Source organism: Triturus cristatus, chromosome 3_2 (genome assembly GCF_964204655.1).
Source record: "Triturus cristatus chromosome 3_2, aTriCri1.1, whole genome shotgun sequence".
NCBI classification, from domain to species: domain Eukaryota; kingdom Metazoa; phylum Chordata; class Amphibia; order Caudata; family Salamandridae; genus Triturus; species Triturus cristatus.
In genome coordinates, this window is record NC_140584.1 from 919,735,354 (window position 1) to 920,888,786 (window position 1,153,433).

A 1,153,433-nucleotide genomic window follows, 5' to 3' on the forward strand; every position below is an offset into this window, starting at 1 on the left:
GTCGTCTCCCGTGCCAAAGAAAACTCATTGGCTACGCCGTTTGTATCCGTCTGCTCCTGAACCACGATCAGCACCACCGCTACAATGCCAGCACACCTCGCCATCAACCCTGGATGCCACCTCGCCTGCCAGGACCAACCTCTGCTCCATGCCGGACATCGCCTTCACCATCACTAATGGCTGCAGTATCACCCGCAAGGAGCACCCTAACCGTCAAGGAGGAGGCATTGCCGTCACCTACAGAGGCACACTCCAACTGACAACGCACCCTAATGTGCCAAGGGTGACCATGGACCACGTCAACTCCCAGATCCGGACCAAGCCCAAGAACATCCTCTGTGGCCCCCTCATGTGCAGGCCCCCCGGGCCATGACTCCCCATTCTCCAATGCCATTGTAGACCTCATTGCACCCCAGGGTCACCAATCCACCAACGACATCTGACTCGGTGTACTCAAGTTCCACCTGGACAACCCCAGTGACCAAAGCACCACCCCCTCCTGGGGAAGGTCACCGACATCAGACGCAAGCAGCAAGTCACCTCAACAGGCCACATAGCAAGACACACGGTCGAACAAGTCACCTCCGCCAGTGGGTACTTCAACTACAGCCACAACACCGGACTCTCCTGGACCGACCATCATTGGTAACATCACATCTTCACATTGCTCACCGAACGCCACTGCCATCTTCGCACCCCCTCGCAGCTAGATCAAGGCCAGCGAAGAACATCTCGTCAACTCCCTCCGCACCAACACTCCACCAATGCTTCCAAACGATGACACCGCAGCACGCAACCACCACCGATGGATCTCCAACAGCGCCGACATTAAGGCACCCCTCCTGAACAGCACTGCGTCAGTACCTTCCGCCTGCCTAATGGCAGGTGTGAGGGTGAGGCAGTGCCACAGGGATAGGGTGGCCCATGCATTGCCGGAGTTGCGTCATGGTTGTGACTCGACTGCAGCAATGCTTGACTTTAGCGCCAGCAGATATGTCAGGATTCCTGACGTATCTGTCATTACTTGCGTCATGGAGTTGTGTCCATTGATTACAGCGCATCCATGCTGTCGCAAAAAGGGTGTAGTGAGAAGTATTGCAACGCTGTCTTGTCGCAGCACAGCAACACTTTTCATGACTGGGGCACAGGTATGCGCACTATCTTATTGATTGTACGCATTCCTGCACTGTAGTTTTGTCACAGGGCAGCGCTGCAACATTACTTGCAGCGCTGGCCAGCGCCAAAACCTGCAGAGATATGGGCCCAAGTTTTATCACCATTTTTAAGGCCAGCTATTTTCTGGTCTTAAGTAAGTGGCTCTAACTTTTTGGACTCTTCAGAATTTCAAGGAGCCCCTTGAAAATATGGAGTAGTGGTGTTTGCCTGCCTTTTTGCACTGGAACGCTGTGTTGGCATATAATTAGCTATATATATCGCTAACATGCTTTGAGATAAAAAACGGGCCGCTATCGCCCAAAAACTCACGCTAATGCCCGTTTGCTGCAGCTTGCTAATAGTGAGATAAAAGTATTGCCGCTTTAGCGGCAAAAAAGTGCCGCTAAAGCTGCGATAGGCCCTTGATAATATGCCCCCAAGTTCCCTGAATCAAACTATCCATATAGGGATAGTCATTTCCCAAAAGTAGGGGCTTGGGTAACTTGGGGACCAACCCCACTCACAGAGGAATTTGCCTTATGGAAGGTTCATGTTGCACACATAGGGGCATATCTACAAGGCGGCGATAGAAAATTATCGCCGCTTTTGTGGCCGTTTTCGGCCGAAAAGCGGCAATAATTTTTTCGCTATATTAGCAAGGTCACGCCATCGCGTGAAACCTTGCCTTAGCGCCTGAATTCCTAACGTCCATCTTTGCATCTCTAATGAGATGCAAAGTGGGCGTTCCTCCCCAGGATAACGGGTGAAATATCGCTAAGCGACATTTCTCCTATTATCAAGCCTCACGGAAAGCAGCATAGCGACAAGAAAAGTAGCGATAACCTATTTTATCGCTACTTTCCTTACGCCTGCTTTGAAACTGACTTAGCCATGATATCCTATGGAAGGTGGATATCATGGCTAAGTATGTGAGGCCCTATCAGCAAGCTATCGCCAAACTTCATGGGATTATCGCTGGGTTTCCAGCGATAATCACACGTTTGGCAGTTAGCGCTAGGATTTTTATCGCATTTGAGATAAGCGTTGCTAATAGCACGCTATCTCAGCGATAAAAATCCACGCTAGCCGGCGATATTTATCCTAGCGCAAAGTGTGCTTAGCGATTATTATCGCCGGTTGTTGCTGATATGCCCCATATTTCCATGACGGGATTTTTCTTATTGTCTCCATGTACACATTGGATATTGACAAACCCAGAGGCGTGTGAAACCCCTCGGGAACAGCCAAGTTCATTCTCCAACTCAGGATTTTGTACATAAAACGTTAACAATTGTTTATGGTACCTTAAATGCTTGTTCTCAAACTGCTCTTAAGAAAGTAACCTTGCTATCTACTCAGTCCCTGACTAATGCAATTTTAGGTCCCTCTCAATATGCATTCCAATAACTGGTTTGTATGGTGTCTTATTTGCCTTTTACTCTACATATTGCCTTAGGCTCCAATCAGAATCACTCTCTCTGCGCTTTTCCCATTGTTGGAAATCCCTCCCTGATTGCCCAATACATGCTGGCCTTAGGTTTTGTATAACCTCCCTTGCCTCTCTTGACGATTGTTTAATACCGCCTTGCTGCATTATTTATTTATGATTATATTCTTGTGCTGTTAATTTGTCACTGTATTATGTGCTAATTATTTCTTTTCTTTCTCGTATGTGTTGTTCCCCCTTCACAAACCGATTTAATCTATGTGCCATTTATTTTTACCTCTAATCTCGACCTTGCGAGACTCTGCTTCATCCTTCCAACATGGGGGCAGATTTATGTTTCCTGGCGTATCCCTGCAAATCAGCAGGGATGCGCGAGGAAAGTTCGTAACGCAAGTTTACCCTTGCGCCACCACAGATGCGCCGCATTTACAATGCAGCGCATCATGGCGCAAGGATAAACAGATTTGTGACGCATCTGATGGCATAAGGGCGGCGCATTGCTGGAGTCGTGTCGCAAGCACGACGCAACTCCAGCAATGCTCAGGGCCGCCCTATGCCTAACATGCTGCGTCAATTCTTACGCCTGCTTCAAGCAGGCGCAGGGTTTTGACAAAGCATGGACGTAAAAGTGACTCAGTGAAATCTTGTAGATTTCACTGCGTCACTTTTACGGGGCTTCCTGCGACAGAACGCCCTATTTCATTCACAGCCCTTTCCCAGTTAAAGGTGTAAGTGACAGGGGCATATTATCAAGCACGGCGTTAAAATTATCGCCGCTTTAGCGGCAGAAAACTGCGGGTTAATGGGGTGGCACATATTGGGAAAGAATCTTATTAAACCAGCCATTTTACCTATCAGAGAAAGAATCAAACGCAGCCAAAATATCAAATATGATTTTGATATTTCCTGATTGCACACAGTTTATAAAATAATTAAACAAGACCTAAAACATGCTTCTAAACCCTGCAACTTTAGACCAAAGACCACAAAACTGAAAAAATCAAAACAAAGAAGAAACATTGTATTGGGCCCTTCAGGAAGAAAAAAGATAATTCTTTCACTCTCCTTTTCCTTTCTTTGAATGACATTTAGTTTGTGGTTGTGCAGGTGTTTTTTCATTGTTTATATATCTACACTGGTGAGGGCTATTTCCCTTTCGGTGGGGTTTTATCAGTTAAGATAGGTTTAAACCTAACACCGGACAGCCTACTGTGAGTTGTGTGTGCTGGCGAAACCATTTCTGTATGGGTAGATGCAGAGAGGAAAATACTATTCTAAATACACCTTTTCCATTATTTCTTCTTTAGGGGACGTTGATGGTTTCAGCCACCTGTCTGCCATGTCTCTGACATACAGAGCTCTTGGGGTCTCTTGAGGTCCTTCTGTAATTTGTCTGAGTCGAAATCGATCTGTTTTAACATCCACCCCCATTCTTTCTAAAATGCTTTTCTTAACTTCTTCATATGGGGTGCTTCCAAGCGATTGACGGCCTGATATGCAGCCTGAAGGTCACCGGAGAGGAGTGGACCAAAGTACTGTCCCCATTTATCCAAAGGCCATGCAGCTGCTCTTGCCATCCTTTCGAAGTTTGAAAACAAATAAAAATCAGGGTCTTCCCCACTGACGTATTTCTGCATGACTACAGAAGGTAGGGTAGTGTGGCTCCGTTGTTGACTGAGTGTTTCTGCCAGTTTACCTATGACAGTCTCTTGGATCTGGCTTTGCTCAGTCAAAGTTTTATGTAGCTTTTCTCTATCCTCTTCGGCTACTGCGAGTAAGGTGAGTTATGTGATATGGTGGCTTCTCCCTCCTCACACAATTACTTATCTCCCTTTTGCTAGATAGCTTTGACTTTTGTATAGTTAGCTGCCTCATTTATACTCAGGAACTAGAGAAAGGAATGCTAATTCCACACAGTTTCCTTTACAGCATTTAAAACTTTCTAAGTCCTAGCACAAAGAAGAGACCAGATACATACAGTGTCTTACCCAAATTGGGGACCTCAAGGCTAGACCCTACAAGTCATCTTCCACCACTACTCTCAAACACTTCACAGGCCTTCCTGTTGAAACTTTCCCCTCTTGCTCAATCCGACATAAAATTAATACCCTCCTCTACGATGTTACAGATTTAAAAATATGCATGTCCTACTCCCCAATCAAATAAATGAAGCCCCACTCATCCCTGCATTAAACATTGTCTAGAAGGTCATTAGCAGTGTGGGAGAAAGACTCAACTACAGACTATAAGGCTAGCCAATGTGCAAGATTCAGAGACCATGATTCCAGTCAGGGAACAGAGATGAAATTCCACAGAATTTTATGCAGGTATTTGGAAGGGCAGAAGTCTAAAGTGAGCTGTGGTACCAGAGCCCCGAACAACCCATTGAACCCTGATAGCTGCTATATTTACAAGTAAGACCAAAGGGTAGTTACTAGTTTTGTGAAACACCAGAGCTCGTTTATGGGCAGCTAACAGCCGTAAACCGGCCGTAACTCAAGCTCCCATAGGGAACTGGGAGGTTGTGTTCATCCCTGCACCGCGTGGCAGGCTCCCCAGGGTGCTTACCAAACGGTGCAGGGATCAACAGGTGGTGCACCATAGGTGCCCCCTCGACCCCCAGCCGGAGGCCTCAAAGAGAAGGGAGCCCTGCTAGGGGACCCCGAACTCGCTTTCCGACAGGTTTTCCATGTCGGAAAGCCCGGCATGGAAAGCCTGACAGAAACCAAGCATCGGAATCCCAACGGCAGAAACGCCCTGCATTGGGATTACGGGCCGGTCTCCGACTGCCCGACAGGCTCCTTGAACCCGTCGGAGGCCAGCCGGAATGACCAGCCGGTTTCAAATCCAACGGCCTATATTGAAAGTAGGCGGTCAGAAGTGAAATCGACATATTGGAAATCCTCTGACTTGAGGTCGGAGGCTTTCCGACTGAGATCGTAATCCTGAGTGGTAAAGTGTTAAACTTTCTCTAAGCATAGAATGTTATCCTGGAAAGGTATCCTGCTAGTAAAAAACCTATGCTTGACATCACGTACACACCCTTGCACCATGGTGCACGGGTGTTCGCTCTGGTGCAAGGCATTTAAAGGTACACCAGCACTAGCAGAGAGAGCACAAAGGGAAGGAGACACACATTTTGGGGCAGATTTATGAGGTTTTGCCGTAGGGAAGCGCAGCAGGCCTTCCTGCTGTGCTTCCCTAAGGCAAAAGAAAAGGGCAGGGATGCGCCATATCTATGAAATGCGGCGCATTCCTGTCCTTTTCCCCTGCGCCGGCGCACAATGGGCTGCCTGCGCCAACGCAGGCACCTCTGCACCATGGTGCAAGGGTGCCTGCGATGTGGGGATGAATATTTTTCTACAGGAAGGGAAACCTTTCTGTACAAAAATAATCACAAGAGGTTTTTCCTCTTTGTATGGGTGCTGCAGAATGCAGCACACACAGAAAAAGGAAAAACGAGGAGAAATAAAGATATTTCTCCTCGTTGTGCCTCCCTTACGCCTCCCCTGGGGAGGCGTAAGCTTTTGGCGCTGCCTCAGATTTACGATTTCTCGTAAATCTGGGGCAGTGTCAAAAGGCCATGGATGTTGCTGGGAACGCCCCCAGCAACACCCATTGCACGCCCCTTTAACGCAGAACACTGCGTTAAAGAGACTGATATTTATGAGGCAGCATTAAGCCACAAAAAGTGGCTCAGTGCTGCCTGATGAATATCACGCAGGCTTCTGCGCCACGGAACGTCACAAAAAGTGACGTTCCGATGGCGCAACGGGCCTCATAAATCTGCCCCTTTGTTCTCAATGATATTAACCCCTTCCCCGCTCATGACGGAACCACTCCGTCATGAGCCACGGTTACGCTGTGCTCATGACGGAGTGGTTCCGTCATGCTGCGGCCGTTGGCGGCCGCTCCGCCCACGCGGCGCTAATTCCCCGCCTGTACAGGCGATTAGCGCAGTGGGCGGAGACGTGACGGAACCACTCCGTCATGAGCACAGCTCAACCGTGGCTCGTGACGGAGTGGTTCCGTCACGAGCACAGCGCCACCGCACCTGCCCCCAAACCCCCCCAGCGCCGCGGCGGAATTCTTGCCGCGGCGAAGGGGTTAAAGTACTGTGTGGAGGTGCTTTTATCTTAGAGCTAAATCAGCCGTTGTGGTGCTCACGCATTAGTTCGCTGTGTGGAACGTCAGCCATACTGAAAGCAGCTACTCGAGCACCGGCTCACAGGGTAGAATGTTGGATTGCATGCGTATTCAAGCTGAGCAGAGGTGGACGCTTACGTCAAAATGCACCTGCGCCATCTAGGATAGGACTACTTCAATTGGAAATGATAAGCAAGAAAGCAAAAGAGTCAAGAGAGCAGTTCTGGCAATAAAACGTATACGTCACAAACACATCATCGCATAGAGGCTCCATTTTAGTTTGAGCATTTAATCAGTAACTTTGACACAAGTGTTTACAATGATGCTCTCATCTGAATGTAACAAAACAATGCGGTGATGTGCCCACTGTAGTATGGGGTATTCGGTATCGCGCGCCGGGTAGAGTGTTAGGCCCGCGATGCCACTAGGTGATGATTGTAAAGTGTTGGTGTTCTTTTGAATATAGCTCGGGGCATGGCGTTCGACTCACGGGCGTTCCGATGGTATCAAGTCAGTTGCCGTCTGGACGTCTATGTGAGTGGGCGCTCATGCTACGGGTGGAGTGTTTCTATGAGCTGAATAAACCTACTTAAGCTTACCGTGATTGTTTGCTGCTTATTACATCTGGCGACGATCGGGATTTGCTCCACCCGCCGGACCACGCAGATTTTGGGGCGTCCTTCAGGAGACTCGACATCGGAAGTTTTCGAGGACTGTTGAGATCGCTGCCATCAAGCCTGCCTTCGACGTTTGCTGTGCCTTCGACGATTGCTGTGCCTTCGATGATTGCTGTGGTGAGGTAGAGGCATACGGAGGTAAAGTGTGTGAGCCCTCCTCGCGTATGGCTGAGTGGGAGTATTTGAGTCCCCACGCATGCGCATAACTGTTCGCCGGACTTCTCATCCTCAAGTTGACGTCAGCGCGTGATTAACGCGACGCTATCTTTGTTTGGGATTGAAAGGCTTGCAACTCTACCGGTACAAAGGGTAAACCGGTCATTTACTGCCTGCGTGTCGGATTCGACGACACGCACGTCATTTTAAATATTGGTTTTGAAGATTCCTACTTACTTCGACGATACACACGTCATTTAATTCTCCCATCCTGTGTGTTTTGGATCCAGTCTGCGACGATACACACGTCATAGCTTGTAACATTGATTTAAAATCACCGCACATTCAGGCGGGGTTTGTCACATTATACAGGTATACTTACGACGATTTTGAGAAATACTGGAAAGGCATACATTTATTTATTTATTTATTTTTGCGGGAAAAAAAAATGTCTGCAAGCAACCAACAAAGTAATCTCAGCTTTACTCAACCACCACCCTTCCTAAGCAAACCAGGTAGCCCACCTATCATCTGGTTGGAATGGTTTAGACTTTTCGAAAACCATCTGGTAGCTATAGACGCCGACAGTTATTCCCCTGCACGCAAATTTGCTATACTTTTTGGTTGCCTGGGTCAAGCGGCACAAATAATTTTTCATAGTATTGTACCTATCCCTCCACCAGCCGCTCAATCTGGGGATAACAGTTGGAATGTATATGTGGAAGCTGTCGCTAGACTTAAAAAACAATTTGAAGACGAGCCTAATATTATGCTGGAGCGACATAACTTTTATGCACGTAAACAAAAAGAAGAAGAAAAGATGGAGGAGTACGTCTCCGCTCTCAGGGTGTTGGCTACCACCTGTGGTTTCGGCCCACTGTCCGATGATTATATAAGAGATCAATTTGTTTTTAATTGTGTATCCCATAAAATTAGACAAAGGATTTTGAGTTGTAAAAATCCTCCTTTGTCTGAGGTTATTGAGCTAGCTCTTAGCATTGAGCGGTCAACGATTACAAGTAAGGTTATGCAAGCTGACGCCAAGCTAGGTATCAACGCTATGGACTCGAATGAACCAGATCAAGAAAATTCTTTAGCGTTAGTCAATGTTAAGCCTAAGGGAACAAAATTTGTACAGAAAAAACAAAACATATTTTGTTACAGGTGTGGATCTAGAAACCACATCGGTAATTTTCCAGGATGCCCAGCGGTTTCAAGACGCTGTGTGATTTGCAAAAAAGTAGGCCATTTCCAAGGGGTTTGCAGAAATGCTAAGAAACCGATTAACATCCGATATTTACAGACTGAAGTTGATGAGTGTACAAGTTCTTTGAACAATGTTATTGTAACTTTAGAATGTGGAACGTGTTGTATCAAAGGTCCTTTATGTTCAGCGGAAATTGATAATGTTTCCTTACAGGTCATGGCGGATTCAGGGTCGCCGATAACAACTTTGAGGGACACAACTTTTTATGAATGTTGGAAGAACAAAGATCTGCTTACGTCAGATGTACATCCCAAAGGTTTCGGGGAAAAGGATATAGATATGCTGGGGTACTTCACGGGCATGGTACAATGTCTAGGTAGAGAAACCATGACAAAAATGTATGTGGCAGTGAAGGGCAAGAATCTAATCGGGTGGAAGGATTTAGCCCGAATGGGGTTGTATTTAGTTCCGAGCGATGAGAACCCAATTAAACTTGGAAAGATGCCCATTTGTGACATCAAAACGATAGAGGCAGATAATGACAATAAAGTACAAGAGCTGCTCAGGGAGTTCAAACTTGTTTTTAGAGAGATTGTAGGGAAAGTTAAAGGGGTGGAACACCACTTTAAGCTTGTTCCGGGCTCACAACCCGTTACCCATAAGGTTCGCTCGGTACCTATGAGCGTTCGTGAGGACCTTAAACTTATGTTGAAAAACTTATGTGAGCAAAATATTATAGCCCCGACGGATTCTTCTCAGTGGGTGGCACCCATCGTGGTCGCTCGGAAAAAATCTGGCGAAATTAGGCTTTGCGCCGACTTGCGCACCCTTAATAAAAATATAGTGGTGGACTGCCACCCGCTGCCCAGAATTCACGAGTTACTTGCAAATCTAGGAGGAGCAAAGTGGTTTTCGTTGATCGATCTTAGATCTGCGTACCACCAAGTGCCATTGTCAAAGGAATCTCAAGAGCTAACCACCTTTGTGACACCATTTGGGGCGTATAAATTCCTTCGTCTCCCGTTTGGGTTGGCATCAGCAGGGAGCGTTTTCCAAAAGTTAATGGATACCCTGTTCGAGGGGATTGTGGGGGTCCAGGCATACTTGGACGACATTTTAATCTATGCCAAGTCTCGTGATGAGCACGATAAAATTTTGAGGGAGGTCCTGACCGTTCTTGAGTCCAGAGAAATGACCGTAAGGGCGGACAAATGCAAGTTCGCGGTACAAGAATTGGAATATTTAGGGCACTTGGTATATGAGAATGGAATTAAACCCAAGTTCTTCGTGATTAGGGCAATTGAGGAAGCAAGAGCTCCAAGCGACAAGGACGCTTTGCGTTCGTTTCTGGGGTTGGCAGAATACTACGCTAGGTATGTGCCTAATTATGCGCAGTCGGTAGAGCCGATGCGTGATTTGCTTAAAAAGGGGCGTAGTTTTAAATGGAATGATGACCTGGAATCAGCGTTTAAAAACGTTAAAAAGCTGATTGTATCTGCTCAAGCTTTGTTTGCATTTAGGGATGATTGTATGTCCCTTATAACCGTAGATGCCAGTATGTCAGGGTTAGGAGCTGTGTGGAGCCAAAGAGTAAACGGACGTGAACAGACTGTGGCATTTGCTTCCCGGTCTTTGAAACAATGTGAAAGATTGTACAGCACAATAGAGAGGGAAGCACTAGCGTGTGCGTGGGCCATACATAAGTTCAGAATGTATATTTGGGGACGGAAGTTCGAATTGACAACAGACCATAAGCCTTTGGTGTACATTTTTAACAATATCAATTCGTCCAGCATGTCAGCTAGGCTGATGCGTTTGGTTTCCAAAGTCCAAGAATTTAATTTCTCGGTTAAACATATCCCAGGTGGGAAGAATTTTAGAGCGGACTGTTTGTCTAGACTGCTAATGGAGAGGGATGATGAAGATGATGTGATGTTGGATGATGTGGAATGTGTGGCGGTGATAGATGCAATCCAGGTGTGTGATTCGATTTTGTCAGAGAGTGCGTGGAAAGACGCATGTGACACGGACGCAACACTTAGGAAGGTGGTTGAGTATTCATCGGGTACATGGCCTGACCCTAGGAGTTTAGTCGGAGATCTTAGGATTTTCGCTCAGGTGGCGAGTGAATTGTCAGTTGAAAATGGGGTTGTTCTGCGGGGTGACAAGTTTGTTCCTCCATTCGATTTGCGTCCTATGATTATAAGTAACGCCCATTCAGGTCATTTAGGGTCCACTAAAACTACAATGAAGATTAAGCAGCATTATTGGTGGACCGCGATAGACGCACAGGTGAAGTCTACTATCGACAACTGCCCTGAGTGCTTATTGTCAGATAAGCATTGGCGAACGTTGAAAACCCCACTCCATCCTACCGAATTCCCGGGTGCCCCTTGGGAAAAAATTGGCCTGGATTTTTCTGGACCATACTCTGTGCTTAATCAAGATAAAAAATTCATTTTATTGGCAGTGGATTATTTTTCAAAATGGATATATTATAGTTTCATTGAATCTCCAGATACAGAGTCAACTTTGACGTTTTTAAGGAACATCTTTTCGATCGAGGGTGCCCCAAAGGTTATTGTCACCGACAATGGCACACATTTTGTGTCGGAAAAGATGTGTAAATTTTTGAGACAGCTTGATGTAAAACATCTTAGGGTGGCACTGTATTCCCCAACTTCCAACGGATTGGTTGAAAAGGGGAATAAAATTGTAAAAGAAGGCATTCAGACTGCCCTGGCGGCAGGTTTGGATGTGAATACATTTCTAGTGGAAAAATTGTGGAGCTATAATACCTCCCCTCACTGTACACCCGGAGTATCACCTTTTTCGTTGTTAAGAGGTAGAGAAGCTCACACATCTCTATTCCCATCTTGGTTAAAAGAGAGGTCTGTTGAAAAAAGGATAGATATTAAGGATGTTGCCAAGAGGGTTTACTCTAAGCAGTTACTAATGAAGGAAAATTTTGAAAAAAGGGGACACCCAACAATAGAAGATGTGGTTGTGGGGGATTGGGTCCTAATCAGGAAACCAACTAGAGTGAAAAAAGGGGAATCAAGGTTTTTAAGACCAGAAAGAGTGTGCAATGTAAGTAAGGGGCCCGCTTTTGTTGGAAATAAAGGGTGGTGGAACAAAAGACAGCTCGTTAAGATTTCTGACATACAAGCCAATATCTTGTTGGAAAGACAGGATAATGTAGGTGTTGAACTTCACTGGGGGCATTGGTTAAAGCTGAATGAGTCCCGGTCTGGTACACGCGCTCTGTCTGATGAAGTTCCAAGTTCTCATGACATGGGTACGGGATCCATTGGGCAGGATTTGCGTTCTAGTGGGTATAAGAATTCAGCGTAGTCTTATGGGGGCATGAGCAGTGTCCACACTTCTAATGGACGCATTTCTAGGATTCCCAGGAGACTTAAGGATTTTGTTAAGTAATATGGAAAATTTGTTATTTTAGATATGAATTGACAAGTATTGTTTTAAGAGAGAAAAATGAATGAATTATTGGAAATGATATTTGTACTGTAGAGATATTGTATATTTTTGTGTTTTTATTTTTTCTTCGTTTTGTAAAAGGGGGAAGGTGATGTAGTATGAGGTATTCGGTATCGCGCGCCGGGTAGAGTGTTAGGCACGCGATGCCACTAGGTGATGATTGTAAAGTGGTGGTGTTCTTTTGAATATAGCTCGGGCGTTCCGATGGTATCAAGTCAGTTGCCGTCTGGACGTCTATGTGAGTGGGTGCTCATGCTACGGGTGGAGTGTTTCTATGAACTGAATAAACCTACTTAAGCTTACCGTGATTGTTTGCTGCTTATTACACCCACCTGTGTGAATTTGGCCATTTAGTCACAAGCGTATACAATGATGCACTCATCTCAATGATCAAACGATGTACCGGTCGGCTGTAAGAGAGTGTATATGGAAAAACGCACACCTTTGTTTAAGCAACACAGTAAAACAATAATCGGACTGCGAGTGTGCACACAATGATACACTCACCTTTAAGGGACATCCACAAAGAATTTAGCAAACTGTTCTCTGGGAAAGCTTACTACTAGCAACTAAATAGTCAGTGACTTTCCACTCAAAAGATACAACGTTTTGACGATTAACATTCATCTCAATCGGAAGAGGTGGTAAGAGCGTACTCTGTGATACATCCACCTATTGGTGACCCTAACAGGATATAGAATAGAATATTCTGGCAATTGATTACTCAAAGTGTAAAGGATAGTTCCACAATTTATTTCTCAAGGCGTACTGCCTCGTGACAGTATGGAGTCACACAGTCATATAATTTCTCCATTCCTTTTCCTGTCAGAACTATGGGGCATATCATCAACGGTCAGCGATAATTATCGCTGGCCGCTCTTAGCGTTAAAATGTTTAACGCCGGCTATCGCAGATAGTTATCGCCATGCTAGCGCTGTATTAACAACGCTCAGCGCAATGGCGATAATTATCCTAGCAATAGCGATGTTTTCCATGGAACATCGCTGGTTTTCCAGCGATGTTCCATGGAAAAAGGTGATACCCTTGATAATAGGGGCCTGTGGTGTTAGCCACACAATCCACCCCACATGTTAAGTATGCCTTAGTCAGGAATTTAACAGACGTTAAATTCCTGCGTTAAGGCATACTTAGCGCAATTTAAATAATCGCTTCCCCGCATTGTAAATATCACGAAGCTGCCTTCGTGATATTTACCCATGTTGTTTCCACAGACACTCCTACTTTGCATCTCATTAGCGATTAGTTAGGCATGCTAGAAACGGGAGCAAAATCAGCAAAACACGCAATAGCGTGTCTTTGCTGATAAGGCGATAAAATTATCGCCGCTTTTCGGCCGAAAACGGCCGCAAAAGCGGCGATAATTTGTTATCGCCGCATTGTTAATATGCCCCCTGGTTCTCCTTCTATTATTTGCGAGGACTGGGTGGGGAAAATTATACTACAGCCCCAAATAGACAACATTTTAATCCAGCTAGTAAGAGAGCATAATTATTTAGCATGTTGTGGAATGAGGGTCAACGCATACTTACGTACTCACCTGTAGCCATAGGACCCAATGGTTAACCGATAGAAAATGAATTTAACTTAAAAGACTAGAGATTAGGGGGCATATGTACACAAACTTAACGCCGCCGTAGCGTCACTTTTTTGACGTTAGAGTAGCTTTTTTTTTCTCGCCGTAATTACAAGTTGCCACCAACTGCAGCGGCACTTTTCTGGTGTAAACATGAATTTTTAGTATCGCCACATCTGTTAGCGTGACTTAACGGAAATGAAAAGGCACGGTGGCTGTTCCCATGAAAAAACTGCTGCTAACCCCACTTCACGATATTTACAATGCATTTTCAGTCCGGTGATAATCCCCCAAAACTGCTGCTAAGTCCAGTTAGTGGCAGGTTTTTAAGACCAGAAAAAAGCTAGTCTAAAAAGTGGTGCAAACACACCTGTATATAAGGGAGACTAACCCAGACACCTATTGGCATTCCCAATGACCCCATGGAGGTAATACTCTAGTAGCTTGGAGCTCCAAGATGACCACCACTGCCACCACCAGCACCACCACAGAGGCAGAAGAGAGTGGGTCTACCGCCAACACATCACCCTGATACACCTCCGGCCACAGGGTGTGAAAGCCCTCTACAGGCTAAAAAGGACTTCCATCCTACACATACTCACTCAGATAGCACCAAGGCTGCAAGCACCATCACAGCGCTGCACGAACATCCCTCCGCAGACAAAGCTACTTGCAGTGCTGCACATGTTGGCCTCTGCTACCTTCCAACCAACCAGTGCCTGAGTGGATGGAGTCTCACAGTCATCATTCTCCAGGTTCATACCGACTGTCTTGGATGCCATCATCAGCCTGATGCCGCAGCACCTAAGCTTCCCCAATACTGCGCAAGAACAACTTGACAACAAGCAAGGCTTCTATGACATTGCTGGGTTTCCGCATGTATTCGGGCAGTAGACTGCACCCATGTTTCACTTGTGCCTTTTGCGGACACTACACATATATACAAGAACAGGAAGCACACACACTCAATGAACGTGCAGGCAATCGTGGACCACCTGGGCCTGTTCATCAATGTTGTTGGAAAGTTTCCAGGGAGTGTGCATGACTCCTTTAACTTTTGCCAATCGATCATCAACCAGTGGCTAGAGAATGGCACCTATGGAAATCGACTGCTTGTTGGTAATTACATTGCACATATATACAGGAACAGAAAGCACACACACTCAATGAACGTGCAGGCAATCATGAAACCACCTGGGCCTGTTCATCAATGTTGTTGCAAAGTTTCCAGGGAGTGTGCATGACTCCTACATCTTTAGCCAATTGATCATCAACCAGTGGTTAGAGAATGGCACCTATGGAAATGGACCGCTTGTTGGTAATTACAAACTGAACACACCACACACCTCAAGTCCCCAATCATGTAGTCAGAATATGTGATAATGCACATGTAGCAAATGTAATATGACATACCTTGTAACAGGTTCACCTACGATACACAATCACCCAACGCCAAATAATCAAGACATATGTAAGTCGGCCCAACCAGGTAGTAGCCCGGAAAATCTCTTTCAAACCACCATGGCACTCTCAGAATATAGATTTTGCAGAGCTCCTCAGACAAAAATTTTAATTAATCAATGCAGCACATAATAAACACATGTACCAGATGTACAACAAGATGACAGATCACCCTGCTCTCCCTTGTGATGGGGCACAATTAGGTGACATGACGCAGTCAGCCATGCACCATGCTGCCGGGTTGCCTGCCTCATGAGGTTGCAAGTATTGCTGCATGAAAGAAGCACCAACTACACACAATCACCAAAGTTGATTAAACATCAGTCTGGGTTGTTTCAGAATGGAGCATGCATAAAAAGAGCATACAAACAATCAAAATCTCAATACCACTACATGTTTTGCATCCATGTGACTCCCCTGATATGGTGTAGCAATCTGATGCACAAATTTAGCCAAATAAATGTGTCAAGTGGGAACACACACACACATGGTAATATTGGTGGGTATTACCCCAACATGCATACAAGCAGAGTCAAAGTTAACTCATGCTTGTCTTCACATGTCCTAGTAATTCAAGTGCACCAGGTAGCAGTGCCACTGTCACTCAAACACTGACCCACCTTGGGGGCAAGCTGGCTGTAAAGAACCCACAATGAGTAAAACGTTTAGCAGTCAAGGATTTTCACTCTCAGCTACCCTCTGCAGAATAACTCCCAATGAGGTATCTTGATGATGTTCAAACATAGTAATCTGCCAAAAGTCAAGGTGGATGCTTCACCGGGCCCATGCACCAAAGGTGCACCCTAAACAAATCTGTGCACAAGTGACGTACTGTTGGTGCAACGGCCCTGTAAATAACTTCAAATCTTTGTTGAGTGACTCAGACATCCTTACAGTCACAACATGGAGGTAATACACAGGACCTGGCCAATGACATCATGGTGATGTGTATGCTGTCAAGTATAGGCAAGTCAATTTCAGTGATGCAAGTTAATTGTCTGAACCACCACCCAACAAAGTAGAAAGTACAAAGTTGCACAATACACACACACCAAAAAAGCCACTCTGCAAACACAGCAGGCACAAATACTCATGGACACAAGAGGGAGCCCCAGAGACGCCCCGCTTCAGGTAAGTGCCTTTTAATTTGCTTTATTATAAATTTATGTAGGGCAGGCGGGAGGCGGGTGGTGGGCGGCAGGCAGCTACGCTTCTCCCTCGCGTGTGCGTAGGTGCTGCCTGCTTCGCCTACTTCGAAAACTGCGAAGCAGGCAGCGCTACGTACACTACGTGGGCGAAGCGTAGTGTCGCGCCCAGGGTTAATATTATCAAGCCCATTATCGCCGCTTTAGCTGCAGTTTTCTGCTGCTAAAGCGGCGATAATTTTAACGCCCTTTCTTGATAATATGCCCCCAACATACTCACCTGGGCCCATTAAACACGCACACACACGAGCTAGTATAGTACCACTGGGGTCAATTTGTTGTACTTATAGCTGTAAGATGGATTTATCTTATCATTTCTTACCAAACCTTTGTGACCGAATGTACTTTCCTCTGGTCAATGGACCTTTTAGTCTACTATTGTAGGTACAATTTGACATAGAATAATATGTTTTAAATAACCACAGACTCGGGAGAGTTTTAAATGTTTATCTAGTTGAATTCATGTGAGCCAAGAACCCAAATACAATTCGAACACCGTTTCTCCAAGGAAGGGAATCAAATTTAAGTCAGAAAAATCGTTAAACAATGTTATTACGATGACAGTACCTGAATAGGGAGAAACAGAGGGGCAGATTTACGTTTCCTGGTGCATCCCTGCAAATCAGTAGGGATGCGCCAGGAAACTTGCGACACGGATCTCAATCCTTGCGCCACCACGGATGTGACGCATTTACAATGCGGCGCATCATGGCGCAGGGAAATGCAGATGCGTGTTGCATCTGCTGCCGTAAGGTTGGCGAAGTGCTGGAGTTGTGTCGCGGGCGTGACGCAACTCCAGCACTGTGCCAACCCTACCTATGTCTAATATGGTGCGTCAAGCCTTACGCCTGCAGGCGCAAGATTTTGACGCAGAGGGGTAGGAAAAGTGACTGAGTGAAATCTTGTAGATTTCACTCAGCCACATTTCCGAGGCGTTCCTGCGCCAGAACGCCCCCCCCTGCGCCAAAACCCCCCTTTTGAAACCTGACGCGGGATTCATGTGGCGCAGGGCTTTACAACATGACGCATCTCCCTAGATGCGTCACGTTGTAAATACCCCGCAGCATGGCTCTGGCTTTACGCCACCGCTGCATCACAGAAGTGACGCAACGGCGGCGCAAAAGTGGCATACAGGGCTTGTAAATCTGCCCAAGAGAGAGCAAATACAATGACATACTACACAGATTTATTGTTACCTAGGTTGGTGTGGAAACCAACCCCTTGGCCAAGGAGCTGAAAAGGGTCCCCTGGGACAGATCAGGTGACAAAGGTTCAGGACAGGTTTCAGGGACAGGATAGATGACCTCTTCTAGATAAGACGCCTGCGTCGCACCCCTCTCTGACACTATCGTCCTCCTCGATTCTTCCGCGATCTTCTTCTATTATGTGCCTCCTCGATTCTTCCGTGATGTTCTTCTAATTATTTAGGTTTAGGCTCAGAGGGGCATATCAACAAGGGCTTTATCTCTGCTTTTTTGGCTTTAAAAGCCAAAAAAGGAGAGATAAAACTAGCACCCTATCAACAACAGGGTGCTAACATGCAAATTTGCATGTTAGCACCCTTTTACTCTACGCTTCCCCTTGCATCTCTAATGAGATGCAAAGGGGGCGTTCCAGAGTAAAATAATAGGAGAAATGTCGCTAAGTGACATTTCTCCTATTATCAAGAATGTCGCTAACCCTGTTAGAGACAAAAAAAGCAGCGCTAACCGCGGTTAACGCTGCTTTTTTACGTCTGGTTTTTTTCTAACTTAGCCATGATATCCTATGGAAGAAGGATATCATGGCTAAGTTTGCCTGTCCCTATCAACAAGGTAACGTGAGATTATCGCTGGCTTTCCAGCGATAATCTCACGTTAGCCTGTTAGCGTGAGGATTTTTATCGCTAATGAGATAAGCGTTGCTAATAGCACGCTATCTCAGCGATAAAAATTCACACTAGCCGGCGATAATTATCCTAGCGCTAAGTGCGCTTAGAGATAATTATCGCTGGTTGTTGTTGATATGCCCCTAAGTTCTGTAATTCCGATTCTTCTTCAGCATTTATTCAATTCTCGGACAGCATCCAAGTCTCTCAGCATCTCGGCAGTATGAGCAGTGCAGCATCAGCTGACTAACTAAATAAACTACCTCAATTATACCCTTTTAATGGCCACCCCTAAATGTTTCAAATTTATGAAACTCCTAATTCTGATTGGACAGGAAAGGGGGGATGATCATCACACCATGCTAAGTTTTAATAACTTTCTTTAGTCTATTGTTCAGCGTTCCCGCCCATTAAATTTATTTTCTCAAGCTCTATTTCCACCCGCATTTCACATTTTTATCAATAAAAGTATACATTTAATAATTTTCTCATTCATCCTCCAGGATGTCTTCTGTTTTCCCAGGACATGTTCCGATCGTGGCCTTGGCTGAGGTTCAAGAACATCATCATGGTTCCTGGCGGGTTACGAGTGCGCATGCGTTGGGTATCACATGACATATAGACTTTAGTATTGCTCTGTGGCCCACATACGATCTAAAGAGAAAGAATCAAAGAAACATGTTAGAAATCAAAATAAAATGATTTCACTGTATACCACCTATCTCTACTCTAATCCCATTTACTTATAAAAATCTTTCTCATTAGCATTTTAATAAAGTTGCAGGGTTTAGTTTCAGCAAAGCATGCGCTTTAACATGTGAGTTTCAAGCGGCCATCTTACAAGCGATTGCGCAGCTGCAAATATTACCCTCCATGCACAGACTCGTCAATACTACGTAGATGTAGTTGATGCATGCGCAGTACAGAATTCTGCGTTAGCAGCCATTATAAGTCACACTCGGGTTACTTGTTATTTCGAAACAAATGCAAGCCTTCCCTAAGCTTAAATGTATGAACTTAATGCATATTAGTATTTAAAAACACAATTATTACGGTATCATGAGTTATTTTGAGAAGATTGCATCCGAGCGAGTCTCTTTTATACGAGTCCTTGCTCCATCAATCCCCTCTCTGATGGCATTTTATGCCATCACTAATTTCCCACCACCAAATCAGATGCCAACTTTAACACATCACAATTTCTTCTTCAACCTTTCCATTTCCTTCTTTTTCGTTATTGAACTGTGAACTCTTCATCTTTTTATATAGATCTCCTTTCATTTCTTCTAATTGTATCTCGTCGTATTTTCTTTTCTTTCCCTTTTCAGTCACTTCATATCTTTTTCTTTTCTTACAATATTTGAACCATATTATTATTGCTAAGACTAATAGTGTTATTCCAAATATTGGCAATATTATTTGACCTATAATGCTCTTACCTATGTTAGAAAACCAGCTCCCTATGGTAGTGATACTATTTGTTAATTTTTTACATACACTGTCAACTTCCAGTTGTTTCAAATCTTCCTCCAATTTTGTAATATTTTTAATATAAACTCCAATTTCAACACTATTGTCCGGAAAATGTACGTGCAACAATGTTGCGCTTTCAGCATTTTACAGACTCCGCCCTGTTTTGTCAATAATATATCAAGAGCAAGTTGATTTTGCAAAACCATAGATCTAATTGCAACCATTTCTGTGTTGATCATCAAAAATCCTCCAGCAGTGTCAGTTGATAATCGATCAACTACTGTAGATAGCTGACAAATTTTTCGTGAATTCAGAATTACTCCAATTGAAGGTATCAATGCACTAAATATATCACCTACTATTTCTGAAAAACTCGGGAGCATATTATCAAGCAAATTATCGCCGCTCGCGTTTTTTGTTTATCGCGCTATTATCAAGCTGGTGCTAACAGGCGTTAGTGACAGCTTTCCGGTGATAGCAGCCGGATTTTTTATCGCCTTGCATGCCAGCGAAATTTATTGCTAATGACATGCAAAGTAGGCGTTCCTTCTCAAAACTTCACGGAAAAAGTCGCTAACACAACATCGCACTATTATCAATGATGCCCCGGACCCGCGAAGCGACAAGAATAGTCGCGCTAAGCCCCGTTAGCACCAGGAATTTAACACCAGATAAAAACATGACTTACACTGGTGATGAATGGAACTACATATGAAAGATTAGGCCAGAGCTCCATCAGAAGAGCCACAGACGCCATGGAGGTGGTGATCGTGCAGTTTAGGGGTCCCACAAAGGCAACGACAACCACTGCCTATGCCACCCCCCAAGACCACCCCCGAGGCAGGGACGAAGAAGACAGCCGGTACTGCGCAGACGTCACAGGCGCAAGTCCAGTGGGGCATCCAGGATCTCATCATGGTAATCCTGGATGATGGGGGGGCTTGTTGATGTGTGCTGCACTTGCCCCTGGGTGGTCAAATCTGCATTCAACTGTTAATGTACATCTTTTCTATGGTAGATGGACTGATAGGGAATTTTTTCAAAGTCCACACTTGCGGCTTAGCATGTGTTTTTTTATCGGTAAGAGCTTATCGCTTGTTTCTGTCCGCTATCGCCGGTTTGCCTATCACCATCTCGCAGCGGTTAGCGGCAGTTTTCGAGGAAGCTATCGCCTGGTAGCGCCGTGTTGATTATAGAGCGATAACAGGGCGGAATAAACTAGCGATAAGCTAGGTTAGCTTTAATTATCGACAGTCCTTGATTATATGCCCCCTAGCTCTCTTAGTACGTCTTAGTTCTTTTGCGTCTTCATTGCTTCCAGTGATTCTTTTCACATGGTACACCTTTGGGAATACTATTCCAAAATAGCAACTCCCGTCCCAATGATCAGGCAGCCTGAAATAGGCTTTATTGCCACACACGTAATAAACTCCAGGAAATACTGGATCTGTTCCACCTTTCAGTCCCCATCCCCCAATAACTAAGAAATTATGTTCAGATTCACTGGAACCAATAAATGCATTGTTATATTCAGTCTTTAATCTATGGAGGCAGATCTTCCCTTTCTTTTCAAAGTCTAAAGACATAGCAGCATGATTCTTGCCAGTTGTATAAATTTCTTCTTTCTCAGCCCATTGAGGTATTTGAGGTTTCGGTTCAGAAGCCCTTCTTTGGAAGTCCTGTCTCCTTTGCTCAACTAAATTCAAAAACATATTTTCTTCTTCGTGTAATGTACATGTTAAATTGTGCTTGTGTGCTTCAGCTATATCTATTGTTTTCATAGTTAGAAAATATGCTCCCATAAACTGTGCATCCTTAGTACTAAGAACTGGGTTCATGCTCTTTCGCATAGAAACCTCAGAAAAAATCACATCTATATTAGAATAATAATATTGTAACTTTCCTGTTCTATAAAACAAACTTGCTAAAATACTACAAGAAATACCATAGGTTAATGGAATGTGGTGATATGTTACACCTTCTGCTACTGATGCAGGTAATTTCATACACACATAACAATCACTAACTTCCATAGTGTCCACGTATTGCACTAATAACTTTGTAAATACATTCAAAGCAGTGTCATTATTTGTCACATTGTGCTGTATATCTAACTCATCTGATGCTCCTAAATCTACTCTGTCTCTTTTAGTCTTAGACTCATCTGGTGCTTCTAATGCTAATCTATCTCCTTTAATGTTAGCTACCCTTTCATGTGTGTTTGTAATATTCCTTTCTTTTGTAACCATCAAATAAGGGATGGCTACTGTTAGTACTAACCAAATTATAAGTATCAAAAATATACTCGATATGCATATTCTACAACATCTTTTTACATAATTTTGTTTTGGTTTTCCAGCAGCCCTATCATCAGCCATTTTGGGCTAAGAAGATTTCTCTTCTTTATTTTCAAATTATTTATGAAATATACATTCTTGGGGAATTTTCAGGTTGGTCTCACTTCTTCGACAATCTGTTCTGCATTTATTTCTTCATCACTTTCTTCATTTAAATCTAGATTCTTGAATTCTTCAAGAATTACATATGTCCATTCAGGACCCTTGAAGTTATTGTTCAATATTTTTAACATTTGACTTCTTCATTTGGGCTTATCAGTAGATGTCCCAGGCTGACTAGAAATGTTGTTTACCTGGTCAGGTCCTTCATTTATTGTTTTGAAATGATACTTTAACCTTTTAACACCACCTGGCCAGTTATCAACCCTTCTGACCCTTTTGGCATGCACTGCACTGTCTTCGAGTGTTCTTTTATTTTCATTAAGTTGTGGTACAATCTGGTTATTTTCGTTTTCAGAATCCCTCTCTGTCTGTCCTTGTCCAGGGCTTATTTCTCTAGCGTCATTTTCTGCCTGGACATGTTCTTCTTCCCTGGCTTGACCCTGTTCAGGTTTTATTTTGATTTTCTCTTCTTCTTCTACCTGAACTTGTTCTTCTTTTCCTAACTGGTCCAGCTCAGGACCTTACTGCACTTTGGTTTTCTGCAGCCTGAACATGTTCTTCTAGACCTATCTGTCCCACCTCAGACTCATGGATGGTTTCATCCACCTCTGTCTGAGTAGATTGTTCTCTCTTTGTCTGCTCCTGCTCTGGTTCTCCAACAGTTGTATTTTCGCTTTCCAGAGCTTGTTCTTCTATACCTGTCTGGTCCTCACTGTTCTCCTGTCTCTCGAACTTGGTTTGGCTTCTTGTTCTCACATTTACTTCAGGTATGTCAACCATGGGTATCAGTCATCCTGATTTATGCTCGGTTTTTCTTGGTCAGCTACTTCTGGATCTGTTACTCTAGCTCCTTCAGCTGCACAACCTTCTGCAGCCTTAACTGCTTGAGTCAGTTGGGGTCCTTCCTCATCAGGTGCTGGTACTCTCTTAGGGGCATATTATCAAGAAACGGCGTTAAAATTATCGCCGCTTTAGCGGCAGAAAACTGCCGCTAAAGCGGCGATAATGGGCATGATAATATGCCCTTGAGAATTCCCATAAAAGCCCATGTTCTGGTGTCAGCATGGCCTTCTATTGGAATTCTCTGCGGCATATTGTCAAGCCCATTATTGCCGCTTTAGCGCAGTTTTCTGCCGCTAAAGCGGCGATAATTTTAACGCTGTGCTTGATAATATCCCCCTTAGTATGGCTCGCATGAATCCAATTAGGCTAGCCTGCACATTTCACTGCTGTTGTTGTAACCAATATAACCTGATGTAGTTTCTCCCACCTAGGTGCTAAGCATGACTCTCGAGTGTGATTCTTCACTAACTCCCAGTCACCGGGATTTAGATTATGTGTTTGATCCAGCTGCCTGACAACTGCGTCCTCTCCAACCTTGGTGAGTAAACGCACTAGGTCAGCCAGTTCTTTGCAATAGTCCAATACCAAATCATCAGATATATTCAACAGTTTGTGTCCTGGTATACATGCTTGCCTCATTGCTCGTCCCATGAGTATTTCATGGGGACTCAATCCTGTATTCTTGTCAGGAATGCTTCTGAGTCCCATTAGAACAAGAGGTAAAGCATCAGGCCACTCCAGTGGGGTGGATGCACATACCTTTGCCAGTCTTGTTTTTATAGTGCCATTAATTTGTTCTACCACTCCAGAAGCCTCTGGGCGATATGCACAGAGCAGTTTTTGTTCAATTTTAAATGCTTCACAGATTAGTCGAATTAATTCATTATTAAAATGAGACCCTCTATCTTATTCCAAAAGTTACTGGAAAACCGAACCGTGGAATAAGTTCTCTCAATAATAGTTTGGCAACTGTTATACTGTCATTTCTCCTAGTAGGGTATGCCTCCACCCACCGTGAGAATAAACAAACTATGACAAGTATGTAATTCAAACCTCTGCAAGGTGGTAATTGTATGAAATCTATTTGTAGCCTTATAAATGGACCTTCTGCTTTTCCAATTCTTCCCATACTGACCACTGTTTTTCTGCCTGGATTCATTTGTTGACAGATTAAGCATCTCTGGCATAGACTCTCTGCTACATTCCTGAATTTTAGATGAAACCAATCCTGCCTAAAGAGTCTGATCATAGCATCCTTGCCTATGTGGGTGTCTCTGTGATACATCCTAGCCAATTGTGAAAGCATACAGTCTGGCATTACTGGCCTGCCATCTAGGTAAACCCACACATCATCTTCTGACCTCTTTTGGCACGCTACTTTCACCCATTCTTCTCTTTCTCTCAATTCTACCTCATCTTGTAGTTGTCTTACTTCTTCCCATGTTTCCAATCCTGAAAGTAGCATAAGTTGGCAGCTAACTCCACTTGTTTCAATTTTCTTGTTTACCGCCAATTTATTGCTGGCACAGTATTGGGCAACCTGGTCAGCATACCTATTACCAGCTGTCACATAGTCATCTCCTGACTGATGTACGGCACACTTGACCACTGCCGCTTCTTTTGACAATTGTATTGCTTCAAGCAGTTCTTTTACAAATTTTCCATTTTTATTGGGGATCCTGAGGAAGTCAAGAAATCCCTATGCATCCAAAGCTGGCCGAAATCATGCACAACCCCGTAATCATACTGGCTATCAGTAAAGATGGTTACTTACCAATGTTTGCCAATTTTGCAAGCTTTATTCAAAGCTATCAATTCGACTACTTGTGCAGTTTGACTCCTGGTAAAAGGGGTGCTTCAACTATTCCAGCCAATGTACACACAGCGTAAGCAGCACTTAGTCCTCCCTCCTCATGGCGCATACACGAGCCGTCTACAAATAGCTCATGTTCAGCATTCTTCAAAGGTTCTTCCTGTATCTCTGGACGGGGTTTGGTGCAAAGTTCAGTCACATCCAAACAGTCGTGCCCGACTTCATCTCTCACCTCTTCTCCATATACATCTGGTAATAGGGTGACAGGATTAAGTACAGTACACCTGACTATTGTCACGTTTTCAGCACCCAATACGATTCTTTCATACTTAGTCCGACTAAGAGTAAGATACTGAGTTTGAGTTCTTGTTAAAAGAATCTCAACTGAATGTGGAACATGCACCTTTACCGGATGTCCCATCACAATTGATTTGCTTTGTTCCAGACTCATGCAGGTTGCAGCTACTGCTTTTAAACAACCAGGTAAAGCTGAGGCTACAGGGTCCAACGTAGCAGAGAAGTATGCCACTGGACGTCGCATCAAACCATGTCTCTCTGTCAAAACTCAGAGTGCACAATTATTTCTTTCACAACAAAACAGTGCAAATTCTTTAGAGTAATCTGGCATATCTAAGGCAGGGGCTTCACACAAACACTTCCGTAATTTCACAAATGCTTTCATACTTTCATCATCCCATTCTATGGGGTCCTTTGCTCGTTTCTTGGTCATTTGTATTAGGAGTTTGGCTAGCAGAGAAAACCCTACAATCCACTGCCTACAGTATCCAACAACCCCAAGGAACATTCTTATTTCTCTCTTGGTTTGCAGCAATTTCATTTGTCTTATTATTTCTATTCTTTCAGGGGTCACTTTCCTTACTCCGCGTTCTATTTGGTGTCCTAGATAGTTGACTCCAGGTTTGCAAAACTGCAATTTTTCTGGGGACACTTTGGGGTCGATTCCGATCCGGGTCGGACAGCTCTCCGAGAGCTGTTCGTAGCCTTACCTTGCGACCGACTCGTACCCGGAGCCGGTCCGTCCGGGCGATGAAGTACGACGCGCATAACTGACAAAAATCCGACCGACACGTAGGCTGTAATTCAAGCTTCATTCTCCGTCCGTGCCGTACCTTCGAACGCCGAACCGAGTCGGCCAGAAGCAGTATCCACAGCAGTTTGCGGCCGGACAAGTACGATGCGCAAATCATATGCGCCAGACGGGTCGCCACGTATAGCACATCACAGCATCTGGAAAAGAAGCATATCAGGTACGATTCGCGCCAGAACACAATCCACGGCTACGAGACGGACCAGCTTGCAACGGGTACGAGACGGAGCAACAAGCAGCGTGTACGAGACGAACACATCATGAATCCCATCGCGCAGGTCATACCAGTACTGTACATCTATGACCGGATCAGGAACAGACACGGACGGCGCAGAAGGTAAGTCAGACACCCACGACACAAACAAACGACACGTACCCGCCAAATGTTACACACACCCAGAGGATCTGTATCCTGACCACTATCAACAGGCCAAGCAACAACAGAGTAAACTCTACCCCTATAATTGAGAGATGTACAGTGTATCATACATTAAAATACACAGAGAATGACACTCAAATTGGATTAAGGTAATATGGCATACAAACACTAGAAGTCACCAAAACGAATAATACAACTCTTTTTTTTATTTCATTTGTTAATATCACTTTTTATAATACATAAATAGAATTTGTTGGGTTCTTTTACAAAAATAATCACAATGAATGAATCATGTAGTGCATTAAAACAAAAAATGAAAATATTAAACACACACAATAAATGTCTGAAATTTATACAAAAAGAAATATACCTCAGAATAAAGGAAAAAACAGGTTCCCAATCAGGGGAGAAAAGAGAAGGAATGTTTTTGATCAAAACTACATACACTCAAATTCGAACAGCTCACATTCATACAACATTACATAATTCATTCAACAAAAGACCAAAGACACTCGTGGGCCCAACTCAAAGCAATGGCATAGGTGATCCCAAAGTATTCTGATGGTTATTCAGGATAAATGTCGAGACACTAATCTAGGGTACATAATCAATGGGAATGGAGAGGGCCTAATCAACAACGCCGACGCGCGTTTCGGTGAGACAACTCCAACTCAGGAGTACCACCTTCTTCAGGGAGTGAGAGACAAACCCCCACAAAATGGGACCTGCGTTGAAATTGAAAAAGCAAGGGGATGTTCCGTGCAAATATGTTCTAAATCAAATTTCACTAGATTCCACAAGAGCTAAAGGTTCTAGGAGTAGATCAATCAGGTAAATATTGACAGGAAATAGATTAAATTCTGTCCCCACTTCTCCTATTTTTATTTTCTATTTTCGGTTTGGTTCACGGGGAACAAATCCAAAAGTTGCCCTCCTGGGACCTGAGCCCAGATAACTGTTCCACGAGCCCGCTTTGAAAGGCAAACAATCGCAGGATCCAAGCGGCGTTTTCAAGGTAGCAGGGCCATAAAGGTCAATTAACTTGATAATTAGGTCCAGTGTCAGAGCTCGATCGGCCACAGTCCAAATAGCGCGAATCACACAACACGTACCCGCCAAATGTTACACACACCCAGAGGATCTGTGTCCTGACCACTATCAACAGGCCACCATAGGGGTTGCATGGCCAGCACCACTACCAGCCCCACTCTTAGGGCTTATGTTGCCCAGCATTCCTGCCACTCCCACACATAGGGGACCTGTTACCCAGCACTCCTGCCACCCCCACCCATAGGGAACCTGTTGCCCATCACTCCTGCCACCCCCACTTATAGGGGACCTGTGCCCAGCACTACTGCCAGCCCCACTCATAGTGACTATGTTGCCCAGCACTCCTGCCACCCCCACTCATAGGGGACCTTTTGCCCATCACTCATGCCAGCCCCATCCATTGGGCTTATGTTGCCCATCACTCCTGCCACCGCCACCCATAGGGGACCGGTTGCCCATCACTCCTGCCACCCCCACCCATAGGGCTTATGTTGCATATCACTCCTGCCACCCCCACTCATAGGGCTTATGTTGCCCATCACTCCTGCCACCCCCACTCATAGGTGACCAGTTGTCCAGCACTACTGCCACCTCAACTCATAGGGGACCTGTTGCCCAGCACTACATGCCACCTCCACCCATAGGGGACCTGTTGCCCATCACTCCTGCCACCCCCACCCATAGGGCTCATGTGTTGCCCATCACTCCTGCCACCCCCACCCATAGGGAACCTGTTGCCCATCACCCCTCCCACCCCCACCCATAGGATGGGTGATGCACCACACATCCATCATACACCAACATTAGGTATGTCAGCAAAATACATCCCCCCTAACATCATGACAACAGTGTGTAGTCTGTGACAAATGCCCACAACAGTGATTATGACTACCATCACATGTGTGGCCTACACAAGGCAAGCATCACAATAGCACTGTGTCAATGTAAAACTAACACCCCCTCACTGTGTAGAACAAAAGTTAAGTGTGTGGTTCCAAACTGCAACAAATGTTGAACATTGTGGTGAAGGGGTCTAAAACCCCCCTCATCACAGTGACCAAAAGGTAAGTGTCATCACGGTCAAAGCTGCAAATGCCAAACAGCATGTATGATTCCTGGTCCCAACACATGAAACACTTTTGGGGCAAAGTAGTGGGTGTGTCCCGTACCCACAGAGATGTGGTTAGGCTAACAGTGCTGTGAAAACCTAACATACTCTCTGCCATGTGCAGACAAGCACCACCCATGGGGCCTGACAATGCATACAGTGTACAATGACACAAAAGCAGAAGTGACCATCACAAAGCATACACACATCTCTAAAATAGGCTTACAAATCAAAACATCCTCTGTAGACTGTATGTGTCAGGTCACAAACTCCCATTCCATGCCAGCAATGGGACCTAAGAAACAGGATGAATGTGCAGAATGAAGTGATATGACTCACAGGGACTGTAGTGAAGATCGTTATCTATATATGTACAATGCTAAGTTAGCACAACCGCGTTAGATGTTAGAAAGCCATCTTACCGCTTTTGCTGCTTTTGCACACAACACTGTAGTCACATGTTATTAAATTGAGAAATGCTTGCTCGACTTTGCTGCACATGAGAACTGTCTGTTGTTCAAATCCCAAACAGTGAGCAGCGACCTTGGTCTGTACATAGTGTAAAGAAACAGCCTGGGTCGCTAGACGGTGCATGTTGTTGGGTTCAGGTTGATCGGCCCACTATTTAGCCATAACACGCACGCAGCGTGGTCTCTCTGTTAGAGAGCATAGACCCTGATGCATACTCGTATGTGGATGATATCTATCTCACAGATGACGAGTTGGAACCGCATCTCCGTCGCGTTGATCGCATTATTGTTTTGTTTGCAGACTTCGGTTACAAATTCAACTTTGCGAAGTCTCACATTGCGGAATATACAGTGTTGTTCTTGGGGTACGAACTCAACAATGAAGGTTGAGGATTGGCTCCGCACTTCCTAGAGAAATGCGCATGCCTACGTGCTCCCACGACACTGAAGAAATTGCAATCTCTGCTGGGTTTTCTGAATTTCGGTCAAACTTACATTCCGGATTATGCCCAGCGTATCAAGCCACTTTATGCCTTGATACAACCTACTTTTTCCAAATCATGTTGGCTGCCAGAGCATTCAGCTATATTGCAATCATTGCAAGCTGATCTTCTTGCTTCAAAATACTTACTGACGCGTGATAACCACACTAACCTGGTCATAAGAATTGTGCCAGGTGCAGTGGGTTTCACATACTTGACTTTCAATGAGGGCGACACCGTCCCCATTGCCTACAAATCTCACCTGTACACTTCGGCTGAACTGCGTTTTTCCGCTGTCGAGAAAGTTCTGACGGCAGTGCAGATGGCGATTCTGAAAGAACGAGCGCTATCGCAAGGTAAACGCATGTTGGTGGTAACACCATATCCTGCCCTTGAGGCGGTGACGAAAGCTAGTGTACCAAATTCTAATGCTTTGCATCCAAGGTGGATACAATGGGCCACTTCCTTGACATCGCCTGACGTCACATATATCTTTGACGCGGCACTTCAGACTCAGGAGTTTTTGCAGTATGAATTCGTTCATCCAGCTCCTCTGTCTTTGCGCCCGCTTGAGGATTACCATTGTGTCATTTACACTGACGGTTCTGCGCAACCGGCAACTGGATCAAAGCACGCCTATTCAGCGGCCTGCGCAATTGTGGTCGGTACTTTCGTAAATGGTGATTTCCAATCCGATGTCGTGCATATGCAGTCATTGGGTGATTGTACCACACAGTTGGCGGAGCTTCGTGCTCTGGTGCTTGCGCTAGAGTTTGCTGATCCCCGAGTCACTACTCTTATAGTGAGTGACTCATTTTATTGTGTCCAATCATACAATGACAATCTACATTTTTGGTCTCAGAATGACTACCATGATTCCAAAGGTAGCACGATTAAGCAAAAAAGGCTTTGGGTTCGAGTGGCAGAACTTAAAGAACATCTGCCTCTCGTGAATGTTATTCACACTCTTGGTCACCAACGAGTTGGTGTCCATGCTGTCGGCAACAGCCTGGCTGACGAGGCAGCAAAAACAGCAGTGGCAACATACTTAGTAGCAGCAGTTACAAGATCCAAAAGTAAGATCGATGATGACATCTTGGCAGCTATTGCTGTTACAGAGAAGGGAACGAAATTTCCAAGAGCTTTCCCTTCTCGTTACCATTATCGCTTAAGTCCTGATAACGTCCCATTAGTGAGGATTAATGACGTTGGTGACAGATTGATTCCCAACGCGGACTGCAGACCATCTTTGATATTGGCAGCTCACGAGGGCATGGCGTCCGCGCATGCCGGCGTTGCAGCTACTGTATCTCTGTTACAACAACGTTACTGGTGGTGCGGTTTATATAAACAAGCCCGAGCTTATGTTCTTAATTGTGACATTTGCCAGCAGATAAAACCTTCAACTGCGGCGCGCCCACCACAGACTCAGTTGTACATATCTAATAAACCACTGGGTTGTGTTTATTTAGATCATTGCAGTCCATTTACCTCTGATACTGCGTACAAATACATCTTGGTTGCAGTAGATTCGTGCACACGTTTTCTGTGGGTGTGGCCACAAAGGAGTACTGATGCCCGTACTGTCATAAAGGATTTGCGTGTCTTAGATGGAAGTTTTGCATGTGGTACCTTTCATTTTGATCAGGGCCCTGCGTTCGCCTCTAAGGCGTACAAAGAAGCCATGAGAAATTTGGGGGTCCAAGTCAAATTTTCGTCTGCATACCGACCTGAGGGTAATAGTGTAGTGGAGCGAATGAACCGTGACTTAAAGCAATCTTTGACAGCCAGGGTTTTAGGTACTGGCCGGAACTGGCTAGCCCACTTATATGACGTGCAACGTGCACTTAATAATCTCCCTAGAAGGTCTCTGGGTGGGCGGACCCCATACATGATACTCTTTGGCATACGAATGTTTGTCCCGGACCTTGATGGTCTAGACATGGTGGCGTCGGCCGCTCCCTTTGACGTAGATGATCACTGTGCTCTATTGCAGAATCTTCAAGAAGCCAGAGACAGTCTAGCGAAGGAACACGTACCCTCCTCATCTGATGCTGCGCTTCAGATTCCGGTAGTCGGCTGGCTACCTCGAGTTGGTGATCTGGTCCGTGAGCAGGTGGAGAACAAGAAGGAATTCGGCCCCTCTTATCGTGCACCAGTTCCAGTGCTTGGAGTACAGGGTACACAAACAGTCATTTTACCTCCACTTCCTGGTCGAAAGGATAACAGGTACATCTCTATTGACAATGTCAAGCTACAGCGAGTGGCCGATTCTTCTTAGTATGACACCGGCAGTTTCTTGCCCTTCGATGCTGAGAAATTCTGTTGTGGCCCCAGCTTCTAACACCTTGCCTGATGTTGCCGTCGAGATGCATACAGTTACTGGTCCTTTATTGCCACTGACACCTGGTGGTCTGCCTGAAGATGTTGAGTATGCTTATCCTGCGGATGTTACATTGCCTGTTTTACAATCCACCACAGTTGCCCACTCACGAGACTCTTTTGACTCTAATTCAATGACTTCCATTGCCCCGTCCAAAGTTTCGATTTTTGTGGCCTGGTTCAAAAGAAATTTTTTAATTCCCCCTTGGACTTATATTTGGCTGGTGCTCATATGTATTTTTTTGTTTATGTCCATTGGCTTTGTGGTAGTGTTTTTTAGACTTATCAATGGACACTGCCTGAAAGAAAGATCTACAATTCGACTAATTGATGGAACTTTGGCTCCCCACTCCTCATCACATATCATGAAAAGGGACCAGACTTTTGTGAACATTACTGCCTGGCCTGTACGTGATAGGATCGCTTGGGATGCTGTAAAATTTCAAATTCATGGCCCCACTGAAGTAATTAATGTGCCAAATGTATTTCGTGTTTCCATGGGTGATGTAGTTAAGCAGAACATCCACTCGGATGACTGGGATGTTCAAGCCATAGAAGCACTGTTTTCTGATTTGAAATATTATGCTGCATTTGATGCTGAGGATTTGTATTTAGATACTGCTAATTATGATGAGCAATTCTGCTATCAACATTATGGCACGCATTTCCTACACAAAGCAAATATGTTTAGAAATTTTGTAAATTTTACACAATGGGAACACTGTCCCGCCCCTAGGCTGGGCAGCTCCGCCACATTAGTGGACAAATTCACTTATTTTTCTGATTTCAGTGTGTCAGATCCCGCCTCCTTTTATTTTAAGGTTGCGCGTGAGTCCGCTTCTAAAGTTAGACTGACACACACCAAATTGTTGTATTCCAAGTCCTTTATGGACGAGTTGGCAATTGGAGGATATGACCTGTGGAAAGCTACTATCGATCTTAAATCGGTTTGGGGTTCTAAACCATGGCAGGTACAGGGAACAGAAGCTTTGCATCGTGCCTGTCTTATCCCGAATCACATGTTATTTTTGAATTCGTCAATTTTTCAGACCACCTGTTTTGGATTGGCTACTTCTAAAAAATTAAATTCTCCCTCCATTCCGGGTCTGGGTGCTTATCCAAATTGGGGTAATCATACGGATCTGTCCCTTGCTACGTTGCAGACATAAGTTTCTAACACATCCTTCAATATTTCTGAATTGAATCCAGAAGGGTGGTTGGTGTGGCAGACGAGTTCGGATTCCTGTCAACATTGGTTTCTGGATTTAGCGCCGGGGTATACACAAGTTCGTGTAGACCCCCGTTTTGATTCTTCTCACACTGTAACTACCTACTCAGTAGGGAAGTTATGCCAATCTTGGCTGCAACATTCCACTTTAGCATCTGTTAAACTTCATTTATCACGATTAAACGACAAAATAGATTTGAATGATTTTGTTAAGGGTCCTGCGGTTAGCAGGTCCAAAAGATGGGTATATGCTGTTTATAACGAAGTTTGGAAGTTATCACAAATTGAGGCTGCATCCAGATTACGTGCTATTGATCAAGCCAATATGGAAAAGGTATTGGCTGTAATAGATAATAGCATTAACACCCTGTCTTCCAGAATTTATACCTTAGACAATATTGTTTCATCTGTGGTAGACATTGTGCAGGATGATTTCTCTGTATTGTATCATGGTCAAAATCAATTGCGTTCTGTTATGCAGTTTGCATGGACGTTGCAAACGTTAAAGGCTGGGAAAGTCCCTTGGGATTACATGAACACTTCATCTTTGTTCCTTCCTTTTAATTTAACTGATAAACAACAGTTCATGTCCATGAAAGATGCTACATACTCATTACTGCACATTGAAAAATTAGAACCTTTACCTTTCTCTGTTGCTGAATTAAATTCTGCTGTGTGGCTTATACATGGGTTGATCACATTACCGTTCCCTCTGTTTAAGTTCAGTTTGTGCATGAAACATTATGCCCTTGGCAGATATGAACAACTTGGTACTGCCTTCCTGCACGAAGTTTGGTCACTCCCATTCACGTATAGATGTGTGAGAGACGGCAAAGAGGTATATTTAAAAGGTGAAGAGTGCACTTCCACTCCGGATCACTCTGTAGTGTGTAGGCACATTCAATTGCATGGTGCATGTAATGTGCCCGCCCCCAATTTGGCTTGTGTCCTGAAAGGGATCCCTGCGCCAGTTATAACACCGTCTTTTACGCTGCTTGCTAACGGTAGTTACTTGCTATTGAATAATGAAGCTTGCTGTGGGATGTTAGTGGGAATTCCCTACATAGTGACTGTATCACAGAGCTTAGTTTGCTGTAATAACGTCCTTTTCCCACCCCCGCATGGACGGCTCGATGTATCCATCTGGCCTTCCATTCCAACCTTGAAAGCAGAGTTCAATAAGATGAGCAGAATAAGGGCTCTATTGTCTCAAAAAGAAGTCGCGTTGACTTCATCCCGGGAAACATTTGTCCTTCACGTAGCAAACATGCGCACTGAGGTGCAAGCGCTTTTGAATACTGATCTCCCACTTCATTTTGGGACCCTGATTCAGACTATCTTTAATGCCTCGTCAACAAGTGGCCTGGCTCATTTTTTTAAAATTGTGGGCTCCGGTCTCGTGACCTCCTTTCAAACTATTTTTGGTGTGATCCCGGCATTTTTTCATTCTATTTTTTCCAGCGTCTTCGGAGGTCTCCCTTTACTTCTCGTCCTCGTAGCTGGGGTACTTTTGTTGATCTGCGCACTACGCTATGGACGCACAACTTGCGTCTCGCGACAGCAGGTCCCGGCTGTTACATCTTCGTAACCGGATGCTTGAAAACGATGGCACCCTACCACTGGCGACCTTAAGCATAGCCTATGGATTGTACTTCCGGTTTCCCTACTTTACTTGTGTACAGCCCGTCTTTCATTGCCTAGATTGTCCATTCCAATGGGCTCTGGATTTGTGTCTGTCGAACTCGGTGTCTCCTGCCCCGGATTATGATCGGCAGATGTGCCCCTTAGTGGCCCATGAGTTGGACTGTTCTGGCGTCGGGATTATGGCCTGTGGAGCAGCACATGGAGTCCTTGGGAATTGGGACATCGGAACGGCTGCAACTGACTTCTTAGCGAGAAGTTATCTTGAAGAGCACGCCAGTTGTCCTCGAATGGTGCTGGAGGCTCCGGTGGTCGAGGAGCATGTACGTTCCTTCCCCGTGCTGAACTGGATGGCAGATAATTTTGCAGAACGTTCAAATGATTTCCTCTTGGAAGCTGTTGCAACTTATTGTGCTTATACATTGATGGATTGACTTTTTGCACCTTCATTTCGTCATACGTCCTTCAATGATGTTTTTTTTCTCTTTTATATGTTTTTTTTTCAATCGTTTTTAATTTTTTTCTTTGTTTTTTCTCTTCGAACTTTTTCACTTACCTTATATGGACTTACAGTTCATGCCCTTGGTTCCGTTCTATCAAACTTGAACTCTGCGTTCTTGCTAGTGCGCCCCTACTGGTTAGTGTTCCGATCAACGGGGGGTGGAGTGAAGATCGTTATCTATATATGTACAATGCTAAGTTAGCACAACCGTGTTAGATGTTAGAAAGCCATCTTGCCGCTTTTGCTGCTTTTGCTCACAACACTGTAGTCACATGTTATTAAATTGAGAAATGCTTGCTCGACTTTGCTTCACATGAGAACTGTCTGTTGTTCACATCCCAAACAGTGAGCAGCGACCTTGGTCTGTACATAGTGTAAAGAAACAGTCTGGATTGCTAGACGGTGCATGTTGTTAGGTTCAGGTTGATCGGCCCACTATTTAGCCATAACACGCACGCAGCTGCAAATACCTGAAAGTCGGGTGCTTTTAATATTGCAGTGTTACATGTTTTCATTACAATCGGAAGAAGAGCTTTCCCAGGAGCAGAGCCTAGCTGATCCTGTGATGTGATCTCACTGAGCTGATCTTTTCGGTATGGGGTTCCCCATTCAAGCCTAGAGACCTTTTACTAGACTAATAATAATAATATTAGTTTGCTAGCGAAAGGAAGGTGGCTGAGATCCACTGTCATTTTAGTATGATTACTCCTTTCATTTTCTATGGTATTGTAACTATGCTGATGGTTTTGATCTTAATCATTTGTCTGCTTATGTTAGCCAAAGTACTGCATCTTAGGACACGAGGTTTATAAAATAAACTCTTTAAACTTTACCGTGTCTCTGTTTATTCTGTTGTGGACTGATATGAGAATAATTACGAACAGGTATTTCTGATTCCCACCATTCCTGAGAAATACACTAAGTCGCTTGTTCTGGGTTGTCTATACATTGGGACCGCCGAGATAAACCTCGGATAACAAATGGGACACTGATGCTGGTCGGATAAGGGGTTCTGGGTTCTGAGGTGAGTTTTTGGTACACCACAATTCACTGAGGTCCTGGTTTCCTGTGCATAGTTCTGTGCATAAGCAGGATCCCTGCAACAGGACAACAGGGAAAATCACAAAAACAACATCCAGACAATGGCCCACAACAGCAATACCAATGCGCTGGTGCAGATGCACAACCACAAACAGGCAACCTCACACTGCACATCTGAAACAACATGTGTGTGTGTGTCTCAGTATCCCCAGGCAACTACACAACACATGAGGGGGGCTGAACCACAGTGAAACAGATGTGGACACAGTGCCATGCAAAAGTAACCATCAATGGGCACCCCTTAGTGGGCAATCAGGCATTGTGAGATGAGAGGGAGCACAACAGACGCATGTGACACAAGCTGGAATGAACAGCAACTCACACAACAAGAGACTGACACACAACAGCACTACCCCCAGGGATCAGACATTGGGATGACACAAGCATGCATGATACGTCCACTGTGCTGACAAAGGTAGATGTCGTACGAACTGTAAAGCCCAGACATGTGTCCTGTGCCACAAACGTACATCCCACCTACACAAACACAAATCACTTAGCATGGCCCGTCATCCATGGACAAACGGGAGCTAGGGGCCCATCCATTCAAACATTTACATCAGTCCACCCTCAACACCACACACCCTGAACTGCACTAATGTGCATCTGTGAAGCCCACATGGACAGGTGACATTGCACATGCACCCATGACTAACACAGTAATGTTGGGAGGAACTAAGGAGCACAGACTCATCACACAAGGACAGTCTACAACCCTGGTGAATGACAGACATACTGCACAGTATGCGGTACATGGCCATGATGCCAAAGCTTACGTAACCTTCGGAATACCTTCCACAGTCCCAGGACAATGCAGAAGCCAAGGAGAACCACAAGGCACACATGCTGACACCTGCCCACATTGCAGCCCTGAACCGGACAAGTGGGAGCAGTCACACACACATACACATGTCTCAATCACTGAAAGTTACCACCTAGGGACAACTACGTGATATTGCGAACAAACAAGTGCTTTGGGGACCCCTGACTGTGTCCCATCTGCCTCTGACCACATCATCACCACTCAGAACTGACAAATCCCAATGATGAAACACCAATTTACAGTAGTTTGTCATGCACTCACACATCTGGTAGCCCATGGCAAAGTTGTGGGATGAACACAGTACAACTCAGCAAGCATCAACAACAGGAACATATCAAGGGAACACTGCCTGTGTATGAAAAGGGATGTGGACACACACACACATGCTCACACAACACACACCATGGGCCCAGGCAATGTCACGGAACAACACACTTACTTGAGGGGACTCAACTCCTGTGGAAGCTTAGCTGTGCCAAACATAGTCCCAGCAGGTCTCAGTCATGTCAGCAGAACACTTGGTCAGTCAGCCATCAGTTACCACACAATATAGGCTCTGGTCACAACAGCCTGGGCACAGGAGTGTCCCTTAAGTCATCTGCACATACTCAATACATATGTCCAGCAAGTTGCACAGAGGACCCAGTTGCTCCTTCACCAATGATGCCCACACTTACATGTCCAGTGGAGATGTACCCACAGTCAGGGAAATAGACAAATTGGACAATGGGAAGCACATCATATGTGCATGTGTGCAAGCTACAGATGTGACCATGCAAATGAAATATGTACAGAGATGTTCACAAATTGTTAATCCTGACACACCCAGTTAGCTGCAAAGGATGATATGGATAACAACCAGAATAAGATACATATATCATGGACTACATGGAGTACCTCACATCAATACCTCAGTATTCAACATTGGAAATCCAGTGTTAAAACTGCAAGTTCATGCTAAACATCATCAACATAATGTACAGCTAAATCTAATTCACAAGGATAAAGAAAAATGCTTTATTCAGCAATTTTTAAATGCAAAGTCCTTTCAAAACAAAGGCCAATGGCCAGTCCATGTCCAAATGCCAAGGAGTGAACTTGAGTGACAACTGTCACACGTTGCTTGCCTGCACTGGTGAGGATGGGGACATCCCCTCGGAGGGGCATACATGGGGGCAGGCCAGGCACCGCAGGGACAGGATCAGGGTTCAGCAGAAGGAGGCAGTGAAGGGGTGGTGGATGCAGGAGAGTCACTGGCAACTGCAGTGGAGCTGACTGAAGTAGTGGGTGCAGTCACAACTGTGGGGCACAAGTCAGATGGGGTGGGTGCCGGCACAGCTGCAGTGGGCAGGTCAGATGGAGTGGACTGGGTCCCCACTGCAGTGCCCAAGTCAGACGGGGTGGTCGTGGACTCCACTGCAGTGCCTAACTCAATGGGAGCGGAATGGGGTTCAGGTGAGGTCGGCAGGACAGAGGGGGGGACACGGTCCCCACATCAGTGGCATAAACTGTCTGACCTGGGGTGGTGGGGGTGGAAGAGCAAGTGTAGGGGGGGAGGGCCTGAGTATTTTGGGGATGGTGTATCTGTGGGGGGGGACCTGGGGCAGGGTGTGGCGGGGGAACCTGTGGAGTGGTGGCCTGGGGTATGGAGGACAGAGACTTCGTCGTGGAGCTGCGGGGCAGGGGTGGGGTCTTGCTCTTCCGGCTCTGGGGGGACTTGCGGGTGGGGGCCTCAGTCTGACTATGTCTGGGGGAGGGTGTCTGGGTGTGAGAGGCACTCCCCTCTGTGTGTGGGGACTTCCTCTAACCCTTGTAAGCTGGATCTGCTGGGTCAGAGGACAAGATCACAGAGGAAGAGCTTCTGGGGAGATGGGGTTGCAGGTGAGGCAAGGGAAGGGGGCTGGGAGGGAGAGGTATCGGAGGACTGCGGAGTGGTTGTGAATGACTGTGTGTGTGTCTGCAAATCATCCCCTGTGAGTGTGGTATCAGTCCCCTGAGGTTGCTTGTGTGCACGTCTAGCCCTTGGTTTGGGTGTTTGTCTGCTGCCCGTGTCTGTGGGTTTGTGTGAATGTGCTGGTGTGTGTGTGCTTGGGACAGGTAGGGTGCTAGGAATCGTGGGTGGTGCAGGGGTAGGAGGGGTGCGGGACTATTGGAGGAGGGACACTGCTGCCGTCAGGGAGGAGGCCACTGACTGATTGGTCCTCTGTAGGGCAGACATGCCCGATGAAATGCCCTCCATGAACGACACCAGTTGTGTCAACAGACTGGTGTGTGCATGGAGGACACTCAACATTGATGTCTGCCCTACATGGATCTGTCAAAGCAAGTCCACAGACTCCTCACTCAGGGCAGCAGGGGACACAGGGGCAGGAGGTGCGGTGGCTGGCACAAAGGAGACATGATCCCGAACACGGGAGCCTCCACAGACCTCTGGGATGGGAGCCGATGGGAGGGTGGTGATGGTGGTGGTGGGGGCGGTGGCGGGGACAGCCTGACTAGCTGGGGTTTGGTGGCTTCTGACACCCGCCTCCACAAGGGAGTCACCCCTGAGCTGCTGTGGCCCTCAGCTGAGGTGGATGTTGCTGAGGACTCCTCGGTGTGGCTCCACTCGCCCTCCGTGCCACTGGGTCCCTCCGACTCCTCGCCTTCTGTCCCAGTCAGGCTCTGTGGCTCCTCCTGGTCCATGGAGCTGTCCCCTCCTGTGGCCGTGGATGTATCTGGATAGAATTATGAAAAAAGAGAACAACATCAGTCACCTGCACTGACTGCACATTCCACAGTGAGTACAGCACATCACAGGGCAAGCCCTGGCATCATCAGCTGAACACTGCTCAAAGTGCTCACACTGTTTAGAATAAGCTAATTGTCAGTCTCACCATCAACCATGGCACTCATATCCCTCCTGGACTTGCACCCATATGTCTGTTGCATGTTGGATGCTAATACCCCAATGTGCCGACATGCACCACCTACACATTTGTTGGACATGCAAGTGAACATGTAGGAGTATGTCACTATACACACATCACATCTCTTGCCACTGACTCTGTACAGGTGTCAGGATGAAGGGATGGCCAGAGTCTCATTTCACATGCTTGTGTTGCATGCCAGCAACACACACTATGATGTTCTCATGTCCTGATAGTCAATGCCACAATGGGGTGCATGGAGCACATTTGAACACAATGCAGGATCACTCATAGCAAGTTAAATGCCATGGCACTGGCATGCCTGGAAAGTCAGTCAACACTGTCTCCTGTCACAAGGGCAGGGCATCCAGACAACAACAGTATGCACTGTGTCACAATCATAGCTCATGGGTAAAGCAAACTCTGCAGCTGACAAGTGCACTTGCCCATCCCCTGCAAACAACATATCCCGGACCCAGAAGAGCCCACATCATACAAAACAGGCATATGAGTCTCTGCGAACACAACTCCCTGTATATGAGCACATCACAGTCTGCTGTGCATAAAACACAGCTGCCTGGAGTGCACAGTTGCATACACCATTGTGCACTGTCAAGTAATCACACACCTATATGTCACACAGGTCTTGTCTCTAATAGTCACATCTCTGATGTCCTTCTGACCCTCAAACTCATGAACACCTCAGTTGTACGGAACAGGAAGCCACACCACAATGACAGAGAGGCAGACACCTGAAGGCACATGTCACTAAGCACAACCTGTAAGTTGATACACAGGAGTGGGATTACAGACTGTTTCTAAATGCCCTTGAGTAGGCATGACTGCCCAGGTCTATGTGAAACAGTGTTTAGCCCCGGACAGTAGTCAGGTGGCTAAGCAAGTGTGACACACTTGATATACATACTCCTGAGTCACACAAATTGGAGTCCCCTGCTGCATGGGTTTGTTTGAAATACCCCAGCCACATGTGGCGAGTCAGAGCAGAAATTGTAACACATATCAAGGGCACACACAGATCACATGTCAGATCTCAGGCATTGTGTAAACAATTGACCCACCCATGAAACTCACAACAGAGTCACGGTAACAGATGCTGTCCGGAACCTGAAGCATAGCTGACTGCAGGGACACAGTGCCCTAGTGACACAAGCAATAGACTGTAGGGTCCACACCTGTGAATCGGATGAGGAGGGTGCATCACAAAATTGAGGGACATGAGTCCTGGACTTCAAGACCTACGTAATGTGGAAGTGTGACCAGGCCAAAAGACTGCAAATAGCATTTCAGACATAGTACACAGATTAGGCATGGACTTACCCCCTCCTTGCTGCTGTCTGGCCGTCAGCTGCCCATCCAGGTCCGGGAAAACCACCACCAGGATCCTGAGCATGTGGGGGTCAGGATCCGGGTCCGCCCCTCCTGCAAGGAGGCGACAGCTTCAGCTGGACCATTGCGATCCTCCGGGTCCAGCCCCGAAGGTCCTGTCACCTCTTCTGGCAGTTGCAGAACTGGCGATTGTTGACCCCCACTGATCGAACTGCCCGGGCGATGGTCAGCCATATCTCCTGCTTCTGGTGGGCATCAACCTGTGAGGATGACAAAGTTAAAAGTCCATTAACACACATGGCCCATATTTGTGCTGCACACAGTTGGATATACATGTCGTCATCACAAAGGAAAATGAGTTACACAGGTAGTGCACCCATGGAAATGGACAAATGCCCTGCATGTCTGACATGTTAACAATGCCTGGGAAGTTTAAGCTTGCACAAATGCATTTTAGCTGCAGGACACCTGTTCATTACATGTACCTACACACTTTGGGGGATGAAAGTACTCAGTGAGTACGCTTGCCACTGGTGTACACACTGCTAGTACTGCTAGTCAGACAACATGCACAATTCGGAAGGCAGTGGACTGCACACTCACCTGCTCCCCTGGTTTCCCATACAGCTTGCTGTACTATGGAAGGAGCCCGTCCAGCAGGTCCTGGTTCTCATCCTCAGTGAAGGCTGGGGCCCTCTTCAGAGTACGTGCCATAGCAGTAGCCAGAGGATGCAGAGACAGCAGCAGTGGTAGCAGGGATGTGGTCCAGTAGCATGTAGTGCAGGCAAGTGAGCTCTCTGGGGGCCAGCCAGCCTTATATCTGTGCTGCAGAGGCAGAATATGTGCCATGTGTCCCAAGTGATAGGTCCAACACGGTTGCATTCTATGAATCTGGCCAATCCTTGGAAATGTACTAATTGTACACGTCTTCCACATCATTCAAATCTTCACCTTCATAAAAGCCTAGGAATTGCAACATTGTTGTAGGCATCCAACTGAATTTCCAGCGCACGACTCGTACAAGTTTTGAATCTGCATCCGCCTCCATGACAGTCCAGAGCCAATGGGTGCGCACGGCTCGGTCAACTGACTGTACTACGCGTAGTTGGAAAATACACATGCACCCGTCTCCATACGAGTCAATGGCCAAGGCGTACGCCGGTCTCGGACCATGCCTGCCCGACTCGCTTGCAGGAAAGTCACCCGCATCGGTCCTCATTGCAGTCAATGGCTAAGCGTAAGCACGGCTCGATCTTGAACTGTGCAATGCGTACGCATAGTCACCCGCGTCGGTCTGCATTGCAGTCAATCGCTAAGCGTACGCACGGCTCGGTCTTGAACTGTGCAATGCGTACGCATAGTCACCCGCGTCGGACCTCATTGCAGTCAATGGCTAAGCGTACGCACGGCTCGGTCCTGAACTGTGCAATGCATACGCATAGTCACCCGCGTCGGACCTCATTGCAGTCAATGGCTAAGCGTACGCACGGCTCGGTCCTGAACTGTGCAATGCGTACGCATTGTCACCCGCGTCGGTCCTCATTGGTGTGACTATTTGACGGCTTCAACACACAATTACTTGACAGTGTCCCATGGCATGTAAGGCTGCATTCCCTGTGTGTTTGGGGGGGTAACATTTGTTTTTTTGTGTGGCACTTTTGTGCAGCCACTCCCAGGCTGTGCACGTGTTCATGGGGACAGAATCCTTTGTGTGTTGTGCACATTACCACTGTGATGTGCAACTGTACAGTTATGGGCATGAGTCGGACACAGTTTCAGGTTGGATATGTTTAGGACATGTCACATACACCCTGAGTCCTGGGTGTGATGGTATGTACGTCACAGTGAGACCTATAGCCCCAATTCTGATGTACACCCACAGTCTGTGTGCATGTTGTGTCTCAGATGTGGCTGATCACATGTGCCCAATGGGAGACAGTCACCACATCCATGTGGTTTGTGCATCAACATGGATGTTGTGTGTGTGTCTAAGAGACGTACTTGTAGGGCCTGCAGAGACAACAGTGGCCACTACCTGTGGAACTCACGGTTGTCTTGTGGCGTGTACATGATACGCCATGTCATGCCAGTGGCCATGTGGCAATACAGGGACCCTGGGTATCTGCATGGCAAAGATCTGTGATGCCTGGGAGACATCAGGCCTCACTTGTTACTGTGGTGTGTGTTTGTAACGTCACAGCAGTACATAGGTAGTGTGACACAGCCCAATGATTGGCCATTGCACTACATGGGACTTATGTGGACTTGAGATGTGAGGTGATGGGCATATAGGTGATATATGTGTCCATGCCCAACAGCACACACCTCAGTACATTGTGTATTGTCATGATGTATCATGTGATAATTTGCTTGGTCATAGCAACATGGGTGGATGAGTCGACAATCTTCCTTTGTTCATCTCTGTACTGCAGGGCACCAGCTGTCCATAGACCGTTCCCAGACCTTGAAACCATGCAGTAACGTGACTGCATCCGACGGTACGGCTTCACCAAGCCACTGATTGAGGAGTTGGCGAAGCAGTTGGTGCCACATCTGCTAGCTGGCCGGACATACCCTATAGCACTGACCCCAGAGGTGAAGGTGATGGCAGCCCTGCACTTCTTTGCTACTGGTACCTTCCAGTACACTGTGGCTACTGCTGGTGGTATGTCGCAAACTATGTTCAGTCGTGTGCTACGCAATGTCTTGGAGGGGATGTTGCATTTCCTTGACCTGTACATCAAGTTTCCTAGCCCAGGTTAACTCACTGAAATGATGCTTTTTATACACTGGGGAGGATGCTGAACGTCATCGGATCTATTGATGGTACACATGTGGCCCTGATACCACCACAGGCACATATGCAGGCATACCGGAACAGGAAACATTTCCACTCCATCAATGCTCTGGTGGTATGTCTTGCAGACATGTTTATCACACATGTGTGTGCACGTTTCCCCGGTTCTGCGCACGATGCCTACATCATGAGGAGTAGTCGCATTGCAACGCTGATGTCACAGATGTCAGACCAGCGTGCCTGGCTTGTCGGTGTGTATTGACTGTTTACCATTGTGTGTGTTTGGCAATGTTGTATTCCACCCTCTTTCCAAATTCTGCTAATTGTTCAATTGTTTGTGTGTAGGTGACTCCGGATACCCCAACATGCCGTGGTTGCTGACACCCCTCAGGGACCCTGTGACACCACCCGAGATGCGCTACAATGAGGCACATGGTCGGAGCAGGAGGGTGATTGAGCGGACATTTGGTCTCCTGAAAAGCCGCTTCCGCTGCCTGGACAAGAACGGATGGGCCCTCCCATATGAGCCTGCAAAGGTGTGCAAAATTACCCTTGTATGCTGCATGCTACACAACATGGCAGTGCGGAAGATGTTGCCTCTCATCCAGGATGACGATGACCTACCTCCGCCACCTGTGGAGGATCCAGGCCTGGGTCACGATGCCAGTGATGATGATGATGAGGGTGACGTCTGCACACAGCTCATCAACAACTTCTTCACCTGAATGTGAGTTTACAGGGTTGTTATGTCAATGTATGGAGTTAGCCTGAAATGTGTTGTGGCTGCTCTGTTGCTGTTTGAGTGTGTCTGTGTGCCACTTGACTGGATGTGTGCAGTGATGTGTCCTTTCAGGTGGTCTGTACTCCACAATAGTGTTGGACTGCTACATTGGACCTACATGAACCCTCCATGTCATGTAGGCGAGTTGTGTCAGATACGAAAAGGTGAACGGGTTGCGCACAAAGAACATTGTCCAGAACAGGTTTAGACGCCCTGGGGGATGTGCAGGGACATCTGCGTCTCACTTGTCCTTCTTCGGACGACCCCTCTTCTTCTTCAGGGGGGAACCTCAGGTGCAGGCGTCTGCGGTGCAGGGGACTCTCCACCAGAGTCATTCTCCCTCCCTGTGGCACTGGCAGATGGTGTGGCAACAGATGTTGTGGCCACACAGGGAGGTGTGGACATGTTTGTGCTGATCTGTAGGAGGCATAGGAGTATGTCCTGATGCACCGCAGTAAGTACATCCCACTTTTCCTCCATGCGGGCATGGTGGGCAGCCTGCTCCTGTTGAATGTCCTTGAGGATACCCACTACCTGGCCAAATCCTCCGGTGCTATCCTGGTACGCATCTATGATGCGTGCCAGTTGGGGGTCATCATGCAGTCCAGCCCTCTCTGCAAGGCGCGCCCTCTGCTTACCACCCGTCCCAGCACCCCTATCCACACGGGCAGGACCTGCGGCAGCACACACAGATGACACTGGGACCCCTTGGGTGTTGTTGCTGGTGGTGTTATCCGTAGCTTCCTGGGGGTCCTGTGTCCCTGCGCTGTCGGTGTTCTGTGGCCTTGGTCTGTCCGTGTTGGCGCAGGTGCCCTGTCTGTTTCCAGATGCTGGAGGCGTGGGTACAGGGGGTGCAGATGTTGGTACTGCTGGTGCTGCATGATGACTCACACCAGAGGTGCCAGGTTGTTCGTCGTCATCCGAAGAGGACAGAGACGGATCCACACCAGAGAGCTGAGGGTCCACCAGAGTCTGGGACAGGGACTCCTCTTCATTTGGTGCTATGTCCCCAGCACCACCTGTGTTTGGAAGAGACACACAATGTAAGTTATGTTTCTACAGGCATCAATGGTTCACATACATGACATATTCTAACGTACGTCCGGATGCGTGCCTGTACACTGCTTTGTCCAAGGTTGTCACGGACAGAGATTGATATTGTTGTGGCACATTGCCCAGCCAAAATGAAACATTTCAATGTGCATGTTGAAGTGTGTTCATGCCCAGCTCATGTATAGATTTGTCTGTACATGACCATTACTACTCAAAGGCCATCACGTTGCTGACACAGGTGTGTCATCCTTGTACACAATTGAGCTTTAACAAGGACATACGTGCAATTCCACTGAGGATATCTTGTAAGATTGGGGCATGTGTGGTAGCAGATTTTGCTAGTCTTTGTGTGCCACATTGGTGTATTGGTATGACATGGTCACAGTCGGGTATGCCTGTGATCTCTTTGGAGAAAGTGTTTTTTTGCAGTGTTCCTAGTTCCCATCTCATTTCATACACGTGATGATGTCACCATCGTTAATGAGTCTGGTGCTGAGTTTTGTACGTGCATATGTGATTTGACTTGTCAATGTTCTCCATGGTGACATGGAATGGGCAAGGTAGCACTCTGGCTTTTCAATGCTCATGACAGCCGGTGGTGTGTGTGTTGCAGTTTGGCTGCTGTGAGTAGCATGTCTCCTCCAATGCAGTCCAGGTTAGACCTTGTGTCTACAGTGTCTATGTCTGTGAGTGGTGTGTTGTGTGAAGGATGCATATGTTGCAGCACGATGTAGGAGTGGAATGCAGCTCACAACAGCACCGAGTGTGAATGAGACCATGCTATGTTGTCGGCTATATTGGTGTGTCCATTCCATTCACTGTCAGATGTCCCTTGTCAATGATGTATATGTGAGTTCCTGTGTGTTTTGTGCAATGTACCATATATGGATCTCCACACTTGTCATCTGCAAGACACACCTCCCCAGCCAGGCCAGAGGGCACCCCTGGACACTGCATCCCCAGACAATGAGTTTGAACATATGGTTGCAATGGCTGTGTGTGCGTCCGTGTTTTGTTTGGCTAGTGCATATGTGTGATTTTCAGCCACATCATTTCTCAGGCCCACGTGTCAGACATCTTGCCCGGGAATCATCTTTGTGAGTGACTGGTACCACGTGTGCAATGTGTTATAGCATAGAAGGTGTGTGTATGGCCAGCATCGGTGTTATTTGTTTACAAGTCAGGGTCTCCTTCTCCCCCAGGCCAGTTATCCCATCATGAAGCGTGCCATTGCGGTGGGTGCAGGTTAACTTTCAGGATGTCAGTCAGTGCAGTCCTGGTGTTTGTTGTTGCCTAGTTCCCAGCATGGCTTTGTGCTCCCCACAACAGAGCCCAGTGTCAGACATCTTGTCAGTCCATTCCCACTCCCTGTGAGGCAAGCATGGCTCAGTGTGAGCTTGATGGGCCATGTAGGTGGGTGGGGAATGTCTGTGACTGCAACTCCCATCATGCTCTTGGCTACACCCCCCTTCCCAGCATGCCCATACTTCCTTCCTTTTGACTCTGCTTCCCTGTGAGGGGGTATGACAGCAATGGCAAGATGGCTGACTGTGCAGTCTTGGTGTTTGTTGTTGCCCAGTTCCCAGCATGGCCTTGTGCTCCCCACAACAGAGCCCAGTGTCAGACATCTTGTCAGTCCATTCCCACTTCCTGTGAGGCGAGCATGGTTCAGTGTGAGCTTGATGGGCCATGTGGGTGGGTGGGGAATGTCTGTGACTGCAACTCCCATCATGCTCTTGGCTACACCCCCCTTCACAGCATGCCCATACTTCCTTCCTTTTGACTCTGCTTCCCTGTGAGGGGGTATGACAGCAATGGCAAGATGGCTGACTGTGCAGTCCTGGTGTTTGTTGTTGCCCAGTTCCCAGTATGGCCTTGTGCTCCCCACAACAGAGCCCAGTGTCAGACATCTTGTCAGTCCATTCCCACTTCCTGTGAGGTGAGCATGGTTCAGTGTGAGCTTGATGGGCCATGTGGGTGGGTGGGGAATGTCTGTGACTGCAACTCCCATCATGCTCTTGGATATACCCCTCTTCCCAGCATGCCCATACTTCCTTCCTTTTGACTCTGCTTCCCTGTGAGGGGGTGTGACAGCAATGGCAAGATGGCTGACTGTGCAGTCCTGGTGTTTGTTGTTGCCCAGTTCCCAGCATGGCCTTGTGCTCCCCACAACAGAGCCCAGTGTCAGACATCTTATCAGTCCATTTCCACTCCCTGTGAGGCGAGCATGGTTCAGTGTGAGCTTGATGGGCCATGTGGGTGGGTGGGGAATGTCTGTGACTGCAACTCCCATCATGCTCTTGGCTACACCCCCCCTCCCAGCATGACCATACTGCCTTCCGTTTGACTCTGCTTCCCTGTGAGGGGGGTGTGACAGCAATGGCAAGATGGCTGACTGTGCAGTCCTGGTGTTTGTTGTTGCCCAGTTCCCAGCATGGCCTTGTGCTCCCCACAACAGAGCCCAGTGTCAGACATCTTGTCAGTCCATTCCCACTCCCTGTGAGGCGAGCATGGTTCAGTGTGAGCTTGATGGGCCATGTGGGTGGGTGGGGAATGTCTGTGACTGCAACTCCCATCATGCTCTTGGCTACACCCCCCCTTCCCAGCATGCCCATACTTCCTTCCTTTTGACTCTGCTTCCCTGTGAGGGGGTGTGACAGCAATGGCAAGATGGCTGACTGTGCAGGCCTGGTGTTTGTTGTTGCCCAGTTCCCAGCATGGCCTTGTGCTCCCCACAACAGAGCCCAGTGTCAGACATCTTGTCAGTCCATTCCCACTCCCTGTGAGGCGAGCATGGTTCAGTGTGAGATTAATGGGCCATGTGGGTGGGTGGGGAATGTCTGTGACTGCAACTCCCATCATTCTCTTGCCTACACCCCTCTTCCCAGCATGCCCATACTTCCTTCCTTTTGACTCTGCTTCCCTGTGAGGGGGTGTGACAGCAATGGCAAGATGGCTGACTGTGCAGTCCTGGTGTTTGTTGTTGCCCAGTTCCTAGCATGTCCTTGTGCTCCCCACAACAGAGCCCAGTGTCAGACATCTTGTCAGTCCATTCCCACTCCCTGTGAGGCGAGCATGGTTCAGTGTGAGCTTGCTGTGCCATGTGGGTGGGTGGGGGATGTCTGTGACTGCAACTCCCATCATGCTCCTGGCTACACCCCCCTTCCCAGCATGCCCATACTTCCTTCCTTTTGACTCTGCTTCCCTGTGAGGGGGTGTGACAGCAATGGCAAGATGGCTGACTGTGAAGTCCTGGGGTTTGTTTGGCTACAAGTCCAAAGAGAGCCCCTGTGCTTCACACAGCAGCACCCAGTACGGTGTATCTTTGGGTGATTTTTCACTACGTTGTGAATCAATGCATTCTACCCGGTGAGTTGTGTGGAGTTTGTGTTGAGGGGTGTGTGTGTCTCCACATGCTGGTAAGTATGGTCAGAGCTGTCAGTCCTCCTTCCCTCCCGGCCAGACATCTGACCATGAAACGTCCTTCCATTGGAGGGCGTGCAAGTTGTCTTTCAGGATGTCAGTGGTGTCCTGCTTCTGATTGGCGCACAACCCCTACCAGGGCCTTGTGCTCCCCACAGCATGACCCAGTGTCAGCCATCTTGTCATTTATTTTCCACTCCCTGTGATGTGGGCATGGTTCAGAGAGGTCTTGATGGGCCAATTTTGAGGGGGAGCATTAGCTGTGACTACAAACCCCATCATGCTTTTGGATACACTCACTTCACCTGCATACCCACTATTCCTTCCTGTCAGTCAGCTGCACTGTGAGGTAGTGTATTTGTGGTGGCAAACTGTCTGACAGTGTTTATTTGGCTTTGTGCCACTGCCTTGCTCTATTTGTTTGTAGGTTTGTACATGTCATGACACAGTTACAAGTCACTATGAGATGGTAGGTATTGTGTTTGTCTGACTAGCATACACATCTTGGGATGATTATCTATTGGTTACTGTGGCTTAGCTAACGGTGCATGGTTTCACTGTCCCCTTGCCACACAATATTGAGTATGTTGGTTGTGTACTCATCAGGCTCTGGTATGTCTGCTAGACCATGGACACTCTCTGGTGGTAGGATGTCCCGCACCTTCTCCTCCCAGGACCTGAAGTATACTGGTTTGGCAGGAGGGCCACCGCCAGTGCGCTGACTCAAGGCTTGATCTTTCTCGATGAGTTTCTTGACCGTCCTGCACACGTCATACCTCCTGTTTTGGATATTGTCCTTTGTACGCAACGTTGGTGCTTGTGCGTTCACCTTGTCCACAATCCTCACACACATCTTTGTTTTCTGTGACATGGGGGTCCTTTGGACCAATGTACCAAACAAATGTGGCTCTACTCTGATGATCTCGTCTACCAGCACTTCTAACTCACTATCTGTGAACTTTGGATTCTTCTTTGGGGGCATGATGATGGGTGGTGGTGGTGAGTGATGTGTGTGTGTGTGAGGGTGCAAGTGAGAGTGAGTTAGTGTCGGTTTTGATAGCTGTATGTGTGGGTGCTTTTGGTGAGGTGCTAGTTGTGTGAAAGTTGTGTGATAGGTGAGTTGTGAGTGTGTGTGGTTGCTGTGTGATGATGTTTTCTGCTGGCTGTTGTCTTCTATTTGCAAAGGATCATGGTAGTGATTGATGTCCTTTATATAGGTGCAGTTGTAGGTGTGTCTTTGTTCCAAGTTTTTTGGGGGGATATTTATTGGCTTTGTCATTGCTTGTTTTGTCCTTTTTTGTATTTTTTCCTTTGGGTTTTCTAGGCATGAAGGAGACGTTCTTCTGACCGAGACGGGGATACTGATGTTGGCTCGTGCGGGCTTCTCCGGCTCGTTCACGCTGACTTTCTTCGATTTCATACGCGTCGATCGTGGAGATCTCTATTGCTTCAGGTCCCTGTTTTCTGTGCGTGTCGGTCATGCGGCTTGGGCTCCGTGCGAGTCGGTCTAGGTTTACACGCATTGCATCGTACTGCGCGGATCGGACATCGCGGGTACGTGTCGGTCGGGTTCATTCCTGGTACGTGTCGGTCGTTGCAAATCGCGTTGGTTTTCCAGGCGAATCACTGTTTTCCCTACGGCTCGGTCGTATGGCTTGTATGCCGTACGTGTCGGTTGTTATTCACACGCGTTGCATCGTACTGCACGGGTCATATGGCGCCGGTCCGTGTCGGTCGGTCTCCGTTCCGGGTCCGTGTCGGTCGGTACGTTTTGCGGCTGGAATCGGATTCGGCCCCTTTATGTCCACCATCAGCCAAATGATTTAACAAGGCAATTGAATCAGTAACACAGTCATCTCTTGTCTTAGACGCGAGTAACAAGTCGTCAATATACTGTACCAGTACTGATCTCCTGAGTAGCACTAAGGTTTCTAAGCACTTTACAATATTTGATTAAAAATCAAAGGACTTTCAGTATACCCTTGAGGAACGCGATTAAAGACTAAAATACGGTCCTCAAACTTAAATGAAAAAAGATACTGACTGTCTGGATGTAATGGAATGGAGAAAAAGGCATGGCATAGATCAATTTCAGTAAACCATCTTGCCTTCCATGGTATCTGGTACAGAATTACTGCTGGGTTGGGCACCACAGGGCAACAAGGTAAAACAATCTTGTTAATCTTTCTTAGATCTTGAACTATTCTATATTTCCCGCTGGGTTTCTTAATGCCAATTATAGGTGAATTACAGGGACTGGTCATTATTTCTTTTAGAATGCCTTGTTCAATCATTTGATCAATTTCTGCTGCAACACCAGCTTTAACTTCGGGGCTCATTTTGTATTGTCGAGTGTTTGGATAGACTGCCCCTTCCTTCACAGTTACCTTCACTGGATCTACATTTGCCATTAACCCTACTTCCTTTCCTGTAAAATCCCACACATCAGGATTTACTGTTGTTTTGACCTCATCTGGTAAATCGTCTTTTGTCATCAAGGAATACATCTCGTCTACTTCTGTGCCTTGTTTAGCCAACATGATTTTGTAGACTCCATCTTCATCTGGGGTTTGAATTGCAACACCGTCTGGCGTGCAAAATATGGTGCAGTTTATTTTGCACAGTAGATCTCTTCCTAATAAATTTACGGGACTGGAGTCACACACCACAAATGTGTGCATTTCCCTGAAATTGCCAATGCGTACCTCCATTGGTTCTGTAATAGGGGTTCTAATCTGTTTATTTGAAATGCCCACTACTTGGATTGCTTATCCCGAGAGGGGTAGGTTTGGGATGTCTGCTGTTCTCACAGTAGAACAGGTAGCACCAGTGTCCAACAAAAAGGTAATATATTTTCCTTCTACTTTACCATCAATATATGGACCTGAATGATCTACCGGTAAGGATGCGCCAAGTACGCACTCCTCTTCCTCCCCCTCAGGCACCGTCATTGGTCGCTGTCATCAAAATAATTATCCTGTAAAAGAAATTGTGATGTTACAGAATTTTTCTTACCACTTCCTTCTTGAAATCCGGTGTCCACACTGTACTTGGCCAGGTTCACAAAATTTGGCATAGGGGCAGGTGGCAACTGATTTACAACCTGCTGCGGTTGACTCATTATCACCTCATTCTGCGTCTGTGGATTTAAATTTTGATTTGGGCCATTATTATTCTGAATATTTTTACACTTGTTTTTCCAATGCCCCAATTTTACGCACCCATGACAAGGAAACTTTCTTTGCCTCCTCTCTACTCATTCGTTCTTTTTGTTTTCCCCCATTATTTTAACTCTGGCCTTGCCCTTTTCCTTGATTTCCTGTCTGACTGTTTAGTTGGAGTTCCTGCTGTTATGCTAATTTTACTTGGGCCCACATCACCTTTTCTTCGAACTTCTTTCGTCTATTGTCAATTTCATCTCCGCAATACTTTGCATATTTAAGAATGTAATCTATTGGTCTTGCTTGCCAACACAACATGTGTTGACGAATCATGTCACTAATTTCTGGTTTTATTACCTGTCACAAATCGATACACAAAATGTCCATATCTTTATCTCCAATGTTCTCAGATCCACTATACTGTCTAAATACCTGTAGTAGACGTTCATAATAAGTATATAGGGACTCATTTCTATCCTGGGTCGTTCTATTTATCTTTACCCAATCTGTTTCTTTTGGAGAAATTTTCCCTTTCAAGAAAGTGATCACCTGGTGATATTTCTTCTTCTGAAGGGGCTCCTGTTTTCTCATCTCCCGGGTATTCATCACTAGGCCAATCAACAGTAATTTTACATTCTGTCCATAAATCAGCAGGTACCACTATGTCAAATAAGCCATCCAAGGAGCATATCATCAAGGAGGCGATATAAAATTATCGCCGCTTTTGCGCCCGTTTTCGGACGAAAAGCGGTGATCATTTTATCACCTAATCAGCAAGGTCACGCTATCGTATGAATCCTTGCATTATCGCCCTTTCCCCCAACGCCCATCTTTGCATCTCTAAAGAGATGCAAAGTGGGCGTTCCCGCCCTGACATAACTGGAGAAATATCGCTAAGCGACATTTCTCCAATTATCAATGGGCGCGCTAACCTGCAGAGCGACAAGCAAAGTAGCGATAACCTCTGTTATCGCTACTTTCCTTACGCCTGCTTCAAAACTGACTTAGCCATGATATCCTATGTAAGGTGGATATCATGGCTACGTCTGCCCTGCCCTATCAACAAGCTATCGCCAAACTTTGTGAGATTATCGCTGGATTTCCAGCGATAATCTCACATTTGGCAGTTAGCGCTTGGAATGTTATCGCTTTTGAGATAAGCGTTGCTAATAGCACGCTATCTCAGCGGTAAAATTCCACGTTACCCGACGATAATTATCCTAGCGCTAAGTGCGCTTAGCGATAATTATCGCCGGTCCTTGATGATATGCCCCTAAATCTTTTAACAATACTTTAGAAACCTTCACAAATCTTTCAACTTGCTGATACCATTCAACTGGCTTTTCTCTTAACTTCGGGAAGTCATTTGTAAACGACAAAATATCCTGTCTGGTCCATGGAACATGTACATATCCTCCTCCTGGTACCTCTCTCATTGGAAATAATCTTTCTACCTTTTCTGTTTCTTTCAACAAAAATTCAGAAGTTGTTCGATTGGCATGTGTTTCTTCCTTTTTTCTCATCCATCTAGCTTTCCATTTGTCAAGATGACCCCATTTTTGTAAAATGGCCATTAATTCTTTAACCTGTAATTTTCTTCCAGACACATTCATATTTTCCAAGTCCTTATCACTGAATTCTGCTCTGTATGGTTTTTGTAATACCTTGGATTTCCCTATTTCAACTCCCATTTCAGAGGCTAGGTCTGTCAATTTCTCATGGAATATCTTTGTATTTCTAGTGATACTTCTACAAATAAACAGCAATTCTTCTTCAGTGTAGGTATTTAATCTATCTAACCCTACATTTCCAGCTATCATTTCTTCCAATTCTACTCTCAATTTATAAATATCTAAAATTTTCAGTGGCTGTTTTGGCTTGTCTATTCCCTGTGTCCACCTTTCTATTTCTTCTGGTGATACTATTGTGGCACTCTTGACTCCTGTTGAAGTCTCTATTTGTACTTCCTTTGAACAACTAGGTGTAACTCTTCTCGGGGTTTCATTTATCTGTCCTCTTATCGGTAAATCCATTAATGATATCAGCGAATCACATTCACTGCCTTGATCATCAATTATTATATTCTGTTTTCTGGGTTCAATTGCAGGTGTGGACAGGACTGGTGGTTTGTGACAGATTGCATTATCTCATTTAATGGAACCACCGGACCTATAGTCACTGGTATAGTCAGGGCTTCAGGGTGGGTACTCCATTGGGTTGTTTTCTGTATTAATTCTTCTCTATTCTTGTTTATTGCCTCTCCTTCCTTTTCCTGAAGTACGCTTCCATTCGTTGGGTCATGTATAACTTGTGGAACCAATGGTGTTCCCAAAACCGGAGCACTAGGAGTAGTTCTACTGAGTCCTTCTTGGTAAGGCGGAGGGTTTTTCATTAAAATGTCCTCCATAAAATCATCTTCTGATTCTCTACTACCTGTCATCATTAAATGTTTGGTTTTCTCTGTGCACTTGCCTCCTGACTGTTCCTCAGCCATTAGTACAGGATAAAATCCTTCAGTTACCTTTGCTTGTCTCTATTGTTTCATCTGATTATCTCGTGATTCAGGTGGTAGTCTTGGATGAAACCCTGTAAAGCTTCTGCTACTTCTGAATCTATCGCGCTCAAATGCTTCAGTCTCCCATTCCTCTAAAGCTTCATATTGTGTTAATCTTGATCGGGCCTCTAATTCATTCATTCTTAATCTCAGATTATGTCGAATTTTCCCATTAAACGTACCATGTTCTGGAAAAGCTACCACTCCATCACTTTTTGTATATTCTATCCAATTTTCTAACCATACACAAGTATGATAGCTTCTTTCCATCATCATGTATGATGCGGGAATTTTCGGAGGAGGGATAAGAATTCCCTCTCTAGTCTTAATGGGTTTATCCTTTTTTAAATAATTTTATTTTTCTGCATAAATGTCATTTTTCTTTTTTCTCCGTACATTTTGGGTGTCGATCCTTTTTATATATTGTTCTCTGGCAAATCCTAAATACCTTCTGTCTGGGCGATTCCCTATTAATGTTGAATCGTATCTCCATATGCAAATCTCACTGTCAATTATTATTGTAGCTTCTATTTTACTAACCAATCAAATGTTCGCTTTTACTCTAATAATCGACCAATACCATCACTCTATGCGTTTAGTTAATACTAGCGCGGCTTTTCTGTGACATCAGTATCACTCCTTACTACTGACCCCTCCTTTACAATTTCGCGTCAGTCACACTCCCGCTGTTCCAACCAATCCCAGCGCGGCCCTTTGTGACGTCAGTGCAGCACCCGCAACTGACCCCTCCTTTACAAGGTAACACGAATAACTTATTTTTGTTACAATTTACATACAAAATTCATGAAATGACAACATAGAAACATTCGCTACTCTGTTTGCTCCGCTAAAATCAGAAAGTCGATTTACATTTACTGCAAGTAAAACTCTTCCGCTTACTCTTCACACACTACGAGTAAAACTCTTCCGCTTACTCTTCACTCAAGCACCGACGAACCTGCTACTCCTTCGGTATTACCCTTTCTAGGTGATATAAGACCAAAGTTTCACCAGCAAACTCTTTGCTATCCATCACGCTCACTTTTCTACAAATTAATCCATAAATCAGCACTGACAGCCTTATCATTTCTTACCAAACCTTTCTGACCGAATGTACTTTCCTCTGGTCAATGGACCTTTTAGTTAACTATTGTAGGTAAAAATTGACATAAAATAAAATCTTTTAAATAACCAAAGACTCGGGAGAGTTTTAAATGTTTATCTAGTTAACTTCATGTGAGCCAAGAACCCAAATACAATTCGTACACCGTTTCTCCAAGGAAGGGAATCAAATTTAAGTCAGAAAAATCGTTAAACAATGTTATTACAATGACAGTACCCGAATAGGGAGAAACAGAGAGAGCAAATACAATGACATACTACACAGATTTATAGTTACCTAGGATGGTGTAGAAACCAACCCCTTGGCCAAGGAACTGGAAAGGGTCCCCTGGGACAGATCAGGTGACAAAGGTTCAGGACAGGACTCAGAGACAGGATAGATGACCTCTTTTAGATACGATGCCTGCGTCGCACCCCTCTCTGACACTATCTTCCTCCTCGATTCTTCCGCTATCTTCTATTATGTGCCTCCTCGATTCTTCCGCGATGTTCTTCTAATTATTTAGGTTTAGGCTCTTAGGTCCAGATGTAGGTAATCCACAAATACAGAATTCTTAAAACCGAATTTTACCGATTCGGTATTAAGAAATCGGTAGTTCTTATGTATGTAATGAAGCGGTAAAAAATACTGATTCCTTAATATTCCTACCCATTCATTCCTATGGGCTTGGAGGCCCATAGGAATGAATCTAAAGCCATTCTGTATTAGCGATTCGGTATTACTGGGCGGTATTTCAAGGGTGCCAGGGTGTCCAAAGGACACCCTGTTGCACCCCTGAAATGTGCCTGTGTGCACATGTGGCGCACATACATGCCCTAAGGGCATGGATGTGTGCCACATGGCACTTAAAAAAAAAATCAATAGTGAATTTTCAAAGGAATTTGTTAATTACCACCAACTTGAAGTTGGTGGTAATTAACGAATTCTTAAAGCACATAAGCACTCTTTTATGTGCTTTCTACATTGCATTTACCGAATGGGTAAATACCGATTCGATAAATACAGATTCGGTAAATACAGATTCGGTATTTACCGAATCATCACCTACATTAGGAATGGCTAAATACCGGTCGGTAACCCTGAAATTTACCGAATTTCGGGGTTACCGACCAGTATTTAGCCACCTACATCTGGCCCTTAGTCCTGTCATTTCAATTGTTCTTCAGCATTTATTCAATTCTCGGACAGCATCCCGGTCTCTCAGCATCTCGGCAGTACGAGCAGTGCAGCATCAGCTGACTAACTAACTAAGCTATCTCAATTATACCCTTCTAATGGCATGTACCACCCCTAAATGTTTCAAATTTATGAAACTCCTAATTCTGATTGGACAGGAAAGGGGGGATGACCATCACACCATGCTAAGTTTTAATAACTTTCTTTAGTCTATTGTTCAGCGTTTCTAGACCTTAAATTTATTTTCCCAAGCTTTATTTCCTACCTGCATTTTGACATTTTTATCAATAAAAGTATACATTTAATAATTTTCTCATTCATCCTCCAGGATGCCTTCTGCTTCCCAGGACATGTTGCGATCGTGGCCTTGGCTGAGTTTCAAGAACATCATAATGGTTCCTGGCCGGTTACGAGTGCACATGCGTTGGGTATCACATGACATATAGACTTTAGTATTGCTCTGGAGGCCCAAATACGAACTGAATAGAAAGAATCAAAGAAAAATGTTAGAAAGCAAAATAAAAGGATTTCATTGTATACCACCTATCTCTTTTTTTTTTTTTCACGGTCAAGCACAATGAAAACAAATTCACATGTCACATCGATGCGTATTATCATTTACGTTACATGTTCAAATAATCACACTGTCATAACAGAACTTCAGGTCTCGCAGCATCCAAATATTACAGATTCCAATGGTATACAGATAAAAGAGGCTCTATCTAAAAGCCCAAGCATCTAGTATACTGGGCTATATGAGAGGATCATATGCTGTGCGATTACATACCCATTGCATGGTCATGATCAATCTTCAACGTGCATAGATTCTAGAAATTTTACTAGCGGTTCCCAGAAATTCCTTGGACGGGAAGCTTGTGGTAGCTCCTCTGCATATGTTTCCAACTGTGTTTTACAATATACCAGATCTTCAATCCAGTATTTACATTTTGGTGTAGCCCTACTACCCCATTTCATTGCTAAACACCTCTTAGCTAGTAGAAGTGCTATTGCGAGGAATTTACGTCTACAAGCTAATGATCTTATACATGCCTAGTAAACACGTTTGGGGTGTCATTTCTGCCAACATGGTAGTGAGTGTAGTAGTTACCTCTGCCCGGTAGGAGTGAAGTCGCGGGCACGACCAGGCCACATGTAAGAAGTCTGCAGCCAAAGCTCCGCATCTGTGGCATTTGTCATCATCCTTCAGCCCATATTTATGGAGTTGTGCAGGCGTGTAATACACTCGATGTAGAAACTTAAAGTGTATTATTTTCAGATTGCAGTTAGAAGTTAGTATTTGCAGTTGTGTACAACTGTAATCCCATTACTCAGTAGTGATACTTACACCCAATGTTTCTTCCCATCTCGGTTTTGGTCTATCCTGAGCATTGAATTGTTCCAGTTGAGCCGCATTATACAGCTTCGTAACTAGGCCCTTTCGCTTTGGGGACATCAGCAGGATCTGCAGCGCGTTAAGTGTCAGTGAATCATTCGGGAACGTAGGATACAGATCTTTGATTGCCGCTCTCAGTGTCATGTATGCAAAGGTTTTCAATGGAGTATGATGTGTACTTAGCGTGATATCGTTAGTCGAGATAAATGTCCCATGTGGAAAAATATCCCTCATTTTACAAAATCCCATCTCGTTTAGTAACCGTAACATTTTTGTTTCTTGTGTCACTGTAAGTTGTGGGTGATGGGTCAACGGGAGTGCTGGCGCGTACGTGGGGAGTTTGTGCGTGCGTTTAGCTAGCGTATGCCAGGCTTTGGAGGTACAATTCGCCGGGTAGATCCCTGCGGGTGGAATGCGCCTTAGTGGCGATGAGATAAGCGTGATAAGCGGAGTAGGGAGCAAGCCTTCATGTTCCACCACAATGTGTGGTATATGTCCATGTGGGTGTAACCAATAATGGGCATATTGCGCCTGCACGCAGTAGTAGTAGAGTTGAAGGTCTGGAGCCCCAAAACCTCCCCGCATGTATGGCTTAGTGAGTTCTTTCCAGCCAACACGTGCATGCTTTCCCGCCCATGTCAGTCTAAGCAAGGCAGTACGGAGTTTGGCAAAGAGCACCTGCGGTATCCATATTGGTATATTCATAAATAAAGAAAGAAACCTCGGTAACACTACCATTTTTGTATAGCTATTCTATCAACGATTGACAGTGGGAGGTGAATCCATCTGTCAATCTGATCCTCCAGTTTAGTTAACGCTTTCCCATAGTTCTCTCTCAGAACCAAGTCAGGGTCTCTGTGTATCCAGACCCCCAAGTATTTCATGGGGTCTTTGCGCCATTGTATAATCAATCGTTGGTTGGGTCTGCCCCGGGGTAAGCGGGATCACCATTGATTTATCCCAGTTAATACTGAGACCGGAGAAATGTTCGAATCCGATGCATTCTCGGATGAGTTTGTTGAAATTTTCATCTGGATGTCTGGTGTAGAGAACCATATTATCGGCAGAGATTATTATGGGTCGTAAATGAAATTGTAGGGCTGTATCCGTATGTTTTTGTCGAATCTTACATGCAAGGGGTTCTAACGCCAATGTAAATAAGAGCGGAGACAACGGGCAGGCTTGCCGCGTACCACGGCATATGTTAATAGGAGCAGAGATGTTGCCGTTTATACGTATTCGAGCGCTGGGCTGCGTATAGAGGAAAGCCACCCATTAAAAAAATGGTTCGGGGAACCCCATTCGTCTCAGTACCTGGAACATGTAAGGCCACTCCACAGAATCAAATGCCTTAGTGGCATCTGATAAAGTCGCAGAAGCCGGTAAGTCTGGGTGTAAATGATGAAACAGTGTAGATATAGTCTGTATATTCTGTGTAGTGGAACGTGACGGAATGAATCCAGCCTGATCCGGGAGGATCAGGTTGGTCATCAACGGTTGGAGTCGGCGGGCAATGATTTTTGCCAGCATTTTGGCATCTGTGTTTATTAACAATAAAGGGCGGTAGGAATCGCATCTGGTCGGATCTTTGTCAGGTTTGAGAAGCGTGATCAGAAGAGCTTCACGTAGTGAGGGGGCTAATATGCCCTCCTCATAAGCTTCCTCGTACATAGCCACCAGGTGAGGAAGGAGCACATCTTTATATTCTTGGTAAAACTCTCCAGGTAGGCCATCTATACCAGGTGCTTTATTGTTTGGGAGTGAATTTATAGCGTCTCTCATCTCATCCTCCGTTATATAGTGGCCAAAGTATTCCCGATGCGCGTCAGATATCCTCGCTAGGGCAATATCATCCAAATATTCATTTATCTCAATGGGGGATACTGCCGGTCCAGCAGTGTATAGCTGAGCATAGTGGTCCACAAAGCATTGTATTATGGAAGGGGTGTCGTATTGTAAGATATTATGGCTGTCCTCAATTTGAGTTATATACGCTGCAGTGTGCGTGGGCCGCAACCTACTGGAAAGTGTTCTACCAGGCCTACCACCTTCTCCATACGCTCTGGCTGTACATTTACGTGAAAGGTATTTAATTTTAATTTTAATTTAATACATATACTGTATTACTACTTCTATGACTGAATGATTCAGGATTGCTTTGTTATGTACTTGGAAGATGTCTACAGTCTTGTTATAAGTGTTGTTTCTGGCTCTATGTTTAACAGAGTTGGTATGAGTGGTAGAGGTCTACGCTCTATCCCTGTGACGTACAGTGGAGTCTAGATAAGGGTAGGTTCACAATACATGTTTACTGTGCAAGGTTGTTGAAGTTTGATATCTACAGGAAAAGAGTGAGCTTATGAATATATGGAGATCTGTTCTTTATCTCATTCCTGCAGTTATAACACTACAAGTCCGTCCACAGAGAAGGCACCCCCTTCTATCCAAGCAACAAACCACACAAGGGTTATTCCTTTTTATTTACAGGTATAAGAGGTGTATCTACCCCTTCAGGGTCTGTCATTTATATTAGGCTTTAGCATGATTTGGTATATGTAAAGAAAGTGTTCTCAGTGTGGTGTTCTTTCTCGTTACAGATCTCCCTCCCACTGTTCCCTTCCTTTCCTTCCCCCACTTGATCCTTCCGATGACCTTTGCGATTATGGCTTGTAGGCTTGGTTAGTCACATAGTTCTTTATACATAAAGTCTCAAACAGACTTTCTAATGTGTCTCATATGGAAACTATCAAGTAAAAAAGACTATAGATTCATAGAAAACCGACAAATATCCACCCAGTGACGGAAAACCAGATACTAGTAGTGTACTAAAAACCAAGATCAAGAGAGAGACAGAACAGCGGATCAGCAAAACGATTAATAAAATAAACCAAGATAAAAGCTTAATGTGATTTTTCACCCGTGTGAACATAGAAAGAAGACTCTTTAATGTGATAAGAACAAGAAAGATATATCAAGATCAATTCCTTGAAAAATCCTTTGAAGATCACTCACCAAAGAAACAATTATCGGAAAATAACTCACCACACCTCAGGTAAAACCTGGGTGTGGTCCCATACAATATCGGTCATATGTGTGCAAATATCTGAAGGGAAAACATGAGAAGGCTTCAATATATATCATATTCCCTACGTATCAAAATCAAAAGTTCAATCAGATACATACCATATTCCTTAAAAACTATATATCTACATCGAATATTTACTAATATTTTAATAACATCCTCACATTTCCATAAACATCACAGAGTCAAAAACCCTATGAAGCATGAAAATGAGTTTCCATAAACATCAAAGAGTCAAAAACCCTAAGAGGCAGGATAACAACCTCGCGTTATCTTGCATTATGCCAAAAAGGCTCTAATAACGCATGGTATCCTATAGACAATAACTAAAAATTTCAATATTAATACTTTTACCTGAGGTGTGGTGAGTTATTTTCCGATAATTGTTTCTTTGGTGAGTGATCTTCAAAGGATTTTTCAAGAAATTGATCTTGATATATCTTTCTTGTTCTTATCACACTAAAGAGTCTTCTTTCTATGTTCACACGGTTGAAAAATCACATTAAGCTTTTATCTTGGTTTATTTTATTAATCGTTTTGCTGATCCTCTGTTCTGTCTCTCTCTTGATCTCGGTTTTTGGTACACTACTAGTATCTGGTTTTCCGTCACTGGGTGGATATTTGTCGGTTTTCTATGAACCTAAAGTCTTTTTTGCTTGATAGTTTCCATATGAGACACATTAGAAAGTCTGTTTGAGACTTTTTGTATAAAGACCTATGTGACTATAATTCATATGTGACAATGTTCTGAATAGGACTATCCATTATTTTTGTAGCCCTGAGGCCACTCACCCAAGACGAAACACGTGTTGGCTACTGACTACATTTTGGCCACAACATCTATGCCAATGTGTTACTGCGAGCTAATGTTAAATGATCACGTGGAGAAGATTTGAGAGAAAAAGAAAAAAAGAAAATAAAGAAGACCACCGTTTGATTATATATCGGACTGAAACTTTATTGGATTGGTTCTGATGATTGATGTTTGAACGCTTATTTGCTTTTTGCTCGGGAACATTTTCTTGTTATGTGTTTATCCTCTGAGTACTTTTGTAACGGAGGAACATTGTGACATAGGTGGCTGTTTCCCTTTTTGTTCCCTGGAGCACTTTTCAGATATTGACTTACATTTCTATAAGGTTATTGGTTTTGCGCGAGGTTTAAACCCAGCCACGGTTCGAAGCTACATTGTAGGTTTGGTTAGATCGAGAGGTGGACTACTCCTTGCAACAAACCGATCCTGAGGACTGACCATCGGTTACACTCCTGCAGACAAGCTACATCTACCTTGTGACGATCTAAATAAGCAAAGACCTTGCGTATTTTCTGTGGATTGTGTAAGCCCCTAACATTCCACGTCATAAATGTGATTGTCCTTGTAGTTGATGGCCCGCTATCCACTGCTGACTGCGACAATTATAGAACTAGGATACCTGCGTGTAGAGCTGTGTAACATAAGGACAGTTCTCACCTTGTTGACCGATTTTACATGTATGTCTCCCATCCCTCCCCCCACCCACTTCGCCATTCCAATTACGGCAAAGACAAATCCCCTGAACAAATGAACATATCCCTCCCCCACATAACAGTGCATACAAAACAAAAAAACAAAAAGAACAATCAAAATTGCGGTGTAGACAATGGAGGCAGGGGTAGCCAGCCTATTCCCAGAAGAGTAATACCCATGGGGGGTCATGTTACCACTCAAGAAGTGTTATAATGAACACACTCAATGTCCATAACTGGGAAGAAAAAACAAGTTATTACAGCCCATAGAAGACACTAGCCAACAAAGCTCAGGTAGTTACATGGTAGAAAACGTCAGCATTTTGCAATATTCGAAGCCATCAAGTGCACCACTAATTAAATATTACAGTCACTTATCTGAGTTCGTAGTGCATCGGTGCGGTGTGCCGCCAATAGAGAAAGTACAAGGCGAGCTGTGATCTCGCAGACAGCATTACTCAACATCCGATGTATCCCCTGGTTCAACCTGCGCACCTCTAGGGGACCTCCTGCATGGCTGTTGAGACTGCTTTGTTTTTAAGTATTTGAGTACCTCCGTGGGAGTGTTATAGACCCTACTTTTACCGTCGTCCATGATATTCAGACGCGCCGGGTATATCATTGCATACGGAATGTTAAAATCTCGGAGTTTCTTTTTTACATCCAGGATTTTTTTTCCAGGCTTCCTGGACTTGTGGGGTGAAATCTGGGTAGATGGAGAAAGCAATTCTGTCATGCGTGAGAGCCCCCAGTTCCTGAGCCCTACGGAGTGCCGCTTCTCGATCCCTGTAGTTAAGGATTTTGGCGATAATGGGGCGCGGTCTCGCCCGCAGTGGCGAAGGCGGCGCCAGCGATCTGTGTGCTCTCACTACATTGCAGACATCCGAGAAAGTGTCTCTGCCCATAAGTGTGGTCAGCAGTGTTTCAATATACCGTTCCATGTTACCTGTGTTGGTCGTTTCCGCAATGCTCATGTCGCATAGTTTGTTACGGCGTGACCTCGCTTCCAAATCTTTGGTCTTTGCCAGTACTGCCACCAGGGTCTTGTCTGTTGTTGTTTGTTTCGATTCCAGTTGGCGCTGGGCATCCTCCGCGTCCGATATGTGGCGTTCCGCCATATCAATTCTTTCGGTATGTCTATCCGACCGCTCCAACATTGTATCAACGCGGTACGTTAAGGAGTCTATTTTACCATCAAAATTTGTCAGTGTGGATTGGATCGTTGCGAACATAGCCTGAAAATCCACTGCTGCGTCCGTGGTTCCCGGCTATGTCTGAACCTGGCCCCCCGATGCATCATCTATCACACTCTCAGTCGTTTTTTTGGACTGTTCGAAGTGCAATTTGGGCTGATTTTTGTCCGGTTTACCCATCTTTAATAAGCGCTTTGTCCCACTCAGAGCGCAGGGAATCAAATGTCGGGCCGCAGCTACACAGGCTGTAGTACTATTGTTCCGGCGTGCAATGCAACCCCACTTCGGATGCCACGTCAATCGACACAGGTATGGCCAGACGCTGCAAAGCTCCCAACAGTCTTTGGCCCAGAATATAGATGCCTACAAGTGAAGCTGATAGGAGTGTAGAACTGCAGTTCCGCAAATCTATAAGTTGAGTCGTCACAGACTTGGTGCATCCAACCCAGGTGCAATCTGCGCTCTAGCCTTGGTACAGTAGGCCACCGACCACTTGTGCCCAGCGCAATTCCAGACACCTGCTCTGAGCACTGCAATCCTAACATCAAGGTGGAAGTATTGGTAGCAGTATTGCCAATATTTAACCAGCACGTGGAGGTCTCCCAACTCCAGTATCTCAAACAGGCAGAGGAATGTGGCAACAAGGGAGGGGCACTTGAGCGTGTGGTCGGTGCATGCACGCCTAGCTGTGTATCTCCAATGCTTGGCAGTCAATAGCCAAGCGCGCCAGTGATGCAATGTCAGCAAGGGTCAGGGGCCCACCCCGCGATCAGCACACCGCAAAGATCGAGGTTACCGGCAGCGCGGGGGACGCTCCAGGCGCGTTTACGTTCACGGCGACATGTGCTGGTCCCCAGCACCACTCACTGCTCACTCCGTATCAGGGCAAACACTCCGGTCTTTGCCGCCAACACCAGCCTCTGCTCCACCTCCTCCACTTCCCCACCTTCCGCGGCGAGCAGCGGCATCCACACAGGCACCGGAGAACCGAGGCCGCAGAATCAACTCCACAGGCAGTCTACCCGGTCTCTCCAGCGTATTCTGTCAGCGCCCGAGAGGGCCCATTTCACGTCGGCCGTACGTCTCCCTCAGCGGATCTCTCTTAGGCAGTACGCCGCCTGCGCGCCTCCTTACCGCCCAGGCCGCGCCTCGGCTCAGATTTCACAGCAGCGCAGCAGGCGAACAGTGATAGAGATCAGGGTGTATATAATATCCCTACTTCCACGGATAGAGTAATCACACAGTTGCACGCACATACATTCTTCATACACTAGGGCCCATTTCACTAACATACGCTCAAATACTCTACCAGCAATAACCTGTGGAAAGAAAAACTCCTAAACACCCTGCATCTATATCGGGGTCGATAAGATCTGGTTATTGAGACTGCCCTTAAACATAATCTAAACAATCTATACAATAATAATCAAAATAGGATACTCAATAATTGACAAGAAATAATAACCAATACCATATTCAAATGATATTGCTTTATCTAAAATTAGTCAAAGAAAATCAATCAGAATAAATCATTTTTTCTCATAGTTACCTATTCTAGCTAAATGTCAGAACGGGTCAGGACAAGTCTCTCGGTAAAGTCTCTCAAGACGAAGTCCTCTCAGCAACGATCCTCACCAACGCAGATTCGGAACGCGGCAAAAGGCAAATGGCAAGTGGCAAAGCCCTCTCTAGGCTAACAATTCTTATAGCAAGTCGAACAAAGAAAAACATAATTTGTAATAACTTCTTCCGTCAATCCTCTGAGCAAAGCGAGAAGGAAAGGATGTAGCATCGCTACATTTAAAAATCTCCGCTCAGGAAAAATCACAAAATAAACATAACGGAACAGGAACCAAAAAAAATACATTTGTATCGTGTAATTCCACGTCTCCTCGGCAATGAGATCACAGTTCAGAGTCTTTCTTTAAAGCTCCTTTGTTTATCAAAGCTGCCAAGGACGCTTCATTTCACTTGGAGATCGCCCAAAACTGCTGCTGTCCTCACGGAAAATTTCAATCAGGCAAAGCAAGGACTGTGGTCAGCTGACTTCAGGACCATATTCAGCAAGGCTCTCTCTCGTCACGAATTCTACTCGAGGCCAGGCTCTACGTATCGGCCATCTTTATTTAGGCCACAATAGGCCACAATAGACCATCTTAATTAAAAGAGACAAAAACAACGTTACCACAGCATAGTGATTAAACAGTGTTAACCCCACTAATACCCTTATGTGTATGCAATTATCTAGCTCTTGCAACATAGAAAAGCATTAATTCGAAAAGCGTTTCGTGCTTAAAAATAAACAGCACTCAGCAACATTTAAACATGAAAACATGCACATTATTGTTAAATAGCACATTTATGCGTTCCCACGTGTAATTCTCTCTTGTTAAAACAAACGAGTTGATTAGTAAGTATAAACACTTACACAAGACAAATAATTAATAATTAATAATTAGTAAATTAATATAACAAATAGACATACCAGAGCTTCAAAACCCAGTTATTTTCAAACTGAAAACTCTGCTCTAGCAATCCCCCCTTTGGTGATTTTATCACCAAATAAACCCAAAAAAACAATTTGTGAAAATTTAGTCCCATTTTAGGAGAAATCGGAAATGTCTTTTTTCTCATTACACAACACTACACACCAGTCACTCTTTCATCATCCCTCTTTGTTTCCAAATAAACACTCTCCCTCAATTCTTCTAATTCAATTTCTTGTGGTTCTCTTTTCAACCTTTTGTTTTTCTTCTCTTTATTCAGTTTCTTCCCTCCCCTGTTTTTACAACACACACACACTAATCTCAGTATCAATAAAGCAATAATTATGCAAGTTAAAGGAAACAATATTCTACCTATAATAGTACTACCTATTTTTACAATAAAATCTTTAACAGCTATCACTTTATTAGCTATTTTAGTCCATAAACTCTCAGCTTCAAGTGGTACTAATTCTTCATGCAAATCAGTAATATTTTTGATATAGACCTTCAGGTCTTTGCTTTCATCTGGAATGTAAGTGCAACAATGTTGAACTTTCAGCATTCCGCAAACTCCACCCTCCTTGGCCAATAAAATATCAAGGGCAAGTCGATTTTGCATTGACATGGCACGTACGGCACTTAATTCCGTATTCACTAAAAGAAACCCCCCAGCGGTATTTGTCGATAAGCGATCCACCACAGTTGACAGTTTCCGAATTCCATAAGCATTTAAAGAAATTCCCACTGCTGGAATTAAAACCCCAAAAATATCACCCACAATTTCAGACCAGGTTTCTCTCTTGAAACGCATTAGTAAATTAATATGTTCTACATCTGTTATTTTATCTATATGAAAAATCTTTGGAAAGACCAAACCCACATAACACGTGCCATACCAATGGTCAGGCAACTTGTAATAAGCCTTGTTCCCACAAACATAATACACTCCTGGGAAAACTGTATCTTCTCCACCTCTGAAACCCCAACCTGTTGCAATGAAGTATGTATCATGGCACTCACTAGTCCCAACAAAATATGTATCATATTGGGATTTCCTTCTTGTAATGCATAGTTTACCCTTTTGTGGTACATCTAGAGCTAAAGTTGGACTAGCCCCATTTCTCAATTCTTTTCCCATCTCAATGTCCCAAATTGTTTCACTCACTTCATATTTCCCTGCTTTCTCATGCATGTTCAATCTCCTTTCCTCTACCATATCCAGGAAAGCTTTCTCCTCTTCTTTCAGACTGCAAGTTAAATTATTCTTAAAAATGTAATCTAATGTTAATCCTTTTTCTTCAATAAAAATTTCACCAAAAGTGTTAGCTTCTTTAGCTGGATTCAGCTCTTTGTTCATTGGCAAATGCCCAAAAATACTATCTCTGTTAGACATCTTATAATCTACTTTCCCTAACAAATAAAAAACACTACTTAATATACTACATGAAATACCATATGTAGCTGGCAAATGATGATAAGTAACACCCTCTGAAACGGATGCAGGTAATTGCATACAAACGTAGCAATCCCTTACTTCCATTGTTTTCACATATTCGTACAACAACTTCGAAAAAACATTACTAGAAAAATTATTTATTGACCTATCTTTGTGTATGTAAGTATTACTAATTCTATTCAAAACTATTTTTTGCGAATTCTTCTCTATATCTGTCATATTTTCTGTATGCATCTCAAATGTAACTTTAAAAGTAACTAATAAAACTAAAACTCCCCATAGTAGCATTAATAATCCAGTACAGCAGCAGCACATTCTACACCATCTTTTAAAGAAGGCACATCTACTTTGATTATCCTCTATGTTAGCCATTTTATTACTTTGACCTTGTCTTTTGACTTAGCCTCTACTACTCCACTACTATTATGCTTTGCATTACTTCAGACAACTGAATTTCAGACTTTCTCTTTTCACTTTTCCTCCAAGTGATTTCTCAGTTCACTCAATTTGGATATTCATCAGTTTTCACTCCTTCTTCTTCAGCAACATCAAATTGTATCACATCATCAACAACATCTTGTGCATCTGACTCTTCTCCAATGTCAGTCAGAATAACTTTTAAGATTCCTTCTTTTTCCTCAACCACTTTTCTCAAGATCCCCTCCGGATTATCTCGAGTCACTGTTTCTTCTTCTCCTTCTTCAGACAGTGCCACATAAGACCATTCCGGTGATCTGTACTTTTGGTTGGGTCTTCTTATTGTTTTTATTTCCTCAGGTTCTCATGATTCTTCTTGCTCCTTTCTTTTTACTTCATTTTGACTCGATACTTCATTCACTTGTTCAGCATTTGATGTATTTGTTCTTTTTACTCTGTATCTCAATCTCTTTACTCTGTTGTTAGGCCAACGATCTCCTTTTATCACCTTTTTCGGCCTAATTTCTTTATTGTTTCTTTCTCCAATCCAAGTTCTCTTTCTCAGAACTCGACCCTCTGTTTGTTCATTCTCATTCTCATCCAATTCTGTTTCAAGTGCCTTCTGTTTTCGTTTTCTAGCAGTTTTCTTTTCCTCCACAGTTTCTTTCACCACTATTTGAGACTTCCCTACTCCTGTCCCTCCTCGGGTCTCCGACACGCAATCTTCTTGCTGTCTACTTGTCCCTTCACCTAGCTTATTAGAAGAGTTCCCTACACCTCCTCGGGGGTCTTCCGCAATCTGTCCCTCTCTATCTTCTTCTGACCCTGCTTCTTCAAGTATAATCTCAAGTGGTTCTTCAGTCTCCTCCTCTTCTGATTCAGGAGTAATCTCTGTGGAATTGCTCTTTTCTTTTCTTTTTTCTTCACTGCTTTTTGAAATTTCCGGCTCTCTTACAGAATCTGATCTCCTTTCTGAGACTCCCAATGATTCTCTTGGAGTTTTTTCTGCTTCTTTTCTCACTGGTTCTGGGTCTTCATCATCACTGGAATCTGATTCTTCAAAATACTCTTTACCAGTTCCCTCTTTTGGGTTTGGAACTCTCAGAGTATGACTCACATGCACCCAGTTTTTCACACCAGCACACTTCACTGCAGTTGTCGTTGTTAGAATGACTTGTCTCGGTCTTCCCCACCTTGGAACTAAGCAATTTCTTCTTCTGTGCACCTTAATCCTCACCCAGTCTCCTGGACTCAGATCATGAGCTTGCTTCTTCTCAAGTGTGGTAGCTTCTTCTCCAACCTGGTGAAACACAGAATGAACTGCGTCAGCCAGGCCTTTACAGTAATCCAAAATCATGTCATCAGTTATTGTCATCAACTTATTGACAGGTACAAATGCATGGCTGTTGGAAAACCACTCCCACACTAGAAGGGGTGGTGGTGGTCTTCCGGACACACTGTGGTAGCTTGGCTCGAGTGGTCAGGAATCAGGCTCCGTGCTAAGCATACAACATACCCAAACAATAACCATGCGTGCATCCGTTCCAAAAACGACTCTACACCGTAAAAATTATGAAAATAACTTTCTTTATCTGCTTTTTCTCTTAGTTGCTGATTGGAGAAAATAAATAACAATCACAATATACAAACTTTTTAGAAAGTGCAGGACAAATAAATTACTGGCTTACTGATTCAATAAATAGGGGAGATCATAAATACTAAGGACATAAATACAAGTGCAGTTAATACAGGCAGGCAATTAAATATTCTGAGGCAATAAATACTGTAACCAATAAATATTGTGCATCAATAAATACTGTGGACCAATAAATACAGTGGAACAATAAATAGGTTAAATACAATAAATACAGTGCCCCTAATAAATACTTAAAAGCTGACAGTGACACTCATGGATTCAGATCACTTTTGAATTCCTAAGGGCTGATTTGGCCCAGGCACAGCTTGTGGGGATGTGGAAGGCTTGGGGGTGTCTACTCCCTGGCTTGGTCAAGGCTGAGGCCTAAACTGAGGTAGATAAAGGGGGAAAATACCAGAGACCTGGCTCTCTCTCTCCCCACAACTTCTCTAGATTAGTCCCAGTTCACCCCTGGCACAGTCAGGTTGGTTCCAGCACCTCCCTAGCCCCTTAGAGCAGTCTCTCATGTCTCCACAGGGCCTTAGGCGCCCTCTACTCCACTTACTGCCCTTTTTCTGATGCTCCGACGCCGCTGGAGTCGGGTCGATGCCGTGAGGCGGTTCCAGCTCGATGTCGGCGGCCTCGGCACAATGTCAGTTCTTTGACGACGCCGGCAGGCGGCTCCGGTCTCGACGTCAGCGGCCTCGGTTCGATCTCGGCCTCCGATTCGATGGCGTCGGGCAGTCTTACTCGATGTCGACTTCGGGTGGCTCCGGTCCGATGGCGACCTCGGCTTCGATGACGTCGGCCGGCCTTGCCTCGATGTCGACTTCCGGCGGCTCCGGAGTGCGATCCTCGCTCCCGACCTCCGGTGCTCCTCACAGGTTTCCGGCGACTCCGGAGTGCGACCTCCACTCCCGACCTCCGGCACGATTCTCACAGGTTCCGGCGACTCCGGAGTGCGATCCTCACTCCCGACCTCCGTTACCCTTCACCTCGGTCTCCGACGACTCCGGAGGGCGGACTTCACTCCTCCGATGACGCCGCTCACTCGACCTCGGGTGACTTCCTCCTCGACCTCTGGTATTCCTCACGACCTCTGACGGCGCCCTCTCTCGACCTCTGGCGGCTCCGGGTACGACGTCTGCTTTTCCAGTCAGCGCCGCTTCTCCACCTCGGGCTCCAGGTCTTAGGCTACTCGACGTCGGACTTCAGGGAAACCAGCTTCCAGGTCAGGATCTTGCTGTTCTCTTGTTTCCAAGGCCTGTTCCTGCTGTCCAGGTCCTTAGGACGATTTTTCTGGCTTCTTCCCACACAGGGCTCTAGGCTGGGCTCCGTCAGTAGGGACTAGTATCAAGGGTGGGTTTATGGACCCCACTCCAGGCACAAGTTTCCACCCCTGCTGCTTCACTCCTTCCTCCTTCACGTTTGTGCTGCTCACTCTTCACCAGTCAGGTGCCAACTGCCAGCTCCAACTGCCAACTCTCTGTCTTAGCTTCCCAACATTCTAAACCGCCTCCAACGGTCACAGGGTTCTGGAATGTTCTGGAAGGTGCTAGCAGGTTCCAGTGGATGCTGGTGATGTCACAGGTGGCCACCATTTTGTGCTTCAGGCCTCCAGACAGAAGTTTCAGGGGTAGCTAAAATGGCTCCCTGAATCTGCAGCAACACGAAAAAGTCTGGTGGTTCCCAAAAAGGAAAAATTCAAACAGGGTTTGAGGCAAAAGTGGGACAAAATAAATAATGATGAGGAGGGACCACCCAAAGGGCTGACAGGTCTAACATCATGTCATCAGTTATTGTCATCAACTTATTGACAGGTACAAATGCATGGCGCATTGCACGTCCCATGATTATCTCGTGCGGACTTAAACCAGTAGTTCTATCTGGAGTAGATCTAATAGTCATTAGCACTAGAGGCAAGACGTCCGGCCATTTCATGCCAGTGGCTAAGCACATCTTACCAATCCTGTTCTTGATTGTGCCGTTTATCTGCTCAACCACACCAGAAGCCTCTGGTCTGTATGCACAATGTAGCTTCTGCTGTATGCTTAATGCTTCACAAATCAAACTCATGAGTTCATTATAGAAGTGTCCACCTCTATCAGACTCAATCGTCACTGGAAATCCGTACCTAGGAATCAATTCCCTTAACAGTAATTTTGCCACTGTCACTCCATCATTTCTCCTAGTCGGATAGTCCTCAACCCATCTTGAAAACAAACAGACTACAACTAGTACATATCTCAGTCTGTTCACTTGGGGCATTTCAATGAAATCAATCTGCATTCTTGTAAAAGGACCTCCTTCTCTGCCTATTGTTCCCAGACTCACAACTGTCTTTTTCCCAGTGTTAAATTGCTGACAAATCAAACACCTTTGACAGATGCTCTCTGCAATTGTCCTAAACTTTGCATTGTACCAGGTCTGCTTGAACGACCTTATCATCGCATCCCTCCCCAAATGTCCCTGGCCATGATACATCCTTGCCATTGACGACAAAATGGAGTTGGGCATTACTGGTCTGCCATCCCTATAGACCCAAACATGGTCTTTTTCTCTTGGGGCACATCCTGCCTTAATCCAATCTTTTTTCTCTTCCTCTCCTGCCTCATCCTGCAACTGCTTCACTTCATCCCATGTCTCTAAGGCATTAGTAAACATCACAGAGCAAAAAGACATTTCCCCCTCTCGTTCCCTATTAATCGACTGATTCGATTTTGCACAGTATTGAGCAATGTCATTTGCATACCGGTTTCCAACCGTGATAAAATCCTCCCCTTGTCCATGGGCAGCACACTTTACAACTGCTAACTCCTTAGGCAGCTGTATCGCCTCAAGTAATTTCCCAATTGCTTCAGCATTCTTTATTGGAGTTCCACTCGATGTCAAGAAACCTCTTTGTAGCCAAAGCTGGCCAAAATCATGCACCACTCCAAATCCATACTGACTATCAGTCATCACAGTCGTCCTCAAATCTTTCCCAATTTCACAAGCTCTTGTCAATGCCACTAATTCAGCAACCTGTGCAGATTTCACTCCTTTCAATGGTGATGCTTCCATAACCTCTGAAACTTTGCACACCGCATATGCTGCACATAGCACACCATCATCATTTCTCAGGCATGAACCATCCCCAAACAACACATGATCACTTTCATGTAAGGGAAGATCCCTTATGTCTGGTCTCGGTTTTGTACAGTACTCAAGCACATCCAAACAATCATGATCATCTTCTGTTTTCACACCCACATTTTCAATATCCGGCAAAAGTGTCGCTGGATTCACATTTACACATCTCTCAAGAGTCACATTTGATGCTCCTAGAATCACTTTCTCATATTTAGTCAACCGACTATGTGACATGTACTGAGTTCTGCTTCTTGTCAAAAGAATTGCCACATTGTGAGGTACGAATACCCTTACAGGATATCCCATTATGATTCCCTCACTCTGTTCCAGACTCCTGCATGTTGCAGCCACAGATTTTAGACAACCTGGTAAACCCACAGCTACAGGGTCAAGTGTCGATGAGAAGTACGCAATAGGCCTTCTCAGTAATCCATGCTTCTGAATTAACACTGAAAGTGCACATCCATTTCTCTCACTGCAGTACAATTCAAACTCCTTTTCGTAATCAGGCATACCCAAAGCTGGAGCCTCACACATTTTATTTTTAAGCTCTTCAAATGCTGCCATTTGTTCCCCATCTAGTTCCAATGGGTCTGTCATCTCACTTTTTGTCAGTTTAATCAGTGGCTTTGCTATCAGCGAAAAATTAATTATCCACTGACGACAATAACCCACCATCCCCAGAAACATCCTCACTTCTCTCTGGGTCTTTGGAGCTTTCATTTCCCTGATGATTCTGATTCTGTCATCAGTCACTTTTCTCAGACCTTTTTCAATATTATGTCCAAGATAATGCACCTCTTTCTTGCAAAATTGCAATTTGGCTGGAGATACCTTTAACCCTCCATCTGCCAGATGATTCAGTAAAGCTATGGTATCTACTTCACAAGCTTCTCGTGTCTTTGATGCCACAAGTAGGTCATCAATATATTGCACTAGTACTGAACTTTCAGGCATGATCAAACTCTCCAACGATTTTTTCAACAACTGATTAAATATCGAAGGACTCTCTGTATACCCCTGTGGGATTCGACACCATGCTAAAATACGCTGGCCAAACCTAAATGCAAAAATCGGCTGGCTGTCATGATGCGATGGAATTGAAAAGAACGCATGACACAAATCAATCACTGTATACCACTCAGCATCATGTGGAATCTGATACAGGATCACTGATGGATTTGGCACAATAGGACAACATGCCACCACAATTTGATTAACTTTCCTCAGATCCTGTACGATCCTAAATTTCCCATTAGGCTTCTTTAGCCCCATTATCGGTGAATTACACGGACTACTCAGTAGTTCTCTCAGGACTCCCTGCTGAATCATTTTCTCAATTATAGGAGTTATTCCCTCAATTATTTCTGGTGTCATTTTGTACTGAGGAATGTTAGGATATGTAATTCCCTCTTTCACTGCAATTTTCACTGGATCTACATTATTCATCAATCCCACATCCTCTCCAGTAAAATCCCAAACTGTCCTTTTCACTGTGTCCCTCAGCTCTCGAGGCAAATCCTCTGGATCAAACACAGCAAATGCACCAATTAACTCACTTTCCCTGTTTTCTAGAGTCACTCGGTACAAAACATCCTCATCTGGTGTTTCAAAAGCTATTCCATCCGGTGTACAGAAAATTGTGCAATTCATCTTGCATAACAGATCCCTACCTAACAGGTTCACTGGACTCGTGTCACAGACAATAAATCTATGCATGTCTGAAAATTTCCCTATCTGTACTCTTACTGGTTCCGTAAGACGTGTTCTGATTTGTGTATTGGCTACACCAACTACTTGGATTGCTTCATCCGAGAGAGGAAGATTTCTAACATCTGTTGACCTGACAGTTGATCTTGTCGCACCTGTGTCTACTAAAAAAGTAACACCTTCTTCATTTATTTTCCCATCCACAAATGGTCCTGCCTGGTCTATTTCTAGAGTTGCACCAAGTATGCACTCTTCCTCCTCTCTTCGGCACCGTCAATAATCACCCTCAGATTCACTCCCTTCATTCTTTAACAAGTACTGTTGTACCTGATTAGAACGCCTTGGTTTGTTTACCTGCTCATCATTGTAGAATCCCGAATCCTGATTATACTTTTGTGCTCCTCTATTCTGCGGCAAGGGCGGTTTTGGCTCTTGACTCTGCTGTCTCACAACTTTCTGCTGTTGCTGCTGTTGATTATTCCCCTCGTTCTGCACCTGTTGATTCAAGGTTTTACCCTCATTATTCACTAATGGTGGATTCGTACAATCATTCCTCCAATGTCCCAATTGGCCACAGTTGTGACAAGGAAACTTTTTTTTCGCTTCCTCAAGATTCCCCTTTCCTTTCCCTGCATATCTAGGTCTATTCCCTGCATTATTTCCTGGATTATTCACCTGTTCCATCAACTGTGCTTCCTGTCTTTCTGCAACTTTCACTTGTGCCCACATTGCTTTCTCTTTCAGCTTTCTTTGTTTTGCTTCAATTTCATCACTGAAATATTTAGCATGTCTCAGAATTTCATCTATTTTCTTACTCTGCCAATCCACTGTATGCTCACGAATTCTCTCACCAATTTCAGGTCTGAGGCCATATACAAATCTGTATACAAAATGACTCAAATCTTTGTCACCCAGGTGTTCATCTCCACTGAATTGTTTAAACGCCAGTATCAGCCTCTCGTAAAAAGCATGAACTGATTCTTTTGCTTCCTGTTGTGTTCTATCTATTTTTACCCAATCTGTCTCTTTTGCAGGTACTTTACTCTTCAGGTATACCATCACCTGATCATACTTTCTCATTACCTCTGGATCTGGTGCTCCTGTTCTTGGATCTCTTGGATATTCCTCAGTAGGCCAACTCACAACTATTTTACACTCAGTCCACAAATCTGCTGGAACAATTATATCAAACAGACTATTCAGGTCAATCCACAGCACTTTTGACAATTTCACAAACCTATCTACCTGCCTATACCACTCGACGGGCTTTTCTCTCAATCGAGGAAAATCATTCGTAAATGATAAAATATCCTGTCTGGTCCATGGAACATGTACATATCCTCCTCCAGGTATTTCTCTCATAGGATAATTATCGACTGATTTCTCTTTTTCTCTCACTGGAAAAGCTGAATAAGTTGTTCTATCTTCAGATTCCTCTCTTTTCTTATACCACCTATCCTTCCATTTTTCTACATCTCCCCATCTTCGCAATAATGCAACCATTTCTTTAATCTGTCCTGTTCTACCAGTTGCATTCAAATTTTCAATGTCCTTTTCTGAAAAATCCATCCTGTAGGTTTTTTGCAAAGCTTTAACCTTATCAATGTCAACTCCCTGCTCATTCGCTATTGCTCTTAACCTGTCATGTGTATTTCTCGCTCTCCAGGTAATATTTTTGCACATGAACATTAGTTCACCATCATGATGACTTTTAAGAATTTCTGTTGGAACTGTCCCTGTAACAAGCTCTTCTAATTCTACCCGTAACCTAGCCACATCAATTGTTTGCTAATCTTTATCCTTTTTCTGAAGAACTTTCATCCAATCGTTCAAATCTTCAGCTGTTATTGCAATAGTTTTCCTCACTGGAACCACTCTCTTTTGCGGTTCTAAAATTGGCATCCCTGAACAACTAGCTTCACTAGCATCTAATATTTCACTACATGTATCATGTCTGGATTGTCTCAGGTCACTACTTTCTGTCCTTTTTCCTGAATCTCCTGAAGGACCAACTGAACTTATCAAATTATTCCCAACATATGGAATCACTAAACCATTTTCACCTATTCTCTGCTTGTCAAACACAGGCATAACCGGACCTATTGTTACAGGCACCGTAACAGCTTCTAGATTTTTCGTTAACTCCCTAATCTTTTCAGTCAGCTCTGTTGTAGTTCTAGCTAACTCTCTTGCATTTTCGTCACCACTTCGATTTACTTTCTCCCTGAAAGAATTACCATTTCTTGATTCAGGTGTCACATTTTCTGTCTCAATGATACAAACTGTATCTCTTATTGGAGAAACAACTGGTGTACTCTCTTCTGGTTCTGGTCTATATGGAGGTGGTCTTTTGTAAATCATGTCATTCAAGACTTCATCTTCATATTCATTAACTCCATATCTTTTCATTTCTGACTCAGGAACCCTCTCTGCTCCTTCTTCAACTGTTCTCATTGGATATAATCCCTCTGACATACTAGCATCTCGCCACCTTTTCATTCGATCATGATGAGTCTCACGATCATGTCTCCTCCCAAACATGTACCTGTACTGTCCTCCATATCTCTGTTTTTCTCGCTCATGTACTTCCTCTTCCCATTCCACTAAAGCCTCAAACTGTGTAGGTCTTGGTTTCGGGTCAAGACATAACATCTTTTCCCGTAAATTTCTCAACACGGCCAAATTAAATGAACCATGTTCTGGAAATGCTAGAACACCATCCTCTTTAGTATACCTAACCCAATTCTCCAACCATATACAGGTATGATACCCATATCTTGCAGCCATGTAGGATGCAGGTGTTTTCGATGGAGGTAACAATTCACCCTCTCTCGTCTTAACATCTTTATCCTTGTTAAACCACTTTTTAATTTTTCCAAAGAATGTTTTCTTCTTTTTCTCTTCTTGGTAATACATTTTAGTTTTTACCAAAGCTCTCTAGTCTTTTCCGTATTATAAATATACAATACAGATTTTCAACCAATAATAGCGCGACTCACACTAACGCACCAATCCTGGAGCATCTACGTCACTAGAATAGCTCTTCCAATCCTTGCGCGGCTCACACCAACGCACCAATCCCAGCGCGAACACTATTCTGATCTATTATCCAATCAGAGCGCGGTCTTCCTGACGTCAGCAGTCGCTGCAGTCGCTTGTCTCCTGTCTCCTGTCACTCGTCTACCCCTCCTTTACAAAATCTTTTCAGTAGACTTCGTGTCAAAATTTCTACAAAATCTATTAGTTACAACATATAAACATCTCCATTGTCTGCTTCGCTAACCACAGAATAGTAAAAGAAATCTATTTCACAAGAACCTCTCGTTGACACAGTAGCACTTCCCTCTACTCTGCCCTTCTAACATACATTCATTAACTGTTTCCTCTAGGACTTATCCAAAGAGTCTTACAATCAACTAAATGTATATGCATTCACGCACATTCATACAAGAAAATATAGTACATACACACAGAATCCTGCTTCCCGAGAACAGCAAACAATCTGCTCCACTACAGAATTATAACACACATTAACCAAGCAGTTTACCCTGCCCAGTTCCTCAAACAAGCTCAGAGAATACCTATTACTCCTCCCGCGATAAGCTTTAACGGTAAACCTTACGGATCCCTGGGACTTAAGACCAGAGTTTCACAGATAACCTTCACTACCATACACACTCCTTATATACCAGAAATATATTCTAATAGTAACATACAATAATGTCACTGATTCCGAACCCAGACAATGTGAATTTTCCTGCATACATACAGGACCAACAATCCCGTCTTTCCCGAGAGCAGCATATACTTCCCTCTGCCCTACTACGGAACTGCTACCAGCTTCCAAATTCCAGAAGCACTACATATAACTCAACATGACAACCCCAACATATAGTATTAGTACATATACCAACATCAATAATCAATAATCAATATGTAATCTAATCAGATCAAGACAATCATCAATAACCATCCTACTCTGCTACCAGGAAATTGATAGAGATCAGGGTGTATATAATATCCCTACTTCCACGGATAGAGTAATCACACAGTTGCACGCACATACATTCTTCATACACTAGGGCCCATTTCACTAACATACGCTCAAATACTCTACCAGCAATAACCTGTGGAAAGAAAAACTCCTAAACACCCTGCATCTATATCGGGGTCGATAAGATCTGGTTATTGAGACTGCCCTTAAACATAATCTAAACAATCTATACAATAATAATCAAAATAGGATACTCAATAATTGACAAGAAATAATAACCAACACCATATTCAAATTATATTGCTTTATCTAAAATTAGTCAAAGAAAATCAATCAGAATAAATCATTTTTTCTCATAGTTACCTATTCTAGCTAAATGTCAGAACGGGTCAGGACAAGTCTCTCGGTAAAGTCTCTCAAGACGAAGTCCTCTCAGCAACGATCCTCACCAACGCAGATTCGGAACGCGGCAAAAGGCAAATGGCAAGTGGCAAAGCCCTCTCTAGGCTAACAATTCTTATAGCAAGTCGAACAAAGAAAAACATAATTTGTAATAACTTCTTCCGTCAATCCTCTGAGCAAAGCGAGAAGGAAAGGATGTAGCATCGCTACATTTAAAAATCTCCGCTCAGGAAAAATCACAAAATAAACATAACGGAACAGGAACCAAAAAAAATACATTTGTATCGTGTAATTCCACGTCTCCTCGGCAATGAGATCACAGTTCAGAGTCTTTCTTTAAAGCTCCTTTGTTTCCCAAAGCTGCCAAGGACGCTTCATTTCACTTGGAGATCGCCCAAAACTGCTGCTGTCCTCACGGAAAATTTCAATCAGGCAAAGCAAGGACTGTGGTCAGCTGACTTCAGGACCATATTCAGCAAGGCTCTCTCTCGTCACGAATTCTACTCGAGGCCAGGCTCTACGTATCGGCCATCTTTATTTAGGCCACAATAGGCCACAATAGACCATCTTAATTAAAAGAGACAAAAACAACGTTACCACAGCATAGTGATTAAACAGTGTTAACCCCACTAATACCCTTATGTGTATGCAATTATCTAGCTCTTGCAACATAGAAAAGCATTAATTCGAAAAGCGTTTCGTGCTTAAAAATAAACAGCACTCAGCAACATTTAAACATGAAAACATGCACATTATTGTTAAATAGCACATTTATGCGTTCCCACCTGTAATTCTCTCTTGTTAAAACAAACGAGTTGATTAGTAAGTATAAACACTTACACAAGACAAATAATTAATAATTAATAATTAGTAAATTAATATAACAAATAGACATACCAGAGCTTCAAAACCCAGTTATTTTCAAACTGAAAACTGTGTTTCACCAGGTTGGAGAAGAAGCTACCACACTTGAGAAGAAGCAAGCTCATGATCTGAGTCCAGGAGACTGGGTGAGGATTAAGGTGCACAGAAGAAGAAATTGCTTAGTTCCAAGGTGGGGAAGACCGAGACAAGTCATTCTAACAACGACAACTGCAGTGAAGTGTGCTGGTGTGAAAAACTGGGTGCATGCGAGTCATACTCTGAGAGTTCCAAACGAACCAGTGAGAAAAGAAGCAGAAAAAACTCCAAGAGAACCATTGGGAGTCTCAGAAAGGAGATCAGATTCTGTAAGAGAGCCTGAAATTTCAAAAAGCAGTGAAGAAAAAAGAAAAGAAAAGAGCAATTCCACAGAGATTACTCCTGAATCAGAAGAGGAGGGGACTGAAGAACCACTTGAGATTATACTTGAAGAAGCAGGGTCAGAAGAAGATAGAGAGGGACAGATTGCGGAAGACCCCCGAGGAGGTGTAGGGAACTTTTCTAATAAGCTAGGTGAAGGGACAAGTAGACAGCAAGAAGATTGCGTGTCGGAGACCCGAGGAGGGACAGGAGTAGGGAAGTCTCAAATAGTGGTGAAAGAAACTGTGGAGGAAAAGAAACTGCTAGAAAACGAAAACAGAAGGCACTTGAAACAGAATTGGATGAGAATGAGAATGAACAAACAGAGGGTCGAGTTCTGAGAAAGAGAACTTGGATTGGAGAAAGAAACAATAAAGAAATTAGGCCGAAAAAGGTGATAAAAGGAGATCGTTGGCTTAACAACAGAGTAAAGAGATTGAGATACAGAGTAATAAGAACAAATACATCAAATGCTGAACAAGTGAATGAAGTATCGAGTCAAAATGAAGTAAAAAGAAAGGAGCAAGAAGAATCAGGAGAACCTGAGGAAATAAAAAGAATAAGAAGACCCAACAAAAAGTACAGATCACCGGAATGGTCTTATGTGGCACTGTCTGAAGAAGGAGAAGAAGAAACAGTGACTCGAGATAATCCGGAGGGGATCTTGAGAAAAGTGGTTGAGGAAAAAGAAGGAATCTTAAAAGTTATTCTGACTGACATTGGAGAAGAGTCAGATGCACAAGATGTTGTTGATGATCTGATACAATTTGATGTTGCTGAAGAAGAAGGAGTGAAAACTGATGAATATCAAAATTGAGTGAACTGAGAAATCACTTGGAGGAAAAGTGAAAAGAGAAAGTCTGAAATTCAGTTGTCTGAAGTAATGCAAAGCATAATAGTAGTGGAGTAGTAGAGGCTAAGTCAAAAGACAAGGTCAAAGTAATAAAATGGCTAACATAGAGGATAATCAAAGTAGATGTGCCTTCTTTAAAAGATGGTGTAGAATGTGCTGCTGCTGTACTGGATTATTAATGCTACTATGGGGAGTTTTAGTTTTATTAGTTACTTTTAAAGTTACATTTGAGATGCATACAGAAAATATGACAGATATAGAGAAGAATTCGCAAAAAATAGTTTTGAATAGAATTAGTAATACTTACATACACAAAGATAGGTCAATAAATAATTTTTCTAGTAATGTTTTTTCGAAGTTGTTGTACGAATATGTGAAAACAATGGAAGTAAGGGATTGCTACGTTTGTATGCAATTACCTGCATCCGTTTCAGAGGGTGCTACTTATCATCATTTGCCAGCTACATATGGTATTTCATGTAGTATATTAAGTAGTGTTTTTTATTTGTTAGGGAAAGTAGATTATAAGATGTCTAACAGAGATAGTATTTTTGGGCATTTGCCAATGAACAAAGAGCTGAATCCAGCTAAAGAAGCTAACACTTTTGGTGAAATTTTTATTGAAGAGAAAGGATTAACATTAGATTACATTTTTAATAATAATTTAACTTGCAGTCTGAAAGAAGAGGAGAAAGCTTTCCTGGATATGGTAGAGGAAAGGAGATTGAACATGCATGAGAAAGCAGGGAAATATGAAGTGAGTGAAAAAATTTGGGACATTGAGATGGGAAAAGAATTGAGAAATGGGGCTAGTCCAACTTTAGCTCTAGATGTACCACAAAAGGGTAAACTATGCATTACAAGAAGGAAATCCCAATATGATACATATTTTGTTGGGACTAGTGAGTGCCATGATACATACTTCATTGCAACAGGTTGGGGTTTCAGAGGTGGAGAAGATACAGTTTTCCCAGGAGTGTATTATGTTTGTGGGAACAAGGCTTATTACAAGTTGCCTGACCATTGGTATGGCACGTGTTATGTGGGTTTGGTCTTTCCAAAGATTTTTCATATAGATAAAATAACAGATGTAGAACATATTAATTTACTAATGCGTTTCAAGAGAGAAACCTGGTCTGAAATTGTGGGTGATATTTTTGGGGTTTTAATTCCAGCAGTGGGAATTTCTTTAAATGCTTATGGAATTCGGAAACTGTCAACAGTGGTGGATCGCTTATCGACAAATACCGCTGGGGGGTTTCTTTTAGTGAATACGGAATTAAGTGCCGTACGTGCCATGTCAATGCAAAATCGACTTGCCCTTGATATTTTATTGGCCAAGGAGGGTGGAGTTTGTGGAATGCTGAAAGTTCAACATTGTTGCACTTACATTCCAGATGAAAGCAAAGACCTGAAGGTCTATATCAAAAATATTACTGATTTGCATGAAGAATTAGTACCACTTGAAGCTGAGAGTTTATGGACTAAAATAGCTAATAAAGTGATAGCTGTTAAAGATTTTATTGTAAAAATAGGTAGTACTATTATAGGTAGAATATTGTTTCCTTTAACTTGCATAATTATTGCTTTATTGATACTGAGATTAGTGTGTGTGTGTTGTAAAAACAGGGGAGGGAAGAAACTGAATAAAGAGAAGAAAAACAAAAGGTTGAAAAGAGAACCACAAGAAATTGAATTAGAAGAATTGAGGGAGAGTGTTTATTTGGAAACAAAGAGGGATGATGAAAGAGTGACTGGTGTGTAGTGTTGAGTAATGAGAAAAAAGACATTTCCGATTTCTCCTAAAATGGGACTAAATTTTCACTAATTTTTTTTTTGGGTTTATTTGGTGATAAAATCACCAAAGGGGGGATTGCTAGAGCAGAGTTTTCAGTTTGAAAATAACTGGGTTTTGAAGCTCTGGCATGTCTATTTGTTATATTAATTTACTAATTATTAATTATTTGTCTTGTGTAAGTGTTTATACTTACTAATCAACTCGTTTGTTTTAACAAGAGAGAATTGGCCGCGCCTCGGCTCAGATTTCACAGCAGCGCAGCAGGCGAACAGCACTGTCCGAAGCGGCGATTACGGGCACAGACGTTACCTCTACCCTCCGAAGGCAGGATAATATTATGGTACGGCGATTATTTTATTGAGTGTGTAGGATTGCTGCAGGATAGTAACACGACCAGAGGAGCTCTCTCACAGAGCGGCCATTTTCAAGCGTGGCTCGTATACCATCTATCTCTACTCTAATCCCATTTACTTATAAAAATCTTTTGCATCAGCATTTTAATAAAGTTGCAGGGTTTAGTTTCAGCAAAGCATGCGCTTTGACATGTGAGTTTCAAAGCCTCGTCATTACTATGTAGATGTAGTTGACACATGCGCAGTACATAATTCTGCGTTAGCAGCCATTTTAAGTCACACTCGGGTTACTTGTTAGTACGACACAAATGCAAGCGCCCCCTAAGCTTAAATGTATGAACTGTAATGCATATTAGTATTTACAAACCCAATTATTATGGTATTACGAGTTTGTTTGAGAAGATTGCATCCGAGCAAGTCTCTTTTATACGAGTCCTTGCTCCATGAAATGCGAGGCAAATGCTACAGTTTTTTCTGTACCAGCATGTACCTGAGAAAGAACAGCCTCCAGACCACATGCCCTTGCATCCACAGTTAAAAAACAACCAACCCATTGAGGATGTGTACTAGGAGGCAAAGTTGCGATTGGAGAGAAGATTTGCCAAAGAAGAGAACATAGTATTGTCTCAGTATAAGTTTTACCATAGAGCGCAAAAATCCGATGAACCAATGGATGACTTTGTCTCAGGTCTGCATGAGCTGTCACTTACGTGTAAATTTAGTTAAATGACCGATGAGATGATCAGGGATCAACTGATGGTTCAGTGCCACAGTAAAAAAACGCAGGAGCGCCAGTTGGTGGGGAAAAATCCATCCCTGAATGATGCCATCACAATTGCAAAGATAGCTAAGAAACCATTGACCAGCGTCCTTCCAACTTTGAAATCCCTCCTTAACTGCCTAACAGACAACCGTCCTTCATGATAGGAATGCAGAACTTGGAGCACACTTGGAAGATGCACCTCCATTGAACATCACAAGAACATAAGTAAATGCATGACGTTAAAGAATACAGAATGCTGTTACATAATACAGAATACCACACTGAGGTTGAACCTTCAGGGCACACACATGAAATTGAAGTGCTGTTAAAGTGTTTTAGATGACAAGGCAATTTATGGTGTTCTTCTCTGGCAGAGGCACAGAGGGGAGGAGGGCAGTCATTAACCTACATGGATTTTTAGGTCTAGCTAATGGTGCATTCATAAGTTACCTATTGGTATTGATGGAGCAGGTAAAGCAAACTTTTGTATACCTCCTCTATTTTGCATAAAAGTACTAATCAATTAACCGACTAATATAACAGTTTGGACTAACTGTTTGATGAGTTATATTAATCAACTATTTGCACCTTTATTAAACACCAATTACACGTGGGACTTATTGCTATTTGCATGGCAGAATAACTCTAATAACTACATTTTGTACGCCTATTAATAGTAGTACGTGTGGTAATAGGATATTGCATGATTTATGTAGCTTTTGTGATGTTTGCGTTCCCGTTTTGGACCGAAGGGTGAGTTTTATTGCTTTAAATGTCGCTAAAAGCTAGGAAAATACTAATACATAAACATTAGAATCTTCATTTCTGTGTATTAATTCGGGATAACATGAAACATTCTTAGACTAAGGAAGCAGATGATTGGTCAATTTGATGAATTTTGTAATATAGTCCAATTTTCACATCAGTTTGGGTTCTCATGGATTTTGCTGGTTCACTTCCTCTGTCCATGTCGTCCTCATGCAACATTGTAAAGTTTTGCTTGTATGTCTCAATTGTTCATTTAGACCAGATTTTACTGACTGAAGTTTGGCAGTCCTCCATGTTCCTATCCTTGACCAGGAACACTGTGCTCTGACTTGAGGTTGCCTGGAGGTCTATGGAGCCATCCAAGTCTGCGCAGTAGGCATCGCGCTCACGAGACGGTGGCCACTTCTGAACTCCATTTTGGATGCCATGTTTTGGTAGGCCCAAATGCCAACTTAAGTAAAACAAACACAAAAGAGTAATTGCATTATAAAAAGGGTAGTAGAATAGGGAGGGGCTGGCATTCTGCAGCTTTCGATGACTGCACACCCATACCGACCCCACAGGCGATGACAGATGCTTGCACGATTCCTGTTCCTTTGGAGATCTTTGGGACTGTAACGTGCTGAGCAAAGAACTTTCGGACTTTGAGCTTTGGCCTGCTCTATTGGGACAATTAAACGGCTAAATTTGGTTATGCAGAGCCAAATGAATTAGGAAAAATCCCGATAGCAAGAATAGGTAAATATAAATGTCATGTGATTTGTGCTGATTGAACAAAATTCAAAACTTTGAATGACCAAAATGCTAATATTAATTGCAAACAATATTTAGATAAACAAATAATTGATTAACAGAAATTACGAGTTTGTGGTTTCTCAATGAGGAGATTAGAGGATTCTGAGGCTTAAATGTGTTTTAGCTGGTTCTAAATCACCATCAACCAGTCCAACTAATTGGTCCGTCGACCAAGTGGTGGAGTGCCTTGATGTTTAAGGTTAGGATCCTATAGGTGGTGATGCAAATGTATATTCTGTAAAATACCTTTTTCTTTTCTATAGGTAATAAGGTACTCCCCCACATGTCCAGCGCTTGATTGTCATTTTCCCTCCTGTGTGCAGACTCGAGTGAGAGAGAAAACGTATGAGTGTTGGTGTTATGGGCCTTACTAATGACTGCGTGTGTGAATGAGCTAGTGTGACGTCGGGTCTGCGACGCAGGGAGGATAGTTGTAAATGTGCCCTTCTTTTCCCCGATTTCGCGATGTATCAGTTTGTCTGGTAGCAGAATGATGGTTATTATTGGCTAGTTTGGTGATTATTGCTTATTTTCCGGTTTTTTGATTATTGATTGCGGATGTTTGGATGAGTATTGATTTATGTACTAACATTCTATGTTGAGTCGCGTTGCGTTCTATGTTGTTTTTTAAAGACTTCTGGGATGTAGGAAGTCGGTTGCCCTGTGGCAAGTGAAGTCACATGGTGAACTGTTTGTTGCCCTGTAGGTACACAGGGAAAACGTGTGACGATTGGAGTTGCACGACGCATTGTCTGGGTTCGATTTGGTAACATCGCCGAGTGTTATCGTTACGGACAATTCTGTGTGAAAGTGGTGTATGGGTAGCGAAGGCCACCTGTGAAATTTTGGTCTTAAGTAACAGGCGTCCATGTGAGCTGTGATTACGCTTATCACTGGAAAGGTAATAGGTGTTCCCTAAGCTTATAAGAAAGATAAAGTAGAGGGAAGTGCTACTTTATTAACAAATGAAATAATTCTGTAGTAGGTAAGTGTTGCTCTCGGGAAAGACAGGATTCTGTGTGAATGAACTACAGTTTCCGTATGAATGTGTGTAAATGAAATAGCATTCAACTTAATTGTGAATCTCTGGTCTTAATTCTCAGGAGCAGTGCGTCTCCAACAGGTATCTTATCTCCAGAGAAACGGTTAGTTAATGCTTGCTTGAAGGGTAAGGTAGAGGGAAGTGCTACTTTATAGGCGAATGTAATGATTCCGTAGTAGGGCAGAGGTAAGCGCTGCTCTCGGGAAAGACGGAGGGGCATATCAGCAAGGGCCAGCGATAATTATCGCTCAGCGCTCTTAGCGTGAGGATAATTATTGCCGGCCAACTCTGAATTTTATCACGGAGATAGCGTGCTATCAGCAACGCTTATCTCCAAAGCGATAAAATTCAGAGCGCAAGCTGCCAACTGTGAGATTATCGCTGGAAATACAGCGATAATCCCACAAGGTTTGGCGATAGCTTGCTGATAGGGATAGACATACTTAGCCATGATATCCACCTTACATAGGATATCATGGCTAAGTCCGAAAAATACCAGACGTAAAAATGCTGCGTTAACCGCGGGTAGTGCTGCTTTTTTTTTTATCTCTAACAGGGTTAGCGATATCCTTGATAATAGGAGAAATGTCGCTTAGCGACATTTCTCCTATTAGTTTACTCTGGAACGCCCCCTTTGCATCTCATTAGAGATGCAAGGGGAAGCGTAGAGTAAAAGGGTGCTAACATGCAAATTTGCGTGTTAGCAGCCTGTTACTGATAGGGCGCTAGTTTTATCTCTGCTTTTTGGGCTTTTAAAGCCAAAAAAGCAGAGATAAAGCCCTTGTTGATATGCCCCGGAATCAAGGTCAAGACTATCTCTTTTGTTAGCGAAACAGATAATGGTGGTGTTTTTATGTCGTTACTAACAGAATTTGAGTAAAAGAGAACGTAAGAAAAGTTTGCCGATTAAGGGGCATATTATCAAGCCAGGCGATAAAATTATCGCCGCTTTAGCGGCAGAAAACTGCCGCTAAAACGGCGATAATGGGCTTGATAATATGCTCTATGGAATTCCAATTGAAGCCCATGTTAGACGTCCTTCACATTTAACATGGGTTTCAATTGGAATTCCATAGAGCATATTATCAAGCCCATTATCGCCGTTTTAGCGGCAGTTTTCTGCCGCTAAAGCGGCGATAATTTTATCGCCTGGCTTGATAATATGCCCCAAATTTTGTAAAGGAGAGGTCAGCAGAAGCAGGAGTAGCGAGAAAAGCTGACGTCAGAAAAGACCGTGCTAGGATTGGCCAGTCAGTAAGAGACGTAGACGCTCCTGGTTGGTGCGTTAGTGTACGCCGAGCTAGGAGTGGAGAATTACAGGGTGACGTAGACGCTCCGGATTGGTGCATTAGTGTAAGTTGCGCTACGATTGGATAAGACAAACAGAATAGTCGTAGGAGAAATCTAGTGATACTAAGAAAAGAAAATTATGTATTACGATCCACCAGAGAAAGAGAAAAAGTCCTGGTTCGGAAAAATCAAGAATTTATTTAAAAAGGACAAATCGATTGTGACTAGAGAGGGACAGTTGCTTCCTCCACCAAAATCGCCCGCATCCTTTATGGTTGCGAAATATGGTTATCATACATGTATTTGGCTAGACAATTGGACAAAATATACAAAAGATGATGGAGTTTTGGTATTTCCGGAACATGGTTCATTCAATTTAGCGGTATTGAGGAATTTAAGAGAAAGAATGATGAGATTAGAACTGAGACCTAGACCTACTCAGTTTGAAGCATTGACAGAATGGGAAGATGAGATGGATGAAAGAGAACGACAGCGGAGTGGCGGAAGGTACAAATATGTGTTTGGTAGACCGTGTGGACAAGAGAATCATGATGACAGAATGAGGAGATGGTGAAGTGCAAATATGGCTGATGGTATGTTCCCTATGAGAAGTGCTGAAGAGACTAGTAGTAGAAAATGTACAGAGAAGAGAAATAATACAGGATCAGAAGGTTATAAGTATGGTGTGCATGAATCTTAGGATGATGTACTTGAGGACATGTTTTATAAAAATCCACCCCGTACCAACCAAATTCCACATTGTTGACACCAAGTGCCCCAGTAAAAGAATCACCACAAAATATAAAGTTTGAGTCAATGCCACCTGAGGTAGGAAGAAATAATCCCTTTAGAGAAACAGAAAATACACAACCTGGTAAAATGACAAATGTAAATTCAGCTGAATTAGCCAGAACTACTTTAGAGTTAACTGAAAAGATTAGGGAATTGACAAAAACATGGAAGCTGTAACTATTCCTGTAACAATAGGACCCGTAATGCCTATTTTTGCTAATTAAAAGGATAGTGAACATTGTCTGACGATTCCTTATAACAGTAATAAACAAACCGAAATGGAAAGAAGAGGTTCAAGAGAAAATCCATGGGGACAGTTGGTAGGAACTTCTGGACTAAGTACTCCTAAAAATTTGACAGTAAATCAGAGTCCAGCAAATAGATCAATAATGACGACAGAATCAGTACCAGGGTCACAAAAAAGTTTAGAACAAACACGAAATGAAACAATTCCTGTAGGTCCTACTTCTGATGAATTAAGTGAATGGTTAAGGAGTTTACAGCAAAAAGATGCTGAACCTCGACCTTTAGATGTGGCTAAATTAAAAACAGTTTTAGAAGAATTAATAGTAGGAACTATTCCCACAGAAAAATTAAAAGCATATCAGGATGAAGAACTAATGTTTCTATGCAAAAGTATAACAGGGAGAGCAAGAAATTTACATGAAAGATTGGAAGAAGTAGCAAGTGAAATGGGTATCGACTTTGAAAAAATAAAATCATTACAGAAACCATACAGAGTAGACTTTGCTGAAAAGGACATTGAAAATTTGAATACAGCAGGAAGAATAACTCAGATTAAAGATCTAATTGTTTTACTGAGGAAATGGGGTGATGTAGACAAATGGAAAAGTAGGTGGTTTTGAAAACGAGTCGATGCAACAGACAAAACGTTTGCAGCTTTCCCAGTAAGAGAAAAAGAAAAGGTGGTAACTGAATGTCCCATGAGGGAGATTCCAGGCGGAGGCGATGTGCATGTCCCCTGGACCAGACAAGACATTTTATCATTCACCAATGACTTTCCTCGCTAGCGCGAGAAGCCGGTTGAATGGTACAGGCAGGTAGACAGGTTTGTAAAATTATCAAAAGTACAATGGATTAATTTGAACAGTTTATTTGACATAATTGTGCCAGCAGACCTATGGGCAGAATATAAAATTACAATAGGTTGGCCTACTCAAGAATACCCTAGGGATCCAAAAACAGGTGCTCCTGATCCAGAAGTAATGAGAAAATATGAACAGGTAGTTACCTTTCTGAAACATAAAGTGCCTTCTAAAGAAACTGATTGGGTAAAAATTGATAGAACTCATCAAGAAGTAAAAGAATCTGTACATGCCTACTATGGGAGATTGTTGTTTGCTTTTAAACAATATAGTGGTGATGAAAATTTGAGTGAGAAGGATTTGAGTCATTTTGTATATCAATTTGTGTATAGGTTGCGTCCTGAAGTAAGTGAAATGATTAAACAGCATACAGTGGATTGGCAAAATAAAAAGATAGATGAAGTACTGAGACATGCAAAATATTTTAGTGATGAGATTGAAGCCAAGCAGCGTAAATTGAAAGAAAAGGCCATGTGGGCTCAAGTAAAAGCGGCAGAGAGACAGGAAGCCCAACTGATTGAACAAGCAAATGGTACTAGCATGACACAAAAACCCAACATTGGGAAAAGGAAAGGACAGATTAGTATAGAAGAAGCCAAAAAGAAGTGGCCATGTCATAATTGCGGAAGAATAGGGAATTGGAGAACCAAGTGTAAATTTACCCCAAGTGCTAATGGCGATAATGCATCATTGAATCCACAGGTGCAGAATGAGGTGAGTTGTCAACCGCAGCGACAGCAGCAGGTTGTTGCCCAACAGTGTCAGGCGCCAAAACCGCCTTTTCCACAGAGCGTAAATCCTCAGAAATACAGTAATGAGACAGGATTCTACAATGAAGAACAGGTAACTAAGCTGCCGCGCGCTAGTGCTGTTTCACAGTATTGGCTACGACGCGATGAGAGTGAGTCAGAAGAAAGCTATTGACGGTGCCGAGGGGAGGAAGAAGAGTGCGTACTTGGCACAACTCTAGAAGTAGACCAGACAGGCCCTTTTGTGGATGGAAAGGTAAATGACGAAAACATTACTTTCCTAGTAGATACCGGTGCTACTCGTTCAACTGTTAGGTCAGCTGATGTCAAAAATCTTCCTCTCTCGGATGAAACAATCCAAGTAGTTGGAGTATCCAACAGACAGATAAAAACGTATCTCACTGAACCAGTTAAGGTTAAAATAGGGAAATTTTCTGAAATGCACCATTTGTCGTGTGCGATTCAAGCCCTGTACATTTGTTAGGGAGAGACTTGCTGTGCAAAATGAACTGCACAATATTCTGTACTCCTGATGGAATAGCTTTTGAAACTCCTGATGAGGATGTACTATACAAGATGACTATAGCTAATATGGAACCTGAAATTACTGAGGTATTTGCTGTATTTGACCCGAGGAATTGCCTCAAGAATTGAAGAAAACAGTAAAAACGGATGTATGGGATTTCACAGGAGATGATGTAGGATGAATGAAAAATGTAGACCCCGTAAAAATTTCTGTAAAGGAAGGAGTAAGTTACCCAAATATTCCACAATACAAATTGACACCCGAGATAATTGCAGGAGTCACTCCTATAATAGACAGAATGATTGAACAAGGTATTTTGAGGGAAGTAATGAGCAGTCCATGTAATTCACCAATTATGGGTCTGAAAAAACCTAATGGAACTTTCAGGATAGTGCAAGACCTGAGAAAAATAAATAAAATTGTTGTATCATGCTGTCCCATTGTACCAAATCCATCTGTGATTTTATATCAGATTTCTCATGATGCAGAATGGCACACAGTGATTGATTTGTGTCATGCTTTCTTTTACATTCCTTTGCACCCTGACAGCCAACAGATTTTTGCGTTCCAGTTTGGCGAACGTACTTTGGCATGGTGCCGAATCCCACAGGGTTATACAGAGAGTCCCTCGATATTCAATCAGATTCTGAAAAAGTCCCTAGGAGATTTAAAAATGCCCGAAAGTTCGGTATTGGTCCAATATATCGATGACCTACTTGTGGCATCGAGAACTCGAGAAGCTTGTGTAGTGGATACCGTTGCATTGTTTAATCATTTGGCAGATGGAGGACTTAAAGTATCCCCATCTAAATTGCAATTCTGTCAGAAAGAAGTACAATATTTAGGCCATAAAATTGAAAAAGGGCTAAGAAAAGTAACTGCAGATAGAATTAGGATAATAAAAGGAATGAGAGCCCCAACGACTCAGAGAGAAGTAAGAATGTTTCTTGGAATGGTTGGATATTGCCGTCAGTGGATTAGTAATTTCTCATTGATTGCAAAACCTTTAGTACGTGTGAGAAGTTGGCCTGGCATATGCTGTCCACTAGTTATAGGGGACACCTTGCACCAGTCCAATTCGACTCTTATGGTGATAGGTTAAAGACAACCTTTAAAGAAAGCTATCCTAGTGGTAGCTGTGGAGAGCAGCCATCAGGCTAAGTCTTGAAGGAGTGTTAAGCTTATTGTTTTACCATAGATAACCTCTTGAATGACCAAATGAAAGAGTAATCCACACAGGTATATATATAAAATATATGTATTTATTCTAAGAATAATCCCACTAGTCTCTTTATGAGGCTAGAGGTAAAGATACAATTCAAACAAGCATTGATAGTTACAATAAATAGCACTGGAATCATAGGGCCCCAGGGGGGGACCAAACCATATATCAAAAAGTGGTATAAGAACCACAACAATTCTACAGACAATGCCTAGGGCATTTAGGGTCGCTGGCCCCTTGTGAAACCACCCAAGGTAGTGAGGAAGGGGACCCACGGGAGACGCGTGCAGTGGTGTAAGCTACTGTCGGGATCTCTATTAAAGCCTATGGAAAATGTCGCGGTTGAATTTTACAAGATTAAAAACACTTCTAGCAGGAGTTCAAGTTCAAGAGTTTAGAGTTAAGCTTTTGAAGGGCCCACACCCACGAGAGTACCGAGGTACCACTGTTACCTGCCCCAGGGAAGCCGGGTGTATAGGTCGTTTTCGATGTCGGGTCGCGGGCTGATTTTCAATGGCAAAACGTAAAGAACTGCTACTAGCAAGAAGCGTCGTCGATGTCGTGAAGATTGAAGAAGTAGATCATGAAGAGAAGGACCTGAAAGCAGAGGGGACAGAGTCTGGGTCACGGCACAGTGACCAGGGGGCTCAGGAGAAAGAGCCCTTCAATATCGGGTGCTTCCAGGTGGAAGAGGTGTAGCTTGGATCGTCAGCCACGGGGTCCAGAAGGCGTCAAGGAAGGCCAGCTTCTGGAGGGCGACTGTCCCATGAAGGATGAGGGTCGCTGCGGTGTTAGTGTCCAGATTGGATCCACTAAGCCTTGGCATCCGCAACCCACGCAAGAATCACAAAACAGCTACTGGTGCAGAACCACAAGGTCTGAGCAAGGTCTCCAGCGAGGAGACTGAAGAGCAGGCCTGGAGCAACTAGGGGAACTCTTGGAAGTGAAGATTGACCTCCGCCAGGGCCCACTAGTCGAGAGACAAGGGACCGCGGGAGGCAGCAATTTGGCGTGCGTAAAGATGCGCCCACGGGTCGCCGGAGCGGGCTAGGGCATCGATCTTTGGCACAGATGATGCTGAGAGGTTGGCTCAATAATGGGCCAAAGCACAACTTCCCCACTTGTCGGGGTCGTGTGCTGTGCAAGAGGTGGCTGGTGTCCTGGGGTATTGGGGATCTCGGCACCCACGGGGTCCACGGTGCTGAGCTTTGCTGTGCACACTCACTGGCCTCTGGGATGCTTGGAAACCCACCTCAAGGTAGGAAAGAGTCGTCGATGTCCGTAGGAGCAGCGAAGTTCCAACCGGGTCACTTGCAGTGTTTCAGGTGTCTGCCAAGCAGGGGGGTAACTCCTTTACCCCAAGGGAGATTTCTTTATTCAGCTGTGCGGTAGCAAGTCGAAGTTCAAGTCTGTAAAGTCCAAGAATAATCTGAGGCTCTGGGGACCCTGTATTCACCTTTATCCAAAGATTAGGGGAGTGTCCAGATCAGAGCCCACCAATGAGAGTTCAGGCGGGAAAGGGTGGCTACACCCTCTCCCCTTTGTGTGGTTTCCCACCTGGGCAGGGGACAGGATGCCCCTGAACCTGTTTGAGGCGGTGTATGCAGAAGTAGGCACTGGAGAAGCCTACGTGCAGGTCTGAAAGACATCCTATGGTGCACCCACCCAGTTCCAATCCACATAGTCTGTCTGGGGAGGTGCGAGCACCTTCCTGCAACAAGATCCCTATTGTCCAGCTGCCGTGGCTGGAGTTCTGCCCAGCAACAGGCAGCCAGAGTCGTGTGGGTGGCGGGTAGCATCCATTTTGTACCACGTGTGCGCTTTTAAATTGGTGTCTAAATTCTGCCGCTTTTCCCATATCGCCCCTCTAGCAGGGGGGAATCATGCCCTCACTCCCATGGCTGGATTGGGGGTATGATTCCTACATGTTTGACACCAAACACGATATGGTTCTGTGTAGCCATTCTCAAGTTATCACGCTATCGCGATTACTTATAATGCGGTTAAGAGTATATGGTATGGCTGCACTACAAACAACACAGCAGTAGTTTTACGAAGGTTGCAGAGGGGCCCTACTCAGGTAGGGGTTCCCCTTCACACATATCTCAGCACCCTGCCTTGTAGGATTAGCAAGTCCTGCCTTAGGGGTGACCTATGAAGATATATGTGTTGTATTAAGTGGGATACAGGATACCTATATCCCTGTAAGGGGTGCAAGCACCACCTTACCCAGACTACAGTAGTGGTCAGGTGGTGTCAGTTTGTATGGCTGTCCCAGGGGTGGAACAATAAGTGCTGCAGCCCCTGGTAGGCCTCTGAGGGACCCATGCCCTGGGTACCTAAGGTACCATCTACAAGGGGCAGATAGGGTGTCCTCAGTATCCAATTGGGATGTACCTAGGGTACTCACATCAGTTTAGAGAGGAAGCAGATAGGCTGGGGTCCTGGATAGCAGGATCCCGGCCAGACTAGTCAAAAACCATTCAAATACCAGGCAAAAAGTTGGGGGCAACCATATAGTCAGATTCCACCTTCCTACAGTACGTTTAACAAAGAGTGATGTAAAAGACCCCATTGAATTAAATAAAGAAGAGTTGAAGGCTTTTAAACAATTGAGAGATGGTTTGTGTGAAGCCCCAGCTCTTGGCATGCCTGATTACGAGAAAGAATTTGAACTCAATTGCAGCAAAAGAAATGGATGTGCACGTTCTGTATTAATACAGAAACATGGAAAATTGAGGAGACCAATTGCATATTTTTCAGCTATGTTACACCCTGTAGCTGTAGCACTGTCTGGGTGTTCGAAAGCTGTAGCAGCAACTTGTAAGAGTCTGGAACAGAGCGAAGGAATTGTGATGGGATATCCTGTGAGCGTGTTTGTACCTCATGATGTGGCAATCCTTTTAACAAGGAGCCACACTCAATTTACAGGCACATAGTCGTCTAACTAAATATGAGAAAGTCTTATTAGGTGCAACGAATGTGAGCCTTGTAAGATGTCTGAATGTGAACCCTTCAACACTGTTACCTGATGCTGAGAATGTGGAAGTCAGAGATGATGTGGATCATGACTGTTTGGAAGTGCTTGATTTTTGTACCAAACCACGTCCTGATATAAAAGATGTACCTTTGACAGAAAGTGACTATGTAATGTTTGTGGATGGATCATGCCTGAGAACAGATGAGGGAATTTTGAGTGCTGCGTATGCAGTATGTACGGTAGCAGCTGTACTGGAAGCATCTTGTCTGAAAGGAGTGAAATCAGCCCAGTTTGCTGAACTTTTTGCATTAACAAGAGCATGCAAGTTGGGAAAGAATCTGAGAGTGACTGTGATAACCAGTAGTCAGTATGGCTTTGGTGTGGTGCATTGCTTTGGGCAGATTTGATCCCAAAGAGGGTTTTTGACATCGAGTGGAACTCCTATAAGGAATGCTGAAGTGGTTGGAAAATTGCTTGAGGCGATACAGCTGCCTAAGCAATTAGCAGTGGTGAAATGTGCTGCACATTCGAAGTCTGCTGATTACATTTCAGCGGGAAAATCAGTTCGCCAATGACATGGCTCAATATTGTGCACGAAATCAGAATTCGGTTAATCGTGGTAGGGAAAAAGAAATGAATTCATGTCCCTTGCTGTTTACTAACACTGTGAATAAATGGGAAGAAGTGAGGCAGTTACGAGAAGAAGCAGGAGATGAGGAAAGGAGACAGTGGGTAAAAGCAGGATGTGCACCACGGGAGATAGCTCATGAGTGGATTTATCGGGATGGAAGACCAGTCATGCCTGATAGCATGGTTTCTACCATGGCACGGATGTATCATGGACAAGCACATGTAGGAAGAGATGCTATGGTCAGACTTTTCAAACAGACATGGTATAATTCAAAATTCAGACTTGTAGCTGAAAGCCTTTGTCAAAGATGCCTTATATGTCAGCAATACAATCCCGGAAGAAAAACAGTGGTAAGTCTGGGAACGATAGGACGAGAAGGAGGGCCTTTCACAAGAATGCAGATTGACTTCATTGAAATGCCCCCCTGCAACAGGTTGAGGTATGTTCTAGTGGTAGTTTGTCTGTTCTCTCGATGGGTGGAAGCATACCCAACTAGAAGGCGTGATGGCATTACAGTAGCAAAGCTACTATTGAGAGAGTTAATTCCCAGATTTGGTTTTCCAGTCACGATCGAGTCAGATAGAGGAAAACATTTCCATAATGAAATCATGAAATTAATTTGTGAAGCACTGAATGTACAACAGAAACTGCATTGTGCCTATCGCCCAGAGGCTTCTGGTGTGGTGGAACAAGTACTTGGCACCATTAAAAACAGATTGGGAAAAATGTGTTTAGCCACAGGTTTGAAATGGCAAGATGTCTTTCCTCTGGTACTCATGACTATTAGATCTATTCCGGATAGGAATACTGGCTTGAGTCCTCATGAGATAGTGATGGGGAGAGCAATGAGGCATGTTTTCATTCCTGTCAACAAGCTATTGCCTATATCTGATGACTTGGTGTTGGATTATTGCAAGGGGTTGGCTGATTCCGTTCATTCTGTGTTTCATCAGGTTGGATCGGGTGAAACCACTCTTGAAAAGAAGCCAGCTCATGATCTGAGCCCAGGTGACTGGGTGAGAATCAAAGTGCATAGAAGAAGAAATTGTTTGGTCCCAAGGTGGGGTAAACCACTTCAGGTGATCCTGACCACGACGACAGCTGTAAAATGTGCAGGAGTGAAGAATTGGATTCATGCTAGTCATACCTTGCGAATTCCAAATCCAGAGGATAACAGAGAAGAATAATATTTTGAAGAATCTGATACAAGTTCCGAATCAGATACAGAAGAAATAAGAGCAAGACCAACTCCTAAGAGGGGGGAGTCAGAACAAAGATCAGTTGTAGCACCAGAGAATCTACCATTAAGAAGAAAATTGCAAATTTATGACACCAGCTCAGAATCAGACACTGAACCAGTACAAGCACATAAGAGTGTAAACAAAAACAGTGAAGAGACTGTCAAAGAAATTCTTGATAAAGAAGTTCCGCATGAAAATGCAAGAGAAATTCCACCTGAAATAACAGAAGTAGATGGTAAGGTACCAGATACAGCGAGAGAGGGAAAGATTGTTGCGGAAGACCACCGAGGAGATGTAGGGAAGTCATACATCCAGGTAGAAGAAGGGACAGTTAGTTAGCAGGAAGATTGTGTGGAAGAACCACGAGGAGGGACAGAAGTAGATAGGAAAAAGGAAGTGGTGGAAAGAAGGACTACTGAAAGTAAAAGTCAAGTTGGAACTGAATCTGAGGACAGTGACGAAGAAGTACAAGAAGGTCGGGTCCTGAGAAAAAGAGCATGGAGAACTGAGAGAAATGAAAAAGGAAATACGTTAAAAAGGCCAGCAAAGGATGAAGTTTGGCCAAACAAGATAAAGAGATTGAGATATAGATTGACACCAGTTAAATCATCCAGAGCTGAACAAGTGAATGAAGTGTCTAGCCAAGAGAAATCAAAAGACGTTGAACAGACACCATCAGAGGAAAGCAAAAGGACTAGAAAGCCTAACCAGAAGTATAAGTCACCAGAATGGTCGTATGTGGCACTTCTTGAAGTACCAGAGGAAGCTGACCGCCAAGGAGATCTAGAGGTGACTATACCAGAAGTGGTTGAGGACGACGAAGAATCGGAAATCCTGAGAGTTATCTTGCCCGACATTGGGGAAGAGATGGATGTTCAGGAAATTCTGAATCAAGATTGTGAGAGAAAAGTGAAAGACGATCAAATGCCAAACTGAGGAGACAAAAGTGCTCCAGAAAAGAAACATGAAAATGACTGAATAAAAGACATAACAGAAAAGAACCAAGTAGGTGCTTAGAGCCTTGGGTTTAGACAAAACTAGTTGTGAAGTAGACGAGGCTAAGTCAAAAGACACTGATCATTTTCTGAAATGGCAAACACAGAAAGTAGAAAATCTACATGTGTGTTCCTTCGAAGATAGTGCAAAATGTGTTGTTGTTGTACAGGATTACTAATGCTTCTGTGGAGTATGTTGGCCTTAATGGTTTCATTTAAAGTTACATTAGAAACAAAAGAAGGTCATAGTGAGAATAAGACTGATGTAGAAAAGATTCAGAAGATTTATCCGACTAAAATAGATAGAAATTATGTACATAAAGATAGGTCCATAACTGATTTTTCTAACAATGTTTTCTCAAAATAATTATATGACTATGTAAAAACAATGGATGTGAGAGATTGCTATTTATGCATGCACTTGCCTGCATCAGTGTCTGAGGGAGTGACGTACCATTACCGTCCAGTGACATATGGAATAACATGTAGCGTATTAGCAAGTTTGTTTTACAAAACAGGGAAACTAGAATATTATTTTTCAGATGTAGATAACATATTTTCACAAGTACCTGTAGTCCATAAACTGAATAAAGTAAAACCTGGTAAAGTGTTAGGTGAATTTTTCTTAGAAACTAGAGAATTAACATTAGAGTCAGTATTCAAAAATAATCTCACTTGTAGTCTGAAAAGAGAAGAGAAGACTTTCTTAGATATGGTAGAAGAGAGGAGAATAAAAATGCAAAAGAAGGTACCTGAGGGAAAAGAAGAAAAGACAGTTTGGGATGTTGAAAGAGAAAAACATTTGAAAGGAGAAGCTAGTCCAGCAATGGCTTTAGATTGGCCTCAGAAAGGGAAATAGTGTATTAGAAGAAATCAAGCTGTGTATGATAACTATTTCATAGGTGCAAGTGATTGCCATGATACTTATAGAATCATGGGTGGATGGGGATTTAAAGGAGGGAATGATCCGGTATTTCCTGGATTATATTTTATCTGCGGGAACAAAGCTTATTATCGATTACCCGGCCATTGGTATGGCACATGTTATCTAGGTCTGGTTTTCCTAAAGATATTTCATGTGGAAAGAGGAAAAGATGGTGCACACGAGATAGGTAGACAACTAACACGTAGAAGAAGAGAATCTTGGACAGAAATAGTAGGAGACATTTTTGGAGCATTGATACCAGCAGTTGGAATATCTCTGAATGCACATAAAATTAGAAAATTATCAACAGTAGTGGATCGCTTGTCAACAAGCACTGCTGGAGGATTTTTATTGGTAAATACAGAAATGGTTGCCATGCGAGCCATGGTGATGCAAAATCGACTTGCCCTTGATATAATTTTGGCAAAAGAGGGTGGAGTCTGTGGAATGCTGAAGGTTCAACATTGTTGTACCTATATTCCTGACGAAAGTCAAGATTTAAAGACGTACCTAAAGAATATAACTGATTTGCATGAGGAGATTGTTCCACTGGAGGTTGAAGGTAGTTGGGAAAAGATTGGAAACAAGTTTTCTACTATTAAGGACTTTCTACTAAAATGAGGTAGTACCTTTATTAGTAAGATTTTATTTCCAGTAACATGTGTGATTATTTTAGTATTATTTATGAGACTAGGATACTTATGTAGCAAGAAAAGAAAATTGCAAAAACATATAAAAACAGAAACTGCAAAGAAAAGAGAGAAAGAAAGAAAAGAAAGAGAATTGGAAGAGGTAGAATTAGAAGAATGGAAAGAGAATGTGTATAAGAAAACAAGAGAGGAAGAGACAGGGGAAACAATTATGTGATCTAACAAAACATAAAGAGAACTGAATTCATTTCAATTGCAAATTTTATCAAAATGTAAGGGTTTTTGTGGTGATATTAAAAATCACCAAAGGGGGGATTGGTGGAGCAGGTAAAGCAACATTTTGTATACCTCCTCTATTTTGCATAAAAGTACTAATCACTTAACCGACTAATATAACAGTTTGGACTAACTGTTTGATGAGTTATATTAATCAACTATTTGCACCTTTATTAAACACCAATTACACGTGGGACTTATTGCTATTTGCATGGCAGAATAACTAATAACTAAATTGTGTACGCCTATTAATAGTAGTTCGTGTGGTAATAGGATATCGCATGATTTATGTCGCTTTTGTGATGTTTGCGTTCCCGTTTTGGACCGAAGGGTGAGTTTTATTGCTTTAAATGTCGCTAAAAGCTAGGAAAATACTAATACATAAAGGGATTAGTGAGGGTTTAACATTAGAATCTTCATTTCTGTGTATTAATTACTCTTTTGTGTTTGTTTTGCTTAAGTTGGCATTTGGGCCTACCAAAACATGGCATCCAAAGTGGCCACCGTCTCATGAGCGCGATGCCTACTGCGCAGACTCGGATGGCTCCGTAGACCTCCAGGCAACCTCAAGTCAGAGCACAGGGTTCCTGGTCAAGGATAGGAACATGGAGGACTGCCAAACTTCAGTCAGTAAAATCTGGTCTAAATTAACAATTGAGACATACAAGCAAAACTTTACAATGTTGCATGAGGATGACATAGACAGAGGAAGTGAACCAGCAAAATCCATGAGAACCCAAACTGATGTGAAAATTGGACGATATTACAAAATTCATCAAATTGACCAATCATCTGCTTCCTTAGTCTAAGAATGTTTCATGTTATCCCGAATGTCATTATAAAAAGGGTAGTAGAACAGGTAGGGGCTGGCATTCTGCAGCTTTCGATGACTGCACACCCCTACCGACCCCACAGGCGATGACAGATGTTTGCACGATTCCTTGTTCTTTGGAGATCTTTGAGACTGTAACGTGCTCCGCAAAGAACTTTCGGACTTTGAGCTTTGGCCTGCTCTATTGGGACAATTAAACGGCTAAATTCTATTATGCATAGCCAAATGAATTAGGATAAATCCCGATAGCAAGAATAGGTACATATAAATGTCATGTGATTTGTGCTGATTGAACAAAATTCTAAACTTTGATTGACCAAAATGCTAATATTAATTGCAAACAATATTTAGATAAACAAATAAGAGATTAGAGGATTCTGAGGCTTAAATGTGTTTTAGCTGGTTTTAAATCACCATCAACCAGTCCAAATAATTGGTCCGTCGACCACGTGGTGGAGTGCCTTGATGTTTAAGGTTAGGATCCTATAGGTGGTGATGCAAATGTGTATTCTGTAAAATAACTTTTTCTTCCCTATAGCTAATAAGGTACTCCCCCACATGTCCAGCGCTTGTCATTTTCCCTACAACGTATGAGTGTTGGTGGTATGGGACCCACCAATGACTGTGTGTGTGAATGAGCTTGTGTGACGTCGGGTCTGCGACGCAGGGAGGATAGTTGTAAATTTGCCCTTCTTTTCCCCGATTTCGCGCTGGATCAGTATAAGAAAATACATTTCTTCTTATTTCATTGGTCCCACTGAATATGCCTCTAAAAAGAGGAATGTGCAACCCCCCACTTATAACACTTTCATAACAGCTTTCATACCTCATACCACTAATGTTTTAAGCCTAAAAAAATTATTCAGGGTAAAACTAGCGGAAGTGTATATATAGCTTGAGAAACCATGGTTTCAGATATCCTTGAAATACATGGGATGAGGCTCAAAGAATGTCATGGTAATGCAGGCAATGCACTGAAAAAAATGACACTACTCCTCAAAAAATAAAAGATGACAGGTGACCTATATCTCAAACAGCCTGCTACCTTGAAAGCTATCCGTTACCTGCTATGTATATCGGTGGGAATCACTGCAAGAATACAAAATATGAGCCTCATACTAAAACTGCTGAGAGAAAAATCAAACATCAATAATAACGAAGTGAAATGCGCCCCTTTCTGTTGTGTCGCCTCCAATTCCCCCCCACCTTCCCACCCCCGGGTTTTTCTATTGTAGACATACATACTAATTTAACGTCGCAATACTGAGGTCTCTATGGAAACAGTCTCTGAACCTAGCCGACTGCGCCTCACACATATACAGGCATTCGTAATAAACGTGAGGGGGCGAGAGCGGGGAGGGGGGTATTTTGTCCCCAGCCCTCACTTCGCAGAGTTAAGGTGGGCTGCACGCATCTAGTCCATCATTGCACGCGATGCTGCTTCCCTTTTGTTGCGCGGCACAAGAGCGTTTCGGTGGCGCGTGCCCGTCATAACGCGCTCTTCACCTGAGAAAGAAAAGGTTGTCGAGCCTTCCAGTGACTGAGCGCGCGACTGCTGCTCAATAGAACATGACAGAGGGCGCGCGGCTGCGAGTCGAAGTGGCAGGCCAGCGAGAGAGGCTCTGAATAAGAATGACGGGCAGACCTCCATCCGCAGCGCTCTTCCTTGGCGGGCACGCCGCCCCGAAGGAGCAATGACAGACCGGTGAAGCCCCCACTCCGCGTGTGCGCGCACATGCGTGAGGGCTATGGCCATCCTTTCCCTAGCAGACGCCAGCGCCGCTTAGTAAACTGACAGGCCGAGCAGGGCCCGCCCCCCTTTCCTGCACAGGCCCGCGCGCCGCCGTTGCCTTTCATGCGCTCCTCCACGCCCCTTTCAGGAGCTATCCAGCGCACTCTCCCGTCCGCCTACTCCTCCGCCTTCCTTCTGCAGCCGACGCCGCCACCAGAGGTCGGGTCCGCGCTGCCTGGGCTCCTCGTCCTCCCCCCGGCACCGCCACCCCCGGGAGATGAGAAGCAGCGATGGCCGGCTTATCCAACAGCAGCGAGGAGAAGTCATGCCGCCGCTTCCTTGAGCAGTTCCTGGGGGAGTTCCGGGGGCCCTTTGCCGGCGAGGAGGACCCTCTGCCGCTCCGACCGCTGTTCGAGCACATCGCGGAGGACGAGGCGGAGGGGGAGTGCCTGGATCTGTGCCTACAGCAGCTCTACAAATAGTTAAGTAGCGTCCTGTGCGTCCAGGTGTACGACTGCACACCTTATCAGTGTAGTTGACCCGTTGTATGCGCGCTACCCCCGGGGGACATCTCCGCCCGTCACGGCCAGCAAAGTGCCCTGCAGGGCGTCCTTTGCAGCTCAAATATCACGATAGGAAAGTTTATCCACATGTGACAGACTCTACTCACACACCCCCTGAGCATCAATTGCATACCCTGGAATCCTGACACAATCCTGTGACTCGCAGTATAACACCATCTTCCCTCAGCAATGTCACCACATATCGGTCTGGCTCTCCCCAGCATCCAATGGACTTCCTTCACCGTTCCGATTGATTCCCCTCACATGTCCCACGCACTCCCATGACTTATCCCTCCCTTGCATACCTATTTTCTTATTGCTTTGACTACATGAACTGTATATGCTTTTTCCTCATGCATCCTGTTGTCTCTCTGCACATAATGTGTGCCCTAGTCATCTAACTGAATCGATTTGCCTCACGTATTCATTGGACTCCTCACACATGACGTAGACTGCCTCCCATATACATATTCACCTCAAGTATTCATTGGCGTAGTTTAGTCTTACCTATTTTTGACTCTACTCACATACTCCATGGACTCTCTTAAAAAATCCGATAGACTCTCCTCAACTATGAGAAGAAGTTTCCTGACAGTACTGTGGGTTGTGCTCACATAACACGTGTACTCGCCTTAATATTTCATCAGTTCTCATACCTCATTGACTTTTTACACACCTTACCCTCTCCTCTGCTCTTTAATCCCATGTACTCTGTTCTCACATTACATGGACTCGGCTTGAATTTTTCATAGACCTTGTACCCCGTGGAACACCACTTGTGTATTCTTTGTACTCTCACCCATCACTTAACCTCTTAGACTTTTAAAGTATTCTCATCACATAGCTATTGCACTGTTATTTTTACATGTCTGTCCTTGAATAAATCTTGGCCATTTCTCTGTGCCCACCTTGCTTATCATTGGCTCATAAGCTATACTTACTTAGTGGTTGAATTCTCTCTGCCTCATCCTCTGTTTTCCTCATGATCTCCTTGTAGCACCTCTCCCCATACCCTCTTCTCAACGGCTCTTCTCACACTAGGTGCAGTCATCAGCATTCCTATCTAGTACTTTGTTCTCATACATTCCTTTAACTTTACTCACAGTAACGTGGACTACCCTCTTAGCATGGAACAGCACCTTATTTATTCTTTGCATCTTTTCTGTGGAACGTCACATATTTTGGACACTTCTCACACTTCAAGTGGGCTCTCGTTAGAATATGTAAACTAAATGTATTACCTTTTATCCCTCAGTAGAGCTTTCTCACGCATTGTGCAGACTTAATGTATATTTCCTATGTGTTCTCTTCACATTCACCTTGAATTTTCTTAAACCAACACATAATCTCTCAAAAAATCTTTAGTAACTGCATGGACGCACCTCCCACTTCATGTGAAACTTTGACAGTGAGCGTCAGACTCACCTAGGACATGCTATTGGTTCCTTAATCATCCCACAGTCTTTTCACTTACTCTTTGGTCTCTTCTTGATGTTCTCGGAAGCTCTGTTTGTAATGACATGCTTAGTCTCCGTGTGTATGTCTTTAGCTCCTTTCAGTCCACTCGTGATACCACTCTCATATCCACAGGCTCTTATAGTACATCCCTTGAACTCTCCATGGTTATTCCCTGCCATCCAAAACTCGTTCTGATAGCCTGTAAATGCTGAATTCGAGTAATGGATTCTTCTCACACATCATATTCTGTTGTTACGGATCACACAGACTTTTCTTTCGCATTCTTGGCTATCTCTCTTTGCAGCTTGTTAGCTCTCATGCACACTTTTTGGTCTACTAGCAGCATGTGACACCTCAAATTGTATGCAAAGACACCAGTGGCATATGTTGAAGAAGGAATTTTGATCCTAAAGGTGGATGTTGATGACCTTGGAAAGGAAAGCCTTTCCCTTAAGAATAATGTAAATGTGGCCTAGGATGATCAAATCCAGGGTCTAACCTCTAGCTTCTTAGTATAAGTTTTATGGATGCATGACGTCTATTGCGTATGTTTTTTTGACACAGTACACTTTTATATTGCTGCCCCAAGGTAATTGCATGTATGGTGTGGACCCGTAAAGGGGATCCCTGTGAATCCTTACTTAGGTGCGTATGTTTTTTTGATACAGTACACTTTTATGTTGCTGGCCCAAGATAATTGCATGTATGGTGTGGACCCATAAAGGGGATCCCTGTGAATCCTTACTTCGGTTCTTCCCAGTCCATTTCCCTGCTTAACATTATCTTGTCATGGTTCTGCTCTATTTCCCTTTCAGTGCCCATGCAGTGGCCTATCCTCTGTCTTCGTGTCTTGTCCTTCTCACTTGTTCGCTCTGCTTGACCCTCACTTGTACCCTCCTGCCACCTTTCATCAATACCGTAACCATCCTAGTGTGCTTCACAATTATCTGACTCTCCTCCCTTTCTAATATTTGTCAATACTTAAGCCAAAAGCCGGCCAGTACATTACACTCACTCCTCTCACAACTCATTTAATCTTCACAGTACATGGAAACTCCACACGCATTGCTTGTTTCCCCCTGCATTTATTGAATTCTTCAGTCATTTTATAGACTGTAATCACACAGCTTATAATATGATTTTAAAAGTGCCTTAGAGACGACTGCGCCGTGTACTCTGTGGACACTTTTGTTTCATCCTAGTTATCCCTCCCAATCAGTGTGAATATATCATGCAGTCTTGAGAAATCATTTTAACTGTGGATTCTCCTCATGCATAGTGCTTATAGTCTTCACAAGGCATATAGAGATTAACATTAAATGTTAGGCTTTTTGTAAATTGTAGGTATCACAAGGGGCAGGTCTTCACATTCTCCACTTCCTTAACTCTGAAGGGCAGTTTTGAATTATTGTTAGGAGGGATTTGAGATTCATTTATGTGTTCACTATGCTTGTTTAAAATATCAACTTTAATTTTTTTTAATATTTGGTTATGTCAAATATTTCCTTTTTTATTCTTTTATTCACATTTTAATTAGCTTAATTCATATACACATGGTAAAAAGCAAGAACAATACAGCTGGTATAGGCAAAGATATTCTAGAACATAGAGAATGCAGGTGATACTACAAGTGTAGGCAGTTCAGAATGCATGTAGTGCCCCCTGTTCCCAAGCAGAGATCTATCAAGAGTAATGGTCAACAGTGTGTATGTCTGAGTAATGTAGCAACTTTTACAACTTGCTGGAATTAGTCAGGACAAGCCTGCTAGGGATCGGGGGAGGGAAGAACGGGGAGATAGGACTCAGTGTACGATAGGCCTAGCGGGGTAGACAACACGATGGTGGGAGAGGCAGGTTCAGAGACCATATCGAGGTGGGGGTTTAAAGGGGTGGTGAGAAGGATGTATGCCAACATCCAAGGGGGCCTAGGTCCCTAAGAAGGGGGTCTAGTGTCAGTCTGTGTCGTCAGTGTCATATGTTTCACTTAATTTTATTTCTTTTAAAAGATTAGATTGAGGTGGACAGGAGTATAATTTTGTGAGAATCATATGGCAACAGTTGCCCCTTTGAGCGCCCGTCTTTGAAATTCAGAGTTCTCACTTAGTTACAGCAAATTAAAAACAGTTATTTACTTTTTGCCAAAACTAAAAGCAAAATATTTGAACTCACTATGCAAATTGACAGTCAAGAAGGAGTAACCAAACAAAAGACCGCTTTCAAACCAGGAAATTTTCATAGATTGATAGCAGTACGTGTGTTTGCAGGAGGTGTCCTTGCTGCAACACAGACAACAAGGTTAGCTTAAATGTTCTGGAATTTGTGAATTCTATTCCTGTTTTTAGTTAGCAGCTTAAATTGCTATTGAGGAATACGAAATCGCCCTGTTTGTGAAATACAAGAGAGCTAGTTAATAGTTTAGGTGATATCACTGTAATGAAATATGTATCCATATTCACCAAATGACATGTAGCTGTAATATTCATTGTATACATTTGGATATGTTTTCAAGTTTACGGACCATTGCTGTTCCAAAATGAGGCAAGAGAGCTAAAGCATAGACTTACATGCCACACCTTGAAGGAATGTGCTGCAGGCGCTGTCATGCTGATGTCTGCTTGTTAGGCTCTCCTATGAGCCTAACAGCCCATCGCCGCAGCACCACCCCGTTCACTATGGATTGCAACCGTAATCCAGCAGGCGCACCACAGCTTTGCAGTTCTCCTGTGGACAGCACGGTGGCGAGGCCACGGCAGGACCACAAAACTCGTAATAAAGCACATAGGGCATATTCTCAAGCCCCTATCGCCACTGGAACGTCACTTATTCTGACGTTCCCGTGGCGATAGGGTGGGTGTTGCGGTGGCCGTTCCATCGCAACACCCATTGTGATCGACGCTGCCACCTATTATCAAGGGCGGCGATAATAGGTAGCAGCGCCAAACTTAAGACCAGAAAAATCCTGGTCTTAGGTTGGGGAAATGAGGAGAAATGCTTAATTTCTCCTCGTTTTTGGTTTTTTCATGTGTGCTGCCTTGTGCAGCACATATGGAAAAAGCAAAATGGAATTTCAGGAATGTTCATGTGCAGGAAGGGGCACCTTCCTGTACATGAACAACCCTCCGCTGCACTCAGACACCCTTGCAATCTTGTGCAAGGGTGCCTGCGTTGGCACTAAGTCGTGCAGGGGGAAACGCCAGGCTACACCACATTCTTGAGAATAGGGTGCAGCCTCGCGTTTATGAAGTGGCGGTGAGAGGCGTTAAGCCAAGGAGGTTAACGCCTCTCACCGCCACTTCATTGAGAATATCCCCCATAGTCTGCTGTCTGTGTAGATTATTTCTTGTTCTGTGACAGAGTGCTTTCACTTGTGTTTAAAAAAAAGTGCCCTGTCACAGTATTCACTTTTTCCAATAACTGTCTCTAATTAAGGGGTGAATACATTGGTAACAACTCTAATTTAAGCAGGAAGCATAAAAACAGAAATGTGATTTAGTGTGAAAGATGAGACTCTATTGTACTGCAAATAGTAACGGTCGTACAGAATAATACATCAAGATTTACATTTAGGTGAAATACACCGATGCTCATGGGAAAATGGTTATTTGCAATTGGTATATTTGGCTTTGAAATATTGAACTCTGTTGTTAGTAAAAACTGTACAAAATAGACTTTTGATGTTCACAAAACCCTTGGCATAAACTGCTCTAGACATTCGTGCCCTGTTAACAATATGCCTTTTCGGGGTCTGCCATGGTCTGGCACGTTAGTGGATCAGAAAAAGGGTTACAAGCGAGAAATGGTGACTCTGCTTTTACATTGCCTAGTAGGATAGTATCGCTGTAATACAAATGATCAATCACTTCAGAAAGCTCAGTCTCTTACTGGCAGGCTTGGCGTGATACAAATGGACAGCACACGGCAGTGCTGAACAGAAAAAACACCAAAGCACCAGCAGGTGGTGATTTTACAGATATTGAATGGTATTATGTGAAGTTGGCCGCCTGGAGGTGAAAATACTTCCAGTGCTGATTCCAAAGGCTAACAGAAAATCACGGTTTAGTCTTCTGGGCATCCGGATGATGCTTGATGGTTTTTACATCCGTCATATAAATCGTTGCAAATCTGCTTCTTTTACTAATAGAACACTTTCACGAATGCAACATGAAACCTGTGAAAATATGCAGGAACGAAGTAGTAGTCTGTCTTTCACATGCACGTTTCTATGGAAGGTGTTACTCAACAGCAAACAAGTGAAGTGCAAAGACCCGCATTACAAACGCTGGTTGAAACTAAATCTTTATTTTGCTTTTCAACAAGTTAAAAATAACCAGATCAGAGGCTGTAGAGCTGCCAATATTGACTTGTTTAGCCATTTTATTGTGGAACTTTGAACGATTTATCATGTCAGATACCAATTTAAGAATAGACAATCATGAATATTTCTACTTTCTGAAAGTCTTAGCCTTTTCAGTCTCATCCTGGGAAATAATGACGACCATAAGTGTTATGAAAGCTAGTTAGCACCCTGTTTTGTTATTTAAAATGAGTTAGGAAATAAACATTTAAATAAAGACTGACTTAATTATTATAATATACTTCAAAGGCTATCTTGTATGATGATGTCTTGTGTATGAATTACTAATATCAGTTCCAAATTGAAATATCAACGTTTATTTTGACGTTAGTTGTCATGAATGAGTGAGAATCTTGAATTTGTTCATAGCATACAAGGAAAGTCAGCAGGAAAGAGAATCATGTGGTTACATAGCAAATACCCTCAAGGTGATCATTTCAACTATAGTCCAAACTGGTGAAGTCATTATCATTCAGTTGCTGTTCCATAGCCAACATGCATTATATTAGTAATTCTACACTGGTGGGTGGATGTCAGCAGTACAACAACCAGCAGACCTATTAAAGATATAGGTGCTGATTACAATGTCGTTCGGAAGGTCTCCGAATGGGATTCGGTTTTCCAGAATCCGAATCAGAACCCTTGTTTCCGAACGAATCGTACACATTTCCCAATGACCGATTACAATGCCCGGATCAGTTCTGAAAAGCATTCAGACAGCCTGAGTCTTTTGGAGTCGAATCGTACAGCTCTATGGACACGGTTTCCAGACAAACGATTATGATGACCAATTTGGACAACCGTTCCGATTCGGTCTGCCCGACACGAAACAGATGTCGGAATCTGTCTTTGGGGGTCCGTTGCTGACCCACTTTCACACGGAGGCATCCGAATGGGGCCCGTGAGTGTACCCAAGTGACCCCTCTTCCCAACCATGCACAATGTGGCAGGCACCATGGGGTGCCCGCCACAGGATGCAAGGTTTTCCTCAACCACCTCAGTATTCAATGGGAGCCTGTGTTCTTCGGAACACAGGCTCCCATTGAAGTCAGTGCGAGTCCAACCGAATGATGTTGGGAAGCATCGTAATTGGTCGTCCGGACTCGCAGGACCTGATTCGTTCAGAAACAAGTCCGTGACGGATTAGTTCGGAACCGTTTCCGAACAACATCGTAATTGGCCCCATAGTCTTTTCCATCTGGCTTTAAGCAGAGGGGTAAAGGAGTGAATGGTATGAATATTAAAGTGCCTAATATGGTTGGCATTTTAGACTGCTTAGGGACCACTCTGGCTAGCTCATCTGTGGATGCATTTACTAATTTACTTACCTGGGTTCAAGTGTTGTAAATTCATCCTCTTGAACTAAGACACAGTTTTGTTGATAGTCTGAATGAATGTATTACATAAAGAAGCCCCTTCAAAGAATAGCTTTTGACTGATTAGAATACATTTTCATTTGTTAGGTTATCTTATCCGGTAGATACCATTCCTCTATAGTGCTACTGCTACTATCCGAAATGACAGTGTGCTTCCACTAGTGATACTTTGAATTGGGCTTTTTCTAATGAAAGGTTTGTATGAATCAAACTCTGATGGTAGCTCTGCAGAAAGGCCTACACTTAATTGCTGAGCAGATCTGGACGCCTGCCTTCCACTGATCGTAGTTAAAGAACACCAGAGAAAAAGAAGTGTACATATGTAAAATAGAATCTCATTAAAAATGAAGTTAAAGATAATACTGTTAAAGGAAACCGTGAGTAGAAAGAAAGTGTAATTTATAATCCTCTGTATTTTGCTAATTTGTTAGAAACAGCATCTGCTGTGATGATTTTTACTGTTGCCTAGATACATTAAGCGCACATTATGAAATGCTGTGACCTTCTCATCTAGTCATAAGACTTTTAATTCAGACCCTAACTAATGTTTGCCTGCACGGCAGGTCCAATGGGAGGGCCATGAAGCGAATAGAGACAGCGGTTGTGTTTACGCTAAGTGAGATTAAGCAGGGTGGAGGGGTGCTAATAGTGTTATTGTTCATATGCTAACTGCTCATTATGCACCTGTGCCTTCAACCTGGGTCCATACTTGCAGGGTGGGCAAATAACAGCGATTAGTTCCCAAAGTAGAGAGCAATAACCTTTAGTGCATAAGAAATCGAATGGCAAGACGAGATAGGAGATGCTTATCAATAAGACATGATTTACTTTCAAGATGAATTTAATAAACGTACAAACACTGTAACATTCATTATGAAAGCAATGTCCAGAAATGATTCTGGAGTTTATTTTCTATGCTCTTTTCTTCAGACAGGCTACTCAAATGTTGCTTCTGGTATGAATAAATATTTTTTTATGTGTAATTCTTTGAAAGTTACTAAATGTCCTAACCCTTTTGTAGGGCTTATTCTCATGAAGTAGCCCTGTCTTTAGTAAGTGCTATAATAACAAATCTGAACTGGATCTGAGGGGTTATTGCTGGTGGTCCCAGAGAAGAAGATAAAATAGGGGAAATATTTTTTCACCCAGAAGGTACTGTGTTTGAAGGAAAGCACTGTTAAATGTTCATGGTTTAATGAAAGTTGATTTCCAAGGAATTTATAACATCTAAAGATTTTCTTTGGAGACGTGTATCTTATCACACAGTCCTCTACCAATCTTGATTCACTCTGTGATTGAGTACCATTTTTAGAAGCTTTGAAGAGGAAGCATAGATTTATTTTTAAGACTGAAGCTTAGTACAAATATGTAGCAAAGTTACCAGTCAGATAAATTGTTGCAGTGCTTTACTTGGTTATCAGATAGTCACGAAGAAGTAAACAGATTTTTGGTGATATAAATGTCTTTATTAGTCATAGCACCTGAGTTCATAAAAAGGCTGAGTCCACTTAGATTTAGCGTGCTCAAGCATCTTATTGATTCTAACAATTACACACTCAGGATCTCTACCTTTACTCATACAGTTATGATTTTTAATCTCTTTGCTGTGTGGAGCGTAGTTTAACTAATTTAACACTGTTCGAGATTCGGCTACACGGTATTGACTCTAGAAGATGCCCAAGCATAACTTGATAGAGATCATCCAGCTTTTTCATTTTATTATCACTGTCCCTGCAGTAACTTGTTTGCTGCAAGTATTTTTGTCTCTGTTAATAATATTAATATTGCTTCATTTAATGATCTGTTCATACTCCTGGATTTGTAAGTGCTGTAAATACATGTATAACTGTTATTCATCTTAATAAATAATCATCGTCTGGAATTCGAAAGGACAAATTGCTTAGTCAACTTTCAAAAGTGTGCTTACAAGTTGTACACACATATGTTGTCAGGGGGTGCACTAATCATATGAGGCTTTTAAAAGTTTTTTTTCTTTTTTCCAACTTCACTATTCAGCATTTGCACTTAATCTATTGCTTCCCACAACCAATGATCAGCTTGTTTGTGGAATTATGTAGCAGAAAAGTACACATGTTTCGGACGGGTCTCAAGGTGCAGTTAGTACCAAAATTACCTTTTGGATGCTATGGTGCATTTCACTCGTGCCAATGTGGTCTGGTATAGGTCATAGGAGAGCTGATTCTTGCCATATCTGTAAGAGCCGCGAGTGCATGCAGCATTAGCAGGAGCCTCAGAAGTGGGAATGTTGAAGAATGAATCAAGCTTATTCTGTTTCATTTTGACCAAAACATTTCTAGCTATGTAAGTCTTGTAGTGGAAGTCTTGTAATATGTTTTAAAACATTCATAGCATGCTGATTATTGTGGCATCTGATCAATAATAAACTTGCAATTAAAGAGTCACTCTCAAGTTAGTTATGCAATATGAGTTCTTGTTTATACGTCTTTATAAGAAAAAAATATTTTTATTGAATAATAAAGCAGGTACCACAAATATAGTTAACATAAGGAATGAAGTAACATGGCAAAATATACAGTAAATAGAAGCAGTATTCCAGAATGTAGAAAAACTGAGATTATGAACTATAACCTTATGCTACAATTTAAAAGGAAATAAGATTATGGTACCTTACAAGGCAATAAGTAACAAGATAGTTTATTTTTAGAATAATAATGAGAAAAAAGAGCGAGGTACGAAAAGAAGAGAAAGAAGACAAGGGAGTAGAAAGAAAAGAGGAAAGAGGGGGAGAAAGTTTAACAGGTAAGAATTAGTGTAAGGGAGAGTGTGTAGATAAAAAAGTAGTAAAGGGTAACCATAATAAGTCAGACTTAATTCTATAGGCTACAGAAGAAGATGAAACAGTGGAAATTCTATGTTCATCACAAATAAGGTTCCACCAAGTAGCACACATATTTTGGAATTGTCTTTCCAACAAGTAAGAATAACTTTAAATGCAGGAGCAATGAACAGATCAAACAATTTCAACTTTAGTACTGTATCATTGGCTTTAAACAACATGGAACCAAGAAAAACATTTTTAACCCCTTCAGTGCCCGCCCCTTTCCCCGCCCTGTGCCGCGCCTTTCATTAGCGGGCGGGGTCTATGACGAGCTGGACTCGTCATGGGCACAGCGCAACCGCGGCCCATGACGAGTCCAGCTCGTCATGGGCACTGAAGGGGTTAAATGATAAGGGAATACTTAGATGGAAAATCTTGGAACATTTGCCCCAGATGCATTTCCAAAATGTTTGAATATTGGGACAATAGAAAATCAAGTGAGACAGAGTACCATTGGTAGAAAGGCATGACCAGCAAAGGGGAGAATAGGATGGGTTAGTTTTGTGTAAAAATACTGGTGTTCTAACAGCTCTGTTGTAAAGAAAATTGAAAGATTGAGTGATAGTAGCAGCTCTAGAGGTGGAAAAAAGTTTATGCCATAATTTTACCCACATACATGTTTATACTTCTTAACATCAAAAGTATTCACATAATCTTTTAAGACATATTTGTTAGTGCAAAATATGAATCAATTTTGTGACATCTTTGCCAAGATAAGTTTTGTTTAATACTTCTGGGCATTAGTAGTATTTGCAACTTCTTTTAACATCTTAAGTGCTTAAGTCTTCCCCCTGCTTCACCACAGTGCTGTGCTTTTTTTGCATTTGTAGCAGCTCACACATAAGCATTCATTGCATTTTTTCTCACAAATCAATCCGGGCCAACTATGCTTTCTTATTTTTTCACATAGTTGGAATTCTAAAGGTATTTATGGTTTGCAGGGTCCCCTGAGAAAATAGTCAAAATATAGCAAAATGTTTTGTGTATAAAACAGAGCTTTGCAAGAAAGTGGATGTTTTTTCCTTCCAAATGGAATGAACAAAATATTAGCTGTGCTGAGAACTCCCTCTTCCCAGCTTTCAGGAAAATTCCTAGTGGCTAGAAATTTTTTTGCCACAGTTTTTGCAATTTTCTAATTTGTATTCAATATTTCTTATTTTTGTGGTTTCCAACTAATTTCAGTATCTGAGAAAAAGAGATGTAAAACTGGAAAGCTATCCATTTCTGATAAGTAGACAATATTCTGTTTCAGTAAGGGGTCATTGCTTTTGATTGCGCATGGTTTTGCCAAATATGTTAATCTTTGAATACAAAAACTAATGGACCTATCTAGGGAAAAATAGAAATAGGTGACAGTGTTTTGATCAGCTTTTTTTTTGCCCTGCAGACCTATCTACAGATCCATCAGACAATTCCATTCGCTGGAATATATAGTTTTTGTTGGTTGTCCAAAACATGCGATACCCTGAGCTATTAACAGAGCTGCAGCTTACAATGACTTTTCATTGTGTACTGACTACGCATTAGTTCATGAGGTAAAATCTTATGAAAAGTGGATATGAAGGAAAGCTATACATTTTTTAATGTGTCAAAGAATCTGAGTATGAGAATAATGGTTATTAGTAAGATTCTGAATTTGGGGCTACTCATTATATCATGTGATTGATTCAGAGGGTGTTTTGAAAATGTGTTTTTTCGCCACACTGATTCATATTAAGAAACCAAATTTAAAAGAAATTAAATAGTAACAAACTTTCAAAATTTCTGTTTTCCCACACTTCTTTCGATAAAACATGTACCCCGCTTGTATGGCTCAGAAGGATTCTAAAATGCAATGGGGAAACCTCAAGATATTTACTTAGAAAAGTCTTTCTGTGAATGTGGGTAGTTGTGTTACCTGTCCCCAGGGTCGTCTGGAAAGGAGGAAAACCTGCTAACCCCAGACATTTCTGAAAACTAGACAACCGGAAAGAATAAACCTGGAGGGAGTCAAGGGTGATATGGCTTACATGGACCCTACCTCTTTTTCTTACCCAGAAGGCCCTGAAATTGTCAAACGTTGTTTAAAGTCATAGATTTTCTCTGGGGGCGTGGCCAGCCGGTCAACATGGCGGACGCGAGCTACTGAGGCTCCGACCGTTACCTCCTACTAATCCTGCAATAATCCTGTGAGGGGGCAGATCGTGGCTACTGGGCACAGGCCTGGTGCGTGGAAGCGGCGAGGAGTCTGCAGAGCCCAGCGGACAACAATCGCGAGGCGCCGTGACCCAGCGCGACCCAAGAGGAGAGGGCGCGCGTGTCGATCCGCGCGGCGAGGCCGGCCGCTGGGGCCGGAGCCTGAGGTAGCACCAGGAGGTGATTCCGGGGAGGTGCTGCACGAGAGGTCTTTCACCCCCGCGGACGAAGTGCCCTAAAGACTGCGGGCTGGCGCCGCCTGAGGTCGCCGGCTGGCGGGAGCCCCTGCCGGGTGCTGCGACGCTGCGGGAGTCCTAACCGAGGTGACGCGAAGCGGAGTGCGGTGGCCTTGGCTGCATCCTGGGGGCCTACTGCACCCCGCGGAGCGATTGACGACGGAGTACTGTGGAGCTGAGGCTCAGGTGACGGCGAGGTCCGAAGGGAAGGAGGAGTCTGTGGCCTTGAGTGGTCAGGACAGCGAGGTGAGCTGAGGCCTGGGGCTTGTGCAGGCCCCTCTGAAACAGTGAGCCTGCAGTGACTGTGCGAGCGGCGTGCGGTTGATCCCTGGGGAGCTGAGCCTGCCGCCATTGAGGAGTGCCCTGAGATCATGGGGTGATGCATGGCCGCACCTGTGGCGAGGCACGGGCAGAGGAAATTGGACTGGAGTCACTCAGAGCCGGCGCACGTTGTGAGATGTAAGGCAGAGAGGCCAAATAGTACATAGGAGGGGAGCGGAAGCACGCCTGGAGTGCCCGGTGAGACAAGAGGCCGCGGCGTGGGCTGCCCGTTGTTGAGTCTGTTCGTGCTGCGGGCCTGAGGCCTGGTATTGACGGAGGCGGGCGCCATTTCGTGGGAGGTGCCATTTTGTGTGAGGCCGCGGCGGCGCCCGCGTATGGTGTGTCGGACACTGCAGGGAGCGCCAGGAGGCAACAAACAGAGTGGTAGGGGGCCCCCCACGAGCCTGTGAGCCGGGGAGCTGGGCGTGGAGTCTGAGGAACCGTGGCCCCCGCCGCGACGCTGGCTGGCGGAGCTGCCGTGCTTGGATCGACTAGCGCTCCTGTGGACGTAGCACCGGAAGGGTGATATGGCGCAAAGCTGAGGTGGCGCAGAACGAGTGGCCTGGGCACACAGCGCTCTGCTGGCGGGCACCGGTCGGGTGTACTTGGCAAGGCCGGAACGGGACTGGAACGGACAGCTACCGGTTGGCGCAACAGGGGGGCAAGAAAAGTGGTGCGCTGCTCTGAGGGGAAGGGGGCGAAACGTTCTCTGCGCTCCCTGCGGACTGGGGAACATCACTGGTGTGCTTCCTCTCTGACACCTGTTGTTCATGCGGGCAGTGGGGTATCTCCGGTCCTCCCCCTGCTATTTGAGGCCAAGCGGCTGGGCCCTGGGAACTGAGCAGAGCTCTGGAAGCCGCGCAGAGCAGAGGGCCGGCGGGATTGGAGGGCCTACGCCCGGTTGTGTACACAACGCCCGGGGACGAGCTGTGGATGCCGACTGCCCAGCAGTACGTGATGGGCCGGCTTCGAGACAAGTCACAGCACGGACAGCTACGTCCCGGGAGCATGGACCCCCCACAGGGGCGACCGGGGGGAGACTCGGAGCTGCAAACGGCGGCCCTCTCAACTAAAATGGACACCATGCTCGCGGCGGTGGAGAGGCTTGGCACCACCCTGGAACAAACAAGGGAGTCCCTCGAAACAAGGATCGATAAGGTCACATCGGACTTCACCCTCCTTCACGCTGACCATCGTAAATTGGCCGAGAGGGTTGCGGCGCATGGCCAAACGCTTCAGGAGCTCTAACCTGTTGCCCAGAGCCATAGCGCAGCTCTGCAGGATGTGCTGGACCGGGTCCATGCGCTTGAATATCGGATAGATGATGCGGAAGGACGCTCCAGACGCAATAATATACGCGCAGTGGGTCTTCCTGAAGGAGTGGAGGGTAAACACCCGGAGCAATACGTGGAAAACTAGTTGCGGGATCTTCTGCCTCAGGGGGTGTTATCCCAACACTTCGTTGTGGAAAGGGCACACAGGGTGCCGGTGCAGAGGCCGAGGCCGGGGGCCCGGCCCCGCCCGTTTCTGTTCAAGCTCCTCCATTACCGGGACAGGGATGCGGTTTTGAGTGAAACTAGAAAGACTGGCGACCTGACCGTGGGCAATAGCCGAGTCATGCTATTTCCGGACTACACCGCAGCCGTACAGCGGCGCAGAAGCAACTACATGGCGGTGAAGCGACAGCTTCGGGAGCTGACGCTGCCTTACTCCCTGCTGTTCCCGGCCTGTCTAAGATTGGTAACAAAAGAAGGGACACGCTTCTTCGACTCCCCGGTGGACGTGTGGGACTGGCTGGAGGAGTCGGGGCAGTGGACGGGGACAAGGCCCGCGAGTTCGGATGTCGACGGCCGCCCAGGGAAAAGGTCCAGAAGGCGTAGGCGTCGAGGGGCACGACAGCTGGCGCGGCCGGGACCAGTGGCGCCCAGCCCGGAGAGAATAAGGATGGAGCGGCAGGAAGCACTTGAAGCGGTGGCGACGCTTGGAACGTCACAAACAAGTGGTCGAATGGAGATTTGTACACACAGTGCTCCGGGGACTAGTGGGGCGTCGTCCCCGTCCACAGTGCTCTCGGAAGACTTGATTTTGCCAGTGGTAACCCCACAGACTGCTGACCTGATTGTGTGATAGGATGTCATAATGCTGAAGTTTGGGTAGGGACTGCGCATGTTAGACGAGGCCGCGTACCTGCCATGGCGCTGCGTTGGGTGGTTCTTGGGCCCTGGGACCCACTGGGGGTGTAGGACTAGCGCTGGGGGCGGCTGGCTGTGCGGGGACGGGTTGCGCGTGGCGCACGTTACTGGATGTCACACCTGCGGGCTCCTATCGCCGCGACTTGCACTGGGCCTATATGGCGGTTTAATTATTGGTACGTTCTTGCTCCTCCTGCTTTCGGTGGACACGAGGGAGGGGAACTAACACCAACAAGTCGCTACTATCACACGAACCCCATCAGGCACTACGCTGAAATAGCACATTCTTAATTAGCATTTCTGAGGTTTGGACGGATGCCCCGTTGGGAATACGCCCTATTTGTTAAATTGTTCATAATAGTTACACTGTTTACATGGCAGCGCATTAACATGCTCCCTCCGGACTGTGGTCCACCCCCCTCCCCTGGCGCGGACACTTCGCCCCCAGCCCGGCTTGCTCGACTAGCTTCGCGATGGCGCACACTAACATTGTGACCTGGAACATACGGGGCATGCACACGCCGTCCACGCGTTATTCCATCTTTTCCTACCTGCAGCGGCACTCTGTTGGGATTGCCCTCCTACAGGAGACGCATATGACCCAGTCGGAACTGGACAGGCTTTCTAGGCGCTGGAGAGGGCATACATATGATACCGTCTACTCGGCGCATGCGCGGGGCATGCTGATCTGGGTGCGAGCAGTCGTCCCTTTCAATTGCGAAGAGGTGGTGGTAGACCGTGAGGGCAGGTACACGTTAGTGCGGGGGACGCTGAATGGTCAAGAACTGCTGCTGGGCTCGTTATATGCGCCTAATGTGGATCAGGCGTCATTCTTAGCGCGTCTGACGCGGCTTCTACACCCCTACGCTGGGCTCCCCTGGTTGTTGGGAGGAGACTTTAATATCGTGCTGGATGTCCAGTTGGACAGATCCTTCCCTCCCCTCCGTACCACGGTAGCGGAGTCCAGCGCTCGGGCACTGGGGGACTGGCTCACGCACTGGGCGCTGCAGGACTTGTGGCGCATACTCCACCCGAGGGATAGGATATATTCTTACTATTCAGCAGTACACGACCTACACGTACGATTGGACAGGATAGTGGGCTCCCAGTCATTACTCCCGCTCATCGAGCGGTCGGAATATCTGGGGAGGACACACTCTGACCATAACCCCTTGTGGTTTCAGATTAGCTGGGTGGCAGATCGACCGCCGGTGCCCATCTGGCGACTTCAGCCGAGCGCACTGGAGGACTCGGAGTTCCGCTCCTCCCTTGGCACGGCTATTCTAGCATACTTTGACACCAATGAAGGGACGGCGAGCAGTGCTTTGGTGGAATGGGACGCCCATAAGGTGGCCATTCGGGGGCACTGCTTGGGGGCCAAGTGGAACATACGTAAGACGCTTTCAGACTCTCTGACGCGCCTAGAAGACGAACTCTTGCATTACGAAAGGGAGGGAGCAGGAGGGGGTCGGCATTTGCGTAGCCTGGAGGATCTCCGTGGAAAACACGCGGAGCTTATGGAGAGGCTCCGATGTCACAACTATGCGGCGCACACGGCCATAACGCACGCTAGAGCGGATAGGGCGGCCCGACTGCTGGCTTGGTTAATACGGCAGGAGGATCGCCGGGACCCAATAGGAACAATCCGAAGGGAGGATGGAGTGATGGTATACACACAGCGCGAAATACATCGGGCCTTCACAGATCATTACAAGCAACTGTATAAGGCTAAGGGGATAGGTCCCCGGCACCTTCTTGGGGAGTTTCTGGCTTCCATCCAATTGCCTGTGGCCTCAAGGGAACACAACGAAGCGCTTAGTGGGCCCCTCTCCCTGGAGGAAATTGGGGAGGCGATACAATCAATGGTGTCGGGAAAAACGCCGGGGCCGGACGGATTGCCTGCGGAGTACTATAAGGCATACCGTGAGTCCCTGGCGCCGTTGCTGCGAGCGCTCTACAACAAAGCGCTAGAGGAAGGGTCGCTCCCCCCCTCCATGCGGGAGGCGTTCCTGGTCTCCCTGCCTAAGCCGGACCGTGACCGCACAGCCTTGGGCTCATACAGACCCCTGGCGATGCTCAATGTGGATTACAAAATCCTAGCAAAAGCACTGGCGGAACGATTGGCGCCAGTGGTCCCCCACTTGGTGCACGCAGATCAAAACGGGTTTGTCCCCGCGAGGTCCACGTCGTTAAACCTTAGGAGATACTTTAGGGTGGCAACTGAGGCCGTGCATAGATGGCCCAGAGCGGGGTGCCTTCTCCTAGATTTGGAGAAGGCGTTTGATTGCCTGGAATGGGGCTACCTATCCGCGGTGTTGCTACAATATGGGTTGGACGGGGAATTCCTCAGGATGGTCGACTTACTCTACAGGAACCCCACGGTCCGGGTTCAGCTGGGTCCCTATGTCTCGGAGGCGGTACCGGTGGGCCGGGGTACCCATCAGGGACGCCCTTTGTCCCCGCTGCTGTTCGCCCTGGCGATTGAGCCCCTGGCGGCGGCTGTGTGGACGACCCTGGGGGATGGTATACCGCTGGGGGACGCTGTTCACCAGGTGTCGCTCTATGCAGACGACCTGTTAGTGTACGTTAAGGATGTGGAGTGTATGCTGGAGCAGCTGGCCCAGTTGTTGCAGTCCTTCGCCACCATCTCGGGACTCCGTGTGAACCCGGGTAAATCCTGTCTATACGCTTTTAGCGCAGGGACTGAGGACCCGGGTTATCGTCTGAATGGCACGCCGGTTCAATGGAGGGAAGGCACCTTTAGATACCTGGGGATACAAATATACTGCTGCCCGACTGACTTATTCGATGGCAACCTGGGAAGGGCGGTCACGGCGCTTAAGTCGCAGGTGCACTTTTGGAACACACTCCCACTGACGACCACGGGCAGGGTGGCACTCGCCAAAATTGTCATGCTTCCCCGCCTCCTGTACTACTTTGTTAATTTACCGATGTATGTCCCCCCCACCTTTTTTGGTAGGCTCAATAGGATGCTGCGAGACTTTGTTTGGAGCGCTGCCAGACACAGGTTGGCGCTCGGGAAACTATTCCTGCCAACGGACAGGGGTGGTCTGGCGGCTCCTTGTTTCGAACACTACTACCTGGCCGCTCAGCTACAATGGGTTGCCCGCTGGTTGGCTGATAGAGGCAGAGACGATACAGCTACAGCAGTGGCACCCTACTCACTGGAACGTGTGAGCGGACTCTTTCACCCCCTTGCCACGGTTACGAGACCGATGCCGCTCCTTCTGGCTGTGGCACACAAGTGCTTTCGGAGGGCTCTGTACCTCACTCGCGCTGTTGTTCCGTACGCGCCGGCAATGCCTCTGGAGGGTTCCCCTGGAGGTGGAGGGGTGCTTGCGGCCCCTGCACTGACAGGCTGGTGGGAAGCGGATGTGCGCACGCTGGGGGACCTATATCGAGACGGTGAGCTTATACCATACGAGACTCTAGTGTCGGAGGACGGGCTCCCACCCGGTGGGTTCCTTACGCACCGCTCGCTGATGGCGAGATTGACTGCCAAATGGGGGAACATGACCACAGAGCCTAGTCAACACCTAACCATGCAATACCTGCACGTCATGGGGAGAGGCGGGCATCTGGTCCGCTGGTTCGCGGCTTCGTTAAGGGAGCACACGGCGGTCAGTTTGGGCTCACTTCGCGGCAAATGGGAGCTCGACCTGGGGAGGCCGCTAGCAGACAAGGAATGGGAGAGGGTCCTTCGGGGCCCAGTGCGTATCCCCAGAAACATGCGGTTCCGTCAAGTTGTGACTCTTGGGCATGGTTTGTCCTCAGATGTGCTATGCTTACTTGTGCATGTGTGCCATTGTGCCCATCTCCCCCCGTCCACCCAGTCCCTGGTTGTTACTCACCCTGTTGTTGTTGGCTCAGCTCATGTTGTGCAGTGTCCGGTCCCCCAACTCCTGCCACCGTCTCCCCAATGATGGTCCCAGGCTGGTCCTCCGTGGGGGTTGTGGGGTTCTGGTTGTTCTCTGTACTTGCTGTATGTATTTCGTTTGTGTTTTTTGTTGACACTCTTTTAGTAATTTTTCCCGCCTGACTTGTGGGACTTGCAGGCGTGGCGTGGTTTCTCACTGCATTTTTTCTCGCAGTTGGGCCCATCGCAGATTTTTTCACGTTCGGGTTCAGATTTTTATCTCCGTCCCAGGGATTTTATTGCTTACATTTGATGCGTAATCGGGTGACTATCGCATGTTACCGCCGTGTTGTGAATAGGACGTTGAGGTAGAGTTATTTTCCCGTGATAGACGGCGATATGAGGGATTGCGTTGAACGATGTTTGCGATAATTATCACACGTTCTTGGGAATATCCCCCTGGATGTGTTAACAGGCCCAACACATGGTTGATTGAAGTTTTTGAATTGATGGTTTAACACACCTAAGTCATCATACGTGATTGAAGGGCTTCTCGTTTAGTTTGGCAATGTAATGTTTTTTAAAACGTTTATTCTGTTTTCAGAGCATTGCTGTATTGAGTGATTTATTAATGACTTGGGATTTGAAAGACGATACTGGCAGAGACATTGTTTGAGCTGCTACTCTCTACAAAAGAGAATTCCACTGTATAAAGTATGTGTGACCTTTTCTGTCTCAAGGTTTAGATTTCTTGAATAGTTTGAGAGACATATTGTGTCAGAATATATCACAAGTTGGTGGTTGTTTACTTTTTTACGTTGAAATCTGCCATATTTGCCCAAATCCCAAGAATGAATTTGCTGAGCTGACCAAGAAGGCAAAACCTAATTAGCTGACCAACATTCAGATTCAGAAATCTATAGCATTTCAAGTTTCTCAGTCCCTTTCATTTTGCTGTTTGCTTCGACATGGTGGAAGAAATGTGGTCACTTCGCTATTCTTGAAATTCTCTTCGGCAGTGAACCTATTGGAGTCTGACATTTGCAACCTTTCTATTTTTTCTTTGCTCTTTTCAAAAGCATTCCCTCTCTGCTACTACTGTTAAGACCCCAGGGCTTTGTCTGTTACTGGGAGCATGTTTTTAATTAAATGAGTAATTTTCATGTATGTCTTGCTTATAAAGTGACCGTAAGTGACTGTCATTCCTATCTTCCTCTGCTACTTTATCTCCACAGATAACCCGATTTGCATCACTTGTTAGACCTGTTACAAATAATGAAGTCACCTGCTTGTTATAGTGTTTCTTCTTTTGAACCCATTACTATTTATTGGTTTGCTGTGTTTGCTTTCATATGGCAGTGGGTTGACCTCAAAACGTTCATCTAGTGTGAACAGGAGCTGTAAATCCCCTCCTTTCCTAAAATCATGGGCAGATCCATGATGCTACTGTGATTTGTGCCTTTTCCCTCACCATGTTCAGATTTTGTGCCGAGTCAGGAAGCAACCTCATTAGATCCCAAGGTCCAGATATGATTCTTATGTTATGCAGTGGATACAGTCCAATGTGTAGTCACTCTGAGAGGCCTTCTATGGACCGTCTGTATTGGTCTCACTGCCTTGATGAGACTATTGTGAATGTGAGAAAATATTTTATTTCTCAGTTTCCTAGTGTATGTTCTTACCTACAGGTTAAACTCTCCAAATGTCCTCTCAACTATGATAAGGTTAGTAGCTCTGGAATAATTCTTGGCAAAAAAGATAATGCTTTCAGGATCAAAGGGAAACTCTCTAGGTAAAACGTAATTATGCATACTCCATCTATTAAAGAGAATGTGGGGCATATAGATTTTAATAGGATCAAAACAAATCAAGAAACTACTTGATGATGCACAATTGATAAATATTTACTGAAACCCATTTTCCACACGTTATCATTTGTGTACTATATAGTTTTACTAGTAAACTGCACGTCTTTGCCAATTTAGTGGGCATTTCAACTTGAAAATGTGCTGTCTGTAATGACACTTTGGGGCATATCAACAAGGGCTTTATCTCTGCTTTTTTTGCTTTAAAAGCCAAAAAAGCAGAGATAAAACTAGCGCCCTATCAGCAACAGGGTGCTAACACGCAAATTCGCATGTTAGCACCCTTTTACTCTACGCTTCCCCTTGCATCTCTAATGAGATGCAAAGGGGGCGTTCCAGAGTAAAATAATAGGAGAAATGTCGCTAAGCGACATTTCTCCTATTATCAAGGATATCGCTAACCCTGTTAGAGATAAAAAAAAAAGCAGTGCTAACCGCGGTTAATGCTGCTTTTTTACGTCTGGTATTTTTCTGATTTAGCCATGATATCCTATGTAAGGTGGATATCATGGCTAAGTATGTCTATCCCTATCAGAAAGCTATCAACAAACCTTGTGGGATTATCGCTGTATTTCCAGCGATAATCTCACAATTGGCAGCTTGCGCTCTGAATTTTATCGCTTTGGAGATAAGCGTTGCTGATAGCATGCTATCTCCGCGATAAAATTCAGAGTTGGCCGGCGATAACTATCCTCACGCTAAGAGCGCTGAGCGATAATTATCGCCGGCCCTTGCTGATATGCCCCTAAGTAAGCACAACAGTGCTCCAAAATATATCACTGGCTCCATACTATACCCTGACCACTCTCATGCTAAATGGGCGTTGCTCATTTGCTACACTTGTTTTTTATGTGACGCTTGAATTTTTCACAATCGCTATGGCTTTAGTAATGTAACATTAATGGCAGCACCCCGCTCTCAAAATTGTTTCAGCACCACTGTGTACAGTGTAGATTGTTGCTAGAGTTCTTGAAGGATGCACACAAGAAGCGGCTGCCATAGAACTCATAGTTCCACTGTTATTCGTGATCAGAGGGTAGTTTTTAAATGAAAAGATTGCAGAGGGTTGCAATTAGTAATTTTCAAAGGTGGAGTTTTTTATTTCAACTACTCATTTATTGTCAAGTTGTTTTATAGCCTCTATAGTGTCTTTAATGATGTTTAAGGAGTGCAATGGTTTGAAGTATTTCATAGAGCAAATGGCTATTTGTGTAAAAGATAATAAAAAGTCTTTCTCTAAAATGGCCCAGATGGGAGGGGGGGAGTTTCGAGCTGATCTGCATCCAGTGAAAGGATTGTTTGATTAGAAATTCCAATTGGAGTTTGCTAAAGTTGGGAAGTCCTACCCTGCCTTTCGCTTTATCCAGTCTGATTATCTTTGTTGAGATCCGTTTTTTTTATTTTGGCAAATCAATTGTGTAATGATCTTGTTTAGAGCTTTAAAGAAAGTTGTAAAGAGGTGTATGGGGAACATACTTATGATGAAGTTAGTTGACTTGATGGGGATATCAACATCTTAGCGCATTCCATTCTACCCCACCACGTGATGTATTTTGGAGACCATGTTCCAACAAGATCTTGTCTATTTTTTAAGAGAATGTTTTCAATTTCAGAACGTGACTCAGGTAGAGACCTACAGAAGTGTACACCCAGATATCTGAGATGTTAGTTTTGCCTTTTGACATTGATATTGCTGAGGATTGTGGGGATGCAGAGCGAATTTAAAGGGAAGACCGAAGATTTTTCTTTGTTCGGTGTATATCCCGAGGCTTAGGCATATGCGTGGATCAGATAAAGATTTCAGATACAGCGGTGTCCCCATCTTAGTAGAAGAAGAGAACAGCGTCAGCGTAGGCTACCACTTTCTGGGGTTTTAGTTGAAGGGAATGCCTTTGGTGTTGTTATTCTGGCGTATGTCTATAAATAAAGGTTCAATGGCAAGGAGGAAAAGTAATGCAGACAGGAGGCCACCCTGTCTAGTTCCTTGGGAAAGTTTACATTTGTCTGAGAGTGAACCATTTACTATTTTCTCTGGCAGAATGGTTGTCGTGGAGGACAAACTGCGCTCAAATGAAGGGCCCAGGTTGAACTTGCGGATAACTGATCCAAGAAAAAGGCCTAGACACTATCAAAGGCCTTTTCTGCATCTAAGGCCATTGATATAGACGTAGATTGTAAGAGATTGGGCTTTTCCAGTACATATATGATGAGTCTGATATTGTCTTCCTTTGATGAAACCTGTTTGGGAGGAATGGACTAACGAGGAAAGTAGTTTATCTAGTCTTGACGTTAGGACTTTTGTATAAACTTTGCAGTCCTTTTCAGTAGAGAAATAGGCCTGTAATTCTTTGCCTCCAGAGGTTCCTTATTTTATTTGGGGATGACTACGATTATGGCCTCTGTGAAGGTTGGGCCTGTTTTACCAGTTGTTAAGTGGTGGTCGAAGAGGGATTTTAAGTGAGGGACTATTTGGAGTGCAAAGATCCCATAAAAGCTATCCGAGAAGCTGTTGGGTCCTGGTGCTTTCCATATTTTAAATGTTTTAACCGCCTTTTCCATTTTTGTATATCAATTAGTTTTTTTAAAGAGGATTGTTCCTTCTCACTTATCATTGGGATTTAAATGTAATTGAGGTAGTTGTTGTAATCTGTGATATCAGAGTGCAAGGCAGGGTTATAGAGTTCTTTGCTGTATTCGGCAAAACATTTGGCCGTTGATTTAATCTCAGTTTCTGTCCCCTCTGATTTATTTTTGATTGCAGTGAATGGGGGGTTTTGTTATTCTCCTTTAAGTAATTGGCCAGGAATCGCAGAGCTTTATTTGTATTTAACAAGATGTGAGCTTTCTCGCTAACTAGGTTATTGCACTCGTATTTCAAGGCCTTAAGTTTGTTGAGAATCTCCACGGAGGAGTTTGAAAAAAGAGCCATTCATGATATTTCACTTCAGACTCTAGCGCCTCCAATCTTTTATTGGCTTCCTTGTTTTTGTTTGACAATATGCAAATGATGGGACCCCTGATTGTAGCCTTTCATTGCTTCCCAAATTATTTCTCGTAAGAGTGAGGGGTAGGAGAAGTGGTTTATGATTGCGGTCATAATTTTTTCCCTGCAAACCGGGTTGTTCATTCTTGCTTCATTTAAGCACCAAATCCTATCAGGACTCTGATGGTTTGAAATGTTAATATCCGTAGATATATAAGCATGATCTGAAATGATAACTGGTTCTATTTTGGGAATGGAGCAAACCTCCAGACATCAGTCAGGGTATATGACGTACACAAGTCCTTCATACGCAGGATATCCCAGGTCTAAATTTGCAAGGGGCAATCTGTCTAGCGTTAGATCCTTGGATAGGTTAAAGTCGCCCCCTAGTAGGGACATTGCCCTATTTGGGATTTAATTTATTCTTTTATTTAAGTCGATTTAGAGTGAGAGGGAGTCAGAGGTGGGTGCATAAATATTTACGATTTAGAAATCTAGGTTATTTTTGGATATCTGCGAGATTATCCATCTGCCCTCAGAGTCTTGTAGTATGGGTCCTTTTTAAATGGAAAAAGACAGGATTCCACTGAGGGCAGTAAGGAATCTGTGGTTAGAGTAGCCACCAGAAACAGTGTTACAAAAAATAAGTTACTTGTTCTTTTGATGGATACTTCTATCTGCAGATTACTCACCTTTGGAATAGATAACATAGCAGTACCTCCCATGGAGGAGGTTCTGTAGTGTAGCACAGACGAAACACGTCCTGCAGCACCATGTGGCAAAATTACCTTCCTGTTGGAGGCAGTACTGATTCATAAACAAGTGCACAGACCCCCATTACGCACCCCGACAGATGTCCAGAACAGGCATGCCATCATGGTGGTTTGATGTAGAAGCCGTCACTCCTTTCTGCTCCACAGGTTTTAGATTTGATTCTAAGTTTCACAGCATCACAATGTTTAATTCTAATATATAAGACAGCTGTTAGTGGGGTGTGGGCAAAGTATATTGTGGCCAACAGTGCTAAGAAGGATGAAAGAGGTGAAGGCTTTCTAAAAGGGGCAATCCCTAAGTAATTAAGTGGCTTAAAACATGTGAACTACAATTCTGTGCTTTACACAGCATGTTGCCTTACAATATTTACGTACTTCTTTGTGCATTTTCTGCTTTTGTATCTAGTGATGTCACATAGCAACAAATATATGACTAAAATATGCCAGTCCTATAAGCTTTGTGAGAGCTTGTTAGCTGTTTAATATGAGTAATGCCAATGAATTTTTTGTAACTAATTTGAATTGCTAATTACAAATGATACCTATCTGACCATCACTATGTGTACACTGGAGAGAGGCCAAGGATTGTATGAGCATGTAATCTGAACACCCATTGCCCCTCACTGCTTTCAGCCTCAGCTCCAGAGCTCTCAATCATGCCCCCGTAGTGAACACCCTCCCACAACCTGAACCAACCTGGGCACCTAAATGCAACTGGGCTCACATACCTTACAAGCATTTGGAAACTCAATAGCTCAGCCTTTTAGACCTGAGACGTCCTCGCTTTGGCAATAATTAGTAAAGTCAATTACAATACACAACTGCACTAATGCAAGTAGTAAGCTTTCCGAACCTACTTCTGTAAATTCTTGTAAATCCATGAAAGCACAAAAACAATCACTACAGGCATTTTCCTCTTTCAAATTCTCTTTGTTGCGCCTTGCTACGCCACCCCAAGGTTGTCGTTGCATTTTAACGCATTTCCAGGTTTACAATTTCTTGTAAATCTGGAAATGTGTCAGGTGCCGTGGGTGTCGCGTGTGAACACCCACAGCAACACCCATGGAACGCCCCTTTCACGCAAAGTTCTGCGTGTAAAGGGGCCATATTTACAATGACAGGAAAAGTCACGCCGGGTCGGTTTCCTGTCCTTTTAAATATGGGGCAGTGAAATGCGCTACCGGTGGTCACGAAAAGTGATGCACTGGTGGCGCAAGGGGCTTGTAAATCTGCCCCCTGGTTGGCATGGCAATCCTTTGTCAGAAGTGCAGATAATAAATTCTAATCTTCAACCAACTCATTAAGGACATTAAGAAGTTATAAGATAGTATTGATCTTTTTTTACGGTGATGCAACTCCAACCTGAACAGAGCCCATTTAGCTAAGACTCCACATCCCCTTTTTGAGAACCCCACGCAGAAGAGAACTGAAGAAACGTTGGTCTGGAGCAAACATAACCACAACCTTCCTAATGAGCACGGTATGCTGTTATACACACTTACATTCCAGTTTGCCCCCTACCTCTTTGCTACCTTGTAATCTTTAGCTCTAGTTTTTCCCATGGTTCATAGTACATCACCATACCACCTAGGAAACATGACTCCAAGGGGCATATTACAAAGCCCCTATCGCCACCACAATGTCACTTTTTGTGTGACGTTGTGCTGGCGATAGGGTCAGCGCCCTATTACCAAGGCTGCGTTAAACCACATAACCTGGCTAAACCTGGTCTTAAGGTGGCGATACGAGGAGAAATCCTTCATTTCTCCTCTATTTTTGCTTTTTCCATGTGTGCTGCCTTGTGCAGCACACATGGAAAAAGCAAAATGCCAAGGTTTGTTTTTGTACAGGAAGGTGTCCCTTCCTGTACATAAACAAACTTTTTTTTTAAATGCCATTTTGTAACTTACGTGTGTGCTACATGAAGCAGCACACATGTAAGTTACAAAACGGCATTTAGGTTTGTTTATGTACAGGAAGGGACACCTTAGACTTAGCGCCATCGCAGGGGGAAACGCATGCTGCACCATATCCTTGGTAAGATGGTGCAGCCTGGCGTTTCTGAAGTGGCGATCAGAGGCGTTAAGCCAAGGAGGCTAACGCCTCTCACCGCCACTTCCTAGATAAAATGCCCCCTAATCTCTAACGTGTGTGCATTTAAATCAAACCTGCTTGTATCATTACGTCAGCTGGCATCAAATTAAGCAATACATTCATCATCCAACCCTAGATAAGGCTGTTGTATATATGATATCCAATTATTATTTGTGCCTTCAAATGTACAATGTACTGTCTGAATTTATAACTTGTACTTTGTATCTTTCTCTCTTTGTAAAATTTGAAATAAGAAAAAAATATTTTTAAAAAAACTGTCTCAAGAATGGTTCAGCACTCAATAGACAAAGGTCTCAGATTCTGGTTACCAGCTCATCCTGTTTCCTCAAGTAGGTACAGCCCACATCAGAAGTCAGAAGTGAGCTAACTGAAGTGGGCATTAACGCAACATTTTCCATAACATTGTAGACAATATTGCAACAGTTTATTAATATTTGATCATATTGTGCATTGTTTGTCATCGTTAAACATTTGTTCAAACTCTCTTTGGGGCATATCAGCAACAAACGGCGATAATTATTGCTAAGCGCACTTAGGGCCTCATGTACGTAGCCCAATACCGGTCGGTAACGGCCGATTTTCGGTAATTATACCGTTACCGACCGGTATTTAGGCTGTTGACATGTAGGGGGCTCATTTCTGTATTCGGTAATTTACCGAATCGGTAAAATTACCGAATCGGTAATTTTACCGATTCGGTAAATACCGAATACAGTAATGAGATGTAGGGGGACTGTGTGGTGGGTGTGGGGATTCGTTATTTACCACCAACTAATAGTTGGTGGTAAATGACGAATAGGTGTGAAAATGCATTTTTGTGCACTGTGAAGTGTGCAATGTGGCAGACATACATGCCCCTAGGGCATGTATGTGCGCCACATGTGCACACATGGAAGAATCAGGGGTGCAACAGGGTGTCAATGTGACACCCTGCCACCCTTGGATGTGCTCCCCCCATTACCGAATCGGTATTTACCGATTCGGTAATGAGGCATACCTTCCCATTGATTCAATCAATGGGAAGGTATGCCTCATTACCGAATCGGTAAATACCGATTCGGTAATTACCGACTTACTCCGATTCGGTAACATTTACCGAATTTTTACCTACATACACTTTACCGATTCTTAAATACCGAATCGGTAAGATTCGGTATTTAAGAATCGGTAAAGTGTATGCCACCTACATATGGCCCAAAGTGTTAGGATAATTATTGCTTATCTCAAAAGTGATAAAAATCCTAGCGCTAACTGCCAAACGTGAGATTATCGCTGGAAGCCCAGCGATAATCCCACAAAGTTTGGCGATGGCTTGCTGATAGGGCCTCGCATACTTAGCCATGATATCCACCTTCCATAGGATATCATGGCTAAGTCAGTTTCAAAGCAGGCGTAAGGAAAGTAGCGATAACAGAGGTTATCGCTACTTTTCTTGTCGCTGTGCTGCTTTGTGTGAAGCTTGATAATAGGAGAAATGTCGCTTAGCGACATTTCTCCCGTTATCCTGGGGAGGAACGCCCACTTTGCATCTCATTAGAGATGCAAAGATGGGCGTTAGGAATTCAGGCGCTAAGGCAAGTTTTCACGCGATAGCATGCCCTTGCTGATATAGCAATACAATTATCGCCGCTTTTCGGCCGAAAACGGCCGCAAAAGCGGCGATAATTTTATATCGCCGCCTTGTAGATATGCCCCTTTGTGTTTACCCACAATTTTTCTTCTTCGAAAAGTGAGTGCCAGAAGTTATTTCGTTTTACGAGGGGTATTAGGACCTCTGCCCAGTTGGAAGATTTTCTATGGGTTTTGTTGCTGTTAGCTTTGCTACGGCCCTTCAAATAGCTTCAATTAACTGCTGTCCGTTACCAAATATAGCGATTGTCTGGCCTATGGTCCTTTCAATGTTTAATATGGAACATTTCTATATTCACTAGTCGTTCCATGCTATATTGAGAACTGTGCTGTTATTGATAGAACTAATTGACTAAGTGCAATAAATGTCTTTCGTAAAAAACCTCTCTTTCCTGGAAGCTGCACTGAAGAAGAGTTCATAAATGCAAAACGTACCCTTGAGCCAGAGCTATCTTTGGTGTTCTTAATTATACATTAGTCTACTTTACAGAGCAATTCGGAAAGACAACCACGTCGCAAAATTCCATTTATTTGTAATCTGGTGCTTTGTGCTATTTGCAGTTATTGGCTCATGTATCCAATATTCAACCACATGGTACAAAAGAATATTTTTCATTTCAGACCCTCAAAGGTAAACGGAATGCAGTTTTTCTGGAGTTATAGATTGAGCATGTGCAGCGTTATATTTGATTTAGGCTTTCTGTGCATTGTATTTTCATGGATTATGCTGTTTCTGTCGCGTTTACTGCTCCGTTATTGGGGGCCGAAGTGCTTATCCACGCGGACTAGACTGCATGGGTGTTCAGCAGTGCATTGTCTCTGCTTTGCGCCTGTGTTGGAAGTGTTTCAGCGTCATGCGTGATGACCACAGAGGTGTGGTTGTCATGTTAAGGGCGCAGGACTGATGGATGAGAAAGCGTGAGAGTGAGACTTGCAATCTCATAGTTTGTGGTAGGCTGGCAGCTCTGACTAACTCTGCACGTCCCTTATTGTGTTGCTAGTTTTCTTTTGTGCTCTCTGTTTGATTTCCTATGCTTGTTGCTTCAGGAGGTCGTTTGCTCTGATCCCTTTTACATCAACAGTTGGAAACAGTGAAAACAGAGAAAGATTAGGGGGCCTCGTTTTAATGCTCCTTTTTGTCATTATACGATAGCGGTGCTAGGAGTGTATGACTGTTACCTCCAGGGTGGACAGTGTTAGAATCCTCTGATGAACCAGCACTGTGTGGCAAACCTCTTTGGTCTTCATAAGCTTGTGTTGGTAGTATTTATTTTTAGTTTAAATAAAGAAACTTTAATTTGGAACAGGTACAACCAAGTTTAAACAATTAGATAAAGTAACAGAAATTCAAACAAAGTAGTTGCACATGGAGAGAAAAGATAATGGGGCATATTAACAACGGCTCGCGATAATAATTATATTACCGCAGGCTATCTCTGGTATTTATCGCCCTGGTAGCGCGTTATTAACAACGCGTTACTCTTGGGTGATAAAAACTCCAGAGATAGCGAGGTTATCGCCCTTTTGCAAGGGACATCGCTGGTTTTCCAGCGATGTTCCCTGCAAAAGGGCGATAACCTTGCTGATTCGACCCACAGGGTCGTATCAACATAATCCACCCCCTATGGCTAAATCAGGATTTTAGCAGACGTTAGGTTTTGGCGAAAACTGAAGTTTTCGCCAAAATCTAATGTGTGCTAAAATCATGTGGGCTGCCTTGTAAATATCGCGATGTAAACATCAGCGATATTTGCAAGGTAGTCCATCTTGGGTACGCCCAGTAACGCCCACTTTGCATCTCATTGGAGATGCAAAGTGAGGCGTTGGGAAAAAGAGTGCTAACATGCGATTATGCATGTTAGCACCCTCTTGTAAATAGGGCGCTGGTTTTATAATGCCCTTGTAAATATACCCCTATGTAACTATGGAGAAAAAAGGGGAGGGGAGGGGAGGAAGAGGAAAAAGGTACAACAGAAATTATGATAAAATGTGCAATATAAAAGTAGGAGTGCTTAATACAATATAAAAAGATATCAACAATTTATAGAATAATAGCTGTAATAAAGTATTAAAGGAAGAGGAGTAATAGATTATATGGATAAATAAATAAATATATACATAAAAGGTCAATAAAAAGCAATTCATGGTGGTTTGGTTACTTCTTCCAATAAGGGATGATGTTGAGTAGACTTTTGTGCTGATATGTCTATGAAGGTGGTTACAGGGGACCATATAAGTTGTCTTTTCAGAAGTAAAGATAAAGGGGAAACATATGCAAGCCGATGATTATAGCAAACACTATACCACCAAGCTTGAAAGGAAAGTTGTACAGCTTGTTTCCCATTCTTTGTGATTTGCTGGAAGGCAATTGCAATCAATAAATCTGCAATATCTGTGTTAGAGGTAAAATCATGCCAGTGATCAGATAGGGAACCCAGGAAAATATCTACAGTTGAATAAGGGAAGTGAGTGTGAAAAATGATGTTGATTTTAGATCAGATCTGAGACCAGAATTGATGAGTAGAGGGACAGGAAAATAACATGTGATATAAATCGCAATGAGAAGTGTTACATGACCAGCAGTTTGGAGAGGAAGTGGAATTAAATTTATGTACGGACAGTGGAGTAAACATGAGTCGATTGTTTGTGTTCTGCTTGCTGACCGAGAGGTTTTACGAAGTTTTGACCATAATTTATCCCAAAAAGTAATAGACCATGATTTATGAAATTCATGTTCCTATTGGAGTTCTATATTAGTTTTAGTTCTAGGTTCGGGCGGGTGTGGTAAGAGATTTATATATAGATGAGGCGCTAGATTGAGCACTTAAAATTGGAAGTATATTACGGTGAGAATGTATGGAAAGTGGAACAGAGGATATTGACGACATGGATGAGAAAATGCTTTGTGTCAATATATTAAATTTGGTGGAGAAAGATTTTGGTAACTCATAAGGAGTTTGTGCTTCAGAGAAAGTAAGCAGAGTATCATTAGAGTAAAATTGATGAATCCAAAGTAACCCCTTGTCCCGCCAAGGTTTCCAAAAAATGGGTTTGTTATTGATTTTAAGAAAGTGATTATGCCAAATGGAAGAATTAAGAAATTGATCTTTGAGGAAAGATGAGAGATCAGAAAAGAATGGTATAGTCCATGGGCCGCTTTATATATAGGTGAAGATAAAAAGCGCGTCTTGTGAGTAAATGTGAAAGATTCTGTGAAAGAGAAGGGCGATAAGAAAGAGAGTACTATGTCTGTACAAGATGGAAAAGAAGCAGAAGTGGATTGGTTTAAGGATATAGCAAGTTGTTTATGAAGAAAAGCATTATGATAAAGTCGGAAGTCTGGAAAGTTAACTCCACCCTGTGATTTAGGGCGTTTAAGCCTGGCTAGGGACAAATGTGCTTTCTTCTTATTCCATAAAAAAGTAGATAATATAGAATTCACTTTTTTGAAAAAATAAGATGGGAAGTTGAGAGGAGTAGCAGAAATCATATAAATAAAGATTGGATCAAGCATCATTTTAATCGTATCAAGTCTGCCCCACCAGGACAGATATAGGGGATGCCATCTCGAGATAGACGTGGATAATGTAGATAAAACATGAGTCATATTTAGAGATAATGTTTGTTTAATAGAGGGCCAAACCAAAGACCTAAATATTTGGGCCTTATTTATGAGGCCTTGCGACAGTTTTGTGCTTCCATTGTGTCACTTTTTGTGACGCATCGGCGGTGTAAAAAATGCCTCCTGTTGCGCCTTATTTACAAAGTGACGCATCTAAGCAGATGCGTGACTTTGTAAACCTCTGCGCTACATTATACCTACGTCAGTTATAATGTATGCAGGGTGGGTGTTCCCACGTACGTAAGCCTCGTAGAAGTGGCGCAGTGAAATCTATGAGATTTCACTGCGCCACTTCAAGGATGCAAATGAGTCAATATCTTACGCCTGCCTCACAGCAGGTTAAAGACTGACGCAGGCCCTTTCACATGGGGCCTGCCCCATGTGAAAGGACACATTGCTGGAGTTGCGTCACTTTTGTGACACACTCCAGCAATGCGTCACTTTTGCGCTTACAGATGCGTCAGAAATACTGACGTATCTGTAACTCCTTGCGACATGATGCATCATACAGTAAATATGACGCATCCATCATGTCGCAAGTAGGGTGTACTGAGAAGTGACGCATTGCTTCTTTTTAAGCAGCGATGCGTCACTTCTCATAAATGAGGCCCTTAATCTTTTGGTGGTTCCACGAGAAATTAGTAAGGGCAAAATCTTGTTTAAAACATAAAATTAATAGGAAGAATTTTGCATTTATCATAATTTAATTTATAGCCACAAATGGAAGAGAAGGTCTTAACATCAACAATAAAAGCGGGGATAGAATGTTCTGATTTAGAGATATATAATAAAATATCATCTGCATAGATGCTCATTTTAACATGGAAATTATCATGTTGAAAACCATATATGTTAGAATTTTGTTTAATTCTAGGGAGAAAGGGTTCTAGAGCAAGGATAAATAAAAGTGGGGAGAGAGGACACCCTTGACGGACACCTCTCTGTAAGGTAAAAGAATCGGAAATGGAACCATTGGTGAAAATAGAAGCTTTGGGTGAAGTGTACAGTAGGGAAATATAAGAAATACATTTGGGTCCAAAGCCAAGCCAAGATATTGTGTGGAAAATAAATTTCCAATCCATGCGATCAAAAGCTTTTTCCGCGTCTAGAGAAATGGCTGCCAGTGAATGAGAGTATTTATTAGCTTTGTATAATATATTGAAGGACATTCTGGTATTATCTGAGATATTTCGTCCTTTAATGAAACCAGATTGTTCTTTACACACGATAGATTGAAGAAAGGGTTCAAGACGAAGAGCGAGAATTTTGGCGAATATTTTGTAGTCAGAGTTAACTAATGATATTGGTCTGTAATTTTTACAACGGTGAAGATTTTTCCCCTCTTTAGGGATTAGGCAAATGAGAGCATCTTGAAAAGTATCACTAGAAACCCTGGAGGAAATGAAGTGTGAAAATAAAGAAAGGAGATAAGGAAAGAGGGATTTGGAAAAATGGGTTTAAATCTCCATAGGAAATGCATCTGGGCCGGTAGCTTTCCCGGGTTTAAGAAGTTTCAATGCGTCGGAGATATCCTTTATTGAGATATCTCGCTCCAACTGTGACAAATCAATGTCTATGGGAAACTGTTTTGGTATGGAGGCAAGATAGTTTTGAATATCTCTTGGGTCAGGGTTAGTTTCAGGGGTATAGAGAGAGGTATAATATTTCTTGAATTCTTCTAAGATTTCTAAGATTTTAGTAACTGGAGAAGAATTGGAATTTAGGACATAATCAATATTATTACGGTCTTTCTTGATGTTAAGATATGAAGCAAGTAGTTTTCCTGCTTTATTTTGGCCGCCATAATAACGTGCACTACCTCGGAGGAGATAGGGAGATGCATTTTCCATAGATAGTTTATTATATTTAAATGTTTCTTTAATAAGGTTATTGAGATCAGCTTTAGAATTGGTAACTGTATAAAGTGATTCCAATAACTTGATAGTTTTGAAGATTTCGTCTGCCTTCCGGGAATTAAGTGTTTTTTTTGTGGCAACATAAGAAATAATAAAGTCCCTGGAAGAAGCTTTAAAGGTGTCCTAAATAGTTGAAAAGGATGATACAGAAGATATGTTACGATTAAAGAAATCAGTAATGAAGTCTTCAAAAGAAGAAGTGAAGGTGTTATCAGTCAACAAAGAGGTATTAAAGTGCCATCTTTTACTGGTAACATTAATTGGAAGTAATTCCAAGTGTAATATCACAGGGGCATGGTCGGATATTAATATAGAGCCAATGTCAGCTTGCAGTATAGATTGTGTTAATGCTTTAGAAACAAATAAATGGTTAATGCGTGGTTGTGAGAAGTGAGTGGGAGAGAAAAAAGTGTATTCACGAATTTGTGGATTACAAAATCGCCATGAATCAACAAGAGATCTGTGGGAGATTAGGTTGGTGAAGTGATGATGCATTGGAGAGGAAACAAAAGGTGTTTTGGATGTACGCTCAATATAGGGATCAACAATTAAATTGTAGTCGCCTCCAAAAACAACATATGGAGTGGAGATAGACATCAAGAGAGTAGAAATATGTGGCCAAAAATTGTTATCAGGTTTTGTGGGAGCATAGATATTAAAAAAGTAATAGGGATATCATTAACTTTAAGGTGAACAATTAACCAACGTCCTTCGTCTGAGTCTTGAGCCAGAAGGGTCACTTTTAGTTTTTTATGACATAGAATCATAGTCCCATTTCTTTTGCTGGTACCAGGAGAAGAAAAAACATTTCCTATCCACTGTCGCTTGAACTTGAGAACTTCTGAAGCAACTAAGTGTGATTTTTGTAAAAATACAATATCTGATCTAAGATTAGACAAATGTGTAAGAACTATTTGCCGTTTAATAGGCGTACCCAAACCTTTAACATTCCACGAAACAATACATAACGTCATTGATCAACTGTAAAAACTAAGAATAACTTTTGAAAAGCATTACAACATAACAAGAAAACAATAAAGAACTTGCAATAGACAGAAGAACGAAAAGTAAGCACTCTAACAGTAAAGGAGTAAGACATGAAATAGAAAGTATTGAGATAAAGAAGAGAAGGAAAAGAAAAAAAGGAAAAGAGGGGAGAGGAGAGAAAGAAAACTGAAGAAAGAAAAGAAAAAAGACAGGTCAAAACGACAATAACACATACCAAAAACTCAAACATGAATGGAGGGTGTTGAAGCCATGAAGAGAAGACGAACAACCAGTCTCAAAACTCCGCGAGAAACCACTAGGAAATAGGAATTCAAACGGATTACACAAGAATGGATGATTCAGGGAAGATGGCATCTAGAATATAGTAACATAAGGAGGGAATCTTTAGACAATCATGAGAACGTTCGCAAAGGTATAATCAACAATATTAGCAAGAAAAAAGAAAAGATCAAGCATGGGATGATCTTGCAAATTCCATGAAGTCCTCTCTACACCTGTCAATAAATTGTTGAAGTAAGGCTGGATCCTCGTAAGTGTTTGTTTTATTTTTGTAAGTTACTTTAAAGAGACCAGGATGAATCAAGCCATATCTAACATTCATAGTACGTAGAGCAGGGCACATAGCTAGGAAACGTTTTCATTTATCTGCTGTTGCTTTCGCATAGTCTTGAGGGAAGAATAGCTGAGAACCTTGCCATATTATGCGCCGTTTACGTTTAACTGCTTGTAAGACTTTCAACAAATCTGTGAATTCCAATAAATAAAGAATAACACCTCTCGGATTACGTTGGGTAGAGGAGTTCAAAGGTGGACAACCAACTCTGTGTGCTTGCTGTATATTTAATACTGGGTTTTCAGGAAGCTTGAGAACTTGTGGCAAAAAAGATTGGAAAAAAGCGATGGGATTGTAGCTTTCCAATCCTTCGGTTAAACCATAAATTCGTACATTGTTACGCCTGCCTCGGTTTTCAAGATTCTCCACTTGTTTTTGCAATTGCAGAATTTCCATTTTCATGGTGTGAATCTGTTGAGAAGACATTTGACGTTCCATTGAGTTAATTCTATGGTCAAGGGTAGACCATTTATCCTCCAGGGCTTGTAGGCCGATATTTGTTTCCTCCATATATAGTTTAAGAGCTCGGATCTCTTCTAGCAGTAGATCTACGGAGGTTGGCGATGGAGAAGCAGTTGGTGAAGGTGGATCTTTTTAACTCTCTTAATTGATGACAACGTCGAAGAAAGTTGGTGTTTTAGGCGTATTTTTCCCATTTGATGTGGAGGCATGCAGGGCAGAAGTATTGAACGTTGGCAATATGGTTGCTGTTTCAGTGAATGAGAGTGTGTGGAATGATCTGAATACTCCATATCTCCTTGCAACACTGAAAAAGGATTTTAGGAATGAATTGAGGTGAATTTAGCATGTGATAATGTAGTGGACGTCGAAAGAGCGCCTCTGCCAGCCTTAATCCTCCCCATAGACATGTGTGTTGTAGTAATAGAGAGGCAAAGGTTGCGTTAATTTGTAACAATTGGCATATGACACAATGTTGCTTAAGTAGTAGAGGTGACACAGTATGATAATGTTATATCGCAGATTTGCAAGTTCACCTACGTCCTATATAATAAAAGTATTTAGCAGAACAGTTGCAAAATAATGAGTTTTGACTGAATTTTGCAGAAGTCTTGTAGAGAGGTAAAAAGCGCGTCAAAAATTGATGGAACAATCACAAATAGAATCCAAGATCAAAGGTCGGAAGGCTCACCAATATTTATATAGAGAGGGCATTAGTATTGTTGCCACTAGGTAAAAAGATCTGGCCGTATACATAGAGAGGAAAAGAAAAAAATAGCAATATCCAGTGTTGAGAAAGTCATTAGTATTGGTAAAACATTGCAGGAGGAAATGCTCATTAAATATTGGCAAAAAGGTAAAAAAGATGAAAATTTGAAGAAAGCCACATGTTGTCTGTGACTTAAAATAGCAGTGTAGCGGTGCCGACAATACGCCGCCAGGAAAGAAAAACAAAATGGCGGCTGCGAATCCAGTCATGGAGACGCGCCACGCATTTCAGATAAAAAGAGGTATTATCGGGCTTACCACAGCTATAAATAACACCATTAGAGTACAGCGGTGTTCAGAGAAGTATTCCTGGTGAAATGGATGGTGACAGGGAGCCGCCGCCGCCCATCAAATAAAAAAGGTCCTCAAGTCTCGGTCAGAGCGGCGTTAACCAGCCGCCCTCTTCTTCGGCGTCAGACTACGCCCCCTGTGTTGGTAGTACTGATTGGTGTCCGGTGCCCACATTGAAAGACAAAGCATTAACTTTGTAAAGCAGGAGAGAGATAGAAATATCCATTGAGTTACTGAATTCTAGAGTGTGAATCCAGAAAACCTGGGATTAATCCCAGCTTCCCTGCTTGACCAAATTGTGTGACCCTAGGCAAATATTTTATTTTACTGAGCCTCCTTTTTCATCATTATCATATATACAAGCACCTTTAAATCCGTGAGTTCAGGATGTGCACTACAAAAACCTCTCTTGTGTTTGATTTAATAAAGTTGATTGATGTATAAAAGTAATCAAGACCACATATAGGGTGCTCAAGACACCTACTTGCCTTTTAGTTCACTACTGGCATTGTCATCTGGGCTGGCAGAGGCATGAATCTTCATATTTAAAAACTATTTATTTTAATAAATGCCTCTCAATGCAGTGATATAATCTGAAGTATTAAGGTTCCGCATGTTATAGAACAACACTTTTTGAATTTTGAAGTGACTCTCTTATTTCTAAATTATGTTTGGTGCATGATTTACATAGCAATATTTCTAAATTACGTTTGGTGCATGATTTACAGAGCAATCAGAAGGTGCACTGGCTCTGAGAGCCAAGCCAGGCCATTAGTTTAGCTCTGGCTCGGTTTCCACTGTTATTTAGTTGGCCCACCTCTAAATATTTTATATTCTTTTCCCATTAGTGAATCATGGGTCAGGTAGTGAACCAGGCTGGACAGGCTTTTATTCCACTGGGTATTCCCCAGTAGCCTGGAGCCCTTGAACGCCAGTTTTGAAATCCTCGGCTGCTCATGGTGCCTCTGTCACTTTCCCCAGCTCCCCAAAGTTAATTGCAACAGGCACTGGAGGCTTTGAGAGAGAGAGAGAAAGGTAGTGTGAAAGCGATCAGAAACGAGAAGAGAGAGAGAGCAGAAAAGGAGAAAACAAGGATGGATGGAGAGAGAGATATAGCGCAAAGAGACGAAGTGAGAGGGCTGGTTTGATTTTTTTTAGCCAGGGCTGCTTTTGGTTCCTGAGTACGGCCCTGGTAGTGAATTGGTATTGATTATGATTTAGTAACATGCATTATATCAGATTGACACAAAAACAAAAGGTCCCTAAACAGTATCAAAACTACTTTGGATCTAGGGTAATTTACACAATGATGGTATTTAAAGTGAAGTCAAAGTACATACAGTCAAATAGCATTCAATAACACAAAATCAGTGCCACATAGAAAACTAATAACACCTTAAGTAGGACATATAAAATGTATTCCATAAAAATTCACAGTCTATATTAAAAACATTTCATATTAAAATACAATTCACAATCATATATATCACAAGAAAACAGAAAAGTCGACGCTGCGTTTCGGGGAGTTAGTAATTGTTCACCTTCTTCAGGACAGTTTTCTAAACAACAGAAACATTTTGTTATTGCCATTTTCATGTATCACTGACATCATCTTATTCCACCTAAACAGACTGCACAGTTTTATTATGCACATGACTCTACTTAAACATATATGCCTCAGTCATTTAAATTCCATAGCATTTAAATTAATATTCATACACATAGCCCCTAGGGGGCAATATATTTTTTTAAATTATACTAAACAAACCTAACTTCAAGTAACAATTTAAGCACTACCCATGATCCATCTTGGTCTAAACGAACAAAACCATTTTGTTCAAACATACCTAAAAATAGGAAGTTGCTAGGATTCAATTTCACTAGACATTTGAAGAAGCAATGTACTTAAATGAAGGGTTGACGATGTCCTTCATATTATTTGAATTGTAGTAAAAACCTTTGGAGTAAAAAGAAATAAAGAGAAGGTTTGTCCTCAACAGTAACTCCAAGACACATATTCACTGCACGATATGCCCAACGTATTTATACGTACCTAAAAATAAAATAATATTAGTTGGGTTCGTCGGTGCCACCGATATATTATTGTTCATAAATTAAGAACAGAATCTATAGGGAAAATGTACAAAAGAGCATTACATATGATTTGTTTTTGTGCGATATGCCCAAGTGTAATAAAGAACCTAGGCAGAGTTAAAAAAAAGAAAATAGACTAGTACATCAATACCACCAGCTGATGGGCCATGATTGGGGGCACGGATCTTAGAAATTAAGGTCGCCGCAGGTTATTTATAAATGTGTGGCGAAATAAGCTATTGCACGGGAGAAAAGAAGAGAGAAGGAGAAACATAGGGGCATATCATCAACGGCCAGCGATAATTATCGCTGCCCGTGTTTAGCGTGCAGAAAATTAACGCCGCCTGTCGCCGGATTATATCGCCCAGTGAGCGCACTATCACCAACGCGCATCGCCGAGGCGATAGAAATCCAGGCAATATCGGCGATAAGGGGCAATATCGCAGGATTACCTGCGATAAAAAAAAAGAGTTAAACAAAAACATTGCTGATAGGGAGATGTGGACTCAGCATAATAATCCACCTCCCATTATAAACATAGCCAAGTCAGAAAATTAGCAGGCGTAAGAAACCTGCGATTTGAATGATGATAGGGAGAATGCCTGTTAGCGATTAATATTGCTGTAGTTCACACGGGAACGCCTACCTCGCATCTCATTAGCGATGCAAGGCGAGGCAATAAGTTTATGGGCGCTAAAGCATGGATTCACGCGTTACCGTGTCCATGCTGATAGGGCGTTAACAATATCTCCGCTTTGCGCCCGAAAACGGACACAAAAGTGGCGATAATGTTAACGCCGGCCCTTGATGATATGCCCCTTAGTCACTCCAAAGTTCTCAGAAAGCTATCTCCAAATTCATAAAGGGTTACTCAAATTTTTACCTGATGAAGTTGCTGTGATGATCATGCAACCGATAATTTAAAAACCTGTAAGGAAAAAGCGTCATATTACTTTTAGGTGCCATGCAGGCCTGAATAGTCTGCACTCTATAATCGTTATTATGGCTTAATACGCCTTGTTGCGATGTCAGTCAGAAATGCCATAAATTACTCAGAGCTTGCGATTGCTCTAATATCGAGATCTCGGATATACGTATCAGTCAACTAGAGACCCCGTTTTTTAGTTCCCATTCTTGTCTTTTGTCTTGTGGCTATCAGTTCAATCAAGCCATTACCAGCCATTCTCAAGTTGTATAAATAGTTTTTCTGGATTTTTAAATTGATAATTATTTATCCCCCTCAGCAAAGGAATTCTATTATTACTCTTTGCTCTTGATCTGGCAACAACATTGTTTGTTTAGGACATATTGAGGATTGGTATACGGTATTGCCCCTATATCGTGCACTATCTCAAACATTAATTTTAACATCGCTACCTTTATTCTTCCGTCTAATATGCAAGAGTATAGCCATGGCCATCGCGCTTACCTGGTAAAAACAATACGGCCTCCCTGCAACCAACGAACAGCTTCCGGGTCAGGATACACGTTTGTGTTTGACCCAGAGCTCCTTTAGTTACACTATTTCAAAAGGTCACGAGGCGTATATTAAGATGATTCAACGCCCGTTTTCGAATGCTTGTGTAAGGAATTTTTACCGTATGTGTAAAATAATTGTGTGACACAAAGGGGTTACCCTAAAACAAGAATGAACATGTTTGGTAGTGGACTGGGGTATTATAAATAATTGGTATCCCCCAGGCAGAGACCGTAAACGAGTCGGCCATTTTGAAGAAGAATGCCGTCTATTGAAAGACGTACCATCTCCCAATAGCTAGCCCATCTGAATACAGATATAGGCTTATTGAGGAACATAAAAACTTTTCCTGATGTGACTGGGCTCGTGTTAGCTGAAGACGCCTAAATGCCAATTTCAATTTTTTTAAAAACTTTATACCATGTGGCTGTATACGACAGAGTGGTTGACTTCAACTGAAAACAAGATATTTAGAAACATTTTCTAATGGACTGAGGCTCCATCCATCACCAATATTCATAGAAAAAGACCGTAAGTAATATATATGATTGTGAATTGTATTTTAATACGAAACGTTTTTAATCTTGACTGTGCATTTTTATGGAATAAACTTTATATGTCCTACTTAACATGTTATTAGTTTTCTATGTGGCACTGACTTTGTGCTATTGAATGCTATTTGACTGTATGTACTTTGACTTCACTTTAAATACCATCATTGTGTATATTACCCTATATCCAAAGTAGTTTTGATACTGTTTAGGGACCTTTTGTTTTTGTGTATGTACCCACCCTGTCCCTATTCTAAATACAAGGGTATCTCCTCTGTTTTTCTTTACTTTATATCAGATTGAGACATGGATTACTGTCACAAAGGCTAGAGGTACTGTCCTCCATCTTGTGGTTAGAAGTCAGAAGTAGTGCTGGACAGATATGGTTTGCTGTGTATGAGACGTGTCTGTAGTGGGCTATGGTTAGAGTCCTTCATCTCATTAACTAGGATCTGTGCCTTTAGGTGCTAAGTAGCTGATCAAATATTGATCCGGGTGACATACCTTACAGTTGGAATGGTGTTGTTCTTTTATTCCATCCTTATGTCAAGGTCATTCTGAGGTTATGTTTGGCAGAGGTTCCCAGTTTTGGTAGGTTGTCATCTTGGTGCGATGTGCTGGTTAGGATTGGTTCTTGGCTCTGAAGGGTACTCCTACTTATAGGAAGTTTTTATTGTTCGGATTCCATCACAGGGTCAGTGTTTGATGTAATTATCTTGGAAACAACTATGTTTTTACCTCTCATCTGAACTTTGAATGCTCCTTGATGCATCAAATATTGGTTAGCGTTGAGTTCCAGAGCTTTGTTGCTTCTACTGGAAAAGTGGAGCCTCAAATGGATTTTGGATTTTAAGTCAATATGGCAATCAGTGGTGCTGTTCTGGAGTGCAGTATCCTATTTTGTTTGTAAGGCTGAAATTTAAGTTGTAGGCATTGTGGTCCTTTTCCTTGGGATGCTTTGTGGATGATTCTAGTTGCCTTGAACATTGCTCGTTTAACTACAAGTAGCCAGTGAAGAGATTGCAGGACTGGTATCGTGTTCTCTGGGATGATGGCTGAGAACTCGCCTTGCTACAGTGTTTTAGATTCATCGTACTGTTTTGTGTTTGTTGAAATAGGGCGTGCCAAGATGTATCTTCTGTAAAGTATTTGTACATATATTAATGAATTCTTCAACATAAAATTGGCTGGTTTGCTGCATGAGTCTAAGGGCCCATTAGGATGGCGGGCGGACATCCGTCCGCCCACCACCCTAGCGGTGCTGGGACAGGCCGCCAGTGGTGTGGCGGTCGCACACCGGCGATTAGGATCCCACCGCCACCGTGGCAGTGGCATCCTCCATTCCCAGCATTGTGGCGGCCGGTGCTCTCAGCACCGCCCGCCACAATGCTGGGAATGCACTGCGTGCATTGTCATGCACAAGGTTACAGGCACCGCGAGGTGCCTGCCACCATGGCCATGACAATGCAGGAGGGTACCATAGGTACCCCCCCTGTGCACCCCTCAACCCCCCGAACACCCTGGGGGCCCGCAACGGGCCCCCAAAGCCAAAACCGCCTGCCATTCCATGGCGGAGTCTCCGCCATGGAAAGGCAATTCCCTGCCATCATCCAAATATGGCAGGCACCACCACCATATTCCTTGGCTTTTACACCCGGTAGGCAATCGGGCGGATTGCCTACCAGCGGAAAACTAATATGGGAAATGGGTGGCGGGTGGGGAAGGATATAGGGCGGATCGCCATCCCCTTGTGGGCGGTGGTGATCCGCCCTACATCCTAATGGACCCCTAAATGCGTATTTTATACATCAACTCTGTATGTCACACATCGACTTCAGTAGCACCAGGAAAATGTTTGACAGAATAGCCTACATAGTAGTATATTATTATCTCTGTTCTTTGTTTTTTGCGTTGGCCCTGATCATTCCCAGGATATGAGTTGGAAGGCGGATGAGTAGCGAGCTATCCCTACTGCTGGTGCATCTTTACTTGGTGAAGACTTAAATCAATAAACTTTAAAATGCCTTTTTTCTGCTTATTAAGCCCAACCTGCTACTTTCTTGCAGAGAGGCATTGCTTTTTTTACAACATTTTCTTTGGACCGAGGAGCAGTCATTTTCAACCAGCAATGGAGACTTATCGTGGTACAATGTTTGGTGCAGCTACATGCCTCTGTGTTAGGTGATATGTGCCTCTCTGCAGAAACTCCATATTCAAATACTCAGCTTTTGGTTTTGGAGCTGTTTGATGGTACAGACCCTTTTGCTAAAGAGCAGCTCACGATAATCATTCGCTTAGCAATACTTGCTGAGCTGAGACCTGGATTTACATTGGTGTCTATCGGCTATAGGAGCAGCTAAGTGAGTTGTGGTGAAATGGGATGGCTATTAAAATGATAGCCTTTATCAAGGATCATCTTTAATTCTGCGCGCACACTGTTGCAAACACAAAGGTACTGTTTGCATTAATTATTGCAAGTGCCGCTTACCCATTAGTGCATTATTTTCACGCATCAAATGTTTTCATTTTTATTAACTGGTATTAATTTCTGTTTTATTTAATTGCTGCTTTGTTTTGAATTCGTTCTCCCACTTTCCTGTCAGTTCTGGGAAATTGGTTAGCAGGCATATTAATCACTTTGCAAGCATTACCTGTTGCCTTATGACTCAGGAAAAGGAAATTTCTTTGAGGTGCTGAAATCTAAGACTAGCATAAAACACATGTATACCCAGGCTGTACCTGTCCTGTACTAAAAGGAAAGATTGCACTTCTGATCCCCATGTACTACGATTTCTGTGTCTTACTAAAGCTTGAGAAAAACATTTTCACTCTTCCCCAGTCAAAACAATTAGCATTGCCAGTGTTTGTTTCTTCTTATGTGAAATCTGTTCATCATGTCTCGCTTTTTAGGGGTGTTTCAAACAATTATATTTGCACTGACAACCATAGCGAGGCATCATTGCGAGTGCCCAGGGCACCCACAGCTTATTTTTCCCCTTAAAATCTGTGAAATTGTGCGTCAGATGAACATTTCTTGCCCTTCAGAAGATCTTTCTTTGGGATATACCAAATTATAATATTGAGTTTTTCACAGAGGAATGGCAGAAGATTCAGAATTCTTCGCTACGATCAGGCTGTGTATCAGTTGGCCTAAAATAAGTAGTGTTAACACTAATAAGGAAAAAAAAAAGCTGAATGTGACGATTCAAGGTAAGGTGAAGGGAGGAACCACAATAAACAGTGTTTCAGATCATTCAAGTGAGGGGATTTGTCCATATGCGCATTTAAAGATTTGCGTTTTCACACCTTTCCAGTAAAGTGTCTCAAGGAACAAGAATAGAGGGGTGAGTTCCATAATATTTGTAATCTTGAAAAACATGTAATGCACCTTGCAGAGTGATAATCTGTGCTGGTCAGTCCCTCATTGAGCATTTGATAAAGTGATCTTGATGGCATGGATCATTCTAGGTCCGTCAGCTACATTTTGCTCTGAAAACTATGACATTTTTCAGAATCTTAGGGCCTTATTTATGAAGGCCTGCGTCACTTTTGCGCCGCGTTTGGGGTCACTTTTAGTGATGCAGTGTTGGCGTAAATAATGCGCCATGTTGCGCCATATTTACGAAGTGATGCATCTAGGCAGATGCGTCACTTCGTAAACCCCTGCACTAAAATATACCTTTATCAGGTATAATGTATGCAGAGTGGGCGTTCTCCCTGCAAGAAAGTGTCTTAGGAGTGGCGCAATGAAATCTATAAGATTCCACTACGCCAATTCTAGGACGCCAGTGCGTCAAAACCTTACGCCTGCCTCATGGCAGGCAAAAGGGTGAGGCAAGCCCTTTGACATGGGGCTTGCTCCATGTGAAAGGAAAATTGCTGGAGTTGCGTCACGCTTCCGACACAACTCCAGCAATGCGCCACTTTTGTGCCAATAGATACGTCAGTAAATCTGACGTATCTGTAACTCCTTGCAACATGATGCGTCATACTGTAAATATGACGCATCCTAGGTGTCGCAAGGAGGGCACACTGAAAAGTGTTGCATCGCTGCAGCGATGTGCCACTTCTCATAAATGAGGCCCTTAATCTTCAAATAGGACTATGGGAAACCTCACTGGGCAGAATTTCGTTGAAGGTAGAAGGTAATGTGTTAAATGCGGAACGTTTGTATCAGCCTCCTTATCTGTTACATATAGGTTTTCCTGATGGTCTGGCACTTTCTATGCTTCTTGATGCCTGTCGCTTTCCTTTTGGCCAGGCTGTGATGTTGAATTGTCTACTGTGCAACTGTATGCCACTGACAAATAGATATTTCTTAATTTCCACGTTGACGGGCTCGTTTCCTCAGAATAGTAGGTGGAAAAAAGGCTGCAAGACGAACTTCTTGTGTCTGAAGAAGCACACAAGCAATTCAAATTCATGCTATTCAAATTAGCTAAGTTTGATCATGTATCCAGTGCAGAGCCACTGGAATTCTTTAATGTGAAACAAACAACTTATTTTAGTGTCTGTTTAAATTTTCAACAGTCTCATATTAGTAAACAACAAGCTTCACTATTTGGTTTTTGTTGTAGCAGTAAATGATCTGACAGGCTGTGTGATGGAACCACACATTCGTTTACCATGCATGCCGGTTCCATGCAGTCTCAACAACACAAGTCTTAACCACGGATAAGCCTTTACCATGCATGCCTTTACAACGAATCATGGGTTGTTAAGACATGTATGGTAAACACATATCCGTGGTTAAGACTAGCCCCTCCCTCCTGAAAACCAACCCCCTCCCCACGAACCTTAAAAATGACCCCAACCTCTCCCGAGCCCTAAAAATGACCCCGCCTTCCCCTAATCCCCAAAAACTACCCCGACTCCCAAGCCCTAAAAACTACCCTGCCCCCTAAGCCCTAAATAGTATTACAATCCCTGCCTGAGCCCTAAAACTGTCACCTAACCCCCCTCCCTGACACCTAAAATTACCTCCTAAAAAACAACCCCCTCCCTCCCACCAGCCCTGAAAACTTACCGAATCCCCCAGCTCTGAAAACTACTCGAACACCCCCAGCACTAAAAACTACCCCGAACCCCCAGCCCTGAAAACTACCCTGAACACCCCAGCGCTGAAAACTACCCTGAACCCCCCATTCCTGAAAACTACCCCGGACTCCCTCCCACCCTAAAAACCACAGCAAACCCCCCCCCCAGCCGTGAGAACTACCCGAACACCCCAGCCCTGAAAACTACCCCGAAACCTCAAGCCCTGAAAACTACCCTGAAATCCCCCAGCCCTGAAAACGACACTGAACCCCCCACCCTAAAAACTACCCCAAACCACCCTCAGCTCTGAAAACTACCCCGAACGCCCCCAGCCCTGAAAACTACCCCAAACCCTCCAGCCCTGAATGCTACCTCAAACCCCCAGTCCTGAAAACTACCCTGAACCCCCAGCCCTGAATGCTACCCCAAACCCCCAGCCCTGAATGCTACCTCAAACCCCCCAGCCCTGAAAACGACCCCGAAGCCCCAGCCCTGAAAACGACCCCGAACTGCCCTCAGCCCTGAATACTACCCGAACCCCCCAGCCCTGAAAACTTCCCCGAACCCCCAGCCCTGAAAACTACTCCGAACCCCCAGCCCTGAAAACGACCCCGAACCCCCAGCCCTGAAAACGACCCCAAACTGCCCCAGCCCTGAAAACTACCCTGAACCCTCCTAGCACTGAAAACTACCCCAACCCCTCCCAGCCATGAAAAATACCCCAAACCCCCAGCCCTGAATACTACCTCAACCCCCCCAGCCCTGAAAACTACCCGATCCCCCCAGCCCTAAAAACTACCGGTACCCCCCAGCTCTGAATGCTACCTCAGTCCCCCAGCCCTGAAAACTACCCCAAACCCCCCAGCCCTGAATACTACCTCAAACCCCCCGCCCTGAAAACTACCCGAACCCCCAGCCCTGAAAACTACTCTGAACCCCCAGCCCTGAAAACGACCCCGAACCCCGAGCCCTGAAACCGACCCCGAACCCCCAGCCCTGAAAACGACCCCAAACTGCACTCAGCCCTGAAAACTACCCTGAACCCTCCCAGCACTGATACCTACCTCAACCCTCCCAGCCCTGAAAACTACCCCGAACACCCCAGCCCTAAAAACTACCGGAACCACCCAAACCATACAAACTACCCCCCAAAACCCAGCCCCACTTACCTCACCACGTCACAACCTCTCCCGATCCTTCCTGCTGCTTGGCTGCTTCCGCCAGCTAGCAGCTAGACCGCACACTGCCTTAACCACGCATATATGTGGTTAAGGCATATGCGTGGTTAAGGCAACCGTAGTAGCGCTTGCGTAGTCAAGACATGCATGTCTGAGGCCATGGTGTTTCGACTGTTTCCAAATCTGACATATTCGTTGGCGGTCTACTTTTTTTGTTTCTACAGCAGACAGATTTCTGACCGAAACAGGACTGAAGAGTCCATGTTGGCAATAGATTGGGGTAACTAAATTTAAATATTGTGTTACTGGGCTATAGATCCATTACACAAATCACAAAAGTATTGAAAAATCAGAGCCCTCCAGTCAGTTATTGATGGTGGATGCATCCCGATGCTCTCTGTGGCCTTTTTAGTTCTGCACTGACATCGGTTCTAACTTTGGGTCTTGCATTAAAACTGTTGCCGGTCCCTTGAACATAGGTGCCAGCACCGATGATGCTGACATCGCAGAAGTAGCCACAACCTATCATGTTATCAGACTCCGAGAAGAATTTTTCTCAACCTCTACTGAGGCCATGCCCAGATCATGATGTGGTGAAACCAATACTCAATCTCTCAGATTCCGACACTATTCTAACATATCTGGGTTGGTTTCCCCCCTGGATCAGCAATGAAGGACAGTACGTCTTTTGCTACCGTATTAGAAGGGCTGCTGAGGTTCTTGACCTCCTCCTCCCTACTATGGATGTGAAAACAGATGTGCCCCCAAGGTCCTTCGGCCTTGCCAAACACCAACCAAATTTCTCCTCCCCTTCAACGAGGCCATCACTGATATGCTATTGAGCTAAATCATATTCTGGACCACCGGTCAGTCAAAAGTTTGATCGCTGTCTTAGATCCACCAGCCGAGTGAACACTAACGCCTTTCTGACTTGTCTGGTTTGAGAGTTCAAACTAATAAATTATTTAGCAAAAGAATGTTCTCCTCGGTCAGTCTTGGCTTGAGGTCAGTCAGTTCCAGATGCCTTCTTGAATACACCAATGCATTCTGGGACATGGTTGGTGAGATCTTACTGGCAGTCCTGAAAGACTTGCAGGCTTCCTTGGCCCAAACTATTCAGGATAGTGGGGATACAACCAAGTTTGCCATCCACTCTGGCCTAGACACCACTAATTATTTAGGAAGGGCTATTGGAACAAGCCTGGTGCTCTGGCACTACGCAAGGATGAGAGTCACAGGCTTCTCCAAGGACATCCTGGCATCCCTAATAGGTTCCCGCCTGTTTAGCGAGGAGACAAACTTGATTGTGGAGCGTTCTAAAGAGACCCAAGCCACACCATGCTCTTTGGGCCTTTTGGCACCAGTCGGGCAATCCCCCCCAAATCTTTGCCCTTTTTAGGTATATGCCAGGGGCTTGGTCAATCAAATGTCGAAAGCATCAGGCCCTCTACCCTCACAGCTGCCCTCCGAGCTCTTTTAAGCCTGACAGCAACCAGGCCATCAAGAACAGCTTACATCCCTATCTCCGCACCCCTCCGGCAACAACCTCAAAACCTGCATAGTGCACCCTTAGTGACACACAACCATTTGTTAGGGGGCAGGGTCCGACACTACCTTCAGTGGTGGCAGAACATTACATCTGACAGGTGGATTCTTCAAATTGTCAAATGAGACTTTACCCTCCGTCCCTCTTTCAGCAACCATAGCTGCGAACTACATCAGAGCAGCTTACGGAGGACCTTCTGTCCGTTTTACATGAGGAGGTGCAGACGTTTTAGACCAGAGGAGCCATAAAGAGGTCTCCAGCCTCAGAAGTGAGGACTGGATGTTAATCCTGCTTCTTCCTACTACCGAGGGACAGAGGCCTTTATCCTATTTTGGATCTCCACACTCTACGCCTTCATGAACAAGAATAGATTAAAAATACTTACGCTGGCCCATGCTGTCTTCCCTGAATCCTGTGGTATGAATAGTGATGTTGGACCTGCAGGATGCCTATTTTCACATCCCTGTCTTGCAGGCCCACAGACTTTATCTGTGCTTCACTGTGGACCACAAGCACTTTCTGTTGCTGTTTCTGCTTGTTGGCTCACCAGTGGCCCTCAGGCGTTCACAAAGGTGATGGCAGTAGTCACTGCCCATCTTTGTAGGCTAGGGTTGAAAGTCTTCCTCTACTTTGATGGCTGCCTGTTGAAGGCAGGCTCACCATAGTCAAACGCTGACTACCTCATGACGATGGCGAACCTGTTGACATTGTTGGGGTTTTCTGAGGCAAAGAAGGGCAAGGCAGGGCAGAAGCCAACATCTCACAATGGATAGTCCTTTATGTTAAGCACTGGCTAAGAAGTAGCCTTTAGAAGGTCCCAGGGCTCATTCCACCAGAGCTAAGGTTGCTACTACTGCATTTGCATGTGGAGTGCTCGCCCTGTCAGGCAGCTACACGGGGATCAATGTACATGTTCATGAAGATTGCCTTGACAGTCAGGTATGCTGGGATGGCATTTTTCCTCTTCGGTCCTGCAGGTCTTTTTAGTGTGAGCCATTTCGAAGACTCACCACCTTGGGAGGATCTGTTTTAGAATCTATTCACAAGATGAGCAGTCTTGGGTTAGAAGTATTCATCAGAAGAACAAGTTACTCACCTTCAGTAATGCCTTTTCTAGTGGATACTGCTAACTGCAGATTAATCACCTTCTTCCCACCTCATATTCCTGTTCTGAGGAATGGTCTTCTTTCCGCCTAAAAAAAGTTCCAGTTAATGAATCTTTACACTGGGTGGCTCACTGATTGAGGGTGAGGACAAGCTTACAAAAGAAACTGACATCAGCGCGCATGGGTGGCGCTTACATATGGCTCCGCTTGCCACTTCTGGAGTGAAACGGAGTCGATGTGGAGTAGCATGATACCTCCTGCATGAACACAGGAACACAGCTTTGAGACTCTGGATCCAGTCTGGCACTGAGGGATAGTCATAATATGAGGAATCTGCAGTTAGAGTATCCACCAGAAAGAGCATTACACAAGGTAAGTTTTGTTTTTATTTGCTGCACCGATTTTAGTAATAAAAAAAATGGATTCAAATCCCTTTCTGGTTCACTATGCATTTGATTGATACTTATTGTATGCAAAATATTTATTCACAAGTCTGTTTTAAGTTCACTTCAGGGCCTTCTTTTGAAGACATTTCATTAAGCAAAACAAAAACAAACAAAATCCAGACCATGCGTCAAGGTTTCTATTTCATTTATACTGCCAGAGAGTGGGAAAAAATCCCCACGACTGCACCCTCCGCCACAAGAGACCACAAATGTAGACATCAACTAAACAGTTACAAAGTTAATTCAATCAGTGTCAAGCTTGACTATAGGGTTGCCGAATGCCAAGAGCACAAAAATGATTTCTCCCAAAGTAAGAAAGGCCTTAGAAAGATTGTGATGTGATGGTGGACCCTGGTCATTTGGTTGCTGAATTGGAACATTTTACAGTTTGATGGGATTGAGGGTAAGTATCCTAGCACCAGTGAAAATTGCATTGATTAATGCTTTGAAGCTAGCATTATTGATTTGAAAAATTGTGTATTCAACATAATTGGTGTTTAATTAGTTTACCCCCGTCTCAGTGGATTCGTCAAATGTCAGGTATGTCGAATGTGCTCTAAGTGTAACATATTAATAGCTGAGTTCCCCGAAGATATGTTTTATGTGGTTGCATCTAATATTGACTTGTAGTAAACATAACTGTCCAACAAGCAAAAGGAGGTTTTATGAGAAAGACATCTACAAAGCCTTGTCTCCCACTTTTCTTCAGGAAAAGAAATTAATAACATTTTGTATGGGGTTTAAACGATTTATACACCAATCGTGATGATTGTGGTGTCCGAATGTCATTTGTAGTTCAACAGAATAGCTTTCAGCACTTGTCTTTAATTACTTTATTTTCTTTGTAAAAAAGAGACAATAAACTCAATTAAGGTAATGGAAATGTTAATGTTAATTCACTGGGGAAGCATATAATTGATAGCCAAGGATATTGTAAATACTGATGTTTATTCATTCTTACAGATTAGATTGGATGGCATTCTGCCTGTGACATTCTTTGTGTTTTCCCCTCTGGCTTAGATTCAGGAACAGTCAACAATCCAGGGAAATTATTTAGTCAGTTGCTGGGTACCCTGTTTCATAACCCTGAGATTCTGAGCTTCACAGCACCATTGACAAATCTGCATCATGCAATTAAGTGTGTCCCCATCAAGGAATTGAGAGAGGCAGGCAGGTTATTTTTCCTACCTCTAACAAAAATACCCTCTGTAGAGCTTTTACAAATATTTCTCAATGCCATGAACTAATTTGGTTCCAGTCCCAGTCCAGTCCCAGTCAGCAGAGGTCTGAGAGCCCATACCGACCTGACCAAGTGGACAACATGATCGATTTGGATGGCAAAAAATCATATGTAGCTGCAAATTTCTACTTGTGAGCATATTCGACCTACACAACTAAAGGAACATATTTATGGGGATTTGGCACAGGGCAGCGCAGCAAGTCACCTTGCTACGCTGCCCCGCGTCAAAGTGAAAGGGCAAGAATGCACTGTATCTATGGTATACAGTGAATTCCTGCACTTTGCCCCTTTGACGGTGCCGTTTCGGCAGCCTAGCACTAATGCAGGCACTCTTGCACCATGGTGCAAGGGTTTCTGTGTTGCATGCAGGATTGTTTTTGTGCACGTATGGGCGCCTTCCTGCACTAAAACAATCTTAGGAGGCGTCTTCCTCTTTCTGTGTGTGCTGCAAAATACAGCACCCATAGAAAGAGGAAAAAACGAAGAGAAATAAAGATGATGTCTCCTCATTGTGCATCCCCTGGGAAGGCCTATGTTTTGGGAGCTTCCCTAGGTTTACGTGGTCTTGTAGATCTAGAGGTGCGTCAAAATCCATGGGTGTTGCGTGCGAACACCCACTGCAATGCCCATGGAATGACTCCTTAACTCTGAGTAAGGCAACACAGCAAGTTGCGCTGCATTGTCTTACTCCATATCTTTGAGGCCATTCAGAGCACAAATATAATTTAATGGCATCCGCTGTTGCGTTACAAAAAGTCATGCAAAGGTGACACAAGGGGCTCGTAAATATGCCCCTATGTGCATACTTTTAGGCCCTTTTTAATGCCTTCCATCCAAGTATTAGGTGTCATTCAGGAGACTATTATGTACTATTGAACACAAGTTTCATTGCCTGTTGGGTTGATGGGATATGCACAACTGGTTTTGCATAAGGTGTGGCTTTGGCAGCAACACCTGCGGATGTGTATTTGGATATCAGATATGGCTTAGCTGCTCTTCTTGATGCCTCCTCCATGGATATACATTTAACCAGGAAGGTTCCTATGGGTCTTTGTCTTTTTGAGACTATTTTGATAATTCTTAAGACTCAAATTTTAAAGTATAATAATCTGAAATAAAATAATCCAGTGGCTTCATATAACTGTTAATAAAAAACAAATGAACAAATACTATATTGACATAAGAATTTAAACTGTTTATTAGGAAACATATGAAGATGTTTCTGCCATAAACTTTAGTTGGTAAAAGTTATTATAAACACTAAAAAGTGATCATATGTCCCTCATTTAACGTAAGAGGAATAGAACAATTATTGAACTAGCCTTTCAAGTGTTTAAAGTTTATATAGAATAAAGTTACAGTAATGGACATAACCTGTAATGGAGTATGTATCATTACCCAAGACAATGAGTCCACTTAGGGGGATATTCTCAAGAACGTGTGATAACTACCGCAAAAGTAGCTTAACGCAACCCTTCACATCACTGTCTATCGCGGGAAAATAACTCCATGTTAACGTGGTATTCACACGGCGGTACCATGCGATAGGCTCACGAGAATGCGTCAAATGTCCGCGATAAAGTCAACACAATGCTGCAAAAATGCGAAACACGAACGCAGACAAATCTGCGATGATGCCAATCGCGATACAAAAATCAGCTAAAACCAGCGACAAGCCTGCAATTCCCACACGTCATGCGGGAAAATGCACCATAAAAGCAACAAAAAAAAAACACACCAAAAGAAACTGCATAGCACCATGGATGCCCCCAGACCGAGTGCAGAGGGCAACGCGAACCCCACAAGTCCCACAGACCACCAGCAAGGAACAACGGTGACGGGGAAGGCCAAGGAGAAGAGGGAGAGAAAGACGGGGTGCAGTCCGCAGGAAAACCAGATCTGCGCCACGGAGGTGACAGACACTACCATCAACTGAACGTCAATATGACAAACATGAATGCAGTCGGATTGTCGAGGAAGACTATGGAGGAGGACAAGAGGCACTGGCAAGATGTGCAAAGCCAAACCAAGCACAGACCTGCTGCCAACAGGAAGGCAGTAACGGCAACTGGAGGTGGGAGTCGTGTGCCACAGGAGCAAATGGAGGCCACAGCTCGATAGGACCTGACACAACATCAACAGGGTGAGTAAGACCAGGGACGGGGGTGACGGGCACAATGGCACACATGCACAACGACGTGTAGCACACCGCACGCCCACAGTCACCCTGGATCATGTCCCTCATCCACGTGGCACAATGCAGCACACACACATAGCAATCACAGCACATCACACGCCAATGTGGTACAAAATGCAACACCGACCCTGCAGAACAGAGGACATACTGGGTCCGCCTATGCGCAGAAACAGGCCAATTACATCTAACATAGCAGGAAACTGTGAGATTGAAATGTACATGTACAAACTCACATCCGTCATGTGGTCCACATGTTCACTGTCCCGCCTCAAATTGCAGCACCTCCCAAACAGTCACAATGTACATTATCATACAGTCTGCATGTAAACAAGAACAATGCGCCAACATTCATGTCAACACAATGTCAACATGCATCTCCCCTTCACATTGCAGAGGGACAAACAACACCTCCAGCAGAGCAGACCAGACAACTCATCAGTGATGCTGGAGAGGACCACCACACCTCCGAAACCGACACCCTACAACAGCCCATGGACATCTTAGGCAAAACACACCCCCAGGAGTAGGGCAGTCACGCTACATAGAGGAGACCCCAGCCCCTGCACAGACCGCACAGCAGGAAGCACCCGCCACCATGGCTGGCTCCCAAACCTCCACCGAGGCACACATTGCATTACAATGCCAGGTGTCAGAATGCCAAAAGGAGGTGGCCGAACAGGTGCGGGTGGGGTCAGAGCTCATGGAAGCCAAACTAGCTCACATACGTGGGTGTCTAAGTCCCATCAGGGACCATCTACACTCCACAAAGGAGACCCACACTGCAACAGAGACACATGCATTTGCACATATCCTGTAATGAACCACGCCCAGAGCCCCGGATTTATCATTCACACACCCACGCCGGACCTCCGTATGACGGCCCAGTCCACTCCCCTTACGTATTGAGTGGGTGACAACAAAGCTACACGTCCAAGGTCCTACCCGCTGCCAGCGAGGACATGGCTGCGTCCACTGTACACAGCACAACGTAATGTTGTAGGACCTGGGGCCCTCATGCATACATTATGACCACACGGACACACGCAGATAGTGTGTGGGACTGGCTACGGGCACGTGCGCACGGCCCCTTTATTGACATGTACAGTGACGCCTGTGCTGGATGTGTGTGGGGTGAGTGTAAGCCAGCCTGCAAGGAGTGGTTGGTGCTGGCAACAACTATAACAGTGAACACCATCGAAACAGAAAACACCAGCATTACAGAGACAACTGAGGAGCATCATGGTGGTAGCCGGAGCAAGTTCAGAGGTCACCCAATGAGCAAACAGAAGTGTCCATGAGCCGTGGTGCACCTGTAGTACTGAGCAGGCATCCACGACAGGTGTAAGCAACTCTGATAGTCTGGCAGTAAGACACTTTCAACTCTAGCAGTTGGCGTTTGGAGGTGGTCCTGGCGGGGGTGGTGTGTGCCTCCTGCGGTGATGCAACGTCCGGGCCGGTCAGGACTCGATTTGACGTGTGAGCCCTGGTGGACCGCAGTTGAGGCCGGAGGCAGCGGACAGTGCAGGGCCACAGACACATGGCGTCAATGACCCAAGGCCATCGTCTCAGACGCCATCGAATATCTCAGCAGACAGGGTCCCTTGCTTGAGCTGCACAGAGTTAGTGGCCTCGGATGTACTGTGGCAGGCACAGGCACACTGCCACGGGACGGTGACTTGAGGTGCAGTGAGATAGGGCCACAGGAGCTGAGCGGGTCCTCATCGATGTCCGAGCTGAATGTGGCGGAGGGTTGCGGGGGACAGTGGAATGTGTCCTCCAGGGCATGATGTAGAGGGTAGAAGCCATCCGGGAGTGGCAAATGGAGGAGTGGAATCCTACTGCCTCGTTTTTGCCACCAAGTCAGTATCACCGACAAGATGATGACGACACCCCCCAGTCCATATACTCAGTCGCCACCAAAGTTCAACCAGAAAGTGTCCATGGATGTCGGGGAACAGACTTAGTAGCACCGGAGCTGAAAGGGGATGCAGTCTGCGATGAGGCCTGTACAATGATATCTAATATGCCATTAATAAATCAAGACTGAGTTCTGAAAGTGTGACCCACTAGGCCGCAGTGTAGGCCCGAGGCTGCGGTCAGCGCGGGACAACCGCTGTTCAGCGAGCTCCTCCTGGAACTCTTAACACACGACGTTGAAATGGCATGTTGGGGTGACTTGTGGTTGACGGAGGTAGGAGCACCAGAGCTGTGCCGGTGTTCAGTCAGCGATGATGCCATATCCTGCCTGGTACGAACTGGATTGGATTGGTGTGAGGCCTGCTGGACCGCAGTGTAGGCCGAAGGCGTAGTCATCAAGGGCCCACAGACACGTGTGGTTGGGATGCTATGCACAGACTTGGTGTCACCACATCGAAGGGAGCATAGTGATTTAAACTCTGCATTTATTTGTGTACTCGAACATTGTATAATCAAGACTCAGTCCCAAATGTGTGACCTACTCCACCAAAGTGTAGGCCGGAGGCAGCGGTCAGCAGTGGCCCACAGCCACGTGTCGTTGGCTCCCGATGCACAGAGTTAGTGATATCAGGGCAGTTGTTGGTAGTGTTTGATCACCTCCGTAACAATGGTCCTTTTTTCCTCCTGACTGAAACGTGTCATCCTCTTACACCTCTCCTTGCGTGCAATGATATGTACTCTGCCATTGAAAAATCAAGACTCAGTTCCAAATGTGTGACCTACTCGAGCGCAGTGTGGACCTGGGGCAGTAGTCCGCGTGGGCCCACAGACACATGTGGTTGGAATGCTATACACAGACTTGGTGTCACCACATCGAAGGGAGTATAGTGACATAAAATCAGTCATAATTAATGTTCTCTGCCATAGTGTAATCAAGACTCAGTTCCAAATTTGTGACCTACTAGTCCGCTGTGTATGCCGGTGGAGTACGTCAACGAGATAGGAGTACTGCGGAACTGTGTCGCGGAGGCTGTGATGGTCTGAGGAGGCTGCCAGGGTCGCGGCACTCGGGCTTGGAACTTGCACCGGCAGTCGGCAGGTGTGCATTGAGGCCTGGGTGCGCAGGGCCGGACAGGACTGGTTCGGGGACCAGCGGCCTGGGGTGCAGCAGGCACACAGGATCGCAGGCAACACCGCTCATGGCGACGGCCTCGTGGGGTTGAGGGGTGCCGCCCTAGCAGAGACGGGCATTTTGAAAGAGAACCACACCCAAAGCTACGTGCTTTTTATTCACACCCCTACGCTGGCCTGGCGTACGCTCACGCTTACGGGGGGGACGTAACAAGCTACATTTCCAGGATCTTCCCCACTGGCTGGGGTGACATGGTTGCGTCCAGTGTCCACTACACTCCAAACACCAGTAGTGTATGTTGACTTGGATATGTGTGTGGTCTGCATGCTGCAGTCTGGCCATCACATCCACGGCACACTTGGCATTGTGTACATTCTTATTCATCGGTCACTTGCCTCCTTCGCACTTGCCTGGTCCCCACCTCTTCCCACAATCTGCTATCGTGTGGCTGAGGTGCCATGTCGTTGATGGCTTACCTGCATGGCTGGCCCAGGTTGCCACAGTAAGTTGTGTTGTTGTGTCTGGTGGGTGGGCATGTTGTTTGCCATGTTGTATGTGAGTTTGTGACATGTGCATTCCCAGTGTTGTGAGATGCATGATTGTGGAGTTGAGTTGTGTGGTGTGTTCATTTGGTACTTGCCAACGAGCAGTGCATTTCTGTAGGTGCCAGCCTGGAAGCGTTGGTTGATGATGGACTGTCGGATGATGTAGGAATCATGCACACTGCCTGGGTGGTTGGCGTCGAGGTTGGTGGAGATTCCCCAGTGGTCCACTGTTGCCTGCACATTGATGGAATACAAGTGCTTTGCGGTTGTGGTTATTGTGTGCAGTGTTGCCAGGGTGCACAAGTAGGACATGTGTGCAGTCAATTGCCCCCTAACACCTGCAGGAAGCCATCTGTGGTGTAGACGCCTTGCTTTGTCTCCAGCTGTTCCGGAGCAGTGTGGGGGAAGTATAGGTAGTATGGTACGAAGCTGATGATGGCATCCAAGACAGTTGTGGGGAACTTGGATTGGGCTGGCTGTGAGACTCCTCCGACTCTGGCAGTTGTTGGGTGGAAGGGACCAGAGGCCAACACCTGCCAAAGCGGCCAGCAGCTTTGTCTGAGGTGGGATGTTCGTTGTCCGCTGTGTTGGTGCCGTCTGCCTGTGGGCAATGGTGGTCAGGATGCGTGGGATGGTTGTCCTTTTGAGCCCGTAGTCGGCACTGATATTCTCTGGTGTTGGGTCTGTTAAGCAGGTGCGTTTTCTGAAGGTCCACTGTCTTTCTCTGCGCTGCCTCTGTGGGGAGGACCTGGGGGGGTGGCGATCCTGGGGGTGGTGGCGGTGGGTGTTGTGGCCCTGTTGGAGCTCCGAGCTTCATGATCAGTGGTTCCATGGCATCTGTTGGTCTTCAGGTGTGGCTGTGGTCTTGGCTCCCTTTTCTGGTGCCGGTTGTCGTCCGACTTTGCACCAGGTGAGAGCAGGTGTTAATTTCCTGCTGCTAACGCGCCTTATCGCATGTTTTGTGATCTTATCGCCAATCTGGCTGGTCATTGAGAATGTTGAGGTGTGGTGTTGTCGCGGCTTTTTGCTCGGGAACACCTACTCTGCATCTCAAAAAAATGTTTTGGGCCTTTGCCTGTCGCGGGTACTTGGGCCTCCCACACGAGAGAGGCACCATTTTTATCGGGAGACCTGGGGGAACGCTGGGTGGTACAAAATTTGTGTCAGCCCGGTGATGTCATAAGTTTCACACACAAAAATGTGTGAAACAGTGATTTTTTCAGCTAAATTTTAGGTTTGCAGGGGATTCTGGGTAAGAAAACGTTGGGGGATCCACGCAAGCCATACCTCCCTGAACTCCCCCGGTTGCCTAGTTTTCAGAAATGTGTGGGTTTGGTAGGTTTCCCTAGGTGTCTGCCGAGCCCCGGGCCATAAATTCATGGGACCACTTTGCAAAACCAGGTCGTTTTCTGATAGGCAATTTTGATGTCGCCTCAATACGTTTTGGGCTCTTGCCTGTCGCGGTTACTTGGGCCTCCCACATGAGTGAGGCTCCATTTTTATCGGGAGACTTGGGGGAATGCTGGGTGGTAGGAAATTTGTGTCTGCCCCGTGATGCCACAACTTTCCCACACAAAAATGTGTGAAAAAAGTGATTTTTTCTTCTAAATTTCAGGTTTCCAGGTGATTCTGGGTGAGAAAACGTTGGGGGATCCACACAAGTCATACCTCCCTGGAATCCCCTGGGTGTCTATTTTTCAGAAATGTGTGAGTTTGGTAGGTTTCCCTAGGTGGCCGCCGAGTACGGGGCAAAAAACCCAGGTGACCCCCCCTTGCAAAACCAGGTCGTTTTGTGATAGGCAATTTTGATGTCGCCTCAATACGTTTTGGGCCCTTGCCTGTCGCGAGTCCTTGACCCACCCAAGCGAGTGAGGTACCATTTCTATTAGGATAGTTGGAAAAAGGCGGGGGTAGGAAATTTGTTGTTTCTGTCTGCAGTGTGAAAATGTTGGCACAATAATGCAAGAAAAATGTGACAGACACAATTTGAGGGTCGCAGGACATTGTGGGTAAGATAACTTGTTGGGATCCACGAGACATCACCATGTACTCCCATGGGTGTTTAGTTTACGACAATATCTACAGTTGGTAGGTTATTCTTAGATGGAGTGTACACCTTGGCAAAGAGACAAAAAAGACAAAGATTACTGCACAGCCATCTATTCCTCAAGCACACACACATACTGGTTGGATTTGGCATGAGGGCGAGTGATGGTTCAGTATATAAAAGATTTCACAAAAATTAAATGCACTGTCAATAATTGAAAGGACAAAAAACGGAACCAGTGTGTCTCGGCTCTTGAGCTGTAAAGCCACGTCAAGGCCCCAACTGCTTTACAGGCCATTCACACACCTTTCCTATGTGATACACAGAAGACCATTCACACCACCAGGCACGAAACCAATACATTACAACATTCACAAAAAGGGACAAGGTACACCCGGCTTGAAAAAGACAGAAAAAACAAATGTTTCTGCACAACCACCTATTCCTCAAGCACACAGACATTGTGGTTGGATTTGGCACGAGGGTGAGTGATGGTTCAGTATATACAGTTGTGTTAACCAGAGATTTCACAAAAATAAAATGGACTGTTAATAATAGAAAGGACGAGAAAATGAACCATTGACTCACAGCTCGTGAGCTGTAAAGCCACGACAAGGTACCAACCTCTTTACAGGCCGTGTGACACATACGAAATGATTCACAGCGCCAGCCGCGGGCCCAGCACATTACAACACTCACACCAGCAGACAGCAGTGTGTGTAGTGACCAGCAACTAGTCACTACTCACACACCGCCAGCCAAGCGCCAGTCCACCTACACCGCCAACGGAGTGCCAGTCCATGAACACTGCCAGCCAAGCGCCAGTCCATACACACCGCCAGCTAAGCGCCAGTCCACGCACACCGCCAGCCAAGCACCAGCCCACACACACAGCCAGACAAGCACCAGTCTACGCACACAGCCAGCCAAGCACCAGTACATGCACACAGCCAGCCAAGCGCCAGTCCACGCACCAAGCCAGCCAATCACCAGTCCACGCAAAGAGCCAGCCAAGCGCCAGTTCACGCACAATTTTCTCAGTCACTCCAAAAGTGGACGGACAACCAGGGGGGTTAATCCTGGATTCCTTACCGGTGTACACCCTGAAATTAGAGACATATCCAGTCCTACTGTCACACAGCATATACAGCTTAATTCCATAGCGTGCCCTCTTACTAGAAATGTATTGCCTAAAAACCAAGCGGCCCTTGAACAAGACCAAAGACTCACCCACTGCTATTTGTTTCCCTGGAGCATATATCTCAGAAAATCGATCAACAAAGTGATCAATGACAGGCCGAATCTTAAAAAGACGGTCACACTCGGGGTGATCTCGTGGCAACGCTAAACCATTATCGACAAAATGCAGCATCCGAAGCAGAAGCAAATACGTATCACGACGCATGACTGCCAGAAATATAGCTGTTGCCATCAAGGGACTAGTAGACCAATATGAAGACATTGATGGCTTCCTCAGCAAGCCCATCAAAAAAGTTAAACCCAAGAACTTCTTCATCTCTCCCAGATTTGTGGGAGTCCACCGGGAAGCTCTAGAGTGGGGCTTAAGGATGGCACTGTTGTCCCTCAAAAACTGTTCTGCATACAAATTAGTCTGCTCAAGGGGGGCAGAAAATCAAAATAACAGGCCAAACTGCCACCGGGGGGCAGAATACACATATAAACAAAATCTGCTCCCTGGAAGCGATCCTTGCCCAAGGGGTCGCTTCCATTTTAATTTCAAATACGTCCCTGGTGTCTAGTAGGGTTTTTCGCCCCCCCCCCCCCCCCCCAGGGGCAGAAAGGCGAAAATAAATAAATAACTAAAATAAATGCCCCCCCCCCCCCCCCGGAAGCGACCCTTGCCCAAGGGGTTGCTTCCATTTAAATATTACAAAGAACTCCCTGGTGTCTAGTGGGGTATTCTGGCAGAATACACATTTAAAAAAAATGTGGCCCCTGGAAGCGACCCTTCCACATGGGGTTGCTTCTGATTTTCTTTAAAGTATCCCTGGCTCTAGTGGGCTTTTCTGCCCGCCCTGGGGCCAGAAACGCCAAAAAACCTAGGCAATCTGTCCCCAGGGGGGGGCAGAAAAGTCTTTAAAAAAATGTGCCCCCTAAGGAAGTGACCCTTGCCCAAGGGGCCGCTTCCTTTGCATAATTAAAGAACTCCCTGGTGTCTAGTGGGGTATTCTTTTTTAAATGAGACACCTGGAAGCAACCTTTCCCCAAGGGATCACGTCCATTTTTTTAAAAAAAAGATCCCTGGCTCTAGTGGGCTTTTCTGCCCCCCTCACCTCCCGGGGCTAGAAATGCAAAATACCCAGGCGATCTGGCCAGGGGGGGGGGGGGGGCAGAAAAGTCTAAAAAATAAGTGCCCCCTTAAGGAAGCGAACCTTGCCCAAGGGGTCGCTTCCTTTTACTAAAAAAGAAATCCCTGGTGCCTAGTGGGGGCATTCCTGCAGCACGATCGCGACGCTGTGCGCGATCATGCTGCAGGAATGCCCTGTATTGAGACATCAGGGGAGAGGAAATACTCTTTCCTCTCCCCGATGCCTCAATACATTACCAACTGCCCCCCCCCCGCGCCACCAGAGCACACAAACTTACACGCTCCTCCTGGACGCGCTGGAAACAAATGGTTTCCAGCGCTTTGTGATGACGTCGGTGCGCGCTGATGTCATGTGATTGCGTGGGGGGGGTGGCAGCAGAAACTCTTCCGCTGCCATCCCCCTTTGTGGGGGCTAGATGGGCTGCCCATGGGGGGGGAGCGCCAGCGCTTCCCCCATGGGTGGGTGCCATGACAGAGCGGTTCTGTCATGAGCGCACGCCCACCGTGGCTCATGACGGAACCGCTCCATCATGAGCATAGAAGGGGTTAATATAGAATTCCGAACATAGTTTATTATTAAAGAACAGGTAAAACCTCTATTATCATTAATGAAGCGTGTTTTGTTTCAAATCTTGATTGTCATGATTAAATAATGAGGTTGTAAATGACTTTCCATTAGATGGAGCCAGATCTTTAGACGCCGCTATGTTTTGTGATGTGCAGGAATTATAAGTCTGCATAATGTCCTATGATTTGGACGTCATTAGAAATAATTAATATGGTGCCAGACATGAAGGCTTATAAACAGTTCTTAGAAGACAGGACTAAGAGGCAGATAGAAGAGGTGGACCAATATAGGTGAGCATCCCAAGCTACTATGGCTCTATTACATGTTGCAAAGTGACAGGGTGCTGAAATCACTCAAAACACTCATTGCCCCCTGCACCGTGCAGTCACCGGAATAGAGGATAACAATGCTGAACCGGGATCGCCAGATCCTTTTCTGCATGTTATCCAGTATTGAGGTATCTCACATAGATTCAAGCATGTGAATCTATGAAAGATACCAATGCTGGATAACTGCAGTTACAGGCAAGTAACTTAGGGGTATATTATCAACAGCCTGTGATAATTATCGCTGACCGTGCTTAGCGATACATTTCTTATCGCAGGCTATCTCTGGAATTTATCGCCCTGGTAGCGCGTTATTAACAACGCGTTTCTCCAGGGCGATAAAAATTCCAGAGATAGCGAGGTTATCGCCGTGTAAATATGTCACAACGTGGCGCATTGTTTACAACGCCGCTGCATCACAGAAGTGATGCAACTGTGGCGTAAATTTGTCGCAAGGGACTTGTAAATCTGCCCCTAAGTGTATTTTTAACATTGTATGCATCACATAAACCAAAAGGTAATGTTCCTCATGTGCACTTTGCATGCTGCTTGGCAATTTAGAAGTACTTCGGGGCATATTATCAACGAGGGGATACAAAATTATCGCCGCTTTTGCGTCCGTTTTCGGACGAAAAGCAGCGATAATTTTAACCAGCACTGTTCCCTGCAAAACGGCGATTTCCCCCGCTATCCCCCGCTATCTCTGAAATTTTTATCGCCCTGGAGCAACGTGTTGTTGATAACGCGCTACCAGGACGATAAATTCCAGAGATAGACGGCGATAAATAACAAAGCGTTATTCATCGGCGTTCCTTGCTGATATGCCCCTAAACGATGTGCTGCGCCAGCTCGAAATCTAGACAATTCATCGCAATGATGAATATTAGTCACACAAGATAAGTAATATTAACAACCAACCTGTAGGGCAGATGACATGTAATAGGCAACAGTCGATTTCCTTAACTCAGCACACATTGTACGATCCTGCTTATAATTAAGAAAGCATGTTGTGATAGAACTTTTATCAAGGGTCTGGGATTTAAGGGGCTCTTGAAGAATAAAAATGCTAAGTAAGGTACTAAAGGACGCACCAATGTAAAAGAGCCAAGAACTATTTAAAACATGGTCCAAGGTAAAACAGTTTGAAATTACTGATTTGGTAAAACCAGTTTCCGCTTTGGACCAGATAGAGGACCACAGTAATAGAGGTTTTACTAGAAGCAGATCTTTAAAAAATTGTAGACCAACCTCCCTGTGAATAATTACTGATAAGGCTGAGGCAGGCAGGCATAACAGCCTCTTCAAAACTGAATTTTCCCCTACCTGGAGGGGCTGCTGGAGGTATAACCCCACAGACCTCCTCTAAATGTGTCAGTGGACAGTCCTCTAGCTTTGTATATGTCTACCAGCTCTTTAACCGTTCGGCTGCCCAACTTGTGTGAAATCCTAAAGATCCCCTGGCAATTCCTCGTCATCTTGGACCTTGTTTTAGCGACCTGTTGAGACCATGCGCCATTGCTCACAAAAAGAGGTCCTAATTTCTAACAATAGGTGAATCCCCAATAAAAAAAATCTACATTTCTGTGTCTTCTTCCCGCAGACCATAGTAAATGTTTTGAATTTATTGATAACCATTTTCTTGGAAACCATAAAATCCTCAAATACATTCATCAGTTTCTGGTGGCCTAGATAAAAAAATGTAACAAAATGGCATTTTAGGATTGTTTATTTGCAGAAGGGACACCTTCCTACACATAACCAATCCTCCCCCGCACACAGACACCCTTGCATTCTGGTGCAAGGGTGCCTGCCTTAGGGCTAAGTTGTTAAACTTAGCACCATCTCAGGGGGAAACGCCAGGCTGCACCACATTCTTGTAAATATGGTGCAGCCTTACATTTTGGAACTGGCGGAGCGTGTCGTTATGCCCAGGAGGCTACCGACACGCTCCGCCATTTCATTGTACATATCCCCCCAAGTTGTGTGCGGAAACATTTTAAGTTGCCCTTGAATAAAGGGATTCTTGAGACAGCACTTGAGTCACATTTAGTCACAAAAATAGTTTTTGCACTGCCTTTTGTGCTGCGAAGGACCTTTGTGCGCACATGAATGCTGGTGCAAATATATAGCAAATTGAAGACAGAATATTGCTTGCTTTATATATAAAGGAGAAGACCATCTTTGTCAATGAAACTTGATTTAGGGAAGCTAAATTAAACAAGCACAAATAGGAGTGTTTTATTTGACTGGTAAGGACGGAATTAGGTTGTGATAGAATGATGATGTGGCTAAGAAATACTCCAATTTATTCACTTCCCCAAAACTGCGCAGGAGCAGCTGGAGACAAAGCAAGGCTTCTACTACATAGCCGGATTCCCGGCCGTGTTGGGGGCAATCGACTGAACACATGTCCCACTTGTGCCCCCTGCGGATACTGCACACCACTGCCACAACAGAAAGCATCAGCATTCCATCAATGTGCAGGCAATAGTGGACCACTGGGGACTCTTCACCAATGTCGTGGCCAGCTACCTAAGCAGTGTGCATGATTCCTTCACCTTCCTCAGTCCATCATCAACCAGCGTTTTCAGGATGGTACATATGGAACGGGAAGTGCCAAATCAACCCATCACACACCCCAAAGCCACCAACACACAACGCACAACTGTGGGGATCCACCGGCGTGCTCTTTGTACCAGGAGTTCCCACATGTGGAACAGTGTTCTGAGTCAGGAATGGCAGTGACTCCAAGACCGTGGCAGCGGCCACAGAACAAGACTCTCTTCGATCAGTGTTGCATATTTGCATTAGGCAGGCCTGCGACACGTGATGCCACTAACCCTGTGCGCCATGAGTGACCATCATCGGCCGGCAGAACTTTGTTGGTGTCTGAGCCTGTGGCATGAGGGTTTTCATCAGCAACGGGCAGGTACGGACCCGGTGTTGGGCCTAGGTCTGTGGCATTCGTATGCGCCATGTTGGCGGACATAGCTGGCATGTGCACTCTGCATCATGCCCTGGGGGTAGGCCCCCCCATTCTCCCCTGTGACACTCTGCGGAAGGCACATATGACACATACGAGACCCTGCTATGCCCTCATGACCCTACCGCAGTCTCCTGCAGTTCAGCGTCCCGTGTCGGTGGGCCCATGTCAGCCGCTGTGCATCTGGGGCCACTAGCCCTGTGCGACTCGAGTCATTCCCCCTTGTTGTTCTGACATTGCATTTCTGAGTGCCTGATGACTGTTGGAGTTGTTGCCTGCATCAGCTACTCCCTGAGGGCTGGCTTACACTCACCCCACACACAGCCAGCACAGGGGTCACTGTATTGGTTGGCCTGCCATCCCATCCTGCCGAACCAAGTATTGACTATTTTCTCCCTGCACTGTCACAGGTGATCAAGGATATGCACTCTGCCCTTGGATGATGACACCCCTCCGAGACCCGAGCACACCCGCCCAGAGGCAGTAGAATGCGGCCCACATACGCACCAGGGGCATCGTTGAACGCACATATGGCGTTTCAGGTGCCTGGACGACACAGGTTGAAAGCTGCTGTACAGCCCGGACATCGTGTGCAAGATGATCGTTGCATGTTGTGTGTTGCACAACGTCTGTGTTCACACCAATGCCCCATGGATCCCAGTTCCTGAGGTACCGGACGATGATGGTGACGATGGGGCAGGTGGCCCACATTCCACTCCAGCTGTGGCAGGAATGGCTCGTAGGAACTCCATCATTGACACTTACTTCTCATGAGCACGTCACATTGTGGCCGTCCATGGCAATCGTGGGATAATTGAGGATGTCCAATAGCGATGCATGTGCGATTGAAACATATTTGCCGGTAACAGGTTGTACTTGTACATTGTCATGTTCCATGTCCATACGGTTTCAGGTTTGATTTGCCATGGTGTGCACATTTGTGGAACCTGTAGTGCCCTGTGTTCTGTTGCGAAGGGGTTGCTGTTTGTACCGGGTTGTTCTCAATGTCGAGGTGCACTTCTGCTTGTGTGCGTATGCTGCACGGTGGGCGAGTCGCTCCTGCGGGTCCTATTTGTCTGCCACTGGTCTCTTTCATGTGGTGTGCCGGTCGGTTCTGTTCTTCCACGGTGCTTGGATGTTGTGGTGTACATGTTGTCCTCTGCAGTCGGTCAGGGTGCTTCCGTGGAACTCCGCTGTTGATGCTTTTTTTCTGTGGCATTTTCCGTATGCTGTTCTTGTGCTTTGTCCCGCATTACGTGTGTGTATTGCTGCCCTCGCGCTGGTTGTCACTGTTTTCTTTTTGCGCTTTGGCCCATCGCAGGTTTTTTGGTGTTGTGGTTTGTGTTTTTATCTCTGTCGAGGTGGTTGTATCGTGGTCATTGTCCCGGTTTCAGCAAACTATCGCATGGTACCGCCTTGTTGTGAATTCCTCGTTGACACGGGGTTATTTTCCTGCGATGTTGAGAGTTGTGTTAAGCTACTCTTGCGGTAGTTATCACACATTCCTGTGAATATGCCCCTCAGATTCAGGAAAATTTGGAGACTTTTAGGGATAAAGTGCAGATATTTAAAAACATATAAAAAATAAGTTTTTGTTCTAATTGGCACATGCACGAGAATCGGAAATTACATGGGAAGGAATGGGATATAAAAAGTGCTTAGTAACAGATTACAGCTCATTACTTATAAGAGCTCATTTGTCCTCTTAGGTGCTTATGATATGTGACTATGCACTTCTGCAGATTACAGAGTTTTGTTGTTTTTTTAAGTTTCTTGTAAAAACAGCATAGAGGGTTTCTAAGTGCAGTGTGGGGTTGATGTATTTTTGCCTAGTTTCTCGCTGTGCCATATTGATTTTTTCATTTCACAAGTCATCAACCAACAAAGAGATAATGTTAGAGAACAAACACTTCAAACTCTGAAATGTCTTCAGCAGTAATGAATAGCTGCTGACTAAAATTGCAGAACAAACAGTTAGGTTTTCATATCTTGGGAGTTTGTGCAGAAATTATCCAGGTGGCATGTGATTGAATGACCGTGGTTAAAGGCATTGACAGTTATGCACAAAGTGACTTCTGTATAGTAAATATTGTTGAGTTGTTTGGTAGCTGATCAAGCAGAAGTGTTCTTTTTTAATGTGATGTGCCCCAAGTTACAAAAAGAACACAATTCAATTTAAAAAATGAATTAATGAATACAAATGAAGGGAAGTCAGAATCTTATTACATTATCGGTATAGAATATGTCCTTCACTTGTCATGTGATTAAAATGTAACTGGGAGGAACAAACAGGCCACTAAACTACAAACTACAGGAACACTACAGAGGTCTTCTGGCACTACATCCTAAAAATTAATTTAAGGACCATTACACCAAATATGATCTGAACAAATTGACACTCATATTCCATGACATTGACCAGTAGAAGAAGGTGAGAGATTCAGGTTGAGAGGACAGGCACATAAACAGATAATACATCAACAGTGTTGTGAAAGGACAGATCCATGACACAGAAATGCACACTTTCCTGACTTGATGGACCTAATATTTCCTATTATACATATAATTTGCATGTCTGAAGCAAGCAGAATGGTTTTTTTCTGAGAAGTGTATATTTTTTAAATCCACAGCTTTTACAATTTTTCAATTGATCTTTGATTAAATAACAAACATTAAAAGTAAGTTTATGTTCATATAAAAAATTGTTCTCTGCGTACTCAACACAGTTTCAATCCAAGTTGTGTGTTCCAAAGATTATGGAGAGCCTACAAAACTATCCAGATTTAGTTTATTGAGATTTTGAGTATTTGAGATAAAAATCTGAAATTACAATATCATCTTATATAAACATAATGTAATCATCATGATTGAAAACTACAGAAACACACTAGCATTCACATATTTTCCCTCAATACGTGCCGCTAATGTTAAGCCAAATCTGATTGCATAAATAAAGTGATAACATTTCTCTTTCCATATATTGATCACGTGTTTTGAAAGAAATAACTGGGAGTGTATTGTGCTGCATGAAAAAAACCCTGTTCATGACATATATTGTATCCAATACTATTAACAGTATTCTACATCTTTCTGTCTCCTATCTCAATCACAGGAGGCTGTCAGGTCACAGAACTCACAGTGGTGCTTCTTTTAGGCCTCCAGCTAAATACCCAAGCCCAGATTTATGAAGCTTTTGCATTGTCCTTGCTTCACGAAAGGCGACGCAAGAACAACGTAAAGGCTTCAATAATATTTACAAATCAATCAAGGACTGATTTAAGTGGCCTTGTGTGGATGTGTAAAGTAACGTAAATGCAACTCAGCCGCTAATGCTGCATTACGTTACATTTCTACTTGGGATGTGTTCCATGGGCGGTGCATGGGCTTTTCCATGCATCCTCCCATTGATTTTGGCGCATTCTCACATTTATTAAAGCTTGTAAACCTTGGAATGCGTCAGAATTCTATGTCTTCTCAAGTGATGCATAACAAGGAGAATTACCTTAATTTCTCCTCCTTATTTGCTCTTTCCACTTGTGCTGAAGAGGAATTGTAGTTTTTTCAAGAGAATGGTATGTACTGAGGGGCAGATTTACAAGACCCTTGTGCTGCCAGTGCGTCACGGTCTGTGACGCACTGGCAGTGCATTTCTCTGCCCCATATTTACAAGGACAGGAAAAGCCACCCTGCATGGCTTTTCCTGTCCTTGTAAATACGGCCCCTTTACACGCAGCACTTTGCGTGAAAGGGGTGTTCCATGGGTGTTGCTATGGGTGTTCACACGCAACACCCATGAAACCAGACACATTTCCAGATTTACGATGAATCGTAAATCTGGAAGTGCGTCAGTATTCTACGCCACCGTTTGGGTGGCGTAGCGAGGCGCAACGAGCAGAAATGTCATCATTTCGTCTCGTTTTTTTCCTCTTTCAATGCATGCTGCATTCTACAGCACACATAGAAAGAGGAAAATGCCTGTAGTGATTGTTTCAATCTCCCCATGACGCAGGCATCCTTGCACCATGGTGCAAGTGTGCCTCTGCCGGCGCATGGCAGCTGTTTGTGCGCCAGCACAGGAGAGAGCACAGGAATGCGACATATCATTGTAAATATGTTACATTCCTGTCCTCTGAAAGTGGCACAGCGTGGTGCAGCCAAAGGGCTTGCAGTACCGCGCTGCTGCACTTTCTTGTAAATCTGCCCCTGAGAGTATAGGTGTTTTTGTAGGGATTGAACCCCGATGGCAAACACAATCAGCACCTTTACTGTTAGCCTGGAAATTATCTGGGAAAAAGTCTCTAAGCACAGAATGAACTGGTCTAGAAAGAAGGGTTCAAGAAGTGAAAGATGAGGCACACTCTAGCAATCAGAGGTTTACAAAACTGATGGCAGAAATGGAGGCCCACCTTTATGATACAGTATTTTCTGTCTGCTTGTTTGACAGACTACCAAGGATGAAAACATGTTGAACTATTCATTGAGGGCATTTTTAAGCAGCTGCTTTCTGAGAGACCAGAGCTAGAGGGTCTGTTTGTGATATCATGAAGAGAACCTTTGGTCTGTGGCCCTCACATGGTGTCATACCTGGACTGATTATAGATGGCATCCTGCTGTTCAGGGACAAAACTATCCTGTTGATGGCAGCGAAGGAAAATGGCTCTTACAAACCACGGATATTGGGTTCTGCCCCAACTTATCCCCATAGACTGAAAAATTGACCAATGGCTGTGACGCTATGAAAAAAAAATTGAGAGATGCAATTATCAAGTATGTCATTGTAGACAGCCACATCTGTCTATTAGATTTAAGACTCCCTGTAAATTATTTAATACTGTTAAGCAAACTTATTGACGATGACTCAATAGCGGGATTTAAGTGTTGGCTCGTTTAGGATATTCCAAAAATTCTGTTTATCTGTTATCATAAAGCAATGTTATGTGACATCATGGGTGTTTTTCCCACTTGCCTTTCAGTGTGCTTTGTGGAAGAAGTGGGTGAGATTTTGCAATCAGCTTGTCGTGTTGACAGCTTCATTTGCTGTATCAGTATGAACCTTGTACCCCCTAAGATAGCAGCTGGCCAGAAACTCTGAACATGTAGCCTAGATGGGGCCTGCGTGAAATTCTGTTGATGGTTATGAATTGGACTTCAATGGGGTTTGTTTTGCTGATTTTAAGAATGTTTTGTGGTTCCTATGTTGCCAATTAAGGTGAACTGTTGAAGTTGTGTATCTGATAAGCTTAAGTAGGTGACGAGTGTGAAAATGTTAATAAAGAAAGAGACGCCATATCATATGATCTTTGATCGCCGATGTCCTGCAGGAAAGGACAACACTGGAAGTGAAGTGAATAAAATGGGTAAATATCTCTTCAATCACCTGCAGTTGTCTATGCTGCCTTCCTTCTCCCTCCCAGACTCCTGCAGGTAGTCCTCTCTCACGCTCTGTCTTCCTGTCTCTATCTGTCTATATTCCATCCTTCTGCAGCTAGTCTTTCTTAAGCATGACATTTCGGATGAGAAAGGGCTCGTACCAACAGATGGTGTTATGGTCATTTGGCATTATGAAATATTCATGAAAGTCACAACTATAGAGAGGTACTATACATCTTTCTTGATTTAAAGTGACAGAAAATCTACCAGAAAACTGCAGAATTACCATCCGCCCCCATAGGGGCATGCTGTGTAATTTTGCTTTTGGCTCTCAGATATTCCTGTAGTGGAAGCTCCTCTGGCTCTGCAAGGGACTGCACCAAACTACTCAGGTTGCTCCCCCCTAAGATGGTGGCACCTCTGCCACCCATTCTAGAGTGACTAGTTTCCCACTGTGTCTGGTTTAGTTGCCTCAGAAATGTTGTCACACAAATGGTGGCAGGCTTTCACTTAGTGCCCTTAACATTGCCGGGAGACACCTCCTACTTAATAGGAGATACGTGAACACTGATAATGTATCGCCTAGTTTGGGGGCACATTTAAAGTGATAACATTTGCTGGCAAAATTTCATCCAACTTTGATGGACATTGGTACATTTTGTGCTGCTGTGGTTCCCCACCAGTGTGCCCTCTCGTCTGTTGTATGCAGCAGCTTCATAGGAAAAGCTGCTCCGCCTTGGTGAAGAACTCCAGACTTAAAAGAGTTTCTCGCAGATTCGGCAGCGGAAAAGGGAAGTCCACGCCAGTGTTGGGTGGAAATCCTCCACCCGAACTCTGATGCAAGCATTTAGGGTTCGGCTGTAAACCTTTCTGAGAAAATATAGTGTGCTGTTGTTGTTGTTCCCGAACAAATGCAGTAGGTTGAACCGTGCCCAAGACCCATTTTTCTACAGTGCTGAATGCCACCCAGTTAAGGAAAACTTTGGCACATTCATTGTTAACTCCCACAAATAACTACAGTCTCACTCGGTGCACAATTAAATTGAATAACCAAAATAATCGTTTGTGCAGCCCACCAAATGGCGCCACTTTCGCTAAGCATCTAAAGTAGCTCCAGTTGTTCCAGCCCTATCCGCATGCGTGTTACCATTATATGATCGTTTAACCTATGGTGGATGATGCAAATTGTATATTTATCAAGATGAGAGGCAAGTCCTACATACACATAGTAGGAGGAGTAGATGATTGTACATTATATGAAGCTTAAGAGGGTCCACATTGCATTATCCGGGAAACACAATAAAGTAGAAGTGAGAGTCCTTGATCTGAGCAGATGTTTGCCATGTTTACCACATGGCGCACATGTTTTTTCCATGGACTTTTTCCAATATAACCATTTATCTGACTAGCGCCTTGTGGGCAGTGCCACACAAAATCTCTGAATCTTTCGGACCCTTCCACACCCCCAAACACAGGACCTGCTTGTTCAGCTCCCTGTGACGGATTTGAGGTGGGTTGATTCAACATTACAGCCCAACTGCTGTGGTTCTGTTCTGAAGGGTCTGGATTTCAATGCCCAACACCTTTCAGAAATGAGCCTCCTGCTGGGTCCATCCAATCCATCCATGTCCCTCCAGCTGGTAGGGCCTGAGGATTCTGTTCCACCGACTTCCTGTCCACGTAGTGCTGCAAATATTTCACGGCTGTAACCTGCTGTAGTAAAGCGATGGGAGTGGCTCCAACGCATCCATGGCATGATGGTGCCAACTGTGGTAAATAATTTAATTACCGGGACTTAATTTGATACAGAAACATAATAAAATAGCTCAGTAAATAAGAGGCAGAATCCGTGGTATTAGAGGTTCGGAATGGGCTTTATTCCAATGGACGATTCGAATCGGTTGCTCCAAGTTCCATCACCACGAAGGTTCAGGAAGTGAAGTACATACTTTATTGATAAGTTATTACTTTTATACAATAGGCATTACAGTGAAGCAAATGCAAGAGGCGTAACAATTGATAGTGTAGATAAAACATTCATGCGTAGCAAAAAGTAGGCGTAACTGGGTGTGACTAAAGAACGTCATCAGGTGTGATGTCATAATAGGGTGGTTCCATGAAAGAATTTCGCAATGTCAGCAGGAATATTTGGCAGAAATGCGCGCGCAGCAGCATGACGTGTGATTGACGCGCAACTAGGGGGTGAAGGGGACTTGACATTTAGCTCTACATGTGGCGACAGAAGTCTGGAGGGTCAAGTCAACCTAATCCCAAATCATATCTAACATCCTATGTTTAAAGAACTATGTTATCCAAAAGAGAGGTCTTCTTAGAGTAGAATCTTATTCTATACTGACTATACTGACTGTTAGTGCGTGTACAAGCGTCTAAGTGTCTACACTAGATGCGAGGGCAGAAGTCTTCCATATTAATAGGGCTATGAATTACTTGCATAAAGACAGAGAAGCCGGGCCTTTGCTCGGTAGCTGGAAGAATGTTTACTTAAACTACTAGACAGGAATGCATTGGGCAGGGAGCGGAGCAGATAATTTCGAAGGTGAAATACAGTTTTTGGCAGGCAACAGGCTGATGTCAGGCTTCGTGAGCTGCGCAGGGAATGAGACAAAGTTCATGGTCACAGATGCAGGCTCAGACTGGAGCTTTCAGAGGCAGAAGGCAAGAAGAGCTTGACGACAGAATCAGGGCCTACTTGCCTGGACTGTAAAATGGCATAAGTGAACCATATAAAGCCGGTGGCCTTTCATACTTAGGAATGGAATATTCGGCCTATTCATGGCGGATCTGAAAGAGGACATGTTGACGATGGACGCACATGTGTTTGCGTCTTCATAACTGGAACTGGAGGGAACATACATGTACTTGTGATTCATACATGAAACCGTTGGGGTCCAAGATAGGGGACATAACTGATCGGAAAAATCCATATTTCCACATTCCCTCCTTGTCCCCTACTTGCCCGTTAAGAGATATCAATCTTCATCAATCCGTTGATCTGTTCATATAGCATCATTTGTTCTTCTTTTTTCTTCTGGGATGAATGAAATCTTGGGGGTGGAATACACGATGTGGCACACAGACCACAGATCGCTGGTCCACATTGTAGACATAGACAGCAACTGAATAGTATGAGGAGGCCAATACCTAGGAAGGATAGGACCTTCCATCCAAAGGTAGATAATACACTCCAAAACCAACCGGACCAAGTCCAGGTGCCTGGATTCTGGTGTATCTGGCTTACAATCTTATGAAGGCGAGTTATGGCTTTATATACAGATGGCGAATTTTCTGGTATGAAAATGCAACAACTTGATCCGATGACCCTACAAGCTCCGCCCCTATCGGCCAGGATGACATCAAGGACAAGACGATTTTGAAGCACAACAATCCGCATAGCAGACTGCTCTTCTGTTAAATTGCCTAAGGCGGAAATAGTTTCGTTCACTACTGCTTCAAGGGTTCTAGTTAATCTACGTATCAGCTTACTATTAGTAACGGTACCTATATAGGGAAAGAGACCTTTATTGAAATCTGTGTATTTTTCCCATGCTGTTTCAGTGTAATCGACTATTGGGAGATCTCTCCTTTCTCTATTGTGTACTAAATGAGTATTTCTGTGATAATCAGGAGGAGCTAGAAAAACTGGTGGCAAAAGGAATCCAATGTAGCAAGTACCATCCCAATCTAGAGGCAAACGTACATATGCCGTCTAGCCACATATAAAGTAGGAATGACGAGAAGCTCTAAATGTAGACTTGCCTTGATCACTAAATTCTATTACAGTGGTGCATCTACTATGGCCCATATGTATGGAACCATTCTTTCTTACACATAATTCACCTTTTACCGGAAATATTGACATAGCGGGCAAAATTGGAGTAGCTTCGGATTCGACATTTAGGATCATAAGATTAAGCGTAAAATTACCTAATCCATACACTTCATTTTCTAGATCAGTTCCTGTTCTTTTGGGAAGTCCCTCCTTGTTAGGGTAGCAGACTTTAAGTAAAACTAAGTTCAAATTTCCCCATACCCAGTTGTCTTGATAAACTGCAGAATTCGAATCTAGGGAATTAATTAAACTAAACCATGCTCCACAGGAGCCGTTGTGTGTGAACGGGTATGGAAAGAGAGGTAGAATTCCTTTATAATTCTGATAGGGAGGGAGTCGGCCACATATCCAACAATTTGTAGCATTGCTAACCTGATGGGAATGATGTAACATACTAATAAACGTGTTATTGCGCAGCGCAAATCTATAAGACAACTCAAGCGGAGGTAATTCACTAAAAGAATGTTCAGCAGTAACATTATAAACATGTCTAGAAATAGGATAATATATGTGCAACAATATACTTGCAGTAATTATTAAAAGACTTAAGAAAAACAAAATTAATAACGTCACTGTGCAATGACTAAGCAGTGATTTACAGTACGCATGTCGTTTCAATATTTTTCGGGTTTTTTCTCTATTCAGGTCTAAGGGATACATGTCAGAGACAAATTCAACCGCTTCACCTTGGAGAGGACTTAAACAATCAAATTGCCTGACTGGTTAGATCTGAGTTTTAGTTTGTATTGTTCGTGATTACTCTTTTCAACCAAAGGAAGTTTTGAGTCAATGGGTGAAGACACACGAGGTGTGGTATTTACATCCGATGGTAGTCCATGAAATTTCTTGATATGACTTGAATGTATCCAGCCTTTTCTGCCCTCGATCTTCACGGCTGTCCTTGTGGTGAGCAAGACCAGTTGCGGCGACTTCCACCTAGGATCCAGCTGAGTCTTCCGATCAAAGTTCCTCACTAGGACCAGGTCCCCCGGAATTACGTCATGGGGTTTCACCTCAGTGTTGTCAGGAAAGGCTGCAGCTACCTGTGAACGACAAGATTGTAGTGCAGACATCAAGGAAGCCAAGTAATCTGTCAGCATATTACAGTCAATATCAGTTATTTTGCGTGGTATCGGCGTCCCCCACATATTTGGTGGTCTGCCAAAGATCACCTCATACGGGGATAGCCCTGTTCGAGAGTGTGCTACCATTCTCATGTAAAAGAGTGCAACTGGTAACGCTACTACCCAGTCGACACCTTTCTCTCTGCATATTTTGGACAATCTGATTTTCAGGATCTGATTATGTCTTTCTACGAGACCTGCTGCCTCGGGGTGTCGGACACAGTGGAATTTCCACTGATAGCCTAACAAAAGTGAAACGTGTTTCATTAGTTCGGATGAGAACGGCTGGCCGTTATCTGAGTAGACAACACGTGGTAAACCGTATCGTGGGAAGAATTCTCGAACCAACTGTTTGGCAGTAGTCGGGGCAGTGTAATCTGAAACCGGGTATGCCTCTGTCCAACGGGAAAGAGCACAGACAACTACGAGAACATATTTGAATCCTCGACATCGTTCCATCTGGATATAATCCATCTGGAGGACTTCAAAAGGGTGATCAGGAGGCTGAAATCCACCCTGTTCTACGGGAATGCTTTTTCCTGGGTTAAACTGACAACAGATCATACAGGTACGAACTTTTTGTTTGGCTGCTGCTCGTAAATGTTTATTGAACCAAATGTGTTGAATGCTGTCTAGCATAGCTTTTTCTCCTAGATGCGCTGGACTATGTATAGTGTTAATAATGACTTGGACCATTGAATCAGGAAGGAACCACACAGATTTTTCCTTCGTCATCCATCCTTGATCCGTTTGAATCCCTCCTAATTCAGTCCATTTCTTTATTTCGTCTGGTGTAGCATGTGTCTGTATGTCAATTACGTCAAGAGTAGGATCTTTAACCGTCATACAATGTGTTGGCGTCGGGACTATTGTCTTTGTCATGTCGGATGTTTGAGTTTGAGCAGTCTGTTTAGCTGTTCTGTCAGCTAGATCATTGCCTTGAGAAATGATATCAGTAACTTTTGTATGAGCTTTACATTTCATAATTGATATTGCAGTGGGTAGATGTATTGCCTCTAATAAGGCATGAATGAGGGGTCCGTGCTGAATGTGGGCACCGTGAGAAGTTAAATAACCTCTCTCTCGCCACAGCACGCCGAAGTCATGTACAACTCCGAATGCGTAACGTGAATCAGTATATATGTTGACTTTTTTATTTGTGGCTTGAATACAGGCTTGTGTCAGAGCGATGAGCTCTGCGGCTTGAGCTGACAAGGTATTTATGCAATTTGTTTCAATGATTTCAGTATCTGTTGTGACTGCGTAAGCGGCCACTAACTCTCCTGTACTTGTTCTCATACATGAACCATCTACATACAACGTCAGGTCTGGGTCTGACAATGGGACATCTGTCAAGTCTTGTCTGGGTTTCGTCGTGATTGTAATAACTTCAATACAATCATGAGCTAGTGGGTCTGTTCCGATTACAGGTAAAAGTGTGGCAGGATTCAATGTGTTACAACGTCTGATTTCTATATGTGGCTGAAACAATGTTAATTCATACCCTGTAAGTCGCGCTATAGTCAAGTGTTGTGTTTGCGTTCGATTCACAAGAACCTCTACTGCATGTGGTACTTGAACTGTCAATGGATGTCCTAACACTATGGCATCGCTTTGTCTGATTGCTAAAGCTGTTGCTGCCACTGATTTTAGGCATGCAGGCAAAGCCTGAGCTACGGGATCTAATGTACTAGAAAAATAAGCACATGGTTTGTGTGATCCTGCTTGTTCCTGTGTGAGTACTGACAAGGCAGTACCTTCGCGCTCTGTAACAAAGAGTGTAAACTGTTTATTGTAACATGGTGCTGCTAAAACAGGTGCTTGGCATAAGGCTTTCTTTAGGCTTTCAAAAGCTTGTGTATGTTCCTGAGTCCAGGGGAGAACAGTCGATGTGGCTGCCTCCTGTGTTGTCAATTGAATGAGTGATTTTGCTAGAAATGCATACTGAGGGATCCACTGCCTACAATATGAAGTGAGGCCTATGAAAGCCCGCACCTCCTTTTGTGTCTTGGGTATTGGCATGTTAGCTATTAACTGAATGCGGTCGGGTGTAAGCTGCCTTCCCTCCTTGGACAGCGAGTGTCCAAGATAAACAACTCGCTGGACACAGAATTGCAGCTTAGAAGGGGACACCTTGTGCCCCTTTTCGGCTAGAAATTGTAAAACTGTCAGTGATGCTTTCTCACATTCGGGTTCGCTTCTAGCGGTGATCAGCAGATCATCGACATATTGAAGCAGGGCAGTGTTAACTGGCAAGTGGATACTGTCGAGTTCTCTTTTCAGTGCTTGACTATAGATGCTGGGGCTTTCTGTAAATCCTTGAGGTGCGCGTGTGAATTTAAAGCTACGTCCATTTAAACTAAATCCGAACAAGTATTGGCTCTCCGGATCTATTGGGACGCTGAAAAAGGCATTCTTGAGATCAATTACAGTAAAGAATGTTGCTTCGGAATCAATAGCTGTCAGTAATGACGAGATATCTGGGACCACAGGGAATTGTGGCACAATGCATTTGTTTAATTCGCGCAGATCAATAACCAATCGATATACTGGCGGGGCCTTTGGATCTGTTCGTTTAAGAATCGGAATTATCGGTGAATTACATACATTGGAGTCTGTTTCCACAACCACTCCTTGGGCTATGAGCTCGTCAATGATTTGCAGTAAAGCCACTACAGCATCTGGTGGTAACTTGTATTGTCGCATTCGTGGTAGTACCACTCCTGCCTTTAGTGTAACTCGATATGGTGTAATATTCATGCAACCAACATCAGTAGGGCCTTGTGCCCATAGATGTGTAGGTAAAGTCTGCAGTCGGGGATCCATGTCTCGAGACACATAGTGACCTTTGAAATCACGTAAAAACAATCTTACTTCTTCCGGAGAACAACATATTATAGCTCCTAGAGCTTTCAGTGTTTTTATACCTAACAAGTTTTCTGGACATGATTTAGTAAGTAATAAATCTGTAGTTCGGGTCAAAGGTCCTATCGTAAGTGGGAGAGGCTGTGATACTTCATTAACAATAGGTTTTCCTGAAAAACCAAGGGAAATATTCTGTGAGCCTGAGAGGGGTGCCCCTGGAACTTCACTACGTTTTATGGTTGTTCGACTTGCCCCTGTATCAAGTAAAAATGTTCTATCTTGACCTAATAATTCACTATGTACATAAGGTCCTTCTTGGTCTACAGGGACCTCGATAAGGGGTAAGTCAACTTCCCTCTCTAGGCTAGTTCATGCGTATCGTTGATAATCAGGATAGTTGTACTGTGCGGTCTGGTACAGCTGTCGTGTCGTGGTTTGTGTGGCAGCAACAGGCAGCGCTGGTGCAGCTGGCACAAACTGTATAGACTGTTGTGGAGCTGGCATGGACTGTGCATGCTGCGGGGCTCCTTGTTCATTCTGATCCTGTCTAGGTGGCCGTGGTCTTTCTTTTGTAATACCTGTGGCGATATTACGCTTCAGGACCGGGCAATCGTGTATGTAATGTCCTGGCTGTTTACAATAGTTGCATGTCCCTTTTACAGGTCCTGCTGGATCACCGGAATGTGTCGTACCCTTTTTATGTCCTTCAGCTGGAACTGTCTGGGAGACTAGCATTTTCATTTTCGTGTCTTTCATGCGTCTTTGTTCATGTTCTTGTTCCTCTCTAATTCTATTGTGATGATACTGTAACATTTGTAACATTTGTGATGGGGTGTTACCTTGCCAGGTACTCTCGAATTTTAATACTCTATTCTTCACTTGGGGTAAGGAGTTTTCAACTAATTTTGTCACAAACAGATGTGGGTATGATTCGCTACTTGCTTTTATGCCACTATTTATACCAAAACATTTTTCAAATCGGGCATAGAAATCACTAGTGTCTTCATCTTGCTTTTGTTTACAGGCTGAAATTGTACCCCAGTCTTCCTTTTTCGTAGTTAATAAACGTGGCAGTACCTGTACTAGTAAACCTGGTAGTGCTTTAGTTTTATCCCCAAGCCCTGCTCCTGCAGTTCGGGCCTTTTCTTCTGCTTCTAATGCTGACCAGTCTATCTTTTGGTCTCCCACCTCCCACTCTTTTTCCTTGAGTTTTTCATAAATGCCAGCAGGCATTAATACCTTTAATATTGTCATAATGTCGGGATAGGTATACTCCCCCATGAGTAACATGTCTTTAATTTCTCGGTGGAAACCCGCTGGGTCTTTGTCATGACTGGGTACCACTTTCTTCATTTGTAACAATTCTATTTTTGATATGGGCGTATATACAAATACACGTTTAAACTCATTGTCCTCGCCTTTTATTGGGTGTACTTCTCGTAAGGGATTCTGTCTGTCCATGTAATACGTCGTTCTTTCCTTGATGGGCAATGAGACATGTTCTGGGCATACAAAAAGAATGTACTGCTTTCTTGATTCTAGTATTTCTCTAATTAACTTAGCACCTGAACCTCTCCATCTATTCGTGAGTAGTTCAGTCAATATATCAGGTAAGGGACCAGGATCTGAATGTTGGCTTTTATATAGTATAAGGAGTTGTTGAATCATATAAATCCCAGCTAAACGCTGTTCATCTGGGGTGAGATTCAAAAATGTGTGTGCTACTGTATCATCACCATACTTTCCGGGACTGTCAACCCAATGAACGGCTGACCTGGCTAATTCTTGTTCTTCCATAGAATCGAGTAAATGATAACCCCTTCGTTCTCGGAGTAATTTGTCAGCGGCTTGGAACAAATGCTCGGGGGACCTTATATTTATTATAGGTGTTTGGAAATTCCTGTTATTATCTGGACATATCGGACGTATCGGGTCGGAAAAACATCTAGTACTATTACAAGATCTTCCTCTACCTACATAGGCTATGGTTTCTGACTGTCCTGTGGGCAGTCCTGATCCTTCCTCCTCGCTTTGTTCGAACTGGTCTACCGCTAATCTCTCTTCGTGTAGGCGTTCTATTTCTTTACGGATCTTTCGGCACATGGCTATTATACAATTTTGCTTATCATGTCTCCCTTCTGATATATTCTGGCTCCATCTGGTAAGAGTTTGCATTGCTTCCGGGTCTACCCCCGGTCGGTCTTGATTTCTGATCACACAATTTATGAGGAAACGTAATAGTTCCCCCTGTATCTCCACTTTCTGGTATTCCATAGCTCTGTTAATACATTCAGAATCTCGCCCTGTTTGGACAAAATGGTATATATTATCTAGATGCACAGTCATTCCTGGTAACTTCCCTAAATACACTGCGGCTCGTCTGATACGTAATGATGCCATGATCATTTCGTCCTCTTTGCCGGGCACAGGGTCATATCTACAATCTATAAGAAGTTCCTTAAGCGTGCGGGCATTTATGAGTTTGGGGGTACGTGGATGTGCTGATTCTTGAAAGGTAAGTTTATTTACTCTGGGTGGCGTAGAAAAAATGTTGGTAGCACCTCCGGTAGCCCCATCTGGGGTATCGGGCGTGAAAGGATTCGTTGAACGCGATACAGCAACTATAGGTGTGGACACAGCTATAGAAGTAGCTGTAGGAACAGATGTGGGAACAGATGTGCTTGCCGGAACTTGTGTCAGGATTTGTTGCTGTAGAGATACAGATACAGGATCTTGGCGTTGAACCTCCCTGGCAGGCGGTCTATGTGGGGCGGGGTTAGCATACTCGGGAGCTGCGTCATCTAAATATGAGGAAAGAAAAACATCTTCTGCTGTTCTAGGATGCCCTTTAGGATGCATTTTTATTGGGAACAATGGGGGTGGCAAGTCTTTTGGTATCTCCGGAGTAGCCTTAGGTAATCCCTCGGCCAGGAGGGGATACATACCATTCATAAGGGCATTTCTTTGTCTGTCTACTTGTTCTGATTTCACTCGTGTACCTTCTTCAATTAATAGATTATCTCGGACTTTATTTGAATTCTCTTTATTTTTCTCTTCCTGTCGGAGTGCTTTTTCTATACGTCTATGAGATTCTTTACGCCATAACTCAACGGCGTCTTTCTGTGACTGTCTGACTTTCCTTTTCCATAACTCTTCCTCTACTTTCATGATGCACTCTGCATCCCAGGTCCCAGCTGCGGGCCACCTCTGACTTTCTGGTAATTCCTTGGTGTAGTCTACCCATAAATCAAGAAATAATATAGCGTCTAAGCCGTGTTTATGATACATGAAGTACCCTGGCGTGTCCCTAGGAGGAATAGGAACAGCTTCTTCGAGTACCCCTTTTCTAGTTGTGATCTGTCTTAATTTCGAAAAGAGCGGCATATTGAGAACTGATCTGATACTTGATTTTGAACAAACTTAATACAATAAACACAATAATGAACAGTCATTCATACCACAATATGCAGGACGTATTAACACATTTAACATTTAACATTTAAATGAGCAACGATGATGATGACGATCTAAGAAAACTTAATCATTAAACATAATACTCGACATTAACTGAATTATTCTGAATTTATATACTTGATATACTAGATATACTGCTAAACAGTACAGATACACTGCTAAAACAGTGCAGACCGGATTTGTGTACCCAAACCCGTCTTGACCGGCACAACCTATGTGCACGTCAGAACGCCTCCCCAGTAATGGTACTCACCGGGTAGCTCGGAACGGAAGGCTTCGGAACGGAACTGAACTGGACCGGACTGGACTCGACTCGAAAACTTCGGACACTTCGGAACTTCGGAAACCTGGTGGGCCTCTGTATACCTCGGATCTTGCTCTCTCAGCTAGGCTCTGGTCGGGATACTTCGCACTTCTCACCGCCTCGTCTGGGTGTTGATCGCAGCCTCAGTCGCCCCCGCTTGACCGGAGGGAGATACAGGAAATCCTGCTGGTACGCGTTGTTGTCCGTCCAGCTGTGGCAGGAGACCGGGCCTGCAACGCACCGCCGGCGCGTGAGATGAGAAAGTGTCCCTGTTCGGGCGCCATTCATGTGGTAAATAATTTAATTACCGGGACTTAATTTGATACAGAAACATAATAAAATAGCTCAGTAAATAAGAGGCAGAATCCGTGGTATTAGAGGTTCGGAATGGGCTTTATTCCAATGGACGATTCGAATCGGTTGCTCCAAGTTCCATCACCACGAAGGTTCAGGAAGTGAAGTACATACTTTATTGATAAGTTATTACTTTTATACAATAGGCATTACAGTGAAGCAAATGCAAGAGGCGTAACAATTGATAGTGTAGATAAAACATTCATGCGTAGCAAAAAGTAGGCGTAACTGGGTGTGACTAAAGAACGTCATCAGGTGTGATGTCATAATAGGGTGGTTCCATGAAAGAATTTCGCAATGTCAGCAGGAATATTTGGCAGAAATGCGCGCGCAGCAGCATGACGTGTGATTGACGCGCAACTAGGGGGTGAAGGGGACTTGACATTTAGCTCTACATGTGGCGACAGAAGTCTGGAGGGTCAAGTCAACCTAATCCCAAATCATATCTAACATCCTATGTTTAAAGAACTATGTTATCCAAAAGAGAGGTCTTCTTAGAGTAGAATCTTATTCTATACTGACTATACTGACTGTTAGTGCGTGTACAAGCGTCTAAGTGTCTACACTAGATGCGAGGGCAGAAGTCTTCCATAATAATAGGGCTATGAATTACTTGCATAAAGACAGAGAAGCCGGGCCTTTGCTCGGTAGCTGGAAGAATGTTTACTTAAACTACTAGACAGGAATGCATTGGGCAGGGAGCGGAGCAGATAATTTCGAAGGTGAAATACAGTTTTTGGCAGGCAACAGGCTGATGTCAGGCTTCGTGAGCTGCGCAGGGAATGAGACAAAGTTCATGGTCACAGATGCAGGCTCAGACTGGAGCTTTCAGAGGCAGAAGGCAAGAAGAGCTTGACGACAGAATCAGGGCCTACTTGCCTGGACTGTAAAATGGCATAAGTGAACCATATAAAGCCGGTGGCCTTTCATACTTAGGAATGGAATATTCGGCCTATTCATGGCGGATCTGAAAGAGGACATGTTGACGATGGACGCACATGTGTTTGCGTCTTCATAACTGGAACTGGAGGGAACATACATGTACTTGTGATTCATACATGAAACCGTTGGGGTCCAAGATAGGGGACATAACTGATCGGAAAAATCCATATTTCCACACAACCCTTAACTTTAAGTTAGCTAATGGTGACAATTCTTTGCTTATTGGGAGCCGTTATACATAAAATGACAGCCAGCCTACAAAATGTTTATCTTGTGGTGGTTATTCTTGGCTTATTGGTGCCTTCCCACCAAAATAATGCCCACCCCAGATAAAATGCATACCCTGGAATATTGGTGTTAATTCGTGTCATATTGTGGGCAATCGTGGCACGATAATACCAATCTTTGGCATTGGTGACCTTTTCATATAGGTAATAATGTAAAGGTTATAGAGGAAATCCATCAATATGATAGTGCTTTCCATTGGTATTTCCAGGGCCTAGGATAATAGTGGTAATTATTGACATACTGTGGCCATCCTTGGCATGAGATGGTGATACATGAGCTTGCGAGGCAAAATCTATCCATGTGTGTTAGTAGTACTTGCAGCACTACATAAAATGATACATTGATATTTGAGCACCAATTATGTATGAAAATAAACAGTTGGTATTTCAGAAGATAAACTTGTGTTTTTCAGGTGTAGGACAACCATTTGTTTTGGGGTACTGAGTTTACTTTTTCAGAAAGTAAAAGGAAGTATTTGCTAGCAAAATGTACAGGATCATGTTTGGGGAACAAAGATGCTATTTATAAATACATATTTTAATCAGATATTTGAATGATCAGTAGGAATGATTTTTGAAGCCCTCATGTTTAAGATTGGTGTACCCCATTTGTTGTCCGAACCAGTAAGGTCTCTCTGTAACCTTAGCGACAGAACTCCAGGTTGTGCCTGTAAAATCGGTTTGGTTCGTTGTTCTACCTAAGATTGCTAGACTCATGTCATTCTACTGTTTTTCTATCATACCATTTCTAGAGATTCTCAGTCACCATAACATATAATTTAGAAACTACTTTGAAGGGGCAGGATGGAAAAATACATTGAAGTGAAATGTAGAAATGTATCTAGTTGCTAACAAAATAATAAGGTATGTGGAATAGCATTTTCTGAAGTGCCCATGTTACTTGTGACTTTTTTTGCAGCAAAATTGTACTGAAAACATACACTATTTTGCCATAGATTTTTTCAAACATATCTGCGGGAGGGAGAACTCGCAACACCTGGCTAGAGCCAGGCTTACTTGATACAGTATCAGAGTACTGAATATTTTATGAGGGACCTTTCAGAGTCGTCAGCGGCCTTTTAAAAACACGTGTCAAAGTTGTTCAGTAACATGCACTATTTGACCCCATTTGAAAATGTTCTCTGGGGGGAAAGACTTCCAAACCACCTTTAGGAATGATGGGCCTGCTTGCTGCAGTTCAAGACAGGGGTTATGCTCCACCACTTCCAAAGATCAGGAGCAGTCATTGGTCAGGCATGGTAGGTTTTGCATAGTTTTCCCTTTGGGATCATTTCTCTTTCCTGAGAAGTTTGTTTCTCAGGTGCCCCAATACCTCTCTTAGGGCCTCATTGATGAAAAGTGACGCATTGCTGCGTGAAATCAGCGATGCGTCAGTTTTCATTGCGCCTTCCTTACGACATGATGAATGCGTCAAATGTACTGTATGATGCATCATGTCGCAAGGAATGACAGATACAACAGTTTTACTGGATTGCTGGAGTTGTGTCGGAAGCGTGACGGAACTCCAGCAATGCAGCAGGAGGGCTATGATATAGCACTGCGTCACACTTACGCCTGCCATGAGGCAGATGTAAGGTTTTGTCATATTTGCGCCCTAGAAGTGACGCAGTGAAGTCTTATAGATTTCACTGCCTCACTCCTACGAGGCTTACTTGCGTGGGAACGCCTTCCCTACATACATTATTCCTGATGCAGGTATAATATAGTGCAAGGGTTTACAAAGTGACGCATCTGCTTTTAAAGTGACGCATCTGCTTTGATGCGTCACTTTGTAAATAGGCTGCAACAGGGGGCATGTTTTAAGCCGCCGATGTGTCACAAAAAGTGATGAAATGGCAGCGCAAAAGTGTTGCAAGGACCTAGTTTCACTGGTGAGTCTAGGGAGTGGATTTTAAAACCTTAATTGCACCTCCTAGTGTTTTTCGCCTGTAAGTTCACTGGTAGGAACTTGCTATCCAGGGTACTGTGAGTAATTTTATTTTTCTAGTTTCGGTTTCAGGATGGCTCATGGTTACAATAAAGAAATGATTACTTGTGCAGTCGCATGCATAATCCACCTCTGTTGGCACCAGGCAATGCAAGAGATTTTCAGATTAGTGTCAACAAGATAAAGCATTTGAGGCTTCTATATGCTTCTGTGATTGCACACATTCTGGTTTTGCATTAGGCAGGACGGATTGTAACATTTACATTCAGTGTGTATTGTAAGAAGGGTTTGGAGGTGGCCGCACTATATTTTAAAAAGTACGCTGGGTAGGGCTTATTTGCATCGCGACACTGCAGAGAAACGCGAGCCTTTTTGGCACACAGTGCACCCTTTGCTTATCTGTTTACTCTCGCACACAAGTTCCCAGATCATCTTTAGCTGCCTCTGTATGTTTTATCTCTAACCTGAAAGAAGTCATTTTTTTTATTACGCTCAAAATGTCTTATCATTTAGATTAGAGACGGCAAGGGATGCAATGACACCTTCCTGACACTTCCTACATCCAAATGAAACACCTTGGCCTATAATCTATGTAAAATAATTGATAAAAAAAAAAAACCTGTCGTCTATTTCTGGGATGGAGATAATATTGTAATGCAGTTTAGAAATGAAGTACGAAATGGTTTTTTGCTGCTGTTCTTTTTTAACAAATGGACACCGGGAACCAATATTTTTGGAATAATTAAGTTATGTGTGCAGTCTCTGCCCAATGCACAAAGCGTACCAGCACTGAAGAATTGCCACATCCGCAGCCTCTTAGTTCCTGCTGAGGGCATAGACGATGGACAAGGACTGCAACCTAAAGTGAGTGAACAGGGCTGGTCAATACCTCTTTACTTTTGTATTTTTGGCTCTGAGTTAGAGACCGGGGGGCAGACTTATAAGATCTGACGCATCTCTGCATTATAGCAGATTTCCATCAGTTCACTCGCGTCACGCCAAAAAAAACTTGCGCCACTATGGATGCGTCGCATTTACAATGCGGCGCACCATGACGCAAGGATTGAAAGATGCGTCATGCATCTGTTGAATCAAAGGTCACGCACTGCTGGAGTCGTGCTGCAAGCACAACGCAACTCCAGCAATGCTCAGGAAGGTCTATACCTATTGTGCTGCGTCACTCCTTATGCCTACTTCAAGCAGGCGAAAGGTTTTGGCGCAGTGGCGTCGTAGAAGTGGTGCAGTGAAATCTTGGAGATCCCACTGCGTGACTTTTACGAGGCTTTCTTGCATCGGAACGCCCACCCTGCATACATTATACATGACGCAGGTATAATGTGGCGCAGGGCTTTACAATGACAAAAGTGATGCAACGGCGGCGCAAGAGTGTCGCAAGGGGCTTGTAAATCTGCTCGCAGGTGTGTGAAAGGGCAAGTCAGGGTAGCAGCTGCTGTCCCTGGCATTTCCTAATTGATGTCTTTTGCACGCACAGGCATTTTCATTGCAATAATAGACTTTACTGCCATTTTCTCTCTCTCTGGGGGTGAAGGGCAGGATAGGTAGACCTGGAAGGGCCTGAAGAATGTGAGCCGAGAAACTACAATTTTCAGGTAGACAAGAGGACTTTGCAGTCCTAGGTAACATGGAAATGAATCTCTCCAGAGTTCACAAACAAGACATGGGTCAGCGAGGTTGGAAGTGACATGTGTGGCATATCATCAAGGCCAGGCGATAATTATCGCTCAGCGCTCTTAGCACGAGGATAATTATCGTCGACCAATGCTGAATTTTATCGCGGAGATAGCATGCTATCAGCAACGCTTATCTCCAAAGCGCTATGATTCAACGCACAAGCTGCCAACTGTGCGATTATCGCTGGAAATCCAGCGATAATCCACAATGTTTGGCGAAAGCTTGCTAATAGGGCAAGGCAGACTTAGCCATGATATCCACCTTCCATAGAATATCATGGCTAAGTCAGTTGAAAAGCAGGCGTAAGGAAAGTAGCGATAACCGAGGTTATCGCTACTTTTCTTGACGCTCTGCAGGTTAGCGTGTGGCTAGATAATAGGAGAAATGTCGCTTACCGACATTTCTCCCGTTATCTTGGGTTGGAACGGCCACTTTGCATCTCATTAGAGATGCGAAGATGGGCGATGGGGGAAAGGGCGATAAGGCAAGGGTTCACGCCATAGCGTGACCTTGCTGATAAGACGATAAAATTATCGCTGCTTTCCGTCCGAAAACGGACGCTAAAGCGGTGATAATTTTAGCGCCTGGCCTTGATGATATGCCCCATGTAAGCCCACAGGTACTTCTTTGTCACTTCCATACATTTTCCAGCTTCAGTTTATGTTACTAACATATTTTCAACTGGTCAGGTCTTCTCTTGTGCTCTGTTCTTGATTAGGAGATGTATGGTGGTATGTTGTGTTATGTTAGTATCCTTAGGCTGCAAAAGCCCTTAGTGAATGTTGGAAATCTTGTCTCTAACAGTATCTGATCTGAAACCAAAAATAATGTCACCACAGCTGAAGCAAAGCTGCAGCGACTCCCAGCTGCAGGCTATCTAATAATGAATAATGAATTGGAATTTACAAACTGATTTACATCACCAGAGGGACCCTCCAAGTGTAAGATTAAATAAGCAGTTTCGCAGTTCGTAAGAGAAACGCTGAGTAGATGTCAAACCACAAACATTTGTCCCCACATTCTCGAAAATCTGTTTTTCCCGATGCACCATTTCATCTTCACCGTGTTTCAGCAATATTGAAAGGTGGGCGTTGACATGACAAGGCAGTACTCTGAGTGGCAGCTGCACAAAAACGTATAATAGAGCCTTTTGTACATTTGTTTTTAATAGCACCTTTGAAGGGAAGGGGGAAGGCCAGTATTCCTCAGAGTGGTTTAAATGAAAATTAATACAACACAAAGCTCTGTTTCTTTTCACTTAGCTTCTCTTCCCTTTATGGCTTGACTGAATGTACAAACCAATCTTCTTTTACTTGCATCTTAGATCACTTTGAGGTTTGTCTTTGTTATTCCAATACAAGCAAAAAAGTCAGCAGAAAATGTCAACAAGAAGAGAGGAGCAGTGATTTCAGAGAGAAATACTTGCAGTCATATTTGTGGTACAAGAATGAGTTTTCAAAATTATTGTCAGTATTTCGCAAACACTACCTCCCCGCGGCCATATCACATAAACATTGTAGTGTTGGTATGACTGGCCGTATCACATAAACAGTTTGGGGCAGATTTATGTTTCCTGGCGCATCCCTGTAAGTCAGCAGGGATGCGCCAGGAAAGATGCGTCACGCAAGTTTACCCTTGCGCCACCACAGATACGCCGCACTTACAATGCAGCGCATCGTGGCGCAAGGATAAACAGATGCGTGACGCATCTGATGGCATGAGGGCGGCGCATTGCTGGAGTCGTGTCGCATGCACGACGCAACTCCAGCTATGCTCAGGGGCTGCCCATACCGAACATGCTGCGTCATGCCTTACGCCTGCTTCAAGCAGGCGAAGGGTTTTGACGCAGCAGCGTCGGAAAAGTAACTCAGTGAAATCTTGTAGATTTCACTGCGTCACTTTTCCGAGGCTTTTTCCGATGGAACGCCCACCCTGCATACATTAAACCTTACGCAGGTTTAATGTAGCGCAGAGCTTTACAACGTGACGCATCTCCCTAGATGCGTCACTTTGTAAACAAGGCGCAACATGGCGCATGGTTTACGCCGCCGCTGCGTCACAGAAGTGACGCAACGGCGGCGTAAATGTCTCGCAAGGGGCTTGTGAATCTGCCCCTTTATTTTTAGTATGACTGGCGGGATCACATAAACAGTTTAGTGTTGGTGTGACTGGCCGTACCACATAAACAGTTTATTGTTGGTTTGACTGGCCGTATCACATAAACAGTTTAGGGTTGGTATGACTGGCTGGATAACATAGACGGTTTGGTGTTGGTATGACTGGCCGGATGACATAGACAATTTAGTGTTGGTGTGACTGGCCGGATGACATAGACGGTTTGGTGTTGGTATGACTGGCCGGATGACATAGACAGTTTAGTGTTGGTGTGACTGGCCGGATCACATAAACAGTCCTGTAGCATTTGTATTGATGGCAGCAAAAGCTGTTGGTGTTAGTCTGATTTGTTGCGCTAAATATTATTTATCACAAAACCTCAGCAGCAATGAAGAATACAGGCACAGTGCAAATGACAGCTGACATTACAATACTGTCAGCAGGTTTTACCTCAGACAAATCACTGCAGACGTGAAACGGTGAGTACCGCTGTCACGTTCCAATGCTGTCAGGCCAGCACACGCCTGCTTACGTGATACAGCCCCTGGACTCCTGACGTTTTCTGATCTGAAAAGCAGGAGTCATCATGCCCTTACATAAATGGCAGAAGCATTTAACCTCACCGAAGGGTAATGGTGGGGTGCTGCGTATAAACATCTCTGCAGGCAGTACTGCAGCCTTGTTGATTTGACTTCCAAGTGTGTCTGTCATGTGAATAGATTATTTATGAATGATTTTTGTTGCCCAGGTTGTATTACGTTGGCTAATCTCCATTTGACTGTGCAATACTGGTTCAACAGATGTAGTACATGGAAGTCATAAATATATTTTCTAATAGGTTTCTAATGCCATGTCATTGATTATTTGTAAAGTGTAAATGTAGGTGACCATTCAGAATGTAGGACATTGTCTTGCCTTCAGCTGTCTCAGGATCAGAGCTGAATAGATGAGTGTTAAGATTGTCTGACTGTTAGATCCAGCGGTTTCTGGCTGGCAAGGAGGCATCAAAGTCAGTCAGAATCCACCGCTCTAGATAGGATGAGTACCATACACGTGTCCGATAACCTGTGCTTACCCGTGGGTAGCATGGAACCAAGCAGTCAGATTTATCCTCAGGACCCAAGTGTTAAGTGTTGGCACAACCCTACCCTCGCAACACTATGTGTACGCCACAAAAAGACTTCACCCTGTATATATAAAACACTGGTCTTTGTATTACACACACATTGAACTCAAACCGAGATGTACATTGAAATCAAACGGTCTGCACATTCATTATATACTTTACAGTTATATGCAATTGTCAAACTTTCCCATTAGCAGCAGAACGGCATAACCATATATGCCCTTTTCAGAGGTAAACAACAAGCACCCAATATAGCATGCCTCGAGGCTGGTGTAACAAGGAGAAACGTTTTAATCTCTTTTTTCCACTCTTGGCAGTCTACAACACACATGATTATGGAAAACACCTTAAAGCACAGTTTTTATACTACAAGGAAGGCCTTCCAGTACAATCCTCCCTGTAACGCAAGCGCCCTTGCACGATGGCGCTAAGCTGCGTGAAGTGTACCAGTGCTGGGAGAGAGTAGAAATGCGCCATATCTTACCAGCTATGGCACATTTCTGCTTTCTCCTTTCCTTTCCTTGCTGCATTGCGTTGCGTGAAAGAATAGTAAATCTGGTCCCACGTGTTACTTTTGCCAATCTCTAAATCTGAGCTTGTGACCTGTGAATCCCAAAAGGTGCCAGCAGCAAGGATTAACTTACTTTCAAAGTCAATAAAATGAGCAGCTTTGAGTAATAAGGCAGCCTGCAAACTATTTATTTTTTTGAGGCATGACATGTGAATAATAATTATTATTTATGCATATATAATGAACAAAAAATCTGTGACTTCTAATTTTTTGTGACTATTCCTGAAGGTCAGTGGCTATTTCGTGCCTCACAACAAAGGCAATCTGATACCATCCTCCTCCATTTAAAAGTGTTAATGAAGCTTTTGAATACTGTTTTCTTTAGGGGGTTTAAATCAAGTTATTTGCTTGTTTTGATATCCGCTGGACTGGAGAGATTGGATGTGATACCCCATATCACTTGGTGAGACGTTTGCTGTGAAAATGCCAGCATTGTTTGCTTCTGTTAGGTACACAGTGGGGCATATTATCAAGAACGACGTTATAATTATCTGGTGTGAACATGAGCTTCAATTGGAATTCTCTGCGGCATATTATCAAGCCCATTATCGCTGCTTTAGCGGCAGTTTCCTGCCGCTAAAGCGGCGATAATTTTAACGTGGTCCTTGATAATATGCCCCAGTGAGTTTTAATGTCAAAGTTAAAAGTTCTAGCATTACGCTGCTCTGAATCACTTTTTTTGCAGTTTTATATTGCGCGAACTCTACAGGAAGGTATCAGAGCGCTTTACACGAGCACCAGTTGCATTACAGAAGGACACATTCATTTTTCATGCACGCTGAGATAAAAGGCCATATTATCAAGGATACCAATAGAAGCCCAGGTTCACACCAGAACCTGGGCTTCTATGGGAATTCACAAGGGTATATTATCAAGCCCATTATCGCCGCTTTAGCAGAAGTTTTCTGGCGCTAAAGCGGCGATAATGTTATCAGTGTTCCTTGATAATATGGCCCAAACTGATTTGCCCAGAATCACAGGATGCTTGAGCCTTCCGCCAAGACCCAAAACTGGATCCCCAGCTTCAGAGTCAGCCGCTCTAGCCCTTAAGCCACATCACCTTGTTCTCAAATTTGCTTTTTCCAGAGATGTGCTCCTTTAACTTATTGGTGCAGACAGTCACACAAGCCAAGGGGGGTACAGTGCTTCAGAGAATGGCTGGGTGAGCCAGACAAACAGTCCAGGGCAGCAACGAGGTCCCAGCAAGACTGTTACTATATAAAGGACCAAAGAATTTGTGAGGAGGCTGAAGATTACACCTGAATACTACTCATGGGAAAGAAGCATTAGGGACAGGGAAGAATTCAATTGTCTATTCGAAGGCAGCAAAAGACAGAACAGTAGAGACACAGTGGGTGCGAGCCGGGCTTACCCGTGGGGGGGAAGCTGCAGTTATGGTGAGTCTGGTGCACATCGGCAAATTTTGTGTCAAGCAAAGCCATAGGGTGGATGATGCCAGAGATTTAGAAGAAGATGACAGACATACGTCTTTGGGGCCGATTCCGATCCGGGTTGGAAGGGCACCGAACGCGTTCTGGCCGGAAAACCTACGCGCCGTACGCGTGTTTTCCGCCCGACTCGTACAGCTGTACGAGCGAGCAAGTACGATGCGAGCTACATGAAATTTACCGACCGACTCGTTTCCGGGTCCGAACCGCTCCGTACGTTTCGGTCATAAGCTAACCGTGGCATGCAATGGATGCGATTCACGACCGAGCCAGTACGATGCACGCGTCGGACTGCCTGTGAGAGCTGGAGTGTCTGGCTCTCAAATCGTCCGGGTGGTTGCCTTTGGGGGTCCGCGTCGGACCCCCTGTCACCCGCAGCCCTACGACTCGGACACCGGGGGAGACCCATGGGTCTCCCCAACACAGGAATGTACGGTGCGGATGGCACGACGCGTACTCACTGTAGGGGGCGCACTTGTCCGTGACATACCCATTCAGTCAATGGGAGCCCATGTACGCGTCGTACGACCGGCTTCCATTGACTTTTATGGGAGTCCGACCGAACCCGAGTCCGACAGCATAGGGCCACATCGTACTCGCTCGGTCGGACTGCAGGACTCTGGCTCGGTCGGAAAACACTCCGAATCCGGCTCGGTCGGAGTGCTTTCCGACCCGGATCGGAATCGGCCCCTTTGTGTCCCAAAAACAGGAGAAGAAAAGTCAATTACATTTGTATAGACAGCTAGATGGATGGCTAGACAGACATGCAGCTAGGTAGATAGATTTCGATCACATGTGTAGGCAATTACAAACAAAATAACTGCTGTGTTTCAAATCTAAGCGTATAATGACTTGTCTAGTCGGTATACCTCATGCCAATGTTTCATATTTTGCGAGGCACCATCATTTTCACCAATTTATTTTTGTAATACGTTCGATGACCCTGTGAGTGAATTATTGATATCACTTTTCAAGCTTTAATCATTATTCATCTGTAGAAGAGTCTCAGACCAACAAGTGTTCTGCTGTACTTTAGATCGCTTCTTCAGGTCCAAGATGAAATATTCAACATCTGTTTCCAGAGGTGTAGCTAAGGAAAATTAAGTTCATTACATTGTAATATTAATCTATCACAGCGAAGAAACAAATTCTATCAGAATAAACATACAGTCATTCATTTATTCTCATATAATAACTTTAGGGCGCTCCCCGTGATAATCCTATGATTTTATAATGCACATAAAGGTCATGATTGCTCATAAACAATTATACTATGCTTTTTATATCGCAGCATTTATAGTATTGATTCATAATGTTTCTTCTTTTATTCCTGGACATAAGTTAAGGGTATACCTTTCCTAATCTCATGTTTCTACTCATGATTTATTTGCCGTTCATGGTTTAACCACTATTTACACTCCATAGCATTGATGAATAAAAATGATTTCTGTATTTATTCAATAAAGGCATCTTTTCACTGTTTACTGTTGAAAGCATACCTCCTTCAGCATGTCCGATATTATTCCACTGTATTGGATTTTGAATAAATTCAATAACTCTATTTTTTTTATGATTTCTAGTAGTGACATTTATACCTATAAATCAAGTGAGCTTAGTATTAATTTATATTTCATTTAAAATATGTAATATTTTACTTGACCTAGTCTGCTACATCTTCTTTGTTATTGTTTTGAACCACATTACATCTCCTGTATGTCAGGCACGATAACCTCTCAGATCCATGGTATGGCCCACTTGAGATGTATGTGAAAATGGCCACCACTTGTTATGTTGACTGTTTTAAGTTGGCGACTGCCATGTGTATCATGGCATCCTTATTGCTGCTTTGTGGGCCATACAAAACGACATATCCATTCCCATGGAAGCTCTTTCTAGGAGGTGCAATGCTGCACCCAAACAGCAAACGCATGAATGTGAGATTAAAATACTACTCAGGGTTGATCCAAATTGTGATTTGGATTTACTGTTACTTTCAATTCTAGATCTGAACAAATTGGAACCATGAACAGAAAGTTAACAGGTCATTCCACCCCTTTTCCCAGCCTAGCTACCCAAGGGTGTTGTCTAAGTGGCAGGGCTTTTCAGTTTTTATTTACCACGTACTGTCTGCATTCACTATCACTTTGTTATACGCTCTAACTTTTGGCCTATTAGTCCAAGGGAATATTAAAAGGCCCTTCTCTTCTTCTTACTATTTCTGACATAATACTTGATTAACAAAAAGAAAGTAGTGCATGAACTGAGTAATCTACTGACCAATTGTCACTGACTTAAGTTGAGCTGGTGCGGTGTAGAACAGGAGGTATCTTTGTCACTAAAGCTGAAAGGATATCCGTTGTTCTCTAACACATTACTTGGCACACGTAGTGACCCACAATGTCCTAGTCTCATTCTGGTTGTGTTCTGGACAGTAGTACATTATCAGAGAGGCTGCTTGACCTGACAGCACGCAACAATCATTTTGCTAATTTGCTTTTGTGCTTAGCATGATTACTAAGATGCCTGGTTGACGGCCCTGTAGTTGTTCTACACCTCACCAGAGGATGTACACTCTTTATTTACTAGCAGGGGAGGGGTGGGAAGGTTGAACAGTTGAGTGACCGAGTTGTTAGTCCTCATGAATCTGCATTGGAAGACTGTGGGTCCCCAGATGGGAGAGTGACAAGATCAAAAATAGAAAAGCACAGTCCTAAATCTGTCAGGATCAAAATGTGGAGAACATGGCTATAGAAGAGAGCAACAGCAGCCCAGCACATGTAGTGTCTCTTTGTATAATACAAGGTGGGAAGATGTAGGGGCATATTTACAAGCCCCCATCGCCACAGGAACTTCACTTTTACTGACATTTCAGTGGCGATAGGGGCTTTGCATTATTCACAAGGCGACATTAAGCCACTTAACGTGGCTTAACGCTGCCTTGTAAATAAGGCACCCTTTCACGCTATACTTAGCGTGAAAGGGGTGAGCAATGGGTGTTGTTTGCTGGCATTCCGCCGCAACAACCAATGATTTTGACGCTGTTCGCTATTTACAAGGGTGGCGCAAATAGGAGGCAGCGCCAAGATTAAGACCATGGAAAAACTTGCCTTTAACATGGCGAAACGAGGAGAAATGGTTTATTTCTCCTTTAGTTTTGCTGTTTGTATGTGCTGCATAGCACACATAGAAACAGCAAAACACCATTGATTGTTTATGTGCAGGAAGGTGTTCCTTCCTGCACATAAACAATCATTAAAAAAAAATGCTGAGTGCAGCTTCTAGGTGAGCTACATTCTGCAGCACACATACAAATGACAAACCGCCATTACTGATTGTTTATGTGCAGGAAGGAACACCTTCCTGCACATAAACAATCTTTTTCTGCAACACAGGCACCCTTGCACAATGGTGCAAGAGTGCCTGCTACATTTACTGCGAGCACTAAGGGAAAGGCAGGGGTGCACCATATTCTTGTGAATACGGCACATCCCACTGTTTCCTAGCAAATATGCCTTCTAGTCTTTGCAGTGGTGCTGAACACATAATCTAAGATCACATGACCACAAGAGACACCTTCAAACTAGGGGACAGATTTATGTTTCCTGGAGCATCCCTGCAAATCAGCAGGGATGCGCCAGGCAAGATGCGTCACGCAAGTTTACCCTTGCGCCACCACAGATGCGCCGCAAGGATAAACAGATGCGTGATGCATCTGATGGCGTAAGGGCGGCGCATTGCTGGAGTCGTGTCGCAAGCACGACGCAAGTCCAGCAATGTTTAGGGGCTGCCCATACCTAACATGCTGCGTCATGCCTTACGCCTGCTTCAAGCAGGCGCAAGGTTTTGACGCAGCAGCGTCGGAAAAGTGACTGAGTGAAATCTTGTAGATTTCACTGCGTCACTTTTCCGAGGCTTTTTCCGATGGAACGCCCACCCTGCATATATTAAACCTGACGCAGGTTTAATGTGGCGCAGGGCTGTACACCGTGACGCATCTCCATAGATGTAATGGGGCGCAACGTGGCGCAGGGTTAGAGCCGCCGCTGCGTCACAAAAGTGACGCAACGGCGGCGTAAAAGTGGCGCAAGTCTAACATAAATCTGCCCCTTTGTGCCATACGTCCGTAAAAAAGATGTCTGCAGGTGGCACATAGCTGACATTAGCTCTGCAATGTTTGCGTTTGTAGAAAAAAAACTGTCTCTGCTAAGGTAACAGCTCAAACAGTCATCCATTAATTTAACAGGTGATGCCTGTCTAGAGACATAATTTGAGACATAAAATCAAAGTTCACATAATTTGAAATACTTTGCAATAGATTTTATTTTTCAATGATTTTATGAGGTGAGGGGATAGAGCCGATAATCAGGCGACCATTCTCTAAACAGCTCGGTATTTAAACTCTGTTCATTTATTTTAGATGCTCTCCCCTCAATCCAAGCAAGACGGGCTTGGCAGGGACTCAAGATGTCACTGCCAACGAGTTTAAAGGAACGGAACAGCTTCTATGTAGGTGGTATTGACAAGCTGGCAGCCTTATGTCTGTGGGAATCCAAGGTTTAACAGGAGTTTTAACATACAACGTTTTTGGGGTAGGAGCTGGATGCTTATAGTAAATTCAAGTGCAACTTTTGAAACATCAGAGCTTTATTTTAAACTATTTCTCTTTTAGAATCACATTTTGAATTATCACAAGCAGAACATGATGCATTAGTAAATGGGATTATTTCATACACTTTGGATTCAGGTTACCATATTATGGAGCAGCCGTCAGTGGTGTCCATCTTTTCCACCATTTCTTTCACCTGTCTTTAAATGTTAACTTTCAGTTGGGTGGTCATCAAATGGGACAGAATGAAGTAGTGGTTGGGGGTTAAAGTGATCACAGCTATCACTAGGTTCTTCTTTATAGACTATTCTTCACCTTGCTTTATTCCTCTGACCATTTTGTCTTTAACTCTAATAGATCTAAGTAAATATGTTTGCGAACTCCACATGCGTTCTCTGCCCACCCCTATACATAAACAAAAAGATGAATGGAAAGTAAATATTCTCCTGAAAGGCAGTTTCTCTCTAAGGGGATCTCCACTGATAATCATAAGCACAGAATAGTCCCACCCTGCGCTGGACCCTGGAGCCCTTCTTTCAAAGTCACATTTTTGCAGTATCTTCTTTTTTCCTCTGCATCTGGACCGGTTTAGTGTACTTTGGAAATTTCACTGTGTTAGGTTTTCAATAGGTCATGGTAGCTCCTGTCTTTATCTCTTGCAGCATCCCAACCTAGTCTGTGTTCTTCAGTATTCTGGCTATATATGGCCTAGGTGTGATGCCAGAGGGCTTCTGGCGAAGAGCTCTTTGTGTCCTTTACCTAAGGAAGAATGTCAACAGAACGTCTGCTCAGCCAAGTTTCAAAGAATTGCTGTGGATTCTTTCCTTCCACTCCATCTAGGAACTATACCATCCACAGGTCATTCCTCCGTGCTTTACTGTGCATCTTTTGCATGGTCTTCTAGGGAGCGTGTGATAGCAGTTAAGTGGGATATTGTAATCTATAGTTGGTAAGCTGTGCTACCCAAGTCAGATTCCTGTCCATAATTCTCTCTACCCCTTTCCTGAGGTCCTGTCGTAACAAGTTAATGTCCATTACTACCTCTCCTATTTTGGTTTCCAGTGCTTGGCAGGAGGTTTGTCTCACTTGCAGAATCTCCGCTGTAAAGGTGGAGGGCTCTACCTGCCCTGGAGCCAACACCCAGGGCTATCTCTCTACTGCCCTTGGGCGCGGAGTCATCTCAAGTTTTGGCTATGACATCTGGCCCATTCCTGCCTCCAGCTCAAGGAATGGCGCAGTATGGGTGAAGCAGTAGCTGCTGACAGCAGCAATCAGAACACAGATGGAGAGGGGCTCCTGCGGGCCACTGGTGTCACAGTCAGGATTAAACGTTGCTCTTCACTGGGTTGTTGTATCCCGGCGATTCTTCCTGTCACAGGTCTTGCGGGCTTTATCTAGCTGCCACTCCAGCAGCCATCTCACTTGGGTCTCTGCAGTAGCAGACCACAGCTGCTCCTCTCAAATCTTCCTCTGTTCCCCGCAGTCACTGGTGAGTGCTCCAACTTCCTGTCCGTCCTTTGCGCTCTCAGCTCGGGCCACATGTCCTCAAGGCAGTCGCATAGCGTTTCCTAGTCTATTTTCTGGGAGCTGGTCAGGCCCGCACTGGAGTTCTGCATGCAACATTTTCCAGTGATTCTTAGCTGCTAGTTAGTAGGACAGTAAAGGATATTTGGCAGCCTGTCATAGCACCTCTAGAGAATGTTTGTCATCTTGCGTCAGTTAGCCACACCCCTCTACACAACTCTTGAAGTCAGATGATGTAAATTGTGGCTGGGAATTGATGCTTTGATTTTCTATTCCTCTGTGGTCCCTCTGATTTTTTTGAATGAAGGTAAATTCATAAGTTTCTTACAATGTAAATATAAATGTTGACAAATTCGGATGTACTATCTCATGTTTTTATCTTTGCATCGAACGTTCTAAGACCTTTCTTTGACTTTGATTTGTTCTTCTACCCATGACTCTTTTAGTAAAAATGTGTATTTTAGATGAGATGACTGGTCTTGCTCGGTTTTGTTGCCTTTGAAAATACCTACCTTTCATTTTATAAATTGCAATTGTATTTTTATCGTTGTAATTGTTTGAAAAGCAATTTTGTCTAGGTAAACATAATTTGAACGAACCTAACTGATTTCTCCCAGCTATGGCTCTCATTAACAATTAAGATCTAAATGTCCAATCCATGGGAGAGATCAGAGTTGTGTGATGATTATCATACCTTCACAGTTTTCTTGTGCTAAATTCCAGGTCGAACCTGCTTAAATGTATCAAGAGAAAAGGTCAGGAAAAGGCAAACCATACTGAATTCTGTGAGTTAAACACCAATTCTGCATGCTTTGCCTCTTTTTCCAATTGTGAACACAGAATAGGAGATGTTTACCACACATGGAAAATACCTCACCCTGGTGTAATGATATTTACACATATTGGAAATGCCTCACTCTATTAAATAAACTTGTAATGAGGGCCTATCAATCTATTTCTCTACTGCCAACTGATCTGAAAAGCTCGTGCTAAACACATCTTGTTTTTTCTCTTATAAGGCTTTGGACTCCATGCAGGCTGGCTTTTATCTTGACAGAGGCTACTGAGTCAGTGCCAACTGCTTTACTGGGTCTTTGCCTCTTTTAGGCTTCAGCGCTCTGCACAATTAATTCTTATAATCACTACAGTTTGATAACAAGTCTCTCCATACTGGGCTTCCTCATGCAAAACTCTGGATTCCCACATTTACTATAATACATATAGAGCATTCCCCCTTCTTAGCTAAAATCTCTGTAATCAGTTCTCTACATTGTATTAGGATGTGGACCTTGGATCAGACATTTCTTGCAAATTGAAACTAGGTTATGTCATTTGCAAGCCTGTCTTATCATTATTAGCTTACACGCTGATTATGGTTTGGGACTCATTAAAGGTTTATCTTAGGAGATGGACTATCACTTTTGTAATTTGTGGATCATGTTTACAATACTATAAGGAAATAATAGGAGAATAACAGTAATCAAGGTCTTAGAGGCTGAGCATACTTGATTACCGAGAGTGGGATTAGGATATTTGGCAAAAGTACTATATCAACAGTTTAACTTCTGCATTCAGATCTACATTCTCTTATAATCTATTGCATGTGAAAGAACACCAAATAAGCGCACAATATCTGAGCATAAAGTTTACATTATCTGTACTTGCTCAACGCGGAATACAAGGAGCCGCCCTCGACTGGATCCAATCCTTCCTCGCCGACAGAGTCCAGAGGATCTGACTCTCTCCCTTCCTCTCCAAACCCATGGAAATCAACTGCGGAGTACCCCAGGGATCATCACTCAGCCCCACGCTTTTCAACATCTACATGGCTCCCCTCGCCGCCATCGTCAGACAGCATGGGCTCAGCATCGTATCCTACACCGACGACACCCAGCTCATCCTCTCGCTCATGAAGAATCCCGAAGACACCAGACTCTGTTTCCAGGAAGGTATGAAGAACATGGCAGCCTGGATGAAGGACAGCTGCCTGAAGCTAAACTCAGAGAAGACTGAGGTCCTCATCCTCGGTCCCTGCTCCTCCGTCTGGGACAACACCTGGTGGCTCTCTGCCCTCGGGAGCCCACACACCCCTACAGACCACGCTCGGAACTTCGGCATCATCCTTGACTCCTCCCTCTCCATGAACCGCCAGATTGACACCGTCGCCTCCACCAGTTTCAACTGTCTTCGCATCCTCTGTAAGACCTTCAAGTGGATCCCCCCCAACTGCAGAAGGACTGTCACCCACGCAATCATCACCAGCAGACTGGACTACAGCAACGCCCTCTACGCCGGAATCAACAAGACTCTTCTGCACAGGCTCCAGACCATCCAGAACGCCACAGCCAGACTCGTCCTCTGGACACCGTGCCATGAGAACATGACCCAACACCTACGAGGCCTACACTGGCTCCCCGTCGAGAAGAGGGTCACCCTCAAGCTCCTCACCCACGCCTACAAATCCCTCCACAACATCGGACCCAAATACCTCAACGAGAGAGTATCCTTCCACGTACCCAAGAGGAACCTTCGCTCCGCCGACCTCACCCTGGCAGAGGTCCCCCGCATCTGCAGAAAAAGAACCGGTGGAAGAGCTTTTCTCCCACATCGCAGCCAAAACCTAGAACGCGCTCCCTGTGAACATCAGACGCTCCCCGACCCTGCACACATTCAGGAAGGACCTCAAGACCTGGCTCTTCGACTGATCAGGAGGTCCCCCCCCCCCCCCCCCCCCCCACAGCGTCTTGAGACCCTTACCGGTGAGTAGCGCACTATACAAACCCCTGATTTATTTATTGAACGCATACCAACAGCCAGAATGCATGAAATAAGTTTGAAATTATATTAACATACTGGATAATATGACCAAAACCAGAAAGCACAAATCTTGAAGTCTCAAAGGACAGGAATAAAAGTCGGTATAATGTGGAGAGACAGACTTGTTATCCAACAAATATAATTATTATTACCTTCTTAATAATCTTTCTAAAATGAATGGAGAGCAAATTAAGTTACTAAACCTTGAGGTATTACTACAGACTGTAAATATCGGGAAATATTATTGATATCTGGTAGCTTAAATGCAAACGCTTGGCTAAGTACATACAGGCTGAGCTGAAGAGATGGAACAATATTCCTTTACCTCAGATTGGCTGAATAAACATTACTAACATTAATATCCTGTCTGGGTTTGTGTATCTTCTCTAGGCTTTAGCTATATTTGTCCCTGTATCTTTCTTCAGTCAATTTATCTGCGATTTCAAAATGGTCACATGTCAGAATATTGTCTACAGTAATATAGTCTGACATATCTATTGTGTCCTAAATATTGTTTCCAAACTTTCGTCCTATTGGGTGTAGATATATTGATCTTAGCTCCAACAGGCACTATAGACACTTTGAGTACACTTTGTGTTGGAGGGAGGGCCCTAGACAAACTTTAAATTGTAATAAGTAAGCTGCCGTGATGAACCAACTACTGTGTTATGACCAACAATGCAATGCATTTGGCTTTTGTTTTTTTATGGCAAAAGTGATATTGGAAGATGGAGGAAGACACAGGAAAAGGACTAAAGTTGGTAGCAAAGTACTGAGCTTTTTACAGATCTGAAATTAAATTATTGCCCAAAGATACTTTCTATGTCAGAGCACTAGGTTGTAATTCCCCAATCATGTTCTAAAAATGTATTGATAAAATGTTTTCCTTATGCTTTTAGGTGTAGCCTGCCTTTTTAGTGCTTTTATTTATTATACATGTATATCTTGCCTAAAGGTTTTTCTCAATAACAGTTAATCAATAGTTTCAGCATTCCCCTACATAAACTATTGACCACACAAAGTAAAAGCAACAAGAATAACGATACAATGTGTATATAAACAGTTTAAATGCTGCCATTCAGATCTACATTCTATTTTAATGTATTGCATTTACAAGAGCACCAAATAAGAGAACAATGTCTGAGTATAAATTTAGGACATGGTTACTGCCTACTTTTTGCCTGGTATCTGATACAACTTTGACTGAAAGTATGCTGGGTTCATGCTAACCAGGTTCCCAGCACCAGTGTTCCTTCCCTAAACTGTACCATTTGTTCCATAATTAGCACCCTTTAAGCTCCATGTAAGTCCGCAGTAAATGCTCCCCCTGGTACATAGGCCATTATGCTTAAGGAAAGTCCCTAAGGGCTGCAGCATGAATTGTGCCAGCCTAAGGCAGTCCTCACTAAGCTCATGCGAACCGCTATTGCAGCCTACTTATCTTGGTGCAGAGAAAAGTGAAGAGTTACAAAACACTACGGGGCATATTAACAAGGGCTTTATCTCCACTTTTTTGGCTTTAAAAGCCAAAGAAGCGGAGATAAAAATATCGCCCTATCAACAACAGGTGCTAACATGCAAAATCACATGTTAGCACCCTTTTTCACTACGCTTCCCTTTGCATCTCTAATGAGATGCAAAGTGGGCGTTCCAGAGCAAAATAAAACCAATCTCAGTTTGGTGCGCATGCATGGGGAAATAATATTTCCCTCTTTCACACACACATGTCTGTGGAGTGTGTGGAAAGTATTCTCTCTCGCTGTGCTGTACCCCCGGCCGCCTCCCAGCTTCTATCCTAGTATGCTGTGCGATTCGTTGAAAAGAGGGCGGGGCAGCCTGGTAGCCTTTAAGGATGCTGGTGGCTCGAGCCCCCCTGCACCTCCCCACTTATCTCTCTCTCTCTACTACTTTAGTGACTCCAATTATGCAGAGCTGCTACTGCTGTAATTTTATTTTCTTTCAGTATAGGCTGAGATTGATGATGACGCGCTCCTAAGGGAATTGATTTATGAAGAAGTTAGAAGATCAGGAGGAGTGATACTTACTCTTTGTCGGGCAAGCCGCGACACCCCGGGCAGCGAGGCCGCAGTCCAGGAGACGACTTGATTGGAGGCGCATATTCAATGCTCCAGGCTTATGGGGGTCGTTGGACGAGGGTCCAAAGATAATTACGCCCTCGCTGGGACCCAGCCCAGCCCGCTGCGTGGCACAACATGGTGCGGGATAACTCTTCTGAACTCACGTGCTCAGTTAGTGATTCAACCTCAATTTTACATTGTAGCTAGATCAGAGCCAGCTGAGGTAGTCATGTAGGGAGATGCGTCACGTTGTAAAGCCCTGCGTCACTTTATAGCTGCGCCAGGTGTAATGTATGCAGGGTGGGCGTTCCCACGCAAAAAGCCATGTAGAACTGATGCAGTGAAATTGACAACATTTCACTGCCTCGCTCTATGCCTTCACTGTGTCGAAATCCCTATGCCTGCTCAGACCAGGCGTAAGGAATGATGCAGGGCTTTTTGAAGGGGACTCACCTATCTGTTTTGGCACATTGCTGGAGTTGCGTCACTTTCATGAGCAACTCCAGCAATGCGTCACTTTTGTGCCATGGAGCACTGTATTGTAAATACAGCGCATCCATGGTGGCGCTTGGCACAGGCATAAGGAAACTGATCCAACTATGCAGATGAGTCAGTTCCTTGTAAATCTGCACCCTTGTTTATGTATGTCAGGAGATAATCTGTGGTTAGTTGTATTATTTTAAGACTTTCATCCAAAAGCCTAAGACCAGCAAATTGTAATTGTCAGCTACATCCCAGTTCTTTAAACTACTGGTGCCCACCATTAGCAGAAAACTATTAACCAGCCTTTTAATCTGATGTTATAATTCACAGAGATCCTCAGGTATTTTCGGTTCTTTTGAAGTTTCCTTTTTTCATCAGATGGAAAATACTTTTCAATTGAGTTGTTGGGACTCTTTTTGCTGCTAATTGAGAATATCCACAAAGTTGCAACTTGGTGGTGTTCTATTTGCATTCACCGCCTATAGACACTAGCAAGGCATCACCCATTACCCATCTTCCCCCATCACTGTTCTTTCTTACTAATTGAGGCAGTCCTACTTCCCCAAACAGGCAATTGCCAAAGGCAAATCAGAATAAAAAACCCCTCCACCTAATGTCTCCTGTTTCTTTCCAGTCTTCCTTATGGACAGCCAGGCATCCTGACACAAAGCGCCCGACAATTTGGATGTTTGTGAAGTTTAGTTCACCACTGGCAAGGGTATGTGGGTTATTGGCCACACGTGGGACGCAACTTTCGGATGCCAGAGGAGTTTGGAGATAATGTCTCCCGGCATTATGGGCAGCGCATAGCATAGGGGAAAGTTTAGGTTGCCCTTTGGGCCCTCAACCTTTCTTTTCCCATACTTATATTTTTAAAGTGCATTGTGAGGCTTTGTAATCATTGGTCTGAAGACATTTTATTAATTGGTGGTCAGAGAACACTGTCTTTACTACTGGGCAATTTTGAAGGATAGTCAAGAGTTATTTTACATGAGCAGTTTCCTTTTTCTGTGTCAGTTGGTGGTGAAACTAGGGGAGGAAAACCTAGTACGACGAGGAGGTCATGGTCCAGCAAAAAGGATTCTTTCAGCTCTATTGCCACAGCCTCCAGCAGATGAACTCGCTTTAATGACTGCAAAAGAGGTGCAAAAAATGATTGATAATGTGGTCGCTCAGGCTTTGAAAGAGAAGAGCGTAAGTGGGCCAAGCAGAAGTTGACGCAGGATTTATGCTTTTTGTCAGATGAAGAAAGGCTTTCTACTTTATCTTGTAAATATGTAAGGAAGAAAGAGGTGCGGGGATTCTAATAAACCTCAGGCACAACCTGGGGGTTTAACCCTTCCCAGGCAAGGATAACGTGGGTGTGTAATTTCTGCAGTTTGAGGAAGCTCCAGTGATCTCTATGTCACTCCATTCTAAAATCAAGGAATTCATTTTTGGTGAAGAGCCAGATCGAGTGTCAATTCTTCAGTTTTCTTCAGAAACTCTACAGTCTTAAAGATTCTAAAACACTTAAAATTGGTGCACTTTTGTCTAATCTCATTTGTAGAACTTCCTTGAATCCAAAGGACTGTTCACCCATAGATTCTATGGATACAAATTTTGAAATTGTCTTCAAGAAAGTTTTTTCAGCTCAAAATCTTTATTTAAGATCCTCAACATATGCAGCCTACTCGACACAGTTATTGGTGAAGGAATTCGATGGGATAGCAACAGCTATTCAGAATGGCCCGGGCTGGGTTAATATGCTATTGGCCCTGAAACATCATGCAAAGTATCTTCCTGACATCTCCTCAGATTTTCTGAGAGCTTCTTCGGTGGCCAGAGGAGCACTAGTATCTGCTAGACCTGTGGATTTATGAATGGAAAGTGGATCGAGCAGAGAAATGAGCTTTAATAAAATTTCTCTTTGACTGCAACAATCTGTTTGGGGAAAGGTTGGGTAAAACGATTATGAAGGCGTTTAAGGATAGAAAGCATGTCCTTCCTTATAAAGGAGAACCTTCCACATCTTTCTTCCATCAGAAATCTTATGGTCATTCCTCTTGTTTCCCTCCTAGGTGAAATTATAAATCCTATTATTGCAATAAGATGTTTCAGCCTAAAAAGCAGTACAAGAAAGATGATTGTACAGTCAAGCTCGTAGCTTCTAAAAAGAGATCCTGACTATTCTGGGTCTTCAAAAGAAATAAAGGGGCATATTTACAACGAGGCGATAAAAAATTATCGCCGCTTTAGCGGCCGTTTTCGGCCGAAAAGCGGCGATAATTTTATCGCTATATTAGCAAGGTCACGCTATCGTGTGAAACCTTGCTTTAGCGTGGTGATTTCTAACGCCCACCTTTGCATCTCTAATGAGATGCAAAGTGGGCGTTCCTGACCTGACATGATAGGAGAAATGTCGCTAAGCGACATTTCTCCTATCATCAAGCCCCACGCTATGAAGCATAGCGTCAGGAAAAGTTGCGATAACACCTGTTATCGCTACTTTCCTAACACCTGCTTCAGGACTGACTTAGCCATGATATCCTATGGAAGGAGGATATCATGGCTAAGTTTGTGAGTCACTATCAACCAGCTAACGTGAGAGCAATAATCTCACGTTAGCCAGTTAGCGTGAGGATTTTTATCGCTATTGAGATAAGCGTTGTTAATAGCACGCTATTTCAGCGATAAAAATCCACGCTAGCCGGCGATAATTATCCTAGCGCTAAGTGCACTTTGCGATAATTATCGCGGTTGTTGTTGATATGCCCCATGGTCTGTTGAAGGCAGACTTAATTTGTTTGAGGACGTTTGGGAGCCAGATGTCCGCGACAATTACTACATGTTGTTGAGAGCAGTTACTGGATAGGCTTTTTGAACATTCCTCCTGGGATAGGGTTCTGTTCAACTCCACTTCCTTGGTAATTAATGAGGCATAAAACACTCCTTTCCCGAGTTCGGGATTACCTCTTGAAAAAAATTGTTGTAAAAGTTCCTCCATTAGAACAAGGAGAACGTTCAGTGCTGGATTTGTAGAGGGTAAATTCCTGCATTCGAACTATCCATTTCAAGATGGTAACTTTGCAATCAGTGATTCCATTGGTAAAGAAAGGAGATTTTTTCACGATGATAGATTTGGAGGATGCCTATCTCCACATCCATATCGCAGCAGACTTTCAAAGACATATACGCTTTTCACGAGGAGAACAACACTTCCAGTTTGCAGCTCTCACCGCGGGCTCAAATCCACCCCACTTGTGTTTACAAAAGTCCTTGCTCTGGAACTCCGACTGGTGGCCTGGGACAGCAGGGTCTTGCCCCCAGCCCGTAAAGAAGGTAAAAAACCTTGGAGTTCTGATCGATGATCATCTTTCTCTATCAGACCAGGTCAACAGCATTACCTCATCCTGCTTCTACACCTTAAAAATCCTTAGGAAAATCCTCCCTTTCATCCCTATGCCCCTTAGGAAAATGGTCATAACGGCTCTGATTTTGTCAAAAATTGACTACTGTAACTCACTCTACCTTGGAGCCAAAAAGAGTGTGATACATAAACTACAGACTTTGCAAAATGCTGCCACCCGGCTATTACTAAAACTACCCAAATTCAGTCCCATTAGTCAAATCATTCGAGAACAACTGCACTGGTTGCTCATTTCGGCTAGGATCCAGTTTAAATCTATGTGTATCTTACACAAGACTCTGCACGGGGTGGGACCCGTACAGATCAGCCAATACATTAAGCGCTACACCCCACAGAGATGCCTCCGTTCAGCATTGGCGTCTCTGCTTGTAGTCCCAAGGGTAAAAACGCTGAAATGGGGCGGCAGAAGTTTCACACTCTGAGCCCCAAGGCTATGGAATTCCATGCCCTTGCACTTAAGAACCCAAAACAACCTACTACAGTTCAGGAAGGAACTCAAAACTTGGTTATTTACTTGCACCTAATCGGCGGGTTGATTTTACAGTTGCACTCTATGGCAGCAAGCGCTAGGACGCCACGGCAAACATGTGCTCTACAAAAACCCATTTTTCATTTCATTTCATTTCATAATCGCTTTGCTTCACCTTCAAGCTTTTTTTGTCCAGCCTTATGTAGACGATTTGCTCACTCATGCACCGTCAAAGGACACGGCCAACTCTCATACCCACGAGGTCCTCGTTTTATAGCAAAGCCATGGATTTCGGAAAAGTTTGAAAAATAAGTGACAGTTCTATATCAGTTCAGGCCCTTAATTGGAGCAAGATTTTGTACAGATGGGGATAGTGACTCTTCTTCAGACAAGGTTGAATCGTCTGTTAGCACAGAAAAATCCCACCATTTTCTCATGCCTACAGGTTATTGGATATCTGGCTGCTACTGTTTCGGTGTTTCCATGAGTAAGGTTCCATCTGCAGCAGTTTGTGAGAAACATCTTCTCTCTGTGGGATCGTCTTTCTCTGAATCTGGACCAGAGAATCTCTTTATCTCATAGTCTGACATCATTTACAGTGGTGGCTGGTTCCCCTGAAAGGCATTTCTCTTTCTCCACAGCCCTCTTGATCATCACAACGGATGTCAATCTCTTGGGGTTGGGGGTGTGCATATATCATCATCAAACCCAGGGAGTATGGTCTCTTCCACAGAGAAGGAGGTCCTAAAACAGGGGGGGAATTAGAAGCAATCTGGCCAGCTCTGAAAGCTTTCTCCCAAATCTCTGGCAAAGTGGATCTTGTGAAAACAGAAAATATAACTACCAAAGTTAATCTTTTAAACAAACATTTTTCATTGGGCAGGGATCTTTTTGCAACTGAGTCAAATTTGCTGCTGAAGAAATACTGCACCTGAACAAATAAGAATCAAGCTTGGGCAGTAGACGCCTTAACCTGCCATTGGCCTCACAGTCTTCTACATGATTTCCCCCTCTTCTCTGTACTTTTAAGGTTTCTTCTGAGAATCAGGTAGGAGCATTACAGTACTAACATCGGCCCACTCATGTTGGTTTCCTCTCCTGACATCTCTGATATTGGAAAAGGAGTGTAGGCTTCACATCAGTCCATCTTCATTAGCTATTCTGGTTCTACAACAGGAGGTTTTGATGTGGCGCAAGCTAGTAGTCTGGAAACTTAGAGGATTATTCCAGGCATTGGAATTCCTTCAGTCCACAGCAGACCTTTTCCTGGTTTTGTTATTTTTGCAGGACGGGGTGCAGTTTGGTTTAAGAATCTCTACTCCAAAACTACAATGGGCTTGGCAGAGCTTTTAGAGTATCTTGAGGTAATCTGCTTGATCCACATGCCTTGGTTCCCAAATCCTTAGGTGCTGCTGAATCTCTATCCCGACCCTCAGTATCCTTCGTGGGATTTATTGTTGGTTTGGATGCATTCAAGTCTCTCATCTTTGAGGTTCTACATCAAATTGACCTCACTTTGGCCCCTTTTGTGTTGCCCCGACTGGTTTTGGTGTTCCCCCCACCCTCGCCAATATTACCTCAATGTTCCTTCACCCTACCCAGACTTGCCTCCTTGGGGCTTGGAAAATGTGGCACTTCCTTAAATTATCCCTTCAAAGGCCAACCAGAACTTTTTGTAACAGATATTTTTAAAACATTTGAGCAGGTTTACACCAAACCACAAAAAAAACGTGCTTTACGTTACGTTATTTCTTTACATAAATAATAGCATAATTCAAATCAGTAGGTTTGTTTCCGCCGTGGCCCATGCAGGTAAGATCGATGGCTCTGGGTTGGGAGGGAGTGGATTCGACAGACGACCATGAGGGAGAATTAAGTAAAAAATTAGTTTTCCCTCCTCGTCATCTGTCAAAATCCCCCCCACGCGGCCCCACTGCTCTTACCTGCACGAACCGCAGCTGGTTTGTTGTAGTGTAGAGAAATAAAACCTATGGAACATACAGAGATAAAGCCATCTCGACCGCGCTGGACATAATTGCTCCCCTCACCCAGGTTAAAATCAAGCACAGGACCGCCCCCTGGTTCACAGAACAATTAAAGATAACAAAGCTCTTGTGTAGAACCGCGGAGCGTTAGTGGAGAAAAAGCAAAAACATGGCCGACCGTGAAACATATAGGAAAATCCATCACAGCTATATGACCGACATCAACCAGGCAAAATAACTATTTCTTTTAAATCGGATAACTCAGGCAGAAAATTCCTGCAAGGAACTCTATCAAATCCTGAAAGAACTCCTATCAATCAGTCATGGATCCCCAATTCTCAAGACTGGACCGATTCTCTTTACCAATTCTTTGAAGATAAAATCACAGCAATCCATCACTCTTTCCCATCACAACAAAATAACACTTACTCTGAAGATGTGCCTAGTATGCTCTCTGAGCCCCCTCATATTATGGACGAATTTGTCAAGTGCGACATTAAGTCAGTCACCACTGTCATGCAGAAGATAAAATCAGGGTCTCCCACAGACCCAGTACCTCCAAAATTTCTCCCCACAATTGCACCGGTATTATTAGAAAGTGTAACAGGTCTATTTAATAAATCACTCTCTGAGGCTGATTTTCCTAAAATGTGGAAAGCAGCGAGGGTCACACCTAGCCACTGCCGACCCAAAACTGCTCCTAAATTACCGTCCAATTTTTCTACTTCCCTACTTCGGGAAAATATTGGAATCGCTCATAAACCAACAGCTCGGTGACCATCTCGAGAGCCATGGACTGCTTGATCCCTCACAGTCCGGCTTTAGGGTGGCACACAGCACAGAGACAGCATTGGTCCAGGTAACAGATAACATCAGGCTGGCCTTGGAAAACAAATAAAATCTACTATCCGCAAACAATGGGAAATAATTGAACAGGAGGCAGACTTTCATGTTTTGTTTAAGGATCCTCCACTTTTCGCACACACCAGGCCTAAGAATCTGAGGGATCTTCTCAAAAGTCACATCACCTCAAAAAAAACGAATAATGCAGGCATGAAAAAATGTCACAATTGCGGGCAATGTGGCAATGTAATTCTAGGCAACACTTTTACACATCCCCGCACAGGCAAAAAAATTACACTACAACACACTCAGACTGCAACACAGAGTGGGTAATCTATGCCATCAAATGCCCGTGCGGTCTTGTATATGTTGGGAGGACTAGTAGAAAGATCAAAACTAGGATTATTGAACATAAGAGCAGAATCCGCAATAGAAACATGAACTCCTCTCTAGTCACACATTGGATTAATACATCCCACACTATTCCTCAGTTACGATTCACAGTTTTAGAGCGCCTTCACATGCAGTCAGACATTGACATGAACACTGCCCTTTCATGTAGAGAGATACACTGGATTAAATTCCTGGGAACGGTCATCCCGGGAGGATTGAATGATCATTACGAATTATTATGTTTCATCTGAGATTTTCACTTATTGTTCTTTACAGTGCATTATACAACTCTCTCTTGTAAAGGATTTGCACTCGTAATCAATTTTACTTATACAACTATATTCCTTCCTATGGTGCACTCTTAGCATTCATTTCTCTTTTGGTTACTTTTCCTGCTTTCTTAATTTGTTACTTTCATTTTTTACACTAAGACTGACATAGACCCTCGTCTATTTCAGTTACCCGTGAGCTTTTGCAGTTTGGGTAGTTTAGACACGAGCTCATTATTTCATTTCACTTTTACACCGCAGTGCTTTCATAGTTTTGCATTACCGTTCATAGCAGAGTAGATTCGATTTTTTATTCATCATCCGTTGTTTACTTTTCACACGGCTTTTCAACATATCGATCGCGAAAGTCCTCTGTTCATTTCTGCTATTTGAGCACCTTTTTTCCATATAAGACACTTACTGTCTCCACCTGCACGCATGCGCTCTTTGTGAGCTGGTCAATGCCGGAAGTAATCTTGGGAAGAACTGGCTCCTTTCGAGAGAGGTGAGACACGGAAGCGTGTTGTGCATATTTAACTTTCGTAATTTTTTGTAACAAATAGTCCGTGAGTCTGAATGGCTATAGGTGACAATGGGTCTTTTTATTACAGGCACAGTTTTTTCATCGATTGGTAGAGTCAAAGAAAGCCTTACGGCACCAGGCGGTAGACGAGGGTGAGCCAGCGTGTTGTCACTATGTTTCTCGTTTGTTTGTGCAACATATGCCCCTTTTAATGAGAGAGGCTTCATTAGTTTTGTTTTTTTACAGAAGTTTCCCCATTTATTGGCTTGAGCATCCTTTTTGACACAAGTCCAGACATCGTTGCGGTAAGCGCATACACAGCGACCCTAGGCACTACGCTGTTTTTTCACTGTAGTTTCTTTATTAAACACACTTCGGTGAGATGTCGTCTTTTGCGCACATTGACCATCAGGTGAGGGATCCTGTTTCGTGGGTCTTTCTTCTTTTTTTGATTTTTCGAGTGCAAATCCTATAAATACTACATGTATTTTGTTTTTCTAATTTCATTTATGTGGTTTTTGTTGTAGCTCCGGTTGGAGGTTGACAAGACTCGACGGAGAGAAACTAAACTTACTGCTTATTGTTGATTGTGATTTCATATAACCCCTGACGAAGGGTTACAAATTAACCCGAAATGCATTGGGACTCTTTATGAAACACTTGATGTATATTTTGATTCGCATTATGAAACTTATATACTGTATCAGATGAATTGTGATGTTAACAGTACATCTATATTGAATTGCTTTAAAATACAAAGTTAATAGTGGCACAAATCTTTTATTCGTTTTCTCTTTTTACAAAGAGTATCACAGTGTATTTTCACCTCATTGTATAATTTTGGAACATTTTATGCATTTATGGTTTATAATTAATGAGACCTTCGGGTCCTAGCTGTGATTCACGCAGGTTATGGTTTTTCCGGAACCTCTCCTATTTAACTTTTCTGACTTAGCCATATGTTTAATGAGAGGTGGATTGGATGGTTAAGGCCCCAGGGCCATATTAGCGAGTTTATGCTTTAGCTCACAAAATTATCGCTGGATTTGCAGCGCTGTTGGGGGTTTTCACCTCTATCGCTGGATTTCATATCGCCAAGGCGCTAATCGTTGTTGATAGCGCGGTAACAAGGCGATGCAATCCAGCATTAGCCGGCGATATGAAAAATCGCGCTGACCGCGCGTTGCGATTTTTCATTGCATGTTGATGTTGATATGCCCCTTATTTGCTAATACATTTTGTCACTGTTTCATGGAGTGGCATGAAATTAGTCAGCCGTTTAGTAGGTTTAGCTGTCTGTTGGTTATATCAAGTTTTGAACAGACCTGTAAGTGAGAGGCACTAAAAGTTTATCTCATATTAACTTTGACATAGTTTGATGAATCTATATGAATAAATAAGGCACAATGCAATGGGGTGACCGTACAAAAAGAGCCATTGCTTCACAAGCAGCAAAATAGTTTTTCATAACAAGCTGTTTTGAATTTTCTGTTTATGTGACAGTATTTTAAAAAAGTAATTCATAGATTTTATTAGTTGTTTGATGTTTTGCAACATATTGGTGGGTCTCATATTCTGTAATATTATTTGTATGTTTATTGGTTATATGTTGCACTGTGTTCTCTAATAATAGTTGCATGGTTATTGGTTATATAGGTATATGTTGCACTGTGTGAGATGGGGGTTTAGATTTGTGACACTATTATGGGATTGTATCCGCACTCTGATGTTTCATATGGTTGTCCCCGGGAGGGAGGTGGAAGGATCCTAGTAGGGAGTAGCACTCTTTGAACGAGGTGAGTTTTCAAACAAGAGGTGAGTGGCTTGGAGTGTGCACTGTTTTGACGTAGATCTGATTGTGCTCCACTGGCAGCGCTAGTGGTTGAGGAGCCATTCCAATCGTAGAACTGAACAGCGCCTTTTGGGAAAGGTAAAATGCGAATTAAGCACTGTATGTGTGTGTGTGTGTGCGTGCGTGTGTGTTTATGTACATATATAATTCACTGAAAAAAGCACAGGTTAGATTTGTTTATAAGCATTGCATTTGGTTTGCCTGAGTGTTGTGTGAGTTGTACATGTGGTTTTAACCATAACTTGCAAATTGCAATGAATATTTTGTTTGCTTATTCATAAAGCTAACTGCAGTCTAACTGTGGTTTTTAAGGGAATTTCTGTGATTATTTTAAATCTAAGGTGAGATGTTATCAAAAGGAAACCATAACTTATCTTAAACTTTGGTTTATTTCAGTGCACTTTTGTTTTTTTATTATATACCAACCCACAGTTCCCTGCGCCTAACCAACGCAGTGCAAGGCCTTCGGCTGTGTGCAGCAGGATTTGGCCACAGGGCCTCACATATGGCCAGACCCTGTCCTCAAGCCTCCACAGGAATCAAACCCTACCGTGCACAGCATTTGCCAACACGCAGCAGGGGTTGGGCGTACCACAGTGGCCAACCCCTACAACACACAGCCCAAAGCCATGCGCAGCAGGGATTTTCCAGACACAACTACAGCACACACAATACATTTCTTTTTCATAATTCGGGAATCTGGTACACTGGACAGGCTGTGCGACAAATAAATATATATATATCTATATATATATATATATATATAGATATATATATATATATATTCATATATATTCACTGAAAAAACCATAGGTTTCACACATGTTATAGTTAGCTGCACATTTCACTCGTACAAAACCATTGAAATTCCCCCGTTATAGATAGTTCAGCTAACTATAACTCGCGCGACCGCAATCCACTGCTGATGACGTCACATATGACATCACTCATGACATGGTCAGTGACATCACTCATGACATCACTGATGACATCTCAAATGACATCACTGATGACATCACTGATGACGTCATCCAGTGAATATGTGTCTTTCTGAAAAATAAATATTTTTTATATATGTATATCTAAAGGTTAATGGAAGAATAAATGGGTAAATAAGTGTATTTTAAAAAAAAAAAAATTGTATAAATGACTTATTAACTGTATCTTAGTGAATACAAGTATTAGTGAGTAATGTTTGAATATTTAAATATCTGTATCAGTGTCTCACTTTGTGTATAAGTGGCTGCATGGATTGATGAGAAGCTACATGACTGTGTATATGGGTTATTAGTTTGTTTTTAGAGTATCAGTATGAGTGTCTGTATGGTTCAGTGGGGGATGTTACCTGGCGTATAGATGCATGAATGAGTGACTCACTGTTTGTATGTGTTTTGAAGACAGTATGTGAGCAGGACATTATGGGTGGATGAGTGTGTGTATGGGTGAGTAAGAGAGTGAATGACTGTCTCAATAGTGTCTTTATGAGTAAGTCCATATGTTTTAAACTAGTATATGTGAGTATTGATGTATATAAGTGAGGATATATGAGAGTGAGAGATTGGAAGACTTCCTGTATAAATAAGTATGTGTTTCTATAAGTGATTGTTTAAGAGAGTAAGTATGTGTACGTTTCTGTAGAAGTACGTGTAGTAGTATGTGTATAGCTGTATATGCAAGTAAATGGATGTTTATTTGCATGTGTGAGTATGTGTGTGAGTAACTCTGTGTATGAGTGTAGGTGTGTAACAGGTTGTATAGGTGTATGAGTACATATGATGACTGAGTACATGTATGAGTGACTATATAGAAGTGTTAATGAATGAGTGGATGCATATGTAGATTTTGGAATTACTGAATAGGTTGTTCTAACTGGTATTGGTATCTCTATAGTTTTCAAAACTTTAGTTAATCAATTTTTCAAAAACAACTCATCCATTTAGACACTTAAACACCCGTTTATTCTTCCATCGACCTTGAGATATACATATATAAAACATATGTAATTTTCAGAAAAACACACATTCACTGGATGATGTCATCAGTGATGTCATCAGTGATGTCATTTGAGATGTCATCAGTGATGTCATGAGTGATGTCACTGACCATGTCATGAGTGATGTAATATGTGACGTCATCTGCAGTGGATTGCGGTCGCGCGAGTTATAGTTAGCTGAACTAACTATAACGGGGGAATTTCAATGGTTTTGTAGGAATGAAATGTGCAGCTAACTATAACGTGTGAAACCTATGTTTTTTTCAGTGAATTTGCAAGGTTTTTTAAATGCTAATTCCTAACTATAACGTATGTGAAACCTATGTTTTTTTAGTGAATTTGTAAGGTTTTTTAAATGCTAATTTATCTATGTATTATTATATTTTTTATATATTTATTTTACAATAAACTACCTATGTATATAGTTATAGATTGACTGTATCCTGTAATATGGAATGGCTCAGCTCTTTTTTTTAAAAATTTGGATAAAGTTAAACAACATACTGGCACATGCATCAACAATGCCATTTGCGATTCCTTAATAGCGAAAAATAAAGATTCGCTAATAAGGAGTAGCAAAAGGCTATGCATGTAGAAATCGCTTACAAAATAGCGATTTCTAAACATTCCTTAATTGCTACTCACAAATTGCGAGTCGCAATTAAGGAATACCTCCCCATTGATTCCTATGGGCCTAGAGGCCCATTGGAATGAATGGGAAGACTTTCTCAATTTGCTAATCTCAATTAGAGAATCGCAAATTGCTCATGCTATTTCAAGGGTGCCAGGGCGTCAAAAAGACACCCTGTTGCACCCCTGAAATCTGCATATGAATACATCTTGCACACACACATGCCCCAAGGGCATGTGTGTGTGTAAAATGGAACTTTGAAAAATGCACTTTAGTGCATTTTTCAAAGTTTTTGCAAATTTCCATGAAGTTCAACTTCATGGTAATTTGCTCCCCCTATTAGCGAAATCGCTAATTTTTAAACTTTCATGCATTGCATTTAAGGAATCTCGATTTGGGATTCCTTAAATGCAATAGCAATTTAAGGAATCGCAATTTAGAGATTCCTTAAATAGCGATTTTTGCATTTGGGATGATGCATCCCAAATGCAAAAATCCCAGTCGCAAAGGGGCAGATTCTGAGAATCTGCCCGTTTGCGACTGGCTTTTGTTTTGATGCATGTGGGCCATAGTTAATATCTTCTATAAGCTTATAAACAGTTTAAAATGTTGTTTATTTTTAAAGAGTTTTTCACGGTGCACGCACCGTGCTCGCACCCTGCGCGTACCGTGCGTGCACGGCCGTTTATTTTTTATCAAACGAAATGTTTTTTTTTTATTTACGAGGTCCTTTAGCGACCCCCTGAGAAGGTCTAGGGGGTCAGGGAGTGTCTTCCCTGCCTCCTTTTTATGTTTTGGAAATCGGGTTCAAAGTAATTCATTTCCGATCCGTGCGTGCACCGTGCGCGCATGCGTGCGTGCACTGTGCGCGTATACGTGCGTGCGTGCACCGTGCGCCTACCGCGCGCGTCTTCGTGTGCGCATGCGTGCTTTGTGTGCGCATGCGTGCGTGCTCCGTGCGTGCTCTGAGTGCGCATGCGTGCGTGTTCCGTGCGCGCACGGCAAGTCATGTGATTACGAAACAACATTTTTCATTGGTTCATAGTAGTTTCTGTTCCAGAATCTTCAAAAACCACACCCACTCCCACTCCCCTCACTATGTCTACTTATTTCCTGAGAGAAGGTTGCTGAAGAGCTACTCCAGTGAAATGGCAGAACACCAGTCATCTTCAGACAGTGAGGAGACCTTTCAAGAACCACCAAGAAAGAGCAAACAGAAGCACTCTTTTATTTGGAATTATTTTACTTTTCCAGATGGGCAAAAAAAAAGTGAATGCGCCAAAGGTCACTTGTACAATTTGCGGAAGTGTCCTGTCTAGAGGGGATCCGGCCAAAAAATACTCCTTCAGTATTTTTTGCATGCTCAGGCACTTTAAATCAATGCATCCAATTCGGTATGCTCATGAAACCACAAGAGCCCTAAGGGAGAACCCTCCACCTGGACCTTCTCAGCCGAGCACATCATCTGCGGCCACAGATTCACCATGCACCAGGCCTCTTGACATCCGGCCCCTGTTCCAAAAAGTGCACATTCATTGCAATGTGTGCAATGAGGTAATTTGCTACGGAGAGAGTAGCATACATTTAATTGAAAACCGTATACAGCAGCACACATGCTCCAGGTCATAATTTTTTTGTTTTTGTTCCTGTTGAGCAGTTTTTGATTCCCAGATTTGTTTTGGTGCTGTAAAAAAATCCCCAAAAATTTAAAATTGTTAAAAAACTAAAAAAAATATAAAACAAAAAAAAGACAAAAAAAACAGTTCTTTTAAGAACTCACTTCACTTCTCCAAAAAGAGCTTTATTCCTAATATACTGTTTTTTATTTTGATTGAATGAATGTGTAGTGGACGCTTGCAGAACTGCATGAAGACTGCACAGATGTATGTAAGAGTACATGTGGGGTAAGGGTTAATTGGAGTTTTGAACACGTAGGATCTACCTCACCCATTGCAGGAGTGTAAGGAAAATCTACCCTGTTGATTTCAAATGTGTTAGCATTTGCCTCTCATTTGTGAGATATTGATTTGTGCTGAATGCTAGCCATCACAGTTCAAGAAAACAAGCTACCCCTTTCCTGCGAATGCAAGTCTTACAGAACCAGACCAACACGAATTAAATCTCTAACAACAATTCCTGTGTGCACACAGACCCATGGTGTGATTCTAGGCAGAAAACGATTTTTGATTGGCAATTTCAAAGCACATTTACTACTGTGGTAGAGCAAGTGATAATTACTGTAACAGCCTGACACATTTTCCTTATAGTTTAGAGAGGCAGAAAAGAGCACATGTCCTAACAGCTACTTGAGAGCATGAGCATGTGGAACCTGGGTGAGTGATTAGACTAGAGCAAAGGAAATGAGCCTTGGTGATGTTGAATGTGGTAGCATTACACACTACTATAATGAAATACCACACAGTGCTGAATACTTAGCATGGGAGTGCAGGAGAAGCTACTGCCTGTGTGATAAGAGCGTGCTTCTAGAGACTGTGTATTGTCAGGTGCAAGAGAGATCTGCATGGACGCTTGCACAACTGCCTGAAGACTGCAGAGATGTATGTAAGAGTACATGTGTGATACGTTTTAATTGCAGTTTGTAACACATAGGAACTACCTCACCCATTGCAGGAAAGGAAGGAAAATCTACCCTGTTGTTTTCAAATGTGTTAGCATTTCCCTCTCATTTGTGAAATATTGATTTGTGCTGAATGCTAGCCATCACACTTCAACAAAACAAGCTGCCCCTTTCCTACGAATGCAAGTCTTACTGAACCAGACCACCACGAATTAAATCTCTGACAACAATTCCTTTGTGCACACAGACTCATGGTGTGATTCTAGGCAGAAAACAATATTCCTGGGTGATACCAGTACACCTTTACTTATGGTGAAGACATACTCCATAATATCTGACATGTTCAAGGCAGTTAAATATCTTCCAAAACATAAAATGTAAAACACAACTTTAAAACAAGAATCTCATTTATATTTTTTATATCAAAATGCACCACATACATCCCCTCTCAAATTCATAACTCACCTTTAAAAGTAGTTAGTTGAGAAAGAAATGTGGCACTCACACAGCAGATTATCAGAGCCAGGATCTCTGAACTGTACACCTCTCAGCAGAACCAGTAAATGGCAATGTTTCCCTCTCTTTTTTCACACATATACATGTTAACTTCAAATCACAGTGCTTCCCACATTTTTTCAAATGGAAACACACATTTCTATTGGTTGCAAATTTCAACCCTTTCCAAATGATCCCTACCCCCAACATGACTTCTGCCTCCTACCATAGCAACAGGTCATGGAACACTGGTGTGAGCAGAGAGGTCAGAAGTTCAGCACACAATGTTTCTAATCCAAAGAGCAAGAGTGCTTGACTTTTCAAACCTAAAGCATATCCAAAGTAATCTTCTGTGGGAACACATTTTTCTGAACCAATACAAAACATGCTTTTAAAAATTTAAACATACAGCCTAGTTTTTAGTGTAGAATGGTCTGAAACAGCCAATGAGCTCTTTTTATTTAAAAAAAATAGGTAAGCCTCCATTTTACAACTATCTTTCTTTTCATATTGCCATTCTACTGAAAGACACCTTCTGAGTGCATCCAGATCTCCTTGAAAGATGTTCACAGTGTGGATTGTAGGTCATAGCTATATCTTCTGGAGTAAAAAGTATGCAGAAAAAAGAGGTATTTTGAAAGACAAATGTAGACATTAAATGGATTGGTCAGAGAGGGTTAAAGTGGCACCAATTATGCCTTTGGTGAAATCCTTTCTACATCTCCCACAGCCTAACCTTATAATTGTGCACTGTGGTGGAAATGACCTAGGCACTTTAACTGGGGTAGGTCTGGAAATGCTTGTTAAGGACACCTTTGTGCAATTGATGTCACTTTTTCCACAAACTACCTTTGTATATTCTAATATATGCCTAAGGCAAAAGTGGAACTGGTCCAACCAATATTGTCCGCAGATTGACAAAGCAAGAAAGCACGTCAATAAGTCTGTTTCTGCTTTCCTCAGAGACTATGGTATGGGTTCTATATACCACAACAACTTGCGTTACAACATGCAAGGCATTTATAGAGGAGACGGTGTTCATTTCACAGATGAAGGCAACAGAGTCTTCCTCTTGAACTTTAGACTCTGCATCGGTACTTACTTGTAGGTACAAAAAAACACTCCATGAACACAACGGCTCTTTTTAGAGCCAACCAACATCTAAACACTTAAACTTGATTTTTAATTCTATTTTATTTATGGTTTTTTTGCTGCCGTGCGCGCACCGTACGCGCACGGTGCGCGCACCCCGCGATATTTTTAAATGTTTTTTTTTGTGTGTGACCTAAGGGGTCTTTCATGGTCCCCCTGAGAAGGCCTAGGGGGTCAGGGACTCTCTACCCTGCCCCCTTTTCACGTTCTCCACTTGTGTTTTTAGCTCTCTTCTGCCTCTAAAACTCAAAATGGCGGCCATTAGATAATATATATATATATATATATATATATATATATATATATATATATATATATTCACTGAAAAAACCATAGGTTTCAGGGGCGTTATAGTTAGCTGGACTTTTCACTCGTACAAAACCATAGAAATTCCCCCGTTATAGTTAGTTCAGCTAACTATAACTCGCGCGCCCGCAATGCACTGCTGATGACGTCATATATTACATCACTCATGACATGGTCAGTGACATCACTCATGAAATCACTGATGACATCTCAAATGACATCACTGATGACATCACTGATGACATCATCCAGTGAATGTGTGTTTTTCTGAAAATTACATATGTTTTATATATGTATATCTCAAGGTCGATGGAAGAATAAACGGGTATTTAAGTGTCTAAATGGATGATTTGTTTTTGAAAAATTGATTGTATAACTGGCTGATTAAGTGTATCTTAGTGAATACATGGCTTAGTGAGTAATGTTTAAATATGTAAATATCTGTATTAGTCTCTCACGTTGTGTATAAGTGGCTACATGGGTTGGTGAGTAGCTACATGAGTGTCTATATAGGATATTAGTTGGTTTTTTGAGTATCAGTATAAGTGTCTGATGTCTGTATGGTTCGGTGGGGGGTATTACGTAGTGCATAGGTGCATGAATGAGTGACTCACTGTTTGTATGTGTTGAAGACAGCATGTGTGCAGGACTGTATGGGTGGATGAGTGTGTGCATGGGTGTGTTAGTGAGTGAATGACTGTCTCAATAGTGTCTCTATGAGTAACTACATATGTTTTAAACTAGTATATGTGACTATTGGTGTATATAAGTGAGTATATGTGAGAGTGAGAGATTGAAAGAGTTCCTGTATGAATAAGTATGTGTTTCTATAAGTGATTGTTAAAAAGACTAAGTATGTGTAAGTTTCTGTAGAAGTAAGTGTGGTGGTGTGTGTATAACTGTATATGCAGGTAAACGGATGTTTGATTCTTTATTAGCATGAGTGACTATGTGTGTGAGTACATATGATGAGTGAGTACATGTATGAGTGACTGTATAGGACTGTTGGTGAATGAGTGGATGTGGATGTGGTTCTTACAATTACTGAATAGGTTGTTGTAACTGGTATTGGTATATCCATTGTTTTGAAAATTTTAATTTCTATTTTTGAATGTGTGTATCAAAGGTTATATTAGGGGGAGAGGAGGTCTGCCACTCTATCACAAGGATGATGTCATCAGTGATGTCATCAGTGATGTCATGAGTGATGTCACTGACCATGTCATGAGTGATGTAATATGTGACGTCATCAGCAGTGCATTGCAAGCGCAAGTTATAGTTAGCTGAACTAACTATAACGGGGGAATTTCTATGGTTTTGTACGAGTGAAAAGTCCAGCTAACTATAACGCCCCTGAAACCTATGGTTTTTTCAATGAATTTCTACGGTTTTTTAAATGCTAATTCCTAGCTATAACGTGCCTGAAACCTATGTTTTTTTCAGTGAATTTCAAAGGTTTTTTAAATGCTAATTTCTAGCTATGCCTACAGAGATAGGACATGTGAAGAAAGAAGGAAAAACGCACAGAAAGAAAAAAAAGAAATGCAGAAAGAAGCAACAGAAGTCCTCAAAGATGAAGAAAAGTGCAGGAAGAAGTATAACGTGCAGAAAGAACAAACAGATGAGCAGAAACAAGCCTTGCTGCAAAATCATCCTGTACCCTCAACTTTTTCAGACGGATACTGGTGGTAACTGAGTCTGACTAACCAGTCCTAGAGCCAGTGCTATGTTAAAAGACACTCAGAATACAGTGAAAACACCTACATACACTAGGGCACACTATGTGTTGGGGTCCCCCTGTGATTAGCATGACCTCCTCTGTAAGCCCCTAGTATATAATAGGGCAGGGGATTAAAACTACCTCTTAAAACGCACCAAAGGGCGTGTTTGAACACGTCACCTCATGCCCCGTCCCCTCCCTTCCCCACTGTGTAAACACGCCCTGTAGCCGTTTTAAGTTGGGAGATTAAGTCCCTTGAATCCTGAGGGTCCCTAGGGTCCAACTAGACCACTAGGTACCTCCAGTAAGCGCCACAGAGCTGCGTTGGAGAGAGGTGTAAAAAGTGGCACGGCCTGCACCACCTCTCTGCAACGCAGAGCAGTGGTGCTTACTGGAAGCACCTGGTGGGCTAGTTGGACCCCAGGGTCCCTCAGGATTGAAAGGGAATTATTTCCCCAACTTAAAAACGCGCCACAGGGCCTGTGGGCGTTCTGAGTTGAGAGATTAAGTCCCCTTGAATCCTAAGGGTCCTTAGGGTCAAACTAGCCCACTAGGTACCTCCAGTAAGCGCCACAGAGCTGCGTTGCATGGAGGTATAAAAAGGGGCTTGGCCTCAGAACACCTGTCTGCAACGCAGCTCCCTGGCGCATACTGGAGATACCTGTTGGGCTAGTTGGCCATCAGGGACCCTCAGTATTGAAGGGGAATTAATTCCTCAACTTACAACTGGCCATGGGGCGCGTTTGCAGAGTGCTGCAAGGAGGGGGAGTGGCCTCCGGCGCGATGCCGGTCTTTTATTTATTTATTTTTCAGAAGGAGGGCTGTGTGGCCCCCTTTCTTTTTCTAATTTATTAGCCCTGGGGACCCCATCCCCCAGGGTCTGCACCCTAATTTTTTTTGTTGAAAAAAATTAATTTGGCCCTCCCAAGGCCTTAATCGGCCCCGGGGACCCCAACCCCCAGCTCATGGCCTTTTTTTAATTTTTTTATTCTTTAGGAGGGGGCTGTGTTGCCCCCCTCCTCAGGCCACTTATGGCCCCGGGGACCCCATCCCCCGGGGCCGGCCTTTGTTTCTTATTTTATTTTTTTTAAATATATTTATAGAAACACCTAGGACATGCTCGACAAACCGTATGTACCTATCACCATGACGATTTGCGTGATATTCATTAAAAGGCGACTATGCATACAATGAATCCACGTAGAATGTATTCACACCGCTAGTGAAGCTCTGACATGTCTGACACCCTACCGTGCCTAATCCCGGCGCCCCCGCTGGTGGGTACTCTCCAAGTAGACACCCTTGTCGTTTATTTATACAAACATGGGTAGCTATTGACGGGCACATTTAATACACATACACACCAAGCCATTCAAAGGGGATTCGACAAAAATTCGACCAAACTATGCAAGAAACCCCCTCACGGTTAATAAAACACACATCCACCGCCGGATGTGTAATACTTTTTATTTTACTCTCTGGAAAGGAGACAAACCTCACTTGAGAGTCACAGCGTGCTCCTGGCTGAGCCCAATGCTGTGTTACACCCACCAGTGCCCGCCGAGTGCCACACACCTCTGTGTTGTATTCCACCAGCTAGTGCGTATGCTATGACACTCTCTAGCCCATGTGCACTGTAACACCACCCCGTGAATATGTCATGCCACACTTGCCTTCGCACGGGTTATATTGCCCAACTAACGTGCCTTCCTCGATGCCTATGTTATAAAGCAGAGCGCTATGCCATACATATTACAATCTGGGATCCATATCTTTGTCACAGTGCATATGCAATGTTACACTACCCAGCACATATTTTATATTACAACTTTAGAGACTACTTAGGTTACACAACACTGCCCTGTGCATATTACACTCCAAGGCGCATATCACATAGCAAGCGCTAGTGCCTGTGCTATCTCGCGCTCTCCAATGAATCTGTCATTGCGCACAATGTATTGCATATTATAATTCACGCCCCGGTTCATCTTATATCACACTTTTTGGTGCATAGTTTATACCATATACTATATCTAGTTTTCATTTTCAATTGTGCTCTCAGGACTATGTTCTATATAACACTGCGTCCACCTACCCTTTTCACGGGCATTACATTTTGCGATGGGGGTGGAGGGTCAGGGGATGTTTCTGCCAAGTGAGCCCGGAGTCACAGTCCCAAACGTCCTCTTCTTCCTGAATAAAAGTGAGATTATGCTGCATACTTGTTCATATTTTAAGTAGTTTGCACAGACACACATTTTAAAAACAATAAAGTTCCTAATACCCACCTTCTATGAACAGTTAGCTTGCTGCCCCATCCACCTCCTCCCTATCCTCTGTTGTCTGAATCCATGGACTAGCCTCCTCCCTCCTGCCATGCATGGTCTGATGTGCTGCCACTGCCCTGCATTTAGCATGATGTACCAGTCCACTCATCCTGCCCTCCATTGCCCAATTCTATGGCCCATCATTGACCTCCTGCTTAGCCTCTGTGCTTTGCTTGCTGCCCCTATTCTCCTTCCCCCTGCCCTCCGATGTCTTTGTGCATGCCCCTGCTCCATCCTTTTTGACCACCATGTTCCATGGACCTGCCACTCCTATCTACTCTGAGTGTTCTGTTGAGCTGCCACTCCCCTACCACCTGCCTAGCATTGTCAGATGACTGTAACCTGTCCCTGCCCCCTCCACCCTGCCTGACCACATGCCATGCCCCTATCCCCTTCCTCCTGTCCCCCATGGTCATTTTACTGCCACACCCTTCTGCCCTCCCTGGTCTGTTGTGCTGCAACTGCTCCTCCTGCCTGCCCCGCGCGGTCTGTTGTGAGGCCCCTTCCCCTGAACTCTCTTGTCTGTGCCCAGGTCCTGACCTTCCCTTCTATCCTCCATGGTCCTTTGTGCATGCCCCTGCACCCTCCTTCTTGCCCATCATAGCCATTGTGCTGCCACTAACCCTCCAGCTTGCCATGCATGGTCTTCTGTGCTGCCATGGCCCCTCCCACCTTCCCTGTGTGGTCAGCTAGCTGCTCCTGACTCCCTCCCACCTTCCCTCCATGGTCCGTGTGTATGCCATCATAGTCTCACTGTTGCTCTCTATGGTGTGTCTTGTTTCTAGTGCCCATCCTGCCTGACCTCCATGGTCATCTTGCTGCTCCTGCCCTGCCCCCTTGCCCCCAGCCCTCTGTTTCCATGTGCAGACCCCTATTCCCTCCCTCCTGGCTTGTCGGTTCCATTGTAATGCCCCTGCTCCGTCCCTCCTGCCCTTTATGGTCTGTTATGCTGCAGCTTTCTCTCCTGTCTGTCCATTATGGTCAGCTAGCTACCATTGCCTCTTTCCCCTCTGTTGTCTGTTGTCCATGTGCATGGTCCTGTCCCCTCCCTATTGCTTTCTATGGATTGTTGTGCTGCACTCCCGTCCCGCATGCCCTGTGTGGTGTATTGTGCTGCTGCAAACCCGGATGCCTGCCCTGTAGGGTCAGTTTGGTGCACCTCAAAATGTCCCTCCTGTCCTCTGTTATCCGAGTCCATGTCCCTACCCCAATTCCTCCTGCCTACCATCATCCAATGTACCATACTTGCGAACATTTTGAACTTGGTAAGAGGGAGATTTTGAAATAAAACTGGGGTATTGATTTTCCCCTTTGAGTTATATTGAAAAAGAGAAGATTGTAGACAGGAAACAGATCTAGTAAAGCCCATTTGAGCTTAAAAACATTGGACGTTTCATGGCTGAAATGGGTCTGTTGGCATGTATGGTTGTATGACCACTGCCTCTTCCTTCTGCCCACAATGGTCTATTATATTGCCACAGCCTCTCTTGCCAGTCCTGTATTGTTGGTTTGTTGCCCCTGCCCCCCTTTCCACTGCCCTCCATAGTCTGTTTTGCTGCCACTGCCCTTCCTGCCTGCCTAGTGTGGTCAAATTGTTGCCTCTGCACTCTCCTACCTGCCTTCAATTTTCAGAGTCCGTGCCCCTGGCCTCTGCCTCTCAACAGTATACCAATGAACAACTAGATTGCTAACATTCTATATTTATTACAAAAGTGTGGAATGCCTGACGTCATCTTGATGTAATCAAAACTGTAATGCCTAGAGCATTTCCTTTAGAAATTACATATATGAGAGGGTCTTATTTGCATCAAAATTATGGTTAGTGCTCTAAAAAACTAAAATGAGGACATATTTTCCGAGTTTTCAAATAGTGACAAAGAACTTTTAAATTATTTGTAATCTTAGTTTTTTTATCCAGTTGACCACTTGATTAAATGTTGCATCCAAGGGGAGAGGGTGTGGTGTTACTTCCAGAGCTGCAGACTTCAACCAGGGGAACCAGGTTGGAGTTTCTGCTTCAGCTCAACATTCTGTGATTCTGGTCAAATCACTTAATCTCCCCATGTCTACAACCAAAATGAATTTGATCTTGTGTGATGTAACCAATGTTCATGTAAAGCACTCCAATACCTGACAAGTCTGCACTATATAAAACTGCAAATACACAAAAAATAATTTTTTTGCACATTTCTGTCATTGGGCTACATTTGGGCTACATCTGGGTGATATTTGGGCTACATTTGGGCTCTTTTGTCTCTGGTGGCCATCTTGGGAGATTTATTTGTTATGAAGTTTCCTAATTTCCTCATTTACTGCAGTCTCCTCAGTAGGAAATACTTTCAGTTTTTTACTTTGATTCCATCAAGAAGGCATTCAGATGTGTCACACATTTTCCATAAATTCTGAATGTTAGCACTCTAGTTGCTCATTAGATCACTGTAGTAAAGCTACTGCTCACCAGGCAAGTCTGCTGCTGGTATTCAAAGTGCATGTTTCAGTCTGCATATCATAATGTTTTTATGAAATAAAAGAGGATTTCAGAAGTCAAAATGTGCCCTAGTTTTTCTTTCTGCAGCACTAATCATAATTTATATGGCAAAATGAACCCCTTCATTTTGTTCCTTTGTAAATTAAATGTTTTAAGTGTTACCACTTTATTCCAATCAAGATGGCTTCAGGTGTGCCATACTTTTGTCATAAGTAAGACTGTTAGCGCTCTAGTTGTTCTTTAGAGCACTCTGGGAAGCTGCAGTAGAACACAAAGGAATCAACTGACAGTCTCTGCCCTTGTTGGATGTACATGTTTTACTGAGAATGTCAGACTTCATTCTTACATGACTGAGAAAGATAATGTGAATTTACAGAAAATATGCTCTCAGTTTAGCTTATAGATCACCTTCCAAACCTCTGTGGGAAAAGTATGAGAAAATAGTTTTCTCTCAAACATGGTTCGTGATATCACAGCAGAAGGCTTGTTCCCATGGTAAAATCATCTTAGAACACACCACAATTCCTAAAATGAGTATGGTACCATCAACAAATGATTTATAATGTAACTAAAGTCTTAAAACCTTCTATTAACTGCAATGCTTTTTAATGAGGTGCTATCATGTATATTGGTCCCAAGATGGCTGCCAACACTTCTTGGATGAAGTACTGACAGCCAATCAGATCTCACGATGAGATGTGTGGTTAGGCTCCGCCCAGATATGTATGTGATTTTACTTTTGATTTTCTCAGGAACTACTGAACAGATTGACACCATATATGCAAAAGGCACATTCCTGACCTGAGGACTACCTCTTTGCCAAATTTCAAGTAATTCTGTTCAGCCGTTCGGGCTGTACCTTGGACTAAAGGTCCCTATGGAAAATTGCATGGGGAAAACGCGTTTTGGGACCCCCCTTTTTTCTCAGCCCCCGCTTGACGAATCCCCCCGAGACTTTCAGGGTAGGAGCAGAGCGCCCCACCTATTTTGAAAATTTCGCGAGGATTCGTCAACCGGCGCCAAAGTTATTCCAAATAGAATGTTGCGGATTTCCTATGGAAACACGGTCCTAACTATAACTATCTACTGGCGACCGCCAGTAGATAATATATATATATACATATATATATATATATTGTACTGCAAAGGCCTGTGAGCTTTGAAGTCGCACTCGACTGCTAATTCTGCCTAAACAGTTCATTTACAGGAAAGCCTGCCTCTGCATACCAGGTAAAAGTTCTTCTCCATTGCCAACGCGTTTCGAGGCAGCAGCCTCTTCTTCCTAGGCAGCTGAAAACATGTGACACGAATTTGCATGCACTTTTATATCCTGCCCCCAGTGGGCTTTAGTGAAGCATGCAGGGACTTGTGGTCCTTGTAAAAATATTTTATCCTCAGTGGATTCCGTGTAACATTTTATTTAATTTAATTACAGCATTGTCTTTAAACATTGAAAAAACCCTCCAGTTGGCCCCTCGATGCCAGGGCAGGTTCAGTGATTCCATATTAGCAGCGCTGGTCCGCAAATCGGCATAATTCCTCCTTGCGCAGCCTCTTACTTTCAAAGATGGTGCAACTTCCACGGCCGGGCGCCGTGAATTCAATTGTACTGCAAAGGCCCGTGAGCTTTGAAGTCGCACTCGACTGCTAATTCTGCCTAAACAGTTCATTTACAGGAAAGCCTGCCTCTGCATACCAGGTAAAAGTTCTTCTCCATTGCCAACGCGTTTCGAGGCAGCAGCCTCTTCTTCCTAGGCAGCTGAAAACATGTGACACGAATTTGCATGCACTTTTATATCCTGCCCCCAGTGGGCTTTAGTGAAGCATGCAGGGACTTGTGGTCCTTGTAAAAATATTTTATCCTCAGTGGATTCCGTGTAACATTTTATTTAATTTAATTACAGCATTGTCTTTAAACATTGAAAAAACCCTCCAGTGGGCCCCTCGATGCCAGGGCAGGTTCAGAGATTCCATATTAGCAGCGCTGGTCCGCAAATCGGCATAATTCCTCCTTGCGCAGACTCTTACTTTCAAAGATGGTGCGACTACACATATCGTCTTTCCAATTTGGATGCGTCACGAGTTACAGTGATATATACATATATATATACATACATGTGATGCTTATTTCAAAGTATTCCAAGATTTTCCATTTCCAAATTTATGATTGTTCCTTCGCCTCTCTATGTTTCTCCATCCTTTTATTTTGCCACATTTGCACCCATTCCACATCTCCCTGGAAAATTAATATTCACATGACCGACATATTTGTTATCTGTTTTGTATCTTTCTTGTCAATCATTAGATGGGCGTTTGGTATTTTTATTCATGAGCATTCATGAACTAGGTTGACATTTTTGCCTTGCAGATCAGCTTTGGTATTATTATTGCGTATTTTGCACAAGAATATGTTGGTATTTTACATCGTTAATTGCCTTTTAGGCAACCATGCCAAGGTTTTATCAAAATGTATTTTGATCATCTACATAGCCACTTTATTCATACAAATATTTGTATTTTGCACTTTGCTGCTGATTTTGCACAATAATACTATTGCAATTTGCACTTTAATTTTGCGTATTTTGCACAATAAGCATCTGCACTTTACCAACATTAATGTTCATGTATTTGTACGCCTTTATAACAATGTATAATGACAAGTTAACCAGAAATATTGTAATTCAAAGCAGACATTCATGGCTATAGATTAATCGTGACCAGCTACATGTTTTCTATGTCGTTCATCACCAATTATCACGTGATCACAAAATGCTGTGTATATAAGGATGTTCAGTATGGTTGTTACCTCATGTGATCAAGGCCACCTGGTGGCCGAAACGCGTAATGACATGTTATGCCGTTGCTGACTTCTGAATAAATCTTTGTGAAGCACGCTTGGTGTCCGTGTGCTTTCCTCCTCGCCTGCTGGGAAGTGGAAGAATGCGCCAGGCATTTGCATATATATATACATATATATTCCAAATGTACTTTGCCATGCAAATGACGACACCCACACAACGTATGATTCATCCTTTAATTCGAGAGGCAGCAGCGGACTCACAGAGCATCCCACAGCGTAGTGTAGCGCCTCTTGCCTACGCGTTTCGAGAGCTTGTCCCTTCTTCATGGCATGGCGTTAGTGGGAAAGGCGAAAGCGTGCACTTGATTAAGCAGGTGATATGGTTTTTCTTAATCCCGCCTCAGTGGGCGTGTTGTTGCAAGGCACCCTGGTTCGTGTAGTCCTGGGCAATAATGACAGTCCATAGTGGGTGCTGCTTTGCTGAATCCCTTTGTTGTTCTCCCCAGTGGGTCGCTGGCGATCCTCTGTTGCTTCCACTGCTTTAGTGATGCCCCAATCGAACAGGCACATTGTTCCGCATATTGTGTTGACTCGCAACACTCGGATCCGCAAGAGCAGCGGGGTTGTCCTCGTGACCCTGGCTGGCCACCACATATTCCAAATGTACTTTGCCATGCAAATGACGACACCCACACAACGTATGATTCATCCTTTAATTCGAGAGGCAGCAGCGGACTCACAGAGCATCCCACAGCGTAGTGTAGCGCCTCTTGCCTACGCGTTTCGAGAGCTTGTCCCTTCTTCATGGCATGGCGTTAGTGGGAAAGGCGAAAGCGTGCACTTGATTAAGCAGGTGATATGGTTTTTCTTAATCCCGCCTCAGTGGGCGTGTTGTTGCAAGGCACCCTGGTTCGTGTAGTCCTGGGCAATAATGACAGTCCATAGTGGGTGCTGCTTTGCTGAATCCCTTTGTTGTTCTCCCCAGTGGGTCGCTGGCGATCCTCTGTTGCTTCCACTGCTTTAGTGATGCCCCAATCGAACAGGCACATTGTTCCGCATATTGTGTTGACTCGCAACACTCGGATCCGCAAGAGCAGCGGGGTTGTCCTCGTGACCCTGGCTGGCCACCACATATTCCAAATGTACTTTGCCATGCAAATGACGACACCCACACAACGTATGATTCATCCTTTAATTCGAGAGGCAGCAGCGGACTCACAGAGCATCCCACAGCGTAGTGTAGCGCCTCTTGCCTACGCGTTTCGAGAGCTTGTCCCTTCTTCATGGCATGGCGTTAGTGGGAAAGGCGAAAGCGTGCACTTGATTAAGCAGGTGATATGGTTTTTCTTAATCCCGCCTCAGTGGGCGTGTTGTTGCAAGGCACCCTGGTTCGTGTAGTCCTGGGCAATAATGACAGTCCATAGTGGGTGCTGCTTTGCTGAATCCCTTTGTTGTTCTCCCCAGTGGGTCGCTGGCGATCCTCTGTTGCTTCCACTGCTTTAGTGATGCCCCAATCGAACAGGCACATTGTTCCGCATATTGTGTTGACTCGCAACACTCGGATCCGCAAGAGCAGCGGGGTTGTCCTCGTGACCCTGGCTGGCCACCACATATTCCAAATGTACTTTGCCATGCAAATGACGACACCCACACAACGTATGATTCATCCTTTAATTCGAGAGGCAGCAGCGGACTCACAGAGCATCCCACAGCGTAGTGTAGCGCCTCTTGCCTACGCGTTTCGAGAGCTTGTCCCTTCTTCATGGCATGGCGTTAGTGGGAAAGGCGAAAGCGTGCACTTGATTAAGCAGGTGATATGGTTTTTCTTAATCCCGCCTCAGTGGGCGTGTTGTTGCAAGGCACCCTGGTTCGTGTAGTCCTGGGCAATAATGACAGTCCATAGTGGGTGCTGCTTTGCTGAATCCCTTTGTTGTTCTCCCCAGTGGGTCGCTGGCGATCCTCTGTTGCTTCCACTGCTTTAGTGATGCCCCAATCGAACAGGCACATTGTTCCGCATATTGTGTTGACTCGCAACACTCGGATCCGCAAGAGCAGCGGGGTTGTCCTCGTGACCCTGGCTGGCCACCACATATTCCAAATGTACTTTGCCATGCAAATGACGACACCCACACAACGTATGATTCATCCTTTAATTCGAGAGGCAGCAGCGGACTCACAGAGCATCCCACAGCGTAGTGTAGCGCCTCTTGCCTACGCGTTTCGAGAGCTTGTCCCTTCTTCATGGCATGGCGTTAGTGGGAAAGGCGAAAGCGTGCACTTGATTAAGCAGGTGATATGGTTTTTCTTAATCCCGCCTCAGTGGGCGTGTTGTTGCAAGGCACCCTGGTTCGTGTAGTCCTGGGCAATAATGACAGTCCATAGTGGGTGCTGCTTTGCTGAATCCCTTTGTTGTTCTCCCCAGTGGGTCGCTGGCGATCCTCTGTTGCTTCCACTGCTTTAGTGATGCCCCAATCGAACAGGCACATTGTTCCGTTAAAGGATGAATCATACGTTGTGTGGGTGTCGTCATTTGCATGGCAAAGTACATTTGGAATATGTGGTGGCCAGCCAGGGTCACGAGGACAACCCCGCTGCTCTTGCGGATCCGAGTGTTGCGAGTCAACACAATATGCGGAACAATGTGCCTGTTCGATTGGGGCATCACTAAAGCAGTGGAAGCAACAGAGGATCGCCAGCGACCCACTGGGGAGAACAACAAAGGGATTCAGCAAAGCAGCACCCACTATGGACTGTCATTATTGCCCAGGACTACACGAACCAGGGTGCCTTGCAACAACACGCCCACTGAGGCGGGATTAAGAAAAACCATATCACCTGCTTAATCAAGTGCACGCTTTCGCCTTTCCCACTAACGCCATGCCATGAAGAAGGGACAAGCTCTCGAAACGCGTAGGCAAGAGGCGCTACACTACGCTGTGGGATGCTCTGTGAGTCCGCTGCTGCCTCTCGAATTAAAGGATGAATCATACGTTGTGTGGGTGTCGTCATTTGCATGGCAAAGTACATTTGGAATATGTGGTGGCCAGCCAGGGTCACGAGGACAACCCCGCTGCTCTTGCGGATCCGAGTGTTGCGAGTCAACACAATATGCGGAACAATGTGCCTGTTCGATTGGGGCATCACTAAAGCAGTGGAAGCAACAGAGGATCGCCAGCGACCCACTGGGGAGAACAACAAAGGGATTCAGCAAAGCAGCACCCACTATGGACTGTCATTATTGCCCAGGACTACACGAACCAGGGTGCCTTGCAACAACACGCCCACTGAGGCGGGATTAAGAAAAACCATATCACCTGCTTAATCAAGTGCACGCTTTCGCCTTTCCCACTAACGCCATGCCATGAAGAAGGGACAAGCTCTCGAAACGCGTAGGCAAGAGGCGCTACACTACGCTGTGGGATGCTCTGTGAGTCCGCTGCTGCCTCTCGAATTAAAGGATGAATCATACGTTGTGTGGGTGTCGTCATTTGCATGGCAAAGTACATTTGGAATATGTGGTGGCCAGCCAGGGTCACGAGGACAACCCCGCTGCTCTTGCGGATCCGAGTGTTGCGAGTCAACACAATATGCGGAACAATGTGCCTGTTCGATTGGGGCATCACTAAAGCAGTGGAAGCAACAGAGGATCGCCAGCGACCCACTGGGGAGAACAACAAAGGGATTCAGCAAAGCAGCACCCACTATGGACTGTCATTATTGCCCAGGACTACACGAACCAGGGTGCCTTGCAACAACACGCCCACTGAGGCGGGATTAAGAAAAACCATATCACCTGCTTAATCAAGTGCACGCTTTCGCCTTTCCCACTAACGCCATGCCATGAAGAAGGGACAAGCTCTCGAAACGCGTAGGCAAGAGGCGCTACACTACGCTGTGGGATGCTCTGTGAGTCCGCTGCTGCCTCTCGAATTAAAGGATGAATCATACGTTGTGTGGGTGTCGTCATTTGCATGGCAAAGTACATTTGGAATATGTGGTGGCCAGCCAGGGTCACGAGGACAACCCCGCTGCTCTTGCGGATCCGAGTGTTGCGAGTCAACACAATATGCGGAACAATGTGCCTGTTCGATTGGGGCATCACTAAAGCAGTGGAAGCAACAGAGGATCGCCAGCGACCCACTGGGGAGAACAACAAAGGGATTCAGCAAAGCAGCACCCACTATGGACTGTCATTATTGCCCAGGACTACACGAACCAGGGTGCCTTGCAACAACACGCCCACTGAGGCGGGATTAAGAAAAACCATATCACCTGCTTAATCAAGTGCACGCTTTCGCCTTTCCCACTAACGCCATGCCATGAAGAAGGGACAAGCTCTCGAAACGCGTAGGCAAGAGGCGCTACACTACGCTGTGGGATGCTCTGTGAGTCCGCTGCTGCCTCTCGAATTAAAGGATGAATCATACGTTGTGTGGGTGTCGTCATTTGCATGGCAAAGTACATTTGGAATATGTGGTGGCCAGCCAGGGTCACGAGGACAACCCCGCTGCTCTTGCGGATCCGAGTGTTGCGAGTCAACACAATATGCGGAACAATGTGCCTGTTCGATTGGGGCATCACTAAAGCAGTGGAAGCAACAGAGGATCGCCAGCGACCCACTGGGGAGAACAACAAAGGGATTCAGCAAAGCAGCACCCACTATGGACTGTCATTATTGCCCAGGACTACACGAACCAGGGTGCCTTGCAACAACACGCCCACTGAGGCGGGATTAAGAAAAACCATATCACCTGCTTAATCAAGTGCACGCTTTCGCCTTTCCCACTAACGCCATGCCATGAAGAAGGGACAAGCTCTCGAAACGCGTAGGCAAGAGGCGCTACACTACGCTGTGGGATGCTCTGTGAGTCCGCTGCTGCCTCTCGAATTAAAGGATGAATCATACGTTGTGTGGGTGTCGTCATTTGCATGGCAAAGTACATTTGGAATATGTGGTGGCCAGCCAGGGTCACGAGGACAACCCCGCTGCTCTTGCGGATCCGAGTGTTGCGAGTCAACACAATATGCGGAACAATGTGCCTGTTCGATTGGGGCATCACTAAAGCAGTGGAAGCAACAGAGGATCGCCAGCGACCCACTGGGGAGAACAACAAAGGGATTCAGCAAAGCAGCACCCACTATGGACTGTCATTATTGCCCAGGACTACACGAACCAGGGTGCCTTGCAACAACACGCCCACTGAGGCGGGATTAAGAAAAACCATATCACCTGCTTAATCAAGTGCACGCTTTCGCCTTTCCCACTAACGCCATGCCATGAAGAAGGGACAAGCTCTCGAAACGCGTAGGCAAGAGGCGCTACACTACGCTGTGGGATGCTCTGTGAGTCCGCTGCTGCCTCTCGAATTAAAGGATGAATCATACGTTGTGTGGGTGTCGTCATTTGCATGGCAAAGTACATTTGGAATATGTGGTGGCCAGCCAGGGTCACGAGGACAACCCCGCTGCTCTTGCGGATCCGAGTGTTGCGAGTCAACACAATATGCGGAACAATGTGCCTGTTCGATTGGGGCATCACTAAAGCAGTGGAAGCAACAGAGGATCGCCAGCGACCCACTGGGGAGAACAACAAAGGGATTCAGCAAAGCAGCACCCACTATGGACTGTCATTATTGCCCAGGACTACACGAACCAGGGTGCCTTGCAACAACACGCCCACTGAGGCGGGATTAAGAAAAACCATATCACCTGCTTAATCAAGTGCACGCTTTCGCCTTTCCCACTAACGCCATGCCATGAAGAAGGGACAAGCTCTCGAAACGCGTAGGCAAGAGGCGCTACACTACGCTGTGGGATGCTCTGTGAGTCCGCTGCTGCCTCTCGAATTAAAGGATGAATCATACGTTGTGTGGGTGTCGTCATTTGCATGGCAAAGTACATTTGGAATATGTGGTGGCCAGCCAGGGTCACGAGGACAACCCCGCTGCTCTTGCGGATCCGAGTGTTGCGAGTCAACACAATATGCGGAACAATGTGCCTGTTCGATTGGGGCATCACTAAAGCAGTGGAAGCAACAGAGGATCGCCAGCGACCCACTGGGGAGAACAACAAAGGGATTCAGCAAAGCAGCACCCACTATGGACTGTCATTATTGCCCAGGACTACACGAACCAGGGTGCCTTGCAACAACACGCCCACTGAGGCGGGATTAAGAAAAACCATATCACCTGCTTAATCAAGTGCACGCTTTCGCCTTTCCCACTAACGCCATGCCATGAAGAAGGGACAAGCTCTCGAAACGCGTAGGCAAGAGGCGCTACACTACGCTGTGGGATGCTCTGTGAGTCCGCTGCTGCCTCTCGAATTAAAGGATGAATCATACGTTGTGTGGGTGTCGTCATTTGCATGGCAAAGTACATTTGGAATATGTGGTGGCCAGCCAGGGTCACGAGGACAACCCCGCTGCTCTTGCGGATCCGAGTGTTGCGAGTCAACACAATATGCGGAACAATGTGCCTGTTCGATTGGGGCATCACTAAAGCAGTGGAAGCAACAGAGGATCGCCAGCGACCCACTGGGGAGAACAACAAAGGGATTCAGCAAAGCAGCACCCACTATGGACTGTCATTATTGCCCAGGACTACACGAACCAGGGTGCCTTGCAACAACACGCCCACTGAGGCGGGATTAAGAAAAACCATATCACCTGCTTAATCAAGTGCACGCTTTCGCCTTTCCCACTAACGCCATGCCATGAAGAAGGGACAAGCTCTCGAAACGCGTAGGCAAGAGGCGCTACACTACGCTGTGGGATGCTCTGTGAGTCCGCTGCTGCCTCTCGAATTAAAGGATGAATCATACGTTGTGTGGGTGTCGTCATTTGCATGGCAAAGTACATTTGGAATATGTGGTGGCCAGCCAGGGTCACGAGGACAACCCCGCTGCTCTTGCGGATCCGAGTGTTGCGAGTCAACACAATATGCGGAACAATGTGCCTGTTCGATTGGGGCATCACTAAAGCAGTGGAAGCAACAGAGGATCGCCAGCGACCCACTGGGGAGAACAACAAAGGGATTCAGCAAAGCAGCACCCACTATGGACTGTCATTATTGCCCAGGACTACACGAACCAGGGTGCCTTGCAACAACACGCCCACTGAGGCGGGATTAAGAAAAACCATATCACCTGCTTAATCAAGTGCACGCTTTCGCCTTTCCCACTAACGCCATGCCATGAAGAAGGGACAAGCTCTCGAAACGCGTAGGCAAGAGGCGCTACACTACGCTGTGGGATGCTCTGTGAGTCCGCTGCTGCCTCTCGAATTAAAGGATGAATCATACGTTGTGTGGGTGTCGTCATTTGCATGGCAAAGTACATTTGGAATATACATATATATATATATATATGTATGTATATATATATATATATATATATATTACCTACTGGCGGTCGCCAGTAGGTAGTTATAGTTAGGACCCTGTTTCCATAGGAAATCCACAACATTCTATTTGGAATAACTTTGGCGCCGGTCGACGAATCCTCGCGAAATTTTCAAAATAGGTGGGGCGCTACGCTCCGCTCCTACCCTGAAAGTCTCGGGGGGATTCGTCAAGCGGGGGCTGAGAAAAAAGGGGGGTCCCAAAACGCGTTTTTCCCATGCATTTTTCCATAGGACCTTTAGACACAGCTACAGCCCGAATGGCTGAACAGAGTTACTTGAAATTTGGCAGAGAGGTAGTCCTCAGGTCAAGGAAGTGCCTTTTGTAGGTCTGGTGTAAATCTGTTCAGTAGTTCCTGAGAAAATAGCATTTAAATCAATATATATATCTGTGGCAGCTTACGGTGCGCTTACCGTGCGCTTACGGTAAGCTTACCGTACGCGTACGGTGACGTGCGCGAGCGCGATTCTGATTGGCTGTTAGATCTTAGTAAACATTTGAATTGGTCGAAACCAGGAAGCGGCGGCCGCCATTTTCTCTCTCGCGCTCTGAGTGGGGGAGGAAAAACAAAGGCAAAAAACATGTAAAGGGGCGGTTTAGACAGCTCCTAACCACCTAGCCTTGATGAAGGTGTCCCCAAAGATCTCCGAAGGCCAAAAATGCAATTTTTTTTTTTTTTGTAAAATCGCCGATTACGCTTACCGTACGCGTACGGTAACAATTATTTTAAAAAAAAAATTATCCACACTCTCCCCACCCTGTACGCAAATGGTGCCCGAAGGGCACCATTTGTACATGGCATATTCCCGATGTAAGAAAAATAAAAGAATCCCTTTTCCAACGAAGCGCATAATATGTCCTCCATGTGCGCACGGTGCGCGAAGCGCATCGTGCGTACATGGTCCATCCAGCGTAACGTGGGCACGCGGTGCGCGTAGCGCACCGCGTGCCCACCGAGCGTGCACGGCACTAACTGCGTAAAGTGGGCGCGCGGTGCGCGAAGCGCACCGCGTGCTCACTGTGCGCGCACGGAACGAACTGCGTTAAGTGGGCGCGCACGTCACGAATGGCGTAAAGTAACTTAGCATTTAAAAAAACGTACAAATTCACTGAAAAAACCATAGGTTTCACACACGTTATAGTTAGGAATTAGCATTTAAAAAACCTTGCAAATTCACTGAAAAAACCATAGGTTTCACACATGTTATAGTTAGCTGGACATTTTACTGATAAAAAACCAATGAAATTCCCCCGTTATAGTTAGTGCAGGCAACTAAAACTCACGCGACCGCAATCCTCTGCTGATGACATATGTGTCTTTATGAAAAAAAAATATTTGTAATATATGTATAGCTAAAATTTAATGGAAGAAGACATGGGCAAATAAGTGTCTAAATACAGTATTAGCATCAGCAGAGGATTGCGGTCGCGTGAGTTATAGTTGCCTGCACTAACTATAACGGGGGAATTTCATTGGTTTTTTATCAGTAAAATGTCCAGCTAACTATAACATGTGTGAAACCTATGGTTTTTTCAGGGAATTTATATATATATATATATATATACGATCCAACGCTCACCTTAAACACAAAAGCAAGCAGGACACAGCTCCGGATGCGGAAAAGAATTTAATGAGCAAAATTTCCAGCTTTGGCTAAACAGTCCGTGAAGCAATGGCAGACGCGTTTCTGGCCTCCGTGGCCGTCATCAGTGCCGGTATCACAGGCTGGTGAATTCAACTGTTTGCTTGGAGATCTGTCCTGATAAGCAGTCTCTCAGCTCCTCCCACTGCAGTCAGGTGAGTGAGACGGTGCCGCTGGGCTCCAGGAGAACTGCATGATGGTACTGGTAGTCCAACGTGGTACCTCATACAGTGACGGGAAAACAGACACCTATTAATGCCCCACAGTTTATGGCGCTGGACTTCAAACTGCATATTCCACCTGGATTTATCAATTCAGCTCACATCCTCGTCCGCATCCTTCTCAGGCAACTACGCGCTGCCTCCTTTCTCCCCTCGCAAACATAACGGCCCAGTGGCAGTAGTTTTCTCTCGGGGGGGCGCCGTGTTTGTACTCATCGTACTCGTCCACAAGTTTTGCTGAAAACACGGTGCTCCTGACCGATAGGGCGTGTCCGAGGCCGGTATCAGCACACCGGCTAAACATACGATCCAACGCTCACCTTAAACACAAAAGCAAGCAGGACACAGCTCCGGATGCGGAAAAGAATTTAATGAGCAAAATTTCCAGCTTTGGCTAAACAGTCCGTGAAGCAATGGCAGACGCGTTTCTGGCCTCCGTGGCCGTCATCAGTGCCGGTATCACAGGCTGGTGAATTCAACTGTTTGCTTGGAGATCTGTCCTGATAAGCAGTCTCTCAGCTCCTCCCACTGCAGTCAGGTGAGTGAGACGGTGCCGCTGGGCTCCAGGAGAACTGCATGATGGTACTGGTAGTCCAACGTGGTACCTCATACAGTGACGGGAAAACAGACACCTATTAATGCCCCACAGTTTATGGCGCTGGACTTCAAACTGCATATTCCACCTGGATTTATCAATTCAGCTCACATCCTCGTCCGCATCCTTCTCAGGCAACTACGCGCTGCCTCCTTTCTCCCCTCGCAAACATAACGGCCCAGTGGCAGTAGTTTTCGCTCGGGGGGGCGCCGTGTTTGTACTCATCGTACTCGTCCACAAGTTTTGCTGAAAACACGGTGCTCCTGACCGAAAGGGCGTGTCCGAGGCCGGTATCAGCACACCGGCTAAACATACGATCCAACGCTCACCTTAAACACAAAAGCAAGCAGGACACAGCTCCGGATGCGGAAAAGAATTTAATGAGCAAAATTTCCAGCTTTGGCTAAACAGTCCGTGAAGCAATGGCAGACGCGTTTCTGGCCTCCGTGGCCGTCATCAGTGCCGGTATCACAGGCTGGTGAATTCAACTGTTTGCTTGGAGATCTGTCCTGATAAGCAGTCTCTCAGCTCCTCCCACTGCAGTCAGGTGAGTGAGACGGTGCCGCTGGGCTCCAGGAGAACTGCATGATGGTACTGGTAGTCCAACGTGGTACCTCATACAGTGACGGGAAAACAGACACCTATTAATGCCCCACAGTTTATGGCGCTGGACTTCAAACTGCATATTCCACCTGGATTTATCAATTCAGCTCACATCCTCGTCCGCATCCTTCTCAGGCAACTACGCGCTGCCTCCTTTCTCCCCTCGCAAACATAACGGCCCAGTGGCAGTAGTTTTCGCTCGGGGGGGCGCCGTGTTTGTACTCATCGTACTCGTCCACAAGTTTTGCTGAAAACACGGTGCTCCTGACCGAAAGGGCGTGTCCGAGGCCGGTATCAGCACACCGGCTAAACATACGATCCAACGCTCACCTTAAACACAAAAGCAAGCAGGACACAGCTCCGGATGCGGAAAAGAATTTAATGAGCAAAATTTCCAGCTTTGGCTAAACAGTCCGTGAAGCAATGGCAGACGCGTTTCTGGCCTCCGTGGCCGTCATCAGTGCCGGTATCACAGGCTGGTGAATTCAACTGTTTGCTTGGAGATCTGTCCTGATAAGCAGTCTCTCAGCTCCTCCCACTGCAGTCAGGTGAGTGAGACGGTGCCGCTGGGCTCCAGGAGAACTGCATGATGGTACTGGTAGTCCAACGTGGTACCTCATACAGTGACGGGAAAACAGACACCTATTAATGCCCCACAGTTTATGGCGCTGGACTTCAAACTGCATATTCCACCTGGATTTATCAATTCAGCTCACATCCTCGTCCGCATCCTTCTCAGGCAACTACGCGCTGCCTCCTTTCTCCCCTCGCAAACATAACGGCCCAGTGGCAGTAGTTTTCGCTCGGGGGGGCGCCGTGTTTGTACTCATCGTACTCGTCCACAAGTTTTGCTGAAAACACGGTGCTCCTGACCGAAAGGGCGTGTCCGAGGCCGGTATCAGCACACCGGCTAAACATACGATCCAACGCTCACCTTAAACACAAAAGCAAGCAGGACACAGCTCCGGATGCGGAAAAGAATTTAATGAGGAAAATTTCCAGCTTTGGCTAAACAGTCCGTGAAGCAATGGCAGACGCGTTTCTGGCCTCCGTGGCCGTCATCAGTGCCGGTATCACAGGCTGGTGAATTCAACTGTTTGCTTGGAGATCTGTCCTGATAAGCAGTCTCTCAGCTCCTCCCACTGCAGTCAGGTGAGTGAGACGGTGCCGCTGGGCTCCAGGAGAACTGCATGATGGTACTGGTAGTCCAACGTGGTACCTCATACAGTGACGGGAAAACAGACACCTATTAATGCCCCACAGTTTATGGCGCTGGACTTCAAACTGCATATTCCACCTGGATTTATCAATTCAGCTCACATCCTCGTCCGCATCCTTCTCAGGCAACTACGCGCTGCCTCCTTTCTCCCCTCGCAAACATAACGGCCCAGTGGCAGTAGTTTTCGCTCGGGGGGGCGCCGTGTTTGTACTCATCGTACTCGTCCACAAGTTTTGCTGAAAACACGGTGCTCCTGACCGAAAGGGCGTGTCCGAGGCCGGTATCAGCACACCGGCTAAACATACGATCCAACGCTCACCTTAAACACAAAAGCAAGCAGGACACAGCTCCGGATGCGGAAAAGAATTTAATGAGCAAAATTTCCAGCTTTGGCTAAACAGTCCGTGAAGCAATGGCAGACGCGTTTCTGGCCTCCGTGGCCGTCATCAGTGCCGGTATCACAGGCTGGTGAATTCAACTGTTTGCTTGGAGATCTGTCCTGATAAGCAGTCTCTCAGCTCCTCCCACTGCAGTCAGGTGAGTGAGACGGTGCCGCTGGGCTCCAGGAGAACTGCATGATGGTACTGGTAGTCCAACGTGGTACCTCATACAGTGACGGGAAAACAGACACCTATTAATGCCCCACAGTTTATGGCGCTGGACTTCAAACTGCATATTCCACCTGGATTTATCAATTCAGCTCACATCCTCGTCCGCATCCTTCTCAGGCAACTACGCGCTGCCTCCTTTCTCCCCTCGCAAACATAACGGCCCAGTGGCAGTAGTTTTCGCTCGGGGGGGCGCCGTGTTTGTACTCATCGTACTCGTCCACAAGTTTTGCTGAAAACACGGTGCTCCTGACCGAAAGGGCGTGTCCGAGGCCGGTATCAGCACACCGGCTAAACATACGATCCAACGCTCACCTTAAACACAAAAGCAAGCAGGACACAGCTCCGGATGCGGAAAAGAATTTAATGAGCAAAATTTCCAGCTTTGGCTAAACAGTCCGTGAAGCAATGGCAGACGCGTTTCTGGCCTCCGTGGCCGTCATCAGTGCCGGTATCACAGGCTGGTGAATTCAACTGTTTGCTTGGAGATCTGTCCTGATAAGCAGTCTCTCAGCTCCTCCCACTGCAGTCAGGTGAGTGAGACGGTGCCGCTGGGCTCCAGGAGAACTGCATGATGGTACTGGTAGTCCAACGTGGTACCTCATACAGTGACGGGAAAACAGACACCTATTAATGCCCCACAGTTTATGGCGCTGGACTTCAAACTGCATATTCCACCTGGATTTATCAATTCAGCTCACATCCTCGTCCGCATCCTTCTCAGGCAACTACGCGCTGCCTCCTTTCTCCCCTCGCAAACATAACGGCCCAGTGGCAGTAGTTTTCGCTCGGGGGGGCGCCGTGTTTGTACTCATCGTACTCGTCCACCGCGTGCTCACTGTGCGCGCACGGAACGAACTGCGTTAAGTGGGCGCGCACGTCACGAATGGCGTAAAGTAACTTAGCATTTAAAAAAACGTACAAATTCACTGAAAAAACCATAGGTTTCACACACGTTATAGTTAGGAATTAGCATTTAAAAAACCTTGCAAATTCACTGAAAAAACCATAGGTTTCACACATGTTATAGTTAGCTGGACATTTTACTGATAAAAAACCAATGAAATTCCCCCGTTATAGTTAGTGCAGGCAACTAAAACTCACGCGACCGCAATCCTCTGCTGATGACATATGTGTCTTTATGAAAAAAAAATATTTGTAATATATGTATAGCTAAAATTTAATGGAAGAAGACATGGGCAAATAAGTGTCTAAATACAGTATTAGCATCAGCAGAGGATTGCGGTCGCGTGAGTTATAGTTGCCTGCACTAACTATAACGGGGGAATTTCATTGGTTTTTTATCAGTAAAATGTCCAGCTAACTATAACATGTGTGAAACCTATGGTTTTTTCAGGGAATTTATATATATATATATATATATATATACACATACACACATACACACAACGCAGCCTTTTCAATTTAGCAAGAAGAGATTGCCACTCCGGGAGTCTTTTAGGAAAAGCTTTGTTAATCTGCAAAAGATCAATGCGTTTCAGCTCGTCTGAGCCTTGCTAACGATAAACGGCATTTGCATGTTTCACAATTTAATACATTAGTACTTTCTTTCAGTAGACACAAACGTGGGAAAAATGTTTACTCAAATCTGCGTCAGCCATATTGGCACTGGCAAGTTACCCTTGCAATATATTATACATAAAGAAAAGAAATGTCATCAGTCCTGTCAGCGTTATTACACCAGATATCAATCCATGTGGCTCGAGTCATAATGCTCAAGCTTCCTTTTCCCCCGCGGTCCCCAACACTGCATACTGGGTGCCCTGGTTGGACTCCAAGGCACCCAGTATCAAGTGGGCCAGCCTTGGGGGATGGAGTCCCCGGGCTAAAAGTTGCCTGGGAGGGGGCGCGACCTCCCTTCCCAACAAAGGGGCATATCATCAAGGACCGGCGATAATTATCACTAAGCGCACTCAGCGCTAGGATAATTATCGCCGTGTAACGTGGAATTTTATCACTGAGATAGCGTGCTATCAGCAACGCTTATCTCAAAAGCAATAAAATTCCAAGCGCTAACTGCCAAATGTGAGATTTTCTCTGGAAATCCAGCGATAATCTCACAAAGTTTGGCGATACCTTGTTGATAGGGCAGGGCAGACTTAGCCATGATATCCACCTTACATTGGACATAATAGCTAAGTCAAACTAAAAGCAGGCGTAAGGAAAGTAGCGATAACCAAGGTTAGCGCTGCTTTTCTTATCGCTATGCTTGTTAGCGTGCCCGTTGATAATTGGAGAAATGTCGGTTAGCGACATTTCTCCAGTTATTTTGGGACAGAACGCCCACTTTGCATCTCATTAGAGATGCAAAGCTGGGCATTACGGGAAAGGGAGCTAATGCAAGGATTCACGCGATAGCGTGACCTTGCTGATAAGGCGATAAAATTATCGCTGCTTTTCGTCCGAAAACGGACGCAAAAGCGGCGATATTTTTATATTGCCTCCTTGATGATATGCCCCTAAGATCTGAAATCCATGGTGGAGGTGAATGCATCGCTGATCTATCGAAGCACTATCTGTTATTACTGTGATGAGTGTTTTGTTTTTTGGGCCTCTCCAGGTGAGAGCAGAGTCCATGGTTCACCCTTTAAATTACTACACATATGCAAAAGTGCAAAATCGCCTTGAGGCATTGCCCATTTTGCCCTGCCCCGTCCACCTTAGTATAATGAGAAGGTCTTACCGCCTTTTGCTGGGATAATGGGCAGCTTACCAAAAGGCCTTCCAGTTCATTTCCCTCCAATTTTAGGGACACGTTCTTGATGTCTAAAAATATGAGGACATCTCTACCAAACAAAGAATCAGTTACTTCATATGTCATGCCTCATGTCTTTTGAGATGTCACCGGAGATCGCATCAGTAATGTAACTGACCGTGTCATGAGTGATGTAATATGTGAGTTCATATGCAGTGCATTGCGGGGGCATAGTTAGCTCAGGTTATAACTGCTGAATTTCCATGGTTTTGTGTGTGTAAAATCTAATTGTAACTATAACATTCCTGTAATCTTTGTCTTTTTTTAGTGAATTCCTAAGGTTTTTTAATGCTATTTCCTAACTATAACATCCTTGGAAAAAATTGATGGCCCTCGCTAAGCAAAACATTGCACAAAAATGGGGCGTGGAGGGTTGCCAACTGTCAGGGACTGGTTGGCTGACATGGATAGAGCCATGATTGCTGAGAAGGATGTTTTCAAACATAGAGGATGCCCCCAAAAATGGGAGAGTAAGTGAGCTGCTTGGAATACGTACGGGGGTGAGATATGCCTGTCTCCCAATTTGGAGCTACGACACAGTGAAGAAAGATTGCATGGCCCAATAACTAATGGGGGTGAGCTGCTTGATTGATGAATCCCTTTTGTACAATATCCTGAGAAAAACCTGTTCAGGTATTACATCTGATTGTATGTCATTGATGATTGCATTGCTGTGCTCTTTGTTATGTTGCTTAATTAAAAAGAGTATAAAATATATATATATATATATAACATCCTTGTAACCTTTGTTTTTTTAAGTGAGTATATATATTTTTTATATATATATATATATATATACACACACACATACATATATATCTTGCAAAGGGATATTCTGTGTGATGTTGCACATTTTCTATCTATTTATACACGCACACCCACACAAGCATACGTATTTTTCACTCCCTGTCTTCGCAGCTACATTGTGTATTTTTAGGTGGAGATGACGCAGGCGAGTATTCCCTGACATATCCACCATGTTCATAGCTGGTTTGCTCTGCAGGAAAAGAAAAAAACATGCTTTGGCTTTTTTCTTGAGCGAAATTCAGGCAGACAAATACAGCTGTTGGATTTAAAAATAGCTCTGGGTGTCCGTAGCGATGAAGGGTTTCCTTGCGTTGTTATGGCAACAACAATTTGAAGGAATCTTGGGTTAACTGATATTCTGAATTTTCTATTAAATATACATTCCCACAAATTCTAATATTACAAGTCATTTTCTAAAAGGAATATGTATATCATTGCTGAAAAATGAGTTAGGAATAATAGCTTTAAGTCTCAGCAGAGGATTTAATTTGACATAGACTCATCCGTACTCGATTTGTCCACAACAAGAAACTGGAAAGGAAAGGACTCTTTTACCCTATGGCATATGTGACATGCTTTTAAATTGTACGATTACTTATGGCCTCGGGGTGAGATAATTGGGTCATTTAAATCTGATGGAGATTAAAAAGTTCTATAATTGGTTGCTGGACATTTTTACAGCTGCACCACATGACAGCATTTCTGGTATAGCGCGAGGCATCACAGTAAGTATCCAAAATGTGTTCAGAAGCTGAAGGCTGCCGCAGAAGACATCTGTGATGATCTGGTATATAAAGAAACCACCACTGCTACCACTGGTTAATCCTCAGCATTACCAATGAATAGATACATTCGATGGTATAGATTTGCAGAGACAGTATTACTGTTATAGGCTCATTACTTCCATATGAACCACTGGGTTCTAAAAGACCCCAATGTCTTTAACAAGTCATTTTGTAAAGAATACCAAATGGTTAAGGCCAAATCATTGAGGCTGTCACCTAGAAATGGGTGGTAAATTCAGGGGCAAAACTCTGATGTCCTAATAAAGTTGCCGTGATTCGAAGTTGTGGCACTATTCCTGCATTATGAGCACAGAAGCAAAATGATATGGTAAAATGTATTGGAATACCTAGCGCTGTTACTGTACTTGCAATTTTCAGGTCTTACCTCATTTATTTTTAATTCTAAACCCTCAACCTTTTGCGGAAGTAACTCAAAATCAGCAGAAATGCTAAACGCATGAAGCAATCCCATCCCTGAACCTTTCTTTCATATCCACAGCACTGCACATAAAGCTGTTTGGAGTGACTCTATGGGGCATATTATCAAGCCCCTATCTCCACCACAACGTCACTTTTTGTGACGTTGTGGTGGCGATAGGGCCAGCTCCCTATTATCAAGGCAGCGTTAAGCCACTTAACGTGATTTAAAGCCACATTAATTAGCTTAACGCTGCCTTGATAATAGTGCCCCTTTCACGCTAATTTTAGCGTGAAAGGGGCGTGCATTGGGTGTGGTGTGAGCGTTCCACCGCAACACCCATTCACTTCGACGCTGCCACCTATTATCAAGAGAGGCGATAATAGGTGGCAGCGCCGAACTTAAGACCAGGAAAATCCTGGTGTTAAGGTGGCGATACGGGGAGAAATGCTTAATTTTTCCTCATATTTTGCTTTTTCCATGTGTGCTGCCTTGTGCAGCACACATGGAAAAAGCAAAACGCCTAGGTTTGTTTATGTACAGGAAGGTGTTCCTTCCTGTACATAAACAAACCTTTTTTTCAAATGCCGTTTTGTAACGTACATGTGTGCTGCATGAAGCAGCACACATATGGTGCAGCCTGGCGTTTCCGAAGTGGTGGAGTGAGGCGTTAAGGCAAGGAGGCTAACGCCTCTCACCACCACTTCCTTGCTAATATGCCCCTATATTTCATAACTTTCTGTTCAATTGTGCTGTTAGAAATCAGTAAATGATTGGAAGAGTTTTTTTTGTATTCTTCAAAAAAGCTTGATGTATATTAACTGCACAGATGCCTTTAACTGCCTAAGATAGGAGTATTCAAATTTAAATGTGGCAGAAAGTCATACACAAGATTCTAGGGATATCACTAGCCTACTCTAATTTTTAAATATTTCCCCAGCATCAAGTGAGAATAAAGAACACAGCGGCAATCACTTCAAGGTGGTCATGTATTTTCGACCTGGGGTAAATCTGATAATCTATCTTGTAGATTTACCCCAGGGCAAAATTACCACCTGATTCTGAGTTTCAGACATCACAATGAGAGATAATCTGTGAAAAACAAATTATTGCACCAATTTCTGCAGAACTTTCCCTTTTCTGATCTAGAGTATTTGGCAACAGGTAAAAAACCTGGGAGTGTGCTCATTTCATACTACCTGTAAGCCAGTATTTGCTTCAGATATCAGATTTAGCTCATTATTCAGAATGAATGAGAAACAATTTTGTTGGCTCCATGCTACATAGAGACCAAAAGACCATGGGCCAGATCTACAAGGATGTGCCGCAGCGTGGCACCACAAGCCCATTGGCTGCGCCACGCTAAGGCACTTCCGAAGCACAGGGATGCGACTTATTTACAAGAATATGTCGCATCTCTGTGCTTCTCCCTGCGCTGGCGCACAAACTGCAGCCATGCGCTGGCGCAGGCACCCTTGCAACATGGTGTGAGGATGCCTGCGTCGTGGGGAGATTGTTTTTGTGCAGGAAGGTTCCCCTACATCACTACAGGCATTTTCCTATTTCGATGTGTGCTGTAGAATGCAGCACTATTGAAAAAGGAAACAAGCATTGGCATAGCCAATAGGTCTCGCTTTTGGGACTTTCTAAGTATTTAGTTATGCAGCACAATATCCTTGGTGCAACCACATCAACTGTTGCGTGGCTAAACACTAATAAGGTCCCAAAGGTGAGACCTATTGGCTATGCCAATGCTTGGTGTGGTTGTGTGTGTGGTTGTGTGTGGTTGTGTGTGTGTGGTTGTTTGTGTGTGTGGTTGTGTGTGTGGTTGTGTGTGCGTGGTTGTGTGTGTGTGGTTGTGTGTGTGTGGTTGTGTGTGTGTGGTTGTGTGTGGTTTGTGTGGTTGTGGGTGCGGTTGTGGGTGTGTGTGTGGATGTGTGGTTGTGTGTGGTTGTGTGTGTGGTTGTGTGTGTGTGGTTGTTTGTGGTTGTGGTTGTGTGTGTGGTGTGTGTGGTTGTGGTTGTGTGTGTGGTTGTGTGTGTGGTTTTGTGTGTGGTTGTGTGTGCGGTTGTGTGGGTGTGGTTGTGCGTGTCATTGTGTGTGGTTGTGTGGGTGTGGTTGTATGTGTGGTTGTGTGTGTAGTTGTGGTTGTGTGTGTGGCTGTGTGTGTGGTTGTGTGTGTGTGTGTGGTTGTGTGTGTGTGGTTGTGTATGTGTGGTTGTGTGTGTGTGGTTGTGTGTGTGGTTGTGGGTGTGGTTGTGTGTGTGGATGTGTGTGTGTGGTTGTGGTTGTGTGTGTGTGGTTGTGTGTGTGTGTGTGGTGTGTGGTTGTGTGTGGTTATGTGTGTGGTTGTGTGTGTGGTTGTGGTTGTGTGTGTGGTTGTGTGTGGGGCTGTGTGTGGGGTTGTGTGTGGGGTTGTGTGTGGTTGTGTGTGTGGTTGTGTGTGTGTGTGTGGTTGTGTGTTTGTGTGTGGTTGTGTGTATGTGTATGGTTGTGTGTGTGTGTGGTTGTATGTGTGTTTGTGTGTGTGGTTGTGTGTGTGTGTGGTTGTGTGGTTGTGCATGTGGTTGTGTGTGTGGTTGTGGTTGTGTGTGTGGTTGTGTGTGTGGTTGTGTGTGTGACAGTAATACTAAAAGCATCTCAAAATAAAGGAACACAAACATCGAGTTTGTGGAAAGAGAAAGCACATTGTAAGTTAAACGGGCGCAGCAAAGCATTAACACAACATGTTCTTTGATGTTTGATGTTCTTTGAACGAGAACATCAAAGGGGTGCCGCAAAAGTGATCTCGGGCGAAAGTGAAAGTGATCGCGGGCGCTTAATGATCATGACGAGGTTTGCCAGTCTCTGCTCCTGTGTGTGTGGTTGTGTGTGCGTGGTTGTGTGTGTGTGGTTGTGTGTGTGTGGTTGTGTGTGTGGTTGTGTGTGGTTTGTGTGGGTGTGGTTGTGGGTGTGGTTGTGGGTGCAGGTGCGGTTGTGGGTGTGTGTGTGGATGTGTGGTTGGGTGTGGTTGTGTGTGTGGTTGTGTGTGTGTGGTTGTTCGTGGTTGTGGTTGTGTGTGTGGTGTGTGTGGTTGTGGTTGTGTGTGTGTGGTTGTGTGTGTGGTTTTGTGTGTGGTTGTGTGTGTGTGTGTGGTTGTGTGTGCGGTTGTGGTTGTGTGGGTGTGGTTGTGTGTGTCATTGTGTGTGGTTGTGTGGGTGTGGTTGTATGTGTGGTTGTGTGTGTAGTTGTGGTTGTGTGTGTGGCTGTGTGTGTGGTTGTGTGTGTGTGTGGTTGTGTGTGTGTGTGGTTGTGTATGTGTGGTTGTGTGTGTGGTTGTGTGTGTGGTTGTGTGTGTGTGGTTGTGTGTGTGGTTGTGGGTGTGGTTGTGTGTGTGGATGTGTGTGTGTGGTTGTGGTTGTGTGTGTGTGTGGTGGTGTGTGGTTGTGTGTGGTTATGTGTGTGGTTGTGTGTGTAGTTGTGGTTGTGTGTGTGGTTGTGTGTGGGGCTGTGTGTGGGGTTGTGTGTGGGGTTGTGTGTGGTTGTGTGTGTTGTGTATGTGTGGTTGTGTGTGTGGTTGTGTGTTTGTGTGTGGTTGTGTGTATGTGTGTGTGTGGTTGTATGTGTGTTTGTGTGTGTGGTTGTGTGTGTGTGTGGTTGTGTGGTTGTGTGGTTGAGCATGTGGTTGTGTGTGTGGTTGTGTGTGTGACAGTAATACCAAAAGCATCTCAAAATAAAGGAACACTAACATCGAGTTTGTGGAAAGAGAAAGCACATTGTAAGTCAAACGGGTGCAGCAAAGCATTAACACAACATGTTCTTTGATGTTTGATGTTCTTTGAACGAGAACATCAAAGGGGTGCCGCAAAAGTGATCTCGGGCGAAAGTGAAAGTGATCGCAGGTGCTTAATGATCATGACGAGGTTTGCCAGTCTCTGCTCCTAAGCGAGCGCCCGCACACAAAAAGTCTCGCCAGACCAGCGCATGTGCTGGGTCAGGTGAGACCTAAAAACGAGGAGAAATGAAAACATTTCTCCTCATTGCGCCTCGCTACGCCACCTCTAGGGTGGCGTAGCATTCACACGCATCTCCAGATTTACGATTTCTCGTAAATCGGGAGATATGTCTTGTTCCATGGGTGTTGCGTGGGAACACCCACAGCAACAGCCATGGAACGCCCCTTCAACGCAAAGTGCTGCGTGTGAAGGGGCGGTATTTACAAGGAGAGGAAAAGTCACGCAGGGTGGCTTTTCCTCTCCTTGTAGATATGGAAGAGCCCCCTGCGCCACCAATACGTCACAAAAAGTGACGTACTGGTGGCGCAGGGGGGGTTGTAAATCTGCCCCCATAACATTAAGAGGCTCCAAAATACATAGCTTCCATTTTTACGGATCACTGCTTTTTAGCAGCACTGCCTTCCCACATTTTATGTTTTAGGATGGTGGTAGTTCTGCAAATCAATTGCATTGCTTTTAGAACCAACACATATGGTTGCTAGTTTGATTCTGGGTCTTACCATATACTCCTCAGTCTCTGATCTTGTGACAGAACACTGGCCACCCTGTGGAAAGCCGGGTTTTAAGTTGTTATGCCTATGTCACTATGCCCATGCAAACAAAAGCCTCATGTTTATGCACCATGGAATTCTAACTGCCAGGGCTCTTTGCCTGTGTGTGCTAACTGAGCGTACTAATCGTCCAGTATAGAGATTGATAGTGGTGCCCTCATCAATTCTGTAATCTAAAGCAATGGGGAGAAATCAAAGTAATGTATTTCTGTAATCCATTAAAAGGTAATCAGAATAATCTTTTGTATACTAATGGAAGAAGAATCAGAGTCTCCTCTTTAGCTTAATTCAAGATAAATTCATTTGAAAAGCAAGGGACTAAAGCATCCTTGGAAGGTGTAGTTGCCAAGTTTTCAGAATTGCCACAAAAGATGAATTTACATAAATTAATTGTAATAGCCATTAGTTAACCTGCAAATATTGCAACGATGTTGTCCCATGGAACTATGCTGGACACTTGTTAATTAGATCTAATAATAGTTGAAGTGGTCATATGTAAAGTAATGAAAGATAAAGCTGTCAAAGTATTCTCTTGTAATTGTATGCACAATGAGGTACTAGAGTAATGTGTTGCAATATTTTACAGAGTTTAGTAATACGAGTAGATTTATCAACCACAGTGTAAAACAATTATTTTAAAGGTATAGAAAGTAGAATCTTTTGTATTCTAGTCCAGTTCAATGTACCCACAGTAGTATATTTCTGAATCCATTGCAGGATAAATTAGAGCAATCTCTTTTTGTAATCGTATGGACATTAAAACAGTGAATGTAGTAGTCTGTATTCGAGTCAAGGCCGAAGACATGGGAGTAATTTCCTTCTGCAAATAAAAGCAAACGTAATGTAAGCAAAGTAATCTTCAACTATTATAGGTTGGAGAACATGGTGATCATGGGAAGGGTGGCGTCGACAACAGTGCGAGCTGGTTGACCAGTCATGGAGAGCATTATCTGGCTCATGCATCAGAAACCTACCTTGTAACTCTTGTGTTAACAAAGCCTTAACTCCTCTGCTCACCCCTAGTTGAGAAACAGATGAAGACCAGACATTGATGAAAGACTAGCAATCAATGGGAAATTAGAAAAATTCGAGACATTATGGAGACTAAACAGATAAAAGAAGTGACATCAAAAGAAATAACAATTAGACAAATAGATTACTATGCTGTCAGAAAGAATAGTGATCGAGGAAATAAATTATAAGATGAACACTTTTGAGTTAGAAAAAAGAACACAAAAGTTGGATCACTGAGTTGGACAAGCAATGTAAGTTAAGACACATTTTTAAACAATTTTATTGACCGATAAAAATACATTAACTACATATATAATACACATATATACTAATATATACATGTAGGTATAGCTATTTTTGATGGGCTGTAATTTGTTGGCCATTTCAAGCAAAAAGATTTTAGGTAAATGTTTATGAATATTAAGCTTACACTAGCAGATATGGGGCCTTATTTATGAAGGCCTGTGTCACTTTTGCACTTCCGTTGCATCACTTTTAGTGATGCAGCGGCGGCGTCTAGGCAGATGATTCACTTAGTAATCCCCTGCGCTACATTATACCTGCACCAGGTATACTGCGTGCAGGGTGGGCGTTGCCCCGCAAGAAAAGGTCGTAGGAGTAGCACAGTGAAATCTATGAGATTTCGCTGCCCCGCTTCTAGGACGCCAATGCGCCAAAACCTTACGCCTGCCTCATGGCTGGCATAAGGGTGACGAAGGCCCTTTCACATGGGGCAGGTCCCATGTGAAAGGGACATTGCTGGAGTTGCATTACGCTTCAGACAGAACTCCAGCAATGTACCACTTTTGTGCAGTAATACTGACGTATCTGTCATTCCTTGCGACATGATGCATCATTGTATAAATATGACGCATCATTGGTGATGCAAAGAGGGCGCACTGAGAAGTGTCGCATTGCTGCTTTCACGCAGGGATTTGCCACTTTTCATAAATGAGGCCCATATAATTTAGCCACAATAATTAGGTGGCTAATAACTGTACTATTGAGCCTCCTAACCTTTGGAAGCCTCCGTTGGCATCGCTCAATAAAAGCTGAAGTCACTTTCTGTGCCAGTCTTAAGAGGTGTAGGGATTGAAAATACTTATTTTCACAATGCTCTTTAATGTTTTTAAAGAGAAAAGGAAGAAAAACCAGCGTAACTGCGTAGGTAGACAAAACATGAGGGGGCAGATTTCTGAAGCCCCATGCGACACTTTTACGCCGCCGTTGCATCACTTTTGTGACGCAGCGGCGGCGTAAACAATTCGCCACTATGCAACATATTTACAACATGACGCATCTAGTGAGATGCGTCACGTTGCAAAGCCCTGCGCTACATTATACCTGTGTCAGGTATAATGTATGCAGGGTGGGCGTTCCGTCGCAAGGAAGCCTTGTAAAAGTGACGCAGTGAAATCTACAAGATTTCACTAAGTCACATTTACGTCCCCGCTGCGTCAAATCCTTACGCCTGCTTGAAGCAGGCGTAAGGAGTGACGCAGCATATTAGGTATAGGGCACCCCTGAGCAGTGCTGGAGTTGCGTTGAGCTTGCGACACAACTCCAGCACTGCGTCACCCTTACGATGACAGATGCGTCACGCATCTGTCTATACTTGCGCCATGGTGCGCCGCATTGTAAATGCGGCGCATCCATGGTGGCGCAAGGGGTTACTCGAGTCACGCAAAATAACTGGCGCATCCCTGCTAATATGCAGGGATGCGTCAGTTATTGTAAATCTGCCCCGAGATGAGCAAATGATATAAGGAACTCACGTCTATATCAGTCCTGTATAGTATTGTGGTTAATATCAGACAAAAAGGGTCAATTTACGAAAATTGTGGTGAGACAACAGAGTGAGTTGTATTAACTTTTACCTCTCAGGGTGTTGATGTGGAACGTTTAAAGAAGAAGAAAGTGAAAGGAAAATTTAGTTGATCGAGAGTAAAAGGCTGTCCAAAGGACTCAGGGATAGGAGAGGGAGGTTACAGGAAAAGATAGAAAGAGAATGGTACTATGTTGGTACTATGTTGGAAGGAACTGGGTTAGAACGTGCATAATGGTATCACCAGAGTCAATTTATTATTATGAAGCAGTGGAGGGAGAATTTGAGGGCATATGTTCTTTATGGGAGTTTTGTTTTTTAGAGATACACTTCAAGTGTGTTCCATAGTTTAGCATAGGTTGTATTGTGGAAATTACGGTTGGCTAACATGTTGCCTGCACCCCTAATGAAGCAAACCTATGCCCACAATGTGTGATAAGAGAGGTTCCTGGCACATTTCCATTCACTAAGGATCCTTTAGAATCCTATGCTTAATAGTCGAAAGGTCAAATTGACCTAAGGTATCTGGAAGAGAAGAATACCATGGACCCAGGATGATCAGCAGGAGCTCAATTGTGATTTCAGTTTGAAAAATATCACGTGTGGTCTGTTCAGTTTGGTTCCAAAGAGAGTTAGCGTCCTCACAATATAAGAGCATGCGTTCCAAATCAGCCATGTTCGCCGAACAGTTACAGAATTTAGAGGACTCTGTACGCCCATGTTTATGTAGGTTTTCTGGTGCCCAAAACGATTTGTGGACAACCCATAGTTTATATTGGTATAACAAAGACAAGATCTTATGGTTTAAAAAGTGTTCCAGACACAAAGATCATTCTTTGATAGTCAAGGGGGTGGTAGTTGAGTGCAAATGTATTAAGTATTTGGTAATTTTCGCAACCATATATGCGGTTGAAGGGCAATTTATTTAAGGAAGTTGAGAGTGGTGAAATGTATACATTTTCCTCAGAGCAGATTTAAGGCAATTTTTTTTATAAAAGTCCATATTGTGTAGATCCTGTTTCTTTAGTTAAGTAGGGAATATAAACGGGGGTGTGTTACTGAGGTCTTTGACCAGTTTAATCCCTTTTATTTGCTCAGTCTTCTAAAACACTTTCTTATCACCAGTTTGTATGTTAGGAATTAGCCAAAGGGCCATAAGGTCTGATCCATTAAAGTGGTGCGTAAGGGGTTTATCTAGAGTTTTGAGTGATTTAATTCAGTCTTTTAGTAACATTTGTGAGTTAACTACCCTGGGAGTTACTGATGTTAGTGTATTTTGAAAAGATAGGTGGAAAATTAGGTCCATTTCAATCCTTACCCATAGGGAGTTTGGAAGGCGATTGGTGGGAACCAACAACAGAATTGTCTAAGTAAGTAGGCTGTGTGGTAATTAAAGAAGAGTGGTAGTTTGTGACCCCAAACTCACCCAGTTTTGTTTGAGGGTGGACCGAAAGATCCTGGCTCCTATCTGTTTCCAAAAGAAACTGGAAAGGATTTTAGGTGAAGAAAGTCTTAGAAAGATATATGGGAGACATGCTGTTGATGAAGTTAATTTGAGGAGATATCATCATTTTAATACATTCAGATCTAATCCACCCCGGTTATAATTTTTGGAAACCATAAATCTGTTAGGTCTTTGATTTATTTATATAGGGTTGATTCAATATGTTCTCTAGATATGGGTCTAGCATTGCTGTAACTCAATACCAAGATATCTCAGTTCTACAGCTTGCCAGTCTCTCTGGCAAGCTGTAGAAGGCACAGATTATTCAGAGGGACGAATTCAATATTATCTTTTTTAAGAGAGTAGCTGGACACTTTAGCATAGTTGTTAATAATGGTTTTAACTATTTCTGGCACAACTGAATGAGTGTCCTTAGAGAATATCAAAACGCCGTCACTGCCACCTTTTGCCAACCAGATGCAAAAGGAATGCTTTTAATTAGTGGATTGGACCGGATATCAATGAACATGAGCTCTATGGCAAGGAGAAAAAGCAGAGGGATAGAAGGCAGCCTTCCCTAGTCCCATGAGAGTATTGGAAGCTTTCTGATCTAATACGATTTACTTTTATATTCACTGATGGATTTGTGTAGAGGTCCATTACTACACGTGCAAATTTGGAACCCAGTTTAAATCTTTGGAGTTCAGAATGCAGAGAAGTCCAAGAAACCTTATCAAAGGCCTTTTCCATGTCTAGAGCACCGGCCATGCCATGGTGTGTGCCCGGAATGAGGTAGCTTTCTCCACAACATGATATTATTGGGGGCAAGCCTAAATTTAATGAATTCTGATTGAAAATGATTAATTGAGGTTGGGAGGAGTTTTTCTAGTATTTTTGTGTAGATTTTACAATCTCCATTAATGAGTGACAGTGGGCAGTAGTTCTTCGTGGAGGTAGGGTCTTTGCCTTCCTTGGGTATTGCCACAATGTTTGCTTCTGAGGCTGTCTCATTAATCGATCCAGAAGGGATAAAATGGGATAAAGGTCAGGAATAATCTGCGACTAGGATGTCGTCGAATGTTTTACAGAAAGTAGCTGGTAGGCCATTCAGGCTAGGAGCTACTCAACTTTTAAGGAATGTATTGCAGCAGTTATTTCTGATGTTTGGATATCTGTATTAAGATCATGTCTCAAATAGTCAGTAGGGGAAGTGAGTATCAGTTTATCTAGATAGTTTTGGAATTCTACGGAGTGTGCGACTTTCTTTGGGTTGAAGAGATTCTCATAAAAGTTGCTAAAGGGCTTAGTGATATTTATTGCGTTTGTATGTAAGTGCCTTGTGGGTCAGTTATGGCCGTGATTTGGGAGGATTGTTGTTGGGCTTTTAGTTAATTTGCTAAACTTTTCCCGGCTTTATTTAGTTTGATAACGCTTTTAGCTTGAGATGTTTGAACCCATTTGTGAGCTCTCACACTCAAGATTCTGTTAAAATCCTATTTAAGAGTTTTTAAGCAAAGTAGGAAACATACACCTTTTGTGGATATAAAGTAATTCTCTAGGGCTTTGATCTTCTTTTCCAAATCGGTAAAGGTGGAGTTAAGAATCTTATGTGTTTTTGGCCATAATGTTGATTATTGTACCTCTAATGATAGCTTTCATGTTGTTCCAAAGTATTTCCGGATAAGAGTTTGGTAAGACAGTAAAGAGGTTTAGGTAAATTCTTTTGTATCAGGATTTTGTAAAATATCATCATTCATTCCACATATTTTGGGGAAGCAGTCGGAACACCGCTGTCTAAACCACGAGTGTTCCGACTCTGCAAGTCCTACCACGCATGCCTTAACCATGCATATACGCGGTCTAGTTGTAGGCTGCTGCGGACTGAAGCAGGAAGACCTCGCAGGAAGTGGTGAGGTAAATACTCCTGGGTGTAGTTCTGGGCTGGGGGGTGGGTTGGGGGTTGTTTTGTGGTGGTTTAGTAGGCTGGGGGGGTCGGGGTAGTTTTCTAGGCTGGGGGTTGGGTCGGGGTTGTTTTCTTGGCTTAGGGGGTCGGGTAATTTTCTTGGCAGGGGGTGGGTCAGGGTTGTTTTTTGGGGTGGGGAGTGAGTCGGGCAGTTTTTTGGGCTGGAGGGTGAGTCGGGGTTGTTTTGTGGGCTGGAGAATGGATTGGGCGTTGTTTTGTGGGTTGGGGTTGGGTCGGGGGTTGTTATGTAGCCTGGTGTGGGTCAGGAGTTGTTTTGTGGGCTGAGGGTAGGCTTGGGGGGTTTGGGTCGTTTTCTGGGCTGGGGAGGTCTGGGTTGTTTTGTGTGCTTGTTGATGGGTTAGGGTTGTTTTGTGGGCTGGGGTGGGTCGGTTTGTTTTGTGGGCTGGGGTGGGGCGGTGTCGTTTTCAGGGCTGGGGGGTTGGAGGTAGTTTTGAGGGATGGGGGAGTTTGAGGTAGTTTTCAGAGGTGGGAAGGGTCAGAACTAGTTTTCAGGACTGGGGGGTAGTTTTTAGGGCTAGGAGTTCGGGTAAGTTTTCAGCGTTGGGGGTTTGAAGGTAGTGTTCAGGGCCAGTGGGTTCGGGACTAGTTTTCAGGGCTGGCGGGAGGGTCAGGGTAGTTTTCAGGGCTGGAGAAGGTCAGGGGAAGTTTTCAGGGCTGGAGGTGAGTTGGGATAAGCCAAAGCATTATGTTAAGATCAATCCAGGATTGAGGTATATCAGCAGCTGGGGCATAAATGTTGATCCGTAAAAAGCAGGTGTTATTTTTGTTAAAGTCAGTAACGCATCACTATCCGCGCGCCCGCAATCCACTGCTCATGACGTCACATATTACATCACTCATGACATGGTCAGTGGCATCACTCATGACATCACTGATGACATCATCCTTGTGATAGAGTGGCGGTCGCGCGAGTTATAGTTATCTGAACTAACTATATCGGGGGAATTTCATTGGTTTTTTACGAGTGAAATATCCACCTAACTATAACATGTGTGAAACCTATGGTTTTTTAAGTGAATTTGCAAGGTTTTTTAAATGCTAATTCCTAACTATAACGTGTGTGAAACCTATGTTTTTTTTCTGTGAATTTGTACGTTTTTTTAACCCCTTCCCCGCTCATGACGGAACCGTTCCGTCATGAGCCACGGTTGGCGTGTGCTCATGACGGAACGGTTCCGTCATGACAATCCTGTTGGCGGCCGCTCCGCCTGCGCGGCGCTGTTTCCCCGCCTGTGCGGGGCGACAACGCAAATGGGCGGAGTCATGACGGAACCGTTCCGTCATGAGCACAGCTCAACTGTGGCTCATGACGGAGCGGCTCCGTCATGAGCACAGGCCCACCGCGCTGCCCCCCTGCCCCCCCAGCGCTGCAGCGGAATGTCCGCAGCAGCGAAGGGGTTAAATGCTAATTTATTTATGTATTATTATTTTTTATATATATTTATTTTCCAATAAACTACGCATTAAAAAAAAAATTTTGGGGGGGGTTTTCACCGTGCACGCACGGAGCGCGCACCCCCGCGATTTAAAAAAAAAAGATTTTTTTTTTTTGCCTTCGGGGTCCTTCAGGGACCCCTTGACAAAGGCTAGGGGGTCAGGAACTCTCTACCCTGCCCCCTTTTCACGTTCGCCACCTTCCTTTTTCACTCTTGCACTGAAAACAAACAAAATGGCAGCCAACACTTTCTGATTTCGACCGATTCGAACGTTGACTAACATGTAACCACCAATCAGAATTACGCTCGCGCACGTTAGGGTGCTCGCACGGTGCGCGCACCCTGCGCGCGTATAGATATGGATATGCTTTTAAATGCTATTTTCTCAGGAAATACTGAACAGATTTACACCAGACCTGCAAAAGGCACTTCCTTGACCTTATGGCTACCTCTCTGCCAAATTTCAAGTAATTCTGTTCAGCCGTTCGGGCTGTAGCTGCGTCTAAAGGTCCTATGGAAAAATGCATGGGGAAAACGTGTTTTGGGACCCCCCTTTTTTCTCGGCCCCCGCTTGACGAATCACCCCGAGACTTTCAGGGTAGGAGCTGAACGGAGCGCCCCATTCGTTTTGAAAATTTCGTGAGGATTCGTCAACCGGCGCCAAAGTTATTCAAAATAGAATTTTGAGATTTCCTATGGAAACACGGTCCTAACTATAACTATCTACTGGCGACCGCCAGTAGATAATATATGTTTCAAACAACATATTAGAAACACTCCTGCACCGTAAACCAACATCCGGAACACCATTCTGCACTCAAGCAGTTTTCATCCGAAGTATACAATTCTTAGCATACCCTATGGGGAAATGCTAAGAATTCGGAGAATATGCAGTAACGAGTCAGATCTGAAACAGCACAGAATGAATGTAAATCTCGCTTCCTAGCAAGAGGGTATAAAGAAAAAACGATAAATGATGCAATAAGTCGGACCAAAGCCAAAACACGGGAAGATTTACTCTTCTAACCATCTGCCAGTAAAACTAAATGAACAAATAGCACAGCCATGCAAAATTATCTGATTATAGGGGATATAATGCCAGCTACCCCCCTAATTACATATAGGAAGGCGCAAAGCACCGGAGATTACATAGTCAGCAGTAGTCCTGAAGTAACAAAAAGTACCAATTGGCGGTCCAACCGTAAAGGTTTTGTTCGCTGTGCAGTCTGTAGGGCATGCAAATATGGTGAAAGCAAAACGTCATATTCAACATCATTCAGGGATCGACCTACGGTCATAAATACATTTCTGGCCTGTAAGTCTGAGTTCGCCGTATATGTGCTGGAGTGCTCTTGTGGACTGCGGTATGTGGGGAGCACAAAACTGCAGGTCCACAAGAGGATACTCCAGCACATGCGGGCCATCACCAATACAGATATGACTTATCCGGTGGCCCGCCACTTTGAAGAAGTCCATGCTAGTAGTTTGGACCATTTAAAGTATTACGTAATAGATAGCGTCCCCACACCAAGAAGAGGAGGAAATAGGGAGCCTATTTTAAGGCGACTAAAAACAAAATACATCCTAGAATTAGACAGTAAGAGCCTGCAAGGGCTCAACACGACAGAAGACTTACACACCTGGCTCTAGTCGCAGCAAAGTTACGGGCATATCATCAAGGACCGGCGATAATTATCGCTAAGCGCGCTTAGCGCTAGGATAATTATCGCCGGCTAACGTGAATTTTTATCGCTGAGATAGCATGCTATTAGCAACGCTTATCTCAAAAGAGATACAAATCCTAGCGCTAACTGCCAAACGTGAGATTATCGCTGGAAACCCAGCGATAATCTCAGGAAGTTTGGCGTTAGCTTGATGATAGGACAAGGCAAACTTAGCCATGATATCCACCTTCCATAGGATATCATGGCTAAGTCAGTCCTGAAGCAGGCGCAAGGAAAGTAGCGATAACAGGGGTCATCGCTACTTTTCTTGCCGCTATGCTTCATAGCATGGGGCTTGATGATAGGAGAAATGTCGCTTAGCGACATTTCTCCAGTCATGTCAGGGCAGGAACGCCCACTTTGCATCTCATTAGAGATGCATAGGTGGGCTTTCACAATTCAGGCGCTAATGCAAGGTTTCACGCGATAGTGTGACCTTGTTGATTAGGCGATAAAATTATCGCCGCTTTTTGCCCGAAAACGGACGCAAAAGTGGCGATAATTTTTTAGCGCCTCGTTGCTGTTATGCCCCTTAGTTTTAATCGTTGCGTGGTACACAACAAAAACATACAAGAACATAATTTTACCCATTAAGGTTTTAGAATTCTGAATCTCATCCCCAAATCAATTTCTCTCTTTAGTGTAGTTGTAATACATGGGCTCTTGTAACAACACACATGTTTTTTGCACTAACAGTACTTTATAGAGGTGTATAAAAAGGCACTAGCACTTTCAAAGCACTTTTTGCACATACAGGATATTCACCGAACAAATAAACCAACTGTCTAATAGGACTAAGAATGTTTACAAATAATTGCTTAACTTGCCCAGAACTTTTGATAATCATGATTTTATTATTTTAAGCACATCATTTTAAAAGAATGTATTTATACAGTTTTAGAAGCAAATGCTTATTCTGCACAAGGTTAATGATGTATTGCTTATATAATCGTGATTTTAATCATTATGCGTGGATTATGAACTGTGTTTAACCCCTTCGCTGCTAGGCCTTTTCCCCTCCTGTGCTAAGCCCTTTTTGGGCTATTTGAGGTAGTGCGCGCTTAGGCCCCTGTAACTTTTTGACCACATTAGGTATCCACGCCAAATTTGCGTCCTTTTCTTCCAACATCTTGGGGATTCTAAAGGTACCCAGGGTTTGTGGATTCTCCTAGAGGGGTCACAGAAATTAGTCAAAATACAGCAATTTTTTTTTTTTTTTGTGAAAAATGTGAAAAACGGGCTGCAAATGAAAGCTTCTGGGTTTTTCTCTGCAAATGGTATCAAAAAAGGGTTTGTGGGGCTGAAATCACAATTTCTCCAGCTTTTAGGGAATGACAGACTTTTGTTAGAAAACCAACATTTTTTACACAGTTTTGGCATTTTTCTGGGACATACCCTATTTTTGCTATTTTTTGTGCTTTCAACCTCCTTCCAGTTAACGGTAGAAAAGGGTAACAAAACAATAATGGATCCTGGAAAGCTATACATTTTTGAAAAGTAGACAAAATTCTGAATTCAGCAAGGGGTCATTTGCGTAGATCCATCAAGGTTTCTTTATAGAAATTTACAGGCAAATATAGGAGAAATTAAAAATTTGTTGAAAAAAGCAGCCTCTTGAGTCAACGTTTTTACCTGTAACTTCTTCGAATTATGACATCTCTTTGAAAGCAATGTACCGTTACATCCGGTAGACCTTCCTGGTTGTGTGGACATATAGGACTTGTAGGTTCATCAAGAGCCCAACGAACCCAGAGTAGAAAAATGAGCAGCATTTTGTAATGTTTTTTTTTTTTGGTCCGGGTATATAGCAATTATTGTGGGAAAATGTATACTTGGAAAAATCGGTATGAAAGTCACCTATGTATTTCTGAAATGGGAACAAATTACAGAGTTCAGAAACAGTGCATATTTGCACATTTTCGAAATTGGGAATACTCATATTTGCATGACAATTATTGGTCATTTTTCAAAATGACTTTTTTTTTACACAATGTCTTTCATTTGGAAGGGAGAAATGCATCAAAAATCAACAGGTAATAACAGTAGCTTTACAAATTTGAACTACCCTAAGTCTCCCGAGAAAAATGGTACCTCACTTGTGTGGGTAGGCATAGTGCCCACGACAGGAAGTGGCTCAAAACCTAAGGTGAACACACCACATTTTCACACTGAAAATTTACACTTTTTTTGCAAAGAGTCTAGCTGTAGTTTTTGAACCCTAGCCCTGCCGGCACCTAGGGAAACCTAGCAAACCTATACATTTTTGAAAACTAGACACCCAGGGGAATCCAGGATGGGGGGACTTGACTGCCTCCCACCATGGTCTGTTACCCAGAATCCCTTGCAAACGTAAAAAATTGAAAAAAAAACCACATTTTCCCCACATTTCTGTGATGCAAAGTTCTGGAATCTGCGTGGATCCACAAATTTCCACCCACCCCGCGTTCCCCAAAGTCCTACGAGAAAAATGGTACCTCACTTGTGCGGGTCGGCCTAGTGCCCGCGACAGGAAACGGCGCAAAACGCAACGTGGTTTTGGAGTGAAAAATGACCCTTTTTTTGGCAAAGTGACTAGCTGTAGATTTTGTACCCTAGCCCTGCCGGCACCTAGGGAAACCTAGCAAACCTATACATTTCTGAAAACTAGACACCCAGGGGAATCCAGGATGGGGTGACTTGACTGCCTCCCACCATGGTCTGTTACCCAGAATCCCTTGCAAACGTAAAAAATTGAAAAAAAAACCACATTTTCCCCACATTTCTGTGAGGCAAAGTTCTGGAATCTGCGTGGATCCACAAATTTCCACCCACCCCGCGTTCCCCAAAGTCCTACGAGAAAAATGGTACCTCACTTGTGCGGGTCGGCCTAGTGCCCGCGACAGGAAACGGCGCAAAACGCAACGTGGTTTTGGAGTGAAAAATGACCCTTTTTTTGGCAAAGTGACTAGCTGTAGATTTTGTACCCTAGCCCTGCCGGCACCTAGGGAAACCTAGCAAACCTATACATTTCTGAAAACTAGACACCCAGGGGAATCCAGGATGGGGTGACTTGACTGCCTCCCACCATGGTCTGTTACCCAGAATCCCTTGCAAACGTAAAAAATTGACAAAAAAAACACATTTTCCCCACATTTCTGTGATGGAAAGTTCTGGAATCTGCGTGGATCCACAAATTTCCACCCACCCCGCGTTCCCCAAAGTCCTACGAGAAAAATGGTACCTCACTTGTGCGGGTCGGCCTAGTGCCCGCGACAGGAAAAGGCGCAAAACGCAACGTTGTTATTGGAGTGAAAAATGACCCTTTTTTTGGCAAAGTGACTAGCTGTAGATTTTGTACCCTAGCCCTGCCGGCACCTAGGGAAACCTAGCAAACCTATACATTTCTGAAAACTAGACACCCAGGGGAATCCAGGATGGGGTGACTTGACTGCCTCCCACCATGGTCTGTTACCCAGAATCCCTTGCAAACGTAAAAAATTGACAAAAAAAACACATTTTCCCCACATTTCTGTGATGGAAAGTTCTGGAATCTGCGTGGATCCACAAATTTCCACCCACCCCGCGTTCCCCAAAGTCCTACGAGAAAAATGGTACCTCACTTGTGCGGGTCGGCCTAGTGCCCGCGACAGGAAACGGCGCAAAACGCAACATGGTTTTGGAGTGAAAAATGACCCTTTTTTTGGCAAAGTGACTAGCTGTAGATTTTGTACCCTAGCCCTGCCGGCACCTAGGGAAACCTAGCAAACCTATACATTTCTGAAAACTAGACACCCAGGGGAATCCAGGATGGGGTGACTTGACTGCCTCCCACCATGGTCTGTTACCCAGAATCCCTTGCAAACGTAAAAAATTGACAAAAAAAACACATTTTCCCCACATTTCTGTGATGGAAAGTTCTGGAATCTGCGTGGATCCACAAATTTCCACCCACCCCGCGTTCCCCAAAGTCCTACGAGAAAAATGGTACCTCACTTGTGCGGGTCGGCCTAGTGCCCGCGACAGGAAACGGCGCAAAACGCAACGTGGTTTTGGAGTGAAAAATGACCCTTTTTTTGGCAAAGTGACTAGCTGTAGATTTTGTACCCTAGCCCTGCCGGCACCTAGGGAAACCTAGCAAACCTATACATTTCTGAAAACTAGACACCCAGGGGAATCCAGGATGGGGTGACTTGACTGCCTCCCACCATGGTCTGTTACCCAGAATCCCTTGCAAACGTAAAAAATTGACAAAAAAAACACATTTTCCCCACATTTCTGTGATGGAAAGTTCTGGAATCTGCGTGGATCCACAAATTTCCACCCACCCCGCGTTCCCCAAAGTCCTACGAGAAAAATGGTACCTCACTTGTGCGGGTCGGCCTAGTGCCCGCGACAGGAAACGGCGCAAAACGCAACGTGGTTTTGGAGTGAAAAATGACCCTTTTTTTGGCAAAGTGACTAGCTGTAGATTTTGTACCCTAGCCCTGCCGGCACCTAGGGAAACCTAGCAAACCTATACATTTCTGAAAACTAGACACCCAGGGGAATCCAGGATGGGGTGACTTGACTGCCTCCCACCATGGTCTGTTACCCAGAATCCCTTGCAAACGTAAAAAATTGACAAAAAAAACACATTTTCCCCACATTTCTGTGATGGAAAGTTCTGGAATCTGCGTGGATCCACAAATTTCCACCCACCCCGCGTTCCCCAAAGTCCTACGAGAAAAATGGTACCTCACTTGTGCGGGTCGGCCTAGTGCCCGCGACAGGAAACGGCGCAAAACGCAACATGGTTTTGGAGTGAAAAATGACCCTTTTTTTGGCAAAGTGACTAGCTGTAGATTTTGTACCCTAGCCCTGCCGGCACCTAGGGAAACCTAGCAAACCTATACATTTCTGAAAACTAGACACCCAGGGGAATCCAGGATGGGGTGACTTGACTGCCTCCCACCATGGTCTGTTACCCAGAATCCCTTGCAAACGTAAAAAATTGACAAAAAAAACACATTTTCCCCACATTTCTGTGATGGAAAGTTCTGGAATCTGCGTGGATCCACAAATTTCCACCCACCCCGCGTTCCCCAAAGTCCTACGAGAAAAATGGTACCTCACTTGTGCGGGTCGGCCTAGTGCCCGCGACAGGAAACGGCGCAAAACGCAACATGGTTTTGGAGTGAAAAATGACCCTTTTTTTGGCAAAGTGACTAGCTGTAGATTTTGTACCCTAGCCCTGCCGGCACCTAGGGAAACCTAGCAAACCTATACATTTCTGAAAACTAGACACCCAGGGGAATCCAGGATGGGGTGACTTGACTGCCTCCCACCATGGTCTGTTACCCAGAATCCCTTGCAAACGTAAAAAATTGACAAAAAAAACACATTTTCCCCACATTTCTGTGATGGAAAGTTCTGGAATCTGCGTGGATCCACAAATTTCCACCCACCCCGCGTTCCCCAAAGTCCTACGAGAAAAATGGTACCTCACTTGTGCGGGTCGGCCTAGTGCCCGCGACAGGAAACGGCGCAAAACGCAACGTGGTTTTGGAGTGAAAAATGACCCTTTTTTTGGCAAAGTGACTAGCTGTAGATTTTGTACCCTAGCCCTGCCGGCACCTAGGGAAACCTAGCAAACCTATACATTTCTGAAAACTAGACACCCAGGGGAATCCAGGATGGGGTGACTTGACTGCCTCCCACCATGGTCTGTTACCCAGAATCCCTTGCAAACGTAAAAAATTGACAAAAAAAACACATTTTCCCCACATTTCTGTGATGGAAAGTTCTGGAATCTGCGTGGATCCACAAATTTCCACCCACCCCGCGTTCCCCAAAGTCCTACGAGAAAAATGGTACCTCACTTGTGCGGGTCGGCCTAGTGCCCGCGACAGGAAACGGCGCAAAACGCAACGTGGTTTTGGAGTGAAAAATGACCCTTTTTTTGGCAAAGTGACTAGCTGTAGATTTTGTACCCTAGCCCTGCCGGCACCTAGGGAAACCTAGCAAACCTATACATTTCTGAAAACTAGACACCCAGGGGAATCCAGGATGGGGTGACTTGACTGCCTCCCACCATGGTCTGTTACCCAGAATCCCTTGCAAACGTAAAAAATTGACAAAAAAAACACATTTTCCCCACATTTCTGTGATGGAAAGTTCTGGAATCTGCGTGGATCCACAAATTTCCACCCACCCCGCGTTCCCCAAAGTCCTACGAGAAAAATGGTACCTCACTTGTGCGGGTCGGCCTAGTGCCCGCGACAGGAAACGGCGCAAAACGCAACGTGGTTTTGGAGTGAAAAATGACCCTTTTTTTGGCAAAGTGACTAGCTGTAGATTTTGTACCCTAGCCCTGCCGGCACCTAGGGAAACCTAGCAAACCTATACATTTCTGAAAACTAGACACCCAGGGGAATCCAGGATGGGGTGACTTGACTGCCTCCCACCATGGTCTGTTACCCAGAATCCCTTGCAAACGTAAAAAATTAAAAAAAAAAACACATTTTCCCCACATTTCTGTGATGGAAAGTTCTGGAATCTGCGTGGATCCACAAATTTCCACCCACCCCGCGTTCCCCAAAGTCCTACGAGAAAAATGGTACCTCACTTGTGCGGGTCAGCCTAGTGCCCGCGACAGGAAACGGCGCAAAACGCAAAGTGGTTTTGGAGTGAAAAATGACCCTTTTTTTGGCAAAGTGACTAGCTGTAGATTTTGTACCCTAGCCCTGCCGGCACCTAGGGAAACCTACCAAACCTATACATTTCTGAAAACTAGACACCCGGCGGTTTCCAGGGAGGTATGGCTTGCGTGGATCCCCCAACGTTTCCTTACCCAGAATCCCCTGCAAACCTCAATTTTTGCTCAAAAAATCACTTTTTTCACACATTTTGGGGTGGGAAAGTAGTGGCATCACCGGGCTCACACAAATTTACCACCACCCAGCGTTCCCCCAGGTCTCCCGGTAAAAATGGTGCCTCACTTGTGTGGGAGGCCCAAGTACCCGCGGCAGGCAAGGGCCCCAAACGTAGTGAGGCGACCTCAAGATGGCCTATCGCCAAACCACCTGGTTTTGCAAGGGGGGTCACTTTGGTTTTTGGCCCGGTGCGCGGCGGCCATCTAGGGAAACCTACCAAACCCAGGCATTTTTGAAAACTAGACACCCGGCGGCTTCCAGGGAGGTATTGCTTGCGTGGATCCCCCAACGTTTCCTTACCCAGAATCCCCTGCAAACCTCAATTTTTGCTCAAAAAATCACTTTTTTCACACATTTTGGGGTGGGAAAGTAGTGGCATCACCGGGCTCACACAAATTTACCACCACCCAGCGTTCCCCCAGGTCTCCCGGTAAAAATGGTGCCTCACTTGTGTGGGAGGCCCAAGTACCCGCGGCAGGCAAGGGCCCCAAACGTAGTGAGGCGACCTCAAGATGGCCTATCGCCAAACCACCTGGTTTTGCAAGGGGGGTCACTTTGGTTTTTGGCCCGGTGCGCGGCGGCCATCTAGGGAAACCTACCAAACCCAGGCATTTTTGAAAACTAGACACCCGGCGGCTTCCAGGGAGGTATGGCTTGCGTGGATCCCCCAACGTTTCCTTACCCAGAATCCCCTGCAAACCTCAATTTTTGCTCAAAAAATCACTTTTTTCACACATTTTGGGGTGGGAAAGTAGTGGCATCACCGGGCTCACACAAATTTACCACCACCCAGCGTTCCCCCAGGTCTCCCGGTAAAAATGGTGCCTCACTTGTGTGGGAGGCCCAAGTACCCGCGGCAGGCAAGGGCCCCAAACGTAGTGAGGCGACCTCAAGATGGCCTATCGCCAAACCACCTGGTTTTGCAAGGGGGGTCACTTTGGTTTTTGGCCCGGTGCGCGGCGGCCATCTAGGGAAACCTACCAAACCCAGGCATTTTTGAAAACTAGACACCCGGCGGCTTCCAGGGAGGTATGGCTTGCGTGGATCCCCCAACGTTTCCTTACCCAGAATCCCCTGCAAACCTCAATTTTTGCTCAAAAAATCACTTTTTTCACACATTTTGGGGTGGGAAAGTAGTGGCATCACCGGGCTCACACAAATTTACCACCACCCAGCGTTCCCCCAGGTCTCCCGGTAAAAATGGTGCCTCACTTGTGTGGGAGGCCCAAGTACCCGCGGCAAGCAAGGGCCCCAAAGGTAGTGAGGCCACCTCAAGATGGCCTATCGCCAAACCACCTGGTTTTGCAAGGGGGGTCACTTTGGTTTTTGGCCCGGTGCGCGGCGGCCATCTAGGGAAACCTACCAAACCCAGGCATTTTTGAAAACTAGACACCCGGCGGCTTCCAGGGAGGTATGGCTTGCGTGGATCCCCCAACGTTTCCTTACCCAGAATCCCCTGCAAACCTCAATTTTTGCTCAAAAAATCACTTTTTTCACACATTTTGGGGTGGGAAAGTAGTGGCATCACCCGGCTCACACAAATTTACCACCACCCAGCGTTCCCCCAGGTCTCCCGGTAAAAATGGTGCCTCACTTGTGTGGGAGGCCCAAGTACCCGCGGCAGGCAAGGGCCCCAAACGTAGTGAGGCGACCTCAAGATGGCCTATCGCCAAACCACCTGGTTTTGCAAGGGGGGTCACTTTGGTTTTTGGCCCGGTGCGCGGCGGCCATCTAGGGAAACCTACCAAACCCAGGCATTTTTGAAAACTAGACACCCGGCGGCTTCCAGGGAGGTATGGCTTGCGTGGATCCCCCAACGTTTCCTTACCCAGAATCCCCTGCAAACCTCAATTTTTGCTCAAAAAATCACTTTTTTCACACATTTTGGGGTGGGAAAGTAGTGGCATCACCGGGCTCACACAAATTTACCACCACCCAGCGTTCCCCCAGGTCTCCCGGTAAAAATGGTGCCTCACTTGTGTGGGAGGCCCAAGTACCCGCGGCAGGCAAGGGCCCCAAAGGTAGTGAGGCCACCTCAAGATGGCCTATCGCCAAACCACCTGGTTTTGCAAGGGGGGTCACTTTGGTTTTTGGCCCGGTGCGCGGCGGCCATCTAGGGAAACCTACCAAACCCAGGCATTTTTGAAAACTAGACACCCGGCGGCTTCCAGGGAGGTATGGCTTGCGTGGATCCCCCAACGTTTCCTTACCCAGAATCCCCTGCAAACCTCAATTTTTGCTCAAAAAATCACTTTTTTCACACATTTTGGGGTGGGAAAGTAGTGGCATCACCGGGCTCACACAAATTTACCACCACCCAGCGTTCCCCCAGGTCTCCCGGTAAAAATGGTGCCTCACTTGTGTGGGAGGCCCAAGTACCCGCGGCAGGCAAGGGCCCCAAAGGTAGTGAGGCCACCTCAAGATGGCCTATCGCCAAACCACCTGGTTTTGCAAGGGGGGTCACTTTGGTTTTTGGCCCGGTGCGCGGCGGCCATCTAGGAAAACCTACCAAACCCAGGCATTTTTGAAAACTAGACACCCGGCGGCTTCCAGGGAGGTATGGCTTGCGTGGATCCCCCAACGTTTCCTTACCCAGAATCCCCTGCAAACCTCAATTTTTGCTCAAAAAATCACTTTTTTCACACATTTTGGGGTGGGAAAGTAGTGGCATCACCGGGCTCACACAAATTTACCACCACCCAGCGTTCCCCCAGGTCTCCCGGTAAAAATGGTGCCTCACTTGTGTGGGAGGCCCAAGTACCCGCGGCAGGCCAGGACAACAAACGTAGTGAGGCGACCTTTGGGATAGGCAATGTTGATGTTGCCTCACTACGTTTGGGGCCCTTGCCTGCCGCGGGTACTTGGGCCTCCCACACAAGTGAGGCACCATTTTTACCGGGAGACCTGGGGGAACGCTGGGTGGTGGTAAATTTGTGTGAGCCCGGTGATGCCACTACTTTCCCACCCCAAAATGTGTGAAAAAAGTGATTTTTTGAGCAAAAATTGAGGTTTGCAGGGGATTCTGGGTAAGGAAACGTTGGGGGATCCACGCAAGCCATACCTCCCTGGAAGCCGCCGGGTGTCTAGTTTTCAAAAATGCCTGGGTTCGGTAGGTTTCCCTAGATGGCCGCCGCGCACCGGGCCAAAAACCAAAGTGACCCCCCTTGCAAAACCAGGTGGTTTGGCGATAGGCCATCTTGAGGTGGCCTCACTACCTTTGGGGCCCTTGCCTGCCGCGGGTACTTGGGCCTCCCACACAAGTGAGGCACCATTTTTACTGGGAGACCTGGGGGAACGCTGGGTGGTGGTAAATTTGTGTGAGCCCGGTGATGCCACTACTTTCCCACCCCAAAATGTGTGAAAAAAGTGATTTTTTGAGCAAAAATTGAGGTTTGCAGGGGATTCTGGGTAAGGAAACGTTGGGGGATCCACGCAAGCCATACCTCCCTGGAAGCCGCCGGGTGTCTAGTTTTCAAAAATGCCTGGGTTTGGTAGGTTTCCCTAGATGGCCGCCGCGCACCGGGCCAAAAACCAAAGTGACCCCCCTTGCAAAACCAGGTGGTTTGGCGATAGGCCATCTTGAGGTGGCCTCACTACCTTTGGGGCCCTTGCCTGCCGCGGGTACTTGGGCCTCCCACACAAGTGAGGCACCATTTTTACCGGGAGACCTGGGGGAACGCTGGGTGGTGGTAAATTTGTGTGAGCCCGGTGATGCCACTACTTTCCCACCCCAAAATGTGTGAAAAAAGTGATTTTTTGAGCAAAAATTGAGGTTTGCAGGGGATTCTGGGTAAGGAAACGTTGGGGGATCCACGCAAGCCATACCTCCCTGGAAGCCGCCGGGTGTCTAGTTTTCAAAAATGCCTGGGTTTGGTAGGTTTCCCTAGATGGCCGCCGCGCACCGGGCCAAAAACCAAAGTGACCCCCCTTGCAAAACCAGGTGGTTTGGCGATAGGCCATCTTGAGGTGGCCTCACTACGTTTGGGGCCCTTGCCTGCCGCGGGTACTTGGGCCTCCCACACAAGTGAGGCACCATTTTTACCGGGAGACCTGGGGGAACGCTGGGTGGTGGTAAATTTGTGTGAGCCCGGTGATGCCACTACTTTCCCACCCCAAAATGTTTGAAAAAAGTGATTTTTTGAGCAAAAATTGAGGTTTGCAGGGGATTCTGGGTAAGGAAACGTTGGGGGATCCACGCAAGCCATACCTCCCTGGAAGCCGCCGGGTGTCTAGTTTTCAAAAATGCCTGGGTTTGGTAGGTTTCCCTAGATGGCCGCCGCGCACCGGGCCAAAAACCAAAGTGACCCCCCTTGCAAAACCAGGTGGTTTGGCGATAGGCCATCTTGAGGTGGCCTCACTACCTTTGGGGCCCTTGCCTGCCGCGGGTACTTGGGCCTCCCACACAAGTGAGGCACCATTTTTACTGGGAGACCTGGGGGAACGCTGGGTGGTGGTAAATTTGTGTGAGCCCGGTGATGCCACTACTTTCCCACCCCAAAATGTGTGAAAAAAGTGATTTTTTGAGCAAAAATTGAGGTTTGCAGGGGATTCTGGGTAAGGAAACGTTGGGGGATCCACGCAAGCCATACCTCCCTGGAAGCCGCCGGGTGTCTAGTTTTCAAAAATGCCTGGGTTTGGTAGGTTTCCCTAGATGGCCGCCGCGCACCGGGCCAAAAACCAAAGTGACCCCCCTTGCAAAACCAGGTGGTTTGGCGATAGGCCATCTTGAGGTGGCCTCACTACCTTTGGGGCCCTTGCCTGCCGCGGGTACTTGGGCCTCCCACACAAGTGAGGCACCATTTTTACCGGGAGACCTGGGGGAACGCTGGGTGGTGGTAAATTTGTGTGAGCCCGGTGATGCCACTACTTTCCCACCCCAAAATGTGTGAAAAAAGTGATTTTTTGAGCAAAAATTGAGGTTTGCAGGGGATTCTGGGTAAGGAAACGTTGGGGGATCCACGCAAGCCATACCTCCCTGGAAGCCGCCGGGTGTCTAGTTTTCAAAAATGCCTGGGTTTGGTAGGTTTCCCTAGATGGCCGCCGCGCACCGGGCCAAAAACCAAAGTGACCCCCCTTGCAAAACCAGGTGGTTTGGCGATAGGCCATCTTGAGGTGGCCTCACTACGTTTGGGGCCCTTGCCTGCCGCGGGTACTTGGGCCTCCCACACAAGTGAGGCACCATTTTTACCGGGAGACCTGGGGGAACGCTGGGTGGTGGTAAATTTGTGTGAGCCCGGTGATGCCACTACTTTCCCACCCCAAAATGTGTGAAAAAAGTGATTTTTTGAGCAAAAATTGAGGTTTGCAGGGGATTCTGGGTAAGGAAACGTTGGGGGATCCACGCAAGCCATACCTCCCTGGAAGCCGCCGGGTGTCTAGTTTTCAAAAATGCCTGGGTTTGGTAGGTTTCCCTAGATGGCCGCCGCGCACCGGGCCAAAAACCAAAGTGACCCCCCTTGCAAAACCAGGTGGTTTGGCGATAGGCCATCTTGAGGTGGCCTCACTACCTTTGGGGCCCTTGCCTGCCACGGGTACTTGGGCCTCCCACACAAGTGAGGCACCATTTTTACCGGGAGACCTGGGGGAACGCTGGGTGGTGGTAAATTTGTGTGAGCCCGGTGATGCCACTACTTTCCCACCCCAAAATGTGTGAAAAAAGTGATTTTTTGAGCAAAAATTGAGGTTTGCAGGGGATTCTGGGTAAGGAAACGTTGGGGGATCCACGCAAGCCATACCTCCCTGGAAGCCGCCGGGTGTCTAGTTTTCAAAAATGCCTGGGTTTGGTAGGTTTCCCTAGATGGCCGCCGCGCACCGGGCCAAAAACCAAAGTGACCCCCCTTGCAAAACCAGGTGGTTTGGCGATAGGCCATCTTGAGGTGGCCTCACTACCTTTGGGGCCCTTGCCTGCCACGGGTACTTGGGCCTCCCACACAAGTGAGGCACCATTTTTACCGGGAGACCTGGGGGAACGCTGGGTGGTGGTAAATTTGTGTGAGCCCGGTGATGCCACTACTTTCCCACCCCAAAATGTGTGAAAAAAGTGATTTTTTGAGCAAAAATTGAGGTTTGCAGGGGATTCTGGGTAAGGAAACGTTGGGGGATCCACGCAAGCCATACCTCCCTGGAAGCCGCCGGGTGTCTAGTTTTCAAAAATGCCTGGGTTTGGTAGGTTTCCCTAGATGGCCGCCGCGCACCGGGCCAAAAACCAAAGTGACCCCCCTTGCAAAACCAGGTGGTTTGGCGATAGGCCATCTTGAGGTGGCCTCACTACCTTTGGGGCCCTTGCCTGCCGCGGGTACTTGGGCCTCCCACACAAGTGAGGCACCATTTTTACCGGGAGACCTGGGGGAACGCTGGGTGGTGGTAAATTTGTGTGAGCCCGGTGATGCCACTACTTTCCCACCCCAAAATGTGTGAAAAAAGTGATTTTTTGGGCAAAAATTGAGGTTTGCAGGGGATTCTGGGTAAGGAAACGTTGGGGGATCCACGCAAGCCATACCTCCCTGGAAGCCGCCGGGTGTCTAGTTTTCAAAAATGCCTGGGTTTGGTAGGTTTCCCTAGATGGCCGCCGAGCCCTGGGCAAAAAACAAAAGTAACCCCCCTTGCATAACCAGATTACCTATTGTTACTACAGCGTGAGAATTTAGGAATAATACTGCAAAGAAAATGTGGCAGACAATTTGAGGTTTACAGGACAATGGGGATAAAAAATATTTTTCAAATCACTAGAGAGACATCACCATGAACTCCCAAAGGTTTTCGACAATATCTACAGTTGGTGGGTTATTCTTACATGGAAAGTGTACCTTGGCAGAGAAACAAAAAAAAAAGATTCCTGCACAACCATCTATTCCTCAAACACACACACATACTGGTTGGATTTGGCACGAGGGCAAGTCATGGTTCAGTGTATTAAATTTTATTAACAAGAGATTTCACAAATATGAAATGCACTGTCAATAATTAAATTCACAAAAAACCAAACCAATGACTTGCAGCTCGTGAGCTGTAAAGCCACGTCAAGGCACCAACCGCTTTACAGGCCATTCACACACCTTTCATACGTGATACAAACAAGACCATTCGCACCACCAGGTACAAAAGCAACACAGTACAAAAATCACCAAAAAGGGACAAGGTACACCCTGCTTCAAAAAAACAAATATTACTGCACAGTCATCTAACCCGCAAGCACACGCACATACTGGTTGGATTTGGCACGAGGGTGAGTGATGGTTCAGTAGATAAAATTGTATTACCAAGTGATTTCACAAAAAATGAAATGCACTGGTAATAATTGAAAGGGCAAGAAACTGAACCATTGACTCACAGCTCGTGAGCTGTAAAGCCACGACAAGGCACCAACCTCTTTACAGGCCATTCATACACCTTTCATACGTGTGAGACATACAAAACCATTCACACCGCCAGCCGCGGGCCCATCACATAACAAAACTCACACCGGCACACAGCGCCATTCAAGGGCCCATCACTTTCACACGCCCACAATCCAGACACAGCAACTACACAGGCAGAAGGATTGCGTGGAGTGGCACTCAGCTAGCAGTGTGTGTAGTGACCAGCAGAAAGTCACTACTCACACACAGCCAGCCAAGCACCGGTCGACACACACCGCTAGCCAAACGCCAGTCCACGCACACCGCTAGCCAAGCGCCAGTCCAGGCACACCACCATCCAATCGCCAGTCCAGGCACACCGGCAGCCAATCGCCAATCCACCTACACCGCCAGCCAAGCTCCAGTCCACGGACACCACCAGACAAGCACCATTCCACACACACCGCCAGCCAAGCTCCAGTCCACACACACCACCAGACAAGCTCCAGTCCACGGACACCACCAGCCAAGCTCCAGTCCACGGACACCACCAGCCAAACACCAGTCCGCACACACCACCAGTCCACACACACTGCCAGCCAAGAACCAGTCCACGCACAGCGCCAGCCAAGCACCATTCCACGCACACCACCAGCCAAGCACCATTCCACGCACACCGCCAGCCAAGCACCATTCCACGCACACCACCAGCCACGCACACCACCAGCCACGCACCAGTCCACGCACACCGCCAGTCCATGCACACCGCCAGTCCACGCACACCGTCAGCCAAGCACCATTCCACGCACACCACCAACCAAGTGCCAGTCCACACACACCAACAGCCAAGCGCAAGCCTACACACACCGCCATCACATTTTGGATTTTTTTAGAAAAAAATAAAAACACAAACAAATTGCAAATAGATAAAAATCTTCTAACAGAAAATCAGCAACTAAATACATTGCACTAACACCAACATTGAAACAGAATCAAATTATCCAAAGAATACAGACCAGCCAGTTCACTTTACCACTCAAGAATCCTCCCAAAAATTTTTTCGCGTGTGGTACGCTCTAAAACAAGCAGAGAGACACAGTGCAGGATGAGAGGGACAATCGGGGCAGTACATACGACACTCCTTCCGCGTACCTCTTCGCCAACAGACTCTACATCTCCTACTGGGAAAATCTTTTGCGGGTGTGGGAGGAATGTGATCTGGAAAGTGGCGTTCTTTCAATCTAGCAACATCCTCCACCAGTCCAACTCTAGGAACACTTGCCTGTTCCACTACAACAAGGCTGCCTATTACAGACTCCTGAAACTTAACAAAAGTCATCGTTGACTCAGGGCAAGAATCCTGGAACACAACAAAAGCATTAAACATTGCCAAGTGGAAAAGATGGATAGCCAACTTCTTGTACCAAATGTAAGCCTTACGAAGAGCAGTGTAAGGTTCCAACCTCTGATCTACTCTGTCAACACCACCCATGTACCTATTATAGTCTAAAACACATACAGGTTTGCGCGCTTCAGCGACCTGACCCCAAACAGTCACAGGTGCAGTGCTTTCATCATGGATGGAAGTCAGCATGTAGACATCTCTCCTGTCTGTAAACTTCACAGCAAGAAGCTCCTGGCAACGCAACGCACTGCACTGTCCCCGCACAAGCTTTTGACAAACAAGTTCTTTCGGAAAACCTTTACGGTTACAGCGGACTGTGCCACAAGCAAAAGTGTCCACTTTGGCCAATTCCCTGAACAACCGTACACCAGTGTAGAAGTTATCTACATATAAATGGTGGCCTTTGTTAAAAAATCCTCTTCCAAGTTCCCAAACAATTTTCTCAGTCACTCCAAAAGTGGACGGACAACCAGGGAGGTTAAACCTAGATTCCTTACCGGTGTACACCCTGAAATTAGAGACATATCCAGTCCTACTGTCACACAGCATATACAGCTTTATTCCATAGCGTGCCCTCTTACTAGGAATGTATTGCCTAAAAACCAAGCGGCCCTTGAACAACACCAAAGACTCATCCACTGCAATTTCTCTACCAGGGGCATAAATCTCAGAAAATCGATCAACAAAGTGATCAAGGACAGTCCTAATCTTAAAAAGACGGTCACAATCAGGGTGATCTCGTGGCAACGCTAAACCATTATCTACAAAGTGCATCATCCGAAGCAGAAGCAAATACCTGTCACGACTCATGACTGCCGGAAAAATAGACGTTGCCATCAAGGGACTGCTAGACCAATATGAAGCCAATGATGGCTTCCTTAGCAAGCCCATCAAAAAAGTTAAACCCAAGAACTTCTTCATCTCTTCAACATTTGTGGGAGTCCACCCGGTAGCTCTAGAGTGTGGCTTAAGACTGGCACTGTTGTCCCTCAAAAACTGTTCGGCATACAAATTAGTCTGCTCAACAATCTCTGCCAAAAACACATCGTCCATAAACAACTGAAAAAAATTTACAGGCAAAAAGTTCTCGGTATTCACTCTAGACCCTGGAACACCAGTAAACTCAGGAAATTCCGGCTGCACCATGCCAGGGGCAACCCAGAGGTCATCACTTTCAACGGGAAGACTTGCAGCCCCAGCCTGCAGCCCAGATGTCTCTTGCCGCACTACACCAACGGAAAGGCTTGCAGCCCCAGCCTGCAGCCCAGATGCCTCTTGCCGCACTACACCAACGGGAAGCCTTGCAGTCCCAGCCTGCAGCCCAGATGTCTCTTGCCGCACTACACCAACGGGAAGCCTTGCAGGCGCAGGCTGCAGCCCAGATGCCTCTTGCCGCACTATCGGCACATCAGTCTCCTCCTCTAACACAGGCACTTCATCCGCGCTAAGAGTATCTTCATCATCCGATGACCCCATACGGAGAGAAAACTCACTGCCAGAATCGTCCCCTGCCCCCTCTCCCTCAGAAGCAGAGTCAGTCTCTGACCCAATATCAGAGGAAGACTCAAACAGCAAACCAACAACCTGCTGAGCAGTCATCCTGCGGCTAGCCATTATACCTACTAAGATGGAAGACTGCACAAACAAGTCAACAACAACCAACAATGTGCAAACCAAGTAAGTAAAGAAATGTGTACCTTATATCAATAAGATCAATGTACTCAAAAACTATACAATCCAAAATCAAAAGAGACAGCTACACTCACCAGAAACAAACTCTGCAGTGACACAGCAAAGACCAACGATATCAAACTAGAAAGAAGAAAAAAAAACAAATTACTCACAAGACAACAAAATACACATCATGCACCAATGCAAAAAGTTTTTGAAACTCAAAAACCAAACATACTGCTATTATTACACCATTTGCAAAAAAAAACAGGCAGAGAAATCAAACACATTTGCATTGTACAAAAAAACAGTCTCTTACCAAACTACACAAACAGCAAAACCACCAGAACCAAAATGTCACCGTGAACAGAAGAAAAGCCTTCACCTAGAACAAAAAAGTAAACAAAAAAAACATTACAATTGGAAATCACAAAACATATAACAATAAACATTATAACATGCCATGTCACTACCCAAATGGTCAATCGGTTTGTGTGCCAGGTCAGGCAGAAAACAGCAGGAAAAAAAAGGCTATTCAGTCCCGGGGCAGGTGACCCAAATACATATAACAAATTGCACCCTGGAAGCGAGGGGTCACTTCTATTTCTAATTGAACTAATTCCCTGGTGTCTAGTGGGCTTTTCTGCCTCCAATGGGAGCAGAAACGGCAAAAAAATAAAACCGATCTGCCCACAGAGGGGGCAGAAAAGTCTTCAAAACATTTAGGGGCCCAAGGAAGCGACCCTTGCCCAAGGGGTCGCTTCCTACAATAATATTTATATCCCTGGTGTCTAGTGGGCTTTTCTGCCCCCCCCCAAAGAGCAGAAACGGACAGAAAGACGACCAATCTGCCCCCAGGGGGGGGCAGAAAAGTATTCTAAAAAATTAGGCCGCAAAGGAAGCGACCCTTGCCCAAGGGGTCGCTTCCTACATAAAGAAAAAGACATCCCTGGTGTCTAGTGGGCTTTTCTGCCCCCCCTGGGGGCAGAAACGGGCAGAAAGACGACCGATCTGCCCCCAGGGGGGGCAGAAAAGTCTCCTAATCACTTTACCACCCTAGGAAGCGACCCTTGCCCAAGGGGTCGCTTCCTACATAACGAAATAGACATCCCTGGTGTCTAGTGGGCTTTTCTGCCCCCCCTAGGGGGAGAAACGGGCAGAAAGAAGACCGATCTGCCCCCAGGGGGGGCAGAAAAGTCTTCAAATTATTTGGCCCCCAAAGGAAGCGACCCTTGCCTAAGGGGTCGCTTCCTACATAGCATAACCAATATCCCTGGTGTCTAGTGGGCTTTTCTGCCCCCCCCGGGGGCAGAAACGCGCAGAAAGCGGACCGATCTGCCCCCAGGGGGGGCAGAAAAGACTTCAACAAAATTTGCCCCCAAGGAAGCGACCCTTGCCCAAGGGGTCGCTTCCTACATAGTAGGAACAGCATCCCTGGTGACTAGTGGGCTTTTCTGCCCCCCCCGGGGGCAGAAACGCGCAGAAAGCGGGCCGATCTGCCCCCAGGGGGGGCAGAAAAGACTTTGCAAAATTTTCGTCCCCAAGGAAGCGACCCTTGCCTAAGGGGTCGCTTCCCAAACTCCAAATACAAAATCCCTGGTGTCTAGTGGGGCATCCCTACTCCACGATCGCGACGCTGTGCGCGATCGTGGAGCAGGAATGCCCTGTATTGAGAGATCGGGGGAGAGGAAATACTCTTTCCTCTCCCCCGATGCCTCAATACTAGAGATTTCACCGCCGCGGCCCCCACCAGACGCCAAACACCTACCTCTGCTCCCCTCGGACGCGCTGGAAGAAATGGATTCCAGCGCGTCCAACGCTTCCTGATGACGCCGGCGCGCGCTGTGCGCGCTGACGTCATCAGAAAGCGTGGGGGGGCTCGGGGGGGGTCGGGGGTGGCAGCGGAAGCTCTTTCGCTGCCACCCCCGTAAAGGGGGCCAAGATCGAGGGACAAGGGGGGGAGCGCCAGCGCTTCCCCCGGGGGCTGTCCTCATGACGGAACGGTTCCGTCATGAGCACAGCCCAACCGATGCTCATGACGGAACCGTTCCGTCATGAGCATCGAAGGGGTTAAAGTGTAGTGTGTACAGACTAAACTATGCACTTATTGGCGTAATGTATTTAAACAGGTACAAAAAGGCAATTGTATGTAGAGGGGTTTATTAATTGAAAACATATACAACATGTTTTAATTATTTATATATTAATACAATAGTTTCTTGTAAATAGTTGTGATTCCTTAAATGTGCTGTTGTGTAAAACAGACGGGTAGTCTATTTTCTTGATTCATTATGCAAAATAAGCACTTGTCACTTTCAATACAGGGAAAAAACTGTAGTATGTCATGTGATCAAGGACCCTGGTGGTTCAAAACGCGTCATGGCGGCTATGCACAAAAAATAAAACAAGATTGCACTTACAAAGTGGAGTTTGTGCCTTTTTTCGGTTCTGAGAGAAGCAGGGAACTGGTTATAGAGAGGAGAACGAAGGATGGATATATATATATGTGCCACAATGTGATCCAAAAGATCCTGCGCAATCTATTGCGGGTGCTCTGCGTAGGGGTCGGATCCAGACCCAATTCATTAATTTTCACCAAGTAACGCGGCACTTAGGAACATCGGTTCATAGCTTTTTTATTTTGAAAACAGCGCTCAGACCAACGCGTTTCAGCCTTTCCTGGCTTTGTTCACGGTCAGTGAGCCCTCTTCTGTTTCTACTATTTATCCCATTTTTGCCGCCATGTGGCATTATGTGATTTGTAGTATTTGATTATATAACATATTTTACATATTTACAAGAGGATTTTTAGGCAAAATGTTATTACATTCAGAACAGTTATTGACATTGTTATTATTGTTAGCGCTTAGAATTTTTGCAGCAGAATGCTGCAACAGCACATTTAAGGAATCACAACTATTTACAAGAAACCATTCTATTAATATATAAATAATTTAAAACATGTTGTATATGTTTTCAATTAATAAACCCCTGTACATACAATTGCCTTTTTGTACCTGTATAAATACATTACGCCAATAAGTGCAAAGTTTAGTCTGTACACGCTACACTTTAAACACAGTTCATAATCCACGCATAATGCTTAAAATCACGATTATAAAAGCAATACATCAGTAACCTTGTGCAGAATAAGCATTTGTTTCTAAAGCTGTATAAATACATTCTTTTAAAATTATGTGCTTAAAATAATAAAATCATGATTATCAAAAGTTCTGGGCAAGTTGAGCAATTATTTGTAAATATTCTATAAACTGATGTTCCTATAAATATATAGTGGAGAAGTGTGGCTCAATGGTTAGAGTGGCAGACCCTGATGCAGAGATCTGGCGCGGGACCAGGGTTCCATTCCCGCCTCGGCGGGTCCTGGGCCCAATTTCCTCAGGCCTGACAATTATCGCCTCGGTGTCTACTCTAATCATGGGTCCCACTCTGCAACTCTGGGCAATAGCTTGCTTAATCTCCACAATGGCCCCAACAGTGCTGGGGATGCCTGGCTTCACCTTGGGGTGCCCACGAGTGGACATTTCACAGGGTAAGCCAGGAAGGGTTCCACAGCGGTATGAGTACAAGCGCCAGGACGCCCCGTCGCTGGAGCAGCAGTGCGCTATACAAGTACAAAATTTTATTTCATGTATATATATATATATACACACATTATGTATATAGATATACATATATATATGCACATAACACCGCAAAATATATCTGAAACCGTTATGAGGCAATATCAAAATCTTGTCTAGATAAAGAACAATGGTATTGTTTGACAATAGTGAGAATTATGCAAAATTGATACTGTATTAGACAACTATAAGACAGCTAAAGGCCATGTCAGTAGTGCTAATCAGGAAGTATAGCTGGAGTGAATGATGGCTTGAGATATTAACCATTTATTAGAAGAAGCCAATGGCCAAACAGAGACCCAGGGAGTCTACTGAGACTGATAAACAATCTTACTGATGAAAGGAGGTAAAAATGGATCTCCAGTATTAACGATCAACTAATTATGGCACAACATGCAGAGTAAGTTGTTATGTATATTTTAAAATTTGGTCGAGAATGTTAGCATCAACCTGTGTTAGATAACAGATGACTCATGTATGTGATGAATGGTGCACTTAAATGATGATAGGGTCCAGTATTACATAAATAGAAGTTAGTATTTGAGTTTATAAGTTGTTGAGGATACAGAAGAGCGTCACAAGTATGAAGGTAAATTAGTCATGTCAAGGGGGACAGCATGCAGCTTATGAACTGATCATGAAATTTAGATTTTGAATAGCTAAACAAGCCAAGTCAAGACACACATGGACCAGTCAGGAAATCAGTATGGAATCTTTATGGGGGTAAGCTCAGTGGAACATATTGGGAGGAAGGAAGCTTTTAATATATTTGTCGAAGTTCTATGGTTTCTGGCATACAATTGGCTTCCCACTTTGCACTATTCTTATCCTTGAACGGCCTATAAAACAAAAGGTTAGATTCAAGGATTTTAGCGATGGTCTAAGGGCAAGAAAACCTTTCCTTCGCATAGTGAGTGCTGTAGAATAATCGTACGATATGGGACCAGCAGGTAGGTGTCCTATGTGCTCTATCCAACTTGAAATGTTTTCCAAAGGAGATGCCCAGAATATTGGGAGCCCATGTTTCTAGGAAGGTCATGTTAGATGGTGCATTTTGCTCTGTATTTTTAGGAAGGCCAAAAAACCTCAGATTCCTCCTTTGATTTCTGTCCTCCAGATCAGAGATGTCTCTTTCCAAGATTTCAACCGTCTTAATTGTTGTGGCAGAGTGTTGTGGCAGAGTTGCAAATAAGGAGGGTTGCGTATCCTCTAGCTTGTTAATGCATAAATCCATTTCCTCAACTCTACCAAATATTACTTTCATCTAATTTCTTAAACCCGTCATCTCAAATTGAAGCAAATCTATGTTATTTTGCATAGATTGGGTGAGATCAAAAAGGGAACTGAAGCGTTGTAGGATATGTCAATATTCACTGATGTATCAAGTTTCCCTTTAATAGGGGGATATGGGGATGGTGGTTCTTGTTTAGATCTCTTTTTTCTTGACTTAATCTCCTTTGCCTCCTCTGGATCTGTGTGCTTGGTGTCCGCCATCATGAGAAACATAGTTAACCATTTGCAGAGACTGCTGATGACTGTAAGGAGTTGGAGTAGAATATAAAGCCCCAATAGAGGCTTGAATAGAGCTACAGAGGTGGGCTTACATGCCCTACTAAGAAGATGAGATTCTACTGATTATTTTGTATAGGTTGGGCTATGGGACAAATCTGGGACTGTTAGTCCTGACAAGGACCACAGTTATGAGGGCCAGCCGGCATCATATTGGTGCAGGCGGCACAGAGTCGGAAATGTAAGGTCCAGTGTAGGCCCTACAGGTCTCCAAGGGCACCCGAAGGGCATATGAGTAAAGGTGACCCTCTTTAAGTCCGCGAGGACTAATTTTGTTGTGGCAGTGAGTGGATTTGGGGGAAGGAAGAGCGCTTACTTCCAGGTCGCATAGTGTAGAGCAGCTGGCCTTAGGCTTTGCAAGTGAGGTCACGATTTAGGCACTGGGTGTGGGTGTCAGCGTGGGGAAAGCTAATGTATGTTGTTTATGTTGGCAGCCTAAGTTAAGTCTACCACTGTGCTTATGTGAGCTAAACCCAGCTGAGGGTGAGGAAAACAAGAGTTTACGTGTCCACATGCAGAACTGAAAATAACTTTTAGTAAAACAGGAAGAGACTTGCAGGTGAGTTTGCATCATCTTGCTTTAGATAAAGCATGGTAGTAAGGCAGAAAGGACTCAGGTTTAAGATTTACATAGTCTGATTCTGTTCTTAACTCCTCCCACAAACCCTGAAATTCGGTCTTCTGGTATCTTCTGTCAGGATACTTGCGGCCGGTTGAGTGGGGATGGATTGGTATAGGACCTGCTCCCTACCATTGGTGGACAAAAGGGAGAAAGCAGGGATGAAAAGGAACCTGCAAGAATGAGTAAAAGAGACCGGAAGAGCAGGGTGGGGGAGGACAGAAGCATGAATTGTATTCCACAGCCTCTGCATTCTGCAGCTCCGCAGGGGCTTTTAAGAAAAACATTGGGCACCTATGTTTTTCTTTTGTTTTTTAGAATCTGAACAAGCTGAATGTTATAGAACTGGAGGGAGAAATGCTTAGCAGCAATGAGTCAACAACCACTTTCATGCTGTAAGTGAAAAGGGCAACTAAATGCTGGGAAGCAGACCGAAATGTTAAAACACTACTTAAGAAAAAGATCACGGCGAAATTACCTTGTCTTTCTTGATTTCCATCCACAACAGGATATCTATCTGCGTTGCCTTTTTCAGAAGAACAGAATAGATTTTTGAGATTTAAGGTGAGATTAACTTGTGCTTGGAAGAAGGAGGGGGCTTCGGTAGATTTCTCAAGGGAAGTTAGTTTGTGTAGGTTGTACCAAGATAAAGTATGTAATGTACGAGGCTTGTTTAGATGTCAGGCATTAGAAATGAAGGGTAATCGGTTGTTAAATCCTTCCTGGCGCAAAGGAGAAGGATTTTGAATTGGTAATGATTGGGACTGAAATCTGCCTTGTGCTTCGTGAGTTAATACCGGCTCTTGAGAAATCAGTTAAGCACTAATGCACATTCAAGATATACGTTTTATATTGTTCTTTGGTTATATATGGTGTGATAGTTATGCAGGGTATTTTATTTTATTTATTCTGCTGCTATTCATCTAAAATAAATCCAATCTTTACGGAAAGAGTAAAGACATAAAACAAAACTGTGAGTAATGTAGTGTACGGTTAGGTTATCAGAGCATTATAATTTCTTAGAGTAATGCTGGTGAACTATTCAAAATAATCTAATCTAATAAAGAGTAAAATAATTAGATTAATCTACTATAATCTGTTGCTATGTAATCATTTCTTTTAAGTTAATACATGATATAGTAATGAAAAATCAAATGTTATCTAATGCTCGGAGAGTAGTCAGTGCAATTGTCTTTTGTAATCTGATGTAGTTTGTACTGCTGCTGTCCGTAGTATGGGGCAGATTTACAAGAAACTGACGCATCTTTCCAATGGCGTCAGTTTCCCTGCACCTGGGTGAAAAACCCTTATGCCACCATATATGCGCCGTATTTACAATACGGCGCACTATGGCGCAAGGTTTGACAGATACGTCAGAAATTCCGGCGCATCTGTTGGCGGAAAAGTCGCGCATTGCTAGAGTCGTGTCACAAGCACAACGTAACTACAACAATGCTTGTTGCGGTCTATTAGTAATACACTGCGTGACTCCTTACACCTGCTTCAAGCAGGCGTAAGGTTTTGACACAGTGGTGTCCTAAAAGTCATTCAGTGAAATCTCGTAGATTTCACTGCGTCACTTTTACGAGGCTTTCCTGCATGGGAACGCCCACCTTGCATACATTATACCTGACGCAGGTATAATGTCACGTAGGGCTTTACAACGTGACGCATCTCCCTAGATGTGTCAAGTTGTAAATTTGTCACATTTTTTACACCGCCGTTGCATCGCAAAAGTGACGCAACGGCAGCGCAAAAGTGTCGCAAGGGGCTTGTAAATCTGCCCTATGTGCTTTGCATGGCAGCTACACATGCTGTATCTGTTCTCAATGTTTGATGGCAGCTTACACTACTGATGCTGTGCTGTGGCCAGTTCTGTCTGTAAGGCAAGCATAACCTGCCATTGTCTTGCTGCTACTGTTTTACATGTGAGTAAAACACGTGCTGCTGCTGCAGACCAGTACAGCTTCCTGTTCTAATTTAATTAGAGTGATCTTTTGTTCAGCCCCATGCTCATGATTTCAAAGCTTTGTCGTCTCTCATTTGTGTGATCCTGATTCAATAATTCCCTCCCTAAATGTTATTCTTGTGCTGTTCTTGTCCAGGAGCTTTCTGGTCTTGCGGGTTCTGATTAGGTGAGTTGTATCCTTCCACTGCTTACCTGGGATTACTCATTATTGATATTGTCAGCTTCATGTTTTCTTAGAAAATCTGAATAAAATACACATATAGACCACCTTTTGGTCAACACTTTTTATCCATTGGTCTTTTCAAATGTAATTCACATTATGCTTCCTCCCAGCACAGTGTGCGACATACGGCAGTGGGTCAGCACACTCCATCCATTCACTGCCTGCACTTTGTGTGACTGCACTTTGCTGCGGTACATCCAGCTAAATGGTAATCCGCCAGGCCAGGGTTACAAGATAAAACGCCCTTGCATGTACCAATGACTGAAATTACCTCTGTGTATTAGGGCGTCTTCACATTCTTCCAGAACAATCAAGTTATTTACTGAAAGCTGCAATATTGACACTTCATAAATCAGCTTTAGCATATTAATTTAGTCCATGGAAAACAAATCATGAAAGTAGGAAACGTGTGTACTGAAACATATATGTTGAAGCCACACTCCCTCAGCTTTGTAAAGGACTTGTCAAGCACTTGCATCTTGTAAGACTTGAGGTAGTATAGCTTTGTGAAAAACTGTTCAAAATTTGCTTCTGACTTGAGAGGGGCATCTAGTACAACTTGTGGACCTGCAGCCTTTTGAAAACCTTTTCAGACACTTGTTTCTGACATGAGAAAGACATCTAGTAAAGACTGGAGGCACTGCAGCATTGTGAAAGACTTTTCAACCAGCTGCATCTGCCTCAAGAGGGTCTTCTAGAAATGCCTGGCTGTACTGCAGCTTTGAGAGACTTTTCAACCGGATGCATTTGACTCAAGAGGGTCTTCTAGAAATGCCTTGGCTGTACTGCAGCTTTGAGAAAGACTTTTCAACCGGCTGCATCTGACTCAAGGGGGTCTTCTAGAAATGCCTAGGCTGTACTGCAGCTTTGAGAAAGACTTTTCTGCCGGCTGCATCTGACACAAGAGGGTCTTCTAGAAATGCCTTCGCTGTTCTGCAGCATTGTGAAAGAGTGTTCAACCGGCTGCATCTGACTCAAGAGGGTCGTCTAGAAATGCCTTGGTTGTACTGCAGCATTTGCTGCATCTGACTCAAGAGGGTCTTCTAGAAATGCCTTGGCCGTACTGCAGCATTTGCTGCATCTGACTCAAGAGGGTCTTCTAGAAATGCCTGGCTGTACTGCAGCTTTGAGAGACTTTTCAACCGGATGCATTTGACTCAAGAGGGTCTGCTAGAAATGCCTTGGCTGTACTGCAGCATTTGCTGCATCTGACTCAAGAGGGTCTTCTAGAAATGCCTTGGCTGTACTGCAGCATTTGCTGCATCTGACTCAAGAGGGTCTTCTAGAAATGCCTTGGCCGTACTGCAGCATTTGCTGCATCTGACTCAAGAGGGTCTTCTAGAAATGCCTGGCTGTACTGCACCTTTGAGAGACTTTTCAACCGGATGCATTTGACTCAAGAGGGTCTTCTAGAAATGCCTTGGCTGTACTGCAGCATTTGCTGCATCTGACTCAAGAGGGTCTTCTAGAAATGCCTTGGCTGTACTGCAGCATTTGCTGCATCTGACTCAAGAGGGTCTTCTAGAAATGCCTTGGCCGTACTGCAGCATTTGCTGCATCTGACTCAAGAGGGTCTTCTAGAAATGCTTGGCTGTACTGCAGCTTTGAGAGACTTTTCAACCGGATGCATCTGACTCAAGAGGGTCTTCTAGAAATGCCTTGGCTGTACTGCAGCATTTGCTGCATCTGACTCAAGAGGGTCTTCTAGAAATGCCTTGGCTGTACTGCAGCATTTGCTGCATCTGACTCAAGAGGGTCTTCTAGAAATGCCTGGCTGTACTGCAGTTTTGAGAGACTTTTCAACCGGATGCATTTGACTCAAGAGGGTCTTCTAGAAATGCCTTGGCTGTACTGCAGCTTTGAGAAAGACTTTTCAACCGGCTGCATCTGACTCAAGGGGGTTTTCTAGAAATACCTTGGCTGTACTGCAGCTTTGAGAAAGACTTTTCTGCCGGCTGCATCTGACACAAGAGGGTCTTCTATAAATGCCTTGGCTGTTCTGCAGCATTGTGAAAGAGTGTTCAACCGGCTGCATCTGACTCAAGAGGGTCTTCTAGAAATGCCTTGGCTGTACTGCAGCATTTGCTGCATCTGACTCAAGAGTGTCTTCTAGAAATGCCTTGGCTGTTCTGCAGCATTGTGAAAGAGTGTTTAACCGGCTGCATCTGACTCAAGAGGGTCTTCTAGAAATGCCTTGGCCGTACTGCAGCTTTGAGAAAGACTTTTCAACCAGCTGCATCTGACTCATAAGGGATATCTAGTAATGCCTTGGCTGTACTGTAGCATTGTGAAAGAGTGTTCAACCGGCTGCATCTGACTCAAGGGGGTCTTCTAGAAATGCCTTGGCTGTACTGCAGTTTTGAGAAAGACTTTTGAAGCAAATGTATCTCACTCCAGAGAGATAAATAGTATTGCCTTCCAGTAGTGCAGCTTTGTGAAAGACTTTTCAAGCAATTGCATCTCACTTGCATAAGAATTATCATGCAGTTGCATCTGACTTGAGAGGGACATCTTGTAATAGTTTGTGGTACTGCAGATTTGAGAAACACTTTACAACAAGCTGCATCTGACTTGAAAGGGTCATCTAGTCACACCTTGTGGAACTGAAGCTTTTTGAATGGCTTTCAAGCAGGTGCATCTGACTCAATAGGGTCATCTAGTGATGCCTTTAGGCACTGCAGCTTTGCAAACAACTTCAAGCATTGCAACTGACTCGAGAGGGGCATCAAGAAATGCCTTTTGGCTCTGTAGCTTTGTAAAATATTTTTCCAAATGTTGTATTTGATACAAGAGGGGCATCTAGTACACCTGGTGGTAGGGCTGGCTTTAGCGCTGGTGGAGCCTGGGGCGAAAATCATTTTTGGCGCCCCCACACCACATGAACGAATCCTCGGATTGTCTCACTACCTCAGGCATAAGTGCCCCTCATCACTCCAGTCATAAGTTATTGCTAAACACAGTGCCCCCTCTTGAGGTCGGTGCCCCCTCCACAGGTCAGCGCCCAGTGAGGCTGCACCAGACGCACTGCCCTAAAGCCGGCCCTGCCTGGTGGCACTACAGGTTTGTGTACATCCATACCTATTTACCATGCCAATGCTTGGTTTATTTTACTTTCAGCTTTTCACCGGAGGGCAACCGTTTCCTTGCTCTCTTTCACTGTTTCATCTGCCTCTCCATCTGTACTCTCTTTTCCCCACCAGCCTTGCTTCCCAGTACTCCCCACCCCACTTCCAAGCTTCTCTCTGTGTTGAATATATTTTTTTCGCGCCAGGCCCCAGCAGCTGCAAATTCATGCATGCTTATCAATTTTTTTTTTACATTTTATTTTACATATACAGCCACCATGTTAGAAGGATTCATTAAAAATTGCCCCCTGAGCACCTGTTTTACAATACATGCACATCAGTTGCCATTTTGGAGTGGGTATTTTTTTACTTCAAACCCCATTTCAGGACAACCAGGCATGAGTGTGTAGTCATCAAAAAATGTAGGGGAATCGAATCGCTCTGCCATGTTTGTTTATCTTAGTGACGCTTTAACCCGTTTACCGCGGCGTAAAATCCGCCGCGGTGCGGGCATTTCCGTGCGCGGGTGGGGTCGCGTCGGCCAACGGACGTGGGCAGCACTACGGAGGTAGTGCTCGCTACAGACGTTGGCCGACGCACGCATCGAAGGGGTTAAGAAACGTCCAACTCTACCAAAAACAAAAAAATATTGGCCTTGCGAGTGCCTGTATATTAAGGGGCAGATTTACAAACTCCTTGCGCCACATTTGCGCCGCCGTTGCGTCACTTTTGTGACGCAGTGGCGGCATAAACCATGCGCCACTTTGTGACTTATTTACAACGTGACGCATCTAGGCAGATGCATCACGTTGTAAAGCCCTGCACCACATGAAACCTGCATCAGGTTTCATGTGGGCGTTCCGTCGCAGGGTGGGCGTTCCGTCGCAGGAATGCCCCGTAAAACTGATGCAGTCAAATCTACAAGATTTCACTGAGTCAGTTTTACGACGCCACTGCGTCAAACCCTTACGCCTGCTTCAAGCAGGCGTAAGGAGTGACGCACCATGTTAAGTATGGGAGGCCCCTGTGCATTGCTAGAGTTGCGGTGCGCTTGCGACGCGTCTCCTGCAATGTGCTGCCATTACGCCACAAGATGCGACACGCATCTGCCCATCCTTGCGCCACGGGGCACCGCATTGAAAATGCAACGCATCCGTGGTGGCGCAAGGGGAGAATTGCGTGTTTCATCTGTTCTGGCGCATCCCTGCTGATTTGCAGAATTGCACCAGACATTGTAAATATGCCCCTGAGGTTCCATTTCTCAGGCTGAGACTTCAGAGTAACTGGAAAAGGAACAATATTATGACCATATCGATCAATACCTCCTCTATGAGTGATCCAGTATTCATGATACTACCGAAAACCTCAATTCTCAATAGGATTGAAATTACAAGTGGTCTGTGTTTTTCAAACTTGGTTGTAGTAATATCGCATTTTTGTACCACGGATAATTCCTCCAAGTATGATTGAGATGGCTAGGTCCTTGTCAAAATGCTTTTAAGTGCAGGGTCACAAGTAGACATCAATGTTGCAGCACTGACTTCAACATATTATTTGCCTTTATCCAGGGGCCTGTTGAGGTTCAATTTATGAACCCCCTGTGATATTTCGGGATCCAGTATTACAGACAGGGATAACAGGTGTGGTGTCACTCAGTAATGGTGACTGAAGAGGACTATTATTAATCAGAAGGAAAGCACCTACGTCCCCCAAGTTGATACTACCTCACAGGCTAAAAACTACCACAGATAACAATGTTCAGATGTTTACAATAAGGAGGACTGCTGAAGATTTACTGAATGAATTTTAATCTAGGACGATAGATTTGGGATCTAGCCTCTGATCCCAAATACAATTTACAGACTGTAAAAAAATATTTTTTTGTTAAAGAAAAGTTATGCTTTTCTGCTAATACAGTAAATAAACCTAAATCCTACATTTAAAGGGCTTCTATTTAGACCTGGGCAGAGCATGGGGTTTAAAGACTTCCTCTGTGCTGCCACTCTCCCCCCACCACTACTACCGCATGGCTACCCCTTAATTGTGAAAGTGCAAGAATGGTGAAGAGAGACTAGTGTGACTATGGCAAGCATCAGCTCAACAGCTCTGTCTTCTGGACCAGCAGGCCTGCTTGGCGGGAACACAGAGATGAGTACATGGGTCATGTCACTCATGTTGGTACCTCCATTTTTTAAAACTTTCAGCAAATATTCCAAGTGCCAATTTGCTTGGAGGTTCACTAATTCACATCACTTTAGTCTGGCCACGCCCCTTAAGTGCAACCACTTTTGAATTCCGAGTAAAAAGTGCTTGTGTGGAATGTATGCAAGCGGTTACCTAAAAGTATGGCATGTCTATTTTTCAGACGTAAATCAGAGGTGTGCCTAGGAAAACGTTTGTGAATGTGCCCCTTCATGCAAACATTAAAGGTCCGACTATGGATACACCGCACTGTCCCACCCTGTGCACACTTGAGTCTGTGAGCCAGGCATACTGACTGCGGCGACTCTATGCGGCATACAGCCAGTGCACCTCCTGACGGTCTCTTTGCCTCAGTGCGCGCATCTGTAATACGACGCAGGTGCAGAGGCGAAGTACTTCTGCGTTTGCATGGGGCCACACCCCGATCAAACGTGGGAACATCCCCTCATGATCAGAGCTATACAAAAGGTACACATGTGCAATCCATATTATAGAAGAAGTCGCACAAACATCTGTGGCTCCTTCCATAATGCCAAAGTTCCCAGAGATTGCAAAAAAGTGGGGCTCACGCCTTTTGCAACCCCATGGCACTTTCGGCCCTAGGTGTTGTGCATCCTCGCTAATGGTGAAAAAGAATGCAACAAATATACCTTTATTGCCTATACATGATTGTAAGCAATAAACATTTGCTAGTGGGAGGCACCCACGCTGTACGACGGCAATGCTTGTTTTCCTGGTTTCAACCCTTCTTTAGGATTCAGGGACAGGGGGCGTATAATCAGGGTCTGGCTGGACGCACCGGGCATCGGGTGCTTTCTCCGGGAGGCTGGAAGGGTGAGGCCGGTTTTGTCATTGGGGGCCAATTTTGCAGCATTGCTGCACTGTCAGCCCCCAGTAACAAAAGCAGCTGGCAAGCATTTCCAGCCTCCAGGGGTCAGGCAGTTCGTCTTCAGGGGCTGGTCTGAGAATATTGCCAGGGCTGCTTTTGGTTCCCAGTCGTGGAATATGTGAGTGGATTATCATTGACTGCTGGATACACACTGCACATGTAGAGTTTCTTCTTCAGCTGCTTTCTAGGCCCAGTTGAGCAGCAGAGCAGTCTTGGTGCCTGTCTGTAGTCTGCTCCATGGTCAACACTTTCCTAACTTCCATCTCTATTTGGGGCATTTAAAGGGAGTTGAAGCCTCACTGTAATTCACAGGGAATATCAACGCAAGAGGCCGTGATGTGATTTCCTTGTCTAACAGTAAGGGTATGTGTTGACCCTTTTTTATTAACTTTCCTTTCTTCTCTTTGGTTCTGTAATGATATTGCATTGAATTATTATATGTATAGAGCTTTCCATACCCTTGCAACTCCAAGCGTACTTTCCTGCGTGGTCTGGTTGAATCATTTGTTAGCACTTCATACCTGTGGCGAGGTCATAAAGCGGATTGAAAGAGACTCTCCGATTATGCTCTGACCCTCAATTTGGAAGAGAGATACGGTCACTGTGATTCAAAATATCATTAAGGACTGTTTTGCCCAAGACAATGCACACAAAGAGGCAAATGTACAAGCCCCTATCGCCATCACAACGTCACTTTCAGTGACGCTGTGGTGGCGATAGGGGCCTCGCCTTATTTACAAGGCAGTGTTAAGCCACTTAACGTGACTTAACGCTGCCTTGGAATAAGGCCCCCTTTTACGCTATGCTTAGCGTGAAAGTGGTGGGCAGTGGGTGGTGTGGTGGGCGTTCAACTGCAACACCCACAGATTTTGACACTGCCCCTTATTGACAAAGGCAGTGTAAATAGGAGGCAGCGCCAAAATTAAGACTAGGGAAAACCTGGTCTTAAGTTGGCGAAACGAGGAGAAATGCTTTACTTCTCCTCGTTTTTGCTTTTCCATGTGTGCTGCCTTGTGTAGCACACATGGAAAAAGCAAAAAGCCTTGGATTGTTTAGGTGCAGGAAGGTCCCCCTTCCTGCACATAAACAATATTTTTTTTAAAATGACATTTTGTAACTTCCACGCACACATAAAAATGACAAAATGGCATTTAAAGATTATTTATATACAGGAAGGGGGACCTTTCTGTACATAAACAATGTTTCCCCTGCACGAAGACACCCTTGCACTATGATGCAAGTGTGCCTGCGCTGGCGCTACACTGCCAAGTGTAGCACCAGCGCAGGGGGAAACGCAGGGCTGCACCGCATTCTCGTAAATATGGTGCAGCCTTGCGTTTCTGAAGTGGTGGAATGAGGTGGTAAGCCATGACGGGTAACGCCTCACTCTGCCACTTCAGTTCTAAATATCCCCCAAAGTCGCTTGGCTGCAGTATGTGAAATCAGTGCTGGAGAGTCTGGGGCTGGGGGAATTATTTGCTAATCTGTCTAGCTGCAGAACAATGTCCACAGATACGAGTTAAGCAAATATTCTTCGACAAATCTGCAAGTGACCGTGCTGATGGTAGTCGCACTAAAAACTCAGTAAAGCTATATCTTTCATTCACCCGAGTGGAAAGGGGGGCATGTGTCATATTTGATATTCGTGACAAACCCCCAACAACGTTTTATTTTAGCCAGATTCCGTATGAATTTTATTCCGCTAATGATGGGCTTTCCAAAGAACGCTTTCAATAAATGATCTTCCAGAATGCCCCTGTGATAAAAGGTCTGCACAGTCTGAGTTGCATATATTCTTCTTCTGTGGATTCTATAACACATGTAGAAAGAGGTAAAATCGCCCCCTTTTGCGAAAGTTCCATTTGAAACAATGCCGCCCCGCACTTTACTGTATTAAGCAACTATTTAATCCTTTTATCTGTTATATTACGGCATCGTTTTTATGGCCCTCATGGACTATGAGGAAGGTCTTGACAGATTGGGATAGTGGAGGAGAAAAGGGATCAGCTGGATATTAAGACTAACGGCTTAACGTGGGTCCGCCATTTTAAGTACATATTTTTATGTCTATTTTTTTTTATATCTATTCTAATCATGTTTGTGATACGATATTTATGCATATTTGATGATAATACCAAATTATTGGATAGATTTGATAGATTAGATTAGCGATGTAAAAAAGGGAACGATGGAAACTAATTTCTAAGGGCATAATGCACTTTATATTATTGTGATGATAAAGATCAAAACAACAATGCAGTACAAAGTGGTGGGGTGCCCATATTTGAAGGCACAACACATGTTATATATCTATTAATGTGGCTTTTGAATATGTAGTTGATTCTAATTGATACATTTTGTATTGTTGCCCATGTGGTACTTTATTAGAGATGTTTTTAATCGTGTACTTTATATGCTTTGGAAACAATGCGAAATAAAAATTATTGAATTTGGTTTGAATTGAATTAACTCTTCGAGTCTACCTAGCAGCATTTCTCACATGACAGATGCGCTGTAACAGAATCAAACCACTGCATATCTTTTTGGGAAGACTATGGTGTGTGATCACAACTCACACACTTTTCTGTTGTTTGCTTTTCTTCTTGCAAATTCAGCCTGGTTAGCACTGTTTCTCACAGCAGGTGTATTTCTTTATACATTGTAAGCTGTGCATGTAGGAGCCTTATGGTGAGCTCAGGAGTAAGGAAAGGTGATTAGCTGCTATTGAATGAGGAAGCTACAGGGACAGATCTTGCAGTGGAACTCTCTTGCTTGAATAGAAAACCAATAAAACCCAGATTCGATGAAAGCGTGGACTTCAATCCGCTGTCAGAATGATTCATTGGTAAGTCGGAATGGCTTCGAAGGAGAGATTGATGAACCCTTAACACTTGCCATTACAAGAAGCAGTTGTTCCTCTCGAGGTTTCTGAGGTGTCGAGTCTCAGGGGGAAACAGAAGATGAAAAGGAGGATTAGAGAGGAGCCTTCACTTTGCAGTCCGAGGTTGTGTTTGAATTCTGATTTTATGGCAGTATTGTGCATGGGAAATAGTCATCTGTTTGCTCATTTGTCTGATGGTGGCCAGGGTTATCCAGCTTGTAAAATCAGCATGATTTTAGTTTTTAGGTCTAGCATTCGAGACCTCCTGTGTATACTTTAGTATATACTTATATGTGTATGTACTTTGTGGGCTCTGGAGATCAGCCCTATGACTTTTCTGCTTCCTCTTAAAGACTTTTTTCTGTTCAACTGCCTCGATTTAACTGTCTTGATAGAAAACAACCAGTAGAGGTCAGTAAAATACCAGAATTGCTTTCTGCTGAGGGACTTTCTATTTAAAAAGATTTCTGACAACTGCCTCTATTTAACTTTCTTGACAGAAAAAAACAGCAGGGGTCAGTAAAATACCAGAATCACTTTAGCATTCTCTAGATTCCAGTCCATAGAAATTGTCTTCCACGAGTACCCGTAGACAATAATATTTTTTCCAAATCTTGTATTTTCACTGATATGACCACCGAAGGCCCTGATTTTATATTAAAAACAGAGCTTTGTACTATACCATTTCCCGCTGAAAGGCAATATTTCTCTCCATGTGTTCCCATACCTGGCATGTCATGCAGTATTGTGCTGACTTTCCCTCCATGTTAAAGAACAGTAGATGTTTCAGCACCCATGCTAATGTGCTGCATAGCTAAATACATATAAGGTCCCAAAGGCGAGACCAATTGCATTTTAAATGCTTGTTAATATGGTTTAACACTCCTTCTGTTTCTTTAGCAGACATGTTCACTACTATCCTAGTTGTGCAGGAGCCTTCCTGCTGGAGGGATAAAATAATGCTCATGGCTGAATTATCTGAGTACTGTGGTCCGACTGGTTCGCCGTATGGCTTACGCAGTTTGGGTAGTTAAGCATACCTACAGGTATTGATTCCTCAGGAGTCATAGATACCTTGATGAACCAGGTTTTTGTTGGATTTCTGACAGCTTCATTTCTTTTTTCTCTCGAGGGGCGGTTTTGTCTGTAAATATGAGTTTATGACTATGCGTATAATAATAGTAGGAGAATGGCAGTGAAGCAGGGTTTCAAAATCACTCAAGATTGGTTTGGAGAAGGTGCGATCTGGAGGGAGAATGAACAACCAACAGAACTGCAGACTCAGGGTCATAGAACCAGTAACAAAATAAATGGCCAAGATGTTCGTGAAACAAAGAAGCTTCATAGTGTGTGTATTTGTACGGCAAACAGATCATCATAGCCTATGTTTCATGTCAACAGTTGTAACTGCAGAGACAGGGGCACTCCATAAAGGTCCACTTGTTTGGTGCTGCAATGTTTCTGGGAGTTCCTTCTGATGTTTCTGGCCCAATCCCATTCTTATAACACCCTACAGTCGGATGGTCCCTTGTTGTCCCGAATGACGAACCAAAATGATATTTTGAATCTTTTAATAAGGTGTTTCTCCTTGATCAGGACTAATCTATTCTGAGATTAGTCTGGGCATCTTTGAAGTTGACATCTGGTAAACATTGTTAAGAATGCATGTATACATCTTCTGTTTTGCACCTTGGCACTGGAGTGAAATTCTCACTATGTAGGGCGGTGGGGCATGGCCATTTTATTCTGATAACTTCCTGGTAATGTTTTATTCTGTCAATGTAGCTTAATGCCTTTTACAAGCACCAACCATGAGAGGACATGTTTGCCTTTGATAGTAGACAATTGACAATGCGGCATTTAAAATGGCGCTGTGTATAAACCGCGCCAGTAGTCTGGTTTGTGCATGGAAACTCTGAGGCTAAAATTGTCAGTCTCACTGAGCGCTCATTAAAGGGGTAAAACCCTTGAAAAAGAGTTGCAGAGTCTGTGTATATGATCACACTGATACGTTAATAAATGCATTCTGCCCCCGGAATCCCCAAATACAGACCTTATTGAACTCAATGACCACATCTGCACTCCCTGTGTTACCAAACTCCGATAAACCCAAACAGAAATTAAAGAAAAGGCAGAACCAAAAAGCAAGACTGTATATTTCTGCAGCACTTCTATCGAAAATTGCAGGCGTCATACAACTTGGGTAATTTTACGGGGCATTATTATTATTATGATTATTGTGCTTTTGTAGAGCGCGCGGCTACTCAGATGAGTGTCCTGGTGCTAAGATCCATTCACCACTAGTTGGAAGAATTATTTAGAAGGCGAGATTGAGCAGCAAGGTTTTGAGGCTCAGTTTGAAGGAATTGATTCAGGCATTAGTGATTCAGAAAAAGCATGAAAAGCTGGAGGGTCTGTTTCAAGTGAAACAGCCCTATCTGTTAATGGCGAGGCAGCCAGCACAGCTAATACCAATGGATGGTGCCATGCGCTGGGTCTGCCATGTGTTCTCTTTACCTAAAGACATATATTTAAAGATTGAACCAGGGCCTCGTCATGTGATTCAATTTGGTTGCATGGGCCCAGCAGAACCTCTGACATGCTTGTGTGACTGTGGCAAATGCATTAAAAGTGCAGATAGCTTATTCAAGGGAATCCCCTTTCAGGAACATTAGGAAATCAGGTGTATAAAAAGCTAGCCTCAAAAATGATTTATCACATTTGGGCCCTTAAACTCCGGGTTGCAAGTCCCCTTGTGGTGATGCCAACCACCTGCCCAAAGATAACACTGGACTCGTGCAGTGTGATTGATAACTGCTGCGCCCGAGCCCAATCTGACATAGCGTAGATTATAACATGATGTCTACGCCTGCAGGGTGACTTCCAACTTGATGAGTGACTCATCCTCCTGTAGTCCTAAACTACATGGTGCATTCCCTTCACTCTAGCACAACACCATGTTAACACAACATCCCTCCCCACCAAAAAAACAAACGGTCGTTAACATACTGACCCACACTTATTACCAACTTCATAATCATGCATAACTCCCATAGTCTCTGGGATGGCTTCGGAATTCATCTGAGCCCATAGTGTCCTGGGTTCTGTCTCACTTTTACCCCTGTGGTCGGCTTTCCTCCTCTCTTGCTACTACCTGCCCTTTCTCCCTGTTGGTATTCTCTGCTGGTGCCCAATTTCTTTCACTGCCTTCTCTGTCGCGTCTGTTTTTGTCATGTGGTTCTCGCATTCCACTTGCAGCCTCCTCGTCTTGCCTGCCAAGTTGGGAGGTAATTCTTAAAGAATTATACATTATTTGTGACTTGGGGGCGCTAGGTGGCGCACAACCGTGATGGCCGCTCCTCTGTGAGGCTCCGGAAGCTCGGCCTCATAATCCAACATTTCTCCTTCATCAACCTGGAGGAAACTACCCACAACATCTGCCACCGGTGCGGAAAAGTGTCCTCCAGCTCCGGTACCAAACTCTGCCTCCTCGAACATCCGGAACCCTCCATAAAGCGGACTCTTGGCCGCAGCAGGGGACGGGCGTGAGAGTGCGGGGTGCCCCTACTTGGTAGTGTTACTACCAAGCAAGTCTTCGGCCGCACACGTGGCGCTGGGCTGCGGCCCCGGGGTTCGCCTAACGCCGCTGCACAGGAGCCGCTCGCCCCGTGCTCTCCAGCGAACGCACAACACATCAGAGTGATCTCCACATCATCAGCTCCCTGCTGCCTGGGCGGCTACACGGAGGAGGCAGAGACGATTCCGTCTCAGGGCTGACCCGGACGCCCACGGTGAGTGAGCGCAGTGGCCGTGTTCACATGTGGCGGCCTGAACGCGAATCCGAGCCCTCCCCGGTGTCTGCCATCTGCCCGCCCGGCTGAGGGCTCCGCTCCTCACCCAACACCATAGGAAGGAGCGGACGTGCTGCTACTCCGGCCCCGTGTGAAGCCTGTGTGGCGCTGTGGTGAGCCGGCGCCTGCGCCCTGCCTTTGAGGTGGGAAGATACTGTCACGCATCCTCGCCGCCTTTCCACCCTTCCTAACTTCAGACCTCCGGGGCGGTCTGCAGCGTGCTATCTGCTTCTCCTACAGCAAGGCACAACACTCAATATAGAAGCCCGCGCTGCTGTTGGAACTCGCAACCTATCCTTGCTATAGCTCTTCTTCACTGTACTGGAGGCGCTTAAGTTGACTAACGGAAAGACTCCAGAGCATCCCACTGGTGGTGGCCCATGCCTGGTGCTTACCGCTCAACCTAATGTATGGACCTTAGCTACCACTCATGCTGTGATGTTGAACTCGCACCAGCCCAGCATTCTCTGCTAAAAGTCTTGACATCACCACCAATTGTATCCTACTACTTTCATCCCTCCTGCTGTTAGGGTGACGCCTTCTCTGGCCCTGGACTTGGGACCTTCTTTATTGCTTACCACACGGCCTGGCTTAGACGGAGTACAGGCTGCACTCCAGAACGCAAAGCCCTTTCCACCTCAACGTCCTAACATGGGGAAGCCAGAAGGCCGGCAATCCAAGCTTATATTCGATGCAAAGAAGACAGTTACCCGTTCATGCGTGGAGCAGCAGGCCCAAAACATTGAGGATTCCTCCCAAGCACAATCTTCTGCTCCTGATGATGAGGTAAAAACGTTATTGTTGGCAATGCAGCGAAGTCTAACAGCCTTGTCAGGCAAGATGAACACGATGAACAGTCGCTTGGATTTCCTGTTGCTGAAGGTAGATAAACAAGATGAGCAAATCAAAGAGGCAGAAAGAAGGATCTCAGATACGGAAGATACTACGTCCCAAATACAGCAACACATGACGCAAATGGACAAGCTCCTGAAAGTAATAGCCTCCAAGAACAAGGATTTGGAGGCTAGAAGTCGCAGAAATAACATATGCGTCATAGGCATCTTGGAAACCACAAACACTGGGCGTATGGAAGACTACATTGAACGCCTCCTACGCGACACCTTCGGGGCCAGCGCCTTCTCCCCTCACCTGACTGTGGAGCGTGCACATCGGTCTCTTGGCCCTCGTCCACCTCCAGACGGTGTCCCACAACCTATAGTCGCACGGCTCCTTAACTATCGTGACCGGGACACTGCACTCCGGTTGGCACGTGAGCAGAAAACATTGACATATGAAGGCATGGACTTCACCATCTATCCCAACTTCACTGTGGCGGTCCAGCAAGCTCGCCGTAAGTTCCTCACAGTGAAGCAGAAGCTCCGTAAGGCGCAAATTGACTTTGCACTCCTGTATCCGGCGCGCCTAAGGGTCATCATCAAGGCAAGCAGAGCATATTTGTGAACCCGCAACAAGTTGAAGAGTTCCTCAAACGCATCAGTCGACAGTCACCGGGCTGGAATTACGATGATCATTCCTCCATTTCACACTCTCCGGACGCCAGTGGCCCCTCGTAGCAGTGAAAGTGGTTGGATCATTCCGAAGCACCTAATTCTTCATAACACTGGCTGTCATTCTGCTACCCTACGATTCTTTGCCCTACAGGCAGTGGAGCAGTCCTGTGCTCCCTCTGGCGGCTTGATCTAATCTACTAGACGACGACAGCTAAGTGTATCTTGCACCTTTGGTGCATCTTCTTGTCAATTCAATTCAATTATGCTTTATTTCGATTTTGAATAGAAATCATAAAAGCATACAATAAAATAATCATTCATAAAAAACATACAATAAAAATATCAATAATTAAAAACAAAATATTTACACATTAAAATGTATACCCTACCTCACTTTCTGTGAGGGATCTAAAACGGCAAATACAACACATTTATTTATCACTTACTAGAAGCAAATCACATCCATTACTATTTGACTTGTACATGACTAAACTCCATTCCATGTTAATCTAAATTCCTGCGATAGCGGACTATACATTTCAAAAAGCTAACTATTATGTATACCAACTTTTCTCCCTCCAGCAACTGTAGGAAAAGTAAAGCTGGGCGGCATTGTCTGTGACCAAAATGCTCAAAAGCGGGATGAGCCATTTTTTCCTTGGTTCCATGTAAAATTTACAAAAAAGAATGGTATGCAAAGTCGATTGTGAAGAGATGTCGTCACAAGGACAAGGAGAAAGTACCCTAACCCAATTGTTTCATTCTGGAAATGTAACCATTCGCTGAAAAATATTCATCCTAAATCTTACCAGTAAGCTCGTAACTCGTGGTGTTAAAAGTAAGGTACGGCTGTATTGTAGGGACCAATTGTATCATTAAGCTGTGGGTAACAGAAGGTTTAGTAATTGCGCTCATCAATCTCAGTTCCTCTAAGTGGGCGAGACCTTTATTTTTTAGTGCCTTCCTCGAAACCTCTCGTATTGAGGAGGGATTGTGATAGTATTTGTCCCAGCCCAAGTCATGAAAAAAGTTTGCGATGTACCTGAGCCACCTGGACCTACGAACATTATCCATGGCTAAACAATCAGACAAAATAGACTGAGTAAGAGATGCTTTGTCTGAGGACCAAATCCTACGCCACAATAAAAGAAGTTCGATTTTGGCTAGGTCCATCACGTGAGCTAAACCCAGTTCTGTATGACAAGCAAAAGTACCCGCACTCCCAGGAAGTGCAAGGATAAACCTCAGAAACAAATTTTCAACTTTCTGAATCGTATCTGAGCCCACAAAGCCCCAGAGACCCGGCCCATACAAAGCCACAGATAGACATTTGGCTTTGTAAATCGGTATAATTTCAGGGGGGGCTCTATTTCCCAACTTCCTGGTAAAATTGGCAAGAGCTGTAGTTGTTCTTAAAAAGAGAAATTTTCTTGTTTCTACAGCCGGTTTCCATGATAATTTATGGTCTATTGTTATACCTAAATAGGAATATTTTTGCGTGGTGGCTATTTTTTCTTGGCTCAAATAGATACCCCTCATTTTACTTGTAGTTTTATGACAGGAACTTGCCCTCATGACAAAAGTTTTACTAATATTTATCCTAAGGTCAAGGCCTGCCATAAATGTGGAATATCTATTCAAATTCTTTTGGAGTTCACGAGGGGTACGGGCTAGAATAACCGTGTCATCTGCATAAAGAAGTGCAGGTATTGGGCGATTATGCACCATTGGGAGATCTTGGGATCCCTTCAACATCTCCTTTTCCAGCCCATTAGTATAGAGGGTAAAGAGGAAAGGGGCCAGGACACAGCCTTGCCTAACCCCTTTTTTTACTGGAAAGTCTTCCGTCAGCTCTCCCCCCACCCTGTAACGAACTCTTGCAGTAGCATTTGCATAAAGTTCCCTCATGAACTTAACCAAGTTCAATGGAGCCCCCATATCAGCCAATAGAGTCCAAAGTTTGGAGTGGGAAACACAGTCAAATGCGGCTGATAAATCTACATAGACCATATAGAGGTCTCCTCCTTTAATATAAACATATTTGTCTATTAAGAGTGAAAGATTTAGGGCCTGTTCGATTGTCCCCAATCCCTGGCAAAACCCGTACTGTAAATCTGATATAATCCTGCCATCCTCCGCCCAATCTTGTAATTGCTCTAAAATGACTCGTCCTGCCACCTTTCCCTGGGAGTCTAAAAGAGAGATTGGACGATAGCAGGTTGCTGAGTGCCGATCTCCCTTTTTAAAGATGGGAACTAGTACGGATTTTGACCAAGAGGCTAACAGACCTATATTACAAGATGCATTTAGGACTCTAGTTGAAAGGGGAGTCCAAAGGTCCATTTGAGCTTTAAATAAATCGATAGGCACACCATCTGGGCCCGGTGCCTTTCCATTTTTACTTGCACTCAGAGCCTGGGCGGTTTGTTTCAATGAAAACTGTAGGTCAATTGGATAAGTGCTGTCTAAATCACTCAAAGAGTTAAGATCCTGCAAATTCGGGTCCTGTGATTTAGCAAAATCCGTACCATCTGAAAAAATCTTGGAGAAATAAAGAACCCATTCCTTTTCTTCTATTGCTAGATCTAACTTTGGATGATTAATGTTGTCAGTTAGAAAAGGAGACTTGACTATTTGCCAAAAAGCAGCCGGGTTTTTATGGATGCACGCTTCATGCAATTGCTCCCAGAGTTGGTTTTTTAGTTCTTTTTTCATATTTTTTAGTACGGAGTTATAAACTTTCCTTAATGCTGTTATCTCATGCGGGACCCTAACTAATTTCCTCAATGCAGTTTTTAGATTTGAGTAAGCAACCGTACAGTCGTGGTTAAACCAGCCCTTCTTATTTTTTGACTTATGTTTTATTTCTACCCACAGAGCCTCATTGATCGTTTTAACGATCAATTCAAAATTTGCAATGACTTCTGCGTGGGTAGTATCCGGGTTAAAACATTTCAATATAGAGGCATAGGCCCTCACTATCACTAGTTTTGTTATTTTCATGGGGTCTACTTTCCCCCATTTAAGTGCGTAACCATTTAATCTGCTTAATGCCAGATTATTTTGTTATAAAATAGAACCCAGGCCACTTTTTGGATTATAAATTAATGACAGAGGAATACTAAGGGGATAATGATCACTTAGCACAATTTTGTGTCTAGTGAATTCTGCGTCTGAAATCCTTTCACCATTTGAGACCAAAATATAATCTATGGTTGTTAGGTATCCTCTACCATGAAAAGTAGGAGCCGGAATTAGGCTCTCATTGTTCAAGGTATTTGCCACGACCAGGTCTAACTCGAGAAAGGTTTCATTTAAGTAGTTGCCTAAAGTGGAATGAGTAAAATGTGGGATGGGGTTTCCAAATTCATCCAGGATACCACAAATGTTAATAGTTGAGCATGGTCCCAGGTTGGAATCCCCCCCAAATGATTTCCTCTTCATTTATTAACTTCCTCTTTCTAGTTATTGATGTAGACCAGATCAGGGATACCAACTTCAATGCCTCAACCTCAGAAAGATTATTATAGAAATTCACCATTAGGAAGCTGTCCCTATTATTTAAGATCAACCTGAGTATCTGGAAATTTAGATCCAGGTTTATAGGAACTATTTCCTTTATATTAAGGATGTTTGAGACATAAATTGTTAGACCTCCTTTCGCCCTACCTGAAGTGTAAGGTTGGGCGGATGTAAAATATGTTTTAAAACCCTCCATATGTATCACGTCAGTCGCCCATGTCTCCTGAAGTGCTATAATATCAAATTTAGATCTAAAATTCATCCATATGTCATTTGTGACCTTGGATCGTTGACCTGCTATATTCCAAAATAGGACTACGATTCGGGGTTTGCTTTCCTCCCTTATACGTTCCAGTATTTCTGGTACAGGTCTGGTAATAGGGTTGAAATTTAGGTCCCGTTCTATGATCGGGATAGATTCGACCTGATTCACACCTATGGAATTACCTAACAGGTCAATGGATATAGTCTGATACCGTTTAGGTCTTAACTGAGAGACATGAGAGACATGTACTGTGTGATTAGAGTTTTGTTCTGAACTCGTAAGAGTGACCTTTTGTGGAGTATCCGCAAAATCTTTTGTTATGCCTCCAAAATCAAGTCAGTCCACTCCTTCCAAACCTGATAATGCCGCATAGCAGTTTTAAAGGGGTAAAGAGTGATCCTCCTGATGACAAAAAGTCAGCCCAAAACGGTCTTCCTGATATTGTAATAGGGGCCTAAATCGACCATCCTGTTGTTGAGGTGGAAATCTTAAGTGACCATTCTGATGCTGAATTAAAGGACTGGGACGATCAACCTGAGAGTGAAATTGTGGAACTGGACAATAACTCTGAATTTGGGGCAAAGGTCTTAAATCATCGTTCTTATATTGAAATAGTGAATTATGATAACAGTTCCTCTGACCTAAAAATGGAGGCCTGAAACGGTCCTCCGGATGTTGAAATGAGTGGCTTGAGCGATCAGCTTGATAACCAAATGGGGGCCTAGAGTACGCATCCTGATATTGGGGTGGTGGTCTAATGCGATCTTCATTATTATAAAATAATGGATTCAAATCAGTTTCAGAAGTTGGCATTACTCTAGGATAAAAGTAGGGCAATTCATGTGCTTCAATTGTACTACTGGCGTTTAAAGGAAGCCAATTAAGAATATGTCTTACTGCCCTTTTATCTCTGAAATTGATTATAATAATATCCCCCATGGAGTCTTTTTTCCTACGTCCTAACCAGGGAAGACGCCTGACATGTAAAATTTCCCCATTTATATCTGGCGGAAGTGGGCGATTCTGTCTCAGCCAATATATGACCTTATTTTTTAATTGGGTGTGATCTTCTCTTTTTCCGTCTTTTAGAAGAGGGACTCCCGTAAGGACCACCACAAGGGGAGCTGCTTCCGGAGGCAGGTCCACATTATGTTTTTTTTTTGTTGTTGTAGTACTTTATTCGACATATACAAAATATCATAAAAGTTCAGCACAATGTATATAAAAACAGTTTAAAAAACCATACTACAACAAATGAGTTCAGTTCATACAAAGTTAAAAGGAATAAAAAATGTCATATATACACGTATTATATTCACGTGTCCCCTATAATTGATAATGTAGACAGTAATAGGCTGCAAATTCAGAGAAGTGGGTGGTTTACTTGTAGATGGTGCGCCTTGAGCACCCTTATGGTTTTTAGAAATAAAGGCCCCTGCAGGCTCTTCGTTGACATTTGGCTTTTGAATACTTTGTTGAAAATTTAATTTCCCACCCACCTCCAGCTCTTTTCCTCTACTCTTTACCGTCGGGTTGAGGGTTTTTGATTTTACTTGACTTGTGACTTTTTCTCCCTGTTGATCATTAGTTTTTGTGGCTGATACAATAGTTAGGACTTCTCATGGGGATTTTGATAAATCTTTGGGTCCCTCTTTAATCTCCCCAATTGCCTGTTCTAGATTCCCCAACTGTAAAGCTATTCTTTTTAGTCTCTCTAATAGTGGCGATAAAAAAGATCTAATCAATTTTTCAATATTTCCCAGCAAATGAGTGTCTGATGCTTCAGTTGTTGGGAGATGTGATGAATTAGCCAATGTAGATAATAAGGGTTCTTTAAATGAAGAAGTCTTAGAAGTACAAGAATTAATTAGATTAGACTTATCTCTCTTTAGTCCACTCCCCCTCTTTCTTCTTTTTTTCGGTGGTGGACCTTGTGATTGATGAGTTTTCGAAGTACTGATCGTTTTTTGCATAATCTGAGGGGTTAATAACAGTACATCTGGGGAGAGATTTGGCTCTGGAATTAAGTTACTGGGAGGAGGAGACAAAGTTGTAATTAATTCATTATTTGACTCAAGTGAAGGGGATCTGTCTCGAAGAAGTAAAGGTATATTGTCGGAAAAAGAAACATCAAGACTCCTGCTTTCGCAAGGCGTACTAGATTGCGATGACATGGCTAACTGTGACGGGACCTGAGATAAGCGTTTATTCTTTACGAACTCAATGGAACGGCGTCTCTCGGCCCGTCGCTCTTCGAGAACAATATCCCTATCAGTTCCTGTATTGGGTCTGATAACATAGTTATCTAATGTTCCTCTATTAATGATCCCTCCTAACAAGGATTTCTCTTTAGAAACAGGTAGGGTCATAATAAGTGCTTCAAAATATGTAAGTGGAACGTCAGATGCCACTAACAGTTAACACTTGGCAAATATAGTAATACACCTAGACAGTAGGCAAAGATAAAACAAGTGCCTACCAGTAATGAATACAAAGTAAAAAACATAAAAAGCAATGATTTAGAGAACAAAAAGGGAGCAGCCCAGCCTCCTTAGGCCTCTGAGGGCCACAGAGGGCCCGCCCTTTGCCCGGGCTTAGCCCGGCGCCGCCCGCGCGCGTCCCGCGACGCGGAGGGAGCCTCTGCTTTTACAGCGCCTCCGGGCGCGCTGGTGGGCGGAAATGGTGCAATGCCGCTGGGTGTGCTGGTAGCTGTAGTCTCCCCCAACTGCGGCCGGTGATTTTGTTCGGCGGCAGGGGAGACCTACAGCGTTGCCTCCCCGTTGTATGCAGTCTATGCCCAGGTAAGCGAGCCTCCAAGTCTTGCAGCGTTTGAAAAGTGCCCCCGCTCCACCGAGGGAGCCTCTGCTTTTACAGCGCCTCCGGGCGCGCTGGTGGGCGGAAATGGTGCAATGCCGCTGGGTGTCCTGGGAGCTGTAGTCTCCCCCAACTGCGGCCGGTCATTTCGTTCGGCGGCAGGGGAGACCTACAGCGTTGCCTCCCCGTTGTATGCAGTCTATGCCCAGGTAAGCGAGCCTCCAAGTCTTGCAGCGTTTGAAAACGTGCCCCTGCTCCACCGAGGGAGCCTCTGGTTTTACAGCGCCTCCGGGCGCGCTGGTGGGCGGAAATGGTGCAATGCCGCTGCGTGTCCTGGGAGCTGTAGTCTCCCCCAACTGCGGCCGGTGATTTCGTTCGGCGGCAGGGGAGACCTACAGCGTTGCCACCCCGTTGTATGCAGTCTATGCCCAGGTAAGCGAGCCTCCAAGTCTTGCAGCGTTTGAAAAGTGCCCCCGCTCCACCGAGGGAGCCTCTGCTTTTACAGCGCCTCCGGGCGCGCTGGTGGCCGGAAATGGTGCAATGCCGCTGGGTGCCCTGGGAGCTGTAGTCTCCTCCAACTGCGGCCAGTGATTTCGTTCGGCGGCAGGGAAGACCTACAGCGTTGCCTCCCCGTTGTATGCACTATGCCCAGGTAAGCGAGCCTCCAAGTCTTGCAGCGTTTGAAAACGTGCCCCCGCTCCACCGAGGGAGCCTCTGCTTTTACAGCGCCTCCGGGCGCGCTGGTGGGCGGAAATGGTGCAATGCCGCTGGGTGTCCTGGGAGCTGCAGTCTCCCCCAACTGCGGCCGGTGATTTCGTTCGGCGGCAGGGGAGACCTACAGCGTTGCCTCCCCGTTGTATGCAATCTATGCCCAGGTAAGCGAGCCTCCAAGTCTTGCAGCGTTTGAAAAGTGCCCTCTACTTCGACGCCCGCAATGACGACGACCAGAAGAGCCAAGGACAGACGGCGTTTCCGGCGCAAACAGCAAGCACTGCCTCCCGTCCCAGAGACACGTCGCGGAACAAGGCGCTGACCCATAGACGGCGTGTCCGGCGCATCTTCTTGTCACACAGTGGGATATATATATGACTTTGACATATGTACTTCTTCCTCCACGGCGTAGTGCTGAGCACCCTCCCACAGTCTCTCCCTGTGTCCCCCTGCTGCTATTGCGGCAGGATATGGGCACTAGGGGGACGGGAGGTACCTGTGGCTCACAAGCGATCCCCCTCCTATGGGTGATCCCCCACAAGACTCTCTTCTAAGTTGGTCTTGTTTGGCCGGTTTTGGGTATTGTTGGGCTCTGGGCGGGAAATGTAATTCCGGTACAATTGGGGTGCTGTTGTGGGAGGGAGGGGAGGGAGGGGGCAAAGAGTTTGCTTTCATTTTCACTGTTAACTATATAGCTGCATCATGACAAACAGACATATGGTATCACATTGCTTCTTACACACAGTCCATAAAGGACACACAGTCCTTTGGCACCTATGGCTGACTTGACGGCTCATCGGAGTTTACAGATTGTCACTTGGAATGTGCGAGGGCTGGGGGACCCGCAAAAGCGTTGCCATCTTTTAGCGTACTTAGATAGGCAACACATACAAGGCTTCTTCCGACGCAATAGAGGCTCTGTAGATGCTGTAGAAACTATCTGGGAAGCCTTTAAGGAGACAGTCCGGGGGTTCTGTATCTCCAAAGGTTCGGGAGTCCTCAGAGACATACAGGTTACACTCAGATGGGTAGAGGCAGAACTTAAAGCCCTAAAGTCACAACAGAGCATGGGAGGCGGTACAGATGTCCAGCATGCTTTACGGGAAAAGTTGTCGGAATAGACCGAGAAAGCAGATCGGGAAACAAACTTTAAAGGGAAATATTGGGTTGCCCGACACTACTCAGAGGGGGAGCGCCCCGGGAAGGCCCTAGCCGAAACTAAGCGCTTCTCCAATTATGTACTGGAAATAACTGGTCCTGGAGAGACATTACAACGCGACACTGCTGACATATGCTGCGCTCTATACTTCACAGCGAAGGGATCACTTTGAACTTGACAGTTTTCTAGGGGAGGTAGCCCTGGGGTGGCTGGGTGATTCACAGAGGGAGTTTCTATGCGCCCCCCTCGAATTAGACGCAATCCGAGAGGCCATCATGCAGATGCAATCCGGGAAAGCTCCAGGTCTCGACGGGCTGCCAGCTGAATTTTATAAAACGTACATAGATGTGTTGGCCCCGATCTTAAAAGAGATATATGAAAAGTCGCTCGAGGCTGGCTCAGCAAACTTCCCCCCTCCATGAGAGGGGCACTAATCACATCCCTGCTTAAACCCGGGAAACCTTCTATTCATTGTGATTCCTATCGGCCGTTATCCCTTATTAATTGTGACACTAAAGGCAAAGGTTATTGCAAATCGCCTAGCCCTATTAATGGAAAAGTTAGTACTCCCTGATCATGCGGGCTTTGTCCCTGGCAGAGCGACCACACACAATCTCCGTACTTTATTTTCCATTTTGCAGAACGTTGCTCCTAAACTCCCACTGGCGGCGTTTTTTGGAGACGCCACTAAAGCATTTGACTCTGTGGAATGGGATTATCTGCTCGGGGTACTGCAGAGCATGGGGTTCCCTCCTTTATTCCTGTCCTGGATACAACTGCTGTACCAACTCCAGACGGCAAGAGTCTTAATCAATGGTCACCTGTCGGACGCGTTCCCCATAACTAGAGTCACGCTGCAGGGGTGCCCGCTCTCGCCTCTACTTTTTGCACTTGCAATCGAACCCTTGGCATTTAAATTGCAGCAACATCACTAAGACAAAGCTCTGCGATGTAACCTACGACAAATCCTCGTATCTTTATATGCGTATGACATCACCCTCTATGTAAGGAATCCGCAGGAAAATTTTAACCCACTCCTGTGAGAATTTATAATTTTCGGGAAACTCTCTGGGATACACATAAATTGGGGGAAGTCTCAGCTATTTCCCTTAACACCTGCAGCCTCTCGATTCCCTTTAGACTTCCCACTGGAATGGTGTGACTCCGACCTACGGTATTGTAATATCTAGAGACATGGACGTGCTGATGCGACTCAACTGTGGTACTGCTATAACTCGTATTACAGACAATGTTAATAGATGGCTCTCACTGCCGCTATCCATGGCAGGGCGGGCTGCCTTGGTTAAAATGGTGGTCCTTTCACAACTCCTCTATCTCTTCTTAAACATCCCATATTATCCAGGTAGGCATTTTTACCGGACACTCCAGTCAGACATGATACAATTGATATGTTCTCATAAATCTATCCAGTTCGCCATTGGCTTGCGGCTATCTTGGTGTTATCTTTTTGTGTCTGATGTTCAATGGGCCAAGGTATTCTGCCATCTCTTGGCTCTGAAACGGTATCCCATTGTGTGCTGAAGCTAGTGACGATTTCCACTTCTGGGTATTTGGAATAGTCATTAATGACTACTAAGGTGTGTTGACCATCTGGCAGGCTGCCAAATTCCATGCTTGCATGCACCCATGGCATGCTGGTTCTGTCTTCGTTTGTAATGGGTGCAGACGGACCTGTTGTGCCAGCCACTTGACACCATAAGCAGCTTCACACCATGACCTCGACAGCCTTGTCTAGACCTGAAAAACAAACTTTGCTCTGAAGCCTGCTGTTTATCACCACCATGCCTTGATGTCCCGCAAGGATTAACTGCTCTATCCTTCTTACCAGACTCACTGGGATCACTATTCCAGGGCCTAGCAGAATGCTCCCACCTGCTCCTTGAGCCAGTTCGTGGTGGTTATTGTAAAGCGCTTTTAGCATTCTTTGTGCCTCTGGTGTGTGTCTGGTCCACTTTGTCTTGAGGAGCACCCAATGCCCTGTGGTCACTGCCTGGAATGCCAGCTGTAGGAAATCAGCGTGCCTTGTTGCTTCGTGGATGTCTTCTAGTGAGACTGTGAGCTGTTTGGATTTCGGGCCCCCTTGGGCCGCCCAAACCAGTCATGCACACTTTGCCCTTTTCCATGCAGGCTGCAGTGCAACCAACATGGAGAACGTGCCCCTGGCTGAGCTCCATGAGCTCCAAACTAATCTCAATGCTGCATGTAGCGTTGTGATTGGCTTAGGGAAAGAAGCCTGGCTGCCTGTTTCCTGTTCCTGTTGGAGGCAGGAGAGCAGGAGTCAGGCCTTGAGGTGAGTTTAAAAACATGAGAGCATATCAACAACAACCGGTGATAATTATCGCTGAGCGCACTTAGAGCTCGGATAATTATCGCCGGCTAGAGCCGATTTTTATCGCTGAGATAGCGTGCTATTAGCAACGCTTATCTCATCAGCGAAAAAAATCCGAGCGCTAACTGGCTAACGTGAGATTATTGCTGGAAACCCAGCGATAATCTCACGTTAGCTAGTTGATAGGGACTCACAAACTTAGCCATGATATCCACCTTCCATAGGATATCATGGCTAAGTCAGTCCTGAAGCAGGCGTACGGAAAGTAGCGATAACAGGGGTTATCGCTACTTTTCCTGACGCTATGCTTCATAGCGTTAGGCTTGCTGATAGGAGAAATGTCGCTTAACGACATTTCTCCTGTCATGCCAGGTCAGGAACGCCCACTTTGCATCTCATTAGAGATGCAAAGCTGGGCGTTAGGAATCCTGACGCTAATGCAAGGTTTCACGCGTTAGCGTGACCTTGCTGATTAGGCGATAAAATTATCGCAGTTTTTCGGCCGAAAAACGGCCGCAAAAGCAGCGATAATTTTTTATCGCCTGCTTGTTGATATGCCCCATGGTTTGTTTTGTTAATTATAACACCCCCAGGTGACCTACCGCGCACCCCCCACGCCCACCCGCGGACCGTGCCAGCTGCAACTGGTGTAAGGAGGTGCGTTTTGCACAAATAAGATAGAAATAAGTGTGTAAGTGGTGCCGAAATCATATCATTAAGACATAACTATACATTTTATATTTCTAATGTTTATGGAGTTTAATTTGGGTTTGTATAACGTTTTTCTAACTATAACTTAGTTTAAACTTTGTTTTTTGTGTGTGAAAATATATATATATATATGTGTTAGTCGATATTCTGGTTAGTATATTTTTTGTAGGACAGACTTTTTGCAAACACGGGCATATTATCAAGCCAGGCAATAAAATTATCGCCGTTTTAGCGGCAGAAAACTGCCGCTAAAACGGCGATAATGGGCTTGATAATATGCTCAATGGAATTCCAATTGAAGCCCATGTTAGATGTGAAGGACATCTAACATGGGCTTCAATTGGAATTCCATAGAGCATATTATCAAGCCCATTATCGCCGTTTTAGCGGCAGTTTTCTGCCGCTAAAGCGGCGATAATTTCATCTCCTGGCTTGATAATATGCCCCACTATTCGGACATAGTGGGTAGAAGCCTACATTTTCTGCAAGCTGATTGGTCCTCTCATCTATCACACATCACACTCCGGATGGCTTTGTACAATGAGCGGCTCTCGCAGAGGTCTGAGGCTCCAGTCACACCCAAACTGAAGTATTGCAGTGTATTCCATCCCGACAGATGTCCTTGGGGGAGATAACACGCTGCTGTTGTTTCCGCAGATGCCAAGGGGACTCTCCTTTCGTTTTTTTTATCCTGAGAAAGTAAAAATGAACGGCTGCCGAACCCCGGTGGCTTTCTCTTGAGAGTGCCTGCAATTTTCTCGGCAACGGGATTCGGCCTTGAGCGGCTGCGCTTTGCTGTCAGCTCTGTCCCTGCCTGCGGGACTAGCGCGATGCAGCCCGTTTCTATTTTTAGTCCAAGAAAGGAATTGCGCGAGCAAATCTGCAGCAGTTACAAGCAGCGCATTCTGAAAGCGCGTTGACGACAAATACACGCGATCTATCGTTTGTGTGGCAGAGGTGGGTGATCAGATGACGTTTGACTGCAGCTATCTTGACCGCTGTTACATCAGCGTGAACGATACTGACCTCACAATTACATCGACACAGCCCTTACCTGCGCCTGCCGTGAACGACTTAGGGGCATATTTACAAGGAAACCCCAACAGGAGCAGCCTGCTTGCTGCTCAGCCCTACTCTCAACTGACATTCATGCACGCATACAACACTCTATGACATCATACACTCATGCTAACATTCCACACCATACACTGGCTGAGCAGCAAGCTAGAAGCCAACACAACACTTCTCCCCTTAAGTGTTGTGTTGGCTTCTAGCTTGCTGCTCAGCCAGTGTATGGTGTGGAATGTTAGCATGAGTGTATGATGTCATAGAGTGTTGTATGCGTGCATGAATGTCAGTTGAGAGTAGGGCTGAGCAGCAAGCAGGCTGCTCCTGTTGGGGTTTCTTACTTACCTTGTCCTTCCGTTATTTGTACCTTACTTCATTTATTAATTACTTAATAAACTACATGAACATACCAACCGGAATACGGACCATTTATTCCGTTACGACACTTTATCTCCGCTTTTTTGGCTTAAAAAGCCCAAAAAGCGGAGATAAAACTATCGCCCTATTTACAAAAGGGTGCAAACATGCATAATCGCATGTTAGCACCCTTTTTCCCAGCGCCTCCCTTGCATCTCTAATAAGTTGCAAAGTGGGCGTCACTGGGCGTACCCCGGATGGACTACCTCGCGATATTTACAAGGCAGCCCGCAGGATTTTAGCAGACTTTAGATTTTGGCGAAAATGGCCGTTTTCACCAAAATCTAACGTCTGCTAAAATCCTGACTTACCTATGTTTGACATAGTGGGTGGATTATCTTTCCAGAGATAGCGAGGTTATCGTCGTTTTGCAGGGAACATCGCTGGTTTTCCAGCGATGTTCAAACGGCAGGGAACATCGCTGGAAAACCAGCAATGTTCCCTGCAAAACGACGATAACCTCGCTATCTCTGGAATTTGTATCGCCCTGGAGAAACACGTTGTTAATAACGCGCTACCAGGGTGATAAATTCCACAGATAGCCTGTGATAAGAAATTTATTGCTAAGCACGGCCAGCGATAATTATCGCTGGCCGTTGATAATATGCCCCTTAGTACTCTGACATCTAGATCACCCATTTTAATACTAGAATAGGTTCGAGGGGAGGTGAGGTGATACCTGCAGATGTGGTGGTTGTCTTTACGGTGGTCTTACACCTATGACATTGTTTTTGTTTCAGATGATATTGTCTGCCAGGGGCTCGTATTTCCTTATGTTCAACACATTCTAAAATGTTGACATCAGTCGTTTTTTTCATGCACTGTGATTTGTCGATCCTTTCCTTTTCTGTGATATGATAGTGAGACCCTAAAATCAGCGTGAATATACCCATGTGTCATTTTGTGTAGTGCTGTTTGATCTTGTGGTGGCGGGAAGCTATACAGAGCCTCATCCCCTGAAGTCATACCAAAGGTGGCTTTACTCGTTTGCCTTTGCTGGTTTTCGCCATCTTCCTTGTCTCCTGCCATCACAAGTAGACCCAGTGACCTCTCCCACACTCACCCCTGGTTCAAGCTGTCTAGAAAGAGATTCTGAAGGGAGGGATTTTTTGCTATAAGAGCAAACGAACTTCACATTGTTTTCACTCAATTGTTGATATTTTGCCTAAATATTTTTGTTCAAACCTAGAGCAGTGATTCTTAATTTTTGATGTAGGTAGACCTCTGCTTAATCATTACTGGAACCAGATGACCCCCCATTGAATGATTATTGGAATCCAGAGTCTGAGTCACTACTAAATGTAGGGGACACCGGACTAAGGGGCAGATCTACAGGCCCCTTGCAACACCTTTGAGGTGCCAGTGCATCACTTTTGTGATGCAGCAGCGGTGTAAACAATGCGCCACGTTGCGAAACAGTTATAACGTAATGCATCTAGGAAAATGCGTCACGTTGTAAAGCCCTCAGCCAAATTATACCTGCTCCAAATATAATGTATGCAGGGTGGGTGTTCCGATGCAAGAAAGCCTCGTAAAAGTGACGCAGTGAAATCTACAAGATTTCACTGCGCCACTTTTAGGACACCACTGCGTCGAAACCTTACGCCTGCTTGAAGCAGGCGTAAGGAGTGACGAAGTACAATAGGTACAGGCCTTCCTGAGCATTGCTGGAGTTGCATCATGCTTGCAACACGACTCCAGCAATGCGTGACCTTTGCGCCAACATATGCGTGACGCATTCGTCAATCATTTTGCCATGATGCGCCGCATTGTAAATGCGGCGCATCGATGGTGGCATAAGGGTTGTTTTGCACATCGCAAGGACACTGAAACATCTTTGCTATAACGCAGAGATGCGTCAGTTTCTTGTAAATCTACCCCAAGTGTTTCTACTGTTAGTTCAGTATTAGCTGCCCAGTTGGTCACTCCCCTCCTTGCTGCCAACAGAGATAGCTTACTACAAGTTGAAAACACTGGCCTGTCAATATTAAAGTGGACTTAAACTTCTTAAAAAATAATAATGCTATTCCTTGCTGTTGACCTCGTTGTTTCCATCAATGATCAAGCCAAAAGCTCTTTCTAACTATCTTATTTTCTTTGTAAACACTTTTCCTACTTAGGGTGGTTTCCATTTTTTAACTGCTTTCAACCCTTGAAACATAAACAGGCCTCCTGAACATTAAAACGGCAAAGGTGCCAAGTAAATGGTTACATTTATTGCTTACTTGGCATGTACAAGTTTACGTGCCTGACAGTTATGGCCTACCCCATATGAATATTTGGTAATTCTGTCCTCCGATCTCTTCATAGGCATTAATGCCCGCCGTTCTTTCAGCCCACCACATTGATGTATACTTGCCACTCATGTCTCTCCCGCCACCAGACCAATATCTGGTGATCCTCAGATGCTCTTACTATGCTTATTAGCATCGCTTTGGTTATAATTCCACCAGAGTTGTACTATGGTGCTTTAGCTCTGGTGCTCATCCTGGGTGTGATATCTCCTCCCATTGGAAGGTAGTCAAAATCATTCTTGCTTAATCCTATGGATGCATGGTTGCCATATTTAGAATGGCTGGTCTGTAGTCATACATTGTGCTTGGGAATGATTAAGGTAATCATCATACCAACTTCGCAAGGAATATTGGGGCATATCAGCAACAACCGGCGATAATTAGCGCTAAGCGCACTTAGCGCTAGGATAATTATCGCCAGCTAGCGTGGGTTTTTATCGCTGAGATTATTATGAGATTATTGCTGGAAACCCAGCGATAATCTCACGCAATGTGGCATTAGCTTGATGATAGGGACTCACAAACTTAGCCATGATATCCACCTTCCATAGGATATCATGGCTAAGTCAGTCCTGAAGCAGGCGTAAGGAAAGTAGCGATAACAGGGGTTATCGCTACTTTTGTTGCCGCTATGCTTGATGATAGGAGAAATGTCGCTTAGCGACATTTCTCCTGTCATGTCAGGTCAGGAACGCCCACTTTGCATCTCATTAGAGATGCAAAGCTGGGCATTAGGAATTCCTACGCTAACACAAGTTTTCACGCGTTAGCGTGAGCTTGCTAATTAGGCGATAAAATTATCGCCGCTTTTCGGCCGAAAACGGACGCAAAAGCGGCGATTATTCTATCGCCTCGCCTTGCTGATATGCCCCATTCTACTTTCAAGGGGTGGTTGTGTATTCTAGAAAACCTTAACATCAACCGACTGCCTTAAGAAAACTGATTTCTTCTCCACCTTCTGCTAAGACTTTGGGGCATATTAACAATGCGGCGATAACAAATTATCGCCACTTTTGCGGCAGTATTCGCCGAAAAGCGGCGATAATTTTATCGCCTTATCAGCAAAGACACTCTATCACGTGTTTTGCTGATTTTGCTCCCATTTCCAGCACGCCTAACTTTGCATCGCTAATGAGATGCAAAGTAGGCGTGTCTGTGGAAACAACATGGGTAAATATCACGAAGGCAGCTTCGTGATATTTACAATGCGGGGAAGCGATTATTTAAATCACGCTAAGTATACCTTAACGCAGGAATTTAACGTCTGTTGAATTCCTGACTAAGGCATACTTAACATGGGTGGTGGATTGTGTGGCTAAGACCACAGGCCCCTATGATCAAGGGTATCACCGTTTTCCATGGAACATCGCTGGAAAACCAGCGATGTTCCATGGAAAACATCGCTATTGCTAGGATAATTATCGCCATTGCGCTGAGCGTTGTTAATACAGCGCTAGCATGGCGATAATTATCTGCGATAGCCGGCATTAAACATTTTAACGCTAAGAGCGGCCAGCGATAATTATCACTGGCCGTTGATGATATGCCCCTATGCATTTTTTCCTTACGTTCAGATGTCAAATAGACGAAAGATTGGAGGCTGAGTGGCAGCATTGGGGCTGAAGATTTGGAATTCTTTGAATGACTCCAAATTCCGACAGTCTGGGAATTCTGTATCTGATTCTTCATCTTGTTCATAAGAGATTCTATTCTGTTCCTTAACATTCAGCCAGAAAAAGTGTAATGACATGCACAAATCATATAGAAAATACAAAATAATTCTGACAGTACAAAAATTGGTACACATAATACACTACTACTATAGTCAGATACTGCCCATTGGAAAAATACCTATGAAATAGAACACGTTAATAGCTGTATAACAGTTCTAGTGTCTTTAAGTGCTAGTCAGACTTCTCTGAGATTTCTTGCTCTATATTAGCAACTTTCTGAGCGAATCAGATTTCTGTTGCATTTGAGAGATACCAAGACGATATACTTTGGCTGGTGACCTTATCACTCACTCACCAGCAATGTAGTGAATATTGGGTATTGGACTTGGCTTTGTGATCCATTGTTTAGCAACATTGGTCACATTTTTAGGATATCCACAACGAAGGCAAACTGACGTACAATGAAATTATTTGGATATAACTTTGTCATTTTGAAACCTGACCTGATTTTGCTCTTCTGCACCAGCTGGGTGGCTTCCTTCCAGCTGACTATGATGCATTTTATTTCAGTTGCCATTAGACTGTCACAAAGTTGGGTTTATCTTTCTACCTTTCTTTCAGTTCACGCTAGCCACATTCTCCCAGAGTCACAACACTTGCACAGCGCCACCGCAATTGAAGTAAAACCAGTATGAAGTATCCAGATTAAGTCATAAAGAGGACTGGTGTAAATCACATCCCTGGTGCTCACCATTGCAACACGCTGCTGCAACCCTTGGCTGAGTAACAATTAGACGTTACCCTCATTCCAAACCAGTGATGCAGTTCTGGTGATCTGCTGTCTGTAGGATTATTCCACTCGTTGCCTCTGAAACGTAACAAATCCACGCTGAACTATAAACATTGTTACTAAGAAAATCAAAATAGATATTCATGCAGCAGAACTGCGTCTTTGCGTTGTTGCTAAACCCTTGGGGCATATTATCGAAGTCCGGCGATAAATATCGCAATGCGCGCTTAGCGCTTGCATATTTATCGCCGGCTATCTCTGGAATTTATCGCCCGGTTAGTGCGTTATCAACAACGCGCATCGCCGAGGTGATAAAAATTCCAGAGATAGTGGGGATATCGCCGTTTTCCATGGTGGATATCGCCGTTTTCCATGGTGGAAAACGGCGATATCCTAGATGATAGGTCCTGTGGTCTTAGCCACACAATCCACCCCCCATGTTAGGTATGCCTTAGTCAGGAATTTAACAGACGTTAAATTCCTGCGTTAAGGCATACTTAACGTGATTTTAAATATCGCTAACCCTCCTTGTCAATATGACAAAGCTGGGTTAGCGATATTGTCCCAAGGGAGTCTTGTCAGGCACGCCTCCTTTGCATCTCATTAGCGATGCGATCGGAGGCGTGCTGATAAGGGGTGCTATTCCCAGTAAACTGTCGCTAACAGCTGTTAGCGACAGCTTGCTGATAGGGCGATAAAAATATTGCCGCTTTAGCGGCAAAAAGTGCCGCTAAAGCGGCGATATTGCCCTTAATGATATGCCCCTTGGTCCCTTTCTGTGTCCGGGACCACACATCTTCAAATTCAATTAGCACACTCTAAATATAGGTTATAATCAAACCACAGTTAGTCATCTTGAAAGGGAACATGTAATACCATTTCCAAAGGCCGGGTGATGGCCACACCTTTCTCTTCTCGACGGTGTTGCACAAAGAACCAAGGGGCAAATCATCAAAGAACAGCGTTAAATATCGCTGAGTGGGATTAGTGCGGATTTGCTTAACGCTGGCTATCGCTGGATTTGATCGCCGCGATATTGCGTTATTTACAACGCATATCTCCACGGTGATATTAAATACGGTGATAGCGGTGAAATCTGCAAACATCGCTGGAAATCCAGCGCATCTACGGAAGCGATAAGGTATTTCTTGCAAATAGGAAGATGTGGATTCAGCCATAGAATCCACCTCCCATCATATGTATAGCTAAGTCTGCTTTTTTGCAGACGTTAGCTTTCGGCTATATCCACAGTTAGCGCGGATTTTAACGTCGGTATTGGTGTCCTGGGTCAGCTTGTTGATAGGGAGAAGTACTGTTAGCCATGATTCCCGTGTTGTGTTTGAAGGAAACGTCCACATTGCATCTCATTAGAGATGCAAAGCGAGGCGTCGGTAAAAAGGCTGCTAACATGCGCTAATGCATGTTAGCACTGCCTTGTAAATAGGGCAAAAACATTATCTCTGCTTTTTTAGGCTTTTAAAGCCAAAAAAGCAGAGATAAGGCCCTTGATAATATGCCCCCAACTCTGTGGTGTGATTGCTTGAAAGAGGTGCTAGCATCAATGCAGCGTTTGTTTGTGCTAATATTAAACAGCACTGGAAAACACATTGGGGCATATCAGCCAGGGCCGGCGATAATTATCGTTTAGCGCTTTTAGCGTGAGGATAATTATCGCTGGCCAACTCTGAATTTTATCGTGGAGATAGCGTGCTATCAGCAACGCTTGTCTCCAAAGCGATAAAATTCAGAGCGCAAGCTGCCAATTGTGAGATTATCGCTGGAAATACAGAGATAATCCCACTAGGTTTGGCGATAGCTTGCTGATAGGGATAGACATACTTAGCCATGATATCCACCTTACATAGGATATCATGGCTAAGTCAGAAAAATACCAGGCGTGAAAAAGCAGCGTTAACCCCGGTTTTAAAGCCAAAAAAGCAGAGATAAAGCCCTTGTTGATATGCCCCATTGATGTTTGCCAATACTGTTCAGCATCACCACATTGCATTGTCAAAGCCTGTAGGTCCCAAAGGTGAGGCCTATGCATGTTTTTATAGTAAGATTTTAACTCAGACAATCAGTACAGTAAACCAGGTCCATTTGTACACTATGGCAGCATAAAATGATTTTTGTAAATGTTCTGCATAGCTGCGCCTCCAAATGAGATCTGACCCAGCACATATTGAATAGGAGCCTCAACGAAGCCAACCAGCAACACACTTACTGTACGCAGCAAGAACACCATGTTCTAATTGGCCTGTAGTACACCGATTGATTGCCAAGCAACTAGTCATTTGATTTGTAATTAAGATGTATTTTGCATGAAAAGACCGCCACTTAGCACTGTTTTTCCATGAGTCTAATTTAGTGTAAGTCTGAACCAACCCCTCCCAGAGCTGCAAGGTATGAATACATTGAAAGGAATATTTTCTCTTAATTGGCTTGTTAGATATCAGGACTGCCCTGTGACTGGCACTCTTTGGCATGCTTGGCCCAAGGAGGGTTGGGTGTTCCCATGTTCACTTTTGTAGCTGTCTCCATCCTAGGGCAGATATATCCATGCATGAAAGCGTGAAGATAGGATAAGCGAAGCAGCTCGGGTCAGTACCCTGTAAAAAAGGAATCATCACACCTGGACCTACCATTTACTAAATACGGGAAGGGAAAACAGGTCAGATATAATTAAAGTAAACTGTACTCAAAGCTGAGTACACGTATAATTGAACTATATAAATGGCTGTGCATCATTGCTCTGCACCCTGTAGGAACTAACATACAGTGTCTGGCACTTGTCCCAGAGTTCCCACATCCCTTACACATTCCTTCCCTAAACGGTGGGGCCCATTGGTGTCAGTGTTGACTGGTGGTGAAGCGTGCTATAGGTACTTTCAGTCTCTTGCATACATATCACCAACAGTGAAGGCTGCATGTAGAGTAAGGTGCTAAGCTGATATAAAAATGTCGCCCGGCAGGATTGATGCATGCTGGTTCTGGACTGTCCAGCAGACAGGTGAGACATTGTTGTAACTGGAGATGGATATCACTGTAGGGGCAGCTTAGCAGGTCTTGGGCACACTGCAACCTCTCTGGGTGAAGATGACTTTGGAGCTAGACTGCAGTTAGCCAACACACCAACCAGCTAGCCCTCCTGGAAAACCAGCGATGTTCCCTGCAAAAGGGCGATACCCTCGCTATCTCTGGAATTTTTTATTGCCCTGGAGAAACGCGTTGTTAATAACGCCCTACCAGGGCGATAAATTCCAGAAATAGCCTGCGATAATATTATTATCGCTAAGCACGGCCAGCGATAATTATCGCTGGCCGTTGATAATATGCCTGTACTTTATTTAAATACAGTCACAGGCATGGTGGTTTTCTGACCGCAGCAGGCCAGCATCCCTGTGAGGGCATCCAGTGTGAGTGAGTTGCAATTTGCGACCTACCTCATGAATAGTAATGAGGTAGATCAGATTGTGAATGACTCCGAATGGCGATTTTACGAACTGACCTTGTAGTACACAGGTCGGTTTGCAAAATCAGAATTATTTTGCAAAAAGTTACTGTGCTATTTGTAACTAATTTTGAACATTGATTCTCTTTACATCTGGCCCTAATTTCTTTTTTTCCATACTTTCCTATTTGCAAACACGTCTGTATTGTGTTCTTTTACTGCAAAGGTACTTGGGCCAAAATGGTTCCGCATTACTTATTCAGGTGCTCATGCATACAGAAGCCTAATCTGTCCAAAAAAGACGTGACAGTTGATCTTTCACATTTCTATGCAAGGATATACTTCTTGTACTTCTAGAATGCATGGAAGGTAGTCATGGCTCATGATATGAGGCTACTATCCAGTCATTGATAGGCAGGGTGATGGATCTACTGTTTTTGGTCACATGACTGGCGTATCTCTATTCAAGTCAGAAACAAATACAACACATAGCTACAGGGCCCTTCAGCGTACAGCTTGTGTGCAGAGTTGGCTCTTTTAAGTGGGAGATAGATAGGGGCACTGGTACAGAGTGGTGGTTGCCCCAGGAGTTACTTGGGGTCTAAATGTGAGGTTAGGTATGGAAATGGATACATATTGAATGTTATTCCAACAACACATGAAAGATGGTATAGGGCATAGATATGGAACTTCCTTCTTGTGGCAACAGGCAACGATCCTCACATCTGGGGAAGGCTCAGTTCTGAGGACTTCGGTTCTAATGGAAAATCAGGGACAATCAGTAAATAACACCATGGGACCACATGTGGGTTGACTTGCATGTGTTCTGAAACCTTGTTGGGGTTAGGAGTTTTAGTGAAAACCTCTAATAGTTAGACAAGCCTCCAGCCTGGAATAATTGTATGTATCTTACCCCATACATAGCGCTTCATACCCCTGATGTGGCCGCAAAGAAGTCCTGGTTGCATTATGTTCCTGCTGCCATTTTAAGTGCCTGGGTATTATGGTGTAAGATGTAGTTTGGCATATAAAAGAGATGCTAGTTGAGGTGTGTGAGTTCTATAGACATGCTTTAAAAATAGTGGAGTGACCTGCACCCACAGAAGCCTTCCAATTGAGGATCAAAGTCTGCCAGGGTTGTTTGCTCTTGACTTTACTCTTGCTGCTAGCCATAGACGGATTGTGAAAACATCCACAGCAAGGAGAAAAAATGGGATTCAGTGGACACCTTGGATGCAGCTCGACGAACAGGGACTTTGCAGACGACCTGGCCATACTGTCCCATACCTACCTGCAGATGCAAGAGAAGACCGACAATGTGGCAGCCACATCAGCACAACTTGGCCTCAACATCCACAGGGGAGAAACCAAGACCCTGAAATCTAACACTGCCAGCGCAACTACAGTCACGCTTGTTAGTGATGCACTGGACAAGACTGACGCCTTCACCTACCTGGACAGTGTCATAGACAAGCAGAGCAGCACAGATGCTAACGTTTAGGCAAGAATCGGCAAAGCAAGGGCTGCCATCATTTAGCTAAGGAAGATCCGGAGCTCCAAGGACCTAACGCTGCAAACCAAGATTACACGTTATAACATCAATGTAAAATCGGTCCTTCTGTATGGAGCAGAAACTTACAGTGACCACCACCAACAAAGTCCAAACTTTCATCAACAACTGTCTGAGGAAAATCCTTCCGATCTGCTGGCCAAACATCATCAGCAACAATGACCCATGGCATCAGACTTTACAACTCCCTGCTCATGAAGAAATCATGAAAAGACCCTGGGACTGGATAGGTCACACCCTCTGCAAGCTAGCATCAAACACTAACAGACAAGCCCTGATCTGGAAACCTCAAGGGAAAAGGAGAAGAGGAAGGACAAGAAACACCTGGTGCCCAGGCCTCAAGACTGATTTCAAGGGGGTGGGAGGTTCCACCTGCAGTCAGTTTGAAAGAAAAGCCTAGAAAAGAGATGGCTGTAGTGTCCTGTTTGGTGGCCTATACCCCAAGAGGAGGAGTAAGCATAAAAAAGTGACCTGCACTGCAGATAAGTATGAGTTGCTACAGAGAGTGCCACTTATTTTAGGAGTGGTCAGTATCTTAAATCTGAGACCGTCATAGAGTGCATAGTATTAAGATAATTTGAGTCTACCAGGGAGTATGTTACAGGAAGTATAATCTGGATTCACTATTAAACTACCAGGGTATATAGTGCAAGGGGTCCGCCGAGAAGCAATTAGAAGTACAACACCTGGTGTCACTGTTAAAAAAAACACAATATATACCGTGTATGGTCTGTCCACAAGTCAACAGACGCACAATTCTTCTTCCTAAGAGCTGCTGGATACTGGATCATTGGGATTTAAGACATATAGGCATATTTATAGTGCTAACCAAACTTAGCCAGAGGGTCCTTGGAGGACCTGTGTGCCTTTTCACCAAAAGGCGTGCAATCACGCATGGCCCGATATACTATATACTAACATGAGCTAGGAATGGATACTGCCAAATAAGTGAAATTATGCCAAATGGGGAATAGAGCAGTTGGAGCAGCAATCAAAGTTGGTGCACAGTTACAGCACATGGTTTTAATGGCAAAAACCTTTGTGTATATACACCACAAGAGCAAAGTAAGAAGTGGAAGAGCAATGAAGGTTAGCAGCTTGAGCAGAAAGTACACAGATTTAAAAGCCCATATTTTACCTACACCTCCTAGGCCAAAGAGGGTACATTTTGAACATGAGTTTGTGCCTCAAGCCCTTCTCGTGCACCTGAAGTCCTCCAATTGCATACCAGCACCATTCGGGGAAGCCATAGGTCACGCCTCAACCCATAGACTGATTGACACCATGCCATGTGAGAATGACCCGCAAAACTCTGACAGAACAAGAGTAAAATGGCTCGCCTGCGTTGCCCTCCTGTCCTCGGCCTTCCTTGGAAGCCTGATTGTATCTTGTACAACCCTGAGCAGCTTAATCTGTCTAGTTTACATAAGAAGACATCCTCCTGCCTTTCTAAAATATCTTCCTGGATATATTCATCTTTGATTATTTGTAGGGAATATAGTTTCAGGTAAAAATAAAACTGTTTGATGAACTGAAACCTACCCCGTTTCCAGTGGTAGGGCTAGAGTTACATTTTTAAGGAGTTAAACCCAAGTCTTCTCTGGTCTTTGAGTCTTACAAGGACCTATTTTCATATAGTTAACATTTATTCCTTTCTTCCCTTGACAACCCTTCCCCATGGCTCTCCTCCCTAATTAACTGTTCTAGATAGAACAAATATCTGTGATTTGTGTTGTAATTTTACTTTACAGTGATTGTATCAGAACAGAAGGAGCATTTTATAGAATAATGACCCCTCCATTTTATACTACCACATGTGCATTTAAAGTATGTCCTAATAGTAAAGTCAGCAGGTCAATAGAAAACGTGTCTACTATTAGTAATGGATACGGCAAAGATCTCTAAATCTCAGAGAGTGGAAGCAGCCTATTAAGTTAATTCGCTGTCCTTCGAATAAAGGAAAGCCTTGACTTTGCCTACACAAAGCTTCTGTTGTTTCAGGGTTTCTGGATTGATAGCTTTGGTGACAGCACTTTAATTTTCTTCCAGGTATCACAGGGACCTGAAGATCATGACTCAGCATCTGCAAATTGCTAAAGCTACAGAGGTCTGGATGCCATTTTACAAGGTTAAATTGGACACTATTGTGTACGTCTCTAGACCCAGATGGTTCTAAATCTTGCTACTTTATTGAGAATCAATTCAGTTTGCTAAAAAACAAAATGGATGCAACTGAAAATCTCTCGAACTTTTATTAAACTGCTCTGGTTTAGTAAATATACATCTGTATGTTGTCTGCTTTAGGCAGGCAGCGGTTGAACAAGCTGATATACGCAAGTGATTCTGCAAACGTATCCATGTTGATCACCTGCTCTGCTATGATAAGGAGGCAAATCCTCTCCAAGTTTCTAAGAAAAACACACCTATTCTTTTAATTTTGGAGGTGATATTTAAAAAGCAACAAATATCCCGGAAATCAACATAAAACCACACTTTCTCAGACATTATTGTATGTGCTTTGTTTGAGTGGCCTAATTCTTGGGGGTATACAGCCACCATTACGCTCAATGGTGCATATGTGCAAGAACTGCAGCTAATTAGCAATAGCGTTAGTTCGCAGCAGTTTTCTTACCACGGCCTATCACCAAAACCAATCGCCCTGGCGATACTTTCAGGTAGCCACGTTGAAAACTGCCGCTAACACAAGCGTGAAGGGGATACAAATTCTGACGTTAGCGGGTGAAAACTGCTGAATGGCCAATTTGCGGGCAAAACACTCATGTTAGTCAGCAGAACTTCACCTTTTTTGCCTCTAGAGGCAAAAATAGCCAATAAGTCCACCTCCAATGAAAAAAAATAAAGAAAAACATTGGAATGCAGAATGGAGCAGCTAGGGACAAGTGCAGCACAGATCAACAACCTCCCCAAACCCGCCAACAGCCAGGATGACCAGCCAGAGTCCGTGGGGAAGAGGAAATACAGAATCAGGGTTACATATATGAAAAGAGGCGCATCGCTGGGGAAAACCTGTCATGCATCACTTTTCACAGCGCCCTCCTTGCAACACTATGGCAACATTATGGCAGTCAAAACCTTGAAAGGGCGTATAATCCCCGGGTCCAGCAGGCCTCGCTGCGCCTGCGTCTGGGACCCGGAGTGGGATGCGGAGGTGCTGTGGAATTGCTGGCCCGTGGCAGTAGAGATTGAGGCGTCAGCGATCTCCCTTACCTGGTGGTGAAGTCTGCCAGGTCACATGGAGACACGTTGCTGACCTGTGTGATAAGACCGCCTGGTGCCCCTTGGAGCTGTGAACGGTAGAGGCGCTCCTGCACACCCACGTAGGGAGGTCTGCATCGCATACCACACGCCACCACTACACAGGGGTGCACAGAGGGGATTACCAATGGTGGGCTGCGCCTCTATGCATTCCAGGCCGGAGGATGTTGCGCTGGCCGGACGCTGTGGAGGGTGAGGCGCCTAAGCTGCGCTGAACCTGTGTGGCGGGAGCACTGCAACTTCACGCATAGGGGGGCACTGTTGCATCACCTGCATCGGGATATTCCATGACATGATGCCGACTGCTGTACCCAGGCTTGTTAAAATACTGCCTGGCTGAGACACCTGCTGGCTGAGTCACAAATTTGGAAAGTGCAGCGGATTGCGCCACGGTGTCAATGTCCAGGAGAGGAGAATCTTGCATGCGTAGCGGAGGAGTCCCGGGGTTGAGTCGGGCCCAGCGCCTGTGGGTGACATACCCCCAGTGGGGATGTATGACGTTACGACGCATACATTTACATCGCGGTACATTACATCGCGGTTTTTACAACGCAAGTCGTTACGACTTGCGCTAGATGGCGCTCTAGGACAAGGAATAGGACTTAGGAGTAGTATAATTTACTATTCCAACTCCAGTCTACGTACAGTAGGGAAGGTGTTGGATAGTAAATTATACTATTCCTTGTCCTAGAGCGCCATGTAGCGCAAGTCGTTGTAACGACTTGCGTTGTAAAAACCGCGATGTAAATGATGTTTCCCCCCCAGTGGTGGGTCCTCCTCTATGGCAGAAGAGCGTCGCCCCACGGCTTTCAAGCAGTGCAAGAAGAGGAAACATAATATGATAACTTACTGATATTCTCATGCTATGTTTCCTTTGCGGGCGGGAGTGTTGGTGGGGCTGCTCTACTAACTGAGCAGGGCAGGGGCGGAGTGGTATGCCCACTCAAGTGCGCAATGACTGTATGGTCGTCCCTCTCAGGCCGCCCAAAGCAGTCATGCGCACTTCCCTGTTTGCAATGCAGGCTGCATTACAGCCTGCATGAAGAACATGCCCACCCCTCCAGCCCCTGGCTGAACGCCTTGTCACGGAGCTAAAGAACAATCAAAACACTGCATTGCAGCATTGTGATTGGCTTAGGGGAAGGAGCTTGGCTTCCTGTTCCTGGCAGCAGACTCAGGAGAGCTGGAGCACAGAAGACGTGGGACCCGGCCTTGAGGTAAGATTTTAAAAATATATATATTTACAACCCGTCCCTGCCCCTCTAGTGCCCTTTCCCGCGTTTCCCGCCTCCCAGCTGTCCAGTTCCCCCCGCAGCACTACTTAATGGCAGCTGCTGTGTGGCCATGTGCAGCGGGTGTACCACTGGTGCACCAAAGGCAACAGCATCTGCATCCGTCTGCCCTTGTACCGCGCCCAGCACCTAGGACCATTCCTCTCGGACACTCCACCGCCACAACACCAGCATTCTCCTCGCCATCAGCCCGGGACGCCAAACTGCCAGCCATCTAGCATCACTGTTGAATTCCCTTGCACCAAGCGCCTGCTGAAACTACAAATGCACCTTCTGCCACACCAGCACCTCCTGCCGCCCAGCCGATCAACAGCGCAGCCGACCGGCTCAAATGAATCCTCCTCAACGTGCAGTCCCTCCACAAACACGCAACAGAAATCTGGGACCTCCTCGACATCACCTCTTCAGACATCGCCTTATTCACAGAAACCTGGACCAACCTCTGCTCTGGACCGGACATCGCTGTCACCATCCACAACGGCTACAAATTCACCCGCACGGACCACCCCGAGCGCCCAGGAGGAGGCATTGCCATTGTCTAAAAAATCACACTCTGACTGACCACACACTCTAGTGACCAGACGGCTATCACGGAACACCTCCACTTCCAGATCCGTCCAACCCCAACCTCACCCTCTGCGGCACCCTCGTCTACAGGCCCGCGGCCTATGAACCCCCATTTGTCATTGTAGACCGATCGAACCCCAGGCTCTCCCATCCGCTGACTACATCCTACTCGGACACCTCAACTTACACCTGGACAACCCCAGTGACCAGAACACCACCATCCGCCTGGTGAACCTCGCCAGCATCGGATTCAAGCAGATAGTCTCCGCACCAACCCACATAGCTCAAAACATTATTCAGTTATTCCTTTAGCATCAACAAATTTGTGTCTAACATATTACGTGAGTAAAAACAGTGGGGTAAAAAAATTAACTTAACTCCCATAATCCAGCTTCACCAAACACATCCATGACGAGTGTTTTCGTACATGCGTCATATCGGAATTTGTATCGCAGCATGTGGGGACTATGCGCTTCAGTAGAGATCATCTTTTCTGCTGGGGATTGGGAATCTTGAATTGTTCATCTCAAAAGTTGGTTTATCAGTTTTAGGGGCTTCCATCTCTTCCCGGGTATGCAGGTGGACAGTCTTATATCAACAACAAGTTCACGTTTTTCAGCATAGGAGGGATAGTGGCTGCTGCAATTCCTTTTGTCATGTATGTTAGTACTGGGCAACAAACTACGTTGACATTGACTGACCGGACTATCATATCAATAGGCAATTCCACCATGGCCATAAGTCTCCAAAAGGGGTATGTCTTCTTACAGTGAGAGTCTACCGTTGTTTTGGCTGCACCCAGGCAATTCCATACCACAGTTTTACCAGCCTAGGTTTGGAAATGAAATGTTGGAGGACTCGCTTCAGTAGGACAGTGTCAATTATCATGGGTATTTGGTAGTCCAATATTGTCCGCATTTCCTTTATAGTAATCGAGAATGTGACAATCTTGGGGCAGTCCCAACATATATCCATCATATATCCTGCGTCACATCCACTCCATCATTTAGGGCTCACCCGAGGGTAGCATTTATGTGAAATTGTAGGATATCAATTCTGTCCCAGTAGTAGTAGTTTATATAGTGAGCCACCTTGCCTAATGTATGCTTTGGTGTAGCTCTGTCCAGATCTTCTGACTTTGTGTGTTTGTAAGTTTGATCCTGACCTTTCTCTCCCACTTATTGCCATGTGGGTGTGGGTGTGTCAGGTAGATGTGACTCTGTCAAAAGTGCGTGTATCTGTGAAAGGACGCCTTTAGTCGCACGTTGAAATTGTTCAAATGGAGTGAGGTCTCAATTGGCAGCTTTTTTCAGGTTGGGGTGCAGCACCCAGTGCCCAAGTTGAGTGTAATGACATCTCTGTATTTCCCTCAAACAGAACTCTCTTTTGCATTCCTCAAATGTTTTAATCGTGCTTGAACAAACAAGTCTGGTAACATAAGGCAGTCACCGTCTCACTGTGCTGAGACGTGACTTGTTGTCAAGGCTGGATGAAGGAGGGGTTAAAAGGTGTGGGTGTGCAAGATGCAGAAAAGGTAGTTAGGGGTAGCTGTTTGGTAAATGTATCCAAGTTCAGCAGGGTTGTGGAGATGGGAGTGCTCAAGTAGACATTGGGTGGATATTCCCCTTAAAGATTCCACCATAGACCCCACAATGAGGGCCCGCTATATCTCTATCTAGGTGCAACTATAACTTCTCAGACTCTACTGCACTCCACTTGGATACCACTTGCATCTGCGGAACCTGGTAATATAATTTAAGATCTGGCAAGGGCAAGCCTCCCCTTTCTCTTGATCGGCACAGTGTTTTGTGAGCTATATGGGATTGTATGTTGAATAAATCCCAATCTGGGCGTATTAGCTTCAGCAGGATAATACCTAATGGTATGGCCAGAATCTTTGAGTAAATCTTTACGTCCAAATGTAGTAATACAATATGTCTATATGAAGAGCAACATTTCAGATCATTGCCTTGCTTGTGGATTAGAGGTATGGTGGCCTCAGCCGTGGTTGGCATGACCCCAGGCCTTGTTAAAAAGAATTTAACAGCTTGATAAGAGGCTGGATTAGCAAGGGGGCAAAGGTTTTATAGAAGTTGTCTATGAATCCAAATGTCAGGGTCTGGGTATTTTTGTAGTTTTACAAGTTTGCTCACTAGCTTCCCTTCATCATTGAAGATTGGGGTTTCTAAGAGATCTTTCTAGACAGGGACGTTTTTTAGTTATATGAGCTAAGTCAAGGTAGGTTGCCTGTGTGTCTACCTGATGCACGTCAGAGTCATACAGGGTAGAGTAAAATTTGTGAAATTGTTTAATTTTATGTTAATTCTGATGTCTGTCTCTCCTAAGGAGTCGCGGGGAGGCTGATTATCTGTGGCTCAGCTCTGCAGTCTGAAACTCAGATTCGAGTTTTACCGCGGCCACTAGCCCTATAATATCCCTCACCAGAGATTTGAACGCATCCCACAGCCTTGATGTTGCCACCTTCCCATTATCATTGTAATCAAAATATTTTTGTGAAATGATTGTCAGGTTTGTGTTTTAGAATGGAGTCTCTCAAAAGAAGTGGCTGTAGGATCTGGTGCCAATATATATATAAAGTAATAAGTAAGTGGATAGGGGCATGGTCACAGAGGTTAATTTGGCCTATGCCTGTCCTAGAACTAATGGGCATCAGAAAATTATTAATCCAGATCTAACTGAGTATGAATGATGCACTTGGGAAAAACAGGATGTAGTTGCACTCATCTTTGTGGTCTCCGTATATATTTCTGAGCCCCAGTTCCTTCAAACTTATTTTTAGTGTTTTACAGAAAGAGCCCGTGTGTGCTGCAATCGCCTTTAATCTATTGAGAATGGGGTCTTGTGACCGTTTAAAATCTACTAGCACTACAAGGTCACCTTCAGAAAATCCTTCTACAAAAACTAGGAATCGACGTAAAATGGCATCTTGGCCTGTATTGGGAGCATATATGATTGCAAAGGAAAACTTCTTCCCAGCTAGTACTCCTTCAACCAGGGGGGATCGGCTTTCATTTTCTGTCTTGGCTTCTTTCGCCTCAAAGGGGAGGGATCCCCGTACAAATCATGCAACATTATTGTGGTGATTGGTTCAGGGGGGTCCCTCCCTTCCCATCAGTCGAGCCTAGATATAGTAGACTCATCGACCCTTTGATATCACTGGTTCTTGTGTCATGGCGAACACAGAATGTGTGTTGGGCACAACTTCTCATTAGAAAAACTGCTCCAGCGAGGAAGGAAAACTGAATATACATAAATCAATATACAAATATACATTCTTTTTAGTGCATGTGGGAGCTCCTCCCCGAAGGCATGCCCCCCCACCTCCTGAGTTGATAACTGAGTGCACCAACCTGGGGTCACATTCCTTATCTAGTCATGTAATCTAGGTTTCTCAACAAGGGATCTCCCTTCCACTGTATGAATTAGGCAGATTTATGTCAGGCATGGCACGTCTTATGTTACCTCCGTGCAGCGTCCAGTAGAAGGCTCTAAAAAGCCCACAGATCCATCCTAGAGCTAGGGGATATGTGGTAGGTACAATGTTACTGTATGTCCTATTATAATCTAGATGGGCAATGTAGAGTCACAGGGCTGAACAGGATGGTGTGGTAGTTACTCAATCATTCTTTGGTTGCAACTTTGGCTTCTCTCACCCACTTTGTTCTTGGAGTTCTCCACCCAAAGGGGTCCGTTGCATGGGGTTTGGTCTTATCGTATAATTCCAGCATAGGTGCACCTTCGTTCTCGTCCAGAAGAAGACCTAGAATTGTTACTGTGTCCTCCACATTCATAATTTGATGCCTCTTGTTTTAGAATTTTGAGGTTTTGAAAGCCAGGCAAAATGGGTAGAGCCATCGATACCTCATTTTGTCCTGCCTCAGTTTGGCTGTGATGGGTTGGATTTGTATGCGGCGCACTAGTGCTGGTGCAATATCTTGAAAAAGTTAGCATTTATAATCTCTATGTTGGACTGAGTCTTTCTTTGTGTTGAAACTTATAGAATTTAATAGGAATGTTTGGGTCTCCTCAAGTCCCCCGAGGGATGCTTGCCAATCATACGGACCCTGTCTAGAACGATCTCTCCCACTGTCTCTTTCAGTAGACTTGCCATCAGTTCCTCCACATATTGTTGTAGGTAAGGGACCACCACGCTTGCTTGTAGTCTGCCAAACCTAATATGTTCTCTTCAGGAGAAATTTTCGAAAACCTTACTTTTAATTTTTTCGCATTATTAGCTTTGATTTGGAGGGTGAGTAATTGCTCAGTAGGGGATCAATTTTTATCTTTAACTGCTGGACCTTTGCTACCATCTCTAATATGCTGGTGGTCGCTGAATCTCTATCATTGCGTAGTGTCGCGATCTTTTCATTGATGTCTGAATGCAATGTCGCCAGTTCTCATCGAAGTTGGATTTTATTTCTTGCCGCAGCTCCGACTTGAGTGTCAATCAGGTCCTCATTTGTTAAAGCCATCATCAGGGATAGTTCATCTGGTGTCGTCGTTGCCAAGCGATCGTGTGTTGGTCTCATATAAGAATTGAACAAGTGCTTCACTGCCTTTTGAGTCAAATATTTTGGTGGCATTCAAAATCACTGCATTGAGCATCGTTGCTGTGGTGATTCATGTAAGCTTCCAATTATGGGGAGGTAAGTTTATTTGTGAGTAGAACAGTTAGATGTAACCATTCGTTGAGCCTGAAGCCAGTGGTCTGATCTGATCCTTGCGCGAAAAAGATATCAATTATCTTCTAAGATAATTATACCATTGATGGGCCTCCCTATGTGTAGTTTTTTATATTCCAGGAATGGGAATTGATTAGTGGCTATACATATTCATTACTACTAAACCACAGAATGAGGTAAAAGGCTATGGGTACATTAGAAGCACAAACGAGTGCTGACAGAAAAAACAGGCCTTAGTCTTCAGAACAACATATACATAGTGAAATAACTATAGACATATATATACGGCTTATGTAAGCATGGTCTTATTTACAAGAAATTAACGCAGCGTGGTGCAGCAAACCATTTGGCTGCGCCATGCTGCATTGATTGAGAAGCACAGAGAGGTGTCATAGCTACAACGATATGGCGGATCCCTTTGCTCTCCCCTGTGCTGGCACACAATAAGCTGCTATGCGCCGATGCAGGCAACCTTTCACCATGGTGCAAGGGTGCCTGCGTCACGGGGATGATTGTTTTTGTGCAGGACGCGACACCTTCGCGCTTAGTGCAAGGATTATTATCACCGGCTATCGCTGGATTTTATCGCAGATATAGCGTGCTATCAGCAACGCTTATCTCCAATGCGATAAAAAATCCAGCGATAGCTTCTAAATGTGCAATTAACGCTGGAAATCCAGCGATAATCGCACAGCGATAGGCGATACGTTGATGATAGGGCAGGGTGGTCTCATCCTCAGAATCCACCACCCATAGGCTATAATGGCTTAGTCAGTTTAAAAGCAGGCGTAATGAAACCTGCGATAAGCGCGGTTAGCGCTACTTTTCTCATCGCTACTCAGGTTAGGGATTTGCTTGATAATTGGAGAAATGTCTGTTAGCGACATTTTCCCTGTTATTTTAGTAGGGTACGCCCACTTTGCATATCATTGGCATTGCAAAGATGGGCATTAGGGAAACCGGCGCTGAGGCATAGGAACACACGTTAGCGTGTCCTTGCTGATAGTGCGATAGAATTATCGCCGCTTTCTGCCCGAAAACGGATGCTAAATCGGCGATAATTATATCGCTTCCCCTTGATGATATGCCCCTTACTTCTTTCCTTGTATTGCTCGACAGGCTCTGTGGCACAATATCATTACCTTTTTCTGGTTTTCACATAGCTGCATGACACATATAGTGCAACATTTGGCTTTTCAATTCTCCTTTAACTATGTTATTGATACTCAATAATCTTGCAGAGGGCTATGACGATAGCGACGAGAAAGTTTACTGGAACACTTGGAACTAAGCACGACTTTTTGAAAGGCAAAAAGCATTTTGGGTCAGAAAAATCTATAAAAACACAGATGGTCAAGGGAGTAGCAGTAGCCTCACACCTCCTCTGAACCCAACCTCTTCATGTAGGAGGAACTTTTTAATAATCAGGGACCCATTAGCTGCTTATAGAAATGATTTACAGCGTTTAGCAACATGCCCACATTTACTAATGTTTGAGCAGTTGCTCACGCGAAGCAATGCAGTTTAGCACTGTGCACATGGGCATTTAAAATGGCAAGTAAATAAACACAATCTGTTAAGTTGCCTTGCGTCATGTGTGCACCCACACAAAACTTTAGTAAATGGGACCAAAGCTTCTAGGCATTGCCTCTAGTTTGTAATCCATCCATCCTTTTATCACAGGTCTCAGTATGCATGCTAAAAACCGGATGCACTCTGCACGCTAGACAATGAGGGGCAGATTTACAAGAAACTGATGCTTCTGTAGTGATGCGTCAGCCTATGATACCCTAGTGCCACCATGGATGCGCCGTATTTACAATATGGCATACCATGGTGCAAAGATTGAGAGATGTGTCAGAAATTCTGACGCATCTGTTGGCCCAAAAGTCACGCATTGCTAGCATGACACAACTCCAGCAGTGCATGTTGAGGCCTATACTTATTTTACTGCGTCACTCCTTACGCCTGCTCCTTACGCCTGCTTGAAGCAGGCATAAGGTTTTGACGCAGTGGCGTCCTAGAAGTGGCGCAGTGAAATCTTGTAGATTTCACTACGTCTCTTTTACGAGGCTTTCCTGCGTCGGAACGCCCACCCTGAATAGATATGATGTGACTCAGGGCTTTACAACGTGACGCATCTCCCTAGATACGTCACGTTGTAAATTGGCCGCATTGTTTATGCCGCCATTGCGTCACAAAGGTGACGCAACAGTGGCGCAAAAGTGTTGCAAGGGGCTTTTAAATCTGCCCCTGAGTATTTTCACAATCATTCTCTCATCTTCAGGAGACTTTGCAATCCTTGTTGATTTTACCATTCAATGCTTTAATAGTTAATAGATTAAAAATTGCATAAGAGTATCTAATCAGTTAAAGCAAACTTCCTTTTTTTAGCCCTTGCATGTATACTTTCAGTCATTTACTTTTTATATTTAGACAGGACGATTTTGTGTTGTGCCTGCTAGCTTTTATAATGGTAAGTATAGCAACACAAGGCTTTGGGTTGCTTTGCACCACGGCAAAACTGTAGTAAATAACCTTCACCGATTTTTGACATTTACCCCCAATATGCCCCTTTATACACCTATAGAATGTGCACTTCATATTTTTTCACTTATGTATGAATGAATTCTGATAGCAAGGGAAATCCCTGCGGATAGGTGTCCCTGTACCGTCCTATCTTCCCACTGCCAGCTGAGCCTCATCCATTCTAGGATAGCACCTTCGTTAGCTGCAATAAATCACACAACTCCCTTGGAGTTGTGCAAATGTTTCCTCATCCTTTTATGATGTTCAATCAGTTCATCTGTTCTCATGGCTTCATTCTGCAGTGAAGGCTCAGTTTAGATTCAGCACCAGGCTGCTCTTCCCTTCAAGCGAAACACTGTTATGGATGAGGGAGCAGATGGCAACACTTATATTGTTCTGTTTTTTCCCCCACTCATTTACAAATAACGGGAATTCTTTTTCAGAAATGAATATCTAATATCTCTCTTTATCGTGCGTCTCTTCTCAAAGGGACAGTATTTTTTTATACCTCTTTTGCTGCTACAAATATGAAAAGAGGATAATTGGTGATGTGATCTAGTGGCTAAACCTCGAACTTTGAATCTGGGGATTTGGTTTTGAATTCCTGCTTTTTGTATGTGATTCCGGGCACATCAATTAATTGCTCTGTGCCTAAAGTGTAAATATGTGTATTACAAATGTGAAATGTATTTGTGTAATTCAACGATGTAATAATTAATGGTAAACACTCTATAGCTAGCTTTGCACAAAATAAACACCAATGCATACAAAGACCAGATAAAAGGGGGGGTGGGGGGGTCATAATACTGCATTCCTAGGCCTGAAAGCAGCCAGTCATATCCCATTTTTAGATCTTGCCAGCCTAATTTGTTCCCACAAATGTCATACAATAGTATATACATGTTCTCAGGGCTATAAATCAATACTGTTTCACCAATGGTCTTTTCAAACATCACTCTAATAATGCTCCTTTCCGCTAAAGCACAAACTATAGGTCAACAGATCTGCCCACTCCACGTTTCTACTTTGAGTGGCTGCATTTTGCCCTTTCACATACACTCAAAATATTATGCCACAAAAATAGAAATCTTTAGACAATTGTACTTCCTAGTGACTACCAGTTCCTATGTATAGTAGGCTTCATTAGCTATTTCCATAACACTCAAGACATTTATTGGGAGTTGCAATTTTGACTCTTCACTATAAACCAGCGTTGGTATATTTATTTATCCTACAAAAAATGTGTTTGAGTCACTCAAGTAGCTTGAGTGTTTCTGTAAATTTCTAAGTTGAAGCCACACCCCTTCTGGTTTGTGATTGTAATTTCAAGCACTTATATCTGACTTGAGAGAGACCTCTAGTAAGGACTTGTGAAACTGAGGCTTCACAAAAAAATGTCAGTGCTTTTCCATCTGGCTCGAGAGGGACCTCTTGTAAAGCCTTGAGGAGCTGCAGCCAGATGTGGGTTTTAATATAAGTGACTGGAATCACTAGCATACATGTATAGTGTCACTCAAAAGTCAGATTGCTAAGAATATGTTTGAAGGCACTTAAAAGTACTAATGACTGTGAACACTGTTTACCTGAAGACTGCCAGCCTGATGTTTTCACAAAAAACTAATAATAAAAATATATTAAACATTTTCCTCAACCTTATCTATCCATTAAGTTACGAAGGGGTATATTTACAAGGGCTTTATCGCTGCTTTTTTGGCTTACAAAGCCAAAAAAGCGGAGATAAATCCAGCGCCCTATTTACAAGAGGGTGCTAACATGCATAATCGCATGTTAGCACCTTTTTTCCCAATGCCTCCCTTTGCATCTCTAATGAGATGCAAAGTGGGCGTCACTGGGCGTACCCCAGATGGACTACCTTGTAAATATCGCTGATGTTTACATCGCGATATTTACAAGGCAGCCCACATGATTTTAGCACACATTAGATTTGGGCGAAAACTGCAGTTTTCACCAAATTCTAACGTCTGCTAAAATCCTGACTTAGCCATCCCTAACATAGGGGTTGGATTATGCTGATACGACCCTGTGGGTCGTATCAGCAAGGTTATCGCCGTTTTGCATGGAACATCGCTGGAAAACCAGCGATGTTCCCTGCAAAACGGCGATAACCTCGCTATCTCTGGAATTTTTATCTCCCTGGAGTAATGCGTTGTTAACGCGCTACCAGGGCGATAAATACCAGAGATAGCCTGCGATAATATAATTATCACTAAGCACGGCCAGCGATGATTATCGCTGGCCGTTGTTAATATGCTCCTCAGTTGTTACTCAAAAAATACCCACTCCCACAACACCTTTCACAATACATCAATGGGTTAAACCATTTTACTTTAGAAGACTTATCTAGACACTCTTTTACACCCACCTCAACATAAGGCACTATTTATCTGTGAATATTAGTTCCTGAACATAGTAGGGTGTCATTTACTTTGATAAAAAACAAAATATACACTCTAATAATGAGTTGTAGAACCGCAGCTTCAGGAAAACATTTCAATGTTTTTGCCTCAGACTCCATAGTGACTTTGTGTAATAACTTTTGGAGCTGTAACTTCATGAAAGAATTTCAGTGCTTTTGTGTCTGACTCAAGAGGCACCTTTAGTAATATCTTGAGGAACTGCAGCTCTGTCAAAGAATCTTGCAGAATTTTGCATCTGTAGCGTTTTGCATCTGACTCAAGAGAGACCTCAAGTAGTGACATGAGAACTGCTGGTTCATAAAATAATTTCAATCATTTTGCATGTGACTCCAGCAGGACCTCTAGTAACACCTTGAGGATCTGCAGCGCTTTGAAAGAATGTTGAAGATTATGTTTCTGACTCAGGAAGTGCTTCTAGTAGTGATTGAGTAACTGCAAGTGTGTGGATATCTATCTTTTGCACTCTCTTCAAGCTGTTGCTTTCGATTCGAGAAGGACATTTAGCTATTAGCAGAGGTACTGTAGCTACGTGGCTCATTGGGCTTTGCTAATGCTTGTTATTGTTTAGGCTTCTTCTCAAGAGAGCATGGCATAACATCCATGCATTGCACCAGTATTTATATGATTAAGTAGTAATGAGCTAATCAGGGAAAAATAACACAGTTATCAAGGCAGACATCTTCAGTGTTTCATGTGTAACTTATTCATTGGGATTTTAGTCCCCTAATACCAGGGGCAATATTGGTAACGGAGAGGACCAGTGTTCCCTCTAATTAATTTTCTCTTTGTGTGGAAATAAAATATAGAAAATGGCTGAACAGAATTACACAAAAATTGACAGAAATCCAGGGTCCAGATTCGTTAACCTCTCAGGCAAAGTGTGTTAAAGTCTTCCTTTTTGCCCTGATCACCCCCATTTCTTTGACTGATACTGTTGGTAACTGACTTTGATTGCACACTGGGCTGTGCTAGCCGGCTCCAGGGCCAGTGCTCTGATTAGAAAGGTATATGATAATTAGGTGTAATTACAACCGGTACTGACAACCTATCTGTAAGTCCCTAGTTTATGGGAGGGCAAAGCACTTAAGTGTGCACTGCTATGTTGCCTGCTGTCATTTTAAAAGCCAGCCTTGCTTTTAAACTGAAATTATATGAATATATGACTGTGGATTGAAAAGTGCTTCCAAAGTTGTAAACTACCTTATTCTTACATATAAGTCATCCCTACAGTTTACCCTAGGTGCACCCAGAGTAGAGTGCCATGTAAAAAAGCAGGGACATTTCAAAAGATGTTTTATATACCCTGGTAAGGGAAAAACTACCAATTAGTTTTTTCCCATTTTAGCAGTTTTAGCTCCATAGGCTAACATGGGAATACTGTAATACCGTGTAACTGCTATTTGGAGTGAGCTAAAATAATATTTTAAGTACTTGGAAGATTGGTAATGATATAACCAACAACTTGCCACTGTTGAATGGGTCATAACTAATACAGAAAGGAAGTTATAGAACATAATTTCTATGAGCCAAAATCCAGCCTTCTAGCAGCTTCTCCTGATTGGCCAGCCCATAACAGGCTCAGCCAAACTGCTTTGATGAGGTGATAAGTGACCTGCACAGAGAGAGAGGTTATCGGATGGGAGAGCTCTGCTAAGAACAGGTCAGGACGTGGGTTTCAAAGCGAGCAGGACAGTAAGGAATGGCAGCCGGGCCTACCCCCTCTTCCTGCAGCCCCCAGCCAGATAGCAGGTGTAGCCCCCAGCCAGATGGCAACCCTAGGAATGGAATTTGCAGGAGGATTGGAAAGGAAATGTTAAGGTAAATGAGCCACACCTGTGGGTTAGCTTAGACAGGTCTTAATCCCAATTAGAGGAATTCTCCATCTTGGAATTTTAAAGTGCAGTGCTTTGTGGGACAAGAATATGCCACACTTTGGTGGAAGCTGCATTTGGGTGGCACCGTGTACCACATTGGTCAGGGATGCCCCCCTGCTTGCCGCCCCATCACATTGGATACAAATGTGAAAGCTGCATAGCAACTCAGATCTGCTGCCTGAAATCACAAGGAGAAGAAGGACTGCCCTGCTGGGACCCTGGTCTGCACCCCAAAGGATTGCACTCTGAAGGACAGCTCCCCTGTACACTTCGAACTACAGCCCTGAGGACTTTGCCTTGCTTCAAAAAGGATTAAGGAAAAGACTCCCTGAAAGCAACAGGGTAACAGAGCTCACCTGCACCACCTCTGCCAAGAAGTCACCAACCTGGAGTGCGTCCAGTGGACTTTCACAGATTTGGACAGGTACAGTATGAAAACTGTAGTCCCAACTTCCGAGGAGCAACTCAGAGACTCTGGAGCCTTGGGTTTGTGTTGTGGAGAGACTCTGGAACCTTGCAACTGTGTTGTGAACACTTTGAACCTTCAAGAGGAACTTCAAGAAGAAGTTCCAGAAGTTGGAAGCCGCTTTGGGAAAAAGCTGCATAAGGTGATAGACCCTCCTTTGAGAGTCAAGTAGACTACCTTTCACCATGACCCGGATTTTAGGTTCGTCCCGCTGAAAGCTCTGGAACTGAAGACATCCTGGAGTTGACCAGGGGCTCCTGCTTAACCAAGCCGACAAAGCCGGTACGAATCCGACCTGCTGGAGAGGCCCACTCAACGTCAAGAGAAATGACCCCAGAAAAATCTCCTGCTTAGTGTATCCGACCAGGGCTCCATCGCAATCGGCCTCAAACTCTGACTTTGTCCTGGTCAAGCGCGACCAGATGTCCACAGTTGGCTCTGTATGTTTTAGGCACTAGAAAGTGTTCATTCTTTAAATATTCATATCTCTGGTTCCTTGTATGGAATGTTTGTTGTTTTGGTGTCATTTTAATCATGAAAATATTTCCTATTTTCATTAATTGGTTGTGGATTTTTATTGTGTGTTGTCTTACTTATTTAATGTATTAATGCTTTTAATCACTTTACACACCTGTCTTCTAAGCTAAGCCTGCATGCTTGTTGACAGCTACCAAGGGTTGAGCGACGGAATAATTTATTCAGACCTTGACTGGACCTTATATTGCGTTGATGGCCTTGTTGCTGGTGGTAGGTGCACACTTACCCCTACCAATAATCCACCTTCCAATACAATGCAATGCAGTAAGGCAACTTGCTGCGTTGCGTCAAAAGATGGGAGCAGAAATTACTCATATCTTGCTCTGGTGCACTTCAGGCAGCCCAGCGCTATTGCAGGTACCTATGCGCCATGGTGCATGGGTGCATGTGTTACGGTCAAGGTTATGTTTGTGCAGGAAGAGATACAGAGCCTAAGGCTCATACCGTTTATTAAAATACTTGCTATTGTGCAAACTAAATTGGCAATGTAACTAAAATATGCAATATTGCCACTGCAAATCTACAGCAATTCCATTAGTCTAGGGTAGGGTTATCCAACTTTTCTCAGTAGGGGTTATCAATGCTACGTTTGCACAATACGTCATTGGGAAAAGTGGAAATCCATATATTTACCCACTCCAGATGCTGGAGATCAGCAGGGATGCGCCAGTTATTTTGCGTGACCTTAGGAACCCCTTGCGCCACCATGGATGCGCCGCATTTACAATGTGGCGCACCGTGGCGCAACGAGAGACAGATGTGTGACGCATCTGTCAGCGTATAGGTGGCGCAGTGCTGGAGTCGTGTCGCAAGAGCAACGCAACTCCAGCACTGCTCATAACCATCCTATACTTGCAATGCTGCGTCACTCCATACGCCTGCTACAAGCAGGCGTAAGGTTTTGACGCAGCATGGACGTAAATGTGACTCAGTGAAATCTTGTAGATTTCACCGCGTCACTTTTACGGGGCTTCCTTTCGACGGAACGCCCACCCTGCATACATTATACCTGACTCGGGTATAATGTAGTGCAGGGCTTTACAACGTGACGCATCTCATAGAAGCGTCACATTGTAAATCTGTTGCATAGTGGCGCATAGTTTACAACACCGCTGCATCACAGAAGTGACGCAACCGTGTCGTAAAGATGACACAAGGGGCTTGTAAATCTGCCCCATGGTACTTAGAACTAGACTGTGTACACACAATAAAGCAATTACAAACATTTGCGGTGAGGCATTTTGCCAGACACAGAAATATAAATCTTGAGATATTGGGTGAAAGGTTTTCTATACAACTGATCTGTAGCAGTGGGAATTTGAATTAATTAAATGGAAAAATTCGTGGTACTGTGCTAAAATATGCAAATGTTCAGAAGGAAGAAATACAGGTCTGAAAAATTGTAAAAACAACTCTGTCTGGCCCTGTTGCTACCTGGTTTTTGGGTCTTACAAATGTGGGGGCATATTAGTGTGAACATTTCTATCGCCGGATTCTATCGCCCGGTTAGCGCGCTATTAACAACGCGCATCGCCGAGGCGATAGAAATCCCGGCAATAGCGGCGAAAAGGGGGAATATCGCTTGATTTCCAGCGATAAAGGACAGCGATAGGGAAATCATTGTTGATAGGGAGATGTGGACTTAGCTTTACAATACACCTCCCATGATACATATAGGTAAGTCCGAAAATTAGCATGTGTTAGAAACCGGCAATGTACAAGGTTAGAGCAACCTTTTATGTCGCTAGGCGGGTTAGCGATATCCTTGTTGATAGTTAGAAGCTGTGTTAGCGGCTATTTTCGCTGAATTTCAGTCAGGAACGCCTACCTTGCATCTCATTAGCTATGCGAGGAGAGGCGCAAAGGAAATGGGCGCTAAGGCATGGATTAACGCGCTAGCGTGACCTTGCTGATATTGCGATATAATTATTGCCGCTTTTCGCCCGAAAACGGACGCTAAAGCGGCGAGAATTCTATCGCGGCCCCTTGATGATGTGCCCCATGATGCAGGTGTCCGTCGGCTTCATGGTGTGGTTGGTGAAATGCGGTCTGGAACAGTAGAGTTATTCAAGCTTGGTGGGTAACACTAGACCTCGGCACAAGTCTGCCAATGTTTGTTTTCAGGGTAGCCACATGAGATAATTTCATGTATAACTCTTAACTTTTATTAATTTGTAAATAGCTACCACAAAAGCCTTGCTCAACTGCACTACAATTCCACTTTCATAAAAAATCTAAAAATGGCATAATTTGTAGCGTCAATGTATATCATGGAAACCTGGCCTGGATTGGCTCTCGGTGAATCAATGTTGGAACCCTGCTTTAGAGCATTACCGCGCACCACGAAATGGAAAACAGTGTTGCCACTTTTGGAGAATTTTTGACTCCCTCCCTCTCTTACTCTTCCATCTCTCAAGCTGTCTCTTGTCTAGGTAGCTCTGTTGACTGCATATGTGATGGCTATTTAGGATACAAAAGGCACCTCACCACCCCCTTATCATTTTTCCATGCATCCCAAATTGCCCACCTTTTCCCCGCACTCATTACCCTGGTCCTGCAGTTCTTCAACGTGTTCCTGTGAAGATGGCTAACCTTCTACTAAAGTTTGAAAAAAAAAAATACTACTGCAGGGATTGTGTCCTCCCTGAAGGAGAAAATTGCTGATCCTACCTGATAATGTTGTTGCCAGTTTCCTGGCTACATGCCTATTTTGTGGTCAGTCTGGACCCCATTTCCATTTTAAGTAATCTAACTTGTGTTTTTAAATGAAGACATAGATGGAGGGTTGGGTTGGTGGAACCTTTCATTAGTCAAACAGCTGGATTTTATACAATAACTTGCCTTGACCACTATTTCAGTGTTGATACCGAGAGTAGGTAACTTAAAGAGGCATCTTAAAATATTAAATTTTTTTTTTGCCCAATCAATAATGCAAAAGCAATGTTTTTGCTCTTTCTAGAGCTTTGGGTATAAATATGTATGTGTGCAGCGCGGCCGCAAGCCCTCCTTCGCCTGGCCCAGACTGGGTGGGCAGTTGCATTGCTTTCTATCCCACCTGGGGCTCTGATATTCCCAGGCCGTGAACACTGTTGACATTTCATGATGTGGTGAAGGAGAGAGAGAGAGAGGAAAGTGACATTGCTGAGTCCTAGGGGCACTCTTGAGAGCTGGAGCTGAAAAAAGGCTTCGAAAGCTCACTGGAGAGGAAGGGCTATTCATGCTTAGCAGCGACATTCTGGAAAGCCATTTTGTGGGAAAGAAATACATTCTAACTATTGCTCTAGACATCTGTTGTTTTAGGTTTTACAGCTACCACAATAAATGCTAATATTTGATTGGAGAACGAAATAGTGTTTTGGTCTCGCTTTTATTTAGGTTTCCTAGGCATGCTAGATGCTGGTATGATGCTTTACTGCATTAGATGCAGTCAAACAGTGTTTGTCAAGCCGCTCTTCCAGCCTTTATTCAGAAATGAGCACATTGTCACATGCCTGGTAAAAGGACCCCTGTTCTTCTGTTCCTTCTCGTTTATAATTCTGGCATACGTGGTGGGGGCATGTTTACAAGCCCCTATCCCCACCACAGTGTCACTTTTAGTACCACTTCTGTGGCGATAGGAGCTTCTGCTGATTTACAAGGCAGCTTTAAGCTACTTACCGTGGCTTAATGCTGCCTTGTAAATAAGGCCCCCTTTTACGCTACAGTTAAGGTGAAAGGGGCAGGCAATGGGTGTTGCGGTGGGCGTTCCACAGCAACACCCATTGATGTTGACGCTGCCCCATATTTTCAAGTGCAGCGTAAATAGGAAGCAGTGTCAAAATTAAGACCAGGGAAAACCCGGTCTTAAACAGGCAAAATGAGGAGAAATCCTTTATTTCTCCTAGTTTTTGCTGTTTCTATGTGTGCTGTGTTGTGCAGCACAAATAGAAACAGCAAAACCCCAATGATTGTTTATGTGCAGGGCGGTCCCCCTTCCTGCACATAATCAATCACTTACTTTTAAAGAAATGCGTTTTTCCAACTTCTGTGTCTGCTGCATTAAGAGTCACACATAGAAGTTACAACATGGCATTTAAAGATTGTTTATGTGCAGGAAAGTGGACCTCCCAGCACATAAACAATCATTCCCCTCAACGCGGGCACCCTTGCACTATGGTGCAAGGGTGCTTGCGTTGGAGCTAGGCAGCTAAATTTAGCTCCAGCACAGTGGGAAACGCAGGACTGCACCATAGTCTAGTAAATAAGGTGCAGCCCTGGGTTTCTAAAGTGACAAAGCGTGTTGTTAGCTTTCTTGGCTTAGAGACACGCTTCGCCACTTTATTTGAAATATGCCCCGTGGTGACTGAAGGCAATGTCTAAGACGTTGTGTTCCTCGTGTTAGTACTTTCTGTTCCTTTTGGTCCCTTGCTCCTACCACCACACATACTAAATAAACTGGATCGTCAGGATTCACGTACTTTTGTGCGCTGACTGATGTTTTTGGGGATGCAGTAAATTATTTCAATATTTACTTTTATGAAGCAGGTGTTCGTTTCCAGACCTAGGGAATTGGCAAACGCGGTGTTTTAGCAGTCTTTGCAGGCATAGCGGGCCATTCTCTCTTATACCTGCTGATACATGGGCCAGGGGGAATACAATTTCATTGGAAACAAAAATGTAGATACTGAAGGTCTTTCTCAACTAAGAAATGCAATTGACAAGATTTAGCAGTTTCATTAAGAACCTCTTAAGGTCGTAGGGGCATATTATCAAGACAGGCGATAAAATTATCGCCGGTTTAGCCCTAACGGACCAAGTGTTCCACACTGAAATACCGACCAGCATTATTGAATACTTTGCGACAAACAAGGGCTCTGTAAAGTCCCCATTGGTGCTTTGGGAAGGTAGTTATATGGGGTGCTTGTATTGCAAAACAGGCAGGGGTCTTTAAAGCGATACGAACAAGACTGACAAAACTTGAAAGTGATCTCGAGAACTAGAGTTCTTCAACTCTCGAGGCCCGGCCACTATAGCGCTTATACGGGAAAAAGTAGCTGAATTTAATGATGAGGCTGGACGCCAACTGCATTATGTATTTCGTGAGGCGACAGCCCGCATGTATGGGGAGGGAGAACATACTGGTAGGGAGCTTGCTACTATGTTCTGGCTCTACAGGGCCCATGAATATTTAGAAGAGTTAATGCATGAGAACTCAGAACGTCAAACTACTCCCACTCCTGTCCTCACCACGAAGACTTCCTTCTACTCAAAACTCTGTCAATCCAAATCTAAAACGCCGACTGATCAAATTAAGACGTATACGAACTCCAGACAACTGCTATGGTTTGATCACGCACACCGCCAATATCGAGATTCCCCATTCAAGGATGAGGAAGTCCTGCAAGTAATACACAGCCTCCCTAATAACAAGGCGCTCGGTATAGACGGCCTCACGAATTCCTTCTATAAAGAGTACGCCACTATACTAACTCCCCATCATTTATCCATGTTTCAGGCCTCTGTAGACGCAATTGAAATGCCTCCCTCACTCCACGAGGCGGTTATCGTCACTATACTCAAGCCTGGTAAACCCGCAAATCGATAGGATTCGTATAGGCCATTATCTATAATAAATGTGGACAACAAAATATTGGCCAAACTTATTGCTAACCATCTCGTGCCACCTCTTTCAGACAAAGTCCGACCAGATCAGTCAGGCTTTGTGCCCGACCGGTCTATGGCTCACAACTTCCGTATATTGTTCGCAGTTATGCAAGGTGTGGACCCGAACCTAGCAGCGATCGCCACCCTCCTAGACGCCACTAAGGCATTAGATTCTTTGGAATAGCCTTCCTTGTTCACTCTTCTTCGACACCTGGGACTGAGCTCACGATTTGTGAACCTTATTCAGCTAGTTTACACCTCGCCAACTGCTAGATTACGCGTGAATGGGATGTCATCTAATCCGTTCCCGATTACATGTGGTACCGACAGGGGTGTTCTTTCTCCCCGATCTTGTTCGCCATAGCCATGGAACCCCTGGCGGCCCATCTGCATCAGCATCATGCTCACAGGGGGCTTAAATTCCGAATGAGGGGAATATTAATCTCTAAGTATGCGGACGACATTGCAATATACATTAGAAATCCTCAAGATAACGTCAATCACATCATTCGTGAGGTCATTTTGTTTGGGGGTATGGGTGGTATAACAATAAATTGTGCAAAATCTGTTATCTTCCACCTCACAGACAGCATAATGCGATTCAACTCTGAATTCTCACTGGAATGGGCCACAGAACCATGGCGATATCTGGGCGTATGGCTCGGTAGCGATATAGACTAACTATTGCAGGCCAATTATGGCAGGGCAATGTCCTGGCTGGAAGAATGGATCCCGGCCTGGAATCGGCTCCCCCTTTCGCTATCTGGCCGATTAGCGATTGCCAAGATGATGGTGCTGCCTCCATTCCTATATCTTTTCCTGAATTTCCCCCTGCTGCGTACCCAGAAATTCTTTAAAAGCCTGAGGTGGAACATGATATCATTGCCATGGGCCGGTATACTGCACAGAATAGCATGGTAAATTCTTACACTCCCTGTGCGACACGGTGGCCTCAATGCACCTGACATGGCATTAAACGCATGGTGTGCTAAGGCCCAATATTTACATTTCTGGTTATATCCTGCTAAATTTCAGCCACACATAGCGGTAGAGGCCAACTTGACCTTCTCAATCCCGCACTCCACTGTGTTATATCAAACATGCAAATCCACACGTACTGGAACCGATACTGTAGACGAGCATGGGACGGTTTGTGAAGACATGCAAATCTAAATTGTATATACGCTCCCTCCATCCCCATAGCACACAACCCTATGGTTCCAGCACTACAGAATGATGGCATATGCTCACATGAGCATAATAGATGCCTGTTCACATTTGCTGACTTATGCCCAGATGGCCAAATCATTCCACCGCCCTCACCAACAATGACTCTGTGTCCCACTGTGATCGATATACTCGTATATCATCAACTCCGTGCCACCTGTCGAACGCGACAGGCCACGTTCCCCGAGCCCCTGTCAATGCTACATGCACATACTGACAAACATCTCACATTGCAAGCTTGTCACTAGACTTTACACTGTTATGAGGAGCAAGGTGCCCGTATGCACCCTTAAAGTGCACGCCCAATGGATGCTGGACACGGATCCACCCATATCCGCTGAGCAATGGGCATATTGCTGTGAACAAACTGCAGCCCTTTCACCCAACTATAGACTGTGCCTCATACATTTTCTGCACCGATTATACCATACACCCATCTAATTGCATTGTATGGGGTTAAGGGAAGAGGTGCTCTGTGAAAGATGATCAACAATTCGACCTCATTTTTACATTTAGCCTGGGAATGTCCTAGAATTTCGGACTATTGGTGTGATGTACATTCCACACTTCAACAGATCACTGGTCACCATATTCCACAAACACCGAAAGTTAGCCTCCTTGGCTATGTTAAAGACCTGCCACAGACATCCCGCCGCCTAACTGCAATGCTCCTGATATTGGCTACGTGCCAACTGGCCAAGGTCACTCTATGGCTGCAAAATGTAACTTACTGTCAGGAACAACTGGCCAATTACTGGGAACTGATGCCTTTACCAGCTCGACCTAAAGACATTTGGAAGCCTTTTTTAACGTATTTGAAATCGAGTGACACCACCCCACCCTAGATGTATGCGGTTTTGAAATGGTAAACTCCTGTATGTAACTTAAGATGGGGTTCTATAATGTGAGGTAGCACTGTGCTGTCAGCCCTAATTTATGTCCTCTTGGCACAATTCTGTGCGCCAGGTATGTACCTGGAAATTTCACTCCTGCCTATATACTCAAGATTTCCGCTTGACGATCGTAGATGTGCCGCCAAGGTATAACTTCCATTACTCATTTCAATGTGATACTTTTATGCTATCCGTACGAGCTGACCATGCCTTATCTCCCTTCCCCCACTCCCCCCTGCCTCCCGGTAATTGTTGGTATTATGTAGTTCAATGTAATGTTGCACTAAATGCCAATACATCAAAATAATAATAGGCTGCCTGAGTAAGGTCTTTGTATGCAATATATTGGGGGCCCTTGTTGTTCCCCATTGCTATTTCCTTTGTCCCAAGTGAGAAATGTTCTGGGACAGATTCACAAAATTTTGTGCTGGGTTTGCGTCACAAAAGTGATGCAAACCGGCTCGAAATGTTTTTCTGGAACTACTTTTCAGGGCAAAGCTTGTTTTGCTCTGGAAAGTTCCCTCAAATTAATGCAAAATGGCGCTTTATTACTCTGCATCAAGGGGGCATTCCATGGGTGTTATATGAATGTTCCCATGCAACTGCCAATAGTAGACAGGGTTTTGCACCAAATAAATAATGCCACTTTGAAACAGGTGTTAAAACTAGAAATGCTTTTATTTCTTCCAACATTACAGACTTTGAATGTGAGCTGCACTGTACAGCACACATTTGGAGTGGAAAAAGTTTTCAGCATTTTGTAATGGAAGGGTAATTTTCTAGTACAGAACCTATGCTCGACATCATGCACACACCCTTGCACCCTTGCACTGTGGTGCCAAGGTGTGTGCTTGTCAGCATAATGGTATGTCAACGCTAGGGAGAGAATAGGATAGTGCCATACCTCTGTAGATATGGCGCTTTCCTGCTCCCTCCCTGTAACGCAATGCAGCGCAGCGCAGCACAGCAACTTTGTGTGCTGCATTGGGTTCCGTGACATGTTTCTAAATCTGGGACAGAGGAAGATAATCAACTGTCAAGAAGTACTCTGAGGTGAAAACGATTGCAGAATGTTTTCCCTCAAAGTACATGAATATATTTCTTATCTCAATTTGGCAGGACGGAAAAGACACCTGCAACAGTCTTTTGACCTTAGTTTCCAAACTGCAAAATGACTGTCTTCGTGTTCATTATGAGGCAACATACATGGCTCCAGACCTTGGCTGATGAAGAAATATTGTATTGATCTTTCTATTTCCTTATGTGCATCTAGGTCCCTCCAACCCAGATGAGCTACTCCCCAGGGGGCATATTAACAAGGCGGCGCTTTAAAATTATCGCCGCTTTTGCGGCCGTTGGCGGCCGAAAAGCAGCGATAATTTTATCGCCTTATCAGCAAAGACACGCTATCACGTGTTTTGCTGACTTAGCGCCCGTTTCCAGCACGCCTAACTTTGCATCGCTAATGAGATGCAAAGTAGGCATGGCTGTGAAACCAACCAGGAAAAATATCGCAAAGGCAGCTTCGTGATATTAACAAGGAAGAGTAGCGATTATTTAAATTGCGTTAAGTATGCCTTAACGCAGGAATTTAACGTCTGTTAAATTCCTGATTAAGACATACTTAACATGGGGGGTGGATTGTGTGGCTAAGACCACAGGCCCAATCATCTAGGATATCGCCGTTTTCCACCATGGAAAATGGCGATATCTACACTATCGCTGGAATTTTTATCACCTCGGCGATGCACGTTGTTGATCACGCGCTAACCGGGCGATAAGTTCCAGAGACAGCCGGCGATAAATTTGCAAGCGCTAAGCGCGCTTTGCGATATTTATCGCTCGCTCTTGTTAATATGCCCCCAGTTTTGGACAAACACAGTCACTACAGAAACATGAGTGGTTACGCTCAGGCCTGTTCTTCAAGTCCTGCAACTCATGATGACTTAAAAAGGGAAGCAGAAGGACTGTATCCAGACAAGGGCCAATGTAGACCATTTAGTCGGGCAGAAAGGGCAAAGAAGGACTCAATGGGCCCGTTAAAATCCTGCTAGAATTCTCATCTGATGTCAACTTTACATGTAGAATTTTTGGAAGAAAAGGTTATAGGGTTGGGGTTACTATGTGTACCCCATGTACATATAAATCAATCAGTACCTCATATTCCAGATAATCATTCAAATCAAATTTCGACATTAAAGATTAAAAATGTAGCTTGAAAACCTTTTTTTCTGACTCATATGAAGGCAAACAATGTATGTGGTATCATGGAATGATGATGCATTCCCCATAGAAAAGAAGATAGCTACCCTCTACTAACATTTAAATTACATACCTAGGTCACACTTCACAGTTGCTGCTTCTCTTTTGCTTAATATGAAACATACCAAGGGGCATATCAGCAAGGCGAGGCGATAAAATTATCGCCGCTTTTGCGGCCGTTTTCGGCCGAAAAGCGGCGATCATTTTATAGCCTAATTAGCAAGCTCACGCTAACGCGTGAAAACTTGCGTTAGCGTGGGAATTCCTAACGCCCAGCTTTGCATCTCTAATGAGATGCAAAGTGGGAGTTCCTGACATGACAGGAGAAATGTCGCTAAGCGACATTTCTCCTATCATCAAGCCCCACGCTATGAAGCATAGCGGCAAGAAAAGTAGCGATAACCCCTATTATCTCTACTTTCCTTATGCCTGCTTCGGGACTGACTTAGCCATGATATCCTATGGAAGGTGGATATCATGGCTAAGTTTGTGAGTCCCTATCATCAAGCTAACGCCACATTGCGTGAGATTATCGCTGGGTTTCCGGCGATAATCTCACGTTAGGCAGTTAGCGTGAGGATTTTTATCGCTTTTGAGATAAGTGTTGCTAATAGCACGCTATCTCAGCGATAAAAATCCACGCTAACCGGCGATAATTATCCTAGCGCTAAGTGCGCTTAGCGATAATTATCGCCGGTTGTTGCTGATATGCCCCCAAATTTCTCTAATTCTTATTTTTGCACTTCTGGCACTAGGGTATAATTACACATCTTGTATACTTTACCCTTTGACGTTCTGCAGCCTAAAATACACATATGCGTATTTTGTTGTTGTGCTTGAAGTGTTACACCAAAAAACACAATAATGATATATGTCATAAGATATTTAATTTTAGAATAGTTACGCATACTTGTCTTGTCACCATTAACAGTCTTGAAAAAGCCTTAGGCGTGCATGCCATAGCTGAGCTCAACATGTGTTGGCTGTACTTTGAACATAACTGAAGAAACAATAATCATGCTGGATAATCATCTTTGACAAGGAGCCAAGAAATAACCATTGGAAGAATAAAAATAATTTTCACATTTTTGACCAGAACCACTTATCTTTAAAGAACTATATAATGTATTGTTTTATTTTTATATTTACTCTTCTTGATAAAGTGTTACATTTAAACAGGGAGGGGACCATGTATAGTCATCCTGAAAGATGCAATACACCTGCATAAATCAGCATTATTGGCATTGACATGGAGTAAAAGTTCTACTATTTCTGAAAAGTTTCACACAGGGATAATCCGATACTAAGGGGCTCATTAATGAGCATGTGAAGCGGCACAGTGCAGCAAGTCACCTTGCTGTGCAGATCTGTTTGACAGGGAAAGGGCAGGAATGCGCTGTATTTAAGGCAATACAGTGCTTTCCTCTCCTTTCCCTTGCACCCTTTGGGCAGCCTCGCGCCAACGCAGGCACGCTTGCAATGGTGGAAGGGTGCCTGTGTTCCATGCTGGATTGTTTTTGTGTTTTTGTCCTGGGAGGCATATTCCTCTTTCTATGTGTGCTGCAGATTGCTCCTCGTTACGCCTCCCTTGGGAAGGTGTAACATTTTGGTGCATCTTCTAAATCTGGATGCGTCAAAATCCATAGGAGTTGCTTGGGAACACCCACACAATGCCTTTGTAACCCTTCCCAGGGCACAGCATAAAGCCATGCAGCCATTTGCCCTGCATTGCATTACTCCAGATTTTTGAAGCCACTCAGAGCCACGCAAAGTGGTTTTGCGTGGCTTCGAATCTCTGACTTAGAGGCTTGTGTCACGCATGTACCACGTTACGTGGTCTCAATGTGACGCAACCCTCTCATAAATATGCCCCAAGGACTTTAAAAAAGAAACATTACATATACCCATCCTTGGGTGAAGGCTAAAAGTAGCTGGACCCACGCTGGTTCATTCAGATTAAAGTGGGAGCGGCGCACACAGTCAGTCTTTGGGCCATTGAAGAAAATGGACGAGCAATTCTCAAATACCATCCAAAATCCAGGGTTTGCACCTCATAGTCCAGTACCAATGAGTGAAGACCGTCATTTTGCAGTGGAGCTAGCTGAATCAGACGCATCTGAGATATGCATGTGGCAAACCTCTTGTAATACACGTCGCCTTCCCCCTCACTCCCATTCAAAATTCTCCATACCTTACATTGCTTTTTGTTTCTTTTCTCCTTTGTGTGTATTTTAAAGATTGTAATAGCCCAGAATGTTTAATGATAATTACAGTGCTTAATAGTGCAAGGCTTTATTCATTTGGGGGGTTTCCTTGTCTTAAAATGCTGCCATTCATTGTCCTTCAAAGAACCACATTCTCGCACACTATCCTTAGACAGATGCCTCGTAGTGCATCATGATTCATTTTCAATAGACTTGTGTTTCTCATTAGGAACGCATTGTTTGGCGTTCTTAGTGGTATTGTTTGGGATTCCATTATAAAATGTGAGATTCAGCTGTAATTTCTTCACTCTTAAAATGTCAGCATTATTTGTTTCTTTTGATACTCTTTTCTAGAATAGTTAGGCATAAGAATTCAATGCAGGAGGAAACAAACTTTAGTTTGCTTAGTGTGTATTTTTATTAGGTCATTTATTAGGCGCACAAACGCTGGACTTTCTTGATGCAGTTATCTACTTTTGGAGACCCAGGAGAGTATTTATGAAAAGATCACGTGATAAGGAAAGGGGCAGGAATGCACCATATTTAAGGCAATGCGCACATTCCTGCCTTTTCCTCTACACTTGCGCCCTATTGGCAGCCTGGCACCAACGCAGTCACTCATGCGGCAAGGGTGCCTGCATTGCATACAGGATTATATTTGGGCAGGAATGGACGCTTGCCTGCACAAAAACAATCCTGAGAGGCATATTCCTCTATGTATGTGCGCTACGGAATGCAGTGCACATAGAAAGAGGCAGTAACGAGGAGAAATAAAGATATTTCTCCTTGTTACACCTCTCCTGGGAAGGTGTATCTTTTTGGCGCATTCCTAGGTTTACCAGTTCTGGTAAATCTCGGAACCTTCGATTGGGTCAAAAACCTTGGGAGTTGCGTGGGGACATCCTTCCCAGGGCACATTAAGGCAACACTGTACCTTATTCCAGATTTATGGAGCCACTCAGGTTCACGCAAAGTGGCCTTGCGTGGCTTCATGAATCTAACTTGAGTTTTGTGTCGCTGTTGCACCACGTTGCCTGGTGCAAGAGCGACGAAAACCTGTCCATAAATAGGCCCCCCCACTGTTCACCTAATGTCATCAGGCCTCTAAGCTGAGACAACATTTAGAAATAAAATTACTAGATAGATAACCCAAGTTATAAAAGGCAGAGCGAGGATCACTGACTGAGTAACTGATTGAAAAGTAATCTAGTAAGACCTTTTAGAAACTGCTGATGGTTTCCCAATTTAGGAATTCAAGTGGGAGTTTCTTTCACTCTTTCGGGGTAACATAATAGAAAAATCTTCTTCAACACTGCGTGAACGTCCTGATTACTGTCTCATAAATAGTGGTTGGTCTGAGATCTTAGTGGTTGATACTTTCTTGTTTTTTCAGGAATATAGAATTTACACCAATAGACTTCAGTTAGGGGTAACTGAGGCTGCAATCCCTGTCTGCTGTTTGTTACCACTGACACTGTCTTTCTACTCCTGCTCTTAGGCGTCATCGCGGAAAAAACAACAACAGAAAATAACAGGGAGGCCTTTATATTTACACTAGTTCTATCCGAAGCCCATATCAGCAAATAGAATGTGAATCAAAGATGGGGCAAGAGTCTAATACTGTGATGTCATTCATAACCCATTACTGCCAGCTGAGGGCGGGAGCATAATATTGACACCAAAAGAAATGCATCCTCATTTTGCAATCGATTAACTTCATTTAGGGTATATGCACCCATACTTGTTTCTGGTTCCAGCTGAATGTTATTGTTTTTATTATTGTAATTCATTTTATTTACTTTCCAAAATACAACATGTCTCTGGTCTTCACTGTAATAGATCAATGTTCATGTTACTTACAGTGCAATCCCTATGGGGCATATTATCAAGCAGGGCGTTAAAATTATCGCCGCTTTAGCGGCAAAAAACTGCTGCTAAAGCGGCAATAATGGGCTTGATAATATGCCGCAGAGAATTCCCATAGAAGCCCATGTTGACACCAGAACATGGGCTTCTATGGGAATTGTAAACCTTGTAAATATCGCTGATGTTCACATCGCGATATTTACAAGGCTGCCCCAGCATTTTAGCACACGTTAGTTTTTGGAGAAAACAGCAGTTTTCTCCAAAAACTAACGTCTGCTAAAAAGCAGACTTACCTATCCCTAACATTGGGGTTGATTATGCTGATACGACCCTGTGGGTCGTATCAGCAAGGTTATCGCCGTTTTGCAGGGAACATCGCTGGAAAACCAGCGATGTTCCCTGCAAAACGGCAATAACCTCGCTATCTCTGGAATTTTTATCGCCCTGGAGAAACGCGTTGTTAATAACGCGCTACCAGGGCGATACATTCTAGAGATAGCCTGCGATAACTAAATTATCGCTAAGCACGGCCAGCTATAATTACTGCTAGCCGTTGATAATATGCCCCTTGGTTGTCCCTTTTATGAGTAAAGGTTGTTTCATTTTTTCCACCACTGATTATATTCCAAGTTTCGATTTTACTGGGCTGCCAAATGTGATTGATTACCTCTTCATCATTGCCAATATGAGAGATTGTATTAAGCCTTGTTCGGTATTGGTTAATTGCTTTAGCGGTCAATGGGGCATATTATCAAGACAGGCGATAAAATTATCGCCGCTTTAGCGGCAGAAAACTGCCGCTAAAACGGCGATAGTGGGCTTGATAATATGCTCTATGTAATTCCAATTGAAGCCCATGTTAGATGTCCTTCAGCAAGGATGCCCTTGCATTTTAGCAGACGTTACTTTTTGGAGAAAACTGCTGTTTTCTCCAAAAACTAACGTCTGCTATAAACCTGACTAAGCCACCCCTAACATTGGGGGTGGATTATGCTGATACGATCACAGGGTCGTATCAGCAAGGTTATCGCCCTTTTGCAGGGAACATCGCTGGAAAACCAGCGATGTTCCCTGCAAAACGGCGATAACATCGCTATATCTGGAATTTTTATCGCCCTGGAGCAGCGCGTTAATGATAACGCGCTACCAGGGCGATAAAAAGCAGCGATAGCCAGTGGTAAGAAAATTATCGCTAAGCACGGGCAGCGATAATTATCGCTGGCTATTGCTGATATGGCCCTATGGGCATATTATCAAGAAACGCCGTTACAATTATCGCCGCTTTAGCGCCAGAAAACTGCCGCTAAAGCGGCGATAATGGGCTTCATAATATGCCACAGAGAATTCCCATAGAAGCCCATATTCTGGTGTCAACATGGGCTTCTATGGGAATTCTCTGCGGCATATTATCAACCCATTATCGCCGCTTTAGCGGCAGTTTTCTGCCGCTAAAGCAGCGATAATTTTAATGCCCTGCTTGATAATATGCCCCTATGAATACATAGGATGGAAAATACGTTATTTTCAGGGCAATCATTCTTGGCATTTTCTAATGGCCATAGCTTTCTTCGTAAAATTTAGGAATACATAAAAGACGTCTTTCATGGGCAACTTTTGTAAAAACTCCAAAGCTAGATGGTGTTGTCTGACATTTGCCCTACGGGGCACAGGTAGAAGATAAGCCGACCTTGGATAAGAAAACAATGTGAAAAACAGCGTGAAATGGTCTATTCTCTGATTCTATACATTATTGCAGTGACTGGGAGTTAACTCACAAGACCAAGCACATTGCTCTGGAAAAGCCACTTTGGAGTGGATCAAACTTTAAAGTGAGAAGGGAGCGACAAGTGAGATCCTTAAATAAGGTTCTATAGTGCTAACAGTTACCACTTGTGAATAAACTTCTACTGTCTGCATTTTCTGTGCATTTGCTAGTCATCCAGTCATTCAGACCTCGTGGAAGCGTTGTTTCACAATTATCTTTGCATCTATACCAAGGTTTAGCGGATCAGAAAACATTTCTCCCAAATCTAATGTTTGAAACATATTTTTAACATATCCCAACAAATGGAACATCCCAACATTATCTAATTCTAAACAAACCTGACTGCATGACCTTACCAGTGCAGCCTCGGGTGTCAACCAACATTTAATCCAAAGAAGAAGAGGGCCACTCCTATCATGTTCTCCAGATATTGCAGACTCAGGGGCATATTATCAAGAAAGGAGATAAAATTATCGCCGCTTTAGCGGCAGAAAACTGACGCTAAAACAGCGATAATGGGCTTGATAATATGCTCTATGGAATTCCGATTGAAGCTCAGGTTAGATGTCCTTCACATCTAACATGGGCTTCAATTGGAATTCCATAGAGCATATTATCAAGCCCATTATCGCCGTCGCCTGTCTTGATAATATGCCCCCTAATTCTTTATGGCAAATTAAGTTCACAGAGCTTTTTGGCACAGCTAGCAACATGCGGGTGAAACCATATTCAATACGTTGTAACACCTCAGCCTGTTCAACATAATGATATAGAACAGGGGGGCATATCAGCAACAACCAGCGATTATTATCGCTAAGCGCACTTAGCGCTAGGATAATTATCGCCGGCTAGCGTGGATTTTTATCACTGAGATAGCGTGCTATTAGCAACGCTTATCTCTAAAGCGATAAAAATCCTAGCGCTAACTGCCAAACGTGAGATTATCGCTGGAAACCCAGCGATAATCCCACGAAGTTTGGCGATAGCTTGTTGATAGGGCCTCATATACTTAGCCATGATATCCACCTTCCATAGGATATCATGGATAAGTCAGTTTCAAAGCAGGCGTAAGGAAAGTAGCGATAACAGAGGTTATCGCTACTTTTCTTGTCGCTATGCTGCTTTGCGTGAGGCTTGATAATAGGAGAAATGTTGCTTAGCGACATTTCTCCCGTTATCCTGGGGAGGAACGCCCACTTTGCATCTCATTAGAGATGCAAAGATGGGCGTTAGGAATTCAGGCGCTAAGGCAAGGTTTCACGCGATAGCGTGACCTTGCTGATATAGCGATAAAATTATCGCTGCTTTTCGGCCGAAAACGGCCGCAAAAGCGGCGATAATTTTATATCGCCACCTTGTAGATATGCCCCAGGGTCTTTTAGAGGAAAACAATTCTATTACTTTGAAGATGTTTCTAAGATATGTGCAACTCTAAATGATCTCCACTCCTTGGGAAATGCACACATGGTTTCATAGTCCATAATCTTGAGTCTCTTCTTAGCTTTGTAAACTGAATCCTTGCAAAGCAGAGAACATCACATGGTGTACATGGTATTATAAAATAGCAATCACAGCTATTTGGGGAAATCTAGGAATGATTTAGGCACTGCTAGTGTGTCTAATTATCAAATTCTTTCTGGAAAGTGGTTAATCCTGCTAGTGCCATAAGGCTGGATTCTCTCATTCTCTCATCTCCACCATTCCATTTTATCGAGATCAGTTTAGATTACTTTCAAACGAGACAATAATTGAGGAAAAGAGGGCTAGAATATCTGATGGCATCTAGGATGTTATTAAATCCATGGATGATAGGTCTTCTGGGAAAGCGCTGGGTTCTGTTTGGGTTCCCCTGGATATTTTTAAGAATAATACATGTCTCGGGGGCCTTATTACCACTAATGGATTGAAAGCAGACAGTGATTCCTGCACCTGGTAATACAGCAAACAGGCTTCCGCCATGCTTGAGATGGAGTATTCCGTCCACTAAATTCCACGTAAAGCCCACAGTCTGCTTTAAAATCAACCCCAACTGATCTTTCGAATCAGGAGATTTAAAACACTCTAGTTTAGGTTACAGAATTATGGGGCATATTATCAAGCCAGGCGATAAAATTGTCGCCGCTAAAACGGCGATAATGGGCTTGATAATATGCTCTATGGAATTCCAATTGAAGCCCATGTTAGATGTGTAGGACATCTAACCTGAGATTCAATTGGAATTCCATGGAGCACATTATCAAGCCCATTATCGCCGTTTTAGCGCCAGTTTTCTGCCGCTAAAGTGCGAAAATGTTATCGCATGGCTTGATAATATGCCCCTTAATGCCTTGAACTATAAATTCAAATGTTTCTACGTCTTTCATAGGACACTTCAACTAAATGTTCATGCTTCCTTTAAAAGAGCTGAATCGAAGGGCAAAACAGATGTCAAGGTCTGGTTTTAATTGTTTCTAGAATCCTTTCGGGGGAAGCGGGCTGGTTTAAAATGTCACCATTAAATATTAAATGGTATCACTTGTTGTTTGTCGTTGCAAGAGGAACACAGCCTGTATGTACCCTTGTGGTCTGACCTTTTCCTTGTCTGGTGTCAATTCTACTTTATAAATCACATAATATAAAGGTGCATTTTCCTCATCCTGTCCTTTCTGAAACTGGTGTGTAAAATTGAGATGCACAAAGGTTCAGATAAAGTCTTGGTACTGCTTAAAACCTATTCTAATGAATTTGAGAGAATTTAAAAAGAGCTTCGCATAAGGCAATTTAAATTAATTGATGAAAGTTTGAAGACTGCACAAATGTATTTATTTCTGATTTTGTATGTGACAAGCATTGGTAATCGGTTTCTTTAGTTTAGCTGCATGTGATGAAAAACACCTGTTGCGCTGGATAGTAAATAGCATGCACCACTTTGTGACCCTTTGCGCCAATACAAAGCCTTAGTAAACCCCAGCCTTAGGGCCACATGCACAACCATTTCATTTTGCGAGTCTCTAATTGCAATTTTTTGCAACTCGCAAAATTGAATGTACTAAAGCGATTCCCATGAGGGTCACAATGGACCTGCCAAATCAATATTCATGAGACAAGTCGCAATTTGCGACTTATTGGGAATGGGCAATAACACTGGGATGGTGGACTGCTGGGGGCAGCAGACCTCCATGCCTCTGTTCGCTTTTTTAAATAAAGCAACTTTTTAAAATTTAAATGCAGCTCATTTTCTTTAAAGGAAAATGGGATGAGTTTCAAAAACAAAAATGAAACGTTTAAGTTTAATTTTTTTGCAGTAGACAGTGGTCGGTGGGACCACTGCCTGCTCCTAAAAAGTGTGTTTGCTTCCAATCATGAGGGGTCCCCTGGGGACCCCTCCCTGTTTGCAACTGGCTTACCACCTACTTGAAGCAGGCGGTAAACTGCAATTGTTTTGCGACCAGTCACAGAACAATCTTATATCTCCCTGCGACTCGCTATTAGGAAGGGACGCCCTCGGCACGCCCCCACTATTAGCGACTCACAAACCCTATCTTGCGAATCAGTAACAAGTTACCGACAGCTGAAAAGGGTTGTTGCATGTATCAACCTTATTTTGCGAGTTGCAAAAGGCCAGAATGTCTGTTTGTGGCAGCTAAAAATGGTCGTACATGTGACCCCTAAAGTGAAAGAGACTGAAGTACCCCTATATATTTTCAGTGGATGGGTGGAATCCTTTTCTCCACATTTAATCTAAACATATTCCATACCTAGAAGGAAAGTGTACTAATGCAATTCCTGTAGTACTAAATTCAGAGAATTGTCAAGCCCTTCATACAATTCACAGGACAAAGTGTTAGGGAGCCTAAGTACTCATGGAAATCTATGACTTCCATTGATTTCCAAGGTTTATTATCTGGGATATCATAAACCCCACAAATTGACAAATGAGAGCAAATCATGGGCAGAAATCTGAGTTGCAATGATTTGCACATTCTTTTGTGATCCACTGCTTTGCTTTACTACCTGTTTCCTTTATTTAAATCATACTTAATTTGATCGACAGGGGAATTATGTTTACAGAATGTTTTGTGAGACATGCAACACCACGTTTACCAGTTGACTCCATATTTCTAGGAACACTATCTTTCAGTCCTCGACTGTCCATTAACAACCCAATTTTATCTGGCAGCTGGAGTCCTGTTTTACATCAATCTAATCAACTGGACTAAAGCTATTGATTACAGGGACTTGCAGAAAGAAATATTCGACTAGATTATGGCATTTCCTATGACATGAAGTCTATTAGAATAGTAGACTTGCCAGGAAGCTCCTTGCCTAACGGCGACAGCTATAGGGCAGATCTTCTTTATTTTCCTGATTTCATGAGTGTTAGACTTGTCATTCTTAGGGTGGTCTTTCCTTAAAAATGTTGCCTGCTTGACTCCAATTTTGATAGATTTTTGCTTCTGTTGGCCTTAGGACTAGGTGCACCTTACCACTGCTAACCAGTGCTAAAATGCTTGTGCTCACTCCCCTAGACACGGTTTGATTGGCATATACCTAAATATCATATTTAATTTACTGTTAAGACTTTTGTAGAGTGGTATACCATATACCCAGGGCCTGTAAATATAAATGCTACCCGTGGGCCTGTAGCCCTTATTGTGCCACTCACCAAAGTAGCACTCTAAACTTGTCTAGGCTTGTCATTGTAACCTGAATGTAGTATGTAGTGTCACACTGCCAAGTCGACTTGGCATTTAAAACCCCCCTGCCAAGCCTTAAACTTAAACTCCCAAATTCTTTTTTCAGTACTGTGAGGCATACCCCTCCCATAAGATAACATTGGGGACTCCTTATTACATTTAATAACATGTAATTCCTAAACAACAGGAGGTGGAGATATCATGTTTGGCACCTATGAAAATGTAATGATAAACCCTCTTGAATGGTAAAGTCAGATAATATGTTACAACTTTGAAAATGCCACTTTTATAATGTTGGATTTTCCCACCCTCAGCCCTTTGTGCCTGCAGCCTGTCTTAGGTCACATGACTGTATTTAGTTGACAGACTTTGTGAATTCCCTCCAAAAAGTCACACAATAGTGGGATTAGCTGAGCCTCAATCGACCATCAACTGGCAGGATGTGGGGGTGGAGCTGAGCACCGCCCCACTTGCACCTAAATAGGCTCTGTTCCATCTCCCCACAATAGGCCTAATGAACCTGCATTGTCACTGCAGCCAGATTGGAGCCAGGGCAGGGGAGAACCAGAACCTTCTCCTACATTGTAGAAGCAGGACACCAGGGTATAAAAATAGGAACTTTAGACCTACTCTTCAGTTCATTCCTGGACCTGCGGAAGGACTCTCAGAGGGCTGCCTGCTACTGTGATCTGCTGTGCACTCTGCCAGCCTGCTGCTGTACCTGGAAGGATTGCCTTGCTGGCTGGAGCCTGCCTTGAACCCTTAGAGGCCTGCCCCCCCTGCTGTTGAGCCCTGCATTTTCACCTGCACCCAGGATATACAGAAGGTGACTCCAAGGGCAAGTTTGCTGGCCTCCTGTTCAGAGCCACAAAGACAATACAGGCTCCCACCATCTTGAACCTGCACCTGTACCCAGTCTGAGTGAGTCCTAAACACCCCCCCCCAAGAGGTCTCCATCCTCTCCCAGGTGGCCATTTTCCAAAACTGATGACTTAGGCAAAATTTGACAAAAAAGTACTCTTAAAACCAGGAAGAGACTGGGACCAATCTGCTCCCCTATACGCCCGATGTGCATCGTCTGTTATATTAAATTTCAGCAGTCCTTCGCAAAAAGGGTAGCCCACCTCATAGAACTGTCTTCGGCTACAGCCGCCTTCTTCATCCTGCTGGAGATTTTCGACTTCCATCCTGACGGCTAAGTCGAAAGCTAAAAATCTTCATGGTGGCTTCGCTCCACAGCTATTTAATGACGACACTCCCTCACGGGACACTTCTGCAGCCTTGCCCCGCTAAACTTCTACCTTCTCAGAAACCTTTTCTTCAAAAATGTTCTCAGTCTGAAGGTAACCGCTGACTGGTCAGCCTTAACTTTTGACTTTTCCCTGGTGTAGCATGACCAGATGTCTGTGGTTGACGTTTTTATCTCTAAGCTGCTATGTTACAGTTGACTCTTTAAAAATTCATAACTCCGGTTTTACTGATTGAATTTTTATGGTTTTGATGTCAAATAATGTATTAAAATTCAATTTATTTTTCTAAATTGGTTTGGGATTTTTCTATTGTTGTGTTTTCAACTTATTGTCTGTATCCTGCAAAAAGACTTTACACATTGCCTCTAAGTGAAGCCTGATTGCTTTTGAGCCAAGCTACTCAGGGTTAGACACAGGTTAATTTAGTGACTTGTTATGGTTCTCCCTGCAAGGGATTATGGCTTTTCCTTGACCAGGGCTCACACCCCAGTCAACCAACAACTCAGTTTCTCACAATGGGGTATTCAGCTTATTCATCCCTGTTACTTTAAAAATGTGCAAATTAGTTGCGTTCGACGGCCGAAGTTAATGGTGAACGGAAGGTAATGGACTGAGTCTTTTTTTAGCAAGAAATTCACCTTTAAGTAGTATTCATTATTACAAATGATTAATTCTGCAATCAGAATTCAAGCCTAACACCAGTCATTACCAGACAGTAAAGTGTTGGGCAGAAGCTGTGCAGTCTCGCACCCTGCACACATATTCTGCATGCTTGCTAGAAATCTGCAGCTCATTCAGAATCAATTCATATAACCTTTGTGTGCGTAAAAGACTATATATAGATATACACCGCAGGCGAGCTAAATGCAGCTGTAATCCTGAGAGGATCAGACCACATGAAAAATATGCTTTATGCAGGCTCCTCACTCGATAGATGTTCTCTAATTTAAACTTGAACTGACTGAATAGAAATGTTAAAAATACAGAATTCTGATCCGCTCCTTGTGCTTCTTCATTCCCACAAAGGTATTTGGTTGTGCGTCCCTCAAAGAATGCAACACTAGTTCCTAAACAATTGTGTGTTTTTCTGTGGACGTATTAAAGTACATATTTATGGGGATTTGGAACAGGGCAGCACAGCTAGTCACCATGCTGCGTTGCCCTACGTCAAAGAGAAAGGGCAGGAATGCACCATATCTATGGCAAATGGTGTATTTCTATCCTTTTCCCTTGAGCTGGTGCTGTTTTGGCAGGCTAGTGCCAATGCAAGCACCTTTGCACCATGGTGCGAGGGTGCATGCATTGAATGCAGGATTGTTTTTGTGCAGGAAGGGGCTACAAAATGCAGCAAAATGCAGTACCCATAGAAAGAGGAAATAATTAGGAGAAATAAAGTTATTTCTCCTCATTGCACCTCCCCTGAGGAGGTGTACGTTTTGTCCCATCCCTAAGTTTTCATAGTTTTGTAAATCTGGGAATGCGTCTGAATTCATGTGTGTTGCGTGGGATCACCTATCGCAACTCCAATGTAAAGCTTCCCTAGCACAGATCAGGGATTTGTGGTGCATTGCACTATTCCATATCTATAAGGCCATTCAAAGCCATATAAATATGATTTGGTGGTTTGCGCCGCCATTGCATTAAAAAAAAATGATGCTATGGTGTTGCAAATGTCTTGTAAATATGCCCCCAAGTGGAGCAAAACCAATTTATCACGCTCACTCGTTTTCTAGTCCAGGCCCACCATCTTGAAGCATGTTATATTGAAGACATATCATGTCTCATCACTCCACCTCAAGGAATCTTAGTCACTTGGCCAATGACCACTGTTATTTAGAAAAACAATGGGAATCAAAAGTATTTGTACATCCTGGTTACATTACTCGGTCTCATTAAGGTCTGGACAGTTAGGTCATGTTCTACTGTCTTTTTCTTTGTAGTCTTACTGCTGGGACACTGCATATCTGGACTCCTTTGGCCAATATTGTAAGGAGACAGTAGTCAGTGGACGGACCTTTTCTTTAAAATGAACATTTTATATTTAGATCTTTATGGTGTTTATGAGAGTTTCCCAATTATATCAAGAAGGGGTACATAAGTCCTGAAATATTATTTTTGGTTGTAATGCAGTCTCAGTAATTAATAACAGCAGCTTAAAAAGGAGCCTTCTAAAATACCATAAATTATAAGATGTAAGATTAGAAACTGTTTCTCACTTACTGCGCAACATTTGCATAGCTGGAGACTGCTTAGAACCTATTTCAAGTATAACAAAGAAAACCTGCTTAAACATGGCGGGCATCTGCTTATCATAGCAAATCAAATTAAACATAGCAGGGGTGTTCAGCTTTCAGTGGTATTGTATTTAGTGTATCATTTATATTAAAGTTCCAGCATGGCCGTGATGTTTAGAACCAACATGCTGACCATCTTGGAATGGTACAATGGTCTAGAGACAGTGGATGTGCGGGATGTGGTGCACTGCAGATTAAATGTGCAGCGAGCAAGCAACCTATTAGCAGTCTAGGGAGCTGTAGTATACAATAAGAAATTAAAATAATGAGAACAGCCCACCGACATTGGCACAGAAGGGCACTAATGTTTTGGCAGATACGTACAGGTAATACAAATGCAGTCACTCTGAGGGCAAGAGAGACATTCGCTGAAGTGGGTTAATCCAGTGCCCCATGTGGATGCTGTCATGATTGGAATCAGGCTTTAGCATGTTGTAATTCTGATCCACCCTTAAAAGTCTATAGGCCTTACCACATTCTTTTCACAATACGTAAATCAGGCCTACTGGCTTTGTCATAACTGTGTATAATAAACAGATCAAAATGTAAGAAATCTGAAATAACATTTCCCAGTAAACAAATAATTCCTATAGCCTTTACTATGATTAACACACACCTACTGTTGGACCTAATATCCTTGGTGTGGTTTTTCTCCAACTTTTTGCCTTAATATTCCTGTTTTTGCCGATCTTACACTTGTCACTTACAACACATGCACATCACAAAGACTCTGCCTCAGCACAATCACAAAGTCTTCACACTAGTTTTTTGTGCCCGATGACAGGCTGCGACCAGAGCAAGGAGGAAGGAAATTCCAGACACTGCTGTAGGCGGAGGACATTAGAAGCTTCTCCCACTTCAAAGTGGGCACCACCAACTCATTCGAGCTACCAAAAAGACCTCCTTCAAGGAACGCATCGATGACAATGCGCACAACAGCAAAGTGCTATTCAACATCGTGAAGGAACTCTCCAACCCCAGCTCCAACGACATCCTGCCATCGCAAGACCTATGCGACTCCCTAGCCACCTTCTTTCACCGCAAGATCGCAGACATCCACGACAGCTTCAACACCCAGACCCTCCCGACAGCCACCGACACCACCGACTCACCACCCCTCAGCCACACCAACCTCCTGCTCTCCTGGATCCACTCCAACGATGACGATACCATAAAAATCATGAACACCATCCACTCCGGCTCACAATCTGACCCCTGCCCTCATCACATCATCAACAAAGCGAGCTCCATCATCGCACACCATCTCCAGTAGACCATCAACAGGTCCTTCGAGACCGCCACCTTCCCGGAAAGCTGGAAGCACGCCGAGATCAACGGCCTACTCAAGAAACCCAAGGTGGACCAAAAGGAACTCAAGAACTTCCAGCCCATCACCCTGCTCCCGTTCTCGACAAAAGTCATTGAGAAGATCGTCAACAAGCAACTGACCCACTTCCTCGAGGAGAACAACACCCTGGACCCGTACCAATCCGGGTTTCGCAGCAACCACAGCACTGAAACCGCCCTCATCCCTGCCACCGATGACATCAGGACCATGCTGGATAATGGCAAAACCGCTGCCCTCATCCTCCTGGACCTCTCAGCTGCCTTCGACACCGTCTGCCACCACACCCTGCGTACACGCCTCCACGACGCAGGGATTGGCGACAAAGCCCTGGACTGGACCACCGACAGAACCCAGAGGGTCCGCCTCCCTCCATTCCGATCTGAAGCCACCAAGCTCACCTGCGGCGTACCCCAAGGTTCATCACTCAGCCCATCCCTTTTCAACGTCTTCATGGCACCGCTCGCCAACATCTTCCGATCACACAACCTCAACATCGTCTCTTACGCCGACGACACCCAGCTGATCCTCTCCCTCACCAGGGACCCCACCACTGCCAAAACTAACCTCCACGAAGGAATGAAGGCCGTCGCCGGATGGATGAAGAATAGCCGCCTGAAACTGAACTCGGACAAGACAGAGGTCCTCATCCTTCTGCCTGGGACGACTCTTGGTGGCTGACTGCACTAGGAGCCGCACCGACACCCACCAACCATGCACGCAACCTGGAGTTCATCCTGGACTCATCGCTCTCAATGACCCAGCAAGTCAACGCCATCTCCTCCTCCTGCTTCAACACCCTCCGCATGCTCCACAAGATCTACAGATGGATCCCCACTGGAACCAAAAGGACAGTCACCCAGGCCCTCGTCAGCAGTAGACTGGACTACGGCAACTCCCTTTACGCAGGAATTACGCTCAAACTCCAGAAAAGTCCACAACGCATACAGAACGCCTCCGCATGCCTCATCCTCGACATCCCCTGCCACACCCACATCACAGCTCACCTGAGAGACCTGCACTTGCTCCCAGTCAACAAGAGGATCACCTTCAAGCTCCTCATCCACGCTCACAAAGCACTCCACAACACTGGACCAGTATACCTCAACAAACGACTCACCTTCTACACCCGAACCGCCAGCTTCGCTCCACTGACCTCACCAACATTCCACGCATCCACAGGATGACCACCGGTGGCAGATCATTCTCCTACCTCGCCGCCAAGACATGGAACACCCTCCCCACTCACCTACGACAGACCCAGGACCTGCTGACGTTCAGGAGATGTCTCAAGACCTGGCTGTTTGAGCAGTAGCTGCACCCCCTCCTCCCCTCAGCGCCTTGAGACCCTCACGGGTGATTAGTGCACTCTACAAATGCTTGATTGCTTGAGGTATAAGTAGTGGACCCTCAAACCCAACTTTTCAGATAACTGCTGGACCTGTGGACTCTGCAAAGAAGGACTGCGCAGCTGTGAAGTGTGTTCTGCTGACCTGCTTGCTGACCAAGGACTGCTTTGCTGCCCAGGGCCTGCTGTTGCTGCATCCCCATACATCGCAATGCCACCAGCCATCGATTCCAGCCATCACGACGCATTTCGTCCTCCATGCGATACATCTCAGCACAAGTCGTCATAAACCCCGGTAGCTTCTTCGAAGCAGATGCAGCCCGATGACAACACTGGCCCAGCACAACACATCTCATCTCCTTCACTGATGCATTGCAGAGCAAATCTCCGCAATCCCCAATGGCTACCTCAACTACGACACAGGATCTCACAGCATAGCTCTTTGACAGCAGTCATCAACTCCACCACTACGCGACTCATCTCAGTGCTGGACCTTGCATCTGAGCTCCTCGTCGACGGCTCTTCAACGCCAACCAGGGCAGCTCATGGACTTTGCAACTCGAAGCCCTGGTGACAAGATACTTTCCAGCGGAGTGAACTCAGTCTTGTATCTGGCCCATGCTCTATCACTATCGGCCAGAACTTGTGACTTGGACCTGGTCTACTAGGACCAGATAACCATGGTGGGCGCTTTTTGAGTCTTAACGCTTGATTTTTACAAAATCTTTCAAATGCTTATCTCCTATGCTACTAATTGCATTTTTATTGGTGTCAAAAATGTATTCCATTTATGTCTATTTTTCTAAATTAGTGTTGGATTTTTCTTGTGTTTTGTTTTCACTTTATTACTATTTTTGTGTACTGCATAAATACTTTACACATTGCCATTAAGTTAAGCCTGACCGGTTTTGTGCCAAGCATCCAGAGGGTTGAGCAGAGGTTAATTTGGCATTTACTTGTGACTTTAGCCTAACAGAAATTGTGGTTGTGCCGTGAGTAGGATTTCACCTCCCTAACCCAATTTCCTACACCCACTAAAACATGCCTTAACTGGCAACAATCATGCATACAGTTCTAAAATTAAACTACAAATAAGCACAAAATGACAGTTGGCAAAACAACATGAAGCCCACTCAAAAAGATTGAACAAGGATTATCACAGTGAAAATCGTCTACTCCCGGTGTATGTATGGTGACGGCAAAGGGGATGTTGACCAAAACCCTTGCCTACTATATGAATCTGTGACATTTCACAATGAATAAGCCGTGTCATATTTTTTCATGAGAAACAGATCATACTATGGCATCGGCCATAACTTTTCCCAGTGAACCAGTCAGGCCTATAGTATTTATCTTTGGCTTCTCACTATAACCATCTAAGGCCAACTTTATTGAGTACAAGCTCTCCCACATGGCAACCTTTAGGTATACAGACGTAAAATTACAAATGTATACAAAATTAGACTTAATGAAGCCCAGTCATGAGAGGGCCTAAAAAGACTTATCACAGTTCAAATCTTAACCCCTATGGTTTGTCAGAGTGGATAACTGTAAGAGATTGGGTTAATGGTTGGGGGGTTAACCCCTACTCAAGTGGCAACCACAATCACTGGCAGTGTGAGACTCATGCAAGCTGCAATTTAACCTGTGCTCAACCCTCTGTTAGCTGGGCTCAGAGCATGCAGGCTTAACTTGAGGCAAGGTGTAAAGTATTTATGCAGCACTTCAAACAGTATTAAAGTGAAGACACCACCCTAGGAAAATCCCACAGCAATAAAGAAAGATAGAACAACGTTTACTAAATAAAACAAGACCAAAACAACAAGAATCCAATCAGTAGAACCTGAGATATGCAAGTTTAAAGATTTCATGACAATAGTGCCAAAAAGCTCAAAGCACCAACTATAGATATCTGCTCACGCCGTAACAGGCCAAAGTCACAGGTTTTTGCCAGCCGGGAAAGAACGCGGGCTGGCTGCAGGTTGACCAAGCTAGACCTGCTGAACAAGAGTACCTTAAATCCTGTTTGCAGAGGTTTGCAAGGTCCTGCTTGGAGGATGCATCGCGCAGCCGATGCTGTGCGGCGGATCTCTTCCAGGGCCAATAAAAGTGGGTGACAAGCTTTTCAAAGGTCTTTTCCTGCCCTAGATGACCTGCCAGAGGAACATTATGAGCCAGCTCCAGTAAGAAGGCCCTGTAGCACCAGGGGAACACCAATACAGGGACTGCACCAGGCTCAGGAATCTTAGGTTTGCTATACAGGCGATCACTCTCCCAGTAGACCATGTGATCACCAGAGGTGTTGCCAGTTGCCTCGGCCTTGACCTGCCATCATAGGCCCTCCAGAGCAGGGCACTCGATCTGGGCCTTGCAGAACTCCCCCCCACTTCCTTTTACCATTTGGTCGGTTCAGGTAGGTTCCCCAGGACGGTAATGACCTCTGTAGGCCCCTCGTGTCATCCTCAGGCTCAGCTTGTTCCCGGACCGTGTGAGTTTTAGGAGTAGGTTTCCCTTGCCCTTCCTCTTTTTGGCAGGCACCTGGGTCATTTTCCCAAGCTCCAGTTCCTCCTGACTACCCTTTTGGGCAGCAAGGGACTGTCACACCCACTCAGGTAACCCTAACACCTCCAGGTGTGAATAGAGCCCTCACTTCCTTCCAGATGGTGCTTTAGGTCATTGCCAAGCATGAAATCCACAGGCATGAATGGACTCACGCCTACCCTCAAGGAACCTGAGACCCTCCACTCAAAGGGAACCAGAGCCACTGGATAGTGACTCTTATGATTGTCAACTACAATAACCTGGTGGATGACATCTGGCAGTTGTCATGCTGGCTCCAGTGTCTCTCAGAGCCTTCTAGCAATTGATGGTGACCCACTAACTGTATTTCTTGGTATTACTAGACTTGTGAGACCTTGGCATAATCTCTCTGTCTCCCAGGAACACTAGGGTAACCTCTTCACTACAACCCAATACTATCTGGGGCAACCCCCTGCCCAAGCGCTACACTACCCAACCCGGTGGCTGCTCACCAGTGGGGGCTATGCACGCTTGGGACACTTGGCATCCCTCTTGTAGGGCCCAACCTGCTGGTACTCATAGCACTTAAGAGGGTTCCTTCCCTTTGGAATTAATATCAGGAAACCATTTATTTTTCTCCTCAGGCACGGATTGGGAGTCCGGTCAAAAGACTAGTCACAGCACTAATACTATCTAAACTAGATCATTACAGTGCCTTGTATATTTAAGAAGCAACAAAAACTGCTTACCAAATTACAAGCATTGCAAAATGATGCAGCATGACTTCTATTTGGAATAACAAAGCATCGGTCAGCAGCCCTTGCATTCAGGGAGTTCATTGGCTACCCATAAAAAAAACAGCCAGGACCAGGGTTTTCCTTGAGGTGGACGGTAATCAAGAAAAAACTTTTTTAGCAGGCTCACTGTGGCAAAGCAAGTGCCACAAGTGGCATTGACCTGGCCTCTTATACTTAACATCCTGTTAAGTTTAACCTCTAAGTTTCTCACTACTTGCTTAGGAGGAGGGGCTGGTCCGAGATCAGATGGCCACCAGTCGAATGACCAAAGCTCGCAAACTGAAAGAAATGACTCATCTCTTACAGTTCATGAAAGCACTAAAAACATGGCTTTTCAATCAATAATTTCCTAGCTAATTTACAAGCCCCTTGCGCCGCCGATGCGCCTCTTATAATTTGGGAAAAAGTGATGTATCAGCAGCACAAGGGACTTGTAAATAGACCCCTTAGTTTGTTAGGTCTCCTTATAAAGTAAAGATACTGCTCACACTGGGGAATATTTACAAGCTTCTATCGCCACAGGAATGTCACTTTTTTTAGCGTTCCTGTGGCAATACGGCTTTTGCCTTATTTACAAGACAGTGCTAAGCCACTTAACGTGGTTTGACGCTGCCTTATAAATAAGGCACCCTTTCATGCTATACTTAGCTTGAAAGGGGTGAGCAATGGGTGTTGCAGTGGGCATTCCGCCGCAACAACCATTGATTTTGACGCTGCCCCCTATTTACAAGGGTGGTGCAAATAGGAGGCAGTGCCAAAATTAAGACCAAAAAAAACATAGTCTTAAAATGGCAAAACGAGGAGAAATGCGTTATTTCTCCTTGTTTTTGTTGCATTGTGCAGCACACATAAAAACAGCAAAATGCCATGCATGATTGTTTATGTGCAGGATGGTGTACCTTAAATCAAACAATCATTTCTTCCAACGCAGGCGCCCTTGCACTGTGGTGCAAGGGTGCCTGCATTGGTGCTAGGTGGCTGAAATGTGCACCAGCGCAGGGAGAAATGCAGGGCTGCACCGTATTGTTGCAATACAGTGCAGCCCTGCGTTTCAGAAGTGGTGGAGCACGACATTAAGCCAAGTAGGCTAATGCTGCACTCCGTCACTTCTTTGTAAATATACACCACTGTTTCAGAATAAGGCAGCACCAAGACACCCACGGGTATTCAAGTGCTTTATAAGAATAATTAACATAACATAACTGACCCATAGATTGGGGACCTTTAGAGAACCCATTGTTTTTATATTTGCCTCCTCACTCCTTCTTTTTGGGGGACCCTGCCCACCCTTGTAGTGATCCCCCAGATACCTTCTTTTGGACCCTTGTGCTGTGTTAGTGGTCCTCCTCCTTAGCAGGCTCCCTGGGGTCAGTAAGCTTACTATCAATAAGGTGTTGGCGCAGACCTGCAAAATAAAGACTGAACACGTGCTCTCTTACAATCAAGCTATACAGTCCTTGGTAATCCTTTACTTCACTGCCCTTCATCCAGCCATCCAGTGCCTTGCCAAAAGATTTCAGACAATCCACCAAGGACTGATGGCCCAGCTTCTGGCTGTCCCTAAACGTCTGCCTGTACTTTTCAGGGGTGCGGCCATATTTCCTTACAAGGATTTCCTTCATGGGAGGGATACCTCATCTTGTCTCCATTCCCTAGGGCCAGTAGGTCATCCATCCCTTCACTAGGAATGTTCTTCCAGAGGCTAGCCCCCAATCCTCCTCCTGGATCCTATAGATCTGTAAAGCCACCTAATGAGCATCAAACCACTTGTCAATTTTGTCCCCCACAAAAAGGTCAGACACCAGACCTTTAGGGATGTGGAACAGTTTGTCTCCAGAGGGCACTGTTGGTATGCTGCCACAATTCACTGCTGGACCCTGCCTGTCTGGTCTTAATATACAGCTCCTTCAGACTCAGTTCATGAGCCAGTAACATTTTTCTCTCCTGCGACGCTCTATCGGCCTCTATGGCCAGTTTCTTTACCTCCATGGCCCTGTTTCTTTTTCCTACTCCCTGTCTGCCAGCTCCTCTGGGGACAGTCTTTGAGAAGACACACTGCTCTCTGCTCTGGCAGGGAGTTTCAACTCAGGGTCAAGTCATCCCCCTCAGCTGACGGCTGCACCTCAGGGCTGGTATCCTAGCCCTGGTTTGGATCCCCCACACCATCCTCCCCATCCTGGTCCTCTGGTGTGACTGGCAACTGATTGACCATGCCGTCAGAGCCTCTTGGAGCTCTACTTTCTTGGTGCTCCTTTCTGCGGGCAGCCCCCGCCTTGCAAAATTCCTTAAGCTCCGCTGCTGAGTTACTATCCAGAGTGAGGAGCTCAAATTCAATTTTTGCAGGTTAAGCCACAGGCACAGTCAGAGTAAGGATCAATTTGGAAAAAAAGCAAAAATACCAATCAAGGAGAATTTAAAACTCAAATTGGTCTAAGTTATTTACCTGGGAGTTTCAGCACAAACTCATTGTATGGCACTGCACAAACACAAATCCTAATCCTCACCGCTGACCACCAATGTAAGAAATTGGGTTACTGGTTGGGGTTTGAAACTCAACTTAAGTAGCAATCAAAATTCTTTGAAGGGTGAATAAGAAGCAACCCCCAAATTAACCTGTGCTCAACCCTCTGGTAGCTTGACACAGAGCAGCCAGGCTTAACTTGGAAGCAAGGTGTAAAGCAGTGCTATTTAACCTGTGGCCCGGGGACCCCTGGGGTCTGAAAAGCCTAAACAGGGGTTGCGCGACTGTCTGGAAAATTTAATATTAACCGATTCATAAAGCGTACTTCAATAAAAGAGCACAAAGTACAATTAAACATTTTAAAACATGTGTATATGTGTAGGAATTTGAAATTTGAGCCTGAAAATTAAGTTAGTATTTGCAGATTGATTTGTGGGAGAAGAACAAGTGCATCAAATATAATATAGTATGAATGATGAGTAGCCTCAATTGAATTTAGAAAATCTCCAACCTTCATATTAAAATTTAGATTTTTTATTTGTGAATTAAAAAACAAATATTTATCATTTGTTTATTTATTTGATGAATACTAGTTTCTATATTTTTAGGGGCATATTTATGAGAGCTTTTCGCCATGCTTGCACCACGCAAAGTGGCACATGCACGACACAAAGCCCTGAGTCTTACTGGTGCAAGGGTTCCTGTGTTGGCGCTAACCTGCCCAACGGTGCCTGTGAAAGGGGGAAGGACAGGAATGCCGTGTTGTTTAAATACAGCGCGCTGCTGTCCTTTCCCGGTGGCACAGGGCAGCGTGTCAAGATGACTTACTGCGATGTCCTTCGCCATCATTTTCATAAATCAGCCCCATAGTGTATTGTGTTTGCGGGTCAAATTATTGAAAATGCTGCGATCAGGGTTTTCTGCTTCCAGGAATGACTTAGTGGAGATTCCCGGATTCCAATAATGATTCAGTGTGGGTCGTTGTATTCCAATAATGATTAAGTGGGTGTCCCCAGGTTCCAGTCATGATAAAGTGGGGCTACCTGGGTTCCAGTAATTATTAGGTGGGGGTCCACAGAAGCCAAAAGGTTAAGAACCACTGGTGTAAAGTGTTTATGCAGCACGTCAAACTATTAAAGTGAAAACACTACACAAATAAAATCTTGCAACCAGTTCAGAAACATAGAGCAAATTTTAATAAATAAAACAAGACCAAAACAACAAGAATCCGATTAGAAGAACCAGAGATATGCAAGTTTAAAGATTTTAGTGAGAATAACGCTAAAAAGCACACAGCGGTAAATGTGGATATCTGGTCAGTCCATACCGGGACAAAGTAACAAGTTCAGGCCGACCGCGCTAGAGCTTGGGCCGGCTACAGGGACCCAGCTAGGCCCGCTAAACAAGAGTACCTTAAATCCTGTTTGCAGAGCTTTGTGATGTCCTGCATCGAGGATGTATCAAGCAGCTGAAGCTATGCGTCGGTTCTGAGGAGCTGCGAGGCTGCAATAGGAGGTCCTGCATTGTTTTCGAGGATTCTGTTGACAAGGGCTTTCAGTGTGAGGACCTGCATCGGGAAGGGGTTGTGCAGCGATGGTTCCGATGCAAGCTGCGAGATCGATGCAGGCGATGTGTTGGTTCTGCTCTAGGTTGTGCTGTGCAGTAGAGGAGATGCTTTGGTTCTGCTGGATCACAGATGGGTTGGCAGAGCACCTTCAGGCCACTTTCAAGGGTCCAGAAGTAGGATGGACCACTTGGCACAGTAGGACTCCCAGATGGCAGAGTCTAGGTGCTAGGTTCAAGATTGTTGGACCTCTCTGTCCCTGAGTCCCTATTCAGGAGGCCAGTCAACTAGCCCTTGGAGTCCCCATGGAATCCTGGGTACAACAGGTGCAGGCCCAGCCCTTATTCAAACCCAGGCCAGAGAGCAGCAGGCCAGCTGAGTGGCAGTCCTTTCGTTAGCACAGCAGTCCTTATTCTTGGCAGAGTATCAACATGTCCAGAAGTGCAGTGAAGTGTTGGTGTCTGAGGTCCAGTATTTATACCCATTTGTACATTTGAAATGGGGGAGAAGCTTCTAGATGTCTCCCTATGAGGTCCCCAGGCATCCTACCTTCCCTGACTCCAGACAAGAGCCGGACTGGCCGTGGCGGGCACCGGGCAATCCCCCGGTGGGCCGGTTTTGGGCCCCTGGGGGCCGTTTTTGTTACAGGGCCAAAATCGGCCCTGTAACAAAATCGGCTGAAAACCCGCCCTGGTAAAGAGCTCAGCGGCACTCCCAACCACACGGGGAGAGCCTGCTGAGACTTTGCCAGGGCCGGTTTTGGTTCCCAGTCCGGCCCTGCTCCAGACCAACTATAGGGGGTATGCTGCCCTATGTGTGAAGTCAGGACACAGCCTATTAAGGTGTAAGTGGGGATGTGCCCAGCTCCTCCCTCTCATCCTGCCAGTGATGGTCCATAGTGACACATTTAAGCTCCCTATGGTGTGTGACTGTCTAGGAAAAATACAAAACATCCAAGTGGCATTTTCAGAATTGCAATAAAAATCTAACTTCACCATAAGTTAGGATTTTAAATTGTGATGCCAGAGAAACCAAACATTAACTGGTTATCTCTTTTGGAAATTACACTTATAAAATGTAATAAGGCAACTCCAATGTTATCCTATAGGCGAGATAAGCCTTGCAGTAGTGAAGAACAAACTTAAGAGTTTTTCACCACCAGGACGCATAAAACCTAAAAGTACATGTTTTACATTTTAAATTTATTGCACCCTGCCCTCTGGGCTGTACAAGAGGTGACTTGTGTGTATTAAAAAGAAAGGTTTGGGCCTGGCAAAAGGTTTATTTTGCCAGGTCAACATGTCAGTTTAAACTGCACACGCAGGCTCTGCAATGGCAGGTCTGAGATATGTTTAAAGGGCTACTGAAGTGGGTGGCACAATCAGTGCTGCATGCCCACTAGTGGCATTTAATTTAAAGGCCCTTGGTACATGTAGTTCCACTTTAATAGGGACTTATAAGTAAATTAATATGTCAATTGGTTATAAGCCAATCAGCATTAAGTTCTAGCTTCTTATTACTAAAACACTGCCCTAAGCCAGTTTTTTTTAGTTGGGTTCCATCCCCTTCCTGAGCATTGCACTATATGTCTCTTCGCCTGCTGTAACAGTAGTGCAGTGTGGTTCTTGTCATCATGGTGAATGTGTATCACCAGGCTAAGTATTCATGGGCCTTTTTACAAGGTCTGGCGCATCTCTGCAAATCAGCGGGGATGCGCCAGAACAATTGCAACAAGCAAAACCACCCGTGCACCACCACTGATGCGCCACATTTACAATGCGGCGCGCCGTGGCGCACGGATGGGCAGATGCGTGTTGCATCCCCCGTCGTAAAGGCGGGGCATTGCTGGAGACGCGTCTCAAGTGTGATGCGGCTCCAGCAAGGCTCGGGGGCGCCCTATACCTAACATGCTGCGTCACTCCTTGCGCCTGCTTCAAGCAGGCGCAGGGTTTTGACGCAGCATGGCCGTACAAGTGACTCCGTGAAATCTTGTAGATTTCACTGCGTCACGTTTACGAGGCGTACCTGCGAGGGAGCGCCCACCCTGCGCCGTAACGCCCACATGACACCTGACGCAGGTTTCATGTGGCGCAGGGCTTTACAATGTGACGCATCTCCCTAGATGCGTCACATTGTAAATAGGGCGCAACGTGGTGCAAGGTTTACGCCGCCGCTGCGTCACAGAAGTGACGCAACGGCAGTGCAAATGAGGTGCAAGGGGCTTGTAAATCTGCCCCTCAGTTCTTATGCTCTGGTATAATCTCGCTATTTACCACTTTATAGAGTGGGGTTGTAATGCTCTCCCAGTATTCATGGATGGGGTTGGTCCATGCAAGGCGCAGAAAGTCCATGCCATCCGCACCACAGCAGATACAGCGCAAATTAGTAAGCCCTTTCATTAAGCCATATGGCGAATGATGTATATTTTATGTAGGAGCTTGAAGTGAATAACACAAAGGTGTTTATTAGATAATAATGCGCTGGTTTGCACGCAGCAAAACGTCCTTTTCTATTCAGTTAGCTTCTCCTGCAAATCAATATTTCATGTATCTGTTGCTGTGGGTATGATAATTGAAGCTTCCACGTGCATAGTTATACAACCTTCTGATAATGACCTTGGTAGTTGGCAGCAGTGCGAGTATCTGAATAGACTGTGGCTCCTGTGGGAATGTTGGGAAAGAAGCTTTGCAGGCTGCTCACAATCAATAGTATATAAATGTTTCTAGCTCAGATGGAGGGGAAAGATTAGCTATATTCTTTAAGTAAAAAAAAGGTGCTAATTGGGAGACATTCCCAAACACCTTCAATCCGAGTGAGCGTAATAAATCCAGCATCTTTTTAAAGACAAATGAGGTTGATGCAGGAGTGGCACGGCTGTGAAGTAGAGGAGTGCCAGATTGGCTCTGCCGCAGTGCTTAATTTCAGCCGGTGATTTTCGGTGCTCGGCACCAGCACTTAATTGTCAACACGGGCACTTTGACAGTTGCTATATGGCGGCACTGTCTGTCTAATTTAGAGATTAGCAGAACACCAGTTTATTATTGATAAAATATATATTAAAAGTGACTAATAGCTGCCTCCGAAGCCATTGTTATAGCTTTGGGAGCCTGGAACAGTCTGAATTGTCATTGGCTGGGCTGACAGAGGCAATGGGTGGAGCAAGCTGCAATGGCCTCCTGACGAGCACATTGGCACTTATTTTTCTGCAAATCAAGCACTGCTCAACCGCTCACCTTCCCCATCCGGTTACCATACATTCTACTGTGTCTATTCCTGCTCACGCCTGTGGCATGCACTTATAAATCATAGCCTGCACTGGAAGAAAGGGGCTACATTCTTTTTTTCGACCTCTAAATGAAGGAGCCATGGGTGCCACCAATGGTGAGGATATTATGCCTGCATGCAGAGATATTAAAATTCGAAATCTGGTGCTGCGAACCCCCCTTGTCATAAAGGAATGTAAGAATTTCCCACTTCAGTCTGGGGCTTTTGCCTGCCTATGACAGTGTTATCATTAATGAATATAATTTGGCCAGTATGTTCATTGGATCCTGCTTTGGGATGTTATCGAATAGCAGTAGTTTAGGGAACAGTTATCTTTATAAGGGATATCTGACCCACAATTTTGAGTTTGGATGTAGTCGTTCCATAGTTTTCACGCATAATTATATTTAGATACCTGCAGACTGACATACCCCGGTATTTCACTGATTGATTGATTCATCCACTTTGGGGGTGCTCAGTGGAGAAGTCTTTCATATTTGAGGCGAGAGTAAAGATGTGTGATTTGCTCTATATGCTCTATTTAATAAGTGCTCCTGTGGATCCTTTAGGATGATGTCCATGTCATCAGCATACATTGAAATAAGGAGTTTAAGGTCTGTAAAGTTAATGGGAATGCGCATAATGCTGAGGCTCTAGTGCAATCGCAAATATAATCAATCCTTGTCTAGTGTCTTACGTTCTCGTTATCTGGTTGGACACTGCCCATCTACACGGTGTGCGCTATGGGGCAGGAATAGCTGCATTAGCCAACCCACAAACATTTGTGGCATTATCTTCCATCTGAGCACTGCAAACATTTACTTCCATTCAAGCGGGTCAAATGCTTTGATTGCCAAATGTGATGTGAGCTCGTCGTACTGCGAAGGTGACGTGCTGCACCTCGCCTGCCTGTCTTGGACCTGCGCTCCGACAGTGCCGTCATAGAACCCAGGAGTGGACTGTCTAGAAAGGAGAGAATCCCCTTGCAAGAGGCCAGTTGTTCCTCGCTCCGCCTGCATCACTTCTCTGGGCCCGGGAAACTAACCACACTGAGGCCTAAGGGCTTCGTAAACCCTGACGCAGGGCCTTGTGTGTATGTGGCTGAAGAATTCATACCCCCTTGCCCTTCCCGTGGCTCAAGATTGTGCTGTTGCTGCGTTGTGTGACTTGTTTCCAGTTCTAGATATGTTCGTACTCCTTCTTTCATTATGTCCTGAAGAGGCCGATAACTGAAAGGCCGAAACGCTTCGACACCGCAATATGAAAGTCTCTGGAAGGCCTGGACTATTGAATGTATCAAATATACTTTGTGCTATGTTAAGGTCTATGACTCTTTGCTTTGTAAATACACACGGTCACCAGAGACTATTGTTGAGAGTGATTGTGCAGAAATTGAATGCACAGCCTCATATAGATAGATGTGTGGAAGATAGGAGTCTTCCTCATAGGGACAGAATTGAACGTTGTATTGAGTTTGTGTAATGTTTTGTATTATTTTTGTTTAATTTTTTGTATATAGTATAATTGGTTTGTTGTTTTTATCACAATTCGTAGCAACTCTATGTCTGTCAGGATAAAATTTGAATACTTGGAGAGATCCTATCAAAGAAAGATCTCGTAATTTTCGAGCTGTGTCTATGATTAATTGATTTAATTCATAGAATTAACATTAGCTGTATCTTTCCCTGCTCCCCAGCCTTTCTCTGTTTTTTGATTGCATCTCGCAGCGCCGCCACTGCCTAAACACTGGTTTGCAATTTGTGTATTAGGCCAAACAATGAGCGCAGGTTATGTGATCTGTTCAGGATGAATCCAGCTTGATCTGGTCTAGCTAGATCAGGGAGAATAGGAAGAATCTCAGTGGCTAAAGGAGTGAGCAGCCATTGTGGTTTTTAATGCTGGTAATGATTCCCTTGTGCCCCTTCTGCTATTCTAGCCGAGTGCTATATCAAAGTCCCTCATACCCCAACTATCACAGTTCAAGGAGATAGCCGCAGCTGCAGCACCTTGTTTCAATTCATTTGGTAGAATGGTAGATTGTCTCAGTTAGAGCCATCTATATTGGGAAAGGTATCCTGCTTGTCATGCAGTACAACCTGCACCATTACAAACCTTCCCTTGTTGCCTTCTGTCGATCTGAGTTGAGTAAAGGGGGCACCCTTTTTCACCAGAATTAGTATCCCACAGACACTAGTTTGTATGACGCTGCAAATCTATGCAACACCCAACTTTTTGCAATTAATGGCCTTAATATCTAAAACAGATGGGTTTATTGGAGGATAAAAATTTCTCCCACATGTATGTCAAGATATGCCAATATCAGTTTTTTTGGTAGGTTATGCTCCATGTAAGGAGATGCAATTCCTTCGCTTATCACTCTGAGATGAGCTGGATATAACATGGCATATTTGATGCAAGCCATCTGCAATTTTGGGGGGAAATGGAGAGATATTCACACTTGGCCTCCTTTACTGCCAGGGTGAAGTTTGAAACTATAATAATGCAGTTTCCATTTTCTGTTAGTTCTTTTTTTCGCTCTGGATAGCTGGCGCACTGTATTTCCTTTGCTGAAATTCAAGAAACATGCTACAATCGTTGAAGCAGGTGCCCGCAGTGGGGGTTCTCGGTGCCACTGATCAGTCACCTCTGTGAATTGGCGGGAGAATCCGTCTGCCCCAAATACCATTGTCAGCATTTCCTCGATAAACCGCTTTAGTCGGCCGCCATTTGTTGATTTAGGCACCCCAAGGACGTCGAGGTTGATTCAGCTCGATCTGTCTTCTAGACCTTCATTCTTGGCTTTAATCAACTAAAGAAAATGCTTCATGTCTAATAGCTTCTGACCCCTTTCCTTGCCACCATCTTCAACATGGGAAATGTGCTGTTCTGCTTCTAATTGGTGTCGCCCCTGCCTGTCAGTTTTAGAGTTCATGAAATACATCCTGTTTATAAGAAATCCGATTTTGACGTTAATAAAGGTTAGACAACATTCCATCGGCCTCATGGTCGATTTGATATCAGAACTCTCTCCTTATGGCACTCTGCTTACCTCTTCACCAGTTGCAGCTGACATCCCCCCTGTCCACCATTTTCTGCCCTTTTCAAGAATCAAACGTGAGTTTAGCCTGACTGTTGTTGCACTTGCTCATTTTCGCTGCCAGTCCAGGAAAGTTTAAGTGTTTTGTTTTTTTAAAATCTTTTTTTTATTAGTTTACAAAACAACGCATGGCCAGCATACAACAATGATCAATGTCGGAGGGGCGTGGACTGCAGCCAAGGAAGATGGCCGCACACTAGGGGAGCTGCGTTAGCAGTTTGCAGCTAAACACCCACAATCCGGCATTATCCGTTCCGGGGAGACACCTACCGCCTTGAGAAACAGTGGGGAGCCGGCGGACAGCAACAGAGGTAGACGGGATCCCTGGACAAGTGCTCTGCCACCGGTAATCAGCAACCCGGTCCGCCTGTCCCACGGAGAGAAAATGGCGCCTGCCTCTGCAGAGAGCAGCTGCAGACAGATCGTGGCCGGCAGTGAGGCCTAGGGAGCTATTGGCGGACTGGAGCGACGCAGAACCGGCACGTTGGAGGTGCGATAACACCGGGGGAGCCGCAGCTTGCTACGAGAATGGCCCTGCGATCCTGGGACTAACGGTGCCCCGTAGACTGCGGCCGGCGGTGTGGCATGGGGCACCCTGGTGATCCAAGACGGCGGAGGGCAGGGATGATTCCGGCACAGCGGAGGTGGGAGCGCCGCAGCTTGCCCCGTGAGCGGCCCTGTGAACCTGGCACTCGCGGCATCCATCTGGCGCCGCAGAGAGCAGAACACAGCGGTGCATGGGGCTGGCGCAGTGAGTATGGGTTCGATTATTTCCGGACTTTACTCTAAATGTGCAGCGCCAGCACAGGTCTTTCGAAGGAGTCAAGAGACCCCTCACAGAACAAGGAGTGAAGTACATGATGCTGTACCCAGCACGACTCAAAATTCTGGATGGAGAAAAAGCATACTTTTTTGACTCACCGGCGGAGGCAAACGACTGGATGAAGGGGTGGCGGACTGTGGGCAGACAGGGTGGTTCGCGAAGATCAGCCCCCAGCCAAACTGGCCATGATGCATCGAATAAGGACAGATCGTCACGGGAGAACCGGGAGGGTGAGCAGACAGCTCTTAAGTGACTATGGAGGTAGTGGTTGTCTGAGGCGACTTCTGTCCCTGAGGATGGGGTGGGGGGGAGGCATGCTTCCTGGGACCTTGCGTCTCAATGGGAGTTAGGCAAGATGCTCCAGGACTGTGGCCCACTCCGATGTTGTAAGTTTCAGGTTTAATTGTTAGCAGTTGTGACCAAACGAGGGCCTTAGCTTTGGCCAACAGGACTGAGGGGGGGGGGCGGGCACGGGGTGATGGGGTAGGGTTCTTCTAAAAGATCCATCCACTGGGTGAGCACTCCGGATGCAATGTATGACTCTTTCTGCGGAATGCAGGGTTATGTTCCCTCTTCCAGTTGATTTGGGGATTATGGGGCGACAGGCACTCTGCGAGTTAAGTAGGTGGGTGGTTGGGGACCCACTTAGCAGGGAGGCAGGGAGGGGGGTGAGTGTTGGGGAAGGGGGGTTGGTTCTAGAGGAAGTTTATGTTTGGCTCATCGTGATTCCAATCCATATGAATGGTTGTCTGGTTTTAAAGAAATGCAGTGGGACATGAAGAATCCGAGGAAGTGTAGGCCCCCTTTCATGAATGGGTGAACAAGCACAAATAAGGATATGGCCGTGGAACGTTAATGGATTGGGCAACAAAATTAAGTGGACACTAGTGCTGCAGCACGTGAAACGGCACTCCCCTGACATTGTTCTCCTCCAGGAGACACATTTGCGTGGTAACAGATGTAAGGCCCTTTACCGCTTTGGATACAAGATGGTGGCCCATTCTGGGTTCACATCGGGCTCTAGGGGAATGGAGATCTTAGTTCGTAATGCCCTGCCGATGGTAATTACAGGCACATGGACAGAGGACTCTGAGTGTATGACGGCCGTGGCGGCCAGATGGGAGGGGCGAACAATAGTTATGGGCTCGTGTTACATCCCACCCGGCCTGCATGCCACAACGTATACAAAACTGGGACCCTTCCTGGCGGACCTTCCCCGGGGAACTATGGTACTGGGGGGGGGGACACCAATGCGGTCATGGATGCTGACTTAGATCGTTCAAGTGCGAAGCAGGGTTACAGGGGGGAATCTGGCTTGCAGGGCTTTGTCACGGCAATGGTACTTAGTGACCTATGGCGCACACATCATCCCTCTCACAGGCACTACACCTTCTACTCAGCTAGACATGGATCCTTCTCAAGGTTAGATCACCTGTTCACACGGGTGGACCAGCTGGGCGACTTCGCGGAACCCTGTATTATAGCCCGGGGAATCTCCGATCACTCCCCGGTCAGCGTCATCCTTAAGGGTGCAGTGACCACCAGGGCGGCCTTCCCTAGGATAGACCCATGGCGCCTCAAAGACAACTCCATAAGCGATAAGTTAAGGGAGGGCTCCCAACAATATTTTGCTGAGAACCGGGGCTCGGTCGACTCCCAACTAATTTTGTGGGAAGCCTATAAGACGGTCGTGAGAGGTCAGGCCCAAGCACTGATTGGCGCCCAGAAAAAGGAAGAGTCAATACAGATCAAGCAGTTAGAAAAAGGAATTGAGACCCTGGAGCGGGGCGCCGGTGGGACGTCCTTGCTAGACCGCAGTCATGAATTGGCCCTCAAACAAAAGGAACTCCAGTCGTTGGCGGAGGGCGAAGCGCGGGCCTACTCCCTTGCCACGCAACATCGGATATATGATGCGGGGGACAAAAGCATGACACTATTGGCATGGCTTGAAAGCCGAGACAGGGGGAGATCCTGAGTGGCCGAGGTATGGGATGAGACGGGGTCCCTTGCATCCACCGGTACGGATATAGCAGAGGCCTTTGCATCATACTACGAGAAGGTCTACACCCCGGTATGCACCAGGACGGAGCAGGACTTTGCGGAGTTCCTACGGGACTTTGCGCTGCCCACACTGTCCCAGGAGCAAAAAGACCGCCTAGATGCTGAAATCACGGGACCGGAACTTGGGGAAGCCCTTAATTCTCTCCAGGCCGGTAAGGCGCAGAGGCCTAATGGGCTCCCAGTGGAAATATACAATAGGCAGGCGAGCGTTGTCATTGACCCTCTACGACAGATGTTTCTCGGAGCGCAAAAGGTGGGGAAGCTCCCGCCTGATCAGAGTGGAGGCCACAATTGTGGTAATTCATAAGGCTGGGAAACCGGCTGACCAATGCTCATCCTATCAGCCCATCTCGCTTCTTAACGTGGAGGCCAAGGTCTTGGCAAGGGCCTTGGCAACGAGACTGCTCTCTGTTCTACCGGACCTAATACATGTTGACCAGTCAGGGTTCATACCGCACAGGAGCACAATACACAATCTACGACGGCTTTACGGGGTCCTCTATATGACGGAAGACGTGGGCAGCACCCAAACAGCATTGATGGCGCTGGACGCCTCAATGGCCTTTGACAGCATCGAATGGCCTTACTTGTTTATGGTTCTTCAGCGTCTGGGCTTTGGTCCGGTATTCTGTGGCTGGGTACACCTGTTGTATGAACAGCCGGTAGCGAGGGTGAGAGTTAATGGAGCAATGTCTCGAGTATTTCCCCTGCGCAGGGGTACCAGGCAGGGGTGCCCTTTGTCCCCCCTCCTCTTCGCCCTGACCCTTGAGCCGCTGGCTCACTGGATTCGGAGGGATAGGTCCTTCTGGGGCCTGGCACTTAATGATGAGTGGGAAGAGCGTATATCTTTGTACGCGGATGACATTGTACTCTACATGGCCAGACCCTACCACTCAATAGCGCAGGCGCTCCATCTCTTTGAATTGTTTGGTAACTATTCAGGCTACACGATCAACTGGGCCAAATCACCGATTTACCCTCTCTCGGGCCCCCCAACGGATTCCGACGAGGTGCCCTGCCTCGGTCGCGATTGATGGGTTTAAATACATGGGGGTCTACATCACCAGAGATAGGGCGGAGTTTTGCGCCAAAAATCTCGAGCCCTACTTGGCACGTCTGGGATTGGACGTGAATTACTGGAGTTCCCTGCCTCTCTCCCTTATGGGAGCGTTATTCAAGATGCTGGCACTGCTGCGACTGCTATATATCCTACAAAACACACCATACCCGATCCCTGGCGGAGTGTTCAGGCGCATATCCCAGACACTGCGGACGCTGCTTTGGGAGGGTGGCAACCCGAGGATAGCGCTGCGAAAGCTCACAAGAGGGGTGTATGATGGGAGGCTGGCCCTCCCAGACATTCAACTGTATTACTGGGCGTCCCAACTGCAGGTGGTCAACGACTGGGTGTACGCTGCGGGTTCGGAACCGGCTTATAGAATAGACAGGTATGTCATGCCGAGAGGCAACTGCGAACCACTTCTATACACACGTAGACCACGCAGGGATCTACCTTCTCACACAGGGGTCGTGATACAGTGCTGGCGGGAGGCCAACAACTTCCTAGGGTGGGCGGGCTCCCTGACGGGTAGGACCCCACTCTGGCTTTGTGATCAGCTAACAGAGGTGACAAGATTAACTGGCTTCAAGGGATGGAAACTCATTGGGATCGAGTATTTGGGCGATGTATGGAAAGGGGACGCCCCTAGATCCTTTGATTATCTTAAAAAAGAGTGCCAACTGCACCACTCCCAACACTATCACTACTTTCGCCTCACACATGGCCTGCGCTCACACATGCGCACCGACACCTCGATCCCGGAATACTCCCCTATGGAGGGCAGGCTCCTCCTGGATCCCATTCTGGAGAAGCCCATGTCCACTATCTACCGTAAGCTCATAAATAACATGCCTGACCCATTGGTGTCCCTGCGGGAGAGATGGGAGGGGGACGTCGGGGTTCTGGAAGACGAGGATTGGCAGGATGCCCTGCAAAGCCCCCGCGAAATCGCAATCCAAACTAGGTTCCGCCTTGTACAATTAAGAATCCTGCACCGGGTGTATTATCCTCGAACTTACCTGTATTCCTGGGGAAAGAGCCTATCCCCCTATGTGCGAGGGAATGCCAGGGAGAAGGCACATATAACCATATTTTATGGGAGTGTCCGGAGATTGTGCCCTTCTGGACCAAAGTAGCAAACACGATGGCAGCAGTAGTGGGATTGCCAGTCCCGGTGGAGCCCAGGTGGCTATTACTCATGATCAAGGGAGCCACGGACTGGTCCAGATACAATGAGATATGGCTGGCAATGGCCGCCGGGGTGGCGAAACGTAACATAGCCAGTGGCGGGGGGGCGCAGGCGGCCCCACAATGGGACCAATGGCTGCGGGACCTAGACTGGTGTCAGAGAGCAGAGGAAACCATATACAAGTCTAGGGGATGTGCCAAGAAATGGAAGAGAGTATGGGAGCCTTGACGGAAATACCGAGCCACAAGGGGTGGGGTTGGGCATGAGGTATAAGTGTAATCAGTCCAATGTATGTCCTTTTCTGCCTCCGATTTTATGAGGAAATGTTGTTCTCCTTCATGCCATATGAACACTGCTGTATGTTGAATGAGATCAGGAGCACAGTTAATAAAAAGATTTAAAAAAAACAAATAAAAAAAAACAGTGATCAATGATCAATGTCCATACCTTGCATTATATTAAGAGTCCCAATGCCCTCATGGTCCTCCTCTATGAGCCATTATTGCTTTACAATTTTAATATAGTATTATTCCCTCCACTGTAAACTTCTCAATGGACTCATGAATGCGCTATTAAAAGCATGTTGTTAGGTTCTCAATGCCAACGGTTACCAATACAAGTCATATAATTTACAATAAGCCATCACAATCAAGCCCCCTCCCCCTCCCTCTGCCGCCAGTGTGTCCAGGTCTCTAATCACCTATTACAGTAATATTATCAGTTCCTTCGTGTCGTGGTTCAGGACAGTTCGGGGACAATACCTCCTGTTCCCGGTACATCTCTTAACCCCCCATTCTGTCGTCACAGGGATAAGCCTATGTTCCCATCCCAACTCTTGGACAATCAAGGGGAACCCATCGGAACCTCTCCAGCAGGATCCCCTTCCGAGTCAGTCTCTGGGATCTGTAGTGCTATTACTAGTGCCTCCCACGCCCTTGACGCTTCCATCGCCTTCTCATTATTAGTGCGTATAGCCTGCTGCAGTCTAACTATGCTCTCGCTCCCAGCCCATGTAAGTAGTTCTGATTTCCACTTCCCTATGCTAGGCCCTCGTCGTAACTTCCATTGGGCCGTGATCTCTCTCTTAGCTAGTAACAGGCCTAAATCCAGAAACTTGCTCGTGATTTTTGTTTTGAGAGTATGCGGAAACCAATGCAAAATTCAGGTGCCCATGTCAGCATCTATGTGGAGCTCTGTAACACCACAAAGCAGTTCGACCACCTCCTTCCAGTACGTTCCTAACTGTCCGCAACTCCACAACATGTGATGCAGCTGCGCCCCCTCTAGGTTACAGCGTGGTCACTGGGCCGTTTCTATCTGAAAATACCGATTAATCTTGGCCGGAGTCAAATAAGCCCTATGCAGTATAAAGAAGTGTATTAATTGAAATCTAGCATTCCTAGAGCCCTTCCAAGCCCTCCAAATCAACTGCACCCACGAAGTGTCCAGTATTTCCTTCCCAAGGTCAACCTCCCACTTTCTCTGTAGTTCTTGCAGTGGTTGCAGGCCTTCTGTGACCAGTCGCCTGTACAGACAAGTGACTGCCTTAAACGTCCTCGCCGCCATCACTACATATTGGCATGCCATAGAGGTCTGTGGTTCCGATAGCCCTTCCTTCTAAAGGCGTATCGACGACACCAGGGCTGCATGCAGTGAATAATCTCCTCGCGGCAGGTCGTACCTGTCCTGTAGTGTTTGAAAAGGCAGTAACTCCCCATCCTCATACAAATTCCACATTACCTGGACTCCCATCGTCTCCCAGTCTGCTAGTGCCGACCAATCTACCCCATGCGGGAGGGCATCAGGAAAGTTTCAGTGTTGATGTTGTGTAGAAATTTGGAGTTGGTGTCACTGATTCTTTCTGCCCTTTACATTAGGCAATACAATAATGTGCTCCGGCGTTTCGAGGATCAGGGCGTTTGTCCACCTTTCCCATCATTTTATACATTTGCATCGTTCTTTGACTACCACTTTTCATTCAGGATTTGTTCAGAATGTAGATGTTCCATTGGAATATGGTCAAGACCCTACCTTTACCCACTGTTTTCTCCTGGGAGGGCCATGCCCAGCAACCCTCACTTGCATATTCTTTGATGTTATGGTTGGGCACAGTTGTTGGCAAATGGGTTATTAGTTGTGTGGCCTGCACAATTAATTGGTCCACTGTTCTCCTTACGGGGAACCAAGCACCCCATTGTAGCATTTAACACTCAGGGTAGCAAGGCATTATGGGCGCTCCTGCCAGGAGCAGTACATATCTCATGAGCGCCTCTCCCACTGTGTTGGGGAGAGCTGCTTTAATTTTTCTTCCCGTGCCTCCTTTGTAATTTCTATTCTTTTTGTGGGGGTGCCCGTTCCTATCTGAGCACTCCACATGCTCCCAACGTTGGTGGCCCCTGGCTGCCATGCTGGCTCTTGCATGGCGGCCTCTCTTTCTGCTGTTCAGCTCCGTGCTGGCAGGGAGCGTGTGTTGCAGTGGCCGCCCATTGCCCCCCAAACATAGGCACAGGGAGCGGACGCGGGGCTACTGCTATGGGGGGGTGACTGCGCTCACCCGATACTGTTGCATTGGCCCCAGGGGAGGGCTCTTGTCAGGCCCCAAAACAGGAAAGTGGTAGGCCACTCTCTGTATGACAGTAATTATTCTCCATGCAGCACGTATCATACTCACACTCCAGCTCTTCTCATTGTTGTTCAAGTGACCCATGCCCCTATTGCCCCAAGGACACTGGCTCTGCAGTCCTTAGCAAGCCTTTCTTTGCAGGCTGGCAGCCTTAGCACTAGGCTGCGCATGCCAAGCTCCACTTGTAGGGCTTTACATTTTTTATGTAAGCAGCCATGACTTCCTTCCATCTCTCAGCCAGTACTCCCCCCTGAAATGTGGATCACCATCCTCATCTCACCGAGGCCAGGGAACAAGCCGTCACCACACTGTGTGATTGCCCATTAAAACCCCGCACACAGCATGGCTCGCCACAGCCATCTCGCACCTCACAGCGCTATCAGGCCCTTCTCATCACAGGTGGGTTTACAGACAGCACACTCTGTTTCTATTTAATTTGTGGTGTTTTAAATGTTCTTTAATTACTGCCATGAGTTGATTTTAGACGGATGTTGTTTGAAGGCCTCACACAGGTGCGGCCATCTTGAAGCCTTCCACTGTGGCACCCCCCAGGTCTATAGCCTTGGCCATTGGCCTGCCACCATAACTAGTAATGTCCTTCTGTATTAAGCATAAGCTTTCTAATGCAGTAAAACATTTATTACAAACACTCTTTTTTTCAGTGAAAGCTCAAAACTCCGACCTATCAATCGCTGTACACAGGCTAACTACAATGTGGGGGGGGGGGGGGCGGTGAGCATAGGCCCCTCTGTCAGTATTACTATTGAAAGTTCTTCTTTCACACTCAAGAAAACAAACAGACTGGATGTATCCCTTTTGCACCATCTATTCATTTCAGACTGCCGTACAATTCCATGATGGAGACTGAAGGAGTTAGCAACTTTCAAATCTATGTAAAAACGTGGAAACGTTTGCCAGAGTGTGTTAAATTTAAAACAGATTTAAAGAGCAGTACAGCTTTTTGGTTACTTTGAATACATTTCTTTGCTAGCTTTGGCGGGTTTCCAGATGTAAAATTAAATTACCTTTTTCACTAACGTCAGTCTAGTCGAAAAGAAGGATCCCTCGCCCTGCTAATGGAGCCATTAGAGAGATATTGAATCATGCTGGCTCTCAAATTGACTCCGTGCCAGGCATGCAGAAATCAATAATATACACTTTAACTTCCTAGAGAGATTTCAAACGATGCCAAGTAGACAAACATGATATGATAATATTGGGGAATCCACAGTTTTTCTGTCTACTTGAACCAAACACTGTAAAATATTAAATTAAGATCATGCTAACGTAGTTGCTCTAGATGATTGCTCGCATTTACAGCAATTTGCAACCCAGGCATTTTTTTTGTATGAGCGTTTTAATTTGCATCGCATAGTTCATGAAATGTTAATATTAATTAAAAACGAATTCTCTGGTATGACCTCTTTGAAGTAATGTTCCCACCTTCCCTTGCAGCACAATCTTAACACGGACACGTGTTTCTAACGCATTACTTTATCTCTTTCTTGGAAGTGGGAATTGCCTTGAGTCAAGTGTGCTAAATATGGATTATAATTAGGGCGCCCAGTTTTATGGTATTTTTTTTTTTAACATTTCCGTCCGTATTTATCCATATTTATTTTTGGGCCATTTCATCTGTATCTATCCATATTTATTTTGTGTTTTAAGTATAAATGAAGGTGAAAAACTGCACATTTCCATATTTATTTAACTGATAGACGCACACTCATACTTTGATGTCTGTGTGTTTTAGCCATTTAAGCTGTCAAAAATTACATAACAATACATCAGCTGGTAAATGCTAGCATTATACCATAAATGTAGGTTGACACATGCCATTATTTAAATACATTTCATCCTGTTTTTTAATTTCCCATGCTGTCCATAGGCTCTGCTGCTGGCCTATAATTCAGCAAACACAGCATGGAGAGTCACTTTGAAGGATCACAATCTTCTGTATTTATCCACTTTTAAAAATAAAAGCAGACAGAAAACACATTGGGGCAGATTTACAATAACTGGCGCATCCCTGCATATCAGCAGGGATGCACCAGTTATTGTGCGTCACGGCTCCGCCACCATGGATGCGCCGCATTTACAATGCGGTGCACCATGGGGCAGAAACGGACAGATGCGTGACACCCTACTTCTGGCGCAGGGCTTTACAACGTGATGCATCTCCCAGATGCGTCGCGTTGTAAATACCCAGCAGCATGGCGCTGGTTTTGCGTCGCCGCTGCATCACAAAAGTGAGGCAACGGCGGTGTAAAAGAGGCGCAAGGGGCTTGTAAATCTGCCCCATTGTTTTCTATCTGTATGTATCTGTAAAAATCCATAAAAATGGTAAACAGGGTGCATTAATTATAATATGAAGCAGAGCCTGGGAGGGCGGGGCATAGCCATGCAATATTCAATGTATATTGTTAAGCTGGAGTTCATGCCGCGTTTGCCAACTGTCATTATACAAGTGGTATTATGTGACTCTGTGCTCCATCTCTCAGCGGACTGACTCAGCGACAATCTGTTGGTTATCTGTGCGTATTGTGTCTGCATTTTTAACACTCAAGCTATTATTTTTTATACTTGTATTTAGCACCTCTTTCTATGTTTCAGTTTTTGGCATCAAGGAGTTCATCTTTTGTGCAGTGCCTTCTGTACTCTAGAATCAGTTCTTCAGTGCACATAAGAAAGCTGTAATGGTGCCTCAGCGATATTGTAGCGCCTTGAAGGTTTACAATGCCTTGGCTGCTAGAAGTGCATCATCCTCATAATATTTTTTCGTTAACTCCTGCTTTGTCTCTGATAATAGTAACTCCAGTAATTGAGGAGTCTGTTGTGGTGAAGACCTGAAGGTATATGGTGAAGAAAGGGATCTCTTAAATCAGGGCCTCCAAGCAGGATGGACATTCCAGGGCGGGAAGCTTCAAAGGCCCTTCCGCCTATGTTATGCGACCTCGAGCCTCTCCAATTAGTGGAAGTGTCCACCCCCTATCTTGACCCCACTTTTAGGCAGCAAGACAGGTGGGAAAATTAGTTAGATTATGAGGTGTGCCCAATTCAGCCAGCATTACCCCTAGGGTGGGCCAGCTGATGTCAACCTCACTTTTCAGATTCCTCCATGTTGTTTTGGCAGAAATTAGCCTTCCAGGGTTTTGCCCACTTCCAATAGGAATTGGTCATATAGAGGCTGAAGACACCCTAAGGTGGGTAGCCCATTGGCTCCTACCTGTCTCTCCCAGTAAATGCCCCTAGATTGAGTATTTAGGTGGCACCTCTGAACCCAAGAACTCAGATTCGACGTTTCAACAGAAGAGGGATGAAGAAGAGTCGCTACCTGGCGAGAAAGACAGCAGAACTTTGGAATTTGGCACAAAACCCTGCCATCCTCAGCCCTCTCTCGACAGTCATGACAGAGTGACTTGTCCTGTGAGCTGGGGAACTACTTAAGCCTTAGGTAGCCTGCCAGCATGTCAGCAAACACCGAAGGTCTCCCTTGGAGTAGAGTAGCTACTCCCCTGCATTCGGCAGGCACCGACAAGCAGAGTCTGGTCCATCGCCTTACAGCTCCCCAGCCCGACCGCACCGCAGCCGACCAGGAGAAGGTACTCGTGCTCTGGAAGGTCAGATCTGTCTCCCCACTGAGTGTGAGGACCCCAGGACCAACTGGAGTTGCGCCGTACCAACCCATGGATTACTAGACGCCCTGCACCAAACAACAACCATGAGTGTAATGTCCAGAACCTTACTGCACCAAGACCAAGTAGCTGTCGAGGGGCATCCACATCACTGAGACCCACTTTGAGAGTGGCCTAGCTGCCTTGATGATTTCTCCTCTACCATCTGTTTGGCCCTGGCCATGAGGTGCATTTTTGTGCACCAGCCCAGCCGACCTAACCACTCTGCTCCCGAGTCCCCCGGGCAGTGGCATAACATAGGGCCCGCAACCCTGCAGTGTGGGGGGGGGGGCGATGCTCCACTGGGCCCCCTCAGCAGAGTACCCTCGCCTGAGAGCTCCTGTCTGAGTCCGAAAAGGGGCCCCACCATGTAGTTTGCAGGGGCGCCCCCTCAAGTTTGGTTATGCTTGTACACTCGGGTCCCGACGAACTGGCTGTGCTTCCGTACTCCAAGCCCCCCTGCAACCTGAGCTCCCATTTGGGAGCCTTCAGACTTGCCTGCATGTCCCCCTGTGCACCCACTTTGCATGTGGCCCCACTTTTCTGTAGAGCATCAACCTACCAGCCTCACCAGAACCCTGGTTCACGTAGAGCCCAGGCAGTTCCCGAAAAACTGCTTTTAGTGTTCTGAACCTTGACCCACTACTATTCCAATCCCAGAAGGTACCTACCTTAATGCATCTTTGACTTTTCCTCCCATAGAATTGCATTGTGTGTAAAAGGGCACAGGTTTGAAACGTTTGCTTACCTGTTCATATGTTTATCACAAACTGTACTTACCTTAAAACAAAGTCCTTGAGTTTGCACTGCCCTCTGATAAGCTTAACTGCTCGCCCACACTACCACAAAAGAGAACTTAAGTACTATGGAGCATATCGACAAGGCGGCGATAATTTTATCGCTATATTAGCAAGGTCACGCTATCGCGTGAAACCTTGCCTTGGCGCCTGAATTCCTAACGCCCATCTTTGCATCTCTAATGAGATGCAAAGTGGGCGTTCCTCCCCAGGATAACAGGAGAAATGTCGCTAAGCGACATTTCTCCTATTATCAAGCCTCACGCAAAGCAGCATAGCGACAAGAAAAGTAGCGATAACCCCTGTTATCGCTACTTTCCTTACGCCTGCTTTGAGACTGACTTAGCCATGATATCCTATGTAAGGTGGATATCATGGCTAAGTTTGTGAGGCCCGATCAGCAAGCTATTGCCAAACTTCGTGAGATTATCGCTGGGTTTACAGCGATAATCTTACGTTTGGCAGTTAGCTCTAGGATTTTTATCGCTTTTGAGATAAGTGTTGCTAATAGCACGCTATCTCAGCGCTAAAAATCCACGCTAGCCAGCGATAATTATCCTAGCGCTAAGTGCGCTTAGCGATAATTATCGCTGGTTGTTGCTGATATGCCCCCAGCTACTTTAGCCTCTGTAAACCAATTGGGGACCCACTGGGCTCTCTCGACAATCTACTTCGTTTTAGTACACTATAGAGAGCCAGCATCCTACATCTTGGGGTTAACTCTCCAATTGCTTTAGTAAATTGCCTAAAGTAAGAAAAAAGAAGTGCTATGTGCTGCATTGGGTCAAGGGAGCGTCCCATGTGTGATCCATGGGTGTTCCCATTCAACCAACCACAGGTTTTGACGCAAATCTCTTAGTACGAGCATTTGCAGCCAGGAATCTGTGCAAAAAAGGCCTCCTCCACAAGCGAGGCATAATAATGGAGCAAGTTTTCGGAGTCTCAACACTGTTCCAACTTTGCATGTGTGCTGCACTGTACATCACATATACAAAGTGGGAAATGTGTTAAACCATGTCAAAGCACAGATTGAGACTGATACATTTAAATTTCTTCATCGTTTATACCGTACCCCTCTGAAGCTCTCGCAAATGGGATTAGTTGCAGATCCGTGTTGCCTCAGGTGCTCATTGATTGATTGATTGATTGATGTACTTATAGAGCGCAGCTATCACCCTACGGGCATCTTGGCGCTTGCATTGGGAACCCGTCCTGGTTTTTCCCTGTAAGATAACCCGTACTGGGCATCCCCAAGGTGAAAGCCAGGCATCCCGCCGCGGGGGGCCGTTGTGGAGATTAAGCAGGCTTGTTGCCCAGAGCTGCATAGTGTGAACTCGTGCTTAGAGTGGGCACCGAAGCGAGAATTATCGAGTCCGTGGACGATTGAGCTCTGGACCCTGCCGCGTCGGGAATCGAACCCAGGTCCCGGGTCTGATCTCTGCTTCAGGGTATGCCTCCTCTAACCAGTGAGCTACACTTCTCCCATCACCACTGGACTCCTTCTTATACCTAGCCTGGCATTGCCCTAAGGTGCGGACTTCTGGAAGGAAGTCTTCTCCATCATTCTTAACATCACAGGTCACTCACTGGCCATTCACTGGGGCTGGTGACCTGCTCCCAAAATCAAAGCTTGGTTACAGGATGTCACATACTGCCAAGAACAGCTTTCACACTTCTGGGAATTGATGCCCTTACGTTCTTGTCCCAAAGACATCTAGAAACCCTTCATAACTTACATGCTCCAGAGAGCCCCCACCCCAGCCTCACTTACCGCAGCATACCCCGAGATGTGCCCCACACTGTCCCCCACCTACTTTCGGGGCGATATCACCACTGGTGACTCCTAACGCTTTACGTTTATTTCAACATGGTCTCCTTCATCTTGTGGTTTATGTTGCTGTATTTACATGTAATGTATTGGCTGTCAACCTGATACTTTTCCCTCCTGTGGTGTTGTAACTGGGGGACATTATTCAGAACCGGACTTAAGTTACTGTGCTAAATTATATCATGCTGCCCTTCTTCCCCCTTCTACTCCCCCGTCCCTTTCTCAACTCTCCCCCTCTCTCTTTTTTCCTGTTTCCTTATTCCTTTTGTAGTTGTGTCACTGTTCTACTTTGACTTAAAAGCCGATAAAAACATTTTAAAAAAATGTTAAAGCATAATTTTGGACTGGAAGGTTACCCTTCCAGTATAAAACTAATGCTTGGCAGAAAGCACACAGTCTTGCACTTTGGTGGCGTTGGCACATGACGGCCTACAGTGCATCCGAGCAGAGAGAGAGGAAAGCAGCTTCATATCTGATATCTGATCTTATCAGATTTGGCACTGTTTTCCTTTCTCCCTTTGACGCCTCGCCATAAGTTAGTAAGGGGCATATCAACGAGGCGGCGATAAAAAACTATCTCCGCTTTTGCGGCCGTTTTCGGCCGAAAAGCGGCGATAATTTTATCGCTATATCAGCAAGGTCACGCTATCGCGTGAATCCTTGCCTTAGCACCCTTTCCCATAACGCCCACCTTTGCATCTCTAATGAGATGCAAAGTGGGCGTTCCAGCTCAAAATAACTGGAGAAATGTCGCTAACCGACATTTCTCCAATTATCAATGCGCACGCTAACAAGCATAGCGATAAGAAAAGTAGCGCTAACCTTGGTTATCGCTACTTTCCTTACGCCTGCTTTTAGTTTGACTTAGCCATGATATCCAATGGAAGGTGGATATCATGGCTGATTCTGCCTGGCTCTATCAGCAAGCTATCGCCAAATGTTGTGCGATTATCGCTGTATTTCCAGCGATAATCGTACAATTGGCAGCTTGCGCCTGGAATTTTATCATTTTTGAGATAAGCGTTGCTAATAGCACGCTATCTCAGTGATAAAATTCGGCGGTAGCCGGCGATAAATATCCTAGCGCTAAGTGCGCTTAGCGATAATTATTGCCAGTTGTTGCTGATATGCCCCTAAATTTGGCCCAGAGCCTCTTCGTATTGAGGATAGAAGAAAGGCTTGAGAGTAAAAAAAGTAAATAGAAAACTTATTGAAAGCAACACAATTTGTGTTGCTACTGATTCTGCTGCGTGTGTAAATGTTTTCTCTGAGCAAAAGATACCTCAGTGGAACAGGCTTCCTGTTTCCCACAGCACATTCGGCAAAATAAAAGCCTGCTACTGCAGCCCTCCGGGAAACTACCATAGGTAGAAATGAAGGTCCCACCACACCTTCTGTAAACATCAGTGCCTTTTAATTAATTCTACAGCTGATTGGAATAGGGCACACAGTTCCCACGAAGGAACCCTTTCAGGTAAATTCTCACTTCTCAGCATTTCCCTCTCTGGATTTGACAGCTTTGCATTGCTGTTATCTGTGCACAACTGGAAGCATATCCTTTGCAGATATTTAAATCCCTGTAAATACGTTCACTGCTAAATAAAGTGTTTTATGTTTCTCGCCTGCAGTTGAGACAATTACTTAGCCAAGTATGTAAATAGGGGTACCCTAGGTATATAAAGAACGACTGTAAAGGGGTTTGTGAATGTCCCAATCTTGACCCTCTGCAACGTTTCTTGCTTTTCCTTCGACTTCACATCAAGCAATAGTATATTCCTATATAGTATATTTGTATAAGGTTAAATAAGGATAAATGTGGAAAAAATATTAGATAAGCCGTAATTTTTACGAGCGCGAGAAAATCCTAGCAAACCATGGGCCTTATTTATGAGAAGTGACGCATCGCTGTGTGAATACAGCGATGCAACACTTCGCAGTGCTCCCTCCTTGCGACATGATGGATGCGTCATATTTACTGTAGGACGCATCATGTCGCAAGGAGTTACAGATACGTCAGTATTTCTGACATATCTGTAGGCACAAAAGTGATGCATTGCTGGAGTGTGTCACAAAAGTGACGCAACTCCAGCAATGTGGCCTATCACATGGGGCGAGCCCCATGTGAAATTGCCTGCGTCAGTCTTACGCTTGTTGTGAGGCAGGCATAAGATATTGACGCAATGGCATCCTAGAAGTGGCGCACTGAAATCTCATAGATCTCAATGCACCACGTCAACGAGGCTTTTTGCGGGGGAACATCCACCCTGCATACATTATACCCTGCGCAGGTATAATGTGGCTCAGGGGTTTACAAAGTGACGCATCTGCCTAGATGCATCACTTTGTAAATATGGCGCAACATGGTGCATTTTTTACGCCGCAAAAAGTGACGCAACGCAACGGCCGCGTAAAAGGGATGCAAGGCCTCATAAACAAGGCCCCATGTACCCACCTAAAGACTACGAAAAATAAAACACCCTCGTTTTCAGATCACTGACTTTTACTGTAGACTAGCCTGCCCATGATGACCTGAGTGCTGCATGGAGCAATAGGTTTATCTTACTTATGCATGTCACAGTATGAAAACTAAGGGGAAGATTTACAATAGCTGGCGCATCCCTGCATATCAGCAGGGATGCGCCAGTTTTTGTGCGCCACAGCTCCGCCACCATGGATGTGCCGCATTTACAACGTGGCGCACCATGGGGTAAAAACGGCACAGATGCGTGATGCATCTGTGCCGTAAAAGTGGCGCATTGCTGGAGTTGCGTCGCAAGCGCGACGCAGCTCCAGCAATGCTCTGGGGGGCCCTATCTTGCTCATGCTGCGTCAATCCTTATGCCTGCTTTTGGCAGGCGCAGGGTTTTGACGCAGCATGGGCCTAAAAGTGACTGAGTGAAATCTTGTAGATTTCACTCAGCCACTTTTGGGAGGCGTTCCTGCGCCGGAACGCCCCCCCCCTGCGCAGGAACACCTACATGTGGCGCAGGGCTTTACAAGAGTGACGCAATGGCAGCGTAAATGAGACGCAAGGGGCTTGTAAATCTGCCCCTAAGGGGCTTATTTACAAGCCTCTTGCGTCGCCGGTACGTCACTTTTTCCCATTTTAAAAGTGACGCACTGGCGTTGCAAAGGGCTTGTAAATAAGCCCCTTAGTTGACTTCTGCTGCTGAATGTATCTCTCCTATGCTGTAGACAGTTACTGCTTCTAATGTCCACAATGAGCGTAGTGGGTCTGAACTCTATCCAAGCTATGGAAAAGGGTCTTCTGAGGGTTTGCTACAGGTGTGCTGCTTCCCCCAAAAAAATCAGTCCACAAGGAGAGGCAATGGTTGGCTAAAACAGCAGAGCAGTAAAAAGGAAGCATATGCTTACCAGAGACTAGTGCAGCTCAATTCTACCCTGTTGGCAGGACAAATGGAAGGAATCAGTCAAGCACATTGGGGGCATCGTACCGTATTTTTTATTTTGTTATTAAGAAGAATGTATTTCTATATGGCAATGCAGGGCCCACTGCACGGTGCATAGGAAGAAGGTCAGTGTGGATTTTTATGTTCAGAAACAGTGATGGTTGATGATGTATTGTACATAGGCTAGAAAAATGACCTTATTATTTACAGTGCCTAATGTGTGCAGGTGCTTGCAGGGGGCGGGCTGATTTTTGTGGACTGGGGCTTATTTTTTCATCCACAAACTTTGACCCAGAGCAAGAAAGAGAAAAGGAAAAGAGGAGGAAGACAACGATACGAAAACAGTGACAAATGGAGAAAGTAGGGGGCAAAACAGAACCTTACACAATGCGATAAAGAGACAAGACCCATGGGATAGTGAAAGTAGGACCCATGACATAGAATCAAGACTAGGCAGCTTTGGTATTTGGCAGGGCTGTGTGCGGGCTCATACGAACAACTTTGTGTCTTAACACGTATTTTTATTATGTCTCTCCACAAAGTAAGCACTGGTTACGTGCATGGAACATATTATTGATTATGCATATTTATACAGGGCAAGTGGGGCTATCGGGGTTCATTATGGGCAGCTGTGGGGCACTCTGAGAAGCATGGATTTCCATTTCCAGCCATGTTAGTCCTTAAAACAGAAACTAATTCTTAGGGCCCCATTTATGAGTTTTTACCATAGGGCAGCGCCACAGTCATACCTGCTGCACTGCCATACGGCAAAAGAAAAGGGCAGGAATGCGCCATATCATAAGGACCATTCCTGTCATTTTCCCCGGCGCCGGCACTCAATGGGCTGCCGTGTGCCAATGGAAGCAGCTTTGCACCATGGTGCAAGGGCGCCTGCGTTGCAGGGATGAATATTTTTGTGTAGGAAGGGAAACCTTCCTGCACAAAAACAATCACAAGAGGCTTTTTCCTCTTTCTATGTGTGCTGCAGAATGTCCTACCCTACATTGTGAAGAAATTGTTATTCCCTAGCACTGTCAGGGTTTTTGAGTGGACACTGTTCCCAGATATTTTGAAACAGCATCCCTTGAATCCTCTGTGATTTGAGCTGCTATAAAGGTTATAACACTTGAGTCAGTGCTAATGATATATTAACAATGTTCAGCCATGCTTTATTCTATATCATCCTGTGAGTAAAAAAGGTGTCTAACGAAACCGTTCTTATCGTATATCGTTTTAATTTATGTAGTAGTACTCACCTTTCCTCTTATATTCTCTTTAGAGTGATTGCTTTATGACTTATAAATTATGCACTAAGAGGAAAAAGTTGTGGAGGGTGGATCATAACAATGTGCGTTTGTTATGAACAATGTGAACTCCTTAGGGCATCTGGGATCTGAATAACAGATGTTAACTGGTTCTCAAACCAATTTGTTTGTCAACCCTGGAGGTATAAAAGTCTAAGTGGAGCAAGAGGGATGCAAACTTGTGTCCACAAGGTCAAAGACACACCTCCTAGAGGGCTTGCCTTAGTCCACTGAGCCACCAGATCCAGTAATCTTTGCAAAGACCTCACCCACAATTCACTGGGGCAACATGAGTCGACATGAGTCGATTTGTGACTCCTCTGGTCACATCTTATGAGTTAGGAAGGTAAAAATAGATGGTGGTCTACAGGCAAAGGGCTTTCCCTCTCATCCTTCATACTGGGTCAGATGGCAGCAGAGAGTTTGTCACAGCAATTTTCATGTAAGAAGGAAAAATACTTCAAATAACCATGGAAGCAGGTATACCTAGCTCATTAATGCCTCTTTACCTCTGGTATCTGCTCTTATTGGGTGGTGTAAGAAAGCGCCAATTAAAATATACTTTAAAAATAGAGCGTAGAATTAATTCCCTTCTTAGAACGTGACTATAGCTACATTTACCTATGAATATTGCAAGTCTAAATTGCTGTGAAACTATATCAGTTCTTGTTAGCTTGGGGCGAAGTCAGCTGAACTCGGTTTAATTATGGAAAACGCTTTCTCATACCTCGCGGCTCCTTCCCCTGCTCCTTTTTAGCAGCCTTTGCTGATTCTCGAGCAGTTTGACACAGAAGCCTGGAGCTGAAATGCTCCGAGCAGCTGCTTTGCTGACGCAAGTCCGTCGCGCGGTCCTTTACAGCTCACCGTGGGTGCAGCTCGGAGACTGCACCAGAAGCAATGCACCCAGGCTGTCTGCTTCCTGGGCGGAGGGCAGCACCCCCACATGTTCCATACATTGTCTCATACTCAGGGCTGGACTGGGAACCAAAACCGGCCCTGGCAAAGTGCTCGGCCGGGGCTTGGGGGTGCCGCCGGGAAAACGGCCACTACAACGCGGCCGTTTCCACGCGTAACCATAACCACGCATGCATTACAACGCATGCGTGGTTACAACGAATATCCTTTACCATGCATACCTTTACTACGAGATACCTAGTAAAGGCATGAGTGCTAAAGATTAAAAAAAAAGGTGGAGCTTGGGGGGTCTCCCCCCCAAAAAAACAACAACGTGGGTTTAAAAAAAGGGGGCTTGGGGGGTCTCTCCCCCCCATAAAAAGAAACGCACCTGATTTCGTCAATTTATAAATCAAAGGAAAAAAATGTGGAGGCAATCGGCGTCGTTAGAGGAAACGGAAAGACACTTCAGTTTCCTCTTAACAACGTGAAACATCACCTCGGAAGTGCTTTGGGTGGAGAGGACGTGGAGAGGTAAGGGGGAATGAGGGGGTGGTGTTGCGCAGGGGTAAATTATAAGGGTTAATTTTTAGGGTTAATAAATAGTGACCGGAGCTATCCTTTAACATAAAAATGCCATAAACATGCATAGTTTAACAACAAAAATCGTTGTAAAAGTGTGCGTGTTAAAGGCATTTTCGTGGTAAAGGATATGCGTGGAGAAGGCATTCGCGTTGTAACGCATGCGTGGTAAAGGCATGCGTTGCAATGGAATGCGTTGTAACATCATACAACCTCTGCCACCGAGCTTTTTGCTAGGGCCGGTTTTCGGCCGATTTTGTTATAGAAATGGCCCTGTAACAAAAATGGCCCCCAGGGGCCCAAAACCGGCCCCCACCCGTGTGGCGCACTGGGGGATTGCCCGGTGCCCACTTCGGCCCGTCCAGCCCTGCTCATACTCCTGGAAATTCAGGAGTAAACCACTCCTAAGTCAGGAGCAAGACACAGCTGCTCACAGAAATGGCTTCATGAACTGGGGGGCCGTAATTCCTTTCACTGTTCTGCTCACAGTCGAGAGCGCACATTGAGGTGTGCAACTGCACTCAAGTAATGGCACCCCCCCCCCCCTCTGCTACTCCCATCGTTTGATCTTTACCCGGGCTTTCAATGGGTGTCTATCCTGATCTGTTATTGCCTCACATTGTTATTCCCATAAATGAAAAGTACACATCTTCTGACAAACTCACCTCCCCCGTGCCTTTCCCACACTGTTTAAAAAGGTTTTCTATGTTGTGATTGACATGTGCTTGCAAAACACGTCTCACTTCACCGCCGTCTGTACAGCGCCATGAAGTGGGTGGAGAGGTACAAGATTGGAGAACCTTTCCTTTTGAGGCCTTATAGTATCTAGCGATGGAACATGCTCTTATGAGAGAGAGTAACATGATAACACGAGGGAGGGGTGTGGAGGATCACACACATGCTATTAAGCGAACATGGAGGCATGGAAGCGGAAAGAAGGCATGAATCGTTTGGAGTTTGTGCAGGACATTGTAGCATATCAGAGGGTGGTATACGGAGTGAATGCGTGCAATGGCCAAGAAATGGCAATATGACAGCATGGAAATGGCCAATATGTTACATTTTAGGACAGAATTTGTTTAGAATGGACATTTGTAAGAGTCTTGGGAGGAGTTTTTGCAGCCTTGTTAAAGAAAGCGGTTTGCTGCAGTCAGTGTTATATTCAGTACTTTAACACAGTAGGCTTTTGGTCGGCCCCTTTGCTCAGGATTAGATGATGTTCTTGCCTATGTCAATTCCTTTCTCCTGCATTCAGTGGTTTTCCTCCCTATACTTCTGTTTGTCCCACTCCAGAACGTTTAGGTTCCACCCTGCTTTTTGATTACTTGAGTGTTATCAAGGAATTATATTTCTTATGGCTTTTTGTCTGTCTTTTTTCTCTCTCTCTCTTCCTGATTTTTAACGCACGGTCTCTCCTTCCCTCCCCATCTCCTCAACAGTTTTCTCAGTTACTCCAGGATATCCGTGCTCTTGCCTCCTTTCTTCCCCTCGTCCCCTTCCACCTCTGTCTCCAACACTAAGCACTGGTTTGGTACAGTATCTCTCTCTCTCTCTCTCTCTCTCTCTTTCTCTCTCTCTCTCTCTCTCTTTCTCTCGCTCCCCTCTTCCTGCCCCTCTCTCTCTATAATCTGCTGCTCTCATCTGCGGGTATTGTCTTTGCCAAGTGTGTGTATAGTTATGCTACCCATGACAAAGCTAATAGGCGCGTACTTTGCTAATGCTGGTGATGCAAATTTTCATTTACAAAGCCAATATATAGAAGACGGCTGTGTGCAGTAGCTCTCGCCGGGGCCCTCTAACCGAGAACTTTGAGCCCCAGTGACTAATGGGCTGACCAGGCCGTAGCTTGCTAACCAGGCTTGCATACCCAGCTGCGATTTCGGCTGCGGGCTTGGCCTGAGTGGCTCCAATTGAGGGTGGCATTGCTGATGCATGGGAGATGTCGGCATGGTTTGCGGGTGGCGGGGCGGGTGGGTGCGCGTGTGGGAGGCCCAACAAGGGGGAAAACAGTGGGCAATGTAAAAAAAAACGAGAAAAAAAACCTTACCTTGCAGCGCCAGGTCCTGTGTCTCTGCTCCTGCTCTCCTCGTCAGTCTGAGGCTCAGGAAGCACAACCAGGCTCCCCTGACCAATCATAACGCTGCATGCAGCGTTGTGATTGGTTTTGAGTGTCCTAGTTCGACGCTCAACCAGGGAATGGGGGCCTGAGCATGTTCTCCACGTAGGCTGTAATGCATCCTGCATGGAGAACGGGGAAAGTGCGCATGCCTGGTTTGGGTGGCCAAGAGGGCCAACCAAACAGTCATTGCCACTTAGGAGCGGGCAAACCACTCCTCCCCTGTCCTGCGCCGAGAGCAGAGCAGCCCCGCCCACCTTCAAAGGAAACATAAAATTACAATAACTCAAAGTTATGACCATTTTATGTTTCATTTACTTTGCAGTGCACTCGCCCCTGTACAGAGCAGAGTCGATCCGTGGCTTGCTGTGGAGTTGCCGCTGTGAGCCTTCCCGCCGATGCATAGGCGCTGTGTGGACCTGGAGACTCGTTTGGCTCACCTGGCTTACTCGGTGGTGGCGTGCTGGGCGGTCCCGGAGATTCCCTGAAGCTGGACGTAACAGCGGGAGCTGGTGCGGCAAGAGACAGTTTCTTTCTCTTTTTGTGGTATGGAGGCAGAGTCGAGAGACTTAGATGCCTGTGGCAGTTCTTTCCAGTTAATGACTCGGACTTCAGCAGCGTTCACTGCAGCTCAGACAGTCTTCTGGGCTTGGCAAACAGCGGCGACTGCTTACTAAGAGTTACTGTAGCTACTTAATCACTTTACCTTGTTTCTGCTTGGAGAGGTGCTTCAAAGACTCTGGCAATTCCCAGGAAAACTGTGGCAGCTGTTTGTCTTCTTACTGGCTTTGTTGATCAGCTTCAGTCTCCGTGCAGTCGGGGCACAAACTGACAGCTGACTGGTGGGGTCCTTTATTTAGAGCATTCTTCCTGCGACCATCTCGCCCCTCCATACCACCAGTAATGCCTCCAAAATCCACTGCCGGGGGTGGGCTCTCTGAATACAGATACCTTGCAGATTGCGGTAACAAAGAGACCCCAGTGTGGCAAGGGGAAAGCTAGCATGTCTAGCCAGAAGAGCTCGGTCACTGGAACCACTGCGACTATCCCAAGCGAAGACGGAACAGCATTTTCTCCAGGACACATCAGGGGTAGCAGCAAGTCACAAAGAACTGAGAGCACTCCTGAAGGCTCTTTGAACTCAGGGGAGGTGCTGACAGCAGACGCCCCACCTGCCTGTACTTCTGCTACTGTGTCTGCCTCTTCCTCCTTGCGGACCCTTGATCAGTATATTGTCCCTCTACAACCAGCAGTTTCCTGCATTGGAAGGGGACAGGAATTCTGCATTTAAGAGATTGTGGGAGTGGCTACCACTGGCACAACCACCGCTGGCCTAGGACATCTGAGAGCACTAGCAAGGCAGGTACTTGATATAGCCTGTACTGAGTCTAAGATATTGAGTGACTCTAAACACATCGATCCCCAGGGAGTAGGGATTTTGAAGCCTCTTGTTGCGGGAGTGGGCAGTGCCCGAGATCAGCAAGTCCGGTCCATGCAGTCTGGTTATGGAGCAGCACCAACCCGAGACTATAGCATCGGTATATGTTTTACTAGAATCTCCCGAGAGTTTCTTCTCTTTATCTGACTCTGGAAGTCTACCAGAGTCAGGCTTCGACCTGGTAGATTATGAGGGCGTGGGAATGGTCCCAAGGACTATGGGCCTGATTCACAAAGGTAAACTGAGACGAAAGTCTAACTTTACAACTTTCGTTATTTACAAAGGACATTTGCGAGTAGTAAAGGTAGACTTTTGTCTCAGTTAAATGTACGTTTTGGTCTTAAGTTTAGCTGAGACCAAAACTGAGATAAAAGTCTAACTTTAATATTCGTAAATGCCCTTTGTGAATACTGAAAGTCGTAAAGTTATACTTTTGTCTCAGTTTACCGTTGTGAATCAGGCCCTATGTCTCTGGCCTCACGTGCAGCTAGAATTTATTGTTCAGAAGATGGTTCAACTCTGAATAGAAGCGGACGGGAGGCGGGGGATTCTGCCACCACGGCTTCCCACATTGCGGGCATTATAACTAAAGTGTTCGCTCAGGGCACGCTGTATCCTGTAATGACACCAGATGATAAGCTGCTCTGGGACCCTGATGGTACCAAACTCACTCCAACAAATCCATTCCCCCGGTCTCAGAATGTAGCGCCACCCCAATACAGGGTAGTGAGGGGACTTCGCTCTTTCTCTGCCTGCTGCCCTTGTCATATCTCTCACCTCCAATACTACCTCAGACTCTTCTACTTGAGCTGCCATCCAAATCTTTTACAACAATATAGAGAAGAGTACCGTAAGGATTCGCTGACACTTAAAACTGCCCATATGATGACTCGTGTTCCTCAGGATACTTTCAAGGAATATGGACACTCTTAACTCACGACTCAGTAAAGTCGAAAGGCAGAGAAAAGCCTTCAAATACTGTTGAAGCGGTCAATATTCAGAATTCGAATTAAACGGATTCCAGATGACTACGGCATCATCAAGGGTCGAGGCTATTGAGAACTGGCCTCGCCGGAATAACCTCATGGCAGTGGGAATCCCAGAGGGAGCGGAGGGGGATGACTCCCGAGGGTATATAGCTCTCCTGTTTAGGGAGGTTTTTCCTGCCCTGAGGGACTGGGACATGGATTGTTTGATTCAGAAAGCCCATTCCGTCTGCCCAACGAGGGGACTCATCCTCATTATCCATGGGCCATCCTAATTTATATGGGAAATTTCTTGTTGCGTCAGGAGATATTTAGGGCTGATCGCCCAAGGTCCCAGATTAAGGCCTCTGGAGTGGAGTTCTTTATCGGCTCGGACTTCTGTCACAAGACTGTGGTACGGCGATGAAAGTTGAGAGAGTGTATTCCCGGGTTGCAAAAACTCTGAGCCTCTGTCTCATTACTGGAGCCTGCGATTCTGCATATTAGGTTTGAGGGACAAGCTTACTCGTGCTTTAACACCCCAAAGGTTGAAGAGCTCCTGGACAAGCAGCAAAATTAAAGCAAGGAAATACATGGCCAGGGCTGTCTCCTGTTTTTTTTTTTGATAGTACAGGTCACAGGACTCCCCATGAATCAAGGTACTAAGGTACAGCTGGATTCATTTTGTGTTATTTCCTGTTTTGGTCTGCCCTTCTCCTCTCTTTTTTATTGTTATGCTTTTCTCTTCTTTTTCTTCTCCTTTAGTCGCTTGGTCACCTGTTTGTTCTCCTTCTTTGACTGTCTTGTCTCTGTCAATACTCTAACTTATAGATTGTAATGGGCGGTCTTGTGGTCTCTACATGTCTTACTTTGCTTTATTTTCTTATTTTTGGCTTGAGGTGTCTCGGGGGGGTCTGTTATCAAGGTTTTTGCAGGGTCAAAGGCCTTCTCTTGAGGGGGGCGTGGGTAGCTTCTTTTTGGCCTTTTTTGGGGGTGAATCCTGGGGGGGGGGGGCAAGGATGAGAGCTTTGTCTGGGTGGGGGGGTCAGGTTTCATTTACATAAATCATCTTGTGCACGGGCTGGTACAGAGAAAAAGCAAAACAAACAAAAAGGAGGCCTGGAGATATCATTTGTTGCAGGACAAACTGGGATCAAGTCAGATTTCATGCTTACTCTGTGGGATGTGCTGGATGTCGGATAGATCATGTCAAGGCCTAGCTTGGGGGGTGAGCAACACCAGTTGATTCACATTCTTTCATGGAATATTAATGGTTTGAATAAAGGAGGAGCTATACTATCTTCGCCCACATGTAGTCAGCCTACAGGAAACCCATTTCTCTAATACGCAGATCTCTCTCTTGGACGACTTGGGGAACCATGTTGTGGTGACGGCCTGTTTTACATCTTCCGAGAGAGGGATTGCCCTCTTGGCCCGAGATAAGAGCTGGGTTCTTAACAGACATTGCATAGATGTAGGCGGTCGATGGATCATCACGACAAGGGGCCAAGTCCAGCTTATGTTATTCATACTTCATGGTGCTATTACTAATGATCCTGCAGTCTTCAATAATCTTTTGTCTGAGCTGCATCGGTGGCCGGAACCCATGATACTCCCGATAGTGATTTTAATGTCACCCTTAATCCATGAGTGGATTCATATTATTTTGGGAGTGGGGCAGCTGCCCCTTGTGGGACTATCTATAGTGCGAAAATCCTATGCTCTTGAGTAGGTCTGGTGGCACTTCCAGCTGGGGGATATGCGTTTACCTATTATTCTGCCCCAGATAAATATTTCTCCCAGATATATATGTTCCTTGCTGGCCATTCTCTTTCTTTATATCTTAGCATCTCTTTGAATCCTAGGGTTATCTCTGATCACAACTCACTTTCTCTCTTTATTCGTATAGAGGGTTCTTTATTAAATTCTAAGCTTCGTCCTTAGACCTTTGATAGAAAGCTTCTTCTTGATGAAGCTTTCACTCACTGCATGGATAGCGAGCGAAGGATTTTCTTGGAGCATCCATTCTTATGGACTGGGATGCTCTCAAAGCTTTCTGCAAAGGCCATACTTTAAAATATTCTTCCTTCCGTTGGAAGGAGTTTGGCCTAGCCGAAGCAAGCATCCAGTCCTCTCTTACCTACTTGGATTCTCTTCTGGTATGCATCGCAGTCGCGCAAGACTGAGGGTCTTTCGCTTCCTTGATGGATCAATTTTTAATTGTTCAGGCTTCCCTCCGAGAACGGATGCTCGACAATGAAATCAGGAAGGTTTGGGCAAAACAATTAACTGCTTTTCAAAATAGCGAAGAAATAGGTCAAACCCTTTCCTTTACGCCAGAGAAATGGCTTATGCTTCTGTTATTCAAGGAATCATGAATGCCAAAGGTGAGAAAGTGACTGATCACTGACTTATTCGGGAGGGGTTTCGTAGCTTTTATCCGAGCTTTATAGCGGGGAAGTGGTTCCCTCCACCGAGCGAACCAATCAGTTCCTTGTGACTTGTTACCACCGGAAGTTGTCTATTTCACAGTGGCTCAGGTTAGAGGTCCGAATGCTCCACTCTGAAGATGAGGCTGCAACTGGTCAGCTGGCATGAGGCAAGGTTTGTGGCCAGATCAAATCCCATTGGAATTTTATGTCAGACTGTTGCATGTTTTGGTGCCTGTCTTATGTAAACTGTTTAACTCCTTTGAGCTACTCAGACAGGTTCCTGTATCGTGGACCGAGACCAACCTAGTCATTTTTCTCAAGAAAGGGAAAGATCCTCTTCTTGACGGATTATATCGGCCTATATCATTGATCAACACCGACTCCAAGATTTATCCTTGGGTTCTGGCTAATAGACTTTCTACGGTGATATCTGATTTAGTTGATGATAACCAGCATGGGTTTGTTTCATGGTGAGATACCACTGATTATGTTAACACAGTCTTTACTGCTCTCAAGCTTGGTTGTGCTCAGGTAAACCTGGTTGGAATTATATTGCTAGATGAAGAAGAGGCTTTCGACTGGGTTTTGGGACTATTTCTCTGGGCCACTATGGAGGCATCAGGATTTGGGCCAGAGTATGTTGCTCATGTCCAGCAGCTTTATCAGAATCTCACGGCCAGAGTCCTCTGCCTAAGCAGCCCGACAGACTTAATCCAGATCAATCGCAGTACTCGTCAGGGAGGTCCACTTTCACCCCTGCTCTTTAGCACTGTATATTGAACCCTATATCAAAGCGCTTAGGAGCTCTAGCGACATTGGTCCTTTGCGTATTCATCACCTTGAGCCTAAAGTGTTAGCCTATGCAAGCGACCTTACTATTCTGACCTCAGCCCCTGAGGATTCTATAGCTGCAATTGAAATAATGGCAAGCAAATTTGAGGCTATTTCACGGTATAAACTCAATCTTGATAAGACTCTGGTTTAAAAGAATGTTGCTCTTTCTGGGCATGATCGGTGCTTGGCCAGCCCAACCACATATTTTGGGGTAGAAATTTATTTGAAGATGGAATAGGTAATAGAGTTCAACTTCGATCAACTTTCTACAAGGACTACGGAGATATTTAGTAAGTGGAACCACCTATATATTGGCTTAATGGGAAGCTTAATCCTATTAAAATGATTATCATGCCTTGATATCTATATTTCTTCCGCTGCATACCTTTTGTACCTATCTAGAGTCTTCTTTTTGCAGGTAGAGGCCTTGTGGCAAAAATGTATATGGGGGTATGAAAAGTCTAGGGCCAGTATACATTTGCTACAGAGGCCACCGCAGGAAAGAGGCCTTTTGCTACCAGACTTACAAGTATACTACCTAGCAGCATTCAATTCATAGTTTACCTTGTGTGAACCATGGGTGTTAGGTCATCTGTTTCCAGAAAATCTTCTGTAGTGGCAGATATTGTCCCACATAGTGGTATCATTGACACAGCCTACCTCAAAAAGCGAACTTTGGGCATCACTCTTTTCAGTACATGCTCTTATTTAGGCTATGACCCTAACTTTCCCCAGCAAGTACATGAGAGTTTTTTTGATTGCTGGTAGGCTTCCCACCTTTCTACATGGTGTGTTTTTTTTGTTTTTTTACCAGGATGATTGCCTTCTCTCTTTTGTGATACTATCTCAGAGACTTTCTCTTACCCATTTTTTTTTTTTTTTTGCTATCTTCAACTTCAGAACTTTCTCATGGATTTTAAGGCAGGTGATCTTGATTGCTCCTTGAATGCCTTCTTGAAATACATGCGGCGTGGTCCGTCAAAGAAGGGCATTAGTCTAGCCTACAAAATGATTTTGCCGGCCAAGGTTCAGAGATATCCCAACCACTTTTAGCTTATGACCAGTAAGTGAAGTCGACATCTCTGGGTCAATGTCACCTCTGATGACATGAGAAGCACAAACGTTCTCTCACATACAGTTCTGAATGTTTTCCGGGTTAAAATCCACAATTTTTAAATTTATCAGCGATTTTTACTATATCCCTCATCGTTTATTTATTATGAATTTCAGGCTGGATTCTAAGGGGCATATTTACAAGCTGGCGATAAAAAATGATCGCCGCTTTTGCAGCCGTTGTCGGCCGAAAAGCGGCGATAATTTTATCGCCTAATTAGCAAGGCCACGCTAATGCGTGAAAACTTGCTTTTGCGTCGGGATTCCTAACGTCCAGCTTTGCATCTCTAATGAGATGCAAAGTGGGCGTTCCTGACCTAACATGACAGGAGAAATGTCGCTAAGCGACATTTCTCCTATCATTAAGCCCCATGCTATGAAGAATAGTGGCAGGATAAGTAGCGATAACCCCTGTTATCGCTACTTTCCTTACGCCTGCTTCAAGACTGACTTAGCCATGATATCCTATGGAAGGAGGATATCATGGCTAAGTTTGGGAGTCCCTATCAGCAAGCTAACAACACATTTCGTGAGATTATCGCTGGGTTTCCAGCGATAATCTCACGTTAGGCAGTTAGCGCTAGGATTTTTATCGCTTTTGAGATAAGAGTTGCTAATAGCCCGCTATCTCAGCGATAAAAATCCACGCTAGACGGCGATAATTATCCTAGCGCTAAGTGCGCTTAGCAATAATTATCGCCGGTTGTTGCTGATATGCCCCTAAGTGCTTCTGATGTGCTGGAGATCAGGCGGGCTTTGTTCACGTTTTTGCTACCTGCCCTGCTATCTCCTATTGTTGGCAGACAGTTTTTGGGGAAGCTTAATCGATTTTATCCGACTACTCTGAGGTGGAACCCTAAACTAATTGTGTTGGTCACTCACCTCATATTCCTGGTCATCTAGGTGCACTTTATTTCATCTCTATCGTATTAGCTTGATTGATCTTGTCCTGCCATTAGTTAATGGTTCAGGCTCCCAACCCCATGCTTTAGTGGCACGCGTTCATCAATATGGTCCTCCCCGAGAGCTTTAATTATTGACAACGGTGAGCAAGGCACTAGGCTCAGGAAGATTTGGGATCCATTGATGGGACTTTGGTTGGGCTTTCGGTCTGGTCATGACCACCTTTCACCATAGCTATCTTTTTTCTTGTATACTTTTTTTGTTTGTGCCTCTTTTGGTTGATCCATCCAGTTACATCCCTCTTGTTTTGTGTCAATACTTATTTTTCACTGTAAGCTATGATTCTGGATTGTGGTAATATTGTATTTCATTTAAGAAAAAAAGACATCAATACAAAAAAAAACAAAGCCAATAGCTATAGCCAGATATCTAAAAAGGTTGTTTCCCATGCTTCCAAGGGAGCTGCCTCTTTGCCCATGGATACAACATGGCAACTATCTTGGGAGTGCCAAAAATATTGTTCAGTAATCTTTGAACTTCTTTTTTTCTATACTTCCAAGTTGCCTGCCAGGTTTCCTCTTGACACAGCATGGTGGCCATCTTGGAGATATCGGAAATAACAATCCAAGGGGCATATTATCAAGCCAGGCGATAAAATTATCGCCGCTTTAGCTGCAGAAAACTGCAGCTAAAACGGCGATAATGGGCCTGATAATATGCTCTATGGAATTCCAATCGAAGCCCATGTTAGACGTCCTTCACATTTAACATGGGCTTTAATTGGAATTCCATAGAGCATATTATCAAGTCCATTATCGCCGTTTTAGCTGCAGTTTTCTGCCGCTAAAGCGGCGATAATTTTATCGCCTGGCTTGATAATATGCCCCCAAGATAGCTTACCACCACTTCTACTGGTTTTTGCTAGTGCACGGGCTGCATTGGTAAAGCCAAGACTAGCAAACAATAAGGATTAGGAAAGTGAAACCAACTAGCTTTCCAGTGCTTGTTTTGAATGCTGCCTCTCACAGGATCTAACTACACGGCTTAATACATTTTCACCTGCTCAGTTAAGGTTCTCTCTCTATGGAATTTAACTTAATATTGCCATCAATGTCAGTCGAAGAAGATTCAAGAAAGAGAACATTGAGGTATTCCAAACAGCGGTAGACATTTCCATTTAGTACCTATAGACCAGGAATTGGTAACATTAATCCACATCTAAGCTGCTCCATAGAGTGCCACCAACCTGGGACCAATATATTGCACCTAGAAACATCAAATATAGCATCATCGCCAGAGGACATGAAAGCAAAATGCCATTCCACCTAGAGCACGGAAATCCTTGCACTGGCTCTGCCTGCGCTTTTGACTTCTCTTGATATATGATTTATGCCTATTCTAATAAAATCCACAGACCTCAAGAATCCCTATACCTATGTCGAGCTATAACAATGCTTCATACCTCCTTTGTGTAGTTTTAAATGTAGTAAACACTAGAGATGACTGTTATCCAATTGAATGGTACTATATTTACCAACCTTGAACAATGGAAAGATGAGTGGGTTTTCTTCTGATTTGAATGCTTGTCCTTCAGTTCTGTGCAGTGTGATTGGAAAGTGTTAGTCACAGAATCACCTTGCTGTTAATGTATGTTCATTCTTATATGATTTACATATGGCTAAAATGCATATGTGTAAGGGCCAGCTGATTTGAATCAAGAATAACTTATAGTGTGTTTTTCAGTCTGCGCACAAAAAATGCTGTGAGCTTTCATGTGTAAGGTCTGCACTAATGTCACAGGTAATATTAATGATTATAAAACATGAAGGAGTATATTTAGGAGGAAGTGGCGGAGTGCGGTGTTAGCCTCCTTGGCTTAACGCCGCGTTCCACCACTTCTGAAACGCAGGGCTGCACCGTATTTACATGGGTATGGTGCAGCCCTGCGTTTCCACCTGCGCTGTCACTTATTTAGCCACCTAGCGCCAACTCAGACATCCATGCACCATAGTGGAAGGGTGCCTGCGTTACAGGGGACGATTGTTTATGTGCACATAAACAATCTAAAAAGGTGTTTTGTAACTTCTATGTGTGCTGCTTAATGCAGCACACATAGAAGTTGCAAAATGTCTTTTTTTTAATGACGCTAAATGACGTTTTGTAACTTCTATGTGTGCTCCTTAATGCAGCACACATAGAAGTTGCAAAATGTCTTTTTTTTTATGACGTTAAATGACGTTTTGTAACTTCTATGTGTGCTCCTTAATGCAGCACGCTTAGAAGCTGCAAAACATACTTTTTTTAAATGATTGTTTATGTACAGGAAGGGACACCTTCCTGTACATTAACAATGAATGGCCTTTTGCTGTTTCTATGTGTGCTGCACGACGCAGCACACATGGAAACAGAAAAAACAAGAAGAAAGAAAACATTTCTCCTCTTTGCGCCAGGGTAAGACCTGGTTTTCCCTGGTCTTAATTTTGGTGGTGCCCCTTATTTACGCCACCCTTGTCAATATGGGGCAGCGTCGAAATCAATGGGTGTAGCGGTGGAACGCCCAGCACAGCACCCATTGCCCGCCCCTTTCACTCTAAGTATAGCATGAAAGGGTACCTTATTTGCTAGGCAGCGTTACTCTGTATACTGAGTGAATATTTCAAATGACCAGGAGGAAGAGTGTGCCATCCTAACTCTTGCTTACCTGATAGGGCTTGTCTGTCAGATACGCCTAAAACCGTTGTTGCCTTTGTGCTTAACAGCTGTATTTGTAAATGAGATAGTTGTTTTCTATAAAAGGTCACTGTGATACTACAAAATATCTATTTGATTTAAACGAAGTTTGAGGTCCAGTGTGCCGTGGAACCCCTATACTTACTCTAGGTGTGCTGTTCAACTTACATTCGATTTGTGGGCTATCAGAAATTATGCTCCACGGCTCAAAATTTGGTTCACTGCACTTTTGAAGTCATTATTAATCACTGAACGTACAGTTAGTGATATTTGATTAATATGAATGCATATAATTTTCTATTAATTTTTATTAAAGATAATAAATAGGTCATCAAGAGGTCGATTTGTAATTGCTCCTGCATACAGCACTGGTACATCACAGGCACCTTCTAAGCCTCAGTCACATTATTCATTGTTGGTTTACTACTGTATTATCAAGTTTTAAATATCGAGCTACCAAATCGTCATGTCTATAATATTGACCACCGATATTTAGTGAAGTATAACTAGGTTAGTACAGATTACCTAGACTTAACTTCACATATATGTACTTTGACAATTTATATCTTTAAGGTGTGCAGATAAGGAGGTAAGAATGGTGAATTTATAGTTTCCACTATATCCTTACCTTCAGATTAATAGTTGGTATCCTGACTACCATATTTTGGTAGCACAATATGTGTGTGCTTAGTATTCTGACTTACAACCTTCCTGTTATAGACATAAGTACTATATAGAAGTCCAAATACTGAACTAATTGCTATCCAAAACTCGACCTAGAACTACCCTCAGATGTTTACAGCTCTGTCTTTCAGAATCATACCTTGCCATTGTTTTAAGAAACATCCTTTGATTCAAGATTGACTATTTAGACCTCTGCCTACGTAGATCCAGTACACAGCAGACAGGACTAGGTGGGCACCCCCAGGCCTCCCTATAAAAGGCTAATCCTCGAAGCTCTGCACTGAATAGATGGTGCAAAGAGGTTGCAGTCCAAACATTAGACTATAGTTTCAATAAACTGTGGAGCTTCACACAACACCACATCAGTAGGTAATAACGACCTCTGTGGCATCATGAGCCTTAATATCGGCCAATCACAGCAAATTAATGTTCCACAGTTGAATTATTTGGAAGCTCATTTCTCTTAATATTAGAGCGGGGAGCAGGAAAGATAAGTATATTCTGTAAAAGATAAAGCATTGGCTCTTCAAATAATCTCTCTCCACTGCTGGACAAAAATGTTCTGAATGTATGGACACATGGCTGGTGGAACACAGATACGGTAGCTTAACTACAGGTCAGCGAGCCCTATTAAAATCATTATATTTGTAATCATGCCCTTGTGATGTTGCCATTGATGCCATGTCCAGCCTATGTAAATCTTCTGCAGTTGCAAATAGAATGCACATGTGTGCATCCATGCATAGGTAATTGAAAGTTGCAAACCTGTGCAGGACATGGGCTGGACCCTGCGATATGATACAGGATCGTTATGATGATGGAGGTAATTCATGGTTGATGATTTCCATGGTTTAGGGACATAATGCTCTCTGAAGAGGTGAGCCTGCATCTCTTTTCTGAATTGCAGGTGTGCTGGGGAAGTTTTAATGTTGCTGGGAATGTGGTTTCAGATGTTGGAAGCAGTGATGGAGAAAGCCTATCTTCTGGTTATCTCTTTTTGCAGCTTTTTTCCAGTCTGGCAGTATTGTATCTGTTAGTACGGCTCTCTCTGCCCGAGGGTGGTTATTTTCACAGCCAGGTGTCCATGGGTTGGTTTCGGTGGCCTTGTATGGGATGCCGCTGGTTTTGAATATGTTAGGCATGGACTGGGAGCCAGTGTAGTTCCTTCAGGCTTGGGGTGAGATGGTCGAATTTAGGCTTTTGATTGAATGTGCTGCAAGTATAAGATGCCTTCCTGGGGAGAAGGAGGAGAGGGGCCAGTGTGATGTAAGGGAACCTATTCAGTGGTGTAACAGAGGCCTCTGTAGCCCCCACAGTGCAGGGGGGGGGGTAGAGCCCTAGGGGGTCCTCTTAGTACAGTACCCTGGCCTGGGAGCCCATGAGTGAGTCCCGAGGGGGAGCCCTCCATGTGCTTTGCAGGGGGCACCTCAAGTTGTGTTACGCCACTGAACCTGTCTGAGAGGTAGGATAGGACTAATACTCTATTGTGAAATCTGTTGCATAAGGGTTTCACTTCTTTCTTGAGGGACACCATGCTTTCTTGGTATTTTTGGTGTTTTTTTTAGGTCATTGTCAAGGGGCAATTAAAGTCATTTTATGTTGAGTGTCAACTGGAACTGACGCCTTACAGGTCCATCTCAAGCTTGGATTGGTAGTTGCTTGTTTTTTTGGGCAAATAGGATGAAGTCTGTGTTAAATGAGTTATGTTTTGGATAAGGATTGGACATCAATTCTGGATGAGAGTGATAGAAGGTTTGAGTTGCTAAATGTCATGAGCACTGGGGAGTTTCAGGTAGAGTTGCTTATTGTTGGTATATTGGTGGATTTTGATGCATAGCACCTCTTAGAGGGAAGAAGGACCTTATTTGGATAAGGACAGTAGACTGCCACAGCAGGGTAACTGTGCTTGCCGTACCTCAATACATCTTGGAAAGGAGCAAGTGCCTTGTGGTGGTACTGCAGCTGCTCCTTGTAAGGGGAGCCATGCCAGAACTTGTCCAGTGCCAGATGGGAGTAGCTCATCCAGGCTTGTGTTTTTGTTTTTCACTGTGGCAAATGTAGCCAGACATTTACAATGTGACGGATGTATGATGTTACTTCGCATTTCATTGTAACGCATTCAATTGTAACGCATGCCTTTACAACGCATGCGTTACAACGCTAATGCCATGACTTCGCAAACCTTTACCACGCATATTTTTATGACGAATGTACTTTTACCAAGCATGCCTTTCCAACGAAGGGGCATATTATCAAGTCCAATTTCGCCGCTTTATCTGCCGTTTTTGGCCGAAAAGCGGCAAATTAAACATTGCCCTATCATCAAGCACATGCTAACGCGTGTTTCTGTGTGACAGCCGCCGTTTTGAATATGCCTCGCATCGCTAATGAGATGTAAAGTAGGCGTTCCCCAACTAAATACATGGGAATAGCTCCCATAATCAGCTTCTCCATTTTTACAAGGAAGCCACAGACCCGCATTGCGATAATGGGAATCGCGCTAAACTCCCATTATCGCCTAATCTAACGTCTGCTGAAATCCGTATTTAGCAGTGTTCCCTATGGGAGGTGGATTGTATGTTTACATCCACACTCCCATATCAGCGAGCTTCACAGTTAACGCTGCTCACTTATCTCTGTTTATGTGGCGATAGGGGGCTTTTCTGCCGCAATCGTTGGATTATATATTACCCTTGAGTTATGCGTTGATGATTACGCGCTAACTCAGCGATTTAATCTAGCGATAGCTGGCGTTAAAGAAATCAGCACTAGGCGCGCTGTGCAATAATTATCGCCACTCGTTGTTGATATGCCCCGAAATTCGTTGTAAAAGCATGCTTGATTAAAAGCATATGCATATTAAAGGTTTCTGCATATGGCTTTACCTTGCAAGCCTTTACAGCGAAAATGTTCCCTGTAAAGGCATGGTGGGTAAAGACATGCGAGACATGGAAATGGGTACCCCAACCCCCTCCCACACCGCCAGATCAGGTGCGGCGGACTCGACACTTGCGTCACCCAGGCCACTGTGGACCACAATGACCCTTCGCCCTTAAAAGTCGATCCTGACTGGGACTTACAGTCACTTTTAAACTATACACCTCCCTCAGGCTGCACGGGTCAAACAGCCCGAGTCGGCGCCCTCCTTAAGCGTGTTACCTTGCAAGCCTTTACAGCGAAAATTTTCCCTGTAAAGGCATGGTGGGTAAAGACATGCGAGATATGGACATGGGTACCCCAACCCCCTCCCACACCGCCAGATCAGGTGCGGCGGGCTCGACACTTGCGCCACCCAGGCCACTGTGGACCACAATGACCCTGCGCCCCTAAAAGTCGATCCTGACTGGGAGTTTCAGTCACTTTTAAACTATACACCTCCCTCAGGCTGCACGGGTCAAACAGCCCGAGTCGGCGCCCTCCTTAAGTGTGTTCCCTTCCAGCCTTTACAGCGAAAATTTTCCCTGTAAAGGCATGGTGGGTAAAGACATGCGAGATATGGACATGGGTACCCCAACCCCCTCCCACACCGCCAGATCAGGTGCGGCGGGCTCGACACTTGCGCCACCCAGGCCACTGTGGACCACAATGACCCTGCGCCCCTAAAAGTAGATCCTGACTGAGACTTTCAGTCACTTTTAAACTATACACCTCCCTCAAGCTGCACGGGTCAAACAGCCCGCGTCGGCGCCCTCCTTAAGCATTAGCCAGTCCTCAATGGGGGTCTGCAGCAGCTGCGCAAGGAGGTGGAAGAATGAACCCAAACTCATACCTCCTTGTCAATAGACAGCAATTTCCCCCATCTGTAGTATGGCGCACTCACCGCCTCAGCTAGACTGGTAGATCCAGTTCCAGGAACCAGCATCTCTGCGCATAGTCTTCTCGGGCATCCACACGTCACGTCCCTGTCGCTCCGCCGAGCACCGCCAGGGGCCGTTGAAACTAGGAATGCAGTCTGCTCTCCGTCTCCGCCAGACTGGTGCTGGGTATATGGTGCTCGTGCTCCTCTCCCTCTCCAGTACAAGAAGAGAGGAATACAAAAAAAAACAGGTATTCAGCCATCTCAATCTCGAATCCGCCATGGCCATTACCACAAATCCTTTACCACAAACATGCCTTTTATAAGCATGCAGATTTTGTTGTGAGGGCATGCATAGTAAAAGTATATTTGTGGTAAAGGATTCGTTCCTGTGGACATGCGTGGTAAAGGGGCGGTCATTGTAAATGATTCGTGGTAATGGCCATGCATGTTTTTGACCGCGCTGTTATGGCTGTTTACCCAATGTGGCAATGCAGGTGTAGATGAGTTAATTGTAAAGGGTATTTATATAGCACTTGCTACCCCTGATGAGGCATTAAAGCTCCCTGCGGCGAGTAGCTCACTACTTTGGAAACCACGGGGCATATTATCAAGCACGACGTTAACATTATCACCGCTTTAGCGGCCGAAAACTACCACTAAAGCAGCGATAATGGGCTTGATAATATGCCGCAGAGAATTCCAATAGAAGCCCATGTTGACACCAGAACATGGGCTTCTATGGGAATTCTCAAGGGATATATTATCAAGCCCATTATCGCCGCTTTAGTGGCAGTTTTCTGCCGCTAAAGCGGCGATAATGTTAACGTCGTTTCTTGATAATATGCCCCCACGATTTGACATGGGGCAGCTGGAGAGCAACACTTTAACAATAACTGTAAACTAATAAGTCATGCCCGTAAGGCATCATTAAATTAGATTGAGATCACTGACAGAGGGGTGTTGAGTTACTCATGTAGAGTTGACGACTCTCTCTTTCACTCTCTATCTCTCTGTGTGTATGATATCAAAAGAACAAGCTGGTGGGAGAAGGGGCCTATGAGAATGGAAAGCTTCATTAATCTTAACTGAACTAAAAGTGTCTGCAGTTGTGAGCTATACTACCTGGTCCCTGCTTCTATTAATAGTATCTGGCTTGAGTCAGACTATAATTGGACAGCATTTGCCAAAATGTTATTTTTCAACCAGTGAGTGGAATGCTGACATTTTCCACTGACTTTGCAAGGCTAACCTAACCACAGAAGAGCTTTGAACGTACCATGTGTATTGAAAAGCCTGCGATCAATAATAATAAAGGAACTTTGAATTTCGTGATGAGGTTGCAAAACTGTTCAGTGTGATACAAGCAATACTATAAGCCAGCGGTTCTTAACCCTTTAACTTCTGGAGACCCCCAATGAATGACTACTGGCCATCGGGGACACAACCTATGCAATTTTCCATGATTTGAACCACAAAACTATAGAAACAAGTGTACATTAAACAACTACATAAATGATTAAATATTTTGTTTAATACAAGGACAAAATATATACAAAAATCTAAGGGGCATATTCTCAAGGACTTATAGCCGATTTATCGGCACTTTAGCATCCAAAAGTGGAGATATATTTTTCGCCCCATTCTCAAGCTAGTGCAAACTGCCGATATCGCCAGTTTTCCAGCGATAGCTGCTGCAAAAAACATCGCCAAAGATGAGAACGACAACTAATGCTAAGGATATGCATAGTAGGTGTTCCCGTGCAAAAACACACGAAAACACCACTTTGCAATATTCTCACTGACCAGCCAGATCGGCAAAACGATCCAAAAACAGGCGATAAGGCGCGTTAGCAGCAGGGATTTAACACCTGCCTTTGACTGGTGTTAAGCAGGACGACAACCTGCAGTATGAAAGGGAGCCCAGCCCAGAGCCACATCTGAAGACCAACACATGTCATGGAGCTACTGATCATGCAGCTCGGAGACCCAAGAGGGCCATAACACCCACCGCCACCACCCCCAGGACCCCCCCTCGACCACCTCCCCTGGACTACCACCTAGGCAGCGCAGAACAAGCAGCAGACGTTCCTAAAACGCACCAGCCTCAGAGACTCCACACCAGAGGATGCCATTGCCCACTACAGGCTCAAAAGGACAACCATCTTCCGCATCCTGAGCCACATCCACAGGCTGTCGGTATCAAACAGCGGAGAACCAACATCCCACCGCAGACAAAGCTGCTGGCTGTACTTCACCTGTTGGCCTCTGGTACCTTCCAACCAACAACTGCCAGAGTCGGAGGAGTTTAGCAGCCAGCCCTATCAAACTTCCTCACACATGTCTTGGATGCATGTCCACAAAAGCAACGCCGGGCCCCTGTATCCGCATCACACGTCAGTTCCAATTTGTAGTGTTCCTGCGCAACCAACCCCAATGCCAGCCATTGCTTGACACCTCTGTGCTCCAGATCCAAGATTGTAGTCACTGAAATGGGGGTGCGCCAGGTCATGAAGTCCAGTAGTCAACAGTAGTGTAAAAACAGTTCTTTATTACAAATACATAAATCAACAATACGAAAAGCTCAGCCAACGCGTTCCATTCCTAATGGGGAACTTCATCAGGGCAACTTGTGGATTCAATTAACTGCATATGCTGCGGGAACTCCCCAATACAATTCCATATTCCGAAAGTCAGTATTCAGAAACCTGTTGGATAAATGGTGACAATGGTCAAGCGTCAGTATAGTCATGTACGTGATCTGGTACAGTGTACAGTGTATTGCACTTGGACAAACCGGAATGCTTACAGGTATGATAAATCCTGCATAAAAGACCGTAACAGAAGTTCGTGTGGTCATAACCTTCGTAGGAAAGAGTTGAATGGCCGCCCCTGCGCACTCAGGCCTCAATGCTCACCTGCCGCCACCGGCATGTCTCCAAGAGGGCCCACCACGTGCCGGTGCAACCTCCTCAGCCGATCACTGGATTACGCGCCACAGGCCCCCAGTGCACCCTGTGGCACCGCACCGCGGAGTCATATGTGTGCTGACTGCTATCATCTATTCCCGCCTGGATAGGTCTCTGTGATCCCCATTGAGACTTGCACCGCAGCGCGGGGACACACTGTATAGTGTAACCAGGTGCTTTATAAGTCCGAATTAATAACTGCTGCCTTCGGCGTACACTGTGGTCCAGCAGGGCTCTCAATTCAAATCGAATCTTGATTGGCAGGACGGCGTATCGAGGCATACGCATCATTGCAGGCTGCTCACCCTCTCAGCTCTGGTGCTACTAACTCAGTGCACCGCAAGTCATCGCCACGTGGTGGGAGGCCCGCGCTTCCCGCTGCCTCAGGCCTACATTGCGGACCTGCAGTGCTCACCCAAATCCAATCCAGTCCGTACCTCCAGGACAGCGCATCACCGCAAGCTGCACACCCGCTCAGCTCTTTTAGGTACCCCTACCTCAGTGCACCGCAAGTCATCGTCCCATGGTGGTAGGCCCGCGCCGGCTGCAGTGCATCGGGTGCCACCAACTCTGTGCACCGCAAGTCATCGTCCCGTGGCGGTAGGCCTATGCCAGCTGCAGTGCATGGGGTGCCACCAACTCTGTGCACCGCAAGTCATCGTCCGGTGGCGGTAGGCCCGTGCCGGCCGCAGTGGCATCAGGTGCCACCAACTCTGTGCACCGCAAGTCATGGACCCTTTATGATTGAGTCTCGTGGTGCGGACGCCATAATGCCACCTCCGGCAGTGGGCAATGGGATGTGGTAGGCCTCTTTTATTAGCAGGCTCACATGTCCTGTGACGCCTGTGCTGGGTGGGTGTGGTGTGGGTGTAAACCAGCCCTCAGGGAGTGGCTGTGGCATTCTGACAACTAGACAGTGATCATCAGATCACTACAGGGAAGACCTGGGACATGTAGCTTTGTCGTCGTCCCCGGTGAGCGTAAGCGGAGTGGGCTGGGCTGGGCTGCCATACGCCAGTCCAGCGTAGGGGTGTGAACAATGAGCACGGGGCTCTGGGCGTGGTTCAGTTCTGGGCTGGACAAGGAAGTAACAAATGTGTGTGTCTCTGTTGTGGTGTCGGCACTACCCGGGCCACAATCGGCAATGGTACACCCTGGGACTCATGTCCCACAACATGAGCAACATGGACGTAAGGTGGAATCACTGACCCTACATTCATCTGTACTTTCATACTTGAATGATCATAGACATGACACATTTGTGTGAATTTGAATGTTTTATTCGCATTCAGTGGAGTGTTGAAGCTGGAGCAGTACAGGGCCATGCAAACTCCACTTTACATTGTTGCCCCGTGGAGGGCCAGCCAGAGTCCTTTAGGGAATGACAAGTTCATCAGAAGAGGAAGAGTTCAGTCCGCAGTCTGATTGCTGTGTCATTGGTAATCAAACAGCATATGGCAGTCCATGTCGAGGTCCAAGGTGAGTGTCGCAGAGTGTATGGGGGAACAGTGGAAGGTGATGAAGCAGAGGGCAGAACTAAGCAGAAACAGGCCATATGGCGGAGATGAATGCTACCGCTTCCTTCTTACTACAAAGGCAGAATCCTCCTCATCTTTGTCCTCTGATGTCTCATGTGCCTCACATGTGGGTGGTGGGGTTTTGTCTGCAGCATTGTGTGGCAGTGACACATCAGGGGCCGGAGGTGGATTGTCTGCCGCACTGAGACACGGACACTTCAGGGGGCAGAGATGTGGATGGAGTAGTAGGAGCAGCATTCATCCGCACCAGGCCTTGTGGCAGCAATGCCATGATGAGGGTCTGCAGGGCATGGAAGATCCCAGCTACATCTCGCTGGTGTGCAGCCGTGGCAGCCATTCTTTCCGCCTGCATACGCTCTATGTTCTCCATGTTCCTCCGCATGTGTCCCAACTGTCGGATGACATCGCTGGAGCCACTCTGACTAGACAGTTGTTCTTGTCTCAGAGTCAAGACTCCAGCGATGTCAGCCATGGATCGTTGGAGAGCATGGAGCAGACTGTGGGTGTCCGTTAGGGATGGTAAGTGGTCTCTGATGGGACTTAGACACCCACATATGGCATCTAGTTTGGCTGCCATGAGGTCGAACCCCACCCGCACCTGATCAGCCATCTTCTCCTGGCACCCTAACACACGGCGTTGGAAGGCCATGTGTTGTTTGGGGGGTCCTGGAAGACAGCCGTGGTGGTGGGTGCTTCCTGCTGTGTGGTCTGTGCAGGGGGTGAGGTCTCCTTGATGCAGCTGGGCTGCCCTGCTCCTGGAGGTGAGATGCTGAAGCTGTCCATATGCTCATGGAGGGCATTGGGGTCGAAGGTGTGGAGGTCCTCTTCGTCATCAGTGAAGAGATGTTCGGTCTGCTCTGCAGGAGGTGTTGATTCTCCCTCTGCAGTGTGAAGGGGAGATGCAGTTTAACATTGTGTTCACATGTATGTTGATGCATTGTACAAGTTTACATACAGACTGCATGACAATGTACATTGTGACTGATTGGGAGGATCTGCCGATTTGATGCGGGACAGTGGACATTTCGACAACATCACAGATGTGTGTTTGTAATTGTACATTGCCATCTCATATTTCCCTGCTATGCCAAATGTGATTGGCCTGTTTCTACACACAAGAGGCACCAGTTGTGTCCTCTGTTCTGTTGTGAACGTGTTGCAGTTTTTACCACATTGTTGTCAATGTTGATGTGCTCTGAATGTTATGTGTGTGTGCTGCATTTTGGGAGAGTCGCCCCTGCAGCTCTGATTTTGCTGGCCCTTACCCCTTTCAGGCAGTGTGCCGTTGACTTCTGTGCTTATACAGTGCTGAGATGTTGCAATCTTGGGTAAATTGGGCTCTTGTGGGAGTCGGGACTCCGGGCATGGTTTGTCCGCAGATGTGTTGTTGACGTCAGGGGTTGTTTGTGCACGTGGATGTGTCAGAGTGTGACCTGTTCCTTTACGGATGGGGTCCACACTCCGCCACCTCAGTGTTGTGGCGTGCAACATGTCATGATATATTGACTGCAGTTGTGCTATTCGTCATGCAGTGTCACTTGCATTGCCAGTGTGGCTCACAGACACGCCGCTTTGCTGGGTTTGGCACATGTGCATGGGTTGGTTGTGAGATTGGTGATGTGTGGGAAGGGCCCCCTCTGGGCACATAGTCAACAGGGGCCTACTTGCTGTTTCTAGGTGTGCTGCAGTGTGCCAAGGGGATCAGGGACATGATCCAGAGTCATTGTGGGTGTGCACTGTGCTATACTTAATTGTGCATGTGTGCTATTGTGCCCATCTCCCCCGTCCCTCCCGTCCCTGGTCGTTACTCACCCTGTTGCTGTTGTGTCAGGTCATGTTGAGCAATGTCCGGTCCCCCAACTGCTGCCATCGTCTCCACAATGATGACTGTGGACACCATTTCCTCCATCTCATCCAGGTCCTCCTGTGGCGCTGGACTCCCACCTCCAGTCTGCATTGCTGCCTTCTGGTTGTTGCCGAGTTTCTGCTTGGTTTTGCGCCTCACATCATTCCAGCGCCTCTTGACCTCTTTCATTGTCCTCCTCAGCACTCCGACTGCATTCACCTTGTCCACGATGGACTGCCATATTACGTTTTTTGTTGCCAATGACACAATAGAGGTGACAAACAGTAGTTGACGGCATTCTATCTCCGCCATTATCAGGATCCTCTTTTCCTGTGGACTGAACCGCGTCTTCCTCTTCTTCTTCTCCTTGCCCTTCCCTGACCCCGATGTCCCAGGCTGGAGCTCCGTGGGGCTGGTGCGGTTCTGGTTGTCCTCTGTACTTGCTCCGGCTACCTCCATTGTGCTTCGCAGTTGTTTTGGTTTTGTTTGTGGGTTTTTTTCTGCTTTTATGCTGTTTTTTCCCACCTGACGTGTGTGAATTGCGGGCCTGGCGCAGCTTATCGCATATTTTGTTTATCGTGATTGGGCCCATCGCCCCTTTTTTAACGTTCCGCTTGAGATTTTTATCGCCGTCCAGGTAATTTTATCGTGGACATTTGACACGTTATCGGTAAACTATCGCATGTTACCGCCGTGTTGGGAATACGACGTTAACACAGAGTTCTTTTCACGCGATAGGCGGTGATGTGAAAAATTGCGTTCACCTATTTTGGCGATGCTTATCGCACGTTCTTGATAATATCCCCTAAATCTTTAGTTTAATGGGAAGGTTGGAGCATTTCATAATTTGGAGTTATTTCTAAAAGACAAAGCGATATGATAGCCTCAAGCATGTTGGTTTGTCTTTTTGCTTCTAATGTATGTTTTTTGTCAGTGAATATTAGTGCTTTAACTTTCATGTATTGTTAATAATACAGTTAGCTGTACTTCAGCTGTTCCTACAAATGAAGCTAGGGTTACAAACTAAACTGTGGTTCTCTGTCTCCAAAAAGAAGGGTTCACGCTTACTTTCTTCCTTGTTAAAGGGGGTGGTTTAGGAGAGCTCGAGGTTTCAGACTTGATATTGTGTCTATCACTCAATAAGATTTCTTCCTCAAAAATACAAAGGGGCTTATTTATGAGCTCTTGCAACAGTTTTGCTCTTCCGTTGCATCGCTTTTTTTGACGCATCGGCGGCGTAAAACATGCCTCCTGCTGCGCCCTATTTACAAAGTGACGCATCTGCGCAGATGCGTCACTTTGTAAACCCCTGCGCTACATTATACCTGCGTCAGGTATAATGTATGCAGGGTGGGTGTTCCCACGTAAGTAAGCCTCATAGAAGTGACGCAGTGAAATCTACGAGATTTCACTGCGCCACTTCTAGGGTGCAAATGCGCCAATATCTTACGCCTGCCACACAGCAGGCGTAAGACTGACGCAGGCCCATTCACATGGGGCTTGCCCCGTGTGATAGGACACATTGCTGGAGTTGCGTCACTTTTGTGACACACTCCAGCAATGCATCACTTTTGCGCCTACAGATACGTCAGAAATACTGACGTATCTGTAACTCCTTGCGACATGATGCTTCATACAGTTAATATGACGCATCCATTATGTCGCAAGGAGGGAGCACTGAGAAGTAACGCATCGCTGCTTTCACGCAGCGAGGCGTCACTTCTCATAAATGATGCCCAACAAGATGCATATTGGAATAGTGAATATGCGACGAAGGTGGACAGTATACAGGTTTAGAATTCGGCCCATGGATGCCATGGGTGGCTATAATTCCTAAAGAAGTGAAGAGCAGACAACCGGTTTGGGGTACACACCAGTGGTTATTCCGTATTTATGAATGGGGAGATAATTTCTAATAATGGGTAAAAAAGTTTGTATTTCCATAAATTGGGAAGAATTAGTCTGTGCGTGTTAACGTAAGGTCCTCAACTTGGCATTGTTCACTCACTGTTTCACTTGTTTCTAAATAGTAGGCAAAAATGTGTATGAAAAAATCTGTTTTCAGAAGTTTTCTGAAGAACAGCTGTTTCAACTATGCCCTCAGGCCTATGACCAGAAGAGCAATTTTAGGTTTTTGTCCCATATCTAATATTCCCAATACATAATATATACTTTGAGTGAGTTGTTGTCAGCCTCTTGCTCAGGATCAGATTGCTGTGCGGTCTAAGGTGTCTCCTCTTAATTCAATGGTTTATTCACTATTCTTTAGTCTGTGCAGCACTGATGCTTTTTAGTCTCACAGTCTTCTGATTGGGTGAGTTGTATTGTTGCATTGCTGCCTTAAGTGGACTCTTTTTCTTTCAGTTTCAGCACCTGCACGCTACTTACTCCCCTCCCCAACCATGTGTTAATTTTTTATTTATATTTATTTATTTATTTTACAAGCGCCCGGCAGCTGCAATGTATTTTGGGTTATTTAATTTAATTCTAAAGTGGACATCAATCAAATTTAAAATCTAATATTAGGCGCTTGTGAATTGCTGGTCAACTTGGAATGTCTTCATGCACCTGCATATGTCACCACTTATGTATACGTATCAGCGACCATTTTGGAATGGCTTTTCCGTACTAGAAAAGCCATTTCATAATGACTTGCCTTGCATGGTTAATGTGTGGCTGCGCACGCTTTTGCTTGAGTTGTAGTGCGCTGGCGGGCATTATAGCATTAATTAAAGCCAATGCAAACCTCGACCTACTATCATAGTCAAAGCTTATTTTTTTACTCAGCCACCTCTTTTACTTAATGATAACTTAATGAAGTTCAAGTGCAGTGAATTGGTGATATCAGTCTCTGACTGCTGTAGCTCAGATTCTTGGACTATGACATTTTCCCAAGGCAGCTCCTCAGCATTTAGCACACACCATAGGAAAACTCTCATTGCATTTGTTTCTTATAATACCAAAGTAGATCCGAAGCACACACATGACAGTACTTTGATGACCTCAGAGGCTAGGGCGCTCACTTTCATTGGGTCGCTAAACATGTCTACGGGATGTTGGGTACTAAGAGACATTAATGCGCAATATTAAGCGTGTCTGTTTCTGCGTTGCAATGCATAAACATCTGCTTGCTAGGGAATGGGGAACCACCACTGGTCTCAATATCGCGTACACAAAGACTGTATCTTATCTGGGATCAGTCGTTGTAGTATGTGTATCCTTACCACTGTGCACAGTGCTTCCAGCTGCTCTGCAGTGGCCTCTCTTTATGCTAATTGACCTAAGAGCAGACGAAATATTAGGGCCCTCAAGTATATATCACAGTCTCTTTATTTTCTGTCCACTCTCTAGTCTCTGTAGGACCCTGTCTGGGAACACCCAGGAGGTTCTACCAGCCCCAGAGCACCAGCGTTGCCCTCGTCTTTTACTCCCCGAGGTTCTTGAGCTTCTAATTTAAAATCCTGTGCAGTAGTTTTTCTTTCATGAAGGTGCTTCAAACTCTTATGCATTCACTTGTAAACTACTGCTGCTCTGTCTGATGTCCTAAACATTTTTGCTCCTCTCCGGACTATCCAAAATATTCTGGTTGTCTTTTATTCTCACTCTCATATCTAATATATGCAGATTATCTATCCTTATCTTGTTAAACTCCACTGGCAATCTTGGCTTCTTCAATTTTGGTTTCACTTTCTGTGGCACCATATTGTGTTAATGTCTTTGCATATGGCCCCTTGATCTCTTTGCATCGTTACTCTTATGTATTTCTAGATCTCCATGTGCTTTGTCTAATTTTCACGTGTTGGTCCTCTAGGTATGTAGGTATATGGTATTTTTATAGCATGAACCTTGCCAAGAGCAGCAGAGCGATGTGCATGATCAAAGACAAGTTTCAAGTCAGTGAGTAAAGCTGGGTTGTGGATGGTTAGAGCATTGAGATGTAGTGTTGTTTACAGAGGCGAGTCTTCAACTCCTGGAGCAACAATGGGACACCTGGTGGATACAGGTTTTTGTTTCTGGTCCTCGCTGCATTGATGGAATAGGCCTGCTGTCTTGTTTTTTCTTTTTTACACTTCTTAGTCTGCAGTGTAATAGTATCCTGGCAGCGGGTGTGCTGCGATGCACCAGAGATGATGAGCTTGTCTGTAAGATAAGCAGAGTCGCTGAATGTGAAGGCTTTGTGAAATAAGAAATGCAGCTGGTTTTGAAGATGGTGCGGGCCAGCAAGGGGAGCCAATGTAGTTCCATCAGGATGGGGCTGGTGTGATCATTTGTCTTCAGGTCCTGGATGAGGCATGCTGTGACATACAGGATTCCCCCTAAGGGATGCCAGTGTGGAGTCTTGGAAGCCATGGAGCAGGTATCTAAGCTGTGGAAAAAGCTCCTAATTCACCTCAGGAGTGATTCAACCCTATTAAGCTTTAAGAAAGCACCTAAATCTCCTTTTCATCAGGTAGTAACCAACCTTGGTAAAATTGACTAAAGGTTATTTATCATTTTCCTTAACCTTTTGTACCATTTCTTACGATTGTTTCTTTTACATACGGCACATTGGATATAAGCGCTATAAGATATACACATATTTGCTTCTGATTACGGATGCCTTCTGATCTGAGACAGTAGATCTCTTTTCCTTCCATCCATTCCTATTTCTTTTCTTTTGTTCGCATGCTTTTTCGTTCCTTTCTTCCTGCTCTCATTTCTTTCCAGTTCCTTTTTACCTCTCTTTTTCTTCTTCTTTTCAGCTTAGTTCTGCCTTCTGACAGATGTTTGTCACTTCCACCCTGAATGCACTGCGCTTTATAAAGATGGAGAAGTCAGTTTTGACGCTTCATGCTTCCCTCAAACGTAGGTTTCTAAGGCACAGGTGGGTTGAATAATGACTAGATAGTGTGATGATATGTGGGATGGGTTTAGGCTGCTTGAATATGTTTTGGCAGCTAATTGATAGAAACAGCAACCTTGGAGATGTCTTATTACTTAAGCACTGCAATCCCAAGTCTGTCGACATGCAGCTGTGGGTATTTTTCAGACACCCACGCTGCTGGAAGACGAGCAAGGCTACGTTTTAAAACCTGTAATTTATCTAATAATGTCTCTGCCGTCTTTGTAGGTCTGGCAGAGAAACTCTGTCTTACTTAAACGGTGCAGCTTAGAAATGTAGCGGAAGTGGGTTTATACTCCTTTGGTGGGTATCTGTGGCTCCCTGAGGCCGCGCCTAATCAATCTAGAGCTAACCATTTAAAGTCCCACGCTGGGAGATTCACAGAGGAAACATCTAAGGATTATTTACTTCATAGTAATATCCATTGGAGACAAGGGAATTTTAGGTGAAAGAAAACATGATTTTTGTTAATTAAATTAGATGCCTTTCTCCATGGTCACTGACTGCCTTTAAGCCAATCAAAATGTTTGTCATTGTTTATGGCAATCTTGTGTGGCTTTGTGTGGTTTATTAAATACAAAGTAATGCACATAACGTTACTTTGGGCCAAATAGACATTAAATGGGGGGAGCATGGGCGTTCCCATGGATCCAACCACGGATTTTGGTGCATTCCCAGATTTACTGAAGCAAGTAAACCTGGGATTGCATCAAAATGATATCCCTTCCCCGGTGAGGCATAACGAGGAGAAATATCTTTATTTCTCCCTTTTACTTCCTATTTCTGTGCATGAGACATTCCACATCACGCATAGAAAGAGGAAAATGCCTCCTAGAATTGTGTTTGTGCAGGAAGGTGTCCGTCCCTGCCCAAAACCAAACCTGCCCCTAACACAGGCAAAATAGAGCAAAGGGTGCCAGAATAGGCGCAAGTTAGCAGACAGTGTGCCAGCGCAAGAAAGGGTCAGAAATGCTTCATATCTTTGTAAATATGGAGAATTTCTGCTCTCTTCCTTTTATGCTACACAGCAACTTCCCTTGCTGCACCGTTTTGTGTGAAATAATCGTAAATGTGCCCGCCAGTATTTCATTTCTGTGTCCTTTAATGTCAGATCATAAAAATAGTAGATTCATCCAGGAGTATAGATCGACAACCTGCAGAATTTGAAAACTTGTTTCACCCAGTGCTAGTCACCAGATATTCACTCTTACAGCCTCAAACTTAAAATACACACCCAATATTAATGATTGGTAAATTATATCTATAAACTAGTGGCTCATATAAATAATAATTGTAAAGGGTTATGGATATTGTGTCAAAACCATTATCTCTGAGATCATATTTTTGCTGGGACACAAGACTTATGACTTATTGACTAAACTTAGGGGCATATTATCAAGCACGGCGTTAAAATTATTGCCGCTTTAGCGGCAGAAAACTGCCGCTAAAGCAGCGATAATGGGCTTGATTATATGCCGCAGAGAATTCCAATAGAAGCTCATGTTGACACCAGAACATGGGCTTCTATGGGAATTATCGAGGGCATATTATCAAGCCCATTATCGCCGCTTTAGCGGCAGTTTGCTGCCGCTAAAGCGGCGATAATTTTAACGCCGTGTCTTGATAATATGCCCCCAAGTGACTTATTTAGGACTACCCACTAATGCTTTCGGGTGTGCCCTTTTTAAAACCACCATAGTTTACCTGGTAACTCTCAATTCAACTTTGGAAAACAGAGACGACAGAAGGCTCCCAGAGGAGTTAGTGTTTCAACCCTCCAGTTAAGATATATGTCCCTGCGAGGACTTGTTGCAGATCCACTGAAGGAAGTCTTCTAAATAGACTGCCAGTAACAATGTAATCTTGGTCTGCTTAAAGGAGGTTGTAATGTGTGTACCCTGCCTATTGAAACTTCCCACAAATATTTCCAGTTAACTGGTGGAGTTCTGGGATATTTTGGGTACTTTTGACTGGCTTGTCAGGCAAAAACACAAATGCCATTATCCGTTGGATAGATTGATGTCCCCAGGTTAATTACAACTCTGGCTGATCACAACTGTCCAGTGTTCCCACACCTAGGTTCTCTGGGTGCGGGAACACCAGTTCTTATATTACTGGCTAAAAAGAAAGACTAGTAAAATTGTATCAGCCTGCCTCCTTCAGACTCCCTCCTAAGACATAGATGTCATGCTTCGAGCAAGTTAAATGCCAGCAAATTTGTCCCCAGAATCGATACTCAGCATGTGAATACGAACCGTGGAGCATATTGACAAGGGCTTTATCGCCGCTTTTTTGGCTTTAAAAGCCAAAGAAGCGGAGATAAAAATATCGCCCTATCAACAACAGGGTGCTAACATGCAAAATCGCATGTTAGCACCCTTTTTCACTACGCTTCCCTTTGCATCTCTAATGAGATGCAAAGTGGGCGTTCCAGAGCAAAATAATAGGAGAAATGTAGCTAAGCAACATTTCTCCTATTATCAAGCTTCACGCTAACCCTGTTAGAGACAAAATAAAGCAGCGCTAACCACGGTTAATGCTGATTTTTTACATCTGGTAATTTTCAGACTTAGCCATGTAGTCCAATGGGAGGTGGATTACATGGCTAAGTCCACCATGGGCTATCAACAAGGATATCCCTATCCTTGTAGTTTTATCGCTGCATTGCCAGCGATAAACTCCCAAAATGCCGCTATCGCTGGATTTTTTATCGCCTAGGCGGTTAGCGTTGTTAATAACGCGATAACCAGGCGATATTATCCAGCGATAGCGGGCGTTTAAAAAATTAACGCTAAGCGCCCTTAGCGTTAATTTTCCCTGTTCCTTGTTAATATGCCCCCCTGTAATTTAGGATCAGCATTTTTTTCTCAATTTTTGAGACAAAACCTCAGATAAGAAAGTTTTAGATGCCTGGATACTGGCCGGGAAACTTTACTTCTGGCCACTCTGTTTCATCACATTTCAATTTACATATAAAAGAATTGTTGCCCTATTTGGCAAAACGGCCTTCCCAACGTTTTCACCTAAGTAATAATACATTCTTGTTAGAAAATCATCTACATTTAAGAACATCTATTGACCGAGGGAACCCTACAGAAGAAAAAACAGAATAGATGATAGGTGAAGTGCCATGTTTTGCTTAGAGAATTTTCAGTTCCCAAAATCTCTTGGCTGAGCATTTGGGCTGGGACGATCCAGCTTTGATGCTGCCTTACCATATCACTTTCTGGTACAACGCGCTGGACACATTTTTCCTCCAGGAAAAGATCCTAAGTCAGAAGGTACAATCTTTGATCAGTCAATCCCCCAACAGTCAACATTCACCAAACCTCCTTCAATGATGGGGAGTCCTATGAGGGAACTTGTTATTGTCTTCAGGATTTTTATTTACACTTTTATGTCCAATGGAATGTTAATTTTTCTTACACAACCTTTATTCTGCTTTCCTACAGTTTTGTTGCATTTTACTTTTAAATCTTTCATTTTCTTCAATTTTGTTTGGATATATAGGTTATTTCTTTAATTGTTAGTGAGAGCAAGGTACCAAATGTGAACAAAGGTCTTTCTATTTAGGAGGTGTGACTGATCAGCCTGGCATAAACTGTACACCCATCATGCTATTATACTTTTGATCATGATTAATGAGAATATGACTATACCAGGGGCAATGGAAATTTTGTTGGCCTGTATCAAAAAACACAATCTTGTTCTTCACAGGATGAACACACAATTCTAAAATAATACAGATTGGCATGAGTTAAGGTACATGATTCGCAACATCACGCAAAGATCAGGTATCAGATGTCCGTCAAATTATCAAGTTTATTTTTACTGTCCTTCAATAATGTCATGTTCAGAATATTGACTACCAACATATCTTCCAGGTAAGTAGACAAAGGGATGTGTAAATTTACTGTTCTTCACCCCACATCTAATCACGTTGACAATATATTGGCAGTCCATGTCCTGAATAATTTGGTATTGCAGGTCCCCCCAAAAAACTCAATAGTGTTAGAACCCCTTATATGCCTACATTATTAATACTATGTAGTGTGCTTCTGCTGCGCTTTTGTAGGAAAAAGATTTCCATTGTTAAACAATAAAGGGTAGGGATATATTTATGAGAGGGTTGTGTGCGTTTGCACCACGCAACGTGTTACATGCGTGACGCAACCCTCTAAGTCCGATTTCTGAAGCCAAGCAACGCCCCTTGTGGGTTTGAGTGGCTACAAAACTCTGCAGTAACGCAATGCAGCGCAAATCTCTGTGTTGTGTTACTCTGTGCTAGGGAGGCATTCCATGGACGTTGCATTGGTGTTCCCATGATTTTTGACGTATTCCTAGATTTACATCACCTTTCAAACCTGGGAGTGTGGCAAAAAGATATGTCTCTCCAAGAGAGGCGTAATACGGAGAAATATCTTTATTTCTCCTCATTACTTCCTCTTTCTATCCATTCTGCAGCATACATATGAGGAGGAAAAAGCCTGTCAGGATTGTTTTTGTACAGGAATGTGCCCCTTCCAACACAGAAACGATTCTGCATGTAATTCAGGCACACTTGTACCATGGTGCAAGGGTAAATGTGTTTGCGCCAGATAGCCCATGGTGTGTTAGCACAGTGCGAACAGTCAGGAATGCATCGCAGGCCTTAATTATGGCGCATTCCTGGCCTTTCCTAGTGACGCAGTGCAGCGTAGCAAGGTAACTTGCTGTGCTGCAATGCGCCAATATTTCCTAAATTTACCTTTAGGATCTGGGAATTCTAAATAATATCGATACCTCATGGGCATCGTTACTCACGTAAGCTGTAGATGTATGCTGTACATCTGTAGTTAAGCACATGAACGGAATCCACTGATGTGTGGCAGTGCCAGGTGATGTGATGCATGCTGTGCTATATATTGAAGAGGATCTAAACCCTGTTCTTGCACTGCAGAAGAATTTAGTAGCAGGATGGTTAATCGCTTGAAGCGGAAACATTAGCACACATATTGCTGAGACGACTTGGAAATCTGGTATGTAGGCTGAATCCTCCACATTTGGGGATGACTGTGTGTGATGTCACATCATCAAAATATGCTTTTTGAATAATTTAAGAAGCCAAGCTAATACTATTCTCAACTCCAAACCATTTGTCGTTTGTGAGACTTGTGCTGAATAGTAAAGAGCATTTTCCAGCTTCTGTCGTGCCTGATCCTGTTAAAAGCTTTAGCAAATCTGGCCCTTGGTCTTGTTTCTGGGGGCAGGAATTTAATGAGAGAAGTAGTTGGCAAGTTCCTTGCAGGTCATACCTTTTAGTATACTGAAGACCACTGTTGGGCAGTTTCTAGCCATGTATAGTCTTAAAGAGATTATGAGGCATATTTACAACGAGGCGATAATAAATTATCGCCGCTTTAGCGGCCGTTATCGGCCGAAAAGCGGCAATAATTTTATCGCTATATTAGCAAGGTCACGCTAACGCGTGAAACCTTGCTTTAGCGTGGGGATTTCTAACGCCCAGCTTTGCATCTCTTTGTGAATTCCCATAGAAGCCCAGGTTCTGCTGTGAACCTGGGCTTCTATGGGAATTCATAAGGGCATATTATCAAGCCCATTATCGCCGCCTTAGCGGCAGTTTCCTGCTGCTAAAGCGGCGATAATGTTATCGCCGTTCCTTGATAATATGGCCCTAAGGGCCTTATTTATGAGGCCTTGCAACAGTTTTGCGCTTCCGTTGCGTCACTTTTTGTGACGCATCGGCAGCGTAAAATATGCCTCCTGTTGCGCCCTATTTACAAAGTGACGCATCTAAGCAGATGGGTCACTTTGTAAACATCTGCGCTACATAATACCTGCGTCAGGTATAATGTATGCAGGGTGGGCGTTCCCACATAAGTAAGCCTCGTAGTAGTGACGCAGTGAAATCTATGCGATTTTACTGCGCCACTTCTAGGGTGCAAATGCTTCAATATCTTACGCCTGCCTCACAACAGGCGTAAGACTGACGCAGGCACATGGAAATGGGACTTGCCCATGTTAAATGACCCACTGCTGAAGTTGCGTCACTTTTGTGACACACTCCAGAAATGTGTCATTTTTGCGCCTACAGATACGTCAGAAATACTGAGTATTTGTAACTCTTTGCGACATGATGCGTCATACTGTAAATATGACACATCCAGCATGTCGGAAGGAGGGCGCACTGAGAAGTGACGCATCACTGCTTTCACGCAGCGATGGGTCACTTCTCATAAATGAGGCCCTAAGTTGTTGCAGACATAGAAGAAGTTAGAGGGTTATATATTGTGTTCTAACTGCGTAACAGACACACTTATGGCATTGAAACCTTTTGTGTGTCTGATTTTAAGATTTCTTGTGATTCTTAGACCCAGATTAGCTGAAATCCGCCAGGTCTGAGCTGCGTGAAAGTCAGCAGCACTGACCTCCGATGATGACATCAGCTGTGATCACTCTAAAAAATATTTTCAACACATCCCTAAGCATTGCACAACCTCTCAAAAGCAACCCCGTGGTGCTTTGAGTGAAACTTGTATTCAAGGTAAACCATCCAGCACAAATTTCACTGCGACCACAATTGTGTATGGGGAAATTGTATAAAATGTGTATTTTCACTGTAATTACATTTTAGGCTTAGGAATATAGGACGATGTTCTACTTGCCTCCTGTTTGTGTTTGATTTAATTTGTCATTAAGATTTTATACAGCCAGTTCAGGCTGTTTCAGACGACCTCGGGGCATATTATCAAGAAACGGCGTTAAAATTATCGCCGCTTTAGCGGCAAAGAACTGCCGCTAAAGCGGCGATAATGGGCTTGATAATATGCCCTTGAGAATTTCAATAGAAGCCCATGTTGACACCAGAACATGGGCTTCTATGGGAATTCTCAAGGGCATGTTATCAAGCCCATTATCGCCGCTTTACCTGCAGTTTTCTGCCGCTAAAGCGGCGATAATTTTAACGCCGTTTCTTGATGATATGCCCCCTGGTTTTCCTTGAAAACCTACAGGTGTTTGCAGCTTAGAGCGGTTTCAGTACAACATTCAGGTCAAATGTTTGAGTGAAGTAGTGTTTACACACAAAAGTTATTCAGCGCTGCTGTTTCCATCATGAAGTATGGCTATGTGCCTCGCGAAGGCCTATGAAAATGTATAGTATATCCAGGCCCTCGTGTTTTTCATGTGTTATGCTTTCTGTGATGGAGGAATCTTATGGTTGAGAAATATTATGGTTCAGCAAACAGGATCAGACTACTCCACAGGAAGAGGTTCAGAACTTAGGGGCATATTAACAAGGCCATTAGCATCCTTTTACCCGACGCCTCCCTTTGCATCGCTAATGAGATGCAAAGTGGGCATCACTGGGCAGTACAACCTTGCAAATATCGCTGATGTGCACATCGCGGTATTTACAAGGCTGCCCCATGTTAGGTTTCGGAGAAAACCGCTGTTTTCGGCAAAAACTAACGTCTGCTAAAATGCAGACTTACCTATCCCTAACATTGGGGGTGGATTATGCTGATACGACAACAGGGTCGTATCAGCAAGGTTATCGCCGTTTTGCAGGGAACATCACTGGAAAACCAGCGATGTTGCCTGCAAAACAGTGATTTCCCCGCTATCGCTGGAATTTTTATCGCCCTCGAGAAACGCGTTGTTAATAACGCGCTACCAGGGCGATAAATTCCAGAGATAGACGGCGATAAATAAAATGGGCACAGATAATAGGTTCCTAAGGGACGGCCGCATGCTGGACTGGTTGGAGATGTGCTAGTGTGCCTTCTTCTGCCTTCTGTGGTTCCAGGAGTCCTTCAAAAGCCCAAGGAAAGCCCAGGTATTCAGTCATCCTCGTGACCATAGCATGCTCTTACCAGACCTCTCTCTCTCTCTCTCTCTCTGATCTAAAACTGTGCACCTCCTACGGGTGGATGCCATCTGGCTTTGTCTCGCACAAGGCAATCTGCCCAAGGCAATGAGGATGTTTCTCAATCCTTTCATGCATTTGGACCAAATATACCCAGGATTTTTGCAATAGAGGCTTAGGGTGTCGGACATTTGACTCTTAGTCCGTAGGTTCCGCTATTCCCTACACTACTTCAAACAATAATCCCCGTTTCAAAGAGGATCTCCTACAGTGGAAGGGATGGGCCACATATAAACACCAACACACGTGGGACTGGCCTCACAAACCTCTTTGAAATGATGAAGAAAACAAAGGTAAGTTCAATTAGTTTATTTGTCGACATCCATCAGCCAACACAGCAGCAGTTTGACTGAGGAGCTTACAATAGAATGTTCATAGAACGTTCTAAGGAACATCCAAAGTGACATGGAGGGGGGGAATGGAAGACTACAAAAGAGGAGGACATTGAAATGGAAAAATAAATAGGGGCCATATTATCAAGGAACGGCGATAACATTATCGTCGCTTTAGCGGCAGGAAACTGCCGCTAAAGCGGCGATAATGGGCTTGATAATATGCCCTTGAGAACTCCCATAGCAGCCCAGGTTCTGGTGTGTTCCTTGATAATATGGCCCTAGGTTGAGGAAGATTACAACACTCTTCAGTGACAGCTTTGAGAAACAGTGTCTGCCTTTCTCTAAGAGGGAGGATTATATACAGTTCCTCAATGGAAGATAACGTTACCGATGAGGAGTAACAGGGTCAATATAAAATTTAGGGGCATATCAGCAACAACCTGCGATAATTATCGCTAAGCGCAGTTAGCACTAGGATAATTATCGCCGGCTAGCGTGGAGTTTTATCGCTGAGATAGCGTGCTATTAGCAACACTTATCTCAAAAGCGCGAAAAATCCTTGTGCTAACTGCCTAACGTGAGATTATCGCTGGAAGCCCAGCGATAATCTCACCCAATGTGGCGTTAGCTTGTTGATAGGGCCCCACAAACTTAGCCATGATATCCACCTTCCATAGGATATCATGGCTAAGTCAGTCCTGAAGCAGGCGTAAGGAAAGTAGCGATAACAGGGGTTATCGCTACTTTTCTTGCCGCTATGCTTCATAGCGTATGGCTTAATGATAGGAGAAATGTCGCTTAGCGACATTTCTCCTGTCATGTCAGGTCAGGAACGCCCACTTTGCATCTCATTAGAGATGCAAAGCTGGGCGTTAGGAATTCCTACACTAACGCAAGTTTCCACGCGTTAGCGTGAGCTTGATAATTAGGCGATAAACTTATCGCTGCTTTTCGGCAGAAAACGGCCGCAAAAGCAGCGATAATTCTATCGCCTCGCCTTGCTGATATGCCCCTAACTCTTTATAAAGCTTATGACACTTAAAGCTAAATGATTTGGTTATTGGTCCTTTGAAAATACTTATTTTATCCACTCCGTTTATATACCTCGGTAGGATAAAGCACTGAGTCAGCCATGCCTGGATCTGTACCAGTGACCTGCAGATTACAACAACACATATACAGTGGTGGCTTGCACAGCTCGCCATTCCAGTGTAATTAAGGGGCATATCAGCAACACCCGGCGATAATTATCGGTCAGCGCTCTTAGCGTGAGGATAATTATCGCCGGGTAACGTGGATTTTTATCGCTGAGATAGCGTGCTATTAGCAACGCTTATCTCCTCAGCTATAAAAATCCTCACGCTAACTGCCTAACGTGAGATTATCGCTGGAAACCCAGCGATAATCTCACGCAATGTGGCGTTAGCTTGCTGATAGGGACTCACAAACGTACCCATGATATCCACCCTCCATAGGATATCATGGCTAAGTCAGTCCTGAAGCAGGCGTAAGGAAAGTAGCGATAACAGGGGTTATCACTACTCTTCCTGATGCTATGCTTCATAGCGTGGGGCTTGATGATAGGAGAAATGTCGCTTAGCGACATTTCTCCTGTCATGTAAGGTCAGAAACGCCCAGTTTGCATCTCATTAGAGATGCAAAGATGGGCGTAAAGAATCCCCACGCTAAAGCAAGGTTTCACGCGTTAGCGTGGCCTTGCTAATTAGGCGATAAAATTATGGCCCCTTTTCGGCCGAAAACGGCCGCAAAAGTAGCGATAATTTTTAATCGCCTGCTTGTAAATATGCCCCTAATTAACCACGATGCTGAAGTTTAAATCTTTCAAACGTATATTTGCAATCTATTTTCTTTGCAGTTAGGTTTCTGAAAGATAGAGCACAAGCTTATTGCTCCAAAACGACCTAATATTTAATGTTCATACCTTCCCACTGGCTGTAATTAAATATTTTGATTGCGTGAGATCTGAGCGAGCACGAGCCCTCTTACAATAAAATAAATCCTTCTAATGTACAGCGTGCTGTTTTCTGATTGGCTTATGATTATAAATAGCATCGCAGATCCTGAAATATCCCAGGATTAACTTCACCCACTGAGGAGCCATTGTCTTTGTTTGATGAAGTCCTATTTATATGTTGTCACCCGTCAGCTCAGACTCATGGGGAGATTTATTTCTGGCATGTACTGTGTCCATGCCAAACCCACCATATCAATGGCATTTAAAAAAATGTGAATGAAGTTATGCCCTTGCCTTGAATAAGGCGGAGAGCATGAAGATTACGGGCCATGTTGCGTACCTTTTTACCATTTTCTGGCACATTCACAGGTTTACAAAATGTTGGAAATCTGGGAATGCAGCAGAGTCCATTGGTGTCGCGTGGGAACATGTACAGCAATACCCATGTAACGCCCCTTTCACACAAAGTGCTGCGTGAAATGGAGCAGTATTTACAATGACACTTCAAGCAGGGGGGCTTACCTGTCCTTGTAAATATGGAGTACCACACTGCACCGCCGGTGTCTCACAAAAAATGACGCACCGGCGGCGCACGGGAATTATAAATATGCCCCACAGTGTTTATTTAAAAAATATCTTTATAAACAGCGTTCGAAAGTGGGTTATTCCAAAATAAGAGGTAGAGAAGAAAAACATAGGGGCATATTATCAAGCACGGCGTTAAAGTGATCACCGCTTTAGAGACAGAAAACTGCAGCTAAAGCGGCGATAATAGGCTTGATAATATGCCGCAGATAATTCCAATAGAAGCCCTTGTTGACACCAGAACATGGGCTTCTATGGGAATTCTCAAGGGCATATTATCAAGCCCATTATCGCCGCTTTAGCGGCAGTTTTCTGCCGCTAACGCAGCAATAATTTTAACGCAGTTTCTTGATAATATGCCCCTAAGTCTGTAGTTTTCAAGTAAAGAGAGTGCATGATTGGCATATATAGACATTGAAGATTTAGCAAGACAATTAGGCACTTAGGGGCATATTTACAAGCTGCTATTGCCACGGGAATTTCACATTTTACGACATTCCTGTGGCGATAGGGGCTTCACCTTATTTACAAGTCAGGGTTATGCCACATAACGTGGCTTAATGCTGCATTGTAAATAAGGCCCCCTTTCACCCTATGCTTAGCGTGAAAGGGGAGTGCAATGGGTGTTGCTGTGGGCGTTCCACCTCAACACCCATTGATTCTGACCCTGCCCCCTTTTTACAAGGGAGTGGTAAAAAAAGGCAGCTCCAGAATTAAGACCAGGCAAAACCTGGTTTTACACTGGCGCAATGAAGAAAATGTTTTCATTTTTCCTAGTTTTTGCTGTTTTAATGTTTGTTGCATTGTGCAGCACACATGGAAACAGCAAAAGGCCAATGATTGTTTATGTAAATGAAGGTCCCCCTTCGTCCACATAAACAATCATTTAAAAAGAATGCTGTTTTGCAACTTCTATGTGTGCTGCATTAAGCAGCACACATAGAAGTTACAAAAAGGCATTTTAAGATTGTTCATGTGCAGGAAGTGGGACCTTCCTGCAGATAAACAAACTTCACCTGCACGCAGGCACCCTTGGGTGCCTGCTTTGGCACTACGCTGCTAAGCTTAGCGCTAGCGCAAGGTGAAATGCAGGCCTGCACCATATTCTTGTAAATATGGTGCAGCCCTGCGTTTCCGAAGTAGCGGAATAAGGCGTTAAGCCAGGTAGGCTAACGCCTCACTCCGCCGCTTCCCTTGTAAATATGTCCATTGAATTAAAAAACGAATAGTAATTGATAATTTCGTACGCCAGAAACAAATGACAGCTTTAATTTTCAAAATAGAGAATTTAATATTTAGTTTGAGGTTTTCTTCGTTTTTCTAAACCTGGGGATTGCCATTGACTGTGGTATTAACGCGTGGAGTATGTGCATCAAAAGGACTAGGAGTTTGACTTGAACATTCATGACACGTCATATATATGTATATTTTTAATATTTTTTGTGATCGCATAAACAGTGGCAGAAATACGATCGACAGCAAAACTGGCGGAACAATCTTTACTTCTGCTACTTCCCACTTTACCCTTGGGCCCCATACCTCTCTGCGCCCCCAGGACTAAAAACATGGAAACATTTCACATTTGCAGTCTTTAGGCGCATCATAGAACTGTTCTCCACCTCTGCCTCCCAGCACTACTAACCACTTTGGGGCATATTAGCAAGGGCCATATCGCCGCTTTAGCGGCACTTTTTGCCGCTAAAGCGGCGATATTTCTATCGCCCTATCAGCAAGCTGTCACTAACAGCAGTTAGCGACAGCTTTCTGACGAAAGAGGCCGGTTTGGGTGCCGCTTTGCATGTCAGCGATATTTATCGCTAATGACATGCAAAGTGGGCGTACCCAAACTGTTAGCGACTGAAAGCAGTCGCTAACACAGCTATCGCCTATTAGTAAGGCAGGCGAAGCGATAAAAAAAATAGCGCTAAGCGTGTTTATCACTATATTCTAACGCCTGCTAACAACATGACTTACCTGTTTATCCAATGGGAGGTGGATCTTCAGATTAAGTCCCCATTGGCGTTAATAGGCCCCTATGTCCCTCCCCGCCGTGTTTCCACTCATGCTCCGCCCCCTCCATGTGCACCTCTTGTATCCCCCCCACAGATTCCTGCCCATTCATATTGTGACCCTGGGCGCCCTCACCAATCGACATGTCATATATTAGCTGGTGTGGGTGCATTTTGACATCATGGGATCGAAATATCAATATGACTCTGAGTCCTGCCCTCCTACACTGTAGAGCTTGGGGGAGGTGGCATATAGGGTGCAAATGTGGTTGCCTGCAAGAAGACCAGCAGTCACAGAACTTCTTAATATGGCTGTGCTTTTTAGACACACCTTCAAAAAGTCCATCAATTTTATTAGCTACAAAATTATCATCGTTCCAACCAGAAATAATCAGGTGAAGTCAATTTTGGTTCAATAAGCTTCCAACCAAATTCCCCAGCTATTAATCTGTCACCCAAAGCAGGTCTTTGCGTCAACAACAAATGTATTTTTTGTTTTTATCTTGTAGTAATTGCCCTTCATTTCTGGCATCAGCCTTGGCACGGGCGACAGCAGACGAAATCCTTCAGAGTGATCTCTCGGTGCACTATTTGCCAAAGCGAGTGGATGGCACAGAAGGCGTCATGCGTAAGTACTCTGACTGGTTCCATGCGTATCCATTTTCCATGTCTAATATCTGTTCCAGTAATTTTCCTGAAACAGGTCATTCAGTAATTCTTTGCACCCATTCAGTGATAAACACGGAGGCATATGTACAATCCCCTATTGCCACGGGAACGTCACTTTTTCCGACGTACCTGTGGCGATAGGGGCCACCTAACATGGCTTAACGCTGCCTTGTAAATAAGGCCCCCTTTCACGCTATGCTTAGTGTGAAAGGCGTGGGCAGTGGGTGTTGCGGTGGGCGTTTCAAAGGTTACCTTTCCAAATGATGGAATATATTAACTATAAGCTTTATCCAAGTCTGTATTGCACCGTGTATTCACCTAGTCTATTTTAGCCTTTTCTTCACATTTCAGTGATGGACCAGAAGCGGTTGTTCTGCTACTCGTTTCATTATTCCTAGACAAGCTTCCCTGGAGCTCTTCTTAATAAACATTTATATAGATTATTTTGCATATGTGGACAGCAGGAGACCATATGATGGTGGCTTCCACTAAAAACATCCTTGTCTACAGAAATCTTTAGTTACCTTGGTAGTTAGCAATGATTTGACCTTTGTCCTTACAGAACCTCTTCAATGCAATTCTGGGCTCTAGCCACTGCGAGGGAAGGCCTCGGAGCTAGGGAGAGTAAATGATGTGAGACGCCTCTTTCCAGTTTGTTGGGCTGCCATAAAATCTGGTGATAATTGAAGGTCAGCGACTAACGGAAGACACAGTGGTTCCATGTCATAATGTCAGGTCCACTCATTACTTTGGATTAATCTCAAAAAAGTATTCTTGGAGTGGTGTGTATCGATTCACATTTTAGTTACTCCTACATTTTATTTTAGTTTTGTTAAAAATGTTTTTTTTAAATGTATCATTCTTTTCTAGGTGTCAGAAAGTAAGCCTGTGAGTACTGTATCCAGCAAACCTATGTTGAGGTACTAGTTCAGGATTACCTCCAAAAAGTTTTTTGTTCAGCTCTAGAGCATTACTTGGCCTGTACATCAGTTGATATGTCAACAGAAGTGAGGTATCTGCTGTATGCTTTAAAATATGTAATTCATGTATTCATTTGTATAGGTTTGCAAAGTGTTACTTTATCACCCTGTGGGCACCTCGAAGCACTGAAACAGCAACTGATGTAGACCTTGAGAAATGTGTTTCGAGTCTGACCATGCCTCTCTGGTATTTGTCTAGCATCTCCCTTTATGAGTGAGGCTCCATTTTCACTTTCTCATGGTCTCGTTTCCTGAGACTGAAACCAGGTTTAACAGGCTGATTTTGCACTCTCTGTAGTTAGTCAATAAGTTTCCTAGGGAGACCATTCAACAAGATATTGCAGTAATCAAGGTGTGCTATTACTAAGGTGTGGTCTAGCTTCACTCCATGTTGGATTTGCAGGAGACACTGTAGTTTCCATAAGATGGTAGCATAGCAGTGTCGCGCCTTTAACTACTGTATTATCTGTGCAGGAAAGGCTAAGCACGTCTAATAGAGAAATGTAGCCTACACTGCTGTTCTACTTTATTCAGTAAAAAGGAAGACATTGAGGGAATTGGAAGTCTGAGTGTAAAAAGAGTATAATTGACCCCCATTTATTTAACTTCTTCAGCCAAGCTTGCAATCCTACCACAAGCTATCAGAAGGGCTCACATTATTTGGGAATGAGAGAAAACGTATGTGAATGAAACTCTATGAGATCATTAAAAATAGTTTAAATTAATTTGTTTGATTAGTTATGTTGATGGATTGTTAAATTCCGAGAGTTTATACATGGCTGTGAAAGACATTGAAAATGTAAAAAAACAGTGCCAAATTTCTAAGCCTCTAATGTAAACTAGAAAAAACAAAATGTGTTTGTATATTAATTTTCCAAATTAATTAACTCCCAATCAGTCACCAATGGCTAAATTACAAATATCCACATCTTGAAGAGAATGCCCTCTTACTGATATGATTTTCCGAGCCCACCATTGAGCACTCTCAAAACCAGCACAGACTCTCTGTGCTTCCAGCAACCTTTCTCGAGCAACTAAAACACAGGGGGGCATATCATCAAGGAGGCGATATAAAATTATCGCCGCTTTTGCATCTGTTTTCGGATGAAAAGCGACAATAATTTTATCGCCTTATCAGCAAGGTCACGCTATCGCGTGAATCCTTGCATTATCGCCTGTTTACTGAACGCCCATCTTTGCATCTCTAATGAGATGCAAAGTGGGCGTTCCTGCCCTGACATAACTGGAGAAATGTCGCTAAGCGACATTTCTTCAATTATCAATGGGCACGCTAACCTGCAGAGCGACAAATAAAGTAGCGATAACCTCTGTTATCGCTACTTTCCTTACGCCTGCTTCAAGACTGACTTAGCCATGATATCCTATGTAAGGTGGATATCATGGCTAAGTATGCCTTGCCCTATCATCAAGCTATCGCCAAACTTTGTGAGATTATCGCTGGATTTCCAGCGATAATCTCACATTTCGCAGTTGGCGCTTGGAATTTTATCGCTTTTGAGATAAGCGTTGCTAATAGCACGCTATCTCAGCGATAAAATTCCAAGTTACCCGGCAATAATTATCCTAGCGCTAAGTGCGCTTAGCGATAATTATCGCCGGTCCTTGATGATATGCCCCAGGGTTTTTCAGACATTTCTCCAGAGATGAAAGCAAGAAGTGACTTTTCCACTTTCTAAACTAATCATGTGTAAGGCATGAAGCTATACAGTAAACAAAAGGCAAAGGTATGTGTAAGAAATTGGGTCACTGGTTAAGGGGGATGAAACCTGTAAAGGGTTGGGGCCCTAGGCCCTTCATACAGTAATAGTAATGACACAGACACCGTAATACGGTCACTAGAACTGGCGCATGTACATGCACCCGGTCACTTTTATTAGCAGGGTCACAAGTCCTGTGACACCTGTGACGGATAGGTGTGGGGTGGTAGTATAGGCCAGCCCTCTGGGTGTGGCTGGTACACAGACACAGTTAGCAACACTAGATCAATGACCAGCCGGTCACCACAGCCCTCCCCAACCTTATTGTAAATGGAACAAGTCCAACCTGTGGGAGAGAACAAAACAAACAAACAAAACTTCACAGAGTCTATTAGGCTGCTCTCCGGACAGGATGAGTGGACAGGTGCAGCTGGGAGCACCAAGCATGACGGCACGCCTCTGCCATTTTAACTGGTCTGGGCACGAATGGCAGTTTAGATGACCTCTGACTTTCTCGCTCATGAGTTCTATTGGTCACAGTTCACCTGGACACTGCGGATCCTGTCCCATATGGACTCAATGCGTGGGGGTCTATATACAATGGGGCAGATTTATTTATTTATTTTATTTTGCACATTTATAGAGCGCTCTGATACCCGGAGGTGTCCTGGCGCTGGAAAGATAGACTGGTGGGTTGAAGCGTGCTTACTGAGTGAAGAGCCATGTTTTTAGACCTCTTCTAAAGGCCATCAGATTCTGGATTTGTCTAAGCGCAAGTGGAAGTTTATTCCAGGCCTCTGCGGCCCCAAGAGAAAAACTCCTGCCTCCCCAGCGAGCTCTTTTAATTCTGGGGACCGTGACCAGAGCCAGTTGTCCTGACCTCAGAGTTCTTGCTGGTTTATGCCAGCAGAAAAGAGATTTCAAGTGCCTAGGTCCCGAATCGTGGAGGGCCTTAAAGACCATGCAAACTGCCTTGAAAATGATTCTTTTACGGACCGGCAGCCAATGAAGCTTGACCAGCTCCTGAGATACCGAGGCAAATTTGGGTGTGTCAGTGATTAGGCGAGCAGCTGCATTTTGCAGAAGCTGGAGTTTACTTAATACGCTCTGCTGGGTGTTTAACATCAGGCTGTTACAGTAGTCTAGGCGTGAGAGCACTAGACCCGTAACTATTGTTTTCCTGTGTTTCTTCTCAAGATAAGGTAATATTTTCCTGATGGTTTTGAGTATGAAATGGAGGGAGGAGGAAAGAGCACTCACCTGGGCTTTAAAGGTCAGGGAGGTATCCACCAGAATACCGAGATTTTTCACTTTGTCCACCGGATCTGGGAGAGGTCCCATTTCGTCTGGCCACCATCTCGGGGACCAAAAGTTGTCTCTGTCACCAAAGAGCAGAACCTCGGTTTTTGAGGAGTTCAGCTTAAGGCAGCTTTGTGCCATCCAGCGGCCAACTTCAAGCATGCAGTTTCTAAATCTATCGGCGGTGTTTTCTGTGTTACCGGGAAGGAGGGACACCACAATCTATGTGTCGTCGGCGTAAGCCGTGAGTTGAAAGCTGAACGATCGAATCACCGGGGCGAGGGTGGACACATATGCATTAAAAAGGGTTGGGCTTAACGAAGACCCCTGGGGAACTCCGCAAGGAAGCACAAAGGAGTGAGATTCGTGGCTGCCCAGCGCCACTGTCTGGGATCTGTCAGACAGGAAGGATTGTAAGATTTTTAAAGCCTTTCCCTGAATTCCACAGGCCCTCAACCGGTCCACCAGAAGCTTATGGTGGACCGTATCGAAGGCCGCAGAGAGGTCTAATAGGATCAGAGCTGCTCTGCCCCCTGTATCCATCACCTGCCTGATATCTTCCATAGATTTGATCAGGGCGGATTCCGTGCTGTGCCCCTCTCGAAAGCCGTGTTGGGAAGAATCCAGGTCATCCGCAGATTTGAGGAAGGCGCTAAGTTGTGCGTTCAAGTAACCTTCTATTATTTTGGCCGGGAGTGGGAGTCTGGCAATCGGGCGATAATTGTTCATCTCCGTGATGTCAAGATTGGGTTTTTTGAGCAGGGGCAAGATGGAGGCTTTCTTCCAGCTAGAGGGATATTCCCCTTTCTCCAGCATCTGATTGAAGAGGGGAGTGAGACCCCTGGCAATTGCGTCTGGTGCAAGTTTAGTTATTGTTGTGGGGCAGGGGTCATGAGGGGAGCCTGATTTAATTTTTAGTAGGCGACTTCTCACTTCTTTTTCCGTGATGGGCGGGAAATATAGAAGCGTGGGTTCAGGTCTGGCGGGATCGGGGGCCTCCCTCGGTGAAGAAGTCGTCACTATACTATCTAAGGGGAGAAAGATGTTTTCCACCTTTTCACGAAAGAAGGTAGCCAAACTTTCGCAAAGTGAGAGGCTTGCTGGGATTTTAATGGGTTTGGGGTTTGCTAGAGAAGCGACCGTGAGGAAGAGTTCTTTAGGGGTATTGGTTGCATCTTCTATCTGTCTCGTAAGAAAGGCTTTTTTCGCTTGAAGGATGGATTCCTTGTAACGCCTTTGTTCCGAATTAAGCGTTTTTTTGTCAGCTTCTCTATAGTGCATGCGCCAGATTTTTTCGAGTTTTTTGCACCTTATTTTGTGTTCCCTTATTTGATCTGTGAGCCATGGGGCGGCAGGCTTGGCCCGAGTGGTGTGGATGGTTTTCGGGGGGGCTAAGAGTAAACAGGCCCGGTCCAGCCAGGTAGTATAGGTCTTAGCTGCTTCCTCCACATTGTTCGGAAGGGGGGGTAATGTGGTGTTTAATGTGTTATCTAGCGAGTCCCCAGTGATGTTTTTCCATTTTCTCGCTTGTTTCGGGGTGTTTCTCTTGTTGACTGGTTTTTCATAAGTGGTGAGAGGAATAGAGAAGTGGAAACAGGCCCGGTCCAGCCCCATATGGACTCAATGCGTGGGGGTCTATATACAATGGGGCAGATTTATGTGGGACTTGCGCCCCTTTTACGCCGCCGTTGCGTCACTTTTGTGACGCAGCGGCGGCGTAAACCCTGCACCACGTTGCGTCCCATTTACATCGTGACGCATCTATGGAGATGCGTCACGGTGTAAAGCCCTGCGCCACGTGAAACCTGCGTCAGGTTTCACGTGGGCGTTTCGACACAGGGGGGGGCGTTCCGTCGCAGGAACGCCCCTGAAAAGTGACTCAGTGAAATCTATAAGATTTCACTGAGTCACTTTCCCAACGCTGATGCGTCAAAACCCTGCGCCTGCTTGAAGCAGGCGTAAGGCTTGACGCACCATGTTAGGGATAGGGTAGGCTGGAACAGTGCTGGAGTTGCGTCGCGCTTGCGACGCAACTTCAGCACTGCGCCAACCTTACGCCGGCAGATGCGTCATGTATCTGCTTGTCCTTGCGCCACGATGCACCGCATTGTAAATGCGGCGCATCTGCGGTGGCGCAAGGGAAAACTTGCGTGACGCATCTTCCATGGCGCATCCATGCTGATTTGCAGGGATGCGACAGGGAACATAAATCTGCCCCAATGTGTATATGCACTGTTTGCTATGGGGGTGCATGTGGAGCAATAGTGAAGTTGGTGGACGATACATTTTCAAAAGACATCCTGGCTCCATGAACATCAAGCCTCCTAAGAGAGATGACAGCCTGGTTACTGTTGCCGAGTCTTCCTCAGATGCCTCAGTACTTCCAGCTGCATGGTGGTGGAGTAAACTTCGACATTCATTTTTCACCAGGATTCCCCTCTCACGGGAGTCCGCTGAGATCCTCTTCACCAGGCTTCCACAGGACTGTGTAGACTTCGCCGTGTCGCTCCAACACGATACAATAGGCCCTGGAAGAATCACCACCTTCAATACACTCGATCCGCCTTGAGAGTAGTTGTTTCCAGACCGGATTACTCCTGCCATCCAGACTCTGGTGCATTTGCATTGACAGGACAGTCTTTGGGGAAACCAGCTTTCGACAAGAGAGCTTCATGCTTCCTGGGACCTGTGAGGGAGCAGCCGCATCTGTCGTGTCGGGATTCCGCTCTCACTGGTGATCCCTGAGGCCCTTGCCCCTGGATTGCCATGGTCTGGTGTAGATTTGTTGGATCCTCTTCTAGACCCCTCGACCCAGATCATCTCAGGACGTCTGAGCAGGACCACAATCCAGTCTCATGTGTGACCCCAAAGGTAGATGATACAAAGGGTCCAGCTTCCTCTCTTATGCGGGCTTCAGGTTTGCTTGGTGTAACCGAAGTCTTCTAGGCAGACAGCCTCTCAGGATGCCACGGATACATCACTGACCTCTGGATGTTACATAGGTGCAGTTCTTCACTCAAGATGGTCAACAGCTCAAGATTTGTTCTTGGAGATGCACTTGAACTTAACAACACTCACAGTATGTGGTGTGTCAGGTGTCTATTACACACTCCTCTCTTCTACTTTCTTTGGACTCATTACGCTGTGGCCTCATGCCACACTTCTTCCTTTTCCTCTTCTTTCACTTCACAACGCGGTCGGGTCTCATCTTGTCTTACTCTTCTTTTTTCTGACCAGGCCTCTCCACGTGAAGTGCTCTTCACATGGGTCTCCCTGGCTATGTCCTACCCCTAGGACAATGCTTTCTCCTCGTCCATTGACTAGACCTCTCGTTGTGACCTTCTCCATTTCACAACCTCTCCTAGGTCTTCTTCCTTTTACTTCTCTTAAATCTTCTTCCCGACCTCTCAGTGATCTTCCTCTCCAACCTCTCACAGGTCTTCCTCTTCCAACCTCTCACAGGTCTTCCTCTACCGACCTCTCACAGGTCTTCTTCTCTGACCTTTCACATATCTTCTTCTCCAACCTATCACAGGTCATCTTCTCTGACCTCTCACAGTTATCTTCTCCGACCTTTCGCAGGTCTCTTCTCTGAACTCTCGCGGGTCTCCTCTCTGACCTCTCGCAGGTCTCCTCTTCGACATCGGGATGGTCTCTTCTCTTGAGGATGCACTCCTTGAGACTCGAGTCTATGCCGACATGGCACACTCTTCAGCCTCCACTCAGGCAGACTTTGCAGGATCTGTCACATCCTGTAACAACATGGGCCCTCTTCCTGGCACTCATCACTCTTGGGCTCCAGCCTGTGCATTCAGCTTCTCTAGTGTGGTCTTCAGCACCCTTCTGACTTTGCGCCCTCCGTCCTTCACTTTAGGTGTGCCTAATAATAAAAACAAATACATTTTAGTTATTTTTTAACATTAAATTATATTTATGTACATTTTACATATTTAATAATAATTTTATTTAAGTTAACATTATTGCGCACCTGGTTCCTCCTCTTGTGGTGGCAACTTTTTGCCACGTGGGCGTGCATGCAGAGCTCACTCCTCCGTCCTCTGTGGACTTGCTGCTTGTGTCTTTGCTGCTTGGCTGTTCTTGCCATCAGTGGACTCCTGGTAGTTTCCTTAACTGCCACCTGGAGCTTCTCGAGGCTCACTGCATTGTCTCTCTTCCTTCAAGTTTCTTGCTTTTTAGTGCTGCCCCCAGGTACACCCATGTGTAGGTAGCATTCTAAGCGCTGTAGGTCCTTTTATTTGCCAAGAGGTGTCCTTAAGTGCTGCAGTGACCACCCAGGGCCACTAGGCGTCACTTCAGCTCTCTTCGTAGTCAGTTGATGCTGCAAGTCCCTGGCGTTCACTGTACTTGATGCAGCCTGGATTGCTGGGCAGCTTTGGGGCTTTAAGATGCTCTCTGGAGTTATTTGCAGTCTGCCTTTTATGAGTCTGTGTAGGGGGTGAAGACCACGTGGCCACAGTTCCTGTGTATTCTGGCAGGAGGCAACACACAATTGACCTCCCTCCTGGCGCCTACACTTCAGCAAGGATGGCAAGATCTTGGGGCATTTTTGGCTCACAGTCAGACAGGACGGCGAATGCTTTCATTCGCCCTGCACTCATCAGATTTGTCAGGGCCAAAGTGCAGTGCAGCAAAACGCCTAGTAGGTGGTGCTGCCACTGCTGCTTCCACGCGGCCTGCATCTGATGCAACAACTCCTCGGGATTCCTCATGCTGCCCGCAGCACTCCTGCTTTCCTCGCGCGCGCTTTACTTGTGGGTGGGGCACTCTTGCCGAAGGCTGGCACTATTCTCCACGCACATTAGGAGACTTCCCGCAGAGCAGCGGCACCTCCTCCCCTGCACGGTAACTTTTAAAAAAAATTATTCGGGCTGTGCGGACGGGCACAACATGCTTCAGCAGTGTGAGGGCAATGCTTTCACCTCCTAGATTTTCTTATATACATGGTTGTGCAGCCAACAGCCGTTCACTGTCTCTTCAATGCTCCCTCCCCGCCGCAGCAGGCTCTCTCACCTCCTGGGCTGTGCGGGGGTTGGTGCTGTATGTGGTATGTTGGTATTCACATGTACATTTCTATAGTTACTGTTGCTAGATGCCCATCAATGTTCTAGATCGTTGTGGTAGGCATTCAGTTACAGAGGGAACCTGTCAAGGAAGGATGTACCTGCTTACTCCAATAAACTACTTTACTTATTAAACCTTCTTTGGAGCAAAAATGGCGATTTAGGATTGGATTAGACCCCAGATCAAGAACTTGTTAAAAGAAAAGGATTCCTTCCTTTGGATTTTATATGGAGATTTTCAACAAGTTGCTGATGGGAATCATAACAAGAAGGAAAGAGGAATTTTGAAACCCTACATGAGCGGATCTGTCGAATGGAGTAAGCAGAAAAAGACCGCTCAATCAAGGAAGACGCTTCTGCCTTGTGGAGCTGATATTTAATCTCTATGCCAAGAGAACTTACGAAGATTGTATTAGGGAACTTGACACAGGTCTACAAAGAAAAAAGGTTTGCAACGTGTGAATTCAGTGGATTGTGCTTATATTAAACACTTTCGGAAGTTACGATCCTGCTCACCGTAATAAACAGGATAAATTGCAGTTGACTTTGTGGCTGCATCCTTTGAAGACGGGGATGTTCCAGCTCCAGTGGTTCAGCTCGCGTGAGTCGGCGAGAGTGAGCGAGGAGAGCGTTCGTGTGAAGCGGTTCCAGTTCCAGTTGTCCGCTCGCGTCTAGTGGATCGTGGCTCCTGATAACTTCAACATCTTCACCGAGGAAGGAACGTCAACGTCAGCACGCATCGCGTCATCGCGTCATCGCGTAAGGTCACGCAACGTGACCTTACGGAGCTGCCATCTTGAATTCCTTCTATTAACCAGGAAATACACGCACGAGAATACCGGACAAGCTGAAAGTAGGAAAAGATACGCCAGCTCATCCAGCGGTACAAGTAGCATGCCTATAAATATGTTTTGTGTGTTCCTGAACACTGATGACACATCGGCTCTGTGACTAAACATAAACGCATAAACGTGAGACTGACATTGATTTTATTTAGTCTTTCTGTTACTCAACAAACAAAAAGACTATGCTCACGGTGACATGCACACCTAAATTGCTTGTTATTTCCTTTGTGAATACTTGACCAATAGTCAAATACTTTACACATTTGCCACCTTGTCCTTATCTCCATAATAGGAGTCATTTTCTAAGTACATTATCCTTTATGCATATTATATGTGCACAATTCATCTGAAAGTATAGGCAGTCCAGCACTTATAATATTTTCTTGCACGAAATCTATTACTGCAAATTAAAATGGCAAGCCAAGGATGTGGACGTGGACTTCCAGTTCCATTTTTGACTCGTCCTGGTGAACCGGCTTTAAAATGGCTAGATTGAAAGGAATATTTTTTAAACTATATTTCTGCTTTGGAAGAAGAAAATGAAGATGAATTCACACCTTCTAGAAAGAAGAAAATGCTCTTACACAGTTTAGGACCTGAAGGGTCAAGAATGTATTACCAAATGGAAAAAAAGACTAGACCTAGTGAAAATTCAAATGTATTTGTAGATGCTTTACATGATTTGGATGCTTACTATCAACCCATTGTATGCGTGGGAATTAACAGGTATGAATTTTTTCAACGCAAACAACAAAAAAATGAATCTGTGGAAGATTATGTTTCTGCGTTGAAAAAGCTTTCTATTAATTGTCAATTTGAGAATTTACATGACAGTTTCATTCAAGATCAACTAGTAATGCATTCTAATAACAATGCTATACAAGAAAAATTATGGGTCTGCGGGGATTCTCCCCTTAATGAAATCATTGCCATTGTCAAAAAAGGTGAAATGTCAAAAAGATGTGCGCAGATGGCCTTAAAGAAAAATGAAGATAATAGTGTTGTAGGCAAAATATCCTCCATTAAAACCAGCAACAAAAGTGTAGAAAAGAATAGTTACAAAGATGTCAATGAAAGAATTGCTAGTCATAACAAAAGTGATTATGAAGACACTAGACCAACTTGTTATAGGTGTGGATATAAGGGTCACACTGCCAGAGACAAGTGGTGCCCGTCCATAAAATCTAAATGCAGTTATTGTGGGGTTATGGGTCACTTCACTAAATCTTGCAGAAGAAGAATCAACAAAAACAGTAAAAAAAAATGTTAATTGCATTAACGATTTTAAGAATGAGGAGAATGATGAAAATGTTGGTTCTAGTGATGATGAAATTCTATGCATTGATGATTTTGAAGGTTGTGACAACGTGATTATGAATGTGAGTTCAAAAAAGAAAAAGAAACCTGTATGTGAAATAAATATCGTTGGTATTGATTTACAAATTGTTCCAGATTCAGGTTCACCTTATACCATCATACAACGAGCAGTATGGGAAGACAAATTTGGAAAAGTTATTAGTCAAGAATTAAAACCCCCAGATATACAACCGGTAACGTACACTGGTGAAAAAATTCCAATGGTAGGCTTTGTAGAGCTGGTGTTCAAGTTCAAGGACAGAAGCACCACAGGAAAATTATACGTCACGGAAAAGGGTCCATCTGTTCTAGGCTGGATTGACCAGGGTGAACTCGGCATTATACTCAACCCCAATACTAAAGATCAAGTCCTGCTATTAGATGAATCAGAAAAAGGCATGGTAGATGACATGATAAAACAGTTCCCAAAGGTATTTTCGGGTGAAGTTGGAAAATTAGAGGGTTTTGTCCACAAAATTGTACTCAAGAATGATGCTATACCGGTCACGCATAAAGCCAGGAACATTCCTATAGGTATTAGAGAAGGGGTAATGAAAGAACTAGACCAATTAGAAAAAAAAGAGATAATTGAGCCAGTAGAATGTGCAGAATGGATTGCTCCATTGGTCGTCGCGTGCAAACCTGACGGACGTTTGCGTTTAAGTATTGATCTAAGGGATCTCAATAAAAATATAGTTGTTGACAAATTCCCATTGCCCAGAATTGACGAACTATTAGCCCAATCGAAAAATATAAAATGGTTTTCCACAATTGACTTAACATCAGCGTATCACCAGATTCAGTTACACGACAGCAGTAGAAGCTTAACCGCTTCAATAACTCCTTTTGGTTGTTATCGTTTTGTACGCATGCCTTTTGGATTAGCTTCTGCTGCTGCCGTGTTTCAAAGGCTAATGCACAAACTGGTTAAGGGATTAAAAGGTGTCATATACTTCCAAGATGACATTCTGATAATGGGACGAGACGAACAGGAGCATGATGTAAGACTTAATACTGTACTATCGAAATTGGCGGAAAAAGGTTTGACAGCTGAGATTAAAAAATGCAAATTTAGGATGAAATCTGTTACCTATTTGGGACATGAAGTTGGTGGCGATGGTATATCACCAAAGAAGAGTCTGATTGAAGCAATCAAAAGTGCTCCCTCTCCCAAATCAAAAGATGATTTAAGATCATTTTTGGGGATGGCAGAATTTTACGCAAAATTTGTAAGGAACTTTGCCACCAAAACTTACAATATGAGGCAGTTGTTGAAAATAAAAAATGAGTTTGTTTGGAACAGTGATTTGGAAAGTGACTTCATTAAGGTAAAAAATGACCTGTACTCTGCCTTACCCTTTCAAGCCTTTGGTACCATGGCACCAACTATAATCACAACTGACACCAGCGGAAAAGGACTAGGAGCAGTATTATCTCAAATAGATGATAATGGTGAAGAAATAACCATTTCATTTGCTTCTCGTTCCCTTTCACCATCTGAGGAAAAATATTCCGTAATAGAAAAAGAGATGTTAGCAACTATATGGGCAATGGAAAAATTCAGACAGTTTGTATGGGGTTCCAGTTTTATATTGCGTACAGACCACAAACCGTTACTCAAAGTACTAACCTCTGAAGGCATATACAAAGCCACACCCAGAATAGCCAAAATGAGTTTGAAGCTTCTTGATTTTAATTATGATGTAGAATATCTACCTGGAAAAAGGAACCAAGTAGCAGACTACTTGAGCAGATCTCCATTACCATATGAGAGTTTTGTACAAAATGATTGGGATGAATTCAATGTAGCAGCAGTTTATGATGAAACTTGTGCCATCTCTAAAGGAGAATGGGACTGTGAATATTCGCAAGATGAATGTTTAAAAAAAACTGCACAATTCATAACCAAGGGTTGGCCTGCCAAGAACAATAATCAAGGTGATTTAAGAGCATTTTAGGAAATACAAAGTGAATTGTCTATGGATGATTCAGGGTATATTTGCAGAGGAGATAGAATTATAGTACCCTTAAACTTGAGATAGTAGTAGTAATTTGACACAGTAAAAAAGTACATTCTCTAACGTTAGAGCTGGAACCTCAGGTGAGGTGATGAGAACAACACGTGCTGGGAGAGCAATTATCATGCCGTTGAAATATCGAAATTATGTTGTGCATAATGAAAGAGGGGAAAAGGGTTGCTCATGAAATCTGTTAATTATAAATCTACTTTTCCTTTGTTGGTCCATACTTATTTTATTATCTGAATTTCTGAGAACAATACTTTGCATAATTTTTCCTTGCATTGACATGTTGTAACTCATCTTAATATTTGCTAAGTTGTTCTGTAAAAGAGGGAGATGTGGTATGTTGGTATTCACATGTACATTGCTATAGTTACTGTTGCTAGATGCTCATCAATGTTCTAGATCGTTGTGGTAGGAATTCAGTTACAGAGGGAACCTGTCAAGGAAGGATGTACCTGCTTACTCCAATAAACTACTTTACTTATTAAACCTTCTTTGGAGCATTACTACACTGCAGTCAGGGAAACTCTGGTGCTGGGCCTCGGGCACTCTGTAGTTAGAGGGGGGCAGACATGCATTCCATCTCCAGGTTTCTTCATTTCTTCATCCCCTCTAGACTGCTTCTTCAAAACGTTATTTTTGAATTCCTCTCCACTGCTGCACTGGTACTTCTCCGGTCAGGCTTGTCATACTTGGAGGGGATACGGGGCTCTTGTTCTAGACGCGCTGCCCGTCTCTTAATCACATGCACTGCCATGACAGCTCTCATGCTTTGCCGCTGGTGTGCGCTTACCGGGCACTTCCTTTTCGCTCCGGTAACAGTACAGTGCTGGGCGCCAGGATCTGCAGTCTTACAGCCCCCCCTGCCGGCATCCTGATCGCAGCAGGCACCCACCTTGTGGGCAGTGCTGGTCGCCTACTCTCATGCCCGGTCCTTTCTTGCAGAGACAGTCACTAACACGGTAGCAGGGGTGGTAGCAACGTGGGCGACTGCGAAGGCCTCCTGTCTCCCCAGCGGGTCACTTGGGGGACACCTCCTGCTCTGCCCCGGCGTCCACTGGTTGGGGTTGCCCTCGACACGGGTCATGCTCATCCCCCTCCTCCACCATCAAGGCGGCTGCACATGCGGGTCCACCTGCTCGTCGCCAGTGTAAAGGATTAGGGCCCTTGCCCCCCCCCCCATACAGTTATAGCAATGACACAGACACCCTAATATGGTCACTAGAACTAGCCCAGGGAACGCGCGTCCGGACCCTTTTATTAGCATTATGGATGGGTGTGGGGTGGTGTGTAAGCCAGCCCTCTGGGAGTGGCTGGTACGCAGATACAGTTGGGAACTCTAGAACAGTGACCAGCTGGTCACTACAAAACCCTTCCCAAGCAGCAGCCACAATTCTCTGTTAGAGCGAAGTCACATGCAAACCCTAAATTAACCTGTGCTCAACCATCTGGTAGCTTAGCACAGAGTAAGTCAGGCTTAACTTAGAGGCAATGTGTAAAGTAGGTATGCAGCAATTCACACCGTAATAAAGTGAAACACAAGAAACATTTCACACCAATTTAGAAAAGTAGAGTAAAGTTCCATAAATAATTTAAGAACAAAACACCAAAAATCCAATCAGTAGAACGGGAGATATACAATTTTAATGATCTAACTGAAAATACCATCAAAAAGTACAAAGCGGTAACTGTGTTTATCTGGTCACGCTGGACCGGGTCAAAGTTAAGGCCAACAGTGGAAAACCAGCGATGTTCCATGGAAAATACCGCTTTCGCTGGAAAATTATTGCCATTGCGCTATGCATTGTTAATACAGCGATGGCATGGCGATAATTGCCAGCGATAGCCGGCGATAAATATGTTCTCGCTAAGGGCCTCATGTAGGTAAATAAATTTTACCGTTTCTTAAATAAATACCGAGCCGTACCGAATCGGTAAATTAGAATCGGTAAGTTATATGTAGGTAAAAATTCGGTAACAGTTACCGATTCGGTAACATTCGGTAATCACGAATCGGAATTCACCGAATCGGTAAATACCGAGGTGGTATTTACCGAATCGGAAAATACCGAGGTGGTATTTACCGAATCGGAAAATACCGAGGTAGTATTTACCGAATCGGAAAATACCGAATCGGTATGTACGGAATCGGTAAATAAAATCACATGACTTGACGAAACAGCTAATCCCGTGCAACCACAGCCCACCCAACCAGGAAGTGGCCACACCCAGGCAGGTGTACATAATTAGCCGACCCTGGAGAGGCTTGGAGTGCAGAGGAGAGGCAGGGAGCCGGTGCCTGTGCGAGCGGGAAAACGAACATCATGTCCAGCCAGAGAACACAGAGAGACGGAGGGGAAAGGAGGAGGAAGCTGAAATTTAGCCCCAAGGAACTCCAGGTGCTGGTGGAGGAGGTGGTGAAGCAGCACCAGAAGCTGTTTGGAAGGCAATCCCTGCAAGTGCCTGAGGCTGAAAAGCGCAACATATGGCTGGCCATCCAGGCCCATGTGAATGCCGTGGGAGTGACCCACAGGGACATAGAGGTCCTAAAGAAGCGCTGGTATGACCTGAGGATTGTAACCAAGAGGAAGATGGGCGACATCCAGAAGGAGGCCAGCCAGACTGGAGGTGGAACCAACAGGGCACCTGCCCTCACCGAACTGGAGGAGCTGGTGGGGGCCACAATCGAGCAAGAGAGCGTCGTGGGTCTTGGGGACGCCGACAGCTCTGCCAGAGCCGCCACACAACAAGGTAAGACGAAAGCACAGCAATGTAGCACCCCCTATCCCTATCCCACATCCCCCAATGTGAAACGAGAATCACACTGCAGTCCACACGTGTCAGTGCAGACAGGCAATGCATTCCGGGAGATGTAGTCAGGGAAACACCAACCATGACGTAAATGTTAAAGGGCAACAAGGCATGTCACGCACTCGAGGCACAAGGAGACAGAGGACATTTTGGAATGTGAAATTATTAATTGTGACGCTTTCAATGCAGCCCTTCGGGGACACTGAGCCAATGTTGTATTTCTGTCCACAGATGTGACATCATGCAGGACAGGGCATGCTGCAGGAGAGACGGCACACCGGCCACAAATATCACCTCTAGCCAGCACAAGTTCAGACCAGGGAGCAGGCCCACTGGCAGCCGCACCACCAACACAGGCAGCCTCGCCGCAGCCAGAGCCAGCATCACCTCACCCAGAGCCAGCATCACCTCACCCAGAGCCAGCATCACCTCACCCAGAGCCAGCATCGCCACTCATGTTTGAATCACCGGCCACATCTCCGCTTGCAGGTGTGGGAATGAGGAGGCGTCCAGCAGCCAGGCTACGAGCCTTAGACACCTCGTCAGACGACAGCATGGGCCCTGAAGAACTCACCAGGCCCCAGGAAGGGAGCCATGCCACTGTGCCCCACACCTCACAGGCAGCACAGACGGGAGCAAGAGGGCGCCGCAGGTCGCGTGTCCAGAGTCCACCAGCACCCATTGACGGCCATGGTGTCTTCTTGGGTCTCGAGGGCCAAATGTTGAAACAACAGCGCCTGCAAACAAAGGCAGTCATGACAGTCCAGAGGCACATGCGGGTGATGAAAACTACATTACTCAACATGGACAATAACATCAGCGGCATGGCTGCGGGCATTCGGGACATGTCCCAGTCAGTCCAGCAGTTGTGCAGCAAATTGGATGCTGACATCGAGGCACGGCGCCGGGAACGGCAGAGAAGGGACACTACCAACAGGGCACTCAACCGTCTGGCAACTGCGACTTCTCTACTGTGCCGGCGCTCTGTGACGATGCAGGAGGGCCTAACACACTGCTGCAGCGACCTGTCTCGGGGGATGGTGCAGGTGACAAGTGCACTAGGGGTGCTATTGACTAGTCAGGCGTCGACAACTGCTGCAGGGGATGCTGCGGAGAGCATCGACACCAGCAGCAGGAGCAGCATCACACCCCCCATCCCAGAAGCACGCAGGAGCAGCAGGCGGCTTGGGGTTGGCTCTAGTGAGGATGCACAGGCCGTGCCATCCACCACTGCAGCGCGTATGCGCAAACATTGATGTGGCCCTGCTTAGCCACTTCCCAATGGGTGACGTAACCCTGGACATACTCCTTGTATAGATGTCATATTGCCAGATTGGCTTGTTCATGTGTTCATGGCGTGGTGCCACATTAAAACCACGTCATGACTAATCACAACTGGCTGTGTCCCCTTACTTACTCAGAAATAGTTGCATGTGATCTCTGCCCGTCTCTCTCTCCCATCGATTGCAGTTGGCACTCTAGCTGTGTTGCCCTGTGGCTGGCCTGACTCATCCTCGTTGTCCTCAAAATATGTTAGTTCCACATCTGTACCTTTTTTCGTGGCAAGGTTGTGCAGCATTGCACAAGTGGCAATAATCTTGCAGCAGGTGATGGGTGTGTACTGGCGTGCGCCTCCGCTCTTGTGGAGGCAGCGGAACCTGCTCTTCAGTAGTCCAAACGTGCGCTCCACCACATTGCGTGTTGTTTTGTGTGCCACGTTGTATCGTCTCTCACTCTGGGTTGCTGGGTGTAGGTAGGGAGTGAGGATGAATGACCGGCATGCATATGCACTGTCGCCTATATGAGTTGAAGGGAAACATCAGTCACATGCCTCTTTACACTATGATTTGCAGGTTGCAAGGGGCGTCACTGTTACTCACCTAGCAGGTATCCCTCTCCAAATTCTCCGGCACTCAGTCGTGTGTAGATCCCACTATTCTGGAAGATGTACGAGTCGTGGGTGCTCCCAGGAAACTTTGCAACAATATCTGTGATGATGTTCCCTGCATCACAGATCACCTGCACATTGATGGAGTGGGTGGACTTCCTGTTCCTGTAGATGTGCTCTGTGTCAGCTGGTGGACAGATTGGGATGTGTGTACCATCAATACAGCCGATGACATGGGGGAACTGTGCCATGTGATAAAAGTCTGTTTTTGTTTTCTGCAGTGCAGCCTGTGTGTTGGGGAAGCTGATGTAGTGGTGCATTCTCTGCATCATGGCATCCAGGAACTTCCTGAAGAAACGTGACAGGCAACTCTGGGATACACCACCCACCGCAGCTATCACCACCTGATAACTGCCGGATGCCAGCAGATGTAGGCTGCAGAGCACCTGCACATGTGGGGGTATGGCGTGCGCCCTTCTTATTGGCTGGTCCAGGAGTGGGTGAAGGTCCCTGATTAAGTCCATGATGGTTTCGGGGTGTAGCCTGTACCTCTCATGTATCTCTGCATCAGTCAGGTGGAATAGTGTGATGCGCTGTCTGTAGATGCGTTCCTCCCGTCGCCAAACCCTCAGTCCTGCTGCCTGTAGACGTAGGCGCCTTGCAATGACATACATAGCGGCCATGTTGTCCACGCTGTTGCATTTTGGGATTGCTAATATGCACTGTTGATGGTTACCACCTGCTTTCAATCCGTGTTAATTACCGACTCTTATTTACCGATTTTCTTGGATTTCTTAATTACCGAGTGCTCCTACATGTCATTATAATTTTTACCACTTCATATTTACCACTTCATATTTACCGATTCGTTAAGTATGTATTCGGTAACTCTGATTCGGTATTTTAGAATTCGGTAAATATGATTCGGTATTTACCGCCTCATATTTACCGAATAGTCGTTTTTGGACTCCTACATCTCACTTGTCTGAATACCGGTCGGTAACGGCATATTTACCGAAAATCGGCCGTTACCGACCGGTATTTGGCTACCTACATGAGGCCCTAAGAGCGGCCAGCGATAATTATCGCTGCCGCTTGATAATATGCCCCCTAGTTAGGCCTGCGGAACAAGAGTATCTTAAATCCTGGTCCGAAGTGTAGTGAAGTCCTGCGTCTCAGATGCGTCTCTCAGTGGCGATTCCTAGGAGCTGCAAAGATGCAATGCAAGGTCGATGGCAGTATGCCTTTTAGGATACCAGTTATACTTTTCATCTATCCTTCCTTTTCACTTCCTAACTGGATCAGAATGTGTTTATGAGGCATTGTTAAATTGTTGTGTGAGCTTTGCTTCAAACATTACACACAAAAATAAAGTGGAATTCACAAGCAATAAAGGGTAGCATTTGTGGAATGAAAGCAATAATATATATAAGCACTCATTTCAATGGAAGCTTTTTCAAACCAGCTTCAGCACTAAAAGGATTTTCATATGTCATACTGTGATGACTGCATATTTTGTATGTTATTGTACCCTAGGCATGTACTGCAGGTCACAGCTAGCATAATGGACTCCCAAAATAGGGCAGTACACACAACAATATGGCATAATTTCATCTTCACTGGCACTGTAGCCTTTCCGGTTACATAGCCTTTCTGCAAACATTAATTACCTTCCCTGCAATTTTGAAGAACCTGTTGGGAAATGCTACATTTGCTGGGACAGAAATGCCTGTATTGAATTGAACTGCACTAGCTCGACCTCTGGCAATGAAACTTGGAAGGGAGAAAGATTTCTACCCTTGAGAAAAGTTTGAAAGGAAAGGTAACCAAGCGGTGCATTTTACAGCACAATTACCACATCATTAGGAGTTTCTTTAGGTGCACTAATTCCCTCATGGTGTGTTCGGAAAGCCTTGTTCTGCACCAGGGGTTTTTTGTTTACCCTCTTCAAGGGCACTTTGGAAACAAAACATTTGGGCATAGTCACAAACTGCCCTTTGCAGGATATTTTGTGGTACTCTAATAGTACTACAAACATACTACAAAATGCTACTCACAAAATACGTGCAAAGGTCTACGCCTCAAACTGTACTAATATTTTTCTATGTGGAGATCTCCGTCTCAACTACGGAATCTCTGTATATGTAGGTTTGCTTTTTAGTAGTAAATGTGGGAGAGACGGGCTAGTGGCTTGCAAATGAGGAATATTTATGACTGAAGGGAGGAGGTTCAGGGATGAGTAAGGAGGTGTTAAGTGAAGAATAGGGAGGAGTATAGGGAGGGACATGCACCCACTAAAGAGTAAGCCCACTTTTATCCACAACTTCTAAAAAGGACCCAAAACAGTAATACATGTACTCCAGCTCAGAGCTGTAGTAAGTCAGCACCATACGTAGCTACTCACTGTACTGCAGCAACTCTCCCATAGAACATAATGGAGATAGGGACTTAATATAGACCCCTTTAACATAACATATTAAATTAAATTAATGTAAATTGTTAACAGTTTCAGTGTAAAAAAAGTCTAAAAATAATGCACATTTTTATTTTAATATCTTTTAATAACCATTATTTTAATTTAAAAATTAATATAACATTACACTTTATTAAAATACATAACACCATGTTTAATTGAATGTGTCTCTTTTAAAAATTAACCCATAATAAAATATGTTAGGAAGAAATAAAAACAAATGAATTTTTGTTATTTTTTAAACATTAAATTATATTTATTTACATTTTACATATTTAATAATAATTTTATTTCAGTTAACATTAATACCTAAGGGGTTTTATTTTATCTCCTCACCTCCATTATTCTCTGTGGGAGGGTGTTGCAGTATCAGTGGTTAGCCATGCGTGGTGCTGGACTTACTACTGCTCGTTTTTTGCAATATTAACTTTACGCTCATAAATTGGGCTCCATCAACCTTTTCAGGGATGGGGCTGTAAGTTTAGACTTTGTAGTAACTTTACACTCTAATTTTGTGAATTGCCCAAGGTCACTCCGAAGTGTGCTAAGTAAGCCGGACTTTATTTTATATATATCGTTTAAATTACAATAAAAAACACCTAAGTAAGGAAGTAAATAATGTTGGTTTCTATCGTCCATATTATACATTCAAATTGTTTAAAAGTTAAAATAAGCAATTCATTGACACTGACAATGGTCTACAAAAATGTTTAGGCTCTGGGTAGCTTTAGACTTTGCAGTAGATGTTGCGGCAAAGGTTACACTGGAACTTCCTCTAGCTTAATGTAAGCAAGATCTGAAAACGTTGTTAGTTTCCTAATAAAGTATTTGGTTTGTAAGATAAAGCAGCTGTTTGTTGCTTTCCTGATGGTGCATATTTTTGATTCTTTAAATGTTAGAAGTAAGTAGTTGTTGAAGGTTAGGGATCACGCCTAGAGGCAGTGAAAAGCTTTAAATTCCTTAGGTGTGCATCTGGATGAAAGGGGCAGTAAAAGGGCACAAGGAGAAGCCCTAAAGGCATCGACTAAGCATTTAATATGAGCAACGGTATATCTGACAAAAACCTTCGCGAGCCCAAACCTGCAAGCTCTTTTAACAGTTGTGGGGTGCAAAGTATTGCCTGCTCTATTTTACGGAGGCCTACGGAGCCATAATGTTTAAAGATCAATTATTTGAACCCTGACAAACAGCAAAGTGCTAAATGTAGGCGACTGTTTGCTCTCCCAGATTGCACCAGCCAAGCACAAATTAGGTTGGAATGTAACCTCTCCAAGCAAAACCTGTTGCTGCATGCCATCATACTGCTCAAAATTAAAAACAGCGAAAGCCAATACATTGAAACAACTTTTATGCAGGAAAGGTACAGGAGCCAAACTCTGAATGGGGATCTTTCTTAATGAAGTCCATCCAAACGATGGGGCAGATTTACAAGCCCTGTGCGCCACTTTTGCGCCGCCGTTGCGTCACTTTTGTGACGCAGCGGCAGCGCAAACCTAGCTCCATGCTGCGACAGATTTACAACGTGATGCATCTAGGGAGATGCGTCACGTTGTAAAGCCCTGCGCCTCATTAAACCCGCGTCAGGTTTAATGTATGCAGGGTGGGCGTTACATCGGAAAAAGCCTCGGAAAAGTGACACAGTGAAATCTACAAGATTTCACGCAGTCACGTTTCCGACGCTGGTGCGTCAAATCCTTACGCCTGCTTCAAGCAGGCGTAAGGCGTGACGCACCATGTTAGGGATAGGCCAAGTTGGAACAGTGCTGGAGTTGCGTCGCGCTTGCGACACAACTGCAGCACTGCGCCAACCTTACGCCGGCAGATGCGTCACGCATCTGCTTGTCCTTGCGCCACGATGCACTGCATTGTAAATGCGGCGCATCTGCGGTGGCGCAAGGGCAAGCTTGCGTGACTCATCTTCCCTGGCGCATCCCTGCTGATTTGCAGGGATGCGCCAGGGAATGTAAATCTGCCCCGTTGAATGCAGAAAACATTGTCAACACAAACGTCTCGAAAAATGTTACAGTAAGATTGTTAATGAAGAAAGCAAAAGCATCATCAGTGGCCCAAGACCTACGGGACTTAAGGAACAAGGGGCCTCATTTATGAGAAGTGACGCATCGCTGCATGAAAGCAGCGATGCGTCACTTCTCAGTGCGCCCTCCTTGCAATATAATGGATGCGTCATATTGTAAATATGACGCATCATGTCGTAAGGAAGGACAGATACGTCAGTATAACTGACGTATCTGTCTGCACAAAAAGTGACGCATTGTGTCAGGACTCCAAGATTACAGATAGGTTTAATTGCGCATCGAAGACTCAAAGTTTGTACACCCCGAGCTATGGAAGGTACATGGGTGGAGCTGACTCGGAAATGGCGCCGGAAAAGGCTACCAGAACCGAGTAGCTGTTAGCGTTCTAGTGTTTGGCAGAGAACGCGCTGGAATCCTAGGTGAGGCTCGCGCTGCTTAGGAACTGCGCACTTCACCAAGAATTCTAGAGAGTCAGGTGCGCACTTCAGAGCGCACTGACAAAGAGTTTCAGGTTTGTTCGAAGGCTTTTCATAATCAAAACTGAAGTCTGTAGATACAAGTTAGAATTCCGAGTTCAATGAAGTCGAGTGATTTTTGAGGAGAACAGCAAGTTTCAGTTTGTGAAGAGTTCGCTCCGAGTCGTCAGGGAGAAGAAGCAGCGTCTACAGGAGCATCTGAAGGAAGAAAAAGAAAAAACGAAGCTAAGTTAACAAGTGTATATTTGTCACGTCAGAGTACTTAAGTAAATTACTGATAGCAATAGAGTTATAGAACTTGCTGTGAGGAAAGTGGCTTTACAGTAATTCATCACAGAGGTAACGAGTTGTAACGGCAAGTCCTGAAAAAACGAAGAGAGAATTGCATTACATGATGGAACGCTTGAGCAACTACAAATAATTAGAATACGATAAAACAATACTTACCACAGAAATAAGTCGTCGGACAGTAACTAAGAACAGAGAGTAAAATACCACCACGAAAAGAATAAGAAGAGAAAACATTAAATACACAGATGAATAATTACAAATAGGAAAAGACCTCAAACTCAGTAAGTAGAATACAAAATTAAAATAGATAATACCAAGTTAAAAGAGAGCAGAAGTTCTTAACAGATAAATGTAAATATATTGCAGGTGTGCCAAAAGGAAAAAGAAACTGTGAACTAAGGCAGATAACAAGGAAGATAAAACATAGGAGAGTGAAAAGAAAAATAGGAAAGTAAGTAAGAAGCACAGGGAGAAAGATTCACATGAGGCAGATAAATTTTGGGTTCTAGCTGTTTCCTTTTTAATTGCAGACGAAGAATATAGTTAAGGAATAAAAGGCACACACAGAAAACAAATAAAAGAAATAGAAGAGAAGCAGAGTTCTGGAATTGGCATGGTAAGGAAATAAGGCAATAGGGGTTAAGAGATAAGAGAGGTTAAGGACTAAAAGTTTATGATAACAATAGCTCTTGTCTACAGGTTACCTCTTCAGCAATAGAAGTCTGCTGGACGGACTCCTGAAGGAAGCCGCAGAACAGTCTCTTCTCTCTTTTGTTATTTTATCCATTTTCCCCCTTCCCCCAAGATAGCCACTCTAGAGACTTGTCACACCAAGCTCTGGATTGCTGTCGGGGTGGATTTGGGAACTAGCATCTCTGTTCCTGTGTATTAGAGTACCGTAATTAGAATCTGAGTGAAGTGCCCACGTTGCATTCTACACCCGAACAGAGATGGCTGAGGGAATAGACGTACAAGGTTTAGGAACTATATTAGATACCATACAAAAAGAGTTAAGCGCAGTCCGAGAGGAGAAACAGAGTCTCAGATTAGAAGTGGTAAATTCTAGGAAAGAAACCGCAGAATTGGCGCAAAGGCTTAGACAACCTTTTAGTTCAGGGTCGGACGCTCAAGCTTCATTGACAGAAGGGACTAATAGGATGACAACTCAGGTGATTCACTCCCTCTCACCTGTCATTCCATTAGCGGCACCCGAGCGTTTTAGTGGGGATCCGCAGAAGGCTCAAATATTCATTACGCAGTGCTCATTACACTTCATGTGCCGCCCTTCCATCTTTCCAGATGCTCAGTCTCGAGTGGCCTTTGTGTTGTCATACTTAAGTGGGGATGCAGCATCCTGGTCTTTGCCTCTGATTTCAAAGGACGATCCCATATTGCGGAATTATGAGAACTTCAAAGAAGAGTTTCTTTGAATATTTGACAGAAGGCGGATATCCCAAGCCGTAGAGCTACTCGACCTGAAACAGGGGAACCGCGATGTGGTCTCTTATTTGGCTCAATTCAATAAACTAGTGGTGGAAACCAACTGGCCTGAGAGTAAGAGAGCAGCGGTGTTTTATCGAGGCTTAAGAGATGAGTTAAAGGATGCATTGGCCGGAATACCCAATAGACCCACAGAAATCTCAGCGTTGGTGGATTTAGTGCTGGAAATCGATTTCCGTCATGGGGAAAGAAAAGGTGAAAAAAGGAAAGATTTCAAGTCAGTGATTCCAAGATTTGATCGAGTAAGGTCGGAAGGAGGACGAAGCAATGAAGGTCAGCAGGGCATCGAACCAATGCAGATTGGTACAATACGGGGTCCTCTTTCCAAAGAAGAGAAGGAAAAGAGAAGAACCAACAACCTATGCATGTACTGTGGATCGGGAGGTCATTTTGTACGTGCGTGTCCAAAGAAACCCAAGGGAAGTTTCAAGCCGAAGGAAAACTAAAGGCACCATCTGTTGGAGGAGTTGAACAGGTGGATGCGATTTTCGATCAGACTCCAAAAGAACATAGGGTGGCCAATACTCTACAGTCTGCAGCGCCACATCTAACTTTATCAATGGAAATCAGGTTCCGACACGTGACGCTGAGGGAAGTCTCAGTGATGATCGTCTCAGGAGCCACCAGAAACTTTTTCGATCTAAGGTTTGCAAGCAAGGTGGGAATCGAAGCCATCAAAAAGTTAAAAGCTGAGCCCGTTAGGGCTGTGGATGGAACCAATCTGTCCTCAGGTCCAATAATCAGTCACACAGAATTAATTCATCTGATCTCGAATGACGGACATGAGGAGAAGATCCAGTTTAACTTGATCGATGCCCCCCAATTCCAGTTGATCCTTGGGCTTCCCTGGCTTACTGAACATAATCCAACAATCAACTGGAGTACCAGAGCCATTAAGATGGAATCAGATTATTGTTTGGGAAATTGTTTCAGAGGCCAGCTGCAGGAGCAAGAGGTGAATCCTGCACATTCGTTGTGTCAGATGGGAGGATCAATTTGTGTAATCCATGTACAAGACATACCAGAGGAATATCGAGATTTTGCAGACATATTCAATTAAGTGGAGGCAGAACAATTACCACCCCACAGACCTTATGATTGTAAAATGTAGATAGAACCTGGTTCAAATCTACCTTGCAGCCGTGTGTATGCACTTACGGAAAAAGAACACCATCACCTAAAGGAATATTTGGATAAGTATCTAGCAAACGGCTTCATTCGTCCCTCGCAGTCCCCAGTCTCCTCGCCCTTATTTTTTGTGCCAAAGAAAGAAGGAGATTTGAGGACTTGCATCGACTACAGAGCCATCAATAAGATTACAAAAAAGAACCGTTATCCATTGCCGCTAATATCTGTTTTGCTAGATCAAGTGAAAGGAGCAACAATTTACACGAAGTTGGATCTGAGGGGAGCGTATCATCTGGTGAGAATGAAGGAGGGCGATGAGTGGAAGACAGCCTTCAGAACAAGGTTCGGCCTATTTGAATATCAGGTTATGCCCTATGGGCTATGTAACGCTCCAGCAGCCTTTCAACACTTCATTAACGACGTATTGAAGGAATTCATCGACCAGTGTGCACTGGTGTACATTGATGACATCCTTATTTACTCTGAGAACAAGGAAGAACATCAGGATCAGGTTAGAAGGGTCTTACAGAAGTTGAGAGAAAACAGACTGTTTGTAAAACTAGAGAAGTGTGCTTTCAGTGTCTCCCAGGTTGAATTTTTGGGTTTTGTAATTTCACCAACAGGCATTCTTATGGACCGCAAGAAGATCGAAGCGGTGATAAATTGGAAGTCTCCCGAGAGCGTCAAAGAAGTACAAAGCTTTATTGGTTTTGCCAATTTTTACCGGAGATTCATTGGAGAATTTTCGCATAAGATTTTACCACTCACCCGTCTATTGAAAAAAGGGGTCAAGTTTGAATGGACAACTGAAGCTGAAGAAGCCTTTCCGATCCCTAAAGGGAAGTTTTACATCAGCCCCAATCCTACAACATGCAGATCCGACTGAACCATTTTATGTGGAGACCGATGCCTCTGATCAGGCAGTGGGAGGAATTTTGTCCCAACGAAGCAAGCAAACGGGGCAGCTGCATCCAGTTGCCTATAGGTCAAGAAAATTAACTCCGGCAGAAATAAACTATACAATCACAGAGAAGGAGCTATTGGCCATAAAAGACGCATTCAAAGATTGGAGATATCATTTGATGGGGGCACAGCATCAAGTCACAGTATATACAGACCATAGAAATTTAAAATTTCTAAAAACAGCCCGAACCTTAACACCAAGACAATTGCGATGGTCGCTGTACTTTGCTGATTACGATTTCGTCATTACTTATCGACCAGGGGCCCAGAACGGAAAAGCAGATGCCTTGTCTAGGATAGACACAGAAAATCAAAAGACACCTCTAGGAAATCAATCCATTATCCCAAGTGAAAAGATTATTGGAGCAATCACTTCAGTTGATCTTGAACAGGGTATCTCTGACGCAATGGATGAAAAGACCTTGAAAGAGTGGGCGAAGAAAGAAGGAAGAGAAGTTCGTAATCAGTTACCCTACTTCCAAGGAGCTCTGTATATTCCCACTAAAGAGTTGCAACAACAGATTATCAAGGAATGCCACGATGCAAAGTTGGCAGGACATAAGGGAGAAGCAAAGACCAGGGAACTGATCCAGCGACACTACTGGTGGCCTGAAATGTCGAAGAGTATTGAACAGTATGTTAAGACTTGCGAGATTTGTGCTCAGGGAAAATCCGAAAGGCAGGCCCCAAAAGGTTTACTTATGCCCTTACCCAGTCCACCTTATCCTTGGCATAGTGTTACATTAGACCTCATTACTGACTTACCCCTTAGTCAGGGCTATAATACCATCTTAGTAGTGGTAGATTCCTTTTCTAAAATGACTCATTTTACAGCTTTAAAGGGAGTGCCAACAGCTAAGCAGTTGGCGACTCATTTTAGTGCTCAAATAGTGAAAATATATGGAATCCCTAAAATAGTAATCACAGATAGGGGTCCACAGTTCATTTCGCACTTTTGGAAATCTTTCATGGAAGGGTTGGGTACAGAGGTCCGTTTTTCCACCAGTTACCACCCAGAAACTGACGGTCAAACCGAGAGGGTGAACCAAGAACTTGAACAGTATTTGAGATTGTTTCTTTTGAAACAAGAAGGAAATTGGTCGGACTATTTGTGGGCTGCAGAGTTCGCCCATAATAATGCAAAGAATGTTTCCACTGGGTATTCCCCCTTCTTTATGAATTATGGAAGACATCCCAACTCGACCCTCAGGCAAACCGAGATCTCAGTTCCGGCGGTGGAAGAGATCGTAACACAGTTAGATCAGGTACATAAGAGGGCAATTGAAAATCTTGAACTAGCTAAAGAAAAATATAAGAGTTATGCAGACAGAAAGAGACGAGTAGGCCCCTCATTGGAAATAGGAGACAGGGTTTGGTTAAGTACTAAGAATTTGAGACTGAAAGGTAATCTGAAGTTTCAACCGAGATTTATTGGTCCATATCTGATAGAGGAGAAAATAAATCCGGTGACTTAACGAGTTCAGTTGCCACCAAGGTTGAAAATACACCCAGTTTTCAACATATCCCTGTTGAAGAAGGCTCCAGAAAATCTACGAAAAAATCAGCTAGAGACTGGTACTGAATTTGAAGTCAAGGAAAATCCTAGACTCCAAAATGCAAAAAGGGAAGTTATACTATTTGGTGAACTGGAAGGGTTATGGGCCTGAGGAAAGATCTTGGGAACGAGATGAAGATGTCCATGCTCCAAGATTAGTTAAGGCCTTTCACCTACGATCACCAACTAAACCCCAGAGGAGAGAACCTACCTTGTTGGAGGGTACTGTCAGGACTCCAAGATTACAGATAGGTTTAATTGCGCATCGAAGACTCAAAGTTTGTACACCCCGAGCTATGGAAGGTACATGGGTGGAGCTGACTCGGAAATGGCGCCGGAAAAGGCCACCAGAACCGAGTAGCTGTTAGCGTTCTAGTGTTTGGCAGAGAACGCGCTGGAATCCTAGGTGAGGCTCATGCTGCTTAGGAACTGCGCACTTCACCAAGAATTCTAGAGAGTCAGGTGCGCACTTCAGAGCGCACTGACAAAGAGTTTCAGGTTTTGTTCGAAGGCTTTTCATAATCAAAACTGAAGGGCTTTCGGAAGTCTGTAGATACAAGTTAGAATTCCGAGTTCAATGAAGTCGAGTGATTTTTGAGGAGAACAGCAAGTCTCAGTTTGTGAAGAGTTCACTCCGAGTCGTCGGGGAGAAGAAGCAGCGTCTACAGGAGCATCTGAAGGAAGAACAAGAAAAAACGAAGCTAAGTTAACAAGTGTATATTTGTCACGTCAGAGTACTGAAGTAAATTACTGATAGCAATAGAGTTATAGAACTTGCTGTGAGGAAAGTGGCTTTACAGTAATTCATCACAGAGGTAACGAGTTGTAACAGCAAGTCCTGAAAAAACGAAGAGAGAATTGCATTACATGATAGGACGCTTGAGCAACTACAAATAATTAGAATACGATAAAACAATACTTACCACAGAAATAAGTCGTCGGACAGTAACTAAGAACAGAGAGTAAAATACCACCATGAAAAGAATAAGAAGAGAAAACATTAAATACACAGATGAATAATTCCAAATAGGAAAAGACCTCAAACTCAGTAAGTAGAATACTAAATTAAAATAGATAATACCAAGTTAAAAGAGAGCAGAAGTTCTTAACAGATAAATGTAAATATATTGCAGGTGTGCCAAAAGGAAAAAGAAACTGTGAACTAAGGCAGATAACAAGGAAGATAAAACATAGGAGAGTGAAAAGAAAAATAGGAAAGTAAGTAAGAAGCACAGGGAGAAAGATTCACATGAGGCAGATACATTTTGGGTTCTAGCTGTTTCCTTTTTAATTGCAGACGAAGAATATAGTTAAGGAATAAAAGGCACACACAGAAAAGAAATAAAAGAAATAGAAGAGAAGCAGAGTTCTGGAATTGGCATGGTAAGGAAATAAGGCAATAGGGGTTAAGAGATAAGAGAGTTAAGGACTAAAAGTTTATGATAACAATAACTTTTGTCTACAGGTTACCTCTTCAGCAATAGAAGTCTGCTGGACGGACTCCTGAAGGAAGCCGCAGAACAGTCTCTTCTCTCTTTTGTTATTTTATCCATTTTCCCCCTTCCCCCAAGATAGCCACTCTAGAGACTTGTCACACAAAGCTCTGGATTGCTGTCGGTGTGGATTTAGGAACTAGCATCTCTGTTCCTGTGTATTAGAGTACCGTAATTAGAGTCTGACACATTGCTGGAGTTGTGTCGGAAGCCAGACGCAACTCCAGCAATGTGTCCTTTCACATGGGGCAAGCCCCATGTGAAAGGGCCTGCGTCACTCTTACGTCTGCCATAAGGCAGGCATAAGGTTGTGACGCATTGGCGTCCTAGAAGTGGCGCAGCGAAATCTCATAGATTTTGCTGGCCACTCCTATGACCCTTTCTTGCGAGGGAACGCCCACCCTGCATACATTATACCTGACGCAGGTATAATGTAGCGCAGGGGCTTATGAAGTGAAGAATCTGCCTAGATACGTCTCTTCGTAAATATGGCGCAACATGGGGCATTATTTACACCACCGCTGCGTCACTAAAAGTGGCGCAACGGCGGCGCAAAACTGGCGCAAGGGGCTCATAAATAAGTGCCAAGGTGCACAGCAGGAGGCCTACTGATCTTTATACTCTGGGCTCTCTCCCAGATTATCTGAGTTTGCTTCTTTCCAAAAAGGCAAAAAATAATCTCATGAGGCTGCGATGTGGTTGGATACCCCTAAAATGCCACTGGTATGGCAGAAATTGAGATAGGAATAAGTAATGTAGACTATGCAGTAAATGGGAGCAATTGTTGCTGCTTTTGCATCAGGGGGAGCCTAAAACCTATTACGCATTTTTAGCTAAGACTAATGTTCCACGCCCTGAACATTATATCATAGAGGGACGCAGTTCTTTGCTACCTAAGAGGTGAATCATGTCAGCTGTCAGGCTGCTTCCCACGATGTATGAAAGCGGTGGCAGACCTACAGCAACAGAGATTTATCTCTGACCTATAGCATGAGGAAGGAGGTAGGAACAACATGCTGCCCGAAACCTTGACTCGGTCCATAACTTTTGGTGTTTCAAGTTCTTGTCAGTGGATTCGGAAGGAATTTTATTCTTGGGGCTGATCTGCTCTTTAGTAGGATGGGTTGGGTGCAAGAATGGGAAATGTGCAATTTTACCAAAGGACAATCCAGGGATTATAGCTTTATTAAGTGTTTTTATCAGAGCTCTTTATATGATGGGGCTGTGCGCAATAATGGGAATTGTGGAATGTCTACTGAAGGATAACTAGGACCTCCAGATTTATGTTGAGCAATGGTTTTAGTAGGCTGGCTTGTGTGCAATTATGGGAAGTGTGCAATTTCGACTACATATTTTTATCTGCTGAGCATTTTATTAGAGCAATTTATTAGAGTGGGCTGTGTACAATAATGGGAGTGATGTAATGTCAATTGAAGGATAACTAGGACCTATAGATTTATGTCCAGCAGGAATTTTACTAGGATTGGTTTTGAATAGAAATGGCAACTGCTCAATTTCAATTAAAGGTTTTATTAGAGGCACAGCTCCTCAAGCAGGGTTATACCCATACAAATACGAGGCCTGGGACTCCGCCTTGCACCTCATCCAAAGTACCCCCTTGTTGTGTAAATTAGGGATTACAATTTTTGGAGGGGTCAACCTGTTTGTTTGGGTAGGCTGTGACCATTAAAGAGAATTGTGCAGTTTTCAACTGTAAGTCTTAAATGTTGGCATGTGTTTTAAATTGGGTTTGTGAATTAGGCTTCAGCTACTCTGATATGGGACCAGGGATTGTTTTCATAATATTTGAATTATCTGAATCTGTGTTATAACGGATTATTTAATGTGTAAATAATTATTTTAAAACTTTGTAAGGAGGATTTTATGGTTATTGGGCAGGAGGCACCCGGGTGGAGGTGAAGGAGACCCCTATTTATGCTGTAACAATTTTAATTAATCCAACAGTTTTGTTAATCTGAAATCCCGAAGGTTAGGAGAAATACATATTACGTGCTCTTGTGAATCATATTTATAATAATATAATTTTCTTGTTTTTTTAACGGCAATGTGCTTTTTCCATGAACTTTCAAATTGTCCGGTTAGAATATATACAAGTCTAAACCTTAAATATTTCAGTTCCTTACCAGCCTTTGTATTTGAATCAATATGTGCTATATTTGTTTAAAGATGGTATTCTAAATATTATTCTGTGAATTTAAAGATAACCAAAACCTTTAAGTTTCTTGCCCTGGCTGAGTTTCTCAAAATAATTTTATGGTAATTTTTGGTTCCAGTACCTCTAGCATTGGTTATGTTCCAGGAGTGATTTTGCTGTGGCTTCTAGACTAAAATAAAGGTTTTTGAGCATTTATTCGCCTTGGAACAGTCACATAGAATCGTTTGTGATATGCATAGTGTCTTGACAAATGGAATATGACGTTTTAAGTGAATTTTTGGTGTTGTGTACTTGAGCAGAGGTTGAATAGTACTATTTCGTTCTATATGTAAATAGTATTGAATTATTTATATAATTTTAATTTAAGTGCTATTGATTTATATGATAACACTGGGAGGAGCATGGCATTCAAAGCAGATATTGCTAAACTGGTTACTTTTCCTCCAAAAACTTGATCAATCCTTTTTACAGATATTGATATTGTGTTTGCCTTGAGTTGTAGCATTGCAAGGTGATGCATCCCTGATAGCTTAGTGTCCATGGTAATGCCCAAGTATTCATGGCTTTACTTTGTTGATGGGTTGTTGTCCTAGCTTCCAAGCAAATCGTTTCTTTCGCTTCCCAAAAGACTGTATTGTGGTTTGTTGCAAAGTGGTACAAAGTATAATATTAAAAATATTTAACTCACACTTGTGATACTCTACATGTCTAAGTTACCTTTGTGAATATTTTTCTGCTTCATTTCTCTGCAATTGGTTTAAGAGTTATAGGTATTATAGCCAGACCCATAATCTGGGTATACACTTTCAAATTACCTATCATTTTCTAAATCATGAATATCCTCTTTCATTACTTGTCCTTTCAATTCTCCATTCTACTATGTTATGTGCCCGGGTTAGGCCCATGTAGCGAAATGGCTCATTTCTTATACTGTCCTATTTTCCCCAATAACATTTCGGCTGTGACCTTTTGTACATATTTACATGCGCGATAATGTTGGATTAGTTTCTCAGAAACTACTTTGTTTACACATCTAGCTTCGCATAACATTATGAGGATGCCTCGAACAAATGTCATTCCATCTTCATCCACGGGGCGACAGGGTTATCTACATATCCATAACATATAGCATTGCTAATCTATACATACATCACAAGGCTGCTTTCTATTATAAATAATGAGCATCCCAAAATATTAGCAGAGGAGGCACTTCAGCTGACACCGCTGGTCTCTTAATGCTGAGAATTCACTATGCAGCGGTCTGACATCTCTCTGAGCGGGTGTCCAATTTGTGACCAAGACGGGCTCCTACATTCTCTCCAGATAGGTAATGAGGTTGGATTTTCCCTTGGGGGGGGTTCTTAGCTTCACACCTACACACACTCTATGTACACGCAGAGTAGGGTTTGCATAGTTGGAGTATGCCTGATTACTGCTTTGTTGATTTGCCTGCATATATACACTGTCTTAGCACCATGGTAGACCTATATCTACTATTTACTCTTTTGGTGCCTGTAATCACTTTTATCTGCTTCTGTCTACTGATTATCGAAGCACATGTATTCTATACAAGAATAACGTTGGTTCAATAAATATATTGAAAACGTCTCACTGTGTGGTCTCCGTAAATTTCTCTGAGCACAAGTAAGCATGAGTGATTGAGCGAAAGGTTGTGATCTGTTACCACGATTCCTAAGGGGTCAGGGTTGTCCTGTTCAGTGGTTGCCAGAAGCCATTCACCCTCTGGTAAAGTTAGGGGACTTATGGTGGCACTGTGAGCTAGCTGGTCTCTAGGCCAACATATCCTACGGGGGTGCCCAGAATCAGTCTAGGCATCTCACCCCAAGTTTATTTCAGCAAATGCGCAAGTCCTACAGATTAGTGGGAAATACACAACAACTACTCCGAAGAAGGTTCCCGGCGTTTTATGGCTGAGAATAGGCTTGGAAAGGGAAGGGTGAAATTATCAAACTTTGGGACATATTTACTAGAGAATTGGCAGAGTGTGACGTTGGCCTCCTTGGCTTAACTCCACGCTCCGTCACTTCTGAAACGCAGGGCTGCACCATATTTACAACAATATGGTGCAGCCCTTCATTTCCCCCTGCGCTGGTGCTAAATTTAGCAGCTTAGCGCCAACCCAGGCACCCTTGCACCATAGTGCAAGGATGTCTGCGTTGAGGGGAAGATTGTTTATGTGCAGGAAGGTGTCCATTCCTGCACATAAACAATCTTTAAATGGCGTTTTGAAACTTTTATGTGTGCTGCTTAATGCATCACACATAGAAGTTGCAAAACGTAATTTTTTTATTGATTGATTATGTGCAAGAAGGGACACCTTCCTGCACATAAACAATTAAAGGCCTTTTTGCTGTTTCTGTGTGTGCTGCACAACTCAGCACACATGGAAACAGCAAAACAAAGAGTAATTAAACATTTCTCCTCTTTGAGTGTGTCTAAAACCAGGTTTTCCCTGGTCTTAATTTTGGCCATATTTATAAGGGCGGCGTAAATATGGGGCAGTGTCAAAGTCAATGGGCGTTGCGGCGGAAAACCCACTGCAACACCTGTTGCCCTCCCCTTTCACACTAAGTATAGCGCGAAAGGGTGCCTTATTTACAAGGCAGGGTTAATCCCCTTTACGTGACTTAACGCTTAAGCCCGTATTGCCACCACAATGTCGTGAAAAGTGTCCTGGGGTGGTGATAGGGGTTTGTAAATATGCCCCTCAGTCCTCTGACAGAAGTAGGGATGATATTATAAAATGATTTATCAATATAGTCGATGATATGCACTCATTTTGTCCCCTAATATCAGGTTGCCTGTTTCTGAAAAGACACACATTACTTAACCTGAGAGAAAACAAAGGGGCTTTTTGTGACGTTTTGGTGGTGATAGGGTCCTTGCCTTATTTACAAGGCAGCGTTAAGCCACTTAACATAGCTCAAAGCTTCCTTGTAAATAAGGCCCCATTTCACCCTATACTTAGCGTGAAAAGGGGGGGCAATGGGTGTTGCAGTGGACGGTCCACCGCAACACCCATTGATTTTGACGCTGCTCGATATTTTCATGGGCAGCGTAAATATGGGGCTGTGCCAAAATTAAGACCAGGGAAAAACTGGTCTTAAACTGGCGCAACGAGGAGAAATGTTTAATTTCTCTTCGGTTTTACTGTTTCCATGTTTGCTGCTTTCTGCAGCACACATAGAAACAGCAAAAGGCCACTGATTGTTTATGTGAATGAAGGTGACCCTTCCTGCACATAAACAATCAATCATAAAGCAGCACACATAGAAGTTTCAAAACGCCATTTCAGATTGTTTTTATGTGCAGGAAGGCATACCTTCCTGCACATAAACAATCTTCCTCTGCAACGCAGGCACCCTTGCACAATGCTGCAAGGGTGTCTGCATTGGCGCTAGGCAGCTAAAATTAGTGCCAACACAGGGGGAAACTCAGGGCTGAGGCTGAAGACGGGGTGTCACATGGTCTCCTTCAATTCGGATGACGTCCTCTTGTACCCTAGGTGCGTCAAAAAATCAAATGATACTCTGCAATGAATACATTAATTTCATCACAATGCTAAAAAGTGTACTGCTCTATACTTACCCTTGGTATACTGTGTAATGATGGGTCCTAAAAATATATAGGACTTACTGTGCTTTCTCTAAAACACTCCAGAGACCTATTGGCCTCAGTGAACTATTGTCTTCTGAAACTATTCGAAGACAAGCCAGACAGCAGAGGAGTCATTAAAGCAGTTGTCTCAGAAATACTAGTCACGTGACATCAGTGTGTGTGCTAACGAAAGATACACATGCACCTTTACAGTGGTATCAGCTACTTACATATACAGTGGTGTTAATGTACCTATAGAGCTCCATTGAGGCAGGACTCTCTCAATAACTTCAATTTCCGTGTGAGGACCTTTGATAAACCAAGAGAGGCAAAAACTCTGTTGAAACACATTTTTCATGACTTCAGTGCCGACTGTCTTTGTGATCCTAATTCCTGGCTGAAATCAAGACTTTTTAATAGTGATTTATTCAAAGTTTTGTCCTCTAGCTACAACCAGGTCAGTCTTCTTCATGCAGCATTTAGCTTTTTGAGCACCGGTGAATAAATGATATATGCAGTTGTAATACATTTATTTTTGCACACAATAATGGGTTTATTTATGAGAGCCCTGCATCACTTTTGCACCACGTAAAGTGGTATATGCGTGACGCAGGGCTGTCATAGTGATTTATGAAACCACTCAAAGCCACCCTGCATGACTTTGAGTGGCCTCATAAATCATGAGTAAGGCGATGCAGCGCCATCGCTGTGTCGCCTTACTCAGCGCCCAAGAGGCGTTCCATGGGCGTTACAGTGGGTTTTCCCATGCAACACCCATGGAAATTGACACTGCCCCAGATTTTCAAAGTGATGTATACCTGGGAAAGCGTAAAATCTGTACCCGAGGCGAGATGGAATGAGTAGAAATATGTTAATTTCAAATTGTTTCCTCTTTCAATGTGTGCTGCATTCTGCACCTCTTCTGATTGTCTTTGTGCAGGAAGTTGCCCCTTCTTTGCACAAAAACAGTCCTGCCTGCAATGAAGGCACCCTTCCACCATGGTGCAAGAGTGTCTAAACGGCTCCAGCAGAGGCAGAAAGGACATGAATGAAATGTGGGGGATATGTACTAGGAAGTGGTGGAGCGTATCGTTATCCTCCTTGGCTTAACAACATGCTCCACCACTCCTGAAACCCAAGGCTGCATTATATTTACAAGAATGTTGTGCAGCATTGCGTTTCCCCCTGCAATAAGTTTAAGAACTTAGCACCAACGCAGGCACCCTTGCACCAGAATGCAAGGGTGTCTGTGTGCAGGGGAAGATTGGTTATGTGAAGGAAGGTGTCCCTTCCTGCACATAAACAATCCTAAAATGCCGTTTTGTAACTTTCATGTTTGCTGCTTCATGCAGCACACATGAAAGTTACAAAATTCATTTTTTTTTATAGATTTGTTTATGTACCGGAAGGGACCATGGCATTTTGCTTTTTCCATGTGTGCTGCACAAGGCAGCACACATGGAAAAAGTAAAAAAGTAAAAACGTGGGTGTTGCGGTGAAACACCCACCACAACACCCACTGCTCGCCCCTTTCACGCTAACCATAGCATGAAAAGGTGCCTTATGTACAAGGCAGCATTAAGCCACGTTATAAGAGTTATGCAGACAGAAAGAGACGAGTAGGCCCCTCATTGGAAATAGGAGACAGGGTTTGGTTAAGTACTAAGAATTTGAGACTGAAAGGTAATCTGAAGTTTCAACCGAGATTTATTGGTCCATATCTGATAGAGGAGAAAATAAATCCGGTGACTTAACGAGTTCAGTTGCCACCAAGGTTGAAAATACACCCAGTTTTCCACATATACCTGTTGAAGAAGGCTCCAGAAAATCTACGAAAAAATCTGATTTCAAGGCCTCTTCAGCTAGAGACTGGTACTGAATTTGAAGTCAAGGAAATCCTAGACTCCAAAATGCAAAAAGGGAAGTTATACTATTTGGTGAACTGGAAGGGTTATGGGCCTGAGGAAAGATCTTGGGAACGAGATGAAGATGTCCATGCTCCAAGATTAGTTAAGGCCTTTTACCTACGATCACCAACTAAACCCCAGAGGAGAGAACCTACCTTGTTGGAGGGTACTGTCAGGACTCCAAGATTACAGATAGGTTTAATTGCGCATCGAAGACTCAAAGTTTGTACACCCCGAGCTATGGAAGGTACATGGGTGGAGCTGACTCGGAAATGGCGCCGGAAAAGGCCACCAGAACCGAGTAGCTGTTAGCGTTCTAGTGTTTGGCAGAGAACGCGCTGGAATCCTAGGTGAGGCTCACGCTGCTTAGGAACTGCGCACTTCACCAAGAATTCTAGAGAGTCAGGTGCGCACTTCAGAGCGCACTGACAAAGAGTTTCAGGTTTTGTTCGAAGGCTTTTCATAATCAAAACTGAAGGGCTTTCGGAAGTCTGTAGATACAAGTTAGAATTCCGAGTTCAATGAAGTTGAGTGATTTTTGAGGAGAACAGCAAGTCTCAGTTTGTGAAGAGTTCACTCCGAGTCGTCAGGGAGAAGAAGCAGCGTCTACAGGAGCATCTGAAGGAAGAACAAGAAAAAACGAAGCTAAGTTAACAAGTGTATATTTGTCACGTCAGAGTACTGAAGTAAATTACTGATAGCAATAGAGTTATAGAACTTGCTGTGAGGAAAGTGGCTTTACAGTAATTCATCACAGAGGTAACGAGTTGTAACAGCAAGTCCTGAAAAAACGAAGAGAGAATTGCATTACATGATAGGACGCTTGAGCAACTACAAATAATTAGAATACGATAAAACAATACTTACCACAGAAATAAGTCGTCGGACAGTAACTAAGAACAGAGAGTAAAATACCACCATGAAAAGAATAAGAAGAGAAAACATTAAATACACAGATGAATAATTCCAAATAGGAAAAGACCTCAAACTCAGTAAGTAGAATACTAAATTAAAATAGATAATACCAAGTTAAAAGAGAGCAGAAGTTCTTAACAGATAAATGTAAATATATTGCAGGTGTGCCAAAAGGAAAAAGAAACTGTGAACTAAGGCAGATAACAAGGAAGATAAAACATAGGAGAGTGAAAAGAAAAATAGGAAAGTAAGTAAGAAGCACAGGGAGAAAGATTCACATGAGGCAGATACATTTTGGGTTCTAGCTGTTTCCTTTTTAATTGCAGACGAAGAATATAGTTAAGGAATAAAAGGCACACACAGAAAAGAAATAAAAGAAATAGAAGAGAAGCAGAGTTCTGGAATTGGCATGGTAAGGAAATAAGGCAATAGGGGTTAAGAGATAAGAGAGTTAAGGACTAAAAGTTTATGATAACAATAACTCTTGTCTACAGGTTACCTCTTCAGCAATAGAAGTCTGCTGGACGGACTCCTGAAGGAAGCCGCAGAACAGTCTCTTCTCTCTTTTGTTATTTTATCCATTTTCCCCCTTCCCCCAAGATAGCCACTCTAGAGACTTGTCACACAAAGCTCTGGATTGCTGTCGGTGTGGATTTGGGAACTAGCATCTCTGTTCCTGTGTATTAGAGTACCGTAATTAGAGTCTGACACATTGCTGGAGTTGTGTCGGAAGCCAGACGCAACTCCAGCAATGTGTCCTTTCACATGGGGCAAGCCCCATGTGAAAGGGCCTGCGTCACTCTTACGTCTGCCATAAGGCAGGCATAAGGTTGTGACGCATTGGCGTCCTAGAAGTGGCGCAGCGAAATCTCATAGATTTTGCTGGCCACTCCTACGACCCTTTCTTGCGAGGGAACGCCCACCCTACATACATTATACCTGACGCAGGTATAATGTAGCGCAGGGGCTTATGAAGTGAAGAATCTGCCTAGATACGTCTCTTCGTAAATATGGCGCAACATGGCCCATTATTTACACCACCGCTGCGTCACTAAAAGTGGCGCAACGGCGGCGCAAAACTGGCGCAAGGGGCTCATAAATAAGTGCCAAGGTGCACAGCAGGAGGCCTACTGATCTTTATACTCTGGGCTCTCTCCCAGATTATCTGAGTTTGCTTCTTTCCAAAAAGGCAAAAAATAATCTCATGAGGCTGCGATGTGGTTGGATACCCCTAAAATGCCACTGGTATGGCAGAAATTGAGATAGGAATAAGTAATGTAGACTATGCAGTAAATGGGAGCAATTGTTGCTGCTTTTGCATCAGGGGGAGCCTAAAACCTATTACACATTTTTAGCTAAGACTAATGTTCCACGCCCTGAACATTATATCATGGAGGGACGCAGTTCTTTGCTACCTAAGTGGTGAATCATGTCAGCTGTCAGGCTGCTTCCCACGATGTATGAAAGCGGTGGCAGACCTACAGCAACAGAGATTTATCTCTGACCTATAGCATGAGGAAGGAGGTAGGAACAACATGCTGCCCGAAACCTTGACTCGGTCCATAACTTTTGGTGTTTCAAGTTCTTGTCAGTGGATTCGGAAGGAATTTTATTCTTGGGGCTGATCTGCTCTTTAGTAGGATGGGTTGGGTGCAAGAATGGGAAATGTGCAATTTTACCAAAGGATAATCCGGGCATTATAGCTTTATTAAGTGTTTTTATCAGAGCTCTTTATATGATGGGGCTGTGCGCAATAATGGGAATTGTGGAATGTCTACTGAAGGATAACTAGGACCTCCAGATTTATGTTGAGCAATGGTTTTAGTAGGCTGGCTTGTGTGCAATTATGGGAAGTGTGCAATTTCGACTACAGATTTTTATCTGCTGAGCATTTTATTAGAGCAATTTATTAGAGTGGGCTGTGTACAATAATGGGAGTGATGTAATGTCAATTGAAGGATAACTAGGACCTATAGATTTATGTCCAGCAGGAATTTTACTAGGATTGGTTTTGAATAGAAATGGCAACTGCTCAATTTCAATTAAAGGTTTTATTAGAGGCACAGCTCCTCAAGCAGGGTTATACCCATACAAATACGAGGCCTGGGACTCCGCCTTGCACCTCATCCAAAGTACCCCCTTGTTGTGTAAATTAGGGATTACAATTTTTGGAGGGGTCAACCTGTTTGTTTGGGTAGGCTGTGACCATTAAAGAGAATTGTGCAGTTTTCAACTGTAAGTCTTAAATGTTGGCATGTGTTTTAAATTGGGTTTGTGAATTAGGCTTCAGCTACTCTGATATGGGACCAGGGATTGTTTTCATAATATTTGAATTATCTGAATCTGTGTTATAACGGATTATTTAATGTGTAAATAATTATTTTAAAACTTTGTAAGGAGGATTTTATGGTTATTGGGCAGGAGGCACCCGGGTGGAGGTGAAGGAGACCCCTATTTATGCTGTAACGATTTTAATTAATCCAACAGTTTTGTTAATCTGAAATCCCGAAGGTTAGGAGAAATACATATTACGTGCTCTTGTGAATCATATTTATAATAATATAATTTTCTTGTTTTTTTAACGGCAATGTGCTTTTTCCATGAACTTTCAAATTGTCCGGTTAGAATATATACAAGTCTAAACCTTAAATATTTCAGTTCCTTACCAGCCTTTGTATTTGAATCAATATGTGCTATATTTGTTTAAAGATGGTATTCTAAATATTATTCTGTGAATTTAAAGATAACCAAAACCTTTAAGTTTCTTGCCCTGGCTGAGTTTCTCAAAATAATTTTATGGTCATTTTTGGTTCCAGTACCTCTAGCATTGGTTATGTTCCAGGAGTGATTTTGCTGTGGCTTCTAGACTAAAATAAAGGTTTTTGAGCATTTATTCGCCTTGGAACAGTCACATAGAATCGTTTGTGATATGCATAGTGTCTTGACAAATGGAATATGACGTTTTAAGTGAATTTTTGGTGTTGTGTACTTGAGCAGAGGTTGAATAGTACTATTTCGTTCTATATGTAAATAGTATTGAATTATTTATATAATTTTAATTTAAGTGCTATTGATTTATATGATAACACTGGGAGGAGCATGGCATTCAAAGCAGATATTGCTAAACTGGTTACTTTTCCTCCAAAAACTTGATCAATCCTTTTTACAGATATTGATATTGTGTTTGCCTTGAGTTGTAGCATTGCAAGGTGATGCATCCCTGATAGCTTAGTGTCCATGGTAATGCCCAAGTATTCATGGCTTTACTTTGTTGATGGGTTGTTGTCCTAGCTTCCAAGCAAATCGTTTCTTTCGCTTCCCAAAAGACTGTATTGTGGTTTGTTGCAAAGTGGTACAAAGTATAATATTAAAAATATTTAACTCACACTTGTGATACTCTACATGTCTAAGTTACCTTTGTGAATATTTTTCTGCTTCATTTCTCTGCAATTGGTTTAAGAGTTATAGGTATTATAGCCAGACCCATAATCTGGGTATACACTTTCAAATTACCTATCATTTTCTAAATCATGAATATCCTCTTTCATTACTTGTCCTTTCAATTCTCCATTCTACTATGTTATGTGCCCGGGTTAGGCCCATGTAGCGAAATGGCTCATTTCTTATACTGTCCTATTTTCCCCAATAACATTTCGGCTGTGACCTTTTGTACATATTTACATGCGCGATAATGTTGGATTAGTTTCTCAGAAACTACTTTGTTTACACATCTAGCTTCGCATAACATTATGAGGATGCCTCGAACAAATGTCATTCCATCTTCATCCACGGGGCGACAGGGTTATCTACATATCCATAACATATAGCATTGCTAATCTATACATACATCACAAGGCTGCTTTCTATTATAAATAATGAGCATCCCAAAATATTAGCAGAGGAGGCACTTCAGCTGACACCGCTGGTCTCTTAATGCTGAGAATTCACTATGCAGCGGTCTGACATCTCTCTGAGCGGGTGTCCAATTTGTGACCAAGACGGGCTCCTACATTCTCTCCAGATAGGTAATGAGGTTGGATTTTCCCTTGGGGGGGGTTCTTAGCTTCACACCTACACACACTCTATGTACACGCAGAGTAGGGTTTGCATAGTTGGAGTATGCCTGATTACTGCTTTGTTGATTTGCCTGCATATATACACTGTCTTAGCACCATGGTAGACCTATATCTACTATTTACTCTTTTGGTGCCTGTAATCACTTTTATCTGCTTCTGTCTACTGATTATCGAAGCACATGTATTCTATACAAGAATAACGTTGGTTCAATAAATATATTGAAAACGTCTCACTGTGTGGTCTCCGTAAATTTCTCTGAGCACAAGTAAGCATGAGTGATTGAGCGAAAGGTTGTGATCTGTTACCACGATTCCTAAGGGGTCAGGGTTGTCCTGTTCAGTGGTTGCCAGAAGCCATTCACCCTCTGGTAAAGTTAGGGGACTTATGGTGGCACTGTGAGCTAGCTGGTCTCTAGGCCAACATATCCTACGGGGGTGCCCAGAATCAGTCTAGGCATCTCACCCCAAGTTTATTTCAGCAAATGCGCAAGTCCTACAGATTAGTGGGAAATACACAACAACTACTCCGAAGAAGGTTCCCGGCGTTTTATGGCTGAGAATAGGCTTGGAAAGGGAAGGGTGAAATTATCAAACTTTGGGACATATTTACTAGAGAATTGGCAGAGTGTGACGTTGGCCTCCTTGGCTTAACTCCACGCTCCGTCACTTCTGAAAGGCAGGGCTGCACCATATTTACAACAATATGGTGCAGCCCTTCATTTCCCCCTGCGCTGGTGCTAAATTTAGCAGCTTAGCGCCAACGCAGGCACCCTTGCACCATAGTGCAAGGTTGTCTGCGTTGAGGGGAAGATTGTTTATGTGCAGGAAGGTGTCCATTCCTGCACATAAACAATCTTTAAATGGCGTTTTGAAACTTTTATGTGTGCTGCTTAATGCATCACACATAGAAGTTGCAAAACGTAATTTTTTTATTGATTGATTATGTGCAAGAAGGGACACCTTCCTGCACATAAACAATTAAAGGCCTTTTTGCTGTTTCTGTGTGTGCTGCACAACTCAGCACACATGGAAACAGCAAAACAAAGAGTAATTAAACATTTCTCCTCTTTGAGTGTGTCTAAAACCAGGTTTTCCCTGGTCTTAATTTTGGCCATATTTATAAGGGCGGCGTAAATATGGGGCAGTGTCAAAGTCAATGGGCGTTGCGGCGGAAAACCCACTGCAACACCTGTTGCCCTCCCCTTTCACACTAAGTATAGCGCGAAAGGGTGCCTTATTTACAAGGCAGGGTTAATCCCCTTTACGTGACTTAACGCTTAAGCCCGTATTGCCACCACAATGTCGTGAAAAGTGTCCTGGGGTGGTGATAGGGGTTTGTAAATATGCCCCTCAGTCCTCTGACAGAAGTAGGGATAATATTATAAAATGATTTATCAATATAGTCGATGATATGCACTCATTTTGTCCCCAAATATCAGGTTGCCTGTTTCTGAAAAGACACACATTACTTAACCTGAGAGAAAACAAAGGGGCTTTTTGTGACGTTTTGGTGGTGATAGGGTCCTTGCCTTATTTACAAGGCAGCGTTAAGCCACTTAACATAGCTCAAAGCTTCCTTGTAAATAAGGCCCCATTTCACACCTATACTTAGCGTGAAAAGGGGGGGCAATGGGTGTTGCAGTGGACGGTCCACCGCAACACCCATTGATTTTGACGCTGCTCGATATTTTCATGGGCAGCGTAAATATGGGGCTGTGCCAAAATTAAGACCAGGGAAAAACTGGTCTTAAACTGGCGCAACGAGGAGAAATGTTTAATTTCTCTTTGGTTTTACTGTTTCCATGTTTGCTGCTTTCTGCAGCACACATAGAAACAGCAAAAGGCCACTGATTGTTTATGTGAATGAAGGTGACCCTTCCTGCACATAAACAATCAATCATAAAGCAGCACACATAGAAGTTTCAAAACGCCATTTCAGATTGTTTTTATGTGCAGGAAGGCATACCTTCCTGCACATAAACAATCTTCCTCTGCAACGCAGGCACCCTTGCACAATGCTGCAAGGGTGTCTGCATTGGCACTAGGCAGCTAAAATCAGTGCCAACGCAGGGGGAAACTCAGGGCTGAGGCTGAAGACGGGGTGTCACATGGTCTCCTTCAATTCGGATGACGCCCTCTTGTACCCTAGGTGCGTCAAAAAATCAAATGATACTCTGCAATGAATACATTAATTTCATCACAATGCTAAAAAGTGTACTGCTCTATACTTACCCTTGGTATACTGTGTAATGATGGGTCCTAAAAATATATAGGACTTACTGTGCTTTCTCTAAAACACTCCAGAGACCTATTGGCCTCAGTGAACTATTGTCTTCTGAAACTATTCGAAGACAAGCCAGACAGCAGAGGAGTCATTAAAGCAGTTGTCTCAGAAATACTAGTCACGTGACATCAGTGTGTGTGCTAACGAAAGATACACATGCACCTTTACAGTGGTATCAGCTACTTACATATACAGTGGTGTTAATGTACCTATAGAGCTCCATTGAGGCAGGACTCTCTCAATAACTTTAGTTTCCGTGTGAGGACCGTTGGTAAACCAAGAGAGGCAAAAACTCTGTTGAAACACATTTTTCATGACTTCAGTGCCGACTGTCTTTGTGATCCTAATTCCTGGCTGAAATCAAGACTTTTTAATAGTGATTTATTCAAAGTTTTGTCCTCTAGCTACAACCAGGTCAGTCTTCTTCATGCAGCATTTAGCTTTTTGAGCACCGGTGAATAAATGATATGTGCAGTTGTAATACATTTATTTTTGCACACAATAATGGGTTTATTTATGAGAGCCCTGCATCACTTTTGCACCACGTAAAGTGGTATATGCGTGACGCAGGGCTGTCATAGAGATTTATGAAACCACTCAAAGCCACCCTGCATGACTTTGAGTGGCCTCATAAATCATGAGTAAGGCGATGCAGCGCCATCGCTGTGTCGCCTTACTCAGCGCCCAAGAGGCGTTCCATGGGCGTTACAGTGGGTTTTCCCATGCAACACCCATGGAAATTGACACTGCCCCAGATTTTCAAAGTGATGTATACCTGGGAAAGCGTAAAATCTGTACCCGAGGCGAGATGGAATGAGTAGAAATATGTTAATTTCAAATTGTTTCCTCTTTCAATGTGTGCTGCATTCTGCACCTCTTCTGATTGTCTTTGTGCAGGAAGTTGCCCCTTCTTTGCACAAAAACAGTCCTGCCTGCAATGGAGGCACCCTTCCACCATGGTGCAAGAGTGTCTAAACGGCTCCAGCAGAGGCAGAAAGGACATGAATGAAATGTGGGGGATATGTACTAGGAAGTGGTGGAGCGTATCGTTATCCTCCTTGGCTTAACAACATGCTCCACCACTCCTGAAACCCAAGGCTGCATTATATTTACAAGAATGTTGTGCAGCATTGCGTTTCCCCCTGCAATAAGTTTAAGAACTTAGCACCAACGCAGGCACCCTTGCACCAGAATGCAAGGGTGTCTGTGTGCAGGGGAAGATTGGTTATGTGAAGGAAGGTGTCCCTTCCTGCACATAAACAATCCTAAAATGCCGTTTTGTAACTTTCATGTGTGCTGCTTCATGCAGCACACATGAAAGTTACAAAATTCATTTTTTTTATAGATTTGTTTATGTACCGGAAGGGACCATGGCATTTAGCTTTTTCCATGTGGGCTGCACAAGGCAGCACACATGGAAAAAGTAAAAACGAGGAGAAATAATGCATTTCTCCTCATTTCACCAACTTAAGACCAGGATTTTCCTTGTCTTAATTTTGGGCCTGCCTCCTATGTAAGCCATCCTTGTACACAGGGGGTAGTGTAAAAAAAAATGGGTGTTGCGGTGAAACACCCACCACAACACCCACTGCTCGCCCCTTTCACGCTAACCATAGCATGAAAAGGTGCCTTATGTACAAGGCAGCGTTAAGCCACGTTCAGTGGCTTAACGCTGCATTGTACATAAGGCACAGCCCCTATTGCCATCACAAGGTCCTTAACAGTGACGTTGTGGTGGCGATAGGGGATTGCACATAAGCCCCTATATTGCGTAAATCCAGTGCAATTCTGCCCTTTCACTGTGGCATAGGGCAGCGCACTACGAGGCCTTGCTGCGTTGTTCTATGCCAAAATGCCATAAATGACGCCCTCTGAGTACACAATTGAAATATAGAATTAACTACATAGGACATAAACAAGGAACATTTATCCAAATAAGATTAGTGCAGCACAGTGCATTTTGTACTTTGGCACTTGATTAGGAGGATTAGTGAAGATTTTATCAAATTAAGGTGCTCTTCACTGAGTGGGAGAGCACTCATCTTTATAATTATTGTAAATCTTTCTTTTGCTCAAACAATATCATGTTTATACTAATGTTCCCTACTCCAGTCAATAACAGAGTTATTAAAACAAATGCAACCATAGATGAACAACTCCTTTTGTCAATCTTTTAAGTTGAAGCCAGATCCAGTGAAGCCAACTCTGAATAGGTGTGCAACATAGAGTCAGGTGTGCCGCTTTTTAAAATGGCATCACTGTACACACACACAGTCTCCGACAGGAATAGAACTAGCATAGTGTAGGGAGTGGTGTTATGAAGGACCAGTATCCTGAAGAATGTCTGTCTGGATAGGGCTGCATTGAGGCAGAAACATTGGGCCATATGTACGACAAAGTGGCGGAGCGTGTCGTTAGCCTCCTGGGCTTTACAACACGCTCTGCCACTTCGGAAACACAAGGCTCTACCATATTTACAAGAATGTAATGCAGCCTTGCTTTTTGCCCTGCAATGGTGCTAAGTTTCACAACTTAGCACCAACACAGGCACCCTTGCACCAGAGTGCAAGGGTGTCTGTGTGCAGGGGAGGATTGGTTATGTGTAGGAAGGTGTCCCTTCCTGCACATAATCAATCCTAAAATGCCATTTTGTAACTTTCATGTGTGCTGCTTCATGCAGTTACAAAATGGCATTTTTTAAAGGTTTGTTTATGTACAGGAAGGCATTTTGCTTTTTCCATGTGTGCTGCACAAGGCAGCACACATGGAAAAAGCAAAAACGAGGAGAAATAATGCATTTCTCCTCGTTTCGCCACCTTAAGACCAGGGTTTTCCTGGTCTTAAATTTGCCGCTGCCTCCTATGTACGCCACCCTTGTACATAGGGGGCAGCACCAAATACAATGGGTATTGCGTTTAACATAGCGTGAAAGGGTGCCTTACGTACAAGGCAGCGTTAAGCCACGTTAAGTGGCTTAACGCTGCCTTGTACATAAGGCAAGGCCCCTATCGCCAGGGGAACGTCACAAAAAGCAATGTTCCCGTGGCGATTGGGGCTTGTACACATGCCCCATACTGACCAACTATGGTTTGTTCAAAGACAACCTTAGTACTTGAGATCAAGCACTTTAAAGATGATTATCTGCAACATGTGTGAGCCAGTGTGATTGTTGTAAAGAGCTACTTGTCCCATGGGTTCACTTGCAAGATAGTCAGTTGAAGAGAGAGATAAAAATAATCTCTACATTATTATAATTGAGGAAACATCCCAACGCATTTCTGTCTCGACAATATTTTTTTGAATTTATAAAACTGAAACAGCCAGTGAAATTGGCTGTAGTAATGACATTAGATTACACATGCTAGGTCAATCGCTATTATCTGGCCCATTTCTTAGAAGATAATAATAACACCATCAGCAAAGCAAAAGCTGAGAAAGGCCAGTAATTGCTAAATATAGACAAGCATTTACCAAAATGGAAGATTATGCGAGGTACTATTTCTTTGACTAACCTTAAGACGTTTATGAAAACTAGTGGAAGTGGGTTGTACGTATGGAACTGAGTGGATCTGGGTGGCTAGAGTTTGTGTGAGTGATGAAACCCGATTTGAGTATGTTTTTAATTAAGAATCACGCTCTCCCAAATTAAATATATACCACATTTCAATATTCGTGTTTTTCAGGCATGAATTACTACTATTATCAAGAAGATGAAACCCTCAACATTTTCTGACACAGAAGGCATTATTAGCAATAGTAGAAAGGAAATATGCTGGGCAAATATATTAAATCCTCTTTTCCGTGGAGTCTTAAAGCTTGGGCCAAAGCTGATAGTTGGCAAGGTGTGACAGTGGTTCCTGTACTTAAGAAGTTACAACAGTGCGATCCCGAAACCTGTGTTTGTTATCCCTAATAAAATCACCAGTGAAGATCACTGCACAAGTCTTGTTGCAGAAGTTGACTGAAGAGAAAAAGGTTATTCCTCTCTGTGAAACTGGCTGTATAAAGAATCAGCCTTGAAACTGGCTTTATAAAGAAGCATTCTTTAATGCACAGTGCAATTTGATTGTCCTCATAGCGAACCAGGATGTGCCCGGGGGAAGCATTTGCACTGTCCAGTCACCAGTTTGTAAAACTGATACTAGGGGTCAACTGCGGTGTAAGATAATTTCAATGGCTGCCCGACAAGTCTCCTACATATTTTGTCACAGATACTATCTGGGCTAGCATAAAGTTTGACTATAGCAGAGGATAAAATAAGACAATTTACTGTCACACCAGAGTGCCCCAGAGCTGTTTATTCGTGCAAAATATTTTTTCATTATTTTTTTAATGATTTTATTTTATGCTTGTCCAGTAGTCCCATTAATCCTTCTCGATCTTGAACTAAAAGCATATCAGTCCTCTTTTATGCGAATAATTTTCTTTTCTTGGAGAATACTGATATGGGTCTGCGAACAGCATTTAATGCTTTGGTTGATTGTGCAGATTGGGAAGAATTCTGTAACCCCCAGTGCTACAACTTAGAGACTCCACACTCCCAGGCCTTCTGCCCCAAATTCTCCAAACAGCAACAAGCTTCCCTCAAAAAATGTAAAACTGAAGGACCGTCTTAAAATCCGTTATTACTCAAGTGATCAACCATCTCTTAACAGCTTCAACATGCGCTCTGAAATATTCTGGAATCTCGTCGCGGTCACTAGGCCATTGGGATCCTCACTGGAAAAACCTTCCCTTAAAATCTTTAAAGACATCCTCCTTATAGCTTATGCTGAGGAGGTTGCCAGATGCATACAACATACATTCTGTTATCAAGGAAGCTTCCTTTTGAGTTGAATATATCCTACATCAGACCATGTCTCAAGAAGAACAATCTTTTTTTACACATCTTTTTATTAAAAAATATGACAACAAATCATACAGTGACTGATGACATTCCGGTTTAAAAGTCAAAGACGCAGGCATACATGGATATCTGTTCAAGATTGCAGAAACACTGCAATAGTCCATTATACCATCAACACTCCACATTTTAACATCAGAATCAATGTCCCTCTTGTTGCAGAATTCCACGAGTTACACCCATAATGGGTTTGCACAGTTCCCCTCTATGTGCATTTCACTTACCCCATATTTTAGTTCACTTAGACGGACAACCTCTTCCCTTGTAAACCACTCTCTCCCAAAGAAGAAGAATCTTGACCCATCCAACCCAGTAAACCACAGACCAATTTCCAATTACTTCCTCCTGGGTAAACTGATTGTAAGTTTTTTTTTACCTACTCTCCCATTTAACTGAGGAGAGCAACTTGTTGTCGATCAACAGTCTGGATTCATATTAGGTAGAGACACAGCAACAGCTAATATATTCATATGGGATGACCTGAAACGTATGGTAGACAAAAAACACTTTTGTAGAATTACCACTATTGGCCTTATCAGCATCACTTAACATGGTCTGACAACACACATTATTACTCAGATTGCAACATCTTGGCGTACAAGACAATGCCACCTGCTAACTTCACACTGCTACTGCGGCATACTATAACAATACGTAATCAATCCTCTTTTCTTCACTGTTTACTACAACCCCTCGCTAGATCTGTTAACATCCCTAAATTGATGTGTTACAACTATACACCCAAATCTTTAAAAAAATAGGCAATCTGTAGATCTGTCAGACGTTAAGACTTAATAACTGCCTCCAAGCCACACATGCGTCGATGACGAATAACTACAAAAAACTCAACACTGCAAAATCAGAGCTCCTGTCCTGCAGACAGTAGCACTATCACTTACCTATGACCCAAATAACTTGTTGTCCCATTAGTCATGTCAAGAGAAGTAAGAAACGTGCCACAGCTGCTCAGGATGCCCCAGTCAAAACTGTCAGGAAGGGATATGGTGTTGATGGGTCACAATGTACAATGCCCTTGTGAGGGTTTCCACCTCCGGGCTAAGATTGTTGGGCTGTTGCGAGATAGCGTATAGGAAGTGGGGTCTAAAGACCATTTCTAAACGGCTCCCTAGGGCAGAGATGCCAGTACTAGTAAGTTGCTTGCTGAATATTCTCGTCTATGCAAATTCTAGAAGATTGAGCCTCCCGTTTTCAGCTCTGTGAAGACATGTTGGGCAAATTTAACAGCCGCCCTCCCCTCTGTTTGGGGCTCTGACTTACCTTAGGTTCCTTGAAAGCAATATCCTTCCTGATACTAACGAGTGCTTTGTGTTGCTGGATTTGGCTATTCCATGACCGTGTGTATTGCTTGGCGCAAGTCCTAGGTTGCGCTGGCCAATCACTTTGGGACAATATTGGATAAATTAGGTTTGATTAGGATTTGTTGTTACGAATCCTTCTTGAGAAAGTGAGTGTTCAGAATCTTTCACCCTCTGCTACACTCTTCTGAGTACGGGAGCAGTCAGTGGTAGTTACCTCTGGGCTCTTAGTATTTCAGTTTCCTTTGTTTGAGAAGTATTTGCTGAGTCATTTTTGAACTCTGACTAGATTGTTTATAGACACAAGAAGCAAATTCTGTAAGGGAATGGCATGGCTATTTGTCTGTTTTAATTGCGTTTTACATAGAAGCTAGAGACTCCATTGAAAGAGGTACTAACTCAGTCAGTGTACGCTGCGTCTATATATATATACATATCAATGTTTTATGAGGACGTTTACTGGTGAGTTTTGAAAGTAACTAAAAAAAGGTAGTCTTGTTTTTTGTTGAAGGAGGCAGTACGAAGAGCTCTAGAGGGTCTTACCTGGTCAAATTGGCTGTCAATATGTGCTATTTCCCCTTTTCCCCATTACCAAGTTATTCAATTACAAACTCATGGAAATTATTGACTGACTTACTGAAGGACATGGGATTTGGTGGCTCTCCAGCATTCCTGTGGAACTTCTTCATTAAGAGTTTAGAGCTGCGTTGCTGGTCATTCATCAGCAATGACAGAAAGAACTGACTACAAAAAAAAGCTATGTCTGAACACTATGGATACACAGGGTTTTACTTTCCTGATGATTGAAGATATGCAGAATGTTGACCAAGAGTTAGGAAAGGACGGGGGCTGGTCCTACTGTACATTAAACGCCAGTACCCAAATAGTGTGATGCTTCAAGAGAATTACAGGGGATTAGATGTAGTTTCCTAGGAAGGGGAGCCTACATCATGATGGCTCATGCAGGCCACACTTCCGTGTCCCAGGGAGTGGCAATATTGATCAAGAAATACCCCCCCCTTTGAGCTGACCCTCACATGGACAGACCCCTCGGGCAATATGTGGGACCTCAGAGAAACCACCCTGGTCTGCGGATATGCCCCACCGAGGCTGCAGTCTCAGGATTTGTCCAAAGTGACAGATATCCTTTTAGAGACTCCTACGTCACTTCATGTGATTGTGAAAGACTTCAACAATATGATGCATGCTGCACTTGATCACTCTGAGACCCATGATGCATTTACGAAAGCTACCCCACAGGCACGCTTCGCTACTACATTCGGGCTGGGAGATGTGTGGTGCCATCACCACTCACATGACAGGCAGTGCTCCTATTTTTCTGGGGCTCATAGAACATGCTATAGACTAGACTACATTCTGGTCCCTACGGAGCAAATGGGCGAGACAGGAAAGGCAGAATATTTGTCAAGTGGATTGTCAGATCACTCCCGCCTTCTAGTACACCTTTGCACCCGGAGCTGAGGCCCAACCTCCCAATGCCGCTTGAACGCCTGGGACCTACAAAATGATGATATTGTGTGGGGTCTTAAGACGGACACTAAGGGGCATATCAACAACAACCGGCGATAATTATCGCTGCGCGCACTCGCTCGCTCGGATAATTATCGCCGGCTAGCGCCGATTTTATCGCTGAGATAGCGTGCTATTAGCAACGCTTATCTCAATAGCGATAAAAATCCTCACGCTAACTGGCTAACGTGAGATTATCGTTGGAAATCCAGCGATAATCTCACGTTAGCTTGTTGATAGGGACTCACAAACTTAGCCATGATATCCTCCTTCCATAGGATATCATGGCTAAGTCAGTCCTGAAGCAGGTGTTAGGAAAGTAATGATAACAGGTGTTATCGCTACTATATTGCTTATGCACTGAACCTGTTGAACGGAGGCTCCATGGTTAATATGTCTGTAAATGTGGCCTTGCAAGCTGCTCCGATGGTGGAATTGCTAGTGACTTTATTGTAAGGTTTGTAGGAGGAGCGATTAATCAGAGAATATGTCAGCGGGGTTCAGCGAGCATGGTTATTCTAGTGCAATTGCCCACTTAGATGTTTTCAGCAAGGGTCGATTACTGATTGTCATGTATTTGTATGATCTTGAATGTTAATAAACATATTTACAAAAAAAAAAAACAGGTGTTATCTCTACTTTTCCTGACGCTATGCTTCATAGCGTGGGGCTTGATGATCTTAGAAATGTCGCTTAGCAACATTTCTCCTATCATGTCAAGTCAGGAACGACCACTTTGTATCTCATTAGAGATGCAAAGCTGGGCGTTAGAAATCCCCACGCTAAAGCAAGGTTTCACGCGTTAGCGTGACCTTGCTAATATAGCGATAAAATTATCGCCGTTTTACCGGCCGAAAACAGCCGCTAAAGCGGCGATAATTTTTTATCGCCTCATTGTAAATATGCCCCTTTGTTCTTTTTTTATTAAAAATAAAGGCACGGTCGTCTCCAGGGTGGTACTATGGAAGGCGTACAAGACGCTGCTACGCAATAGAGCCCAAAACCGCCAAAGAACTGCATTTCATGGGAAAAAGGGGCTGAGGAACTAGAAAGGTTAGAACAACAAATACTCAGCATGGTCATAGCTAAAGCGGACCCCCGGACTGGCCACCAACTAGAATCCCTGAGATTAGAATACCACAATTTAGCAAATGACAGCGCTAAAAAACAAATGTTGTCCATGCTACACCGCCTATATGAAGCTGGGGATAAAACTGGGAAACTCCTTGCCTGGCTGAGTGAGAGAGAGGTCGAGGCCAGATGGGTGAGCTGCATCACAGATTAACGAGATGTTGTGCAAAACACAGCTCTTACCTGCAGGGACTGCGGCTGGATTGCACCTCCTGAAAGATTTTACGGTGATGTTGATACATTTCTTATTTTTCTAGATTAGTGCCAATTGTAATTTCTTTGGCAACCCAGTGCTGTACCGGATAAATTGTCCAAAGTAGATTTTGTATTAACATACTTGGGAGAAACAGCATTGTGGTCCATTACATTGGTGGAGAGAGATGATCTGTTGTATAACTTTTCAGCGTTGAAAGAGGAATTGTGGTCTACTTCAGCAAGAAATAAAGCTAGATTGACTTACTGCTTCGTATTCTCAAATAATCCTGGGCTTGCTGTGGCTACGTTTACTTACTCTGGTGAATGACTGAGAAACGAGAATATTTTCCTATTCTTAACAGTGTGGTCAACGATGCTTGATTTAGAATTGTTTAGCGGGTCATGATGGTAAAAAAGGATTTAAAATCATCCGAAACAGTGATGATAGGGCCCTGTTATCTTTACAGTTTCATGAATTTTGTTTTGGGAGATGTTTGATAGTATAAAAGCTATTTTGTGCCCCATATCAGGAGTTTGATTGCAGGGTTGGTTTACAGCCTGGAGCTATTATACATGCTTATGCTCTAAGGAGAATGAATATCTCAAAAAAATTAAATTGAAGAAAATTTGGCCACTTAGAGTATTCACCATTCCAAGTCATGAGCTTCATCGCCTTTATTTTTTATGTCAAAGAAGAAGGGGGCGTTGCATTGATTACTGAGCTTTGAAAGGAGTCACAATTAAAAACAGATTTCCTCTTTTATTAATATCCTCATTATTAGATCAAGTCTAAGGGGCAGATTTACAAGCCCTGTGCGCCACTTTTGCGCCGCCGTTGCGTAAGCGGCGCAAAGCTAGCGCCATGCTGTGACAGATTTACAACGTGACGCATCTAGGAAGATGCGTCACGTTGTAAAGCCCTGCACCACATTAAACCCGCGTCAGGTTTAATGTATGCAGGGTGGGCTTTACGTCGGAAAAAGCCTCGGAAAAGTGACGCAGTGAAATCTACAAGATTTCACACAGTGACTTTTCCGACGCTGGTGCGTCAAATCCTTACGCCTGCTTCAAGCAGGCGTAAGGCGTGACGCACCATGTTAGGGATAGGGCAGGTTGGAACAGTGCTGGAGTTGCGTCGCGCTTGCGACACAACTTCAGCACTGCGCCAACCTTACGCCGGCAGATGCGGCACGCATCTGCTTGTCCTTGCGCCACGATGCACCGCATTGTAAATGCGGCACATCTGGGGTGGCGCAAGGGCAAACTTGCGTGACGCATCTTCCCTGGCGCATCCCTGCTGATTTGCAGGGATGCGCCAGGGAACGTAAATCTGCCCCTTAGATGGTAAGATTTACTCTAAGTTGGAATTGAGAGGAGCCTATCACCTAATCTGAGCCAAGACAGGAGATGAATAGAAAACAGCCTTTCGGGCTAAGTTAGATATATACAAATACCAGGTTATGCCCTTTAAGCTTTCTAATGCTTCCATAGTATTTCAATTCTTCATCAATGAGGTTTTGACAGAGTTCATTAACATATGAACCATTGTCTATTTCGTTGACATCCTCATTTATTCCAGGTCAGAAGAAGAAAAACACATTCAACAAGCATAAACAATTCTGGACCAGTTACATAAGAGTTATTTGCCTGCCAAGATTGAAAAATGTGTGTTTCATACTACAGACATTTAATTTCAGTCACCTAAATGCATGTAAATGGATAAGAAGAAAGTTGAGGCAGTCTGGCAGTGGAATGGAATCAAGGAAGTTCAGAGTTTTTTGGCATTTAAAAATGTTCACTGCAGATTCATACAAAGCGTCCCTTCAATTGTGACTCAAAGAAACAAGCTTAAGAAATGTGTTAACTTTGTTAGGAATTATGCAGCAGAAAAGGCATTTCAAGAGTTGATAAAAAATTTACCCGGGCACATATTTTACAACTTTCCAATTGTACTAGGCTTTTGTGGTGGATGCTGATGTCTCGCATGTGGCTATTGGCTGGGGTTTGTCACAAAAAAATAAATACACTGGAAAACTACGCCAAGTGGCATCTTTTTCAAAATATCTGTCTTTTGCATAAGTAAATTATACAGTTGCAGATAGAGAAATGCTAGCTATCAAATCTGAGGATTATGTACATTATTAGGAGCCAGACATATGGTAACAGTTCTTACAGTTCACACCAGTCTACAATTTCTTAAATCTGCCAAAGCCTTGTTGGCAAGACAGTTGAGGTGGACTTTGCCATCAATTATCATTAGGCTCATAGTGATGGTAAATCAAATACTCTATCTTGCTTTGGTTTTGCAGAAGAGAATGGTAGTGCATTTATAGGGTCACCATACATTCTTCATATGGCCCATTTTGTGGTATCCATAGGGCAGAATCTCTTCAAACAGTTGAAGGAAATATATTTTCAGCAATGCTTAAAAAATGGAACTCGACCTGTGAAAATTGTCAGCGATGGATTAATGCATGAAAAAGTTCATGTATTCTTTCCTATGAAATATCTACAAGAGCTGGCATTAAAATGATGTCATGTCAGTTCACTGGCTGGACATCCTGGAGGAAACATATCAATACAACTTTTAGGAAGATATTTTTGGTGGCAAAATATGGCTCAAGATGCAAGAAGGTTTGTTTCAACTTGCGTAGTCTGTTCTCAGGGAAAGTTCTGCTCCTCCACCCTCTGGTTTCTCACAACCCCTTACAGTATCCTCTAGTCTTTAGAATACAATATTCCTGCATGTGGATGTTGAACTATCCTCCTCTAAGGAAAGTTAAACCATATTGGTAGTAGCAGATCATTTTACTAAAATGGTCCATATCATTCCTTTAAAGAATTTGCCAAAAGCCTCCACACTAGCAGTAACTTCTTGTAACAGATTGTATGATTGCATGGAATAACTTTATCTGTGATCGCAGATTTATACCTCAGTTCTGGGAAAATATATTCAAAATAATCAGGGGCTTATTTATGAGCCCTTGCATCACTTTTGTGCCGCCGGTGCATCACTTTTTGTGACGCACCAGTGGCGTGAAAAGTGAGCCTTGTTGCACCATATTTACAAAGTGACGCATCTACCTAGATGCGTCACTTTGTAAACCCCTGCGTCACATTATACCTGCGCCCAGTATAATGTATTCAGGGGGGCGTTTCCACGTAAGTAAGCCTCGTAGAAGTGACGCAGTGAAATCTATGAGATTTCACTGCGTTACTTCTAGGACGCAAATGCGTCAATATCTTACGCCTGCCTCATGGCAGGCGGACACATTGCTGGAGTTGCGTCACTTTTCGGACACACTCCAGCAATGCATCACTTTTGCGCCTACAGATACGTCAGAAATACTGACGTATCTGTAACTCCTTGACGCATCCATCATGTCGCAAGGAGGGCGCACTGAGAAGTGACCAATCGCTGCTTTCACGCAGCGATGCGTCACTTCTCATAAATGAGGCCCTCAGAGTTAATGCTCAATTGCCCTCCAGTTATCAGAATCGAACGGATGAACAAGCAAAGCGAATATATACAATATTTCATGGTCAGTTGTTGCAGAATTTTACTATCTGATGGAGGCTCCTATTTGCAGATTCCTTACCTTTAAATATTCCCCAGACGTCAGACTGGATCCAGAAATTTTTGAGCAATCCTCTTGCGTGCTGGCAGGTGCCGTTGTTTGGCTCCATGTGGCGTTGTCTTTATCATCAGCATCGGGAGTGATGTGCGCGATGTCTATATTGGTGCTACCCTCCCAGCGCACTGAGCTTCGTTCCTTTTTTTTCCGCCATAAGCACGGATCCGGACAAGAACCCTTTAGTCATATTTTTTAATACATTATTTCATTCTTTCGTCGCAGTCTGGTGTGCCTTTCTTCATCCCTATTTTTTGGAAGATGTCCCCAAAGAAACCTCCTAGGTTGAAGGCTTGAGGAGCCTATTTTCAACAAATGTAGGTGACTAACCCCCACTTGGTGGGTTCCTGGAGAGGGACCATGACTCTGCGTCCCACGTGGAGTGCCAGACCATGAACCCCTAAGGCCCCCCGTGAGCGGGCCATGAAGCTCTTGGCTGCTCGCTATGCCATGCTCCGTCCCACTCCAGGTCTCGTTCACAAAGGAAATACTCAGGACTTCTCCTGGAGATGCTTGCGTCTATCTGCGTCCCAGTCATGTTCCAGGACTTCTTCTGGTAAGTCCAATACGAAGAAGTCAAATAAATTGAAGCTCTCTTCGACTTCTTCAGGTCACTCCCACACTTTGGATTACGTGAGGGAATAACGTCACAAATCCAGGTCCAGCTCACAGGTTGTTCCTGTGTAAGTGGTGTCTGACACTGGATCTGCTCAGTGCTTCCCCGAGTTTTCCTGAGTGACCCAGGCCAACTCACTGAATCCCAATTTGGGTGGTCGAACCCCTCTGGAGTGCCTTTGGGCCTCATGTGTTCAGAAGGGTCTTCTACTGGAGCTTTGCCAGCAGGTCCACTCATGGCGCCAGTTGGCCCCTCAGTATTCATGGATGGATTGACCTCCTCCAGGGACCGTTCTAATGGTGCTGTTCCCTGCACCACCGACGCCAATCATCAGCACCAAACCCATTGTGATTCCCCATTCTAATACAGAGCTGGACCAGCATTGACCAGTCCCACGCGGCCTGAATCAGAGATGCATCCCTATTTTCCTAAAGGGCCCACTGAGGAACACGAATGGAAGGAATCTGAGGATCCCTATGGCTACTTCAACCCCCCAGCAGAGTCCATGACTGATGACATCTGGTACGAGGTTTTGGCTGATGCCCGTGGTCTGGACACCTCACCAGACTCTGGCTCCTACATTGGCTACAGAAGAAGGGGCTTCTTTTGTGATGGTAGTATGGATGTCAGATGCGGTCCTGGAACTGAAGCTGCCCACGATCGAGGTCAAGACCAACATCTTGACAGAGGGGCTACAGCCCGGGGTATCCTTTTTAGAATCCTTACTACTCTTTAACGAAGCCCTCACAGATGTCCTGCTCAAGCCTGGGTCTAGTCCTGTACATACACTCCCTTGTACAGGACCATTGCTCGCCACCATCACCCAGCTCCCGTGGACCTAGCCTTCTTTTCACTGCACCCAACCCCTGAGAGCTTAGTGGTCCAGGCCACAACCTCCCAGATAAATCCAGGTGCGTTCCCTACCACACCATTGGATAGGGAATCCGATAAGCTGGATACCGCCAGTAAAAGATTTTTCTCTTCTACCAGCCTTACACTGCAGTCCGTGAACACCATGTGCGTATTGGGCCGTTATTCCCATACGGTGCAAGATACAGTTGCCCTAGTGCTGCCTATGGTCCTGGGTGAGGCTTTGGTCATACTCTCGCAAGCTATTATGGGAGAAATGCAGCGAAGTTCACAGTAAGATGTGGATTGAATACAATCAACTTGCTGGGCCATTGCTTCATTGGTGGTGCTTTGATGTCAGTAGTGCTGGATGTCTAGGTCTCCCTTATTGACATGCCCTTTGATGGGACTCGCCTCATCATCAAAAAAGGCAAATTGGGATCTGTAAATATTCAAGGTCAGTAGGGCCACTGTTAGGTCATTAGGGCTCACTATGGCTCCATGACAGCTGCACTTCGCCACCTCACCACCTTTCCCACCGTCCTCCGATTGGCTGGAGGAGGACCACCTCTCATGACAAGAATATTGTCTCTTCTGGCCAAAGAAGCCATCATGTGGGTACGGGCATCAGAAGAAGGTCATGGTTGCTATTCCCGCAAACGTTTCTGGTGCTGTAGAAGGACGAAGGCCTCCATCCCATGTTAGACCTACGCCCTTCCAAATACTTCCTGAATAAGGAAAAATTCAACATGCTCACTTTGGCTCAGGTCTTATCTGCCATCGACCCTGGAGAAGGGATGGTAGTGTTGGACTTGCAAGATGCTTACTTCCATATCCTCATCCTGCCTGCCTACAGGCGTTACAGAGACAAAGAGCATTATCAGTTCGCTGTGCTCCCCTTAAGCCTTACCCGAATCCATTAGGTGTTCACCAAGGGAATGGCGGTGGTTGCAGCACATCGGCAGTGGTCAGGGGTTCCTTCCCCTTCCTCACCGACTGTCTGTTCCATGCAGGATCACTTCAGGCAGTCATCTCCCACTTCCAGACTACGGTAAACCTCCTACACTCACTAGGGTGTACTATAAATGTGCTGTAGTCACACCTGTCTCCCTTTTAGATGCTCCCTTTCATTGGAACTGTTCCAGGTGCAGTGTAGTTTTATGGTCATTTTCTGGAACAGCGAGTCCAGGATATTTGGGCTATGATTTTAATGTTTTAATTGAGACCGACTCTGAGGTTGCCAGACCTCATTGCCACCTGCTCTTGTTAATAAATCATGCCTGTTGGTCCTGCAGTAGAATTTGTAGTCCTAGTGGGCACAATAAGTTTACAAAACAGTGATGGATGGAATGCTTGAATTAATCTCATCTACCGGTAATCACTTGGGCCGTATTCCAATTCATCGGCCATCTCAGTTTGGACCCAGCTATATGCAAATCAGTCTTGACCCTACTCCAATAGGACAGTCCAGCTGAACTTTCAAGCCATGTTCTCCCTGAACTGGAAAACAAGCAACCCAGGACTGGTTTTGCCATAGTTATGAGCTCATCAGCCATTTAAAGCTTGGGTCCAGTGACAAAGTGTGCACATGACCTACATCTAGGCATACGCATCCCACATAGGGTGACACTGTAAGTATACAAAACAGTGATGGATGGAATGCTTGAATTAATCTCATCTACTGGTAACCACTTGGGCCACATTTCAATCCATTGTTATTTTGCTCACCATGCCTTCTCAGTTTGGACCCAGCTGTATGCATGAACCAGAATACAAGCAACACAGGACCAGTTTTGCCCTACTGATAGGCTCATCAGCTAGGTACAGCTTGATTCCAGTGACACATTTTGAACGGGACACATGTCTGGGCATACCCATCCTACTTAGGGCGACACAATAAGTATACAAAACAGTGATGGATTGAATGCCTGAATTAATCCCAGTCATGGGTAATCACTCGTACTGCATTCCAATCCATCGTAATTTTGAACACCATGCTACCTCAGTTTGCACCCAGCTGTATGCAAATCAGTCTTGATCCTGCTCCAATAGGAAGAATCCAGCCAAACTGCCAAGCCAGGTCCTGCCTTAACTGGAAGACAAGCAACCCAGGACCAGTGGGCATAGCATTAGGGAAATCTTTCTGATGTGGTCCAGATATTGAGGGGAACTGCAAAACGTCTGCAGTGGTGGCTCACGGACTGCAATTGGGTCAGTGGCAGACCCCTCTCCTTTTCCCATCCAGAGCTCACAGTAGTGACAGATGCGCCACTTCTGGGGTGGGGCAGCCCTCTGGGAGAAATGGAGATCAAAGCACTCTGGTCTTGGGCGGAGTCTCAGCTCCAAATCAACCTGTTGGAACCGAGAGAGATTTGTTTGGCATTGAAAGCCTTTGTTCCTTCCATCAAGGAAAGGTTAGCTCAGGTGTTCACAGACAACACCACCGCCATGTGGTATTGCAACAAACAGGACAGAGTAGAGCTGTTGACCCTGTGGGAAAAGCATATTTGTATTAGTTATTTTGAACATCAGTTCTTCCATTTGTAGTTCCCTGAATTTGTTTTTGTTGATGTACTTTGGTGCCTTGCTGACATGTTTTAAAGTCAGCACAAACAGACTTGTTTCGCTTGTGTCTCTCCACACCTGGTATTGACATACTTGCTCTAAGCCCATCTGAAGCTAATCTAGCAATGTTTATATTTGATTGTTCAATTGTCTGCAGTTGTAGAAGGAACAAGCAAAGTCAACTTACAATGTTTATCCTCTGCCAATGTCTTAAGGAAGAAGCAATGTCTCCTGATAATGTTTGTGCTAGTTTGTTTCAATATATGTCAGTATTCGAGGATCTGAAACAAACCTCAACCTTGTTTTAGTGTCAGGGATTGTTCCTTCTGTAAATATTTTACACAGCACCAGCTTGTGCCACATGTATAGATAACCTTGCAGATCAGTGCAAGTTGTCGACTCTTATCGTAGCCAACTGAGCGATGCGGTTATGTGCACCTGCGCGTTACTATTAAATACGACTTGCTTTGGCACACCTCTGACTACTGGCTTCTTTGTTTTGCAAGTGGAGACTAAAAGAGAACGATTTCCAGACCTGCGTCAAAAGGCTCTGCACCTCTGGACATGGCTGGAACATCAGGACATTTTCCTGGTGATTCAACATCAAGCAGGTTCTCTGACCACCAGAGCCAATCAACTCAGCTGTTGATGCCTTGCAGATCACAAATGGCATATCTATCTGGAGGTGGTGGAATGTCTCTTTAGAGATTGGGGAGAACCTTGTTTACATCAATTCGCCATTGCTGAGAAAGCGTAATATCAGCACTTCTGGGTGCTGGAGTTTCCAAGAAGGCTCTCGCTCAGAGACGCATTTAGTCTTGATTGGAGCTCAGATCTCCTGAACACTCTCCTGCCTATACCACTCCTGTTCAGAGTTCTCAAGAAGATCAAGAATGACCTGATCCAAGTCATCTTACTGGCCCCAGATAGTGCAAGAACAGTCTGGTATCCCAAACTTCTGAGCATGAGCATCTGTCCTCCGATCAGGCTGCCTCTTCAGGAGGATCTCCTGCTACAGCAGCAGGGCAGGCTTCTGCATCCAAACGTACATTCATGGAGATTGAGCGGCAACAGGTGAGTGTGTTCATCATCTCTCCTGAAGAGAATGATGTCATCTTGGCAGCCAAAGCGGTACAAAAGGGGGTGGTGATGGACGGAGCATCAGAACCAATCAAACACTCACACCCAGTCAACAGATCTGGTTTTGATCCATCACCGTTCTTTAGCCCACTCTGCCACCCCAGTTCAGACATGGCCATATGCAAATCAGTCTGACCCTGTGCCTCATGGGAACAGTCCAGCACGAACTGCCAAACCATGCCTTCCCTGGACCGGAAACAAGCTTCCTAGGACCGGTTTCTGGCATTTCAGCCGTCTTCAGCCAGGCTTGCGTGAATACAGTCGCAAAGTGAGCAAGGGACTCAACGTCTAAACATACCCTGCCAACTTATGGCGAACAAAGCGGTACAAAAGGGGGTGGTGATGGACGGAGCATCAGAACCAATCAAGCACTTACACCCAGTCAACAGATCTGGGTTTGATCCATCACTGTTCTTTAGCCCACTCTGCCACCCCAGTTCAGACATGGCCATATGCAAATCAGTCTGACCCATGTACCTCATGGGAACAGTCCAGCCCGAACTGCCAAGCCATGCCTTCCCTGGACCGGAAACAAGCTTCCTAGGACCGGTTTCTGGCATTTCAGCCGTCTTCAGCCAGGCTTGCTTGAATCCAGTGGCAAAGTGAGCAAGGGACTCAACGTCTGAGCATACCCAGCCAACTTATGGCGAACAAGCTGAAGAGCTGCAGCTGCAAACACTGTGTTGGTGAGTGGAGTCATAGTTCTGAAAATCTATCAGGTAGCCACGTGGGCATCACTGCACATGTTTGCCAAACGCTCCTGCCTAGACAGTCAGGTCCCGCATGATAGGCATTTCGCGTGTTCGGTCCCCCAGGACGTCTTTGTGTAACACAGCCTGCATATCCACCTCCAGGAAGCGATTGCTTTGGCATCAATTCTAAGGTGAAGACTCTGTGGCTAGAAGTCTCTATTCGTTGGGATGAACAAGTTACTCACCTTCGGTAACACCTTATGTAGTAGAAACTCTAGCTGCAGATTTCTTACAAACCCTCCCATCCCCATTCTGCGTACTGTATGTGATTTACAATAAAAAAGATCCTTCAGGGCATCACTTTGGCACACTAGTCATTTCTCCTCAGTTTGGCGCTGTGCTTCTGGAGCGGAAAACAGTCAAGAACTGAAATCAGACTGCTGGTGTGGCACCAACATAGGTTCTACGCACATCACTTCTGGCATGGATTACGCGGACGTCACCTCGCAGAGCTGAATGATGCCAACTACTGGCGTGTAATGGTATTGCAAAAAAAAGTTTCAGATCCAGTCTGGCACCTTGGGAATATTCTAAGCGAAGGAATCTGCCGCTAGACAAAGGGGCATATTTACAAGAAAAGTGATGGAGCGCAGCATTGGCCTTCTTGGCTTAACATCATGCTCCACCACTTTTGAAATGCAGGGCTACACCATTAAAACAATACGATGCAGCCCAGTGTTTATCCCTGCGCTGGCGCTAATTACAGCTGCCTAGCGCCAACGCAAGCACCCTTGCACCATAGTGCAAGTTTGCCTGCGTTGTGGGAATGATTGTTTATGTGGAGGAAGGTGTCAATTCCTGCACATAAACGATCTTAAATGGCAATTTATAACTTCTATGTGTGTTGCTTTTTACAGCACACATAGAAGTTGCAACTCGTCATTTTTAAAATAATTGTTTATGTGCAGAAAAGGACCCCTTCTTGGACATAAACAATCATGCATGGCGTTTTGCTGTTTATATGTGAGCTGCGCAATGCAGCACACATAGAAACAGCAAAAACGAGGAGAAAAAAACATTTCTCCTCGTTGCGCCATGTTAAGACCAGGTTTTTTTTTATCTTTATTTTGGCGCTGCCCCATATTTACGCTGCCCTTGTAAATATCAATGGAAATTCCACCGCAACATCCAATGCCCACTAATGTATAGTGTGCCTTATTTACAAGACAGCGTTAAGCCACGTTAAGTTGTAAATAAGGCGAAGCCCGTATCGCCACAGGAATATCGAAAAAAGTGACGTTCCTGTGGCAATAGGGGCTGGTAAATATGTCCTTAAGCCTCTTAAGGACATATTTACCAGCCCCTATTGCCACAGGAACAAGGCGTTATTGAAGGTAAGAAACTTGTTCAATTGGGTTATGCTATTTTGAATAGTGGAGTTTGACTGCATTAATGCTACTCATTCGACATGTAAATATTCACCAATTTCTGTAATTATGGTTTTCATCCTCATATGGTTTGAAGGGTGAGATAATCAGAGAGAGCCTGCCATTCAAGAGTTCTTAGTCCCATGTTTTTTGGTTTAGATTTATCTCTTCCTTCAATTTAATAAAACTAGTTGAATCCTAAGCCTCATGACCAGGTATCCATGAGGGGGAATACTGCTTATATGTTTCCTTTGCTATTTTCCGATTTTTTCATGTTTTTTGTGAACAACTATAATGTGTTCTAAGAGGACTATGTGTCATGTAGGAGTGTGAGTGGAAGGGTCAGGAGTGAATGGAAAAGTGAGGTTAAAAAATACGTGGCTCGTTGGTCAAAATAACTTTAATATACCTTGTGCTGTTACTGTCAAGGACTGACATAGGAGGCACAGCTCATTGAGGCAAATACACCTCCTTCCCCATATTTTAACAATACCAGCTCAAGGTATATTAAAGTTTTTTTGACCAACGAGCCAGGTATTTTTAACCTCACTTCTCCATTCACTCCTGACTCTTCCACTCACACTCCTACATGACACATAGTTGTCTCACAACAACAGTGCTCCTGCGTAATCGTAGGTCGTAGCACGCCCCGTCCCATAGAGGGGCGGGAAGACCCCCATGATGAAGCATGACACCAAGGGCCCTTTTGGTGTGTGAGGGGTATTTAAACAAACTGTGTGTTTTTCCCACCACTGTAGGAAGCACACTTAATCTGAGAGGGCATGGCTTTTGAAACTATCTGAGGGTGGATCTTTGTGTTTAGTATCTATAGACTGAAGGAGGGCGTATCCACCTCCACTGCTTGTGCCAAGCAGTACCTCTTTACTCCCCCCTTTTGTTTTTCTGAGAACCTGTACACACCAACCCTCTTTGAAACCTCTTCCTTCTAATTGAGGCAGATGTTTTTTGTCAATAAGATGGTTTCTTTCAGGACCCTATTGAACCTTTCGACAGTTCCATTCGACTTGGGATGATAGAGGGCACATTTTTTATGAAATAGCCCACACTCCTGGAGAAAACCCTGCATCTCTTTCGAAACAAGTTACACTCCATTATCAGTTAACAGCGTTTCCGGAAAACCCTCTGTAGTAAACAAATCTTTCAAGAAGTTAATTACAGTCTTCGTGTCCACACCCCTAGAGAAGTTTATTTCAGGCCACCTGGAGAAAAGATCTATCACTACAATGACATAGGTATCCTGACCATCACCATGTACAGGACCCATAATGTCCAAAGCAATGTCCTTCCATGGTCCTCTTGGACACGTTCAGACAACCATGGGTTGGGTTCTTGTTTTCCTACTTTTCTCATTGAAATAGAATTGAACACATTCTCACACCAAGCATTCCACCTGGAGGTCCATACCAGGCCACTAGTAAGTAGAGTATAAACTCGCCTTAGTTTTTTAAATGCAAAGATGACATTTATGTGCTTGATCCAGCAGCTCATAAAGTAGAAGGAGGAAGCAACCTATTGCCTCTCCACAACATACTGGATGACAATTGGTCTCTTATACACCAAAAATATTTACAAAGTATTCCTCCTTGTTCCTTATGGTGCCAACCTGCACAAATAAGTTTCATGACACCTTGAAGAACCTCATCCTCAACAAAAGCTTCTCGCCACCGTTTTTCCGAAATTACTTCATAGTCAATTTCACAAACAAAGACAGCAGACTTATTGGATGTCAAATCATTCTGTTGCTCCAAATTGGTCACGGGGACCAACCTAGATAACATGTCCGCTACGATGTTTTCAGAACCAGGAAAATACTTCACACAAAAATTATATCCCTGCAGACTAACAACCCACTTGGATATCTAGGAGAGATTAAATCAATACCCTTTTTAGTAAAAACCTCACACAAAGGTTTGTGGGCCGTCTTAATCATAAAAGAAGTGCCCCTCAAAAACTTCTTCAATTTCTTGTCAGATAATTGGACCACAGGAGCTCCCTCTCAATGACCAATAAACATAATAGCACCATCAGGACCAGAACCACCTTTATGTAGGACAGCACTGAGGTCCTTAAGACGTCCGTGAGTGGTGATGACAGAAGGTTTGCTGGGATCTAAATTGCAAAATTTGGGAGCCTGCGAGAGTTTAGTTTTGATCTCACAGAATTCTTTTTCGCACTCTTTACTCCACTCAAATTGAGCCCACTTTTTAAATAGGCTCCTCATGTCAAAACTGACTTCAGCAAAGTTCTTAATACATTTATTATAATATTCGGCCATCCCTAGGAAACGCATAAGTTCTTCCTCAGAAGAAGGAGAAGCCAAATTCTTAATAGTGTCTACCAGCTCTGCCTTAGGAACCACACCATCAGCTGTTATAGAATGACGTAGATAATCAATCACACCGAGACCAAACTTGCAGTTGTCCAATTGATGGCCTGAAGGAGCAATTCCACCACCGGAGGTAGTGAAGGTTGCTAGAAATCTGGGAGTACAATTTGATAATTCCCTCTCCTTCCTACCGCACACTAAAGCGGTGGCAGGCATGTGTTTTAGCTTAATAAAAAAATCTGTGGCGGTGGCTTTAATACTCTCACGCATTGATTATTGCAATCGCCTCCTGGCTGGAGTCAACAAGGCAGTTTTAAAGAAGCTGCAGGTGGTACAACATGCAGCAGCACTTTTGGTGCTCAAACTCCCTAGAAGATCCTCTGCCTCTGCAACTCTGAACAGCCTTCATTGGCTTCCGGTTCACAAGAGAATTCTTTTTAAGATTCTTCTGATCACTTTTAGAGCAAAAATGAATACGGGTCCTAAATTCTTGTCGGTACGTTTTGCTCCATATACAACCACTAGACTGCTTAGGTCCTCTTCAGCGAATCTCCTTAAACTGCCTAATTTCAGATACAAACTAAAAGGTGCTAAAACTCTGGCTTATCTGGGTGCCAGAGCCTGGAACAAGCTCCCTACACAGATGAAATCATGTAACACTGAACTTTTATTCAGGAAAGCCCTAAAAGCTTGGATTTACGGCATCACTGATGAATGTTGTTTTGCTCTGATTTAATTTCCTGGTCTGGTTACCTTTTTTTTCTCACCTCCTGACGCTAGCGCCAAGATACTCCTCACGGAGTGATAGTTGCGCTTTACAAATAAATTCTCAAATCAAATCAAATGGTGAGATTATGAGATTATATGCACTAAGTCTGTCCAGAAATTGCCTAACCCTACTATTATGTTAAAACTCGTCACATCCATACACCTGTATATCTTCGTGATATACACAGACACCTGGGGGCAGATTTACAAGCCCCTTGCGCCTCTTTTACGCCGCCGTTGCGTCACTTTTGTGACGCAGCGGTGGCGTAAAGCCAGCGCCATGCTGCGGGGTATTTACAACGTGACGCATCTGGGAGATGCGTCACGTTGTAAAGCCCTGTGCCACATGTAGGCGTGCCGGCGCAGGGGGGGGCGTTCCGGTGCAGGAACGCCTCCTAAAAGTGGCTGAGTGAAATCTACAAGATTTCACTCCGTCACTTTTAAGGCCATGCTGCGTCAAAACTCTGCGCCTGCTTGAAGCAGGCGTAAGGATTGACGCAGCATGTTAGGGATAAGGCACCCCTGAGCCTTGCTGGAGCTCAACTCCAGCAATGCGACGCCTTTCCGACGGGGGATGTGTCATGCATCTGCCCATCCGAGCGCCACGGTGCGCCGCATTGTAAATGCGGCGCATCATTGGTGGCGCACGGGTGGGCAGATGCGTCGCAACTCATCTGGCGCATGTCTGCTGATTAGCGAAGATGCGCCAGAAGTCATAAATCTGCCCCCTGGTATATTGTGCAAAACCTTCTTCATGACACGCTGAAAAGCAGAGGTTGCCGAACCAAGGACAAAAGGTAACCTGACATACCTAAAGGTACCAAAAGACGTAACAAACGCAGTAAGGTATTTAGACGATCCCTTCAACAAAATTTGATGATTATCAATAGATCAGAAATATTAGGAAGAGGATATTTATCCACTAAGACACACTTGTTAAGGTGTCTAAGGTCCTGTTATATTTCGGGGTCTCTAGTTGGCAGAGGTAGGTACCTTTTACCATATAGGGACCCTTGCGTCTAGTCAGGGTAAGGGGCTACACTCCAAAAATAACCCCTGCTCACCCCCTTGGTAGCTTGGCACAAGCAGGCAGGCTTATATCAGAGGCAGTGTGTAAAGCATTTGTGAACACATATAGTAATACAAAAATAAGTATTTTTATATAGACTTAACACCAGACCAAACGACTAAAATCCACAATACTGTACTCAAAAATAGACTATAGGAAATAGCTCAGTTCTCTTAAGATTGTAAATGCAACACTTTACTCTCAAAGGGGCATATTAACGAGGGCAGTATCGCACTTTTTGCCACTAAAGTGCCAATATTTTAATCACCCTATTTACAAGGCGGTGCTAACATGCATTATCGCATGTTAGCACCCGTTTTCCCGACGCCTCGCTTTGCATCTCTAATGAGATGCAAAGTGGGCGTCACTGGGCAGCACCCGTTGTAAATTATCACTGATGTGCACATCGCAATATTTACAAGGAGGCCCACGCATTTTTGCAGATGTTAGTTTTGGTCGAAAACTGCATTTTTTTGCCAAAAACTAACGTCTGCAGAAGTGCTGACTTACTGATATTTTACATTGGAGGTGGATTATGCTGATACGACCACAGGGTTGTATCAGCAAGGTTATCGCCATTTTCCATGGATCATCGCTGGAAAACCAGCGATGTTCCATGGAAAACATCGCTATCGCTGGGATAATTACCGCCATTGCGCTATGAATTGATAATACAGCGCTAGCATGGTAAAAATTGCCAGCGATAATCGGCGACAACAATTCTCACGCTAAGAGCAGCCAGCGATAATTATCGATGGCCGTTGATAATATGCCCCAGAGTACCTTGGATGCGTAACGCAAAGCAAACAAAAGGGTCACAGGGAAGGTGATGCGTCATTTCCTTACACTCAGGGGAGGGGATTCGTCGGTTCTTTACTGCTGCGCAGGGGAGTTGATGCTCGCTTCCTTACTGTGTGTGGAGGTGATGCGTCGGTTTCTTACTGCTCTCCGGTATGATGCGACAAGATGGCGCCTCGATGCGATACTCTTTTCCGGTGCAATGCGACAAAATGGCGTCTTGCTCACAATGCGACAAAGTCGAGGAGATGCGTGCACGCTCGACGGCCGTGTGGCAACTCGATGATCTTTGGAGCCGCGACAGGCCCTGCGACGTGCTTCTCCGATGACGACAGCGGCAGCGGCGACACGCTTCCTTGGCAATGCTACGGCAACTGCGGCAGCGGCGACACGCTTCTCATAGTTGAGTCGCGCTTCCAGCTCCCAGCGAAACTCAGTCTCTCAGAAGGCCCAGCACAACAGCAGGAACTTCAATTCCCAGCAACGGAATTCAGGGGGGATCTGGTTGGTGAAGTCTTATATTCCTAAGATTTCAGGCAGGAGGCAAGCTCAAGTTCAAGCCCTTGGAGATCTTCTGCAAGTTGATGAAAAGCACACTCAGTACTCTTCTCCTTTCTTTGGCAATGAAACAACCACTGCAGGCCAACCCCCAATCACACAGCACAGGGGTAGTCTCCTCCTTCATCTTCCTGGTTCTTCTCCTCAGCAAAGGTTTGTCTTGATTCCCAAAGTTCTGGGGTCTGGGTCCCCCTTTTTATACACCAAAGTCCTTTGTCTCTGAAGGCAGAGAGTGTCTGTACCTAGTCCAAACCAGTTATGTGCAGTCCTGGAGTACTTTGTTTACAGGACTCCTTCTTTCCTTTTACAGTGTGTGCCAGGGTCATCCGACACACCACAGGAGGTGGAGCCAGCATTGTGGAAGGCAGGCACAGCCTTATTCAGGCCCAGGTGCTACTCCTCCCACCACTCTACATGCAGATAAGTCTATTCAGTCCTGCGCTGACTCACCCTGTCTCCTGGAGCCCCCCAGCCCATCTCACTCATAAACCAGACAAGGAATACACAACCTAGCAGAGGCAGGCTTGGATAGTTTGGCAAGAAAATACCTACTTTCTAAAAATTGTATTTTCAAACACAGAATGTTAAAACTAACTTCACTAAAAGATGCATTTTAGCATTCTGAGTTCAGGCATACTAAACTCGAATTTCTACCATGTTCCCTGGGTCAGTTAAGATTATAAGATGTTATAATCAAACTGCCATTCTGGCCTATGGGGACAGGTAGCATTGCAATAGTGAAAAACGAAAATGGCTGTAATTCCCTATTAGGACATGCCACACACTTCAGGGCATGTCCTACCTTTTACATGCAATGCACCCTGCCCTTGGGCCTACCTTAGGGGTGGCTAACATGTAGAAAAGGGAGGATTTAGCGACTGGCAAGTGGGTGCATTTGCCAAGTCAACATGGCAGTACCAGACTGCACACAGGCTCTGCAATGGCAGGCCTGAGACACACTTTACAAGCTGCTCCGGTGGGTGGCATACTCAGTGCTGCAAGCCACCCAGCAGCATTTGATTTAGAGGCCCTGGGCACACGCAGTGCACTGTACTAGGGTCTGACAAGTAAACCAAATAAGCCAATCATGGAGTCACTAATCCATACATCAATTTAACATAGGGAGCACTTGCACTGTGGCGCTGATTAGCAGTGGCACAGTGTCCAAAGCATCTAAAACCAGCAGAAACATAAGCGGCAACAGCAAAAAATGGAAGGGAGACCCACGCCAATGGTGCCAGACGTAACAGGTCCATACATAATCTCAGTGAACCATCAACTTTCCTTGCAGCCATGACTGGAGGCAACCAAGCTGTCCCTTCAACCTCTTCAATAATGCCTTGAGACTTAAGTTTTTCCAGTTCACAACACATTTCTTCTTTCACCGCAAAGGGAACATTACACACCTTGCTAGAAATAGGAACTGAACCTGGAACAAGCTTGATCTTGTGGCAGTAACCCTTCAGACAACCTAGTTTCTCACGGAAAACCTAGGGTTAATCTTCCTTTAATTTATCTTATAGTGTAGTATATTGACCTATGAGTTTGACAGATTGTCTGTCTTTCAGGATAATGGGGAGGATTGCGGTTGGGATCCAACATAACACCTAAATCCCTTTGATGTCACCAGCTCAAAATACTGTCCCCCTTTATGGACAAATAGACTCTGCCTGAGGTAAAAAGCCCCTCATATTCCAACAAACCTACAGAGTACCCCTGCAGTTCAATAGGGTCACCTCCATATGCATAAGTTCTTATGTCAGGATTAAGCAAAAAAAACTCCCCTTCAATTAGTCTTCAAAACATTTGTTGGCTACAATGGTAATTTTAGCTCCAGAGTCGAATAAGACTTTTCACCTTCCACTTCTATAAAATCTAGAGGGTGCTCTCGCCCAACCTGAAGAACTTTCTGCCCACACTCACTCACAATCATGGGCATCTTCACTCCTGCAACACTCCACATCACTCACCCTTTGTTTGAGTACTTTCATCCTACAGGCAGCCGCAAAGAGTCCCTTCTTTTTGCAATATGTGCACACAGATTAGAGTGCCGGAAATGTCTTATCATTTGCTAGATGTCCTACTTTATCACATCTAAAACACCTTCTCTCTGTGCCCGAGCTATATCCTTGTCACTGTGTGATACCTTTGTCTCCCTACTTTTAGAAAAAGATTTCCCTTTAACACCAGAGCCAACACCTGAGCCAACAGAACACACTTCCTTGTTAAGGTCTTTCTGGATCACCTTCACACATTCCAAGGAGTGCTCAATTCGTTTTGCAGCAAGCAAAACTTCATCTGAGCTGGGTTCATCTTTGAGCCAAAATTCTTCACGTACTTTCTCAGTCCTACAACCCAACATAAACTGGTCTCTATTCCTTTCATCAATTAAAGAGCAAAGTTTGCAAGAAGAGGCCATCCGTCTAAGGTCTGTGACAAAATTCTCAGTTGACTCTCCTTCCCTCTGTATTCTCTTGCCAAAATGATAACGTTCTAAAATAGTGCTTACCTTAGGCAAGTAATGTACATCAAGTTTGTATATACACATTTCATATTCATTTAACTCAACAGCAATACTGTCATGTACATCGGGAAGATGATCGAAAACATCTTGTCCCTCTGACCCAAGACAGTGTAATAATAAAGCTGTTCTCCTCTCAGCACTGAGAGAGGTGCCATAAACTCTTGCATACCTTTCAAATACTTTTTTCCACTTGGCCCACTTTATAGGTAGATCACCAGGAGACGGAAGAAAGAAAGGAGGTGCCGTAACATTCTGCATTGTTGGAGCTTTAAATCTTTTTAACAAAGATGGTAAAACACTAAATAAAAACAATATGTGAGTGTCTTGACTTAAGAAGATCAATACCAAGTCATGTAAGTTCAACTATATTGCATGCCACTAGAACAAACACCAAAAAGAGGCCAAGTAGATTATGCAGTCAGTAAAAGTACTGAACACCCCTCTCTGAGATGCTGTGCACATCAGCAAGGTGAAGAAAATGCAGTGCACATACCAGGCTTGCTTGCTTGGAATCATGCTGTGTGTGTCAGCGAGAGAAGAGACAGCCAAATCATCACACCATGAGCTACATACTGTGCGCGTCAACGAGGAGGAACGACTTTTGGATGACACGCTATGAGGCAGTGCTGTGCGTGTCAGCGAAGAGCGGCGTTCAGGAACTTACACATTGGGGAAAAATAAGGGCTCTCCTGCTGTGCGCGTCAGCACGAAGCCTTGACAACAGGACGGCGTCACAAAGAGACGCAGAGCCTTGGCAACAGGATGACTTCAAAAAGGAAGACCTCCCAGGAAGGCGTACTCGACACGGAGTGAACGGAATGATGCCTGTCAATGACGAAGCAAGGTCACAGCTGGAGACACGTTCACTTCCTGGTGAACATCATAAGGAGCCGCTAAGCTGGACCAGAGGTAGGGAATCCTGAAGCAGGTGGGATTCCACTTCACCGAAGAAAGAGGACGCTCGTGCAGCAACGAGCGCTTGCCCGTGTTTGAAAACAAACAAGCACAAGGCCTTTAGCATAAGTGCAAAAGTGAATAATGTAAAAGTGCTCACCAATGCCGACAAATGACATGTAAAGAGGTCCACAGGGGTCCAGCGAAGTCGGGTAAAAGCAGGAACAAGTGAAGACTTGTAAATGTGGTCTGCAAAGCTCCATTTCTAGAGAGGTCCTGCTTCTTCCTCTCTCACCAACACAGAGGGTGAAAAGCAAAAAGTAGTATATCAAGTAGAATGGAATCAAATAGTTCAGGGTTTAAAAATGTTGCTCTCAGATGCTAGAGAACACTGCAAACATATAAGATATCTCCTAGTAGTAAAAAAAAGGAGATGTGGAGTTGAGCTGTCCTTTTCCTCTCAGTTGTTGCCAGTGTTAAAAAGTGGATTTCTCCTTCAATGATGAGGTGAAGCCTTGATTTGTTGATAGAAGGTTTATTAAGTATTTCGAGCTAGCCAGCATTCTAGAACACGGACATGCGATGTCATACAAAAGCACATTACCACAGAGAGAAAATGGAGTTCTTTGAAAATGTGTGATCTTGTCAAACCTCTATAGATGCATAATCAGGTGGGCTGCTGCTTTGAAGAAATGTATCAGAGGGTTGAAGGGGTATCTGGCACTCTGGTCAGGAGGGCGTTGCAACCATCAAGGAACAAGAGGATTTGAGCTTGTACTGCAGTTTTGTAGTCTATTTCCAGTAGGAAGACTTGACTTGAAGCATTAATAGTTTTTGCCATGTGGTTTTCACGATCTGAACGATGTAGGTCATGAGGCTGAGGGAGGTGATATTGTGGAAGCTAGGCAACTTTGCAGCTGGGTTGTGAAATCATCTAGATAAATTGATGATAATTCAATTTGTTGTTTGGTCTTGGGTGTAATGAGGACATTTGAGGGAGGCTTTACATACCCATTTTTAAATGGCGGTGACGCAGTTTTTTAGCTAATCAACACTGTGCACAGAAGAAACTTGCAGGTAGAGTTGTGTGTTATCGACATATTCATAATCTCTTTATCTCCTTATTGGTCTGAAGGGTTCAATGGGTTTGCCATGTAGAGGTTGGAGATCAAAAAAGCATTCTGAATGTCAAGGAGATGTGTTCTGATACGGAGGTGCCCACCGTGGGGGCATATTATCAAGACACGGCGTTAAAATTATCGCCGCTTTAGCGGCAGAAAACTGCCGCTAAAGCGGCGATAATGGGCTTGATAATATGCCCTTGAGAATTCTAATAGAAGCCCATGTTCTGGTGTCAACATGGGTTTCTATGGTAAGCGCAGCTCAGTTTAGAAGACCCAGAGCCCAAAACCTGCTCATTTTAATCTCTCCTGCCTTCAGCACGGCTCAGAATATCGCAGTTATAAGATTTAGCAGCCGCTTTCTACTTTTGCTTCATTTTAACTACTTCCCACCCACAGGGCGTGTAGAGAATGCAAAGTACATGAATAATTGGTGCTTGAGATTAAAAAAAGAAAGAGCTCTGACAGACGGGGCCACAGGCGCTATGCACTCCCCCTCACAGCTGTACATTACTCATCAGTCCTTCATGCTCAGTGTTATCTTCAGGATGAGTCAGCCCCTTTATGTCTCTGTCCAGCGCGTGCGTGCGAATCCCCTCCTGACACAGCAACACTGCTAGCAGACGTCACAACACGGTGGCTCTGCCTGTGCACGCGCACCTTAAGATAGAACCCACTCCCTCGCCCAGACTGTCAGAAAGATGTATTGCTGTTGCCTTTTATTTTCCTGACTCAAATTTAAAAGTAAAGCGTACATTCCTTTACTGGCAAGTCAACACAGTTTAGGCACATTAGTTGGTATCGGAGGGGTGAGCACAGACATTATTGCCGGTTTTTTCTCCAGGCCTACACTGACAGCTTTTCATCCAAAGGCCTGCATACAGAGTGGGAGCCATACAGAATTGTCGTCTAAAAATAGTGGGGCATATCATCGAGGCCCCCACGATAAAATAACCGCTTTAGCGTCCGTTTTCAGACAAAAAGCAGCGATAATTGTATCGCACTATCATCAAGCAAGCGCTAAACTGCTTTAGCGCTTGCTTCCTAGCGTTAGCGGGCGTTTTCCATTACGCCTTGCATGTCAGCGATAGATATCGCTAATGACATGCAAGGTAGGCGTTCCTCACCTAAACGTAATGAAAACGGTCGCTAACACAACATCGCCCTATTAGCAATGCGGCCCAGGACCAGCGAAGCGATAAAAAAACGAGCGATAACCGTGCTTATCGCAATTACTTTTCGCTTGGAAAAAAGTTTACATAGGCATACTTTCAATGGGAGGTGGATTGTTGGGATAAGAACACACTTGCATATTAGCAAGCTTTTTCCTATCGCTCTTGATAATATGCCCCCAGGAAACTGCCGCTAAAGCGGCGATAATGGGCTTGCTAATATGCCCTTGTGAATTCCCATAGAAGCCCAGGTTCAACCCCATTATCGCCGCTTTAGCAGCAGTTTCCTGCTGCTAAAGCGGCGATAATGTTATCGCCGTTCCTTGATAATATGGCCAGTTTAAAAAAAAAAATCTTTGGGGCATATCATTAACGGGTAGCGGTAAATATCGCAAGCCGCACTTAGCGCGAATTTGATTATCGCAGGTTTACATCGCCACGTTAGCGGCTTATTAACAACGCTCTGCCAACAGGCGATGTACAAACCAGCGATAGACGGCAATAATCCTCATTAGCGTGTGAAATCCAGCGATGATTTCACACGCTAATGAAAAGATTGATAATAGGGGAGTGTGGACGTAACCAGACGATCCACCACCCATAGAAAACATGGCTAAGTCAACTTTCAAGCAGGCGTAAGAATCCGGCGATAACCGTGGCTTGCGCTGACTTTTAAATCGCAACGCAGTTCCGGGGCCGCCTTGTAAATACTGCGATGTGGTGGTAGCGACATCTTTCATGTTGTTTCATGGCAGGAACGCCTATTTTGTATCTAATTAGCGATGTATATCGCTAAGATGCAAAGCGTCACAGAAACGGCAGCTAACATGCACTAATGCATGTTAACGCCGCCTTGATGATTGTGCGATAAATAGATCGCCTCTTTTTCGGCGCTATGTGCCGAAAAAGCGGCGTTATGTCCCTTGATATTATGCCCCTTTATTTGTAGTAGATTATATCAACATGAACATTTCCATAATGGAATGATTCATCAAGTCGGAAGACATTGTCCGGTTCAAAGGTAAGTATTTTATTGTACAATCTTCACCCACGACATGAAGCGCCTTTTCAGCTCGAAGTCCGATCGGCAACTGACACAGCCCATCGAACCTCGAACCGCAGAAGACTCCATGTGCACATTCAAAGCAATACATAGCAAACCTAGAATTCCAATATCAAGTAAGTCTTAGCAACTAAGTAAACAACCCACTACAAATTAGAAACAGAAAATGAAAAAAAAACATATAAGGGGAGTCAAAGTTATCGAAAAGTACATAGTGTAGTTCATGCCAGTGAATATCATATACACAATTTGCACAATTCTGAAACAATTCTAAATAGAAAGTTAAGAAGAAAAAAGAGAGAGCAATAGGTAAGTGTGCTGATTAAAAAATAAAAGGTGCATGTGTAGAATCCACAATTCAATCCAAAGTTGGGTCGTCCCACAGTAACATTTATACACCAGTCCACAGGCCAGTTCCCAGAAATGCAAGTCAACCCACTTCAGTGTCCTCGGCGTTAGTAGTAGAAAGCGATAAATAGTCTCTCAATGGTTGCCATATATTCTTCTGTCTAGAGGCAGGCGGTTGTAATGAGGCATATATCTCACTTGTGGTATCACAATATATCAAGTCCCGAACCCAGGCCTCGACTATAGGGCCAGGGGTGGCACACCAGTGTAGGGACACCTGGGGGCATATTTATAACAACTGACGCATCCCTGCATATCAGCAGGGATGCGCCAGTTATTTTGCGCCCCAGCTCCGCCACCATGGATGGGCCGCATTTATAATGCGGCGCACCATGGGGCAAAAATGGCACAGATGCGTGACGCATCTGTGCCGTAAAAGTGGCGCATCGCTGGAGTTGCGTCGCAAGCACGACGCAGCTCCAGCAATGCTCTGGGGGGCCCTATCTTCACAATGCTGCGTCAATCCTTACGCCTGCTTCAAGCAGGCGCAGGGTTTTGACGCAGCATGGGCTCAAAAGTGACTGAGTGAAATCTTGTAGGTTTCACTCAGCCACTTTTAGGAGGCGTTCCTGCGCCGGAACGCCCCCACCTGCCCTGGAACGCCTACATGTGGCGCAGGGCTTTACAACGTGACGCATCTGCCAGATGCATCACGTTGTAAATACCCCGCACCATGGCACAGGATTTGCGCCGCTGCTGCATCACAAAAGTGAAGCAACGGCGGCGTAAATGAGGCGCAAGGGCCTCATAAATCTGCCCCCTGGCGTTTAGCTAATAGCAACGCAAGAGGAGTATAGCTTCAGCAGTTTAATATAACCCAGCAGGGTCATTAGCAGGGTTGGGGTAAGAGGAAGTTCTATCATGCTTGATAAGGTGGAAAAAACTGCCTCCCAGTAAAGACAGTATTGATGCGTAATTCCATGCCAAAGGAGCCAAACCAGCATTTTCCGCCGCACATCTGGGACAGCAGTGTGACATAGTGGAGTCGATCTTAGCCAAAAGTTGCGGGGTAGGGTAAGCCCGGTGTAAGTACTAAAATTGTAGCAATTTATGCGGGTGGTTATTTGAAACCGTCCGTGTCTGTTCGTAGCAGTAATACCATGTCGTATCCGGTAAAGGGCTTCCCAAATCCCTCTACCATGCAACCCTAGCCTTCTCCACCCGAAAGGCCTCTGGCAGATACAAGTATGGTATAGTGAGCATTGTCCGGGTCCGTGATTACCAATGTGAGAGGTGGGAAGTCTGCAGGTTCTGCAGAGAAGGTGGGAAGCGTGGAGCGAATTATACCATCTAGTCGATGCAAATTAAACCTGTCCATGTAAGCCACATTATGTCCCTCAGCAAGCGAGGACACAGATTGTAGTGTGGCATCAGCAAAGTGCTCTCCTAATACATGAGCTGGCATGCGGCCAATGCTCGCTTTGTTAACAATTCCTCAGTCACAGGCAGTAAGGGATTGTTGGGAAGAGGGACATCGGGGAGCATAAATAATCAAAGCCCAGATAGCGCTGGAGTTTGGTCCAGGCCCAATATGTAGTGAGAAGCATCTGTATTTCTGTGGGGGTCCTAGATAGACTCTGTGGTATAATAGTTGGAAGAGAAATTGGGCGGGCCTTAGTCCACTCCGGTTTAAGATATTGTAAGCGTGCATCAGAGTTGTACCAATAATACACAAAGTGTGCCTGCACCATAAGATCATAAAGGTAAAAGTCAGGGACCACAAAACCTCCACTAGCATTGGGCAAAGTCAATGTATAACAACTAATTATTGGATGTTTGCCCGCCCAAACCAGTCGCCTCAGCATGCAGCGTAAAGTATCAAAGAAGCTGCCACTCAGGACTATAGGAATATTGAGAACTAAATATAAGAATCGGGGTAACAGGGGGCGGGGGGTACTAGAGAGCCCGGAGCAAAATGGCCGCACTTTAGTGCTGCTCTGCTGGTCGAGGTAATAATCCGCCCAATATCCTGCACCAGCCCTGCCATCCAGCGGTGATATGAACATATCCTAACGCCTCAATATGCGAGGAGCACTTTGCTGATTTAGGCGCCATCATTCCAAGCCCCAGCGAGCTGTTAGCTGCAATCTTCGAAAATGAACAACATGGCGGCTCCAGGGGTGTCCTGCGCTGAGGCCTGTCTGCGCTGCTGGAGTCGCTGTTGCAGGCCTGTCCTCGCTGTCTGAAGGGCTGCAGTGGCGAGAAACTGTAGCTGGCCTGACTCCTGCATCACCGTAGATGCGCGGTAAGATCTCGCTGCCGCGATCCGCACCCCGTCGACCCGCCATATCGCGGATAGCGATCTGAGCCTTCCGAGGCCTAGAGTGGGGATCTGCAGAGCGCGGCCTATGTCGGAACAGTCTGCCGCTTTGCTGACACCACCTAGCGCCCTGTGGGGGCCACGCGGCGGGGCATCCCAGGGTGACAGAGTGGGCCTGGCAGGATGGACAATAGCCCCAGGTAAAAGCACCAACTATATATGCCTGAGGCCGCGGCTGTCGACTCTTGCGGAATCGTGACCCCCCCCTCGCTGCTGCTGCCTGCCTGTGTGATCCTAGCCCAACGGTGGTGGGACTGCCTGATACGGCGGCCGCGTATATCGGGGCTCTGAGCTGCAGCCCCGCGTGCCAACTTCCCACAGTGGCGTGGCGGCAAAGTGGAGGCCTGGGTGCGGGGCGGCCTGCTGGGTGCACCGCGCTCGTAGCCTTGTGGGCCTGGCCCTGACTTGCGCCAGATGACCCTGTGTGCTGGCCTCAACCACGATTGCATCTGCTGGCCTGATATAACTCAAAACGCTCAGCCTTGTGAAGCCCCCAGTACTGCGTGGGAGTTATTGGAGTGTCCTTAGATCGACGGTTTTATCAGGTAGAGCTCCGGGCCTATCCACGAGTAATCTGCAAGTTGCTGCGTCACGGACTGGGCGCGGCGACACGGCGCACTGCTGTCCCCAACATTTCGCAGTGCTGCGGCCGCTGTCATGCAACCCCCGTCTGGACTACAAAAATTGCTGCTGCCGCACAGGTGCTATGATGGGCTGTGGAGATGACGACTAGGGCCCATATGTCGCACTGCCCTGGTCCTGTTCCAGATTAGGAGAAGATCTGCCGCGACCGTGCTGCTGCTCGCCACCGGTTAATGGTGGTAGATGATGACGTACTGAACTTGTGAGGTGCTGAGCGTCATATCTGTCACAACTGGAGTGGGGCTGCCCAACGCAATTCTACCAACAGCAACCTGTGTATATTCGTGCTCCGTGTGGGAGAGCGCCACACCTCCTCATACAATGGTGTACCCTTCATCCAAAACTCCCTATCTGTGTGGAACGCTGAACGGCAGATATAATCCAGTGGTGACATCTCGGCTGTCATACAGGCGGAGCTCTTCAAGAAGTGGCATTAACCATGGGCAAGACAGATAAAAAGCAAGCCAAACTGAACTTTGAGACCCGGAGGCTGACGAAATCTCAAACTCCAGCTGCCTCAGACACTGAGCCTGAATTGGAGGTGGGCGCTAGCAGCAAACTGGAGCGCATGATGCTTAGTATGCAACAGAGTCTTTAATCCATTGGCGCCAAGATTGATAACCTCAACCTGCGGATGGATAACATGACAGCGAAACTTGACAAGCATGGTTCGAGGATAGCTCAAGCAGAGCAACGCATTTCAATGACTGAAGACCAGATGGAGGTTGTTAGTGCATCGTGCTCCAGTATGGAAAAACTCCTGGCGGTGATTCAGGCAAAAAATGAAGATCTCGAGTCTCGCTCCCATCGTAATAACTTGCGGATTACAGGTGTACCGGAGTCAACCAATGCGGGTGCAATGGAGCTATATGTCAAAAATGTGCTCAAAGATATGCCAAGAGCTGAACATTTTTCAAATGTGCTGGTTGTGGAACGTGCTCACAGGTCACTGGCGCCCAAACTCGTGCCCGGTGCTCCGCCATGCCCCATTATTGCCAGACTGCTCAACTATCGTGACCAGGATACGGCCCTTCGACTAGCCAGAGAAAAAGGGGCTACCACCTACCAGGGTATGCAAGTGGCGTTAGTCCCTGACTTCATGGTGGTCATGCAGCAGGCACAACAAGAGTTCCATCCTGTGAAGAAGAAGCTCCAAACGCTGAAAATACAATAAGCGATGCTATACCCTGTGCGTTTGGCGAATACAACATGCAGGCAAAGCCCGAATTTTCGTGACATCCAAAGAAGCCATGCAGTACTTGCGACAGATTGAGCGGCAGGGATCGTCGGGCCGGCAGGAGATGACGCTGACACAGAAGACAAACTGATGTAACTCAGAGACTGATTGTTAAAACTGTGCTATCTGCTCTACAGAGCTTATAGGTGTTGTACTGCGTTAGCTGCAATCAAACGTTATCTGCCATGCTTAGTAGGAATGGGATGCGGGGACTATATTGTTACTGGTCATTTAATGATGTTTCACCTACAGTCTTTATGCTTACACTGCTCGCATGTTTTGAGTGCACTATCAGTCAACATGCAGACTTATGGGGTGTTTTTTGATACCTACCTTGACCCCCCATTCCACACAGGGGTCTGACGGCTACTGGCGACCCCGAGAGGGTATATCCCACATTAGTTCACTATTCCAATAGGGCACAGTTAAGGTGTTTTCTCTTAGATTCAGACATGCACTTGCATGGTTGTGGTTTTGTTTTTCGGGGGGGGTGATCCTTAGCATGGTTGCGATGCTGAGGTGGGTGGGGGGGATTGTTGGGGAGCTATATTTCTATGAAATTGAATTAGGCACACAATATTGGTTGCTATTTGTACAATTGGGGACAGATAACCAGAGTCGATACTTTGACATGTTGAGTGACAAAGGGTATTGCAGGCACTAGACCAAATATAATCTCATGGTTAACGTGGAATGTTAGAGGCCTTAATAATCCTAAGTGTGACAAGTATTAGCCTACTTAGAACGACATAATGTCCAGGTGGCTCTATTACAGGAGACTCACCTTACAAAACATGCAGTCTCAGCGGTAGCCACTAGGTGGGCGGGTGTGCTCTTAGCCTTATCTTACTCCTCTTATGCGAGGGGTGTTAGGATATTGATAAAACAAGGTATTCCCTTCGAGCCAATACACGTGGCGGAAGATGAGGCGGGAGATACATATTGGCGCAGGGTATGTTCTATGGTACACGGGTGCTCATTGTAAACATTTATGGGCCTAACATGGATGACTCTGCCTTTTATGAGACACTGTGGGGTAAAATATGCAAATTACCTCCTTCGGCAATTATGAGGGGGAATTTTAATGTTGTCTTAGTGCCTGCAGTAGATCGTTTTGACATCAGCTGAACTCACGTTAAAAAAGGCAGCGATATCTGTCAATAATGGTATGCTGGACTTGGGATTGTTAGATATTTGGCGACTGCGGAATCCTGGATTGAGAGAGGGCACATGTCATTCTTATGTACACAAATCCTTGTCACGCATTGACTATTGGCTAGTCACAAGTGATGTGAATACATGGACAACGAATGATCAACATTTACCTAAAACCTTGTCAGATCACTCCCCAGTTTTGCTTAACATGTCTATACCAACTCACACGCCCACACAATTTCAATGGCATTTGCAGTCCTCCTCCATACTTGATACGGTTTTCTGCGAAGGAATTCGTGAAGCTATTTCAGACTATTTTTCATGTAATAAGGGCTCGGTGCAATGTGTATGGACGTTATGGGAAGCGTTAAAAGTGTCCATACGGGGAGCATGTATAGGTCTACAGGCTGGGGTTCTCAAATCACTGCGCAGCACTATGAGTAAGCTGACGCGTGAATTGGGAGGCCTCGAGCGAGAGTATGAGATTGCAGCAGATCCGGCTATATTAGCAAATATCAAAGCTAAGATTACAGAGTATAACGAAGTGGCAGACCAGGAAATACTTCACATGTTGCGCAGACGGTCAGCTAGATACTATGGCGAAGGAGGTAGGCCTGGGAAGGCGTTGGCTAGCAGAATAGCAGACCCATGGGGTAAGACCTATGTAGTTAAAGCCATCACAGAGGATGACACTGAACACTACGATACACCCAGTATACTTAAAACATTTGCGCAATATTACCAGACGATGTATGCGTGTCGGCAGGGGAGGCAGCGATAGCGCAATATCTGGATGATGTGGCACTTGTGTGGCTCTCACGTAGACAGCAAGATTTCTTAATGCATCCAATAACTCTTGAGGAAGTTCGGGAGGCCATCACTGCGTTGCCGAATGGGAAGGCCGCGGGTATAGACTGCTTACCAGCCGAGTTTTATAAAGAATACATTGACATATTGGCCCCCTGTCTTCTAGAGATATACTCGGAAGCGTATGATGTGCAGCGTCTCCCGCCCACTTTACGGGAAGCATTGATTGTCGCCTTTTTAAAGCCTGACAAGGCGCCGGACAGGTGTGAATCGTATAGGCCTCTCTCCTTGATAAATACCGATGTTAAAAATTTGGCGAAAGTGCTGGCTACTTCTCCCTGTTATGGTCCTTCCTGATCAGTCGCGATTTGTGCCCGTTAGATCTACATCTCACAACCTCCGCACGTTATTTGCAATGCTACATGTGCTTCTGGATGCCGCTAAGGCCTTTGATTCAATCTTACATCGCATGGGAGTGCCCTTCATTTTTACAAACTGGATTAAACTGTTATATACGGACCTTGTGGCACGTGTAAGGGTGAATGGACAGGCATAGGACATATTCCAGATACAACGGGGTACGCGGCAAGGGTGCCCACTGTCACCCTTATTATTTGCTGTGGTGTTAGAACCGCTGGTGTGTATTCTACGGCAGCGTCACGCCCAGGCAGCGCTGCGCTTTTATCAGCGGCCTCTAGCAGTCTCCATGTATGCAGATGACATGGTGCTTTATGTGCGAGACCCTGCAACCCATTTAGAACAACTTATCAGAGAATATATACGGTTCGAATGGTACTCCAGACTTGGGATAAATTGGTCTAAATCATTTATTCTGGCCCTAACTGACAACACTCCGCAGATTGAATTAGGCTACACGCTGGAGTGGTGCTCAGACCCAGTGAAATACCTGGGAATATGGATTCATAGAGATCCGCAAGTGGTTGTTCAAGCTAATTATGGTAGGGCCATCACACGGCTTGAAAAGCAAGTGAACAGATGGATAAGACTGCCGTTGTCATTTGCCGACAGGATTGCACTTATGAAAATGGTTGTGCTTCCACGGTTCTTATATTTGTTTACGAATATACCCGTGCATCTGACGCTCCATTTCTTTGCCACACTTCGTTTGCTGTTAATCACACTTGCATGGGGCGGTAAAAAGCCACGGGTTAAAAGGGAAATCTTAACGCTCCTTTATGAAATGGGTGGCTTCACTGCGCCAGACTTTCAGCTGTACTACCTCTGCGCACAGGTGCATTACGCCTACTACTGGCAACAAACACCAGACTACATTCCTCACGTTGCGGTGGAAGCAGGGGCAGTGCATCCCATACCACTTAAAGCTATGATAGTCAAAAAGCACACAGCCTTTGAAAAAGGTGAGATAGACACGGTACAAAACACGGCCGGAGAACTTGGGAGGCGAGCACAGAAACTGCTGCTTTACGCGCCGAATATGCTGCTCTTACACCATACTGCAATCTCTGTTTCGGGGGAGGCTGGTGCACTTAAAATTCTGAACGAGGTAGGATTGTCAACCCTGGGTGACTTGTTTCCTGGGGGTAAATTTGTACCGGTATCAACGTTCCTTGAAGAAGGGAAGCATGCCGCAATGCGAATATTTGTATACACCAGACTGCGGTCCGCATTGCGTGCACTATACCAACTGTTTCCCGCAGAACCACCAACTTTGGAGGCACTGCAACTCCACTACACCACTCTGTAGCGTTCTAAACTTATCACATGTTTATATTGGGCTGCACAAAAGGAGGGGGCTGTTACATGGGTGAGCTCGATGGATAAGTGGAATGCAATTCTCTCTGAACCGCTGTCAGAAGAGGACTGGAGCAACTGATGTAGGGTGACAGGGTAGTTAATGGCAAATGGCAATCTAAGATTGATACACTTTAAATATCTGCATCAAATGTATTATACACCTGCTCAACTAAATAACTATGGTTTACGTGAATCTGCCAATTGTAGAAGGTGCGGTACTCCAGATACCGATTTTCACCATTTAGTATGGTCCTGTCCGAAAGTAGGCTCATTTTGGGGGAAGGTCACACCCAGCCTGACACTGATGGTTGGAGCACCCATAGCATGCACTCCACAATTATGCCTGTTGGGAAATGTTGCCAATGTTAACGCCACTATTAGGAAGTTGGTGGCAGTGGCGCTTCTATTAGCTAAACACTGAGTCTCTATATGCTGGGGTGGTAGGCCCGTGCCCACACCTAGACAATGGTTACAGGGCATGGTATACACCCGGGATCAACTCACTTGTTATGCTGAATGTTAGACCTGGCACCCTTGGAGTGGGTCTCCCTTCCATTTTTTTGCTGTGCCTCATGTGTTTTTGCTGGTGTTAGATGCTTTGGGCACTGTGCCACTGCTGTCCAGTGCCACAGTGCAAGTGCTCCCAACTGAAAATTAATGTATTAATTGGTGACTCCATGATTGACTGTTTGGTTTACGTGTCAGACCCTAGTACAGTGCACTGAGTGTGCCCAGGGCGTGTAAATCCAAATGCTGCTGGTGGGCTTGCAGCACTGGCTGTGCCACCCACAGGAGCAGCCTGTAAAAGTGTGTCTAAGGTCTGCCATTGCAGAGCCTGCGTGCAGTCTGGTACTGTCATGCTGACTGGGCAAGTGCACCCACTTGCCAGTCCCTAAACCTTCCCTTTTCTTCATATCAGACACCCCTATGGTAGGCCCAAGGGCAGGGTGCATTGTAAGGATAAGGTAGGACATGCCCTGGTGTGTTTGGCATGTTCTAATAGTGAATTACAGCCATTTTCGTTTTTCACTATTGTAAGGCTACCTGTTCTCCATAGGCCAGAATGGGCAGTTTGGTTATTACATTTTATAGTCCTAAACTGACTCAGGGAAGAAATTCGAATTTAGTATGCCTGAACTCAGAATGATAAAATACATCTTTTAGTGAAGTTGGTTTTAACATTCTGTGTTTGAAAATACCACTTTTAGAAAGTAGGTATTTTCTTGTCTAACCATTCAAACCTGCCTCTGCTAGGCTGTGTATTCCGTCTGGAGTTTGAGTGACAGGGCTGGGGAATTCCAGGAGACAGGGTGAGGTGTCCCACTGGTGAATAGAGAGATCTGCATCTAGATGGGTGGGAGGAGTTGCACCTGGGACCTGAATAGGGCTGTGCCTTCCCTCCACAATGCTGGCTCCACCTCCTGTGGTGCGTCTGATGTCTCTGCCCTGCACTCTGAAAGGAAAGAAGGAGTCAGGTAAACAAAGTGCTCCAGGACTGAGCAGAACCGGTTTGAACAAGGCAAAGGCCCCTCTGCCTTCAGAGGACAAAGAATTTTGGGATATAAGTATTGGGACCCTGATCCCAAGAATTTAGATCTCTTTTGGACTACAAGAAGAAACCTCTGCTGAGGAGAGGAATCAGAAGAAACTAAGGAGAGACTATTCCTAAGCTGAAGTGCTGCTTAGGGGATTGGCCTGCAGTGGTTGCCTGACTGCCAAAGAGAGGAGAAAGAACTTTGTGTGCTTTACTTTCCACTTGTGAAGGGCTTGGAAAAGAGCTTGCCTCCTGCTGAAGTGTCAGGGACAACAGACTCCAACCCCCAGCTCCCCAGAGTCCTTTTGGAAGTGCCTGCTTCAAGCTCAACGAAGAAGAAGCGTGTCGCCGTCGCTGCGGCTGCCGTCGTATCTCTGAACAAGGGTGTCGCCACTGGAGCTGTTCTACCGCACCGCATTGAGAGAAGCGTCTCGCAATGAAGAGGAAGCGTGTCGCTGCTGCCTGCCGTCGCACTTCTGAATAAGGGTGTCGCCGCTGGAGTTGTTGTATTGCACCGCATCGTGAGAAGGGTCTCGCAACGAGGAAGAAGCGTGTCGCCGTCGCTGTTGCTTCCGTCGCACTTCTGAACAAGGGTGTCGCCGCTGGAACTGTCGCATTGCACCGCATCGAGGAAAGCGCCTCGCATCCTAAGAGAAGCGCACCGCCGTCGGAGCTGCTGCCGTCGCATTTCTGAACAAGGATGTCGCCGCTGTAGTTGTCGCATTGTGCGGAAGCTTCACGCGAACTGGGAGAAGAGTGTCGCAGCTGAAGCTGTTGCAGTCGCACTTCTGAACAAGGGTGTTGCCCCTGCAGTCCACGCATCGAACCGAGAACTTCTCGCATCCCCGGAGAAGCGTGGCGCATCTGGAAGATCTTCGCGTCTTTATTTCTGTGCACCAGAACTTTGCCGCATTTCCATCGCTGCGACATTGCTTGGCGCGGAAGCGCAACGCACCGTAAGGTACATTGACGCAAAGTGTCGCATCTTAAGAATTGAACTGATCTAAGCTAAAACTACCATCTTAAAAGTAATAGTATTGTGTATTTTTGTCGTTTATGGTCTTGTGGTAAATCTATATAAAGTATACTTAATTTTGATATAAAACCTTGTGTGGTGTCCATCTGTAGTGTTGTCACTCGGTTACTGTATGTGGTCACAAATACTTTACACACTGCCTCTGAGATAAGCCTGTCTGCTCGTGCCAAGCTACCAAGGGGGTGAGCAGGGGTTATTTTAGGATTTTACCCCCTTACCCTGACTAGAGGCAAGGGTCCCTATTTCTCACAAGTACCTACCTGTGCCAACCAGAGACCCCCAAATCTAACACTGAAGAACTACCCAGGGCCTCGAAGCCTCGTGACATATGGGGTCCACTAACCTCTTACTTGCTTACTGTAAATGATATCTGATGGATTTTTTGTGCACTGTGATATTATACTCTGCTCGTTTCTCTTTTATGGTCTATTGCTGTCGTACTGATGCCTGTCTCTTTAGCAATATGGTGGGAAATTGTTGTAACGTGCTGACTCAACTGCCTATGTTCTATATGCCTAAACAGCTACTAATGTCTTTAAGGTTGTATATGTTTTTGAAAACGTATAAATAAATAATTAAAAAAAATAGTAATGAATCTGGGTAACAGTACCATTTTAATAATAGCAATTCTGCCGCGAATGGATAGAGGGAGCTTAATCCAGCGATAAATCTGGGAGGATCGCCGATCGATTGCAGGGCTACTGAAAATTAATGTATTAATTGGTGACTCCATGATTGACTGTTTGGTTTACGTGTCAGACCCTAGTACAGTGCACTGAGTGTGCCCAGGGCGTGTAAATCCAAATGCTGCTGGTGGGCTTGCAGCACTGGCTGTGCCACCCACAGGAGCAGCCTGTAAAAGTGTGTCTAAGGTCTGCCATTGCAGAGCCTGCGTGCAGTCTGGTACTGTCATGCTGACTGGGCAAGTGCACCCACTTGCCAGTCCCTAAACCTTCCCTTTTCTTCATATCAGACACCCCTATGGTAGGCCCAAGGGCAGTGTGCATTGTAAGGATAAGGTAGGACATGCCCTGGTGTGTGTGGCATGTTCTAATAGTGAATTACAGCCATTTTCGTTTTTCACTATTGTAAGGCTACCTGTTCTCCATAGGCCAGAATGGGCAGTTTGGTTATTACATTTTATAGTCCTAAACTGACTCAGGGAAGAAATTCGAATTTAGTATGCCTGAACTCAGAATGATAAAATACATCTTTTAGTGAAGTTGGTTTTAACATTCTGTGTTTGAAAATACCACTTTTAGAAAGTAGGTATTTTCTTGTCTAACCATTCAAACCTGCCTCTGCTAGGCTGTGTATTCCGTCTGGAGTTTGAGTGACAGGGCTGGGGAAATCCAGGAGACAGGGTGAGGTGTCCCACTGGTGAATAGAGAGATCTGCATCTAGATGGGTGGGAGGAGTTGCACCTGGGACCTGAATAGGGCTGTGCCTTCCCTCCACAATGCTGGCTCCACCTCCTGTGGTGCGTCTGATGTCTCTGCCCTGCACTCTGAAAGGAAAGAAGGAGTCAGGTAAACAAAGTGCTCCAGGACTGAGCAGAACCGGTTTGAACAAGGCAAAGGCCCCTCTGCCTTCAGAGGACAAAGAATTTTGGGATATAAGTATTGGGACCCTGATCCCAAGAATTTAGATCTCTTTTGGACTACAAGAAGAAACCTCTGCTGAGGAGAGGAATCAGAAGAAACTAAGGAGAGACTATTCCTAAGCTGAAGTGCTGCTTAGGGGATTGGCCTGCAGTGGTTGCCTGACTGCCAAAGAGAGGAGAAAGAACTTTGTGTGCTTTACTTTCCACTTGTGAAGGGCTTGGAAAAGAGCTTGCCTCCTGCTGAAGTGTCAGGGACAACAGACTCCAACCCCCAGCTCCCCAGAGTCCTTTTGGAAGTGCCTGCTTCAAGCTCAACGAAGAAGAAGCGTGTCGCCGTCGCTGCGGCTGCCGTCGTATCTCTGAACAAGGGTGTCGCCACTGGAGCTGTTCTACCGCACCGCATTGAGAGAAGCGTCTCGCAATGAAGAGGAAGCGTGTCGCTGCTGCCTGCCGTCGCACTTCTGAATAAGGGTGTCGCCGCTGGAGTTGTTGTATTGCACCGCATCGTGAGAAGGGTCTCGCAACGAGGAAGAAGCGTGTCGCCGTCGCTGTTGCTTCCGTCGCACTTCTGAACAAGGGTGTCGCCGCTGGAACTGTCGCATTGCACCGCATCGAGGAAAGCGCCTCGCATCCTAAGAGAAGCGCACCGCCGTCGGAGCTGCTGCCGTCGCATTTCTGAACAAGGATGTCGCCGCTGTAGTTGTCGCATTGTGCGGAAGCTTCACGCGAACTGGGAGAAGAGTGTCGCAGCTGAAGCTGTTGCAGTCGCACTTCTGAACAAGGGTGTTGCCCCTGCAGTCCACGCATCGAACCGAGAACTTCTCGCATCCCCGGAGAAGCGTGGCGCATCTGGAAGATCTTCGCGTCTTTATTTCTGTGCACCAGAACTTTGCCGCATTTCCATCGCTGCGACATTGCTTGGCGTGGAAGCGCAACGCATCGTAAGGTACATTGACGCAAAGTGTCGCATCTTAAGAATTGAACTGATCTAAGCTAAAACTACCATCTTAAAAGTAATAGTATTGTGTATTTTTGTCGTTTATGGTCTTGTGGTAAATCTATATAAAGTATACTTAATTTTGATATAAAACCTTGTGTGGTGTCCATCTGTAGTGTTGTCACTCGGTTACTGTATGTGGTCACAAATACTTTACACACTGCCTCTGAGATAAGCCTGTCTGCTCGTGCCAAGCTACCAAGGGGGTGAGCAGGGGTTATTTTAGGATTTTACCCCCTTACCCTGACTAGAGGCAAGGGTCCCTATTTCTCACAAGTACCTACCTGTGCCAACCAGAGACCCCCAAATCTAACACTGAAGAACTACCCAAGGCCTCGAAGCCTCGTGACATATGGGGTCCACTAACCTCTTACTTGCTTACTGTAAATGATATCTGATGGATTTTTTGTGCACTGTGATATTATACTCTGCTCGTTTCTCTTTTATGGTCTATTGCTGTCGTACTGATGCCTGTCTCTTTAGCAATATGGTGGGAAATTGTTGTAACGTGCTGACTCAACTGCCTATGTTCTATATGCCTAAACAGCTACTAATGTCTTTAAAGTTGTATATGTTTTTGAAAACGTATAAATAAATAATTAAAAAAAATAATAATGAATCTGGGTAACAGTACCATTTTAATAATAGCAATTCTGCCGCGAATGGATAGAGGGAGCTTAATCCAGCGATAAATCTGGGAGGATCGCCGATCGATTGCAGGGCTATAGTTGAGACGAATGACCTCCCGACTGGTCCTATGTATATAAATGCCCAGGTTTTTCGGGGATTCAGTGTACCATTGTTGGGGCAACTCCACAGGACAGGGAACCGTGGCATCTGTTAACAGAAACATTTCAGATTTACCCCAATTAATAGTAAGTCCAGAGAAAACCCCAAACCCGAACTCCTGGATCAGGGGGAAATATTAGTCTTGGTTTCCCTGACAAAGAGCATGATATTGTCAGCATACAGAGAAGCCAAAAGGGGGCCCAGATGAACCCGCAATCCGTGAGCCAAGTGGTTCTCCTGAAAATGGCGAACCAGGGGGTCCATTGCAATGATAAATTACAGGGGCGAAAGTGTACACTCCTGCCTGTGCCCCATGTCAGTGCAAACTGATCAGTCAGTGTACCAGTCACTCTCAGACAGGCCAATGGTGACCTGTAAAGCGACCTGTAGAGCGACCCTTGACCTTAGGGTAGGCCGCTCCCCCGCCTCCGCAGCGCCACCAGTGCTTGCCTGCCTCAGTGTTGCCTAGTTCTGCCTGTGTGCCCCCGTGACTGCCGCTCCCACTTCTCTCCTTGTTCCCCGAGTGCGTGGCCCCAGAGTGCCCGGTTCCCTCCTTCTATTTTGTACCCTCGAGTGCCTGCCTCAGAGACTGCCTGGTTGAATGTAATTCCACCTTTTTTCTGTATCCCCGAGTGCGTGGCCCCCCCCTGTGCGCCCGGTGCCCCTGCTCGTTGTGCTTGTTTTTCTCCGCCTTTTTTTCTCGTCCTTTTCCCGCCTTTCTTGTCGTCCGCATCGCTTCTTCCCCTGTTTTCTCGCCACCTTCCCAAAGCCGTTTTTTCCTCGTTTTTCCCGCCGCCCGCCTCCCGCTTTTCCCGCCGTTTTTGCGCTCCTCAAGCGTAATCCCATTGGCCCACCTACCCTCCCGCCTCCAGCCTCCCAGCTGACCCCACCTCCCCGGCTACCCCATATATGGCGGCCGCTGCGAGGCAGAGGTAGCGACCCTTGACCTTAGGGTAGGCCGCTCCCCCGCCTCCGCAGCGCCACCAGTGCTTGCCTGCCTCAGTGTTGCCTAGTTCTGCCTGTGTGCCCCCGTGACTGCCGCTCCCACTTCTCTCCTTGTTCCCCGAGTGCGTGGCCCCAGAGTGCCCGGTTCCCTCCTTCTATTTTGTACCCTCGAGTGCCTGCCTCAGGGACTGCCTGGTTGAATGTAATTCCACCTTTTTTCTGTATTCCCGAGTGCGTGGCCCCCCCCTGTGCGCCCGGTGCCCCTGCTCATTGTGCTTGTTTTTCTCCGCCTTTTTTTCTCGTCCTTTTCCCGCCTTTCTCGTCGTCCGCATCGCTTCTTCCCCTGTTTTCTCGCCACCTTCCCAAAGCCGTTTTTTCCTTGTTTTTCCCGCCGCCCGCCTCCCGCTTTTCCCGCCGTTTTTGCGCTCCTCAAGCGTAATCCCATTGGCCCACCTACCCTCCCGCCTCCCAGTTGACCCCCCCTCCCCGGCTACCCCATATATGGCAGCCGCTGCGAGGCCGCGCAGCGGACGCGCCGCTGGCGCGCCGAAGGCTCGCCTAAGGCAAGCCCGTCTGCGCCCGTCCGCGCCTGGACCGCGCCCAGCGCCCGTCCCCCTGGTACCCACGACCCCCACCCCATCCGCCACCCCCACCTGACCTACGACACCACCACCCTTACCGCCCTCAACCCCGGCCGCACGCCCGGCTGCTACCGCGCTACCCCGAAGCGGACCCACGGATCCTTCACCTGCCACAACTGCCGCTTTACCTGCCTACGAACACACATCGCACCCGACAAGAACGACTCCCCCGGAAACAACCTCGACTGCATCCTGATCAACACCCGATCCGTCCACAGGCTTGCCATCGAACTATGGAACCTCATCGACTCAACAAACCCGGACATCGCCTACCTCACCGAGACCTGGATGAACCCTTCCTCAACACCCGACATCGCCATAGCCATCCCCGACGGCTACAAAATCATCCGGAAAGACCGCACCAACCGCACCGGAGGAGGCATCGCCATCGCACACAAAAGCTCCATCCGCATCTCGACCCACGTCGACAACTCACTCCCCGACGCCGAACACCTCCACTTCGCGATCCACAGCGACCCCAAGACCACCCTCAGAGGCACCCTCATGTACAGACCACCAGGACCACGCACTAAGTTCAGCGAAGACATCGCAGACTTCGTCAGCCCACACGCACTCCCGAAAGTGTACACTCCTGCCTGTGCCCCATGTCAGTGCAAACTGATCAGTCAGTGTACCAGTCACTCTCAGACAGGCCAATGGTGACCTGTAAAGCGACCTGTAGAGCGACCCTTGACCTTAGGGTAGGCCGCTCCCCCGCCTCCGCAGCGCCACCAGTGCTTGCCTGCCTCAGTGTTGCCTAGTTCTGCCTGTGTGCCCCCGTGACTGCCGCTCCCACTTCTCTCCTTGTTCCCCGAGTGCGTGGCCCCAGAGTGCCCGGTTCCCTCCTTCTATTTTGTACCCTCGAGTGCCTGCCTCAGAGACTGCCTGGTTGAATGTAATTCCACCTTTTTTCTGTATCCCCGAGTGCGTGGCCGCCCCCCTGTGCACCCGGTGCCCCTGCTCGTTGTGCTTGTTTTTCTCCGCCTTTTTTTCTCGTCCTTTTCCCGCCTTTCTTGTCGTCCACATCGCTTCTTCCCCTGTTTTCTCGCCACCTTCCCAAAGCCGTTTTTTCCTCGTTTTTCCCGCCGCCCGCCTCCCGCTTTTCCCGCCGTTTTTGCGCTCCTCAAGCGTAATCCCATTGGCCCACCTACCCTCCCGCCTCCAGCCTCCCAGCTGACCCCACCTCCCCGGCTACCCCATATATGGCGGCCGCTGCGAGGCAGAGGTAGCGACCCTTGACCTTAGGGTAGGCCGCTCCCCCGCCTCCGCAGCGCCACCAGTGCTTGCCTGCCTCAGTGTTGCCTAGTTCTGCCTGTGTGCCCCCGTGACTGCCGCTCCCACTTCTCTCCTTGTTCCCCGAGTGCGTGGCCCCAGAGTGCCCGGTTCCCTCCTTCTATTTTGTACCCTCGAGTGCCTGCCTCAGAGACTGCCTGGTTGAATGTAATTCCACCTTTTTTCTGTATTCCCGAGTGCGTGGCCCCCCCCTGTGCGCCCGGTGCCCCTGCTCGTTGTGCTTGTTTTTCTCGTCCTTTTCCCGCCTTTCTCGTCGTCCGCATCGCTTCTTCCCCTGTTTTCTCGCCACCTTCCCAAAGCCGTTTTTTCCTTGTTTTTCCCGCCTCCCGCTTTTCCCGCCGTTTTTGCGCTCCTCAAGCGTAATCCCATTGGCCCACCTACCCTCCCGCCTCCCGCCTCCCAGCTGACCCCCCCTCCCCGGCTACCCCATATATGGCGGCCGCTGCGAGGCCGCGCAGCGGACGCGCCGCTGGCGCGCCGAAGGCTCGCCTAAGGCAAGCCCGTCTGCGCCCGTCCGCGCCTGGACCGCGCCCAGCGCCCGTCCCCCTGGTACCCACGACCCCCACCCCATCCGCCACCCCCACCTGACCTACGACACCACCACCCTCACCGCCCTCAACCCCGGCCGCACGCCCGGCTGCTACCGCGCTACCCCGAAGTGGACCCACGGATCCTTCACCTGCCGCAACTGCCGCTTTACCTGCCTACGAACACACATCGCACCCGACAAGAACGACTCCCCCGGAAATAACCTCGACTGCATCCTGATCAACACCCGATCCGTCCAAAGGCTTGCCATCGAACTATGGAACCTCATCGACTCAACAAACCCGGACATCGCCTACCTCACCGAGACCTGGATGAACCCATCCTCGACACCCGACATCGCCATAGCCATCCCCGACGGCTACAAAATCATCCGGAAAGACCGCACCAACCGCACCGGAGGAGGCATCGCCATCGCACACAAAAGCTCCATCCGCATCTCGACCCACGTCGACAACTCACTCCCCGACGCCGAACACCTCCACTTCGCGATCCACAGCGACCCCAAGACCACCCTCAGAGGCACCCTCATGTACAGACCACCAGGACCACGCACTAAGTTCAGCGAAGACATCGCAGACTTCGTCAGCCCACACACACTCCCGTCCACCGACTACATCCTCCTAGGGGACCTCAACTTCCACCTGGAGAACCACACCGACAACAACACCACCGCCTTACTGGACAACCTCGCCAACCTGGGACTGAAACAGCTAGTCAACACCCCCACCCACTACGCCGGACACACGCTCGACCCCATCTTCTCCTCCAGCAAACACATCTCTTTCAGCCACACCACCGAACTCGCCTGGTCGGACCACAGCTGTGTCCACTTCAGCTTCAAGAAGACCACCGTGCACCACCGCAACCACCAAGAAGACAGTGGAATCGAATCACCACGGAATAACACACATCGACCCTCTCTCAGAAGCAACCCACCAGCACCACAGACCCCAACAAAGCCACCAACAACCTCACGAGCTGGATCTCCGACTGCGCCAACCTCCTGGCCCCCCTGAAAACCCAAGCAAACACCAACAACCACAAGAAAAACTCCTGGTTCATCCCCCGACCTCAAGGACTCCAAAAAAGAATGCCGCACCCTCGAAAAGACTTGGCGCCTCAACCAGACCGAGGAGAACATGTCTGCTCTCAAGAACGCCACCCGCCAACACCACCAACGCCTCCGCGCCGCACAAAAATCAGCCTTCCAGAACAGACTAGACAACAACGCCCACAACAGCAAGGAACTATTTGGCATCGTCAAAGAACTCTCCAACCCCGACGCAGAAAACAACTCCATCCCTCCCTCACAGGACCTCTGCGACTCCCTCGCAGCCTTCTTCCACCACAAGATCACCGACATCTACAACAGCTTCACCACAACCAACACGAACCCACCACTGGAACCCGCCACCGACAACACCACCATCCTCACCTGGAACCCAACCACCACCGAGGAAACCACCAGCATCATGAACTCCATCCACTCAGGATCACCATCCGACCCCTGCCCGCACCACATCTTCAACAAAGCTGACAACATCATCGCACCCCACCTCCGAGACATCATCAACGCGTCTTTCACCACCGCCACCTTCCCGGAGAAATGGAAACACGCCGAACTCAACGCCCTCCTAAAGAAACCAACAGCAGACCCCACCGAACTCAAAAACTTCCGGTCCATCTCGCTCCTACCGTTCCCCGCCAAAGTGATTGAGAAAATCGTCAACGCTCAACTCACCACCGCCCTGGAAATCAACGACTCACTCGACCCCTCACAGTTCGGCTTCAGAGCTAACCACAGCACTGAGACCGCCCTCATCGCAGCCACGGACGACATCAGATCCCTGACCGACATAGGAGAAACCGTGGCCCTCATACTCCTGGACTTCTCTGCAGCCTTCGACACGGTATGCCACCATACCCTGATACGTCGCCTCAGCAACGCCGGCATCAGAGGCAAGGCCCTGGAACGGATCATCTCCTTCCTCTCCGGAAGAACCCAGAGAGTCCGCCTCCCCCCCTTCAGATCCACAGCCACAGAGATCATCTGTGGTGTCCCCCAAGGATCCTCCCTCAGCCCCACCCTCTTCAACATCTACATGACCCCCCTGGCGAACATCGCACGAAAACACGGACTCGACCTCATATCCTACGCCGACGACACCCAGCTCATCTTATCCCTCACCAACAACCCCACCTCAGCTAGAACCAGACTACACGAAGGCATGAAGGAAGTAGCGAACTGGATGACAGACAGCCGGCTTAAACTGAACACAGAGAAGACGGAGGTCCTCATACTCGGCCCTACACCCTCCGCCTGGGACGACTCCTGGTGGCCTCCCGCCCTGGGCAGCACTCCCCAACCCACCGACCACGCACGCAACCTCGGCTTCATCCTGGACTCATCCCTCTCCATGACCAGACAGGTCAACTCGGTGACCTCGGCATGCTTCAACACCCTCCGCATGCTCCGCAAGATCTTCCGCTGGATCCCCACCGACACCAGGAAGACCGTCACCCACGCCCTCGTCACCAGTCGCTTGGACTATGGGAACACTCTGTACGCCGGCATCACCATCAAGCTGCAGAGGAAACTGCAACGAATCCAGAACGCTGCCGCACGACTCATCCTGAACATACCCCGCCACCACCACATCTCCGGACACCTGAAGAAACTTCACTGGCTCCCAGTCAACAAGAGGATCACCTTCAGACTCCTCACCCACGCACACAAAGCCCTGCACAACCTCGGACCAAAACTCATCAACCACCGCGTCTCCTTCTACACTCCTCCGCGCACCCTACGCTCGACCGGACAAGCCCTGGCAGCCGTACCCCGCATCGGCAAAGCCACCGCCGGAGGAAGATCTTTCTCTTTTCTGGCAGCGAAGACCTGGAACTCCCTTCCCAGCCACCTTCGCGCCATACAGGACCACCTCTCCTTAAGAAGGCAGCTCAAAACCTGGCTCTACGAGCACTGACCCCCCCCCCCCCCTCCCCCCCAGCGTCTTGAGACCCTTACGGGTGAGTAGCGCGCTTTATAAATGTAACTGATTGATTGATTGATTAAAGCAGCTGGACTAGGTCTTGGAAGTCCTTAGGGATACCTAGCTTCTGCAGTGTGGTATACAAAGAAGATCATTCAAGAGAATCGAACGTCATTTCAGGGTCCAGAAGCACAGCAGTAGCATGGAGGTTAGCAGTGATTCCACAGTGCCGCTGAGAAGTGGACTCGGCGCCGCCTTATATCCTGATACATGAGTTGTACCCTTGATCTCTGCACCACTGGATTGGACCATCGACACGCCACGGACTCTGGAAGCTGGCTTTGGCATGCTAGCAGACCTGCAAACTAGCTACGCTGCTGCACTGTACAGCCTGCTCAACCCACACACTGGAGCCCGCGCTCAAGAGGCACAAATCGGCGGCCCAGCGATTGTACCTCGAGACCGCCTATTGCGCCATTGGAGCAGTGTATGGAGTCGACTCTGGTGACCTGCAATGGCATTGTCAAGCCCAACTGTGAGGTATGGGCTGAGTGAGGGGGAGCCACGAACCTGAGTAATAACAATAGTGAGTCCCTGGGGGCCACAACACGCTTGGGCGGCCCCAGGTGGCTCTCTCCCCACCTCCCCACCCCCTCTGCATTTTCCGTCTTGTCTCCTCTGCTGCTGACCTCCCTTAAGCTTGGCCTTGTGGACCCGTGGCGCTGAGGATTGGAAGGTCAGCGTTCAAGTGGCCTTTTGTGTTTTGGGATGTCCTGATGCCAGCTTAAACCGTGGCGCTAACCTACTAGTGTGACTCGCAGTGAGGGCGCTCGAGCGCAGGGGGGGAGCTCACTGCCCGGGAGCTGCTTACCAACGTGATAACACACACCAAGCGCCTGCGGGACACTGCGAGTGCACAGAGAGCTGCTCGCCACGACTGCATTGACGCCTGGCTTGATCATTGGAGCGCCACCCACGGGCGCACAGAACTGGCAACCCGCGTGCAGCGGTGACCACTTGTTGCACTACACCTTGGCCTGCGTTCTCTGATACACTGGACCGCCCTGGAGAGACCCACCCTTGTGCAGCGTGCAGGCACGTTGAGGCCATAACCGGACCATGCCAGAGAACGCCTTGAGTTCACAATGACAGCCACATGTCACAGGGCACTCACGCCAGGGTAGGTGCAGGTGGCGCTCTTACCTCACCTCTGTCCTTCAAAAACAAATCAGGCAAAATGGCAGCACAGGCTGCCACGGATTCGACTTCCAACAAGCTGGACGCAGTGCTGGCAGCAGTTGAAAAACTGGGTGAGACCCTGAATCAAACGCGCACTTCCTTGGAAAACAAAATTGATAAAGTGGCCATTTACCTCACACACCTACGGGCTGACCATCGCAAGCTGGCGGACCCCACCACCATCGTAGAAGCTGACATTGCCGACATCACCCCACAAGTTGCAGCTGCAGATCAACACATACAAAATTTGCTGAATCGTGTTGAGTTCCTGGAGGATAGGGCCGAAGACGCTGAAGGGCGGGCACGACGGAACAATGAACGTGTAGTGGGTCTACCGGAAGGACAGGAAGGGAAAGACCCAACTGCATACACTGAGGCTTGGCTCCGTTCTCTGCTGCTTGGGGGTACTCTCTCGTCCTACTTTGTAGTGGAAAGAGCACACAGGGTACCAACGAAACCGCTGCCAACGGGCTCAAACCCGCGACCGTTCCTAATCCATCTCCTCAATTATAGAGACAGAGATGCTATACTGCAAGAAACGAGAAAATTACAAGACATTCAAATTGATAATCATAAAATAATGTTCATTCCAGATTAAGCGATACAAGTTCAAAAACAGAGACACTCCTTCATGGCAGTCAAGAAACGCCTTCGGCAGCATAACCGACAGTACTCCCTTCTGTTCCCAGAACGACTGCGAGTGATCGCAAACGGAAAGACTCACTTCTTTCAATCTCCGGAACAAACGGAGGAATGGATAGACTCTTATGCCTCTACGAACCCTGAGACTGTGTCCCCTAATCTGCAAATTCGGACACGTAATGCCTCCTCCTACCGCCGCCGTGCAGACAAAAGGCGGAGACTGTTTCAAACCTCACATTCTGCTGGACCGGACCAGAGCCAAGCGTTGAGTGAACGACGCGGGGTACTCCAGGCTACAGCGGACATCACAGGTTCCTTGCTGGACGAGCTTGCCTCCACTTCGAAACAGCAAGAACAGTCCAGCGATAACGACCTTTTTGATGACTTACAGGCATCTCAGGACTCTTATGAATTGCCAAAAGTCACTCCACAAACGTCCGACGATGACGCCTAACAAGTCACGTTCAGTCATCACTTACGCGACATACACCTGACAATTGCTGGGTCAGGCGGATGCGACCTGACACACTTTGAGCCATCCTGCACACCACTTCCTGATTATTTTTTTTTGACAGAGCTGCAGTGTATAATGGCACGGTAACTGGCAACCCGACGGATCTGAGGCCCTACTTGCTTCTCCAAATAAGCACTCGAATGCCACCCAGATGTCAACACTGTTCGCTGGACCGAGATGCCGCGGGGCGCGGCATCCACCCACACGCACCTGGTCGGCGGTCAGGGACCTCTCGAGAACTGATCAAGGTACTTGCACATTAATCGTTCTTAACGTAGTGCGTAGCACACCCTCCCTAGCTATTGTGTGAATGTTGTTCTGGTACAAGGTTTGGACGATTGCCTGTTGTAAATCCGCCCTTTTGGAATAATTTTTTTTTCCAGTTTGTTTACATTGCCATCTAGCATGTATGGCAGCTTAACTCTCAAGCACTTTGTCCTGGGGGAGCCAATACTGCGATTACATTTAATGCTTGCGAAGTCTATTTTCTCTGTAACGAATATGTATGCTCTCTTGTTGTTAGCAACCTTAGCACACAATGACCTCAGTTAAAATAGGCACATGGAATGTGCAGGGCATCCATACTCCATCACGTCGCTATCAAATTTACTCCTATCTCAAACGTTACAGCATGCAGATAGCGCTACTACAGGAAACCCATTTATCTAAATCAGAATTGCCACACTTACACCGTCGCTGGCGTGGGCAGCTATACGCCACGGGGTATTCAGCGTTTGCGCGGGGGGTTTAATATGGGTTAGACTGGGGGTCCCTTTTAAAGTTACAGACACCAAAATAGATGCAGAAGGCAGATTCGTAGTGGTGAGAGGCATGCTGGAGGGCAGGCCTATAGTGATTGCCTTGCTCTACGCACCCAATACAGAACAAGGGGCATTCTTTGATCAGATCTCACAGGTACTAGCGCCCTAGCACGATATCCCTATGTTGCTGGGGGGAGACTACAATAGCATATTAGATACTGCGCTGGACCGCTCATTTCCCCCCCTTCCAGGCACTAACACAATTCACGCCATGAGAGCACTAACCGACTGGGCGACACAATGGTACCTGACAGACGCGTGGAGACACCAACAACCGACTGATAAAATATACTCTTATTATTCGGGAGCTCACAGGTTATATGTACGCCTGGATCGTTTTATGATCTCTAATGTTCTGTTGCCTTATGTAGTCTCGACACACTATTTCGGACAGACCCACACAGATCATAATCCCCATACTTTAGATCTGCAGTGGGAAGATATCAGACCTCCGATCCCAACCTGGAGATTACAGCCTGATACTTTATTAGATGCACCCTTCCGTGGCTCGCTAGCCACTGCCATTGATCAATACTTTGAAGATAATGCTGGAACGGCCTCTACAATCCAAATAGAATGGGACGCCTTTAGGGTTGTAGTGAGAGGCCACTGCCTAACTACGCAAGCAGGCATGCGTAAACAGCTGGAGAGAGATCTGCTGCGAACAGAGCAGCGGTTAGCCACAATTGAGCAGGAGGAGCCCGAGGGCGCTGCAGGCACCCTTTCAAGTACGCGAGAGGAACATTCCCGGCTGCTGGACAGATGGCGCTGTTTAAACTACGCGGCACACTCTGAGAAAACTCATCACCAGGGTGACAGGGCAGGCAAGCTCCTTTCATGGTTGATTTGACAAGAACTCCTGGCTCCACCAGTCGCATCCTTACGGACAATGCAGGATACAATGATATACACCCAGACGGACATTCACGACGAATTCACATCTCACTTTGATATATTATATAAATCTCGTATACAGGCCACGCTCACTGAGATTTAGTCCTTTTTGGCGGGCCTCGCGTTACCCCAACCTACCTCCACGCAACAAGAGGACCTGAACGCTCCCCTTTCGCAGGAGGGAATCAGAGACAGCATATTTTCATTGTCCAATGGCAGGTCACCAGGTCCCGATGGCTTGCCAGCGCAATTTTATAAGGCGTATTCAGACATCTTACTTCCGCAGTTATTGAATCTATATGCGGCTGCCATAGAAGACTCCTCGCTTACAACCACACAAAAGGAGGCTACCCTAATATCCTTACTTAAGCCAGGTCGAGACCCTCAACTCCTCGGCTCTTACCGCCCCCTAGCACTCCTCAATACTGACTACAAAATATTTGCCTCTGTTCTGGCCAAGCGTTTAGGTCCATTAGCAAAGACATTAATTCACCCTGATCAGAATGGATTTGTCCCTACCAGGAGTACATCCATCAACATACGCAGGCTGGTCCGTGTGCATACATATGCCACAAATGACTGGCTGCGATCTGGGTGCCTGGTTTTCGATTTGGAAAAGGCTTTCGATTCCCTGGAGCGGCCTTATCCTGCAACAGTCCTACGTAAATATGACCTAGGGGAAAGTTACATACAGATGGTAAGTCTCCTCTTTCAACGCCCTACGGTACGGGTTAAAACGGGGAAACTAATCTCTTGCGCCTTGAGAATAAGGCGAGGGACACAACAAGGTTGCCCGTTGTCCCCACTACTTTTCTCCCTAGCTATGGAGCTACTGGCGGCGCTACTCGGAACCAGTGGGGATGATTGGGGCATATCATTGGGCACGCGGTCTTGTTATATGCAGATGATCTACTCCTGTATGTGAGAGATTTACAATCTATACCTCCAGTTATAGCGGACATTTTCCGACAATGTGAACAATTGTCGGGACTTAGAGTAAACTGGGCAAAATCAGAAGTATACTCTTTTACTAACGCGGTGCCCGAAACAGATAATATTGCATTGGGTGTCTAAATGGATGAGCGGGAAAGGACTGGCAGACACTGCAGCTGTGACACCGCCATGGCCACAATCCCAGCTATATCACTACTTTCACCCCATAAATCGGCTTTCCGTCCCAGATATATGTAGCATAAGCTTATAAGTGCTATCGGAGAAGCCTCTATCTAACCCGAGACACGCCTCCATACGCTCAACTGATACCACTAGTTGGGACCCACAGGGGCAAAGAGAAATTGTCTGAAACTGAATTGCAGGCATGGCATGCGGCAGGGTTAGATACAGTGGGCGATTTGTATGCGGAGGGCAACCTTCTAACATTCGATACTCTGTCCATGGAAAATGACATTCCTGCAGGCCAATTTCTTCTACATGCGGCCATAGTGCGCACCTTGACGGCAGCCTAGGGAGACATCACAACTGAACCCCAAACACATTTACTTATACAATACCTACATGTTATGGGGGAGGGCTCACATGTGGTACACTGGCTAGCGGAGGCTCTCCTGACCCACACACTGAAACCATTGACGAGACTCCGCGAGAAGTGGGCTGCAGACAGGGGACGGCTTTCCCCAGATAAGATTAATGAATATTTTCACCTCAATACTTCTGCTTGCCCCGATGCAACCAAATTGGTGCTGATCTGTTGCACATACTGTGGTCTTGTACCTCATTACCGTCATACTGGCATGCAGTAGTGGATGCTTTGACAAAATGTACCGCGACGCCACTACAGTTCAATTGGGAAACCTGCGTGTTAGGGCTATATCCACGGATTAAAAAGAATAGAGTTGTATCCAGATTCAGAGATCTGGGATTGATAACGGCAAAGCGCCTTATCACAAAATGGTGGAAACGCACTGACCCTCCAGCGCAGGCTAACTGGGAGAAATCCCTTACGGTATGGGTGCAAGCCGAGAGCGCCACGCTGCACAAGGAAGAAACTGCGGCATTACGCAAATACCCGATTGCGCGGCCAGGGACGATCTCCTCAAAACACTCTTGCGGCCAGACACAAGACAAGACTCACAGCCCCCTAGCGACACTGATGTGGCCCCAGCGAAATAAGGCACTTTCCCCCCCTCTCCTAGTCTACATGGCACTATGCACCGCCACCAACCAGGACGTAACCGCACGCAGCACGCTGACAGCAGGATACCCCCCCCGCACACTGCTATCACATCACAAGACTTCGCTATTAATCTCCCTGATTTTGTACTGTATTGACCCTCATACTCCTCGACACCTGCAATACGGCATGGCTGCCACGAGCTAAAGATGGCGATCTTTTCTTTTCTATATTCCCTTTTTTTCCTGTTATTAGTTATAGTTCGGTTAAACAGGCATCATATTTAGATCCTTGACACAGTCATTGCACATAGCGATAACGAAAAACGTATACAAAGCAACCATGTTCATGCCTGAGAAAAGATGCGAATATAGACCGCATGTCCATATGTAATAATTTGTTCTTTATACAATTGCATACATTACACTGTTCTCAGAATTGTTGGTATACACTTGATATGGTGCAATACAAATTTATAAGGTGCTAAATGTACTCAAAGAGAAAAATTTCAATAAAAAGATGTTTAAAAAAAAAAATGGAGGTTAGCAGTGATCCAGTTAATAACAGTGAACACAGTGCGCAGATTCACCGATTGTTAGCAGCCTGAGATGAATCCAGATTGTAACAGAGATATTGTACTGTCCATAAGTAGGGAGAGACGTATGGCGAGGACCTTGGCCAGAATTTTATTGACGTGGCTCAAAAGTGACGGGGGCCTGTAAGAAGTGCAGAGTTGTGGTGATTTTCCTGGTTTAAGTAAGAGAGTTACCACAACTCTCAGCATGGGGGGAGAGTTCCATGTGCAAGAGATTCTGCGTAGACTTCCAGCAGATGAGGAACTAACAGGGATTGTCAAGCCATCGAGCCCAGGGGCACGAGCGCTGCTCAGGGCGTCTATGGCCTGTGAAATCTCTTCACAAGAGATGGCCAAGGCTAGAAACTGCTGGTGTCATCCGTCAAGCCATACCATTGCCACCTCTGCCAAGGAGTCATCAGTAGCCGCACATCAGGATGTGTATAGGCAGGTATAGCAGGAAAAGAAAACAGCAGAGATGTTAGTGCTATCTGTGATTAGGGAGCCGACGTCAAACTGTAAGCTTGTGATGTTGGAGGCCTGATATGCCAGGCAGAGAAACCTGGCCAATGTATGCCCAGGCCTCACGTCCTGCACGTAAATCCGCTACCTCGCATATTTGCTCAGGTACATCACCTCACTAGTCGCCAGGTCCCAGAATTTATGTAGCAGCATGGCACTCCGATATAGTACTGGAGAGAATCCAGGTCCCATGGCCTGTGGATCAAGATCTCTCAACTTATGCTCGATAGTTGCTAGTTCTCCTCTAATGGAGCGAAGCACTCCTGCGTGTTTAACGATACAGACCCCTCTAATGTAGGCCTTAAATGCCTCCCAAAGCACTGAGTGTTGTGAGACTGATCCAGTATTCAATGCAAAGTACTCTACAATAGCGTCTCGAATCTCCATTCGAAATACCGAATCATTCAATGCATTAGCCGGAAAGCACCAGGTCATTAGGGGTAGTGCAAAGTTGGGGAGTTGCAGAGTCAGCTAGACTGGTGAGTGATCTGATAACGTGCGAGGAAGGTGATCAATCTTGGTAACCATGAGAAGCAGGTCAGGGGTAAGATATCAATGGTCAATGCATGACCATGTGCCATGAGGGTGGGAGTAAAAAGTGTATCCCCCATCGAGTGAATGTCTGGAGCGTCAAGTATCTCCTTAATTGGCTGAGTCCCCTCATTTTCAAGATGGAGGGGACTGAGATGTGTGCTTCAGCTCACCTCCCCACCTGAGGGGGGGTGGGTTGGCAAAGGTGGGCACACCTCTCTTCCTAGCTTGCTTTTCCCACCGATTCTCCAGCCCAAAGTGGGGGGGGGGCAGAACCGGTGGAAGCCAGTTGCTGGGGTCAGCAACAGGCAGGGACAGCTTCCAGAGACGGCAAGACTTTGAAGCTTCCCCTTCGTGGACCTGGCCCATCCTGGGGGAGGAGGCATGACACCTCTACCCAGGATGGGCTTTGTTTCTGGACTCAGAGAGCGGAGGCTCTCTACCCAGGGGTCCAGAACCTGTCTGGTGGTGGCAAATGGCGGGCAGTCATTTAGGAACCACACCAGGACTGATCGTTTTTCAGGGGGCATCTCTATGATGCCCTCTCAGTGCATTTTACTTTAAATCGCACTCTGGCATCAGTGTGAATTTAATGTGATGAGAGGTTTGCTACCAAACTTCCCAATTTTTAGCAAAGCCATTATGGAGCTGTGGAGTTAGTAATGACCAACTTCCAGACCATATACTCTTTATGGCTGTACTACACTTACAGGGTCTATGAATGGACTTAGAAACTGTAGCAATGAGCTCGGTTACAGTGAGCAGCAAGACCAGTAAGGTCGAGGGAGCAGGGAAGCAAGAGGTTGCATAAAAGCCGTGCGGTCCAGGATGTCCTATAGAAAACCCACAAAAGGGGCCCTCCGGCTTGTGTCTAGAAAGCAGAGGGAAATTAAGAACATAGGACACCAGGAGCACAGCTCACTCCCCACGTCTCCACAGCGGTCCACACAGGCGAGGAGCAGGGCGTCTGCCCCCACGGCATAAGGTCTCCAAATATAAAGAAGCAGCCTCATTGTACAGATGTTTGGGACCTGTATTGGTGGACCATATTAAAGTCCTCTGAATTGCCCATCAATGAGTGTTAAACATAAAAGTGAGAGGCAACAAAAACAAAGTGAACACAAAGAAAAATTGTACAAGAAACAGCAATGACAAGACTAATGGGTGCTTTTTGTTTGTATTTGTCTTTTAATCGTGTTCTTTAAAAAGCATAAGAGCAGCCATCGTGTTTCGTCAGAACGAAGGCTTCCTCTGGGCAGCTTTACATATAAAGCATTATTAGCTTAACCGGGTAAACAATGTCGCAAAGGATAAACCAATGTGCACTATTTGGAAACGTGTTTGAGTACATCAAAGCTTGAAAAATTAACATCCTATGGTAAGGTTGTGGATAAGCATTCAAAATATTCAAGTCAGTCTTCTGAGCCGTGCACTGCACAAAATTATGTCCAGCAAGTAAATTTCACAGAATCCAGTAAAGTGCTAATAAGAATTTGATTGGTTGTCCTTTGCTTTTTATGCTTTTTATGTAAAACTGCCAAAAAGAAGCCTTTGTTAAGGCGAAACGCATTGGCTGCGATGTGAGTGGTGTCGGAAATAGCCATGTTTTCAACTGTTTTCGGAAGTGTATATGCTCCTGGATGTTCCTAATGTTGTGGTAGTGAGTTTCAGATCTTGGCGGCTTATACTGAGAAAGCAGTGCCTCCTAGGATTTCTTATGGTAAGGTGGACAATGCAGAGTGCCTTGAACATTACCCTTCAAGCTATAGTTAGCCAGTGGAGCTATTGGAGGACTGGAGTCGAGTGTTTTCTCTTGGGTGAAGGCAGTGAAGAAGCCTTGCAACAGAATTTTGGAAGAGTTGTATTTTGCATGTTACAAATGTGGTTCCGCCAAAGCTGTTGGCATAATCAAGATTGGAGATCCAGGGTGTGAGGATTGCAGTTTATTTTCATATGCAAGGTACAGGAAGAAGTAACATAGGGCCTGATTTAGAACTCGACAGACAGGTTACTCTATCACAACAGTGACGGATATACCGTTCACCAAAATATAAATCCGGTTGTATCCTGTTGGATTTATATTTTGGGGGACGGGATATGCATCACTGCTGTGATAGAGTAACCCATCCACCGAGTTCTAAATCAGGCCCATAGTGTTTTCATTGTGCAGGAAGCTCTCTTTGTGACTTTTTTAACATGTGGTTTCAAGGATGGGTCTGAATCCTAGGTTACTCCCAGGTTTCTAACTTCTTTTGATGTTGTTGGTGGGGCTTCAAGCTCCTTAGGCCATTTGGAGGTAAACTGGTATTTTTGACATTGTCCACAAGTCATAATCTTGGTCTTTGCAGTATTGGTTATTCACCATCTATTTTTTTACAGCAAGGAGGCAGTCATCAAGCTGTGAATTGAAGAGGTCTCGGAGGCTGTCCATTTTGAAAATGATTTGTGTCATCTCAATAGTTACCTTTACGATTGATTTGGGCTCCTTTTGCCCATAGTAACTTTAAAAGAGTAATTTTTGAATAGCAATGTGCTTATACTGTGGAGCGTGGGTGTTTGTATTTGCATGTCCTTTCCTAAACCCCATCCTTACCCCTCCCTAGACCTCTCCCATTCAGTAGAAAATATTCCTCATTTTCCAGCCTGTCCTTCAAACTATAAGGAATATTTGAAGGAGTCGCTCACAGATGATGTCATCAGCCTGCCTCCCCTAATAAATAGCACACTAGCACAAGGACGAGACACCGCAAGCCATGTGTCACATTTGTACTCAAGGTACACCTTAAGTTACAAATTTCTAAGCAAACGTAACAGAGCTGGCCTTTGCTCCTCAGAGGGCGCCCTGGGCAAACCACATTTTGTGTCTCTTCCCACTCGTGCTCTTTAATTGTCATATGTTGAAAGTTTATGATGAATAGGAGGAAGGTGATGGTATATGATTAAGGAGCGAAATGGAAAAGAAAAGAAAAATAGGACAAGCCTGCAGGCAGCCTTCAGAAAGAATGTTCAAATAATATTTTCTTTGAACCTAAGTTGTAGGGAGACTGCTGCAGGGAGCTCCAGTGGTCATCTGGAAGCTGGCACCCCGAATGCGGGCCCAACTTGCACATGCCGACTGGGAAAAAAATGTGATGGAAAGATTTTTTTTTTTTTTTTTTTAAACTTTGTTTATTGAGATTTTATGGTTCAATTTCACATACATACAGAGAAACATATGCAGGTTCAAGTGACAATGTGGATCAGCCGTCATATGAGCATCACATCTACCTCTTCCTCAGGGGGCAAGCGAGTCACTTTACACAATAATGCGTATGACCAGTGGCTTATACAGATAATGAAGACATCAGGTAGGGAAACAATGTACATTGTATTCATCCGGAGTCGGCATGGGAGCCCCCAGGCAGAGCGTCTCAGTTGTTCCCATCCCTTCCAAGGCACGGCCCCCTCCCAGAAATCGTGCACCTTCATCACATAAAAAACAATCCACGTGGAACAAAATATCAGAATCTCGTCACTCACAAGGCAACACACAGGGGAACAGGAGAAACACAGCAGATGCACCTATAGTGCCATAGCAGTTCACCTCCCACCCTATGCAGGATGCAAATCGTGGGTACTGGAATTTGGGCCATCAGTGGCCAGAGGGGGAGCGTCGTCCGCCAGAACCTCCGGGCACCGCAACAGATAACTTTGCAATGGTCCCCAGATATTGGCAGGGCGGGACCGGGTGGGAAGCAGTTCGGAGTATGTCAGTACTTGCTCTTGACAATAGATAAGATCTTTGAGCCACTCCTTGAATTTCGGGGCACGTCCCCGTCCCCAGCGGCAAGCAATACGCCGTTTCGCTAATAAAAGCGCCATTGTGACAAACCTACGACAGGAGCGTGGAATTTGTTTAGTGTATCCTAGTAACGCCTGTACCGGCTCAGGTGCAAGAGGAAGTTCTATCATTTGCGCAATGGCAGAGTACACCCGCCCCCAGTAGCTCTGAATAGCGGGGCATGCCCAGGATAAGTGGAGGAAGTCCGCCTGAGGGGCGTGACATCGCTCGCAATCATCAGAATCCTGCAGTCGAAATTTATGCTTGGTCACCGGAGTGCAGTAGAGGCGGTTCAGAAATTTAAAATGAATGATCCGGTGCCTACTACTCGCCGAGATTTGCTCCGTCTGCGAACAACAGTAGGCCCACCTGTCCTCTCCGAGCTCCACCCCCAACTCCCGCTCCCATTCCCCACGAGCCCTCGAAACATCGATAGCCGCATCCGAGCGAACCGCGTGGTAGAGTATCGAGACCAAATGGGAGGGTGAGGCTGCCTGTAGGAGCCTATGTAAGGGAGCGAGAATCTCAGGCTCAGCCGGGAACGTCCGCAGTATGGCCTTCATGCCATGTCTCAGTCTAACGTAAGTGAAAAGCTCCAGAGGGGTGGGTGTGCAACCAACAAAGAAGTGGTCCCTGTCACGAAACTGCCCACCTGTGAACAGATCACCCCATGTCAGAATTCCCAATTTGCGAAGCAAGTTTTGAAACAGTCTCTCCTGTAAAAGGGGAAGCTGAGGGTGGTAGACAATGGGGAGGAGAGGCGAGTACAGAAACGAGCTCCCTACACGCTTTGATATCTCCAGCCACGCTCTCACCGTACCCTGGAGGGCGTTGTAATTAGCGTTGGTATGTGGGAGCACACTATCAGTAAGCCAGGCAGGGGCAAGGGTGCCGCCAGCCAGTCCTCAGCAGCGAGTTGGGGCATGAATGCAATTGGACGGAACCAGTAATACGCATAATGCGCCTGTGCACAGTAATAGTATAGCTCCAAATCTGGAATATCGAAGCCTCCGCGGGAGTAAGGGGAGGTCATCACATCCCACTTCAATCTAGGTCTCCTCCCCCCCACACCAGACGTATCAATTCTGAACGTAACCGGGAGAAGAAGTGTCTCCCCGGAGGAAAAGGAATGTTCGTGAACAAATACAGGAGCTTGGGAAGCACCACCATCTTGATCAGAGCAGCACGCCCGGCCATCGATAGTGGGAGCGTAAGCCAGCGGTCAACGCAAGAGGAGACATGCATCAGCGTCGTACCATAGTTCAATCGCATTAGCTCCTCCCTATCTCGAGAAACATTAATGCCAAGATACTTGACTTCGGACTCACTCCATTCTATGGGATAGTCAAGCGAGAATTTCCGGGAGCCATCTGTCAGATGGAAAATCTGGGACTTAGACCAGTTGATCCGTACTCCCGACATCTCCCCGAAGATCAAAAATTCCCGAAGTAGGGGATTCAGATTATTCTGAGGGTCCCGAACATACAAGGTAATGTCATCTGCATACAGTGACAGCAGAATCTGTCTCTGCTCGCAGAACAGCGCCCTGTTCTGATGGTGTTGTCGCAGCCGCGAGGCAAGTGGCTCAATCGCCAGTGCGAATAAAAGTGGGGAGAGAGGGCACCCCTGCCTGGTCCCTCGAGCAATCCCGAAGGACTCCGATACTCTGCCATTGATTAAGACCTTAGCGCGCGGACTACCATAAAGGATAGCTATCCACCCCAGGAATACCAGAGGAAAGCCCATTTTGGACAGCACAGCCACCAAGTAATCCCATTCCAAGGAGTCGAACGCTTTCGTGGCGTCCAGAAAGACTGCCACCATCTGTAAATCGGGATCCACATTCTGCAAAATTGCGAATAACGTGCGCAAATTGTGCGACGTCGCCCTACCAGGTATAAATCCCGATTGGTCCGGGAGAACCAGTCCCTCCATGAGGAGCGTCAAGCGATTAGCCAAAGTTTTAGAAAGGATCTTCGCGTCGCAATTAAGGAGGGACAGTGGGCGATAAGAATCCGGGGAGGTTGCCGGTTTACCCGGCTTTAAGGGGGAAGTGATCAGTGCCTCTCTCATAGAAGGCGGAAGCACTCCCAGCGTATGGGCCTCGTCAAACACCACTTTTAAGATCGGCGCAAGAATATCAACATAAGTTTTATAAAATTCGGGAAGCCATCGAGGCCAGGGGCTTTTCCCGAGGCCATTTGCATGATAGCCTCCCGAATTTCGTCAAGTCCCAAAGGAGCCATAAGGAACTTTCTGTGCGCATCAGAGAGCCATCCCAGTGTAATCTCTCCCAAATAGTGGCCCAGCTCCGGTGGATGTGTATGAGCGGAGGAATATAAGTCAGTGTAGTGAGTAACAAACGCATGCATTATGGACCGGGTATCTCTGTGGAGGTCTCCCGAGCTTCCCCGTAGTTCGAGGACATGATTATTAAAGCGAGGCGGCCGCGTCGCCCAGGCTAAGAATTTACCCGGCCTTTCACCCTCCCCATACCGTCGGGCCTGAAAGTATTTCCCCCTGAACCGGACCTCTCTATCTGCAGTTGCCGTGTAGTCAGACAGCAGGTCTCGAAATTTGGCTTGCTCTTCAGCATCGCTGGTGAACGCGGGGCATGTGATGGAAAGACTTGAATTAATCTCTTCCGCTGGTGATCTCTTGGTGATGCAGTCCAGTCTTTTTTCATCCTTGTGGCATTCTTTTTTTTTTTTTTTTTTTTTTTGAAAACCTTTATTGACAGTTCAATAAGAACAAGTATGGGCCTACAACCCCCCGGGGCCGGCCGCTAAGCAATCAGAGCAATAACGACAAGTATAAACACAGGCAGCACGTCGGGGAGCAAAATCGTACTGCTAATACTGTGAACAGCGTAAGTAGGGCACCAGGAGAAAAAGGTTTTCATTTTATGATGAAACAAGGCAGAAGGATCAGGTGACAAGCAATTTTAAAACAACGATCACGGATATGCAGAGTAATGAACGCTAGCGATTTACAGCAATCTATTCGGTCAATGGCGCAAACACAAGAACATCAGGATGGAGAAAAACATAGTCTACAGCTGCGCCCGCAGTCCCCCGCCAGAACTCCCCAAGAACACCCCGGAAGTTGTGAACACATGGAACGGCAACGAGGCATAGCAAAAGGAGGTGTATCACGCTGATCCCAGAAAAAGAAAGACAAAAAGAATCAGAGAAGAAAAAGGAGGCCATGGAAAAAAGATGAAGGAATACAGAATCCCCTCCCCCAACCCCCCACCCTGCACCTCTGCAGATGAGTACGGCCCCCCCCCCCAGCAGTGTGCCTGTCGCCCTGGAACCAGACCCGAAATGTAGGAGAATAGGGAAAAAGAAGTAGGAAAGGACCCCCACCAGACGGGGGGGTAGAGAAAGTATTTATAAACTGGAGGAGGGCCTTCATAACAGACCCCCGGCTTCTCCCTCCCGCACGGTAAGGTTCCCCTAAAGTGAACAAGGAACAGCACAAAAACAATCTTCTCAAACCACGATGGGGAGCATTAAGCGTCCATTGTGCCAGTAGCCATGTCAGGAGAGCACACCACCCCAAGCCCGCCCGTCCACTAGGCGACCACCCCCGAGGGGCCAGCCTCATCCCTGACCACTCAGTGGAATTCTGCCCCTGCCAACCCCTCGACCCAGCACCATACCCAATGTACCTAGGCAGAGGAATGTCCAACAACGACAGAGAAGCGACGCACACAGGTGGGGTGGAAGTCTCTGAGCATCAACACAGTCCGCCGCGTGAGGAAACAGGCTTCCCAGTGCTGCCCTAGGATCTGCACTGCACGCAAGGTTCAGGAAGGCAGAAGCAGCCAAAAGAGACATTAGTTGCTGGAGTTGTCTCTGGGTCGCAGGAGGGCATGCACGGGATGAGGCCACCACATCCCACTCAGGTCCAACGCCTCCGGGACAGATCAGGCCCTCAGAAGGTCGAACACACTGTAGCATACTGGCCGGGGCGTCCAGTCGTGTACTAACCTCAGGGGGGGCCGCCACAGCGTCCTCCTGCGCGCAGTGTGGGTAGACTCTGTGTTCGTGCGGACAGGCGGGCCGCCACTGCCCCAACTCCGACGCCACACCATCGAGCTTACTCCCCAAGATCACGAAACCATGAACCAAGGAGGAGTGAAGAGTACCAAGAGCCTCGAGGAGGTCGCCGTACCCCAGCTCAGCTCTCTGTGATCTCGCCGCCACACTCCCAAAAATCGTACGCTCACAGGCCCGCTGCGGCCCAGCGGACAGGATGGTAGGCTTCATCGACCCAAGATGGCCGCCAAGTATGCCCGACCCTCACCGGGGCCGGGACCCCAGGACAAGCGTCGCGATGTCCACGTCGCGGGTGACCGGGTTCCGGGGGCAGGCAAAAAACTATCCGTGGTCACGGGCAACAGTCGTCCCCACCACGGACCAGCTCCCGTAGAAATCCGGGGGCGGCCCGCAATGATCGGGGCAGGATACGGACGGCGGCCGGGCAGCTCACCAGCAAGGCAGGGGCAGTCACCGGAGGATCTAAGATTTGCACCCCCGGTCATGCACTCGGTCAGCTACACTGGGCAGTAGAAGTGACCACGCCGAAATGTAGGCCGAGTTTGGCACCGCTCCGGTGGGCCGACTCCACCCAGTCACCACCGGCCGCTGTTGTCGCACTGCCACCCGGCCACGGCGTCCACTCGATGTCCCGGCTCCAGGGCCGCACAGGCCGCAAAGTTCAGATGCAATTTTCTCCGGCGATAGCACGGCTAGAAACCTCGGAGTCACACAGTCGGGAGCCCCTCTCCTTCAGAAACACGACCACGTAGCACAAGTTGAGGATCTCAGGCAGGATATCCGTGCGGGATGCGGAGGTTCACGGAGCCGGGGGTCTACGCTGCCGTCCCGGTCGCCATCTTGGCTCCTCCCCCCCTTGTGGCATTCTTAAAGGAGACCAGCTTTACGCAGATTATCCTTGGTTGTGCTCTAACAGAAACAGTCTACGCCAGGTTTCCCCCAGATGGGAACACATACAAACGCACACCACTTTTGGCCTACTTCAGTGAGGCTTAGGACGTTCACACAAGCAAACAAAATGTAATGGAAGGAAAGCTTGAATTAATTTCTTTGACTGGGCTTCACTAAAGCTGCTTTCAAAGCCTTTGTTTTTCACCCACTGACCCATTTAGACATGGATCAACCATAAGCAAATCAGCCTTAGTTCAGTAGTGACAGTCCAGCATAAGGGGTGTAGCTTAAGTCCTGTGGCACAGTGAGCATGAGACCCCGACCTTGGCATACCTTTTAGTGGTGGAATCCAGTACTTGTATTTGTGCAGTGCCACTCAGTGATTTTGTGTAAAATTCTCCTTAGTTTTTAATGTGGATTTTATTCCTTTTTCCAAATAAAGGTTTTGCCTCACCTCCTTTATGCTACAATAGAGTTGGATCTGAGAAATGTTGACAGCCTCAGCAAGGTAGAGATGCAGAGGCCTTGCAAGGAGCTGGGGCTGAAAGGGAGGGAGGAAGGCCATCAAAGTGTTTTTCCAGATAGCCCCCAGAGCCTTTGAGGAGGTCAGCAGGATGCAAGCCACAACAGAAGAGCAGGAGGAGAATAACCATGAGGAGGAGGAAGAGGAAAATGGACTGGTCACAAAACCTGAGTTGTAGCAACAGGAAGAGGATAGCCACTTGCCCACCAGGGCAGGGAGCATTGTGTCCTCCTACAACCTGTCCCTAGAAGAGTTGGGAATAGGGAGGCTGAGAGAGAGCTCCAGCTGCAGTTGGCCAAGCTAAAAATGGAAGCAATCAAGCAGGAGGCTGGTGCAGGTAAGGCTATTTCAAACAGGGCCGTAGAGGAGAAGAAACATTTGCTGGCTCATGAGGTGAGTCTGAAGGAGCTGGAGAACAGAGCAAAGCAATGCACAGGGTCCAGCAATATTGTTGGCAGCAGTAATTCAGTGTCCAATGGAGACTTGGAGGTCCGCATTCCCTAAGACCTGATGCCTAGCTATGTGGTGGGGGATGGCATTGATAAATGGTTTGCAGCCTATGAGGGAGCCCCAAGGATGTACAGAGTCCCAGAGGAGGATTGGGGGGCAAGTCTTTGGAAAATCATGCCCACAGTGGGAAGAGATATCCTGCTAAAACTAGAGGTAGAGAATCAGATGAGGTATTCCCCCATGAAAGCAATCCTTAACACTAAGTTTGAGCTCACCCCAGAGACGTATCTCATGAGATTTAGGGACAGCCCGAGCTGCCAAACTAATCTCCAGTAGATTTTCTTGATTGCTCCAGTAAGGTACAGAGTGGCTGGGCGAGGGACAGTAAAGTGAGTGATTTTAATGGGCTATAGGATTTTATTTCAGGAGAGCACATGCTCAGTACTTGCTTTACAGAGTTGCAGCAGCACCTGATTGACAGCAACCTCCATTCTCCTAGGCAACTTGCCAAGGAGGCAGATCTGGGGGTCAGTTCCGGAATGTCCAAAAAGGTATCTGGGGGGATCACAAGAAGGGTGGACAGAGTCCGCAACAAAAGAAAGAGGGAGGAGACTTAACATAAAAGAAAAGATTTCTCTAAAGGCCCCCAAAACAGTTCTCAGGAGAAGGATTCCCAGTTATGTTATGTTATGTTAATTTAATTTGTAGCGCGCACAGATACTCAAGAGTGTCCCGGCGCAGAGCAAAGAGGGGCAAACATCTGAGATTTATGGAAAGAGATATGTTTTCAAGTTCTTCTTCAAAATCTGCAGGTCCTGAATGTTCCGGAGGGCGAAAGGGAGAGCGTTCTAAGCAGCAGCAGCTTTCAGAGCTAGAGAGCTGCCTCCAAGCCTCTGACATTTAAAGCGGGGGGCCTGGGTGAAGCGCTGGGACGTGGAACGCAAATGTAGCGCTGGAGTGTAGAAGGAGAATTTTTGCAGATAGATGGGGTCACGCCCATGAAGAGCGCGATGGGCCATAACTAAAGATTTAAACTTGATCCGTTCGGCTACGGGAAGCCAGTGCAGAGAGCGCAGGTGGGGTCTCAGGCTAGTCCTAGCAGGAATCTCAAGAATAAGTCTGGCTGCCGCATTTTGGACTACCTGGAGTTTTTTTAACAGCTAGCCCGGGATGCCCACATAAATGGCGTTGGCGTAGTCCAGCAAAGACAGAATGGCACAGATGACAGTTTCTTTCGACCGCCCTAGGCAGGAGAGGGAGAAACTTCCTCAGAGATTTCGAAAGGCCAAAACAGGTCCCGGTAAGTTTCCTAATCTGTGTAGAAAAGGAAAGATTCTCCTCAAACCACATCCCCAGGTTCTTGGCGGTTTCCCTGTAGAAGTGGGGATAGGGAACTCAGGGGGCCAAAGAGTTTCTCTAAAATTGGAAGGAAACTTTCCATATAGGAGAATCTCCGATGTATCTTCTTTGCACTTAAGTTGTGCGGCAGCTAGCCAATTGAAAATGGAAGACAGACAGTATTGAGCAGAGGAAACAGAGACCACATTCTTATACCAAGTGAAGAGAAGCTGGTTGTCATCCGCTTAGGCCATGACCTTAGCCCCAAGGTCCTCTGCCAGGTACACCAAAGGTGTGACATAAGTGTTGAAAAGAAGGGGGCTAAGTGAGGACCCCTATGGGACTCCTGTGGTCACTGCCTGGGAAGAAGAAGAGGACGGTGGAAGCCATATCTGCTGAGCATGTCCTTCTAGGAAGGACTTGTGCCTGCCCCAAACAGCCCCTGACACACCGAACTTGGTTAGACACGAGAGGAGGAGAGAATGGGGGACCGTGTCGAACGCCACCGACAGGTCGAACAAAATTAATGCTGCCTTCCCGCCGGCGTCCAGACACTCCCTAATTGCCTCCGAGAGCTCCACCAGGGCAGACTCGGTACTGTGGGAGGCTCTGAACCCTGACTCTCTCTCTCTCAACAAACTCTGTGAGTTGTTTGTTCACCACCTTCCCGCACACCTTGGCCAAGCCGGGTAGAAGGGAGATGGGGCGGTAATTCACTGTGCTAAGTGGGTCGAGCCACGGCTTTTTTTTAAAGAGGCAGAATCTTGGCCTGCTTCCAGGCCTCTGGGACGCAGGCAACTTGAAGAGACACATTGATGATACCATTCACCTCATTATTAATGGTCTCAGCAACTGCTGCCAACATTCTGACCGGACATGGGTCTGAAGGAGAGCCGGACTTCAGGACTGTAAGAATGTTAAGGGTCTCGGAGAGGTTTTGAGGCCCAAAGGCATGCAGAGAATGATCGGGATCAGTAGGTGAAGACACCAAAGCTGCCCCAATTGCCTTGTCGCAGGAGGAGAAGGCCTCCTGAATGGATTTTATCCTTGAAGAAATTGGAGAGGCTCTCGCACCAGGTGTCTGTGGATGGAGACTCCCTAGATAGAGCGGCAGGGGACGTAAAACTCTGTACAATTGAAAAGATTTCTTTGGCATTGTTTTTGACCGAGTCAATGCGAGTTGCGTAGAATTGCCTTTTGGCCTGAGTTATAGCCCCACAATAGATTTTTTGTTTGAGTCGGAGCTTCTGCTTGGCCGCAGGACAATATTTGCTGCGACGCCAAGCACGCTCGAGGATCTTAGATTCATATTTGATTGCTTTGAGGTCAGGAGTAACCCAGGGTTTAGATGGAGAATCCCTAGACAACCTTGGACATGCTGGCGAGGCAAGCAAATCCACTGCACTGGAGACCCAGTTAGTAAAATCAACAAGCCGGCCCTCAAGATCTCCCGAGAGGGTTGGCCTGGAAGCTTCCAATGCCTGGCTAAGCGCAAGAGGGTTCATTTTGCCAAAGGCTGGATTGCCATACGATCGCGCTGATGGCTCGGCATTGATAACTTCCCAGGAAAAATACGTTAAAAAGTGGTCAGACCATGAGACCAGACGTGGATCCTTCTACAGAATGGGAACATTAGTGCAAATAGGGTCTAGTATTTGGCCTGCCTGGTGGGTGAGAAGATTGATCCACTGGGAAAGTTGAGTCAGGTGCAAAGTGTCCATACAGTCAAGCGAATCCTTTTTGCCTGCCTGATCAAAGTGAATATTAAGGTCTCCTAACACAATGTAATGGGAGAATTGCAAGGCCCGAGAAATAACAGCATCACCCCACACTTCCAGAAAGGGGACCACAGGACCAGGGGGCCTGTAAATCAGGGAGCCTCCCAAAGTGAAGTGAGCTGAAAAGGGAATACTAAAATCAAGGGCCTCACAGTCTCCCCAGGAAGTAACATCCCCACTGCGCAGATCCCACTTATTCTTATAAATAATGGCCACTCCGCCCCCCCCTCCTCTCTGGGTGATCAGCTCTGGAGATCTTATAGGCTTCGGGCATAGCCAGGGTGACAATGGGATCAGATGTAGAGTCAAGCCAAGTCTCCGTAATAAACAGAAGGTCTACCGGACGGTCGACAAGGAGTTCAAAGACGTCTACATGATGTTTCCTGAGTGAGCGAACGTTAAGTAGTGCAGTGAAGATGGGCGGGGCACTGCGCAAAGAAGTGCTGGGTTGGGCAGAAGAGACAGAACTCACACCCAGCTTAAAACCGCAGGTCGGGCATATGATGTTAATGCAGTCCGCCACATCCCAGTTACCTTGATGGGGGCAGGACCGGGGACAGAGAGCCCACAGATGATCCCTGGTGTAGCACAATCTTCCCTCCAATCCTGGAGTTTGGCAGGCAGCATGGCTGGCCGCTTTTGGGATGCTGACGGGCACAGACGGGCTTGCCTTAGGCCAGCACCCGCTGGGCTCGTTCGGTGTGTGTCCGTGCAGCACGCATTTAAATAGGGCCCAGCCGCCACAAGACTAGAGAGCGCACTGCCTAAAACTGGCGACTCTCAGTGGCAATCCGGAAGTGAGTCGCTCAAGCACAATCAAATTCATACAGTGAACACGTTAAAACAAGTAAGGTGCAATTATATCTTTTTCATTTTCCTTTCAAAGTTAATAAAAGTTTTAAAAAGAGATTAAAATGCTATGTGCAAACCGCAGTTCTGTGCAATGTAGCAGGGTAGGGGGAAATGGGACACCAGACAGGGAACCCCTCAAGGCGCCTGCATCTGCGCAGCGTGCATTTAAATAGGGCCAGGCCGCCACAAGACTAGAGAGCGCACTGCCTAAAGATGGCGACTCTCAGTGGCAATCCGGAAGTGAGTAGTGCAAGCACAATCAAATTCATATAGTGAACACATTAAAACACGTAAGGTGCAAAGATATCTTTTTCGTTTTCCTTTAAAAGTTAATAAAAGTTTTTAAAAAGAGATCGAATGCTATGTGCAAGCCGCTGTTCTGTGCAAAGTAGCAGGGTAGGGGAGTTCCAACCTGTTTAAAAGAATGGGTTTCCTGAAAAGAGGTTTTCAGGACGGTACTCGCCCAAATGCCATGAGTGCTATTGGTATGGGCACATCAAGTGAGAAACCAAATATTCCTTGAGGGTAGCTATGAGCCCTGCCATATGAATTATCTGCTCAGGAATGACTTAAACCACGCCATCCGGAGCTCAGGTCCCACTTAGATAAGGTTGCTTGAGTGGGTGTGCCTGACCTCAAAATCCATAGCAGCCCATGAGGGTAGTCAAGAGAGCTTGGAGCCTAGAAAAATGGGCCAGGTATCTGCCAAAAGAGAGAAAGGGGCATAGGAAACCTGCACCTGAAACTCCCATTGAGCCTGAGGGCAACACCCTGGAACCTACAGAGGAGGACAGTGGTGACCTGAGGGATTTACCTGAGCTGGCTGGTTGGCAGGCGGAGGGAGGGCCCACCAGAGAGGAAATCTGCACAGCTCAGAAGGAGTGCCCTACTCTTGGGAGTTTCAGGCGATAGGTCGAGGCTTAAGCAGCTGGTGACACTTTTAGAGCTCACCTGATCTACTGGTGAATGACCTTCTGTATAGCGAGCGTAAGGTTCATATACCTGGGGTACCCTGTGTGTTCGTGGTCCCCCAGTGCTACAGAGCCTTCCTACTGTGTTTGGTTCTTGATGTACCCCTGGAAGGACATTTGGGGCAAGACAACACCTTTGCTAGGCTTGTCACCCACTTTTATTGGCCATGGATGAGTCACCTCAGATATATTCTGCAGGTCCTGTCCTAACTGCCAGGCCAGTGAGAAGTTTGGGTGAAAGCAAAAAGCTTCACTGGTTCCCTTACCTGTCGATGATACCCCCTTTAACAGAGAACATGGACATGTTGGGCCCCTGAACCCCAAGACTGCCCTAGGCAACAGGTTGATCTTGGTGGACCATGCCACTCGGTACACAGAGGCCATACCTCTGAAGACTGGGACTGCATCTACAGTGGCCAGGACCCTGATGGGGATTTTTAACCTGGTAGGGTTCCCCCAAAATAAGTGGTGTTCGACAGTGGCAACAATTTCTGTCAGCCTACATGAAGTCTGTGTGGGATGAGTGTGGAGGTTCTTCACACCCTATCACCCCAGAACAATGGCCTTGTTGAGACATTAAACTAGGCACTTAAAGGCATGATTATGTTATGTTTTGTTAATAAAGCTTCTAGAGCGCACTGTTACCCTAGGGTGTCCTGGCGCTGAGCACTGCCTACATGGTTACAAGAAATGATAAGACTGTTCAGGAAAAGAGCCTGGTTTTCAGCCCCTTCCTGAAGGAAAGGAGCTTGGTAGAATTTCTGAGGTACAAGGGTAAATTGTTCTAGGCCTTTGCGGCACAATTGAAAAAACTCCCACCTCCCCAACTGGCTTTTTTGACACAGGGAACAATCACTTGTTTTGTCTCCGAGGAGCAATTATGGACCTGTCAGAGCCCATTTGGCGGAAGTGGAACATCCTCTTGCCATGCCTTCCTTCTTGCCTACAGGGAGGTGTCTTGAAAAGGAGTTGGGTACAGTCCCTTTACGCTCCTGTATGACCACCCAGTGAGAGGAACTCTCAGCCTTTTGAAGGAGGCGTGGGCACAAGCTCTTAAGAAACCCGCCAGTATGTAGTCAGATACAGGTTGGCTTTCAGGACTCATATGAAGTGCTTCTGGGAGAAGTATACTGAGAATCTGGAAGACTGCCAGTAGGTTATGAAGCTCTGGCATGACCAGAAGGCCATTCTGACCGTGTTTCAGCCTGGCCAAAAAGTGTGGGTGTGGAGCCAGTGGAGCCCAGAGCCCTACAAGATCGGTTGTCTGGGCCTCATGCGGTGAAGGAGAGAAAGGGGAGGTCACATACCTAGTGGACCTCACAACCCCATGACCCCCTCTTACGGGTCCTTGCTGTCAATCGCCCAAAGTCCCACTAGGACATGTCCGAGGTTCCATGCTTGTGGTCACAAATGATGGAGTGCAGGAAGAGAGCGAACCTCTCATCACCTCCTCTCTTCTAAGGAGAAGGAAGGGTCAGAGGAAGGTGTCAACCTCTTCCCTACTCTGACCACAGAACAGCAGAGGGACTGTGTCTCTATTCTCACTGACTCCTGGGCTCACTCATTTGCACACCCATGACCTAGATCTGGGGACACCATGCCTGTTAAGAATACAATGTATAGGCTGGCTGACACAGAGACAGCCAGCATCATAGAGGAGGTGTCGAAGATGCTGGAGCTAGGGTTGATTGAGCACTCCAACAGTCCTTGGTCCAGCCCAGTGGTGCTGGTACGCACCACTGGGCTCTCGTTCTGTGTGGACTATAGAGGGCTCATCTCAGTCATCAAGACTGATGCATAACCCATCCCCTGGCTCATGAGCTCATAGGTTGGGATCTGCCAAGTTCCTAACGGGCATATCAGCAAGCTGGCGATGAAAAATTATCGCCGCTTTAGCGTCCGTTTTCGGACGAAAAGCGGCGATAATTTTATCGCTTAATCATCAAGGTCACGCTAATGCGTGCTTCCTTGCTTTAGCTCCCTTTCCCATAACGCCCATCTTTGCATCTCTAATGAGATGCAAAGTGGGCTATCCGTCCCAAAATAACTGTAGAAATATCGCTAAGCGACATTTCTCCAATTATCAAGGGAATCACTAACAGGCATAGCGATAAGAAAAGTAGCGTTAACCGCAGTTAACGCTACTTTCCTTACGCCTGCTTTCTCCCTGGCTTAGCCATTATATCCAATGTAAGGTGGATATAATGGCTAAGTATGCGCTGCCTTATCAGCAAGCTAACGCCAAAATGTGTGAGATTATCGCTGGATTTCCAGCGATAATCTCACTTTTGATGTTAGCGTGAGGAATGTTATCGCTTTTGAGATAAGCGTTGCTGATAGCACGCTATCTCAGTGATAAAATTCCACGCTAGCCGGCGATATTTATCCTAGCGCTAAGTGCACTTAGCGATAATTATCGCCGGCCCATGCTGATATGCCCCTAAATACCTTTGATTTGACATCTCGGTCCTGGCAGATTGCCCGACCGAGAGGGCTAAGTAGAGATTTGCGTTCTCCACCCCAGAGGGCCGCTTCCAGTTTAGGGTAATGGCCTTTGGGTTAATGAATTCCCCTTCCACCTTCCAGAGGTTGGTCAACAGAGTTCTGACAGGGATGACCGCTTTCAGTGTCACCTACCTGGATGACATTGCAGTCTTTAGTTCCTACTGGGAGGATCCCCTGTTCACGTGTCTTTTACACCTTGGATGGATTGTGGCGTAATTATACAAATCTGTGTTTAATTTATATTGTATATACACACTGAGTGTGTTGTATGACATCTCCAATCATGTTGCACTATGCTACTTCAGTACTGCTCTCACCGCGTCCATGTCACATGGTAACTGTGCATTTGTAAGAACCACGCCTGGTGTTTACATTCAATACGATGTGTAAATGTGCTCTAGATTCGATGTATTCTGTGTATGTCAGTGGCACAGACAGTTGGGGTATGGTGTCTTGCTAAAGTACCCTCTATTATGAGGCAGTGTTTTTACCTGATTACGAAACCTGTAAGTAATGAAATATGGCTAGTTGAGTTGATTCTTGTAAAGAAGCAGGAGTGTGATATAGAACGCACAGATCCTACGTGCTCTCACTGTAATTTGAATATTATGTATAATTTATGTAAATATGCTACTATTTGCCTCACGTGAATTGCGCGATCAGCCGGCTGTGTGCCACATATTCTTCCTGTCCCCTTTTCCTTCACCTGCCTGTAGGAGAGTAGGATCTGCTTCACATGGATACCCCACTTTTTGCTGGTGTTTCACTGTTTTTCGACCTTAGTCTGGCTGTGGCCCTGCTAATCAGGACCCCAGTCTAGCTGATTCCTCTCTAAAATTGTTTCCATGTACATTGGGTACATATCTAATTGGATTCTGGAGTGCCTTATAAGCCCCCAGTATATGGTATACTATCTACCTAGGGCATAGGTACCTCAGAGGCATACCAGGGGCTGAAGCATGTATTATGCCACCCCTGGGAAGCACTCCAAAATGGCACTACAGGTCGACTACTGCAGCCTGGGTAAGGGTGTGCTTGCACCCCTTACAGTGGTATAGGCTACCTATATCACTACCATTACACACACATATAAAACCTATAAGTCACTCCTATGGCAGGCCTTAACAATCCTGAAGGCAGAGTGCTTGGTTTTTATGTGAGAGGGTGTCCCTGCATGAGCAGAGCCCCTCTGCAGCGTTCGGAGTACCTCCTCTGATGCTGTTTGTGGTGCAGCCTGACCATATACTCTTAAGTGCATTATAACCTCGCGGTAAATGCTAGCTTTGGGATGGCTGCACAGAAACATGTTGTGTTTGGTGTCAAACGCTTTGGAATACTACCCCCCTGCCAGTTCTGGCGGTGGGGGTAGCATTCCACCCTTCTAGAGGGAGAGACATGTTCACACTGGTCTAACCCAGTAGGACTTGCTAAAGCCCTGGCATCACAAAATGGATGCCTCTGCCACAAACACAGGTCTGGCCTCCTGCTGCTGACCGAAACTCCGGCAGGGGAGGCCTGGACAATAGGTTTCCTGTCCCAGGGAGGTGTAACCACCTCCCCAGACAGGCAGATGGGTATTGGGGCTGTGCGGGAGCACTCTCTGGTGCTTTGAAGTCCTGCACTGGGGGCACACTTGGTGTCCCTGTGCATAGTCCAGTTCAAACCGGTTGCAGGGGCTACCTGCCCCTGCTCTGGCGCAAAACTGGACAAAGGAAATGGGTGTAACCACCCCTCTTTCCAAACCCTCCCATAGGTGGGTCCCTAGAGTATGTCCAACCCCCAAACTTTGTATAAGTATGGGAACCCAGTCCTAGCGACTTTAGATTACCCTGGATGAAACTCTACAACATATATCCTGGACCTTCGACGTTCTACTTTGACTAGAAGACTGAAGAAATCTCCCTTGGGGTCAAGGAGTGACTCCCCTGCTTGGCAGGCACCAAAGAAGCAACTGACCGGTCTGCATCGCTGAAGCTCCCGCCGGACGCCGAAGTCTTTGCATCACCAGAGGTGGATTTCCAGACTTCCCCGAGGCTACCCTGAGTCCACAGCAAAGCTGAGGCCCGTGGCTATCGTGGGTGACGTGGAACCGCGACCCCTGGACACCGTGAACTTTTGCAGCAACACTATCTGCCTGGTCCTCCTCGAAGTTGTGCTTTGGGCTCCGAGTAGCCCCAGCCTTGAGCACCTCCTGCACCGAAGATTGCTGGCCTCCACTCCACGAGTGACCCGTGGGCCAGTTTCAAGTGCGACCGCTCGAGGCTCCTTCGCGATCGCTAGCCCTTTGGCTAGTAGGTCCCCACGAAGGCAACTCCTCTTCTAATTGGATTGCTCCAGACGTGCCCCGACTTACCCTCGCTGGGTGAGTCCCCCAGACCTTGCTGGTCTGCACCACAGTCCTTTCTCTGATTTCCAGTAACTTGCCAAGGCTTGTTGGGTCCAATCTGGTCACCGACACCGCAGCACTCGACAGACTTCATGGGACAGCTTGAATCCGGTTCCTGGTCGTCATCTGCGCCTCCTGGACCTCGTGGCTGAAGAGTCAAGACACTCATCAACTCACCTGAAGCACCCGACATCTGTGGGCATTGGTCTATAGTGCCCTTGGTCACTGGTAAGTGACCCAGACTCTGTCCCCTCTGCTTTCAGGACTCTTCCGGCAGCAGCACTTCTTGGGCAGCTTCCATTGAAATCAACGACGCGACCCGACACTAAAAGACACCTATGCACCCGGCCTCCCTGGGTGAGGTAACACGAGTACTCCAGTGCTCCCGTGGGTGCTAGCCCTAGAACTTCCTAAGTTCAAAAGGGTTTGGTCCTGACTCGGTTCTAAGTGTCCCTAATCTTTAAATTTCCAACCGCGACATTGCCCATAGAAGCTAACGGGAACCCATGGTTGTGTTTACACACTGCACACGGCTCCCGTGGGTCTCCTGTGTCACCACCTTGGGTGGTTCCTTGGGGTCCCAGCGATTCTACAGGCTCTAGGCCTTGTGTCTAGTTCAGTTGTGGTTCTTATACCTCTTTATTGGTATATGGTTTGGTACGCCCCTAGGGCCCAAACGTGTATTTGTGCTATTACTGTTGATTGCCAACTTGTAAATTAAGTACTTCGAACTCCAGTCTCATAAAGAGACTAGAGGGGTGTGTTTTATCTTAAATACATATATTTTAAATATATACCTGGTGTGGTTGTCCTTTCATTTGGTCATTCAAGAGATTATAGAATAGTAAAACAAGCTGCTTTACATTCCTTCAAGACTTAGCTTGAAGGCTGCTCTCCATAGCTACCACTAGGATAGCTTTCAATAAAGGTTGTCTTAAACCTATTCACCATAAGGGGTTGTTTGGACTGATACAAGGTGCCCACTATAATTAGTGGACAGCATATATCAGGCCAACTTCTCACAATGCCAACCTCAATCTGAGGTCTCTCTTCTCTTTGTGACGGTCACCGAAAACCGGATTAGAAGGTCCTACGGCAATAACAAGTGATACCTGCTGGTCATTCAGGCGGGAAAAAACTGCATATAACGGTGGTTTTTCCTGCGGTTCCTTGTCATCTGACCTCAGAGCAAAGCAGACTAACGCTGCTTTGTGAAGTCCACGCGTAGTACCGTCACGCAGTTGGAACTCTTCGATCATCCTGGTAAGAGAGAGCCACATCGCTGCCCTTTCCCAACATTTCCTCGGATGCACCTAGGCACCACTTGTCAATTAGAAATGTTGCTATTCTTGACCCCCATAGGACACGACCTCATTGAATCTACACTGAGACGTTCTTGGAGCGCATCCTTGCTCGTCACACCGTAATTTAGGTAATAGAAGTAGGCCTCTCCCTTTTATTAAGCAATGAGACACTGGAGTCAAATGCATGCCCTTAGAACATCCTTTTGTTTCATAGAGTCCCAGCGTAATCATCAGACCACTACGGCCATAGTGGGTCATCTACTGGCCGTTAAGGCTGAATTATCCTTCGATTGCCAGCCTGTCCCCCACTCACATTGGGGTAAGCGCCTCCCCATCAGTGATATTACTCCTCTTCCCTCCTCCCCTTTCCTTCCCCACTCTCCGTATCACATTCTATAATTAATGTCTGACTGATCTTTTTCTCTTTTCCTCCTCATACAACCAGTACCCGGCTGGGTCCTTTTGTGAGTATCCCTTTTGCTTTCATTCCCCACTTGTGGCACACAATCTTCACGCGGCTGTGCATTCGAACCAACAGGTACTTTCCACTCCTTCATAACTTTCTCATATTTGTCACATTTGTGCCAGTACATGGGCCTTATGCTTGTCTTATCCTTCTCTTCTTAGATGTCCCAACATCACTAAGTCCTGATGAGACCCCCACCAAGTAGAGGGTCGAACCGTCGTCGACACAAAGAGAAAGCGAACCATTACCCAGCGCATATCATTGCATATAGCTGCTGTTCACACTGAATATAACTGATAATGGTCGACTTGTATGAAATTCTGGAAACCTTGTAAAAAACTGTCACAACTTTCACTACTGTTTTAGGTTCCTTTGTTCACTTGCGACACTATGCACAAATGTTTTTCAAAAAAATGTGTTACATTGTATATACCCCTTCGCCTTGTTTGAAATATAAAATTATAATTGTGATATATTAAATCATCGGTCTATGTGGTTTCTTCCCCCTCTGACCTTAGTCTAGCCGTTATATTGCAATTGTGCATATTACTATCAATATTAACTGTATTATTCCACAGGAAGCGTTGTATTCCTTTATAACTACTTACCGTGGGGCATATTAACAAGCGGCAGCGATAATTATCGCTGGCCGCTCTTAGCGAGGAAAATGTTATCGCCATGCTAGCGTTGTATTAACAACGCATAGCGCAATGGCGATAATTTCCCAGCGATAGCGAGGTTTTCCATGGAACATCGCTGGTTTTCCAGTGATGTTCCATGGGAAACGGCGATAACCTTGCTGATACGACCCTGTGGTTGTATCAGCATAATCCACCCCCAATGGTAAGTATAGCTAAGTCTGCATTTTAGCCGACGTCAGTTTTTGGAGAAAACAGCCGTTATCTCCAAAAACTAACGTCCGCTAAAATGCGTGGGCAACCTTGTAAATATTGCGATGTGTACATCAGCGATATTTACAAGGTTGTACTGCCAGTGACGCCCACTTTGCATCTCATTAGATGAGAGGCGTCGGGTAAAAGGGTGCTAACATGCGCTAATGCATGTTATCACCCTCTTGTAAATAGGGCGATATTTTTATCTCCGCTTTTTTGGCTTTAAAAGCCAAAAAAGCAGAGATATGGCCCTTGTAAATATGCCCCCTGGTTCCTTAGTGAGTAGGGTTCTCCTATTTTGTCTTTCGACTAGTAGGTATGCAGCAGTCATAGTGCCACCTGCAGAAGTAGCACTTTGAAACGTGTCTCAGGCTGCAACTGCATCCTGTAGTGCAGTTTTTAAACTGCCATTTTGACATGGCAAAATAAACCTTTTTTTCAGGCTCAACCTTCCTTTTAAATACATATAAGCCACCCCTAAGGTATGCCCAAATAGCCAATGGAGCAGGGTGCATAGTATTTTAAATGTAGAACAGGTGGGTTTAATTCTTACATTTGTTTCTCATTACTGCTAGGCCTATCTCTCGCATTGGATAACATTGGGTTACCTTATTACATTTAATAAGGTCTAACTTTTGATTGGGAGAAGGTAGGAAAATCATATTTGAACTCAAATGAATTGTAATTTAAAACCCGCTTTAATGATAAAGTCGAATTTTGTGTCATAATTGTAAACATGGCACTTTTAGAAAGTTGGCATTTTCTTACCCTAACCAGTTAGTGCCTGCTGCCAGTGTCCTGGGTCACATGACTGTGAATGGCTCTGCTATTGGTGTTTTTCTTACCAGACAGTGCGACAAAAGGAACTAGGTATAGTCAAGGTGCCAGGCTTACTCGGAGCAGAGCTGTTTCCCCCTCACTTACAGTACAAAGAGGCTTGCCTCGAGCACACACAAAGGTACTTGACACTAATCTTTTGTCACCCCAGACTTCTTGAAGCCTTGACAGGGTAAGTGAAGAAGTTTCCAGAACCAGATGTAAGGGTATCTCATGATTTCCCCCCACTTCTAAGGCTGGCACCGGATTTATGACGTTACAACGCAAACTATTACAAGGCATACCTTTACAGCGCGGTTTTTACTACGCAACTTCCATTGCAACGCATGCCATTACTACGTAAGCCATTACAACGCATGTTCGGTTAGAACAACAATTACTATTGTAACACCGTCTGGTGCTTATCTCAGGGAAGGTGCTGGTTAGTGAGGGATACGTGTTGTGATGGCATCATTTGTAATGGAACTTGTGTAGTATTCACTGCATTGTACAGGCATTGCGAGGTAATGCGTGCGTTGTAATGGATGTTTCTCCTGGCACCAGGTACAAATATTGAACCCTTGAAACACCCCTTCATTAAGCTCCTAGGTCTGTGAAAGACTTCGGAAGAACTGCTTGGACCCTCAGAGAGGACTGCCCTGCTGGTACCAGAGAACTGCTATCCTGCTTGAAGGCCTGCCTTGCAGCTTAAAGGAGAACTGGACCATCTCCTCGAAACCAGGACCACCAGAAGTGACTCAAGTGATTAGTTGGCTGGCCTCTTGTGTGAGCTACAGGGACACAACAGGCTCCAGAGACCTTAAACCCTGCACCTGGCATATGCTGGAATAAGTCCTAAACCCCCAGGTGGTGTCCCCCAGGCCCTGGACCTTTGGAAGTGGTGTTAGAGGTGCTGCTCCTGCCTAAATCTAAAAGTGGGGCTTAAATAATTGTTTACCAGAAGGTGCTCTTAAGATGAGGAACTATCTGGCACATGCCAAGGTGCATCGCTGGCTGGTCTTACTTTGCGGTAGCTCCCAGTTCATTCTTCTCCGCAGCAGCAAATCCTGTTCCACTGGACCTCTTGGCGACGGTATCCGGCCTCAGGGAGCCCTCTTCGGCTACAGCCTGCAGGTGTCTTGCACTTGAGGTTTTCGACTTCCATAAGGTTGTCCAAGTCCGAAGGTAAAAATCTTCAATGGGCTCGACAGCGACTAACTCCTCATGGATGACGAGGACCTTCTTGGCCTGGAAATCCAGCTTTTCCCGCTCTGAAGTTTTTACTGGCATTGTCGATGGCTTTCCTGAGATTTCATCCAGCAACTCCCTGGTGCCGACGACTACTCCTCGGACACAGTTTGCTGCCTTGCTCGGCTGAACTTTATCTTCTCAGGAACTTTTCTTCAAAATTTCTTTTAAGTCCAAAGGGAAGCCGAGACAGGGCCCAATTTACCATGTGTATCCAACCTGCGTTCAATCGCGGTCAGCCTTAACTTTTGTCTTTGCTCCGTCTCGTGCAACCAGTTCCCCATTGTTGAAGCTGTGACCTTTTAGGTGGTTTTTAACAATAAGAACTCTAAAAATCCATAACTCCTAATCTACTGATTAAATTTAATTTGTTGTGGTGTAAGTTTTGTTTGTTAAATTTTATCTTCTGTTTCTAAATTGGTTTAGGATTTTTCTTGTGTTTCACTTTATTACGGTTTGTGTGCTGCAAAAATATTTTACACACTGCATCATAGTTAAGCCTAACTGCATTAGTGACAAGTCGTAAGAGTGTTAAGCAAAGGTTAATTGAGTGACTTTTGGGATTCACCCTGACAAGGATTGTGGTTGTTGCTTGAGTGACGCTTGCCCCCAAACCAATAACCGGATTTCTTACAGTCCTTGTTCTAATGCATGATGCAGAATGAATCACACATTGAAAGAGGAAATTTGAGGAAAAGGAAAGGACTTTTCTCTTCATTACATAACCCTCTGAGAGGCATACCAGTCTGACGCAGTTCTAGATTTACAAACCTTTGTGAATCTGGCATTGCATTAAATCCATTGGTAGATGGATGGGCACACCTGCGTTCCACCCATGAAATGCTTTCCATCTTGAAATATAACATAACGCATCCCAAACACACATAAAAGGAGGAACTCGCCTTTAATGATTGTTTATGTGCTTTCCTGCACATAAACAATCATCCCTGCAACACAGATACCCTTGATCATGGTGCAAGGGGGCCTGCGTTGCAGGGAATCATAACCATGGCGCAAGGGTGTCTGTGTTGGCGCTAGGCAGCGTTTTTTAGTGCCAGTTCAAGGGAAAACACAGGGATGCGCTGTATTCTTGTGAATACGGCACATCCCTGCATTTTGTAAATGGCACGGCGCTGCTAAAGTGCTTGCAGCACGGCGCAGCTTAATTACTTGTAGCGCTGCGCAATTTCTTTGTGAATATGCCCAAGTGAATGAGCGTTGTGGATTAACTCCCATAAAAGCCTTTTGAAACTAATATAAAAGTGATATAGAGTTTGGTTAAGTTATAGGAATCACGTTCAAAATGATAGACACATCTGTTCTGTTTTGGCATGTTCACTTAAACAGCTTTGGCAAGTGCAGTCGCACATGATTGCTATATAGCTCTGAAAGAGTATGTAACGGCTTCCCCAAGCCAATACTGGCCCCTAAATTAATTAGAATGACGTCAAATGGATACAGAGTTAGGAGGATAATGTCTTAAATACAAAAACATATTAGGAACTGCAAGAAAAGAAAAGATGCAACATCAAAAAAGAACATTGAATTAGGTTGGGGGGTGTTAATATAGATGGTCATCAATGAGAAACAGACAATTACATTTACTATATTGAAAGGATGTCAAATAGGCAAACGATAGTGGGCCTCATTTATGAGGTTTTGCTGTAGGGCAGCTCTGCAGGTCTTCCTGCTGTTCTGCCCTACGGCGAAAGAAATACAGCACATTCCTGTCCTTTTCCCCTGCGCTGGCACGCAATGAGCTGCCGTGCGCCAACACACGGTGCAAGGGTGCCTGCGTTGCAGGGGTGATTATTTTGTTCAGGACGGAAAACCTTCCTGCACAAAAACGATCACAAGATGCTTTTTCCACTCTCTATATGTGCTGCAAAAGGAAAAACGAGGAGAAATAAAGATAATTCTCCTAGTTGTGCCTCCCTTACGCCTCCCCTGGGGAGGCATACGTTTTTGGCCATGCCTCAGATTTACGATTTTTCTTAAATCTGGGGCAGTGTCAAAAAGCAATGGATGTTGCTGGGGACGCCCACAGCAACACCCATTGCACGCCCCTTCAACACAGAAAACTTTGTTAAAGGGAACGATATTACAAGGCTGCATTAAGCCAAAAAAAGTGGAGCCTTGTAAATATGGAGCAGGCTCCTGCGCAACAGAGCGTCACAAAAAGTGACGTTCTGGCAGTGCAAGTGCCTCATAAATGAGGCCTCGAATGCTTTCCTATACTACATAATGTGATTGAATTAGAAATAGACGGCTCTCCGATCTTGGCATAACAGAGAAACAAGTAAAAAATGATATAGCACTTTTTATTGAATCCTCACTAAAAAAAAACGGTGCTGATGCCATATATGGGGCCTCATTTACAAGGTATTAACACAGCACAGTGCTGCAAGCCATTTGGCTGCACCGCTCTGCATTCATTTCGAAGCACAGTGATGCGTCATATCTACAACAACATGACGAATGCCTTTGCTCTCCCCTGCGCTGGTGCACAATTGCTGCAAACTGAACAATCTGAAATGGCGTTTTTAAACTTCTACGTGTGGTGCTTAATGCAGCACACATAGAAGTTGAAAAACTGATTTTTTTAATGATTGTATTTGTGCAGGAAGGTATACCTTCCTGCACAAAAACAATCACAAGAGATGGTTTCCTCTTCCTATAGAAAGAGGAAAAAACCGAGGAGAAATGAAAACATTTATCCTCGTTGCGTCTTGCTACGCCTCTCTTGGGAGGCATAGCTTTCAGATGCATCCCCAGGTTTAAGATGTCTCGTAAATCTGGAAATATGTCAGGTTTCATGGGTGTTGTGTGGGAACACCCACAGCAACACCCATGGAACGTCCCTTTCATGCAAAGGCCTGTACTTACAAGGACAGGAAAAGCCATGCAGGGTGGCTTTTCGTGTCCTTGTAAATATGGGGCAGCAAAATGCGCCACCGATGCATCACAAAAAGTTATGTACCGGTGGCGCTAGGGGCTTGTAAATAAGCCACATAGGGCCTCATTTCTCAGGTTTTAATGTAGGTCAGCGCTTCAAGTACTCCGCTGCGTTGTCCTCCGTGAAAAGAAAAAGGCAGGAATGTGCCGTTTCTATGTGATATGGCGCATCCTGTTCTTTCTGCCGGTGCACAATGGGCTGCTGTGCGCCAAATCAGGTACCCTTGCACCATGGTGCTTGCGTTGTAGGGCTCATTGATTTTGCGCAGGAAGGTGGACCTTCCTGCACAAAAATCAATCAATTCAGGTGCTTTCCTTTTTCTATGTGTGCTGCAGCACACATAGAAAAAGGAAAGCACAAGGAGAAATTAACACATTTCTCCTTGTTCGCCTCCCTAAGGTTCGGAGGCATTCCCAGGTTTCTGATTACTCGTAAATCTGGGAATGTCTAAAGGGGCACATATTTATAAGGCCATAAAAGCCACGTAAAGTGGTTTTACGTGGCCTTATAAATATACCGTGGTACATTGCGCCACCGGAACGTCAAAAAAGTGACGTCTGGTGGCTCAAAAGTGCCGGTAGGGCTTCATGAATGAGGCCCACGTGCTTTCCATCCCCCCCTTCAATTGACACGCTTTGAATGTTCTTGCTTATGCACGGATGAATAGTTCTCAGTCAGAGAACATAAACTGTCAAGAGAACATTTAACTTGGAGTTTGAAAAGAGCCTTGAATCGCAGTCTGTTGTGCTCGATTCGTTTATTGTTTTGAAAGTATGCTTGAAAGTACGGCACACCTCTCTCTATTGAGCGACCTTGGACATTTTACAGAATAGGTAGGCACACACATAGATGGCAGTGACATAGGCTTATGAACACAAAAATAAAAGTGCATCAAGGTGCACGTGTCCTTCCAGGTAATTGTGGATGTGTGGAGGCATAGGAATGGCCATGGCTGAGGATGAATAAGGGTGGCAAAGCTTTTTATTTTCATTTCAAAATAATATATTAGTTTTTAGGGTTACTGTTAGACCTGGCACCTTGGCGTGAGTTTCCCTTCCACTTTTTGATGGTGTGCCTCGACTGTTTTGCTGGTGTTGTCCGCTCAGGGCACTGCGCCACGGCTAATCCGTGCCGCAGTGCAAGTGCTCCCTAAGTAAAGTGTACCTGTAATTGATGTCCATGATTGGTTTATTGGATTCACTGTCAGTCCCCAGTAAAGTGCACCAGGGGTGCCAGGGCTCGTGAATGCCAATGCTGCTGGTGGGCTTGCAGCGCTGGTTGCGCCACCCACGGAAGCGGCCTTGTAAAGTGTGTCTAGGGTCTGCCACCGCAGACCCTGTGCGCGGTCCGGGACCGTCGCGCTGACTGCGCAAGTGCCCCCACTTGCCAGTCCCTAAACCTTCCCTTACCTACATATTAGCCACCCCTCTGGTAGGCCCGAGGGCAGGGTGCATTGTAGGCATAAGGTAGGACATGCCCTGATGTGTGTGGCATGTCTTAGTAGTGAATTACAGCCTTGTCGTTTTTCACTATTGAAGGCTACCTGCTCTCCATAGGCCAGAATGGGCTGCCGGGGTCACGCCGACGCTGTGACCCCAGTGGACTCAGAGAGCATGGTAGAAGTGTCAAGTTTGGTATGCCTGAACTCAGAATAATAAAATACTTCTTGTAGTCAAGTTTATTTTAGTATCCTGGGTTTGTAAATACTACTTTTAGAAAGTTAGTATTTACTGACCTGACCGTCTCAGTCTGCCTCTGCTGTGTGTATGTGATCTGCCTGGCAACCGTAAGGAGCAGGGTTGGGGAATCCCCAGAGACAGGTTGGCTGCCAGGTGGTGGGTAGAGAGATTACACCTGGATGGGTGGGAGGAGTACACCTTGACTCTTGAATAGACCTGTGCTCTGCCACCACAAAGCCGGCGCCACCCCCTGTGGGGCGGCTGATGTCTCTGCCCTGCTGCTGAAAGGAAAGAGCAGACTCACCATAACAAAGTGCTCCAGAACTGGACTGAGCCAGGCCTAGGCCCCCTGGCGCTAAAGAACAAAAGAATCATGGTATAAAAGTAGGAGCCTGGCTCCTAAGAAATCAGAATCCTGTTTACCACAAAGGACCTCTGCCCGACTAGAAGGAGAAGGAGACGCTGGAGGAGCTGGCCTGCTGCCTGCCTTGCTGAGAAAGGAGAGGAAGAGACTATTGAAGAGACTTTGCTACTTTGTGCTTGAACATTCTCCAAGGGCTTGATCTGAGCTTGCCCCCTGAACTGAACCCCAGGAACAGTGGGTTCTCTGTGCTCTTGCTCGTCCTCCAATTCGAGCCGTGTGTGCATCCCGCTGGAAAAGAGACTGCGCCCCTCATCGCCCCTCCTAGGGCCGTGACACTCAGAAGCTCGCCTGCCTCCAACCCGTGAGAGCCCCGCTCTGTCCCGAGCCGCTCTCTGTCCCCGGGCCAGGCCGCCTGCATCCCTGTCACCGCCTGCTACTGGAGCGCGCTGACCGCGCTATCACCCCTCCTGCCGGAAGCCGTCCGACGACTGTGATCTACGCCGGGTCACCCAGCTGCACTGACTGTGCCCTGTGGCCCCGCTTCGCTATCCTCGGACATCTCAGGCCGCGCCGCCCCCGCTGTGGAGACCCTCCGGCACCGCCGTGCTAAAGGGTCGCGGGCCGCGCCTGCCTACTTGCCCACACCTGCTGATTGAGGACCCAAGAACACTTCCCAAGCTGAGAGTCGCACCGACCTGTGCCGACTCTCCACATCACGAAAGAAGTTCCAGTATCGGGCTCGGGGCCCGCAACGCCTTATTTCCCCGTTCCCAGGATTCGATCCCTGGGAGTACTGGAACTACAAGTAAAGAGACTACAAAGTATCCATTTGAAACAACGAACCAAGAACATTTGCCTGCTGTATAACTTGGTGGCCTAGCGAAAACGTTATTGGTCTTGTGATAAGTCTGTTGAGATATATACCGTATTTTTACATAAAGAAGCGTATTTTTATATATATCCAAGCCTGGTGTCCGTTTCTGGGGGGATTGATGTATTTACTGTGTGTATGATTGTAAGTGCTTAACCAACAACGCCTGAGGAATCGCCTTGGCTGCTCACGCCACGCACCTAGAGGGTGAGCAAGGGTCATTCGCGAGGGGTTATCCTGCGCCCTGACGTGGAGGAGAGGGTTCCTGCTTGACACAAGGGCAACCTTGCGCCAACCAGAGATCCCCGACTCTAACATTGTTGGCAGCGGTTGGGATTTCGGATTTGCACTTGTAATTTGCATACAGTGAATTATTAATCACCAGATAGTGAGAGCAGACCAAATAACGCAGCCACAGGTTTAACTTTGTTGAGACATCTGCCATTACTGCAACCATGCCTGGCTCACACTCCGCTGGGAGAGCACTCTCTGTGATTTCTGGAATCGATGAGGTGGATTGGGAGAGACTGGAAGGCTACACGATGGAGCAATTGAAAGGCTACAGTGTACAATTCAGAGTCCCCCATGCTGGATGCAAGAGGAAGCCCCAGTACACCAAGGCGTTGAGAGCCTGGAAGGAGTCACGAGACCTACGGAATGCGGGGGACATCGTTCCACCCGACAACCTTGAGGAGCCCAGCAGAGTCCGGTCACCAGAGGAGCTGGCAGACAGGGCAGCAGACAGGGCGCATGCAATGGAGATGGCAAAGTTGGCAGGACAGATGGAAATGGAAAAGCAGAAGTTGGCCCTGGAGGCACAACAACGCCAAATGGATCATGATATCAGATTGAAGGAGTTGGAGCTGAAGGCGAAAAGTTTGGACACCGCTCCTTCTGGTGGCAGCACTCCACCAGCGCAGGTAGAGTCCAAGGTGTACATCCCCAAAGATGTAGTAAAGGAGTATTTTAGAAAGGATGACATAGGGCAGTGGTTTAGAGCCTACGTGGTGGCCATGTCCTCACACCGGGTCCCTGAGAAAGACTGGGGAGCGGGGTTGTGGGGAAGGTTCCTTGCTGAAGGGCGTGACACACTGTTAGATTTACCCTTAGATCTCCAAACCTCATACCCCCATATGAAGGAAGCTTTAATGACCAGGTATGGGTTAACTCCTGAGCTATATAGACAGAGGTTCAGGGAGACCAAGAAGATCCCTGAGAGTACGTATGTGGAATATGTGACCTTTTTCTGCAGAGCGCTGGATGGTTGGGTGAAGGGTAGCAAAGTGAGTGATTATCAAGGGCTGCTTGATTTAATTGCATGGGAGCACTTGTCCAGTCAATGTTTTCCTGAGCTACGCCAGCACCTGATTGATAGCAAGCTGTCCAACCCGAGGAAGCTTGCTGAGGAGGCGGACCGCTGGCTCAGCACCAGGGTCCACAAGGGTCAAGTGGGAGACTCCGCCAAAGGTGGGCAGGGTCCCCAGCAGAAGAGTGGGGGGGACAAGGGTAAACAGAAGGGGTTCCAAAAAGGCCCCCAAAGTAATTCCCAAGGGAACCAGCAAAAGGGTTCTCAGCCTCCCCCACCCCCGCAGCAGAACGGGGCCCCGACAGGTAGACCTGTTCCAAAGGGGCCCTTCAATTGTTATAAGTGTGGTGATCCGGGTCACATTGCCTCTGATCCTAAGTGTCGCCTGTTTGGTAAGACCGCACCCACTGGTGCTCCACCCCGGCAAGTAGCTAGTGTTAACTTTGGGGAGGAAGTAGCAGTCCAGGAGGGTGGGGGTCCCGGGCAGATGACCCTAGTCTCGCTAGGAGACAGTGAGATGGTCCCTGTAACCTACCTACCCTCTAACACTAAGAAATATGGGCAGGTGGTGACCATCAATGGAAAGAAGGTTGAGGCTCTTAGAGATACAGGAGCCAGCGTGACCTCGGTGAGGCAACACCTGGTGTCTCAAGAGCAGATTGTACCCAATGCCTACTGTAGGGTTGTCAATGCTGACAACGTAGAGAGTCGTTGTCCAATGGCTCAAGTTCCCTTTGAGTGGGGGGAGGTCTCTGGTACTCTACAAGTCGCTGTGAGAACTGACATGCCTGTAGACTGTCTGCTAGGGAACGACCTGGAGAGTTCCCCTTGGGAAAAGGTGGAGAAGACCACGCATCTGAGGATGGTGGGTCTACCCGACTGGGCGTGCGTGACCACCCGGTCCATGGCAGCCAGTAGGGGTGTTGAGAGGGTCCTGGAACCTGAGGGAGAGGTCCAGGGACCGGCCTTAGGGAGAAGGCGCAGGAGGCGCGGGAAACCGGCCCCCGAAGTTCCCACGGCCCAGGAGGAAGTAGACCCTGAGGGGGATGCTCTGGAGCCTACCGGGGAACAGATTGCCGAACTGGGAGATCTGCCTGAGCTGACCCATTGGCAGCAAGAAGGAGGTCCCTCCAGGGAGGAATTCTGCAGGGAGCAGAAAGAATGCCCTTCTCTCGTGGGTATGCGGCAACAGGCTGCAGACCAGGCCAATGGTGTTCAGGCCAAAACACACTACGTGTACTGGGAGAGTGACCTCCTGTATTCCGAGCCTAAGGCTGCTGAACCTGGGTCAGCCCGTGTGCTGGTGGTACCCCAGAAGTTCAGAACCTTCCTACTGGGGCTGGCTCATGATGTGCCTTTAGCAGGACATTTGGGGATGGACAAGACCTATGACAGGCTTGTCACCCACTTTTACTGGCCCCAAATGCATAAGAATTCAGATTCCTACTGCAGAACCTGTCAGACTTGCCAGGCAAGTGGTAAGAGCGGAGGGAAGCACAAGGCTCCTCTGCAACCTTTCCCGGTGGTCGGTACGCCATTCCAACGAGTGGGTATTGACATTGTGGGGCCTCTGGACCCCAAGACAGCCCTGGGCAACAGGTTCATCCTGGTCTTGGTGGACCATGCCACCCGGTACCCTGAAGCCATCCCTCTGAGGACAGTGACGGCCCCCGTGGTGGGACGGGCACTGATGGGGATTTTCTCCCGAGTGGGATTCCCTCTAGAGGTGGTGAGCGACAGGGGGACCAATTTCATATCCACGTATATGAAATCCCTGTGGAAGGAGTGTGGGGTAACGTACAAGTTCACCACTCCTTACCATCCCCAAGGAAACGGGTTGGTTGAGAGATTCAACCGAACCCTCAAAGGCATGATCATGGGCCTGGACGGTCCAATGAGGCGTAAGTGGGACGTCCTCTTGCCATGCCTGCTCTTCGCTTACCGAGAGGTGCCACAGAAGTCTCTAGGGTTCAGCCCCTTTGAGCTTCTGTATGGTCACCCGGTAAGAGGACCTCTGAGTTTGGTAAAGGAAGGCTGGGAGCAATCTCCCAGGAAACCTCCCCAGAATGTATATAGTTACATGCTGGCCTTCCGAAACCAGACTCGGCGTTTCAGGCAACTTGCTGAGGCAAATCTGGAAGCCAGCCAGGAGGAGATGAAGCGGTGGTACGACCGGAATGCCACTCTGGTAGAGCTTCAACCTGGACAAAAGGTGTGGGTCTTGGCCCCAGTGGAGCCTTGTGCACTTCAGGATAAGTGGACAGGTCCATTTGAGGTTGTGGAGCGCAAAAGTCCTATCACCTACTTGGTGGACATGCAGACTCCCAGGAACCCTTTGAGGGTCCTACATGTTAACCGCCTTAAGCCCCACTTAGAGAGGACCGAAGTGGGCATGCTGCTGGCCACTGATGATGGAATGGAAGAGGAGACCGAGCCTCTTCCTGACCTCTTAGTGGCCTCTGAGAAAGATGGGTCAGTGGATGGAGTTAACCTCTCACCCACCCTGACGCCCGAACAACAGGAAGACTGCCGCCACTTGCTGGGACAATTTTCCGACCGATTCTCCCTGGTTCCTGGTGTCACAGATTGGTGCGTCCATGATGTGGACACAGGAGACAGCTTACCCGTGAAGCACAAGGCTTACAGGGTAACTGACAGGGTCAGAGCTTGCATTAAGGAGGAGGTCTCCAAAATGCTTGCGCTAGGGGTGGTTGAGTCCTCCAGCAGTCCTTGGTCCAGCCCCGTGGTCTTGGTCCCAAAGGCTGCTGCGCCGGGAGCCACACCTGAACTCCGGTTCTGTGTGGACTACAGAGGACTCAATTCAGTCACGAAGACTGACGCGCACCCCATCCCCAGAGCTGACGAGCTCATTGATCGGCTGGGAGCTGCCCGGTTCCTCAGTACGTTTGATTTAACGTCTGGGTACTGGCAGATCGCCTTGACCGATGGGGCCAAAGAGAGGTCAGCATTCTCTACACCAGATGGGCACTTCCAGTTCCGAGTCATGCCATTTGGGATGAAGAATGCCCCTGCCACCTTTCAGAGGTTGGTCAACCAGGTACTGGTTGGGCTGGATGCGTTCAGTGCCGCCTACCTGGATGACATCGCAGTGTTCAGTGCCACCTGGCCTGAACACCTGCGCCACCTCTGGGAAGTGTTGATGGCGCTGCGCCGAGCAGGCCTCACGATCAAGGCAAGCAAGTGCCAGATCGGGCAGGGTTCCGTGGTGTACTTGGGACACCAAGTGGGGAGTGGCAAGGTGGCACCCTTGCAACCCAAAATCGAGACCATCCTGGCTTGGGAACCCCCCAAGACGCAGACCGCAGTGAGGGCCTTCCTGGGGCTCACTGGGTACTACAGGAGGTTTGTCAAGGGCTATGGAACGATCGTTGCCCCCTTGACAGAGCTGACTTCGAAGAAGCAGCCCAGGAACGTGATTTGGACTGACACCTGTCAGAAAGCTTTCGACACCCTGAAGACTGCCATGTGCACGGCGCCCGTGCTCTTGGCCCCCGACTTCTCCAAGGAATTCCTAGTCCAGACAGACGCTTCGGAGCATGGTGTAGGGGCTGTTCTCTCACAGATGACTGAGGAGGGCTGGGACCAACCCGTAGCCTTCATCAGTAGGAGGTTACTTCCACGGGAAAGTAGGTGGAGTGCAATTGAGCGAGAAGCATTTGCTGTGGTCTGGGCGCTGAAGAAGCTAAGACCCTACTTGTTTGGGTCTCACTTCCGGGTTCAGACGGACCACAGGCCCCTCAGATGGTTGATGCAAATGAGGGGTGAAAACCCGAAGCTGTTGAGGTGGTCCATCTCCCTACAGGGTATGGACTTTACGGTGGAACACCGTCCTGGTACAGATCACGCCAACGCTGACGGTCTGTCCAGGTATTTCCGCCTTAGTGACGAGGAACCCCCTGGGCAAGGGTAGTTCTCCCCACATTTCAGCTGGAGGGGACACGTGTTAGACCTGGCACCTTGGCGTGAGTTTCCCTTCCACTTTTTGATGGTGTGCCTCGACTGTTTTGCTGGTGTTGTCCGCTCAGGGCACTGCGCCACGGCTAATCCGTGCCGCAGTGCAAGTGCTCCCTAAGTAAAGTGTACCTGTAATTGATGTCCATGATTGGTTTATTGGATTCACTGTCAGTCCCCAGTAAAGTGCACCAGGGGTGCCAGGGCTCGTGAATGCCAATGCTGCTGGTGGGCTTGCAGCGCTGGTTGCGCCACCCACGGAAGCGGCCTTGTAAAGTGTGTCTAGGGTCTGCCACCGCAGACCCTGTGCGCGGTCCGGGACCGTCGCGCTGACTGCGCAAGTGCCCCCACTTGCCAGTCCCTAAACCTTCCCTTACCTACATATTAGCCACCCCTCTGGTAGGCCCGAGGGCAGGGTGCATTGTAGGCATAAGGTAGGACATGCCCTGATGTGTGTGGCATGTCTTAGTAGTGAATTACAGCCTTGTCGTTTTTCACTATTGAAGGCTACCTGCTCTCCATAGGCCAGAATGGGCTGCCGGGGTCACGCCGACGCTGTGACCCCAGTGGACTCAGAGAGCATGGTAGAAGTGTCAAGTTTGGTATGCCTGAACTCAGAATAATAAAATACTTCTTGTAGTCAAGTTTATTTTAGTATCCTGGGTTTGTAAATACTACTTTTAGAAAGTTAGTATTTACTGACCTGACCGTCTCAGTCTGCCTCTGCTGTGTGTATGTGATCTGCCTGGCAACCGTAAGGAGCAGGGTTGGGGAATCCCCAGAGACAGGTTGGCTGCCAGGTGGTGGGTAGAGAGATTACACCTGGATGGGTGGGAGGAGTACACCTTGACTCTTGAATAGACCTGTGCTCTGCCACCACAAAGCCGGCGCCACCCCCTGTGGGGCGGCTGATGTCTCTGCCCTGCTGCTGAAAGGAAAGAGCAGACTCACCATAACAAAGTGCTCCAGAACTGGACTGAGCCAGGCCTAGGCCCCCTGGCGCTAAAGAACAAAAGAATCATGGTATAAAAGTAGGAGCCTGGCTCCTAAGAAATCAGAATCCTGTTTACCACAAAGGACCTCTGCCCGACTAGAAGGAGAAGGAGACGCTGGAGGAGCTGGCCTGCTGCCTGCCTTGCTGAGAAAGGAGAGGAAGAGACTATTGAAGAGACTTTGCTACTTTGTGCTTGAACATTCTCCAAGGGCTTGATCTGAGCTTGCCCCCTGAACTGAACCCCAGGAACAGTGGGTTCTCTGTGCTCTTGCTCGTCCTCCAATTCGAGCCGTGTGTGCATCCCGCTGGAAAAGAGACTGCGCCCCTCATCGCCCCTCCTAGGGCCGTGACACTCAGAAGCTCGCCTGCCTCCAACCCGTGAGAGCCCCGCTCTGTCCCGAGCCGCTCTCTGTCCCCGGGCCAGGCCGCCTGCATCCCTGTCACCGCCTGCTACTGGAGCGCGCTGACCGCGCTATCACCCCTCCTGCCGGAAGCCGTCCGACGACTGTGATCTACGCCGGGTCACCCAGCTGCACTGACTGTGCCCTGTGGCCCCGCTTCGCTATCCTCGGACATCTCAGGCCGCGCCGCCCCCGCTGTGGAGACCCTCCGGCACCGCCGTGCTAAAGGGTCGCGGGCCGCGCCTGCCTACTTGCCCACACCTGCTGATTGAGGACCCAAGAACACTTCCCAAGCTGAGAGTCGCACCGACCTGTGCCGACTCTCCACATCACGAAAGAAGTTCCAGTATCGGGCTCGGGGCCCGCAACGCCTTATTTCCCCGTTCCCAGGATTCGATCCCTGGGAGTACTGGAACTACAAGTAAAGAGACTACAAAGTATCCATTTGAAACAACGAACCAAGAACATTTGCCTGCTGTATAACTTGGTGGCCTAGCGAAAACGTTATTGGTCTTGTGATAAGTCTGTTGAGATATATACCGTATTTTTACATAAAGAAGCGTATTTTTATATATATCCAAGCCTGGTGTCCGTTTCTGGGGGGATTGATGTATTTACTGTGTGTATGATTGTAAGTGCTTAACCAACAACGCCTGAGGAATCGCCTTGGCTGCTCACGCCACGCACCTAGAGGGTGAGCAAGGGTCATTCGCGAGGGGTTATCCTGCGCCCTGACGTGGAGGAGAGGGTTCCTGCTTGACACAAGGGCAACCTTGCGCCAACCAGAGATCCCCGACTCTAACAGTTACAAAATGAGAAGAGAGAGGGGTAGTAGCCCTTTGTAGTGGATATAATGCTTATATTACGCAGGATACTTTCTCTATACAAAAAAAGCATAATGCATGCATAATGTATGAACAGAATTGTAGCATAGTTGCATGAAGTGAAGCATTATTGTTTGGGTAGGCCCTAATTGAGAAAAGACGGGGATATGTGGAGGGTGGCGTAGAGAAAGCAAAGCGGGCTATTCTCAAGAACTTCTGATAATCATCGCCAAAATAGGTTAACGCAATAACGCCGTCTATTGCGGGAAAATAATTCTGTGTTAACGTCCTATTCACAACACGGTGGTAACATGCGATAGATTCCTGATAACGCGTCAAATGTCTGCGATAAAATCACCGGGACGGCGATAAAAATCTAAACCCGAACGTGAAAAAAGCTGCGAAGTGGCCAACCCCAATAAAAAAAAAAACAGCGATAATCTGCGCCAGACCTGCAATTCACACACGTCAGGTGGAAAAAATCACTATAAAAGTAGAATTTGTTTTTTACAAACAATCCAAAACAACTGCAAAGCACAATGGAGGTAGCCGGAGCAAGTACAGAGGACAACCAGCACCCCACAAGTCCCACAGAGGACCAGCCTGGGACCCCGGGGTCAGGGAAGGGCAAGGAGAAGAAGAAGAGGAAGACGCGGTTCAGTCTGCAGGAAAACAGGATCCAGATAACGGAGGTGATAGAACACCATCAACTATTGTTCCTCACCTCTACAGTGTCATTGGCAACAAAAAATGAAATATGGTAGTCCATGGTGGACAAGTTGAATGCAGTCGGAGTGCTGAGGAGGACAATAGAAGAGGTCAAGAGACGCTGGAATGATGTGAAGCGCAAAACCAAGCAGAAACTCTGCAACAACCAGAAGGCAGCAATGCAGACTGGAGGTGGGAGTCCAGTGCCATAGGAGGAGCTGGATGAGATGGAGGAAATGGTGTCCACAGTCATCAGTGTGGAGACGGTGGCAGGAGTTGGGGGACCGGACGCTGCTCAACATGACCTGACACAACAGCAACAGGGTAACGACCAGGGACTGGGGGTACGGGAGAGATGGGCACAATGGCACACATGCACAATTAAGTATAGCACAGTGCACACCTACAATGACTCTGGATCATGTCCCTGATCCCCTTGGCACATTGCAGCACACCTAGAAACAGCAAGTAGGCCCCCTTCGACAATGTGCCCAGAGGGGGCCCTTCCCACACATCACCAATCTCACAACCAACCCATGCACATTTGCCAAACCCAGCAAAGCGGCCTGTCTGTGAGCAACACTGACAATGCAAGTGACACTGCATGACGATTAGCACGGCTGCAGTAATTAGATCATGACATGTTGCACGACACTGAGGTGGCCGAGTGTGGACCACATCCGTAAAGGACCAGGTCACACTCTGACACATCCACGTGCGCAAACAACCCCTGACGTCAACAACACATCTGCGGACAAACCATGCCCCAGACTCCCAAATCCCACCACGTGCCCAATATACCCAAGTATGCAACATCTCAGCACTGTATAAGCACAAAAGTCAAAGTCACACTGCCTGAAAGGTATAAGGGGCAGAAAAATCAGAGTTGCTGGGGCGACTCTCCCAAAATGCAGCACACACACATAATATGCAGAGCAGATCAACATTGACAACAATGTGGTACAAACTGCAACACGTTCACAACAGAACAGAGGACACAACTGGTGCCGCTTGTGTGTAGAAACTGGCCAATCACATTTTGCATAGCAGGAAACTGTGATATGATAATGTATAAGTACAAACACACATCCCTGATTTTGGCGAAATGTCCACTGTCCCGCATCAGATATGCAGCTCCTCCCAAACAATCACAATGTGCATTGTCATGCAGTCTGTATGTAAACTTGTACAATGCGTCAACATACATGTGAACACAATGTTAAACTGCATCTCCCCTTCACATTGCAGAGGGAGAATCAACACCTCCTGCAGAGCAGACCGAACATCTCTTCACTGATGATGAAGAGGACCTCCCCAACATCGACACCGACGCCCTCCAAGAGATCAAGGACAGCCTCTGCACCTCACCTCCAGGAGCAGGGCAGCCCAGCTGCACCGAGGAGACCTCACCCCCTGCACAGACCACACAGCAGGAAGCACCCACCACCTCCCAGGACCCCCACGAACAACACATGGCCTTACAACGCCGTGTGTTGGGGAGCCAAGAGAAGATGGCTGAACAGGTGCGGGTGGAGGTTGACCTCATGGCAGCCAAATATCAGGGACCACTCAGAGTCCTAACGGACACCCACAGTCCACTCCATGCTCTCCAATGATCCATGGCTGATATCGCTGGAGTCCTGACTCTGAGACAAGGACAACTGTCTAGTCAGAGTGGCTCCAGCAATGTCAGCCGGGGGTTGGGACACATGTGGAGGATCATGGAGAACATGGAGCGGACGCAGGTGGAAAGAACGGCTGCCACGGCTGCACATCAGCGAGAGGTAGCTGGGTTCTTCCATGCCATGCAGACCCTTATCATGACATTGCTGCCACAAGGCCTGGTGCAGATGAATGCTGCTGCTACCACTCCATCCACATCTCCACCCCCTGAAGTGTCAGTGCCACATAGTGCGGCAGACTTTCCACCTCCGGCCCCTGATGTGTCACTGCCACACAGTGATGCAGACAAAACAACACCACCCACATGTGAAGCACATGATACATCAGAGGACGAAGATGCGGATGAATTTGCCTCAGTGGTAAAGATGCGGATGAATTTGCCTCAGTGGTAAGAAGGACGCAGTAGCATTCATCTCCGCCATATGGCCTGTTCCTGCTTAGTTCTGCCCTCTGCATCATCACCTTCCACTGTCCCCCGATACACTCTGCGACACTCACCTTGGACTTCGACATGGACTGCCATATTCTGTTTGGTTACCAAGGAGACAGCAATCAGACTGCGGACTGAACTCTTCTTCTTCCGATGAACTTGTCATTCCCTAATGACTCTGGCTGGCCCTCCAAGGGGCAACAATGTAAAGTGGGGTTTGCATGGCCATGTACTGCTCCAGCTTCTACACTCCACTGAATGTGAATAAACATTCAAATTCACACAGATGTGTCATGTCTATGATCATTCAAGTATGAAAGTATGTATGTATGTAGGGTCAGTGATTCCCCCTTACGTCGATGTTGTTCATGTTGTGGGACTTGAGTCACAGTGTGCAACATTGCCGATTGCGGTCCGGGTGGCGCCGACACTACAACAGAGACACATGCATTAGTTACTTACTTGTTCAGCACTGAACTGAACCACGTCCAGAGCCCCGGGCTCATTGTTCACACACCTATGCTGGACTGGCATACGCCAGCCCAGCCCACTCCGCTTACGCTTACAGGAGTGAAAGACAAAGCTACATGTCCCAGGTCTTCGCGGTAGTGAACTGCTGATCACTGGTCTAGTTGTCAGCATGCCACAGCCACTCCCTGAGGGCTGGTTTACAACCACGCCACACCCATCTAGCACAGGCGTCACAGGACATGTGACCCTGCCAATAAAAGGGGCCAAACACATCACATTCCCCACTGCCGGAAGTGACATGATAGCAAAAGACACACAATTGATGGACGGAATGCTGAACAAATCAAAACATTCACCCGCATTCAAGAGATCTGGGTTAAATCCATCATTCTTTTGCTCACCATGCCACCCCAGTTTGACCCACTCTCCAGCCAGGATAACTTGATTCCAGTGGCACAGTGAGCCCAGGACCCACATCTGGGCATACCTGACGCACTTAGGCCGAGAAAGCAAAAGACACATAATTGATGGACGGAATGCAGAACAAATCAAAACATTCACCCCCAGTCAAGAGATCTGGGTCAAATCCATCATTCTTTTGCTCACCATGCCACCCCAGTTTAGACATGATGGCGTCCGCACCACAAGACTCAATCATAAAGGGTCCATGACCTGTGGCGCACTGGGTTGGTGGCACCCGATGCACTACGGCTGGCATGGGCCTTCCGCCACGGGACGATGACTTGTGTTGCACAGAGTTGGTGGCACCCGTTGCACTGCGGATGGCACGGGCTTACCGCCACGGGACGATGACTTGCGTTGCAGAGAGTTGGTGGCACCCGTTGCACTGCGGCCGGCACCGGCCTACTGCCACGGGATGATGACTTGCTGTGCACTCAGGTAGGGGCACCTGAAGAGCTGAGCCGGTGTGCAGCCTGCAAAGATGCGTAGGCCTCGATACTCCGTCCTCCCAGTCAAGATTCGATTTGAATTAAGAGCCCTGCTGGACCACAGTGTGCGCCGAAGGCAGCAGTGAGCACACACATGACTCCGCGGTGCGGTGCCGTAGGGTGCGCTTGGGACCTGTGGCGCAGAATCCAGCGATCGGCTGAACAGGTTGCACTGGCACGTGGTGGGCCCTCTTGTAAACACGCCGGTGGTGGCAGGTGAGCATTGAGGCCAGGGTGCGCAGGGGCGACCAGGGCTGGGGTGCAGCAGGCGCACAGGATAGCACAGGCACCACCGGTCACGGCGGCGGCCTTGTGGCTGGGTGGGGTGCGCCGCCCTGGCAGACATGACCCGGCATGCGATAACGAGATGTGCGCGGGTTGGCTTGGGATGTAGCCACCTCGTCTCCAGTGTAAATCTGCCCGTTGAAGGGGGTCGGCCACGTGTGTGTAGGCCTATGGGCAGGATATGGCAGACACAGAGACACACGCAGTAGTTACTTTGGTGGCCATCCCGGAACTGAACCACGCCCAGAGCCCAGGGCTATTTATTCACGACATACGTCGGCCAAGGCCACTCCGCTCACGCTTTCGGGGGGGAGGGCGACAAAGCTACATGTCCAAGGTCTTCCACACTGCCTGAGGTGACCTGTTTGTGTCCGCTATCGACAACACTACAAACACCAGCAGTGTGCTCTGCATACTGAAGTCTGTCCAGCACAATACCGCCACACTTATCATTGTGTATATTCTCATTGATGGGTCACTTGTCTCCTTCGCCCATTCTGCAATTGTGTGGCAGAGGTGCCATGTCGTGGACGGTTTGTAGACATGGCTGGCCACGGTTACCACAGTTACTTGTGTTGTCGTGTCTGGTAGTTTGGCATGTTGATTGGCATGTTGTATGTGATTTTGTAACATGTGCATTCCTAGAGTTGTGAGTTGTATGATTGCGGAGTTAAGTTGTGTGGTGAGTTCAGTGGGTACTTACTGACGAGCAGTGCATTTCCATAGGTGCCATCCTCAAAGCGCTAGTTGGTGATGGACTTGCGGAAGATGTAGGAATCATGCACACTGCCTGGGAAGTTTGCAACGACAGTGGTGTACAGGCCCCGGTAGTCCGATTTTGCCTGCACATTGATGGAATGCATGTGGTTTCTGTTGCGGTGATTGTGTCCAGTGTCGGCAGGGGGCACACGTAGTACATGTGTGCAGTCAATTGCCGCCAACACTTGCAGGAAGGAGGCTATGGTGTAGTTCCCTTGCTTTGTCTCCAGCTGTTCCTGCGCAGTGTTGGGGAAGTGAAGGTGCAGGGTTATCAAGCTGATACAAACCGGGATGCTTAGAGGTATGATAATTCATACATAATAAGACCGTAACAGAAGTTTGTGTGGTCGTAACCTTCCTTTTCTTTCTTACGAAGGTTACGACCACACGAACTTCTGTTACAGTCTTTTTATGCAGGATTAATCATACCTGTAAGCATTCCGGTTTGTCCAAGTGCAATGCACTGTACCAGATTACGTTTGTGACTTTACGGACGCTTGACCATTGTCACCATTTATCCAACAGGTTTCTGAATGCTGACTTTTGGAATATGGAATTGTATTGGGGAGATCCCGCAGCATATGCAGTTACTTGAATCCACACGTTGCCCTGATGAAGTTCCCCATTGGGAATGGAACGCCTTGGCTGATTTTTTCGTATTGTTGATTTATGTATTTGTAATAAATAACTGTTTTTACACTACTGTTGACTACTGGACTTCATGACCTGGCGCACCCCCATTTTAGTGACTACAATCTAGGATCTGGGGCACAGAGGCGTCAAGCAATGGCTGGCGTTGGGGTTGGTTGTGCAGGGACGCTATGAAGTTGAACTAGCGTGTGTTGCGGATACAGGGGCCTGCCGTTGCTTTTGTGGACATGCATCCAAGACATGTGTGAGGAGGTTTGATAGGGCTGGCTGTGAGACTCCTCCGACTCTGGCAGTTGTTGGTTGGGCGGTGCGGTGCAGCTTTGTCTGCAGAGGGAGGTTCTCTTCTGTGTTCGTACCGTCAGCTTGTGGGCAATTTGGGTCAGGATGCGGAGGATGGTTGTCCTGTAAGGCTGGTGCATTTTAGGAACGTCCGCTGTCTTGTTCTGCGCTGCCTAGGTGGTAGTCTGGGGGGAAGTGGTCCCGGAGGGGGATCCTGGGGATGGTGGTGGTGGGTGTCATGGCCCTCTTGGGAGTCCAAACTGCATGATCAGTGGCTCCATGACATGTGTTGGCCTTCAGATGTGGCTCTGGGCTGGGCTCCCTTTCATACTGCAGGGTGTCATCCTGCTTAACACCAGTAAAAGGCAGGTGTTAAATCCCTGCTGCTAACGCACCTTATCACCTGTTTTTGGATCGCAGATCTGGCTGTTCATTGAGAATATCGCGAAGCGGTGTTTTCGTGTGTTTTTCAATGGGAACGCCTACTCTGCACATCATGAGCGTTAGTTGTCGCTCTCATCCGTGGCGATGTTTTTTGCGGCGGCTATCGCTGGAAAACTGGCGATGTGGCAGTTTGCACCAGCTTGGGAATAGGGTGATAAATCTATCGCCACTTTTGCGGCGCTAAAGTGCTGATAGATCGGTGATAAGTCCTTGAGAATATGCCCCAAAGAAAGGCCCAATGTTAGTGTGCGTAAGGTATTTTGTGCATTAATTTTATTTTAATGAGAGACGGTTCTAGTCCCTCCATTGGGATGTTGGGATGGAAATGAAGAGATGTTGCAAGAAAGCTCAGGGAGGTTTAATTTTTTTGTATATATAGATCTCGTTTATTTAGATTAGTTTATTCCAAAGCCTCTGTGATTTCTGGGAATCAAAGTTGTTGTTGCATATTGTGTTATCCGCACTTCTTGCAAAGCAAACCCATGTCCACCATATATGGTGGGATAGGTTTTGGGATGATTTTCATTCACAGAAAATATGTTGTGTTCCTGTTGTTAGTAGGAGGTTCATTAGACATATGTCCATTGTGTTTAGCCTCAGAGCTGGAGTGTGGAACCAAGGTCCTAAGGTAACTGTGTGGAAGCTGAGGGAATTAAAAAAATATATATTTCGATTGAACAGTTGCTCAGTGTGCAGCAAATATAATTGATTGATCATTTGCCCAATTAACATTGCACAGAAACAAGTCGCTGTACAATCACAATAACTACTAGGATCGAATGGACAGTCTCCAATGTGTACCTTTGTGAACATCATTTTAGAACAAAATCTAATCAATGATCCTTGTCGAACCCCTAAAGCTCATCTTTTTTGGGTAAAACTCATTAAGTTACGTCAATATTGCCAAACTTTCCCTCCTTTCCTAGGGCAGTCCCGACTCTGGTATACCACATGTTTCGCTTGTTGACACCAATCCAGATCTTTCTTCCATTCTGCAATACGTGGGAGTCCACCTGCCACCCAGGCCCGTGCTATGTTTCGTTTAGCAACACTCGCGGCCAATTTTACCCTATCTTCTGCTATTTTGGCCACACCTCCTCCCCTGCTATATTCAGGGGGTGCCATCTAGCCTTCAGTGGCATGTTGAGTTCAGTAACCTGGCCATAATTTGCTCCACTCCCCTCCAGTAATGTGGAAGAAAGAACCCACCATACCACAACTTCTGGCGCATAGGACAGAATTGCACCTCCCTAGCCAGTGTAGGACCGGTCTAGAGTAGTTCGATCTGTGGAGTATCCTGTAAGTCAGAGAGATGGCTTTGTCTGTTATGGGATCTAATATGAGTCGATCCTCTAGTGGTGCTGACTCTAGAAATTGTTCTCCTCCTAGTATGTGTCACCTCAATTCATGCCACAATTGTAAATGTCTAAAATGTTCTGACTCCACCATCTCGATTCTTGAACTACCCACAGGGGTTGCCTCAACTCACTATCAACAGGGGCGTGGCTAGCCGCCTAAGATGGCGCTCGGACCTAGGTAGAGGTCCGGACCCTTGGGGGGATTTACTCCTCCTGCACCGTCATCCCCGGCCACTACCCGACCGAGGACATTGATATCGAGACGCCGGAGTCCCCAACATAGCAGAGTGCCTTGAATTATCCTTGGGACCGCGATACGCCGGAGTTCTGGACCAGGGCCTACTCGCCGCTGAGATCGGGCGGAGGCCGGGACCTGCCGTGAGGCGAGGGCCCGCGTGCGGCGCGGACGGCCCTGTGCGCTGCTGTGCGAGGCCCGCTTCAAGCCCAAAGACATCGAGATCCCCTCGCCCTTCAATTCGTCGAATTCCCTGTCTGTGCCGCCGAGGGGCAGGCACGCCGTGAGGGGACCCCCCGCATGGTGGCTGCGGGCGACCACACGGCCTGCTGGCAGCGCTGCCCCGGGGGCACCCAACGAGAGGAAGGTGATGGCAAGCTCAGGAAACCCATCGAGGGACGGTGTGGTGAGTGGTAGCACTGCAATGTTCCCGCACTGACCTATACACCTCGCCCCTGTGTCCAACAGTCGGCCGGAGTGCACAGCTGGATATTTCCTTTAGAACTCGAGGACTGGGTGGCTTGGACAATGTAAACACAGGCTGAAGGCCCCAGGGGCATGGCAATGAACTTCTACGGATTCGGCCTGGCGAGTGCAGTGGGCTTCCCCCCCCTACAGTGGAGAGCGCCATCACACCAGAATCCCTATACTTTATAGCACTGACCCTCACGGAGCTGCAGCAGCGTCGTGCATGTCCCCCCGGGGTGGGGCCTACACCACTAAAATTGGGGCACCTCCATGACCAGAAGAGAAGGGTCCCGCTGAGCTGTGCAGTGCTGTACATGTGCAGGAAAGGACACGGACAGCCGAAATCAACCGACGCTACCACCAAACAACCTTTGCTGCGCCACTAGCCATCGATGCCCGACCCTCAGATCTGCATTGACCTACTTAACGTGGCATCATACAATCCAACCCTGCTGGCAGTCAACCCTGTTGGATGTGGTGGAGGAGGGATTACCCTGTTGACTCCACTGTGAAAGGTGGAACCCCCCCCCCCCTCCAGCTACTAGTCCTCCCTTCCAGACCGCAGGGTTTCAACGACAATGCATATCCAACGTCTACTGAGGAGAAGACGGGACTTACTCCTATAATTGCCCAGAACTTAGCCGACAGCCCTCCAGGTCACCCACTAGACGGGTCTGTACTGCGCTTAGCTGAGAACCCACGTCATGGGTAGAGTCCGGGCGAAGACGCTGGAGGACCAACAAGGAACAGGCCCCCCCTCCAACATGACAGAACTCTCCAGCCGTCCTTCCTCCCCTAGGACAACATGTTCTGAGCCTACAGAGGGACCACCCGACAAGCTGGACCTAATACTTAAGGAGATCCGAGACTCTAGGACGGCACTTGAATTACAGATTGGAACGCTCACCACAGGCCTTACGCTACTCAGGGCAGACCATGGTAAACTGGCAGACACGGTCAAAGACCACGGACGATCCCTCACAGACCTGACCCCCCGAGTTGCGACAAACTCGTCCACCTTACAACAGCTACAACAACAAATGACAAGCCTCTTGGATCGGGTGGAAGATGCGGAGGGCAGGAACAGGCGCAACAATATACGCGTCATTGGCCTGCCGGAACGCAGTGAAGGGGTTAAGGCCGCAGAATTCATGGAAGCATGGTTCAGGGACCATGTGGCGCCTGAGGGACTTTCTCCAAACTTTTGTGTCGAACGGGCTCACAGAATACCAACCGGACCGCCCAGGCCTGGTGCACCGCCTCGCCCTCTGATAGTAAAGATCCTAAATTATAGGGACCGCGACATCCTACTGCATTAAGCGAGCGAAAAAGCACTAATCCAATTTGAAAACCACTGTATATTGTTGTACCTCGACTATACCATCATGGTACAGAGGTAGAGATCGTCCTACCAAGCGGTAAAGAAGAAACTTCAGAAAGCACAACTCAAATACGCACTTCTATATCCTGCCCGGCTGAGAGTCATTTACGACAAAAAAACTCACTTCTTCGAGAGTCCAGCAGATGCCGAGGAATGGCTGGAAGTTATGTGCATCGGCTCTAGCCAGCTCAGCCTCTCTGACCTCTCTACGCAGGGCTCAGGCACACTCCCTAAACTGGGCTCCTGTCGATCCCAGAACTCCAACCAGAGCAAAGGTGGCGCCGATCCATCGCGCGAACACCAACGTCGTGACCAGGAAGGGGCCCTTGCGGTTGCCGGGGCATTCCGTGAAGACTCAAACAAAATCCCCATGGATTCGGAGGACAGCACTCTGAATTCAGACTCTAAACACAGTATAACTCTCTTCCCCACGATTACACCCCGGGCAGCGGACGGCATAATTGATAACTGAACACTGCCGACGCATCTGCAATGATCCCGGAAATATTATTTGGTAATATCCTGGAGCCCGTCATATCCTTTTTTCATAATTGTACATACAAAAATTATCACTCTGCTATAGCCTGTATATTAATATAGGGGCCCGAATTGTTTACTACAGTGATATGGATTGATTACTTCTGTCTAGATACAAACTGAGCTATGTGTTTGTGCCCCTTGCTATAGCACTTAGAGGATCGGCAGATCAGCTCGGCATCCCCATTGATGGTGTGGATCCACCTAATTTCCATTTATGCAGATAACATACTCTTGTATTTACGGGATCTGACAGCTGACAATACCCCTCTTCCCGACATTTTTGCCAATTTTGAACGTCTTTCGGGTCTGGCTATAAACCCGGGAAAATCTACGCCTACTTCTTTCAGGAAACACCATACCCAAATAACTGCAGTTTGGTGACTACTCCCTACCGGTAGCCCCCACCACCTTTAAATATTTAGGCATTCAAGTCTACAGAACGCAGGCGGACCAATTTGAGGGCAACATAGTGTGGGCTATAACAGCCCTTTGTGCCAGTGTGGTCTTCTGGTCCTCTCTGCCGTTATCAGTGATGGGGAGAGTCGCAATCTCGAAGATGGTGATGCTGCCTCGCCTATTATATTATTTCGTAAACGTACCCGTTGTTCTCCACTGAATACTATTCTGTTGAAACTCATCTGGGGCACAGGCCGCAGACGACTGAGTTTGCGGAAGCTCCAACTGGAGAACCGAAGTGGCGGCCTGGGAGTTCCCGACTTCAGGGCCTACTATTATGCCAGTCAGCTCCAGTGGCTATTGTACTGGACTGCGGGGAGAAATTTCCCGGAGATTGGGTATACATCACGTAAGTTAGACCGGGGCGAGTTGCACTCACTACTATTGCCTAAAGTCAAGATTCCTGTAGATAGCCCCTCCCACTGAAGACAGCCCTACAATGCTGGAGGAAGGCATTATCGTATACCTCCCCAGCGACCCCTTACGCAATGAACATATCCCCCTCCTGGGCATTCCCACACCACAAGGAAGACTCACGAAGGCCAGGATACAAGACTGGACAGATGCGGGGGTGGAGGACATTGGAGCGTTCTTTGGGGACGGTACCATACTCGATCATGACTCTTATCTGCAGGCCACAGGTGCATCACCACACTTATACTTACTACACGCTACAGTGTCACATTATATTAGGAACGCCTGGGCCCCACAGCGGAGTGAACCCCCACAACATAACCTGGTACACCTCTTATACTACATGGGAAATGGGGGGCACCTGGTCCATTGGTTATACACAGGTATCCAGACACATGCAGCAATCGCACTCACGTCCATTAGAGCGCAATGGTCCGAGGACTCTGATATTGAAATTACAGACAAGGCCTGGAAATGCATGCTGGAACACCCCAAAACAGTGTCGCGTAACGCGAAACTGAAGTTCATCCAGACGATGGTCCTTCGTAGATCATACCTTACCCCTAAGAGGATTCAACGCATGTTCCCAGAATCCTCCCATTGCTGCCCCCGCTGTAAAGGAGATGAGGCGGACTTCCTTCATATGCTATGGTCCTGTCCCTGCCTTCGAGACTACTGGGTAGGAATCCGCCACTCTCTGAGCGAAGTCACACAAATCCCGGTCTCGGACGACGCTCTGAACTGCCTCATAGGCCTCCGTAGACGCACAAAGGCGCAGAAGGTGCGATTAAAGTTTTTAGACTTGGCCCTCATATTAGCAGTAAGAGCCCTCACCATGAGATGGAAGTCCCCCAGATGTTCCACGGTATCCACGTGGCAGGCTGACATGCTTCAGTGGGGTAAGGCAGAGGGTGCAGCTCTGCGCAGAGAGGAAGATAGAGGACTGAGAAAGTAGCCCATTTTGATGGACTGGGAGGTTGTGCTGCTTGAATTAGAATCACTTGACTTATTACCTCCGCAGGATGCCCCAACCCCATAACACACAATGGCGTCCTGCGACTCCTTAGCTGTAGGTTCCGAGACCCAAACCCATGCATTATAACTTGAGGACACTACAGTCCGTCAAGTGATACACCACTAGCATCCTATCTTGATTAATATGAAAGCTGAAGTAAGACTGACCAGGAGTCGAGGTTGGGCGGGCTAGGGAGGGAGAGGACACGGTTGAATAGGTCAATCTCTGTGCTGGGACTGCAATGTTTTAGTACCAAAGATGTCATTGGAGATCATTGTCCTTCGTTTCTATATATTGCATAGAGTGAAATATACAGAATTTGCTTGTAACATATATGCTGTAACTATTACAATTACAAAAGACTGCCTCTGTAGGATACTCATTGCATCGTACGGAATGTCAAAGTCATCAATATAGTGTGTTAAAAAAGAAAACTCACTATCAACTTTCTTGAAGAAATGGCGGGGATTTTGTAGGGGGTGTTCTGTAGAACATAGAGTAGGGGTAGGAGGGTCATCATCTTGAAGAGGACAGCCGTGTCCATCAGGGACACAGGGAGCATCTGACAGTGAGCAATTTCACTCTGGAGGCGATATAATTGAGGGAGCAAGTTTTTCTTCAAGAATTCCACTGTGTTAGACCTGGTACCATTGGCGTGAGTCTCCCTTCCATTCTTTTACTGATTGCCTCCTCTGTTTTTGATCTGTTTGCTGGTTTAGATGCTTTGGATACTGTGCCACTGCTATTCAGTGCCACAGTCCAAGTGCTCCCTAGGTTAAATTGATGTATTGATTAGTGACTCCATGATTGTGTTATTTGATTTACTTTGTCAGACCCTAGTACAGTGCACCATGTGTGCCTAGGGCTAGTAAATCAAGTGCTACTGTTGGGCTTGCAGCTCTGGTTGTGCCACCCACAGAAGCAGCCTGTAAAGCGTGTCTCAGGCCTGCCATTGCAGAGCCTGTGTGCAGTCTAGTACTGCCATGTCGACTTGGTAAGTGCACCCACTTGCCAGTCCCTAAATCTTCCCTTTTCTTCATATCAGACACCCCTAAGGTAGGCCCAAGGGCAGGGTGCATTGTAAGTATAAGGTAGGACATTCCCTGGTGTGTGTGGCATGTCCTAATAGTGAATTATAGCCATTTTCGTTTTTCACTATTGCAAGGCTACCAGTCCCCATAGGCCACAATGGGCAGTTTGATTATAACAGCTTATAATTCTAACTGACCCAGGGAACATGGTAGAAATTCGAGTTTATTATGCCTGAACTCAGAATGATAAAATACATCTTTTAGGAAAGTTGGTTTTAACATTCTGTGTTTGAAAATACCACTTTTAAAAAGTAGGTATTTTCTTACCTAACCATCCAGCCTGCCTCTGCTAGCTTGTGTATTGTGTGTCTGGTTTTGTGAGTGACAGGGGCTGGGGGATTCCAGGAGACAGGGTGACTCAGCACAGGGCTGAATAGACCTATCTGCATGTAGAGTGGTGGGAGGAGTAGCACCTGGGTCTGAATAGGGCTGTGCCTGCCTTCCACAATGCTGGCTCCACCTCCTGTGGTTCGTCTGATGTCCTTGGCCCACCCTGCCAAAGGAAAGGAGGAGTCCTGTAAACAAAGTGCTCCAGGACTGCACAGAACTGGTTTGGACTAGGTACTGGCCCCTCTGCCTTCAGAGGACAAAGGATTTAGTAGTATAAATATGGGGACCCAGACCCCACGACTTTAGATCACTTCTGGAACAACAAGACAAACCTCTGCCAAGGAGAAGAACCAAGGAAGCTGTAGGAGTTGGACTGCCCCTCTGCCAGTGCGCTGTGTTGCTGGGTTGGCCTACAGTGGTGTCTTCAGTGTCAAGGAGAGGAGAAGGAACTTTCATCATCTTGCAGAATATGACTCCAAGGGCTTGAACTTGTGCTTGCCTCCTGCTGAAGTCTCAGGAACAAAAGACTTCACCACCTGCTCCCCTCTGAATTTCCTTCCTGGGAATTCTGTCTGCAGAAGCCTGCGTGTCGCTGGAAGCATAACTCAACGAGAAGAAGCGTGTCGCAGTCGCAGCTGTTGGCGTTGCATCGAAGGAGAAGCGTGTCACCGCCGCAGAGGTCGCTGCCCCATCACTAGAGAAGCGTGCCTTCGTCAAAGCCGACGCATCACCGGAGAAGCATGTCACCGCTACAGAGGTCACCGTCGCATCACCGGCTCCAAAGTTACAGAGTTCGCCGCACGGCCTCCGGGCATGCATGCATCGTCTTCACGTCGTCGCATCAAGGGCGCCATCTTATCGCATCGCACCATATTGTCGCATCGCGGCGCCATCTTGTCGCATCGTAACCGGAACGCAGTACGAGAATCAATGCATCACCTCCTCTCCGGTAAGGACCGAGACGCTTCCCCTACTCTGCAAGAATTGAGGCGCGACGCATCGTCTCCCCCGAAGCAAGGAACCAACGCATTTCCATCCCTGCGAACCTTTTGTTTGTTTTGCGTTACGCATCCAGGTACTTTTGAGAGAAACGTGTCGCCTTATCATCAACTTGAACTAAGTTACTTCTACCATCTTTAAGTCTATTTCAGTACAATATTGCTCCATTCGATGCTGTCGAATTATATCTTAGCGCCTAATGAAATCAGCACAGCGGTTTCAGCCTGAGGAGTTGCGGTCAAGTGGAGTACTCCATATAAAGGCCGTAGATTTCATGGTTTCCCCTATATAGAATAAAGCCGGATTGGTCTGAATGAATCACCGTAGCTATCCCTTCCCTCAATCTGTTAGCCAGAGCCTTTGCTAATATCTTTGCCTCCAGATTTAAAACTGATGTGGATAGAAGCTGCAGTCTGTTGGTGGTTTACCTTTCTTGGGGATAATAACAATAGTGGCTGTTCTCTGATTTTCTGGCAGGTAACCCTCTTCCCTGGCTGCCTGGAACATGTCTAACATGTGTCCTGTGACGTTGTCTGCTATGCATTTGTATAGTGCCACTGGCAGACCATTGAGCCCTGCAAACACAACGAGATGATGGAAGGAGTGCTGAAACTTTTCTGACACTCTCCCCCAGTCACAGATCTGGGTTTAATACATCATTGTTCTTTAGCTCACTTCACCACCCCAGTTTGGACCCAGCCATATGCAGATCAGTCTTGCCACGGGCCTCATGTGAACAGTCCTTCCCAAACTGCCAGGCCAGGTCCTCCCTGGACAGGAAACAAGCATCCTGGGAACAGTTTTGGGGTAACGCCTTCCCCGACCGTAGGTGTCAAAATGCCCTTTTTAATTTCCTCTACAGTCAAGTCTTGCTCCACTGTGTCTCTGTCAGCATCCAAGAGAGTAGAAAAGCAGATGTCTTTCAAGAGATCAGCTCAGTCTTCTCCTAACCTAACAGTCAGGGACGCATTTGTGTCTTCATAAAAGGCAGCAAATGCTGCCCCAGTCGTGTGGAGTTCCCCGCTGCATCTTGAATTTCTAAGACCCACCTCCTTCCTCTATCCTTTTTGTCTAGCCATGCTATCAGTTTGCTGGTTTTGTCGCCAATATCGTATAGTCTATGCTGTGTTGACAGAGCATAAGCCACTAATTCTCTCAAGTAGTGTTGCTCAAGTCGGAGCAGGTAGTGTGGCTGAAGGCCGGACACTCCCCTTCCAGCATATCAGTTTCCAGCGCGTAAATCTCTTGTTATGTTGCCTGGCAGTTTATCCTCTCCCCCCCCCCCCCAAACACTGCAACGTATCACAGACTTTAAAATTTTTTTTTTATTTATAATGTTGGCATTCATGTACATTAATACATAGCATTTATTAAACAATGTAATTTCACAGTTGGCATCTCTTGTAGTGACAACCCCCTGTACAACATGAGTTTATAGGCAAGGGACATCCACTTTCTGATGACGCAGCTAAGGGGGGTCTTGTGGGTTGGTGGTCGGTTCTTGTTGAGGCATATAACTGATGTCGCTGGGTCGAGATCTCAGAGGCATTTAGTCCCAGTAATTGGACAGCTGTTCACGGCAGTAAGCAATGTCTTTTATCCAGTCTCTTGTTTTGAGCGCCAGGGTGCCACCCCAGCATATTGCGACCCTACGTTTGGCGAGGAGTAATAGCAAGGCGGTGAGTCTGCGAGAGCTATTGGGTATCTCTGCCACGTGCCCCAGCAGTCCAGTTAAGGGAGAAGGAGACAACTGTAGTTGAATGATTTCTCCTACCACCTGGAAGCCCCCCAACCCAGTACGCTGCAACCGCTGGGCACTGCCAGGCGATATGAATGAAATCTGCTGCATCTGCATGGCATCGTATACATTGAGAGTCTAAAGATATACCCATTTTGTGTAGCAGTACTGAGGTGTGGTAGGTGCAGTGTAAAAAATTTAAATGAATGAGACGCAGCATGTAGTTTGGGAATAGTAATTGGAGCTGGCCGCAACAAAACGACCATGATGCTTCTGTGAGTGGGAGAGCAAGGTCTTACCCCCATGCCTCTCGAGCTGGTGTTTGTGTTACAGGCGAGGTATGTTGCATACTTTGGTACAGTGACATGATAAGTTTCCGTGATGAGGTGGTGGTGTAGGTGTACTCAAGTGCGGCAAGGGTCGCTGGAAATGTTGGGAAGAGCTCTCAACATGTCGCTCGTAATTGGTAATATAGAAATGTGTCCAACATTGCATTAGGTGCTGGGGTCAGAGAGACGCAGAAGTGATCTCCTGGAAAAAGATCAGAAAAAGTGTGCATGTAGAGCCTGTCCGTTTGGCTGCAGGCGCCTCCATCTTGTAGAGAGGGTATTAAGGGGTCTTTCTTTATCGGGACTGATGGAGTATAAAGGAGAGGAACACCTGTGTTCCGCGCCAGCCCAATCAATGCCCATCTCAGACATTGTGGGGTGTCTATTTCGGAAAAGGGCCTTTTATATGGGTATATAGAGCTGTTGAGAGAGGCCAGGGTGAGACCGCGTCTATCTCCACTGTGACGTGCGGTTGAAATGGCATGGGATGTGTCCAGTAATGTAGGAAGTGTGCTTGGGAGCAAAGCGCGTTCAGCTGCAAATCTGGTGCGCCTAGCCCTCCTTGAACTTGTGGCAGGGTCAGCAGTTCATATTTAACCCCAGGCTGTTGTCAAGTGTGATGAGATTCGGCCTGAGTTGTTTGAAAAAGGCCTGTGTGATTGAGGTGGGAAGGTTTATGAATAGATAAAGAAATTTTGGTAGAACCACCATCTTTGCAATGGCGATTCGGCTCGCCAGGGATAATGGTAGCTTCGTCCATATGGGAATGCGCTCCTCGAACCATGCCATCGCTCTGCCAAAATTGGCCTGTCACAGCTCTGTCAGGTCTCTGCTGATGTGAATTCCTAGATATTTAACTGGCCCTGTTGCCCACTGAAAAGGGTACTCTACGGGAAATGGGATTGTGGCTTCTGTTAGTGGAAAAAGTATTGATTTGGCCCAGTTAATATGGACCCCAGACAAGCCACAGAAGCGTATGAGTTCACGGATTGGTGGGGATAGGATGTGGTCCGGTTGAATTACATAAAGTGTGACGTCATCCGCATACAGAGACACAGTGAGGCTTCGGGTTGTGAATCCCATGATGTTGTCGAATATGTGCATCTAGGGGCTCCATCGCAACAGCGAAAAGCAGGGGCTAGAGGGGACACCCCTGCCATGTACCCCTGCTGACTGGGAAAGGTTCTGATATCTGCCCATTTAGCCGTATTCGGGTGGTGGGCAGGGTGTATAGGAGATGCATTTGTGCAGGGAAGATGGAACCGAGGCCCATTCTAGCCAGGAGAGGGAACAGGAATCCCCATTCCAATGTATCTTACGCCTTGGTTGTATCAAGCAAGGCTGCCAGCACTGTTGTGTGGGGGTGCAGGTAGTGCATTACTGCAAACATGGTCCGGAGATTGTGTGCTGTAGAGCGGCCCGGCATAAAACCGGACTGATCTGGCCTGATCATTACCGGCTGTAGTAGCTGTAATCTGTTCGCTAATACCTTCTTGAATATTTTATTATCGATGTTGATAAGTGATAGGGGCCTGTAGGAATCGCATTGATCAGCAGGCTTGTCGGGATTGAGGAGCATGAAGATTACAGCTTCCCACATGGAAGGTGGTAGCGAGCCTTCTTCTAGCGCATCACGGTATACTTCCAGCAACTCGGGAACTAAAATGTCAGAGTATTCTTTATAAAAGGATGCAGTCAGTCTGTCCATGCCAGGGGCCTTGTCCGGGGAGATACCTGCAATGGCCTGTTGTACCTCCTCAGTGGTAACAGGGGAGTCCGGAAAGACTCTGCGTGAGTTGGAGAGCCACACTAGTTCGATGGCGTCAAAGTATGTTTGCAGTTCCAAGGGGGGAATCTCTCGGGAAGTGGAGGATAATTGAGTAAAGAAGTCCGCCATGATGTGTAAGAGATTGGGGGTGTGAGAGTGACGTTGGCCTTCTGAGTCTACCAGGCCTGTAATGTAAGAAGACGCACATGGTTTCTGAAGTAACCTGGCAAGTGTCCTGCCCGGGCAGTCGCCCTCGCCATATCTGCTCACTTGTGTTTCTTTGCCTAGGAATTTAACATCCCTAGTTGCTTCCTCCTGATACGCCGTCAGTTTACTACGGATGTCAGCTAATATCTTAGGGTTGTTAGAGTGATGGAACTGAGTCTCGAGTGCGGCAATGTCTGTTTCAAGTGTTGAGAGTGTTCCTCGGATGGCTTTGAGCATCCCGTGTTGCTTGGCTATGCAGACATCACGGATAATCACCTGAAAGGACTCCCAAAGTGTGGCGGGGGAGTGGACTGACTCAGTATTCTACACAAATTATTCTTCGATGGCAACGCGTGTCTCTTCTCTAAAAACGTGGTCTCTGAGCGCATTCGGTGATAATCGCCAGGAGAACGCGTGTGCTGTTGCGTGTGGAGGGTTGAGAGTCAATAGGATCAGCGCGTGATCCAATAGGGTGTGGGGTAGATGAGATACTGTGGGGTTCCAGAGGAGCAACATTTTGGACCTTAGCCAATAATCAATTCTTGACCATGCTTTGTGTTGTAGGGAAAAACAGGTACCCTCGCATGTATCAGGGTGTGCGTCGCACTATAGGTCTAAGTGGTGGTTGTCTGTGATGATCGTTGTGAGTGTGGCTGCCGGTTGTGGGTGAGGCCGTCTCAAGCTCCCTGCCCGATCCATATCATCTTTCAGTGGGACATTGAAATCTACGCACCAGAGTACCGTTTGTGGGGTGCTGTTGGCGATCCGTTGCCAGACATTAGTGAAAAATGCCAGATCGTCTGTGTTTGGACCGTAAACGGTGGAGAATGATACGGGATGGTTATGGAGTTTGCCTGTTAGGATAATGTAGCATCCTTCAATGTCACATATGTATTGATCTCTGGTCCAGGCCAGGTCTTTGCGTATTAAAATGCTCACCCCCCTTGCATAGTTTGAATAGGAGGAGACGTATGTGGGGCCCCATCCACGAGTGAGTAGGGTTGGTAGTGTATTACTTGAGAGGTGGGTTTCAAGGCGTAGGCAAATGTCTATAGCGTGCATATCTAGATAGGCATGCACAAGACGTATCTTTCTGGCATCGGTAATCCCCCGTATGTTTCAGGATAGTAGTTTGACCGTGGCCCTCTTATCCATCCGCATTTAAAGGAGTTATGGTGTTGCGGTTATATTTGTGGTGTGTCAGTGTGATTTTGCCAGCCCTGTGTAAGATTGTGTGAGAATGTGTTGGTGTGCCAACAGTTTTAGTGCTAACAATAAACTTGAGGTAACAAACCCTCAACAATCCCCCCCTCCAACCCCCCAATCAGGTTGAGACATTCCCCCACGTAAACACAACTTCCCATCCCAGGGGGTAGTGGAGTCACTGCGGGGTCTACCCGCCTTAAGGCTGGGTGGCTGAGCATAAATGTGGAGTGGAAGCTTACCCACCTCATAACCTGTTATGTCACAGTGTAGTTGTAGTTCACTTAGCTGAGTCGACGGCTTCATGAAGACTTGGTGGTGTTGGTTGTAGCAATGGCTGTCTGTTCCTGATTTCCTGCGATCACCCGATGGATATGCATGGGTAGCGATTAGTCATTATCACTGAGCCTTGCTCTTGCCGAGGAGGAGCTTGTGTTGTCTTCTCGGGAATGTTCTCTTTGGGATTGCTGCTTGGCGAATTTAAGAGCCAGTTTCGGGTCCGTAAAGTGGGTTGTCTTGCCGTCCAGGGTGATTTTGAGCTTAGTTGGATAAAGCATGGCATATTTGATATTGGCTTTTTGCAGAAGTTGTTTTGCCGGCAGGAACTCACAGCGAGCGGCTGCACTGCTAAGGTGAAATCTGGGAAGAAAGATATGGCATCTCCTTTGTATTGGATGTGGCCCCGCTCCCTAGCCTGTCGCAGGATAGTGTTGCGATCTTTACAATTTAGCAGGCGTGCCATGATGTGGCGTGGCGGGGCACCCGGTGGAGGCCGCGGCCCCAGCGATCTGTGAGCTCTTTTGTCAATAAAGACCGGCAACAGATCGGAGCCGAAGAGGTCTCGCAGCATTGTTTCGATGAAGTTCTCCATTGTGGACTTGGGAATGCCCGTTACGTGGAGATTGTTGCGTCTTGAGCAGGCTTCAAGATCTTAATTTTTTTGTTTTATTAGCTCCAGTACTTTGTCCATTTGTAGCATACGTTCAGTGGCAGCTACTTGGTTGTCTTCTGTTTCAGAGACTCTAGTTTCCACGCGGTCGAGCCGTGCATCATGTTCGTCCACCCTGCTTTTTACTCTGTCCAGGCGGGAAGAGAGCGTTGTCCTCTGGAGGGTGCAGTGCGGCATTTTTCTCCGCTTCGGATTCAGTTTGCTTAGCGCTTTGTGTTTTTTCAAAGCTAATCTTAGACTGCCTGCCCTCTGTTTTCCCGATGTTCGCAGGCGTGTAGGTCAGTCCGTGGCTGGTTCTCAGGAGCTTGGAAGGGCTGTTTCTTGTTTTCCCGTCTCACCCCCGTGCCCAGTGGTCACCAGGGACTTCGATCCACCCCCCAGCACCTCTCTCTTTAAAGCAGAGTCGGAATCACAGGTTGCACAATAGCTGCAGGTCTAGTGTCCCCGGTGTTCCTAGGCCCTGGCCCTGACTGCTCAGCGGTCTGGGGCGGCTGGGCCAAGAGGTGGTTTAAGGCCGACTGAGGGTGAGGGTGCAGCGGTTATTGGCAAGTGGCATGTCGCAGGTTCCTGTGCGGGGCTCAGGAGATTTATGGCGCACAGCGCCGGTGTCCGAGGATGTCTTCTAAGGAAGGGACCGTGGGCCTTGCATAATGGCGGACGCGGGTTGAAAGTCCCCTCTCCTTTTTTAAAAAAAGGCTCCTTTCCTACTTAATATTAATAGGTTGTAGCTGAACTTCTCGTAGTTGTGGCTTCCGGGCCTACCGGACCCGCTCAACAGGCTGGAGTCAGGCAAGCCAACCGTGCTGCAGTTGCTGGATCACAAGCCGCTGCGCACCTCGATGCTGTGGAGTCACAGCCCCCCGGGCCCGGGGTCTACCCCCACATGGTGCAGCGAGAGCTCTGCGGGCTCGCCAGGCGTCCAGGTGCCCACAGGTCAGAGCATCGCCGTGGAAGTCTAGAAGGCACACAACCGGGGGAAGGGAAGGAAAGGTCGACCCACTCGCAATCTTAGTCAGGACTCCGCAGGCCTCCACTCACCGCCCTCTGCAGCCCAGCACCTCCGCATGCAGTGCCGTCAGGCCCGGTCTCGCCGCGTCACCCACAGCGACCAGGCCTGAGCGGCGTCACAAGTCCTTGTCCTCCAGCCAGATGTCGGAACAATCCAGTTCAGCGGGTTCACATGGGCGATGCCGCCAAGCCCTCAGCGCCACACTGTCTCTAGTTTGGTGCCTCCTCTCTGCACACGGGTCGCTTTCACAGGTCGCAGCCCGCTCCCGGCCGTGCACAGCCAGCAGCCGCGCCGGATAATGCTGGGTTGCAAGATTGATGTCGCCTCGCCGATGCCACTGGTGCTCACAGGGCGCCGTGGGTCAGTGGCAGGGATGGATGGCCTCCATTATGGCTTAACCGTGGCGGATGTTTAGCTCAGCCAGCAGAGCTCACCTAGAATGCGGCCAGCTTGCACCGCGTCGAAGCCATGCCCCCCACGTATCACAGACTTAAAGGCTTACCACAGGACACAGGCAAAGTTATCTGTCTCCTTATTGTCTTGAAAGTAGTGGTCTGTTCGTTCCCTTATCTTGTCCTTGAGGTTTCCATCTTTTAAATGCCAAGGATCAATCCTAGGGGGCAACGTTGTGTCCCTAGCAGGGCCATATAGCATCACCTCCACTGAGGAGTGGTCCAAGATGTCACGTGCTTTATGGGTCACGTTTTGAAACTGGCCAGTATGCAGGTGGTGGATCAAAATGTGGTCTACTGTGTACACCAGAAAGGTAGGTGACTTTATTGTGCATTAGGGTTAAGCTCACGCATACCATAGCGTATAGAAAGGCCCTTAATGGACTGAGCTCACTACCAATGGGGGATTTGGATTCCCTGTCCATCTCCGGGTCCATTATTACGTTCCTGTCTCCCCTAATAGGAGGATGCCATACGGCAGCAACAGAGTACTGAGTGCGAGGATTGACTCCACATGAAGTTGCGGTGGTGCTTATATTAAGCAAATGTTAAGTGTGTGGCTCTTCCGTGTGCCAGTTTGTGCCACAAATCTTCCAAGTGGGTCGCTTCATGTGGGGCGAGGAATGTAAGGCACTGAGCTTTTGATAAAAATGCCTGTACCCCTGGAGCTAGAAGTAAAGCCCGCATGTACCAGTAAGGTGTAATCAAAGTGGTTCATTGCCTTATAGTGGTTACCCTTCAGATGAGTCTCCTGCAGTAGGACCAACTCCGGGGCATGCCTGCGCAGATATTTTAGCACCACAATGCGTTTAATTTTACTGCCTAGGCTGGGGATTTTTCACTTTAGGACTTACAAGGCTAGCTGAAAGGTGGAGTGTTGTAGTGCATGTAGGCCCATCCCCGTGTGTGCTGGGGCATTGACCGTGTTGCCCCTTCCCAGAGTGTCCCGTGCCTCTGTCCTTGGTTGCCTGTTTCCCCTGAGCAAGATGCAATTAGATTCAGAGCCCTACGTCATGCATATACCACTTCACGTGGGGCAAAAGTGACACCAGGCTCTCATAAATAAGCCTCCAAGTAGCTATGCTGATGACATTTTATTACTGCCAGTCTAGGTACTCCATGCCTTTAGGGCAATATGCCCATTTTGTTGTTCAGCTTGACTTTTATTAAGCTGCTATTCACCACAGTCATGACTTAGGTGCCGATTCCAGTGTTGGCGGTAAGCATACTCTGTTGCAATGGCGATGGAGTGTGCTTGCCGCCAATATTGTGATCCACCTGCAGAATTTAAAAGCGGGCAGACCATAGTTTGACAGCGGTGTAGAATACTCCTTCTCTGCTGTGGCCAAACGGCTACAACGGGCCAACAGATTAAGGGCTGAAAGAGAATTGTCTATATGTTCGTCCACCCAAACAGGATGAGCGTACATATAACTGTGTTTTTTACTGCCTATCATCACCAGGCAAACCCTGGTGGTAAAAAACAAAGAATACCCCCTCGCCATGGGAGAGGACTCCCATAGCGAGGAAGGGAATTTTTTTATTTTCAAAAAGAAAATCCTTTCTTTTCCTGGTCTTAATTTTGGCGCTGCCTCATTTTTAAGCCAACCTTATAAATAGGGGGCAGTGTCAAAATCAATGGGTGTTGCACCGGAGCGCCCACCACAACACCCATTGCAACCCCTTTTCACGCTAAGGGGCATATGTACAAGAAAGTGGCGGAGCGGGTCGTTAGCCTCCTTGGCTTAACGACACGCTCCGCCACTTCTGAAATGCAGGGCTGCACCATATTTACAAGAATATGGTGCAGCCCTGTGTTTCCCCCTGCGCTGGCGCTAAGTTTAGCAGCTGAGCGCCAACGCAGGCACCCTTGCATCATAATGCAAGGGTGTCTGTATGCAGGGAAGATTGTTTATGTACAGGAAGGACCCCCTTCCTGCATATAAACAATCTTGAAAGGCCGTTTTGTTACTTCTATCTGTGCTGCTTAATGTAGCAGACACAGAAGTTGCAAAATGGCATTTTACAAAAATTATTATTTATGTGCACGAAGGGGGACGTTCCTGTTCATAAACAATCATTGGCCTTTTGCTGTTTTCGTGTGAGGTGCACAACGCAGCACACGTGAAAACAGAAAAAACGAGGAGAAAAACATTTCTACTCGCTTTGCCAGGTTAAGACCAGGTTTTCTCTGGTCTTAATTCTGGCGCTGCCTCCTTTTTACACCTTCCTTGTTAATAGGAGGTAGTGTTAGAATCAATGGGTGTTGCAGTGGAACGCCCACTGCAACACCCATTGCCCTCCCCTTTTACGCTAACCTTAGCGTGAAAGGGGGTCTTATTTACAAGGCAGTGTTAAGCCACGTTAAGTGGCTTACCGCTGGCTTAAAAATAAGGCGAAGCCCCTATCGCCACAGGAACGTCGCAAAAAGTGACGTTCCTGTGGCGATAGTGACTCTGAGTGTTGCGTGAAAGAGGGCCTTATTCACAATACAGCGTTAAGCCACATTAAGAGGCTTAACGTTGCCTTGTAAACAAGGCGAAAGGTTTATCGCCACAGGAACGTCATAAAAAGTGACGTTCCTGTGGCATTAGGGAATTGTAAATATGCCCCAACGTTTCCTTATGTTTCTCTGTGTCTGCTCGGCTTAGCCTGTTGGCATGCTGTCTTTACGACAATATTCACCTATTTGACAATATTCCGTACTGTGATGCCCATCCAGGGACTTTCTGTACTATACACAAGCATAAATACATTTAAAAATAACAGTCTAGAGGGAGGAAGTGGACAATGTTTCCAACCTCTTTATACTGCAGTAGTCGCCAAAATGCTGATGATTACGCACACACCCACTTTGGTTCATGGAGGCAATTCTCTTCAACGCATGTGGAAAACAGGATAGATTCTTTTCTTTGTAGATTTCAATAGCACGTTACGAATGTGCAGTATTTATATTTGTTTCTGCAGTATGTGTTCTGTTTGGTGTCATCAGCGTACGAACTCCAGTTTTACTTTTGGTTTGTTTCTATTGCCAGTATGAAGCATATTACTTGACGTTTCAGAGGAACCCACTGAACTAAATAGAACTGTCTAGCTTCTATAGGCAGGTTATATTGACAAAAAGTTTCTGTGGGACAAATTTAATAAGATTTTGTGTTGGGGTTGTGTCACTTTTCTGGCGCAGCCCTGACTCTATGGAGCAGATTTACAAGCCCCTTGCGCCTCTTTTACGCCGCCGTTGCGTCACTTTTGTGACGCAGCGGTGGCGCAAATCCTGCGTCATGGTGCGGGGTATTTACAACGTGACGCATCTGGGAGATGCGTCACGTTGTAAAGCCCTGCGCAACATGTAGGCGCTCCTGCACAGGGGGGGGCGTTCCGACGCAGGAACGCCTCCTAAAAGTGGCTGAGTGAAATCTACAAGATTTCACTCAGTCACTTTTAGGCCCATGCTGCGTCAAAACCCTGCGCCTGCTTGAAGCAGGCGTAAGGATTGACGCAGCATTAACAAGATAGGGCCCCCAGAGCAGTGCTGGAGCTGCGTCGCGCTTGCGACGCAACTCCAGCAATGCGCCGCTTTTACGGCACAGATGCGTCACGCATCTGTGCTGTTTTTGCCCCATGGTGCGCCGCATTGTAAATGCAGCGCATCCATGGTGGCGGAGCTGTGGCGCACAATAACTGCCGCATCCCTGCTTATATGCAGGGATGCGCCAGTTATTGTAAATATGCCCCGAAATCGTTTTCGGTATTAACTAAGTCACACAAACCCAGGAGCTTATTTACAAGAGGCCTGCACTGCTGGAGTATCCCTTTTTTGATGCTCCATTGGCGCTGGCATCTCAATCATATCTATGATGCGATGTAAAGCCACAGTGTGGAGTAAGGCAAGGCAGAGCAAAGTGCTGTGTTGCCTTACTCTGCATCAAGGAGACGCTCATGGGCGTTGTTGTGGGTGTTCCATAAAACACCCATGGGTTTTGACGCTGCCGCAGATTTACAAAATAACGTATATCTGGGGCAGCGGCAAATCCTTACGCCTCACCTAAGCAGGCGTAACCAGGACAAATGTTTGCCTTCCTTCTTGTTTTTTCCACTTTCAATGTGTGCTGCATTATGCATAGAACTAGGAATACACCTCTCTGGATTGTTTTTGTACAGGAAATTGTCACTTCCTACACAAAACCAATCCTGCCAACAACAAAGACACCCTTGGTACATGGTGCAAGAGTGCCTGCGTTGTTGCTATGCACCACATTTTGTGCTTCCACTGGCTGAAAAGACAAAAACGCACTGTATCTTGTAATTATGGTGCGTTATATATATATATATATATATATATATTATCTACTGGCGGTCGCCAGTAGATAGTTATAGTTAGGACCGTGTTTCCATAGGAAATATCAAAATTCTATTTTGAATAACTTTGGGCGCCGGTTGACGAATCTTCGCGAAATTTTCAAAACGAATGGGGCGCTCCGCTCAGCTCCTACCCTGAAAGTCTCGGGGGTTCGTCAAGCGGGGGCCGAGAAAAAAGGGGGGTCCCAAAACGCGTTTTCCCCATGCATTTTCCCATAGGACCTTTAGTCGAAGGTACAGCCCGAACGGCTGAACAGAATTACTTGAAATTTGGCAGAGAGGTAGTCCTCAGGTCAGGGATGTGCCTTTTGCATATATGGAGTCAATCTGTTCAGTAGTTCCTGAGAAAATGGCAGTTAAAAGCACATACATATCTATAGCCGCGCACCGTGCGCGCACCGTGCGCGCTCCCTAACGTGCGTAAGCGTAATTGTGATTGGTTGTTACATGTCAGTCAACGTTCGAATCGGTCGAAATCAGGAAGTGTCGGCCGCCATTTTGTTTGTTTTCAGTGCGAGAGTGGAAAAGGAAGGTGGCGAACGCGAAAAGGGGGCACGGTAGAGAGTTCCTGACCCCCTAGCCTTGGTCAGGGGGTCCCTGAAGGACCCCGAAGGTAGAAAAAAACATTTAAAAATTTTTTTTTTTAAATCGCGGGGGTGCGCGCACGGTGAAAAACCATTAAAAAAAAAGAAAAATTAAAATACATACATAACTTAGCATTTAAAAAACCGTACAAATTCACTGAAAAAACCATAGGTTTCACACACGTTATAGTTAGGAATTAGCATTTAAAAAACCTTGCAAATTCACTTAAAAAACCATAGGTTTCACACATGTTATAGTTAGGTGGATATTTCACTCGTAAAAAACCAATGAAATTCCCCCGTTATAGTTAGTTCAGATAACTATAACTCGCGTGACCGCCACTCTATCAAAAGGATGATGTCATCAGTGATGTCATGAGTGATGCCACTGACCATCTCATGAGTGATGTAATATGTGACGTCATTAGCAGAGGATTGCGGGCGCGCGAGTTATAGTTATCTCAACTAACTATAACGGGGGAATTTCATTGGTTTTTTACGAGTGAAATATCCACCTAACTATAACATGTGTGAAACCTATGGTTTTTTAAGTGAATATATATATATATATATATATATATATATGTGAAAAATATTGTTTTGCCAGTTGCTCTTATGGAGGTGCTGTTATAAATTATTTATAAAGATTTTGACTTTGCTATTCTATTTGAATGTCCTCTGGCTCAGGTAAACCCGAGGTCATGAGATTTGAATGGAGCAACACAACGGTTAGAACTGTTCCTAAGCCTGTTCCTTGCTCTCCCATTGCAGAGATTGAGAGCATCAAGCTGGCTCGCTCAGTTTTCAGCAAACTCCACGAGATCTGCCACAGCTGGGTTAAAGACTTCCCCCTGCGCCGGAAGAGGCATCTCTACTACGAGACGTCGATCCACGCCATCAAGAACATGCGCCGGAAGATGGAGGACAAGCACGTGTGCATCCCTGATTTCAACATTCTCTTCAACCTCGAGGTAACTGCAGGGAATCATAGATATTACAGAATGCATTGTTAGCAGTGAGTGAGCACAGTGATAGCTACCGGTGATCTTGTCATCCTATGCCTGGGTTGCCCTAAACATGATAAGAAGGGGGAAGAAGGTGAGGAAAGGGGCATGACAAAAAAGGTGAGTAAGACCAAGTCCAAGGTCATGACCCGGTACTGTTCCTAATCCTACAGACCGCCTTTCTTCAGACTCATTGAATATTCTTTCCAAGGTCATCCAAGGTGCATGAATGAAAGGAGGTTGAGGACTTGCATGTAAATACAGGCCCATAAAACTGGTGAGTGTTAATCTGGGACACCAGGATTCCAAAGTGAAAGGTACAATTAGAAATCCTTTGTAAATATCCAAATTCATCCAGACTTACTTATTACCTGTTAATGGCCTTGGTTCATTTACTATGCTAACTCCATTCCTTTTTTTAATTTCAAAATATGTTATAGAATTGTTTTTATAAAGAGAATACTGTATCAATTAATCAGGGTCTTGTATAGCGCGGCTACTCACCAGTGAGGGTCTCAAGGCACCTGGGGTGGGGGGCTGCTGGTAGGACTGGGTGGAGGAACATTCATTAAGCCAGGTCTTGAGGTCCGCATGAAAAGCAAAATTGCTGTATAGAAAGCAATATATTTTATTTCAACAGAGTATTAAAAGGTACTTTTTAAAAATGTTTTTATTGGGTTTTACATTACATACAATAATTATAACCTGCAATAGCTTCCAAAGTGGCATTCTTATCGGTCATACAGTAGCAGCATACTTTCATGCAACATAACATAGAGGGGCCGATTCCGATCTGGGTCGGAAAGCACTCCGATCGAGTCGGATCCGGAGTGTTTTCCGACCGAGCCGGACCCCTACAGTCCGACTGAGTGAGTACGATGCGCACGTATGCTGTCGGACTCAGTTCGGTCGGACTCCCATAGAAGTCAATGGGAGCCAGTTGTACGACGCGTACATGCGCTCCCATTGACTGAATGGGTACGTCTCAAACAAGTGCGCCCCCTACAGTGGGTACGCGTCGGTGCCATCCGTACCGTACATGCCTGTGTTGGGGAGACCCATAGGTCTCCCCCTGTGTCTGAGTCATAGGGCTGCGGGTGTCAGGGGGTCCGACGCGGACCCCCGAAGTCCGACTCCGGGAGCTTTTGCGAGCCGGACACAGGTGCTCACACTGGCTGTCCGACGCATGCATCGTACTGGCTCGGTTGTAAATCGCATCCATTGCACGCCACGGTTAGCTTCCGACCGAGACATACGGAGCGGTTCGGACCCGGAAACGACTCGGTCGGAGAATCTCATGTAGCTCGCATCGCACTTGCTCGCTCGTACAGCTGTACGAGTCGGCCGGAAAACACGCATACGGCTTGTAGTTTTTCCGGCCGGATCGCGTTCGGTGCCCTTCCGATCCGGATCGGAATCGGCCCCAGAGTGATACAGAAACGTGTGAGAATCAGCGGTGATCGTGTAGATTCAGTTATGGTGAACTAGTAAATATCATTAACGTACTGCCGCAGTGTCTTTAACTGGGGATGAATCCCAAAATTGGGGCGGAAGTAGGACAAGTGTATGGGGCTGCAGTGGCAGGCCGTAATGGTTGGAAGAGAAATGCGTAACCAGAGGCTGGTGCGCATGTGGAACTGTAGTCGCTAAGTGAGGCAGGGAAGACACAGCGGATAAGTGCATTTGCGAGCAGGTACGGAGGGGAGACTTAGGGAGGAGAGGCCCCCCAGGAGCTCTCGCGGCCACCCATTACCATAAAGGGCAAGAGTCAGCGGGACAGGCCAGGGCTCCAGGTGAGGAATCCTCACCACGGGGAAGATTTACAAGCCCGTTGCACTGCCATTGCGTCGCTTTTTTGACGCAACGGCAGCGCAAACAATGCGGCCAATTTACAACGTGATGCATCTAGAGAGATGCGTCACGTTGTAAAACCCTGCGTCACATTATACCTGCGCCAGGTATAATGTATGCAGGCTATACGTTCCCCCAAAATAGCCATGTAGAACTGATGCAGTAAAATTAAAATGTCACTGCGTCACCCTACGCCTGCTCAGACCAGGCATTAGGAATGATGCAGGGCTTTTTGTATGGGACTCACCTATCTGTTGTGGCACATTTCTGGAGTTGCGTCACTTTCATTAGCAACTCCAGCAATGCGTCATTTTGTGCCACCAGATGCATCAGTATTTCTGACGCATCTGTTAATCCTTGCGCCATGGAGCACTGTATTGTAAATACAATGCATCCATGGTGGCACAAGGACATTTGGCAGATGCGTCAGTTCCTTGTAAATCTTTCCCCACATGTGCAGTAGACAGTGATGGCATGGGTGATTTGCTCAGGTCATGGTGGAGAGCATCATTCCCCACCCCTTGTAGGAATTGTGTGAGGAGGGTAGCCCACTGGGGAGAAACAGGTCGCTTGCACAGGTGTCTGATAGCAGAGAGCGCCTTCCTCTGACCCCTACTTGCGCACTGCTCCATGCCAATCTTTCCACCGGTGGAACTGTTGGAGAGTGACATTGGAGTGTGAGCAAAGTGGGTGTGGATATCAGGTAATTCCGTGACCTCACTCATGGTTGTATGTACTGACTGCTAGTAACTCTGTAGATCCGGGCAGGCCCATACAATATGTGTGAGGTCCGCATCCGGGGCTTGGCATCGTGGACAGCTAATCTGTGCATCAGGGAAGTTCGATTTAACTGGGCTGGGTAAGGTATGCTCTGTGGAGCATAAAACACTGAGGGGGGATATGTACAAGGAAGTGGCGGTGCGCAGCATTAGCCTCCTTGGCTTAACGCTGCGCTCCACCACTTCTGAAAAGCAAGGATGCACCATATTAACAACAAAAGTGTTGCAGCCTTGCGTTTCCCCCTGCGATGATGCTACTTTAGCAACCTAGCGCCAACGCAGGCACCCTTGCACCATAGTGCAAGGCTGTCTACATGCAGGGGAGGATTGTTTATGTGTAGGAAGGTGTCCCTTCCTGCACATAAACAATCCTAAAATGCCATTTTGTCACTTTCATGTGTGCTGCTTCATGCATTGGCATTTTTTTAAAGGTATTTTATGTACAGGAAGAGACACCTTCCTGTACATAAACAAACCATTGCATTTTGCTTTTTTCATGTGTGATGTACAAGGCAGCATACATGAAAAAAGCAAAAACGAGGAGAAATAATGCATTTCTCCTCATTTTGCCAACTTAAGACCAGGATTTACCTGGTCTTAATTTTGGTGCTGCCTCCTATGTACGTCACCCTGTACACAGGGGGCAGCATCAAAGTGAATGGGTATTGTGGTGGAACGCCCACCGCAACACCCACTGCCCACCCTTTTCAGGCTAACCATAGCGTGAAAGGGGGCCTTATAAGTAAGTGGCTTAACGCTTCATTGTACATAAGGCGCAGCCCCTATCGCCACCACAACGTCGGTAAAAGTGACGTAGTGGTGGTGATAGGGACTGGTACATATGCCCCTGGATTATTTCGAAGCAGGAATTTCGGGAAACCAGCAAGGGTGATTCTGGCACTTGTTCCCATTCCCTATCATGCAGCGCCCTCCCAGAATCGTCCTCCCAGAATCGTCCTCCCACTTTTGCCACAGTGACATAAGAGGGACATCCACAAGTTCCCTTATGGCTTTTTACAGCCAAGTGATTAGTTGACAATTGTCACCTATGGTAAGTATGGCTTGCAGAACTGGATGCATGGCGGGTTCCCCCGTCTACGTGTCCCATAGGGTCCAACAAGTGATGTGAAGTTGTCTGTGAATGAGGAACTGCCCCAGTGGGAAGCCGTGCTCTGTGTTTAATTGTTCAAACTTGAGAAGCTGGCCATCTGAGAATAGATTCCCCAGCTTGATCAACGATTGCTCCATCCAGGCTCTCATGTCCCTAGATGAATAGAAACCTGGGAAGTGGTGGAGACCGACCATGGGAAAGGCCGGGGCATACAGTGGTGCTCCACATGCAAGGCGGTGTATTCTGACAATGCATTAGCAAGCTACATCCCCTGTAAGGCCAGGGATATTAAGGCAAAACTCCTGGAAAGAGGAAACCTGCACCGCAGATACCGGCATGACTCCCCATACAAAGCTTGTTTCACCCATGTAACGCCCAGCAGTTTAGCACAACAGCCATTGCAGCTGTGCTGCCAGAAAATACGCTTCAAAGGAGGGGGGGCTCAGTCCTCCCATGCTAACTGACAGCTGCAGCTTCTCAAGGGCGACACACCGACGTTTACTACCCCAGATGAGTGTTCATGAAAGGGAGTCTAGCTTGAAGGAGAATGATTACAGCATGATGATGGGAAGGTTTGCAAAATAACATAGGAGGAGGGTTAAAATGACAATTTTTGCTAACGCTATCTTGCCTTTTGGCTTTAGGGGCAGGGGCTGACAAAAGTCCACCTGTGACCTGATGCCAGCTATGGCCCCTCGTATAGATCCAGTGGAGTATGATAAAGACAGAGTATGGAGTGGAATATGATAAAGATGGATCCCCAGGTAGCGATTTGCTTCCCCATGCCAATGGAGCTGTGCCTCGCTGAGGTCTATGACTCATGGCGACTGGTCGGGACAAAGTGGGTAGGTCGCCGACTTCGATCGATTAACCTAAAGTCCTGTGGCCCCAACAAAGGCAGCCAGGGAATGACGGGGAAAAATCAGATGTTACATTCCACAAGTATAAAAGTAAGTTGTCCGCATACAAGGATATTACATGCGTACTGTCCCCGAGGGGTATGCCGCACACCTGGCCCTCTCTGCACATCCTAACGGCCAGGGGCTCCATCTCCAGCGCGAAAAGCAGAGGGAAAAGTGGGCCCCCCATCTGGTCACATGGCCCACCGGAAAGGGGGCAAAGATGTACCGAACCAGGCGATCAAAGAGGTAGGATTTTTGTAGAGCAGCTAGGTGTAAGCATGAAGCCTCATCGCAGCTCCCGTGTGGGCTAGCACTGAAAAAAGATAATTCCACTTCAGTGTATCGAACGCCTTCTCCTGGTCTAATATATGGCAGGCTGCATGTGGAAACCATCCGTAGACCTGATCCTGCACATGGAAGAGACACCATATGTTCTGGTAGGTACTGCGTCCCGGGACAAACCCGTTCTGGTCAGAATGTACGAGCTCTGGTAAGATATGGGCATATCTACTGGTGAGGATCTTCCCCAAGATCTTATAGTCTGCCCAAAGATGGCAATAGGCCACTAAGATGCCAGTTGTGTAGGGTCCCTATCAGGCTTCCTGAAGCGAGTGTGGGAGCTCACCAATTTGTAGGGATGCCTCATACATCTCCGTAAGTCAGGGTGCCAGGATCGAGGAAAAAGTAGCACAGTACTCTAGCTGTAGCCCGTCAAGTCCCGAAGTTTTGTTCGGGGTCAATTTAGTTTTCGCTTGTGCCACATCAGTCGGCGTAATCTTAGCATCTAGGGAAGCTCTAGTGGTATTGGATGTGCACGAAAAGGCAATATCTGCTAGAAACACACTTGAACGTTTTACTGAGGCATCCGGTATCACTTGGTAGATGGAGGATTAGTAGGTGTAGAACTCTTGCAGAATCTTGCTCTGCCTGCAGTGGCACTCGTACTTGTGACCACATCAGTAATGGGCTGATAGAGGAGTCCTGCCTAAACAGCCAGGCAAGGAGGTGTCTCAAATTATCACCCTCTCTATGTACCTTGGCCGCATGGGCTGTAAAATTAAAATGCCGCAACCGCTCCAGGAGGGCTGTATAGGAAGTTTTCTTGTCTGCGAATTGCTAGGCAATCGCGGGGTCGCGGGCTGCCGCTTTTCCCAGTCTAGCAAGATGCCTCTTGGCTTCCACTATTTCCCTGTCCAAAGTCCTGCGGACACCCACAATCTCCTGCATGCAGGTACCCCTCGTTAGCATCTTGAAGGTGTCCCAGTCTAGTGTGCTAGTAGAGGCCGTATTATGATTTTCAGTGAAGTATTGCTGGATATGGGCCACGTGTGCTTCATGGAAGATAGGGTCCTCCAGGCAGTCCAGCAGAAGCTTCCAAGTGGGCGTCAAGTGGTGTGGGGGCACTCATCATGGGTCCACCACATGGACATCGTGATCAGAAATTATACGTCCTGGATAATCAATCAATCAATCAATCAAAGACATTTATAAAGCGCACTACTCACCCGGAGGGTCTCAAGGCGCTTGGGGGGGGGGGGGGCGCTACTGCTCGAACAGCCAGGTCTTGAGCTTCTTCCTGAAGGAGAGGTGGTCTTGGGTCAGGCGCAGGTCGGTCGGGAGGGAGTTCCAGGTCTTGGCAGCCAGGTAGGAGAAGGACCTTCCTCCTGTTGTCGCTCTTCGGATGCGGGGGACGGCGGCGAGGGCGTGACTGGTTGATCGGAGATGGCGTTTGGGAGCGTAGAAGTTGAGGCGGTTGTTGAGGTTGCTCGGGCCTTGGTCGTGTAGGGCTTTGTGTGCATGGCTGAGGAGACGGAAGGTGATTCTCTTGTTGACGGGGAGCCAGTGCAGGTCTCTCAGATGTCCGGAGATGTGGCTGCTTCGGGGGATGTCGAGGATGAGTCTGGCTGAGGCGTTCTGTATCCGCTGGAGTCTCTTCTGGAGCTTGGCGGTGGTTCCGGCGTAGAGGGCGTTGCCGTAGTCCAGTCGGCTGGTGACGAGGGCCTGGGTGACCGTCTTCCTGGTCTCGGTGGGGATCCACCGGAAGATCTTCCGTAGCATGCGCAGGATGTTGAAACAGGACGAGGAGACGGCGTTGACTTGTCTGTTCATGGAGAGGGAGGAGTCCAGGATGAAGCCCAGGTTGCGTGCGTGGTCTGTCGGTTTGGGTGCGGTGCCCAGGGCGGGGGGCCACCAGGAGTCGTCCCAGGCGGAGGGCGAGGAGCCCAGGATGAGGACTTCCGTCTTGTCTGAGTTCAGTTTCAGGCGGCTGGTCGTCATCCACTCGGCTACATCTTTCATCCCTTCGTGGAGGTTGGCTCTGGCGGCGGCGGGGTCGTTGGTCAGGGAGAGGATCAGCTGGGTGTCGTCGGCGTAGGAGATGATGTTGAGGTTGTGTTGGCGTGCGATGGCCGCAAGGGGGCTCATGTAGACGTTGAAGAGGGTGGGGCTGAGCGAGGATCCTTGAGGGACGCCGCAGATGACTTCGGTGGCCTCTGACTTGTACGGTGGTAGGCGGACTCTCTGTGTCCTTCCGTCGAGGAAGGAGATGATCCATTCCAGTGCCATCTCCTGGATTCCGACGTTGCTGAGGCGCTGCACTAGGGTGCGGTGGCAGACAGTGTCGAATGCTGCGGAGAGGTCTAGGAGGATGAGGGCCGCTGTTTCTCCGTTGTCCAGCAGGGCTCGGATGTCATCGGTGGCAGCGATGAGGGCGGTCTCGGTGCTGTGGGCGGCTCGGAACCCAGACTGTGAGGGGTCGAGGGATCCATTCGTCTCGAGGAAGGCGGCCAGCTGCTTGTTGACGGTCTTCTCGATGACTTTGGCTGGAAACGGGAGGAGCGAGATGGGGCGGTAATTCTTGAGTTCGGTGGGGTCCGCTGTTGGTTTCTTTAGTTGAGCGCTGAGTTCGGCGTGCTTCCAGCTCTCAGGGAAGGTGGCGGTGTCGAAGGAGGTGTTGATGATGTCCCGCAGGTGGGGTGCGATGACAGCGTCGGCCTTGTTGAATACGTGGTGAGGGCAGGGGTCGGTCGGAGATCCGGAGTGGATAGAGTTCATCGTGCGGATGGTGTCTTCTGTGTTTATCGGGGTCCAGGCGCTGAGGGTGGTGGTGGGGGGCGTTGGTGCGGTCGTGGGGGGCGTTGTTTGTGGGGTGAAGCTGTTGTGTATGTCAGCGATCTTGTTGTGGAAGTAGGAGGCGAGGGAGTTGCAGAGGTCTTGCGATGGGGTGATGTTGTTGTTTCCGGCGTTGGGGTTGGAGAGCTCTTTCACGATGTTGAAGAGTTCCTTGCAGTTGTGTGCGTTGTTGTCCAGCCGGTCCTTGAATGCTGTTTTCTTGGTGGCGTGGATCAGTTGATGGTGCTTCCGGGTGGCGAGCTTGAGGGTGGTCATGTTGTCCGGTGTTGGCTCCCTTCTCCAGGCTTTCTCGAGGGCTCGGCAGTTCTTCTTGGAGCTCTTGAGTTCGTCGGTGAACCATGGGGCCTTCTTGCTGCCGGGTCTGCTGGGCGGGGTCCTCAGCGGGGCAAGATCGTCCGCGCAGGTGCTGATCCACTTCGTGAGGTTGTCGGCGGCCTGGCTGGGGTTCGCTGAGCTGGCGGGAGGGTGCTGGCTCAGGGAAGCGGCGAGCTGGTTGGCTGTGATCTTGTTCCAGCTTCTTCGAGCAACCTGTTGCTGGTGGTGGTGGATCGTGGTTCTTCTGAAGGTGAAGTGGACGCAGCTGTGGTCCGTCCAGTGGAGTCCAGTGGCGTGGCTGAAGGCGATGTCTTTGCTGGATGAGAAGACGGCGTCGAGTGTGTGTCCGGCGAGGTGGGTGGGGGTGGACACCAGCTGCTTGAGTCCGAGGTTGGCGAGGTTGTCAAGCAGGGTGGTGGTGTTGCGGTCGTTGTTGTTCTCCAGGTGGAAGTTGATGTCCCCCAGGAGGATGTAGTCAGCGGAGGGGAGGGCGTGCGGGCTGATGAAGTCGGCGATGTCTTCGCTGAATGGTGTGCGTGGTCCCGGGGGTCGGTAGATCAGGGTGCCTCTGAGGGTGGTCTTAGGGTCGGTGTGGATCTGGAAGTGTATTTGTTCGGCGGTAGTCAGGGTGTCGTCGGTGTTGGTCGTGATGCGGATGGTGTCCCTGTGGATGATGGCGATGCCTCCTCCAGTCTGGTTGTCGCGATCTCTCCGGGTGATCTTGTATCCCTCTGGGATGGCGATGGCGATGTCGGGCGCTGAGGAGTCGTTCATCCAGGTTTCCGTGAGGAAGGCAACGTCTGGAGATGTGGTGTCGAGGAGGTTCCAGAGTTCGATGGCGTGTCTGTGGACGGAGCGGGTGTTGAGCAGGATGCACTTGAGGTGGTTGCTGCTGGTGTTCGGCTTGGCGGGTGCTGGTGCGGGGCAGGTCCGGATGCAGGTGAACTTGCAGGCGTGGCAGCTGAAGGGTCCGTGGGTGCGTCTCGGGGTGGCTCGGTAGCATCCCGGGATTCGGCCGGTGTTGAGTGCGTTGAGGGTGGCGGCGTCGTACGTCTGGCGGGTGGGCTGGGGTCCTCGGGGGCCAGGGGTTCGGGCGCTGGGCGCGGTCCAGGCACGGACGGGCACAGACGGGCTTACCTTTGGCGCGCCTTTGGCGCACAAACGGCGCGCCCGCTGCGCGTGCACGCTGCGCGTTGGCCACTCTGCCATATGAGGAGAGTGGGGGCTGCGGAGCGAGGGAGGGGCAGCTGGGAGGGGGAGCGGGGTGGCAAATGGGGAGGGCGAGCGAGGGAAGGGGGCGGGGGACGGGTCGGTAGATCAGGGTGCCTCTGAGGGTGGTCTTAGGGTCGGTGTGGATCTGGAAGTGTAGGTGTTCGGCGGTAGTCAGGGTGTCGTCGGTGTTGGTCGTGATGCGCATGGTGTCCCTGTGGATGATGGCGATGCCTCCTCCAGTCTGGTTGTCGCGATCTCTCCGGGTGATCTTGTATCCCTCTGGGATGGCGATGTCGGGCGCTGAGGAGTCGTTCATCCAGGTTTCCGTGAGGAAGGCAACGTTTGGAGATGTGGTGTCGAGGAGGTTCCAGAGTTCGATGGCGTGTCTGTGGACGGAGCGGGTGTTGAGCAGGATGCACTTGAGGTGGTTGCTGCTGGTGTTCGGCTTGGCGGGTGCTGGTGCGGGGCAGGTCCGGATGCAGGTGAACTTGCAGGCGTGGCAGCTGAAGGGTCCGTGGGTGCGTCTCGGGGTGGCTCGGTAGCATCCCGGGATTCGGCCGGTGTTGAGTGCGTTGAGGGTGGCGGCGTCGTACGTCTGGCGGGTGGGCTGGGGTCCTCGGGGGCCAGGGGTTCGGGCGCTGGGCGCGGTCCAGGCACGGACGGGCACAGACGGGCTTACCTTTGGCGCGCCTTTGGCGCACAAACGGTGCGCCCGCTGCGCGTGCACGCTGCGCGTTGGCCACTCTGCCATATGAGGAGAGTGGGGGCTGCGGAGCGAGGGAGGGGCAGCTGGGAGGGGGAGCGGGGTGGCAAATGGGGAGGGCGAGCGAGGGAAGGGGGCGGGGCCGCAGGGGGGCAGCGGCGGGGAGGTGGCGGGAAACGCGGCCGGGGCTGGGCGAGAGAGGGGGGGAGCACAGGGGGCTAGGGCAAAACGGCGGGGAAAAAAGACGAAAAAGGCGGCGAAGCAAGCTGGTGGCAGGGGGCACAGGAGATCCGCGGACCAAGCGGATCCGGCGGTCGGGGCACAGCAGAGGGCACAGCTGGTGGCAGGAGGCGCAGGAGATCCGCGGACCTAGCGGATCCGGTGGGCGGGGCACAGCAGAGATGCACAGGGCACAGCTCAGGGCAGAGGCGGCACCAGGGGACGGGCTCACTCACGGGGAGTGTGCTCGGGGGGTGACCTGCCCAGTGGCGAACAAAAGATACCAAGGAAGTGGAGCAGAGGAAGCGGCCCAGGTGCACAAAGAGGTTAATAGGCACTGAGTGGAAGGAATAAAGTTTGTCTCTGTGGTATAGAGATCTCCATGCTTCCGAAAGCCATCAGTCAATCATCCATCTCCTAAAGCAGTCGGCCTGTGCATAAGGGGGAAAGCGTGGTAAAGGATGGTGGGACCTGTCCAAGTCTGGGTCTAGCATTCAGTTGTAGTCGCCCTCCCAGGACCCAGGGCTTTGCAGTCTTGTGGGCCAGTATGGTGGAGTGGGTGTCCCAAAATGCTCCATGATCTACTATTCCAACATCCAGCGCCCCCCTGCGCAAGTCGTTGTAATGACTTGCGGGGTAATGGTATTGTGTTATTACAACGCAGTCGTTGTAACAACATGCGGGGTGAGGGAAAGCGGGAAAAGAAGGCATATTCCAACATAGAGAGCCTACCCAAACCGGCAGTACGCCCAAACAGAGCACAGTCAAAGAAACTCTGGTGTATCATGGGCATGCAACTTGGCTCTAGGGTGTAGCGCTGTATCCAATTTGCCCTGTGCAACCAGGCTGAGTCATGTCGGACCCAGCAAGGACTGTCACTGGTCCTGGAGCCCACTGGTTATACATTATGGAAAAATAGCAGAGTGAAATCAGTGGGTCTAAATGAGTGTGATGCATTCCCCAGCAGGGGGCAGTGAGGGCAGTGCAGAGGGACAGGTCAGGGTGGACAGGGGAGGTCAGCCTCTGTGATCATGGCTGTGTATGCAGTGACTGGTGCACCCTATAAAGTGGGACAAAAAGACAGAACGATAAACAGAGAAATTGGGATGAGCAGCGTTCACCAAGTTTAGACAGTGTCCATAAAAAGGGAAGACTGGGGGTGAATCAGATGAGGTTGTGCGCCGTCTGAGGTGTTACCAGCGGGAGGGTCTAGGAGCCCTGGCGAGAATCATCAGAGGGAAGAGTGTCGTCCTCTGATGTAAAAATGTGCAGGCCTTTCTCATCGTCTGTGGCCCCGGCGCTTGTTCCCAGGTTAACTGCAGCTGGCAGGGCCTGTCTACAGTCCTCAATTATCTGTTTACGATTAGGGGATTTTGACAAGGATGTGTGAGGGGCGGTGTCTGCTTGCGAACTACCCCGTTGACTTGGCCTGGGTGGACCTGGTCCAGACCCAATCAGTTTTGGTGGCGGTTCCCCATGATGATGGCCAACACAGTCCCAGGCATCCTTAGGATTTGTGAAAAATATGGAGGTTCCGTCCAACACGACCTTAAGGCGGGCTGGGAATAGCAATGAGTACTGAACCCCCAGATGTCAGAGACAATGTTTGACCTCCAGAAAGGAGTAGAGTTGGCACTGGACCGCATGGGTGTAGTCAGGAAATAACATGACACCTTTGTCCTCCACTTGGAGTAGACCGGTCTGTTTGGCAGCTCTCAGGAGAGCATCACAGTCTTTAAAGTGCAGGAGCATAGCCAGCATGGGATGCGGAGGGGCACCTGGAGGGGGACGACGGGCAGGCACACACGGTGTGCTCTCTCCAAGGAAAAGAAGGGCACCCCCATCCAATGGCGTGGCAAATGTCCTGAACCAGGTTTCCAAGCACGAAAGGGGGTCTGGGCCTTCAACATCCTCTGACAGCTCCAAAAAGCAGATATTACTCAATCGTGAATGGTCTTACGCATCCTCCGCCCTGTCCTCTAGGTGTTGAGCACACTCCTGCAGGACCTGACTCGCCATCCGGTTGTCAGTCTCCAGCGGCTTCTGGGTAGCAAGTATTTTCTCCCAATCTGAGACTTTATCTTGGCGCTTGAGATGGTGTTCACTTAAGAAGCTCAGTTCAGTGGCTAAGGATCCAAGCCTGGTCTCTGTGGAAACCCTGGAGTGTTCTATAGCAGCCAATACCTTGCCCAATTTGTCCAGTGTGGAGGGTGTTGGGATATCGGCCAATACTGGTGTGTCTCATATGGTGGAGGGTGGATCCGCTGATGCCGGACGCGGTAAGGGCATGGCAGAACTTAGTTTGCCCATGATTCGTGCTGCTGCAGATCCAGAGGTTTGACACAGATCAGGGCTTGTGGAGGCAGCCAGGCAAAGGCAGGAGGGCCATGGAGCCTCGCAGGGACAAGAGAGAGAGGAGAGTTGCCGACACCAGTGTAACTGTCAGAGCATGGGGCCGCCCACTACAAAGAATGTTCCCAGGGTAAAGGGCAGGAAATGGTGGCAGCAGCCACAGGAGTTCCTGAACAGTTGCCAATGAAAGTCTCTTGGTTTATTGAAAGCAGTTATTTTCCCTCTCTGAGTAATTTTCATCTTATATGGGTCAATAAGAGAAAAGGGGATATTCAAAGATGTTAACTTAACTGTGGGCAGCAGCATATTTTACGTTGTCTTACAGGATTTTTGCTCCTTTCTGGTTTATTGTTTTGATTCTTCTCATGTGGTAAGATCCTCTTGCATTCCTGTCTCCTCCAACGCAGGCACCTTTGCGCCATGGAGCAAGGCTGCCTGCTTTACAGGCAGGTTTGTTTCTGTACAGGAAGGAACACATTCCTGCATTAAAAAAATCCTTAGAGGCATTTTACTACTTCTAAGTGTGCTGCAAAATGCAACACACTTAGAAAGAGGAAACAAGGAGGAGAAATAAAGATATTTCTCCTTGTTGCACCTCTGGTGGGAAGGTGTACAATTCTGATGCATTCCCAGGTCTACCATTGTTGGTAGATCTGTGAATGTGTCAGAATACATGAGTGGATGTGTGGAAACACCCTCACTCCACCCACGCAGAGTAACACAAGGCAGAGACTAATGCTCCCTCGCATTTCTCCAAATTTACCAGGCCACGCAGGGCCATGCAAGGTGGCCTTGCGTGGCTTGGTAAATCTTATCTAGGTTTTGTGTTGCTCAATGGTTCTTGGGTTTTTCGAGTGAGCTAAAGGTTTTGACTATGGTCTCTCGCGATTAAAAAATTAGGGGCATATTATCTAGGGACGGCGATAAATAACGCAAAGCGCGCTTAGTGCTTTTTTATTTATCGCTGTCTATCTCTGGAATTTATTGCCCCGGTAGCGCGTTATTAACAACGCCTTTCTCCAGGGCAATACAAATTCCAGCAATAGCGGGGAAGTCGCAGTTTTGCAGGGAACATCGCTGGTTTTCCAGCGATGTTCCCTGAAAAACGGACATAACCTTGCTGATACGACCCTGTGGTCGTATCAGCATAATCCACCCCCAATGTTAGGGATAGGTAAGTCTGCATTTTAGCAGACGTTAGTTTTTGGCGAAAACAGCGGTTTTCTCCAAAAACTAACGTCTGCTTAAATGCTGGGGCAGCCTTGTAATAATCGCGATGTGCACATCAGTGATATTTGCAGGGTTGTACTGCCCAGTGACGCACACTTTGCAACTCATTAGAAATGCAAAGGGAGGCGTCGGGTAAAAGGGTGCTAACATGTGCTAATGCATGTTATCACCCTCTTGTAAATAGGGTGAAAAGATTATCTCTGCTTTTTTTACTTTTACAGCCAAGAAAGCGGAGATAATGCCCTTGTTAATATGCCCTTCTTTTGTTCTTTAGGGAACGCTCTCCTTCAGACCACCCACGCTTAGTCAAGATACCAATGCATCAGTGCACATTATAGTGAACTTTGGTGGAGAAAGACTAGTTTGTTTGTGGTATAGCTCAGTACTGGTCAGGATGAGAGAGCGAGATTGTGCAGTGTGCCACTATATACGGCTCACTGCATCTGAGGCTTGTGATGAAGACTTACCTGATTTCACATTCTAAAGGACCCATGATTGCGACCTGTCCTCCTTGTCAGGTTGTCACCTTTAAAAGAGACAGAGGTCAGAGTGGTAAAAAGAAACAAGCATTGACATAGCCAATAGGTCTCGCCTTTGGGTCCTTTATAAGAGTTTAGCAGCAGCACATTATTCTGGGGGAAGTATTATGATTTTTAATGCTTATTTGCTCCTGACACAGATTGAGTAGCCCCTGCTATCAGAGGTCATGATGGCAGATATGGATCACAGATGAGGTAAAACCATCAGTTTAAGGATCTAAATAGGGCTCTGTCCAGTTTGTATACAAAGTGCCTCATTTACAAGCTTCAAGCCATATTACTGTGCTGAGCTGCGTCATTTTAAAAGTACAGTGATGCGTCATATTTACAACAATATGAAGCAAATGTTGTAAATGTGGTAATGCGGCAGTGTCCATGGCACGCCCCTGTCACGTGAAGTGATGAGTAAAAAAGGGTTTGTATTTACAGGGCCATGAAAAGCCACGCAGGGTGGCTTTGCGTGGCCTTGTGAATATGGGCCAGCACACTGCGCCACTGGTGCGTCGCACAAAGTGACGTACCAGTGGAACAAGGGGCTTGTAAATAAGGTCCAAGAGAGTACAGAAATGCTTTAAGAACATTTACTATTTACATGTCAGAGAGATATTTGCAACGGTTGAAAGAGGACTGACCCAGCCCATGTTACGCACAAAACATATCATTTCTTGATAGTCCTGAAAAACATGGACCTTACAAAGAGTAAAGAACTGGGATTCACAAGCAAGGCATTCCAAAGTGTATTCTTTTTTTAAATTTATATTAGTTTATCATAACAAACTTGCTGACAGTATTTGGCATGTGCGATCTCATTTTGTACAATTAACAAGGTAGCACAATCATTGACATAAAAATACAAACTTACTTTACATCTCCCCTGTTAAGACATTAAATTAACAAATATCGCTTTCAAGCCGTTCATTTGGTCCCGCGGTGGTGCTTGGGGTCTAGTCGCTTAGATCAGGGTCTGAGGCCTCATCTGTGGGGGGGGCGCGGGGGGGGCAAATATTGCCGCGGAATGCGTTCCATCCGCCCCATATCTTCGCCCATTTGCGGGGACAGCCTCTGTGAGTGAATACTGTCTTCTCCGCCAAAGTGTATTCTTGACTCACAAACAGAATGCAAGGGGTGATTAACTTTTTCCCATACACTGCCATAATTAGCGCTTCGCGCAATAACAACTCCACGCAAGTTATAAGCGTAAAAGGCCATTTATTAGGACAGGGTTGAACAACCATAACCAAACATCAAACAAACCCCCCAACAATCCCCAACGACATAACTCTCATCCTTCCATTCTCTCCCATACTCCAAATACTCCATCCCACCTCACACAGCAACCTCCTCACATATCCCATTAGCTTCCTCACTTCTCTTCCAACCTCCTCCATCATCTCCATCCATCGTAATCTGGTATGACGCACCCCCATCTTTCACCAGTATCCCCCTCCCCGGAAGGGCGAGTATGCCCGTCATGGACTCTCCCCCCTCCCAAATCCGCCAACCAGGGAATCCTCGGAGGGCGGTTCTTCGAACACCTTCACATTCCAGTCGACAACCCAATGGGAGATCTGTGAAATGGACATGAATTCAGATAACTGATGAGGATTCCCTTTGGTGTGCCTAAACAAAGTCATGCGTAGCCACACCTTCAGAATGTAAAGCATAAGCCTAATAAACCAACGAGACATGAGTAAAACGTACTGTTATCCTAACGTAATGTGTGCTTTGGTTTAATTGAGTTCCACCATGAAATTTGATATACATTGAAAAACGAGATGAAAATAGCACCAATAGTTACTCCATGTGTCAGAATATTTACTGAGTACATCACATAAAGGTTTCAACGCAATGCTGTCGCAAAAGTAGCTTCCCAGCCAGACACATAGGGGCAGATTTATGTTAGACTTGCGCCACTTTTACGCCGCTGTTGCGTCACTTTTGTGACGCAGCGGCGGCGTAAACCCTGCGCCACGTTGCGCCCTCTTTACATCGTGACGCATCTATGGAGATGCGTCACGGTGTAAAGCCCTGAGCCACATTAAACCTGCGTCAGGTTTAATGTTTGCAGGGTGGGCGTTCCAGCGGAAAAAGCCTCGGAAAAGTGACTCAGTCACTTTTCCGACGCTGCTGCGTCAAAACCTTGCGCCTGCTTGAAGCAGGCGTAAGGCATGACGCAGCATGTAAGGTCTGGGCAGCCCCTAAACATTGCTGGAGTTGCGTCGTGCTTGCGACACGACTCCAGCAATGCGCCGCCCTTACGCCATCAGATGCGTCACGCATCTGTTTATCCTTGCGCCACGATGCGCTGCATTGTAAATGCGGCGCATCTGTGGTGGCGCAAGGGTAAACTTGCGTGACGCATCTTTCCTGGCGCATCCCTGCTGATTTGCAGGGATGCGCCAGGGAACATAAAGCTGCCCCATAGATGTGAACTAATGTCCACAGTTATATATGGTCAGCTACCAACCTGAGGTGCTTCACTGATGACAATGCATAATATAACAAGCAACCTTTTAATGGGACAGGGAACACTAAAATACTCACTGGGAACAAATTAATTTACTGAAATCCAAAAATTACAATTTAGAGAGTGTTAAATGATGGTGCCCTTCGAGCAGAGGAGAATAAAAATAAATAGGATGCCAGTTGTCGGCTATATTTTGTAGGACATGCCATTTGGATGTGCTTTCTGCCTTGTCAGTGTAGGGGGCACATCCAAGCCACTTGTCACTTCAACTCCAAGTTAAACCTGAGCTGTTTATGAGGGTTGAAGCAGCAGAACCTGGACTGTGAAACAAGTGCTCTGTGTGATATTCTGCAGTAATCCGTCATTGTATGACTGACAAGATGAGTAAGTGCATATGCAGAGACCCTTTTGTGGACTTTGGATATTATCTTACCGAATGTGTCACATAAACAGGCTATCAATTACAACAATAACTGGCTTTAAAGATCAGTGAAAACCAAAAAGTATTCTTTTTTTTTTTTTTTTAAAACCTTTATTTAGCACTGTGTACAAGACAAATACGGGCCTACAACCATCCGGCCGGCCTCGACACTTCTGAAGCTTGATAGCAAAGTATATGTCCACTCGGTGGCACGGCAGCACATAGAAGCATACGACCTATGTTACAATAAATCCACGTGCACCGAGTGGCAGGAGACAGCAAGGTTAATTTTAAAAATTTTTATATAAGGAGATACAGAAACTAGAACGGATCAGTGTACAGAACAGACGATCATATGAGAAATGGGTAACAGCCAACAGGAGAGTCAACTAACAGTGAACACGTTTAAAATGGCGGCACGAAACTATAATACCAGGATATAGATACGCAGCGAAATGTGCCTCCCAGCCGCTACCCTCCCAACAGCAGTCCCCCCCACTGACCCTAGAAAAAGACGTAAGAAAAGGACGGAAAAAGGAAAAAGAAGGCCCATAGAAATAAAAAAATGTGTCGAAGAAGACCCCCCACCCTACACGCATGCCGAGGCTATGGCCTACCCCCCCCCTAGCTACGTGTCTGTCGCCCCATAGGAACCCGAAATGTAGAATTAGGAAAGGAAGAAAGGAAAAAGAACCATAGAAAAAGAAGAGTGCACTACCCTATTACTCCCAGGAAAAGGAGAAGCGGGGAGGAGCCCACCCCACTGCCGAACTCCCGGACTCCCGCGCCGCCCGTACCTCCTGCGCCATGTACAGCACAGTATCAAAAGACCCACGTAAACCCGGTGGTCCCGAAGCAATACCCCCCAGCACTTCAGTACTGCACAAGTCTGCCCCCCGGCAGAAGAAGGAAACAGGGGGCGAAACACAGCGACATGTAGCAAAAAACAGGTCATTAAAGACTACTCAGCCAATATAGCAAAACGTGTATCAGTCCAGGTCCCCGTCCGCCGATCCAACCAAAACGACAACGAGCCTGCCATCACCCCTGTCCGGACCGGCAGATGTGGTTCAGGCCCGTCCATTGCTGCGAGTCACCTTCAGCCAGGACAAAGAGACAAGATGGTCGCTCTCGAGGAAAGGGGACCATAAAGCCGTATCGTACCGCAGGGTCCCAAACGCAGCAGTGACATGCCACAGAAGCTCCAGCGATAGGTGCCTTCAGGGTAACATCTGGCAGGGGAGGTGAAAGGCTAGGTCTCAACAGGTAGTTCGTATGCAGAGTCACAGCGTTCAAAATGGAGGGTGTCCCTGCAACTGTATCCATGTCGATGGGTTGATGCGTTACATTGGAGCCAGGAGGACTCCGCGCCACCGCCCCTCCGCTCTGCAACATTGTTACACCTCCAGGAGAAAACATGGGCGGCGGGGGATCCTCCAGCCGGGGACGTCCCGTTGCGAACAGTGCCTCATCGATTCTCCGGGTCAGCGCCCAGCAAGTACTCTGCATTGCCACTTTTAACGCCACGAGGGCGGCCAGTACATCCCCACAGGTCGGGTCTCTCAGTACCAAGCATCGGTCCGCCCTATCCCGCTGCTCCTCCGATGCGGCAATCAGCTCCGGGGCACATGGGCGCGCAGACCCTGCGAGTCCAGGGTCAGCCAGCGTCTCAGCAAGAAGAACAGGCGCCATCGTCATCTCCACTGCAGGCACTTAGTAGCGGGACAAAAGTGACCATGTATACCGGAGATCCGAGGATGTAGACACCGGAAAAACTTCGTGCTCCACTCGGGAACTGCACAGGGCGAGAGCGCCCCACGGTTGCCGTGAGGACCGGCCGTTCGCCGCAGGAAGACACTTCAAAATGGAGTCCGCTCGCTTTTCTTCAGGGTGGCTGAGGAGAGCTAGTATTAGGGGGCTCCAACGTCGTCCACACCACTGCCAGCGCGGGGGGGAGTCCGACCCGGACGTAAGGGTCCGACTCCAGTCGCACAGCCAGCGTTGTCACCCCCGTGACCACCCGCAGCAATCCAGCTCAGCACCCCGTCCACATCCCTCGGCGTCCAGCGGCGGCCATCCACGCAGGGACCAGGGGGAGCGCCGGAGGTCGAAGCAAACACCGAATCTGCTACCAAACCCGCCGACAAAGGTGTCAGGAGAACGCCAGTCACTTCAGTGCCTATAATCCGCGGCGGTAGAGCGGCGCAGGTCAGGAGAATTGATCAGGATTATCAAAGGAAGCCAGACGGTCCACGGAGCCGGGAGCTCAAGCGTCCGTCCCGTCGGCCATCTTGGCTCCTCCTCCAAAAAGTATTCTTACGTGGACCCTCCACTGCTGTTGCTTTCACCATCTTCATCACTATTGCCATTCATTGCAAATTATCGGGGATTAAAAATATCAGATTGAAATCATCGAAGTCAACTGAAATCTTAAAGCCAAATCCAGAGTCACACGGGGAATAGACGTTGTACGTCCACTTTTTCGACAAAACAACCAAGGAGAGACTGCTCCAGCTGACTGAAATTTGTAATTTCCTACACTCACCAAATGCTTATTAAAAACCGTTATCAGCTGGTGGAACTCTATGCTACATTTGGAGGGTGATTAATGCTAAGGAACTGGTGACAAATGTTCTTAGACAGCAATAGTCGGATTGTCACTGGTATTGCCGCCCGACTGACTTGCAGGCGAGGTTGTTTTGTAGTATTTTAATGCATCAATAATGCAGTTTTTGTGTCTGCAAACTTTATGACAGTTCATAGGCAGAATGGGCTGTGTACAGCTGTTCGACATTATCAACTTTAGGAATTGGCAGCTGTAAGCGATAATGAGAAAAGACTGAAAATTAGTTCAGTACCCTCAGCTGAGCACATTGTTTGTACTACATATCGAATGCATCTGTGGCCCTCCTGCCAACGGGTATGTGTACAAGCGAAACGATAAACTGTAACAGTTTTCAAGACCCCAAAATGACACTTTTCACCCATTACCTAATACTTTCATTGTGGACGCCTACTGCGCATCACCAAGATCAAGTGGTCATGTGCTATTAGTATCCTGAGCAACAAGACTAAGGAAATATTTAATTGTTGAATAGATTCATGAAAGGGGTGATGAATGAATACGCACTTATATAGCGCATGGCTACCCAAAGGCATCCCAGCGCTTTCTGTGACACCTTATCAGTCACCACTAATCATGGAAAGAGAAAGGTCTTCAACTGCTTCCTGAACCTAAGATAATCATGTTCAAGACGAATAAGATCTGGAAGCTGGTTCAAGACCTTGGCGGCGTTGTATGGAAACCGCCGGCCTCCCATCCGTGACCGTTTAATCCTAGGGACTACAAGAAGTTGTTTATTATTAGATCTAAGAGTTCTATTGGTGCGATATAATTGCGCCATAGACTGGATTATAGGAGTGCCATTGCCAGCAATACACTAATGGATAATACACATTGCCTTAAACCTGATTCTTTCCTGAATAGGAAGCCAATGCAACCGACTAAGTGCTAACTTAGCAGAACTACGTTTTCGGGACATTCATTAAGAGGCGAGCCGCACAGTTCTGAACAGTCTGTAAGATCTTCGTAGTTCCTAGTGGCGCACCCAGGTAAACAGCATTCGCGTAGTCCAGCCGTGATAGAATAAGAGCTTGGACCAACATACGCCTGGCTTCAAATGGAAGAAGAGGAAGAATCTTCTTTATCATTCTAAGAAGGCCATAACAGTTAGCAGCAACTTTACGTGCTTGCACTGTGAAGTTGAGATTACAATCAAACCATACACCCAAACTCTTAATTTGTTTCTTTGGGGCAGGAGGGGGGCCTAGACAGCTGGACCACATAGGATCTAGATTCACGGGGGACGCATGGCCCAGTATCATAATTTCTGTCTTGGCACCGTTCAATTTAAGAAAAGACAGATCCATCCACTCCAAACCGTCTCAAGGCAGGAGGTTAAACCCGATCCCGCTTTATCTTGCCGACTAAGAGACACCACCAACTGGGTGTCGTCGGCGTACGTAACAATGTGGATGCCCCAGGGGACTACCACCTCCGCAAGGGGCCTCATGCCGATGTTTATGGTTTAGCATTGTCTGTCACAGATGCAAGTAGTGAGTTTTAAAATGTTTAGGTGTGGCCTAAAGACAGTTTTAACTATGCTGAATCTTTTTCTTCTTTATCTTCCATTTTTGCTCCTAAACTTCTTGCTCTTTTTAACTCCTTCCTCAAAGACTCTAGGGCATCGGGTTCCTTTATGGAAGTTTTGATCGTCCTTATTCCTAAACCCGATAAAGACCACTCCCTTTGTATAAATTACTGCCCTATCTCGTTAATTAATTATGACTGTAAGATATTTGCTAAAATCCTGGCCTCTGGACTTGAGAATATTATCCCATTATTGATCAAAACTGATCAATCTGGTTTTATTAAGGGCAGGTTGGCTGCGGACAGTGCTCGTATGTTTTCTAATGTTATCTCCTTTGGAAACAAATATGTGTCCTCTTGCATCATTGTCCTTAGATGCCGAAAAGGCTTTTGATCGTATCAACTGGCAATGCATGTTTAATCCTCTTCAATGGTATGGTTTCGGACCGAATTTTATTTCTTGTGTTAAACTGTTATATTCTGCCCCTCGTGCCAGTATTTTTGTTAATAACCATTTTTCTAAATATTTTCCTTTGTATAGAGGTACCCGACAGGGATTTCCACTTTCACCTCTGTTATTCGTTTTGTGTTTAGAACCCTTCCTTGAGCGCATACGTGTTAATACTCTTATTTCAGAATTTTTACATAACTCCACAGAAAGCAAAATATCAGCGTACACCGATGACACTCTGGTGTATATGTCTAATCCTATTCCCTCTCTTCCTCCCTTTTTATATGAGGTTCAGCTGTATTCTAGTATTTCTGGATATAAGCTGAACTTCTCCAAAACAGAAGTATTACCCTTGAACTCCCTTTGCTATCAATATATGTTTACTAACACTAACTTTACATGGTGTCCTACTAAAATAAAATATCTTGGTATTTGGTTTTCTTCTAAACTATCTAGCACAATTAGTTGCACATTTAATACACTAATTGCCAGATTACAAACACTACTTCTTTCTTGGTCGCCTCTTCATTTGTCATGGTGGGGTAAACTTGATACTATTAAAATGATGATTGTTCCCCATGTCCTTTATACATTATCCATGTTACCTTTTCGGATTCCCGTTTCATATTTTTCCCAAATTAACTCTATTTGTACCAAATGTTTATGGAATAATAAGCATCCCTGTATTTCCCTTGCGAAACTTAAACGTCCCAAAACTGAAGGTGGTATGCGTTTTCCTGATTTAAAATTATACCATTCTGTGTTTTTAGTTCGTCAGGTTTTTGCTCTAACATATGACTCTGCTGATAAATCTATTCCTCGTTGGATTGTATTTGAATGCTCTCTATTGAAGGATTTTTCCTTCCAAGACATAATATATATGTCTAACTGTACTTTCATATCAAGTAATCCTATTTCAAAATATTCCCAACAATTATTATATAATATTTTGTCAGATGGTCTTGATCCATTTCAATGTTTTTGTCTTTTACTATTTGGTATAATAAATTTATTAAATTTAGGCGTACATTGTTTTACTACAAACACTGAAAGGAGAAGGGAATCATATTTATTTAACAGTTGGTCCTTCATAATTCTGTAATTCCCTTCTCCCAGTTACAGTCACAGTATAATCTGCATAATTCATTCCTTCATGAGTACCTCTTAATATCAGCTGCTTTACAATCCTATTTAACAGCTAATAATTTTCCTTTAGCTTCTCCCTCGCTTATTCCTGACACACCGATATACGGTATTTCCCATGACCTTAGGCCTAAGGCTGCTTTTATATATAAGATGCTGTTATTGCCTGTTAGTGAGCATTCTAAATCGCATACTGAGTTGCTGTGGGAAGCGGACGTATCTTTATCGCTGTCTATTCCTTCATGGGATACATTCTGGCTCAAGTTATTTAAAACTTCTGGTGCCGCTAGCATTACTCAATCCTTATACTTTATTTATAATAGAGCTCTAATTACTCCTGCATGTATTTCCAAGTTTTCCCCTTCCACCTCTTCACTTTGTTGGTCTTGTTCTGAGTCCACTGGCACTTTAACTCATCAGTTATATGAATGTTCTTATGTATTGAAGTTCTGGCAATCTATTTGGTATAAATGTATGAACATATTTCAATGTAATATTCCATTATCAATGCAAACAGTTTTTTGGGGGTTCCGCCTCACCTGCTTTTGATGTTTCCTCTCCTATTTCTTTGCTGTTTGGTCTTGTTATTGCTCTTGCATTCAAAGTGATTTTATCCTGTTGGAGAGATAAATCTAAATTATCATCGCTAACTTGGTGGAACTATATTTGTGATGAGCACAGAATTGCTAATGTCTCTTCTCTTTCCTTATCTCAGAAAATTAAATCTGATCTATTGTGGTTGCCCTTTACTTCTTATCCTTCTACATTTGCACCTGCGTCTTAATTTTTATCTTTTCTTTATTTACTTATTTAATATTTTATATTTATTTATTAATTATTTTTATCTCTTCTCTTTTTCTTCTCTTTTCTCTTTCTCTCATTTTCTCTTCTTTTTTTCTCTCTTCTTAAATTACTTACCCATGTTCTCTTCCTATACATTACCAGCTATTTCATATTTGCAATGTGTTTGTTTGCTTGATAATGTTTTCTCGTTTGTGTTCTTTCACTGAAAACTTAATAAAAAATTATAAAACAAAAAAAATACATATAAATACATACATACATATATAGATACATATATTTATGTATATATATATATATATGTGTATGTATGGATATATATACATAAATATATAGATACATATATTTATGTATATATATATGTGTGTATATATGGATATATATATATATATATATATATATATATGTGTATGTATGGATATATATATATATATATAGTTGCGAACGAAAACTCATGCACATTCCTGGCATGCAAGTCAAGCCCTCCAAACGAGAGTAGTTTTAAACTTCTTTATTCCAGCAGGTAAGCCAGCAGCACAAAAGCCTGCATCGCATTACACGTTTCAATCCCCACGGACCATAATCATATGCAAATTCGAGGGGCCGGTGCTTGAGGAGCTTAAATACATTTGCAAAGTCAGACAGAAAGGAAGGACTCAAGTGTGGGTGCTTTCTCCTTAATGTAAATTACACTTGCAATCAGTACGTGCAATCCACTCTTAATCATTCTTAGGGAATCAACAGACATCTATCCAAGTCCATACTCTTTATAATATACTGCTATTGCACAATTTGTCATAATGTTCGAGTTGGACAGTCCATTATCCTAATTCCGTGTTTTACCAGGACTCCAAGAGCCATAATGCATTGCACCTGTGATTCCAAATCACGACATCCTTCCTCAAAGTCCAGAGTATTTATTTGCTAAATACCTTTTTCTGAACAAAACAGTACCTTTAGTTTTCCTCATGTGGATTCATTTCCATGTAGGGATGAATGGCAGGTTTGATTCAGTTCATTTCCCAAACACTCATCCTTGTGTGCTTTTCATTTTGATTTAAAGTATCTGTACCTGTTAGTTTAAAGACATGTTAGTCTTCCACTCTCAATGTGCCAGAGTAAATACTCCTGCAAACCCTGGCTTCTTCTAAACTTTTGTCAAAACAATCAGCAGGCAGGCCTCCTATTCTCACAGTGGTGTTATATATATATATAAAAACCTACTGGCTCCTGCTAGTAGGTAGTTGTGGTTAAGACCTAGTGATATATGTACAAAGGGATGGCACCACCAGAACGTCGCTTTTAGCAACGTTCTGGTGGTGCTATGCCCTTCCCCATATTTGCAAAGCAGCTTTAAGCTATTTTTTGTGGCTTAACGCCGCCTTGTAAATACGGTCCCTTTACATGCATCACTTAGCATGAAAGAGGCGTGCAATGGGTGTTGGTGTGGGCGCTCCACCTCAACACCCATTGCTTTTTGACGCTGCCCCAGATTTACAAGGATGTGTAAATCTGAGGCGGTGCCAAACACTAACGCCATGCAAGAGCAGGTGTTAGAATGGCGAAACAAGGAGAAGTACTTTTATTTCTCCTTGTTTCTGCTTTTTCTATGGGTGAGTATCCGTGGATCCACTGCAGCACTCAGTGTGGCCCCCATGGGAATCCACAACAGATCCGCAGATCCAGATCCCAATTAAAAAAAATACACCCACTCATGCACCCACTTACATACCCACACAACTACTCATACATTTATACAGCCACTCGTATACCCACTCAAAGACCTCGAACACCACTCACATACCCACTCACACACTCAGCCACCCACAAACCCACTCACAGACCCACACAGGTACTCCCACACCCACACCCAAGCAACCACTCATACACCTGTACAGCCACTCAACTCCCACTCAGAGATCCGGAATACCACTCACAAACACACTTACACATCCATACAGCCACTCACACAGCCACTCACAGACCCACACAGGCACTCCCACACACACTCACACACCCACATGCACACCCACTCAACCACACATACCTGTACAGCCACTCACATACCCACTCAGAGATCCACAAAACTACTTAGTCACCCACTCACAGACTCACATGTACTTCACACACCCACTCACACACCCACACAAACAAACACCCACTCACACACCCATGCTGCTGCTCATACACCCAGAGACCCAGAGAACCACTCACACGCTCATACAGCCACTAATACACCCACTCAGAGACCCACAAAACCACTCACACACCTACTTAAACACTCATACATCCACTCACACACCCACTCACAGACCCAGAGAACTCCTCACATACCCACTCACAGACCACAGAGGCACTCAGACACCCACTCATACAGACACACACCCATAGTCACTCACACCCCCACTCACAGACCCACACAGCCACTCAGACACCAACACAGCCAGTCACTCGTGCACTGGCACACCCACCAGATACTCACACACCCACTTACACACCCACACAATCACACACACAACCACTCACGCACCCAGGTTAAAGGAACATTGTAGTTAGGACGCAGCATTAAAAATGTAGAAATTCACTGAAAAAAACAAAGGTTGCAAGGACGTTTTAGTTAGGAAATAGGATTTGAAAAAACATTAGAAATGTATTAAAAAAACAGGGACTTTATAGTTCGATTCAGATTTTACACTCACAATGCCATAGAAATTCAATAGTGATAGTTATGTCAAGTAACTATGACTCGTGCCCTAAGGTAACTGTAACTCGCACCCTCGCCGTGCACTGCAAAGTACCCTACATATTACATCATTCATGGCATCTTTCTATTACATCATTGTTAATATCACTCCAACATTTCCAGTGAAATTATTGATGAGAAAACTGTAGATGGCGGTGGCACGAGTATAGTTACCTTAGGGCACGAGTTATAGTTACTTAAATTTACTGTTGAAAATATATATATATATAACTTTTTTTTTTAAATAACACTCTTCACCACTGGTCTGTTGACATGTCACACAAAATACCCTCCCTCCCACTCCAACAGATGGTATAGGTAAACAGACCAACCTATTCCAGCGATTGACTGCTTTCACCTCGAGTGACTGCATTTTCCCTTGTACAAGTACACATACATCTATAAAATAGTTCCTTAAAAACAGATCTTGTTAGACACTTGCACTTCCCAATGACTGATAATCCCTATGTATAATAGGGTTTCATGAACTATGTCCATAGCTCCCAAGAAAGTTAGGGCCATATTTATAGCCCACCACCTTCCTGAGGGCTAAAATACACATGGAGGGGTTCAGCGCAGCCCCTGGCACCAGAGTCCATCACTTCCCCATGGATTACTTTTATTTTAGAAGTAGGATGGCCGGAAGCCCCCTCCCCCCCCTCCCTGGCCATTCTCTGCCCCAGGGACCACCACTGCCCCGGGACAGGCCCTTGAAAATCAAAGGAGGGGGCAGCATGGCCCACCTCTTCTAGGAGCCATACATTGCCCGGGGAAACACCATCCCCCACGGCTGCCTCCTGCAATGTCCCAGTGTTCCCACCACCGGAACTTAGCTGTTTGCTTTTGCTTGGCAGAAGCAAGCATAAGCAAATACTCCGGTTCCAGCTGGCGGGAGCTCTCAAAGTGTCTCTGCCTGCTGGAAGCGGAGGTTTCATCTCTTTCGCTGCCCACAGACATGCAGGCAGGGAAAGAGATGAAACTATTGCTCCTTCACACAGGGAGCTGCATTTCCAGCAGCTCCCTGTGTGCAATAGCAATGCCTGCTCCCGCAGGAGGCCTTGAGGTTCCCCCCAGGGTTCCCAAGATGCACTCTGGGTGCCCTGTGTAGGCTCCAGGGCACCCAGGGTAACATGGCCAAGCCAGGGGCATGGGGTCTTTTGGGCTAAAATTGGCCCGGTAGCGGGCTGCGTGGCCCTCCTCCCCTACTTTAATGTCGCTAGACCCTGGGGGTGGGCTCCCCGGGGCAGGAATTGGCCCGGGGAGGAGGACTGCATGGCCCACCCTTCCAATAATTGGGCAACCCCCACCCACTTTAGTAATAGGCAAAGGTCTTCCTGTCTTTTGCCAAGACGATGGACAGCTTACCAAAAGGCCCCCCATGCATTTGCCGCCGATTTTGGTGACACGTTTTTCATGCCGAAGAATATGAGGACATCTCCACAAAACAAAGAAGCACTTATTCCATATAAATAAGATGAAGTATCATTGTTTGGTGGAGAGTTGCCTCTGTGTCTCTTTGTCCTCTCTATGGAAGGATTCATGTTATCACAGAATTCTGGATAAAGACACAGAAGGAAAAACCACATTGCCAAATGCCCACAAGGTCACTGGAGACATTTCCTCGTGGTCCATTACACAGATGTAATGTAGAAAACTTGCTGGACATTTACCCAACGAGGTAGTAGTTAGTAATTTACCAGAAGAAAGTACACCACTAGAGTAGATAATTTGTGCAAAACTGTGGACCCTTGTTGGCTAAAAGGGCAGATGCGGTTTCTTTGTGGCTGAGTCACTCACACAGCTATTGACACACCCACACAGACACTAACACCCACTCACACACTCAGGCACTCCCACACCCACTGACAGACTCACTCAGACACTCACACACCTACTCAGAGACACAATCAGACACTCACGCACCCACTCATAGATGTCATGATTCATGTCATGAGTGATGTAATATGAGAGGTCATAAGCAGTGTGTTGTGGGGCGTAAATATTTGTTAGCTCAGGTAACAATAACTGCTGAATTTCACTGGTTTTGTAGGAGTGAAATTCAAGACTAACTATAATGTCCCTGTAACCTATGGTCTTTTCAGTGTGTGTGTTTGTGTTTACGCGCTCTCACACGTTGTTACTCCACAATCATGCAATATGCCAGCACCAAGCACTCAAAAATGTCCCACAGCAGTTTTCCTCATGCAAGTAAAAAAATGTACAAAGTAAGTTATTTCGGCTGACGCCTTTCAGTGTGATGCCTTCTACAGGTCCTTTGCAATCATCATGGCACACATGGCTTCTATATACAGTCCTATCTCCATTTCATTGGCTAATCAACTTTATATGTTCAAATATGTATAGTGCCTTTCCATCATAGGACTGTTATCCACTGTTTGTTTATTGGCGGCATGTGATAAAGTGCAAGTGCTTAGGGATATCTCCAACTGCATATTTCCTGGAGCATTAAAAAGTGACATGCGTTAAGTACAACATTATCGGTAAGTTCCCATTCCCTGTTCAATTGACCAGAGTTGCAGTGTCCATTATTAAAGTACACATGGGGAAACAATAATCCAGTGCCACCTCTAATCATTCTTAATTCTCTGGATCAATGTGGGGAGAGGGAGAAGAAGGAAGAGGAAAGTTCCAAGGGGACTAGCTATTAATTTAAGGGCAAGCCTGTCACACCGAAATTATGTACATGGACTCTTAATCAATGGGTTTTGCTTGATATGTTCAAAGCCGTGGTTGGTCAGTCCTAAGACTCTATGCTGGTATAATCTTGGGTCACATCCATCAAGGTAGGCTTTTGCAATTCCTTAATTGCGATTATGAAGGATTTGCAATTAAGGAATCACAAAAGCCTATGCATGTAGGAATCGCTAAAAAAACGAGCGATACCTAAACATTCCTTAATTGCGACTCACAAATTGCGAGTCGCGATTAGGGAATGGCTTCCCATTCATTCCTATGGGCCTACAGGCCCATAGGAATGATTAGGAATTGCATGCGCAATTTGCGAGTACCCAATGGGTACTCGCAAATTGCGCATGCAATTTCAAGGGTGCCAAAAGGACACCCTGTTGCACCCCTGAAATTGTAATGTGGACACATGTTGCGCACACACATGCCCCAAGTGCATGTGTCTGTTTAACCATGATGGTAATTTGCAACCCCTATTTGCGAAATTGCTATTTGCGATTTCATCATGCATTGCATTCAGGGAATCGCAATTTGCGATTCCCTAAATGCAATCGCAATTAAGTAATCGCTATTTTTGCGATTTCTCAAATTGCGATTTTTGCATTTGGGATGATGCATCCCAAATGCAAAAATACCAGTTGCAACCGTCTTTGCGACCGGTTTTTCGCTTGATGCATGTGGCCTCATATCCCTTCCCATGTCCTTAATTTTGCATTGCAAGACTAAGGGATGGAATCTCACCATGAAATAACCATATGTCCGTATGATTTACAGTTATAAAATGGATAAAAAAGATAAACATATATTCAGTCTAAGCAAGCGTTAACAATTCCCAGATTTCATAAAATCAAGAACTTTATCGCGCAGATAACCGATTGCCTTTAAGGTGGGTCAGTGCCATAAGTGCATTTGTCTGAGGGGTAATACGCGTAAAAACTCAGGGAACTAACACTAGGACTTCTCAATCATTCAAGTAGTGCAATATACATAAATGTACATGTAGTTCTGCATCCGTGTTGTGGCCCCAGGGAGCCTCTGTGTCCAGTGTCACAATTAACCTAGATTCCTCCCTTCTCAGCTTTTTTTTCCCTGTCACCTCCAAGAGCATTCATCCTCACATGATTTGATCCATAGAATTTAAAGCCGCCAATGAGCGGTCATGATATTTCTCGAAGTGGCAGGCCATTGGGTAACTCCTGTCCCCAGTTTTTATTGCTCGTATGTGTTGTAATATCCTGAACCTCAACCAATTAATTGTGCTGCCAATGTACAGTTTATTGCAGTCACATTTTGGTGCATATACCATGTGTTCAGTGTCACATGTTATCCTGTCTAATATTGGGATAATGCGGCCTTCATATGTCCACTATGTCTTCCAGTTCAATCCATGCTGCAGCCTTCCAAGAAATGTATTTAATGAAACCATACATGTTATTGGTTAACCAATTTCCCTCTTTCCAGGGTTCCAAAAAACTTTATGTGAGGATGTTCCCCAATGATTTCATTTTTTTCGATGGTATTCAGGGGCTATTGCCAATGACCCCTTGAGATGTTCATCCTTTTGCAAGATATGCCAGCTCTTTTATAGAATCCTTTTAGCGCTAGATTGGGCTGCATTGAACTTCAAGAAAAGTCTTTTCAACTCTCCCTCTTTTTGGGCGATTCCCTGTTTGATTGATATAACCTTTGTTCTCAGTTTTTCTTTTTACTGGCTCTCTCATTGGCGTCTTTCAATTCACTGAGTAGATATCCTCTATGGATAAGCCTTTCAATCATCTTCCTTATTTCTGTTTCAAATCCATCATCAGTGGAACAGATCCTTCTTGCTCTAAGCATTTGGCCATATGGGACACTCCATTTTAAGATTGAAGGTTGGCTACTGTTGGCATGGAAAATTGAATTAGTGGCCGTAGCCTTCCTGTGTATTGTAGTCACCAGCCTGTTGTTTTGAACATTTAATTCTACATCCAGGAAATCACAATCGGTTTTACTGATTGTTGTTGTGAGTTGGATGTTCACATCATTCCAGTTCAGCTTTTCAATGCAATTCTCCAATTGTGATCTCTCCCCTTCGCATAGAATGAACAGGTAATCTATGAGTCTTGACCAAAGTACGACATTCTCCATGTATGGATCATTGATTTTGGCCCAGGTTACCTCCTTCTCCCACCACCCCATGAACAAGTTTGGGTGGGTGGGGGCGAAGGAGGTGCCCATGGCCCTACTTTGTTGTTGCAAGTAATATTTGTTGTTGAATATGAGCACATTATGTGTGAGGCAGTAACTCAACATGTCAACCACCATTTGTGTATGTTCCGAGTATTTAATGGATGTGTCCTTTAAAAATTATTTGCATGCTCGGATGCCATCTTTGGATTTCTCATTGTATACAAAGATACCACATCAAGCGTAATCATGATATATTCTGATTTCTACAAGATCCCATCCAGCTTTTTCAAGAAATCAGTGTTGTCTCTAAACTTGAATAGGATGGTAGGCCAGTGACACAGGCATGCAGGAATAATTCTAAGTTCTTCAAGCATTTCTCCAATAGCAACCCTGGAGAGCTGACAGTGGGTCTGCCCGGTGGTGTTTTTAAATCTTTCTGCATTTTTGGGAGGAAATATATGGTGGCTATTTTGGCATTTTCTGTTTATAGATATTGATATCCCAGTGCAGCAAATCTTTTTCATGTTATACTGTCAATTTCGGATGAAACTCTTTCTCCATGGTCTGCATTTGATTCTGGAGCAGGCACTGGTATTGTGTTTTGTTACTCAACTGGTGCTTCGTCTCAATCAGGTAGGTGTCATGCTCCATCTGCACTCTATTCCCACCCTTGTCCAATGGTTTGATAATTCAATGAGATGTTGTTCCTTAACATGGAGACATCATGCCAGACCTTTGCTGTAAAGCTTCCTTTGCTCTTGTTGTTCCGCCACTTTTTCCTCAATTTGTTTAAGCCCTCCACAACCAATTCATGAAACAAATCAATCTTATTGCCAGGTGGCAATTGAGGGCAGAAGTTTGATCTTAATTTACATCCAATTTGTATGGTTGCATCTGTAGTGAATCCCTATCTGTTCAAATTTGCAGTGTCAATTGGATTTGCTTTTTCTATGAGTGCCGCATAGAAAGAGCAAATGGCCATGAATTATTGTTTATGTGCAGGAAGGTGAGCCTTCCTTCACATAAACAATCATTAAATAATGACAATTTGCTACTTCTATGTATGTTACATTCTGCAGCACACATAGAAGTAACAAATCACCATTATGGATTGTTTATGTGCAGGAAGAGACACCTTTCTGCACAGAAACAATAATTTCCTGCAATGCAGACACCCTTGCACTATTGTGCAAGGGTACCTATGTTGGCACTAGGCAGCTAATTTTAGCACCAGTGCTCGGAAAAACACAGGTGTGCGCTGTATTGTTGTAAATAAGGGCATCCCTGCGTTTTGGAAATGTCAGAGAGCGGTGCTGTCAAATTTGGCACAGCTCCGCACTCCGTCAACACAAATAATGGCTTGGCATCAAGAGGAATCACGTTTCAATTCACGGACCTTCACTGCTGTTGGGAATAACTATTTCCCATATGCCGGCAACACGTCCAAACTTTAGCCAGGTCCTGAAACTCTTGAATCTCAATTAAAACAACCTGCAATACAGCCCTTCATAGCCTCACATAAAGTATGACACCACAGCTCACAATAAAAAGTCAGAAAAGTTGAGACGTGAAAAGTGAAAGATGAGTAGGCACCTCACGTACGCACCACCAGGAAGGCTGCCAGCTGGTTCTCGGTGGTATGCCCACGTTTTGTCATCACTGGTTGCCAACTCATAGAAAGTAGTGTCCAGTAAAGGAAAGGTGGATAGACAAAGAAAAAGAAATGGTTTTTAAGTGGAAACTTTACTGTCCCCATAGGCAAAGAAAGAGAATGAAAAACCCAGTGTATTGCCAAGAACAAGTGTTCCAAGCAATATTAAAATTGAGTTGAAAACTCACTATAGGTCACCCTCTTTATTCACAACCAGTGAGTTCACTCAAAAATAAAAGCACTATATGTCGCTAACCTTTATAAGGAAGGCCAACATGTTTCATTGCCATTAATCCCGGTTGTAGCAATTTCGTCAGGGCATAGGGTTTTTTTTAAACACTCGCCTCACTGGACTTCCACTTTTGTGTTACAGAAGGGCATGTAAAGGCCGAGGACATTCATACCAGCCTTCACAATGTCAATCGGGGTTCTACTAAATATTCCTTTTCCCGATTCTTGGAAATGCGCTGAAACTAGCGCGTGTTCCACCGTAACCTCTATGGGAGCGATCCTTATCTTGTCACCGCCACTAGAGTAGATAATTTGTGCAAAACTGTGGACCCTTGTTGGCTAAAAGGGCAGATGCGGTTTCTTTGTGGCTGAGTCACTCACACAGCTATTGACACACCCACACAGACACTAACACCCACTCACACACTCAGGCACTCCCACACCCACTGACAGACTCACTCAGACACTCACACACCTACTCAGAGACACAATCAGACACTCACGCACCCACTCATAGATGTCATGATTCATGTCATGAGTGATGTAATATGAGAGGTCATAAGCAGTGTGTTGTGGGGCGTAAATATTTGTTAGCTCAGGTAACAATAACTGCTGAATTTCACTGGTTTTGTAGGAGTGAAATTCAAGCCTAACTATAATGTCCCTGTAACCTATGGTCTTTTCAGTGTGTGTGTTTGTGTTTACGCGCTCTCACACGTTGTTACTCCACAATCATGCGATATGCCAGCACCAAGCACTCAAAAATGTCCCACAGCAGTTTTCCTCATGCAAGTAAAAAAATGTACAAAGTAAGTTATTTCGGCTGACGCCTTTCACTGTGATGCCTTCTACAGGTCCTTTGCAATCATCATGGCACACATGGCTTCTATATACAGTCCTATCTCCATTTCATTGGCTAATCAACTTTATATGTTCAAATATGTATAGTGCCTTTCCATCATAGGACTGTTATCCACTGTTTGTTTATTGGCGGCATGTGATAAAGTGCAAGTGCTTAGGGATATCTCCAACTGCATATTTCCTGGAGCATTAAAAAGTGACATGCGCTAAAGTACAACATTATCGGTAAGTTCCCATTCCCTGTTCAATTGACCAGGGTTGCAGTGTCCATTATTAAAGTACACATGGGGAAACAATAATCCAGTGCCACCTCTAATCATTCTTAATTCTCTGGATCAATGTGGGGAGAGGGAGAAGAAGGAAGAGGAAAGTTCCAAGGGGACTAGCTATTAATTTAAGGGCAAGCCTGTCACACCGAAATTATGTACATGGACTCTTAATCAATGGGTTTTGCTTGATATGTTCAAAGCCGTGGTTGGTCAGTCCTAAGACTCTATGCTGGTATAATCTTGGGTCACATCCATCAAGGTAGGCTTTTGCAATTCCTTAATTGCGATTATGAAGGATTCGCAATTAAGGAATCACAAAAGCCTATGTATGTAGGAATCGCTAAAAAAACGAGCGATACCTAAACATTCCTTAATTGCGACTCACAAATTGCGAGTCGTGATTAGGGAATGGCTTCCCATTCATTCCTATGGGCCTACAGGCCCATAGGAATGAATAGGAATTGCATGCGCAGTTTTGCGAGTACCCAATGGGTACTCGCAATGCAGACACCCTTGCACTATTGTGCAAGGGTACCTATGTTGCCACTAGGCAGCTAATTTTAGCACCAGTGCTCGGAAAAACACAGGTGTGCGCTGTATTGTTGTTAATAAGGGCATCCCTGCGTTTTGGAAATGTCAGAGAGCGGTGCTGTCAAATTTGGCACAGCTCCGCACTCCGACACTTCATTGTGAATATACCCCAAAGTTATTAAACTGTCCCATCTCATGTATTTTCAGGATAACAGTCTTTTTGATTTACTACTTGAATAGCTTCTAAACTGACTTTCCCTTTACAAGTTGCTTGAGCTGCGCAGTCAGCTACTCTTGCTTTGCTAAGTAACTTGTGTGCAGCCATTGAAGTTAGAAGCTTAACAACTTCACAGGATCCTTAACTCTCCCCCGCTGTTGACACATCATAATCTGAGAGCGCAAGTCTTTTTATATACCCATACAGGAAATGTTTGTGTTTCTTTTTGCTATGAAAGCTCGCCTTCTTTTTAATACTATTTTACTGTGTATTATTTCTTTCTATATTGTTGTCGATAATAGCTATGAAACTTATTATGACACTCTGGCCTTGTCCCGAAAATGGGCTAAATGCCCATGGCGACAGTTGACCGTTTGCCCCAAAAAAGCATCCGCCATTATTTCACCTACTGTGATTCCTCAAGTGATGGTTTGTGCCTACACTAACCACGTTTGGTTTCCTTCTGTGGTCCATTAAATTTCTGCTGCCAAATGTGAGTGTCAAAAAGCCTAGATGTCCCATAATATGCATTTGTTTCGGTGTACATGTGTGTGTGTGTGTGCCTGTTTGTGAGAGATTCGTCATAACTAGAATTAAAATGTATCTAAAAATGCATATTATGAATTTCAGTGATTTGGATGTTGATATTCTGTGATTTGACGATCCCAGCATTTTTTCCAAGGTTATTTTTTCCTACAGAAGGTCATATAACCTTGGAAATAATGTTATATTATTAGAAATGTGTTATACAGTATATCCTTTGATCAAGGAAGAGGCAATTAGGTTTACCCTCCATACAAAGGCTGAGTTATCAATGTACTTTCTATTCTTAAACATGTAAAACAAAGAATACTTCTTTTTTTTTAAATTTTTTTTTTCGTAGGGGCGTGGCCAAGATGGTGAGCGGGTAAGATGCGTTTCTTTCGTCTCCCCGCTCCCAATGGCCCGTCGCAGGCGTATCCCTTTTGTAAAGTGCCCAAGATATTTGTAGCGCCGACGAACAGAGCCGACAGTGGAGAGTGTCGCCACTCCGGGAGACTGAGGAGAACGGCAGCAGAGAGAGAGAAAGGAGACCTGGGTGCGAGCAATGGCAGCCGCGGCCTGGAGTTCTCTATAAGGCCTCTACTCGACAGAGAGATCCTGCTGTGGATGTTGGCCTGCGACGCGGCCTCCAGTTAGCAACAGCACCCTGAGCACAGCAGACATCCCAGACACCCACACCGGTGATCGAGGCAAGTGAGAGCGGAGACCGAGGCAGGGTCTAAGAGGTGCGACATGGCGTCCCTTTCGAAGCTGCGGTAGGCGAGTAGAGGTATCGGAGCCTGCGTCCACTGAGATCCCGAGGTAACCCTCAGGAACGTAGGAACCAGGGGGCCCGGGACATCGCTCCAGGTCTGTCCCACGGGGCCAAAGGACTCCTATTGCGACAGGGAACAGCTACTGCCCAGAACACTTCTCAGGGCTCTACGGGGATAGATCGACAAAGGCCGGCGGGCCGAAATGGGGCCTCCGATACACGAGAGCGGCTGATCGAAGCTGGGCCACTATACACACGCAAAATTCAAAGAGCAGGCAAAGAAAAAAACTAAAGAACCAGAACTAGAACACCAGCCCAAAGGGAAGGTGAGATAATCCCTGCAGGAACGGTGAAGCACAGAGGCCGGGGGTACAGCGCTAGACCTGTCCCAACAGGCCAGAAGCATTCAGCTGATGCCGAAAGACTGAGACCACGAAGGAGAGAACCCTGAGGCAGAGCACGCCACCCACACAGCTGTCTTACAGAGTCCAAGGGTGAGGAACCGTGGTGGTGGCCCCGCATTAATGAGCCCAGTATAGCAAACTGTGGTACACAAGAAAACAGCCACATAGCGGCACCGCTGGAAAAGAGGGCAAGGATATGGGGAACAACCTTTACAACGCAACTTTTACAACGCACTACCGTTACAACGAAACTGTTACAACGCGAGTGCATTGACAACGCAGGAAATTACAACGCAAGTCTTTACATCGACTTGCACTAGATGGCGTGCTAACATTAAAAATAGTGTAGTTTACTATCCCAACACCTTCCCTACTGTTACGTGGACTGGAGTTGGAATAGTAAATTACACTTTTTTAATGTTAGCACGCCATCTAGTGCAAGTCGATGTAAAGACTTGCGTTGTAATGTCCTGCGTTGTCAATGCACTTGCGTTGTAAAACTTTTGTTGTAACAGCATGCGTTGTAACAGCATGCGTTGTAACGTCATACATCCCAAGGATATACCACAAACTAGAACACACCACCCGAAGAGCACACTGGGAGAGCGAGGTTGAGAAGCAAAACAGACCTGTTGGCACCCAGAGGGGGAAGAGGCGCAGGCTCCTGAACGTAGGTGGTCCAGAATCAATACGCTACTGCCCAGACGCATAGGATCGACAAGACCCCCCCGGCTATGACAAACCGGCAGTGACTCATAATTGCAACTAAGGTACATTCACCAAGAAAAGTAGCTCATATCCCTCGGCATGGCCACAGCAAGGGGGAAGAAAGATCAGACATTGAAAGACATGTTAACCAAACCTCCACCGGTGGCTGGGGGTGACGGCTGGGTGTCACCTAGTACACAGTCTGGTCAAGAAGCAGAAAATGCAGAGGGGCCAGTCACTCGCTCTTTCCTCTTCATTGCGTGATGATCTACAATCTCTTAGGGGGGAGCTCGCCAATGACATCAAAGAGATCCGACGTAACATGGATTCTATCGGACAGCGAGTGGTGAGTATAGAAGATCAGGAGCACACCTGAGATGAGGAAGTAGAGCAGCTACAGCAAGAGGTGCTCAGATTACGTGACCAACAGATAGAACTCCAAGCTCACGCCGAAGATCTTGAAAACCGTTCCCGGAGGAACAACATTTGAATTAAAGGTGCGCCATCCCAGGTGGAGGGCTCTGATATCAACCTCTACTTAAAAGAGCGCTTTTGCTATATTCTGGAGGCCAACCCAGGAACTGAGATAAAAATAGACCGAGTGAATAGAGTGGGCCTCCAGAGACGTTCTACAGCTCCGCCACCAGACATTCTAGCCCAGGGATACTCAAAGTACGGCCCGGGGGCGCATGCGGCCCTCCTGACCTTTATTTGTGGCCCCCTGGTGAACAGCAGCACTGGGCTGCTGTTCACTTGACAGAGCAGGAACTTCTAGAAAGATGCTGTGAAACAAACGGGCATACTTTTTTTTACATGTTAATGAAAGTAACATTAAAGAAGAAAATAATGTGTCCTAGCAAACTTTTCTTTAGGAGCACCTTTAGCTTTAAAGACATATTGCACTAAGCATGTAAAACATGACACTCTTTTTGAAGTTTGCAGAGTTCATTTTATTAGCATGCATGAGCGTTTTAACTAGATTGTATCATTGCATTGAGAGACATTTATAAGCAGTGATAGTTTTCAAACATGATCTTGGAAACATTCATGCCACCCCCATTCTGAAAACAATGCCATTAGTGTACCAAGAGGCAAGTAATTTGTCAGGTGCACCTTGTGTGTAGCCTTGATTGCTATATAATTGAAACAACATTATAGTTTAATAAATAAAATAAAAGAGAAGGTTTTGTACTGCACACATCCTGTACTCGAATATTTTAAGGAGCTCTCATATTTGGCAATGAAATAAGAGGCAATGTGAAATTCACCAATTGCCTAGGATCACACAATTTCATCAAATGGGGAAGCCAGGACTGATACCCAGTTTTCTTGCTCCACATTTTGCAATTCAGACACCAGATGAGTATCTCTTTCCCTCTCACTTTTTATATTAGAAGTTAATGGTTTGAGTTTAATTCGATGTGCATGAGAATAGAGCGTTAGCGGCATACAGAAGTCACTTGAAGGCTCAGTTTGTTGTCCAAATCATGCATCTGCTTGGCGTACCCCTACACACACCTTTCATCACCCAGACCTTTGCACTGCTGGCATCAGTGCGGCCCTCGGGCATGCCACTGCCAGTACTTTGTGGCCCTCGGAAAAGGAGAGAATTCCAACAAGCAACCTCGCATTTGCAGAACTTCAGAGTTGCATACTCCTGGGCCACCCTTTCCGGCTGATCTTTCGATGGGAAGGTAAATGACACCAGCTTCAATCGCTACAGGAGACGTGCCGCATCCTCGGTATTGAGAATACCTTAGCAGGGGCCCTGAAGAGAGGAGATCCGGTGGGCCCGTGCACGGAGATCGCCGGTGGCAGAGGAATCATCGCCCAGCGGAAAGCACAGTGAAGCCTGATCATGCTACAATATCGATGGAGTGCCAGGTGGTACTGGAGTCGTTGTCTAGCGAAAAGCAGAACGGAGAAGACGCGTGAGATCTTTGGGCTGACTCTAATATTCATAGCAGGGCTGAGAGGGCGGTGGGCGGAGACCTCATGGGAGCGGGGAGGGAATTTGATGGCCACAATATGCTCCCAACAATTCCAGTTACCGAGAACTTGTGGACTCGACCTTCGGGTCCTGGACTCAGTTGGACTTAGATAAGTTTAAAGTTACGTTTGTGGTTATGTTTTTTGGGGACCAGTACTCCTTGTAGCACACTGTGAGAGGGAGCGAAGGCCCTTTGCAGGGAGAGACTAGGAGTGGGAGGAACCGGAAGCGAACTGAGGGAACTGACAATGGGGACCCTAGACAGAGACACATCCATACCTTTAACATGGCAGCGTATGTAATTAAGGTCTTATCGCTCAACGCGAAAGGCCTCAACAACCCCATTAAAAGGAGAGCAATGCTCACATATATGGAAATTCAGAGGCAGATATCTGCTTTCTTCAGAAAACCCATCTCCTGAGCAAGGACTGGCATTGCCTCCGATCTTGAGCATTTCCACAGCAATTCTTTTCTTCTACCTCTGACAAAAAGACAGGGGTGGCAATTCTGGTAACTAGACTATTCAAGGGAGAGGTGGGCCCTTAAGTAGCAGAGATGAAAGGTAGGCTGTTAGCGCACACATTCAGCATCAGGGGTCACACTGTGATAGTACCATCGATATATGCACCGAACACAGGGCAGGAGCGATTTATACAGGCAGCGGTCTCTGAAGTGATGGCCGCACAGATACGCATGACATTAATAGGGGGATATTTTAACTTTGTATTTGATACAGACAAGGATTGGTCTTGAAGCCGGTCAGGACAATCGGGAGCTTTGTCACAAGGAGGGAGTAAATGGTTGCATGAGACGGGTCTAATTGATCTCTGGAGGGAAGCCAACCCCTGGTCTAAGTAATACACCTATTTCTCTCATGCCAATAAAACAAATGCACGCCTAGAATATTTATTGGGGACTAGGGAAGTATGTAACATTATGGAAGAGGTGGAGATAGAACCGGCAGCGCTCTCTGATCACTATGCAGTAACTCTCACATTAAATTCCCCCCCTCAGAATAAACATTTCGGGACCTGTAGATTAAAAGAAACAATGCTGCTCCGCCCTGCTGTAACACAACAACTTACAACTGCCATGCACAACTACCTTTACCTCAATGACACTACACACATAACCATTTCCACACTTTGGGAAACATTGAAGACAGTAGCGAGAGGAGAGCTCATAGTCATACCCACCGCTGATAATAAAGCTCGCAAAGAAAAGAGCGGCCAATTAATAGCCCGGGTCAGGGAACTAGAACGTACACAGCCGTAGAAGTGATCCTAAAGTTTGGCGTCAACTCCGCGCAACAAGAGCCCAGCTAGCGGGACTAGACATGGACAGGGCAGAATATGCCACCCTCCGGTTGAAACACTCTTTTTACATCAGGGGAGATAAGTCCGGGCGGCTATTAGCTAATAAGTTAAGGACACAAAGACGGCAGACGAAAGTCCAATCTCTTAAGATTCGAGGGGGCGAAGAGTTGGTAGATGATGACAGTATAACAAAGGAATTCCAGGACTTCTACGCAGAGCTCTATGCGAGGCAAGACTTAAATGCACAAAACATAGGTTCATACTTAGAGGGGGCGAACACCCCCTGACTGACAACGGACCAAGCAGCCTTACTCGATGCCCCATCAGGATTGAAGAGATCATTGCAATAATATCCCGTCGTAAGCCCTTTAAATCTCCAGGCCCGATGGATACCCAGCTAGCTTCTATAAATCGTTCTGTCAGCTATTAGCCCCTATCCTGACCAGATTGTTTTAACTCCTTTGTAGGACCCTTGTTGATTCCTTCAAATATGTTAATTACGTCTATTGTTGTCATCCCTAAGCCAGAAAAGGACAAGCAATCATGTGGTTCCTATCGCCCTGTAACTCTGCTGAATATAGATATTAAGCTTTTTATGAGCATTCTTGCAATACCGCTGGGCCCCCTGATGCCGGGCATTATAGATCCCGACCAGGCCGGATTTAACCAAAACAGGCAAAGAAGTGACATCACAAAATGTATATGACATATAATAGACAAAGCACATCGAACAGACATGGAAGCTCTTCTCTTAACGGTGGATGCCGAAAAGGCATTTGACCGCGTGCTCTGGCAATATATGGAATAGACTCTCTCCCATTTTGGCATAGAAGATCGTTACCGGGCCTGGGTGGCGAGCCGCTACAGCACATCCACGGCCATAGTTAGGGTAAACGGCACCTTGTTACACCCTTTTCGCATATGCGATGTACTAGAACGGGATGTCCTCTTTCTCCTCTTTTATTTGCCTTATATGTGGAGCCTATGGCTCAACGGGAGATTAGTGGCATCCAGTTAGGAGGAAAGAGGCATTCGATCAGCCTGTATGCTGATGACAGCCTAGCCTCATTAGATAAACCAGATATATCTTTGCCGGCCTTTCTCAGAGAACTCACTGCCTTTGGTCTAGCTTCATGGTTCCAAATAAACATGGGTAAATCATAGGCCCTTGCATTGGCAACCATATGCAATCGCTTACCAACACTTGAAAAACGATTCACGGTAAAATGGGCCACGACCTCAATACCCTACCTAGGAGCCCCATGATTGCACAAACCTTAACGTTAAATTATACTAACTTACTCAGACAAATTAGAGATGGTCTTAATAGCTGGAAATGTCACCGAGTATCTTTCCTTAGACGAGTTGCGGCTATTAAGATGTCATTTTTACCAAAGGCACTCTACATATTCCAGACATTACTGATTTCTCCCCCCCAGAGGGACGCCTATTACAATGCAAAGAGAATTACGGTTTGTATGGATGGGGGCTCGACCACTTATCAGGCAGGAACTGAGCTGTCTCAGCCCTGATGAAGGGTGCCTAGGGATTCCAAACTTACAGTGCTACGTTCAAGCCACGCAGAAGAGATAGATATCTGCTGGAATGCAGTAAGGAGGAATCCGAAAAACACTGGCTTTGTCAGGACAGAGCGATCGCAAGACTCCTCTAATGGAAGATACCGTTTCTCAAGAAGCCAGATAGGCCACAAAGTCTCCAAAATTCCCCCATCACGAGGACAGTAATGGAAGTGTGGGACAGTGCAGCTACCCGTAGGGGGCTTACTACATGTCCTTCCCTCATGATTCGCTTGTTTGAAAAATGAGATTTCACCCCGGGCCTCGAAGGGAGAGCGTTCGAGGTGTGGCACCAGACTCAGTGCCACGCCACAGGCCATATGTTCGATGATGAACAAATTATTTCTTTCCCACAACTGCATACACATAATACCCTGCCGGAAAACAAAAGTCTACGCTATCTCTAGATACGACATTTGCTGGTACATCCCACCAACCTACCCACAGTAAGCAGGCAGCTAACACGATTTGAAAAATGGCTGGTTACAAAACACACAGACAGGTGACTGATCTCCGAACTGTACGTATTCTTGCGACCGCCTGCCTCACTACAACCCACACTCAGTCAGCGGCGGTGGACAAAAGAACTCAGAAGGGAGTTATCTGGTAAGAAATGGGGTGAAATGTATTATAGGGCCAGGCACATGGCCCGGAACAAACCTAGTATAGAGGCAGCCACTAAGATAGCCACCTATTGGTATCTGACCCCAGAACGCCTTCACTAAGGGAATCCGGGGCGAAGCCCCAGCTGTTAGCCTGGATCTGAATGGAGAGGTATGCTGGTACACTTGCATTAGGAGTGCCAAAACCTAGCAGAGTACTGGAATCGGATATTAGATGAGGTCGAGGCACATTTTGACACATAGATACCTCTTTTCCTGGCACACACAGTTCTGGGACTACCTATACCCTTAACAAATCCACGCAAATCTTGTAAGGGGAGGCAGATGGGACTGGCAATGGGAGCTGCGCTCAAGTGGTTGGCTTCATAGACTGTGGTTCATTTTGGGGATGGCGAGGATGTCTGACACCCTTACAACTTACCAAATCTACTTTCTGCGAGAACTTACCTGCCCAAAATAACTACGCATTCTTAGGCTAACGGAATCGTAATTGGTCTTGTCATAAATAGAGGACCAATAGTTATCCCCTCCTCACCACCGAAAGGCTATAGATTTCGCCACAGAGTACTGAAAGGGAGGGAGGGGAGGGAATTTGGGTTCGTTTTTAGGTCTCGCTGAGCCCAGCGCATGCGCTGGCTCGGAGAGACATTTTGTATGTGGGATTTTCAAGGTGCTGCTGGCTGGCCTAGCGCTTGCGTTCACGCGATTGTGCACGCGCGCAGTCGGCCGCCAACAGCACTTTGAAAACTGTGCGTCATCGCGATCACTTTCGCTTTCAGAGCGATCGCGATGACTTTCGCTTTTACGGCCGCGCGGCGTTACTTTTACTGTTGCGCGGCCAATGCTTGTTAACTTTTTGTAGATGTTCTGAGGGGCGACGCGTCCGGTCTATTTGAGTTGTGGTACTGCAAACCGCCGTTGAGGTTTCATATGAAATAACAGTTTTTGTCACCCAGTATTATTATAGAGACTTTTATAAAGACTCCGTCCACATTTTACAAATCTTTCAATTGATGATGTTATTTGAAATGCTCGTGATAAAGTTGTGGGTTTTATGTCCTCATGTTAGACACTTTAAAAATGTTTAATTGTTTATCGTTTTACCCCAGAATTCTTTGTGTTCACCGACACATCATTGTATGTCTGTAGGTACTACTAATGATTCCTGGTCCAGTTCCAGTACCCTCAGTTTCATTTTTACTTTCTATTACAAACCAGCATGAATGTTGTTCCTTTTATCAGCCATGCAGCTCATTGCACGTAGATCTAATTTTCAGTTATCTTGGCTTGCAGGTAGATAGTTGTGATAAGCCCCTGTTCCAGTTCCACAATTTCGCCCCAGTAATGTGTTTCTGTGGATTACAGTATAAACTCGTGCATAGTTTGGTGACCTGACTTTATTTGGAAGCAGGTTTTGCAACTGAAATGTGTTTGAGGGCGTTTATCAACTCCTGTTACTCATCTCTTGCCAACAACCCTGACCCGTCTCGGCTCAAGGAACTGCATTGCCCCCAACTTCACTGCTGAGATTTCCATACAGTTGGTGCACATCGAATGTGCTTACAGTTAATGGTTTGAAGTTTTGGTCAGGAATTGAGGACTTTGATTTGATCCTTACTGTTTTGGTATAGCTTTTACAGTGATTTACTTTGAGGGTTTCCCCAAATATGATTTGTGCGGAAATCCACTGTCCAAAAACCTATTGTTTTGTTATGCGGTCCCTTTTATTAGGTCTGGCTTGACAAAGCAGCTGTCACTTGACCTTCTATGATCTACCGAAAAAGAGCTTTAAGAAGCATTATTGAGAGAGGGGTTTTAGCTCTGCCCACAGGCTGATTACCTTTAGTATAGCATTTGATTGGGCAGAAATGAGGCCCTTCAGACAAAAGAGCGCTTGTATTGAAATCCCATTAGCTAATGAAGTTTCTCTTCATTTACTATGGCTGCTGCATTCAAAGGTAACGATGCAGTGAGCACGGGGGAAACTCTACCATACTATTATGCTGCTTGTTTAATCCGCCCTCCCACGCCACTGTACTGAAACGCAATTGCACTGTGGTGTGCATAATCCATGTCAGTGATGTGCTACAGCTAGAATGGAACAAGGTGCCGGTGGAGTTCATCTTGTCTTACAATATTCTGTGCATGAAACGCTGTGAATCACTGCTGGCATGGGCACATTCTTGTGCTTAAGGCGTTACATTGCAAGGGAAGTTGCAGTGATGATTGGGAGCTAGTAATAGGTGTTGTTGGAGTAAGAATTGCACAAAGGGTCCCCATGCATCTCCAATTGTCTCTCTGCTGCAGGTGAATCCTTCTATCTCGCAAGCTGTTCTGTTATGGCAGTGTAGCATCTAATAATAAATGAGCTGGACAATATTTCACTATTAAATTCAATACTACAGCAGACCGCTAGTCGCTCTCGTGCACGAGATCTGCTAGTGTGCATTGACCTGGCCTGGCAGTTCGGGCTGGACTGGTCCCATTGGGCGCAGGGTCAAGACTGATTTGCATATGGCTTGGTCCAAACTGGAATGGCATGGTGAGCAAAAAAACAATGGATTTAGGCCCAGATCTCTGTACTGGGGTGAATGTATGACATTGTTCTGCATTCTGTCCATCAATTGTTGTTTTTGCACTAATCGAAAGCCAACACTCCCAACCCTACTTTTGCCATGCCACTGACCCTTCAGTAGCAATAATGTCCACACAAAGGCTGCAACAGCAACTGGTGTGTGTGCCTGAAAGCTGTGCCCACCCTGCCCGTACATATGTCACTGACATCTTCCTTTTGTTGTCCAGAAGGCAATGACCACGGAATCTGCACCACAAAACATTGTTGTACAAGAGAAGTCACCCATGCAGGAGTGCAGTGGCCCCTGTGCCATCAACTCCACCGCCATGCCTTACTGTATTCTTGTGTCGGCTGGTGGCCCGCTAGTGTCGAAGAGGTAGGATTCCGAACTGCCATGTAATGGATTTGAGTCCCACCCTACCATGTAGGAAATTCCCATTTCCACATGCCGCAGGTGAACGGTGCACATGTAGAGAGCGTGCCTTAGCTGATCTCACTATGGATATTGCCAAAGAGTATTTTGTAGCTTGTGATGCAAAATGATTCAGACAAATCTTCTGTCCCTTCCATTCAAGCGTCTTTTTCCTGCTTCACTTTGCCCTGCCCGCTCCTTACGTCTCCTGTTCTTGCAGAGCTTTGAATCAGCGCAAGCCTGCTTAAGTACTTTTCAAGCACCAGCATGCTAAAATTTCTGGTTTAGTGCAAACATCTTTCTTTAACCCAACTCCTCTTCTTGTCTCTTGTTCCCCTTCTTCTGTCCTTTTTCCCTTCCTTATCTTGCCTCACGTTTCTGGTTACCTTTGCCTTGCTTCTACTCTCCGAACAGGCGCTATAAAAGCACCACCATGGCATAACCCAATGTTCTGTTCATCTCTTTCACGCCCCTTCCCTCTTTGTTGTCCTGCCGCCCTTTCTCCTGGCTGCTCCTTCACTCCCCTGTTCTGCTGAAGGGTTGGTAGAATGCCTGAGGGACTCTTGCATAGACTGGAAACACCTGGGGGGGAGGGGTGGGGGGAGCAGATTCCAAAAGCACATTGTGGAAAAACATCTGCTTTTCAGACCAGAAACAGACGAAGGAAGGAGAGCCTCGATACTGCACCAGAGCTAGAATTGGAGGGTCGGGGGGCCGTTCATGCACCGCCTCAGTTGTATGGCAACCAGCCCATTCCTTGCCAAGTAGTCTGATCATTTATTTTGCAGCGTTTAACATTCCTGGTGGGATGCAGCTCATGACAACCTACCCCTAAAATACAACTTGACAGCAGATGGAAACTCCTGGCTTAATCAGGCTTCCGACTTTGGTTTAGTGCTCTCACTTAGATCCTACATGGCCTCAGATCTTACCCTTGCTTGCTCGGCACTGTTCCTCCCCAGCCTGTCTGGCCAGTTTGAATCGATTTTGCAAAGTTGTTCAAAAGTTAACTTGGACCTTGGTGTTATATATATATATATATATATATATATATATATATATATATATATATATATATATATATATATATATATATTACCTACTGGCGGTCGCCAGTAGGTAGTTATAGTTAGGACCACGTTTCCATAGGAAAACCTCAACATTCTATTTTGAATAACTTTGGCGCCGGTCGACGAATCCTCGCGAATTTCTCAAAATAGGTGGGGCGCTACGCTCCGCTCCTACCCTGAAAGTCTCGGGGGGATTCGTCAAGCGGGGGCTGAGATAAAAGGGGGGTCCCAAAACGCGTTTTTCCCATGCATTTTTCCATAGGACCTTTAGAACGAGCTACAGCCCGAACGGCTGAACAGAATTACTAGAAATTTGGCAGAGAGGTAGTCCCTAGGTCAAGGAAGTGCCTTTTGTAGGTTTGGTGTAAATCTGTTCAGTAGATTCTGAGAAAATAGCCTTTAAATCAATATATATATCTGAGCCCGCTTACCGTACGCTTACCGTACGCTTACCGTACGCTTACCGTAAGCTTACGGTGGCGTGCGCGAGCGCGATTCTGATTGGCTCTTAGATCTTAGTAAACATTCGAATCGGCCGAAACCAGGAAGCGGCGTCCGCCATTTTGTCTCTCGCACTGAGTGTTGTTTATCAAACATGATGGCCAAAAACATGTTACGGGGCTGTTTTGACAACTCCCTCCCACATAGTCATGTTGAGGGAGTCCCCAAACATCCCCCAAGAGCAAAAACGGTTTTATTTTTTTTTCGGCAATTTCGCGGGGTACGCTTACCGTACGCTTACCGTACGCTTACCGTAAGCTTACCGTACGCTTACGGTAAAAAAATAAAAATAAAAAAAACACTATCCACACTTACCCCACCCCCTGTGCTTTTGGTGGCCGCAGGCCACCAAATGTGCAGGGCTTATTAATAGAGAAAAAAAACGTAATTTTGGCAACATGAAATTATAAAATCGAAATAAAAAAAACACTATCCACATTGACCTCACCCCCTGTGCTTTTGGTGGCCGAAGGCCACCAAATGTACAGGGCTTATTAAAGTTGATAAAAACCGTGCACGGAACGAACTGCGTTAAGTGGGCGCGCACGCCACAAATGGCGTAAAGTAACTTAGCATTTAAAAAACCGTACAAATTCACTGAAAAAACCATAGGTTTCACACACGTTATAGTTAGGAAATAGCATTTAAAAACCTTGCTAATTCACTGAAAAGCCATAGGTTTCACACATGTTATAGTTAGCTGGACATTTTACTGATAAAAAACCAATGAAATTCCCCCGTTATAGTTACTGTAGGCAACTATAACTCACGCGACCGTAATCCTCTGCTGATGACATATGTGTCTTTATGAAAAAAAAATATTTGTAATATATGTATAGCTAAAATTTAATGGAAGAAGATATGGGCAAATAAGTGTCTAAATACAGTATTAGCATCAGCAGAGGATTGCGGTCGCGTGAGTTATAGTTGCCTACAGTAACTATAACGGGGGAATTTCATTGGTTTTTTATCAGTAAAATGTCCAGCTAACTATAACATGTGTGAAACCTATGGTTTTTTCAGTGAATATATATATATATATATATATATATATATATATATATATATATATATATATATATATATATATATATATATTGTGTGTGTTCGTTCGCAATCAAGAGTGTATTTGTGTACAAGCTTGTGTGTGAGGAAGAGCAAGTACAGTAAGTTTTCTTTTTAAAAACATAAATAAAAGGCATTGTTATTTACAATGCCAATAGCTTAAACTTGTTTCACTGCGAGACCTATTGCATTGCAAATGCTTGTTTTGTTTTCTTTGTGGACATCCACGAGATGTGCTGCGGCACTCAAAGCGGGGAGTTGTGAGCACACAGAGGATTGTGTGTAAATCGCATAGATGATGTATGTCTATGCTTTGACATGTGATAGTAAAAGATTTTCACCATGTGTGCCGCCGAAGGCATCAGCATAGCAATGTTTTACTTTCCTAATTACCCTCATCAGCCCAATGTGTGAGAGATTTAGCAGCAGATAACCCAGGTGCACGCATTCAACTAAAGGAGGCTCTATTTGTAAACATGCTATGCTGTAAGAATGCTTGCTATCAATCAAAGGTGCATCTTATTGTCACTAAAAACACCGAGACACAATACATAAGAAGAAATAAAATAAGTAATATGCAGGATTTTAACAAATCCTGAGTAAATGTCTAAAAACGGGGAAGAAAGGCCGGTTCCTACAGACTGGAGTTTCATACCTTCTGCGAGACAGACACACAAACGCACACACACACAGACACGCCCACACACACTCTCTCTCTCTCGCCTCCCTCCTCCCCCCACCCTCCCCCTGCCCCCCTTTTTCTCTCACTCAAGTGAGTGCGATGCTCTAAAAACAATGCTAAGGCCAGTCAATAAAAAATGGCGCACCTTCATGTACTCTGTTTTAGACCTGAAAGTGTACTTTCCCAGAAGGCCCGCTAGATTTTTTAGGGACATAAAGTGGTGTCACTTGACATAGTGCCAATATCGGCAATTGTAGTCACATATACACACATGATACATCAATAAACCACACAACACTGGAGAAATATTGCTGCTGGTTTATTAGCATAATCTATATGCAAACATGGTGGGTTATCTTACGGGCGATCCCAGGGCAGGCCAACACCTATGCCGCCTGCCCGTCTGATAAGCCTAAATTACACCGTGGCAGTCGCCAATAGGTGCATACCAAATCTTGGGAGGGGCCACCCCTCCCATCCGTGGACCACCAGTTCACTCGCTTACTCACGCCCCCCCCCCCCCCGAAAGAGGTGGGCGGAGCGTTCATGGCAGTCCCCGGTTGCTCAGACCCACAACCGCCCGTAGGACTAACGGGGCGCCGGAGTTCTTCCAGGGGACAACGCTAAGACATCCCTGGGTATCCTGGCTTAGCACCAAGCTGTGCTGCTGCATGAAGTACCCCTTGGTATGTGCAGACTCTGGATCGCCCTGTAACTCCTCGTGCAACACAAAATAACATGTTAGAACCTAACCCCCCCTAAAACCTTGTACCTCCGTCTGCCGGGTAAGCGGAGGGGCGGGCAAGGCGAGACGGCGAGGGACAAGAGGTCGAAAGATGGGCGGGGACAGCCTAAGTACTCCTGTCCCCTCCCCCTCCCCGGAAGTGAGGTCAGCCGGACGTCTTCCCTGGACATAGCCCAGGGAACTAGACCGGCGACTCCAGTGCCTTCCTATGGCACTAAGGCGGCCGCCCTGTTGAGGGGCTGCTGCGCAACCCCCCGGGCAGCCTTGCATAGTGCCAATATCGGCAATTGTAGTCACATATACACACATGATACATCAATAAACCACACAACACTTTGTAAGTGGAGAAATATTGCTGCTGGTTTATTAGCATGATCTATATGCAAACATGGTGGGTTATCTTACGGGCGATCCCAGGGCAGGCCAACACCTATGCCGCCTGCCTGTCTGATAAGCCTAAATTACACCGTGGTAGTCACTAATAGGTGCATACCAAATCTTGGGAGGGGCCACCCCTCCCATCCGTGGACCACCAGTCCACTCGCTTACTCACGCCCCTCCCGAAAGAGGTGGGCGGAACGTTCATGGCAGCCCCCGGTTGCTCAGACCCACAACCGCCCGTAGGACTAACGGGGCGCCGTAGTTCTTCCAGGGGACAACGCTAAGACATCCCTGGGTATCCTGGCTTAGCACCAAGCTGTGCTGCTGCATGAAGTACCCCTTGGTATCTGCAGACTCTGGATCGCCCTGTAACTCCTCGTGCAACACAAAATAACATGTTAGAACCTAACCCCCCCTAAAACCTTGTACCTCCGTCTGCCGGGTAAGCGGAGGGGCGGGCAAGGCGAGATGGCGAGGGACAAGAGGTTGAAAGATGGGCGGGGACAGCCTAAGTACTCCTGTCCCCTCTCCCTCCCCGGAAGTGAGGTCAGCCGGACGTCTTCCCTGGACATAGCCCAGGGAACTAGACCGGCGACTCCAGTGCCTTCCTATGGCACTAAGGCAGCCGCCCTGTTGAGGGGCTGCTGCGCAACCCCCCGGGCAGCCTTGCATAGTGCCAATATCGGCAATTGTAGTCACATATACACACATGATACATCAATAAACCACACGACACTTTGTAAGTGGAGAAATAGTGCTGCAGGTTTATTAGCATAATCTATATGCAAACATGGTGGGTTATCTTACGGGCGATCCCAGGGCAGGCCAACACCTATGCCGCCTGCCCGTCTGATAAGCCTAAATTACACCGTAGCAGTCGCCAATAGGTGCATACCAAATCTTGGGAGGGGCCACCCCTCCCATCCGTGGACCACCAGTCCACTCGCCTACTCACGCCCCCCCCCCCGAAGAGGTGTGCGGAGCGTTCATGGCAGCCCCCGGTTGCTCAGACCCACAACCGCCCGTAGGACTAACGGGGCGCCGTAGTTCTTCCAGGGGACAACGCTAAGACATCCCTGTGTATCCTGGCTTAGCACCAAGCTGTGCTGCTGCATGAAGTACCCCTTGGTATCTGCAGACTCTGGATCGCCCTGTAACTCCTCCACAGCCTTGGGAGTAGCCACCGTCACTACCAGGGCCCCCCCACCAAGGCACCCCTTCTTACTTACAACCTGCTGCTGCCAAGGCCTCCCCTAGGTCCAGAAGAAATAAGTCCATGCCCAGTCTTGAGAGGTGCACCCCATCCCCCTCCAGGCACCCTGTGGACTTGGCGTGTAGTAGACCATGCCTAATGAAGCCAAAACCTCTTTGCGCCGTGAAGCTACGCATGGCGTGGTTGACTTTCCTCCGCGAAACCTCAATGGCGTCTCCCGAGCGTGCTCCTCTCCAGACAGCTCGTGGTGTCATTTCTGACCACCACAGTTCGCATGACCCCAGGGGATTGCTCAAATGGCAAAAAGTGTCCCTCATATCTTGGAGCAAAGTTCTCCTCCCTAGTGTGGTCAGGTCATTTCCTCCCAAGTGAATCACCAACAGATTCGGTGGAGGCCACACCCCCCCCCCGAGTCTCTGCTGCAGTTTCCTGGTCAGTTCACTCCAACGCATGCCGGGATAGCCCAACCACGTGATGTCCGTGGCGGAGAAGCCATTTTGCCATTTTCTGACCTCCGCCCACCGAGCTAGTCTCGAGATGCTTGAATGGCCAATTACCCACACTCTGGTTCCTGATAAACAAAGAAATGGTGGTTTGAAATTATTTATTGTATCGGTGAACACACAGCACATCACATCTAAATTACACATAATACAACACGGCAAACGTCAGAGTGGCCTAGGCCCCACTCAATATTCCCAATTGCAATGATCCGGGGTAGGTGCCCCGAGCACCCGCCCCCCACCCCACGCCTAGGGCCGGATGTACCGTTTGTAGCACTGAGACTCTCAGCGCCCCACTTGCTTGATACTCTCCGTTGACATCCCCGCCAGGAAGGCCGTGGTTGCTGCCCCAATTCAAAAGGAGTGGCTGCTGAACTTTTTGGTCCCGTCTGCCTGCCCTGACAACCGAAGGCAAGCGTGCAGGATGTAATCGACTTGAAACCTAGTGACCGTGAACCCATCCTTATGCACAAGTAGGTATCCAGCCCCCACTGGGCGAAGGGCCAAATAGGCTCTGACCCAAACTATAGGACAGTATCTGGCATCCCCCAGGCTTTGCAACAAGATCAGCCTCCCCCGCCCGGATTGGTCTGTTTTGGACTGCCTCACTACTATCTTGAGACAGCCCGAGTCTAAGTCTATGTCTTTGATGTTCAAGGCCGCCCCTGAGGTGTCTGACTCAGATCGCGCCACCAATTCCCCGATCCTAAAAGCCCCAAAGAAAGCCAGTGCGAAACAGGCAGAGAATAAGGTAGCTTCCTACCCCGAGTGGGTGGCCCTAGTCATGCAGTCGAGCATCCCTTGAAGGATAGGGTAACCAATGGGAGACCTGCTGTCAGGTGAACGCGGTTCATTCCTGGCCCACCCCTGCAGTGCAGCTTTAATCACGAAGGCTTTGGTGGGGTCGAACTGTCCCCTCAACTTGGCGTGGTGGCTAATGGCGGACAGGTGACCCACAATCCATGGGTGAGATTTTCCCCCATCCTTGGCCCACAACAAGAATTGTTGCACTCAAAGGGGCATATCAACAAGCAGGCGATAAAAAATTATCACCGCTTTTGCGGCCGTTTTCGGCCGAAAAGCGGCGATAATTTTATAGCCTAATCAGCAAGGTCACGCTAACGCGTGAAACCTTGCTTAAGCATCAGGATTCCTAACGCCCAGCTTTGCATCTCTAATGAGATGTGTAGGAGAGTAGGGTCTGCTATCCTATGGTCACTCCCAAATTTTTTTTTTTTGCTTCACTGGTTTTTGACGTATTGAGGCTGTGGGCCTGCTAATTAGACCCCCAGCCTGCTGTTCTCTCTACTAAATTGACACTATGCACTCTAGGTGCATAACCAATTGGAAGTGGATCACCCTGTGAGCCCCTATACCAGTGTACACTAGGTACCCAGGGCATTGGTGTATCTAAGGCCTACCAGGGGCTGAAGCATGTATTGTGCCACCCCTGGCCTGGCCTAACAAATTTGACACAACTGGCTGATCACTCAGCTGGGGTAAGTTGGTGTAACCACCTCTTACTTAGGTGTAGTATACCTATACCTAACCTTAAATGGGACACCTGGCAACCTATAAGTCACTCCTATGGCAGGCCTTAACAATCCTGAAGGCAGAGTGCTTGGTTCCATGTGAGATGGTGCTCTGGCATGAGCTGAGCCTGTCTGCAGTGGTCGGAACAACTTCCTTCTACCGTTTCCAGATATCGTCATACCATATACTCTTATGTGCATTATGAACCTCGCGGTTAAATGCTATCTTTGGTTTGGCTTTATCAAAACATGTCGAGTAAGGTGTCATACGAATTGGAATACTAACCCCTCGCCAATCCTGGCGACGGGGTTAGCATTCCACCCTTCTAGAGGGACACGACATGTACAGTACCTGAAACCCGGGTAAAATCAGACATAGCCTCAGCTCCACAAAATGGATGCTGCCACCCCAGACACAAGTCTGCCCTCCTGCTGCTGGGAGTCCTTCCAGCTTGGGAGACGTGGACAAAGGGTTTCCCAGACAGGATTTTGTGTATTGGTCAGGTAGGGCTTGAATGGAATCAGACATGCCTGAGGCTCACAAGGAGCCTCGGTGCATATGCCAGTTCAAACCGGTCCTGGGGCACACCAGCCCCGGACCTGGGGCGAGCTGGACAAAGGATTGGGGGTGTAACCACCCCCCTTCCTGGTCCCACCCTTAGGGAGGGACCTAGCAGGTAGTCCGGCCCCTAGAATACGCTTAAAGGTAGGAGCTGTGTCCTAAGACTTCAGACATCCTGGAATCAACTTAACTACAAGAAGAAGACGGGAACTTCGACGCTCTGCTGCACAGAGGACAGAAGGAAATCTCCCCTATGGTCAGGGAGTGACCATCTTGCTAACGCAAGCACCAACCAGCTACTCGACGTCTGCTTTGCCGCCGCCTCCTGCCAGAGCCCGAGCCCAGAGCCCGACAAGACCTGGACCTCCACACCTCTCACCGCCCGATCCACAGTCCCTGAAAAGAAGGAACCCGTGGAGGCACCGAGACACTTGGAGCCAGCCATCTTGAAAGACCCACGACAAGCTGCAAGCGCGACAACAGAGGCTCCATCCAAGTTGTGCTTTGGGTCCTGAGAAGCCCAACATCCGAGCAGCATCTGCACCAAAGGTGAGCCCTCCAGCATCTCCACGATCTGTGTGGGGCCCCTCTGCACTTTGCATCTCGACGCGCCTGCCCGGTCCCTGGCCCGTTGGCTAGTGGCCATTTTGGCGACGAACCTTGAAATCTACGACGCTGGTCTGGTTGCTCCAGACTGGCCCCTGCTGCTCTCCAAAGGAGCAGCCCCTCTGACCTTGCTGGTCAGAACAATCAGCTTTCTTCATTCTTCACGACTTCTGCTTTTGCCAAGGCTTGTTTGCTTCCTTCGAGTCGCCGACACCGCCGACAGCGAGAGCCTGCGTGGGACAGCTCGTGAACCGACTCCTGGACGTCGTCGACCTTCAGGGACCACGTGGCTGCGGAGACAAGCTACCCCTCACCACCTGTTTGCACCCGACATCGCCTGGTACCTACCTGGTGCCACGCCGGTCACTGGCTAGTGACTGTGAACACTGTCCCCTCTGCTTTCAGGTCTTCTACAACTCCGATCCACTCTTGGATCCACCGCATCTCTTCTGGACCGGCCGCCTGCAGCATCTTTGTCATCAGGCTCCATTGAACAGATAGACGAAACCCGACGCACTTCGAGACCTATGCACCCGCTTCCTGTGGGTGAGGTAAAGCTGGCACTCCGGTGCCCAAGTGTAGAGAAACATCTCTAGTGTCTGTGTTTTAAGTCTTAAGTTCGTAGTCCATCCAGAAGACCCTTCTAGCAGTAACTTTTGAACTTTTACGCACCCATTGAAAACCTATGGGAGCCCGCGTGTAACTTTCCTCACTGTACACGCGACCCGTGGACCTCCTGGTCACTAACTGAAGTTAGCTCCTTGTAGGCCCAGCGATTCTAGAGGCCCTAGGCCTTTTCCCTTTCCTGTTCGTGGTACTTATACCACTATTTTAGTATATGGTTTGATCGGCCACCAGGGCCTATCCATATAAAGTGCAACTTCTGTATATTGTAATACTTTCTTGTTTAACGATTTGTGCTCCTGTGCTCATAAAGAGTCTAGGGGATACTTTGAGTAATAAATACATATATATTTTGAATATATATCTGTGTGGTGTCCTTTCATTGGTATAAAAGGGGGTTACATATGGTAAAACAGCTTGCTTAACACGCTTTAACGAGTTTAGCCTCAAAGACTGCTTAGCCTACGCTACCACTAGGGCAGCTAGTCCGCAAAGGCTGACTTACAACCACACCATAAGGGTTGCTTGGCATGGTACAAGGTGGTCACTTTAACTAGTGAACATCATATACCAGGCCAACTTCTCACATTGGTGAGCAGCGGTTGGATTTGAGCTTGCTGTGTTTTACCTCTGTAATCACTTTGTTACCAATTGAAAGATCATACAGGTACCTTTAGGTACATATAAAACAAGATTAGATATACTTAAGTTCTACTGAACTTAGTTGTTGTAGAGCAAAGGGAGTAGCACACCCTGACTACAACCACTAGATAGGTTTAGTAGGAAAACCCAAGTGTAGGTAGTTGCAACACATCCACCCACACTTAAGAGCAATGGCTGGGGCAGAGGGGTCCAATGTACCCATCTCTGTCGAGAGTGACCCCCAGAGGGCACCAACCATCTTTGCTACCCTAAATCAAAATGAGCTCAGGCAGTTGGCAAATATCAGGGGCCTTAAACAGCCCAGGAACCCTACCTCTGCTGAACTCAGAGAACTCTTACAGGCTGATGAAGATCAGAGAGCTCTCAAGAAAGCCTCCCAGTTAGACCCCTTAGGGACAGGAACAGGAGGCCCTCCTTCTGAAGATGCCACTGGAGTACCCCTTTCCCACAGTCGCCCCTTAGTTGAGAATCTGACTACAGATGATGAGAATCAGCATAGGGACAGGGATGACAAAGGGGGTGAATCTGACAGTAGTAGCAGTTCAGATGGGAGAGATAGCCCAGTGCCAGGTGCCAGACCTGGCTCAGCTAACTTAAGGCTACTGGGGACTGATAATGGGTTCACCCCATTGGATCTCCCTAGTGGACTTAACCAGGGGTTTGGGAGGCAGAGAAATCACTCAGGTGACTCTAATGCTTCTCATGCCTCTAGAGGCTCTCAAGGTCACTCCAGGAGAAGGATGACCAGCCCTCAGAGGAGGGAGCACGAGGCCAGAATGAAGGAAGCTCAGCTGAGGATCAGGAGACAGGAGCTAGAAGTAGCCCTGATGGAAGAGAAACTGATCAAGGCTAGGCAACCTAGAGAGAGTGGGTCTATACCCACTGGTGGCAGCATTGTCCCTAAGGACAAAGATAGGGTCTTTGACAATAGGAACCTGTCCAAGGTTGTGCCCCCCTACAAAAGTGGGGATGACATCCACAAGTGGATGACTGCTCTTGAGAGAGCCTGCATAGTGCAGCAGGTTCCTGAAAACCAGTGGGCAGCAATCTTATGGCTCTCCTTTGAAGGTAGAGGCAGAGATAGACTCCTCACTGTTAGAGAGGAGGATGTCAGAAACTACAGAGCCCTGAAGAGTGTCCTAGTTGATGGGTTATGCTTAACCACTGAACAGTACAGTTTAATGTTCAGAGATACCCAGAAGACACAGACTCAGGACTGGTCTGAATACATTGAATGTGCCACTAAGGCTTTGGAGGGTTGGTTGCTGGGAAGTAAGGTGTCTGATTATACAGGATTGTACAATTTGGTGATGAGAGAACAGATTTTAAATAACTGTCAGAACCAGCAACTGCGTCAACACTTGGTTGACTCAGATCTGACCTCTCCCCAAGAATTGGGAAAGAAGGCAGACAAATGGGTCAGAACCAGGGTTAAGCAAAAGAACCAGAACCAGGGCCAAGGGGGTGATCAAAAGAAAACAGACCAAAAGGGTGGAGATCAGAAATCCAAAGACCAGAAGTCTTCAACAGGGCCCCAAACTAGTACTAACGAGGGTGGGTCCCAACAACCTAAAGGGAAGAAGAAAGAAGGTCCAAAGAAACCCTGGTGCAAATCTTGCAAGAATACAACTCACTGGACTAGTGATTGTAAAAAGGGTGGAGCCCCCAACACTGTTGCCCCTAAGGCACCTGCTCCCAGTACTACTGTTAGCAGTGTTGGTCCCCAGACAAAGGGTGTAGTGGGAATCACTATGGGAACTGAAGGAGATTCTGACTTAGACAGAACCCTGACACAGGCAGTCTTGATCTGTGATGGGGACATGGATTTGTCCCTGACTGTGAGCCCCAGTAACCTGGGCAAGTACAGACAGACTCCTTTAATAAATGAAAAAGTGGCTCAAGCCTACAGGGACACATGTGCCAGTGTCACTATGGTGACACCAGGCTTTGTGGACCCTGGACAGTACATACCAGGTGAGAATTACCTGGTGACCAATGCCAGCAATGCCACTACTTCACATAGTGTGGCTATTGTTAACTTCTCATGGGGAGGGGTAACTGGCCTCAAAAGGGTTGTGGTTAGTGCAGACCTCCCAGTAGAATGTTTGTTGGGCAATGACCTAGAGAGTTCTCTATGGTCAGAAGTGGAGTACAGGACACATGCAGAGATGTTAGGTATATCACCACATGTCCTTGCTGTGACCAGGTCACAGGCCAAAAAGTGCCTTACTGAACCACAGGTCTTGGATCCTGGAACAATGGACCAAGCACCTACCAAGAAGAAGAACAGGAGTGTTAAGGCTGTGCCTTCCCCCCTGCCTCCAAGTGATGATCAGCCTTCCCAGGAAGATGATCTAGAGAACCCTGAAGGAACTGTCCCTGAAGAGCTTGAACCTGATCAGGTTGAGTTTCTGGGGACAGGGGGACCTTCCAGGGCTGACTTGGGGCAGGCCCAGTTATCCTGTCCATCTCTTGAACCCCTCAGACAGCTGGCTGCTGCTGAGGCTGCTGGGAATGCTCAAGGTACCCATTAGGCCTGGGCAAAAATTTCGTTCCGTTCGCGGAAATTGCGATAATTTGACATTTTTGCGTTCCGCGGAGAGCGCGAAAATGTCAAAAATTCCGGTTTCCGCAGCTTGGCGATAATTTGTTTCTTGCTCGCGCTGTAAAATGATACATTCTCGCGCGCGCGCGATCGCCTTACCTGAATCCCTGCGTTCGCCGACAAGTTTTCTTGATCCGGTCGCGTTCTCCATGAGATGTTGTATTGTTTTTAGCCATTTGCGCTGTCTCGCGACAGTTCGCGCCCGCAGTGACGTCATGCGTCGCGCGATCACGTCTTTCTTCTCGCGATCATGCACCGCGAGAACAACTCAAAACAAGATGGCCGCGCCCGCAAGCAACCACATGGGTAAGTTGGCGACCCGCAACCATGCAGAAAATCTCGCGAACATGCCGGAAAAAAACTACCGCATCTTCGCGATATTTCTGCTTGTTTGCGATAATTTTAAACATTCTCGCGATAATTTGCGAAGGTTAATTCCGCAAATTCCGCCCACCCCTAGTACCCATAAAGTGTATTGGGATGATGGGCTCCTTTATTCAGAGGCTAGAGACCCAAAACCTGGTGCAACCAGGAGGTTGGTTATACCTCTGCAATTTAGGGGCTTCCTTCTTACCTTGGCCCATGATATTCCTCTAGCAGGACACTTAGGCCAGAACAAGACTTGGGACAGGCTTGTCCCTCACTTTCACTGGCCTCACATGAATGAAGATACCAAGGAGTTTTGTCGCTCCTGTGTAACCTGCCAAGCCAGTAGCAAATCAGGTGGCACAACAAAGGCCCCCCTAATACCACTACCTGTGGTGGGGGTCCCCTTTGAAAGAGTGGGAATAGATATAGTGGGTCCCATGGATCCTCCCACTGCATCTGGGTACAGATTTATACTGGTGGTAGTGGATCATGCCACCAGGTATCCAGAGGCAATTCCCCTTAGAACCACTAGAGCTCCTGTTGTGGCCAGGGCCCTGCTTGGAGTATTCTCCAGAGTGCGGTTTCCTAAGGAGGTGGTTTCTGACAGAGGTACCAACTTCATGTCAGGATACTTGACAGCTATGTGGAAGGAATGTGGTGTCAACTACAAGTTCACCACTCCTTATCACCCACAATGCAATGGGCTTGTTGAGAGATTCAACAAGACCCTAAAGGGTATGATCAAAGGATTACCTGAAAAGCTCAGGCGAAGATGGGACATCCTTCTACCCTGCCTTCTGTTTGCTTACAGAGAGGTCCCACAAAAAGGAGTTGGCTACAGCCCCTTTGAATTGTTGTTTGGGCACCCTGTAACAGGCCCACTGTGTTTAGTGAAGGAAGGATGGGAGTTACCTCTCAAAAAGCCTAAACAAGACATAGTGGACTATGTACTTGGTCTCCGCTCCAGGATGGCTGAGTATATGGAGAAGGCATCCAAAAACCTTGAGGCAAGCCAGGCCTTATAGAAAGCTTGACATGACCAAAAGGCTGTCTTGGTTGAGTACCAGCCAGGACAGAAGGTATGGGTGTTGGAGCCAGTGGCCCCAGCAGCACTCCAAGACAAATTGTCTGGACCCCATACAATCCTGGAAAAGAAGGGAGAGGTTACCTACTTGGTGGACCTAGGAACTCCCAGGAGTCCCCACAGGATACTCCATGTTAACAGGCTAAAAGCATATGTTGACAGGGCAGACATGGGCTTGCTCATGGCTACAGATGAGGGACAGGAGGAAGAGAGTGACCCTCTCCCAGACTTGTTGTCTCAGAACCCTGAAGATGGCTCAGTTGAAGGAGTGACCCTTGGAGGCAACCTCACTGATCATCAGCAGCTTGAATGTAGACAGGTTCTACAATCATTTCAACACATGTTTTCATTGATACCTAGTCAAACTGACTGGTGTACCCATGTGGTGGACACTGGTGACAGTCTTCCTGTAAAGAACAAACTTTACAGACAACCTGACCGCGTCAGGGACTGTATAAAGGCTGAGGTACACAAAATGCTGGAACTGGGTGTCATTGAACCCTCAGAGAGCCCCTGGGCTAGCCCAGTGGTTCTGGTCCCCAAACCTCACACCAAAGATGGCAAGATAGAGATGAGGTTCTGTGTGGATTACAGAGGACAGATGCACATCATATTCCAAGGGCAGATGAGCTCATAGATAAACTGGCTTCTGCTAAGTTTTTGAGCACATTTGATTTGACAGCTGGCTATTGGCAAATCAGATTAGCTGAGGAGTCTAAGGCCAAAACAGCATTTTCAACCCCAGGTGGGCATTATCAATTTTTGGTGATGCCCTTTGGTCTGAAGAATGCACCTGCCACCTTCCAAAGGTTGGTGAATCAAGTCCTTACTGGGTTGGATGACTTTTGTGCAGCATATCTTGATGACATTGCTGTCTTTAGCTCCACCTGGGAGGATCACCTGATCCACCTGAAGAAGGTACTTGAGGCTCTGCAAAAGGCAGGCCTCATTATCAAGGCTACTAAGTGCCAGATAGGGCAGAGTAAGGTTGTGTATTTGGGCCACCTTGTAGGTGGAGGCCAAGTTCAACCACTGGAGAGTAAGATACAATCCATTAAGGACTGGTCCCCTCCAACCACCCAGACTCAAGTTCGAGCTTTCTTGGGCTTGACTGGGTACTACAGGAAGTTTGCTAAGAACTATGGGTCCATTGTGACTCCTCTTAATGATCTGACATCCAAGAAGATGCCCAAAAAGGTTCAGTGGACAGTAAGCTGTCAAAAGGCATTTGATGACCTGAAGAAGGCCATGTGCTCTGCACCTATCCTGAAAAGTCCTGACTACTCCAAAGAGTTTATTGTCCAAACAGATGCTTCTGAGTTGGGTGTGGGAGCTGTGCTGTCACAACTTAATGTAGATGGTCAAGACCAACCCATTGCTTTTATTAGCAGAAGGTTGACCCCCAGAGAGAAGAATTGGTCAGCTATTGAGAGGGAGGCCTTTGCTGTGGTGTGGGCCCTGAAGAAGTTGAGGCCATACTTGTTTGGCACTCACTTCAAGATTCAGACCGACCATAAGCCCCTCTTGTGGCTAAATCAGATGAAGGGTGAAAACCCCAAACTGCTTAGGCGGTCCATTTCCCTACAGGGGATGGACTTTACAGTGGAGCACCGGCCAGGTACAGACCATGGGAATGCAGATGGTCTCTCCAGGTACTTCCACTTAGGTCATGAAGACGAGACTGGTCAAGGCTAGTTTAATGTCCCTGCGTTTGGGGGGGGGGGTTGTGTAGGAGAGTAGGGTCTGCTATCCTATGGTCACCCCAAAATGTTTGCTTTTTGCTTCACTGGTTTTTGACGTATTGAGGCTGTGGGCCTGCTAATCAGACCCCCAGCCTGCTGTTCTCTCTACTAAATTGACACTATGCACTCTAGGTGCATAACCAATTGGAAGTGGATCACCCTGTGAGCCCCTATACCAGTGTACACTAGGTACCCAGGGCATTGGTGTATCTAAGGCCTACCAGGGGCTGAAGCATGTATTGTGCCACCCCTGGCCTGGCCTAACAAATTCGACACAACTGGCTGATCACTCAGCTGGGGTAAGTTGGTGTAACCACCTCTTACTTAGGTGTAGTATACCTATACCTAACCTTAAATGGGACACCTGGTAACCTATAAGTCACTCCTATGGCAGGCCTTAACAATCCTGAAGGCAGAGTGCTTGGTTCCATGTGAGATGGTGCTCTGGCATGAGCTGAGCCTGTCTGCAGTGGTCGGAACAACTTCCTTCTACCGTTTCCAGATATCGTCATACCATATACTCTTAAGTGCATTATGAACCTCGCGGTTAAATGCTATCTTTGGTTTGGCTTTATCAAAACATGTCGAGTAAGGTGTCATACGAATTGGAATACTAACCCCTCGCCAATCCTGGCGACGGGGTTAGCATTCCACCCTTCTAGAGGGACACGACATGTACAGTACCTGAAACCCGGGTAAAATCAGACATAGCCTCAGCTCCACAAAATGGATGCTGCCACCCCAGACACAAGTCTGCCCTCCTGCTGCTGGGAGTCCTTTCAGCTTGGGAGACGTGGACAAAGGGTTTCCTGCCAGGGGAGGTGCGTGCACCACCCCAGACAGGATTTTGTGTATTGGTCAGGTAGGTCTTGAATGGAATCAGACATGCCTGAGGCTCACAAGGAGCCTCGGTGCATATGCCAGTTCAAACCGGTCCTGGGGCACACCAGCCCCGGACCTGGGGCGAGCTGGACAAAGGATTGGGGGTGTAACCACCCCCCTTCCTGGTCCCACCCTTAGGGAGGGACCTAGCAGGTAGTCCGGCCCCTAGAATCCGCTTAAAGGTAGGAGCTGTGTCCTAAGACTTCAGACATCCTGGAATCAACTTAACTACAAGAAGAAGACGGGAACTTCGACGCTCTGCTGCACAGAGGACAGAAGGAAATCTCCCCTGTGGTCAGGGAGTGACCATCTTGCTAACGCAAGCACCAACCAGCTACTCGACGTCTTCTTTGCCGCCGCCTCCTGCCGGAGCCCGAGCCCAGAGCCTGACAAGACCTGGACCTCCAGACCTCTCACCGCCCGATCCACAGTCCCTGAAAAGAAGGAACCCGTGGAGGCACCGAGACACGTGGAGCCAGCCATCTTGAAAGACCCACGACAAGCGGCAAGCGCGACAACAGAGGCTCCCTCCAAGTTGTGCTTTGGGTCCTGAGAAGCCCAACATCCGAGCAGCATCTGCACCAAAGGTGAGCCCTCCAGCATCTCCACGATCTGTGTGGGGCCCCTCTGCACTTTGCATCTCGACGCGCCTGCCCGGTCCCTGGCCCGTTGGCTAGTGGCCATTTTGGCGACGAACCTTGACATCTACGACGCTGGTCTGGTTGCTCTAGACTGGCCCCTGCTGCTCTCCAAAGGAGCAGCCCCTCTGACCTTGCTGGTCAGAACAATCAGCTTTCTTCATTCTTCACAACTTCTGCTTTTGCCAAGGCTTGTTTGCTTCCTTCGAGTCGCCGACACCGCCGACAGCGAGAGCCTGCGTGGGACAGCTCGTGAACCGACTCCTGGACGTCGTCGACCTTCAGGGACCACGTGGCTGCGGAGACAAGCTACCCCTCACCACCTGTTTGCACCCGACATCTCCTGGTACCTACCTGGTGCCACGCCGGTCACTGGCTAGTGACTGTGAACACTGTCCCCTCTGCTTTCAGGTCTTCTACAACTCTGATCCACTCTTGGATCCACCGCATCTCTTCTGGACCGGCCGCCTGCAGCATCTTTGTCATCAGGCTCCATTGAACAGATAGACGAAACCCGACGCACTTCGAGACCTATGCACCCGCTTCCTGTGGGTGAGGTAAAGCTGGCACTCCGGTGCCCAAGTGTAGAGAAACATCTCTAGTGTCTGTGTTTTAAGTCTTAAGTTCGTAGTCCATCCAGAAGACCCTTCTAGCAGTAACTTTTGAACTTTTACGCACCCATTGAAAACCTATGGGAGCCCGCGTGTAACTTTCCTCACTGCACACGCGACCCGTGGACCTCCTGGTCACTAACTGAAGTTAGCTCCTTGTAGGCCCAGCGATTCTAGAGGCCCTAGGCCTTTTCCCTTTCCTGTTCGTGGTACTTATACCACTATTTTAGTATATGGTTTGATCGGCCACCAGGGCCTATCCATATAAAGTGCAAATTCTGTATATTGTAATACTTTCTTGTTTAACGATTTGTGCTCCTGTGCTCATAAAGAGTCTAGGGGATACTTAGTTGATCTTGACCTCTGAGGCGGAAGCCGGAGGAGAAAACTTGCAGCATTTTAAAAACTGTTTGTATCTTTGTGTGTTTTTTAAACTCACTCACTCGCACTCTCACCTGTGTTTAATTGGGGGCTGAAGCGCTGACAGGATCCTACAAACTAGCGGATTCACCGCTGTTGGGACAGCTTTCTGTCAGGGACGCCATCGCGGCTCTTGCGAGGCCACGCCCACCTTATAGGCCACGCCCACACCCCCCTGCTTATAAACTGCAGCGCGGAGTACCAGCGCGTTTAGTTGATCTTGACCTCTGAGGCGGAAGCCGGAGGAGAAAACTTGCAGCATTTTAAAAACTGTTTGTATCTTTGTGTGTTTTTTAAACTCACTCACTCGAACTCTCACCTGTGTTTAATTGGGGGCTGAAGCGCTGACAGGATCCTACAAACTAGCGGATTCACCGCTGTTGGGACAGCTTTCTGTCAGGGACGCCATCGCGGCTCTTGCGAGGCCACGCCCACCTTATAGGCCACGCCCACACCCCCTCACCTCAAATGTGCTTTCCACGCAAGCGCAGCGGACGAGCGCAGCGGGAGCGCCGACTGCGCGCCGAAGTCGCGCACAAGTCAAGCCCGTCTGCGCCCGTCCGCGACCAGCCGGGACCCGGGGCCACAAACCCTGGCACCCACCCAACTCAGAGTAGGACTTATAGCGTGGCGGCCTTACACAGCATAGGCAGGACTGCCACGTCCCAGTGTTCTCATATCTCTGATCCCACAGAGCTACCCGCCCGATGTCCAGGGTGCAAACACTTCTTCCGCAAACCTTCATTGGCCACGACACAAAAGTACAGGATGTATGTGCTCAATTGCCGATCCCTACCAAAACACAGCACACAGATTGCCCTGCTGCTTGAGGAGCAAAAGCCAGACGTGATTTTCTTGACTGAAACCTGGCTCACTGTTCATTCTGAGCCAGACGTGGTGTTAGCTCTACCCGGAGGCTATCATATCTTTAGACTGGATAGACAGGTAGGGAGAGGCGGAGGTCTGGCAATTATATTGAAGAACCAATACCGATGCCGCACTACTGCAGAAACTATCTCTGAGTGCGAGAGTGTAGCTTTTTGCATAGAGTTTAACGCAAACAGCTCCTTTTCGGGCACCCTGATCTACCGCCCCCCTGAGCCTGTAAAAGTATTCCACAGGTCTCTTCCTGAAATTATAGCTGAAAGAATTCTTTCTTCCGCTACCTACACGATTCTAGGGGATCTGAATCTTCATTTTAACTCCCCGTCAGACCACATTGCTCAGGAACTTTTAGACGACCTAGAAGCTCTCCAACTGTCCCAGCTGGTTGCAGCCCCGACCCATGAAAGAGGTAACTTACTGGACCCCATATTCAGTAATTGCCCGGATATAATTGTTGACCAACCCATCCCTCTTCCATGGACAGACCATTTTTTGGTCTCATTCACCTGGATCTCATCTAAAACCTCCAAAGTACCTCCGCAAGCCATCACCAGGAGGAACTGGTCAAAACTCCCTTTGGAAACCTGGCTGCACAACCTGGACGCCACGCGCCCAGCACCCTGTCGAGACCCTAATATGGCAAATGTCAACTATGAAAGTTGGATCAATCACTCGTTAAACTCGATCCTCCCGCTTCATAGATCCTCCTCGAAGAGACTACAGAAATCTGCTCCCTGGTTCTCTGACTCTCTAAGACAGTTAAAGCGCCGCTGCAGGCAACGAGAGAGAGCCTGGCGTTTAGATTTCCTTCCAAACAAAAAGGTCGCATATAAAGAGGCGATTAAAGCCTACAGAGAAGGGATCAGAACGGCCCAGGCAACCCATTATGCTGAGAAAATTTTAGGAGCAAAATCAAAACCCAAAGAAATCTTTCAAATTATAAAGCAATGTACTAGTACCAACACGGCACCCCCTCCTAAAAAAACCCAGGACCAATGCAACGAGCTTGCAGATTTCTTCTACAATAAAGTCTTAAAAATTTATTCTTCTTTTGCAATTACAGCAACAACTACGGACGTGATTAATCCTCCGCCTCCTAGTTCACCCTGCCACCCTGATCAGCCTTGTCTCGATCACTTCCCTCCGCTTGACCTCGACACTTTAAGTAAAGTGGCTCGACAGGTCAAGTCAGGCTCTCCCTGTGATCCCGCACCCCCAGAAGTACTGATGCAGGCTAGTAAAGCCACCCTGCCTGTGGTGCTGGATCTTCTGAATTCGTCAATTTCTGCCTGCTCTGTCCCTACAGCTTGGAAGCAAGCCATGGTACGGGCGCTACTGAAGAAACCTAGCCTAGACCCAGATGATCACTCCAGCTACCGCCCCATCTCACTGCTTCCCTGGGCCAGTAAGGTACTAGAGAAATATATAAATGCACAGCTGGTTCAGTTCCTGGAAGAGCACTCTCTACTACACATATCCCAGACAGGCTTCAGACCAAAACATGGTACGGAAACCGCCTTGTTAGCGGTCACCGAAGCAGCTAGAAGGATACTGGATCAGGGAGGATCAGTGGCAGTGATCCTCCTTGATCTAAGTGCTGCCTTCGATACGGTCAGCTATACCACCCTGCTGGACCGTCTCCATAACATCGGAGTTTCAGGTGATGCTTTAAGGTGGTTTGATTCCTTCCTGTCTGGGAGGTCGTTTCAGATCTTCGACGGTGAGACAACGTCCTCTATCAAACCCCTGAGCTGTGGAGTACCACAGGGCTCCTCCCTAAGCCCGGTCTTGTTCAACGTGTACATGGGGCCGCTGGCGGACGTTGTCGAACCGTATGGCATTAAAATGGTGTCATACGCCGACGACACCCAGCTCGTGGTCTCGCTGACAACCGGGAATGATAGGTACTCCCCAACTAATCTGTTAAAATGCTTAGAGGATGTTAAGGGATGGATGACCACCTCCTCCCTCAAACTAAATGGAGAAAAGACGGAGCTCATGCTCCTAGGCCCAACCTCTCCTGTGCCTTTCACCTCCTTGTGGCCCAGTACTCTGGGACCCCCCCCCCCCCTCCCCTAAGGAAAGTGTTAAAAGCCTGGGAGTGTGGCTGGACAACAAACTCTCCTTCTCCACCCAGGCCACAAAACTGTCCGCCTCATGTTTTGGCCTACTTAGAGTCTTGAGGAAGGTTCTCCCGCTACTTCCCTTAGAGGCAAAAAAGGTGGCTGTACAAGGTCTCATACAGTCTCGCCTGGACTCGAACAATGCCCTATATGTGGGGGCTCCTGAGATGACTTTCCGAAAACTGCAGGTTGTGCAAAATTGTGCAGCACGCTCTCTGTTGAAAGTCCCGCGTACCCAGTCGGCTAGACCTGCCTTAAAAAGTCTCCACTGGTTGCCGGTGAGGCAGCGAGTGGCTTTTAAGGCACTGTGCCTGTCGCACCGTGCTTTCTGGAAAACTGGCCCAGCTATTAATAACGACCTTGTCACCCCCTACCACCCTAACAGGAATCTTCGGTCTACAGAGGCATTCCTTGCCGTCATTCCCAGAGTGAAGCGAGCCAGGTCGGGGGGTAGGCTGTTCTCTTTGAATGCCGCCAGGCTGTGGAATGCTCTCCCCCTCTCACTTCGCTCCAATCCTGATCTTTTCTCATTTCGTAAAAACCTGAAGACACTGCTGTTCGCTAAATCCTGCGTATCTTAGCTCCTTCATCTTTCACCTCTCTGATCAACTTAGCGCTTGGACGCCTGCGGGCAGCAATCGCGCTTAATAAATACTTTTACAATTACAATTACAATTACAATTACAAATACATATATATTTTGAATATATATCTGTGTGGTGTACTTTCATTGGTATAAAAGGGGGTTACATATGGTAAAACAGCTTGCTTAACACGCTTTAACGAGTTTAGCCTCAAAGACTGCTTAGCCTACGCTACCACTAGGGCAGCTAGTCTGAAAAGGTTGACTTACAACCACACCATAAGGGTTGCTTGGCATGGTACAAGGTGGTCACTTTAACTAGTGAACATCATATACCAGGCCAACTTCTCACAAGATGCAAAGTGGGCGTTCCTGACCTGGCATGACAGGAGAAATGTCGCTAAGCGACATTTCTCCTATCAGCAAGTCTAACGCTATGAAGCATAGCGTCAGGAAAAGTAGCGATAACCCCTGTTATCGCTACTTTCCTTACGCCTGCTTCAGGACCGACTTAGCCATGATATCCTATGGAAGGTGGATATCATGGCTAAGTTTGTGAGTCCCTATCAACTAGCTAACGTGAGATTATCGCTGGGTTTCCAGCAATAATCTCACGTTAGCCAGTTAGCGCTAGGATTTTTATCGCTGATGAGATAAGCGTTGCTAATAGCACGCTATCTCTGCGATAAAAATCGGCGCTAGCCGGCGTTAATTATCCGAGCGTGCTCAGCGATAATTATCGCCGGTTGTTGTTGATATGCCCCTATGTTCCATAACAGCCCGGCCCACATCCCATGCCCCGGTGATCGCACAGGATTTCGCCATACAGCTCTTGTAACGCTTCGCCGTCCTAGGGGCTAAGGACCGCTCTCCCAGACCCCTCATCCGTAGTTCCACTTCAGCAGCAGCCACAAGTGTGGTGGGAAAGGGGTCATCTCTTCTCTCGCTCTCGGCCAGGCCTCCCGGAAACGGTGCCACTGAAATCGAGAGAGAGCGTCAGCGGCTACATTCAGAACCCCTTGGATATGCCTAGCCCTGCATTCCACATTGTTCTTCAGACATGCTCTCACTAGCTCTCGCAGCAAACACAAAACCAGGGGACAGCTAGCTGACTGTGTTGACTGTGTATTGATGGCCTGTACCACGGCTAAGTTATCTGACCAAAACAAGACTCGTTTTGCTGCCAACGCCCTAGGCCATAAGTGAAAGGCAATAACTATGGGGAAGAGTTCCAGTACCGTGATCTTGGACGTGATCTTTCTCTTGTGCCATGCGTTCGGCCACTTCTCCGCACACCACTCCTTATCCATGATCACGCCGAACCCTTCCCGGCCTGACGCATCTGAGAAAAGCGCTAGTTCTGTGTTGCTGGCCCAGGGCCCGCGCCAGAAGACCGACCCATTGAAATTGTCCAGGAAGTCAGCCCACATGGGTAGGTCTTCCCGCATGCCTCTGCTCAGCTTGACCATGTGATGCTTCTTTTTAACTGAGGCTGTGGCTCTAGCTATCCTGCGCGCAAATACCCTACCTGCGGGGATTACTCTGGCAGCAAAGTTAAGTTTCCCCAGGAGGTTCTGAAAGAAAGCCACTAAGACCTTATCCTTCCCCACCGCTAGCCTAATCTGCTGGCCCAGGTCACGTACTTTGTCTACTGGCAGCCTGGCTTCGCCTGCAACCATGTCCAGTTCTATGCCTAGGAAGGTGAGGATCTGGGCTGGCCCTTTGGTCTTTTTGGGGGCTAGGGGGATGCCAAGCTGCTGTGCTAGTGTCTGAAATTGCGTAAGAGCTGCCTTGCATTCCTGGGTGCCATCCCTTCCGATGAATAGAAAATTGTCTAAGTAGTGGGAGACCCCTGTCACCCCATAGTAATGCTGTAACGCCCACTGCAGGAAGGAGCTGAAGGCTTCGAAGAAGGCACAGGAGACCGCGCACCTCATGGGCATGCACTTGTCAAAGAAGTACAGGCCGTCTAGCTTGAAACCCAGCAGGTGTTGGCTGCTTGGGTGCACTGGTAGCAAACGGAAAGCTGACTCAATGTCCGCCTTTGCTAACCAGGCCCCTTTGCCCGCCCTCCTGACAAGTTCCAGAGCCACATCCAGCGTACAATATGACACAGTGCAAGCGCCCTCTTGGAGCCCATGGTTCACAGAGTCCCCCTCCGGGTATGATAAGTGGTGGATCAGTCTGAAGGTACCTGGCTCTTTCTTGGGTACCAGCCCCAGCGGGGAAACCACAAAGTTCTCCAGCGGAGGTTCCCTGAACGGACCCGCAACCCTCCCCAGTCCTAGTTCCTTCTTGACTTTCTCATGCAATACCGCCGGGAGGTCCCTGGCTGATTTGAGGTTGTCTGCCTCCTTGCAGGACAACGGGCCTACGAATGGGATAATGAAGCCTTCGGAGAACCCCCTCAGCAAAAGCGCGCTGTCAGTTTTGTTGGGATACTTCCTAAGGAAAAGTAGCATGTTGTCCAGGTTAACTGGGGTTGGCCCCTTGCAGGCGGGGGATGCAGACGAGCTGGAGAGTACCAGGGGCCGGAAACCCTTGTGGCAAGAAAGAGGTGGGAGCGAGCTGTTAGGCGGCGAGACCGGACTGGGATTGGGTGGGATGCGGCTGGGGGTGGCTGAGCTGCCTCAACTGGCCTGTTTACAAGAATCAGATGGTTTCTTGTCCTGCTTGGACTGACACGTGGTCGCAGCGTGACGACCCCCGCATTTGCTGCACACGTGTTGAAACCTGCACTTGCTCCCCCACGAGCATGCACCTGAGTTGAAGAGGTTGCACGTCCCTGGCGAGACTCTCCTGCCCCCCCCCCCCCCTCCCTGCTACCTCCCCTGCGCGCCCCCGGAAAGGACTGCCTGAAGAGTTTAGGGCTGGACTGGCTGGGCCCTGGCAGAGCGCCCCCTTCCCCCGTGACCTTAGGCTGGGAGACTGTGCTCTGCGTTCCCCGGGAACCCATGTGATCCATCCACAGCTGGACCTCTTTTTGGTCCCATTCCATTTCTGGGCATATGGCCATCTTCTTCCTGAATTCCCGGTCGTAGTTGAGCCACCCTTCTCCTCCCCACTTCTGTGCCTCGGTGTGAATTAACCTTTGGTACAGGACAAGCGCCTGCCCTTGCTCGGGGAATTTTTCAAGGATGACGGAGTGAAGGATGGAGAAGGCGGACAGCCAGGTGTCAATGGACTTCTCTGGCCATTGCTGGAATCTGATCTTCTTGTCCTCCTCTTTCCCCCCAACCCTCCGAGCATCTTGGCCGTGTTGGTCCAACAAAAGTAAAGAAAATATGTCCAGAAATTCACGCCTCCAAATAAATTCTTTAACTGCCACCGGCACTTCCCAAGACAACGAGCTGTGACCTGACAGTAAAGGAGCGTGGGTGATCGCCTTTTTAGTTGTTGCCGGCAGGACTGACACTGCCGTTGTCGAGATCCCAAGCTGCGGTGCGGAGGGAGGAACGCCTGCAGCGGGGGTGGGGACCGGCAGGGGGTGGCGGCACTAGGTTGCGCGGCCGGCGGCTCTCCCCCAACTGGTTGCTGTCGTTCCCCCCCTAACAGTGTGGGGCCTATCCCAGTGGGCCCCGCAGGCGCAGCCGCCAGCCCGAAGGCCACCTCTGGTCCAGCTGCTACCACCTCTAAGCTCTTGCCTGTGTCGATGCGGGAGGAACTCGCTAAAATGGGCAACTCTGTGGCCTGCATGCCTTTTCCTTGTAGCGCCCATACATTTGCTGCCGAGGTCAAGCCCCCGCCCACACAGTTTGCAGGTGAGTTTCCCCCGGATGTTCCAGCCCTCGAGAGGCCAGCTCTGACCTCCTCCATGAAGCTCTTCAGAGTGTCATTGAGCTTACCCAAGTCCTCCGTGGTAGCAAAATTCGTTTGCGATGGGCTGTCGCTCGTAGGGGAAACAGTTCCTAGGGAACACGGGCTGCGGTGCGGGCCCGGGTGCACCTCTGGGGGTAGGCGCCGGACGACTCCTGGGTGGCGGCGCGTCCGCCGGGAAGTCTTTCACAGTGGCCCTGCGAGTCCGCTTGGACCGGGACGGCCCAGCCTCCTCAATAAGCTCCTGCCCCGTGGGAGAGCCACCAGAAAAGACTCCTGAATCATCGGGATTGCTGGCCTTCAAAAGGTCCGCAGCCCAGGCCAGGCCCTTGGACTTGGCAAGTTCAATGATGGCCGCTAGCTGTGCGTCCTGGGTGGTGCCCAGCTGAGTTTCCTCTACTTGGGACGTCATCGTGAAGAGCGATGGGGTACCCTGGCTATCCATCCCTCGAGTTTGGGTCGCCTTAGTCTGAAAAGAGAAAACCGTCGTGAGCTGCAGCTTACAAGAACCTGGACTGGCACACCACACATCCTCAGGTGTCCCTTCTGTGACGCCCTGTGCCTGCGCGGGAAGACAGGGGGTGACGCGTTGCGTGATGCGCGACCGTGAGGCTCGCACACTATTGCCTAATGACGAACGGTGGCAGCACCCAAGGGCCGCTATACAAGCACGCCCGGCAGAGGATTAGGATGCTACCCATGGACGCAACCCGAGGTTCGGGCGCCTGCGCCGAGGTCAGCGGCTGCACGTGGGCAACGTGTAAGTTCCCCATACTGTCCTTGGCAATCCAGCTATTGTAGCGAAAACTCCCTGGTGCGACTGCGAGCTCAGCCCAGTCCCCGCCCCCCCATGTCGGCGGCTGTGCGTGTCCAACCCACTCGAACCCGGTGCTCAAGCCTGAGACCCTGACCTAGCTCGGCGAAATAGCTCTACTTTGACAATTTCTTATACCGAATAGCAGTCTCTGCTCATATTTAGCCTCGTAGGACCAGTGCCACAGTCAAATGCAGCAATGACAGAGGTGACCAGTCAACCTTAGCAAAGTGCCCTCCACTTCGCAGCAACACAAGTCACATTTATTTCAGAACTTTTGATCCCTTGAGCTACAAACAATCTATGTTAGAATAAGGGATTAAGCAGCCGATGATGATTTACGAAGCTCTGACCCTTCCCCGCCCCCCCATGTCTGCAGTAATACGGGTCCACCCACGCGAAACCCGATGCTCGGGCCAGGGGCCCCGACCCAGGTCAGCGAGATAGCTCCCTGCCTAAATGGCTGACCGTGAGCACCGCCACGCGTGTATGAACAGGCCCGGGGGAGTACGGGTCACCCGACTCAGGGCGTGCCCAACGGTCCAGGCCAAGTTACCTGCACCGCCTCGCGGCCAACTGTGCTCCGATTGTACCAAGCTGAGCGCCCCGGGGGATAGGCGATGGGCCTGCAACCGGGCGCGGCCCCGAGGCGCCACCCGGTACCCTGCACCCGCTCTACCAGCACGAGGGGATAGCCGTTCCCCTCTCCCCTTCGAGCCTCAAAGCTCGAGGTCTGGGCACCTGCGCCGCGTTGCGGCAACCGTGCGGCCAAATGAATTTCCGGATTGCGAGCAGGGGAGATCGGCGGCAGCCAGTGTAGAGCGCGACCCCGGGTACCCGCACTCAAATCGCCCGCTGCGCGAGATACGCCAAAGCTGCACAGCCAAGGGGGGGGGGGGTGGGGGAGGGAGTGAATGCCCAGGGCACGTGCGCGGACTCGGCGCCCGATCCCCGGATTCCTGCCCCGGAATCATCGTCACTGCCGACGGACCACACGCCCTCCTGGTACACATGGGACTGCATCCAAGAGGTCTGCGGGTGAGGGGACCACATGGACCCTGCCTGCCACACTGCTCTCCAAGCCCCCTTCGTCCCCAATCCCCCTGACCCCCCTCGGGCTGGCGCAGCCCCCGGCATGCGCCAGCGAGAGCGCTCGGGTGGCGCTAACATTTCCCCACCGGGTCTCAGAAGGCTTCCACACCAGGGATGGGAGGGTGGGGGAGGGCCGGATGTCCCGAGACAGCCCCTGCCATGGCCCGGCCAAGCACCCGTGACCCTGCAAGGCAGGCAAACACACGCGCCCCCACCCCCCGCCACACCCGCAACCTCCCAGGCCGGCGCCTTGGGCATGGCTATGAGCCCGCAACCCCCCCCGCCCGTGGTATTCCGACCACTGGACCCCGTCACCTGGTGCTGCCCAGGGACAAGGCCGGGGCGGGGGGAGGAGGCAGGCAAACTCACCGCGACAACGGATGCTCTGAGGCTGCTGGGCGCGCGGACGATCGGGCGAGGCGATCGATCAAGGCGAGACGGCGAGGGACAAGAGGCCAAAAGATGGGCGGGGACAGCCTAAGTACTCCTGTCCCCTCCCCCTCCCCGGAAGTGAGGTCAGCCAGACGTCTTCCCTGGACGTAGCCCAGGGAACTAGACCGGCGACTCCAGTGTCTTCCTATGGCACTAAGGCGGCCGCCCTGTTGAGGGGCTGCTGCGCAACCCCCCGGGCAGCCTTGCAAATGTGCTGGTTCGCTGTCCTCCTGTCTTTCCTTGCTTTGCTTCCGCTATTAAACCCGGATGCAGCTACATTTCAGCAGGCAAGAGTACTGCACAAACCTTCTGAATGAACACTTGGGCAGCTTGTAGGGGGAAGCGTGTTTTCACAATTTTGGGATTAGCCTGTTCTGTCACGAAGGAGCCCTTAAGGTTGTGATAAAGCCTACAGCCAGAACCGATGCCTGCTTCCGCCCGCCGTCACGGTGTATCTCTCGTGTGCAGTCGGATAAGAGTCACCAGCAGCAAAGTACATACATAGACATCATCGGAATAATGTTTAGGCGACAAGAGCTCTAGAAGGGAAGCAGTGTTTCATCAAAGATTGTAAACATCCACCTAAGAAAAAACTAACAGAATGGGTCGACTAGGATGCTTTTGTGCGTCTTAAGAGCGCTTTTCTGGTGCAAGGGAATCCTCCCCCTCCAACTCCTTTAGCGTCTCCGGAATCCCCTGGGACTCCTGACCCGGCTTCTCCCGAGCCCAATGGGGTTTCCCTGGGGGATTCAGATGACGAGGCAGGTCCTTCCCGCCCCTGGCGCCCCGTCATCACCTCCCCCTCTGCCCAAGGGAAGGATTCATGCAAAAACAACAATTGATGGACAGAATGCAGAACAATGTCATACATTCACCCCAGTACAGAGATCTGGGCCTAAATCCATCCTTTTTTTGCTCACCATGCCATTCCAGTTTGAACCCAGCCATATGCAAATCAGTCTTGACCCTGTGCCTCATGGGAACAGTCCAGCCCGAACTGCCAAGCCAGGTCCTCCCTGGACTGGAAACAAGCATCCTAGGACTAGTTTCGGGGTTTGACCACTCTTCAGCCAGGATAGCTTGATTCCAGTGGCATGAAGAGCACGGGACTCACGTCTGAGCATACCCGTCCCACTCGGGGTGACCAATGCAAAAACAACAATTGATGGACAGAATGCAGAACAATGTCATACATTCACCCTAGTACAGAGATCTGGGCCTAAATCCATCGTTTTTTTGCTCACCATGCTATTCCAGTTTGAACCCAGCCATATGCAAATCAGTCTTGACCCTGTGCCTCATGGGAACAGTCCAGCCCGAACTGCCGAGCCAGGTCCTCCCTGGACTGGAAACAAGCATCCTAGGACCGGTTTCGGGGTTTCACCCCTCTTCAGCCAGGATAGCTTGATTCCAGTGGCATGGAGAGCACGGGACTCACGTCTGAGCATACCCGTCCCACTCGGGGTGACAAATGCTCAGACGTGAGTCCCTTGCTCACTTTGCCACTGGATTCAAGCAAGCCTGGCTGAAGACGGCTGAAATGCCAGAAACCGGTCCTAGGAAGTTTGTTTCCGGTCCAGGGAAGGCATGGCTTGGCAGTTCGGGCTGGACTGTTCCCATGAGGCACAGGGTCAGACTGATTTGCATATGGCCATGTCTGAACAGGGGTGGCAGAGTGGGCTAAAGAACGGTGATGGATCAAACCCAGATCTGTTGACTGGGTGTGAGTGTTTGATTGGTTCTGATGCTCCGTCCATCACCACCCCCTTTTGTACCGCTTTGTTCGCCATAAGTTGGCAGGTTATGCTCAGACGTGAGTCCCTTGCTCACTTTGCCACTGGATTCAAGCAAGCCTGGCTGAAGACGGCTGAAATGCCAGAAACCGGTCCTAGGAAGCTTGTTTCCGGTCCAGGGAAGGCATGGCTTGGCAGTTCGGGCTGGACTGTATCCATGAGGCACAGGGTCAGACTGATTTGCATATGGCCATGTCTGAACAGGGGTGGCAGAGTGGGCTAAAGAACGGTGATGAATCAAACCCAGATCTGTTGACTGGGTGTGAGTGTTTGATTGGTTCTGATGCTCCGTCCATCACCACCCCCTTTTGTACCGCTTTGTTCGCCATAAGTTGGCAGGGTATGCTCAGACGTGAGTCCCTTGCTCACTTTGCCACTGGATTCAAGCAAGCCTGGCTGAAGACGGCTGAAATGCCAGAAACCGGTCCTAGGAAGCTTGTTTCCGGTCCAGGGAAGGCATGGCTTGGCAGTTTGGGCTGGACTGTTCCCATGAGGCACAGGGTCAGACTGATTTGCATATGGCCATGTCTGAACAGGGGTGGCAGAGTGGGCTAAAGAACGGTGATGGATCAAACCCAGATCTGTTGACTGGGTGTGAGTGTTTGATTGGTTCTGATGCTCCGTCCATCACCACCCCCTTTTGTACCGCTTTGTTCGCCATAAGTTGGCAGGGTATGCTCAGACGTGAGTCCCTTGCTCACTTTGCCACTGGATTCAAGCAAGCCCGGCTGAAGACGGCTGAAATGCCAGAAACCGGTCCTAGGAAGCTTGTTTCCGGGCCAGGGAAGGCATGGCTTGGCAGTTCGGGCTGGACTGTTCCCACGAGGCACAGGGTCAGACTGATTTGCATATGGCCATGTCTGAACAGGGGTGGCAGAGTGGGCTAAAGAACGGTGATGGATCAAACCCAGATCTGTTGACTGGGTGTGAGTGTTTGATTGGTTCTAATGCTCCGTCCAATACCACCCCCTTTTGTACCGCAAGGGGAGGATTCAGGCATGCTGGACCCGGATGATATGGTACATCCTTGAATCTCTTTCTATCCTGGCAACCGCATAAGTACCTCTCATTGAAAGAACTCTCAGCTAAGCTGGGTATGCTATTGTGTTTGATCACCTGCAAGAGAGTTTCGGATGTCAGAGCCTTAGACATTTCTGCTTGAGCTTTTTCCAAGGATGGGGTTATCTTCATGGTGGGGCATCGCATCAAATCGCTCACCCGCACGGTTTCTTATCTGGCTTTTCCATACGTTCCCAAATTGTTTGTTGTGAGCTGCCTCAAGGTGCATGAGGAGGTAATGGTATTGGTTTTAACAAACCACTAGGGGCATGATGGACTTGCTTATTTTGTATGCATGCTGCACAGGTACTAATATAATCTTGGATATCATTAAACATGGATGGCCACCAAAACTGTCTTTTAATTGCTTGATAAGTTTTCGTAACTCCAGGATGTGCAGACAACAAGGTATCATGGTGTAATTAACAGATGGTACAAAGATTTGTTCAGTCATAAATAGGGCTCCTGGTTTTATGGTATTTTTTGTTTGCCATTTCCATCTGTATTTGTTCATATTTATTTTTGGGGCATTTTTTCTGTATTTATCCACATTTATTTTTGCCACAAGCAAAAGACGACGCTACAGCTAGTATTTTTCCACATTTATTTAAATTGACAATGCACACATGCGCTCAGTTGTTATTGGTCAACACTATACATTCATCTGAAAACTTTGCCATTTGCAGAATGTCCCAAATATGCTTTAAAGTGCTTTCACAAGCCATTTGTCTCTGAGCCTTGCAGTTTCTGTCATCGGCAGAGTGCCACATCCTCTCCCCCACTGAACACCATACTGCCCCACTGAGAGAAACTCACACTGTCTTCAGCTACAACCCAATTGTGCCTCACCAGCGCTAAAGCTGTCCCTGGCCATCACTATGAGGATTGACGTTTTGTGTTTGCAGAAGAGAACAATGCAATGCAATAGGTCTCGCATTTACGCTAGTTTAAGCTATTGGCATTGTAAATGACAATGCCTTTTATTTATCTGTTTTAAAAACCAAAACATAAATAAAAGGCATTGTCATTTACAATGCCAATAGCTCAAACTCAAGTAGATGCGAGACCTATTGCACTGCAAATGCTTGTTTTTTTAAGTGAGCGCTTGAAGTAGGAGGACAGAAAAACAGACGCAACAAAGAAAAAACTGTGAAAAAGTGTAGTAGACGCTAATCTGTAGAAAACCAAGGGCATACTCACTCACACGGTAAACGGGGCAAATCAAATGCTGTAAATGTTTGCAGTGAGCACGTTTGCAAACGTGGCTGAGCCTAACCACTTTACACTTATTTACAGAATTGTAAGCAACGTATAATAATATTTAAATATGTTTTCAATTTCTAAACAATATCCAAAAAGTGGATCATAAACAACTATACACTCAAACCAATCATCGTACAGAATCAAAACAGTATTGCCACCTAAACCTGAGAGCGCGCTCATTTTACTGTGGTTTACCTTGTATAATTCCACTGAGCCGCAAAATGAATAACATAAAACTGTACTAAGTGTCAACGATGGCAGGGTATAATGATCGGTGAAGCCAGTTACTCTGTTACCGGGAGTGTTTAGTCTTTTTCAAAACAGTTTTAGATTGCACCAACAAAAACAACTTTGAATAACTACAAAACAAAAATATTACCATAACCTTGTTGAAGTTAGGTGACGAGTACACCAAAACAAGCAAGACGAGGAAAATATCCCCAAAGGACACAGGCCGCACAGTCCAACGCCCCAGAACTGGGCGTCGCGTCATTATCACGGCGCATCAGGTCCGCCTGTGGCCTCTCAGTGGCACCAGATTAAGATGGAGGGGGGGACAGCTGGCCCATGGGGATAGGGAGGGGCCAATCGCTGGGAACCTGGGACGGAGCGACTGTACATCGAACTCGGGAGTGACTGTTCCACCATAACCACTGTAATGGCTCTCTAGCTGGGTGACCGTGGAAACCACGGGTATCACGAATGCCTAACGTTTACCTATAAGAAGTGTCCATGGCACCTAGCTTGGAAACAGGACTCCCTGGACAGGAGCATGCCTCTCGGCTACAGAAAGTGCTTGAACTGGAAATAAAAAAGTACAGATACTCCCATGCCAGAGTACCTGACCCGAACAGAGAAACGACTCTCCCATTTACAAAGTATTGCTTCAAAGCAAAGGCGTGCAGTTACTCTGCCTTGAAAATAAAAGAACTGTAGGTTCTCAGATCCCGAGAGTACATCCTGCCCATTTAAAGCAGAGGCTGCAGGTGTTATATGGTGGTTAATAGAGTTATCGGGCTCCCTGCCATGTTCTAGTCATGCGAGTTTCAGACACTGTCCAGGCATCTTACTGTATTTCCTCCACTGGATGTCATGCAGTGTTTATTCTCCACCGCAGTGGTCTTCGGCTTTCCACGCCGCAACCATCAGGGCGTTCATATGTCTTCGGAACCCAGTCCCAGGTGCCCCAGGGTTTAACGCCCCCCCTCCAAGACACTTCCCGGAGCGAGCTGCGTTTGTCCAGTCTCGAACTGACTCGCCGACCCACTGGGAAAGCAGGTGCGCAACAATGGTGTGAATAGAGGCTCCTAATCTGACTCTGGCAGGGACTCTAAAAGGGGTGAAATAACAACAAAGCCTCATTAAAAAGTAAATGGTCTTTCAAAGACCTGTGAAGTACTCAGGTGCGCTGGTAGCTCTGTGTGTGCCCGGGAAGCTGTCTCAGCCCCGGCTGACACGTTTTGTGTTACTGTAGGCAGGTCTGCTGGAGCACGGCAGCACAGCAAAATGTACTAGTATTTTCCCGTTTTTATATATAAATACAGATAAAAGAAAACTTGTTTTCCGTCTGTATTTATATGTAAAAATCCGTAAAAATGGAAAACCGGCAGCCCTATTCATAAATAAGACATTCTGCCTCTACTGCAGTAGAGGATGTGGTTTTTCCCATTCCTTTCTTTCTTTTGTACATAGTTCTTTTTGAATGTCCTCAATTAGCTCTTTGGAAGTGACTCCTACTTGAAAACATTGTGCAGGTAGGATAGGGTGAGTTATTTCTTGTATTGTATTTAATTCTTCTGTAAGACCAACTCGAGATAAAGCATCTGCTTTCTTGTTCTCTTTTCCAGAACGATAAGTGATAATAAAATTATAGGGGCAGATTTACAAGCCCCTTGCAACACTTTTACGCCGCCGGTGCGTCACTTTTGTGACGCAGCGGCGGCATAAACAATGCGCCAATATGTAACATATTTACAACATGGCGCATCTAGTGAGCTGTGTCACGTTGTAAAGCCCTGCGCTACATTATACCTGCGTCAGGTATAATGTATGCAGGGTGGGAATTCCGTCGCAAGGAAGCCCCGTAAAAGTGATACAGTGAAATCTACAAGATTTCACTAAGTCCCTTTTACGTCCCCGCTGCATCAAATCCTTACGCCTGCTTCAAGCAGGCGTAAAGAGTGACACAGCATATTAGGTATAGGGCACCCCTGAGCAGTGCTGGTGTTGCGTCACGCTTGCGACACAACACCAGCACTGCGTCTCCCATACGATGACAGATGCGTCACGCATCTGTCTATCCTTGCGCCACGGTGCGCCGCATTGTAAATGCGTTGCATCCATGGTGGAGCAAGGGGTTACTTGAGTCATGCAAAATAACTGGCGCATCCCTGCTAATATGCAGGGATGCGCCAGTTATTGTAAATCTGCCCCCAAATCATCTGACAGATGCCAGCGTGTCCCGGTCCAAGTGATCGAACCCCTGCAGATACCATCACTCATGGTCAATGCGCAGATACTGGGGCTTGTTTATGAGCCCATGCGTCACTTTTGCACAGCCGGTGTGTCACTCTTTGTGACGCACCAGCGGCGTAAAAAATGTGCCTTGTTGCACCATATTTACAAAGTGACACATCTAACTAGATGTGTCCCTTTGTAAACCCCTGCGCCACATTATACCTGCGCCAGGTATAATGTATGCCGGGGGGGCATTCTGATGCAAATAAGCCTTGTAGAAGTGATGCAGTGAAATGTACGAGATTTCACTGCGCCACTTCTAGGACGCAAATGCGTCAATATCTTACGCCTGCCCCACAGCAGGCGTAGGACTGACGCAGGCCCTCTCTCATGGGGCTCGCCTATGTGAAAGGACACTGCTGGAGTTGCGTCACTTTTATGACACACCCCAGCAATGCATCACTTTTGCGCCAACAGACACCTCAGAAATACTGACACATCTGTCACTCCTTGCGACATGATGCGTCATATTGTAAATATGACGCATCATTGGTGTCGCATGGAGGGTGCAATGAAAAGTGGCGCATCGCTGTTTTCTCGCAGCGATGCGTCACTTCTCATAAATGAGGCCAACTGTGCGCGCCAACACGGGTGTCTGTTTTGTACAAAACACAGAATTAGTCTATTGTCGTTAGTCTAATTTATGACTCTTCTTGACATGTTAATAACCCAGTTTTTGTACCCTAACCTAGTTGCTGCGCGTGCCTCGTATCATTTCAATGCAAATAAAGGCGCGCGTGTTCCTTCATTTGTCACTCGTCTCTCGCTTTAAACCCCTGCTTGTGATTTCGCACCATAAATATTCATTTCATTCAGACGCCTGTCAAGGTTGGATCAGCCTCGCGCTGGTTGATATGTTTGTAATACGAAACTGAAAGATTGTACCGGATGGGATCATTGGCATGTCACTCACAAAGGCTGCGCCCCCTACCTGTAGCATCAGATAGAAGATGTACTCCACGCTGCAGCTGTGGAAAGATGGCTGCGTATTAAAGCAGTTTTATCCAATTTTCTAACTAAAAAACAACTTTCTATTGGTAGGATCAAGAGGAACAGGCCTATTTTGCAGTATTTGATGGCCACGGAGGGGTGGACGCCGCCATCTATGCCGCCCTCCACCTGCACGTGAACCTGGTGCGGCAGGAGATGTTCCCGCATGACCCCGCAGAAGCGCTGTGCGGGGCTTTCCGGGTGACGGATGAGCGGTTCGTGCAGAAGGCAGCCAGAGAGGTGAGTTGTATTTTACTAGAAGAGCACGCAGGTAATGGATGTCAACGATTGAAGAAATCTGAGCCACTTGTAATGCCTTTGGGATTATTCCATTCCATCTTTTTTAGCTTGTCACATGCAGAAAGCCACTCCATACCAACGGTGTTGGTTCCGTTCCAAGAGGGACTGCACAACTGATGTGTTTCAGCCTTATTGGGCCTCGGTCAGGGAGATGAATCTTCAGTCCCTTAGGCAAAGCGAGCTCTGGTGTCAAGCGGGGAATTTCCATACTGGTTGAGGGGGCTCACCCAAACCTCACACAAGTGGTACGCAGTGGCGGCTGGCATGTACAGAGGGTGGTGAGTCAGGAGGGACAAAAATGAAAGTAAATAAATAGATCCCAAAAGAATTACACTGACCTTCCTGGTGCCACGTCCTCCACCCTCGGGTCTTTTCCAGGCAGGCAGGCAGGCAGGCTCCAACACGGGACCCAGGCAACTGCAGTAACCAATCCTGGTGCTGCTCTCATGCAGCATGAAAGAAGCACCAGGATTGGAGGGAGCGGCCTCCTTCGGTGCTCCCGGGGACACTGGAGCCCTATGCTGTCTCGGGGTTAGAGAGGTTCAAAAGGTGCATGTCTGGCTGGCCGTCGCAAGATGGAAGCTTAAAGTGCCCCGGCCATCACTGCTTTCGGCTGCTGCCTGACTGACAGGGCATAAATGCACCATGTTTTCAAAGATATGGAGCATTTCTGCCCTCTCCTTGCGCTGGTGCATTGTGTGCTGCCTGGTGCCAGTACAATTACACTTGCACGATAGTTATCTGCGCAAAAACAATCCAAAGCAGCATATTCCTCTTTCCATGTTTGCTGCAGAATGAAAGAAGTAATGCTATTTCTCCTTGTTGCGCCTCTGTCTGGTGGGCGCACCATGTTTGCGCCTAGCCAGGTATACAAGTCTTTGTAAATCTGGATTTGCATAAAAATGCATGGGTGGATGCAGGAGAACGCCTGTGCTCCACCCATGTATTGCTAACCCTACGCACAGTAACGCGAGGCAGTGCTTCATATTTACGAGACTGAGCAAAGTGACACAAAGTGATTTTGCCTGGCTTAGTAAATGGCAAAAATGATTTTGCATCAGGGCTGTGCCATAAAATTGACGTAACCCCAATGCAAAATCATAATAAATCTGTTCCAATGTGTTTTGGCATAACATGACATCACAATGACCTCAACATGCTGGAAGCTCTTGTCTAGCTGTCGTTAAGCTGCTCCTTTGTCCTACAGTAGAACCAACCGTATTGTCAACTGTTTGCCGGAAACAAAATAATCTGGGAAGTTTCAATAGGTGAAAGTGCAGGCATTACGTAAGAAAGCTACATTACCTTTCCTTGCCATATGAAAACAAGGAAAACAGGCCTTTTCATCTACAGAACAGTGCAGATATTGACCCAGGGTCTAATTATCAAAGTTATTTGCACATGTATGTAAGTCAGACATACACGTGCAAATAGCCTTATTTACAAGTGCAAATCTACTTTTAGACATGAGAAAACTTAGGGGCATATTTACTAGGAAACTGTCAGAGCGCGGCATTGTGCCAAGAAGGCTAACCCTGCACTCCGACAGTTTCTAAACGCAGCGATGTGCCATATGCACAAGAATACGTGCACCCCTGCACTTCCCTTAGCGCTGGTGCTAAATGTACCTGCCTTGCGCCATCGCAGGTGCCTGCATTGCAAGAAAAGATTGTTTATGTGCAGGAAGGTGTCCCTTCCTGCACATAAACAATCAGTAATGACATTTTGTAATTTCTTTGTGTGCTGCAGTATGCAGCAAACATAGAAGTTGCAACTCGTCATTTTTTTTTAATGATTGTTTATGTGCAGGAAGGGACACCTTCCTGCACATAAACAATTATGGCATTTTTCTGTTTCTATGTGTGCTGCACAACACAGCACACATAGAAACAACAAAAACACAGAGAAATAAAAGCATTTTTCCTCGTTTTGCCATGTTAAGGCCAGGTTTTCCCTGGTCTTCATTTTGGCGTTGCCCCATATTTACGCCACCCTTGTAAATATGGGGCAGCATCAAAATCAATAGATCGATTGGTGTTGCAGCAGAACGTCCACCACAACACCCATTGCCCGCCCCTTTCACACTTAGGTTCATATTTACAATTAAGTGGCGAAGGTTCATATTTACAATTAAGTGGCGAAGCATGTCGTTAAGCTAAGAAGGCTAACGACACGCTTCGTCACTTTAGAAACGCAGGGCTGCACCATATTTACTAGAATATGTTGCAGCCCTGCATTTCCCCCTGCGCTGGTGCTGAATAAAGCTGCCTTTAGCCAACGCGGGCACCCTTGCACCGTAGTGCAAGTGTGCCTGTGTTAAGGGGAACATAGTTTATGTGCAGGAAGGTGCCCCTTCCTGCACATAAACAATCTTTAAATGCCGTTTTGTAACTTTTATGTGTGCAGCTTAATGCAGCTCACATAGAAGTTGCAAATCAGCATTTTTTTTCATTGATTGTTTATGTGGAGGAAGGGTGACTTCCCTTCACATAAACAATCATTGGTGTTTTGCTGTTTCCATGTGTGCTGCACAACAGAGCCCACATGAAAACAGCAAAAACAAGGAGAAAATAAACATTTCTCCTCGTTGCACCAGGGTAAGACCAGTTTTCCCTGGTCATAATTTTGGCGCTGCCCCATATTTACGCTGCCCTTGTAAATATGAGGCAGTGTCAAAATCAATGGGTGCTGTGGTGGAACGCCCACAGCAGCACCCATTGCCCTCCCCTTTCACGCTAAGCATAGCGTGAAAGAGGGCCTTATTTACAAGGCAGCGTTAAGCTACGTTAAGTGATTTAACACTGCCTTGTAAATAAGGGGAAGCCCCTATCGCCACCACAACATCACTAAAGGTGACATTGTGGTGATTATAGGGGCCCCTAAATATGCCCCTAAGTGTAGCGCGAAAGGGGGCCTTATTCACAAGGCGGCATTAAGCCCTGTTAAGTGGCTTAATGCCACCTTGTGAATAAGGCGAAGCCCCTATCTCCACAGGAACTTCTGAAAAAGTAACGTTACTGTGGCGATAGGGTTTGTAAATATGCCTGTCAGTTTTGCACTGATAGATTTTCTCACACAGACATTTTATTGTGTGTAAATCCACGAGCACAGGTAGGGAGTGAGCGGGAGCAGATACTATAGTATGGGAATACCCCCTGAGTTTGTGAACACCAACAAACGTACGTTTGTTTGTATTTAGAAACTTGTCTCTGAGCCCTTGGCTTCTAGCCTTAGAAAAGGATATACATTTACTCCTGTGAAGGGCAGAAGTATGGGGCATATTAACAAGGGCTTTATCTCCGCTTTTTTGGCTTTAAAAGCCAAAGAAGCGGAGATAAAAATATCGCCCTATCAACAACAGGGTGCTAACATGCAAAATCGCATGTTAGCACCCTTTTTCACTACGCTTCCCTTTGCATCGTGGGCGTTCCAGAGCAAAATAATAGGATAAATGTCACTAAGCGACATTTCTCCTATTATCAAGCTTCAAGATGCAAAGGGAGGCGTCGGGTAAAAGGGTGCTAACATGCGCTAATGCATGTTAGCACCCTCTTGTAAATAGGGCGATATTTTTATCTCCGCTTGTTTGGCTTTAAAAGCCAAAAAAGTGGAGATATGGCCCTTGTAAATATGCCCCTCAGTTATCTTATCTGAGTAATTTGTAAGTAGTAGCTCACAAAGAAGAAGTAAAATATATGAAGCACTTACAAGAAGAGGTTTTATTTTGTGCTGACTAATCACAGAAAGTAAGCATGCTTCTCTCCTTTTTCTCACTGCCTCCTGTCTTTCTGAGATCTCAGCTGATTGATTGCACATTAAGGGGCATATTATCAAGACAGGCGATAAAATTATCGCTGCTTTAGCGGCAGAAAACTGCCGCTAAAACGGCGATAATGGTCTTGATAATATGCTCTATGGAATTCCAATTGAAGCCCATGTTAGACGTCCTTCACATCTAACATGGGCTTCAATTGGAATTCCATAGAGCGTATTATCAAGCCCATTATCGCAGTTTAAGCGGCCGTTTTCTGCCGCTAAAGCGGCGATAATTTTATCGCCTGTCTTGATAATATGCCCCTAGGACTTGAAAGAATTCAGAGGGAAGAGAGTGGATAATTTAAATCCTATGTACTGGCTACACTAATGATTCCTCTATTTACATAAACAATGACACATTTTCTCCATCGAATTAAGCATAATTGTTTCACTGGCTTAACACCAAACACTCATAAAATTATTACTCCATAAAAAAGTGGGTCCATGTTGAATCTTACATCTAAAACCAAGGCGGATTTTCAGAGCAGGTATTACACCGAGGGGCAAATGTTATTTACTTTCTAGAGCAAACTTCGGGGCATATTAGCAAGAAACGGCGTTAAAATTATCACCGCTTTACAGCAGAAAACTGCAGCTAAAGCTGCAATAATGGGCTTGATAATATGCCGCAGAGAATTCCCATAGAAGCCCATGTTAACACAAGAACATGGGCTTTTATTGGAATTCTCTGCGGCATATTATCAAGCCCATTAGCGCCGCTTTAGCGGCAGTTTTCTGCCGCTAAAGCGGCGATAATTTTAATGCCATGCTTGATAATATGCCCCCTATTTTGCACTGGAAAGCTTAAAATAGCACAACCATCACTTTGCTCCGCTGTGCGCTACTTTATATGAAGGGGGTGTTCCAAGGGTGGTACTTGGGTGTTCCCCCGCTGACACCCATGGTTTTTGAAGCAAAGCCAGACCCACAAACATTGTCAGACCTGGATTTGCTTAAATAAATAATGCCTCTCCTTACGCTAGGTAGCAGGAGTGTTTACATTTCTCCAAACATTTCCAGTCATTGGATATCGGTGTAATGTATGATACAAATCCAGTGTTTGAAATGTTATAAAAAATATTCTGAGCATGGGAATTTGTAAAGCAAGGATTCTCTTCCAGTACAAAACCTATGCTAGACAGCACACATTTGCACTGAGTTGCAAACGTGTGTGCGTGGCACTAGGCAGCCTGTGTATCAGTGCATGCAAAGAGAACAGCAGCTGGTAATATTTAGCAAATACGGTTCTGCGCTGCGGTCCCCTCCCCCTCCAGCACACTGCAGTGCAGTAAGTTTGGTTGTGCTATTTTTCTTTTCTAGCAAATCAACCTCTGAATACTATGGGCCTTATTTACGAGAAAGTAACGCAGCGCGGTGCCGCAAGCCATTTGTCTGCCATGCTGCATTACTTTCAGAGCACAGTAATGTGTCATATTTACAACAATATGACGGATCCCTGTACTCTCCCCTGCGCTGGTGCACAATTTGCTGCCATGCACCAACATAAGCACCCTTGCACCATGGTGCAAGGGTGCCTTCGATGTAGTGATGATTGATTTTGTGCAGGGAGGGACACCTTCCTGCACAAAACAATCACAAGAGTGGTTTTCCTCTGTCTATGCGTGCTGAGAAAGAGGGAAAAACTAGAAGAAATGAAAGTATTTCTCCTCATTGCAGCTCCTTACGCCTCCCCTGGGAAAGCGTGGGATTCTGACGCATTCCCAGGTTTCTGAAACCTTATAAACCTGGGAATGCGCCAGAATCCATGGTGTTGCGTGTTCATGCAAAATGCTGTGTGAAAATGGGATGCATTTACAAGGACATGAAAAGCCACGCAGGGTGGCTTTACGTGTCCTTGTAAATATGGAGCACAAAATTGCGCTAACGGTGTGTCACAAAAAGTGACGCACCAGCGGCGCAAGGTCCTTTTAAATATGACCCTATGTTTTTAATAACATCAACCAATAATGCAGATAAGTGGAATATTCTGTTACTATCCTTGTTTCTCTCACAGAAGGAGTTAAACACACAGGAACTTGAACCCAAGTTTTTGTGGTTTAGCAAATTCCATATTCCAGTATTTTTAGACAACAATACTGTGCCTCAACTGTCCCAACTCTTATTCTCAGATACCTGTGACCAGACACACAGATTCAGAGAGTACTCGAGCTATGTTTTTGGATTCCACCAAAGGACGTTTGGTGCAATTCATCACAATGACAGATGAAACATAATTAGCTGAGCTAGTGACTGCAAAAATTCATCCAGTAACTTGCTGGCAAAAAAAGAAGAAACCTGTGCTTCTTGCAGCAACAGATTTGTTCTAAGCATAAATGCCCAATTTTAATGTTCCTAAATCTGTGGTGAGGCAGGAATAAGAGCGGGTGGGTGGAATTTGTAAAACATGACCGTGCGGTCCAAGAATTATAATATTTTTGCTACAAACAGTATTTTATATATTTGTTAATAGTACTTCTTTATATTACCACAAATGCTCTCTCCTAATAGTCAGTCTTTTGATGTGAGGTATTATTTGCATAGAAATAAAGCACTGGAAAAGTGTGAATAAAAATGTATACAAATCTTAAAATAGAAAAAAATCACAAACTCAGCTCGGTTGTGATTGAGGTGTTAAGTTCAGATGAGATTTATGATAAGGCAACACATTTGGTTTGTGCTCTTAAAGTAGTTGTAGGGAACTAACCATTTTTGTTTCACAAATACAATATCCAAAGAATAAACTGAGGAGCTATATTCGGTCTGGTAATTTTCCTACATAATGTGTCAAAGATGCTAATGCTGTCTGGAACCTCCTTCACATTCCAAGCACTAGCAATACCCCCATTTGCCCTACGTCATTTTGAATATGACTGCTACAGTAATTAATATATTATGTTACAATTATGTTTTACCAACATATCTGTGATCTTATAGAGAAACAAGACAGAGCGTATAGTTCTTCTATAAGGTCACAGAACTCCAATGCAACTTGAAATATACCTGTAACATATGGCGGGGGAATGGAGGCCCGGCGAGTGGGCAGTGCTTAATTTGTGCCAGTGCCTTCCGGTGCTTAGCACCGGCAGTTATTTATTAGGGCCGGGTCTACCCGTCTGCCGGTGCCAACTCACATCAAGTACTGCACGTGTGTCCAGTCACACAATATGATCGACTATTGACACTGTCTCCCCGTTGAAGAGTGCTTAGCCGATAACAAATGGGAATACTGCCGGAAAGTGCTAGGGAGGCCCTTATTGTCCCGGTGCCTAATCCTGGGAAAGAGCCGCACAACTATCCGGCCTACAGGCCCTTATCCATGAGGAACATAGATTATAAAATCCTAAACACAATCCTGGCGACGCGTCTTCTCCCCCACGTGCCATACCTGGTCCATGCAGACCAAGCGGGGTTTATCTCTGGGCGGAGCACAGCCATAAATATTAGGCAACTCCTGGCTGTCATGGGCTCCAATGGGTACAACAAGCATGAGGCGGCAGTGTTCGCATTAAACATCGAGATGACCTTTGACAGCCTTGAGTGGCCCTTTCTCTATGAAGTCCTGGCCCCAGATGGGACTGGGAGGAGGTTTTTTGGCATGGGTGAGGCTATTGTACACGTCCCCAGGCAGAGGGTGGAGAGGGGTAAAATACAGGGATGCCCCCTCTCTCTACTCCTGTTTGCACTGGCCATGGAGCCACTGCCGTGCAGGACATGGAGCGGGCAATACTACACAGGTCTGAGGACAAGAGAGGTACAACATTTTATAGCCCTATATGCAGATGATCTCTTGCTATTCCTCAGCGACACAGTGGGTGAACTGAGAGGGGCGCGGGGTATGCTAGCGAGGTTCGGTGCCATGTCTGGCCTCAAAGCCAACTGGAGGAAATCCAGCCTATACCCTATGGTGTCCAACGCCCACCCACCGCTTGACCTAGAGCATCTGAAATGGGAACCTAGCTGCCTGCAGTATCTAGGCGTCAAAATATACCATGAATCGGCAGAGTTGCTAGCGGGCAATGTGGGTAGAGCGTTACAATCAGTAAAGACTGCAATGGAATTCTGGAGAACACTGCCACCGTCAGTGGCTGGGCGAGTAGCAATCCAGAAGATGGTAGCACTCCCACGCCTATTATATTACTTCAGGGCCCTCCTGGTATGGATCTCGAGGGCAACCTTCAGAGATCTTGATTCAATGATCACGTTGTTTCTCTGGAGAGCAGGGCACAGAAGAGTAGCGTTGACCTCCTTACAGCGCCCTAGAGCGGAGGGTGGACTAGCAGTCCCTGACTTCGAGGGCTATTGTATCGCTGCTCAGTTGTACTGGCTGATCCAGTGGCTGGTGGCAGAACGCGACCCGGAAAGAGAACAATACCCAGCCGTGCCAGATGCCACAACCCTGCTACGGGTCCGACGGAACATGCTTCGGGTCCGATGGAACATGTCAGAAGACACAATGGAAACCAGGATGGTAGCACGCTGCTGGGCTAGATACCTGTGTCGGGTAGGCACTAAGGTGCCCTACTCTCCAGACATACACATCACACTACTACGATGCTTGACGCAGGGAGAACACTGGGCGGGGTTAGAGGACTGGGAAAAGGCAGGACTGACAGTGAAGGGGGACTTGTACCAAGATTCCACACTGCTCCCATTCGAAGAACTATGAGCAGCATACGATTTACCGGGAGGTCACTTCCTGAAGCATGGGGCCCTCACCAGAAGGATTAGGAAACACTGGGGCGTGGGAGGCACGGAGCCGTGAGCGCTAGCAGGATGTAGGTACGTAGCGCTATCAGCGGGGAGGATCAAGACGGTCTCTTGCCTTTACAAGGCAATGAGGCAAGACATGTAAAGGCTACTAGAGCGCTTGCGATTACAATGGGAAGAAGATTTGGGCAAACAGATCCTAGAGGCAGAATGGGATAAGATCCTAGAGAACCCCGAAAGCATCCAGGAATGCACAATTCAAATTAATTAATTTCTACATATTGCATAGAGCATACCTAACCCCGTCCCGCATTAGGAGATACCTTGGATTGGACACGTGGGGAGAGGGAGGCACACATAATCTACAAGTTTTGGAGCTGCCCATGCTACAAACCTTTTTGGAAGCGATAAGGCAAGTGATTGGCCATCTTCTTGATAAAGAGCTCCTGTATACCCCAGATCATTTCCTGCTGGAGTGGTTCCCACACACGGCCAAAAACAAGACGACTGGAAAGTTTCAGGACATGGCCTATGTCCTAGCCAAAAGAGGGATAGCCAGGAATTGGAAGGCACCAGAAGGGCCACGGATAGCTTCCTTGAAAAAAGAACTTGAGAAATGGTCAGGGGCGGAGGGTAGACTGCTGCTCAGGGAAGCTAGCCGAGGGATAGGTAAAATATATAGGGCAGGGCGTGGGTAAATCTAGTAAGCGAGCTGATGGCAGATAGGCAGGACAATAGTGGAACAGGCTCCCCACAGCCAGTAGCACTGGAACAGGAGGGTGGAGTAGATGAGCACTTGGATCAGGGACACTAGGCACCCCATCACGTTACAACCAAAGCTTGGCCCACGAGAACCCAACAACATCCAGGGATTAGACGAAGTCCATTTAAGAGCAACTCAAGGGGGAGGGGCGACTGTTTTGTTAAAAGGGTGTTGAGATAAGCGTACCCGTGAGTACCAGTACTGTGTAATATGTACTTGATTTGACATGAATAATATCTATGTATGTCGATGATGATTTGAAAACATATGGCGGGGAAATACTGGACTGACCATCGAGGTTACCCCAGGCCACTTTTAAATCCTTGCGCTCTTCCTGCTTCTCTGAATGCAGATATGAGGAATACATGTGAAATCTTTACTGTAAAATAGATACACTAATATGGTGTTTTCAATTGGTTTCAAGTAAATAGTTAAGCAGTTCAATGTGAGTTATTTACAAATCTGGTAGGTGCATTCTTGCTTTCTTGTGATGAACTCTAGCAGTGGGTGCCACATTGTACATGATGTGTCTTCTTGTAACCTCGCCATTGAATCGGGGAGAAAAGTCCATAGCAAAGGGAGTTCAAAAGCTGTTTATCTCTTATTCTGCTCAGCAACTTCCCTCTCACACTGTGATGCCTCCGGCAGCAAGCAGTATCCTGGCACAACTCAACAGCAATAATGTATTAAAGTGGCCTAGTGATGGTATTTTTAGGTCTCGCATGAGACAGCGCATGCACCGTTGCCTACGACGATCTATTGATCAAGTGCCAATTGATTACTTGATTTACTGTGCTTCCGCGCAGCTTGCACTCGGATTGAAGTACTTTTTTTGTTGCTTTTGCTTGCAAGACCACTTGAAACCCTCAGAGTGGAAGCTTGCGTGTGCCCGTATGTACAAGAGCTGAACGCAATCAACGAACAATAACGAAATGTTGAGGCATGTGACCAATTTCCAGATGATACATTTCGGCTTTGTGTTGCTTTATTTATTGATGACGCTGTAAACACACTCCCTTTGTTTAAGAATGATGCAATAGAGTATATGTTTTTCTAAATTAACGTTTGCGACTGTCACATTTTCTTATTTGTTGGTTACCTATTTTATAATTTAAAGGATGTGTTACTCATCATCAAATATGCAGTGATTTCTACCCATTCCTAACCCCTAAAATCACGCTCACTTACTTTTACGTCAACCCACCTCTGAACCTTCAAGTCACGCTCACTTCTCTTTAAATCTACCTCTGCCTACCCCCTAACCCTCAAATCACCCTAACCTCCCTTTACCTCACCCCACCCGATCTCCCAAGTCACCCTACCCTCTCTTTACCTCTACCCACCGAGCCCTCAAGTCACCGTCACCGCCCTTTATCTCTACCCACCACTGGGCCCTCGAGTTACTCTTTGCACCCTTTACCTCGAACCACCGAGCCCTCAAGTCACTCTCACCGCCCTTAATCTCTACCCACCACTGAGCCCTAAAGGTATCCTTTGCGCCCTTTACCTCTACCCACCGAGCCCTCAAGTCACCCTCACCGCCCTTTATCTCTACCCACCACTGAGCCCTCAAGTTACCCTTTGCGCCCTTTACCTCTACCCACCACCGAATCTTCAAGTCACCCTCACCTATCTTTACATCTACCATCCCTAAAACCCTTAAATCACTTTTTTGAAAAAAAAAATCTGCATGGTACAGTACTGCATATTAAAGGCACAAATACTTACCTGCATCATGCTTGCCTGCATGGTAAGGACTGTGTGGTAAAGGCTGTTTTCTCTCAGACAGGACTCAGTCATGCCCCTTCTTTTAACGCTCTCCTGGCTTCGCTGTGGAAGCCCTTGGGGGCATATCAGCAACAACCGGCGGTAATTATTGCTAAGCGCACTTAGCCCTAGGATAATTATCGCTGAGATAGCATGCTATTAGCAACGCTTATCTCAAAAGCGATAAAAATCCTAGCGCTAACTGCCTAACGTGAGATTATCGCTGGAAACCCAGCGATAATCTCACGGAATGTGGCGTTAGCTTGTTGATAGGGCCTCACAAACTTAGCCATGATATCCACCTTCCATAGGATTTCATGGCTAAGTTAGTCCTGAAGCAGGCGTAAGGAAAGTAGCGATAACAGAGGTTATCGCTACTTTTCTTGCCGGTATGCTTCATAGCGTGGGGCTTGATGATAGGAGAAATGTCGCTTAGCGACATTTCTCCTGTCATGTCAGGTCAGGAACGCCCACTTTGCATCTCATTAGAGATGCAAAGCTGGGCTTTAAGAATTTGTGCGCTAATGCAAGGTTTCACGCGTTAGCGTGACCTTGCTAATTAGGCGATAAAATTATCGCCGCTTTTCGGCCGAAAACGGCCGCCAATGCGCCGATAATTTACTATCGCCGCCTTGTAGATATGCCCGTTAATGATTAGAGGGCACTGTTGTTTCATACTCTTAAGTATGCTTGACAGGCTCCTTGATCTCTGACAGTTTTCCCCTTCCTCCCCACTCTATACTTTAGGGGTCGCCTGAGACAGCACGTGCGCTGTTGCTTGTGAGACATTGTGTTTACTTCCAGGGGGCTTAGAGCCTGCCCACTGCTTACCATTAGTTTGCTTCATCGCCTCTCTTATTTCCCTGCTTGTCTTTGGCAAATAATGTCGGCTTCACTTCCTCTCCGTGTGTTTGTCACATTCACCAATGCAGAAAAAGCAAGCTAGTAAATAGAGCTTAGATTCTTCTGCCTTAGCAACAGGGTTTATATCTACATGGGTTGGATCTGGCGAAATGTCTTTTTTTCTACTTGAAAATGGTTTAATCATACATTATTATTTTATGTTTCTTCTAATCAATTTCTTTTGAATCTGTAGATACTTGTCTTCTGCATGGAATGAGAGAGTGAAGGAGAGGGTGGCATACCAGAGTTTTGCAATAGCCAGTAGAAAGGCCCTACAATTCAAAGTTTGCTAATCTGATTTAGGGCCACTGAAAGCTTTAAATTATCCAGAGTCTGTATTCATGCAGGAGAGCAGGGCCTAAACTTAGATGCAATAATGTTTGTGGAATCTCCATATGAGACATTATTCACTAGAGTAATTTCCTCAATTTTCAAGATAATTTCACAAGCCAAATCAATCAGTTGTGACATCTCCATCCTGTTGACTCTCTTCTTCAGTCGCCAACATCAATGTGTGCAGCTTTGAGGACCAGGGGGCAGATCTATGTTGCAGATGCGCCACTTTTACGCCGCCGTTGCGTCACTTTTGTGACGCAGCGGCGGCGTAAACCCTGCGCCGCGTTGCGCCCATTTTACATCGTGACGCATCTATGGAGATGCGTCACGGTGTAAAGCCCTGCGCCACGTAAAACCTGCGTCAGGTTTCACGTGGGCGTGTCGACAGAGGGGGGGGCGTTCCGTCGCAGGAACGCCCCTGAAAAGTGACTCAGTCAAATCTATAAGATTTGACTGAGTCACTTTCCCAACGCTGATGCGCCAAAACCCTGCGCCTGCTTGAAGCAGGCGTAAGGCTTGACGCACCATGTTAGGGATAGGGTAGGTTGGAACAGTGCTGGAGTTGCGTCGCGCTTGCGACGCAACTGAAGCACTGCGCCAACCTTACGCCATCGGATGCGTCACGCATCTGTTTATTCCTGCGCCATGATGCGCCGCATTGTAAATGCGGCGCATCATGTGTGGCGCAAGGGTAAACTTGCGTGACGCATCATTCCTGGCGCATCCTTGCTGATTTGCAGGGATGCGCCAGGCAACATAAATCTGCCCCCAGGTTTTTAAATCATCATGTAATTGAGGGGGCATGGCCAGAGTGGAGACCCAAGAAGACATGTCTCCTCTAGATGCTGTGTCTTGGGCACCCCAATGATTACTCCTGAAAAGAAGCTCACCAAGAGTCAAACATCCTGAACAGGCTATCGGGAGGACATTAGCCCTTTTTCCCAGGTCGTGAAGCCTGCGTAGTGTTTCATTGGGACCTCGCAAAATGGCCACTGTAGGAGCGTTTCAGCCGAGGAGATCCTTAGGTGGTCACCGTGTTCCTCCTGGGAGCCTTGGAGAAGGCCAGAGGTCAGCTACACCAAAGTGGGGAACTGATTTGAGGGAAACCCGGAACGAGAGTGGGCGCCTGTGAGGCTGAGACCGAGATGGCTGGGGACCAGGAGATTCTGGCTGTGTTGTGACACAGACATACTCCCTCCAGGAGTTGCCTGAAAGTGGCAGCCTCTGTGCTTAAAGGAGCAGAGACTGGGCCTGCAGAGTGGTCCTGCATTACTAAGCCTCCGAGGACTAACCTACCACCGCGATCACCCGCGACTAGTTGAGTGGACCTCGCTGCTGTCAGCCATGGCATTGGGGACTGTGCACCTCAGGACAAGCTTCTAGCAGCCCTTCCCAGCGGTCTCTATAATTGGTAGAGAATCATTCTCATTCTGCGACACCCACTGCTACGAAGCGTTCCAGCCTCTCTGAGTCCAGCTTCAGTTAGTGCTGTCTTGGCTGCCCTGTCTTTAGCCTGTCCTAGGGGAGTTAACCAGCTACAATGCCCCTACCTACACAAGGGGCCTGCCTCCCCCACATGCAACACAATTCCCCCACGACGGCTGCATATAAGAGCGGGGAGGAGCCGCCGCCCCAAAACTCGTGCCACCTAGGGCGGACTGCCTCCCCCCCCTTGCTACGCCATTGCGATCCCCTGCGTCAGCATTGCCTTACCTGGAAATCCACCACCATTAAATATTTAGGCATAAACATTTCCCCTACTCCAAGCTCTCTGTAAAGACATGTACCGTTGGTGTTGGGGCTGGTGTGACATTTCCTGGATAGGAAGAATAACTAGCCTAAAAATGAACTTCAAGCCTCGCCTTCCCTACACTACCCCGGTCCTTGCTCTACGCTTCCCAACTCTTGTTATATCCCAGCTCAAAAAATGACAGCTATATTTTGTCTGGAAAGTCAAATCCCAGCTGTTTTTTAACACCACCCGCTATCTCCCCAGTATAGAGTGGGGTCTGGGATTTCCTGATGTAGAGGCAACCCAATTTCGTTCAGCCTTAGACTGGAAACATGAGCCTAACAAGAAAACAATGGGCATATTTATAAAAAAAATCATGCAACGCAGCGGGCCACCTTGCTGTGCTGCGTGATAGGGAAAGGACAGGAGTGAGCCGTATTTAACATAATACGCCGCATTCCTGTCTTTTCCCTGCACTGGCGCACAATATGCTGCTTATTGCCAATGCAGGTACCCTGGCACCATAGTGCAAGGGTACCTGAGTTGTAAGCAGGATATCTTTTATGCAGGAAGGAACACCTTCCTACACAAAAGCAAGCCTGAGAGCTTTTTCCTCTTTCTATGTGTGCTGCAGAATTTGAGTTAACTGATTTTATTGTTGTGTGTGCTTAATGGTTTTGCATTCTTCTTGTAGATATTGTTTTTGTGTACTTTTAAGCAAGCAGGTTTTCATTTATTTATTCTGTATTTCTAAATAATCATACATAGAAATTGTATTTAGTACAGTGAATGACTACTGTCACATATGGTGTAATCATGTGATCTATTTTGTTTCCATTATATTGGTGAGAAGGTATTTCTTCTCTTACAACAAAATTGCTGTGATCACATTTAAGGCATAGGGTGTATACATTTAAGGTGTTTGATAAATGCATGTTGACAAATTTTTGTTTGATGAGTAGTTCCTTGATGTTTGCAGTGCGTGGATATGCAAACAGTGGTGTTCGCTGAAGATACCTTTGAATTTCGTCCTAGACTTAATGCTTCAGATTTTCTTAGATGGCTTAAAGAAAAATAACTCAAGTTGGGGGGAGTTTAAACCCCAGATGCTTTAAACATTCTAATTATCTTCCAAAGTAAAAATGTTTTTGTTATTTTTGAATTTTGTTTTGATTCTTGTTTCTTAGTCTATATCCTAGAGCTGTTCTTATTAAAATAATAATACTGAATGCTGAATGTAATGTTTTGATTTTCTAAGGGCCTCATTTACGTGGGCCCTTGCAACACTTTTTTGATACTCCGGTGGTGCAATGTGCCGTAGCACATTTAGAAGGCCACGCAAAGCCACTTTACATGGCCTTGTAAATGTGTGCTCCTTTCACGCAGAGCACTGCGTAAAAGGGGCATTCCATGGGTCTTGCTGTGGGCGTTCCCACACAACACTCATGGAATCTGAGGCATCCTCAGATTTACTAGGAATTGTAAATCTGGGAATGCGTCACAGGGTGGCAATAGGGAGGCGCAACAAGGAGAAATGTTTTCTTTTTTCCTCTTTTTATCTGTGCTGCATTGTGCAGTACACATAGAAAGAGGAAATCTTCTCGATTGATTGATTTTGTGCAGAAAAGTTTCCTTTCCTGCACAAAATCAATCAGCCCCGCAACACAGGCACCCTTGCACCATGGCACAAGGGTGCATGTGTTGGCGCATGGCAGCCCATGTGTGCCGGCGCAGGGGAAAAAGAGAGGAATGCGCCGTATCTCATAGATATGGCGCATTCCTGCCCCTTTCTTTTGACGCAGGGCAGCGTAGCAAGATTCCTTGCGGCACTGCCCTGTGCCAAAACCTCTTAAATGAAGCCCTACATGACATTACGCCATTTAGTCAGGAAATGTTTACACAATATTCTATAAGAAACAGGAAGTTGATTAATAGCCTTCTTGTACATTTGCGATATTACTTAAGCCTATAAATATTAATTTTAAAATATAATTTGAAAAACGCCGTCATCTGTTACTATATTGCTTGAACATTATGGCCACAGTCTGTGAGGTAATATTGTAACAATGAGTGAGATGATACAAGGTAATTTCTGACAGTTCTTTTGTGATTAACACCTCTAGGAATGTGGATAATTAGATGTGGTGAAAGGTAGTCCACCACAAATGATAATGTCACTATTCTCCTTAGGTCCAGTAAAGATTTCAGTAATGGAAACCTGAGCTCAACCCCCTTGGAGCTGTGGCACAGAACAGAGCGGATTAACTTAAGAAAATGTATAAAGCATTTAGAAGTACTAAAACAGCTTAAATGAAAAACACAACACAATTAAAATCCCACTCCAGTTCATAAAATTATATACTAATTTAACAAGCATAATGACTTCAAGATGACAAAAATCCAATAAGGAGAACCAGAGATATGAATTATTTCAATTTCTAATAAAAATAGCTCCAAAAAGCTCAAACTCAACCACGAGCAACCGGTCGTGCTTGACACGGACAAGGCTAAGTTTCGTCCGGATCCAAAAGTTACCCCCAAGCATTCAATGTAAGCAGGCAGTTGACTGGCGTTAAGGGAAATGGCTCGGGGGCTTGGCTAGCAGCCGAAGATGGCGGACGTCTGTTAGGCGAGCTCTGGGCCGGGGGCTCTATTATCCTGAAATCTGCCGCATCTAGTTGGGCTGTGGCGGTGTCCAAAGCTCGGGCGCTGCTTCCGGAGCCTGGCGAGCTGACCTGGTGTTCCCACAGCGGAGGCGCGAGTCGCTACTGCCGGCTGGGGCGCTGTTCCCGACTTTGCGCCCATCCAGGCCTAGCAGCGGTGAAGGTGAGCTGCGACCGCGGCGCTGTAGTGCAGAGGAGGCCCGCCGACGTGGGGCGGCGTGCGGCAGCGGATCGCACTCGACCCCCCCGGGCTACGGCCTGGCGGAAGGCGACCGACGTCCGGTACCGGGTGACCCGGAGCCCCCCTGAGGAGCGACTCTGCAGTGCCCATCAGCTGATTCTTGGGGGTACCTCCCTGGGGGCCGGCTGGAGTGGCCGGTGTGCCCGTGCCCGCCTTGGGGCCTCAACTAGCCAGGAAATAATGTATGGCCTGCCCGGCCCACCCAAATCGATGGTCCCAGAAGCGAGCTGAAAACCCGGACTGTATACGGGGCTGCGGCGACCCTGGTGGAGTGCTGGCCCTGGGGCCTTTTCGCGCCACAGTTCGGTGGCGGTGGGTCGGAGGCCCTGGGTGAACCCGTGGTGGCTGGAGGTGGCCTTTGGAGGGCTGCTGTTTGCCCTCTGGTGATACTGAAGGTACGAGCCAACTGCCGGCTGGTGACTGGCTGAGGAGGAGGCTACCGCGGCGACCCTGTAATCCGTGGGTGGACACCCACTTGGTGGCCTATGCTGTTCTGAGAGTCTGTGCGGAGCTGCTGTGGGAGGAGCGCGTGGTGGCGGGGCCAGCGGCGGGCAGCCTCGAATCGACGGCTCTCCTTGCGCCACATATCGGTGGCGGCCCAATGGATCTGTATTGATGTGCTGTTTGCTGGGGCGGTCTTCTTTGGTTGGCGCCTGGAGCCCTGCCTGCGGGGGAGCGGTACCGGTGGAGCCATAGTGAAGCCTTCATACCAGTAAGACTTTGTGACCCTGGATGGACTAACATTTTGCTGAGAGGCTCCTTCGTTGCGTTCTCCTGCGCACTAGAGCATTGTGTCTGATTGTTGGCCTGCTCGCATTGCGGGGACTTGTGCTTGACCCGGGGGGGCGGCTGCGGAGGTGCGCCTCAGAGCCCGAGGTACTACTCTTCCCTCTGCCTATCGTGGGGCGTGGACGCCCAGCCTTTCCAGCTTCTTTGCCTCTCTTTCACCTTGGTGACGAAATGGGTAGGGTTAGACCCAGGGTACCTGTGCAGCCGTCTTGTGTAAGCACTATGTCTCACCCCCCGGACCGCGCAGACGACCGCCCGGGCCTGTCAACAAGCATGGGGCCGCCCACTCCGTCTCCGGACAAATTGGACATGATCCTCAAAGAGATCAGAGACACTCGTTCGGTGTTGGAAGGCCAGCTGGGAGTGATCTCCGTAGAGCTGATCCTCCTGAAAGATGACCACAAGAAGCTGGCGGACAAGGTGCGGCACACGAATCAGACGGTGGAGCCTTTGATATCCCAGGTAGCGACCCATACCGAACAGCTAACCCTCATGCGCCAGCAGATCGATGCCCTACAGGCGCGGGCTGATGATGCGGAAGGGCGCGCGCGCCGCAACAATCTCCAGATAGTGGTATACCCGGAGGGCGTGGAGGGCCCGAACCCCACGACTCACATTGAAAACTGGCTGAGAATGGTGGTAGCCCCTACTGGTCTATCCCCCCACTTTACCGTGGAAAGGGCGCATCGCGTCCCTGCGAGAAGACCTCCGCCGGGGGCCAACCCTCACCCTATTCTAGCACGTATTCTCAATTATAGGGATCGCGATCACCTACTACAAGCGGCCCGAGACAGTAGTCCACTCTGTGTTGACAACGCCACCATCCTCATCTTCCCGCACTATACACAGGCAGTCCAGCGAAAGCGCTTCTCCTTCATGGAGGTGAAGGCGCGGGTCCGAGCTGCAGGCCTTCCCTTTGCGCTGCTTTTCCCGGCCAAATTGAAGGTGGTCCATCAACAGAGAGCTATCTTTTTCGACACACCGGACAGTGCATGGGACTGGCTGGACTGAAACTTCCCGGAGGTCCTCCCGGCTAGGTGGCTGGACTCTTCAATGCCGCAATCGCAGTGACTCCGACGAAGGCGCAAAAAGACTATGCTAACGCAGAGCACGTCCTCCGGCGTTCCGCCGCAGCAGCAAATCCGAGAGGGCCAACGCGAGGCACTTTGCTCGGCCTCATCTTTTCGCTCCACCCGGCCTCCGATCAGCAGTAGCACATCCTTAGGAAATTCCTTAGACTCTGACACGGATGGCAGCATGGCGCTATTCCCATCGGATTCCACTCACCTGAGCAATGACCCCCTAGAGACACTCCCAGACTGACATTCAGACTTCTTCTCCTTGTTATGGGGCTTGTTCTCCATGGGTGGGCTTGGGAGTGTCTACCCCCTCACCGATTGGCGGTGGGATCTCCTATTTATTTTGCTCTCCTCAGTGGACCAGTGGACCAGATTGTGTACTCCGTTCATGTATAGATAGTCCCCCGGCCTGCCCTGTCTTGGGCGCTTCCACGATTTGTATACGCTACTGTTCACTCACTGTGACGTTAACCTTCTCCCCCATTAGGCGATAGCACTGGTTCAGGTTCTGCAGTTATGATTCGTTTACAGTTTGGTCGGACGTAGTTGGGGCGTTGGACCCAGTATTGGGCAACAAGGTTTTTGTTTAAAGGTTTGCCATGCGGTCTGAGGGGTGGGGGGTTGGGGGTGGGGTGGGGAGGGGGGGTGGGGCGAGGGGGGGTGGAGGGCTGTGGGGGAGGGGTGATTTTACCCTGACACAATGACGAGTCCAAGGTCATATGTCTTCATATCCTGGAATGTGCGGGGCATGGGCGCCATTCAGAAACGCCATCGGGTAGTGGCCCAGTTGCACCGCCGTAAGGCTCAAATTGTATGTTTTCAAGAAACACATCTGATCCATGCCGAATCCTTGAAATTGCAAAAACGTTGGAGGGGTCAATTCTATGCCACTTCATACTCCGCCTTTTCTAGAGGGGCTGCAATATGGCTCCGGGCGGGAGTCCCCGTTTCCTTGTTAGAGAGCCGGATTGGTGAGCTGGGTAGGTATGTGTTGTTACGGGGCCTATTAGATGGCTCGCCTGTAGTGCTGGGTTCTTTGTACGCCCCTAAAGTAGATCATACCCAATTCCTCTCCCGGGTATCCGTGGCCTTGTCTGACTGGAGTGATTGTCCATGGTTGCTTGGTGGAGATCTGAATGCTGTGTTTGATGTCGAGTTAGATCGATCTCACCCTCCCTTGGCGGGTACCGCTGTGCGGAACCGAGCCGCGGCCTTGGGTCAGTGGGCACGGGGTTGGAATTTGTTGGATCTTTGGAGATCGCAACACCCGACTGATAGGGAGTATTCCTTTTATTCTTATCCCCATCAACTGCATACACGCCTGGATTACTTCTTGGGCTCGCCGACATTGTCCTTTGTGGTCTCCCATAGCACATATTTGGGCAAAACCCTATCCGATCACAACCCTATCGAATTGTGCCTTCAGTGGGGCCGTTCCCCAGCACCGATACCGACTTGGAGGATGCAACCCCTTCAGTTAGAAGACCAGGTCTTCCGTGATACCTTACAAAGGGCTATCAATACATACTTTACTATCAACGAAGGCACTGCCTCGTCACGCTCCATAGAATGGGAAGCCTTTAAGGTATCTATGCGGGGGGTGTCCCTGAGCTCCTTGGTGGGTTCCCGTAGGGAAGTGATCCGGGACCTAACGGACCTGGAGGCTGTGTTGCAGGAACATGAAGTAGAGGCCCAAATGGACGAACAGGCTGAGGAATCCTTAAAGACGGTCAGAACAAAATATGCGGAAGCCCTAGAGCGCCTTCGCTTATTGGACTTCAGGGCGTACACTCAGCGCACGCAATTGGAGGCAGATAGGGCGGGCCCATTGCTGGCGTGGCTAATTGCCCCCCCAACCTGCCCTACTCCCATCCTGGTTATTAATACCACACAACACGGACAAGTCCAGACCCAAATGGGTATCAACTTGGCGTTCCGGACCCATTACGAGACACTCTATGAAGCGCATCCAACGCCAGGCGTAGATGTTGTGACTGAATTTCTCGCGCAGGCGAACCTCCCAGTGCTCTCTGCAGCAGAAATCCACGACTTAAAAGCGCCGATTACATCGGCCGAGATCAGAGTAGCTATTAAGACCTTAGCTCATGGGAAGTCCCCGGGCTCTGACGGGCTGCCCATCGAATTTTACTCCACCTTTGCACCTCTATTAATCCCCAAACTACTTCAACTCTATACGACATCACTCGCAGAGGGGAGGCTGCCCCCTACCACTCGGGAGGCGATCGTCACATCCCTCTTAAAGCCAGATAAAGATCCCTTAGATATGTCATCCTACCGGCCTCTATCGATCCTTAATACAGAATATAAAATTCTCAGTAAGCTTCTTGCTAACCTCCTTCTCCCACTCCTTTCGCGGTTGATCCATACAGACCAATGTGGATTTGTCCCAAGGCGGAGTACATCGCTGAATCTTCTGCGTTTTCATGCCATCTTGCACGCATCCGGGCTCCGACCAGTGGGTGCAGGGTGTTTATCCTTGGATATATCACAGGCCTTCGACACTCTCAGTTGGTCTTATATGCTGGAAGTGTTGGCTAAAACGGGCATCCCCCAGAACTATGTGCCTGGATTCAGTTGCTCTACACCGCCCCCACGGCCAGGGTGAAGACAGGCTCGATTATCTCTTCAGCCTATCCCATCTTTCGGGGTACGCTCCAGGGTAGCCCATTATCGCCTATTTTGTTTGTTCTGGCACTTGAGCCGTTGGCCCAGAACCGTAGGAGGGCCATGGTCCCCCATGGAGTTCAGATGGAGGGTGTCCTGCATTCAGTCTCGCTTTACGCAGACGACATGCTGTTGTACTTTCGTGATCTCCAGGCCGACATGGGGAAATTGGCGGATCTCTTTCTTCGCTTCGGGGAGATATCTGGACTGCACCTTAATGCTTCTAAGTCCATAGCCTATTCCTTCAGTGGCGCGCTTACGGCTCCGGAGCTCCGTTTTGGGCCCTTGTCCTTAAAGGTGGCACCAGTCATGTTTAGGTACTTGGGGATTAATATCTTTCGATCCGTGCCGGATGTCATAGTAGGCAATCTAGTGCATACAATCTCTTCCATACGTTCCCAAATTGCATTTTGGAATACATTGCCTCTTACTGTCGCGGGACGGGTAGCGATATCTAAGATGGTGATGCTGCCTCGCCTGCTTTACCATTTCGTCAACATCCCAGTGGTATACCCCGCTCGGATTTTTCAAGAGTTGGATGCACTGCTGATCTCGCTGGTCTGGGGCCCAGGGAGGCATAGGGTGGCCTTAGCTAAGTTACAGCTACCGAGTGGAGCCGGTGGTATGGGAGCACCCGACTTTAGGGCATACTGCATTGCTGGACAGCTGCAATGGTTGGCCTATTGGCTGGCTGGGAAAAACCTGTTTGAAATTGGCTACTCCCCGACCCAACTAGCACGTGGTACCTTGCAGTCGTTGTTGTGTCCCGGCGCCCCAAGACCGCAGGACCCCCCGGCCCTACTGAAAATAGCGCTTCATTATTGGGCAAGGGCATGTAAATATGCTAAAATCCAAAATCCATATGCTTCCAACATGCCGCTGTGTGGCCTCCCCACGAGGCTGGGAATTCTGAGTGCCAGACAAGTACGGCCTTGGACACAACAGGGGGTGGAAACAATAGGAGCCTTCTTCCAGGAAGGCAGTTTGTTGCCCCACGTGGAATTTGTGAGGGTAAACATGGTACCCGATACCCAGTTTCTGCTACATGCAGCGAGCTCCCGGTATATCCGGGCACAATGGCAGGAGACACCTGTGGAACCCTCAACATTCCACCTCCTGCGCTCCTTCCACATAATGGATCATGGACGTTTCCTGGTTCGTTGGCTTTACCGGGGCCTTCGGGAACACACCCAGATCTCCTTGGCTCCTCTCAGGTTGCGGTGGGAAACAGACTTGTCCCGGGCATTTAGTGATAGGGAGTGGACCTACATACTGGAATACCCTAAGAAAGTGTCCCGCAATTGTAGGTTGAAAACAATTCAAATGTTTGTTCTCCATAGGGCTTACCTTACACCCCATACACTAAGTAAGATGTACACCACAGCGGTTGCGGCCTGTCCTCGTTGCCCGGCACCGGATGCCGATCTGATGCATATGCTGTGGCTCTGTCCGGCGCTGCGGGGATACTGGGGTAGGATAACACACGTCTTAAATACAATTACCAAACGCCCCTCCTGGGACACAGCAGAGGCTTGTTTATTGGGTCTTTTACCGCTCCCCCTTAAAGCGAAACTGTTGTGTCGTTTTGCCAATCTGGCATTAATGCTGGCAAAGCGACTGATAACTCAGCGTTGGAAGTCTCGAACCCCACCGCTGTAGAGGCCTGGGGAGAGGAGGTGTTGAGATGGTCGGTGGCGGAGCGTGAAGCGCTGCACCGGGAGGAGAGTCGAGGGCTGCGAAAGCGTTCTATATCTCTAGAATGGGCACACTTGACTGAGCTGTTTAATAGTGAGGTGGAGGAGGGAGAGGAGGCTATAGGGAACAGTCCCCAGAATCCCCCTGTATGAGCTAGGGTACATGTCGGCGGATGTGACTGGTGCTTACTGGAACCTGTCCCCCGGTACTGGGTGATGTAGTCTTCCGAATGATTGAAGCCACTTTCTGGTGGGTGGTGGTGTACGCCTCCCCCCCCCCTGTTTTACTTGCTCTCATCTATCTAGGTCCCCCCTCTTGCCGCACTGTTCGACCTCCCTCCTTCCCCTACCGCGCGCTTTGGGTGCGGTTTCCTCCCCCTCCGGGGAGATGCTCTACGGCCCTCAGACTGAATTTTTGTGGCATGGTTTGGGTAGGTGGGTGGGTCCAGGGTGGGATTGGGGTTGTTGGGTGGGCATCGCTCCCCATAGATATAGTGTCTTGAAGGATGGGAATGTAGCACATAACAATGTACATGGCTGGTGACCTTCCAAGCTGTCTTTTGTCATTATCAAAGTGTATCGTAGGCTAGACTGCATCAGTTACAGGGTCACACAAGATGTCTGCGTTGTATTCTCTGACCTATACATACTTAATGTGATAAATGCAGTTTGTAACTCATTTATCCTTCCCATGTAAAATCTTAATAACATTTTGTGGGGAAAAAAAAGGGAAATGGCTCGACGGATTCTGGCATTGAGATGGAACCAGAGCGAAACCGTGGGTTTAGTTGAGAAAATCTCTGTCGGGAAAAGTTCACGTTTTTAGGTCTCAGGTATCAATTGGGTCTCCTTTTAACGGTGGCACAGATGAAACTGTGGTTAAGAAGTGGGGAGGAGGAGGGCTCGTCATTGACAGATTACAGAGTTGAGAGGAGAACCCAGTGGGAACTGTGGTGAAGTTGGTCAACCGGTGATGCATCCTCCACAAATCACCTGGCAGATTGATCCTAGTCCCTTGACAGTTCTCCAGACAAAAAGTTGACAAAAATGTCTAAGTCACATGTTTTTGTGGTTCATATAGCTTTATTGCATTTCAATAGAAGAAAACCAGTGAATAGTGAGCGATACATCACTCCATAGTGAAACCAAGTACATCACATTGCAGCATAAATTCCAAATCTACCAGTCAGTGCAGAGATATCAGCGTCTATCAAGCACAACAAGCATAGCTATCTAGGGCACATCATTTCTCGAAATTCCGCGACAGAAGAGCAATGTTTGGGCTCCAGAGCTCCTTATTACAGTGGCTGTGAGCAGATAGCACAGGGTATGTTTTTCCATTCCCAGTATGTGCCATAGGCTGTGAAGCCATCGGAGATATTTCGGGAGTTTGTTGGTGCCCCAGTGTGCGAGGATGTTCTGGAGGGCTGCTACTAATGCAGGACCAATGTGTCGCCCTCTCTGGGATTTAAGCAGAAAGGTGAGAGCGTTTGGGAGCCCTAAGAAAGTGTATGCTGGGAAAAGAGGTAGTTGTGTGTTAAAGTGGGTGTCTATGTCAGTTAGGGTCATGTCCCAGTACCGTGTACATTTGGGGGAGTCCCAGAGCAAGTGTAGCAACGTCTCGGGGGACCCACAGCTTCTCCAGCACCCACACAACTCACAGGGTTACCTGTGTGTACACGCGCTGGTGTAAGGTACTAAAATGTAGCTATTTTAGTAAGTCTCCATGCTGACTGTGTTCCATGCTGTGTGACATGCTCTGCAGTAACCATCTAGTGCCTTCCTCGCATAATCAAAAAAATCTACCCATGTCTGTGTGGACAGCTTATGGCTGCCACGAAACTTTTGCCTGTACCTCTCGGGGTTGAGACCAAACTTTTTTAACAAGGCCTCCTTCATGGGGGCATACCTCACCTGATCCGCCTTGGCCAAATATAGCAGGGTGTCCCTAACATTGGGAGGTATATACCGGTATAAACCACCTCCCCAATTACTCTCGGGTACCCCATGGGCCGTCAAGGCTACCTCGTATGCCTCCAACCATTTCATGATGTCGTCCCCCACTGTGTAATTGGCAATTACCTCTTTAGGTAGGTAGAACTTTGATTCTTGAGGTTCCTTAGTTATGCTGCCACCATTGTCCTTATTGGACGCGTTCAATTGGAGGGCGCGTAACTCCAGCTCTTTTAGCTGAAGCTCGTGCGCAAGCTTCTTCTCCTCCATTGCCCATCTCTTGTTTTCCCTTTCCTGTTCCAATTTCGCTAGCTCCCATTTTAACTGCCTCTCTTCCCTTCTGTCCTCATACTCCTTTGGAGACGCGCTCCCACTAGACCCTGTCCTACTACTGGCCCCAGAACGTCTCCCTGGGGGCACATTTTCCGACATATCTACATTCAAGATGTCTAGCACTTCCTGGGCGCTCTCCTCCTGAGGTGCATCTGGCGCCTCCTGTCCCTCATCCTCGTTCCCTTCTGGGTGGGCCTCTACCCATGCCCTAATGGCGGTGCGGAGTTCCGGTCCTTTGGCCCTCCGTACCCCAGGCACCCCCATCCCCTGCCCGAACTCCCTCAGTTGCTTCACCGCGTACCCCTCGAGGTCAGCTAACCGGAATTCCATTCTGGCAGGTGGGGACCTAGACACTAAGGAGAAAAATTCCTATGGGATAGGCAACAGTTCTCAGCTAACCAGGCTCCTTGCACTCTCAAACTGGACAGTGGAAATAATAATGCAGCAATCAATGGTTTTCAAGCTCTGGAACAAATAGGCGTTTAATTGTGGCGCCCTTCGCCTCACGGAAGGGTGCTGTATGGTCACAGGTCCTAAGGATCCCACCGCTCGCCAACAATGTGGGACCTGGGGTCTCCAGGCCCTATGGGGCGGTAACGTGACACGAGCGGTCGGGCCACCAAAGGTCTGTGTGTAAAGCAACCATACAACACGCACCTCACATGGGACAAGGAACACACACAATAAGTGACGCCACACGGTAGGAGTTAAGTAAATACTCAAGTTTATCCAAGCAGATCACGTTAGATGCAGTTCATGAGGTAGCAGTACATTTCATAAGCTGGTAATACCACAAATGACATTCATAACATATCAGTACTGCCTGAGGTACAACTACCCTTCACCTAGAGGTACACGCGCGCTTCACTTTCCTGTAGCGCCTTAGGGGGGTGATTATGGCGCTATGCGCGCTAACTGGTGACGACCTCAGAACGGGGCATCTAGCACAGAGAGCTACTCGTAATAGATGTCATTTAGCATTTCATTATGGAACATGAATAACAGCGCGCTACTCGTAATCAATAGCACGTAGCACTTCAACATGGGCGTGAATAACAGCGCGCTACTCGTAATCAATAGCACGTAGTACTTCAATATGGAACATGAATAACAGAGCGCTACTCGTAATCACTAACACGTAGCACTTCAATATGGCACATGAATAACAGAGCGCTACTCGTAATCACTAGCATGTAGTACTTCAATATGGCACAGGAATAACAGAGCGCTACTCGTAATCACTAGCATGTAGTACTTCAATATGGCACAGGAATAACAGAGCGCTACTCGTAATTATGGACAGTGAGCACTTCAATCCGGCACAGGAATAACAGAGCGCTACTCGTAATTATGGACAGTGAGCACTTCAATCCGGCACAGGAATAACAGAGCGCTACTCGTAATTATCGACATTGAGCACTTCAATCCGGCACAGGAATAACAGAGCGCTACTCGTAATTATCGACATTGAGCACTTCAATACGGGGTAGGACAGTCAATGCGCCTCACGAAGCTTTTAGCGGGGAGCGCCCGGGACGGGAGGAGCGAGTCTCTCGGCTCCGGTGCAGTTTGTAGGGCACCGCGCTTCAGAGCAGTCACGGGGGCACAAGGAGAGGATCCCTCGGCGGGGTCTCTCCATCGCGATGGCAGGGGGGGACTCCCACGGAGAGGGGACCCGGGCTGAGGGTGCGGTGCGGTTCCCAACCAGTAGGGGGCGCACCAGGGGCAATCCCAGCCTCCGGGCTTACCTCGTTCTCGGCGTCAGACGGCGTCCGCTCCAGCGACAATGGGGAAACTCGGCCCCAGGCCTCGCGCACCTTCTCACACAGCTGCGACGGCAGCGGCGGGGCCCCGGGCTTCTCACGGGCCTCGCGACTCTGCAGGGCACTTCTTCCGGCCTCCGGGCCGCGGCGGTGAGCGCGCTGGCTTCCACGTCACAGGGGGGGCTCAAGTTAAGGATGGGGGTTCCGCGCTCAGCGGAGCACGCTGCCGGGGTTCCCAGGCCAGGTCAGGGAGCGCAGGGGTCACAGCGCTAATACCTGGTCGATCCCCGGTGGCTCTTCAATCTGCTTTGCATACGGCTTCAGGGGTCAGTCTGGACACGCAGTCTCAGTGCTTGGCATATAAGTTTTAGAGTTCAATCTGGACACGCAGTCTCAGTGCTTGGCATATAAGTTTGAGAGTTCGATCTGAACACGCAGTCTCAGTGCTTGGCATATAAGTCTCTGTTCTCAGGTGTTAGATGAAGTCTTGTTGGCGCAGATGTATCTGGCGCCCTTAAAGGGGTTCTGTTACAGGGGGGTAGGGATGGAGAAGGCGACTAGGTCCTTCCTAGTCAGGCTGGGCAGAGGTTCTCTGGGTCCTCCTACTGCTGGGCAAGATCAGTGGGTTTCACAGGGTCCCTCACTCACTTAAGAGGCAGCACCTAAATCCTGTCACTCTCAGAGGCATAAGTCCCTGGCTAGGCCCTACCGCCTACACTCCTGGTGGATTCTTCCAGCTCTGCTTCACCCCACTGGCCAACTCAACACAAAAAGTTCCCTCCCTCACTTAAGTAGCCCTAGGTCAGGTGACCTCTGGCCAAGGCGGCAAAAGAAAAACCACACCTCCCTTCTAGAAGGTTCCAGCACATTCCAGGAGCTTCCCCACTCTACCTATGGGACAAAAAGGCGGGCTGGAGTCGCAACATTGTTGTGGGGTTCCAGCCAGCTCCTGGCAGCTAGGGTGCTACTATCACTCTGCAGTAGCAGGGGCCTGTGGCAGCCATCTTGGGAGAAGGGAGCACCTGCACCTTAACACTGATTGGCAATGAAAAAGCGCCCGGAGACCTAGTCCAACATAAAAATGAGGGTGGAAAAAATGAGGCACGATACAAAAATAGAAGGGGAGACCACCCTAGGGCTGACAGGTCCAACATAGAGGTAGCATGCTTATGAGGTAATTGACTACCCTGGGTAACCATCATCTTGATAGTCTCAGTGCAGCCCCACCAAGTGAGGAATTTGGGATTCGATCCATGCATTTCGTTATAAAGGAGAGTTTCGAGAAGAAATGAGTCAGATTCTAGACCCAGATATTTTATAAATTGGGTTTGCCAGGACAGCCCGATAAAATTTAAGAGGTCGCTAGTGAAGAGATTGTTTAAACACTTGACTCATTCCTGTTGAGCTTATAGCCTACAACCAGGGCATATTTGTCTATCGCCTGCAAAAATTATGGAATGGGCAAACTGACCTTTTCAGTAATTATTAAAATATCATCAGCATAGGCAGCCAACTTCACTGTGGTTTTATTGAAGGAAACACTGGAAATGGAAGTGTTAATCCGAGTACAATGTAGTAAGGGCTCAAGGGTCAAAATGAATGGAGAGGGTGATGGGGAACAGCCCTGTCTAGTGCCTCTTTCGGAGATAAAGTCAGGGGATAGTAGGCTGCCAGTTCTCACTTTGACAGAGGGACCACAGTAAAGCGCCACGACCATCTTAGTAAAAGCTTCACCCCGGTTGAAATTCAGGAGGTTTATGTTTATATGTTTTTAAAGCGCTCGAATGCAGAGGCGTCTTGGCGCTGAAAGTGTAGTGGCAGGAAGAGCAGGTATAACTCTGCCTATGTAGTTGCAAATAGCTGAGTTTTTAGGCTTTTTCTGAACAGCTGAAGGTTGGATTGAAACCTCATAGTTTGAGGCAGCTTGTTCCAGAGTCTGGCCGCACAGTATGTAATTGTTCGGCCACCCCAACCTTCTCTTCTAATCTTTGGCACTTTAACAAGACCTTGAGTAGCTGATCTTAGGATGCGCGACGGAACATAAGATACAAAAAATCTCTCAAGATCGTCCGTGGCACCTCCATAAATTGGCTTATGCACAAGTGTATGAGATTTAAATTTTGTGCGCTGTTTTATAGGCAGCCAATGGAGAGATCGTATGCCAGCTGAGGTAGGCTGTCCTCTACGTAAGCCCAATAGAAGCCTGGCTGCTGCATTCTGTAATGACTGTAGTTTCTGCAGTTGAAATTTGTCAATCCCCAGAAACAGAGCATTGGAATAATCCAGCTTTGAAAGAAAGAGAGCCACCATCACTGTTTTTTGTAACTCCTGAGGTATAAAAGGAAACATATTCCTCAGTGTCTTTAAAAGAAAGAAACATGAGGACGTAAGGCTGTTAACCTGTGCACCAAAGTTAAGCTTGTTATCAAAGAGAACGCCAAGATTTCTGACCTTCTCTACTGGGGATGGAAATTCTCCGGCCTCTAACGGCCACCACGATTGGTTCCACAGGGGCAGACCCGACCCAAACTCCATCACCTCTGTTTTATCTGTATTTATTTTTAAGTAATTCCGACCCATCCAAGACATGATCTCCGTGAGACAGGAATGACATCTAGGAGCTGTGGTTTCAGGCTCATTAGTAGTAGAGATAATAAGTTGAGAATCGTCAGCGTACAAAACCAGAGCAAAACCATGTCTCCTGACAAGGTCGGCCAGTGGTGTAACATATAGGTTAAACAGGGTTGGAACTCCGCAGGGGAGAAGAAAGCTGTCGGATTTCATACCCTCCCAAAACAGCCTCTGCTCCCTGTTTTTTAGGAAGGAGGCTAGTAAAGACAAGGCGGTCCCCCCTACCCCATGTCCCTCAGCCGCTGCACCAGAACTGTGTCGAAAGCGGCCGATAAGTCAAGGAGTACGAGGAGCGCTCTCACACCACCGTCCGCCACCCTGCGAATCTCTTCAGCTGCCTTGACTAAGGCAGATTCAGTTGAATGGCGTGGACGGAAACCATGTTGAGAGGAGTCCAGTAAGCCATTTACGTCAAGATAAGCTGTTAGGATTTTGTTCAGGTGTTTCTCTAAAACCTTGGCCGCGAAAGGGAGGCCAGCATTGGGGCAATAATTCTTGGAATCACAGTGAGTTAGAAAAAGTAATATCCAAATTATTGGTGAAAATCACATCCAGCCTATGGCCAGCTAAGTGGGTAGGTCCAATTACCACTTGTTTCAGGTTAAAAGCCACAAGATTATCTAAGAGTCTAATAGTGTCTGAATTGTTATTTAACTCTAAATAGTAGTTAAAATCTCCCAAAATAGTAAGGGAGTTAGGGTCAGTATATGATTCCAGGAGTGTCAACAGGGCTTGAGAAAGAGTCCCTCTTGCGCCTGGAGGTCGGTATATCAATATACCCTGGAAAATCTGAGTGTTATTAAGTTTTATCCGGAAATGCAGTGCCTCTGCCGGGAGGGTAGATATCGGTTCCAGTTGTAATTTAAAATTGGCACGATAAATGATGGCTATTCCCCCTCCTTTGCCTATCTCTCTGTCATGGGAGAAATATGCATATCCTTCTGGAACAACAATGTTCCAGTCAGGAGCAGAGGTATTATCAGTCCAAGTTTCTGTTATGAAGACTAGGTCTGGTGAAGAGGATTGAATGAGATCTTCCAGTTCATATTTATGTTTAACCACAGAGCGAACATTTACTAACAAACATTTTACATATTCAGATGCTGCTACCTTAAAATTGCTAATTTCCTGCGCTGCATCTTTCGTTCTGGTTCCCTTCTCCGTATTTCTATCATGAGTAAGACCCTCTGCCCTACGCCTCTGCTCTTTTGAGGTTTTCATGAAGGAATGACCAGGAGAACCTATTGAATGCTTTTGTAGCATCTAGGGTTATCTCGACTGTGACCGAGTTCGTTGATTTGTCATAGAAGGCGATTGTTGTCATTGGATTGTCGATTCTTCATGAATCCCACCTGTGTATGGTTAATCAAGCATGGTAAAAGCAGTTCAAGTCTTTTGCAGAGGAAGTTTTTGCATAGATTTTTGCCTTAAACTTTATTTAGGAGATTGGCCTGCAGTTTTTTGTTTGGGCTAGTCTTTGCCCTCTTTTGGGATCACTACAATAGTGGCCTCACTAGTCATGCCTGCAGTGACGCCTGATTCTTATAAGTAATGGAAGAGATCAAGAAATGTAGGACTAAGGATGGAGGCAAATGTTTTTCTGAAAAAGTTAGCAGTAAAGCCATCAGGTCCGGGGGCTTTCTGTGGTTTAAGGAATTTGATAGCCACTGCAATTTCCTATAATGTCGCTGGTGAGCTAAGGGACTTCTTCTCTAGATCAGTGATAGCAGGCACTTGTATGTTATTTAAGTAATCCCTGAATTTCTCTGTAGGAGATTTATAAAAGTCTCTGAGATTGTCCATGGTTTTTTGAGGATTTATCTCGGGTATATTCAATTTATCTTTAAGTGCATTGATGCCCTTATCGCTCTGTTTATGTTTTAAATATGATGCCAATATTTTACCAGCCTTGTATGCCTCACACAGTTTTATGCTTTTGTATTTATTAGTCCAGACCCCGGCCCGTTTACTCAGTATACTATTGTATTTCGTATTGGTAAGGGTAGAGAGGGTTTGAGCATCTGAACTGGAAATATGAGAAGCCTCTGGAGATTTGATATCTTTTTTGAAGTCTAGGAGATTGTTATTGTGACCTTTGTTTTATTTAAATTGGATTGGATTTCAATTAATGAGCCTCTAACAGTTGCATTGAGTGCATTCCAATAGGTGGAGGATGAAGTATCTGAGGCTGTTTTCTTTAATGTAGTTTAGTTTGGTATTTTCGATGATGTCTCTGGACGCCGCATCTCTAACTGATTCATCATTGAACCTCTGAAATTTACAAGATGGTCTCTCATTGGTGTCAATAAGAGATAGTGTAACAGCTAGGTGATCGGAAACTAGTTTCGGGAGAATGTATGTGTGGTCGATCAAATGTGTGTGTCTTGAATATCAATAAGTAATCAATTCTGTAGTATGGTTTTTGTGGGTTTGGAGAAGAAGGTATAGTCCCTGGCATCGGCTTGTTGCAGTCTCCAAGAGTCATGTAGATTGAATCTAGAGCATAGTTTAAGAAGCGACTTGTGAGATTAAGTGCCTTAAGGAGGTCTTGGATTGCTAGTCAAGGGTAACATGCATGGGGAGATAAAGGTCTCTGCCCTTGACCACTAAACTATCGGTAGGAACCTGGCTTAGAGGAGTAGCCAGGGAGTCTCGGAATTCCGGATCTTCGTTGTTTGGGCTGTACACATTGAGGACATGGAAGCAGTTTGATTATTTGGAGATTTTTCTCAGGATCAATATTCCTTCTTCATCTGTTATATGGGAGTCTACGGATAGACCTGAATTTTTAGTAATCAGCGTTATCATCCTTCTTTTTTAATTGTTGTCAGGGAACACAGGGTGTTGCTAATTCAGTTCCTATCAAACAGTGACATTTCTTTGTTGGTAATTTTGGTTTCCTTGAATAGGATTATGGCAGCTTTAAGTTCATAAAGGTCGTTTTCAATTTTCTTACATTTAACTAGATGATTGAGTCCCTTAACATTTAGGGAGATTAATTTTAGATTCACATCAAGGGGGTTGTTAGTCATGTTGCAGGAGTATGTATATGGTTATGAGGTGTATGAGCGGAGGCCACAATTTGGGCCTGCAGTAAGGATGGCCATATTGGTCATTGATCTTAAAAGATAACCATAATGCCTGTAGTAGGAGACTTTTGTGGTGTAGTTGAGTGAATGATATCCCTCTGAGGATGTGGGAGAAAGTGATTTGTCTCCAAGGAATAGACATCAACAAGGAAAAAAGGTGTAATGTCAAACCACACAATTTGCAAAGTGTAAAAGAAACAAATACCTGAAAATATAACTGAATACAACTAATAAAAGAAAGGAACCCGTACCCTAACCCCCACCCTCACCCATACACACATACACACATACACCCTCCCACTCATCCATTCTTCCCTCCTATTCACCTATCCAACCCTGAACATTGAAAGTGAGGGACACAACAGCGGGGTGACAACCCGACCGTCACGGCACTACAATGACTGCCAGAACAAATGATTATAAGCAATAGGTCCGAGAAGATCACAATAGGTGTAGAGGTTATGGAATTGGAGTGTAAGTCATTAACTAAGGCCAAGTGTGGCACACAACTGGAGACTTGTACAATGTCACTGTTACAGGTCAGGGAGAGGAAACATGTTAGGAAGAGAGTGTATCATATCTTGTGTTTATCACAGGGGGCTATTGTTGGGAAAAGTAGAGCGTGCCATTAAGGGCTGTCAATGGATGTACATGAGGTGACTATGGGAACATGGAAAGATGACCATGAAGCCGGGGTATGTAGGGGACCCTTTAGTACTGCCAGGTAAGCATATAAGAATGGCAGGAACAGGGAAGTCTCAACCCTTTTATGATGAAACATATGTGTAGAGAAACAGTTTGCATCCTATATCAAAACTCATGAAATACGGGTACCATACATGTAAAACAGTGAACAACCAGTGTATTAAAACCAGTAGTGAAAAAACTTGTAGTGCGTTGTTAACACATGCATAGGAGCATGCAGGGCACATAGGAACTCCGCTGCTGTGTCAACAAGAAGAGCGAGTAGTTCAAACAGTTAAGCAGAAATGTAGCATAAGTTGTACAAGTGAATTATCGACAGTTGTAAAGTCTTACGACTTCGGCTTGGTGGAAAACGTTTGATGAGTATCCATTAAAACACTATCCCTTTCATCTAGAAAAGTTTGTAGATCTCTGAAATCGTTGGAGATGTGGGGTCCTTCATTGGCAAGGACTTTAAATTTCGCAGGACCGATGAAGGAGAACTGAAGATTTGAGCTCTTAAGTCTATGTCTAAGGGTAAAGAAACCCTTTCTGGCTTCCACTATGGGCTTGGAGTAATCTTGCGAGATACATATTTATGGATATTCCACATTGTATGGCTGTTTTTTTGCATATGATTTAGAATTAGCTCTGTGTGTTGGTATCTTAGAGGACAGCAGACCATCTGGTGTGTGATGTTCCTGTTGTCTGGTTTGAAAGATGGGACAAGAAGCGCTCTTTCGAGTTTGAAGACTTTTTTGAAGGATAAGCATGTCATTTGTGGTATCTATCTTTCCAAAAAGGCAATGCTAGAATCCTATTAGTTCATTTAAAAAATATGCAAGTCCCCCCGTGCAATTTCTATCTTCCAGCTCAGCTGTATCCCTTTGTAAGGTCTTGGTTGTGATCTGTAGTTTCTGGACGTTCTTGCTTGAGAGAGCAGTTTTATCTTCATAAGAGCTGATTCGCGCATCTGTGTTGGTCACTTTGGCGTTGATAGTGTTAATGGCAGTTCTGATTGTACGCAGTTCCTGTTGCATCATATCTGTATCGGTCTTGGTGGACTTAGCCAGGTCATGTACTTCAGCATGTTTTTTTAAGGATCATGTCCATGGTGTTGTTTATGTCAATTTTCCCTTTGATATGTGAATCAGGAAGCAGAGGCTCGGCCTTGGAGTGTTTGTGGTTTGTTTTGATTTCTTTTTCTGCCATTGCTTTGCCAGAAGAAAGACATTTTAGGGTAAACGCCAGACTGATTCTGAATAAAGGTTAGGATCACAGGCACCAAACCTCAGCTTGTAGCGCATAGAACTTGTAGACCGCACATGTCTGTAGGCAGGTTAAAAAATCAGCGTTGGCGATATGAAGCCCCAAAAAGCAGAATCCAATACACAGAGGTATCTTTTTACAAATAATTTAGGGGCATATTAGCAAGACCGGCGATAAAATTATCGCAGTTTTAGCAGCCGGAAACTGCCCCTAAAACGGCGATAATGGGCTTGCTAATATGGTCCTTTGTGTCTAAATCAGGGTCGAAAGCCGGGATCAGGTGCTGGTGGGAGCAGCCAGATAAGTTGAGGCGAGTGGAACTTAGCCTGACTAGAGCACAATATAGACTCTATGGGCTAGATGAGTACGGGGAGGCCATACGTGCTCAAGAATTTATGTTGGGTTTGGAGCACAGCCAGACATAGAATCAGGTACCAGCACAGGCTTGACCAAGAGTGCTCATAGTGCATATTTGTTGGCAATAGCAGTGGGTAGGTGCCCAGAACAACAGAAGATCAATGGCTCTGATGATTTTAGAGTGCCTGTGGTGGGCCACCAACTTAGGGTCAGGCAAATTTAGATGTTACCCTTGGGAAACCAAGGGGCATATTAACAAGGGCTTTATCTCCGCTTTTTTGGCTTTAAAAGCCAAAGAAGCGGAGATAAAAATATCGTCCTATCAACAACAGGGTGCTAACATGCAAAGTCGCATGTTGGCACCCTTTTTCACTACGCTTCCCTTTGCATCTCCAATGAGATGCAAAGTGGGCGTTCCAGAGCAAAATAATGGAGAAATGTCGCTCAGTGACATTTCTCCTATTATCAAGCTTCACGCTAACCCTGTTAGAGACAAAAAAAGCAGCGCTAACCACGGTTAACTCTGATTTTGTACGTCTGCTAATTTTTAGACTTAGCCATGTAATCCAATGGGAGGTGGATTACATGGCTAAGTCCACCATGGACTATCAACAAGGATATCCCTATTCTTGTAGTTTTATCGCTGCATTACCAGCGATGACCTCCCAAAATGCTGCTATCGCTGGATTTTTTATCGCCTAGGCGGTTAGCGTTGTTAATAACGCAATAACCAGGCGATATTATCCAGCGATATCGTGCGTTAAAAAAATTAACGCGAAGCGCCCTTAGCGTTAATTTGCCCCGTTCCTTGTTAATATGCCATCAAGACTGGCTATTAGACTACAAAGTGGATTAACATGGGCCACTAGTTGGTAGATTTTGGGTGTCCTTCAGTGGGAGCAGTAGCTCCACAGAAGAGAGCTGTCTTGCAGTTTAGAGCTCGAACGTGTCCGAATAACAATGCCTTGTCTCATCTGGGTCCTATGGCCATTTTCACAGCCACAGAAATACAGAATGGCACCCACAACCCCCATAAAGCAAAAATGATCAGTCAAAAAGTGTTTAACAAATCTGATTTGACAGTAAAAACACAATTGTCTTCAGGGTCGATTTAACAGTATTAATTCTCTTGAGTGTATTACATTCGTCTTCAGCAGCACATACAACCATAATTGAAATCTACTTCTAGTATTAGTACACTAGTTTCAATATAACATCTGTGGTTTTCTGCCAACAGTAATGTCTGTAAGGCTGGCATCCTGAAGACCAACATCCCATTTCTCATATCAGTTGCCATGAAGCATGATGACAAGCATGATGAAATATTTCTTTCATAATTTTCACTTTTGGGTGGAAATTGTTCAATGAACTTTGCTGGAGGATTTGTTCACTCACAGCCACCAAGTAGACTGATTAACATCTCTATTAAAGAAATATCCCAGATCTTCATCTTTTGGACAGCTGATGTCCTACCCTCTACTGTCCTATCTCAATGTTTCTGTTTTCAAACAACGTGTTTTTAATGCTACTCTCTCCATGTTTTGCATAGAATAGATTGCAGAATCAAAATCAATTGCTGAAATGAAACACCAATAGCAGGTATTATTTAAAATACACAGTATATACAAGACAACAAAGGTTGGGGCATATTATCAAGACATGCGATAAAATTATCGCCGCTTTAGCAGCAGAAAACTGCCGCTAAAGCGGCGATAATGGGCTTGATAATATGTTCTATGGACTTCCAATTGAAGCCCATGTTAGATGTGAAGGACATCTAACCAGTGCTTGACTTGGAATTCCATAGAGCATATTATCAAGCCCATTATCGCCGTTTTAGCGGCAGTTTTCTGCCGCTAAAGCGGCGATAATTTTATCGCTTGTCTTGATATTATACCCCGTTATTCTTAATCTTCTTGGAGCTCTGAGTTATGTTGACCTGGTTGATCATGGGTCTTTACTATCCTTGTTATACTGGCTTTATTCTTTTTTACTAAAACTCTCTTTATTGACAGTTTATCATACAGAGACAACAACAAAAAGCATTGTAACATTAGGACATCATGGCATCAGTATCCCATTACATTGTGCTGACAAAGACGTCAGTCATAATATAGCTCTTTTGCACATAATTTGTGGTAGTAGGACCGCCGAAGGGCGTAAAAGAGTCCAGGGAATATTAGTTCAGCGTATTCAGGAAGAAAATGTTCAAAACAACAGTAGTCAATAAAACAGTGACGTGCACTAAACGAAAGACATTTAGCTCTAGGTTGAAAGTAACCATCTATCGCATACAATAGTCCCAGAAGGGCCTATGAGGGGGAATCAAGGGTAGAGGGAGGGGACATGATGTTCCGGCCAGACAGAAGAGCTCAATCAAATAGCTGGAGTGCTTTAAGTCTAAGAGGTGTGAACCAGGATTGCTCCATGCACAAGAAGTATTGTATGAGAGACTGTCAGGTGTGAGTGAATTTCCCCTCCGTGCAAGAGATTTTATGAGATAGCAATTCCATAGCTAGGACTTTCCACATGTGCCTGTACCATTGAGCTAGTGGAGGGGCATGAGGCTTTTTCCAATGTGGAGTTATTAGTTGCTTAACAGCAACCAACATGTGGCTAATTAAATGCCATTCAGCATGAGTCATGGCTTGTAGGAGAGGGGGTCGGACAGCAAGGATTACCATCAAGTACGATTCCGGCAGAGGTAACCCTACCATTCCCTTATTATGGCTACGAGTTTTAAGAAAATTGTAATGCTTGGGCAGGGCCACCATATGCGTAGGATGTCTCCTGGAGCTGAAGAACAATGCCAACAGAGTGGCGAAGAGGCCGGGAAGATAGTACGTAGGAGTGCAGGTGTGAGATACCAACTCATCTTTATTTTTTAAGCCGTCTTGCATTGTAATATGCTTTTATGGATCCAAGGCATATTGTGCCAAAGTTGTTACCATTGCTTCGTAGATATGTTTTCTCTAATGTCAGCGTGCCATTGTGTATGGTAAGGATGTGGGTGGCTTGGGGTGGAGTGTTGGAGTACCTGGTATGTACGAGAAATAAGCCTGAGAGTCCCGTCAATTCCGAATGGAGTGGGTCAAGTGAGTCCCATCTACGGCCTACAAGGTAGTTGTCAATGGTGTCTTGAATGGTGCCATGAATCTCCATTCACTGATGCCATTGTAGACCTCATCGCACCCCAGGCTCTCCAATCCACCGACTACATCCTACTCAGAGATCTCAAGTTCCACCTGGACAACTTCAGTGACCAGAACACCACCCTCCCCCTGTGGAACCTCACCAACATCCAACTCAAGCATCTAGTCACCGCACCAACCAACAGAGCTAGACACACTCTCGAGCCTGTCTTCTCCGCCAGGGAGAACTTTAACTACAGCCACACCACAGAACTCTCCTGGACCGACCATCATTGTATACATCACGCCTTCAACATGTCCACCGTACACCACCGCCATCATCGCCCCCCCGTCGCTGCTGGATCAAGGCCCACCAAAGAACTTTGAGTCAACTTCCTCAGCACCACCACTCCGCCAACGCTTACAGACACCAACACCGCAGTGCATAACCTCCCCTGAGGATCTCCAACTGCGTCATCACTCTGGCACCCCTCAACAGAAGACCACACAAACAACACTCCCAGAAGGCCAACTGGTTCACTCCCACCCTCCACTAGTCCAACTGCAGACGTCATGAGCAGAGATGGATCACAACGTCAATCAACTGCGCAACAGTCACCCTTGCACCATGTCGCAAGGGTGACTGCATTGCCGCATGGCAGCCATTGTGCGCCATCGTAGGGGAAAAAGACAGGGGGGGCTTAATCCTGAGCCCCTTCCAGCAGTTTAACGCTGCTGGTGTGTCATTTTCTTGACTTACTTGCAGCGGGAATCTTGCACCACGTTGCGCCAAATTTACAAAATGACGCATCTAGGCATATGCGTGACTTTGTGAAGCCCTGTGCCACATTATACATGCATCAGGTATGATGTATGCAGGATGGGCGTTACCTGCAAAAAAACCTTGTAGGATTGGCACAGTGAAGTCGTTCAGATTTCACTGGGACAACTCTAGGACTCCACTGCATCAAAACCTTACGCATGCCTTATGGCTATCGTAAGCGTGAGGCAGTGCCATAGGGATAGGCTGGCCCCATGCATTTCTGGAGTTGCGTCATGCTTGCAACACAACTGTAGCAATGTGTGACTTTAGCGCTGCTAGATGCATCAGGATTCCAGACGTATCTGTCATTTATAGTGACATGGAGCGCCGTACATTGAATACGGCACATCCATGATGCCGCAAGGAGGGTGCAGTGAAAATTGTCGGAACACTGTTTGTCAGAGCAATACAACACTTTTCATGAATGGGGCCCAGGAATGCACCCTATCTTATTGATACGGCACATTCCTGTCCGTTTGTTTTACTGCAGGGCAGCGCAGCAATGTTCCTTGCAGCGCTGTCCAGCACCCATACATCTAATATGTGGACCCAAGTGTTTGCACCAATTTTAAGACCAGCTATTTTCTTGTCTTAAAAAACTGCCTCTAACTGGACTTAGCAGCAGTTTTGGGGGATTATCACCATATGGGAATTTCATTGTAAATATCGTGAAGTGGGGTTAGTGGCAGTTTTTGCACGGGAACGGCCTTGCATCTCATGTTCGTTAAGTCCCTCTAACAGAAGTGCCGATCTAAAAAATTCACGTTTACGCCGGAAAAAGTACCACTAACTGCAGTTAGCAGCACTTTGTAAATAAGGCGATAAAAAAAGGTGCCGTGACGTCAAAAAATATACGCTAAGGCGGCGTTAAGTTCTTGTACATATACCTCCTGGTATCTAATGAATTTGGAGCCACCTCAGAAGGAGCATGAGATTCACGTACAAAAACTGGAAGCATACTCTCCTCTTCACTATAGAACCTGGATACAATCATAAGGGCAAATCCTGGCCAAGACAGATCTTCTTGCTGATAGGAATAGCTCTGAAGTAATTGGCCACATTTACTAATGTGCCTGCTTCTTGTAGACGCCAAGCACAAGTGATAGTTACTTCAGGGTAATATGATGGATGGAAGCTTCTCTCAGAAGCTCAGACGTATCGGTCTGGGGAAAAGTCAACACTAAATGTAAATCCTACACAGGTGCGAGAGGTCTTACACTGTATGATCAATGCTTATAAACAGGATCGAAGCAGCCACCCCCACACTGAGCCCATCTTGAAAGTGACCATTGCAGTTGCCAGGGCACAGCCCTTCTTCCTTTACACCAACCCTGATCGTAAGCCTTTTGGTAATTTTAGGCAACCTTCCTGGAGCTACAACAGGAGACTGGAACAGTCAAGGCCAGCTCAGAAGGTAAACCCTGCTCCAGTTTCCTACTCAACACTCAAACTCTGACTGGTGAGGGGACATGAAATAACCTGCCCATTGACATCTGCTAGATGGTGGTGCAAGTGAAATCAAAATATTTGCTCCCAGCAAGAAATCACTGTTAAAAACAGAGCTTGAATATGGGTGACCACTGTACATGCAGAAATCTGTCCTAGTCGCAAAAGACATAGGTGGGTATCCACTCATCGCACCTCTGTAGTAGGTATTTGGAAGCAGTAGTCCAGTCAAAGAGGAATTTCCAGAGAGGTAAACAGAACAAACATTTGCATGAATATTTCACGGACAGTTCCTTCAACACTCCTATGATAGCTGGATTGATGGAAACACTTTTTTCAACATCTCTGCTGGTATGATTTCCGCCCCCCTTATGTAGACTGCAGAAGGAGATAGTAGGTGACTGTCCACCTGAACACCTGCCTAAAAGTCAACTCCTATTAACCTGTCAAAGTGAATGGCCTTCAGGAAGTTGACGTATTCCGTGGTAGTCCTACTGCCTATATGTACAGTTACTGGTCTGCCCTGGACCGTGGGGCACATTTACAAGCCCCGATTGCCACCAGAGCTTCAATAAAAGTGACGTTGTGGTGTCGATACGGGTTTCACCTAGGCAGCGTTAAGCCACTTAATGCTGCCTTGTAAATAAGGCCCCCTTTCACGTTATACTTAGCGTGAAAGGGGAGGGCGTTGGGTATAGGGGTGGCCGTTCCACCGCACCACCCATTGATTTTGACGCTGCCCCATATTTACAAGGGGGTGTAAACATGAGGCAGTGCCAAAATTAAGACTTAAAAGAACCGGTGTTACCCTGGTTAAATGAGGAGAAATGCAGCACACATAGAAACAGCAAAACGCTATTGATTGTATATGTGCAGGAAGCTGTCCCTTCCTGCACATAAACAATCTTTAAAAACATTACGCAATGCAACTTCTGTGTGTACTGCATTCTGCAGCACACATAGAAGTTGCAAAACGCCATTGGTGATTGTTTATGTGCAGGAAGATACACCTTCCTGCACATAAACAATCTTTACCCACAACACAGGCACCCTTGCACAATGCTGCAAGAGTGCCTGCGTTGGGACTACGTGGCTGCAATTAGCGCCAGCGCAGGGAGAAACCGAGGGCTGCACCGTATTCTTGTAAATACGGTGCAGCCCTATGTTTCAGAAGTGGCGGAGCGTGGCATTAAGCCAACAAGGCTAACGCCACGCTCAGTCACTTCATTGTGAATATGCCAATGTGTTCTATTCCTTCCAGTTGTAATCCTGTCTATCGTTGACCAGCGATCCTGTGTGGACAAATCCATTAAGGTTGCATTCCAGTTATAACCTGATGTGTCTTTCATCTTGATCAGTGAATAATGAAAACCCTTACAGTAGGTACCAAACCCTGTTAAATGGATATTGCTTCATGTAGTTTTTGTACTTGCATAGCACCGACACTGACCAGTAGCCACTTCAAAGCACTTAGCAAGGGAGAAAAGGGAGATTACAAGGTGGAGAATAGGAGTATTTACTCTTCAGAGACATAGTCTGTTGCAAGTTTCCACATCTTGGGACAGTTAACTCTGATGTGATCTATAGGCCTCGCTCCATAGATGCGTCTCCGGAGTTTTCAAATGTATATAATCAAGTCGACTTATATAAAGTGTCAACTCTGTTCAAGTCGAGTTGAAATTGTCAAGGTATTAATGTTCGACTTTGTTATTGTCTATGACAGTTCCAAAAATGGTGAATTTATGGTCGTTTTTATTATTACATTAATTTTTTTATTTTATCTAACTATGCCTCAATACCTTCTTAAGTACCCCTTAATGCTCCCCATACCTGATCCCTTGAAACCCCAAACTACTCTTTAATGCGCCCTTTCCTGGACCCTAAAAACCCCTAACTACCCCTTACTGCTACCAATTACTGAACCCTAAAGATCCCTTACTACCCCTGCATGCACACCTCTCTGGACCCTAAAAACACCTTACTCCTTAACGCGATCAGAGCGCTTTACATGAGCAACAGTTGTATTACAGAGGACACATTCATTTTTGTTTAAGGGGCATATTAACAAGGGCTTTATCTCTGCTTTTTTGTCTTAAAAAAGCGGTGATAAAACTATCTCCCTATTGACAAGAGGGTGCTAACATGCATAATCGCATGTTAGCATCCTTTTTCCCGATGCCTCCCTTTGCATCTCTAATGAGATGCAAAGTGGGCGACACTGGGCGTACTCCAATAGACTACCTTGTAAAATATCGCTGATGTTCACATCGCGATATTTACTAGGCAGCCCACAGAATTTCAGCAGACGTTAGATTTTGGCGAAAACAGCGGTTTTTGCCAAAATCTAATGTCGGCTAAAATCCTGAATTAGCTATCCCTAACATAGGGGGTGGATTATGCTGATACGACCACAGGGTCGTATCAGCAAGGTTATCGCCGTTTTGCAGGGAACATCGCTGGCAAATCAGCGATGGTCCCTGCAAAACCGCGATTTCCCCGCTATCGCAGGAATTTTTATCGCCTTGGAGATACGCGTTGCTATTAATGCGATATCTCCACGATAAAAACATGTGGTAGCCGGCGTTAAAAAATTGCCGCTAAGCGCGCTTTGCGATAGTTATTGCAAAGCGTTGCTAATATGCCCCTTAGTGATTTGCCCAAAATCACAGGATGTTGAGCGTCCCTGCCGAGACTCAAACCCGGTTCCCCAGCTTCGAGTTGATCGCTCTAGCCATTGGGCCACATCCTCTCTTACCTGAACTCACGAAACCCGTTCTTACCCCTTAATGCTATCTTTACCTGAACCCTAAAAGCTCCTAACTGCCCCTTAATGCTACCAATTCCTGAACCCTAAAGGCTCCTAACTACCCTTTTATGCACCCCTCCCTCTACTCAAAAACCGCTTACTAACCCCTAGCGCTACCATTCCCTGAACCCTAAAAATCCTTAACTGCTCCATAACGTTTCGCTTCTCTGAACCGTAAAAAATCTTATTAATCCCTCACCCCCTTCCCTTTCTCATTATAAACGCTCCTCTCTACTTTAGCCGGAGGATGCCCCCTTGCCACTGCTCCCAGTACAGTCACCTGTGCCCTATAAGGCATGACATATCTTGATTTCTTGATTTTTGCAGCTACACCTTTTTTCATGCTAATTTTACTTTTTTTCCACACAGTCGTGGCTGCTACTGATCGCAAGTGGTAGGGCGGGGCGCAGGGTTGTGGGACATAATGAAATAAAAAAAATAATATACTTACCTGGGTCGGCTGGCCAGCGTCTCTTCTCTGTCCTCTTCTTCCTGTCTCCCCCGGCTGCAGGAAGGAGCAGGAAGCACCCAGGCTCCCCATAGCCAATCACAGCGTTGTGATTGGTCTGAGCGCCGAACCACGGCGCTCAGACGAGGAATGGGAGGCTTGGCTTGTTCCTCCCCAGGCTGTGTAATGCAGCTTGGTAGGGAAGATGCAAAGTGTGCAGGACTGTTTGAGAGGGCCGGCTACGCAGTAATTTGCATGTAAGGAGGGCAAGCCACCCCTCTCCGTGCTCTGGCTGCCCTACCCAGCCCGGAGAGACACTGACTTCAATAGGAAAAATAAAATGATGATAACTGTAAGTTATTATCACTTTACTTATCCTATTGAAGTCAGTGGGGGGACACTCTTCTGCCTTAGCAGAGGAGCCTCCTCTGTTTCTACAATACTTTAACTGCAAACTGAAGGGCATATTTACCCACAGCGTGGTGCAGGAGCGATGCAACTTAAAAATGTGATTTATGAAGCCACACAAGGCTACCATGCGTGGCCCTGAGTGGCTTCATAAGTCTCGAGTAATACAATGTAGCGCAAATCGCTGCATTGCATTATTCTGCACCAGGGATGTGTTTCCATGGGTGTTCCCACACAATATCCATGGATTTTGATGCATTCCCAGATTTACCGGCAGTGGTAGACCTGGGGATTTGCCAAAAACCTATGCCTCCCCAGGTGATGCCTAACGAGGAGAAATATCTTTATTTCTCCTTGTTTTTCCTCTTTGTATGTGTGCTGCATTCTGCAGTTCATGTTGTAAGGGGAAAATGCCTCAGGAGATTGTTTTTGTGTAAGAAGGTTCTCCTTCCTGCACAAAAACAATCCGCCTTACAACGCAGGCATCCTCCCACCATGGTGCAAGAGTGACTGTGTTGGTTCTAAGCAGACAAAAGAGCGCCAGCAAAGGGGAAAAGGCAAGAATGCACTGTATTGACTTAAATGTGGCACATTTCTGCCTTTTCTCTGTCATGCAGTGCAGCTCTGTAAGGTGAATTGCTGCGCTGGAATTTGTGACTTGGCTATAAATATTGGCCTTAGGTTTTTGTGAATTTCGAAAGATCTCAAGAAGCTGGGGTGGTGGTTGAGGAGTTAGGGGGAAGGGCAAAGGCGATGGAGAATTGTAGATGGGGGGGGTCAGATGTACCAAAATCTCAAGCAACGCAGCGCAGCAGCCAAAAATGCTGTGCTGCACTGCGTTGCGCTGGCGCAGAGCTCCATCCACACACCTGTGCGCCGTAGTGCAAGGGCGTGTGGGTGAGTCAAGCATAGGTTTTGTATGGAGGAGTTCCTTTCCAGTACAAATTACTATGCCTAGACAACTTTTAAAACGTTTCCCACTTTGCATGTGTGCTGTATAGTGCTGCCACATGCAAAGTTGGAAAAGAAAGAACAAATGAATACATTTCTCCTTTTAACGCCTGCTGTCAAGTGGCTTTAATTTTTGATACAAACCCCCTCTCAAATTTTTGGTTGACAGGGGTTCGTGTCAAAAAGCATGGGTGGTTGCATGGGAATGCCCATGAACCACTCATGTAATGCCCATTCGACACTAAGTAATGCAAAGCAGTGCCTTGTGCTGCTTTGCGTTACTTTTATGTAATTTTCCAGCGCAAAACAAGATTTGCACCGGAAAGTAAATAACAAAAAAATAATTTTGTGCTGAGGCAAAAACTGCACAAAATGTATGTAAATCTGGTCCAGAGTGTTCGGCCCGCAAATATGGAGAGTCTGTTTTGGGAGGTCACTCTAAAGCGTCTGGCTGGCCTTTAGGGTGTAGCCCGGTTCGAAAGGTTTGGCGCGTGCATTTCCAACAAGTGTCTTCTGTTCAAGATAAAGAGTTTTAAATGGATCTCACTGATGATGTTTTTCCAATGGCTGTCATTAGATGGGAGAGGTGTGAATACAGTTTGTTAGGCCCGAGATAAGGCATCCTTTGTAACTTAGTTATTGTTTCACCTCTTACCCAGCTGTAGATCCCATTACAGTAGTTGGTTCTAGAGATGAACACAGCCATCATATAAAGAATTCCACAAAAACACGTTAGGCAATATTTACAAATTTTTCACGCAGTACAACAACCACATGTGGGGCCTCATTTATGAGTTGTTGCCGTAGGACAGCGCCACAGGACTTCCTCCTGCGCTGCCCTACGACAAAAGAAAAGGGCAGGAATGCACCCTTTCTATCAGATACGGAACTTTCCTATCCTTTTCATCTGCGCTGGTGCACAATGGGCTGCCGTGCGCCAACACAAGCACCTTTGCACCATGGTGGAAGGGTGCCTGCGTTGCGTGGATGATTGATTTTGTGCAGGAATGGACACCTTCCTGCACAAAAACAATCACAAGAGGCTTTTTCCTCTTTCTATGCATGCTGCAAAGTGCAGCAAAGATAGAAAAAAGGAAAATGAGGCGAAATAAAGATATTTCTCGTTGTTCCTTCCTTGTGCCTCCGCTGGGGAAGAATATGTTTTAGGAGCTGCCTCAGAGTTATGATTTGTTGCTAATCTGGGGCAGTGTCAAAAAGGCATGGATGTTGCTGAGAATCACCCCAGCAACACCCATTGCACGCCCCTTTAACGCAGAAAACTGCGTTAAAGGGAACGATATTTACAAGGCAGCATTATGCCAAAAAAAGTGGCTTAGTGCTGCCTGGTAAATATGGAGCAAGCTCCTGTGCCACCGCAGCGTCACAAAAATGTGACACACAAGCGCTGCAAGCGCCTTATAAATAACCCCCTTGGTGTGATGCGTTGACTAAGAGAAAGTAAAGAGCAGGGCTATATTTACTAAGATTGGTCCAATGCTGTTGTCATCACCTGCACTGATGCACAACCAGACTGCCCTGCGTGACACGCAGACTGGAACCATGGTACAGAATTGAGAGTGCGTTGTCCAGCATAGGATTTGTACTGGAAGCATACCCTTCCACTACAAATTCATATGCCTTTCCAGACTCATAAGTTTCCCACACATTGGACGTGCACTTTTGATGCTTACTTTTAGATTTCAATCGTTGGTGAAATAAAACCAATATCAAGGGATGCCTTCTCATGCTCTCCAAACACGGCATGTAATGTGAGCTTTCTTAACAATATATCCTGCAAGTAGCATGTGCAACACCACCTCAGTATCCCCTGAGGATCCCCTCAGCATCAGCGCAGCACCACTTCAGCACCAGTCAGCATCACTCAGCACCACTTCAGCAGCACCACCGCAGCAATACAACATCAGTGCAGCACCACCTCAGCATCACTCAGCGCCAGTGCAGTGCCGCCCCAGCGCAGCACCACCTCAGCAGCAGCACAGCACCACCTCTGCACCAGTGCAGAACCACCTTACAACCAGCGTAACACTATCCCAGCATCAGTGCAGCATCACCAGCTCAGCATCAGCACATCACCAGCACAGCATCACTTAGTACCACCGCAGCATCACTCAGCCCCAGCGCATCTCCTCAGGTTCACTCAATGCCACCACACCCTGTGAATAAGGCACCCTTTCACGCCATACTTAGCGTGAAAGGGGTGGGCAATGGGTGTTGTGGTGGGCGTTCCACTGCACCACCCATCGATTTTGATGCTGCCCCATATTTACAAGGGTGGCATAAATATGGGGCAGCACCAAAATTAAGACCAGGGAAAACCTGGTCTTACCCTTGCGCAATGAGGAGAAATGTTTAATTTCTCCTTGTGTTGCTGTTTACCTGTGTGCTGCGTTGTGCAGCACACATAGAAACAACAAAACCCCATTGATTTGTTATGTGCAGAAAGGTATCGCTTCCTGCACATAAACAATCATTAAAAAAAATGACGTTTTGCAACTTGTACGTGTGCTGCATTAAGCAGCAAACATTGAAATTTCAAAACGCCATTTCAGATTGTTTATGTGCAGGAAGGGACACCTTCGTGCTTGTAAACAATCATTCACCTCCACGCAAGGATGCCGTAAATTAGTGCCAGAGCATGGCGAAACAAGAGGCTGCACCGTATTGTTGAACATACGATGCAGCCCTGCGTTACAGAAGTGGCAGACCGCGGCGTTAAGGCAAGGAGTTCAACACTGTGCTTCACTACTTCCTTGTAACTTAGCCCCTCTGTGCCAGCACAAAGCCTTGGTATATCTGGGCGTGTGTCTTTTTAATGTTGATCACCTGGGCGTTCAGTGAAACATTTAAATTATAGGTGACTCCCAAGTCGGGCCTTTTTCTGGAGGGAGGCAGCAGGAGACACGTGAGACACGTGAGAAATGCTTGCTATTTTTTCCCCAGTAGAAAGATCTTGGACTTAGTGGCATCCAAGTAAAGCTAGTTTTTGTGCATCCAACTTTAAATATGTTCAACAGTCCATAATGAGCTGGTGAATGAAGTGAAAATTGGCTTCCTTGGGGTGTCACCTGCATAGATGTGGTAGCCCATGCTGGTGTGGCTAAAGATGATAGATAGTGACTTGAAGCACTTTGCACGTTGTGATCATTGATGAGCAAAGGAAGTAGGCCGCTTTCACCTGGTGAGACCTGTCCGTAAGGAAGACGTGGAACCACAGAAGGTGTGTTCCACTGACAGCATAGGGTGCTGTAAACCAGTCGATTGGTGTTTTGTGATACACTATATTGAAGCATGCAAAGAAATCAAGAAAGTTCATAGCATAGTTTTGACCATGATTCGATGTGGCAAGCAGTTCTTCTCTAATTTGCATTGAAGAGGTTTTAATTGCACAATTCAAGGAGCAGAAGGACTTGAAATCACTGTGACGTTAATCTGTTCCCGGCAGAGAGAGATTTTGATGTTTACTGTCGTCTTGAGAGCCTTGGCTAGACATGAGAGGATGGAGATTGGTCTGGAATTGACCAACACTCTGAAGTGGCATCTGGGACCTCATTCAGAATTTGACAGACTGCTGCAAATTGGAGGTATTCCCATCTGCCTTGATCAACGGGAATATCTCAAGCTGCAGTGAGGAGACTCCTCTCAAGTGGGCCAACATATGGTGTATAAAGAGAACTGAATTACGTCTTGCCCCTGGGACAACGAAAAGGATTATTGCGCATGATTAGATTCAATGTGCTCTTTGCCCAAGCCTCATGGCTAATCATTGCGAATGAGCCTCCAACCCCAGCTTACCTAGGGGCATATTATCAAGCAGCAGCGATAATTATCGCTGGTTGCTCTTAGCGTGAGGAGTTTTATCACCGGCTATCGCTGGAAATTATCGCCATGCTAGCGCTGTATTAACAACGCATAGCGCAATGGCGATAATTATTTCAGCAATAGCGGTGTTTTCCATGGAACATCGCTAGTTTTCCAGCGATGTTCCATGAAAAACGGCGATATCCTTGATGATAGGGCCTGTGGTCTTAGCCACACAATCCACCCCCCATGTTAGGTATGTCTTAGTCTGGAATTTAACAGATGTTAAATTCCTGCGTTAAGGCATACTTAATGCGATTTCAAATATCGCTACCCCTCATTGATAATATCGCGAAGCTGCCTTCGCGATATTATCCCATGTTATTTTCACAGCCACGCCTCCTTTGCATCTCATTATCGATGCGAGGCGTGTGGAAAACGGGTCCTAAGTCAAGGAATTACGTGCTAGCGTGTCCTTAATGATAATGCGATAAAATTATCGACCCTTTTCGCCTGAAAACGGACGCTAAGGCGGCAATAATTTTATCGCGGCCCCTTGATAATATGCCCCCATGTTTTGGTTCTGACGGCTTAAATCAGTCTGTATCTATGGTAACCTCTGTGGACGCACACCATTGCATTGTTTTTAGCTTGTTTATTCCATGACAGACCTAACCAATTATAAGCAAAACATTTGTGACCTCGTCTTGCATAGTGGACATGTCTTACCAGAAATGGTAGGCAATGTCTCCTTTTGAATGGAAACACCATCAAAAAACAGATGTTTCATCGTTGTTGGATCTCATCAGTAAGGTGAAACCGTGTAAAGTGGAAGGGCACCAGTGGGTGCCATTCGTCTCCCATTTCCTGGCCCTCTGAAACTAGGGGGCATATGTACAAGGGAAGTGGCGGAGCGTGTCGTTAGCCTCCTTGGCTTAACGACACGCTCCGCCACTTCTGAAACGCAGGGCTGCACCATATTTACAAGAATATGGGGCAGCCCTGCTTTTCCCCCTGCGTTGGCGCTACACTTAGCAGCCTAGCGCCACCACAGGCACCCTTGCACCATAGTGCAAGGGTGCCTGCGTGCAGGGGAAGATTGTTTATGTGCAGGAAGGTCCCCCTTCTTGCATATAAACAGTCTTAAAATGCCGTTTTGTAACTTCTATGTGTGCTGCTTAATGCAGCACACACACAAGTTGCAAAACGGCATTTAAAAAAAATTGTGGTTTATGTACAGGTAGGTCCCCCTTCCTGCACATAAACAATCATTGGTCTTTTGCTGTTTTCATGTGTGCTGCACAACGCAGCACACATGAAAACAGCAAAAACAAGGAGAAATTAAACATTTTTGCTCGCTGCGCCAGTTTAAGACCAGGTTTTCCTTGGTCATAATTCTGGCGCTGCCTCCTATTTACGCCTCCCTTGTAAATAGGAGGCAGCATCAGAATCAATGGGTGTTGCAGTGGAACGCCCACTGCACCACCCATTGCCCTTCCCTTTCACACCAAGTATAGCGTGAAAGGGTGCCTTATTGACAAGGCAGTGTTAAGCCACATTAAGTGGCTTAACGCTGCCTTATAAATAAGGCGAGGCCCCTATCGCCATAGGAACGCCAAAAAATTGACGTTTCCGTGGCAATAGGGGCTTGTACATATGCTGCTAGAGGCACATCTCATGGGTTGGGTTTTACCGGGAGCCCAGTAGTGCTATCTCCATTGATAGAATTTCGATATTTGTTAGGAAGCGAATCATGTTTGTAATGAGAACAATAAGATTTTTTTTCATAGAATAGTTTAGCGAAAAGGATCTTCAGGTAATGGCTCAAGAGCTGCTATACTACAAACAAGCATTTGCAATGCAATAGGTCTTGCATTTGCAAGAGTTTATGCTATTGGCATTGTAAATGACAATGCCTTTTATTTATTTTTTCAAAACCAAAACATAAATAAAAGGCTTTGTTGTTTACAATGGCAATAGCTCAAGCTCACGTAAATGCGAGACCTATTGCATTGCAGATGCCTATTTAGTTTTGGACTTGCTGATTTTGAAGTTCTTTGTGTTGTGCCTGAAGATGTGAAAGCTCAATCCATACTTGCCAAATCCATTATACTTGTATCATATCGTAATATATCGGGGAAATGGGCCCCAAAAGTTAGGGGAGCATGAACTTCCATTAAGAACGCTTTCATCTCACCATGAAAGACAATGATAAAATACCGCTGGCTCAACTGTGTAAATAAAGACCTTGCCTTTCATGTAATATGCTCCTATACCACTCCACTTTTTAATTAACTGGTATGTGAGCCACTAAATAAGTGCTGCCCAGGCTCGACGTAATGAATAAAGAACATCGGGGCATATAAGCAAGGGCTTTATCGCCGCTTTGGCGGCACTTTTTGCCCTATCAGCAAGCTGTCACTAACAGGCGTTAGTGACAGTTTTCTGGCGATAGCGTCCGGTTTTCCTATCGCCTTGCATGCCAGCGATAATCATCGCTAATGGCAGGCAAGGTAGGCGTTCCCAACTAAAAGTGACTGAAAACAGTCGCGAACACAACTACCCCCTATTAGCAACGCTGGCGAAGCGATACAAAAAGTCACGCTAAGCGTGATTATCGCTAGTATTTAACACCTGCTGAAAACATGACTTACCTGTTTCTTCAATGGGAGGTGGATTGTCAGGTTAGGTCCACCATGGCGTTAATGCGTGAATATCGCTGGATTTCCAGCGATATTCAGGCATTTCGCCGCTATCGCTGGATATTTTATCACAGTGGAGATAAACGTTGCTAATAGCGTGTTATCTCCGCAAAAATATCCAGCGATAGGCGGCGATAAAAACAAACGCGCTAAGCGCGTTTTGCGATAATTATCGCACGTTGTTGCTAATATCCCCCATCTTTTTTTCTATTTTAACCAATGGCCTTGTATTTTCGTTTACAATTTAGTAAGCACCAGAACAGAGGTTACATATGTGACCTTCTGGAAATGTATTCATGTGCTACACAGAAAACTATAGTATGTGCTACAGTAAATGGAAGAAACTGTGCTGAGTGTTTTAAAACTTTCCCTGGGGGCACTTTTTAGTTTTAGTCCAAAAAACAATTGCACTGCTGTCAGTCGTCTCTTTTGAGGACCTGATCTTCCCCATCAGTTTAACTTTACTTTTCTGTCGTTGAAATTATTAAATTGTTTTCTTGTCAACTCATTTTTGGGAATCACATTTTATTTCTTTACTGTTATGTTACTTTAAAATAGCTCTTAATGCATCTCATATACAGTCTCAGAGGAAGAGTTTGCTGCTTGTTCTAAGGTACCGAAGGGAAAACTCTGGATTCCTCATAGAAACCTATTTTACTTCTAGGAATTAGATTATTTTGATTGTCTCAGACCTTAGTCATTCCTTATATTATGACAGAGGGCTCCCCACTATAATCTAACAATCTGGTTTCTAACGCCCATAAAAAAAGAAAAAATACAAAGAGTGTGACTGCAATGTTTTGTTTAACAATGTTATTGGAGAAGTTTTACCAGGACTCTAATCCAAGCATATCATACCAAGGCATGAGCTCATGAGTAAATGAAAGGAGTTGCTTGAAATTGTCACGAACAGCTGGTGAATTTGTGTCACCTGCAAAAGGGTGTATGATGAGCATGTTACCCTGCCAAGCCCGAGTGACGGGTGGGCCAGGCGCATGGTACAGGTAGGGGGATGACTGATAATGTCTGCTTGAGGAGACCATAAAGGTTGGGTTAACACAGACAGGGGCATATCATCAAGGACCGTCGATAATTATCGCTAAGCGCACTTAGTGCTAGGATAATTATCGCCGGGTAACGTGGAATTTTATCGCTGAGATAGCATGCTATTAGCAACGCTTATCTCAAAAGCGATAAAATTCCAAGCGCGAACTGCCAAATGTGAGATTATCGCTGGAAATTCAGCGATAATCTCACAAAGTTTGGCGATAGCTTGTTGATAGGGCAGGGCAGACTTAGCCATGATATCCACCTTACATAGGATATCATGGCTAAGTCAGTTTTGAAGCTGGCGTAAGGAAAGTAGCGATAACAGAGGTTATCGCTACTTTGCTTGTCGCTCTGCAGGTTAGCGTGCCCATTGATAATTGGAGAAATGTTGCTTAGCGACATTCTCGAGTTATTTCAGGGCAGGAATGCCCACTTTGCATCTCATTAGAGATGCAAAGATGGGCGTTGGGGGGAAAGGGTGATAATGCAAGATTTCACTCAATAGCGTGACCTTGCTGAATTTTAGGTGGGTACAATAGCTTCTGAGAGCAACAAATACACTGGAAATAGATAAGAAAAATGTCAAATCATTAAGGATGATAATAGTCAGCGCACACCATCTCTCCTGAAAACTCAACATACATGCAATGGTTAGTATTAATCTAAAGCCTCAGAAACACAATTGGGAAGACCTATGCAGCCAATATATTCGGCATATGATTTTGCACATTTGTTTTGAATACCAAAATTCTGAATTAGGCAAAAGCTTAGCTGCCATGCTGTTAAAGAGCGACAGAAGAATAATGCCACATGTATAAAGTAGAAAAGCTAAACCAAGCTGAGCGTCATGGGGAGGTGTGGTCAGATCTCAGAAAAAAGATATTAACGGCAAGTTAAAATAAAGTTCTTGGCGCGCCGCCTTACTCTTCGCACACGTGGCAGGATCATGGCTACAGCTGCAATTGCTACATTTCCACTGACAGCCGGGGTGGGGTTGGCCAGGAGACAAGGGGGTGGGGCCAGCTAGCAGAGCAGGGCTTGGACCCGGCCTTTCTTCCTCGCCACTTCCCTGGGCCGGTCTCAAGGTTCTGCCATAAACGCAACGGGTAGATGGTGCCAGTTGTGTGGTCGCTGCTGCCCTTTTCTACCGTTTTGCCTTCTTTTCCTCTCCTCTCCAAAGGCAGAAATGGCCTAGTTGAAGTTTGTAAACAAAACCCGCTTGCCCGGGCCTTACACCACTTTCACTTGAAGAGGAGGGGACAGAGAGGCGGAGGTAGGGTAGGAGGAGGGAACAGGGGAGAGGAGGAGAGATGAGCGCGCAAGATGAGAGGGGGCACAGGACAGATAAAGAGTACGAAAGGTGGAGAGGGTGTAGGAAGGGGAAGAGAAAAGAGAGACGAGTGGGCGCGAGGAAAAACAAGCATTTGCAATGCAATAGGACTCACATTTATGCAATACCTATTGCATTGGAAACGGGAGGGCGGGCGAGAAGGCAAGAATGAGAGTTGGGGGGAAGAGGGGGCCGAGAAGTCACGGACTATGGGATGGGGGGGAAACAGGGAAGAAAATTGTGTTCAGAGTAAAGGGGCCAGTAGCCATGGAAGAATGCAAATGACGACATGCTTGTCATGAGGAGGGACTAACAAGCCTAAAACCAATCGGAATGCAGCATTTAGGACCTAAGCCAATGAAAAAGTTGGGCGGAGAGTGGGTGGAGCTTCCACAAAGCTTCCACGCTATACTGAACAATGCATGACTCGCAAAGCGAGCAGTGCATGCGCTGCAACACTAGGCTCGACCTAAAAGGAGGCAAAGCACAGCCCCCTTTTGGACTCTGTTCACCTCTCAGTCTCTGGTTTACACCTGCGACCTTGCCGTTGCAAAGCACTGAAAGACTGTCCCCAGGAAATATGCCATAAGACCCCCAATGATCATGTCAACCGTGGGAGCGACACTTGAATTATCCATGTCATTCTGAACAGAGCCTTTGCAAAACACTGCTGCACTTCACCAGCTTTCCCAAGGTCTCCACAGATCTCAGGGCAATAGAGAAAGGCTTTGCGAGTATGTGCAACAAAATTTGTCAGTCTTTCCTCTGTGGTCTATGGAGATCTAGTGACGGTGACAAGATGCCACATCAGAGCAGGGGAAGGTGGGGCTCCAGTTTCTTTAATGTCTGTAGAGACCAATGAAGATGGATGAAGTGCTGGCAGCTGGAAACTCTCTCTGTAGGGAATACAGACCATTAACATTGTGAGTTACAAAAAGTAAAGGGCACTTACTGTTGTGACAGACATTTGCTTTGAGAAATTATTATCATTTCCCAACGTATTAAGATTATTATAACTGATGATGGCTAGCATTATGTATCATTTGAGGTTATTGGTTGACTTGATTTTTTTAAAAATAATGTGAGCGCCACAAGGTTTGCAAAGCTTTTCAGATTCTGTCCTGAAATAAACATATTGAAGGATTAATTTTTTTTTTAATATCATTATTTGGTTTTTCAGTGTTACATAAATAATGCAGCAAACAGTGCATAAGGCACAGAACGTGCACCAAACAAAAACAGTAAAATTGAATGTAATTTCCATATACAGAAGTAATCAGAATGATAATTACAGAAATGCGCCCACACATGCACCACAATAATTGTCAAAGGAGTCCGAGCTCCCGTTGAAACAGGAGTATCATAATATTTCAAAACACGCACACATACCCCCGCACACCCGAACCACCTCACCCCCACCCACCTGGTGGAACTCGTTCGGGAGCCCCCTGCTTTTGTATGTAACCTTTTCGGCCGCCATATATAGGTCCATCCCTCTCTTCAATTCAAGCAATGTCCGGCTTCAGGCACCTCCACAATATCGTGCCACATCTTGCTTGGCCAGTTTCAGCCTTTAATTACAAAAGAGAAGTTACATCCTAGGGATATCAACATCTCCTGGCCCTCCCAACAGGTTATACTTGGGATCAATAGGAATGGTTTCACCCACCACCCAACTCAATTCTCTCACCACCCGTGTCCAATATGTCTGAATAGCTGGGCAGCTCCAGAGAGTATAAATGTAGGAACCTCACACATCTCCACATCAGAGACAGTACGGGGAGGCTGCCGTTCCCATACGATGTAAGCGGTCCATGTCATAATACACCTGATGACGAATTTTAAGTTGTATCAGGTGCAGGCGATATTTTATTGCCACCTCTCTGGGGTGCAGCAGGGTCACCATTCTTCAGGCCTCCCACCTCTAGGCACCACCTTTGCCTCAACTTGGTCATTCTGTTTGGCATATTGTAGTTGAGTGTTTTCTACGTGAACAATACAGCCTTGGAAGACAATTCTTTCTGTAACAGCTATCCTTCCAGTGGGGCAAATTCAGATAAGCCCAGCGTCTCTATGCCCTCCTCCCACTAGGGATGTTGCAGCTGGGCATATTTCAAAAATTGTTTGCTGTGCATTGAGTAATCGTGCTGGAGAGATGCATGAAGGATTGATTTTTCATAACTGATTTATTTGTTCATTTTGTTGATAATCCTAGTTTGTTTACTTCTCATTACGCATTTTCTGTATCTTTTGTCTTTGGAAATTCTGTTTCTCCTGCTTGTATAGTGTTTGCACCAGGCAGTGCAAAGTTCTCAGGACACCTTGGTTAATACCATAAGCCTTTAGAGAATGCCATTTTGTTTAGTGCATTTCCAGAGTCTATAAAATCACACCTTGTTAGTTGACTCTTTCTGACACAAAAGGGCTAATTTTCCCAATCAAATGTTGTACTGGGTGTGCCAGAAACCTTTTCAGAGGACCATGGGGCAAGCAGGAGCTACTGTGCCCAGCCGTGGGAACTGAGGCCTATTACTTCGATGTCCCGAGGCCTGGCCTTCTATGGATCCTGAGAAACTGGGCCAAATACCCCTTCAGCACTTGCCTTGCATCTCAGTGAAAGTGTGGGTCGAGCAGTCCAAGGTTTCTTGATGGGAGTGGGGTTGAATATAGGGAGTGAACACAGGCTCACAACTCAAAATATGCAGAGCTGCAGCAGTAAATAATTGTCCAGCCAAATACTTACTTTTATGAAAAAATAAGTATTTATTACTGCTACCAACACCAAGGGATATACATTCACAAACAGCGTCACACTGTCCCCTGAGGTCAGGGCTTTAGTGCTTCTTCAAGCAGTTCCTTGAGACCCACTAGTTGTCCAAAGTCTCAGGAGTTCCACTCCGACTCTGTACTAAAGTCAAAAGTGTTCCTGCGCCACACTGCTATATGGCAGGCAAGTTCCCTTGGGGCCAACTGGCCCGAACTCAGACTTGCAGGCCCCTAGGGAACAGAGTTCACAAGCGCGCCACGTCTGCAGGTGCTGGAGCTGCAGCAACTCTCAGCAAGCAGCCCGGAGGTTCTTCGTGGCTCCTCCAAGCGGCGTAAGTTCTTTTTCATGCACACGGGCAATGACAAAATCGGTGCAGCAGTCTTTACCTCAAACCTCACCAAGGGATTACACTCCCTCCAATGATCTCTTCTCTGTCTCAAGGCACAATTATCTTGGCAGCAGGCAAACGCTGGTGCTCCAGGGCAGCTGGTCTTTGATTCCTTGGGTGATGCCCTCTCACCCTGCTGGAAGACTAGCAGGCCTTGGGTTCCAGACCTGGTTACAGGCAGAAACTTTGCAGAGCTTCTCTTCCTCGCATAGCCTTGCTGGCTGCTTCATAGTTGACCATTTTTGGGGGTCTCAAGCTCCCCTTCTTTGAAGTTTTTTAAGTTTATGTTGGGGGTCTGTTTCATTTTGAAGCTTCCTCCACAATGCATTCTGTCAAAGCAGAAGTGTCTCCAAAGCTGATAGCCCAACAACACAGGCCATGGTAGTGACTAGAAGTCCACACTGCATGTCTGCCACAGTGATATGTGTATCAAAAGGTTAGCCCAAAGCCTCAACCATACTCCTAATGATTGTCTTATCTCTTCCTGAGATGTGCTCCGGCTTTTTTCTTGTGACCTCTAGCTAAATCAAAGAGTACCCTTTGAAATGTTAATTGCTGCGCTGCATTGTGTGAAAGGGAGAGAGCAGAAATACTCCATGTTTACAAATATATGGTGCATTTCTGCTCTCTCCTTGTGCACTTTAAGGCAAGATTGTTTGTGCAGGAAAGAGAGACCTGCTAGGGGGCACTGACTGTCGTTCGAATAGGAATATCCCAACAGACACAAAGTATTTGTCATGCATGGAAAGGCTAGGGAAAAAAATGGGCACATGCTGGCAGCTGTGTCCGCCATCCCTTTATCACCATCAACATCCTCTTTTAAATGACAAAGGATAGCACATCCAAGCATCAGGGAGAGTCCTGGGCGTTTTATTTGCTACAGCAGTATTTTGTATGGTGCTGGGCACTTCCCTCAATGAAAGACTGCGCCAACTGTGGCTGCTTCTGAAATTTCCTCCTCCTATTCTCTACCTTTGCTGACAACATAGAGCAACTGTTCCTTAGGTGGCAGGAGGGGTCTCTGGTGCTGGGTGGTGGGACCTACTGCTGTGCCTACCTGCCCAGTACCAGGTGCATGACTGTGCCTGGCTGGAGACGTATGAGGAAGCCCACGGATGGCATGGACAAAAACGTGCAGCCAGATGAAGTGTTTCCTTTAGGGTGCTGCCGCATCACTACGTTTAGGTGAGGGCAATCCTTTTGGTAGCCAATCACAGTGCAGCAAGCACTCTTTTTTCTGGCATCACACAACTTCTGCACAATGAAATCCTGTACTCTTGGCTACCAACGTGATCGGAGCCAAACTCCCTCTGAAATACTCTTGAAAGCATCATTCTAGGGTGATCACATAAGGTCTGGCAACAGCTGTGCTATCAAGCCAGGCCTGAAGCGCATATTGACTTGTGACGTGTGAGCACTCAAAACAGAGGAGCAAAGATATTGTCTTGATATGTTGCCAGACCTGATCAGAGTGCTCTCCTTTCAAGGTAGAAAAGAATGAAGAGAGGACAGGGGCGAGCCCAAAACAAGAAGGAAGCATCAAAAATAGTACCTTGGCAATCTATAGGGCTGCTAGTGGAAGAAGCAAGCGTGCACTCACGTCTAACAAATGAAGGAAGCATCAGCAATGGTACCCCGGCAATCTAGAGGGCTGCTAGTGGAAGGCGCATGTGTGCACTCAGGTCTAACGCAAGAAGGAAGCATCAGAAATGGTACCTAGGTGATATAGAGGGCTGCTAGTGGAAGAAGCAAGCGTGCACTCCCGTCTAACAAATGAAGGAAGCATCAGCAATGGTACCCCGGCAATCTAGAGGGCTGCTAGTGGAAGAAGCAAGCGTGCACTCACGTCTAACAAATGAAGGAAGCATCAGCAATGGTACCCCGGCAATCTAGAGGACTGCTAGTGGAAGAAGCAAGCGTGCACTCACGTCTAACCAATGAAGGAACCAACAGCAATTGTACCCTGCGATCTAGAGGGCTGCTAGTGGAAGACGCAGGTGTGCACTCAGGTCTAACGCAAGAAGGAAGCATCAGCAATGGTACCTAGGTGATATAGAGGGCTGCTAGTGGAAGAAGCAAGCGTGCACTCACGTCTAACGAAAGAAGGAAGCATCAGCAATGTTACCTAGGTGATATAGAGGGCTGCTAGTGGAAGAAGCAAGCGGGCACTCACATCTAATGAAAGAAGGAGACATCATAAACGGTACCCTGGTGTTCTGGAGGGCTGCTAGTGGAAGAAGCAAGCATGCACTCATGTCTATCGCAAGAAGGAAGTATCAGAAACTGTACTTTGGCGATCTGCTAGAGTAAGAAGCAAGCATGCACTCATGTCTAACACAGGAAGGATGCAACAGAAGCAGTACCATGGCAATCTAGGGGGCGGCTAGTGTGCTCACGTCTAACACAAGAAGGAAACATCAGAAAGGGTACCCTGGGGATCTAGAGGGCTGCTAGTTCAAGGAGCAAGCGTGGACTCACGTGTAACACAAGAAGGAAGCATCAAAAGCGGTACCCTGGTGATATGGAGCGCTGCTAGTGTAGGAAGCAAGTGTGCACTCATGTCTAACGCAAGAAGGAAGCTTCAGAAACGTTACCATGGCTATCTAGAGGGCTGATAGTGGAAGAAGCAAGCATGCACTCACATCTAATTCAAAAAGAAAGCATGAAAAATGATAGTACCCTGTCGATCTAGAGGGCTGCAAGTGGAAAAAGCAAGCATGCACTCACGTCTAACACAAGAAGAAAGCATAAGAAACGGTACCCTGGTGATCTGGAGGGCTGCTAGTGTAAGAAGCAAGCGTGCACTCATGTCTAACGCAAGAAGGAAGCATCAGTAACGGTACCCTGGGAATCTAGAGGGCTGCTAGTGTAAGAAGCAAGCGTGCACTCGCGTCAAGCGCAAGAAGGAAGCATCAGAAATGGTACCCTGGCAGTCTGGAGGGCTGCTAGTGTAAGAGGCAAGCGTGCACTCGCGTCAAGCCCAAGAAGGAAGCATCGGAAAAGGTACCCTGGCGGTCTGGAGGGCTGCTAGTGTAAGAAGCAAGTGTGCACTTCCATCAAGCGCAAGAAGGAAGCATCGGAAACGGTACCCTGGCCGTCTGGAGGGCTGCTAGTGTAAGAAGCAAGCGTGCACTCATGTCTAACATAAGAAGGAAGCTTCAGAAGCGGTACCCTGGGAATCTAGAGGGCTGCTAGTGTAAGAAGCAAGCGTGCACTCTCGTCAAGCGCAAGAAGGAAGCATCGGAAACGGTACCGTGGCGGTCTGGAGAGCTGCTAGAGTAAGAAGCAAGCGTGCACTCGTGTCAAGCGCAAGAAGGAAGCATCAGAAACGGTACCCTGGCGTTCTAGAGGGCTGCTAGTGGAAGAGGTAAGCGTGCACTCACGTCTAATTCAAGAAGGAAGCATCAGAAACGGTACCCTGGTGATCTGGAGGGCTGCTAGTGTAAGAAGCAAGCGTGCATTCACGTTTAACGCAAGAAGGAAGCATCGGAAACGATACCCTGGGGATCTAGAGGGCTGTTAGGAGAAGGAGAAAGCGTGCACTCACGTCTAACACAAGAAGGAAGCTTCGGAAACGGTACTCTGGCGATCTAGAGAGCTGCTTGTGGAAGGAGCAAGCGTGCACTCACATCTAACACAAGAAGGAAGCATCGGAAACGGTACCCTGGTGATCTAGAGAGCTGCTAGTGTAAGAAGCAAGCGTGCACTCACGTCTAACACAAGAAGGACGCATCGGAAACGGTACCCTGGTGATCTAGAGAGCTGCTTGTGGAAGGAGCAAGCGTGCACTCACGTCTAACACAAGAAGGAAGCTTCGGAAACGGTACCCTGGTGATCTAGAGAGCTGCTAGTGTAAGAAGCAAGCGTGCACTCACGTCTAACACAAGAAGGACGCATCGGAAACGGTACCCTGGTGATCTAGAGAGCTGCTTGTGGAAGGAGCAAGCGTGCACTCACATCTAACACAAGAAGGAAGCATCGGAAACGGTACCCTGGTGATCTAGAGAGCTGCTTGTGTAAGAAGCAAGCGTGCACTCACGTCTAACACAAGAAGGAAGCTTCGGAAACGGTACCCTGGTGATCTAGAGAGCTGCTTGTGGAAGGAGCAAGCGTGCACTCACGTCTAACACAAGAAGGAAGCTTCGGAAACGGTACCCTGGTGACATGGGCGTCCGCAGGGGGGGGCAAGGAGGGGCGCTTGCCCCCCCCTGGACGCTCCTCCTTGCCCCCCCTGTGGCCACTTATGCTTTTACGGACGCCTTTTGTCCGGGAATACGGGCCCTGCAGGGAGCAGAGGTGTTCCCTGCCAGAGGCCTCAACTCTCTGATGGGGCGCCTTGCACTCCTCCTCGCAGCCCCTCCCGCCCATTGTCATTCTGTCTGCGGCTGATTGCCACAAACAGAATGACAATGGCCGGTTTGAGCTGCGCGCCACAAGCACAAGTGGTTAGGTCTGGACACAAAGACCTCCTTTTAACACTCTCAGGGCCGGCTTTAGGGCGGTGCAACCGGTGCCACCGCACTGGGTGCTGACTCTTCGAGGGGGCGCCTATTTGGAAGTATTTTATGGTTTTAAAAGCACCTGCTGCATTGCCGGCCTCCGAAATTGTCATACAAAAATAAAAATGTCAAGATAACTTGGTGATTAATGTTCTTCCTGGAGAGAAAAGGAGTTTTGTCAAGTGGTATTTTTAACTCATTTTATGTATCACAGAGGGTTAATGTGTGTGCTGCAAAGAATGTGTACCATGCAGATCACAAAATGCATATAGTTTAAATAGGTCAGTGCTTTTGTCAGAGAGATCCTTTCGGTAAAAAAAAATCATCATTATGAAATGTAACCTCCAACCATCGGGTTCTGATTTACTTTCTGAGTCTGTGCTTCTCCAGACCAAGCACTCTTAAACTATACTGCCTACCGGTATGGATGACTTGTGAATACTACACCTTGTAGTCCTCTGTATTATGTAACATTTCCTATACACTGATTTACACAACTATGATTGATTGCATCTGAGTAGTGTTTGCGATGTAAAGTGCTCTGACACCCTAAACTGGTACAGGTGGCACTATTAAATACATCTGAGAGAGAGTGGTTATGGAGACTTGAGGGGGTACTGTACTGTTAAAGGGTAGTAGTGTGGGAGTCTGTGGGGAGCGCCCGTGGGGGGCGCCAACAAACTTTGTCGCACAGGGCGCCACCAGCGCTAAAGCCGGCCCTGAACACTCTGTAGCCTGAGAGCAAGGGGTCTTCTGAATGAAGTTCGGGGGGGGGGGGGTCGATGCATTATTCTCCCAAGTCAAAAACTGAGGTTGCAGCATAGACCGGATTTCAGATCCCACTAAAACGTACACAGACTTGTGTCAATAACATATCTATCTGCCAGTATGCACCCTATCATGTCTGGCAGGACGTCCCGACCCTGTGTTTCACTACCTCATATCCCTCTGCACCCCACTCCCCACGCTCACTGCCTCATATCCCCCTGTATCCCACTCCCCGTGTTCAGGGCCGGCTCTAGGGCGGTGCGACCGGTGCCACCGCACCGGCTGCTGACTTCGTGTAGGGGGCCCTAATATGATGATTTTAAAAGCACCTGCTTCTTTCCTGGACTCCTAGAAACTTTCAGCCACCTATAAAAATGTCTAAATGACGGCAGTGATTAATGCACTTCCTTAGAGAGAGGGAGAGATCAAAGTTTTGTGTAGTGGAAGTTTCTACTCATCCTAAGGTAGCGCAGAGGGTTACTATGCTTGCTGCAAAGAACGTGCAGCTCACAAAGTGCGTATAATGTAATGTAAATAGGTCAGTGGGTCACACTTTTGTCAGAGAGACCATATTGTTGATAACTCTTTATGAGTTAAAAACCTAATGTGGAACAGTTAGCAAGTAACTTATCAAAGATGCAAACTGGGCTAGAGCGTTATGATTTCCCCCCAGTTTTTCATTATCCTAATGTGGCAAAATGGGTTAATTTGGGTAGAAATCAATTCTTATTAATAAAGAGAACCCCCCATCCATGGTGCTAGGTTTTAAATTCTAGGTTTCTGATTCTCCTGACCAAGCACTCTTAAACTATCCTGCCTACCTGTATGGATGACATGTGACTCCTACACCTTCTTGTCCTCTCTCTTATGTAACATTTCCTATGCACTGATTTACACACCTATGATTGATTGTCTCTATGTAATCTGTGTGATGTAAAGTGTTGTGACACCTTACACTGATAGGAGCGGCGCTATAAAATGAATTAAATGCACCTGAGACTGAATGGTTACGGAGGCTTGAGGGGCGCTGTGAAAGGATGGTTATGAAGAACCTGTAGTGGAGGTGGTCATTGGGGGTGCCAAAAAGCATTGTCGCACTGGGCCCCACGAGCGCTAAAGTCGGCCCTGCCCACGCTCACTGCCTTATATCCCTCTGTACCCCACACCTCGCGCTAACTGCCACGACATATCCCTCTGTACCCCACACCTTGCGCTAATTGCCACAACATATCCCTCTGTACCCCGCACTTCGCGCTCACTGCCACATATGCCTCTGTATCCCACTCCTCACACTCACTGCCTGATCGCTCATTTTACCCTGCCATTCATCTTCTACGTGTTCTCTCCCCTTCCACTCGTTCTACCTCTGTTCACCCCTTACTTCTTTTTGTGCCTTAATTCTTTCTCAATATCTCTACTTCTTTTCCTCTTCAGTAACATCTGTGACACATCTCTGCACTTCCTTTATATCAACGCACCCCTCTACCTCGCCTGTCTACCTCAGTCGTTATTATTCCCTCTTCCTCAGCTGTCTCTACCCGTCTCTGACACACCTCTCCCTCTCTCTACCTGGCCCTCTCTGGTTCTACGACTGCGTTATTCTCCCCTCTCCAGCTTTGATTTACCTGTCTCTGCTCCTGAATCTTTTACTTCTACACCTCACTTCTTTGTCTACCCTTCACCCCTCGCTACCCTTCTGTTTGCCTCACTACGGTCTTTACCCGACCCACCTTCAGTGCCTCTTCCCATTTCGCCTCACTCCCTCACAGCGCTCTCCTAGCATGCATCTGTTTTTCCCCTCACCACCATGCCTGCCTCTACCCCTCCTTACCTTTCTAACCAGCCTAACTTTCTACTTTCCTGTTATTCCTGGTAGTGAACCTTTCATTTCACCCCTCCGGTTGTATTATCTACGCATTCAAATTGAGTAGGTCATTGCTGTGCTCCCAACCTGACATCGAGACCCAGTCCCCTAGCCTCTCAACATGCCCAGATATAACAACAAGCATTGGCATAGCCAATTGGTCTCGCCTTTGGGACCTGCTGCAGAACTAAATACTTATACTGCCGGCATCATACTTACCCAGCGCCAAGACGCCTTGGCAGAAGTGCGCTATATAAGTTCTTCAGTCAGTGAGTCAGTCATAAGGTCCCAAAGGCGAGACCTATTGGCTATGCCAATGCTTGTTTTTCTCAGGTTGGCCTGAACATTACCCGATCCGGATTGTCTGCCATTTTAGCCCCGCCCCCATTAACATTAGCCACGCCCCTTCATTTGCCAGGTTCGCCCCCCCCTGGAAAAATTTCTGCGGACGCCCATGCCTGGTGATCTAGAGAGCTGCTTGTGGAAGGAGCAAGCGTGCACTCACGTCTAATCACGTGACGGACTAGAGCCCTGGCACAGATATAGCACTAACTACACACATTTTCAGATAATACACTGGTGGTGAGGAAAGGTACCCTTTACACCAGGGTTTTACCTGCCAGAACACGCCAACCTGAGTGTTATTATAGCGCTGCCATGAAATGTTTACATTGCTTAGCACATCTACACAGCAGTGGCGGATACTATGGAATACCGCCGCCACCCCTGCGGTTTACAGAGGTGATTTCAAAGCTGAATGAATTCTCTGTTCGGAAGCGGGCTCTCAATTGAGATTTTAAAAGGAGAGGAACTGAAGCAAAACCTTCTAATGTGGCAGCGAAAATGTTCCGAGCATCTGGCACAATAAATCAGAGGCAGATGTCTACATTTGGAGGCGAAATCCATCAGTGACACGAAGCTCAAGGTGACTTTGACAAGGAAGTCCTGACAGAATGGATGCTCTCGGTGTGTGCAGCGCATAGCCAATGCGGCTGCAGCTGAGATGAAGCTTCGGCAGAGCGGGCAGGACCCAGGGCTCCCTGGTTGTCCCTGGAAACAGGTCTTGGTGTAACAGCCGCAGGTGCGCCGAATCTGCCCCCTCTTTTCAAGCACCTCTTGGCTTCTACAGCCACTAAAAGACAAGGGAGGTCAACTGCAGAAGCCGAACCAGGTTCAAGCAGACTAGGGGGCTCATTACACTACCCTGGGAGCGCAAAGGCTGTCTCCAAGTACAATGGGAGAGGATGTGGTGTAACAGCCAGAGCTGGCGACTTTGGAGCTGGGGAACCAGCGAGGCATATTTACTAGAGCATTGCGCCACCAGAAGGTTACTTTTTCCAACATTGCGGGCGCGCAATGCCCTGCTCCATATTTACAAAGCAGCGTTAAGCCACTTTGGGGTATATTCACAAGAACGTCTGATAACTACCGTAAGAGTGGCGTAACGCAACTTTCAATATCGCAGCCCATCGCGGGAAAATAACCCCGTGTCAACGTGGAATTCACAACAAGGCGGTACCATGCAATAGCAATCAGATAACGCGGACAGTGTCAGAGTCAAAATCAACGCCACGCTGCAAAAATGCAAAACGCGACCGCGAAAAAACATGCGATGAGACCAATCGCGGTACAGAAATAAGCGAAGACCAGCCACAGGCCAGCAAATCCCACGCGTCTAGCGGAACAATGCACTATAAAAGCAAGAAAAAAAAAAGCCACAAATCAATTCAAACTGCGTAGCAACATGGATGCACCCGGACTGAGGGCAGAGGACAAGCCGAACACCACAAGCCCCACGGCGGACCAGCCAGGAACCCACGTCCGGGGAAGGGCAAGTACAAGAGGAAGAGGAAGACAGGGTTCAGTCCGCAGGAAGACCGGATCATCGTCCCGGAGGTGACCCTACACCATCAGCAACTGTTCGGCACCTCCACTGCGGCACTGGCAACCCAAACAGAAATATGGCAGCCCATCGTCACCAACGGCAATGCAGTCGGAGTGTCGAGGAGATCACTGTAGGACGTCAAGAGGCGCTGACATGACCTGAAAAGGCAGACCAAACATAAGCTCGCCACCAACAGGGAGGCAGCCACAGCGACTGGAGGTAGGCCTCCTACAACACAGGAGGAGCTGGATGAGCTGGAGCAAATGGTGGCCACAGTCAGCAGTGAGGCAGGATTGGGGGGCCTGGACACAGCACGATACGACCTGACGCAACAGCAACAGGGTGAGTAACGACCAGCGACAGGGGGACAGGGAGAGATGGGCACAATGGCACACATGCACAATCAAGTCTAGCACACTGCACACCCACAATGACCGTGGAATATGTCCCTGATTGGCTTGTCACACTGCAGTACACATAGAAATTCCAAGTAGGCCCCCACCCACAGTGTGCACAGAGGGCCCCCCCCTATCACCAACATCACAACCGACCCATGCACATGTGCTGAATCCAGCAAAGCAGCGGCTCTGTGACCCACACTGACTATGCAAGTAACACTGCATGTCCGATAGCCTGGCAGCAGCCAAAAAACTGACATGGTCCATGAATCGACATGGAGGTAGACCAGTGGTGAGGTTTCCAGCCTCATCATGGTTGGCCATGAAAATTCATAATTCGTTCTTGCGCACCGCAGGCCAGGAGCTTGCTGGCCTTATCATTGCTTTGACATATACCGCTCTGTGAGGCTATCTATTACCATATGATATAAACGAATAGGCGAGTCACCTCAGTGCAGTAAAGAAGATAATTCCTATAATTACTGAAATTACACTCCAAATGTCAGAGTCCCACCTTAAGGCAGGCTATTTGTTTACCCACTGCATCTCTATTGCTGTTTAAGATATGACGGCTCACATCTTCTAAGGACAAATCTGAAGACCTCCCACAGGGTGCAGCGGGACAAGACTATGCCAGCATTCACTTTAAGGTATGCCTCAGATCACCTCCTTGTGGTAAGCTGCAGAAGTCGGATCAGTTAACCAATAGGTATTGAGGCCTCACATTCCTCAAAGACCACCCTGGCATGGCGAATAGAAATTTTGAGTGGCGCATGATCAAAAAAGCCGCACGGCAAGACAGAAGCACTGGTCAACCAAGGTAAGTCAGGGGTGGGCACAGAGAAGTAGTCCAGGCAGGAAAAAGGGAGATACTGTGATGATAAATATGTAAAGGCCGAGGGTTAAGGCCACATCACATATCACACAAAAACAACACAACCCAATCAGAGCGGTCCAGTCTGAAAACAGAGAGGAGTAGCACAGGTTATTTTTTCTTACAAACCAACGCAAATAGTAATTTGCGTTGGTCTGTAAATCCTGCAAACAGATTGTGCATCATGTCTGTGTTAAAAAAATAACGCAAACCTGACGCAAAACATTTGTAAATCTGGCCCCAAGAGCTAAGAACGTAAGAGATGGACCAGTCTTTTGTAACATAGGTTTTTCACCTATTTCCCTCTATCCGATCATAAAGTTTTAGGAACCGGGCTTTTTAGCTCTTCGAACTGGACAGATTAATAAACAGGCATTTGCAATGCAATAGGTATCGCATTAATCTAAATGTGAGCTATTGGCATTGCAGATGCTATTAGTTTTTTTTCTTTTCAAATTATGCCAGCAGTAGCATAATAGGCAAAGACATTTCTTTCATGAAGGAAAGGGCACAGTACCACAGACTGTTACTAGGTGTCCCTGGGACACTTATAAAAGAAATTCTAGGGACACCTAGTAACAGTCTGTGGTACTGCATCCTTTCTTTCGTAAAAGGAATTTCTTTTCTAGGTGTCCCGGAGACACCTAGTAACAGCCAGTGGTATTGCGCCCTTCGTGAAAGGATTTTCTTTGCTTATTATGCTACTGCTGGCATCATTTGAAATTAAAAAAAGAAACATTCGCATCTGCAACGCCAATAGCTCACATTTTGACTAATGCGAGACCTATTACATTGTAAATGTTTATTTCTGAGCAGCCTGCTGTGTGGCCTCAGCTGTAAATAGTTCATTGAGGCAGGACGCAAAGAACAAACCTTCAATTTGCCGAATCTAAGTTAAAAGGTAAGATAAAGTAAAAGGAAACAAGCAGCCACGGAGGAGTAAAAAAAAAAAGAAAGGCACAACGAGCAGAAATATCTCTATTACCTCTCATTTTTCTTTTTTCTAAGTGTGCTGCAATATGCAGCACACATAGAAAAATGGAAACACCTCTAGTGATTGTTTTTGTACAGGAAGGTTTCCCTTCCTGCACAAAAACAATCAATGCAGGTGCCCTTGCACCATGGTGCAAAGGTGCCTGCGTTGGCGCACGGCAGCCCATTGTGCGCCGGTGCAGGGGAAAAGGACAGGAATGTGCAGTACCGCATAGATACAGCGCATTCCTGCCCTTTTCTTTTGCCGTAGGGCAGCGCAGCAGGAAGGCCTGCGGTGCTGCCCTACGACAAAACCTCATAAATGAGGCCCCTGTTTCTAGGAAGATCTTTTGCAATGTAGGAGGGTGCTAACCAAACACATCTGCACTGGCTTGTGTGTAAGTGTCTCCTGTTGTGGAGTTAAAAATTTCCAATTTATTTTTGTATTCAAGAAGACTGAAAATGGTGCGTTACAAATAACTATTCCATTCATAAGCACATCTCTGCACGCTATCTTTAGTTTGAGATTCCAGTTTAATTATGTTTATTTGGTTCATCAAAACCGTAAAACTGTTTAATATTTAAAACGTAAATTTTGCAGTAATCACAACTTCTTGTCCTGTTAAAGGAAAAAGACTCACAATCCTCATGATTATTTAGATTATAGTACTTTGGAAAATTTGGCAACAATATACATGACGCTTATGAGGAGTGTGCAATAAAATACAATGGGGCAAATTTATCATGGTTTTGTATTGCCCATTGCGCTGCACAAGAGCGACACAAACCTAAGTGAGATTTATCAAGCCATGCAAGGCCACCTTTTGTGGCCCTGAGTGACTTGATAACTCTGGAGTACCACAAGGCAGCATAAATCGCTGCCTTGCGAGGTGCAGCGAGGAGAAATACCTTTATTTCTTCTTGTCGTTTCCTCTTTCTACACTTAGAAAGAGACAAATATCTCTGAGGATTGTTTTTGTGCAGGAAGGTGCCCCTTTCAGCACAAAAACAATCCTGCCCGCAGCATTGGTCCCCTTGCACCATGGTGCAAAGGGGCTTGCGCTGGCGCAAGGCAGCACATTGTGCGCCAGCGCAAGGCAAGGAAAGGAATGTGCTGCATACGGCGCATTCCTGCCCTTTCCCTTTCATGCAGCGCAGCCAGCTGACTCACTAGGCTACGTGAAATAATGATAAATCTGAACCCATAATTTCATACGAGGTACAGTTTTTCAACAGCAATGACTGGAAGAGGCGCAGCCCTTGAACCTAAACCTGGCTTCTACCCCAACTATTAAAAAAGCAAGTTGAGGTGGTCGCTCCTTCGGCTTTAATGTAGCAAAGCTTTCGAATTCTTTGCCATTGGCTATTCGAGGGACAGAAAATGGGCTACGCTGTCGGAAAGGGATCCACCCTTGGCTTTTTAAATAATCTGGGGGCATATCACAAACGAGGCGATATAAAATTATCACCGCTTTTGCGTTAGTTTTCGGGCAAACAGCGGCGATAATTGTATCGCCTAATTAGCAAGGTCACGCTATCGCGTTAAATCTTGCATTAGCGTCCGGATTCTTAACGCCCAGCTTTGCATCTCTAATGAGATGCAAAGTGGGCGTTCCTGACCTGACATGACTGGAGAAATGTCGCTAAGCGACATTTCTCCTTTCATCAAGCCCCACGCTATGAAGCATAGCGGCAAGAAAAGTAGCGATAACCCCTGTTATCGCTACTTTCCTTACGCCTGCTTCAGGACTGACTTAGCCATGATATCATATGGAAGGAGGATATCATGGCTAAGTATGTGAGGCCCTATCATCAAGCTAACGCCAAATTTCGTGAGATTATCGCTTTTGAGATAAGCGTTGTTAATAGCACGCTATCTCAGCCATAAAAATCCACGTTAGCCGGCGATAATTATCCTAGCGCTAAGTGCGCTTAGCGATAATTATCGCCGGTTGTTGCTGATATGCCCCCTGGTCCTTAAGGTGCTTTTCTCATGCTGGCATGATGCTGCCTCTTACTCAGCGCTGGAATGCGTCCGGGTCGCCATGTGCTCTACAAGTGAGAAATAGAATAGAATAGAATAGCTACATTCCTGCTTTCTAATTCTCAATGGTTCTGTTAAAAGGGCGAAACCCTGAAAATTGCAGGTTCCCTGGGAACCTTGCTCATGGAATATCCTAAACTGGGCTAGGTGATATCCAAGTTGCCAGCCTAGGGCTCTAGCAGCAAAGCCAGAATGTTGCACAGAAAAGGTCAAGGTCTCATTTGCTCCACTCCAACTTTCTTGTATGCCGTGTTTAATATCTGAATGCAGTTTAAAACACATAAATTGAAACTACTAGAATCTCGGAAGCACAAGCAAAGTCAATTCACAGGAGATCAATCCATCAATGCATTATTCATCTGAAGGCATCGACTTCAGACACCAGAAACCAAGCCCGTGAAGGATGTCCTCAGGCACCATCCGCTCATTACTGACAACATCAAACACACAGCAGCATGGAACTATGCAGTGTTTGCAGAAATATTGGAAGGGATCCAAGAAAGGCTGATGAAGACAGAACCAGTGCTTTATTGTCACGCACACCTGCAAAACAAACTTACCTCCGTTTGTCCACACCTTTGAGAACAAAAGTGCTCATGGCTCAGATCTCTGCCTCGATTGGATGGAACGACCAGAGATTGCTTAGCTAGCCTACTGTTACCGAGTATTATCAGCTCTTGGTAAGCTGTGCCCTTTGTCAGTGTTATCCAGTGGAGCAAAAGTCACAGAGACGGTTTATCTTGTAATAAACTGTGGTTTTTGGAGCAAGAATTCTTCTGGGCCTCTTGGACATCACTGCCACCAGTTTGAGCTTGAAACCTGTGCATTTGGAGAAGAAGTGTGATCTGCTTAACCTAAAACTGAAAAAGCTTTTCACTACGCTAGGATTCGACCAAATGAAGTTGAAGGCGAGAAGGGGAAGTATTTTGCGCATAGATATTGTAGTGTTAGCAGTGGCTGTTGATGACATTTGAAAGTGGTGGACCTGTCAACCCCTCCACCGTGGTGTCCATTCAGTGCCCCCCTACGGAGTGCAGTCCCTACACTTATTACGATGACATGGTGCTTGCTTGCCTTGTGTTTAAATGTGCCCCTTCCAGAGCCCAAGCCTACATCTACCCCTCTACCCCTTCCATGGCCCGGCTTTAGTGGGTCCTACGTGAATTATGGACTGAAGCTTGGTCTCGTATGGATGACTATAGTAATAATAACAATTAAATATATATCCATTGACTTAAGTAATAATAATAATTAAATATATATCCATTAAATATATATCATGAAATATGTATCAATTATATAGCCAATGGACTAAAGAAATAAGGCCACAGAGTGATTGGTTATGCCCTTAATCATCCCACCCCTGCGCTTCTTGGAAAGCGTGGGCTCGCAAGGGCAGGGTTCTGAAACCAATCCAGGATTTGCTCTTATGCAGCTTTATACTTAAAACTGACAGCAAACCAGCGATTGGCTGGAGCAGGTGAACACAATCTCTCCAAAGGAGGCCAGAGGGGATGTGTTGTGTTCCCCTGGCTCCCAAACAAAGTGCTGGGCTCTAAGCCTGAAGTGCGCATGTCGGATCGGACAGAGCCTGAGACCTGTCCAACCTGACATGTGCACTGGACGTCAGGCGATGTGGTTGGCATTTACTGCCTGATTGTCCACCCCCTGTCTTCAAACACCCTGCCCCTACTGAGCAGCAAGGGAGCCCACTAGTTTTTGGGTATGGAAAGAAGGACTTAATTCATGCCGCTGACGCCTAGTGGGGCAACGCTCTTCTGCCCCAAAGAGAAACCGCAGCTGAGTGTGAGGAAGTGGGGTGTAATATATTGTGTTGTTGCATGACCTCACCATGTAATACACAACCATCCCCTTTAGGACCAGTCAGGTTGCGTTTGCTAAACTTTATCCCAACTGTGTGTAGCTGTAGCACCGAGCAGACAGGTTTGAACAAAGGAACAAATGTAAAGCATTTAAACAGCACCAAAACAATGGAAGAAAAAAGAAACTCGACACTCAAGAAATCCGACACCAATTTATAAAAACAGTATATTTTTATGAATTTAGGGAAACCAAAATGAAAAAGATCCACTGGAGGTTTCCCGATATAAGAAACAATGAATCAGAACTTTTCACTTAAACACGAACAAGCATCAAAACATTTAATGAATTTGAAACTTAGAAACGTGTTCAAGAAAAACTTTTACAAGTTGGTATGAGGTTACTTAGAGTTACTTTGGGTGACCAACTCCAGCAGGGAGCCAGTCAAGGGGACTAGCAAAGTCCAAAGAAACATTTACCTCCTCAAGAAAAGCAGTCTCCAGTCGAGTTCCAGCATTAGTGGCTCCTTGCCAGTGACTTCTATGGAGTAGTCCTGATGAAAGGAATACAGGATGCTGAAGATGCTGTGCAGTCGGTGGGGATCTTCCTGGGGCTACTCCTGGTGAGGTGATTCTGGCCACGGGGTCGCCGTTCCTCAAAGTCCTTTGGGGTCAGGAGAAGTCCAGTCGCCACTTGGCTATCAGTCGCCTGGCACAGTAGTTTCAATGGTTTCCTTCTTTTGGCAGTAACTTACTTTCTAGGCAACTAGACTGCACTTCAATGACTCTCCAAGATCTAGCAGACTCACCTGCAACGTTTGAGTGTTGAGTCCTTGTCTGTTGGGCTGCATGGCAATGACGAGAGGTGGTCTGGTGATCTGGGCTACCAAACCGCTCCCGCATTCTTTTTCAGCTTTTGTTGCTCTGTGCTGCTAACAAAAAGTCAGCCAATGGACTATTGGAGTCTCTGCTTTGGGGTGGGGTCAGGGGACGACTGCTCTACAAGCAGAGCAGAGATGGCATAGTCCTTTCCTTCGCTAGCCCAAGGAGCCACAGGTACATCCCAAATTCTGTGCAACCGCTGAGGGTCAGCAGGGTAGTCCTCTTCTCCATTCAAGGGAGATCTTAGTTCTGGGTTCCAGGAGTGTCCTTTTTATGACCAGAAAGTGCCCTCATAGGCGGTTGCGGTTACTAGCCAATGGGCTACTAGGTTCAATCCCGCCTGATGACAACTTCCTGTGAAGTGTGGCAACTAGCTATCGCAGCTTTCTCTATTCTGCCCACTCCCAATATGTTGGGTGTATGGAGCTCGATAGCCCGTCCTAGAGGTGTGGCTATCTGTGGGCTACAGGCCCAGGGAAAAGCCAGTTTGGCCAGTGTTTCCCCTTCTCTGTCCTCAACGCCAACCTGTCTGCCCAGTCAAAAGAGCAGCCCCTCTCTACTGTGTCCCCTATTTGCCCTTCAAGCGCGGCTTCCCCTTTGAAGCTCGCCTTTTGGGTAAACACCGTGTGTGGCTTCCTGCCAAGAGGGGGTAACTCCTACGGTGGCAAGCCTCTATTTTCACCAGTCCTGGGAGCAGTTGACATGTCTTCAGAACGCTGTCCCATAGCTAGCTTCATCAAATCACCACTGGAAAACTGGGCAACAGAGTGGCAACTTTCTAAAAGTTGCTCATGGCAACAAGTTACATTAATTGAAACTTGCTCATCAAGTAGGCCTTGATGCAACAAGTTGTTTGATACCAACTTTGATAGTCCCATTCAGAAATTAGGGATTCGGCGTGTAACTCTGTACTCGCCAATGGGGCTACCAGTCTCTCTCCAAGTAAAAACAATTTAAAATATATATATTTTAATGGTACCAGTGGTACACATGTTCTACTTCCCTAACATGCTGCACCCTGCCTTAGGACTCAATAGGCCTGCTGTTGGGATTACTTACACGTATCAAAAAGAGAGTTTGGACTTTGCCATTGATTAAAATGGCAAAATCGAGCTAGCAGTTTTAAACTGCCCTTCCAGTCTGCAGTGGCAGACTGGGAGCCATGATTTAACTTGTCCTACTCAGGGTGTCCATCTATAAGTGCTATTAGGGTGCTGTAACTTACAGGCCCTGGGTACCCCTGATACTATATACTAAGGACTTCGCAGTAAGTTAGCTTGTGACAATTGGGTTTAAGCCAATCAAACAGACATGTTTAAAGGTCAGAGCAGTGGCACTGAGATTTGGTTAGCAGGCCTCAGTTAGAAAACCACCAGCAAACTTTGGGGATGACCATATACAAAGAGGCATTTCCTTACAAGTAGAAACAAGCATTGGCAAAGCCAATAGGTCTCACCTAAGCAAGAACTTTTGGCTTTGACAGTGGGGTTTTCCATGTTGTACACCAGTGTGGCTGCTGTTCAGCTTGGCTAAAAGTTAGTGACGTGGAGTGTCCTGGAGTGGAGTGGGGGGAATAGAGTATCGTAGACTGGATTTGTTAGAGTAGACTGTCGCAGAATGGAGTGGGATTAGTAGAGAGTCGTCGAGTTGAGTAGAGTAGAGGAGAGTTCAGTGGTTCAGTGGCAAAGAGTGTCGTAGAGTGCAATGTAATGGAGGGAAGTGGCATAGAGTGGAGTGGCATAAAGTGGAGTGGCATAAAGTGGAGTGGAATGGCATAGAGTGGGTTTGGAATAGGGTGGAGTGAGTTGGAGTGGATTGAAGTAGTAAGGTTGAGTGGACAGGAGTAGAGTGGGGTGAATTGGATAGGGATAGAGTGGGCTCGATTGAGTGGAATGGATTGGAGTGGGTGTACTGGACCGGTATGGAGTGAGGTGGGTTGAAATGGATTGAGGTGGATTGGATTTGGTTGCATTACATTGGTTTGGGGTGGGGTGAATTGGATTAGAATGGGGTGGTTTGGAGTAAGGTGGAAAGGAGTGGGGTGGATTGGATTGGCATGGAGCAGATTGGAATGCAGTGGGGTGGACTGGATTGAGGTGGATTGGATTTGGGTGGGGTGAACTGGATTGGGGAATTGATTGGAGTGGGGTGGATTGATTGGGGTGGTGAGAACTGGATTGGGGTTAGGTGGCTTGAATTGGAGTGGGGCGGATTGTTTTGGATTGAAGTGGGGCAGATTGTCCTAGATTGGAGTGTTGTGGATTGGGGAAGGAATGGGTGGATTGGATTGGGGCAAAATGAATAGGATTAGAGTGGGGTAGATTGGAGTGAGATGGATTGGATTGGTGTGGGGTGGATTGGACTGGAGTGAGGTGGATTGTAGTGAGGTGAATTGGGATGGAGTGGGTATATTGAGGTGAGGTGGGTTGGAGTGGGTCGAAATTCAGTGGGACAGATTGGAGTGGGGCAGGTTGGAGTGGGGCAGACTGTTTTGTATTGGAGTGGGGCAGATAGTTTTGGATTGGAGTGGGGCAGAGTGGAGTGGGATGGATTGGAGTGGGGCTGATTGTTTTGGTTTGTTTTGGGGCAGATTGTTTTAGATTGTAGTGGGGCAGATTGTTTTAGACTGAGTGGGACAGATTATTTTGGATTGGAGTGGGATGGACTGTTTTGGATTGGAGTGTGGCAGATTGGAGAGGGACAGATTGTTTTGGATTGGAGGAGACAGATTAGAGGGGCAGACTGTTGTGGATTGGAGTTGGACAGAATGTTTTGGATTAGGGTTGGGCAGATTGTAGTGGGGCGGTTTGTTTGTTTTGAATTGTAGTGGGGCAGACTGTTTTGTATTGGAGTAGGGCAGATTGTTGTGCATTGGAGTGGTGCAGATTGAAGTGGGGTGGATTGGGAGGATTGGAGTGGATTAGATTAGGGGAGTGTTTTGGATTGGAGTAGGGTGGATTGGATTGATCTGGGGTGGATTGGATTAAGTGGGGCGGATTGGAGTGGGGTGGATAATGGTGTACTGCACGATTATGTGTTAAAGTATCATTTCAGAAATTACACCTTATTTTACAATAATTTTGAGAACAGTACCTACAAGCAAAAACAAAAGAAAACATGAGTGCAAAGTGAGAAAAGAAGAGTTGTCAAAATAAAGGAAAGTTAGCTATAGAAAATAAATCTTAGCAATTTTGTCTGTCCTGCTGGGGGATTTCTTTCCAGTCACACTCTTTCTGTTTGCAGGGCACTAAAAGTTAAAAAGCACAAAATAGTACCTAAATCACATAGAGAGTAGAGGACGGGCATTGATTAAGTTGAATCAATCAGTGCATGGTCCCTGCTCCACAGATAGGAATGGATATGATGTAAGGCCTGCCTTGATGAATTATGAGGCTGCAAAGAAGAATGCCACGCAAGGCAACAAATGATAAGAGCAACACATGGGCTGCAAGCCCTTTGCTGTATACAAGAGTGTCTTGCAAGCGAGACGCGCACACTAGCACATGCTCGTGCAGGCTCAACCCTAAAAAGGACATTTGGTATTTATACTAATATCAAGCCAAGGCATTGAAGTGCCTGAATCCACAGCTTCCACATCTCTCCTCATGGATTCCTGAGGCCAATGGTGGCTGCTATTTAACGCCGGTGGGTTGGTGAGTCGTCGGGGGGTGAATGGCGGGTAGAAGGGATAGAGAATGAAAGAAAAACAATTAAACAAGTACCTGTGTCCCGCCGCCTCAAGGTCCTCTTCGCCTGCTTCCAGGGCAAGTACAGGAAGCACCCAGGCTCCCCTAAGCTGATCACAATGCTGCAGTTCAGTGTTGTGATTGGTCTGAGTGCCATGGTTCGGCGCTGAAACGGGGAATGGGAGCCTGGGCATGTTCTCCACCCATGACGGTTGGGTCGGCCAAAGACGTCATGTGCACTTAAGAGAGTGCGAACCACTCCTTCTCCAGCTCCTCTGTCAGAGCCCAGCCCCAGCACCCGCCCGCTCATACCCAGCTGAGAAACAACGGAAAAATAAAATGATAATAACAATGAATTATTATCATTTTATTAGTTCCTTTTTGACCTGCTCAGTGGGGCGATGGTCCCCTGCCTTAGCTGAGAAAGCGCCCCTGCCCTAGGTTAGGCCTGATACGCTCCTGAGGAGCTAGTCTTTAACATTCCTATTTCCATACTATGTTTTGACTGAGAAGGAATGTCCCGATATTTCTTCTGAAAATTGTAACTAACCCCATTTTGAGAAACAGAAGAAAAGCGGTGTGGTCATGCCATAGTTTCCACAGGCACAGGTCTCCATTAAATTACCACACCCAGTGGCGATCCGACGTTCCCTTTAAGCCATTTTTGTCCACAAAGAAATACCCAGACATAGGGGCAAATTTAGAAGCCCCCTGCAAAACTTTTGCGCCGCTATTGCGTCTCTTTTGTGACGCAGCGGCAGCGTAAACAGTGTGCCACCTTGCGACATATTTACAATGTGACGCATCTAGGGAAATGCGTCACGTTGTAAAGCCCTGCGCCACATTATACCTGTGTAAGGTATAATGTATGCAGTGTGGGCGTTCCAAAGCCTTGTAAAAGTGACGCAGTGAAATCTACTAGATTTCACGGTGCTACTTCTATGACGCCACGGCGTCAAAACTTTAGTAACACAGCAAAAAAAGGTATAGGCCTTCCTGAGCATTGCTGGAGTTGTGTTGTGTGTGCGACAAGACTCCAGCAAAGCGTGACCTTTGCGGCAACAGATGCATGACGCATCTGTCAATCCTTGCCCAATGGTGTGCCGCATTGTAAATGCGATGCATCCATGGTAGCGCAACGTTTTGTTTGCATGGTGCAAGGAAACGGACGTATCTCTTCTATAACGAAGAGATGCGTCATAAAAAGTATCGCAAGTGGCTTGTAAATCTGCCCCAATGTTTCTGGCCTCAGTGGGCCCCTGACGGCTGTGCATTTCACTACATATTGTCATTAACCACAACAGTACATTCAATGAAATGGCAATGCACTGAAGCATATTTCAGGAGAAAAACCCTACGTCATCCTAGTTGACTGTTGAATGGTGTTAACACCTCCAACAAGACCTGCATAGACCCTATTACTGATGCTTCCAGGAAGTGCTGCTGAGTTTTCTCCATTTTCTGTTTGCTGGGAATATGCCACTAAAGGTTCTTCTGGCCTATGCGGACACAGCACTAGGAACCCAATTCACCCCCTCATCTAGGTGTCTTCAACAAACACAGCTGCATGTGCAGTGGAGGCCCTGCCTTGCAAGCACACTCCCCCAGGAAATGATTTAATTGCTTTTGTTGATATTCAGTACTTACTTTGTTGTGGAAGTGCAGCAGCAGATGGTCTTCCGTTTTACAGTACAAAGTGAGTGACTGAGTAGAGATCACGAACATAATATCTTTGGAAATATTGCAATACGGTTTTACAGATACTTCATTGTGTTGCTTTTGTTTCTCCTTTGCAGGATTGTTCAGCTGGTTATGATCATTTATTAATTTCCAATGGTATATAGTGTTGATATCAACGTATGAGGTGGACTGGGGTAGTTGGAGTTGGATAGCTTGGAGTGGGGTAGATTGTGGTAAATTGGAGTGGGATGGATTGTTGTGGAGTAGATTGGAGTGTGGTAGATTGGGGTAGATTAGGGTGGGGTAGATTGTGGTAGTTTGGAGTGGGATAGATTGCGGTGGGTTGGATGGGGTAGATTAAGGTAGGGTAGTTTGGGGTGGAGTCGTTTGGAGTGGGGTAGATTAGGTTGGATTGGAGTGGGATAGAATGGAGTGGGGAGATTTGATTGGGGTCAATTAGATTGAAATGGGGTTGACTGAAGTAGGGTAGCTTGAGATAGGATGGGTGTGATAGATTGTGATGGTGTAGATTGGGGCATGGTAGATTGGGGTAAATTGGGGTGTGTTTGATTGGTAGAATGGAGAAGGGTAGGCTGGGGTAGATTGAGATGGGGTAGGTTGGTAGATTGGGGTAGGATGTATTGGGGTGGGAAGATTGAGGTAGGGTAGATTGGGGCAGATTGAGGTGGATTGGTGCAGGGTAGATTTGGGTGGGATAGATTGGGGTAGGTTGGGTGGAGTTGAGTAGGGTATATTGGAGTGGGGTAAATTGAGGTAGACTGGAGTAGTTGGAGTGGGGCAGATTGGGGTAAATTGGAATGGAGTAGTTTTGAATGTGGTATATTGGGGTATATGGAAGTGTGGAGCATTGGAGTGGGGTAGACTGTGGTAGATTGGAGTGGGGTAGATTGAGGTAGGGTGGGTGTAGAAGAATGGGTTATGTAGATTGGGGCAAGGTAGATTTGGGTGAGGAAGATTAGGGTGGGGTTGATTGGTAGATTGTAGAGGGGTAGGTTGGAGTCGAGAGGGATGAGTGTAGTGCTAGAGGCACTCCTGTGGTCTGACACCCTGTGATGACCTTTGACTACCATTATTTTAATTGACTGTGATGTGGTATTTTATCCTAGCCTGAATGTTCGATATCCTGCATACGCCTTGCTTCTCTTTAAAGTTTCTTTCTTGTAATCTTGAAGTCTTTCAGTGGGAGCTGTCACGGAGTAGGACAGCCTTGCCAAGAACAGAATGTGTGGGATGTGCATTTGAAAGCATGAGAGGGAGAGAGAGGCGTGGAGTGTACTTTTTGGTCTTGAAGTGCAGTGATGCACAAATGTGCTTTGTGTTAAACATTGGGAGATGAAGTATGTGAATCAATAAGCAGTTGTGCACAAATATGCATTGTGTTGTACATTGTTAGAATTATGAAGTTCTTACCATTGGCTTTGACATGCTCATGTCTTCCTGAATTCTGACTCTGCCTTGCTTGAGCTTTATCTTAGTGCACAGCAGCACTTGTATGTTGTTTGGGTTAATCACGTTCAAGGATTGTTTTTGTGAGAGATTGTTTAAAGTACCCGGAAGGCTTTGTGAGCTTCGTCAAGATAAAGGCTGGAACATGCGAGATTGAAGAAGGGAACGTGGGAACTTCTTCCAGCCATGGAAGGCTTGCTTGGAAGCTGGCCAGTTCTGGTAAGATTCCTTTGGCACCGGGAGAGGTCCCTCTCAAACCTTCTAGTGTGTTTTGAGATTATAAAGCTGAGGGTTGTTGACTTAGAAACCAGGATTTTGGAATCCGAATGGGGACGGACGCGTCTACTTCGGTGCAGAACCTGGTTGCTGAGCTCTTATCCCCGGCTGTGAATCCCCCGGCCGGGAGTGGGTTAAGATGCAGATACAGTGTTTGCGCCAGATGAAGTGTTGAGTTTTCATTATTGCCATTGTGATGTTTGGCCAGAGGCTTTGATCATTTGAAGTGTTGAGTTTTGATTATTGCCATTGTGATGTTTGGCCAGTGGCTTTGATCATTTGAAGTGTTTTCTTTGTGATGTGTGAGTGAGTCAAGGTGCACCTCCAAAGTAATCATTTGGTGTATTCAGTGTATATATCTTTCTAATCTCTTGCAGGACGTCCAGTATATTTGCTTGAGTCTTATCTCATATTATTTGCTGCTTGTTTATTGATGGTATTATTCATGTATTTAACTGCTGCATTGACCAAGTGTGTTATTATTGCATAAACATATATATCTCTTTGTGTATTGTATTTGAGCTACCGTGTGGAAGATTCTGTATTATCTGTGGGGCGAAAGCAAGACAGTGAGGTAGATTGGGGGTGGGAAGATTTAGGTGGGGTAGATTGGGGCAGCTTGGGGTGGGGTACATTGGGGTGGGGTAGATTTGGGTGGGGTAGATTGGATTGGGGTAGGTTGGGTGGGGTAGATTGAGGTACATTTGAGTGGGGTAGATTAGGGTACATTTTGGTAGAGTAGATAATAGTGGGGTAGATTGGAGTGGGGTAGATTGAAGTAGACTGGAGTAGATTGGAGTGGGGTAGATGGGGTAAACTGGAGTGGGATAGATTAGGATAGATTGGAGCGGGGTAGATTGTTGTGGAGTAGATTGGAGTGGAGTGTGGTATATTGGGGTAGATAGGGGTGGGGTAGATTGAGTGAGGTAGATGGGGTGGAGTATATTGAAGTGGGGTAGATTGGGGTAGACTGGAGTTGGGTAGATTGGAGTGGGTAGATTGAGGTAGGGTGGGTGTGGTAGATTGGGGTGGTGTACATTGGAGCATGGCATTTTGGGGTAAGGTAGCTTGGGGTGGGTTTGATTGGTAGATTGGAGAGGGGTAGAAAGATTTGGGTGGGCAGATTGAGGTAGATTTGGGTGGGGCAGTTTGGGGTAGAATAGGTTGGGTGCATTGGTATGGGATAGATTGGGGTGGGGTAGACTGTGGGAGATCGGGTTGGGTAGACTGAGGTAGATTGGAGTGGGGTATATTGGAGTGGGGTAGAGTGTAGTGGTGGGCAGAACTCGCTGAGTTTCACTCCCGGAGTTACATGAAATCTCTGTGAGATTCAGCAGAGTTCCGCTAACAGGTGCAAATCGGCACGTCATGCTGCTCGCCCTTTATTTTTAGTGCCGGTACCTTGTTCCACGCTGAAAAATCAGCACGAACCGCACCACGCGGTGCACCAGAGGGTGCCGCTTCTCCAGTTGCTTTTGCTGCCGCTTGAGTAGCAGCAGCTTTCTCACCGTGCCCAATTTCGACCGCCCGTGTTGGGAAAATCTCGCCAGGTGCCCTCTTAGCACCACAAAATTGTGCTGGTCAACTTACTGCTGGTGACCTGCACTTGCAACAAAACTCTGCCATGCGGTGGTTGGTGGAATTTGGCCGACCCTCCTAATTACATGTGTCAAGCAGAGTGGCCAAAACTCTGCCAGCCGAGCAGAATTTATCGCCCACCCCAAGTAGAGAGGGTGGATTGGAATAGGGTAAATTGGAGTGGGGTAGATTGGGTAGGTTGGGTAGGGTACATTAGAGTGGTATAGATTGGAGTGGGGTAGATTGGTGTAGGTTGGGTGGGGTAGATTGGGGCGGAGTAGATTGGAGTGGGGTACATTGTGGTAGATTGGAGTGGGATAGGTTGGATTAGATTAGAGTGGGGTAGATTGGAGTAAAAAGGAGTGGTGTAGATTGGTGTAGTTTGAAGTGGTGTAGATTTTAGTGGGGTAGATTGGAGTGGGGTTGATTGTGGTAAAATGCAGTGGTATAGATTGGAGTGGGATAGATGAGGTAGACTGGAGTGGGGGTATATTGGGTGTGGTAGATTGAAGAGGGGTAGGTTGGGGCCGATTGAAGTGGGGTGAAGTAGGGTAGATTGGAGTGGGTTGGAGTGTGATGTGATGAAGAAGGGGAGCAGTAGCACGTTGAGGAAAGGGGAGAAGCAGTGCCATGAAGATGGAGGAGCAGTAGTGCAATGAACAGGGAGGGGCAGAAGGGCCATGATTAAGTGTGAGCATTATTACGATTAAGTGCACGTTTCTCTCTATTATCAATAGCTGTGTAGGCAATTTGTTTTGAAAAGTGAACAAAATACTTTTCCAGCCCTGGACACAGTTATCCCATTGCAGGTACACAAAGAAAAACCCCAACTGGAGCTTTTTTATTTGTATATATTTTGTCAAATAAAACTTTATATATTTTGTGTAATTTTTTGTCTTTGCATAAAATGTATGCTGCTACAGGCAAAGAACTGTAATATTGATAAATTCAGTTTCACTGCATATCAGCTCAATTTCTCACTAGTCCGTAACTGCAATGTCGAGAAATCCGTTGCAGGGTTCATTTGCATGCCCATCAGGCCACGGGCTCTAATTGCCGATTTAAGCTGCTTCCTCATTTTAAATTGCCTTTTAGCCACACCAGCGAAATGTTTGAAAGTTGGCAGTAGACAGCTCAGAGTGCATGGATAGTGGGTCCTATTATCCAAAATCATTCTCTCTTAAAAATTCTTTACAGATTAGGTCTTATTTACTGTTCTGTGTAATTTTGTCATTGCCCACCTTCTGCCTGCAAAACATTGCATCTTCTCCCGCGTTCAAGTGCGAAGGAGAAGCTTTAACAGCTATTGAGAAAGAGGGTGTTGGAGGAAGCCACATGAAAACCAGAGTCAGTGGCCTTTGATTGTTTGTTATTGTAAAAGAAATAGGAACGGAACCTAAGTAGCAAGCACGTATGCAGTGCTTAAACGCAAGTAAAGGCACTGGGGGAGATAAAGAAAAAACAGACGAGGCGGGGTTTAGACAGGAAAGAAGCAACACGAACAAGCACTTGTATGGAGTGCGTAAACACAATTAAAATATAGCTCCAAAGCATTGAAGAATATGAGAGTGACGTTGAAGTGAACAAATGGTAAGCTGGGATGAGGGGGTGGCCTGTAGCCCACTAACTATAAACAACATGTCTCAAAGGGACAGCACATTCACTGTCTAGCCAAGATCTAACAAGCATTGGCATAGCCAATAGGTCTCGCCTTTGCGACCTTATAAGTGTTTAGTTATCCAGCACAATATCCATGGTGCAACAACGTCAACTGTTGCATGGCTAAAAACTTATAAGGTCCCAAAGGCGAGACCTATTGGCTATGCCAATGCTTGTTCTGCTATGCATTTGCGCAGGGAGTAAATGTGTTGTAGCCCCGCATTTGGATACTCTGTAACAGGTGTTCGGTATCCTGACAGTCTGAGTATTATCCTTAGTCGGAGTCAGTAGACATGTTTATGAGCAACAGATTATCCAAGACAGTGATTTACCCCAGGCACTAGAGGGTTCTGATAGAGACTTCTTTGTACCATAATACAGGTGGATTGCTATTTCCCGCTAGATGTATGGAGCCTGGCCGAGTACCAGACTTAAATACAAAAATGCCAGCAAAATAAGAATGAAGAGTTATAAAATGGTCATGAAAGAAAAATGTTTATTGGTCTCGTTTGTTCAAATGTCACGCAGGCTGCAGTACTACATTCCACAAGTTATTTTTATTTTTTAATTTTATTTTTTAGTTGGGCGCTTTTTACAATGCAGTTATAATGAAGCTGATGCATGACCCACAAAGCAAAAAGATAGCATGCTTTTTATTATTTGAAAATACATTTTATTCCAATTTTGCTGGGGCTAAAAGAATGACTTGATGAGTAAGTAATTTGTATCTGTAAGGTGAAGAGATATTTTATCTATATAAAATATAACTGGACCCTTGAATGGTAGAGATAAACACTAGCATCATCAAGTAGGAGTGAAAAAGGTAAAGATTTGTTTGAAAAGCAAGGAATTGTTTTCCCCTCATTTACCACAAAAGAAATATTAATAAATAAATAAAAGTGTATGAGAGGTTTTAATATCTAGCTTCCGCATGTCCTTCCACTAATTCAAAACTATCCTCGCCACAGAGTGAGGAAGCTCAGGGACTAATCGCACCCTTAACTAGAATTCTACCGTACAGGATCATTAAAGATGAGTTGAGACACCTAACCCACCAAATGGTGGCATGATTCATCATTGGTGTCTCTTCTCACCCAGGTAGGCCACTGACACCTTGGTGAGGTCAAAAGCATCCAAGAGCTCTTGTGTACATATAATTCTCTAGACAAATGCGGAGGTCCAGTATAGTCTAAAAATTGTCATAGGCATGCCCTAAATTTCTTTGAAAGGGACACAAACCATGATTAAAAATAAATAATCAAGATAAGTGCACATCCAGTGGTTCCTGCATTTCTAATTTGCCAACATGTTTCAGTCAAATTCAAAAAATGCCCTATGGTCACAACCTTCTTCAGGGTTCTTAGACCTCCCTCCCTACCCTTCTCTAATTCTAAAGGGGGTGTGTGAAAGGGAGGCGTAAGGCTCTCCCATCTGATTGACACAAAACCTTTTCTATGTTTTTGATCCGGCCCCGCCAGCTTGGAGGGAAGAGACACTTCCCTGTAGTCACACTTACACCAAGGGAGTAGTGTCGCTGGTCAGTACCTAAATTGCTCTCCTCTGTCTGTTTTGCATCAATAATCAAGTAGGAGAGCCTTAAGCCTCCTTTTCACTCACACCTTTAGATGGGTTTTTGCTCAAGTCACAGTATAGAGCTCACTATTGTTTCAGTACTGGAGCATCTGATTCAGACACTCATGCTGCGTTAATACTGTTGGATCCAACAGCGGCTTCAGACACAGTTAACCACACAATTCCCTTTACAATACTTTCTGAACTTGGTATTCAAGTTGTAGGCTTACGCTGACTGAAACACTTTTTTGCAAATAGTTATTAGAGTAAGCTGGCTTCATTTGATTCTTCCCCTTGGCTGAGTTCCTGTGCATCCCCCAAGGATCTATTCTTTAACCGCATGTATCAAATTCTTTTGGCCCATTTGATCGAATCCTTCAGTTGGGAGTTTCTTACTCTATGACAAAGGCACCCATGTTAAGGCCAGATTCAAGGACGACAACACCAAGGATTCCTCTAATTTATGTGCCTCCTAAACCAGTGTTCACCACAGGATGAATGCAAACCACATTAAACTGAATACTACTAAAACAGATTCTTCCTCCCTCGAAGCATTATGCACTTTTACCAGCCTGGGATCTATCCCTTAATAATTTCAGTGGTCAAAAACCTTGGCATCAAAGTTGACGCCTTGCTATCTATCCTCAGCAAACACAAGGAGATGATGGACGGAGCGCTGAAACTTTTCAGACACTCACCCCCAGTCACAGATCTGCGATGAATCGATCATCGTTCTTTAGCTCACTTCGCCACCCCAGTTCAGGCCCAGCCATATACAAATCAATCTTGTCCCAATTCCTCATGGGAACAGTTCAGCCCGAACTGCAAAGCCAGGTCTTCCCTGGACCGGAAACAAGCATCCTGGGACCGGTTTCGGTGTAACACCTCTAATCAGCCATGCTAGCTTGAATCCAGTGGCAAAGTGAGCAAGGGACCCATGTCTGGGCATATCCCGCCAACTTAGGGCAAACAAAGCAAACACAAGGAGATGATGGAAGGAGCACTGAAACTTTTCAGACACTCACCCCCAGTCAGATCTGGGATGAATCCATCATCGTTCTTTAGCTCACTTCGCCACCCCAGTTCAGACCTTAGTCAATCAAGTAGAGGCGGTGATCAAATCTTGCCTGTTTCACCTAGATTGCTTAAAATGTACACTACATTTACTCCTGTCCAAAAGGTCACAAAACTCAGCGCATTTTTTTTCCATTGGATTTAAATTACTGCATTGTCATCTACTCTGGCTCGCCTGTGCAACTCAAACTCCAACTAATTCAAATTTTTGCAGCCAGGTAAGCCTTCCATGACCATTGTAGTCCTCATATCTTTCTGATTTTGACTCAACTTCACTGGCTTCTGGGGAAGGAAAGAATTGTGTTTAACACCCTTTCTTAGGCTCATTAGACAGTCTTCTCACATAGGGGCATATTAACAAGGGCTTTAGTTTTATCTCCGCTTTTTTGGCTTTAAAAGCCAAAAAAGCGGAGATAAAACTATCGCCCTATTTACAAGAGCGTGCTAACATACTTGGGGGCATATTATCAAGCCAGGCGATACAATTATCGCCGCTTTAGCGGCAAAAAACTGCCGCTAAATCGGCGATAATGGGCTTGATAATATGCTCTATGGAATTCCAATTGAAGTCCATGTTAGACGTCCTTCACATCTAACATGGGCTTCAATTGGAATTCCATAGAGCATATTATCAAGCCCATTATCGCCGATTTAGCGGCAGCTTTCTGCCGCTAAAGCGGCGAAAATTTTATCGCCTGGCTTGATAATATGCCCCATAATCTCATGTTAGCACCCTTTTTCCCGACGCCTCCCTTTGCATCTCTAATGAGATGCAAAGTGGGCGTCACTGGGCAGTACAGCCTTGCAAACATCGCTGATGTGCACATCACGATATTTACAAGGCTGCCCCAGCATTTTAGCAGACGTTAGTTTTTGGAGAAAACCGCTGTTTTCTCTAAAAACTAACGTCTGCTAAAATCCTGACTTACCCATCCCTAACATAGGGGGTGGATTATGCTGCTACGAGCACAGGGTCGTATCAGCAAGGTTATCGCCCTTTTGCAGGGAACATCGCTGGAAAACCAGCGATGTTCCCTGCAAAACGGCGATTTCCCCCGCTATCTTTGGAATTTTTATTGCCCTGGAGCAACGCGTTGTTGATAACGCGCTACCAGGGCGATAAATTACAGAGATAGATGGCGATGAATAACAAAGCGCTAAGCGCGCTTTGCGTTATTCATCGCCGTTCCTTGCTGATATGCCTCATAGTACTTCTCCCCCTTAGGTGCCACTTCCCTCATTTCCCTTCTTGCGCTACGAGGTGTTTATGACCTCAAACGGTATCACATAGGTGTTCACCAATAGCATTCTCTATTAGAGGTTAGCTGGCTAAATAAAAAGAATAAAAAAAAATCCTGTAAGGTGTTGGAACATCTAGAGGTGGACCTTCATAAAGAAGCCTTACAATCACAGTTCACGTGCAGGTCTATGTATTGCTTCGAAGACTAATTAAAGAATCCTTTGATATCCACGTATGCAGCTCGAGGACATCTATAAGCTAACAGCAGTATTGCAGCAACAGAGATTTTTGTGTTTCAGGAGAGAATGAGGAATTGGTAGCACAATAGCACCTGCAACTCATCCAAAATGTATTGTAAATGTGATTCTACATTGCCAACTTTTTCGGTGGCAAATTACAGGTCAAGCAGAAGCTGTGCTTTTAGCATAAAATAACAGTCTATAAACTAGAGACAACAAAATCCCATAAACCACCCCTAAGTGACTTTAGCATCAGGCTGTACAGCAGAGCACTATAAATACACCCGTCCAAGGAGATGGCCATTAAGAGTCGAAAGAGATTTTGCAAACTAATTAATTGTGTCTTGCAGACTGCACCAGCCATGCTCGTCACAATCAATGGCCCGTTAAACCAAGGAAACTGCACAGTGACACAAAAAGAGTTACTGAGGTCGCCTATGAAGGAGCCAAGCCAGTAATTACTGATACTGGCCGAGTGTATGTTATTTTCTATACATCATGTATACATACCAATAAGGACTGTTTTATTATCGATTTCCTCTAACTATCTACGAGAGGGCAAACAAAATAGAACTGACGCAATACAACCATGCAATCAATAGTGAACACTGGAAGAATATATCAGAAGGGTAAAACATACATACATAATTAACATAGGGGCATATCAGCAACAACCAGCGATAATTATCGCTAAGCGCATTTAGAGCTAGGATAATTATCGCCGGCTAGCGCGGATTTTTATCGCTGAGATAGCGTGCTAATAGCAACGCTTATCTCAAAAGCGATAAAAATCCTCACGCTAACTGCCTAACGTGAGATTATCGCTGGAAACCCAGCGATAATCTCACGCAATGTGGCGTTAGCTTGTTGATAGGGCCCCACAAACTTAGCCATGATATCCACCTTCCATAGGATATCATGGCTAAGTCAGTCCTGAAGCAGGCGTAAGGAAAGTAGCGATAACAGCGGTTATCGCTACTTTTCCTGCCGCTATGCTTCATAGTGTGGGGCTTGATGATAGGAGAAATGTCGCTTAGCGACATTTCTCCTGTCAGGTCAGGTCAGGAACGCCCCCTTTGCATCTCATTAGAGATGCAAATCTGGGCATTAGGAATTCCTACGCTAACACAAGTTTTCACGTGTTAGCGTGAGCGTGCTAATTAGGCGATAAAATGATCGCCGCTTTTCGGCCGAAAACTGCCGCAAAAGCAGCGATAATTCTATCGCCTGCCTTGCTGATATGCCCCATAGTGCGCTTGTCTCAAAGTGGGAAGATGTCATAGAAAACTAACTTTGCTCTTGAATGTTCAATGCGTCCTAAAATACGTGACAGATTAAGGAGAGAGGGAGAGAGAAAGAGACAAAAGCTCCTGGCGAACTTTGCTAGTGCAATCTTAACTTCACATCTGTTTTGGAAGCTAATTTCTTGGCACTGCCTGGAACCACTGTTGCACCTCCGGGGACGATGAGATTCCCCCAACACACAAGTAACAAAGGGACCACCAGGCAGAGCACAAAACTAGCATATTCATTCCAGTGACAGTGGCAAGTTGGGTGGTGGTACTAACAGCCCACCAAACTGGCACTCTTAGTTTAGCCTTTGCCTCCTGTTGCCAGAACACAAATCTACAACAACATCAGAGGTGACCGTCATTCAGACATCATAATACAAGTCCCCCACCCTCCTCGCACAATACAGCCCACTAGAAAGAGCTCAAAACACAAGATCCCACTAACTTGCAATTCAATTACACCACAGTTGAAAAACTTAAAGGGACTTCAAACTGGGTGTAAAGAAAGGGACATCGGGGCATATTATCAAGGACAGCGTTAACATTATCGCCGGTTTAGCGGCAGAAAACTGCAGCTAAACCGGCGATAATGGGCTTGATAATATGCCCTGGAGAATTCTAATAGAAGCCCATGTTCACACCAGAACATGGGCTTCTATGCGAATTCCATAGAGCATATTATCAAGCCCATTATCGCTGGTTTAGTGGCAGTTTTCTGCCTCTAAACCAGCGATAATTTTTAACGCCGTCCTTGATAATATGCCCCTAGATTTTATAATTGCGTATCCTGGATAGAAGAAAGGTCAGAGAGGGCAGTTTACAGCCATCTCCTTATGCATTACACTTGGATTTCGTGCTGCTAAGGACGAGGGTTCAAGAAGCATGGCATCCAAGCAAAAGAACACTAGGGACACGGAATAAAAAAATAAGAAAGAAAAATAAACACAATTCTAAGCAAACCTAATCTGTCAAAACATAATGAGAGCCAATAAAGATTTTGTAAAAATTAAACAAGCCAACAACTGTGAGACAAAACAGTCAGGACATCAATAGATTGCAACGAGACCGTCTATTTACTTGCCGTCGTGTGGCAACGATGTACGTTGCTTGCTACTTGACGAGTCTAGTGAAGACAGCCTGCTTTATCCAGCACACAATGTATTGATTACACTCACCACGTGTTTGTGTTATGTAAACCACACCAACAGCCACATCAAGTTACCTTTTCCACCTTTCAGTCTGGACCATCCCACAAGCATTGCATCCATCGTAAGCTAACGGGACTTGGCCAACAGCAGTAACAAAAAAATAAACATTGTCAAACCGCTTCTGATAGTAACCTCCCCCTACTGAAGGGACGGGGCAGCCTGTGTCAATAAATACATTTCGTTCTGGACAGTTTTTTTTAATAACACCCAGCTACAGTTGCAAGTCTCAAACTACAAACATTAAACAATAAATGACAAGCGCAAATAACACAAACATGAAGTACGTAATGACAAGTCATGAGATAGTGCACGTCAAAAATGGGAATACTACGTTTATATGGGGGGGGTCACTAACTACAATGGCATCAAGCCCATTCGCCTGGAGAACCAGAGAAAGGGGGGGGGGGGGGAGATCCAGATGGCGCCGCTCTCTCCCACAAGGGAATCGCCAAACGTGCACGCGTTGCCATTCAAAGCAATGCAACGCGTGCACGTTTTTGCCCGCAAAGCTGTGTCGATGGCTAAAGGTCTTTTTTCCTATGCAGCGCATGCGGGCTGTGTAGGCGAGACCTAAAAAGGAAAATGCGTTGTCCAGGACCTCAAGAATGCTTAACATGATCATGGGCAAAGAGAGACAGAGGTAGAAGCCGGCAGAAACCTATACATAGAGAAACATTGAGATATGAGACAGAGAGAAAGTTCACTTTTCTCGGAGATCCTTTGAAGGTGGTAATTGCCCACTTTACCCATACCTTAGAAAGCCTGTGGACTCAATGATGTATTACCTTCTTTGAGTTCACCCGTGGCTGCTTATTTACATTGGGGAACCAGCTTTCTAACGCAGAATGAGTGCTCAGTGCCTCGGTTATTGGGTGACATCTGCACTCTAGATATGGCATTGCTCAATTGTCCCTGTGACTGTAAGGATCACACAAAAAGCCTGATACTGGCTGATACATGAGATAAGGAATGTTTGTTGCAACCACTGGGGTAGATTTATTACGTTTTCATGCAATCCAATGCAGCAACCAAAGCTGATCTGCATTGCATGAAAGGCAGCAAGCAAAGGAGCACCATATCTATTAGGATTTCGTGCTGTTACTCCCTCCCCTTGCACTGGCACTCTTTAGGCTACCTTGCGCCAAATGCATCATCCTTGCACTATAGTGTAAGGGGGTGTGCGTGATGTCAAGTGTAGGCTTTGTCCTGGAAAGTACTATTCTTGCACGTAGTTTAACACGTCCCACTGTGTATGTGTGCTGGACAGTTCAGAAAACATGCACAGTTGGTAAGGTTTTGAGAAAAGAAAACTTTTTTAAAACCCTACTCCTGCCTCAAGGAGGAATACCGTTTTGCTGCAAAGCCTGGTCTACCTTTTTACTAGATAGGCCTTTGCATCAAAATCCAGGGGTGTTTGGAAGGGAATGCCCCTGTACCAGCTATCAAACACCCCTTTGACTCAAAGCAGCGCATATCCCTACTTTGCGTTATTTTAGGGCTACTTTTCAAGGTGAATCAGGATTTGTGTTTGTAAGTAAATTCCAATACAACACTTTGCGCTGGGTTTCGTCACTTTTTTCAAGCAAAATAGGTACACAGTGGCCATATTCTCAAGGAGCTATCGCTGAGTTATCAGCACCTTAACGCAGACAGATTTGCGATAAACTTACCACCCCATTCACAAGCTGGTGCAAACAGCCCATATCACCAGTTTTCCGGTGATAGCAGCCGCAAAACACATTGCCAAGGATGACCACGGCAACTATCGCTAATGAGATGCAGAGTAGAAGTCCCGAGCAAAAAGCTGCAACAACACCACACCACACCACAACATTCTCAGTGACCATCCTGATCTGCAATCATCGCAGGCTGCACACCCACTCAGCACTTAAGGTGCCCCTACCTCAGTGCACCGAAAGTCACCGTCCCGTGGCAGTGTGCATGTGCCGGCCGCAGTGTATCCGGTGCCACCAAGTCTGTGCCCCCACAGTCATGGACCCTCTATGATTGGGTATCGTGGTGCGCACGCCATCATGTTCCCTCCGGGCCTCCGGAATGTGATGTTGCAGGCCCCTGGGTCCCCATACCTACATGCACACCACAGGTATACACCCCGAGAGAGGTTGGAAATGGCGCTGTGCACGTGCGCCGGGCCCTTTTTATTGGCAGGGTCACATGTGCTGTGATGCATGTGCTGGATGGGTGTGGTGTGGGTGTAAAGCAGCCGTGAGGGAGTGGCCGTGGCATGCTGACAACTAGACCTGTGAGCCGCAGATCACTACAGGGGAGTCCTGCCCCAAGTGGCGTTGTTGTCCCCCCCGGTGCGTAAGCGTAGTGGGCTGGCCTGGCATATGCCACTCCAGCGTAAGGGTTTGAACAATAACCCTGGGGTTCTATGTGTGGTTCCGTACGGGGCTGGACAAGGAAGTAACAAATGCGTGTGTCGCTGTTGTTGTGTCAGCGCCACCCAGACGACAATCGACAATGTGTCACCCTGTGACCCAAGTCCAACGACATGAGCCACATGGACGTAAGAGGAATTCACGGACCCCACATTCATCCATGCTACCATACTTGAAGGACCATAGAGACAACACATCTGTGTGATTCGGAATGTTTAATGCACATTCAGTGGAGTGTTGCATCTGGAGCAGTACAGGGCCATGCAAACCCCACTTTCAAATGTTGGCCCGTGGAGGGCCAGCCAGAATCATTCAGGGAATGACCAGTCCAAAGGAAGTGGAAGAGTTCAGTCCGCAGTCTGATAGCAGTGTCATTGGCGATCAAAAAAGTTATAGCAGTCAATGTCAAAGTCCAAGGTGAGTGTCGCAGAGGGCAGAACCAAGCTGAAACCGGCCATGATTCGGAGATGGATGCTACCGCTTCCTTCTGACCACGAGGGCAGATTCATTCGCATCTTTGTCCTCTGCTGTTTCATGTGCCTCATGTGCGGGTGGTGCTGGCCTTTCTCCACCACTGTGTGGCAGTGACACCTCAGGGGCCGGAGGTGGAATGTCTGCTGCACTGTGTGGCACTGACACTTCAGGGGCGGAGTAGTGGTAGCAGCAGCATGCATCAGTGCCAGGCCTTGTGACAGCAATGCCATGAAGATGGTTTTGAGGGCATTGTGGAACTCAACTACCTCTCGCCGGTGTGCAGCCATGGCAGCTGCTCCTTCCGCATTGGCCCGCTCCATGTTCTCCACGAGCCTCCGCATGAGTCCCAACTCCCAGGCGAGTTCGCTCGAGCCACTCTGACTAGACAGTCGTTGTTATCTCACAGTCATGACTCTAGCGATGTCAGCCATGGTTCGTTGGAGAGCATGGAGCGGACTGTCAGTGTCCATTAGGGAGTGTGAGTGGTCTCTGATGGGACTTAGACACCCACTTATGGCATCTAGTTAGTATGCTATGAGGTCAAAGCCCACCTACACCTGTTCAGCCAGCTGTTACTGGCATCCCAACATACGGCGTTGGAAGGCCATGTGTTCTTCATGGGGGTCCTGGGAGGCAGCCGTGGTGGTGGGTGCTGCCTGTAGTGTAGTCTGTGCAGGGGGTGGGTTCTCCTCATTGCAGCTGGGCTGCCCTGCTCCTGTAGGTGTGCTGCGGAGACTCAATGAACTCTTGGAGGGCGTCAGAGTCAAAGGTGTCGTTGTCCTCTTCGTCATTAGAGAAGAGAGGTTGGGACTGCTCTGCGGGAGGTGGTGATTGTCCCTCTGCAATGTGAAGGGGAGATGTAGTTTAACAATGTGTTCACATGTGTGTTGTTGCATTGTACATGTTTACATACAGACTGCATGACTGTGTGCACCGTGGCTGTTTGGGAGGGGCTGCAAATTTGCTGCGGGACTGTGGACATTTCGACAACATCACGGCTGTGTGTTTGTACTTGTACATTATCAGCTCACATTTCCCTGCAATGCCACTTGTGATTGGCCAGTGTCTACACCCAGTCGGCACCAGTTGTGTCCCCTGTTCTGTGGTGAACGTGTTGCGGTTTGTGCCACTTCGTTGTCAATGTTGATGTGCTGTGCACGTGATGTGTGTGTTCCGCATTTTGGGGGAGCACGTGATTTGTGTGTTTGGCATTTTGGGGGCGTCGCCCCTGCAGCTCTGATTTGGCTGCCCCTTATCCCTTACATGTGGTGTGCCTCTGACTTCTGTGCTCAGACAGTGCTGAAATGTTGCATACTTGGGTACATAGTTCTCTTAATTCGAGTTGGGGTCTGGGGCATGATTTGTCCACAGCTGTGCTCTACTTAATTGTCATGTGTGCCATTGTGCCCATCTCCCCCGTCCCCCTGTCCCTGGTCATTACTCACCCTCTTGCTGTTGTGTCCAGTCCTGTTGAGCAGTGTTTGGTCCCCCAACTCCTGCCACCGTCTCTCCACTGATGACTGTGGCCACCATTTCCTCCATGTCGTCCAGCTCCTCCTGTGGCGCAGGACTGCCACCTCCAGTCTGCAATGCTGCCATCTGGTTGTTGGCGAGTTTCAGCTTGGTTTTGCGCTTGACGTCATTCCAGCGCCTCTTGACTCATCCATTGTCCTCTTCAGCACTCCAACTGCATTCTTCTTGTCCACGATGGCCTGCCATAGTCCATTTTTGTTACCAATGACACAATGGCCGCGTTAAAATCAACGCCACGCCACAAAAAAGCGAAACACAAACGCAAAAAAGCTGCGATGAGGCCAATCGCGATACAAAAGGCAGCAAAAACCAGCGGCAGGCCTGCAAATCCCACGCGGCTGGCGAGAAAATGCACTATAAAAGCAACAAAAACAACACACTAGAAACAATCCAAAGTGCGTAGCAACATGAATGCACACTGACTAAGCGCAGAGGCCAACGTGAACCACACAAGCCCCACAGACCACCAGCAAGGACCAACGGGGTCGAGAAAGGCCAAGGAGAAGAGGGAGAGGAAGACTGGGTGCAGTCCGCAGGAAAACAAGACCAGCATCACGGAGGTGACAGAACACTACCAGCAACTGACCCACAATCAGACTACCTTGAATGCAGCCAGAGTGTCGAGGAGGCCAATGGAGGAGGCCAAGAGGCGCTGGCATGACGTGAAAACCTAAACCAGGCCCAAATCCGCTGCCAAGAGGAAGGCAGCAACGGCGACAGGAGGTGGGTGTCCTGCGCCACAGGTGGAGCTGGAGGAAATAGAGGCCAGTCATCATTGTGGAGACGGTGCAGGGAGGTGGGAGTATGGACACAGCTCGGGAGGACCTGACACAACAACAACAGGGTGAATAACGACCAGGGACGGGGGGGACAGGGGGAGATGGGATCAATGTCACACATGCACAACGATGTGTAGCACACTGCACACCCACATTTACCCAATTACCCAGGGTCATGTCCCCCATCCCCGTGGCACACTGCAACACACACACATAGCAATCACAGCACATCCCATGAAAATGTGGCACAAAGTGCAACACCGAGTCTGCAGAACAGGGGACACAACTGGGTCTGCCCAGGCACAGGAACAGGCCAATCACATTTGACAGAGCACGGAACTGTAAGATGCATATGTACGGGTACAACCTCACATCAGTCATGTAGTCCAAATGTTCACTGCCCCCCCTCAAATTGCCAGCACCGCCCAAACAGTCACAATGACACCCCACGCAACCCACCACCAGGACCAAGGCAGACAAGCTACTTAGAGAAGAACCCAGCCCCTGCAACAGACCACACAGAAGGAAGCACCCGAAAGCACGGCTGGCCCACAACACCTCACCGACCCACACATGGCACCCCAATGACAGGTGTCAGAACGCCAAAAGGAGGTGGCCGAACAGGTGCGGGTGTGGTCCAAACCCATGGAAGGCAAACTAGATCACATATGTGGGTGTCCATTATCCTTCATGGACCACCTACACACCACAAAGGAGACCCACACTACCATAGAGACACATGTGGATGCACGTTCCCAGTAGAGAACCACGCCCAGGGGCATGCACATATCAGTCACACACCCACGTTGGCTCTGCGCACGACAGCCCAGTCCACTCCCCTTATGAATTGAGGGGTATATTACCAAGGTGCGGCGATAATATAAAGGCCGCTCTAGAGCCCGTTTTCGGGCGAAAAGCGGCAATAATATTATCGCATTATCAACAAGGACACTCTAGCACGTGTATCCTTGCATTAGCGCCCCTTGTCAGCACGCTTCCATCGCATTGCTAATGAGATGCAAAGGAGGCGTGCCTGACCAGACTCCCTTGGGTAAATATCTCTAACCCAGCTTCCTCATATTAACAACGAGGGTTAGCGATATTTAAAATCACGTTAAGTATGCCTTAACGCAGGAATTTAACGTCTGTTAAATTCCTGACTAAGGCATACCTAACATGGGGGGTGGATTGTGTGGCTAAGACCACAGGCCCTATCACCAAGGATATCGCCGTTTTCCATGAAACATCGCTGGAAAACCAGCGATGTTCCATGGAAAACATCGCTATCACTCGAATAATTATTGCCAGTGCGCTATGCGTTGTTAATACAGCCCTAGAATGCCGATAATTATCTGCGATAGCTGGCGATTAAATTCCTTACACTAAGAGCGGCCAGCGATAATTATAGCTGCCGCTTGTTGAAATGCCCCTGAGTGGGTGACGACAAAGCTACATGTCCAAGCTCCAACCTGCTGCCTGCGGTGACATGTCTGCGTACGCTGTACACAGCACAATGTAATGTCGGTGGGCCCAGGGCCCTCATGCATACAACAAGACCACAGGGACACATGCAGATATTATGTTGAACTGGCTACGGGCACGTGCGCCCGGCCCCTTTATTGGCCGGGGCACATGTACAGTGAAGCCTGTGCTGGATGTGTGTGGGGTGAGTGCAAGCCAGCCCGCAAGGAGTTGTTGGTGCTGGCAACAAATACAACAGTGAACACTATGAATACGGAAACAGACAACACCAGCATTACAACTGCGGAACATCATGGAGGTAGCCGGAGCAAGTCCAGAGGTCACACATTGAGCAAACAGAAGTGTCCGTGAGTTGCAGTGCGCTGAGTTTGGGGCACTAGGGCTGAGCGCGCTCATGTGAAGGAAATGTCTAGGATTGTGTCCCTTCGGGACATTCCTGATGCAGCTGCAGTGGGGGGTGTCACACCTGCATCATCTTCCTCATCATCGTCCACGGTCTCCCACACTGCCTGAGGTGACATTGCTGCGTGAACTCTCCACAGCACATAATAAAAACAGTAATGGACGATGATTCGTGGTGCACTGAGTTAGTGGCACCTGGAGTGCTAAGCAGGGGACCAGGCAGAAGATGGCATCCACGACAGGTGTGAGCTACTCCGTCAGTCTGCCAGTACGACCGTATAGACACTGGCAGTTGGCGGTTGGAGTTGGTCCTGGCGGTGGTGGCATGTGTCTCCTGCGGTGATGCGATGTCCGGGCCGGTCAGTGATGTGTGAGCCCTGGTGGGCTGCAGTTGGGGCCCGAGGCAGTGGACAGCGCAGGGCCACAGACACATGGTGTTGATGACCCCAAGGCCATCGCCTCAGAGGCCATCCAATATCTCAGAAGAAGGGGTCCCTGACCTGACCAGCACAGAGTTAGTGGCCCCGGATGCACAGCGGCCAGCACAGGCACCCCGCCACGGGACGGTGACTTGCGGTCCACTGAGGTAGCGCCACGCAGACTGAGCGGGTCCTCGTCGATGTCGAAGGTGAATGTGGCGGAGGGTAGCGGGGGACAGTGGAAGGTGTCCTCCAGGGCATGATGCGGAGGGCAGAAGCTATCTGGAAGCAGCAAATGGAGGAATGGAAAGTGTCTGACTCATTGCCACCACCAATTGGTTATCAGCTGCATGAGGATGAAAACTACCCCCTAGTCCATAGACTCTGACGCCATCAATGTACGACCAGAGAGTGTCCATGAATGTAGGGGAACAGACTGAGTGGCACCGGGGCTGAGAGGGGAGGTAGTCTACGATGATGCCGGTACACTCATATGAACTCCGACATTGCCAAATCAAGACTCTGTGACCACTGGACTGCAGTGTAGGCCAGAGGCAGCGGTCAGCAGTGGGCCACGGCCTTGTGTCGTAGACTCGCGATGCACAGAGTTAGTGACATCAGGGCAGTTGTCGGTAGTGTTCGATCACCTCCATAACAATGATCCTTTTTTCCACCCAAATGCAATGCGTCATCCTCTTACGCCTCTCCTTGCGTGCAATGATTCGTACTCTGCCTTTGAATAATCGATGTTCAGTTCCAATTCTGTGACCTACTCGAGCGCAGCGTAGACCGAGAGCAGTAGTCCGCGTGGGCCCACAGAATCTTGCGGCTGTGATGTAACACTAAGGCCTGTTGGCACCACATCGAAGGGTGTATAGTGACATACACTCAGCCATGATTTATGTGCTCTGCCATGGTGTAATCCAGGCTCAGTTCCAAAAGTGCGACCTAGTCGGCCCCAGTATCGGTCGGAGGCAGCTGTCAGCGCGGGCCAACAGCTGTCCAGCCATCTCCTCCTGGATCTCTCACACACGACGTTGGAATGGCATTTGTATTAGATTTGTGGCTGACAGGTAGTGGTACCAGAGCTGAGCGGGTGTGCAGCCGGCGAGGAGGCCGTGTCCTGCCTGTGACAGACTGCATTGGATTGGTGTGAGGCCTGCAGGACCACAGTGCAGGACGAAGGCCAGAGTCAGCAAGGGCCCACAGACACGTTTGGTGGGAGTCCTTCCTATGCACAGACTTGGTGGCACCACATCGGAGGGAGTATAGTGATATGAACTCAGCCTTAAATCATGTACTCTGCCATGGTGTAATCAAGACTCAGTTCCAAATGTGTGTCCTACTTGTCCGCTGTGTATGCCGGTGGAGTACGTCAACGGGAAAGGAGTTCCGCTGGCCTGTTTTGCAGAGGCCGTGATGGTCCGAGGAGTCTGCCAAGGTCAGAGGCCTCGGGCTTAGAGCTTGCACTAGCACGTGGTGGGCCCTCTTTGACACACGCCGGTGTCGGCAGGTGAGCAGTGATGCCTGGATGCGCAGGGGCAGCCATGACGGCTTTGGGGACCAGCGGGCCGAGGTGCAGCAGGCGCACAGGATCCAAGGCAACACTGCTCATGGAGTAGGCCTTGTGCCAGGGTGAGAGGCGCCGCCCTGGTAGGGACGTTGGGCATTCCGGAACAGGACCACGCCCAGAGTTACGTGCCTTTTATTCACACCCCTACGCTGGCCTGGCGTACGCTGGGCCAGCCCACTCCGCTCACGCTTACGGGGGGACGTCACAAGCTACATTTCCGCGATCTTCCCCACTGGCTGGGGTGACATGGTTGCGCCCTCTGTCCACTACACTCAAAACACCAGCGATGTGTGTCGACATGTATATGTGTGTGGTCTGCATACTGCAGTCTGGCGAACACAGCCACGGCACACTTGGCATTGTGTACATTCTCATTCACCGGTCCCTTTCCTCCTTCGCACATGCCTGGTCCCCACCTCTGCCGACATTCTGCTATTGTGTGTCTGAGGTGCCATGCCGTTGATGGCTCATGTAAATGGCTGGCCCAGGTACCCACAGTGAGTTGTGCTGTCGTGTCTGGTGGGTGTGCATGTTGTATGTGAGCTTGTGACGTGTTCATTTCCTGTGTTGTGTGTTGCATGATTGTGGATTTGAGGTGTGTGGTGTGTGCATTTGGTATTGGCCATTGGGCAGTGCATTTCCGTGGGTGCCATCCTGGTGGCGCAGGTTGATGATGGACTTTCGGGGGGTGCATGTATCATGCACACTGCCTGGGTGGTTGGTGGCAGCGTTGGCGGAAATTCCCCAGTGGTTCACTATTGCCTGCACATTGGTGGGATACGTGCGCTTTCTGTTGCCCTTATTGTGTGCGGTGTTGCCAGGGGCCACTAGTAGGACATGTGTGCAGTCAATTGCCCCCCTGACACGTGCGGGAAGCCAGCTGTGGTGTACACGCCTTGCTTAGTCTCCGGCTGTTCCTGCGCAGTGTGTGTGAAGTATAGATAGTGGGGTACCAAGCTGATGGTGTCATCCATGACCGTTGTGGGGGACTTGTATTGGCCTGGCTGTGTGACTCCTCCGTCTCAGGCAGATGTTGGTTGGAGGGTACCAGAGGCCAACACGTGCAGCACGGCCATCAGCTTTGTCTGTGGTGGGATGTTGGTTGTCCGCTGTGTTAGTGCCATCAGCCTTTGGGCAATGGTGGTCAGGTTGCGGATGAGGGTTGTTCCTATGAGCATATATTGTGCAAGGACATTCTCTGTTGTTGGGTCTGTGAGGTTGGTGCATTTTCGGAGGGTCGCTGTCTTTGTCTGCGCTGCCTCATTGTTGGTCCGGGGGGCGGGGTGGTGGGTGTCTGGGGGGCTGGGGGTGGTCCGGGGTGAATGGCCGTGGGTGGTGGGGCCCTCTTGGTGTCGGCAGGCATGTTCAGTGGCTCCATGGCATCTTTTGTTCTTCAGGTGTGGCTCTGGGCTGGGCTCCCTTTTGTGGTGCAGGCTGCCGTCCGACTTTACACCAGGTCAGAGCAGGTGTTAATTTTCTGCTGCTAACGCGCCTTATCGCATGTTTCGTGGTCTTTTCGCCTATCTGGCTGGTCGTTGAGAATGTTGTGAAGTGGTGTTGTCGCTGCTTTTTGCACGGGAATGCCTACTCTGCATCTCATTAGCGATAGTTGCCGGGGTCATCTGTGGCGATGTTTTTTCGGCTGCTATCGCAGGTAAACTGGTGCCATGGGCTGTTAGCACCAGCTTGCGAATGGGTTGATACATTTATCGTGACTTTGGCTGCGATAAAGTGCCGTTAACTCGGCGATAGATCCTTGAGAATATGCCCCTGTGTCTTTTTGGGTATCTCTGTTTTCATTCCGTTGGAGCCACTCACAAACTTTAGGGAACCGGCAATAACAGTAAGGGTCGGATCGGCATCACTTAAATGAGGAAACAGCCATTACAAAGCAGTGGTTACCATAGATGTAAAACATTTACCGCACATATGCCTTTACCATTCATGCCTTTTGCAATGGAACTCGTTATAAAGGCATGCGAGTTAAAGGCATATTCGTAGTAACAACCAGCATGGTAAAGGTAACGCGTGGTAATGGTACCTGCGTTGTAACAGCCGCGTTGTAATGGTAATCGCATGCCCCTTCCTGCACAAAAACACTCCTGCATGCAACACAGGCACCCTTGTATGATGGTTCAAGGGTGCCTGCGTTGGCGCAAGGCTGCCAAAAGGGCACCAGTGCATGGGAAAGGATAGAAAAGCATTGTATTGTCTTAAATACAGCACATTCCTGCCCTTTCCCTGTCACACCGTGCAGCGCAGTAAGGTGGCTTGATGTGCTGCCCTGTGTGACTTTTTCACAAATAGGCGTCTTATTTCCTTTTTTCTTTGGCCTTCTACTGGAGTCTGATCATGCTGACACCTTCTTTTGTGCTCCCAATTTAGATGACCCTATATTTGATCCATGTTTAGAGGAGAGAAGGGAAGTTTCTTATGGAACACCTGTTGGACATGTCATTCTATTGTGTCTTCACCTACTGAGGTATTTCTTTTGTATTGCTAAATTTATTGAACTTATTCTTGGTTTGCATATATACTGGGTTGATTGGTAATCCTAAATAAAACTCTTTAAATATTTTCAGTGATCCCTAGTCCTTATTGTGGAGTCACATTGACTTCACAAGTTAGAAATGAATTGTTGATGTTTTCTTCCTTTCAATGCTTTACGTCAGTTATCAAAGGTTCATACGACCATAGGGGAAAAATCTTTGATGACTTGACTAAGAGACTACGTTTTAGGGCCCAGTGCTTGATCATTGATTTTTAATGTAACAAATTTTGCTTGGGCGATAGCAGGTCAATGTTTTGTCTTTTAAACAGTGTCAAATGCCGCGTGTTGAATGATTTCTATAACTGCATACATATTTTCGACCTGATAATGTCGGTAGGATGCTTGCAAGCAGAATACCCAAAACCTCAAAGTTTTGTGCACAATCACCGATTAATAGCACAAATTGGTCAGATGTACTAAGCCCCTCTCCAACTTTTTCGTTATTTCGATTTTTCCCAATATGGTTTCCAATGTACGTTTTAATGGATTATTCATACTCTTACTCTTTGTTGGTTGTTGTATACTTGTTTTATACTTGAAACATTGTTCAGCGCTCTGACGCCCTATGGTGTCTCAAAGACGCTTTATGAAATCACATACACAAATTAATATATATATTCAACTTGATAAAAAAAAAAACAATGCACTGTGTGTCATGAAAAAGAGTACCTTCAGTTGAAAAAATGTTTCTTTTCTTGTAATTCCCTTTCAGAAGCTGCGGTGTGGAACTACTGGCGTGGTGACGTTTATCCGGGGCAACATGCTGCACGTTGCGTGGCTGGGGGACTCGCAGGTGATGCTGGTCAGGAAGGGGCAGGCCGTTGAGCTCATGAAGCCTCACAAGCCCGATAGAGAGGTAAGAAGAGATTTAAGACACAAACACTGTGGCCCTCATTTACTAAAGTTTTGTGTGTGAGCACAGGGCTAGCTTTAGCACTGGTGGCACCCAGTGCGACAATCTTTGTTTGCGACCCTGTTCCACGATCTCCTTCCTCATGGATTACTTCACTCCCACCCTCCAATGGTGCCCCTCGTCTTTCCATAGCCCCTCTCTCACATTTATTTTAGAGCGCTACTTATCCCAATGTAGACTGTCAGAGAACTTTACATCACAAACATATTATGCAGAGACAATGAGTTATACAAGTGTGTAAAGCAATGTAGACAAAATGTATTTATAACTATGAGGACTACAAGGTGTAGGAGTCCTATATCATTATATCATAGGCATTAAAGGTTAAGAGAGCTTAGTCTGGAGAAATGAAGGGGCGGATTTACTATGTTTGATCAGTGTGCAGTAACCAGTGTTGCTGCGCTGCTTTGCGTGAAAAGCAGAGAGCATAACAGCACCATATCTACCAAGATATGGTGCATTGCTCTCTCCTCTAGTGCTGGCTTAACTTAGGCTACCTTGTGCCAAAGCACATATCTTTGCACCACAGTGCAAGGGTGTGTGCTTGATGCCAAGCATATGTTTTATACTGGAAGGGCACCATTCGGGCACAACTTCTTTGCTTTGACAAAGTTTAACACTTTACCACCTTACAATGTGCTGCACTGTACAGCACTAACCCTGGGCATAGTACTACGCTACGCTCGGGGAGCGTGCATAGTTTGCGCTACTACGCACTACGCGAATTGCACGTAGCACAGTGCAAAAACGCGTAGCATAGCAGGCATTTTTTGCTTGCTCGCGGTCCTCATCGTCAAGTTGGCGACGGCGAGCGAGCAAAATCAACATCCCGACGAGACTTTTTCCTCGCTCGCGATCAGCAACATCAAGTTGCCGATCGCGAGCGTGGAAAATAAACCTCCCGGCGAGATTCTCAACGCGGGGAGGTCAGGTTTCTCATTGCGAGTGGTCGCGTATGCTTGCGACCGCTCGCAATGAGAAACTACCAGTCGCGCTGACAAAGCTGCCACTCGAGTACAAATCTACTCGAGCGGCAGAATACGACCGCTTGCATTGTGCAAGATGCCATTTGCAATGATTGCACAGTGTGGACAAGCATCCGGCACTGTGCAATTAGTGCGAACAGCATTTCCCTACCGCACTACGCAGTTCGCGTAGCTATGCATAGCGTGCGTAGTGCGAAGTGCACTTCGCGTAGCTACGCGTAGCGCTACTACACAAACTACGCCCAGGGTTAATAATACACATATTAAGTTGGAAAGGTTTGGAAAAAATAAATATTTTTTCCAACTTTACTCCTGCTTCAAGGAGACTTGGGGGCATATCATCAATGGCCAGTGATAATTATCGCTGGCCGTACATAGCGATAGAAATATTATCGCCGGCTATTGCTGAATATTATCGCCATGATAATGCTATATTTACAACGCATAGCGCTATGGCGATAATATTTCAGCGATATGGAACATTGCTGGTTTTCCAGCGATGTTCCATTGAAAACAGCGAAAACATTGCTGATACTACCCTGTGGTCTTATCAGCATAATCCATCTCCCATTAAAAGTATGCCTTAGTCAGGAATTTAACAGACGTTAAATTCCTGAGTTAAGGCTGAGGTAGCGCAATTTTTTTTATCGCTGAACCTCCTTGTTAATATTGCGAAGCTGCCTTCACGATATTAACATGTGTTGTTTTCACAGCCACGCCTTCTTTGCATCTCATTAGCGAGGCGAGGCTGTGAAAAAACGGGCTCTACATCAAGGAAACACGCGCTAGCGTGTCCTTGATGATATTGTGATATAATTATCGCCGCTTTTTGCCCAAAAACGGACGCTAAACCGGCGATAATTATATGGCCAGCCCTTGCTAATTTGCCCCATACTCTTGTGATGCAAATCCGTTTCTACTAAAGTTAGTAGATAGAAATGTGCTCCAAAATCCATTTGTGGGTGCATGGGAATGTCCGTGAACCACCCACAGTACGCCTCTTTGAGGCATAGGATCACATAGTGCTACTTCGTGTTACTTTAAGACCACTTTCCAACACAATTCAGGATTATCATTTGAAGGTAAACGCCAAAACAAGACTTTGGACGGGTTTGTGTCTCTTTTGTGACATAAATGAGACACAAAGGGGCATATTTACAAAGAAGTGATGCAGCGCTGCATTAGCCTTCTTGGCTTAATGCCGTGCTCCTCCACTTCTGAAACGCAGGGCTACACCGTATTTACAACAATACGGTGCAGCTCTGCATTTCCCCCTGCGCTGTCGCTAATTTCAGCTGCCTAGTGCCAACCCAGGCACCCTTGCAACATATTGCAAGGGTGCCTGCATTGTGGGTAATGATTGTTTATGTGCACGAAGGTGTCCCTTCCTGCACATAAACAATCTTAAATGGCGATTTGTAATTTCTACGTGTGCTGCTTTGTGCATCACACATAGAAGTTGCAACTGGTCATATTTAAAATGATTATTTATGTGCAGGAAGGGACAACTTTTGTACATAAACAATCATGCATGGTGTTTTGCTGTTTTTATGTGTGCTGCACAGTGCAGCACACATAAAAACAGCAAAAACGAGGAGAAATAAAGCATTTCTCCTCGTTGCACCCTGTTAAGACCAGGTTTTTCCTGGTCTTAATTTTGACACGTTCCCATATTTACGCCACTCTTGTAAATATGGGGCAGCGTCAAAATCAATGGGTGTTGCAGCGAAACGCCCACCGCAACACCAATTGCCCTCCCCTTTCACGCTCAGTATAGCATGAAAGGGTGCCTTATTTACAAAGCAGCGTTAAGCCACATTAAGGGGGATATGTACAAGGAAGTGGCGGAGTGAGGCGTTAGCCTTCCTGGCTTAACCCCTCTCTCCGCCACTTCTGAAACGCAAGGCTGCACCATATTTACAAGAATGTGGTGCAGACTTGCATGTGGTGCAGACTTGCATTTCCCCCTGCGATGGCGCTAAGTTTTGCAACTTAGCGCCAACACAGGCACCCTTGCACCATAGTGCAAGGACGTCTTGGTACAGGGGAGGATTGTTTATGTGTAGGAAGGTGTCCCTTCCTGCACATAAACAATCCTAAAATGCCATTCTATCACTGTCATGTGTGCTGCTTCATGCAGCACACATGAAAGTCACAAAATTGCATTTTTTTTGAAGGATTGTTTATGTACAGGAAGGAGCACCTTCCTGTACATAAACAATCCATACATTTTGCTTTTTCCATGTGGGCTGCACAAGGCAGCACACATGAAAAAAGCAAAAACGAGGAGAAATTATGCATTTCTCCTTGTTCTGCCAACTTAAGACCAGGTTTTACCTGGTCTTAATTTTGGCGCTGCCTCCCATGTATGCTACCCTTGTACATAGGGGGCAGTGTCAAAATCAATGGGTGTTGCAGTGGAACGCCCACCACAACACTCACTGCTCCCCCCTTTCACGCTAACCATAGCGTGAAAGGGGGCCTTATTTACATGGCAGCGTTAAGTGGCTTAATGCTGCCTTGGAAAAAAGGAGCCGCCCTCTATTCTAACCATAACGTCGATAAAAATTACATTGTGGTGGCGATAGGGGCTTGTACATATGCCCCTAAGTGGCTTAGCACTGCCATGTAAATAAGACAATGCCTGTTTCACCACATGAGCATCAAAAAAAGTGACAGTCATGTGGCGATAGGGGCTTGTAAATATTTCCCAAAGTGATAGTAAATCCGCCCCATAAACTTAAAAAGGATTTGAAACATAACACAATGATTGGGGGTGTCATAGTAATACAATTGTATTAGTACCCAAAGGAACGCTTTTACGTAATCTTACAATAATGAAAGATTGAGGAGAAAAACAATAAGGTCCTAAACTTATGTGTTACAATTTGATGCCTGTTCAGTGGCCAATGTGCTTATTAGAAGGTTTGTAACTTAAGAACTGCAAATAACAAAATATTCTGTGACAAAAGCAGTAACCCACTGGGTTATCCTCACAAAATACAATTATGTAGGAGACAGGGAGTGATGCGGCGAACGTGACTCACGCACGTTGCCGTAACGTCTCCTGGTTCGCCGGTGCCCCGCCGATGAGAGGAGTTGCTCTGTGATAGCCGCCGTCTCCGTGAATCTCCATGAGCCCTTGAGCCTTTTGCCCGTATGAGACCGTATGAGACCCGCAGGCTCTCCCTGCTGCGGTGCACGACTGTCCACGGCTGCTTTCATAGCTGCTTTCATGCCCGGCTCAGCTCGGCTCGACTTAGCGAGTGATGCGAGAGACCTGAGAGGACGCCGACAGTGAAAGGACATTGACCTCGGCGTTGCGGTAAGCCATCGGTGCAGCAAGGCGTTAAGCCCGGGAATCAGCGCTCATATTTGGGACCGGAAAGCGGGTGAAGAGAAACATGAGAGGACGCCGATACTGAGAGGACACTGGCGCTACGGTAAGCGTCGTGGAAAGCTATCGGTGCAGTGCGGCAGCTAAGGAGCAACCAGGTGTTATACCCAGACCACCCCGCAGGAACGTGTGAACCAGCAGGAATTGGACCCTGGGAATGGGGGCGGCGGAAAGGTGGAACAAGCAGCGTCTCCGCACTGCCAAGTACTCATCCCAGGACACTGTTCGAGGTGCATACGGAGACCTCTTTAAGCACACACTGGATAAAGCTGCAGGTCTGCATAACGTCCGCATAGGTTACAAAAGGAGTGTTAACTGATTGAAAGGCATTTAGGGATATTGCCCCAGGTCATTACAGTGCAGTGCCCCTACAACCTCTGTGCTCTGACTGCCGCTGCAGGGTCCATCTATATCATAATGCACTTTCCATGCATCAGTGCACAGGTATTCTCTGATTAGCTAAGCGATTGATAAAAGAGAAAAATAAGGAACCAAGAGAAAAAGATGTCGGTAGTCATAAAGGCAGCGAAGATGCGAAATAAACAGTCTAAAGCTGGGGCAGGAAAAGAGTTCTTAAAATCTGGCCAATCACCACCAACACGCATACTAGCGCCCAAAGGTGTCAGAAGAGGGAATAGAAACGCTCAGCAGAGAATGGATTTAAAAGCTACGCCACTGGCATTGGCTGAGAAAAATTAACAGTTTGGTCAAAATGCCTTTGATAAAACCTAAGAGGAAGAGGAAACCCTATCTGAACTTTCAGCTGATTTAAGTATGTTGGCTGTGGGTGGCGAAGAAGAAGGAGAGGGGGACGGAGTAGGGAATACACCGAACAGGGAGGATGATAATTAGGTGAATTCTAAACAGTACCCCCTTTTCAGTAAGCCCCTCGCGACACGGGGTAAACTCACCAGCACTCCTCATGTAAATAGGGAGGAGAAAAGGGCGAAAGATCAAACAGGTCAGAGAGACCTACAGGATACCCAATACCAGAAAACACTACTCACCCCTGCTCACACCCTGTCAGCCCAGGCAATACATCCACAGCTCCAATTGAAATTGCATACAGTGCTAGATCCTGTAGACATAAATACAGTCATCCATGGGGATACATTTCTGACTAGCCAGCCATCGATGCAAGAGGCCCAAATACCTCCACAGACGCCGCAAAAGGAAGATAGGAATGAGGCATTGGCAGGTAAGCTAGATTCTGCATCTGAATCAGAATTAGAATCAGAGCCAGAAAAAGAAAAGGAAAAAGGAAATAGTCCCTACTTCGATGAGAGTCGGCAAAAATCCTGGAAAGAAAAGAGCCAAGCAAGACACTTCAGTACAAGAAATGCTTATAACTATTTAGCAAGAATTAAGAGATCTGAAGGCATCACAAGCATTTGAAATATCACAGCTGCATGATAGACTAACAAAGATGGAGGAAAATCTAGGCAACCTACCCAGAAGGGTTACAGAGGTGGAGGCTCGTGTCTCAGCCCTGGAAGATAACATCATCACCATGCAAAAGGATCTCCAGGTGTTGAATAAAAATAAGTGCCAGATGGAATCAAAGCTACAAGACCTAGAGAACTATAATAGGAGATCTAATCTACGCCTTGTGGGAATATCGGAGGGACTGGAGAGCGCGGAAATGGTAAAATGGACTGAGTCTCTGTTGAAAAAGGTAATACCTGAATTACAAGGAGATCTCACAATCACCAGAGCCCATAGGGTACCTGTACACAAACCCGTGAATCTCAAGTACCCACGAACAATTTTAATACATTTCTCAGACTACAGAATTAAGGAGCAAATCTTAAATGCAGCAATATCAAGGAGATCATTTACTACCGATGAAATTAAAAACTTTAAAATTTTCTCTGATATGTCAGCAGCCTCTGCCCACAGACGGAAGGACTTTATCAAAATGATTGACTCTTTTAAGGCCAAAGGGGCGCAGGCAATGATTGTGCAACAATCTAAATTAAAAGTCCTAGCCAAAGGAAATATTTCTATTTTCACGGACATATCAGAAGCCCAAAACCTTTAGGAAGGTCTTAATGCTACATAACGAAAAGGAGACTCTGTGGTTATAAGTCTGCTTTGAATAATAATGAGTTGTATTTAAGCAGCAGTGTCATGAGAAACATTTAAATTTTCTTTTAGGGGCGGACGTGAGGTGAATCAGTAGAAGTAACAGTATGCAATAAGATGGCATCCAGTAAAAAGAGGGAGAAGGAGGGAAGGATAGTGTGGCAAGCTGGGTTTTCCCTTCTTCTGGAGAGAGTGGGGTGGGGGGATGGTGGTGGGGGTGAAGCAGTTAGAAAAAGAGAGTTCATAGATGAACATTTCTTTTTGAATAGGTCAAAGAAGAGGAGAATATGCAATGAGCACTTTAATACCCCGATAGGCTTAGGAGTAAGTTGCGGTACTGCACAACATAAACTATCTACGTAATGTGTTGGCTGCTATGGAAAGATGTTGTTTGACATAATGTGGTTGCACAGTTTACGATATATTGCACATTGAACATTGCACTTTAATGCGTTTTAATGTATACTTTGCACAATTGACATAATCTGTACTGTAGTATATTGGTCTAATAGCTGCGCGATTTGCACTTTAATGTATACTTTGCACAATTGACATAATCTGTACTGTAGTATATTGGTCTAATAGCTGCGCGATTTGCACTTTAATGTATACTTTGCACATTTGTCATAATATGTACGACAGTGTATTGGTCTAATATTTGCGCAGTTTACACAACCGAAATGGCTTGTATTTTAGTGCATAACATAGTCCGCTACTTTCTTATTAGAAAGAAAAGAATCAATAATTTAAGCTGCTGCTCATATGCACATTTTGCATATTTTGCACAAGTTGCACTTTAGAAATGCATTTTGCACATATAGCACAAGCTGCACCTTAGTTGGTATGTGCCGTGGTATGTGGACAAAACAAGTCATATTTTCCTGCCTTTAAAAAATACACCGTGAATAGGAATAAACTGTCAATCCTGTCTGAAAACTAATGGTTTAAATAATAGAGGCAAATCTTGTGCAATAGAGAGTTGGCTAAAAGGCCACCATCCAGATGTGATCTTCATACACATTTCCGAGCTTTAACAGATGCTAGTAAAATGTTTAAAAGTTGGGCGGGTTTCTATTGCTCATCTATGTCAGGGACAGCTCAGAGGGGTGTGAGCATCTTTATAGGCAAGCATGTCCAATTTCATGTTGAAGCTTCACATTCAGACACGAGTGGTAGATGGACATTCTTGCACGGGAAAATAAACCACACAAATCTTATATTTTCTACAATTTATGCACCAGTCATAGATGACCCGCTCCCTATTTTACAGTTAAAGCAAGCACTATCCGGTATACCTGGTCAGATCATTTGGGGAGGTGATTTACATTTTTTGCAAAATCCCACGGTTGATTCAACCAAAAATGACCGAAGACAAAATAAACCACAAGTTGCCATTGCTTTGTCGAGTTGTAAAACAGATTTAGATATTCTGGATAACTGGCGACTCAACAACCCGGTTAAACGTGAGTACTCCTGTTATTCGGCAAAATATGACTTGGCATTAAGGCTAGACTTCTTTCTAACTTCTCATAATCTTGAAGTTAGTAAATATGAACATATAGTGAATGCCTTCCCAGATCATGCCCTCATTAAGATTGAGACCCTTCTAGGAAAGACAGATGAAGAAGCATCAAGAAGGTAGTATTTTAACAAACTCAGGGGCATATCAGCAACACCAGGCGATAATTATCGCTCAGCGCTCTTAGCGTGAGGATAGTTATCGCCGGGTATCGTGGATTTTTATCGTTGAGATAGCGTGCTATTAGCAACGCTTATCTCCTCAGCGATAAAAATCCTCACGCTAACTGCCTAACGTGAGATTATCGCTGGAAACCCAGCGATAATCTCACACAATGTGGCGTTAGCTTGCTGATAGGGACTCACAAACTTAGCCATGATATCCACCCTCCATAGGATATCATGGCTAAGTCAGTCCTGAAGCAGGCATAAGGAAAGTAGCAATAACAGGGGTTATCGCTACTTTTCCTGACGCTTTGCTTCATAGCGTGGGGCTTGATGATAGGAGAAATGTCGCTTTCTCCTGTCATGTTAGGTCAGGAACGCCCACTTTGCATCTCATTAGAGATGTAAAGCTAGGCGTTAGGAATCCCCACGCTAAAGCAAGGTTTCACGCGTTAGCGTGGCCTTGCTAATTAGGCGATAAAATTATTGCCTCTTTTAGGCCGAAAACGGCCGCAAAAGCGGCAATAATTTTTTTTCGCCTGCTTGTAAATATGCCCCTTAATTTAGTAGAGTAATAATGGTGTTCAGAAAAAGAGAAGGAGATTAGTTCCTTTTTTAATATAAATAAGGACTCTGCCCCAATTAACGTAATATGGGATGCATTTAAGGCTACATTGAGAGGCATAGTCACCTCAAAAGAGATACCAAAACAGAAGGCTAAAAAGGAGGAGAGAATGGCGATAGAAAATAGGCTGGCTCATGCGAATCAAGAATATTTTAGAAATAGGACCCCAGACACAAGACAAGAAGTACTGAATGCAAAAACGAAAATGAGGGAATCCTACTCTGAACTAGGGGATATGGCAAGTAGGTTATATCTTCAGACAAGCTATGAAGATAGCGAGTATACGGGAAGATTGTTAGCCTGGAAAGCAAAGGAGAAGCAAGTTTGAAATAGAGTCGAATGTATTCAGGATAAAGTAACTAAAACCTGCGTAAAGACTACGTCATTAATAGGCGAGGTTTTTCTTAAACACTATCAGACATCTCACCAGGTCTCCTTAGAAACAATTAATGAATTCTTACAGGAATTGCCAATTCCAATTTTGGGAAATAATTTTAAAGAGCTGTTGCTAGCCGAATTCACGAAGGAAGAACTAGATGTGGTTATCAGCTCCTTGCTTAACTGTAAAGCTACCGGGGAGGATGGCATTCCCGCGGAATTTAAAAAAACATTTTCTACAATACTTTGCCCCGAATTCTTAAGACTTGCAAACTATCTACTACAAGGGGGTAACCCGCCAGTATCTTTCCGTACTGCAGTAGTGGTCAGTATTTTAAAAAAAGATAAAGATAGTGAAAATGTGAACTCTTATAAGCAAATAAGCCTTTTAAATACTGGCTATAAAAATTTCACTAAACTTCTTGCCAATAGGCTAAATAAGATGGTGGGATCACTTATTGGGACGGATCAGTGCGGTTTTGTGGCTGGGAGACAGCTCTATACTGATACAAATTTTTTATTAGAGGCACTGGATATTTTTAATATCAATAAGGTTGAGGCACAGATCTGATTTTTAGATGCCGAAAAAGCATTTGATCTTGTTTCTTGGAATTGTCTTTTTACGATTTTAGAAAAGTTCTGCTTCCCAAATGAGTTTATATTCTTATTAAAACAACTTTATATGAATTCCCAGGTACAAATTTTAATCAACTCTGTCAATATAGGGTATCAATATAGGGACATGCCAAATAAATAGAGGCACCAGACAAGGCTGTCCCCACTCCCCGATTTTCTTTGCTCTATTTATAGAGCCATTAGCAATTGCAACCAGGGAAAAAGAGCCCATACGGTCCCGGTTCAAGAAATGACGAACATAAAACTCTACGCCGATGATATTGTTCTTTTTTTGGACTCAAAGATAGACTCTCAAGCGGAAGTTATGAGAGTTTTTGCAGACTTCCAAATAATAGGAGGCTATAAAATCAATAAGACAAAAACAGAAATTATATTATGTAATTGTGGTGTGAATTCTCTACTATCAGAATTTAGACAGATATACAACACTCGCCCAAAGAGATATTTAGGGATCTATGTAACGGAGAGAGTAGAAGACCTTTTTTCCTTAAATTATATTCCATTGTTGAAAAAGGTGAACTCTCAGCTAACACGATGGAACCAGCTCCCGTTATCATTAAAAGGACGAGTTGCATTAATTTGAATGTCCATCCTTCCACTGTTTAAATTTCTTTTTAGTGCAGCTCCCTGTGCAATACAGACCTCTTTTGTTTTATAGAAATAGACCGCAAGTTCTCCTCTTTCCTATGGGCAAATAAGGTACCAAGATTGGCACTCAGCACTTTAAACTATCCAGTCGCAGAAGGAGGATTATCACTTCCGAATATTAGAAATTATTATTATGCGACATTTGCACATCACATTTTTAGATTTTTCTTTTTAGATCCTCAAGAGGCAGATCATTTCTTTATGAAAAAGATCCTAAGGGAATATATTATCATCGACCCTACAAGAATTACTAAGTACCCTAAGAAAGTACGTTATAAGATCCTACAGTGGCTACTTAAACAAAAAACCCAGCAATTAGCACACTACGACATTTTAAGAATTAATAATTCAACCAGGTTTTCGAATATATATGCGGGGAAAATAGGTATTTTAGAGAACAATATACTAAGGTTGTGTGAAGAAAATGGGTACATCCAGATCCAGGATTTTATCGGTTGGAACTGTTGGAAAACTTGGGCGGAAATTGAAATGGGGCTTCAATATTCCAACACAATTTTAAAGTGGTCATTTATTAGATTAAAACCTATATTGGAAAAGTTAGATATGGAAAATCTGCGCTATAAAACTAGTATCAGCGAAGCCATTAACTGCCCCATACAACGGAAGATTAGTAACTGGATTAAAATCTTGGATTTTTTGTTTTTTTTGTTTTATATTTTTATTAAATTTGTCCGTCAGCACATCAAAACCAACAACATATAAAAGACTCATCCCTCGATGTACATGCCAGAAGAAATCCGTACTACCCACGTTTCCTCCCTAAGGCCCCAACCCTCCAGATTAAAATCTTTGATGAGAACAAATCTCTCTCATTATACGATAAAGTTAGGGATAGATGGAAGAAAAGGGAAGATATACAGATTCTTAAACCAACCTGGAATAGGCTTAATAAGTTTAATGCAGTTATATTCAGAGGGGCGAATTTTAAACGTATGCAATACTATTCAAAATGGTTGATATATAGAACACCCTCCTTTCTTCATAAAATGTACCCGCAAATAGAAGATAAATGCTTCCGTTGTGCAGAGAAAGGCACTTGGACGCATATCATTTGGGAGTTCCCAAAAATTCAGAGTCTGTGGGAGGAGATCGAGAAATATCTCAGATTTACTATAGATCCCCTTATCTCACTCGAATCCTTTGCAGTTTTGGGCTGCTCTCCTGCTATCTCCGTGCACGAGGAATGCTTGTTTATTGCAACATTAATAGCAAGATCCTTAATCCTGAAACTCTGGAGAACAGAGAAGGTACCTACGTTCAATGCATGGAGAGCAAAATTGTCTAAAATACAAGAACAGGAAAGGAAGGAAATAAGATCTGGAGCAATAAGAAAATATGAGAAATACTGGAGTGTGTTCGAAATATAGGATAACATGTTGTAGTTGGTATAAAAGGATAGAACAGACATGTACGTACTTATCCTTATATAGCACTTTGCACTTTACCTTAATGTGATCTTTTTTCTGTACTTTTGTAGTATTTGATATAAAAAGATAGAATACATATGTACATATTCTATTTATAACACTTTGCACTTTAGAGTTAAGCCAATCTTTTCTCTCCTCAATATTTTCGAATATGTATTTATATATGATATTATTGTATGTTTGAAATATCTATGAACTCTCAATAAAAAAAAATAATAATAATACAAAAGGTGGATTGCATGTTACACTTTGTGCTGTGCAGCGGGAGCATTAACCTTCTCCGTTACTTTACCGCGACTCAAAACTGTGACTAGACAAATCACAGATCCCTCCATTAAATGGGTTAACCACTAAAGTCATCATGCAGTTGCTGTTATCCCCTGAAAAATGTCAGCCACACAAAGATCTCTGCAGGCTGCTCTTATCTTGCCTAAAACCGGCAGTGGTCGTTTGAATAGCAATAATCAGGTTGTGGGCCTCGGTGCCACTGCACCTGCTTTACCAATGCAATCCACACCCCTGAGTTCAGTTTCAGTTAGCCAAGTGATAAAGCAGAGATAGAGGTGCATAAAAAGAAATATGGGAACTAGGATCGCCACTTTTCCGAGACATAAATACTAGCCATTTGTTCATGTTTTAAGATTCTGCAAAGGCTTTACATGGTATTAATTTGAACTTTATATGTACTTTTGTACTTAGCACGACTTTTTTTCCCTTTGCTTTATCAGTCAGGGATCAAGAGGGTTCTAGAAGATATTACAACATTATTTTCTTCCTATGTTCATTGTTTAAAGTGTGTACTAGTAAGGGGAAAAAATATACTGGCTTTAAGTGATTTTTCCTAAGTTTTGTGTTGGTGTCAACCCTAACTGAACAAAGACTTCTTCAAATCTAATAATGAATAACTTCTAACATGAGCTGGTCTGACCATTAATGTTCTCCCTACAACGGAGTTCGGCCCTGCTCCCAATAAGCAAATGAGCAGAAAGGCAGGGCGGATGCGGGCCGACGATAACACTTACCTAAGAATTGTGATCATATGAACACTCATCCCTCTTTTATTTGTACAATGACCAACGTCATGAAAATAAAGCAGGGACAACGGTTCACTGTGCGGGCTTTTGGGCGATGTGGCAGACGCTGTTTTCAGAGCACAAATGGCGTCCCCTAAGGTTGGCGTCTCCGTGCGATCGCACCGCCCTAAAGCTGGCGCCGGAGTGCACGAGGAAGAACAAGACGCAAAATGACATAGCAGTAGTCGGGGCATAAGTCCTAAAACAAGCATTTGCAATGCAATAGGTCTTGCATTTGCAAGAGTTTGAGCTATTGGCGTTGTAAATGTAAACTGTAAATGTGTTTTGAAAACCTGCAAGCGGTGCGTAAACACACACTTTGTACTTATAGTCCTTGCTTAAGAGAAGCAAGGCTGACAGTAAAAAAGGCGCTGTTACTGCCAGCTTGCCTCTCTTAAGCAACGACGATAAGTACAAAGGGCCTGTTTACGGACCGCTTGCATGTTTTCAAAACGCATAAATAAAAGGCATTGTCATTTAGAATGACAATAGCTCAAATGCGATCCCTATAGCATTGCAAATGCTTGTTTTACATGCCTCTCAGATCCTATTTCCCTATTTCCTGCCTCTTCATTGAAGGCTCGCAGCTGGTTTTCTGGCTGAGTAATGACATCCTTCGATATCTTTTCCAAATCGCTCATTTGCTGCTTTCCTAGAGCCTGGATTTAACAGTGGTCGCGCTGGGCACTATCCTTGAGAAGAGCACCCTCCATGCTGGAGATCACAGTATGCAACATCATTTCTGATTTTTGCAAATTTTCACTGCCTCTAATTACTCTCCCTAAACTCAGTTGATTGTCAGAAACCCCTGCATGTTTTAAGGCAGATTAACAATGACAAACGAATGAGCGCCAAAAACGTAAAAAGGGTCTGTGATTGTTGAAGCTGTCTAAGACCAGTGCGCTGAAGAATCTCAGTTCGATGTGTGAGCTGCTTGTCCAGTCGGTGTTAATCCTTTGCAATTTGGTAGTACTACTCCTGGTTGTATAATGCAATTATCAGGACTACAGGGAGAGGAGGTTGCGTAACTGCCAGAGCTAACGACTTTGGAGCTAGAGAACAAGATTCGACTCTCGGCGTCAGCTCAACATCCTGTTATTCTGGGCACATCCCTGTAGGAGAGTAGGGTCTGCTATCCTATGGTCACCCCAAATTTTTGCTTTTTGCTTCACTGGTTTTTGACATATTGAGGCTGTGGGCCTGCTAATCAGACCCCCAGCCTGCTGTTCTCTCTACTAAATTGACACTATGCACTTCAGGTGCATACCCAATTGGAATTGGATCACCCTGTGAGCCCCTGTACCAGTGTACACTAGGTACCCAGGGCATTGGTGTATCTAAGGCCTACCAGGGGCTGAAGCATGTATTGTGCCACCCCTGGCCTGGCCTAACAATTTGACACAACTGGCTGATCACTCAGCTGGGGTAAGTTGGTGTAACCACCTCTTACTTAGGTGTAGTATACCTATACCTAACCTTAAATGGGACACATGTTAACCTATTAGTCACTCCTATGGCAGGCCTTAACAATCCTGAAGGCAGAGTGCTTGGTTTCATGTGAGATGGTGCTCTGGCATGAGCTGAGCCTGTCTGCAGTGGTCGGAACAACTTCCTTCTGCCGTTTCCAGATATCGCCATACCATATACTCTTAAGTGCATTATGAACCTCGCGGTTAAATGCTATCTTTGGTTTGGCTTTATCAAAACATGTCGAGTAAGGTGTCATACGAATTGGAATACTAACCCCTCGCCAATTCTGGCGACGGGGTTAGCATTCCACCCTTCTAGAGGGACACGACATGTACAGATCCTGAAACCCGGGTAAAATCAGACATAGCCTCAGCTCCACAAAATGGACGCTGCCACCACCGACACAAGTCTGCCCTCCTGCTGCTGGGAGTCCTTCCAGCTTGGGAGACGTGGACAAAGGATTTCCTGCCAGGGGAGTTGCGAGCACCACCCCAGACAGGATTTTGTGTATTGGTCAGGTAGGGCTTGAATAGAATCAGACATGCCTGAGGCTCACAAGGAGCCTCGGTGCATATGCCAGTTCAAACCGGTCCTGGGGCACACCAGCCCTGGACCTGGGGCGAGCGGGACAAAGGATTGGGGGTGTAACAACCCCCCTTCCTGGTCCCACCCTTAGGGAGGGACCTAGCAGGTAGTCCGGCCCCTAGAATCCGCTTAAAGGTAGGAGCTGTGTCCTAAGACTTCAGACATCCGGGAATCAACTTAACACTAAGAAGAAGACGGGAACTTCGACGCTCTGCTGCACAGAGGACTGAAGGAATTCTCCCCTATGGTCAGGGAGTGACCATCTTGCTAACGCAAGCACCAACCAGCGAATCGACGTCTGCTTTGCCGCCGCCTCCCGCCGGAGCCCGAGCCCAGAGACCGACAAGAACTGGACCTCCAGACCTCTCACCGCCCGATCCACAGTCCCTGCAAAGAAGGAACCCGTGGAGGCACCGAGACACGTGGAGCCAGCCATCTCGGAACACACTCGACAAGCTGCAAGCGCGACAACAGAGGCTCCCTCTAAGTTGTGCTTTGGGACTTGAGAAGCCCAACACCCGAGCAGCATCTGCACCAAAGGTGAGCCCTCCAGCATCTCCACGATCTGCGTGGGGCCCCTCTGCACTTTGCAACTCGACGCGCCTAACCGGACCCTGGCCCGTTGGCTAGTGGCCATCTTGGCGATTAACTTTGAAAACTACGACGCTGGTCTGGTTGCTCCAGACTGGCCCCTGCTTCCCTCCAAAGGAGCAGCCCCTCTGACCTTGCTGGTCAGAGTAAACAGCTTTCTTTAATTCCTGCGACTCCTGCTTTTGCCAAGGCTTGTTTGCTTCCTTCGAGTCGCCGACACCGCCGACAGCGAGAGCCTGCGTGGGACAGCTCGTGAACCGACTCCTGGACGTCGTCGACCTTCAGGGACCACGTGGCTGCGGAGACAAGCTACACCTCTTCACCTGTTTGCACCCGACATCGCCTGGTACATACCTGGTGCCACGCCGGTCACTGGCTAGTGACTGTGAACACTGTCCCCTCTGCTTACAGGTCTTCTACAACTCCGATCCATCCTTGGATCCACCGCATCTCTTCTGGACCGGCCGTCTGCAGCATCTTTGTCATCAGGCTCCATTGAACAGATAGACGAAACCCGACGCACTTCGAGACCTATGCACCCGCTTCCTGTGGGTGAGGTAAAGCTGGCACTCCGGTGCACAAGTGTAGAGTAACATCTCTAATGTCTAGGTGTAAAGTCTTGATTTCGTAGTTCAACCAGAAGACCCTTCTAGCAGTAACTTTTGAACTTTTACGCACCCATTGAAAACCTATGGGAGCCCGCGTGTAACTTTCCTCACTGCACACGCGACTCGTGGACCTCCTGGTCACTAAGTGAAGTTAGCTCCTTGTAGGCCCAGCGATTCTAGAGGCCCTAGGCCTTGTTCCTTTCCTAGTCGTGGTACTTATACCACTATTTTAGTATATGGTTTGAGTGGCCACCAGGGCCCATCCATATAAAGTGCAACTTCTGTATATTGTGATACTTTCTTGTTTAACGATTTGTGCTCCTGTGCTCATAAAGAGTCTAGGGGATACTTTGAGTAATAAATACATATATATTTTGAATATATATCTGTGTGGTGTCCTTTCATTGGTATAAAGGGGGGTTACATATGGTAAAACAGCTTGCTTTACATGCCAAAACGAGTTTAGCCTGAAAGACTGCTTAGCCTACGCTACCACTAGGGCAGCTAGTCCGAAAAGGTTGACTTACAACCACACCATAAGGGTTGCTTGGCATGGTACAAGGTGGTCACTTTAACTAGTGAACATCATATACCAGGCCAACTTCTCACAATCCCTTAATCCCGTTCCTGACAAAAAATGAATGTGTCATTGTGTAATGTAACTGATGCTCATGTAGAGCGCTCCAATACCTTCGGGTCAAGTTTGCGCTATATAAAATTGCCCAAAATTACATATAAAGCAAATGAAAAACCAGGACTGGATGAATTATTCCCACTGGATCAGGGTAACGCAGCCACTGGTCCAGAGGTATGTGGTAATGGAAAACGCTAGGATTTGCGGAGGTCGTGCTAAATGTGGTGGAGAATCTACCAGTCGATTTGCTTTCTCCTAGGTATAATATGTTTGACAATATTATAGGCACATTTAGCTGTTACCCCAGTTATCAAAGCTTTTTCTGTTACTACCCAGGCTCTAGGTGTATCCAGTGCCAAAATGCATTGACTCAAATGACATTTTTTATGGCCAGGAAATGCTTAAGTATCGTAGCAGTGAACAAACTGCGTAATGCAACACAAATGTTTGGCACATGAAAAAGTTGCTAGCCCAAGATCACAAAATTTGGTGTCCGAAAACCAAGGATTAGAACTGCTTACATCTTGCTCCCGAGTCAATCAATTAGCTACTAAACATCAGTTGTTCCCCTCATTAAGGTTTCTACATGTTGTTGGCGTGACTAGTGACGATCATTTTGAGTTGCTGGTTTTAATGGTAAACGTGATGGCAGATGCACACAAGGGATCGGATAATTCATAGCGCCAGAGGCTGCAGATTGTGGAGGCGTGCTTTGATGTATTATAAGTTGTGTACACGCTCTAACAGAGCACACGCTGCATGTTTGTGGTTGAACAGTGGCAGGCGCATGCCATGGCTTTGCACTCACAGTCCAAGGGGAGACAGTTCCAACAGCATTTACTAGGTCGTTTTGCGGCCTCAATAGTGAAATAGCGTTTGGCTCTGGGGAAAGCTAAACTGCCGTCAATAAACTAAAGGGCAGACCCATGAACAAATGGAAGACCAACTGCACATGTTATAACGTGGCTGAACGGTGCAAGGCGCATGAATTAGGCTCCAGTCTCTCTGTAGGTGTGGGTTCGAATCCCATCGCTCCCAAATTCTTTTTTTCAAAGAAGTATCGTTACATTAAATAGTGGACTTACTTTACACTGAATACCTGAACTCACATTTCCTTTTATTGATTCCGGACTTTAAGCACACGTTGAAGTCTCAGCTCCCATCTGTGTAACTAAGATATGAAGTGAAACAGAAACCTAACACTGTACAGTTGGTGACAACGTAGCCGCACAAGCAGGCTGACCAGACAGCTTTTGGAAAAATATGAAAGCAGGCTGAGCAGACGGCTTTCGGAAAATTATGAAAGCAGGCTGAGCAGACGGCTTTCGGAAAAATATGAAAGCGGCGCAGTGCTAATAGAAATCACGCGCCTGTGCACATAAGTTAGATGCATGGCGGCCCGTGAAGCGGGCAACATGGTAATACCACTTGCGGCCGCCTAAAAGAGTATAGGGCCAGATGTAGGTAAATCTGAAATACCAATTTCTTAATAGCGAATTTTACCGATTCGCGATTAAGAAATCGGTATTTCCTATGTAGGTAAAGCTTCAGTAAAAAATACCGAATCCTTACTATTCCTTATTACCAAATCGGTAATTGAGATTCGGTAATAAGGAATACCTACCCATTAATTTCTATGGACTTGGAGGCCCATAGGAATGAATGTGAAGACATTCGCTATTAGCGATTCGGTATTACCGAATCGCTAATAGTGGGAGCACTTTCAAGGGTGCCAGGGTGTCAAAGGACACCCTATTGCACCCCTGAAATGTGCATGTGTGCATATGTGGCGCACATACATGCCCTAAGTGCATGAATGTGTGCCACATGGCACTTAACAGTGATTTTTTAAAGGAAATCGGTATTCACCACCAACTTGCAGTTGGTGGTAATTACCGATTTCTTAAGGCTCAAAAGCACTCTTCAATGTGCTTCCTACATTGCATTTAAGGAATCGGTATTACCGATTCCTGAAATGCAAGAGCAATAAGGAATCGGTATTTACCGATTCCTTATTTACCGATTCCTTACCTACATTAGGAATGGCTAAATACCAGTCGGTAACGCTGAAATTTACCGAATTTCGGCATTACCGAACGGTATTTAGCCACCTACATCTGGGCCATAGTGCTCACCGACTACACATGAACACACAAAAGCAGACGAAAACAGTAGTTAGGCACTGCTGCTTCCGGGCTAAATGGAAGTGAGTATCGCATCAACAGCCAACTAGAGAAATGACAAAGTTAAACTAATGGCAAGCAGCAACAGAAATTACCCGGCAAAAGGCGGAGTTTCACCCAACATACTGATTACTTGATACCTCGGAGAGGCAGCGCATGCGCTGCCTATGCGAGATCTAAAAAACAAGTGGGGGGACTAATCAAGAGAGGCAGTATGCAAGTGACATCATGGCGCATGACATCATGCTATCGTGCTAACACACGTAGCATCACTGAAAGTGGCATCATAACCAATGACCTCACAGGAAGTGACATCACAAGAAGTGACATCAGATCTTAAGACCTCACATATATGTTTAGCGGGTCTATCATGAGTACATTTGAGCACATTACAATATTTAACAAATTCGATTTTTCGTTGGGTTGTGTCAAAAAATTAACACAACTCTGATGCAAAATCTGGGGCTCAGCGTATACATTCATTTTTTAAAACCCTGCCATAAAGAAATTGCCAACAAGAAAAAAGGTGGCGGAAAATCGTTCCGCTTGATTGTTTGCTAAGTCTGCATTTTAAAATATCTTATGAACTTAAGGCATCTACTGCAGAGCTGTCTGCCTACTAAATCTCAGGGAACAATATCAATGGTAAGATAACTCTGGAGGTTAATTTATTTAACAAAAGTCAAAAGCATGCCTCTCAAGTTTTAAGTAATAACAAACTGTGGGGCATATTATCAAGGGCAATATCGCAGCTTTTGCGGCACTTTTTACTGAAAAAGCGGCAATATTTTTATCGCCCTATTATCAAGCAAGCGCTAAAATGCTTTAGCGCTTGTTTTATTGAGATAGCAGATGTTTTTTTACTTGCTTTACATGTCAGCGATATTTATCGCTAATGACATGCAAAGCAGGTGTTCCTGACTTAAACTACATGGATACTGTAGCAAACATAACTTCGCAGTATCATCAACACGGCCCAGGACCTGCGAAGCGATAGAAAAAGTCCCCTTTACCGCGGTTATTGCTGGAATCTAGCACCTCATTAAAGCTTGACTTACAAGTCTTGTCAATGGAAGGTGGATCGATGGTATAAGTACATACTTGCGTATTAGCAAGGTTTTTCTTATCACTGTCAAATTATCGCAGACTTTCTCCCGCTGTTTCAGATTTCTCACCGCTATCGCTGGTTTGCACATCGCCTCTTAGGAAAGCGTTGATAATACGCCGCTAAGAGGGCGATGTGATCCAGCGATAGACGGCGATAAAAGGAAACACGCTAAACGCGTTTTGCGATATATATCGCATAATGGGGCATATTATCGATGGCCGTGCTTAGCGATAAATTTCTTATCGCAGGCTATCTCTGAAATTTATCGTCCTGGTAGCGCGTTATTAACAACTCATTTCTCCAGGGCGATAAAAATTCCAGAGATAGCGAGGTTATCGCCATTTTGCAGGGAACATCGCTGGTTTTCCAGCGATGTTCCCTGCAAAACGGCAATAACCTTGCTGATACGACCCTGTGGTCGTATCAGCATAATCCACCCCCTATGTCAAAAATAGGTAAGTCAGGATTTTAGCAGACGTTAGATTTTGGTGAAAACTGCTGTTTTCGCCAAAATCTAACATCTGCTAAAATCCTGTGGGCTGCCTTGTAAATATTGCGATGTGAACATCAACGATATTTGCATGGTAGTCCATCCGGGATACGCCCAGTGACGCCCACTTTGCATCTCATTAGAGATGCAAAGGGAGGCGCTGGGAAAAAGGGTGCTAACATGCGATTATGCATGTTTGCACCCTCTTGTAAATAGAGCGATAATCTTATCTCCGCTTTTTTGGCTTTTTAAGGCAAAAAAGCGGAGATAAAGCCCTTGTAAATATGCCCCTTTGATGGTAATATGGCCCTGTGTGCCTTTGCTTCCCCTCCATTGCATTTGCATCTAGGTGGGAGGCTCCAGATAACTCCCAGCCAGGATACTCCAATAAAAGGAGGCCTGATGACCCCCTAGCTTTTGCCTTTGTTATGGGCCCAGCTGGAATCTCAAAAGCCCCCTCCTCGTCTGCATGTTGCTGATCGGAATGAACGCAGACGGTCTGCAGGCACTGTTGAATATATCCTGGTGTCTGAAACTTACTTTGGGACAAATTCAGCAGATTTCTGTGGACCCACTTCTTAAGAGAGGAGAGGGCGTTCAACCTGTGAAAAGAGTGGGTAGATGCCATCTACCAGCGGCAGTAAATAAGTGGACACCGGTGATTAATCACTGACTCTCCGCGCACACTCAAGCGAGAGGGTGGGGTATGCCCCTTTTACCTTTTATTATACAACACAATGGGGCATATTATCAAGACAGGCGATAAAATTATCGCGGCTTTGTGAAGGACATCTAACCTGAGCTTCAATTGGAACTCCATAGAGCATATTATCAAGCCCTTTATCGCCGTTTTAGCAGCAGTTTTCTGCCGCTAAAGCGGCGATAATTTTATCGCCTGTCTTGATAATATGCCCCAATATGAGTTCTGCTATGGAGCTTCCTGGCCATGTATGATTACTCACAGACATACTCCTCCAGTCTCTTAAACTTCCGAATGTGAGGTCTTAGCTGGTACAGGTGCCTTCGACTCTCTGGGAATGTGATGTTGGGGTCTTGTGCTTGGCGTGATGTGAGCACCTCCAGACAGAGTTAAATCCCATCTGGCTGGGGAAGTTGAGGCACTTTAGTTTGGTGCTATTGGTCAAGCTCATGCCCCTCCTCCCACTCTCCGGTGTGTGTGTGCTGGAGATGTGCTTCGGGTCCATGCGAAGGATGAGGGCTCCACTTAATGAATACCAACATATTTCTTTTGACATAGTCCAGACACATCTCTTTTGACACAGTCATGATTGTTGGTTGCAGTCAGAATTTTACCGTTCTTGTCGACAACTCAGAGAGGGTGGGTCTCAAAAGGAGTCAGAACTTTGCCAGTCACCTACGTGAACCCAAGCTCCGATGTAGATGTCCAAGTCTTTGGCTTTTCGGGTTGCGCTGGCATTTTGCTTGTTTTGGGTTCATCTCCATGAGTTGCTCCCGCGTCTAGACTTTCGGGAGCCCAAAGGTGGGCATGGGGAATGTTGTCCATCATGGCCCTTCCAAACAGGACGTCGGGTAGTGCTCTTTGGGTGCTGCGCTGTGGGGTGGGTATGTAGGCTCCAAGGGCCGTGTAGATGACATCTTCAACACCAGCCTGTTGCTCAAACCTGATGTGGATCACCTTGTTAAGTGTTCGCATTAGTCTCCCAACTTCACCTTTGGCCTGGGGCCAGCAGGGGGAGAGATTTTCTTTTGAGTGATGGCAAGGGACCTCATGTATACTTTAAAGTCCTGGCTTTGGAATGGAGAGCCATTGTTGCTTTTCAGGGTGGAGAGAACACCAAACATTCCAAAGATTTTGTCAAGGCAACTCCGAGTCTGTTCAGATGTTGTGCTTGTGAGTGTTTCCACAATGGGGAACTTTGAAATGGCGTCAGACACCACCAGCATGTGGCATCTGTTAATCAGGGATCCAAATGCTGATCATCACTAGGGACCTGCACTGGGGCTGCATGTGTGGACTGGAGGAGACCAGTCAGGAGCCTTGCATACTTGACAATAGAGGTATCGGGCAATGATGTCATCTACCTCTGCGTCTAGAGTGGAAAACAAGACTTCGCCGCAGACGTGCTCTTGGTTTGGTCGTCCCTTGGTGTCTAGTATGAGCGAGGCACAGTACCACATGCCACAGCATGCAGGGGATGACAAGTCCGTGGCCTCTCCTTAGGATCCCTTGTTCAGTGGTGCTGAGTTTGTGTCAAATGCTCCACAGAGCAGGCAGGTCACGTTGGGCTTTGTTGTTGTACTCTCTCACATCTCAGAGGAATTCTCTCCATTTGCCAACTTGATTGCGTTCAGAATCTTTTAGAGTCATTGACCAAAGGCAGTGGCTTCAGCAATGTCTTGAATTGCTAGTTCCCGAGGGCAGCTGACTTCAGCAACCCAGTAAGCATATTCATCCTCGTCAGATAGGGAAGCTTTGAAACCGCTTTGTGTTTGTCCAGGGTGCCTGGAAAGGTAGTTTGCGGAATGGTTGCATCAGGGCCATTTGCCTACCATCAGCTGGTATTTCTGTAGCTGAAGGGCTAATTTTTCAATGGGTGGAGGAGGATGTAGTGCAGTGCCTGTAAATAGTGGTTTGAGTGGCTTGTGTTCAATAATGGAATGGGTGACCGTAGAGGTACAAACCGAAGTGATGACACCCTGACTTGAAGGTAAGAGCTTCTATCTAGCTTTGGGCGTAGCGCTTCTGTGTTGGTCAGGCCCTACTGGCGAATGCAACAGGTGCCCTGCGATCAGCATCCATGCGCTGCATCCGAGCGGTTCTGATGTCAATGGGGCTGGCATCTACCACAAGCTCCGACTCCTTGGTGGGATCCAGGTAGGCCATTTCAATGTCTTGGAGGAGGGAGCTATTGATGGCTTGAAATACTTTGTCTTTCCCAAGCCAAGCCCAGAGGGTCGAGGCTTTAGTGAGGTGTCTCAGAAAGCTTACCAGTGTCACTAGGTTGGGAATGAACCCCCCACAGTAGATGGCAAGACCTAGGTAGCTTCAAACTTCGGCAGGGGATGTTGACGTGGCCACGTTCTTGATGTCTATATACTTGGCTGGATTCACTTTTATGCCGGCGTTTGAAAAAATATCGCCAGAGAATTCAATTTCTTGGCAGAAGAACTAGCACTGGTTTGGATTAAGGATGAGTCTGGCTGCCTCAGTCCTCTTGAGGGCTGCCAGCAGGCAGCGGTGATGGCTCTCGATGGTGGGGGCATGTATGAGGATGTCAATGCTGACATTGATGACATCATAAAGACCTGTGAGGACGTCTCTTATCACGTTTTGGAAGACCTATGCCACTGATGAGCTGCCTAAGTTTATCCTACGGTAACCCCGGAGGTAGACGTGAGTGGAAAACGCTGTGATGTACCTGCTGTCCTCATGTAGCTCAAACTGGTGATATCCGGAATTTAGATCTAGCTTTGAAAAACAACTTGGAGCCATTCATGTCAGTGATGAGATTAACAGTCGAGGGGGGAATGTGCAATTCTCTCTTGATAGCCTTGTTGGATAAGTTACTTACCTTCGGTAACCCTGTATCTGGTAGAGACATACTCTAGCCACAAATTCCTTACCTTTGAACTTTAAGGCGTCTAGCTGAATTGGAAGATTTTTCTTAGCAGTACCCCTGCGTGCCGGTAGGTGACATCGATCGATTCCACGTGTTAGTCGTTGTCATGACGTCTGCGTCATCAATATACCCACCACTCCGGCGCACTGATGTAAGTACTTTTCATGACTTTCAACGTCAGAAGCATGAAGCCATGAAGTGACTGACCGCGGTGTGTTAAAAAATTAACAGCTAGGGCCATGAAGGGGAACATCCCTGACACTCAAAACCAATTCTGCAGTGTGGGGAGGATGGGTGGGTTGGTAAGGAATCTGCTACTAGATCATTTCTCTATCAGATAAGGCATTACCAAAGGTAAGTAACTTGTCCATCTATTAGAGACATCTAGCCGCAGATTCCTTAGCTCTGAACAGATACCCAAGCAATACCAGCCCTGGAGGAGGGACTACCGAATGGTTTAGACCAGAAAATCCTGTAAAACAGAGCAACCAAACTGGCCTTCAATGCTGACCTGGAAATCCAGACAGTAATGTCTGGTGAACGTGTGCAAAGATGCCCCCAAGGCAGCATGGCATATGTCAGAGACGGGAACACCACGCTGGAGAGCTGTGGTGGCTGCCTGGTGGAATGGGCTCTAAGCCCTTTAGGGGGGGGTCCTTCTTCGCTAAGGTGTAGCAAAATTTAATACAGAGGAAAACCCATTGGGATGTAGTCCTCTTCTGGACAGCACGGCCTTTCTTTGCACCCACGTATCCAATACAGAGTTGGTCATCCACCCGGAACTCTTTTGTTCAATCAAGGTAGAACGATAACGCTCTTTTTGGGTCCAGACGATGGAGACGTTCCTCTTCCTTGGAAGGATATGGGGGTGCATAGAAGGTGAGAAGAGTAACCAACTGTCCTAGATGGAAAGGTGTTACCACCTTATGCAGAAAGGATGCCCTAGTCCGGAGTACTACCTTGTCCAGATAGATCGTCAGGTAAGGAGGCTGAGGGGACAGTACCTGCAGCTCCCCTGGCAGAGGTTATAGACACCACAGGGCAAATTTACATTTCCTGGCGCATCCCTGCAAATCAGCAGGGATGCGCCAGGAAAGATGCGTGACGCAAGTTTACCCTTGCGCCACCACAGATGCGCCGCATTTACAATGCGGCGCATCATGGCACAAGGATAAACAAATGCGTGTCGCATCTGCCGGCATAAGGTTGGCGCAGTGCTGGAATTGTGTTGCAGGCGCAACGCAACTCCAACACTGTTCCAACCTGGCCTATCCTCAACATGGTGCATCACGCCTTACGCCTGCTTCAAGCAGGCGCAAGGTTTTGACGCAGCGGCGTCGGAAAAGTGACTGAGGAAAATCTTGTAGATTTCACTCACGCACTTTTCCGAGGCGTTCCTGCGCCGGAACGCCCCCCCTGCTTTACAACGTGACGCATCTCCCTAGATGCGTCACTTTGTAAATAGGGCACAACGTGGCGCATGGTTTACGCCGGCGCTGCGTCACAGAAGTGACGCAACGGCGGCGCAAATGCGGCGCACGGGGCTCGTAAATCTGCCCCTAAAAAAGCTGTCTTGATGGTGAGCAACCGCAGAGTATAGTTATGCAGCGGCTCAAATGGTGCACACATCAGGAAAGTGAGCACCAAATTAAGGACCTACTGTGGCATGATGAAGGGAGAAGGAGGAAACAAATGGATTAACCCCTTCAAAAACCTCTGCGCGAAAGGAGGTTCGAACAGGGCTGATCAGGTAGCCGAAGAAGAAGAAAGGGCCAAAAGGTAGCCCTTCAAAGTGCCCAGATCAGAGCCCAGCTGGGCCAAAGAAAGTATAAACAGCAGGATTTGAGATAAGGGAGCAGATAAGGGGTCGGTAGACATGTCTGTGCAATATTTACAAAATGTGTGCCATCTGCAGGCGTATACCGATTTGGTGGAGAGACGCCTGGCTGCCAAGATAATCTTACAGTCTTCGGGAGGGAGTTCAAAAGTTGTCAACTGTTGCCGCTAAATCTCCATGCAAGGAGGCAGAGAGTGGACAGGTTCGGGTGGAGCACCCTCCCCTGCTGCTACGACAGAAGATCCTCCCAAAGAGGCGCCCTGACTGGAGGATCGGTGCTCATGTCTAGAAGCTCAGGATACCAAACTCTCCGTGCCCAGTCCGTAGCCACAAGAATACCTTGTGCCCGGTCGCTCCTGATCTTCTTGAGCACTCTGGGCAGGAGTGGTATGGGCGTAAAGGCGTATAGGAGGCCTAAGCTCCACTCGTGACGAAAAGCGTCGCCGAGCAAGCGCCGCTTTAGAAACTCCAACACGCAAAACAGCATACATTGCGCGTTCTCTTCGGAGGCGAACAGATCTAACCAAGGCTCTCCCCACCGCAGAAAGAGACCTTGTACACCTCTGGATGGAGACGCCATTCGTGATCCGCAAGGCACCTTCTGCTGAGCTCGTCCGCCCTGGCGTTCAGAGAACCAGCCAGGTGTTGAACCACCAAGGAAATTTCCTGGTGTTACAGCCAAGTCCAGAGATGCAGGGCCTCTTGACAAAGGGTCCATGACCCCACTCCGCCTTGTTTGTTGCAGTACCACATGTCGGTAGTGTTATCCGTGAACACCTGTATGAGCCTTCCCTTATTGATGGCAAAATGGCTTTCAGTCCCAGCTGGATCGCCCGAAGCTCCAACAGGTTGATATGGAGCTTGGCTTCCGCCAGTGACTAGAGTCCTCTGATCTCCACCTCCCCCAGATGGCCGCCCCATCCCAGAAGGGATACATGCATCACTACTTTGAGATCTGGGTGGGGAAGGGAGAGGGCTCTGCCCTTGAACCAATCGCGGTTGGTTCGTTAGCCACCACTGCAGGTCGCTCGCAGTGCCCTCTGAAATCTGAACCAGGGCAGTGAGATATCCTCAATGCTTCTCCTATTGGAACTTCAGGTTCCACTGCAGAGCCGGCATGTGCCACCATGCAGGGGTCACTAGCAGGATGCGGGAGACCATGAGGGTCAATAGCCTCAGAGTCATTCTCACTGGGAACCAAGATAGAGGCTGAAACATTGGTATCATAGCCTGAATATCTTGACTTCGCCGTTCGGGAGCATAGGCCCAAACTGCACTGTGTCCAGAACTGCCACAATGAAAAGGAGCATCTGAGAGGGAGTCAGGTGTGACTTTGGCACGTTGATAGTGAACCCCAGCAAATTCAGTAGGTTCACCACAGTCTGGAGGTGGAAGACAACTGCTTGAGGCGAGCCTGCCTTCAACATCTAGTTGCTGAGATAGGGGAAGACTGAAACCCCTGAACTCCGCAGATGGGCTGCGACCACAGCCATCACCTTTGTGAACACCCAAAGGGCACTGGTGAGGCCAAAGGGGAGCACCGCAAATTGAAAGTGCTTGTGACCCACTGTGAACGGCAGGTAGCGACGATGGGCTGGCAGGATGGGGATATGAAAATAGACATCCTGCAAGTCCAGCGCTACCGTCCAGTCTCCTGGGACTAAGGCAGACAGGACCTGAGCAAAAGTGAGCATCTTGAATTTCTCCTTCTTGAGGAAGTAATTAAGGGCTTTGAGGTCTAGGATAGGACGAAGGCCTCCGTCCTTCTTTGGGACAAGAAATTAGCAGAAAAGGCAGTGATGGCCTGCTTCGGACTTGAAACCCTCTCCATAGCTCCCTTGGCCAAGAGAGTTGAGACTTCCTTGCGGAGCAAGGCAAAGTGATCCTCCGTTAGCCGATCCTACACTGGAGGCGTGAATGGAGGGGTAGTCTCGAAGGGAGAGAGTAGCCCTTCGGACTATTTGCAACATCCACCTGTCCAATGTAATGTTTCGCCAGTGGTGGAGATGATAGTGTATTCTGCCACAAACTGGCTGAGAGTGATCCTGAGGGATCAGACTAGGAAGGTTTTGCGGTGGAGGAGGGAGTGGTGGTTTGGCCCAACTTCTGGTTTCCTGACCCACGAGGCCGGGGTGAATCGCCTCCACGGCCCCGCAGCGGTTGCTGAGTTTGCAGGACCCTTTGGCCGGGATAGGGCTGACGCGGCTGATAGCCCCTTCCATAGCCACGAAAGGAGCGGTAATTGGATGAAGCCCTAGGGTCGGGAGTGAGGCCCAAAGACTTGGCTGTGGCCCGCAAGTCTTTAAAGGGCTCAAGGGCAGCATCCGCCTTGTATCTGAAGAGACTGGAGCCATCAAAGCCTTCCATGTCCATGAGGTTAGCCTGGACATCCCCCGAAAACCAGACATTCTCAGCCAGGCATGGCGACGAACTGCCACCATCACGGAAATCGCTCACCCAGCGAGTCCTTCGTGTCCAAGTCACATCTGATGGTGAACTTCTTTTTTTTTTTTTTTAATCTTTTTATTAAACAACAAAAACGACATTTCCATTTGCATTTTGCCAAAGTAAATCACTGTACATGGGCGCTATCACAGTCATCGCCGTTGTACATTATATGGGTGTTACAGTAATGTAATGGTCTCTATGGCGTTACAGGATCTTCCAAAGAGAGAACAACTGGGGGTTCACATATATTCCCACGGTAATTATTCCATTTGCTCCATATACCAATCCATTTTTGGGGGCCCCCTCTAGATACATCCACTGTTTTCTCCCATAACATACACCAGTCCATGTCTGCCTTCCACCCCTCCACCGTGGGCGGAATTGCGGCCCTCCACTATCTTGCCAGGGTCTTTTTTGCGACCATCAGCCCCAACGTGACCCAAATGCGGTCTTTCCTTCCTAAATCTGTGGGTTTCCAGACATTTAGGAGACATCTCTTAGCTTCAATCCCTACCACAAGCCCAAGGACCTCCCCCAGACTGGCATGTATCCCCTTCCAATACTTCTTAATATACACATACCCCCACAGGATATGCATAAATGTGCCCTCTTGCCGCATTGCCTCCTGCACATACCCTCTTCCGCCCTTCCCATACTGAGGAGCTGGGTCCCTGTGACATATATCCTATGTTGGATCATCAATTGGACCAGGTGCAGCCTTGAGGAGAATGCGACCTCCCGCGGGAAGACCGCTGCCTCTTGCCACTCTTCGTCGTCGAGTTCCAACCCATCCTTCCCCCAGCGCTCCCGGATCACCTTGAGAGGGTCGAGCTCATTATTAACTAGTATTTGAATGTCAACGACACTGCCTTCTTTTGTAGGTACCCATCTCTGATGGTGAACTTAGCTGCATCCCTCCAGTCTGATATAGCTTGGGAGAGTAGAGCCCAGTCCTCTGGGCAGCACTTGCGCTACCGTATCCCATGTAGAATGGGAGTAACGGCCCAAGAGGCATGTGGTGTTCACCGACCGCAGTGCGAGGCTGGCAGAAGAAAAACATTTCTTACCGGAGTTTTCCAGCCTCTTGGATTCCCTGTCTGGGGTTGCGGAAGGGAATGCTCCACAAGAAGTTGAAGCTTGCACAATCAAGCTTTTGGGGTGGGGTGGGGTGGAAGGTGAGGAAAAGTGGGTCGCACAGGGCAATAGCGGCGGGCGATCGTCCTATTCACGGTAGCCCCTGTGCTGGGTTTGGACCATGTCCCCAAAAGGACATCTGTCAAGGCCTCATTGAAAGGCAGTAGGGGTTCGGAACCCATTCCGTGTTGTCGGGAATGAGGATCGGGGCTTTGCCACCAGTGGGGACCATCGCTGTGGCAGTCCACCAGGCGTCGGTCCAGACCCTGAACGAGTCCACTTGGAGGCCGTGGTGCTGGGGCCAGAGCCGCTGGCATGGGAACAACGGGGCCGCTTTGTCTCCCGAGCCTGCGGGGCCCGAAGGTGCACCTGCAGGGCAGGCCGTCCAAATATGGTGCACATGGCATCATTAAATTCTTTCAGTTGGACGTGGGTTGCTCCCAGCAGTGGAAGGGGAAGAAAACACGGAGCCGACCCAGGCTTCCACTCCCCGGAGCGGGTCCTCGAACACCGAGATTCCTCCGATGCATTGCGAGACGAGCGGGGCGAAGTCAAAGCACACTTTAACTTCTTGTGCTTTTTCTGGTGCCTCTTACCTGACTTCTACGAAGAGGATTTGGATTCGCTAAGAAAAATCTTCCAGATCCAGCTTGATTACTGGAAGTTCAAAAGTAAGGAATCTGTGGCTAGAGGTCTCTATCAGATGGTAAGGCGCATGTCGAAACTGATGCAAATCCATACTGGTTATTTGGGCTTGTTTGTGACCACCATGGACAACACCCAAGGGTTGAGTCCAGACACCTTTTCTATGACAATAATCAAAGTGGGGACAAAGGGCTTTTAGACAGGTCCAGCATTGATGCCCTACGTGAAGTATAGAAAAAGGTTTATGCTGTTCCTCTGAAGTAAGAGTCAAGTAAAAGAAATAAGGACCAACCTGACCAGAGTGGTTCAAAGTTGGGAATCCATTTTATTGGATTATAATGCCCTCACACACCCTGTTGGGTGTCATGCTTCATCATCGGGCTGCTCCTCGTCGGGTCAGTGGTGCAATACCAGACGGGCTCACTATAGTAGGGGCACTTTAGCGGAGATCTTTTTCCAACAGCCGTATGATGAAGTGGGGGTGAGGGGGTCTAGTGTGTGTAGATGAATGTGTGGTTAGAGTGTGTATTCAAGTGATTCTAAAATAGGGTTTGGAGTACCTACGACAACAACTTTAATCAAAGGGTCTCCTAGCCTAAGTAAAAACAAGGATATAAGGTGCTAGGCTGAGGTTATGTCTCAGGTTGTGGCGCTCTTATATGTGATCGGTCAACATGTTTCTCGCCAATTGAATAATCTGCGGGTGAGTCGTCAGGACCAAAGAGGTGAAATCGCCCGCAGATTAAAGTTGTTGTCGTAAGTACTCCAAACCCTATTTGGTCCTTATTTCCTTTACTTGACTCTTACTTCGGAGGAACAGCATAAACCTTTTTCTATACCTTTTCTATGACCTCAGCATATTCGAGTTTCTGCGGTTCTGCTTCTACAGTGGCGCGAAGGTGGAACAGGATCCTGCGGTGTCAGTGCAATCGGTCGCACCATGGGGTTGATATAGAAGAGCACCGGTGGTCATTTCAGGCATCCTCAACTGTTGCAAAACCAAAGGGGATGATGGACGGAGTGTTGAACATTGCAAGCACTCACCCCCAGTCCACTGATTTGGGTTTAATCCATCATCATTCTTTAGCTCACTCCGCCACCCCAGTTCAGACATGGCCATATGCAAATCAGTCTGACCCTGTGCCTCATGGGAACAGTCCAGCCCGAACTGCCAAGCCATGTCTTCCCTGGACCGGAAACAAGCATCCTGGGACCGGTTTCTGGCTAATCAGCCGTCATCAACCAGGCTTGCTTGAATCCAGTGGCAAAGTGAGCAAGGGACCCACGTCTGGGCATACCCTGCCAACTTAGGGCGAACAAAGCAAAACCAAAGGGGATGATGGATGGAGTGTTGAACAGATTGCAGGAAATCAGCAAGCAGGCAGTCAATGTCGCTGGACGTATCACCAATGACTGTGGTAAAGTGGACGAGTGGCAAACACTCAGCAATAACGCAGTTTAGGAGTGTTTCGGAGCCAGATGATCTGACAAAGCATCTCATTGTGCAAGTTCATACCCCGTAACAGGCAAACACACTGGCCTGAGGGATAGGCATCGAACTTGCATAGACAAAGAACTTGACAGAGGTTGGTTGTAGGTTGTGGCATGGATGCAGTGTTTGAAACTGCGCCAGGCTGTTTAGGTTCATGGATATACCCTTTGCGATGAGAGATGTAACTGGTGTGCGGCTGATTACCACTTGACAGGTGGAGTGGGCTTGACACGGTGGAAGACCAGGCTCCAGCGCATAAGAAATCAAGAAGATCTTGTTGCCATGGTCTTCTGTGGGAGCGACACTGTTGGGTGTGAATGACGCAGTGTCCTCGGGTCTGTGGAGGGGTTGTGCACTGTGCCGGATGCTACTTGGCGTCGGGGTGTGCCATGCTCTTAGTATGTGGACATTCTGCACCCACTACGGCAGACTTTCGTGAACTGGTTAGGTCTCTGGTGATCAAGCCATGCCTCTATGGGGGCACTCCTGTAGAGGGTGTGGTGGGAATCCGCCGTAGCCAAAGGTGTCTTTGGTGTGGACATCGGAGGGGATGGCTTGGGTGCTCCTCCCCGAGGGAGGCCCTTCGAGACAGCGGCTGCCATCTCCACTTTGACTGGTCTGGATGTGGGCTCTTGTGTCGTGATGAGTTTGTGGAATGTCATCACAATTTGTTCAGCCTGATCATTAGGCAGTTCATGGGAGCAGACCAGCATGAGGATTTCGTCTAGCAGCATGGCCGAGAAACACAGCATGTGACGTCTCGAGGCGGCAGACTGACAACCTTGTAAAGAGGGAGTGCGATGTGTGCAGCCGAGTCGGCTCCACCTTGTCACCACTGTTGTGGCGCAGTGTTGTGGATGCAACAGGTGGACGTAAGTGGACCCAGGACACGGGTGATTAGTCACTGACTCTCAGCTTACACTGAAGTGTGCGGGTAGGGTTTGACCCTTTAATTATCTTCGCCTCTGGCCTTGCGTCTGAGTTCAGTGCGTGCGTGCAGTGGCACACTAAATAGCGTCACAAGCTGTCAACCCACACACTAACTTTGGTAAATGGGGGAATCACATGTGTCTTGTCTTTTTACAATTTTCACAAATTCTGTTTTTCATGGAGACGTACCAGAATGCAATATTGCAGAAAGGCCATGTTTATTTATGTCGGTGCAACACTATACAAATCTCTCAGCATAAGTTAAGAATTCATTCTTTGGATTCTGTGTAACTCACATGCTAATGAAATACCCATTGGCAGGTTTATTCATTTTTAGCGCAACAACCAAAGTCTGTGACGTGGTGCACAAGCAGAAAAAAGCAGCACAATTGGCAATAGGTCTGACTTGAAAGTGACTCCATAGTCATTGAGAGGTTGAGGCGCTCAATAAGTCATCATACAAGCGCTTTAACTCATCCAAACCTTGCATTGGGATGCTGAGAGGCCTGTGGGCATGTGTCACGCTTTCAGCCATTCCTGCCTTACGCAAAGTAGTGTGCAACGCACCTGTAGTTTCACTTTCCATATTATATGTATTGGCCTACAAGTTCCAGCATGCAAAGTGCTGTCACAGGAATACGAACAGGGTACTGCGTTTTTCTTTTAATTTTCCAACAATCTCCAGTAAAAATGACCTAAAGATTTTGGTTGATTTCAAAGCATGTTAGTCCATTTGATTACAAACATTTCCCACTGCTGCCTGTGTCTTCATTGAAGAGAGAGATGATAGGCGGCAAATCTATAGCAAAGAGATGAAAGTCTTTCTCTAGCCCATGTCTCTTCCTATGCCCCCAATGTTTGTAAAAGCGAACACAGCAGTTCAGGACGTGAATGAGAAATGGATTATGTAGCAGTAAGTATGTGAATGTGAACACCAGTGAGTCAGAGACAAACCCACAGGCTTGTCCTAATAAAGTATATTCTGTATGTGTGACAGGTACCATGGTTGCCAGCCCATGCTTCAGTGCTGTGTAAGGAGAATGTTTGTATGCACCGCTTGTGTCGCTCTTCAATAAAATTAGACTCACAAAACATACTGGGGCTTGGGCAATCCTTGTACGGCGTGTGCTCGCAGCATTATGGGGCATATCAGCAAGCTGGCGATCACAAATTATCGCCGCTTTAGCGTCCGTTTTTGGACGAAAAGCGGCGATAATTTCATCGCTTAATCATCAAGGTCACGCTAACGCGTGATTCCTTGCTTTAGCTCCCTTTCCCATAACGCCCACCTTTGCATCTCTAATGAGATGCAAAGTGGTCGTTCCGTCCCAAAATAACTGGAGAAATGTCACTAACCGACATTTCTTCAATTATCAAGGAAATCGCTAATAGGCATAGCGATAAGAAAAGTAGCGTTAACCACAGTTAACGCTACTTTCCTTATGCCTGCTTTCTCCCTGACTTAGCCATTATATCCAATGTAAGGTGGATATCATGGCTAAGTATGCCCTGCCTTATCAGCAAGCTAACGCCAAAATGTGTGAGATTATCGCTGGATTTCCAGCGATAATCTCACTTTTGGCTGTTAGCGCGAGGAATTTTATCGCTTTTGAGATAAGCGTTGCTGATAGCACGCTATCTCAGCGATAAAATTCCACGATAGCCGGCGATACTTATCCTAGCGCTAAGTTCGCTTAGCGATAATTATCGCCGGCCCTTGCTGATATGCCCCTATATTTTTTATGTTAAAAGCATAGGGCCAGATTTATCACTATTAGATACAGCGCAATGCAGCAAGACCACTTGCTGCACTGCGTCAAATGGAGAAGCAGGAATACACCATATTTACTAAGATGTGCCGCATTCCTGCTCTTTAGCATTGCGCAGGCGCATTATGTGCTGCCTAGCGCCAATGCATTGTAGGCAGGATTGTTTTTGTGCAGGAAGGGAGTAAAACGATCCTTAGAGGCGTTTTCCTCTTTCTAAGTGTGCTGCAGAGTGAGGACATAACGTGGGAACACCCACCCTTGACCCTTTTAACGCCGTCCCCGTGCAGAGTAACACAAGCAGCGACTTGCGCTGCCTTGCATTACTCCAGCTTTACCTAGCCATGTAGGGCCATGTAAGGGGGCTTTGCGTGCTTTAGTAAATCTGATTTAAGGATTGCTTTGCCCTAGCGTCACCTTGCATTACCCAAGGGCTTGATAGACCTGGCCGATAGTTTTTAATCAACTGTCGGAGGTTCAATTGACAATATCTGGAAGTAAACACTTGGGCCTTGTTTTTGGTGTTTTCTGTAGCCTGGAGCTGCCAGGCCCTTCTGCTTCCCCAACACCACTTTTGGATACATTTGCAGCGATTTCTTACATGGAAAGTAGCTTGTTTTAAGGTGCTAATTGTTAGATTACCTGGCTGCAGAAGCAGCAGGCATTACAGCTTTGGGTTAGTGTCCCCACATGCTATGGTGACAAGCACAGTAATATCTGGCAGTGTAGAGACTGTTTTTTGGGAATGAGACAAAACACACAATATATCGTGACTTTTTGGATTTGCTTTGTACGACCTGCAGCTTGAAGTTTCAGTGACTTTCTACCAATATCAGTGCCATGCAATCAAAATAATGCAGATCTTTGTCAGTGAGTAGCTCCTCAACTGTTTTTCGCATTCTGGGACATGTAGTCCCAACTTGCAAAGTGAAAACATTAAGCAAAACTACAAGTATGAGAATGCAAAAATCAAAATGAGTACAGGAGAAGCTACTCATTGCTGACATGTAATGACACAAGTGCTCTGAAAACCCAGAACTCCCCGTGAAAGACTGGACCCCATAAAATCACTGATAGGTTTGCTCTATGTTATGTTTCATGACACACATTTACACTTCTAAAAACACAGTAAGAGATTTCCTATTAGAACATGACTGTGCTTACTATCTCATTTAGCCCTTTTTTCCTGGCATTCTGGGACTTGAAGTTCTACACTCATGATGAAAAAATAAAGCTACAAGTACCGGATTGCGACTGCTAAAATGAGCACTGTGTAAATGACTACTCAGGACAGGAGCCATGGCACTGCAGTGTTTTGTTTGGAACCGTGCCAGGGAAGAAGATGGTTTCACCATGCAGGATGGAAACACTGTTTCAACAAAATGTGAACTCCTGGAAAGAATACAAGATGGTTTCATGAACAAAGAAATTACTGGCAGTGCCAGTTTACATTTTTGGGGCATTTAATTAAGTAGGAAGCAACTTCCCCTGCTGCATGGTCAGTGACATTCCATTGTGCATATCAGCATCATGAGGAAGCTTTGGGATCTCACTGCCCACGGCTGCCGAACATCCCCATGCCGTGAGAGACTCCTTAAACCAGTCCAAACTTTTTGGGACGTCAGCACTTTTTATCCTCTGATTTTTGAGCTAATGTTGCTTTTCATTCCCAGTCCTGCGCTGTAGCCAGCCTTCTACACCTGGTCGGAAGGTAGGGCTATGAGGTAGACGAAAGTACTGGAAGGAAGGGGCGATAGAGGGATAAAAAGGTTGAGTGCTGATTTGTGACTGTGAGAGGAACCAGGGCTTGACAGATACTTAGAAATTCTGGCCCAGATTTACAAAAAAAATTGCTTTGGGGTGGCATCACTTTTGCTGCGCAGCCCCGATGCAAAATCCATTTTTAGCATTTACTAAACCATGCAAAGTCGAATTGCGTGGTTTAGTAAATACAAAGGGGTATATTCACAAGAACATGTGCTAAACATCACCAAAAAATGTTAACGCAACTTTACACATCGTAGCTTATTGTGGGAAAATAATCCCTTGTCAACGTGAAATTCACAACAAGGTAGTACCATGCGATAGTCTGCCGAAACCGCGGACAATGTCCGCGATACAACCACCTCGATCGAGATAAAAACACAAACCACAACACAAAAAAACCTGCGATGGGCCAAATCGCGATAAGAAAACAGTGACAACCAACGCGAGGGCAGCAATACTCACGCGTAAAGCACAAGAACAGCATACGGAAAATGTCACAGAAAAAAATGCATCAACTGAGGAGTACCACGGATGCACCCTGACCGACTGCAGAGGACAACATGTACCCCACAACATCCAAGCACCGTGGAAGAACAGAACCGACAGGCACACCGCATGAAAGAGACCAGTGGTAGACAAATCAGAGCCGCAGGAGCGACTCGCCCAGCGTGCAGCATATGCACATAAGCATAAGTGTACCTCGACATTGACAACATCCCGGTACAAACAGCAACACCTCCACAACAGAACACAGGACACAACTGGTTCCGCAAATGTGCACAACATGGCAAATCACATCTGAAACCGCAGGAAAATGTAACATGACAATGGACAAGTACAACCTGTAACCTGCAAATATGTTTTAATCACACATGCTGCGCAATTGGACATCTTGTATTGTCCCATGATTGCCATAGACGGCTACAATGTGACGTGCTCATGAGTAGTAAGTGTCAATGATGGTGTTCCTAAGGGCCATTCCTGCCGCAGCTGCAGTGGGATGTGGGCCACCTGCCCCATCGTCACCATCATCGTCCGGTACCTCTGGAATTGGGAAACCATGGGACATTGGTGCGAACACAGATGTTGTGTAACACACAACATGCAACGATCTTCTTGCACACGATATCTGGGCTGTACAGGAGTCTTCCACCTGTGCCGTCCAGGCACCTGAAACGTGACTTCAACACGCCAAATGTGCGTTCAACGATGCCCCTGGTGCGTATGTGGGCCGCATTGTACTGCCTCTGGGCAGGTGTGTCCGGGTCTAGGAGGGGTGTCATCAGCAAAGGGCAGAGTGCATATCCTTGATCACCTGTGACAGTGCAGGGAGTGATGGCAGGCCCACTAATCCAGTGACGCCTGTGCTGGCTGTGTGTGGGGTGAGTGTAAGCCAGCCCTCAGGGAGTAGCTGGTGCTGGCAAAAACTCCAACAGTCATCAAGCACTCAGAAATGCAATGTCAGAACAACAAGGGGGAATGACTTGAGTCGCACAGGGCTAGTGGCCCCGGATGCACAGCGACCGACACAGGCCCACCGCCACGGGACGCTGACCTGCTGGAGACTGGGGTAGGGTCATGAGGGCTGAGCAGGGCCTTGCATGTGTCATAGGTGCCTTCCGCGGAGTGTCACAGGGGAGAATTGGAGGTCTACCCCCTGGGCATGATGCAGAGGGCACATGCCAGCTGTGTCCGGCAACATGGCGGATATGAATGCCACAGACCCATGCCAGACACCAAGTCCGTACCTGCTAGGTACCCTGTTAGGTAGGTCGCTCACCCTCCGCACAGCACCGCCTGTGTGTCCTTGCCCCAGCTGCTGCTGCTAGATTTGTATCACCATCTATATCTTACTGCATTGCCTTACTGTTATTTGGTGTCTGTGACTGCTGTTTCTGTCTTCCCCCGGTGCCTGTACTTGGTCTGTGCCCTCTTTTTCCTTCTGTCCTCCTCGCTGTCCCCGTGTTTCTCTGCCCGTGTTTGCCTTCTGTTCCCTTCGTTGCCCCGTAATTTTGTGCCTGTTTTTTCCTCTGTTCCCTTCGTTGCCCCGTAACTTTGCGCCCATTTTTTGCCTCTGTTCCCTTTGTTGCCCTGTAATTTTGTGCCCGTTTTTTGCCTCTGTTCCCTTAGTTGCCCCGTAATTTAGTGTCCGTTTTTTGCCTCTGTTCCCTTCATTGCCCCGTAATTTTGTGCCCATTTCTTGCCTTGTGTTCCCTTCGTTGCCCCGTAATTTTGTGCCTGCTTTTGCCTTCTGTTCCCCCGCTGCCCCTGTAATCCGGTGCCCTTTTGCCTTCTGCTCCCTTCATCGCCCCTCACCGCTCCCGCTGCTGCCTCCCCGCCCCCCTGACTGCCCATTCGCTGCCCCTGCCCTGCCTCCCGCCTCCCAGCTGCTACTCCCTCCCACCTCCCCATGTATGGCGGCTGCTGCGTGGCCACGCCGCTGGCGCGCCTAAGGCAAGCCCGTCTGCGCCCGTCAGCGCCTGGACTGCGCTCAGCGCCAGAGCCCCTAGTCCCCGCGACCGCCGCGACGACTGTCGCCGCTACGATGCCAGCACACTCCACGCACTCAACTCCGGACGGACCCACACCTGCTTCAAAGCCGCCCCGAAACGCACACAGGGTCCCTTCACCTGCCGGAACTGCAGCTACACCAGCCTCAGAGCCGCCGAACCACCCGCCAAGAAAGACCACAATCACCTCCGATGTATCCACATCACCCCCCACCTGAGAAACCTGGACTGGCTCCCGGTCAACAAGAGGATATCCTTCAAGATCCTCATCCACGCACACAAGGCACTCCACAAGACCGGCCCAGCCTACCTCAACAGACGACTCTCCTTCTACATCCCTAACCGCCAGCTCTGCTCCGCCAACCTCGCACTTGCCACCGTCCCTCGCATCCGTAGAACAACCACCGGCGGAAGATCCTTCTCCCACCTTGCCACCAAGACCTGGAACACCCTCCCACTGAGCCTACGACAGACCCAAGACCTGCTGACCTTCAGGAGGCTACTCAAGACCTGGCTGTTCGACCAGTAGCGGCGCCCCCCTCCCAGCGCCTTGAGACCCTCACGAGTATGTAGTGCGCTCTACAAATGATTGATTGATTGATTGCCGTTGCTGATGACATCCCCAGGCCACAGGCTCAGACACCAACGATGTTCCACCGGAGGATGACAGTCACTATGGTGCACAGGGTTAGTGGCAACACGTGTCGCTGGCTTGCGTTGAACAGGGTTAGTGGCACCACGTGTTGCAGGTCTGCGATATGGAATTATGCCTCCCTGTTCGAAGGGAGTCTGGTGCTGTGGCCGCTGCCACGGACTTAAGGTCACTGCCATTCAGGACTCAGGACACTGTTCCACATGTGGGACATACTGGGCCGAAGAGGGCGCCAGTGGAGAATGTTAATAAGTAAGGAGTGACGTGGGCCAGCGTCAAGGAGGCCAGCGATAGTCTGCGGAGGCTGCAGAGCTCGCAGGGACTGGGGCTTGGAGCTTGCACCGGCACATGGTGAGCCCTCTTTGACACATGACGGTGTCGGCAGGTGAGCAGTGCAGCTCTGGTGTGCCGGTGCGCGGGGGCAGGCAGGCCTGGTCTGTGCATTAGCGTCCTGGGGTGCAGCAGGCGCACAGGGTCCCAGGCCCCGCTGCTTACGGCGTCGGCCTCGTGGAAGGCTATGCAGTGCCGCACTGTCAGTGACGTTGGCCTTCCCGGGAATGAACCACGCTCTGCGCAACAGGGTTTTTGACCACTCCCCTGCGCAGCCCTGGCGTACTCAGTTCCAACCCACTATGCTCACACACACAGGTGGGAAGCAGCGTGCGACACTTCCGCTATCTGACCCACGGACTGGGGTGACATGGTTGCGTCCACTGCTCACTACTCTCCAGTCACCAGCAGTTGTGGTCTGCATGGACATGTCTGTGGTTTGCCTACCCATGTCTGTCCTGCACATCCACGCCTCACTTCTCGTTGTGTACATTCCCACTTATGGGGTCACTTGCATCCTCGCACATGGCTGCATTCCGCATCGCCACACGTTCAGCTGTTGTGTGGCTGTGGTGCCATGATATGTCTGTATTGGGTGCAGGGGTAGCCCAGGATGACCATGGAGTGGTGTTGTCGTGTCTGGTAGATGGTCGTGCAGTTTGACATGTTATATGTTGTTTGGTCACATGTGCATTCCCACAGTTGTGCATTGTGTGTTGGTGGGTTTGGGGTGTGTGATGTGTTGATTTGGCACTTAACAACGAGCAGTCCAGTTCCATATGTGCCATCATGGAAGCGCTAGTTGATAATGGACTCTCGGAAGATGAAGGAATCATGCATACTGCCTGGGTAGTTGGCGACAAGATTGGTAAAGAGTCCCCGGTGGTCCACTATTGCCTGCACATTGATGGAATGCGTGTGCTTTCTCTTGCGGTAGTGGAGTGCAGTATTCGCAGGGGGCACAAGTGGGACATGTGTGCAGTCGATTGCCCCCAACACGGCCGGGAATCCTGTTAGGCGTAGAAGCCTCGCTTTGTCTCCAGCTGTTCCTGCGCAGTGTTGGGGAAGTGAAGGTACTGGGGTATGAAGCTGAGGATGGCATCCACGACAGGTGTGATGAACTTGATAGGACTGGCTGTGAGACCCCTCCGACTCTAGCAGTTGTTGGTTAGAAGGTACCAGAGGCCAACAAGTGCAGCACAGCCAGCAGCTTTGTCTGCGAGGGATGTTGGTTCTCCGCTGTGTTGCGACCATCAGCCTGTGGGCGATGTGGATCATGATGCAGAGGATGGTTGTCCTTCGAACCTGTAGTGGACAATGACTTAGGTCTGTGAGAGTGGTGTGTTTTCGGTAGGTCTGCTGTCTTACTCTGAGCTGCCTCTGTAGTAGTCGGGGGATGGGGGGTCCGGTCCAGGTCCTGTGGTGGTGGCGGTCCTGGGGGTGGTGGCGGTGGGTGTTGCTGCCCTGTTGGGGCTCTGGGCTGCATGATGAGTAGCTCCATGGCGTTGTTTGTTCTTCGGGTGTGGCTGTGTGCGGGGCTCCGTTGCCTACTGCAGGTAGTCGTCCGTCTTTACACCTGCTTGAGGCAGGTGTTAAATACATGCGGCTCCCGCGGCTTATCGCCTGTTTTTGGTTCGCTTCGCAGATCTGGCAGTTCATTGTGAAAGTGGTGTTGTGGTTTTTTCGTGTGTTTTTGCACGGGAATGCCTACTCTGCATCTCATTAGGGTTAGTTGGTGGTGTCCACCGTGGAGATACATTTTGGGGCAGTTATCGCGGGAACACTGGCGATGTCTGCAGTTTGCACCAGCTTGTGAATGGGGTGTTAGGTCTATCTCCACTTTTGATGCGTTAAGGTGGAAATAAATCGGAGATAAGTCCTTGTGAATATGCCCCTAAGTATTATAACGTATAGCATTGCCTTGTATACTTTTGCGTCAGGTGGGCGTTACATGTGTGGAGCACTGAGGGTCCCATGCATCCACCCATGTATTTTGAGGCAAACCCAGATTTACAAACACTTATCGACTTGAGTTTGCACCAGAATGGTGTGCCTACCTGACAGGTGTAATAAGGAGAAATATCTTTATTTATCCTCGTTACTTCCTCTTAACATGTGTGCTACATTTTGCAGCACACATGGAGAGAGGAATATGTCTCTAAGGATTGTTTTTGTCAAGGTAGGTATCCCTTCCAGCACAAAAACAATTCTGCTTGTAGCACAGGCACCCTTGCACTATGGCACAAGATGCCTGTGTTTGCCCTACACAACACACAGTGCACCAGCGCTATGAGGGAGCAGAAGGACGTCACATTATATTAGATAAGGAGGATTTCTTCTCTCTCCTTTTCATGCAACACAGCGCAGCAAGATGCCGTGACTCATTGCGTGAAAGGTTAGTGAATCTGGCCCCAAGTTTTAAAGCATTATTAGAGCAGACCAGAGACATTTTGAGAGCATTTCCCAATGTCTCTTCAGTAAGAGATCTAGGTATGACTATGCAAAAACATGGGAAAGAGGCAAGCAGTGTTAGTGTTCTTAACTTTATCACAGCCATTAACTGCCATGGCAACAGACCAAGTATGATGCTTGCTGTCCATCAACCAGCACAAACACTTGGGGGCATATTTATAGCAAAGGAATGCAATGCAGCGCAGCAAGTCACCTTGCTGTGCCGTGCTACAGGGAAAGGGAAGGAATGTGCCGTATTTAAAAGAATACAACACATTCCTGTCCTTGTCCAGGCTCTGTTTTGACTGCCTAGCTCCAACACAGGAAACTTTGCATCACAGTGCAGGGGTGCCTGCGTTGCAGACAGGATTAAATTTTGTGCAGGAAGGGACACCTTCCTACACAAAAACAATCCTGAGGCACATTCCTCTTTCTATGTGGGCTGCAGAATGCAGCCCACATAGAAAGATGAAGTAACGATCAGAAATAAAGATATTTCTCCTTGTTACACCTCACATGGGAGGCGTATCTTTTTGGCCCATTCTGAGGTTTGCCAGTTCTGGGAAATCTGGGAATGCGTCAAAAACCATGGGAGTTGCGTGGGAACACCCAAGCAATGCACATGAAATGCCTCCTTAGTGCAGAGTAAGGCAACGTAGTGATTTGCACTGCGTTGCTTTACTCAAGATTTACGAAGCCACTCAGGGCCACACAAGGTGGCCTTTTGTGGCTTCATAAATCTCTTTTTTGAGTTGTGTCGCACTTGCACCACGTTGTGTGGTGCAAGCACAACGCAACAGCACTCATAAATATGCCCCTTTCTATACAATACTGTGAGTGCCCAGTGCACCTCTCCTATTGTAGGCACGCTTTCTCTTCAGACTCATTGAATGTATGACTGCTGGCAGTTAGTAAAATAACTAAGGGGCATATCAACAAGGGCTTTAGCTCTGCTTTTTTGGCTTTAAAAGCCAAAGAAGCGGAGATAAAAATATCGCCCTATCAACAACAGGGTGCTAACATGCAAAATCGCATGTTAGCACCCTTTTTCACTACGCTTCCCTTTGCATCTCTACTGAGATGCAAAGTGGGCGTTCCAGAGCAACATAATAGGAGAAATGTCGCTAAGCGACATTTCTCCTATTATCAGGCTTCACGCTAACCATGTTAGAGACAAAAAAAGCAGCGCTAACCACGGTTAACGCTGCTTTTTTATGTCTGCTAATTTTCAGACTTAAACATGTAATCCAATGGGAGGTGGATTACATGGCTAAGTCCACCATGGGCTATCAACAAGGATATCCCTATCCTTGTAGTTTTATCGCTGCATTACCAGCTATAACCTCCCAAAATGCCGCTATCGCTGGATTTTTTATTGCCTAGGCGGTTAGCGTTGTTAATAACGCGATAACCAGGCGATATTATTCAGCGATAGCGGGCATTAAAAAAATTAATGCTAAGCGCCCTTAACGTTAATTTTCCCCGTTCCTTGTTAATATGCCCCTAAGCCGGTTAACGCACGTGCTGCAAAGATCTGTGAGTAAAGTTCAGGTGACAGCTGTGAAGCTAAGCAGGACTGACTGGGCATTTACGGAAGATGTGCTGTAGTGGATGATCTGTTACCTGTGGAACCAGATCACCTGCCACCTCAACTACACAAGTTTGTTTGATCTTAGGCAAATCACACTACCTTAGAATTGCAGCCTTTGTGAATCACTCCAAATCAAATACCATTTTTGTATCTCAAATGTTAGGTGTCTTGTATGTTACCTGAAATCACAGTTAATATAAAACATTTCCGATTCCGTGGACGGCTAGCTGGCAGCCCTACCAAGTGCCATGCATCACACGTTAGAATAACACATTACTGGTAATTTCCTCGCATTACTGCAATGAGTGAAATTGTCACGCAAAAGAACCGTGTACTGAAGTGCAATACAACTGTGTGGTTATAGTTTCTCGCTTTGCTGGGGCGGACGCATAAAAGCTGAGCTCCGATTACTGTTTTTCAGAGGCAACAAGATGGCGCTAGTGTACAACAGGAGGCATAGGATTCTTAATAGATCATGACGTGGAAAAATCCTGCAATCAGAGAAACTCATATCCAAGCCAAACAAACTACATAAGGGCATATTATCAAGCACGGCGTTAAAATGATCGCCGCTTTAGCGTTAGAAAACTGCCGTTAAAGCGGGGATAATGGGCTTGATAATATGCCGCTGAGAATTCCAATAGAAGCCCATGTTCTATGGGAATTCTCAAGGGCATATTATCAAGCCCATTATCGCCACTTTAGCGGCAGTTTCCTGCCGCTAAAGCGGCGATAATTTTAACGCCGTGTCATGATAATATGCCCCATAGATTTGAAGACCAAAACACAAAGCCACACACCTGCCTAATTAATGTTAAAAAGCACACCCTGCTCAAACATAGTATCAGACAGATGTGGATGTCCAGTCGCAAGATGAAACTTCTTAATACATGCCAAAAACTGGGTCAGTTTAGCCGGCAGTAAAACAGGGGCCTAATTGGAGAACAGTACAAGGAGAAGATCCCCGCTGGGGCCCCTCTCACATCCTGTAGTCAGCTTCAGATCCCAAGTGGCAGAGCCTGGACAGACTCTGTCAATTGATCATGATCTGATCATGCCATTCATTTGATGGATTGCCAGCCAGGTAGGCACAGGCTGGCTAAGGCAGGGAATCTGTTTAATTTATTGTTTTTCTACCACCCCGCCCGGCAACACGTGTCTGTCCTAGGTTGTGGGCTGTGCCATGCTATTACTAATTGTGGGTGACATTATACTGTTTGCGTGAAAGTGTCACCCATAGTCATTGAATGTCACTCATAATTATTCTGAAATTGTGAAAATGTCACACATAAGCAATCTGAAACCTTGGCTGCTATGAGCTGGCAGTGAAAAGGGAACGATCTTAGCATACTGCACCCCACTGAGTCACAGGAACACCAAAAGCTGGTGTGTTAGCCAAGGTGATTATACTAAGCACTCAATCAACTAAGATGGTAAATGGTTACAAAATGTACATGCGGTTAGCGCTGTGCAAAGTTAAGACACTCAATGGTCCCTCGAAGCACAACCCAGTGTGTCCACCGCCTCAGATTTCTTTCTTGGGCTGAGAGCCCATCCTTTTGCTTCTCGTTCAGCCGAGAGCTTTCCCAGCGTTCGGAGAGCATGCGGTCTGTGGAGTTAGGTGCACATGAAACTCTGTGACACAGAGAATGAATCCTACAAGAAGGCCTCCGTCCCGACAATCTACTGCTGCTCCTAGTGGGATGGATAAGGCCATTTATCAGCTCCACCTTCTGCACCACAGGTACCACGCCTTACCCTGGAATAGAACAAGAGCTTTGGTCTGAAGACCACAGTGCCCTGGGTTGCATTTATCTGTAGATTGGTCACTGCTCCAGGGTGTTGTGGGTGGTGTTGCTAGGGAGCAGCACACATTTACGATAGGAACATGTAAAAAATGGGCTCCTGGGCTCCTTTATTCCAGTGCCTTCCGCACATAGATGTACACACTTGTAAACAATGCAGTTCTGGAAAGGAGACTTTCTGTGTACAGAGCCAACTGAACTGACAGGGAAAAGTTCAAGATCCCCCAGGAGCAGATTTATGGGAATTTGGCACAGGGAAGCATACCAAGTCACCTAGCTGAGCTTTGTACGTCAAAGTGAAAGGGCGGGAATGCACCATATTTATCTAATTCGGTGCATTTCTGTCTTATTCCCCCTGTGCTGATGCCGTTTCGGCTGCCTAGCACCAGCGCCATGGTGCAAGGGTGCCTGTGTTGTCGGCAGGATGGTTTTTGTCCAGGAAGAAGAATGTTCCTGCACAAAAACAATCCTAGTAGGCTTTATCCTCTTTCCGATGATGTGATGCACACATGGAAAGAGGAAAAAGCGAGGAGAAATAAAGTTATTTCTCCTAGTTGCGCAGGGAGGCATAAGGTTTTGGCAGATCCCCAGGTTTACATACTCTTGTAAATCTTGGGAAGCATAAAAATCCATGGGTATTGCAAGGGAACACACACTGCAATGCCTATGGAATGCCTCCCTAGTGCAGAGTACGGCAACACAGTGAGCTGCACTGGCTTGCCTTAATACATATCTATGAGGCCATTCAAAGTCATGCAAAGTGGCTTTGCGTGGTCTCACAGTGGTGCAAGGGACTCATAAAAATGCCCCCAGAGTACCCTGAAATCTGGCCTTTCCTGCGCCTACACATTATCAAGACCTTTCTTCTCCATGGAGGCGCAAAGAGATGATCCCATTCTGTGAGCTACAAGCAGAATACCAACTGGCAGGGTGTAGGAGAGTAGGGTCTGCTATCCTATGGTCACCCCAAATTTTTGCTTTTTGCTTCACTGGTTTTTGACATATTGAGGCTGTGGGCCTGCTAATCAGACCTCCGGCCTGCTGTTCTCTCTACTAAATTGACACTATGCACTCTAGGTGCATAACCAATTGGAAGTAGATCACCCTGTGAGCCCCCTGTACCAGTGTACACTAGGTACCCAGGGCATTGGTGTATCTAAGGCCTACCAGGGGCTAAAGCATGTATTATGCCACCCCTGGCCTGGCCTAGCTATTTGACACAACTGGCTGATCACTCAGCTGGGGTAAGTTGGTGTAACCACCTCTTACTTAGGTGTAGTATACCTATACCTAACCTTAAATGGGACACCTGGTAACCTATAAGTCACTCCTATGGCAGGCCTTGACAATCCTGAAGGCAGAGTGCTTGGTTCCAGGTGAGATGGTGCTCTGGCATGAGCTGAGCCTGTCTGCAGTGGTCGGAACAACTTCCTTCTACCGTTTCCAGATATCGCCATACCATATACTCTTAAGTGCATTATGAACCTCGCGGTTAAATGCTATCTTTGGTTTGGCTTTATCAAAACATGTCGAGTAAGGTGTCATACGAATTGGAATACTAACCCCTCGCCAATTCTGGCGACGGGGTTAGCATTCCACCCTTCTAGAGGGACACGACATGTACAGTACCTGAAACCCGGGTAAAATCAGACATAGCCTCAGCTCCACAAAATGAATGCTGCCACCACAGACACAAGTCTGCCCTCCTGCTCCTGGGAGTCCTTCCAGCTTGGGAGACGTGGACAAAGGGTTTCCTGCCAGGGGAGGTGCGAGCACCACCCCAGACAGGATTTTGTGTATTGGTCAGGTAGGGCTTGAAAGGAATCAGACATGCCTGAGGCTCACAAGGAGCCTCGGTGCATATGCCAGTTCAAACCGGTCCTGGGGCACACCAGCCCCGGACCTGGTCCCACCCTTAGGGAGGGACCTAGCAGGTAGTCCGGCCCCTAGAATCCGCTTAAAGGTAGGAGCTGTGTCCTAAGACTTCAGACATCCTGGAATCAACTTAACTACAAGAAGAAGACGGGAACTTCGACGCTCTGCTGCACAGAGGACAGAAGGAAATCTCCCCTATGGTCAGGGAGTGACCATCTTGCTAACGCAAGCACCACCCAGCTATTCGATGTCTGCTTTGCCGCCGCCTCCCGCCGGAGCCCGAGCCCAGAGCCCGACAAGACCTGGACCTCCAGACCTCTCACAGCCCGATCCACAGTCCCTGCAAAGAAGGAACCCGTGGAGGCATCGAGACACGTGGAGCCAGCCATCTTGAAAGACCAACGACAAGCTGCAAGCGCGACAACAGAGGCTCCCTCCAAGTTGTGCTTTGGGTCCTGAGAAGCCCAACATACGAGCAGCATCTGCACCAAAGGTGAGCCCTCCAGCATCTCCACGATCTGCGTGGGGCCCCTCTGCATTTTGCATCTCGACGCGCCTGCCCGGTCCCTGGCCCGTTGGCTAGTGGCCATTTTGGCGACGAACCTTGAAATCTAAGACACTGGTCTGGTTGCTCCAGACTGGCCCCAGCTGCTCTCCAAAAGAGCAGCCCCTCTGACCTTGCTGGTCAGAACAATCAGCTTCCTCCATTTTCACGACTTCTGCTTTTGCCAAGGCTTGTTTGCTTCTTTCGAGTCGCCGACACCGCCGACAGCGAGAGCCTGCGTGGGACAGCTCGGGAACCGACTCCTGGACGTCGTCGACCTTCAGGGACCACGTGGCTGCGGAGACAAGCTACACCTCATCACCTGTTTGCACCCGACATCGCCTGGTACCTACCTGGTGCCACGCTGGTCACTGGCTAGTGACTGTGAACACTGTCCCCTCTGCTTTCAGGTCTTCTACAACTCCGATCCACCCTTGGATCCACCGCATCTCTTCTGGACCGGTCGCCTGCAGCATCTTTGTCATCAGGCTCCATTGAATTGATAGACGAAACCCGACGCACTTCGAGACCTATGCACCCGCTTCCTGTGGGTGAGGTAAAGCTGGCACTCCGGTGCCCAAGTGTAGAGAAACATCTCTAGTGTCTGTGTTTAAAGTCTTAAGTTCGTAGTCCATCCAGAAGACCCTTCTAGCAGTAACTTTTGAACTTTTACTCACCCATTGAAAACCTATGGGAGCCCGCGTGTAACTTTCCTCACTGCACACGCGACCCGTGGACCTCCTGGTCACTAACTGAAGTTAGCTCCTTGTAGGCCCAGCGATTCTAGAGGCCCTAGGCCTTTTTCCTTTCCTGTTCGTGGTACTTATACCACTATTTTAGTATATGGTTTGAGCGGCCACCAGGGCCTATCCATATAAAGTGCAACTTCTGTATATTGTAATACTTTCTTGTTTAACGATTTGTGCTCCTGTGCTCATAAAGAGTCTAGGGGATACTTTGAGTAATAAATACATATATATTTTGAATATATATCTGTGTGGTGTCCTTTCATCGGTATAAAGGGGGGTTACATGTGGTAAAACAGCCTGCTTAACACGCTTTAACGAGTTTAGCCTCAAGGACTGCTTAGCCTACGCTACCACTAGGGCAGCTAGTCCGAAAAGGTTGAATTACAACTACACCATAAGGGTTGCTTGGCATGGTACAAGGTGGTCACTTTAACTAGTGAACATCATATACCAGGCCAACTTCTCACATTGGTGAGCAGCGGTTGGATTTGAGCTTGCTGTGTTTTACCATTGTAATCTCTTTGTTACCAATTGAAAGATCACATAGGTACCTGTAGGTACATATAAAACAAGATTAGATATAATTAAGTTCTACTGAACTTAGTTGTTGTAGAGCAAAGGGAGTAGCACACCCTGACTACAACTACTAGATAGGTTTAGTAGGAAAACCCAAGTGTAGGTAGTTGCAACACATCCACCCACACTTAAGAGCAATGGCTGAGGCAGAGGGGTCCAATGTACCCATCTCTGTCGAGAGTGACCCCCAGAGGGCACCAACCATCTTTGCTACCCTAAATCAAAATGAGCTCAGGCAGTTGGCAAATATCAGGGGCCTTAAACAGCCCAGGAACCCTACCTCTGCTGAACTCAGAGAACTCTTACAAGCTGATGAAGATCAGAGAGCTCTCAACAAAGCCTCCCAGTTAGGCCCCTTAGGGACTGGAACAGGAGGCCCCCCTTCTGAAGATGCTACTGAGGTACCCCTTTCCAAAAGTCACCCCTTAGATGAGAATCATACTACAGAGGATGAAAGTGATAAGGGTACTGATACAGATGGTAGTGGGGATGAAGGGAGAACTAGCCCAGTGCCACGTGTTATACGTGGCCCAGCTAACCTAAGGCTACTTGGGACTGACAATGGGGTCACCCCGTTGGATCTCCCTAGTGGACTTAACCAGGGGCTTGGGAGGCAGAGGAATCACTCCGGTGACTCTAATGCTTCTCATGCCTCTAGAGGCTCTCAAGGTCACTCCAGAAGGAGGATGACCAGCCCTCAGAGGAGGGAGCATGAGGTCAGAATGCAGGAAGCTCAGCTGAGGATCAGGAGACAGGAGCTAGAAGTAGCCCTGATGGAAGAAAAACTGAACAAGGCTAGGCAACCTAAAGAGAGTGGCTCTATACCCACTGGTGGCAGCATTGTCCCTAAGGACAAAGATAGGGTCTTTGACAATAGGAACCTGTCCAAGGTTGTGCCCCCCTACAAAAGTGGGGATGACATCCACAAATGGATGACTGCTCTTGAGAGAGCCTGCAAAGTGCAGCAGGTTCCTGAAGACCAGTGGGCAGCAATCTTATGGCTCTGCTTTGTAGGAAGAGGCAGAGATAGCCTCCTCACTGTTAGAGAGGAGGATGTCAGAAACTACAGAGCCCTGAAGAGTGTCCTAGTTGATGGGTTAGGCTTAACCACTGAACAGTACAGGTTAATGTTCAGAGACACCCAGAAGACACAGACTCAGGACTGGGCTGAATACATTGAATGTGCCACTAAGGCTTTGGAGGGTTGGTTGCTGGGAAGTAAGGTATCTGATTATACAGGATTGTACAATTTGATGATGAGAGAACAGATTTTAAATAACTGTCAGAACCAGCAACTGCATCAACACTTGATTGACTCAGATCTGACCTCTCCCCAAGAATTGGGAAAGAAGGCATACAAATGGGTCAGAACCAGGGTTAAGCAAAAGAACCAGAACCAGGGCCAAGGGGGTGATCAGAAGAAAACAGACCAAAAGGGTGGAGATCAGAAATCCAAAGACCAGAAGTCTTCAACAGGGCCCCAAACTAGTACTAACGAGGGTGGGTCCCAACAACCTAAAGGGAAGAAGAAAGAAGGTCCAAAGAAACCCTGGTGCAAATCTTGCAAGATTACAACTCACTGGACTAGTGATTGTAAGAAGGGTGGAGCCCCCAACACTGTTGCCCCTAAGGCACCTGCTCCCAGTACTACTGTTATCAGTGTTGGTCCCCAGACAAAGGGTGTAGTGGGAATCACTATGGGAACTGAAGGAGATTCTGACTTAGACAGAACCCTTACCCAGGCAGTCTTGATCTGTGATGGGGACATGGATTTGTCCCTGACTGTGAGCCCCAGTAACCTGGGCAAGTACAGACAGACTCCTTTAATAAATGAAAAAGTGGCTCAAGCCTACAGGGACACATGTGCCAGTGTCACTATGGTGACACCAGGCTTTGTGGACCCTGGACAGTACATACCAGGTGAGAATTACCTGGTGACCAATGCCAGCAATGCCACTACTTCACACAGTGTGGCTGTTGTTAACTTCTCATGGGGAGGGGTAACTGGCCTCAAAAGGGTTGTGGTTAGTGCAGACCTCCCAGTAGAATGTTTGTTGGGCAATGACCTAGAGAGTTATCTATGGTCAGAAGTGGAGTACAGGACACATGCAGAGATGTTAGGTATATCACCACATGTCCTTGCTGTGACCAGGTCACAGGCCAAAAAGTGCCTTACTGAACCACAGGTCTTGGATCCTGGAACAATGGACCAAGCACCTACCAAGAAGAAGAACAGGAGGGTTAAGGCTGTGCCTTCCCCCCTGCCTCCAAGTGATGATCAGCCTTCCCAGGAAGATGATCTAGAGAACCCTGAAGGAACTGTCCCTGAAGAGCTTGAACCTGATCAGGTTGAGTTTCTGGGGACAGGGGGACCTTCCAGGGCTGACTTGGGGCAGGCTCAGTTATCCTGTCCATCTCTTGAACCCCTCAGACAGCTGGCTGCTGCTGAGGCTGCTGGGAATGCTCAAGGTACCCATAAAGTGTATTGGGATGATGGGCTCCTTTATTCAGAGGCTAGAGACCCAAAACCTGGTGCAACCGGGAGGTTGGTTATACCTCTGCGATTTAGGGGCTTCCTTCTTTGGCCCATGATATTCCTCTAGCAGGACACTTAGGCCAGAACAAGACTTGGGGCAGGCTTGTCCCTCACTTTCACTGGCCTCACATGAATGAAGATACCAAGGAGTTTTGTCGCTCCTGTGTGACCTGCCAAGCCAGTGGCAAATCAGGTGGCACAACAAAGGCCCCCCTAATACCACTACCTGTGGTGGGGGTCCCCTTTGAAAGAGTGGGGATAGATATAGTGGGTCCCATGGATCCCCCCACTGCATCTGGGCACAGATTTATACTGGTGGTAGTGGATCATGCCACCAGGTATCCAGAGGCAATTCCCCTTAGGACCACTACAGCTCCTGTTGTGGCCAGGGCCCTGCTGGGAGTATTCTCCAGAGTGGGGTTTCCTAAGGAGGTGGTTTCTGACAGAGGTACCAACTTCATGTCAGGATACTTGACAGCTATGTGGAAGGAATGTGGTGTCAACTACAAGTTCACCACCCCTTATCACCCACAATGCAATGGGCTTGTTGAGAGATTCAACAAGACCCTAAAGGGTATGATCAAAGGATTACCTGAAAAGCTCAGGCGAAGATGGGACATCCTTCTACCCTGCCTTCTGTTTGCTTACAGAGAGGTCCCACAAAAAGGAGTTGGCTACAGCCCCTTTGAATTGTTGTTTGGGCACCCTGTAAGAGGCCCACTGTGATTAGTGAAGGAAGGATGGGAGTTACCTCTCAAAAAGCCTAAACAAGACATAGTGGACTATGTACCTGGTCTCCGCTCCAGGATGGCTGAGTATATGGAGAAGGCATCCAAAAACGTTGAGGCAAGCCAGGCCTTACAGAAAGCTTGGCATGACCAAAAGGCTGCCTTGGTTGAGTTTCAGCCAGGACAGAAGGTATGGGTGTTGGAGCCAGTGGCCCCAGCAGCACTCCAAGACAAATGGTCTGGACCCCATACAATCCTGGAAAAGAAGGGAGAGGTTACCTACTTGGTGGACCTAGGAACTCCCAGGAGTCCCCACAGGGTACTCCATGTTAACAGGTTAAAAGCATATGTTGACAGGGCAGACATGGGCTTGCTCATGGCTACAGATGAGGGACAGGAGGAAGAGAGTGACCCTCTCCCAGACCTGTTGTCTCAGAACCCTGAAGATGGTTCAGTTGAAGGAGTGACCCTTGGAGGCAACCTCACTGAGCATCAGCAGATTGAATGTAGACAGGTTCTACAATCATTTCAGCATATGTTCTCACTGATACCTAGTCAAAATGACTGGTGTACCCATGTGGTGGACACTGGTGACATTCTGCCTGTGAAGAACAAACTTTACAGACAACCTGACCACGTCAGGGACTGTATAAAGGCTGAGGTACACAAAATGCTGGAACTGGGTGTCATTGAACCCTCAGAGAGCCCCTGGGCTAGCCCAGTGGTTCTGGTCCCCAAACCTCACACCAAAGATGGCAAGAGAGAGATGAGGTTCTGTGTGGATTACAGAGGACTCAATGCTGTCACTAGGACAGATGCACATCCTATTCCAAGGGCAGATGAGCTCATAGATAAACTAGCTTCTGCTAAGTTTTTGAGCACATTTGATTTGACAGCTGGCTATTGGCAAATCAGGTTAGCTGAGGAGTCCAAGGCCAAAACAGCATTCTCAACCCCAGGTGGGCATTATCAATTTTTGGTGATGCCCTTTGGTCTGAAGAATGCACCTGCCACCTTCCAAAGGTTGGTGAATCAAGTCCTTACTGGGTTGGATGACTTTTGTGCAGCATATCTTGATGACATTGCTGTCTTTAGCTCCACCTGGGAGGATCACCTGATCCACCTGAAGAAGGTACTTGAGGCTCTGCAAAAGACAGGCCTCACTATCAAGGCTACTAAGTGCCAGATAGGGCAGAGTAAGTTTGTGTATTTGGGCCACCTTGTAGGTGGAGGCCAAGTTCAACCACTGGAGAGTAAGATACAATCCATCAAGGACTGGTCTCCTCCAACCACCCAGACTCAAGTTCGAGCTTTCTTGGGCTTGATTGGGTACTACAGGAAGTTTGTTAAGAACTATGGGTCCATTGTGACTCCTCTTAATGATCTGACATCCAAGAAGATGCCCAAAAAGGTTCAGTGGACAGTAAGCTGTCAAAAGGCATTTGATGACCTGAAGAAGGCCATGTGCTCTGCACCTATCCTGAAAAGTCCTGACTACTCCAAAGAGTTTATTGTCCAAACAGATGCTTCTGAGTTGGGTGTGGGAGCTGTGCTGTCACAACTTATGTAGATGGTCAAGACCAACCCATTGCTTTTATTAGCAGAAGGTTGACCCCCAGAGAGAAGAATTGGTCAGCTATTGAGAGGGAGGCCTTTGCTGTGGTGTGGGCCCTGAAGAAGCTGAGGCCATACTTGTTTGGCACTCACTTCAAGATTCAGACCGACCATAAGCCCCTCTTGTGGCTAAATCAGATGAAGGGTGAAAACCCCAAACTGCTTAGATGGTCCATTTCCCTACAGGGGATGGACTTTACAGTGGAGCACCGGCCAGGTACAGACCATGGGAATGCAGATGGTCTCTCCAGGTACTTCCACTTAGGACATGAAGACGAGACTGGTCAAGGCTAGTTTAATGTCCCTGCGTTTTGGGGGGGGGGGGTTGTATAGGAGAGTAGGGTCTGCTATCCTATGGTCACCCCAAATGTTTGCTTTTTGCTTCACTGCTGTTCTCTCTACTAAATTGACACTATGCACTCTAGGTGCATAACCAATTGGAAGTAGATCACCCTGTGAGCCCCCTGTACCAGTGTACACTAGGTACCCAGGGCATTGGTGTATCTAAGGCCTACCAGGGGCTGAAGCATGTATTATGCCACCCCTGGTCTGGCCTAGCTATTTGACACAACTGGCTGATCACTCAGCTGGGGTAAGTTGGTGTAACCACCTCTTACTTAGGTGTAGTATACCTATACCTAACCTTAAATGGGACACCTGGTAACCTATAAGTCACTCCTATGGCAGGCCTTGACAATCCTGAAGGCAGAGTGCTTGGTTCCATGTGAGATGGTGCTCTGGCATGAGCTGAGCCTGTCTGCAGTGGTCGGAACAACTTCCTTCTACCGTTTCCAGATATCGCCATACCATATACTCTTAAGTGCATTATGAACCTCGCGGTTAAATGCTATCTTTGGTTTGGCTTTATCAAAACATGTCGAGTAAGGTGTCATACGAATTGGAATACTAACCCCTCGCCAATTCTGGCGACGGGGTTAGCATTCCACCCTTCTAGAGGGACACGACATGTACAGTACCTGAAACCCGGGTAAAATCAGACATAGCCTCAGCTCCACAAAATGGATGCTGCCACCACAGACACAAGTCTGCCCTCCTGCTCCTGGGAGTCCTTCCAGCTTGGGAGACGTGGACAAAGGGTTTCCTGCCAGGGGAGGTGCGAGCACCACCCCAGACAGGATTTTGTGTATTGGTCAGGTAGGGCTTGAAAGGAATCAGACATGCCTGAGGCTCACAAGGAGCCTCGGTGCGTATGCCAGTTCAAACCGGTCCTGGGGCACACCAGCCCCGGACCTGGGGCGAGCTGGACAAAGGATTGGGGGTGTAACCACCCCCCTTCCTGGTCCCATCCTTAGGGAGGGACCTAGCAGGTAGTCCGGCCCCTAGAATCCGCTTAAAGGTAGGAGCTGTGTCCTAAGACTTCAGACATCCTGGAATCAACTTAACTACAAGAAGAAGACGGGAACTTCGACGCTCTGCTGCACAGAGGACAGAAGGAAATCTCCCCTATGGTCAGGGAGTGACCATCTTGCTAACGCAAGCACCACCCAGCTATTCGACGTCTGCTTTGCCGCCGCCTCCCGCCGGAGCCCGAGCCCAGAGCCCGACAAGACCTGGACCTCCAGACCTCTCACAGCCCGATCCACAGTCCCTGCAAAGAAGGAACCCGTGGAGGCATCGAGACACGTGGAGCCAGCCATCTTGAAAGACCGACGACAAGCTGCAAGCGCGACAACAGAGGCTCCCTCCAAGTTGTGCTTTGGGTCCTGAGAAGCCCAACATACGAGCAGCATCTGCACCAAAGGTGAGCCCTCCAGCATCTCCACGATCTGCGTGGGGCCCCTCTGCATTTTGCATCTCGACGCGCCTGCCCGGTCCCTGGCCCGTTGGCTAGTGGCCATTTTGGCGACGAACCTTGAAATCTACGACGCTGGTCTGGTTGCTCCAGACTGGCCCCAGCTGCTCTCCAAAAGAGCAGCCCCTCTGACCTTGCTGGTCAGAACAATCAGCTTCCTCCATTTTCACGACTTCTGCTTTTGCCAAGGCTTGTTTGCTTCTTTTGAGTCGCCGACACCGCCGACAGCGAGAGCCTGCGTGGGACAGCTCGTGAACCGACTCCTGGACATCGTCGACCTTCAGGGACCACGTGGCTGCGGAGACAAGCTACACCTCATCACCTGTTTGCACCCGACATCGCCTGGTACCTACCTGGTGCCACGCTGGTCACTGGCTAGTGACTGTGAACACTGTCCCCTCTGCTTTCAGGTCTTCTACAACTCCGATCCACCCTTGGATCCACCGCATCTCTTCTGGACCGGTCGCCTGCAGCATCTTTGTCATCAGGCTCCATTGAATTGATAGACGAAACCCGACGCACTTCGAGACCTACGCACCCGCTTCCTGTGGGTGAGGTAAAGCTGGCACTCCGGTGCCCAAGTGTAGAGAAACATCTCTAGTGTCTGTGTTTAAAGTCTTAAGTTCGTAGTCCATCCAGAAGACCCTTCTAGCAGTAACTTTTGAACTTTTACGCACCCATTGAAAACCTATGGGAGCCCGCATGTAACTTTCCTCACTGCACACGCGACCCGTGGACCTCCTGGTCACTAACTGAAGTTAGCTCCTTGTAGGCCCAGCGATTCTAGAGGACCTAGGCCTTTTTCCTTTCCTGTTCGTGGTACTTATACCACTATTTTAGTATATGGTTTGAGCAGCCACCAGGGCCTATCCATATAAAGTGCAACTTCTGTATATTGTAATACTTTCTTGTTTAACGATTTGTGCTCCTGTGCTCATAAAGAGTCTAGGGGATACTTTGAGTAATAAATACATATATATTTTGAATATATATCTGTATGGTGTCCTTTCATTGGTATAAAGGGGGGTTACATGTGGTAAAACAGCCTGCTTAACACGCTTTAACGAGTTTAGCCTCAAAGACTGCTTAGCCTACGCTACCACTAGGGCAGCTAGTCCGAAAAGGTTGACTTACACCCACACCATAAGGGTTGCTTGGCATGGTACAAGGTGGTCACTTTAACTAGTGAACATCATATACCAGGCCAACTTCTCACACAGGGTCAGAGATGTTCCGTTACCAACAAATCTGTCATGCACTGACCTCCATTGTGGCTAGCGGTGAGACTGTACCTGAGGCATCCCCTCTAGAAGACTGACTTGCAAGGCGATATCACTTACATACTGCAAACTAATAAATAACAAGCCTGACCCTTTGGTGCGTCTCGGACAGTTGTGGGAATTGGATTTAGGGTATCTAGAAGACGATGATTGGCAAGAAGCCCTCTCCTCCCCCAAAGAAGTTGCTATTCCAATGCGACTACGACTGATTCAACTCAAGATCCTACATAGAGACTATTTAGTAACACATACACTGGTTAAGATGGGACATCGGCCGGATCCTGGGTGCTTTAGAGGGTGCATGACTGAGGGTACCTTTTTCCACACGGTATGGTAGTGTCCACTCCTTCAGTTATACTGGGTGAAAATTGTCACCACGCTTATGAGGGTATGTGGGAAAACTATTACTCACTCCCTGCGACTTCGTTTATTGAACATGTGGGAGGCTACTGACTTGACTCACACTGAGCGCACATGGGCTTCATTGGGGTTTGTCTTAGCTATGAGGAATATCTCCCAGGTGTGGGGGACCGGAGACCTACCTAAATACCAGAAGTGGGCTAATGATATGGACAATGCCATGATCGCAGAGAAAGACGTATTTAAACACAGGGGTTGTCCCTCGAAATGGCACCACAAGTGGGCTAAATGGAATATGTTACGTGGTGCAATATGTGTGTCTCCATCAGTTGAACTGCGCAGGACAGATTTGGACATTGATCTCCTTCCCCCCTAATCCCATATATCGCAACTGTTTATTTGATGCATGGTTCTATACTTTTCTGTCATTGGAAATGCTTGCTATGTGGCCCGTGGCCGCCCACTGTACTATCACAACTGTTTAATAAAAAAAGAGAATAAAATAAAATGCCTCTCTTCTGCCCATCCGGGCCGAAAGGGTGCACCGCTCCTGCTTGGGTCAGTGGAGCACATGGACCAATGAGATCAGCTGCTCCAACAGTTAAGTGAGGCTGGGAGAGGAGTGCCGACTTCTACGGCCTTATGTTTCCTTTACATGGGCCTCTGGGAGCAGGTGGGTTGATAGAAAATAGACCTGGGCACTAAAACAAATGTCGCCCCCTTAAAGAATCGGATAGCTAAGAAAAAGTGGCCAGAGTTTGCAAACGCTTGCTGCATGCAATGTTTTTAGTAATATAAAAAACTTCAATGGTAAAAATTGGACCTATAGGCCATAAAACAGGCCCACATATAGCCGAAAAACTGTGCCACACACTGAACTGTCAGACCAGGCCATCGGGTACTGCCTAATTGCCCGATAGATCAGTCCGACCGTAGTAACGGAAATCATGCTTTGAGCAACTTTGACACTGATAGCATAAAGACTATCACATCCCCTGTAGTCAGAGGGCTTCCTTGTCATGCAGTCAGAAAAGGCTCTTGTAACAGTAAACAGTTCCTTAATATAGACATATTCATTTTGGGAAATATACAATATAGGGGCATATTTACAAGGATTTATTGCCATAGGAACATCACTTTTTGTGAGATTCCTGCGGCGATAAACCCTTCGCCTTATTTACAAGGTGGCTTAACGTCGCCTTGTAAATTAAGGACCCCTTTCACGCTACACTTAGCATGAAAGGGGCGGGCAATGGGTGTTGCAGTGGGCGTTCCGCGGCAACACCCATTGATTTTGACGCTGCCCCCTATTTACAAGGGTGGTGTAAATATGGGGGAGCTCCAAAATGAAGACCAGCTATAACCTGGTCTTAACATGGCAAAATGAGGAAAAATTATTAATATCTCTTCGTTTTTGCTGATTCTATGTGTGCTGCATTGTACAGCACACATAGAAACAGCAAATCGCAATGAATGATTGTTTATGTGCTGGAAGGTGTCCCTTCCTGCACTTAAACAATCATAAAAAATGACGATTTGTAACTTCTATGTGTGCTGCACAACGCAGAACACATAGGAGTAACACATCAGCATTAGTGATTGTTTATGTGCAGGGAGGGGCACCTTCCTGCACATAAACAATCATTCCCTCAAGGTAGGCACCCTTGTAATATGGTGCAAGTCTGCCTGCGTTGGCGCTATGCAGCTGAATTTAGCGATAGCGCTAGGGAAAACGTAGGGGTGCTCCATATCATTTTCAGAATGGCGGAGCGCGGCATTAGCAATGTTAGCTTAACGCCGCGCTCCGCCATTCTATTGTAAATATGTCCCATAATGTTCTTTGAGTTTACTGACTTGCTTCTTTTTTCACCTCAATCTAGAATTTATTTTCCTTGGAGATCACTTTCTTTCAGTGCTGGAAATGTGAGGGCTCCAGATGGATTTCGGAAGTGGCAGCTATTATTGAGCTGAATCTGGGAATTGCGTGAGCCTCAGTGAAATGTGCTATGTCCATGTTATATCCTAGTCAGGGCAAAAGTCCTAAAAATAAAAAACGTGGGGGGACTAGCCAAGGTAGTATGCAAGTGACATCATGGAGCATGCCATCACGGCGCATGACATCGCATGTGACATCAGAACCTATGACCTCACAGGAAGTGATATCACAAGAAGTTACATCAGCTCTTAAGACCTCAACATATGTTTAGAAGGTCTAGCATGAGTTCATTTGAGGGCATTACAATATTTAGCACATGAGATTTTGCATCAGAGTTGTGCCAAAAAGTGACTCAATCCATGTGCAAAATCTGGACCTTATCAAAACACTACCACAAATAAATTGACAACAGGGAGGAATGTGGCAGTACATCTATTCTGCTTAATTGGTTGCAAAGTCTGTGTTTGAAAATATCTTTTGAGGTTAATGCACCTGCTGCAGAGATCTTTGTGTGGCTAGAAGAGAATAATAATAATGGTAAGCCATTTCTGGAGGTTAACACATTTGCTGGAGAGAGCTGTGTCTTATCTAGTTCCAGTGTTGAATCAAAGGAGCATAGAGGGTAAATAAGTCTCCTGCAAAGCACATCATGTAACATGCAGATGACAGATTTTTATTTTATGTAGCTAGATACGTGGGTTACTACTTTTAACAAATTATACTCCCAATATAGCACAGTAGGCTATGAGGGACATGTGACTCCTACACCTTGTAACCCTTACTGTCATAAGTAACATATCCAGTACATAGATTTAAACACACATGATTTAATGTCAATGTCATATGTGTATGTGTGATGTAAGGCGCTCTGATACCCTGCATTGGGATGAGTAGAGCTTTAAAAGAAATAAACCAAATGGTGGTATTTAAATTGTTATTTGTGTAAATAGTGGGCAGACCAACACATCTGACATTCTTACAGTGGATACATAGCACTTATTTAAAGGGACTGAACAAAGTCAAATGCATGTCTCTCTTAAGAACTTGTGAAATAATAAGAAGCTCCATTGCATTTGCTCCCAACCTGAATAATCCAACGAAAGGAGGCATGATGGCCTCTTAAATTCGGCCTTTGTTTTGGGCCCAGCTGGAATTCAAAATTACAAAACAACCTTGCAGCCTACACGTTACTCCTAAGAAATAAAACAGACAACGTGTAGACGCTGCTGAATGTATCCCATTGTCTGTAACATACAATGGGACGAGTTCAGCATATTACAGTAGGACCCAACTTCTTGGCAGGGCAGGCAGTGTCCTTAATGTGGAAAGAGTGGGTAGGCGCCATGTGTAACCCCGGCTTGCACACTGATCTTAGTGCAATTTGCAATTTGCTGCCATCAGAACACATCAAAGCAAACTCAAGGAGACGCTGGACAAAGTGCTGATACTTTTCAGATACTCACCCACAGTCACAGTTCTGGGTTGAATCCATCATCGTTCTTTAGCTCACTTCCCCACCCCAGTTCAGACCCAGCCATATGTAACTCAGTCTTGACACTGTTCCTCATGGGAACAGTCCAGCCTGAACTGCCAAGCCATGGGGCAGATTTATGAGGCCCGTTGCGCCATCGGAACGTCACTTTTTGTGACGTTCCGTGGCTCAGAAGCCTGCGTGATATTTATCAGGCAGCACTGAGCCACTTTTTTTGGCTTAATGCTGCCTCATAAATATCAGTCCCTTTAACACAGTGTTCTGCGTTAAAGGGGCGTGCAATGGGTTTTGCTGGGGGCGTTCCCAGCAACATCCATGGCCTTTTGACACTGCCCCAGATTTACGAGAAATCGTAAATCTGAGGCAGCGCCAAAAGCTTCCGCCTCCCCAGGGGAGGCGTAAGGGAGGCGCAACGGGGAGAAATATCTTTATTTCTCCTCGTTTTTCCGTTTTCTATGTGTGCTGCATTCTGCAGCACCCATACAAATAGGAAAAACATCTTGTGATTATTTTTGTACAGAAAGGTTTCCCTTCCTGTACAAAAATATTAATCTCCGCAACGCAGGCACACTTGCACCATGGTGCAGAGGTGCCTGCGTTGGCGCAGGCAGCCCATTTTGCGCCGGCGCAGGGGAAAAGGACAGGAATGCGCCGCATTATATAGATACGGCGCATCCCTGCCCTTTTCTTTTGCCGTAGGGAAGCGCAGCAGGAAGGCCTGCTGCGCTTCCCTACGGCAAAACCTCATAAATCTGCCCCCATGTCTTTACTGGACCGGAAACAAGCATTTTGGTACCAGTTTCAGGGTAACACCCCTCATCAGCCAGGCTAACTTGAATCCAGTGGCAAAGTGAGGAAGGGACCCACGTCTGTGCATACCCTGCCAACTTAGGTGTGAACAAAGCAAACACAAGGAGACGATGGACGGAGCCCTGAAACTTTTCAGACACATACTCCCAGTCACAGATCTGGATCATCGTCCTGTAGCTCACTTCGTCACCCCAGTTCAGACCCAGCCATATGTAAATCAGTGTTGAAACTGTTCCTCATGGGATCAGTGCAGTCTGAACTGCCAAGCCTGGTTTTCACTGGACCGGAAACATGCATTTTGGGACTGGTTTCAGGGTAACACCCCTCATCAGCCAGGCTAACTTGAATCCAGTGGCAAAGTGAGGAAGGGGCCCACATCTTGGCATACCCTGCCAACTTAGGGCGAACAAAGCAAACACAAGGAGATGATGGACAGAGAACTGAAACTTTTCAGACACCCCCGGTCACAGATCTGGGTTGAATCCATTATTGTTCTTTAGCTCACTTCGCCACCCCAGTTCAAACCCAGCAATTTGCAAATCAATCATGACCCTGTTCCTGTAAATATAGCGCAACATGCACATTTTTCAAGCCGCCCTGGCGTCACAAAAAAGTAAAGCAACTGTGGCGCAGAGGGCTCATATATAAGCCCCCGGAGTGGCTGGATCACTAAATGATCTTCCTGGTGGTGAACCACCCACTAGGCTCGGTGAATGCCAGGGCAAACAGACTGAGCCGTCGGCCCCCAGTGGACCACTAGTGGCAGTTACACCTAGAAGTGGCGTTAGGTCTCTTCCGAGAATGGGGAGAACCTTAGTTTTATCTGTACATCACCGCTGAGAGAGCTCAATTTCACACTTCTGCGCGTTGGAGGTTCCAAAGTCTCTCTTGCTCGGAGACACATTCTGACTCGAGTGGAACTCGGAACTGCCTTTCCACCAATGGAGAAAAGAGAGTATGGTATCTAAAACTTCTGGGCCTAAGTATTTGTCCACTGATCAGGTTGTGCCTCCGGGAGGATCTGCTGTGGTAGTAGAAAGGTCTCCATCCCCGCCTGCTGCACAATCTCCACCTTCAATCATGGAGATTGAGCAGCACCAGATGAATGCCTTCGATCTCCCTCCAGGTATAGTGGATATCATCTTGGCAAACAGGCATCCCTCAACAAAGACTGTATACGCCTGTCGCTGGGAAAAGTTTGTGGTTTGGTGCAGTGGACGCCAGATTGATCCCCTTCCATGCCCAACTAACTGATGTCCTGTTATTTGTTCTCTCTCATGCCCAGCAAGGTCTTTTTGTGCACTGTTAAAGGCTACCTTTCAGCATGATCAGCATTTGTTATTTCAATCACTGGTTACGATGAGGCTGTTATAAAGGCTATAGCATATATTTCCCCAATCTCCTTTTGTGATCTCCAATGGGCCCTTAATCTTATCCTTAATGCGTACTCCATTTGAGGCACTCAACAGCTGTCCCTTACGCTCCTCACCATCAAAACTGTGTTCCTAATTACAATCACCTCCACACAGCTTGTCAGCGAGCTTCAGGCTCTTTGAGTCCATCCACGAAACACCACCTTCTTCTCCAATATGATAGTTCTGAGAACTCTGGAACCCTTTCTATCGAAAGTTGTGATGCTGTTCCATGTATGTCAAGCCATCATCCTGCCAGCGGAGGAGGTGAAGAGTCCATCGCTTTGATACCAGATGAATGCTCAGCTTCTTCATCAATTGTACCAAAGAACACCAGCTTGACTATCAGCTCTTTGTGGGGCTCGCCGAAGCGAAAAAAAAGGCAAGGCTGTGCAGAAGTGTACCGTCTCACTCTGGATCGTGCTCTGCATTAAGATCTGCTATGCACTGGCAAAGAGGCAACCTCCAGAAGGGCTGCATTCCCATTCCACCTGCGTCAAAGCTGCTAGCTCTACGTTAGCACACGGAGTTTCTGTCCTAGACATCTGCCAGGCAGCTACGTGGGCGTCTCTCCATACGTTCATAAAGCATTATTATCTGGGCAGCCAAGTCTGCCGAGAAGGTACTTTGCCCACTCAGTCCTGCAGGACTTTCTGTTTTGAGTCCATTCACAGTGTACCTTTTATTAGGTACTGCTTTGCTATCTATTCAAAAGTTGACGAATCTGCAGTTAGAAGTCTCTATCAGCAGAACAAGTTACTTACCTTTGGTAACACTTTTTCTGGTAGAGGCTTTACCTAGCCGCAGATTCTTCACTGATCCTCCCCGTTCTATGATTAGACACTACCCATTAATATAATCCCAAGTCTAGGAATCTGCACACTGGATGGGAAGGTGTTGTGTCTCAACAGCATCCAGGGATGTCTGGACCTGAGTGTGATCAGAGGACTGACCAGGAGTGGCACTCTGTTCCAAACAGCAGCAGATTGGATGATAAGTTGCTAACCAAGAGGAAGTGCCGTTGGAGTCCTGAGTGGGTGGCAAACTCACTGGAAATATTAGTGTTAGACCCGGGATCCCTGGTTGGCTGAGGCAGGCACCCTAGGCCAAATAGGGACCCTCGTTTCACGTCAGGGAAAGGAAGGACACCTTCGCAGATAGCCCCCGCTCACCCCCTTGGTAGCTTGGAACGAGCACCCAGGCTTATCTTCAAGGCAAATGTGTAAAGTATTTGAAACCACGCTCACAGCAACCCAATCATGACACCACAAATGGACTCCACACGAGTTTCATAAAAACGAGTATCAATTTATATAAAAAGATATACGATAAGACCACAAGATATAAATCCAAAATATGCATATTTGTATTATTCCTCCTCGCCGGTTGTTAGGCCAGCCAGCCCTTGTAAGTTCTGGCGATATTAATGAGCACTTCTAAACGTTCCCCTGCAGTCCTAATGCAATGCAATGCAGTTCGTAATGCTAGAATCAGGCACTTTGCAATGTAAAAATAATGCAGTTCGTAATGCTCGAATCAGGCACTTTGCAATGTAAACATAATGCAATGCGTAACGCAACAATCAGGTACTGCGTTCTGCAGAAATAATGCAATGCGTAATACACTAATCAGGTAGTTCGGTATGCAGGAATAATGCAATGCGTAATACACTAATCAGTTAGTTCGTTATGCAGAAACAATGCAATGTGTAATACGACAATCAGGTGGTTCGTTATGCAGAAATAATGCAATGCGTAATACACTAATCAGGTAGTTCGGTATGCAGGAATAATGCAATGCGTAATACACTAATTAGGTAGTTCGTTATGCAGAATTAATGCAATGCGTAATACACTCCAGCACCGATCATGGTGCCTTAGGTGGTCTCTCCACCACTCGTGCTGACTCGCAGTCAGCCTCTGTCAACAGTTGCCCCCACATGGGTATGGTGTTACAAAAAGTGCAGCTCCGCACTCCGGCCCCGGTACTGCCACTCCGTTGGGAAGTACAGGCCGCAATACGAGCTGAAGCAGAGGCTCACGCTGCAGGAATGGAAGAGGCAATGAGCATCTTCCTCCGAGCCCGCAACTAGCCCCAGGAGTCGACACACATTACCTGGGGGGTGCGACCTCGCTCTCCTCTCCTCTTCCAGCGACTTGGGCCTCCGATGCAATCTTTGTGAATTCCGGGCCGCTGATGCTACGAAGATCTCAGGCTGCAACAGCGCAAACGCACACAGTGTCGCTGAGACTCACTTGAGCATCAAGTGCACGATCACCAGGCACTCCTCACAAAGGTCTCAGGCTGCATGAAGCACATGCACACAGGGTCACTGAGACTTACTTGAACTCCGGGTGCACGATAACAAGGCAATCCTCACGAAGGTCTCAGGCTGCACAAAGCACACGCACACAGTGTCGCTGAGACTCACTTGGACTCCGGGTGTGCACGATAACAGGGCAATCCCCACGAAGGTCTCAGGCTGCGCAAAGCACACGCACACAGCGTCGCTGAGACTCACTTGGACTCTGGTGCACACGACAACAGGACAATTCTCACAAAGGGTTCAGGCTGCAAAAAGCACACGCACACAGCATCGCTGAGCCTCGCTTGGACTCCAGGTGCCCAAGATCACTGGGCACTTCTTACGAGGGTCTCAGGCTGCAAAAAGCACACGCAGACAGCGTCGCTGAGACTCTCCTGGAAATGTTTGTGTTCCTGAGTTTCCGCAACAGGGAGCAAGGTTCACCTCGGGCCCTTAGGGATAAGTTACTTCCGGACACAGCACACAGCAAAGTTCTTTCAAGCAGGGGGACACAGTAATGCCTTCACGATGTATGTAATTGATGTGGTCTTGCATTTTCCCCTTGTTATTTGCGAAAGCACTGCTTATTTACCTTGTAACTTGATGTTTAAGAATTTCAATAAAGGTCTTTGAAAAATAAATAAAAAAATGTAAAAAGTGGGGGGACACAGCACACAGCAAAGTCCCTTTAGCCTCTCCTTGGTTAAATCAGCAAACTGCAGGCCAGCCCCAGAACACACAGCAAGGGTCAGTCCTCTCCTTCAGTCTCTTCAGTTCTTTCTTGCTTGGGAAAGGTTCCTCTTGACCACGAAGTAGCTTCAGTCTTGTTCAAACTTGATCAATCCATTCTCCAAAGTTCAGGGGCTTCAGCTCCCATAGTTACACCCCTAAATGTCTTTGAAGTCTTTGTGTTCGGGGGGGGGGCACTGACCCCTGTTCAAACCAGTTCTGGGTGCCTCCCTGCCAGTGACACCTTCTTCCTTTGATTAGTGGTGGTCTGGATTCTCAATCACTCAGCAGGAGATGGTACCATTGTTTTATGGCAGCAACCCAGGCCTCTTCACCTCTAAGGGCTACTCCTCCCCCTACACTCCAGATGCAGGTCAGCCTGTTGCTGTCTCACCTCCTCCCCTGGGTCAAGACATTCCCCAGATCCTATCACTTTCAAATCCAGACAGTCAATTCACAACCAAGGCAGAGGCACACAGAATTTTTAGAGCACAAAAACCAAGCCACTTCTAAAAGAGTGGCTTCTAAACACACAGTGCAACAACCACCTTCATAAAAAGATGTGTTATTACATTGTGAGTTCAGGCACACTAAACTTCACCTCTCCATCTTAAGCCTTTGGGAAGATAGGCCAGAAAACATATTACACAGCCTCTCCATTCTATCCCATGGGCAAGATGGCCTTTCCACGGCGAAAAACGAAATGGAGATTATTTCACTGTCAGGACATGGTACACACCTTAGTACATGTCCTACCTTTCACATGCACTACACCCTGCCCAGGGGGTACCTTTGACCTACCACAGGGGTGTCTGATGTGCATAGAAAGGGAAGGGTAAGGTCTGGCAAGTGGGTGCACTTGTCAGAACAACATGGCAGTTTAGCAAACTGCGCGCAGGCACTGCAATGGCAGGCCTGAGTTCCCTTTTTAAGGCTACTTGTGTGGGTGGCACAATTAGTGCTGCAGGCCCACTAGTAGCATTTGCATTACCAGCCCTGGCACACATAGTGCACTTTACTAGGGACTTTACTAGTAAGGCAAACATACCAATCAAGGAAAACCAATTACCATTACACTTTATACAGGGAGCACTTGCACTTTGACACTGATCAGCAGTGGCAAAGTACCCAAAGCATCTAAGTTGGCAACACCATGTCAGAAAAAAGGTCTAGGGGAAAGCAAAAAGTTTAGGGAACTTTAGCTAAAAAGGGCCAAGTCCCACAATTAGGCTCACAAGACATTGTCGCTACTGTGGCCTTATTAAATAGAGATTGCAGTGGGAAACAATGAAGACGAATAACAAGACCATATATATGACTGAGAATGCAACTATATTTATTCCTCTGGACTGCTCACTACGACTCATAAATTGTTGCTCTTCCTTTACTCATGGGATGCTGTACTCAATGGCTATATTGGGAGTATAACAGCACTGCCGCAGCGTGCCCATATTCTGCATTGAAATACCTATTTGCTCCTAATTAAAAGCTAACACTTATTAAATGTAATAAGGAACCCAATGCAATCCTATGGAAGAAGTAGGCCTTGCAGTAGTGAAAAACGAATTTAGGAGTTTTTCTCTACCAGGACATGGACAACTTAAAAGTACATCATGTCTAGCTTTTTAAATACACTGCACCCAGGATGGGGCTCCAGAGGGCCTACCCTAGAGGTGATGTATATATATTGAAAGGAAGGTTTAGGCCTGACAAAAGTAATATTTGCCAGGTCAAACTGAAGGTTAAAATGCACACATATGCAGTGGCAAGCCTGGGACATGGTTAAAGGTCTACTTAAGTGGGTTGTACAATACGTTCTGCAGGCCCACTTGTAGCGTTTAATTTACAGGGTCTGGGTACATGTAGTAGTAAATTAAATCTGCCAATTGGGTGTAAGCCAATTTCACCATGTTTTAAAGGAGAGACCACAACCACTTTAGCACTGGTTAGCAGTGGTAAAGTGCACAGAGTCCTAATGCCAGCAAAAATGAAGTCAGCCAAAACAGGAGGATGGAAGGCAAAATGTTGGGGGAAAGCATGCCAAGGATGTCAGGTCCAACAACATTACTCCAATTAAAAGAGTATAGCCCAGACTGCCTGACAAGTCCTACTTGAACAAGAACACAAGCAACCCAAGACCGCTTTAGACCTTTATTAGAGCTCAACAATCGGATATAGCTTCGTTCCAGTGGCACGGTGTGCACAGTCCCCACGTTTGGGCATACCGGTCCCACCTACGGTGTTGCACTGAGGTATACAAAAAAGTGATGGAAGTAATGCTTGAATTTAATCTCAGCCACTGGTAATTAATTATTTGGGGGTGGGAGGGATGCACCCCAGTTAATATTTATTTTACACAGAATACTACTCAGTTTGGACCCAGTATATGCAGAGTCTTGACTCTGCTCTAATCGGAACAGTACAGCAGAAACTGCCAAGCTTGTCCTCCCTACACTGCAACCCAAGACTGGTTCCAACTTTACTGGGGCTCATCAGTCCGGTATAGCTTAGTAGCAGAGGAACAGTGAGCACAAGGACCTATCTCTATGCATACCCATCTGATCTACACATCACAGATCAGCAAATTTAAGAATTTCTTTTTTTTTGCCTTCATAAACTTTCATTTTATTAAACTCAGTGTGAAATATTTTGAGGGTTATTACACTTAATCCAAAACATACATTTGTGAGACTGTACTGCTGTTATTTTTTATTTTTTATCTTCATTTCTCTCCTTTTTTTTATCTTCATCTTTCTTTCTTTCTCTGTTTCTTCTTTCTTGTCTTTGTTTCTTTCTCCTCATCTTTCTTTCTCATCTCTTTCTTTTTTCTCCTTTTTCCTTTCTTTTTTCTATTTTTCTCGTCATCTTTCTTTCGTTCTCTTCATCTTTCTCATCATTCTATTTCTCTTCAACGTTCTTTCACTCTTGCTTTCTGATTGCCTCTTCTTTCTCCGCCTGCTTTCTTGTAGTCCCTCCTCTCTTTCTTTTTTTATATTTTTTTAAATATTTTATTTTACCCATTTCAATAAGACAATACAGGCAAAATCATAAATGGAAACAAAAGAAAGGAAAACAAATCATATCACTGTCAATTACCAATAAGAAATTAGGGACATAATCAACTTAGCTTTCCCTTCCGACAGAAGTGCAAATAATCCTCAATCACAACTACAATGCACAAAAAATAATCAGATCATACAACACTTGACTTTACAATGCGAGCAATTCCCCATAGGACAAAAATTACTTCCTTCCAATATCATCACTACATCGCAGATACAGCACTCTCTTCAACCTCTACATCACAGCGCCGTGGGGTGACTGCGACTGTGGATTCCCTTCCTCAGGGGGAGGTGTCACTGATTGTGCCAGCGTTCGGGACTCAATGTAAGTGGCATATAGGTTCCAAAAGTTAATCGGGCGGTTTCTAGGTGGGAAGAGCTCACTGTATGTTTCTGTTTGCGTATTGCAATGTAACATATCCCTGGACCATTGTTTCAGTGTGGGAGGGGGGCCTCTGGTCCAGTGCAGTGCCAAGACTCGCTTAGCGACCAGCAGTGCCATGTCTACCATGCGTCTAATGGGTTTATGTATTTTCTTGGAATAGCCTAGGAGGGCCAAGAGCGGTTCCGGGCCTAGATCTGTCTGTGTTAATGTTCGGAGTTCCGCAAATATCTGTATCCAGTAGTTCGCTATAGGTGGGCAAAGCCTCGCAAGGTGCAGAAAATCGGCCTCAAGGGCTCCGCAGCGCTCACAGTTGGGCGTGTCACGGAGTCTGTATTTGTGAAGGCGAACCGGTGTATGGTATACACGGTTCAAATTTTTAAACTGTATAAGCCTATGTCGGCCATTAAGCGAGATACGCTTAGTTGCCTCGCAGCAGTACCGCCACATGCCGTCATCTATAATCAGTTCCAAGTCCGTCTGCCATTCTAACCTGGCCTTGTTGTGTCAGTCTCCATATAGTTCCTGCGTTTGACAGTATATTCGTGCAACCAGGTTTTCAGGGGATTTAGCCCGAATCAATGTGGTGAAGGAGTGCACCTCCGGAGGCTCTAGCATCTCGTCTCCCAGCATCCCCCGTAATGCACTCCGGGCTCTGAAATAGTGAAATGTATCCAGAGGCGAGGGGCAGGGATCCCTCTCTAGGTGGTTCGTCCAGACTCCGCCCTTTCCGTCACTGAAGAAGTCCCCAATCGTGTCCAGTCCCAATGTACCCAATGCTGCCAGCATTTCTGGAGATGTTAGAGTCGGCAACCATCCGCACCAGGCTATCAGGGTATTAGGTGAGTACAGTATAGTTACCGTTTGTCTATTTAGAAGGTTATGCCAGGCATGGATTGTGGAATTGATCGAATCTAGAGTGATAGTGCTTCTACTTGGCGGGTGGAACAGAGCAGTCGCCAAATGGGCTGGGGCGTGTGTAATGCGCTCTATATGCAGATACGGGGCGGTCTGTTGGTGCAACCAGAAATATGCGTGTGAAGCCTGTGCAGCCCGGTAGTAAAGGTCAAGATCCGGTGCACCCAGCCCACCCATCGAGTAAAAACAGTTATTGGAAAATTATACAAGGATAGACTTAATACAATCTACAATAATTAGGTCAGAGCTGTCTCTTTTATATATTGTCGACGGCGTTTCGACCCACTCTAGACACCGGGTCTCTTCAGGACTGTATTTCTGGGGAATGTGTCCATGTAGGATCCAGTATGTAGCTGATAGGTAGATTGCTAGTTACCCAGACTTTTAGTCTTATTTTTCCAGAATATATGTATGACCTAATTATTGTAGATTGTATTAAGTCTGTCCTTGTATAATTTTCCAATAACCGTTTTTAGCTTTTTGTAATTTGTCACATATAGGTTATGGTTCTTTCACTTGGGGTCACAAAATCACTGTAAATGTTATGAATAAATGTATATATTTTTCTATATATGTAATTTTTTATATTAAGTTTGTGATACAGGCAACAATTGAAGAATAAAAGTACCAACTTCGGCTGAAGTTAGGTATAATTGTAAAGGAAAAAGGTTACGTGTGGGCTTATTATAAATGTTATGCATACATGATTAACACTGCACGAGGTCACAATGGAAATATATGAGTGTGATTAATTCGGAGCGACAATTTAAATCGCAGATTATACATCTTTTGGAAATGAGTTCCTTGTGAACATTGTTGTGTACTTTGTACTTACCCAGTTCACAGGGACATATGGGTTGCTCTTGTTATTTAAAATATAAATACACCCATCGAGTAAGGCAGAACCAAGAGGTTCCAACGCGCTCGGGGTTGTTTATTGGCTCAGGCCAATTTAATGAGCAACGAGCGAAGTGGACGGGCAACACCATAGGTATATTGAGAAAAAGGAAGAGAAAGCGGGGTAGAACAACCATTTTCATCAATGAGATTCTGCCGAATAGGGAGAGAGGGAGGCGGATGCAGCGAGTGATGTCATCCTCCAATTTTGCAATAGCAAGGCCATAATGTTCCCGGAACACTAGGTCCGGGTCTGTGAGTATCTGGATCCCCAGATATCGCACCGGGTCAGTAGACCACTGTAGTGGGAAGTCTAATTCTTCAGGGGTAGTCGCTTGAGTGAGGGGGAATGTCACAGACTTGACCAGTTTATCTAAGGCCCAGATGACTCGCCGAATCTCACTATTTCGCGCAACACAGGCGACACATTAACAGCCGGATCTCTGATGTACAGGAGAGTATCGTCTGCATAAGAGGAGACGATTAGGTTATAGCCCGGAAATCTTATCCCCCTATTGCTATGGTATTCACGTAGAGTGCATGTCAATGGCTCAGCTACCAGGGCGTACAGCAGTGGGGACAGGGGGCAACCCTGCCTGGTGCCTCTGGGTATTCCTAGGGGAGCAGTGACCACATCACCCACCCGCACTCTCGCTGTAGGGTTCGTATATAGTGTGCTAATGAGACTCAGATAGACACTTCCCATCCCCATGCGCTCCAAGGCCAACATCATAAACTTCCATTCGACCGAATCAAATGCTTTTTCAGCATCCAAAAATATTGCTGCCACTTTAATGGCAGGGGAAGTATGCTGTATGGCCCCGAAGACCGTTCGCAAATTATATGTGAGAGTGCGTCCCGGAATAAAGCCTGCCTGTTCTGCACCCACCAGGGTTGGCATTAATGGGGCAAGTCTATTTGCTAGCACTTTGGCAGAGATCTTTGTGTCTACGTTCAATAAGGAGGGCGGTCGGTAGGAGGAGCAACTGTTCGGAGGTTTACCGGGTTTTAATTTGACTACCAGGAGCGCTTCCGCATTGTGGGCGGCATCGTGCCCTCCTCAGCCATCTCTTTGAAAAGAGTCAGCAAGTGCGGCACCAGTAATTCCTGAAATGCTTTGTAGAACCCCACTGTAAGCCCATCCTGTCCCGGCGCGATACTGGAGCGCATCGTGGATAGTGCCGACCGTATCTCCCACGCCTCCATTGGGCGCATCAGGTATTCCCTGTGATTATCTAGAAGCCAGGGTAGTTTGATATACTCTAGATATTCCATAATATCTGCGTGTGTAATGTTGGATCTTGACTGATAAAGATTGGCATAATACGTCCGAAAACATTCCGCCACGGCCTCCGCTTCCGCCAGCACCTCCCCACTATCAATCTTCAATTCTATAGGGTGTGAGGACGCTCTTTCATTAGATTTGCAAGGGTGGCGCCTGGATGCTCCCCCTCCCCGTATACCCTTGCCACTGAATATTTACCCAGTAGCTTTACCTCCCTGTCTGCCTCAGAGTGATATTCTTCTAGCATTGTGTTTAGCGTGGCTTGTAGAGAGGGATCATCATTGGTCTGCATCTCTTTTTCCAGTCCCGCCAGAGTGTGTTCTAATCGCATCAGCCTTTCCCTGATCGATTTTAGCACACCAGAGTGTTTAGATATCGCTACGCCTCGTATATATAGACCTTAAAAGTTTCCAATATTGTGGTGAAGTGGGGGACAGAGCCTATGTTCGTCTCAAAGAAAGTCTCCCTAGCCTCCAGCATCTCCGCCCTAAACAGCTCATCCAATAATGCATAGGGAGGAAATCTCCATGTAAATGGAGGGGGTCTCTTGGCTGGGGTGGTCAATGTTAAGAGCACCGGGGAGTGGTCAGAATAGGTTCGGGGAAGAACCTCGCATTCTTTGATAGAACTCTATATCGACCTCGACAGGAACCAGTAATCAATTCTACTATGAAGGTGATGGGGTACAGAATAATGTGTAAAACCCCCTGCTGAGGGAGAGCGGAATCGCCAAGCGTCTAACATGTTTAATTTGGTAAGGCTGTCTAAGATTGTCTTGCAGTCTGTGTGCGTCATCGTGGTGGGTCTCCAGAGCGATCAAGGTCATGGTGTAGCATACAGTTAAAGTCACCCCCCCAAATCTGCGGTGTGTCAGGTGGATGTCTCGCTATGGTCAGAATATTTTAGTAAAATTGTGGGCAATCACGGTTTGAGCCGTAGACATTAATTAGTTCATAGTTCGCGCCGGACCCCTTACATCAGGAAATTACATATCTGCCATTGGCCTCTGTGTGCAATTCTTCGAGTGTGAGTCTGGATCTGGGATTGACCCAAGGCGGTACCCCTCTAGCATGAGAGGTGAAACCTGCTGCATGAAACGTACCCCTTATCCTGTTTCGGGCTTGCAAGAGACCTGCTGTAGGAAGGTGTGTCTTCAACATTGTGCCTATTAAGATAGGACATGACTTTCCTGATCTTATGGTGGTCATTTAGGCCTCGTAACATTCCACGTCAGGAGCCTCAGTTAAGTTACCACTGACTATAGTGGTGTAATTGTATCCTGCAACTATTGTATTCCCAATGTACATACATTTGTCTGTTTACTATGAATTTGTATCATGTTGCATCTTCGGTGTTAAGTAGGTCGTTCCATTGTGACCTGGACTAACAATTACATTAAAAAAAACAAATAGAAATTGCCAAAAAGTTAAAGGGTCTAGATCAGAGACGAAAATATAAACACGCACAGTCAATCCCCCCCCCCCCCCCCCCACACCATGCCTTCCCCAACTTGGCATCGTTAAGAGTCTCCTCCCCCCCTCCCACACTGAAAATTATCCCATTGAGCAACCATGTAGTGCGTAACACGCAGGGGCGGATGTTACCTAAGCACCACGATGGAACCATCAGCGATAATCCACACATGTAACAGCAACGCGACATGTCAGCTAACCATTTAGAAACATTGAACTATTCATCACATGTAATCAAATATAGTAGAACCACCCTCACTCGCTACTCTGGGTATCCTTCTGCAGAATTAACTCCGCCCCATTATAATAACTGGAAACAATGATCTAATATATTATTCTATTCCAACACTATAGTCTTTGTGGGTGCTTGTACTTGCGGTTAGAGTCGGCGAAAATGGGTACCCATAGTCCATTCAGATGCATACTGACATCAATGTAGGTAGATGGCGCCATTGCGCCCAATGCGCCGGACGTCTGATACCACCAAGGGGGCCCTTCGTGAGAAGTTTGCTAATGTAGGTTGATAAAAGCGCATAGACCAAATTCTAATCATTTTAGAGAGCTCCCTCGTGCATCCGCCTCCGCCGCTGTGGCACCTTCCTGCTTCGATTCCTGTCTCGCCTTCTTGAGTAAGTCCTTCAGCACCTTTTGTAGTGACTTCGGGTCAGTAAAAATACATGTCGTGCCATTCATGTTGACAAATGCAAAAAGAACTATTGATGGACAGAATGCAGAACAATGTTGTACATTCACCCCAGTACAGAGATCTGGGCCTAAATCCATCGTTTTTTTGCTCACCATGCCATTCCACTTTTGACTCAGCCATATGCAAATCAGTCTTGACCCTGTGCCCTATGGGAACAGTCCAGCCCGAACTGCCAGGCCAGATCCTCCCTGGACTGGAAACAAGCATCCTAGGACCGGTTTCGGGGTTTCACCCATCTTCAGCCAGGGTAGCTTGATTCCAGTGGCATGGAGAGCACGGGACTCACGTCTGAGCATACCCGTCCCACTCGGGGTGACAAATGCAAAAAGAACTATTGATGGACAGAATGCAGAACAATGTCGTACATTCACCCCAGTACAGAGATCTGGGTCTAAATCCATTGTTTTATTGCTCACCATGCCATTCCACTGTGGACCCAGCCATGTGCAAATCAGTCTTGACCCTGTGCCCATGTTGATCCTCAGCTTAGCCGGGTAGAGCATGGCATACGTGATGTTGTGGTCTCGAAGCTGCCTTTTAAGGGGATTAAATTGGCGGCGGGCTTCCTGTACTCACACTGTAAAGTCCGAATAGAGGGAAATGGCAGATCCCTCATATCGGAGTTCACCTAGTTCCCCGGCGCGCCTCAAGGCGGAGTCCCGGTAATTCAGAAGTTTAGCAATTATCGGCCGTGGTGGGGTACCCGGGGCAGGTCTCGGCCCCAATGATCTGTGAGCTCTGTCTACCACAAAAATATCTGAGAATGACTCGCGGCCCAACAAAGAGGTCAGATGTTTTTTGATAAATTGTTCTACATTACCCATCGAGGTCGATTCCGATAGGCCCGTTATGCGCAGATTACTGCAGCCTGAACGGGCCTCCAAATCTTCCGTCTTATCTTGTAGCTCAGCGATGGTTTTGGCCATTTGCCGCTGTACTTGGTCTGTTTCGGTTTGTGCCTCTTCAACCTCCATGATCTGCCTTTCCGCCATGTCTGTGTGCTCCGCTTGTTTGTCGAGCCTCTCCGTCATCCTATCCATGCAATAGACCAGGGAATCAATTTTCCCATCCATCGTCATTAGGCTTTTTTGTATAGTGGCAAACATTTGTTTTACGTCTCCAATCTCCTCCTCAGGAGCGTCTGCCCTGGTGTCTGCACATCGAGCCCGATCCATTTCCTTATGTCTGGTGGCTTTAGTGTCAAACAGCAGTTTAATTTGCGTTTTATCCACTCTTCCCATGGCGTCGGCTTTAGCGCTTGCAGTGTGACAGAGTGCAGTCCAGGTCGTGGGGTGTCAACTGTCACGCTTTGGGCGAAGTTCCAGTCGCGCCTTGCCTGCTAGCTAAGGGACCAGGTATGATATGCTCCTCCCGCGGGAGGTGCTTGTAGTGTGTTCAAGGCTTCCCGCTAGCAGAGTCCTGGGCCAGTATTGATAGCGTTGGGATCAGAGGTGAGGACCTCAAGTAGCATTCCTGTCCTCTATGCCCGCACTCCTCCACGGGCAGCGGTCAGGTAATGGGCAGGATCGAGCGGGGCTCGTTGCTCTCCAACACCCCTGCATCTGGCTAGTAGGCCCGACCCTCCAGGAGAGCACCTTCGTCAGCGCTGTCCGCCAGCCATCTCGTAGGTGGAGGTTGCACAGTCCCATCAAAGCAGAGGAATGCTCCGCTTCCTTCTGTAGGAGCCGCACAACTGGCCGGGAGGCCAGGGGCCAGGCGACACACTTTACCCCAGGCCTCAGTGTAGCTCGGCAGGCCGCCGTCAGGGGGCCCAGCGCATGGAACGTCGCGGGGCAACGGCGCCACCCCCAAGAGCCCTCTTGTAATCCGCGCCCCAGGGAGAGCCCGGTATCTGCAACCGTTCGTGATTTACTTGCGGCGGGAGCCGTGTCCGCAGGACTCAGTCAGCGCGCTGTTTCTGGGGGAGGGTATACGGCTGCAGGCCGTCCGCTCATCACTCCGTCGCACTACCGCAGAGTGCGAGGGCCGGGCCCTGCTGGCCCCACAGCACCTACCCCACAGTGGATCGCAGCGATGAGCAGGTATTTCAGCCACTCCTCCATCCCGTCCCAGGTGCAGCGCCACTTTAAGACAGACAGCCCAATCCCAAGTTCCGGCGTACTGGTTGATTTTTGGCAAGGGGCCGCGAGACACTTGTCCGCCTCCGCCTCTCCACACTGCGGTCAGACCTCGCCTCCAGTTCCCGCCTGTGCAGTCGGTCTATCGGCCCCAAAGCCCGGCAATCGGTAGCGTAGTCTCTGAGGAGTAGCTCTCCGCCGTTTTAGCCGTAAATTGCGGGTTAGTTAACAGGATGTTCTTGTTGTGGCACCGATGGCTCGCGGAGCTCTCCTTCTACGCGGCCATCTTGCTTCACAGCAAGCTCCGCCTCCACACATCAGCACATTTACCATCATTATTTCTGCTTTATGCATGTCTTTGTGGGCATCCACCCACCCTTTACACCATGCATCAAAGCGGCCTTGCGTGGCTTCATAAATCACATTGCAGATTTGCGTCATTCTTGCACCACATTGTGTGGTGCAAGAGCGATGTAACCAGGTTCATAAATGTGACCCGTAGTGTTTCTCTAAAATACTGGAGGAACTGCATGTGTGAATAACACATCATCTCAGAATGAAGCAGCTGAAGATAGAGGGGGATATGTACAACTGAAGTGGCGGAGTGAGACGTTAGCCTTCATGGCTTACGTTTCCCCTAGTGCTGGCGCTACACTTAGGAGTGTAGCGCCAATGCAGGCAGCCTTGCACCATAGTGTAAGGGTGTCTGCGCGCAGTGGAACTTTTTTTAAAAAAAAGCAATTTTGTGACTTCCATGTGTGCTGCATTAAGCAGCACACATAGAAGTGACAAAATGGCATTTAAAGATTGTTTATGTACAGGAATGGGGACCTTCCTGTACATAAACACTCTCTAAATGGGGCAGTGGAACTGTGCGTTTGGTGGGGTGAGTAACTCATCAGTTTCTTACTCCACCATTCACTAAATGACACTCAGAGAAAGATTTACTAATTTACAGCGTAATGCAGCGCGGCAACCAAAGCAATGCAAAGTTTGACCTTTTCAGTAGAGCAACGATCCCCTCTGGAGCTCCTTTGGGGCCAATGGACCAGTATGTGACTCACTTCTTTATGCCGATGGCTCCTACTTGGAAGCTATATGAATGGTTGTCTGGCGCCAGCGCCAGCATTCTCCCTGGTGTATGAATATACAACAATGGTTCCGGGGTTCATACCATGGTCCTTAGCCTGTACTACCTGCACCACAATGACTGGCTCCACCGACTCCACCTCCGGGGTAAAACCAGGCACGACTGGCTCTAGAGTCAATGACACCAAGACCTCTGATTCAACTTCCCTCACAGAAAGCAGAGGCCATAATTAATTCCAGGAGGGGGCCTCAATGCCTAGTAGAAGAGGCTGATAGAAGACAAGAGAGCAGTGCAAAGGTGTGTGCTTGATGTCTAGCATACGATTTATACTGGAAGAGTACCATTCTAGTACAAAATACTATGCTTAGACATATTTTAAAATGTTCCCTCATTGTATATATGCTGTACAATGCAGCACACATGCAGGATGTGAAACGTTAAGCAAAATAACATTTCCCCTTGTTAGCACATGCCTCATTGAGGTGTTGTTTTTTTTGTCACAAAGCATTGTCTATCATTGTTAGTAGATAGTGGATTGCAGCAAAAAGAATGTGTTGTAGCATGGGAACCCATGGGATGTCCCCTTAACACAAATTAGTGCACATTGCTATTTGAGTTACTTTTAGGGCTACTTTCCAGCACAAAAAGGTTTGTTGTGGTAAGTTAATACTTAATCAACACTTTGGGGGAGATTTACCATGTTTTCACGTAGAGCAGTGCAGCAGCTGCAAATGTTGCACTGCGTGAAAAGGAGAGAGGAGGAGAGCGCCCAATTTACTAACATAAGGCACTCTCTTCCCCTCTCCCTTGCGCCGGTGCTGAAATTAGCTGCTGTACGCCATTGAGATACCTTTGAACTAGGGTGTAAGGGTGTCTCCGTGAGTCTAGCAAAGGGTTTGTACTGGAAGGGAATCCTTCCAGTACAAAATACTATGCTGAGACTCACTTCAAGCCTTTTCCCTCTTTGTATGTGTGCTGTACAGTGCAGCATATATGCAAAGTCAGAATAAGGAAGAGAAATGAAAGCATTTCTCCTTCCTTGCGCCTACTTTGAAAGAGTGCAATTTTCTCATGCTAAACCCTGTTTACTTTGTTTAGTAAATTGGGTATAGCGTGAAAAACCTTGGGTGGTTGCATGGAAACACCCATGCTTCACCCATGGTACGCCCCCTTGCCGCTAAGTAAAGCAAAGCTGCGCTATGCACTGCTTTGCATTATTTTACCGCTATTTCCAGCACTGAACAAGTTTAGCATTGGGAAGGAAATCGTAAAAAAAAGATTTTGCGCCGATTTGCATCACTTTTGTGACACAAAAACGGCGTAAAATCTTAGTAAATCATCCCTTTTGTTTCTCTGCATCAGTGCAAAATGTTGATAAATCCGTTCCCCAGTCTTGAAGTGGACTCTGCTCCACAGCATAAATCTGCAAAGAAACCGATGCAAATAATCAACGTAATACATTTAGAAGGATTTTCTATATTAAGACTGAACTCTCAGCAGGGGGCTTCGAGGTATTATCATTCGCCTGAAAATTCAGACCCAGATTTTGCATCACTTTTGTGACGCAGCCCTAATGCAAAATCCATTTTGGCATTTACTAAGCCACGAAAGGTCAAATTGTGTGGTATAGTAAATATAAAGTAATGTAACGTAGCGCATAGCATTTGCATTGGGTAGACGTCATGAGTGGAGCAAGGGCGTTCTCGGGTAACCACCCATGTATTTTGACGCAAACCCAGATTTACAAACATTTGTAAACCAAAATGTGCACTTAAATGGTGTGCCTATCCGATAGAGGCGTAACAAGGAGAAATATGCATTTTCTCCTTCTTGAAGGTCGAGCCTGGGCAGCGATTTGCGCTGCTCTGCGGCATGCTGTATTGGAGTATGGTAGAAGCCCCACCCACTCTCTGCTCATAGTTGTCACTGGCTTGTGTCATTGCCCTTCTTAAATGCTGGCTTCTGATTGATTAATAGGCTTATTAGTCCCTCCTAAGTACCGCCTTGTCTTCATTTGCCATCTCCCATGAGGACTGTCCCTTTTACTTCGGTTGTTACACGGTATGTCTTTTTTAGTCTGTAAGCACTATGGGGCAGATTTACAAGCCTGTTGCATCATATTTGTGCTGCCTTTGCATCACTTTTATGACGCAGCGAGGGCGCAAACAATACAGCCAATTTACAACGTGACGCATCTAGGGAGATGCGTCACGTTGTAAAGCCCTGCGTCACATTATACCTGTCAGGTATAATGTAAGCAGGGTGGGGTTCCTACGCAGGAAAGCCTTGTAGAAGTGATGCAGTGAAATATACAAGATTTCACTTCGCCACTTCTAGCATGCCACTGCGTCAAAACCTTACGCCAGCTTGAAGCAGGCGTAAGGAGTGATGCAGTATAAAGAGTATAGGCCTCACCATGCATTGCTGGAGTTGCGTCGTGCTTGCAACACGACTCCAGCAATGCGTGACTTTTAATTTCTGACGCATCTGTCAAGCCTTGCGCCATGGTGCACCGTATTGTAAATACGGTGCATCCAAGGTGGCGCAAGGGTATCGCAGGCTGGCGCAGGGAACCTGACGCATCTCTGCAGATGCGTCAGTTTCTTGTAAATCTGCCCCTATGGTCTTCAATGAGTTTCTTTTACTGCAGTCACAACATGCTTTCCTGCAATATTCAACGCGCCATGCGTGCTTTCACTTTCCGAGCAGCCCAAGACAATGGTGGCCGCTTCATCGAATAGGTCTGGCATTTACAAGAGTTTGAGCTATTGGCATTATAAATGGCAATGCCTTTTATTTATGTGTTAATTAGCAAAACAGATAAATAAAAGGTATTGTCATTTACAATGCTAATAGCTTAACCCCTTCAGTGCCCGCCCCTTTCCCCGCCCTGTGCCGGCCGTTGCATTAGCGGGCGGGGTCTATGACGAGCTGGACTCGTCATGGGCACAGCGCTACCGCGGCCCATGACGAGTCCAGCTCATCATGGGCACTGAAGAGGTTAAACTCTCGCAAATGGGACACCTATTGCATTGCAAATGCTTGTTTCTCTTTCTACGTGTGCTGCATTCTACATCACACATAGAAAGAGAAAATTGCCTCTTAGGATTGTTTTTGTGCAGGAATGCATCCCTTCCTGTAAAAAAACACAACCCTACCTGTAATGTAGGCACCCTTGGAGTATGGGCAAACGAAAATCTTGTGAAAGTCCGGAAAGGATTAAACGCTTGGCTGCTGGTGATTTGAGGTGAGTTTTTACAGCGCCGGGGCGTGCTCTAGGTAGTGGTCTGTGCTTAACAAGTTATTTTCAGTTTTCATTTCTGGTGTGAACCTGGGCTTCTATGGGAATTCACACGGGCATATTATCAAGCCCATTATCGCAGTTTCCTGCCGCTAAAGTGGTAATAATGTTATCGCCGTTCCTTGATAATATGGCCCGTAAGTCGTATCCAGCCGTTTGATTCCATCTTGACATTGACTATTATAGATGAGTGCCATGTGCGATTTCTCCGTTTTGGGGTTTTCTTTCCTTTTTTCTTGTATATTTTGTACTCTATGCTTTGAAGTTGTGAAGCACTATTTTGGGATATAATCCCACAAGCCAATCCTGTAAACTGATCATAACCGGTCTTTGATGCTTCTATGTTAATGTATAAATAAATAATAAAATAAAAAAAGGGATCCATCATGCTCTTCGGCAGAAGGGCATTGTTTAAAAAGAATAGTCAGTCATTGTTTTAGATATTTCCCATAGGTCATGGTTTTACAGAGAACACTTACTGTAGCAGCATTATCTCCACCATAGAGCATGTAACAGTATGGTAAATGGGGTTTGGTTTACAGAAAGCATGGCTAGAAGAGTAGGCTGGGGTAACTTGTTAATGGGACAACTTAAAAAACAATTCTACAGTTGTTTTTCTTTTAATATTTTATTTCACATATTTAGAGTGTTGTGAGAGGGACGGGCGGAAAGTAAATCTAGGAGGCCTGATCTGGGGATCAATGATGACTTCTTTTTTTATAGTACAGAGCGAGGGTGTAAATCAACATAAAGGATGAACGTCCTGTAGGGTCTTTGGATGGCGGGTAGTCCTCTTCCTCTTTTCCTCTTCCAGGTGAGTGATGGCGACTTCCCCGGGTACCGAGAGGAAAAAGAAAATAGAGGGCGGTAAATGTACTGTCCAGTACTTGCTAAGAGGTACAGGGGGAAAAGGACCGTCACCAGACCGAAAACAAGGTGAAGAAAAAAATTGAAACCGGGAGTGTTCTTGGCAGAATATAGAGCGGGCTGGGAAAATAGAGACGACAGGAGCGTCGAGAGAATAATAATAATTAAAAAAACAACTATTCTTCGTGATACCGGCCCCTTGGCTTCAGGTGGGAGGCATAGCAAGTGTTTGAGGAATAGGCAAAGTTCTGCTTAAAGTGGAGAAGGGGCGTATGTCTTCCTCCCCCTCCCACCAACACTTATCACGTTAACAGATTAGAGGAGCCGGGGCCCACACATACACAGTGCGACCCCTCCCGCCATTACTCTCGCTTCCCCGGATCATGTACTGCGCTAGCCGTTACTCTACAGAGTTATGGCGGCGAGCAGGTGTCCTCCGGGGGTGTCCAATAGTCCTCTGTCAAGGTCTCGACCTCCGCTGTTCCCTCCTCTGCGTCTGTTTCGAGGTTCACACTGACCCTGGTTTAGTCGTCTTCGCCTCCTGGTGCACCGCAAACTGCGTATGTTTCGGTCTCCGTTCCTGGCTGCTCTGTTCTCACCGTCAGGATTCCTCTCGCTCTTCTCGTTCTCCTCGGCGTCTTCCGGGATCCGCTTTGAATCAGAAAGCCCCGCCTCCTGGCTTCCCGCTCTCATGGGCCATTCGTTCTCTCCTTCGCCAGGGCGTTCCTTACTCTGGAAGGAAGAGGAGTCCGCATTAATTAACCCTTTCCTCCCTGATTGGTGGTCCACGTCAGGCCATATACGGGCATGTATGTCGTCTTTAGGGATCAGGATGGGGGTAAAGGGAGGCTCCTCCTCACAAGTGTGTGTCAGGAGAAATAACTGACTTCCCCTGAATCACTAAGGACCGGTGTTACTAAGATTTTGTGTCGAGGTTGCCTCACTTCAGTGGCACAACAACCCTGACACAAAATCATTTTTGGGATTTACTAAGCCACTTTGCGTGTTTTACTAAATACAAAGTAACGCCACCTTGCATTACTATGCATCGGGTAGGCATTCCATGAGTGGAGCGGGGCTTTCCCATGCATCCACCCATGTATTTTGATGCAAAACCAAATTTACAAAGACTTGCAAACTTGGGCTTGGGCTTGCACTAAAACGGTGCACCTGCCTGACAGAGGCGTAAAGATGAGAAAAATCTTAATTTCTGGTTGTTACTTAATCTTTCCATGGGTGCTGTATTCTACAGCACATCTAGATAGAGGAATATGCCTCTGTGGATTGTTTTTGTGCAAGAAGGGGCACCTTCCTGCACAAAAACGATGGTTCCCGTAAAGCAGGCGCCAACGCAAGGAGAGAGCAAAAATGCTCCATATGTTTGAAAACATGGAGCATTTCAATCCTCTCCCTTACATGCAATGCAGCGCAGCAAGTTCCCTTGTTGCAGTGCATTGTGTAAATGTGCCCCTCAGTATCAAAATGTGGCAAGTCTATAAGCAGAAACCCTCAAACCATATGGGGCACATTAATTTTAAAAATCACGCGGCGCAGCAAGTCACCCTGCTGCTCTGTGTGATAGGGAAATGCATGAAGCAGCACACATGAAAGTTTCAAAATGGCATTTTAGGATTGTTTATTTGCAGGAAGCGACACCTTCCTACACATAACCAATCCCCCCTGCACACAGACACCCTTACACTCTGGTGCAAGGGTGCCTGCGTTGGCGCTAAGTTGTTAAACTTAGAACCATCGCAGGGAGAAACGCAAGGCTGCACCACATTCATGTAAATATGGTGTAGCTGTGCCTTACCAAAGTGGCGGAGCATGTCGTTAAGCCCAGGAGGCTAACAACATGCTCCGCCACTTCATTGTACATAACCCCCTCAGTTGTTCAGTTTTCCTGACATGATCATATCCTGCATGACATAAAATAATTCACCTAGGGCAGTAACCATAAAAGCATGCTATTTATGGTTAATTTAATTGTAAGTAATAAACCCACTATTGTGTGTTCAACATTTGTATTTTGCTATTGCCATTTGCCGTCCTGAAGGCGCTTATGTTCTGGTTTAGACTCTGGACTAGTAAGACACAGATTCCTGTCAAGGAGGCAACAGAGGAGCTTCTTACATACCATAATCAGACTGGGCGCCTGGTATGGTTTAAAAAAGTAAAGTAAATAAACTGGGACTGGGAGTTATGTGGGAAGATCCGAAATCCATTAAAAAAAAAATGGGGTCAATTTTAAAAAGGAGATTTTGGGCGTATACTGATTCCTCATGTATTGAAGCTGGGATCAATGGTTCCTTAACAACATGTTTTTTAGAGTTTAAAAGCTGTTTTAAGTTTGAACTATATATGGATGAAATTGAACCCCCTCAAGCATGTGCACTTTATGTACAGTATAGATCCGGGGCTCTTCCATTAAAAGTGCTGAAAGGAAAATGGAAGAATGCATCTGTAACCTTGCTTTGGCCCCTATGCAATGTTAGCCCTGAAACACTACAGCACTTAATATTTTTTTGCCCATTGTATGCAACATTGAGGAAAACCTGGATTGTTCCAGCATGTCGCGTGCTTTCCTTTTCACGCCCCAAATAAGCTCTGCGTGTTTTTAAATCAGATACAACTGGGTGGCTTGTCCTTACGCTATCTAGGTACTTGCTTTATGCACGGTGGAGAAGATCTATATTTGGAAAGAGCACCTGTCATGAAAATGGATCATCTATTGAATGAATGAATAAATATTGAACTTGTAGAGTGCGAACTTAGCCCAAGGGCGTCAAGGCGCTTTTGCGGACCTAAGGGTGCAGACAGAAGGACATGCTCAAACTGAAGTCTGTGCGAATAGCCAAGTCTTTAAGACTTTGCAGAAGAGAGTGAGGGACCCCTGACTAGAGAGCTCTTCAGGGAGGGAGTTCCACAATTTGGCAGCCAGAGTGGAAAAAGCTCTACCTCCCCATTTTACCTTCTTAAACCTCGGTACAATTAACAGATTCTTATCTGTGGACCGAAGCAGCCTGCTAGGAGCATATCGATGGACAATGGCCTTAATCCCCTCTGGGCCTGAGCCATAATAAGCATCATGAGTCAGGCACATTGTTTTGAAGAGTATCCTACGGTCCAAAGGTAGCCAGTGCAGCAGCCTAATGGAGACTGTGACTGAATGAAATTTTGGTAGGTTCATCACTAGCCTGGCCGCAGCATTCTGCACCATCTGCAGACGTCACACTAGGCCTTTATTAATGCTCAAATAAAGGACATTACCATAGTCCAATCTGGACGTTACCAAGGCAATAACAGCCTGCTTACGAGCATAAAAGGAGAGGAAATGGGAGATTTTTCTTTAGGATTCTAATGATCCCGAAACATGTGGACACTGTCCTGCTAACCTGCAAGTTAAGGGAGAGTGAATTGTCCACAGTGACCCTAAGGTTTGACCCATGGGATACCGGGCAGGGACAGACGCCAGGCGCGTCCGGCCACCAGTCACTAGACCATATCTCAGGACCTCAGTCTTCTCATCATTCAATTTAAAAAAGTTTTCCACTATCCAAGAGGAGACTGCCTGCATACAGTTCCTGAAGTTGAGAGCGGAGTCCCTGATACTGTGAGAAATGGACACCATTATTTGGGTGTCGTCCGCATAGGACAACACCTCTAGTCCATAGGATCTCACAACTTTAGCAAGAGGGGCAACATAAATATTAAAAGCTGTTGGGCTCAGGGAGGAGCCCTGATGGACACCACACAACAGGGGTTTAGAGGCTGAGTAGAATTGGCCACATTTCACCATCTGTGCACGTCCACTAAGAAAGGAAGCAAGAAGACCCAAGGCCGAGCCCCCGACCCCTATCTCTCGGAGGCATTCCACCAGCCTCCGCGGGGACAGGGTATCGAAGGCTGCGGTGAGATCAAGTAGAACCAGCAAGGTGGTATACCCTGCATCCACTTGAGTATGGATGTTGTTAAATACAGCCGTCAATGCTGTCTCCGTACTATGGTGGCTTCTAAAACCATGTTGTGAACCATCGAGCAGGTGGTAATCTTTTAGATAGGCACTGAGGTGAGAGTTTGGGTAGGTTTCCAGAATCTTAGCTGAAACAGGGAGTAGGGTCCAGCGAGGGTTTCTTCAAGAGTGGCCTCACCACTGCCGTCTTCCACAAAGTGGGATACCGGCCCTCTGAAATAGCAGCATTCAAAACAGCAGTAAGATGAGGAATAATGATTTCCCGGCAACACCTTGAGGGGGCAGGGATCCAATGGGGAGCCCGATTTGACTCTTTCTAGAAGCCAATCCGTCACCTCTGGCAACAGGCGAGGAAAGGTAAGGAGCCTGGGATTTTCCTCCATAGGTAAGGCCTCACTAAGAAGGGGAATAGGTCGGACAGGCGACCCCACGTTGGAGTTGGATGCTTCCAACAAGGAGTAAATGTCTGTGATTTTTGTTTGAAAGAAGTCTGATATTTTATCACAGAGCTCCTGGGAAAATTCCAAAGGATCAATAACATGGGGGGAAATAAGAGAATTAACGACCCTAAAAAGATCCCTAGAAGATTTCATTGATTCAGTGACCTTTGAAAAGTATAGCCTCTTTTCCTCCATGATGGCAGCTTTATACTCTTTTAGGCACTGTTTATGCAGTTTCCTACCCAAAGGCTCTAAATCTGTGCACCACAGCCTCTCTTGTTTACGACACCCCTGCCTCAACGTTCTGAGTCTCTCCGTGAACCAGGGAGCAGAAGGTTTTTTCCTTGCTGAGTAGTGCTTACTGACAGGTGCAAGAATGTCCATTGCAGCTGACAATTGATGCGAAAGCTCAGCAGCTGCCAAGTTAACGTTGTGATACTTAGTGGGCTCGAAGTTATTAAGGAGGTAGGAGAGCGACTCCTTACTTATACGACTAAGGTTCCTCCTTTCCTCCAGATTCCTATTGCCAGAGGGAACCATCCCTGACGCTGAGAAGTATAGATCAAAAGGGATGGCAAAATGGTCAGACCAAGCGAGGGGAGTCGGTTCACCGACCCTTATACGAGGGTCATTAGAAAAAATGCCATCAAGGATATGCCCCGCTGTGTGGGTGGGATTCCTGACCAACTGTGAAAAACCACAACTCAAGGTTTCCAAGAGATTTTGAGTATCCTTACAAAGAGAGTTATCTAGATGAAAATTAAAATCCCCAGGAGATTAAGATTGGACCTTTCAAAATATGGTTGTAAAAGACTACTAAAATCCTGACTAAAGGATACCCTGGAGCCCGGTTGCCGATAGCAGAGAACACCAGCGAAGCTTTCCGTGGGATGCAGGTTAATAGTAAAATACAGCGCCTGGTAGAGGTCAGGAGGAGTGGTCAATACATGAGTACAACAGACCAGGGTTTCTCTATAAAGAATCCCCAAACCCTCTCCCCGCCGGCCTAGCCTATCCGATCTCGCAAGGGTATATCCAGAGGGGATAGCATCTACGAGATAAGGACCTGCAGAATCAGTAGCCCATGTTTCAGTAATAAAGACCCAAGTTGGCTTCCTTGATGAGAGAAAGTCTCTAAAAGCAACCTTGTTCTTGATCAAGGATCTTGCATTAATAAGATAACCTTGTGCAATTGGTATATTGGAAACATGCCTTGTTACATTATCAATAGGAATATTACGAAACTGCATCAGACAGATATTACAACCTGTTCATACTTGGTTCTGCTTCTTAGCTAAAATTTCGGGGTCCATGTTATGATGACAGGGAGCCCTTACTGGCCGAAAGTCTAAAAGTGCCTTTCTGGTGTAGCGGATCCGTCCCATCTGATCAAGGGAAAAGGGGGCAACATCTCTGGTGCATGGCGCGGAAGGGCGCAGACGGGCTTGCCTTTGGCGCGGCGCGTGCGATGCGCGACGAGCAGGCCATGCTAATTAAGTAGTCTCGGAGGACTAATGCACTGACCCCCGGCTCTGCCCCCCAGCCAACCCGGAAAAGATCCTAATTATGCGCCTGCGCCCTCCACATCAATCGGGAAAACACATCTATTGGGGAAGGAAAAATTTAAGTCCCATTGTTGACTAGAAACAAAAAAGTTGGGGCCTGTGACAAAAAATGACTGTATGGTGCTATTCCACCTCTTTCTTTCTATTTTACAAATTTATACACAGGGTTTTAATGAAATGACAGATTTTAATGATATTTTATTGTTATTTTTAATAGAGCATTGATTGAGGTCCTTTTTAATTATGTTTTAAGATGAAATTGAACCCTATATATATATATATATATTCACTTAAAAAACCATAGGTTTCACACATGTTATAGTTAGCTGGACATTTCACTCGTAAAAAACCATTGAAATTCCCCCGTTATAGTTAGTGCAGGCAACTATAACTCACGCGACCGCAATCCTCTGCTGATGCTAATACTGTATTTAGACACTTATTTGCCCATGTCTTCTTCCATTAAATTTTAGCTATACATATATTGCAAATATTTTTTTCATAAAGACACATATGTCATCAGCAGAGGATTGCGGTCGCGTGAGTTATAGTTGCCTGCACTAACTATAACGGGGGAATTTCAATGGTTTTTTACGAGTGAAATGTCCAGCTAACTATAACATGTGTGAAACCTATGGTTTTTTAAGTGAATTTGCAAGGTTTTTTAAATGCTAATTCCTAACTATAACGTGTGTGAAACCTTTGGTTTTTTCAGTGAATTTGTACGGTTTTTTAAATGCTAAGTTACTTTACGCCGTTCGTGGCGTGTGCGCCCACTTCACGCAGTTCGTTCCGTGCGCGCACGGTGCGCGCACAGTGAGCACGCGGTGCGCTTCGCGCACCGCGTGCCCACTTTACGCAGTTAGTGCCGTGGGCCATGCCGTGGGCCATGTACGCACGATGCGCTTCGCGCATCGTCCACACACGGAGGACATATTATGCGCTTCGTTGTGAAAGGTTATCAATTAAATGATCAATTCATGTATATGTCATGCACAAATGGTTCCCATCGGGCACCTTTTGCACACGGGGTGTGGAAAGTGTGGATAGTTTTTTTTTTTTTTTTACCGTACGCGTACGGTAAGCACAATCACCGTTTTTTCAAAAAAAAAAAAAAATGCATTTTTGGCCTTGGGGGTTCGTTTGGGACACCCTAACCATGGATAGGTGGTTAGGAGCTGTCTAGCCTGCCCCTTTTCATGTTATCCAACTTTGTTTTTCCTCCCCCCCTCAGAGTGCGAGAGAGAAAATGGCGGCCGACACTTCCTGGTTTCGACCGATTCGAATGTTTACTAAGATCTAACAGCCAATCAGAATCGCGCTCGCGCACGGCACTGTACGCGTACGGTAAGCTTACCGTACGCGCACGGTAAGCTGCCACAGATATATATATTGATTTAAATGCTATTTTCTCAGGAACTACTGAACAGATTTACACCAGACCTACAAAAGGCACTTCCTTGACCTGTAGATTACCTCTCTGCCAAATTTCAAGTAACTCTGTTCAGCCGTTCGGGCTGCAGCTGTGTCTAAAGGTCCTATGGAAAAATGCATGGGGAAAACGCGTTTTGGGACCCCCCTTTTTTCTCAGCCCCCGCTTGACGAATCCCCCCGAGACTTTCAGGGTAGGAGCGGAGCGTAGCACCCCATTACTTTTGAAAATTTCGCGAGGATTCGTCGAAATTTCGCGAGGATTCGTCGACCGGCGCCAAAGTTATTCAAAATAGAATGTTGCGGTTTTCCTATGGAAACAGGGTCCTAACTATAACTACCTACTGGCGACCGCCAGTAGGTAATATATAGATATATATATATATAATGAGATATTGTTTTATTCTTTTTTTTTTACTGATTGAGAGGTGTTCATGGTTTTTATGTCCAATGTATGTTTTGTGAATGATCATGTTATTGATCGAAATAAACTACTACTAAAAAATAAAAATGTATGCAGTGTGACATGTGTAATCTCGTTAAACCATAATAGCTAACAAATCGATCATTTACAACAAAAACACCTCTGTGTCAGTAACACGCAATCTACTGGTGGTTTTGTAGCCCCCATTTTTTAACTGTTTTTATAACAAGTTATACAGTGGTTTCACTGCAGATGGAAAGGGTCATTACTTTCCCACTCCCAAGCTCTGCACTATTTTGGAAAATAGCAAAGCACATCCATACACATACTAATGAAATAATAAATATTGTTTCTTCATAGGATGAGAAGCAGCGCATCGAAGCGCTTGGAGGCTGTGTGGTGTGGTTTGGCGCCTGGAGAGTTAACGGGAGTCTTTCAGTCTCAAGAGCCATCGGTAGGTTCAATAATACATTATCATTCTTCTTAAGTGCATAATGACGCCTGTCGCTAGTTGATAACGAAGACGAAGGACTCTTAGGGGCATATTTACAATAACTGGCGCATATCAGCAGGGATGCGCCTGTTATTGTGCGCCACAGCTCCGCCACCATGGATGCGCCGCATTAACAATGCGGTGCACCATGGGGCAAAAACGGCACAGATGCGTGACGCATCTGTGCCGTAAAAGCGGCGCATTGCTAGAGTTGCGTCGCAAGCGCGAAGCAGCTCCAGCAATGCTCTGGGGGGCCCTATCTTGTTAATGCTGCGTCAATCCTTACGCCTGCTTCAGGCAGGCGCGGGGTTTTGACGCAGCATGGGCCTAAAAGTGACTGAGTGAAATCTTGTAGATTTCACTCAGCCACTTTTAGGAGGCGTTCCTGCGCCGGAACGCCCCGCCCCTGCACGGGAACGCCTACATGTGGCGCAGGGCTTTACAATGTGACGCATCTCCCAGATGCGTCACGATGTAAGTACCCCGCACCATGGCGCAGGATTTGCGCCGCCGCTGCGTCACAAAAGTGACGCAACGGCGGCGTAAATGAGGCGCAAGGGGCTTGTAAATCTGCACCTTAGTGCAGAAAATGAATCAAGAACCAAAGAAGGATAACTCTGAAAGCAATAGTAACACTTGAGGACACATTTATTATGAATTCACACAACGCAGCACAGCAAGAAACTTGGGGGCATATTATCAAGGACGGCGTTAAAATTATCGCCGCTTTGACGGCAGGAAACTGCTGCTAAAGTGGCGATAATGGGCTTGATAATATGCCCTTGAGAATTCCAATAGAAACACGTGTTTTGGTGTCAACATGGGCTTCTATTGGAATTCTCAAGGGCATATTATCAAGCCCATTATTGCAGCTTTAGCGGCAGTTACCTGCCGCTAAAGTGGCGATAATTTTAACACCCTCCTTGATAATATGCCTCCCGCTGCTCTGTGTGACGAGGAGAGAGCAGAAATGCCCCATATTTATGCTCTCTCTTTGACTGGAGAACTTTGTCCTGCCTAGTGCCAATTCAGGCACACTTGCACCATAGCGCCTGGGTTATAGGCAGGACTGTTTTTATGCGGGAAGACCGCCCTTGCTGCACAAAAACAGTAAAAAGAGCCATATTCCTCTTTCTATGTGTGCTGCAGAATGCCTGTCGGCAAAATGCATGAGTTTATGTCATTACATACTTTCAGTGAAAGAGTTTACCTACTAGTACCGTTATAGTTCGAGATTTCAAGAAAACTGATAAAATTAGGATTAATGCAAATAAGTAGATCTCGTTTTTATATAGCCGTAATGTTTGCTATTTTAAGCAATGCAAATAACAGATGTTACTGTTAACAAGCAAACTGGTACTTTAATGATCGACCTCTGGGGGATGAGAGATTAAATGTGATCTGCAGGTCACCCAATATAATGGCAATTAGCGCTGAACTGACTGAAATGGAGTACGGGTTCAAGTTTCGAATTAATGAAGCATGGTATTCATGGCAGGGGGTGTTTTATAAACTTTGTTGTTCTCCACTCTGGATGGCAGTATACAGAATCTGCAGCAATTTGATTGGGTTCTCCACTAGGCACATACATCTATTTGTTAGACATTAATGCATCTGGCTCCATATTTACCAATATTTAATTCAAATTTTGCTGTATTGCGTGAAAGGGATAGAGCAGACATGCTCCATACTTACAAAGATATGCAGCGCACATAGAAGTTACAAAACGTCATTTAAAGATTGTTTATGTTCAGGAAGGGACACCTTCCTGCTCATATACAATCTTGCCATGCAACGCAGCCACCCTTGCACTTTGGTGCAAGGGTGCCTGCGTTGACTCTAGGCAGCTAAATTCAGCGCCAACGCAGGGAGAAATGCAGGGCTGCACCATATTGACGTAAATATGGTTCAGCCCTGCGTTTCAGAAGTGGCGGAGCACAGCATTAAGCCAAGAAGGCAACACCGTGCTCCACCACTTCTCTTGTAAATATGCCCCTGTGTGCTACCTAGACTCAAACTCGGTTCACCAGTTCCAAAGTCGGCAGCTCTGGCCATTAAGGCACATCCTCTCCCACAGAGAGATCTTTTTTCCAACATCATATCCAGGCTGGCTGCTGGTCATTTGTACCAATGCTGTTGAGTTTTCAGCTATGGATAGGATGTTTATGTCTACCATTGCATCTGTTTTGTGCTGGACATTTACCCTTCCTGTACAAAATACTATGGTTTTACATACTTTAATACGCTTCCGACTTTTTATGTGTGATGCACAAATGCAAAGGTGGAAATGTTTTAAGAAATTAAATGTTTTCTCAAACTTTACACCTACCTCTAGTGACACATTAATGTTTAGTGCAAATCCTAGATACTTTTTAGTAAGTAGGGCTTTTCATCAAAATCCATGGGCGGGCATGGGAGTACCCATGTATCACCCATGGGATGCCCCCCTGATGCAAACCAGGCCCTGGGCAAAGGTGCTGGATTCTAGGCGTCAGTGCCACTGCACATGCTGCACCAATAGTAACTACACCTTCTGAGCATATTTGCATTACTTTTAGCGTTTCTTCCAGCACCAAGAAAGTTTGGCTCTGGAACATAAATACTTTATAAAGACTCGGCGCCATTTTCCATCGGTTTGTGTGACTTTACGTAGGTGCAAAGTCTTGATACATCTGTCTCCGAATCCACCAAAGTCATTAGGTACTTGGGGGCATATCAGCAACACCCGGCGATAATTATCGCTCAACGCTCTTAGGTGAGGATAATTATCGCCGGGTAACGTGGATTTTTATCGCTGAGATAGCGTGCTATTAGCAACGTTTATCTCCTCAGCGATTAGAATCCTCACGTTAACTGCCTAACGTGAGATTATCGCTGGAAACCCAGCGATAATCCCACGTAGTGTGGCGTTAGCTTGCTGATAGGAACTCACAAACTTAGCCATGATATCCACCTTCCATAGGATATCATGGCTAAGTCAGTCCTGAAGCAGGCGTAAGGAAAGTAGCGATAACAGGGGTTATCTCTACTTTTCCTGCCGCTATGCTTCATAGCGTGGGGCTTGATGATAGGAGAAATGTCGCTTAGCGACATTTCTCCTGTCATGTTAGGTCAGGAACGCCCACTTTGCATCTCATTAGAGATGCAAAGCTGGGCGTTAGGAATCCCCACGCTAAAGCAAGGTTTCACGCGTTAGCGTGGCCTTGCTAATTAGGAGATAAAATTATCGCTGCTTTTCGGCCGAAAACGGCTGCGAAAGCGGCGATAATTTTTTATCGCCAGCTTGTAAATATGCCCCTTGGTATTTCTTATTTCATGTAATGGCAATAAAAGAATACCAAACAACAATCTGGAGCATATGTACAAGCCCCTATTGCCACAACAACGTCACTTTTATCGACGTTGTGGTGGCGATAGAGGCTCACCCTTATTTACAAGGCAGCGTTGAGACACTTAACATTGCTTAACGCTGCCTTGTAAATAAGGCCTCCTTTCACGCTATGCTTAGTGTGAAAGGGGTAGGCAGTGGGTGTTGCGGTGGGCGTTCCACCGCAACACCCATTGATTTTTGACGCTGCCCCTATGTATAAGCTTTCAACAAAAAAAGGGCAGCCCAATATACCTCAAGGGACTGGGGGACTGGGTATAATCAATTATCTCTATACAAATGTTCCTCAAGGAATTTATTCCAACGATTATTCAGATTTTTCATCAAGTCACCAAAACGGTGAACAAAAGATTTCTTAGAACAGGGATATATTCAAAAGAAGTTGTATTCATAAGGAACAATTAATTCAATTCCGTTTTTTAGCAACACTGTCACTACTACTATTTCACAGCTTTATAGTAGTGTAACACCCTTTTGTCAGCAAAATAGATTTACAATTTCATACATATTTTTCATGAAACATCTTTGGGAAAGTTATAGCATATATGTACAAAACACAAATGTCAACAAAATGACCGATGTATACAAATCAAAATACAAAACGGTTGCCAATATGTTGACGTTTCGGTCTTTCTTTGGTACCACGGATCCATAAAACCATCCTCAGGACACAGCGTTGCTCAGTATCCAGACATTCCTATGTAGAATAAAAACAGTACATACAACAATGAAAAACCCCTACTATCTAAAAATGTATATCGTCTGCTCACACCGCAGTCCAACATCAGTGACCGGCCTACAGGGCATGCAAAAACTGAAATAACAAGCCTCCAGCTACTAATTCATATACACCACCGATAAGTGTGGAAAACAAAATACGTGAACCAGTGGAGCCAATGAACCACACCCTAGTGAATCGTATCATAAAAACCGAATTCCTTACTCTATGTCACGTTACTTCTCCTTGCAAGAAAAAATCTGCGTATAAATCAAGAGTGGGGTCAGTATCCTCACTTTACGTATACCACCACTCGTATCACCAATTAGAAAAAGAAAGAAACCTGATTCAGGTTACATACAAGCACTCTTACCTATATAATCCAATTTTGCTCCGTGGCTATTTCATCTACCTTGTTCTTAAGGCTGCGCCCCTCACTTGCACATTAAAACTGTTGATCACCGTGCTTAACGGGTCCACTCCCGGGGATTTAGATCGCTTGCCGGCCATATTGGGGGTACTCCGGGACGCCTGGCGGCGCCATTTTGGAGGCTAACGCTCTAGCTGTCACAAGGACGCTAGGTCGCTACTTAAGATGGTCGTGACGACGCGCAGCGGATCCGCGCAGCGGGACCGCCGGACCTCCGCCGGAGTTACGCCAGAGTTCAGCCCGTCTGCGCCCGTCCGCGCTGAGGACGGGCTGTCGGCCGGCCTGGACTCTGAGACCCCCCTACTTCCTCAACAGGTAGTGAGGGTTTACTCCCTGCATGATTTGTTGGCGTTGAGACCATTGCCTCTATCGTGTCATTGTTGCTGGTCCCCGGAGGATCTTCGCCGGTCCTCTACCTGCCGTTTGTGTGGAGTGGAGATCCGTCCTTCCTATCTTTCTGGTAGGGGTCCTTCACTTTCTCGGTCATTACCGAATGTCACTCAACCTAGAAGTGGCTATTTGATAAATGCTAGATCACTTATCAAGAATAACATAGCGTTCCACGAGTTTGTGAACGACAGGCAACCAGACTGGGTGTTCGTGACGGAAACCTGGGCATCTGCCTCCTCTGGGCATGATCTGGTATTGGCGATACCTGAGGGCTTCATCTTACATAGACAGGATAGACTGGGGCGGAGAGGGGGAGGCCTGGCTATTATTTGCAGAGCTTCATTTCTGTGCTCTATAAAAATCCTGTCTGCGCCCTCGGATGCTTTTGAGGCTTTGTATTTTTGCATATCTTTTTCTTCCACAGCCTCCTTCACCGGTATTTTGGTTTATCGACCACCTGGTCCCAGAGCCAGTTTTTGCTCCGAGGTATTGCGAATCTTGGAGCCCTACTTCGGCAAATCTCACATGACCATTATGGGCGATTTCAATTTCCATCTGGACGATGTGGGTTCCAAGGATACCTCTCAGCTGATTGACTCGCTGGAAGCTTGTGAGCTCACTCAGCTGGTAAAAAGTCCTACACATCGGGCTGGTCACATTTTGGACGGAGTGTTCTCCAATGATTCCAGACTCTCCGTTGGGTCTCCCATGCCTTTGGTCTGGTCGGACCATCTGGCCGTTCCCTTAGGACTTACACCTGCTATGGAGGAGCCCCGTAAAGCTCCCTCTAGTAATAGAGTCCTGAAAAGAGGATATAGGAACATTACTGACCAAGCCCTCTCTCCTTTCTTGCAAGTCTTTGAAACCTCTGCCTCGCGAGATGCGGAAGGGGCGGCTAATGAGCTTGCTACTCTCATTACCACTGCGGTCGACGCCTTAGCCCCTGTCACCTTGCGGTATAGGGCCCGTCGGAAACCCTCTACTCCTTGGTTTACCGAGCCTTTAAGACTCCTAAGACAAATCTGCAGAACTAAGGAGAGAAAATGGCGCAAGTCTTGGGATCCGTCCGACAGAGAGGACCATAAACTGTCGTTACGTGAGTATAAATTGAGAGTTATTAAAGGGAAGCAAGAGTATTTCTCCAGTTTGACGACCTCTCTTCCTCCATCTAATGAGCTTTTTAAGATCGTGGACTCTTTATGCTCTCTTCAGTTACCCGACCCAGTTGTGGCCTCTCAGGAGCTGTGTACTAACATCTCCGACTTCTTCTATAAGAAGATTTCGGACATTCATCTGGCTTTAGAAAACCAGAGGAAGTTGTTGGATGAGTCCTCGCTTCTGAATATCAAAGCCTCTGAATCCTGGAGAAAAAATTCTAATAATTTTTTCTCTCATTTCCCTTTGCTTACACTTGAGGGGTTGAATCTTTTGCTAGACAGGACTAAGTCCGCCTCTCCTTTAGATCCCTGTCCTTTGAAAGTTTTAAAGGAATGCAAGGATACTCTTTTACCCCCACTGTTGGAAATTATGAATGGGGCTTTGACCCAGGGTATTTTTCCCTCGGTCTGGAAAAAGGCCATAGTGAAGCCTCTTCTCAAAAAATCTTCCCTTGATCCCGGAGTGTTAAAGAATTTTAGACCCATATCCTTGTTACCTGCTCCCGCAAAGATGCTGGAAGTCCATCTAAACCTGCATCTTTCCACCTTTCTTGACTCCTCTGAGTTTTTGGACAGCTCTCAGCACGGATTCAGGAAATTCCATAGTACTGAATCTGCCTTGACTATGGTGGTTGACAACATTCGTCGTAAGGTTGACCTTGGTCAGACGACGATTTTAGTCTTGCTTGATCTGACGGCAGCGTTCGATACCCTGTCTCCCTCTACCTTAACATCTCGTTTGAGGGAGGCTGGGGTGGCAGGACCGGCTCTAAGTCTCCTTGACTCTTTTTTACATTCTAGAGAGCAACGAGTCATGCTCGGAGAGTTCCTGTCCCCTGTTAAATCTTTGCAATGTGGGGTGCCACAGGGATCAGCATTAAGTCCGACCCTTTTTAATATCTATGTGGCCCCCCTTGCTAGATTAGTGAGATCACAGGGGTTGGAGGTAGTGTCCTATGCCGACGACACGCAAATTATGGTGTCTTTAGCCCATTCGATTGGGGAATCGGCATCTGCCTTTAGGTCATGCATGCAGATGGTAGCTGAGTGGATGATTCTGAATTCACTAAAACTCAATGCCGATAAAACTGAGGTCCTGGTCTTTGGCAAGGACCGGGACATTTGGTCTAGTGAGTGGTGGCCTTCTTCTTTAGGAACCTGCCCCACTCCCTCTTCGGCAGCTAGGAATCTTGGTGTTATTTTTGATTCCTCACTTTATATGAAGCTCCAGGTTAATAGGACCGTGTCTACCTGTTGGGGAGTCATTAATACTTTGAAAAGAATCCTGCATTATTTGTCCCCACAGGCACGTAAACAGACAGTGATCGCCCTTGTAGGCTCTAGGTTAGATTACTGTAATGCATTATATGCAGAGTCTAACAAATATCTTATTCAGCGCCTCCAGCTGGTGCAAAATGCAGCGGCGAGATTTGTTTTGTCTCTTCCTAAGGACGCTTCTGCAACACTAGCTAGGAAGAACTTACACTGGCTTCCGATTACTTTTAGGATCTCTTTTAAACTTCTCTGCCTTACTTTTAGAGCCCTGCAGGCTGGCCCCACAGATGCTCTGGGATCCTTGCTGACCCGTTACATTCCCAGTAGGCATCTCCGGTCCTCAGATTCTTTTTTGTTGGCAGTTCCTCGTGCTAAGAAGGTCAGATGGGGGAATAGAGCCTTTTCTATTGCTGCGCCTCTTCTATGGAATAATCTCCCTTTGGAGATTAAGTCGCAATCCTCTCTTGCCCTTTTCAGGAAGCCTCTCAAAACTTGGCATTTTATAAGGGCCTACCAGTAAGCTCTTTTTATTTTAAGTCAGTTTTTATCTGGTTAGGCACCTTGACGCCCAGTGGGCTAAGTTGCGCAATACAAAATCATTTTCATTCATTCATTCAACTGCGGGGAAAGCAAGTATACTATCAGCCGCTAGTACTGCCAACGGCCAGAGTCCTATATATTTAACCAAAACCAAGTATATATCGTTTTACTTACATCATGTAGAGAATCAATCTACCATGTTCCGGCTCATCTTCGCGTTCTTAGTCCGTGCAAGCCCGCCGACTGAACGTTAACCTATAACCCCATTGACGTGCGAAACGTCAAGACGTAACTGCCATCTTGGACGTATTACTGTGGAACCGCAAAAAGTCTAGAATGCATGATGCTCCCAACGAGCCTTCAACATACAGTCAAACAACGGCTCATTGTTAGTTACACTCATCGTCGACCAATAGGAGGAAAATTCCAAACTGAACCACTCATAATATAGCGTCTCGGATGCATAGTGCTCGTAACGAGCCTTCAACATTAAATTAAACAACGACTCTTAGTTAGTGACACTCATTACAAATAGTGAACCAGTAGGAGGAGAATTACAAACTGACCTACTCCTAATATAACATGCTCATCTTTCTGAACATCCTTAAAAACTGTGCATACTTTAATACGAGGTGCATCAATTCTTCCCGATGCCACCTACTCTTCATAGGTAGCATTGCAAGTTGGGACGGTCAAGCATATAATACAGTCTAATGACAATGTCCTCTTATCCAGAAACATCAAGTACCTCGATTAAATATACTGTGTCATCATTAAAAATAACTCAGTGGAACCGAGACTTTTTTGGCTAGTGGTAAAGAGTTGCCAGAGTGTGCCATTCAACAAACAAATTCAGTCCTTTCTCTACAGTCTTAGCAGACCAAATCCATCTGTTTTTCTTGAATGTGAGCAGACGATCTACATTACACCGTCTGGAGCCCTTTGCCATCTCCAGTACAAACCATTGCATGTCAGTTGGCGCATGTGATTTCAGTAAATAATGCTCCAACCAGGGTGCCTATGTACAAGGGCAGCGTACATAGGTGGCAGTGCCAAACTGAAGACCAGGTAAAACCTGGTCTTAAGTTGGCGAAACAAGGAGAAATGCATTATGCCATGGATTATTTATGTACAGGAAGGTCCCCCTTCCTGTACATAAACATTCTTTAAAAAAATGCCATTTTGTGACTTTCATGTGTGCTGCATGAAGCAGCACACATGAAAGTGACAAAATGGCATTTCAGGATTGTTTATGTGCACGAAGGGACACCTTCCTACACATAAACAATCCTCCCCTGCACGCAGACACCCTTGCACTATGGTGCAAGGGTGCCTGCTTTGGCACTAGGCTGCTAAGCTTAGTGCTAGCGCAGGGTGAAATGCAGGGCTGCACCATATTCTTGTAAATAAGGTGCAGCACTGTGTTTCAGAAGTGGCAGAGTGAGGCGTTAAGTCAAGACGGCTAACGCCTCACTCCGCCACTATCTTGTACAAATCCACCCCAGTTTCTTTACAGATTTTCATGTAGATATAACTCCAGCCTGGCTTCTACATATTGAGGATTGCTGCTCATAAGAGTCTGAAATTATGCATGATCAATTGTCTTATTTTCACATAATGTGCTTGGCCACAGAATACTCAGCCTGTTATAAGGATAATAGATCATAGATGTCAATGGACATTAGTTCATATGAGGTTTAACTCATATATTATTTTTATTATTGCATTAGATGACAATGTTGATTCTAACTGTTTTAAATGTTTTAGGTGATGCAGAGCACAAGCCGTATATCTGCGGAGAAGCAGACTCTGCCTCTACTGTCCTGGATGGGTCTGAAGACTACCTCATTCTAGCCTGCGATGGCTTTTATGACACCGTGAGCCCCGATGAAGCAGTGAAGGTTGTGTCTGACCATCTGAAAGAGAACAACGGGGACAGCAGCATGGTGGCACACAAGTTAGTGGCATCGGCCCGAGACGCAGGATCTAGTGACAATATCTCCGTCATTGTGGTTTTTCTCAGGGACATGAATCCTATGGAAAATGTCAGTCAGGAGTCCAACTGGACAGAGAACTCTTTTGAAGGAGGTCAAGAGGACAATGGAGATGATAAGGAGAACCATGGGGACTGCAAAGCAACGAGGCCTCTGCATCAGTGTTCTGCTCCTGCAGATCTGGGCTACGATGATCGAGAAAATTCTTTCACGGACAGAACTAGTTTAAATCTAGGGCCAGATGTGAATCTCATCGATGGTCAAGGCTATCTAGATCTGACGCATGCTGGTGCAAGCAAGCCTCGGAGTGCCAAATGTTTGCCATCCATCCAAGGGTCTTCTTCTGGTACACCAAAGAAAGTAAATTTGGCTAACAAGATCTTAAAGGCACAAACATCAGAGAGCTCATTGGTAAATGCACAGAGAAGTGTCAGAGAAATTTTTGAAAACCAAGGTTTGTGTCAAATGTATACAATGAACCGTTCACCCTCGCTTTGTTGGGGTTTGCCAGATGAACACTTTGAAACCTTGGGGAAACGTGCCCGCGATTTCCCCCTAGTGCATTTGTATTATCCAAAGAGGCGACGAGGAACTAAGGTCAAACCAAAGCTACAAGCACTTATCTTTGCTCAAGGGCCCTCCCATGTGGCAGGATCCGGGCTCTCTAGGTTTGTCCGGAGTGGTGCTCAGAACAGGGTGTTTGTAAAAAGTAGTAGGCCACGGAGGCAAGCCAGCCCTAAAATGTATTGTGAGAGAGCCGCAGTGGTTCCCCTTCAGAAACAGAGCAGCTGTATACCTTTGCCAGATTTCCAGAGGAGTTGTAAAAAGTAGAACCAATGTCTCTCGTGTTACATACTGTAGTGCTTTAGTAAACCAGGCTATATAATCGCAGACTTAACCAGAATCACCATGATTCTTCCTAAAAACAAGGTGGGCATCCTGAATAACACTGTATGTATCCTACAAAGCTAACATCTATTTTATATGTAAATAGACAGGGAAATTCTTTCACATTAGAATATGGCCATCTCTATAAATTCCTGGTAGTACCTACAGGTCATATAGGCTCAAGAAAAGAACAATTGCATTTTGCAGTAAAACAAGAAATCTTGTAAAAGTGCAGAAGCCAACAGAGTAAATTTATTTTCAGTGTTTTGTTAATAAATGTAACTCAGCCAAAAACAAACCCAGTATTAGCAAACAATAGTATTGGATTGTTCACATGACAAATGCTGGTGCGAGTCTGCTGGCTTGTTGGTATGTCCTACTCAACCTCTGAAATTAGAGCAGTTCACAGTTAGTTGGTGATGGAGAAAGATGGGGTTCCTCTGATCAGATCACAGTCTTTGCTTATCTTGGTGGAGAAGGGCGGAGTTACCCCTTTCTAATGACAGCCTTTGCCTACCATCTATCATTGCTTGACGGACCATACAGAACCCTAACGAAGTGTAGTGTAGGCATCTCTGGCATTATGAGTTCAGGTAATTTCCCTCAGAAATTGTTGAACGCTTAGGGGCATATTATCAAGCCAGGCGATAATGGGCTTGATAATATGCTCTATGGAATTCCAATTGAAGCTCATGTCAGATGTGAAGGACATCTAACATGGGCTTCAATTGAAATTCCATAGAGCATATTATCAAGCCCATTATCGCCGTTTTAGCGGCAGTTTTCTGTCGCTAAAGCGGCGATAATTTTATCGCCTGGCTTGATAATATGCCCTTTAGTTTGTTCCCTGTGTATTAGTTAGTCTGCATCAACTAATGGCAGTGTTCTAATCAGTGAACCATACTAGTGAAAATAAAGAGCTATTTAAAAAACACTGAGCCCTATTTACAAGAATGTCACACAGCGCAGCAGGTCACCTTGCAGCGCTGCGTGACAGGGAAAGGGCAGGAATGCGCCATACTTAAGGCTATATTGCCATTCTTGTATGTTCCCCCTGCGCTGTTGCCCTTTTGACAGCCTAGCACCAACTCAGGCACCCTTGCAACATGGTGCAAGGGTGTCTGCGTTGCATGTCATTGTGCAAGAAGGGACGCCTTCCTGCACAAAAACAATCCTGAGAGGCATATTCCTCTTTTTATGTGTGCTACAGAATGCAGCACACATAGAAAGAGGGCGAAACGCAGAGAAATAAAGATATTTCTCCTCGTTACGCCTCACCTGAGAAGGTGTATCTTTTTGGTGCATTTCCAGGTCTACCAGTTCTGGTAAATCTGGGAATGCGTCAAAACCATGGCAGTTGCGTGGGAACACCCACGCAACGCCTATGGAACCCCTTCTTAGGGCAGAATAAGGCAACCCAGTGATTTGCGTTGCGTTGAATTAAACCAGATGCATGGAGCCACTCAGGGCCTTGTGTGGTTTCATAAATCACATGTAAGGTGTGCATTGCTAAGAGTGGCACAAACCATAGTCCATATAAAGTATACATTTCATGCAGTAGGCACTCGGCATTAATGACAGGACGTTGTGCAAACTCTCACACAGTTGCAAATCATTTTTTTTTATTTAAGAAAGATATTTTCCCTTGATTATTTAGACTTTCAAGAGATATGATTTTTGACTTGCTAAGTATTAACACTTCCATACATTAAAACTGAATTGTGTTTCACTGTGAGACCTCTGTGGCAGAAGGTCTTCTGATGTTCACAATTTCTCATATTACTGACTCAAACGAAATTTGCAGCTATTCTGGGCACAGCCTGCCCAGGTTTGGAATTCGTGGCTGAAAAAATATTCTTTAACAAGCAATTATGCAGCCATTAGAACTTAGCTATTTCCTTAACAACATCTTAAACATCTGCCAGTGTGGTAATAGAAATATTTAAAGAGCCTAGATGACTAGCTTTTCCACTTCAACACAGAAACTAAGGCAGCTCTTGAGATATGCAGCAGAGAGTAATGGAAAGTTGTTTTCTAAAGTGCATAGGGAAACCACTCACCACAGGTTAGCAAGTGTCTTTCCCTTATGACCAGCCAATGATACCGAACTTTCACTTAAAGTCACGTTTACAGTAGATATATAAGCAGCGGCGGCCGGCACAGGTAAACGCGGGGGTTGGGGGGAGTGGGAAGTCGACGGGCGACGGAATAGGTATAATGAAATTAAATAAATAATACCTATTCCGTCGTTTGTCAACTTCCCCCTCTGCCGTGCCCTTCCACTCCCCGTCCTACCACGCTTATCTGTGTCGGCCGCCGCTGGATACAAGTGTAGATACACCATTACAAGAGGGAACCAAACTAGCAGATTATGATAGCGTTCTTAGTATGTTAATCCTTATGGTTGGTGACGGTCTTGAGCCAGGCATGCTTGGGCCTATAAACTAGGTAACCCAACTATTAGCCCTTCTTTAGATAACTCAGAATAAAGTTGTTTCGATTTGCTATTTCCAACCAAAACCAGAAGGTACATAGGGCCATATTATCAAGCAACGGCGATAACATTATCGCCGCTTTAGCGGCAGGAAACTGCCGCTAAAGCGGTGATAATGGGCTTGATAATATGCCCTTGTGAATTCCCATAGCAGCCCAGGTTCACACCAGAACCTGGGCTGCTATGGGAATTCACAAGGGCATATTATCAAGCCCATTATCGCCGCTTTAGCGGCAGTTTCCTGTTGCTAAATCAGCGATAATGCTATTGCCGTTCCTTGACAATATGGCCCATAGTTAGTGTAATTTTTTTAAAACACCAGAGTACTAAATTGAAGAGTTTCTGCTCGATAACAGTCAGTTAAAACAGTGGGATGGATTTCCTAATATTTCACGCAAAGCAACGCAGCAAGTTGCTGCACTAGTTGTGTGAAAAAGTGAGAACTTTACCTGTGCCACATTTACAAAGATATAGCGCTGTCCACTTCTCTCCCAGCACTGATGCCTAGCTCTAACACAGGCACCCTTGCACCATGGTGCAAGGGTGCCTGCGTTTGAGTCAGGATTGTTTTTGTGCATGAAGTCATACCTTACCACACAAAAGTAGTGCTTAGAGTCGTATTCTTCTTTGTGTGTGTGCTACAGAATGCAGCATACATAGAAAGAGGAAACAAGAAGAAGAAATGAAGATTTTCTCCTCGGTATACCAAGCTCAGGTAGGCACACCATTGAGGCGCAATCCCCGGTTTACATTCTTTAGTAAATCTGGGTTTGCATTAAAATCCATGGGTGGATGCACAGGAAAGCCCATGCTCGACCCATGAAATGCCTTCCCGACGCAGAGAAATGCAAAGTAGCATTATGGAACCACCTATCTTGTAGAAACCAGAACCTTTGCTTCTGTAGGTTCTTGGATGGGAGTTCGAGGAAAGGGGGAGCAGCAACACATGATAAAGAAATAGTTTTTTAAGACACACGTAGATATGCAGTAAGGCAAAGCAGCCCAAGCAGCTTCGTTGCCTGACTCTGCTTCAAAGAGGTGTTCCATGGGCGTTGTGGTGGGTGTTTCCATGCAACACCCTTGGATTTTTACACATTCCCAGATTTACAATGCTGTATAAACCTGGAAATGCGTCAAAAACAAGGAGAATTAACTTTATTTTTCTTCATTTTTCATCTTGTATACGGCATTCTGTAATACACATAGAAGGAGGAAAATGCCTCCATTGATTGTTTTTCTTCAGGAAGGTATCCCTTACTGCACAAAAAATCATTACTACAATTCATGGTGCAAGAGTGCCTGCGTTGGCGCAAGGAAGCCAGTTGTGCACCAGTGGAGTGGAAGAGGACATGAATGCACTGTATATCATTCCTGCCCTTTTCTTTTGACGCATGGCTGCGCAGCAAAGTGACTTGCTGCGCTGCCCTGCATCACACACTAATAAATAGTTCATCAATCCCAAACCAAGACTTTGTGCCAGTTTGCATCACTTTTGTTTTTCAAACATGGCACCAAATGTTAGTAAATCAGCCCCTTAATCCATACCCTCATATTTTTCTTTGTGTAGAATTTTCAAGAATAAAGAGATAAAGGCTCCTAATTCAGATGCAGTTATTGTAGCATACTAACTACCAAGGAACAGCTTCACACGAGATGCTGATGAAGATTATATAGATGGATATCCACATGCATATGTAAACAATTCAATTTATTTCCTGGCAGTATTACAGGAGTAATGTCAAAGTGATATCAGAATGATATGTAAAGCCATAGCAGTATTAACTGTATATATTTATTATACTGGTGAATAGCACCACTGTAGTTAAGGCTTTATTGCACTTAGCCAAGGGAACTGAAAAATCATGTTTTGCCTCTAATATATATATATATGCATTAAGAAGCTCATGAATATGTTTCCCTTCTATGCAATACAATCCTGGAGTTGTGCAGAGCAGTTATGTCTTAGTTTGCAATAGAAAAGTACTTTGAGGCATATTATCAAGCACGGCGTTAAAATTATCGCCGCTTTAGCGGCAGAAAACTGCCACTAAAGCGGCGATAATGGGCTTGATAATATGCCCTTGGGAATTCCCATAGAAGCCCTTGTTGACACCAGAACATGGGCTTCTAGGGGAATTCCCAAGGGCATATTATCAAGCCCATTATCGCCAGTTTTCTGCCGCTAAAGCGGCGATAATTTTAACGCCGTTTCTTGATAAGATGCCCCTTGGATTGTAAAGGTGGTAGGATTGACAGTTTTTGAAAGAGTTTCACTTTGAGACAGTCTATTTAAAGTTAGTTTGAAAAACATGAAACCTAAAACATAGATTGATGAAAGAAAGCCCTGAGTATTTTTCAGGATCACTAAACATCTTTGGTGTATTTATTGATAAAAACACCAGTACTGTTATTTTTTTCATATCTAACATCTGGAAATTATTTATTGAAATATAAAAAACATAGTGCATGATAAGTATTTCGATGAAAAGACTTGAGATATGCAGAGAACAATTGGGTCAGAGTCACTATAATCACAAATAAAGGATGATGACCATTCATCCATTGGTTTTAAACTAAAGCCATGTAGCATTTGATGATCAGCAGTAAAACAGCTCTTCTGTTTTAGATGCTGGCATTTTGAAATGTAGAATTCTCTAATGGTAAAACATCATTCATAGCAGGTTATCTAGTAATGTAATACACAATCTTGCATGTACCTGGGATGATGGAAATTGTACATATCTGTAATATTCTATTAAATAATTTATTCCATGAAAAGAGAGAGACGATTAAGCATTTTAGGACAAGAGTTCGACAGACTGGCAGACAGGGCCAGACTGGGAACCAAAATCGGCCCTGGCAAACTGCTTGGCCACCCCCCCCTGGGAGGCAGGGGGGGGGTGCGTCCGAGCTGTTTGCAAGGGCCGGTTTCGGCTGATTTTGTTACAGGGGGCCGATATTGCTGGCTCACGGTAACAAAAACGGCCCCCAACGCGGCGGCCCACCGGTAAAAACGCCCGATGCCCGTTTCGGCCAGTCTGGCCCTGCTGGCAGACTAGGAAGTATGACGTTATGTTGACATACCTGTATTTATACAGGGTACAGACACTTGATTTGTCTTTTATTCCCCACAAATATCTTAATAGGCGATGCAACAATTAATTCTGGCAAGTCATAACTGTCATCTAAACAAATGCTTCCAGTTTCTATGGAAAAGATATAGTAATAGGAAAGCAAAGATCCACAAACAGTGGATGTATCTTTTGGCACACATAGCTCTCAGTAGGTGAATTGCTTTCAAATTCAAAATTTTATAGCATTATCACTCAATATCAATGGCTATGCCATTAGCTAAAGGCCCTCATCAAACGTTATAATACAGAGGAACTGGTATAGCCAAAAGCTATTAGAACATTCTCCCCGATGAGGGTAAAATGTTCAAAATTAACCAAGGAGAAACAGAATGTAAACATTCAAAAGTTGGAGCAGGTTATCTTCATTGGAGATTCCATAGTCATAATCCTGGTTAATGGCACGTGGTGCTGCAAGCCACAACACAACAAAAGTTTCAAAGTCTGTACAGTGGAATGTATAGTGATGGGTGTATATGTCTAATCAGCAGAGTATGTGTGTGCAGTAAATCCAGGTTCTTTGTAAGTGTTAGCTAAATTTGTTTCGACAAGTCTCATTTGTTCTCCCAGCCACTATAACCTATGCTGACTAATTCCAGGCAACCAGGCCTCAGTAAAACTGTAAAGTCAGACTTTTTCATTTTCAATTCACACCCCCATGAAAGGATACCGCGAGAGAGAATACATTGTCCAGTTTATTTATGTTGCATTCTAAAATACTGAATTGTCAATTTTTGCTATATTGGTTTATTTTCCATCTATAAGAAAAATAAGCATTCAATCACAGATTTGACTCCATTAAGTTGCTGTACTGCCTTGTAACAAAGAAAGAGAAAAATACTCCACATCTACTAATATATAGCACGTTTTTCTCTCCGCCTGTGCTGGTACACTTTTGGCTACCAAGTGTCAATGCATAACGGGGTGTGCATTCTCTGAAGCAGAGGTTTTCTACTGTAATGGACCTGCTTCAGTACTAAAGCTACCCTTTCAGACTTTTTCCACTATGCATGTGTGCTGTACAATGCAGCACACATGCAAAGTTGGAAAGGTAAGGGGAAGTGAAAACATTTATCCTTGTGCCTGCCTCAAGGAGTCTTGAGGTTTTGGTGCAAATCCTTGTGTACGAATGTTGGTAGATATGGATCTGCGTCAACATCAATGAGTGGCTGCATGAGAACGCCTATGTTCTACCCATGGAATGACCCCTTGACACAAAGTAACACATAGCACAACTTTGTGTTACTTTTAGGAACTTTCCAATGGAATTGGGGGTGTACATTGGATAGTAAATCCCATCCCAGCACTTTCCGTTGGGTTTGCATCATTTTTGTGACGCAAAGCCAGAAGAAAGTGTTGGCAAATCTGGGTCACAGTTGTAAACTTTCTCATAGAAATGTTTTGAATAATATTTACTGGAACATATAGGGGGATAAAAGAGAAGCGTTTTTGGGGCACCTTTAATTACTTAGGTGTGCCGACCTTTTTGGTTGCCTTGTGCCAGGCATATATGTGGGGGTAGCTGAGTCTCATCAGGTAGCCTAGTTTGTATTGGTCAGATTCCGTCAGCCTTGCTGGCGTCTCTAACAACGCTATTAATTTTGGGGCTTAAAGAGTATAATTCTACATGATTGACAAGGGTGCACAGAGACTGCATGTTTACTTGCAGAGAACGAACGCATTACTGAGATTTGGCTTAGAAGTAGTTGACACTATTTTGGTGCAGAAAGTCTTGAACAGGATAAAACGTGTAGACTGTGAATTTTGTTGATACCATGATCCAGATTTACTAAGATTTGGCACAACGCAACAAGACAACCTGCTGTGCTGCATTGATTGGAGAGTGCACGAATGCACCATATTTACTCATATATGGCGCATTCCTGCTCTCTCTTTGCGCTAGCACACAATGTACTGCTTAGCTCCAATGAAGGCACCCTTGTGAAGGGTGCCTACGTTAACAAGATTGTTTTTATACAGAAAGGGACACACTCTTGCACAAAAACAATCCTCGGAGGTACTTTCCTCTTTCTACGTGTGCTGCAGAAGAAACATATTTCTCCTTGTTAAGCCTCTGTTGGGATGGTGTACTGTTTTGATGCATTCCCAGGTGTAGTAAATCTGTGAATGCGCCTGAAACCATGGGTGGATATGCGGGAACACCCACGCTCCACCTTCCCAAAACGCTACCTTGCATCATTCCAGATTTACTATGCACCACAGAGCCTTGCATGGTGGCATTGCGTGCGTTAGAAAGGCTTGCCTTGCGTGCTGCAAAGGCAATGCACTCCCTTAGTAAATCTGAGCCTATATGTTTAATAAATGAAGAAGATATGTTTGAAGTAGTGAAGAATGAGCAATAAAAAGAATTAGAAGAAGCATTCTAACATACCTCGGGGCTCGCTCTATATTTCTTACATGTATATGTATATACTGCATATAACGTGTGCTTCTTGTTTGTTAAGCACATAAAACATGATTCCTGGACTCACTGGCCGCGAGTGGAACTCTCAACACCAGGGTGAGGTGGTTAGGTTCTTGAGGTAGCTATGTTGGTGTACTGTACTTGTGGCGGTTGGTATTATACAAATATTTCCAGTTAAGTATACAGTAATTCCATCAAAACCAATTCAACCTTCTTTTATTCTTGGTTGATAATATAAGTACAGATTAAAATAGTGTATTTTTTGAGGTTCTCAGAGCCAGTTTAGTTTGCCAAGTGTGCTATAAAAATAATTAACATTTCACAATGTTTAGCATATTAAGTATACCATTCCACCAACAACATGATTTCACAGTGTGTGTTCCATTCAAATATACAATAACCACAAATATGAAGCTTTGCAACATACTGTTTTTTTTTCATTAGTGATTAGTCGAACAGGGTTACTGTGGGCATAAGATAACTTAAAACTGAAAAGGAAAACAAATGCGACTGGAAACAACACTATAAACATATCACTTTTATTTATGCCAGCAAGCTCCGTTCACTGAGCATCTGTACAGGGCTTCAAAATGCCTCAAGAGGATTCCTAGGCCTTGCATTGAATATCATACATGCTTCCCTCACAAGATGGCCTGCGAATAAGACAGAACTGACAACTGAAACCAACTACAGTCTTTTCTTCTCTTTCTGAATGTGACATGAAAGCCCTAATGGCCTGAAACCCAGGCCCAGATTTACTAAGGACTTGGGTTGTCATTTTATTTATTTATTTGGCGTTTTATATAGCACGAACAAGTCCCTTTCCGGTGACAGCGCTTTACAGATACTGTACAAAATCATGGGAGAGGACAGGAAGAAATATAGGAACACTGGAAAAAAATGCAATATGTACAAAAATAAGTACATGCGATAATGGTGAACAGAGAGATAGGAGCACATACTATAGCATAGGTCCATGCCTAAAACACACCAAAACATATTCCGGTGTGACACGAGGCAGCAGGCATATAAGCGGGAGGAATTGAACAGGGGAGACAGAGGTGAGTCCTCAGTGTGAAAATTTGTTGGATTGCATCACGCAAGTTGATTGTAGACCTTAATTGATATTTACAAAGCCAAGCGAGGGGTGATTTGCACCGCCTTGCATGACTTTATAATGAAATGTAACTCAGCCCTTTGTGCTGTATTGCGTTACATTTCGTAGTGGTAGGTGTTCCATGGGTAAAGCATGGACATTCCCATGTATTCACCTATAAAATGTGATGCATTCCCAGATTTACTAAAATCAGTAAACCTCAAAATGGTGCACCTCTAGGGGATGGGGTAACAATGAGAAACATTTTTATTTCTCCTTGTTACTTTTTCTTTCTATGCTTGATGCATTTCACATCACACACAGCAAGAGAAAATTGCGTCTTAGGATTGTTTTTGTACACAGATGTATCTATTCCTGCACTAAAACAATCCTGCCTGTAACACAGGCTCCCTTGCAAAGGTGCCTGTGTTGGCGCTAATTAGCACACGGTGCACCAGCGTAACGATGGAGTAGAAGTATGCCATATCTTAGTAGATAGGGTGCATTTCCGGTATGTCAGGTCCAGGTTCCTTTGCTGCCTTGCGTAAAATGTGAGTAAATCTGGACCCTAGTGTTTATTAATATACCAGGAACGGTGAGCAGGCCTACCTGCACTTGTTGATTATAATCACCCAGGCAAAGTCTAAAACTGTTTTGGAGACAAAGTAATGTTGTTGTGATCAATGCTAACAAATATAAAAAACCTCAAAACGCTAACATTTAAAATATGTATCAGCAAGATGATCTAAAGTTGAGAACAGAAAGCGGAACATCTGTGCTACAGTAATTAGCACTCTAAATAGCAAATAATGGCTTAAGTAATTATAGATAAATGGAAAGTAAGTTAGGATAGTCCCCTGCTTTCCAAGAAAAAGCAGTCATCTTGATCTGAGAGCATTAATAAATGAAACAGATATTTAATTCATCAGAGTATTCTGAGCAAAGAACATCTTTGCCTAAATGTGTTTTTTCATATATCCGATTGGCTAGGATGTAACCAGCACATTGTGCTGCATGCAGAAAGCCAGATCATAAAAAGTAGTAAGCTACGTGTTAGTAAAAGCTGGGTCAGACAAAGGACCTCTATTTGGTAGTTTATCTTAAATCAATCAACGACAGAGAATTGAGGGACTCCATGGCCAAGGCAAAGTCTTAACTCATCAAATTGAGAGTACAAATTCAAATGTTAAAGCCAGAAGCAATCAAATGCGTGCATTCTTTGACTCTCATGATGGTGCTTAGCACAACTGTACTTGGACAGTATGATGAATTGCCTTTATACAAATGTCTTCATCATTACCCAAGAACATGTAAAAAGTACAACACTACTACCCCTGTAGGTTCCAAATGACTAGATACATCATATCTTTCTACTTCATTATGAGAATAAACTGCTGCTCCCAGTGAATTCCTTGAAATATGAATCAGTTAGAAGTCCAATATGCTCAATTAGATGTCTTATTTCCTCTTGATTAAATCCCAGAAGTTTTGTTCTTTTTGCATAAAATAATTACAGCCAACAGGTTTCGTTCTATTGACCGTTTTGTGTTTTTGGTTGTAAAGGAAAAAGGGCCAGATGTACGATCCTAAATTGCATGTGCAAACGGGTTTGCGACCCGTTTGCGCATTCAAAATCTTACAGGGCCATGTACATTTCCTAATTAGCGAGTCGCAATTTATTTGCGACTTGCTAATTAGGAATTGCGAGTCGCTATCAGGAATGGGCGTGGCAAGGGCTTCCTTTCCCATTAGCAAGTAACTACCATATGTAAGAATGTTTTGCGACTGCGGATGCAAAACACTTGCAAATAACCACCCTCTTCAAGAGGGTGGTAATTTGTCCCAAATGGGAAGGGGTCCCTAAGGGACCACTTCCCCTTTGTGACTGGCTCCCAAAAATTTTAAGAGCAGGCAGTGTTCCCAGGGACCACTACCTGTCCTTCAAAAATTAAACAAAAACGTTTCATTCTTTTTTTTAAATGCAGCCTGTTTTCCTTTAAGGAAAACGGGTTACACTTTTTTTTTTAATTTAAAGTGCTTTATGGAAAAGCAGCCCCAGACATGGAGGTCTGCTGAGCCCAGCAGGCCACCATCCCTGGGAGGGCCAGCCATTCCCAATGGGGTCGCAAATTGCAGGTGGCTCATTAATATTCAGGAACCTCACATTTTGCGACACTATTGGGAATCGCTAACAGAGTCTCTGACACTGTTGTACATTTGCTTTTGCAACTCGCAATTTGAGAGTTGCAAAAGCAAATGGTTGTACATCTGGCCCTATATGTCCTCTATGTTTCTGCTAGATCCACCAATTTTGTAATGTAATCTCAATACCACCATCTTCATTTCTACTTTTTTTCCCAGGGTATTTACATCATATTTCTCAATCTCACAACAGTATCACACAGCACAGATATTATCCACTTTACAACCTATATGCCCTGAAGATATTCAATAGAATGAAAAGCGCTGGCTGTGGCTGTAATTATTTTGTGCAAAAGAAGAAAACGTTTTGGAATTTTACCAGAAACCTAACTGACCATATTGGACTTCTACTGGCTTTATGTCTAATTGGGTGCACTCTGATGTTTCTCATTATTTGTTTCTCGGCTTCTCAGGAGTATTATTAGCAGCTGGTACTGTACAGAGAGTGCACCAAACGTATAAAAGGGGACAGTTTTGGATGTGCTATTTATATTACCTAGCAGCTTTGGGGCATATCAGCAAGGGCTGGAAATACAGCGATAATCCCACAAGGTTTGGCGATAGCTTGCTGATAGGGATAGACATACTTAGCCATGATATCCACCTTACATAGGATATCATGGCTAAGTCAGAAACATACCAGAAGTAAAAAAGCAGCGTTAACCGCGGTTAGCGCTGCTTTTTTTAAATCTCTAACAGGGTTAGCGATATCCTTGATAATAGGAGAAATGTCGCTTAGAGTATGCATATAGTGTTGAGATAACATGCTAAATATTACTTAGCATGTTAGTGGGGAATCACTTGGACCTAGAATCTCAGTGCCTTAAGGATCAGCTCAGAGCTTCTCGGAGAGGAGAGCAGAACCATGCAGTTTGACACCATTGAACGATATGGATAGAAAGTTCAGTAACTAGCAATAACAGGAATGAAAGGTGGGGAAAACATGTGGACTGACTTGTGTGTGCGTTATTTACCCCTGAGTCTTTTCCATTTTTACAGGGTAAAATGTTCAGTTTAGTTAAAATAAAAATAAAACATATACCAATTAATACTGTTTAGTAATGCCTAAAATAGTTTCTGAAGATCACTGGCTTTGTCATAATGCTTACAAACCAATTAAAATGAGGCAAATAGCCTCCTTAAAAAAGGACCTATTAGTGTTCTTGTAATTTGAAATAGGCCCCTTCTTTCATGCTGTTGAAAGCTTGACATTTGCCATAATTTGAATATGGAATTATTTTCCATTATTTAGGTAATTGTTTCCGTTTTTTACAACTTTTTACATCATATTTCAATTCCAATTATTTTGCTTCAGGAAAGGCAATTCATTTAATATTAGTCATGTATCAGTTCTGTTATATTTTTCATGTGTTGCATTCAGATACAGTACATCTAGATTGTCTGGATCAAGCCACTATAAAAGTGAGTAAACTTTGCATCCCTAACTATGAAAGAAAGGTTCCAATTGTTTCAAATAACCAATAATTATTTTAAAACTTACTCATAATTCTATCATCTTACTTTTAAGTACCACGTCTGATCTACATTGTAGCAAATTCTTACTTCAACACAGCATAGCTTTTTCAGATTTTATGATCATGAAGAATAAATAACACTACATGGCTACATTTTAAAACTAAAGTAAAGTTACTTACCTGTAGCAATAGTTCTCCTGCATGTCCTTACCAGTTAAAATGGTGTTAGGATCTTTCCAATGACTCCTTCCCGACTACTAATAAGAATTTGTGGAGGATCATTTGGTAACTAAGCTCTGTTAACCAATCTTTTCTTCAACCTACCATTTTCTTTAACTTGCTTTAAAATAAATCTTCGTCAGTAAAAAAAATTATTGTAAGAAAGAAAAAACTGTGAAAATTCAAGCAACAACATGCTTTTTTCTGGCTTTTTTATTTTGTCTCCTAGAAAATGAGATCCTAGACATAGAATCAAGATTGGGACTCTTCAGGGGACAGGATTTATTCAAGCAGGATCAAATATATGAAGGGAGACTTTAAAATACTGCTGTTAAGTAACAAAAGAGTCTCCACTTATAAAACACTTCTAGAATGAAGAGGTTTTCACAACAGCATGGAGTGGACTTACTTTACCTTATTCTTTAATGCATCACAACTTTAAGGGTATCACAGAAGTCTAAAGAAAGATGTTCAGTATTTTTTATTCCCATGAGCAACTTCACAAAGATGTCATCAAAGTGTAATTCTTTAGTTTTTGTTCTCTTGAGTAGGTCAAAGTAAAAAATAAATTTTTCTTTGCCACTCAGAATAGGAGTGAAAAGCATGTACAGGCATGATACTTGCAATTACCATTAGGGCTTGAAAGGCAGGATTCTTGGTCTAACACATGATTTGGATATTAATTGTATCTAATAATTGTATTCTATCCATTCTGGAATTATTCTAAATATACAGTCCTGTGATAAGAAAAAATATTGTAAATGTAGTAGGTGTCCATCAATTTGCTCATTGCAGATTTATAGGTAGATAAGCATTCTCTGCAGGATAATTCAATTTTGAAATGCCAGTATACATACTACACTTGTGAATATTGGTTTGACATATACTGCGTTTTGTTCTAAACACTAGATACAAATGCAGTGTTTTGTGAAATGCAATTTTTTTTTCTTCAACTGGTTATAGGAAGTAGTTCTCTTTTTTTCGAAATCCTGTGCCCTTTTTTGCTGCTTGCTGACGTAAGCAATAAGTACCCTCTAATTACTGGTATATAAATGTCTCTGTATCTCGTACATAATAATGGTATAAATGGTGACACTGTAAAAAAATGTAAGACAGAAATAAAAGTATCTATATATTATTGTATTAACTGTATTTATTAGATCAACCTTTGTCTGTGAATTATGTATTTTTATGCATAGTGTTTCGGATAGTGATAGTGAATGTGTACAATTACCATACTTTTAAAGAAGGCTGAAGTATCCCTTTTATAACATTAACAAACTCTGCTTTGGGTTAGATTTACCAGCATACAAGTCTGGTAAAAATGGGAGGCAACAAGTGTGATTTAGAAAGCTGTAGTATTTATTTGCGATGTGGACTTCGGGCCATCAGGCTGATGCTGTTTAAAGATCACTCATTTGAAATATTCACTGTGAGTTTGAAGGGGGCGAACTTCCCTTTTCTTGCCTACACTTTTTCATTGTGACACTGAGTGAGTGATGTCAAATTGTTTGGCTAACCCTTACCTCATGAGCTGTCATCCCATTTCGGTTTGCACTAAAATGTAAGGGAGAAGCACACATATACTGTTTGTAAATAATTGTTATTTGCTTACAAGTGCCATTGATTGTCCTTGCTGGTAAAGTTAATCTTTGAAAAAAATACTACTAAGTATGTTATACATTGTTTGCCTGGAACGTGCTGGCCAGGGACGATAGCTATTCTAGAGGTTTTTTACTTGTTCAACTTATAGGAATAGTTTTATTTTCTGCACTGTGGTGATAAGGAATAACTGCATTTTGTTGGACAATGCACACCAGTAAACAATGTATCATCTATCAGAATAAAATGTTCTTCATTTACATATGTAATTGCCATACAAACATAATTGACAATGCAATTACACTACTACTACTCTCATATCGTAGAGTTTCGTATGAGAAATGGCCTTAAAATGGTGGCTGAATTAGAATAACAAATTTCATGTTTACTTTAATACTCATTAAAAACATTATACAGGCTTAAAGGGGGTTATCACAGCTTTGCAAATGCTCAGAATATATTAAAACATTTAAAAGATCCTTATCGCTTTTATGAATGACAAACATCACTCTATATCATGATCGTATGTAAAACAGCCAAGGAAAATTCCACTTCACTTTTGTTAGGAGAGGTAAAAGTGGTTTTCATATCCTGCCAGAAGAGTTGCAGCGGTATCCCTAACAGAATCATTTGTATAGAATACACAAATATTTTCAGCATTTTGCCACAAATTAGATAGTTCCACAGGTAAAATGGATCATTCAATGTATTTTGATTGTTGCTGTATATCTTATTTGCAAATACATCTTTCCCTCAGCAGTTTACATTAATTTAAAATATGTGCAAGCCACTATTAAAAGAAATGAGGCTTTAGACTACTTTTCACGATATATTTTCTTAACTAATTATGCATACAAAATTTGAACAATTTGTGTTAGATTGCAACAGAAATGTTTATGAATGAATAGAATTGTGCTGTTTTCCACTTAACAGTGGTTGATGTAGTATTATCCCATTCATAAGTCTCCACCCCTATTCTCTTAATCCTATTTAAAGTGATGTCAACTGAATTTACCAGAGTACATTATTACCATGCTGGAGATGTCTTCTGTTTGAAAATTGCTCTTTAGCTCACTTGTGGTTTCAAGCGTGGCATACCAAGTATTAAAAAGCTCATTCATATTTTAAAGGGAACAGATTTGTTCATTTTCAGAAAGCGAGTATGTTCAAATTGTACTAGTATCTTAATAAAAATACAGCAATCTTAAACCTATTTTCAGGAGTCTACTTATTTAATTCTGTGTCAATAACTTTGCAGATTGATCTCCCGATATTAAAACTGCTGTAGATTTATAGCTATTCCTGCATAGGTTTGCCTTCCAACATTTCAAGCAATCATTAGATTGTTCTACTTGTTCAATACCACCAAAATAATTTAGTCAATCAGTGAGCATGATCTGTCGAGAGAAGATTTCTAGGGTCGACAGCAAGATTTACTTAGACTATATGCAATGAAGCAACTAAAATTGCTGTGCTGTGTTGCATGAAAGGGAGAGAGAAAGACAGCAACATATCCAATAAGATATGCTCACTCACCAGTCCTGGCACACTTTAGGATGCCTTGCGTCACGCATACATATACGTGCACCATAGTGCAACGATGTGTATATATGAGATATGTATAGCAAAGGTTTTGTAATAGAAGGCTAGACAAACTTTAAAACATTTACCACTATTTATTTGTGCTGCACATTAAAGCACACATGCTAAGTTTGAAATGATTTGAAAAAAGAAAACATTTCTCTGACGTTATGCCTGCCTTGAGGAGGCATACTTTTTGGCACAAACCTCGGTCTGACATTTTTAACCCCTTCAGTGCCCATGACGAGCTGGACTCGTCATGGGCCGCGGTGGCGCTGTGCCCATGACGAGTCCAGCTCGTCATAGACCCCGCCCGCTAATGCAACGGCCGGCACTGGGCGGGGAAAGGGGCGGGCACTGAAGGGGTTAATATATAGGCATTACATCAAAAACCATGGTGCATATTTACAAGCCCCTATCGCCACAGGAATGTCACTTTTTACTATGGTCCTGTGGCAATAGGGTCTTCACCTTATTTACAAGGCGGCGTTAAGCCACTCAATGGGGCTTAACGCCACCTTGTAAATAAGACACCATTTCACGCTATACTTAACGTGAAAGGGGTTGGCAATGGGTGTTGCAGTGGCCGTTTTTGCCGCATCAGCCATTGATTTTGATGCTGGCCCATATTTACAAGCTTGACGTAAAAATATGGGACAGCTCCAAAATTAAGAACAGGGAAAACCTGGTCAACAAGGAAAACAAGGAGAAATTCTTAATTTCTCCTCGTTTTTGCTGTTCCTATGTGTGCTGCATTGTGCAGCACACATAGAAACAGCAAACACCATGAATGATTGTTTATGTGCAGGAAGAGACATCTTGACGATTTGCAACTTCTACGTGTGCTGCACAATGCGCACATATAGGAGTTACAAACAATGCGCACATATAGGAGTTACAAATTGCTATTTGTGATTGTTTATGTGTAGGAAGGGACAACTTCCTGCACATAAAACAATCATCCTTGTACCCTTGTACTATGGTGCAATGGTGCCTGCGTTGGTGCTAAGCATCTTAATTTAGCACCATCGCTAGGGGAATCGCCGGGGTGCACCATATCTTTGTAAATACAGTGAATCCCTGCTTTTTCAGAATGGCTGTGCATGGCGTTAGCAAGTTTTGCTTAACACCACGCTCCATCGCTCTGTTGTACATACGCCCCCATGGGTGGCTGAAGGGGTACGTCCCTGTACCACGCATGGGACGCCGCCCCCGTTGATGCAAAGTAGTACATCACTTAAGGGCTACTTTCCAGCGCAAATCAAGATTTGCACTTGATAGCAATTCATTTACCAAGACTTTTGTTACACTTCTTATGATACTGCAACAGTGCATAACCATGATAAATCTGGCCCTATGCTTGCAGCCTGAGTCATGCTGCAGGACCAAAACAGTTATATGTTGGTTATGAAACATGGGGGTATATGTACAAGAAAATGTTAGAGTGTGTGCTATGCCAAATTTGGCAGCACCATGGTCCGACATTTCCTAAACATAGGGATGCACCGTACTTATAAAAATACATCGCACCCCTGTGTTTCCCCAGCGCTGGCGTAAAAAAAGCTGCCTTGTGTCAGAGCAGGCATTCTGCCGCTATGTTGCAAGGGTGCCTGTGCTACATGGGTGATTGTTTATGTGCAGGAAGGTACACCTTCCTGCACATAAACAATCAATATGGGCGATTTGCTCTTTCTATGTGTGCTGCTGATATTGAAAAAAGAAAAAAACAAGGAGAAATAATAATTTCTCCTTGTATTGCCATTCTAAGATCAGGTATTTCCTGGCCTCAGCTTTTGGCACTGCCCCAGCCTTGTAAATCTGGGGCAGCGTCAATAAGCAATAGGTGTTGCAGTGGTACTCAAACAGCATCATCCATTGCTTGCTACTTTGCTGCAGAGGACTGAGGCGAAAATGGGCATATTTACAAGGTGGCGTTAAGCCACATGGTGAATAGGGGAATGGCGCAACGGCTCCAGTGGCAAAATGGGCTTGTAAATATGCCCTATGGTATAATACATGGAAGCCTGCAATCCCAGGGGTATATTTACAATGCCCTTGCAGGGCTTTTGTGACCCTCTGGAGGCACAGTGTGTGGCCCATAATTACAAGGCCACTCAAAGCCACCCTGCATGGTTTTTTGTGGCCTTGTAAATATGGAGCACAGCAATGCCTAACTCTGCATAGAAGTGGCATTCCATGGGTGTTGCTGTTGGTAGTCCCATGCCACACATGTTTTTTGACACTGCCCCAGATTTACAACATAGCGTAAATTCAACTGCAGTTTGTTTCAATTATTTTCATTGTATTTAACAAAATACTAACATTATTTACCCATTGTATTGTATTGTATTGTATAGTTTTGGTAGAGCGCAACAGCTGCCCCAGCAATGAGGCGTCCCGGCGCTAGAAACCCAGATCCAAATCTGAGAGGAGAGTAGGACTAGGGGGGTTACAGGCAAGGGAATAGAAACGTTTTCACAGCTTTCCGGAAAGCTGGTAGGCTGTCTATAGAACGGATATGTTGTGGCAGGTCATTCCACAGCTTGGCTCCGAGGAACCTAAAGGAGCGGCCGCCCATGCGGCTGAGTTTTATTCGAGGAACGCAAAGAAGATTTCGGTTGGAGGATCTGAGGGTCCGTGCCGGGACGTAGGGAGTGAGGAGGGTTTGAAGCAAGGGAGGGGTGTTGAGTCTGAGAATTTTGAAGGACATAACAAGGGTCTTGAATTTGATTCTAGAATCAACGGGTAGCCAGTGTAATCTTTTGATGGTCGCTCTGGCTGAGCATCTGCGGGGGAGGCCGACCAGAGTTCTAGCCGCGGAGTTCTGCACACGTTGGAGACGTGCTATCTCACATTTGTTGGCACCAAGAAGGAGTACATTGGCGTAATCTAGTCGCGAGAGGATGGTAGCTTGAATAATTAGTTGTCGGGTTTTGGCGTTGAAAAAGCCTAGAATGTGGCTGAGGCTTCTTAGTAGGCCAATGCAGGTGCCGGCCACTTTCTTGGTGTGGGACCGGAAGTTGAGTGAGTCGTCCATCCAGACGCCCAGGTTTTTCACTAGTTTTTTTGGGGGGGGGATGGTGCCCAGGGAAGACGGCCACCAGTGTTCATTCCAAAGGTTGGTGTTATTTCCCAGGAGAAGAACCTCTGTCTTTCCGCCGTTAAGCTGGAGACAGTTCATTGTCATCCACTGGGCAACTGCAGAAAGTCCGTTTTTGAAGTTAGAGGAAAGGTTGGAAGGACCTTCTGAGAGAGCGATGGCCAGCTGTGTATCATCGGCGTATGATACTATTGTCAATCCCCATTCTTTGGCCACTGCCGCCAAAGGCTGGACGTAGAGATTAAAAAGGGATGGGCTCAGTGTAGAGCCCTGCGGGACTCCCTGTGTAATGGGGTGGGGTTTGGATAGGAAGGGAGGGGCGGAGACTCGAAAGGATCTGTTTTCGAGGAAAGATCTGAACCAGTTCAAGGCATGATCAGTTATTCCCGAGGCCTCCAAACGATTGAGAAGGATGGTATGGGATACCGTGTCAAAGGCCGCGCTAAGATCCAGAAGGATCAGCGCAGCGCTTTGACCGGCATCTAAGATCGTTCGGAGGTGCTCTGTGGTGGTTAAGAGAGCTGATTCAGTGCTATGACCTGGTCTAAACCCGTTTTGCGTTGGGTCCAGGATGTTGTTTTTGACCAAGTGCTGGGACAGGGAGCTGTTGACATGAGCTTCAGCGAGTTTAGACAGCCATGGGAGCAGGGAGATAGGACGAAAGTTCTCCGGTTTAGATGGGTCTAGAGTGGGTTTCTTGATGATGGGCGAGACCCAGGCTTGCTTCCAGGCTGAAGGTACGCACGCTGAAGTGAAGGAGAGGTTCAAAATGGCGGTAAGTGTTGGTAGAAAGAAGTTGAGTGACTCCAGGAATTGGGCCGGGCGCATAGGGTCTGCAGGGGAACCAGATTTGACCTTTTTGCATAATCTGAGGAGGATATCATCGGTGATTTCTGGGATGTGCGTCATGTTAGAGTAATTGGGGGAGGAGGAAGTGCTGGTAGTGCTAGGGACGGGCTGAGGGAAAGAGGTGTAAATTTTCCGTATTTTGTCGACGAAAAAACTGGCGAGGTCTTCGCACTGCTGCTCGGAGGAGATAGTAGGGAGGGGGGCTTTGCTGCTCTGCAGTTCTTGTACTAGTTTGAAGATTTCTTTAGCAGGGATGGGGCTAGAGTCGATCTTGTCGGCGTAAAAGGCGGAACGTGCCGCACGGATGGCTTTGTGATACGTTTTCTGTAAACCTAGATATTTTGCTTTGTCTTCTAAGTTGTAGTCTCTGCGCCAAAGGCGTTCTGCCTTTTTGCATTCTTTGCGTAGATTTTTAAGGATATCGTTGTACCAGGGATTAGATGGAGAATTGCGGCCTTTGGCCCATTTAACTGGAATGAGACTGTCTAGTCCGCCCGTGATCCATTCTTTAAATGCGCTGTAGTTAACATTGATATCGGAATGGGTATCCAGGTGGAAGTCCCCTAAGGTCGTATGCAGGTCGTTAGGAGATAGTTTATGCCATGGCCTTTTTAATCGGCGAGTCGAGGCCGTGTTGTGTCTGTTTTTCCTAACCGGAGTGGCCACTTTGATGAGGAAGTGGTCTGTCCATCCCATTGGTAAGGGTGGCTCTGAAGTAAGTTTCTCTAGGTTTGAGAAAACTGGGTCTAAGATGTGGCCGGCTGAGTGGGTTGGAGTGGAGATGAAGGAGTTGAGTTGCAGTGCAGAGAGATCTGCAAGGAGCGTTTTGATCGTGGGGTCATTTAGCTGGTCGAAATGAAGATTAAGATCTCCCAGAATTGTGAAGTTGGAGTATTTAGTTATTAAGGAAGTTGTTGTCTCGAGGAGGGCCATCAATTTAGCCCCTCCCTCCCTTTGATAGTGATAGCTGCAGTTTTACACCTTGACTGCTGAGGCTTTTTCACCCCAGTGCTGAGCCTTTTTTGGCTCTCAGGGGAACTTTGCCCCATAACACTTTTTCCAAATAAGGTATACACCTCAAATTTGTGTCCTTTTTTTCAATGTTTTGGAGGTTTTAAAATTACCCCGCATTTGTAGATTCCCCTAAAGTGGGCCGAGAAAAAAGCGTGAATATAGCTATATTTTGAAACATAAATAAGCTAATACAGCTAACCATTATGTATATTGGTCTGTCCACCACTAATATGGGGTGAATTTTGAAACACAAGCAGGATTCCTACAATCAATTTGGAAAAATCAAATAAATCAATGTTGTTGAAAACCAACAGACAGTCCAAACCAAGTCAAATCATTTACAGATTCTTGTCTTTATTGGTTCTTTACTTAAAAGATTCCCAGCACGCGATCTAGCCGACACGTGATTCGTCTGTACTCAGACTTTTTCAACAGTAGATTCAAATAACGTCGAGGCACAGGAATGCATCAAACTGTGTATAGAGTATCTTGAGGTGGTACTGATGATTTCTCGTATATCTAATATCACAAATTTGTGGAAAAATGTATTGTATCAATGGATTATACCATGTACAAATAATAATAAGCATGTAGTCTACGTAAGGAATAGTTATCTGTCTATCTAAGGACAAGGTTATAAAGACACCCGCTAGTAATAGCCCTGTCTGGCGTCTGATAAATGTAGCAAGATCTAATCAAACTGTGATGACCCCAAGTCAGATCACATTGGCTCTATACATATTCCAAGCCAATAAAAGGTGTAGAAGGGGCAAAGGTGCCATCACTAGGGTGTACAAACAATTATCGAAACTGCAACCTTTGTGGTACACATGATGGTATCAACAACAGGCACAGTATTGCTGAATGCTGTCCAAAAAAGCTGCTAGCTGTCCACACATCAAGAATATCGCAACATATCTACATCATCACTATACCAGGAATTGTAGCACAAAGGACCTAATATTGTCCTAAGTCACACACAAAGAGACAATAAGAACGGTCCGGCCATCGATTGCCCATGTCAACAGGAAGTGTCAAATGGTCACACTCACCAAAAAAGACAATAATATGCAGCTGGTAATGTGGGTGATAGTGGACAAACGGCCCGGTAAATGCCGCGTAGTTATCAAGCTAAAGATTAGAGGAATCATGGAGGATAAAACAGTTGTAGATTAACGCTAAATGGCATAATTAGAAAACAGGGAAACAAGTGTCTAAAAACATACCTCAAATAGGCAAAAAAGCCTCTGTATATAATAAAATAGCCAGTCGATAAGAGCGAGTGCTCCGGAGAAAAGTCAAAAGTATAGGCACAAGTCCATGGTAAGATTGTACCTGTCGGGAATAAAGTGAGAAAATGCGTAGGCATATGGACAGAAAATACGACACAAGGACGTATATACCTAAACATGTCGCTATGTACTCGCCCCGAAAACAAGATTGCCCACGACAACTGGTAACACGATAGTCCGCTAGCAAAAAGTAAGGCGAAACAACGGTGGCCATACTGAAAAAGTCCAGATCACGTGTCAAACGTGAGAGCATAACGCTCATGAGACCCGGACCAGAATGAGACATTGTAGTCGAAGAAGGCAGCCGCCATCTTATAATGGTACTCGAGTAGTTTGAGAAAACGCTTGACTAGAGGTTGTACAGCCGAATAAAAATAGGGTCAACACAACCTACAAAGTTCCCGAAAATAAAACTCAAAGTTGTGGCAAGTAAAAAGAAAAAAGAAAGAAGAAAACAAATTCATTAAATATCTCGAGGCTAGATGGTCAATCATATTAACCATGGTGCCACCGAGATGTACCATAGTGCAGCCCAGAATTATCTCTAATTACGGGATTCCACATTTATAAGGTGTACCCATACAAATTAGGATACGCGAGTGGAAAATCAATCTAGGAGCAGTAAAACAAAGGATCATGGAATACATCAGTCTTAGCAACACCGGTATATATTACAAGCACCCAATGGTGCCATGTTGGTAAGGCAGTATAGCTTGAATAGTAACCCATCACCATAGTGTATTGTTTGAGGAGAGGTAAGCAGAAGGATAATCCTATGGTTTCACAGTATAACATAGTACATTATATCACATAAATTGTATTGCCTAATCACCGTTACATTGTAAGGACAACAGACGAATAGCATACTGTTTTAAATAGTGTGGTACAGACACATGTTTGTACATTCACAAATTATTAGTTATCAAGAACATTGTGGGTATTACCCCCAAATGGACAAATAGCAGACAATGTTTAAATAATGTGGTCAAGACATATGTTAGTACATTCACATATTAGTAATTCTCAAGAACATTGTTGGTATAGCCCCACAATAAGCATACATGGTTATCATTAATGCATTGGTCTTAGTTAATAAACTCATGGGAGTGTCAAGGCAATGACAGTGACAAACTACTGTTTCTTTATATTCAACATTGTACAATGCATCCAATGGTAATCCAAGGTGTTAATCCCTTAAGAAAACATGAAGTTCTCTATCGGTATTAAGCCCTAAGTCAACCGTTCTTAGTTTAATCAGCCACTTTGATTCAAGTTTTCTAAGTGCAACGATTTTGTCACCCCCACGTGGATCGTCTTGTACCACGGCAATGCCATGAAACTTGATGCGTAGTACCTCTGTATTGGTGTGTGCAGTGTTGTAATGTACTGCTAGCGGATAGTTGGAGTTATTGTAACAAATAGCTCTGATATGTTCCTGTGCCCGCTCTTTGAGAGGTCTAATGGTACTACCCACATAGATCAGGTTGCAATGACAAATAATACAGTATACTATAAATTTAGTGTTACAGTTCATAAAATGGTGTATTTGATGTGTTTGACCCGTATTATAACTGAAATTAGTTATTTTATTTTCCGCAAATTGGCACTGCACATTGTACATTTGTTTCGCTGGTAACCATGATCAATTTTGGTCAGTCCCGCTATTGCTTGTGTAGGAGGGACTAAAGTATATTGCGTAAAGTTCTACCCCTTTTATAAGTAATGCGGGGTTTATTCGAGATGTATGGATCTAAATCATGATCCAGTTTCAACAAGTGCCAGTGTTTGTTTATTTTCTTAAATACATTGTTACTGTGTGAGTTATACTTAGTTATCAAAGCAATCTGTTTCCTCTCAACCTCGTACCTCTTTTTTGATTTTGATCTGAGAAGTTCTTTACGTTTCGTTTTGTTGATCCTATTGTTGGCTCTATCTAATATCGTGTGATCATATCCTCTAATGAGGAATCGTTGTTTCAAATCCATAATCTCCCATTGAAAAACACCATCATCACTGCAATTCCTCCTTAGGCGAGTCATTTCGCCGAAGGGTATTGCACGAATTTGGGAACCAGGGTGGGCACTACGGGCATGCAACACAGAGTTGCATGCAGTACGTTTGCGGAATAATTTACACTCCAATTTTCCATCCGCAACAAATAGTGTGATGTCCAGAAACTCGTTTTGTTTTGTGTTGATGTTGTGTGTGAAGCTCAAATTGTAGTCATTCGTGTTAAGATGTTCAATGAACGTGTCTAAGGTCATTCTATCACCACTCCATATCGTTATGATATCGTCAATGAATCTGCCCCAATATATGATGGAGTTTGTCAAAATTGGTGGGAATGCTTTCCAAATATGGTGTTCTTCAAAGAAGCCCATATAGATATTGGCGAACGATGGAGAAAATGTTGCACCCATTGCAACCCCAAAGTGTTGTTTATACCAGGTCTCATTATGCAAGAAGTAATTATTGTTGAGTGTTAATCTTGTGAATTCAAGAAGCATGGCAGTGTGTTCATATAGGGTGGCATCCCGTTTATATATGTGAATGCTTCCATCCCCCTAGAGAACGGAATAGTGGTATAAAGGGCACTCACATCTAGGGTGCCAAAAGTAAGGTCATCAGTCCAAACTAGATCTTCCAATTTGTTGAGAAGATCTTTGGTGTCTTCAATGAAAGCAAGTAAGTTTCTAACTACTGGTTGCAGGTAAATATCTATATATTCTGAGATACGTTCTGTAGGCCCCCTATCCCTGATATAATAGGCCTACCAGGAGACACAGTAGGATTTTTATGTATTTTGGGCAGAGGATATATGTATGCTGCTCTAGGTGTTGGATTGAATAGGTACTTAACCTCAATGTCAGTTAGTAGGCCACAACTCTGCCAATATGTCAATGTTGTATCTACCAGCTTGTTTACTTCTTGCATAGGGTTTTTAGGGATTTTGGTGTACGACTCTTGGTCAGACAGCTGACTGTCGATTTCGCCACTATAATAGTCATAGTCCATCAGCACTATGTTGCCCCCTTTGTCTGCTTCTTTGATAGCCAAGTTAGGGTACTCTGCTAGTTCTTGAAGGGCAGTTCTTTCTTGCCTGTTGAGATTGTCCTTGAATCTACTGGGTGCAGTTGTTATCTTATCCTCCAATGTATATAGGTCTTGAGTTACAGCCTTATAAAAACAGTCGATCATATTACCTTGGGGTAGTATTGGCGTGAAGATGGACTTATTTCTCAATCTACTATCTGTCTTATAGTTGGTTCCTATGTCTAAGTCTTGTTGTATTTCTCCTACACTGGGTACCACCTCCAAACTATCATCCATTGATAGAAGCAATTGTATGTTTTGAATGTCCCTGATCGTTTGTCCACTATCATCAACTGAATATATAGACACTGGACAGGGTTTTTTGTTGTTGTCAAAGAATTTCTTTAATTTGAGCTTACGGACAAATTTGAACAAGTCTATGTGAATTTGTGTAAAGTTAGGTCTGGACATTGGACAAAAACTCAAACCTTTCTTGAGTACAGTGGTTTCAACATTGGTTAGTTCTTTTTGTGACAAATTGACAATGGATACATCATTCTGTTGGTCTAATGCAGTTGTTGTTGTAGATGGGTTGTTAACCATCAGTTCTACATTAGCTTGACTCATCAGTTCTTCTGTACGCGTGTTACTGACCTCGTCACTCTTTTGTTCTCTTCTTGATCTGTTCTTTCAGCCCACCCGCCTGGTTCTCTTCCTCCTATGTTCTTTTTGTTGTTTCCTAATCGTGTCCCTTTCCTGTACCGCTCCAGCTCCGATAAAAAAGCTGAACCTGTGGTATTTATATCGTTCTGTCCTGCAATAGACAGTGTTTCACTTCTGGCCTCATTAATATCACTTGTAATGCTTGAAAGATCTGACTCGCTTGCTAATATCTGGGTCTCGGATCTCTTATTATTGAGGGCCATAACACCCCCTTCTTGGTTTGACTTCGTCAAACTTTTTAGCAAAAGTAAAGATTCTGCCGTTTTTATAATCGTTGTCATCCCTGCGAATCTTTTTGTCCCTGATGTATGTTTGTTGTGAATTGAAGATTTCTTTGAGTATTTTAAAGTTCTTATCCGTAGCTTCTGGAAGATTAAGGGGCATATCATCAAGCCGGCGCAATAAAATTATCACCGCTTTAGCGTCTGTTTTTGGGCAAAAAGTGGCGATAATTTTATTGCAGTATCAGCAAGGTCACGCTATTGCGTGAATCCTTGCCTTAGCGCCCTTTTTCCCAACACCCAACAATGCATCTCTAATGAGATGCAAAGTGGGTGTTTCTTCCCAAAATAACTGGAGAAATGTCGCTAACCGACATTTCTCCAATTAACAAGGGAATCGCTAACCTGCTTAGCGATTGGAAAAGATGCACTAACCGCGCTTAACACAGGTTCCTGTACGCCTGCTTTCAAGCTGACTTAGAGAGAGATATAGAAAAAAACCACAGGAGTGTAACCCGTAGACCCAACTGAGATCAGGGTGATAACAATGTAATTGCAACAGTATCTCAGTAGGAGTTATTAAATTATTTGTAGTCGTATGTACAAGACATTACAAACACACAAAGAGAAAAAAGAGGCTACAAGAGTTTTTAGGTTAATGCGCCCGTAGGCGTCATATATTAAGGGAAGATTAACAAATTATAGCAGCACTATACGGTACAATAACCAAAACAACCCTAAGGGAAAAAGTGTACAATGTGCTCGTGACATAAGTGTGACGGCGCAAGTGACAACGTGTATAAAACCATAGCAAGGGGCGCAACACAGTAAATACAAGGTATGTACAATTCAAGGTTCCAAGCAATAGTTCCAATTATTCATTTAAAAGTTCTCAGGGAGTAATTTTCTGGGAACCAAAAAGATCAAAGGGCGCCAATAGGATTTGGAGCTGATGGGAACAGGTCGACGACGTTTCGATCCTTAATAATTCCGGATCATCCTCAGGACCAGGGTCGTTAATTTCAGGGAGAGCTGTATAAAATAAAGGTCAGTATCAGAGCGGTGGTGGGAAAACGGACATAGGAAAACGGCGAAGGAGAAGGTGGGTCCCGACTAAAGCCTACCTGTGGCCCAGGTTAAGGGGAACTTGGTTAGCTAGGGTTCCGGGTAAGTAGAATCACGGTCACGGTGTGTCCAGGAGAGACATCGAGGGACTCGGAGTAAGTTCAAGCGTCTCTGGGGAATAAGAGGGTGAAATAAGCCAGGGAATAGGGAGAGTGAATGAACAGGGGAGGATAGCCTGCGCTATCGAGATGTCCACTTACCGCAGGAGCGGAGCAGCGGAACCGGAGGAGCGCAGAGAGGCGCTTCAGAGTTTTCCTGCGAAAGGAGAAAAGGATCGGATAAGTGATTCCGCAGACTAAGCAAGGGATGAGGGGGTAAGGGAGGGGGGAGGGGTATCAACTTACAGAAGGCAGGTCAGGGGAGTCGTGGTCCAAAATTCCACAAGGTACAACAAGCCGCCACGGACGTGTGCGGAGCTCTACCGAAGCCAGTGTAGAGAAGCCGGGCTCTCTTCTACATAAAGGAAAATAATTGTCATGGTGAGGAGCGCCGATTGGACCAATGTGAGGGGGGAGGGACGGTAACTACGGACGCTGGGGCAGTGACCAATGCGGGAGTAGGGGGAGTGAGAAAGGGAGGATGATAGGATCAGGGGTGGTAACCAAGGACGCCTGGGGAACGTGAATAGAGGGAAAGAGAAAAGTAACGGGGACGCGTGAAAACTAATCACGTAAGCAGGGCGGGAGAGGCCAAAGTGAATTACGATGCGATGGCACGATCATAGTGATTGTAAATTACAGTCTCCACTGAAGGTATACAAATTAATGGGGGGGGGGGGGGGGGGTGAAAAAAGAGAAATGCTTATTGGGCGTGAGACAGGACCAGAAGGGAAAGTCGTCTTCTGTTGGCGATGTCTGGTCAATGCTACATGTAAGTGGAGACCCATTAAGAACAACAACAACATGTATAAATCATACAATTTCTGGAAAATCTATTTAACATAAATTTCAGAATGTAAAGGTGTATGGTCAAAAAAAGTTAAGCATGATTAATTCAGAAAGGGGGCAGGGGAAGAGGAGAAGGACCACTGGGAAATCATGGAGGAAGATAAATGGTGCTATTCCACTCATCGATAGTGTTCAAACCATGGTTCACTGAATTACAACGAGTAATCCATTTGCATTCGCATTTGTTCAAGAGTTGTTGTAAATTACCCCCTCGGGGAGGAAGCCGCGGTTGGTCAATAACTTGCCACTTCATGTCAAGTACATCATGGTTTTTTTCAAGATAATGTGATACCAAGGGAGCTGTAATGACCTTACAGTTTATCCTGCTTTTATGTTGGATAATCCTTTGTTTAACCATTTGGGTTGTCTGACCGATGTAGAGGAGATGACAAGGGCATTCAATGGCGTATATCACGTTTTGTGACCGACAGTTGGTAAAAGTGTTGAGGGAGTGTGTTTGGTTGTCAAATTTGAATTCCTTTGTATTGATGGTGAGATCGCACACACTGCATGACTGGCTTTTGTAGTGACCTAGTACAGGTGGTAGTCCCCACGCGGTGGTGATGGCATTAGAGTGAGCAGGTTTGATGGGCCAGGTGATAGCACGCACCAAATGGTTAGAAAGATTGTTGCCTCGTTTGAATGAAAAGAGCGGTGGCTCTTGGAAGGATTTGTTGGTTCTCAAAATAGTCCAATTTCTTGAAATAATCTTTTTGATTTGGTTGCTGCTGGGGCTGAATTTGGAAACAAAGGGGATGCGAGAGTTTGTTTTTTTCGGCTGTGGTGTGAGAAGGACGTCGCGATGGCAATACCAAGCTCTTTTGCGGGCGCGTGAGGTCAATCTGCGAGGGTAACCTCTGTCTATAAGTTTTTTGAGTAAGACATCGGATTCCCTGAAATAGTCTTTACGCCAGCTACAGTTTCTTCGGATGCGAAGGAATTGGCCATAGGGTAAGCCATCTTTGAGTCCACGTGGATGGTAGCTGGAGTAGTGTAGTAAGGTGTTCCTTTCCGTCGGTTTGCGATAAAGCGATGTACCAATTACTCCTTCTTCCGCATGTATGTTAAGATCAAGGAAAGGAAGGTCATTGCTTTTGTATTCATAGGTAAACTTCAAATGTGGTTGGGAGTTGTTTAGCCAATTTACAAAAGCTGTGAGAGTGTCAGCATCACCTTTCCAAAATAGGAGGACATCATCTATGTAGCGTCGCCATAAGGAAATTTGAGGTCGGAATGGATTGTTGGGACTGAGTATGAGGCATGTTTCAAGTTTGTGAACAAACAGGATAGCAAAGTTTGGGGCAAAGCAAGCTCCCATTGAAACTCCTTTGACTTGAAGGTAGAAATCATCATGGTATAGAAAATAGTTGTTCTCTAAGGCAATGCGTAGGAGACTCATGATGAATTCTGTGGGAATCCGTGTAGGTCTTGGTCTGTTTTCCAGTAGTTCTTGAATAGCTAGAAGACCTTCATCGTGTGGAATATTAGTGTACAAGGATTCGATGTCTAGACCCGCCATCAGTTCAGTTTCTGGATCAAAGGGTCTGTCTTCAATGGTTCTGATCAGGTCCATACTGTCTCGTATATAGGTGTCCGTGAGAGGGACAAATTCCTTGATGATGGCATCTATGTATTTGCCCAGGGGTTCCAGAATAGAGCCACATCCGGAGACAATGGGTCTACCGGGGGGATTTTGAGTGTCCTTGTGGATCTTCGGTAGAACGTAAATCACTGGTGTACGTGGATGGGCATTGTTGAGGAAGGTAAACTCTTTGGGTGAGATGATATTTTGAATCTGTGCTTTCTTAGTAATATCGTTGATTTTAATTTTGAGATCAGGAAGGGGATCTTGGGTGAGTTTGCGATAATGGGCAGAGTTGGTCAGTTGTCTTTTGATCTCCACATCATATTTTTCATTGTCCATCACAACAATGCCTCCGCCTTTATCCGCTGGCTTGATGGTCAAATCTGTTCTCTTCTTGAGGCTGATTAAGGCTTGTTTTTCGACCAGTGGGAGGTTGTAGGGAACAAATTCAAAAGCCTTTTGTACATTTGCAACTTCATGTAGTACTATTCTCTCAAAGGATAGAATTTCTGGAGGCATGGTGTGTGAGGGTGGATTAAAGGTGGAAGGTGGATGAAAGAGATTGGTGTTGGAATGAATAGGACCAGGTTTATCTGCAAAGAATTGGCGTAACCTGATTCGTCGGAAGAACTGTAGTAGGTGTGTATGTAGTTCAAAGAAGTTACTTCGTTCCGTGGGTACAAAGCTCAGGCCTCTACTGAGTAGTTTAGTCTCATTCTCAGAGAGATTGTGTTTAGAAAGATTGAAAATGGGGATTAAGTCCAAATTGGAGTTGGAGGCAGGAGCAATAGAGTCCAGGTTTATGATGGGGGCATTTGCTGGCATCTCTGGGGTAGTTATTGCTGGGGGCCCCAGCGGTAGAATTTGTTTCTGGTTTGTCTCTCTCCGGAGTATTGATTTTGGTAGTGATTGCGTGCCCGTCGGCGGTTCTGGCCGCGTCCGCGGCCTTGTTCTAAAAAACCGGGGGGCAAAAGAGGTGCAGGCCTGTTGATGTTTCTGGATGTGCTGGGTTCCTCGTTTGTGTCAACTTCTTCGATTGAGGTATTGGAGGAGTCCGAGAAGGTGATACGTTGGTTGTTCCTAAATCTGCCCCAATTGCGTGTTCTTGGCGGATTATAAGGAGTGTTGTAGAATTCTTCCTTCAGGTAAGGATAGGTTTTGTCAATATTGTAATATTTTATGTCCTTTTGTATTTTAGTAATTTTCTTATTCACTTCAAATGTGTTGAAGGTGGCAATGGATGAGTTGATTTTATCTAGTAGGTTCTTTGCTTCAGGAATGGAGCTGTCTTCCAAGATAAGCTTCTCAATTTCGGCAATTTCTTCTAGTTCCTTTTGGCTGTGTTCTAAAGCCGTATCGATTCCTAGCACCATCCAGTGGCGTGAGCAAGTGGTGGCCAAGTGACTGAACCCAGTACGGAATTTTGGGTCTTGGGTGAATATTGCCGGGACGTTGCGAATTTGTAAGCCCAATGGGATAATTCCAGATTTGAGATATTCTGTCAGCATACGGGCATGAAGGGTGGTACGAATTTGTTTTTTCTTTAGTTTCTCAAGTCTGTCAAGGAGGATCTTGGAGGGATTGGTGGTGGTAGAGGAGGTGGAGGGGGTGGATGTCGGGTTCGTGAGGAGAGAGGGACCGCTCAAAATACGTTGTATATAATCTTCTGTGTAATTGGGAGCCTCTCTAGACATTTTCAATCAGAAAAAATGCTGATAGAAAAAACTAAGTAAATTAGTTGGAGATAACAAGCCCTAAGGCCTACTCTCGCAGCGAAGCCGCTGCTGACAGTATAGAAAAAAACCACAGGAGTGTAACCCGTAAACCCAACTGAGATCAGGGTGATAACAATGTAATTGCAACAGTATCTCAGTAGGAGTTATTAAATTATTTGTAGTCGTATGTACAAGACATTACAAACACACAAAGAGAAAAAAGAGGCTACAAGAGTTTTTAGGTTAATGCGCCCGTAGGCGTCATATATTAAGGGAAGATTAACAAATTATAGCAGCACTATACGGTACAATAACCAAAACAACCCTAAGGGAAAAAGTGTACAATGTGCTCGTGACATAAGTGTGACGGCGCAAGTGACAACGTGTATAAAACCATAGCAAGGGGCGCAACACAGTAAATACAAGGTATGTACAATTCAAGGTTCCAAGCAATAGTTCCAATTATTCATTTAAAAGTTCTCAGGGAGCTGACTTAGCCATGTAATCCAATGGGAGGTGGATTACATGGCTAAGTCCACCCTGCCCTATCAGCAAGGTATCGCCTGTCACAGTGCGATTATCGCTGGATTTCCAGCGATAATCGCACTGTTTTGTAGCTAACGCATGGATTTCTATCGCTTTGGAGTTAAGCGCTGCTGATAGCACGCTATCTCCACGATAGAATCCAGCAATAGCAGGCGATAATTATCCTAGCGCTAAGTGCGCTTAGCGATAATTATCGCCGGTTGTTGCTGATATGACCCTAAGGGGCAGATTTATGTTCCCTGGCGCATCCCTGCAAATCAGCATGGATGCGCCAGGGAAGATGCGTCACGCAAGTTTGCCCTTGCGCCACCGCAGATGCGCTGCATTTACAATGCGGTGCATCGTGGCGCAAGGACAAGCAGATACGTGACGCATCTGCCGGCGTAAGGTTGGCGCAGTGCTGAAGTTGCGTCGCAAGCGCGACGCAACTCCAGCACTGTTCCAACCTACCCTATCCCTAATATGGTGCGTCAAGCCTTACGCCTGCTTCAAGCAGGCGCAGGGTTTTGACGCATCAGCGTTGGGAAAGTGACTCAGAGAAATCTTATAGATTTCACTGAGTCACTTTTCAGGGGCGTTCCTGCGATGGAACGCCCCCCCTGAGTAGAAACGCCCACATGAAACCTGACGCAGGTTTCATGTGGCGCAGGGCTTTACACCGTGACGCATCTCCATAGATGCGTCATGATGTAAATGGGGCGCAACATGGCGCAGGGTTTACGCCGGCGCTGCGTCACGAAAGTGATGCAACGGCGGCGTAAAAGTGGCGCAAGTCTGATATAAATCTGCCCCTCAGTCTTTTGATTTCCTCCTCCACTTGTTCTATTTCCTCAAGTAATTTGGATCTGTTCCTCTCAGCGTGTCTAAGGAGTACGTCCATCATACCGAAGGATGAGGATGATATAACATTTTCCCACTCAGAAAGGAGATTGGGATCTAGGGGGCATATTATCAAGAACGGCGTTAAAATTATCGCCGCTTTAGCGGCAGGAAACTGCCGCTAAAGCGGCGATAATGGGCTTGATAATATGCCCTTGAGAATTCCAATAGAAGCCCATGTTGACACCAGAGCATAGGCTTCTATTGGCATTCTCAAGGGCATATTATCAAGCCCATTATCGCCGCTTTAGCGGCAGTTTCCTGCCGCTAAAACAGCGATAATTTTAACGCCGTTCTTGATAATATGCCCCTAGATCCTCAAACGTGTGAAAGATAATAACTCTGAGTTAGAGTTCGAGTTTTGAGGGAAAATAGAAAAAAGTGTTCAGCATAAAGTATCTTTTTTTTCCCCTAAAATGCCATCAACAAAACGTTTGCTGTGCTAAAGTCATCGTTCCAGCTTTCATTAACATTCAGAGTTGAATCAAAAAACCTATGCTGTTTACCTTTACCACAGCTCTGGTATTTTTCAAAGAGGTAACCCATTTTTGCAAATTTTTGTGCTTTCAAACTTCTACCAGTGTGTGGTGGAAACCGGTATGAAATTCATGGAAGATCCCAGAAAGCTATAGATTTCCAAACGGTAGACAAAATTTTGAATTCACAAGGAGTCTTTGTGTAGATCCCTCAAGGTGTGCTCAGAGAAACTACCTGTTGAATTAAATATAAGAATGAGTAGGAGAAAAACGTCCATTTGTGACGTTTTCATCTGTAACTTCTTTTCACGATGGCCGATTTCCCAAAGCAATATATCATTTTCTCCATTACGCCCTTCAGGCTGCAAGTATATATAGGGTTTGTAGGTTGTCCAAGAACCTCAGGTACCCAGAGCCAACAATTGAGCTACACCTTACAATGGTTTTTCAATGCGTACCAGGTATAGAGCAATTCATTTGGTGAAATATATAGAGTAAAAAATGGGCATTAAGGAAACCTATTTATTTCTGAAATGGGCAGTAGATATGAAGTTTAGGAGCAGTGGCTATTTGTATATCTGAACGGACTATGGCAGCCAGGGGCCTCAGTGCTGCGCTACCTGATATCATCACAGAATGTGAAGGACAGAACAGTTACCTACCTCTTACGATCAGCTACCATTAGTCGCACATTAGAAACATTTGTACATAATTGAGAGGCAACCAATAAACAATTCTTTAAGACATTGATTCTAGCGCACCCTGGCAATGCTCAATTGTTCAGGTGTCTGTAAATGCTCTGGCGATAGGAAACACTGATTCAAAAACAGATTGCCTCAACCGTATAACACACGTGTACGTGCTTGGACTGGAAGCTAGGATCTGAGTGCGGTCAGGTTGATTCTGACTGCACTCAGATCCTAGCTTGAGGTTGAGGTACTCTGGTTTCGAATCAAACAAGTACACACATCTCTGTGAAGTACATGCTAGTATCCTACAAACACTGCCACAATAGGATGTTGAATGGGCCCTATTTGTGAAGGCCGAGGAAAGAGTGGCTTAATTGACCGCCAGTGTTTCCTATCGCCAGAGCAGTTACAGATACCTGAACTATAGAGCATTGACAGGGTGTGCTAGAATAACCCAAATTACAAAACCTTAAAATGATACAGACACTAAGGATTGGAGCATGCTGTTTTCTCTTAGGCATTTTCAGTTAGGGAGGTCTAACATGGTCATGTACAGTGCAGGGCATATTTACAAGTGAAGTGTCGGAGCGCAGCTTTAAGCCAAGATTGCTAACACTACACTCCAACAGTTTCCAAATGCAGGGATGCGCTAAATTTAAAAGAATGTGGCGCACCCCTGCGTTCCCCTACTGCTGGCACTACATTTAGCTGCCTAGTGGCAACACAGGCACCCTTGCACCATAGTACAAGGGTGCCTCTATTGCGGGGAATGATTATTCATGTGCAGGAAGGTGTCCCAGTTTCTACCAGTTTAAAAAAATGAGGGGCATATTCTCAAGGACTCCTCGACGATTTAGCGGCACTTTTCCACCACAAATTTACATCCTATTCACAAACCTGCGGTAACAGCCGACATTGTCAGTTTACCTGCAATTGCTGCCGCTACAAATATCACCAAGGCTGACAGCGACAACTAACGCTAATCATATGCAGAGTAGGCGTTCCCGTCCAAAAACTCACGATAACACCACTTCGCGATATTCTCAATGATCAGCCAGATCGGCGATGTGGTCCAAAAACAGGCGATAAGGCACGTTAGCAGCAGGGACTTAAGACCTGCTTTTTTCTGGTCTTAAGTAGGATGAAAGCCTGCAGTAGAAAGGGAGCCTAGCCCAGAGCCACATCTGAAGACCTCTGGTACCTTCCAACCAACAACTGCCAGAGTCAGAGGAGTCTCACAACCACCCTTATCAAAGTTCCTCACACCTGTCTTGGATGCCATCATTAGCTTGATACCCCAGCACCTTCACTTTCCACACACTGCGCAGGAACAGCTGGAGACCAAGCAAGGCTTCTACGCCATAGCTGGCTTCCCGCACGTGTTGGGGCAATTGACTGCACACATGTCCTACTTGTGCCCCCTGCCAACACACAATTACCGCAACAGAAAGCACACGCATTCCATCAATGTGCAGGCAATAGTGGACCACCGGGGACTGTTCACCAATGTCGTTGCCAACTTTCCAGGCAGTGTGCACGATTCCTACATCTTCCGACAGTCCATCATCAATCAGCGCTTTCAGGATGGCACCTATGGAAATGGACTGCTCGTTGGTAAGTACACACCACACACCTCAACTCCACAATCATACCACGCACAACTGTGGGAATGCACACATTACAAAATCACATACAACATGCCAAACAACATGCCCGCCTACCAGACACAACAACACAAGTAACTGTGGTAACAGGGGCCAGACATGTAGACAAACCATCCACAAAGGCATAGCCCCTCTGCCACACATTTGCAGAATGTGGGGAGAGGTGGGAACCAAGAATGTGCCAAGTGACCCATGAATAAGAATGTACACAATGCCAAGTATGGCGGTGATGTGCTGGACAGTCTTGAGTATGCAGAGCACAGACATGTCCAGGTCGACATATACTGCCGGTGTTTGTAGTGTTGTGGACAGTGGACGCAACCGTGTTACCTCAGGTAGTGGAGAAGACCTTGGACATGTAGCTATGTCGCTCCCCTCTAAGCGTAGTGGGCTGGGCCGGCATACGCCAGTCCAGCGTAGGAGTGTGAATAAATAGCCCAGGGCTCTGGGCGTGGTTCACTTCCGGGATGGCCACCAAAATAACTACTGCGTGTGTCTCTGTGTCTGCCATATCCAGACCACAGGCCTACACACACGTGGCCGACCACCTTCAACAGACAAATCTACACCGTCACACGCCACCAGGCGCACCTCTCGTCATCTGCCAGGGCGGCGCCCCTCACTCTGTCACAATGCTGCCGCCATGACCTGTGGTGCCTGGGCGATCCTGTGCACCTGCTGCACCCCAGCCCGCTGGTCCCCAGACGCGTCTGGGGACCAGGAAAGGGTCCGAAACGCAACATGGACACCACATTTTTCCACTGAAAACTGACCTTTTATGCAATGTGGGTAGCTGTGGATTTTGGGACCTAGCTCAGTCGGCAACTCAAAAGAAAACAGTACAATTTCTGACCAACTATGAACCAATAGGACTTAGACAGCAAAATATACAACAGAATCAATGATCCAGTTTGAAACTGGCACTCAGAAATACACAAGCAAAGCAGAACATTGAAAAATGTAACAAATTTGAAACTATAAAATCCAAGTGTTATCACGCTGGTACAGTATTTGATTAAGGAGATTCCTTCAAAAACTTACCATCTTGCCCTGCCACATACACATTAAGATTAATAAATTGGTCAGTTACTATTTTGCCCCGAACACCAGACAAAAGCAGCAGGCAGGTCATAGTTGCGACTACCTTTACCCTAGTTGCAGGTATTTCAAGGACATCCCTAGGAACTTACCTACAAAATATAGATAACTAGGGTACACAAGCTACACTAACAAATCGAAGGCCAAAGTAGGGACGATACATATGCTTTTAGGGTCTAATTTTGCTTTAGATAGTAGCTCCAAGATAACATACAAAGTACGGCGACGTTTTAGGCAAGATGTGACATGCTTAAGAGAGGAAACAAAAACATGAATGCAGTACTAAGGGAAAGTACTAGCAGAATGCTGAAGTGGTCAGGAAGAGAACTGGATAATAGCTTGAAGATTAGATAACCAAAGGAATCCAGGGGGCATGACTTGTGTGGCTCTCACCGGGTATTTTTACCCAGAAGCCCTTTCAAACCTCAAACTGCGACTAAAAACACACACATTTTCCTCACAGTTCTGTGAGCCCTCACAAGGGAACTCCCATTTGGTTTGATCTGTTTCTGTGGCAGGCAATAGACCCAGCCACACAAGTGGGGCAGTTTTCTTTATCAGCATGAGTGGATTAATGCTGGGTAGTAGGACTTTTGTGGATTCCTGCTAAATCCGGAAGTTTCCATCACAGAAATGTGAGGAAAATCCATGACTTTAGGCAATATTTGAGATTTGTAGGGCATTGTGGGTAAGACCTCATGGGATCCACTTAAGGCACAACACCTTGGAGTCCCCTGGGTGAGTACTTATCAAAAATATCTTTGGTTGGTAGGTTTCATTGGTGGCGGCCATGCACATCCCCAAATCGTGTAGTTACTGCTATCACCAATATCTCCAAGTAGTCCTTTAGGGCCTTTCGTGTTGTGTTTTGGCCAACCCACACAAGTTGGGTATCATTCTTATTGAGAGAAATGTGGTAACTAAGGACCTCATTTACAAGGCTATTGCGCTGCCGGTGCGTCAGTGTTTTTTGACGCCTGCCCATATTTACAATGCCACGTAGAGTCACCCTGCGTGACTTGCATTACCTTCTAAATATGGGCCCCTTTCATGCACTATGGGAGTAGCTGTGTGGGTTCCCCCAGAACATCCATGGAACCTGACACATTCCCAGATCTGCAAAGTTTTGTAAAGCTCGGAATGTATCAGAATCCTACGCCTCCTCAGGGAAATCATAGGACTGACATTCTGCAGCACACATAGAAAGAGGAAAATGCCATCTATAATTGTTTTTGTGCAGGAAGGTGTCCCTGTTGTTAATAAGAGGCATCTCTGTACTTTTAAAATTACGCAGCAAAATGGCTTGCAGCACCGCATCATTTTTTTGTAAAGGAGGCCTACTGTGTGGTGGGAAATGTGTGGCTTCCTGCAGATTCCCCAACTTTCCGTCACAGAAATGTAAAGAAAAAACGTGCTTTTTCTTACCCAAGTTTGAGTTTTGCAAGGGCGTCTGGGTAAAATTACCTAGTGAAAACCACACAAGTCAGGCACTCCTTGTTGTCTAGTATTCAGAAATGTGCGGGTTTGGTAGGTTTGTCAGGGAGGCAGTACAGACAAGCCCCGAAATCTAGTTTCCCAAATTGCAATAACAGGGTGGTTTTCAATGGAAAGATCTGATGTGTCCATGTTACGTTTTTTGCACTTTCCAATTCGTGGGTGTTAGGGCCACCCACAAAATTTGTGTTCCATTTTTATGTAGAGACGTTGGAACGCTGGGTGGTTGTGCAATTTGTGGATTGCAACAGATATCAGAAATATCTATCACAAAATGTTAATAAAGGAGTGATCTTACCATTTCCCCAAACCTTCAAGTTTTGCAGGGCACTGTGGGAATGTGAGTGTGATCAACACAAGTTATACCACTCTGGGCACTTGTAGATGTTTAGCTGTCCAAAGAAAAAGAGGGGTTGTAACTCAATTAACTAAGTGAAAATACCACTTATACAGGTTGGTTTTGTCACCCCCAGAAGTGCTAGCTTCAAAAAACAAATACTAATCACAGTATCAGAATATTTTAAACCAAACCTACAGAGGCTCAAACCACTTTATGGAAATTCATGCATCACACTCAAGACTTTGATAACACCAAAACATCAGTGCCCTCACATCAACATACCGCCGCCCTTCAAGGGCCCATCATATTCATACGCCACAGAATGTCCCCAATCAAAACACCTCTCACCAAGTCCTCAACCAACACACCATATGTAATCCTCTATAAATACATATGGCTAAACATATTCTTGGTTTGTGCCTCAACAACCTTAACAAATGGGAAAAAAATTACATTTTACTACCTGTGAAGTAGCCGCCTCTGCCGAAGTCCTGAGCATTATAAAACGTGTAACTAGTAAACCTAAACTAATGGTTCCCATGAGAACCACATGAGTCTCAGGAAGATGCATCTTTCATACACCTCTTACAGTCTCTGTGTTAAATTCAACTCTTTTCAGTTTGTGGATGCAAGTTGGGGGTTGTCCGAGAGTGCTTTCCGAGGCTCTTCGGTAAAGATGAAGTGATGGCATGTGTATATGTACTACCTTCACTATCTGCCTTCTTACTCTGCAATATACCTGTGAAGACACACCTAGCCTAAACTTTTCCTACCTGTTCTTCTCTCTGTCCCCGTCAAATCCCTGACTAATCCTGTATAATTGCCAAATGAACCTTTCCTAATACCTTCCGTTGCTAGTTTCCTGAAGCTCACGAAAACGCGTCTTCCATGCGCTTTCAGAACACTCACTGTGCTAAATCTGACTCCTTCCAGTTTATAGATGCAAGTTGGGTGTGTCAGGGCTGCATTCCGAGGCCCACATTCCTTGAGCTGAGTGAGCATATCTACTTTTGAAATTAAGGCAAAGGGAAGACTGCTGAACACTACACTGCAACTCCAGCACTGTGTACTTTCACAGGGGGCAAGCCCCATGTGAAAGGGTCTGCGTCAGTCTTACGCCTGCTGTGAGGCAGGCTTAAGATATTGACGCAGTAGCATCCTAGGAGTAGCGCATTGATATAACTGCGCCACTTCTACGTGACTTTTCGCGGGGGAACGCCCACCCTGCAAACATTATACCTGACGCAGGTATAATGTAGCTCAGGGCTTTACAAAGTGACTCATCTGCTTAGATGCATCACTTTGTGACGCAATAGCAGTGCAAAAGTGACACAGGGGCTCATAAATAAGCTCCTGATTTTATATTAAAACATTTTTTCCTGCTTGGGAAGAAAACAAAACTTCCATTATGGGACCATTGGCAAACAAGGAAATACTGTCACATTATTGGTTGCAAAATTGTAAGTTTTCCTTCCCCGTGATCATTCCCATATCGGCCTGGCTGCGCTTTCACAGGGCTTTCACCACAGAGTCCGCAGAACAAAGGGTGTGCTTAGCGACCACTGCCAAAAACTATCATCTGAAGGAAGCAACACCTTAATTGATATTTCCTCTACATTGTGACATTTCTGTGTTAATATAATAGAAAATAAGCCGAGACAGTTTTTTAGTCTGAAAAAGCTACGCACAGTCATATACATATTTGTATGAGAATTTATGTAGCCCTTAACCTAGGTACAGTACAATGGGAGCGCTATGCATGAACGGACAGCAGGTGAAACCGTGGGGATGCGGTGCGAGCGTAGAGGCGAAGGAGTGATTTGTTGGAGCTACTGCACCTTAAATATCCACCACTCAAATTACTTTCATATTTCCACTATACTAATTCACCACTAATCCTTTATGGGTTCTGAAGTAGCATGCTACTCGCCAAAAAAGCGCATCTGAAAGAGACTATTAGTTATAGATTCCTTACCTTAGAATTACCCCCAGGCGTCAGACTGGATCCGGAGAATGTTTCTCTTAGCAATACCCCTGCGAGTCAGTCGAGTCCCCACACATCGTCGTGGTCACCAGGATGACATTGCGGTGCCTATTTAGACGGCGCCCCTGCGTGCTGATGTCGACTTTGGTCAACCTCTTTTTTCAAGTTTTAGACTCCTTGTGCTCGAGGGATGTTCCATAGTCGAACTGGCTTCCAGCCTTGTGACTCCTGTCACAAGCTGATGTCCGTGACGGATCCGCACCGTGTGTGCCTCTGGTGCCTGGAGCGCGACCATGACCCGAAGTCGTGCTCCGACTGTCGGCCCATGAATCCGAAGTCTTCAAGGGAGTGGTCCGAAAAGCATTTGGAGGTCCGGTACTCGGCTACGCATCACTCCCAGTCTCGCTCGAGGGGAAGGTCTCAAGACAGGTCACGGAGTCACCACTCCCCCTACAAGTTTTCACACTCTTCGGGGGAGTCAAAGCACAAGAAGAAGGCGAGGAAGCACCGTTGATCTTCGCCTTCTCCCCGTCGGTCAGCTGACATGACACGGGACCCGGAGCGTCGTCGCTCTAAGGCTCTGTCTGAGGTTCTTTTGTTCCTTCTTCCTTTGGCCCAGCAGGGCTCTGCTCTGGATACTCTTAAAGGCTACCTGGCAGCCATCTCTGCTTTTCTTCGGTTACCAGATCAGCCCTCTTTTTTCAAGTCCCCTATTGTAAGTAGGTTCTTTAAAGGCATTATTCATATCTCTCCTCTCTCTCCTTTCATAATGCCTCAGTTGGACTTGAACTTTGTTTTGACTTATCTTATGTGTGCTCCCTTTGAGCCTCTTAACAACTGTCCTCTTAGGCTTCCTACCTTGTAAACTACTTTTCTTGTTGCCATCACTTCTGCTCGCAGAGTGCGTGAGCTTCAAGCTCTTTCTTCTAAGCTCCCTTGCTTCTCAGTGCATCCGGACAAAGTGGTGCTTCAAACGAGGCCATCGTTTTTTCTTAAAGTTGTCACTCCTCCAAAACACTGACGCAGCGGGCCCCTAACCGCTGTCAAATACAAAACATGGTGGGTATGTTCAGGAACGGCGATTACGCATGGTGGCAGACTTGACAGCAGATCTGGATGTAAGCATACATGACTGTTTTCTTGTGCTCAGAACGCGAATGGCATTGATCACTGCACTACGCCCTAAGATGGAGGAGCCTGCAGATGTCCTCCCACTAACAACAGTTATTACTGTGCCAGATGGCGCGCACTTAGGGGCAGATTTACAAGAAAGTGACGCATCTGTAAAGATACGTCACTTTCCCTGCGCCACCCTGAGAAACCCTTATGCCACCATGGATGTGCTGTATTTACAATACAACGCATCATGGTGCAAGGATTGACAGATACGTCAGAAATTCTGATGCATCTGTTGACGCAAAAGTCAGGCATAGCTGGAGTCGCGTTTAAAACACGACGCAACTCCAGCAATGCAGGGGAGGCCTATCCTCATTGTGCTGCATTGTGCTGTAAATTTGACGGAGTGGCGTCCTAGAAGTGGCGCAGTGAAATCTGGTCGATTTCACTGCGTCACTTCTATGAGGCTTTTTTGCGTTGGAACGCTTAACCTGCATACATTATACCTGATGCAGGTATAATGTGATGCAGGACTTTACAACGTGACGCATCTCCCTAGATGCGTCACGTTGTAAATGGGCCGCATTTTTACGTTGCCACTGCATCACAAAAAGTGACACAACGGTGGCGCTAATAAATCTGAGGGGATTGAATCAATTTGTGACATATCGATATTTCAAAATGAAAGGTATTCACCTATTAAGGGATATACTTCAAGAGGGAGATTGGATGGTGAAAATGGATGAAAAAGATGCGTATTTCACAATTCCGGTGGCGGAGAAGAGTCAGAAATTTCAGCAATTCCGGTGGAGTGGTCAATTATATAAATTTCAGAGCTTACCATTCGGGCTTTCTTGTGCCTTATGGTGTTTTACAAAGGTAATGAGACCAGTGGTTGTCCTTTTCAGGGAGAGAGGGATCAGAATGATAATTTATCTTGACGAAGTCAATTTTGAAACCTGTGCAAAAGTTGGAATTTTTAGGGTTTGTGATAGGCACAGTTGTAAGTCAATTGTGCCTTTCGGAGAAGAAAGTACTAAAGATAAAAACAGGAGATTCAATCGGTAGTAAAAAAAGAGAAAATAAAGTTAAGGGAATTAGCATGAGTGATTGGCTTGCTATCGTCGTCAATTCAGACAATGTTTCCTGGGTCATAGCATTACAGGGCCTTACAACGTTTAAAAACTTCTTGATTAGTAAAAGGTTTGTGGTGTGGAGATATGGTGTCGATATGTATGGAGGCGAAGGAAGAGTTGATTTGGTGGAAAGAAAACATATTTGCTTGGAAGGGAGGAGGAATTTTTGGGATAAGTCCAAATTTTGTGTTGGAGACAGATACGAGCAATTCAGGTTGGGGTGCTTTTTGACTAGGCCAGGAAACTAGGGGTCTTTGAACTCCATTGGAAAAGGAGAAACATATAAACTGTCTAGAGATGAAGGCAGAATTGTTCGCTTTGAAGAGTTTCAAAGCAAGCTTGAAAGGCAAAATTGGTGTTGTTGAGGATGGACAATGTGACGCTGTTGCATGCATAAACAGATTGGAAGGAACACGGTCAAAGGGATTAGCAGATCTGGCGAAAGAGATATGGGAGTTTTGTTTGGAACAGTAGATAGGTCTGAAGGCAGAATATTTACCGGGGGTGCAGAATGTGTTGGCAGATTGGAATTCAAGGAACATGACATATTTCAGTGATTGGAAATTTGAAAGAAGACGTTTTTCAAAAAATATTAGAGCAATTGGGTCCTTTGGAAGTGGAGCTTTTTGCATTGAGACTAACTCATCAGTTAGAGGATTTTTTGAGCTGGAAACCGGAACTATGGGCAATGGCGGAGGAGGTGTTCTTGCAGGGTTGGAAAGGGTTGAAGGGGTATGCTTTTCTCCTGTTCTGAATGATACAGAGGGTTTTGTTCAAGTGAGGAGGCAGAAATGCAAGTTGGTTTTGGTTACTCCGTTTTGGAAGTGTCAAGCTTGGTTTCCATCAGTGATGGAATTGGCAGTAAAGGAACATTTTTTGGTGATGGCGTTCAATGGTCTTTCGAAGAATGTGGAAGAAGGAGAACATCCGTTGATGGGAGTCGGGTTCTCTCAACCCTCTAGTATGGAAGATATCAGGGGCAGATTTATAAGGAACTGACACATCTGCATAGATGCATCAGTTTCCTTGCGCCAGCGGCAAATGTCCTTGCTCCACCATGGATGTGCTATATTTACAATACAGTGCTCCATGGAGCAAGGATTAACAGATGCGGCAAAAATTCTGACGTATCTGTTGCCCAAAAGTGACACATTGCTGGAGTTGCTCATGGAAGTGACGCAAGTCCAGCAATGAGCCACAACAGATAGGTGAGTCCCATTCAAAAAGCCCTGTGTCATTCTTTACGTCTGGTCTGAGAAGGCGTAGGGATTTTGACGCAGTGAAGGCATAGAGTGACGCAGTGAAATGTTGTCAATTTCCCTGAATCAGTTCTACATGGGTTTTTGCGTGGGAACGCCCACCCTGCATACATTATACCTGATGCAGGTATAATGTGACGCAGGGCTTTACAACATGATGCTTGTCCATAGATGCATCACGTTGTAAATTGGCTGCATTGTTTGCGTCACCGGTGCGTCAAACAAAGTAACGCAATGGTGGAGCAAGGAGGCGCAAGGGGATTGTAAATTTGCCCCCAGGTGTTCAAGAGTATTCTCAGAACTTTCGGGCACAGCTGCAGTTACTCTATGAGTCTTGGGCACCGGGTACAAGAAAGAGGTATACAGGAGCATGGAAGGTGTGGCTTGGTTGGTGCTTGGAAAGGGGTTTGGATCCCTTGGAGGCAGATGATATTCAGGTAGCAAATGTTTTTAGCAGAGTTATTTGAGAAGGGGATGTCTTAAAGGACTGTTAACCGTTATACGTCAGCTGTGTCTGCTGGTCATTAATTCAAACAAGGAGTTTCAATTGGTAGAAGTACTTTGGTATGTAAAGTAATGAAGGGCATTTGTTTGAAGAGACCGCCAAACCCTAAGTATCGCACTTTATGGAATGTAGATTTAGTTCTAAAATTGTTTGAAGGGTGGCCGAGCAATAAATATTTGGAAGCAAGGGAATTACCATGGAAATTGGCAATCTTGTTATGTCTTATATCTTTACGGAGAGTATCAGAAAGCACTGGATACATCTCCTAGATTTTATCAACTGAATGGGAGTATGAAAGCAGAATGCTGGATAAAAGAGCTGCAGGAGTGGAGCAAGTATTGATCTTGTATGTGAAACCATATAAAGCAGTTTCAAGTGCAACGATTACAAGATGGGTGAAGTCTGCTATGAAGGAGGCAGGTGTGGGTGTGTCAAAGTTTACGGCTCATTCGGTGAGAGGTGCTATGGCTAGTAGGGTGAGCATGCTAGGTGGAAGACTGGAAGAAATTATGAAAGCAGCAGATTGGTCTTCTGTTGCAACATTCAGGAGATTCTATTTCAAGTCGATAGAACATGTTTCAAAATCTGTTTTATAAAAGCTTTGAACATGCATAATGCTAGCCTCCTATCTTGACATAAAATTGTGATTCTAATAGGTTTACTGAATAAAGAACTGAAATTTTATTAAAGACTAGGAGGCAAGCATTATCCCATCCACCCGACCCTTGGGGTGTGGTAATATTAGATATAAAACAATTGAATAATTTGAGATGTTTGTTTCTAAACTGTTAGGTAACTTTAGGAAGAAATTAATTTACATGTCTGAACTTTTGTATGCTTCTATAGAGAATTAGAAGAGGATAGTTTGGAATTTTAAGACGGTTGAAGAGTTGAAGAAGAGTAAATGAAAAGAGGAAGAAGATGGAGGTCACATGCTTATTAAGGGACAGGAGATTCTTTTGGTGATTTTGATGTTTTTGGAGTCTATGAGAGCTTTCAATGGTGCTGCTCAGAAGTGGTGAATAAAAAGTATATGCATAATGCTAGCCTCCTAGTCTTTAATAAAATCTTGATTCTTTATTCAGTAAACCTATTAGAATCGCAACTTCATGCCAAAAGCATAATACATTTGACATTGGGTATCCCCGTGCAACTCCAGCCCGCAAGGCTGCTAAAAAGTGTTTTACTTTCATGTATGTATATTTCTTTAACATAGTTGTGACCCGGGGTGACCCCCTAATACGGTGAAAGACTGTATTATCGGAATTACTAAGGTTGGCCTGGGGTGGATAGCCTGTCACACCACATTAGGGTGCTCTTTCTCTATTTGGGAGAGCGGGGGTTAGATTAGGAATTGTCAACAGTGTGCATACTATTGATATCATAACGATACGAGTGGGCCTAGTACTGCTAGTAATATTTCCAGATGTGTTTTATGCCCAAACGTATATGATGTTCATGTTATAATGATTATGTGTGTTGAATATAAACTTTATTTACATACATCCTGTGTGAAGTCTGTTTTGTGACGCTCAGTATATTTATCTTGTATGACTGCTGTGCCTTTACTTTTCACATTGCCTCCGAGAAAATCCTGACTGCTCAGTGCCAAGCTATCTAAGGGTGAGCACAGGTTATATGGTTAGTATAATCACCCACCCTTGACGGAAGCAGTAGGTTCTGCCTGGCTGAGGGAATCCCTTCAGCCAACCAGAAAGTGCCGTTTAGAACACCTGTTCATATATGGTGCAAAGATGGATGCCAGCCGAACCGTGTGAGTAGACAAGTAGGACTGCAAACTTGGGGCCAGATTTATCAAGGTTTTGAGTCAATCTTACGCCACGCAAGGGCAACACAAACCTATATAAGATTTATCAAGCCAGGCAAGGCCACTATGCGTGGCCCTGCATGACTTGATAAATCTAGAGTAACACAGCACAAATCGCTGCCTTGGGTTACTCTGCCCCAGACAGGCTTTTCATAGATGGAGTGTGGGTATTCTCACGTATCCACCAATGGGTTTTGGCACATTTCCAAATTTACCATTACTGGTAGTCCTGAGAATGTGTCAAAATACTACGCCTCTCTAGGTGAGGCGTAACGAAGAGAAATATCTTCATTCCTCATGGTTTTATGCATGTGAGCATTGTTTTTGTGCACAAAAACAATCCTGCCTGCAATGCAGGCACCCCTGCACCATGGAGCTAGGGTGCATGCATTGGAGCTAGGCAGCACATTGTGCGCCAGTGCAAGAAAAGCACAGGAATGCTCTGTATAATGTTAAATACGGTGCATTCCTCCCCTTATCCTTTCATGCAGCGCAGCAAGGTGGTTTGCTGCGCTGCGTGAAATAATGATAAATGTGCCCCTTGGTTAGTGCACTATCCCCAATTTGAGCGTTAGACACCTTCCTGCACAAAAACAATCCTTAGATGGATATTCCTCTTTCTATTTGTGCTGCAGAATGCATCACACATTGAGAAATAGAGATATTTCTCCTTGTTACGCATCTGTCACGTAGGCGCACCATTTTGGTGTAAACCCAGGTTTACAATTCTTCATAAATTTGGATTAGCCTCAAAATGCATGGGTGGGTGCATAGGAACTCCAGTGCTCCACACATGTAATGCCTACCCAACGCCAAGTACTTTGTACTCACTAAACCATGCAAAGCAGCTTAGTAAATGCCAAAATGATTTTGCTTCAAGGCTGTGCCAAAAAACGTGATGCAACCCAGACGCAAAATCAAAGTCCATCTGGGGCTCAGTACATATAAAAAATGGGGAAAGCTTTAAAGTATGGTTTGTCTTAGTATATTGTACCCTCCAGTATAAAACCTATGCTAGATGCATGCATGTGTCATTACCCTGTAAGTAAAGGTTTTCATGTGGGGTGCTAGGCAACCAGAAAGTGCCCCAGCACTAGGGTAGAGAGCTGCATTAGTGTCATATCTTAGTAGCTATAGTGCTGCCTTGCCCTCTCCCATTCACACCATGCAGCAAATTATAGCCCCTGACTATTGTTGAACCTAGGCGGGAGAAGATAGTAATATGTCAGTCACAACTTAAGGGGAGAGGAGTTGGCCTAACAGCTAAGGCGGTCGACCTCAAATCTGGGGAACTGGGTTCGAGTCTCGCAATGATGCGGAACATCCTGTGATTCTGGGCAAATCACTTAATCTCCACATGCCTAACAAAAATGAATGTGTCCTCATGTAATGTAACTGGTGCTATGTAATGCGCTCTGATAACCGATTTGGGTCAAGTTCGCGCTATATAGAACTCTGAAAATAAAAAAAAAAGTAGCATCCTGCACCATCTCCCAGGAAAGCAGTTATCCTATCAATATTCTATACCCTAATCAATAACTGAGCAACCACGACAGCAGAGAATATATTTGTGTGTGTGGGTTTCACTTCAAAAGCTGAGAATGCAGGATTACATTTACTATCCTTCATGCAAGGGAGCACTGTGTTAACATTGGTGACTGGTTGACTGATACCATCATCAGTGGTGCATAAAAAGTCTTTTAGACAGTGGTGGCTAGCATTGCATGAGAGGTACAGCTTCCATTACGATTTATAACGCACAGACAACAACACAGGGGTAAGCTGTGCAAATGTGTGATTTTTAGTAAATCAAAAAAGTGACGTTCCAGTGGCGCAATGTGCCACTGGCATATATAAGTATATATATAAAGCCACATAAAGCCATGTTACGTGGCTTTTTCCAGCCTTATAAATATGTGCAACCTTTCACGCAGAAAACTGTGTGAAAGGGGCGCTCCATGGGTGTTGCTATGGGCGTCCCCAGCAACATCCATGGCTTTTTGACACTGCCCCAGAATTACATATCGTAAGTCTGAGCTAGCGCCAAAAACGTATGCCTCCCCAGGGGAGGCGTAAGGGAGACACAACTAGGTGAAATATTTTTATTTCTCATCGTTTTTTCTCTTTCTATGTGTGCTGCAGAATGCCTGCTGTGCTGTCCTATGGCAAAAAACCCATAAATCAGGCCCTTACAGCCTTTGTATTTTTGCAGGGATTCTGCTCAGGAACAGAACCATGCTCGGAACCATAGAACATCAGCATGTAGGAACTGAGTCATGATAAATGGGAAATAGACATCGGGAAACCCATCCCAGATCTGACGTGGCCCACGCTGCAGAGACGGCCCTGGAAGAGCACACGTAATGCCCGGTTTCAGCTGGTGCAGTACTTTATCTTGCATAGGGCATACTTGACGCCAGCTAAATTATTTCAGTATTTTGGGGGCACCACACCGCAATGCCCTCGCTGTGGGGAGGAGGGGGCTGACTTTAAACACATGTTTTGGTCCTGTGGCGCGCTGAGCTGCTATTGGGGGAGGTCATCGATTGCTTGACCCAAGTGACAGGGCGGGAATTGCGGGTGGAAATGGGAGTTTGTCCTGTGACCTTCTCTATTACACCCTGTTCCTCCAACCTTCGGAGCTCCTCCTCCACTAGCGGGCGTAAGTGGAATGGAATGCGCCTGTGCCTGAGGGCTGTCGGTTGTACAGCGGGGTCTATGTGGAGCCGTACCGGCGGCCTTTTGATCTTCCCTCGTCCTAAAAATAGGCCTTGAAACGCTTCCAGCAGGTCTTCGACCTGCCTGTCTTGGACCACTCTGAGAAACGTGATCAGTCCTAGATCTTCTGCAGCGTGGCCGCTGAGTAATTTGTCTACTTCCTGGTTGATTACATGGATGTCGATAACGATTTCCGCCTTTTCTGACTGTACGGCCACCGTCATCTTTCCCTTCAGCGGAAGCGGCGTGTCACTTCCATAAGCGAATATCTTGGCCATCATACTACATCACTATCTATGAGCCCAAGTCCAACTAGCTATAGTTCCTCAACTGCCCTCCTAACCTTTTCAGAGAAATAAGTGAGTTTTCACCCCAGAACACAACACCCTCAATCCACTCATGAATCGTGGTAACAGGACACACCCTTTCACTCTCTCACTCATACTTGTCCACAATAAGATGAAAAAACAGACACAAGGCAAGTTCAGAATATTTATTTAAACTACCATGCTCTAAGATGCAGTATTTACGCCACAATTAGAAAACAAATGGTTTGCAAAAATATCGCTAGCATGGTTAACAAACCATATACCATAAAAAGCCCTGTCATGTTATAAGACAGATTGGCCTAAACCCACCCCCCCTTTCCTACTTAAGGTAAATGATTATATTTCAAAGATCTCCGGGATTAGTGGAGGACTCCGTACTTTAGCATACATAGGTGAACATTCTACATCTCAGATGACGTGATAATCTTGCCTCAAGACTTTCACTGAGTGTGTGTGTTTTTAACTCCTGTCCTCAGTTATATGACAAGACATGTTTGCTCACAAACGGAAGCTACATTCTCATGTTATGTCTAGGTGCTAGTGCTGACCATAGAATAACTAGGGGCACTGTTGTTGGACCTTGTCTATGGTGTTCAGATTAAATCCCAGGAAAAGAACAGAACATGAAAACATATGTAGGTTCTGTGTGAAAATACAATGTGGCACAAAAGAGAGCGTGTTTATGTTGTAACGTGTGCAAAAGAAATATGTCCTAGGACATGTACAACGAGGCTAAAATAGAGAAAACTACAGGGGGTCTGGCCAACAAGGCCATCATGGCAGACGCTAAATCCCCGAGCTCCGCCGAGTTCCAAACTAATCGGACTGAATATCCGAGACGCCAGCCGCTGCTGACCCTCGGAGTGGGCAATGCCGGCTGCAAAGGTGCACCCATTGGCCCTGCTGAGCCCGGAAGCTGCCAAATGCCCTGCTCGCCGCGCTGCTCTTAGGGAAGTGGTCAAGCCCACGGTGCAGCAAGGAGATCCCTGGAAGAGGGGGCAGAGGAGGGCTGGATCTGCAGCACCCAGGGAGTGAGTGGAGCGGCACAAACTTTTCCCCTTGCAGACTTGAACTGATTTCAGAGAGGCCCTCCCTCCTGGTCCACGGTTGAGGTCGGGTGGCACCCCGCAGGACCTGACGGACTTAGCTGCCCAGCTACTGCAGGGCCTCTTCTGCCTCCCCCCGTGGTCTTGGATTGCCGGAGTCAGAGTTGGGTGGTGGCCGCGAGGCCTGGTGGAACAGAAGGCCCAGCCACTGCGGTGCTTCTCCTGCCCCACCTGGTAAGGATCCGTGCTGCCTTCTAACATGACGGGCAGACCCAGGCCGTGCTGGTGGTGACTATTGCCGAGCATGGCCCGGCTGCCTCCCTGGGGCCCTGCGCCTCCCTCAGCTACAAGGTGCGTTGCAGGGTTGGCGCTTGCCCCCACCCCTCCACCCTCCCCCCTGAGCCCTCGGGGCCCGCCGGGTGACCTCATCCAGCTCCCTCGCTGCTTCACTGCTGCTGGCGATCCGAGGTGGCGGCCGCATCACTGATGTTACAGTTAGCGCTCTAGCCTTTCGGCTAGAGCGCTGGACAATATGCGTACGTTGCGCTCACGTCGGGGACGTGAGCGCGTAGTTAAATAAATAAACGGGCGGGCGAGCGCGGCAGTTCGCTCCCAACCAAGCAACCGGCTGCTGAGTTCCTATTGCGCTGCGCGCGCGAGGCCCAATACCTACTCCCAGACAGCGTGGGTGTGTACCCAGGGCCCCCACCCTTCACAGGCAGAGGTCAGGGAGCCAAACACAACACTGGCGACGAGGGGTAACTGCTGAACCCCAGGAGATCATCCACCGGCTGCCTAGCCAAGAAGGCCTCGCCTAGCGGCGCAGCACACCGCGCCTGCCCACGTGCAGGCACCAGCTACCCCAGTGTGTGCACGACGGTCACTGCACACAAGTCGGTGGTTTCGACACCACCATGAGCGACACTGAGACGCCCGGCCCGGCGGGGACGCTGCCCCATCACCCCGCATCGGGACTGCTGCCTCCTTTTAGCGAAGCCGCGGACCCCACAACCGCCGGTCCGCGGTGGCAGACGTGGCTGGGCAGGCTGGAAAACTACTTCGTTGGGTCCAGAGAGATAGACGGAGCGGTGAAACGCTCCCTACTCCTCCACTATGCGGGAGAAGAAGTTTACCTCTTATTTAAACACCTGCCCGACACGGGACCCCCGACTGACTATGCAGCGGCGGTGGCGGCTCTGAATGCACATTTTGACCCCCAAGTCAACCCCGATTATGAACACTTCAAACTACGCCAAGCGAAACAGCACGAAGGGGAGTCGGTTGACGCATTCCACGCGAGGCTGAGAGCCCTCGCAGACACGCACCTGGTCGGGGACCGGGCCAAAGAAGAAATCAGGGCGCAACTGATACTGGGAATCAGGAGAAAAAACGCTGCGAGGCCTGATACTTCGCAAGCCCAACATCGCGATTAAAGAAATTCTCGTTCTGGGCAGAACACACGATCTGTCAGCGGCACGCGCAGAAGAGATGGATTTGGCCCTGGTGAAAGGAGCTGACAGAAGCGTCGAGGTGAAGGTGGAGAAGACAGACGCAGTCCGGAGGAAAGAACGGCCACAGAGGCCCCGCGACCGGCGGGCCCCAGATCACGCCAAGCAATGCGGCTACTGCGGATACGACGAACACCCCCTCAAGACATGCCCGGCTCGAGGGAAAACGTGCACCAACTGTGGCATCGACAACCACTTTGCGTCGGTCTGTCGCAGGAAGACGCAGAGAAGCAGCCACAAGCGAGACAAGCCAGTGAGGAAGCTGGTGCGACAACTGTCACACACGTCGCTGTCGTCGCAGCCGAGGCCCAGAAGGGAACAGACCAGAGATTATCCAGACTCAAGCACTGAGTCCGACGATGGGGAAGAAAAGTACCTTGTGTCGTTCACCAGAGCCCTTAAAAGCACCCGGCGACCACAGCCACGATGTGACATACTAGTAGCTGGATCGGAGGTGAACGCCGTGATAGACACCGGCGCGTCGGTGACGGTGATGGGCGTGCAACAGTACAACCGCCTCAGACCGAGGCCAGAGCTCCGACCGTCGAAGGCCAAGATATTCGCTTATGGAAGTGACACGCCGCTTCCGCTGAAGGGAAAGATGACGGTGGCCGTACAGTCAGAAAAGGCGGAAATCGTTATCGACATCCATGTAATCAACCAGGAAGTAGACAAATTACTCAGCGGCCACGCTGCAGAAGATCTAGGACTGATCACGTTTCTCAGAGTGGTCCAAGACAGGCAGGTCGAAGACCTGCTTGAAGCGTTTCAAGGCCTATTTTTAGGACGAGGGAAGATCAAAAGGCCGCCGGTACGGCTCCACATAGACCCCCCTGTACAACCGACAGCCCTCAGGCACAGGCGCATTCCATTCCACTTACGCCCGCTAGTGGAGGAGGAGCTCCGAAGGTTGGAGGAACAGGGTGTAATAGAGAAGGTCACAGGACCCACACCATGGGTATCACCGATGGTGATAGCCGAGAAGCCACGACAACCTGGGAAGATCCGGCTATGCATCGACATGCGCCTCCCAAACAAAGCCATCAAAAGGGAAAGGCATATCAGGCCGACCATGGATGACATTGTATCCGATCTAAACGGCGCCCGATGGTTCTCAAAACTGGACTTAAATGCAGGGTACCACCAACTCACCCTAGCAAAGGTGAGCCGTTACATTACTACCTTCAGCACACACTTAGGGCTAAGGCGGTACAGACGCCTGAATTTTGGGATCTCATCGGCTGCCGAAATCTTCCAGAACACTATTAGAGACATCCTGGTCGGACTCCCTGGCGTCCTGAACGTGAGTGATGATATCCTCATCTACTCCAAAACAGTGGAGGAGCACTACCGACATGTCCGGGCCACCCTAGCGCGTCTACAAGAGCACGGAGTCACCCTACACCGAGAGAAGTGCCAACTGTTCCAACAAAGAATCGAATTGTTTGGCTACATCTTCACCAAGGACGGCATCCAAGTAGACCCCCGAAAGTCGCACGCCATCAAAATGGCTGCTGCCCCCACGTCAGTGGCGGAAGTACGCAGTTTCTTGGGAATGGCCACGTACTGCGGGAGGTTCGTCCCGAACTTGGCCACCCTGGCCGAGCCCCTCAGGCGCCTCACCAAAACCGATGTGGTGTGGCAGTGGACTGACACCGAGGAAAATGCATTTGAGGCGATCAAAGAGGCGCTACTAGACCAAACGACACTAGTCTACTTTGATCCGACCAAGAAGACCGAAATCCTGGTGGATGCCAGCCCCGTAGGGCTAGGGGCAGTCTTAACACAAGAGCAAGAACCGGGGCAATGGGCAACTCTTGCGTATGCTAGCAAGGCCCTCACAGACACCGAAAAGCGATATTCCCAAATCGAGCGGGAAGCACTGGCAATCCGATGGGGCTGTCGTCATTTCCATCTGTATGTGTGTGGACATCCGTTCACAGTGGTGACAGACCATCAGCCGCTGGTGCCGGTATTCCGAGGGACAGCGCCACACCCGCCCCCACGCATAGAGCGGTGGGCCATCGGCCTGCAACAGTACCACCTGAGCGTAATATACCGGCCAGGGGCCAAAAACCCAGCGGACTTCCTGTCCCGACACCCAGAACGTTGCAGTGAGCCCGAGCACAAAGACCCGGAAGACGAGGCCGAAGAGCACCTTGACATGGTGGCGGCGCTGACGTGTCCCCAGGCCATAACGCTTGAGGAGCTCCGAGAAACAGCCTACCAAGACCCCGTGATGGTCAAGGTCAAGAGCACCATCCTCGAAGGAACCTGGCAGCATTTTCTGCAAGCAGCGAACTCGTGGGCCAGTGAAGACCGAGAGGACCTTCAACACATGTGGAGGGTACGCCACGAGCTGAGCGTGACCAGAGGAGGGCTCCTTCTAAGAGGTTCCAGAATTATCGTCCCAGTGGCCCTCAGGACAAGAGCGACACAGCTAGCCCACAAAGGGCACCAGGGGACGGAGAGGATGAAAGCCCGGATGAGAGAGAAGGTTTGGTTCCCGGATATGGATGACTATGTCAACGACACCGTCCGCAGCTGCCAGTCATGCCAACTAACAGGGGAGGCCCAACCACCGGCGCCCATCATAACCGAAGAGCATGGGCGAAGCCCATGGGAGAAGATCAGCGTGGATTTTGGGAGCCTGCCCGACGGGCGAGTCACACTAGTCATCATCGACAGCTACTCGAAATACCCGATAGCAGAGGCCTTACCATCCACCGCCTTCGTGCATGTGGGGCCCGCCCTGGAGAAGGTATTTGGGATGTTCGGATAACCCGAGGAGCTGCGGAGTGACAACGGACCCCCATTTCAAGGACACGAGTTCGAAGAACTCCTAAAGTCACACAACATCAGACACAGGCGCATCACCCCGCAATGGCTCCAAGCCAACGGGGAGGTGGAGCGGTTCATGCGCACCATCAACAAAATACTACGCATCGTCGTGTCCGAACAGCTAGACCCGGAACAAGAACTACAACGATTCCTGGGGGAGTACCGCAGCACTCCCCATTGTTCCACCCGACAAGCGCCCTGGGCACTAATGTTCCACGGAGCTCGCAGGGACGGGTTGCCAGTAGCCCCCGGCTGGGTAGCGCCGCCATTCAGCGAGGAAGAAGCATTCCGGGGGCGCCAAAGGCGAAATAACAGAGTCAATGAGGCACGGAGGGCTGTGACCCGAGAGGTTCAGGCTGGAGACACGGTGGTCCTAAAGGAGCGCCGGCCGGGAGGAAAGTTTAAGACACGATATGAAAGAGGGTACTGGAGAGTGGTTGACCGTCGAGGGACCATGGTGACAGCGCGCCGAGGGAGAGACCTGGTCACCCGGAACATATCGTGGTTCAAGGTGGTGAGGAGACCCGCAGACGACCAAGGGGTGACAGACCTCGACGAAGGCCAAGACTCCGGGGACATCCCGGCGAGTGCACCCAGCTCCGACCCACAGAGCAACACAGAGTCTGAGCCAGGTGGCGCCGACTGCACAGGTGGTGAACCAAGGCAAGAGGTGGCACCCGAGACCCAGGCCCCGGGCGCACGAAGGGCCGCCAAGTATGAGCTGAGGGAGAACCCCAGGCCCAGCAGTTGGCTGAGAGACTTTGCGTGCCAAGTAAGTGATGCGGCGAACTAAGAATTGAACTGTCGTCAAGGACTGAGTTGAGAAGGGATGTTACAGTTAGCGCTCTAGCCTTTCGGCTAGAGCGCTGGACAATATGCGTACGTTGCGCTCACGTCAGGGACGTGAGCTCGTAGTTAACTAAATAAACCGGCGGGCGAGCGCGGCAGTTCGCGCCCAACCAAGCAACCGGCTGCAGAGTTCTTATTGCGCTGCGCGCGCGAGGCCCCATACCTACTCCCAGACAGCGTGGGTGTGTACCCAGGGCACCCACCCTTCACAGGCAAAGGTCAGGGAGCCAAACACAACAACTATTACACACCACCACAGGCAGCAGACCATTTCTGGGCCTAAGTGGGGTCTGATTGATGACTTGCGGCTCCGTGCCTGACCTCGCTGCATGGTCGGTGCAGGGTCGGTGTTTGGGGCCCTCACAACACCTCCAGGAGCACCAGCCGTGAACGACCACCACTCACATCACCTTCTGCCGCGGCCAATGACCCTGGACAGCTCCGCAGTGTGACACCGGCGTCAGCACCTCCTTTCCTAGCCTGGATGAGGGCCAGTTGACACCCCGAGGGTCCGCATCTGGCTTCGCTGCACAGATCGGTGCTGAGCCAGCTAGCCAGCATCGAGACCTCCACAGCACCCAGTGGGACTCGCCAGGGAATGATGGCTGTTTCTCACACCCTACATTTCTCCACAACTACACCCTTGATGCAAACCGGTACCTCCCCTTGGGACAGCTGCTGCATCATAGTGCACTCTTGTGAGGGCCCAACGAGTCTCACAGAGGAGAGGGGCACAAGGGGCAATGGGCCTGTCCCGGACAGAGGTAGCCGGAGAGGGTCTGGGGCCCCCACCCAGTCTCGATCCCCGGTGACCACACTGCACGGGTCAGTGCAGGGTGGGCGTCGGAGTGGGCGCTCCTCCTGTCCCTGCCCCCTCCCGGGGAGGCGGGGATTACGCCGTCTTGTGGGGGGGCCCGACGATAGGAGCAGACCAAGCTTGGGCCGGGAAGGACTCTAATCATTGGGAAGGACAAAGCTCCGCGTGCTGCATCATCCCAGATACCAATAGACCACTGCACCACCCGCTCCAGCGGTCCCGCCTCGGGCAGTGCCAGCACTGCAGACACAGGCAAGGCCGAGGCCCCACCTAACGATCTCACCCTTCTACAAGAATCCGTTGGTGGCACGACTCTGTCACACATGGCAGACCTCATGGAAAAGTGGCTCAAATTATGGATGCCTGAGGGATGTTTATCTCCATGGTTCGTGATTAAACACGCCCACTGCTCCTTGGTGCCGAAGCCTCCACCTGGAGCCCCTCCACGCCCGATCCACGTTCGATCATCATTCGTATCCTAAATTTTGTTGACCGGGACACGGTCTTGAGTGAGGCTTGAGCCAGACCAGACCTTCAACACGGCGGCAGCAGAGTCATGATCTTCCCCGATTACACCAGGGAGGTCCAACAGTGCAAGTGATCTTACCAAGATGTCAAGCAAAAACTGTGGAATATGGGTCTACAATACTGCCTCCTTTTCCTGGCCCGGCTCCGAGTAATCTTCCGAAACAAATCGGTCTTCTTCGAGACGCCTGAGGAGGCCTGGCAGTGGCTGACAGAGGAAAGGCCACTGCAGGATCGACCCCCTTCCCTCTTCCACCGCCGGCCGGGGCCACCCGCGGTCTCGGCCACGCATTCCCAACAGCTCACCAGTTTGGCCTCTCCATCAGGCTCCTCTCCATCATCATGTCATAATACAAGTGCCTCATCCAAGGACCATCTGCAAAGGGAATCCCTGGACCCGGGAGAAGCGACACACCCGTTGTCCCCTCTCCTGAAGCCAGCAACGCCCCCCCAATCAGACTCCGACTTGTCCCGCAGCCCCGCGCTTGGTCAGGCCTCAGACACGGACCATACAACCTGAAGCGGCGATGGGGGGGCTCCCCTCAGCCCATTCCGAGGCAAAGTAGCCTGGTGATAGTTTTATTTCACCCGGATCTTACACTGACACTTTGGTAGCCGCTGGTGCTCCGAATCCTGTTTTCACTTTGGTTTCCTTCAAAACCGGCTGTAGAACTACCATGGTAAACCTATGTTAACTCCAATGTTTTATTTCCCTTGGGCGACAGATGCTTCTGGGGTAGAGGTATGGGGTGGGGTAGGAGTTGGTGGGTGGGTTTCTTGTTTTATGTTGACTGTTCATGATATTTCTCTCCCTACAGGCACTAGCACACGTTCCAATCTTTTGGACATCCATAGACAGCCAACTCAAGCAAGTTTTAAAGCCTCCCGGGCACCTGACACATGATCATGCCGGCTTCCCCTGTGGTCACCACCAGGTACACAGTTCCCCCAGCGACCACCCTTGATCCTTCCACCAGTGACGTTCAAGGTACTGTCCTGGAACGTTAACAGGCTGTTAGACTGGGTGAAGCGTTCCGCGGTCTTCACATTTGCTCACCGACATCTTCCAGAAGTCCTACTCCTGCAAGAAACACACCTCCAGGGTGAGCACTGTCCCTTTTTTTCTCCCAGGGGCTACAACAAGTTCTTCCATGCGGGGTTCTTGTGGGAGCGAGGGGGGTCGTCATTCTCCCCACCGCTCCTTCTCCCTTGTGGTTCCCGGATCTCTCGTGACACCCTGGGGTGATTCGTGGCACTGGAGGGCACCCTGGAGGGGCAGGTGGTAGTATTACTGTCTATCTACATTCCACTGGCTACCTTGAGGGGCGGACTGTCGGATCTTTCAGCGCTCCTCGCCTGCCCCGACTGGCCTTACCGTGCTAGGTGGAGACTTTAATGCTGACCCTGTGCCGGCCCGTGACTGCACAGGGCCCACCATCTCCAGACAGCCTGGTACCAGACATCTTGTAGGCTGGTTGTCCACCTGGGGCCTTTGCGACGCTTGGCGATCCTGACTCCCACACTCCAAAAATACACACAAACCTCTGCCTCCCACCGCACTCATTCATCTATCGACCTTGTTCTCCTACCCTCTCTGAACTGCCAAACACTGATGCACATTGACATACTGCCGAGAGGGTACTCAGACCACTCCCCCATACTCCTTGACCTAGATGGTCACCACGCGATGCAATGACCCATGTGGCGCATCAATGCATGGTATCTGCAGGGCCAAACCTTTGTCCACACCCTAAGGGAAGAGCTTCAATCCTAATTCCGCATTGACTCCGAGACGGTGGCCCGAGTGAGTACACTCTTTTCTGTCAGCAAAGCCACCATCCGGGGCTTTGTGAGGTGCCTGATCAGGTCGCAAGAGCGCAAAGGCCTCTAAATCATCACCCAACTAGAAGCCCAGGCCATCTGTCTGGAGCGCCGCCTCCTCCTTAACCTAGGGGAAGACACTGCCCACCAATTACTCCTTCTCCAAGAAGATATTCGGCTGCATTCCCTTGTGGCGGCCAAGCAGCTTTGGAGCGCATCCACAGCGAATATGTCTGGTAGGGGCGATTAAAATGGGAAAATGCTGTACTGGCTGGCCTCCCACCAACAACAATAGAATAGTGCTAGATATCAGAGACGAGGCCTGCCACGTATACCAGGTCCTACCTGAAATTGCCCGAGCCTTCGCCCTCTACTATAAGCAACTATACTCTGTCCCACAAGACATAGAGGAGGAGGCCAGCGACCACCTCCTAGACGCAGCCGGCCTCCCCCCCCCCTCTCTCGGGGAGACTCCCAACTGTTGGAGGAGCCCATTATATTGGAGGAAATTAGAGATGCCTTTTCAGGGCTGAAGCCTGGAAAAACACCAGGCATGGACGGAATCCCCATGGAATACCTGGTGAGAAACCGAGACTTACTACTCCCCCGTCCCCTCAAGCTTTTTGAAGAGGCATGTCAACAAGGCTCATTCCCGGAGGATCTGGACTCCACCACCATTGTGGCGATTTTCAAGACGCAACCCCTGTCTATCTCCTGTGCACACTAGCGCCCTATTTCCCTACTTAACTGCGACATCAAAATTTTCGCCACGATCTTGGCGAATAGACTGAAGATGGTGCTGCTGACTCTTGTCCACCCGGACCAATGTGGCTTTATACCGCAAAGAAGCACTGGACACTGCATTCGCCGGTTGCAAGTGGCCCTCGCCCACCATCACTCTATACCTTATGACTTGGCGTTGTTCTTAGTGGACTTTGAGAAGGCGTTCGATGTGGTGGACTGGGAGTACCTCCGCAAATTGCTAGCCTGGATCGGTCTCGGTCCACGTTTTTAAGGCATGGTTGACGTGCTCTATTCCCGTCCACTGGCCCGGGTGCAAGTGAATGGGGTCCTTTTCCACCCATTTCCCATTCGGCACGACACAAGGCAGGGCTGCCTCCTATCTCCCCTGCTCTTCGTCCTAGCGATGGAGCCCCTAGCTCCACTCATTCATAGAGACCAGGTGTATAGGGGATGGCCGTGTGACACCAACCACGAGGACCGCATCGCTCTGTACATGGACAAAGTCCTCCTGTACCTCGCTGACCCGTCACAGAGAGGCCCACACTCTCTCCTCCTGCTCGAGACTTTTGTATGTACCTCCGGTCTCAGAGTGAACCCAGCCAAATCAGTGTTGGTTCTCCTGGCCTCATCAAGGAACTGCTTTGATTGGCAGTCCTCCATCCCCCTCCACAGGCTGAGCTTCAAATACCTGGGCATATGGGTTGCATTCCACTTGGAACTCTCCTGGTCCCTGAATCTACAGCCGTTGCTCCGGAAAACCAAAGCTGACCTGACCAAGCGTCAAAATCTTCCCCTTTAATGTGATGGGCCGCAAAGCCTTGTAAAAGATGTGGATCTTACCCCGCTTCCTATATATCTTCCTCAACTTTCCCCTCCAAATCCCTAAGTCGTGGTTCTGGGGGCTGGAAAGCGACGCCCGCATCTTTCTGTGGTGAGGCAAGAGACTGCAACTGTCAATCCCCCACTGTCAGCGCGCCCCCTAGGACGGTGGATTGGGTATGTCCAATCTCCACCTCTACCACCTGGTCACCCAACTCCTCGTGGCCCATGACTGGTTCAATGGGGGTTGGTCCGAGTTACTTAACTTCGGTAACGCTTTTTCTGGTGGATACAGCCCCTGCCTGTGGATTCCTCACCTTATGAATATCCCCCCTACGCCAGCATTCCAGAAATTTTTCTTAGCTCTCTGCGCCGACGAGATCGTCACATCGTCATGGCTCCACAGGCGACTCCGCATGACATCACAGGGGCCATAAGAAGACCACGTCGGCGTGATGACGTCAGTTCCACCCATTTTTTCCGTGCCACAGAGGCAAAATGGGCAGACCAACATAGAGAGAACGTATACATAGTATACAGAATTCACACAAATACACTCAGTGTATAAAGAAAGAAGAAAGCTTGCACTATGTGAGAAGTTGGCTTGGCATATGCTGGTCACTAGTTATAGTGGCCACCTTGCACCAGTCCAATTCGACTCTTATGATAGATAGGTTTAAGACAACCTTTTAAAGAAAGCTATCCTAGTGGTAGCTGTGGAGAGCAGCCTTCAGGCTAAGTCTGAGAGGAATGTAAAGCAGCTTGTTTTACCTTATAATCTCTTGAATTGCCAAATGAAAAGGACACCACACAGGTATATATATCAAATATATATGTATTTATTACTAGACACACTCTACTAATCTCTTTATGAGATTAGAAGCCAGGTACACATTCAAATGTCAAAGTTTCACAATAAATTAAGCACAAATATGGCTGGAGCCCTAGGGGCGTACCAGACCATATACTAAAAAATGGTATAACAATGTCGACTTACAAAATGACAAGGCCTAGGGCCTGGGGAATCGCTGGGGCTTCACTACTGCAGTGTTAGCAGGTAAGTAACAAGCCCACGGGAGACGCGCGCAGTGTGTGAACACAGCCGCGGGTTCCCTATTGTTTACAATGGAGCAAGTCGCGGTTTGATTTTTAAAGTTCTAGGGTACTTCGAGGAAGTCTACAAGCAAGCCACTTACAAGGTAAGTACTTCGAGGGCCAACACACACTAGGGCACCGGAGTGCACGCGTTACCTCACCCAGGGAAGCCGGGTGCATAGGTGTCTTTTGGTGTCGGGTCGCGTCGCTGTTTTCTATGGAGACCAAAGAAGACTTGCTGCTTGTGTCGACTGAAGAAGTGTCCGGTGGAATCCGAAGGTGGAGTCAAGATGCAGAAGACCTGAAAATTGAAGGGACAGTGTTCAAGGTCACTTGCCAGTGACCGGTGGCCAGGAAGATGGATGACCACAGATGTCGCGTGATTTCAGGTCGTCGATGGTGTTTTGACTCTTCGCTCACGAGGTCCAGGAAGGATCGACGATGACCAGCAGCTGGATTCGGAGTGTCCCACAACGTCTGCAGCTGACTGCGGTGTCGGCAACCGGATTGGAGCCAACAAGCCTTGGCAACTGCAAGTCTCGTGTAGACTGAAGAAAGTCGATGGTGCAGACCAGCAAGGTCTGAGGGACTCACCCAGCAAGGGTAAGTGAGGGCAGGCCTGGAGCAACCAGGGGAGCCCTTTGAGTCAATGAGAAAGTCTTCGGGGGACCCACTAGCCAATGGGCAAGTGATCGCAAAGACGTCTCCTCAGGAAATGCTTCACAGGAGCCCATGGTCACTCAGGACGGGGTAGGCCGCTGAATTTTGCTGCAAGACCTGCTGGAGGCTTGGGCCACAAATGGTCCAATGCACAAGTTCGTAGAACGTTGTTAAGGGTTTGCACTTGACAATAGTGCATGGTCCCCGGGTATTGCTGTTCCTCGTCACTCGTGGGGTCCACTCGCCACAGGTTCGCTGGGGACTCACTATGGCCGTCGAGAAGTCAGGAAATCCACTTCCGGGGCAGAAGGGACTTCGAACTCCGGCGCGAGCGGGAAAGTTTGCAACCGTTGATTAAGGTTTTTGGTGCCTGCCAAGCAGGGGAGTCACTCCTTGACTCCAAGGTAGATTCTTCTGTCTTCCAAAGGTAGTGGAACGTCGAAGGGCCAGGACTCTTCTTTGTAGAGCGTCGTCCAGGGTTATCTGCTTTGCAATGGCAATGCTTGCTATCTTATAGTGAAGATAGGGGAGGGACTAGCTCTATGACCACTCCTCTAGGAGGGTCAGGGTAGGGGGTGGTCACACCCACTTCCCTTTGTCCAGTTTCGTGCCAGTGCAGGGACAAGTAGCCCCTGAACCGGTTTGAGCTGGCATATGTACAGAGGAGCCTACTGCTCCCCCAGTGCAGGACTTCAAAGCACTCTAGGAGTGCACCCACTCAGCTCCAATACATAAATCCTGTCTGGAAGGTGGTGACACCTCCCTGTGACAGGATGCCTATTGTTGAGCTTCCTCCACTGCGAGTTTCAGTCAGCAGCAGGAGGGCAGCCCAGTGTCTGTGCTGGTGGCATCCATTTTGTGATGCCAGGGCTCTTTCAGATTTCTGTCGTCTAAGTACAGTGGGTACATGTCGTCCCCTCTAGAAGGGTGGGATCACACTCCCACCCCAGTTACTGGTGTGGGGGTATGATTCCAAGTTGTTTGACACCAAACACGACATGTTTTGATGCAGTCATTCCAAAGTTAGCATTTACCGCTAGGTTATAATGCACTTAAGAGTATATGGTTTAACCGCATCCACAAACAGCCACAGAGAATAGACTCTGTCAGCTGCAGAGGGGTCCTGCTCATGCAGAGGCACCCCCTCACATAGTAAACCAAGCACCCTGCCCTCAGGATTGATAGGTCCTGCTACAGGGGTGGCTGATAGGTTTATATGTGTGTGTATGGTGAGACATAGGAACCTATACCTCAGTGAGGAGTGCTAACACTACCTCACACAGACTGCAGTTGCAGGCCTGTGGTGTCAGATTGAGAATGCTTCCCAGGGGTGACATAATACATGCTGCAGCCCCTGGTAGGCCTGTGGAGTGCCTATGCCCTAGGTACCTAAGGTACCATATACTAGGGGCTCATAAGGTACCACAGTATCCAATCACTAGTGCATCTAAGATGCACACCAATCATTTAAGGGAGTAAGCGGATAGGCTGGGGTCCTGGATAGCAGGATCCCAGCCATACAAGTCAAAAACTATTCAAACACCAGGAAAAAAGTGGGGGCAACCATATAGTCAGATTCCACCTTCCTACACACTTCAAACAAGGCAATAGTAAATAAACAGAGGTAACAAAGTCTTGAGTACACATAATACGTCAAAAAATGAAAACCTCAGCGTTTATGGTATAAAAGGGTGGACAACGGGGAGGTGGGTGGGTCTGTGAGGAATCCACAGGCAGATACTGTATCCACCAGAAAAAGCGTTACCGAAGGTAAGTAACTTTTTCTTCTGATGGATACATCTGCCTGTGGATTCCTCACCTTATGAATAGAATCCCATAGCAGTACCTCTCCCAGAGGTGGGTGTCTACCCTTTTATACCAAAAAGTCCTGCAAAACAGAACACGCAAAATGGCCATCCCTCCTCACTTCGGAATCTAAGCAGTAATGCTTCGCGAAAGTGTGGAGGGAGGCCCAAGTTGGGGCCTTACAGATGTCCAAAACAGGAACACCTCTAGACAATGCAGTAGTAGACGATTGAGACCTGGTGGCATGAGCTCGAATGCCTACAGGAGGCTCCTTACCAGCCAGGGAGTAGCATATCTTGATGCGCAAGATGATCCATCATGATAAAGTGCGCTTGTGCACCGCCTTGCCCTTCATACAACCAGCATATCCAACAAGGAGCTGGTCATCCGGACGGAAGTCCTTTGTTCTGTCCAAATAGAAGCTAACTGCCCTCTTTTGATCTCTCCTACTCCTTGGAAGGGTGAGGGGGAGGATAGAAAGTAGGAAGGGTAATGGACTGACCTAGGTGGAAGGGAGTCACCACCTTAGGCAGAAAAGAAGCCCTGGTCCTAAGTACCATCCTTTCAGCATATATGGTCAGAAAAGGCAGCTTTGAAATCAAAGCCTGGAGTTCACTCACCCTCCTGGCCGAGGTGATAGCTACCAGGAAGACCGTTTTAAAAGTTAAAAGTCTTAAAGGACAACTATGCATCGGTTCGAATGACGAACCCATTAAAAAAGTTAACACAAAATTCAAGTCTCACTGGGGCATAATGAAAGGAGTGGGAGGAAACATATTTGTCAGCCCCTTAATAAATCTTAAGACAATAGGAGACTTGAATAAAGAAGGTTGATCAGGTAAACACAAAAATGCCGACAAAGCCGACAAATACCCTTTTACAGTGGCCACAGCAAAACCCTGCTGGGCCAAATGAAGAGAAAAACAAAGAACATCAGATAGATGAGCTTTTAAGGGATCAATAGATTTCTCTCCACACCACTTAACAAATTTAGACCCCCTGTATGAATAGACAGACTTGGTGGAGTGTCGCCTGGCCGATAATATAACGTCCACCACGTCAGGTAGGAGAGAAAAATAATTCAAGTTGCCCTATTCAATCTCCAGGCATGAAGGTGCAGGCTGTGGAGGTGGGGGGTGTAGAACTTGCCCCTCCATCTGAGAGAGGAGGTCTGCCCTGAGAGGGAGACGGAGCGGAGGGTGTGACGAGAGGTGAAGAAGGTCCGTGTACCACACCCTTCTTGGCCAATCCGGGGCGATCAATATAACTTGGGCCCGGTCTTGGCGAATCTTCCTCAGAACCAGAGGAATCAAGGGTATGGGAGGAAACGTGTAAAGGAGTTGTGAGCCCCAACTCAACTGAAACGCATCCCCCAACGCTCCCTGCCCCGGAAACTGGAGACTGCAGAATGACAGGCAGTGTGCGTTCTCGTGAGTAGCAAACAGGTCCACCCGAGGAGTCCCCCACATCCAGAAGATGTGTCGGACTACCTCTGGATGAAGCCTCCACTCGTGGTCAGCGGAGAACTGCCGACTGAGACTGTCCGCACGCACGATCACCACCCCGGCCAGATGATTTGCCATCAAGCAAATCCGATGGTCCTGAGCCCAGGACCAAAGTCACAACACCTCTCTACAGAGACGGTATGACCCTACTCCTCCCTGCTTGTTGACATACCACATCGCAGCAGTGTTGTCCGTCAGGACTTGAACCGACTGACCCTGAAGGGAAGGGAGAAAGGCCTTGAGCGCCAAACGTATCGCCCGTAATTCCAAAAGCGATCTTGTAGGCTGGTTGTCCACCTGGGGCCTTTGCGACGCTTGGCGATCCTGACACCCTACACTCCAACAATACACACAAACCTCTGCCTCCTGTGGTAAATAAAATTTCCTTTACCTGGACTTAATTTGATACAGAAACATAATAAAATAGCTCAGTAAAATGAGAGGCAGAATCCGTGGTATTAGAGGTTCGGAATGGGCTTTATTCCAATAATCGATTATAATCGGTTGCTCCAAGTTCCATCACCACGGGGGTTCAGGAAGTGAAGTACATACTTTATTGACAAGAAGTAACTTTTATAGTACATACATTACAATGAAGCAAATGCAGTAGGCGTAACAATTGATAAGGAAAATGACGATTTATCTGCGTAACCAAAAATGGGTGTAATAAGGAGTAAAAAGGAACATAATTGGTTATGATGTCACATATAGGTGGATCTATAAGATAATACTTGGCATAGATGCGCGCGCAGCAGCATGACGTGTAATTGACGGGTAACTAGGGGGTGAAGGGGACTTGACATTTAGCTCTACATGTGGAGACAAAAAGTCTGGGGGGTCAAGTCAACCTAATCCCAAATCATATCTAACATCCTATGTTTAAAGAACTATGTTATCCACAAAAGAAGGACTCTCGGACAGAATCTATTCTATACTGACTGTGCGTGCGTGTACAAGCGTCTAAGTGTCTACACTGAATGCGAGGGGGTAGGAATATTCCATGGTAACAGGGCTATGAATTACTTGTATGAGGACAGAGAAGCCGGGCCTTTTGCTCGGTAACTGGAAGAATGTTTACTTAAGCTGCTAGACAGGAATGCATCGGCTAAGGAGTGAAACAGATAATTCGAAGGTGAAATACAGTTCTTGGCAGAGAATAGGCTGATGTCAGGCTTCGTGAGCCGCGCAGAGAATGAGACAAAGTTCATGGTCACAGATGCAGGCTCAGACTCGAGTTTTCAGAGGCAGAAAGCAAGAGGAGTTTGATGACAGAATCAGGGCCTACTTGCCTGGACTGAAAAATGGCATAAGTGAACCATATAAAGCCGGTGGCCTTTCATATTTAGGGATGGAATATCCGGCCTATTCATGGCGGATCTGACAGAGGACATGTTGACGGTGGACGCACATGTATTTGCGTCTTCATAACTGGAACTGGAGGGAACATACATGTACTTGTGACATGCACATAGAACCGTTGGGGTCCAAGATAGGGGACATAACTGACCAGAAAAATCCATATTTCCACATTCCCTCCTTGTCCCCTACTTGCCCGTTAAGAGATATCAATCTTCATCAATCCATTGATCTGTTCATATAGCATCATTTGTTCTTCTTTCTTCTTCCGTGACGAATGAAATCTTGGTGGTGGAATACACGATGTGGCACACAGACCACAGATCGCTGGTCCACATTGTAGACATAGACAGCAACTGAATAGTATGAGAAGGCCAATACCTAGGAAGGATAAAACTCTCCATCCCCAGACTGATATCACATTCCAAAACCAACTGGACCAAGTCCAAGTGCCTGGGTTCTGGTGTATCTGGTTTACAATCTTATGAAGGCGAGTGATGGCTTTATATACAGATGGCGAATTTTCTGGTATGAATACGCAGCAGCTTGATCCGATGACCCTACAAGCTCCGCCCCTATCAGCCAGGATGACGTCAAGGACAAGACGATTTTGAAGCACAACAATCCGCATAGCAGACTGCTCTTCTGTTAAATTGCCTAGGGCGGAAATAGTCTCATTCACTACTGCTTCAAGGGTTCTAGTTAATCTACGTATCAGCTTACTATTAGTAACAGTACCTATATAGGGAAAGATGCCTTTATTAAAATCTACATACTTGTCCCATGCCGTCTCAGTGTAATCGACAATGGGAAGATCTCTCCGCTCTCTGTTGTGTACTAAATGAATATTTCTGTAATAATCAGGAGGAGCTAGGAAAACAGGTGGCAAAAGGAATGCAATGTAGCAGGTACCATCCCAGTCTAGAGGTAGACGCATATATGCGGTCTGACCACATATAAAGTAGGAGTGGCGATAAGCTCTAAATGAAGATTTGCCTTGATCACTGAATTCTACTATAGTAGTGCATTTACTATGGCCCATATGTATGGAACCAACCTTTCTTACACACAATTCACCCTTCGCTGGGAATACTGACATGGTGGGTAAGACTAGTTCAACTTCGGATACAACATTTAGAATCATGAGATTAGGTGTAAAATTACCTAATCCATATACTTCATTTTCTAGATCAGTTCCTGTTCTTTTGGGGCGACCCTCCTTGTCAGGGTAGCAGACCTTGAGTAAAACTAGGTTCAGGTTTCCCCATACCCAATGATCTTGGTAAACTGCTGTGTCTGAGTCTATGGAATTGATTAAACTAAACCATGCTCCACAGGAGCCATTATGTGTAAATGGATGTGGAAAGAAAGGCAGGACTCCTTCATAATTCTGATAGGGAGGGAGTCGGCCACACACCCAACAATCAGTAGCATTACTAGTCTGATGGGAATGATGTAACATACTAATGAAAGTGTTATTGCGCAGCGCAAGTCTATAAGACAATTCATGCGGAGGTAAGTCACTAAAAGAATGTTCAGCAGTAACATTATAAACATGTCTAGAAATAGGGTAATATATGTGCAACAATATACTTGCAGTAATTATTAAAAGACTCAAGAAAAACAAAATTAATAATGTCACTATGCAGTGGCTACGCAGTGATTTACAATACGCCTGTCGTTTCAACATTTTCCGGGTATTTTCTCTACTCAGGTCCAAGGGATACATGTCAGAGACAATTCAACCGCTTCACCTTGGAGAGGACTTAAACAATCAAATTGCTCGACTTGTTGGGCCTAAGCTTTAGTTTGTAATTTTCAGAGTTATTCTGTTCAACAAAAGGAAGTTTTGAATCAGTCTGTGAGGGAGTACAGGGCACAATGTCTATATCCGGGGATAGTCCATGAAATTTCTTGATATGACTTGAATGAATCCAGCCCTTGCGGCCCTCGATCTTCACGGCTGTCCTTGTGGTCAGCAGGACCAACTTGGGTGTCTTCCACCTGGGCTCCAGCTGAGTCTTTCGGTCGAAATTTCTCACAAATACGAAATCACCCGGAACTACGTCATGGGGTTTCACCTCAGTGTTGTCGGGAAATGCTGCAGCAACCTGTGAACGACAAGATTGTAGTGCAGACATCAAGGAAGCCAAGTAATCTGTCAGCATATTACAGTCAATATCAGTTATTTTGCGTGGTATAGGCGTCCCCCACATATTTGGTGGTCTGCCGAAGATCACCTCATACGGGGATAGCCCTGTTCGAGAGTGTGCTACCATTCTCATGTAAAAGAGTGCAACGGGTAACGCTACTACCCAGTCGACACCTTTCTCTCTGCATATTTTGGACAATCTGATTTTCAGTATCTGGTTATGTCTTTCTACGAGACCTGCTGCCTCGGGGTGTCGGACACAGTGGAATTTCCACTGATATCCTAACAAAAGTGAAACATGTTTCATTAATTCGGATGAGAACGGCTGGCCGTTATCTGAGTGAACAACACGTGGTAAACCGTACCGTGGGAAGAATTCTCGAACCAACTGTTTGGCAGTAGTCGGGGCAGTGTAATCTGAAACCGGGTATGCCTCTGTCCAACGGGACAGAGCGCAGACAACTACGAGAACATATTTGAATCCTTGACATCGTTCCATCTGGATGTAATCCATCTGGAGTACTTCAAAAGGATGATTAGGAGGATGAAATCCACCCTGTTCTACGGGAACGCTTTTTCCTGGGTTAAACTGACAACAGATCATACAGGTACGGACCTTTTGTTTGGCTGCTGCTCGTAAATGTTTATTGAACCAAATGTGTTGAATGCTGTCTAGCATAGCTTTTTCTCCTAGATGTGCTGGACTATGTATAGTGTTAATTATAACTTGGACCATTGAATCAGGAAGGAACCATACAGACTTTTCCTTCATCATCCATCCTTGGTCCGTTTGAATCCCTCCTAATTCAGTCCATTTCTTTATTTCGTCTGGTGTAGCATGTGTCTGTATGTCAATTACGTCAAGAGTAGGATCTTTAACTGTCATACAATGTGTCGGTGTCGGGACTATTGTCTTTGTCATGTCGGGGGTTTGAGTTTGAGCAGTCTGTTTAGCTGTTCTGTCGGCTAGATCATTGCCTTGGGAAATGATATCAGTAACCTTCGTATGAGCCTTACATTTCATAATTGATATTGCAGTGGGTAGATGTATTGCATCTAATAAGGCATGAATGAGGGGTCCGTGCTGAATGTGGGCACCGTGGGAAGTTAAATAACCTCTCTCTCGCCACAGCACGCCGAAGTCATGTACAACTCCGAATGCATAACGTGAATCAGTGTATATGTTGACTTTTTTATTCGTGGCTTGAATACAGGCTTGTGTCAGAGCGATAAGCTCTGCGGCTTGAGCTGACAAAGTATTTATACGATTAGTTTCAATGACTTCAGTATCTGTTGTGACTGCGTAAGCGGCCACTAACTCTCCTGTACTTGTTCTCATACATGAACCATCTACATACAATGTCAGGTCTGGATCTGACAATGGGACATCGGTTAAGTCTTGTCTGGGTTTTGTCGTTATAGTAATAACTTCAATACAGTCATGAGCTAGTGCGTCTGTTCCGGTTACTGGCAAAAGTGTGGCAGGATTCAATGTGTTACAGCGTCTGATTTCTATATGTGGCTGAAACAATGTAAGTTCGTACCCTGTAAGTCGCGCTATAGTCAAATGTTGTGTTTGCGTTCTATTTACAAGAACCTCTACTGCGTGTGGTACTTGAACTGTCAATGGATGTCCTAACACTATGGCATTGCTTTGTCTGATTGCTAAAGCTGTCGCTGCTACTGATTTCAGGCATGCAGGCAAAGCCTGAGCTACGGGATCTAATGTACTAGAAAAATAAGCACACGGTTTGTGTGCTCCTGCTTGTTCCTGTGTGAGTACTGACAAGGCAGTACCTTCGCGTTCTGTAACAAAGAGTGTAAACTGTTTTCTGTAACATGGCGTTGCTAAAACAATTGCTTGACATAAAGCTTTCTTTAGGCTTTCAAGAGCTTGTGTATGTTCCTGAGTCCAAGGGAGGACAGTCGATGTGGCTGCCTCCTGTGTGGTTAACTGAATGAGTGGTTTTGCTAGAAATGCATACTGAGGGATCCACTGCCTACAATATGAAGTGAGGCCTATGAAAGCCCGTACTTCCTTTTGTGTCTTGGGTATTGGCATGTTAGCTATTAACTGAATGCGGTCGGGTGTAAGCTGCCTTCCCTCCTTGGACAGCGAGTGTCCAAGATAAACAACTCGCTGGACACAGAATTGCAGCTTAGAAGGGGACACCTTGTGCCCCTTTTCGGCTAGAAATTGTAAAACTGTCAGTGATGCTTTTTCACATTCGGGTTCGCTTCTCGCGGTGATCAGCAGATCATCGACGTATTGGAGCAGAGCAGTGTTAACTGGCATGTGGATACTGTCTAGTTCTCGTTTCAGTGCTTGGCTATAGATGCTGGGGCTTTCTGTAAATCCTTGAGGTGCGCGTGAGAATTTAAAGCTACGCCCATTTAAACTAAATCCGAACAAATATTGGCTTTCCGGATCTATTGGGACGCTGAAAAAGGCATTCTTGAGATCGATTACAGTAAAGAATGTCGCTTCGGAATCAATAGCGGTCAGTAATGACGAGATATCTGGGACCACAGGAAATTGTGGCACAATGCATTTGTTTAACTCGCGCAGATCAATAACCAATCGATATACTGGCGGGGCCGTTGGATCTGTTCGTTTAAGAATCGGAATTATCGGTGAATTACATACATTGGAGTCTGTTTCTACAACTACTCCTTGGGCAATGAGCTCGTCAATGATTTGTAGTAAAGCCACTACAGCATCTGGTGGTAACTTGTATTGTCGTATTCGTGGTAGCACCACTCCTGCCTTTAATGTGACTCGATATGGTGTAATATTCATGCAACCAACATCAGTAGGGCCTTGTGCCCATAGATGTGTAGGTAAAGTCTGCAGTCGGGGATCCATGTCTCTAGACACATAGTGACCTTTAAAATCACGTAAAAACAACCTTACACCCTCCGGAGAACAACATATTATGGCTCCTAGAGCTTTCAGGGTCTTTATTCCTAACAAGTTTTCTGGACATGATTTTGTAAGCAATAAATCTGTAGTTCGGGTCAGAGGTCCTATCGTAAGTGGAAGAGGCTGTGATACTTCATTAACAATAGGTTTTCCTGAAAAACCAAGGGAAATATTCTGAGAGCCTGAGAGGGGTGCCCCTGGAACTTCACTACGTTTTATAGTTGTTCGACTTGCCCCTGTATCGAGTAAAAATTTTCTATCTTGGCCTAATAATTCACTATGTACATAAGGTCCTTCTTGATCTACAGGAATCTCGATAAGGGGTAAGTCAATTTCCCTCTCTAGGCTAGTTCATGCGTAACGCTGATACTCAGGATATTCATACTGTGCGGTCTGATACATTTGTCGTGTTGTTGTCTGTGTGGCAGCAACAGGCAACGGTGGTGCAGCTGGCACAAACTGTATTGGCTGTTGTGCGGCTGGCATGGCCTGGGCATGCTGCAGAGCTCCTTGTTCATTCTGATCTTGTCTGAGTGGCCGTGATCTTTCTTGTGTTTTACCTATGGCGATATTATGTTTTAAAACTGGACAGTCGTGTACGTAATGACCTGGCTTTTTACAATAATTGCATGTCCCTTTTACAGGTCCTGCTGAATCGGAATGTGTCATACCCTTTTTATGTCCTTCAGCTGGTACTGTCTGGGAAACTAGCATTTTCATTTTCGTGTCTTTCATGCGTCTGAGTTCATGTTCTTGTTCCTCTCTAATTCTATTGTGATGGTACTGTAACATTTGTAACATTTGTGATGGAGTGTTACCTTGCCAGGTACTCTCGAATTTTAATACTCTATTCTTTACTGGGGGCAGGGCATTTTCCACTAATTTTGTCACAAACAGATGTGGGTATGATTCGCTACTTGCTTTTATGCCACTATTTATACCAAAACATTTTTCAAATCGGGCATAGTAATCACTAGTGTCTTCATCTTGCTTCTGCTTACAGGCTGAAATTGTACCCCAATCTTCCTTTTTCGTAGTTAACAAACGTGGCAGTACCTGTACTAATAAACCTGGTAGTGCTTTAGTTTTATCCCCAAGTCCTGCTCCTGCAGTTCGGGCCTTTTCTTCCGCTTCTAACACTGACCATTCTATCTTTTGGTCTCCTACCTCCCACTCTTTTTCCTTGAGTTTCTCATAAATACCAGCAGGCATCAATACCTTTAATATTGTCATAATGTCGGGATAGGTATACTCTCCCATGAGTAACATGTCTTTAATTTCTCGGTGAAAACCCGCTGGATCTTTGTCATGACTGGGTACCACTTTCTTCATTTGTAACAATTCTATTTTTGATATGGGCGTATATACAAATACGCGCCTAAACTCGTTGTCCTCGCCTTTTATTGGGTGCACTTCTCGTAAGGGATTCTGTCTATCCATGTGATACGTGGTTCTTTCCTTGACGGGCAATGAGACATGCTCTGCGCATACAAAAAGAATATACTGCTTTCTTGATTCTAGAATTTCTTTAATTAATTTAGTACCTGCACCTCTCCATTTATTCATAAGCAATTCAGTCAATATGTCAGGTAAGGGACCAGGGTCCGAATGCTGACTCCGATATAGTATAATGAGTTGTTGAATCATATAAATCCCAGCTAACCTCTGTTCATCTGGGGTGAGATTCAAAAATGTGCGTACTACTGTATCATCACTATATTTTCCGGGACTGTCCACCCAATGGACAGCTGCCCTGGCTAAATCTTGTTCATCCATAGAATCGAGAAAATGATAACCCCTTCGTTCTCGGAGTAGTTTGTCGGCGGTTTGGAACGAATGCTCGTTAGACCTTATATTAATTATAGGTATTTGGAAATTCCTGTTATTATCTGGACATATCGGACGTATTGAGTCAGTATGACATCTAGTCTGATTTCTATTACAAGATCTTCCTCTACCTACATAGGCTATGGTGTCCGACTGTCCCGCGGGCAGTCCTGACCCTTCTTCCTCGCTTTGTTCGAACTCGTCTGCCTCTAATCTCTCTTCGTGTAGGCGTTCTATTTCTTTACGGATCTTTCGGCACATGGCTATTATACAATTTTGCTTATCATGTCTCCCTTCTGATATATTCTGGCTCCATCTTGTAAGAATTTGCATTGCTTCCGGGTCTACCCCCGGTCGGTCTTGATTTCTGATCACACAATTTATGAGGAAACGTAACAGTTCCCCCTGTATCTCTACTTTCTGGTATTCCATAGCTCTGTTAATACATTCTGGATCTCGCCCTGTTTGGACAAAATGATATATTTTATCTAGATGCGCAGTCATTCCTGGTAACTTCCCTAAATACACTGCGGCTCGTCTGATACGCAATGATGCCAGGGTCATTTCGTCCTCTTTACCGGGCACAGGGTCATATCTGCAATTTATAAGAAGTTCCTTCAGCGTACGGGCACTTATGAGTTTGGGTGTACGTGAATGTGCTGACTCTTGAGAAGTAAGTTTATTTATTCTGGGTGGCGTAGAAAAAATATTGGTAGCACCTCCCGTGGCCCCATCTGGGGTGTCGGGTGTGAAAGGATTCGTTGAACGTGACACAGCAACTACAGGTGTGGACACAGCTATAGAAGTAGCTGTAGGGACGGATGCGGAAACAGATGTGCTTGCCGGAACTTGTGACTCGATTTGTTGCTGTAGGGATACGGGTACTGGATCTTGGCGTTGGACCTCCCTGGTATGTGGTCTATGTGGGGCGGAATTAGCATACTCGGGCGCTGCGTCATCTAAATATGAAGAAAGAAAAACATCTTCTGCGGTTCTAGGATGCCCCTTAGGATGTACCTTTATTGGGAATAATGGGGGTGGCAAGTCTTTCGGTATCTCTGGAGTAGCCTTAGGTAATCCTTCGGCCAGAAGGGGATACATACCATTCATAAGGGCATTTCTTTGCCTATCTACTTGTTCTGATTTCACTCGGATACCTTCCTCAATTAATAGATTTTCTCGATCTTTGTTTGAACTCTCTTTACTCTTCTCTTCCTGTCTACGTGCTTTTTCTGTACGTCTATGAGATTCTTTACGCCATAACTCAACGGCGTCTTTCTGTGACTGTCTGACTTTCCTTTTCCATAACTCTTCCTCGACTTTCATGATGCACTCTGCATCCCAGGTCCCCGCTGCGGGCCACCTCTGACTTTCTGGTAATCCCTTGGTGTAGTCTACCCATAAATCAAGAAATAATATAGCGTCTAAGCCATGTTTGTGATACATGAAGTGCCCTGGAGTGTCCCTAGGAGGAATAGGGACGGCTTCTTCGAGAACCCCTTTTCTAGTAGTGATCTGTCTTAATTTCGAAAAGAGCGGCATATTGACAACTGATCCGATACTTAATCTTGAACACACTTAATACAAAAGCACAATAATGAACAACCATTCATACCACAATATGCAGGACGTTTAACACATTAAACATTAAACTTTAAACACATTTTTTAACCTTTAAAATAAACAACAATGGTGATCGTCTGCATAACTAATCACCAAGATTAATTCTTGACAATAACTAGATACTTCGGAATACTTGATATACTGCTAAACAGTACAGATACACTGCTAAAACAGTGCAGACCGGATTTGTGTACCCAAACCCGTCTTGACCGGCACAACCTATGTGCACGTCAGAAATGCCTCCCCAGTAATGGTACTCACCGGGTAGCTTCGGAAACGGAAGGCCTCGGTAACTTGAACTTGAACCGGACTGGACTCGACTCGACTCGTCGGAAACTGGACTCGACTTCGAACTGGTGGGTCTCTGTATACCTCGGATCTTGCTCTCTCAGCTAGGCTCTGGTCGGGATACTTCGCACTTCTCACCGCCTCGTCTGGGTGTTGATCGCAGTCTCAGTCGCCCCCGCTTGACCGGAGGGAGATACAGGAAATCCTGCTGGTACGCGTTATTGTCCGTCCAGCTGTGGCAGGAGACCGGGCCTGCAACTCACCGCCGGCGCATGAGATGAGAAAGTGTCCCTGTTCGGGCGCCATCATGTGGTAAATAAAATTTCCTTTACCTGGACTTAATTTGATACAGAAACATAATAAAATAGCTCAGTAAAATGAGAGGCAGAATCCGTGGTATTAGAGGTTCGGAATGGGCTTTATTCCAATAATCGATTATAATCGGTTGCTCCAAGTTCCATCACCACGGGGGTTCAGGAAGTGAAGTACATACTTTATTGACAAGAAGTAACTTTTATAGTACATACATTACAATGAAGCAAATGCAGTAGGCGTAACAATTGATAAGGAAAATGACGATTTATCTGCGTAACCAAAAATGGGTGTAATAAGGAGTAAAAAGGAACATAATTGGTTATGATGTCACATATAGGTGGATCTATAAGATAATACTTGGCATAGATGCGCGCGCAGCAGCATGACGTGTAATTGACGGGTAACTAGGGGGTGAAGGGGACTTGACATTTAGCTCTACATGTGGAGACAAAAAGTCTGGGGGGTCAAGTCAACCTAATCCCAAATCATATCTAACATCCTATGTTTAAAGAACTATGTTATCCACAAAAGAAGGACTCTCGGACAGAATCTATTCTATACTGACTGTGCGTGCGTGTACAAGCGTCTAAGTGTCTACACTGAATGCGAGGGGGTAGGAATATTCCATGGTAACAGGGCTATGAATTACTTGTATGAGGACAGAGAAGCCGGGCCTTTTGCTCGGTAACTGGAAGAATGTTTACTTAAGCTGCTAGACAGGAATGCATCGGCTAAGGAGTGAAACAGATAATTCGAAGGTGAAATACAGTTCTTGGCAGAGAATAGGCTGATGTCAGGCTTCGTGAGCCGCGCAGAGAATGAGACAAAGTTCATGGTCACAGATGCAGGCTCAGACTCGAGTTTTCAGAGGCAGAAAGCAAGAGGAGTTTGATGACAGAATCAGGGCCTACTTGCCTGGACTGAAAAATGGCATAAGTGAACCATATAAAGCCGGTGGCCTTTCATATTTAGGGATGGAATATCCGGCCTATTCATGGCGGATCTGACAGAGGACATGTTGACGGTGGACGCACATGTATTTGCGTCTTCATAACTGGAACTGGAGGGAACATACATGTACTTGTGACATGCACATAGAACCGTTGGGGTCCAAGATAGGGGACATAACTGACCAGAAAAATCCATATTTCCACACTGCACTCATTCATCTATCGACCTTGTTCTCCTACCCTCTCTGAACTGCCAAACACTGATGCACATTGACATACTGCCGAGAGGGTACTCAGACCACTCCCCCATACTCCTTGACCTAGATGGTCACCACGCGATGCAATGACCCATGTGGCGCGTCAATGCATGGTATCTGCATGGCCAAACCTTTGCATTGCATTGACACCGGGACGGTGGCCCGAGTGAGTACACTCTTTTCTGTCAGCAAAGCCACCATCCTGGGCTTTGTGAGGAGCCTGATCAGGTCGCGAGAGCGCAAATGCCTCTAAATCATCACCCAACTAGAAGCCCACGCCGTCTGTCTGGAGCGTCGCCCCCTCCTTAACCTAGGGGAAGACACTGCCCACCAATTACTCCTTCTCCAAGAAGACATTCGGCTGCATTCCCTTGTGGCGGCCAAGCAGCTTTGGAGCGCATCCACAGCGAATATGTATGGTAGGGGCGATTAGAATGAGAAAATGCTGTACTGGCTGGCCTCCCACCAACAACAATAGAATAGTGGCAGATATCAGAGACGAGGCCAGCCACGTATAACAGGCCCTACCTGAAATTGCCCGAGCCTTCGCCCTCTACTATAAGCAACTATACTCTGTCTCATGTGCCAGCGTGCATGGTTGACCAACAAGATGCAGGAAGCGAACAGACCGAGCAGGCGAAGGACCTTCAGAACTGGAACAACCGCTCCATTGTAAAACAAGGGAATCATTTCCTGTATGTCGACAATCCTTTTAGGTGGAGGGAATCCTCGACACACAGTGGTATCCAGTACTGCTCCTATGAACAGGTTGCGCTGTGAGGGCACCAGGTGAGACTTGGGTACATTTATTGAAAAACCCAATTTGTACAACAGCTGGGTTGTTACCTGCAGATGACGACGCACCATCTCTGGAGACTCTGCCTTCAGAAGCTAGTCGTCCAGGTATGGGAAAACCGGAATCCCCAACCTTCTGAGATGCGCTGCCACCACTGCCATCATCTTGGTGAATACTCGAGGTGCAGTAGTAAGACCAAACGGAAGAACCACAAACAGGTAATGTTGCGTCCAAACCGTGAAACGGAGATACTTCCTGTACGACTTCAGGATTGGGATGTGGAAATACGCATCCTGCAAATTGATGGACACCATCCAGTCCTCTTGTTGCAGCGCCTGAAGAACCTGTGCTAGAGTGAGCATCTTGAACCTCTCCTGCTTGAGAAATAGATTCAAGATTCTGAGGACCAGAATAGGACGCAGCCTGCCATCCTTCTTGGGAATCAGGAAATGCCGGGAGTAGCATCCCTGACCCCTTTCCTGCTCCGGAACCACATCTATTGCACCTTTTTGAAACAGGGTAGGAACCTTCTTTTGAAGGAGAAGCAAATGATCCTCCGTGCAAAACCCTTGGCAAGGAGGGTAAGGAGGAGGGAATTCCCTGAAGGGAAGGGCGTACTCATTATCCACAAGATCTAGAACCCAAAGGTCCGAAGTTATTAATTTTCAGTCTTGTAGAAAATGGGTAAGCCAGCCTCCCACAGGACCCACATGATCCAGGATGGCGGATCTAGGGCTGCTTTTCTGCATTACTGGGAGGGGGAGGGGAGGTAGAGGAGGAGGAGGAGGAAGAGGGATGTCGTCCAGCTCCACGAAGGAGACCTCTGCAGGATTTATACAGAGGGTTTTGCTGCTGTTGTTGTTGTTGCGGAGGCTGACGGGAACGAAAGGAAGATTTCCCCAAACCACGGTATCTTCTGTAACCATACCCTCTTGACTGAGACTGTAAACCCAAGGATTTTGCTGTGGCTTTACTGTCCTTAAATCTCTGCAACGCCAAGTCAGCTTTTTCCCCAAAGAGCTTGGAACCATCAAAGGGAAGATCCAAAAGAGCAGCTTGCACATCAGGTGAAAATCCTGAAGATCTTAACCATGCATGCCTCCTAGTAGCAACAGACGAACCCATCACCCTTGCCACCGAATCTGCAGTGTCCAGACCAGACTGGATTACTTGGTGAGCAGCCGCCTGAGAGTCCATCAAGACCTCACTTAAATTGCTCCGATCCTCTTCCGATAGCTTAGGGAGAATCTGATTGGCAGAGTCCATAAGGGCGTGAATATATCTACCCAATAGACAAGTTGCATTGGTAGATTTCAATGCCATACTGGCCTACGAAAAAACTTTCTTTGCCGATTGCTCAAGCTTTTTTGAGTCTCTATCAGCCGGTGCTTGAGGAAAAGAGCCTACCGACTGTTTTGAACATGAAGCTTGAACCACCAAACTTTGAGGTGACGGGTGAGAAGAAAGAAAATCAGGGTCCCCTGGTGCCGGTCTATATCTTCTAGAAACAGATCTAGAAACTGCAGGAGCAGAAAGAGGATTGCTCCAGACTTCTAATATCGGCTCCGTAAGGGCATCATTGAAAGGTAAAAGAAGTTCCACCACAGTAGAAGGAGAATGAAGCACCTCTGTTAAAAGATTAGGCTTATATTCGGCCATAGGAAGCTGTAGATCCAATAGTTCAGCTGCCTTCTTGATGACAACATGATAAGGAGCTACATCCTTCGAAGGAGAAGCCTTCTGTAATGCAAAATCCCCTTCTGAAGAGACATCCAAACCACTTGCTTCACACAAGTCTTCCAATAAGTCCTCAGACTCACACATTTCACCTTCCTCCATGTCACCAGCCCGATATTGCTCCTCTTCAATCAGCCTTTGAGCTTCTCTTCTAGAATGCATCCTGGGCAGCGGCGTCTGCGGCGCCATCTGCGGCGTCGACGGCTCCGGCAACGGCGTCGAAGGAGGCTCCGTGACAGCGACCCGCGTCGAACGAACCCTGGAAGAGGGGATGCCAGACAGAGCTGTGGACTGCTCAAACGGCGTCGACACCCTCGGCGCCGGAAACTGCCATGACAGCGCCATCGGCATACAAGGCATAAAGGGGGCCAGAGGATAATGCTGAGGCACGCCCAAATTAAATGCCAAAGGGCCCATGGAACCCGAAGGTGCTCCAGAGGAGCAAGTGGCTCTGGTAAAAATACCATACACGCATTCATGAAGTGCGACGGATCCGAACCCGGCGCCGGGAACGAAGGATACTGCACCGGTTCGACTTCCTTATGAGGAGATCCAGAGTCGGATCCGCTGGAGTCACAGGAGGAGCCACAGGAGCAGCAGGAGACTCTTCTTCCACAGGATTAGAATCCCCATCCGAAGCCGGAGAATCAACCGGCGCCGGAGACTGCGCCGGAGCACCCACATCAGGAGACCGGCCCGGTGACGCCTGTGGAGACTCAGAGGGTGAAGGAGAAACAAGGTCCTTGACATGACGTCGAGGAGCAGGAGAAGGCGACTTCGAAGCTCGAGACTTGGACGAGCGACGTCGAGACGTCTCTTCTTCTTCTTGCACCTTTTCTTGGATCCATGCGAAGTCAACGATCTCGACTTCGATCTTTTACGACCTCTTTTCTCCTTTCTCACCTTGGACATGTAGAGCTTAGCCTCTCTTTCCTTCAGTGCCTTAGGGTTCATCTTTCTGCAGGATGAACAACCTTCGACGTCGTGATCACTAGAGAGGCACCAGAGACAGTCATCATGCGGGTCAGTAATTGACATGTGACCCGACTTCCTAGAAACAGACATAGTCGAAAACAGTAACAAGTAAAGTCTCGAAACAAAGTAGCAGTAGAAAGATAGGAGAGTCACAGAAAATCAGTTAGCTTTGTAGCGCGGAAAAAAAGGAACTGACGTCATCACGCCGACGTGATCTTCTTATGGCTCCTGTGACGTCATGCTGAGTCGCGTGCGGCGCCATGAAGATGTGATGACCTTGTCGGCGCTGAGAGCTACGAAAAATTTCCGGAATGCTGGTGCAGAGGGTATATTCATAAGGTGAGGAATCCACAGACAGATGTATCCATCAGAACCGGCCTATAGACTAGAGCTCAGTCGCCTGGGCTTCCCTACTCTGCAGGCCCAAATCCCCGCCGAGATGCCCATGGTTATACAAGTGGTGGCCCTAGCTTGGTGTGATGCCTTACGCCACACGGCATGGAACACTAGACTCACACAACAAACTCCACTATGGCACTGTACCCAGCTGAAGGAGGTGGCCTCGCTCACCGGCTTCCGGGCCTGGGACTCCATCGGGATCTCACATACGTTCCTTCGCCGACCTCCAAAAATCCTTTGCCCTCGCAAACTTCCAATTCTATAAATATCTTCAAGTCCGACACGCCCTCCACACCCACATACCCAACCTGGTACCCCTCCCAGAGTTTAATCTACTTGAAGGAAAAATCCTCATGGGTAACCTGGGATGTGGTGGTGTCTCACAAATGTATCATACCCTCAAAGTAAACTCCCTGGACACACTTTCCCCTTTACGGTCCCAGTGGAAGGGCTGGGTGGGAGCGCTGGAGGAAGTGGACAGGCACGATGCCCTGATGGCACCCCACACACTCACTATCTTCTCCAGACTGAGACTCATACAGACCTACTACCTCCATGTAGCGTACCTCTCCCCCTCTCGCCTACACAGAGCCAGCCTAAGGCCTGATGCCTCCTGCCCCAGATGCACAGCCGCAACTGCGGATTTCTTTCATATGGTTTGGTCTTGCACTTTAATGCAAACATACTAGGGGGCGGTAACTAGAGAATTGACAGAGGTCCTAGGGTGGGTAGTACCTGTGTCCCCAAGTCTGATCCTCCTGGGGATACTGGAGGGTGTCAGTGGCACCATGGCTGAGAAAGCCTTCCTGAGTTCAGGCCTCTTAATCACCAAGCGGGACATTGCAGCAAAATGGTTGAGCCCCAACCATTTTGGTGCATTGTAAAGTGGCGCTGTGAAGTCGACTTGTGTGCTCAACAAGAGAGGGCGGTGTTGGAGGCCAGAGGTTGTACCCAAAAACACAGGTGGTTTGGGGAAAATGGCTGTATTTGTGGTGTACTACACTCCTTATGGAGACTCGGAGAGACTCTATAACTTGACACTGTATAATACTTGACGGGCTCGTCTGTCTATATATATCTGAAGATGTACCAATTGCTACAGTTGTGGCTGGATTTGTTAAGCCATCTGTTGGTGCCAATAAAGTTGTTTATCAAAAGAAACTACAATGGGCCAAGCAAGAAACACACAACAGTATTTGGTGCGTCGATGTTTAATTGCACCGGCCAACAGCTTCTGATGAGAGCTTCGGACAGAAGCACTCTTTCTTTCACAAATGAACCACTGGTGTAGGAAGTTCCTCTTTGTGCATGGTTACCCCCCCCCCACGTTTTGCCTGAAATCTGATGCAACCTGACTTGATGTGCCGTGGGTCCCTGCCAATCAGGTTCCCAGGGCCTGTGTTCTTTCCCAAGACTGTACCTTTGCATCTACAATTGGCACATGTAAGCCACTTGTAAAAGGTACCATGGTTACCAAGGGCACTGTGACCAAGAAAGGCCTCCAAGGGCTGCAGCACCTATTGTGCCACCCTAAAAGGCCCTGCACCTTAACCCACACACACTGACACTGCAGGCTGCGTGTTTTAGTGCAGAGAAAAGTGAAGAGTCGACATGACACACATCCCTGTTCACCATGCCTGCAATCCACTGCCTTTGGCTTAGGTAAGTCACCCCTCTGGCAGGATGCACTAGCTCTAAGGTGAGGGTAAAGAGACATGTGCCCTGTACCACATACAGTGTCTAAGTTCATTCTTTTTTTATTTTAATGTATTTTTATTTTTTAACTGAACAATCAGCACAAGACAGTTTAGTATGGTACATGTGCACAAAAAAATTGATCGCAAACAGGTACAAACATAGTCGTCAGCAACAAACTAGTATTCCCCACCAGTGCCTTCTCACCATGCTTATGTGGATTCGTTCTGAACCAAGGAACGGTAATGAATGGGCTTTACCAATGTTCGCTAGGGCAATTCGTCCTCGGGCCCCGAGTCGGAGTCCCTTGTGTGGTATGTGTAGTGGACTGATGTGTCTCGTCGCTCATGTCAAGTCCGAAGTGCCATCTCCACGGGTCCCAGATTTTATGCCATTTTTTGGGACACCCTCTGCTGCGGTATGTGGTCTGTTCGGCCGTCATATATATGTCGATACCCCTCATCCACTCCTGAATAGTCGGCCTATCGGGCACCCCCCCATCTCCTGGCTATATCTCTTTTGGCTACTACCAGCCCCAAGGAGGCGAAAATTAACTGTGTTCTGGTGATGTCCACCTCGCTTGTTATCCCTAGTATCACAAACCTAGGCTCCATCGCCAACGTCACCCCCAGGATAGTTCCCAGTAGTCCGAGTACCTGCATCCAGTATGGCTGAAGTTCGGGACATGCTTAACCCATGTGGAAAAAGTCGCTGTTAGCCGTGGTGTAGGTCAGGCAAAGTGGTGATTCTGCCCTTCCCATCTTATGCAGTCTGTCCCTGTCGTAGTATGTTTGGTGTAATATCTTAAACTGAATAAGCTGGAGTCTCGCCTTTATGGCCACTTCTCTGGTGCATTAATGCCGCCTCCCAATCTATGGCCCCCCCCTTCCTCTTCCATCGTGATCGGAGTCCCCTTAACCCATCTGGGATATTATTGTTAATGGTTTTGTATGTAAAAGAGACCGCTTTATGTGTAAGCTCTTCTTGCAAGTGCCTGCCCTCCAGGGGCGCGTACTCCGGGAGTTGGTCACTGGGGATATTCTCCACATGCGTCTAAGTCCATTCTTAGACATTGTAAGTGTAGTAAAGCCACAAAGAGTATATGGTCTGGGAGTTGGTCACTACGAACTCCACAGCTCCATAATGGCTTTACTAAAAACTGGGAAGTTCGGTAGCAAAGTCCTCAGCACATTAAACCCATACTGATGGCAGTATTAGCCTGTAAACGTAGAGAAAGGCTATGGAGGGCAAATTACTGTCCAGCAGCCAAAGCAGACTATAAAGCAGAGCTAGGGAAGTATTATAAAGAAATTAAAATAGCAAAAAAAAACTATTATGAGGCCAGAATTCTAAAGGCAGGCAATCACTGTAGAGAAATTTTCAAAATTGGGAAGTCCTTCTCCACGCCTGAAGCAGTCCTAATGTGAAACCGCCCTCTGAGGAATGGTGAAACGCTCGCCTCATTCTTCCAGGAAAAAATAAATTCTATCCAGGCCTGCCTCCTTCCACTTGAGGTGGGTTTTGATACATCAGGTCCTGCCTTAGAGGTGGTAAACTATCAGGAAATACTCAACGACATTCTACCCTCTACTAAGGAAGCATGTTCCCTGAACGTTTTTGACCCCATTTCTCTGGAGGACTCTTTAAGGCCCCTAAAATGCCTTAAATCTGGCTCTCCATTGGACTCTGCCCCCGCTTCCATTCTGGTACTGGGAGCGGAGGCAATAAATCCACCCATTAACCAGATATCAAACGCCTCTCTCTCATTTGCAATGGTCCCCACTAAATTGAAGCAGACTAAGGTTATTCCACTGCTAAAAAAGGCCCAGGCTAATCCCTCTCACCCTGCCAACTACAGGCCTATCTCCCTACTCCCGGCCTTCTCGAAGCTCCTTGAGAAACATGTGAACCAGCAGCTATCATCCTTTCTTAAAAAATAATTGCCTACTTGCCAGTCGGGCATTCGCCCTAATCACAGCACGGAAACTACTCTGCTAGAAGTGGTGGATTCCATCCGGCTGAGTCAGGAGGCAGGCCAGAGTGTGTTGCTGATCCTGCTAGATCTATCGGCCACTTTTGATACGGTTTCGCACCCCGATGCTCCTGACTCAGCTACACGAGATTGGCATTAGGGGTTTGGCCCGGAAATGGCTGGCATCTTTTCTAGAGGGGAAAGGAGGTCTGGTGTCATCCCTATTCAGCTTCATCTCGCTCGCTGAAAGTTGGGGTCCCGCAGGGCTCGACCTTGAGTCAAACCCTGTTTAACATCTACCTCAAATCCCTGGCCGCAATGGTTGAATCATTGGGGGCCAAAATTGTGTCCTATGCAGATGACACGCGGCTGTTGTTTACAGGGAAGGAAAACGAGCCCTGTCCTGGTATACTAATTAGTTCTTGCCTCTCAGCTGTTTTTGGATGGCTGGCTGCGAACCAAATGAAATGTAATGCAGGAAAGACAGAGTTACTCTTTTTTGGCAAAGGTGCTGAGACTCCGCTGCAGGTCTTCTGGTCAGCTAACTCTCCTGCCCCCACGGCGAACAACCTGGTGGTGAAAAACATGGGGTTTAAATTGGCAAACAAAGCAAAAAACAAAGGAAATGATGGACGGAGTGTTGCACATTGCAAGCACTCACCCCCAGTCAACTGATCTGGGTTTAATCCACCACCGTTCTTTAGCCCACTCTGCCACCCCAGTTCAGACATGGCCATATGCAAATCAGTCTGACCCTGTGCCTAATGGGAACAGTCCAGCCCGAACTGCCAAGCCATGTCTTCCCTGGACCAGAAACAAGCTTCCTAGGACCGGTTTCTGGCATTTCAGCCGTCTTCAGCCAGGCTTGCTTGAATCCAGTGGCAAAGTGAGCAAGGGGCTCACGTCTGAGCATACCCTGCCAACTTATGGCAAACAAAGCAAAAACCAAAGGAAATGATGGACGGTGTGTTGAACATCGCAAGCACTCACCCCCAGTCAACTGATCTGGGTTTAATCCACCACCGTTCTTTAACCCACTCTGCCACCCCAGTTCAGACATGGCCATATGCAAATCAGTCTGACCCTGTGCCTCATGGGAACAGTCCAGCCCGAACTGCCAAGCCATGTCTTCCCTGGACCGGAAACAAGCTTCCTAGGACCGGTTTCTGGCATTTCAGCCGTCTTCAGCCAGGCTTGCTTGAATCCAGTGGCAAAGTGAGCAAGGGACTCACGTCTGAGCATACCCTGCCAACTTATGGCGAACAAAGCAAAAACCAAAGGAAATTATGGACGGAGTGTTGAACATTGCAAGCACTCACCCCCAGTCAACTGATCTGGGTTTAATCCACCACCGTTCTTTAGCCCACTCTGCCACCCCAGTTCAGACATGGCCATATGCAAATCAGTCTGACCCTGTGCCTCATGGGAACAGTCCAGCCCGAACTGCCAAGCCATGTCTTCCCTGGACCGGAAACAAGCTTCCTAGGACCGGTTTCTGGCATTTCAGCCGTCTTCAGCCAGGCTTGCTTGAATCCAGTGGCAAAGTGAGCAAGGGACTCACTTCTGAGCATACTCTGCCAACTTATGGCGAACAAAGCAAAAACCAAAGGAAATGATGGACGGAGTGTTGAACATTTCAAGCACTCACCCCCAGTCAACTGATCTGGGTTTAATCTACCACCGTTCTTTAGCCCACTCTGCCACCCCAGTTCAGACATGGCCATATGCAAATCAGTCTGACCCTGTGCCTCATGGGAACAGTCCAGCCCGAACTGCCAAGCCATGTCTTCCCTGGACCGGAAACAAGCTTCCTAGGACCGGTTTCTGGCATTTCAGCCGTCTTCAGCCAGGCTTGCTTGAATCCAGTGGCACTGGATTCAAGCAAGCCTGGCTGAAGACTAGGTTCAAACTGGAATGGCATGTTGAGCAAAAAAAGGTTGGATTTAGGCCCAGATCTCTGTACTGGGGTGAATGTATGACATTGTTCTGCATTCTGTCCATCAACTGTTGTTTTTGCATTTGTCACCCGAGTGGGACGGGTATGCTCAGACGTGAGTCCCATGCTCTCCATGCCACTGGAATCAAGCTATCCTGGCTGAAGAGGGGTGAAACCCCGAAACCAGTCCTAGGATGCTTGGTTCCAGTCCAGGGAGGACCTGGCTTGGCAGTTCGGGCTGGACTGTTCCCATGAGGCACAGGGTCAAGACTGATTTGCATATGGCTGGGTTCAAACTGGAATGGCATGGTGAGCAAAAAAACGATGGATTTAGGCCCACATCTCTGTACTGGGGTAAATGTATGACATTGTTCTGCATTCTGTCCATCAACTGTTGTTTTTGCATTTGTCACCCCGAGTGGGACGGGTATGTTCAGACGTGAGTCCCGTGCTCTCCATGCCACTGGAATCAAGCTATCCTGGCTGAAGAGGGGTGAAACCCCGAAACCGGTCCTAGGATGCTTGGTTCCAGTCCAGGGAGGACCTGGCTTGGCAGTTTGGGCTGGACTGTTCCCATGAGGCACAGGGTCAAGACTGATTTGCATATGGCTGGGTTCAAACTGGAATGGCATGGTGAGCAATAAAACGATGGATTTAGGCCCAGATCTCTGTATTGGGGTGAATGTATGACATTGTTCGGCCTTCTGTCCATCACCTGTTGTTTTTGCATTTGTCACCCCGAGTGGGACGGGTATGCTCAGACGTGAGTCCCATGCTCTCCATGCCACTGGAATCAAGCTATCCTGGCTGAAGAGGGGTGAAACCCTGAAACCAGTCCTAGGATGCTTGGTTCCAGTCCAGGGAGGACCTGGCTTGGCAGTTCGGCCTGGACTGTTCCCGTGAGGGACAGGGTCAAGACTGATTTGCATGTGGCTGGGTTCAAACTGGAATGGCACGGTGAGCAAAAAAAACATGGATTTAGGCCCAGATCTCTGTACTGGGATGAATGTATGACATTGTTCTGCATTCTGTCCATCAACTGTTGTTTTTTACCTTAACCCAGGAGCTTGACTCCCATACCCTGGTGCCCTGCTCATCAGCAGTCCCTAAGCAAAGGTCCCCTTAGCCTTATTGGCTAACATTGGACCCCTTCACTCTGCACCCGGCTGCCCCAGTGTCGCTAGTGGTGCAATTTGAGTGCCTATCTAGACCTTGGGGAACCTTGGCCCTGACCCTTAATGCTCACCCTCGTGAGTCGTTTACTTACCTTCAAAGCTGATAACATTTATCCCCCGCATGAAGCCATATTATAGGATTTTGGGCCCACCAATGTTTTAAGTATGGAACTGTTAATGTATGGAGAAAAGTGAACTCAATTGCAAAGTATAAAAAGTCATACTTACCTTCTATGCAGAGATCCTGAGGTGTGGTATCTAGGTGTGGTATCTTGGCATACCACTCCCAGTACTCAAAGTAATCCAAAGTAACTCAAAAGTAATCTGAAAATACCATATGATACAAACTACATGTGAAAGTGATACAAACCTGGAACAATTGTAATTTCAACCACAACTGCATTACCCTGAACAAACTTGCATTTTGAAAGTATATATTACTCAACTTTGCCAAGTCCTGCTTGGATCTAAAAATAAAACATAAGTATATGTTTTTTATACTTATTTCATTGGTCAAGATTCTGTCTCTGGGTGTATGTATCAGTCCTTGATTTAGTGTATACAATATATGTTTAACACACTCTGGATAAGCCTAACTGCTCGCCCACACTACCACAAAGAGAGCTGTTAGTACTTATCTAATTAGCCTCTGCTATACCTCTGGGGACTTCCTGGACCCTGTGCGCACAATACCTTGCTTTGGTATAGTATATACAGAGCTAGCTACCTACAACTGGTTATCACAATCTAAAGACTATGAACTGGAGAACTTTAAACAGCTCAGATGCAGCGACAGACACTGATCCAGGACTCGGGCTATAAGCTCAACAAGTGGCCTAACGAACAGATGTGCCGACTTTGAAAGAGCAGATCCAGATTCAAGTCCAATTGTTGGCTCGACATCTTGTGATTCTGGGCAAATCACTTAATTTTTACATGCCTGATTTGTTTTTATTTGTAATGTAATCAGGTACTCAGGTTCATTGACCCAACACCCGTAACACTCTTTCTGGAGATTACTGGCCTTTCGATTATCTGCAGGCACCAGACTGGATCAACAGTGTTTCAAGAGCAGGGCTTCCATGAGCTGATAAGTGGCACTGTGCAGCGCCATGATAGCTTGGTACTACCCTGGAGGTGGAACAGATATATGCCACCCATGCGTACTAACATCAGTTTCTTGTCTCCTTCCCTTTCTGCTTTCTCAGGCCGGAAGCATAGAACACTTGTTGGTGAGTGTGTCGATCTCTAGCTTGGGACTTTCTGAGACATTAAAGAGGCCACTCCATAGAACGGGGAGGCAGGAAGGCATTGAAGAGTCTGCGATTAGGTAAAGCATCCACCAGAAAGAACACTACCACAGGTAAGTGACTTTTACTTCTGATGGATACTTCTAACTGCAGATTCCTAACGTTTACAATATATAGCGAAAGGTGGAAAGTGTGGACGCTAGAGAGCCCCGTGAACATATGTACAGATATGCATGGCCCAGCATAATAGATAACTAGACCAGGCACTCCTCTTTACAACACCGTTGTAGCGGTCTTAGCCCTGATAAAATGGTCTCTCAGGCCCTTGGGAGCTGCTTCTTAGCCTGGATGTAGCAGCTTTTAATACATATGTCTATCCACCTTGACAGGGTGCTCTTTTTTACTGCTCCGCCTTTCTTTATACCTATGAAGCTGATGTTTACCTGATGATCTTTCGTCTGGTTGTAGAAACAGCTTAACGTCCTCTATGGATCAAGGTAATCTTCTCAATCGTTTAGATCAAGACAGTCTTTTCATCTTTTGAGGGATGGAGTGAAGAATGCAGGCAAGCTAATTGATTGGCCAACATGGAAGGGCGCATCTTAGGGATGAAAGCCACCCAGGTCCTGAACACCAACTTGTCCGAGAAGAAGGTCGTAGAGGGCGGTTCAACCATAATCCGCAGCAGCAGACTCACACTGCATGCTAACATTATAGATATAACGAAGGCTGCTTTCAGAATCAAGAGCCCTATACAGCAACTGTTCAACAGCTTCAGAGAGAGCCCATAAGGAGTGTAAGGACCAGGTGAAGATCCCAATAGGGCATCACAAATGTTTCTGGAAGTAACAAATGTGTCAAACTATTACCGAAAAACATCACAAGCAGTCACAAACAGGGATGGTTGGTCCAATAAACCCAGAATGACCAAAAGGGCCAACGAGTAACCTTTCAATGTGATCATGTCAAGGCCATCCAGACCAAATAAAAGAACACTGAATGTATGGTAGGTGTCACAGGCAACACATCAGGCAATTCATTTGTCCCAGATTGATGTACTTCAAGGAAGTGTAACTGGCGGCAAGGATAACATCCACCTCCACTCCAGTTGCAATACAAAATCATCCAACTACCACTGTTCAATCTCCATGCAAGAAAATGTAAGTTGTAGAGATTCAGATGAAGGACCCTGCCTTGCTGCTGAGACAAGAGGTCCTCCTGAAGTGGAACACTGATCAAAAGGCAAATGCTCAGACTCAGTAGCACTGGGTACCACACTCTCCTGACCCAGTCTGGGGCAATGACAATGACTTGGGCCCAGACTGTTCCAACATTCTTCAGAACATGAGGCAGTAGAGTTATTGGTGGGAAGTCGTACAGGAATCTCTCTCTCCATTCTTACCAAAATGAAAGCCTTGGGGGAAAGTTTAGCATGCAACATTGCTAACATAGTGTGCTCCTGATGCCACCTCTAAGTATTCAAAGATACCCTAGTCCACCTCGGTATGAAGATGCCACTTGTGATCTGCTAGATTACTCCTTCTGAGTTTGTTCGCTCTGGAAACCTGTTAGTTGGTTGGTGACCAGGAAGATGTTCTCTTGTCCCAGACACCTTCAGAGTTGCAGAGTCCCCTGGCACAGGGCCCAAAAAACCACTCTGCTGTACTCTTTGTAGTACAGCATGGCATTAGTGTTGTGAGAAACAGCACCAGCCTCTCCTTGGTGGAGGCTTTGAGGGCCAACATGATTGCCTGAAGCTTCAGCAGGTTGATGTGGAATCAGCCTTCTTCCAGAGACCAGAAGCCTCTGATTTTCACTTACCCATGATGACACCCCCAACCTGGCACCGACGTGTCTATCACAACTGTGGGCTGCTGGTGGGGAAGGGAGAGGAGCCTGCTGGTGTTCAGATCGGCATCTCACAGCCATTACTGCAGATTCTAAGCCATTCTCCCTAAAGGCCTGAATTAAGCTTGAGAGGCAGCCCTGATGCAGAACCCACTGGGATTCGAGGTTCCATTGAAGTACTTGCATGTGCCAGCTGGTGTTGTGAAAGAGGAGGATGCATGAAGCCAAGATGCCAAGATTCCTTAGAGCCATCCTCACCGAGATCCAGGACTGATCCCAAGACACGAGGACCATACCCTGAATGTCTCAGACTTGCGGTAGTGGCGGGAGGAAGGGCCTTCATTGCCATTGTGAGAGGCTGGCTTAGTATATGGTGCTCACTTATGTAAGTGTAGCACCCTGCACTAATCCAGACAACCCTTATGGTGATTGTAGTGGTCTTAGACAACCTTAGAAAGCTCTCTAAGTGGCAGCTGTGGAGAGCAGCCTTCAGGCTTAGTCCAGAAGGAGTGTAAAACAGCTTGTTTTACCAGTACTTGATCTTATGGTATAGTTTAAGTGAAAAAGAACCACACTGTGTAGTTATATAAATATATATTTATTATTAACACTCACTAACACACTATATAATCTCCTAGCCCGAGATGCAATACAATACACACAATACTTTGTCAATAGAATTTGTAAATAGCACAGAATACACAGTAGTCCCCAGCGGAGACTAAACCATATACTAAAATAGTGGAATGTTATGCTATGTTAATATAACGTATTAAGCGCACGATTAACCGGAGGTGTCTTGGCGCTATGGAAACTACAGTAAGCCCTAGAAGTTTTACATTAATTTGAGAAAAGCCATGTCTTCAGACTCTTTCAAAATAAGGCTAAGGAGTTTATAGACCTGATATGCATAGGAAGTGTATTCCATAACTTTGCCGTGCCATAGCCAATACTTCATCCCACCCAGCTAGAGGTGCGAAACCTAGGAACCGTTGTAAGTTTGTTACCAGTAGATCAAAGCTGTCTACCTGAGCAGTACTAGGAAAAAATGATTCTTAAGAACATTGGTCCCAAATTATTCAAGGCCATAAAGGCTAGACATAGCGTCTTAAACTTCACACAACGTGCTACAGGAAGCAAGTGGAGTTTAGTCGAGACTGATTCATACTTGGGCAGATTTAGGAGGAGTCTTGGAGCTGCATTCTGTACCATTTGTAATTTTGTTAGGTGTTGTTTTTGCATATTCAGGTACAACCTATTGCAGTAATCTAATTTTGATAATACTAATGCACTTACCACCGACCTCCTAGAATCCATAGGGATATAAGGGAGAACCTTCCTCAGTTTCTGGAGCAGGTAAAAAGTGGTGGAAACCGTTGCATTTGTTTGCTGGGCGAATGTTAGTTTCTTATCAATTAAAATCCCAAGATTTTTTGCTTTATCCACTGGTTTAAGCACCTCTCCCATCTCTGTGATCCACCAGATGCAATCCCATCTTGGTTGGAGGTTGACGAAAATCACTATTTCGATTTTCTCCGAATTGAATTTAAGGCAATGCTTCTCCATCCAATTGTTCACTTCCTGCATACAGTTTTTAAAATACAGTACAGTAGAGGCTTGCTCTTTATACGCTGCTACGACACTCTGTGTCTCATCGGAATAGGATGTTAGGCTGAAGCCGAAATGCTGGATCAATGGTGCCAACTCTGACACATAGATATTAAAAAGGGATGGACTAAGTGATGAGCCCTGTGGGACCCCACATGGCAGGACATAGGGTGTTGCTTTGAAGCCATCCAGAGTCACTACTTGTGGTCTCTCGGTCAGAAAAGATGTTAACAAGGACAGAGCTAGACCCTTGACCCCCTAGCTTACTCAGGTGGGATCGCAACAGGTGGTGTCAAACGCCGCTGAGTGATCCAAAAGGATCAGAACGGCAGCGCCTCTTTTGTCCATAACTGTCCTGATTTATTCAGTTGCTTTTATCAAGTCCGTTTCCGTACTGTGTTCTGGACGAAAATCAAATTGTGAGGAGTCAAGCAGGTCCTTTTCTTGAACGAACGGAGCTAGTTGTTTATTCATAACTTTCTCCACTATCTTAGCCAGGAAAGGCAGCCTAGAAATAGGTCGATAATTTTGAGGGTCAGATGCATTCAAGCATGGCTTTTTTATCAATAGGTGGATCGATGTATCCCTCCATGTAGTGGGATAAATTCCTGAGGTGAACATGATGTTAAAAATTCCAGAAAGAATAGGAGTAACCTCCCTAGCTATACCTCTTAATACTGCAGGGGGCAAGGGTCCAAAGGAGATCGAGATTTAATTTCCTTGATAAGAGTTTCCACTTGCTCACTAGGGACCGGTGAGAAGATGTGAAACTTGTTTTTACTAGGGCCAGTGACCAGATTATTCTCTATTAGCTCCTGTGTAGCCGTAGCCTCAAAGGATTCATAAATGTTAATAACTTTATTCCTGAACGTGGTGGCTATATTATCACAGAAACTTTGATTGGTTTCTGTGATTTTTTTACTAGGCAAGTAAGTGAGCTTCTCTACAACCCCAAACAACTATTTAGTTGAATTCTTAGCCTTCTCGATTTGTCCAGCAAAATAAAATCCTTTTTCTGTAATCAACATTTACTTGTTTTTAGCCAGTGCAGACTTATAATTACTTCCTCAAGAGTATCATATTGTGCCCTCCAGCATATTTCCAATCTACGACAATTTTGTTTTTCCTGTTGCAGTGCCTCTGTAAACCAAGGGGCAGTGGGGGATTGCCGATTCCCAGAAATTTTCCCAATAGGTACTATGGCCTTGAAGGCTTCATGGAGCCAGTTCATATATTTGCTCACTGTACAGTCTACATTTGTACTAAGCATAGGTCTAGACTTGCCCAAGTATGTCTGGAGCATTGTCCCATCTATCTTATTCCAGGCTATAGAGGAATTTGAATGGGCTTTTTCCGTGGCCACCACTGGCACTACGGGGAACAAATGATTAAAAAGGATGATGGAATGATCTGTCCAGGTAAGCGGCTGGATGTCTTTTACTATCAGGTCCGGTATGGATGTAAAAATTCCATTCAGCGTGTGTCCTGCCTCATGTGTGGGCTTGTGCACCAATTGCGAAAGCCCAACAGTTTCAAAAGTATCTAGAAGGACAGCAGTATCTCTGTCGGTTAGGTCCTCCAAATATACATTAAAATCACTAAGAAAAGAGAAGTTGTTTGTGTTGAGAAAGGGTTCGATCAAGAAGTCTAGATTATTGACAAAGGAACGTCTGGGGCCAGGGGGGGGGCAATATAAGTGCGAACCACCACCTAAGTCGAAAATGGACCCAGAAGACGTAGATGTACATGGGAACCCCACAGAGGTTGTGTGTAGAGTGGGAACACGACCGCAGGCTCAATGTTAGTCAATTGATAAGTTGCAGTTGCAATTTTAAAGAAGAAGGACCCTTCCCAGCAGACACCAAAACACCCTATGAAAGATGGAAGGTTGGAGAGTCACCCCACCTGAGGATACCCCAGGAACCAGGATACCTAAACCACTGAAGTCTGGTGCACTGGTGTGAAGTGACGTTGGAAATCGCCATAGACCACCTTCGAAAAGATGCCGCTGGCGAAGAAGGGGACAGTGTCCGGTGGAACCCAAACATGGATTGAAGTTGAGAGGTAACTGCAAGGAGAGGGGACAGAGTTTATGCCATTCAGGAGTGACCAGAAGCCACGGAAGACAAATGCCCACCGTTACGGTGATGCAGGAGAGTTGATGGTGCCCTTGCAGCTGTACAAACCAGGTGATGCAGAGGAGGACCAGGAGCCATGCATAAGCTGTCCCACATCGGATGTCAAGAGCCAAGGGGCCAGTGTCCGCAGGAGCACCAACAAGCCTTGGCAATGGCAACCAATGTAGGTGAAGAAAAAGGTGTGGTGTCGGGACCAGCAAGGTCCAAGTGACTCACCACGAGCAGGTAAGTCAGAATAGGCCCGAGCAGGCAGAGGAGCCCACTGGAGCCAAAGAAGACCCTTGAGAGGATCCATGGGCCGAAGGCACAGGAGCCGCAATAGGACCTCAAGCAGCTCACCAAAGGTTGCAGGCACACAGTGAAATGGATGCAATGCAGGCGAACATATTGACTGCAGGAGATGCTTGAGGTTGGAGCTTCTTGGAACCCGAAGATCTCTGGAGGAGAGAGTCAACAAGCCTTTGCAATGGCAAGTCGACGCAGTGCACAGGGGTTCTGTTCCAGCGGTTCCAACAAGGGATACTGGCCTCAAACTTGATGTGAAGACAGTGCAGGCTTCGAGGGAGTTGCAGAACAACCACCTGTGTTGCTGAGCCTTTCAGAGTCCGTAGGTATCCAGGCTCAGCAGACCAGTCAGCTGCATTGCAGTGCCTGCAGATGCAGGGGAGTGACTTCTTCAATCCAGGGGAGATGCCTTCGGGGTGTCTTGGATGTCCACAGGCTTTGTGATGAACCTGTATGGAGCACAGGCCCAGATGTTGCAGCAGACTTGCAGGATGACGAGACCAGGAGCAGCAGGAGTCTTCCCAGTTGCAGTCTCAGTTCCCAACACAAAGTCCAGTGAGGTCCAGAGTGCCCAGACGGTCAAAATTGAAGTGGTATGTGATCTGAATCTTATCCCATGACTAATCTAGGGACCCTCCCACAGGTGAGACCTTAAGTACCCTAAGGAAAGGGTTGGTATGATTCGGAGGGGCTGGACAGTGGGAAGGATACTCCCATGTACTTTGTACTATTTTGCACCACAGCAGGAGCCAACATCTCCCCGAACTGGTTTCGGCTGGAGTATGCAAGGAGGGCACCAAGCAGGCTGTGTGGCGCTGGCAAACGCTCCCACGCTGTCTCAATACACAAAGTCCTGTCTGGGAGGTGGTCACACCTCCCAGCGACAGGACACCTATTGTTCTGCCTTCCTCTGCGCGAGCATGGCTAAGCAGCAGGAGGGCCGAATCATGTCTCTGGTCAGCAGCAGCCATAGTTTGCTGTCCGTGTCTAGAAGACTGGTACCGGGAGCACTGAGGGCCTGTCCCGGAGGAGCTTTATAGTGCATGGAATCATTTACGGTGTGGGGTTATGATTCTAATATGTATGATATCAAACACAGCATGGTTCGTTACAGCCAGTTTAGAGATGTCATCAGGTAATGACGCATGGTCACTCTATGTATCGTAATGGCTGATGCACTTACAACCCAGGAGAATGGACTCCGAAGGTTGTAGTGGTGTCCTGCTCATGCAGGGGCACCCTCGCACTTAGAACCGAGCACCCTGCGATTAGGATTGAAAGGCCTGCCTTAGGGGGTACTTATAGGTTTTAAGTGCAGTGACCTCAGATATAAGGAAACTTATATCTCTCGTAAGTGTGCTAGCACCAGCTTACACAGGCTGCAATGGCAGGCCTGTAGTTGCAATTTGAGTGGTTCTCATGCGTGGCATAACACATGCTTCAGCCCATGGGAGACCTCTGGTGTACCTATATGCCCTGGGTACCTTAGTATCATATACTAGGGAGTAATCATGGTACATCAGTAGTCAATCTGCAGTGTACCTAAGTACTCACCATGTCCAAATTGGGGAAGAAGCATAGAGACTGGGGTCCTGATTTGCAGGATCCCAGTCAGACTGGTCAGTAATGACACCAGCAAAAAGTGGGGATGACCATGAGAGCAGATCCTACTTTCCTACAGCCATTGTGTCTAGATTCACCTGAATGAATGGAAGTCTGTGTGGGGCTCAGGTGGGACTTAAGCTCACTGTTTTGAAGGACAAAGATATCAAGAGTTCAGCTGTCATCCAGAAGTGGTCCATGACTGATTATGGTGAGCCTGCCTTCAGCTGGCAGTCATCAAGGTACAGGGATACATGTCCTCCTGAGCGCTGAAGATGGGCTCTGAACCCCACTATCACCTTCATGAACACCCAAGAGGCCGAGGTAAGACCAAAGAGCAGCACGCAATTGAAATCATTCCCGGCCTACCTTGAATTGTAGGTAAAGTTTGTGGGACTAAAGGATGTGTACATAAAAAAACAGAAGTCCTGCAAGTCAAGGGACACCATCCAGTCTCCCAGATATGGAGGGTGAGGGTGTAGGATCTGAGCCAACATGAGCATTTTGAATTTGTGTTTCCGCAGAAAGGAATTTAAGGGGTGATGGTCCAGAACAAACCGGAGATCTGTTTGGGACAAGGAAGTAGCGCTAATAGCATCTCTCATCCTGAGCTGACAAATTTTCAATTACACCCTTGGAAAGTAAAAGATATACTCCCTGCATCAGGATTATAGAGTGCTACACTGAAATTCATTCTGGTGTGGGATGAAGAAGGGGCAGAAAGGAAATGACTGGTATGGTGTAAACCTATTTGCGTGATGTAATGGATCTCCTGCTGGGAAGGAAATGTTGAATCCTCCCTCCCACTGGCCTGACATGAGCTGTTGAGGACAAACTAAAGGACAAGTTACTTACCTTCGGTAATGCCTTATCTGGCAGAGACATGATCTAGCTGCAGATTCCTAACATTTGAACTTCCAGGCACCAGGCGTCGCCAGTCCACTCCGTGTGACGTCATCGGCGTCTAGTTTTTCGCCATGGTGACATCTGCGTTGTCAATATAACTGCCACTCCGGCGTGCTGACATCAGTACTTTTCACAACCTTCCACGCAACAAGCGCGAAGCAATGAAGTGACTGACCATGGTGTGTTAAAAAAGAACATCTAGAGCCCTGAATGGGAACATCCCTGACACTAAAAACAATTCCGCAGTTCCGAGGATGGGTGGGTCGGTAAGGAATCTGTGGCTAGATCATGTCTCTACCATATAAGGCGTTACCGAAGGTAAGTAACTTGTCCATCTGATAGAGACAGCTAGCCGCAGATTCCTTACCTTTGAACAGACACTCAAGCAATACCATCCCCGGAGGAGGGACTATGGAAAGGTTTAGACCAGGAAGTTCTGAAAGACAGAGCGACCAAACAGGCGGCCTCTGCAAACCTGGGAATCCAGGCAGTAATGTCTGGCAAACGTGTGGAGCGATGCCCATGTGGCTGCTTGGCAGTTATCAGTAATGGGGACACCACACTGAAGAGCTGTGGTGGCCGCTTTTGCCCTGGTGGAATGGGCTCTAAGCCCTTCAGGAGGATCTTTCTTACCTAAGGCGTAGAAGATTTTGATACAGAGGATAACCCAGCAGGATATAGTCCTCTTTGGGACAGCATGCACTTTATTTGCACCCACGTACCCTATTAAGAGTTGGTCATCCACCCGGAACTCTTTGGTTCGATCGAGATAGAATGATAACACTCTTTTTGGGTCCAGACGATGGAGACGCTCTTCTTCCTTGGAAGGGTGTGGAGGTGCATAGAAGGTGGGTAGAGTAACTGACTGCCCCATATGAAAGGGTGTATCCACCATAGGAAGAAAAGATGCACTTGCGCGGAGCAGCACTTTATCTGGAAAGACCGTCAGGTAAGGAAGCTGTGATAACAGTGCTTGCAGTTCGCTCCCCCGCTGACAGAGTTTATTGCTACTAAGAAGGCTGTTTTGATGGTGAGCAGCCGTGGAGGGAAGTTGTGCAGCAGGTCAAACGGTGCACACATCAGAAAGCTGAAAACTAAATTAAGGTCCCACTGTGGCATATTAAAGGGGGAAACTATTGGGTTACCCCTTCAAGAATCTCTGCAGTAGAGGTGATTTGAAAAGAGAAGGCAGATCAGGCAGCTGAAGATAAGAGGAAAGGGGCAAAAGATAGCCCTTTGAAGTGCCTAGAGCAGAACCCTGCTGGGCCAAGGAAAGTATGAATAGTAGGATATCAGATAAAGAGGCAGATAAAGTGTCCATAGACCGATCTGTACATTTTTTACAAAACGTGTTCCATCAGCAGGCGTATACCGATTTCGTGAAGGGACGCCTGGCTGCCAGAATAACCTCACAGACTTCGTGTGAGAAGTTGGCCTGATGTATGATGTCACTAGTTCTAGTGTACACCTTATATCAGTCCAAATACCCTTATGGTGATTAGTTGTAAAGTCAACCTTATAGACCAGCTATCCTAGTGGTAGCATGGACAAGAGCAGTCTTAGGCTAAACTCTGAATGGCATGTGAAGCCAGCTGTGATACCATATATAATCCCTTGAATACCAAATGAAAGGACACCACAACAGATATATAAAATAAAGTGTATTTATTCTAGTCAAACCCTCAGCACTCTTTATGAGATTAGAGGTAAGTACAACACAGTCTTATTTAAGCATACATTAAGTCACACAGGTAAGTAATACAGTTAGGCCCTAGGGGCCACGCAAACCATATACTAAGTAAGTGGTATAAGAACCACTGTCACGGAAATAGAATAGGCCTAGGCCTAGGGAATCGCTGGGGCTACACTACACTAGCGTTAGTTAGGAAGTGGGAGGCCCACGGGATTCGTGTGCAGAGTGGAAACACTCACGCGTAATGCGTAAAAGTCAATAGCAATAGTACAGTTTAGAAAACGGTAGATTTAGGACACTTCCGGAGTAGCTAGGAAGTTGAGACTTGAAAACTAGACACTAGGATAGTCACTATCCTGATGAGCACCGGAGTACCCAAGTTACCTAGCCCACAGGCTGCGGGTGCATAGGGGTGAAGATGCGTCGTTTTCGTCGTCGACTCCTATGGATGCCTGAAGAAAGATGCTGACAGGCAGTCAGTGAAGAGTGTCCGGTGGATCCCAAGGCTGGGATCAAGAAGAAAGGAAACCTGCAAGCAGAAGGGACAGAGTCAAGGTCACTAGCCAGTGACCACGTGGAACCAGGAAGGAACCAGGCGATGTCGTGAAGATTGCAGGTGAAGGTGAAGCTTGTCGCTGCAGCCAGGAGGACCAGGAAGCGTCGAGGACGACCAGGACCAGGAGGCGAGCTGTCCCACGAAGGCTCTTGCTGTCGGCGGCGTCGAAGTTGGACTAGGACTCACCAAGCCTTGGCAAGCGGAACCCACGAAGAACGAAGGACTTGCTTCTGGTGCAGACCAGGAAGGTCTGGGGTGCTTCTTCTTTGCAGAGAAGCGGGAGCCAGTCTGGAGGAGCCAAACCAGCGCAGAAGATTTCAGGGTGCGTCGTCACAAAGGCCACTAGCCAGCGGGCAAGCGACCGGACAGACGCGGCAAGCAGGAAAATGCAGAAGGGCCCCACGCAGGACTCGTGGAGTGTGGGGGGGCTGATCTTCGGTGCAGATGGTGCTTGGGGTTGGGGCTTCTCAATCCCCGGTGCACAACTTCGAGGGTACCTCAGAAGCTGCGCTTTAAGTTACTAGCCACTTTTTCCAGGTAGCCGGTCCCACGTCGCTCGTCGCCTCCATGGATCTCAGCTTTGCTGTGGATGTGGATCAGGATCGGAGAAGTCTGGAAGTCAAGGCTCTGGTCGGGCTCTGCAGTCGGTTCCTCGTAGAACGTGGGCAAAGCAAAGGGTAGTCTCTTGATGGTGCCTGTTTGCACAGGGTAGCCACTCCTTGGCTACAAGGGAGATTCTTCAGTCTTCTTCTTTCGTCGAATGTCGAAGGTCCAGAGTTTCTGTTCAGTTTTGCAGGTTCATGATAATCTAAAGTCTTGAGGCCCAACTCCCACTCTTATACTAATCTGGGGGGCTGGGATACCTGCTAGGTCACGTCTTATGGGTGGGACCTGGGAGGGGGGTGGTTACACCCCCTTCCCTTTGTCCAGTTTCGCGCCAGGACTGGGGCTGGAGTGCCCCAGCACCGGTTTGAACTGGACTATGCATGGGACACCTTGTGTGCCCCAGGCATGTCTCATTCCTTTCAGCCCTCCCTGCCCCAATACACTAAAGTCTGTCTGGGGAGGTGCTAGCACCTCCCCAAGCAGGAAACCTATTGTCCAAGCCTCCCTTGCCAGGATCACTCCCAGCAGCAGGGGGTCAGACTCGTGTCTGTGGCAGCAGCATCCATTTTGTGATGCTGAGGCTTTGGTTAGAGTTAAACAGCAAAGTAGGATTTTAACATGTCTCTCCCTCTAGAAGGGAGGAATAATATCCTCATCACCAGAAATGGTATGGGGGTATTATTCCAAAGTGTTAGACACCTTACACGACATGTTTTGATAAAGCCAAACCATAGTTACCATAACCGTTTAAGATTATGAGGCACTTTAAGAGTATATGGTAGGCTATATCATAGAACAGCTATAAGGACATGGTTCCGAAAGCTGCAGACAGGCTCAGCTCATTCTAGAGCACCATCTCACATGTTACCAAGCACTCTGCCTCCAGGATTGTTAAGGCCTGCCATAGGAGTGACTGATAGGTACACATGTGTCTATATATAAGGGTAGATATAGGTATACTATACCTAAGCAAGGGGTGATTACACGACCTTGCCCCAGCTGAGTGATCAGCCAGTTGTGTCTGATTGGAAGGCCAGACCAGGGGTGGCATAATACATGCTGCAGCCCCTGGGAGGCCTAGGGTACACCTATGCCCTGGGTACCTAGGGTACACTGTACAGGGTCCAATAAGGTGATCCTTACCAATTGGTTATGTACCTAGGGTACATGGAGTCCATTTTAAAGAGAGAGCAGACAGCCTGAGACCCTGAATGGCAGGATCTCAGGCCAACTAAGTCGAAAAACCAGCTAGACACTAGGCAAAAAGTTGGGGGTAACCATAGTCAGATATCCACCTTCCTACACAACCCCCCCCCAAACGAAAGGAGATAAGGCTGGCCTTGACAAGGTAAGCCTCTATTGCCTAAGTGGCCATATAAGGAAGAACCAGCACTGGCATGGTTACCCCCTGTCTCATGGTCCACTAAGCAATCCCTCATCCTAAAGGTATCATAGGGTCTCCACCATAGGGAATCTCTACCTTGGGTGTGTCTTTGCAAATTAAAAGGCTGGTGTTGAGATGGAGTACTGAAGTGAGTGTCCTCAAAGTGAGGCCTCAGCTTCCTCCAGTCATCCTCCACCATGGATGCCTTTCTTTCTTTCACTGAGTTGCACTGTGCTCTCAGGGTCAGCCTCTGGCTACCTAAAGCTGGAGGCTGGGTCCCTTTTGTGGGCTTACTGGAGGGACAGGTCAGGTTTGGGGCCCTCAGGTCCCAGGTTTGCCTGTGCCCAACAGAATCCCTCTGGGGGAGGTCCCTAACTACCTGTAAAGGGGATCCCTCAGGAATGTTTTTACCCATCACCTGGCTAGGGCTACTTGCCAGGCAATCCTCATTCTTTTGATTGGGGGGTTCTTGTGGACAGGGGCCCTCTTGGGGTCCACTGGCCTCCCTGACCTCTGCAGCCCTGGGCTGACTGAGGCAGGGTAGAGAGAGGCAGGCTACCTGCACCAGACTGGGTCCCACCTTGGAAGGGGCCACTGACATCAGAGGCTCTGCCAGGCCAGGCCTGGCTACCTCTGGGGCAGTTCCTTCACAAGGGGTGAGGTCAGATCCCTGAGGAGGCTGACCTTTTCCTAATGTCTGGGGAGTGGGAGACTTTTCTTCCTCCCCACTACTCTCTGTTTGTGTGGAGTGATCCATAGTTTCAGGCTTCACTACACCTATGTCAGTCTGAGTATGGGCTGAGACCATTACAGCCTTGCCAACCTTTTCAGGGAGGCACTCAGTTTGGGTTTGAGCTGTGACTGTCACAGCTCTGCCAGTCTCTACAGGGAAGTCTGTCTTTGCCTGGGCTGTGGCTACCACTGCCCTTCCAACTTTTTCAGGGAGGAAATCTACTTGGACAGGGGTTGTGGCTGGCACAACCCCACTACCCTTTTGTGAAAGGCCTACCATTTTAGAATGGGTGTCTTGTTCAACTTCAGCCCAAGCTGAGAGTTCTAAGTCATTCCCCAGTAAGCAGTCCACAGGCAAGGTTGGAGACACTGCCACCCTTTTAGGGCCAGTGACCCCTCCCCAGCTGAGACATACCTCTGCCATGGGGTGACTGTTCTGTTTGCCATCAATGTTAGTTACCTGGTATGAGAAACCAGGCAAAAGCTGCTCAGAGGGAACTAGCCTTTGGGCCACCATAGTGATGCTAGCTCCAGTGTCTCTGTAGGCCTCAGCTTTTCTACCATTGATGTAGGGTTCCTGTCTGTACCTACCCAAAGTGTTGGGACAGGCAGTGAAGTTGGCAAACCCCATGCCACCATCACAGACAAGAGTAGCTGCTGTAGGGGAATTGGCTAAGCCAGGATCCCCCTGTGTTCCCCAAGAAAACCCAACCAAAATGTTGGGGGCACTCCCACCACCTGGGGGATTACTGCTGACAGTAATAGGTGGTGCGACAGGAGTAGTTGGAGGAACAGTTTTGTTTTTAGCCTGTGGGCAACTGCTGTCAGTTTTCCAATGCCCAGGTGTTTTACACACTTGGCAGTAAGGCTTTTTAACTGTGGTAGAGGAGGGAGCTTGGGACCCACCACCCTGTGTGGAGTTTTGGGGCCCTGAGGAAGATTTCTCTTTTGTTTTATCCCCACCCTTCTCTTGAGGCTTGGTGGTATCTTTCTTTTGGTCACCACCCTGATTTTTAGGCCTAATCCTAGTCCTGACCCATTTATCTGCCCTCTTTCCCAATTCTTGGGGAGAGGTCAAATCTGAGTCTACCAGGTGTTGATGGAGAAGCTGGTTCTGACAATTACTAAGGATCTGCTCCCTCATAATCAAGTTGTACAATCCTGTATAGTCCTGCACCTTGCTGCCATTTAACCAACCTTCCAAAGCCTTAGTGGCACAATCCACAAAATCAGACCAGTCCTGTGTCTGTGTCTTCTAGGTGTCTCTGAACAACAACCTATATTGCTCAGTGGTTAAGCCAAACCCATCTATCAGAGCACTCTTCAGGACTTTGTAATTGTTTGCATCCTCATCACTGACTGTGAGGAGCTTGTCTCTACCTTTGTCAGAAAAGCAGAGCCACAAGATAGCTGCCCACTGACTCTGGGGAACCTGCTGTACTTTGCAGGCCCTCTCCAAAGCAGTCATCCACTTGTGGATGTCATCCCCATTCTGATATGGGGGGACTATCTTGCCTAGGTTTCTATGGTCATAAGACCTATCCCTATCTCTAGGAATATTGCTGCCACCAGTGGGTTCTAACCCACTTAACTTTTGTTCTCTAGCCAGAGCAAGCTTCTCTTTGGCAAGGGCAAGTTCTTCCCTCTGAATCCTCAGATTAGCTTCCCTCATTCTGGCTTCATGCTCCTTTCTCTCATGGGAAGTCATTCCCCTGTGAGAGGAAGCATTAGAGATGTTAGAGACATGGGAGTGGATGGATTCCCTTGAAGGGGATCTGTCCCTCCTGCTTCTCTGTGTAAGCCTACTTGGGGGTCTGTATGGGGGGACCCCATGCAAACTCCCATGTAAGCTTAGGTTAGACTGGCTAAGTCTTCCTACTTGGCCCTGGCTGTCTACCTCTTCATCTGAAGTCTCCTCTGACTCCTCTGTGGTGGGTAGACCCTCCTCTGTACCTAGGGTACCTGCCTGAGATGCCCTAATAATGTCATACTCCTCTAGGAGTTGTCTTAACTGAAGGAGGGTAGGGTTTGCACCCTGTTTTATTCCTCTGGAGGTACACAAGTGTCTCATCTCCTGGAATGTTAAGGTATCATATCTAGAGGGGGTCTTTTGCAGACCTGATCCTCCTGAGGGAGCATCTACTTGATCTCCTCTCAGAGACATGATCTAGTGAGGGTGTGGTGAGTGCACCTACCTACACTAGTTGTTTCTACTAAACCTCTCTAGTAGTTGTAGTCAGGGTGTGTTACTCCCTTCAACCTACAACTACAAAGTCCAGTAGGACTTAAGTATTATAATCTATGTTATATGTACCTAGACAATATCTGTGTGATCTTTCAATTTAGTATCTCAAGATTACAATGGTATTACAACAGCAAGCTCAGATCCCAACCGCTGCTCACCAATGTGAGAAGTTGGCCTGATGCATGATGTCACTAGTTCTAGTGTACACCTTATATCAGTCCAAATACCCTTATGGTGATTGGTTGTAAAGTCAACCTTATAGACCAGCTATCCTAGTGGTAGCATGGACAAGAGCAGTCTTAGGCTAAACTCTGAATGGCATGTGAAGCCAGCTGTGATACCATATATAATCCCTTGAATACCAAATGAAAGGACACCACAACAGATATATAAAATAAAGTGTATTTATTCTAGTCAAACCCTCAGCACTCTTTATGAGATTAGAGGTAAGTACAACACAGTCTTATTTAAGCATACATTAAGTCACACAGGTAAGTAATACAGTTAGGCCCTAGGGGCCACGCAAACCATATACTAAGTAAGTGGTATAAGAACCACTGTCATGGAAATAGAATAGGCCTAGGCCTAGGGAATCGCTGGGGCTACACTACACTAGCGTTAGTTAGGAAGTGGGAGGCCCACGGGATTCGTGTGCAGAGTGGAAACACTCACGCGTAATGCGTAAAAGTCAATAGCAATAGTACAGTTTAGAAAACGGTAGATTTAGGACACTTCCGGAGTAGCTAGGAAGTTGAGACTTGAAAACTAGACACTAGGATAGTCACTATCCTGATGAGCACCGGAGTACCCAAGTTACCTAGCCCACAGGCTGCGGGTGCATAGGGGTGAAGATGCGTCGTTTTCGTCGTCGACTCCTATGGATGCCTGAAGAAAGATGATGACAGGCAGTCAGTGAAGAGTGTCCGGTGGATCCCAAGGCTGGGATCAAGAAGAAAGGAAACCTGCAAGCAGAAGGGACAGAGTCAAGGTCACTAGCCAGTGACCACGTGGAACCAGGAAGGAACCAGGTGATGTCGTGAAGATTGCAGGTGAAGGTGAAGCTTGTCGCTGCAGCCAGGAGGACCAGGAAGCGTCGAGGACGACCAGGACCAGGAGGTGAGCTGTCCCACGAAGGCTCTTGCTGTCGGCGGCGTCGAAGTTGGACTAGGACTCACCAAGCCTTGGCAAGCGGAACTCACGAAGAACGAAGGACTTGCTTCTGGTGCAGACCAGGAAGGTCTGGGGTGCTTCTTCTTTGCAGAGAAGCGGGAGCCAGTCTGGAGGAGCCAAACCAGCGCAGAAGATTTCAGGGTGCGTCGTCACAAAGGCCACTAGCCAGCGGGCAAGCGACCGGACAGACGCGGCAAGCAGGAAAATGCAGAAGGGCCCCACGCAGGACTCGTGGAGTGTGGGGGGGCTGATCTTCGGTGCAGATGGTGCTTGGGGTTGGGGCTTCTCAATCCCCGGTGCACAACTTCGAGGGTACCTCAGAAGCTGCGCTTTAAGTTACTAGCCACTTTTTCCAGGTAGCCGGTCCCACGTCGCTCGTCGCCTCCACGGATCTCAGCTTTGCTGTGGATGTGGATCAGGGTCGGAGAAGTCTGGAAGTCAAGGCTCTGGTCGGGCTCTGCAGTCGGTTCCTCGTAGAACGTGGGCAAAGCAAAGGGTAGTCTCTTGATGGTGCCTGTTTGCACAGGGTAGCCACTCCTTGGCTACAAGGGAGATTCTTCAGTCTTCTTCTTTCGTCGAATGTCGAAGGTCCAGAGTTTCTGTTCAGTTTTGCAGGTTCAGGATAATCAAAAGTCTTGAGGTTCAACTCCCACTCTTATACTAATCTGGGGGGCTGGGATACCTGCTAGGTCACGTTTTATGGTTGGGACCTGGGAGGGGGGTGGTTACACCCCCTTCCCTTTGTCCAGTTTTGCGCCAGGACTCGGGCTGGAGTGCCCCAGCACCGGTTTGAACTGGACTATGCATGGGACACCTTGTGTGCCCCAGGCATGTCTCATTCCTTTCAGCCCTCCCTGCCCCAATACACTAAAGTCTGTCTGGGGAGGTGCTAGCACCTCCCCAAGCAGGAAACCTATTGTCCAAGCCTCCCTTGCCAGGATCACTCCCAGCAGCAGGGGGTCAGACTCGTGTCTGTGGCAGCAGCATCCATTTTGTGATGCTGAGGCTTTGGTTAGAGTTAAACAGCAAAGTAGGATTTTAACATGTCTCTCCCTCTAGAAGGGAGGAATAATATCCTCATCACCAGAAATGGTATGGGGGTATTATTCCAAAGTGTTAGACACCTTACACGACATGTTTTGATAAAGCCAAACCATAGTTACCATAACCGTTTAAGATTATAAGGCACTTTAAGAGTATATGGTAGGCTATATCATAGAACAGCTATAAGGACATGGTTCCGAAAGCTGCAGACAGGCTCAGCTCATGCTAGAGCACCATCTCACATGTTACCAAGCACTCTGCCTCCAGGATTGTTAAGGCCTGCCATAGGAGTGACTGATAGGTACACATGTGTCTATATATAAGGGTAGATATAGGTATACTATACCTAAGCAAGGGGTGATTACACGACCTTGCCCCAGCTGAGTGATCAGCCAGTTGTGTCTTTTTGGAAGGCCAGACCAGGGGTGGCATAATACATGCTGCAGCCCCTGGGAGGCCTAGGGTACACCTATGCCCTGGGTACCTAGGGTACACTGTACAGGGTCCAATAAGGTGATCCTTACCAATTGGTTATGTACCTAGGGTACATGGAGTCCATTTTAAAGAGAGAGCAGACAGCCTGAGACCCTGAATGGCAGGATCTCAGGCCAACTAAGTCGAAAAACCAGCTAGACACTAGGCAAAAAGTTGGGGGTAACCATAGTCAGATATCCACCTTCCTACACTTCGGGAAGGAGCTCACAAGCTGTCAACTGTCACCGCTCAACCTCCACGCAAGGAGGCAGAGAGTAGACAGGTACGGGTGAAGGAACCTCACCTGATCCTGCGACAGGAGATCCTCCCGAAGGAGCAACCTATTCGGAGGATCGATGCTTATGTCTAGAAGCTTGGGATACCAAACTCTCAGTGCCCAGTTCAGAGCCACAAGATAACTTGTGCCATGTCGCTCCCGATCTTCTTGAGCACTCTGGGTAGGAGTGGTATGGGTGGAAAAGCGTATAGAAGGCCTGAGATCCACTTGTGGCGGAAAGCGTAGCCGAGCAAGAGCCGCCTTGGAAATTCCAACACGCGAAACTGCTGACATTGCATGTTCTATTCGGAGGCGAACAGATCTAACCAAGTTTCTCCCCACCACTGAAAGAAACCTTGTGCCACCTCCGAATAGAGACACCACTCGTGATCCGCAAGGCATCTTTGGCTGAGCTCGCCTGCCCTGACGTTCAGAGAACCGGCCAGGTGTTGAACCACCAGGGAAATGTCCTGTTGTTCCAGTCAAGTCCAGAGACGCATGGCCTCTTGACTAAGAGTCCTCAACCCCACTCTGCACTGTTTGTTGCAGTACCACATGGCGGTAGTGTTGTCCGTGAACACCTGTACCAGCCTTTCCATTATTGATGGCAAAAAGGCTTTCAGAGCCAGCCGGATTGCACAAAGCTCCAACAGATTGATATGAGCTTGGCTCCTGCCAGAGACAAAAGTCCTCTAATCTTCACCTCCCCCAGATAGCCACCCAATCCCAGAAGGGACACATCTGTCACTACTGTGATATCTGGGCGGGGAAGGGAGAGGGGTCTGCCCCATGAGTCCCAACAGCATCAGAGTCATTCTCACCGAAATCCAAGATAGAGGCTGAAACATCGGTATCATAGCCTGAATATCCTGGACTCACCGATTGGGAGGATAGGCCCGAAACTTCAGTGTGTCTAGAACCGCTTCAATGAAGGGGAGCGTCTGAGAGGGGGTCTGGTGTGACTTCGGCACGTTGATAGTGAACCCCAGCGAATGAAGGAGGCTCGCCGTAGTCTGGAGGTGGGAGACAACTGTTTGGGATGAGCCTCCCTTTAACAACCAGTCAGCGAGATAGAGAAAGACAGGAGCCCCTGATCACCACCATCACCTTTGTGAACACCGAGGGGCGCTAGTGAGGCCGAAGGTGAGCACTGCAAATTGAAAGTGCTCGTGGCCCACCGTAAACAGCAGGTAGTGACGATGGGCAGACAGGACGGGGATATGCAAATAGGCATCTTGCAAGCCCAGTACTACCATCCAGTCTCCTGGGTCCAGGGCCGACAGGACCTGAGCTAGGGTGAGCATATTAAACTTCTCCTTTTTGGGGAAGTAGTTGAGGGCTCTGAGGTCTAGGATAGGACAAAGGCCTCCGTTCTTCTCTGGGACCAGAAAATAGCGGGTGCAATGTTCTGGCTCAAGAAGTGTCACATTGGCTTACATCTAATACAGATCACCACCTCCCATTGCGCCGCAGGCCACCTACCCCCATCTCGTTCCCGCCCCGTGGTTTACCGATGCCTTAAAAATCGCTAAATCTAAGTGCAAACATCTGGAGAGGCTCTGGCGCAAATCATATTCAAGTAATGACAAATTAATCTATCGTGCAGCACTCAGGCTATACCATCAAGCCTGTCGAAAAGCAAAAGCACTCTTTGTTTCTCAGTCAATTGCTAAGGCTATTAATCGACCTAAAGCCCTATTCGCCATGGTCAAGAATTTGGCTGGCTCTAACACTGCCCCCGCATCTCCTGTGCTTGGAGAAGCGCAATGCAATGAAATAGCCGACTTCTTTCTATCTAAAGTCGAAGCCATTTATAATACATTGTCTTCTGTCCCCCACGTCCATGTGTCCAACCCTTTCACTCAGGTTCCACTGACTTCATCAGCTCAGCACACATTGCTTTCCAAATGGCCTCTGCTGGATGCTAACTCTTTGTCAGCTTGTCTCGCCAAAGTCAATTCAGGCTCCCCCCTTGGACCCTGTTCCACCGAACATTCTTCGCCAACTTTCTTCTGATGCTCTCCTGATTATCCAAGAACTTCTTAACTCTTCTCTGAGGGAGGCCATTGTTCCAGACGATTGGAAAAGGGCTCTGGTGGTGCCCCTTCTGAAGAAACCTGGCGCCGACCCTAAAATTCTTGCTAACTTTCGGCCTATTTCCTTACTGCCCACGTTCTCCAAGATCCTTGAGCGTCATGTCAACCTGCACCTTACTTCATACGTGGAATCCACTGGGTTTTTACATCCTTCCCAATCTGGCTTCCGCGCCCAATTTTCCACTGAGACCACTCTGCTGGGGGTCACTGAGAACCTTCGTTTACATCTCGATCACGGCCAGACTATGGCGCTTATTCTTCTGGATTTAAGCGCCGCTTTCGATACGGTCTCACATTCCATTCTGCTGAAAGTTCTGAGATCTGCAGGGGTGTCGTGCTCGGCCGTCGACTGGCTGTCCTCGTTTTTAGACCATCGCACTTTTCAGGTGGTCTCGTCTGGTTCCTCTTCCTCGGTTCGTTCATCAGCTCACGGGGTCCCGCAGGGGTCCTCGTTGAGCCCACTGCTTTTTAACCTCTATGTGAAGCCCCTCGCTTCCATCGTTGAAGACTCTGGTCTCTCCTTATATTCATACGCTGATGATACCCAGATCATTTTCTCCCTCTCCTCTGCTGCTGCTAATTCTCCTTCCATTCTCAAACTTGGACTTGGGCGAGTCGCTGATTGGATGCAGACCAATCTCCTGAAATTAAACGGAGACAAAACTGAAGTGCTCATCCTAGGTAAGCAAAAACATCTCTGGGGTCCTTTACACTGGCCGGCTGAAATGGGTCCCGTACCTATTCCAGTGACTCATGCCCGCAATCTCGGTTTTATAGTGGATGACTCTCTCTCCATGCGTCAGCAGGTGGTGAAGGTAGCGGCCACCTGTTTTTCCATCTTAGGTTGGCTACGTAAAATCTTAGGGGTGCTCCCAGAAGGTTCCAGACGCCAGGTGGTCCAGGCCTTGGTCACCTCTCGCTTGGATTATGGCAATGTACTTTATCTTGGCATCACTCAGGAGCTGCAGCGAAAACTTCAGCTGGTACAGAACTCTGCAGCTCGCCTCCTCTGTAAGGTTCCGTGGAAATCTTCAATCTCCCCTTTTCTCAATGACCTTCATTGGCTTCGCATCACTCACCGAATCAAATTTAAGGCCCTCTGCTTTCTGCATAAAATCAAGCAAGGGCGCGCCCCTGGCTATCTCATGGCCCTTGCTCAACCTTATTCCCCCTCTCGCACTCTCAGATCGTCCACTCAGGGCAATTTTAGGACCCCTCGTTTCAAACTGTCCAGAATGGGCGGCTGTTCTTTTTCCTGTATCGCCCCCAAACTGTGGAACTCTCTCCCGTCCACACTGAAATTGGAACCATCTCTCATCAAATTCCGCAAGGACTTAAAAACCTGGCTCTTCTCCGCACAACTTCATTGATGTTCTTTATGAATCTACTGGCGCCAGGAGACCCCTTGTGGGTAGCTGCGCGCCCTATAAATTCAACACCAAATACCAAATACCAAACAGCCACAGCCTATTTCTGGCCGGCAACCCTCTCTATAGCTGCCTTGGCCAAGAGAGTCTTGACTTCCTCTCGGAGCAGGGCAAGGTGATCCTCTGTCAGCCGATCGCACACTGAAGGCATAGATGAAAGAGTAGTCTCGGAGGAGAGGGAATAGCTTCTTCGGACTTTTTGCAACACCTACTTGTCCAACATGATGTTCCACCAGTGATGGAGTACTCTGCCACTGACTGGCTGAGAACGATCCTGGGGGATCAGACTAGGACGGTTTTGTGGTGAAGGAGGGGATTGTGGCTTTGTTCAACTTCTGCCTTCCCGACCCACAGGGTAAGGGTGAACCATGTCCACAGCCCGCAGATGCTGCTGGGTTGGCGGGGACCACTGGCCGGAATAGGTTGACGTGGTAGATAGTCCCTTCTGTAGCCACAGAAAACAGCGAAAAGTAGATGCAGACCGGGTAGTTGTGGTGAGGCCCATAGACTTGGCCATGGCCCGCGAGTCCTTGAAACGCTAAAGGGCGTCCAAGCCACATCTGTTGGCAAACTTTTTTTTTTTTTTGTTTTTTTTATTTATTTTTTTAAACTTTTTATTTAGTCTTTATTCAACAAGAAACAGTACAATCACACACCTGGTCCAATGCAGAATAGACGTAATATCATCATTATCCTTGACATCTTACACTGAGTACTACAACACATTCATATCAGTCCATCTCCGCGCATCTGTTGGCAAACTTTGCTGCATCTCTCTTGTCTGAAATAGCTTGGGAGAGTAGAGCCTGGTCCTCCTCCGAGACTCTGGGCAGCACCTGCGCAACCATGTCCCATATTGAATGAGAATAATGGCCCAAAAAGGCATGCGGTGTTCACCGACCGCAATGCCAGACTGGCGGAAGAAAACATTTTCTTTCCAAAACTCTCCAGTCTCTTGGATTACCTGTCCGGGGGTGCGGAAGGTAACACGCCACAGGAAGTGGAAGCCTGGACCATCAAGGTTTGTCGGCTAGGGTGGGAAGTAAGTAAAACTGGATCGCCCTGGTGCAGGCTGGTAATCATCCTATTCACAGGAGCCCCTGTGCTGGGCTTGGACCAGGTGCCCAGAAGGACGTCCTTTAAAGCCTAATTAAAAGGCAGCAAGAGTTCCAAGCTGGAGACCCCAGGCTGCAGCACCTCTGTCAAGACATTAGTCTTGACTGCCAATGTAGGGAGCTGCAGGTCCAGGACATCCGCAGCCCTACGCACCATCATAACAAATGATGTCCCCTCGTACGTAGCCAGGTTAGATGGAGACAGCATACCAGAGTCTGGAGAAGTGTACAAACCACTGGCATCACCCAGTTCCTCGTACCAGTCTGTATCTTGAGGGTGCAGCATTTCTAATGGATCCTGCAACCCCTCCCAATCATCTTCATCCATCCTATCCCTTCAGAAGAGGGCAGGTTGAACGGCATGGAGCCTTGCAGCTCTTTTGGCACCGGTTTTAACATCAAAGGACACTCAACCAGCTCCGAGTTGTCGGGAATGAGGATTAGGGAGGCACCAGCGACGCCGAAGAACTCGGCGCTTGACGCGGTGCCGGGGAAAGTCGCTGCGGAGGCGCTATACCCACCAGTCCGGACCCGGGATTGGGTCCAATCAGAGGCCGTGGCGCAGGGGCCGGAGCAGCAGGCGGACCCCTCCATCATCCGAGCCTGTGGGGCATGAAGGTGCGCTGGCAGGGTCAGGCCTCCCATATATGGTGCACATGGCATCATAGAACTCCAACAGCTGGGCGGGGGTCACTCCCGTACCTGGAAAGTCAGGGAAACGCTGAGCCGTCCCAGGTACCCGCTCCGCATAGTGGGGCCTCAAACAGCGAGGTTCCTCCACCACGTCAGGGTGAAGTAGAAGCACCCTTTGACTCTTGGATTTTTGGTGGTGCCTCTTACCTGACTTCGACGACTTTCCCGAGTGGTGCTCAGACCTTCCTCTTGACCGAGACCTGGACAGGGATCAAGACCGGCGAGGCGACCTCTGCAGTGCTAGACGCCGGGCTGCGAGTAGCTTTAAGGACCTCTCCCTCAAAGCCTTCGGCGCCATTGCCTGGCAGTCGGAGCATGACTTCGAGTTGTGGTAGCGCTCCAGGCACCAGAGACACACTAAGTGGGTGTCCGTGATCGATATGGCATGGTTACAGGCGCCACACGGCTTGAATGCTGAAGTCTTCTTACTTGACATTCCTACACACCCACATACCGGCACGCAGGGGTACTGCTAAGAAAACTCTTCCGGATCCAGCCTGACACCTAGAAGTTCAAAGGTAAGGAATCTGCAGCTAGATGTCTCTATCAGAAGCAACTTGGCAGTCATTACAGAGTGGGAGAATGGACTGTTGACCCTGCTGCCCTGTGCAGTGTCTGCCGGTACCACGTCAGTGCCTTCAAAAGGATTGAACTGTCTGCTCGGCCACTGGTTGTGAAGGCTGATGTTGCCTAAAAGATAGCCTCAAGGACTAGCTTCTGAATTGATGGAGGAACTGTTTCGCTGTCATCAATAGCTCCAAAGAACGTGCATTCGCTGAGCAGTCTTTAAACCTCTCCAACGTAGAGCCTGCTTGTTCTCCTTAAAGAGTCTTGATCCATCAAAGGCCATATCCATTAGGGATACCTATTCAACCTCATCCATACATGCCTTCGGAGCACGCCAGTGGTGCCAAAAGCCCTGATAAGGCAACTGGTATAATGCAGGCCTGCCAACTTACATACTTTGCAACATCTAGTCCATCATGTATTGTCTGAGCCAGAGGAGTTTTAAGGTCCACCAGCAAGATTTCACCAGCCATGTACCACAGAGCATTTGTGTACCTGCTCAGTAAGCAAATCGCATTTATTGGCATAACAGTTAGGCTTTGGAAAAGAAAACATTGTCTTATCAAAAGCATCAGTTCTTTTGTATGCCTTATATGGAGGAGTTGCAGAAACACAATTAAAACTGACCTTACTAGTCGAGGCCTGCACGCTTTCCAGTGTAGGGTGCTTAGTTAGGAAGTCTGGATCATGGTGCACAGGTCTATTTTGTAGGGAGTTTTGGCCAGCTGATAGGCGGGCAAGAACAAGGTTTGGACCGCGTAGTCATCAGAGTATTAGAGAGGGCATCATTAAATGGCAACAAGGGCTCTGAGGATGTCAGCCCTAGTTGAAGAATATTTTTTTGTCTCAATGGAGGGTAACTGCAAGTTCAGCTGCTCTCAAGACCACAGCTGCAAAAGAAAGGAAGCACTTTCTTCCTTTATTGGGTGTATGGCAAGTAACCATCCAGTATGACCATCCAGTCTCCAGGGTCTAGGGCAGCCAGAACCTGAGCTAATGTCAGCATCTTGAACTTCTCCTTCCAGAGGAAGGCGTCGACACTCCTGAGGTCCAAGATAGGGCATAGGCCCCCTTTGCCCTTCTTGGGAACCAGAAAGTATTGGGAGTAACAACCCCGTCCTACTTCTGGGCCAGGAACGCGCTCGATGGCCCCCTTGGCCAAGTGGGCTGTAACTTCCTCCTACAGAAGCTGCAAGTGATCCCCCGACATGCGGTGGTACTGCGGTGGCATGGCTGCAGGGGTCGCCTTGAAGGGGAGGGAGTAGCCCCTTCGAACGATTTGCAGCACCCACCTGTCCGAAGTGATGGTACGCCAGTGGAGCAGGTGATGGCTGTGAGAAGTTGGCCTGATATATGATGTCACTAGTTCTAGTGTACACCTTGTATCAGTCCAAACAACCCTTATGGTGATTGGTTGTAAAGTCAACCTTATAGACCAGCTATCCTAGTGGTAGCATGGACAAGAGCAGTCTTAGGCTAAACTCTGTATGGCATGTGAAGCCAGCTTTTATACCATTTGCAACCCCTTGAATACCAAATGTAAGGACACCACAACAGATATATTATAAAAATAGAATGTATTTATTCTAGTCAAAATACCCTCAGCACTCTTTATGAGATTCGAGGTAAGTACAACACAGTCTTATTTAAGCATACATAAGTCACACAGGTAAGTAATACAGTTAGGCCCTAGGGGCCACGCAAACCATATACTAAGTAAGTGGTATAAGAACCACTGTCACGAACACAGGTTAGGCCTAGGCCTAGGGAATCGCTGGGGCTACACTATCCTATCAGTTGCTAGGCAGTGGGAGGCCCACGGGATTCAGGTGCAGAGTGGAAACACTCACGCGTAATGCGTTAAAGTCGATAGAAATAGTAGTATTTAGAAATTAAGAGTTTTAGGACACTTCGGAAGGAACTAGGAGTTAGAGACTTGGAAAATAGACACTAGGATAGTCAATACCCTTGTGAGCACCGGAGTACTCAAGTTACCTAGCCCACGGGCTGCGGGTGCATAGGTGTGAACTTGCGTCGGGTTTCGTCGTCGACTCCTATGGATGCCTGAAGAAAAGATGCTGACAGGCAGTCAGTGAAGAGTGTCCGGTGGATTCCAAGCGTGGAATCAAGAAGGAGGATACCTGCAAGCAGAGGGGACAGAGTCTAGGTCACCAGCTAGGAGCCGGGAAGGAACCAGGCGATGTCGTGAAGATGCAGGTGAAGAGGTGAAGTTTGTCGCAGCAGCCACGGGTACCAGGAGGCGTCGAGTACGACCAGAACCAGGAGGCGAGCTGTCCCACGAGGGCTCTTGCTGTCGGCGGCGTCGATGTTGAGTTGGGACACAACAAGCCTTGGCAAGCGCAACCCACGCAGAATGAAGGATTCGCTTCTGTTGCAGACCAGGAAGGCCTGAGGTGCTTCTCTTTCACAGGGAAGCAAGGGCCAGTCTGGAGGAGCCAAACCAGCGGTGGAAAGTTAAAGGTTCTTCATCGCAGAGGTCACTAGCCAACGGGCAAGCAACCGGACAGACCACGTCTCTCGTCGCCTCCACGGATCTCAGCATTGCTGTGGATGTGGATCAGGGTCGGAGAAGTCTGGAAGTCAAGGCGCTGGTCGGGCTCTGCAGTCGGTTCCTCGTAGAACGTTGGGCAAAACAAACGGCATAACCGAGAGGATTATAAGGCACTTTAAGAGTATATGGTAGGCGATATCATAGAACAGCTATAAGGACATGGTTCCGAAGGCTGCAGACAGGCTCAGCTCATGCTAGAGCACCATCTCACATGTTACCAAGCACTCTGCCTTCAGGATTGTTAAGGCCTGCCATAGGAGTGACGGATAGGTTACCCATGTGTCTATATATAAGCAAGGGGTGATTACACGACCTTGCCCCAGCTGAGTGATCAGCCAGTTGTGTCATAATGGAAGGCCAGCCAGGGGTGGCATAAACATGCTGCAGCCTCTGGTAGGCCTAGGGTACACCTATGCCCTGGGTACCTAAGGTACACTGTACAGGGCCCTAGAAGGTGATCCTTACCAATTGGGTTATGTACCTAAAGTACATAGTATGAATTTAGAGAGAGAACAGCTGGGCTGTGGGTCTGATTAGCAGGCCCACAGCCACATCTAAGTCGAAAACCAGTGAAGCAAAAGGAAAAAGTGGGGGTGAACATAGAAAGCAGACCCTACTCTCCTACACAACCCCCCCTCCCCCCCCCAAACTTAGGGACATTAAACTAACCTTGACCAGTTGAGTCTTCATGTTCTAAGTGGAAATATCTGGAGAGTCCATCTGCATTGGCATGGTCAGTCCCAGGTCTATGTTCCACTGTGAAGTCCATCCCCTATAAGGAAATGGACCACCTAAGAAGTTTGGGATTTTCACCCTTCATCTGATTTAGCCACAAGAGGGGCTTATGGTCTGTCTGAATCTTGAAGTGAGTGCCAAACCGGTATGGCCTCAGCTTCTTCAGGGCCCAAACCACAGCAAAGGCCTCCCTCTCAATAGCTGACCAACGTTTCTCTCTAGGGGTTAGCCTTCTACTAATAAAAGCAATGGGCTGGTCTTGACCATCTATATTCAGTTGTGAAAGAACAGCTCCCACATCCAACTCAGAAGCATCTGTCTGGACAATGAACTCTTTGGAGTAGTCTGGACTTTTCAGAATAGGTGCAGTGCACATGGCCTGCTTCAGGTCATCAAATGCCTTCTGACAGCTTACTGTCCACTGAACTTTCTTTGGCATCTTCTTAGAGGTCAAGTCATTAAGTGGTGTCACAATGGACCCATAGTTCTTAACAAACTTTCTGTAGTACCCAGTCAGACCCAAGAAAGCTCTGACCTGAGTCTGGGTAATTGGAGGAGTCCAGTTCTTTATGGTCTGGATCTTGCTCTCCAGTGGTTGAACCTGACCCCCACCAACTAGGTGGCCCAGGTACACAACCTTGCTCTGCCCTATCTGGCACTTTAGTGGCCTTGATAGTGAGGCCTGCCTTTTGCAGGGCCTCTAAAACATTCCTCAGGTGGACCAGGTGATCCTCCCAGGTGGAGCTAAAGACAGCAATATCATCAAGATAAGCTGCACAGTAGTCATCCAGACCTGTAAGGACTTGATTCACCAACCTTTGGAAAGTGGCAGGTGCATTCCTCAAGCCAAAGGGCATTACCACAAATTGATAATGTCCTCCTGGGGTTGAGAAAGCAGTTTTGGCCTTTGCATTCTCAGCTAGTCTGATTTGCCAGTAGCCTGCTGTCAGGTCAAATGTACTCAGAAACTTGGCAGCTGCCAATCTGTCAATGAGCTCATCTGCCCTAGGTATTGGGTGGGCATCTGTCCTAGTGACAGCATTGAGACCTCTGTAATCCCCGCAAAACCTCATCTCTCTCTTACCATCTTGGGTGTGAGGTTTTGGCACAAGAACTACAGGACTAGCCCAAGGGCTCTCTGAAGGTTCAATGACTCCCAGCTCCAACATCTTTTGTACCTCAATCTTTATGCAGTCCCTGACATGGTCAGGTTGCCTGTAGATTTTACTCTTCACAGGCAGACTGCCACCAGTGTCCACCTCATGGGTGCACCAGTTTGTCTGACTTGGGGTCAGAGAGAACATATGTCTGTAGGCCTGTAGAACTTGTCTGCAGTCCTGTTGCTGATGGTCAGTGAGGCTGTCAGAAAAGACCACACCATCAACTGAACCATCATCAGCGTTCTGAGTCAGCAGGTCTGGGAGAGGGTCACTCTCTTCCTCCTGCCCCTCATCTGTAGCCATGAGTAAGCCCATGTCTGCCCTGTCAACATATGCCTTTAACCTGTTGACATGAAGCACCCTGTGGGGGCTTCTGGGAGTCCCAAGCTCCACCAAGTAGGTGCCTTCTCCCTTTTGTTCAACAATAGTGTGGGGTCCAGACCATTTGTCCTGGAGTGTTGCTGGGGCCACTGGCTCCAACACCCACACTTTCTGTCCTGGCTGGTACACAGTCAGCACAGCTTTTTGGTCATGCCAAGCTTTTTGGAGTTCTTGGCTTGCCTCAAGGTTTTTAGAAGCCTTCTTCATATACTCTGCCATCCTGGAGCGGAGGCCAAGTACATAATCCACTATGTCTAATTTGGGTTGTCTGAGAGGTCTCTCCCATCCTTCCCTCACTAGACACAGGGGTCCCCTTACAGGATGCCCAAACAAAAGCTCAAAAGGGCTGTAGCCAACCCCCTTTTGTGGGACCTCTCTGTAAGCAAACAGAAGGCAGGGTAAAAGGATGTCCCATCTTCGCCTAAGCTTGTCTGGTAAACCTTTTATCATCCCTTTTAGGGTCTTGTTGAATCTTTCCACAAGCCCATTGCATTGTGGGTGATAGGGTGTAGTGAATTTGTAGTTAACACCACACTCCTTCCACATTGCAGTCAAATATCCTGACATGAAGTTGGCACCTCTGTCAGAGACAACCTCCTTTAGAAAACCCACTCTGGAGAATACTCCAAGTAGGGCCCTTGCCACAACAGGAGCTGTTGTGGTCCTCAGGGGTATAGCTTCTGGGTACCTGGTGGCATGGTCCACTATCACCAGTATGAATCTGTGCCCAGATGCTGTTTGGGGGTCCATTGGTCCAATAATGTCTATCCCCACTCTCTCAAAGGGAACCCCCACCACAGGTAGTGGTATGAGGGGGGCCTTTGTGGTGCCACCTGATTTGCCACTGGCTTGGCAGGTGACACAGGAGCGACAAAACTCCTTGGTATCTTCTGACATGTGAGGCCAGTGAAAGTGAGGGACAAGTCTGTCCCAGGTCTTATTGCACAAGTTACTTACCTTCGGTAACGATGTATCTGTAAGAAACATTAGTTAGTTAGATTCCTCACCTTAGAATATCCCCAGGCGTCAGACTGGATCCGGAAGATTTTTCGTCAGCAATACCCCTTGCGCGTCGCTAGGCGTCGTCTGCGGCTCCGCGTCCGTCGTCGGCGTCGTGCGCCGGAATGACGTCGTCGGAGTACTTAGACGCCGCCCTCGCGCGCTGACGTCAGTTCTTGTACATAGCTTTCCGCGCCAGGAACGCAGAGCCATGCAAAGACCGACACTGGTGCCAAAAATAAAATCTAGGGGCCTGAAAAGGACAACCTTAACCCTAGATGTCAGTTCGCAGAACGGGGAGGATGGGTGGGTCGGTGAGGAATCTAACTAACTAATGTTTCTTACAGATACATCGTTACCGAAGGTAAGTAACTTGTGCATCTGAAAGAAACACGTTAGTTAGATTCCTCACCTTAGAATAGATACCCAAGCAATACCATCCCCGGTGGTGGGTCTGCGAACCAAGATCACACCAGAAAGTCCTGGAGGACAGAACGGCCAAAGAAGCCATCCCTCCGGACTTGGCTGTCAAGGCAATAATGCCTGGCAAACGTGTGTAACGAAGCCCACGTCGCCGCCTGACAGATGTCCTGCAAAGGGACTCCCCGTCCCAAAGCAGTAGTAGCCGCTGTGGCCCGAGTAGAATGGGCGCGCAGCCCAACAGGAGGGTCCTTTTTTGCCAAAGAATAGCAAATTTTGATACACAAAACGACCCACCGAGAGATGGTCCGTTTGTGCACAGCTTTCCCCTTCTTAGCGCCCACGTACCCAACAAAAAGCTAGTCGTCCACCCGGAACTGTTTTGTGCGGTCCAGATAAAAGGAGAGCGCACGTTTTGGGTCCAGACGGTGGAGCCTCTCTTCCTCTTTGGAAGGATGCGGAGGCGGTAAGAAGGTGGGCAAGGTGACAGACTGCCCAAGATGAAATGGAGTCACCACTTTCGGAAGAAAGGAAGGACGAGGCCGAAGGACAACCTTGCCGGATGAACAGAGAGAAAAGGAGGCTTTGAAGATAAAGCCTGGAGCTCACTCACCCGTCTAGCCGAGGTGATGGCTACCAGAAAAGCAGTCTTAAGAGTCAGAAGACGAAGAGGACAATTGTGAAGAGGCTCGAAGGGAGCGCACATCAGGAATGTCAAGACCAGATTCAAGTCCCACTGAGGCATTACAAAAGGGACAGGAGGGAACGTGTGAGTAATGCCTTTTAGAAAGCGTGTAACCACAGGGGACTTGAAAAGAGAAGGCTGATCAGGAAGCCGCAAGAAGGCGGAGATGGCAGCAAGATAACCTTTCAGGGTGCCCAGGGCAGAGCCCTGTCGGGCCAAAGAAAGAAGAAAGAGGAGAACCTCAGAAAGAGGTGCGGAAAGGGGATCCACAGCCTTTGCTGTGCACCATGCCACAAATTTGTTCCACCGGCAGGCGTATACCGTCTTTGTGGAGGGACGCCTGGCTGCCAGAATGATATCACAGACTTCAGGAGGCAAGTCAAATGGCATCAACTGCCGCCGCTCAATCTCCACGCATGGAGGTGGAGGCTGGACAGGTTCGGGTGGAGGACCGTCCCCTGCTGCTGCGACAGAAGATCCTCCCGAAGGGGCAGACGTATCGGGGGATCGGTCAACATACTGAGTAGCTCGGGATACCAGTATCTTCGTGCCCAATCCGGAGCCACCAAGATGACTTGGGCCCGGTCGTGCCTGATCTTCTTCAGCACTCTGGGCAGAAGTGGTATAGGCGGAAAGGCGTACAACAGACCGCAACTCCACTCGTGACGAAAAGCGTCGCCGAGCGAGTGCCGCCTTGGAAATTCCAACGCGCAGAACTGCTGACATTGCGCGTTCTCTTCGGTGGCGAATAGATCTAACCAAGGCTCTCCCCACTGCTGAAAGAGACCTTGCGCCACTTCGGAGTTCAGACGCCATTCGTGATCCATCATGCACCGGCGGCTGAGTTCGTCCGCTCTGGCGTTCAGAGAGCCCGCCAGATGTTGAACCACTAGGGTGACGCCCTGGTGTTCCAGCCACGTCCAGAGGCGCAGAGCCTCCTGACAAAGGGTCCACGACCCCACCCCGCCCTGTTTGTTGCAATACCACATGGCGGTGGTGTTGTCCGTGAACACCTGCACGACACTGCCCCTGACAGAGGGAAGGAAGGCTTTCAGTGCAAGTCGGATCGCACTCAACTCCAACAGGTTGATGTGGAGACGAGACTCCGCCGGAGACCAGAGGCCTCTGATCTCCGCCTCTCCCATATGGCCACCCCAGCCCAGGAGGGACGCATCCGTCACTACGACATGCTCCGGTTGGGGAAGGGAGAGGCTCCTGCCCATGACCCAATTGCGGTCCGTGAGCCACCACTGCAACTGTTGTGCAGTGCCCTCCGAGATCAAGACATGGTCGGACAGGTTGCCGTGATGCTGGGCCCACTGAAACTTCAGGTCCCACTGCAGAGCCCGCATGCGCCGCCTGGCGTGATGCACTAGTAGGATGCAGGAGGCCATCAGCCCCAGAAGCCGCAACACTAGCCTGACCGAAACCCAGGATAGAGGCCGAAAGATGGGAATCAGGGCCTGTATATCCCGGACCCGCTGTTCCGGTGGATAGACCCGGAACCGCGCCGAATCGAGAACTGCTCCGATGAAGAGGAGCTTCTGAGAGGGACTCAGGTGTGACTTCGGCACGTTGATGGAAAATCCCAGCAAATGCAGGAGATCCGCCGTAGTCTGGAGGTGGGAGACGACTGCCTGGGGCGAGCCCGCCTTCAACAACCAGTCGTCGAGATAGGGGAAGACTGGAACCCCTGATCTGCGCAGATGAGCTGCGACCACCGCCATCACTTTCGTGAACACCCGAGGGGCACTGGTGAGGCCGAAGGGGAGCACGGTAAACTGAAAATGCTCTTGGCCCACCGTGAACTGCAGGTAACGCCGGTGGGCCGGCAGGACGGGGATATGGAAATATGCGTCCTGCAAGTCCAACGCTACCATCCAGTCTCCGGGGTCTAGGGCAGCTAGAACCTGAGCCAAGGTTAACATCTTGAACCTTTCCTTTCGGAGGAAGGCATTGACGTTCCGGAGGTCCAAGATGGGGCGTAGGCCCCCTTTGCCCTTCTTGGGAACCAGAAAGTAGTGGGAATAACAACCACGACCTACTTCTGGACTCGGAACGCGCTCGACGGCCCCCTTGGCCAAGAGGGCCGAAACTTCCTCGCGGAGAAGATTCAAATGATCCCCCGAGATACGGTGGTGCTGCGGTGGCATGGCTGGAGGGGTCGTCTCGAAGGGGAGGGAGTAGCCCCTTCGGACGATTTGCAGCACCCACCTGTCCGATGTAATGGACCGCCAGTGGAGCAGGTGATGGCGAACTCTGCCGCCCACTGGCGTGGAATGGGCCTGAAAGCTCGGACTAGGAAGGCTTTGAGGCGGATGCTGCCGGGGTGGATGTGGGCTGACCACGTTGTCCTCCAGATCCGCCACGGCGGAAACCACGTCCGCGCGCAGGTTGGTTCTGCGGCTGGTGGCTTGGCGGACGTGAGGAGGCGCCCCTTCCGTGGCCACGAAAGGGGCGAAAAGCGGAGGTGTGCGCCCGCGGAGCCGAGAGGCCCAAGGACTTGGCCGTAGCCCAGGAGTCCTTAAAGCGGTTCAGCGCACTGTCCGCCTTCTCACCAAACAGGCGAGTGCCATCAAAGGGCATGTCCATGAGGGTGTTCTGGACATCCCCGGAAAATGACGTGGACCGCATCCAGGCGTGGCGGCGGAGCGCCACCGTGGTGGAAATCGCCCTACCCAGCGAGTCCGTGGTGTCAAGCCCACATCGTATGGCGTGCCGCGCTGCATCCCTCCCATCGGCCAAAGCCTGGGTAAGACGTGTCCGGACCTCCTCCGGACACAGGGGCAGCACGTCCTCCACCGTATCCCACAGAGAATGGGAATAACGGTCCAAGAGACAGGCGGTGTTCAAAGACCGCAGGCCCAAACTAAGGGACGAGAACAGTTTCTTGCCAAACTGCTCGAGTCTCTTGGAATCCCGGTCCGGCGGAGCGGTCGGGAAGGAGGATTGGGAGGTAGAGGCCTGGATAACCAGACTCTCGGGGGTGGGGTGTTGGGACAGGAAACTGGGGTCGCCCGGAGCAGGGCGGTGGCGCCTGGCAACGTTCCTATCCACAGGAGGAACTGTGGAGGGCTTGGACCAGGTGCCCTGCAGAACGTCAGTGAGGGCCTCATTGAACAGCAGCAGAGGCTCAGTGGAGCTTGCTGCGGTTTGAAGCACCTCAGTGAGGATGTTAGTCCTCACAGCCACGGCAGGCAGCTCGAGCCCAAGGGCTGCGGCCGCCTTGCGCAGCACCACAGAAAATGCTGCACCCTCCTCCGAAGCCACAGTCGGAGAAGTGAATCCAGTGTCTGGCGAGGTATCCAGACCACTGGCCTCCCCCAGTTCATCTGCCCAGTCCTGTGAAAGCTGCGACTGAACAGCCATAGGGTCCTCGAACCCCTCCCCGTCGCCCCCGTCTTCCGATTCCTGATAAACAGGAGAAATGATCGGAGCCGGACTGTAGAGATGATAGGTCTCAAGCGGCGCCGGACGCGGCGTCGGTCGACGCCGTTGCGGCGCCGGGTCCGGAATAGGGCTAAACTGGGGTTGGACGCCGTCCGGAGTCGGCACCGAAGGCGACGGCGTCGGCGGCGCCGGAGGTGTAGGCGTCTGCGCCGGCGGCGGCGTCGGTGGTTCATTCGCCGGCGGAGGAGTGGTTAGGTCAACCGGCGTCGACGGGGGCCCAGGCATGGGCCCCGCGGGGACCTGCGGCGTCGAGACCGGAGTCGTCGATGGCGCCGGGGCCGAAGCCGCCGGCAGGCAAGGTCGCCCAGTCGAGTCCGCGGGGCCCGAAGGCGCGCCAGCGGGCGTCGACGGCGGGGCCAGGCTCCTCATGGCCGAGAGGAAGGCACTGACCTCCGCCGGCGTCGCGTTAGTCCCAGGGACCGGAGGGTATGGGGACGGGCGCGGCGCCTGCGGCTCCGCCGGAGCCGCGGGGGTGGAACCACCCGGACCCTCGGCCGAGTCGCGCGACCGGCGAGGGGAGTCCGAAGAGCGATGTCGCCTCTTGGACTTCTTAGAGCGTTTGGACTTACCCGACGACTTGGAGCCCGACGATCGACGGTGGCGTCGGCTAGGGCTCCGCGAGCGATCCTTGGACCTCCTCCTGGACCGGGATCGCGCACGACGCGGAGCCGAGTGGCGAAGCTCGAGAAGCTTGCGGGACCGCTCCCGCCGAGCCTTCGAAGTCAGGGCCTGGCAATCGGAGCACGACTCCGCGTCGTGGTCGGGGCCTAAACAGTAGAGGCACCGGCGGTGGTGATCGGTCACCGACATCAGTCGATGGCAATCCTCGCAAGCCTTGAACCCAGGCATCCTACCGGCACCAGATGTCGACAGACAAGGATCAAAAGTGATCAAAAAAGATTTAGTCAAAAAAGACTAAAAGGGGTAGCTCTCCCGGATCTGCGCTTACTGGCGCGGAAAAAAGAAGAACTGACGTCAGCGCGCGAGGGCGGCGTCTAAGTACTCCGACGACGTCATTCCGGCGCACGACGACGGACGCGAAGCCGCAGACGACGCCTAGCGACGCGCAAGGGGTATTGCTGACGAAAAATCTTCCGGATCCAGTCTGACGCCTGGGGATATTCTAAGGTGAGGAATCTAACTAACGTGTTTCTTTCAGATCTGGCCTACGTGTCCTGCAAGGGGAATATCATGGGCCAAGGTAAGAAGGAAGCCTCTGAAACTCAATGGTATGACCAACCTCCTGGACGCACCAGGCTTGGGGTCTCTAGCCTCTGAGTACAGCAGCCCTTCATCCCAATACACTCTATGGGTACCTTGAGCATTCCCTGCAGCCTCAGCAGCAGCCTGCTGTCTGAGGGGTTCAAGAGAAGGACAGTCTAATTGGGCCTGCCTCAGATCTGCCCTTGAAGGTCCCCCTGTTCCAAGAAACTCAACCTGGTCAGGTTCCAGTTCTTCTAGGACAGTTCCTTCAGGGCTCTCAGAATCATCCTCCTGTGAGGGCTGACTCTCTACCTGAGGCAGGGGGGAAGGCACAGCATTAACCCTACTGCTCTTTCTCTTGGGTTGTGTCTGGTCCATTGTCCCAGGATCCAGCACTTGTTCAGTGTTGCACTTTTTGGCCTGTGACCTAGTCACAGCAAGGACATGTGCATCTATTCCCAGCATTTCTGCATGGGTCCTATACTCCACTTCAGCCCACACTGAAGTTTCAAGGTCATTTCCCAACAGACACTCTACAGGAAGATCTGAACTCACCACAACTTTCTTGAGGCCAGTTACCCCTCCCCAGGAGAAGTTAACAATTGCCACACTATGGGAGGTAGTGGCATTGCTAGCGTTGGTCACTAGGTAATTCTCACCTAGCATGATCTGTCCAGGGTCCACAAAGGCAGGTGTCACCATTGTGACACTAGCACCTGTGTCCCTGTAGGCCTGAGCCATTCTCTGGTTGATCAAAGGAGTCTGTCTGTACTTGCCCAGGTTACTGGGACCCACAGTAGAGGACAAAGCTATGTCCCCATCACAGATCAGAACAGCCTGAGTAGGTATCCTGACTAGGCCAGAATCCACTTCAGTTCCCAGGGTTAACCCTATTACACCCTTTTGCTGGGAACCACCACTTACAGCTGGACTAGGGGGTACAGTTGCCTTAGGGGCAATGGTGGTTGGGGGCTTGTCCTTTTTGGTGCACTCACTAAACCAATGGGAATTTGACTTACAATAGTTACACCAAGGTTTCTTTTGGCCATCTTTCTTTTTATCCTTTTTGGGACCACCCTCCCCCTGAGCCTTTTGGGGGCCTGGTGAAGACGTCTGGTCTTTTGATTTCTGCTCATTACCCTTCTGGTCTGCCTTTTTCTATTCACCGCCCTGGTTCTGGTTTTTCTGCTTAACTCTAGTCCTGACCCACCTATGCCTTCTTTCCCAATTCCTGGGGAGAAGTTAGGTCAGAGTCAATCAAGTGTTGATGCAGCAGCTGGTTTTGACAATTGTTAAGGATTTGTTCTCTCATGATCAAATTATACAATCCTGTATAGTCCTTAACCTTACTACCCAATAACCAGCCTTCCAAAGCTTTAGTGGCACAATCTACAAAGTCAGTCCAGTCCTGAGTCTGTGTCATCTGGGTATCCCTGAACAACAACCTGTATTGTTCAGTGGTTAGGCCAAACCCATCAATCAGAGCACTCTTCAGCACTGTGTAATTGTCAGCATCCTCATCACTAACTGTGAGGATCTTGTCTCTACCTTTCTCAGAGAAGGAGAGCCACAAGATAGCTGCCCACTGACTTTGGGATACCTGCTGTACTTTGCAAGCTCTCTCCAAAGCAGTTATCCATTTGTGGATGTCATCCCCACACTTGTAGGGAGGGACAATCTTGCTCAGGTTTCTATTATCATAGGCCCTGTCTTTATCCTTAGGGATATTGCTGCCACCAGTGGGTCCTAGCCCACTTAACTTTTGCTCTCTGGCCAGAGCAAGTCTCTCTTTGGCAAGGGCAAGTTCTTCCCTTTCAATCCTCAGATTGACTTCCCTCATTCTGGCCTGATGCTCTTTTCTCTGTGGAGAAGTCATTCCCCTGTGAGAAGAGGCATTGGAGCTATTAGAGACATGGGAGTGGATAGATTCCCTTGAAGGGGATCTTCCTCTCCTGCTTCTCTGGTTAAGTCCACTTGAGGGTCTGAATGGGGGGACCCCAGTCAGACTCCCATGTAGGCTTAAGTTAGCCTGGCTAAGTCTCCTAACTTGGACCTGGCTGTCTACCTCATCTTCTGAAGTCCCTGCTGACTCTTCTAGATCAGTATTGTGAGGGGAGTCTTCTGTGGAGGGTAGACCCTCATTGGTAGGCACCATCCTGGGATGCTCTCTGAGCATCATACTCTTCTAAGATCTCCACTAGATAAATGAGGGTAGGGTTTGAACCCTGTTTTAACTTTCTGGAGGTACACAATTGTCTCATCTCCTGAAAAGTTAGGGTATCATATCTAGAGGGTATCTTTCTAGGATATCCCCCTCCTGAGAGAGAATCAACTTGATCTCCTCTCAGAGACATGATCTAGTGAGGGTGTGGTGTGTGCACTTACCTACACTAGTTGTATCTACTAAAACCTCTCCAGTAGTTGTAGTCAGGGTGTGCTAGGCCCTTCAACCTACAACAACTAAGTTCAGTAGAACTTAAGTATTTATAAGCTATGTTATATGTACCTTACAAATATCCTTGTGATCTTTCAATTTGATATCTCAAGATCGCAATGGTATCACAACAGCAAGCTCAGATCCCAACCGCTGCTCACCAATGTGATAAGTTGGCCTGATATATGATGTCACTAGTTCTAGTGTACACCTTGTATCAGTCCAAACAACCCTTATGTGGATTGGTTGTAAAGTCAACCTTATAGACCAGCTATCCTAGTGGTAGCATGGACAAGAGCAGTCTTAGGCTAAACTCTGTATGGCATGTGAAGCCAGCTGTTATACCATTTGCAACCCCTTGAATACCAAATGAAAGGACACCACAACAGATATATTATAAAAATAGAATGTAGTTATTCTAGTCAAAATACCCTCAGCACTCTTTATGAGATTCCAGGTAAGTACAACACAGTCTTATTTAACAATACATAAGTCACACAGGTAAGTAATACAGTTAGGCCCTAGGGGCCACGCAAACCATATACTAAGTAAGTGGTATAAGAACCACTGTCACGAACACAGGTTAGGCCTAGGCCTAGGGAATCGCTGGGGCTACACTATCCTATCAGTTGCTAGGCAGTGGGCGGCCCACGGGATTCAGGTGCAGAGTGGAAACACTCACGCGTAATGCGTTAAAGTCGATAGAAATAGTAGTATTTAGAAATTAAGAGTTTTAGGACACTTCGGAAGGAACTAGGAGTTAGAGACTTGGAAACTAGACACTAGGATAGTCAATACCCTTGTGAGCACCGGAGTACTCAAGTTACCTAGCCCACGGGCTGCAGGTGCATAGGTGTGAACTTGCGTCGGGTTTCGTCGTCGACTCCTATGGATGCCTGAAGAAAAGATGCTGACAGGCAGTCAGTGAAGAGTGTCCGGTGGATTCCAAGGGTGGAATCAAGAAGGAGGATACCTGCAAGCAGAGCGGACAGAGTCTAGGTCACCAGCCAGGAGCCGGGAAGGAACCAGGCGATGTCGTGAAGATGCAGGTGAAGAGGTGAAGCTTGTCACAGCAGCCACGGGTACCAGGAGGCATCAAGGACGACCAGAACCAGGAGGCGAGCTGTCCCACGAGGGCTCTTGCTGTCGGCGGTGTCGATGTTGAGTTGGGACACAACAAGCCTTGGCAAGCGCAACCCACGCAGAATGAAGGATTCGCTTCTGTTGCAGACCAGGAAGGCCTGAGGTGCTTCTCTTTCACAGGGAAGCAAGGGCCAGACTGGAGGAGCCAAACCAGCGGTGGAAAGTTAAAGGTTCGTCATCGCAGAGGTCACTAGCCAACGGGCAAGCAACCGGACAGACGCGTCGAGCAGGAAAACGCAGAAGGGCCCCACGCAGAACTCGTGGAGTGTGGAGCGCTGATCTTCAGTGCAGATGGTGCTCGGGGTTGGGGATTCTCAATCCTCAGAGCACAACTTCGAGGATGCCTCAGAAGCTGCGCTGGAAGCAAGTGGCCAATTTTCCCAGCCACAAGGGAGATTCTTCAGTCTTCTTCCGTAGTCGAATGTCGAAGGTCCAGAGTTTCTGTTCAAGTTTCAGTTATCAGGATAATCCAAAGTCCTAGGGACTCAGCTCCCACTCTTATACTAATCTGGGGGGCTGGGTTACCTGCTAGGTCCCTCCTATGGGTGGGACCAGGGAGGGGGGTGGTTACACCCCCTTCCCTTTGTCCAGTTTCGCGCCAGGACTGGGGCTGGAGTGCCCCAGCACCGGTTTGAACCGGACTATGCATGGGACACCTTGTGTGCCCCAGGAAGTGTCTCGTTTCTTTCATCCCTCCCTGCCCCAATACACTAAGTCCTGTCTAGGGTGGTGCTAGCACCTCCCACGGCAGGAAGCCTATTGTCCAAGCCTCCCTCGCTGGAAGGACTCCCAGCAGCAGGAGGTCAGACTGGTGTCTGTGGCAGCAGCATCCATTTTGTGATGCTGGGGCTCTGGTTAGCTTTAACCGGGTAGTAGGTCTCCAACATGTCTTCTCCCTCTTGAAGGGAGGAATACTATCCTCATTGCCAGAAATGATGTGGGGGTAGTATTCCAAAGTGTTAAACACCTTACACGACATGTTTTGATAAAGCCAAACCATAGTTACCATAACCGCGAGGATTATAAGGCACTTTAAGAGTATATGGTAGGCGATATCATAGAACAGCTATAAGGACATGGTTCCGAAGGCTGCAGACAGGCTCAGCTCATGCTAGAGCACCATCTCACATGTTACCAAGCACTCTGCCTTCAGGATTGTTAAGGCCTGCCATAGGAGTGACTGATAGGTTACCCATGTGTCTATATATAAGGTAGGTATAGGAATACTACACCTAAGCAAGGGGTGATTACATGACCTTGCCCCAGCTGAGTGATCAGCCAGTTGTGTCATAATGGAAGGCCAGCCAGGGGTGGCATAATACATGCTGCAGCCTCTGGTAGGCTTAGGGTATACCTATGCCCTGGGTACCTAAGTTACACTGTACAGGGCCCTAGAAGGTGATCCTTACCAATTGGGTTATGTACCTAAAGTACATAGTATGAATTTAGAGAGAGAACAGCTGGGCTGTGGGTCTGATTAGCAGGCCCACAGCCACATCTAAGTCGAAAACCAGTGAAGCAAAAGCAAAAAGTGGGAGTGTGAACATAGAAAGCAGACCCTACTCTCCTACAATGGCGAACTCTGCCTCCCATTGGCGTGGAATGGGCCTGAAAGCTCGGACTAGGAAGGCTTTGAGGCAGATGCTGCGGGAGCAGATGTGGACTGACCGGCTCTCTGTCCCCCTGCTCCGCCACGGCGGAGTCCGCGACCGCGACGAGGCTGGTTCTGCGGCCTATGGCTGGACAAATGTGCGGGAGCGCCCCTTCCTTGGCCACGAAAGGGGCAAAAAGCAGAAGTTTGCTGGCGCTGGGCCGACAGACCCAAGGACTTGGCCGTAGCCCTGGAGTCCTTAAAGTGCTCCAGCGCGCTATCTGCTTTGTCGCCAAAAAGGCGACAGCCATCAAAGGGCATGTCCATGAGAGTGCTCTGGACATCCCCTGAAAAGTTGGTGGACCTCAGCCAGGCGTGATGACGAATCGCCACCGTCGTTGCAATCGCTCTGCCCAGCGAGTCCGTGGTGTCAAATACACATCTAATGGAATACCGTGCTGCATCACGCCCCTCAGCAAGAGCCTGGGCGAGCCATGCCCTGGCCTCCTCTGGACACTGGGGCAGCACGTCCGCCATCGTATCCCACAGAGAGTGCGTGTAACGGTCCAAAGGGCATGCGGTATTAATGGACCGCAACCCAAGACTGAGTGAGGAAAACAGTTTTTTGCAAAACTGTTCCATCCTTTTGGATTCCCGGTCCGGAAGTGCGGAAGGGAAGGCGGTTTGGGACGTGGAGGCCTGGATAACCAGACTCTCAGGGGTGGGGTGTACAGACAGATAGCAGGGGTCGCCCGGAGCTGGGCGGTGGCGCCGGGCCACGTTCCGATTCACATCAGAGACTGTGGAGGGCTTGGACCAAGTGCCCATCAGAACGTCGGTAAGGGCCTCATTAAACTGCAGCAGAGGCTCCGAAGAGCTTACTGGCGGTTGAAGCACCTCAGTGAGGAGGTTAGCAGTGAGGAGGGAGCTCCAGGTGCAAGGCCTTGGCCGCCTTGAGCAGCACCACAGCATAAGTAGCACCCTCCTCCGTAGCCACGGAAGGAGGAGAGATGAAACCAGTGTCAGGCAAAGTGTCTAGACCACTGGCCTCCCCCAGCTCAGCTGCCCAGTCCTAACTTAACTGGCACTGCTGTGCCAGAGGGTCCTCAGACCCCTCCCAGTCCTCCCCTTCATCCGTGTCCTGGTAATCAGGCAGAAATGACGGTGCAGGGTCATAGGCGAAAGTCTCACCCATCGACGCCGGAGACAGTGCTGAGCGGCGCCACTCCGATGCCGGACCCTGACCGGGGCTGAAACCCGGGAGCAACACCCTGGGGGTCAGCGCCAGTGGAGGAGTCGTGAGGTCAACTGGCGTCGACCGGGTTCCAGGCCTGGATCCCATGGGGGCCTGCGGCGTCGGGACCGAAGTCGACGACGGCGCTGGGGCTGAAGCCGCCGACTCGCTAGGACCCCCAGTCGGACCTGCGGGGCCCGGGGGCGCGCCGGCAGGCCTCGATGGCGGGAAGAGAGTCCTCATGGCCACGAGGAAGTCTCGAATCTCGCCCGGAGTCGCATGAAGCCCAGGGATCGGAGGGTGTGGGGCCGGATGCCGCAATGTTGGTGCCACCCGAACCCTCGGCCGAGTTGCATGACCGTCGAGGGGAGCCAGAAGAGCGATGTCGCTTCTTCGACTTCTTTTTGCCATGCCTCGACTTACCTGAGTGCGAGGACTTGGATCCCGACGAGCGGTGAGGACTGCGGCTCCGCAACCGCTCCCTTGACTTCCTCCTCGACCGGGACCTCCAGCGGCGTGGAGCAGACTGCCGGATCTCGAGGAGCTTGCGGGACCGGCCTAGCTTTCGACGTCAAGGCCCGGCAGTCGGGGCACGACTTGTCATCGTGGTCGGCCCCAAGACAGTAGAGACACCGATGGTGGGGGTCGCTAACCGACATCAGTCGGTGACAGACGTCACACGGCTTGAACCCGGGGATCCCTACCGGCACCAGGAGTCGAAGTCGACTCGAATAAGATAGACAAAATGTTCAAAAAGTTAGTCAAAAAATGACTAAGGGTACGCTCTTCCCGGATCTGCGCTTGCTGGCGCGGAAAAAAGAAGAACTGACGTCAGTGCGCGAGGGCGGCGTCTAAGTACTCTGACAACGTCATCCCGGCTATCACGACGGCGACGACGGACGCAGAGCCTCAGACGACGCCTACTGACGCGCAGGGGTACTGCTGACAAAAAATCTTTCCGGATCCAGCCTGATGCCTGGGGATATTCTAAGGTAAGGAATCTAACTAACGTGTTTCTTTCAGATATGAAGAACAGTTGAGCCCACTCTCAGCCTGATCCAACAAGTATGGGAGTATTTGATAAGGTAGTATTTGAAGTGGATGAAAGACTTTTCTCTTGCATCAGACAAGGAAATATCTCCACTTAGCATTAGAGTTTTGTGGATGACGGAGCATGTGTCTGTGCAAGGATGTTTCTACAGTCTTGTGGTAGATTCAAATGGCCAAACTCTAAGTGTTCAGTTACCATGCTGTCAGGTTCAGCCTGGGATCATCGTGTGGTATCTCTCTGTGATGTCTCAAAAAGCAATTGGGGTATGAGTTAGACAAATGGCTGGACTGCCGTAGAAGTGCACTGTATTATTATTGGTGTGGCCATGCCGGAGCAATTAGGATCAAGGGGAAAAGTTCCATTGTCACCTTCTGTAACACCCTGGACATCAGGGCATACGGAGGAAAGGCTTAAGCAAAGGTTTTGTAGTAACTGCACAAAAGGGCATTGCCCGTTGTCTCTGGATGCCAGAAGCTGCTTCCCATGCACTGCCATTTCCTATTGTTTGTGTAGCGAAGAGATTGATCATGGGATGACCCCACTGTTGGAATATGAAATCCACTTAGTCCTGGAGTAGCTCCCACTCGTGGTAATCTGTAAGTTGTTGACTGAGTGCATCCGCATGATCGCTTTGGAAACATGGCAAGTGTTCCAAGCCGAAGTCGATCAAGTGAGCAATGACCCGGTCTCACTGTAATTGAGCCTCATCTGAAAGAGGATGGAACCCCGTTACTCCTTGTTTTTCTAAGTAAAACACTGATGCTGTGTTGTCTGTTCTGATTTGAACTGCTTGACCTGCTATCCTTGGGAGGAATGCTTAAGGACCAAATCGTATGGCTCGGAGCTCCAACATATTGATGTGAAGCCTTCTTTCTGCATCTGAGCAGAGACTTCTGGTTGAAAGTTCCTGTAGGTGAGCTCACCAATCAGGATGTACAATCCTTTTTGCTACAGGTTGGTAAGAGAAATCGGTTGAACAAGTTACTTTTCTTCGGTATTGCTCTTTCTGGAGAGACTCTAGCCAGATTCCTCACCTTTTAAATATTCCCCAGGCTTCAGACTGAATCTAGAAACTTTTCCATAGTACATCTGCGAGCCAAAAGGTGGGGCCTTGAGGCTTCACTTCACACTGATGCTGTCCCACTCCAGAAATGACATGAGGCGCCTATATAGGTACCACTCCGTGCATTGTTGTCAGCTGCTTTCAAGACTCTTCACGCCCTAAGACACCCCAAAAGCAAATTGGTAGACGGTGAGCAGATTTATAGACTTGGGATATTATTAAAGGAAGAACTAAAACACAGAATGGGGAGGATGGGACGGATGGTAATGAATCTGCAGCTAGATGTAGCCTCTACCAGGTAAGGTGTTACACCAAAGGTAAGTAACTTGTTCTTCTGATACAGACTTCTAACTGCAGATTCCTCACCTTTTGAATAGATACTATAGCAGTACCTAAGGGGAGCAGGACTGTGGGTGGACTCAAACCAGAAAGTCCTGCAAGACTAAGCGGGCAAACTGCCCTTCTCTGCAGACTTGGCTGTCCAGTCTATGGTACTTTGCAAACGTATTGAAGGGTTCTCATGTAGATGAATGGCACATGTCTAGGACACGGGCTCTGCTAACTACTGCTGTGGTAGCAGCTTTGGTCTTGGTGGAATGGGCATGCAGTCCTACTGGAGGCTGCTTCTGCACCAGTGCATAGCAGATTTGAATGCAGAGCAAGATCCAGCTGTAGATTTTACACTTCTCCATGTCTTGCCTTTTTTCGCTCCGGCACACTCCACAAAGTGCTGATCATCAATTGGGTGATCTTTGGTGCAATTGATGTAAAATCTGAGCGCCCTCTCAGAGTTCAATCAATGGAGCCTCCTCTTATCCTTAGAGGGGTGAGTTGGAGCATAGAATGCCGGCAGGGTGATGGCTTGGTCGACTTGGAATGGCTTCACAACTTTCAGGAGAAAGGATGCTCTAGTACACAGAACCAGCTTGTTGGGGAAGAATGTGGGGTATGGTGAATGAACACAAAACCTGGAGCTCCCTCACCCACTGTGCCAAAATAATGGCAATGAGGAACACAGTATTGATGTTAAGGAGCCGGAAGGGACAAGTATGGAGCGGCTCAAAGGGGGTATGCATCAGATAGTTAAGGGTGAGGTTGAGATCTCTCTGGGACATCACAAAAGAAGAAGGGTGAAAGACATGTTGCAGCCCTTTCAAAAAAGCATCACAAAGGTGATTTAAAGAAAGAGGGCTGACCAGGCAACCATAAAAAGGATGAGATGGCCAAAAGATAACCCTTGACTGTGACCAAAGCAAGGCCCTGCCGGACAAGAGAAAGAACAAATAACAAATCATCTGAAAGATTGGCCTGGAGAAGGTCAATCAGATGAGTGCCACACCAAACCATAAATCTGTCCCAATGACCTGTGTCTACAGGTTTTGTTCAGGAGCGCCTGGCTGCCAAGCTGACATCAAATACTTCCAAGGGAAAGTCAAAGGTATTCAGTTGCCGCCACTCAATCTCCATGCATGAAGGTGGAGATTGCGGAGGCTGGGGTGGAGAACCTGACCACCCTTCTGCAATAGCATATCCTATAGGAGGGGCAGCCTGATTTGAGAACATATGCTCAAGCCCAGCAGTTCTGGATATCATACTCTGTGCTAGGTCCATAGTCACTAGGATGACTTGGGCCTGGGCAGTTATGATATACTTGAGAACTTGGGACATGATTAGTATTGGCAGGAGGGCATACAGGAGTCCTGAGGTGCACTCGAGGAGCAAGAAGTCTCAGAGCAAGAGACTCCAACACATAAAAGTGCTGACATTGCACGAACTCAGTGATGGCTAATAGATCGAGCCAAGACCTTGTGCCACCTACAGATGTAGCTGCCATTCATGATCGACTAGGTGCCAATGGCTGAACTTGTCTGCCATGGTGGTTTGCCACGAGGAAAATTGTTTGGTAGTCCAGTCATTTCCGTGGGCACAGGTTTCCTGGCACAGGGTCTGCAACCCCACCTGCACCAGTTTGTTGCAGTACCACAAGGCAGTGTTTTTTTCTGTTGTCCATGAACGTTTGTACCACCCTCCCCTTGATGGATGGCAGGAAGGCTTTTAGCGCCCTGCCAGCTTAGTCTTTAGCTTTAGAAGGGTGATATAGAGCCAGGACCCCACCAAAAACCAGAGGTCACTCCCCTCCACCTGTCCCAGATGGCTGCTCCGATCCACAAGTGATGCATTAATCACCACTGTCAGCTCTGGGTTGGGAACAGAGCCAGTCGCTGTCCAGTAGCCACCACTGCAGGTCTTTTGGAGGAGTCTCATCTGAAATTTTGACATGGTCGGAGAGGTCCCCTTGGAGTTGGCCCACTGGGATTTCAGATCCCACTGCAGATCCCGAAAAAGCCACCTGGCATGCTCGACAAGCAGGATGCAGGACACCATCAGTCCCAGCAGCTTCTGAGACTACCTCACTGACATCCAGGACCAGGGCTGAAAGATCAGGAAAATAGCTTGAATATCCGGGACTCTCCTTCTCGGGGAAAGGAATGAAACCGAACAATGTCCTGAATGGCTCAGACAAAGGGAAACATCGGGGGGGGGGGGCGAGGGGGGGAAGGGGGTTGAGTCAGCTGTGACGTAAACATCTAGTTAACCCGTAAGCTGACAAGAGGTTTGCCGTAGTTGGGAGGTGGCTGACTACTATCTGGGGTGAGCCCACCTTGAACAGCCAGTCATCGAGGTAGGGGAAGACTGGCACCTCCGTCCTCCAAAAATGTGCTGCCATCTCTTTTGTGAATACCCGAGGGGCACTTGAGAGTACAACGGGGACGCAGTGTTGCAAGGATTCTGCAATGATACAGAACTATGTGCAGGAAATGGGGCCTTGGTGTATAGGGACTGAATCTTCCTACCACCTCAGCACCCACAAACCCAGGACCGACTAGCTATAGTGCCTCACTTGCTCTCCTACTCACTCACAGGGAAACAAATGATTAGGCACCCCAGAACACAACACTCCCAGTTCTCTCAGAAATAGCGGTAACAAGACACCTTTTCGCTCACTCTCTTTTACTCGTCCACAATAAGATGTGACGGAGATACGAAACAGTTTAAAATATTTATTTTAACTAACGTGCCACAACATGCAGTATACGTGCCACAATATGCAGGAAAATGCATAGTACAAATATTGTCAGCATAGCAGTCAGTCCACAAGAGATGAAGGAAGATGTCATCATAAAAAGACAATGGAGAAAGGACTATATTGCCTTACCTCCCTCCCCTTGCAAAGAAGCAGTATTATCATATAATAGAAGATCTCTGGGCTTTGTCAGCAGACCCCATACCTTAGCCTATAGATGGTAGATCTACATCATGGGCGCACGTCTCCCTGGAAAGGTCCCTCTCCAAGTGTTTGTTAGCTATTTGTGCACCCCATTAAAAAACCCAAGTACGCCGTCAAAACAACAGCTGCATTGGTATGTTTTGTCTAAGGACTGGCCAGAACAAAAGAACAAGGGGCAATGTTGTTCGACCTTGCACATAATATTCAGTCAAAATCCCAGAAATATGCAGAGAGCGAACACAGCAATGAGTTCTCATGTGAAAGGAGTCTTTGAAAATATTGCAAAAAATAAAGACGTGTTGTAACGTGTGCAAAGCAGCAGGCAACCTACGAGTTCATGCTCGAAAAACCACAATGTCCCTATGGGCCACGTGAAACCCTCCCCTTGGCCAGAGCTTTAGCCATATGGAAGAAACAAAAATCTGAGGTAAGCAGAGGCAATGCGTCTTTGTTGTAGGCCAATTCGTGTAATTTTGGGGGCAAAAAAAACCCAAAACATTTTTGTACTGCCAGGGTACAATGTGCCAAAATGTTGCCAATCGGGCGCTCAAAAATTGCTAACTATTCATAGTTAGTCTTCAATTTCAATAATGCTGTGGGTAAAGCGGAATGCCATGAACTCTAGGACGCTGTCCATTCCTTCCATCAAAAAAAAGTTTAGTAGGTCGAACGAACACACATGCTCCTCATATCCAGAAGCTGTTAGGAGCATCTCAGGGCAACCTGCGTTAAGCTCAGTAAAACTGCTGTCAATAAGGCGCTGCACAAGAGCACAGGTACTCAAGTCTGCCAATGGTCCGAGCAGAGGATCGCACACCAAACGCATACCCCTGGCACACACCCGATCATGGGCCGTTAGTGGACCCATTAGCAGATCGTAATCCAGGGCAGCATGTGTGTTATTGGACAAGCAGACATCCACGGCCCATTGAAAAGGGCATTGGATGCAGTGAAACACAGGTTACACGCAGGTGAAGTAGGCAGAGTGGAGGATCAGCCAGTAATCAATGGCAATATATTCCACTGGCATAGAACCAAACAGCTGCCACATATGATCATGGTACAGTTTCAACTGGACCGGGTTTAACAGCACCACAGATCGAGCATCCATTGTGAAGAAATAATAGGAGAACCAGCATACCACAGACCAACAAGAACACCAGGAGTAACCCTAGGAAGGCGCTGGAGAAAATAGAATGAATAAAAGCCGTAATTACTCCAAAAATAGTCTGAAAGAAAGAAAAAGTCAGATACCACAAGTTTAAAAAAGTGAGCAAGGCCTTCCATATTAGATGCATTAAATATTTGGTGTATTAATTCCCCAAAATGAAGTGGGAGATTTGTGTTTAGCAGCGAGTTCATTTCACTTGCGGTTCTTCCAACCAGCAATTCGAAAGTCTCTCGAGATGATGTGAGAGCGACCTTTTGTTGAAACAATAGCACTTTGAGTCTGCTTAGTTTATTGAAATCTGTTTTCAAAGTCGGAATGGAAGGCCAAAGAGGACTAGCTACAATCCCATACGGGGGGTGGAAATAGAACATTGCTGCAACATGTAACTGAGAAACTGTCACTATATACGGGATGCCAGCTTCCATCTAAGACAGTTTCCAAATTTCATTATATGCTGAATAAATAAATAATAATTAGGCATTCTCACAAGCCCGGAGACGGTCGCGGATTGGAAGCGCGCGTGAATTCACCCCCGGAGTACGTTTGATTCAACGATACTGGCACTGAATCGCATCAATTACCTTGACGCCACTGGGGTCTATCCATTGGAAGTTAACCCTCAAGCTGGTATTGAATCGCAACAATTAATTTGAAGCAACCGGTTTTTCCATTATTATCAATCCTCAAGATGACGCTGGATTAACTTATCTATTTTGTCGGATTCATTAAAGGAACCACAGTCTTCAGTTCTTACCTTTAAACGACGGGTTGCTCCGTCCTGTCCTGATGAAGATCCGCATGGCCGAGGAATAACTTCCCCCTTTTTGGCTACAAGTAGGATCGAAACGTCGACGCCCATTTAATTCAGCCTGGACCCTGAGCCTTATTTTCCACATGCCACTCTAGAATTGATTTCTAGTCGAAACTGATACAGAACTTTTGTGACTATATATTGTGGCCAGGTTACTCAAGGACGGTGATTTACAACCAGTCCCCTTTTTGTCTTCGCTTTTGACTTATCAAAATTCTTTATGTATTTTTGTTGAAATATCTCTTCTTATCACTTCACTCTTGAGCACCCTGCCTTTCTGCACGTCTCCATCTGGAGCAACCCCTTTTTCAAATTGTTATTTGTATTGAATACTGTCTGGGTCCCACCAATTGATTTAAATAAATATATGGTGATCCAGAATGTTGGTCGTTGTTTGCATTTTCTATGTTGAGTAATTATTCATTTTTAAAAATGCTAAATTATAATCATTGAGTGATTTCAAATATAGGTCCAGGACCATTGTCTTTTGTATCGAATAAATAAATAAAACGTTTTGTTCGAGGGGCCTTCGGACCTAAAAGAAAATCATTTAAATCAATGTCACCTGATAAATGAGAAAGGTGTTGTTTCACAGACGACAGTGTGGAATGTTCCAACCATTGCTAACATAATTTACCCCTGGAATATGTGGTAACTGTATGCGAATGTGGTAAACGTGGATCAGGTCTAAATAAACACAACAGTCAGTCCCTAGCACACGCATGAAAATAATTACAAAAGTTTTTCAATAATTGTCTGTTTGGAGAAACAGACAGCCCTGAAGAAGTCACGGGGTAACCCCCTTACGACAAAACACGTGTTGGCTGGGCAAAAAAAATTAAAGACCAAGATTTGAAAACTATGCACTATTTTCTGTTGTACAATTATTGAAAACGTTTGTCATTATTTTCATGCGTGGGACTGTTGTGTTGATTTAGTCTAGACCTTTGGGTTTACATTTGAGGGTTAGGGTGATTCCCCTCCCCATATGAACCATTGCGTAATTTTTGTAGCGCCAGCACTAGCCTAGTATCAATTCACCCCATTGGGACACCAAACCAAGGATCATTTCTACTTTGTGTAAAACCCTTTGTAGTATTCAGAAAACGTAATTGACATGCATTTGAAGTTGTCGGCCACACTAATCATCCCAAGGGATCAATATCGGAAGAGTTAAGTGTGCCATTTTGAAATGAGACCGCTAAGTCTTCAATTGTATAGTTCATAAGTTTTTGCCATGTATCATACGCAGCTAATGATGGAATTGAGGGTATATTTCGATTTTTGGTCATTGCTAAACCAAAACAAGTAGTTTGTTGTACAGTGTCGTTTTAAAAATAAAATTTGAGACGGTATCAAACAAGCATAATGCAAAGTTTCTGTGCCCTGCACTTACCAATTTTTAGTACTCCAAATGGATTCTTTTTTTGATAGCAAACTTTATTGCATTTAGATTTAACACAAACTTACATCGGTAGCAGAACCACACATTAGTTAGATACGGTATAGGTAAGTTTTCCAGACTGCTCACCAAAAGGAATAGATATACCATTGTATGAGGACTAACTTTATCTCTCACGCACTCGAACACTCACGGGGAAGGAGATTGAACCATTTACTAACCCTTGGCGTAGTTCGCGAACTAGCGCTACGCGTAGCTATGCAAAGTGCACTTCGCACTACGCGAGCTACGCGTAGCACTTCATGAACTGCGTAGTATCCTGTTAACACTGTGCAAGATGCCGTTTTCAATGATTGCACAGTGCGGACAAGCATCCGGCACTGTGCGATCATTGAAAACGGCATCTTGCACAGTGCGAGCTGTAGTTTTCTGCCGCTCGAGGAGATTTTTACTCGAGCGGAAGCTTTCTCAACGCAGACTGGTAGTTTCTCATCGCGAGCGGTCGCAAGCATACGCGACCACTCGAAAAGAGAAACCTGACCTCCCCGCGTTCAGAATCTCGCCGGGAGGTTTATTTTCCACGTTCGCGATCGCCAACTTGATGTTGCTGATCGCGAACGAGGAAAAAGTCTCACCGGGATGTCATTTTGCTTGCTCGCGGTCGCCAACTTGACGTTGAGGACAGCGAGCAAGCAAAAAATGACCGCTGCACTACGCAACGCTACACTACGCATGTTTGCACTGTGCTACGTGCAATTCGCATAGTGTGAAGTAGCGCAAACTTCGCAAAATACGCGAGCGTAGCGTAGTGCTATGCCCAGGCTTACCATTTACCCCATATTCGGCCAAACATCTCAGGACAGCCTCTGGCCGCAAAAAGGGGCTCCTCCTGGGATCCGCACCAATCCACCCCCCGCTTCCAGCGCCGCACAGTGGGTGGCCTGGTTTGGGACCACAAGGCGGCAATGTCCCATTTCACCACCGCCATTCCCAGTAGGCATTTATCTGCCCGGGATCCGTCCAGGCCCTCCAACACCCCGAGCAGCAGGCATAGCGGATCATGGGGAACCACCCAGGGTGCCCGTGAGCCCCTCTTCCACTCCCCTCCAGAACGATTCAATAATGGGGCATTGCCAGACCACATGAAAGAAGTCCGCAGCGGTATGAGAGCGACGTTCGCAAGCTGAGGAAGGCCGCAGATTAGCTTTATATAACTGCACCGGAGTAGGCAGTATGTAGGAAATAAAGTTGGGTAAGGCGAAGTTTGGAGGAGGTTGTCAAGGTCTTGGGCGCCATAAGGGCATCCCTCCAGTCCGCCTCCTCCAGGGGGCCCAGCCACACCTCCCACCAGGTGCATAGTCGGGCCAGAGACGCAGGACCGTTATTAACTAGGGATTTGTAAATTCTCAACACTCCCCCCCCCCCCTCTTCCAAGGTTCCCCTTCAAAACCTGGGCCTCCAAGGGACTGAACTCTGGAAGGGTAGTAGGGCTGGGGATGTGCGCCTGGAGAGCGTGTCGAAGTTGGAGGTATTTGTAAAATTGTGAGGGAAGGAGAGAGTGAAGCTGTTGCAGGTCTGCAAAAGTTCTAATGTGGTCCCCCACCCAGACGTCCCCCAGAAGCGAAATCCCCACGAGGTCCCAGCGCCGGAAGTCTCGAAGGGAGGAGACCTCCCTCAACCATGCTCCACTCCACAAGGGCGTCTGCCTGGTGAGCTTCCAGTCCCACCGGACGCAACGCAAAGCCGTGCGCCAGGCCAGGAGCACCGACTTAGTGATGGGAGGAAGATCCCGCGGTACTGGACACCCATATAGATAGTCCTGGATCCGTGAAAAGTCCAGAGTTCTTAGTTCCACTTAGTACGATGGATCTGACCATCCACCTGTGAACCAATCGTGGATCACAATAAGGCGAGTGGCGAGGTAGTAAAGGTGTAGGTTAGTAACCCCCATGCCCCCATCGTAGGGAGGGATACGACAGTGCGTTAGGGACATTCGCGATCTCCCGTAACCACATAGAAAACGAACGAGAACACCATCCATCTCCCGGAACCAGCTGCTCGGGAGGTGGGAGGTTGTGTTCTGTAGAATGTACAGAAAATGGGGAAGGACCATCATTTTAAAAAGGGCACTACGGCCCAAGGGGTTAAGAGGGAGGGATTGCCACTTCTTAAGATCCGCCTTGGCCTTGGAGACCAGGGGCGCAATGTTCAAGGCCCATTCAAGCTCCGGAAGGACGGCGACCCACACACCCAGATATTTGAAGGACTGTTTACGTAAGGGAATAGTCGTTTGCCAGTCAAAGCATGACCAAGATGGGTGCAGAGGGACCAAGGTAGACTTTGCTGGGTTGAGCCGAAGGCCAGAGACCCGTTTGAAAGCCAAAAGGACGCCCAGGCAGCGCGGACCAGTGTTCGGGGTCTGCTAAATACAGAAGGACATCATCAGCGTACAAGGCTACCTTAACGGTGTGGCTCCGGTCCCAGGTCCAGCCGCTGATGAGAGAATCCTGACAAATGATCGCGGCCAGAGGTTCCATCGCCAAGACGAATAGTAGCGGAGTGAGTGGACAACCCTGACGGGTGCCCCTTTGGATGGAGAATGTCTCGGAGAGTATGCCGTTAATATGGACCCGTGCCCTGGTTGAGAATAGAGAACCCGGACGAGGCGCCGGAAGAGGGGGCCGAAACCCATCCTCTCCAGCACATCGTCAAGGTAACCCCAATCCACCATGTCAAATGCCTTTTCGAAGTCTATGAAAAGTAATGCCAGGTAGGGGGTGAAGCGATGACGATGAGCGAGGGCAAGGTGGAGGCGGCGTATACAATGCCGGGTCCCCCGGCCAGGCATAAATCCGCATTGGTCCGCGTGAACTATATCCTGTAGGTGGGGCCGGAGCCGTTGAGCCAACACAGTGGCGAAGATTTTGATGTCAGTATTGATGAGCGAGGTCGGGCGATAGTCGGCACAGTCAAGGGAGGGTGGGTGTGTCTTGGGAAGAACGACGATGGTAGCCTCATGCGCTTCAGGCCGCATAGTAGTGCGCGAAGGTTTGGGCGATGGCCTGAGACGTGACCCGGCAGGTTCCAGTCTCAGACCGAATTTCAGGAATGATACGAGCGGCTCTGGGGTACGACACCAAGTTGTGAAGCAATTTACCATTCTTATCGCCCCAACCGTATATACGGGCCACCGACGACTGGCAAAGCATCTTTGAGAGATCTCTTCTCGGAGACATGCGAGTTGCCGATCGGAGTCCCCCCCACCGTCGGCGTTTAGGGCGCTCTCCAATCTGGCCGCCTGCGCCTCCAGCCTCACGAGCCGAGCCGACCTTTCCATACGTTTCGCATGGACCAGGCCTCTTGCAACCCCCCGCACCACCACCTTTCCAGCCTCCCATAGGGTTCCCGGGGAGGAGACTGACCCCAAATTAGTAGAGAAGTAAAGCTGCAGTTCCCGCCCGAGGGAGGATACAAAGTCGGCCTCCTCCAAGAACCAGGCATTCATGCGCCAGACCGGACGGGTGCCAGAGCCGGAGGACCCAATGAGGAGGGAAACGGGGGAATGATCCGAGATCCCCCTGGGCAGTATAGTGACCCCGGACAGCAACTGACAGTCCGTGGCTGGCAGGAGGAAGAGGTCAATACGAGAGTGGGTGTGATGGGCCGCCGAAGTGTGGGTGTATTGTTCCTTGCGAGGGTGCCACACCCTCCAGGCGTCGCAGAGACCTATGGCAGAGGACCACTCAGAAAGGTGCCATGTTGAGGTTAGGCGGGGAGCCGAGGGAGTACCTGTTGTGTCACACGAGGGTTGCAGGATGGCATTGAAGTCCCCCCCACCACCGTCAGGCCCGGAGGGAAGGAGGAGAGGGCATAAGTGAGGCCAAAGTGGCGGGGGTAATATACGTGCAAAGGAGACTAAGGGGTTGTCCCTCAATCACGCCAGTCAATGCTACAAATCGACCTTGCGGGTCCAGCTCAGCGCAAACGAGAGTGAAGGGAAGGCCGCGCCGCAGTAGGATAGCAACCCCCCGAGAACCCCGTGCAAAGCCAGAGTGCCAGACCCTGTCAAATCCATACCTGGCGAGGAAATTACATTGGGAGCCTAGGAGGTGTGTCTCCTGCAGGAACAGGATATCGGGCGCAAGGCGGTGGGCGCTACGCAAGACGGCCGTACGCTTAATACAATCTAGAAGGCCATTGACATTCCATGAGAGGATATGGAGGGCTCTAGTAAAAGCGTGTGCCATCGGGAAGGGTGATGCGGGAGGGGGGGGGAGAGGGCCAGCGAGCGGGAGCCCAGGCCCCTCAAAAGGAGACAGGGCAAGGTCCGAGTCGTACAGTGAGAGGTGTGTGAGCCAGCAAATTTAAAGTCATCTCCTGAGGTAATCAGGTGCGTGGAGCTACCATGTAGAACTGAGAACAGCGACCCGTAGGCAGCTAAAAACAACTAACTAGCGGGACACAACAGTCTCCCCCCCCCCCCCCAATCCTCCAACCCCACCCACCCTATACTTCTGAAAAGGAAGCATCTGTCGCCCCTGGAAGGGAAACGAAGTCAAACCAACAACCCCCCAAGGAGGCTAAGTGCTAAGCTAAAACGATTAGCAAGACAGGAGCCAGGCAAAGGGGGACCCCCCTCCATTTAGCCAGATAAAGATACGGTAACTGCTACCATAACAATCAAGTCCAGTTTGTGCATGGTATGAAAGTGAGTCCGGAGAAACAGCCAGGCATACGCCACCCGGAGCAACCAGTACGGAATGGAACCTCCTCACCACAAGGCGCCGCGATCAAGGTCTCTGTGGAAGCTGCCAGGAGGCAAGAACAAATCCTTCATGTGTGGTCCCTTCAGTCTTTCTCATCGGTACCGGATATACGGATCACGGATCTCGGGGCTCCGGGACAGGTCAGAGTCGGACATCGTGCGCTGCACTGCACCCGAGGGCCCTGGGGGGGCCGCCCAGGTCCGCCAGAGGGGCAGCCGGGCCCGGGGAGACAGACCTCCGACGCGTGGGCCGGGAGATGATGAGCGGCGACTCCGCGCCCGGTGATCGAGATGTGGCCTCCCGCCCATTGTTGTTCTTGCGGGACCGGGTTCGACGTCTCTGGGGTCTAGGCGGAGCCGCGCCGGGCAGCGAGGATCCTCGCCGGACAGGGGAGGGCTCTGGCCCCCGCCGAAGAGGCCGCTCCTCTGTGAGCCAGGTCCAGGACGCCTGTGAAGTGTCAAAGAAAAGGGTCTTGTCTTGGAAAATGACTTTGAGCCTGGCAGGGAAGAGAAGACCATATCGGAGTCCCAGGGAACGGAGTCCCAGGGAACGGAGCCTCAGCTTGACGTCGTCATAGGAGCGGCGCTGGGTATGCTCCTCTGGAATAGTCCGGGAATACCATAATTTGGTGGTTTTGGAAATGAAGGGAACCGTGCCCCCTGGCTGCATTAAGGATAGCGTCTCTATCTTGAAAGTTCATCACCCGCAGGATTATGGAACGGGCGGGAGCTCCCGGTGGAGGTTTGGGAGCCAAAGAGCGGTGGGCCCGCTCCACAGCGCACCAGGGAGAGAGGTCTTCCTCGGGCATCCACGAACGCACCCAGGTCTCAACAAATGTGTCGGCGCTGCCCTGCTTCGCACCCTCGGGAAATCCAACCAGGCGCAAGTTATTCCTCCGCGATCTGTTTTCGCCATCCTTCGCCCTTCGGTGGAGTTCGGAGGCTTGGGTTTGGAGGCGAGCCACCTGAGTCTTGAGTTGGTTGATGTCATCTTCCATGGTGGAAATGCAAGACTCTGCCTCTGTGATGCGTTCCGTTGCCTTGCGCAAGTCCTGGCGGATGAGAGACACGTCAACCTTCATCTCACCGATCTTGCCCTCCACGGAAGCCTGCGATGCACTGATCGCCTGAAGGATGGTGGAAAGATCTCCCCCCGCGACCCCGGATGCAGCAGCCGGTCCACCCACTGGGTCCCGGTCCGCCGTGGTGAATTGGTCCATTTTCATCTGAGAGGGGGGACCGGGGTCCGCAGCGCTCAGGTCCTGCCCATCGTCACCGGGGCCCGCCGGTCCAGAGGAAGCGAAGCCAGATCGCCAGGCCCGCAGGGTGAGAAGGGCCCGTGGCTCGTCCGCACCGGTCAGTTCCAGATGTCCACCGCTACCAAAGGAGGCCGTCAGGTTGGTCCAGGCAAGCACTGCAGCAGCCGCCGCCCAGCACGGACGTCAGGCCGGAATGAGGAGGCAGAGGGGGGGGGGGTACAGGGGCACCAGCGCTGTATCCCTGGACCGCCTCCCGACACGATGGCCGAACCCCACCCCCAGCCCCACCCGCCGGGCAGGCCCAGTGCAATGGGAACAATTGAAGCCAAGGAGGGCACTTCGTGGGACCCCCAGCCACTCGGGAGGCAGACCCCAGCCTGCACGAGGGGGATTAGGAGGGGAACGAAGAATGGGCAGCAGGCCACCCCCCCTTCCTCCTCCACCCAGTCTAATGGCCGATCCTCTCCGGCAGGAGAACCAGGATTCCACCAGCAGGGGGGCTACATCTGGCAAACGTCCCCTTCAGCACTCCGGTCCCCACAGACAGCGAGGGCAACGCCAGGCAATGCAGGCAGCGAGGAACAGAAGAGGCGCCCTGGCAGCCCCAGTAAGCGGGCCCACACCCACCAGGGAAGAGGAGGCTGACAAGAAACAAGGGGGAGGCGGGGAGCACCTGGACGCCCCCCCGCCCCTGCCACCCGATGTGATGGCTGCACCCCTGGCGGAGGAAGAGAGGCGTCCCCACCAACACAGCAACGCAGCAACAGCAGAGGGCCGACTCCAGCCCCCTTCAGGCCCCCCGGCTGCGGGAGAAAAATGTGGCGCCAAGCAAAGAAGAAAGGCTTCACCGCACCAGCCGGCGCAAAAGCAAGGCCCGTCTCGTAGGGCGACAGCAGCAGATCCAAGGCAGAAGGCCACGCCCCCTGCAGCTCCCGATAATCACTCAGGGACCCAGCCACACCGGATTGTGCAGCCCGCCCACAGTTCAGGCGTGGCCGCCGGCCAGGCCCAACACCCCAACCACCGGGGCAACGGAACGGCACCAGCCACTTAGACGAGCCGCCCTGCTGTGCTAGGATCCGGAGCTCTTCAGGGCCGGCCTGGGACTGTAGGCCCCACCCTCCGACCCGTGCCCGCAACGTCGGGTCCGTCTCACCTCCCGGGGTCGCAGGCAATAACAGTTCCTCCCAGCAGTACAGGAGGCTGGAGATTTGCAGCAGCCCACGCCACCACACAGGGCATCAAGAGGAGGGGGCAGCGGCACTCGGAATCCGCTGTGCTGGCTTCACCTCCAGGATCAGGCCGCCATTGTTAGCGAGGGAACATTGTGGCAGCTGGAGCCCCAACTCGACTGGGGAGACCCGGAAGCGGCCCAATATGCAGCCCGGGAGCGTAAGGAAGCCTCAGCAGCAGGTAGGCAGGGTGGATGGTAGCAGCTGGTGACGGATAAAAGGCGGATGACGGAGGGGGTCCGGAGCACTCGTAGAGTGCGACCGCCATCTTGACGCCTCAAGCCACCCTCACTCCAAATGGATTTTAAATCAATTGTGTCCTTCCAATGCTCATAACCCTTCACAAACAAATCTTTCCTAAAGTACATGGAGTAAATTAGTTTATTTTGTGTTAACATAAATTTAGATTTGGCTGGCATCTTCAATTTATAAAAATAGGACCGTGGGTTGGATGGATTGTAATCAGAAAAATATACAAATTTACTTTGTTGGGTCTTCGAACTTCTCAGTAATGGTGTTGGGCAATGCTCCCATTGGGTATAATTTAAAAAGGTTCTCTGTGTTTTTGTTTTGAGTAGGAAATGATGGCCAAAATGCTGCTAACAAAATAAATCTGCGTAGTTTGCTGAATTTAAATACAAATCTTCAATGTCAAATGCAGCATAATATTTTAAATCGGAGAATAACGAATGAACAGCATGAACGGCCCAGTCATCAGAATGGATGTCGGGCAAGGCAATATTTCCTAAGGAAACGCAAAAGATGTATAGAATGTTCAAAAGTTCCGTCGGGCCATGGATATCAACAGTAACTTTATCCCAGACGATACCATCAACAACAGGGAATGCTGATATTTTGAAAAGGGCTTGGTCTCTTTTCATTATGTGGGATGATGTGTGAGGGGTCAGAACTTCGTCAACAAAGTTCACAGCAGAGCGTTCAGGTAAATAATGGCCATTAATGAGTAGGAAAAACACAGTCACAAATCCCATCCACATGAAGAGAAATATCATTGTAAGCACCATCCAGATATATGTCCAGGGTGGGATCTAGTAAGTCTTTTAGAACCAGGAGATGAAGACACTGGTACAGGTAGGGATCTCCCGCACAGAAGATGACGAGGAAGATGTGCCAGAGGAGAAGCTATTACGATCCATATAATAACCACTGGACCCCAGTTGAAACAACTGTGGATGTGCTGTATCAGATGTTTCAGGTATGGTACTCTCAGGAATGTCAATTATGACTTCAACTGGAGGAACATCATGCTCAATATCCACAGGAGAGGATGTAGAAGGAAAAACTGGTAATAATTCAATTGAGGTTTCCATCGACCCTTGTAATTGCTGGTGAGTAGTTGAAGATACAGAAACGATCAGGTACAGCAAAAGTTCTCGACATGGAATACTTTGAGGCATACTATTCAGTATTGGCCATATGGTGTAACTTGACATGTTTGATTGAAATGTAATGATTCTCCTTATGACCAAGTAAAAGAGGCAGGATCACAGTACGGGTGCCTTTCAAGCCAAGGACCGTGAACGGTACACGCTACGATGGACCAAATTCTTTTTTGTTCTCCACTTTTTCACAGACCAGATCTCTAACTTTAGGAAGCCAGCCAGAAACAGGAATCAGCACCGCTGGATCTGCAGAAGAAGGAAACTGGGCTCTTGCTTCTGAATCACAAGCTTTTTGTAGATCCTGTAACATAGCACAATGATAATCCTTGTCAAAGGTTGCAGCAGCCGCCACAACGTCTAGACCATCAAGGTCTGGCACAAACATTTTAATACCAAAGGGCATTATGTATGGGGTCCGCCCACCCAGAGATCTTCTAAGGAGATTATTTAGTGCATGTTGGACTCCCTACAAATGAGTCAGCCATCTCCTGCCAGTACCTTAGACTCTAGCTGTCAAAGATTGCTTTAAGTCACCGTTCATCAGCTCAACAACTGAATTGACCTTGGGCTGGTATGGAGAGGAATATTGCACCTGTACCCCAGAGACTTCATCGCCTCCCTTAGAGGCAAACGCAGGACCCAAGCAAACGTCCCGACCAAGACATGCAAATATTTAATGACAGTTCGAACGTCAGCACTACGTTGAGGCCATACCCAAAGGAATCTAGGGCATGAATCCACGGCAACTAAGATGTGTTTAAAAGCAGCGTCAGAAGACAAAGGACCGCAGTGATCAAGATAAATACAGCCAAACAGCTGATTAGAGATGTAAAGCTGAGTATGTGGTGGGCGTGCAACAGTAGAAGGCTTAATTTGTTGACAAATCTCACATGAAAAAACATCCTACCTTGCCTCCAAGTCCTGGAACGACCTTCTCCTGGAAATCCGAACATCATCATCCCTCCTAGAATTCAGGAAGGGACTCAAGACCTGGCATTTCGACGGATCTCTGCAAGAACCAAGCTCTGGGATACCACTGCGGGTGATTAGCAGGGCTATACAAATCAGAGTTCATTGATTGATTTCTGAATTGTCCCAGCTGAGGAATCGGTTCTTAAACTGAGGACTTCGAAGCAGTGCAATGTTTATCTTGGTGCCCCGCCCCTTCTATTTTGAACTAGAGTGGAAGGATGGGGTTGATTCCTGTGTCTTTTTGTGTGTACGCTTGGACTTTGACTTACCTGAACACTTCAAGTTAGAAAAAGAATAACTAAGAGAGAAAAACGTCAGGTACCAATCCACATACCTATTTGGAATTGCCTTCCTGTGGCAAAACAAGCAGCAACACTTTGTGGATCTATCGGAAGCGGTGGCCCTGTTGGGCCTGTAACTCCCACAACCTCCTCGGACCGCGAAAGAGAAGGCCACTCGGATGGACGCACAGGCGGACAATGGCGCAAAATGGGCAGGAAATCTACGAAAGCTCCAGAATGAGACCGCAGACTCAGGGGAACAGCGGGATCCCCAGTACCTGGTGTGGACGGATTGATGGCAGGTTCTCACTCGCCTCTCTTGCGCTCAAGAGGGGGTCAGGTCGCGAGCTTTGGGGATCTCGATGGAGAGGAGGACTTGCATCTACCACATTGGGTGGTATATGGCTGCCCCAAGGTCACCTGAGACTTTTCGCCAGCCACCTGACTCGGACAACACGTGAGCTAAATGCCCTTAGGAACTCAGGTTGAGGGGGGTCTTACATCCACTCGGGGGGAAAGGCCTCACAGGGTTGGTTCGTGGAAGCTGGGGCCTGTTCGGCACTGTAAGAGGAAGCAGTCATCTTGGGACATGATTGAGTTTACTCTCTGCACGGTTTTCAACACTTTTGTTAACGAATACTCAGTTTTGGGGGGGATAACAGTTTAATCATGCAATGAGTGCCTTGTTTTTTCAGCTATGACAAGGACTGGGGGACGGGATTTGGTAATGTTCCTAGTGTGTTGTCTAGTTCTGGAATTCCCCTCTAGGAGGGGGACTCCACTCACTCATTTTACTTGGTTGTTGCGGTTGTTATTTTTGGTTCGATGTCATGGTGCTCTTTTTTTGGGCTGGGATGTGGGGGGTTTCCTCAATGGGTTGAGCCGATGGGGGCCACCACTTCTAGGGCAACGATCTCCTTCACGCACTCATGGTGGTTAGGGTGGTTTCCTGGAACGCTCTGGGGTTAAATTCTCCTAACAAGCGTCAGCGATTCTGGAAGTACTTGCATGACCACAATGTTCAAATAGTAGCTCTTCAGGAGACACACCTCAAAAAATCTGAAGACCAGAGATTGCAACATAAGGCTTACCCCCACATATTCAGGTCCTCGCATTCCACGAAACAAAATGGGGTGGCATTGCTGTTTCACACGGGGGTTCCATTTCAAGCTCAGGACACTAAAACGGACAGGAACGGGAGATTCGTCATGGTCAGGGGGGATCTTCGTGGGCGCCCATGTACACTTGCAGCGCTATATGCACCTAACACTGGGCAACAGGACTTCATCCTCTCTTTCTTTATGACTGGAAAATTTTGCTTGGGGAGGGGGGGGGGATTCTGCTTCTGGAGGACTTCAATTTAGCCTGGGACTTGGACAGGGACACGTCGCACTCTCACAGGGCTCCGGGGGGGGGCATTTAGTAAGGCGCTGCGCTCAGAACTTCAGCGCCTGGGGTTGGTGGACGTTTGGAGAGATTCCAATCCCACAGTGAGGGATTTCTCGTTCTTCTCGCATTCTCATAGAACGTACTCCCGCATCGATTACATCTTCCTGAGCCAGTCCCTGATGCCATCTGTCTTACTGGCACAGTTTCATCCAATATGTTTATCGGACCATGCCCCTTTAGAGAGGACGATTAGTTGGCCAAACCCGCGCTCTTAACACGCCCGGTGGTACTTTCCCACCTTCTTATGTAGGGATAGACTCCTCAGAGATGAACTGAGGCGGTCTATTAAAGGGTATCTTGAGATGAACGACCCTGAGGACACTTGTCTCTCCACTACTTGGGATGCCCTCAAGGCTGTAATACGTGGCAAATGTATTGAAATGGCCACAACGTTACGTTCTCAGCAATGTACAAGGCGTCTCCAACTAGAAAGTAAACTTAAGTCTGTGGAACAGGCACATAAGACACATCCTTCTGCTCTGACCCTTCGGAAAGTTAGAGCCCTAAAAGGGAAATTACAGGCCATTTCCACTAATGGGGCTGAAATATCTATTTTACGACTACACTCCAAGAACTATGAGAGTGGCAACAAGGTGGGCATCCTATTGGCGCGCCAACTACGGGCCAAACAGGAGCGAGAATACATCACACACATAGTAGATGAACAGGGCATTTCTCACAGATCGGAGGAGGGGAAGGCTAGAGCCTTTGAGGACTTTTATAGAACCCTTTATACCTAGGAGTCCGCGGGATCGAACGACCCCTCGGGCTACCTGGACTCCCTAGACCTCCCACAGGTAGGGGCGCACACCAATGAAGAATTGTCACAACCCCTCTCAGCCGAAGAAGTGCAGACGGCGATTGACTCCCTGAAACTCCTGAAATCTCGCAGCCCAGATAGATTCTCAGCCCACTTCTATCGTACTTTCGCACCAGAGCTTGTCCCCTCCTTGACTACATTATTTAACTACATTGTTTCCTCACTGTGAGAAGTTGGCCTGATGTATGATGTCACTAGTTCTAGTGTACACCTTATATCAGTCCAAATACCCTTATGGTGATTGGTTGTAAAGTCAACCTTATAGACCAGCTATCCTAGTGGTAGCATGGACAAGAGCAGTCTTAGGCTAAACTCTGAATGGCATGTGAAGCCAGCTGTGATACCATATATAATCCCTTGAATACCAAATGAAAGGACACCACAACAGATATATATATAAAATAAAGTGTATTTATTCTAAGCAAACCCTCAGCACTCTTTATGAGATTAGAGGTAAGTACAACACAGTCTTATTAATGCATACAGTAAGTCACACAGGTAAGTAATACAGTTAGGCCCTAGGGGCCACGCAAACCATATACTAAGTAAGTGGTATAAGTACCACTGTCACGGAAATAGAATAGGCCTAGGCCTAGGGAATCGCTGGGGCTACACTACACTAGCGTTAGTTAGGAAGTGGGAGGCCCACGGGATTCGTGTGCAGAGTGGAAACACTCACGCGTAATGCGTAAAAGTCAGTAGCAATAGTACAGTTTAGAAAACGGTAGATTTAGGACACTTCCGGAGTAGCTAGGAAGTTGAGACTTGAAAACTAGACACTAGGATAGTCACTATCCTGATGAGCACCGGAGTACCCAAATTACCTAGCCCACAGGCTGCGGGTGCATAGGGGTGAAGATGCGTCGTTTTCGTCGTCGACTCCTATGGATGCCTGAAGAAAGATGCTGACAGGCAGTCAGGGAAGAGTGTCCGGTGGATCCCAAGGCTGGGATCAAGAAGAGAAGAAACCTGCAAGCAGAAGGGACAGAGTCAAGGTCACTAGCCAGTGACCACGTGGAACCAGGAAGGAACCAGGCGATGTCGTGAAGATTGCATGTGAAGGTGAAGCTTGTCGCTGCAGCCAGGAGGACCAGGAAGCGTCGAGGACGACCAGGACCAGGAGGCGAGCTGTCCCACGAAGGCTCTTGCTGTCGGCGGCGTCGAAGTTGGACTAGGACTCACCAAGCCTTGGCAAGCGGAACCCACGAAGAACGAAGGACTTGCTTCTGGTGCAGACCAGGAAGGTCTGGGGTGCTTCTTCTTTGCAGAGAAGCGGGAGCCAGTCTGGAGGAGCCAAACCAGCGCAGAAGATTTCAGGGTGCGTCGTCACAGAGGCCACTAGCCAGCGGGCAAGCAACCGGACAGACGCGGCAAGCAGGAAAATGCTGAAGGGCCCCACGCAGGACTCGTGGAGTGTGGGGGGCTGATCTTCGGTGCAGATGGTGCTTGGGGTTGGGGCTTCTCAATCCCCGGTGCACAACTTCGAGGGTACCTCAGAAGCTGCGCTGTAAGTTACTAGCCACTTTTCCCAGGTAGCCGGTCCCACGTCGCTCGTCGCCTCCACGGATCTCAGCTCTGCTGCAGATGTGGATGAGGGTCGGAGAAGTCTGGAAGTCAAGGCTCTGGTCGGGCTCTGCAGTCGGTTCCTCGTAGAACGGTCGCAAAGCAAAGGGTAGTCTCTTGATGGTGCCTGTTTGCACAGGGTAGCCACTCCTTGGCTACAAGGGAGATTCTTCAGTCTTCTTCTTTCGTCGAATGTCGAAGGTCCAGAGTTTCTGTTCAGTTTTGCAGGTTCAGGATAATCTAAAGTCTTGAGGCCCAACTCCCACTCTTATACTAATCTGGGGGGCTGGGATACCTGCTAGGTCACGCCTTATGGGTGGGACCTGGGAGGGGGTGGTTACACCCACTTCCCTTTGTCCAGTTTCGCGCCAGAGCTGGGGCTGGAGTGCCCCAGCGCCGGTTTGAACTGGACTATGCAAGGAACACCTTGTGTGCCCCAGGCATGTCTCATTCCTTTCAGCCCACCCTGCCCCAATACACTAAAGGCTGTCTGGGGAGGTGCTAGCACCTCCCCAAGCAGGAAACCTATTGTCCAGGCCTCCCTGGCTGGGATCACTCCCAGCTGCAGGAGGTCAGACTTGTGTCGTGGCAGCAGCATCCATTTTGTGATGCTGAGGCTTTGGTCAGAGGCTAACAGTTGAAGTATGATTTTAACATGTCTTTCCCTCTAGAAGGGGGGAATAATCTTCTCATGTCCAGAAATGGCATGGGGGTATTATTCCCTAGTGTTAGACACCTTACACGACATGTTTTGATAAAGCCAAACCATAGTTACCATAACCGTCTAAGATTATAAGGCACTTTAAGAGTATATGGTAGGTTATATCATAGAACAGCTATAAGGACAAGGTTCCGAAAGCTGCAGACAGGCTCAGCTCATGCTAGAGCACCATCTCACATGTTACCAAGCACTCTGCCTCCAGGATTGTCAAGGCCTGCCATAGGAGTGACTGATAGGTACACATGTGTCTATATGTAAGTTAGGTATAGGAATACTACACCTAAGCAAGGGGTGATTACACGACCTTGCCCCAGCTGAGTGATCAGCCAGTTGTGTCAAAATGGAAGGCCAGACCAGGGGTGGCATAATACATGCTGCAGCCCCTGGGAGGCCTAGGGTACACCTATGCCCTGGGTACCTAGGGTACACTGTAGAGGGTCCAATAAGGTGATCCTTACCAATTGGTTATGTACCTAGGGTACATGGAGTCCATTTTACAGAGAGAGCAGACAGCCTGAGACCCTGAATGGCAGGATCTCAGGCCAACTAAGTCGAAAAACCAGCTAGACACTAGGCAAAAAGTTGGGGGTAACCATAGTCAGATATCCACCTTCCTACACAACCCCCCCCCCCCAAACGAAAGGAGATAAGGCTGGCCTTGACAAGGTAAGCCTCTATTGCCTGAGTGGCCATATAAGGAAGAACCAGCACTGGCATGGTTACCCCCTGTCTCATGGTCCACTAAGCAATCCCTCATCCTAAAGATATCATAGGGTCTCCACCATAGGGAATCTCTACCTTTGGTGTGTCTTTGCAAAGTAAAAGGCTGGTGTTGAGATGGAGTACTTAAGTGAGTGTCCTCAAAGTGAGGCCTCAGCTTCCTCCAATCATCCTCCACCATGGATGCCTTTCTTTCTCTAACTGAGTTGCACTGTGCTCTCAGGGTCAGCCTCTGGCTACCTAAAGCTGGAGGCTGGGTCCCTTTTGTGGGCTTACTGGAGGGACAGGTCAGGTTTGGGGCCCTAAGGTCCCATGTTTGCCTGTGCCCAGCAGAATCCCTCTGGGGGAGGTCCCTAACTACCTGTAAAGGGGATCCCTCAGGAATGTTTTTACCCATCACCTGGCTAGGGCTACTAGCCAGGCAATCCTCATTCTTTTGATGGCGAGGTTCTTGTGGACAGGGGCCCTCTTGGGGTCCACTGGCCTCCCTGACCTCTGCAGCCCTGGGCTGACTGAGGCAGGGTAGAGAGAGGCAGGCTACCTGCACCAGACTGGGTCCCACCTTGGAAGGGGCCACTGACATCAGAGGCTCTGCCAGGCCAGGCCTGGCTACCTCTGGGGCAGTTCCTTCACAAGGGGTGAGGTCAGATCCCTGAGGAGGCTGACCTTTTCCTAATGTCTGGGGAGAGGGAGACTTTTCTTCCTCCCCACTACTCTCTGTTTGTGTGGAGTGATCCATAGTTTCAGGCTTCACTACACCTATGTCAGTCTGAGTATGGACTGAGACCATTACAGCCCTGCCAACCTTTTCAGGAAGGCACCCAGTTTGTGTTTGAGCTGTGACTGTCACAGCTCTGCCAATTTCTACAGGGAAGTCTGTCTGTGCCTGGGCGGTGGCTACCACTGCCCTTCCAACCTTTTCAGGGAGGAAAGCTACTTGGACAGGGGTTGTGACTGGCACAACCCCACTACCCTTTTTGGAAAGGCCTACCATTTTGGAATGGGTGTCTTGTTCAACTCCAGCCCAAGCTGAGAGTTCTAAGTCATTACCCAGTAAGCAGTCCACAGGCAAGGTTGGAGACACTGCCACCCTTTTAGGGCCAGTGACACCTCCCCAGCTGAGACATACCTCTGCCATGGGATGACTGTTCTGTTTGCCATCAATGTTAGTGACCTGGTATGAGAAACCAGGCAAAAGCTGCTCAGAGGGAACTAGCCTATGGGCCACCATAGTGATGCTAGCTCCAGTGTCTCTGTAGGCCTCAGCTTTTCTACCATTGATGTAGGGTTCCTGTCTGTACCTACCCAAAGTGTTGGGACAGGCAGTGAAGTTGGCAAACCCCATGCCACCATCACAGACAAGAGTAGCTGCTGCAGGGGAATTGGCTAAGCCAGGATCCCCCTGTGTTCCCCAAGAAAACCCAACCAAATTTTTGGGGGCACTCCCACCACCTGGGGGATTACTGCTGACAGTAATAGGTGGTGTGACAGGAGTAGTTGGAGGAACAGTTTTGTTTTTAGCCTGTGGACAACTGCTGTCAGTTTTCCAATGCCCAGGAGTTTTACACACATGGCAGTAAGGCTTTTTAACTGTGGTAGAGGAGGGAGCTTGGGACCCACCACCCTGTGTGGAGTTTTGGGGCCCTGAGGAAGATTTCTCTTTTGTTTTATCCCCACCCTTTTCTTGAGGCTTGGTGGTATCTTTCTTTTGGTCACCACCCTGATTTTTAGGCCTAATCCTGGTCCTGACCCATTTATCTGCCCTCTTTCCCAATTCTTGGGGAGAGGTCAAATCTGAGTCTACCAGGTGTTGATGGAGAAGCTGGTTCTGACAATTACTAAGGATCTGCTCCCTCATAATCAAGTTGTACAATCCTGTATAGTCCTGCACCTTGCTGCCAGTTAACCAACCTTCCAAAGCCTTAGTGGCACAATCCACAAAATCAGACCAGTCCTGTGTCTGTGTCTTCTGGGTGTCTCTGAACAACAACCTATATTGCTCAGTGGTTAAGCCAAACCCATCTATCAGAGCACTCTTCAGGACTTTGTAATTGTTTGCATCCTCATCACTGACTGTGAGGAGCTTGTCTCTACCTTTGTCAGAAAAGGAGAGCCACAAGATAGCTGCCCACTGACTCTGGGGAACCTGCTGTACTTTGCAGGCCCTCTCCAAAGCAGTCATCCACTTGTGGATGTCATCCCCATTCTGATATGGGGGGACTATCTTGCTTAGGTTTCTATGGTCATAAGACCTATCCCTATCTCTAGGAATGTTGCTGCCACCAGTGGGTTTTGACCCACACAATTTTTGCTCTCTAGCCAGAGCAAGCTTCTCCTTGGCAAGGGCAAGTTCTTCCCTCTGAATCCTCAGATTAGCTTCCCTCATTCTGGCTTCATGCTCCTTTCTCTCAGGTGAAGTCATTCCCCTGTGAGAGGAAGCATTAGAGATGCTAGAGACATGGGAGTGGATGGATTCCCTTGAAGGGGATCAGTCCCTCCTGCTTCTCTGTGTAAGCCTACTTGTGGGTCTGTATGGGGGGACCCCATGCAAACTCCCATGTAAACTTAGGTTAGCCTGGCTAAGTCTTTCTACTTGGCCCTGGCTGTCTACCTCTTCCTCTGAAGTCCCATCTGACTCATCTGTGGTGGGTAGACCCTTATCTACAGCTATGGCACCATCCCTGGCAGCTCTTTCAGCATCATAGGCCTCCAGAAGCTCCACTAGCTGTCTAAGGGTAGGGTTTGAACCCTGTTGTATTCCTCTGGAGGTACACAAGTGTCTCATCTCCTGGAATGTTAAGGTATCATATCTAGAAGGGATCTTTTGCAGACCTGATCCTCCTGAGAGAGCATCTACTTGATCTACTCTCAGAGACATGATCTAGTGAGGGTGTGGTGTGTGCACCTACCTACACTAGTTGTATCTACTAGACCTCTCTAGTAGTTGTAGTCAGGGTGTGTTACTCCCTTCAACCTACAACTACAAAGTCCAGTAGGACTTAAGTATAATAATCTATGTTATATCTGTGTGATCTTTCAATTTAGTATCTCAAGATTACAATGGTATTACAACAGCAAGCTCAGATCCCAACCGCTGCTCACCAATGTGAGAAGTTGGCCTGATGTATGATGTCACTAGTTCTAGTGTACACCTTATATCAGTCCAAATACCCTTATGGTGATTGGTTGTAAAGTCAACCTTATAGACCAGCTATCCTAGTGGTAGCATGGACAAGAGCAGTCTTAGGCTAAACTCTGAATGGCATGTGAAGCCAGCTGTGATACCATATATAATCCCTTGAATACCAAATGAAAGGACACCACAACAGATATATATATAAAATAAAGTGTATTTATTCTAAGCAAACCCTCAGCACTCTTTATGAGATTAGAGGTAAGTACAACACAGTCTTATTAATGCATACAGTAAGTCACACAGGTAAGTAATACAGTTAGGCCCTAGGGGCCACGCAAACCATATACTAAGTAAGTGGTATAAGAACCACTGTCACAGAAATAGAATAGGCCTAGGCCTAGGGAATCGCTGGGGCTACACTACACTAGCGTTAGTTAGGAAGTGGGAGGCCCACGGGATTCGTGTGCAGAGTGGAAACACTCACGCGTAATGCGTAAAAGTCAATAGCAATAGTACAGTTTAGAAAACGGTAGATTTAGGACACTTCCGGAGTAGCTAGGAAGTTGAGACTTGAAAACTAGACACTAGGATAGTCACTATCCTGATGAGCACCGGAGTACCCAAATTACCTAGCCCACAGGCTGCGGGTGCATAGGGGTGAAGATGCGTCGTTTTCGTCGTCGACTCCTATGGATGCCTGAAGAAAGATGCTGACAGGCAGTCAGGGAAGAGTGTCCGGTGGATCCCAAGGCTGGGATCAAGAAGAGAAGAAACCTGCAAGCAGAAGGGACAGAGTCAAGGTCACTAGCCAGTGACCACGTGGAACCAGGAAGGAACCAGGCGATGTCGTGAAGATTGCAGGTGAAGGTGAAGCTTGTCGCTGCAGCCAGGAGGACCAGGAAGCGTCGAGGACGACCAGGACCAGGAGGCGAGCTGTCCCACGAAGGCTCTTGCTGTCGGCGGCGTCGAAGTTGGACTAGGACTCACCAAGCCTTGGCAAGCGGAACCCACGAAGAACGAAGGACTTGCTTCTGGTGCAGACCAGGAAGGTCTGGGGTGCTTCTTCTTTGCAGAGAAGCGGGAGCCAGTCTGGAGGAGCCAAACCAGCGCAGAAGATTTCAGGGTGCGTCGTCACAGAGGCCACTAGCCAGCGGGCAATCAACCGGACAGACGCGGCAAGCAGGAAAATGCTGAAGGGCCCCACGCAGGACTCGTGGAGTGTGGGGGGCTGATCTTCGGTGCAGATGGTGCTTGGGGTTGGGGCTTCTCAATCCCCGGTGCACAACTTCGAGGGTACCTCAGAAGCTGCGCTGTAAGTTACTAGCCACTTTTCCCAGGTAGCCGGTCCCACGTCGCTCGTCGCCTCCACGGATCTCAGCTCTGCTGCAGATGTGGATGAGGGTCGGAGAAGTCTGGAAGTCAAGGCTCTGGTCGGGCTCTGCAGTCGGTTCCTCGTAGAACGGTCGCAAAGCAAAGGGTAGTCTCTTGATGGTGCCTGTTTGCACAGGGTAGCCACTCCTTGGCTACAAGGGAGATTCTTCAGTCTTCTTCTTTCGTCGAATGTCGAAGGTCCAGAGTTTCTGTTCAGTTTTGCAGGTTCAGGATAATCTAAAGTCTTGAGGCCCAACTCCCACTCTTATACTAATCTGGGGGGCTGGGATACCTGCTAGGTCACGCCTTATGGGTGGGACCTGGGAGGGGGTGGTTACACCCACTTCCCTTTGTCCAGTTTCGCGCCAGAGCTGGGGCTGGAGTGCCCCAGCGCCGGTTTGAACTGGACTATGCAAGGAACACCTTGTGTGCCCCAGGCATGTCTCATTCCTTTCAGCCCACCCTGCCCCAATACACTAAAGGCTGTCTGGGGAGGTGCTAGCACCTCCCCAAGCAGGAAACCTATTGTCCAGGCCTCCCTGGCTGGGATCACTCCCAGCTGCAGGAGGTCAGACTTGTGTCGTGGCAGCAGCATCCATTTTGTGATGCTGAGGCTTTGGTCAGAGGCTAACAGTTGAAGTATGATTTTAACATGTCTTTCCCTCTAGAAGGGGGGAATAATCTTCTCATGTCCAGAAATGGCATGGGGGTATTATTCCCTAGTGTTAGACACCTTACACGACATGTTTTGATAAAGCCAAACCATAGTTACCATAACCGTCTAAGATTATAAGGCACTTTAAGAGTATATGGTAGGCTATATCATAGAACAGCTATAAGGACAAGGTTCCGAAAGCTGCAGACAGGCTCAGCTCATGCTAGAGCACCATCTCACATGTTACCAAGCACTCTGCCTCCAGGATTGTCAAGGCCTGCCATAGGAGTGACTGATAGGTACACATGTGTCTATATGTAAGTTAGGTATAGGAATACTACACCTAAGCAAGGGGTGATTACACGACCTTGCCCCAGCTGAGTGATCAGCCAGTTGTGTCAAAATGGAAGGCCAGACCAGGGGTGGCATAATACATGCTGCAGCCCCTGGGAGGCCTAGGGTACACCTATGCCCTGGGTACCTAGGGTACACTGTACAGGGTCCAATAAGGTGATCCTTACCAATTGGTTATGTACCTAGGGTACATGGAGTCCATTTTACAGAGAGAGCAGACAGCCTGAGACCCTGAATGGCAGGATCTCAGGCCAACTAAGTCGAAAAACCAGCTAGACACTAGGCAAAAAGTTGGGGGTAACCATAGTCAGATATCCACCTTCCTACACTCACATATGGTTACTCCTTTGATGGGTGAAGCAATAGTGGCAGTACTTCCCAAAACCTGGCAAGGACCCGGCCCACTGCTCTTCCTATCGCCCGCTCTGCTCAATCTTGATGCCAAGATTTACTCCAAAATCCTGGTTACGCGTCTCAAAACTATCGTACCCGCTCTTATAGACCCGGACCAATCTGGGTTCATCAAGGGGAGGCAAATGCACGATAACCTGAGGTGTATCATTCATATTATTAACAAGGCCCGCAAGAAGAATATTCTCACAGCGCTTCTCTCGCTAGATGCAGAGAAAGCCTTCGACCGTGTGGAATGGTCCTTCTTATTTAAAGTGCTTCAACGATTTGGCTTCAGTGAAGCCTTTATTGGAATGATTCGCGCTAATTGTCACTCTCCTAGCTCGCGGGTCCTCGTCAACGGAATGGTGTCCTCCCCCCTTTTCTTGATTTGAGGGACGCGACAGGGTTGTCCCCTATCCCCCCCATCTCTTTGCTTTGAGCATTGAACCACTGGCACACAGGATCAGGGGTAATGGGGAGATTCGGGTATGCGTTTTGGCACAGATGATCATATGATCTCGTTGTTTGCAGATGACGTATTTCTACCAGTGACGGATCCCCAGGTTTCTCTCCCGGCCATCCAGTCGGAGTTGAAGGCGTTCGAGGGGGTTGCGGATTTTAAGATAAACCTGACAAAATCCTTCCTTGTGAACCTGCCAATACCCAACGACGAATGGCGTTGGATCGCAGGGACGTCACCTTTCAGATGTCTCACCAAGGTAATTACCTATTTGGTAATCAGGCTTACCCCATGGGTGCAGGACTTATATCAGGCGAACTTCCCTCCCCTCCTACGTCAACTAAAGAGTGATTTGGGCAACTGGGGCACGGCTTACATCACTTGGTTGGGCAGGTTTAATGCCGTTAAGATGAATGTTCACCCTCGTTTACTTTATCCAGGGGCTTCCTATTTCAGTGGCGAAAAGATTATTTAGAGAATTGCGAATCATGCTGACCAAATTTATTTGGCAAGTAAAGAGGGCAAGACTTCCATATAACTTGCTCATTTGACCACGCAAGGAGGGTGGCCTAGCGCTACCGGACTTCCAATCCTACTATAGAGCAGCGCAACTGCAAGTGATTACGGAGTGGTCACTGAGGATCTTGGAGAAGCACTGGCTCCACATAGATAGACAGATACTGGGCGTACTATATGGGATCTCCTATGGAAACCGAAACGGCACAGACCACTCAATGTCTATATTAGCACCTCCACCACACTCAGGGTCTGGGATACTCTCACCTCTAAACTACAACTTATGACCTTTCTATCTCCCTACACGCCTATACACTTTAACGCTGCGTTCCCCCCTGCATTACGGGAGGGTCCCTTTGAGGCTTGGCGGGAGGGGGGCTGCCTCATGATCTCACACTTGTTCGATAGGGGTGAATTCCTCACCTTCCAAGAGTGTAAGACACAGTTCACCTTACCTCATAAAGAAGAATACCACTACTTGCAGTTGAAACATTGGGTGCAGCAGCCTCTGGTGCGGCAGGCCGCTACCAGGGAGTTGCTCCCTCTAGAAAGGTTCGCTCAGTCAGGGTCCTCTTCCAAGGGGAGTATCTCCTTCTTATATGCTCTTATTCAAGCGTTGAGCTCCAGGATAACGCCGCGCTTCAAACACTTTTGGAATAATTAGATGGAGGCTCCTATGGAAGACAAGAAATGGGAACATTTGCATAGAGATATAGTGAAATTCAATCGTTCCATGTATCTCATGGAGGCCCACTACAAAATCATGTACGATTGGTATTTGTATCCTCAGAAACAACAAACTATTTTCCCTCTGATAGGTGCTGGAGGGGGTTGCGGGCTCTCAGGCGATTTCAAACATATTTGGTGGGAGATCCTGTCCCAAATCATACTTATCTTAGGCTATCCCATTCCCAACTCTATGGAACAGATCTTACTGGGGGTTCGAGACCCACTCCCGAAAAGACAGACACAGAGTGACAAGTCCGTATTGTGGCTTTGCTTGGGGGCCACCAAAATGGCAGTAGCTGCGGCCTGGAAGAAAACAGAGGCCCCATCCCTAACCCAGTGGCATGCACGACTGTGGCGGGCTTTGGCTCTAGAGCGTATGACTGATATCGTTGAGGATACCAGGAAGGGTTTTGATTACATTTGGTCACCATTGGTCAGATATCTTTCAGAGGGGCTCCCTTTGACAGCTTGCAATCCAAGACTTAGGGCTCTCCACCTATTCCTACTCTAACTGCCCACCAGCATCGGGGGGTATAAATACGGCGCTGATCATCAGGGCATAGATTTAGCACCCCACACCTCGGGCCCATTTCTCTTCGCCTTTTTTATTTGCACCATGACATCTTAAGTAGAGTTATTCTTTTTTTAAGGTTTGTTAAGTTTCCTTTTCTGTTACTCTCTTGGGAGGGTAGTGGTTTATTAGCCTACCTTAAAGGAATGGGACATGTCCTAATGAAACTGCGTCATAAATTAAGAAGCTCAGCCACCTGGACATGAGGGTAAATTGTAGTTTTTATGAACGAATAGTATATCTGGGCGGTTGATATCATTGAGATTTGTTGCACATGTAATGCTTTTGTTGCACTCTTGGAGAAAATTTCAATAAAACCATTTTGAAATAAAAGTATCCTTCAGAAGTGAATACATATAGTGTTTTACAAACATGCTTTCCATGTAGCTCACATGGCTCGAAAGGCAAGATGTGAAAGAGAGGCTCTGCTTGGTCATCAGTTTTAGCACAGCTAGCAAAAACAGGGCTGCAGCGATTACAGTTAAAGAACAAGTTACTAACCTTCGTTAACAATATATCTGTAAGAAACATAGGGTAGTTATAGATTCCTTACCTTAGAATTACCCCCAGGTGTCAGACTGGATCTGAAAAGTTTTTTCCATCAGCAGTACCTCTGCGTGTCGGAAGGTGGCAGCGGTCGGCTCCGGGTCGGTTGGCGTCGTGGTCGCCGGGATGATGTCGTGGCAGCTACCTAGACGCAGCCCTCGAGGGCTGATGTCAGTTCTGTACACGACTTTCTGCGCCATAAATGCAGTGCTATACAAGACACTGACCACTGGTGCACAAAACTAGGGCTCTGAAAGGATGTCCTTAACCTTAGAAATCAGTTTGCAGAACGGGGAGGATGGGTGGGGCAGTAGGGAATCTATAACTAACCTATGTTTCTTACAGATATATTGTTACCGAAGGTAAGTAACTAGTTCATCTGAAAGAAACATGTTAGTTCTAGATTCCTTACCTTAGAAGAGATACCCCAGCAATACCAACCCCGGAGTCTGTGAACCAAGATCGAACCAGAAAGTCCTGGAGAACAGAACGGCCAGTCTCTCCGACTCGACTGTCAAGGCAGTAGTTTTCCGTAAATTTGTGCAATAAAGCCCACGTAGCTGCCTGACAGATCCCTCGCCCCAAAGCAGTAGTTGCTGTTGTCGCCCTGGTGGAATGAGCGCGCAGCCCGACTGGAGGCTCCTTCTTTGCCAGAGAATAGCAGGCTTTGATACACAAAGCGACCCATCGGGAGATAGTCTGCTTGTGTATGGCCCGACCTTTCTTGGCGCCCATGTAGCCAACAAAGAGCTGGTCATCCACCCGGAACTGTTTGGTGCGATCCAGATAAAAGGAAAGCGCACATTTTGGGTCCAGACGGTGGAGCTTCTCTTCCTCTTTCGAAGGATGCGGAGGCGGAAAGAAGGTGGGCAAAGTGATGGTCCGCCCGATGTGGAAGGCAGTGACAAGCTTAGGAAGGAAGAATGGACGAGTCCTGAGAACCACCTTGTCCAGGTGGACAGACAGGAAAGGAGGCTTGGCGGAAAGAGCCTGGAGGTCACTTACTCTTCTAGCAGATGTGATGGCTACCAGGAAAGCAGTTTTAAGCGTAAGAAGCCTCAAAGGACAGTTGTGAAGCGGCTCAAAGGGAGCGCATATTAAATAGGTTAAAACTAGATTCAAGTCCCACTGAGGAATACCGAAGGGAATAGGAGGAAAGAGATGAGTTATGCCTTTTAAGAACCGATTAACAACCGGGGTCCTGAAAAGAGAAGGTTGATCTGGCAGAGAGATAGCCCTTGATAGTGCCGAGAGCAGAGCCCTGCTGGGCCAAAGAAAGGAAAAACAAGAGAACGTCAGAAAGAGGGGCAGAAAGGGGATCCACAGCCTTTGCTGTGCACCATGCCACAAATTTGTTCCACCGGCAGGCGTATACGTCTTAGTGGTGGGACGCCTGGCTGCCAAGATAACATCCAAAAGTTCGGGCGGCAGGTCAAAAGACGTCAACTGCCGCCGCTCAATCTCCACGCAAGGAGGTGGAGGCTGGACAGGTTCAGGTGGAGGACCGTCCCCTGTTGCTGCAACAGAATATCCTCCCGAAGAGGCAGACGGGTCGGAGGATCGATGGCCATGTCGAGCAGCTCGGGATACCAGACTCTTCGTGCCCAATCCGGAGCCACCAGGATGACTTGGACCCGGTCGCTCCTGATCTTCAGCACTCTGGGCAGAAGTGGTATAGGTGGAAAGGCGTACAATAGACCACAACTCCACTTGAGACTAAAGCGTCGCCTAGCGAGTGCCGCCTTGGAAATTCCAACGCGCAGAATTGCTGACATTGCGCGTTGTCTTCGGTGGCGAATAGATCTAACCAAGGCTCTCCCCACTGTCGAAAGAGACCTTACACTACCTCCGAGTGAAGACGCCATTCGTGATCCATCATGCACCTGCGGCTGAGTTAGTCTGCCCTGGCGTTCAGGGAACCTGCCAGGTGTTGAACCACCAGGGATATGCCCTGATGTTCCAGCCATGTACAGTGAGGCGGAGGGTCTCCTGACATAGGGTCCACGACCCCACCCCGCCCTGTTTGTTGTAGTACCACATGGCGGTGGTGTTGTTCATGAACACCTGCACTACTCTTCCCCAGACAGAGGGAAGGAATGCCTTGAGTGCAAGACGGACCGCCAGAAGGTTGATATGGAGCCCGGACTCGGCCAGAGATCAGAGGCCTCTGATCTCCGCCTCTCCCATGTGGCCGCCCTGTCCCAGAAGGGATGCGTCTGTCACCACTGTGTGCTCTGGTTGGGGAAGGAAGAGGGATCTGCCGTTGACCCAATCCTGGTTTGTGAGCCACCACTGCAATTGTCGTGCAGTGGCCTCCGAGATCTGGACGCAATCCGACTGATTCCCCTGATGCTGCACCCACTGGAACTTCAGGTCCCACTGCAGAGCCCGCATATGCCACCTGGCATGATCGACCAGCAGGATGCAGGAGGCCATGAGGCCCAGCAGCCTCGGGATCATCCTGACCAAAACCCGGGATAGAGGCTGAAAGATGGGAATCATAGACCGAATATCCTAGACTCACTGTTCGGGAGGATAAACCAGAAACCTCGTCGTGTCAAGAACCACTCCGATGAAGAAGAGCTTCTGAGAGGGAATCAGGTGTGACTTCGGCACATTGATGGAGAACCCCAGTGAATGCAGGAGGTTGGCCGTAGTCTGGAGGTGGGAGACGACTGCCTGGGGTGAGCCCACCTTCAACAGCCAGTCGTCAAGATAGGGGAAGACTGAAACCCCTGATCTGCGCAGATGAGCTGCGACCACCACCATCACTTTCGCGAACACGCCAAGGGGCGCGGGTAATTCCAAAGGGGAGCACGGTAAACTGAAAGTGCACGTGGCCTACCGTGAACCGCAGGTAACGCCGGTGGGTCGGCAGGATGGGGATGTGAAAATAAGCGTCCCGCAAGTCCAACGCTACCATCCAATCTCAAAGGTCGAGGGCAGACAAGACCTGAGCGAGCATCAACATCTTGAACCTATCCTTCCAGAAGAAGCGGTTGACGTCCCTGAGATCCAAGATAGGATGCAGGCCCTTGTCCTTCTTGGGTACCAGAAAGTAGTGGGAGTAACAACCACGACCTACTTCTGGGACAGGAACGCGCTCTATGGCTCCCTTGGCCAAGAGAAGCGTAATTTCCTGGTGGAGAAGGCCTAGGTGAACTTCCGACATGCAGTGGTATTGAGGTGGGGTAGCCTTAAAGGTGAGGCAGTAGCCCCTTCGGACTATTTGCAAAACCCACCTGTCTGACGTGATGGTGCGCCAGTGGGGGAGGTGATAGAGGATCCTGCCGCCTACTGGCATTTGATGGGCCTGAAAAGACAGACTAGGAAGGCTTGGATGCTGCTGTAGAGGGGGGGGGGGATGTGTACTGGTCTGCCAGCACAAACATTGTGAAACTTGCTGCGGCCTGTGGCTCTGGGCGGGACGTAGTGGGGCAACCCTTCCGTCGCCACGAAAGGGGCGAAAAGCAGACTGCGCAGGGCGGCTGGAGAGGCCCAAGGACTTGGCTGTAGCCCGTGAGTCTTTGAAACGCTCTAGAGCGTTGTCCATCAAAGGGCATGTCCATGAGGGTATTCTGGACATACCCCGAAAAACCAGTCGATCTCATCCAGGCGTAGCGACGAAGGGCTACTGACGTGGAAATCGTCCTTCCCAGAGAGTATCCACCCCACAATAGATGGTAAACTTTGTTGCATCCCTCCTGGGGGCAATAGCCTGGAAGAGCACTGTCCGGGCCTCTTCTGGACACTGAGGCAGCACCCGGCAACCGTTTCACACACGGAGTGGGAATAACAGCCCAATAGACATGCAGTGTTTACCGACCGCAGTCTCAAGCTGGCGGAAGAGAAAATCTTCTTTCCAAGATGATCCAGCTTCTTGGATTCCCTTTCAAGTGGAGCGGTAGGGTTGGGGTGTAGGAAGAGGAAAGTGGGGTCGCCCAGAGCCGGGCAGTGGCATTGGACAATCATTCTGTCCACGGGAGCACCAATGCTGGGCCTGGACCAAGTGCCCAAAAGGACGTCGGCAAGGGCCACATTAAACAGCAGTAGGGGCTCTAAAGAGCTTGCCTCCAGCTGAAGTACCTCTGCCAGGAGGTTAGTCCTGACGGCCACCGTAGGAAGCTCGAGGTTGACAGCCTCGGCTGCCCTACGCAACACCACTGCGTATGACGCTCCCTCCTCCGTAGCCACGGCAGGAGGAGACAACATCAGGGGAGGTGTCTAGACCACTGGCATCCCCCAGTTCCTCTCTCCAGTCCTGCTCAGAGTCTAGCTGATCAGTCAGAGGGTCACCTGACCCCTCCCAGTCCTCCCCCTCATCCTCTGGGTGCCAATCAAGGGACCCCATCAGTGAACAGGGGCACAAAAACCCCGCTCGGGCTGGATCCGGCATCGGGCGACGCCGTTCCGGCTCCACATCAGGATGGAGGCCGGGGTCGGGACACGACCGGCATCTGCTGCGGTGCCGGAGGAAGCGGTGCCGGTGGAGGTGTTATAAGGTCAACCGGTGCCGATCCAGATCCAGGCCTGGATCCAAGGGGGGCCTGCGGTGCCGGGGCAGGACCCGTCCGCGGAGAAAGCCTAGGCACCCCCAACCAGTCCGCAGGGCCCGTAGGTGCACCGGCGGGTTCGGGGTGTCCAAAGATGGCGTGCATCACCTCGTAAAATTTACGGAGCTGAGTCGCTCTGGGTCCCCGGAAAGGGAGAAAAGCCCAGGGTCGACTCTTCGGGCTCTGCACACAGAGCCACTGGAGGGGCACCGCCCGCATCCCTCGTCATGTCAGCTGACCAATGGGGAGAAGTCGAACAGCGACGATGCTTCTTCGACTTCTTCTCATGCTTCGACTTACATGACCCCAAGTGCGAAGACTTCGAAGACTTCGAAGAATGATGATGGCTCCGCCACCGGTCCCTCGACCTCCATGCGACCAGGACATCAAATGGCGCAGAGCCGACTGCCGGCGCTCAAGAACCTTTCGGGACCGCTGCCGCAAAGCCTTCGGAGCCGCGGTCCGGCAGTCGGAGCACGACTTGGGTTTGTGGTTGCGCTCCAGGCAAAAGAGGCACACGCAGTGCCGATCAGTTGGGTACAGGAACCGTATGCCTTGAAGCTGGGCATCTCTACGTGCACCAGGAGTCGTAGAGTCAAAAAAGATGTCGACAAAAGTCACTCAAAAATTTCAGTCAAAAAGTGACTGGAGATACCGCTCTCTCCGGATCTGCGCTGGTTGGCGTAGAAAAAGAAAGAACGGACGTCAGCGAGCGAGGGCGGCGTCATCCCGGCGACCACGACGCCAACGACGGACGCGGAGCCGACACAGCCACCTTTCGACGCGCAGAGGTACTGCTGACGAAAAAACTTTCCTGATCCAGTCGGATGCCTGGGGGTAATTCTAAGGTAAGGAATCTATAACTAACATGTTTCCTTCAGATCTTAAAAGAAGCCTTGGCTGAAGTCATTTATGAATGAATAGTGAGTGCTTTGTGAGCCGTTGGTCATACAAAACGAATGTAATCAATTGGCAGATGCCTTCTAAGAACCTGGATGGTGTAAACATTTGTGGAAGGGCTGTAAAAGTAGCGGTATAGTCAAAAAACTGAAGGGACCAGAAGATAAGCACAGCTTCACAAATGAAGGTGCTTTTGACGAGTGAGTCTTGGATATTTTTCTGCTTGGATTGGAGCACTTGCATCCTGCCTAGAAATGGAGATTTGCTGGATGTCAAGAGAGACTCGACTTCAAGTGGAGTGTAAGACTTCCTAATTAGAGTGAAACACCAAGGTAAAAGATCTGTATTCACACATGCAGACTTTTTTTCTAGAGGGGCTACAACTTGATACTGTTTTACTCCTATGTTGACAGGATTTAGTCTATTGCAGGTGGCGTCCTGGGATGATGGGAGCCAATACACGATAGGAGGGGTAGGGCTAGGGGGTGCTCTTTAGGTAAGAGGTGGCATAGAGAACTATAGAACATAGATTGCTTTAGATTTCTCGTTCGCTCTCTGCTTTCCCATTCTTACCCCTAGGCTCCTCCAGAAGACCGATGTTGTTATTGGACTTTTGCTTATTGGGGCTAAATTGATAATCAAATGTTTGTTATTTTTATGCTGGATCTCCTGTGGTCAGATGTGCTATGTGAGTGGCATACCATATTGCATTTTGTTGGGTTATAACTAATGGAGTAAGCCCATCATGAAGGAGCTGGGCCAAACTGTAGGAAGTCGTGCCCATAAGAATAGGAGATACAGTTTCCAGCTGAACCCATACAAGGCATACTTTTTCTGTTTGCATCGCTTTAAGGATAGACAAAACCACAAACAGATTTTTGTTCAATTTATTAACAAAAAGTGCAAACAAACTATATCAATACAGAGGATTAAATTAAAACACACAAATTACATATATAAGTGAAAATTGTTATCCTTATACATACAGAAACAGTGAGATGACAAACATTGGCATTAGATGAATAACCAGGCTGTATATTTCAATCTGTTTTCAGAACACTTTAGAGCAGCTTCATGAATGCAATATAGGCTTAGCAAATTATTTTTGTTGGTCCAAAATAAACACAAATGAAAAAGGAACATGTGGTTCGCCATTCAGGTTTAAAAAAAATAAAATAAGGGGGGGTACAGATTGTAAAATGTTTTTGTAAAAATACACTTTTAAAGAGGGCTATATTAATTTATTTCTACTACAGTATGAATTAGAGACATCATATGGCTGGAAATAAAAGTTTGAATTCACCACCAATAGATTAAATAAGCAGGTTTCTGTGGTCATTTTAGCGAATGCCCTACTTATATCTTACATTTAAAGGCAAATATATACATGTACTCAACTCCACAGACCTTCTGTATTATTAATCTATTCATTCAATGAAAAACCATAATGTGATGTGCCAACGCAGCTACAATAGTATCAGCTTATATGGTATGAAGAGCATTTGTATCATTTTTCAAATGACTAAAATGGGGCAAAAGACAAAAACCTGCATCAATGTATACCCCAAATGTGAGTTAGTGAAGCTCCCCCAAAACATAGCAGTTATACCTACGAATAAGGCCATTTCGAAATTAGAACCAGTTAGTGCGGCTTTAATAAAGTGATAATAGGTATGTTTTGTTTTTCACTCCAAATGGAAGGCATAACTGGCACTGTTAAAAGATGCAAACAATCCGTCTTAGTGGAGCTTCAAACGTGGCGGTTTAAAAAGTTATAACTGAAGCTACTTCAGCTAAAACAAACAAATATTGAATTCAATGCAATGAAAAGCCTATTTCTGTTTCATTTGTATTTTTTCCAATTCGAATTCGTGAAAATCCGCGTTAAACATGTTCACATGACACACTTGTGTACTATTAAGCACTGTGCAACCGGGCGTTATGGAATGGAAAGCCACACAAACGAGCACACCTCTTCTGCAGGCCCTCCTCGCACATGCACGTAGTTTAGTGTTGTTTTCCGGTCCTTTAAATCACGAGTTAACTGCTCTCCAGCGCATTACCTAGCAACGGAAAAGACATGTCACGTTTAGAAAATCTCTTTTTAGTTCCAATAGCCACAACCCTTCTCTCACTCCAGGATTTGCTCTCTTTCATGTTTCAATTTCGAAAAAATCAGTTAAAACACTAATTTAAGAAAACAAACTTTTACCTTCCATTGTCCTCTCCAGTAGCAAAGCCGAGATCTTCTGAGGGAATCTGGTTACTCTCCGGGAAGTCTGAACCAGACTCTTGACGATTAAAAAGAAAAATATGACAATTAGCTTCTGACAAAAAGGTCAGTCCAACTTTATATACGATTCGAGGACATTTCAGTGTACCAGACTACAAAGGAAAGTACAGTGTGGTTAACTATTCGTTTTTAATTTCCAAATTACAAACAACACTTACCCTTCCACTAATTAACAAGCATTAGCAAAGCCAAAAGGTCTCCACTTTCAATGGCGTTAGCCAACGTTTTGGCCTTGCCAGTGCTATTCCCATTGGGAAGAATATATGTTTGCATGCTTAAGCGGAAAAGCAAAAAAAAATAGAACGCCTCATTGTGATGACGTATATGTGAGCATGAGACACTATTTCTGTGTGTCATGATATGGCCGCCATTTGTTTCTTTTAATTTTTTAGTTATGGGTACAAGGTGGCAGATACAAATTGTTGTAAATGGCTGATACACAGGCCGGTTGCATAAACAGTACATCTTTATTGTAGCTTAGTTCCAAGATAGATGAGTAGAAGGATATAAGAAGATGAAGTGTACCCCCACCAGGAGCAGCCTCTCTGCCGCTCAGCCTACATTCACCAACTGACGCTATACATACATACATATATTCATTCTCTCTCTCTCTCTCTATATATATATATATATATATATATATATATCTATATCTATATCTATCCATCACCAAAAGTTTGCCTGGAGAGAGGAGAGCCCACACAAGAAGGTAAGTATTCTGCTGCTTTATTGTGTGGAGAAAGCAGTGTGAGAACAGCGAACCGCTTCACGCGGTAAAGTCCAATCCTGACGCGTTTCGTGCTTCAGCAGCACTTTATCAAAGGAAAACGGACATGCACAGGAAACCTCCGGCATTGATTGCACCCTTAAATGTTCTCTTCGCCTCGGTGGGCGTGGCCACCAGCGTGTGGCCTGATGGTCTATGTAGTGCTGGGTTAAACTGCAGTGAGTTGCCGGCTGGATCCTCGATAAGTGAAAGTGTTCCCAAGTGGGTTGTGGAGCCGGTTACGCTTGTTCCAACACCTCCGTTCATAACGCCACAAAGCGGTTCGCTGTTCTCACACTGCTTTCTCCACACAATAAAGCAGTAGAATACTTACCTTCTTGTGTGGGCTCTCCTCTCTCCAGGCAAACTTTTGGTGATGGATATCTATATATATATCTATATCTATATATATATTCCATTCAACCTTTTTTCCGTTGGATTCAGGTGAGACACGAATCCGAAAACAGGAACGGACACCTCTTATTTAGTGCCATTTGTTTTATTTGATTATTGACGCGTTTCGGTCCCCCAGGACCTTGATCACATGACAACACTCCCCCATTTTTAAAGTGCTAGTGCAATAGACGTAGACAACAGACATTCATATTGAAATAACATTTAGCAGCTATTTATGTTAATACATCTGTAAACATGGGTCACTGTGTAAAGGGCGATATGTGCAAATTATGCGTTTGATAAAAAATTAATTAATTTACATACTTTTAAAAAACGCATAAAGGCCTAATAACATGTGTTAAAAAATGTAAACATTAGGAAAACTCCTGTTATTTGTCATTTGATTGTGCAATATACTGATAGCAGATACATTCATTTCTTGTATACAATAATTCATGCATAATGCAACAACAAAAAATGTCTTATTCTCATAGATTGTATCTACTGTGTATCTTATGTTAAACCTTGCAAGTTACTCTATTTGCCTCCCAGACTATAGAATATATCTGGAATGGTGTCCCCCATGGACCTGCATATTGTGCTTATGTTGGTCTATTAATTATCTATGCTTGCCAATTATTTTAAGTGCTCACCCTTGTGTACTTTGCCTCATCTCATTATTGTGTCATTGAGATTTAATTTAGAAACCAATTTTTTTTCCCAGGGTTTTACATTTTTTCCCTAATTTTTTATACATTTTTATCAGTGTATTTATTAAAAATAAAAGGGAAAGTGATTCGTAGAATAGGGAATGTGCGGAGTCAACTCGAAATTTTTACATAAAATGTTAAAGCCAGGGGAAACTGTATATTCGCAATGAAAACTATTGTAAGATTAAAATATCAATATTTATTTTGTCCTTGAGGTTCTTTATTTAATCTAGCCACGTGTACAGATTTTCCGTTGTGTTCAACCCCTGTGGGCTTTTGCTATCCATTTCCAAAATATATTTTGTCTCTAGTTTACGTAATAGAGCCTCCCTATCCCCGCCTCTTCTCAGAGGTGGAATGGTGTCTATAACAAAATATTTCATTTGAGATGCATCATTATTGTGCACCTCATTGAAATGGCAGGCCACAGGACAATTTATATCTTTGTTTGAAATGGCTCGCAGATGTTGGAGGATCCGCTTGTGGACTTGCAGTTTAGTGCTTCCCACATACTGCAGTCCACATGGGCACTCCAAAATGTAGATAGCATAGTCCGATTTACAGGTGATTGCTTTACTTATTTTGGTGGGTTTTATGTCAAAAGCTGTCTGGAATGTGGTTTTACTGATTCCATGCTTACATGCTTTACATGAAGCACATTTCATAAAACCTTTCCTTACTGAAAGCCACCCCCGATTTTTAGTCAGTTCTGGACTACTACTGACCAAAAAAATCACTTGTTGATGGGGCTTTTCTGTAGGTTATCGTTGGTCGTGCAGAAAGGACTGGGCCCAATACAGGATCACTGCTTAGCATATGCCAGTTGTTATTGATGATTTTACTTAAACTATCCTTTTGTTTAGTGAATGTCAGGATTAGTCTAGGGCTACTAGTGTCCAGTGTTGTTTCTTTTCTTTGATCTAGTATCCTGTTTCTGCGCGAGGGTCTAAAGAGAAGCTCATCTCTAGATAAGGTTCTGATTTTGTTTATGGCTGTGTCTATTGTTTTTTCCGTGTAACCTCTCTCCAAAAAACGTTTTTTGCTCTCTGATTGTGCATCCATAAGATCTTTGTTGGTGCTACATATACGTCTAATCCTAAGCATTTCTCCATATGGGATGCTATTTATGGGGTGCCTAGGATGAAAGCTAGTAGAGTGGAGAGTAGTGTTGCCCGCCGTGGGCTTTCGATGTAATTTAGTGTGTAGCTGCGTTTCTGATATATACAAATCTACATCTAAAAAGCAAATACTCTCTTTACTAATATCATAAGTAAAATGCAGATTTAGTTCATTGTCAAATATTTGTGCGCTCTGTTCAGATCCCCGCCATATGACAAATAAATAGTCAATATAACGAATCCAAACAATGATGTTATTGGAGAGAGCTTCAGAAAACTTTGTATTCAGTATGAGTTCTTCCCACCAACCCATATGGAGGCAAGCGTAACTAGGCGAAAAGCTTGCCCCCATAGCTACTCCTCTTGTCTGTTGGTGTATTTGTTGGTGGAACAAAAAATAGTTGTTATTTAGGCAGAATTGAATTAGATGGATGATCATTTTGTGATGTTGATGATATTCCAACTGCCTCTTGTTCAGAAAATGTTCGACCGCTCGTAAACCATCTCTGTGATGTATAGAAGTATATAAATTAGATACATCCAGGGATAGTAACACAAAGTCATTCTGATATATATATATATATATATATATATATATATTCACTGAAAAAACCATAGGTTTCACACACGTTATAGTTAGGAATTAGCATTTAAAAAACCTTGCTAATTCAATGAAAAAACCATAGGTTTCACACATGTTATAGTTAGCTGGAAATTTTACTGATAAAAAACCAATGAAATTCCCCCGTTATAGTTACTGTAGGCAACTATAACTCACGCGACCGTAACCCTCTGCTGATGCTAATACTGTATTTAGACACTTATTTGCCCATGTCTTCTTCCATACATTTTTAGCTATACATATTTTACAAATTTTTTTTTTCATAAAGACACATATGTCATCAGCAGAGGATTACGGTCGCGTGAGTTATAGTTGCCTGCACTAACTATAACTGGGGAATTTCATTGGTTTTTTATCAGTAAAATTTCCAGCTAACTATAACATGTGTGAAACCTATGGTTTTTTCATTGAATTAGCAAGGTTTTTTAAATGCTAATTCCTAACTATAACGTGTGTGAAACCTATGGTTTTTTCAGTGAATTTGTACGTTTTTTTAAATGCTAAGTTACTTTACGCCATTCGTGGCGTGCACGCCCACTTAACGCAGTTCGTTCCGTGCGCGCACGGTGCGCTTCGCGCACCGTGCGCGCACAGTGAGCACGCGGTGCGCTTCGCGCACCGCGCGCCCACTTTACGCAGTTAGTGCCGTACACGCAAGGTGGGCACGCAGTGCGCTACGCGCACCGCGTGCCCACGTTACGCACCGTGCGCACATGGAGGACATATTATGCGCTTCCTTGTGATAGGTAATCTGTTAAATTTAATTTGTAAGTGATGACAATAATATGCCATGCACAGAGAGTGTTTTTTTTTTTTTATTAAAATTTTTAGCGTAAGCGCACCGTACGCGTACGGTAAGCGTAATCGGCGAAATTTTCAAAAAATAAAAATTTACCGTTTTTGGCCTTGGGGGATCTTTGAGGACTCAACTAACATGGCTATGTGCATGGGCGCTGTCTAAACAGCCCCTTTATATGTTTTTTGCCTTTGTTTACAGCCCCCCCCTCAGAGTGCGAGAGAGAAAATGGCGGCCGCCGCTTCCTGGTTTCGACCGATTCGAATGTTTACTTAGATGTAACAGCCAATCAGAATCGCGCTCGCGCACGCCACCGTACGCGTACGGTAAGCGTACCGTAAGCGCACCGTAAGCTGGCTCAGATATATATATTGATTTAAAGGCTATTTTCTCAGAATCTACTGAACAGATTTACACCAAACCTACAAAAGGCACTTCCTTGACCTGAGGACTACCTCTCTGCCAAATTTCTAGTAATTCTGTTCAGCCGTTCGGGCTGTAGCCCTGTCTAAAGGTCCTATGGAAAAATGCATGGGAAAAACGCGTTTTGGGACCCCCCTTTTATCTCAGCCCCCGCTTGACGAATCACCCCGAGACTTTCAGGGTAGGAGCGGAGCGTAGCGCCCCACCTATTTTGAAAAATTCGCGAGGATTCGTCGACCGGCGCCAAAGTTATTCAAAATAGAATGTTGCGGATTTCCTATGGAAACGTGGTCCTACCTATAACTACCTACTGGCGACCGCCAGTAGGTAATATATATATATATATATATATATATATATATATATATATATATATATATATATATATATATATATATATATATATATTGATAACACATTCCAGCTGAGCAGTAGGGAAGAGACCAGAACTAGTTTATGGCACATCCTCTTTCCTTAGGGAATTAAAACAGCAAAAGGGTGCAATAGTGGAAATGTCATTATTCACGATACATCAGAAGTAGAAGAGAATAAAAGTCAGAGTAAGAACATTATTATGAAGACACCAGAAGGAAAGAAGGAAGAAACACTCTAGAGTATACACAAATGAAATGTACATACACAATACGAGGGCATACGGTATGAATGCATACATGCCCCACCCCCTCTCTTGGGGAAGAAGCAAAAAAAAAAAAAATGCGAGGGCATGACTTAGGGACACTCACTGCTCCCACAACTTCCCCGAAGATGGGTACACTCTAGACTTGAAAACAAGGCTGGGGCGCTAACTGCCCCCACAACCTGAAGAAAAGGAACATTAACCTCCTCATTTAAGGGTACACCATAGAGTATGCGTCACTCAAGAAAACTCAAATGGAGCATTAACTGACTCCACAACCTCGCCAATGAAGGATACAATGTAGGGGAAAACATCACCCTAGAAACCAAAATTGGAGCATTGACTGGCTCTGACAACCTCCCCATGAATGGGTACACTATATACACTTGGAAAACTGAAGTGGGGCAATGACCACTCCCAGAACCTCCCCATAAATGGGTACACTTTATGCTCCAAAAGTGAACATAGGACACTGAAAAACTGAGTTTGGGTACTGACCGCCCCCTAAACCTCCCCATGACAGGGTACTACGCAGATGACCCACACCATAGTGCTACCCAGTGTGACATACACTCAACTGGGTCATAACACCAAGAACCAGCACGTAGACCATTACCCAGGACAATAGAGCTTAAACTTCTCTATATATGTCGGAACTTCCCAGGATGCACTCAGACAACACTAGTAATATTTTTAAACAACAACGTGTCCCCACGGCAAAGATGTAAACCACCCACACATCCATTTTTTAAACACGTCCTCCAAACATAAACGAAAGACATCAGGAACGAGTGTGTGTAAAGTCTCGAATGTCATGACAACCGGAAACGCCTCACCGGTTTCTCCATAAGAAGGACCACAGCAGTTTTCCATTGTAACACTTCAGGCCTCTCTTGCTGAATTGGGGAATACTACTCACACTTCCTGTTTTTTTTTTTCTTGGGGCCACTTTGGTGTCATGCCCTCCACATTGGTCACTTCCCTGCAGGACGGGCAATCTTCACCAAGTCACTATCGAGTGAGCCTTTCTTTTCCTTGTACAGGAGCAGTGGCACCAGATAACCACTAGATGACATTGCTGTATCAATCCATAGACTCCGAGCCAGAAACACGACGTTTCATATTCCCCAGAAAAAGTGAGCATCGGTAAAATGTGGCTAATGCTGAGGCTCCCCTACGCATCCCAAATGCCGACTGTAAGGTCGTAGAATAACCATACGTGAGCCTGATAAGGAATACGCCGACACGGCAGCTAAGATCGCGTTTCTTTATTGGGAGCACATTCACCGGAGCGCCTCCGCGCCGTACTCTTTCAGAATCGGCGCGTTACTGCCACTAAAATGGCCGCTGCCGGATGTCCGCTGGCGTCACATGCATTGTGCGCCCGCAGACTAGACCGCTACACCACATCTCCCCCTTTATAACAACTCAAAACATAACACTCCCCAGAACTTGTACAGTCTTACTTGTTGTCCATACTGAACTCCCCGAATCTCCTGGGCAACATTACTCTTCTTCCACATCATGTCCGCCTACTGCTCTCGCCAGTTGTCGGGGTGGTGGTGACCCCGTCCAGGCAGGATGTTTCTTCTCCTCCCCTTAGTCCCGCATCTCTCCACTCCTCCATCTCAGTCCCCTCCTGGTTGTTGGGTACCTGTCCTGTTGTTTCCTCTCTCCCTCTGCGGCCAATTCCTGACCGGGGACTGCCTTCTCCTTCCTTGGGACTCTCTTGTTCTGCCTCCAGGTCCCGCTTGGCACTGGCTGCTCCAGCATTATCCGACTCTACACTTGCCTTCCTCCCATCGGTAGGAGTGCATCTCGCCATGTGGTCTTGGGACAATATCTTTCTGTCGCCGAGGAGGGCTGACCTGGAGTATGGCTCCACCACTTGGAACGGGGGAGTGAACTTACTGTCTCCTTTCTTCCTTTGTGTGGGTAGTTTGACTCTCACCCATTCGCCCTTCTCAAGTGCGACTTCTTTGGTGTTGTGCCTCTTATCGTAATACTCCGTGTACACCGTCTGCGCTCTTTCCAGGTTCTTGCGTACTACCGATGGAGACCAGTGGCTTTGCACCGTGAGACGTTTCCAGGCCACGTTATCCTTCGTGAAGGGCTCTCTCCCTCTCAGCACACGGAACGGACTGTAGCCCGTGGAAGTGAGCGTTATCCGGTATGCCCACATCAGCCGCTTCAGCTCCTTTCCCCAATTGACGCCTTGGCTGATCGCCGCCTGCACCGACCCCATAATCACCCGGTTGAATCTTTCCGCCGCTCCATTTCCCGCTAGGTGATAGATCGGCGTGTGTCGGACTGTGATGCCATTCCTGTCCATGAAGGTTTCCCACTTGCTTGATGTGAATTGCGGACCATTGTCACTCAGAATCCCTTTGGGGATTCCCTCTCTAATAAAGACGTCTGTCAGGAATTCTAGTATTGTCTCGGTTTCCGCGTTGTCAGCCACATGGACCTCCGGCCATTTGGAGTAACGGTCAATCACAACTGTGATGTATTTCTGGACGTCATTTGTGTCCTGTATAGGTCCCAGGACGTCAATGGAACCCTCTTCCCAAGGATTCTCTGGGCATTCATATCGCCCCAGGGGCGGACGTAACACTTTTTGTCCGCATTGCACGCACGCCCTCACATGGCGTTCCACTGCGATGTCCATCCCCGGCCACCAGTAGTCTTCCTTCGCTCTCCATTTAGTTTTCACTATTCCCAAGTGGCCTTCATGTGCGATGGAAACAATGCGATGCCTCAAGGTGTGCGGAGGAACTACTTTACTGCCTCGTAGCAAGAACCAAGGTTTGTCCCCTACAGACAATTCTTCCCAGACTTCCCAATACTGTTTCAATTCTTCCTCTAGTAATCTCTTGTCCGGCCATCCCTTGGTTACGTACGCTTTAACTGCACTCATTTTCTCATCCTTTTCATATTCGGTCTCCCATTCCTGTCCACTTATGGCTCTTTCATGATCTCCCGTGAACGCGACCGCGTAGTCCTCCCATCCTCCTTCGTCCTGGACGTCCGTAACTTCTTTGGACGCTGCTCTGCTCAGGAAGTCAGCTACTTTGTTCTTGTGTCCTGGCAGATACTCCACATCATACACGTAGTCTAGGAGTCTCAGCGTCATCTTGGCAATTCGTGGCGTGGCATGTTCGTGCCCGCAGGACGTGAGAACTTTCACCAGCGGCTTGTGGTCAGTGCGCAACAGGAATCTTCCACCCCACAGGAATTGCCAGAATCTCTCCATTGCCCACACCGCTGCGAGCATTTCCTTCTCGATGACACTGAATTTACTCTCATTGGGAGCTAACACTCGGGACGCAAAACTTATCGTGGTGGTCACTCCCTCAGCGGTCCTTTGCATGAGCACCGCTCCTAGTCCTCGGTCACTGGCATCCGTGGTCAACACGGTTTGCGCAGTTGGGTCAAATTCAACGAATGGGCACTGCCTCGCTAATGTGTCTTTTCATGTCTTCAAATTCCTGTTGTTGCTCTTCCGTCCATCGGAACGTGGATTTGTCTTTAAGCAGTGACCTCATGTGGTGGGTCTTGGAGGCAAAGTGTGGCACAAACTTACTGTAAAACTCCTGCCATCCCCAGGAAAGTTCGGACATCTTCTTTGTTCGTGGGCGTAGGGGCATCTTTTATGGCCGCAACGTTGGACGCCTTAGGTTCGATACCGTGGTGACTTATCTCATGCCCTAAATACGTGACTTTGTTCATGCCGAACTTGCATTTGTCCCATTGGGCAGTGAGTCCATTTTGCCTTAACACCGTTAACACCTCTTCCAACTTCCTGTTGTGATCCGCTTTGGATGTACCCATCACCAATATGTCGTCCTGGAAGTATTGGATGCCTGTTTTCTTGTGGAACAACCTGTGCATCAGTTTTTGAAAGACTGCCGCCGCTGAGGCAAGTCCAAACGGCATCCTCAGGAACTTGTAGCATCCAAACGGGGTGATAAATGATGTCAGATGGTTGCATCATCGATGTAAGGCAATCTGATGGTAGGCAGATGTCAAGTCTATGGTGGAGAACCACTGTGCCCCTTGGGTCTTGGCCAACATTTCGTTGATCCTGGGAAGCGGGAACTTGTCCACCACAATGTTCTTGTTAAGCTCCCTTAGATCAACACATAACCTCACCTTCCCGTTGGGCTTCTGCGCTACCACTAAGGGCGCCAACCATTCCGCGTTGTCAATCGCTTCTATCACCCCATTGTCCTGCAGTCTCTGCAACTCTTCCTGTACTGCAGCCCTGGTCCGGAATGGGATGTTGCGTACTTTGTGTGACACCGGATGAGCTCCCTCTCAGATGGATTTTATGTGTGAACTTCGCCATGCGACCGATGGAGTCCTTAAAGACTTCTGGGAATTCTTCTTTCCAACGCCGCGCTTCATATTCTGGTCCTTCCTCGGTCATGAGAACTTGCGTGTGTCCTCCTGGGTTCAGTTTCATTCCTAAAGCTCCCTGGTCCTTCCAGTCCAATACAGATGGTCCCTTTTCTGCCACATACAATTTTCCTTCACACGTTCTGCCCCTGAACTCAAAGGTTAAAGGGCAAAACCCTACCATGGGTATGGGCTCCCCGGTGAACGTCACTGGGTGGATGTCCGTGGGCCTCAGGTGATGCTTCGTTCTCGTTGCAAAATCTTCCTCCCATATCTTCCTCCGTATAATCGTGTAGGGCGACCCCGAGTCCGCTACCATGGTAACTCCTACTCCGCCAATATTCATTTCGCATCTTGGTTTCTTATCCGCTGAACTCTCTATGCCCAGTATTTGTTCTTCCACTATCAAGATCTCGTCTTCCTCCTCCTCGTTCTCATCATCATCATCCTTGCGTGTTTCTTGTGCCACATACTTCACTTCTTGCCTCGGGGACTTCCTACGGCACACTTTTTCAGAGTGTCCCATCAGTCCACAGTATGCGCACTTGGCTCCGAACGCCGGACAGCCCTTGTCATTGGCGGCATGTGTGCCACTGCCGCATCTGTAGCAGGCATTCTTACTCCACTGCCGTTGTCCTTGTGGTCTTGTAGTCCTGGCGTTGAACCTTTTGTAGTTCCGAGTTCCTTGCTGTCCTGCTGGTTGTTTGCTGTCCGTAACCTTCCGATCGTCCACTTTGCACACCGCTTGTTCTGGTTGGCTTTCACGTTTGGCCGCTTCCGCACACCTCCTGGTCAATTCCGCTTTCTTTACTAAGGCCACGACAGTCTTCAACGGCGCGTCGCCATTCGCCCACAGCTTCTCTTGGATGGAGGAATTCACCGTGTGCATGATGATCTGGTCTCTTATCAGTTCTTCTTGTAGGGTTCCGAATTTGCATGTTAGGGCCAATTTCTGTAGTCCCGCCACGTATTCGTCAACCGTTTCCCCTTTGTTTTGCTTCCTATGATAGAAGTTATACCGATCAATTGCTGTGCATTCGGCCAGGCGATAGTGGGCATCTAGATCATCTATTGCATGTTGGAACACATTATCGTACGTTGCTTGTCTCTCCTCTTTCACCAGGTTTTCGTACACTCTTTGTCCCGCCGGGCCCAAATGATGGAGGAGAATTTTCTTCCGTCGTGTGCTCGAGAACTCCGCCTCGCCCTCTTCTTCTAGTGCCGAGAGGTAATTTAGGAAGTACCTTTTCCAGTCCTCCCATGGCATCTCTGGTTCCCCGACTTTTGTTAAGAAGGGCACTGGGTTCGTCAGCGAGAACGTCTGAGAGCTCATCTTCTCACCGTCTCTGGCGCGCCGTCTCCTAGGAGTGGAATTGTCAGGTGTCCTTGCAGCTTGGACGTGCCTGCCCCTCGCTTCGACGTCCTGGCTGGACTCTCCACTCCCCGTGTGGTTTCCACTGGCCTCCTCCGGGATGGGGGGCACCTCCCCTACCGGGGTTGACGGGCTGGCGCACCCTCCCCGCTTCAATCGGCGCAGGGCTTATTACACGAACCCCCTACAGGGGTCGGAGCTGGGTATGACCTGTGCACTTTATCTCCTGCACGCTGCACAGGGTGCTTCCCCGCTGCTCTGCCGCGCTCTCCCATGTGTGTGCTCGTTGGTGGTTCACTGCTCGTCACGTGGTTCGGGCATGGAGCGCGTGGCACTCCCTCACCGCCTCGTCGCCATTGTAAGATCGTAGAATAACCATACGTGAGCCTGATGATAAGGAATACGCCGACACGGCAGCTAAGATCGCGTTTCTTTATTGGGAGCACATTCACCGGAGCGGAGCTCCGTACTCTTTCAGAATTGGCGCGTTACTGCCACTAAAATGGCCGCTGCCGGATGTCCGCTGGCGTCACACGCAGTGTGCGCCCGCAGACTAGACCGCTACACCACACCGACTCAAAAGACAAAGAAGAAAGCATTGTAGTTGTGGGATACCAGCTGCCTGAGGTAAATCAAGGAAGAAGAAGATGGCGGCGCGTAGAACAACGTAGAGCCGGGTAGCTCCCGGCACGTCAGTGCAGTACAGCGTGAAAGCAGCAGGACAGTGCGCGAGAAGAGGATAGGGCTTGTGCTGGCAACACTGGGGATGGCGGTTAAAAGCAGGTAAGCCAACGGTTTCCAACTGTAATTTTTGGGGGGGAACTGGAGCAGGCGTAGAAAGTTAGGTAAAGCAAAGAAATTACCTCTGGGGTGCAAAACATCTCACTTAAGTCACCCAGGCAGTTCAGCAAAAACGGAGGCAGGACAAAAACTCCTCTTCCTTAAAGCACCTCTCGTGTTACACTTCCACACACGGGCTGTGGGACTCCTCTTCCTTGCAGTCCACCTGGTCACGCACGCTGGGGACAACTCTTCCCAGTTGCACTTCTGAACTAAGGCTCTGCGGACACAAGAGCCCTGACACACCGTTGCTCCTCCTCTCAGTACATAACCGGCTGCTCTTCCGACACAAACAGTGGAATGGACATTAGAGGACGGGCACTCCTTTACGTAGATCACAAACTTGTGACTCCTTTTTCTCAACGCTCTTGTTGACTCGTACACAGTGGGCTCCCCTTCCAAATGTTACTTCACAACACAGACAAGGGGACTCCTCTTACATGTGGAACAGCTTGAATTACCACAGCTCCATTGATGAAAGAGCAGTAAGACACAGCAGAGACTGGCACACCCTGTTTAGGGCCGACCGGTCTCGTGGTCACTGGTGGGGCTCAGGGTGCCAGGTAGCTGTGCCAAAGAACAAGTTACTTACCTTCGGTAACCATATATCTGTAAGAAACATTAGTTAGTGTTAGATTCCTTACCGTATAATATCCCCAGGCGTCAGACTGGATCCGGAAAGTTTTCGCTAGCAGTACCTCTGCGCGTCGGTAGGTGGCGTCGTGCGGCCCATCGCTGGCGTCGTATGCGCCTTGATGACATTATGGAGACTACTTAGGCGCCACCCATGCGCACTGCCGTCAGTTCTGTACACGACTTTCCGCGCCAGGAACGCAGAGCCATGCAAGACACTGACCACTGGTGCATAAAACTAAGGTCCTAAAAGGGATGATCTTAAGCCTAGAAATCAGTTCGCAAAACGGCTAGGATGGGTGAGGCGGTAAGGAATCTAACACTAATGTTTCTTACAGATATATCGTTACCGAAGGTAAGTAACTTGTTCATCTGAGAGCAACACGTTAGAATAGATACCCCTGCAATACCAACCCCGGTGGTTGGTCTGCGAACTAAGATCACACCAGAAAATCCCGGTGAACAGAACGGCCAAAGAAGCCTTGGTAAAGGTATGCAGCGAGGACCACGTAGCTGCCTGACAGATATCCTGCAAAGGGACTCCCCATCCCAGAGCGGTAGTGGCTGCTGTCGCCAGAGTAGAACGGGCACCCAGCCCCACAGGAGGTTCCTTTTTAGCCAAGGACTAACAGGCTTTAATACACAGAACAACCCACAGAGAGATGGTTCATTTGTGCTCAGTCCAACCTTTCTTGGCGCCCACGTAGCCAACAAAAAGTTGATCATCCACCTGGAACTGTTGTGTGCGCTTCAGATAGAACGAGAGCGTACGTTTTGGGTCCAGACAGTGGAGCCTCTCTTCCTCTTTCGAAGGATGCGGAGGCGGAAAGAAGGTGGGCAAAGTGATGGTCTGCCTGATGTGGAAGGGCGTGACAACTTTGGGAAGAAAAGAAAGACGGTTCCTTAACACCACCTTGTCTGGATGAACAGAAAGGAAAGGAGGTTTAGAGGAAAGAGCCTGGAGCTCACTCACTCTTCTGGGAGAGGTGATAGCAACAAGGAAAGCAGTCTTTAAGGTGAGAAGACGTAAAGGACAGTTGTGAAGCGGCTCAAAGGGAGTGCACATCAAATAAGTCAACACAAGATTCAAGTCCCACTGAGGCATTATAAAGGGGACCGGAGGGAACGTGTGTGTAATGCCTTTCAAGAAATGACTAACAACAGGGGACTTGAAAAGAGAAGGCTGATTTGGAAGCCTTAAAAAGGCATAAATGGCCGAGAGATAGCCCTTGATAGTGCCCAGAGCAGAGCCCTGCTGGGCCAAAGAAAGGAGGAACAGAAGAACTTCTGAAAGAGGGGCAGAAAGGGGATCCACAGCCTTCGCTGTGCACCATGCCACAAACGTATTCCATCTGCAGGCGTATACCGTTTTAGTGGAGGGACGCCTGGCTGCCAAAATAACATCACAGACTTCAGCAGGAAGGTCAAAAGCTGTAAACTGTCGCCACTCAATCCCCACGCATGGAGGTGGAGGCTGGACAGGTTAGGGTGAAGGACCGTCCCCTGCTGTTGCGACAGAAGATCCTCCCGATGAGGCAGTCGGATCGGAGGACAGATTGCCAGACTGAGTAGCTCGGGATACCATACTCTTCATGCCCAATCCGGGGACACAAGAATGACTTGGGCCCGTTCGCGCCTGATCACCTTCAGCATTCTGGGCAGAAGTGGTATAGGCGGAAAGGCATACAACAGACCGCAACTCCACTCGCGACGAAAAGCGTGTCCGAGCGAGTGCCGCCTTGGAAATTGCAACGCGCAGAATTGATGACATTGCGCGTTCTCTTCGGTGGTGAATAGATCTAACCAAGGCTCTCCCCACTGCAGAAAGAGACCTTGCACCACGTCCGAGGTCGGACGCCATTCGTGATCCAACATGCATCTGCTGCTGAGTTGTCCGCCCTGGCGTTCAGAAAGCCTGTCAGGTGTTGAACCACCAGAGACATGCCCCGAGGTTCCAGCCATGTCCAGAGGCGCAGAGCCTCCTGACATAGGGTCCACGACCCCCACCCCGCCCGGTTTGTTGCAATACCACATGGCGGTGGTGTTGTCTGTGAACACCTGCACTACCTGTCCCCGGACAGAGTGAAGGAAGAATTTTCAGAGCAAGTCGGATCGCCCGCAGCTCCAGAAGGTTGATATGGAGCCGGGAGACCAGAGGCCCCTGATCTCCACCTCTCCCATGGGGCTACCCCATCCCAGGAGGGACGCAACCGTCACCACTGTGAACTCCGGTTGGGGATGGGAGAGGGATCTGTCATTGACCCAATCGCGATTTGTGAGCCACCACTGCAATTGACGTGCAGTGCCCTCCGAGATCTGGACGTGATCGGACAGGTTGCCCTGATGCTGTGCCCACTGAAACTTCAGGTCCCACTGCAGAGCCCGCATATGCCATCTGACATGTTGCACTAGCAGGATGCAGGAGGCCATCAGGCCCAGGAGCCTGAGGGTCATCCTGACTGAAACCCGGGATAGAGGCTTAAAGATCGGAAACATAGCCTGAATATCCCGGATCCGCTGTTTAGGAGGATAGACCCAAAACTGCGCCCAATCCAGAACCGCCCGATGAATTGGAGCTTCAGAGAGGGATTCAGGTGCGACTTCGACACATTGATGGAAAACCCCAGCAAATGCAGGAGGTGGGCCGTAGTCTGGAGGTGGGAGATGACTGTTTGGGGCGAGCCTGCCTTCAACAACCAGTCGTCTAGATAGGGGAAGACTGAGACCCCCGATCTGTGCAGATGAGCTGCGACCACCGCCATCACTTTGTGAACACCCGAGGGGTGCTGGTAAGGCCAAAGGGGAGCACGGTAAACTGAAAGTTCTCATGGCCTACCATGAACCGCAGGCAACGCCGGTGGGCCGGTAGGGCAGGAACATGAAAATGGGCGTCCTGCAAGTCCAACGCTACCATCCAGTCTCCTGGATCGAGAGCAGACAAGCCCTGAGCCAAAGTCAACATCTTGAACTTCTCCTTCCGGAGGAAGCGTTTGATGGTCTGGAGCTCCAAGATGGGACGGGGACCCCCCTTGTCCTTCTTGGGGACCAGAAAGTAGTGGGAATAACAACCACTCCCTACTTCTGGCCCAGGAACGCACTCGATGGACCCCTTGGCCAAGAGGGCTATGACTTCCTGCTGGAGAAGTGCCAAGTGTTCCCCCGACATGCGGTGGTACGGAGGTGGCATGGCTGGAGGGGTTGATTGAAAGGGAAGGGAGTAACCCCTGCGGATGATCTGCAACACCCACTTGTCCGATGTGATAGCGTGCCAGTGGGGGAGGTGATGGCGGATCCTGCCACGTGCCCCCAAAGCTCGGATTAGGAAGGTTTGGAGGTAGAAGCAGTGGGGGCGGAGGTGGACTGACCCCCACGCTGATTCCCAGACCCACCCCTGCGGAAACCGCGGCCTTGCTGAGGCTGGGTCTGCACAGGCTTGCTGAAGGACCGTGCCTGGGCACCCTCCCGTGGCCACGAAAGGAACGAAAACCAGGAGTGACTGGGCTTTTCGTGGAAAGACCCAAGGACTTGGCAGTGGCCCGCGAGTCCTTAAAACGCTCCAGCGCTTTATCGCCAAACCGGCCAGTGGCATCAAAGGGCATGTCCATGAGTGAGCCTTGAACATCTGGCGAGAACCCGGTAGATCTCAACCAGGCGTGGCGACGAAGCGCTACAGGCATACCACTTGCTCTACTAGCGAGTCCGCGGTGTCTGAACCACACCGAATGTCGAACGTAGCCGCATCTTTACCCTTGGCAACAGGTTGGGACAGCACAGCTTGGGTATCTTCAGGACACTGAGGCAACACCTGTGCAACTGTATCCCACACCGCGTGGGAATAGTGGCCCAATAGGCGGGCGGTGTTCACCGACCACAGCCCTAAGCTGGCCGAAGAGAACAACCGCTTGCCGAACTGCTCCAGCTTCTTAGAGTCCTTATTCGGCGGAGCCGTGGGGAAGGACGTTGAAGCTTGGATGATCAGGCTCTCGGGTGTAGGATAAGTGGTCAGAAAGGCAGGGTCACCCGGGGCCGGGCGATGACGCCTGACGATGTTCTTATCCACAGGGGCCCCTGTGGCTGACCGCGACCAAGTGCCCAGTAAGACGTCAGTGAGGGCGTCATTAAATGGCAGCAGGGGCTCCAATGAAGTGGACGCCGTCTGGAGCACCTCAGTGAGGAGATTAGTTTTTAGGGCCACTGTAGGGAGATCAAGGTTGAGGACCTCAGCCGCCCGACGGAGAACCACTGTGTAAGAAGCGCCCTCCTCCATGGTTGGCGGAGGAGAGGCAAACCCCGGGTCAGAGGAGACATCAAGGCCACCGGCCTCCTCTCACTCGTCCGCCCAGTCCTGCTCAGAGTCACACTGACGAGCAAGAGGGTCCTCGGACCCGTCCCAGTTGTCCTCCGCCGTATGTGAGGCAGACTGCGGCCGCAGGGCAGGGACGGGGGAAGGTGGTCCATGGTAGCAAGAAATTCTTGCACCTGTGCAGGAGCCGCCGACGGACCCGGCTAAGGTGGGTAGGACGTGCTCTAACCGGATCTGCGCTTACTGGCGCGGAAAAAGAAAGAACTGACGTCAGCGCGCATGGGTGGTGCATAAGTAGTGTCCGTGAAGTCATCTCGGCGCATACGATGCCAGCGATGGACGCGGAGCCGCACAACGCCACCTACTGACGCGCAGAGGTACTGCTAGCGAAAATTTTCCGGATCCAGTCTGACGCCTGGGGATATTCTTAGGTAAGGAATCTAACACTAACGTGTTTCTTTCAGCTCTTAGTTACAGGAGGAGTTTCATCCAGATACGCTTCTTCAGTTTTCAGTTACTCTAGGCTCATAATAGCGGTCCTTTCAAGTTGCACACACCGGTTCTCCTTGATTGAAATCTTAGCTGAAATGTAAAAGGATGATACACAGGCCGGGTGTATAAACAGGATATCTTTATTGTAGCTTAGTTTCAGAATAGATGAGTAGAAGGATATAAGAAGATGAAGCGTAGCGCCACCAGGAGCAGCCTCCCAGCTGCTCAGCCTACATTCACCAACTGACCATCCACACACGCACCCAAACATTCTATGAGGTCATCACACATTCCAGCTGAGCAGTAGGGAAGAGACAAGAACTAGTTTATGGCACAAATCTTTTGGTGGTAAGGACCTCAAAAAAAAAAAAAAAAGAAATAACAAAAAATGGACAGTCACTGAGGGAGGGTTTTAAGTCATTGTTAGAGCAGGGGGAGGTGGGTTACTGACCTTCAATAACACCATATCTTAGAATAGTCCCCTAGACGTCAGACTGGATTCAGAATGTTTTCATGAGCAGTACCCCCTGCACGCGTAGGTAGCGTCCTTCGGTTCCACTTGGTGTCATCTACGTCGGCAGTGACGTACGCGGTGCCTATATTGGTGCCCCCCCCAGCACACTGATGTCAGTTTCTTTCTATGACTTTCCACACCAGGAGCGCAAAGCCACAAAGAACAGTGACCACTGGTATGTAAAACTAGGGCCCTCAAAGGGGAACAGCCCTGTCCCTAGAAGAGTGGGGAGGATGGGTGAGTCGGTAAGGAATTAACGGCTTGATAGTCTCTACCAAATTTGGCGATACCGAAGGTAAGCAACTTGTCCATCTAAAAAAAGATTTCTAGCCGCAGATTCCTTACCTTAGAATAGATATCCAAGCAAGAGGTAGGTCTGTGAAACTATTTCGCAACAAAACGTCCTGCAGAACTGAATGGGCAAAGTGCCTGTCCAGATGGACCTGACTATCCAGGGAGCAGTGCTTCATGACCGTGTGCAGAGAAGCCCACGTTGCTGTCTAGCAGATGTCCAGGACCAGGACTCCGTGTGCTAACGCAGTGGTAGCAGCATTTGCTCTGGTGGAATGAGCACGCAAACCCTAAGGGGGTTGCTTCTTGAGCAATGCGTAGATGATTTAATGCAGAGCACGATCAATTGGGAAATGGTCCGTTTCTGCATGGCCTTCCATTTCTTGGGTCCGACATGCCTCAGGAAGAGTTGGTCGTCCACTCGGAACTCTTTTGTGCGGTCAAGGCAGAACAACAATGTTCTTTTTGGGTCCAGTAGGGGGAGTTGCTCCTCTTCCTTAGAGGTATGTGGCAGAGCAAAAAAGGTAGGGAGGGTGATGGATTGGCCCATATGAAAAGGAGTGACTACCTTCTGAAAGAAGCCCTGTGCGAAGGACCAGCTTGTCCGGGGTGATGTGAGGTATGGAAGCTTTGATGACAAAACCTGGAGCTCTCTGACCCTTCGGTAGGTGTTATGGCAACCAGAAGGGCCGTTTTGATGGTAAGGAGCCTGATAGGACAGTTGCGTAACGGCTCGAAGGAAGAAAGGTGAGTACTAAATTGGGTCCCACTGACAAATGATAACGGGTGAAGGAGGGAATGTGTGTTGGAGATCTTTCAAAAACCTATGCACAATAGGGGATTTGAACAGCGATGACTGATCTAGCAACCACAGAAATGCAGAGATGGCAGAATTATAGCCTTTTAAGGTCCCCAAAGCAAAGCCCTGCTGGGCAAAAGAAAGAATGTACAGAAGTACCTGAGAAAGGGATGCAGAAAGGGGGGGGGGGGGTCAACCTGTTTTTCTGCACACCATGCAACATACTTTCCCCAACAGCAGGCGTATACAGTCTTGGTGGAGGCATGTCTGGCTGCCAAGATGACATTACAGACTTCAGGAAGAAGGTCGAAAGCTGTCGACTGTCACCGCTCCAACTCCATGCAGTAGAAGGTGACAGGTTCAGGTGGAGAGCCCTCCCGTTACTGCAACAGAAGATCCTCCCGAAGGGGCGCCTGATCAGAGGACCGATGGCCGGGCTCAACAGCTTGGGATACCAACTCAGTCTGGACACACATTGATGACTTGGCCCGGTTATTCCTGATCTTCTTGAGAATTCTGAGCTGGAGTAGTATGGGCAGCAGTGGTTTCAGTGGAAAGGCAAGAGCCACCTTGGAAACTCCAAAGTGCAAAACCGCTGACATGCACGTTCTTGGTGGTGGCAAACCGATCTAACCAAGGTTCTCCACACTGCTGAAAGAGACTTTCACTATCTTGTTATCTGCAAGGCATCTGCAGCTGCGTTTGCTTGAGAGCCTGTCAGGTGTTGAACCACCTGGGATATGCCCTGATGTTCCAGGCATGTCCAAAGGCTCAGGGCCTCTTGATAGAGGGTTTACGACCCCACCCGCCCTTCTTGTCATACTACCACATGGCGGTGGTGCTGTCTGTGAACACCTGCACAAGCCTTCCCTGGCTTTCAATGCAAGGCGGATACCTCCATGCTCCGACAGATTGATGTGGAGTCCGAATTCCGTGGGAGACCAGAGGCCTCTAATCTCCACCTCTCTCAGATACCCGACACATCCCAGGAGTGATGCATCTGCCACTACTGTCAGATCTCGTCGGGAAAGGGAGAGATGTCTACCATTTACCCTATCACTGTTTGTTAACTACCATTGCAGATAGCTTGCAACACCCTCTGCGAACTGGACCATGTCCGAGAGATTCCCCTGATGCTGGAACTTCAGGTCCCACTGCAGAGCCCATATATGGCAATGGGCACGTGTCACAAGCAGGCTGCAGGAGGCCATGAGACCCAGAAGCCTCAGAGTCAGTCTCACTGAAACCCAGGTTGGAGGCTGAAACATTGGAATCATAGCCTGAATATCCTGGATTTGCCGTTCGGTGGATAAGCCCAAAACTGCACTGTGTCCAGGAAAGTTCCAGTGAAAGAGAGCGCCTGAGACTGAGTCAGGTATGACTTCGGCACATCGCTAGTGAACCCTCAGCGAATGGAGGAGGTGTACCATAGTCTGAGGATGGGAAACGGCGGCCTGGGACGAGGCCGCCTTCAACTGCCAGTCACAAGATGGGAAGACTGGAACCCTTGATCTCCATAGATGAGCTGCCTGCAACCACCACCATCACCTTGGTGAACACCTGAGGGGCACTGGTAAGGCCAAAAGGGAGCATGGCAAACAAAAGGAGCACAGCAAATAAAGTGAACTTGGCCCACAGGTAACACCTGTGGGCAGGCAGGCCAGGAATGTGGAAGAATGCGTTCTGCAAGTCCAATGCTACCATCCAGCCTCTTGGGTCGAGGTCAGACAAAACGTGAGCGAGTGTGAGCATCCTGAATTGTTCCATTTTCATGAAAAAAGTGAGAGGGAGCAGGTCTAGGATAGGACAAAGGTCTCCATCCTTCTAGAGCACTAGAAAGTCTCAGGAATTACACCCACAACCTACTTCTGGTGTTGGCACCCTCTCTACAGCTCCCTTGGCAAAGAGAGCTGCCACTCACTGGCAGAGTAAGGAGAGGTGGTCCTCGGTCAGGCTGTCACAAGTAGGTGTCATGGGTGGAGACGTGGTCATGAAGGGGAGGGAGTGGCTATTCCTGGCAATCTGGATAACCCAGTAGTCGGATGTTATCCACCTTCAGTGGTGCAGGAAATGGCGTATTCTGCACCCCACTAGTTGCCAATTGTTAGAACTGGGGGTCTCTATTTGGCAGAGGTAGGTACCTTTGACCAAATAGGGACCCTTGCTTCTAAGTCAGGGAAAGGAGATTACAATACTGGATAACCACTGCTCACCCCCTTGGTAGCTTGGCACGAGCAGACAGGCTTATCTCAGAGGCAGTATGTTAAGCATTTGTGAACACATACAGTAATACAGTGAAAACGCTACAGATCGACATCACACAGGTTTTATAAAAATAAGTATTCTTTATATAGACTTAACACAAGACCACAATACTGTACTCAAAATTGACTTAAAGATGGTAGAATTAGCTTAGTTCAAGTTGTTGGTAAATGCGACAGTTCTCACAAAAGTACCTGGATGTGTAACGCAAAATAAATAAAAGGCTCGCAGCGTTGGAGATGCGTCGGTTCCTTGCTTCGGGTGAGACAATGCGTCGCGCCTCAATGCTTGCGCAGAGTAGGGGATGCGTCTTGATCCTTACCGGAGAAGAGGTGATGCGTAGATTCTCGTGCTGCACCCCGGTTGCGATGCGGCAAAATGGCGCCTCGATGCGATGCGACAATCTGGTGTGATGCGATAAGATGGCACCCTTGATGCGACGACAGACGATGCGGCACGCCCTGGCAGCCTTGCGGCGACTCTGTATTTTGGAGCCGCGACAGGCCCTGCGACACGCTTCTCCGATGATGCGACGGCGACCCTCACGGTTGCGACGCGCTTCTCGTTGCGTCGCGCTTCCAGCACCCAGCGACACGCAGGCTTCTGCAGATAGAATTCCCAGCAAGGAAATTCAGAGGGGAGCTTGTGGTGAAGTCTGTTGTCCCTGAGACTTCAGCAGGAGGCAAGCACAATCAAGCCCTTGGAGAAATATTCTGCAAGATGATGAAGTACACGCAAAGTTCCTTCTCCTCTCCTTGGCATTGAAGACACCGCTATAGGCCAACCCAGCAGCACAGCACACTGGCGGGGGGCAGTCCACTCCTACAGCTTCCTTTGGTTCTTCTCCTTGGCAGAGGTTTCTTCTTGTTGTTCCAGAAGTGATCTAGAGTCTTGGGGTCTGGGTTCCCATATTTATACTACTTTTCGCTTTGTTCTCTTAAGGCAGAGAGGCCTTTGCCTAGTCCAAACCAGTTCTGCTCAGTCCTGGAGCACTTTGTTTAGATGATTCCTTCATTCCTTTCAGAGTGCAGGGCAGAGACGACCAAGTTACTTACCTTCGGTAACACTTTTTCTGGTGGATACAGTATCTGCCTGTGGATTCCTCACCTTGTGAATATCCCCTGCGCCAGCATTCCACGGAACTTTTCTTTCCCAGCACTCCACGTCGACGTGGGCGACGTCATAATGCATCAGCTCCGCTCGCGACTCCGTACGACGTCACCGGAGCCATAAGAAGCCCACGTCGGCGTGATGATGTCAGTTCCACCCATTTTTTCCGAGCCTTCGAGGCGAACAGGTGAACCAACGACAACTCCAAGTATACACAGTATACAGAATACCAACACATATACATAGCATACAAAGCAAAGGAATGCTAAATAAACAAGCATTTCCTACAAATGTACAAGAAAGTATAAAAACATTCCAACAAGACCTCTTACATGGTATACAAAGGTGGACAACGGGGAGGCGGGTGGGTCAGTGAGGAATCCACAGGCAGATACTGTATCCACCAGAAAAAGCGTTACCGAAGGTAAGTAACTTCTGATGGATACATCTGCCAGTGGATTCCTCACCTTGTGAATAGATTCCCACAGCAGTCCCCACTCCCGGAGGAGGGTGTCCACCTTCCTATACCAGAAAGTCTTGCAAGACAGAGCGCGCGAAGTGGCCCTCCCTCCTCATCTCTGAGTCCAAGCAATAATGCTTTGCGAAAGTATGGAGGGAGGCCCAAGTCGCGGCCTTACAAATATCTGCCACAGGAACACCCCGGGCCAAAGCAGATGTAGATGACTTAGCTCTAGTCGAATGAGCTCTAATGCCCTCAGGAGGGGTCTTACCAGCCAGGGCGTAGCAGATCTTGATAGCAAGGATGATCCATCTCGACAGCGTGCGCTTGTGCACCGCTTTACCCTTCGAATGACCAACGTAGCCAATGAAGAGTTGATCATCAAGACGAAAGTCTTTAGTCCTGTCCAGATAAAAACTCACAGCCCTCTTCGGGTCCAGGCGATGGAGTCTTTCCTCCTCCTTGGAAAGATGAGGAGGTGGATGAAAAACAGGGAGAGTAATGGACTGCCCCAAATGAAACGGAGTAACTGCTTTAGGCAGGAAAGCAGCCCTGGTCCTAAGTACCATCCTTTCAGCATGTAATGTGAGAAAAGTGGGTTTAGAACTAAGAGCTTGGAGCTCACTCACCCTCCTTGCCGAGGTTATGGCTACAAGAAAAACCACCTTAAAGGACAACAGCCTCAACGGACAGCTATGTAGAGGTTCAAAAGGGGACCCCATCAGAAAGGTTAAAACAAGATTAAGGTCCCACTGAGGCATTACAAAAGGAGTGGAAGGAAACATGTTTGTAAGGCCCTTGATAAACCTCAGAACAACCGGAGATTTAAATAGCGACGGTTGATCAGGAAGGCATAGAAAAGCCAATAAGGCCGAAAGATAGCCCTTGACCATGGCCACAGCACAGCCCTGCTGAGCCAAGGAAAGGGCAAACTGGAGCACCTCCGAAAGATGTGCTTTTAAAGGGTCAATGGATCTCTCTCCACACCATTTTACAAACTTGGACCACCTGTAGGAGTAAATGGACTTGGTGGAGTGTCGCCTGGCCGATAAAATAACGTCCACCACATCAGGCAGGAGAGAGAAAGAACTCAGGTTGCCCCGTTCAATCTCCAGGCATGAAGGTGTAAGCTCTGGAGGTGGGGTGTAGAACCTGCCCCTCCGACTGCGAGAGGAGGTCTGCCCTAAGAGGGAGACGGAGCGGAGGGCACGAGGAGAGGTGGAGAACATCTGTATACCACACCCTTCTTGGCTAATCCGGGGCGACCAATATAACTTGGGCCCGGTCTTGGCGAACCTTCCTCAGAAACCGAGGAATCAGGGGTATGGGAGGAAATGCGTAAAGGAGTTGTGAGCCCCAACTCAACTGAAACGCATCCCCTAATGCCCCCTGCATCGGATACTGGAGACTGCAAAACGACGGGCAGTGCGCGTTCTCGCAAGTGGCGAACAGGTCCACCCAAGGGGCTCCCCACGTCCAAAAGACGTGACGAACCACCTCCGGATGGAGCCTCCACTCGTGGTCGGCGGAGAACTGCCGACTGAGACTGTCCGCACGCACGTTCAGCACCCCGGCCAGATGATTTGCCACCAGACAAATCTGATGGTCCTGAGCCCAGGACCAGAGACGCAGAGCCTCTCTGCAGAGACAACGCGACCCCACTCCTCCCTGCTTGTTGACATACCACATCACGGTAGTGTTGTCCGTCAGGACTTGAACAGACTGACCGCGAAGGGAATGGAGGAAGGCCTTGAGTGCCAAACGAATCGCCCGCAATTCCAGAAGGTTGATGTGAAGCAACCTCTCCTCTGGAGACCAAAGCCCCTTGATCTCCAGATCCCCCAGATGAGCACCCCACTCTAGGGTGGATGCATCAGTTATCACTGTGGCCACCGATGGAGGAAGATGGAAGGGCTTTCCTTGGGACAGATTGCCCTCCACGCTCCACCAAGATAGATCCGCTGCAGCTTCTCCGGAGATCCTGATCGACTCCCTGAGATCTCCATTGTGCTGATACCACTGCCTGCGGAGGCACCACTGGAGCGCCCTCATGTGCCAGCGTGCATGGATGACCAACAGAATGCAGGAGGCGAACAGACCGAGCAGGCGATGGACCTTCAGAACTGGAACAACCGCTCCATTGTGGAATAAAGGGACCATTTCCTGAATGTCGAGAATCCTTCGAGGAGGAGGGAATGCCCGACACACAGTAGTGTCCAGTACCGCCGCTATGAACAGGCTGCGTTGAGAGGGCACCAGGTGAGATTTGGGCACATTGATCGAGAAACCCAAGTCGAATAACAGCTGAGATGTTACCTGCAGATGACGCTGCACCATCTCTGGGGACTCTGCCTTCAGAAGCCAGTCGTCCAGGTAGGGGAAAACCGGAATCCCCGACCTCCTGAGATGAGCAGCCACCACTGCCATCACCTTTGTGAAGACTCGAGGTGCGGTAGTAAGACCAAACGGGAGGACCGCAAACTGGTAGCGTTGCAACCCAACCGTAAAACGGAGATACTTCCTGTGCGACTTCAGGATTGGGACATGGAAGTACGCGTCCTGCATGTCGAGCGACACCATCCAGTCTCCTTGCTGCAACGCTTGAAGAACCTGCGCAAGGGTCAGCATCTTGGATTTCTCATGTTTCAGGTAAAAGTTCAAGATTCTGAGGTCCAGAATCGGACGCAATCTGCCATCCTTTTTGGGAATCAGGAAATACCGGGAGTAGCACCCCTGACCCCTTTCCCGCTCCGGAACCACCTCTATTGCACCCTTCTGAAGCAAGGCTAGAACCTCTTTCTGTAGGAGAAGCAGATGGTCTTCCGAGCAATAACCTTGGCAAGGAGGGGAAGGGGAAGGAAACTCCCGAAAGGGAAGGGCGTACCCAGTCTCTACGAGGTTCAAAACCCAAAGGTCTGTTGTAATAGATTTCCAACCCCGTAGAAAGTAGGACACCCGACCCCCCACAGGACTTACATGATCCGGGATGGGGGATCTAGGGCTGCTTCCCTGAAGCCTCATTGGGAGCAGAGGAGGAGGAGGAGGAAGAGGGGTTGCGACCAGAACCTCTCCGACCCCTTTGCTTCTCTCTATAGGACCTATAGAGGGGATTCTGTTGTTGCTGCTGCGGAGGCTGTCGGAAGGAGCGAAAGGATGATCTTCTGAAACCCCTAAACTTTCGAAAAGCTGAACACCTAGCAGGTGCCTGCAGACCCAAGGACTTTGCCGTCAATCTGCTGTCCTTAAATCGTTGAAGGGCAGAGTCTGCCTTCTCCCCAAACAGTTTCTGTCCGTCGAATGGCAGATCCACCAATGTGGCCTGAACATCCGCAGAGAATCCAGAGGAACAGAGCCACGCCTGTCTTCCCGCGGCTATAGATGACCCCATAATTCTTGCCACTGAGTCTGCCGTATCCAGCCCTGACTGGATCACCTGTCTGGCAGCTGCCTGAGTGTCCGCAACAACCTCCAAGAAGGCAATTCAGGGGCCAAAGATTTAATAGAGTCCATCAAGGCATGAACATAACGCCCCAGCAGACACGTGGCATTAGATGACTTCAGTGCCATACTTCCTGAAGAGAAGGACTTTTTAGCCGCCTGATCAATTTTCTTGGACTCCCTATCTGCTGGAGACTGAGGGAACGCACCCGAAGCATGTTTCGAACAAGAAGCCTGCACAACTAGGCTCTCCGGAGATGGATGTGTAGACCAAAAAATCAGGATCCCCAGGTGCAACCCTGTACCTTCTTGCCACCTGTCTGGAAACCGCCGGAGAAGAAAGAGGTTTCTTCCACACCTCCAAAACAGGCCTCATTGAAAGGCAACGAAGGTTCCGAAGTTGATGTCGGAGAATGCAACACCTCCGTAAGCAAGTTAGACTTGTACTCCACAGAGGGCAGCTGCAAATCTAACAGATCTGCGGCCTTCTTAATTACCACATGGTAGGGTGCCAATTCCTGTGGTGGAGAAGATCTTGCAGAAGCATGCTCCCACTCTGGGGTCGTATCCAAACCACTTGCTTCTTCTATTCCCTCAAACTCATCCGAAGAAGTGTCGACTTTACCTTCTTCCACCTCTGCTCTATACCTTCCTTCCTCCAATACCCTCTGGGCCTCCCTTCTCAATCGAATCCGGGGAGCCGGCGTCGTCGAACGCGGCGTCGGTGGAGCCAGAGGAACCGGAGTCGGCGGAGCCACAGGAGTCGGCGGCGCCAGACGCGGCGCCGACGGCAATGGCGTCGAAGAAGGCTCCGAAACAGGATGATCCATCCGAAGCCTCGACGGATCCCCAATCGGCGCCAGAAACTGCCACGAAGGCGCCATCGGCATAAAGGGCAAAAAGGGGGCCTGAGCATAATGCTGCGGCACCCCTAGCGTATATGCCATTGGACCCACGGGACCAGTTGGTGCTCCGGATGGGAAGGCTGCCCTATTAAATATACCATACATGGCATTCAGAAATTGTGTTGAATCGGTACCTGGAGCCGGAAATTGTGGATAAGGAACAGACCCTGTATCCCTTTGTGGAGTCTCCGGCGTCGGCTCCGCAGTGTCTTCTACCGGAGCCGCAGATTCATCAGGCACCGGAGCAGGCTCATCCTGTTCCTGCTCATCCATAGAGACCTCCGACTCCACTCGAACCGGAGTCGACGCCTTTGACGGAGCCGGTGACTGCGCCGGGGACTGAGCTGGAGCCCGCTTCGGCGAAGGAGATCCTCTCGGAGACTTCGAAGGAGAAGGAGAAGGTGACAATTCCTTGCTTCGACGCCGACGGGGCGAAGTCGACCTCGATTTCCTGCTCTTCGAGGACCGACGTCGAGAAGAATGCTTTCTCTTTTTGTGATGCTTCTTCGACTACCTCGAAGTCGACGACTCCCGCCTCGACTTCTCCTTCTTCCTCCCTCTCTTCTCCTCACCGATCTTCTTCATAAAGAGTTTAGTCTTCCTCTCCTTCAGCGCTTTAGGATTCATCCTCCTACAGCACACACAATCTTCCACATCGTGGTCCGAATAAAGGCACCACAAGCAGTCTTGATGCGGATCAGTCATGGACATCAGACCTCCACATTCCCTACAGGGCTTAAAGCCCGACTTCCTCGTCGAAGACATACCAAATTTTAAACAGTAACACAGCCAAACTACAAAGTAGCTAGCGAGCACTGGAAAAAACCATTGCGCTTCGACGGCGCGGAAAAAAGGGAACTGACATCATCACGCCGACGTGGGCTTCTTATGGCTCCGGTGACGTCGTACGGAGTCGCGAGCGGAGCCGATGCATTATGACGTCGCCCACGTCGACGTGGAGTGCTGGGAAAGAAAAGTTCCGTGGAATGCTGGCGCAGGGGATATTCACAAGGTGAGGAATCCACTGGCAGATGTATCCATCAGAAATCAGACACACCACAGGAGGTAGAGCCAGCATTGTGGAGGGAAGACACAGCCCTATTCAGGTCCCAGGTGCAACTCCTCCCACCCATCTGCATGCAGATCTTTCTATTCAGCCCTGTGCTGACTCACCCTCTCCCCTGGAATCCCCAGCCCCTGTCACTCACAGAATCAGACACACAATACACAACCTAGCAGAGGCAGGCTTGGACAGTTAAGCAAGAAAATACCTACTTTCTAAAAGTGGTATACACAGAATGTTAAAACCAACTTTACTAAAAGATGCATTTTATCATTCTGAGTTCAGGCATACTAAACTCGAATTTCTAAAAGGTTCCCAGAGTCAGTTAGGATTATAAGATGTAATAATCAAACTGCCCATTCTGGCCTATGGGGAACAGGTAGCCTTCCAATAGTGAAAAACGAAAATGGCTGTAATTCACTATAAGGACATGCCACACACACCAGGGCATGTACTACCTTATACTTACAATGCACCCTGCCATTGGGCCTACCATTGGAGTGTCTGATATGAAGATAAGGGAAGGATTAGGGACTGGCAAGTGGTTGCACTTGGTCAGTCAGCATGGCAGTCAGCGACTCCACACAGGCTCTGCAATGGCAGGCCTGAGACACACTTTACAAGCTGCTTCTGTGGGTGGCACAACCAGTGCTGCAAGCCCACCAGCAGCATTTGATTTACAAGCCCTAGGCACACATGGTGCACTGTACTAGGGTCTGACAAGTAATACAAAAAACCCAATCATGGAGTCACTAATCAATACATCAATTTAACATAGGGAACCCTTGCACTGTGGCACTGAATAGCAGTGGCACAGTGCCCACAGCATCGAAACCAGCAAAACATATCAAAAACAGAGGAGACAATCAGAAAAAATGGAAGGCAGACTCACGCCAATGGTACCAGGTCTAACACCAATAATAGTTGGAGGGCACACTAAAGAGGCTTGGAGTCTGCGGCTGCCGGGGTGGTGGTAGACTGGCTTGACCTCTGGCTGCCCGACCCACAGAGTCTGTGGGTACCACATCCTCAGCCACACAGAGGCTAGGGAGCTTGCTGGGTGGGTAGAGATGCGTCTGGAAACCCCTTATGTGGCCACGAAAGGAGCAAAAGGGGTTAACAAGGGGACATGGAAAGGCCCAAGCTGTATCTCTGCTATCCTTGAAGTACTCCAGGGCTGAGTCCGCCTTGTCTCTGAAGGAACAGGGGTCATCAAAGAGCATGTCCACAATGGAAGAGAATTCAATTTTTTTTTTTTTATAACTCTTTTTATTTTTTTGTTTCTTATACGAACAAACATACAGGAGAAGCCCGGTAAAAGAACATTAGAACAGATTAACACTTTTGACACAGGCTAGCTTTTCCTAATCATAACATATTTACATTTATACAAATAAACATAAGAAAATTCAATAATAATCATCAACCCATTCAACCTGCGGTTTATTTTCCTAACTTAATCCTTCCACCCATTCTTTAAGTGGGCTCCAGATTTTGAGCCCTTTAGCTCTCCCTTTCCTTCCCTTTTGTACATATAGTGCTTTTTCCAAATTAAAAATATGTAAAAAGCGAGCTTTCCATTGCCCCACGGATGGAGGCAGAGGATCTAGCCAAGCTGGGGCAACACATAGTGTAAGCACAGACATAGCAATAAACAGAAACTCCTTACATGAATCTTCTGGTATAGTTACACCTAATAGCAGAAGCTGGGGAGTCAGCTGGACTTCTTTTTTTAAAACATGCTGCAAAAATCCTCACCTCTTAATATATCTAAATTAGGGCACGTAGAGAAGATGTGAACCAAATCCGTACCTTGCACTTTGCTCCTAAAGCAATGAGTACCCTCAGTGCCGCCCCATTTGATAATTTTTGCCGGGGTGATATAAAGATCATAAAGAGTTTTGAAGTGTTGGGCCTGTAAGCTTGCTGTGCATAACACTGCATTCGCCATTTCTAATGATTTAGTAAAGCACAACACTGCGACACCCAGCCTATCCTGCCATTTTGTAGAGTGCTTTTCAGTGTCATCCTCTACCCCTCAAGAAGTATGCTATACACCGATTAAATTGTCGGGGGACATATACCCGTAAGAGCTTCCAACAATGGAATCACTGAAAAACTTGATGTCCCACCAGTTTTCTTAAGGAGGAAGTCCCTTATCTGTAAAAACTTTTTTTTTAAAGTCCCTACGATTAATATTAAATCTGGCTATGATTAGATCAAAGGAAGCCATGTGTTCCCCAGCCATTAGATCCCCTATCCTAAAAACACCTGCTCTCCCCCACCTCTAAGTATTCATCTGCCAAAGTTACCAGTATCTGATTGTTATCCAATAATGGAGTATACCTACTAAACCTGCCAAGTCCTATTTTCTTTCTAATCCAGGCCCAATTTCGATAGGCTGCAATAAGGGTCTTAAAACGAGTCTTTTTAAAGTAATTAGGCTCATATATTTTTAGCAAACAGCCAAAGGCACATGGGCCAATCAAATTCTCGAATATAGAGGGCACGTAATTAGAGTTAGAAGCCCTGTTTTCCATAATACCAAACAGCGGCCGATAATATTTTAGAGATGCAGCTAGGTAATACAATCTGAGATTAGGTAGGCCAAGGCCGCCCCTTTCCCTAGGAAGAGTTAGAAAAATATTTGATCGGCGTGTCCATTTATAAGACCATATGAATCTGGCTATCTCCCTTTCGATCTGCCCAAACCATGCATGATGTATTTCCAAAGGTATTGTGCGGAAAATGTATAGCAGTTTGGGCAGGATCACCATTTTGATCAAGTTGCATCTGCCAATTATAGATAACTTTAGATTGTCCCAGCGGCCCATATCCCTCTTAATTTGGCCTATTACAGGAGTAAGATTTGCCTCCACAACATCCTCAATCTTAACTCTTACTCGTATGCCCAAATATACAGCCTCTTCCTCAATCCTACTATCAAGAGAAGACACATGCTTATTGACCAATATCTGAGTCTTTTCCGTATTAAGCCGATACCCAGAAAACGACTCAAATTGCTCGACCAGTGTCTCAACCTCAATCAGAGTATTCCCTAACTCAGAGGTAACAACCACCACATCGTCGGCATATGCCAATAGTTTTGTGTCTCTACCATATAAACTAAAAGGGGAGATGTTCACTGAGGCTTCGAGACGCCTGAGAAAGGGGTCCATATATAATGCATACAGCAAGGGGGAAGATGGACACCCCTGTCTTGTGCCTCTTGCAATCACAAAGGGCTCCGATACGCCACCCATGATCTGAACCTGTGCTGTAGGTTTATAATACAGAGCCTGTATCGCCTTGATGAACCCCACACCTAAATTATTAGTTTCCAGACATCTCCACAGATAGCTCCAAGACACACGGTCGAACGCCTTTTCGGCATCTAAAAAGGCCACCGCCATGGGTAACCTTAATACGTCTGCAGCATCGAATAATGAAATGAGCCGCCTAATATGATCTTCAGTCCCCCTGCCCTGGATAAATCCATGCTGCCATTCTGATACTAAATGCTGCATAACCTTATTCAGACGTGAAGCAAGGATCGTTGAATATAATTTAGCATTGCTATTTAGTAATGTTATTGGTCTATTGGACCCCATATTCAGAGGATCCTTCCCTTTCTTTAAAAAAATGATAATATTTGCCATCCCCCATGAAGCCGGAGGAATAGCCCCCACCTTAACTACTTTGAACAAAGCCAGAATCTCTTGGGCAATCTCGTTAAAGAAGGTTTTATAAAACTCCAGCGGTATAGCATCCGTACCTGTAGCTTTGGCCGACGGAAGATCATACAATGCCTTCTGAAGCGCTTCCTGAGATATTTCACTACCCAAAAAAAGGGCCTCCTCTTGCGATAACTTCACCTTAGATAAAAAGTCAGGATCATAAGTAATCTCCTTCTTGACAGATGGAGCTGCCGCAGTGTAAAGTACCCCATAATATTCTTTAAAGGCTTCATCAGACAGTATGTCACCTGCATATTCTTAATTTGTTTAATATAGCCAGCCGAAATCTGTTGTCTGGACTTAACTGCCAGCAGTCGACCTACTGCCTCGCTATATTCATAGCACTGTTGCTTTTTAACAAGATACTTGCCAGCCAGTTTGCCTATATAAAAATCATTTAGGGCAGCTTTAGTCACCATAATTGAGTCGGAAATTGTAAATAGGTTGCTGCCGTTATTCACCCCAGAGATTAATTCAGTCTCCAGACAAGCTAATTTCTGATAATAGCATTTAATTTGATCGGTACTTTTCTTTTGTTTATTAATACTGAACCTCAAAGGCTCCCCTCTCACTGAGGCTTTAAACGCATCCCATACCGTTCCTGGGGATGCACTGTCTTTATTAAATCTAAAAAATTCGCAAATCCACCCTCTCGTATGGTTTACATACTCTTGGTCAAGAAGAAACGCCCTCTCAAACGTCCATTTTTTCTGTGGCCTTACTACCCCAACTGAAGAAAATTCATATACTACCGGGTTATGGTCCTACATTACCCTAGGAAATATTTCTATTCTAGCTTCCTTTAGAAGAGACGGTGAGACCAAAAAATAATCCAGCCTGGCCAGTTTTTGATGGGGAGCTGAGTAATAGGTAAACCCCGGATCAGTGCCCCTCAGATTAGGCCATGCATCAACCAGCCCTACATCTCTTAATAAATCTTTTAATGCCTTACACACTCGCGGCTTACGATTTGTACTTGCTACCCTATCCGTCCCCCTGGACCCATTCACATTTAGATCCCCACACACCAGATAGGGAGAGGGCCAAGAGGGGAGCTCAGTAGATAAGTAGGCCAAAACTGAAGGATCATCTAAAACAGGGGCATATACTGAACATAGAGTAATTATCCCAGTCCCATGCTTAAGTTCCATAATTATCCACCTTCCAAGCTTATCAACAATCTTTTTCTCACAGGTAATACTTCCATCTCTACACAACACTGCAACTCCCTTGGTCCTACAATCCTGAGTCGCATGTGCAATCAGTTTAAGCCCTATAGTATCAAGTATTTTAAAGTCTTTGCCGGCTATATGCGTCTCTTGCAGACAGACCAAGTCCGCTCGTAGAATTTTGAGGTCTTCATGCACCCTTCTTCTTTTGCTTCCATCATTGAGACCACAAGTATTTATAGTAGCTATGCGAATGCTAGCGATTATTCTTTACAGAGATCCCTTCAAGAAGACCCAGTACCTTTATAAAAAGCTTTCAGGCACCACGACATATATTACTTATCAGTTTTCCAAAAAAGCCCTGAATACAAATTCTAACAATTTCGACATTCTTATAAATCAGATTTAGGAAAACAGTCAAATTAAAAAACATGGCTTCCTTCAACTGTAGTTTGTTCTCATCTCTGACAGCAAAAAGATCATCACTCTCCCCCCACCCCGCCTGCCCCTCCCATCCGCTCCCTCCCCAAACCCCTTCCCCCCCCCTCCATTCCTACTCCCAGGAACCCCACGCACCCTCCCCCTCCCTCCACCCCCTACACACGGCAAAAGGACCATAGGTCCCTAGTGATGAGGAGCTGGGAGCCCCCCTGGGACTTACCCTCCCTTAAACACCAAAAAACAGAAAGAATCAGAATATATTATTGTGATCAGCTAAGGTCAGAAATACGACTAGTCTCAAGACCAACACAAAGACAATACTGACACAAGCTCAAAAATTATTGCATCACTCAGGGGAAATGTATCACTCCCTATTTAGCTTCCTGAATTGAGTGCAGGAATTCCTTTGCCTGAATCTCAGATACGAAAAATATCATCTGCCTCTGATGCAGCACTTTTAACTTAGCTGGTTTGAGCAGAAACACTTGTGCCCCCTTTGCCTGGAAAAGAGGCATCAGAAAGCGCAGCTGCCACCTTCGCTCAACCGTAGCCTGGCAAAAATCTGGTCTTACGAAAAATTTGCAACCCTTCCCAGTTCTTCTCCTGTTGGGTCTGGCCAAATCGAACACTGCTTCTCGGGCTACAAAATTATAGAGTGAAATCAAGATAGCACGAGGTTGCACATTGGCCTGTCCTGTTTGCTGACGCTGCCTAAAAGGAAAACGGTGGGCTTGCTGTATTTCAACCTTCCACTCCCAGTGTTTTAGTTCAGGAAACGCCTCGGTAAAGAGTTCTATGACGAACTGACGGGTGTCCGCGCCTTCTGAGCCCTATGGTATGCCAAGAATTTGGAGATTATTCCTTCTCATCAGATTTTCCGAATCAGAGAGTTTCCAGGCTACGTCGTCCTTCTGCCCTCTAATTGTTTCCGTGATACCATTCTTCACGGCTAAGTCATTTTCAAGATTAGAAATTCTCTCCTCAGCCTCTCTGGTCACAGCTGCTGTATCTGAGCAGGCCTTAGCTACCCTTCTGATAGAATTTTGCAGCTTGCGGCAGGCCCCTTGGGTGTGGGAGCTTTCCGCCCTGGTTTCCGACCGGTGGACCATAATAATCTGGTAGATAGCATCCAGAGTGACCTCTTTGGGGATATCCTGACATGAGCTCGCAATCGCCGCGGCGTCACTATTCTCAGCCAGTAACACATCACCAATTTGGGCCGTGAAAGAGTAATCCCATGCCATTGAACCTGCGGGATCATGTACCTTACTTCGTAAAGGTTCATCAGGGTTCCACTGATTTTTAATTTTCCGCACAGTACCTGTCCTGGGAGAGGACTTATCTTCCATGTTACCCCCTCATCAAGCCAGCCTACATTATCACTGTCTTCGTCATGCTCCCTTCTTCAGATGAGGAGGAAGGATCAGACATGGAATAGAACTTATCGCCCACTTCAAATTCTTTGCCAGGTTCTGAAATACTCTCAGCTTGATAAGCCCCTTGTAGACTGCCTCCATTAGTAATAGTCTCACTGCGAGGGTTACTGTTACCATCCTTTTCTCCATCCCCCTGTCTAGTCATCGAGGGGACTGTGATTCCCATAATGCACCTACCATGTGCGTTAGCTTCCTCATTAGGCTTGCTGACTTCACTTTCCTTTCCTGAAGTGGTTACCACACCGACAGTGCCGAGATTTTTGTCAGTGCACACAGAGACAGTCAGTTGTCCAGTTCCATCCTTCGACATCGCGTTACCACTCGCACAAATTGGAGCAGGTAAGAAACTCCTACCTGAACTGGAAACTGCCATTACGGTATCCGGGCCCCCGGAGGCAGGGACAGATACATTTTCCTTTCCGTCCGGCTCAGCATCTCCAGACTGCATATTCCCCGTTTTCTTGCTTTTCAATGTCTGCGCTTTGAAAAGGGAATGAACGGTCTGCTTCCCTCAATTCAGCACTGTTTTAGGCATCGAGTTGTTTTGCCCATTGTTTGCTGGTGATACATTTTTGCCATCCTTTGCAGGGCTGCTAATGCCTCCCAGGGGTCCGCGAGTCCTAGCGTTCTTTGGCGCTGTCTTCGGCACCATTCCAAAGCTGATGCGGGGGTGATGCTCGAAAAGCACCACCACACAAAGAAGATCTGCCCGGGTCACACAATAGGACAGTTGAAAGTCCTTCTGAAACAGCAACACCAAACGCCAGATCATTCCGTCAGGAATCCAGTGGGTTTCAGCAAAACATAAGATACAGAAGGGAGTCGTCCAGGAGAGCGCTCTGACCCCAGCTCACTCGGCCGGCTGACCAGCCGCCATCTTGCCGTTTTTAGGGAAGAGAATTCTAATTGTGATTATATGCAGAAGTGTGTGTGACAGAGGCACAAAGCTACTGAAATACTTCCAGGGTAAAAGAAGAAGTGGTGGAGGTGGAAGAAGGGGTGGTGGTGGATATGTATATATATAAGTGAGTTGTGATTTGCAATAAATAACATCTGACCTGATGTCCAGCGGGGTCCGAGTTTCCTTCTTCGCCGCCGCCGAGTGGAAGTAGCAGGAATTTCGAATTTTGTGATATATATATATATACACACACACACACACACACACACACATATATCAGGATGATGAAGTGAAAAAGATGCAAGGAAGTACATACAGAAATAAAGTGAAAATAGGATGCAAATGAGGCAAAAGATGAGGTGTGAAGTATACAGATGGAGAATTTCTCAAAGATGTTGGGAGAAAACAGATGCAAGTGTCCCACAAAGAGGAGGCAGAGGAAAGCAGCTGGAGTCGGAAAGCAAAATTTGATGAGACACTCTGAAGCCCACCAACACTTCCACGGACCTCAATCTCGATCTCATATTTTCAGAATTGAAACAATTTCAATTCTAATTATTCCTAACAATATCACTATCATTAATCATTTATGTGACACTGCTAACTAGCATTGGCAAAGTCAATAGGTCTGCCTTGGGGATGGTGGAGTGGGATAACAAGGGCTGGTAGCACATCTTTCTTCTTCTTTAAAAGGAATCTTATTGTGAGAGTCCTCAGAAGGAAGTTTGCGTTTAACTGTAGATTTATCATGAATATGTCCTGTATCAGGATGGATATACATTTTCTTTTGTTTGGGATCTAGTTAGGGATGAGCAATGTACAAATTAGAGTCAGAAGGTTTAAAACTGCTGTCTTTTGATTTCGGTGCCGAAGGTTTCGATGCTAGGATGGATTTGCTTTTAGGAGCAGAAGATTTCAGCTCTGAAACATGCTTTTCTTTCGGTGTGGAGGACTTCGTCTCCGAACCGGATTTGGGATTCTAACTGGAAGGTTTCGGTCTGAAGAGGATTTTGGTCGACTCGGTTCTGAGCCAAAAGGCTTGACTAACTGTTTCGGTCTGGAGATGGAGGGCGGGGCATCGGAAACATCGTCTTGGTGCCGACCTTGGCCAGAAGGCAGAGGTGGTGCAGAAGCATTAGGAGTTTTGGGTAAGGGCTTAAGGGGCAAGGGGTCATTGGTACTCACAGCACCCTGTTCTGGAGGCATGTCTTCAGACTCCATGTCTCTCTTGAGTTCCGACTCTGGAACCGAGATGGCCTTTTCTTCTTCTGCAGCTTTGACGTCTTCATGCTCGATTCTCCACCGAAGAAATCCGGAGCGTGTTGAATATTCTGATGCATTTCACGACTTCGAGCCCGTTGATCCTGAAGAGTCTTTTTGGACCAAAACAATTTACAAGTGTTGCAGTCTTCTTCTTTGTGCTCCAAAGGCGAGCACAAGTTACACACTCTATGTGAGTCGGTGCGAGGATACTTAGCATGGCACCAGGGGCAGAATTTAAACAGAGTCCGTTCCATCGACAGAAGACCGGACCGACGCAGTCAAGCCTGAAGGCCGCCCACAAAGTTTTCGATCAAAAATGAAGGATTCGGTGACTGAAGGAATACGCGGAGTAGGAAACGCGTACGAAATAATACTTTTGAGGGTAGAATGGATTGTGCACCGAGGGGAACCCGAAGAACGGTTTCGAACTGGCGCGCAGCAATACATGTCCTAACCCGATGGGGGAAAAAACAATCTAACTATGGAGTCGATGCCCATGAGCAATATCACCGAAAGGAGGAGTCAGCTTACCTCGTGACTTGAACAACATCTTCGAAGAAAAACAACTTGCAAACATCCGGACCCAACACTAGATGGCAGGAGTATGCAAAGCATGCATATCTACAGCACAGATGCCTCGAACGCAAGTTTCTTTATATCTGTGGTCACTACACTTAAAACCTATAAGCCACTCCTAAGGCAGGCCTTTCAATCCTGAAAGCAAGGAGCTGGGTTATAAGTGTGTGAGTGCCGCTGCATAAGCAGGACACCCCTACAAACCGCGGAGTCGATACTCCAGGCTTTGTAAGTGTGGTCAGCCATTTTGATACATATAGCGGCCATCCGTCATTACGCGATAGCTAACTATAGTGGTTGTGCCAAACCTGGACAAGTTTGGTATCAACCGGTAACAGCCTTTCAGGGTCTGACAGCAAGCTAGTGCTGCTGCCAACCACCGAAACTATTCTTCCCTCCAGCTGTTGAGCTGTGCTGGAGCAGGGGAAGGTAGAACAATAGGTTTCCTGTCACAGGGCAGTGTGATCACCTCGCAGACAGTATTTAGTGTATTGGGCTGCGGTGTGGGCGCTTGCAAGTGCCACCAGACTGCTTTGAAGGGCGCATCTAGTGCCCTCCTTGTATACTCTAGTTGGAGTCAGTTCTGGGAGCCCTTGGCTCTCGCGCGAAACTGGACAAAGGACATGAGAGTATCCTCCCCTCTGCCTAGCCCCTCCTCTGGGAGGGACCCCTGAGTCATCCTAACCCTTTTCTTAGGGTACAATAGGGCTTACCTGTGGGTGTACTCGCCTGGAACCGAGACTGCATCAAGGAAGATTCCTGTTGCTCCTGGTCTATCTGTTTTGCAAGTCTTCTTCGTTGTCTGTGTCTGTGCTTCTTCCAGAATCTTCAACAGACCTGTGAGTATCAATGACAACTGAAGTAATTTCCCTTGGAGTGAAGGAATCACTCCCCAGCATCTGCAGGCACCGCAACGAAGCTGACAAGCCTGCTGATCCTAAAGTCCCACAGACTTCGAAAGGCTCAGCAACACAAGTGGAGGTTCGGCAACGCCCTTGTGGCGTGACCTATCCTTTCTGCAATTTTGAGGTTAGTATCCCTCGTCGGATCCTCTGGGACCGAACCTCTGTGCATCGCATTGACTTGCCGTTGCCAAGGCTTGTTGGCTGTGCACTCCAGAGATCTTCGGGCTACAAGAAGCTCCAGCATCTCTTCCTGCCAAAATCAGCATAGTCACCACATCCTCTGCACCGTAGACCTTTATCTTTGGTGATCTGCACTAGGTCCTCTTGGGACTCATGTGCCTTTGGCCTGTGGGCCCTCTTGAGGGTCTTCTCCTGGTTCTGTGGGCTCCTCTGCTTGCTTGGGGCCTGCTCCAATCTCCTGCACGTGGTGAGTCCCTTGGACCCTGCTAGTCTTAACGTTGCTCTTTCTTCGCTTTCCATGCCTGTTGCAGTTGTCAAGGCTTGTTGGTGCTCCCGGTGGACACAGACCCCCTGGTTTAGACTTCTGATGGGGGACAGATCGTGCACAGCGCCTGGTCTTCCTACACGTCACCTAGTCCACAGGGCTGAAGCGACAAGGTCGACGTCATCCCTCCTGCATCCTTCGACATCGGCGGGCATTGCTCTTCTGTGCCTCCTGGTCACCTTCAAGTGGCATAGACTCTGTCCCCTCTGCTTGCAGGTTTTCCTCTTCAAGAATCCACCCTTGTATTCCACCAGACTCTTGCACACTCTTCCCCAGCAGCATCTCTGCTGAAGTCCTCCATTGTGGTCAACGGAGGTTTCTGATATCACTACGCACCTAGGCATGCGGCTTCCCTGGTGTAGGTATCCTGGTTCCTGGGGTATCCACAGGTGGGGTGACTCTCAAACCTTCTGTCTTCCACAGGGTTTCTTCAGGGTCCACAGGGAAGGGTCCTTCTTAAAAACAGCAAAAGTGACTTTCCCATTGACATCTATTGCGTATGCAATAGATGTCCACTCTGTGGGTCTAAAGCTCTTCTGACTCTCCTGGTTCAAGTCCTGACTTGGATGACAGTTCGCATTCCACTTTCTTAGTATATGGTTTGATCTACCCCTGGAGACCACTGTGTATTGTGCTTACTTACCTATTTGCAATTGAAATATTGTGTGTATTTGTGTTTATATCTCCGGGTAGGAGATATACCAACGTGTTAGTAAGTGTTGTGTAATAAATAGAACTATTTTTACATATACACTGTGTGGTTATTTTTCGTTTAGCCCACCCTACATGATTAGATCTGGTAAAACAAGCTGCTTAATTTCGAAGGTTGTTTAAGACCACTAAAATTACCATGGGGTTGTCTGAATTATTGCAGGGTGCTCCACTTAAATAAGTGTGCACTATATACTAAGCCAGCCTCCTACAATGTTAATACCCATACAAAGTCTATAAGGAAAGACCTAATGGAGAATATTAAATATCAGATAATGCGTTACCCAAGGTAAGTTAATTGTTCATCTGATAGAAACAGCCAGACGCAGATTCCTTACTTTAGAATCACATGCCAATGCCATACTGTCCCTGGAAGATGGTCTGCGTACTGTAACCATGAAGAACAAGTTACTTACCTTCGGTAACGCATTATCTGGGAGAGACTATCTAGCTGCAGATTCCTAACTTTTGAATTTCCCAGGCGCCAGACTGGATCCGGAAACATTTGCTGAGCAATACCCGTTGCGCGGCTCCATTTGGCTCCGTGTGACGTCGTTGATAGTGTCAGTTATGACGTTGTGTAGCCTATATAGGTGCCAACCAGGCGCGCGCACTTCCCTACTCTTCCTTTTTCCCGCGCCAGAAGCGCAGAGCCACAAAATAACTTATCTAGTTGTGTGCAAAACTAGGCCTCTGAATACAATATTAGACCGCAAAGCGAGGAGGCATGGTTGGGGCTGTAAGGAATTTGCAGCTAGATACAGTCTCTACCAGATAATGTGTTACCGAAGGTAAGTAACTTGTATGATAGAGACTTCTAGCTGCAGATTCCTTACCTTTGATTTAGATACCCAAGCCATACCATTCCAGCAGTGGGGTGCAGACCAATATCCTATACTAGGAAGACCTGCAGGACCGAGCAGTCAATATGCCCATCTTTGCGGACCTGACCGTCTCAGCAGTAGTGTTTTGCAAACATGTGCAAAGATGCCCATGTTGCCACCTAAGAGATTTCTTGGTCTGGGACACCCCGAGCCAAGGCCGTAGTCGCAGCCTTTCCCCTGGTGGAATTGACCCGTAATCCCTCAGAGGCTGCTTCTTTGCCAGGTCAAAACAGATCTTGATGCAAAGAGCGACCCAGAGAGAGATCGTCCTTTTCTGCACTGCCCTTCCCTTCTTCGTTCCTACGTACCCCACAGAGAGTTGGTCATCCACCCAGAACTCTCCTGTGCGGTCAATAACAGCCGCTGTCCACTTCTGAAACCGGGACTCTTTCTATAGCTCGCTTGACCAAAAGAGCTGTAAGTTACTCTTGGAGCAACCTTAAATGATCCTCCGTCAGCCGTTCCTGTTTTGGCAGAATGAGAGGAGGGAAAGAGAGGAAAGGCAGAGAATAGCTCTCTTGAGCTTGGAGGCTGCGGCTGCCGGGGGCAGGGTGGTCAACATCTTCTGGCCTCCATTCCTGGATCGGAATGCACCGCGGTCACGTCCCCGCATGGCTTGGGTAGTCTGTGCAGGATGGTGGCTGGGATAGGGCTGACGCGGCTGGAAACCCCTTCTGTTGCCACTAAAGGGGTGAAAGGTAGACTGGCCATGAGGAGTAGAGGAGAGCCCAAGGATCTGGCAGTAGCTCAAGAGTCCTTGAACCCGACCAGAGCCAAGTCTGCCTTTTCCCCAAAAATACGGGTTCCATCAAAAGGCATGTCCATCAGACTGGCTTGGACATCGCCCCCAGAAGCCAGTTGTCCTAAGCCAGGCGTAGGCGCATCAAGGCCACTGTCGTTAAAATTTATCTGCCCAGCAAATGTCTTATCTAGGCCATACCGTATGTTACATTTTGCTTCATCTCTCCCATCCTTGACTGCCTGGGAAAGCACAGCCCCAGCCTTCTCCGCGACTTGTGGCAGCACTTGTGTAACCATCTTCCACAGGGAATGGGAGAAACGGCCCAATAGGCATGCGGTATTCACCGACCGCAATGCCAGGCTGGTGAAAGAAAACAACTTCTTTCCAAATGAGTTCAGCCTCTTGGATTTCCTATCCGAAGCGGTGGAAGGGAACGCGCCCTGGGACGTAGAGGCCTTCACCACCAATCTTTCTGGGGTGGGGTGTTGGCTGAGGAACTTTGGATCACGTGTTGCTGGGCGATGGCGGTGCAATAGTCTTATTCACAGGATACCCGGTGCTAGGCTTGGACCACGTGCCTCATTAAAGGGCAAAAGGGGTTCATAAGTGGAAGCCCCTGGTTGAAGTACCTCGGGTCAGGAGATTATTCCTGACCTGCACTGAGGGCACTTGTAGTCCAAGGACCTCAACTGCCCTCTTTACCACCATGGCATAGGATGCCCCCTCCTCCGTATGCACTGTTGATGGAGAAAGTATGCCTGTATCTGGGGAAGTGTCCAGTCCACTGGCCTCACCAACTTCCCCATACCAGTCAAAATACTCCACAGAATCATCCTGGTGTTCCAGAGGGTCCATAGATCCCTCTCATTCCTAGCACATCTTCAAAGTGCTCAGGTGACAGCATAGTTCAATAGGCGCCAGAGTTGGCATCGACTGACATCGTTCCGACTCCGTGTCATCGAGGATGAAGCAGGCACCGACTTCGGGTTCGACCAAAGTCGACCCGGATCCGGGATTGGATCCTTGAGGCCCCACCGGTGTTGTGGCTGGAGCCGACTGCATTGAGCCCGATGGGCCCCTTCTGACTCCACGGGGCCTGACGGATCATCAGCAGGGTCGTTCCGCTCAAATACACATCACACTGCCTCGAAAAAGTATTTTATTTGAGCGGCAGTTGCTCCGGCTCCCAGATAGTGGGGGGGTGCTCGAGGTCAACTCAGGCTCCAGCTCTGTGAAACCGCGCCAAAAAGCATCAGTGCTCCTTACCTCTCTCATGGACGGACAACAGGCGAGGTGAAGATGAGGTCCGCTTGGACTTCTTCTTATGCCTCGTTCCAGAGTGTCCAGAGGACCTCGAGTGGGAAGAAGAGGACTTAGGGCTCCGGGAGCGGCTCACGACCTCCACTTCGATCGGGACCAGGACCTCCACGCAATCTTGCTCGACGGTGTCGACTGCCGGGCCGTGAGGAGCACTGCCTGCTCCTCAAGGCCTTCGGAGCCATGGCCCAGCAATCCGAGCATGACTGAGTTGTGGTCGCGCTCAAAACACCAGAGACAGATGCGGTGGAGATCGTGACCGACATCATGCGGTGGCAGGCACCGTACAGCTTGAAACGAGTCTTCCTTGATCACATCCTCCAAATTGGACAAAAGAGAAAAAATCTTCCAAAAAGCGACAGAGGGGTAGCTCTTCCCGGATCGGCGCGGAGAGAAAACTTATGTCTGCGCACCTGGGTAGCGCCTATATAGGCACTGTGAAGTGGTATCCGACGCCGACGTCATCACGCAGAGCCAAATGGAGCCACCCTCGCCGCCTTTCAAAGTGCTGTTGGTCACTAAAAGTATCCGGACGCCTGGAAAATTCAAAGGTAAGGAATCTGCAGCTAGAAGTCTCTATCAGATAAGTCTCTTACTAAGATTAACCAGGGTCAGAACAAGAAAATAGAGTGGACATTTCTAATGTGGGTGAGCATAAAAATACCTAACCATATAAGGGGTCAGAAGTAAATAAAGTTTCAAGACATTTAAACCATGGGAACAATCTACTCATGTCAGCAAGACCAAACAACTATCGCTCTCACCTCACAGTAACTGTGGACAGAAAAACAATAACAAAAATTAAAGACAATAAAATCATGGGAAAGGTACTGCTCAAGACAATCAGACATTATCCACAACCATCTGTTTATATACTCAATTCTGAACAGCATGTTCTGGGTTCACAGGTTTGAACAGCTGGCCGTGCCCCTGAACAACACCTACAAACCACAGAAGGTCAGGACCACTCAGTAAACTACACTGAGAAAATCCATCCTCCATGGAGAGAAAACAAATGTTCATATCAAAAAGTCAAAGGCAACATCAGCCCCTGTTGACATAGAAGCAGTCCTTCCATAGAACAAGCATTTGCAATGCAATAGGTCTTGCATTTGTAGGAGTTAAGAGTTATTGACGTCGTAAATGACAACATCTTTTACCTATTCGTGTTTTGTTTGGTGTAGATGTATGTATCTAGGTTGTTTTGGCTTTCGCACTTATGATATGTAATTGATGGTGGAACAGCAGTCTAACTGCATTTGGCATGGGATGGGGAGGGGGGCTGTGTGTTTAGGTGCTGTAATGTTTTTTTTTTTTTTTTTTTTAAAACCTTTATTGAGCATAAAAAATTAGTACACAGCTGTATGCCTACAACCTGAAAGATCAGGCCGGCTGCAACCACATGCGGTGGGGCATCAATGAACACATTTTGAAAAGCAATCACTGGTTTACACAGCATGTCGCCTACAACCCAAACGGGCCGGCCGCGAAGCATAGGAGCTAGTACTGTGTAGGCATGTAGTAGGAAATAATCAGAGCTGCATGAAGTGATCCAGGAGGAGGAGCCTGAGGTTTCATTCAACTGCAATAACGGAACAAGAAAACAAAAAAAAAACCAAGTGCTACATAAACAGCGCTCTTCCAGCGAGGATCTAGCGTACCTAGCATGAGGCAGCCGTGGCAATGTGGTGCCTGGTTGTGCGGGCCTCAACAGCACTCTATGGCATGTGGGACCTACCCAAGGTGTCGACGCCATGCGCCACGAGGCATCGTCAAATAATCTGGGCGGGCAGAGCAAGGCCCTAGTAGAGAATCATGACATGACGCTGTCGCCGACAGCGTCGCGCATGCCATGTCGTAGTGGGGGGGGGGAGGGAGGGGGGGGGGGGGAAGGGGGGGACAATCAGCTCGCGGCACCCACCACCCGCATATCCCATGGGTGTAAGGTGATTCCACGGGACGTGTGTAGCCAAACCGAGGGCAGCGAGAGCGCTGGCGTCGCATATATAGAGAACTAAGGGAGCGCGGGAGGGGGGGCCAAATCAGTGTCAGCTGGCAGTGAATTGGGCGCTGGAGCCGGCGAGGTGACCCGGCTTTCCACTGTAACAGCCCCACTCGTACCCGCAATGGGCTCGTCTGGGATCTGCATTTTCAGGAGATACGCAGTGAGGGGACCCCACAGGTCCTTGGGCCGCGATTTGTGAGGCAGAAGGTCCGAATAGTTGTGCAGTTGTTCCTGCCAAGTTGTCATAGTATCCAGCCACGTCTTGAATTTAGGCGCTCGCCCTCGCCCCCACCTGCAGGCGACATGGCGTTTTGCCAACAGGAGGCCCATCGCGAAGAATTTCCGGTGCGCCTTGATATCGGGGTTGGATTGGCCCAGCAGGGCAATCTTAGGACAGGGGGCAGTGTTCACCCCAATCATCTCGGCAAGGGCTGCAAACACTTCCACCCAGTAGGCAGCAACGGCCCGACAGGACCACGCTAAGTGCATGAAGTCCGCGCCTGGCCTCTTGCAGCGGAGGCAGCAATCGTTGTCCCGGAGGCCGAAACGGTGTAGTTTAGCAGGTGTAAAGTAGAGGCGATGCAGGAATTTAAAATGAACCAGGCGAAGGCGGGCATTTCCCGTCACCGCGCTGGTATGGGAGCAGCTCTCCTCCCACTGAGCGTCCGACAGTGGCTCCCCCAGATCGCAATCCCAGTCACTACGCGATCGGAGAGGTGGGGGGGAGGGGGCGGCCTGTGCGTGAGCATATAACATAGAGACCACATGCGTCGGTGTTCCCTTCTGCAGCAGTGTATGTAGGGGCGCCATGGTGTCAGGCTCGCTCGGAAAATCGGGGGTAATCGTCTTGATATTTTGCCGGAGCCGAATGTAGAGAAAGGTATCCATAACGGAAGGAGTGGTATCCTTGAAGAAATGTGTGGCTGTGCGGAAACTCCCCTGGTGGTACAGATCCCCCCAGGTGTGAACAGCGAGCCTTGCCAGCAGTCTACGGCCAATTTCCTCTCGGGCCACACTCACCCTCGGATCGTGGGCTAAGGCCATACGAGGGGAGTATAGGAATTTTACTTCCAAGCGGTCCGCCAGTCGTTTCCAGGCACTGACAGTGCAGTCGACCGTGGTGGGATCTCTATGATCTATTCGGGCTGTTGTGTATAAATATCCGGAAGGTTGTTCCGGCCGCATATATCCATCTTCGACTGCCAAGTGCGCCATAAAGGGGGGAGGGTGCAGCCAATAAGCGGCGAAGTGACCCTGTGCGCAATCATAGTATCGTTGGAAATTGGGGACGTCAAACCCCCCTTGGTGATAGGGTAGCATAAGGGTTCGCAGCCCGAGTCGGGCTTGCTTACCTCCCCAGATAAGACGGGAGAGCTGGGAATTAAGGGCGCGGAAGAAATATGCGCCCGGACTATATGGAATGTTAGTAAAGAGATACAGCAGCTTGGGGAGGACCACCATTTTGATCAGTGAGATCCGACCTGCCATTGACAACGGGAGGCGGATCCACTGGGTAATTTTGTCTGTGAGTTGATCCACAACTGTCCCGTAGTTGGCTCTAATCAGGGCCTCCCGATTTCTTGTCACTTGGATGCCCAGGTATTTGATCTCCTCTTGCTCCCAGACCAGGGGATAATCCAGGGGGAATTGCGTAGTGCTGTCAGTCAGGGGGAACAAGGCAGATTTTGTCCAATTTATCTGAATCCCCGAGAGGGCGCCGAATTTAGTGACCTCCCGCAGCAGAGGGTTCAAGTTTTCACGCGGCTTATGCACATACAGAGTCATGTCATCCGCATATAGTGCAATGAGCAGTTGGCGCTCAGGGTATATGACAGAACGGTGATTATGATGCTGCCGGAGCTTGGCCGCAAGGGGCTCTATAGCTAGTGCGAACAGCACCGGGGAAAGGGGACATCCCTGGCGGGTCCCCCTGTGAATCTCGAAGGGGGGGGAGCGGCACCATTAAGCAGCACCATTGCTCTCGGCCGGCAGTATAACAGTCGGATCCAGTCCAAGAAATTGAAGGGCATGCCCATCCGTTCCAGCAAGGCCAGTAGATAATCCCACTCGAGGGAATCGAACGCCTTAGTGGCGTCGAGAAAGACCGCGGCAGCCTCGCTCTTCGGGTCAATATCCTGAATCACCGCCTGGAGAGTGCGCAAGTTATGAGAAGTTGCCCGGTTGGGGACAAACCCGGCCTGGTCCGGAAGCACAAGGCGCTCCATCAGGAGATTAAGGCGCGTAGCCAGGACCTTCGCTAATATTTTAACGTCTGTATTTAACAGTGAGAGGGGTCTGTAGGAGTCGCAATATTCCGGCGCCTTTCCAGGTTTTAACAAAGACGTTATAAGGGCCTCTCGCATCGAGGCCGGCAGAGATCCCTCCTCTAAGGAGGAGTAGTACACCTGCTGCAGAATGGGGGCCAACACCTGCTTGAAGGCTTTATAGAAGTCGATCGGCAGCCCGTCCGACCCAGGCGCCTTACCCGACTTCATGGACATAATGGCATCCGTAATCTCATCTAGTTCCAGTGGATGGTGGAGGAACTGCTGCTGTGTGGGGCCCAGCCATGCCAGCGCGGTGTCATCAAGGTATTCCTGTAACGCAATCGGTGCAGTCCGTTGGGAGGTGTATAGCCTAGTGTAGTGCTCAGTGAGGACCTTGAGTTGGTCCGAAAGCTCCCGCTGCGGGGTGCCATGGTCATCCATCAGGGTAGCAACGTAGTTACTGTACCTGGGGGAGCGGGTCGCGGTGGCTAACGCCCTGCCAGGTCTATCGCCCTCACCATATACTCGGGAGACAAAGGGTCTTCCCAGAAACTTACTCTCCGCGGCAGCGGCTTCCGAGTATTCATTTAGTTTCTCTCGCAGCTGTGCCGCTGTGCTAGGTTCTCGCCCAGTACGCTCCATGTCACTCTCCAGCTTACGGAGCTCAGCCTCGAGCCTGCGTAAATCTCCGCGGAGAAACTTAAGGACCCCACCTCCCTTAGCAATGCACCATCCTCTCACGGTGACCTTGAACGCCTCCCAGACTGTAGTAAGGCTGGAGACGGAATCTATGTTACGCTCAAAGAAATCCTTTATGTCTTGCTCAAGTTCCGCATGAAACACCGGGTCTGTGAGGTGTGCAGGATTCAGTCGCCAGCTCAGATAAGGGGGGACCGCGAGGGGGATGCGCAGGGACAGAAGGACCGGAGAGTGGTCAGAGAAGGTGCGAGCCAGGTGAAGCGCCCCACCCAGCCAAGGGGAGAGGCCAGATGAGAGGAACACGTAGTCAATACGTGCCCAGGTGGAATGTACCGCGGAATGGTGGGTGCCCTGTCGGACCGTGGGGTGGAAGTGCCTCCATGCATCAATTAAGCGATGGTCGTCCACTATATTCAACAACGCGCGCTGTGTGTGCGTGTAGTGTGATGCCTGCGGGTGTGACCTGTCCATCCCAGGCCGAAGTGCAGTGTTGAAGTCACCCCCCAGTATAATGTGGGAAATACCTAGGGATTGGATCTTACCCCACATAGAGAGGAGCGAAGAGGGGTCATCCGTGTTGGGGCCATAGTAACAAGCAAACAGAATTGTATGTGCGTGCAGTGTCCCCCAAGCCATGCAGTACCGCCCCCCAGAATCTACCTCAGTGCCCACCAGAGTAAATCCCATCCCCCGTCTCACTAGAATGGTCGCTCCCCTTGCGTAACTTGAGTATGACGAGAACACCCTATCCGCTGCCCATCGTGATGCAAACGGGGGGGTCCCCCCAGGCTGCAGGTGCGTCTCCTGGAGCATGGCAACCGACACTCCCTGCCGAGTCAGGTAGCCGAGGATTTGTCTCTTCTTCCTCGGGTCGTTTAGCCCTCGCACATTCCATGATAGTAACTGAAAGTTCTGCGCATGGCGCTTATCAGTTAAATCCCCCATACCCACGTGTAAAGGCATAAGTGGCATGAAATCGCAGCTGGCAATTGCGCGTAGCACTCAGTAACAAACTCCATAACAAAACCCCATTGAACTCCCGCCCCCACCCGTCCTTCCGCATCTTGTGCTGAGAAAACAGCGAGCCCAGATGCAGAGCAGAACATTCGACCACCCACTCCGGCTACCCCAACTGGCCGGGTACACATCACCCACCCGTCCCCTCCCCTTACTGTCCAACCCAACACATCTAACAGAAAAAATACAGTAACTACCCCTGCCTTGATTAGGAAAGGGGTACTTTGGGGTGCGCCCATTGGGGGGTCGTACTCTAGGGGCGCCAGACCTGCCAACCACCTCCCTACTTGCACCCACGGGAACCCAGAGTCACACTAGGTCCTCAAAGTGGGACGGAGGTGGGCGACCGGGCACCAAATGTGTCAGCGACCCATCAAAATTATGTAGGCGTGAAACAAAGAGAGGTACCTCACCAGGATGTTGAGCCGTTCGGGCATATGTTGTCCCAGCAGCCGAGTGAGTTCGAGGGGGGGAAACAGCCCCCCCGATATGTTCAGTCCTGTTGTTCCATCGGGGAGGGCGACCGGGAGGGCCGCGGCCCGGCAGCCCCCTCAGCCGAGTCCCCGCGTTGCCGCTTGAGGAAGTCTTCCACCTGCTGCGGTTGCTGAAAAAACAATTGTTTGCCCTGGTGTGAGACCTTAAGTTTAGCGGGGTATAGCATCGCATACGGAATTTCCCGGGCCTGTAGTTTCTTTTTCACCACTGCGAATTTCCGGCGGGCCTCCTGCACCGACGCAGTGAAATCGGGGAAGAAGGACAGTGTAGTGTTGCAGTAGGGCACCGTCCCCATCTCCCGTGCACGCCTGAGCACCACATCCCGGTCTCGATAGTTAAGGAAGCGTGCAATTATGGGCCGAGGCTGGCCGCCAGGAGGGGGGCGAGCAGCAAGGGACCTGTGTGCCCTTTCCACAATGAAGTGTGGAGAGAAGGAGTCTCGCCCAAACAGTTCGGCCAACAGGTTCTCGATGAAGACCTCCATTTTCCCGGTGTTGGTGGTCTCCGCAAGGCCCAGGATGCGGACGTTGTTGCGACGGGACCTCGATTCTAGGTCCTCGTTCTTGTCCGCTATTATTTTAAGAAGGCGATCCATTTGGGTGACATGTCGGCCTGCAGAGGTGGCACCGTCCTCCAGTGCGGAGATCCTATCCTCCGTCTCTGTGATGCGGGTATCGTGTCGCTCCAGTCTGGCCACTACGCCATCCAACCTGGTAGTGATGTTGTCAATTTTAGAGTCTATGGTGGTTAAGCTTTGTTTTAATCCCAGCAGGAGAGCCTTCCAGTCGTCATCAGGAGGGACAGCAGCGGATGGGCCAGGCTCGGTCGCCGGCGCGGGGGCCTTCTTGGCGTCAAACGGCAGCTTGGACTGTCGCGCGTCGTTGCGCCCCATGACGCCCCGTCACCGGGCCCTCCGGCAGTCCAGACGAGGCAGGGGACCCGTCCAGCCCAGGCAGCGACCCCGCGAATAGAGAGGGGCGGCACGAAGCCCCAAATCTGCCGCTAGGATCGTTGGAGCGAGGGGAGCAGCAAATTCAGGCGATCAAGTGTGCAGGGAGCGCGGGCCACCAGCCGGCGAGCACAGGGGGGGGGGGGAGGGCCTCAGCAGCCACCGGCCCCCGTCGGTCGCGACCCGCACCCGAAGGACAGCAGAGGGTGAGTCACAATCCGCGCGGCTCCGGCCCAGGCAGTCACTATAGGAGTCCAACAGCAAGCGAGGAGGGGCCAGTAGTCCGTCAGGTGAGGGCGAGGCAAGGATAGAGCAGGCCAGGGACCTCCGGCAGCACCCGTCCACGGAGCCGCAACCTCCCCGCACAAGCAGCCACAGCCACCAAGGCGGGGGCAGCAGCCGTCACGGTCTCCCAGGCCGTCCCGCCGGTTCCTGCAGGGCAGAGCTCGCCAACAAGGTCACGCTCCGTAGTCCCACTCGGCGCGGTCCGGCAGCCAGGCCCCGGACGGATGGCACCCCAAGCGTAGGTGCGTGGTGGGGGGGGGGGGGAGGAACAGGCTAGCCCCCAAGGCCGCGCCCGGAGATCCCCAGCGGGGTCAGCGGCAGCCCGCGCGCGCCAGTCCCGGGCGTAGGCCTCAGCCAGCGGAGGGCGTGCGAGCAGCGAGCCCCCGCGGCCCCGCCAGGCCACGAAGATGTCCCAGAGCCCGCCTCTCAGCACCCGTCAGGCAGGGGTGGCCACCGGTCGTCTGATCCTCCAGCGACGTCCGCAGCTCCACCAGGCAGAGCCGTCACCACGGCGCGAAGGCCTCGGAGCCCCGGGCTCCCGCAGATCGCGTCCCCCGCAGCGCGTCGGCCGCAGACAGGCCCTCTCTCCCGGCCGGGGGGAACCGCAGCGTGTATCTCCGCACCTCGGCGGGCTCCAGGGGCGAGGCGGGTATCGGGGTGCAGCGCAGGTTTCTGCCTACGCAGCTGTAGAGGTAAGGTCGAGGATAGCCTGGTCAGGATGGCATGAAGGATCGGGAAAGCGCCCGGTCTGGCGAGAGCCTCACACTTGTGCGGCCATCTTGGTTCGGCGCCCTCTAGCGCCCCCTAGGTGCTGTAATGTTGTTCAGTATGATCAGCATTGTGCAAGGCCATACCCAAATACAACATGCATCGCAGAATGAGTTACTTACCTTCGGTAACAATGTATCTGGTAGAGACACAGTCTAGCTGCAGATTCCTTAAGATAGAATATCCCCAGGCGTCAGACGGGATCCGGAAAACTTTTTCCCCAGCAATACCTCTGCGCGCCGGGGGACGGCGTCGTCCGGCTCCATCATGACGTCGTCCACGGACGTGATGTCAATTAAGCCACATAAGTCCCCCCGGCGTGCTGACGTCAGTTTTCTACTGTGAAACATTTCTGCGCCACAACGCGGAGCCACTACAAAAACTGTGTGAGTATGGGGACAGTGTGCCAAAAAAGAGCAAAACCTTGGAAACAACAATGACAAGAAAACATAGCGTGGGATGAATAACTGCGCCATTTGGACCCTTCAGCTGGAGACCGAAGCCGGCGCCGCGAGGATTCTGACCGGGACAACCAGGCAGACATCTATTTCATCCGTCGTTCCGGCAGGGACTTTGGCTTCAGCTGCCGGCAGGCATCGCACTCGACGGAGTCTTGGTGCTCGCCCAAGCACCACATACAGATCTTGTGTGGACCGGTCGCTGACATCTGCCGTGAACAGGTCGCACATGACTTGAAGCCCACAGGCATCGGCACACTGTTCCGGATGCCAAAAAGGCATCGCGAAGAAAACGGACATCAGCGTGCTGGGGGAGGGGGATAGGGGGGGGCGAGTATGAGGCTCCATTGACGTCACTTCCGTGGACGATGTCATGGCGGAGCCGGACGACGTCGTCCCCCGGCACGGAGAGGAACTGCTGGGAAAAAGGTTTTCCGGATCCAGTCTAACGCTTGGGGATATTCTAAGTTAAGGAATCTGCGGCTAGATGTCTTTATCAGATAAGGTGTTGTGTCAGATATTAGATGAAGAGAAACAATACTCAAATGTATGTCATAAAGACATTCATGCTAGGAAACACAAACAGTTCCTTGGGCTGGCCTAAAATAGGCCCATGAACTTTTCTACAACACATTGCACTCCCACACATTTATAAGATTTACAGAGCGGGCATGTGGGGAGGAAAACATCCATGAGCTGGCACCGTCCGCACCTAAAAGAATCTCAAAGATAAAAGCAAATGACACCACTTTGCCGAAGATCTGTACAGCTGGCACTCTAGCTCACGTCGGTAAGGAATTACTTACTCTACAATGGCTTAGCTACCTTACTCTTTTTTTATGCAAACGAGAAAGCCCAAGATCACAACGCTGGTACAAAATCCTTAACCAAGATTGCATCGTGGTGCACTGATCACCTGCAAAATGACACCCTCTATTGCCATTGCTTTAGTGGAAAGCTCCCCATCAAGTCCTGTGTTTGGGGAAATATTACTTTTAGCAGCGATTGCTTTAAAGGGGCTGGTAACGGTCACACATAAAAGCCTCATTTCACACTAATCATGTAAAAAGTACTGAAAAATGTGTCTGCTGATCTTTTTTTTAAAAAAACAGGGGGGGGGGCGTGGCTAATATGGCGGCACCGCCCGACTTTCGCCTTGGAAATCTTCCCTCCTGGTGCCCATCGGAGCTGGTCGCTGTGCCCCGCTGTGTGTGCTGCCTGCCCTGCTCATGCGGTGGTGCTTCTTTTTGTGCGTGGAGGCGGTTTTAGGGTACTGCGAGGCAATCCGTCCCCGGCCTCGCTGAGGCTCGGCGGCCTTGCGGGATCTGGATTACCGCTGTGATCTGCGGCCTGGAGGAACATTGGCGGCTGCTGGGGTGCCCACTGGCGTTGCGGAGGTGGTGCCTGCGCGGACTTGGAATCTGCCTTCTACTTAGTTCGGAGTTGGCGTGGCGGCTGCGGTGGGACCCGCTCCGCAGCCACCATTTGCATTCCTGGAGGGTCCGGTCCTGCTCTATCCGGCCTTGACATCCCTCGGTGCGGGCCTGCGGCACTTGCTTCCCCAAAGGCAGGCGGAGCCTCAGCGGAGAGTAGGGGGTGAGTGTGGCCCAGCGCTGCAGCGTTGCCGAGAGTGGGGACAGTGGCTGCAACGTGGTGAGTGTCGGTCCGCGAATCGGCGGACGGAGGGCTACGTGACTAGTGGAGCGCGTGCTGGGCCTTGTTGAGGGCCCTGACTCAGTGTTGCTGCATAGAGCTGTCCGTGCCCCCTCTCAGTTTGGCCACATAGGGGCGCGGGCTGCGGTTGTGGACCCCCCCTGCATGGACGCTCCCTGGGCCTGGTGGTGGTTGCGGCCCTGGGAGGCCTATGCTGTTGGTTTTCAGGGGCTTGCACTCGGCCCGTGAGCCGGCCGGCGGCGATCGCCTGCCGTAAGTGAGGACTGGAGGACCGTCGGCCGAGTTTCCTGGGGCGTGCTGCTCTTCGGAGTTCTGTTCTCCGCGTGTAGGCAGTGTGGTCTGGCCGACGGCTGCAGAGAGGCGGCTGTTCTCACGAAGGTGGTGCTCAGACCGTATATCGGCGGTCGGTGTTGTGGTGGGAGCCCCGGCGAACGGACGGAGGGGGCCCGCTGCGCTACGGGCGTGCTTTGGAGGTGGAATCGCGCTGCTCCCCTCCCTCCCTTCTCTGCTGGGCTGAGGGCACTGCTGGGCTGGTGGCTCCCCTGGCGTTTTGACTGGGTGTGGGGGCATGGCGTAACAGGCGCAGTAGAGGCTCTTGGAGCCTTGGTGGGGGCCTGCCTTGGCTGGTTCTTGTGCCCATTGTGGGGTTGTGGCTGGGAGAGCCCTGGGATCTGTGGCGGGTGTGCAGGCCTCCTCCTTACTTTGAGTCCCTATACCTGAGGCGCCTGGGTCCTTGCCTTGTCTCCCTGAGGATTGGTTTGTGGACCAGCTGGGCTAGCGCATTGGGGGCTTGTTTTCCCTTTCTACTGAGTCTGGATGTCATTTTGGGTGGACTCTGGCCTTGCTTTTTGGAGGGCTGTTCTCGCTTCTTTGCTGCGCCTCCAGTTTTACTTCGTGGGCTTCTGCTTTGACCATCATGTCCTCCGCCAGGCATAGGTGGAATAGGCCTCTGAAGGATATCCTGCAGAAATCAGCGGGTTCATCCACGTCCCAATCGGGCCCACACTCGCCGCAGCCTGAGGATAGTGATCAGCTGGCAACTAAGGCTTTTATGCTTGACTTACTCTCAGCCATTAAAGATATTCTGGAACACCGCTCCCAGCTCTCCTCCGATCTGAGGGAGGTGCGACGCGATGTGGACGCCATTGGGGGGGGGGGGGGAACGAGTCGCTACCCTGGAGGAGCACAATTTGTCATTCGCCTAACGGAGCAAAACCTTGATCTGCAAGCCCACGTCGTGGACTTGGAAAACCGTTCTCGACGGAATAATATAAGAATCCGGGCTGTGCCATGGAAGGGGGAAGGGGATGACCTCCGTGAATATGTTAGCCAGCTCTTTCGACAGATCTTGGGGGATGGCGCGGAACGGGAAATACAGCTGGATCGCGTTCACCGTGTTGGCTTGCCGAGAGGTGCTAAAGCTCCCCCGCCGGACATTCTGGTGTGCGTCCACGATTTCCAACTTAAGGAGCAAATCCTTCGGAAGGCCTGCGATCTTAACCCTGTGCAGTTTTGGGGGCACCTGCCAACACTCTTGCAGGACTTAGCTGCTTCCACCCTGGTCAAGCGCAGGGAGTTTAAGCCCATTACTACTTACCTCCGTGAGCAAGGCATCCCCTATTCGTGGGGTCACCCGTTTCGACTCATCTTCAAATACCAGGGCAAGCTCCTACAGATCCGTTCTTTGGATGCTGCTTACGATGTCCTGGGGCTGGAGCGGTCCTCTCCTCAGTCTGGGATTGCTGGCGCCCCCCCGGGTCGGCGCAGGCGCTCCGGCGGCTGTTAGCGGGTCATGGAGAGAGGCGCGGCTGTCACATCGGTGGCACAGGTGACGGACAACACCGGCGTTCCCTGAGCTGCACATGGCTGGCATCAGGTGGGCTCTTTCTCGGCGCCGGAGGAGAGAGGGTCTCTGTTGAGTGGTATTACCATCATGTGCCCCTTGGGTGTTAGATGTCTCTTGTCTCTGGTGAGCGGCGCACTTCAATATGGTGCCATGTTCCCTTCATCGTTTGATCTTCGTGACAGACTGTTGTCCCCCTGCGGGGCTCTCGCATCCCGTTTTTTCTTTTTAATGTGTTCGTTATGTCTTATGGGTTGGGGAAGGGGGGTTTGTTGGGGGGTACTGGGTTGCTTTGGGGATACCTTGGGGCACCGCATCAGTTCTCCCCCGGGTTTGGGAGATGTATGGCCCGTGGTCACTGCCTTCTTGCCCGCCTTATATCTTTGGTGCTATACGACTAGGTTACGGCTCTTTCTTCCCCGACTTCTATGGGTAGGACCCTAAAAGTGGTGACCCTGTATGTTAGGGGATTGAATAGCCCTGTTAAGCGCTCTGCTATCCTGTCCCTCTTGGAAAATGCGGAGGGTGATGTGTGTCTGCTGCAGGAGACTCATCTCCTTCCTAAGGACACTAAGCGGATGAGAGATAAGCGCTTCCCTTTACAGTTGTGGTCTCCAGGCCCGGCTAAAAAGCATGGGGTGGCAATCCTCTTTAGCGCGTGCGTTCACTGCAAAGTTCTCTCCCAGGTCGTTGATCTTAAGGGTAGGTTCCTTGCGGTCCGCGTGCAATGGGGGGATACGCACCTAACTATAGGGTCATTGTATGCCCCGAACGAGCACCAGGAATCCTTCCGGCGGATGGCCCTATCTGAGGTTCTGGCTTCTCCGGACGCCTCGATCCTGGTGGGTGGAGATTTGAATGTGGTGATGGATCCGTGTGTGGATAGGTCTGAGCAGCGGACCCATCATACGGGCACGCTCTCGCAGGGGGGGAGGCAATGGCTTAGTGATGGCGGTTTGCATGATGTCTGGCGAGTGCGACACCCCACTGAGCGAGATTACACCTACTACTCTGCAGGGCATAAAACTTATGCCCGCCTTAACCACTTCTTAGCCTCAACCTCTCTCCTGCCCTACTTATCTGAAGCGACTATCACCCCCCGCTCGCTCTCGGACAATGCCCTCATTTCGGCGTAGCTCACTCCTCACGGTACGCGTCCCCCACCTCCTGGTTGGCGCCTGCGCGATTCTTTACTCCACTCGGACTCGGTAGTTACTCGCATACGGGACACTATCACCGCTTACCTGGCAGATATTGACCAAGGGAGTACGTCTTCAGCAACTGTATGGGATGCCCTAAAGTTGGTGGTGCGGGGGGAATTCATCACGCGGACTGCCACGTTCACGTGTTTACATAAGGCTAAACGAGCAGAGCCGGAGAAGGACGTGGCCGCTCTAGAGGCTGTGCACAAAAGAACAGGGGCTCCTAGGGTTTGGAGGGAGCTTGAAACGAAGCGGCGCATGCTGAAGCATTTAGACCTCGATAGGGCCGAGCATGCCCTCCTGCGCCTTCGCCATAAATTTTATCTGTGTGGGGATAAAGGGGGAAGCTGTTAGCCCATAGGTTGCGAGCGCATGCACAGCGGACAGCGATTCAGTCCATTAGGGACTCTCAAGCGGTTGAGCATACCACTGACACCCTTATTGTGGATTCTTTCTGACATTTTTATCGGAGCTTATATAGTAGAGAGACGCCGGGCTCGGAGGGGTTGGCGGTCTCGAGTCCTGCCGCATTACGCCGTTATTTGCATCCTCCGCAGACGTGTTGGATTCCGCTATTCGCATTGAGGAAGTCATATCCGCGATAGCCCGGCTAAAGGTTGCCAAATCACCAGGGCCGGATGGCTTTACAGCACTATTTTTTAAAACTTTTTGCATAGAGCTGGCTCCGCTTTTAACACGTCTTTTCAACTCTTTCCTGGATACTGGAGAAGTGACTCCCCTCCATGTCGGAGGCAGCGATTATGGTCATCCTTAAGCCGGGGAAGGACTCGAGGGACTGTGGCTCGTATTGGCCAATTTCCCTTTTAAATATAGATGCAAAGCTATATGTGAGCATCCCTGCGGCGCATCTTAGCCCCCTGATGGATGGTATCATAGACCCGGACCAATCCGGCTTTATTCCTACGCGACAGGGCGGGGATAACACCAAGCAAATTCTTCATCTTATAGACCTGGTTCATCGATCTCGGGCTCAGGCCTGTCTTCTTTCCATCGACACAGAGAAGGCCTTTGATCGAGTGGACTGGGACTATCTGTTTGCCGTTTTGCGGGCCTTTGGGCTTGGTGAAAAGTTTGTACGCTGGGTGCAATGTCTTTATGCAGCCCCTAAGGCGGTGGTGCGAGTGAATGGGTGTAAGCCTTCCCTTTTTCCCATCTCCAGGGGGACGCGGCCGGGGTGCCCCTTTTACCCGCTCCTTTTTGCGCTCTATATGGAGCCTTTTGCCCAACGCATACGCTCGAACCCGGATATAATGGGAATCAAGTTTGGCGCAGACATACACAAAATTAGTGTGTATGCAGACGATGTTATTCTTTCGCTTACCCAACCTCACACCACGCTGCGGTATCTGGCGAGGGAGTTTCATGAATTTGGAAAGGTGGCAGGGTTTAAAGTAAATTTCTCAAAATCACAGATTCTTAATCTCCTATATTCCTGAAGATGAGGTCCGCGACCTGCAGCGTGACTTTGACTTTCAGTGGGTGCAATCCGACATTCCTTACCTGGGTATACGGTTGACCTCCTCCATTGCTAAAACTGTCTCCCTCAACTATAACCTGTTGGTGGCTCACACTTCCAAGTCGCTGTCCGACTGGTCTCACCTTAATATGGCCTGGTACGGGAGACTCGCGGCGATAAAAATGACTGTGCTCCCGCGTGTCCTTTATCTGTTTCAGATGCTCCCTGCGCAGCCTCCGCCGGGCATCCTCCGGAAATTGCAGGGGCTTCTTAATAAATTTCCGTGGAATAATAAGAGACCGAGACTGGCATTATCTGTTGTTACCTCGCCGAAGGCCGTGGGGGGGGCAGGGCTTCCCGCTCTTGGGTGCCTATTACCAAGCCTTTTGTCTGCGCTACATCACGGAGTGGAATAGACCGCTGTCCAGCAGACACTGGAACTTTATGGATCAGACGGTAGCTGGTTATAATTTATGGTGTGAACTTTGGCTTCCCCGGAAACATAGGGCATGGGGCCTCTATTCGTCGCCGTTGACCTCACCGACTCTCAAAGTATGGGATCAGTTAGCGGGGCACAAGGGCTGGACTACGTTTCCATCTCCTATGACACCTATAGTGGATAACCCTGACTTTCCGCCGGGTTGCGCGTCTCCAGTCCTTCAGCGATGGAGGGAGGAGGGTGGGCTCCCTCTTTGATCTGGATGGCATGATCCCCTTCTCTCAACTGCGCAAAGACTATTTTAACTTACCGAAGACTGACGCTTTCCATTACTCGCAATTGGCGCACTGGGTGACCCAACCTTCTAATTTCGCTTTGATGTCGCGTCCCCTGATCACTTTTGAGCGCTGTTTGGTTTGCAAAAAGGATGACTGGAAACTCATATCGGAATTGTATGCAATGATAATGGCGTGTCCTAAGCAGCAGCGGTCGAAGGCGCAGGTTAGATGGGAGACTGAGTTGGGGCGCCCTCTGACGCAAAAGAATGGGAGCATGTTTTCTACCGAGCCCATCATAATGCCTCAGACACGGCGGGTGCGGAATCTGCTTATAAGGTGGTAGCTTATTGGAACTATACTCCGGCGGGTATTCAGTCCTGGGATAAGGCTGTTGACAGGGGTGTGGTCATCCTGGCACCCTACTCCATTTGCTGTGGCATTGCCCGAAGCTGGTGCGGTGCTGGGCGGCGGTTCTTGATGATCCTGACGGGGCGTTCCAGATCACGTTTCCCCGGGAACCCGTGTACACGTTGTTGGGTCTTCCTCATCCCAAGTTCTTTCCTTTGCGCTTGCAGCGGGGCAGACAAATTGCATTAGCGTTGCTTGCGGCGCGGCAGGTTCTCCTTGCGCAATGGGGCTCCCCGGTCCCACCTGACCCGAGGGATTGGATACGGAGACTCTGGCCCCTTTTAGCAACGGAGCGCCTATTGCTCAGCATTGATGGGAAGGGGTCAGAATTTGCGAAGCTCTGGGGTCCATTCCTGCAGCTCCTATCAAAGGAATTGAGGGAAGTCACGTGCCCAAAATACTTACAAATTCTTCAGCTTATCCCTTTGGAACCAGCGGGGACCACCAGGGTAGTTTGACTTATCCTGAGCTGTGACTGATGACCTTGGGGGACTAGGCTAGGAAGTTCGAGACTGATGCGGAGAGGGTGGGAGTTGTGGGGGGGTGGAGGGCCCTGCTAGTATGTTCTGCACTGAACAGTCTTTTCGCGGGGTCGCCCTCCTGGCTGTAGACCTGCACGCTGTGTACTGACTATTCCGTTACGCTCTGCCGGCCGATGGTTGTAGGCAGTTGAGCTGTGTAATTTGAACGAGTGCCACACAATAAAAATGATTGATTCTAAAAAAAAAAAACAGGAACTGACTCTCTAAAGTGTCTTAAAGTAGAAGTCAAACATGCAGATCATGGGTTGTGGCCTGATAAAAGTGTGGCATCACAAAACACAATATCAACGCCATGAATGTGATGATTTTAACGCGTTGTTACACCCCTTTGTACAACAAGCATTTCAACTTACTGCTAGGAGTGAAATCTGACTTCAAACGTGACTGCTTGCAGCTGCTAATTGCTACGGACTCTGCATGTCCCAAGTTAGAGCCTGTTTGCAAGAAGCTGGCTTAGTATATGGTGCTAACTAATTTAAGTGTAGCAACTTGCACTGATCCAGATAACCCTGATGGTGATTTCAGTGGTCTTAGACAACCTTGGAAAGCTACCTAAGTGGTAGCTCTGGAGAGCAGCCTTCAGGCTTAGTCTAGAAGGAGTGTAAAGCACCTTGTTTTACCAGACCATAATCTTATCTTGTATTGATAAAAACAGGTATTTATTACAAGACACTCACTAACAAATAATAATATCACCTACCCGTAGATATAACATAATGCACATAATACTTTGCAAATAAAACAGGTAAGTAGCACAAATACACAGCGGTCACTAGAGGAGACCAAACCATATACCAAAATAGTGGAATGTGAACCATGACTCGACTAGAGGGGACCCAGAAGACATAGAAGAGCCAGTGACCCAAGGAACCACCCAAGGTAAGACTCTAGCAACCCCACGGAGGTCGTGTGCAGTGTGAGAACACAACCGCACACTCAATTCCAGTCAATAGGTAAGTCGCAGTTGCAATTTTAAAGAAGGACCATTCCCGTTGGACCCTGAAGAAACCCCGTTGAAGACAGAAGGTTGGAGAGTCACCCCACCTGTGGATACCCTTTGAACCAGGGAAGCTGGGTGTATAGGTGTAAAGTTGGAAACTGCTGTCGAACCCAATGGAGGACTTCAGGAAAATGCTGCTGACAAAGAAGGTAAAAGTGTCCGGTGTGACCCAAAGGTGGATTCAAGTTGAGAAGTACCTGCAAGCAGAGAGAACAGAGTCTATGCCACTCAGGAGTGACCAGGAGGCACTGAAGACGAATGCCTACCGATGTCAGGAGATGCAGGTGTGCAGACCAAGCGACATTGAAGAAGACCCGGAGCCATTCACAAGCTGTCCCACATGGGATGTCGAGAGCTGAGGGGGTCGGTGTCCTTCGGGAGCACCAACAAGCCTTGGCAACCGCAAACAATGTGGTAGGCAACAAAGGTTCAGCGTCAGGACCAGCAAGGTTCAAGTGACTCACCACGAGCACAGGAGTCACAGTAGGCCGAGCCAGCAAGGGAGCCCCCTGAAGGCAAAGAAGTCCCTGAAGAGGACCCACAGGTCGGAAGCACAGGTGTAGTAAGTGGACCTTGAGCAGCTCACCAAAGATGCAGGCCCACGGTGCAAAGGATGCGGTGAGGACGAAGATCTTGGTTGCAGGAGATGGTTGAGGCTGGGGCTTCTTGGAGCCTGAAGATCTCTGGTAAAGAGTGTCAACAAGCCTTGGCAATGGGAAGTCAACATGGTGCACATGGGTTGAGTTCCTGCAGTTTCGATGAGGAATACTGGCCTCAAACTAAGTGAGAAGACAGTGCAGGCCTCGAGGGAGTTGTAGACTCACCACCTGTGTTGCTGAGCCTTTCGGAGTCTGTGGGAGCCCAGAATCAGCAGACCAGTCAGCTGTGTTGCGGTGCCTGCAAATGCAGGGAAGTGACTCCTTCACTTCAAGGGAGGCTTGCAGGACGATGAGACCAGGAGTAGCAAGAGTCTTCCCAGTTGCAGACTCTGTGTCCAAGGTGGAGTCCAGCGACGTCCAGAATGCCCAGACGGTCGAAGATGAAGTGGTTTCGGATCTGAATCTTGTCCCATGACGAATCTAGGGACAAGATTCAGAAGTAAGCCCTTAAGTACCCTTTGGGAAGGGTTGGAACAATTCAGGGGTCCCTCTAAGAGAAGGGGCCAGACAGTGGAGGGGATACTCCCATATCCTTTGTCCAGTTTCACGCCAGAGCGAGAGACAACAGCTCCCTGAAATGGAGTATGCATGGAGGGCACCAAATGTGCCTTTCAAGCAGTCTCAGTGGCGCTGGCTAGCGCCCCCACCCCAATACACTAAAGCCTGTCTGGGAGCCGGTAACACCTCCCTAAGACAGGATATGTATTTTTCTGCCTTCCCCTGCTTGAGCTTGTCTCAGCAGCAGGAGGGCAGGAACATGTCTCTGGTGAGCAGCAGCCCTAGCTTGCTGTCCGGTTCTGGAAGACTGGTACCAGGAGCACAGAGGGCCTCCCGGAGGAGCTTTACAGTGCATGGAATCATACCTCCCACACCGTTGATACCAAACATGACAGGGTTTGTTACAGCCAGTTTAGAGATGGTCATTGCGCAATGACGCATGGCCAATCTATATGTCGTAATGGCTGATGTACTTACAACCCGGGTGAATAGACTACGAAGGTGGTAGGGGTGTCCCGCTCATTCAGGGAAACCCTCACACTTAGAACCGAGCACCTTGCCTTCAGGATTGACAGGCCTACCTTATGTGTAACTTATAGGTTTTAAGTGTAATGACCTCAGATATAGGGAAACCTATATCTGCCGTAAGTGGTGCTCGCACCAACTTACACAGGCTGCAATATCAGGCTAGGAGTCACAATTCAAGTGGTCTCTCATGGGTGGCATAATACATGTTTCAGCCCATGGGAGACCACTGGTGTACCTATGCACTCGGTACAATATACTAGAGACTTATGAGAGTACACCAGTAGCCAATCTGGGGTGAACGTAACTTCTTTTGCAGAGTTTTATATAGTGCGAACTTGACCGGAATCGAATCAGGTATCAGAGCGCTTTACATAGCACCAGTTACGTTACATGAGGAGACACATTCATTTTTCTGGTAGGCACGGGAAGATTAAGTGATTTGCCCAGAATCACAGGATGTTCAGCGTCATTACCGAGACAAGAACCCAGGTCCGAGGTCGAGCGCCCTAGCCGTTAGGCAAACTCCTCTCCCCAAGTACTTACCATAGCCAATTTAAGGGAGAAAGCACAGAGACTGGGTTCCTGATTAGCAGGATCCCAGTCAAACTAGTCAGAAACAGCATAACACCAGACAAAAAGTGGTGGTAACCATAAAAGCAGATCCTACTTTCCTACAAGATCTATAATAACATGATAAAATACGAGGTAAACCAGCAATCACCAAAGGTGAAAAAACAAGAAGATACTCAACATTACTGGCCCTAAGACTATCTCGGCCCCATCCGTGTGGAGCATGACACACGGCAGGGATGTCCTCTCTCCACCCTACTATTTGCCATGGCAATGGAACACCTACCTGTCCGCCTCAGCCAGGAGGGGAAAACCTAGGGTATTCCACTGGTGGGCACCACCCACAGTGTATTCCTGTATGCAGATGACCTGCTGCTTTATGTACGGGACATCACATTAGACCTCAGCCCTATCTGAACCACACTCCCAAACTTTGCGGCCGCAGCAGGGTTGAAAGTTAACTGGACAAAGTCCACAATTTATCCCCTGAGTCCGGACCTCCCCCTGCAAGAGACACCCGGAGCACCCAAGCCCCTTGCTACCTAGGAGTCAAACTCTACCACTTCCCAGCAGACCTATATGAAAGCAACCACCTTAAAGCACTGGCAGGTACAAGAGCCAAGGTGGGTTTCTGGAAGACTCTGCCATTGGCCCCAATAGATAGAATAGCCCTGGCGAAGATGATCATAGTGCCTCAGCTCCGATACCACTTTGCCAACATCCCTGTCATTCCTCCACCCTCCTTCTTCTGGGAACTAGACTCCTTACTCAGCTTCCTCATTTGGGGCAGCGGTCGTCAAAGAGTGGCCCTTGCCAAGTTGCAACTACCGACTGACCAGGGAGGACTGGGGGCCCCTTCCCTTGAGGCGTATTTCTTGGTGGCGCAGCTCCAGTGGTTTTCACGCTGGACAGCGGGACACCATATGGAGGAGACCAATTCGGAGACAGGACCTCTACCAATACTGGCACTCCGTTGTTTACTTCTGCCAGGAGCCTGACCCAAGCCGACATCCCCACTACAGGTAGCAGTGGCTCGTACCTGTATGCTATGGCTTCATTTCATGTCTCACGGAACCCCATTCTACACCCCGCTACTTCCATTAGTCGGCCTACCCGAGGCACAGGATATTATACGGCTCAAGTTATGCAGACCTGGACGGGCCACCTACTCCTCGAGATGGAGACCCTGTTTGCAGCTGGTCAACTTCTCCCATTTAACAAAATAGTGGAGGAAAGCCGCCTTCCACGAGGACGATTCCTCCTCCACAGACAAATCGCCTCAAGTTGTCGCCAACTCTGGGACCTGTCCAAGGAGGAACCAGCAACGCTCCCTGTACTTCACACAATACTCCACATGGGCACAGGGCGCCACTTAATCACCTGGCTCTATAAAGCCATATAAGAACTTACCGCCACGTCACTTAATCCACTAGGGCGCAAGTGGGAGGAAGACCTAGAATGGCCATTGCGCGTCAAAAAATGGGAACACGCCTTAGAATACCCAAAGAAAGTATCCAGAAACTCATACCTCTCACTGGCACAACTCCAGCATTTCTATCCCGGAACTCAATTCCTATGCCCACGATGTCAGTCCCTCGCAACATTTCAACATATGTTCTGGAACTGCCACACCATACAATCCTACTGGAGTACATGAAACGCTACGGGAGATCACAGGGCTTACTGACATTGACACATGGGAGGCCTGTACACTAGGGGTGTTCCAACGCCAGAAACACCACAAGGTCAAAACACGATTTGCCTCGCTGGGAATCCTGCTAGCAAAGCGAGGGGTCACTATGCATTGGTGTGCTGCAGCAGGGCCCCCGCTGGCGGCCTAGACAGTAGCAACAAATGGGGTGCAGCAGAAGACGACGCGATCAGACACGAAGAGGAAAGGGGAGTGCACCGGCGCCACATCTCTACGGAATGAGCTACGCTTCTGCACCACTTCTGACAACACACAGCAGACACCCAGCCACCCTCGGCAATGCCAGCCCCGTGGGGGCCTCCGGTTGGGACCCACAAGCCGAGATCCCCAGAGAATCCTCAACACCGTAGAGACCCCCATGACCTACGCAGGCAAACAAACCCCTATTATACCCACAGGGTCAGACGGCCCTCACAACATTCCCAATTTTGCAAAGCCCGCAGTATAGTCCCCAACAAAACAAAAAAAAAAAACACACACATACACACACACACAGACACCCGCCACCCCCTCCCCAAATTAGTAGATAGTAGACTACACCAGTAGTTCCACACACCAGACATATTTCAGGAAGAACAACCCCTTCTGAGGTGCAACAAAACACAATACAGCACCCCCCAGATCTTATCTTACTACCTGCATACATGTTTGCTAGCCTAAGACCCAAATACCATCTCTGTACTACAGTTGGTTGAGTGACATGCATGTTAATTTTATATATGACACTGGATGCTGAATCTGTAATCTGAAAAACTCAATAAAGCTTCACAAGACAAGCATTTGGCTAATAATGTTCTACATCCAGCAGAAACATTTGGCTAATAATGTTCTACGTCCCGCAGACGTAGAGAACTTCATCTTTCACATAAATGGAAGGCAAGCACCAGGGCAAAAGCCGAAGCCACATCAACAATAATGTAGGCTACCAGGTACCTATTGTAAAAATGTCAGAAGAAAAAAGACCCTAGTGCCATATCCTAGAAAAACATAATAGACACTTAACATGCCTATTAAGTGGGTCTTCACACCTAAGCCTCTTATTGAAATACATATCATATACCCCAAGGCTCCAATGGGGTACAAAGTCAAAAGAATCACAGAGAACTAATCCTACATAGAATAGAACTCAGTCCACTTAAACGCGAGATATTACATAAACTGAGTAAATCTCTCTCTCTCTGTATATATATATATATATATATATATATATATATATATATATATATATATATATATATATATATATATATATATATATATATATATATATATATATATATATATATATATATATATATATATTCACTTAAAAAAACCATAGGTTTCACACAAGTTATAGTTAGGTGGACATTTCACTCGTAAAAAACCAATGAAATTCCCCCGTTATAGTTAGTTCAGATAACTATAACTGGCGCACCCGCAATCCACTGCCCATGACGTTACATATTACATCACTCATGACATGGTCAGTGGCATCACTCATGACATCACTGATGACATCATCCTTTTGATAGTGGCGGTCACGCAAGTTATAGTTATCTGAACTAACTGTAACGGGGGAATTTCATTGGTTTTTTACGAGTGAAATGTCCACCTAACTATAACATGTGTGAAACCTATGGTTTTTTAAGTGAATTTGCAAGGTTTTTTAAATGCTAATTCCTAACTATAAGGTGTGTGAAACCTATGGTTTTTTCAGTGAATTTGTACGGTTTTTTAAATGCTAAGTTATGTATTTATTATTATATTTTTTATATATTTATTTTACAATAAAGTACGTATTAATTTTTTTTTTTATGGTTTTATACTGCGCGCACCCCGCGATTAAAAAAAAAAAATTAAAATGTTTTTTTGCTGCCTTCGGGGTCCTTCAGGGACCCCCTGACAAAGGCTAGGGGGTCAGGAACTCTCTACCCTGCCCCCTTTTCACGTTCGCCACCTTCCTTTTTCACTCTCGCACTCAAAACAAACAAAATGGCGGCCGACACTTCCTGATTTCGACCGATTCGAACGTTGACTGACATGTAACCACCAATCAGAATTACGCTCGCGCATGTTAGGGTGCGCGGCTATAGATATTTATGTACTTTAACTGCAATTTTCTCAGGAACTACTGAACAGATTGACACCATATATGCAAAAGGCACATCCGTGACCTGAGGACTACCTCTTTGCCAAATTTCAAGTAATTCTGTTCAGCCGTTCAGGCTGTACCTTCGACTAAAGGTCCTATGGGAAAATGCATGGGGAAAACGCGTTTTGGGACCCCCCTTTTTTCTCGGCCCCCGCTTGACGAAACCCCCCCGAGACTTTCAGGGTAGGAGCTGAGCGGAGCGCCCCATTAGTTTTGAAAATTTCGCGAGGATTCGTCAACCGGTGCTAAAGTTATTCAAAATAGAATTTTGAGATTTCCTATGGAAACACGGTCCTAACTATAACTATCTACTGGCGACCGCCAGTAGATAATGTATATATATTTCACACGCATATCTTCCCGACAGGAAGAAAAATTGGGCCGCACTCCTGAAGTACTTTTGCAATTTTTATTTATTTTTCTCTTCCTCCATTAGTAAAGGGCATATCAGCGAGACCAGATCAACGCATTTCGGTATCTTCTGATACCTTGTTTCTTTATGAATGTAGGTGAGCCCACTTGGCCCACCTGCGGCCCTGGGGACCGCCACCTCCCTGGGGCTAATTTACACAAATGTGGGGCGGTTCGCATGGCCTACCCCCGCCCTGGGGACCGCCACCTCCCTGGGGTCAATAAAAATAATATGGGGGGACCTCGCGGACACCCCCTGCCCTGGGACTGCCAGTCCCCAGTGCCAATTTCAATAATATGTGGGTCTCTGGGGCTGAAATCAGCCTGGGAAGGAGGGACACATGGGCACCCCCACCCTTTGAAAAAAAAATACACACACACACACACACACACACACACACACACACATATATATATATATATATATATATATATGAATGAATGAATGAATGATTTGAATCTTATCGTGCGCAAAACTTTGCCCAATGGGCGTCAAGGCGCCTAAGTCAAATAATCCAGCTCGTCAATCGGAAACAGCAAACTTTTATTAATACGCTTTGGTAAATAACCAGGTTTTAAGGGCCTTTTTAAACAGATCCAAAGAAGGAAGAGTTTTAACCTCAATTGGGAGAGAGTTCCAAAGCTTAGGGGCAACCACAGAAAAGGCTCTCGCTCCCCATCTGGCTAATCTAGTGCGTGGGACTACCAATTGAAATAATCCAGCAGACCGAAGAGTTCTGGAAGGGCAGTAGCGAGTAAGCAAAGATCCAAGTGCATTTTCGGTGTCAGCCACAAGAGCCCTGTAAGTGAGACATAGAATCTTAAAAGAGACTCTATGTTGGACAGGAAGCCAGTGAAGATCTCTCCTAGCATTTGTAGCTGAGGATGCCAGAGGGAGGGCCAAAACAAAACGTGCAGCAGCATTCTGCACAATTTTCAGTCTATGGATCAGGCCTTTGTTGGATTCAGCATATAAGGAGTTACAGTAGTCAAGCCTGGAGCCTACAAGGGCCACTGCAATCTGCTTCTGCGCCTGCAAAGAGAGATAGCTACGAATCCTATTTAGGATTCTAATAACACCCCAACACGTGGCCACGGTCCTATTTGTTTGGAGCGTCATGGAGAGTGAGGTGTCAAAGATCACGCCGAGATTTCTGGCCGATAAAGAGGGGGTGGGGCAGATGCCAAGAGTAGTAGGCCACCACTCACTCGACCAGACGTCTAGATCTTTCCCAAAGACCAAGACCTCTGTCTTATCGCCATTTAACTTTAGGGAGTTGATAATCATCCAATCTGCAACATGCTGCATACATGACCTAAAGCCAATGGCAGATGTCTGGAGAGAGGAATGGACCAGTGACAACATGATCTGGGTGTCATCTGCGTAGGACACCACCTCCATCCCCTGCGATCTTAATAGTCTAGCAAGGGGGGCCACATAGATGTTAAACAGGGTCGGGCTAAGAGCCGACATCTGTGGCACCCCGCATTGTAGTGACTTGGCAGGGGAGAGGAAACTTCCAAGCTTTACTCGTTGTTCTCTATCAAGGAGAAAAGAGTCGAGAAGATTCAAGGCCGGTCCGGTAACCCCAGCCTCACTGAGCCGAGAAGTTAAAATGGCGGGAGACAGGGTATCGAACGCGGCTGTGAGATCTAATAGGACCAGTATTGTTGATTGGCCAATATCCACCTTACGTCTGATGTTATCGACTACAACAGTGAGTGCGGATTCAGTGCTATGATGCTTTCTGAATCCGTGCTGTGTATTATCAAGATACTCACTGGTCTCAAGAAAGGTGGAGAGATGAGAGTTGAGGTGTGCCTCCAATATCTTTGCAGGAGCAGGAAGCAGAGAAATGGGTCTAAAATTTTTAAGGAGACCAGGGTCCAAAGAAGGTTTCTTGAGGAGGGGCTTTACAATAGCCTTCTTCCATACTACTGGAAAAGAGCCCTGAACAATGGACTTATTCATAACTTCCAGCATAGGTGGCAGAATACTGTTTCTACACTCCTTCAAAGTTTTTAGGGGTATAGGATCCATAGGAGAGGAAGATTTAATCTTATCAAGTAGTTTGAAAGGCTCTTTACCCAACGCATCTAACTTGGCTATAGCAGCAGGAGTATCCTTATCCAAGGATTGGCATTGGGCTTCAAGAGCCAGATGAATGTCCAGGATTTTATTGTGGAAGAAGTCCGAGATGTTATCACATAGATCCTGGGAGCTCACTACAGGATCAGGGAGTTGAAGAGAGCATAGGGAATCAGCAATTTTAAAGAGCTCCCTAGATGACGTTAGGGAACCTGTAAGATTAGAAAAATACTCTTGCTTTTCCACTATGACTCTCTGTTTATAGTTCCGCAGAGCGGACTTGTGAGCTACGCGATCTTCCGGATCCCAGGACTTCCTCCATCTTCTCTCGCTACTTCTGCAACCCTGCCTTAAGAGTCTAAGATGCTCGGAAAACCAGGGAGCAGTAGGTTTCTGACGGGCTACATATCGCAAGGAGGCGGGGGCAAGCTCTTCCGCAGCGCTGGAAATAGAGTACATAAGTTCATGTGCTGCATCATTCGCAGTTTTCGAAGAGAAAGATTCAGAGAGTCGAATATAGGGAGCAATAGTGTCATCAGTAATGTTTCTGTAGTTTCTCCTAAGGGTAAATGAAGTGACAGTCTGATTAATTAAAGGCTGGGCGGGGAGGGCAAATTCAAGAGGTATTGCAAGATGATCGGTCCAGACTAGCGGCAAAGGTGAGCCCGTAGATAACCTGGAATCACTAGAGAAAACCCCGTCAAGGATATGACCAGCCTTATGTGTAGGGCTGCTCACCAGCTGAACAAGGTCACAAGCTCCGAGTGATTCAGTTAGTGTTAGGGTATCCTTTGAGTTGACATCATCGAGATGAAAATTAAAGTCACCCAGGATGGGAAGAAAGGGTTACACATACATTTATATATATACACACATACATTTATATATATACACATACATATTTACATACATACAAATATTTACATACATACACATATATATATACATGGATGCATATACATGCATACACACGCATATACATACATACACACATGCATATACATACATACACATATACATACATACACATACATACACACATGCATATACATACATGTATATACATGCATAAACATACATACATACACATACATACATACATACACATACATATATTCCAAATGCAAAAGCGACAAAGAAGCCCATCCAAGCGGGCCGGGGCTTGTTGGCGACATCACCACCATAAATCAATGCAATATTCACGAAACATCCAAAGCGCGGAATCAAGCCCTACAGTCAGACGTCAGCTAAGACATTTTTAATTTTCCACAGGCAAAGCATTACGAGTTTCGACCTCCAGGTGGGTCTTAATCATATGCAAATACGAGGGTCAGAGACATTGGGTTTTAGATACACTGGGATCGTCAACAGTGAAAAGGGACTAGAGTGCATCACATATCATTTTTTATTAAAGACTGTTTTTATAACATATCAGGAGCCAGGAAACATTTTCACTGACTAATACTCTTAAAATAACTCTGCTAATGCCCAATATTACATAATGTTCGAGTTTTTATAGTCCTGGTTAATAATCCTATATTTAAGGGACTCCCATTTCCATAATGCACTGCAACTCACTTATGATGCCTCGTAATGTCCTTAATTCTTGTAAATCCTGGTTTGCCTTAATAAGCCTCAATGAAAACAGACTGACAAAAGCTGGCTTTAAATTGAACAGTTCCACGTCGTGCCAAATGGAAGTTAATTTCATTTCACCAAACCCTGGCTGCCCAGCAATTATCGAGAAAGCCCCGGCCAGCTTGGATGGGCTTCCCTTCGTCGCTTTTGCATTTGGAATTAATGTAAAGGAGGCCCGCCGGCTGCTTTAATCTTGGAAAGAATGATTTCTCCATGATGGTGCCACTTCAAATACGGGAGGCTTCGCCACTATTTCAATAGAAGGCCTGCTGGCTGGAGATTTTTCGATAATTGCTGGGCAACCAGGGTTTGCGTGAGTTGCAGTACTCGTGCACAGCTGGACGGAGTGAAAACAATCCACAGGCTGCTACATTGGAGATTGGAACAACGAGCACATGAGCGGCAGTGCCTTGAAGGCGACATACACATATATACATACATATACACACACACGTATATATATATACATACACATCCACATACACATCCACACATGTATATATACACATCCACATATACATATATATACACACATGTATATATACATATATACACACACATATATACACATACATATATATATATACACACATACATATATATACACACATACATATATATACACACATACATATATATATATATACATATACACATACACATATATATACATACACATATATACACACACATACATATATACACATACATACATACACATACATACATATATACACATATATATACACATATATATACACACATACATATATATACACATACATATATATTCACATATATATATTCACATATATATATATTCACATATATATATATTCACATATATATATTCACATATATATATATATTCACATATATATATATATATTCACATATATATATATATTCACAAATATATATATATATTCACAAATATATATATATTCACAAATATATATATATATTCACAAATATATACACATATACACACATATATATATTATCTACTGGCGGTCGCCAGTAGATAGTTATAGTTAGGACCGTGTTTCCATAGGAAATCTCAAAATTCTATTTTGAATAACTTTGGCGCCGGTTGACGAATCCTCGCGAAATTTTCAAAACTAATGGGGCGCTCCGTTCAGCTCCTACCCTGAAAGTCTCGGGGTGATTCGTCAAGCGGGGGCCGAGAAAAAAGGGGGGTCCCAAAACGCGTTTTCCCCATGCATTTTTCCATAGGACCTTTAGACGCAGCTACAGCCCGAACGGCTGAACAGAATTACTTGAAATTTGGCAGAGAGGTAGCCATAAGGTCAAGGAAGTGGTGTAAATCTGTTCAGTATTTCCTGAGAAAATAGCATTTAAAAGCATATCAATATCTATACGCGCGCAGGGTGCGCGCACCGTGCGAGCACCCTAACGTGCGCGAGCGTAATTCTGATTGGTGGTTACATGTTAGTCAACGTTCGAAACGGTCGAAATCAGGAAGTGTCGGCCGCCATTTTGTTTGTTTTCAGTGCGAGAGTGAAAAACGAAGGTGGCGAACGTGAAAAGGGGGCAGGGTAGAGAGTTCCTGACCCCCTAGCCTTTGTCAGGGGGTCCCTGAAGGACCCCAGTTATAGTTAGTGCAGGCAAATATAACTCACGCGACCGCAATCCTCTGCTGATGCTAATACTGTATTTAGACACTTATTTGCCCATGTCTTCTTCCATTAAATTTTAGCTATACATATATTACAAATATTTTTTTTTCATAAAGACACATATGTCATCAGCAGAGGATTGCGGTCGCGTGAGTTATAGTTGCCTGCACTAACTAGAACGGGGGAATTTCATTGGTTTTTTATGAGTAAAATGTCCAGCTAACTATAACATGTGTGAAACCTATGGTTTTTTCAGTGAATATATATATATATACATATATATACACACACACACATATATATATATATACACACACACATATATATATATGAAAAAAGAAGGTTGTCGCTCCGGTGGTTGCACTCGCCGAAGGTCAGGTCACAGGCAGGGCTGCTAAAACAGAACATCTCCCCATTAACGTGCCGCCTACGCGTTTCGGGATGTCTCCCTTCCTCTGGACGGCTTACACGTTGAAAAAGGAATGCCAGCAGTTTTTCAAAGGGACACTCCCATCTTTATTTGCACATTGACGCTGATATTAAACAGGTGAGTGATACAGCAAGGCATGATGGGAGTGGGAGTCCTCGTAGTTTAAATATCCATGTGGATGCCAGCAATGTTCATAAAGTAAAAGTTCATGGGACAAACAATGTCAATAAAGCTGCCCTGTGATACAACGACCCCTTCAGCACCGCTATGCTTGCAGAAATCCTTAGCTGCGGACCCACAAGGGTATCGTGGTGGTGCAGACCGTGGCCTGGACTTGGCCACAATATATGAAAAAAGAAGGTTGCCGCTCCGGTGGTTGCACTCGCCGAAGGTCAGGTCACAGGCAGGGCTGCTAAAACAGAACATCTCCCCATTAACGCGCCGCCTACGCGTTTCGGGATGTCTCCCTTCCTCTGGACGGCTTACACGTTGAACAAGCATTTACAATGCAACGGTCTCGGCATTGTTAAAGTTAGAGCTATTGGCATTGCTCATGACAATGCCGTTTCTTTAACCCCTTCGGTGCTCATGACGGAATGGTTCCGTCATGACCCACGGTTGAGCTG

At 46.6% G+C, this 1,153,433-nt stretch overlaps 2 protein-coding genes across 7 annotated transcripts in view; one reads left to right on the forward strand and one right to left on the reverse strand.

Annotated features, from left to right (window-relative positions):
• Nucleotides 1-103,812: 103,812 nt before the first annotated feature.
• On the forward strand, nt 103,813-923,141 carry PPM1E (protein phosphatase, Mg2+/Mn2+ dependent 1E). 4 transcript variants are annotated; one of them, XM_085649377.1, is made up of 9 exons: nt 216,567-216,630; nt 216,737-216,800; nt 216,895-216,953; nt 448,549-448,667; nt 620,490-620,689; nt 702,697-702,885; nt 805,573-805,716; nt 896,372-896,465; nt 906,170-923,141. In XM_085649377.1, the coding sequence occupies exons 4-9, from the start codon at nt 448,664-448,666 to the stop codon at nt 907,225-907,227; spliced, it is 1,689 nt and encodes a 562-aa protein (XP_085505503.1). In that variant the 5' UTR covers nt 216,567-216,630; nt 216,737-216,800; nt 216,895-216,953; nt 448,549-448,663; the 3' UTR covers nt 907,228-923,141. The 4 variants fall into 4 exon arrangements, 3 of the variants coding, with proteins under 3 accessions (XP_085505502.1, XP_085505503.1, XP_085505504.1); XM_085649378.1 differs by lacking the exon at nt 216,895-216,953 and having other exon boundaries at nt 216,579-216,630; XM_085649376.1 differs by lacking the exons at nt 216,567-216,630; nt 216,737-216,800; nt 216,895-216,953 and adding an exon at nt 103,813-104,087.
• A 155,197-nt stretch (nt 923,142-1,078,338) lies between these two features.
• The window catches only part of TRIM37 (tripartite motif containing 37), a 1,106,152-nt gene continuing 1,031,057 nt past the window's right edge, over nt 1,078,339-1,153,433 (reverse strand). For 2 of the 3 annotated variants that reach the window (XM_085649381.1, XM_085649379.1), the window contains exons 24-25: nt 1,079,678-1,079,756; nt 1,078,339-1,079,528 (exon numbers count right to left, since the gene is read on the reverse strand). In XM_085649381.1, the coding sequence (XP_085505507.1) occupies nt 1,079,525-1,079,528; nt 1,079,678-1,079,756 (83 nt within the window). In that variant the 3' untranslated portion in view covers nt 1,078,339-1,079,524. Of the gene's footprint in view, nt 1,079,529-1,079,673; nt 1,079,757-1,153,433 lie in introns of those variants that run through there. The other variant, XM_085649380.1, reaches the window with a different exon arrangement.

What these genes read in the sequence shown, in the direction of transcription:
- PPM1E (XM_085649376.1), top strand. Translation starts at nt 103,897, where the DNA reads ATGGCCGGCTTATCCAACAGCAGCGAGGAGAAGTCATGCCGCCGCTTC. An exon ending in CTACAGCAGCTCTACAAATA is followed by an intron (nt 104,088 to 448,548) that starts GTTAAGTAGCGT and finishes TTTATCTTGTAG; the next exon opens with TAATTGCCCTTCATTTCTGG. An exon ending in TGGCACAGAAGGCGTCATGC is followed by an intron (nt 448,668 to 620,489) that starts GTAAGTACTCTG and finishes CTCCCATTGCAG; the next exon opens with AGATTGAGAGCATCAAGCTG.